A 1,153,433-nucleotide genomic window follows, 5' to 3' on the forward strand; every position below is an offset into this window, starting at 1 on the left:
ACTAAGCCTTTCCACCACAACTACTGAGCCTGCATGCTGCAACTACTGAAGCCCATGAGCCTAGAGCCTGTGTTCCACAAGAGAAGCCACTGCAACGAGAAGCCCATGCACTGCCATAGAGCAGCCCTGGCTCTCTGCAACTAGAGAAAGCCTATGTGCAGCAATGGAGACCTAGCAGGGCCAAAAATAAACAAATTTTAAAAAAGAGTCTTAAAACATACCTACTCTTTAAAAAAATAATAACAATTCGTGATTTTAACTAGCTAAGTTTTGGGCTAATTTTTTAAATTATTTTCAATTGGAAGATAATTGTTTCACAATATTGTGTTGGTTTCTGCCATACATCGACATGAATTAGCCATAGGGATACATTATATGCTCTTCGTCTTAAAATTCCCTCCTACTTCCCACCCATCCCACCCCTCTAGGTGTCACAAAGGACTGGATTTGATCTCCCTGTGTCATATAGCAAATTCCCACTGGCTATCTATTTTACATATGGTAACATATGTTTCACGGTTACTCTCTCAATTCATCCCATCCTCTCCTCCCCACACTGTGTCCATAACTCTGTTCTTTGAATCTGCATCTCCTTTGTTGCCCTGCATTTAGGTTTGTCAGTATCATCTTTCTAGATTCGGGTTAATATAAAGTATCTTTCTCTTTCTGACTTACTTTACTCTGTATAATAGGCTCTAGGTTCATCCACTTCATTAGAATTGACTCATATGTGTTCCTTTTTATAGCTGAGTAATATTCCATTGTGTATATGTACCACAGCTTGTCTGTTCATCTGTCAGTGGGCATCTGTTGCTTCTGTGTCCTAGCTAGTGTGGGATAGTAATAGTTCATTTATTATACAGTAATAATAGCACACCCAGCCCAGAATTCAAGGGATACAACTGGTGAAAGGAAATGAACGAGTTAAGCAAGCTCTCTTGCTCTAGTCACACTCCTCTTCATACTTTCTAAGTAGCGTATTTACAAAGTATCCCATGAGGAACCTGGAAGCCATATTCTACTCCCCCTACCAACTATATCACCAGGTTGTCAGTTTTTTCTCTTATCACTTGAGCCTGATCCTATTTTTATTACTTTAATTCATTTTTCAATTATTATAACATAACTTTGCACTTTTCTACTTCCCTACAGTCTTTCCCAGCTCCATTCCATTTTCTACATTAATGCCAACAAGAACTTTTTCAAAATTATACCTGATCATGCTATTTATTTTTATTAAAAATCACTACTAGTTCCCACACTGCAGAGGACAAAATTCAAATGCCGTAGCACAGTGCGCCTGTTCCTGTCCTATGGCTTTTTCTCTCGTCTCCCACGTTCACAGCCTACACTCTGGCTGGCTTTCACCTCTGCATACGCTGCTTTCTTTCTGTGTGGAAGACTTTTCCTTCTTTCCTTGTAACTCTTACTTATTTTTAGAGGCTTAGCTCAAGGTTTATCCAGAACTTCCTCCTTAATTATCAGGTCCTGGTTAGATGACTTCCTTACTTTACTTTTTTGGGGTACTTACCACAAAGATCAGTACTGTGTCTTCCACTAGAAGGTTAGCTCATGGGAAGACCAAAATCTATCTTCGATACTGAGATATTCATATATTCATATATTCAAGTTCTATCTGCTGAGCGACTATGTATTATGTATGTTATACACAAGTGAACAAAACAAATATGCCCCACCTTGGCATAGCTTGTAGTCTATTTAAGAAGAAAGATAGTAATAAGTAAAATAAACAAATATTCTGATATATGAGTAAGAATTTTATGAGAGTAAACATGGGGACCAATTTTAGGTTGTATGGCACACAGGTACACTCAAACATTTACTGAATGAAATGTTTATACCTTCACCACAGAGATGTAAGTGGGCCAGGCTCATTATATCTTTGCCAACACTGACTATTTTTGTTTTTTTAAAAACATCTTTGCTCATACTGTCAATGTCACTTTCTTGCTTATACATTCTCAGTACTAAAAATCAATAAAAAGAACACAAGACAAGTTCAAATATACATTAGAAAAAAGAAGCTTGATTCAGCACAAGTGGAAAACAAAAACTAGCTTTATATATATTATCAGAGTTACTCTATTAGATGGCTAAGATAATTTTAAATTAATCTCTTGTAAGACCACACATTTTATTAAGTAAAAACTAATACTAAAAAAATGAAAGCCATGTTTTTCTGGTATTCAGAAGTCTGAAGCAATCATTGCTTAGCTTTTCTAAAAGAGCAAATTACTAGGGAATCCCTGCCTTTCCCCTGGTTCACTGCCAAATGACTCAGAAGTGGAGTATTTCAGTAAATATGGGTATGTGACAAAAGTAAAAAAAAAAATCATGACCACTTGAAACAAAGCTCAATATTTTAAAAAGGGAATGGCAGGATGAGGAAACTATATATTAAAATACATAAGTCAATTTCATTAATAACTAGTCATTAAAATATTATATAACCAACCAAAAAACTCAAAACAAAACTTGGTAGTAAAAAGAATATTTAAATGCTACTTACAACAGCTGAGAAGGTTGCTGGGGCTAATTTCTTATATTAATATAAAATGCATAAAAATTTCCAAAAACAAAATTTTCCCTTGGATTATAAAGCTTATATTTTATAAATGATACACATATTTAGTGCAGATTAAAGAATAGGAATACAAAAACTAAATGAGTTCATCCCTTCATAAGTACAAACAGTTGGCTATAATAACATTAAACAACTGGCCCTTTCCTAAATTTACCCTCATGGTCCTGAAAATTTTAAATCAATTAGTATAGATGAGGAAAAAGAGCTTCTGTTTTACCACACGTTAGTCTTTCTAGCTGAAATATGAGATTTCTCTGGAAAATACACTCATCTGTTTGTTTTTAGTAGTGTATTTCAACACCTAGCCAGGATTTGTACCTAAGGACAGAGGCAGTCACCGAACCTGTTCCACCACAAGCTTTTTTTTTAAACAAACTGATGATTGCCCAACAAAAAACTGTTAACTTCCTTGTGAATTTTCATAGGCACAGAGCTTTTTATTTTTCTTTTTGGCTTCTGCAATGGAATTTCACCAGTCTTTAAAGGTATTAACTTCGTAACCTGCAACAATCATCATTTTAAATCAGTAGAGAAAAACTGTCAGATGGGTCAGAAATAGGGTTTACGTAAATCAAAATTATCTCTGACAGTACCAAGATTTAACCTTTTGAGCAAACCCCAATAGACCAGCATTACAACTGAAATGATTAACCTAATGTGCAGTTATTAAGTCATGTCCAACTCTTTGCGACCCCACGGACTGTAGCCTGCCAGGTTCTCCTGTCCATAGGATTCTCCAGGCAAGAATACTGGAATGGGTTGCTATTTCCTCCTCCAGGATTAATCTAATACATTATGATAAATATTGCTCTTGAAAGAGCAGATTATTTTCCTACTTACAATTTTTTGCTAAAGGTCTAGTATAAAAATATTTTCTTCTCTCTATATTTCTCTGCCACGATAATACTAAAACATATCTATAGTCTCCTCAAACCTCAGGTCTTAAGGGCATATTAGCCTGTTTGAGTTGGAACACTACTTCACATAGTCAAAGTGTTTTTTTGTTTTTTTTTAAGGCACTCTAAGAACTCTCAAGGACAGTAAAACAAAAACATTCCTATTGCCTACAGATCTTTCAGGTATATTTTCCCTCAAAATTTTCTAAACTAAATGTTGTGATAACTGGTTTTTCTTTGTTTTCCATGGTACAGTCTTTAAGTTATTTTTCTTTTACTTGAAGCCACTCCTTCATTTTCAACTTGCTGAGCAGGCAGGCTTTTCGTTTCCACGGAAACTGAATTCCTGTGGCTTCGGGTAGGCATTCTTGTTCCACCAGTCTAGGAGAAGAAGCAAAGAACAGGACAGTTTAACATGTTTACAATACAGTCAACTCTATTGTTTATACATGGAATAATTACCCTGCAAATTGTCCTTTACATATTTTTAGCCTCTAGCCACTTAACTGCCTCTAAGCCAGCTTTAATCTGATAGTTTTAAAGTATGACATTTTCAAATAACAATCAGGAAAGCAGACAAATCAGGGTAAACCAAGAGAAGTGAAAAGGAAAATCACTCTTCTGTGTTAAATCTGGAAAAGTTTGAAATGTTAAATGAGGAAATGAAGGAATGACAGACCTTTAGAACAATGTGCTTACAATAACGAAACTGAAGGACAGTAGAAAAGAAGAAATGAAAACTAAGAAGGGAGGGAAAGGAACTATAAGAAGGTCAGCGATGGTAAAGACGGAGAAGAAATTATGAACTGGAGAAACAGACAACGAGTAAGAAAAACACAAGAGTCCAAAGGAGAAGAAAGATAAAAAGAATAAATGTGAAAGGAAGAGAAAATAAGACTCCAGTTTGAAATGAAAACTGAAAAATACCCAACAAAAACTGTAGCTAAAATGGCTTAAAATACTGATAACTCATTCTTTCACTTGTCTATTCTTTCACTTGTCTATTCTTTCACTTGTTCCAACTAATTAACCACATTTATGTATTTTCTTGGCCAAAGTTAACAATGTACAAGAAGTTGTCATTTCTAAAAGGATTCTCTCAATAAGAGTGGAGAATTAAAAAATATAAACAACTTTTGTAAACCATAAAAGCACTGTAAGTTACAAAATAATCCTCAATATCTGCATTCTAGCTATTTCTCCAAAGGAATTTTGGACATTTGCAGATTAATACAGAAAGAAAAAAAAAACAGAAAATATCCACATGATATAAAAGCGATAGATGTTGTCGAGTGAAATATTGAGAAGAATAGAGGAATCAATAATTTTGACTCAAAGATTTTTGGCAGCAGGGAAGGAAAAGTCGGATTCACTCACAGAGAAGAAAAGTTTTCCTTCAACTAAACTCGAACTGGAACTTCTTACATGATATAAAGAATGGGCTACATGGTAAACAGTATCTCTAACCGTGGTTTTACAAAAGTTTCTGAGAAATATCATTCAACTGTTATTTCTAGGAAGGATGCTATAAAGAGTATAACATTAATTATAACTAAAATATTGAGTTATAAAAAATACTTAGCATTAAAACACAATTTACTTAACATTTTATTGTACTTTTAATAAGGCACTGCAGTCACTAATTACTAACACTTGCTTTTATATTTTTCCATATCCTACTTATCAATTTTTAATTGCATCACCATAATTTTATTCTATGTATTCTTCTGCAAATTGCCTCAAATATTTCATGAAATAAAAAAGTATACATAAAAACTGCAAAAATATTATAACTCTGCTTTTCATAGGAACATAGGGCTTTAACTATGTGGTTGCCTTGCTTATGCCCTCATTGGGCAGGCTAATAGAATTTTCTTTAGTTGACTATAAACCTTACAAAAAACAGAAAGTTCTGCTAAAATGACTGGGTTCACAAGAGCATACAACTTTACCTATCCTACCAATAAACATTGTTTTTAGAATGGTGTGATTAACATGGCAAATATGGACATCAGGTTGAAATGCATAGTTAGTGAAGTAGATTAATAATAAACAACCGAGTGGAACATTTTATTTCAGAAAAGATCCTACCTTTTGTTGTGCTGTGGGACCCAGTGACTTAGGTGGAAAAGTACAAGGTATTCTTCCATGATGGATATGATATGGTAATAAGAGACTGGGATCTAAAGGGACCCAGGGAACTGAGAGGCTGGAAGGCACACCAGGAAGGCTGCAATGTGTTTTATGCAAATTGTATGCTGTCCTAGTAACTTTTCCATCAGAGGTTTTGTAGATCAAGAGCGAAGAATCTTCTGCGGCGTGAGACAACAAGTAGGAACCCTCCTGCAAACTAAATTCACAGTAAAACTCAACTGACTGATTCACTGTGTCAATTTCAATAGCACTTTCTTAATCATGATCTATTAACAAAATAAAAAAAAACCAATTAGGGGAATGGGACATCATCTCTAAAAACACTCTGATGATCAAATAAGATTTAAGAATCTTCTAATCTATTTTCATGGCTTTTCAGCAACTAGTTTTAGTTCTTATTCCAAGTTCAGGATATATAATTACTTTCTTTTCATTGTTATGTCAGTCAATTTGGAAGTTTTCAATAATTTAATGCGAAACAAATAGTCTCCCTAATTCTCTAATTCCAGGACAACACATAACGAAAAGTACACAGACATATGAGTATGTAAGAACATATATATACCATTTCTATACACAACATTTAATTAAACAAGCACTGTACCTACTTTCTGTCTACTAATAGGTGAACAGAGATAGAAAGGTGAATGTGACACACTACACTGAAAAGTTTAAAATAAAGCAGCATAAACAGTTAACAGAACAATCACAATATGAGAGGCCCTGACATTCAGAAAACGAAGATCATGGCATCTGGTCCCATCACTTCATGGGAAATAGATGCGGAAACAGTGGAAACAGTGTCAGACTTTATTTTCTTGGGCTCCAAAATCACTGCAGATGGTGACTGCAGCCATGAAATTAAAAGACGCTTACTCCTTGGAAGAAAAGTTATGACCAACCCAGATAGCATATTGAAAAGCAGAGACATTACTTTGCCAACAAAGGTTCGTCTAGTCAAGGCTATGGTTTTTCCAGTGGTCATGTATGGATGTGAGAGTTGCACTGTGAAGAAAGCTGAGCGTCGAAGAATTGATGCTTTTGAACTATGGTGCTGGAGAAGACTCTTGAGAGTCCCTTGGACTGCAAGGAGATCCAACCAGTCCATTCTGAAGGAGATCAGCCCTGGGATTTCTTTGGAAGGAATGATGCTAAAGCTGAAACTCCAGTACTTTGGCCACCTCATGCAAAGAGTTGACTCACTGGAAAAGACTTTGATGCTGGGAGGGATTGGGGGCAGGAGGAGAAGGGGACGACAGAGGAAGAGATGGCTGGATGGCATCACTGACTTGATGGACGTGAATCTGAGTGAATTCCGGGAGTTGGTGATGGACAGGGAGGCCTGGCGTGCTGCGATTCATGGGGTCACAAAGAGTCGGACACGACTAAGCAACTGAACTGAACTGAAGCAGTTAACAGGTACTGAATGTTTACCATGAACTAACTGTTGCACTATGTCCTTTTTGTCATTAAATCCTACACAACAAATCTTGAAGGGATAAAATTATTAACTTCACATTAGAGACAAACAAAAATTAGAGATGTTAATTAATTTGCCCAAGTTCTGAGTGCAGGACCTGCATATAAACCCAGGCAATCAAACACCAAAAAAAAACCAAACCATACCCTTAATTATAATCCTCTACTATCACAATAATAAGTTCTGTCAAATCTCCATTAAACCCTTTCTCTTTAGAAAGCTTTAAGGAATTCAGTGTACCAACATGAAGAGGTAAAAGGATATGATTGACATCCTGTGTGTTCCTTTTTTGTTGCTGTTTTTACACTCTTCTAGTGCAAAGGTACTATGGGGGATATAAGTTCTTCCTCACAATCTATCATTAAAAACAAGGATTAATCTTACTTATAATTTGTGAACCTTACCCATCAATGGCTTGTAAATGTGAATAAGGACACAATGTAACAACAAAAGCAAAAATGTGAACGATGTTACTTTGGAGATGGAGTAAGGGACTACAATCTAATATAGGTATTTTTCCAAAGAAGGCATACAGATGGCCAATACCATTAATTATCAGGGAAATGCAAATCAAAACCACAATGATATACCACCTCACTCCTGTCAGAATGGCTATCACCAATAAGACAATAAAATAAGTAAGTGTCAGCAAGGATGTAGAGAAAAAGGAATCCTTGTTCACTCTGGTGGGATTATAAATTAGTGCAGCCACTATTGGAAATAGTAGGGAGGTACCTCAAAAAATTGAAAATTGAACTGTCATATGATCCAGCAATTCTACTCTTGGGTATTCATCATATATCAAAAAAATATATAAACACCAATGTTCACTGCAGTATTATTTATAAGAACCAAGATACGGAAGCAAGTTAAGTGTCTACTGATGAACAGATAAATAAGATGTGATGTAAGTACAATGGAATACTACTCAGTCATAAAAAATGAAATATTGCATTTGCAGCAACATGGCTGTTATCTAGAAGGTATTGTGCCATGTGAAATAGGTTGGAAAAAGACAAATACCATATGATCTTATGTATATATGGAATCTGAAAAGCAAAAGAAATAAAATTAAGATAGACTTACAGATACATAAACAAAAGGGTGGTTGCTGACTGGGGGTAGTATATGTGTGGAGAAACAGGCACAGGGGGTTTAGGAGGTACAAACCTTCAATTATAAATAAGTCACAAGGATGTAACACACAGCATAAAGAATATAATAAATACTACTGTAACAACTTGTATGGAGATATATGGTTATTAGACTTATTGCAATCACTTCATAATGTATGCAAATATCAAATCACTATCTAGTATACCTGAAACTAACATAATATTGTACACTAACTATAGTTCAATTAAAAAAGAAAAGAAATACAAGCAGCCACTAGAAGCTGAAAATTAGGCAAGGAAACAACTGCCTCCTAAGAGCCTCCAGAAGGAGCCAGCCCTGATGACACAAATTTAGTCCAGTAAAGAGAATTTCAGATCTTTGAGCTCCAGGACTATAAGAGAATAAATTTGTGTTGTCTGAAGCCATTAAGTTTGTGATAATTTGTTACAGTGGCAATAGGAAGCCATTATAATAGCTGTACAGAAAAAAATGTTTAACTGTAAGCCCAGTAAAGCCAGATGCTGTTATATTTCCTTCTTATTTATATTTTCACAATTCCACTTTGACACAACAGAATAAATTTTGTATTTCTAGGTTATTTTCTGTCTATTCCTAACAAGATGTATTCAAAGTTTTTCCACCCAAGAAAATTAGACATATCAATGACAGACGCCTCCAGAGTACTTACCTACTTAATTTTCTTAGAATGTGTTGGAGGATGTTAAATAAACTTGAAATCCTATTAAACAGAAGAAATCAAAATAAAATTAAGGAACAAAAACCTTAATCTTAAGAACTATAATTCCTCGGGAAGAGAAATGTCTCAATGACAAAAGAAAACAACAGATGAAATAATGTAAAACAAATACCAAAATGTATTTCTAACTTGACTGAATTTTAGTATTCACTTCATTTTTGCCATTTTCTGATTTCCCTTAAAAATCATAAAGTATTTTGGCTTGTGTCAGTCAGAACACTGATCAGTAAAGAGATCACTATTTTATCTTCAAGCTATGATTTTTTTAAAGAATGTATTTCCCTTTGTGTTTTTTTTAAAAAAATGTTTTTGTTTTGTTTTTATGGCTGTACCACGCAGCATATGGGATCCTAGTTCCCCCACCAGGGATCAAACCCCCCTGCACTGGTTCACGGAGTCTTAACCACTGGACTGACAGGAAAGTCTCTCAAACTATAAACGTTTTAATAAGTTTATAAGTTTAAAATTTTTGAAATAAGTTTTAAAAGTTTAAAAAGTCTTTAGCAGAATTAATCTGCAGAAGAGTTTGCCTTTTAGAGATGGTGGTGGTGAATTTCAAAGAAATTGAGAGGTACTTTAAATGAATAAAAGGAAATGAAATATAAGATATTGATTTAAATATCTCTTCTAAACCTACATTCATTCTCTTGATTATTTATTTAAAAATGGTTTTCATTGGGAGAGGTAGAGCAGGCAGTGCATTAATGTATGGAAAAGCTTTTCTATTCACATATGTAAATAAAAAGTTACCCATCAAAAGAAGTAATACTTATAACAGATGTTTAAGTATAAGCAAAGAAGTCAAACTTGAATCTGCAGCCTTCAAAAACTATGACAAGCCCCAAAGCTGGAACTACAGAACTAATATAAGTCAGGGCAATTTCCCATCCTTTCAGATGAATCAAACATATTAACTATCAAAGCTGTCATCCTAGCTCAGCAGTGCGCTCTGGGGAAAGTCACTCCAAGTTCCAGTTTCCTCATGTATAAAATGGAGATTAAAGGTACCACCAGTTCTTTCTGGAAAGTTGTGAGATGCAAATTAAATTAATTTCAATCTGATATACAGTAATAGTTGGTAGAAGAACAAATTTTTAGAAGTTAGAATACCTGAATGAGTGTATATATCCCTGAGCTCAAAGTCTGACTGGCCTATTTTTTCCCACCTCTGGAAAGAAGTGAAATATGTATACCCATAGTTCACTAAGATGGAAGACTCCTCTATTGTTTTAGCCTCCTTTGTCTTAAGTAGAAATACTGGTGCCACTAGAACATTTAATTTGGAGATGGAAATGATTAATGTGAAATGGATCACAAACTGCATCAAGGAAAGCCCCAGTTTATAAAAGGATGAAAGTCTTGAAAATAAAAAATTTAAACCAATATTTAGTGATAAAGGATAATTAATGATCATGTTAACAAGCTTTTAAATTCCAACCACAAAATTTCTTACTTGAGTGCTGAAAGTTTTTCTTTCAATTCTTCTGAGGTAATTTCTTCAAGCAGGAAAAGCTTTGATGTAAACGCATCAATATGTCCTAAAATAAAAGATCAAACTTAAAAAGAACAATTACTGTATTTAAAAATCAAAAAAGCTAAGCTATCTAATCTTTTTAAAGATGTTTTTACACAAATATCATAATTATAAAGGAACTTTATATTCTAAAAAGAGAAATAGACATTTTATTAAGTATATTAAGTAAAGCTGTATTTTAAAATAACACAAGTCAGATTATAAAGGAATATATATTAATTCTAAAATATTTGCTGAACATAGAAAAGTTTATACACGTCCACATCAAAAAAATCATCTCTAACCCTACAATTTAAGAACAACAACTGTTGAAATAGTGGTTTCTAATTTCTAGTAAACTTGCATTTTTATGGAAATTAAATTTTTAGAGAGCTTCCCAGGTGGTGCTGGGCTTCCCAGTGGCTCAGCAGTAAGGAATCTGTGTGGAATGCAGGCACCATAGGACATGTGGGTTTGATCCCTGGATCAGGAAGATTCACTGGAGCAGGGCATGGCAACCCACTCCAGTATTCTTGCCTGGAGAATCCCATGGTGGCCTACAGTCCACAGGGTTGCAAAGAGCCATGACTGAAGTGACTTAGCATTCATGTATGCACATACCATAATATTATAAAAGCAAGCAGATAAAATAAAATTTATAGTTTGGGTATGATAAATACATTTCTCAGACCAACTTGGTTAAGGTAAAAACTTGGCTTAATTATTCACAATAGCCAAGATGTGCATAACCTGTGTCCACCAACAGATTAAAGGATAAAGGTGTGATACACACACAAATAATGGAATATTATTCATCCATGAGAAAAAAGGAAATACTGCTATTTGCAACAATATAAAGGACATTGAGGACACTATGCTAAGTGAAATAAGTCAGAAAGAGAAAGATAAATACTGCATGATAACTTATATGAGGAATCTGGGGGAATAAAAGTCAAACTCATAGAAAGAAGTAGAAAGGTGGTTCTCAGGGGTTGGGGGCTAAAAGGGTACAAACCTTCAGCTACAAGATGAATCGGTCTGAGGATCTAATGTATGACACAGTGACTCTAGCTGATAATAGTAGATTATATAACTGATATTTGGTAAGAGAGTAGAACTCAAATGTTCTCATAAAAAAAAAAAAAAACAAACCTGGAGGTGATGGATTTGTTAATTCAACTAGATGAGAGGAATTCTTTTACAATGTATACATATATCAAATCATTATATGATTTAAATATCTTAAAATGTTATTATACTTCAATAAACCTTAAAAAAAAATCTAGCTTATTTTTTAATTAAAGCACATGATAGAGATTTCCTATGGTTAAAAAAAAAAATCAAAATAGTCTGCTCCAAGTCTTACTTTCTTATAAACATGACCTAATTCTAGAATTCAAAGAAACAGCAAACTCTCATGATTACACTTGCACATATTCTCCAAGAAAACAGGTTGAGACACAACACTGAGGCCTTGGAATGTGCCAGGGAAGTGATACAAAAGATGGTGTTTAGTTAAATGTTACATAATCACATGAATACAAAACCCATGTTATTATACCAGTCAAAAACATCAATCGCTAAGAGTATAATACTCACTAATGCTGAAAATAATATCACTTTAATTTTTTTAGCTTCCAAAATTTGGTTATCAAAACACATGACCTGGAGAGTTGACATCAATCATAATGCAAAAAACCTGCAAATAATTTAGTATCTCATTTCTTATCTTGCCCCCTTTCATTTCATTTGCTTTGTGCTCATAAAAAAGAATTAGAAACATTTTTACCAGATACTTTTCTTCTAAGACAACAAATCTTTTCCCATGCCTACTTATTCTTGCCAAGTTTCGGTTCCACCTCTGCATTTCTAACACTCATTACACTGTGACGTTTCTAATAAAAAGGACACAGTTTCATGGTTTAAAGACTGTCAAAGGGCAATAAATATTAAGTACAATAAAACAGTTTAGACATTTACTGAATGTGTCTTTTAGGAAACTCACAGTTCTTACCTTTTTAAAGCAATCTCAATGAAAAGTATGTATTACAGTATATGTCAAATACAGTTAGTCAGAAATACACAGAGAATACTGTACTAAGTTCTATGAGGGCTCCAATTCTCTCAACATTGGAACATTTTAACCAGTGGGCCTCAAATGAGTTCAGATGTTTATCTCCTAGTCTTTGGGGCAACTGCACAAGACTTGGGATGGCAACAGCTTCCTGGCCATTAACCCTCGTAGACTCTTTTGCATATCACAGTATGCTATCCAAATACTTTAAGTGTGTCAAGGTTGGGAAGGTTAGTTAACACAAATCAAGGCTTTACATACATGCATGAATTCATACATATACACACACATACACATATATATATATAGGCAGGCCCTACGCTACATGTAGTAGGGGATAATAAAAATAATCATGCATAAGCCAAAATTATGCAAGTGATTTTAATAATCAATGGGAAAAATTACAATTGTTCCATTACCTTTACGATTTTTTGGTCAAAACATTATAAATTCCACATCAGTTATAAATGCATGGAGAAATGAAGACAGTAAAAACTAATCTTAATTTAGCAGACTATAAATTACAAACAATGAGATTTAAAGTATTATTTCATTATAAAACTCATTATTAAGAGTAGTCTGAATAGTGCTTGTCACCTTCTCCTGTTTCAACTTATAGGGAGTTGTAACAACTCCCTATAAGAGTTAGGGAGCAAGCTCCTATAAGATAGGGAGCAAGCACCTTTTCTATGCTGTGGAGGAGGGTCACACTTGCTGATCATTGTTGGATCAGCTCCCAGCGTTATACCCTTTGCACTTTTAAGGTCATGAAATATCTCAAAGAGTTCCTTCAATGTAAAATACTGTGCCAGGGTCATTTCTTCATCCTTTATGCCACAAACACTTTCCTTATTTATGTGAGTCAGTTCACTTTCACTAAGTTCCTCTGGTGGCTTATCTTGTCTCTTGAACCTCAGCAGTGTCAACATTTCTACTGTCAGTTATTTCTTCTATAACTCCATTTATATTCAATTCAAATTCCATTTTCAGCAGTATGGTCTTTTGTTTCTTTGCTGTGCTTTAATCTTTGTTGGCCAATTCCCTCTTCTGATTATCCACTTTTACAAAACATCATGGAGTTTATCACTGGGAGACAAGGAGGGAACACAACTAGACATTTTGCTTTCTGTGCATGATCTCAGTAACAGGTACACAGAGACCAAAAACACTGACAGACTCTTAAAGGAGTGATATGATTGGTGACAGGTCATGATGCATGTCTGTTACTTATGTAGTGATCTGTGGACTAAAGAGTCAGCAGTAAAGTTGGTAGTTTACACAATTACAGTTAGTATACCTTTGTAACTGACACTTGTGGATATCAGAATAGCACAAAGGAAGGACTGCTTGTATGTCCACTATGCAGAATTGATATACGTTAGATAACTGAAAAGTAGATACAGAAGTTGTGGTAAGATGACTTTGGGAATTTTCTTTAGAGAATACATATTAGTGTTTGGGGCAAGAGGGAAAAAAGAATAGAGCAATCTAAAGGAAGAGAAGAATGTGTTCATAGCAAAGCAGGCAAACCAAAAACAAGTATTTTTATTCTACCTGAAAAGGAGACTAGGAGCTACAGGAAAGGTATTCAAGGTATGGTCCCTGGACTACCAGCATCAGCACCACCTGAGAACATGCTACAAACGCTAAAGTCTTAGGTTCCAATCCAGACCTACTGAATCAGACACTCCTAGGGTCAGGGCCGATAATCTTCAATCTAACAAGCTCTACAAACGACTGCGACACACAGTCAATTTAGATAATTGCTGAACTAGAGTCCTATAAATCAATATACTCTTCAGTTCAGTAAGTGACATTTTGTACCTCTTGTGTTTTGTATGATACGCTATATCTGAATCTCTCAATCACACATGTAAACTCTACTCTCACTTTTCTCTCCAAAAAGATCTAATGCCAAACATAAAAGAAAGAAAGCTCTAATGCACTGGTCCCCAGCTTTGATTTATGAGAAGAAACTGTCTTAAATTTCTTTTAAATTTTGAGATCATAGAGCTGGGCAGGGAAAACTGACAATGAAATGCCACAGTTAAATGGAGGAGCAGCTAGCAAAGGTTGAGTGAGGAAAACACAGGTCACAACTTAGAAAGGACTAGGGTGCATGATTGCATGGGAAAGAAATACGAGCACGTGGAAATCTTCTGGTTAAGATTTCATCCCAGTTTCTAAGACACAATGAATTATTTGTATTCAGGCACACTGATTAACATTGTTATACCCACAGTGCTTCATTTTTGTTACCTCTGACCTCCCTCCAACCCCATTTTTTCCTAGCCCTGTTTAAGGTTTACAGCAAAGTTATAAATACTTAAAAATTGTGACTAGGACTTCCCTGGTGGCACAGTGAATGAGGATCTGCCCGCCAATACAGGGGACACAGGTTTGATCCCCGGTCAGGGAGGATTCAAAATACCGCAAACTAGCTAAAGCCTGTGCACCACAACTATTGAACTGCATGCTGCAACTACTGAAGCCCATGTGCTTAGAGTCTGTGCTCGGCAACAAGAGACGCTACTTAGTGAGAAGCCCGTGCACTGCAACGGAGAGACGCCCCTGCTCACCGCAGCTAGAAAAGTCCATGCGCAGCAACAAAGACCCAGCAAAACCAAAAATAAATAAATAAATAATTGAAAAAAACTGACTAAATTCTGATCCTGCCACTGATGGACTCTGTGGCATATATGAGGGTTTCTTTTTGTTCTTGTTGTTGCTGTTTTAAATAAGCAGCATCTTTCATTTTCAGCAACAAAGTCATCCTTAATAAACCAGAGGATGCTACACTGCACAACTCTGAGGATGACCATTCATATGGAACGGACTGGGCACGCTGTCTCTTGGATGGTGTATGATGTGGAGATAATAAAAAATATTTTCTATTTTATATGTAACAGAACTCTACAACAACATTTAAAGGAGAGGACCACCTGTCAGTCTACTTACTTAACATGAATAATGTTCAGTTTTTAATTTCTTTAAAGAAAAAATAAAAGCTATAATATTTTCTTCTTGTATTCCAATGGCTTGTCTTACCCACATCTAGGAAAAGTAAAATGAATAAAGTATATAAATTCTGTGGTTTGTTATCTACCATTTCCCTTCTCCTTGACTTTTTACTGTTCCTTCAACCAATTATCCAAGCCAACTTCACTCTCTAAAAAATACTTATTGAGCACCTCTGTGTGTCAGATACTGTTCCAGGTGCTTATGATATATCAATAAACAAAATAGACAGAGACAGGCCATAAATACTATGAGTAATTAAATTACATAATTTGTTAGGGGTTGCCACAAAAAGGGAATGGGACTATATTCAGAGCCAAAACCAGGAGAAGAAAGACACCTGGAGATGTGAGTCTGGCACTGAGGGCTGCTTCTCTCTTAGGAGCACCTGCTAATCTGGAGAAAGCAACTGAGACCTAAGAGATGAACCAGAGTTTTCAACAGTCTCTCAGGATCAGAAGAACAAAAACTGGTCTATGAATTAGATAAACAAACAGGCTGAGTTGGGACCCTGGCTCAGTGCTTCTCTACAAGGACTTATAGCTTCAACATGCACTGGCACACATGGATAAGATTTATTATAGCAAAAGGATACAAATAAAAGGAGAATCCAAAAAAGGAAAAGACGTGTGGGATAAAGTTCAGAGAAAATGAGATGCAATCTTCAAAAGTCCTCTGTTGGCTTTCCATTTGGGATGATAAAAAAGCTCTGGAAATGGACACTGATGGTGGTCACATGGCACTAGGAATGTACTTAATCATAGGCAATCATACACTAAAAACTGCGCACCAGGACTTCCCTAGCAATCCAGTGGTTAAGACACTGTGCTTCCAGTGCAGGGGGCAGGAGTGAGATCCCTGATCGGGGAACTAAGAGCCCACATTCCGTGGCCATAAAATAAACAGATAATTTTTTTTTAATGTATAGTAAATTGTACCCTGGAATTGTTAAAATGGTACATTTTATGTTACAAACATTTTTCTACAATTAAAAAAAAGGCCTTTCTCACTGGAGCCACACAAGATCCACTTAATTCCTCCAGCAACACCATCTTTTTGTACCAGATAAACTTAACGAAGACTCAGCACTCAATGCTTTTATTGGGGGATGCATCATGCAGGCAACCCTCTGCCTAACACATAACAAAATTCCAGACACTCAGAAAGCAGATGTTCAGAATAAGCCATATTATTTATACAAACAGTGTAGGTACAATGAGCCCTCCTTATCAGCTAATGGATGTCTGACATCAGCATAGAAAACTGTTTACTAGCTAAGTTCCAAGATGCTAGCAGAGAACCAGCCTTGCAAGCAGGCTTTTCCAAAGACTGGCAATGTCAGACCACGAATGGCAACATCCCAGCAGTAAGTGGGAAACATACTGGCCTTTCTAGGGTGCAGAGCCAAGCTTCAAACTACGTAAGTCCCCGTAATTGGATTACAGTGAATCCAGATTGCTAGTGTAGTCAAGAGTAATATAGGAAGACAACATTGTAGCTTTGACAACATGTCCAGAATTTTTTATATACAATAAAAACTGGCCCCTGATAAAGAATATTCTGACATACAATGAAGAGACATGGAATAAACAAGAAGAGAGAAAAACAACATGGCACAGAACGAAGTGTCCCTGTAAAAAGACATGTTGAAACCCTAAATTCCTACTCCCTTGAAAAGTGACTTTCCTTGGAAATAGAACTGTTGTAGATGTAATCAGCTATGATGGAAGTGAATTTGCTCAGTTGTGTCTGAGTCTTTGAGACCTCATGGACTGTAGCCTACCAGGCTCATCTGTCCATGGGATTTTCCAGGCAATAGTACTGGAGTGGATTGCCATTTCCTTCTCCAGGGGATCTTCCCGACCCAGGGATTGAACCCAGGTCTCCCACATTGTAGACAGACGCTTAACCGTCTGAGCCACCAGAGTGGACCTTTAATTCAATATGAATGGTATCTTTATAGGAAGAGGATAGAGACATACAGGAAAAAAGATCCTGCATGATGACAGAGGCAGAGATGAAAATGATATATCTACAAACCAGGAATGCCAAGGATTGCTGGCAAACACCAAAAGGAAAAAGGGGCAACAAAGGATTCTCTCTTATAGGTCTCAGAAGGAGCATGGCCTTTTAAAACCTTCATTTTAAACTTCCAGCCTTCAGAACTGTGAAACAAGTATCTATTGTGTTAAGCTATCCAGTTTGCGGTACTTTGTTATGGAAGCCTTATAAAATTAACACACACACAAATAATAGAAAAGACTTGCAAAGACTCTAGATAACAGAGGTATTAGATACAGACTTTAAAGCAATTTTGCCTAATACACCTAAGATGTATTCACTGTGCCTAAGACATAATTGAGACTTTTTATAGCAACTATACGAAAGAATTTCTACAGAAATGTATAAAAAGAACCAAATGAAAAATCTAGAACTAAAAAAAAACAGTAAATGAAATTAAGGAATCGGGTGATGGGTGAAATAGTGTATTAGGGATAGTTGAAGAGGAAATTAGTAAACTAGAAGAAAATACTGAGAATCATGCATGAAGAGTCAAAAGGAGGGTAAACCGAGAAGAGCATGTAAGGGATGTTCAGAACACAGTAAGATGTAACATAATACAACCTAGATCCAGAGGAGAAAGCAAATGAGGAGGAAGTGATGTTTGGTGAGATAATGACTGGGAATTCTCCCAAACTGGTAAAGGTCACCAAATCACATACCAAGGAGCAATATGTTATAAAATGAACAACATGCAAAAAGGAATATTTACAACAAAAGACTAACATAGGTACAATATGGGACAACTGCTGAAAGGGGGAGAGATAAAATTTAAAGTCTGACAAAGAAAAATAAACATATTACTTGCAAAGCAGCATAAATGGATAAACAGCTGACTTTTCAACAGAAACAAAGCCAGGAAACATGGAGTGGGGTAAGGGTAGGCTGGGCGTCTGGGGTTAGCAGATGTAAATTACTATATACAGGATGGATAAACAACAAGGTCTTATTATATAGCACAAGGAACTATATTCAATATCCCATGATTAAAATATAATGGAAAATAATATAAAAAGAACATATATATATATATACACACACACACATATATATGTAGTATAACCGAATCATCTTGCTCTACAACAGATATTAACGCAACACTGTAAATCAACTATACTTCAATTTAAAAACAGAGCAAACATTGAACTGATAATCAGAAACTCCTCAAAAAGAAAACTCTAGGCCCACAAGCTTCACACGTCAATTGTACCAAACATTTAAGTAAGAAATAACACTGATTTTTACAGAAATTCTACCAGATAACAGAAAAAGAGGAAACAGATCCCAAATCATTTTAAGACATAAACTTAATACCAATACCTCACGAGGAAACTTACAGGTCAATCTCCCTTATAAACACAAATGGCAAGATAAATATTAATAAACTGAATCTACAAATTTTTGGACAGAGGTACGGGGTCACAAAGAACTGGACATGACTGAGTGACTAACACTTTCACCAATATTTGAAGAGAGTAATATATCATGAGCAAGCTGCAATTATGGCAGGAACACAAGTTTGGATTAACATTTTAAAATTAATTAATATGATTCATCACATTAGTGGAATAAAAAAGTCATACCATCATATAATCTCAATAAATACAGAGAAAATATCTGAAAATTTCTTTTTTTACCCACTCATCATTAAAATTCTTAACTAGGCATAGAAAGAACTTCTTTCTACAAACAAAAGGAATACACAAACACCCATACAAAACACTACATAAAATGGTGAAATGTTGAAAATCTCCTCCTTTAAGATTAGACACAGACAAGGACGCCCATTATTTACCTTCTATTTGAATTCTAGGCAAAGGTAGCAAGAAATAAAAAGGTATAATGATTGTAAAGAAGAAGTAAGATGGTCATTATTTGCCGGGAACATAATTGTTTAACTTGAAAATATAAATTATTAGAACGAGCTTAGTCAAGTTACTAAGATACAAGATCAACATACAAAATTAATATGCAAAGAAATCCTGTATTATCAGTAACAGCCTATAAGAAAATAAAATTTCAGAAATATCATTTATAACATATCAGCCAACAACAAAAATATTTAACAAAAGATGTGTAAGAACCTTACAAAGAAAATCATAAAGATATTAATAGAAATTAAAGATATAAATAGAAGAATATCTAACTAAAGTTTACAGATTGAAGGATTTGTTATTATAAAGCTGTTAATCTGTTCCACATTGACTGAGTCAATGCACTTCCTAACAAAAAGCCCAATCTTCCTGTTGCTGTTGGCTGAAACTGACAAGCTGATCCCCAAATCTGTAAATGCAAACAGCCAAGAACAGCCAAGAAATTCTTGAAGAAAAACAAGTTGACACGGAACTACTCCATACTCTGTAATGACCTATTTGGGAAAAGAATCTAAAAGAGAGTGGATATATGTGTCTGTGTAACCGATTCACTATGCCACACACCGGAAACTAACACAACACTGCAAATCAAATATACTCCAATAAAGGTTAATTAAAAATAAAAAGTTGACAAGATTTGCTTCATCAAACAGTAAAAGATTTTATAAAGCTAATGTAATTAAGACAGTGCTAAGTGTATAGCTAGAGTAATTACTCTAACTAGAGTAATTAAAACAGAATAAAGAAATAGGGAGTCCACCTTAGATTCATGTATATAACTCAAGTAAAATGGGACAGCAGAGAACGGATAGTCTTTTTCAAAAAATGGTGCTGAAAACTGGAAAAAAAACCACTTAATATTTTATGCAAAATAAATATCACATAAACTATATATCTGGAAATTAAAAAATAATTTTAGAAAGGTTTCCAGAAGATATTATATTCATGATGCTGCTGTAAGGAACACTTGTTAAACCAGGCAAAAAAACAACACTAATCATAAAGAAAATGGCTAAATACTGGTATTTATGAAATCCAAAAGATACCATTAAGAGACTGAAAAGGCAAGAGCAGGAGAAAATTACTTGTAACATTTAAAACCAACAAAAAACTAACAAGCAAATAAACTTGACAACAGTGAAAGAGGTCTGAATAGGCAATTCACAAAAGTGAATATCCAAATGATTATTACTCATATGAAAAAGTGTCCAACTTCATAAATAACCAAGGAAAAGCAAGTTAAAACAATAATGGGGGGAAGAGAGAAAAAAAAAAACCAATAATGAGATGTTAATAATACATACCCACCAGCGTGACTAAAATTAAACTGATAATGCCAAGTGTGGGCAAGGATGTGGAGAAGATATAACCCTCACATGCTGCTAATATAAGTGTATATTGGTATAATCATTTTGGAAAGCTTTCTGGAATTATCTAGCTGAAGTTAATGTAGCTTAAGCTATGAACCAGTAATTCCACTCTCAGGTATGTGCCCAATAGCAATACACACACATTGCTCTAACAGACACTTATGTTCATAGCTGCATTAACACAGACACAACCGAAACAGGCTTCCAGAGTTAAATGCAGAAATAAATGGTGGTATATTCTTAAAAAGGAAAATGCCGAAAAGAAAAATATTGTTATATACAACATAAGCTTCAAAAACTATTAAGCAAAAGAAGGTATAAATGAAAGAACTTTATAATTCTATCCATACAGAGCTGGTGAAAACCATATGATTACGTTAGAAGGCGGGACACTGGTTACTAGTGGAGAAGAGGAAGAAGGCTATATAAGTGGCAAAAGATGGGTCTCTGGCAGTTTTCAGCTTCTTGATCTGGGTGTGAGTTATAGAGGTGCAGACTTTGTTATGTAATTCCTTGAGCTGTACATTTTTCACTTTTCTCTTGCATTGGCAGGTGTGTTCTTTACCACCTGGGAGGTCCTTTTCTTTTCACTTTCCTAAATGTATGTTATACTTTAAAAATAACATATACGAAAGAAAAATATTATCAAAGCAAAGGTATATGTTATAACCGACAATATTTTAGGACAGAAGTAATACTATGTAGATCTTTTTGAAAATTATGCATAGAGAAGTTCTCAGGTTTTTTTTTGTTTTAGCCTGCTTTTAATCTTTGGTTAAGAAATCCTTTTTTACTCTCATATTTTAATCTAAATTTTAGGTTAATAGCTATTTTTTTTCTCAGTACAAAAATATACAAAGTATAACTTCATTGGCTTGTGGCATTTATTTTCATTAAGGAGAAGTGTACTTTTAGGGCATTATATTACATAATATAATATAGTGAAGGACAGGGAAGTTTGGCGTGCTGCAGTCCATGGGGTCGCAAACAGACATGACTGAGCAATTGAACAACAAAAATTACATAATCGTTGTAAGAAAAAGGATTTGTGTATAGAGTCCCTGAGGTAGATTCAACAAAAAATTATTATTATTACTATTTTGATTGCTCCATGTGGCTTATGGTATCTTTTCCTCAGTCAGGGACTGGACACAGGGCCATGGCAGTGAAAGAACTGAGCTGTAACCACTGGACTGCCACAGAATTCCCTGAACAAAATGTTATTATGTCCATTACCTACAGATGAAAAAGCTGAGGACTCACAAGCTTAAATGATTTTACCCAAAGCACAAAGAAAGCTGTAAAGTATGAAGTACTCACACACATATCTTCTGGCTCACACATTCAGCATGATTTTTACACTCCATTATAACTGAAAAGCACAGGCTGTGGACTCAGAAACACATGGATACATATCCCGGATTTCCCACAAACTGTAACCTTGAGCAATAAACTCTATAAGCCTCAGTTTCCTCATCTGTAAAACAGACAACACTTATTTTACAGAATAGTGAGGATTAGTAACAATGGATATACAGTCCTTGACCTACATCACATACTTCATTAATGACAGTTAGAAATACTGCTGTATTACTTTATATATAGAAAAATACTCATATACGTGTATATATATACACACACATATACAGTTTCTAAGGAAAATTTTGGAGAATTTCAAGTGTATTATATTATAATTTGGTTTGAGAGTGGTAGATACATAAGGAAGCAAAAGGAGAGAACAAAACAAAATACACAGCAATATCCTAAGAGCTGTTATATTGGGAGCCTAAGAGGAGCAGATGCTAAAAGCACAAGAATAGTACAGGGAGGAAGACCGACAGAATAAAAAAACAGAATACTTGAAAAGAAAAACATTACTAATTTCAAGTGTGTGTTCAGTTGCAAAGAGTCCAACTCTTTGTGACCCCATGAACTGCAGCATGCCAGGCTTCCTTGTCCTTCATTATCTGCTAGAGTGTGCACAACTCATGTCCACTGAATCAGTGATGCCATCCAACCATATATCATCCTCTGTCGCCCTCTTCTCTTGTCCTCAGTCTTTCCCAGAGTCAGTCCTTCCAAGGAATATTCAGGGTTGATCTCCTTTAGGATTGACTGGTTTGATCTCCTTGCAGTCCAAGGGACTCTCAAGAGTCTTTCCTGACATCACAGTTCAAAGCATCAATTCTTCAGCGCTCAGCCTTCTTTATGATTCAACTCTCACATTATGTACATGACTACTAGAAAAACTGTAGTTTTGACTATAAAGACCTTTGTTGACAAAGTGATGTCTCTGCTTTTTAATATGCTGTCTAGGTTTGTCATAGCTTTTCTTCCAAGGAGCAAGTGTCTTTTAATATCATGGCTGCAGTCACCATCTGCAGTGATTTGGGAGCCCAAGAAAATGAAATCTGTCACTGCGTTTATTTTTTCCCCATCTATTTGCCATGAAGTGTATACTATAACTCATATCTAGCAAAGCATCATATAGGTAAAAACAATGTTCAATTAGCCTTTATTTAGGTGTCAAAGGGAAATAATAAACACTTTCGAAGAGAGATGTACCAAATAATATTTTGTATACATCTTTTACCTCTTGACCATCTGTAGATAGGCACTCTTCTTTAAAACCACTAAGTCTACACAATGTAAGGTAGAACTACAAAACAGAGAGACTAAGTAATGAGACACACATGCTACTTTAGAGTCATACCTGATATATAACTTATTTTAATTATATTGTCATTCCAGACACCACGAGGACAAACTATTACTTTCTGTTTTTATCTTATTTCCTGAAAGTAACTGTAGCAAAAATTTATTTAGGAGTCCATTCTCCTAAACTCCCTTCCTGTTGCAACATTTCTCTTAAATTAAAAGAGTAATAAAATAAAATTGTAAAAAACCTCAAAACTCACAGATGTTTTTAAAATAGTATTTTGAAACATTCACCCCCACATTAAAAAAAAAAAAATCCAAACAAAGCAAACACATCAAATAAGAATACAGCATTAAGTTTCTCACCAAACAGTTGTCAAAGACACTAAATACACCACCTCATTACATCAAAATGAATGGCTTATCAGTAGACAGGATTCACTGATGATAAATAGCATGCAAGGGAATGATTACTTATGACTTTACAGAGTACAGTCGTCCCCCCTTATCCACAGGTGACACGATCTAAGAGCCCTCCAGTAGATGCCTGAAACTGACTGTACCAAACATTACATATACTGTTTTTTCCTACACATACATACCTATAATGAAGTTTAATGTATAAATTAGGCACAGTAAGAGTTTAACAACAATAAGTAATTATAAGATAGACCAATTTTAACAATATACTATAATAAAAGATTTCTGAATGTGGTGTGTTTCTCCCTCCCTCTCTCTCAAAATATCTTACAAACTGAATGCCTTTTCCATTTAAATTAATACTTATCTGCTCTGTGACAATAACCTTTGTGGTTTGAGGTTTGTTTTGCAGTTTGACAGCAAAACAAACATGCATTCTTTATCCTTCATAACTTCAAGATAGAAGATTCATTCTGACCATAGATCTTTGCCACACAGCATATAAATTTTCTTTCCTAATTAAGAAAAGAAAGCTGAAAACTTTCAACTTTTCACTTAAAGGAAGCAGTGTGCAGTTTCTCCTAAGCATATGTAAATTGCCAGCATCACCTACTCTTGCACTTTGGGGCTAAGTTAAAAAAGGGTTACTTGAAGATAAGCACTGATAACTGGGATACTACAAACTGACTAATGGGCTGGAGAGATTAGAAAAGGGGTGATTCACATCCCAGGCACTATACAAAATGGTGTGCTTTTTAAAACTTACAATTTCCTTATTTCTGGAATCTTTCATTTACTACTTCAGACCATGGTTGACTAGTTGAAGATAACTGAAACCACAGAGCAAAACTGCAATTAAGGGGTGACTATCACTGGATCATCGAAAAAGCAGGAGAGTTCCAGAAAAACATCTATTTCTGCTTTATTGACTATGCCAAAGCCTTTGACTGTATGGATCACAATAAACTGTGGAAAATTCTGAAAGAGATGGGAATACCAGACCACCTGACCTGCCTCTTGAGAAACCTATATGCAGATCAGGAAGCAACAGTTAGAACTGGACATGGGACAACAGACTGATTCCAAATAGGAAAAGGAGTACGTCAAGGCTGTATATTGTCATCCTGCTTATTTAACTTCTATGCAGAGTACATCATGAGAAATGCTAGGCTGGAAGAAGCACAAGCTGGAATCAAGATTGCCGGGAGAAATATCAATCACCTCAGATATGCAGATGACACCACCCTTATGGCAGAAACTGAAGAGGAACTAAAGGACCTCTTGATGAAAGTGAAAGAGGAGAGTGAAAAAGTTGGCTTAAAGCTCAACATTCAGAAAACGAAGATCATGGCATCCGGTCCCATCACTTCATGGGAAATAGATGCGGAAACAGTGGAAACAGTGTCAGACTTTATTTTCTTGGGCTCCAAAATCACTGCAGATGGTGACTGCAGCCATGAAATTAAAAGACGCTTACTCCTTGGAAGAAAAGTTATGACCAACATAGACAGCATATTCAAAAGCAGAGACATTACTTTGCCAACAAAGGTTCGTCTAGTCAAGGCTATGGTTCTTCCAGTGGTCATGTATGGATGTGAGAGTTGGACTGTGAAGAAAGCTGAGCGTTGAAGAATTGATGCTTTTGAACTGTGGTGTTGGAGAAGACTCTTGAGAGTCCTTTGGACTGTAAGGAGATCCAACCAGTCCATTCTGAAGGAGATCAGCCCTGGGATTTCTTTGGAAGGAATGATGCTAAAGCTGAAACTCCAGTACTTTGGCCACCTCATGAGAAGAGTTGACTCATTGGAAAAGACTCTGATGCTGGGAGGGATGGATTGGGGGCAGGAGGAGAAGGGGACGACCGAGGATGAGATGGCTGGATGGCATCACAGACTCGATGGATGTGAGTCTGAGTGAACTCTGGGAGTTGGTGATGGACAGGGGGGCCTGGCGTGCTGCGATTCATGGGGTCGCAAAGAGTCGGACACAACTGAGAGACTGAATGGAACTGAAGAGAGAGTGAATCAATGATCTTATTAACACTCTCATAAAACATGAAGACAAAATATTGATTAACCAAAATATAGGAAAGGTTTTCAAGTGAGTGACCTATTTTTGGATCAACCAAGAAAAGCACACTTATAAACAATTACATACCAGAAATTATGCTAAGTAGTACAAGAATATAAAGTTTTATCAGACTCTGACTTTAAACTAGCTATTGTCTACTGGGAAGACAGTGAAGTGAAAGTCGCTCAATCGTGTCTGACTCTTTGTGACCCCGTGGACAATACAGTCAATGGAATTCTCCAGGCCAGAATACTGGAGTGGGTAGCCTTTCCCTTCTCCAGGGGATCTTCCCAACCTAGGGATCAAACCCAGGTCTCCTGCATTGCAGGTGGATTCTTTACCAGCTGAGCCACAAGAGAAGCCCAATGGGAAGATAGGACAGGCTTTTAAAAAACAACAATTAAGTAGAAAGCAACAAACCGTAAAAGTGGTTAAAAAAAAAAAAGGCAATGCATTGAGATACCAAAGGAAGGAAATCACATGAAGGAAGGGCAGCCTGAGATGACTCGCATGCAGTGAAATATAAGGGATGAATTGAGAAGTATAGGAGTAAAGATTTCAACAGAATGGAACAATATCAATAATGATTATCAAGTAATCCTTTGCATGAAGTATGTTAACTGTTTATGAACCCAGCCAACACAAATTAAGATCCTGCCTAACTATTCCCCTAACAAAAAACAAAACAAAGTAAATAAACTATTTCATCGAGATAATATGTGAGATTTAAAAAATAATGTCAAAAATTTAAGAAAATTTCAAAAAATATATTTTAAAACCAATTATATAGCACTTTTAAAAGAAGCTTGTTAGAAAACACATCTATATTTTTTCATTATACTCCTAAATATTTTAAAAATAAAATGATTACATTAACATTCATATGCAACTAATAAGGGAATAAGAGAGAAATCAAAACATATGATAATCACTACTCACACTCTGCTATTTAACTCTGCAGTAGAAATGTTTTAATAGAAAGAAATACTAACACAATCAGAAAACTGAAAACTAAAAGTATAGAATTTACAGATAAATTGAATTGTGTATATTTACAAAGGAATTAAAAAGGAGAACAAAGCCTCTTGTTTAACTTACCAACATAAAATGAGGAGTTGGAATGCAACAAACTTTCAGTCCATAAGCGACAGAGTTCACTTTCAGTCAGAGCTTCAACTCCATAACAAGCTTGATACTCCACTTTTGGTAATACATAAACTGGAAATTGCTGCAATTCAAGGTTATACTCTTATAAAGCTTTATTAATTTACTATTAACAGTAAATACATTTGCCTATATAACTTAGCCGCTTTTCGAAATGTTCTCAGGTAATCTTATTTCATCCTTTCAAATACAGTTGGATGTAGGAAGAAATATGGGTAGAACCCTTAGTAGACATGAGCAGTGGTGGATAAAAAAAGAGATCGTGAACCAAGAGCCTCCCCTACCCCCAACCAAAATCAACATACCTCTCCATACATAAACATATTTTATTTCTGTGACTGAACATGACTGACAGGATCCTTGGAATAAACCCTGGGTTACATAACTACCCAAAGGTTCAAAACTAGAAGCTGGGAAGCCATGACTGTAATACATACTAATAATTCTCAAGAGGGTTAAAAAAAAAGTATGATTTTTTTTTGCCTGTTTAAACCATTAGTCACATCATCTCAGGCTTAAATACTCTGAGCAGCTTGTTTTCATTCTACAAATGTATGAGCACTAGTACTTACATTAATACACATGGATGTTGCTCTCTTCATTAATACAAAAGACTTTATTCCAGACACTACGTACTTGATAAATTAGCCATTTAGTGTTTATTGGTCAGGACTGTACAGAATAAGCAAAATGACTATACCTACGATTAGTCTAAATGAGATGTAAGGAAATCCATGCCTGTAAAATAATGTAATGCTAGTCATGTTCACTATGCTCATATTAACTCATTTCTGTCAAAGAAAATTCTAATCTTAATAGCAGTCTCTTCATTTCTAGCTGGCAGAGGGAAAAACACGTGATTTAAGGAACTTAAAGTTATATAGCCAGTTAGTACTTGTCAGATTGGGCTTCCCTGGGGCTTCCCTGGTGGTTCAGTGGTAAGAATCCACCTGCCAACACAGGAGATGCAGATAATGCAGGTTTGATTCCTGAGTCAGAAAGATTCCCTGGAGGAGGAAACAGCAACCCGCTCCAATATTCTTGCTTGGGAAATCCTATGGACAGAAGAACCTGGTGGGCTACAGTCCATGGGGTTGCAAAGAATCGGACACGACTTAGTGACTGACCAACTTCTGAAATTATACTAAGCTGTCTTTCACTTTTATACTTGAAACTACTTCATAAATGTTTCAGAATGACTGATTTTCATAAACTGGTGAATTTAGTGGGCCTAACATAATGGTGGTGTTAAGAATAATTCAAATCCAGTAAAATTTCTGTGAATAATAATTTTGGTTCATTATTACCTTTGAATATTGTAAAACTCAACAGCAGTGCTTCTTAAACTTCAATGTGCATGTGAATAACTATTTTAAAATAAATGTGGAATCTGAGGTGAAAACCAAGTCTGTACATGTTTAACAAGCTGTTGTTCCTGGGGCCAAAGTTTGAGTAGTAAGCTCCATACAGTATCTCCTTAATTTAAAAAAAAATTATGATTAGGATAATATTGCTGTGTGATAAGTCGCTTCAGTTGTGACTTTTTGTGGCCCTATAGATTCTAGCCTGCCAGGCTCCTGTGTCCGTGGGATTCTCCAGGCAAGAATATCGGAGTGGGCTGCCTTGCTAAAGTCACTTAATTGTATAATAATTCTTCAGCAATTGGTAATATGCATTTATGGTTGCTTATAGTTGCAAATAAAACCCAGAGATAAAGAAATGAAGGCTCAAAGGGTTAAGATACGTGCTCAAGGACACACAACCAGTTCACAGCAGAGTTGGAAAACGAATAACTGAGAAAGAAGATCCTCTTTTGGATCATGAATAGGTAATAGAATTAATTCAAGATTTCTTTTCAAATTAAAAAACATTACTCTTTCTGAATAAAGTACTCTGGGGGATTTTCTTTGATAATACTGTCATGTCTATAAAAGTAAGTCTTGAATCTGGTATTAATTTATGTATTCTACTGCCATCTCCAGGAAGCCAAGGGAAGGAAAAGTCTGAATATTTTATCTCAGTACTCCAAAATTAAAGTGAAATTTTAAGTACAAAGTTTTCAAATTATATACATTAAACTTACTGTTTTCTTTATCCCTTAATTGTTCACTTCTAAGTAAAAGCTTCTCTTGGTTTTCTGTCTTCCAATTTATCACATAAACCTTCCAAACTTTTACATACATTCCAAAATATTTCATAGCTAGTATCCTGTCACTAGGATGGTGACATAACCTGTATCCCAATAGGTACATTTCTGTTGTTTCCTAAGATTCAAGCACCTTCAGGATACTTTTCTCTGGACCGAGAATGCCAATGTAAACTTCAAGATAACTAGATCTAAGTTTTTTAATCCCTTCAGAATATAACTCTTAGGAAACCTGGTTAACTGAGACAGACAATAATATAATATTAAATCATTCAGAGGTATTTTGTCTGGATTTCATAACTACATGTAGAACTCAGTAAATTCTAGCTTCATCTTGAGTTCCAAATTAGCCTCTTTTTCATCAGTTGAGAGTGGCTGCTGTTCTAGGTTCCCCTCTGTTGTACAAGATTAAGCAGAATCTTGATGAGAAAAAATAAATGACATTGGAAACTAAAATCTCAATTACAGTAACAGAGAATTGAAGAAACAAAGGGAAAACAAAAAGAAGAAATGAGGTTCTTGGATAGCAGAAGTTGAAGAGACTTCCGAGCGTTTTAAAACTTGATCTAAACCAGCTGGTTTTTAAGAAGGAAATGCTAATGAGGATGCATTCTTACCTAACTGGAGTTTAAACACTACCACTTCAAAATTTTAACTAGTGGCTCAATTTCCCTTCCCTAACACCCTCCTCTCTCCTCAAGCCTCAATTTTTTCTTACTTATTCAATATTTATTTATTGAGTTTCTATGGAACAAAACATTTGAGAAAAACAGATGACTAGGATATGATTCCAAAGGGAACATATTCTACTAAGGAATTTAAAATATGTGTACTAAACTATTACATATAATGATAGATAAAATAAGTATTTGCTGAAAAATTTAAAATTATACTCAGGGTTTGACATAATCAGAAACAGAAGGCTCCTATTTAGCTATTCTTTGGGGCTTGGTGGTTTTGATATATTTTGATGAAGAGTGAATACTCTTCTATAAGGTTTTACAAACTTCACTTTAGTCAAGTGAATGACAATGTCCTTAACAGGTTATCTCAATGAACAATTAAATCAGGGTCCAAAATATTCCTAGGCTATCCTTACTTAAGAGATCCTGCCCATCAATAATTTCTAAGTGTAATAAGCTGGTAGATCAGTACAGAGTGGTATGGGCTCACAGAAATGATGTTAGTGTCCAAATAATCAGATAGCAGGTAAGAATGAATGAAATAAAATCTTGAAAATACAATCCAAAGCACTGATGCTATCTGTATTCAAGATGTGCATGCTATGGCTATTAACTTCATCACAGTTGAGTACAGATGAGACAAGAAAAAATTAGTAAATAAAATCTTTTAATACAGAGAATACTTGTACTTATCGAAAAGGAGACTAAAATCAGACCTATAGCATTTTGTCATTCCCTAATGTACTCGTTTTAAAAACTCTCTACCATTTGTTTAATTCAAAACCAGCTGGTTTCTAAAATTTCAAGTCTGAACCAGTGATGAATACCAATTATGAGAACTTTTCTTTTCTTCTTCTTCTTTTTTTAAATTCAGTTACACCTTAATATGATAAAAGTAGTAGTCAGGGACTTGATCCACAAGGGTCAATGCTGGAACATCACAGTTCCTTAGCCCCAAACACACTGACATTCTACAGTGATCACTCAGGATTCTTAACGGGTGGCAGGTTAAACAGCAAGAAACAGAGAATATCAAAAAAGGAAGGAACTAAGACTTCCAATGTAGGGGGTGTGGGTTCAATCCCTGGTTGGGAAACTAACATTCCACATGCCTCATAGGATGGCCAAAAACATTAAAAAAAAAAAGAAATAAAAAAATAAAAAGAAAGGGAGGAAGGGAGGGAAAAAAAGAAGGAAGAAAGAAAAGCAGGAGGAGGAAAGGAGAGGGGAAGATAAGAAGGATGGTCGGAAGACGAAAGGAAAAGGAAGGAAGAAAAAGTGAACTATGATAAAATGGACACAACAGAAAAAATATTAAGAAAGGAGAGATTTCATTATTTCTCACATAATCATTTATACCATAAAAGCTCCTCTTTACCTAAATTCATTGGTTACACACACAAAAATCGAACTAACCTGAAAGAGAACTTAAAATATCAAATATAACAAAACTGCCAAAAGAACCAATTACTCGAAGTGTAGCAAAAACTTTAACTAAGGAAAATATTTATACCAAATCCCCAAAGAAACAATAGGGGAAAAAGGAAAGAAGACATTTAGTATTCTATCAAGCCTGGGAAGACATTCTCAAATGTTCATGAAAACCCACCTTTCAAAATGCAAACTTCTAAAATAACTCAAAAAGATTCTCAAATAAAGAAAGAAAGGGGTGGTAGGTGGGAGGGGGGTTCAGGATTGGGAACTCATGTACACCCGTGGCTGATCCATGTCAATGTATGGCAAAATCAATACAGTATTATAAAGCAAAATAAAGTAAAAATAAAAATTAAAAAAAAAAAAAAAAGAAAGAAAGAAAGGGGCCAATAAAGGAAAATTCAAATTCACACAGAAAGCTGGAACATATGTGCCAGTCTAGGTCAAGTCTATAATGGTGCCGTTTTTCACAAAGTTTATATATAGTCCACACAAGAATGTTATCAGCACTCATGATTATTACATTCAACTAAACTTTATTAAAAGTGTTTTCAGTATTTTACTAAAAAATCTCAACGTGAAAAAACTACTGTAAGAAAGATCAATAACTTAAAATCAAACTTCATCACAATGGCATGTTCAATATTTGCTGCCCACCTACTTATGCTACGATATCCTAACTCCCCAAGTAACAACTTACTCTTCTGATTTTCTTCCGTTTTTTAGAACGTGGTCTGGTCTCTATCCTCTGGACGCTGCATCGCACAAGTAACAACAGGTCTTGCAGGCTAAACAGCTTATAAACAAAATTTCCTTCCTGAGGAGCTACATATTCTGATGTATCTTCAACATAGTCCTGAAGTTCATATGGCAATCCTTTAAAAATAATTATATTCATCATTTTTATTTTAAACTACTTTATCCATCATAAAGTTTTATTTTAAACTACTTTATCCATCATAATCCAAGATAAAACAATTGAACTACCAGCTTTCTAGTTCCTGTGACCATTACACTATTAGCATTTCTGTTTACTATAACTGTAATTCCAGCAAGAGCTGAAATCAAAGCTTTAAGGTTCTCTTCCTTTTATCCTACTACCCTCACAAATATATCAGTGAGACAACATACGAAGTAAAAAGAAGTTTTAAAAAGTAGTGTTATTCATAATAGAGACAGACCTGAGGTGCAGCCTTATATCTATTTTACAAAATGAAAAAGTACAAAACTGCAGTCTGAGATCAAGAATAAGTAAATTTAGATTAATACATATTTATCATGATTTTTGACACACTTGTCTTTCATCATTTCGGCAAACCACATTATCTATAGCTTACTGGCCATTGTAAATGTTGAATAAACACAGGTTACAAAAATCAATACAATTGTGGGTGCGTTTTTGGAGTGAAGGTTTTTACACAGTCAATGATGGTTCATTTTCCAATCAAAATGAACCATCAGTGACTATGTAAAGATCATAAACGTTATTACAAAGAGAAAGGAGGGGAATGAGGGGGAAAAAAACCTAAGGACAAGGAACAGGCAAACAGTTAATATAAAATTCTTTGTAAATATTTACTTACGTCCTTTTGGTTTCTGAAAGGCAGAAGGCCAGATAGACTTTGGCCAGCTAGAGGCATCTGACGGAGCAGAGGGTTGCTCAGAAATAGGAGGCTGTTTAGAGTTTTCTGAATGCATTAAGGGCAATTCAGGCATTTTTCTGGAAATTGGTTTTAAGAGTTCATCCTGCATTTTTAAAATTTCTCCAACGGGATCAAATTTTTTATATACTCGTTTGATAGGTTTTTTTAAAACACATGACTCTTCAGGACTACAAGTACTATTGGTCTGGTTTCCTGTAGAAGTCTGTCCTGAGGAAGAATTTAGGCTAGCTGGTTTAGAACTTAAATTAGAACCCACTTCAGCTGTCTTTCCATTACTATTATTTTGACATTCCATATCAATGATTAAACAGTCTTCATCTGTATCACTACTGTCAAGAACTACATCTTCAGTGTTAGCTGCTTCTGATGTAACAGTCTTTTCCTTTGAATTACTGTCTGTGTTCTCTAGAACATTTACTCTTTCATCAACACTCTCCATTTCAGTGGCCATATCATTTTTATTAGAGGTTTCAATTTCCATAGAACTTTCTAATTGTAAGGGATCAGATGTTTTCAAGTCACTATCTTGCACCAAAGGCTTGTCAGAATTTGATATGTTTTCACCACATGGTATAAATCTCTGATCATCTTTACTTTTGGACTCTTCAGGGCCACTGTCTATCATACCAGTCACCAGCTGTTTCTCCTTCTGCAACTGTTCCATCAGAATCTGAGATAAACTTCTAGAATGAGCAGAAATGTCTGCTGAAGTTGGTGCCTCAGATGTGTCTGCTATGCTGGGGGCTGTGAGTGTATCTGTCATGGGGGCTACTGTGGAGGTACTTGCTGGACTTGGTGACTTTGATGGTTCGGTGGTGGTTGCTCCAAAAGTTTCAAGTTCTGTGACATCATCATCAAACTCCAGATCCAAATTTTCTCGGGTCTCAATTTTTCGGCACTGGTTAACTTCATAAGATATCTTGAGAAAATATATTGGCAAACTATTAGCAACAATTCTAGGCCACCCCTCACCTATCAGTGACCCATCACAAACATAGTTCATACTCTTTAAAAGGAGAAAGAAAAGTTGAATGGCTCTGAAAGGTTCTTGCTTTGACAGAGTATTAGCAACTATTACCCTTATCTTCCCAATGAAACGTTGACGAAACACAGAAAAATTTTTCAAGTTGCTATACCATAGGAAATGGAAAATACCTGTGAACTACTACATCTCAAGAGGTATTCCCACTAATCAAAAACAGGTAGGACCTCAAAGAAGAAATATGAGGCCAAACAGGAAGGCAGTGGATTTCCCTTCACACCCACTTTATATGCTCTTGCAGGGACTCAGGTGACCAGGAGGAAAGTCCCTTGCCACTCTAAGGAAACTGCAACTGTGGAACTGTGGAATGCAACTGTGGAAGAGTCACCAGCCTCTAACATCAATCAGTATCTTTCCTCACAAATCCACTCAGGGAAAACAACTCTCAGCAGTATGAGGAAAAATGGATAGGAAATGGTTTTACTCTATCTTGGGACATGAAGCCATTGAAGGTTATAGTTTTTATGTACTGTTTTAGTCACGGAAGAACTCCAGTTTTAATTTATTCAGGAATAAACTGTCTTGTCAAGTAGCAAAATCTCTCCTTAGTCTGGCAGAGTATTTTAGATAAACACCATGAAATTGTTTTACAGCTTAGGATTTGAGAGAAAAATATTCTGACAGCCTCAGGCAGTGAGTAAGAAAGCTCCATCTGTGTAAACCACCTCTCTGAAACTCAATTTCCTCATCAGTAAAATAATGATAATAGGGTCATCATCTTAGGTTTGTTCTAAGCATTAAAAGTGCAATTATGTACAGAAAATTTCTTGGTATAGTCAATCACAGTAGTTTCTCACTAAACAATACCACATTTAGTAAAAGAAAAAATAAAGCTATACATTGTTTACGTGAGGCATTCTTACACAAAAAGGTTCAAGGAGAAACAATGGGACATGACATCAAGAAATAAAGAAAGTAGGACTAACAATATTAAGCGTTAGAGAAAAGTCAACGCAAAAAGCATTGGATAGAAAAAGGAATCTTATGTTGAACAAAAGATGAAGTCCAGGAAATTCCCAGACAGTCCAGAGGTTAGGACTCTGTACTACCATTGCCAACGGCATGGGTTCAATCCCTGGTCAGGGAACTAACATTCCACAAGCCACATGGCTTGACTGAATTAAAAAAAAAAAAAAACCCTAAAAGAAAAAAGATGAAATCCATGATGAATAATGATTTGTGACATGCCAAATAACATTAAAATTGTCAAAACTGAAAAATAAAAGAAAAATTTGAAAGAAACAACTGTACTTGGCCAATGATACACTGTTTCTAAGTAAGTAAAGAAAGGGATGAAGAAAGTATGAATATTTAATAACTGTAACAAAGATACATGAATGACTGAAAACATACACATAGACTACAAAGATATACCTTTTCCCGCCCAAGGATCGAAGGGGTATTTCCAAAGACAGACTACAAATTAATACACAAAGAAAATATCAATAAAGTACAAAGCAGAATCTACTAAGGTTGACTGTTTAGAAGGAAATAAAATCAGAAATCATTACGCAAAAAGTCAACGAACAATATGAATGCAAGCACTTGGAAATTTAAAACTGCCCAAACTGTTGGATAAAAGAAGAAATGAGAGTGATAATTACTGATTATTTAAAAAGCAACAAAAATGAGAAGAGTTATTAAAAATCCGAAGTATCATTCATAGCCTTTTCAAGAAATAGGTAAAGGATAATATATTCAAAATAATGAAATTTCATAAATATAAAACCAAAATTAATGAACTAAAAAATTATGCTCTCACTGCTGACAGAATTTGGGTAAAATTAAAAATGGTATTTACCTGTAAATATGTGCTTATGAAAGGATTCTTCTGTTAAACATATTAATTATATCAATAAAATTAACACTTCCTTAATGTCATGAAATACCTAATCGGTGTTAAAGTTTTCTAGTCTGATACATTTCTTTTTACAACTGTTTACTGGAATACGGATCCCACCTAGATCCTGACTCTTACATTTGGTTGATGTCTCTCAATTTTGTCAACAACCCCTCCCTTCAGTCCAGTCCAGTTGCTCAGTCGTGCCCCTCCCTTACTCTCGGCCAGTTCCCATATCCACCAGATATCCGTAGAAGAAACTAGATCAGTTATCCTGTGGAATTTTCCACATTCTGGATTTTGCATCCCCATGATATAATTGAACACATGCTTCTCCTACATTTCCTATTAAATGATCTAATAGCTTGATCAGATTCAGGCACATTTTTAAAAAATCTTCATATGTTGTATGTGGTAATGTATACCTCCCACCTCAGTCAGGAGGCTAATGATGTTTGGTTATCTTTCTTCTTGTGATACTACAATTGTTCTGTTGCTTCATCAAGCGTCAACAACCTATTCTATCAAAATTCCTTACTGATCTTTTAATGATTTTAGCAGTCATTGATGATGATCACTGCCTAGATTTACTATTTCATTAAGCGTTGCAAGGTCTTTTCTGGTGGCTCAGAAGGTAAAGAATATGCCTGCAATTCAGGAAACTGGGGTTCAATCCCTGGGTCAGGAAGATCCCCTGGAGAAGGGAATGACTACCCACTCCAGTATTCTTCCCTAGAGAATTCCACGGACAGAGGAATGCTGGTGGGCTACAGCCCATGGGATTGCAAAGAGTCGAACTCGACTCAGTGACTAATGTTTTCACAATCACTTAGAAGCTGCAAAATGGTGACAGTAAAATTGTAGCATTACTGTGAAATACAGTTTGTACTGGAGAAGACACATATTTGAAATTTTAAAAGTTTTCAGAATAATGACTTGATACACTAGCATCCTCTGAAGGTGACTAACACTCTTTTAAAAAGATATTACTTTAAATTCATGGATTTTAACATATTTCATATGTTTTATCTACTGCAGAGTTGTTTTTTGTGACAGTCAAGCTAACACATCTCGGGCCAACGGGAAAACCTTCAATTCATCTTTTTTACATGATTCTAGTTTTATTATAAGATTTTTGCTTCTTTGATTGGCATTTGTACCTCCTATGCTACGATTCTTGGTATCTAATACAAACATAAGTACTTGTGTGTTTTATCATACTATCTAACATGTTCAAAATAAGAACAGCAATATCATTACTAACAATGTGATTATTAAACGAAATTTAAGATTTTTTGGCAATTCTTTCTGAACATGATATAAATTTTTGGTCACTAAATTATCTGAATGACCATTTTCACTTAATATATATTGGATATCACATTATAGTTGCATACCTAGAGTTTTCTGATTCTTTTTATAGGCATACTTTGGAGATATTGTACATTTCAGTTCTAAACCACCCCAATAAAGCAAATATCACAAAAAAAGTGACTCACACAATTTTTTTTGTTTCCCAGGGCATATAAAGATATATTTACATTATAGTCTATTAAGTGTGCAATGACATTATGTCTTTAAAAGTATATACATCTTAATCAAGAAATACTTCACTGCTAAAAAGTGCTAACAATCATCTGAGCCTTCAGCAAGTTGTAACAGTCACATCAAAAATCACAGATCACCATAACAAATATAATTATTTTGAAATATTCGAGAATTACCAAAATGTGTCACAGTGACATGAAGTGAGAAAATGCTGTTGGAAAATGGCGATGAGTGACCTGCCTGATGCAGGGTTACCAGAAACCTTCTATTTGTAAAAACCCAAAACAGCATCTTTGAAGCACAGTAAAGCAATGTGTGCCTGTAACAGTTTCATAGTAGGCTAAGACTCTGATGCTGGGAGGGATTGGGGGCAGGAGGAGAAGGGGACGACCGAGGATGAGATGGCTGGATGGTATCACGGACTCGATGGACATGAGTCTGAGTGAACTCCGGGAGATGGTGATGGACAGGGAGGCCTGGTGTGCTGCAATTCTTGGGGTCGCAAAAAGTCAGACACGACTGAGACACTGAACTGAACTGAAGATGTACAGCTTATTTAATAAATACCCTATTAAGGGACATGAGGACTGTTTCCAATAAATACCTTAGAGCTGCAATGAATATCCTGCACAAATATTTCATTTTTTTCCTAGAATACCTTTGAGCTACATTTCTAAAAGTGAGAATTCTAGGGTAAACGATGAACGTATTAGCTTTCCTCTGTTCTGTTGGTACATCTTTCTTCTTACAATTTTTGACTGCAGAAATGTTACAGCAATCATGTTTTTTTCCTCTAATAACTTTGTAAGAACTTCCATTAACAATCCTCTATTGCTTCTCATGTTTGAGATGGGTTTATCTGCTCAGACTGTTACCTGTAGGAGAACAATCCTGTGTGGGACTGTCCCAGGACAGCATTCATAGACTCACGGCTCTAAGCCCATGTTTCATTGTTACCACTAGATATGTATGTATGCATGAAGGATGGTTTGCATTCGTGTGTGCATATAAAATCTTTAGTACGTGAACTTCCTGATGTTCAAGCTGGTTTTAGAAAAGGCAGAGGAATCAGAGATCAAATTGCCAACATCCTCTGGATCATGGAAAAAGCAAGAGAGTTCCAGAAAAACATCTATTTCTGCTTTATTGACTATGCCAAAGCCTTTGACTGTGTGGATCACAATAAACTGTGGAAAATTCTGAAAGAGATGGGAATACCAGACCACCTGACCTGCCTCTTGAGAAATCTGTATGCAGGTCAGGAAGATACAGTGAGAACTGGACATGGAACAACAGACTGGTTCCAAATAGAAAAAGGAGTAAGTCAAGGCTGTATATTGTCATCCTGCTTATTTAACTTCTATGCAGAGTACATCATGAGAAATGCTGGGCTGGAAGAAACACAAGTTGGAATCAAGATTGCCGGGAGAAATATCAATAACCTCAGATATGCAGATGACACCACCCTTATGGCAGAAAGTGAAGAGGAGCTAAAAAGCCTCTTGATGAAAGTGAAAGAGGAGACTGAAAAAGTTGGCTTAAAGCTCAACATTCAGAAAACGAAGATCATGGCATCTGGTCCCATCACTTCATGGGAAATAGATGAGGAAACAGTGGAAACAGTGTCAGACTTTATTTTTTGGGATCCGACATCACTGCAGATGGTGACTGCAGCCATGAAATTAAAAGACGCTTACTTCTTGGAAGAAAAGTTATGACCAACCTAGACAGCATATTCAAAAACAGAGACATTACTTTGCCGACTAAGGTCTGTCTAGTCAAGGCTATGGTTTTTCCAGTAGTCATGTATGGATGTGAGAGTTGGACTGTGAAGAAGGCTGCGGGCTGAAGAATTGATGCTTTTGAACTGTGGTGTTGGAGAAGACTCTTGAGAGTCCCTTGGACTGCAAGGAAATCCAACCAGTCCATTCTGAAGGAGATCAGCCCTGGGATTTCTTTGGAAGGACTGATGCTGAAGCTGAAACTCCAGTACTTTGGCCACCTCATGCAAAGAGCTGACTCATTGGAAAAGACTCTGATGCTGGGAGGGATTGGGGGCAGGAGGAGAAGGGGATGACAGAGGATGAGATGGCTGGATGGCATCACTGACTCAATGGACATGAGTCTGAGTGAACTCCGGGAGTTGGTGATGGACAGGGAGGCCTGGTGTGCTGCGATTCATGGGGTCGCAAAGAGTCGGACACGACTGAGCGACTAAACTCAACTGAACTGAATTCCCCTCTACCACAACTGTCTGAAAACTTATGTTTCCTTTACCTTTAATGTCTTGTTCTGCTCAATACAGACTTTACCACTAACGATTTTTCCTGAGTGAAGGCTTCTGTCTTGGAAGGAACTTTGGTTGGTTAGTTTCTCGAGTTCTTAGGGCCCAGGTCATCTCAAAACTATGTTGACGTCCTGAGTGTCCCTGTACTTACCTACAAATTAGAGTCCATCCACATTATCTTCACTTTTTTTATTCTGATATCTTTCACCATCCTCTTTCCATCTGGGATTATTTTCCTTGTGCTTAAAGAATATCCAGGCTTCCCTGGTGGCTCAGTGGTAAAGAATCTGCCTGCCAATGTAGCAGACATGGGTTCGATGCCTGGGTTGGGAAGATCCCCCAGAGAAGGAAATGGCAACCCACTCTAGTATTCTTGCTTGGGAAATCACATGGACAGAGGAGCCTTGAGGGCTACAGTTCAGAGGGTTGCAAAGAGTTGGACATGACTTACCAACTAACCACTACAACAAAGAACATCCATTAGAGGGGGTTTGCGAGTAGCAAAGGCAGTTTTTATTAATACCTTAAAATATCTTTACTTTTTTTTATTATTTAAGGATATTTCACTGGCTATTTTCTCCCACCACAATATACTGTCCCAACAAGTTTCCTGGCTCCTATTGTTGTTGTTTAGAAGTTATTTGCCAGTCTAACTCTCAGTCCTTTACAGGCAATGTGCCTTTTGGTTCTTTGGTGGCTTTTAAGAGTAGTTTTTGTCTCCAAGTATGGTTTTGTCCCATTATCTCTTTTATACCTTCCTTTTGGGTGAAAGTATGCCAATGTTGGACATTCTCACTATATTATCTATACCTTGTACCCTACTCTCCATATTTTCTTTTCGTTTTTTGTGTTTCACTACAAATAGTCATTTCAGACCCAACTTCAGTTTATTAATTCTTGTATCAATTTTTTTCTAATGTGCTAATAACCATCTTTACAGAATTCTTAACTGTACTTGATATATTTTTCACTAAAATTTTTTAAACTTAGTTCTTTATCAAATCATTGTTTGTAATGGTTCTTACTCAAGAGTATCCAGTCTCCTTCAGTGTCTACTTATCTTTAAATGCTTTCCGGATGCTATATTTGAAAGTTATTTGTAGAAATAATATGAAGCTCAAAATGTCATTCTGTTCCTCTAAGAATTATTTTCACTTGTTTTTGCTAGGTATCTGGAGATACCAGCAACCCAAAAGCATCTGAATCCAAGTTCAAGGCCTAGAAACCCTGGATACAATCTATGAGAAAGCCGATTTATTTCTGGTTCATTCTTACTCCTGGGGTTCAGCCCTGCAGGGTCCAAGCTCATGGTGGAAAAGTGACTGGTCCTGTGATGCTGCCAAAAAGCACATTTTCTGTTGCCTCTTCAGAACTGGCAAATATCATTAGGGCAAAATTACCCTACATGACAGGCTTACCAACCTGGATTCCAGTTTTCTTTACTATCTCAGTCCTAGATAAGTTCCCCTTATCTTGTTAGGTCTTTGATGATTCTAAGAAATAAATTTATATAATAAGTACAGTGTTTTTCAGTTGACATCAGTAATGGATGGTCCAAATTGTCTGGCCTGCCATTACTGAAAGAAGTTACTCTGTCATTTTTTATCCCTCTTAACCTACTTTATTTTTTTCATAGTACTTGTTACTGACATTCATCTCACATCAATGTGAGTTTTAGGTAGATTTTAAAATGTAAAACAAAACAGAAAACAACCTATAAAAACTTAAGAAAGGTTGGAAGTGCTTTATGACATACACATCATAAAAACATTGAAAGGCAAATAGTAAACCAAAAAATACATAGGCCAACATGAAAAACAAAAGGTCAATATTCTTTAAAAAGTATGAGTTCTTATGTGTAAATAAGAACAACATTTTCCTATTTTATTTTCTAATCTGGTTTGCTCTCTCATTTTATTCAAGTCCTTTTTCATATTCCTGTCCTTGAAAAGTGTTCCTGATCATGAATCCTATTCTCATCTCTTTTCCCTAATCTGCTCCATTTTTCTGCATAGCATTTATTAATATTTGTTTTTAATACTGTTTTAATTATGTGTCCTGACACTGATGTAAATTCTGAGAAAAAAGAGACTTTATTTTTATTTACTGTTGTATCCTCAGTGCATGCAATAGTATCTGCTCAATAAATATTTGTGGGATAAATAAATAAAAGTTTTGTAAAATAGAATGTCTTACTCTAATAATCATGGGAAAACATTTACAATACACAAAATAATAAAGGTTTTTATTTATGAAATGCCAAGCATTGTTCTAAATGCTTTAGATGCATTAACTCATTTAACCTCAAATAATTCTACGAGTTAGGTTATCATTATGTGTGCCTACATGCTCAATTGTGTCTGATTCTTTGTGACACCACAGACTGTAGCCCAGGCTCCTCTGTTCATGGGATTACCCTGGGAAGTATATTGGAGTGGGATGCCATTTTCCTCCTCCAGAGGATCTTTCCTGCTCAGGGATCGAACCTGTGTCTCCTGCAGCGGCAGATAGATTCTTTATCACTGAGTCACCTGGGCAGCCCAGGTTATCATGATATCCATCTTAGAGGTGAGCAAACTAGACACAGATAGATTATATAGTTTGCCTAAGGTCACATAGATAATAAGTATATACTAATAAGGATTAACAATTAGGGCTAAATACTTTCTGCATCAATCAAACTCATCTGATCCTTTTCATACCTAAAAACTATTGAATACTAATGAAACCAATTAAATAAAACCATTACCACACTGACCACCATTACTGAGTTTTTAGTATATAAATTCTACTAAAGACTGTGCTCAACATTTTATGTATAAATTTCAAATTTAATCCTGACAGTAATTTTATGAAGCAGGTATTATCATCCTTCTTCCATAATAGTAGAAAACTGAGGCCGAAGGTTAAATTAGCTGTCTAAAGTCTAGATCCACCAGGGGTTCAACTTTAACTTTTAATCTAACATTTATATTTTTAACTACCAGATTTAGAGACTTGTAGTAAAACATTACACTTTAAAAGGATAAACAAGCACATTCTCTTAAGGAAAAAAAAATAAAGTGTTACATACATCCATTTCAGATATATATTCTTCTGGTTTGTCCATAAATACTGCAGACACTGGAACAGATGTATTTTTGGACATCATAAATTTTAAGGGAACTTCATGGAAGATTTGATTTCTCTCTCTCACTGTCATTTTCTTTTGGGGAAGTGGTGAATTAATATAAATTACTTTAACTGGTTTTGAACCTCAAAACAGAAAAAGAATGGGAGTGATTAGTTTGTAGTAGTCATAAAAAATAAAACAATATAGGATGTACAACAGAAGAATTACTAAACAAAGAGACACAGGATAGGAAAGTGGAAGCACATGTCCCATACATGTACCTTGAACATGAAGAAATTTAGAGATCTAAGGGCAAGAAATTCTTACTGGCAAAAAAATATGTTCTGTTTCTAACAAGTTTTTAGAGGACTTTCTGTTATTATTAATATTATGCTTTTACTGCCATTATTACTCAGTTACTCTTGAGTTATACTTTCAAAAAGTGATAAAATGGTTACCAGAGAATATATCATATTTAACCCTAATTTGTAGTTTTATTTTTAGACATAGTCCTTCATTTACTAGAATTGTGCTATTACATATAAGAATATTAATTTTAGAAGATACAAAAATCTATTAAATATGAACAAAAACAGACGGGAAAAAATATTTGATACAGAATTCATGTGTAAACACTAATTTTACTGTCAAGAGAGAGACTATCTTATGTTTATAAGTATAGACTTACTTTAAATCTGAATTCCAATAATAGGTAAGTAAACAAGCCCTGAAAACTAATCCATTTGAGGCTGTCTAATAAAATATTACATTCCTTTCATTTCAGTGAAAGACAGAAAAACCTTTCCCATTTCGTATGTTCTGGCCACCCTAAACTATAATTTTTTTCTCTACTTCTCACAAACCTAGCATGCATACAGGTCCTGGAGATCTAATAACTCACTTATGAGAGTCAATTCTAGAGCAGCACTATATAATAAAAAGTTCTCCTGAACATAACTGTCAAATTTACATCCTCCTTAAATCAAAATTTAAGCTTTTTGTATTTGACAAATGACCACCTGTATTTAGAGAGCTTAAAGAGAACTGTTTGAACTCCTCTTTTGAGAACATTACTTGACATGGCAAATCACACACCTGCAACAGGTATTACTTGAATACACACTGGAATTTCCCACTGTTCCTTGTAGCTTGGTCCATGATTATTTAATAAGGTAAATAATGATTGACTAGTTAAAGCTATCTGAGGGTGGTATCTTGCAACAAGCTTCTCTGCATTTGGGTCTTCACTAATGTCCTGAAAAACAACATAAAACTTGTTATTTGATTATACTTTTGGAAACTTTGACTAAGTAATGAGAAGGGAGAAATTAAGAAAGGATACTTTAGAACAATCAGTTTACATGCACTTTATGAGGTAAAGAAGATTACTTCATAAAGTTTTAAGGAAGATCCCAAACCATCTTACTACTTACATAATGCATAGCTGCAGCTATTTGTTCTGGTGTTTCAGTGGATAGTATGGTATCTTTCGACAGCTGCAACTTTGCAGGCATTGAGGGAAATACTGTTTTCACATATTTTACACTTCCCTAAGTAAGAAAAAATGAATGTTTTATAGAAAAATCTTGATGTATTTTTTCCTGAAGTATCTTTCATTAAACTTAAAATTCTTCATTCTACTAAATGCAAACTATCAAATTTAGAGCCTTCTTAAGACAAGACTTTCACGTTTTTTACTTGACAATCACCATATGTATGTTTTTAAAAAAGGATCCAAGATAAGGATGCCATGGAATTTTCTGTCACTTCAAATTCTAACCTCTCATTTTATTCAGTACAACTCATAACCAGGTGTAAAAGAAGGTATCTTCTCCACACACATACTTCCAATATGATTGTGAGTAAAATCCTTTAAAGGGGCTTTTTGCTTGTATTCAGGAACATTAAAAAAGATAGAAACTAAGAAAATCAAGAAATAAAGCTAGTAGAAATAATTTTTAAAACATCAAATACTTGTAGCCATAAAATAAAAGGGGACACATATGTGTTGCATATTTTAAAAATTACATCTTGCTACTGCTCAAAATTTAAGCATAAATACTGAAATATATTTAAATTATGTTTCTATGTGAAATATAAATGATATTTCAGACAAAAATGTTTATTTTTATTTTCATATGACAAAACTTACCAATGCAAGAAGAGTTTTTTCTAACTTGAATCCCATCTCTATTCTGAATGGGAAGAATCCCATTAAGCTGGTGACTTCATGGAGCGTATAGAATTCTGGGTACTTTTTCACTTGTTCAATACAAGCTTTTAAAATTTGCTAAACATTAAAAATTAAGAGAATTCATTTTTACTGTACTTCTCTAACAATGCAACAAAGATAATTTAGTTACATATGACTATATAATTATTTATTTCAAGTATGAGCCTCATTCATTAACTGAACTTCTAATAACTCAGCCATACTGTATATTCTTCATTTGATTCAAACTCTTATTTTTCATAACAATTCTTTTTAGCTTAATTTCTTTAAAAAATGATGTTTAATAATCCTAAAAGTAGCAACTGTATTAGAATTCTCCAGGCCAGAATACTGGAGTGGGTAGCTTCTCCCTTCTCCAGGGGATCTTCCCACCCCAGAGATCGAACCCACATCTCTTGCACTGCAGGCAGATTCTTTACCAGCTGAGCCACAAGGGAAGCCAAAGAATACTGGAGTGGGTAGCCTATCCCTTCTTCAGTGGATCTTCCCAACCCAGGAATTGAACCGGGGTCTCCTGCATTGTAGGCGTATTCTTTAACAACTGAGCTATCAAGTAAGCCCTAGAATTTAAAGTTAGAGAAGACATATTTTCTATGCTATTTAAGAAACTGTCAAAGAAATAGAGACATGTGAAAATTTTAACATACTTTGTGGCAATAAAATCAGCTACATGAATGATTAGAAATAAGTTTAATACCCTAAAAAGATTTCCAAGCACAATGAATTAATGAAGTAGTTATCTTACAGGTTATTCTAATCGTCTGAAAACTAAATGAGAAAGGTTATAACTAATTTTTATTTTCTTCTCTCCAAAATGTTCTCAAAATATTAATGACTTACAAGGAAATGTAATGAGGAAGGAAAAGTCACTGTTTCACCCAAACAGAATATATGCCACTTGTGATGACACGTAAATAACTCAAAGAAGCACAGCAATTTTGGAGGGGGTAGGGGAGTAAATAATGTAAAACCATACACACTACATTATCTTCTAAGATACAATTGTCTCGGTATCTCTGGAATCTCCCATGGACACCAAAATCTGAGGATGCTCAAATGGCTCACATAAAATGGTATATAGTACCATCAGCCATCCATATCGACTGACACAGAATTGGCAGATATGGAGGACCAAATGGATGTTTTTTCTTCATCTCTCAATACTTTAATCTGAACCTTTTAGAATATAGTTTATATCACAAAAGCTTTTAGCAATAAGTACACTTTTGTATTTTATATCCCGTTTCCCTTCAGACATTTATAAAATGTGTCATTACAAATCAGTATCCTTACTCCAATACCTTTTCAAACCTAGTTTCGTATCTTCTCCTCTTCTTTAATCCTCTCTCCCTGCTATCTTTCACAATTTCCCCCTCAATTCTATGCTTTTTAATAATGACGCTGATATTTAACTCAGGATATTATTTGCAACTGGGCTTCACCAGTGGCTCAGATGGTAAAGGATATGCCTACAATGCAGGAGATCTGGGTTTGAGCCCTGGGTTGGGAAGATCTCCTGGAGAAGGGAATGGCTACCCACTCCAGTATTCCCACCTGGAGAATTCCAGGGACAGAGGAGCCGGACAGGCTCCAGTCCATGGGGTAGCAAGAGTTGGACGTGACTGAGCAATTAACACACACACACACACATTACTTGCAGTTAAGGCATATGTAGGATAACATGGAGAATCTGTTTGTTTTTAATAACCCTAGTCAAGGGACTTTCCTGGTGGTCCAGTGGCTGAGAATATGTGCTCCCAAAGCAGGGGGTCTGCGTTTAATCTCTGGTCAGGGAACTAGATCCTACATGCCGCAACTAAGACAGGTGCAGCCAAATAAATATTAACAACAAAAACCTAGTTAACTGCAAACTCAGATCTGCATAATATCTTTGCTCCTCATTTATAATATTAGTCAACTTTCACCTCTAACATTCCTGTCCTAAAGTAGTCATTACAAAAATTTGAACATGCAAAAGATATATAAGAACTATGTGACATACAGACTGTCCTGATTAGATACTTATCTGAACATCTTTCTTGGTAAAACTCTGTTGAGTGTCACAGTGCTCTTTAAGTAAGTTTACTCAGTAATCAGGGCAAGAGAAAAATTCAGTGTAAATCTATGACAGTTTTATACCTATTCTCAGGGGCTGGAATCAAGATTGCCGGGAGAAATATAAATAACCTCAGATATGCAGATGACACCATGATTATGGCAGAAAGTGAAGAAGAAGAACTAAAGAGCCTCTTGATGAAAGTGAAAGAGGAGACTGAAAAAGTTGGCTTAAAGCTCAACATTCAGAAAACGAAGATCATGGCATCCGGTCCCATCACTTCATGGGAAATAGATGGGGAAACAGTGGAAACAGTGGCTGACTTTATTTTTCTGGGCTCCAAAAATCACTGCAGATGGTGACTGCAGCCATGAAATTAAAAGGAAGGAAAGTTACCCTTTGGAAGGAAAGTTATGACCAACCTAGACAGCATATTAAAAAGCAAAGACATTACTTTGTCAACAAAGGAACCTCTAGTCAAGTCTATGGTTTTCCAGTGGTCGTCTATGGATGTGAGAGTTGGACTATAAAGAAAGCTGAGCGCAGAAGAATTGATGCTTTTGAACTGTGGTGTTGGAGAAGACTCTTGAGAATCACTTCAACTACAAGGAGATCCAACCAGTCCATCCTGAAGGAGATCAGTCCTGGGTATTCATTGGAAGGACTGATGCTGAAGCTGAAACTCCAATACTTTGGCCACCTGATGTGAAGAGCTGACTCATTTGAAAAGACCCTGATGCTGGAAAAGATTGACAGCAGGAGGAGAAGGGGATGACAGAGGATGAGATGGTTGGATGGCATCACCAACTCAATGGACATGGGTTTGGGTGGACTCCAGGAGTTGGTGATGGACAGAGGGCCTGGTGTGCTGAGGTTAATGGGGTCGCAAAGAGTCGGACAGGGCTGAGCAACTGAAGTGAACAGGTATATTATACAGTATTATCTACTTCTGCTTTATTAACTATGCCAAAGCCTTTGACTGTGTGGATCACAATAAACTGTGGAAAATTCTGAAAGAGATGGGAATACCAGACCACCTAACCTGCCTCTTGAGAAATCTGTATGCAGGTCAGGAAGCAACAGTTAGAACTAGACATGGAACAACAGACTGGTTCCAAATAGAAAAAGGAGTACGTCAAGGCTGTATACTGTCACCCTGCTTATTTAACTTCTATGCAGAGTACATCATGAGAAATGCTGGGCTGGGAGAAACACAAGCTGGAATCAAGACTGCCGGGATAAAGATCAATAACCTCAGATATGCAGATGACACCACCCTTATGGCAGAAAGTGAAGAGGAGCTAAAAAGCCTCTTGATGAAAGTGAAAGAGGAGAGTGAAAAAGTTGGCTTAAAGCTCAACATTCAGAAAACGAAGATCATGGCATCTGGTCCCATCACTTCATGGGAAATAGATGCGGAAACAGTGGAAACAGTGTCAGACTTTATTTTTTTGGGCTCCAAAATCACTGCAGATGGTGACTGCAGCCATGAAATTAAAGGACGCTTACTCCTTGGAAGAAAAGTTATGACCAACAGAGATAGTATATTCAAAAGCAGAGACATTACTTTGCCGACTAAGGTCCGTCTAGTCAAGGCTATGGTTTTTCCAGTGGTCATGTATGGATGTGAGAGTTGGACTGTGAAGAAGCCTGAGGGCCGAAGAACTGATGCTTTTGAACTGTGGTGTTGGAGAAGACTCTTGAGAGTCCCTTGGACTGCAAGGAGATCCAACCAGTCCATTCTGAAGGAGATCAGCCCGGGATTTCTCTGGAAGGAATGATGCTAAAGCTGAAGCTCCAGTACTTTGGCCACCTCATGCGAAGAGTTGACTCATTGGAAAAGACTCTGATGCTGGGAGGGATTGGGGGCAGGAGGAGAAGGGGACGACCGAGGATGAGATGGCTGGATGGCATCACAGACTCGATGGATGCGAGTCTGAGTGAACTCCAGGAGATGGTGATGGACAGGAAGGCTTGGCGTGCTGCGATTCATGGCGTCGCAGAATCGGACACGACTGAGCAACTGAACTGAACTGAACTGAAAGGTATTTCACAGCTGGTAGGTATAAAGTAACTAAAAGATCTTATTTAAACTATTTAACTTAACATTTTTAATTAATATGGATGCGACTGAGCGACTTCACTTTCACGCACTGGAGAAAGAAATGGCAAGCCACTCCAGTGTTCTTGCCTGGAGAATCCCAGGGACGGGGGAGCCTCATGGGCTGCCGTCTATGGGGTTGCACAGTCGGACACAACTGAAGCGACTTAGCAGCAGCAGCAGCAGTTACTTACATTGGAAAAACAACTAAGAGTGAACAAATGAGGTTAAGAGATTCAGGCTGATCCCCATCACCCACCCATGAATATTATTTAACATTCAAAGTATCTTGAAAATTAAAAACACCAAAAACACATACATGTACACGATTATGAAGAAAGACGAAAATGACTATGCATTTTCATCACATGTATGAAATACATTTTCATACATGTTTCAAGCTTAACATTTAACAGACACTACTTCTGGCAATATACTAAAGTAGTATCTTGAACAGCACTCTTATCCAAATAACTCAGATAGGTTACGTAGCAATGTTATCCAAGTAACATTGCTAGGTTACAACTAGCTACTTTCATGCATTGCTGGGCTTGGTAAAAGTGAGAAGAATCTCCAAGAACCATAACTAAATAAACTCCAAATACCTAGAATGAGGAAAAACAGGAGCAGTGAGCAGTAAGAAACACATGAAGTGGCTTGAGAGCAAATGTCTCAACTAGTTCTAAGATTATGTTGGGAGCTGAACATCAGAGTGCTACATTTACTGCTTGAGAAGCAGAGATCTTAATAGATATTTGTATACCCACATTCACAGCAACATTATTCAAAACAGAAGCAAATCAAGTGTCCATCAATGGGTGAACGGATAAGCAAAATGTCCATATACATACAATGGAATATTCAGCCTTAGAAAGGAAGTTCTGCCACACACTACAGCTGGATGAATATTGAGGACATTATGGTAAGTAAAGTAAGTCAATCACAAAAAGACAAATACTATATGATTCCACTTATATGGGGGTATTTACAGCAGACAAATTTAGAGACAGAAAGTAAATGGTGTGTGATACAATGAGAACTAGTTTGCGTTTGTTCCTTATTCCTGACATAGATCTCCTAAAGCTCTTGGAATCTCCTAAGTGATAAGAATGCCTTCTTTATGCTAATGAGATGACAAAAGGCCCATAGGCAGCTGGTCACAAGTAGCCAATGATATAATCAAGCATATCACTAAGTAATCTCCATAGAAGCCCCCTCAACAATCTCAAGAATGGAATCCAGAGATCTTCTGGGTTGAAGACACAGAGGTCTGGGAGGGTAGTGTGCTTGGAAAGGGCATGGAAGCTCCATGCCTCTTCCCTCACAACTTGCGCTATGCACCTTTCTCTTCCATTTGGCTGTTCCTCAGTTGTATTCTTTATATTAAACTGAAAATAGTGGGTAAAATACTTTCCTGTGTTCTCTAAGCCATTCTACCCAATTATGGAACTCAAGGCAGGGGTGAGTCATGGAAACTCTGGGCTCAGTGTCTCAAGAGTTGGAAAATAGATTGGTATGAGGGAAAAATCCCACATAAATGGTTTCAAAAGTGTTGTGAATAGAAACAGTTCAGAGACAGTGATAGTCTCAGTTTTATAGGATGAAAAGAGTTCTGGAGATTGGCCATACAAAAATATGAATGTAGTTGATACTATAGAACTGCATATTTAAAAAATGATTAAGCCAGTAAATTTAATGTTATATGTATTTTACCATAATTAAAATGAATTTTTTAAAAAGGTAAGGAAATTCTGACACAAGCTACAACATGGTTGAATTCTGAAGACATTATGCTAAGTAAAATAAACCAATCACCAAAGGACAAACACTGTAACGACTCCACTTATATAAGGAATCTAGTGAAGTTAAAATCATAGAAATAAAAAGTAGAATGGTGGTTGTAAGGGACTGGGTGGAGGGCAAATGATGAGTTATTTAATGAATATAGTTTCAGTTTGAGAAGACGGAATAGTCTGGGAATGAATAATGAAAATCTATTCACAACAGTGTTCAAGTATTTAATGCTACTGAACGATCCTTAAAAATGGTTAAAATGGTAAATTTTGTTATATATTTTACCACACCAAAAAAAGAGAAATATAATAAAGACTGAAACCTAGTAAGTTTGGGAATCCCAAAAAAAGACTTGAGAAAATGAAAAAGAAGCAATTAATTGAAAATGGCTGAGGGAGGAGGGAGGGGGGTTCAGGATGGGGAACACGTGTACACCCATGGTGGATTCATGTTGATGTATGGCAAAACCAATACAACATTGTAAAGTAAAAAAGAAGAAAAGAAAATGGCTGAGAATTTTAAAGAATTGATTATGAATTTAAATATACAGATTAAAGAGACACAATGAACCAAGTAGGATTTTCTTTTTATAAAGTACATTGTAATGACACTGTAATATATCAAAAATAAAGAGCAATCAGAAAGAAAAGACAGATTCCCTAAAAGAAACTGACAGTTAAACATTTTTCAATAATAATACATGAGCCAGAAACAGGAGAATTATATCATCAAACACTGAGAAATAAAACAAACTGTCAACTTAGAACCATGTATGGACTAAAGCTATCTTATTAAAATGAGAACAAAGTAAAAATATTTCCAGGTAAACAAAAAAGATCATTCACTACCAGGAGATTTTCACGAAAGCAACATCTAGAACATAAAGCATTTTAGGAATAATGAAGAAGATCTCAGAATGTATATTTGAAAAGTAAGAGATGGAAAGGCAAAAAAAAGGTCCTAATTTGTAGCTAAATGAAGATAAATATTGCCCATATAAAATAATAATGCAGGTTGGTTTAAGAAAGAGACAGGATTATCATATGACCCTACAATCACATTCCTGGGCATATATCCAGAGAAAATACACTGTTTCAAAGGGATAGGGGACAGCTAGGTAGTTTGGTGTGGTCATGTACACACTGATATATTTAAAATGGATAACCAACAGAACATGCACATGGAACTCTGCTCAATGTTAGGTGGCAGCCTGGATGAGAGAGGAGTTTGGGGGAGAATGGATACATGTACATGTATGGCCAAGTCCCTTCGCTGTTCACCTGAGACTATCACAACATTGTTAATCGGCTATAAACCAATACAAAATAAAAAGCTTTAAAAACTTTTATTTATTTGGATGCGCCGGGTCTTAGTTGTGGCATGGGGGATATAGCTGCCTTATTAGGGATTGAACCCAGGCCCCCTGAATTGGGAGCATGGAGTCTTAGCCAGTGGACCACCAGGTAAGTCCATTTTTCTCTTTAAAATATACTTTTTCTAGCTCCATAAACTGAAATGTTCTCAGAAACACTGATCAACCTAGGTGCAGTGAGCATCCCCAGTGCCCAGACTGCAGTCTTGAAATACCACTAGAAACTAAGGCTCTAGGAGATTCTTGATTCCAGGGCTCGGTTAGGTATTGTACAAAACAAGCTTCAAAGACTACTAGAATGACTCGAAGCCAGTATGAAGAACCCATCACTGTTCAAAGCTGGTATTATCTGAATTTCAAAAAGGATAATTGTAGTGGACTAAAACCCATCAAGTATACTTATCTTCATGATTCAATAATATTTTTAAAAAAAACAGTGATCACCATTGTAAAGTAAGAAGGGGCCAATTATGTTTTTGAAAACTGATAAAGAATCTAGCATTTTTTCTGCTACATGAAAAGGGAAGCCAAACAGTAGATGAGGAAAAATATCTTTATAAAATTATTCCAACTAATGAATAAAAATAAATGATGCAAACAGAATCTTATAATTTTGCAGACCAAGTGAATCAATGTATCCAAGCATTAAACATCAATAGCTCCTAACATCTCAAAATCAGACATGTGACACCTGATTAAAGAATACACCACCATCTATATGTTCAATCCCTTTGGCAAGACTATAATTCTGATCAAGTTTTGGATCCAGTTGACAATTTCTAAGAACTATAGAGCAAAGAGGAACATGTTGAGGATTATTATGAATATGTAATTATCAAAATCTAGACTGTAGGAGAGTCTATAGGTCAAATGATCCAGGTTCTTGATAAGATAGTTAAAGGGAAAAAAAAATATGGGTGGTAACTTGTAGATTAAAAGAAACTGTTTTATCAGGTAAAGGAAAAAATTTCCAATGTATACAGTAGTTTCCTTTATCCAGGGGGGATATACTCTAAGATCCGCAGTGGATGTCTGAAATCATGGGTAAAACCAAATATCATTTCCTGTCCGTATATATCTATGATAAATTTAAAAATTAGGCACAGTAAGAGACTAAAAACAATAAAAACAGAATTATAGTGATATTGTAATAAGTTATGGGCATGTGGCCTCTGCCTTCAAAATATATTACAAAATCAAGGTCTCATCAGTCTTAACTGCAGCTGTAACTTTGGCAGTTTGAGGTGGGGCAACAAAACACAAATTTCTTTTTCCTTCGTTATAATTTCATGGATAGAAGATTCGTTTCTGATGTAAATTTTAGCACCTGCAGCATATGATTTTTGTTCTCTCCTTACTAAGTTCAGAACTTTCACCTTTTTACTTAAAGGAAACGCTCTATGGCTTCTTTATGACATACCCAAATTGCCAGCGTCACTACACTGGCACTACTGGGCTATTATCAAGCAAAGTAAGGGTGACTTGAACACAAGCACTGTGTTACCTCAATGGTCATCTGATAATCGAGGTGGTTACTAAGAGACTCATGGGTGGGAGATGCTAGACAAAAGGACGATTCGCATTCCAGGTGGGCTGAAGCAGGATGCTGAGAGTTCATCATGCTACTCAAAATGATATGTGATGAATTATTTCTGCAATTTTCCATTCATGGATAACTGAAACTGAGGAAAGTGAAACTGCATTGAAGGAGGGACTACTATCAGTTCAGTTGCTCAGTCGTGTCCAACTCTTTGCGACTCCATGAATCGCAGCACGCCAGGCCTCCCTGTCCATCATCAACTCCCAGAGTTCACTCAGACTCATGTCCATCGAGTCAGTGATGCCATCCAGCCATCTCATCCTCTGTCATCCCCTTCTCCTCCTGCCCCCAATCCTTCCCAGCATCAGAGTCTTTTCCAAAGAGTCAACTCTTTGCATGAGGTGGCCAAAGTACTGGAGTTTCAGCTTTAGCATCATTCCTTCCAAAGAAATCCCGGGCTGATCTCCTTCAGAATGGACTGGTTGGATCTCCTTGCAGTCCAAGGGACTGTCAAGAGTCTTCTCCAACACCACAGTTCAAAAGCATCAATACTTCGGCGCTCAGCTATCTTCACATTCAAGCCATAAAACTTTTGTATTTAGAATATTCAAAAAACTCCCACAAATTAGTAACAAAAAGGGAAAATACTATAGAATAAAGGGAAAAACCTGAACAATCAATTCACAAGAAATGACCAAAAGACACATGAAAAGATATACAGTCTTTTGTACAGAGCACCCTATCCTCTAGCTTGATTAAAACTAACATGACTAAGTATCAATTTGTTGAAAATATGGAGTAAAAACTTCTCAAAATCTGATGGGTAGAATGTAAAGTGGCATAACCAGTTTGGAAAACAGTCTAACATCATCTACTGAAGTTGAAGATGTGCCTATTCTATACCCACAATTTCATTCCTAATCATATATCCAGTAGAAATGTGTGCACACGTGCACGAAGAGACATGTATGACAATTTTCACAGGGGCACTGCCTTGAATAGCTCAAATCTAGAAAGAGTCCCAATTTTTAAAAATTTATTTATTTTTTAATTGAAGGATAATTGCTTTACAGAATTTTGCTGTTTTCTGGAAAACCTCAACATGAATCAGCCATAGGTATGCATATATCCCCTGCCTTTTGAGCCTCCCTCCTATCTCCCTCCCCATCCCTCTGATACAGAGCCCCTGTTTGAGTTTCCTGAGCCATACAGCAAATTCCTATTGGCTATCTATTTTATATATGGTAATGTAAGTTTCCATGTTACTTACTCTTCCCACACATCTCACCCTCTCCTCCCCTCTCCCCAAGTCTGTAACTCTATTCTCTGTACAAACAGCCCAAATTTTGATCAACAGAATAAACTATTTATGTGCATTCGTAAGTATACAGAAATGAAAATAAATGAAATACAACTACACACATACATATACATAAACTCACTAACATACTATTGAGTAAAGCAAGAATTCTGTTCACATAGTACAAAAGAGGGTACTCTCCAGGTGGTCCACTGGTTAAGAAAACACCTTGCAATGCAGGGTCTGTGAGTTTGATCCCTAGTCAGAGAACTAAGATCCCACAGGCCATGGAGAAACCAAGCTTACACGCCACACCCTGGAGCCTATGTGCCACAACTAGAGAGTCTGTGCCCTGCCATGAAAGATCCCACATGACACAACAGAGATCCCACGTGCCACAACTAAGACTCAACGCAGCCAGATAAATAAATACATAAATATTTAAAAATAATAATAATTCACATAAAATTTAAAAACAGACAAAAGAAAGCCCGAACGACCAAAAAAAATTTTTTAAGGCGTGGAAATTATCACACCAGTCACTTGGCACAGTGATTATTTCTTCAACAAGGGAAAACATTATTTAGGAGGGATACACAGAGGGCTTCCAGGTTAATGGTAATATTTTATTTCTTGACTTGAAAGAGTCACAAAGGTGTTCAATATATAATTATTTGTTGGAAAGCTATATATATTTGTCCTAAACACTTTTCCATAGGTACATTTCATAGCATAAAATTAAAATTTGAAAACAATAAAAAATTAGTTAAGTATCAGTGAGTCTTTGGGGTGAGATACAAAACGTAACAAGACAATGTGCTGCCAAGTCAATCTGGATAAAAAGACTTAAAGCTGATTGCTAGCTCTCAAATAATGTACTTTGTTAATAAACATGTTTATTTTATAAAAGTGGTAAAAAACCCTTAAAATCTACATCTTAACCATTTTTAAGCGTAGAGTTCAATACTATTAAGTGTATCAAATTGATTTGTACAGAGACTAGTTTTAAAGGCTTAAAAATAATTCAGAATGGGGTTGATATTTCTAGATGGATACTACAACTCTAAATTTTTACTATGTCCACAAATGATGGGAGGTTGCAAGGCAGAGTGATTTACATGCTTTTTTTTTTTTGCTAATATATCTGAATAATTTAAATATAATAATAAAATTATCTGATGAAATTTATCATCTGGTGGCTGTTTACCATGAGGATAGTGAACACAAATTTATGACTCAGTTCTAAAGGAATTCAGATTTTTAAGGACTAAGATAACTCCTTAAACCCCATTCTCTCATAAGGCAAATCAGTTCATCACATCAAATCATCTATATGAGTAAAATACAACTCAAATACAGTAGTTATATCATTAAAAGAAAATATATGAATATGCTGTAGTGTCTGATTTTGAGATATTATTATTTCTAGTATTTCCATCACTTAAATACATGATGAATAAAAGACCTATATACAATTTGGTCTCTAATTTGACAACATTAATATATACTTTTGGAAAATCATCACACATTTTAAAATGCTGCTTGCCTATCACTTGGCAGTTTAAATAAATGTGATTTTTCTTTACCTCTGTGAAGAGATGAGCATTGTCAGAAAGCATATTATAATCCTGGGCACATTTCTTTGCAGAATTCTGCAAAAATTTTAGGAATTCTGTAACTTCTTCATTCACATGTTTTTTCATTTCCTGATTTTGAAAAAAAAAAAAAATAGACACATCTTGGAATAAGACGCCTGGTTAAAAACAATCACTTCTCAATCACTGCATTAATAATTTGAACTTAAATTATCATATCCAGAGCAGAAATCACAAAACAGTTAACTGTGCAAAAAGAGAAAAGCTGATGACTAACACTACGATCAGAAATCAATATATTAATTTAATAAAACGTTCTGAATTAACATAAAAAGGAACAAACACTCAAATGATAAAATAAGCACATATATGAATAGGCAAGTTACAAAACAAGAATTAGAAATGGCTTATAAACACAAGCAAAGTGTTTATTTTCATTAGTAACCATTATGCTATAAAGCAAGAGATTGCTATTTTTCCCCCATATGTTCAGTATTAGTGAAGATATTCTGGAAAAACCTTTGTACAATAGTGGTACATACAAATTGGTTTAAAATTATTGCAGAACAATTTGCTTATGTATAACTGCAGCTCAAAGCCTTAAGAACATGTATAGTTTTTCATCTGGTAATTATATTTCTAAGAATTTATCTCAAGGAAATGATCACAGATATGAACAATGAGTTTGCAACAGTGATGTTCAACACAGCAACACATAACTGAGAATTTGGAAACTACTTAAGTAATAATTACACAAAAATTTTAAAGTGATTCAAGGTAAAGTTCTACTACTAGCACTTAACGTGAACTAGGGTGAAATATACTCGGAACTAGAACAAAATGCCTTAACTATAATAGAATAAAGAACAGAATTAAAGAATTAATATTCTGTCAATTAAATTCCTTTTATTTTAAATTTTTATTAATAATATTTATTGTACCTAAAAAGGAAAGCAAATTTAAAATACTTCCTAGCTTTTAAATATTTTTTATGGAAGTTGAAGAACAGAATACATACCAAGTACTGCAAGTAGTCATTTTTATTTATCCCAACAGTTTTGGAATTTGCAGGGACTTTTGCATATTTAACCAATAAATCCACATAATTTCTCTGTTCTCTCTGTGAGAAACGAGAGAAACGAGGATAAGGAACTCTTGGTTTTGGAAGAAGAACCATTCCAACTGTGGTTTTAACTTTTTCCTTTGCTTGAGCTGCTGAATTAACTGTCGGCTCATTTTCTACAGAACCTGCTGAGGCATTCAAACTTTCTCCTATACGTCTGGAAAAAAAAAATACAGATAACAAATATGTGCTTTTCACAAGAAGATTACTATGATGAAACTTCATGATTGTCAATCACCATGGAGAATATAGAGTGATTAACAGACTAAATTCTGAATTATTCTCTAACTCTGCCACCTGCATTTTGATATTTAGTCATTTAGTATGAATTAAGTATTCTGTAGGATAGGATCATATCACAAGTCTACCTTCAATTATCTGATGGAGAGGAAGAGGCATATCCTTAAACAAGTTATTCAGTTTGGAAGTTTCTCCCCTTTATTGAAGAGGGGTTAATCACTCCTGCCAATTATATATGCAGGTATTTTGGATTTACATTTTATTACAATGTAAGTTGCTTTTTAGTACTTAAATTCTTCAATAAGATTTATCAGTTAACGTAGTGAACAAAAGCCACAAGGAACAGGATAGGATGAGGTCACAATCTTGCAATTCACAAATTCATTGAGATTCTAAATTTTCTGGTTTCCTCTGCATTTATTATCTCAAGAATTAAAAAGAAAGTCTGAACACTGTGTGGATATATTCTATGGAAGCAATAGTTGTTTGAAAAAAGTTGTACCATCCTCTATCACTCATGCACATGGCTGAGTCGATTAAAACGTCTTGTATAAATACAGGAAATCTTGGCATATCTATAGTGAAATGCACTAAAGAAAAAATAGTGAGTAGCTAGAGAACCTGTTACCATATTTATTTCCAAAACGCTACCCCCAATTAAAAAAAAAAATCACCTTATTAACCCAGTTAAGGTACATGAACACAAATTTCTTACCTGGTATATATTCTGTCTCTGTTACAGCTATTCAGTGTTATAATCTACATTTTTCATAGGAGTCTTAAATTATACACACAAAACTACATTTTCTTAGCCTCTACAACTTTAATTTCCACCACAGTAATTGTACCCTATGATTTGGTTCCAAATTAAACAACAATAACCAAAAGGAAGGGAAAGTAATGAAGCTGATTCATTCTTCATTCCTCCATTCATTAGTATTTGAGTGACTACCACGTGCCAGCCCTATGCTGGGTAGTAGACATACAACCAACACTAAGCACGATAAGTCTCTACTCTCTAGTATTTTATAATCAAGTGGATCAGGCAAACGAATGGGGAAGAAACAGAAGTAAATATGTATATCAGTACAATATGACTATGGAGACCTCGGGTTTCCAAACTGAACATATTGACTAGGTGACTGGGGAGAATCCTAAGGATATGGAAACCAGGGATTAAGAGGAAGAAAGGGGAGGGGAAAGAAATATCCAGAGCAATGATTCTCAATCTAACAGTATTAACCCTCAGAGGCTTCTGGAATCCTGTGCATATATCTGGGTTGTCCCAAAATAGAAGAATAGGAGGCATTTAGAGGTCAGGAATGCTAGATTTTTATGTGTGGTAGTGTCCTGCACAACATTCAGAGGCCATTTCAAACTTTCCCTTCTCATATACAAATAACTGTGGTCTGTTATTATTACTGTATTATTATTTATCCAGCAATAAATTTTACTCTTTTATTTTTATGATTTTTGGGGGATACAGTTTATCTTAAATCCAATTTTATTCACGTTAGCTGGTACATCTGACTGCATTAAATCTTCTAGTGCAGTAGCATCTACTATAGTACATGATAAAAATGATTTTCCTTTTATTTCACATTTATATAAAGCATTATTTTAAAGTATTATGTCTGTGGCTACTAATATCTATGAATTCCAATTCATAGCAAAGAGGTGTCTTATTTCTTATTAACATTTGTCATGCAAAGTAGGAGAATTCCAGCCTCGTAAGTCTGAGAATTACCAATATCAGTGTCTGGATGAAGGGTGAGACAAACCCCATCTAAAACTACCACTCACGTGTTTTAGATCACCCTTAAAATACTAGAATAAATATGGTAAAAATTTCAAAATTCTTTAAAAAAAAAAAAGACTTAAGAGTCCCCCCAATAAGCAAAATATTCAAGACTACTCTTTTAGAACTAAACTCTGTATAGAAAACTAATCAAGAGAGCAGGTTAGTGAACAGAAAAAGAATATTGCAAATTAAAATAAGGATGCTTAGACTGACTCTGAAAATAATAGAGGTGAAGACATACTGAGCTACTAAAGTTTCTCCAATAACTGTATAAAAAATAAGCATATTTTAGGCTAACAAAATGAATATTAACTGCTGATCTTGGGAAAAATGTATTACAGCAAATTGATTTCTCACTAGAAAATGTCTTGAGAGCTATTCAAACCTAACAGTATTGTGTCCGCAACTCTTAACAATACTGCTTCACAGCTGTCTCTCTGAATATGAGAACATGTCTGTCCTTGTGGCACAAACTGGCAAATTTAATTAAGCTGCTGCAGCAACAAGATGCTGACTCAGATATGCCAGCGTAGGAATGTCAAGAAATTCTAGCAGTTTAAATTGGCTACATTCAGCAAAGAATGAAATGGCAGTGCATCAAGATCATTTCTGTGTGCAATGCTGTCAAAATCTTCATCAGGGTGCAAGCCAAAAGCATCCGACAGGATTTCTCTATCCACATTTACAGCATTATATTTAACTTAAGTTGATAGTTTGAAGTTTTCTTCCTTCATTTTGTCAACTACCCATTCTCCTTTTTTACCTTAAGTTTCTGTGGAAAAAAGGCAGAATTCAAAACTTTTTGCTTCCCATGCTTTAAAGTCTCCTGGATTGGGTAGCTTCTTTAAGTAGCATTTGGAAATGGTACCTGTAGCTCCCATCTCAAGTCTACCTGTACCGACTGAATTTGATTTACTTATGTACACTAAACATGTTAAATTTTTTTCTTTTTTTGTATTTGAAGCTACTTTCCCTTTTGCTGCCTTAAAACTCAGTTACAAATATCTATAACCAGAAACTAATTTTTTAAAAGGCAAATTTTTACCTTTTATTGGAGGGAGAAGGGTTGAATAAAAACCTCATGTTGTTGAAAGTAGCATAAACAGAGGTATCACTATTTTCCCAAGTATGTTATTTACAGAACATAAAAAATTGCAAAATTAGGGCTAATAAATTTATATTCTTTCTAGTTTTTTCCATCAAGAAAACTGGTAATTAAATATAGTCTGAAAATTCATTCTTACTATAAGAAAAAGATTTTAGGAGTTAAGTGTACTCAGCTTCCAGTAATACGTCCTCTCCTTTACATATTTCAGACTATAACCCACACTTGGGATATGCTAAATAGAACCAGACTGACAAAGAATCATAAAATATTTAAGAAGAAGAAGCAGAATGAATAAGACTAATACTGGAAATTTTTAGTCTGGAAAGATGAGCCTGAGATAAAAGTTAATAAAACTGAGTTCTGTTTTTTTTTAAGAGTAAAGATACATGTGCACTAAATCTCAGGACATGAGTATTGGTAGGCATTCTTTGATTCAAATAAACAAAGGCAGTTGTTTACCTGGTAATAAGTTTTAGAAGTTAGTTATCTCCAAGAAATGGTACAAGTTCGATAACAGAAATAGCTTCTGAAAAATATTCATAGGTGCACACCGATAAGGAATTTACGGTCTTAACCTTTTGTAGTTGATACTTGCAAAGACAATAATTATGAACTTTGGCAAGAAATGTTGCTCCTGAAACTGCCTCTTCATTTCTGAAAGTGTCTTATTAATACAATTTCTGCTTGCCTTTATTTGAACTTATTTATTTATCTGATGGAATATAAAAAGGACTTGTTTTATGTTTTTAATGGCAATCTGGCAATATCTATAAAAATTAGAATCACACATGCATCTTCCTCTCATAGGAACTTATCCTTATATCAGCACGTATATAAAAAGGATGCTCACTGTTTTGTGACAGTAAAGGAATGAAAACAGTCTAAATGAGTATCAGGGGTAGCAATGAATTGATTCCACTAAGATATATCACAGTCACCAGAAAACTAGGAGGAAAATTGGAGAGTGAGATATTGCCATAGAAAACAGCTCATTATCTTTAGAGGAGTAGTTTTAACAATGAGGGTAGGAGACAGATCATAGTGAGATGTTCAGTGAAGGTAAGTGCAATGGGATGTGCAGTAAAGGGAAGGTGTTTCCCCTGCCCCACCCCCCCAATTCTGTTTCTCAAATAGATGCTCCAAATCTGTCTTTTGGCTGAAGCATTTAATCCATTTAAAGTAATTTTTGGTAATGCTATCTTGTTAACTGTTTTCTGTAGGTCTTATAGCTTTTTTGTCCCTCATGTCCTCCCAGCAAGCATATACAAGTACAAAGAAGTCTAAGTACAAATGAGAGAAGAGTAACAAACTAACTAGGAGGGATTGTGAAATTTAGGGATTGAGACATGACAAACTTGAGCATGCTTAAATACTGATCAAGAGAGAACAAAGAGGGAACAAAGACCTGATGGTCTAGTGGTTAGGACTAAGCTTCCACTGTAGGGGGCATTGAATTGATCCCTGGTTGAAGAACTAAGATCCTGCAAGTTTGCACCACTTAACCAAAGTGCCTCCCACCCAAAAACAAAAGAGAGAAGTGGGAGTAACAGAGGATGCTAATTGACAGGATACTGAAAAAGTGGAAAAGATGGGGTCCCATTCCATGCAGAGAGTGGAAATATGTTTCCTCCATTCCAAAAGGAGTGGAGAAAGATGAAAGTAAACGTTGAGCTCTCCTAGGGGAGCTCCAATTCTTCATCTGGCATATTATCATTTCTTTCTAGTAAACTTCATGGCTCAGTTTTAAGATTCACCCACAATAGAGTAGAAGCAGCCAATCACAAAGGAAAGAAGAGCTGTTATAGGCAGGTAAGCAGTGAGAAGGGGAAATTATTATTGTCACAATACACATTTTCATACCAGAAATTTGGTGGTATGAAATCTATGGCAATTAGGTGGTATCTATTAAAATATAAAGTGTTTATAGTATCCACCCAAATAATTCAATTTCTATAAATTTATCTTATAGAAATAATTACAAGAAATTTATAAATGTTACTGTTGAAAACTGCACAAACATTGTACAATGTAAAACTAACTAAAAGAATTAAAAGTATCTCTGTAAAGTAATATGCAGCCATAAGAAGACTGAAATAATGTAGGGGCACAAAATACCTAAAGTATTATGTTAAATGAAAAAACCAAATTGCAAAAGTTTTACAGTGTTTATAGTATTTATAGTGTGATTTCCACCCCCATCCGCCCCTCTTTTTTGGGCCACATACCGCATGGCTTGTTCCCTGACAAGGGATTGAACCCAGGCCCTCAGCAGTGAAAGCATGGAGTCCTAATCCCTGGATATCCAGGGAATTACCCACATTTTAATATGCATCTGTTTAATATGCATGTGTAGAGAAAGGTCTTAAAAGATGTTACATATGTACACCAAAGAGTGGTCTTTTGAGGATACTAAGTTCTTCTATTTTCTAATTTTTACATTCCTATAATTCAAATGTTTCATAGTGGATATAGACAGGTAGATATAAAACTTCAAGTATCAGAAAAATATCAAATATGGATATAAATAACCAAATAAATAAGTATATTACCTGCTAGATAAAATACATAGTTCTTTTAAACTTGGAGCCATGGACTGATCTTTATAATTTTCTCGAGAAAAAAACGTCTTAAGACCATTTTTTGGTGAAACATCCCTGAAAAACAAAGTAATTTACTTGGATTTGACAACTGAAATATCAGGCTAGATTCACGAGCAATTACAACTGCAATTTAAAACTACATGTCCCCAACCTCTCCTTTCCCAGAAAATCACCTCTTAATATTTTAACTTGATGCAGCCATGAAATTAAAAGACGCTTACTCCTTGGAAGAAAAGTTATGACCAACCTAGATAGTATATTGAAAAGCAGAGATATTACTTTGCCGACTAAGGTCCGTCTAGTCAAGGCTATGGTTTTTCCTGTGGTCATGTATGGATGTGAGAGTTGGACTGTAAAGAAAGCTAAGCGCCGAAGAATTGATGCTTTAGAACTGTGGTGTTGGAAAAGACTCTTGACAGTCCCTTGGACTGCAAGGAGATCCAACCAGTCCATTCTGAAGGAGATCAGCCCTGGGATTTCTTTGGAAGTAATGTTGAAGCTGAAACTCTAGTACTTTGGCCACCTCATGCAAAGAGTTGACTCACTGGAAAAGACTCTGATGCTGGGAGGGATTGGGGGCAGGAGGAGAAGGGGACGACAGAGGATGAGATGGCTGGAAGGCATCACTGACTTGATGGACGTCAGTCTGAGTGAACTCTGGGAGTTGATGATGGACAGGGAGGCCTGGCGTGCTGCGATTCATGGGGTTGCAAAGAGCTGGACATGACTGAGCAACTGAACTGAACCAGATGTCTGAGTTTAGATGTTTTATTTCTTGTATAGTTTTTAAGCTAGGCCCATTCTGAAATTCTCCAATTTCAATAATCAGCCTTGTTTTTTACTTTAGTACTCATCTTAGGCTCTGTGGCATAACACTAAGCTGTTTGATTGCACAAAGAAAATGTTTCTCAACTTATTTTTGCCTCATTCACTATTGTGCTCGGCCAAAGAACACTACAAAGACTGATTATCCAACTATATCTGTTTACTTGGCAAATGTGATCAATAGTGTGCCTCTACTAAAACCACCTGTAAGGTCATATATGATTTTCCATATTGTAATTAATTTATAGACTAACATACTGTTGTCAAGGCTTTCCATCTAGTAAGCATCAAATAAATGCTGGTTGAAGGAAACAATTTAAAAATTAAATACACTGAGACCCATTAATCTAGGGAGGCCAAAAATTAGTAGGATTCTATAGAAAAGGACAGTTCTAAGGTCTATAATGCAATGCAAAGGCAATGCAAAGGCCCTGAACCACATTTGGTTTCACAATGTCACAGTATAAAAGAGCATCTGTGTTGCATTTGAACATATTCTTTATAGCAAGAAACATAAACGAGCATATCTCTAGGAACTTACAACAGAAAAATCTGATCAAATAGCATCTGCAGCTGGCCATTCCTAAAATGGGAAATCTAGCATATTTGCACCATATTCATTTTTATTTCTAAAGGTGTTTATCTAAAAAACAATGATTAATGTACAAACAATAAAATTTTAAAATCTTATTTGCTATACACCAGGGTAGTCTCTTATTACTTGCTATGGTCCTGTATCTGTGACATCTCAATAAATTCTAAAATTTTTGCATAACATACAAAAACAAAGTCACAGGCCCCAGGGATTGTGAGCTCCTTGGAGGAAGGGAGCACTGTTTGCAATAAGCAAGTACTTATTAAGCACATACTGATTTTATTTGATAAATTTGACGTTACATTTTGTAAATTGAAGGTATATAGCATGTTACTTAGATGACATTTCTATACTGTAATATGATTGCCAGTGAAGCAATATGAATTATATTACATTATTATACACAATATCATCATCTACATTATACTAGCAAACTCCTTCACTAGTATAGATGCTCAGTTAATGTGTGTTAAATTGACCTAAAGTAGCACATACATTAGATTTCTATTGCCAATATATTACTTAATAGAGTCTTTTATTTGGGATGGTCTCATACATTTCTAAAATAGTCTATGCATTTACATTATCACTTGATACAGTACTCTTGCCTGGAAAATCCCACAGACGGAGGAGCCTGGAAGGCTGCAGTCCATGGGGTCACTGAGGGTTGGGCACGACTGAGCGACTTCACTTTCACTTTTCACTTTCCTGCATTGGAGAAGGAGATGGCAACCCACTCCACTGTTCTTGCCTGGAGAATTCCAGGGATGGGGGAGCCTGGTGGGCTGCCCTCTATGGGGTCGCACAGAGTCGGACACAACTGAAGTGACTTAGCAGCAGCAGCAGCAGCAGCATAGATTCCAATATTAAAAAAAAAGCTTATCAATTCTTAAAGAAGGTCTATTACTTGTACAGATATGGACTAGGTTCTTGAATACAAGAATATTCCAGTATCTCTCCTTCACTAAGACCAACAATAAATACACAATGGACTTATACATACAGACACAATCTAAATGCTGAATTGTCATCACTTTAAGAGAGGAAGTACAGTCAAAGATAACTCAAAACTGCTCAGTAGGTGTAGATGAGAATCATAAACTCTTAAGCCACTAAATTTGTCCTCTTGTTTCCTCCAGATCTCTTCAGGCCAGATACCCTCCTTTCCTAATCTAGTCACCAGACCCACTTCAATCTCGTTCCATAGGTGCCTAGTCAGTCCCTCAGTTGTGTCTGACTCTTTAAGACCCCCATGGACTGCAGCCTGCCAATCTCCTCTGTCCCTGGAATTTTCCAGGTAAGAATACTGGAGCAAGTTGCTATTTCCTTCTCCAGGGAATCTTCCTGACCCAGGGACTGCACCTGTGTCTCCTGAATTGGTAGCTGAATTCTTTACAGCGGAGCCACCTGGAAAGCCCCTCAATCCACTTTAGGGGATTACAAACAGATGTAACTCACCAGTTCAACCTTGGTTCACCCATGGCCATCATGGAATTCATATTCCTAGATTTCTCCTTCACTCTAGTTCACAATTCTGCTGCCTGGCAGTGCAGGCTCTTAAAGCAAGAAGATTTCTCCAGAATTTGCACTCAACTGAGGAAAAACCAAAGATCAAGAACAAAATTAGGTGATTGGCGGGCCAGACACTGTTAACTCAGATGAGGCAAGAACCTGTTCCTAACACCTACTCTCATCCGACACAGACACTTAAAAAAAAGAAAAAGAGCAGACAGATGAATATTTCCAAGGTCTTTGAGGAAGAACCGCGAAGCTGACACAGGATCAGTCCTTCTCCATTTAACTTATTCCAGGAACTTCGCGAAAATAAAGACGGAAACAGATTGGCGTTTTCATTGCTCACAGACTAAATCCCATTCGGGCACGGGATGTATGTCTTGACTCAGCCCCCTGCCCCGACTCCCTTACTGCCAAAATAAATCATGCTTCCACCTTTCCAAAGATAATTATGGGGCAAATTCTGGCGAGCGACGAAGGGCAGACGCTCTGGATATCAAGAATCTTTCAAACAGAACCTCACTTTTGCGAAAACTGAGGTCTAGATAACTTAAGTGGCATTTAACGGGATCAAGAGGAATCACTAGCACTACAAATCTGGTCTGAACATCAACACTCCAAGTTCAGCGCATCTCCTGACACCCTGTGCGTACAGATACGAGTTTGTGAGCAACGCAGTCAAATACTAGAGTCTCTCTCTCAGTAACGGACGGGCCTCACCTGTTCCTACTGAACCCACCTTCCACACTTTTGCCCGGAGAGGGGCTGGGGCGAGAGAGCCGAGGAAGACAGAAGGCAAGCTGAGGGAAAGGGAACCAAAGGAGAAACAAGGTTCCAGGGAGGTAAGAAATCGGCCAGCAAAGCCGGAGAACAGGTCTGCGTTAGCATTAGCTGTGCAGGCTCCCGGACGGCCGATGGGCCGCCATGTTCCCGCCTCCCGACTCTCACGAGCGCGCCCTCCCCACCGCGTCTCCGTCACGAAGCTGCCTTGCCGCCCACCTCGTGGTCCGCGGCGGCTCTGGCCCACACCGCGACCCCCACGAAACAAAAACACACGCCCCACCCGTCTCCTTTCTCTCTCGCTCGCGCACCCTAGGAAAGCCGTATTTAAAGGACGCGGCGCCGCCGCCTCGACCCTGCGTGATGACGTCACCAGTGACGCAGTGGGCGGGGCCCTCTCCAGGTCCCCAGACTGCTGGTAGTCTGCCTTGGAAGCTGAGACAGGATTTGCTGGACACTCGCTTAAGGGGCTGCTGCTACTAAGTCGTCTCAGTCGTGTCCGACTCTGTGCGACCCCATAGACGGCAGCCCACCAGGCTCCTCTGTCCCTGGAATTCTCCAGGCAAGAATACTGGAGTGGGTTGCCATTTCCTTCTCCGGGCTGCATATTGTCCCTAGAAAGTCCTCCACCTTGAGGGTATGGTAAATTGGAAGGAGGACAGATGACAAGTACAGTACTGGGAATACCCAGACTTTATTGTGATTTTACTCAAGTGTCTTAACTGACTCATCAATAAAATAGAGCTATTGTGAGCTCGTGTGTGTGAGCGTGGAGCGCCTATTCAGTAGTTTTTTGACAGGATTAAATGCATTTTCCTATACTTCGAAAAGCCCTACAACCGTTAAGCTGTCTGCTTCTCTTGACTAGCAGCAACCTTTTACCAAGAAGGTTTGCTTGCTTACATCTCCCTTCCAGAATATCACATGTGTACTGACCTGTCCCCTTACCTCTTTGGTTCCTTGGAGCTAAGAGGCAGTCTCCTGGATTATACTCTTCAGTAAGTCCCTAAATAAAATTGAAGCTCACAGCTCTCATGTTGTGTTTATTTCAGTGGCGTTTGTGCACGTGCGTGCGCACACACACACACACGCACATTATAGATACTATGGGAACCCAGTGAGGAGGGAACTCATTCTGACTGAGACAATTTAGAGACTACTTCAGAGAAGGTTCATTTAGCTGGGTGTTGAAGGACTACTAGGAGTTCACTGGATAAAGGGGCTGTGGTTTGGTGGGAAGGGCACAGAAGTATGAAACAGTGGTGCATGTTGTGGGGAGAACAGCTACTGGATCACTGTGTTGGGGAAGTGAAGGCAATTAGACCGGGAAAAGGGAGGGGCCTAAGAGGGTCTTTATGCCATGCTAAAGAATTTAGAATTTTGGACTTATTCTTTGAGTTACAGCGAAAACACAGTGTGTGTGTGTGTGTGTGTGTAAAACAGGTTTTAACTGAGGTGTAGTCCATGTTCCATAAAATTTACTTCAGTTATTCACTGATTTTTAGTTAAGTGCACAGCTATGCAACTATCAACACTACGAAGTTTTAGAACATCTCCATTGCCCTGAGAAATCTTATGTGCTCCTTTTCAGTTAATCTCCCTTCCCACCTTTATCTCTGGCCAAACACTAAGCAGCTTCATAATTCTACAGACTTGCCTTTGGATGCTTCAGATAAATACAGCATATAGAATTATACAGCATATAGTCTTTTGCATCTGGATTCTTTTCTCCTAGTAGATCATCCATTTTTGAGGGTCATCTATGTTGTACCAAGTATTAGTAATTGTTTTGTTGCTAAATGGTAGCACATTTATATATATATACCCATCTTGTTTATCCTGTCGACATGATGAATGTTAGATGGTTCCCACTTTCTGGCTATTATGAGTTATCTTGGTATGAACGATTGTATACAAGTATTTGTGTGAAATTTGTGTTTTCATTTCCCTTGGGCAGATACATAGAAATAGAATTGTTGGGTTGTATGGTAAATTTGTGTTTGACTTTTTAAAAACACTGCCAAATGTTTTTCAAAGTGATTATTCCATTTTATTCTGTGGATATTCAAGCAGAAGAAAGATTTTATTTCATTTTGCTAAACTGAGAAATAAACTTGTAAGTTGTACAAGAAGCCAATTTCATTTTGAAAGAATTTTCAAGAGTACTCAATTTGAGTTTATAAAATGATTCAGTGGACCACAATTTCAAAAAGAACTTTAAAATGCAAGTACCTGGCTAAGTGAAGTTATCACACTTGTTATGTGTATTTCTTCTTGTCAACCAAATCAAGATAGAGAAATGTGCAAGATCTTTTTTTTTTTTCAATCAGTACCACGTTATTTTCCTACCCCTCAGCTAACAAGCTTCCTTTGCTTTATCTGGGATGAACTTGGCCATGAAGTGAAGCTGGTAACTACTTCACTCAGGGAATTTCTTCTTGCATTTACAATCATCCATAAGGTATTTTCAAAGTGAGAATCCAGAAATAGTACTGTTGCAAAGCCTTTTCAATCTAGTAATTGATTCAGAAACTAATGGGAGAAATACTGTTGCCAATAGTAGTTTGTTCCAATTAGGCTTTTCAGCAATAAATGATACTTCAAGTGAGGAGGAATTATCATCACTCCTGAAAAGCCAGAGAAATGCTAGCTATGCTGTCAGAACAGAATGACTAAAGTATTCAAATTTTTCTATTCAGAAGATAATAGTTTTGAAGTATATTTTATTGTATTCTATATGAGGTGGTCTCTGGGCTAAAATAAGACCCAGAATTAACTGTTCATTTGAATGCCAATCTTTTTTTTATTAATTTTTAAAATTTGAAGTATAGTTGATTTAAAATGCTGTTACTTTCTAGGTTATCACAGGATTTTGAATATAATTCTCTGTGCTATTCCATAGGACCCTGCTGTTTATTTATTGATACACATAATAGTTGCTAATCCTAAACTCCTAATTTATCCCTCCCTATCCCCTTTCCTTTTTGGTAACCATAAGTTCGTTCTCTATGACTGTGAGTCTGTTTGTATTTTGTAAATAAGTTCATTTGTATATTTTAGATTCCTCATTTAAGTGTTACATATGGTATCTGTTTTTCTCTTTCTGACTTATTTAATACCATAATCTCTAGGTTCATCCATGTTGCTCCAAATGGCATTCTTTCATTCTCTTTTTTTTAATGGCTGAGTCCGCTGTATGTGTGTACCACATCATCTTTATCCATTCCTCTGTCAAAGGAGAGAGATTTAGGTTGCTTCCATGTCTTGGCTATTGTAAATAGTGCTGCTATCTTTTTGAATTAGAATTTCCTCTGGATATTTGCCCAGGAGTGAGACTGCTGAATCACATGGAAACTCTATTTTTAGTTTTTTGGTTTTTTTTTTCAACCTCCATACTGTTTTCCACAGTGGTTGCACCAATTTCTCAGCAGTTTTTTTTTTTTTCCTCCACATTCACTCCATGAATGCTAGTTATTTATAGGTAGCCCTTAACTATCCCTTGGACTGCAAGGAGATACAACCAATCCATTCTAAAGGAGATCAGTCCTGGGTGTTCTTTGGAAGCAATGATGCTAAAGCTGAAACTCCAGTACTTTGGCCACCTCATGTGAAGAGGTGACTCACTGGAAAAGACTCTGCTGCTGGGAGGGATTGGGGGCAGGAGGAGAAGGGGATGACAGAGGATGAGATGGCTGGATGGCATCACGGACTCGATGGACGTGAGTCTGAGTGAACTCTGGGAGTTGGTGATGGACAGGGAGGCCTGGTGTGTTGTGATTTATGGCGTCACAGAGAGTCGGACAGGACTGAGTGACTGAACTGAACTGACTGAACTATCCCACAGAGAGAAAGTAAAGATAGCAGAAATAATTCCAAGTAGGATAACTAAATAAGTATTTGTCTTTAGAATACTATGTATATTTTATGGAAACAGTAAAGAAAGAATGGTAGGAGATAGATGTGAGACTTGTTAGGGGGATGAGACTTGTTATTGTAATTAACTGTGAAGGAGGCTAAAATTAATTTTTGTTCTGTAAGCAAAGAACAAGTCACAGTTGAAGCATCTTCTCCCCTACAATCATTCTGGAATTAAAAATATTGTTTGAGAAATGTATCAGGCAGATAAATAACAAATGGATTACTGAGACATGACTATATCTTACTAGAGTCAGTATTTCCCCTCCAAAGGAGAAAAAAATCCAGAATCATAGTAAACACACAAAGACTTTTCTTAGCTCCTTAATCATAGATAAATTACATTAGGAAAACAAGCTCACTGATGGTACAGGAAAAGGATAAAGTGGCTGTTAATCTAGCAAGAGGCTTCTGCCACTCTTGGATGTTTAGGTTTGCCTCCAGACAAACTCCAGACATACTGATCCATCAGTATCATTCATGATGTTTGTTATATTTTAATGACTTTGGAGATCATTTCAAATATTTATTTTACTAAGTGCAAGAGACGCTGAGGAATGTGGGTGGAGGAAAAGCCCAACTCAGTTTCCTTTAGTCTGACTCCAGTCTGACTTCCAAATATTTTATAATGTCAATGTCCTTAACATTACTTTGAAAATAATTTGTGAGGAGGCTTTGCATCGTTAAAATTATGTGATATTTAGCTGAAGTTAACTCTATTGGTTTACTCCTATCTGATCTACTAAGAGAAGGGGCCAGGCTGGGATGATACAATGATAGCCCAGTAAAGTCAAAGTTTTAAAAAGTCTTTGGCAACTTTAAAGCCTTTGGCATCATTTTCACATTCTCCTTTAATGATTTCTAAAGCAAAGATGACAAAGTGTGGTGTGAGTTCAGGTTTTCTCCCCTCCTACATTCAGAGTAGATATCACCGATCAGTCATGGCACTCCTTTGAGAATCCTCATTTCTGCAATTCTGGCAGCTACTATCAATCAATAGATGTTTCCTCACAAGTTGAAATTTCCTTCTTTGCCTTTTCTGATCAAAGGGTAGCTCGATCCTTGTATATGTTTTGTTCCCTGCAAAATAGAGACAAATTATATTTTTTAAAGTACTGCCTTATAGACCAGTGCTTCTCAAACGTTAATATGCAAACCAATCACCTGGGGATTTTGTGAAAATGCACATCCTGTTTTAGTAGGTCTGGGATGGTGCCTAGGTTTTTGCATTTCTGACAAGGTCAAGGTCATGAGTGATGCCAGTGCCACAGGTCTATGGACCCACTTTGAGTAGCAAGGTTGTCCTACTCCATTCTATGGAAACAAGCTAGAAAACTGTACATGCAACTCAAGAACCAAAGAAAAGAAAGAAAAATGAGGCAAGTGTTCCATTAGAAGCTGAAATTTTATTATAGGATAACCGTACATAAAGCACATCTAAAATTGATGTGTTCAATGCACTTTTAATAAAGGTAATGTAATATTAAAGGTACAGTTTCTAAGTACAATATAACAACATTCATATTAGAATGAAAATCGGAGTATTTAAAAGACAACATTAAATCTCTCTTTTTTACAGCTTGTATTTACAAAATGAATCAAAATATTTTTTTTTAATTGAGGACTCAATAAAATAACAAACGGCTGGAAATAAGCAGACTACTGTAAGAGTGAATTGAAAAGAAAACCCAATGTCAGTGAAAAGTTGGATGATCCTCTAATAAAGATCATTAGCAAAGTTTTAGTACAATACTATTTTTTAGGATTCCCATAAATGGCTTGCATTTTTAGTGTGGCAGAAAAGTTTTTACATACTGTACACAAAACAGACAGCGCATATTTATAGGTACAGTATTACTGTTTCTGAACTTGCATGTATATTTACAGAAGGCTGAGTTTGTTACTCACAGAGTTTTGTGAAATTTGTGTGCTTAATCCTCAAGACCTACACACAATTAGAATCAGCATTTTTTCATGTGGTCTTTGAAAATGTGGCTTTAGAACTTGGTTGTAGAAGAAAGTATTAACCATAAGGCTTGGCATACTTTATAAATTTACCAAAACAACTCAGGGAAAAAGTTGGAATTGGGGCATACCTGTTGTCATTGAACAGTTATCAAATGCTGACATGTGCTGGCCACTGTGCAGACACAAAGAGATACTATCTCTATCCTTAGGAACCTTAGGATACGAAATGGGGCTAAAAAAAAAAAGTTTCAATCCCTTTCTAAGCGAAGCAATAAGGAATGAAATGATTTGTATTCAAAGAGATTTCTCCCTAAACTGTAGCCAATTCACTTTAAAAGGTTAACTATTAGCATTAGCTCTCATTAACCACATGATTGCATTTATAATTAAGGTAACAGCAACTCTTCCATAAAAATGGAAAATGTCTAGAATTGTGGGTAAATATTCAGTGCATGGAAGCCAATAACCATGGCTTGAGAATTTATCACCTTCAATTACAAAAAGTGCAGTAAACAGAAACATTTGCTCTATATTTATAAATTGCTCAAAAATCTTTGCTAAAGATCTTACAAATTCAGTAATATTACAGAACAATTCTAATCAATATTTAATAAGGTTAACTACATCCTTAGTTAGATATTTGATATACATGGATTTTTTTTTTTAAGAAAGCCGATAGGTCTTGGGAGAACAGGTGAAAGAATTAACTAAGCTCATTATTAAATGACTTTTAAATGAAGGTCCTTCACTCAGTTCATGGAACTGGTTGAGGTCAAGTTAACACAGAACATCCCTTGTCAAAGCTGCTTTATGGCCCATGTTCTGCCATGATAGCAGATGTCTCTATACTTCTCATGGCTCAGGTAGGAGGGGAAAGGTTTATTCTGCCATCAAGCCAACAAGGATATTTTATATAAATGTGTATTATCTATTATAGGAGCTAAGTACACAACTCTGTCAGGTGCCAATAATAAGGTGCCTTAGTAAGAAAAAAAATAATACTCCATTAAACTAGAGTGTTTCTTTAGGATCTTGAAGGCCTGGCAAATTATTTTTCAGCTTAGGAGATATGGTATAAAGCCAAGTAGCAAACATAAAGTAAATGCTAATACATTTTCATATATCCATATTTATAAACAAATTCACCCTATAGATGTCAAATATCCATACTAAGGAAGTAATTTTATCCTAATTAAATACACTGTAGAATAATTTATATCATGATATTATGTATTTAAAGAGAAAAGCATGTCCCAAATCCAGCACTCTGATACAGCTGCCAGTTGGGCACAGGTAGATATATATATATGTATATATATACAAATATATAGTTATACTCAGTGAAATTAACAAGACCCAAAGGTGGTATTGTCTAGGAATAAAAGGGTTTTTTTTTTTGTTGTTCACAAAAGTAACTTATCTAGCACCACACATCAGAAAAACACAAAAATAGCACACTCTAGTTCTAAACAGCTATGTCTAAAATAGATTATATAGTAAAACCAGTATTATACAGCATATTGTGGATTTGATAAACAGATAAATATTTGCACTGAGTAGGCTGTTTATAATATAACATTTTCTTATCTATACAGAATGAAAGCCAAAAAGTTAACTGTATAGAGATGTGCAGAACAACATTAAATATTATGACTCAAAAGCAGGGACGAAGGTAATTTGAAAGAAGAGTAAGAGAGAAAATGTTTACAGGCCATTACAAGTTCTTAAGTTAATAGTAAATAAGGAATCAATTGCTCAAGTTGAAGAAAGCAGTAAACAAGAGATTGCATTTACATGCAGATGTCTAAAATTTGTATTTTTTTAAGTCTATGCACAAAAGTCATTTGTTTTATTGCTTGACATTCAGTTATGGCTAGATTATTTAACCTATTTTTTTTTTTTTTGTACTTTGGAAACAAGAATATTGTTAAAGGTGCCATAAAAATGGACAACATTGAAAACGGTTTGCAAATAAACCACCTAACACTGCAGTTCTTTATACATATTAAAAGCCTTGTCTGGGGTTTGTCGTATGTTAAATATATTTAAACTGGGAAAATATGTTGTTGCTTGAAGCCTCCCATTGGCCCAAACATCCAATACAAAAACACATCTCCACAAAAGGAGCAGGCAGACAATACAGGTACATTTAAAGAAGCAGCCAGCTAATGTCCTAATGTTTAAAAATTTACCACTGTTTTATATGAGATTTCAAACCATTGTGGCTAAGAAGAGAGTTTTAGATTCAGGAAGATGTGTACAGTACATACAGATTTGTGTGTGTGTGAAATCATATTCACTATATTGCTCAAGAATTATCTGCATTTACATATGCAATCTGTTCAATGATAACCAAGTTCGTAGGAATACTATTCATCCATGTTAAAGTAATAATGAGGAGAAAGGAATCACACACGAACACTGCAAAGAACTTAATTGCTCTTGGAGAACAACATAATGGCACACACAGGATGTCAAAGCTAATAGGAAGCTATCTTTCATCAGTTCTTAGAAGGGAAAGAGAAAAAGAGGTGTGATGTTTGTTGTGGCAAACACTAAATGTCAACAGCAAATATGGATTTTCTAGGCATCTCCTTAAAATTCTCATATTCACCTTAACACAAGACTCCACGTTATGTTGCATTGCTGAGAAGACATTGTTTCTATTTGGACTGAATATAGGGAAAGTATCATTCATTTATAAAGAAATAAATGACTGAACGTATTTATTGCTCTAAGTTCTGAGGGTCTGGTTAAACATGGAGATCCCCTGCATCTACAGTATCGCCTTAGTATGAAGCCAGGCTTCTGGGTTATTTTAAAACCTGTACTGAGAGCCTGACAAAAATGAGCTCACTTACACAAACGAACAAGCAAGCAGACCCAGAAGTGAAACCAACTGCTTGGTAAAGATAGAGCTTGCCAGCCTTATCTTAAGAATAAACAATAATAGGAAAGTCTCTTTCATCAAATCTGGTGGAACCTCTTTAATAATACTAGTGTTTTGGGAATACAATGAAGACGTGTATCACAGACTGTTAATAGCAGATGATTTACTGTTGCAACTGCATATATCCTGATCTATAGGATAAAGTTGTTTTTACGGGCTTCTGCTGTGTCATATCTTTAGGTAAGAACTGGGAACTAAATGGTATAATAGGTATGTTAATAACTTCTGTGTGTACATGTATGTGTGTGTATAAACATATATATATATGTATATGGAGAGAGAGATTTATGCCAGTTTTCATAGTCTTTATCATCAAAACAAGGTGACGGTTTCTTTTTTTATCTAAACAACATGTAAAGTTATCCTAAATTTTGCTTTTCCATGGGGTAGGAAAATAGGTAATGCTTCTTCTGAAAATGTACTCTAGGTGTGGAAGAATCAAAGCGAACAATTACACTGAGGTTCACTGAGGTTATGGAAAGTAACATATTCAAATAATTACTTTCAAAATGTTTCAAAAACATAAAATGTTACCCTAAAAACTGGCTCATGTTGCTGTTACATTGGTGGGTTTTGTTTCTCTTTATAGCCATTTGCTCTTATATTAACTCAACAGATTACAAATGTGGAAGTAAAAGACAGTTAAAATCCCCCCAAAAGCAATTTTCTGTTTGTTTGTTTCTAGAGGAGAACACAGTGAAAACAGGAGTTACTTGCTGGTATTTGAAAAAAAAAAATTCATCTTTTACCTCTCTCACTGCACTGATAGGCAGGACTCTTATCTCACGACTGCTTCTAAAAATTTTTATACATACTATATAGAATTTGAAATACCTTTTAATATACAATGATATAAATAAAATATATCAAGAATATTTTAATTGTTAGAGAAACAGTGAGTGGAGTTTGTAGGACTATACTTTGAATGATGCTCTTGGTTGATTATGACCTATTAGTTTATCTTTTGAACATACTGGCATCACTTTATACTGCTCTGGAAGTTATTCAATGTTTTTAAGCACATAAGACTGAAGAATATATACATTTTGAACAAAACAAAATGAACAATAGTGAAGTTTACACACACGCAGTTCTACACAGTTCACTTGTGCCTTGGAGGGATAGTATTATCATAATTATTAACAATACAAAACACAATTTTGTCCCAGTAGTACTGGCCACCCTGTTTTAAGAGTTTTAGAAGATCCCTGAGCACACTGTTTGTTTCTTATAACCCGGACTCCAAAATGATAGGGCTTCTATTATTGATATCAAGATGGATTGTCATTCACAGTAAGTCAATCGTAAGGTGCTTATTTACCCCTTTTTTTCCACCAATCAGCACAAAGAACTGTCAGAAAATAATTTTTTATTATTATTATCTTCAAATAATACCATTGGAAGGACAGATGATTTAAACAATCAATGTTTGAAACAGTGGCTTTAGGATTATTATCTGGCTGCCTCTCAACAATAACAAGTGATTCAATCGACATTCCTTAGCCAAAAACAAAAGGCAAAAAAAAAAAAAAAGAAACAAAACCAAAAAAACTGTACAAATATGTAATTTTCCCTGAGGGATCAAAGTACACCTGGAAGTGCTCTATGTACATATTGCACTAGAGAGGAATGAAGAACATGTGCAAAAAAGCAACAATGAAAGAAGCTTACATCCTACTTAAACCTTTTCATTAAAGATTCTACTAGGTTGTTTTGCATTTTGGAATGTCGGAACACAAACAGCTATTCCTTAAGTCTAAAACTAAAAACACGTATTTCTACTATGGCACATTCAATGAAATAAAAAGTTCTCCAAAGACAGATAGACAAATTCCATCAAGAAAATAATACAAAGTTTGTTTGTTTGTATTTCTTTTTTTAGAAAATTACATTACTTTCTTTCTTTGTTTCACATTACAAAATCTTTTTTTTCTTTACACAAATCACATTTTATTGCAGGAATATTTCAAGTGCCATCAAATATTTATAGAAGGGTTAAAAAAATAGAAGTCTCTCTAAAGTGGTCCAGACAAGGCTTTGTATAGAATAAATCTTTTTTTTTCCATCTTCTAGTTTTGATTTAAGTATTTTGAATACATTTTCTTTTCCATTGACACTTAGTAGCCTAGAAGCGGTCCGAAACATACACATCATACATACAAAAACCACACACACACGCGCACACACACACCCACCCACTCCCTCCTCACCTGACCCTCAGCCCATCCCCATACACTCACAGAGATCTGAATATCCACACTATAAAGAACAACCAAACTTAGAAGCAGTGTCTTAAGTAATGTTTTCTTTAAGTTAGAAAGGGTGAATTAGGATGCTGAAGACTTAAAAAAAATCCACACCTTTAAAGCAAATTAGGATGCTGAACACTTAAAAAAAAAAATCCATAGCTTTAACCACAATTTGCACTTTTCATCTGCACTTTTGATTTCATTGTGACCAAGGCCAGTTTCTTCACAACACAATGCAACCATTTGGACACCACTGTAACCGAAGGTGTTCAGGCTTTGTGCAAAAGCCTTATTTACCATACGTTTAAAAATTGTATAAGAGGCATTATAGCAGTCAGGATAACAATGATGTGATTCCAATCTTTAAAAGACTATTGGACGTTTAAGTTTAGGCAATTTTAATTACAAGAACGATTAAGAATAATTGTTCTATATCAGCAAGTATTTTGTGTCATCACACAGGTATTTCTATAATAAGGAAGAAAATAAAAATACAAAATTTTTCACATCCTTCTCTGCACTTCATATTTTTTCAACAAAAATTGTTTAACTTCAGATCCCAACTTCGATCCGTATAATAGTTGTTCCCTCATTTCACCGAGCGCGCCTCTACTGCTCTGTTCCTACACTGTCGATGTACTTCGTCTTAAAGTCCACACCCTGTTTTTCTTTCACAAAGACCTAGTAGCAGCATCATGTCAATGTATCTTGGTTTACTCCAAAAGCAATGTCACCATGGAGTGACTTACTGAGATTAGAGCATCTTTTTTTTTTTTTTTTTGCATTAGGTACATGCAAAATCCTTTCTGGGAAAAGAAATTTATGTTCAACATTGTATTCTCTCTCACCCTCAGAGAAGTCCAATTAGCTCTCATCATTTCACAAATGGACACTGGAATTAGGTTTAGTTGCTCTTTAATGCACTAGCACCTGAGGCTGGTCATATTCAGAAAGCTTTGGTTAAAAAGAAGTTAATAGACTTTAATAAAATCATCCCCAAATTTAGTGAATCAAAATGACAAAAAGGCAAAAACAAACCCCAACCAAAATAAAACACACCATTTCTTCCCAAAAGGAGAAACAACAGGGGGAAAAAAAAAAAGGATAAATAAATAACTGAACTAAAGTTGGTACTCTATTCAGAGTATAAATACTATTGATTTTTCAAGGAACGTTTATTTAAATTAAAGATTTGATTTAACCCTTCTTGCCCAAATATAAATACTATATGCTGATAGTTACCTCTCTATATAAAGTCACATAAAGTTTTATATGCTTGTAAGAAATTTAAGTAAATACTATTCTCATCATCTACTTTTATGCTTAAACCCTTACTGTATTTTTGAAAAAAAAAAAACTTAAAAAAAAGATGTTATTTAGGCTTCATACACACTTCTGTGTGAATAGTTCCTTCCCCTTTTCCAAGTCCCTCAGGAAACAAGTCAGAAAGTCAGTGGAGTTAAGAACCGAGTGGAGGGCTCTGGGTGACCCAGCAGGAGTTGAATTCCTGCAGAAGATTGGAGGATGGGGGAAGAAACCCTGGTGGTAGAGGAGATCCTTTCTTCCCTGTAAAAGGGTGCTAGGAAATGCTCACCTTTACACTATGGGAAGATGGTCTCTCTTCTCTATAGACATGGTCTTTGATGTCAGGCCAGAGGTTTGAATCCCACTCCAAGTGTGACTAAAATCATCTAAACATCTATATTCCCAAAGGTCACTTATTTTAGAATATGCACACTTGTCTTATCAGACTGTTTCTTTCCCCTTCCCCCCTACTGGGAATTATGTAAAAAACAAAAGACACACACATACACAAAATTAAACAAAAACAACTCAATATTTCTCGCCTGAATACAAAAGCCAAACTGTCTTCTCAAGATTTAATAAAATAAATTACAGTCCACAGTTTTCTAGTGAAGATAAATACAGAAGAAAATGTTTGCAGCTTGCATCAACTTCACTTTAAAGACTTAACAATAGTTAACATTTAAATAAGAGAAACTGGTTCAACATCGTATGTTTCCTTTGCCCTCCTGTCCATTGACTGTGAAATATGAAGAGTGTTCTAGAATGATACCATGGAGAGGCAGTTAGTCTAGAAACCATTCACTCTGAAAGTCTCAGGGTTCCTAGATGATACCAAGAACATAAACATTCACGAAGTAAATGCTTCATGTCTTCACACATGGGGAGTGTGCGTTTGCTCCAGACAAAAATCTTTGGGTCCTTCTTCTACTAAAAGCTAGATTCTGATAAATATTCTGGTTATTGATCTGTTCTTAAAGCCTAAGAATTCCAAGTTGAGACTGAGTCTACTCAACTGTGTGAAACGAGCATCCCCCCACTCCCCAATCTCCATGAGGTGGCATGCTCAAAAGCTTTGGAAAAATACTGTGCATGAGGGCGTAAATCCACCCCAATCAATCACTCAACTTTGTATGAAGCATAAACACATCTATCCTTAAACTTATCCAAAAAGCAAAGTACAATTTAGGGAGAATTCTGTGTCTAATTCCAAATTCACATGTAAAAAAAAAAAAAAATTAATCCAACAGCATGATTTCTAGATATGACCAGCCAGTCTTTTAAAAATATTTGTGTAAACAGCAGCATAAATACCTCCCGACGTACCTTCCAAGCCTTCTCAGTTAAACCTGTGTTTCTGGTGCACATGCGACACGACAGTGAACACGCTAGCATTTAATTTAAAGAAAAAAGGTGCAAAATGAAAGTGCCTTATCAATTCAACAGGAAAAGCTACTCCAGTAACTACATTTTATATTAATTAAAACAATATATAAACAATATCTCTTTTTAGCTATATATAGTCTTCATGCCCATTTACCCTGTAATATATTATAATGCTATTGTTGCTAGTGCCATGGACCCTTTTCGTGCCATCCTGCTGACTGGCAATAATCGGTGAAAAAAATAAAAACTTCCTTCATGAGACAAAGAGCAAGTTGTGCAAAGTAATGCTGCAACCTCCGCTATGCACACCAGTCACCGATTAGTGCTGGACCCTCTGTGGTTACCGACAGATGGGTGACTCTGTAGAAAGTCTGTGGGCAGTGAGCTACAAGAAAAGGACATCTTCCAACTTTAGTACCCGCCTTCTGCTGTAAACAGAGGTCAACGATCAAGAAGTCGAGACAGAAAAAGGGTCCATATCTGTAGGCGTAATGGAAATCATATGCATGAGAAAAACAAGTTCAACTTTTATTTGTTTTCATTGTTTCCCCTCCTTTGCCTGACCCCGATCACCAAAGAATGTGCAGTGTGTTGGCGCTCCAGGTCTGTGCAGGGCCATATAAAGTGTCTCGGTTAATTGATTTGTTTGTTTGCTTTTCATTGTTTGGACTTCAGACATTCTAGAAGTGCTTAGGTGATACATTTACCCATCAATCTGCATGGCTGGCTCAAATTCTGAAGTGAACAACTCCTTGTATAATGGAGGAAAATGAAGTCGCACAATGTCTGGGTATATTGCTTTAAACGCCATTAGCTTTTCTGTATGCCGTCCACATAAGGCTCTTAATGTAGACACCTTGCATATTAACTGTAAGTGGAAGAAAGGACATGGGGTCAGGAGAGAAGAAATGCAAGAATCAAAAATCAGGGAATCTGGACGAGCGTCACAACACCGTTTACAATGATGAAACACACTTGATACAGCTTAAACATCTAGTAATAGAGGGATGGTAAAAATAAATGATAGAGAATACCAGGTATATGTTAAATATGATTTTGAAGACAAATATTGTCTTCGATAATCTGTAATCCGGAAAGATGTTCATAAGCAAAAGAACTCAAGTCTCTTACTTCCTCCTCCTGTTCCAACATGCTTTCTGCTCTATCATCCTGAACCCTACATTTTACCACTGGGGAAAAGGAAGAGATGTGGTGGCAGAGAACAGAGAAGTGGGCAAAGGGGCAGCCACGGGTAGATAAAGTCACTGCTACTACAGGCAAAGCCATCTGTTACATATTTTATGCAAAAGGAATACTAGCTAACTCCAACGACAACAAGTTTCTTCTCTAGAAAGAGCTCTGCTTAGAGCAAAGCAATTCTGGGTCTGAGCAAAAGGCCCTCATTTGGGGGGGAAAAAAAAAAAGTTAACATGACTGGTGGAGTCTCAGCATTGACTATTTACCTGCTGAGGACAGCAGCATGACTTGCACAAATGCTTTTTAAACTCTAAATCTCTGTACTGCACAGAATATTCAACTCAGAGCAATCCTAAGAAATGTTTCCCCAGAGCATCAGTCTTGACCATGTGTTATGTGTTAGGTGCTCTCTATAATCAAAGACCCTAATGGTATCCTGGCCTTGGGGCAAGAAGATGGAGAAGAGGTCTTCTTCCATTTCCCATTCCTGCCTCAGTGTCTCATTTAAGAGATGCAAAATCAAAAACAAACTGCAATTAACCCCCAACTTCTTTCTGACCTTGCCTCGCTATCAGGAGAAAAGAATGAAAGTAAATAGGAAGAAAACCCCAAACCTTTCAAATCATCATCTGGAACAATAAAACAAATAAAATAATCCAAGAAAGAACAGGGCTGATTTTTCTAAGACTAAATACATACTACTAGCACTAGCACCGAAGGGTATTAGCCTATTTTAAATTGCCATCCTAATTATATCTTTACTGTGAAAGATAATAAGCACAAAAGAAATCTTATGTTTTGCATATAGGGTAGTAATGAGAAACTGATGAAGAAAATACAAAAGCCATTTATTGTTGATTATTAATGAATTTAATGGAAATAGAACTAAAATTAAAATAGATGGTTATTCTGGATGCTTTAGTCCTTCATCACTTCCTTCTTCTAAATTCCAAGATTTAAATTCTAAGTTCTCTAGTTTATATCAGTATGGGACATTAACTCTGCCTTCTGCCCATCTCTTATGGAATAAGGTAGGGGGGTGGTTTCAGAATGATTAATACTTTAAAAAAAATTCTATCATTGCTCCATTATTCCAGGACACTTTATAACCAATGATAATAGACAGACTTAACCTGAATTTTGGCACAAGAGAATTTTCTGAAATGGAGATACTTCTTTCTTTTCAGTAGCTTGTCACTTACTGAGAATTCTGGGGTCTGGTGGGATGACTTACAAATATGATTGGTGTGAACGTTGGCAAGGGATAAGTCAGCTGTGTCAGCTGGAAACCTTAGCTCTCACCTTTGTTAGTATTCCATCTTCTCGGTGATTCTTCTGTAGGACATGTTGAAGAGCTAGCTGAATTTTCTGTTGCAGCTTTTCAATTTTTACCTTTTCCTGCAGCCATGAGCGATCTAAATGTGAAAAACCAGACTCCTTAGACTTCCAGCATGGTGTCAGAACACCCAATTCCTCCTGACTCTTAGACACAGATTATTACACCACAATGCAGAGTCAGGGACTCTTAGGCCACCTTCACCCCTCATTCAAAATTTGCTCCTAAAGAAGAAGAAAGCTAATCTATGACACAGAACAGAGTGCTAAACCTTTCCATTTTTACTGACATCTGAAGGAAAGGAGGGTCCTCCTCTTCCAAAAAGATAGTCATTTAAATCTAAAACCATGCTCAAACAAGTGCAAATGAAACCACCACAGCCCCTCAACACTTTCTAAAAGTTACATTTCTGAATGAAATACTCATATCAATTCTCCTAGCCATTACAAAAAATATGAAAATTGTCTTACGAGTACAAGGGAACTAAAATTGCCAAGAGAATGCCAAATTAATTAAGGGTTGTTAGTTTAGGATAGAATCTTTATGACTAAGAATTCCAAAAGGAAGATAGCAAATTTTCAAAAGTGATTATCACCAAGAGGCAGTACTGGTTAAAAACAGAGATTAAATTCAGATAAACTTGTGGGCAACATCCAAATGGACTTTAAGAAAAAAGAGAAGGTTTTAAACACCATGTTATCTTGGAGATTGGTGTTAAGGAGGGCAAGCCTATTCTACCACAGCATTTTTCTTGTTATCAGGAGGTTAATTGTAGACAGGGTTTTATTCAATTCTCATCTCTTAAGAGTTTATCAGAGTAGCATGAGGTCTTCTTAAAATAGGACATGTATAAATGTGTGTAGCAGAGGGATTGTTACCTGAAAAACTGAAAATTAGATTTTAACGAGGATGGCAGTCTCTCTTGGTATCCCTCTGAACATTCTATAGCCATTCTAAGTTGTGTACTTGTAAAAATTCTTTACTTGGACAGTTTAAAAACCATTGTATTTGGTTATCTTACCTGCTGACATCAGGACAAATGCAGAAAATAATGCAATTTCATCTTCAGTCAGGTGCATAGAACATAAACTCTTTCCAAATTCAAATACAAAGCTAATAAAGTCTTCACAACCTGCCAAAATTAAAGACAGGTTAGGATTTTAGTTATTATCCTAGAGAAAAAAAGATGGAAAAAAGTGAAGAGAGATCTACAAGTTGAAGATCAGAGAGAATACCAATAACATTTCTTGTAGTTTAATACTTTCAAACCTTAAAAGAAAAAAATCAGTTTAGCCACCATCACCGTTACTACCAATATCATCATTCACAATGAGAGGGAGTTTTTTAAAATACTGTAATTTAAGATATATACATGTATTCTTTTATTGATCACACCACATGGCATGTGGGATCTCAGTTCCCTGACCACGGATTTAATCAGTATCCCCTGCAGAAGAAGCACAGAGCGTTAAGGACTGGATTGCCAGGGAACTACCATTGACAGTGAACTGTTATTAGGTGATTACTATGTCAGGTGCTGCTCCGAGAGGACTCTCTGGGCATTCTATCGATACTACAACAGCCCTATGAAGAAAGTAGTATTGTTACCACCCCCACTGTAAAGGCGAGGAAACAAACTTGGGAAGAAAAGGAATGTACCCAAGATTCCACAGGGAGGAAGTAACAGCCTGAGAGTCAAAGCTAGATGCCTAACTTCAGAGCCCACACTCTTAACCAACAGAGTCTAACAGCTATAGTCTGAAATGCTAATTTCACTCATTTTTTGTTTTCCTTAAAATAAACAAGCGTGTTAAAACAACACGCTTAAAAATGAAAACAAATGACACTTTATGGTAGTAAAACCATTATAATTATCATAGAACTAAAAACGTAGAATGTGAAAGTCCCATAAAAAAATATCCACCCCCCAAAATTGGTTAAGTTTGGTGTCTGTTCTTTCAGATTTCCATATTATGTGCATATAGTTAAATGTCAAAGGGCTATTCTCAAGTATATATATATATATACCTCTCAAATATATATTCTCAAATATATATGCCGTTTAATCGTTTTTGAAATCATTTAACAACATATCTTGGATACTATCCCAATCTTAATAACTTCATCTCACTTTATTTATAGACATCTAAAATAACTTTTTTCTAAGGTATATGCCACAGTTTCACTTAACTATACTTTCTTTCTTTGATATCTCATTAACATTGTTATTTGAGGGGTATGGAAGGGCAGACTTTCAGGTCTTTGCTTGATTTTATGTAGCAAATCATATCTTCCAGTTTACTGAATAAACATATCCCCTGCAAACCTGGTTCTTAAAATCTGGAAGGGAACTGAAGAATATGTCACATAAATTTCTTTGATGACCAAATAGATAAAATGAAGCTCTACACCTTTACGTATCATATGGACACAAAGCATTTGAGCTGTGTGAATTTTCTATGGTAATTAATCAGAAAGTATTATCAACACAGGTATGCATTAGTGTATAACATCCTTTAACTCTTATATCCAAAAAACTCCACGATTTCCATTTTGTTCAAGAGCTATCACCCAACTCCCATCTTTTCCCCTAGCCCTGATTTGAAGACCAAGCACCCAGAGGTTTTCTTACCTAAGGATTTGAAGACATCGGGGCTAGCATATTTCCCATCGAAGTACACGGTATTGTTCTGAGAGTCAAAGGCACGGCACATTCTGATAAATACCACCTCTAGAGAACCTGAGCAAAGGCAGAAATGGAATGGGTTATTCTGTCTTGGTGAGTTGATTCTGACCTTAGAGACCCCCCTTCTGAGGCAACAGGGCTGGGCTTAGCCCATGGGCACTCAGTCATCTTATCTCTTGATTTAGAAGGGCAGAGTTCACTAGGGTAATTAAAGACTTCTGCCTAAGCTAAGGCCTGTAGTACTTAAGAGAGATTGTGTCCTGCAAAAATACAGTCTTGGAGTTGCTAGAAACACATGTGTGCGTGCGTGCTCAGTTGTGTCTGACTCTTTGCAACCCCATGGACTGCAGCCCTCCAGGCTCCTCTGTCCATGGAATGTTTCAGGCAAGAATACTGGAACAGGTTGTCATTTTCATACTCCAGGGGATCTTCCTGATCCAGGAATGGAACCAGCAGTCGCTGGTTCTCCTATACTGACATGCAGATTCTTTATCATTGAGCCACCTGGGAAGCCCAGAAACACATAGAGTCCTGTTATTAAAACAAACAAGCAGAAAGCCAGGGATATCTCTCTGAATGCCATAAACAGCCATCTTCCTAACAAATTATCAAAACATCCTGAGGACCTGGGGCACAGGAACAAAACACAGGTGATGGTTAGGACTGGGGAATGCAGGTGTCTTTCAAATTAATCTTTTCACAGAGAGAAGAAGCAAAATGGAGAGAATGTTTCCTTCAAATAACTCAAACATTAAAAAAAAAAATTCCTTAGTTTCTGCAAGTGAAACCTGAGCTATTATCATTTGGAGAAAAACTGTTCCCGACACCTTCCTTACCAAGCATTTCTTTAATAAGCTGGTGAAAGCAGGTTAGGAAGAAATCTCAAAATTCACTTGCAAAGCACATACCTGCTTTGAGAAGCACAATTTGATCGTTCTGACATAGTTCCATAAATCCATCAATGCGTTTGGCAAACTCCACCACGTACTGTATAGCTTCTGTAATTTTGATGGCACACAATTGCCACATCACCTCCCGCTGCTGTTGAAGAGGGAAATATATTAACATCCACGGTTACCCATATCTTTGACTCAGTTGTTTTAAGTTTTCCTATTGTGTACAATCTTTCTTTGGAAATAGATCCCCAAAAGCTAGAGGATTTAAGAATAAACAGTTGGCCAGTTACTTGGGTTACAATGATTGCTTCCAAGTTCTTTCTTGTCTCCTTCAATTCCTCTCTTGCCATTTTGTTAGCAAAGGGCAGGGGGGAGATGTTATGGGCATATATGCAGCAGAAGATGAAAACCCATATGAGGAAAGTCTCGCATGCCGCTGCTTTAACCCTGGGCCACAGAGAGCGGGAAAGTAGAATCTCTCCTTTTAAGCAATTACTTGGCCTCGGGGAATTTCATACCACTTTACTTGAGGAAGGGAAGAAAGGGGAGTCGGTTACATTTCCTGTGCACCTGCTATGAGCTGGGTGCTTTCTGACATCCTTGTCTCATTTCACTTTCACAAGAACGTTCTTTCATTTGCCATAAATGAACACAAATGCTCAAAGAGGTTTCACAGCTAGGAGGTACTGGAGCTGGGATTTAAACCCCAGTGTTTCTGGCTCGGAATCCTATTTTGCACACCTTGTGGTTGTGTAATGCTTTCCTGCTTCCCATTGTAACTGTGGCTGCTCGCGTTACCTCAAAGGCAAACAAGGTGATGTGCTGCTATTTCCCAACCTGTCATGCTTAATGCCTTTTTATATAGCCACTCTCCAATTTAGTTACAGGCTAACCTGGGTCCATCTTGCTGCTCACTTACTTTCCCAATCGTAGTTTAAGGCTGTTTCCACCAATATAAGAGAGTGGGAGAAATACTGAATTAGGAGCCAGGGCTCATGGTCTAGTCCTGATGTTTTCAATCTCCAGCCATATGCTTAGGGATGTTAGTTTCCTTGTACGTTAGATGAAGAGGAGGATTAACCTCAATAATCTCCACGGTACTTCCTAAGCCAGCATTTCCATGATTTGGAGGGGAAATCGAAGCATTTTCTTTTACTAAGGGCAGAATGGATAATTAAATGTGCCCCTTCTCCAGCCCTGCCCTCCCATTTAAGTAATCTGTTGAGCAGTGTGTCTTATAGTAATAGATGAGGAGCAGCCGCACTGCTTGTCAGTCTCACATTGCTAGATTCAGACTGGAGTTAAGATCACAGCTTCCGCATCTTTTTTTTTTTTTAACACATATTCTCTAAACTCCTTCTTTTTAACCTCTGAAACCATGAGGCTAAGATTATTTTACATCGACTTCCAGACCGTGAAATCTCCCATTGTGATATTGGGAAAAATCCCAACTCATTGAGGCTTCTGGAAGCAGCTTAATCTAGCCCCCTGTAGATAAATGATGGGACAAACATGTACAGTTATCAGAACAACAGAATCTCTGTGCTATTTCTGAAATGTTGCACAGTGACATTTCAGTAAGGTGACAAAGCCCCAGGAACATAATCAGCTCTGGAAGAAAGATTATTAAATAGAAATCTGGTATCTGATGAAAGACATTCATTTTTTGGTCTGTTTGTATTCAAATCTTTTACATCTCCCAGCGTTGCCTCAATCTTAGGTAAAACTGTTCAGAGTTTACCTTGTTTTGATAATTCTCAATCTCCTCCTGCAGAAAAGTCTGCCACGTTATCTGCTGGAGCTCTTCTCTCAAGTATTGGCAAGTTTCCAGATGTGATTTAGATATATTCTGTGCAAGGTGTTCTAAGGAGAAAAACAGGAGATCACATGAAAAGCCATTCTTCTTTGGATAATCAGTGTTTTCCCTACTCAATTATTCAATTTAAAAGGTAACAAGTATGAAGCAACAGGCTGAACCAGGTTTAAGTAAGAAATTAAACCATATTTAAGTAGGTAATCTGGAACTATTCTGTGTTTTAGAGCAGGAAGAAGGACAGGCAAAGCCAACATTTAACAATAAGATTGCATGCCTTCAAAGACCCTGCTAATCTTGACTTTCTGTGCCTTTACACTAGTGTCTGGGAGTAAGCAAATATCGACCTAGACAAGTTGTGAGAAATGACTGACACAATCTCTACTCGGCATTTTTATGAAGACACATCTGCCACATACATTTATGCGGAGGGACTACTCTTGAAAAATTAGGAAATGGTATGTTGTATGACGACAGTTATGTGTGGTGTTTGTTTTTCCTGCAAAATTCAGAACAAGCATTGCTGAAAGCCTGCCCGGTCGTTATAGATAGTGTGGTGGTTAAGAGCTGGACTTTGCAGCCCGATTGACTGGGTTGGAATCTCAGCTCTGCTATTTAGTAGTTCTGTGACCTTAGGTAAGTTACTTAACCTCTCTGTGATTCAGTCTCCTGATCTGTAAAATGAGAAAAATAGTACCTATTTTATAGGGCTTCTGTGAGAATTAAATAAGTTGAGCACTCAGAACAGAGAGGATAACACAGCATCTGTTACATAAAACATTTGTTCTCATACTGAAGTGTAAGGATTTTGGAGATATTAAAGAAAGAGAAGCCAAATAAGTTTCTCAAGGAACTTATAATCTGGTGAACATGTACAGACACGCAGAAAGGACAATTCAAGACATTAGACAGCATAAGGTTGAATCATATCACAAGAGAAAGAAAAACAAAGGTAATAGGTGCTATCAGGGAAGGGAGAGATGAGGAAAATTAGGCGATGCTTCTTGGCCGAAGAGGAATATTTGGACTGGATCTTGAAGAACGGGGAGGGTTTGGTAGGCAGAGGCCAGTGGTGTGGGGCAGTGGGCCTGTTCCCCATTTGAGGGATGGTAATTGAAAGAACAAATGTGGCATTTGTAGAAGATAGGAAGATGTGATAAAGTGATGATTCAAAACAGGAGTATTGGTAGGTAAGAGTCCAAATCCTGAAGGATCTGAATGTGGAGATTGAGAGTATGGACTTGACTGACAAAATGAGTCAGTGGGATTCTCAAGGGGGAGCTGACATAATGAACATTGTACTTGGGGAAACAGAACATGTAGTTCTGCCATCGGTGGACTGAAGGGTGGAGAGGTTGGAGGACCAATGAGAAGGCTGCTGAAATCTCGATGTAAGGGACTAACAGCTTGAAATAAGTTGCTAATAATTGTTACAGAAGGGAAGGACAATTAAAGAAGTATTTTAAGGAAATTGCCTGGTGGCCCAGTGGTTGGGATTCCAGGCTTCCACTGCAGCAGGTGTGGATTCAATCCCCGGTTGGGGAACTAAGATCCTGCAAGCTGTGGATGTGGCTAAAAAAAGTATTCTAAAGAAAAATGGATAAGATTCCAAGAATACAAAATCATACCCCAAAGTGATCCCCTTCTTGCATCTTGAATATAGAATAAGAAAGCTATTTAAAACAATGGTGTCAAGTGCAAACTTAGGAACACTAATAAGACTATTTATTTAGAAGTTTGTTACTGCTTTCTTCAAACAGAATCAAATTTGTTTGTGTGAAAACAGAGCCAGGATCACGTAAATGAAGCTTGAAACTAGAATCTCCTTAGGGAAACTGAAACACAATACACTCAATAGCCCTACTTGGCAACATACAGACGTGAAAACAACATAAGTAAACATCATAAACAATAAAACATAGATGAAAGGAAAAAATACAGGAAAGAGAGACAGAAACTGAGAGAGAGAAAGGGGGAGAAACCAGTAAATTATTTGTCTTAGAATCAGTGATGCTTGTGAAGAGAAGTGGGGACTAAAGACAAAAATAGTGGGGAAGCATAAACAAGAAAATAAATGTGTAAACAGTAAACCAATTTTTATAAATATGGGGGGAAAATGATGTAGATGAAGGGTTCACAGGGAAGCTGGGAGAATCCTGGAAGGGGAAGAATGGGAAAAGGCTCTCGGTATTATCTTCCAGATCCTGTTTTTCTCTAGTTAACATTGTCAATCATCTTCTTGTTTCATTTCATCCTAAAAATTGTCGCCCCTACCTGTTTGAGTCCAGCTTTTAGAAGAAATAATAAATGATGCAATGTTCCATGACCAGTAGAGGGCAGTGGCTGCATTCTCACCAGCTGCCTTTGATCAAAATTCATACCTGATTTGGCAAGGATAAGATTTTAGACACTTTCCTATTTTTAAGTCTCCATTTCAGCAGAGAAGAAAATGCTCAGATGGAGTAAAAGCTAAGGAGTTAGTGCAGTCTCTCAGACAAACAGTCTGGTATAGTGAAATACCTTCAACTAAGAGTTAGGAGACCTGTTTTCTGGTCTGAGCTCAGTTGGGTAACTCATTTTGTGACAAGCGAATCAGCTCACCTCCTCAACCATGACTGCGCATCAGTAGAGCCAAGGTCTAGATTCTTCAGATAGAAATCCTGTCTTCTAAGTCACAGACTTTCATAGTGGGATGGAACTTTAGATATTATCTGGTCTAAATTCTCCTCACTTTGTAGGTAATAACATTAACAATGATGATAAATGTTGACACTGAGGTAGAGTTTACTATGTGCTATGCTCACAAATACATACACACATACATATACACATACACAGTCATACACACACACACACATATATTTTGTCCTTAGTCTTTATGACAGTTCTAGGGGGAAAGATACTAATGACAATTGTACAAATTATCCCCATTTTACAGATGAAAAAACCAAGCCACGGTGAGGTTAAGTGACTTTTCAAGGTGTCATAGCTGGCAAGTGGACAGTGATTCAAACATATACAAAAGCTCCAGAATCTATGCTCTGAATCTTTATATTCCATGGGTGGGGAGATTGCAGCTTACAGAGGTAACGTGACTTATACTAGGTTGTACAACCTGCAGCAAAGCTAGAATCACCCAAATAAGCTGACTTCTTGTCTCATGCTTTGCCCAACATTCAGCTGTCTCTCATAGAAGGCTTTAGTAATTATAGTAACAACTGCAATTAGCTGTTTTATTTCTCTTTTTTTTTTTTGCTTCACCACTTGGCTTGCTGGATCCTGGTTCCCTAGGCAGATTTGTTTGTGTGCAAACAGAGCCAGGATCACCTAAATGAAACTTGAAACTAGATCCCCTAACCAGGGATGGAACCAAGGACCCATGGCAGTGAAAGCACCACGTCCTGACCACTGGCACACCAGTGAATTTCCGAGTTAACTTTCTAAGAAAATGAACGTAGATTGTTTATCTGGAGTATGTAACTCAGGTACTAACTGTATTGGGTGGGCCAAAAAGTTTGTTTGGGCTTTTCCATAAGATGTTACAGAAAAACCCCAACAAACTTTTTGGCCCACCCAATACATAAAGGGCAAAATTTCGCAGCCAAAAATTCAGATATATTTCACTAAAAGTAACGGAGTGTAGATACTATTACGGAAAGAGTTGATCTTAGGATATGTTAATTTATAATTTATTTTCCAATTGCACAAGTGGTTTCATTTGTTTCAAATCTAATGACAAAATTTAGCCTAAAATGAAGTTTTTAGTTAAAGAAAGAGCAGGGACTTAAACCCTAAAGGAAATGTCAGGGAATTTTGGAGAGCTTTACAGAAGCATTAGCAAAGTCTTTGACCACTTTTAAGCCACTCTTAATCCCTCAAACTATTTTACACACATAAATGGGACAGAAAATCAGAGCCCCATTACATCCTTTTTCCAGATAGAGTTTTGGGTTTGCGGAAAATTCTGATGATGACTTAATTTTATTCATTGTGGAAAGTGCTACAATACATGTGAACAATCCCTTGTTTAGGAGAAAGTGGAGAATGGATGAAAGCACAGGGCTCCCAGGCTCCCTGGGAGGTGACAGCTGTGGCAGAGGAAAGAGCCTGGTCAGGAAAGAGGGGCTGGGGAAACTGAGTGCACTTTCAGCCCGAGTGCCATGTTCAGGGGCCACACACAGGCCAAGCTGTGTGGGTTACCTCCGGGCTGAACATCCGACAAGCCAACAGGAGAGAGTCACTCGTATTTATCATAAGGTGGAAGCACACCTAAAGTGAGTCAGGTCATCTTTCGTGATATCAAGTCAGCTTTCAATCAAATACTTATTCATTTCTGAAAATTTTACTTTCATTACAGCTCTGCTTAAGGTTCAGCCAACCAAGATCTCATGACAAAAACGGAAGGTTTTTGTTCTAGTTCAAGAAAAAAAAAAAAAAAAATCAAACCTACCTCTGCTCAGCTTGGCTTCTAGTTCAGAGGTTTCTCTGTTAATCAAAAGAGCTGTGCTACACCTTTAATGCTGTGCAGTGGTTAAAGACCAGGCTTAAAATGTCCCTGCCCTTGAGGATTTAAATTTAGACCCATAAAAAGGTGCTTGTGTAAAAACCGTAAAGAACATTCAATTTGTTATATTTGTAGAAAGATTTTACTGGAAATATAAATTTCACTTAAAACCTGTTTTGTGGGGTACAGAGGTAGAGGAAACCATCTAAAGAACACAACCGGTATTTCTGTGAACCAAGGACATCTGTGCTCAAGTCAGAACCTGCTGGTTCTTTTCCATGTGAAGTCTTCCTTCTCTCCTGGTCTTAACTTAGCCACCCCCACAGCAACTAATTGAAATATCCCAGAGGATTATAACCTTGTATGAGGAACCACGGGGTGAAACAGATCAAATTCACAAACAGCAAAGGCCCTTATCAAAGTTTCTCTAATAATAGTGCTGTACTTAAAAATCGATTAAATATAACAGAGGATGTTATAACATGACTCCCTTGAAATGAAAAGCTTTCCATTGTCTGTGCTAACATTTCTAGGTCACATCTCCCAAGAAGCACCAATGTCACAGGAATGAGGAAATGACAGGGTTTTTGTTTTTTTGTGTTTTTTTTTTGCATGGTGAGTCTTCTATGAAATACATCAGTTTTGTCATTAACATCCATCACCAAAATTTTGGAAAGTAAAGAAGCCAATTTCCCTTTAATGTTTATAAAGGTGAGATGCATACAGGGACGGGGAAGTGATATAAATGCAGAGTGGGATGGACCCATTGAAAGGTGGGAGGCCAGTTGGTTGTTGACATTTACAAATACTGATCCAGTGTAATTAGATCATCCCCCACCCGCCCCCCCAACAAGAAACTGAAAATCTGAACTTTCAGATGGAACCCTCCAGGTTTAAATTTTTAGCAACTAATTCAAAAATTGTAAAGCTCTGCATTGGTTACAAAACCATGTCTATGGGCCAGGTTAAGTTGGTGGGTTGCCATTTTTATAACTTTCAGTATAAATCAATACTTAGCATGTAATGAAAGGAAAGAAGTTGGTGGAGCCATTTCCTGAGCTTAGAGTTTTCTATGGAATTAAAGACTGCTTTAAGTTCATGTTGTCTCAGCTCTAAAGCTGAGAGGTCAGTCAGTTTCTTGGATATGTGATGGGAGACAGTGGATAGTCAAAAGCAAGGGGAAAGGTAGAATTATGAAGTGCTTCCAAGGGAGACTACCCTGCTGGCTCAGATGGTACAGAATCCTCCTGCAATGCAGAAGACCTGGGTTTGATCCCTGGGTTAGGAAGATCCCCTGGGGAAGGGAATGGCTACCCACTCCAGTATTCTTGCCTGGGGACTTCCACGGACAAAGGAGCCTGGAGGGCTACGGTCCAGGTGGTCACAAAGAGTTGGACATGACTGAGCAACTATCACTTTCACTCTCCCAGTGGTGAAGGTGAATCGCCCTGCTGCTGCGGCTGCTAAGTCGCTTCAGTTGTGTCCGACTCTGTGTGACCCCATAGACAGTAGCCCAGCAGGCTCCCCCGGCCCTGGGATTCTCCAGGCAAGAACACTGGAGTGGGTTGCCATTTCCTTCTCCAATGCAGGAAAGTGAAAAGTGAAAGTGAAGTCGCTTCAGTCGTGTCCGACTCTGTGCGACCCCATAGACTCACATGGGATTCTCCAGGCAAGAACACTGGAGAGGGTTGCCATTTCCTTCTCCAATGCAGGAAAGTGAAAAGTGAAAGTGAAGTCACTTAGTCGTGTCCGACTCCTAGCGACCCATGGACTGCAGCCCACCAGGCTCCCCCGTCCATGGGACTTTCCAGGCAAGAGTACTGGAGTGGAGTGCCATCTCCTTCTCCGGAATTGCCCTTCTAGATGCATCTTTTTCTTTTTTTTTTTTTTTTGCTGTGTGGCATGTGGGATCTTAGTTCCCTGACCAAGCAACAAACCTGTACCCCTTGCAATGGAAGCACAGAGTCTTAACCACTGGACAACCAGGGAAGTCACTAGATGCATCATTTTAATACCATAACTTATGAGAGGAAAGTCAGACATATCCCATTTCCTTCAAAAGGCATGAGTAGTACATCCTGATGGAAACACAGAAGCCATTACCTAGTTCTGCCATGGACACAGTTGGGGAAGTCTCTCCATTGGTGAAAGAGCAATAGGGGAAGAAGCCTGATGCTGGTGTGTAGTCACATATGGGTTCTGGTTTGATTCCATTGATATCAAGACCTGACTGGTCCGGGGAAGGCTGGATGTCCAGGTAGAAGCTGCTGACGGCAGAGTCTGCCTTGCTGCCCTCGGGGGTGTGCCCGTCGATGTAGTTGCTGAGGTCATCGTGAAGCTCGGTGAGCCCGTTGGCCGAGATGCTGTAGGTGGGAGTCAGCGGCTCGGCTTCTCCAGGCTGCTGTTGGTGGTCTCGCTGCTGCTGCTGCATTCGGTGCTTCTGTACTTCTGCGTACAAGCTGTCTCTCTGCTTTTTCGACATGCGGCCAAATTTTACAGCTGGAAGAAAAAAGCCGAGCCACACCATATACAATATGCTTTTCTCCATGATCCTCTCTGGTATCCTCTTTAGGACTTCCTTTGAAATTGCAGATAATTTTAATCAAAAACCACATAACCACCAAATAAGGATATGATCCAGAGGTGAAAACAGTCCTACCTCACATAGGCTTGCTCCACATCCCTGACAGCAAAGATATATCCTGGAGGAGCTAAGTTTCAGAAACAGACCCAGGGCTGGTAGAAGAGAGCTGGAGCAATGATCAGCTTCGTTTTCATACTGTCACATAACCCTATGCTCAGTGGGAGCTACTGAACTGCGGTTTGATGGGCTTGTTCCCTCTCGACCCAGGCAGTTGGTCTAGACACTTCTTTTCTTAGTGTTCAGACCGGAGCACAGGGATGCACAAACTCACCGGTCTACATCAGGGCACAAGCAATCAAACCTCCACATGCATTCATTTCACTAATCCGTACACTTAGATGAGTTTCTTTCTGATCAAATCTGGGGCTTCCCGGAGCAAGCTCAACAGACTGCATGAAGCATTTGCAATTCCCTGGATTACATTTCTGAGTCTACCCCTCGCCTGCTCCTAGGTCATGTGGCCCCTTTGAAACCCTTAGACCCATCTTAAAAGGATACGTTCTGCTATTCTCATTGAGCCTCAAGTGAAAAAGAATATTAGGATTTTGGAAATGGTAGGCTCTGGGGAAGATCCCTGCCAGGAGAATTTGTGTTCGCAGCCCTTCTCTGTGCCATGCGTCCCCACATTTAAAGTGGAACAGTGACTGGAGTAACTTTCCAGTTCATTTAGCATTTCAAATGATTTCTCTTGAAACATCCAGATAACTGAGAAAAAAAAAAAAAATCCTGTGATTTCCTGGTCTGAACTCCTCCACTAACCCATTTATTTCTCAGCCTAAGTAGGTATAGATAAAGCCTCTGGTGGAGGGACTAAGGTCTCCTGATTATGGTTAAATTTACACCCAAATGGGTAGATGAATACACCCATTTGACCATCAACAAAATTCTGTGAGTCTTGGGGCAGGAGGCAGGGTAGATGGAAGTGAAGTTGGGAATCAGTGCCCAGCCCAATTTGTGGGATCCTTTTCCTGCCAAGGAGGATGTGGTTTCCTTTTGCATAAAGGAAACAAGTGAGCAGGATTCTGGGCAACTTCCAGTATCCATGGCTCAGGTCACAAATTGGGTGGGACTGGTTAGATAGCAGTCAGGTTGATGTGGGCTATGAATTTCAGGCCTCAAACTGTCCTCGTTTAGTCACTAAGTCATGTCCGATTCTTCTGCGACCCCATGGACTGTAGCCCGCCAGCCTCCTGTCCATGAGATTTCCCAGGCTAGAAACCTACTGGAGTGGGTTGCCATTTCCTCCTCCAGGGGATCTTCTGGAACCAGGGCAGGTGGATGCTTTGCTGCTAAGCCACCAGGGAGGCCCTGTCTAAAATTGTATAAGCCCCCAAATTCACTCCAAGCCCACAATAACATGAGCTGTCACTTATATACAAAATCTTCACAAGGCATACTGAAAGTACTTAATTCTTTTGGAAAAGAATAGTCTAGAACCCCCAAAGGGATTAATACCTTTAATTAATAGGGGGAAACTGGTTCTGCCATGACTCTGAATTGCGTTCTAACTCTTTTCTTAATGTTAAAAACAGCAATCATACTATCCCCTAAGTGAAATAAAGGAATCAGGGTTTTGTTTTTGTTTTTGGCCACAGCACACAGCTTGTGGGATCTGAGTTCCCTGACCAGGGATCAAACCCATGGCCCTTGCATTGGAAGCAACGAGTCCTTACCACTGGACCACCAGGGAATTCCCTGGATTAGGTCTTGAGAAAATGCACACCCATCTGTGATTTTTAACTTACAGATTCATAAGAGATAAACCTAGTTGTGTGAGTTCAGGGCCACTGGAAGTTGAAATCTGTAGAGTTGCATATCACAGGAATTTCTGAGGATATGGTGTAAGTTTTATGACTTGCAGCTTCTGATCCGCAAAATTTCCCTTTGGTTCTACAAATTCTAAGAGGCAATCCTGTGTACAACTTCTGCCTGGGTAGGTCCACAGGCCCGAGAACTTCTGATTCTAGGGAAAGCAGACTGTCAGGACACCTGTCTAGTAGCCAGAAGTTATTTTTCCAGGGGCTGAAACTCCACTGGGCATGATGTTTCCTTCAGAGGGATCACTCAAGGTAGCCAACCAGCCAGTATATTCAGAAAAGTCCTTAGACTGTATCCATTGTACTATCAGCCCAATTTTCTTATATAATAGCCTTGAAATCTGGTGTTAATTATTCAGTGCACTGAAGACAGTTTTCCAGGAAGATCCTAAACTGTTTTGCAACTGTTAAAATAGCTTGTTTTAATGAAAAGAACATTTGTCATTGAGGCCTGCTTTGCACTATTTTCACACATACTGGATGTACAAATATTTGACTTTGGATCCAGTTAGCATAACAGCTAATGCATCCCAACTGCCAATAAGCTGACTAGTATAAAGCACATAACAATTAGCTCTGCCTTGTGTTTTCTATGAGGAAAAAAAAATGCTTCTAGAAGGTATCCTTTTTCAGACCCTCAGGTGACACCTTACCTCCCTCCCATCAATTCATCCACCTGCAATGACTTAAACATCAAAAATCTGAAGGTGTTCTGACCACATAGACATATCTTCTCCATGTCCCCCCATCCTGCCCTGCATCAGCCAGTGAGCTGACCTGGATGGTTTATGGATGAGGAAGTAACTGCTGTGATACCCACAGGGATGCCAGAGGATGTCACTGGAGGGGGTGGTGAGGGACAGAGGGGACATATTCTGGCAGACTTGGGTCCAGGCTTCAGAAGGTACTTTCACAACCCTGTGCTATTATGCAACGTAGGCTGCGAGAGCTCACCATCTCGAGACATCCCCACGGCAAGGCATTTCTGTAATCGACAGTGCTGGCAGCGGTTTCTACTGGTTCGATCAATCAAACAGTTCTTTTGACGAGGACAGGAGTAGGTGGCATTGCTTTGCTGACTTCTCCTGAAAAAGCCCTGTGATTCAGTTATGAAATAGAAAACAGGTTAGTGTCAGCTTGAGCTGAATGATACTAAAGGCAGGAAAGGAAGCATCCGTCGGCATGAATATTTAATGGAGAATTAAACTTGTAGCACAATCATCCTGGAAACCATTAATGAAATTAAAGTCACTTCTTTTTCCTTGAGTAAAATGGGTCCCCAGAGCCCAATCCTCTGTCCCTTACACATGCAAAACTTTCTTTAATTGCAACAGACATTTGCTTATGTAGAAGGAAGAGGACTAGGCCCTGTTCTTGGCTTCTGATGATTGAAAGCTATATGCTTAATAACAATGGTACAAAGGCACTCATCTTTAACCTTCATCTCCAAAACATTTTTAGTAGAATAAACACAGAATGCTTCTCTGTATGCCCAGAGACGAGAAAGTGCAGCCTCACCCTAACCTAAGTAGACACTGTGGCAGTCTCAACCAGACCAAATAAATTCACCACTCTTTAGGTATCTTTCATTCCCCAAGTTAGAATCTACTGCTCCAAGAAGTTAAATGACACTTGGGTGGATTATCTTGGCAGATCAATCAGACTAGGAATACTCTACCCTGGAGAGTTTGGAAAAACCATCTTTTCAGAATTATGGGCTTTCAGATTGAACAAATACGAGCTGATGCTCATCAAGTCCCACGTATTTGTTAAGCATGGTTTTGTAAACGAGAAGGTGTAATAAGATGCGTGAGGAGTACTGACCTCAAGGATTTCATTCATTTACTCGTTTATTCGTTGACTCATTCACTTTTGCTAACTCCTTGAGCTAGATTCTTTCTAGCTCGTTAATGTTCATTGCTCAGTCTTTTCTTAAAGCGGTCAGTGTTCCTTTTAGTTACATTTTGGTGGCAACCCATGAGTTTTGGTATATAGTATTTTCACGATTATTCAGTATGAAACACATTCTAGTTTTCAATAGATCTCTTTTTTTAATCCATATGTTATTTAGAAGCACATTTTTAAAAGCTAAAGTAAGGCTTATTTACAATGTTGCATTAGTTTCTGGTGTACAGCAAAGTAACTCAATTATATATACTCTTTTTCAGATTCTTTTCCATGAAGATAGTTTCCTGGGCTATATAATAGAAACTTGTTATTTATACAAGCACATTCCTTATTTTACAAATATATGTGGGGTTTGTTTCTGGTTATTGCTTGATAGTTGACTTATCTCTTATATTGGTTTTGCAAACTAGGAATGTATTCTGGAAAAAAAAAAGAAGGCAACCAGAAACATTTCTCTGAAGCAGAACTACGAAGGTTACCAAAGTCTGTTATCATCTTTAAATCTTTAATGGCAAAGACAGTTGACCGTGACCCAGGGGACACCAGTACCAAAGGGTAAGGTAAAATCCTGAAGAATGGATGGAGTGACAGTGCTGGGCAAACTGGTAAGAGTACTCTCTCACAGGAGATTCTTCTGGAGGCCAACCTGGCAGTTATACTAAAATCCTTAAAAAACATGCCTATCCACTGAACTAGAAATTACTCTTTAAGGAATATATTTTAAAGGAATGATAAGAAAGGTACAAGGATTTACCTACGTGGGTGTTCATCACAGCACTATCTGTAAGGTAAGACAAATTTATGAACAAGCTAAATGTCCAACAGTAGTGAACTGGAAGAGTCATGTTGGATATCTGCATATTCATCAACCACTAAAAATGGTATTTCGGAAGTACAATTAACGACATAAGGTGGTGGTAGAAATGTACTACTTAAAAAAAAAACAGCTAAAGAACTGAACACAATATAATCCAATTTTGGAGGGAAAATCTACATATTTAACACAGAAGAAACCTTTGGAAAATTATCCCCTCAAATGAAAATAAATGCGGATCTTGTTTTTGTTGTTGTTTGTCCGTGCTTTTTGATTTTTCTATAATATGTGAGTGGAAAGGTATACGAGCTACTCAAGAAGAACTATTCACTACATCTGCTTTCTTCCCTGAAAGCTGGGGACTCTGTGGATTAAGTCATGGTTATGATGGATATATGGAGAGGGCAAGGGCACCCCACTCCAGCACTCTTGCCTGGAAAATCCATGGATGGAGGAGCCTGGTAGGCTGCAGTCCATGGGGTCGCTAAGAGTTGGACACGACTGAGCGACTTCACTTTCACTTTTCTCTTTCATGCATTGGAGAAGGAAATGGCAATCCATTCCAGCGTTCTTGCCTGGAGAATCCCAGGGACCGCGGAACCTGGTGGGCTGCCGTCTGTGGGGTCGCACAGAGTTGGACACAACTGAAGTGACTTAGCAGTAGCATGATGGATATAACCTCAGTTCCCAGTTTTTCCCTTTTGGAGACCAACCTAGGATGGGAGGGGCAGGCACTGACCTCTTACCAACTCTCTGACGTCTACCAAGCTATTCACTAACCAATGTGGGCAAGGTTAGGGGCCCAGGATCTCAATCTGTCTCTCTGCTGCTGCCGCTGCTAAGTCGCTTCAATAGTGTTCAACTCTGTGCGACCCCACAGACAGCAACCCACCAGGCTCTGCCGTGCCTGGGATTCTCCAGGCAAGAATACTGGAGTGGATTGCCATTTCCTTCTCCAATGCATGAAAGTGAAAAGTGAAAATAAAAGTGAAGTCACTCAGTCGTGTCCGACTCTTAGCAACCTCATGGACTGCAGCCTACCAGGCTCCTCCGTCCATGGGATTTTCCAGGCAAGAGTTCTGGAGTGGGGTGCCACTGCCTTCTCCGTCAGGCAATCTCTATTTTGTCAAAATATCTAAAGCTGTTTTTCTTTTTTTTTTCTTAATGTGTTTCTTTTCTCTGTGATAAGAAAGTGTGAAGTAAAACTTTCTTTGGCACTTAATAGACTTCAAGAAAATATAAATGGTAATAGAGGCAGATGATCCTTAGAAAGAGATACCAAGAGGTCACCTGTCTATGTATTCGGTTGAGTCAGAGACATATAATCTCCGCCAAGGCTGAAAGGTATTTCGTTCTTTCTTGAGACTATACCACTCTATGTTTGCTGTCACTGCAGGGGCTTGTTTGTTTGATCAGTTGCTCAGTCACACCTGACCCTTTGTGACCCCACGAACTGCAGCACACCAGGCTTCCCTGCCCTTCACCATCTCCCAGAGCTTGCTCAAGCTCAGGTCAATTGAGTAGGTATTGCCATCTAGCCATCTTGTCCTCTGTCGTCCCCTTCTCCTGCCTTCAATCTTTCTCAGCATTAGAGTCTTTGCAATGAGTTGGCTCTTCGCATCAGATGGCCAAAGTATGGGAGTTTCAGTTTCAGGATCAGTCCTTCCAATGAATATTCAGGATTGATTGGTTTGATCTCTTTGCAGTCCAGGGTACTCTCAAGAGTCTTCTCCAACACCACAGTTCGAAAGCATCAATTCTTCGGCGCTCAGCCTTCTTAATGGAAGTGGAAGTAACAAACAGATTCAAGGGATTAGATCTGATAGACAGAGTGCTTGAAGAACTATGCACAGAGGTTCATAACATTGTACAGGAGGCGGTGATCAAAACCATCCCCAAGAAAAAGAAATGCAAAAAGGCAAAATGGTTGTCTGAGAAGGCCTTACAAATAGCTGAGAAAAGAAGTGAAAGGCAAAGGAGAAAAAGAAAGACATACCCATCTGAATGCAGAGTTCCAAAGAATAGCAAGGAGAGATAAGAAAGCCTTCCTAAATGTACAATGCAAAGATACAGAGGGAAACAATAGAATGGGAAAGGCTAGAGATCTCTTCAAGAAAATAAGAGGTACCAAGGGAACATTTCATGCAAAGATGGGCACAATAAAGGACAGAAACAGTATGGACCTAACAGAAGCAGAAGATATTAAGAAGAGGTGGCAAGAATACACAGAACATCTGTACAAAAAAGATATTAATGACCTGGATAACCATGATGGTGTGATCACTCACCTAGAGACAGACATCTTGGAGTGCAAAGTCAAGTGGGTCTGAGGAAGCATCACTACAAACAAAGCTAGTGGAGGTGATGGAATTCCAGCTGAGCTATTTCAAATCCTAAAAGATGATGCTGTGAAAGTGCTGCACTCAATATGTCAGCAAATTTGGAAAACTCAGCAGTGGCCACAGGACTGGAAAAGGTCAGTTTTCATTCCAATCCCAAAGAATGTTCAAACTACCATTTAACTGTACACATCTCCCATGCTGGCAAAGTAATGCTCAAAATACTTCAAGATAGGCTTCAACAGTATGTGAACTGAGAACTTCCAGAAGTACAGAGGAACATTTACAAATGGTAGAAGAACCAGAGATCAAATTGCCAACATCTGCTGGGTCACAGAAAAATCAAGAGAATTCCAGAAAAACATCTACTTCTGCTTCACTGACTATGCTAAAGCCTTTCACTGTGTAGATCACAACAAACTATGGAAAATCCTTCAAGAGCTGGGAATATCAGACAACCTTACCTGCCTCCTACAAAACCTGTATCCTTGTCAAGAAGCAATAGTTAGAACTAGACATGGAACAACGTACTGGTTCCAAATTGGGAAAGGAGTACATCAAGGCTGTATATCATCACCCTGCTTATTTAACTTATATGCAGAGTACATCATGTGAAATGCCAGGCTGGATAAAGAAAGCACAAGCTGGAATCAAGATTGCTGGGAGAAATATCAACAACCTCAAATATGCAGATGATACCAGCCTAATGGCAAAAAGTGAAGAAGAACTAAAGAACCTCTTGATGAAGGTGAAAGAGGAGAGTGAAAAAGCTGGCTTAAAACTCAATATTCAAAAAACAAAGATCATAGCATCCAGTCTCATCACTCATGGCATATAGATGGGGAAACAATGGAAACAGTGAGAAACTTTACTGTCTTGGGCTCCAAAATCGCTGTGGATGGTTACTGTAGCCATGAAATGAAAAGACACTCCTTGAAAGGAAAGCTATGACAGACCTAGACAGTATATTAAAAAACAAAGACATTACTTGCTGACAAAGGTCCACTAGTCAAAGCTATGGTTTTTTCGGTAGTCATATATAGATGTGAGAGTTGGACCTAAGCAGGGGTTTAGGATCACGAATTATTTGCGTTTCCTTTTGCTGATAAAAGGGGAAAAAAAGGGTCTGCGTCACAAAGAGTCTGCTCCATTTTGTTCCCTAATCAGTGAATATGAAGAATGTCTACACGATCTCTCTCTTTTTCTTTAAATGGAGCCAGTACGTGCAGACTGCACCATTATCTCCCAGGACCTCGTCTACAGACCAGATCACAGTGTCTGCCACCTTTCTTTCCAGGTTCATTTGTACCTTTAGTATTCTTAGGATCCTTTACAATGTCTCCACTTTCTTAAAAACTAAGAAATCCACGTCTAGATGCCACTCTTGAATAAGGCTTCGGTCATTATCAAAGGGAAAAAAGGCTACTCTTTAGGTTTTACACATTAAAGTAAGTGAACATCAAACCACCACTAATCAAGTTCCAAAATGTTAGCACAGAAGCCATATACAACCACCAGTTTGCTCTGCTAAAAGGGAACCCTGAGAGGGAATAATGATAATGGTACTGGTGAAGATATGATGATGATGGAAGGAGAGATCTTAATGAATGCATTATCTTAAATATATTTTTTTAATGTGGACCATTTGTAAAGCCTTTACTGCATTTGTTATAATATTGCTTCTGTTGTTTGTGTTCTGTTTTTTTGGCCATGAGGCATGTGTGGTCTTAGCTCCCTGACCAGGGACTGAACTCACATTTCTTGCATTGGAAGGCAGAGTCTTAACCACTAGTCTGCCATGGAAGTCTTCTAATCATACTATTTATACTGTATTTTTAATGCTTTCACATCTTGAGGTCTTGCTAACTCAGAGATTACACTTCCCAGGGCTACCTAGCTTCTAGAAATAGCAAACAACTTGCCTGGGAGCATACTTTTCACATGCAAACCAACCAATCCAGAGACTAGACCAGTCACCTTCTCCCAGGTTTTCCTCACCCTCTCTCTGCCTCTGACTGACACAGCTTCCCACTGTGGTCCCCTGTGTGGCATGCTGTGCCTTCTATTTCTAGGGACCTATGTTATAACCAATTTCTTTCCCTTCATGGCGGTCATGTTTGTGTCTTAGGTGTCTTACCCTATCTGATTAAAACCAATCCCAGGTAGCATTAAAACGTGCTGATTATTTGCTTGTCACCCTGTGCTTTATATGGATTCCATCACTTAATTTTTAAAAATTATTGGAGGATAATTGCTTTATAACGTTGTGTTAGTTTCTGCCATACAACAACACGAATCAGCCTATATCAGCCTATGGATCAGTATGCATGCATCCCCTCCCTCTGAAGCCTCCCTCGCCTTGCCATCCCACCCCTCTAGGTCATCAGAGTGCCGGGCTGGGCTCCCCGTGTTCTGCAGCAGCTTCCCACCAGCTATCTATTTCACAGATGAGAGTGTGTACAAGTCGGCGCTGCTCTCTCAATCCGTGCCCCTACTCCTTCCCCGGCCATGTCCAAGTCCATTCTCTACATCGGGGTCTCCATTCCCGCCCTGCAAATAGGCTCATCAGTACCATTTTTTAGGTTCCAAATATATGATTAATATATTGATATTTGTTTTTCTCTTCCTGGCTTACTTCACTCTGTGTAAGAGGCTTTAATTTTGACAAGGGCAGCATGAGGCAGGCACTATCATTTTCCTGGTTTTTAGGTCAAAGAACCTGAGGCTTAGGGAGGCACTAGCTCAGAACGCAAACCCCTCCCCACTCTACCCTCTCCCCAGCGTGGGATAAAGTCAGGATCTGAATTCAGGTGGTTTAATTCCAGAACTCACACTTTGATCCCTTTTGTTGTTCTTCTGCTTCTTTTGTGTGTCAAAAAGGATTCCCACTTGGGGGTTCTTATAGAAGGTGACCATTAAAGAAAGCAGTGTCAAGACACAAGGTATGCATGATAAAGGAGCAAGACTGATCTGTTCTGAAATTAGTTTTCCTCCCGGTTAACCCCTTTCACTGGCCATGTTGTCACTGCCCAGGCATTTAATACATTCCTCTTCTATAGCCACCTCCTGATGTGGGTTATTCACACAAGAAAGTCAGTTTCACAATTTCATGATTTTTCCCTCATTTATCACCAGGAGGGTTATGTTCTCTTTAATTCACCCTACTTATTTCTAAATTACTTTGGCTCATTTAGAAAACAAAACAATAACAACAACAAACTGAATCCAAGGGCACAGTCACTATCTTTCAAGATATCTGAGAAATTATACCACCTATTTGCAAGACAAATCCACGAGGCTTTCCACATGCTCTTGGAGCAATGGTGCTGAGGCTGGAACTGATATGAGAAAAAGGACTCCACTTCTTTAGATGTCTCAGCTCCGAAGGGCTTGGGGAAAGCAAACGTGCAGATAGACAGACACACCTTACTCTTTACAACCCCATTTACTCCTCACTGAGTCATTTGAGCAAGTGCCTGTGGAAAGTTCGGGGAGTGGAAGCACTAAGAACCACAGAAAAAAACCTTTCTTTTGGACTAAGTTGACAGCCCACAAGGCTAGCTATCAAATACCAAAGGGAGGGGTCAGGCAGGTTTATAAGGTGAGAGCCATGGAGGGAGGGAAAGGGTAAGCCTAGGTGAATCAGACACACCAAACTGTGCCTTTCAGATAGAACGGGAGCTTGGTGTTCCTTTCGTGCCCCTTGTCTCCCCTTAAAACAACAACAACAACAGAAAAACACAACTCTACAGGGATTTCCCTGGTGGTACAGTGGTTAAGAATCTGAACTTTCAATGCAGGGCACATGGGTTCGATCCTTGACCGGGGAACAAGAATGCCACATGTCACAAGGCATGGCCAATAAACAAACAAACAAAAAAGCTCTTCATTTCAGTATATTCTTGGGGTTTCTCAGAGGATTTGGGCAGTTAAACTGATAAAGTATTTAAAGCGAATGAGCATATATGAGGAGAAGGATTAGAAGGGCAAGAAGGAAGAAAGGGAGAAAGTATGGTAGGTATTTTTCTTCATAAAGAGAGAAGCCTGCTCATAAATGTAGAAGCCAGATCTTGACTGACAGTGGGACCTGGAGAGGGTCCCACTGATGAATGAGTAAGCTGGGATCCCGGTTCTAGGGGTGGGGAAGCTGGAGGCCACGCAGAGAGCAGTGACGGCGCAAGGCAGCGCTTGGAGTTTGGGGGAGGAACTGAAGAGGTTCGTGTAGAGAAGAAAGCGCAGAAGCTGTGAGTCAGCTGGGGACAGATGTTAAATACACAATGGTGGAGTTTCACTTCTAAAAGCTGAGCTAATGAATGACTTCTTTGGCTTTCTTAAAAGTTCACTTTTTATGGCTGTCAAGGTACATGGAGATGTGCCATTACAAACACGGTGGGCTTGAGCAGAGGACCACCATGATGAAATTCAGGATACCAGTATATGGTGTGACCGTGGCACACTACCACCACCTAGTGGCAGCAAACTCACATGCAGTTATTGCAAACAGTAAATTAGAATATGCAAACAGCCTTTAGAGATGAAAGGAAGTTGACATTACTTGACTCAGTAGTTCTCCAACTGAATGTGTATCAGAATCACCGGTGGAACTTTTGAAAAATACACCCGAGATCTTCTGAACTAGAACATCTGAGTGTATAGTCGCTGACACACATGCTAGTTTGAACAATGTGAAAGTGCCATTTTTGTAGATCAAAAAAGAAGACATGTCATTCTGTATGGTAAACTTTTTAACAAAGCTTCCTGAAGACTCTGCTGCTTTCCCTTTGTTAAGAATCAGAGATCTACTCTAGCTCTCTGATTTTGCAGATAACAAAAATGAAGCTGAGAATGCTAAGTGACATGTCCAGACTGCCCCGTGGCTTCATGTCATTGCTGGGACTTGAACTCCAGCGTCCTAATTTTAAGTGTAGTGCCTCCCACATAAGCATCTCTCCTGCAGTGTTGGGCTAACAAAACCCATGTTACTCAGTCTTGATTTCTTCACATTCATCAACCTTCCGCCTCCATTTCCACTGCCTCAAAGAGAATTTGCCAGTGTTTCCTGCCTTATTTCACCAAGCCTTTCAAAGTGCCTTCTGTTGAGTTTTATTTCTAACTTCTGCCTCTGTTCTTCGGAAAATTCTACTGCCTAGTTAAAAAAAAATTATTTGGCCATGCTAGATCTTAGTTGTTACATGCAAGATCTTCTATCTTCACTGTGGGATCTTTAGGTGTTTCATTGTGGGATATAGTTCCCTGACTAGGGATTGAACCTGGGTCCCCTGCATTGGGAGTGCAGAGTCTTAGCCAGGGAAGACCCTATTGCTATATAAAAAGAAATCTGGCTGTATATTCTGAAATTTTTCATTGATCCCATTAGATTGGAGTTTCCCAGAATGGGGACAGAGGCCATGGGTATGGGAGAAGGCTGATACTGGGTTGCAAGAGCTGTCAAACTTTCAGAAATTTTGTGAGCCAACTGTTAAACATAACCATTATTAAACATTAACTTATGACATATACATACTACTATGTATAAAATAAGCTTCCCAGGTGGCTCAGTGATAAGAATCTACCTGTCAAGCAGGAGATATGGGTTCAATCCCTGGGTCGGAAGATCCCCTGAAGAGGGAAATGGCTACTCACTCCAGAATTTGTGCCTGGGAAATCCCATTGACAGAGGAGTCTGGTGGGCTGCAGTCCATGGGGTTGCAAAGAATCAGACACAACTTACTGACTAAACCACTACCACCATATATAAAATAGGTAGCCAACAAGGACCTACTGTACAGCACAGGAAACTATACTCAATATTCTGTAATAATCTATATAAGGTAAAGAATCTGAAAAAGAATGAATATGTGTATATGTATAACTTAATCACTTCGCTGTACATCTGAAACTAACACAACCTTGTAAATGAACTATATTTCAATAAATTTTTTAAAAAAGTGATGAAGAAAATGATAACAACGTAGGTTCAGTTTAAAAGTATGTCATGTCTATAGCCATCACATTGTGAAGAGCACAAAAAATGTGAAGACTGATCCTACCAATTTTTAAAAACTATTATCTGTTTCAGAAAGTAGTTGCTCACATCATCACTGACGAATGAGAGAAGTTCCAAAACATGCTTTTCCTTGTTTCACTTTCCTCTTATTCATTATTGTAAATGAAAAATCACATTGACACTACAGTCTTTCATCAACCACAACCACAAGTGTGGATGTAAGAGTTCAGCAAAAATCAATGAGTATATTCAGTGGGAATCATCTGTCTACACACATACTATACATCACACATATAACATATAGTATATATTATATGGGTGGCTCAGATGGTAAAGAATCTGCCTATAATGTAGAGACCCGGGTTCGATCCCTGGGGTGGGAAGATCCCCTGGAGAAGGGAATGGCTACCCACTACATTATTCTTGCCTGGGAAATCCCATGGAGGGAGGACCTTGGCGGGCCACAGTCCAGGGGTTGCAAAGGGTCGGACACGACTGAGAGTCCAACACTTTCACTTTCATATATTATATATTCTGTTTATAATGATGTACTGTCAACTGCACTACTTGTAAATTGTTTGTAATTAGATCGGTGACATACATACTAAAGTTACGTACATACATATAGACACTGTTTGTTTTCCAGAGAGTTGATTGTTAAAAACTGACCAGCGGGTGACTGGACTGAGCCCAGTCCTTGCTGGATGCTCAGCTTTCCAACAGGCTGTCTAAGTGGCTCCTCCCTATTTTGGATAGGCACATACCCAAAGGGCACATACCCTTCTACAGCCCCATCATCCCCACCACCAACACACACATACACAGACGTTTTTCAGAAACTTTAGCTGAATGGCTTTATCTTTTTAAAAAATTAAACTATAGTTGATTTACAATATGCTAATTTCCTCTGTACCGCAAAGTGATTCAGTTATATGTGCCTTCTTTTTCATATTCTTTTCTATTATGTCTATCATAGGATATATTTTAAAATTTACTTATTTATTTATTTTTGCCTGTCTGGGTCTTCACTGCCTAGTGGGCTTTTCTCTAGTTGTGGCGAGCAGGGGTTACTCTCTAGGTGTGGCGTGGGGGCTTTTCACTGCAGGGGCTTCTCCTGTTGTGGAGCACAGGCTCTAGGGTGTGCGGGCTTCAGTAGCTGTGGCTGCTGGGCTCCAGAGCACGGGCTCGAGAGTTGTGGCGCACAGGCTTAGTTGCTCTGTGGGATATGGGATCTCCCTGGATCAGGGATCGAACCCATGTCCTGCGTTGGCAGATGGATTCTTTACCACTGAGACCCCAGGGAAGCCCCTATCATAGGATACTGAATATAGGTTTCCTTTGTGCTATACAGTAGGACCTTATTGTTTACCCATTCAATACATACTGAATGGCTTGAACTTCATTCCGAATAGAACACTTCCTGACCCACTGATCATTTCCCCAGTCTCTTTTCCTCCAGTGTTTCCTTGCTCAAGCAAGGGTACCACCCTTAACCCAGATAGTCAAAGCACAAAGATGGGCTTCCCTGCTCCCTCTCCATCCACATGCATGCAGTCACTAAATTAGGCTGTTCCTGTCATCTTCATATTCCTCAAATCCATCTACTTTTCTCTGTCTTCTTCACTGCAATTTTCTCAGGTCCCCACACCTGCCATCTTCTGAATGGGTTATTACACAGCCTAGTACTTGGAGCAGTCAACAAACACTTGTGGAATGAAAGACTGGAGGAAAAATGATGCCAGTGATAAAACTGTGGTGACAATCACATGGTGAGCTCCTATTCTATACCAAGCACTGTGGAGGACACTTCACAAACGTGATTCACATGCAATTCCCAACTGTACAAAGCAGGTGTTTTTATGTCTATTTACAAATAAGAGAATTCCAGTTCAGAGAGGTTAAGCCATCTTTTCAAAGTCACACAGCAGCTGAAGGAGAGGAGCCAAGATTTGAATTCTTGAACTCTGGGTACATCTTAACCCAAAGGCCAGAGACGTCTTAATATACTACCCAGAAGACATGCATACAAAGATACGGGGCAGACCAAAAACAGATAAACAACAAACAGGTAAAAAAGCCTCACTTTTCAGTTGTACAAAGTTCCATATAATGGTTCAGACATGAGCTGCGGGAGATGGCATTTTATAGGGTATCAAATACTAGGTTTATACAAGTAGGAAAACAACTTTCCTTTGCTAGGTCTCCTTAATAAAAGACTTTGAAATAGATGTGACATTTCCTATTGGGGTTGTTAATATCTTTGCCCCCAAGCGGGCCTTAGCGACAGAGACCTGTAAGTGTGGCTGGGAAGGTGTTGGGGTGGGGTTCTGGCTCTTAGGGGCTCCCCTCCTGCTCAGGGCTCCTTCCCAGCGAGGCACAGGCTGAAATGCTGATCTGATGTTTGGTCTTTTGACAATTTTCACTTAATGAATTGATTCCTACAGTTCATTAACATACCCACTTCCACTTCTGTATACACATATGTCTTAATTAGCTGCTCATTGGCTGTTTAATTACAAGAAAACAGCTGACAGCTGCCTTGCTGAATTCTAATGGCAGACGCGTTGGAACGGCTACACATTTGCTTTTGACAACCAAGATTTATTCATAACTCTATGATTTATTGTGAATGCTCATATGCCTGAGTGGATTATTGTATTTTCCAAGCCAACTGAAATGTTGGGATCTGGGAGACTATGGAAGTGGGAATCCCTCTCATTTCACTCCTGAGGCTGAGAAGAGCAGAGAATCCTAGCTGGAAAGGTATGAATTCAATTTCAGGTTTATTTCTTTTGGGAACTTCCTGTTGGAATGTTCAGAAGTATGAAGGAGAGCAAAAAGACATATCTTTGGATAAACGTGGGCTTGAAAGTTAAGGATTTAAAGTTAAGAAAGAATATAACTGGCAACTTAATTTTACTGAGGGGGAAAGAGAGGGCATGCATAGATTAAAATCAAAGAAAGGAAGAGGCAAAAGAAATGATAAAATTAAAGTGGGGGGAAGCAGGAATAACATTCCAAAAGGAAGCAAAAGAAAAGGGAAATTTGTTCTTTAGAAAAAAAAAAAACAGGAAACATCATTTGCCAAAGTGAGCTAGTATGGCCCCACACTCAGGCAGCTGGTAGCAATAAATCATGGCAAGATGGATCTTCTCAACTACTTTCCCGTTCAGTAGTGACTGAACTCTCCGTAGAATTGTACGTGCAAATGCTCTCTGATTAAAGCTGACCTCATGTGTTGTATTTGGTAAGAGATGTCTGTTTTGCCATACATCTGGTGATCTGCCATGCTCAGATCCAACCCTGGTGACACATTCAGCAACAGTGATTCCCAAGCAGGCACGAGAGGCCCCACTCTGAGCCAGACACCATGGCATGCGCTATGCAGCACAAGCTCACAAGCCCAGCATTTTCTATGAGCAGAGGCATGATTAAGACCAAACCAAAGAAACTGAAAAAAAAACTAAAAACAAAAAACCCCCTCAAATATCCAAATCATCTGGATGCAAATTGGGGTTTAACACATCCAACCACTTGCGCACGTATTTCATCACAGGCCTGGAATATTTTGCTAAATAAAAAATTTGTTCTTACCACCTGTCTATAACAGAAATGAAATTCTGATGTCACAGGATATAACAGCCAAATCTAATTTTCATTTTAAATGGCTAGCTCTAATACTGGGGCCAAGTGCTATAAAGTACTGAAGTAAAAATGTTGAGCATAAATGTACTAATGCTGTAAAGTGGACAAGATTGACCCAGGGTGAGTGAAATTTTACAACTGAAATGAAAATATTAGAACCCTTAAAAAAGAAAAACAATTTGGGCCTAAAAGGAACATTTGTGGATATTTGTTTTTAACCTAAAACATAAACAACTCCAGAAAATGCTTTAACTCTTTAACAGGAAAAAAAAAAGGACTGATTTATATGTTCTGGGATATCTCTGAAAAGACTTGCTAATTTCAGAGAGAATATTTGTTAATGCAAAAAAAAAAAAAAAATTCCAAGTTCTCCCTTTCCTGCGTGGAAGACAAAGTTTTCATAAGACATCATCTTAAATGTATTAATTGATGAATAAATATTTTACACATGCATGGACTCTATTCTTAGACTTATCACAGGTAAAGGGTCTTAAGTGTAATCAGAAATCAATTTACTAACTTCAGTACTCAACTATACATTATTATTTAAGAAGTTAGGGACTTCCCTGGCAGTGCGGTGGTTAAGACTCCATACCTCCACTGTAGGGACCATGGGTTTTAAACACTGGTTGGGGAACTAAGATTCTGCATGCTGCATGACATGGGCAAAAACGAAATAAAAATTAAAACTGGCGCCAAAAAAAAAAAAAATCCGTGATGGACAAAAGTGATCAAAATTTAAAAAAGAAGTCATAGTTGAATGATAATCATAGTTAACACTACCATATGATATGTAGGAAAGTTGATATGAGAATAAGTCATAAGAGTTTTCATCACAAGGAGAAAAAATTTTCCCTTTCTTTATTTTTCTTTTTTTAAAAAATTGTATCTGCAGTTAACCTTTGAACAATGCAAGGGTTAGGGGTTGTAAACCCTCATTTAGTAAAAAATCCAAGTTTAACTTGACTCCCTGCAAACTGAACTACTAATAACAAATATTTAACAAAAATTTTGCATGTTGTATGAGCTATATAATGTATTCTTACAATAAAATAAGCCAGAGAAAAGAAAATGTTATTAAAAAATCACAGGGAGGAGAAAATATACTGACAGTCCTCGATTGTATTTATCAATACCATAAGTTTATGTCTTTTGTTTTCAAGATGAATTGTCTGTCAGTATCTACATCCACATTGTCATATACAGTATAGGAGATGTTATATGCATTAACAACAGTAGACATCAAATATGAAAAGATAACATTAAAAAGAAATTCATATTTATTTACAATTTCTCCTAAGTATTATTTATTGAAAAATATCTGTGTGAGTATAGGTCAGTGGACCCATGCAGTTCTAACTCAAGTTGTTCAAGCATCATATGTGTATGAGAAAATGAATGTTAGCTGAAATTATTTTGGTAACCATTTCACAAGATATGTAAATCATACTATCAAGGCTGAATGCCTTAAACTTACACAGTAACATATGCCAATTATTTCCCAACAAAACTGGGGGAAAAAGTTATGGTAGAGCCCCAAAGACTAAAAGAAAATGAGTGTGGAGATTCCTTAAAAAACTGGAAATAGAACTGCCTTATGACCCAGCAATCCCACTGCTGAGCATACACACCGAGGAAACCAGAATTGAAAGAGACACGTGTACCCCAATGTTCATCGCAGCACTGTTTATAATAGCCAGGACATGGAAGCAACCTAGATGTCCATCAGCAGATGAATGGATAAGAAAGCTGTGGTACATATACACAATGGAGTATTACTCCGCCACTAAAAAGGATACATTTGAATCAGTTCTAACGAGGTGGATGAAACTGGAGCCGATTATACTGAGTGAAATAAGCCAGAAAGAAAAACACCAATACAGTATACTAACGCATATATATAGAATTTAGAAAGATGGTAACGATAACCCTGTATGCAAGACAGCAAAAGAGACATGGATGTATAGAACAGACTTTTGGACTCTGGGGGAGAAGGAGAGGGAGAGGGTCGGATGATTTGGGAGAATGGCATTGAAACATGTATAATATCATGTAAGAAATGAATCGCCAGTCTGGGTTCAATGCAGGATACAGGATGCTTGCGGCTGGTGCACTGGGATTACCCAGAGAGATGGTATGGGAAGGGAGGTGGGAGGGGGGTTCAGGATTGGGAACTCATGTACACCCGTGGTGGATTCATGTTGATGTATGGCAAAACCAATACAGTACTGTAAAGTAAAATAAAGTAAAAAAAAAAAAGAATATGGATGAAAAACTGTGTGTGTGTTTTTTAATCTTGAGATAAAGGTTTCATCATTATCCTCTAAGCAGCCACTGTATCTAATACTGAAGGTAGGAACTGAAGTCAGATGATAAACAGAACCATGTCTCAAAAGAAAAGTGAAAAAGAAAGTGAAAGTCACTCAGTCATGTCTGACTCTTTGCGACCACATGGACTGTATCCATGGACTTCTCCAGGCCAGAATACTGGAATGGGTAGCCTTTCCCCTCTCCAGGGTATCTTCCCAACCCAGGGATCGACCCCTGGTCTCCTCCATTGCGGGGGGAATCTTTACCAGCTGAGCCACCAGGAAAGCCAAGAAGATGGAGTGGGTAGCCTATCCCTTCTCCAGTGGATCTTCCCAACTCAGGAATTACACCAGGATCTCCTGCATTGCAGGCAGATTCTTTAAAAGCTGAGCTACCAGGGAAGCCATATCTCAAAAGAAAGCCTCAACCATAAACACGTCAGCATTTGTATTCACTTTGAAGAGCCAAGTGAACCCTGAAAAGCAGCCTCTCATTTTATTTCTGGCCTTCTCCTCTGTCTCCATGCTCCACGGCCCGGCCTCTCCTCCCTGGCAAGCATGCCCAGCCTACATGACACCCCCTGCTAGTGCTCACTCAGGGCTGGGACCACTTTCTGTTCCAAAAGCTCAGAAACATCTTTTCTGACAGAGCTAAGCCCTTCTAGGCCTGGATTCAACAGTCTTCTGAAATGCAATATTCAAGGCTTGCCCAATGCTAATACACTGTTTCTTAATTATTTCCAAAGAACAAGGGCAATATTTTTATAATAAAAACCTTGGCATAACAGAGGTCTTAAAAATTTGGGATGGCATACTTGTCTAACCTTATCTTCCACTGTCTAGAGAAAGTAACCCGCTGCTGCTGCTGCTAAGTTGCTTCAGTCATGTCTGACTCTGTGCAACCCTAGAGATGGCAGCCCACCGGGCTCCCCCGTCCCTGGGATTCTCCAGGCAAGAACACTGGGGTGGGTGGGTTGCCATTTCCTTCTCTAATGCATGAAAGTGAAAAGTGAAAGTGAAGTTGCTCGGTTGCATCCGACTCCTAGCGACCCCATGGACTGCAGCCCACCAGGCTCCTCTGTTTATGGGATTTTCCAGGCAAGAGTACTGGAGTGGGTTGCCATTTCCTTCTCTGAAGTAACCTGCTACTCTTGTCAAACAAGGCTACTACATCTTGTCCCTAGAATACAACCAAGGCTTGCCCATTTTTAGGCTCTGGATGCCTAGTGGATGTGTGCTTCGTGGGTCACATCTCAGACTGTGGCCTCACCCTAGTATTGCGTTCTTCATATGCTACAAATGTCTCATCTCCACAAGTAGACTGTGAGCTGCATGAAGGAAGGATTCGGTCATCTTTTTTTTGGTTTGGTTTTGGCTGTGCTGCATCTTTGCTGTGGCAGGTGGGATTTCTATAGTTTTGCCACTCAGGGGCTTTCCCAGTTGCAGAGCATGGCCTCTTGAGTGCAAAGCCTCAGTAGTTGGGCTTGTTTGCCGTGCAGCACATGGGACCTTAGTTCCCCAACCAGGGATCGAACCCAAGTCCTCTGCAATGGAAGCGTGGAATCTTAAATCACTGAACTGCCATGTCTCTAGCCACACCACCCTGAAAGCACCCCATCTCGTCCTCTGTGTCTTTAGATTCCTTATAGCATTTATAAAGCACCCAAGGGGGCGCTCATATTTTCGTTGTTTATATTGGCAGAGCTACATATCAAATTGTGAATGGTCACAAAAGCAAGACTGGACTCACAGATGTCCTGGAAATAGTGTCTGACTATTCAGAGCACATTACTCAGGCTGGCCCAAGAATAACAAGCAGCACCAATACTCAGTGAGTGCTTCTTACACTAGCACTCTTGTGAGCGCTTGACCTAAACGTATGCAACAAGAGAGGCACAGAGAGGTTGGGTAGCTGCTCAAACTGGTAAATAGCAGAACTCTGACTTGAACCCAGGCAGTCTGGCTCAAGAATCAGAACATAAGTCTGACACTGTGCCGTCTCTCTGCACACAGCCAAAAGGACTTAGAGAGAGTGAGCTGGGAATACTCAGGAACCAGAAAAAGAGCTAAAAAGACATCTACTTGTGCTGTTCATGTGTAATGCTTACCTGAGCAAGCATGTGGTGAAGACAGAATCATTTCAGTGACTATATATAGGTCCTATGATTTCTTGTGGCTTCAGGTTGTTGTTTTTAAAATGCAATTCAAGATACATTCACAAAGTGACTTTTTTCAGACAAAGACTGAGTCACTTTTTTTTCTCTTATTAGATATCTATTTACATATCTAATCAGAAAAGTGAAAGTGAAGTTGTTCAGTAGTGTCTGATTCTTTGTGACCCCATGGAATGTAGCCTACCATACTCCTCTGTCTATGGGATTTTCCAGGCAAGAGTATTGGAGTGAGTTGCCATTTCCTTCTCCAGAGGATCTTCCCGACTCAGGGATCGAACCCAGGTCTTCCGCACTGTAGACAGACGCTTTACCATCTGAGCCACCAGGGAAGTCTAATCAGAAATTTTCCTTAAATTTGATGATTCTATCACAGAGATAAATTACTGACAATCTGTCATGATACAACCATCTCCATCTGGTTAGAATATGATAAATCATTAACACCACTGGCAAAAGTAGAAATTTCTTGACTTCACTCCTACTAGAGAAGAAAATGTTAGTTGTTATGTACATACCACCATATATAAAATAGATAACCAACAAAGACCTACTGTATAGACTAGAGGATTATACTCAGATGTTAAAGAATCTGCCTGCAATGCAGGGGATCCAGGTCAATCCCTGGGTTGGGCAGATCCCCTGGAGAAGGAAATGGCAACAAACTCCAGTATTACTGCCTGAAAATCCCATGGACAAAGGAGCTTGGTGGGCTACAGTCCATAGGGCTGCAAAGAGTTGGACACGACTGAGCAACTAACACACACATAAGGGAAAATAATCTGGAAAAGATTCTGAATAACTGTGCTGTACACCTGAAACTACCATGACATTGTAAAGCAACTATACTTCAATTAAAAAAATGTTAATTGAGGCAGAAACTATGGCACAGAACAAATACTACATTCATCAAATATAAACGCATACCACTGTATAGATCCTAGACTGGGCATAGGCCCAATCTGTTAATAAAATTAAGTCTTAGTTGTTTTCGATATTTCCACTGTATAAAGTCAATAGTGATGAAAAACAGAACTGCAGATAACCAAAACCACTTTGGCACTGAGGCTGCACAAGACCTGGAAGGGAACCTAGGAAAATGGCAACAGGGAAATAATAGCTGCCCTTTGCTTTCCTGTCACTTTCATTTTGTCATAAATAAACAAAGAAAACACACAATGTTTCTGCCTCTGTAAACAGTGGTACTCAGGGAATCAGTTCAAATCTTTTTGAATAGCATGTTGTTAATCTTCAGAACTGCTGGGGTGTTTCCTATGAAGTAGCCTGCGCCCTCTCCCTGGCCCTGCCCTGGACGCCATTCCTAGGTTCTGTATTCAATTCAATTTGCCACATTAAACTATGTGTGGCATTACTGAGAGACACAGACGGAGTGAGCAGCTTTGTCTGCTTGGGACCTGTCCACTTAAGAAAACACCTAGTTGATAGGCAATGCACAAAAATCAAGTCTGCTTGGAACTCCTGGTAGAGGACCACTGCTGGCTATATACCTTTCATCAAGAAGGGCCATGCTAAGCAATTATCTTCCAATTAAAAACAGGGGAAAAAAAAAGAGAAAAAAAGAGGCTATGCCATCCCCTACAAGGGACAAGAAGGTGCGAACACAGAGTGGGTGAGGATGACATGTGACAACTGTCCAGTCACATCAGCCAAATTAACCTCAAAAATCAATGAAACGACAGCTGTCATAGACAGATCCCTCTCTTCCTTACAGCTTGGGGTAACATAGGCCAAGCAGCTGATTTCATTTGTTTTAATTCAGTAATTAATTTGGAGGGAGGGCAAATTGAGGAAATAATTTATTTTCCTTGCTAATACAGAAACTTGAGGTCTTTAGGGTTACCAGAGAGATGAATAATTCAGTTTCCTTTGAGTAGAAAGTTCTCTATTTCTGAAGATGAGTGAATTAAAAAAAAAAAAAGTATGTAGTCGGTGTGCGGAAATCTCAAGCGTCCCCCAGATGAAATTGATATGAAGCATTTGTACACTTACAAAGTGGTAAATGTTACAGTGAATGATTAGCAATAAAACAAAGACATAAGGATGCTATGAGGGAAATTTCCTTTAAGTCTCTCAGTAGTTAGTTGTGTGTGAAGATGGTTTTGCATTTTATGACATTGTATTTTCTAATTTCACTAAAGGAAAGCTAACCAAATATGTGGATTTTATTTTTTTGCTTCAGCCTCCAAATGCTTTAGGGCTAATCCAGGCCTGGTTCAGTAGCAAGCAACTGTCTTCAGTAGCTGCAACTGGTTCAGTAGCAGCAAGCAGCGGCCTCCTGCGTGTCTAAATAGCTTCTCTCCTGTTTATTTTGCACTGTTTTATCCTGTAAGCAAGCTGTCTCAAGGCCCTTCCAAGATAAGCAGGAGGATTTAAATCTTAATAAATTGAAATTTGAATAACAGAGGCAACCTAGGTGCAGGGGTCTTGAATGATTAGGAGAAACGTCTCTATTTTCCATTCCCACATTATGCATGTGCTATACATGTTGCCCTGTGATCAGCATCGGTAATGATTAAAACAGTAACAACAGCAAGAAGACTATTAGATTTAAATAGCACTTTTCAGCTTATAAGGACTATTTATAGTTTTTATTTCTATTCTTGGAATAGTTCTAAAAGACAGGAAGAATGTCACTTTATGGATGAAGAAACAGAGTCACTAAAAGAGGAAGACGTGCCTAAAACAATAAGAACAAGTGGCGGCCCTGGGACCAGAACTCAGTTCTTCCCAAAAATCTTGCCACAGTTTGACAAGATGTATCAACATCTGTGTGCCAACAATAAATCAGATTTTCAATCGCATTCCCATTAAACTTCTAGGAAACGCTTTCTTATAAAGCTTATAACAGGGACATTACGGAAGTCTTAGAGTCATCTCTCTTTTGAAAGAAGATAACCAGAGAGATATCAAGGCTGGGACTGGAAGTGACAAATAAGCCACACACTGGCTTCTCTCCAGCCTGTTATTTTGATGAGAGGCATTTTATATGTGTGTGTGTGTGCGTGTGTGTATACACACATGTATCTATACATGAAACTTCCTTCATTGTAATGTGCACCCAATTCTTATTTCGTCCTGTTGTTTCTCATCACTCAAAAGCCAAGGGGTTGAATTTTTAGGCATCGTAGAAGTAAAAAATAAAAGTCACAAAGATACCCCCGCCCTGAACATTAATAGAAACAACAACAACAATTAAAAAGGCTTACCTTGCAGCCTTCACATGTAATGACACCATAATGGATTCCTGATGATTTGTCTCCACAGATCTTGCATGGAATAATTTCAATTTGAGCTGCAACAGAAGCACACAACCAGTTAATTACATTTTCTTTTAAACACCTTATAAAAGCGTTCCCTGATCAGCATTTGTATCGTGAAAACTAATAACCTGCTAAACATTATACTGCATTAACTATTCATTGCTGAACTGTGAGGGTCCCCCTAGAGCCCTGGACTAAATTATGGCTGCTCGTTATATAATAGCTTTCAGGTTATTAAAATGGGTCATTTGAGAAGGTGTTTAAGAACCCACAAGAAGACTGGAATCAGCATTTCAAAGCCTTCAAGAACTGGAGAGTTCACAGTTTAGGCCTCAGAGCAAAGCAGATACTAAAATGTTTCCTCCGATCTCATTTTCCATCATTATTTTTAAAAGGTCATAAATCTGTGTTGGCTAGAGCATTGTAGCTTGGTAGGTGAAGAAAAACAGACTCCAAAAAGTTAAGACTACTTAGGAAAACGATTCAGTTCAAGATATTAATAAGTTACATATGTTGGTAAGAATTCCTTACTCATCTTTTTTAAATTAATGGACTTGTCATGTGTTAAAAATTAGTCCATTTGTGTACGATCAAAACCTTTCAACCATAACGTTAATATGTTATCAGAATTTAATAGTGATGAATCTGGACAAACAGAATATGTCGCTTCTGAGTTGTTTACGCTGAAAATTGATTTTCTGGTACAGCATGCATGTGTTTCTATCTAACTGATTACTTAAAGATGTCTCATACTGGAAGAATAACCAAATAATTAATATATATTACACCAAAGTTCCCAAATATGATAAAGCACATTTCTAAGCAAACATATTTTATCTTGAGCAGAGTTGGAAAGAGCATAATTAAGGATTAAAAAATAACTTAAGGAATAGAATAATTAGGCAAAACAAAGTACTTGGACCACCTCTTACATATAATTTATGTGTGAAATAAAGAATTGACACTAGGCTAAATATACAGGATGGTAACATTCACCAGTTTACCTGAAACACGCCATTACACTAAATTTATTTCCATGGTTTTCACTACTGGATATTTAGATTATCTACTAAGTCACACACAGAAACACAAATTACAAGTGCCCAAGTATATTTCATTTTCATAAAGACCCTACCTAGTGCCATGCCTCACACAAAGCAATGACTGGTCTATGGAATGTATTGATATTGCATGATGTAACTAACACATGTACACAGAGTCCAATGTCATATTGAGCACAATTTCTTCCAATGTCATATCACATCATATCCAGGGATAATTTCCACAGCCACTTACTCTAGATCTGATGTAATGTTATATTCGATACTTTGAAAGAGCACACATTACTGGACTTAACCTCATTATACATGATGTGTTCCCGTTAACTTCCTTTCAAGGGGACTACAAGTACTGCAGGGTCTTTTAGTGAGTCCTTTTCCTATCAATCACTTTTAGTGTTGACTTACTTAGTTTCATTGTCCAGAGTTAGACACTGTTCAAAATCTCACATCCAATAAATGTGCCATAAACCCAAAGCCTTCTAATACCCCAATAATGGTGTCTTTGTACACTAATACGTCTATTTGGAATTATGCAGCTCAATATGTTATAAGATCACACTCAAGAAGGAAATGGCAATCCACTCCAGTATCCTTGCCTGGAAAATCTCATGGACAGAGGAGCCTGGTGGGCTATGGGGTCGCAAAGAGTCAGGCACAACTGAGTGACTAACACGAACATGAACACAAAGTTGGCCTCCTCATCTTAGAGACTGGCTTGATTTCTTCAAGGAGAATTCTTTGTTAAATCTAAACTCTAGTAATGTTATACACTTTTGGCTCCTCCAATATTTTTAATATATGATAGAGGCAAAGTTTTATGCCATAGATTGTTTGCAGCTCTAGAGAGAGATGATTTTGCCCAGTGTTTTTTAGAGACAAAACCCAAGTGGTAGTAGAAAAAGCCTGAAAGGTGGTATCAACTGAAAGTTATTGCCTGGATTCTCCTATGTGAATGAACTAGTCTATAATGAGAACCAGCCTGCCCCATCCCAAACCCTCAGGAAGAGAATAAATAGACCACACAAAGTACTTGAAAGTGTTCATCATTCAGTCATGTTTGACTCTTTGCGACCCCATGGACTGTAGCCCACCAGGCTCCTCTGACAATGGCATTCTCCAGGCAAGAATATTGGAGTGGGTTGCTATTTCCCCCTCCAGGGGATGGGACTGAACCTGGGTCTCCTGCATTGCAGGCAAATTGTTTACCATCTGAGCCATCAGGGAAGCCCCATCTACTAAATTCAACTGATGTAAGAAATAAGGAAGACAGACACTGAGCTGCTTCTGCTTATACCTCACCTCAAACTGTATTAAGAAAAATTAGACAAATCTTGTTAGGCCCTTTATAGTTTAAGTCAGCATCAAAGTGAAAAGCAATCCTAGCACTAAACTTGGGCCTTTCAAGAGTTATTTTCTTTAAAAAAAAAAAAGTTTATTTTTCTATCTTTGCAGAGAAGGTGATGGCATCCCACTCCAGTACTCTTGCCTGGAAAATCCCATGGATGGAAAAGCCTGGTAGCCCTACAGTCCATGGGGTCACGAAGAGTCGGACACGACCGAGCGACCTCATTTTCACTTTTCATTTTCATGCATTGGAGAAGGAAATGGCAACCCACTCCAGTGTTCTTGCCTGGAGAATCCCAGGGACGGCGGAGCCTGGTGGACTGCCGTCTATGGGGTCGCACAGAGTCGGACACGACTGAAGTGACTTAGCAGCAGCGGCATCTATCTTTGATTGCACTGGGTCTTCATGGCTTTGTGCTGGCTTTCTCTAGCAATGGGTCTTCACTGCTGTGAGCTGCATTGTGGTGAGAGGGGGCTGTTTTCATTTTGGTGTGTGGGCTTTCCATTGTGATGGCTTCTTTTGTTGCAGAGCATGGGCTTTAGGAGTTGCAGCACGTGGGCTCAGTAGTTGTAGTGCATGGGCTTAGCTGCCTGGAGTCATGTGGGATCTTCACGGGCCAGGGATTGAACCCATATTCCTTGCATTGGCAAGGGAATTCTTAACCATTGACCACCAAGGAAGCCTAAGGGTTATTTTCATTTCATCTTAGCAATGGGGAGATCAAGCCTACCTATTTAGTCCTTGATAAGATAGGAAAAGCACTAGGCAGGCCTAAAGGGGACCACTGAGTAGAACTATGTGTATCTGGATCAAATGGAAAATGGTGTACAGTTGTTCAGTGCTTGGACTGCTAGTGAATGATCCAAGAGAAGTGCCATGATGATGTGTAAGGCAGTGACCAAAATGCCTACCAATGGCTCCTGGAATCTTGAAAGTGGTCTGGAAGCCTGGCAAGGAAGGGTTTGCTCATGATGGGGCTGCCCCTGGGATTGGCACCCCAACCCGGAACTTCTACCCTTGGGATGGCTCTCAACCAGGCCAGGAAGAGGTTGAGAGTGGGGGTGGGAAAGTCACTGTGGTTTAAATCCAGAGTTTGGAGTTACTACCACAAAGGACCATTGGCCTAAGCCAGGCTCCCAAACTCTTGCTCTTTAGTCTTGCTGTAGCTCTGGAGGGCACTCTAGCTGAGACATATTTTACAAGACTTTATGGAAGCCAAGATGCTTCCTATGAATGGACTCACTGTAGACTGCCCTGCACTGTCAAGTGAGGGGCGAACTGCCTAGACCTTTGGTCCCTGCACTGTGTTTGTGCTTGGCTCCAGTGGGCAGTGTTGGCCAAAGATTCCAGATTAGAACAAGCTTCCCTAGGAACCTTGTGGTGAGGTGATGGGAGGGTTCATCAAAGCCAGGTTCTGATATTTTAATTCATCGGATTGAACTATTCTTCTAACCTACCTCTTTGGGTGGCTCTCCTAGCTCAGAAGAAAATTTCAAACGCAAGTGCTCTTTAGGAAATGACTAAAATCCACTTGCCCGCAAAAGCAAATTCTCTGAAAGTGATCTGATCACATGTGTTGATCTTTCCAGAAAGCAAACATTTGCAGATCAGAGCAGGGCACTTACTCAATCTTCCATTCAATCCAACAATGCACAAAAAAACACCTCCTCCTACCTTTTTTAGTCAAGGTACAGAATTCAGATGTATCAAAGAGGAAAAAAAAAAAGTCAATGCCTCACAAATTTTTCAAAAGGAAAGCAGTTCAGCTCCACAAATTGGTATTTTCAGACCAATAAGAGGGAACAGGACAAAAATCTCCCTGCCCTTCGCTTTCCATCCCTCAGGCTTTTCCATTTTCTAACAGGCAGTGTTGTGTCTTTTCAAAATAATCTTCTTGTAACAAAAATTATGAGTCTTGGCCCATATATATACTGCACATATTAACTCCCCAAGTATTTCAAAGGATGAAATCTGTCCGACACCACTGCTGTCACGAGTATATTGATTAAATTAGTCTACATCCATATTCATTGCAGCAAAGAGAGTTTATTGTGTAGCACGGAATAGCTGAAGCAAGATGCGCACATATAATCATGAACTGGCTTAACAATGAACAATCTTGCTATGAAAAATTCTAATTTGCCCACATTTTCAGCTCTATTGCCTAAATAATTTGCTCTTTCATGCACCCTAAATAATTCAAGCAGCTCTCCACACCTGCACAGGCAAATTTCTGCAGTTTTCAAGGAGCTAACAACAAGTGGCAATGGGGCTTCAGGAAATTCTGGAATGCAGGTGTGCTAATTAGCCAAGTGGTCCTTAAGCTGGGCTGTCATTTAGCACTGCACCTCTGAAAAAAGTCTGCTTTCTACTTTTCGTCATGGAAGATAACAAGCCATTGGTGTTCTCAACACCTGACTTGTTTCTCAGACTTATTTCTGGTGTTATCTTGGTCCAGAGAAAAATGCCTGTTCTCCCTGAGAACTAAAAAATACAAAAAAATTTTTTAAATGTAACTGCACAAGAGTTGTGTCCATCACTTCAATCTGTGGGTGAAGAGTGATCTCTCAACAATAATCTAAATGGATAGATAGTAATCAAAGGAAAGAAAAAGAAAGTTGCTCAGTCGTGTCCGACTCTTTGCGACCCCATGGACTGTAGCCTACCAGGCTCTTCCATCCACTAGATTTTCCAGGCAAGAATACTGGAGTGGGTTGCCATTTCATTCTCCAGGGGATCTTCCTGACCCAGGGATTGAACCCAGGTCTCCTGCATTGTAGGCAGACGCTTTACCATCTGAGCCACCAGGGAAGTCCAGATAGTAATCAATAATATCTACAAATATTCAGGCTTATAACATGTCAGGCATTATCTAATCTGCTATTCTAACAGCCCTACAATGTAGGTGGTATCATGTGATCATCATCTGTATTTTTTTAGATGACAAAACTGAAGCTCAGAGAGGCTAGATAACTTGCCCAATGCCAGAGAAGGAAGAGGTAAGGCTGGAAGGTGGACACATTTTGTCTTTTTCTCTAGTTCAAAGTCTTGCACCCCCTTGGTCCTGCCCCTTCCTCATACTGCACAGTCAAACTGAATGTCTCCAATACCTTCAAACATCAGGACAAACTGCTCCTGGTAAGAAATCATTAACCGAGGATCAAAAGACGTCCCATAGGTAATCTAGTTAAACTTAATACTACTGAGAACTGATGTCAAGATGTCTGTCTAGTTTATAACTGGAAATAATCATCAACCTTCTGAGACCATTCTTTTCAATTTTATAAAATACCAAGTAGAGTTTTGGGACCTTAGGGTGACCAGTACCAACGCTGAACACTTCTTAAGACCAGGAAAGTTACTTCACCTACCTGTCAGTCTCCGTTTCCTATTTGAAGAGTCAGTGATTTGATGTCTACACGACATAGCACATACGACCATTCTATATATGTATTCTATATATATGCACACCACACAATTCTTAGAAAGAGTTGGCACTCAAAACACAGTTATTATTATTGTTATTGTTGATAAGAAATCCTGCCTTATAGCGAAATGAAATTCTTTTCTGCAGACTTTAAGCTCTTTCCAAAGTGAGGATAGAGAAAAGCAGCTTATCCTCCAAATAATATGACAGGCAGTTCATACCAGCTACCACAGCAATCCTTTACAACGTTGGCACTTAACTGTTTGGTACAACACAGCAGCATGTTGCAATCAATGTGGGATGTGTCACAGGCATTCATTGCTAATAATAGCAAAAAAAAAAAATTAGAGATTTTAATGGCTCATATAAAAAATAAACTAATACAGACCTAAGCTTATCCCAATAATATCTTTCACTCTAGCTCACTTGCATAACTATATACTTTCTTGAATTGGTCTGAACAGGGTGGGATTATTGCTAGACTTGCTAGGAAATGGGCAAACCCTGGGTACATCCATGACAGTATGTCACATATATGAATGCTAAGCAATTGTGTGTGTTTTGCAAAAACTGTCAAGAACTGCTGCTTTAAAAAAAAAAAAAAGTAGTTTTACACCAATCTGTTGGCAGTATTTTTCCTGGAAGGCTGAGACTATGGAGGACTTTTCACCTGCTATGTTACATATTCCTCTAAAGTTTGAATTTTTTTACTACCAACATGTATTACTTTTGTAAGCAGAAAAACCAATAAAGATTAAAAAGAAAAACCCTAAGGCATTTGATTTTATTTTCAGCAAAAAATGGCTTGAGTCCTTTATGGATTAGTCACTTTATTTTATCCCCTGTTTAAAACTGCTGGGGTATTAAAGGCTTCAGCAGCTGCCTGGATGGCAGTCTGGCTTGCGTGTCAAGGCCAGCTGTGGGGGGAATAGGGAGTCTTCACCTGGTTCCCTGGAGGGACTTTGGTGACTCCTGACTTCTATAGTTTTATAGCCCCTCTGGTCTGGCATCACTAGTTTCAGGGTCTCCAAGGACTCTGATGGTGCCCAGCTGAGGGGTCAGAAGTAGGGGCTGAAATTCACCTGCTTGTGAGCCCTGCTGCAGAGTGGCTGGAGTAGCCTGGAGTAAGGGAGCCTTCTCCTCTCTCCACTGTCTCATTGTTGTTGCCCAAGGCCCCAGGCCACCATCAGGGTTTGTAGAGAGCTCACAATGCAGCTTCATGGTGGGAGAGAACAGACTGTGGAATTCGAACAGTCTGGCATATTCTGTCACCCTGGACCTAAGGCTCCGAGTATAGAATGCATTTGTTTCCCAGGCCAGGCATGGTCAATAGTCCTCCTGGGTGAGGAGGGCCGAGTTCCAATTACATACTCTGCAAACTAATAATCAACTTGTTCTGCCATTTTGTCTACTAAATATATACTAAATATAATACTGGTATGTGCCCCTGGTATAGCCTTTTCTTCCACTGACTTTTGGATTTTCTTCATTATAGTCCTTGATCCTAGTTGGACATGACCAAAGCAATGACTCCCCTAATAGAAAAGTCCTACCCCTTAGGTCAAGCTGTCTTGTGGTCATTTCTGGCAGCAACAGTAATACTTGATACTTGCAGAGTTCTGTAACAGTTTTTAAAGTTTTTGTCCTCATTGGCTTCTTTTGGTTTTGGTGTTCACAACAACTCTGAAGTAGGCAGATGGGTCTTATTAAGCCCCATTCTGCACATGTGGAAAATGAACCTCAGGAGGGTTAAATGGCTTCTTCTCTCTGTCTTGATTTCTCAGGGTTTAATTGTAGAGGCAGCCACCAAAGGAGGGGGGAACAATAAAGCTTGGTGTCTCTTTCTTCCTTAGAATTATTTGATGCCTTTAGGTTTATGTCATCGTCAGTCTGGGGCTCTCAAGGGGAAATGCCATGAGAGAGTAAGAGGTGGAGGCTGACCCAGCTAAGAAATGGAATTGGCAATCCTGCATTTCCCTGTGACCCTCAACTCCCTGGGTGGCCTCAAGCAAGTCGCTTACATCTCTACTTCCTCCATCTATAAAATGGGAATAACTCCCACCTCCCAGGCAGGTGGTGGTAAATGAATGCTCACAAAACTCTTTGAAGATGAAAAGACCTATATAAATGGGAAGCTTTAGGAAGCTTGGCATATCATCCTTGGCAAGGACCAGGACGCGGTTCCCTCACTACCCACAACAGGCTCTGCCACAAAGAGAGTAAAGAAAAACCCAAGGAACTGTAATTTTCATCTGCTAACTAGACTCCCTTAAAGTTTTTCTTTAATTGTTGGTTTCCAAAATGCCTTCCTGAGGGACTGTGTATGTGTGTGTAAGTTGCTTCAGTCGTGTCAGATTCTTTGTGACCCCATGGACTGTAGTCCACCAGGCTCCTCTGTCCATGGGGATTCTCCAGGCAAGAATATTGGAGTGGGCTGCCCTGCCCTCCTCCAGAATCTTCCCGACCCAGGGATCGAACCCAGGTCCCCTTAAGTCTCCTGCATTGGCAGGCAGGTTCTTTACCACTAGCGCCACCTGGGAAGCCCTGAGGTGACTAATGAATTCAAATGTCACTATCTTTGTCTCAGCTTGACAGACACATAGATGGAGAAGTCACTTCTAACAGTGTCACAAGCAAAGTCACTGAACTAAGCCTTTCACCAGGATCTGGGGTGTCTTGCAGAGGGAGGGATCATGGAAATGGCATGATTTCTGCATTTTAAACACAATAAACACGTTACCCTCTGACATTCTAATCCTCGGTATTAAGTTTATGTCTGACTCAAGTGTTAGTCGCTCAGTCCTGTCCAACTCTTTGCAACCCTGTGGACTGTAGCCTGCCAGGCTCCTCTGTCTATGGAATTCTCCAGGCAAGAATACCGGAGTGGGTAGCCATTCCCTTCTCCAAGGGATCTTCCTAACCAAGGGATCGAACCCAGGTGTCCTGCATTGCAGGCAGATTCTTTACTGTCTAAGCCACCAGGGAAGTCTGACTCAAAGGACCCTGTTAAACTACAGCCATGAAAAAAAAAAAAGTCCTGTGCCTTACTTCGCCTTCCCCCACCCCACCGAAGTTCTAAACCTTTTGTACTATTTAAAGCCACCTCTTAAAAGCTTTAACTTGATTGTGGTTTCTGCTGAAAATGTAACAGCTTTTTAAAAATCATTTTTAAAAATAAAAGTGTTACATATACTTGCCAAATACTTACACACAAACATACTTCAAACTCTCCAACAGATCAAGCATTTGCAAACGAAATCTAAAATACGACAAAATCAGAGTTTTGAAACAGTAACTCTTTCCTTCAGTCTTTAGCAAGTAAAATTTAGGCACTTAAGAGTTAAAACTCTGGGCCAGAAGGCCCCATATGAATTCAGAGAAAGCTGAGCCGTGTATGCAGGAAATCTCTGCAGAATGAAGAAGATAGGCACATGCTGTCATGTGGCTTTCTGTGAATATGCAGGTAGTTCTGACAACGGGAACTGAGTATTAATCCTTTGTGATATGTTTCTATCTCTGCTGGATTAAGCTTTCCAGAGAAACTGACTCGCATTCCCTGATGCACATGTGTCTTTGCTAAAAGCCAAATCCAAACGGGTACTTTTATCCCTAGACAGAGAAATTATGTCAAATTGGAGAAGAAACAGATTTTTCATATAGAAGATCAGTGGATGGTTGTGATTTTTAGATCAAGTTCTCTTTCTTGAATTCTCCTACTACACAGCCGTGCACAGAAGACCTCAATTTAAGGCAGCATACTCTTTTATTTATTTTTTTTTGTAATTATTGGTGACCAACTAAAACTTTGGACAAAATAATTGAACAGTAAGAGAAATTGCTTCCTAATTTTACTTATCCAGGAGGTCAAATGCTGAATAAATTCTCACCCAACAAAAGATGATGCTGTTAAAATCAGCAACACAAATACTTTTCTCTTTTTTGGGGTCTTTCCTAATCTAATCTCCATCACTTTTGTGAACAATGGAATGTACTTGTTTTTGAGGATTTGTGGGGTTATGTGAAATCAACAATGAAGACAAAGGTAACTGGCCATTCAGCTAATTATTCTCAGTTAGGATAAGACCCCTCAGTGGAAACAGTGTCAGACTTTATTTTTGGGGGCTCCAAAATCACTGCAGATGGTGACTGCAGCCATGAAATTAAAAGACGCTCACTCCTTGGAAGGAAAGTTATGACCAACCTAGCATATTCAAAAGCAGAGACATTACTTTGCCAACAAAGGTCTGTCTAGTCAAGGCTATGGTTTTTCCAGTAGTCATGTATGGATGTGAGAGTTGGACTGTGAAGAAAGCTGAGTGCTGAAGAATTGATGCTTTTGAACTGTGGTGTTGGAGAAGACTCTTGAGAGTCCCTTGGACTGCAAGGAGATCCAACCAGTCCACACTAAAGGAGATCAGTCCTGAGTGTTCTTTGGAAGGAATGATGCTAACACTGAAACTTCAGTACTTTGGCCACCTCATGCGAAGAGCTGGCTCATTGGAAAAGACTCTGATGCTGGGAGGGGTTGGGGGCAGGAGGAGAAGGGGATGACAGAGGATGAGATGGCTAGATGGCATCACTGACTCGATGGATATGAGTTTGAGTGAACGCCGGCAGTTGGTGATGGACAGGGAGGCCTGGTGTGCTGCGATTCATGGGGTCGCAAAGAGTCGGACACAACTGAGTGACTGAACTGAACTGAAGATTCTAGAATTAACTACATTTTTTCAAAATAAAGTTCTTAGAGATTTTCTAGGACCTTGAGATCAGATATGTCTAATCAAAATCCTTCTCTTAAGTTTCTCAGTGTGGGTTAAGCCATTTAATAACAGCAAGAAAAAGAATCCATCTTATCTTACTAACAGGTTAGACTATGATCAAGAGAATTTCTTAAAACCTTTTATTCCGACAATAGACATATGTCCTTTATATAATTCTGGATAATACTAGACCAAAAAAAAAAAATGTCATCTGACTCACAGAACTGCAGCTAATCTTTTCTAGCGATCAACCTCACTCTAGATACCAATTCCTTTTTTCCCCTTAACAAGAGCAATTGTGCCACATTTAGGTTACGTCTTCCTTTGCTCACAGTTGAGAGCAATGGGGTCAGCTCTTTGCTTTCATCATTCAAGGTCTGTTTTTGACAACAACAGAAAAGAACATCTTTAAAACCAAAGCAAATCTGTAGATCTTATCGAGTTTCTGCTTTACCAAAAACATCAAAATTACTCTAACTGTGTTTTATGAAATGACCTTACTTTACACCCTTACCTCAAAATTCTCACACCTAAGCCCAAGAGATAAGCACTCTATTTTACAGCCCTCTTAACTGTGTACCTGCCTATCCACACCTCAAATTATAGTCATTCTATGATCTTGGTAATTCAATTTACAAGATTTTATTTTTCAATGGATACTTGAAATGCTACAAAAATGAGCAAACCTGGTGATTCAATTACCAGTCCAAAGACAGAAAAATCCATTGACATGGTATGTGTGTGCTAAGTTGCTTCAGTTGTGTCAGACTCTTTATGACTCTATGGACTATAGCCCACCACGCTCCTCTGTCCATGTGATTCTCTAGGCAAGAATACGAGAGTGGGTTGCCATTTTCTCCTCGAGGGGGAATCTTCCCGACCCAGGGATCGAACATGCGTCTCTTATGCCTCCTGCATTACAGGTAGATTCTTTACCACCAGACTAACCTGGGCAACCCCCTAGAAATCTATTTGTTCTACATGATTTCTTATGAGTCTGGTCCATTGCATGCTTAGCACATAGCATCACAGTTCCCTGAATAAACCAATCGAAACATTCTGTTTGTCTCAGAATCCTCGTTAAAGGGCCAAAGTCTCCTGCCTAAAAAGACAGCAACTGAGTGCAAATTCCAAGTGCACAATTTCTCTGACTTCTTAACAGTGCTATAACCTGCTGAAGATGTGCAGAAGTAGGTCAAAATAACAAGAATCCAGGTTAAGCCATCATACCTCATCAGGCAAAGGAACCTATTGTTTCTTTCCATTAGCTTGGTTTTGGTGAAGATCAATTACTGTTCACTGGATATTAGATCATATTGTTTAAGAAATATTTCCTAACCAAATTGTTTGGATGCATGGCAAAAAAAAAAAAAAAAAGGAAATAACTTGTAACTTTAAACCTTGAAAACACATTTGCTTTCCTCTATATTAAGCCATTGAAGGCTAAGATGCTAACACATGCGTAGCCACAGAAACACACAGACTGGTGACACCGAAAACATTGTGCACTACAGATCGTTTCAGGGGTGACGATGGTTAAGATGACGGCCTCACTGCCCAGACCCCTACTCTACCTTCGCACTGTATCCCACTTTGCAAAGTCACTGCAGAATTAACAGGGAGAATGGAGTTCTGGGCAAGAGATCAGGAAGGCTCTGGTTTTTATTAAAAATCACAAGCAAATTATTCAGACTTGCCAGAAGCGGAAGTATAGATGTTGCTATACTAATCATCTTAAGACTTTAGGATCTTGAAGGATTAGTGACCAATTTCTAGAAGATAATTTCTACTAGGTTTCCACCTCTAATTTCCAGAACCTAGCCAGTAACATCTAAGCAACAGATATGGCAAGTTCTAAGCCTCTGAATACAACAGTGCTGTATTTCTGGAGTACAGGCCAACGGTAATTTTTCTTTACAAAAATTCTCTTTTATAATGTTTCTCTAAGACAATCCACTCAGCCAGACACAGGAATGATCAGCAAAGATCCCAAGGAATTTTTTTCTATCTAAATGCGTGTTCTTTAAACATGCTTATTAAAGAAACATTTCCATTCTTAGTTATAATATATAACATCGATTAGACAATAGATAACAATATGCATTGATAGCTGAAGCACAGTTGTTTCTTATGTCTGTTCCCAAAGGGAGAAAGCAGGAGCAAGTAGCTCTTTCCTCATTGGAAAGGGAAATCCAGAAAAAGGCAGCAGAGCCTTGAGGATATTAAGCGATCGTGAGACAGAAGGAGAATGGAGGTTCCAGACCAAGTTTAGAGATCATCAGATTTATTTTAAGAAGGTCTGACATCTAAGCATCAATTCCCAGACCATAACACCTAATAAATGTCACGTTTCTCTTCAAGAAAAAAAAATGTATATCTTGGGGGTTTACCTTGAAACTATCTATTTTTATGTAAGTCATACACTAGGGGTGGGGTAAGAATGCCACAGCCGTGAAAAGATAGCAAGATAAGGTTCACAGCACTGTCATTCCTATTCCATTTTCAGTTTCGGCTCCTCTAATCCAAGGAGCTTCTTTGCCTGCAGACAAACATTTCAGATGACATTTTATGACTGTCCTGTACAGACTCCTATCAGCTAGCCAGCACTTAGCAATGTGTGTCTCTGTCATTTAAGAGAGCCTGAGTGAGCATGACACTATCGTTGGCATATGTGAATCTTTCTAATTTGCAGTAAAAATGCACCATTCACACACTTTGGTACTTTGGTACGGCGAGGTTTTGAAATCTACTTCACAGGCAATGGCAGCACATTTCACATCAGATAGAAACACACTCTGATTGCTAACAGCTGCTACAGGCACATCTCGCTGTCAGAGCCAGAGCTCAGAATAGCAGGTCCTTTTTAATGCCATTGGCTGCTACCATCTTAAATCATCATAACACACACACATGTTCCACACGCTCACACATGGGGGTCTCTCCAGCTGTAAGTCTCACCATCACTAGCTGGGAACCTGCACCACCAGGCATGCCAAGAGGGTACATAGAAGCCACAAGTACACTTCATCTTGTTACATCAGCTTTCCTGTATGTGAATTAAGGATGACAGTGAAACTCACCCTCCCTTTTTTTTAAGGGAGAAGAAAGAAAAGTCCAACCTTGAAAGTGAAGTGGAGAGGGTCACTTTGCAAACTCTAGAGGATGGGATTGAATTCCTGCCCTGTTACTTACTAGCTCTGTAAACCTGGGTGGCTTTTAAAAATCTCTCTGTGCTTTATTTTCCTCACCTTTAAAATGATCCCTACCTCCTTACTGGGTTTCCCTGATGGCTCAGCAGTAAAGAATACGCCTGCAATCCAGGAGATACAGGTTCGATCCCCGGGTTGGGAAGATTCCCTGGAGAAAGAAATGGCAACCAGCTCCAGTATTCTTGCCTGGGAAATCCCATGCACAGAGGAGCTGGATGGGCTATAGTCCACGGGGTCGCAAAGAGTCAGACACAACCGAGCACAGCATACATACACACACATCCTTATTACAGGGTAACCAAGTGCTTGTAGAATAAGTGCATAGTACATGTGTGCTTAGTCACTCAGTCATGTCTGACTCTTTGTGACCCCATGGACTGTAGCCCACCAGGCTCCTCTGTCCATGGGAATTCTCCAGGCAAGAATACTGGAGTGGGTTGCCATGCCCTCCTCCAGGGGATCTTCCCAACTCAGGGATCAAACCCAGGTCTCCTGTATTGAAGGTGGATTCTTTACCATCTGAGCCACCAGGGAAGCCCATTAATAATGGAGTGGGTAGCCTATCCATTCTCCAGGGGATCTTCCTGACCTAGGAATTGAACCAGGTCTCCTGCCTTGCAGGCCGATTCTTTACCAGCTGAGCTACATAGTAAGTGCTTAGAAAATATTAGCTATCAACATAATCATCATCGCTTATCTTTCAAGGACAGTAGCATTTGGCAAGGGCTGCTACGGGAATTGCAGGAATGAGGAGAAGAGAGATAGGTCATTATCTTCCTTTTCAGATACAGTGAGTTCAGCAGCATTATTTCTACTGCAGAGGCCTCGTATGAGATGTAACACCAAGCAGGTACAAAATGTGATGGAAAGAAACCACTGGGGATCAAGCAGCTCCCCTACCTTCTAGGTAAAGCCCACAGCAAGGCTGGCATCACAAAGAGATGGTAAGCAGAGGAAGCGGGAGCAAGGCTTCTAAGCGTTGTGTAGTGAAGCAGGGAAAGAACACAGCTACTGGGTTAGAAAGCTGCGAAATTTACCAGATACGCATGAAACTTCGTGAACTTCTTTCTCCAGGGCTCACCTTCCCTCTAAGGGAACAGTGTAGATATTCCCTGCCCCAAGGTGCAGTGTTGCACTGGATAATCTTCCAGATTCCGTCCTGCTGTATTTTCATGGCAATATGATGATTTAGAGCGAGTTGAACCCTTGTTTCCCCAACAGTTTGGACATCTTAAATGGCAAAACCCGGTAGGTGTCATCTAAGGTGTCAGGAAAAGTAGATACAGAATGTGGAAGAGAACTCCACCTAGCAACCAGTTTGTCCATGTTAATGGCATTTGGTTCAGGAAAGGGAATGCACTGAAATGTTCTCACCAAGGTCCAGAGTAAAAGGTCTGGCAGAATACCCACTGGAGCTAGAAGACGCTGTTTCTATACACCTGCTCCTTTTTTTAGGCCTTATTATTTATTTTTAATAAGGTTTATTACTATCAATCGAAGAGAATTTCTTTCAATAGCAAACCTGTCATACAGAAGAGACAGGACAACAAAATGAATACGATGTGGATGGAAACTATTTTTTCCCTTCAAGGTAAACAATTTCAATTGAATGTCCTAGGGCAGAATTAGGATGCTTTAATTTTACTCTCTCTTTCATTGTTGTTGTAGAGTTGCTAAGTTAATATCCGACTCTTTGTGGCTCCATGGACTGTAGCACACCAGGCTTCCCTGTCCTTCATTATCTCCTAGAGTTTGTTCAAACTCAAGTCCAATGAATTGGTGATGCCATCCAACCATCTCATCCTCTGTCATCCCCTTCTCCTGCCTTCAATCTTTTCCAGCATCAGGGTCTTTTTCAGTGAGTTGGCTCTGTATCAGGTGGCCAAAGTATTGGAGCTTCAGCTTCAGCATCAGTCCTAGGGAATATTTGGGGTTGATTTCCTTTAGGACTGACTAGTTTGATCTCCTTTTATGGAAGGCCACAGTAGGTGTGTTTTTGCTTTAAATCCTTAGAGGCAAAGACTATATCGCATCAGTAATGCGAATCTACTTCCCATTGTTAACTTATTTTTCAAAACAAAACTATCTCTATCAGTGAAGCATTTTAGGACCTCAAGCTACATAGTTCCCAGCAATAATTTTCTTAGTCAACGACTAAGTCCGAGGCCATGTCAGGGACCATCAGGACATAGAGAAGTAACTTTGGAAGCAAGGTCTGGCAGTAATATCAAAATGTACTCACCAGACAAAAAGAGACTTCTCTGTGAGATGATGCGGAAACCAATGCCCAGAGGGGTGACTGGAGTCAGTCTAGTGCTCCAGGAAAATCAACCTAACTACTTACCATTTCCTGCCCTGATCTTGCCTTTCCTGTTATTTAAAGGGACTGAAAGCAGTCATAGGCTTCCCTGGTGGCTCACTGGTACAGAATCTTGCCAGCACAGGAGACGCGGGTTCGATCCCTGGGTTGAGAAGATCCCCTGAAGAAGAAGATGGTAACCCCCTCAAGTAGTCTTGCCTGGGAAATTCCATGGACAGAGGAGCCTGGTGGGCTATAGTCTATGAGGCTGCAAAAGAGTCGGACATGACTTAGCGACTTAACAACAAAACAGTCACTGAAAGCAATTCCCAAAAAATAGAGCTCAAAAAAATTAAGGCTTAGAAAAAAAATCATTTGCATAAGTGTACAGATGTTCAAATTGAAATTCTGAATGGGACGGGATTTTTTCAGGTGCATATCCCTGGTAACTTTGTTTAAAAAATCAGTCATACCTCAAACACAACCACCAATAATCAGAAAGATGGCTAGCACTTATGAGGAATTATTATTCGTTTAAAATATTTTGAAAATATGTCACAAGTATAAGCTTGACTAGGTCCTTACCCATCCCCACCCTCTAAAATAAACAAACAGCTTTTCTATTAAAGCCAATTTCCTGTTCTTGGAATTAGCTTTTTGAGTTGTCAGTTAGACAAGATGAACTGATAATTTACCAAAGCAGGTAATTCTACCAGAGAAATATCCAAATGTTTCTTTAGAGTGAATTACTTCATCTATGAAAAGAGCAATCCTTTCCCATTTTTGGTCTATTAAGCTCAATGGTGCTCAAGAGGGAACACTTCATTGTCCAATTAGACAGGACAGTTCATTTTAAAGTCAATTTATTATTTTCCTTTCTTTCCTCATTTCTTTCCTTCTTGACTTCTGTACATTACTAACTCATTTCAAATAATATTTTCTCAGGGCATAATTTTACAAATATTCTTTGAGAACCTATATCAAAGTTCAGGGCACTTTGCAAAAACATAATGCTATATATAAGGCAGGAAGTTCTCAGGCATAGTGAGTGAAAACAATGATTTTAAAAGGTGTGAGTGACTTTTAAGTTGCGTCATTCCAGGGGCTTTCCTTAAAGGGGCTTTCAGGAAGAGATTAAAATGGGGAAAATCAAACCCTGAAAGCGGTCTTTCAAACTCTGAAAAGACCGAAGGCTGCCTTTGGTCTAACCTATGTCAAAGGGTTAGGGAACTCTCAGCCCCACCGGATACCATGTTTCGTCACTCGTCTCCTAACCTGATAAACAGCTATGTTGCTTCTCTAGCCCTACTAACTACCAGGCCCATGTTCTATTCAGCTAAAACCGAGAGATGGGGAGGTAAGAAAGGATGATATAGGAAAATGCTGAAAACCCTGAAGGTCAACTAACGAACTCCCTAAACTCATGATGTATTTTATTTTACCTCTTTTTTTTTCTTTTTTAACATTTTTCAGCAGAACGTTTTTTGTTTTTTCTTAAATTTTAACTGTAACCAAAGTCTCTTTGGATATCTTGATATCAGTGATATTAATGAATTCAAAGAAACAAATTCTACCAGTTTTTTTCATGATTCAGATCATTAGTGCCTAATACGTTTAACACACCCAAGATCTGGACATTTCCAATGTGCTTTTTCTGACCCATTCCTATCTGCACTGTAGCTTGGTTCTCTGCCCTCTTAATCTATAGGCCCCCATTTCAACTGCCTTTAAAGGCACAAGTTAAAATAGGCAACATAATGATGTATTTTAACATTCTAGGGATTTAAATTTGTATTCATTGTTATTTGAATTAATGTTTAGCCAGTCTATGGAGAGAATAATTGCTAAATGGGGGTGGAGGTGGGGAGATGAGCCACAAAGACTTTAGCAATGGGCTTAAAGGGCCAAAGGGTCTGAGATCACAAAGGGTAGCTCTAAGAATGAACGCTTCGTCTAGGATTGCTGCCGCTATTTCATGCCCTTGTAGCTATTTTCCTCCGTCTGCAACAAGTCAAAACAATCCCTGGGAGAAAGGCACAGGGACAAGAAAATTAGTAACAGTTCTACATATTATCCAGTAAGTAGCATTTGAGAAACTTTACAGAAAAGAAACTTTAAGAAAGTCCATTTTTATACTCTCAAACACACTTAATTGTGAAACAAGACAAAACATGGGTAGGACTTCTCATGGAGAAAACGTCAGTGCCACACCTCACACTTTCCATCAACGTTTTTTAGGGTGCTCTCGTCTTGAACCCCGTGCTGAGTAAGGAGGTGAGGTTCGCCCAGCCCGCAACCAGGGAGCTCTGCACTGCCTAGCAGTAAAAGCACCAAGCGGCTCCACAGTGCTTTAGAACCTAACTCTGTCCTCTGAGTGATTTCTCAACTGGTGCTGCAGTCAGAATTCTTCTGTGATCACCGTCGGGTTACGACAGTGGAAATCGTCATTCTGCGGTCTTCCCAGGCAGGAGTTTCCCTTCTATTCTCCCTCTGTTTGGCTTCCCACCCTTGCTGCTTGCTGTACAGCTGCGTTAGTCAGTGGAATAGTAATTCTGACACAACTGAGAACGTGCGATCGAGGTGGTTGCCTGGACAATGGACACATACTGGACGTGTGGAGGTGCTCTCCTGCTGTGACAGAGGGTGGCTTTTGACCATCCTTCATTTCTGTTGTGACCATCATGCGTGCGTGCTCAGTGGTGCCTGACTCTTGTGACCCCATGGACTACAGCACACAAAGCTCCCCTGTCCATGGGATTTTTCAGGCAAGAATACTGCAGTGGGTTGCCATTTCCTACTCCAGGGGATCTTCCTGACCCAGGGATTGAACCGCCATCTCCTGTGTCTCCTGCACTGGCAGGCAGATTCTTTACCATTGAACCACATGGGAAGCCCCTTTTGACCATTATCTACATATTAATTTTCTGGAAGAAGACAATTAGCCGCCAGTATTTTCTTCCAGCAAAATCACTGGCACCAGCCTCTACCCTAGAATGAGGACTGATCTTCAAAGTATGATGCTATCATTACCACAGACCACTTTGAACTCCTTTGGCAACTGCTCTTAGTGCCAACGGGATGAGAAAGACAATTTGTCACTTAAGAGTCGCTTTTTTTTTTTTTAAGGTGCACAGCCTGGCTTGGTCTCTTTATTCATCCCAAGAATGACTGGCTGTTTTCAAAAATAAAATGTGCTTTTTCAGAGGAACAATGGTCACTATGGAGAATATTCAAACTTTGTCAGAGGAATGGAAAGTGGTTCCAGAAAAGAAATCACATATTAGTTTTTGGCCGTGACAGTGTTTTTGGCACAGAGGTTTAGCCTCCCCGGTCGACTGCTTTGAAGGGGCAAAGTTCACGTGGAAGCATACCTTCTAGTACATTTGTTAAAATAAAATCAGCCTCATTACCTAATAATCTAAATGACTTTGGGAGGAACTTCTGAGTTGCCTATTTCCTCCTCCTTGTTACTGTTCAATTCGTGCGGACTTTGTGGAAATTCTGATTTCATGACCCATCACTGCTGCATTAAAATATGCTTTCTGATGTCATGTTCTGAAATAAACTAAGTTGTTTGCAACAACTACCTACACACAAATTAGAAAATTATATGACAAGGAGTTCAATACAGCCTGCAGCAGGGACCCAGGTTATTACTGGAAGTCGCCATCGGCATGGTTTCTGGTTTCACAGTAAAAGAAGACGACTTGAAAGTACTCAGTGGTTTTGATGCTCTTCTGAAATGAAAACATTCAGTGAGTGCATAGCACTGGGTTGTCATTAATGTCAGCCATGCGAAAACACTGTCTCCATGAACACAACAGTCACTCCCCATCCAGACCATGACTTTCCACTCTCTGGTATTTTGGACATTGTGCTGGTACTTTTCCAAAAGAGAATCTTTGGGCAATCCAGTCTAGGTACTCGAACAATATAACACTCTTCAGTGAACAGGTGGCCTGAATTTGCTGAAGTTACTCAACAATTTCCAAGAGAGAACATGTTCCTTTCTGAGAAATACTGCAAGTGAGTGACGAAATCCTCAAACTTTGAAAGGCAAGAAGTATAAATACTACATTTAAAGGTGCACAGGATGGGAATTCCTTGTCGGCCCAGTGGTTAGGACTCCATGCTTCCACTGTCAGGGGCACAGATTCGATCCCCAGTTGGGGAAATAAGATCCCACAAGCTGTGCAGTGCACCAAAAAAAAAAAAAAAAAAAGAAGAAGAAGAAGAAGAAGGTATATAGGGTTGGTTCAAAATAATTTAGTGGATAAAAATCAGATTTTATCAAATACCAGGATATCAGAGTAGCTTTACATTGTTCCCATTGAACTTCTTAGTAAATACGGTTGCACAGTCTTATTGATCATAGTAGAAAACTCTGGCATTCTTGATATCATTGATGATGTATAGTATCTTTTATGTACAGTGTCTGTTGCCTGACTATATTGAAAATAAGCAACAAAACATGATACTTCATCTCAAAGTTATGAGGAATGAGGAATTAAGCATGTTGTATGCTGCTGCTGCTGCTAAGTCACGTCAGTCGTGTCCAGTTCTGTGCGAGCCCATAGATGGCAGCCCACCAGGCTCCGCCGTCCCTGGGATTCTCCAGGCAAGAACACTGGAGTGGGTTGCCATTAGTACATTAAAAAACAGTTGCCATCTTTTTTTTTTTTTTTTTTTGCTCTATGCAATCAAGTTGGGCACAAGAGAGAAGAAAATAAACTCATTTTCTGAGATTTGAGAGTGTTAGGAAGTGGTATTTGCTATCATATCATCAGTGTATTTTGCTTTTGTTATTCCCACCCCTCCATGCATTGCCCATGAATTAATTTAAGAAACAAGGAAGGCATAATGGAACAGGCAAAACTTATAATCTATGTATCAATAGTTTCTTCCTTTAGTGCTCACCAAAAAGATATAAAAAATTGTTTTGGGCTATAGAATCATATCTGGAAAATATCAATAGATGTGTTATCAGTTATCAATCCTCTTCATCTAGACATTAAGGAGATTAAAGTTACTGTAGGCGTATAATAAACTTTCACTGGAAAAGAATCTTTCTTGACATCATTTGTTTTCCTTAAGGATGGTCAGAAAAAAGATGTAAATGGCGGTATATATTGTCATGTAAATGGTGACTCTCAAAAGAGATGAAGGAATCTAAATAGCGCTGTCTTCATTTGGAAACAATAACAGTTCAATGGCTGAATTCACACCTTAATATTATACCAAACACAGGCTTATAAAAATAAGTTTTCAGTTGTGTGAAATCATTACCACACTTACAGAAAACAAGAGGAGCACTGTGCAGAACCACAATGGTTTTGCTGCTCTTTCTGCTAATTTAGTTTGTGCAAAAGATGTGCTGTGTGGACACTTATTCTATATCACTCCAAACCAACACCTTTAGAAGCCGATAAGACAGCTATGAATCAAGTCGCATCTTTTCATCTTTCAGATTTCTACAAGATGTCTCAGGGTTCCATAGTGATATCGACTGAGTGACAACGATAGCTACACAAGGCATGTGCAAACATTAACACATCCGTGCAGAATAGATCGGCCCACATTTATCTTCAGCCTTTGGACATTACTGCTAAGAGTGATTCAGTGCCCTTGCCGCTTGCCTTGATAATCTCGTATCTTTTAAGCAAAAGGAAACAAATACTGCATAAGAGCCTTACCACACTGACCTCAGTGTGGAGTAAAATGACAGATACCAAGGAGGTAGAAGCCAGGCATTTACACAAGTGATTCTGATGGTTTGGCTCCTTCTGGTCTCTGCTCAGTTTCTACATCTTGGTCAGCAGATGTGACAGACTTAATTAAAACCTGCTATTTCTAAGGTTTAAGATATTAAAGATGGTTTGGGCGTATGAAAAGTCATCTCTGTTCTCATTTCGTTAGCAGTCTCCATAAGAGGCCATCATACTAACTGTTCCATACTAACATTTCCTTCCTCTGGAAGGAAAGTTAGAAAATCTTGAATAATTTCTCTTACTGCCCCTGTAATGACACCTCACCAGCAACCTTCCTTGTCTGAAACTCTTTCTCTGGGTTAGACAATAAAAGTATGATTCTCCTCTTGTGAATCGTAGTTTTTGTTTTGTTTAGTGTGCTCTAAGGAATTAAATTTAACCTTTCAGACAGAATTCCAGGCTATCCTAGATAGTTCTAGGCATTTCCTTCATGGAAACCACGAAGAGAACCAAAATCAATAAAAAAAAAAATTCCTAATTTATCATAAAAACAAACATAAATCACTAGGGGAAAGCAAGTGATTCTTTTCTGAACTACATTTACTATATTTGCCACCCAAAGTTGTCAAAGGAACTTACAGGATTAAAAAAAAAAAAAAAAAAAAAAGGCCAGGGTTAGGGGTGGGGAGGCAAGGAGGACTCTAAGGATGAGATCTGAAGTAATACTCTTCTAACATCGTGGGCTGGTTCACAGGTGGTCAGCACATGGATGGCCTGTGTGGGCTGTCAGACAGCAATAAGTAGATTTAGAGATAGAAATCTGGACCCAAAAGCTGAGCAGGCTGCTTACTAACTCAGTGAGCACAGACAAGTTATTTACCCTTCCATCCTCCATTGTGTAATTTGTACCTCAGAGGTAGTAGTAATGACTTCACAAGGTTGTTAGAAGGCTCAATCTAAGAAGATATGTAAATGACTGTCTCAATGCCTGGTACAAACTGGTAGCCCTATTACTATTATTACATGAGCTATTGGTCTTTTTATCTGATCTCAGATAATACTCAATAATCAAAGTCAATCTCCATCTGCTTTTCTGAATCAGGCGTTACTGCATTATCCTGAGATTACTATAAGGTTAAGGCGGCAAGTGGGTTTCAGCTCATTTTCCCAAGTCAGATGGATTTCTAGTGGATGCTTAGGATGTTGGTTGTGATGAACTGTGCTGTGGTTGATTGTGATGTCTGCCAAAGGTGTGGGGCCAGGCTCATTGGTGCTAATATTAGAAGTGGTAAACCTCTTCTAGTGTCACAGAGTAACAGCTACATTAATATTATATAACAAAGCATTAAGAAACAGAAAGAAGGGGTTAAGAGTCAGGTGGTCTGGGTTCTAATTTTAGCTCTGTAACTAACTAGGTAAAATGATTTTATTCCAGTCATTGCTTCTCCATGAAATCACTTTCTATTCAAATTCTGTGATTTACCAATCTTGATTTTTAAAATGCAGGCAAAAAAAAAAAATACATAAGGCAGGGAGGGCCTGGCCTCCAGGAAGTCCTTGGTGGTTATCTGTTGAGATCATTTGAACAAAAAATAAAAGCCCAAGTTTGTCACGCAGAAGTGTAACAGTTAAGTATTTTCTGTCCTCATTCAAAAAGTTTGACTCTTCCTACCAATGAAGAATAAATTTGAAAGGAGAAAAAAATTACCATATTTTTGGCACTAAAAAAAAGGAAGATCAGCTGGTGCTTAGGGATGCTCTAAGAAAGACAAGGCTGTTGAGAATATGGCAGCTCTTTAATAACCAAGGCACCATTTAAAAATAGCTGAAATTAATTGCAGAGCTAATGACCCATTGAAAGGCCGATTTAAATACCAAAGGCAGCACTGAACAATCATGGAAAATATGGTTTAAAAGGGTTTTAGAGAGCAGAAACCAGGAACGGCAATTGAAACAAAAACCACATTATCCAAGGACACTAGTTACTTTGGTGAGAAACATTCAGGATGTGACTATCTCAGGGGAGTTTTCAGACTGGGTAAGAGAAGCCACTGGGATCAAGAGAAAGACAAGCAGATGCCACAGTCACCTGGTTGGAAAAGAAAGGCCTCTATTAAGCATTCACCCTTAACAAACAGCTCCCTCCATCACCCAGACTTTTCCCCATCCCCATCCCAGCCCAACCCCTACTTCCCTGATATCCCTACCCATCTTTACAGTGCAATAGGATAAAATGAAAATTTCCACAGAGAGGAAAACAGATATTTTAATAAGTCTCTGTGGCTATCTTAGAGCTGTATTATCTCCGTGAGTTTCCTGTGTCTCGGTCCTCTGTGCCTTGCATCCACACCACCATCAGCCAAAGAAGAGGTGATAATCTTCTTCGGTGTGCCCTACTTGCCAGGCAAAAGTGACACCACTGCACTTTTGTAGCTTCTCTCTGTACCAAAATGGCCTTTCTGCATGTCAGTACCCTGGGAGCACACGGGGTGGCCAGAGCTGGAAGAGTTTCATTGCTTCATTCATGCCCATTTATTAAGTACATTACTCCTACTCCTATTTACTGCAGCCCAGACGTGCCTTGCAGTTGCCTTGCTGAGTTAAAAGTGCAATGGAATCAAAAGGTTCCAAAGCCCTTGAGATCTCAAGGTGGCGAGGTGGGGGTAGTGGTGAGGCACTCTTGACGTATATTGGTTTCAAGGAGCAAATATAAATTTTAGTATAAATTGCTGCTCACAATAACGCTTTTAAACCCACAATTATTTATACTGTACTACTCAAGGAACCCTGTAATTATTCTGAAAGCGCTTGCCAACGTCTGCCCTGTTTCATAATTGCCAGCACAGCCTTGTTGAAAAGAATGAGTGGCTATGTTTAAATTCTGTTTGGTATTAGGTTCTTGTTTGAAACGAGAAATGATTGCACGATGGATGTTATGATCTTCAAGCAGAATGGGGCCAATAAAGGAAAAAAGAATTGTGTTCACAGGTGGTAAGAGAGGGAAGACCAGAGAACACTCATATCACTTGACATTTTCTTCTACTGCTTTTCTAAGAAAGACTGTCATCCGTTGAGCAAAATGACTCTGAAGAAACTTAAAACACAATGTTTCAAGCAGTAGTTACTTGAAAGAAAAATGATAAACCCTCTTTTCCATCTTCCCCTCTCCTACCTGTCCAGAGAACATCTTCCCACTTCCGGCCTTTACTTTCAGTGAATCTGGGTAGTGACTGTGGAACCACAGCTTACACATCTTGAAACACCCATCTGTAGGTCACCTGACTTTGTTGACCTATTTTCTGCTATTTCTTTCTGTTACACAAATCTCCCCCACTTGAAACAGGAGTTTGTCTACGTTCCCAAGAAGCACAGATGACAGGAGGGTTTCCCATTAACCGTAATGGATGCTTTTAGAGCATCTGGCATCTCAGATGAGTATTTAGGGGAAAAAAAAATTGGATACCTCTTGGGTGCTTCTCATCTTTTCTTCATGCTCTCTCTCCTTCAGACCCATCCAATTGTTTGTGGGTGGCGGGGTGGGTGGGTGGTGCTCTGCATTCCGTGTGTGTGTGTGTGTGTGTGTGTGTGTGTGCACGCTAAGTGGATTTAGTTGTGCCCAACTCTTTGCAGCCCTATGGACTGTTGTCCACCAGGTTCCTTGGTCAATGGGATTCTCCAGGCAAGAATACTGTAGTGGGTTACCATGTCCTCCTCCAGGGGATCGTCCCAACCCAGGGGTTGAACCCACATCTCTTACATCTCCTTCACTGGCAGGCAGGTTCTTTACCACTAGTGCCACCTACATTCCCTGCTAAGTCACTTCAGTCGTGTCTGACTCTGTGCCACCCCATAGATGGCAGCCCACCAGGCTCTGCCGTCCCTGGGATTCTCCAGGTAAGAGTACTGGAGTGGGTTGCCATTGCCTTCTCAACTCCAGATGAAATCTGTCCTCAAAGCTGAAGGCGCTCTCTCAGTCTGTTCCATCCTCAACGTGGTGCTATGTAATGACGAAAGGGGTGGGATGGGGGTGGGAGGGAGGCTCAAGAGAGAAGGGATTTATGTATACATGTGACTGACCTACTTTGTTTCACAGCAGAAACTAACACAACATTGTACAGCAAGTATACTAAACAGACAAACAAAACTGAAGGTGCTGTGGATAGTTTTATAAATAGGAACAGGGAGAAAAAAATCTGGCCTAAGTGACAAGTTCTGATTTTAACCCAGTGATCCTTACCTTATCCCATGCCCCTTCTCTTTCACAAGCTCAGCAAAGAAACATAGAGAACTAAGGTAGTTATCTGAAAACAAGGTTTGTAAAACTCACCTAAATATTTTAGGGAAACGTTTTCCTACTCTGAAGATCCAGGCTATCTCCCTAGTTCTGTTTATTCTGTAGGTGAAGACAGTACCATTGACTACTCCACGCTCTGAGAAGGTAGGGCAGGTGAAAGTGCTGCAGGCCGGTCGAAGTCAGCAGCCACGAATCCACTGGCCACTACAGAGGCCCTCTACACCTGGGGCTTCATGCTTTCCCTTTGCTAGCTGTCATTCCAGGTTCTACTGGAGACTCCATGTTTGATCCAAACTGTACTTCCTCCAAAAAGCCTTGCACATAAAACAGATGTTTCCCTCCACCATTCATGGATCCAGTGTGAACTTCCTTATCTTCCTTTTATGAATATGCTACCTTCCCATCTTCCCTCCAGGAACATTTGTATGTCCACACTAATTCAACGATAAATGACAAGGAACGGATTTATTGGAGCATGTATTTCCTTTCTTTTTTTTTTTTAAAGTAAGAAGTGGATTTATTTAGAGAGAGTCACACCCCACAGACAGTGTGTGGGCCATCACAGAAGACAAGAGGCCCTGAAATATGGTGTGGTTAGCTTTTATGGGCTAGGTAATTTCACAGGCTAACAAATGGGAGGATTATTTCAACTATTTTGGAGAAGGAGTAGACATTTTCAGGAATTGGGCCACTGCCCACTTTTCCTTTTATGGTTGGCTTCAGAACTGTCATGGTGCTGGTGAGTGTGTCATTCAGCCTATGCTAAGGTATTACAATGAGTGTATAATGAAGCTCAAGGTCTACTGGAAATTGAATCTTCTGTCATCTTAGACCTAGTTGGTTCTAACCAGTTTTTGTCATGTTGAAACATACATTTCTGCAACATCTCCAAATGTCTGAACATCCCCAAATGCTTGAACAGCAATAAATACCCCACAGGACCCCTTTAAACAGTCAACTCCAACTTTTAGATTTTATTTTCTTGGGCTCCAAAATCACTGCAGATCGTGACTGCAGCCATAAATTAAAAGACGTTTGCTCCTTGGAAGAAAAGCCATGACAAACCTGGACAGCATATTAAAAAGCAGAGATATTAGTTTACCGACAAAGGTCCATATATATTTTCCAATAGTCATGTATGGATGTGAGAGTTGGACTATAAAGAAAGCTGAGTGCCAAAGAATTGATGCTTTTGAACTGTGGTATTGGAGAAGACTCTTGAGAATCCCTTGGACTGCAAGGAGATTCAACCAGTCTATCCTAAAGGAAATCAGTCCTGAATATTCATTGGAAGGACTGATGCTGAAGCTGAAACTCCAATACTTTGGCCACCTGATGTGAAGAACTGACTCATTTAAAAAGACCCTGATGCTGGGAAAGACTGAAGGTGGGAAGAGAAGGGGACAACAGAGGATGAGATGGTTGGATGGCATCATCAACTCGGTGGATACAAGTTTGAGTAAACTCCGGGAGTTGGTGATGGATAGGGAGGCCTGGTGTGCTGCAGTCCATGGGATCACAGAGTCGGACACGACTGACCGACTGAACTGAACTGAATTTTCTGATTTAATTCTGTCACAGGATGTCCTTTCTCCTTTTGTACTAATGAAATTCCTCCTCCTTCTTGCTGGCGGGAAATTTTTTCTGCCACTTGTATTCTTTCTGGCCAGTACTCTGATTCTGTGAAGGCTAAATAAACTTCAAGCTGTTGTGGAAGAATCTGCCTTATTCCTCTACAGTCATACCTAAAATTAACCCACTTCCTTAAGTAAGATCTAAATTGCACACAACAGTTATGGTTACCTGGGAACTAGAGAGTGGGGCTTTTTGGCCCTAGAAAAGGATGTGTAAGATGTGGTTTGGCCTTCATTTGGAAGCAGCAAACATCACAGAGGTCGTGGTTACATGACAGGAAGGGCCAGGATGGTGAACACTGTGTTTTGGCTAAGTTACTTTGTACTATTATGTAATGAAGTACAAGCTCAGCCTTGCTTAAGTTTAAATAACCAGAATCAACTGTTACAAGCTCTGGGATGGGAGGATAAACACAGGAAATTCTGTCCTCCATCCTCCCATGTGTCAAGCCTACCATTCATCGGGAACATATTCCTTTGGGCTATGAGAGAAACATCTTACAAATCGGAAACAAACAGAAGTCATTTTCTATATAGTTCTAAGAATGCAATGAAGTAAATTCTCCTAACTGCCGAAAACTCTGTGAACATTATGCATTTTAGAGCATCACCAGAGCAAACAGCAATGACTCTCAGCTGATTAGGACCTTACTGAGTAATTTGGGATAGTTAAATTTTCTAATAGTTGGAGTTTTATCCAAGCAAGCACATAAAAACAAAGGGGGCAGATATTCTAAGTCTTTGTTATGAAATATTTCTAAAATCATGATATATGTCTCTTCTTTTTAGAATATTTAGAATATAATTTGCTCTTTCCTGATGATGAAGTATCATTACAAAACTTATTTTCAAATTTATTAGAAACTTTTCAAAACAGTACAAAATTATATGCTGTAATATTAAGACCATTTATGTGACATTTTGCCCCAAAGCTAAATGCCTTAGTCTCTTGTCCCTTTTATAGTTTTTCCCTCTTTACCAGTTTTTTTTTCTTCCATCCATAGACATATGCTACGTGTTATGAGGCCCTCCTTCTACTGATAATTAATATTTCCTCTTAGAATTAGCTATGTGCTTGGAACCCTACCAGATAATCAAACTTGTCAGAGGACTCATATAAAAACCAGTTATAAATAGGATGTATTGGGTCTACAGGGATTTCCTCTGAATCAAGCTCATGAGCTGTCATGCTTGAACTTTGGGACTCTGCTTTGGCAACCAAAAGGCCTGTTTGCTTACTGCCTAAGTCCTCAGATGGTTCCTGATAGATGAGGTTGCAAAAGGACAGATTTATCATAGGTGAAGTACTGCTATAGCAGGAAGGCAAACAAAGTTATTGTAAAACTATGTTCTACAAGCTACCCAGAGAAAGTGTGTGCAGAGAATATAACAACCACCTTCTGTTACTGGTATTAGGGCCTGATAATTATAGAAAGATCATTCAGTTTGTGAAAGTTTTTCAGACACTTCTCAATGCCTTCAAGTAGATATGTTTTAAGGAACAGCAAATTGATTTGATATTACCTTAGCAAGACGAATTTTATGCTCTCCCCAAATATTCCAAGCCAAATATATAGACTTTATAAATTCTGGCTACGGTCTTTTTTCCTTTGTTATAGATAGCATCACTGACTCAATGGACATGAATCTGAGCAAACTCCAGGAGATAATGAAGGATAGGGGAGCCTGGCATGTTGCTGTCCATGGGTGGCAAAGACTCAGACACAACTTACTGACTGAACAATAACAACAACATAGTCAAAAGCTACTATTGTTGATATTTTTAAAGGGCTCACTTAAATTATAACAAGAAGTCTATGAATGATTTGAATGTGTGGTTTGATTTCATTTTGAACCATATCAACCAATCATCTGTCATTCATACACAGCAAAGCAAGAAGTTTATCAGAAGCAAGTCTTTATGTTTCCTATGAGACTATATTAAATTTAAATCTCTCTAGAGAATCTGACTCACTTCTGAAGGAGATTTAGGTTGAAAATGATTATGCTGTTCAGTTGCTCAGTCAAGTCCAACTCTTTGTGACCCCAAGAACTACAGCACGATAGGCTTTCCTGTCCTTCACTATCTCCTGGAGTCTGCTCAAAATCATGTCCATTGAGTTGATGATGCCATCCAACCATCTCATTCCCTGTCGCCCCCTTCTCCTCTGTTAAAATCTACATAACTTAAAAACACAGAGTAACAGGAGTACTTAAAAAACTTTTTCTTTTCTTTGGGTTTCTTTTTGTTTTCAAGTGTGCTTTCTGAAACAATCAAAAATCATGTGCTCTAACCAGGGTCAAGTTGCCCCAGTCACACCCTTAATATTTTATGAACACAGAAACTGAGCTGCCATTCCATTTTTTTGAATGTTTATGCTTAATAACTGTATTCAAGTAGTTATCTTCCCTCTAATGTGGCTGCTTGGGCAATTTGTGGATTTGCCCTTAGCAGCAGCTGCTAATATTTAACTGTAATTTTAGACTAAATCTTTTTTCCTATTTAAAATTTACACAGGCTTACTGAACAGAATTTAGAAAATAAAGTATAAAAAAATGTTTTCACAGTCTTCACTCCTAGAGATAATCAAGGTTTTAAACACGTGTATGCTTTTATGCATATATCTTCACATATACATTGTGATGGTAATATTTTAACATATGAGTGCTCCCATACACACAATTTTAATTTGAACTTTTTGAATATTAGAAAACACAAATATTTATAAATAATTGACACAATTGCAATTGTGATAATAAGTGATAAAGAAAATTTTAAACTCTTTAAAATGAATATAATAATTTCACACAGTGTTGTCGAACCAGGAAAACTTAAGGAAGGTGCTTTAACCACAGGATGGTTCCTGAGGATTTGGACTTCCTTCCATAGATTCCAAAGTGTAAAATACCAAAGCATTTTTTTTAAAGGGTCAAGTAAAACAGAAGGAAAGTAAATATAAATCCAAAACTATATCCATAGAAGTTGAAATTCTCCCAAAATGAACACAGAGCTAGTCTACCAAAGCAAATCCAAAATGAGGCGAGTATTCAAATATTCCGACAAAATTCCATTACTGAAAAAAACCACAATACTTGCTAAACACCTACTATGTGCAAGATGCTCACTATGCAGATATCAGGTGTGCCAGACAATTTCCCAGCCCTTTTTGCTTCTCTGCCTAAATGGATACGCCCACCATTTTCCATGTGGGATTACACTCCCTGTATTTTGGCTTAACTGCACATTTATTCTAATGGACAGAAGACATTAAACAGGCTTTGATTTAGAAGGTATCTCATTTCACTTCAAAATAAAGTCTGCTTTCTTTGGTGACCTAAATGGGAAGGGAATCCAAAAAAGATGGGATATTGGAGAAGGCAATGGCACCCCACTCCAGTGTTCTTGCCTGGAAAATCCCATGGATGGAGCAGCCTGGTAGGCTGCAGTCCATGGAGTCACTAGGAGTCAGACACGACTGAGCGACTTCACTTTCACTTTTCACTTTCATGCATTGGAGAAGGAAATGGCAACCCACTCCAGTGTTCTTGCCTGGAGAATCCCAGGGACGGGGGAGCCTGATGGGCTGCCGTCTATGGGGTCGCACAGAGTTGGACACGACTGAAGTGACTTAGCAGTAGCATAGCTGATTTACTTTGCTGTACAGCAGAAACTAACACAACATTGTAAAGCAACTATTTCATTAAAAAAAAATGAAATCTATCTTATGAGTTTGATAGGAAAGTTTCATGAGATTTCATTTTAGCCCCTGTGTATATTTTCCATCTATGGTAGTGCTGAAGATCACAGGCTTTCTGTTTTGCCACTTATATAAATAGATCTTAGGAAAATTTCCTTAAGCTTCTATTTATTCATGTGTAGCATGGGGATCTTTTTTCTTTTTTTTTGATAACACCTTTAATCATGCTTTTCAAAGAATGATGCAGATGAAAAGTATTACCAATATTCAAGGTTTTTCTTAAAAATTCTTTGTAAATACAAATAGCACATCATAAAGAGAGTTTCTTAATTGATATTTTCATACTTTTTTTTTCTCTTTACCATATCCCATAGCCTAGGGGAAAATGTAGAAAAAGTGGAAAAGTAAAAAAGAAAAACGAAGAAATCAAGAGGGATATAGCCTGCAGAGCTTTTTTTTTTTTTAAAGTTTTAAAAATTTGACTTTTAGGGGTCTTACCACTCCCTTCATTTCATGGTGTTCTAAAAATAAAATGAGATAGTACAGTGTTTGTGAGACAAAGGACTCTGAGTAAATGTAGGAAACTGGCTTTCCAGAAGTTCAAATCATGGCTTTTCCTGTATAGCGACATCACAGACATTGCTTATCAGAGAATGTGGGTTTTAATTCACTGTGGTTCACTCTGAGTTGTCACTGGGAAATTGGTTCCAATATGGTGGATACACACATTGGTAAAGTGAAAGTGTTAGTTGTGCAGTTGTGTCCCACTCTTTGAGACCCCCGCCCCCCATGGACTGTAGCCCGCCAAGCTCCTCTGTCCATGGGATTTCTCAGGCAAGAATACTGGAATGGGCAGCCATTCTCTTCTCCAGGGGATCTTCCCAACCCAGGGATTGAACTCAGGTATCCTGCATTGCAGGCAGATTCTTTACCATCTGAGCCACCAGAGAAGCCACATACACATTTATAACAGTGGCCTATATATTTATTCAACAGGGATCATGGCCCTCAGGATTGGGAGAAATGCTCTCATGGTATTTCATGGCCTTGGATCCAGCTTTCACTTGTCTTCTCATGTGCAACCCCCAACCAGCCTTCTAACATAAGCCTGCTTGTCACCACACACTTCATTCCTTTATCCTGTGAATTCTGTGTCCAGACAATGACTCTGACTGTTGAGAGATGTGTATGCTTACAATCAGTTCACAGCATGGCTATGGAGACATGGTTGAGGGGCTTATTAGGGGTCAGACACCCAAATGCAAATCCCAGTTCACAAATCCCTTGCACTGTATGGCCTCATGCGAGTCACTCTGACCTCTCCAATCCTCAGCTCCCTTCATCTGTAAGAGGGAAGTAACCACAGTTGCTACGTAGGGAACTGTTAAAAGTGGAATGTAACAGGCATGTGGACTACTAAGACCAGGGCCTGGAAGAGAGAAAAGATGTAATAAATGACAGCTTGGGTTGTTAGTGTCGCTGACTTTATCCTAAGGTAGTATCACAGCTGGCCCTCCAACTAGGATCTTCTTCCGGAGCTGGTTTTTAACTTGCAGGGGTGATAACTTGCAGAGAAGCCTCCACACTCTCTTATCCAGTTTCTTTCACTTCCACTTAGGAGAGAGCTTGCTAGGGTTAGGAGTACAATGGAGGCCTGCAAACAAATTGCCTTCTTGTGTTTGAAGTCTCCTGGGCTGTCATAAATCTGATCTTTTGGTCTCATTAGGACAATCCTCTAACCATGAAAGATAGGGGCCCACGGGAGCAAGTTATCTTCCACTTGCTGAACTTTCAACAGATGTACTGTTCAAATATATGTGGGAGAATGGGAACCAGAGAGGATTCTAGATTAAATAGTTTTCTCAAAGTAAAATAATGACTACTCTCAGGAACTTATAGCAGAGCCTACAAATACTGATATTTAAATCACTCAATACGCGAATGACACCTGAGTTAAAACCCTACAACCAGGGCGATAATAGCATCATTATACATTTTTGTTTAAGTCTTTGGGGCTTTTAATTTCAGTGCCACAACCAATTGCTTACAGACTGCTATGGGCAAGCAGCGTCCTCACCGTGAGCTCAGTGAATATTATCTATTGTGTTCTACCAATATCTTAGCAAAGAGACCAAGTGTTCCCAGAAACCTTAGTCTCTGCATTCATCCACCAGAGCTCTGAAGAACAGTCTTCTTCCCATGTGGACTGATTTCAAGAGGTAATAGAGGTTGCACAGAGGACACTACAATCAAAGTTAGATAAAACTGGTGGATTCCCAAGAATTCTTCCATAAAGGTAAATTCCACAGAAAAGACACTGATCTTTTTTTTTTTTCTTTTTAAAGGAGCTGTTTCTTATAACCAGAAGCTCAAGAACTGTTGCTATTCAAACAGGATTGGTTTCAGACAGCGGTAGAAGTGGCAAAAATAATTTTCCAAATGTGACTCACAGTGTGCATGCTATATGCAAATCTATTTTTATGTATTCATTAGGCATTCAGAATACCTCACTGCTGAATAATGAAATATACTGCATTTGTCCAATATCTTCCCATTTGTACCATATTTATATTTAGCCTTGAGCCTGAGCCTATGTTATTCAACAAACAACTCTGTCTCCTTCATAATGGATTTTCTCCAAATGAATCTGTTTCATGTTAAAATGAATAATAAAGGTAGTTTTTTAAAGCGATAGGCAGCAGGTGACAGCTACTTCTGAAAGCATAACCGAATAGGGATGACTTAATTATTAGCTATATCATTTACACAGAACCAGGATTGTAATGAAACTCAACTTGGCTCAACGCATATACCTATCATTGCTGTTTTTTTTTTTTTCATTGCTGTTTTTAATCAAAAATTTGCTAATTGTGATGTGACCTGAATTGAGAAAGTCAACACATCCCTTTGAACAACCACTCAAACACTTAAAGAAAATAAATTGTCCTTGAATTCAGGCCAGGTATTTGATCTATTTATAAACACCACTTGCCTTCTGGCTTGAAAACAGAAGTTAAGACTGATATAAGTTTCTTGCCCACCTATCCCCTTGATGTTGGTAAACTGTTAAGTAAGCATTTGGGTAATATAATGCAAAATTAATAACAGAGGTCTATAATTAACATATGCTCCTATACGCACTCTAAAAATAGGGTACCAAGGAAAGTCTTCTTATTAGGCAATATGATCAAGAATTAATTGGTTAATGTCTATATAGCCCAACTATATATAAATAAACTGTATGATTATTATAATTATGAAGAGTACAGTTCAAAATCCACTTCGAGTTCAAAGAATAGTAATTTATATGTCTAAGTATAGACGCAAATACTTAACTATGTAAAAACACTATTTTAATGCTATTTCAAGTGTTTAATAAGTATTAGTCATCTCTGAAGTTTTATATTTTTTTCTCTTAATAAAAGGTCTTAGATGATGCAAAAATTTCACAGTTCCCTTATTGCCATTAATAACATTATCTGAATGTTATTTTAATTCAGGAGGAAAGCTGGTCATAGGAAGGGATGAGAGAAAGTTTGCCAGTTTGACAAAAACTGCTGTATTACTCACAATGCGTACTGGTGGATGGTTAAGGGGAAGGTGATTTAAATTTCCTGAAAGCTAAGTTTACATGCAGGAGAGAACAATAAGTAAAGTTGGGTTCCTAGTCTCCAAGTCTTATATATTTCTTGAAATGGAGAGATGACTAGATGAATACATGGTAAGTTGTAAAGATCATAACATAAAACACCAAACCAGATTTTTTTTGAGAGAATTCAGGAAGATTCTTTGTCACTTGATCTGGGCAATGAGTAATGAATATCACAGTTCAATAGACAACGAAAGTTGAGATGGGAGTGAGGGAAAATGCCAGGTTGAGGTCCCCACATATGCATGTGTGGTGTGTTCTAAGAAAGGGTGGAGAGAAGCTAATGTCTGCAAGTTAGGTAGCCAGGTTGGTGAGACCTAATCTTAAGGGGGCTTGAACACTTTGCAAAAGAATGTGAACTAATTTTCTAAGTCACTGAGAGTTTTCAAATGGAGCGAGTGGGCAGCCTCTTCAGATCCATGTATTAGAAGAGATTTTTGTCTCATCTGCTCTATGTTCAACGGCATAAAGTTGATGAGTTTTAAAATTTGTTTTTAAAAGTTAATAGCCAGGGAATTTCAACAAAAGCCCAGGTCTCCAGTTTTTCTTGAAAAAAGCAAAAGACCTGGTTATTCTAAACGGTGACAGGTGGTCAGAGCCAGGGGAGGTGGCTTTCTCCAGATGGCACATGTGCTGTCCAGTGGCCCAGGCTCCTCTTCTCTCTGCCACCCTCATATCACCTGCCCAGGGGCATTGAGCATTTGAGTCTGTGCCTTCCTTTTAAAGAGATGCCCTCTTTCAACAGTACATGTCTTTCTACCACTGCAAACAGCATGAATTAACTTTAACGAATTAATTTACATTGATGATCTGAGTTCTTTGGGGCTCCTCCTGCCAGTGAGGTTTTCCATTTGTACCTTTATTTAAAAGGGAAGATAAATAAAATAAAATGTACTTGGGTTGAAAAGGCAGATGTCATGTGTGAGGGGCCCACAGTGAACACAGGGTAAAGGACATGCTCTGTGGCAGAATTTCTCAACCTCAGCACTATTGACATTTAGGGCTGGATAATTATTTATTTTGGGAAGCTGCCCTGGACACTGTGGAATGTTTAGCAGCATCCCTGGCCTCCACCCACTGGATGCTATTAGTACTCTCCAGTTGTGGCAATCAAATGAGTCTCCAGACATTGATAAATGTCCCCAAGGAGTTAGAATCACTCCCTGCTGAAAACTGTTGCTCTATAGGGAGAAGGGTTTCCAGGAAAATAGGCTCTGGATAGAGGAGTTGGGAAGATCTGGAGGAGGGTATGGCAACCCACTCCAGTATTCTTGCCTATAGAATCCCATGGACAGAGGAGCCTGGTGAGCTACAGTCCACAGGGTTGCTCAGCATCTGACACGATTGAAGCAACTCAGAACACACGCACAGAGTAGTGCTCTGCTGGAAAAGGGATAGGATGATGCCCTGTACCTCCTGCTGCTGCTTCTGCCTCTGTGCACCCTTCCATTCTGCAGAGATAAAGCTTGCCCCAACCACTGGGAGGCAGAACAGCCAGGCAGCCTCAACGAGTGATGCCAGAATTGGCCCCTAAGGCCCCTCCTACCTGTGAGAACCTTCAAACATCTCCAGGAGGTGGTGCGGCAGCGAGGGCTCCTCTTTCTATGCTCTTTGTTACTGGGATAGTTGAGGGAAAGAAGACAGGAACTGACATGATTTACTCTCAAGACCCAAACCTCTCCATTCACATACCCTGGCCAAGTGTTAGAAAGCCTCTGAGGACAGAGGACGCCTCTTCACCCCAACAGGGTAGTGGCAAGTCCACACTGGGTGTGACCAGGGAGGGCAGAGCTTGCTGCGTTAACTCCTGGGAAAGCCAGGTACAATCTTGGAACACATTTGACCACTTCCAGGGCCTCCGCGTCTTCCAAATCTAAGGCCTCCGACACAGAGCTCACTTATCTGAGAGCATCCTTCATTTTTCTGGGAATATAAGTTTATCTTGCATCTAAGCCTTATCCTCCTATCAGCAACCTGTCAGGGTGATTTTGCATGCTTCCCCAGTATACATAAAAAAGAAGAGCTTCTTTTGCATGAAGAGTGGGCAACTTTGAATGACAAAGCCAAGAAGTAGGAAAAGCTGATGGGAGAGTTTTTATATTTTTCACATGGATTTTCCAGGTGGTGCTACTGGCAGAGAACCTGTTTGCCAATGCAGGAGACATAAGGGATGAGGGTTCGATCCCTGGTTTGGAAAGAACCCTGGAGGAGGGCATGGCAACCCACTCCAGTATTCTTGCCTGGGAAATCCCATAGACAGAGGAACCTGGCAGGCTGCAGTCCATAGAGTCACAAAGAGTCAGACACGACTTAAGTGACTTAGCATGCACGCATGCGTGGATTTCAGGTTGGATTGGTTCTGAACTAAGAAAAAAAATATTAAGATTATGGCATTTCCTGGAGTATAAAATAGAGTGTGAAATAAGCTGATGATATGACTTACAAAATCAAATTTTTGTGGTTAGTGCTTTTCACACTTCCTTCTTTTGGCATATAGAATCTAATCTCTCTCTGGGGAGAGGTATTATACAGAGACAATTGGTTGAATTAAATTAATCAATGAAAGTGGCTTGCTCATTGTGCCCTCCTTCTCAAAAGAAACCAAAGGCTTCATATTTTACATAATTCAAGTCTTCCCTTTAGCAAATAGGGAGTAGATACTCAATATGGTTTAACTCATGACAATAAGGATTCTGGTCCTCATGATAATTTGGGGAGGGGTGATGGGTAAAAGTAAAAACTGGACAACAGCAAAGAAAAATGACAATTGGCCTTCTAATTCAGTAAATAATAAGTAAATGAAATCTCAGGCACCTCCGCAAACAGATATCATGTTGATAGTAACGACAGTCCAAAAGGACGAGCCAGCTTGAACAGGAGGAGGATGAACAATACAGGGGTAACAGAGGGACAAGGACAAGGAGGGTTTTGAGTAAGTTAAACCTGCTGGTGACAAAGAAGGGACAGAGAGCAGGGCTGGCCAGCTGAAGCATCCTTTTATGCACAAATCAACGGAAGCTATTCAATCCAATATGGTTTGATTTAGCAGATATTAACTGCAGCTAAAGTGATGCAAATACGTCAGCGAGTGGAGAGTAAGAGAAACAGGAGAAACCCACATTGGCTAGAAAGGAAGAGAACAGAGACTGACATTTAGAGACTAGATTAAAAGGATAGGAAAATGTAGAGGACAGTGAGACGATGTGAGCATGACATCCTTAGACAGAAGGGAGGTGAAGTGGACAGATCCAGTGATCCCCTTCCAAGAAGAGAGAGAAGATAACTGAGCCGGGACCACAGGTCACACAAATACAGCACAGGCACTCAGTAGGTATTTGTTGCATAACTAGACATGAAAAGTTCCTTCCTTTCTGAATCTGATGACAGCTTACGATTTTAAGCAATATCAAATTAACAAGTTTTTGCCCTTTGGAGATGATTTTAAAACATCTATCTATTTAGAGACATTTCTATGAGCCTCATCTTGTACCCCTGACGCCACTCCTGTCATAGATTCAATTAGGGGGTCATGCTACAGTCGCTGGAACACTGGACTGACAGGCAGGAGACCAGAGTTCCAAAATTGGCTTTGCTGTGAAGTGTATGAGGCTGGGCCAGCCACTTAACCTTTTCGAGTTTCTGTTTCCTCTGGAGTAACAGGAGCGGCCCAGATCAGATAACGCTCAGGACCCTCTTGTGATCCTGAGCATGCGATGATGAGCATTACCATGTTAATCACGTCTTTTGCTCTGTTTCGCTCCTGCCTCCGAAGCCCAGAGTTGAATGGCAGATAAAAGTCATCTTTTCCACTCTCCCCTCATTTTGCCTGCTCGTGGCTTGTCAACAGTATTTTATATAATCAATGCTGGAAATGTTTACCCATCTGTATTATCTGAGGGTTGTTATTTACTGTTCCTGCTATTATTTTTTTTCCCCCTTGGGGAGGAATTTCGATGTGCCCCTTGCCAGGAGACCACAGCAAACAATGAGGATAGATTTTCACAATACTCAGCAGGAAGGGACAGAGTTCTGCTGGCTTCTCTGACACAGTCTGAACTCATTGTGATGGTGTATTTGAAGCGGTTTCCTGTGTTTTTCTGTGTTTTAAAAAAAAAACTAAATGAAAGCCAAGGGCTTTTCTGTGATGCTGCTGTTAGCTGGAATTAATTTTTGTTCTTTTTCTATGAAAATACAAATAATGAGGCAAACGGGCATTTTGATAAAAATGAGTGGCCTTCTTACTAAAGAGTTAAACAGACCCATCACATCACTCATACAGCCCTTTGTGATGTAAGATTATTTCCAGTAAACTCTTTGCAGATCTCTTAATGAAACACAATCAGTGAAAATAATTTTAGAAGAGAAGTAAGGAGATGCTGAGTCTACTTAACCTGCCACTAGCTTATCCTGGGCAGGGCATTTCATCTCCCGAGGACTTGCTGTGTAAAGTAAAGATTGGACCAGATGATTTTTGAAGTTGCTATGTGTCAAATATCCTATAAAATGCCTGACTAGCCAAGGGACTGTTGTTTTTAGCTATGTCACTTTCCACGATCAGAATTCTGCTTCCATCTGGGGAGTTATCAAAACTCATCAGAACACTATGCCAACTCCTAAACTGACCTCACTGCTTTTCTCATTAAAATGTAATAATCCATGCAAAATGGCAGAGTGTGAGTTATATAAATAGAATAATGCCCTAACTTACATATACCAGAGCATGCTGCATGGGTCATAAATTCCAGCACTGAGATGGGGAGAAGGAGGCTTCAGCTCTAAGTTCCATGCATGAGATTCCATAGATTCTGCAGAAAAGATGCTAAGTGTACTCTCCTCTGTTTCTCAGTACCTATAATCTGAATTTGGGGGTTTACTTAAAATGACATAACGAACTTGAGTAGCCTTAAATGTAGAAAGCAACTCAGTATAAAGTCGGTTTAAAGCGAATTCACTGGTTGGAGAAGATGCTAGCCTGCATTTCACGTGGCTCATACTGGGCAAGCGGGGAGAATGACTTTGAAATTTATATGGCGAGTGGAAGAACCCACGAGAAACCAATCACAAAATGGGCATGATACCTCACATTTGCAGATTCTACCAGGACTTTCTCAAACACTTGGATAATGTGAGCATATTATCTAACCACCAGAAATGCAGGAAGACTAACTCAAAGAATTTAATAAGCCCATGGCTATTACAGATAGCTGGACTATTCTGCCCTTATCAATGGTAGCCAGAAAAAAAAAAAAGGGGTGGCATGTAAGTCATACTCCTGCCCGTTGTTTAAGAAAATCTATAAACAACAAAATTAAATTACATTAGGGATAAACAACAAGGTCCTATGGTATAGCGCAGGGAACTGTATTGAACATCCTGAGATAAAACCGTTGCATCTGCATTCAGTTGTGTCTGACTCTTTGTGACCCCACGGACTGTAGCCCGCAAGGCTCCTCTGTCCATGGAATTTTTCAGGCAAGAATACTGGAGTGGGTTGCCATTTCCTACTCCAGGGGCTCTTCATGAGCCAGGGATCAAACCCACATCCCTTGTGCCTCCTGTATCAGCAGGTGGATTCTTTCCTGCTGGCACCAGCTAAACAATAATGGATAAGAACAGTACTTTTAAAAAAGGATATACATATAAGTGAATCACTTTGCTATAGAGCAGACATCAACATAACACTGCAAATCAACTACATGTCAATACATATATACACTAAGTCACCTTAAAGAGACACTATATTATGAAGCACTCAGTGATGGGCCAAGCACCAGAAAGGTATTATCTCATTTAGTCCTCAAAACAATCCACTGACGGGGAGGTTATTATTATCCCCGCTGGCAGATGAGAGCTGAGAGAGGTCAGTAACCCGTTTTCAGGTCAGGGAGTCAAATTCCTCTCTTCTGGATGTGTCTGCCCAGTGCCAAATGTTGATCTTGAATCCATGAAGGAGAACCAACCTGAGAGGCAGCTGGCAATGGTATTTACTGCTTCACAGTTTGGGCCTAAGTCCTGACTAACACAGATCCGATTACCAAGTGTACCTTTAAATAAACGTGAGCTCCAGCCCCTTGAATTCAAACAGCAGGCGTCCGTGTCATAATTACGCTGGCTGTGACACGAGCCTAGCTGAGAGTGGATTTTTATTTTAACGAGCTTGAGTAGGTGCACGCGTGTGGGCTGAGCTTTTGCTTGCTAGTCAATACTTGAAAGCGGGCTCCAACCTTTAATTTAAGCATTCGCTTGTAGCACCAACAGGGCTACAGGGTTTCCAGTATCAAAGACACGCTCCTCCATCCTTTCATGGCCCTGCTTCTGTAAGCAGCGTGATTGAACTGCGGCACCACAGAACCTTGTTTTCCCTCCTCCTGGCAGCGCAAACACTGCTGTCCCATTCATCTTGGCGACATCATAATGAAGTCCCCGAATCAATTTCTAACAAGCAAAGCTCAAAAATCCACCGAAGGAGTCTTTTGGCAGATGCCTTTCATATATCAACAGCTCACAAGAGGTGAAGTACCTGCACAGAAACCCAAATTGTACCACAGAAGTGTCTTTTGCTACATCCGAAAAGTGTTTGTTTGTTTTTTTTCCTTCACTGAAATGATTAAGAGAAAGGAAGATACTGAGAACATCTGATTGTTCCTAGTGATTCCATGTGCCTTAAAAATGCTGGGTGACCTCCCTCCGTGGTTTACCATCACCTGTTTTAAGAGAACAACCCCCTCAGAGTGACAGCTGGGGCCTTTCATGGTCTGAACCCCACCACCTCCTCTAGCTGCTTCGTCTCCTGCAGTCCCTGCAGGCCACTCAAGTACCTGCTGCCCCCAAACTCACCTCTCTCGCTGTATTGCCTTTGAGAATTTTCACAAGCTCTACCCTTTGTTGGAAATACCTTCCTTAGCTTTACAGCTCAGCTAAGCCTTGGCCTCCTATAGAAAGCTGCTCCTGACTCAGTGTGATTCTGGCTGCTTCTGTGTGCTTCCAATAACCCGCTCCCGATTACTCCAATCTGGCAATTACACTGTATCACGATTTTATTACCACCTTGGGTTCTCACTGGCTTGTGAGCTCCTTGAAGGCAGGGACTCCACCATCCCTTCTCTCTGCTTCTAGCGCTTTGTACTGCCACACAGTAGATGCTCAATGAATACCTGTGCAAATTTTGCCTACCTGCCACTCCACCAAAGTGCTCTGATGGAGCTCACAACCCAGTTTGCTAGCAACCCAAGTCCAGAGTCTGGAACCATGTATCTCTGTGAGAGCCCCTTGGTGCTGTGCTTTTGGGTCAGAGTAGCAAGCAGGTTCAATGCATGGGCTCAGGAGTCAGATAGGCTTGACCTCCAAAGGCTGCTATGTGCTAGCTCTGTGGTTGTAGGTAGGCAGCCCTGCCTCCAAGGGGGCATGGAAGGATCACAGGGGCATGAAATGTGGGAATCCATTTCACACAGCTTGGCACTTTAAAAAACGACAGTCCGAGGACATGTATCACTGTTCACAGTGGCAGGGCTTGGTTGGTGTAGAATTAAAAACCTCTTAGGCTATATGATGAGAAACACCATTGGAGTTTAACTTCCATCAGCTCCTATCTGATCAGCTCACATAACTCATGTCTTTGGGCATAGACAAAGGCCCCTGTTAAAATGCCAGCGTGCGTCAGCTGAGATCAGATGGGATGAAGTCATTACCCTGACTTTAAATTTGTGTACACAGTGTGTCCCATTCCCCCATGTGATATGATGTGGGTGGCATTATTTTCCATAATGTTCGTTCACTGCCTACGATGGGCCAGGCACCTCTTATAGTGAAACATTGTAGAAAACACCTTGGATGTGTTACTTTCTACTTTCCAAAACACGTGAGGTTCATGTTATTGTTTTTTAATTTTACAGTTGATATAATTGAGGTATATGTGTAAAATAGAGAGCTAATGGGAAGCTGCTATATAACGCAGTGAGCCCAGTCTGGAACTCTGTAATGATCTAGAGGAGTGGGGTTGGGAGGGAGGCTCAAGAGGGAGCGGGTATATACATATACTTATGCTGATTCATGCTGTTGTATGGCAGAAACCAACACAACACTGTAAAGCAATCATCTGCCAGCTTTAAAAAACAACAACAACAACAACTGAGGTTTAGAGATGTTATATGATTTGCCTAAGATCTGTCAGCTGGAATGGCATGCAGTACTACTGGGACTTAAACTTTCTACTTGGAAAAATTTCCAAATCCATCCATGCTCTTATACTTAGGCCAAATTTCTTACATTCCTTCTTTATTCGTTTCCCTCATATCACCTGGAAGACCTGGGAGAGAATGGGATACAAGATGGAAACACTGAGTTTAAGGAGAGGGAAGAGGAGGTTGTCTGGCAAGAGGCACCACTGGTCTTTAAGTGCTGGAGGGCAGGGGCAACTTTGACCTTGGCTGCTGAGCTAGGTGACCACTGGGAGCACTGAGAAAATAGATGATACACTTTGAAAACACAGCCAGTGGGCTCAGCCCATCCTTACCTAAAACCAGACCCTTTAGTGAAGAACTAACAATACTAACCGTCTCAACTGATTCACTTTCTCCTCCTGTCTTCCTCCTGGACCATTCAAAAGCCAACGTTAGAAAAAAAGAAAAGGAAAGAACAATGTAAAGGCAGCTACTGTGATACAGTTGTGACTCTGCACACACATCTGAAGTCTATAAATGCCATTAGTTCTCCTTGCATCAGGTCACAGATTGAGTCTTCTGTTTATGAAGTGGTGGTACGAAGGAATTGAGAATAAGCAAAATGTGTGTTAAATGAGAATGAAAAATCCCAAAGCTTAGAGTCTCGAGAATATTTTCAGTACTGTGAGCGTTTTATTTACAAAAGGGTACTCGAGTGCCCCCACCTTTTAGTAAGCTTTTTATCGAAGTGCAACATACACAGAAATAGGCCCGACTCACAACTGTAAGCTTGATGAATTTTCACAGTAAACACTCTCAGATCAAGAAAAAAAAAAAAAAAGCCTTTGGGGTTTTTAGTTTTTCTATGCCTGGGTCAAAACTACTGACTAAGGCAAAACTAAACATATAAAATTTATGATTTTAAGTTCAGTTAGCAGGAAAATGTTAGAAATTGAATAAAATACAATGTCTATGAAGGGCCATTTTACTTCAGAGAGAATTAATTATCTCAGAGATTTGGAGGCAATTTTGTTTTCTCTGTGACCACAAGTAGGCCTGCAGCTGAATCTCTAACCCTTCTGACAGAGCTGAGGACTTGGCCTTCCCCACAGCTTTTCTAAGGAAGACAGGACGCTACCTTCGTTTCCTTCCTCTCCACTCCCATCCTTCCCTCACGTTATCACTGTGTGTTGTTCTGAAGCGAGACCATCTTACTCTCCTGCTCTTCTCAGCCCTCCTGATTTTGAGCAGATCCAAGAGGAGATGAGGTGATCTTTCTCCTGGCCAGGCTAGCTCTGGACCATTGCAGAACCTCTATTTACACATGTTTCAGCTTAACTTTAATTGGTTAATAAAACCATGATGGGAGTGAGGGGTCCTGATTACTCTGACACTGAGCTGGCTCTGCTGCTGCTGCTGCGTCGCTTCAGTCGTGTCCGACTCTGTGTGACCCCATTGACGGCAGCCCACCAGCCTCCCCCGTCCCTGGGATTCTCCAGGCAAGAACACTGGAGTGGGTTGCCATTTCCTTCTCCGATGCATGAAAGTGAAAAGTGAAAGGGAAGTCGCTCAGTCGTGTCTGACTCTTCGTGACCCCATGGACTGCAGCCCACCAGGCTCCTCCATCCATGGGATTTTCCAGGCAAGAGTACTGGAGTGGGGCGCCATTGCCTTCTCCAGAGCTGGCTCTAGGGGCACCAATTCCTCTCTTAGCTGCAGGAATGAGAAGAAAGACCCTGGCAATACAGATCTGTCAAAATGCCTTTGCTCCCAGTCAACTGACCATCTGCTGAAAGGAAACCAAATGGAGCCAAGACCTATGTGCCCCTTATTTGATAACAACAAAGAGGCCAATGGCCCAGAAACTAAGGGCCATGATTATAAAATTAAGAACAAGCATTTGGGCATTGCTTTCTAATTATTTTTCACAAGAAGTTTCAGGGAAGGTCGGACTTTCCGATAGTTCATCAGTATAATGGAACTGATTCTGCCAAGTGCATCTGAAGTCAGTTGAAGGCTCAGCCTTCTTGGCACACTCTAGGTGCCAATGGCTATCTGGGCAGAACTCTTCTCTCTTGGAGGGGATCTATGGGACTGGTGAACCTCAAAGGAAGGTATACATCACTTGAGGGGTGGCAGAATCTTGCGAGTTTTCCACCTCTATACACAGCAATAAAATTCTCCAAAGCACTCATATTAATGACAGACATCTCACATCTACCAGGACCTGAGACCCTTCTGAAGTTGTACTCATTGTACAAATTTTTTTTCGCATATTTTTTATTAAAACAAAAAAGAGAGAGAGAGAACAAAACGGCCACCACAAGCAATGGCTATCCACAATCAATAAAGAGAAAAATATTATAAAGAAATGAGGATTAGAAAATTTGTTCTTGAATTTACATTTGAAAGTGCTTTGTTTGATACATAATCTGGGGTTTGTCTGCTAAATTCTGCCTAAATATAAAGTCCATCTCTATTGTTACTTTGTGCTTTGTCACAAAATCTTTTATGCCTCTTAAATTATAGAGAACAGTTTCAAACTCTGGCTGTCTGGGTCATTTCATGCTCTTATGACAGCTTTATATCAATACCATATAAGAAATTAAAACTGAAAACACTGAACAATATGTATCTATAATTAATTTGAAAATAACAGTAATAAACTCATTACATATTGACACAAAGTATTTTTATAAAAAATAGATATTTACCAAACAAAAGGTTAGTAAAAAATGTCATTATTTTTGCATCTTTAATTTCTGGCTTAAATAACTCAGCTATATTCTCATACCTGCTTCTGCATTGGATTTTGTTGTGTTCTTATGGTTGAAGTAGATGAAGAAAATCTGCCCTCACACAGATATGAAGGTGGAAAAGGGAGGAGCATTTTAATAGTCTTTTCAGGTAACTCTGGATTTTCTGCTTGGATACTATACCAAAACTCAACAAGTGGCAGTTTCTTAAAGGTTAGTTGAAATATGAAACCTGAAACTATATCAATAATTTTCTATACCCTCTATTAAATTCAAATACATTGGTATATTTTGTACTTTGAATGAGCTATTATATCCATCCATATTTTTATAATAGCATGCATTGGTCCTTTGGATTCTTTACCATCTGAGCTACCAGGGAAGCCTGTGAAAGTATCGGTATTAGATAAATGAGTTACATAGCTCTTTTAGATGCTGACATGTTGCATTACCTAATTTCATTACCAAATGGAATTATATTCAATAATCACATTTATTGATATCACCACCTACATTAACAGAAAACTCTACATATCGGGATACTGTCAAGTTCATGGTGTTGGGTAAAGGTGTTCCAAAATTTGAATATTTGCCTGAAAGTTTATATCTACTGGTAACAGATACTGTCAACTTTTTCTTGAGGGATTCCCTGGTGGTTCAGTGGTAAAGAATCTGCCTGCCAGTGTTAAGAGATGTGGATTTGATCCCTGGGTCGGGAAGATCCCCTGGAAGAGGAACTGGCAACCCACTTCAGTATTCTTGCCTGGAAAATCCCATGGACACAGGAGCCAAGCGGGTTACAGGCCATGGAATCACAAGAGTCAGACATAACTTTAAGACTAAACAGTAAATATTTTTTTTGAAATGATGGGCTTACTTGATTAATTTTTGAGAAAATGTAGGACGTGTATGTAAGTCAGAGGACTGTAGTCAGTTGTTCTAATAAGAAAATTGCCTGGGGTCGCCTGCATTGCAGGTGGATTTTTTACCAACTGAGCTATCAGGGAAGCCCTTAAGAAAATGGCATTCCACCAAAAAAGCAGTGAGTTCAGCTTTTCTTTTTTTAAAAACCTTTTGGCCATGTGGGATCCTAGTTCCTGGACCAGAGATTGAACCCAATCTCCTGGCATTGGCAAGGTGGAGTCTTAACCACTGGACCACCAGGGAAGTCTGAGCTCAGCTCTTAACTCAAATAGCGGTGCAAGTACTTTTCCCTGGAGAACAACATCCTTCTTTGGTGAGGAGCAAAAGTGCTCTCTGTGCTTTCTGTGCACTTCCCATTTCGTCAAAAAGACTTGTACTCAAGGGTCAAAATTTAATAAACTTAATAATTTTTACTGCTTCATCAGGACAGCCTCAATGAACTTGGTAATGTTTTTTCACCAGAGAGTCCATAGTAATAGTGAAAATGACTACTGCCTTGATTCCTGCAAAGGCACCAAGAGTTTCACCTGCTTTGGCACTATCAATGCAAATGGCCAGGACAGTCAAAAGGGCAAATAATGTTTTAGTGTTATTATGCAAAGAGTTTTAATCTCTTGGAACCTCTGAAAAGACCTTGGGGACCACCAGGAGTACCCGGAACACACCTGGAGGACCACTGCTGTAGAGGATAGCATTGGTATAAATCCACTCTCTAATCCGCTCAATGCTCATGTCCTTGTGGGGTTCACAGAAAGAAGATTTAAAAGGTTTATTTCTGTCTCCACATTCCTGTGCTCCCCACTTAAAAAAAATTCCATTGTGGCAATCCAACATAAATTGTGTGTATAGAACAAAGAAACAGCAGTACTCTTGAGTTCATCAGCATTTTTCTCCCTGACAAAGAAAGCTACTCTAACAAGCTACTGGGAAAACTATGGTGAGTTATAGGAAATATGACATGCTCAGTCCCCCCTCTATCCCATCTAACTCCCAAACCACCCAAACCTTTCACTTCGGGGATATTTTGGATGAGCTCTTCATAGTGTCCTCAGAAATAATTGGGTGTCCTAATTCAGCCACATGCAAATTAATGCTCCCCTAAAGAGGCCTTATTATAATTTCCAACCCTTGATGTCTACATAATCCCCTATAGTTCTTTAACTTCTTGCTTTCTAACTTCTGTTTACCGATGCACTACTTTTGTCAGCTCGGTATAGCATCAATTAGTAACACAGTTGTGTTTATTAGGTCTCCCTAGAGCCTTGAGAAAGCTGCTTTGTATTTATTAATGATTACACAGAGCACTACTATTTTTCAATAGCATTTAGAAATGAGTAAATTACTGAAGATGAACGATAAAAGAACTCCAGATTTCAAAGGCAAGCAAAAAAAAAGCATATTATTTCAAAATACCCATAATGTTTGCATAGTTAATTTTATTTTCAATTTAACAACAAGGGGGGGAGTCAAATCTAGACTCTTCTTCCTGTTCTACTTTTGGTATTCTGGAGGACACACCATTGGCTTTAGAGATTGAACTACAGATCTGGTGATTAATGAAGAGCCGGTTTAACAGGTCTAAATTTCATTATCATACCTGTTAGGTAACACACACCTGATTCAGCAAAAATCCACCCACAAGGCGAATGCTGAAAAAATTTAAGAGAGAGAGAACTCCAGAAACTTAGGTCCAGCTTTTTGTCAAGCATAATTCAAAACAACCAACCTGAAATGTATCCAATTTGTACTCTCTTATCTTGTGAATAATTCCCCGGGCCCTATTAGGTGAAGTCAGAGCTGCCCATGTCGGTATGGAATTTGCTCTTTAAGGAAACCAGAGGGACCAATCTCTCCAGCGGTGAATTTCTCCTAACCAAACTTAAGAGTGATGGGGAGCAATTACAATGCTCATTTGCCCTCCTTTCACATTCTTGGTCATTTATGAGATGAAAACTATGATCAGCAAAAAAAAAAAAAAAATCACTTTACATTCAAGAGAGGAGCTCTGGGAGCTCCCCGTGAGCATCTGGCTACCAGGCAGAAACATACCTCCGTGCACTTCCTTTGTCTTGCGCTCCCTCTTTGATGTGCAAGTCACTGGTGGAGTAAGCTGTGATCGCTTTGATGTTGAACTTCTAGACTTTATTGTTACTAGCATGCCTACAAGGAGAGCTGTCAGTCATGTCTTACATCTGAACAACCATGTTTCTTTACGGCACCTCTTTACAAGCATCAATCCTTAAGTACATGTTTTCCCATTTCTGCTGATTACCACACTATCTTTGCTGGGGGAGGGCTGTGCTCAAATATAACTACAGCACCCACATTTTCTGTAAACACCCTGAGGCGTCATCATATGGCTGGTACCCAACCTTCTTCAACAAGAGAAGCCTGAGTGCAAAACATATTTCTAGCAAATGAAAACATTCTGAAAACACTCAAGCCATCTTAACAGTCAAAATGAGGAGTTTAGCCAATATTTCCCCTAAGCAGCCATTGAAATCACATGGAAACTTCTAAAAGAGATTCTGAATGCAACAGCAGCAGGGGGCTTAGAAAGTCTGCCAAAACTTTGAGACATCTTAACTCATATTAAACGACTTTGTTTCTCTGCAGTGGTGGAAACAAAAACACTTCTGTTCTACATGATTATGCTTGTGATAGAAACATTGCTTTGAAATAGGTTTCTGCCAATTATTTTGTTAAATGGTATCATTTTTCAGAAGGTGCTTGCTATTATGGATACAACTGCAGTTACAGGAAGATGGTGTTCCATAATTTTCTGTTTTAGGAGAATAAATGGATGTATATCATGTGTGTCCAATTTCTGAAATACATACATGCAAAACAAGCAATGTGCTTATTCTAAAAAAAAAACCTCTGTTGAAAAAGACAGAGCTCTAATTTCATGTGCCAGCTCCTATGAGATTTACTTTTCAAACTCCTTTATCACTTGTGCAACTGCCTAGTATTATCAAACTCCACTGGGAGATTCCACACAAAAAGGAGATAAAGTTAAGGTGCTCACATCATATCATGCTGGTTTATAATGAACTGCTATCTTTCTGAATAAATGTTTCAATGAAACCCAAGTTCTTAGAGATAGAGAGTCACAGATGAGGAAGTACAATGATATTTTTCAATGACAGATTTTAGTTCCATAGTTCTCTTTTATAAGCTGGCAACACAGGAGATACACTGTTTCTGCTTGTTTTTTTAAAAAAAGGAAATGCAAACAATATACGGAGAAGACTCAATGTCTTTGGATTCCTGGCCTGGAATATTTGGTAAGGAATAAAATTTCTGTGGTGTGCAATGGTTAAGACTATTCCAGGGTTTCCATTTTTAAGCAGTCTCTCTACCCCAACCTCCTCGGTTTTAACTCAACCATCAAAAATGGAAAAGGTTTTTGGCTAGAATTTGATAATATATGACTGTAATTTACCAGAACTAAATCTGAGCATTAATAATAATGAAAGTTTGTTCATTCTTAAACTTAGTTAAATAACCAGCAAGAAGTAATCACCTCTTTCTACCTTAAATTTTCACTCCCCAAAGGAACTGATCAGCTGATAGAGGCACCCCTAGCAATGAGGAGATAAGACAAGGAATAAGGAAACTAGAAGGGAATTGTTACGGACAATAAAAGTGGCCCTTTTCTTATTTTAGGAAACATTTCCACAGAATGGGTGAGTTAGAAAAGCTGTTGATGGCTATCAAGTTTCCCCAACTTTACAAAAGGGGGAAGCGACCAGTTGAGGTAGTCTGACAAGAACTGAGTAGCTGACTTGGGAAGAGAATCCATGTGTCTGCCCGAACCCTGTGGGGTGGGGTGGGGTGGGGTAGGGTGGGGTGGGGGTGGGAGGGCTGGTTTCCACTAGCCAACGCTGCTGCCCTGCACTGGGACGGATGACTCACACGTTAAGTGAGGGTGTTGGACCTTGGAGGTTTCTCCACCACAATCATCTGGACAGTTTTTTCTTAACACATTATCAATACTTGAGACCCACCTCAGACCAATAATATCAAGAGCTTCCAGGAGTGGAGCCTGGGCTCGTATTTTTCATAAAGCTCTCTAGCCAAGTCTAATGGGCAGACAAGGCTGAGCACTAAGAGAACAGATGACCTCTAAATTCTCTCCTGGGTTATGGCAGAACATTCACCACCTGTTAGAAAAAAAAAAAAAAATCTCGGATTTTGTTCCCTCCTGTTCATCCATGAGGCCATAAGCAAGTCCAAGCCATTCCACTTTCTGTGTTGGCCATGCAGTTGTCACTATCTGTATTTCTCTACTTCATTATGTTTGCTTAGGTATCATCTGGGCTTCCCTCATAGCTCAGTCGGTAAAGGATCTGCCTGCAACGCAGGGGACCAGGGTTGATTCCCGGGTCGAGAAGATCCCCTGGAGAAGGAAATGGCAACCCACTCCAGTATTCTTGCCTGGAGAATCCCATGGACAGAGGAGCCTGGCAGGCTACATACAGTCCATGGGGTCGCAAGAGTTGGACATGACTTAGCAACTAAAGAGAGGGAGAGAGGTATCATCTGCCTCTTTCCATCAGAACATACACTCACAAGACCACAGATGAATGTTGCTGTGCTTGGCATTGCTCCCACAGCATCATGTCTGCAATACGATGGGCTATGGCACCTATATTTTCCAAGGAAGGAGGGGGCTGGAGTCGGTGTGGAAGGGGGTTGGCACAGTTCCACTTGTATCTGTTTCACCAGACTAGAATCTAAGTTGCACGAAGGCGGGGTTGTGTCTGTGACATTCAGATTTTGCCATTTTAGAGCCTAGGCACTGGCAGATACAAGCAGGGTGCTCAGGGTTTCAGAAACACCATCTTGTAAATAGGAAACATTTGCAAGCTTTCAGGGCCCTAAAACTTGTACTTTGTTGCTGGAAAAAAAGCAACATAGAAAAAAGTCATCACTGTTTCCACTGGAGTCGGCCTTGACTTCTGCAGCACAATCCTCAGCCTGCCCCCAATGAGTGGTCACCATGCTGGTGGGGCCCAGCCCGGTGGCTCACTGAGGGCTAGAAAGCCAGAGAAACTGGTTTCATCTTTCTGATAGAAACCCTGAGCAAGATTTCTGCAGAAGAGGAATATGGTCCTTTCCCGTTTGGGCCATTTCAGGTAACAGACTGGGAGTCTGACCACTTGTTCCTACCCACTAGTTGATAGAAAAGCCAGAAATAAACTATCTCAAATGTGTCAATAACATGCACACTATGGCAGAAATTACTCATAGTGGGCACCTCTTCCACTTTGAAAGGAGACTTCAGTGGCCTCAAAAAGAAAGTGTCTGCTTACCTTAATAACCCTGACCTTCTAAGTATCCTTACCTCACAAGGACGAGGAGAGGGTGAGACCAGAGTAGCAGTTTTCAAACATGTGAGCTCCTCAGTCCCCAAGGGGAGCTTTTACAAGTTCAAATTCCTTGGCCTCAGCCCAGACCATCACAATCAGAACCAGGCAGGTAGTGATGGAGACTGGGCATTTATTTTTTAAATATTTCTCAGCTAACTGTGAAGATTGATGATATTTGAGAACCACTGAAGGGCTGGAGGACTCCACTGCCCAACTGTGCTCTGATAGCAAGAGGGAAGTTTTGCAGAGAGAACGAAAACCATCTGAATTGGCAACACCTGAGACACCTTTTAAATACTCACCTTCCCGGCTGAGACCAGGCTGACGGAATCAGGGTCTCCCCAGGAATTTACCTTTGTAACTCTCTGGGTTATGCGTTGCTCTCAAAAGTTTTGGAGCCACTGCTTAGGCAGGATTTTAGAGCTACTCTGTGGCTTATTTGGAAGGAAATCATGTTCACATGTAAACTGAAGGACTAACTTTATCCAATTACATTAATGTTTCATTGCATGTTGCAAAGTCTTTGTTGTAAATGGCGTAGAGCTCAGAAACTACAAACCTATAAGCTCAGTAGTCTTAGAGCAGCTTTCCCTGGTTAAGCACGGCTGCCAGTTTCTCAGTACATGTCTTTAAATGCTGATTCATGGCTTAAGATGGGGAGGGAGGTATCTTTGTTCTATTATGAAATCACATGGGTGGCACCTGAATAACGCAGCACACAGTAGGCACTTCATAAATATTTGTTGAGACAAATTCAGTTTGTTATTTATATCCAGAGTTCTGAAGATATCAGATGAGATAAAGAAAAGATAAAAATAAAAAACCCAATGACTGAAAAATGAAAATAACATTCTGTGAAAAAGAGGATATTTCTCATGTGGTGAAAAAAATCACACTTCTGGGTGGCGCAGTTTGAAAAACGGTCTGCTTTGAGACTGATCTGAGACTTAACCACAAGTCTTCACTTCTGAACCACTACCTTATTTCTATGATGAAAAAGTTTAAACAGTATGTTTTCCTGCCTTTTTTTTTTTTAAATTCCCTTCCTTCTGTTTCATGTAAAGATGAAATTTCATCTTTCCAGTAGGAACAAGCCAGCACTGTCATCCTTTAAAATCCTGGTGATTATCTGTTATTTCGATCACTCTGGTTATCATGGCTCAGCTCAGAAACCTCGACTACTTGAGCAACGCAAAATTCACGTAAACTTGCATTCTCCCCTCTTCCCATAGCACCAGTGACAAATGATATTTAAGGAAATAGAAAAATCAATACTTATTTCTTTGATTCCGATACAGAAACCGGATTGTCTCATAACTGTTTCACACTCAACAGACCACAGAAATCTAAGCACACATTTCATTTGTATTATTTATTTATCCTAAAAATGACACAAATGAATGCTTACCTCTACTTCGTGCAGTGTTTTAAAGCATATGTGATACAATGTTATATACACCTGTGTAATAAATTGCTCAATTTCTTTGGCAAATTGTGTATACTTAGGTGAGCAGGATGCTATAGCACTTAATCTTCAGAAACAAAACAGGCTAATAGATGTGCATCCGCTGATAAACTGCTTTATTGCCAAAAAGAGCTACAGTAGTTTACTTCTAAGTGTCCCCCTTTTTTGAAAACAAACAAAAAACTCCCAAAGCTTTAGATTTAAAAAAGGAAAATGTTGGACTTCTCTGATCAAGATGACTGACAATCTCTATTTTTAAAAAATATTTAATGGTTGGGAAATAGAATTAAGGTTGAAATTCTTTTCTTTTTTTTTTTAAAAAGGATTACCACGAAAGTCATAATAATTGTTTACTCACAAACCAAATATCACTTAAATATTTACAGTTAATATGGAGCCAAATGAAATTTTATAAATCATCTTTAATCTAAAGTTGTTTAAAAATATACCCTTACTTTCTTCAAGAAAACTTTAAAAATTTATTATCTGTACTACAGATACATTTCTATTAACTATGCACAACGATAAATTACACTTTTGAATCTGATGTAGAATGCCCCACAGCAATCGAGAAAATAACTTCAACCTTTGACCTTCTCCACTAGCCTGATGGGAAATTCATTGGCACCATTACCGCTTTCAGCGTTCCAAGGGAAAGTACCCACTAGAGGGCAGCCTTATCTCAGCTCTGACACTGGAGAAAAACACCTCAGAAATGCTCGAAATGTTCCTTTATTTTTTCAATATCCTTGATTTTCTTGGATATTTAATATCAACTTCAGTTCATGTAAAAGTATTTCTAAGTAGGTCAAAAGTCCACTTCCAAAAATTACAGTGGCATCACAAAGGCCATTCATGACATGGTCAAGAGATACAGCCTAGGTCATGTATCTCAAAGAAATTAAAACAAAATTTAAAATCTTTACTCTTTACTACCTAGTGGGTTAAGTGCTGAGTCAGTCGTATCACAACTAGGACTAGGGTTGTGGTACAAAAACTTGGTATAAAAATGTTAAGAAATTCTAGACAAACTGAAATGTATTTGAGGAAGAAGCTAACCAAGGATGCTGGAAGGCTGACTGAATAGAATGGAGAGGGAAAGCAGACTGAGAATGTAGTGTGGGTGTGTTTCATACTCAGACTTCAAATAACTGATAATCTTTCTTTCATATGAAAGATGGATTAAACGTGTTGTGTATTACCCCCAAAGAAAGAATCAGCATAGAATCAAAGGATTAAAAGTACAAAAGAGGCAGCTACACTTGATATAAAAATAATTTTCATATTCAAGATGGAATAAGCTTCCTCTAATGATAGTGAGCTCCCCATCACAGGAGGTGTTCAAGCAAAACCAGACAATTATTGGCAGGAAGGCTGCAGAGAGGAACCGAATGCCGATAGGGTGTGTATCGAATGACATTTTAGGTTTCTGCTCTTCCTAGGACTCTATGAGATGATGCTTGTTTGCTTTCAGGCAGACAGCTCAATCCAGTTGCCAGAGAAATAAACCCCAATCAAGTGAGAAATGAGCTTTTGCAGATCTATCTACTCGGAAACTTTGACTCTGGTTTCCTAAAAGACAACAGATTTCTCAAGATTACATCCATGATCATGCCCCTTAACTGTCACGGAAACAACCAGGACAGCACTCACAAGCCCAAGGAATCAAGAGCTTTCTACTCCATAAAGGGATATTAAAGATGTATCTGTGAATGCTTCCTTTGCCTAAAGATATGAAGATGTATAGCTAAATCTCCAGCTTGATTCTACCATGATGGAGATAGGTTACACAGGTTAGCTGTGTATCATAGTATTTCATATTCTTTAGGAAAATAATGCTTGCATTTCACCCAGATCCTCTTACAACATGCAGACTTAATGAAAATTGTGGATGAAGAGAACTAATGGTAAGCAAATAAGAATAACCCCATTTGTACCAAATTGATTTTATTAAATAGTAATTTAAAGATATTAAGCTCAGCAAAGCATTACATAATTGAATCTTTTTCTTTATAAATGCCAGAGTTATAATTTCTACTAACTAGAGACAAAGTTATATCCAGGACATTTTCACAGCTTCCTCCAGGAGAGGCAGCATGAAGACAGCAGAAATTAGGGCTCTAGTCCTTGTTTCACCATGTACCAGCTGGAAGAGTTTGGCTATAACAAATAACCTTTGTTAGCCTCAGTTTCTTCAACTAAAAACCAGGACAGAGCCAATGACTTTTTAGGGAGGATTAAATGAGACAAGAATGTAAGTCATAAAGCAAAAAAGAAATATAGATTAACATCCTCCCTCTATTTATGAAATGTCTCATAAATTTCAGAGGCAATGAAATCAAAAGCAAAAAATCAAATTGCTGGCAAACCTAGGGAATAGGTTTGACATTACTTTTTTAAAAAAGTATCTATTTTTTAATTGAAGGATAATTTAATTGCTTTTCAGAATTTTGTTGTTTTCTATCAAACCTCAACATGAATGAGCCATAGGTATACATACCTCCCTCCCTTTTGAACCTCCCTCCCATCTCCCTCCCCTCCCCACCCGACATTACTTCTTATACAAAGATTTTAAAGTTATTGGGTTACTTCCTTATAATATGATGAGGGCTAACAAATGTCACTTAAAAGAAGAAAATCTAGAAACAAAAGATTTCAACTGCTTTCTTGTATTGATATTTTGCCTGTTGGCTAATATACGCTATTGTCTGTCAGTTTAGACCTCTTATCTTTGGATACAGCGTTCTGACAATGAAAAAACATGTTCCATCATGTTACAGACGATACGACAGATACAGAATGCTCTGACTGCAAATCTCTAAGTCCATGCCTCAAAGGCTGGTGCGAAAGGGAGGTATCCTTAGTGGAAGAGCTAGAGGAGGGAGAAAGAATGAGTAAATCATTCATCAATGGGTCAATATGTGGTCTCTGATATAATATCAAATATGAATTCACACCTGTGTTGTCACTGGTGGACCTCTCCAAATTATTATTTTTAAAGCAGAGAAATATAAATACAGTGTAGCTGCTAACTCTGAGCATATAATTTATAAAATTAATAAATATAAAATATATAGGTTAAAGTAGGCTTGATTTCTTATTAATAAACACTGAAAATTTAGAATCCATGCAGAAAACATTTCTACAATGAAGTATTTATAGATTTGTTCCACTCATGGTTTTTATTTTATAAATAATGTTACTTTTTTTATTATTTTTTAAAATTGGAATACAGTTGTTTTACAAAGTTGTGGTCGTTTCTGCTGTACAGCAAAGGGAATCAGCTGTAGGTTTACATATATCCCCTCTTTTTTGGATTTCCTTCCCATTTAGGTCACGGCAGAGTATTAAGTAGAGTTCCCTGTGCTATACAGTAGGTTCTTGCTAGTTATCTATATTATACATAGTATCAATAGTATGCATGTGCGTATATATATATGTATATCTCAATCCTAATCTCCCAAATCATCCCACCTTCTTTTTCCCCAAGGGGTTTTATTGATCACTAAAATAACTTCAGAAAAATTTTAAGATAACTGAACTCTGCCTCTGCAGATCTATCTATCCATTCAGTAACTTTTTCTCCCATAAAAGGTCATTTGTAAATGTTATTTTTTTAGGTGCCCCAGAACAAATTACAAATAGTTGGGTGCTATTGCAGATGCTCTGCAATTATCTACTTGCTGATCTCACCCATTTTATTGTGATTCACTTGACTGGGAGGGAAAGGTGGGAGAAAGAGAAGTCTGGTAAGAACTATTCCTATATTTACCTATATATTTACTAGACAGTAAAAAACCCTAACATTTAAGTTACATATATATTTAAACATATATGTACATAGGCATATTTAAAGGACTAAGTCTATTAAAGGCTATATCATTTTATAACTGGGCAGCATTAAATAAATTATATGGTACTCAATTCAAATAGAGGGCAAAGTGGTTTACTTGAGTATGATACTGCTTTGCATTTCAAGTGAAGTGACTGAAATACATAAAATCAAGAGACTGCTCATGCAAACAGTGCTTCTAAAATATTCTCAACTTCATAGATGGTCTGAACTCCCTCTATCACGCATGGGCAAATGAATTCAGAGATCCTCCTTGTCTATAAAAGAAGTGACCTCTCCTTGCCTGCTAAGCACTCTGCTCACTGGAATAACCATTTGGGTTTTCTCTTTCCAAGATCCAGCCATTACCCTCTCCCAATCCTACCCATCAAAGGTCATGAAAGTGGAACAAAAGTCCCAGCTGAGGGATACTACTGACACAGTGCTTAAAATAAGATGAGGGATAAATTCAAACTTCATTTGGGAAAGAGAAAGTCCACACTCTTCAAAACTATAAAATCACATTTATTAGAGTTGGAAATACCCCTAGTCACCCACATATACAGTATTTTCAAAGTAGTATCATGCCTTGTGTTTGCGCACGGATTGTGCACATGGAACAATCTATTATGGGACAGACATTCCCCTTAAGCCTCCCTTCACTCTCCTAACTCCATTTACATGAACACTGGCTGAGGGCTCCTAGGAAGCAAAGGGGGCATAATCTACTGAAACTGATGAGGCACTCGCATTTCCTTTCAGCACTGGCTGCCGCCTGACATTTGGCCAAAGCACTTTTGTGATGAGCAGAACAAGTGCTCCCCTGATTATAAATGTTATCGCTGGCTCTCTCCGTTTGCCCAAGAAGCCATCCAAATGGTATTGGAATTCTGTTGTTAATTAAACAAAAACAAAACTGAAAGATGAGACTAGAGTTGCTCCAATGAAGATTTATTACTTCTAAGCATGAATCCACTTTAAGCCTAAACTTATTTGACAACGAACGCAGAGGAAGGATTTCTTCTTTCGTGAGTTCAAAAGGCCTGATTTACTGATGTTTAAAAAACATCAGTAAATCAGCCAACAAAGCGAATGTTTCTCTTTTATGGTGGCTTGTTCTACCCTCCCCCTGCTACATGCATACATATAATGAAAAGCTATATTGTAAAGAGTGTTTCTGTTTCGTATGAAAAAAAAATCTAATTATACAAACTCCCTTCCATATGGAACCAATTTAACTATTAAAACTGAGAGGCAGCAGGGAAGTATTTAATATGATTCTAGGCCAGTTTCCGCTGCCCTCTTCACCCCCCCCCCCTTAAATCTGATATGGAAATATTCACAGCATTCCTTATTTTCCCAGAAACTATTTCTCTTCAGTTTAAATATGTATCAGAGCAAGATAACCCTATTAAGACGCAGGATATTATGATACTTGGAATGAAATATTCTAATTGTCTAGATGCATCACCCCTTTCCTCCCCCAGCCTCCTCTCCTCCAGCTGAGCTTATAGAAAAACTGCATTGCCAGTGTATCTGAGCCACTTTTCCCAAAGCACAATGCTCTGAATCTATTATCTTCTGGCAGCCAGAGGTCACTCCAAGACAAATGTGTGGGCTAGAGCTCTGGGGGGATACGGTGGTGGTGTGATTCCCGTGGTAATAATCACTAAGTAATAGTATGGACCTTCATTTTGTACTAGAACTACAAAAGCAAAAGCCTAAGTGCTTAGAAACATCAAAGTTAAGTTAAAATCTTAACGCGCACTTTCCTTATTGTTTGGTGGTTACTGTTCATTAGGGGAAACAGTCTCTGCTTCTTACCCTTCCCCAATCGACATACATAAAATAAAATAGATAAGGACTAGGATTAACACCTCCCCAAATCTATTTCACGCCGTAAAGAAAAATAAAAAAAAAAAAGGAAGAAAATGTCAACTACAAAGGCTGTCTGAATCGTTTTACAGGATTAATGAACTGCAGGAAATAGCATAAAAGTTTTTTTGAGAGGGAGGGGAGGAGCATACACTTCTACAAAAAAAAAGTCGGTAAGAAAATCTTAAAATCATTTTGGGAAGGAAAAAAAAAACAACTTCAGGCTTAAGAACATGGATCACCGGAGGGTCTCCTCCCTTTTCCTTTATCCGTTGCATATTCTAAAAATGATTAAATTCCATTTCCCTCAAACCACCGGGGAAAGGACAAAAATTTTACTCTGGGCACGTCGGATAAGCAGATTTAATCTCAAGCAGCTCATCTTAGCGTCCAGTACGTTTCGGCCTGTTAATAATTAATAAAAGAGATGCCACCCAATCTCTAGTGAAGAAAGGCAAAGCTCGGTGATCCGAAAGTAAACCTAGGCCAGATACCGAACCTGTTTCCTTCATCCAGGATTGCAACAAAACCTCCACCTTGGCAAACGTTTAACGAGCGCCCCGCGCCCGCTCTGATGGGCAGACCCCGCAGGACTGTCTAGGTCTGAGAAACTGCGGCGCGTAAAGGGAGCCCGGTCCGCGGGAAACAGATGGGGCTCTAAATCCCCGCTCCCAGCGGCCGGGTCTGCGAAGCCACTCGGGCAGATTAACCACCCCGAAGAACCTGCTGGCGCACAAGCGGGCGGCGGGGTGCGGGCTGAGTTTCTCTCGGGCTGTTGGCTTGTCTCGGCTTCTCCCGACCGCGCAGGCGACTTCCTGCACACCTCCAAACTTTGGCTTTCTCATTAGAAACTTCCCTGACTTGCCACGGTTTCTTTCCTCCTCACCTAGGGGGGCCTGAAGCCAGTCCTGTCTCCAGCCAGTGCCCCCTGCCATCTGGCCACCAGCCCGGCCAAGGACCTTCTGATCAGGGCCGGCGGCCGGGCGAGGAGGCTCGACGGAGTCTTGACCACGACTAATCTGCGCCCGCCGGCTCCTCGCCGCCGTCCAACCTCCACTACTGCCCGCGAATCCTGTGGGGGGGGTGAAGTTGCTTCCCCACATCCATTCACAACCCGAAAGTATCAAGTCGGGGTGCGCTGCGACTGCGGGCAGCCCCCGAGGCAGTCTTGGCACGTTCCAGAAGCCCGTCTCGCTAGGGCCTGGGCGCTTTCGGAAGTGGCCGGGGCGGGCACGCAGCGCAGACCGGCCGCGCGTCCCCCGCGGCGGCCGCCGGGCGCTCGGGGCTGCCGGGCCGCAGAGGAGGGGAGGGCCCAAGGCCCGGGGCGCTGACCAGTCCCCAGGGATGACACCGCACCCGCGCGCACGCTCGGCTGGGCCTGGCCGCGGCGCTTTCCCTACGCAGGCCAGAGCCGTCCGGGGTGCGGGCCCTGGGGACCCGTCGCGGGCGCCCCCGGCTTCCTCCTAGCTCCTCAGACCCTCCCCTCCCTGCCAGAAGCGCGGCGACTCCCAGCAAACTTTCTTCCGGGAGCCCCGCCGGGTGCCAGGAGGACCCGGGCGACTGACAGGAGCCAGAGGGGACAGAAGTTGGGGGCGGGGGGGCGTCCAGCCCCTGCGCCTTTGCCCCGACAGGAGGCAGGCAGATCCCGTGACCCGGCTCAGGGGGCGCCGCTGCAGGGGCCCAAAAAACCCTGGCGGGGTTCCCGCGGCCAGCCCCGGGCAGTACGTGCGCTCGAGCAGGCGCGCCCACCCCTCCCCCTGCACGCCCGCCTCCCCGCCCCCCGGAGCAGCCAGCCCACCCGGCCCCGGTGGGGCGCCCGGGCTCACCTTTCATCGCTGCGATCACAAAATACATCATTTAAGCCGCGGTGAGGAGAGCGCAGGGAGAGCGGATGGTCCGACCCCGGAGCCCCCTCTGCCGCCGCCGCGCCGCCGCCGCCCGAGCCACAGCAGCAGCTGCAGCAGCTGCCCGCCCGCCGAGAGCCATCCCGAGCCATAAGAGGCTCCATGTGACCGGCTGACATCACGGCCGCCGCTCTGTTTACACCGCGCCCCTCCGCTTCCTCCCGGGGCGGGAGGCGGGCGGCGGGAGGCGGCGCGCCCCAGCACCGCGCCCCGCCCCGCCCCCGCGGGCAGGTGAGCGGCCGCGGCTCCTGGGCGCACCCGGGCTGGCGTTGCCCTCTGGCACCCCCGGCCCGCATCCAGACCCCCAGCCTTCTGCCGGCTTCCCGGGGCACCTGTGGCCTCCCGGGCGCTCTCTGCGCCCAGCGCCCTTCGGATCGCGCGTCTACTTTCTCCTTCGACCCCTTGGGCAAGAAGGGCGCAGCCTGACGCTACTTTCCCGCTCCCTTCCCGGCCCTCCCAGGGGTGACAAAAGCGCCAACTCGTTGGCGGAAAAGCAGGGTTTGTTCGGTCTGGCGAGGGGCGAGGGGTGGGCTGTAGTTTTCCTCACTTCCAACTTCCCAGATCATCCCAGTTTTAGTCGGAAGGTAGAGCCCCCTCCGGGGCGGTGGAGAACGGAGTCACCCAGACTGTTCCAGGAGTACTAGTTTCCTCAGTCTCTCCTGGGAGACTCGGCCTGCGAAAAGGGAATTCCGCCCACCTAGACACTGATGTTTCTCATCCTACCAACATTTAAGGTCCTGGTTTACACCTCTCCCTTCCTGCAGGACCACTGATACCTGGAAGGAGAACAGACAACTGTGTGAATTACCTAGATGTACTCCAGTTGCCAGCCGATTTGAGCCACTAATTTCCCAGGCTCTTCCATAGCCACCATTCTCTCCAGAGAACCCATCTACAAGTGGAAAAGGTTCTAGTTTTCACACCCTTAAAGTGAGATGTTTCGGTACTTTAGACAGGAAAAAAACCACCACCACCACCACCACCAAAAAACCAAGCAACCTCTAAAGGTCAACTTTGTGAATTCTGCAACTAAGGCTTAATTCCCTCCAAACTTTGAAGCTTAATCCTTTTAACTGGCCTTATGGAAACTTAAATCATGATATTATTATCAGATGAATTTCTTTACTATGAACTTCAGATGCTACATACCCAGAGACCAAATTATTTAAAATTTCAGCAGCCTTGTCCACAGTATTGAGCATAGCAGAAAAAATTATCAAAAGTCAAGTTCGTTACCTACTACTGTTCCTTCACACAATTTCAGCTCTGCTTTCTTTTCTGATGGTCTATGTTTCCATTTACAACTCAGATATTAGATGGTTATTAGTTGTTGCATTCACGGTAATTAAGCAAGAAGAGTCCTAACATTTTTTCTAGTATAACTGAGCTGTCCTTGCCGCTGAGTTGGGACGTAATTTAAAACACATGCAGACAATCAGCACTGCAAAAACTAAGATTTACACTCTCCCATCCCCCCGAACCCCCTTCAAGGCAAAATTTACAGAGCGCTCTAATTTAGAAGGCTAAAAAAATTCATGGTACCTTAAATCAAGCCATACCTTTATAAAAGTTTGATCTCAGCTAAAGTTATCCTAACAATTTTTTTCCCCTAATAAAACTACAAAAATCAGAAATCATAACAATGTGAAGCCAAGACCTACCCATGTTAACTCAGCTGTCCAGCCATAGCAAAGTGGACAAGAGTTTCAAATGAATCAACCATACCCTCTGTGATGTTTACAGTGATGAAATTAAATCACACCACATTCCCATGATGCAACTCCATCTCCCAGTGAGGCAACGCCCCCTCAGTTACACGGACACTATCCTTCATGTGTGGTTCTTGATTTCCCTTGTCCTACCGACTTTAATAAGGACAGGTAACGCGGAGCTGTCCTATTGGTAGGTTCTGGGTACAGTTTTCTTTCCTTTGTATTGTTAAAGGATGGAAAAACATCAGAGACTGCATGCTCCTAGGGGTGTTTTTCCATACTCACTGCAAATGAATCCAGATAAACGACTCTGAAAATTCAGCATTACTTTAAAACAGCATCCTGCTTTAGAAAATAATGCTTTGAAAATGACCAAATCCATTAGCTCCAGCCTGCCTGTCAGACATCTGACTCCAAGGTAAATAGTCTTACATTACTAGTAATCGGTATTTATTTCCAGACCATTTCAAATGAAATCAGTAATCGGGAATGACATGTAACATGACATATGCTCCTGCAATTACAAGGAGAAGAATCATTCATCCTATACATATGTCCCCAACAGAAATATAATCTCATAATACTTAAACTTGAAATGTTTATACCTTTATTCAACAAAGACATTTCCATGATAATGTAACACTGACCTTGCCCTTTAGAAACGTATTTCATTCTCACCATACAAACTAATGAGCAACAGAATTTCAGATATTAAGTCACAGTAACTTTCCTGTGTGGCTAGATGCTATTTGTAATACATGCCTCTATTAAATGCATTTTTTCATTTTCAACACAGCTTTTAACCCAGAGTATATTAGTGTTTATATTAACACAAAACTCTCATGAAACTTCAAAGGTAAATATGAGAGGTTTCTTTTTCTTTAAAAACCCTCTTGAAATGACAACTTTTCCACAGAGTTATAAGTCCTTAACCAAGTAAATCAGTCAGGAATGAAAGGCTCTGTATTTCCCTTCAGTACTTCCACATTGAAGCCAAAAAGGAAGCACATTTCAGTGCAAACTTTTACCAGCTAAATATTAAAATACAGGAATAATTATTTGGTTTCCATAAAACATACTCCTGGAGTACCAACTATGGGGGTAAAACAGTGTTAAGTAGTTTACTCTTTCCATTTGAAAAATTTTTACCAAGTGTTCTGAAGGAAAAAAAAAAAAAGCATTAAAAAATTGATTACGGGAAGGTAATTAAACAAGATGAGAACTCTTTACCATGAATGGGATTATATCATACATTAATTCTCAAGTCAAATATTTCTGTTAGTTAATCTCAGAAAAAGAAGGCATACTGCATACTTAAAAAAACATGGAATTCAACTCAGAATCCTCTACAGACAGTTCCATGTAGTGTCCCTATGTACTGGGTTTCACACTGGATCTGTCACTTAGCAAGGAAGTGGAAGGACATGACTGATGGCAAGTTATCCCAAAATTCCCATGAGGAAAGCTTGCTGGATTTCTGCAGGAGTCTAGACTAGAGTATAATTAGTAAATTAGTGCCTATCTTCCCATTTTCAGAAGTTAAATAAGGAAATGATACTTGACTTTAGAAAAGTACATTTGACTTTCTGCCAAACAGAATCTGATCTCATGGTATACACCTCACTGATTCACACCTGGAGTGCTACTGGGGAGAATGGCAAAATGACGGGCTGACAAACTTATCCAGAATCGTCAAGTGGCTCCCTATGCAATGTTTTCAGAGTTGGCTGATGCACATGAGAGGGAAGCTACATTTTGACTCTGAGGTTCTGTCTCGCCCGGGTCCTGGTTCTCTCTCTCCAGTGTGTGGCAGCTTGCTAATTCAATTAACTTCTTTCTAGCTGAACAAGAAAGGGATCACTGAAAGGTTAATATGGTCCTGGGCAGCTTGATTCAGCTGAATCCTTAGCCTCCATGGCACTGTGATCTGTAGGAGCTGAGCCGTTTGGGCCAACATAAGCTAGGGGACCAGGTCTCCTACATACAAACAAGGTCTGAGTGTTAGTTTGAGACCCTGGTCTCTAGGTCTGAGACCTAGAGAGTTCTAAGTAAGATTACTTGGGAAGCTAAATAGTAGACACAAACTTACCTACAATAGATTACAGCCTTGCTTAGTTTTGAGTCTGAAAGTGTCTCATAAAGAAACATTTATAAATGGAATAATGCTGATAAGACCTGGACACCAAGGTGGAAGAGGGGTCTCTTTCTTTATGTGTGTTAAGGAAGAGGGGTGATCAGATTAATATAACCTGTTTTATTCATGATTTTAAAGCAAATATAGATGCCAGATTTAAATGTACTTGTATGTATGCACATACATAGTCCATGAAAATAGTGAAATCAATGGTTTCTTGATGGCAAGAAACATCTTCAATTTTATAAATACACTCACACATATCTATTTCTTATATTTCACATCATCAAGCACATTTACTGAATATTTACATGACTGGCCCTCTACTGGAGAATCAAACAAGAATCAAACAAGCTCTATTCTTGAGAAGCCTCCTAATCAGGTGGCCTTGGCTCTTGAAAACTCTATGCAGAAGTTAGTTCCCTGAGTTGGAACTTCCTTAAAGAAAGGCAGTGTCTGGCCATCTGCTGAAAAGATGTTTGCACAGTGTTTTACCTCTCACAGGTGATGAATGGCTGTAAGTCATTAGTGCAGAGGTTAGGGTAATAGGATGTTGGAAGTGAAGGATCTGGCTGAACTGAGACAACGGTGAAGGGATTCTGAGATTCTCGGAACCACGTGTCTCACATATCTGTTAGGAAATTCAAGAACTGACAGATGTTTTGTAACCATCACAAGGAGGGAAAGGATAAAGTTCACAGGCATTCAGACCTAAGCAACCTCCACAGAGTAGGTAGGTGGCAGGTGCCTCACTACACACACACCTGCTAAGGGCAGCGAGGAAGATGACTCATATCACAAGCCAGAGGGACTGCCATTACTGTGTTCCCAAGGGATATCTCCCCCCTGCTCCTACAGCTGGCAGTGGAACAGGCATTCAGGAAATGACAAGACTGTTTAAAAAATTATTTTATTAAAGTATAGTTGATTTAAAGCATGTTAATTTCTCCTATACAGCAAAGTGACACAGTTATATATGTGTGTGTGTGTGTGTGTGTGTGTATATTCTTTTTCATATTTTTTTCTATTTGGTTTATTATAGGATATTGAATATAGTTCCCTGTGCTATACAGTAGGACCCTGTTGTTTATCTTCTATGTATAATAGTTTGTATCTGCTAATCCCAAACTCCCAGTTCATCCCTCCACCCTCCCCTGCCCCTTGGCAACCACACGTCTGTTCTCTACATCTGTGAGTCTTCCAGTTTCATAGATAAGTTCATCTGTTCCATATGTTAGATTCCACATATAAGTGCTATTGTATGGTATTTGTCTTTCTCTGTCTGATTTACTTCACCTAGTATGATAATCTCTAGGGCCATCCATGTTGCTGCAGATGGCATTATTTCATTCTTTTTTATGGCTGAGTAGTATTCCACTATATATATGTGCCATGCCATCTGTATCCATTCATCTGTCGATGGACAGTTAGGTTGTTTCCGTGTCTTAGCTATTGTAAGGAGTGCAGGAACTTAAGATTTTTCTTTTAGTTAAAGGAATATAGGTAGTGGAAGCGAACTCAGAACTTGGAGCCCTGGGTTCAAGTTTCACACTTGTCACTTAGTGTTCTATGTCACCCTGGGCAAGTCATCTCCCTTCTCAGGCTGTCAGGCCCCTAAATGGAGAATGAAGGAATAGGAAAGACTTCAAAGGGCTCCTGCAACTCAGATATCCCATGGCTACTTTCAGGACCGACACTAGCCCCTCCTCAGAAACACCTTCATCCCTTTCTCTCTACTGCGCCATGTTGACTTCCTTCTCCAAGGAGCATTCCTTGTTTCACTGAACTCCGAAGAATGATACCATGAGCTCTGGCATTAGATTAAACTGGGCTCCAAACCAACCTTTATCCTACTCACTAGCTGAGTGAGCTTGAGCAAACCTTTGTTTCCTCATATGTGAAATAGGAATAGTTGAGCCTTATAGGGATACTGGAAGGAGTAAATGAAACAATTTAAAGAAAGGACAAAGTGATTATCTTTTAGTAGGGTTAAAAGAGGAAATACTATCACCACCCCATATTGTTATACACACAGATCATGTGCTTGGTAAAAAATTATTGACCTTAATATGGATATGTTGAAATGATTATCAGCAAGCACTTGTGAATGCACATGTGTGTAATAAGTATTTATTATGCACCTGCTAAGTATTGGGAATATAAAGATGAGTAAAAATTAAATTACCTCTTTGCATAAGGGACCTCTTTTTATGCACTATTTTCTATAAGATGGCAAGCTTTTTTTATGTCTTGTTTCTTATAAGAATGAAAGTTCCCATCCAACGAACAATGATAAATATCTGTGCATTACATTGTGCTGGGACATGGAGAGGAAAGGAAAAAAGATTAAAATGTCAGACCTTCCCTCAAGGAACTTGCAATCTAGTAGGAAAATGAATGCAATGTTTATATTATAAGGCAGAATATGTGACACATACTCTAAGCCAGGTGCTATGTGGGCCAAGAGTAAAAGAGGTTACTTTGTGCAGGGTTAATCTTAAACTTTATGTGCAGAAGGACTTCATGGAGGAGGTACCACTTAAACGACTTCGAAGACTAATCAGATTTTAGTAGAGAAAAAAAGGAATAAAGACCATCTAAGAAGGAGAGCAGAACGCACCTAAGAGCACACAGAAGAACACAGAGACAGAAATCATGCATGTTTTACTTAAGAAAACATGATTGTTTAGAGTAACATGAACTACATATAGATAAGGAGGGGAAGAAAGCTCACAAAGTAGGCTGTAGGTGTTCCTTTTGCTTTCCTTCAAAGTGCCTAGTACAGAGCTTTGCAAACTATACTGTATACATTCAGAGAACAAGTTCTGAAAAAAGAATTGAGGGCAGAAGACAGGACTCGCACTTTCAAAAATAAATCTCTTTACGGCTTGCCTATTTCATAGTCTTATTCTAAGGATTAATAGTTGGTTTGATAGTCATAAAGTTAAATTACACTTAATAAAACACATAGAGCAAAAGAGTTCCACATCACAGCACACCAGGGAAGAATAAAACTGGAAATGGGTGTTATTTCATCAGAGCGAAAAGCTAAGCAGAGCATTTTAAGAGGAACAAGATAAATTGAATGTTATTTGATTTCGTATCTCATCCATTTCAGTTCTGAAAATGATCTGAGATAGTTCTATTAATACAGATGCTTCATGGAGAGGCCATATTTTTAAGGAACTCTCTTAAATATAGATATATATATATATTTATCAAATAATGGAGAGAAGATAAGCAGTTACAGATGGTTTTCCCTATTTTTGTCATGCATGATCAAGGACCACGGTGTAACATGGGCTTCACTGGGAAATCTGAGTCTCGCAGCTAGGAATGTTCCAGGAGCAAAGGCTGGCATTATTTTGCTTTCACAGAGAAAATATGTTCCTGTTCAGTCAAGCAGAGTAATCAATTATTCTGCATTATGAAATACTCATTTTATAACTATTGACATTTCAGACAGTTGTGCCACATGTCAATAGTGCTTTGGAGGCTCACATTTGAGCTTCAGTTCACAGGACGGGATTTACTGGGCTGGCAATGTCGGGTCAGGAGTCTGTTCGCTGCCCTCAGAAGCACACTTATTATTTATCTCTAGTCCTGCACTGTGGAAGTACGCTGTGAGGACTGAAACAAGAACAGACTTGAGGGTGTTTTTGTACTTTCATTAAAAATAGTTAACTCTTCTAAATATGTTAGATTCATATTAAAATTCTATACTTTTCTCTTGAATTAAAAAAAAAAAGATTCCTACATTTTGTAAGGTGGAGGTTGATTAAATTAGGTATTCCATTCAGAGGTTCCAAAATTTACATGAGATTTTGAGTATCCAGTTAAACCTTGTGCCCCTCAAAGATGATTTTCTGAAATAAAAATGGCTTTCCAATAATTATATCACACTGCAGCTCTTGCTTTTACCTTACTTATTGTTTCACAATTCTTTGGAACTCATTCTTTAGCAGGCAGTTTTTCACATTGAGTTCACTCAAAGCCCTCTTTTGAGGAAACTGACAGACAGATAAATTAAGTAACTTGTCCAAGAACACAAGGAACAATAAAAAATGGAATCTGGGGTGTGTACATTTAACCAATACGTTATGACTCTCAAACATTTTCTGAATTTTCCTTTAATTGTGCAGTACTCAGTATTTTGAAAAAGGCAAGCTGACTTCTTCAGAAATTAAAATTGACTAATAAAATGTAGGCATGTGTGCAAGAACTTCTTTTATCACTAGCTCCTGTAATCGAGCAGGGTTAGCATGTGCCATTATGAATTATTGCACAATTTAGTAAATTATTTAATTACTTACTAATGAAGAAACATACTGTACACGGTTACAATTATCCTGTTTGAAAACAATGTTGTCATTTGTCCATTTAAGAAACACTTGCTACATATTAAATTAACTCATGAGGGGGAATCTTCCTCTTTTGGAAAAATTAAACAACTCTAAATATTGGCAATGGAATGGGACACAGGAACAGAAGAAAACTAACAACTTTAAAAAGCCAAAGCTGGCATTTCCAAAAGACTTCAGACAAAATAACAAATCTGCTGAAAACACACACACAAAATAATAATTTTAGACTTCATGATCTTCTACAGGAAAAGCACAAGATAGAGATAGTTACTGATTTTACTTTTCCAAATTGTATCAGGGCTGGTCTTTTTATAAATAATTTTTGCAACATGTCATATAATACAGCATTTCCTGCACCTACTTTAATCACTGAACAAATGGTTTACGTAGCATAATAATCTTAAGCAGAGCTACTTAGTTTTCAATACACTTTGAATAAATCATTGTCTACATTTATTAAGTGACTACAGTCATGCATGGCCTCATTATCTGTATAAAGACACAGCCTCTAGATGTTTTGGTAACACATCTTAAGTAATATAGAGTATTTTCTTTTTTACTTTACCACATCTTTGGTTCTTGAAATATAAGAGATCATGTGGCAGAGCCACTGTAAACAAGGAAAGATTTCAAAAAAGACACATCAGAATTGGGAGACACTCAAAGATGTCATGCGTGCTGCTTCCAAGACCGTAAGCTGCTAAACAGTTTCCATGTGTGACAGTTGCCTGTCGTTGCTGTTGCAGTTCGGTCGCTAAGTCATGACTGACTCTTTTGTGACCCCATGGACTGTCGCCCGCCACATTCCTCTGTCCATGGGATCTCCCAGGCAAAGAAACTGGAGTGGGTTGCCATTTCCTTCTCCAGCTGCCTATCATTAAAGAATCATATATAAGCAAGAACAATGATATTACATTTTTTTCTTTTGTTGTGTTTTCTTTCCTACCCCAGGGTCAATATGCCGTATCACTGGGTAATTTAAATTAAACGAAAGTTTTGTTCTCCTATGAATAACACATATATTAGAGCTATAGTATTGTTGTTTAGTCGCTCAGTCGTATCAGACACTTTGTAACCCCATAGACTGTAGCCCACCAGGCTCCTCTGTCCATGGGATTTTCCAGGCAAGAATACTGGAGTGGGTTGCCATTTCCTTCTCTAGGGAGAGTTATACTATGGTTTACAGAATTCATCACTTGCCAAAATACAGTAAGGAACTATTTCCTATAAACCAGCAAGAGCTTCATTAAATTTGAGCATTATGAAACAACAGAAAGGAAAACATAGTTTATATGCTCACAGTATTCACTGCTCAATGTATAGTGTAACACAAATTTCTACAGAGTATTTATTTTATACTCACGATGTTTTATCAACAAGAACACTAGTAAAACACATGCTTTAACAGTATTTTCTGGTGTTACCTTGGCAAACTAGAACTATATTTTGATCAAAATTCATCCTTTAGATATGCTTTTATTTCATTTCTTATAAAAATATAACTATATACAGCAAAAGTCACTCTTCTTAGTGTATAGTTCTATGAATTTGACAAAGGGTTTTAATTTTGTAATGACCAACACATTCAAGATATGAAAGAATTCCATCTCCCTTAGCTCCCAAATGTTTTTGTGCCCTTCTGTAGCCAACTTATTCCCATTCTCCAAACCCTGGTAACCACAGATCTGTCTTCTGTCCCTATATTTTTGCCTTTAAAAGATATCATTTAAATGGAAAAATATGGTTTCTTTACTCAGCACAATACATTTCAGATACATTCCATCAACAAGTCAATAATTTGCTACTTTCTATAGTTGAGTGGTATTCCATTCTGCAGTTTATTCATTTCCTAATTGAAGAACATTTATATTGAATCCATTTCTTAGCAATCACAAATAAAGCAGCTATGAACACTCATGTACAGGTTTTCGTGTGAAAGTGAGTTTTTATTTTACTTGGATAAATATCTAGTTATGGGACTTTTAGATTATATGTGCTATAAAAGTTTAATTATAAGAAATGCCAGGGACTTCTCTGGTGATCAAGTGATTAAGAGTCCACCTTCCCAATGCAGGAAATGTGAGTTTGATCCCTGACTAGGGATCTAAGATCCCACTTGCCTCAGGGCAACTAGACCCACGCATCACTGCTGCTAAGCCCCAGTGCCAGACTAGAGAGAAGCCTGTGCTGCAACTAAGACCAGACGCAGCAAAAAAGAAATAAAAACCAAATAAATATTAACAAGAAATGTCAAATGGTTTTCCAGAGTGGCAGCACCATTTCTGCATTCCTTATTAGCAATATGAGAGTTCCAGTTGCTTCAGATCCTCATTAGCACTTGGTATTGGCAGATATTTATCTATCTTGTTATCTGAGGTAGTTATGTTATATAAAATTCCTGGGATCACTGAATTAGTGAATACTGAATAATTATTTCTAGGAGAAATATGAGTTTTCTAGGAGGTTCCTATGAGTCTGTGTTCATAAAATTTTTGTCAGTTGATCAAGATACAACCTTATTTTTTTTGTGCTTCTACTTAGAGACATCTTATTTGACATATTCTAAACCCACTCCAGTGTTCTTGCCTGGAGAATCTCAGGGACGGGGAGCCTGGTGGGCTGCCGTCTATGGGGTCGCACAGAGTCGGACACGACTGAAGCGACTTAGCAGCAGCAGCATTCATTCATTAACACTGAACCCACATGCAACAGCAATGGACAAAGCTCATCAAACGTGTATTTTCTCTGTAGGGCACATCACAGTGGGAACACTAGCCAGCACTTCAGCACTATGCTTGAGGTCCACTTTAAACAGCAGTATCACCAACAAAAGGCAGACAAATGAGAAAACTGTGGCACCGAGGCGACTGTGAAAACAGGACACTTGTTTACTGTGTGAGAGCTGAAACAAGAAGGCAGAATGTTGCCTCACCTGATCTCAGCTGGGAACATGTGTGTCAGGATGCTCTGTGCTTGCAAAAGTGTGAGAAAAGGCAGTGTTTTTTTTTAATAGCTGAAGTATAGTTGATTTACAATACTGTGTTAGTTTCGGGTATTCAGCAAAGTAATTCAGTTATACATTATTTCAGATTATTTTTCCATGATAGGTTATTACAAGATATTGAATGTCGTTCCCTGTGCTATAGAGTAAATCCTTATTGCTTATCTATTTTATGTATAGTAGTGTGTATCTGTTAACTCCACACCTCTAATCACCCCTCCCTTTTTCCTTTGGGAGAGTTTGTTTTCTATGTGACTCTGTTTCTGTTTTGTATACAGTTTCATTTGTTTTATTTAGATTTCACATATAAGAGAAATCATTCAATATTAATTTTTCTCTGACTTACTTCACAAAGTATAATATTCTCTAGGTCCATTCATGTTGCTTCAAATGGCATTATTTCATTCTTTTTCATGGCTGAGTAATGTTAAGGGCAGCAAATATTGATTCTGGAGCTATAAATAAATTTTGGTGAGTAGGCAAATATGCAAATATAGAACCTGCGAATAATGTCAATTAACTCTATCTATCTATCTCTATCTAATCTAACCTGTCTTGTCATCCTATAGTCTCAGTTTAAATGTCACAAACTTTCAGGATATCTTGTCCAAACTGTTAGCCTCCATCAGATGAGCTCCAGGCTCCCACTGGCATCCTGTACTTTCCTTTCTAAAAACCTGATTCTTCACATTGTTTTGTGTTTTATAATCATTTGTTCTCCTTTCTGTCTTTTTCACTGGACTTTACACTCTAAGAGGCAAGGATTAACCTTTGTGTCTCCTGGAACATGAAGATTTAGCACAGTGCCTGGTTCCTTTTGGATAAATATTTGTTGAATAAATGAATGCTTCTTTCAAAGCAGCAAATATGGTAAAAAGAGAACTAGAATTAGAGTTGGAAAATCTGTCTTCCCATCCTATTTCTAATACCTCTTGGTTGTGTGACTGGTGACAAGTTACTTATACTCACCTGTAAAACTGGAAAAAAAACAAGATCCATATAAATATATAAAGCTATTAAAGCTTTAAAGTCAGACAATAAACATGAAAACATTACTATCTGGCACACTGTTGGTATCCAATAGTCCCTGGATTGGAGTGTTTTATGAACCACAACTAGACTTTTATAACTATATGAGCAAAATAAAATATACTGATGACTACTATGAACAGTGAGTTTATTTAGCCATCCACATACTACCAACTCTTCATGTATTTAGTTTTATGAATTCAGAGGACTCCAACAGTGAAAATGATTTTTCACTTTAGAAGTAGAAGTTTTGGCACTTCATCAAGCCACACTCTTCAGGATCAAAGATTATATATACTATATACTATGAATATATCTTCATATGAACTGATGATATATCTGCTACGTTTCAAAAATATTTTCTGAATGTTTGAAAGTCACTCGTTCGTATTCTTTGCCAAGATTTTTTCCCTTTCAAACACTACTGAAAAAAACAAAGAATTAAATTTAAATGTAAGCAGATAATGATTCTGCCTGAAATGTTTTTTTACAAAGATCTATTATGTCCCTTAAGATGTCAAGGCAATAAAAATCAATCATTTCTATAAAATTATCACAATCCTTTTTTTGTGTGTAACTAAGGGTAACAAAATAAACTAAATGCTCAAGTCCTATTAAAAAGAAATTGCATAAACAATATGATGGTTACATCACTCAAAATTTATACAGAGGATTGCCTTACAAAATCATGATGATCAGATATGATTAAGTGACACTATTTAAGATTATTGGTCTTTAGTGGATACAAAGCATGATGACTCACTGGCAAAGCAAGCTAATGGTAGGGAGGGAGAGATGTAACTTTGTGTTTTGATTACAAAGCAGAACAGATAGTAAAGCCTCAGAATCAATAATCACCATTTTCTATGAAAGTTTCATTGTTTCCTAAATTAGATTCATAGTAATTTTCTTGGCGATGACATTTTTTTTCAACACATACATTCTTATAAGTAACCTAACCACAGGCCTAAATTAAACCTTGAGTTTAAAACATTATTTGCTGACAGGCATCCTCCAAGTGTTTTCCACAGAGAGACATCACTTCCAGTTGTTTCCAGGCTATTCTAAATGATCTTGGACAGGGCTACTGAGTGACTTGTCAGGGAACAGGAAAACATTATGACACTACTTCTCCAGATTTCTTCCCAGAACATGAAATATTTGGGATCGCTCTAATGGAATCAAGGCTAGTTTCATGTTAAGCGTCAGTTTTAACTGGGGGGAATGCTTCTAACATATGGCCACTGGGCTCTGACTCACAGCAACCTTCAAATTCTGGCCAAAATATCTGTTTCCTGAGATTGTGTCTGAGGGCCTGGGCATCCCTAGTGGGGCCCGGGAGGCTTCAATAAATGCTATTGTTGGAACAAATGAATGAATGAAAGAGTTCCTAATTAGGAGCTACAAATTCCTCCATCAACAAAATAATCCCATAGGAAAGTGGCAATGGATTTCAAATTCATATTTATGAAGAGTTCTATTTTCGGCCCCTTTACAATTTTTTTCTTCATTTCTGCTCAACCTGATCTTTGTTTTTTTTTTTTTAATATGAAAACTAAGGTGTGAAAAGCACTGAACCATTTTCCAGAACATGAAAGACAAGTGCAGTTCTTGGAAAGTTTCATTTGTATGTAGCTTGTGCATGAAAATTATTTTTAAATCTCAGTTAATCACCAGATATTTTCTGAGAACAGACTGTGGGGAGGCACCATGTGAGATATTTGAAAAATAAGGTTAAAAACATCCTATCCTTCCTTATACACCAAGAAGTGCTATTAAGACTAGTAGAAAGTGTGCAGTTTCCGGAATATCCACAGGTGAGGCAAATGTTTATCTAAGTGTCACTAAACTAGAACTGCTATCAAAGTAGTATAAATAATTGTTATCACTCTTTTCATAATTAGTGAGGTCTCAGTTGAAAACCTTATGAAATCCAACACGGAAGGAAACAAAACAGAAAGATCCACAAAGATACCACTAAAATTCGAATAAGTAAAGCTTGTATTTGTGCTTTAAAAAATCCCTCAGGCATTTGCTGAGAGACTATTTACTTTTATGTAAGACACAGTTCTGACAACCTTGATATCTGATTTTCTAAAATACAGAATATATTAAAAAAAAAATCCCAGCAGAAAGGGGTAGAGAGTTCTGCTCATAGGAATAAGGAGAAATGATAAATACTAAAGGAAGAGATAAAAAATGATTAAAAGTTAGACCTAAGAACTCAAAAAATATAGTAGCATGGGACTACTTAGCATGGGGCAAACAATGAGCCACACCTGCAAAGTCTCCAAGGACATCCTGTATCACAGCATACTACACACACCATCATAATTAGTGTTTATAATGACTTTGAAACATTAAGAAGGGATTAACCCATGATCTCTAAGAAGCCAAGGACTTACATAATATATTTTGAAAGGCTTCTCCCACCACCGAACAGAGTGAAATTGCTTAGCCACTTAGATAGACTCCAGAAAATTAATTTACATGTAATATCTCATTTTCTAATAAGGCTGTGAATGTGGTATTGATATACATACTTCAAATAATAACTCTAATTACTTAAGACCTTACAATTAGGGTCTAGGTTATTTCGGTTTCAGTAAGCAATATTCTGAAGCCAGTAGGAAAAATAAAGGCCTTTCCATAGTAGGAATAACTGTTCTACACCAGCATTTCATTCAACTGTATCATAGCCAAATATCAACAAAATAAAAACCGTTTAAACTCTCCCTCTATTTTTAAAGCAACAATGTTTTTGTAAATGTTTACTTGAATTATGAGTATTCAGGGCTGAGGTTTAAATATATATCATTATATTAAGATACTTGCTATTTATATCTTAGTAAAGGCTATTTATATAATAATGTTTAACCTGCCCTTATTCTGGAGAAGGAAAAGTTAGTCAAATAAGTTCAAGGAGGGGTAAAGAAAGGAAAGAAAAACACATCAGCCTAACTTGGCATTGCTTTCATTCAGGGCAGGTGAAGTGATAGGCTTTGAAAAGGACACTTTTTACATGCACACACATGACACCAACACCCTTCTTCATGGCTGCGATAATTCTTTTTCAAAACTGCAAGCCTGTTTCCAGGGCAGCTGCAAAACATCCGTGAACACTCGTTAATTTATTGGAGTCATGGAAACTGCTGCCTCTACACCTGCCAGCTACATCCACATTGTGCAGACTCCATAATGCAGGAGCCGAAGGTGCCGAGATGAATTCTCTTCGCTCCAGGCTGGCTGGAGGAAAGGGGAGCCGCTGCTCAGGCCAGGACCGTACTTTTGGATTTCTGCTGCTTTCACTCCATCTATTGTCCAGGTTCCAGAATAATGGTTTCTGCATTAAAATCACCATGGCCACCTTTAAATTTCTATTAAATGTATTATTACCTTTATCACTATTGTTGTTGTTAATGCGAACGCAGTTTAAAGGCTACCACTGGGCACTCACCAATGGCTGGGGAAAGACAGCAGGCAGGGTCAACATCCTCACTCACAGATGGGGTAGATGAAGCTTGGAGAGGTTTCCCAGCTTAGCCTGGGACACGGAGAAAGGGAGAACTGAGAATTCAGCCTGGGTTTCTGACTCTTGGTCCAGTGCTCAATCAATTTTGCTACAGGCTGGATATTGAGAACTGATTTCTTATTCTTTAGGAATTTATATCCTGAGAAACTCAGATTAGTAAGTGTAAGGAAAATTTCCCCTGTAGTATTTCTGAAAGTGAAACTTGAGGCTATCGTATTTTTTCAGAAAACTTTGGTCACTAATTATACCTTCCTTTCGGTTCATACTTTTTTGTGTTATCTATTTATTCCTGCCACAGGGATAATTTACATGGCTCTTCAACAATATGCCACCAATAAATCACCAATCAAATGTTAATTATTGGACCTCATGACAATCCACAGAAAACTAGCTCATATGATGCAGGTTATAAACCAAGCCTTATCATATGATTGTTGTTTCATAATTTCTAGCCTTTTCTAAGTGATAGAGATACACAGAGCACTTGCAAGGGGCCCCAATACATTACTACAATGGCCTCAGAAGTTAAGACTAGCATACTTTGAAGTTATATCTCATTTTTTATGTATCTTTTTTTACATTAATCAACTTAAACTTTTCTGGTACTTTTTAATATTTTATCTATTCAAGTTGGGAAGGGGGTGGTCCAGACAGGCTGTATTACAAGTGCTTTCCAGTAGCATAAGGGAGTGATTCTTATGATTAATTCCAAAATTCCTTCCACACTGAAAGGGTGCTCATTTGACATCTCTGCTCTGGCCCATAATCTTGCTCTTATCAGCCTTTGTTTGGCGTAAAATACTGAATTAGATTATCAAAGAACCATAATAAGTTACCTTTAAAAGTTGTATTATTTGATAGCAGGGCTTTTGAAATAAAATGTTAAAATTTTAATTGGGCAAAATAACAGGTGATATTTATTTATGGCAAGGATTATAGACAGAACAAAAGTGTGGCAGCTCTAGGGTAAAAGTCTCGGGTAGCGATACAGCCACACTCAGAAATAAAATCCTCAAGGTCTCATTCTTATTCAATGTTCTGATCATTTGGCCACACTCTAGGAAGAGACAATAAATACACATCCATGGAAAGTCCAGAGATGGAAATGAGGTGGTCTGACTTTCATCATTTGCAATGATCAGAGCTGAAGCCATTTATAAAGATACCAGCCATAACAGAAACCTCTGCATGTCGACTAAAAATGGGAAGACAGAGAAGAGGTTGATAAAAACGAAATCATGATATACTCATCCTTATCCTATCACCAAAGTGGTTGCCCAAAGAGGGGTCTCCACAGTGGTGTGATGAAAGGCATAAATCATGGACCACCCACTGGGGCAGCCAGGCCAGAGAGGGGAGGAAATGGCCTTTTCCTCAGAGGGCTGAATGACCGGACTCGCTCGGATGAATAGATAACACCATCGCGGAACAGACAGCAGAGATGAAAGTGGAATCCAACGAAAACAGAAGAACGGAGGAAAACCATCAAAGGCGTGGAAAATAACAAAAGTTCAGGGACTGGGGGGTCAGCACCCAAATGCTAAAACTGCAGCACGAGCGAGCTGTTTGAAGCTGCTAAAGGGACTGAATACAATCTGGAATGAACAGAATTTGCCATCAAACAGAACAGAAGGGCCACTGAGAGACCTCAAGGAAGGACAACCTAATGTAACATGAGCCCTGCTAAGCGCTCACACGGCAATGTCCTTTTGAACATCTCAATCATTCTAAAGTGGTGTTTAACACACACACACACACACACACGCACACATGCACACATGGTCCAGAGTCTGTGGGGAATTTTGATGGGAGCTGCTCATCAAAACTCTTAAATAATGCAAGGCAATGGCAATCTATCCGATCTTCCACTCTGAGGACCCGGAGCAGAGAACAGACGCGGGTTTTATCAAAGCAGCCTCTAATCCTTCCAGCACATCCGCAATGTCCATCTCACCAGGGGCGACCTTCTGAGTGAACTTGGGGAGAGATATGCTCTTTGGTTTTGTCTGGGTTGCAGTTTAATTCAGCAGGAAGCAGGCCATGGCTGGGAACCACAGCACAAAGAAACCCACGGTAAGGAGGTGAAAAATGTAGGACTGATCGACCATAAGTGAGATGAAATAAGTGACTGGTAGTTTTTTATGAGACCAGCGGAATTAAAAAAAAAATACAATGGCTTATCACTTTTATGGCTCATTTCCCATTGCTGTTACTAAGTAGGCAATGACAGAAACAGCACAATTGAGCAATCACACACAGATCAGAAAGAGAGAGAGTAGAAGAGAAAATGAAAGAATCAGAGAGACTCTTGAAGACTGTGTCCTATCCAGGGCAATCATCCGAATAAAAAAGTGTCAATTTCACTCAAATATAGTGCATATAAATTGCACTGTGAAGATATATAGACTTAAAAATTATTCTGTTTTTATGCAGATAATTGTCTCTAACACCTCTGGATCGAAAGAGTTTTGGTTCATGTAAGGTACAAAATCTTCAGATGATCAAAAGGGATGTATGTATTTGTAATAAAGCTAAGAAATAATGTTACCTAAAGTTTATGAGCCAGCGGTTTTCCCTGTGCTAACCATTAACCTAATTTTGGACCAAAGGGAGGGAGGAGATATTCCTTAGAAGGGATAAGTCAAAGGAAATCTGCATACGAAGAGAAATAAACCAAGCCTTCCCACTTGATTATCTTCACTCTGTCGGGCTGGGTATCGTTACATAGCAGTGGGGAACAGAGAATTCTTTACTCTTGAATGGGTTCAATCTTGCAAAAGATCTCCAAGCAAGTCTCTAGAACAGGAGTGGCTGGAGCCAGGTTCTGATTGCTTCCATTACTTTTGGCTGTTGATTCCATACCCCATCAGGCGTCCAGCACTGAATCAGCATGAGAAAAGGGCACAGGGGGGAGGGGGGATTCAGTTCAGTATATCTTTAACCCTCCTCAAAGATTCTGGTGTTTGTACACTACTGGATTCCTATCAATATGAAAACATGTTTCTTGTTATTATTCCATTCAACATTTTACTTTCTTTGTCCCAGTAGAAAATAAAATCACCACCTGTCTCCACCTCAAACAATCTTAAGCTCAGCAACAATAAAGAAGGATGGAGTCTTCTTTGCACGATGGGTTTAGAGTCGTCTGAGCACCTAGTAGGTGCTCAATAAATACTAGCCAATAGACAGGGCTCTTTTCCTCCAACAGCCTCCCAGAGACGCAAACTGCTTTGGGAAACCTGATGAAGAGGCCCGCCTTTCTGGCAGAGCCATCCTCACTCTTTCATCACTGTACTCAAAGATATTACTGATGTTGGTCCTCTGGTTTAGCTGCTTTTTTCCTCTGACTGGACTAACTGAGTCTACTCTGCTCACTAGCTGTCACTTCAGAATCCTGTCATGCAGCGGAAGGCCAAAGGACATTTTCCCCTAAGTCCTTTTAACTTCCTGGCATTCCGTTTTTCAACCCCACATTAAAGGTGCTGATGTTTCATCCTAGTCCTACCAGCCAATGGGTGGCCTCAAGTTAGACTAGTCAGGGCTTCTCTCCGCTCTTTCCCTGTTGGGCACAGGGAGAAGGAACCCAGAAAAATGTTTCCTCAAGCTCATTTTGTAATTTTCCCTTGGATGCTATCACTGAAGTTCTGAGATCATTCACTAAGAAACAGACACACTTGAAGCTAACGCACAACAGACGTCAACCTAGGGCCACTGTTGGCCAGCAAGACCTCTTTCTTGCAAGTTCTCAAAATAATTTTTTTTCCTTTTTCACTTTTTTTTCCCCCTTCTGCTCTCACCCAACGCTCAATCATCTTATAATCCATTAAAGCTGGTATAGCAATTCAGTTTCTTTTCTAAGACCTGCCAACTTGAAAAACAAAAATGAACCTCCCCTAATGTTGGCAAGTTTCTCCAAGTCTCAACTAACCCCGGGCAGAGATTGGTGGACGTGAGCCCAGTTGAAGCCTGAGGTGAGAGCCATCATTTTTTACCTGCTTTAGCGAACAATCTCCCTATATGTTCTTCAGTTCTCATCCTTGGTATATTCCAGGCCCAGGAATTAGCAAGACCAGAAGACTGGCATTCTTCGCAGTTTAGCAGAGCAAGCCATCTGTCCCTAGAAGCCGAGATCTGAGATGCCCCTGCTCCCATAAGAATCTCTCTGTGTTTCTCTGATTTACCCTGTTCCCTGTGGTAAAAAATTAGTTTATATTTTAAGGGCTTTGGAATGACTAATTTCGACTAAGTTAAACAGGGCAGAGTAGTGACTCCCGAGTGACTCGATCTGTGATTCTTAGGAAGAATTTAATGGACAGATTTTATTTTCGTTCAGGGTGACCTCACCGATCATTGTGCAAAATACTGCTTCTTTATTTTTTTTTTCCCTTTAAAACAAAGTCATCACAATTTTCTAGGCATTTTGTAGTGAAGAAAACTCTAATTACATTTATGTTTAAGGCCACTGTTCAGAAATTATTATTTTTTTTAAAGACCTCCATTTTAAAAAGAAAAGTGTAGGTGAAGGTGATTATATCTTTCCAAAGTCAGTAAAACAAATGTGTTGCATAAGACATTTCAATTCAATTAAGAGAAACAGGTCAGATGCTAAAATATTAGTAAAATCAATTATGAGTAATAGGTCTCCTGTTAACATGTATCACTACAGTTGCCTCCCTCGTAATGTTTGAGTACATTTACATTTGTTTCATATTTTCTGTGTGCCTGTAATATATGTATGTGCCACTGACTGTAAAACCTTAACCATTTCCTTTTCTTCCTTGCCTTTCCTCTCATATGACTTGGAAACGACACACGGACTAATACTTTTTTAGCGAAGATTCTTCTAAGAGGAAAGTCAGGTGGCAAGTTGAAAAGAGCTCTGAATCTTGTCCTGTCACCTGTCAGCAGGGCAGGGAGCACCATCCTTCTGAACCTCGGTTTCCTCATCTGTAAATGAGTAACAGTACCTTCCCCCCAGGGTTGCTGTGTGACTGAAACTCAGCTTACTACAATGTGCCCACCAGGGTGTCAGGGACATGGTGTTCAATGACTGTCTCTTTCTGATCGTTGAAAAGATCAGAGTCGTGAGTATGGAAGAGAGTATATTAATCATAACATTTCAAATATGAAATGGCAACCCACTCCTGTATTCTTGCCTGGAGTATCCCATGAACAGAGGAGCCTGGCAGGCTACAATCCATGGGGTCACAAAGAGTTGGACATGACTGAGTGGCTAACACTTTCACTTGCACTTTCAGGGTCATTAAACACACCTGAAAAGAGGGTACCAAAGAGAAGGATATTTTCCCTTTATTTTTACTGTTTATTAAAGGAGCACCTTCAAATTCCCATGTTGATAATTTATGGAAAGGCAGCACTAGGGGGACAAAAAATTTGCCTTTGTGATTTCCATTAGCCTTTCCTTCAGACAAACAGGTGAAGCCTGATATGGAGAAATTATACAGGAAAAAAGTAACACCACTATGAATCTATATTATAATTAAGAAAACATAAAAGTGACCTATATGCATATGATAAAACATGAAAGAGTGAAATTGGAAACATTTTTGGTAGATGAGTGAAAAAAATGGGTACATTTTTTCTCCTGTATGTTTTATCATCCATATAATGAAGCTAGATGTTTAGGTGGGAAATCGGGTGTCTGTTTAGGTTGGTGGGCTATCTGGTCAAAAGCTAAGTATCTCAGAAATAGAACTGAAATCAAGTTTGGCTTCATGGAATGTTTTCCTCCTAACACCACAGACTGAATGTGAGTGTTGATGGAGCTGAGGAAGAGGAAGGAAGGACAATTTTGGAGGATGGCCATCTGCTGAGGGGAGCAGACCTAGAGAAAATGGTATATATTTAGAGGTCGAGTGGGTGGGAAATAGAAGCGAAAAAGTCGTAGAGGGAAGGCAAGTAATACAGTGAGGAACATTAAAGCATTGATTATTTTGGGGGTGTGCATGTATACTTTTGAAGAAAAGAGGCATCCATAATGTGCATTCCCTGAAGAAGGGAATGGCAACCCACTCCACTATTCTTGCCTGGAGAATCCCATGGTCAGAAGAGCATGGCGGGCTACGGTCCATGGGGTCACAAAGAGTCGGACATGACTGAGTGACTAACACTTCCCAACTAAAGTGCATTGATGAGCTCAATGCCTCTTGAGAAGGCCCCAAGCATTCAAGAGTTTAGAATACAGTTCACATTGGCACTTCCCAGGTAGTCTGCACTTCCAACATGGGAGTGCAGGTGCAATTCCAGATCAGGAAACTAAGATCCCACATGCCACAGGGCACAGCCAAAAAAAAGAAAAGAGTATAGCTCACTGACACCCTGGCTTACAAAGGCATTGTGTCTACCTTTGGTCCTACAAACTCTGGAGGTATGGGGCAGCCTGGCACAGCAGGAAGGACAAGGCTTCAGGGCTTGACAGAAGCAGCTTGGTTCAAGCCCACCTCTACCACTCACTAGCTATGTGGGTTGGGCAAGTTGCTTAACATGTGAAACTCAGCTTCCCCAATTAATATTCATAGTTATACTTAATAGTTACCATGAGCTTTAAATGTGATTACACATACAAACACACATACACACCCACATACATATAAAATGAGTGCAACATAGTAAATTACATACCTATTCTCGCTATTTGGATGAGAAAAAAATAAGAACTCCCATCCTGAGATAATAAGGAAATTAGTAAGGTTAAGGTTGTGTCTCCATCCAGGTTTCTATGCCCAAGGAGGGACCAGGACAATTTTCTCCAGAAACCATGCTTTAAGAGCTGCCACTGGAAAGAGGGAGCACCACCCCGCAGGCCCCAACTCTGCTTCCATGAACGTGGCAGTGGATTAGTTGCCATTATCCACAGTCGAAAGTCCTAATGCTCTTTCGTTCATCTTAGAGCTGGAGCACTTGGCAGAGCTGATCGCTCTGATTCCTGTATTTTGAATCCTGTAATACACCACGCTTGGGGTCAGGGGCTACAGATAAACAGGCACGGGGTGGCTGCTGTTCTCTAGCCCCAACACAGACTGCTTCAAAGTCCTGGAGGTCTACCTCCTCGGGGAGGCTGGTAAGAGGAAAGAATAACACCCCAGCCGGTATCTCTCGCCTGCACCTTGCAACATGTATAAAATGAGAAAGGAAGGGAAGGTGCTCCCCTAAGTCTTGTAAGATGAGGACAATGAGCTGGGAGCCAGCAGGTGACTATATCTGAGGCTCCATCAGCAGCCGGGGCACAGAAGGCTAGTGACGCCCTGTGAGTGTACCCAGTAAAACCCACGACAGGCAAGAGCCTGGTGGGCAGAGGAAGAACGTGACCACACAAGAGCCAGGGTCTGCCAGGGGCGGCTGCTCCCTCCCAGTACAGCTCATACGGAAACTGTTTATGTTTTCTGTTTGCCAGAAAACCCTTTGTGGGTTGCTGAACCTGTTTGTCCTGAACTCCTAACAACAAACACATGGCAACCAGTTCTCCAGATGACAAGTCCTTTTGTTAATGAGCAGAGAAGGACTGATGAGGCCCTGCCGCTGTGAAAACCCTTAGCTGCCTGGAGCCTGGTGGACCAAGGGTAACAGGGCTGCTTTGAAAGGGGGGTCTGTTTTCTCACTCTCCGTCTCACTCCTTCACATGTGGGCAACCCAGAAGCATAAGTGTAGGTAAAGTAAGTGTTAGTCACTCAGTTGTGTCCGACTCTGTGATGCTCTGGACTGTACCTCTGTCTACAGAATTCTCCAGGCAAGAATACTGGAATGGGTTGACATTCCCCACTTCAGGGGATCTTTCCAACCCAGGAATTGAACTCAGGTCTCCTGTATCGCAGGCAAATTCTTTACTGTCTGAGCCACCAGGGAAGCCCTAACCCAGAAGCATGCCCATCTGGATATGTCTCATTCAGGTGAGCTGAATTTATTTTATCCCCAAAGTGCCACTGCTCCAGGGGAAGCCAATGCAACTCTGTTCGACTCATAAGATTCAGTAGGAACAGGATTAGAAAATACAGAAAGTTTTGCAAATACAGACACACTTATATACATAAAACACTTTCTGTTTTATGCATGGGTGCATATATACATTCATATATATATGTAGCTGTGGTTTGGGGAATCAACAAGAGTAAGGTCAGTTTGAGAACATGTGACTTGAGAGTAGTAATTAAATACAAGTGGTGATCAAACCCCATAAGGGTGTCCGTCTCTCCAGGGTGGTGTGGTGGTGTGTCTTCAGGGAGTATGAGACAGATGCTAGCGCATGCATCTCCTCTCCCCTTTCTGTCCCCTTCTTGTCTATTAAAATCTGTCTCTCACACCTGCCAGGTACCCACCCCATTGCACCAGGGGTGTCACTGGTTGGTGATGATTGAGAAATTTCGACTTCTGTTCATTGCTTTACCCGTATCTGCTGTTAACCAAACACAGGAAAACATCCCATGTCATCCTCAGAAAGGTTCAGAGAGAAATCAAGAGTCTGGAAGAGCCCCAGAGGAGTGCTGAGGGGAGGTCTCGAGGAATTCCCATGGCCACAGGGTTTAAGAGATTCTGATCGTAGAACCAAAGCAGACCCTAAATATGTCAGAACGACATTCCAGGAAAAGAGCTTGGAAAAATGAAGTCTGTCAGGTAAAAATAAACTTATTTTCCCTGAACAATTTTGTACTTTGTACAAGTAAAAATGACCACACCATTCTATGCCTGGGGCAGATCCAGGGTCAGTCTGGCTCACCCAAAGGTGTCCCGAGTCCACAGCAAGGCTGTTGGAAGCCCCTTGTTCTCAGCCCAGTGTCATCCACACACCTCTGAGCAATTCTTTGAGAATAACTTAAAGAAGATTTGATGGAAAAGCTCTTTGTGAAAGATAAGCTTCATTTAAAAAGACAATGCATTTCATGAAAACTTCTGGAATACAGAAATGCTTTAAAACAACATCATCAAAAACCAGAAAACAAAAACCACCAACAGCCCCATGATCTTTCCTTTTTAATCTTACCATAATTTATCAAAGGCAGGGCTTATATGTAGTGGTGGGTTCTTTGCTGGTGAACCCATTAGAATGGGGACTGTCTCTGTCTGACTCGGGGTAAAGTCTCGGAGTCCACCATGCTGTACTAGGCACACAAGTCATGCCATTTTTGTTGCTCATATGGAAATGGCAACCCACTCCAGTGTTCTTGCCTAGAAAATCCTGTGGACAGAGGAGCCTGGTGGACTACAGTCCATGGGGTTGCAGAGAGTCAGACACGACTGAGCACAACTGTTGATCAATCACGCAGCGTGGGGGATCCAGTGGGTTCCCAGTAAGTGCTTGTTCAGTAATCAAGGCAAAATTTACACCTGGCACCAGTGAAATGTGGGGCCTCTACTTTTACCTGAGAAATACAGAAGCAAAAGGTGAACTCTGTGCAGTCTTGAAGGGCAGCAAAGTCTGAGGTAGCCACTCAGCAAGAAGTAGAACAGTGACAGTGAGAAGCCCTCTCAGAGAATACCCCGTTCACAAGCTTCCTCAGAGGGACTCACAGCAGAGCTGTCATGCGCCAATTCTGATGCCTGTAACGGTTTCATAACACAGTGGGTGACAAGCCCTATTACTCAGGAAGAGAGAATAAAGCAAAATAATAATAATAATATATACACTCACACAGAAAAACCTGCAACTGTGAGCTTCTCCACAGCCCAGTCTTCATTAAGTCTTCAAACCTGCCCCATGGAGGGCAGAAAGCCTGCCTTCCTCTGGTCCTTGACAACAGTTGCTAGGCTTAACTTGGGGCGGAGCTGTTTCAGAGGTAGGGTGCTACTGCATTAGAGATTGGGGTAGCCCTGTGTACGGCTGGGAATGAGAGATTCCTGGAAAGGGTGTTGTGCTCATAAGAGTGATGATGAAGTCAAACTCTGCTTCTCAAACCTATTAAGTCATGGAGAAGTGACTGGGGTTTGTATCTGAAGGCAATTTTTAATGATCCAATTGGGACAGGACAACTATAGATCACAGATAAGTTGTTAAATATCCTTATAATTATTACCACATATGTTTTCTTTTCTTGACCATTTAGCTTGCCTGGATCTTCCCCATGTTCCTGGAGGTGAGGCAGATGTAAACGGAGACTCCAAGAACGTGATGGCAACGCCACGCTCAGAAACAGTGATGGAGCAACGCCTGGGTATCAGGACTCCAGCCTCTCCCAACTTTGACCAAGGCCAAGAGAGCACCTCTGCTATGCTTCCTTCCTTTCCTGCCTTTCATCTACCTATATAGCCTCCCACAAACACTCAAGAGTACTTGCTGACACAGAGCACTTACACACCTACATATACACTTTCTGAAGTGTTTCCTGTTGTGTACACTCCAGGCACCTGGCACACAGCACTGTCCAATAAATACACCCATCCCATAGCATCCATGGGGAATTGGTTCAAGGACTCCCACAGACACCAAAATCCAAGGATTCTCAAGTCCCTTATATAATATGGCATGGTATTTGCATATATTCTATGCATATCCTCCTGTATACTTTAAATCATCTCTAGCTTACTTATAATACCTAATACAATATAAATACCATGTAAATAGTTGCTGGGACCAAGGAAAATTAAAGTTTTCCTTTTTGGAACTTTCTGGAATTTGTTTTTCCAAGTAATTTCCATTGATGGTTACTTGAACCAGTGAAGGCAGAACTGCATGTCAAATGTTGAGTGATCGCATTAAAATATTAGGAGGCAGGGTTCCTACTCATGCTGTATTTGACCCTACCAAGCTTTGACTCATTATCAGATTATGTGGATACAACTTTCTCCATGTATTTATTGTCCATAAAAGAGCTTTATAAAAGGACACATAGGTAATATGTTCTTCATACTGTGGTGACAAAAATAAAAATAATTTACTTTCCCATTTCAAAAGAAAAGTCATCTTTTTTGTGAATTTTATTTTTGAAACACAATCCCTTCCTCACCAGCCCCCCCAACCCCCTACCTAGAATAACCGTCCAAATATCAGTTCTCAAAATTTACTTAAATGAGATGAGAAAGGACAATATCTTTGAAAAAAAATTTCTTTTTTCTGTCTTGCCCATTTCGCCAAATCTTGCTAATCTGCTGGGGTTGAAGCTGGTGTGTGTGTGTGTGTGTGTGTGTGTGTGTATATATTTATCTTTCCCAACACCTCCTGCTGATACATGCCCAAAGGTGCTCAGCTTAAGAAGGGAGTGGTCTTCGAAAACATAAACTAGGTGTTCCCTGTTCAAATGAAAACTTGACAGATATTCTCACAGGGAATACTGGAACCTTTCCCTCAACAGCTGTACAAAGGTTAAAACTTGTTCCTGGCAAAGGACTTCACACGGATGTATCCTACATGGATCGTCCCTTCTTGTGGTTCACTAAACTCTAATTGCAATTATGTCCAACATAAGTTGCTTACTGTAACGTTTCATAATGAAAAGCACACTCTCCAGAATTCAATACACAGTCATGGCTTCTTTGATTTAAAGCATGATTATGGTAATAAAACCATGACAAAAACTGACACATCTTCTTCAGTAGATTATCCTTCTTTGGAGACAAAGGCGAGTTCTGATTACTCTGATGATAGAGGATTGAATTTAGAGTCTTGGACTTCAGCAGTCATTTCAGCTTTTTTTTGACCAATTTTGGTGTAAAATATCTTGGGGCTACCACTATGGCTATCCCATATTACAGATAATGTATCATGATGACTTCTTTGGGGTGCATTTGTAATTAGTGCGTTTGAAAAATATTTTTTTGCTTTAATTGCTAAAAAAATTAAATTCTACTGTGTAAGAATGCTGCTGCTGCTGCTAAGTCGCTTCAGTTGTGTCCGACTCTGTGCGACCCCATAGACGGCAGCCCTCCAGGTTCCCCGGTTCCTGGGATTCTCCAGGCAAGAACAGTGGAGGGGGTTGCCATTTCCTTCTCCAGTGCATGACAGTGAAAAGTGAAAGTGAAGTCGCTCAGTCGTGTCTCAGCGACCCCATGGACTGCAGCCTACCAGGCTCCTCCATCCATGGGATTTTCCAGGCAAGAGTACTGGAGTGGGGTGCCACTGCCTTCTCCAAAACCTACCCTAGTCCTGCTCAATAAAGGTTGAACTCAACCACGGTCTTTGTTTTCAGACATCTAAATCAGCATGGAGCAGCTGCCAGGGTTGGTGGGTGACAGTGCCTTCCAGAAAGAGCAGCCCCAAGGAAGACGGTAAGCTCCATGTTCCAGTTCAAGGGCTCTGGAAGTTCCCAGGTTCCGCCAGAAACTCAGCTGGAGCGCTCCCTGGATAGGGACCTGGGGCTTTTCGGGTTAGTCCGAGGAAGAGCGGTCGCGGAGCACCCTGGCGCCCGCCGGTGGTGGCTGCGCTGCGAGGGGACAGCTTGGAGCCCCGCCCCCGCCGCGCCGCCCGCCTGGAGCCGGCACGGAAAGTTACTGCGTGCTAACGTGGCAGGAAGCATGGAGCGCCCGGGGCTGCCAAGTGCTGAAATCCTGGGCTGTGTTTCTTATGCTCACAGGCAGGGCTCTTCTGAGTCTAGTCTATACACGTCTCCGGCACATAACTGTATTCTTTTTAGCAGTTACTGTATTTTGGAACAGAGGGAGGAGAAAAGAGTTTGAGGGAGTGGCCGGAAGGCAGGAGCCAAGATCCCATGTATTTTTTTTTTTTTTTTTCTGCCTGCCCTAAGATGTTCCTAAGATGGATGTATAATCTCACCTCTTATATTGTGTACCGCTGAATTTTCAGCATATAGATTTAAAGAAACAATCTAACTCTTTATCAAGTTCAACTAACCTGAGGCTTCCATTCTATCTATGTGATCTTTTTTTTTTTAATTGGGATATAGTTGCTTTACAATGTTGTGTTAGTTTCTGCTGTACAATGAAGGTGATCAGATATATGTATACATATATCCCCTCCCTCTTGGACCTCCTCCAACCTCTATCCCACTGGGCATACACCCTGAGAAAACCATAATTCAAAAAGACACAGGAACCCCCAATGTTCACTGCAGCGCTATTTACAACAGCCAGGACATAGAAGTTGCTCATACATTTTTTTTTTAACAAACATTTCCTAAGCACCGGTGATCTGTCAGTTACACAAGGGGCCCTGGGAACCCTGAGAAGCTCACAGTCCGGTGTGGACAGACAGTATAAATGGTAGCTGTGTGTTAGACGGGTTATCACCGTGGATGCACAGAGAGCTGCCCGGCAGAGAAGTTTTTTTCTGCCAGATGGGAGAGAAGACACAAAGGCTTTCAGGGGAGCCTTGTTAGAGCTGGGGCTTTGAAGAATGACTCTGGCGAGAAGGTCACCAGGTGAACAAGTGGCCTAATTAGGCTGTGATATACATTTATCATCTTTGTCCCATACCTGCTTTTTCAAGGGAAGCTTTAAAAATACAAAAACTGGATTGGAGGTTGGAGGAAAGTCTTATATCAACATTATATTCTCTGATTATGATCATTGTACTGTGGTCACAGAAGAGAGAGACCATATTCCTAGGAAAACCACACTGAGAAAGAGTAAAGGGAAATGTCTTCTTCCTCCCCATCTCTCTCTCTCTCTCTCTCTCTCTCTCTATATATATATATATATATACACACACACACATATGTATGCATAATATATATATATACACACATATCCACACATTTGTGTATGGTAGGGGCCAGAGAGAGACCGAGAATGAGACTGATAAAGGAAATAGGACAAAATATTAACAACTGATAAATCTGGATAAAGGGTACTTGTGCTATATTTGTAAATGGTAAATTATACCAACACAAAAAGCTAAAAAAAAAAAAGTACAAAACATACTCAATTTTTTAAAAACTACCAGAATGATAATGTCTTTCATTACCATCATTCTGAAAGGCAGTAATCAGAACACCCAGGCCAGATGGACGCAGCAAGCCACCTAGGCCTTGGAAACTCTGAGGAGTGCAGCATCTTCTGTGGTTACCTCTTCACTCCCCCACCCTGTTCTTTTTTCAAATTGATGTATAGTTGATGCACAATATTCCCACTCTATTCTTTTTTCTTAAAACCTTTGCAACTCGTAGGGTGAGAGGGTCAGGACAGCGGTGAAGCCCATAGCAGGTGTGGTCTGCAGAGGGTCTTGAAGGAAAGGGCCTAAAAGATGCTGCCTGTTCCTCTGCAGTGGAATCCTCCCACCCCCAGGAACCTAGAGGAAGTAGTGCCACCAGGAGTGGGCAGTCAGATTAGTAAGGGTTTGTGATCTATCAAACAATTTTTTTTATACTTGCTTTCAATATATTTTAAAAAGCAGAAAGCAGAATTTTATAATAATATAAATAACAGCAGCATCAGCAACTAACTTATACCAGAAGCAAACTATATTCTAGGCACTTTGCTAACTACTTAATATGGATATTTCATTGGTTCTCCATAATAGCTCCATGAGGTGGGTACTGTTAATATTCCCATTTTACAGATGGGAAAACTAAGGCCCAGCTACTCAAACAGTGGAATTGGATATATATAAGCACAAGTGGCCAGGCTCCAGTGCCTGGGCTCTTGCCCACAATTTTATACTCTCAAGGTTCTAGTTATTAGTTTATGCGCATGTAGACTCAGAATTTCAGAGCACATGGAGAGGGGATGAAAGCGGTATGATTGGTGTGGGCAGTGAGACTGCAGTAATGTTTCATTCCATTCTTCAGTATTATTTGTATATAATTTTTAAAAATCAACCCTATGAATGGATAATTCCTGATCTGGTAGATGTAGTTTGGGATATGTGTGTCTAACACTGAATCTCTGTCACTAAATAAATTACAGCTTCTCTGTGCCTTGGTTTCTGTATCTGAAATATGAGATGCTATTTGCTAACATTTTCCCACTAAGATACTTGCTCTGTGGTTGATATTCTGTGGGTAATGTGTGTAGAATATGGAGATTGTGGAGACTATGGGGTAGGGAAAAGGTAGGGAGGAGTAGGGTGGAGTGAGGCAAATATCTATGAAGATAGTTACTTATTGTGGGATCAGATATGCATGAGGCAGCACTGGGCTTTCTGACAGTCCAACATGGGATGAAAACATCAGATCCAAATTAGACCTCCCCCTCCGCTTGCGTGCCTCCCTTTTTTTCCGCCCCCTGCCCCGTCTCCCTTCTTCCTTTCTTTTCCTGGGCCAATGGAAGTTGTGTTCTGTTGTATTTACATTTTCTCAGATAGAAAAGATAAGCAGAGACTCAGACCTGAGAGAATGTGAGTGGCCTTCAGGCCGTGCCAGCACACATCTCTTTGCATCCAGGGACTCACTCCTGGATATCATTTAACTCCTTTACGATATGCATGGAAGAGACACTTTTCTATTTGCTGCTTATACACAGACAATTCACTGGAAAAGCATCTTAGAAAAGGTAAAAAAAAAAAAAGGAAAGAAAAGAAAAATCAGAGCAACCAAAGTTATTTACTGCTATGGTAGAAACTATGCTGATCCGTTTGCAGTCTCTTTCAGGTCACCTTTCAGATAATCTGGCTAGAAAGCAGAATTTTCACTTCTCTGCATCATCCATCTAGGTTCAAAGATGCTTTTGAGAGAGCCAAGGGAATGATGATTTAATGTTGTCAAGTACTTTGAGATCTCAGACAAAGAAACTCTGTAAATACTGTGAATTACTGGGCATTACTGGCCCCAGTATCCATCCCCTCAGTATTACCAGGGCTTTGGAAAAATTAATGAAGAAATGGGTCCTGACATACTGGCAGCAGCAATCGCTTCTGCAAAGATTAAGAGACCCTCTGCATTGAGGACTGTGGGATTCAGTGAAAATACTCACCCAAGAATTACCTTTCTTTTTTTTTTTTTTTTTTTTCCGCAAATGGAAACCACCAAAGATGAAAACCCACTGCAATATGAAAAAGAAAGAATTAAAGCTTTTAAACTCAAACTGTCGCAGGGAGAGGGCAAGGCTTTGTGTGCATGTACATATCTGTACAGGAGCAGGGAAGAGAGAGACATTCAGAGAGACAGACTGGGCTTCAGGGAAAAGAAGAGCTGGGCAAAAGACTTTTGCTCATATGTTTATATTTGCTACAAAACTAGATCCTTTTAAAAAACAAAAACAAAAAACTATATGCATTCTGGTTGGTGAGGGTGTAGGGCAACAGGCAGTCACATACATTCTTGGTGGGCCTGTACATCTATTTGCATATATTAAAAATGGCATATTCTTGAAGCTATTTGCAGCAGTGCTGTTTGTATCGGTCAAGTTTGAAACAACTTTAAAGTTGATTAGTAAAGGATTATGTAACTTTTGGTATATCCATAAAATAGAATATTACCCAGTCATTAAAAAGAATAATGCAGTTCTGTATGGACTCTATAGAATTAGCTCTAAAGATGTAGTGTTCATTGACCTGGTGATCCAGTGGTTAAGACTCTGTGCTCCCAATGCAGGGTGCACAGGTTTGATCTCTGGTCAGGAAACTAGATCCTGTGTGCTGAAACGAAGAACTTGCATGCTGCAACTAAAACCCAGTACAGACAATTAAAAATATATATAGTGTTAATTGAGAAGAACCAATATGTAGAACAGTGTATGTTTGTGTGTGTATAAATATATTTGAATACATATGTTTGGATTCATCATGCTCATATATTCATAGAATGGATTGTTTCTAATAGACTGCATAAGAAACTGATAGCTGGCCTACAGATAGGGCTTACCTCTGCTTGAAGGGCTTCCCAGGTGGCGCTAGTGGTAAAGAACCCACCTGCCAATGCAAGAGATGTAAGAGACATGGGTTCAATCCCTGGGTCAGGAAGTTCCCCTAGAGTAAGAAATAGCAACCCACTCCCCTATTCTTGCTTAGGAAATCCCATGGACAGAGGAGCCTGGTGGGCTATGTTCCATAGGGTCGCAAAGATTCAGACACAACCGAAGTAACCAAGCGTGAACACACTTCTGCTTTACATGCTTTCAAATATTGTATCATGTACCCTTTCAAAAAAATTAAAGAAACAGTGTTAATGTGTGTGAAACCACTGATTAAATGACAAAGTAAAAAGATGAACCTTTTACCATTTTCTGGGGGTGGGGCTGGGTAAGATATATTTTCAGAGCTCTCTCAACACCTAACTTCCTTGGTTGCCCACAGCTCAATTCAGGTGGGTCAGCCTTGGAACAAAGACACACTAGGCTAGGGGATGCTCATCTCAAGGCTGTAGGTGGAGTAATAAGATTTCTGTTCTCCTGAGAATCTAATAAGAACAATAAAATAATAATTATCTCAAAAATAAATATGGAACACTTAGGTGCCAACCACTGTGCTAGGAGCTTTGTGTAGATAATGTTGCTTCAATCCCACCACAAACCACGATGCTGTCAGTGCAATTGCCTCCATTTTACAGGTCACTGTAGAGGTCCTTGGTACCATGGAGCCATTGGCCCTCGGAAATGGAAAATCTGCTGCTCCCCAGTCTCACTGCCACGGGCAGCACAGCATCTCCCAGGGCCTTGGCTTCTCCCTGTATGTTTGCGTCTCGTCTCGGACACCAGTTGGTTTATTCGCTCTCTACTGGGCTCACTCGCTGATGCTGCTTTCTCAAGTCCTTTGAGCATGGTCCTTCGACACCCTTCTCCACCCCCAGTTCTCCTCTGTGCTTCAGCTGCCTCCTAACTGCCTCCTCTTCTTGGACCACCTGTTCTAGTCTCATGAGAGACGACTTGAGAAGCCATCCGCACTGAAGGTCAGCCACTTCCAGACTCGAGGGTGGGCTGTCCCGGGTCAGGTTCCCATTCTGCTTCATTTCCCTGTGGCTTCCCTTTCGCTCATCAAATCTTTTTCTGAGACCTGACCTCAAACCAGGCCCAGGGACACTGGGGGTGCAGCACCAACAAAGCACCAAGCCCTTGCTCTCCTTGGACTCACCCTCCCTGGGCCTGCAGTCATGGGGGTGGCCTGGCCAGTTAGGAGAGAACAGCCACGCCTCACCACTGAGCTCTTGTCTCCGTCCTTACGTTACAGCTCCTGTGCTTCTCTGCCCTCTTGTCTTTTCCTCATTTTCTATCCACCTCCCGAAACCTGGTCCAGTCAACTTCAAAGTCCAAGATGACCAAGCAGACGGCCAGCACAGCCGGGTGGAGAGTAATGGGAGGGAATTCTGGTGGAAAGTAATGCTCAAGCCTGAAGCCTCCAATAGTGAGGTTACCAACGGTCCTACCAAAACGGGTCAGCAAATGCCCAAGTGGCGTTCTTCTCTTTTCTTCGTTATTTCTCTTCTGTCAGTGCCAAACTGCTTGAAAGGATTCCATGCTGACTTTTTCAGGCTTGTCTTCTACATTCTTCAAACTCCAAAAAATCCTTCAAAACCCAGCTCCAGGCATTTTCCTCCTCAGTGAATCAGTCCTTAAATTCTTAGTGACAATCATGGCTGCATTTGGGCTACTTCTGTATCTGGTACATAATGTTATTATTACTCTTATTGTGCTATATTGCAAGTGTTTATTTAAAAGTGTGTCAGAGGTTAAAGCATCTGCCTCCAATGCGGGAGACCCAGGTTCGATCCCTGGGCCAGGAAGATCCCCTGGAGAAGGAAATGGCAATCCACTCCAGTATTCTTGCCTGGAGAATTCTATGGACGGAGAAGCCTAGTAGGTTACAGGACACAACTGAGCGACTTCACCTTCAACATCACCTTTTCTTGACTCTAGTGTTAACTCACAGAAGACAGGTTCCATGTCTTGATTATTTATTTTGAATTTAAATAAACTGTTTTAGAAGAATCTTAGATTTATAAAAAAGATACAAAGATAATACAGAGAGTTGTTCTATATCCCTTGCCTAATTTCCCCTATCGTTGACATCTGGCTTTATGATAGTATATTTACTATAACTAAAGAATTAGCAATAGGTTGTTACTAATTTTTTTAAATGTTTTTTACTCATTTATATTTATTATTTGGCTGTGCTTGGTCTTAGTTGCAGCGTGCAGGATCTTTGATCTTCACTGAGGCATGCAGGATATTTAGTTGTAGCTTGCAAACTCTTAGTTGTGGCATGTGGGATCTAGTTTCCTGACCAGGGATGGAACCTGAGACCCCAGCTTTGGGAACACAGAGTCTTAGCCACTGGAGCACCAGGGAAGTTCCTGGGTTGTTGCTATTAACTGATTTTCATAGTTTATTCAGATTTCACTAGTTTCTCCCCTAATGACCTTTCCTATTCCAGATGCCATCCAAGCACCATGTTACATTCAGTCGTCTCCTTAGCCTCTTCTGGTCTGTGACAGTTTCTTGAACTTTTCTTGTTTTTGATGACCTTGACAATTAAAAAAAATTATTTATTTGGTTGTGCTGGGTCTTCACTGCCTCGTGGCCTTTTTCCTAGTTGCGGTGAGCGGGAGCTAGTCTCTAGTGGAGGTACACGAGCTTCTCACCGTGGTTGCTTCTTTTCTCGCAGAGCACAGGCTCTGGAGCACTTGGGTTTCAGTTCTTTTGCAGCACATCAGCTCTGCAGCTGTGGCTCCCCGGCTCTAGGGCGCACGCTCAGCACTTGTGGCACAAGGGCTTGGTTACCCTGAGGCTGTGGGATATTCCTGGGCCAGGGACCAAACCTGTCTCCTGCATTGACAGGTGGACTCTTCACCACCGAGCCACCAGGGAAGCCCTGACTTTGACCATTTGGAGGCATATTGGTCATGTGTGTTATAGAATGCTGTTCAATTTGGGGTTCTCTAATGTTTTCCTCATGGTTAGACTGGGGTTTCTTTATTTCTAAGCAAAATATCTAGAATATATCACCAACCACAGATCAGGCTTTTGATTTAATGGTGAATGAACTGACTAGAATTCAGCTGTTTCTTTAGCACGGTGCATATAAATGGAATCTTGATGAATGCTCTTAGAGAGACGAAGTATGGAACCCAAGTCTTGTAAAGATCTTCCACACAGTTCAGTTACAAAAGATAGCATGTATTAAATAAGGAGAGCCACAGAGAATTACCTGTGGCAGCTCAGAAGATGGACTAATTAGCCTGAGTGGGCGAAGCCAGCGACGTCTCTGAAAGAAGGGACTGGAAAAGCAGGGAGGGTTTAGAGAGGCCCTTTTCAGTTCTCAAACACACCCTAGCTCCCTCCTGCCTTATGGTCTGCTTACCTGCTGGGCCCAAGATCTGGAAGACATTGCCAACCCCTCCCCTCTCATGGCTGGCTTCTCGCTGCAGACCACATTATCAAAGATATGCTCCAACTCTGTGTGCTGCAACTACGGAAGCCCGAGCACCTAGAGCCCGTGGTCCTCAGCAAGAGAAGCCACCACAATGAAGAGTAGCCTCTGCTCACCACAGCCAGAGAAAGCCTGCGCAAAGCAATGCAGACCCCGCTGCTGCTGCTAAGTCGCTTCAGTCGTGTCCGACTCTGTGCGACCCCACAGACAGCAGCCCAACAGGCTCTGCCGTCCTTGGGATTCTCCAGGCAAGAACACTGGAGTGGGTTGCCATTTCCAGGGCAGCCAACAATAAATAAAAAAGTAAAAATGTAAAAACAGGCTTCACCAATCTCTCTCAGCAACGCTTGTTTTCTTCACAGCTTTTGCCAACATGTATACTGATTATTTCTTTACTGTCTGTCTCTTTCACCGGAATCTAAGCTCCTTGAGGACAAGGACTGCATTTTTTAATTCTCTCTGGCAGAGCATGTGACTCACAGAGAGAGGCACTCAAGTTATCTTGCTGAATCAAAAAAAGGTTGATGTTGGATGAGTCAGTCGAGACATAAGACAGTGAGAAAATACATGAGCCCTGAGAGGCACTGGGATGGAGCAATGACCTGGGTAGGCAGTGGGATGCTGCCAGCTCATGAGACTGATCACAATGGTGTCAGGTGACCCTGAAGGGGTGGCATAATTTGGGCAAATGCCAGCAGTGTAATAGGTGTGGGCTGCAAAGAGGCAGAGGCCATCCAGTGATTTTCCATCTTGGGAAGGCCAATGAGAGTTCACAGTAAACAAATGGAGGGTCAGGAAAAAGTGGGGTCAAGGGAGGGCTGGGAGCTATATGAATGTTTGTCCAAGTTGAGAGTGCACCCCACCAATGAGAATAACACAGAAGCTCCTGGAAGGCAAACGGGGTGCCTGGTTTAACTGCTCTGGTGTTGGCATAAATCCAAGGAGCTCAAAGAGAAAAATAGGGGACTCACATCAATGCTTCCAGGTGAGAAATATAAAATGGAAGATGAAGACTTGTGAGTTTTGCTCTAGGATTTAGTATTAGTAAAGGACAGCCATCTGTGGAAGCATGAGGAAATCAATGAGCGTCTGGACTCAGGAGGGAAAAGATTTCATTGAAATCTTGGATAATTTCCACCATGTTTTCTACATGGTTACAAAGGACAGAATTGGAGTATATGCTGATTACCTTGAAAAGTAGACACATTCCCATATGAGTTCAATTTTCAAATGCTGACCAAAGGGCAATGTTTCATAGATTCCAACTGGAACGAGCCCAGTGGGAAAGGGCCTAGAAAGCATATGGCAAAGAGACTCTGAGTCCAGAGTATGATTTAGAAACTAAAGCAGTATGTGTCATCTGTGTATAACTATATAAATAATTACAATGGTTGAACTCTGCCTATTTCTCATCCAACCCAAGTAGCAGCCCTGAAAAAGAAAGATAACGATGACCTGTGTGTTTGGAAGTCCAGAGGGCCTGTTGGTGACAGAGCTCATGGCTTCCCTGGGAGGACCAAGAACACAACCAATCTTCCTCTGACAAGGTAGGAGTGGGCAGAGGAAGGCATGAAGAATGGTTGCATTTCTACATCTGAAGGTCAGAACACGAGATCAAGCAATGTGTCTTTGCCATTTTAAATCTTCGAACCCCCAGAAGGTAAGCAGGTGAGTCCTGTTTCCTGACTTGTAATGTAGGAATTTCTCCTCTCCTCTGTACCACCTTAGAGCAGGGGTAGAAAGGAACGCAAGTATTAACTGCTACAATCCCTTTGGAAAGAAACTAATGTCCGGAGGACAACATGACCTGCCCAGACTCACCTGGTAGATGGCTTTGGGGCCAGGATGGGACCATCTAATTCACCTTTCCTCTCCCAATCCTCAGCAATCCACCTGGAGACTGACCACAAAATTGCCTCTGATTCTACATTTTGGGTTTCACTCTCCATTCATTTGGATATATTCAAATATATCAAGCACTGTTCACTATATAGTTGTTTTTGGTTTTGTTTTTTTCTTCCCCCATACGTTACTTCTACAACAGCCTTGAGGTTGCCAGCGGAAAAACAAAACAAAACAAAACAAAGCACTCTTAACATTCACATTCATTTACATGAAATGCACACCAGGTATCTGGCCTGGACTCTTGGTTTCCCCTCAGTCTCCAGCTTGTATCAGTTCATTTCCCTAACAGGAAATAGGCGTCGACTTTGCAGATGGAAAGTAAATTTCCCAGCAGATATTACCAGGCAGGTTACTAGCACTACTGGACAGTTTTATTTTTACTTTTGTTTCAAGGTAAGGTGGGGAACTCCACATTTGCCAGGTAGTCTGGTGAAAAAGGTAGAGTTTAATTCTTTTAATTTTATTTTTTAACTGAAGTATAGTTGATTTACACTGTTGTGTTAATTGCAGGCATACAGCACAGTAATACATATATATATGTGATTCAGATATATATATATATAAATATGTAAGTATATATATTTCTTTTTCAGATATATATATTTGTTTTTCAGATTCTTTTCCCTTACAGGTTGTTACAAAATACTGAGTATAATTCTCTATGCTATACAGTAGGTCCTTGTTGGTTATGTATTTTATATACTGTAATATGTATATGCTAACCCCGAATTCCTAACTTATCCCTCTCTCCCCTTTTCCCTTTGCTAATTATAAGGGTGTTTTCTATGCCTATGGGTCTATTTTGGTTTTGCATATTAGTTTACTGGTATCCTTTTTTTTTTTTAAGATTCCACATATAAGTGATGTCTTAACGTTATTTGTCTTTCTCTATCTTACTACACTTAGTATGATAACCTCTAGGTTATCCATGTTGCTGCAAATGACATTATTTCCAAAGGCAGTGTTTCTAACTTTGTACTAGCTTTAACATCAGAGGGCAAAACAAGAAACAAAGAACAAGTATGTCGGCTGTGTGCTGAATAGAAGGGCACCTCGCAGGATCCTGGCTTTCTGCTCCTCTTCCCACATACAAACTTTCAAATCCCGAAACATTACATGGGTTGCAGGGAATTGCTCTGCAGCACCTGAACTGTCAGCTTGGAAGTGGGTAGCTGAGGTGACTTGGCAGGACCTGCCTATAAACACCGGTTATCAGCTCATTCACAAGGGAAGCCAATCGGCGGCAAGTTAATGTGTTTTACTCTTCTCTGCATTAAATTGAAGGTCGTTGTGTTTTATAAAAAACCCAATCATCTAAATATTTCACATTTTGATGAGAAAACGAGACAACATAAAGACAACCATAAGATTATGTCATTAGTAGCCACTTACGTGTATTTCATTAATAGTCATTTACAGGTATGGGCTACTTAAAGTCAGATTTCACTTCCTATGTATTTTCTAAAGGGTCAGATAGTATTGGGTGTGAGGTTGCCAGACAAAATACAGAATGTTCAGTTAGACTTGAATCAAATTAAATTTGAGTAAATTTTTAATGTAAGTATGTTCCAAACACTGCATAGGACAGACTTTTATTCATCAACACTGGGTCCATTACTCAGCCAGTTTATTGATTATTCAGATAATTTTTGCCTCTGCTTCCTCCTTTTTTGACCTTTCAGTGACTTAATTTTAGGAGCCCCATTAGAGGGTGGAGAGAAATACACAAATCAAGCATGTTGGGTGTCCTACTTAGCATCAGCTGAGGCTCATGTTTTAGTAGGGGAGGAATTTGATACTTCGGATTGAAAATGGTGATTATCTGCATTCTCCCCATTACCATATAGACAGAATTAGCCACAGACTGATGTTTTCCAGAGTTTGGATTTTGCAGAGCAGTAAAATGTAAAAAGAAAAGGAAATTGTGAAACTGTGAGAAGATCAATATATGGTTGCCAAGTTTAACTTCGATCAAATAAGAATGTTAAAAATACCACAACTGCCATCTTCAATGATCATTAATTCATAAAAGAAAATAACATTTGAATATTTCCAAAGTAGGAAAGATGTACTCTTAGAAGAATAAAAGTTCTTAAATAACTTTGGCAGGCTTCCAATGAACCCATCCTTAGTTCTGGGGAAACTTTGTTGCAGTGCGGTAACCAGGTATGCCACAAGAGCATAAAACCTGCAGCAATATTGCACATCATACAGGTTTGTGCTAATGGGGGTGATCACAGAACAACTTTTAGTAAAGAGAGAGAAGGTGAACACAATTTGGATTTTGATGACCTTAAATTAATAGCTAATTTAAGATTTAATTTCTGAGAAGCATCTTATTTGTATGGGAGTCTGTTGTAACTTTTCTCAAACCAGGAAGCATTTTCTCAAAAGGTATAGAAAATCCTTCTCTAAATTTCCTTTGGAGCATAGGACACTGTATGTACTCTTCCTCTCTCTTTCTCTCTAAAATGAATGCTTCAGGAAATGGATAATATGACACTGAACTTCAACAGCTTCCCTTCCTAAGAGAGTTCAGAGGTCTTTGAAACCACAGGTAATGAAGCCTCCTGGCTCCCGTGAGCTAGCAGAATGGTGACCCTGGCTGAGAAGAGTTGGCCCAAAGGCAGGTGTAGTTGGTAGCAGTGCTGGGAGACCGAGTCCCCAAGTTCAGAGTTTCCATCACCCTTCCCATTTTTCACAAAGGAAAAGGATGGTATGAACATGGAGAATTGCCTGAAATTTCTGAGTAATTAATAGAAGCCACGATTAAAATAAATCGCCCAATCCAAGTCTTGTGGGTAATTATTTTTCTGTCCTTCTTCTGCCTGAGAAACACATACGAAGACTTCTTGCCACAGGAACTCTTGTTTAAATAGGACTGAAATTCAGCTCATAAGCCACAGAGAGATTCAAAGTATTATTCACCAATGATCTCCAGATATTCTTTCCTTCTCCCCATGCTTGAAAGTTGGAAACTTTTTAGGGTCTCTCGGAGTCAAAGTAGTAGACACTGAACTCACAACACACATGCTGAAATATACATTAGCATATGTTTAAAAACATGAAGACTACCCCCAACTTTTAAAATATTTTGATACACTTTTATTTTTCTAGTTACAGGGTTATTTGGTGTCTTTTGATTCTATATATTCACTTGATAAAATTGATATTATCTTAAAAATATTTCTCACTTCATAACTATCCATAGCTTTATTTTAAAGCATATACTACAAATCACGTGAAAAATATTTTTACCCCTCGTTTTAACCAATGATAATCTCTGCTTTAGGGCAGTGGGATAGAGGGCCTTTTCTACATTATATTTTCCTGTGATGATGGTACTTTCATAAGTAAAATAATTGTTTATTACTTTCATATTAAGTAAAAACCAAAGATAAAAAACACATGCACTTCCATTGAAACTAAATTCAATCTAAATTTTAAGTATCACCTCATAGTTGAAAGTAAAATTCGCTCAGTCGTGTCCGACTCTTTGCAACCCCATGGACTATACAGTCCACGGAATTCTCTAGGCCAGAATACTGGAGTGGATAGCTTACCCCTTCTCCAGCGGATCTTCCCGATCCAGGGATTGAACTGGGGTCTCCTGCATTGCAGGTGGATTCTTTATCAACTGAGCTATCAGGGAACCTCACATTTAATCTTACCCTGTTAACCACCGTCTTCTTCCTGACCTACCTGAGAAACTCAATACCCCTTCTATATTTGAGACATTTGTCTTTCTGAGAGAAATGCACCCAACTTTTTTTTTTTTTTTAGCCTCTCAATCTCAGCTCTTTTGTAATTACTCTAGCACAGGTATTTTCCTCCCAGCCCTTTTCCACATCAGCTTGTTTTCATTCCCCTCTCTTTGTTATTTGCCTTACTAATTCTGACATGATGACTTCTTTCAGGCTCAGCCAAATAGAAGTGCAAGATTTTGGCTTGGATTCCACACTGATGTTTCACAGAAAGTCAGCTCTTGTTCCAGGTACTTGATAAACATCTAACTTCTTGCTGTTTCTAAGTGATGATCATTTTGGTTAGCAAGTACGCAGCCCTTCAGATACCGTTCCCTCCTACACAACATGTAAGCTAATGAACCCCATGGAGTGTGGCCGGCTCTCTACCTCTTTTGAATGTTTTCTGTCACCCGGGCCAAGCTGCTGTGGCTGGGACTCTGCACATGGGGGCTGCCTCAGGGCAGGTGGAGGGGTTCACATAACCGTGGCCCTCACGTTGCAATGTAAGGAGAGCTGTTAGCTTACACCCTTCCCATGTATTTCTCTTCCTAACCACCAAATGTGAGGAAAATGTGCTATTTTTATTTATTTTCAGGGAGTGAACATGAAATCTTAGGGTGATGGTGGCATATGGCTGAATTATGGTTTTTTAAAATATCATATTTTTTTTAACAAATGAACTATATGTGTGTGTATTTTTTATTTTTTTTGGCTGTGTTGGTTCTTCACTGTATTGCTTCTCTAGTTGTGGCATGTGGGTTTAGTTGCCCTGCACCACATGGGATCTTAGCTCCCAGACCAGGGATTGAACCTGCATTCCCTACAATGGAAGGTGGTGAATCATGTCTTTTAGTCCTGACTCAAATAAATTAGATGTTTTTGGTTGTTGTTGTTGGCAAGAGGGGAAAAAAGAGAGCTTTAAATCCAAAGAAAATTAGATGAAAAAGCTAGATTTTCCTAATTCCTGGGTTCTAGATATAAAGAAAACACAGCCACAATGAATAATATAATCAAACTGGAGGAAGTTGTAATCACTGACATTTTTTTCTGGCCAGACACCCCAAATCTGTGTACTTAGATTTTAATTACGTTTGCCCCTATCCATTTAAAATATGCTTTCTGCAATCAGAATACAACAACAAGATTTAAAGGGAAAAGAACCAGCTAAAAAGCTTTCCAAAAACATCTAAGGCTTCTTGGACAGTGATACTTTGATTCAGGGATGCTGTGTGGTCTCATAGAAATGAATCAGAGACTTGGCCCCCCATTTCCTCAGAAAGAAACATGCTTCAAATTGTTAGAGTAAATGAGATGGACAAAATACAAGCTGCATTTTGCTTTTAATTACAACTAAACAAACAAACAAACTCACTTTGGACTTATCTGGAGAAAAATACTGAGCCTGTTCATCTCCCTTCCTCTGCCCAAGTTAACTCTGGTATGACTGAGTGCATTTTCAGATCCGGCTCTCGCTGTGATTGTAATGCTGTTAATAGCGATAGTGATCACAGGGCTTATCACTTTAAGAGTCACCATTTTAAAACACCAAAATAAAAAATTTTAGGTTAACCGTTCCCTCTGCCTGTTTTGCAAATGAACTCCCCGACGAAGCATGTTTATGCATATTTAGAAATGGTCTACAAGGTGGGCAGAGAAGTTCACCCAGGTCCTTACAGAGTCCTTTCCACTGTAGGAAATCTGTGTTTTCATTCCTTTCAAGTCTCTCTTCTCAGACTGGAAAGAACAGATGGAAACAATCCCATCTTGCCACTCTTGGAAAGGGGGCGGTGTCCTGCTCGTATTCCCTGGCTTTTATTTAGATCAAGTGTGGGTGAAAGAGAAGGGGAAACTAAACCTTGAGCAAGGAGAAGAACCTTGAGGAAGGAGAAGAAGAGAAAGTAGCCACCTTACAGATCACCTAGCAATGTGCCCTTTGGAGTAAACTGACTCACAATAGCTAGAGTACCTTTATGGATCTGAAGTATCCAGTGGTCTCTACTCTCAAGCAGAACACACTCTAAGATTGCTGAAGAAAGATGCCTACCATTGATTCTTTTTAAAATTATTATGATAATTTACAGAGGAAGAAAATAATTATTCTTCCTCTACCCATCTTCATCCATGGCTGGGGTTCTGCAAATTAGAATGATAAAAGACAGTTGAATGAGAGAAAAACAAGTTTCTGAACTCTACACATAGGATACTCAGTGATGAGTAACTCAAAGAAATGGTTACAAGTTGAGCTTCTAGGGCATCTTGTGTGTGTGTGCTCAGTTGCTTCAGCTGTGTACGACTCTGTGTGACCCCGTGGACTATAAACCCACCAGGCTCCTCTGTAGGTTCTCCAGGCAAGAATACTAGAGTAGGTTGCCATTTCCTAATCCAGGGGATCTTCCCAATCCAGGGATCAAACCCTCATCTCTTGCGTCTCCTGCATTGGCAGGTGCGTGGTTTACCATTATTGCCACCTGAGAAGCATTCTAAATATTCTATGGCATCTTAGGAAAGAACAATAAATTTATAGAGAAGTGACAATATAAAGGAGAAGGGTTTTAGATTTCCAAGGATGGTAAACAGTAGGAAGGTAAATACATGGGAACCAATGGAAAATAAAGATTGTTTTAGCAAACTTTGTTATGTAGATTCCCCTGGTGCAGTTTCTGTGCTGGTTAAGAGTCTAGAGTTGTCTCTAGTGGTTAAGAATCACCCTGTTCTTCTGGTAGTAATGGCAAGGTCATAGGGCTTGTCTTGTGTCTGTTTTTTCTCAGTTGTTTTCAGTTCAAAATAAGCCTTTTGCCACAGTGGCAAGTTTTGGGTGGCATACTCTGAACCCCATTCAGGTTCAATTTCTTCTTCCTAAAATTAAGACATATACATAGTAGAAAGTTTGGAGTGTATACAGAAGTTTCAAAAAGCATGCATAAACACGACTAAATCTTATTAGTCACATGCAGGCACATTTAGGAATGGTTCCAGTATTTTTTCCTATGCTCTTTTTTTTCTTCACATAGCTGAGCATTCCTTACACAGAATTTCACATACCATGTTTTTGTTCAATCAATCAAAAATGTTTTTCTCATGCTATTATTCATTCTTTAAATATTATTCTAATGGTAATATAATTTTCTATCATATGAGTATATCATAATTTATTGACAATTTTCCTAATATTAGGCATCTCGGGTATACATAAATAAATATTTTGTGTGTATGCACAAATCTTACCACTTCAAATTATCTCCTTAGGACAATCTACCAGGAGCAGCAATATGCGATCAAGAATATAATTTTTTTGGTCTCTAGTACATATTACCAGGAAGGTTATATCAATTTACATTAATACCGTACATTAATATCTTCCTGAAGCTCTGACTGCATTGATTAATGTCATTTTTAAATCTTTGCTATTTCGTAATGTCCCTGTTACTTAACTTTGTATTCGCTGGTGAGGCTGAGAATTGTTTAGTGTATAATTAGCTATTTGTATTTTCTCATCTGTGAATGATCAGTTCATGATCTTTGTCCATTTTCTCATTGATTTACTATAACACTTTAGAAACCACAGTTATCAGCTTTCTTTGTGTCTGAATTTTTGAAAAAACAAACAAACAAACAAAACCATCTTCTTACCAGTTTGCTTTTGTCTTCTGATTTTGTTATGATTATTTTTGAGGTATAGAAATTTTATATTTCTCTATATTTCAATTTATTGGCCTTTTGCCCTGATATTTCTTCCATTGCTTGAATGTATATAAAAACTTTCTCCATCTAGACTAGATAAATATGCAGAAATAACATTCTTCTAGTTATTGAATACATTTTTCAAAAATAGTATTTCTTAAATCTACCTAGAACTTAATTTGTTATATGGCATGAGGAAAAATTCCTTTTTTCCTAGTAAACTAACATCCTGACACCACTTACTGACTCTCTTTCCCACAGTTTTTATATGTATTCTCTATACACGCATTCAAGACTATTCGTAAAAATGCAAGATTACATTTCAGGGTTTCCTACTGATTTCTTTGCTTATTCTCTTACCAGTAGTTTCTCCACTCCTAATTTTTCTTTTCTGAGGTTCTTTCATCTTTTGCATTAGACTCTTTCCACTTAAGAGGTGGCCAAGATGCGCACAAAGAAGACTGTTTCAAATTACTGGAGAAAGACAATCGCTGCCTTTATAGCTTTGGGTCTTAGGTGAAAAAGATACAGTGTCAGTTCCTGCTATGACACAGAATATCAGAAAGGACTTTCTTAGTTTCTTGACAGTCACAGTAGTAGTAATATGTAGAAGAAGAATTACGTATCTTTTTATTCATCTCAAGAGAAGAAAATTTCCACTGAGGAGATTAAGACGTTTAATGCTGAAAGATCATCTCTGCTTCTAGGGCACCAGTAAAGATTTCAACCCATGTATCTGCAGAAAATTGCCAGAAACTGTCACAAAATGAAAAATGAGAGAAAGCCCGATGGTCCTGCTAGGTTTCTATAAGGTATGTGCCAAATAATTTTTTGTTTTTAAGGCTTAACAGTGAGTATCTTAGGATGACAGAGTTATAGTTGAATTTTTTCTTCTTTAATTTCATTATATTTTCATTTCCCCTCAAATTGCACATTTTTTTTCCCTTTGTAATGGTCTGTTAATTAACTTCTGAAAATACAGTACTAGAAGCCTTAGTCCCAACAAGTGCAATAGTACCAAAAGTGTATTTTCTGTTTCTTCACCTCTGTTCTTAATAGACACAGCAACACTAAAACTCATCTCGTTAGAACAGATTTTGTGAAAATAAGAAAGGACGTTTCTAAACCAAGTGCTTTTCCTCTGAATGAGATTTAACCCAAAATGAGGTTTGGGACTGGAAGAAGGAATGAAAAACTACCTCTTAAAATTTCTATATCTAAAGCTAATAGGATTTCTTTTGCAGTAGCTTTTTTTTTTTCCTCTTGACAACCAAGGATTGATACATCTTGCATGTTAAAAAGTAGAAGACTATCAGTAAGCACTGACCGGCTACAATTTGTTTTCCTTGTAATTTCCCTTTTTGTGATGCAATTGGCGCTCTTTTACTGTCTTAAAATTTTCCATTTTCCTTTAATGGTTTCTACTTTCCTCTTTTCTTAGCTCTTAATTGTTCTGCCTTTTCATTAGTAGGTGTTTCTCTCTGGTTGACCAACAGTGATGGGGGTCAGAGTCATGGACAATATATGATATCTGGTTTTGTCTCACTCGAGAAAACCTAAAACTGTGCTTCAGCCTAAAATTAGTCACTTCAAGCAAAAGTGCTAGTCAGCCTCTGTGGTGGCAATCATTTAGTTGTTGTAAGCACTTCAGAATACCTGGTATAAATTTTTCACACACCCGCCCTACCCACCCACCCAAAGCAAGTTTATCTTTGTTCTCAAACCATAAGCTGCATTTGGTATTTCTTTTCCATGCCACATTGAAAAGAAATAAAAATCAAGTGCCGTACATATCTCTTCAACACATAAACAATTAGGTAATAGTCCATTTCCCCCTTAAACATTTTATGCTTGTTTTCCTATCTTAGAATCACACTTAAAAGCCATCAAAGCACCCACAGAACCAGTAGCTCTTCATTTTGGGGGCCTGGGGAGTGTTGGGCATGTAAGGTGTTTGCTCTACCATAGATGTCCACGTAATTTCTTGGAACGAGGCTTCTGATGGATAACCCAGGGAGATGGAGGAAGCTTCTTTCAACTCAGATGCTGTCAGGGCCAATGTGCCTTTCAGGATGCTGTCTGTGAGATTCTGAGCGTTGAAAGTGTAAAAAAAATTGAGCTGGACAAATCCCTGTCACTACTTTTTCTGCTAAATATAGATGAGTTGTCATCGGGTTGCACAAGCAACTTCCAGCTACAGCTCCTCTGGAGGAGAAGCCGGCACGGGGCTTATGTCTCTAGTTGTTAAAATGCATAGAGAAGGTCTGACCCGACCTGGGTGTTGTGGGGAGAAAGGAATCTAGGTTTTGGTTAAATGTATAAGGACACACTGTGGGGGAGGGTGTAAAGCGGACGATGGTATTGGCTTAAAACCTCATTAAACAGTGAAAACTTGGAGGAAAAGATGTACAGAAGGAGTGCTTCCCCTGGGGTCTGTGTTCAAGTTCCTTCTCTAGCACTGCTTTGGAAGCAATGTGGGAAAAGGGCATGAGGTTATGAAATATGGTGTCAGATGGTCCTGAGTTTAAATCTTGGCTTAATCTAAACTTCTGTTAGATTTGGAGTTACTTAACTTCTCTAAGCTTCAGAGTCCTAATACATAAAATATTAGGTAAAATAATATCTCATGGCCTTACTAGGATTAACATTAGGGTTAAAGTACAAGGCATATGTAAAAGATACCTAGCAGGAAGCTGCTGTATAGCGCAGGGAGCTCAGCTCAGTGCTCTGTGATGACCTAGAGGGCTGCGATGCTGGGGGGGAGAGTGGGAGAGATGCTTAAGAGGGAGCAGATATATGTATAATATATAGCTGATTCACTTTGTTGTGCAGCAGAAACTAGCACAACATTGTAAAGCAATTATACACCAAAAACTTGTTTTAAAAAGTAGATGGTACTACTAATCATTTAACTTCCAGTGGTGCCTGTCTCTTTATCCCAATCGAGGCGAATAATTTAAGCTTCCCTGAAAAGAAAAAAAGCTTGTTTTTCTCTCATCAAATCCTATTGTTTCTACCTTCAAAGTATATCTAGAATTTGTCCCTTTTTTCCCAACCCCAGGGCTACCAAGCTAGTACAAGTCACTCTCTCACCAAGGCCACTGTCAACAGCTTTCTATCAACTTGCTCTCTATTTCTAAACCTTGTACAGTCCATCACTGCAGAACAGGCAGAGAGAACTTTCAAAAACCACATGTTAAATCATGCTCTTCTCCTGCCTGACGCCCTCCAATGGTTTCTTGCTGCTGCTGCTGCTAAGTCGCTTCAGTCGTGTCTGACTCTGCGACCCCATAGATGGCAGCCCTCCAGAATCCCCCGTCCCTGGGATTCTCCAGGCAAGAACACTGGAGTGGGTTGCCAATTCCTTCTCCAATGCATGAAAGTGAAGAGTGAAAGTGAAGAGTGAAAGTGAAGTTGCTCAGTCGTGTCCGACTCTTAGCGACGACATCCAAACCTCATCACAGCCTTCGAGGCTCCATGATATCCGGCCCTTTCTACCTCTTTCCTCTTTGACTTCATCTGCCATCACTTTCTTCTTTTATTAATATTTTCCAGCTATATTGGCCTAATTTAACTCCCCAGAACACATCATGTTTATTTGTACCTCAGGCCCTTTGTATGTGCTGTTTCCATAGCTTGGAAGAAGTTCTTTCTGTATTCTGTTGTGGCTGAAACCTTCTCAACAGTTAGGTCACACATTCCCTTCTAAAATTTTTCGTCCCTGGTCAAGTCTCTATCACAGCCCTATTTCATTTTTCTTTTTCGTAACACTTATCACTAAATGAAATTATTCTAAATTTGGCTTCTCTGATTCCCCCACTAGGGATGGAGACTTCATGAAAGAAGAGGATTATACTTTTTACCTCTGAATAAGCCCAGAACACTCAGTCAGCATGTGGTGAATGAATTCTGAATAAATATGTAAAATGGGATAATAGTATCTTCCTAAAATTTGTGACTGGATTTGACAGTCTTTCTATGTTTTTCCATTTCTAAAGAGTCTACGTTTCCTCGAACAGCAAGACAGAATAACAGAACAATTTTACAGCAATGTAGTTAGGAAACTGTCAAATATCCAACATATAGTTATTCATATTAGGTTTACCCAGTTAAAGCGTTTTTTGTATGAGCTTTAAGGAAAAATTTGGAAGGACTTATAATTTGCATGTCAAGTATTTGTATATGAAGGGATCCTCTTAAACTACTGTTTAAAAGCTGTGTTTCTTTCAGTAGCATTAAGGTTTTCCCAACCATCCTACTTACAGCTGGCTTAGCATATCTGTAGGCCACAGATCTTGGAAAGGAATGTGATTCTACAGCATATCACATCTGCTAAAGGAAATGGCTCAGGGGAACACAGGCTGCACGCAGGGCATAGCTGTTCAGTTCAGGGAGTTATTCACTCCACTTCTGGGGCTGGGTTGTAAGGGGGACACTGTGTAAACTGGATCAGTCCTAGGGAAGGAACTGGAAACTGGCAGAGGAACAAAATAGGAAGGACTAATTGACATGAGGCCTAATTGCACTGAAGTCTGATAGCTGTCAAATATTTGAAGGTTTCTAATGAAAAGATGCTTTTGAACTGTGGTGTTAGAGAAGACTCTTGAGAGTCCCTTGGACTGCAAGGAGATCCAACCAGTCCATTCTAAAGGAGATCGGTCCTGGGTGTTCTTTGGAAGGACTGATGCTAAAGCGGGAAACTCCAGTACTTTGGCCACCTCATGCGAAGAGTTGACTCATTGGAAAAGACTCTGATGCTGGGAGGGATTGGGGGCAGGAGGAGAAGGGGACGACAGAGGATGAGATGGCTGGATGGCATCACCGACTCGATGGATGTGAGTCTGAGTGAACTCCGGGAGTTGGTGATGGACTGGCGTGCTGCCATTCATGGGGTCGCAAAGAATTGGACATGACTGAGCAACTGAACTGAACTGAACTGAATGAAAAGATGTTATGCTGTACATGCCCTAGGACAAGTCTAGAACTGACTAGTAGAAGCTACTGGGAGGCAGACTTTGGTGCCATCAGTGGAGGATTGATGGTCTGCTGCTGCTAAGTCACTTCAGTTGTGTCCGACTCTGTGCGACCCCATAGACGGCAGTCCACCAGGCTCCCCCATCCCTGGGATTCTCCAAGCAAGAACACTGGAGTGGGCTGCCATTTCCTTTTCCAATGTACAAAAGTGAAAAGTGAAAGTGAAGTCGCTCAGCTGTGTCCGACTCTTGGTGACCCCATGGACTGCAGCCTACCAGGCTCCTCCGTCCATGGGATTTTCCAGGCAAGAGTACTGGAGTGGGGTGCCATTGCCTTCTCCAAGGACAAGTCTAGAACTGACTAGTAGAAGCTACTGGGAGGCAGACTGTGGTGCCATCAATGGATCAGTCAATCCTAAAGGAAATCAACCCTGGCTATGCATTGGGAGGACCGATGCTGAAGATCCAATACTTTGGCCACCTGATGTGGGACATCAGGAACAGGGAACAGGGAAAAGACCCTGTTCCGGGAAAGAGTGAGGGGAAGAGGAGAAGAGGGCGACAGAGGATGAGATGGTTGGATGGCATCACTGACTCAATGGATATAAGTCTGAGCAAACTCAAGGAGATAGAGGACAGGGAACCCTGGCATGCTGCAGTTCATGGGGTTGCAAAGAGTTGGACACTACTTAGCCACTGAACAACAATAACCACGGAAGGAATCTCTAACAGTCAGTCTGCCCAAGGGCCTGCTTAGAAATACAGTGAACAGGTGCCACCACTGGATGTTTAACTTTTAAACAGGCAGACCACTATCAGCAGGGCCCTATAAAAATTCTTCTAATTAGAGATGGGCAAGTTCTCCTGGAGCTCATTTCACAAATTCCTGGCTGGCTAGTTGGGCCTGATATGGTGTGATTTTCATCATATAGTGTTCTTTCTAGCATGTAATGTTGAGAATGTGATGAGTGTGTTATGGCTAATGATTTAGGCCCAGGAGATTTTGAATTTCAAAAGTAAAGCTAGAATCTCATAGACCCACGGTTTTACTTTTTGACCTGGAAGCAAGTTACTGGCTATTTTTCCTACTCAAGAGATTCCTTATCTGGAAGGCTGAAGCAGTCGACTCCTCTTCTTGGTGAACAATAGCGTGTGTTCTAAAAATAACCCTGGGTTTAGGGATAGAAGATCAGGCCGAAGAGTTTAAGGGTTGAATTAGATCGCCTTTTAATTTGCAGTTTAAGACCTATCTGGTGGGCTTTTCCTCTCTCTTCTGGCATAGTTGGGGGTGGGGGTGAGGGGTGGGGAGATGGTAACTCGAGGCAGAAGCTGACCCTCTGCTCCCATCAGGGACATCCCCCAGCCCGACCCCTCTTTTCTCCTTTCTTTCCTTCCTTGCCTTTCATTAGCAAGCCCCAAGAGCCTTTGCACACTTAGCATGAAAATGAACCCATTGTATTTTTGGAACCCACAGAGGCAGCCCAGAGGGAAGTTGCTGTCTTGCTTTTAGCAGCTCAACAAAAAGGTGTGAAATCATTTGCTGACTCTTCTAGAATGGGAAAAAACAAACAAAACATTGAGAAGGAAGGTTCAGGACAGTGTGTGGCCGTGGACAGAATCTCGTGACACGGGCTTCTCTGAGACTTATTAGTAACCCAAGTGGCTGTGCGAATATCTGTATGTTTCTCTCACCTTCCTGGGAAGTTACTAGAATAACATGGGAAGCCATCAGGAATTTTTTTTTTTTTTCTTAAATGATTCATTTTGAAAAACTAGTTTCACACTGCTTTGAAAATGACTTGGGGACAGGACTAGTTTGAGAAAATTCCTTAGAGCCCTTTGCAAGTTTCCCTGTAGATGGCGGATGAGGGAGGGAGAAGAGGATGATTTTAGCAAGAGTTTAAAAATATATATATTTATTTCAATTTTTGGCTGCACTGGCTCTTCAGTGCTGCATGGGCTTTCTCTAGTTGCAGTGAGCAGAGCCACTCTCTAGTTGTGGTGGGCAGTGGCTTCTCTTGTTGTGGAGTGTGGGCTGTAGGGCATGTGGGCTCAGTAATTGAAGAACATGGGTTCAGTTTCCCTGTGGCATGTGGGATTTTCCCGGAAAACGGATGGAACCGGTATCCCCTGCATTGAAAGGCCCATTTCTAACCACAGGACCACCAGGGAAGCCCCTCATCAAGGATTTTTAAGAGCTGGGAACACCCAGTGGACAGGTACGGGAGTTTTTATCATGGGCCTGTACTGATTTAATCACATTACAGTGATAAGAGACAAAGACTACCAGCAACAAAGATTCCTTGTGAAACGAGGTTTTTGCCTCTTGCTGATAAAATTCCCTGGGAGCAGTATCCTGTTCTGGGGGGCTACAGGCCCTCTTTTTTAGAAGAGCATCATATTTTGAAATGTCTCTTTGTTAGCAAAGGCAACTTCATTTTCAGTTGCCATCTTTTATATGGGATTTTTTTTTCCTTTTACAGTGATGGACTAAAAAAAAAAAAAAAAAACTACAAAATATCTAAAACTTACAAAAATGCAGCAACTTGGTGAATGCATATCCTTACTCCCAAGATGTCACAGCTGCTAGTTGATCTCTTCTTTAAAGAAAAAAATGCTACTGCTCTGCTTTGCTATTCCCACGCTTCTTTCTTCCTCTTTCCTGCGACACAAATCCTGTGCTTCAACTGGTATGTGTCCTTCCACCCTTGGCCCTTTTTGCAGGCCTTACCAAATAACCATTTCGTTTAACAAGCTTGGCCTTCGGGAAATTTAGGCAGCCAGGCTTCCATGATGGGTGGAAAATACCACGCGGTGGGCAGTCACTGGGCCTGTCTTACTGTAACAGCAAAGCTTCCTTGTATCCAGCATTCAGAGCAGAATGACAGTAGAGTCAAATACTAGGATAAGACAGACCTTTTCAAAGTACTATTTAATTGATTAATCAATTCATAGAACAAATGTATTGACTTATTGCCAGGGACCACGCTCTGTGTAGAGATATGGGGTCATAGATGGTGGAAATTATAAACACTATAATTCAAACTTTCTCTTAGGAAAGGGAATGTCTTTGTTTAGAAAAAATCCACCAAGAAGCCATGACCTTGACAAGGAGAGCAATAAAGAACCAATAGACAGCTTCACTGAACTGAGCAGGACTGTGGAGTAAAGGAGGAGAGAGGAGAAGGAGGGAAGAAATAACTAGGGATCTTAGGGTAAGAGAGAGGCAGAGAAAGACAGAGATACAGAGTGGGAAAAAGGACAAAAGGGCGAGAGAAAAGGACACGTGACAAATGGCTAAAGTGCAAAAAAAAAAACACTAGTGTTTCAGCTACTAGAAGGCTTCAATAACAAGGTCACTAAGGGTCAATTTGAAGTTACCTGTGTTTCTGTGAAAGAAATCTATTTCTTGGTAGTCAATATCTTCTCCATACCCCAGTAAAATAGATTTTTAATCAAGTAAGGGGTGGATTTTATATACATATTCACATACCAGTACAGTTCAGTTCAGTCGCTCAGTCATGTCTGACTCTTTGCGACCCCATGGATTGCAGCACTCCAGGCCTCCCTGTCCTTCACCATCTCCTGGAGCTTGCTCAAACTCATGTTCACTGAGTCAGTGATGCCATCCAACCATCTAATCTTATGTCATCCCCTTCTCCTCCCGCCTTCAATCTTTCCCAGCATTAGGGTCTTTTCAGATGAGTCAGTTCTTCGCATCAAGTGGCCAAAGTATTGGAGTTTCAGCTTCAACATCAGTCCTTCCAATGAATATTCAGGACTGATTTCCCTTAGGATGGACTGGTTGGATCTCCTTGCAGTCCAAGGGACTCTCAAGAGTCTTCTCCAACACCACAGTTCCAAAGCATCAATTCTTCAGTGCTCAGCTTTCTTTATGGTCCAACTCTCACATCCATACATGACTACTGGAAAAACCATAGCTTGACTAGATGGACCTTTGTTGGCAAAGTAATGTCTCTGCTTTTACTATGCTGTCTATGTATATATATGCGCATGTGATATACATGTGTGTATATATACATACACACATATGTCCACATATATGTACCTAAATGACATTGTATAAACTGAAGTGCATCAGAGAAAAGCAGAAATTCAGCACCAGAGGTGCCCATGAAAACAGCCCTGGTGCCTCCCTCTTATGCTCTCAAACCTTAGAATTTTCAGAGATCCGACAAGGTCTTGGCTTTCTGTGTGGCCTAGGGAAAGTGAATCGAGAGACATCTCAAAGGGCAGAGAGAGCTTATTTGACATCACAGTTGGGAGCTGAGCTTACTATTTCAGTTTTAGACTGTAGGTAATAGGGAACATGATTTGAATCCGGGGGTGGATTCTGAAGTCATGATTTATCAAACCTTTATCATAGTTGCCCAAATGCTCTTTTCCCTTGTTTCCAACTAGCACACACCTACTCATCTTTTTAGATTCTATTTAAATATCACTTATCTGTGAAGCCTTCCCTGACGCCCAGGGAGGGACATTTTCTTCCTCTAAATTTCCATCTCTCTCCATACATTATCTTTCTCTAGTACACCGTATATGACATGATATCACATGGGATTGAACCTATATACAACCAAGTAGACCACATGGTACCACTTTTGAATCCCCACAGCTCAGCAAGACATATGGGTCATTTACAGAATAAAACCTGGTGATATACGTAAGAAAGGGAATCTTACAAGTGGACACACAACTTCAGAAAAAGCAGAACTCCAAGCCCCTAAAGAGAGTGGTGGTGGTACCACTCTCTTTTCCATCTCTTTGCTATTAGATGCCATTTGTCTTGCCCCTTGTTCCTATTTTGAATAAGGACCCATTGCTCCCAGAAGTAAAAGCAATGTAATAGTCACTTGTTTGTTTATTCCCTGAGCCAAGACCTACGGTGACGAGGCTGGATTGCACATGGGGTGTGGGCATCAGAAACTGGGAAGTCTCACCCTGCCTGGCCTGTCTAGCTTGTATGCTTGGGCAAGTCACATAGCTCCTGTGGGACTCCCTCTCCTCACCCTGTGGTAATGACCGGCTTCACAAGGTGGCTACAAAGCTTAATTAAGGATTGAGAAGGAGGCAGAAAATACAAAGTACTTCATACACGCAAAGGATTTTTCTCCCCATATGTATTTTTGGCTTCAGTAGGCTGTGGTAGGAAATGTTGATGACCTGGAAGAAGAGTCTAGCAAAAACTGTGCCTGCTATTCTCATCCTAAATGGTTCCCTTGGTACTGGTTGGGGCATGGACCTCACACTTATGTCTTCTATCCAGTACACTCTGTGACCCTTACTGTTAACTTCATGTGGACAGTTTTCTACCTACTGGCCTCAGTCTTCCTGACTCCAAGGACTTTCTTTATGTTTCCTTTATGCTCAGATGTATGTTTGTTGTTTAGTTGCTAAGCCATGTCCTACTCTCTGCGAGCCCAAGGACTGTAGCCTGCCAGGCTCCTCTGTCCATGGGATTTCCCAGGGAAGAATACTGGAGTGGGTTGCCATTTCCTCCTCCAGCAAATCTTCTAGACCCAGGAATCGAACCTGCATCTCCTGCATCGGCAGGTGGGTTCTTCACCACTGAACCACTTGGGAAGCCCCTCAGATGTATTATGATGTCTTAAACTTTAATCTCAATCCCCGCACTCTCAAACCACTATTAGAAACAAGGTTCAGCGATAGTACACCAGAGTTTGTGAATGAATCCGTAGGGGCTGGTCCCTGAGCCAGAAGACACAGGGGCTTGTGAAGCCTTGCACAGGTGACCCCCACCTCTGCCTGGCTTCGTAAATGCCCAGCTCTCTTCTGAGCACTTGGAGGCCTCAGTAGAGTCACAGTTTCCATCGCTGCCAGAGCTTGAAGCCTCATTGCCAGGTTTTTTTTTACTGAAGGATTGAGCAAAAGAACAACTGATCCCGAGGCAACAGTGAGAAGGCAGGAGAGACACAAAGACAAACCAAAACAATGGATTGAGTTACTGCCTTGAAAAACTTACTCCTATTGTATTTTGTGTGTGTGTGTCTTAATCACAGAGGCCATTGCTGTACTAGGGATATTCAAAGACCAACACTGTGGAGCAAGAAGAAAAGATTCCAAAGTTATATACCCCAAACAAACTTCGCATGTGGTGTTTGTTGTTGAGAAAAGAATCAGGCCAGAAGGAGAGGCTGTGTGCTCTCTTGCGACCCCATGGACTGTAGCCCTCCAGACTCCTCAATCCATGGGATTTTCCCAGGCAAGAATACTGGAGTGGGTTGCCTTTCCTCCTCCAGGGGATCAGGCCAGAAGATGGCTATTATGTACATAGTGCCTCCTCTGTACACTGGCTGTCTTCAGAATCCCTGGCCTCACTCCCTAGGAGGCAGTTGGGTCAGTCTTAGGGATCAGGTGAGGAGGTAGAAGAATGGGACAGCTATTGCAGGTGCCCGGCCAGGTGCGCTAGTGGCTGTGGTGCCACCAAGGCTTATACAAGGAGAAGGGAGAACATGGGCCAAAGGGGAAGAGGTAATGTTGACTTTGATCGGCTAACTTGACAGGAGGCCGACTGAGAGAGGACAGGGAGGATGGGAGAGACGACTTCTGAAGGCATGACAGTGTCCCATGTGTATGCAAGTGACTATGAAGGTGTCTTCCAAATACAGTCCGGAGGAAGGTCAGGATAAATAGGAAGTTAGATACACAGTAAACCATATGCTACTTTAAATATATACACACATATTAAAGAAGGTTGCTGTTAGTAGAATATGATATATATCCTAACTACATCGATATTAGATTGTTAATACAATTTCTCAGATGTATTTAAGGATCACTTGAAGAAAATGAAAAAAAAAAAAGAACAAAATAATGCCATTTGCAGCAACATGGATGGGCCTAGAGATTTTCATACTGAGTGAAATAAGTCAGAGAGAGAAAGACCAATGTCATATGTTATAATTTCTATGTGCAGTCTTAAAAAAATGATACAAATTAACTTATTCACAAAACAAACAGAGTCACAGACACAGAAACAAACTTATGGTCACCACGGAGAAGGGGGGTAAATTCGGAGACTGGGATTGATATATACATTCTCAGTCATGTCTGACTCTCTGCGACCCCATGGACTGTAGCCCGCCAGGCTCCTCCATCCATGGGATTTTCTAGGCAAGAATACTGGAGTGGGTTGCCATTTCCTTCTCCAATATACACTCTAGTATATATAAAATAAATAACTAATAAGAACCTACTGTATAGAATAGGGAACTCTACTCAATACTCTATTAATGGCCTATATGGGAAAATAATTTTAAAAAGAGTAGGGATATATATATATATATGTATGTATTCACTTTCAGAACATTGTAACTCAACTATACTTCAATAAAAATTCAAATAAAAAGAAATTGCAAAAATAATTTTTGGAATTTTAACCTTGGGTACCCATAGACCATCTTTTTACGAAAAGGTGGCCATTGAAAATATTAAATTTTTTTCAAGCCAAAGCATTGTAACTGATCTCCCATATGCCTAGGGTAAAAATTTCTACTGAAGCACTATTATAGAAAAATACCACATGCTATAGATAAACTTAGAAACCAGCTAATCACGACACATGAGAGGAAATGTAGCATGTTCTGAAAATGGCAAATATGTTGAAACATGTCTGCCGCAAAATATGGTTTTAACAATCCTCTGAAAAAGGATTTTGCACGGGGCACTTATACTTCACGGAGGGTTCTCAGTTTCAAATAAGGTTTATTTTACATACTTGGATGATGGAAACAAAAGACACTCTGGAAACATACTTTTAGTTCTAAGAACCTCCTTTCTTTTTTTGGGAGGAGAGGAACTCTCAGTGATTCTACATATATATCTTACATTCAAGAAATGGAGGATGGAAAGCAGTGTCAGGCAATTCCAACACTTAAATGGCTACTTTAGCATCTAGCTATTAAAGGAGTTCAGATGAATTGTTAGTTATAAAACAGAGGTTTCTCAATCTATATCACACTCTGAGGTCAACTCTCGTCACAGGTGCACTTGACTGTGAGGCAGTCGTAATCTCAGAAGTAGATACGGCTGCCAAGTTCAAGTTGCCATGACTCTGAACATAGTATAACATTCCGCTCCAAGCCAGAGACCGTAACTCCTGCGGCTGTTCAGATGAGGGCCCCTCCTAGTGCCACTTTGGCTCACACCCACTGGCTGCAGTGATGCAGCAGGTGAAGGACTTAAGTGTCACTCCGTTGGTTTCCAGTTGCTTCCAGGAAAAAAAAAAAGGCATATAAGCTTCTTGCATCTGACACCTGGCGAATTTCCCCTGTGTTCAGGCAAGAGATCTGACCACTGCTGTCACGGCCTTAAGTGACACACTTTGAGGGGCCCTGTGATACCCAGAAACCTGGGGACATTAGCATTTTGAAGACAAGGTATGGAAGAAGACTCTACATGTATCCGAAAGCCCTGCCAAGCACCTTAGCCCTGACATGCCACTTACGAGCTCTTTCAGCTTCAGCACATTCTGCCTTAGGAGTTGTCAGCTTGACAACATATTTTGGTTTTTATGATGTTGATACACAGCTACTAGAAAGGAAGGCAAAAGGAAGGCAAAAAGAAGGGCTTGCCTCCATCGCTTTCTGCAAATGAGTCCCCTGCTTTGCCCCTGGGTGTTTTCTTGAGCTGTTTGTCTAATCTGGCCTGAGCATCCGTGGCCTTGAGGTTCCACAAATACTAAAATAATAAACAATAGTACTAATTACCAGTAGGTTCCTCAAAAAGCAAGAGAATCACAAACTCAACCTCAACCTGGCCTATGTTTCTCTGGCACATGAAAGGTCAGAATGCTATTTTGCCATTTTTGCATAGTCATTGATGTTGTTTTCCCCTTGTGGGATCCAATCTTCAGTGTGAAAATAAATCTAGAAACTTTCTGTTCACACGCTTTTAGGTGTGTGCCCCGAATGACACACTCCAGGAGGTAAGCACGAGTCAGGCTAAACTGGCCACATCCTTTATCTGTTGGGACCTGAGAGTTAGCAGAACTTTATCTTTATGATGAAGTAGCCTTTAGAAGTGGGTATCGCCGAGTTCAGAACACGAGCATCATTACTGAGAAAAGGCACTTTCTTTTTAAACAGAGAAACCAACAGCCATGCACTGCGAGGCATTAAAAAAAAAAAAAAAAGCTGAGCTCTAAGCACACCACAAAACAAACAAATATTCAGCTCGGTTTCAGGAAGTTTAGAGAGGATCAAACAAGCCTTTCTCTACTGAAGTTGTTCAAGAACACTGGTGCTTACTTCAGTCTCAGTTCCTATTTATGCTGCTGGCTTTTATACACTGACCTCAGGAGGGCATTCCAACTTCAGGTTACTCACAACGTATCTTCAGAAAAGACGGTCTGAGCATCCCAACCCCAGCGTGGGGGAGGGGAGGCATGCGGATTTGAATTTGTTTCCAAACCACCACTCTGTCCTTGAGGTGAATATATCTCAAAAACCAGAGAGAGAAATTATTACACACAGAGACACAGACACACAGACACACAGACACACACACACACACACTGAGAGCGAGAGTGAGAAGGCTTTCTCATGGTGTGAACATGCCTGTGAGGAGACTGTCTCTTTTTGTGGGATGAAACCAGGAGATGACAGAGGCTATTTGTGGAACCCTCGTGGAGGTTTCCGCTCAGAAAGAGCTCACAATTTTCTGCTGGTCCCTGGAGAGGCAGATTTCGTAGACAGTTGAATTTTCAAGCAAATATCTTCCAGAATAAAAGAGGAATGATGCCAACCCCTTGCAAACAATATTCTTGTTTTATAAACCTATTACCTTTTAGTTCTTGGCATCATTCATGCTTTGGATAGTGTTTGTAATCCCCATTTGATGGATTAGGAAATTGAGGCTTGGAGATTCCCAAAATCACACAATAAATACATGGAAAAGCTAAGATTCACACCTGGGTCTTTCTGCCTCTAATGCCTGAGGTCTTCCCAACATGCTACATCAGCTCCTAACTGCATCCTTCCTAACAAAGCATATTATCCTTGGGAAGAGAGAGAAACTTTTGGAGAAGAACTAGAAAAGAGTTTTGACTGGGGAGTAGGCAACTCACTCTATTGTTCTTGCCTGGAGAATCCCAGGGATGAGGAAGCCTGGTGGGCTGCCATCTATGGGTCGCACAGTCACACACGACTGAAGTGACTTAGCAGCAGGAGCAGCAAGCACAAGACAGAGGGAAATGTTGAAACTTTGGTCATTGTTACTATGTCCCCACCTTTTCATGGAAATATACAGAGATTTCTTCTTAAAATCTGTTATGTTGGAACTTGGTAAAATTTAAGTCCCATTCTCCAAATGGTGCAACTTCACATCAGAGATGCAAGAGATTAAAAAGCTGCTATCTTCAGAAGAGTCAAGTCTGAAGGGTGAGCAAACCTAAAATCACATAAACACCCATGTTGCTCTGGAGAAGGTCTCAGTAAGGTTTATCCACATGGCAGCAAGAATGAGTCTTTCACAGACATACAGATGGCCAACATACATATGAAAAGATGCTCATTGTCATTAATTATAAGAGAAATGCAAAACAAAACTACAATAAGTTTCCACCTCACACCAGTCAAGAATGTCCATCATTAAGAAAAAACAAAATCTACAAATAATAAATGCTGGAGAAGGTGTGAAGAAAAGGAAACCCTCCTACATTGTTGATAGGAATGTAAATTGGTGCAGCTACTATGGAGAACAGTATGGAGGGTCTTCAAAAAAACTAACAGCAGAGTTGCCATATGATCCAGCAATCCTATTCCTAAGCATATAACCAAACAAAACTACAATTTGAAAAGATCCATGCACCCCGATGTTCATAGCAGCACTATTCACAATAGCCTAGACATAGAAACAGCCCAAATATTCATCAGCAGATGAATGGATAAAGAAGACGTGGTACATATATACAATGGAATACTATTCAACCATAAAAAAGAACAAAGTAATGCCACTTGCAGCCACATGGATGGACCTAGAGATTATCATACTAAGTGAAGTAAATCAGACAGAGAAAGACTAATACAAAGTGATATTACTTATATGTGGAATCTAAAACATGACACGGTTGAGCTTATTTACAAAACAGAAACAGAAACAGACATGGAGAAGAGACCGGTGGTTGCCAAGAGGGAGCTGGGGTGAGGGAGGGTTGTATTGGAAGTCTGGGACTAGCAGGTGCAAACTATTATATGAATGGATAAAGAAAAAGATCCTACTGTTTAGCAGGGGGAACTATATTCAGTATCCTGTGATAAACCATAAGGGAAAGGTATGAAAAAAATGTATATATATACAAGTGAATCACTGTACTAACTATATAGCAGAAATTAACACACCATTGTAAATCATCTACACTTCAATAAATTAAAGTGGAAAAAAAAAAAAGAATCTTCCACAAGCATAGGGTTTCTGTTTACGTATCTCTCACCCCATACATGCCTCATTATGTAATTAGCCACTTGGCTTACTCTGGAATTTAGAAAAAACTTCCTACCTGGGCTGAACAACTCCCTCCTTTCCATTATTGAAGAATATATTTTGGTAACACAACCTCTGAAACTCTTTTACTGTAGGACAGTGATGTGTACCCCTTACCTGGACTCCCTTCTCCTGTGATATCAATACCCTCAAGTACACGAGAAGGCTCCCACTCCAGGAGGCACCCTCCTCGCACCCTAATCTTTTTTAAGGCTACAACGTGTCCATAAAGTTGACCATCCCTTCCAGAATTTCCAACAGCCATTTTAGTCACCTAAATCTGAGAGAGATACATTTACAATCCACTTTAGGTTTCTGCAGGGAACCATAAATATCAGGCTTGAGCCCTGAGGGCTAGAATTTCATGGGCCATTACGTGTGTCACCAGGTGGAGAGCTGTCAATAGCTGGATGTGAGCTGCGCAGAGATAACCACAGTTGACCAGGCTTAAGAAAGTGTAGCCCTGATCAGCGTTCCTGATCACTGTACCACTCACCGGTTCATCCCTCCCTCCTTGGAACTCAGGTCTCCTTCGGTCCTTAGGATTTGTCCTTTCTGTGAGACAGCAGGGTGCCTTTCTCTTACCTAGACTGAAAGGCTAGGTGACATATGGAAAAAAATAGCAGACTGGCAGTGAGACAGAGCTGGATTTAAATCCCTGTTCTGTCATTTGTAGCCAGGAAATAATGCACAAGTTACTTAAGCCATCTTAGGCCCAGTTTGTCCAATCATAAAATTATTAAAGGCAATTGATGGTATAAGAAACGCATGCTGCGGCTGTTTAGTTGCTCGGTCATACCCTACACTCTGCAGCCCCATGGGCTGTTGCCAGCCAGGCTCCTCTGCCCATGGGACTTCCCAGGCAAGACTAATGGGGTGGGTTGTCACTTTCCTCTATAGGAGATCTTCCTGACCCTGGGATCGAACCAGAATCTCCTGCATTGGAAGGTGGATTCTTTATGGCTGAGCCACCAGAGAAGCCAAGGAAGGTATAGTTAGGGCCAATAGGGAGAGGTGGTAGGGAGATAGATTACCTGGTTAGTAAACAAAAGAACCTGCTAAAACCCAGCTTGGCTCAAAAATAGAATGGACTGCTGTGAAAAGAGATCAAGAAGTAAACATCATCACTTGCAGGGTTTGTGCTTAACCTGGATGCTGGGTGGAACATTCTAGGTAGATGTGGGAGCTGAGAGTGGCTACTGAGAATTTCCCTGCTAACCCTGAAATTCAACAATTCTACAATTTGTATATGCATCTTTCCAGAAAAGCCAAGATAAATCCTCTCAAAATCCCCAGTGGAGAATCAAAGTAAAATGACATTTTTTTTTTCTGCCTTTCATTTTCCTTCTAGAAAACTAATCCCTCCCACATTTTTTCCCCTCCACTCAGTTGGTAGAGAAGCACATTTCCATCGAGTGCACAGAACATATTTAACCATTTTGAAACACTTAACATTTAACACAAACCACATGGCCATACATTTTAATTACTTCCCACTATACAAATAGTTCCATTTTTAGAAGAGTCAAAATTCTGCCCGCTGCCTCTTGCTCTCTTTCTCTCTACTGTGTTTCTGTCTTGGACTAGGCCAGCAGAGTTCTCCTATCCTGCTCTCGCACTGTCTGAGCCCATGGCACCTGCCAATAAAAGGATGACAGACTTGGACACTCACACAGGTTTCCAACAACAGAGTTCATTCTGTAATCCCCAGGGTTCAGCCAGCAAGCCCAACCTGAGTGACACTGGATTTTTCACCTGAGATGTTACACTGTGGGCTTTCATTTCTACAGGTGATGAACCACTTTGAAAGTTAATTTTTTAGCTTGCTAGGAGAAATGACCTATGAGCCCACAGACAAATCCCACCAGATTGGGCAAAGACAAAACCCTTGTTTCAGTTCTTGAGTTTGCTTAGAAAACTGCCTGTCAGGTATAAGTCATAGAGACAGGGTCATCCTCTGGGAGAGTGTGGACCTGTGCTTGGGTGTGTGTATGAACATATCCAGGATAGGAAGTGAATCATAAGTGGATCTTACAAATGGTGGCTAAAGGGAATGTCAAGGGCAGCCTTAAACTGGAGGAGGGCCACAAAAAATAAAGGATACCATGCAACAGGGGAAGAGAGGAGGACTAAGCCCGCCTCCCTCTCATCACAAAATAATGGTTACACAATGATCACACATTGATCAGCCAGGCACTGAGAAAGCAGGTGCTTGTACCCACACGATGTTATTTATTTGACTAGGTGCTATCATCCCCATTTGACAGATGAAGCTCAGAAAGGTTACACAGCCTACCCACAGCCATATTCCCCAAGGTGGTGGTAGAGGTGGAAGGTGACCCCACGACAATGCCTCTGAGGTTTCATGGCACTGTCCAGCTTTTCGGTGCAGAGTCTGACTACATCTGCCTCTTGGGCTCTGGCTGAGCACCTTGTTTTGTGTTTGCCGCTGATATGTTATTACTATTCCTTGCTATTTATGGCCAGATTCCTCCCCCTCCAAGTCAGTTCTCTTATTTCCTGATGTCATAATTCATGCTTCAGATGCCCAAGGATATACTTTTCCACATTCAAACTTTGAAAGCTACAAAGTACTTTACTTTAGGGACAATTAAAATCCCAACGGGAGCATCGATTCTGCCTGGAGACCTCTACCTGTGCAGCCAATGCTGAAGATGCAGGTGTAGCTTTTCTTCCTCTGTCATGGATGCTGCCTCTGTGGATAGCTGGGGTTTAGAATGTCTATCATCTTAATCAAAGATGCCATGGAATAAAGACTCATTGACCAATGTTTCTCACTGGCTAAAGACAGAGCAATCTTCTTTCCTTCCTTTGCAAATCAAGAGTCCAATCTTATCTTGTGGAAATATGGATAATGTGACAGTTAAGATTTATACTCTAAAATATTTGATGGTACTGTTAACATTTGGTCTTCAAGGCAGAGTTTTGTAAGAGGAAGATTTATTTTAAAATGACACAATTTGAATTTAACAGACATATTTTCTCTACATTTTATTTTCCAAATGTATTCCGCTGAAACTATAGGACTGGAATAAAGCATCAAAACAAACAGGCAGACAAGTAAGCAAACAAATGAAAAATGTACTCCATTTCCCTTTGCTAGGCAACCAGAACCTAAGATCTCTGAGGTTAGAAATGCTGTGTACTTTGTTGCATAAGGCTGAAAAATGGCCCTCCCTCCCTGAGAGAGGTCCACATCTTAATCCCCCAAACCTGTGACTGTGTTATTTTAGATGCAAACGGGACTTTGCACATGTGATTAAGTTAAGGATCTTGAGACAGGGCGATCATTCTGGATTGCCTTCGTGGGCCCAGTGTAATCACAAGGTTCCTTCTAAGAGGCAGGTGAGAGGGTCAGAGACACAGAAGGCACAATGGCCCTGCAAGCAGAGCAACAGAGAGAAAGGCACTGGGGGATGCTCTTTTGCTGGTCTTGAAGACGGGAAAGGGGTCACATGGCCTGGAATATAGGTGCTCTAAAGCTGGAAGGGTCAGGAAGCAGACTTCCCCTGGAGCCTCAAGAAGAAGCTAACCCTGCCAACAGCCTGATTTTGACCACTGAAACTGATTTCAGACCTTTGAATTCCAGAACTTTAATGAGTGTGTGTTAAGTGCCATGCTTGCGGGTTGTGGTGATGTGCTATAGAAGCAATAGGAAACTAATATACTTGGCTATCATTTATTGCATCTCATGTCTACCATCAGTTCAGTTCAGTCGCTCAGTCGTGTCTGACTCTTTGCGACCCCATGAATCGCAGCACGCCAGGCCTCCCTGTCCATCACCAACTCCCGGAGTTCACTCAGACTCACGTCCATCGAGTCAGTGATGCCATCCGGCCATCTCATCCTCTGCCGTCCCCTTCTCCTCCTGCCCCCAATCCCTCCCAGCATCAGAGTGTTTTCCAATGAGTCAACTCTTCGCATGAGGTGGCCAAAGTACTGGAGTTTCAGCTTTAGCATCATTCCTTCCAAAGAAATCCCAGGGCTGATCTCCTTCATAGTGCTTGGCATATAATCTGGACTCATAAATGAATATTTACTGAATGAATTGGAAATATAAGTGAAGGAAGTCATGAGAATGGGATGCTCAGTTCATGGCAACGTTTTTTTGGTTTAAAAATTTCCCTGTTTCTGGAGAGGACATATGTATACCTATGGCTGCTGATTCACGTTGATATTTGGCTGAAAACAACAACATTCTGTCAAGTAATTATCCTTCAATTAAAAAATAATAAAAGAAAATAAACAAAAAGGGGACTTAAAAAATTCCCCTATTTCTAAGGACGAGAAGAACAGTTCTTTAAGCTCAGTTGGGTGGATGGTTACCCAGTTATCTACGACAAGAGATCAGAGTTTAGGCAGTTTTGCATGGCAACCCACTCCAGTACTCTTGCCTGAACAATCCCATGGATGGAGGAGCCTGGTAGGCTACAGTCCATGGGGTCACAACACGACTGAGCGACTTCACTTCACTTCAGGGTTAGCAAGCTCTTTCCTGGGAGCAGGTCCAGGAGGCCATGGAGCATAATAAGCAGCCTTTAAAGGTCAATTGCTTTAAGAAAACCTACTTAGGACTTCCCTGGCTGTCTAGTGGTTAAGAATCGAAGCTTCCAATGCCAGGCGTGCAGGCTCGATCCTTGGTCAGGGAACTAAGATTCCACATGTTGTGTAGCACGGCCAAAAGAAAGAGAGAAAGAAAACTTATTTAGTGCTTTGAAGGACTCAAAGCCCCAGGAAGACAGGGAGGAAGAAGAGGCAGTTTCTACACTGTATAATACAAATACCAGACCCTTGAAGAAAGTCTAGTACACAGTAGGCTCTCAGGAAGAAAATCATAGACTGAATGACATTTAGAGCCAGTGTATAAACGTGACCCTGAACCCCTGCCCAACCCCTTTCCCAAAGCCTTCTACAGCAGACATCAATTTCCCACCATCTCTGCATGCTGTACTTGTTTGCATGTCATTGCCACCAGATTTTACCCATATAAACTAAAGAAGAGCAAAGGAGGGCACCTTCTAACCTCAGACACACACACACACAGAAACCCCAACATGCTATGTGTACGTTGGCCACAGGGGCTGCAGACCATATTAATATACCCCAGCTTTTCTGGGACCCTCTCACTTGCTCAGTTTTTACAAGTCTTATAATCTAAAGACAAATGAATTAAACCATTCTAGCTGATTGTAGAATAGTTACACTAAGGAATTTAATACTTAATGATCATATTAGTGATTTGCAGTAACTTCTCATTCAGGATACTTTTAGATTTATTATAGAGGTAAAATCAATACTTTCCACTGAACTGGAGAATTCAGATGATTCACTTTTGAAATATAGGGACAGAAAAATAATAAATGATAAAGACTAAAAATAACTCCAGTTCTTCCAGTTGAAGATCTGGCTGACTCTGAAGATGATAATTTAGGAAGGGAGACAGTCCTGCTTCTTCACTTCGCAGATGAGGAAAACTGAGGCCCTGGAGGGTATTTCTCAGATCACCCTGGCCATGGGCCCAGGCCTTTAGAGTCCTGGATCCAATATGCACATCTGTCTGCCTCATGTCATTCGATGATGGGACAATGGGTTTGAAGCACATAAAAATAAATAGAGAGCAATCTCGCTTTCAAGGTGTTTACAGTTGAGCACGGGAGGTAACATATCTATATCTAAAATTATGACAAAATAAACAGAGATAACCTCTATAAAAGTGGTATAGATTCAAAAGGACCCCTGAAAGTTTTTCCCCCCAGTTTCTTGTATAATAGTAATTAGACTTGTGAAATATTGAAATTCTTCCTTTACTCATGATTCCTTGAAATCAAGTCTGTGGACTATAACTTAGTTAAGGATTTCACAACAGACCGTACTCGGGTATCTGATTTGAAAACGCAAACAACTGGGCCAGACCACACAACACACATTGGATGAGGTCTTCTGGGCAGGTATCCCCCATCTACCCAGGAAAGCCAAACCAAAGAAGGCACTGGGTCAAAAAGGAAGGAAGGGTAAAGGATAAATCCACTGACCACCACCCAAGGAGGCCAAAACAGTCTCTCCTCCTGAGTAGTCATGGCTGGTTTCAAAATAAAAATAACACACTCAAGCTGTGATAGAGGAAAGCTCTTGGTTTGGAACCCAACTACAAAGTATTAGCAAAGAGAGATTATTACCCACTAGAGACTCTCTTGTAGGTATAATTAGAAGGAAAAAAAAAGGCCGCTGAACAGTGGGATTTATGAGACATATGGGTCACATGGCCACAGCACTAGTTGCTTGCAAAATTGGCTATGTGGGTTGGCACATGGTACCGTGAATATTAGAAACCACAAATCTCCAGAGTTTCCTGAACAAAGGAAAAGGCCTTGTCTACGGATTGCCAGCTTGGAGGTCAGCTCATGAAAAAAGCCACTGGGTGAGCTCCAGCGCTACCTGGGCATTTTCGACTTTTCATTCTCTCCCCTCCCCCACTTCCTCCTCCTCATCTTCCCCTCCTTCTCCTCTCATTTTGGAAGTGGACATCTCAGTGGGTCCTACTGTAATTAATGATGCTTCTGCCAACCCCTCCAGAGGAAAGAGGCCCTCTCCATGACAATGACCAGCGAGGGATCCACAAGCAGCTCTGCATAATGGGACAGACCACATTTCCATGAGGAAAACAAAGGGAAGCTGATTTTTTTTTTTTGTTGCCCCTGAAAGACTAGAGGAGTTACTCCTCTATCAGATTATGTTGCATTCAAAGGCCTGAAAAAGGAACAAACCTTCCTCTATCTGCAAGCCAGTTCTTGAGACACTGAGCTAGAGGAGGGACCCTTTAGAAACTTCTTGGGAGCCTGTCATGGAAACCAAGCACTCCCATGTTTTCATTTGTCCAAAGACAGACTCTTCTACAGGATCGTTATCTTGAGTTCTAAAAAGTGAAGTAGATTCTTTTAGTGGGCATAATTTGAGGGGGAAAAAGGAAAAGTTGAAATGCATTTTTCAGATCCTCAGGATGAAGTATCCCAAGGACAAGACAAATAGCCATGTTTGTGCACTGAACGCCCATCCACCTCTGCCTGGACTGTTCTGCTTTCCCTTCACCTTCCTTCATGCTCTGAAATGTTACTTCACTACATTTTCATCCCAAGTGATTTCCAGGAGGCCCCAGTTTTGAGGCGGGGGAGAATCCTATGTCATCTGTTTTCTTTGCAGCACTTGTCTCCAAAACACTTAGATTTGTGTACTTTTCTGTCTCTGCACCCTTGCCTCCTCCAAAAAAAAAAAAAAAGGGAGTGGCGGTAGTAATAAAGATTCAGTGTTTTCTTTCTCTGTCTCCAGTACTTTCTACACATTAGGAGGTCAGTAACAGCAGGACAATTCTTGAATGAAAACACAAACCCTGTGGCTGGTCTCTCTATAGGTAATACTAACATCTATCTATATTTCTATTTTCCCATCTATTTATATAATTATGTTTTTAGGAATTAGAAGGTTGCTCTTTTTAAAACTCTTGAAAATATTGGGTAAACATTATTTTATACATGCCAGTCTGATCTTCTACTTTATCCCAATGAGCTGCACTTATATACAATGAAAGAAGAGGAAATTTAGCAGGGAAGTTTGTGCTGAAAAGGATTTGGCCACAAATGCTAAACAGGATCCATTTTTCCAATTAGAGAAAAACATCCCTATTTCAATTATGATATTTGGAATTTCAGCTTAAATTACAAAAGGCCTTGAGAGAGGCCTTGTACCAGAGGCTGAGGATGCTGTGGAACCACTAGGCTAAGTGTATCTTCCTGGCAGCCTAGATTGTTGTTTGAGTATATTGACCTGTTCCTGACGGAAAGTCTATGAAAAGCCAGAGGAGGAAGAACAGAATTAAACATTATCTCTTCTGGGACTTATCATACAACTTGAAAATGGTGTTCAATAAAAGAAAAGATAATTTGGGGCCACACTGCAGAATGAACATCTGACACATAGTCACTGGTCTGGATTTAGAACACTGCTTTGATCCCCAGAGAACAGATTGTTAATGAGTATTTTTAAGGACAAGACTGAGGTAGCATGATGAGTTGAAAAGAGTACTGGTTTCCAAGGGTTCCAGTCTTGCTTCCACTTCTGTAAAAGCAACTGGAACTGACTTTGAACAAGACATTTTCTAACTCCCTGAGAAACTGTCCACACCTCAAATACAGGAGGGGAGATCAACAAATAAACACTCTGATCCATTCAATTCTCAAATCTGGGCCTTTATGATCATTGAAAAGGTTTATAAACAGAGCAACTAACACTCATATCTTTTTCTTTTTAAAACTGTTTATTTTGTTTTGGGGTATAGCTGATCGACAACGTTGTGATAGTCTCAGGTGCACAGCACAGGGACTCAGCCACGCATGTACGTGTGTCCATTCTCCCCCGACTCCCCTCCCGTCCAGGCTGCCACATAACATTGAGCAGGGTTCCTTGTGCTATAAAACAGGACCTTGTTGGTTATCCATTTTAAATAGAGCAGTATAACACGTGTATCTTTTCCCTACCTAAAGTGAAGGTGAGGGAGCCTTAAGATAAAAGGCCATTTTTCTTATAGGCATGATAACAATTTTTACAGCAATGCATGGATTTTTAAGAGATTATTATCAATTTCCTGAATTTGACAAGCTCATCAGTGTCACTTCTTTCTCCTTAATTTTCCAAGGTGATCAAATCTCCAATGTAAAAATCATCTTCTTATAAGTCCCAGACAAGGTGAAAAAAAAAGTAATCTATTAAAACATTTCCAGTTTATTAAAAAATGGAATAGTATAATACATCTTCATGTACTCCTCCTCTCCTCCCTGGTAAACATTTGGTCACTCTGATTTCTTCTATCCCCAGTTTACTTTTTTTCTGGAGCAATTTAAAGTAAATCTTAGATATCTTCTCATTTTACCCATAAAATCTTTAGTATTCATCTCTGATAGAGATTAAAGAAAAACAAAACCAACCAAACAAAAAAACCCTGCCAGGCCATTATTTTACCTGACAATATTATTTAAAAAATCTTTTAACATCATCTAAACTACCAGTTCATATTCAAACTTCATCAACCATCTAAAAAAACTATTTTTCTGTTTTAGCTTGAATCAGCATGTAAACAAAGGCAGAAGTGAAACTGACTGTACCCAACTCACAATCCTTTGTCTTTCAACTATTTCTTTTAGGCGCTTACATGACTAAGGCACAGTGTATCTGGTCACAGATAACATGAAGGCCGCTTTCATTGCTACTAAATATTTCATTATTTGAAATGCCCTGTTCTATGAATCAGATACAAATGTAGTTAAAGACTCACTACTGGAAAGATATCAAGTAATTCTCACAGCTTTCTCTAATGCATAAACAATTTGGGCAACTTTAACTGCATGCTTTAAAGATATTTTGTTAAATTTTATAATATTTGCAGGAGGAATCCGTTTGACAATCCCTGTTGCTGCTGCCGCTAAGTCGCTTCAGTCGTGTCCAATTCTGTGCGACCCCATAGATGGCAGCCCACCAGGCTCCGCCGTCCCTGGGATTCTCCAGGCAAGAACACTGGAGTGGGTTGCCATTTCCTTCTCCAGTGCATGAAAGTGAAAAGTGAAAGTGAAGTTGCTCAGTCGTGTCCGACTCTTCGTGACCCCATGGACTGCAGCCTACCAGGCTCCTCGGTCCATGGGATTTTCCAGGCAAGAGTACTGGAGTGGGGTGCCATTGTCTTCTCTGAACCCTAGTGGGCCTTTATTTTACCCATATAAAAGCTGAATGCCCTAAACTGTACAGCGACCCAATGGCAAATGTAGTGTTTTCATTTGTAGCTTCATCTATACTTAAAAAAAGAGACATTTGAAGGAACATAGCCATAAAGAGGCCAGCTTTTAAATAGGTAGAAGAGCCCTAAACTGTCATGGACTCTGACTTTTCTGGTAACACACAGGCACTGCTGTGACACAGAACTAGAAATACTGGTTTATAACACAAGTCTGTGTTTTAGAACACACACTGAAACAAACAAACAAACATGTCTGTTTAGAAACCCAAACCAAGCCCTGCTGCTGGGCATTGGAATCAAGGATGTCAGAGTGGCTGTTCAATTCAGGTGAAGTAGCAAAGCTCTATCCCTTTTTTTGGCAAGAAACTAGAAGCTTCTTGCCTGATGCTGCACATGCCCACATGAGGAGCAACCAAGAATTTAATTTTCTTAAAACAGAAGCATTTTCAGACTTGTGTTTTCCTGGACAGCTGCCTGGTGGTTGTAATACATAATAAGGGCATGTAATTGACAGTAATGTGAATCACTCACAAATTCTGGCTATATATATATATATGGAGCTACTTTTTTTCCAGGAAAAAGTTAAGGAGCAGATTCATCCTGTCCATTGAAAATAGCAATTACTTTACATTTCAGCTCATTAGCTAATTATATATATATATATATAAAATCACTGTGATTTGCACTATCAACTTATATTGCAAAGAAGTAGCGTGGGTACACAGCTCATGCAATGGGATGATTTGGGTCAGACATAATCTGTGAAATGGCAAATTTAGATGGGTTACTTGATATAGCATATATGAGACTCTTCTCCCAAGAGTCAGTTACAAGAGGCTGTCCTCCCAATGATTTTGCCACTTGAAAAGCTGCCATCTGTCAAGACTTTGTAATTATTATGGTAATACCCAGGGCAGACTGATCAGGCTGTCATTGACATTCATGGGCAGCTTCAGAATTCCTTTCACAAGATCTCAGACACAGGGATTTCCAACATAATGGATGGGGATTTTCCCAGGTAGGACCTCTTGGAACCATGGAAGCTTTCAGACAAAGTAAAGGGTGGCTCCTATCTATTAATTCCTCTTTGGATAAGGGACAGAATAATCTGAATTAACTTCACTATTAACCTGAAAGGGGCCCTCTTTTCCAAGGCAGAGGCACAGAAACTGAACCGTGGAAAGTCATGAAGCTGAATGCCATTGAGATAAACCCTGACTCCATCTGAACTCAACAGGTTAGGGAATTTGTTGGTAGCTTCAGCATCTGTGAAACTGGAAAGCTCCTGTTCAGATCTGCAAGGTGTTTTGAGCTTCTGTGTTCTGGCGGCAACAGGGGTGTTGATTTGTGGAAACCTCAGAAAAACATAAAGACAAAGCTGGGGCTTTGGAATGCTGGGGTTTGTGTTGCAGCGGTGGGGGTGGGGTGGGGTGGTGTATCTTGAATCAAGGTGAGAAGAGTGGAAACACTTACATTTTCCTTCCCATTTATAATACTCCATGAAGACAGTTTGGATTAATTTTTCTCAGATTGGGATCTCTCATTCTTAGGAGTAGAATTGAAGTCAAATTTTGCTACATCAGAGGTTATGTTGAGATTTTAAGGAATGAAACTAAAATTCATTCTGTACTTGACCACTGATCACTAGTGAGAAACTTTTTCCTCTACAACAGCAGTTGGGGCCTGGGATTATTGGCTCATCATGGTTCTCATCACTGACACCTACCACTAATCTCCAACCTAATTCTGGAGTTTATTTGGCAAGTAGTTGCTAAAAGGCAAAATGAGGGTGGAGTCCCATAAACTACAAAAAAAGAGAGACATGATGTACATAAAATGGCCCTGCAAAATATTTCAGATACTGCATCTCAATTATAAAACAGTAGCAGACTCAAAATCTGAAAAGTAACATGTAACACGTGTTAAGTAGGCATCTTCTTGTTCATATGTGAATACGTTTCACATGAGCCCAAAGAGTTGGAAATGTGTTATCTATTTCTTTTAATTGAGAAAAATGTGTTAACTCTCTGGAATGTCCATGTGTGGAAAAATAATGCAGTATGTGGAATTGCACACACATGATTTATAATGCACATATCCAGGACCAGAAATTCTAATGAAGAACCTTATTCAACAGAAAAAAAATATTTTTTTTTTCTTTGGCATTTGCAATTCTGGTATACCATAATGCTGAGGCCAAGCATATATTTTATTAGTTTAAATCCTAGCTAAGCAATAAAATGTATGTCATTTTAAATAAAGAAAACATGTTTTCACAAAATTTAATGTCCATTTTGGCTCCCCTGCAAACGCTATAGTGTGCCACCCAGATGCCTCCCTGTAGGATGGAGGCCCTTATTTCCCCTGGGCCCAGAGTGTTGACTGACAGTGGCTCACAGCTGAGTTGTTTTCTGAGCCTTGTCTTTAGCTAAAGGGAGCTGCCTTGCCCAAGATGATGCTTTCCCCTGGGCGCAGCTGGTATCCAGTGGCTGGTTGATTTAGGGTAAAATATCCAGTCCCTTTGCCTCAGTCTAGGATATCTCTCAAAAACTGTATGGCTGCTTCTGATCTGTCTGTGGTGTCTGCTGAACTCCAGTTGCAGCTCTACGACAGTTCAATTTCTCCTGCCCAATCCAGCTTCCTTCACTCCTTATAGCTGTTGTTCCTAAGAGTATTCCCCAATCAGCTTTCTGTATATAAATCTCAGTGTCTCTGAGTCTATTCTCTAGGGAACCCAATCTAAGATAGCCATTTCTTTAAGGATACCTCAGTGGAGTGACAAGTTGGGAACAGTGATGAATTTCAGATGAGAACAGGGTAGACTTCACTTTATTCAGTGTGAGGTTATCCCAGCCTCATCTTCATGCCGAGGGTTGTTCCAGAAGTTTCCTAAGTCTGGCATTAAGAGGTGAGTTAACTTAATGCTGATCATACAGGAAGTTTCATCATGGGGTTTTACTCTTGTATGAATACAGGCAAATGATGGACAGTATGTAGATGCTTAGGCTATATGCAGAATGTTAGAAGCTGGCTCTTCTCTCTTGGGTTAGAAGTTAACCCAACTGTTCAGAATTCTTCCCTATAAGTGAGGCTCTGGAACAGATCGGCTATTAAAGAGGAGCTTAAGCACTAGGAGAATCCGTGAGAATGGGACCCATATTGGTCATTTTATTCATTAGAAATCTAACTTAAGAGAAGCACATCAATAGAATCTCAGGTAAAGCAATTTAGGGCAATAAAAACATAGTCTTTTAAGTGATACTGTCCCCCAGTGGCTCCCATAATGAAAATGAGAACATTTTCCCATCTCTCAAATCACCCCAATTATACGCAGGATTAGGTAACTTCCACAAATCAGGCCATGGAAAGTTCTTTGATTTAGAGGTATCAGTCAGAACTTTTTTTTTTTTTTGGCAGAGGGATGGTGGTGTGTATGCATGAAGGCATAACACCTTTTCCTTTTCCAGTCTGGAAAACCATGGGTTCAGTTGCCTTTTAGGACAGTTTCTACTTTGCACTTTGCTGTGTGAAACTGCAGCATGAAATGAAGATAGTCCCTCTTCCTGTGTTATTAAAAACCCCAGTCTACCAGTGCAAGTTCAATGCGTGAAGCAGGGTACACAAAGTCAGTGCTCTGGGACAACTCAGAAGGATAGGGTGGGAAGGAAGGTGGGAGGGGGGTTCAGGATCGGGGGACACAGGTATACCTGTGGCTGATTCATGTTGATGTATGACAAAAATCATCACAATATTTTAAAGTAATTATCCTCCAATTAAAACAACAACAACAAACCCTCCCATCTGAGAAAGGAAAGGGATGAAAGAGGCTACCAGAGATGATGCTTCTATGAAAAAAAAAACTTCAAGTCCCTAAAAATCTCCTACGTCCATCCTGTTGTCACTCAGCTTGTTAACAGATGCATAAAAAAGAATTATTGTGAAGCTGAGAAAACTTGGATTTAGATTTCATATGAAGGGATGGACTTTACATTAGAGGCAAAGAACCTTCATTCTCTGAGTACAATCATCCCAAAGTGCTTTTTGACCTTGGAAGAAAGAAAAAAATCAGTGTTAAGTTGGAACTGGTTAGGTCATCGCCTAAGGAGGCATAAAAGGCCATCAGGAAATAAATTAAAATTAAAATAGATTCTTTTATTGGGTCACATCTCATCCTTTCATTTATAAGCAAGGTTTCCACTCAAGGAATTGATACTGCAGGGGATCATCTTGCTCCTGATGTTTTGTCTCAAGTTAAAGTTACAAACAAAACTGGGGAGGAAGCTGCACATAAGCCTTGAAAAACAGAGGGCTCCAAGGAATAGCAGACAGAAATCATGGTTGTGTGCAGCTACTTACAAAGTGGACAACAGTTTTGAAATCAATGGTCCCTGCTAAGTTAAGGAAACATACTTAAACATTCCAGACCAGACAGACATAGCAATGTCACATGTTCTGACCTTGAAAAATAAATGTCATTTCTTTCCAGAATTAACTTTATGATTCAGTAAGTAATCTAGGATTATCAGAACATTTACTTCCTAAATTGTTTAACAAATCAAGATAGCTTTTTCCTCTAGAGACCAGACAGATCCAGGATATTTCCCTTGATAGAACATACTCTCCATTCTTGGGAAGATCAGCCAATTCTCTTTTCTAGTAGGTAGTTTTCTCCTTCACATTTTAATAGATGCCAGTGGTAACTGAAAACATCTCTTTTCTTTTTACTCTATAGATTTGATGATCTGGTTTATAAAATCTTGTGTGGATAATGCAAACAGTGTCAAAACAGTCACTCCAAAAAATAACACACTCTGCATCTTTATTTACTATATGAATATTTTAAAATTTTCTGGATGAGATTCTGGCTTAAATCTTACAAACTCCTAATGGAAACCTCAAAGCAAGCAGTCATATAAATCAACTATACTTCAATTTAAAAAATTAAAAGAAAATAAAACAGAGCAATTTGATCAATTAAAAAAATAAAGCAAGCAGTCTTGAAACTGAGATTCAGAATACATCTAGTGAATTGTCAGACATTAAGAAGCCCTTTGAGTTCTAATATTGGTTTCCAAAATAGTATAGTATAAATCTCACAGTATCATTTCAAATAATAAATATCTGTTCTCCCTTATAGCTGTTAACAAGGAAAAGATTATTTTTTCCTATAATGAAATGTGCAAGAAGAGTGGTCTAAAATTGTATGTACACACACACACACACACACACACACACACACACATTTAAAGTCTACAGAAAGGACTTTGCTTGCAGTCCAGTGGTTAAGACTTCACCTTCCAACGCAAGGAGTGTGGGTTCGATCCCTAGTTGGGGAGCTAAGATCCCATGTGCCTTGGCGTCAAAAAAATCCAAAACATAAAACAGAAACAATATTGTAACAAACTCAATAAAGACTCTAAAAAATGGTCCACACCAAAAAAGAAATCTTAAAAAAAAAAAAAGTCTACAGAAATCAATGGAGCACATGGTAAATACCAATAACTCTACTAAGACCAAGATACACCAGGATAATTAAAGCATATCTAGTGAGAAAAAACTACAGAACTGCAACTAATCTACAATATATTTTCTATCCTGTCACCTTAACAATGTCCCCTGGGGGCAGAGGAGCTGTTAAATTAATTTAGCAAGGTGGGATCAGAGAAGGCTTTGCACAGATGTTGCTGTTTGCACTGGCCTTTGGTGGAGCAGTAAGACTTCCACAGGCATAGAATTCGGTGAAGGCCATTCCTGGATAAACAAGGTGCAACAGAAGCAAAGGCACTGAGGTGTACCCATGCACAGAGTCATCTAGGAACGAGTCATGGATAGTGGCGGAAACTGCCAGCTCAGAAGCCAGGGAGAGAGCAGTGGAAAGATTAACACCAGACTGTGAAGGGCCTTGTTTCCCATACTAAGTATTGATAGTTTCGATTCCTCAGGCAACAGAGCACCCCAAAGGTTAAGGAGGTGGAATAAGATCCTGCTGACAGTGGAATCCCAAAGCAAGACATAGTTTTTCTTTTTCTTTTCTTTTGATTTGGGAGAGGAGGCAGTACACACTGCTGAATGTAAAGGTTGTATTTTCTAATCTATCTGGTCTCAGACAACAGAATTCGGCCAAGGCACGTTCTTTCTTCTTTTTTTAAAAAAATTTATTTATTCATTTGTTTGGCTGCATGGGGTCTTCGTGGCAGCAAGCTGGATCTTTTGTTGTGGGCAAGGACTCTAGTTGCGGGGCACAAGCTCTGTAGTCACGGCACATGGGCTCAGTTACTCTGGGGCATGTGGGATCTCAGTTCCTTGACCAGGGATCAAACCCACCTCCCCTGCATCGCCAGGCAGCTTCTTAACTACTAGACCTCCAGGGAAGTCCCAGCCGCGGCATGCTCTTAGCACACGATCCTAGCACCGCACGACTGACATCTCCACTAAGAGAGTCGCAACAGTCCTTCTGATTATTGGCGCTCTACTCCATTCACATAGCAAAGCGAGAGGGGTGCCAAGCCGCATCTTGAGTACCCTGCTCTGCAGATTTACTGCCTGACAAGCCTTAAAGTTAGAAAAATATTTCAAGTGGAATCTGTCACTACCAGCTTTATACAGTCTGTTGTTTCCTGAGCACCTGGCCACTGGGAGACCAAGTGTGAGGAACACATTTCCTATGGTGAGCCTTCCTGATAACTGCGTTATCATTCTTCTCATGACATATACCAGTTCATCAAAGCTCTTTCAAGCCAGAAAGCCAAGCTGATGATGTGAACCACCAACAAGGGATTTCTCTCCTAATAGCCTACATTTACAAAAAGTCTTTGAATTTATACAGTACATGGGTAGCAAAGAAAGCAACACTAATTTTTTTATTTTGATTCTCCTTCACGACAGTCCCTTGTGGCAGGAAAGTGGTTAGTCTGCAGTTAGACACCTAGGACCAAAGAAATAAAATAATTAGACATCATGGTTCTGATGGCATTGGGGCAGAGTTAACAGTCACATTCCTTCGCTGAGGTTTTCCAAGGGAAACCCGACAGCCTTGCTCCCACAGCAGACTTCAATATCCTCCATCCATGTTGATCAATTCGATGTCTGAGCCCGAATGACAAGCTCAACTGGCGATAATGCCTTGCACAGGATTTTAAGCGACATAATCAGCTGGAGAGGGACTTGTGTCAGTTAGACTCTGTCTCCTTAAAAATCAAGAGTAACCGTGGTGAGAGAGAAGTTTTTAACAAGGAGGAAAACCCTAGACAGTTGTCTCTGAGATTCTTCACCACAGCTTCAAGGACAACCAGGAAAAGAGCTGCTATTTGAGGCAACTTCATTATAAAATCATTTTTAATAAGCAATCTTAACAAAGAGAGGGAATACTCTTGTGGAGAAGGCCTCCAGGGACCCAGAGGCTGCCCAGTTAAGTTATTAGGAAGTTTTACACAAGGGACCAAACAGCTATTTCATTGGCCTCGGGGGACAGAGTTTAGTTTTCACCTGTTCTCTAGAGGCACTGGTGTTATCCTGTCTACGAACAGCAGAGACTGGTAACAATCAATTATCTCGATGCCCCAACTTGGTGAGGGAAAGTGAATTTTCAGTTTTGTCGACGCAAAAAGACACGGTGAAGAGAGACAGATAAATTACCGTGAGATGGTTCATTACATACTGAAGACTTTTCTGAACGTGCAGCCAATAGAATGCTACATCTGAACCTCAGTATTAAGTGTAACAATAGAAACTCATTCTTGTGAAATTAAGAAAGGATAACAAAGAGAAAAGGACATATCATTAGCTAGCTTTGAACTGTACTGTGCAGTCATGTGAGGGAAATAATTCTTTGTGCTTATGAAAAATAATAAGGCTATTTACTTTGTCTGTGTAAGGAGTGAGCAAGATTGGGAATGTAGGGTTCAAATTTTTAGAAAGCTCTGTGTTGAAAAGGGTTGGAAAGATACAGGCTCTTGGTATATTACAGTTGCCTCAGCCAATTAGCAGCACGAATGAAAGAAAGCAAAAAGAAGCATTAGCCACATAATTCAAAGTGTATATGTATTTTTCAGGTTTCACTGTTTGCTTCATTCCTCTGATTTTAATGAAATGGCAAGCATTGGTCTTAAAATTAGACCTTCAAACTGGGAAGATGGAGAGAAAAAAAGAATGAAACACTTTTTCTTTAATAATTAGAACAGCCTTCTCTTTTTGGACTAAATCTTTCCTGCTCAATAAGCACTTTTTTTTACACAGGTGATCAGAGGAAAGACCAGAAAAGAACCTCCATATGAGGCTAAGAATTTTGTTGGAGTTCAGAAAAGGGATTGAAGTATGGAATGTGTGATTCCTATGATGCTCACTAAATGACAGCAATAAAAACATTGTTTACAGGTCACTGTGCTTTTCACACCCATCTCGTGGGTTCCCACTGGTTATGAGATAAAGCCGAAATCTTATCTCTGTTCTTCACATCCTGTCTTTTTCTTGTTAATACTCTACTCTAGTCAGATAGGTTTATACAACCACCCACCCCAAGTCCTCCATCAATCTACCTTCCAGCTGATCTTCCAGCTACTCACTACACTTCCAGCTGATCCAGTTCAGCTCCCCGCCTGGGCTGCCCACTCAGACAGATGACAATCCGATTAAATCACAGCCCTGCATTCTTCTGCAACTTCTTCATTACTAAAAGTTCCTCAAGTGTCCTTTCTGCTCAGATGCAGACTAAACTACTGGAGAGTGAGGATTAAGAGGTAAACCTTCTGTTTTATGCTGTGCCTAACACGCTGCCACACACAGAGTAGGTGTTAGGAATATTAAGCTAATAAAATCTGACTCCCGACCACCTGCATTTGGTACAGGGATTGGCTGTGGTCTGCTTTCTAGCCCTCCCTCCTTAGATTCCAGTATCACAGGTATCTGGATCATCCACCATAGAGTCTCCTCCTTCTCTCCTCCAAAACGGGATGATTAAAGTAAAAGATGTATGGATTAAGTCTCTCTGAATCCAAACCTGAATCTTGCATATTCTTGCCGTTTCTGCTCTTTTCTTCAATATGCCCTCTAATTTACCCACTCCGGTGTTCTTGCTTGGAGAATCCCAGGGACAGGGGGGCCTGGTAGGCTACCATCTATGGGGTCGCACAGAGTCAGACACGACTGAAGTGACTTAGCAGCAGTAGCAGCCCTCTAATTTATGCTTGATGGTTAAGCATTTAAGACACGAGGGGCTAAAATCCATGCCTACAATTTCAACAAAGCAAAACAAGACAAACAGAGCTATTAATCCTACACAGGAATAATGTGTACCCAGAGGTGGAGGTGAAGTGGGTGGAGAACTCTGAGGAAGCTCTAGCAGTCACAGGAAAAAGGGTAATTGAATAGCGTGGAAATGAAAAACTTAGTCATCATTTGTGCAGTTATAGACATCAATTATAATCAAAAGGACCATGTGACTTTGAATTCACTAACTTCCTGCAAGTGTATTTGATAGACTTAGTGGGCAATTTTTTGTGTAATTCATAAAGTTCATGTAGACAGTAACTTTCTTCATATTTCAGACACTTTGATAATACCTCTGCTTCTTTTTAGTCCTTTGGGTGCAGATCTCAATAAAGAGAGAAGCTGGTATGACTGCAAACCCAATCCAAAATTCAGGTACTCTCAAGCATACTTGAAACCCAGATGTTTAATTCTCCTATGCATCCCTTTGATGTACATTTCAGTTCCCTAAGGAACTTTTAGCTTTCATGGTTTTGTTTGTTTTTGGTTAGGTTTAGAAAAACCACAGTATCCTGAATTATTCTACCTCTTAGTGGCAATGATAGTTATACATGAATTATCAAGCTGATCTGACAAAAGAATGCTAACATGCAAGTTTCTTATAAATGCCATAAATAACTGTTAAAGGTTTTGATGCAGTGGAAAACAGGTTCCTGCTGTCAGAAATACATATTACCACTAGTGCAAGGAGCATGATTATCTTAGAAGCAAAAATAACCATTTTAAAACTATCATTTTATCGTGGAATCAGTTGAGGTATATGAATAATGGTGTTAAATGGAGGTTTGTTCTTTGATGAGTGAGATTAGGTTGTTAAAAAATAAGTAATAATGTATTTATATTATTAGTCATCATACAGACTTGGTTCATAAACAGAATACCCAAACATGTGCAATAATAATTAAACTCAGTTTTCTTTGAAAAAAAGTAATGATCATTTTAGTTCAATTGGTTTAAATTAACTTTTTCATATAGTGGGAATAACATATTGTTTTTTTGTAATCAGTTGATTCACCAAGATTAGAAGTCTGTGTTGGTAAAACAGTTGTAAAGTAAAAGAAAATCTGAGTCAGTTGTAGGAATGACTGTTAGTTACACTTGACTTTCTTCCTATATTTTTGAGTGGAACGATCACTCTAAGGAGTGAAGTTCTTTTCTTCATTCTGTGGTTCTGTGGGTTGGCTTAAACCACACACTAGCTGGTTGTAGAACCCTGGGCCTCAGTTTTCACCTGTAGAGGGGGGATAGTAGCGATACCTCCCTTGCAAGACTATGGGAAAGATGGAATGAAACAACATATACAAAATGTTTAGAAAAGCATCTAACACTTAGCAAGTGCTCCGTGGTGACTACCCAGTGCCGATACTGGAGATAACAATGTGGCCCTCATGTGCATGCACAGAGTCAATCTGCTCTGAGTCCCGGCTCTGCCCCTTTCCAGCTAGATGCATGAGTTTGCAAGCTGTCTCACTTCTCTAAGTGACTGATCTCTCAGACTAATTTCCTCATCTCAACTTGGGGGTACAAGTAGGACAAAGCTCATGGGACCAATGAGAAGATTAAATGAGAAAATTCATGTAAATCACCAAACATAATGCCTGGAATATCAGAACTGCTTAGTAAGTGATAGCTCCTGTCGCTACCATAGCACCTACTGGAACCTTCAACATTCCTAAATAACTGTTATTACGATTATTATTGAACTTGAAGTAACACAAAATCCTGAAAAGACATACAGCTCTTCTTTAACGATCAGCCCAATCATGTACAAGAGTTTCATTAAATATACAACAAATCCATCAAGTAGACACCAGTACTTGGTAGGCGAAGCATTTTTATTTTCTAGTACTGGTCATAATTTTTTTTTTTTGGCCATGCCATGTGGCATGTGAAATCTTAGTTCTCCGACCAGGGATCAAACCCACATACCCCGTATTGGAAGCACAGAGTCTTAACCACTGGACCACCAGGGAAGTCTTGTAATTATGGACTTTAAAAGAGCTATTCCTCATCTCAGTTCACCCTTTTGAACCTATGTTCTGAAATGAGAACACAAATACTTTTTGCCCAAATTCAGTTCACAAATCTGAGGTCCATAAACAGCAAATATGAACCAGTTGGATGCTCTGATGGAAATACTTAGTTAAAGATTCAGATTTTTAATGGAATTCACAGATCCCCACCAGGAATGGTGGATTTTTAGACTATGTAAATCTCCTACCTTGGAAGAACTGACTGGCAGGGCCAAATGTGATCCATTTATATCTTAATATGATGAGACAGAGGAATCCTGTATAGTTCAAAGAGCTTGGCTCTAGACAGACAGGCTGAGTCTAAACAAGGCAAACGTCTCCAGACAGTTCGGGGGATTTTTACTTCCTCGGATTAACTGATCTTGAAGGAACAAAGTAGGTATTCCTCTGGGTGAGAACAGGGGGAGAGGAGGAGGAGCAAGGGTCGTTTTTAGCATCCATGGTTAAACATTCACCGCTCCCTCCACTGCTACTGTATGCTTGGGTCACAGTGTCAGAATCCTGGAGGTCTCTCTAATGCTCTTCTCCTCTTTCACTTCTCTGGTTTAATCTGCTTTCCAGTTATGAGCTGAAACTTCTGGAAACTGTACACTTAGCCTTTGTATTTTCAGATTATTTCCTGTGATTATGTGTTCACACTTTCCTGCAGTCCCAATCTTGAACTAAGTGGGTAAGCTCCTTGGGGTCAAAGAATCTGTCAGTACATAGTAAATCCTTAATAAACAATTGTCCATTGAGTAGCCCTCTAAAGAGGCCAGCACTTGTATTTTGGTCATGCTCCATCGGTAGCAAACTTAGTGTCTGGGATGGCTAGTGGTCTCAGCAAGCTAAGAAATTAAACTTCTGGCAACTTTGTGAGCACTAGTTTGTGGCTGTTGGTCAATGGGTGGATGAGAGCTGGATGAAAGCCTACTGAAAGAACTTCAGTGTGGCTTCTTCTCAGGTCTGTCCCAATGAAACATCCAGCCAGCAATTGAAATTATAATTGCCGTGAGTCACACCATGACTCACGCTGGTTGTCACAGCAACCAATTAACTATACAACCAAAGCACCTTCCATTCACTTTGCCAAGAATGGTTCTTGAGTTTTCCTGGACTGTGAAAACACTGTGGGTGAGCCCCAAGTTTGGGGTTGCTAAGAGTCTACAACCAAAAGGAATGGCCTCAAGGAAAGGAAAAGAAAACAAGAAAATAAGGCGAGTCTAGTTCTCGGACCTCCTGAGTAAACAGCAACAACCATGACAAACTGTTGGGTTCACTTTGCGATATCAGCAAATATCCATGGAGAGGAGGTTGAGGCCTCAAAACTATTTTCTCTAAGTCAAATTTAAAGCTAAGTCTCTAGGGGGTAAGAAGTGAATACATTAACCAAGTCTGCTTGGATAATGTAAATAGTTTTTTTCTTTAAAGATACAAAAGGGTTAGTTCTCAAAGAAATATTCTGATTTGTAGTAAAATATTTTTACTTCTAAGAACTAAAACCTATTTATAAATAACACAGTGCTTTAATTTTCTATCTTAGGTGTTAGCCTGATGCAACCAAACATTTGCAAATGTACTAAATTCACTTTTGATGGTTATTTGGGTTAAAATGCAAAGTTCCAGAAGGTTCAGAAGCATATTCTATTTTTATTTACTAGGGAAAACTGACACTCAGTGGGACTACACTGACAAATTTTAGTGATTGCTTACTGAGTAACTTGTAATTTTTGAATGTCTGGAAGTCCCTGAGTGTGGAAGAAAGCAAGGAGAAGAGACTTAAACAAGAAATACAAGGGATATGATTTAGGAATATAAATTAGGGTGTTGGGGTTAATATATATACACTGCTGCTGCTGCTGCTGCTAAGTTGCTTCAGTCGTGTCTGACTCTGTGTGACCCCATAGATGGCAGCCCACCAGGCTCCCCCGTCCCTGGGATTGTCCAGGCAAGAACACTGGAGTGGATTGCCATTTCCTTCTCCAATGCATGAAAGTGAAAAGTGAAAGGGAAGTCGCACAGTCGTGTTCGACTCTTCACAACCCCATGGACTGCAGCCTTCCAGGCTCCTCCGTCCATGGGATTTTCCAGGCAAGAGTCCTGGAGTGGGGTGCCACTGCCTTTTCCAATATATACACTACTATATATAAAACAGATAACCAACAAGAACCTACTATATACCACAGAGTAGGGAACTGTACTCAATGTTTTATAATAATGTATAAGGGATAAGAATCTGAAAAAGATCTATCTATCTACCTCCCTATCTATCTATCTGAATCACTCTGTGCTGTACACCTGAAATAACACATTATTGTGACTCAACTATACTTCAATAAACAAAAATCTCTAAGAAAAGAATAAAGAGTATAAACAAGGATGAGAACAGGAGGAAGTGATCATGGTCTACTGACACTCTGGAGGCAATCCAGGAGCCAACCAGGTATCTCTCTGGTCCACGCTGTGGTGACTAGATGCTATATTCCCTAAGATGATGACAATGATGGTAAACTCCCTAGTAGCTGGAAATAGCTAAGATTATTATCTGTTGTATTTTTCACTTTTTCATCTCCGTATATGTCATCTTCTAACATTTTAGTGAATGCATAACTACCCATGCAGAATTAGATTAAGAAGTCAGGAGCAAATGAACAGTTGTCCTTGGCAAATAATAAAAACAAAGACAGCAGTGGATTCCAAGAAAAAACATACTTATCCACACAGTACTATTTTAGCAGGAAAGGGACCAGAACAAACTTGTGAATCACCAAAGCTAAAGCAATCTTGGAAGTGTCCAACGAAATACAGGTGCTATATAATCAACCACGAAAATTAAATTCTACACCACGGTAAAATTTCTCGAGGACACCCCTATCCCACAAATAAAAACTCCCTTTTATGTTCACACATCAAAACCCATCAGGAAAATTTCCTGTTGACAAGTGAAGAACATCGCAAGCATAAAAATTCCTTGATCTGTCATGCTGACGTCATAGCAGAAGCCCCCAAACTTGGCCTTTCCTCACCTGCCAAGTAAAGCTAATGACACTGACGGGGCTGTCCCAGGAACCGAGGAGAATCAGTGGTCTCCAAAGACCATGCTTATGGATTTCTGTGAGGCTAACAATCAGATCTCTTTTCCTGGGAATTTATGGCTTAACTCACTCCAAACACTTGTTTTTTTTAAAGAAGCAATACCTGTATTTTCCAGATAACAAGGTGGCCTAAGTGTCACAACTATTCAGGTTCATTTTGTAGTTCTTGCACCTCTGACTGGTGTACCTGTGAGCTGACACTCGGGTCCGATAATATATTCTGCAATGTACATGTTAATTTGTAAGTGGAACAATCTCTCTCTGAGGGCAGTTAGGAAATTCAGGTTGAAACTGCTAATGGGAGGTGATTTCAGCTGTGGGTGATTATGTAGTCAAGCCTTGACTGAAGTTTGCCAAACCCTGGCTAAAAGTAGAAGTCTCGAGATAGTCCAAAAAATGAGTTCACACATTTCCCTGAGAGTGAAACTTTTTGAAGAATAGATGTCAAGATGATTTAGGAGGAGCTGGAATTTAACATATTAAGAAAACTGATCAGCAAGTTGGGAAAGTTCAGTTTTCAAGAAAAATCAGACAGATGCTAAAGAAGTCATTTGGGTGATGGTTATTAGAGGAAGAACTGATTTGTTTTCCTCCTCCTCATGACTCTTCAGGGCCTGTAGAGACACTAAGATCAGAAATATGATGGCCTGTCTGCTAAGCTTAGTGACAAAAACAATCTCCATGTTGAAGTGTCATAGAAGACTTTCACTAGCATGCAACTTGGACAGTTCAATTTCTCCTTGGTATGTGCAAAGTTTTGTGTCAACTGTCTATTCAGATGCTATTCTTCCCAGCTTGTCATTGGGACATTTTATTTTGGGCCCTGTCTCCACATCATGAAAGTAAACATCAACCAAAAACACCAAGATGATTTCCAGTCTAAATCGTTCTTATAAATGTAATATCGAAGCTACACAATAAAGGAAGTATTAAATCTTTCTACATTTACATTATGCTTAAGCCCTAAGAATTTTCCTGCTGATTTTCATAGTTAGAAAGGCACTCAAAATCTACCCACTCTGGCTATATCTTGATTTTGTTTTCAAGCAGGTATATCTGATAGAGTTCAGTAAGCCTCCAATGAAAGACCAACCTGTTACACTGCCTGAAGTGCCACCTTTTCTCGCTAGCTACCACTCTCATGCTTTCACCCAAATCCTTCCATGCATTTCAATCCAACCACAGGTTATTATTTCTGCAACAGGCCAATGAAATTATCCTTAGGGATGACAGTTCCTTGAAGGTCCTTATGGGTACATGGTCTGTATGTTAAGTAACATCTCTGGTCTCTGTCCTATTCATTGAATCCAATGGAGTTGAACTAGTGGTTTTGTTCACTTATCCAGGAGCCAAGTCATAATGCAAACAGTCAGCGGCTTTCTGTATATTGCCAGGTGGCCAGGAGTCCATACCCCAAACCGCCATCAATAGTAGGCACAATCATCCGCCCCTGTTCGGGAGAGGCCCAGGACTGAGCTAGCAGAAAGACTGAATTACTTACCACCTCTAGAGTGGGTCCCACCAGGCCAGGGACGAGCTCATGGGCAAGGCTGTGCAAGGAAGCTCTCTGTACCATGCCTGCCCTGCGGATATACAGAGGACTTCAGTCTCCTGCACTGTCAATCTCTCAGTCATCATGAGCTCAATTATGCACCGACAACAGCAAGAACAACAACGACGACGACGACAAAACAACCCCCAGAAAACTAAGGGCCACAGACTATCCTGGTGGAGGGACAGCCAGCTGGAACTGTGCATTGAGAGACGAGGTGCTGTCCTGAGCATGTGTCCATTACGGGCCTGAACTTCCCTCTATCCTCAAACTAACATTCTACTGGAGCCCACGGGAGAGCCACGTGGAGAGACTGCAGGACTGGGACCTAAGAGTCAGGCAACCATCAAACTGGGTGGGGTTGTTGGCTTTTGTGTTTTTTTTTTTTCTTTTTTGCTTTTTATGTTTGTTTTCTACAAATACAGATAGACAGACAGACAAATCCAAGAGCAGATTTTAAGAATCAACCGAGGCACAAGATAAACTACTTTGATGGTACACAGATTTTCTTCCCCCTCCAAATGGTTCACATAAAATCAAAACTTTTCAAAGCATACATAGGAAAAATTGGGGGACACATCTCTGTCGGCCCTAAATTGTGCCATAAGTATCTCCACTGCTTGCCTTAGAAGGATGCCCAAACATATCTCATAGGTAGCACGTATCTGTGGTCTAAAATAGTTATCAAATTCTAATGACACTCTTAATTCAAAGTCTAAATAATATGCTGGTAGACTACAGCGAAAGTTGACTGCCTGCCATCAATGACATATTGATTTCATCCTGAGGTTCAAGGCACAGTCAAATTTGCTCAGAATGCAAATCACAACACTTTACATTGACGTGAGTTTGCAAACTTATGGTGGAGTTCGAATGAAGGCAATTGATGGAAGCAGTTGAAGCTGAGAGGTGGGAATGAATACAGAGGATAAATTCAGCACATGTTTCCACATCAAACTACCCATGCGATTTACCAGGGCCCACAAAGGCCACACTCAGGGTCAACCGGCAGCACCCAGATTCCTGGTCAGTATCTCTGCTCCACAGACACAAGTACAAAACGACCTACATCGTGAATGGTGAGGAAAAGGAAACCCAAGTTTAAAAGAAATCAAGGTGATGTTTCCTGGAAACATATCAACTCCTCTAAGAAGGATCCAGAGTAAGGGTGACCAGTAAGTAATTAATTGATCCTCCTGGCTAGATTGTATGGTTTTTCTAAAGATGAATGCCTCGAATTGCTAGAATGTATCACACTATGCCTAGACCCTCTTTAACACACACTCAGTACAAACAGGTGGAGATGTACCACTTCCAACCACTACAGGTAGAGAAGTATGACCTGTACTGACCATGGATCACAGTTGAAACATTAGTTTATACTTGGAAGGGCCACAGCAGCCAGACATATGCGAATTCCAATTCTGCAGAAAACTTTGGACAAGAAAAAAAGATGCATTACTTACATGTATGGGTCTTCTTTGTTACTGAGATACCTAGAAGAGAAGAAACAAGGACAAAGGTGAGAAAGCAGCCTATGTGTATTTCTTAGAACATACATCATTCCCAGTGTACACTGAAATACATTTTGTTCGGATGGGGATGGAGAGGGAAGATGAGTTCTCATTTCACCTACAACATCATGGGATCTATCCCAGAGTAATGAAATCGTTCACCATGAGGCCAGCAAGCACTGCCTACTGGCTTAAGAGATTCTGTGGTTAAAAAAATAAATAAATAAATAAAATAAAAATAGAGGCATAGATAGTCATTAAACAGAGTGAGGGAAGACTTATTTTTTATTTTAAAAAGGGAAGATGATCACGTTTAGAAGTAGAGTGGGAAAGATTTAAGATTTAAGGGAAAGATTTAAGAGAGTGAGGCCAACTTACTCAGACAAGAGTGAACTGAGCCACGGAGCAATTAATTTGCTCTGGCCATTGATTTCATGTTTACTTTTTAATGAAAATGACTTTTGCTGCTTACATGAAGCATTACACTTAATGGGGAGCGAAAATACATCCACAAAATGTGCCTCTCTGTCCGTACTCATTAAAGTCAGAAGGGGGATGAATGCTCCTTCTGCAAATGGCAGCACGATGCACACAGACCACGTGAAAACACGAGGGATTCATGAGTCAGCAGCCCTGAGGCTTCCAAGCTGCTCTACAGAGAGCAGGAGAGGAATGGAGCTGGGCAAGACTCAGCACGTGAGGACCTCAGAAAGGTAATGTAACGCATCCTTCAATGAAAACAGTGCTACTGCCATTTCACAAGTGTTCCACTTATTAATTCTGTATGCTTCATTCTTCTTGGGGGATATTCTTAAAATGGAATAGGCTCAAAGTCATAAAACTCTTGAAAACATTTAGCCTGTGACTAAGAAATGCGGTAAACCTTAAATGTGTTTTTTCTTTCAAGTTATTAAGAGAACTATTTAACCCTCGTTTAGAAAGGAACCTCATTGAAAAATTTGGCACCCACATCAGACCTATTACTTAGCTATGGGACGTATCATACAGGGAAGAAATCTGTTGTGAAAATCCATGGTAGACATAAAAAAAAAAAAAAAAAGTGCCAAAGTTGTGCACCAAGACCAAAATCACACACTTGTTCCCCCCACAACTTTCCAAAGGACTTATTTAGGGAAGCTGAAATTACATAGCCCAACTCAAATTCTTTTTTCCCTCCTTTTTATTGAGGAAAACGAAACTATTGTTTTTCATCGTGTTTGAGTTGGCTTTGCAGAGTGAAGTTAAAACCCTCTGCAAAGAGTCTTAAAGACTCTCTCACATGGGAACTAACCAAAGGGTTTTAGGAGTTTTTGAAATAAGCTTTTTCATGGGAAGGGACCTTCTCCCAACAGCAACAGGGAGTCAATTTGAAAATCTGAATACCATTTGCAACTCCAGCTCATGACACCAGCACCAATAAATTGATATATTAGTGCTCTTTCAGCATTATGAGAGCTATATGTGTACTTTCCTTAGGAAATAATGCTTTCTGTAAAAATCACTTTGAAGAGAAAGTGCTTATGCTGTCACTCCTGATTATTCAGAACCTTCACACAATTGGATTTAACACAGCCCCAAACGCACCTATCTATATTCGCTGAGTGTGGAACAATTTTTCCTGACATCCAAAGGCCTGATGAAAATACCACTGCTTTGACTTTTCTACTTAAATTTATTATACAGTGTGATGCAGGGTTCTCATCAAATATTTTCATGACGATTATAATGATAATACATTTTGAAAATCTTTCCAGGAAAACTGCTTGGTCTTTGCGATCAGAATAGCATGGAGCTAAAACTTCTCATATCTGTCTCCAGAAGAAAGTATGACTTCTGCAACAGCACAAACTCAGCCTTTTTTTTTTTTTAACTGCCAATTAGTGATCAGTATAAATAACTGGGGGATATATCTATACAAGAGCTGCCAGATTCAGCAGAAACAATACAGGATTCCCAGTTACATCTGAATTTCAGACACTAATAATTTATCTGAAATTCAAATGTAACTGAGCATCCTGTATTTTATCTGGCAACCCTAACTTATACAAATAAAGTGTAAATTATATTCATTACAGCAAGGAAAAATATACCAATAAATTAGTAGATATACTTTTATGGAGAAAGGCTTAAAAAACAGATCCCTCTCACATTTTAAATATCTTTTAAAATGCATTACAACTCCTAATTATAGAGACAGAACTGTGTATAGCACTTAATTTTCTTTTCCTTTTTTTAACTTAAGAGCCATTATGAAGTCAAAATTCTGTTTTCATAGGAAAGGAAAATGAAATGAAACAATTTGAACACATAAAAGACAAATTTAAAGAAATAATCAGAAAATATCATGGAATCCCTTACTTCTTATTTCCTTAAAAATAACTGTGATCACACTAATGTCTTATGGTAGTTGTTTCCTCTATAGAAGCTCCAGTACTTCAAAGTAACTGACTCCACAGAAGTGGGGAAAAAAGGAGAAAATGTCCTTCTCATTGCACAAATGAGTCAACTCTGGAAAGTTTAACAAAGACAATAAAAAGTTTTCTGGTGGGAAGTGAATCCATGGTATGTATTTAAAGCTCTCTAAGGAGGTAAAAGACTGGTACTTGAAAACTATAAGACATTGATGAAAGATATTGAAGATGACACAAAATGATGGGAAGATATATGATGTTCTTGGACTGGAAAAAATAATATTGTTAAAATGATCATACTACCCAAAGCAATCTACAGATTTCAATGCAATCCCTATCAAAATACCAATGGCATTTTTCATAGAACTAGAACAAATAATTTCAGAGAAGGTAATGGCACCCTACTCCAGTACTCTTGCCTGGAAAAATCCCATGGATGGAGGAGCCTGGTAGGCTGCAGTCCATGGGGTCGCTAAGAGTCGGACACGACTGAGCGGCTTCCCTTTCACTTTTCACTTTCATGCACTGGAGAAGGAAATGGCAACCCATTCCAATGTTCTTGCCTGGAGAATCCTGGGGACAGGGGAGCCTTGTGGGCTGCCGTCTATGGGGTCACACAGAATCGGACACGACTGAAGTGACTTAGCAGCAGCAGCAGCAGCAGAACAAATAATTTAAAAACTTATATGGAAACACAAAAGACTCTGAAATAGCCAAACCTTGAGAAAGAAAAATGGAATTGGAGAAATCATGTGCTGTGACTTCAGAAAATACTATAAAGCTACAGTAATCATAACAGTATGGTATAGGCACACACACAAAATATATATAGATCAATGGAATAGGATAAAAAGCTCAGAAATAAACTCATACACTATGGTGAATGAATCTATGACAGAGAAGGCCATAATATATAATGGGGAAAAGATAGTCCCTTCCATAATCATTACTGGGAAAACTGGACAGCTACAGGTAAAAGAATGAAATCAGAACATTTAACACATATACTAAGATTCAAAACGGATTAAAGACCTAAATATAATACTGGAAACCATAAGACTTCTAGAGGAAAACATAGGCATAACACTCTTTTACATAAATTCTAGCCATATTCTTTTTGGCTCTGTCTCCTAAAGCAAAGGAAATAAAAGCAAACTAAACAAATGGGACCTAACTGAACTTAAATGCTTTTGCACAGGAAAGGAAACCATCAACAAAATGAAAAGACAACCTACCTAATGGGAAAAAAAAAAATTGCAAATGATATGACTGATAAGGGGTTAATATCTAACATATGTAAACAGCTCATACAAATCAACATCAAAAAGGCAAACAACTTGATTAAAAAATGGGCAGAAGCCCTGAATAGACATTTTTCTAAAGAGAAAAGGCAGATGGCCAGCAGGCATATGAAAAGATGCTCAAAATTGCTAATCATCAAGGAAATGCACATCAAAATCACAGTGAAATATAACTTCACACTGGTCAGAATGGCTATCATCAAAAACACATCACTCAGCAATCAGCTCTATAAATAATTTAAATGTACAGAGCCCTGTCCCCCAGCCTTAGCTAAGCCAGGAAGCCCCACCAGTGCTTGGGTCAAAGAAATACTTGAGAGGCCTGTGTACCCTGGCTTCTGACCAGCAGCCATTTCTTCATCCCCCTCTCCCTTAAATGGGTTGGCTAGTCTTCCATTTTGCTTTCTTGTCATTTCCCCAGAGGCTGCAAGATCCCTGTCTTTCTTGCTATAGAGCTTATCATCCCTGAGATCAAGGCTGTCTCGGTTGCCCATCTTTGTTCTCAGGTGGAAGGGGTAAGCCTTTTTCAAACCTCATGTTCCCAGCAGTGACTCAATCAAGAATTCCAGGATAGTTGGGTTTTCTAAAGATAAATAATGAGTGTTTAAGAGAAAAACAGCTCTAATTCAACCCAGAAGTGAAAAAGAATAGACTTTTTAAAGGCAACTTAAAAAATATATATTTATTCATTTTGGCTGCATTGGGTCTTAGTTGTGGTTTGTGGGGCCTTTCACTATGGCATGTGAGCTTCTCTCTAGCTGGCCCAGAGGTTTCAGAATGTAGGGGCTCTGTAGCTATTGTGTGTAGTCATCATTGCCCTGTGGCATGTGAGATATTAGTTCCTAGACCAGGGATCGAACCTAAGTCCCCTAGGCAGATTCTTAACCACTGGACCACCAGGAAGTCCCAAGGTAGCTCTTAAGATAACTGGATTTGGAGTCCAACTGACCTGAACTTATGTTCTTAGTCCATCCACTTTTTTCCTCTTGGCAGAGACCCTGGGCAAGTTACTTCACTTCTCTGGTCTCTACAATTGCGTATAATCAGAATAATACTCAAAAGGCTGTTGTGAAAGTCAAAATAAAATAAAAATGTGCAAAGAGCTTTACAAAGTGGGAAGTGTGATATAAATGTTAATTATTAACTTTGATAAAGGATGGGCAACCCACACAGTCTTGCTTTAACAAAGATGAATTAGAATGTTCTACCAAAAGTTATACCTTAGCTTCTTATGGTATCCTGGGTTTCATACTGGTTATCAGATCAAGGGCTCTGACTTCAAAGTTTGTATCTGATGAGCGTTAAGACAGATAACCAAGTTTCTAGAAGTAAGTGGACTCTTATTCTAGACCCCAAACTCCACTGGATTTTACTCTCTAAAATCAAGGGAAGATACTTGCACATGGGCAGTTGGCCTGCGTGGACAAAGGACTTGGATCAGTACCACCAAAGCACGTTAAACCAAGTCCAGATGTTGTGAAGGTTTTGATCCACTTCCCAATGTCTGGGAAGTGATGGCAAGATCCTTCCCCAGAGATCTGCAGAGGCATGCGCTCTACAGAGACTGGGACTTCATGGAGTTGTGGAAGAGTGATGGCTGGAACCTGGAACTAACTTTCTAAACACAGACCACTCATACACCCTGAGCCAAAAGTGACCCTGCTGGATGATTTGGGAAAGTCATTTAACTTCTCTGGGGCTTAGTTTTCTCATCTGTAGAATGAGTAGCTGAACTACACGATTTCTTGATTTCCCTTCTAGTCTCTTGATCAGTGACTCCTTGCCCTGCATTCAAGCTATCAAACCAAACTTCCTCTATGCAACAGGCTGCCAGGTCTATTTCTCACTGAGAAAAAAATCTAATGTAGCTCACAATCAAAGGCAACCCCCTGAAACTTTTCTTCTTTTTACCTTTAAAAACCAAAGAAGAAAGAAGGCAGTATCCACAAAAGGTTATATAAGGAAAAGATACACTTCTTTGGGGTGATATTTTAAAATTATCTGGGCTAGAGAAAAATGGTACCTTTTGATAAAATTGTGAGACTCCTTATAATCTTACCCTGCTCATTTTATATGTGTGTGTGTGTGTGTGTGTGTGTGTGTGTGTGTGTGTGTGTGAGAGAGAGAGAGAGAGAGAGAGAGAGAGAGAGGGAGAGAGAAAAACATCCCCAGGTAATGCTTTAGAGTAATTTCTAACTTAACAGTGTGATAACAATTTTAAACTACCAATTAATACCCTTAAAACTAAGGGCAAAAAAAATCTCCACAACAACTCTCCCCAAACTAGAACTTCGAATATAGCAAGATTCCTTGACTCTATTTAGCCAACCACACTTCAGAATAATGAAAAGGAAATGTCATGAAAATATCACGGATTCATCACTGTCATGATTATCAGTAGTTTCAGAGTTACAGTTATGATGGAGCAGCATGATATATCCCCTTGGTGCCAAGTCTTTGACCAATTAACTTCCTCGATGGACTTCTTATTGTCTCTTGGTTTCCAGGCAATGGTACCAAGTTTAACTTTTTTTTGGTAGAAAATGGCATCTTTCCTCCTCTCCAGACATGCCAATTACCATACTGGCATTTCCAGAGGCCCTGCATGATGGACGAATCCCTAGCTACAAAGAAGCCCCTTTGTCTCTTTGCTAATATTTAGCCCACAGATCTTCTCTTGCCTCCCTCATGATGAGATAATAATTCTTGAGATAGAGACATTTGCAACATGGATAAGGTCTGTGTTAGAATAAAAAACAAAAGGAAAAGCAAACACAACAAAAACTAGCTGAAATAACATATATGCTATCATATATAAAAGAGATAAACAACAAGGACCTACTGTTTAGCACAGGGAACTACATTCAATATCTTGAAATAATCTATAATAGAAAATAATTTGAAAAGAATATACATGGATATCTACATATATCTATACATATATGAATCACTTTGCTGTATAACTGAAACTAACACAACACTGTAAATCAACTATTCAGTTCAGTTCAGTTCAGTCGCTCAGTCGTGTCCGACTCCTTGAGACCCCATGAATCACAGCACGCCAGGCCTTCCTGTCCATCACCAACTCCCAGAGTTCATTCAAATTCATGTCCATTGAGTCAGTGATGCCATCCAGCCATCTCATCCTCTGTCGTCCCCTTCTCCTCCTGCCCCCAATCCCTCCCAGCATCAGGGTCTTTTCTAATCAGTCAACTCTTCGCATGAGGTGGCCAAAATATTGGAGTTTCAGCCTCAGCATCAGTCCTTCCAATGAACACCCAGGACTGATCTCCTTTAGGATGCACTGGTGGGATCTCCTTGGAGTCCAGGGGACTCTCAAGAGTCTTCTCCAACACCACAGTTCAAAAGCATCAATTCTTTGGCGCTCAGCTTTCTTCACAGTCCAACTCTCACATCCATACATGACCACTGGAAAAACCATAGCCTTGACTAGATGGACCTTTGTTGGCAAAGTAATATCTCTGCTTTTCAATATACTATCTAGGTATACTCCAATTAAACAAAAAAACTTAAGATATTGTGGAATTTGTATTTTCTTCTTTTTATTTTTAAATATATCAATGTTTCCCTATTTCCAGTGGCTGTGTATGGTGGAGAGGAAAAGAGGTGCCAAAAGATAATTAACAAAATTTTTACTGGGCCAGCTTGTTTCATGTGTCTACAGCGATCCCAGCACACTGACTCTTGGTTTTATTTCTAGAAAAGGAGGGCTCCAAATACAAAGGCCTTTGCAATACTCATTCTCCCTCCTCATGAGATGCTTGAGTTAAATAAGATGCCTATTGTTCAAGCTGCGGTCTTGGGAAAATGGCTTAACCTCTCTTGAACCTCTGTTTTCTTATCCATAAAATGGGAATAAAATTCTCAGTGCTAGGTTTATAGTAAGACTTAAATAATGTAATTGACACGGGATGCACAGTGTAGTGCCTCTTTCCTACTAAAGATGTTTTTAATTGCAGATACTCTGCACTGGATAAACAGAGAACAATCCCTGGTTGGGGCCGGGGGAACTCAGGCAATGCCCATTAGAGCACTGCTGTTTAATGGGTGGATAATCTGGTAAATAAATATTTGAGAGCTCGGGCAGAACTTTCAAAATACAATCTGGAAAATTAGGGCTCCCTTCTGCCATATTATCAACAAGCATTGTGATAAGGTTGAGATCGTCTGGGTCCACCTGCTCCCTCCTGTACTTCTCTTTCACTTCCTCATCATAAGAAGCTGGTAGTTAAAACAGTGATCTATACGTAGCATAAGAACACAAAATAAACAAGGCCCAGAATGTAAGATTTTTGTTTTTTGAATGGCTAACAATTGTTTCATAAAGAAAACATATCACTTTGTGCTGGCATCTGGTCCCACTGTCACCCATTCTGACTTGTCCTGTGAGCTTGCTCCATTCCACACTGTGTAGGGCAGAATCAACATAGGATTCAGATCAGGAACACAGCCCGAGAAGGTCTTGGCCAAACAAAATGATATTACAAAACAACGTCCTTGCCTAGGACAAAAGAGCTATTAATGATAATCAGTACATATTACTGAAAGTGCTCCAAGTAATCTCTGGACTTTGTTTTAAAATTTCTTAATGGACACTAATGCTTAGGGTTCACTCAAAAGAGAAATAAATTATGCGCCAGGGTTGTGGGGACCAAGGACAACATGAGGAAGGCAACAAAGCATTAGCAATGTTACGACAATCAAACATTTTGTAATTGCATTAAAAAGCCTTTAAAATCATCAGAAATACTAATTATGATAATAAATAATACTTTAATGTGAAGTTTCTTTTCTGTTAGATTTGAGCTTAGGTTGAGTAATTTCGATAATAAAACTTCAGCTCTTTTACCAATCAAGGTACATTTTATAATACACACACACACACACACACACACAAATTTACAGTTCAGTTTGAAAAACGATTATGGGAATGAATAAGATAATTTTTTTTCTGTTTTTTGAATTAAAAAAAATCTTATTATTGCCCTCCATCTCTAGGTCATATTTCCTGACATATGTGGCCAGAAATATCTTTTAATTTTGGGCAGGCAGGCCAGAGTTATACTTGCTTTCAAGTCCTGCCTTTATCTTTGACAAAACAGTTCCAAGGACAAAACCTTATTTCTGGTCCCCCAGCGAAAGTAACATAAAGAGACCATCGTCTATCCTAGAAAGAAATTCTGAGACTAAACGTATTTGGGAAACATCCATCTTCTCTCTTTGAGATGATTATTCAGTGCATTATGAAAAGCCCATACCTAAGGAGGGTAATTTCTCCTCTGGCTTGCTGGTGCCGAATGTATGATTAGTACTAATGGACAGTAAGAATAATAAGAATCTTTATTCTTTCAAATTTATTTTCTTTTATCAAGTCTCTATCCTGAAAATGGAGCTACCCATTAGATATTACTTGGATGACTTAAATTTGATCTTGGAGCTCTAGGCAGAGATATGAATGGACAACTGTTAACACTTAACAGCTGAGCCTTCTGAAATTGAGTAGTTTTAGCTTATAAGTGAATGATCCAAAGCAGGTAAAATTCAGCAGCTTTTACCATGCGTTTCCAGCAAATGCTTCACTTATATGCCTCTGAAATCTGTTGAAATTGCTCATCTTTGCCACTAACAGGGCAGGTACTGACTTGTACGGTCTATAGGAGACTTGTCTGGATGCTGTCAAACTCATGGCTACAGCTTTAAAGCCCACAGTCGAAGCTACCAGAGCTAGTTGGTTGCTTCATCATCAAAGATGATGAAGTTGGGGCACCAAAGCAAGTCAGGCTTCTCATATATTATGCCCTTGTATATGGATACTTGTCATATATTATGTATGTCTTAGTATACTCAACATAATCATATTTCATGGACCATGTTTTGCGGTCAGCATATCAGGTCAAGGCAAGTAATGATGGAAGAAATCTCACCTGGTCTGCAGCCACCCCAAACAGTTTGCTACTAATGTAAGAAGTGTGGATAGAGCAAGGGTATATTGGTTATGTCAAATGAGGAAACAATTCCACATGTTCACTCATGTGGTGACTCACCTAGAAAGGAGAGGGAAGCTAATGAAGTGGAAACAAGGAGAATTTGGTTCTAAATCAGGAGGAAATGAGCTCCACTCTCAGAACTAAAAACTCCAGAATTCAGTGAGGATATCAAATGAATATTCAGAAATGGAGAGATGGCTTCAGTTATTCCTGAATGTATAGGATACCAAGGGTCTGTAAAAGTTTCAAAAGATGTCAACATTATCATCATCTTGAAGAAAGATGAAAAGTCCAGTTAAGTTAACTATATAGCCTTTCTCTTCTCCTCTGAGGACAACTTTTGGCAGTTTGTCTGGATTGACCACTGCTAGGTGACAATTCAAGAAAAGACAGTAGCCAGCAGGGCATATACTTTGCATTCACAGAACTGGTATGTGATCATTATTAGAGCAGATGCAGAAACTCTTTTCCCACATGAGATTTAGAGTTGAGAAAATTGGATCCCAGGTCAAGCTCTGTCACCTGCCAGCTGTGTGAGTTTGGCCAAAATACTTAATCTCTCTTGAGCCTCAGTTTCCTCATCTCTGAAACAAGGGAATTTTTTTTTTCCTTTTTCATCTGGCAATTCAACTACTGGAAACGTAGGCTTAGGAAGTAATTATGGATTTTCATCACAACATTGTTTGTATTAGTAAAACATGAGGGGGGAACCACTCAAATGTCAACAGTAGATGATGAGTTAAATTTTTAAAAATGTGTGTTTACATAATGGAATACCCTACCATCATTAAAATAATGAAAACTTAATCACATAGAAAGATGTCTTAAGAGAAAGACTAAAAAATATACACAAAATTAATGACACTGGTTATTTTTGAGTGGAGAAATAAAGAATGATTATTATTTAATCCTCACTGTTTATACTTTTCTAAAATATCTATAATAAACCTCACAAATAAAATTTTAATAATAAAGAAAAGTCAACATTAAAATGACACTATAAATGGAAACATGACGATACTGGTTTTTAGTACAACAAACATCACCTCTCTGAGACCAGTAGAAAACCAAGTTTCTTATGGCAACTACTAATTGTATTATACATTACAAGAAATTCTATCTGCAGACTTTAGTGTATGTGTGATGGCATAGCTGGCAACTATAGGAGGCCCCGTGGTGATGGGCAATCTCATAGTACAGTTGACCCTTGAACAACTCAGGGCTAAACCACATGTAACTTATAGTTGGCCCTGTTAGCCCTCCATATCTGTGCTGCCTCCACATCTGTGGTTTCACCCAGCGCTGGACTGCATAATACTGCAGTCTTTAGTACTGAAAAATCTCCACCTGTAAGTGGACCTGCAGTTCAAACTCATGCTGTTCAAGGGTCAGTTGAGGGACTTCCCTGGTGGTCCAATGGTTAAGAATCCACCTTGCAATGCAGGGGAGGGTGGGTTGATGCTTGGTTGAGGAACTAAGATCCCACAGGACGAGGAGCAACTAACCCCCAACACAGCCAAATAAAGAAATAAATTTATTTTTAAAGGGTCATTTGGACTTTGTAAAGTAGTAATCAAATCACCGATCAATATGAAGATGGAGTTCTGAAAAATCACTTTTTAAGTTCAATGTATTTTACATAACATTCTAGAATACAGTAAGAAACTTGGACTCTGATATTGAACAAATCTTGACTTCTGGGGAAACAAGGATCCTTTAGCTATTTAATAGAGATTTTGTTTATCCTGATGACCAAGGGTATCTGACTGTGCTATTAGCACATTCCAACACTCAGGTCCCCATAGGTTTGTGGAGATCTCTGCAGAGCAGGTGCGATCTCAGACACTGTTCACAAATTCAAGATAAGAGGTGGCCCTTTCGTCAGTATGCCCTGAGAGTCTCTGGGATTCAAACACTGTGTAATGTGATCGAACTTTGACAACAGAAGGACCCAGGCTGCAAGCCTGGCTTCATCATCATCAGTGAAGTCTTTTCACTTTAGGCAAGTTTCTTAGTCTGAGCTTCAGTTTCAGTATCTGTAGGGTGAAGGTAAGAATATCTTCTCTGTGGGGCTTCTATGATCAACAAAGGTATACACAGCACAAAGCTGAGAGCTGTTGATGGTTCCTGAATTCCATTACTTAAACTAGGTATCTTACACTAATGCATTGAAATGACCCCATAGAAGAGGAAAGGGAAAAGGGCCTATATGACCTTGGATTGAGGCATTAAGGTGGCACTGAGCTTCAGAATAAACTATGGGTTCTTTTTCAGACTGATATACTTTGTTATAATTTGTTTGGTCTCAGTTAACACAGCTCTTCTCTGCTAAATTTTTTACCCAGCCTTCCTCCCTCCATCCTTCCATCTTTCTTCCATCTTTTTTCCCCCCTAGTCTTAAGAAGGTTGTAATGACTTGAGCTATATCTCCCAAGAAGATATGGTCAAGTCCTAATACGTGAATGTGACCTTATTTGGAAATTGGGTCTTTACACAGATGTAACCAAGATGAGGTCATATTGGATTAAGGTGGGCCTGCAATCTAGTGACTGCTGTCTTTGTAAGAGAAAGGAGAGGACTTCCCTGGTGGTTCCATGGCTAAGACTCTACAGTCACAATGCATGGGGGCCTGGGTTATATCCCTGGTCAGGAAACTAGATCCCACACACTGCAAAGCAGATTGAAGATCCACAACTAAGACCCAGTGCAGCCAAATAAATAATAAAAAAAAACAGAGAGAGAGAGAGAGAAAGGGGGATTTTGATCCAGTGACTCAGAAGACACACAGAGAAGGTCATGTTAAGATGGAGGCAGAGATGGGAGTGATGTAGCTACAAGGGAAAGCATGCTAAGGATTGCCAGTAACCACTAGAAGCTGGAACAGAAGCTTCCAGAAATTCTCCCCTAGAGCCTTCAGAGGGAGCATGACCCTGCTGATTTTGGACTTTCAGCAACCCTAACTGTGACAGAATACATTCCTGCTGTTTTAAGCCACCTAGTTTGTGGCAATTGGTTACAGCAGCTCCAGGAATTAATACAAAGGTCCACAAAATTTTAAGAGTTTAAGGAATCATGACAATACGCTGGATTTTTCTAAAACAAGATAGGGCAGTTTTCCTGCTACCCCTTCAAACCCATTCTGCTATCTTCCACAGCAGGTGCATTTCAGATGGGCAAACAGAGGGCCAGTTAGAGATTGCATTTCCCAGAGTCCCTTTGGGCTGGGCACGGCCACCATACTAGGTTCTCCCCAAGCACTGGGTGTGTAACTCGCATGTCACTTAAAAGGAAATGAAGGAAGCTGCTTGCCCAGATCGCCTCTCTCTCTCTTCCCATGGACTGGAACCTGCATGAGACCATGACCCAACTCCAACCATGGGGGAAGGGCCATCTTTGGTGGCAGGACCCTGGAGCTCATGAGCTGGGCTTCCCTAGCAGCCTCCATTGGCTGACACCGCACAGATGAGAGAAGCAAATCTCTTCCTCACAGATGCCACTGTGTTCTTGTGTCTCTTTGCTACAGCAGTTTTTAGGCTTTATCCTGAAAAATATATCTGATTATGTAACTCCTGTTTACAGTTTAGAACCACCAAATGTTAGATCCAGAAGAGTTTCAAGAAACTGTATCTCTCCCTGGATAAGGACTCAGAAACTTTAGGGCCTGAGAGCTATTAGGTGATGGGTTCCAAGTCAACCGACCAATGAGAAGCAGAACAGAGAACAGTGCTCAGCTCTGTAGCCTCTGAGTCTGCCCACAGTCACACAAGACACCTCAGCAGTACCACCAGCATCGCTGAGAAGCGTCACAAAGGCCAGACTGAAAATTTCAGCTATGAATAAGAGCATGTCGGTCTCTTGCTCAAATGCCTTCCACGGCTCATAAGGTCTTCCAGGACCCAGCCCACCTGGTTCTCCACCTCACGTCCTCTGCCCTCTGCCTGGCCTAGGTCACTCCTCTACACTGGCCTTCTTGGGTTTTTCTCTAAAGCACTGAGTTTGCTCTGGTCTTACGTCCTTTATGCTTACGACTCCCCCTGCCTGGTTCAGTTTTCCTCCTGATCCCTCTATCACAATCACTCCTATCTCCGCTCACAGGCCACTTCCTCCCAGGATGTCCCCTGACCAGCTCATCCAGAATTGTGTTCCCTGCCCCATTCTTCACTTTGCTTTTACTTTTCTTCACAGTATTTCTCTTCTGACAGTATACCAAATGATTGTCAGGTGCCTCTCCAACAATGTCAGCTCTTGCAGGCAGGAACTTCATGTTCTTGATTTACCACTGTGCTTTTAAGTGCTTAAGAATGGTCCTTGGCACAAAGGAAGATCTTGAGAAAATTTGTTCAGTGAATGAAGATGGCTCCTAAAAGCCATGTGTCTAGTTTACTGATTGTGACCCCAAAGCTTAGTCCTCCAGAAGTGTACAGAGGGCCCAAGGGGAATACAGATGGTGAGGCAAGTGCTAAATGAGATGGTTTAAAAGCACAGGAAAGGTTTTGCACAGGTGAGGAGAAACCGGAAGGCTCCATACAAAGAGTGAGATGGGGAGAGAACATATACCGAGCCCAGCACCCACAGCAGAGGTCAGGCAATCAATAGCAAAGCTAAAATGGCCCTTTTAAACACCTCTGATAAAATCAATTTGGTCATTACCGGAGCTGAACACGGGGCACGTCGGCCTCATCTGTTAGCAAGATCTTTATGATCTTGTTAACGGATCCTGACATAGAAGCTGTAAAGGTTATAACCCAACTTGTAAAGCTAATCTCACATTGGCTGTGGGATAATAAAGAACCTACAGAAAAATTCCCACTTAGCCATATGCTACAGCAAGAAGTAAGGGTTTGTGTGGCTAACAGTTTAACTCTCCCACTGCCGAGATGGAGGAAGCTATTGTGGAAGCAATGATTTCGGTATTCAGGGTCCTCAGATACAACAGCTTAGAGGCTGGGTTTAACAATCTCCCTTCTATTCAAAGTGACTTAAAAATAAAAGCCAGGATGCTACCACCACTGAATTATGCTGGGATCAAGAAGAAATAGCAACTTGGCAAAAGACTCTTTGCCCAACTTGGTTTTTTTTTTTTTTCAGAGATAGTTTTGTTTTGGGAAGCAGCTATATAACACAGGGAGCCCAGCCTGGTGCTCTGTGATGACCTAGAGAGGTGGGATGGCGAGGAGTGGGAGGTGAGCTCAGGAGGGAGGGGGTAAATGTGTGGTTATGGCTGATTCCCATTGTTGTGCAGCAGAAACCGATGCAACGTTGTAAAGTATTTACTGATAAAAAATTAAAAAAGGAAAGAAAAGAAAATCACGCTATTTAACTGGTAAAAAAAAAACATAGTTCTGTTTTATATTTGTGTATCCCTAAGTTTAAATCCTTGTATTATTATTATTTTATATGTGAGCTTGGGGGCGTTCTTCTTAAATAATGCAGCCTCATTTCTTGATTCATACCTTCCTAGACCATATGGTTCAGGGCATGTCTATGGGAGTAGTACAGAAAGGGAAAAACCAGTTTGCACTATACAGCAGGTCCAGAAAACGCAACAAAATATCACAAAACCTTTCTGAGTGGCCTTGAAAAGGAAACAAGGGGGAATGTGAGTGCACCAGGCATTTAGTTGCTACTAAACATGAAATATGTAGGGAAGATATGATACAATGTCTGAAATTTGATTTAAAATGCTTCAGCAAAGAAAAAAGGGCCAGATAAAGCAAGTGTTGCTGCTAAGTCACTTCAGTCGTATCTGATTCTCTGTGTGACCCCAGAGATGGCAGCCCACCAGGCTCCCCCATCTCTGGGATTCTCCAGGCAAGAACACTGGAGTGGGTTGCCATTTCCTTCTCCAACGCAGGAAAGTGAAAAGTGAAAGTGAAGTCGCTCAGTCGGGTCCGACTCTTAGAGACCCCATAGACTGCAGCCTCCCAGGCTCCTCCATCCATGGGATTTTCCAGGCAAGAGTACTGGAGTGGGGTGCCATTGCCTTCTCCAAAAGCAAGTGTGGCAAACCTAAAGTATTGAATCTGAGTGTTGGGTATACTAGAGCTTATTGCAGTGTTGCCTCTTTTTATGCATGTTTGAAGTTTCCATGCCAAAGCCTTTGACTGTGTGGATCACAATAAACTGTGGAGAATTCTGAAACAAATGGGAATACCAGACCACCTGACCTGCCTCCTGAGAAACCTGTATGCAGGTCAGGCAGCAACAGTTAGAACTGGACATGGAACAACAGACTGGTTCCAAACAGGAAAATGAGTACGTCAAGGCTGTATATTGTCACCCTGCTTATTTAACTTATATGCATCATGAGAAACACTGGGCTAGAGGAAGCACAAGCTGGAATCAAGATTGCCGGGAGAAATATCAATAACCTCAGATATGCAGATGACACCACCCTTAAGGCAGAAAGTGAAGAGGAACTAAAGAGCCTCTTGATGAAAGTGAAAGAGGAGAGTGAAAAAGTCGGCTTAAAGCTCAACATTCAGAAAACTAAGGTCATGACATTCGGTCTCATCACTTCATGGGAAATAGATGGGGAAACAGTGGAAACAGTGTCAGACTTTATTTTTGGGGGCTCCAAAATCACTGCAGATGGTGACTGCAGCCATGAAATTAAAAGACACTTACTCCTTGGAAGGAAAGTTACGACTAACCTAGATAGCATATTCCAAAGCAGAGACATTACTTTGCCAACAAAGGTCCGTCTAGTCAAGGCTATGGTTTTTCCAGTGGTCCTATATGGATGTAAGAGGTGGATTGTGAAGAAAGTTGAGCACCGAAGAACTGATGCCTCTGAACTGTGGTGTTGGAGAAGACTCTTGAGAGTCTCTTGGACTGCAAGGAGATCTAATCAGTCCATCCTAAAGGAGATCAGTCCTGAGTGTTCTTTGGAAGGACTGATGTTGAAGCTGAAACTCCAATATTTTGGCCACCTGATAAGAAGAACTGACTCATTTGAAAAGACCATGATGCTGGGAGGGATTAGGGGCAGGAGGAGAAGGGGACGACAGAGGATGAGATGGCTGGATGGCATTACCGACTCGATGCACATGAGTTTGGGTAAACTCCAGGAGTTGGTGATGGACAGGGAGGCCTGGTGTGCTGCGATTCATGGGGTTGCAAAGAGTCAGACGTGACTGAGCGACTGAACTGAACTGAACTGAACTGAAGTGTCCATAAGAAAATAGTCCTTATTGATGGAAAACTTTAAACAGTGGCTCTGTCTCCCTCACACAGAGTTTGTGAGTGACTGCCTGTGCAGGTGGATATGTAGCAGTCATATTTCCTCAACAGGTAAAGAAAGTGTTACTAGAGCAGTTTTCACACTTTGGAGAACAGATACCTGCAGAATATTTACTTATTTACTGAGTTATTCATTTACATTCTTTTGTCATCACTTTTATTCCTCCTCTTTAATTCTCATTTACAACGAGGTCTTAGTTTTTCCAATCATGACATTCTCAACCATGATACATTGTAGGAACATACCCTCATTGGTTGATGAGGGAATATCAGAATGCATTAAGCCACATGAAGGAAGCACTCAGGAGAACATAAACCAGGAGAACTGACTTTGAACCCCACCATCCCTTTGTTCTCAGCAGGCCACATTTTGTTGGCTGGATAAGGAGTCCCATTGGTGGCATATGATAGCAGCCCATCCTTCAAAGCTGGCCAGCTAAACTACACACAGACCTAAATAGAATCAGAAGTCTGATGATCCCAAACAAAAAACCTGAGAAATCCTGGCAACCCTGTTAAGTGGTTCTTTTCAGGTAAACGGCTGTCTCCAACTTGCAGTTCAGTCTCTCTGTAGGTAATTTCTTTTTCTTTTTCTTTATTTTTGTAATTGAAGGATAAATGCTTTACATAATTTTATTGTTTTCTGTTAAACCTGAACATGAATCAGCCATAGGTATACATATATCCCCTCCCTTTTGAACCTCCCTCCCATCTCCTGCCCCATCCCACTCCTCTAGGTTGATACAGAGACCCTGCTTGAGTCTCCTTAGCCATACAGCAAATTTCCGTTGGCTATCTATTTTATCTGTGCTAATGTAAGTTTCCATGTTACTTTTTCCATACATCTCACCCTCTCCTCCCCTCTCCCCATGTCCATAAGCCTACTCTCTATGTCTGTTTCTCCATTGCTGCTCTGTATATAAGTTCTTCAGTACCATTCTTCTAGATTGTGTATATATGTGTTAGAATACAATATTTATCTTTCTCTTTCTGACTTACTTCACTCTGTATAATAGGTTCTAGGTTCACCCACCTCATCAGAACTGACTCAAACATATTCCTTTTTATGGCTGAGTAATATTCCATTGTGTATATGGGCTACAACTTCTTTATCCATTCATCTGTTGATGGACATCTAGGTTGCTTCCATGTTCTAGCTATTGTAAATAGTGCTGCAATGAACTACGGGATACATGTGTCTTTTTCAATTTTGGTTTCCTCAGGGTATATGCTTAGGAATGGGATTGCCAGGCCATATGGTGGTTTTATTCCTAGCTTTTTAAGGAATCTCCATACCGTCTGCCATAGTGGTTGTATCAATCTACATTCCCACCAATAGTGCAAGAGTGTTCCCTTTTCTCCACACCCTCTCCAGCATTGACTGTCTGTAGACTTTTTGATGATGGCCATTCTGACTGGTGTGAGGTGACATCTCATTGTGGTTTTGATTTGCATTTCTCTAATAATGAGCAATGTTGAGCATCTTTTCATATGCTTGTTAGCCATCCGTATGTCTTCTTTGGGGAAATGTCTGTTTAGGTCTTGTTCCCACCTTTTGATTGGGTTGTTTGCTTTTCTGGCATTGAGTTGTATGAGCTGCTTGTATATTTTGGAAATTAATCCTTTGTCAGTTGTTTCATTTGCTATTATTTTCTCTCATTCTGAGGGTTGTCTTTTCACCTTGCTTATAGTTTCCTTTGCTGTGCAAAAGCTTTTAAGTTTAATCAGGTGCCACTTGCTTACTTTTGTTTTTATTTCTGTTACTCTAGGAGGTGGGCCATAGAGGATCTTGCTTTGATTTATGTCATCGAGTGTTCTGCCTAAGTTTTCCTCTAAGAGTTTTATATTTTAGGGTCTTACATTTAGGTCTTTAAGCCATTTTATCTTTGTGTATGGTGTTAGGAAGTGTTCTAATCTCATTGTTTAACATGTAGCTGTCCAGTTTTCCAAGCACCGTTTATTGAAGAGGCTGTTTTTGCCCATTGCTTATTGTTGCCTTCTTTGTCAAAAACAAGGTACCCATAGGTGCATGGGTTTATTTCTGGGCATTCTATCTTGTTCCATTGGTCTATATTTCTGTTTCTCTGCCAGTACCATAGTGTCTTGATGTCTGTGGCTTTGTAGTATAATCTGAAGTCAGGAAGGTTGATTCCTCCCACTCCATTCTTCTTTCTCAAGACTGCTTTGGCTATTCGGGGTCTTTTGTGTTCCAATATGAATTGTGAAATTTTTTGTTCTAGTTCTGTGAAAAATGCCATTTGATAGGGATCGCACTGAATCTGTAGACTGTGTTTGGTAGTATAGTCATTTTCACAGTATTGATTCTTCCTACCCAGGAACATGGGATATTTCTCCATCTGTTTATGTCATCTTTGATTTCTTTCATTAGTGTCTTATAATTTTCTGTGCACAGTTTTTTGGTCTCCTTGGGTAAGTTTATTCCTAGATAATTAATTATTTTTGTTGCAATGGTGAACAGGATTGATTCCTTAATTTTCCTTTCTGATTCTTCATTGTTAGTGTATAGAAATGCAAGTGATTTCTGTGTATTGATTTTGTATCCTGCAACTTTGCTAAATCCACTGATTAGTTCTAGTAATTTTCTGATACTGTCTTTAGGGTCTTTTATGTACAGTATCATGTCATCTGCAAACAGTGAGAGCTTTTCTTCTTTTCCAATCTGGATTCACTTTATTTCTTTTTCTTCTCTGACTGCTGTAGCTAGGACTTCCAAAACCATGTTGAATAACAGTGGTGAAAGTGGACACACTTGTCTTATTCCTGATCTTAGGGGGAATGCTTTCAGTTTTTCACCATTGAGAATAATGTTTGCTCTAGGCTTATCATATATAGCCTTTACTATTTTGAGGTAGGTTCCTTCTATGCCCATTTTCTGAAGAGTTTTAATCATAAATGGGTGCTGAATTTTGTCAGAGGCTTTTTTCTGCATCTATTGAGATTATCATTTGATTTTTATCTTTCAATTTGTTAATATAGTGTAACATACTGATTGATTTGCATATATTGAAGAATCCTTGCATTCCTGGAATAAACCCAACTTGATCATGGTGTGTGAGTTTTTTGATGTGCTGCTGTATTCTGTTTGCTAAAATTTTGTTGAGGACTTTTGCATCTATGTTCATCAGTGATACTGGCCTGCAGTTTTCTTTTTTGTGTGTGTTGTCTTTGTCTGGTTTGGGTATCAGGGTGATGGTGGCCTTGTAGAATGAGTTTAGAAATGTTTCTTCCTCTGCAATTTTTTGACAGAAGGATAGTCATGAGCTCTTCTCTAAATGTTTGATAAAATTCTCCTGTGAAGCCATCTGGTCCTGGGCTTTTGTGTTTTGGGAGATTTTTGATCACAGCTTCAGTTTCAGCGCTTGTAATGGGGTTGTTCATGATTTCTATTTCTTCTTGGTTCAGTCTTGGAAGATTGAATTTTTCCAAGAATCTGTCCATTTCTCCCAGGTTATCCATTTTATTGCCGTACAGTTGTTCATAACAGTCTCTTAAAATCCTTTCTATTGCTGCATTGTCTGTTGTAACCTCTCCTTTTTTGTTTCTAATTTGGTGATTTGATTCTTCTCTCTTTTTTCTTGATGAGTCTGGCTACAGGTTTGTCAGTTTTGTTTATCTTCTCAAAGAACCAGCTTTTAATTTTATTAATCTTTACTCTTGTTTCTTTCGTTTTCATTTATTTCCGCTTGGATCTTTATGATTTCTTTCCTTCTGCTAATTTTGTTTTTTGTTTTGTTTTTGTTCTTTTTCCAGGTGTTTTAGGTGTACAGGTAGGTTGTCTATGTGATGTTTTTCTTGTATCTTGAGGTAGGATTGTAACGCTATAAACGTCCCTCTTAGAACTGCTTTTGCTGCATCCCATAGGTTTTGAGTTGTCTTGTTTTCATTGTCATTTGTTTCTAGAAATTTTTTGACTTTCCCTTTTGATTTCTTCAGTAACCTGTTGGTTATTTAGAAATATTTTTAATCTCCATGTGTTTGTGTTTCTTACAGTTTTTTTTCTTGTAACTGATATCTAGTCTCATAGCATTGTGGTCAGAAAAGATGCTGGATATGATTTCAATTTTCTTAAATTTACTGAGGTTTGATTTGTGACCCAAGATGTGGTCTATTGTGGAAAATGTTCCATGTGCACTTGAGAAGAAGGTGTATCCTTCTGCATTTGGATGGAATGTCCTGAATGCATCAATGAGATCCATCTCATCTGATGTATCATTTAAGACTTGTGTTTCCTTATTAATTTTCTGTTTTGGTGATCTGTCCATTGGTGTGAGTAGGGCGTTAAAGTCTCCTATTATTATTGTGTTACTGTCAATTTCTCCTTTTACTTCTGTTAGTGTTTGTCTTCTGTATTGAGGTGTTCCTATGTTGGGTGCATGAAAGTGAAGTCGCTCAGTTGTGCCCGACTCTTCGCGACCCCATGGACTGCAGCCTACCAGGCTCCTCTGTCCATGGGATTCTCCAGGCAAGAATACTGGAGTGGGTTGCCATTTCCTTCTCCAGGGGATCTTCCCGACCCAGGGATCGAACCCAGGTCTCCCACATTGCAGGCAGATGCTTTAACCTCTGTACCACCAGGGAAGCCCTAGATATTTATAATTGTTATGTCTTCCTCTTGGATTGATGCCTTGATCATTATGTACTGTCCTTCCTCATCTCTTGTAACCTTCTTTATTTTAAGGTCTATTTTGTCTGATATGAGGATTGCTACTTCAGCTTTCTTTTGCTTCTCATTTGCATGGACTATATTTTTCCATCCTCTCACTTTCAGTTTATATGTTTCTTTAGGTCTGAAGTGGGTTTCTTGTAGACAGAATATATATGGGTCTTGTTTTTGTATCCATTCAGCCAGTCTGTGTCTTTTGGTTGGAGCATTTAATCTATTTGCATTTAAAGTGATTATTGATATGTACATTCCTATTGCCATTTTCTTAATTGTTTGGTGTTGATTTTGTAGATCTTTTTTCTTCTTTTCTATTTCTTGACTCTGTAAGTCCCCTTAATATTTGTTGTAAAGCTGGTTTGGTGGTACTGAATTCTCTTAACTTCTGCTTGTCTGAAAAGCTTTTTATTTCTCCATCAATTTTGAATGAAATCCTTTCCAGGTACAGTAATCTTGGTTGTAGATTTTTCTCTTTCAGTACTTTAAATATATCCTGCCATTCCCTTCTGGCCTGAAGTTTCTGCTGAAAGATCAGCTGTTAAGTGTATTGGGTTTCCCTTGTATGTTACTTGTTGCTTTTCCCTTGCTGCTTTTAATATTCTTTCTTTGTGTTTAGTCTTTGTTAGTTTGATTAGTATGTGTCTTGGCATGTTTCTCCTTGAGTTTATCCTATATGGGACTCTTTGTGCCTCTTAGACTTGATTGTCTATTTCCTTTTCCATGTTGGGGAAATTTTCAACTATAATCTCTTCAAAATTTTTCTCATATCCTTTCCTTTTCTCTTCTTCTTCTGGGACCCCTATAATCCAAATGTTGGTGCATTTGATATTGTCCCAGAGGTCTCTAAGACTATCCTCAGTTCTTTTCATTCTTTTTACTTTATTCTGCTCTTCAGAAGGTATTTCCTCCATTTTATCTTCCAGCTCACTGATTTGTTCTTCTGCTTCAGATATTCTGCTATTGATTCTTTTTGGAATATTTTTAATTTCAGTAGTTTTGTTGTCTCTGTATGTTGATTCTTTAATTCTTCTAGGTCTTTGTTAATTGATTCTTGCATTGTCTCCATTTTGTTTTCAAGGTTTTTGATCATCTTTACTATCATTATTCTGAATTCTTTTTCAGGGAGTTTGCCTATTTCCTCTTCATCTATTTGGACTTCTGTGTTTCTAGTTTGTTCCTTCATTTGTGTAGTATTTCTCTGCCTTTTCATTATTTTTTTTAACTTACTGTATTTGAGGTCTCCTTTTCCCAAGCTTCAAGTTTGAATTCTTTCTTCCTTTTGGTTTCTGTCCTCATAAGGTTGGTCTAGTGGTTTGTGTATAGGGTGAAATTTGTGCTGAGTTTTTGTTTGTTTGTTCGTTTTTCCTCTGATGGGTAAGGCTGAATGAGGTGGTAATCCTGTCTGCTAATGATTTGGTTTGTATTTTTGTTTTCTTTGTTGTTTAGATTAGATGCAGAGCCCTGCACAGGGTGCAGGTGGTTGGGTGATGCTGGGTCTTGTATTGAAGTGTTTTTTTGTGTGTGTGAATTCTCACTATTTGATACTCCCTAGGGTTAGTTCTCTGGTAGTCTAGAGTCTTAGAGTCAGTGCTCCCACTCCAAAGGTTCAGAGCTTGATCTCTACAGATGTCACTGAGTCCCTTTCACTTCCCTTCAGCATGATGACATCAAGTGGAAATGGCATGCATTTGGGAGGCAAGAGGCTAACAAGCAGGAAGCACAACTGAGCCTGAGATTTGTTCAACCTTGGTGGGGACCTCGATGTGGTCCCTTCCTCTGTGTGAGCAGGATATCTTTTTAAAACATTTATTTTATTGAAGTATACTTGATTTACAATGTTACATTAATTTCTGCTATACAGCAAAGCAATTCATATATATATGTGTGTGTGTTCTTTTTCATATTCTTTTCTGTTATGGTTTATTACAGGATATTGACTATAGTTCCCTGTGCTATTCAGTAGGATCTTGTTGTTTCTCTGCTCTGTATGTAATAGTTTGTATCTGCTCAACCCCAAACTCCCAACCCATCCCTCCCTCACCTCCCCCTCCTCTTTTGGACCACAAGTCTGTTCTGTATGCCTCTCTGCAGGTAATTTCAGTTCATCATCTAGAAAAGCAATCTGATCCTCATTTAACAAGATGGGGCAATCTCCATGAGGATTTTTTTCTCTTTTTTTTTCTTTTCCGAGTCCTACATTAAAAAAAAACTCATTTGAAGATTATTCAAGGGCAACTTGCAGTTTGCTATTGTAACAGTGTATTCACTCTTGGACACTGGACAGCAGATTTTCCACCCATCTTCTGATTCCCTCACCTCCCTCTGTGAAGTAAGTAGTGAGGATATTGTTAAACCATTTTTTCTGCGAGAAAACAGTGTCAGAAAAATGGAGGGGCATGTTCAAGGTCAACTGGTCTCTGTACGGTAGAGCTGGGGCCAGAGCTCAGCCATGTGATGTTTTCAGTGGTCCATGCAATTATTCCTTCATCTGGTTGAATCCTTTAAGGGCTCCTCCCGTGCCCACATTAAAAGACAAAAAGCATCCAGCAAACGGCATCAGAGACACCTGAATCCTGGCTCCAGGAGCTCCCTGTGTTCTCTCATCATCCACACCAGTGCTAACTTTTTCACTACTAGGCTTTCTGGCTTTACAGTCTGATTGTCCCTTCTCATCCTGTGCAGTTAGGATTGGATTAACCAGAGTTTAGATGGCTTACTCCTGCACAAGTGGGTGCCCCTTGTTCTACTCCCTGTATCTGTGAACAAGACAGAGGAGTCTTGCCCAAGTCTCTAGGGCCCTTCTTGCTGTGAGGGGGAGAGATGGGACCCCTCGGATATTTTATTGTCCAAATGCATGGGGATCCACTCTGCCATATATAGGCCTCTGCTTTACTCTCTGCCCTTCTAACCCACAATATTAAAACAACACTCTCAAGGCCTTTATGAGTTCAGAAATCAACCCATATCCAGTGACACAACTTTAGTTATCTCTAATTTCGGAACTGTCACTTATTTGGTCCCAGAACCAAATGAAAATGTGAAGCTATTTGAACATCTAATAAATAGACAACATATGGACAAACAGATCTTTCAGCTCAAAGTAAATTTGCTCAAGTATGAAGCTTCAGACTTGTCATCTACACACAACCTGGTTGACTGGATGATTGTTCTCTCCCAGACCGTGTTGTCAGGTACTAAGTTAAGTGATGGGGATCCAGCAAGACAGCAATGATCCCTGTACTCAGTGGTGCTTAGGAGGAGTATCAGCCCAAGCCACAACCAGTGACCCAAATTCCATTCTGGTCATCCAGTTCACATCAGCCCCATTCATGCTCCTGAAGGTCATTTCTTTTCCCCAGGGAGGTCCAGTGACTGCTCTTCACGTCCATGAACTTCAAGAACAGAAAGTGTTTGGGAGGAGGGCATGGAAAAATGCAGGTTATGTTAAATTAGCCCAGCCCTTAGTACATTCCTTTTACATTGTTGGTCACTGGAGGGCCTGTTGACTTTTTTTAGGGCCATCAGAGAATATACACAACAAGGACTTCTTCCTGCTTATATACTTTCCCTACAAACATCTTGGGTTTTATTTTGCATTTTAAAAGATTCTTATACATGAGCTAAATATTCCAAATAATTCCTGCAATTGTTATATGATGAACATAACGGATCTTAGTGTTTTTTATTTATACCAACCAAGCCTGTGCCTCAATTTTCAAAGTTGCAGAACAAATGAAACAAGCCATTTTCCCCTGTTGCCACTGTGGGATGTCAATATGTCACGTGGCTTTAAACTTGGACATCAGGAAACTTTCAGCCAATTTAACATCTTCCTGACTGTTAATATTTTTTTCCCCACTAGTCATGTTTGGTATCACTTACTGAAGGGTGATTTCTATATGGCTACAAAAAACATACTAAAGAAGCAGGCAAACTTTCAGGATTTTAGTTTAAGCAAATGAAAGCAAAGTGGCTAATCAGAGTGAATGTGACTCAGTCAGGGACATCCACAGCAGAATGAATCGGCCTCAGACAGCGTCTGGCACAAAGTGCTACTTCTTCTACGACCACCGTGTCTCAGATAAAGTACCAAGCTGCAGAGAAATCCGACAGCACTTCTAAGCTGACATGAGTCTTATTATTATTATATATTATGCTGAAAATCTGAGCCTTCCGGTAAGTCATCGTTTTATATACTTGGAACAATGACAGTCAAATCCCGCCACAAGTGGTACTGTCAACTTTTCTGTGAGGGCTACCTTCTCCTCACAGTGACATTCAAAGTACAGAGTCTCCTTCATCTAAAGGAACTGTTCTATCTGCTCGCTAATGGGAACAATTCATTTAACCTGCACTGGAAGCACAGCCAAGGAATGGCGTGATATGTACACGATCCAGGGGGAATCGGCCCTCCCAGCCGGCCCTGCCCACCATTTGATTCACTGATGAGAGTTCTACTTTCTTTCCACTTAGGCTGACTTACAAAAAAAAAAGGACATTCCAGAAAAATTCAGTTACCTATTAGCCAAATCCCCTCAAACAGCTGGCTTGCATTAAACATCAACTCCTAATTCCAGAAGCTGAGGAACAGGAGGCCCACATTTCTCTGATTTTGTATCATTTTAATGCCCCTTTCACTTTCCCCTCTGCCTGCCTCAGCCCACCGCAAGGCCACGTGTGTCTCTGACAGGCTGCAAAGCACGGATTCCTCATCTGTTTTAACAATGGGGGATGCTTGTGCTTTCACTGCAGTGCATCGTGGTTTCCGAAAATCCTCACTTTTCAGGACCCTCTCTCACTGCCACTGACCCTCTCACTAGGTTACATTTGCAGAGCCAAGATTCTAGAAAGAGCACCTACCATCATTAATGTATTAAACTGCTGTCCCAAATGACTAAATGCATTATTTCTGCTGCAGGAGAAAATGCTGAGGGGAAGCAAGAGCAAAAGTAAAGGACCTGATTTTCCTAAACTGGAGATGGCCTCGGAGGCATTTATATTTTGAAGGACACGGTAGCAATTCTTCTGATCATTTTTTTGGTAGGTTTTTTTTTAAATAAATTTTTTTTTGGAGTATAGTTACTTTGGAATGTTGTGTTAGTTTCTGCTTTTCAGCAAGGTGAATCAGCTAAATGTATACATATATCCCCTCTCTTTTGTATTTCCTTCCCATTTAGGTCACCACAGAGCACTGAGTAGCATTCCCTGGGATATACAGTAGGTTCTCATTAGTTATCTATTTTATACATAGTATCAATAGTATTTACATGTCAATCCCAATCTCCCAATTCATCTCCCCACCCCATCGCCTGCTTTCCTCTCTGGTGCTCATACATTTGTTCTCTATATTTGTCTCTCTTTCTGCTTTGCAAATAAGTTCATCTGTACCATTTCTCTACATTCCACACATATGCAACATTATAATCATTTTTAAATCAATGAGTGTGAGATAGTCCGGTCCTTAAACTGATACAATAGAGAAACAATACCTGCATTTAGTCTGGGAAACAGGGAAACTGTTTCCTGAGATTCTAAAAGGTTTTACAGGGGACCAAAACATTGGAAAAGACCCTGATGCTGGGAAGGATTGGGGGCAGGAGGAAAAGGGGACGACAGAGGATGAGATGGCTGGATGGCATCACTGACTCGATGGACATGAGTTTGAGTGAACTCTGGGAGATGGCAATGGACAGGGAGGACTGGCGTGCTGTGATTCATGGGGTCACAAAAAGTCGGACACGACTGAGCGACTGAACTGAACTGACTGAACTGATGTCTAAAAGGAGACTTATGCTCAGCCCTCACTCTTGCCTGGCTGAGATGATAAACAGGGGGAGAGATTTCTGAGCTACAATGAATAAAACACAACTCCAGCTGGGATGGATTCCTTTTTGTAGGATTTTGAGCAATTTCTGTATCACAAATTTTACCTCTAGTTAGGACTTCCTTAAAAGATAACTAAGCGCCATGCCAATTGCAACAATAAATATCCACAGAGCTACATAAACCCCAACATACTGCTTTTCCAAAAACCACACGCCTAGGGACTTCCCTGGTGGTACAGTGGATAAGAATCCACCTGCCAATGCAGGGGACATGGGTTTGATACCTGGTCTGGAAAGATTCTACATGCCTCAGAGAAACTAAGCCCATGCACCACAACTACTGAGCCTGCATGCTTCTACCACTGAAGCCAGTGAGCCGAGGGCCTGTTCTTCACAGCAAGAGAAGCCAACACAAGGAAAGAAGTTTGTGTAGCTCAATGAAGAGTAGCCCTAGCTCCCCACAACTCGAGAAGGCCCATCTTCAGCAACGAAGACCCAGCTCAACCAAAAAAAGAAAAAACACCAAAGAACTCCAAGTTAGAATGCTCTGTGTCCTATATGGCTGCCCAAATGAGGCCTCCCCTCTCCCCAATCTCCTAATCACAGCCAAAACCCCACATTGGACTTTTCTACGGATCTGTTACACAGTGGATATTGAAAGCAAACAAGGCATCATCTAACTAGCTGTACTCATGCCTCAACATGCAGAGTTGTCCCTCCTTCTAGAAAAACTGGTGGACTCCTATTTAACTTTCTGCTTCCCAACACTGAAAGTTCCGAGTCACTCACACACTGCAGTTTCCACCTGCCCTGAAACAAATAAGGCTTGGTCTGTGTTAATGCAACCAGACCTTCTGCTCAGTACAATCTGGGGTCTAGGGTGACCCTGAAGAGACATCAATTTCTCATTTTTACACTTTGTTCCAATTTCATTGTTATTTTTGTTATTGCAAAATCCAGTGCTTTATGATAAATTTATAGAGTGCCTAGGGGGATAGCCATTCATATTGTATAACATCTCACTCACGGTTCCTCCGGGATGGAAATGCAGAGTTGTACCTCTCAGTCAGCCAACAACTCTCCCCTGTGAAGTTCCTGTCTGACGGGACAAATGAGGCTCCTGTGGGATTCCGCACGCACGCAGAACATGAAAGGCAACAACGCGAACGTGGAGCCACTCCGCTCCTGAAGTCGGATCACCCAGGCAAGCTGGAAAAGGCTCCTGTGTTTGTACTCATGAAATGACTATGTATTTTATTGTAGAACTGGTAAAAGTACCGATCTCAAGTGATTTTTACACACTTGACATGCTGAAATTGATGTGTTGCCGTTCTTTCTTTCCAGAAGTGTCAGCAGCCACAGTCCTATACCAAGGAGGGGAGGATGCATATGAGCAGCAGACCAGCACAGCGAGCCGGGGAGGATTTGAAAACAAAGAGCCCAGCTAGATGCTGGTTTGCTTCTGATTTTTACCTTGGGCTGACAATTCTAAACAATGTCAGTGATAAAATATTCCTTCCCCAGGGCCAGCCACTCCCATCACCTGCCCCTGTTTAATATGCCACTGGGAAAGCCTTCCAGTATTTTCTTGAGATCCATCATCATTTAAAAGCATAAAAGTAATGTACATTTACTGTAGAATTTTTAAAGATTTTTAAAAATTTAAGGAGAAAATTAAAATCCTATTAACTCTACCACTTATTAATAATCATAGTCTTTATGCCAATTCCTTTTTTTGTTTTAAAAATAATTCTACTCTAACTATCCTGTTACATGTATCTTTATTAATGTATGATTTTTTTTAAGAAGAACCTTCTTGAAAGCTTAACTTTTAAAAAGAAATGAATATATATCATTAAGATATCCAGTGGAAAAGTATTCATCAATTTATAATTCCTATAGTACACAGAACATCATCATCAAAAAGAAATTGATACTCTGTTGGCTAAAAAGGTATCTCCTCTAAATTTACATCTTTGTTTACTTATGAGATTGCTTTGTCTAAGATTGTTGATTTTTATATTCCTCTTTTGCTAGTTACCTGTTCATAATTTCTGCTTATTTTTGTATTGTAGTATCATTAGTCTTTTACTTACCAATTTATAATAATTCTGCAAAGTTAATCATATATTGTTTATTTCTTTTTCTAAATTTTGTTTCAGCTCAGTCGCTCAGTTGTGTCCGACTCCTTGCGACCCCATGGACTGCAGCCTGCCAGGCTTTCCGGTCCATCACCAACTCCCAGAGCTTGCTCAAAGTCATGTCCATTGAGTTGGTGATGACATCCAACCATCTCATCTTCTGTCGTCCCCTTCTCCTCCTGCCTTCAATCTTTCCCAGCATCAGGGTCTTTTCAAATGACTCAGTTCTTCATATCAGGCAGCCAAAGTATTGGAGCTTCAGCTGCAGCATCATCCTTTCCAATGAATATTCAGGACTGATTTCCTTTATGATTAACTGGCTTGATCTCCTTGCCATCCAAGAGAGTCTCAAGTGTCTTTGTTTGAGTTGTTATTTTGTTTGGATTATTATTTTTACATGTGCAAGTTAAAATTTTTATTTAAGGGGGTAGAATCAAATATAGTGGTCTTTTATTTATAGTTTTGCCTTTGTTTATATGCCCATAAAGACTTTGTCTATCCCCAAAATATATTTGCTTATATTTTATTTTTAAAATTTTATTTATTAAAAAAATGGTTTTAATTTATTTTGCACTGGGTCTTAGTTGTGGCACATGGATCTAGTTCCCTGACCAGGGATGAAACCCAGGCCCCCTGCTTTGAAAGCATACAATCTTAGCCACTGGACCACCAGGGTAGTCCTTATTTGCCTTCATTTTTTAAAAAAATTACTATTGTGATTGTATTCTTTATAGCTAATTTTAAAATTTAAATGGAATTTATCTATTTAATCTTATCTGTAAGACACACTGTTTTTCTTTCTTTAGCTTAAGCTTGAGAGTCCCTTGGACTGCAAGGAGATCCAACCAGTCCATTCTGAAGGAGATCAGCCCTGGGTGTTCTTTGGAAGAAATGATGCTAAAGCTGAAACTTCAGTACTTTGGCCGCCTCATGAGAAGAGTTGACTCATTGGAAAAGATTCTGATGCTGGGAGGGATTGGGGGCAGGAGGAAAAGGGGATGACCGAGGATGAGATGGCTGGATGGCATCACCGACTCGATGGACGTGAGTCTGAGTGAACTCCGGGAGTTGGTGATGGACAGGGAGGCCTGGCGTGCTGCGATTCATGGGGTCACAAAGAGTCAGACACGACTGAGTGACTGAACTGAACTGAACTGTAGATAAATTATTCTACTCCACTTCCTGAGATTTGAGTCTAAACAATACACCAACTATATTATGTCTTTCTTTGTTCTCCTCCCAAGTGAGATATGTCACTGTGTCTGTCATGTCAGGCAAAAAGTCAGGAATATCAAAAGGCTTAGATCCAAATTCTAGATCAAAAGTTTTATGTATAGAATTTGAGTTAGTTCACTCCTTCCTTAGAAAATGAGGCTAACATTAAGATTTAAAGCATTCATTTCTTAAACTCATTTTCACCAAAAAAGCCTGGGCACATGATTTGTGCATAAAAAGGTGATCATAGGGAGAAGCAGAGAACTGTGGCACCAATGTCTTAACACTTTCTATAGCAGTATTAGAAACTTTCAAGTTTCCCTCTTATCTGTAGAATGTTTTGTTTTTGCCCCCAGTGAAAATTACTGGTGACATTTTAATAGTTACCAGTAGTTTTCCAAATAGAGCCGATTCTATAAATTAGGCTCATATGCTCCTTACCCAAGTTTGTTTAGATCAGAATTATATTCCAGAAGCTAAGCGGGCTCCATTCACTGATTTCCCACAGTGCACAGAACGTGCTGTGACACTCTCGATGTTGTTCCACTAGCTGATCTGCTTTTTGTCCAGGAGGAAAGCCAGGGAGGTCAGAGAGACAGGAAGGACCTTGCAGAGAGGGCTGTCCTGTCCAGATGTGGGAACTGTGCTCATTAGGAGACATGAGGGGGGTGGGTGGCTGGGGAAAGCACACATTTTATGAAAAACACAAAAAACAAAACCTAGAACATGGTAAAAAGTAATGTGCACTCTGGGCATCAAATGGGATTTGAATAACAATTTCCCATTCTATTCAAAAGTATCTAAAATACAACAGCTCTTCTTTCTTGTTCCCTTTTGCAAGGACACCTGCCAGCAGAGAGGTAATAGAGAACATGATCTTCAGCAGCAGTGCTTTCCTTAAGGGGAAGTAAAGCCTACAGTCATGGGAGGGAAGCAGGCAGCCTGACCTTGATCCAGTCCCACCAAACCTGACATCTTCAGTGTTGCAGAAGCTGGAGGAAGCAGAGCCAACGTGATGATGCATAAGGGACAATTTTTACTCCGTTCACAGGGAATTGAAGTCCAAGGGATGTGGGAACTGAGTATAAACTTGTCATTCTCTACTTTGTGTATCAGTATGACAGGACAGCCTAGTAGATAAAGCAAGGAAAATGTCAGGAATCTTCACTGATATATTTCACCAGCAATAAACATTTTCCTAAAACAATGCATTATCCAAGGCATCAGGGAAGTTACTTCATGAAGAAAGGCACCTGGTTTCCCAGGCTTTACAGCTCCCCAAGTATTCCATGTTCTCAAAGACCTCTGAGCTTTCTGGTCTTCTGTTTTCTCTGCCAGGAATGCTATACCTTTTTTCTTTCCTGGGCTAATTCCCACAAAACCTCCAAAGACTCAGTGCAGACTCCGTTTACCAGCACACTCAGACTCTGCTGCTTGTCTCCTGCACCCAGCTCACCCTTCATCTGGCCTCGGTTTATTGTGCAGCTTCATCACAGCTCACAGGCGCTGGTTAAAGGATGGGCGGGACATATTTCCGCCACAAGTCGATGAGCCCAGGTGTGGGTCTGCATCCACCTCTAGGAAGCGGTGATTTTTTTCTTTTTTAATTATTTTTGGCTGCACTGGGTCTTCAAGCTGCACGTGGGCTTTCTCTAGTTTCAGCGAGTGGGGTCTACTCTCTAGTTGGTGTGTGGGCCTTTTATTATGGTGGCTTCTCTTGTAGAACACAGGCTCTAGAGCTCAGTAGTTGCAACCCACAGGCTTAGTTGCCCTGCCGCACGTGAAATCTTCCCAGACCAGGGATCGAACCCATGTGCCCTACATCGGCAGGTGGACGCTTAACCATTGGACAACCAGCAAAGTCCAGGGACGCTTTTTCTAAATTCCCCCAAAGTTGCCTCTCTTCTCCCTGCTTACCATTTTCAGAGATGTCATGCCACGTTATCCTTTATCTACTTAATTGTCTAAACACACCTCTTATGTACCTGCTATTACCCACCACACTCCCCCTCAAAGACAGAAAATACTACCCTTTCCCACTAAGTACAGAGACTTTCATTTCTGAATCTTAAGCTCCTGCCATAGCACCTGGCACTTGGTGACTCCTTAGAAAATATCTCTGGGATGTTTGCTGAATGAATCAAAGGTCCTTCTGTCAACTACACCACAATTAAAGGAAAAACAGTGAATGCCTTCAAGAAATGCACAGTTCTATATGAGCACCATATCCTCCTATAAGCACCGTTGACACACAAGACAGTGCTTCGTATGTTAAGTGTCTGAAGAATGGCTTGGGCAAGAACCACCATGGATCAGAGGGCTCTGAAGAAGTTAGAAGGATTTTCACAGAGGAAGTGAGATGGTATGACTGAGAAACTTTTAATTGGAGATTCGATTTCTCTAAAGTTAGGGTAATGTGGGAAACGAATTCAAAACTCACCAGTGTACTGCCTCTCCTCTGTCCTTACAACCGTGAGCGCTCATTCAGTCACACACTCCATAACATTCATCTGTTATTTACTGTGTGTGAACCCCTAGTAGTGCCCAGACCCTGCTCCATAGCACATGGTACAGGAAGTGCCTGACCCTTTCTGCAGAGGCTCTGATTTTGCCTGGTCTTGTCTTATGTACCCATTTTTGTACAAGAGAAAGACGGTACCCTCCTCCACTGTGTCACTAGTGTGCTCATCACTGAACTCCAAGGTCTGGGAGGAAGACTGATGAAGTAGTATTTGGAAAGGGCTGTGGGTACCACAGGGACTGATTCATCAGCCTCGGATCCTCACAGACCCCAGGATACATAAGACAGCAGCATCTTCTCCAAAGTACACACTTCTGCAATTTCCTCTGAGTCCCTCCCAAAGAAGACTTAACTTGACCCAACTGACCCACTGGATCCACTCCCTAAAAGACTGTCTTCCCAGGCTGGTGGAGGACAAGGACAAGGACTTTGGGAGGGAGGTAATTTAGGGTCATAGCTGAGAGTGCAGGCAGATAATAAGAGTTTAAGGCTGGGATCAGCACTTACCATCTGTGACATTAGACAAGTCATTTCTCAAAACCTCACTTGTCTCATCTGCAAAACTGGCATGGTGGTGTCCACAACCTATGTGTGCAAACTAATCAGTAACGACCATGTGAAATGAACCCCTTTAGGGGACAGCTGTATAATCTTAAGAAATTATTGTCATTTATAAGATAGTGTTGATAATACCTTGCTGGGGAGATTTTTAAAAGGATTAGCTAAGATAATTCATGTGCTAGTTTTTGCTACAAGGCAAGCCCTAGAAAAATGTGAGCTGTTAAGATGACTGCACTGAGATCTTTCTATCAGACTAAGTTTAAAATTTTTAACTCAGTTTGGGAGGAAGCCTCACTTTCCATGGCAAACTCGTTTGGAATGGGCCTTTTCTCTCCTGCCATTTTCATTCAAAATATCTGTGGCAGAGCTGCGGAATATTCTGATACGTCCTCTTGACCTCTATCCATAAACAGCCTTTCTCACAATGAGATGTTCTGAGTTTAGGAGCCTTGCTATTTTCAACAAAGAATTAATTGCAAAGTAATTAAGTTTAGAGCAGGGGAATAGATGAACCCTGTCTATCACAAAGGAACAGTGTGGATGGTGATATAATGAAGCAAGGAGACTATGCTTTAGATTAACACACACACACAATCTCTTTTTGAAAGCACACAAAGAAGCCTCCCATCACTTATATTGACAAGATAAATCTAAGCTGCTTAAAGAAGCACTTAATTTTGTTCTCATTAAGTCCCAGGGTTAAGGGCTTTACCCTCAATGTCCATGGAAGCAATGTTAGGTTTTCACCTTGGAAAGTTCTCTGAGGCCCTAAGTCCATTGACAAATATAGCACTAAGATGTGTTACAGAAACATGCATCGGAAAGCCAGCTGCATTGCTGGCCACATTCCCACTTGGCTCCACTTTCCTCAATGAACAGAGAACGTGCAGTGAACGCCAGAGGGGCACAAGTGTTTACCCCTCTGTCTTGAAGCACGGATATTTGCAATTAATCAACAGTGGATACTGAGCAGGGTAGATGAGGACAGTAACCAGCAGGTTTTACCACTAGAACTAGGAGACTTAATCTGCTTAAGGGCAATTAGGTTGCTGTCACTCTAACATTTTTTTTCCCAGTTGCTTTAGAGACCAAGAAGATACCAGCTCACATCACACACCTTTTCTAACTGATGTGAGTGGGCAAGGTGCTGGAGAGGTGGTGGAGGAGGGAGAAGTAGGGTGCACCCTTACTCATCCCTGAGTGTTGATTAAAGCAGTATATATCTAAATACCATATATTTGAGCCTGGAAACATTCTACCTGGGACTTAAGGAAAAAAAATGAGCACTCACAGGAAAGAAAACGAGGATGATAGCCATTCTAACAGGTGTGAGGTGACATCTCATTGTGGTTTTGATTTGCATTTTCCTAAACTTCGTGACACTGACCATCTTTTCATAAGCCTGTGGCCATCTGTACATCTCTGGGGAAAATGAGTATTCATGTCCTCTGCTCGTTTTTTTAAAGCGGGTTGTTGTTCTTTTTCTGTTGTCTAAGTTGTATGAGTTCTTTATATATTTTGGATATTAACCCCTTTATTGGGTATTTGATTTGCAAATATCTTCTCTCACTTGGTAAGTCATCTGTTCATTGTATTGATGGTTTGCTTTGCTGTGGAGAAAGACAGAAAAAAGCAAAGAAGGAAGAAAATAAAAGAAGGAGGGATGTCTAGAAGGAAATGTAAAAATTTGAACTGTGTGTCTAATGCTTATCCTTCTTTCTGCTCTTATAGCTTTTCTGTTATTTAAATAATGAATGTTGTTTCACTCTTATAGTGGGGGCACTGGAATGAATTTGATTTTGATATTTTATTAAAGTCTCTTAAAAAATTGATTCTAACAAAACGTGCTTTAAACCCCCTCAAGGAATTTTACCTCTACCTCCAGGCAATACAGTTGTGACAAAGATGGGTGGCTCCAAACTTGAATATGCAAAGCTTAAAGTCAAGGCTCTTTCCAAAGTGTCTACATTTTGGCTTTTTTTGGGGTGCTTTTTCATGGTTTGGGGTTGGACAGGAGTGGTGGGAGGAGCTATATCAGGCTGTGGTTACGAAGAAAGAAGGATGTGGCCACACTCCTTTCATCACACCCATCCTAAGAGCAGACACAACCCACAAAGCCTGTTGTCTGACTGCCTGGGTGGCTCCCTGAAGATGCTGAAGGCACACTCTGAGAGGGTGCGGTTGAGGAGACTGAGGTGCAAAAATAAAAACGATCACCCGAGCTCTCTCAGGCAAAGGTTTCTGTGTCTCCTTTCTCCCTGCCTTTGCTGTCCACAGAAGCTGACTGAGTTTTGCTTAAATCACTCAGAGAAGCATTAACTTTCTCAGAAAATAAAACAAATGGAAAAGATAGACTCCTGAAAAAGATGGCCATAAATGCACTGGAAAGGACGAGGAGCTAGAACTGAAGTTGTGAGCGTTTCAGATGCATAATCTAGGTCGGACAGGCGCCAGTTCACAGCATGCAGTGTTAGAGACACATTACAGCAGGCCTCATTGGCTACTGATTCAGTTCATCCCACGGCTACCTTTTGGATTACAATATACTGGCTTCAGATCTTCCACACTGAACGCCCCTGACTCATATCATTCTGCAGGGTGAATGAGCTTGCACATGATGCCACATTGCTCTCCACACTGACCTACATTACATGTTCCTGTGAATGAGTTTAATGGATTAAGATCTGATTCGCATGAGCTTCTACCTGTGATGCTGGGGGCTGGATGCTCCCCATGGGCTCACAGAGGCACTACAGATACTGGTTGTGGGTTGTCTTCTCTAAAATTCACTCAAAAACTTACTTTAAGGTCTCTCTCTCTCTCTTTTTTTTTTTTTTTGGTCTTATTTCCCACTCTGTGCTTTGTTTTGCTTGCCTCCAGCAAGATCCTTATTCTCCCACCGTGGAATTTTCTTGCCAGACAAAGGGAGGAAAGAGAAGAAAAAGACAAAAGTGCGCAGTCCCCTACGTACATAACAAAGAAATCTACGCAGCTTGCACCTCACTGCAATAAGTTATCCAAAACACAGGGCACGTCAAACTGGTTTCACATGAAGGCTGGGCTTATATAAATGCCGAATAGGGCATTTTGACACGATCTGGAAAATGAGGTGAATAGAAAAATGGAGACTGATTTGAGTCTTTCGTGAAATTTCTGTGGACTGGAGTTTGGATTTAAAAAATTCTATTCCTAACTCACATTATTAATTCGTAAGATATCAATACAAGTATGACTGCAATGATGACCCTATGACTTCTAAGCAGTTGCTCAACTACAATGTGATTTAATCAAAGGATTCAACAATTTTAAGGGTCAAAAGGCCTTAAAATGAATACACAGAGAAATGCAGAGCTATCTTTACCATATAATTGTTACGAATGAGACAAGGACATTTTATAAGATCAGACGGAAGGTGATAGTAGTGTCTATTTTCTTCGGTAACTAAGTCCTTAAAACAAGCTTCTTGAGTTATGGCTAGGAATCCACCTTTTTCTTTCACCAACCAGCTTGCTTCTTTTTTTTCTATGAGTATATATTCCATTCTGGAGACCATAAGAATTAGGAAAACTGGGAGATAATTCCTCTAAAGGGAAGCATAATCTATTTGCTTAATGACCCTACAAGGAGCTAATACGTATCATCCCTCTTAGAAATAACAATACTTTGCTTTTATGTAGAAGCTTACTCCAAGGAGCATATAATATGTTAGAGATACTATCTAATTAATCCTCTAGGGTCCCAGGTAGAAGGGAGGTGGCTAGTATAATGAAGGTTTATCAACATCATCAATGTGTCTCAGTTTAGGAAATGGAACTGTACCAAGAGTGGTAAAAAGAGCACATACCTAGTAACTTAGGCTAAGGGCTTCCCAGGTGGTGCAGTGGTAAAGAATCTGGCTGCCAATGCAGGAGACACAAGACATGCAGGTTTGATCCCTGGGGTGGGAAGATCCCCTGGGGTAGGAAATGACAAACCACTCCAGTATTCTTGCCTGGAAAATTTCGTGAACAGAGGAGCCTAGAGGGCTACAGTCCATGGGGCCTCAAGGAGTTGGACATGACTGAGCAATTAAACACACACACACTCTGCATGACCTCGAAACACCTCATCAACTCATTGAAAAAAAGAATCAAGTTTGATATTGTTGCTAAATGAACAACAGGACAAGACAGTTGGACCGGATGATTTGCCCTTCCCCACAGAGTGCTCATGTGGCCTGAGCTTTAATGGGGCTGCCAATGGAAAGATCCACTTTTCCTGGCTTTTAACCTGGTGGTTTCTTCAGAAGGCAGACTTGGATCCCACTGATGGTGTGGATAGCTCAAGCTTTCTGTGCACTGCTTGACACAGGACTCTCAAATAGTGCACTAGCTGTGTGCCTGTTTTTGCCTCTCATTGTCCTTTAAGGTGTGGTGGACCATGCTGGTGTCCATGGGCTTCTGCGGGTGTATCTGTATGGTATTTTGGGGCACAGTGCCTTTGGGAAGAAGGGGTCAGTTCAGTTCAGTTCAGTTCAGTCGCTCAGTCGTGTCCGACCCTTTGCGACCCCATGAATCGCAGCACGCCAGGCCTCCCTGTCCATCACCATCTCCTGGAGCTCACTCAGACTCACGTCCATCGAGTCCGTGATGCCATCCAGCCATCTCATCCTCAGTCATCCCCTTCTCCTCCTGCCCCCAATCCCTCCCAGCATCAGAGTCTTTTCCAATGAGTCAAGTCTTCGCATGAGGTGGCCAAAGTACTGGAGCTTCAGCTTTAGCATCATTCCTTCCAAAGAAATCCCAGGGTTGATCTCCTTCAGAATGGACTGGTTGGATCTCCTTGCAGTGCAAGGGACTCTCAAGAGTCTTCTCCAACACCACAGTTCAAAAGCATCAAGAAGGAGTCAGGGGGCTTGAATGATGGGTTTGGTGTTCTCTACCAAATCAACAGGAACCATGCCACAAGTCTGCATCTCTTGAATTGAGAGGGATCTGATCCTGGGAGTTCTGAGAGAGAATGTGTTGGCCCTGTTGCCTTAAGGACCATTTCATTTGTAAAAATTCTACTGGCAGAATCCATCTTCTCATCATTACACACCCTCCCTGGAGATAGAAGCCTATACCAGCGTGTTGATCAATAACTGATGCACTGAAGATGGTGCTTCAACAAAGATGGAGCAAACCTGAAAACAACAGCCTGAGTGGCACTTTCTCAGCTTCAAACTCTTCTAGGGCCAAGTTCTCTAGGGAGTTAGGCCTCAGCTAAAATCACTTTCAGAAAAGGAAAACCCCCCAAGAGAAAATTCCAATTAATAAACTACTTGCCTCTGATGTGAACTACATTTTTTGACACATTGCTATAATAAATAGTTTCTGATTCTTACCTAGCTCAGGAGATGTTGTTACTTTTTGTTGTTGTTGTTGTTTGTTTTGAGACACTAACAATGTCATTTGTTTGTCAAATAGAGATATAGGGTGTGTCTGAGGAAAGATACCAATTTGCTTAACTTTGGAACTTAACAGGGTGATTGACAGCCCTCAGTTTTTGTGGGCATCTGTGGGTCTTAGTTTGCTAGTGCTGGATTGGGTACCTGGTGAAGCAACTCAGAATGACAAACTAGTTTATAGCTGGCTACTACGAAGGGAAGACCTTTCCCCTAATCCCCGAATTAACTCACTGACTCTAGTCTGCCCCTCAAAAAGCAAGAATAATTCCCTTTAAGCATCCATGATCTTCTACTTCTTGAATTTACTCTTGTGGTTCCCTAGGACCACCTCCTTTTCTCCCACATCAATGCTCTTTTAAGATTCTCCTTGGCTACTTCTTCTCCAACAACTCTTTCTTCTTTCATTGAATTCCCACTTTGTGCCCAGTTCTTAGCTTATGCACTTGCCATTCTCCAGCCTAGAATATCATTCCATCCCTTTGAATTTATTCTATCTCCTCTTTGACACTGGGACCCCACTCTAATTGCTCCCAGATCTGCTCCTCATCTTGATTATCTCAGGAGCCCTGTGAGACGTACATAAAACTAACTGCATACATACTTGATACCATGTTTATCACCAATTTGCACACATGATTATGGATGTTGGCTCAATGTGCTCCTGGCAAAGAAACTTGGCTCCTTGGACCGAGGCTTCAAGTTTAGGCTCTGGTAGGAAAAGAGAGTATCTATTGGGTCCTCTGAACTTCCCCAGAGCACTTTGGCCACAGAGGGTCCTTCTGTTTTATCTGTGTCTACTGCCCAACTGGAACTTTCCTAGGCATCTATCTTCATTTAAAAAAAAAAGTGGGGGGATGGAGTATAATTGCTTTACAATGTTGTGTTAGTTTCTGCTGTACAATGAAGTGGATCAGCCATACGTATACATATATCCCCTTCCTCTTGAGCCTGTCCTACTCACCTCCATCCCACCCCTCTAGATCATCACAGAGCACTGAGATGAGCTCCCTGTGCCATACAGCAGCTTCTTACTCTCTATTTTACACATGGTAGTGTACATACTACCAATGACAGTGTGTGTATATATATATCTATATCTATATCTATATATATATACATACGTATCCAATACTTTGGCCACCTGATGCGAAGAGCTGACTCATTTGAAAAGACCCTGATGCTGGGAAAGATTGAAGGTGGGAGAAGAAGGGGACAGCAGAGGATGAGATGGCTGGATGGCATCACCAACTCAATGGACATGAGTTTGAGTAAGCTCCGGGAGTTGGTGATGGACAGGGAGGCCTGGCGTGCTGTAGTCCATGGGGTCACAAAGAGTTGGACACGACTGAGTGACTGAACTGAACTGAGTGTATATGTGACAATGCTGCTCTTCCAGTTCATCCCACCTTCCCCTTCCCCACCCGTGTCCACATGTCTGTGGACACCTTCTTTTAAATATCAAAATGTCACCAACTTCTCATTCAAGTATCATCCCACTGTGGCTCAGCATTAGGAGTTGAGCTTCTTTGTCATTTTATGCCTGTGTGTGTCCCAAGGTGGGTGGGAAGAACATTTAGAAATAGCTTCTATTATATAAAGGGCCAGGAAGGAATTTTCCATACTATTTGGATAAAAATACTTTCCCTCAGCTCCCCAGATGCTCCATAGAAATTCTGACATCTTCCCCTCCCTCCCAGGCCTTTTCCTCTCTCTACACTTTGGCCCTCCCTGTTCCCACCAGGGTATAGCAGCAGCACGGTGGCTAAGTCTGTTTGCTATTAGAGTTCGAATTATTTACATCTTACAGCTTAGGCTTGTTTATGCAGGAAAATTCTGAGAGGAAGTGAATCAGGAGATCTGTCCGCTAGCAGGGCATCCAGGGGTCAGGCTGAAAACAAGTACTGACAATAAGGTAACATGCCATGCCGCACAGTCGGCTTCAGTGCAGACCTTGAACAACATAGGCCATGCAGAGCAAGAGCCTTGATGCGGTGTCAGTGCAGCTAGCGAAGGGTGTGTGAGCAGTAGAGGCACACCAGCAACAGTTCCTGAAATCCACGAGGATGGGGAGAATCACAGAGGCGGCCAAGAAACCACTGAGCTGCCATCCCTTGGTCCAGGTCATCCTACTTCCAAACTCACTGCAGAAAGCTCAGTGGTAGGACTCTACAATATAACATACTCTAAACTTTCCTCCCTGTGTTTAACAAACTATACGTATACTCCTCTTTGAACTAACTATATTTAAGTTTCTTAAGCAGCAGTAATTAACAGCCACTTCTTTTACCTGGGTTTCTACTATGCATCAAGTATTTTACATCCGGATCTCATTTAATTTTACATCACTGAGAAATCATTATTGCTACTCTCGTTTTACAGATTTAGAAATCCAAAGAGGCAAGATAACTTCCTAAAATCTCCTAGCTAGGAAGTAACAGACCAGGGCCTCAAACTCAGGCCTGTGGATTCCAAATTTCATCGCCTTTCTTTAGACCGTCCTCCTTTTGGCATGATGCAAATGAGGCCATGACCATGGCTAGAGAGTGGGGCCTGAGGGTTTTGATGTGAAGGGAAGAAGTAATTAAATATCAAGTGTTGGGTTGACAGGAGTTTTTAACCTTGACTGTATGTCTCAGGCACACTTTGGGGTTGGAGACTTGGCAAGGTGGAGACTAGATTCTAAGCCAGGCTCTGCTACTTTGGACAAAGCCCCCATCTTGCCTTGCACTTGGACTTGGAGAGAAGGATTCCTCCTTACCCTAGGAATGATCTATATCAAACAACAGAACAGATAACATAGCGCAGGGAATTATGCTCAATGTCATGTGGCAGTCTGGATGGGAGGGGAGTTTGGGGGAGAAAGGATACATGTATATGTATGGCTGAGTCCCTTTGCTGTCTACCTGAAACTATCACAACATTGTTAATTGGCTACACAATAATATAAAATAAAAAGTAAACAACAAAACAAAATGAAAAACAGAACAGATAATCTTCTACTGTAAATACTCAAGCAGACTATAGTCAGATATCCAAATAGGATGTGGTATAGGAGACATTTAGGTCTCTACCAAGGCAAGAACTGTAAGATGAGGTGTTGGCTGTTAATGGCTGGGTAGCCTTCACTTGGCATATTTACTCATACTCTCATTGTTGTGGCCCAAGTTCCCCCTGAACAGTGGGATAGGCATGATGGCTCCATGGTGTACTGGTTCCAGGCCACAGAAGAGGGAGGGCAGGCCCAGCATGAGGAACCCCAGCCAACCTTTGCCCTACAGGGCACAAATGCAGTCAAGACCGGAAGCCCCTACAGCAGAAAGGGGCCTCAGTGATGGCTACTCCAGTTCTATTACTTAGAGGTGGGAAACCAAGGCCGTGGGAAACCAAGGCCATGGGGAAGGAAGCTTCTTGTGTAATTGGTCCCACGGCTAGGGAGAGGTGCACTCAGTCTAGAAGCCCAGAGCTCCTGCTACCCCATGGTGCCAGGGCTTGCCCAGCCTCTCTTTTCCCCTGCAGTTCAGTTTAGGCAAACTGATCTCAGAACAGAGAGGCATTGCTTCTATAATGCCTCATAACAATGGGTCACTGCTGCCCTCTCTATGGTGCAGCTCCCAACACAGCCTCCATGCCCTCAAATTCCATGCATCTCTTCTCTCAACTGGAATTAGTCATGAATGTACATTTCTCACTCCTGTGTCTAAATGCATGCTTCTGCAGGGCTGGGACTATGTTTCTTTCTCTCCTCACTGCCAACTTCTTTTTGCTTAAACAACTGCCAGCATAAAGCAGGCAATCAATACATATTTATTAAATAAATGAATGTATAATGAATAAATGTCAAAAAGTTACCAACAGTACTCAAGAAGATGGACAGCTTGAGGCAGTGGTTAGTTAGAAGCCAAGAGAAAGAAGGGGTAATATAAGGTGACTCTTCTTCCCCATTACTGTGCCCTGCCTTCCATAAACACACACACCATGAACCAGAGGTTTATTTTTAGGAATCTATTCTATGGTTGTAAAGGGAGCTAGATTGAGGACTGCCCATCTTGTGAGAGGCCTTCCCTAATTGCTCAGATGGTAAAGAATATGTCTGCAGTCTGGGAGACCTGGGTTTGGTCCCTGGGTTGGGAAGATCCCCCGGAGAAAGGAATGGCTACCCACTCGTGTTCTTGCCAGGAGAATCCCATGGACAGAGGAGCCTGGCAGGCTAGGATCCATGGGGTCGCAAAGAGTCAGACACAAATAAGAGACTAACACTTCGTCTTGTGACAAGCACCCCTAGCGGTGGGTTTGGTTTTGCTCCCATTCATTCCCTATTCCCTCTCACTGTTTCTGACCTTGCAGTCTCCCCTGGTCCTGAGACCCACTGATTTAAGGTCTATGGGGAGATGATACCTCCTCTAGGGCAAATGGCTTAATTTCAGATTAAAATGTCAGTTGTGTCTGACTATTTGCAACCCCATGGACATGGGATTCTCCAAGCAGAAATACTGGAATGGGTTGCCATTTTCTTCTCCAATTTCAGACTAGTCATCCACATTTTTTTAAAAGTGTCCAGAAACACACTTTTGCATTCAAGACCTACTAGAAAATCCCAAAGTTTAAAACACCTTTACTGAAACAAATTAGATAATAATAAAGGCCAAATTCTTTAGCCTTCCCACACTTACTCTCAAGATGTTATAAATTATAGTAGCAGCAGTTTCAATTCTCTTTTTTTCCTGCAACAGTACAATAACACTATTTTGTTATAGGTAATCTAATAATACATGGATTTTTTTCTCTTTTAGACATGAAATCTGAAATGTCAACAACGGTATATTTTTCTTCCATGAATATTAGAAGTGATGTTTGTTATCTTAGAAAAAATGGCTGATATTTTCAAACGGAACTCACACTCTAAATAGGCTATGTTGAAAACATCCTTGTGTTAGTTTAGGGAGGAAGATTTACTCCAGAGGTGACATACTAGTGGTTTCCTAGATGTCCTATTTGGATTAAAATGGCTGTTTAGCATGTTTAAAAAATTGAAGCATATCCAATATTTAATCATTCATATATTTCCTTTAAGAAAAATATATAGTGTATAATTCAGATCAACTATATAATGTAACTGTATGAAAATGGAATATAGGCTGTTGCCATCTTGCTATATTCAAGAAAAGGTGGAATGTATATCTATCTATGTATTAAAATTTACATGTACCTGGAAATCCTGTCCCTCAGTCTAGGAAGTGTAAAATCTCTATGCTCCAGAATATTGGACCTCTATTCAACAGTGAGGGGGGATACTTTGAACCTCAGTAAAGCGAAAACACACACACACACACACACACACAACAACAACAACAGTTAAGGTTACATTAATCAGCAAGGCAAACATTTTTTCATTTCTTTTATTTTTTTCAGACTGTGGCCAAGGTTTCACTGGCACTAAATTGTAATTGTAAACGATCACAATATATTGTTCTAAATTAGGTAGGAAGATTATAGTCATTAATACAGTCATCTTCCACAAGAAAATGAAGTGCTAAAGCCAACAATCCATGCCAGAGAAGCCCAGGAGTTCCACCTTTTATTAGGCTGCCTGGCCACCCGGAGACTCATTCCTCCGACCACAGCAAGGAGGCTCAAGAGGTTGTCTGGTTCAAGGAAATGGCTTCTCGCCTCCTCCTACCCCTCTTTACCCACTAAGAAAACCAATGGCACCTTTTATCAGTTTGGCAAAAGGACAAAGGGAATGTTTAACTCTGTACTTAAGATTCCTGGTTCCTACTGTCAGCGTTCCCAGTTCTCAGAGAAGACTGAATGGGTATTTGAAGAGTTTTGTGAAACTGACATTGCACAGCGGCAATGAGGAGGGAAAGATCCAAACTTCAAAAAAAAAAAAAAAAAAAAAACACCTTAAAATATACTTCCCCATATATTCCACTCTCTTCAATTTTCTCTTTTCCCCAACCAAGTAGTAGATGCCCTTAGGAATAATACCATAAGTTCAGTTCAGTTCAGTTGCTCAGTCGTGTCCGACTCTTTGCGACCCCATGAACTGCAGCACGCCAGGCCTCCCTGTCCATCACCAACTCCCGGAGTTCACCCAAACCCATGTCCACCAAGTCGGTGATGCCATCCAACCGTCTCATCCTCTGTGGTCTCCTTCTCCTCCTGCCTCTAATCCCTCCCAGCATCAGGGTCTTTTCTAATGAGTCAGCTCTTTGCATCAGGTGGCCAAAATATTGGAGTTTCAGCTTCAACATCAGACTTTCCAAAGAACACCCAGGACTAATTTCCTTTAGGATGGACTGGTTGGATTTCTTTGCAGTCCAAGGGACTCTCAAGAGTCTTCTCCAACACCACAGTTCAAAAGCATCAATTCTTTGGTGCTCAGCTTTCTTCACTGTCCAACTCTCATATCCATACATGACCACTGGAAAAACCATAGCCTTGACTAGACGGACCTTTGTTGACAAAGTAATAATGTCTCTGCTTTTGAATATGCTGTCTAGGTTGGTCATAACTTTCCTTCCAAGGAGTAAGCATCTTTTAATATCATGGCTGCAATCACCATCTGCAGTGATTTTGGAGCCCAGAAAAATAAAGTCAGCCATCATTTCCACTGTTTCCCCATCTATTTGCCATGAAGTGATGGGACCAGATGCCATGATCTTAGTTTTCTGAATGGTGAGCTTTAAGCCAACATTTTCACTCTCCTCTTTCACTTTCATCATGAGGCTCTTTAGTTCCTCTTTACTTTCTGCCGTAAGGGTGGTGTCATCTGCATATCTGAGATTATTGATATTTCTCCCGGCCAAATAAGATTGATTCCAGCTTGTGCTTCTTCTAGCCCAGTGTTTCTCATGATGTACTCTGCATATAAGTTAAATAAGCAGGGTGACAATATACAGCCTTGATGTACTCCTTTTCCTATTTGGAACCAGTCTGTTGTTCCATGTCCAGTTCTAACTGTTGCTTCCTGACCTGCATATAGGTTTCTCAAGAGGCAGGTCAGGTGGTCTGGTATTCCCATCTCTTTCAGAATTTTCCACAGTTTATTGTGATCCATACAGTCAAAGGCTTTGGCATAGTCAATAAAGCAGAAATAGATGTTTTTCTGGAATTCTCTTGCTTTTTCGATGATCCAGTGGATGTTGGAAATTTGGTCTCTGGTTCCTCTGCCTTTCTAAAACCAGACTGAACATCTGGAATTTCATGGTTCACGTATTGCTGAAGCCTGGCTTGGAGAATTTTAAGCATTACTTTACTAGTGTGTGAGATGAGTGCAATTGTGTGGTAGTTTGAGCATTCTTTGGCATTGCCTTTTTTTGGAATTGGAATGAAAACTGACCTTTTCCAGTCCTGTGGCCACTGCTGAGTTTTTTATATTCTCATCCTGTCTGTATTCAAATCCTAGTCACCACACTCAGGTAAGGGTGGGCTTAGGTAAGTAAAAGGTTTCCCTGGTGGCTCAGATGATAAAGAATCTGCCTGCAATGCGGGAGATCTGGGTCAGAAAGAGCCCCTAGAGATCCCACCCCAGTATTCTTGCCTGGAAAATTCCACAGATAGAGGAGCCTGGCGGGCTATAGTCCATGGGGTTGCAAAGAGTCGGAAATGATCACTATAGGCAAGTAAGTGAACATCTCCATGCCTCAGTCTCTATGTCAGTAGAGTTAACATCAGTCCTTGATTCTGCCAGCTATTACATGGGAAGTGCTCAATAGGAGCTACTGCTATTATTTTAGTTTTCTAAAGAAAGCACCAGATTTCTCAGATGTACACCTTACAACAGGACTTACAATATACGGGGATAGCTGCCAGCTAGTAGACCACTGACCTGGAGCTTCTCAGGCTAGGATTTCATAGAATAATATAGTTCTGCAACCATCTCGAGTGACTGAGGTGCCCTTACTTCTCAAACTGGACCCTGCAGTACCCCAAGGGCAATTCTCTTTCTTGTTTAAAGGATTATTTTTCCTAGATGGAAAATTGTCAAAATGGACTTCTGCCTTCCCAGTTTGACAATATGCCGATGGGAATTGTGACTGGATAGAGAAAGAGATCACCTGATGAGCCTACTGCTGCAGGAAAACAAGTCTTCTTATTTTGTAGACTGAATAATGGAATCCTGAAATTCCAAGGCCAGAAGGGGTTGTACCAGCTCTTTTTCTGTAGAAGTGCCAGAGCCAACCCTTGAGAGTTAAAGAAAGAGGACCCAAATCTCTTAACTGTTTAGAGGCATGGGTGGGGCTAGAATGCACATCATGTGACTTCCCATCAAATGAGTTTTTCACTTTACAGGCTACCTCTGGTAGTTGGCTTGATTGACTACGCTATTGGAAAATATTAGCCTTGCAAGATTCTAACTCTAGCTCTTTTTTGCCAGACAGGATCAGCTTCCACAGCTATGTAACACATCCCAAATCTTCTCTAGTAGGTTCTGTGATGCAAAGCCTTGGCCATGGCTCCAGTGTACAATCATTTCTACAAAAAGACCTACCAGGAGCAGGAATCTGATATACAAGACACAGCTAGGAGGAAAGCAGCAAATATGACGCAAAAAGAATTTCACTTGTGATGGAAGTTTGCAAACACTGAATACTGAGAACAAACAACGTAATGTGGCACATTTAAGAAGATGCAGAACATCTTTTTCTTTTGCTAACTACCTTGAGAAGTTTCCTGGCCACAGGTGGATGGTAAACTCCTGTTTTGTTTTTCCAAAGATCTTAGCCTACTGAGGCGGGCTAACTTTGACCTTGTCTAAGGAGAATAGAAGCAACCTGGGCAAACCAAGCTATGAAAACCACAATTTTATTTATTGCTTAAGGCTTGCATTCACACAAATTGTGCAAATTGGTCTTCATGCTGAAAAACAACAAAACCCAAATTATATTTTTAGAAAGGGAATATAATGAAAACACAATTGAGTTTTCATTAACCCTGCAAACAGTGCCCAACAGCAGTTTCTAACAAGTTCAAAGGCTAGCTTTTTCAAATTCCATGTGTGCAAGGGCACATGCATACTCCTGGTTTAGTAGTCCAAAAGAAACCTAAATGCTGGAGGAGAGACAGACTTGTTTCCTAGTTCAAGCCACCAATCTAGAGATTCACAGTTGGAATAAATTCTGTTACACTTTTTTTTTTAATAAAAAAATTATGATTCTCCCTCTCAGGCTAATGCAGGAGAATCGCCTTTACCCAGAAATGATCTTACGCTACACTAGAACTACTCAGTCAGCATCTTTAATTATCATTTCCCACAAGCCTCTAGGCTAGTGCTTCTCAAAGTTTAATGTGCATAGGAATTGCCTGGAGATCTTGTTAAAAATGCTGATTCTGATTCAGTAGGTCTGGAGCGGGCTCTGAGATTCCGTACTTCTTACAAGTTCTTAGGTGATGCCACAACTTCTAGTCCAAGGACTTAACTTTGGGAAACACAATTCTAGATGACGTCCACTTAACATTGTTCTCACCAGGGCCAGAAACAGGCCACACACAACTACAGAAAAGTAGGCTTCTGTGAACTACTATGTTCCCTGCGAATCTTCCCTCCTTGCCGGACCTGCACAGTACCACCTTCCTTCCCTCTCTTCTGAATGTACTTGCAGTTAGTAACCTAAAGGAGGCAGCCAGTCACACTGGCACAAGGAAAAGAGCATGCAAGACTTGGGTTTGAAGTTTCAGAAACACCCTTTACTAGCCAGACCATTCTCACCTCTGAGCCACATCTGTAATATGAAGCTAAAGACACTCACCCATGCACTTGTTACTGTGAATAAATGAGGAAATGTACAAACTCCAGCACAGTGCCTTGCACAAATTAAGAGTTCAACAAGTATCAGGCCCCTATCCTCCTTCATTGAAAGTGTCATGGCCAGAATCGGTTTTTCATGCATGGGCTCGTCAGTGCAGACCTGAAGAGAAGATGGGGTCTGCATCACATATAGCATGCTACTAACTTCTGCTCACGACACGGAAGTTGGAGGACAAAGTGGGTGGAAATAAAGGTATAGTCTTCTTCTCCTAGTAGTAAGCATAAAACCTTCATCCTGCTTTAAATTCTGTCATTACTCCTAAATTGGCATCTTTGGATCTCATCAGTGATTTAATTAACACATTATTATTAAGCTCCTAGTCTGTGGTAGACACTGAATCAAATGTCCAGAGGAAGCTTCCAAATGCAGCCAACTTTCAGATTAGTTGTATTTCACATAGGAAAACTTTGCATAACTGATCAAAATGTTGCATCTGAATTCGAGTATTTAATGTTCTCTAGCTGGGACCTTCCTATCAGTGAGGGTAGGTCAGCATGGCAAAATCAGCATAATTAAAAACTAGTTTCACATACAGGAAGAAATAAACGGTGGTCTGAACATCACTAGGAAAATATATTTATCTTGCTCATCCATCAGTCACCAATGGAAGAATCTTTCTAGAGGGCTCAAGTTTCTCACATCATCCTTGATGTGACATTCAGATGCAGCCCCTCTGCCTGCCAATTTTCTAAATGTTTTTCTCTTGCTCTGGAATTTAAGGTGAGCATGACAGTAGAGAAGTAAAGACATTCACATAAAAATAGGGGATCCCCACTTATAAAAGGAGCCCGGTAAATGAAAAAAGAGTTGAGTTTACGAACCGAATAGGAAAAACCACTTTAGAAGAGGGTTTTCTGACTGGATGTGAATGAAAGTCTTGGGTTTAAGCACATTCAGATGAATAGTGGTGGTTTTCTAAGTTTGACTTTCCTGTCAAAATTGTCACCATGTTGCAAACAGACTTTAAAAAGATAACTAGGGCCCCAGTGGAAGAGTGAGAACTTAATACACAAAGCTTGGGTTGCAGGAAATTCATCTAAACATCCCTGTCTTGACCTCCTTCTAACCCAAAGCACACAACCTGGCAGACAGCAGGTGGGGAAGTCATTAATATGTGGAAAAGGGGTCTCACCACAACCACGTGCCTGTCACTGATGAACATCCAAAGGAACTGTACAAATATTTATTGCAATAAAATAATAAGTCTGTCACAAAGCTGAGGAATTTCCACAATAGACACAGGGCACTAAGTCATCACCAAGGCAAAGTTTCTGTTTAGTGCAGGCTCTGGATCCCTTCTGAAAGTGAAGTGTGGAAGTCAGAGTTCAAGGACTGACTTTTCTTGAGCTTTAAAAAAATGATCAGCAGTGTGTGTACGTGTCTATGTGTACATGTGCACATGTGTTTGTGTGTATGTGTGCATAGATGCACGTTTGTGTGCGTGTATGTGTACACATGTGTTTGTATGTGTGTACATGTATGTGTGTGCGGCACTTTTGGATGATGGTTAACAAGATTAAAGCTGCTAAACACATCATGCAGACCACTCAGCGCCTTTCCTCCTTGGCTGACTCTTTGTAAATTTGGAAATGGACTCAAAATTATACAGCATTAAGGAATTATTAATTTTCTTTTGTTTGATAATGGCTTTATGGATATATGTATATGTATATAATTTAAAAGAAATGTCTACCTTGAACTATTTATTAGTGAAATGACCTGATGTTTTGGATTTTCATTAAAATATTCCAGCAAAATTAAAAAGAATATGTGTGTTTTTGCAGTGGGGGAGTTGATGAAACAACTCTGGTACCATGTTGATGGCTATTGAAATTGTATGATGGGTCCACTGAAGCGCTGATTGTCTTTCAGCTCTTGAGTATGTGGGGACATTTTTACAATATAAGTTAAAAAAAATCCACCCCCAAATACCAGAGTGGATAGCCGTTCCCTTTTCCATGGGATCTTCCCAACCCATGGAATGAACCAGGTCTCCCTAATTGCAGGCAGATTCTTTACCGTCTGAGCCACCAGGGAAGCCCCCCAAATAAAGAGGGTTTCTTTTAAAAGCGCTAAAAATAGTTTACACAATAATACCATCTTTTGTGGTGAAACACAGGGAGTAAGTGCAAAAACCCAAGAGCAATAATTAATGACCAATCCTACGTGCATTCCATTAAGCCCAAGCAGCTGTCACAAACATCTTAATTTAAAGAGTTGGGGTTTGGGGAATCGTGGCACTGCAAAGAGCTATGTCCTGCTGCTGCTCCACAGAACTGGTACATATCAGACCCTTAAATTTTTAAACACGGCTTTCATGTTTTCAAGAGCTGAAAAACCTTTGAAAAGTCTGCTTGTTAGGAAATTCACCTTGCAGACTCCTGCTTCAAGGGTTGGTTGGGTACTGGCAGCGTTGGTTTGGGGGTGGGGTGGATGTTCACAGGTCAGATAGCTGTGTCATATGGGGGGAAAGAGCAGAGAGATGGCTCTGAATGCATGGGGCATAGCTTTGTAACCTAATGCAGGACAGACCACCTTGCTGGAGTGCTGTTGGTCTACAAACCCTCCTTCCTTTATTTTTTCCTCTCCCAGTTTCTGTCCATAATATTGGATGGCGGCAGCATTTTTGAAGGGAGGTATATGGACTAACCAAGAAGCAGGAACCTAGAATTCATTCCCCTTTGAGTGCACTACTGTGAATCTTCAGGCAATGGCCTTGCTACCATGCCCTCTCTGGGACACGGGAAAAGCATCCCACATCCATGTCCTTCCCACTATAATGGTGGCCAAACCCTGCTACCCCAGAGCTAGATGGTAAACAAGGGTCCTATCTGGGTTGCTAAATTTAAAGTAAACAGAGAGATACAAAAGATAGTCAACTCGATCTAAGTCAGTGATAAAAAAATCCAGACTCCCCAGTTAAAAACATCTGAATGGGACCAATCACATTTCTCAGTAGCAAATTTAACGATCCCCCTTAGTGCCTGCATTTTTTGCCTTAATAAGTAAGTACCTTGGGATTCTATGTATTGATGGTTCCCAGTGCAATAAAAAACACCTGTGTGCTGGCTGAACTTGACAAGAAAGGAAGCTTTCTGCCAGCCCGGAGCAAGGTCTCCTATTAATTTCTTAAATCGATCCTGGCAATATTATTATCCGGCCTAGGGAAGAACAGCTCTTTACTCATAGCATCAGATTTGAATTTTTTTTTTTTAAACAACAGTCTCTATTGCCCGTAAGGATGACTAATAACTGTCGGCTGTAATTTCCCAGAGTTTGCGGGTATGACTTCTAACAGTGCTCCTTGCGTTTCAATTTGCCATAGTTCGTCTGGGGGACTCTAAGGCTTTCAAACACAATTTAACCAAAACCCCCAGCTGTCTCTCAGTTCAGCCGGGAGAACTTTGTGGTACTCTTGAACTCACTACCTCCGCCCCCACACCCGAGAGTCTCCCTGGACGCTGCTTTCCTTCCCTGCATCACACATCATCAATCAAACAACCAGAGAAACGCAGAAACCTCAGTTCTCAACTGCAATCAATACAACCACCTTTCCTGGGGTAGTGCTGTGTTCGTTTTGAAGGTCACAGAATGAGTCAGGGGCAGAAGAGAGAAAAAGAGGCCACGGGTTCTTTGACTCCGTGTCTCAGAGAGATCAGCTTGTACAGAAAAATAACCTCATTAAAATGGACTGATCGCCGGGGAGCGGACAGTCCCAGTGAACACAATTTTGCACTATCAAAATACTATTGTGTTATTTTACATCTGGTCTCAAGAGCTAGACAAATAAATTTGCCTGGTGTAAGTTCTGATTCACCAACAGATAAGAGGATAAGAGGAAACTGAAACCACAATAGCCAAGTACCTCTCGGAGCAGAGCAAGGGTCTGCTTCCATTACAATAACGCTCTTATTTACGCATTCTTATGTACATTATTTCAGTAAGTTATTTACTCATAGAAGCCAGATTTGTTGAGTACTACTGTATGTGAGCCATAGTAAAATGTGTCATGGGGAACGCAGACGTGGGTATCTTCAAAGAACTTGGTAAATCGCGATTTCTTAAGTGCTCTTCCATTCAGAAAATAATTGCTGGAAATTTTATTTCTGCTATTTATATGAGGCTATTTAAAAGAAACCAGATATAGGAAACATTTAAAGTAAAAAAACACTATAATAGACGAAGCAGAATAGGCCTTCTTGATTAAAACAAAAAGACAAAATTCTTCGTAGTTCAAGCAAAGATGATATTAGCAAAGAGACATCTCTGTGAGAAGCACCTGACCCCCGACCCCAACAGAGCTTCATTCTTTAGGGGTCATTCCTTACATGCTGGTGATTCATTTTATGGAAGAAATCACTATAGAAGATATACAACCAGCTCTTTAGAAACACATCAATTGTTTAAATAAGCTATACATCTATATTCGCTTGTTTAGTAAATCATTTTGTTATGGATTTAACCCAGAGTCCACATGATCACACTGGCTACATTATACAAATACCTTTCCTACTGAAAACCTATCAAAGAAATAACAATAGCTCATGATATCACTGTTTACTATTGACTCCATTCTCTTTTAGTTTGCCACATACCGTTTATTTTCTAAAGTCCTAAATTTCAAGAAAATTTCTCTGTTATCAACATAATGAAATCACCTGTCATTGAAGAACCGAGTTACTGCTGCAGTGAGCAAACCGAAGTGGAAATGAAATCACAGAGACAGCCCAACAAGCCGAGGTGCAGCTGAAATGGTAGCTCTCTCCTGTCATCTGCTACATTGTTTCTTAGAACTTAATACAGACATAAATAAATCGAGTGTTTCTGTCCTGCCTTATTCCTATAGAGGACTCACCTGCAGTTCTCTGAACTTCTGATTCTGATTAACCTTGAAGGGACCTGGACCCAGATGCAAGAGGCTGACGACACCAGAAGAAAGCTGCCTTCTGAAGAGTCAGTTTGTGGCTCACTTTTACTACTCCTGTCACTCTCTGACCTCCTGGACTCTGGGCCCTGCCCACCTAGGGTATCACCTCCATTTGCTCCTCTGTGGTTCAGCTGACTTCCCTGGACTCATGTCCTTGTTGGCCTGAACTCTACACCCTGGATCCCTCCAGCAAGGCCGGACTCTCATCATTCCTGGGTGGCCGGGTCCTGCAGTCATCCCAGAAGAATACGGGAAAGGAAGACCACACTTGGCGGATGCAGACCTTCTTGTTCTGCATCAGTGATGCCCAACATCAGACCCCAGGGTCCTCCTTCCCATTTCTTACCCTTCTCTCTTCATGTTTCACGAACAGCGAGAACATTCCCCAGAGAGGTGATCGGGATACAGTGAGACCTGGAGGAATTCTGGGCAGGAACTCCGCCCAGGAACATGTTACCAAGGACTACTGAGTTTGTCTCACCAGATCTTTGCAAAGATGGAGCAAGTCTAGTTGGAGAAAAACTCCGGATGATTGGATTCTCTGCCCTCAAGTTCCTGAGATCTTTAAGGGTGTGGAGATAATGGAACTTCACTTTTCCCATAATAAAACATAGAAGTTTTCTTAGGCTACCGATCTCCTTATCTAAGGAAGGAAGCCAAGTAAGAGAGGGCCAAGGCTAGATTTTATTAAAAATTTAACAGTTAAGCAGCTACATATGGCTGAATATGTGGGCTTTTATTTCAACAATAGCAGCTGCCCTTGGTTTTGATGAGTAAATAGGTCGAAGGATTGACTGAAAAGAGAAAAAATAAAGACCATTTGTAACTTAAAACTGGTAGAGATAGATAAATGTGAGCCTCCCAAACCATTTACATACACACACACAGCCATTTTCTTTGAAAAGTCAGGAGAAGGGAAAAGCAAAGCAAAAGAAGGTAGGCTGGACTAGTTGAGCACTTTCTCAATGACATAATTTGAAAGATGACTTGAAAAGATTTGAATCTCCCTAAACAAAACAGATGGCAGATTCTAAACAAATAATTCTTCCTGGAGATGTTCATACATCAAATAAATGTGGTATAGACTCCTGACAGGGTAATTCCCTAGTGTCCAGTGGGTAAGACTCCAGACTTCCACTGCAGAGGGCATGGGTTTGATCTCTGGTCGGGGAACTAAGATCCTACATGCCTTAAGGCATGGCTGATATTGTAAAATAAAATAATAAATGTATATATCTAGGAAAAAAAAACACTCCTGAGATGTTATCAGGCTCAAAGTGATGGCTCAAGGCAAGCCAGTCTTTAACACCATCCACGCATCTATAATTCAAATAACAAATCAAGAAGTATTTAACGAGTGCTTACTATGCACAAGATCCTGTCCTTACACACAAGATCCTGAGTGAGGACTGGGGACTATAAGACGGAGCATGGCAAGGCCTCAGTCCTCAGGAGGGCGAGATGAAAGTGGAAGCTTGGAGAGTGTGCAGATTGGCAGGGTTCTCCTCCACCGTCCCCGAGGCTAAGAGGTCTATCTGTGTAGCACAGCTAACTCTGGACCCCCCGACCTTGTCTTAGAGAGGCTATATGCTTAGGCAAAGGTGTTCATCCTCTCAAAGCTTAGCAAGATCTGACAGCATGCAATTTGTACACTTCACCTTCATTTTATTATTTTACCCATATTTTCTTTCTACCCTGATTTATTCACTGAATTTTTATCTTGTGTACCGTCTGTACTATTATAAGCCATCTCAATGCCTCTAAGGAAATAAAGAGATTTAAATTCTTAAGAAAAAAATACAACGGCCCTACTCAATCACACAATATCAACAACGATGGTAATTTTTATTATTACGGGTAATGTCTATGGTGTAGTCCAACATGCCAGGCATCATTCTAAGGACTTTATAAGCATTTTCTCCTTTTCCTTCATGATAATCATGTGAGCCTGTCATGACTATTATTACTATTTCACAGATGAGGAAAATGAAGCACAGAGAATTGATGTAATGTGCTAGGAGGTGTGAAGCCAGGACTCACACCTGCACACTTTGCTTGCGGAAGGGCTCCTTATGGCTTACTCAGGTTCATGAGCTCTCCGGGTCTGCTGATAGAACACAAGCCCTGTGCTTCCTGTTCTGACTCACCCTAGATTTAACAGTAGGATTCCTAAATGGGCCCTGGCTAGCCTTGGGGCCTTCTTGAATACTGGCCTCATCCTCTCTGTGACCCTTCCCTGACCCTGTGGCTGGGTTAGCAGCAGGTTCCCACATCTGAGCACTTGTATCTCTGGACAGTGAGCTCCTTAAGAGCAAGAGCTGTTTTGTCCTCACTTTCAAGGTGTCAGTGCCTGATAGCACATACGAGCCATAACAGCTGTTTAATTAAGGCTGGTGTGGGTTGATGAATGCATGAAGGCTCCATCACTTTGCCACAACCACTGTACAGCTTTCCCAGAGAGAGGCATCCAGATCTCGGCCCCCACCCTCTCACACTGGTCCATTTACGATGGCAACTGTCGGGAGCTTCACCTACTTTATTTGGATAGTTCTACCTCTCTAGGTGCTGCTTCTAAAATTAAACAACTATTAATCTGTGAGCTGTAAAGCTCACGCACCCAGGTTTTATCAAACACAGAGAAGCATATTTTGCAAGGAGAAAAGGTCTTCTTGATTAGTGATTATAAAATTGACTTGATTTCAATCTAACTTAGTATATTCAAAAGCACCATATTAAAAATTGGAATGGGCACTTTTAATTATCTTATGAGTTCAGGCATTTCAACGTCTTCTCCTGCACTGCCCCCATCTCAATTCATTTTAAAGCAATGCCACCAGCACCAAAGACTTCCCTCTCCTGCTCTGACTTAGTCTTTCTTCTCTCTTCTATGCTCTTATTTCCTGGGCTACTTTACTTAACAATTAATCATGTTTTACTTAGAGATATAGACTATTGTGTTCAATTATTATTAAACTCTCATGTTGTCACGATCTCCGTGTTTCTGGTCTCCTGTGGAAACTTCTTGACAAGAGACCACTGTGACTTGTGCCCTGCTATATAGTTTAGTCACTCAAGTATTGATTCTATGGGGGTTTGGGAAAGTCCATGGAATGTCATAAAAGGTGACTTGTGCCTCAAATACTGGAGAAGGCAATGGCACCCCACTCCAGTACTCTTGCCTGGCAAATTCCATGGACGGAGGAGCCTGGCAGGCTGCAGTCCATGGGGTCGCGAAGAGTCGGACATGACTGAGCAACTTCACTTTCACTTTTCACTTTCATGCATTGGAGAAGGAAATGGCAACCCACTCCAGTGTTCTTGCCTGGAGAATCCCAGGGATGGGGGAGCCTGGTGGGCTGCTGTCTATGGGATCGCAGAGTCGGACACTACTGAAGCGACTTAGCAGCAGCAACAGCAGCAACAGCAGCAACAGCAGCAGCAGCCTCAAATAAACTGAATAGAAATGTCCTCCACTTCTGGGTATTTGTAAGTGAAGTGGAAGAAGGTTCTATGGAGCAGATACCAGCAGAACTGCAGAAGTTCTGGTCGAATAAGAATGGCAAGAAAGTCAGAAGGTAAGAGTGGTGGTGGTAGTGGGTATTCAATGTTTATTGAATGGCCGCATAAGATTGGCACTGGGCTACATGTTTTTTATACTTGATTTCACTTTGATTTCTATTAATAATCCCAACAACTCCCAGGTACTCACATAATGCCCCTTTCCTTCTACCTATGATTATAATGAGATTCAGAGAATTGAAGGAACTCAGCCGAGGTCACACAGTGGTGGGGCTGGTATATGATTCCAAGTTTATCTGACTCCACAATTATACTTTTTCCTTTATAAAGCTTTGCAGAGTCACCTCCATCTGAAATGCATGCACCAGCTAGAATCCTCCTTCAGCTGGCAAGGCCAATAAACGGATGAGTTCAGGACCAATGGGGAAGAGATGTGGAAAGGTCTAAGTCCCTAGTCACAATACAATTGTAAAAAACAAAGATGGCAAATGGTCCTCAACAGGTCTTCCATAGCCAGTTTTGAGCACTTACTGTAGGCAAGGCAATATGCCCCAGTGCAGCATGGAACAGACTGGGGACAAAGTCCGATCACCCAGTTACAGACTTGCATCCAGGCCAGCCGACCCAGCAGGCCTCCCTTTGCCTTTCACTTCCACCCAAAAGTCAGCATCCAATCGGGTCTGGAAAAACCCAGGAAAATTGGTCCCCAGCCTCCTTGCCTCCCTCCTATGGGGCTGCAGACACGCCAGGTGTCTGGAGACAGTGGTGTGTGGCAGACGCAACCAGACTGCAGGCAAGCAGGGGGTTAATAGCTCATAAAATAAAACCCTCTAACACAAAAATGTTATTTTAATTGTATTACATTGAGGAGCCCTGAGGGTCGTGGGGTAGATAATCAAAAAGGACAAGGAGGAAATTAAAAAAGGGAAGAAGGCAATCAAAAAGGCCATTTAGGAGAGCCCCTTAATCCTCCATAGAAAGAACACTAATTATACTCCAGAATCTCCTTATAATTAACCCTGATATAAAGTGTTTTTTGAGCAGTAATAACTTTCACATTCACAACTGTTTGGATCGCAAACTCTTGTGAACGCCTCACAAACAGCAGCCCTCGCGGGTTGGCCACCTTTCCTCCCCTGCAAGCCTCACAATTACATGTCCACAACCAGAAAGAAATATTTCTGCCCTCAGCTAACTCCCCTGCTCAGTTGAACTCAGCCCGTTGCTTTTTTGGCAGAAATAGCCCCAAGCGCAACTCTCCGTCCAGTCTCTTCCTTGTAATTGCTTCCCTGTGTTCACTGAGCCTTTACTAGGGCTTGGAATCCTGATGGGTGCAAACCCACTGAATTCCCAGCATACCTTCCTGAGCTCACAGACCCCTGCTTGGATGTACCTCCACTCCTAGGCCACTGGGCACACATTGCTGAAATCGTTCTTAACATTTCCAGACAAAAGCAAGGATTCAGACAGACTCTGCCCAAATCCCATCCAAACTCAAGAGCTTCACATTCCTTGCCTTTGACAGCTGATCCCTTATGAACCAAAGCTCCAAGCTGTCAACTAGTTCAGGAGCAAAACAGAACAGGGAAGGACTGCAGACAGATCTATGCTTCAGGTGTGCAGGGATCCTTGGGAAGAAAGATGCCAAGGAAAGACAGCTGAAACCAGTGCTGCAAAGGAAAAAGGCCTGGATAGGTTGTTTGTGTTTTTTTTTTTCTTAAGGCATGAAAAGGAAAAGAGTCTGTCCCTGTCCTCATATGAACTGGCCAGTGCTCTCATCCCACCCAGTAAGAGAAGGAGAAGGATCTCAGATCCCATGAGATCCCCAGGGAGTAGTTTCAATGGGGCACCTGGCTGCCAAGTGAAACCCTAGCAGAGGTTCACAGGGCTCCTGACATTCACTTCCCTGAGAAGGTATCCATTCCTTCTTTGAATGTGCTCTTAGACCAGCCTTCCCCTCCTCCCTCCAAACACAGTAAATGGGTTTGAAAGGTCTGCTTGCTCACAACAGGCTGCCTCCCCCTTTAACCAAAGATTAGGAAACCAAGGTCTGTGGAACACTGAGTCCAGTGTTTTTCCTCTTTATCAAGAGAATGCATGCCAAAGGAATTTTTCCATTTTTTTTCTTGCATGTTATGGCAACTAAAATCTTACTTCTACTTTCCATCTGGGTGATTATTCTTTATGTAGAATTTAACACGATAAGAAGATGCTTCTTTGTTTTTGTTTTTTAAACCCGAATCCATAACTGAGAGACAAATGTTCTCTTACCATTCAATAGTACTGATTAATGATCTCTAATATGCCCAACTGCCCCAGGATCTAGGCAATATGAAACAGAGATTATATTGTCCCTGCTTGTGCAGGGACTATGCTGCTCCCATGTGATTATATATTTGGTTGAGCAGCAAGTTATAGTTTGTTAATACAAACATAGGATGTTGATTCATTTGCACTTTAAAATATCACTACTAAATAAATCATCTGTTTTGTCCAAAACACCTATAGAGACACACAATTCACTTATAAAGTTGAATAAGCAGATTAAAAATGAATAGATTATGGGTCTCCCACTTCTTAATATTTATAAGTACAATGCACATACAAATATAATACACTAAAGAGAGTTAAAAGATCTGTGTTGACACCTTTGCTGTGTTCATTAATTCAACAAGTCCATGCTGAGTACTAGTCATTTCTCAATACCTAAAGGTGAGGCAGGCATAGAGCCTGCTCTCAGAAAGCTTAGAGTGTGACTTAGAGAGAACCGTTCACACTTACATATAATCAAATTGCAAATTCACACTTACATATAATTACAAGAGACGTGAAGATTAAAAAAAATAAATTTGAGGTTTTTGTTGTTGTCTAGTCTCTAAGTTGTATCTCTTTTGTGACCCCATAGACTGTAGCCCACCAGGTTCTTCTGTCCATGGGATTTCCCAGGCAAGAATACTGGAGTGAGTTGCCATTCCATTCTCCAGGGGATCTTCCGGACCCAGGGATCAAACCCGAGTCTCCTGCATCACAGGCAGATTATTTATCACTGAGCCACCTGGGAAGCCTCAGTGAAGTTGCTAGATAAACATAAAATATTATTTATCTCTTTTGGCAGAGGTCTCCTCTTAAAGTATCCCATCTGGATGGCAAGTGACACTATTGTCTCCACAGACGGGATATTTACAACTTTCTTTGGTGGGGTATTTATTCTATATTTAATTAAGATCAGCAATAGGAGCTGGAAGCCCATAGCAAGAGCTGAAGCTGGTGCTGATCTTTTCCTCTCGCTTTTCAGTGTCCCTCTCTTTGGGACGCAGTCTTCCCCTTTGGCATCCTTTCCAGGTCCCCCCACTCCACCCCATACTCTGGATGCCTTCACCACTGTTCTCTTTCATTGCAACTTCATCACTAAGGAGACTCATGAATGCCAGTGAAGAGGCCAACACATGAACTAGGAAGGCTCAATCTCTCGGTCACTTTCCTTATTCCAGCCTCTAACAATGTATATTTTACAAGGTCTTCTGCAGATGGTTCCTAAACCAAAAGAAAACCCCATATGAGAAGAGTTGGAGAGAGTAGGGTCAGGAGTCTTGGGTTCAAATCTTACATTAATTACTCACTATAGTGACCTGGACAAACCCTTTTACTTCTCTGAGCTTCCCTTTTGTTCATTGTTAAAACTAAACAGTAGCAGATTTCCTGTGTTATATGTATTATGTAATACAAAGCTCTCATGAGTTATATAAACACATGTGCAGACAATCATAGGTGGGAGCTTTAGTCACGTGCAGGGAATCTTTTTGATAGGTGTCGTGTCTGTAGTGCCTTGAGCAGGTTTGCCCTACTGTGCCAGCAAATGGCACTGAATCCATCCCATTGGTTTGCAATAATGTAAGATAGTCATTTGTTTACTTCTTCCTCTAACCATGCATTTAATTCAACCTACACTTTATACAGTCAGCGGTAGGGATAATAACATAATGTTTTCCACCGGATAATTCCCCTCTCTGCTTTAAAGCTAGTTGCTGACAAAAAGTTTAGTGTCAACATTAAGAAAATTCCATCTCTTGGGGTAGTAACACTAAAGCCCTAAATCAAAGTGGCCCTTGTCATGACCTGTCACTCCTTACATTTCTCTCTTGTTGTAGAAGGAAAAAAATAAGTAAAGCCACAAACAAGAGTAAATAGCTAGTGTGCGGGAATCAGTTTTTAAAAAGCAGACCTTGATATCATTTAAAAATAGTCAGCAGTTCCAAACGAGGCCCCCAGCATCTTATCTTCCTTCAGCTGACCACAGGAGAGGGCCTACAGCAGAACATGCTAGAAAGCCTTCATCATGATAAAGGAAGATGGCTTTCCTTGCTCATTTCATGTGTGTGTACAGGACCCTGGGAGCGAGCAGCTGGAAAGTTTAGTGTTATCAGGGACAACAGGAAATGCCATTCTCCTCACTTGGAATAACTGCATTTGGTCCAATGACCTTAACATTTCATGGCCTGATTTCTTTTGCTGTTCTCTTCCAATTAATTTCAATCATTCTTTCCTTAAAATATAGAGGTAATATATGCTATCAGTAAAAGCTAAAAAATACAGTCAGATGTAGAAATAAAAAATCAAAAGACTCCATCCATTTCCTCACACATTCCCTAATACCTCTTCTCTCTTCTAAGGTAAAAGTTTTGTTTTGTTTTATTTATTTGGTTGTGCCGTGTCTTAGTTGGGGCATGTGGAATATAGTTCCCCAACCAGGGGTTGAATCCTGACCCCCTGCCTTGGGAGAGTGGAGTCTTAGCCACTGGACCACCAGGGAAGCTCCTAAGCTAAAAGTTTTTAATATAAAGTTTTCCAGGCTACTTTATAGGCTTTAAATATAGGCTTAAATATCCATATATATGTATACATATATGTCTGAGTGTTCACTTATACTTTTCTTTGCACGTTGTTTTGTAATTGTTTTACTTAATAATATATCACAGATTGGTTTCCAAGTTAATATATCTATATTTGCATCATTCTTTCTAACTGCTGTATAGTATTACTTGGAATAAATTGAAAGGCATGTTAAAGTCTAAATTGTTATGTCTCAGCAGTCAGCTACTTTATGTAGGAAAGGAATACTTTTTCAACAGGAAAAGGCAGTATTTACTGTAAAGAACAGTATTTACATTGCTTCTTGACAATAATCTGTCACATATTAAGGTTAAGTAGTAGCAAGTAGTGAAGCAAATAGCAAATCAGTCCATCATTTTTACCTCAAGAGATCTGAGAACTCTGATGGGCCATTTAGGGTGAACAGCTATTAGCCATGGTGAATACGGTCATCTGAACATGTGTCAAGGAAAGGGCCATGCCCCAAATCTCCAAATAATACACCTGAATTTCACCAACAGAAATTCATTCCTTTGGTCTAAACATGGCTAACTCTGAACATTCTCTTTAAACATGCATGTTGTCCGAATGAGAGACCACTTGGTTGGATGCTTTCCTCCCCAGGAAGCATGATTCAATCTGAAAATGCTGAGTGTTTGTGGTGGAAGAGAATTCTAAAACTGGGGAAGGGCAGATACAAGAGAAAGAGGATGTGAATAAAGAAAAAAACAAAAATAAAAACAGTAGGATTTCCAAATTAGCTGAAATGTCAGTCCACTTCCTACAGATGGGTCCCAACTGCTTACAAGCAAAAGTTAATTTCACCAAGCAAATAAAAAGAGTCTCTTATGAAGGTGGTGACTTTCCTCTGTGGTCTAGAACAGAAGAGAGATGGAGAAATACAGCGAGCATGCCGTCACTAATCTACTGCAGCATTCTTTTCCACTGAACCGGGACTTGGCCTCAGATTTCTTCTGGACTCAGTGCTCCAGGTAGCTACTACCCAGTGACTCTCGTTGGAGCCCCAAACGAAAGCCAGTTTGTCATACAGTCATGGGAGTCGTTGGCTCCATTAAGACCAACCACGGGCTTGAATTTCACAAGTAGACAGTAACTGTGTGTGCGTGCCTGTGTGCTCAATCGTGTCTGATTCTTTATGACCCCATGGACTGCAGCCCACCAGTCTCCTCTGTCTATGGAGCAATGGCATAAGATTAAAGTTGCTGTTGGGATTCTTTATCAGCCAAGCATCTGCAGAGGACACATCCCAGGACAAACAGAGCTCTGAGCTAACAGACTGGGATCCTTCCCCACCAGAAATGGAAGCTGTGTGTGGGAAAAGACTGCGTCTCCCTAGAGCCCAAGAGAACATCCAATGTATATAGCAGGTACCGAGGCGAATGATCACCCAAATCAAGCATACAATAGAATAAAACACATCTCCAGCAGACACTTGGTCCAAGAGGTCTTGAGAATTAACAAAAAGTTTGCCTTAAAACATCTCATTTGGACACTGCAGCCTCTACATACACACCCTGCCTCAACTCCCTGTGAATTAGATATTGTCAAAGGATCTCTTATCTAAAATGATGATACTGTGTAAAAAATATATATATAAAATATGGCAATCATCAAGGAAGGCAGAAATGGAATCTGACAGGAAGGGCATGTGAGTGTCCAGTTGTTGGGTAATGTAAGATGGATTGGGAGGTGAGAATAAGCCAGCACCTTCCAGATTGCGCAGAGGTGGTGAAGCTGGCTGCCTACTCAGTAGTCAGGCTGCAGCTTTCCTCCCTGTGCTGAAGCCTTAACAAGTAACTGACTTCCTGCGCACTGAAGAACCTGCCATCACATTTAAGAAAGCCTTCTTGGAGGTTCAGGGCAGAAACTGTCCCAGTCAAAAAAAAAAAAAAATTCCGCAAATAAAAAGACTTCACCTGATTTGACCAGCTTTGTTCATCACAGCAGAGGGAGGTAAGGCAGGGCCAGGTAGCCTGTTTAGGATGGGATAAACAATCTCCTTGTCTCTCTCACACATACACACAGCCACCCACAAATGCACCCACACACATACACATGAGAACACACACATGTACTCAGATCCACATATGCTCACACACTCACATATCCACACACATACACATGCATTCACACAGACATCCACTCACATCTATTCACACACTGACACATACACACAGACACCCACATACACTCACACACACATGTACACAAGAAAACACACACACATGCACAGCCACATTTACTCACACACCTGCTCACTCACACATCCACACACTCTCCTTGTACTATTGCCAGCTCACAGAGAAGCAGACTCAGATGTTGCCCCTCCCCATCATATTTTTTTCATTCTCAACAAAAATGGCTCTCTTTTGATAGAAATCACCTTCTTCTAAAGGGACAGTGTCATCAACACCAAGCCCCGGTGACTGTGCGGAAAATAAGCACACACCTGCTGTGCCATCGGCCCCTTTATTGGCAAGATGGTATTAGCCTGTTCCTCTGGAGGAATTCTGGCTCAGAACTTTTATAAGTAGGAGACTCAATTATGCTTCTTAAGGGCTCCCTAAATTTGGAAATAGAGCTAAATAAGGAAATACATTAGTCAATGTCCTTTTCAACCTCCTCCCCTACTTATTTCTCAATCATTTTTCTTTTTGCTTTCTTGGGGTGATTTAACTTAGGAAAACTGCCAACTGTAGCACCATAAACAGGGCACTGTACTGAGATGAGAAAGAGGAAAAAATAAATGCCAAACTTAAGTCTTCTAAGTATGATCAGCATATGGTTAAGGCTTCACCAAACCAAGTCACATTAATGCTGAATCTACTAAAGGGTAATCAGAATCACAGTGAGTTTCCCAAGAAAGAAAACATTTCAATAGAGGAGATCTTTAAGCTTGAACTAAAGTGCAAAGAGTAATGTTGCTAACACTTGGGGATTACAGAGGTATCTCCCAAGAGAGTCTAGGGAGGTAAAAAGAACATGGCCTGAAAGGGTAAACTTGGTGATCCCACGTAGTCATGGCAGAGATAAGCAGTTACTTTATACAGGTCTTTCTGGAAACAAAATTTGATACCTGCTTGAATTTAGAAATACATCAAAAGAAGGTATGACCATCAAGACTGGCCATGGAAGCAGCGAGAAAGGAGAGTTATGGAGACAAGCTTGGGCAACGCCCTTCTAGGGACTTTTCAGGCTGAAGACCACAATCAGTTGTTGCAAGTGGCAAGGAAATAAGTTTAGCTGCCTAATTTATGTGTATTCAAATACATGCACACATATGAGTATTGGAGTTAGGAGAGAGAGGGAGACGTGGAGGGGTGGATGAACGAAGGGAGGGAGGGATGGACAGAAGGAAGAAGGGAAGAAGAGGAAGAGAGAGGGGAATTGAGAGGAGAAAGTAGAAGAGAAGAGAGGGAAGCAGGGGGGAGGAGGAGAAAGGGAGGGTGAGGTGGATACAGGAGATGTGACTCTGTTGACTCTTCAACCAGCCCCTGTTTTTGAGCCTTATTAGCATCTCTCTGTGCTTCATGATTATCAGCGCTTAAATAAAGCTATTGTTCATTCAATATGACCCCTAACCAGTGTTTCCAAGTTTGATCCTTAGGCCAGAAGCATCAGCATCCCCTGGGAATTTGTTAGACATGAAAACTTGGGTCCCACCCAGCCCTACTAAATCAGAAAGTCTGTGGGTGCGGCCAGCAGTTTCTGTTTTAACAAGCTCTCTCAGTGATTCTGATGCATGATAAAGTCTGAGGAAGAAGAAGAAGAAGAAGTGAAGTCATTCCGTCTAGCCCGACTCTTTGCGACTCCATGGATAGTAGCCTGCACCAAGCTTCTCCGTCCATGGGATTTTCAAGGCAAGAGTACTGGAGTGGGTTGCCATTTCCTTCTCCAAAAGTTTGAGAACAACTGCCCAAAACACAAGTCAGCTACTGCATCTTGGGAGCTCCACTGAAGAAATAGCTGGAGGAATCTCTGATTTACATAAACACAGGAACATTCGGGTTTTATACATCAGTTTGAGAGCTTGAGGGGCTTGGATCTGTCTTCACATCTCTGAATATTGCAAAGACAAGTCTTTGAGCCTAGAGGGCTGAAAGGTGATCATGGCCAAGAGGAGAGAATCACTAAGGTAATGATCTATTGTTAATCTTCTGGACACCTGACCTCTCCATATGCTTGAGAGGAGGGAGGTTCTCCTCCATTTCTAGACACTTAGAGAAAAATAGGTTTCTGTGATTTAAGAGAGACCGACACATTAGTACCACACTTCAGAAAGGTCTGGTGCACGCTCCCAAAAGCCCATTCAGCAGTGTGTATAACATCATGGTGACCCTGTGGCCACTTTCAGGTGGAGCTACAAATTTCTGTGATGCTTTTAACAATGGCTAACTAAATTGTTTTCTTGCAATCCAATATCTCACTCTGGTGTGTGTTTCTATACTACTTGTATTGTTTCATGTTCTTTGCTATGTGCACTCAGAGTTGACTTGTAGATAACTGTGGGCAGCACAGCTGGGTATAAAAGAGTTATTTAATGGTGTTATTTCAGGTGTGCACCTTAGCCATGCAGTTTACAAAAGCAAATCCCTGTGAGGTATAAAGCATCAGAGACCAAAAAAAAAAAAGAAAAAAAAACAGTCACTGATATCTCTGCAGAAGACAGAAAGAAGCTGAGTCACTGAGCCTGCAATTCAAGAGAAGGCAAATATATCACAGAACAAAGACTGAACCTCCACCCTGGGTCACAGGACATCAGCTTCAGAAATGTTCACCAACACAGAAAGATTTGTTGCTTACGATAAAAGACATCTGTGAAATGTCTTTCACTGAACAAAGCATCATCTGACCCCTAACTAAACATAGCTTGCTTTATAAAAGGTTGTTTTTTTTTTTTTTATATAATATTGCCAAACACTATTTCTGTAGCTCTTTGAAGAAGAGTTAGTGTTATTGAATCTGTGGCAGACATCATTCTAATCTGTGTCTGGAAAAGTATATCACTTAACACTTACCTGACTAATTTGTTATTTAGAGATAGAGATTAATGCCATTTAGTCAAAAACAAAGCAAAACAGCTACACTGCTGAGTGCCTACCAACTGTAGCATAGTGCTAAGCACTCTTAGGAAAAATAGAAAAGCAGGTACCATTTTGGCTTCCAGAAGAGATAAGGTACGCAGAAGTTCAGTACTGAAACATTTGTGTTTGGAGAAGGTTCATGTGAACTGGAATGTGGCAGGAGAAAGTTCCATGGAAGAGATGAGCTTTGCTTAGTAAGTAAAATTTAACAAGGAGGTTTGGCAGGAAATAAAAGCAAAGGAAAATAACCAAGACAAGAGTTGGCATTTTTAAAGATTAAAATTCAATTTCTCACTTCCATTTGGGATGAAAAAAATGCAAGCAGCAAAATCACCAATAGGAAGGTTGATTATTCACCATCAGAGAAAGATGTACTGACTTGACTGTCCACACTCAACTGAATGTTCTATTTCGGATTGTAAACACAAAGTAGATGAAATGTTTCCATGCCCTTCACACCAGGGCATCATCTATCACATTTCAGCTTTTAACTTCCTAATTATCTTGCTCCCTCATCACCTCTAAGAAGTCACCCAGGGATCAAACGGATGCTATCACTGAGGAATCAAACAGATGCTATCAGGTGCAAGGACTGAGTCTGGGGGAAGAGTTGTGCTGGTTGTGGGGGTTGGAGGGAATGAACAGGGATGTCAGTTCACTGCTGGCTAAGTATAGGGCCCAGATTCAATCTTCTGCCTTTCCCCCTGGTCCCAAAGTATACTGGAATAGTACTTCCTGGTTGTGCTAAGAGCTTTCATCTTTGCAATGTCAGCTGGTTATAGGGACCTAAGGCGGATGACAGGTGCCAGCAGCATGACAGGAGGTCAGATTTATCAAGGAAAAAAATCTCAAACACAACCCCTTCTGTCTCTCTCTCTCTGAAAGGCATTGAGAAGAGGGGCCCTTTGGCACTTAGTGATATTAGAAAAAAGGACTTCTCCTCCCAGAGGAAGACCTTTGCCTATGCCAGCATTCAGCTGAAGACTTTTGGCTTCCATTTCTCAGTCCATGATCTCTAATTTGATATTCTCTGATTTAGACACACTCTGATCTGATATTCTTTTTTTCCCCCTCCTGAAAGCTAATTACATTTGCGGTATGATGATTTCCGGAGCATCTTTGAGGAATTGTGAGTCTGCTTTTGTGGCACTGTCTATAGTGTATGATTTGTGGGCCTGACTCACTCTCCCCCACTAGAACATCAGCTCCCCTGGATTAATCACCTTGGCATTCTCCAGCTAGCCAGTACAGAAATGTACCCAGCAAAAGCGCTCAGTGAATACACAGCAGGGAGACTTCAGGTTCTTTCCATTTCTGCACTGCAGAAGACAGAGTCTTGTTAAATCTTTATTAATTGATTCTTCCCACTTCCACCCTCTGTACCTTTTCTTAGACCTCCACCCCCCCACCATGCGGCTGTTCGTAAGTGTCTCAGCAACCAAGTATATTTCCACACCTGAACCCCTGCAATGCCTTGATCCTGGACAACCCTGTTATAATCATTTAACAGTTACATATCATTAGAGAGGATGCTAATGGGGTAATGAGCAAGGGAGCAGTTTGCTTAGACTGGGAGCAGGGTACCATTATGTTATTCACATCTTGTAGCTAAACTACATGACATCCCTTTTGGGAAAGTGATGGTGTCCACTCCAGTTTCCAGGAAAGAAGATTCCATGACCTCAGGCAGCCCTTTTCTATGTTAAAAATGCTTTCTGTTCCCTACGAACTGTGGGATGGTGTTCTCTTGCACCTATTAGCCACAAAGACCAAGTGAAGGCTGATGTCTAGACCAGGGCTTCTCAAAGTCTGGCCCCTATACCAGCAGCATCTGTATCACCTGGGTAGGGAGAAATGCAAATTCTCAGGCCCTTTCTCAGACCTACTGAATCAGAAACTCTGGGGGTGGGGCCCAGCCACTGGTGCTTTCAACATGCCCTCCAGGTGACTGTGATGCTCAGTACAGTTTGAGAATGACTGGTGTACAGACTGGGAGTAGGGAGGTTCAAGTGTACATATTGCTCATCAATGTAGAATTACCTTTTGTTTGAACCAAGTTTCCTCTGTTTACTGCTGCTTGTCAGGAAGAAATATTCACTTTCACAGTTTTGTGTGAACTGTCAGTTGGAGAGGATGGGATACATTTTCATAGGCCACTAGGCTTGTGGAAGCTCAGGCTATTTGACTCCCAAGAAGTCAAATATGTCATACCACAAACTAATTAATGAATTTGTCAAGAGCTGTTCCCCTTTGTGAGGATTTTAGCCAAGACTTCAGTGACAGCCCTCCACTTTTATGGATTTTAACTGAGTAATTAATAGGGTAACAGTTACAAGTGCAAGTTAAGTGCATATTATTTCCACTGGATTGGGTCATAAATAAGTCATATAGCTTTAAAAGTGAATGAAAAGAGACGGTTGAAAAGAAGGACCTATTGGGAGCTGAAGGAGGGAGGCCAGACTTAATTTTAAGCCGTACCTTCTCATTTTCGTGAGGCAAGCCATCCATAGAGGACCAGCTGAGACTGTGGTGGATTCTGTTTCACTTTGTGCTTCAGCATGAAAGTATCGCCACGAAGACAGTCTACCAAATGGAGACATTCCAGAGCCTCTCTTTCCACAGAAATCAAAAGTGAAAACAGTTCAATACGCTGGAGATAAGGGGGAGGGACAGGACAGCAAAGCATCGGGAATATTTTGCAACACAGTTACACAGGCTATTGGATGTTTGATCTTTTTTATTTTTCCCTCAGTACCTGGGCCAACTCCCTCCCCAGCCACAAATTCCAGGGCTTCTCTCTAGCAGTGGAGAGACCTCTCAATTCGACTCCTTTTCTGAATCAATGCCAGGCCTCAGGGCTGCATCACATCGCTGGTGGGCCCCGAGTGCTTTTATTTTCACAAGCCCTTTCCTCAGCAACAGCAAATTTATAATTATACTCGAGGACTCGATTGGTATAAAGACAAATATAACCCAGGCTGGGTTTAATTATTATATATTTATTATTATAGTCACTCGAAATTTAAACACTTTATTGGATCCTTAAAAGTATTGCATGCCTGTCAGTAGCTTCCTAGGGCTGCTGTAACAAAGTTCTGTAAACTAGGTGACTTAAGCATCAGAAATTTACTATCCTGATAGTACCGATGGTCCTACATGCAAGGCAGCAAAGGACACACAGACGAAAAGAACAGAATTTTGGACACAATAGGAGAAAGAGAGGGTGGGAGGATTTGAGAGAATAGCATTGACACATACACTACCAAATATAAAACAGAGAGCCAGTGGGAGTCTGATGTATGACCACCTTGGGGAGGGGGTAGGGAGGAGGGAGGGGGGTTCAAGAGGGAGGGGACACATGTATACCTGTGGCCAATTCACATTGATGTATGGAAAAAACTATCACAATATTGTAAAGCAATAATCCTCCAATTAAAAAAAAAATCAAAGGAAAAAAAGTCTACTATCTCAGAGATCTGGAAGCTAGAAGTCCAAGCTCAAGTTGTCAGCAGGGCTGTGCTCCCTTTGGAGGCAGTAGGGAAGGAAGTGGTCCAGGGCTCTCTCCGAGGTTATCATGCTGCCTAGGCTTGTGACAAGAGAATTTCAATCCTCAGCCTGTGTCCTCCCCATGTGCGTATCTGTTTTCAAACTCCCCCTTTTTATAAGGACACTAATCATGTCAGGTTAAGGGACCGCCGTACTCCAATATGACCTCATTTTAACCAATCACTATGAATGTGACCGTATTTTCAAACAACGTCACATTCTCAGGCACTAGAGATCAAGGATTCTGATGGGACATAATTCAACCCATTGCAGGGTCTATGCCCTGTGTCTTCTGGAGAAATTGTCCATGCAAAGATTTCTCTGGGATGCTAAAGGGACGATGCAGTTCTGGGGTTTCCAAAGTATCAGAAATAAGAACCCAGAGGTGAAAGAGGGAGATGTTTTACATTTTGTTTTAACCTCTTTTATTAAAAAATAAGTAAATAGACAGGTTTTTTGTATAACTGACATACAACAAACTGCATAGATTTAAAGGGCTTTACACATACATATGTCAAAGCTGATCAAATAGTTTGGTTCTATTTTTAAAAGAAATACTTCAAGATTAAAAAACACTTCAGGAGGACTGTTCTGGTGGTCCAAGTGGTTAAGAATCTGCATGACAATGCAGGGGACACAGGTTTGATCCCTGGTCTGGGAGGATGCCCCTGTCACGAGGCAACTAAGCTGGTGTGCCACAACTACTGGGCGCTAGAGCCCAGGCTCCACAACAAGAGAAGCTGCTGCCATGAGAAGCCCACACACCACGACTAGAGAAAGCCCTCAGGCCACAGTGAATAACCCGCACGGCCGAAACTAACTAAATAAAAATGTTTTCAAAAATAAAACTTTTAAAACAGAATACTTCAAGGGAGATTTTCTGTGGATCAGCTCAGTCTAGAGGGAAGTTAACTTCTCCCAAGGCCGCATCTCCAGTAAGTCCAGGTGAGCCCTAACCTGCCTCAGTTCCAGGTCAGGAGCCAACCTTCCTTCACTCTGAGGTTTCCATCCTGAACACTTGCTGCTTGCTTCTTGGAGCTGTGCCTTCCAAAGAATTGAGAATCGACACAATTTCTTTCTTTCCTTTTTTAAAATCTGATCTTCACAGAGGCAATGTACTTCTCATGCTTGTTTCCCAATGTTAACCCTTTTCTTTCTCCTGCAAAACACCTTCAATTTGCCCCTGGGTCTTAATGAATGTTCCAGCTGAAGAGAGAGCTGTGTCTTTTGCCCCCAGATACTACCTCTTTTCCCCGCTCCTCTATTAAGAGAGAAAAAGGCTGAGGGAGACTGGGAAGGATACTCGAGACGATCACTCCCTTTGTGCCTTTCATTTTTAAAGTTACTATCAGCCCATGGCAGCAAAGGCCTCCAAATTCTTTCTCAGTCACTGGTTCAACCGTTTCATTCCCAAAGGATTCTAGAAACCCAAACAAAGTGCTGGCTGTCCTTCTTGAACCATCCCCCTCCCAATCAAAAATCATCTCACACAAAAACAGCCAAATAAAGCAGCACAGCCTGTTGCCCACAAAGTGAGAACTGAACAGTCCATGGGTTTGGCCTGTCCCGCTGAAGCTGCAAAAGCTCCAGCTCATTTGTAGACACACAATTGGGTCTGCCAGCACCATTCACAGACCTGGATGTGAACTGGAGCCTAAGCTCTGGTTAAAGGCACCCAGGACAATGCCAGTTGGGCTGTGTCAAAAACCAGGCTGTCCCTGAGAGAAGGGTCTCCTAGAGTAGTAAATAATGGTAACGGCTTTGAGGGCATGTGTGCCAAACATGAGCATTCCATGTTCCCATGGAGGAGCACTGGATACTACCTTAGGAAGGCTTTTTCTCTCTGCACAAATTATAGTAAAATAATGGCAACGGTGACTCTTGAGTCATAAATCTCTCAGGTCTCAGTTAATTAAAAAAAAAAGGGATATAGTTATATACATACACAAGACTCAATGACTTGTGAAAGAAGCTAGTTCTCCTTTCTCCTCAAAAGAGATCCTCAAGTTGGTTGACCTACCAGACTCAGCCCAGAGCTTGAGCAAAGAAGCTGTGGTCCCTTTTGAGGCTGTTCACGCAGATCATCTCTATTTCCTGAGTGGTGTTCAGTACCTATAAAATATAAGCTCCAAATGTCCTGCTTGGGCAGCAGAAATGGTGTGCTTTAGAAGGAACGCACAAGAGACTTCCCTGGGAGTTCAGTGGTGAAGACTATACTTCCATTGCAGAGGGTAGAGGTTTGACCCCTGGTCGGTGAACTAAGGTCTAAGATCCTGCATGCCATGCAGTAGGCCAAAATTTTTAAAAAACAGATGAAATGGATGACCTCAGCTCTGGGTCAGTATAGGATGAACTGCTGGAAATGTCCCAAGGTCCTCTCCAAATGCTTCAGCTAACTAAACCTACACAACACTGACCATGAGCAAATCATGTGCGACAAGAAGAGATGATAGTTCAGTGGACAAACAAACTCAAATTCCACTTCTAGCCAGAAACTTCACTCTACACAGGACAGACTTCCCAGGACAGTGTCCTCAGGAACAGTGGCTTCTGTGTCCTATGACCGTGAGCTGTCCTTTACCTTGGAGGAGCTGCCTGTGCATCTGGGTTTCTCCCTCCCAGAAAAGGAATAAGACAGTTTCCTCTGTCTCATAACAATGGCTTTCATGAGGCCACCAGCTTCAGGCTTTCCTTCTACAGGCTATAATAACCAGGATTAGGGCAAAGTGAAATGGGAAAATACCTCGTTGGGGTGAGAGTTTCCAAGGAATGGAATGAGGCAGAGGATAAGATCAGACTGATGGAAAATTCTCTGCAGAGACCTTGGGGCCAAGCTTCACTGACTTAACGGGTTCCAAGGACCTGGCTGTGGGGCTCCAGCCCTCTCCCTCCATTCTCATCCTTATAGTCTCAGGGCCTGTCTTACCCTTCTCACCTCTTCTTCATTTATGTGGAAGGGCTTGGCAACCTTACTTTCTTTGTCTGCTTTTCCTGACTTCCTAAATGGCTATGGTTGACACTCTCCTCCCAACATGCCTCATGCTAACTGTGCAAATCTCCTTGGGAACCAACATGTCATCCCTTGCCAAGTTTCATCAGAATTTGACCTTTCCTCCCAACTGAACAAAAGCTTCTCTCACAACATTTATGTAACTCCTGCAATCTGACCTCCTCCAGGAAGCCACTCTAGATTGATTAGGGAGAAATGCAAGTGATTCCCATGGTCCCAACTGGGGGAAAAAAAAAATTATATGTATATATATATATATATATATTTCTCCAGCCACCACCAAGTTCCCAGATTTTCCCTTCTCTGTCACAGCCAGTGAATGCTGTTATTCTTTTTTAAAAGTGAAAGTAAATTTAATGTTTTATCCATCATAAAAATGTCAGATGCTCACACTTAAACAGATACATAGATGCAGAAACTTGTCTGAAGAATGTTAAAAAAAAAACAAACCCACACAAACCCACTATACAGAAATAACTTTTTACATGATACATTTCTTTCCATAAGTGCATTTACTCTTGATGGATATTGCCTCTAGGACATAGACAAAAATGAAGCTAATTAACATAGCAAAGGGTAAGTAGCTACTCATTAATTGGTCCTATTTACATGCCAACCATGAAAAGATCATTTTTATGCTTAAGCAGAAACTTTAAGCTTGACTAGGATTGTCATTAAGGAAACAGTGAGTGGAAATTTCCCCGGTGGTCCAGTGGCTAAGACTCTGCACTTTCAGTGCAGGAGGTCTGGGTTCAATCCCTGGTCAGGGAACTAGATCCCACATGCACAACTATAGATTCCACGTACTGCAACTAGAAGGTCTTGCATCTTCCACAACTAAGACCTGGCACAGACAAATAAATAAATAAATGTTAAAAAAAAAAAAAGGAAACAGTGAATGGAAGTAAGATACCTACTGTGAACTGAAACAGGAATGAAGTTCAGTCCTGCTATTCCTTTGCTAGAGACACTGATGAGTCTATTAAGGGGGGGAAACACTGGTTTGAGTAAAGAGTGACTGAGGTTGACAGATGAAATGCAAACAGGCCTGGTGAGCAAATCTTTCAGTTTTTCTTCCCAATATCAGAAAGCATGAGTCTAAGTCCAAATCTAGTGTGAGGATCTGCCAGGCACAACTGATGCTTTGCCTTGAATATGTGAGGCCACCATCTCTATGTCATACGCATATGTGATCAGGATAATAAAAGAATCACAGGGTCTGTCTCTCTCCTGCCCTCTGGGCCTTGTTGTTCCAATCAGAGTAATTGATTGGGGATGAAGGAGCCTAAAAGGTGTTGAGACTAACTGGTCATGCTGGAGAAACCAGACTCATGGAATTGGAAACAGTAGATTTGGAAGAAAAGAGACAAGTGAGAGAAGGTTAAGAATCAGAAGACACTGGACTTGAGAAAAAGCCTGAAGATCTTTTTCTCTTTTGAGGAGGGGAAGTGGCTAGGGCAGCTGTCATATTGTGATGGATAGTATTTTGGGAAGATAAAGAGATATTTCCAACACTTTGGCCAGCTGATGCGAAGGGCCAACTCATTGGAAAAGACCCTCATGCTGGGAAAGACTGAAGACAGAAGGAGAAGGGGGCGACAGAGGATGAGATTGTTGGATGGCATCACCGACTCAATGGACATGAGTTTGAGCAAGATCCAGGAGATAGTGAAGGACAGGGAAGCCTGGCATGCTGCAGTTCATGGGGTTGCAGAGTTGGGCATGACTTAGGGACTGAACAACAAAAACAAAGAGCTACTTCAGAAAATCTGCTATAAACTATAGACGGAATCTTTCCCTTAAGATTTTCTGAAGAAATGTAAAAAAGATACAAATTGCTTTAAAACTCCTTTTCGGAAGTCAATGCGTGCTTCTTTGGAAGCGATGCTATGCTGACACCAGGGACACTAGGCAGCTTAGTTTTATATGGGTCACATATAAACACTTGTGTTGTTTGCTTTGAGCTCTCAGTTTGTAGTGGGCAAGGATCCATATCCGTGGAGCTGATCTGAGCTATACATCCCAGGAGGCATCTTGCCACCACTTGAAAAGCTGTGAAGGAAGAAGCTGAATTTGAGTCCTGGTCTACCTTCCTTCTAGCCATGTGGCTCAGGACACACCACTCCCTGAGTTCAGTATCCTCGCAAGTACTCCATGGGCAATGATGGTGACGTCTGCCTGCACCATGGGCTTCTGTGAAGATCAAACGAGAAAAGTATATACAAGTGTGTTCTGTGGACTGTAAAGAGCTACCCAAGTGATCATGTGGTATGGCCTCCTGGACAACCCAATATTCAGTCACTTACTCTAACTCACAAGAACAATGGTGGCTGGGTCCCTGGTGGTACAGTGGATAAGAATCCACCTATCAATGCAGGGGACAAGGGTTTGATCCCTGGCCCAGGAAGATTCCACATGCTGTGGAGCAACTAAGTCCATCTGCCACAACTACTGAGCCTGCACCTAGAGCCTGTGCTCTCCAGCAAGAGCAGCCACAGCCATGAGGAGCTGGTGCAGCGCAAAGAACAATAGCCCCTGCCTGCCACGTCTAGAGGAAGCCCATGCACGGCAGTGAGGACTCGGGGGACCCATAAATGAAAGAAATAGTAAACAAACAAACAAAATTATAGAAAAGAAAAACCATGGCAACTGGAGTGATTCCAGAACTGACTCTGCCCTCGGCTATTAGCGAGTGCTCTCTGCCCCTTCCTGGTATCTCCTCTGACTTGGGAGCCAGGGAGGAATAAACTCAGTCCTAGGAAATCTACTGGGAACTTCACAACTTCCTTACCTCATCTCACCCAGGGCCTCCACCACTGATTAAATGGAAATGCTGGAGGGCGTCATGGGCCCAGGCCAGCATTCTGTTGAGTCCAGTCTATGCCTGGCCACCGCGCCCTGTGCTGATGGTGACTTCACCGGCTGGCTCCCATCTCAATGGACAGCTCTCTCTGAAAGGCCATTCTGTGACTTGTCCTGGGAGTACTTCATTCATGCTGGCTGAAGTTCTCCCCCTTTCTGCTCAAAGTTAACCCTACTCAGCACAAAGCAGCCACAAGCAATGAATGAGACAGCGATGAGGGAGGACCTTGCACAATCTAAGTATATTTCCAGGGGGAGTTTTCTCTGCTTTCCAGGATTCCAAGAGAATGTCATCCAACCGCAGAGGCAAGGGCTTGGCGGGCGCTGAGGGCCCGCCCCCCGTGGAGGTCTCCCCCATATGTTCCCATCCCTCCCAGGAGCTGCACCTCCCTATGGAAGAGGAGCCAGACACATGGTCTACCTGCCGTCTCAGAATCTGATCCTGGCTTTTTGTTTTTAGTAGCTGAGACCAAAGACCTGGCCCATTCCCTCCTCGGTTTGAGGCAAGAGGCCTTGCAATGGATTTTCCTGAGAGGCAGCCCAGAGGCTGGTGCGACAAGGAGCTGGCCTGCTTTCCCTGGACTCAGCCCTGCCGGTTCTGCCCTCGCCCTGAGCCAGGCCAGCAGGAATCACGGCCCAGAGCGGCACCAAGACCTTGAATTAAGACACAGGCAACTCATTCCACTTTCCTGGCCGCCTCAACGCATCTGTCTTGTCGGCCTGCGTCTAAAACCCTTGAACGATTCCAGCTGCTGAGTCGGGCCTGTGGACACGGTGACATTTGGTTTCTGTTAGAACACAACAGATCAGTGTCTTCACCTGCTTCATTTTTTCCTTCCTGCACAAGGAAGGGGACACAGGCAGCCAAAACCTGATGCTGCTGATCTGGAGATTTCCCATTTTGTTTCGGTGACTTCATGCCTTGGCCCAGCCTCTGCTGGATCTTCCAAAACCACTTGATTTCCTGTGTATTTCCAGCACTTGGCCAAAAAGAATGTACAGTATGAAAAAAATGTCTGTTGCCCTCAATTGCAGAGACCCTCTGGAAAAAAAAAATATCTGGAGGGTTTTTAAATAAAAGAAAATAATTACAACCTGCTGAGTGCCTTACAGAATCTATGAAACTTGACCTTTTCCAAAATATCATAGTATTTCCTGTGGCTTCTGTAGGCTAAGCCTTCATGGATTTATAAGTATGTGTCCAACACAGTCTCTGGGCTCCATTTTTCGAAATTAAAAAGTCAGATGTGAAAAGCACAAACACATCCTTTTGGAGGACAACATCACCAAAGGTGTTAAGCTAAAACCCAGCTGGAAAAATAGAGGCTGCCAGCTCTCAGGGTGGTGGGCCTCATGCATTCATTTTATAATTTTTTTAATGAATGGAGGCTTGATTTTCCGGCTTGCCGCTCAGTTGTAACTTTGCAGATGCTGAACATGGTAGGTATGTCTCACAGATGTGTATGTCACAGCTTACAACTATCAGGTGGGTTGAGAGTGGTTTATGAGCCTTGAGCTTCATAAATTCTAGTCTTTAGAACTCTCTGTATAAACATGGTGGAAAGTTGGAAAGGGAGTAAGAGAAAACATTCTGCCCTTAAACTACCTGTGATCAATGATCCAGACTCCTGCAAGTCTTTCCCAAGAGTAAACTGAAACCTTTTGAACGAGAAACTCAAGGAGACAGAAGCTTCCACTGACTTTCCGGAAGAGGTAAAGATTCCAGGCTTCGGTTCATTGTGTGTGACTATTGCCCACTAAGTTTACGTGTGGACAGACAAGATGAAACACACGCTGGTACAATTAATGGACACTTAAATCTGCACACACCATCTCAAATCCATAGTCATAAAAATCTCTCTCCCTTGGTGGTTTTGTGAAAATAATTCAGATTATTATTTTAACTTCACATTGTTGGCTGCCCACTTTAGTGAAACCTGTGGAATTAGGGTCTTTGTTTCCAGTGAGGAGGAGTTGAATTCCCTATCAAATGACTCTTAATAAACTAGTAAGCACAAATTCACTCATCAACTCTAGTTAGTGTCAGCCTCAGGCTGAACTGTGAACTGGTGACTATTTGTTTTCACAGCCCCCCGTCACCCCCTTGTGTTCCCCTTGTTTCCCTACTAGGGACCCTGTCTAAAAGCTTGGCAGCATCTCAGAGTGGGAGAAGGCCCTCGCTCAGCTTAAAACTTACTTAGGAGTTTTCTTCTCTAAGAAACCAACAAAGAAATTTCCATTGAGGTGAGAACAGCTGAGTAGGGCCCACCTTCCAGAGGGCAACCATGTTTTAACCACCATGGGAGAGTCCAAAAAAAGTCAGATTCCTGGGGACCAATGTAAGCTGTTGAGAGAGAGATTGTAAATTAGGAGATGGGAATGTTCAAAACTCCTCATCCACCAGCTTCAGGGAAGTGGTAGAACATTCTCAAGAGAAAGAAGTGTAAGGAGAAATCTGCTTTCCCTGTGGTATGGAGTTTGAATGAGGAAAGTGGAGGAAACTTAAAGGAACAGGCTGGAAATAACCCACACCTTTTTATTCAACCTTGGCCTGTTAAACAGAGAAATAGTAATACTAACAACTATTTTACAGAGAGAGAAAAAGGCTAACACACACCAATCACCCTCCAGAGACATTTTATAAATTTCCTACAGTTCAGGCTGCCTCTTTCGACTCAGGACTTCAGAGTAGATGAGACTTGTTACCCTTTGCCCCAGCAATCCCTCTCCTGGACATATATCTGAGAAAACTCTAATTTGAAGAGGTACATGCACCCTAATATTCATAGCAGCCCTTTTCACAATAGCCAAGACATGGAAGCACCTAGATCTCCATCAACAGATGAATGGATAAAAAGATGTGCTATATATACACAGTGGAATACTACTCAGTCATAAAAAAGAATGAAGTAATGCCATTTGCCGAAGTATTGATGCTTTTGAACTGTGGTGTTGGAGAAGACTGTTGAGAGTCCTTTGGACTGCAAGTAGATCCAACCAGTCCATCCAAAAGGAAATCAGTCCTGAATATTCATTGGAAGGACTGATGCTGAAGCTGAAACTGCAATACTTTGGCCACCTGATGCGAAGAACTGACTCATTTGAAAAGACCCTGATGCTGGGAAAGACTGAAGGTGGGAGGATGACAGAGGATGAGATGGTTGGATGGCATCACTGACTCAATGGACATGAATTTGAGTAAGCTCTGGGAGTTGGTGATGGACAGGGAGGCCTGATGTGCTGCAGTCCATGGGGTTGCAAAGAGTCAGACATGACTGAGAGACTGAAATGAACTGAATGGAATGCCATTTGTAGCAACATGAATGTATCTGGAGATGATCATACTAAGTAAGGTAAGTCAGACAGAGAAAGAGAAATACCATATGATATCACATATGTGTGGAATCTAAAAATGCTACAAATGAACTTATTCACAAGACAGAAATAGACTCACAGACAAGAAAACAAATTTATGGTTATCAAAGGGGATAGAAGGGTGCAGGGGAGGTAAATGATGAGTTTGGGATTAACAAACTCCTGCTATAGTAATATTAACTACTATATATAAAATAGATAAACAACAAGGACCTAGTGCATAGCACAGGGAACTATATTCAATATCTTGTAATAACCTACAATGGAAAAGAATCTGAAAAAAAATGTGTATAACTGAATCACTTTGCTATATACTTGAGACTAACACAACATCATAAATCAACTATATCTCAACTGAAAAATGGTTGATGAGGTATCACCTCACATGGGTCAGAATGGCCATCATCAAAAAATCTGCAGACGATACATGCTGGAGAGGATGAGGAGAAAAGGGAACCCTCTTGCACAGTTGCTGGGAATGTACACTGATACAGCCGCTATGGACAACAGTATGGAGATTCCTTGAAAAACGAGTAATAGAACTACCATATAACCCAACAGTCCTATTACTGGGCATACACCCTGAGAAAACCATAACTGAAAGAGACACATGCATCTCCAAATGTTCATTACAGCACATTACAGCGCAATAGCTAGGACACGGAAGCAACCCATTAACAGATGAATGGACACAGAAACTGTGGTACATATGTACAATGGAATATTACTCAGCTATAAAAAAGAACGCATTTGAGTCAGTCCTAATGAGGTGGGTGACCCTAGAGCCTATTATACAGAGTGAAGTCAGGAAGAGAAAGATACATACTGTATGTTTACACATGCATATGGAATCGAGAGAGATGGTACTGATGAACCTATTTGCAGGGCAGCAATGGAGACAGAGACATAGAGAACAGACTTGTGGACACAGTAGGGGGAGGAGAGTGCGGAACAAATTGAGAGAATAGCATGGAAACATATCCACTACCATATGTAAAATGGGTGGGGATATACTGTGTGACACAGGGAGCTCAACCCAGTGCTCTGTGACAACCTAGAGGGGCCGGATGGGGAGGGAGGTGGGAAGAGAGTTTGGGAGGGAGGGGACACAAATATACCTATGCCTGTTTCATGCTGATGTATGGCAGAAACATATGATATTGTAAAGTAATTATCCTCCAATACAACAAAATTAATGGTTAAAAAAATATATGTGAGGCTTTACCATAGGGCCATGAGAAGGAGTGCTGTGCACAGAGAAGCATTCTCAGATGCACAATGTGTGATGGCTGGAGGGCACAGGCAAGGCACAGAACAGACTATGTAAACAGACCACGGGAAGTTCTCGGATGAGTTGTCCTGGGTTCCCAGGTAAGACATAAATCAAGTATTGGTAAGTAGACAGAATCTTTCCTGTTTTTGTGCCTTTTCTTTAGGGGTCTAATTCTTAGTAAAGCAACTCAGGAAGAAAAAACTAATGCTTCTTTGTTTCTAGGACTTGGCCCTTTGTTTTATAATTAATATAGATTCCCACCCAATGCATAAATGTTTAAAGCATCATTTATATTGCATCACTCACTTGTTAAAGTTTAAAATGTTGCAAATAGCCAAGAGTCTGTGCTTCAGTTACAAGCAAGCTTGCTCGCCCCATGATCTTAATCGCAAACAAGGGACATAAAATTGACCACTAGGTGAATTTTGCATTTGCTGTACATCCTTCGCCATTATAAAAAAGATGATTCAGTTTTGACTCAAAGCCTAGATTAAATTATTTTAAGTTATATACATATCTGGATTGAAATGTGTGTGTGTATATGTGTGTGTGATTGCACATGGACATGTTTACATGATACATTATATACAGAAATGGGTGAAAAAAATAGTCCCAATTCAAAATAGATCTAAGGAGATATAAACCAAGACCTTCAGACATTAGGGATTTTTTAAAATTAAAATATAGTTCATTTATAATATTGTGCTGGTTTCAGGTATACAGCATAGTCATTTAATTATTTTTTCTGATAATATTTCATTATAGGTTTATATAAGATATTGGATATAAATACTTGTGATATACAGTAAATCCTTGTTGCTTATCTATTTTATGTATAGCAGTTTGTATCTGTTAATCCCATACTCCTCTAACTTGTTCCTTACCCCTCCCTCTTACCTTTGGTAACCACAGATTTGCTTTTTATAGACATAGGGGTTATTTTATTAACAAAGGAATGGGGTCCAAATATTGAAAAAGCAATCTGCTTTCAAAAAGTCATATGCACGCAGGATACAGCATGCTTGGGGTTGGTGCATGGGGATGACCCACTGAGATGTTATGGGGAGGGAGGTGGGAGGGGGGTTCATGTTTGGGAACACATGTAAGAATTAAAGATTTTAAAATTTAAAAAAAATAAAAAATTAAAAAAAAAAGTCATATGCAAATAGAATAAGAATATTCCTCTTCTCATGTCATTCTTAGATAGGCTAAGGTTTCACATCTTTTGGTTGGATGGATTGTGCAGTAGCTGAAATCAAGGCAGGCTCTTTGTCAATCTTCATTCCCATCACTGGGCTCCCGACCTGTCCCATGTGACCAAGTATCTCCTGATTCAGTAATCAAGTCTTTGCCATATTCTATCAAGACCATCCTCATGGAAAAGAAATGCAAAAAAGCAAAATGGCTGTCTGGGAAGGCCTTACAAATAGCTGTGAAAAGAAGGGAAGCAAAAAGCAAAGGAGAAAAGGAAAGATATAAGCATCTGAATGCAGAGCTCCAAAGAATAGCAAGGAGAGATAAAGCCTTCCTCAGAGATCAATGCAAAGAAATAGAGGAAAATAACAGAATGGGAAAGACTAGAGATCTCTTCAAGAAAATTAGAGATACCAAGGAAATATTTCATGCAAAGATGGGCTCGATAAAGGACAGAAATGGTATGGACCTAACAGAAGCAGAAGATATTAAGAAGAGGTGGCAAGAATACACAGAAGAACTGTACACAAAAGATCTTCATGACCCAGATAATGATGATTGTGTGATCACTCACCTAGAGCCAGACATCCTGGAATGTGAAGTCAAGTGGGCCTTAGAAAGCAACACTACAAACAAAGCTAGTGGAGGTGACGGAATTCCAGTCGAGCTATTTCAAATCCTGAAAGATGATGCTGTGAAAGTGCTGCACTCAATATGCCAGCAAATTTGGAAAACTCAGCAGTGGCCACAGGACTGGAAAAGGTCAGTTTTCATTCCAATCTCAAAGAAAGGCAATGCCAAAGAATGCTCAAACTACCGCACAATTGCACTCATCTCACATGCTCGTAAAATAATGCTCAAAATTCTCCAAGCCAGGCTTCAGCAGTACGTGAATCGTGAACTTCCAGATGTTCAAGCTGGTTTCAGAAAAGGCAGAGGAGCCAGATTTGAAATTGCCAACATCTTCTGGATCATGAAAAAAGCAAGAGAGTTCCAGAGAAACATCTATTTCTGCTTTATTGACTATGCCAAAGCCTTTGTGTGGATCACAATAAACTGTGGAAAATTCTGAAGGAGATGGGAATACCAGACCACCTGACCTGCCTCCTGAGAAACCTGTATGCAGGTCAGGAAGCAATAGTTAGGACTGGACATGGAACAACAGACTGGTTCCAAATAGGAAAACGAGTATATCAAGGCTATATATTGTCACCTTGCTTATTTAACTTATATGCAGAGTACATCATGAGAAATGCTGGGTGAGAAGAAGCACAAGCTGGAATCAAGATTGCCAGGAGAAATATCAATAACCTCAGATATGCAGATGACACCACCCTTATGGCAGAAAGTGAAGAGGAACTAAAAAGCCTCTTGATGAAAGTGAAACAGGAGAGTGAAAAAGTTGGCTTAAAGCTCAGCATTCAGAAAACTAAGATCATGGCATCCGGTCCCATCACTTCATGGAAAATAGATGAGGAAACAGTGGAAACAGTGGCTGACTTTATCTTTTGGGGGCTCCAAAATCACTGCAGATGGTGATTGCAGCCATGAAATTGAAAGATGCTTACTCCTTGGAAGGAAAGTTATGACCAACCTAGATGGCATATTCAAAAGCAGAGACACTACTTTGCCAACAAAGGTCTGTCTAGTTAAGGCTATGGTTTTTCCAGTGGTCCTGTATGGATGTGAGAATTGGACTGTGAAGAAAGCTGAGTGCTAAAGAACTGATGCTTTTGAACTGTGGTGTTGGAGAAGACTCTTGAGAGTCTCTTGCACTGCAAGGAGAGCCAACCAGTCCATTCTAAAGGAGATCAGTCCTGGGTGTTCATTGGAAAGACTGATGCTAAAGCTGAAACTCTAGTATTTGGTCATCTCATGCGAAGAGTTGACTCACTGGAAAAGACTCTGATGCTGGGAGGGATTGGGGGCAGGTGAGAAGGATGACGACAGAGGATGAGATGGCTGGATGGCATCATCGACTTGATGGATGTGAGTTTGAGTGAACTCGGAGTTGGTGATGGACAGGGAGGCCTGGCGTGCTGCAGTTCATGGGGTCACAAAGAGTTGGACATGACTGAGTGACTGAACTGAACGGATCCTGATTTTCTTTCCAGGCCTCCCAGCATCACAGCCTAGTTCTTTTCCTTGCCTCATAATCTTCTTGAATCCCAATCTTACCATCAACTTTTTAGATTTTCTGACTGTCAGCGGGTTTTAACACAGGAAACCTGGCATTGATTGTGGGAAATTGGGTCTATTTTCTTAACAATTCTTCATTATGGGGAAAGATAAGTCTGTACAAGAAAAGTGTGAATTCTGAAATCTTTTAAAGAGAAGTTCTGTTGTTTTCCAGCAAGAAAACAGAGGAGCTCTGTTCAACTGCTAAAAAGAATTTCCTGGGATACTTTAGTTAAGGTATAACTGATTTGTCAATATTCTAAATAACAGCTGATCTTATACTTCAGTAAATCTAGGAATCATCACTCAAGGAGTTTGTTAAAATGCACATTCCTAGATCTCCCGTCCCTTTCCCCCAGGATCCTTATTCAAAAGTTTTGGGTGTAATTCAGGACTTTTGGACTTTCCCTCCCCATGATTCTTTCTTGGATGGAATTTTGAGAAACATTGCTTTATGTATTCAGTGAACAACATCTATGTATTAATCACAAGTTTTATTTTAGTACACACTATTATTGTTAGGAAAATATTTGCTGTCTTTAAAAAGTTTAGTGGGCTTCCCTGGTGGCTCAGTGGTAAAGAATTTGCCTGCCAATGCGGGAGATGCAGGTTCAATTCCTGAGTCAGGAAGGTTCCCTGGAGGAGGAAACGGCAACCCACCCCAGTATTCTTGCCTTGGGAAATCCCATGGACAGAGAAGCCTGGTGGGATCACAAGAATTGGACACAACTTAGCGACTACAACAATAACAACGAAAAGTTTAGTATGTTCCTCATGATTTCATTTGCACCATTATTTTTTTGAGTAAATTATTTCTATAAAACATAGACATAAAAATTAATGCAGCTTGATCCAGACTGAATACTGCAAATTGTTCTAAGAATGGATGAAATGGAAATTAATAAGACTTCTGTAAATGATTGTTAGTTTGCTAACTAATATTCTGTGGTGGTGAGTTTTATATATATATCATATATTCAAACAATGAATATATATTCAACTATTTGAATATATATATGTATTCAAATCCTGAACTGTTGGGAGATTAATTTCAAGACTATTTTTATACTATCTAAGAGAGGGAAAATACAGTTTATGGTCACCTAATTAATAACCCTTTTGGGCCAAATGGGTATGAACTAGACCTGTCCAGGTAAATGTTTCAGGGTATTTGTTGGAAAATTTACACAGTGTCTCCTTTACCAGGAGTATGACAGAGCGAAAACCTGCCCCACAATTTCAGGCATGTAAAGATGGAAATCTAAATAACACCAATAACAATAATAGCTAATATTAATCAAACCCTTTCTATGTGTTGAATGCTTTACATTCATTGGTTCATAGAGTCTTCACAGCTACCCTACTTGAGCATCCCATTTCCCAGGTTGGCATCTTTCTATTATACTAGGATAAAGGAATGACTCTATTCTGATGTGAGGGCTTTGTGGGTTGAGGGCATCTCAAAGCACTAGTGATCCAAGCAGAGAAGAAAGTCAGTGGGAGAACTGAACATGGAACAAGGCAGAGGAATGCAGAGACCAGGAGGGCCGGGAGACGTGCCGGCAGAGGCTCCAAGGGGAACGTCTTCTAAGCTCTTCCGGCTGGGTGTGCTTTTCCTCCCCATGGCGGGCATCCCTCTCCACACCCTGTCCACGTGCTCAACTGTTCACCCCCTTCAGCCTGGCTGTCCTGTCTCCATGACTTATGGCAAATAACATCAGCAGCGATTTGCAGTTGCGTGAAGATAAACGGTGGGAATAAGAAGTGGGGAGAGCGGGAAATGGATCATCATTATGATTATTATTTTTATTTAATTAGGTTTTGCTATTCTAACAATAAATAACAATAATGAGAATGATAATAATGCTGATAAACCAACACTTAGGAAGCCAGGCACTCTGCCAAGCATTTAAAATATGCAATCTTATTTAACCCTCTGCTATTCTGCTCAGTGTTATCAGTAATCTGCTTCCCAGATAGGGACACTGGGGCATGAAGAAGTCAGTACCTTGGCCGCAATCACTGGCTGGGAGAGGGTTTTGTTGGGACTCAACTCTAAAAGTCTGACTGTGGATTCTGACTGCAGAGCTGGCATCCATGATCACTAGGTGCTGAGTTTTCATAGATGTCACCTCCTTGCATCCTCACAGTGACAGGCAGAGCTGTGTGTTGCTATCCTCTGTTACAGATGAGGAAACTGAGGCTCAGAAGCAATAATCTACCCCAGGAGAAGGGCAGAGCTGAAGTTCAAAATAGGACCCCAAGCCACTCATCTGGTGTCACCTAGACCATCCTTAGAAACACATTCTGAAATAAGAATGGGACTCTCTCTCTTGAGTCTAGGACTCTATGTCCAGGTAGGAGATGGTGAGAGTCTAGGAAGAAGAAAGGATGGGCAGAGAGTGTTAAAAGATAGGCAAGCTGAAATATGCAGTACATCCCCTGTGGCTTCTCAGCAGAGTGGGTAGGTACCACCAAGGAGCTGGAGAAGGGTCACTGGAATTAAGTGGAGGTTCTCTGACTTGCTAAAAAAAAAAAAAAACTGGGGAGACAGGCAATGGCTCAGGTTGGGAGAAAATAAGAGTGAGGTAGACATAAAGGAAGAATCTCAGGCGAAGAGAGAAACCTCTTAGAACAGCATAAACATAACCCAAATTTCAGGCATCAACAAAAACCCACTGATGGTCAGGGACCTCCATTCCTCTGCCTCTCCGTTCCCCACGGCACAGCTGGAAGCTCTGATTTCATATCTCCTTTTACTTCTGGAAGATGCACATTGACAAATACAGTATGTAAAATGCAAGGACATGTGAAAAGAAAGTGTGGCAAGGGTTGTTTTCCATCTCCCAATAATAGCGTTTCAATTTGGTACCTAAATAAACAATCTATTTTAGTGGCTCCCCTTTGATACCTCGAATGTTCCCTTCTGTTATTTCTGGCAGTTCCCAATCCTGTGATGTGATTAGAGAGGATGATTACACTTACATAACAGCATCAAATTAATTTGCCGCCGAGAACAACAGGGGCAGGAAATCACTGGAGTTCTCAAATCGCTCTCCCAACCCCCACCCGCCTCCAGTTTGTTTAAGTGACATCAAGGGATTAGAGCGAAGTCGGTCAGTAGAGCACTGTTGGGAAAACAACCAAAACATCGACGCTGACCTTGTAAACGAAAGAGGAACAGAGCAAATAATGAAAAGTGCTGGTCCCAGGCCTGGCACCAGGGCCATCGGATGAATCAGCCTTCTAAACACACATTTCCGTCTGCGGGTGAAAGAAACAAACTGTACCTTTCGGTGAAGATCATTTTCTCGGGCTACGTCCTGCCAACCAAGGACTGTCAAAACCGAAGATACTTGATACTGTGTTTATATTTTTTCTTTTCTTTTGGCCCCTTTTCAAGAAAAAAAAATGAGGATGACTTGAATTTTTTACCCCGTGAGCTCTGATCGAAACAAAACACAACAAAAAGAGAGGGGGGAGGGGGAAGCAGAGGCAAACAGTATTGTCTCTGCTTTTCTAGAGAGGCAGTAACAGCTCAGAGCACTGTAGTCCACGATCTCCAACAGGGCCAGAGGCTTACAGCAGAGGGTAAACAGATGCCCGGCTTGTAGATTTCAGTTTTTCACACTAACCCTTTGGCAGTCATTTAAAGTCTCTGAGCCTCATCTTGTCTTACCTAGGAAAGCATCTCTATTACAGAGTTGGTGTTCACCCATCCGTTCATGCCGCTCCTCCGTCCATTCAACAAATACTGATTGAACACCAATTTCGACTCAAGAACTGTACTGACCAGTGGGAATACCATTTGACATTGTCTCAGCCCTAGGAGCTCATGTACTGACAAAGTGCAGCAATAAAGAATTGCTGTGCACTGTGTGGGCAGCCCCCCACCTCATTACTCTTCACCCACGATTGTTTTTAGATCTCATGACCACCCTACCAGGGGAAGGGTCACCATCCTTATTTAATGAAGGAGGAAAGGGAGCCTGGATACTTTAAGTAATCCTACGCCAAGTCATACTGGCAAGTGACTAGATTGGAATTCAAACCTGGATTTTCTGAATTTAAAGCTCCTCTAGGACCCTTTATACTCTTTTGGAATCTGATAAACTCTAAAGCATCTGCACATACAAAGAATTATTTTAACTGTGTTTAGGCAAGATGTTCATGTCCTAGGCAGACACCACAAATGTAAAAATTTTGGTTGCTTTATTCCAGCAAATCTACCTCTTCCTTGTTTTAAGGCAAATCATTTCTATGGTCTCATTTAATCCGTGTCACAGTGTTATTATTCCCATTACATGGATGTGGAGACCAAGTTACACAATCTGCCAAAATTGGACCTAAAGCTGTCCTAGAACAGGAACACTGGTCAAGGGCTACTCCCTTGCCATCCCCTACCTACCATCACCAACCTCCTTTCATTGAGAATGTACAGGTGGAGGTTGACGTTTCCAGTTTGGGCTTCAGTAGATTTCTGGATGCTGTCTGTGTCAGTCTTTTGGGTTTCCATGGCATCCCTGTTTAGGTAGAAATCCACATATGAACTACAACGTGGTGTATTTTTATACTTGTCCACTTTGAATATCATTTGCTGCTTTTTCCACCTTGTAAAAATTTGCAGCATTTCCTTCATCCATTATTAACATCATCACCATTCATTAACATGGAGATTTCATTATGCGTTCTTTCACTTAGCTCTTTTGTAAGACTACTCTTAACATCAGTATACGGGAGTTTGAAAGTTGGTGCTATTCCAATTAGATCATTCTAACCTTGTGGTTCCTGTATATAAGCAATCATATACTACCAACAAAGAGACTTGTGCTAATTTCAACTTTAGCAGAGAATCCATTGTATAACTTGATCCTCCTTGTTCATACCTCTCTTCTAACGAATTCATAATATGGTTGTCGGAAAGATTTTTGTACCATTTTACCCTCTGTGGCTGAGTTCATTGCTAGTCCTTTTGCCGAAATGCTTGCCACTGCATTTCTACAACCCTTCCCTATTCTCCAAGATCAGTTCACTCCCATGTCCTTGAAGACACACTTCTACAATTACCCTGCCAGCACCAGCATCCCCCCTACTCTGATTGTCAGTTTACTGGGCAGGTTCCTTAGTGGAGACCGAGTCCGAATCTCTTCTTATATAGATGAGGAGACTGGAGTCAGAGACATCAAATGATTTTCTGCTTGGTTTGTGGCAGGTGGGATCTTCTAGTTGCGGTAGGTGAACTCTTAGTTGTAGCATGTGGGATCCAGTTCCCTGATCAGGGATTAAACCCAGGCCCGTTGCATTGAGAATGCGGAGTCTTAGCCACTGGACCAGCAGGGAAGTCCACCAACTTCCTGATTCTTCAGGAATCAGTTTCACTGTTTTCATCAGAACCCTCTGCTTCACCCCTGATGTTTGTGGAACTGTATGGTGTGTCCACAGTCTAGAATGGAGATCTGTCTCATTATCCCCATAAACCCAATGAGCTTCTGGAAGGCAAAGGCTGAGTATTTCTTATCACCGAATTCTACAGCATCTTTCATAAGTCCAAATACACAGTAGTCATACAAGACGTAGTCTGGGATAAATTACTATCTATGGATGGTGCATTTGTTATGGAAACTGTCTGCTACCCCATCCCCTGCTGGTTCTATCTCTTGTTTCTCCCTGTTTCTCAAGCTCCCTCACCCATAGCATTCCCCACCTCCGCAATCACACATTCATTCATCTGCCCATTCACTTTGTAGGGAATCTTTGTTAAGTGCCTATTCTGTGCCAGGCACCATCCCAGGTTGGACATGCAGCAGCAAACAAAGCAAATTCTCCACCCTCTCGGAGCTCATCAGCCCTCCATGTCCCCACCTTCTCCTCCTATGTGATGGTCTCCAATGCGAGGGAACCCAGAGCTGAAGAGTTGCTCCAGAAGTGTTCATGTCATTATAGGTAATGATGGCAGGTATTGCAATTTTTATTTAAATATCTGAAACAATGCTCAAACGTGTCTGACTCTTTGTGACCCCATGGACTGTAACCCACCAGGCTCCTCTGTCCATGTAGTTTCTCTGGCAAGAATACTGGAGTGGGCTGCCATTTCCTTGTCTCCTGCATTGCAGGTGGATTCTTTACCCATGAGCCACCAGGGAAGGCCCCCATCCCAAGTCCCCACTACAGAGTGCTAAGCTGAAAACTACTAGCCACTGTGGCAATTTTAAATTGTATTTATTTAAATTTTTGTTGTTGTTGTTGTTGTTGTTAGTTATTTACTTGATTAACTTGTCTAACTTTTACCCACAACTGCTTAGGTAAAGGTAAATAGAAGAATTCTGAAGCAAAAATTTGAAAAGCTAAAAAGAGCATACATAGGGTAGAAATTCTGTAAATATACTTTAGGCTGTTCTTCACCAGATTTCAGAATTACATTTGATTGATCTCTCATATAACCCACTGAAATCTATCATTTTTAAAACATATTTTAATAAAAGAAAATTTGGTATTATATCCAGTTCAGTTTCAATTATCTATATATGAGTGCTTATCAATAGTGACCAAAAATCTTTATTTCACTATTTAGAAATAAGAGAGACAAAGAATAAAAACAAACCAGATTTTCTTTTACCCAAAATGCAAAGTTTCCAAACATTACTTAGAAAAGTAGATCTATTTTTGTCAATATTTGATGTGATGATATGCACTTAAATTTCAAGTCACAATTTAAGATTCATTTGGTTTTCCAAGTAAGCATACTATTAGATGTCATTTTAATGTATGTTTTATAAATTGTCATTTCTTACATAATTAAAGTAAATTAAACCACGTGCATCACTTGTTAGATGGAATTCATTCAGAATTTATTTTTATAACCATGAATATTAGCAAATATTGTGTTCAATTAATTTTGTAATAAAATCTTTAATACATATAGATCTAAAGTGACACATATATTTTAAAACATTAAATTATTTAATTTTGCATTGCATGTGAAATGATCAGATGATTAAAATTTTCTAAACTAATATATATTCTTAATGAATTCACAAGTTTAAAAGTGGTTAGAGAATGCTGTTCTAAGCTTTTTTATACCCATTTCTGCTTTTATCATCCATGCTCCTTCTCAAGATGAATGTCCTCCCCAGCACCATCTATCATTCTTTCTCTGTCCTGTACAGTCAACTTTTCCCTTTCTACTTTCTTCTTTTCCTCAATCTACAGACATTATCAAGTTTCCCTGTTCTAAACAGCCAGCCAACCAACTGTAAGCAACATCAGGAAATCTCCTCCTTAGTCCTGTCTTCCCCTTGAGTTGCTAACTTATAAGACACACTTCAGGGAAGAATACTTTTCTGCTCTCCCCTCTGCCTCAGGGCCTTTGCACTAGCTGTTTCCATCACTTGGAATGCTCTTCACCTAGTCTTTCATGTAGCTGTGTGAGTCCTGTAGTTCAGCTCTCAGCTCTTTCACAAGCTGACCAACCTAGATAAAGTGCCCATTTAATCCTTCTCCACCACGTCACCCTCTTCTGATTCTCAGTATTTACACTGTCTGATGTCTATTTGTTTGGAACAAAGCATTGCCTGCTCCTGGATGTGACTCCAGCACGAAAATGGTGTTTGGTACATAGAAAGTTCAGTAGCTATTTGTTGAATAAAGGAACAGATGAGCAAATAAAGATCTGTTTCAGTCTCCTTTGCTTGCTTATTCCTTCACTCACCCCTTTCCATCCTCTTCTCGTTTTTCACACTTCCCTTGGGTTACCACAGCCACCTTCATAATTCCAACACCTGTCTATATGGAGATGGAAAATACAGAGCACAGTATCTGCCCAGGGCAGACATTACCGGTGGATTTCAGTTCACTTTTTAAAACATGTCTAGTCCTAGGGTGCACGGTCCTCCAGGGAGGCTCTGCTAACTGATAGGAGTTGTTCTCCAGATGAAAACTACTTCTCTGATCTATATGCCAATGACTTCCCATGTCTATGTCTGCAGCACTGGAGTTTTCCAATCCCCTTTCACACTGTCTCCTAGACACCTTCGTTTGTTCACCTCCATCATCTAGCACTGTGCCTGGGGAAAGGTAACCACTCAATAAATGCTTTGTGTCATGATAAGCATGTATTCAGTGACACTGTCCACTCAGACAGTCCCTACGAGCTTGCCAGGTATGAAAGTGAGACTCACCTATTTGTCCTTCTCTGCTTTCAGACTTTCAGTGGCAACTTGCCAGGTCTGGAGCACAGTACCCGTTTGTAACAAGCTACACATTTTGGCCAACAGTTCCACAATTTCACCCTTGAGTTCCTTCAAAACTCTTGGGCGGATGCCATCCGTTCCAGTGATTTATTCACACCTAGAGTGTCATTCCAGGACATCCTGTCCACTCACCACGGCTTGTTCGAACTAGACTTTTCTGTTTGCAAACACAATTACGGAGTGGGAATTCTCCTTTTCATTTCTTTTAGTAACAGCTAGTGCAAGGAATTTACCATGACTCTCTCAGCTATTTTTTTGCTTATCTTTAGAGTGGTGGTGATCAAGTGGGTCCAAGTGATCTAATTGACTCTCATTTCCTTACTGCCACTGGTACATATTAAGAGATTGCTTTCTGATTGGCACAGAAGTTCTCTGCAAAACCATCCTCAAATTCTCTTCAATAGCACTATATATACCAATTAACTCTATGAAATTCAGGCTGATCACTCAAATGGCTTAAAGAGCTTTCACATCTACCAACTCATTTATCTTCATAAAAACCCTGAAAGATTGATAAGATAGGCTAGATTATCATTTTATGGATCAAAAAAATATCCCAAAATAAAAACAAGATTCAGAGAGGTCAAGAGCTTTGAGTCAGTACCTGAGCTGAGCTTGGAAATTGGAAAAATTCTCCAGTTTTACAATGCAGTGCTTTGTGTTTGTTTGCTTGGTTTTTGTTTGTTTGTTTGTTTTCTTCCTACACCTTGATTAAGTTGAACTATAGCAACCTATTCTAATCCAATCTAACGCTCAATGAGATGTCATTAGGACAACTGGAAAAAACTAACTGACGTAAAATGGTTGATTCAGTGGCCACATGTAGCTATGGCCTCATGTAACAAAAATGTGCTCTGCTAAGAAATATTCCCCAAGGAGAGCCCGAGGGAACAGGCTGAGAGCCCCGACCCACAGAGGCCAGTCCAGACTGTGTTTGAGGGTGAACATCACATCACACATAAATATATACACAGCACTGTGCGCTTCCAGGTTTAAACATGCATTCTACTAGGTTTCATCTTGAGACTAATTGAATTCTCATGATAAGACTCTCCACTGGAGTCCAGGCTGAGGTGAACCTCAGGGCCACCTCTAGCAATTAATGCATCACCAAGCAGAGGGGCGGGGGGACAGCTTTAAGTCAGTAGCAACCACAATTCCCATAAGGGGATAATGAGGAAGCTGAGTAGCTGGAAGGATTAAACACTGGCATTTCATTTTGAGGATCACATTCTGCGTGCAACCGCAGCTGCAGACCTGAAAGACTGGCCGTCTCAGATTTGCCCATGAACAGAGAGAAATCTGCCTCTAATGTAATCTGACATCGTCCCTGCTCTCTGATTAACCACTTCTGGGGAGGCCCCGAAGAAGTGCATGCCAAATGCTGCCCTGTGGATCCCAGGGGCTGCTGGCTTCGTTCTTACTTCTCCCTAGAATTTCCCCAAATATTATCCTGCTAGCTAAGCCTATCTGGCTGAAAGTAAGATATGGACTACTGTCTCTGATACAATGATAAGCGAAAAATATTACCATTATTTTCCTCCCATCAAGGAACTACCAAATAATTTGTCATTTTTGTTTTCATTTCTTTGGTACAAAGATCAGTCTGAGAGTATTTGAGACTTACTAGTCAATTACTCAATAGTTGCTCAGTATTTAAAAAATTTTAATGAATGAATTTGGACTATTTTTTTCATAGTTTTAAATTTGTAACACCCAAAATAATGTTTTGTTTTGAAGTTTCAGTTTGCTTCATTATGAGTTCTGAGTTTTCTTAAAATTTTTTTTGTATGTTCCAAACTGCCCTTTGGAAGAATGTTTTTCTAACTAATGTCAATTGATGATTGATGTTAAAATAAAATTCAGACTTTGTTGGGATACGGGGGTGGTGGAGGAGGTGAATGTGGGCTAAACATTCTCTGGACCCCTCGCTGACTTGGCTCTTACACTCCGAGTATTTGCTAATGAAGGAGCTCGGGTATGGGACTGAGAAAGGATTCCCTAGGTCTGTTAATTTATTGGCATAATTCATTAGCTGACACTTTCAGCTGTGAATTTAGCTGGTAACTCCCATGTCACCCCAACATTATGTGTAAAAAGGGTAGTGCTGTTTTTGTGCAAGGACTTGCACAAGGATGGAATAAAGCCCTCTCTGCCATAGTTACCCTGACTTGAGGGAGATTGTTAATAAAGAGCTCTTCAGAGCCTTTCTTTTGTACAGCCACTATATGAATATTTATAAAGTATTCCATTGGTAAACAGCATTAAAATATAAACAGAGCATACCAAGAAATAGGAAGGCCATTTTCACCTAATACACAGCAGTGCTGTGACACGCTGGGGTTCTATTCCTGGAATGGCTACAGAACAGCACAGAGGAACAACCGTTTGCTTAACAGACCAGGGGGCAGCAAACGGCATGGTTTGGTGGAACTTTAGTGCTCCTGTTAACTGCGTCTTCTGAGTAATTGAATGATATATGCATATCTACACACGCAGACATGACTACAAATAGGCACCTGATATTCATAATCACCGAAACCGGCCATTTGAAACCACTCCTTTTGTAGACAGAAAGTAGTCAAACATCAGCGCTTTCATATGGTTAACTTAATTCACACTGCCCCAAGTTTCTGGCCCTTTTCCTTTTGGGCACAGGCAGGGGCGGGAATATGGAATCCCGCTTACATGTGGGCTCCAGCTAGTAAGCTGTGCAGAGGAAAAGGAGTCGGGGGTGGAGAGGGGGGGAGTTGAATGGAAACCTTCACAGAGACCCATTTCAGCAGATTTCCTGGACAGCATCACCTCCTCTGAAGGAGTGGGATGGAGGATGTGAGGGTGGCCCTCAGCCTGCACACCAAAGAAGCGTCCCAGCTTGCCAGCTGTGGCTGCTTGCTCTTCACTGCACACCCCTGGTATCTGTCATAGGTGTGTTAGCAATTTTCAAAGGGATTAATATATAATAAAATACGCTCAACAAGAAAACCACCCAGAACGCAATGAATCATTCTTTAATGATTCAAAAGGCACTTTGGGATCCTGTAGTGCCTGAGGGTCAGCATTACAAACATCAATTATTTTCTGGTGAATGTGTGGAAGAGCCAGTTCACTAGGAGTACTAGTTAAGAAAGTGCTGGGCGATATTCTCTTACAATATTAAAAAAAAAAATTATATTCTATCCTAGGCCTTTTCTACTTTAAAGCTTTTGCCAAGACTATAATGCTTCTATTCTCCACGAAACTGGTTCATTTAACAGCTTGGAGAAATAGCCATTCTACAGAATGTCTGAGAAGGTCAAACTGAAATCCCCCCATTTTTTCCTAGGAACCATTTTTTGCATAGATTTCCACTCTACTCCCATAACCATCTATATAGGCCTCTAATTACAATTCAAATCACTATATAAGAAATTTGGTTTGACAAAGCTGACAAAATTATTTTTTAAATAAACAGAGTCAGGTTAATACACTGGTGCTTTGCTTAGTTTCAGATGTTCCTAAAACCCAGGAAAACGTGATTCTATCACACTCAATCACAAGTTGAGTTTCTCCCTTCTTGAAAACCACAGTGGCTGGTAATGAAGAAGAAAAAAAAAATCTAGTCCTTGGAAATCAAGTTCATGGGCACTTTTGAAAACACATTAATTCAAAACATCTGCGAGGATTTTAACTTTAAAAAACCCAGGTGTCTAAAACTTAAGAAGACAAAAATACATACATAAGATTTTAGGAAGCAAGTTTCTGAAAACAGGCTTCTAGCAGAAACAAGCTTTCACAAATAAAACGTAGTTGGCGTTATGCATCTTTATTTTCCATGGATTCCTCCTGTTGGCCTTCAACAAAGAAGGATGGAATTTTTAGGTGAGTCTCATCAGATTTTCCAAAAGGCTAATAAATGAAATGAGGGGATTCCAGGCAAAATAAAGTCTCTAGGAGGCTTTCTGACATGGATCTATTGAAAAATTCCAGTTTTTCTTAATTTAAAATTTAATCGCAGTAGACCCAAAGCAGTCAGACCTTGAGGTGATGGTATCATAACCTCGTGGTATCATACCAGGCTTGAATAACTCAAGACATAGGTGGTTGGGTTTCTGTGAAACAACAAGCTCAGGTTTTACCTAATTTGGAAAAGACTCTGATGTTGGAAGGGATTGGGGGCAGGAGGAGAAGGGGATGACAGAGGATGAGATGGCTGGATGGCATCACCAACTCGATGGATGTGAGTCTGAGTAAACTCCAAGAGTTGGTGATGGACAGGGAGGCCTGGCATGCTGTGATTCATGGGGTCGCAAAGAGTCGGACATGACTAAGCAACTGAACTGAACTGAGCTGAGAATGATTACCAAGAATTTAGCCAAAGGAGTACACGTTACTGCATCTAAATATATTTAAAGATCGTGGAAAATGTGTGAGCGTGCACACACAAGCAGAATGAATAAGTGTCTCCAGCTGCTGCTAAGTCGCTTTAGTTGTGTCCAACTCTGTGTGACCCCATAGATGGCAGCCCACCAGGCTCCTCTGTCCCTGGGATTCTCCAGGCTAGCATATTGGAGTGGGTTTCATTTCCTTCTCCAATGCATGCATGCATGCTAAGTTGTTTCAGTTGTGTCTGACTCTGCGACCCTATGGACAGCAGCCCACCAGGCCCCTCTGTCCACGGGATTCTCTAGGCAAGAATACTGGAGCGGGTCTCCAGCTTGCTAGCATATGTATTTACTCCTATTACTATGACTAGGTCAGCCTGCACATAAATCTAAAAAAAGTCCTTTTTCTTGAAGTGATTGTGGCTTTGTAGCTATGTTTTTTGCAACATCTACAAATTCAATACCAGCTAACTGCTACACTAAAATTGTGTCTCCAAAAGAGACACTATTGGTGTTTTGTAAAGCACTGCTGCTTCTCCCCCTCTCTCTGTTAGACATGGTCTAATGGGTTTAGAAAATGACATTCAAGATGCTGCTTTGCCAATTAGAACTTCCGCTACCTGATTCTTGAAGGACATAAGCATGCCTAATTGTGTGCTCAGCCATTTTATTAAGTTGTTTTGAGTGCTGAAAGTCTCTTAACCTTCAGAGAGACCCATATTCATAAAAAATAAATGTTTTGAGGAAAAAAAACTGGAGAAAAAAAAAAGACATTTAATTCCAAATTGAAGTTCTATTCATTTCTGAAACACACAGAATTTTACTAATCTACCAAAGCAAAAGTAGCCTACAGACTTGCACAGATATTTTCTGCAACCTGTCTTGACAATGTGGTAAGTGCTGTTCTGGGTAGCTAAGGGGGAAAGAGAGTATTGTCTTGCCGGGGGCAGGACTTACTCCCAAACCATTTTTTGATAGTGAGAGATGAACAAATAGGACTTAGATGCATCCTGTCCCCTGAATTAATCGGTCTTCTTCTGCTGCTGCTGCTGCTAAGTCGCTTCAGTTGCGTCCAACTCTGTGTGACCCCATAGACTGCAGCCCATCAGGCTCCCCCATCCCTGGGATTCTCAAGGCAAGAACACTGGAGTGGGTTGCCTGGCAAATTTAAATCTGGGGTCTTGGACTTTTCTGATGGTGATGCAGTGGTTAGGAATCTGTCTGCCAATGCAGGGGACACAGGTTCGATCCCTGGTCCAGGAAGATTCCACGTGCCACGGAGCAATTAACCTCATGTGCCTCAACTACTGAGCCTGTACTCTAGAGCCTGTACTCTGAAGCCCACACACCCTAGAGCCCATGTTCCACAAGAGAAGCCGCTGCAATGAGAATCCTGCGTACTGCAATGAAGAGCAGCTCCCACTCACCACAATTAGAGAAAGCCTGGGAACAGCAATGAAGACCCAGTACAACAACAACAAAACTAGGGTTCGCTACCAGGGAAATTATTTCATGCAAGGAAGAGAATTCCTCAGTATCAAACGCCTTCTCTTTAGCTTTATTTTTTTTAATTTTAAAGTATTTTTAAAGTTTTTATTGAATTTGTTACAATATTGCTTCTGTTCTATGTTTTGGCTTTTGGGCCTGGAGGCAGGTGGGACTGTAGCCCCCTGTCCAGGGACTGAACCTGCACTCCCTGCATTGGAAGGTGAAGTTTTATTCAGTGGACCACCAGGGAAGAGCCATCCTTAGCTTTCTTTTAGACAGTTTCTTTCTCAAAGTTTAGGAGGTTACAGAGTATATTAAACTCTTGAAAAGTCCTGAGGCAGAGGAGGGACAAGATATGCTGCTGCCAACCTTCCAAGGCAGCCCATTATTAACCAACCCCAACTGGCACCAATACTATGGGTCCTCATGTGGGACACACTTAGTGTGATCACAACCTCGCTTCGGGAAGCCTGTGTGAGGACACAGGTCAGATGGTAGCTCCCTGGTTCTCCCTCTCCATTTCAGAGATGTTTCCTATAAACTTCACTGATGGGCCCATTCGGAACACTGCCAGCTCCCTCCGGACCTGCCCCTCCAATTCTAGACCACCCATGTGTCTTTCTCACTTTGGGAGGCTTTTCTGTTCTGCTCTCTACATTCTGGTTCTAGTGCCAATCACCACTCTCCCCCAGCCACCCCCCTCCCCAAAGGCTCTCCGAGGTTGCTCCCTTTGTGATTGGCATCTCATTAATGAAGAAGGGCTGGTGTCTCTCTCATTACAGTTACAGTGAGTGAGAGGACCTCAGAACTAATTTACTTGCTCTCACTAGGGAAGACACTTCCTTCCATCAAGAAGTTCACTTTCCTGCTGCCTGTGGCAATAAAAGAACCCGTTTTGTTTTAACATTAATAAGGTGAGAGAATAGAGAATTTCCAAAAGAAATTAGAAAGGCAAGAGGGTAGGTGTCGGCCCGTGTAAGTTTCCCAAAAGCAGGCCTGATGCTGGAGTTCTGAGAGGGAGCTTTGATTCGCAACAATAAAGATGACTCTAGAAAGGCTGGCAGGCAGATGAGAAACTAGCCCCTCAGGGAGTTTGGGATGCAGAGCAGGGGATGTAGGTTCTAGTCCTGGGTCCTACATCCCTGAGTGACCTTCACTCAGTCTTTGACTTTCTCCAGTTCTCTGTTTTATTTTCAGTAAAACACAGGGAATGAATAAACTGATCTCTTAGGGTTCTCCCAACTCTGAGATTTTAATATTTTATAAATGAGCCTCTGGACTATTTAAAACTTTTTTCCTGTTTGGAGTGAGTCTTTATCTCTGGCAACAAATTAGAAATTCCTCCAGAATTAAAGAGCATGGAATGGAAATCATTTGACTTCTCCAGCTGAAAAGGTCAACTAGATTCAGTAATGTACTCCAAACCTGCACCGTGTACGTGGAAATCTAATTAGAGATCATACTCCATTGGCTGAAAGGGATCAAACTTATCCAAGCTTTCATCTAGATATGTATTTTTTTTAATTACTCTGAGTTACTAATTCATTTATCTTTTGACTTACAGGAAATCCCACTCATTGATAAAGCTCTGCTTTGACACTCCTGCTCACATAATATACCTTCTTTCCTAAAAACATTACTTTATGATCGTGCCCCTTTATCATGTTGTGTTTAAAATGCCTTGTCATTTAAGAAAGCATAAAAGGGACATCTTAAAAAATGTGTTCATCATGTAGCTGAGATGACTTCTGTGCCTAGAACCAGAAGTGTGCCCTCTTGATGTCTTGCCTCAGTGAATGGAGGGCAGCCTAGAGATCATTACTGCCAAAGACAGCATCCCGTGTAACTTTGATTCTATCTGAATGGGCATGTGGATGTTACATTTCAATATGGTTGGCAAAGCAGTGGAAATCAAATGCTTACATTAGGCAAAGAATGGGAAGACCCTCCAATCTATAGCATATTTCTAATTCCGTTCTCTCTCTCTTGCTGAAACAGGCTTTTGGAAAATAGGAAAATCAAGTTTACAATTTGGTTTTGTACCTTTGATATCTATGGGTCTCTGCTCCCAAGATTCCCCACTGAACCCAGTGAAAATTAATTCCATGGGTACCCACTGATTTTGGCCTGGGACAACTTGAGATCACCTGAGAATCACGGTCTTCCTGTCATTCTCCAAACTCATACCTACTTGTACCAGTTCCTAAGTATTGCCCTAGGGTACTGACAACCTTTCCTCCTACTTACAGTTTTTGAATGAAATTAAAACTAATCCTCTCTGGCTTGGCTAGGTCTTGTGCAAGATTCCCACACCCCACAATCAAGGCCTTACGATGCGGTGGCAGGAGACAGAGCCAAGCCACCACACCTCCATCACGATGTGGACAAGGATCTTTTTTTTTTGGTCTCCTGTGTAGCAGCGTGAAAACCTGAGTCACAGAACCTCGCTTATGCAAATCATCAGGTTCTTCTCAGCCAGGACATCAGCCCCTCCATTTCAAGGGGATGAACAAGACATGAGTGCACCTGAGAATAAAGATTAAAATCTTCAGCTTTTCCCCCAGAATCTCACTAGGTTAGTGTGTCCCAGCTTCACTTTCCCCTATACCATGGGGCTGTAAATCTTCGAATGCTGGTATTTTACTCTGCTAGTAAGAAGAATAAGAAGAAAAAAAAAAAAGAATCAAAGGCAAGAAGGCAAGAGACAGGGGACCAATTTTCAGGTCATCCTTTCCTTCTTAAAAGAAGGGATTTGCCTGCAGTGTCTGTAATTTAGAAGGTTTTAATGAGTGGCTTCTAAATTATTTATTACTCATCGAAAGTCATAAACATCCCTGCCTAAACCATTATGAAATTATCTGGGCAGGAGTCAAATGGTTCAAACATTTGGCACTTTTTTAACTGGACTGTTGTTGAAAACAGCTCTGATCTGTGAATAAAACTTCTTTTCCTTCCTCGTTACCCAGGATCGTGTGTGAGCATGGGAGTTTGTATTTGATTACCGACATGACATAAGGCATCTTAGCTTTGTAATTTGTTCTTTTGCAGACTTCCGACTTCATAAGCAAGTCCAAAATTAGTAAAAAAAAAAAAAAAAAAAAAAAGATAAAAAAATTTAAAAAGCCATCAGCAGAATATACAAACTGGATATTCAAGCAGAAGTGTTTGAAATGCCTGAGCCTCCTTTCAAAGAGCTTCCCGCTGTCAAGCCCAAACACCCAGACAGGTAGACTGCTGTGAAATATGTAGGCGATGCCTGCTGCCTGATTTTCAGATGGCGAGCAGGCATTTGAAAGCATCAAAGTTCCCTGTATAGATGTGTGTACATTAATCCCGGCTCCTCTGATCTCCACACTCGCCTATTGTAACTTGCTGTTTAATAGATGGTCAAACTTTGCCCTTCATAGACTGCATTTTTTTTTTTTTTTCCCAAGGACCTGCTTCTCTCCCAGGAGCTTCTTGCTGGGGCCGAGTTTTAAAAGTTTTTCATTCCCGGGCTTGTGCTATGGCACTGGGTCACCCTTTGAATTCTGCACTTTTGAACACCTCACTTGTTGGCTGGCTTTTCCTCACCCTGGTGCCGGTGTCTGTATGTGGCTCTGCTCAGAGCTCTCCAGCCATGGAGCATCCGCCATGAGCCAGCCCTGATACAAATCATTAACAGCCACAGCCCTCGCCCTGTAGGAGCCTGTAATGTGATGGGAGAGAGGAGACGGACATCAAAGGCCATAAACTGGCAGCCCACAGGTCGTGGATGGCCCACAGAGCTGTTTTGCCTGCACTGTGTTTTAAATTTGGATTAGTAGCCAATATATATAAGAAAGTTGGGAAATTTTAGTTAGATGTCTGTACTTCCAGCTTCTCCTGGAAAATTGGAAGATGTGATTGCATGGGGCTTTCTACCTGCATGTGGCCTGTTTTAGATGTTCTTTCTCAACTCAGGTGAGCGACAGATGACATTAAGCACCTTAGACATGGCTGCCTTGTTATCTTTATGTTACCCGCTGGGCCACTGGCCTTTTGAGTTGGTGACCCGTGGTAAGGACACACACAAAGGCAGATAATGATAACTGGCGTACTTGGGAAACACCAGCAGATGCTAAAGAGATGTCAACTCATTGTCCCAACACATCGACAAGGCTAGGATTCTAATAATGGCTTCCCTGGTGGGTCAGTGGCAAAGAATCTGCCTGCAATGCAGAGACCCGGGCTCAGCCCCTGGGTTGGGAAGAGCCTCTGGAGAAGGAAATGGCAACCTACTCCAGTATTCTTGCCTGGAGAATTCCATGGACAGAGGAGCCTGGCAGGCCTCAGTCCATGGGGTCACAAAGAGGGGGACACGACTAAGTGACTAAAACACACAACACACAGGATTCTAATACTCATTTTGCACAAAGGAAAATTGAGGCTCCCTGCTCTTAAGTAACTTGCAGTATTTCACACGGCTGATGAGTACAGAGAACTAGAGCTATTAGCTTTGAAGCACCTTTCCAATTAGCAATGCACACTTCCTGGGAAGGGTGCACCAAGGGCTCTTTGGACCCACCCTCTCTTCTCTCATTCTCACTCAGTGATGCTAGGCCTCAGCCACACTGAACTTCTCACTGTATCCCAGCTAGTCCATATCATTGTACCTCTTCTTGCCTTTGCATAGCCTTTTCCCTCTGCCTTGAAAGCTCTCTTCTTACCTTTCCTTCTGGACTTGGAAATGCCTCCCCACCTTGCAAAACCCAGTTTAACTGTCAGCTCCTCTGTGAAGGTTTTCATGAAACCCTGAGCCTGTCATTCTGACCTTGGAGCTCTTACAGCCTCCATTCTTATTTTTTCAGTGTCCTATGGTAGAAGGCCAAAGTCTCCTCTTGGGTGACCTCCAGGTCCTTAAAAGCAGGATCGTATCCCATTCATCCTTGCACCCCACATGCGTAGCACAGGTGCTTGATATGCAGTAGGTATTCAACTCAGGGTGGTCTATGGAATGGAGTGAGCTGAACCATACACCTGTCCAAGTCTCCCTGGGGAAGTGAAATTAACTAGGAAGGGTCAACAGTACATTTCATGTATGCTTTAGTTCATACTCTCCTGCCCCGTCACTGAATGCTGACTTATCCTCCACACTCAACACTTAACAAGACTGTCACTCCCTCTCCCGGGGTCAGATAGCTGTATACAAGCACTACTTTCAATACCCAGATAGGTTTATCAAGTGGCTTCAGAATGAAAACACATTAGAAACTTGCTGGGTATCACATGGATAATGAGAAACCAGCATATGTGCACAGCAGGAGCATGACGCAGCTGTACACTCAGTCAGGAAATGACCGATGCTACCAAGAGCCTGTGAAGATACGCGAAAGGATGGCAGGTGTGACCAGGGGTGAGCTGAGGGCTGGCCAAACATCTCTTTCCCATACCCACTCTGAATAGAGAGATTTCCCTCCAAATCATTGGCTTCAACTGACCTTCCCAATTTTACTCTCTGCTCCCATACTACCTCTGAACATGTAAAATAATCGTCTTGACAGCAAACCACTAAAGGCCTCATTAAATAACTTACGGAGTAGCATAAGCATGGAATAAACCAAACCAGAGCCCAAAGCTTAAACTCCATCTCGGGCCCGACTTGTAAGTAAGTGGTAAATTCAAGAGCAGGCACACAGACAAAGCAGGAAGGCTGGCCTTATAAAATGGATTTGCATTCTCTCTAATGAACTCATCCCACGTAGGCAATGAGAAACGAATGACCAGGCAAGAGGGAAGAGTTGACTTTGGCATTGAATTATTAAAGGTGAGAAATATGTCTTCTCACAGAAGGATTATTTCAAGAGAGGATACAGAGGAGAGGCAGTAATGCATTGAAGGGAGTTGTAATCAGCATATTTTTGCTTCTCAACCTGAGCAAAGCTTCATTGAATGTGCACTGCAGGTGTGGTCATTCCTAAAACGTGAACAGAGCCTGAGGAATTAGACCAACATCATCACCAGGCCACTGATGCCCTCAGTATCATGGGATGTATGGTGGATTGGTGTATGGCACAGATCACATTTTTTAAAAATTATTTTTCCTAGTGTTAAGGGAGGGCAAAGAAAGTCCATTCTTTTCCCTTAGAAACAGATTCTTAACTGTTAGTGCTGGAAGTAAAAGTACAAAGCGAAATTAGCTTCCATGATCAATATTTGTTAGGCAAAATACTCTTTAATTGATTTAGAATGAAAGTAAATGTGCAAACTGCTATTTAAGATAACTGTCTTGATAAGTTCTCTGCAAGTACAGTATGAAGCAGAAAACCTGTTAACTATTTTGTTTCTTCTTTATTACCAAGATCAGGTGCTCTTAAGGGATGGAAGTCTGGGAGAGAGGAATCTGGCCCAGTGATATCTTGAGAAGTTTGTAAAAAGAAACAAATAATCTACTCTGTTGAAATGGTGAGCTGACATCTGAATATGTAGACCAATATTTGGTTAGGATTTAGGGGATGATCTTCAGTCAGTTCAGTTCAGTTCAGTCGCTCAGTTGTGTCTGACTCTTTGCAACCCCATGAATCGCAGCACGCCAGGCCTCCCTGTCCATCACCAACTCCTGGATACAAGTTCATGGTTCATGTGTTGCTGAAGCCTGGCTTGGAGAACTTTGAGCATTACTTTACTAGCGTGTGCTGCTGCTGCTAAGTTGCTTCAGTTGTGTCTGACTCTGTGTGACCCCATAGACGGCAGCCCACGAGGCTCCCCCGTCCCTGGGATTCTCCAGGCAAGAACACTGGAGTGGGTTGCCATTTCTTTCTCCAATGCATGAAAGTGAAAAGTGAAAGTGAAGTCACTGAGTCGTATCCGACTCTTAGTGACCCCATGGACTGTGGCCCACCAGGCTCCTCAGTCCATGGGATTTTCCAGGCAAGAGTGCTGGAGTGGGGTGCCATTACCGTCTCTGTACTAGCATGTGAGATGAGTCCAATTGTGCAGTAGTTTGAGCATTCTTTGGCATTGCCTTTCTTTGGGATTGGAATGAAACTGACCTTTTCCAGTCCTGTGGCCACCGCTGAGTTTTCCCAATTTGCTGACATATTGAGTGCAGCACTTTCACAGCATCATCTTTCAGGATTTGAAACAGCTCCACTGGAATTCCATCACCTCCACTAGCTTTGTTCATAGTGGTGCTTTCTAAGGCCCACTTGACTTCACATTCCAGGATGTCTGGCTCTAGGTGAGTGATCACACCATCATGATTAATGGGCTGTGAAGATCTTTTTTGTGCAGTTCTTCTGTGTATCTTGCCACCTCTTCTTAACATCTTCTGCTTCTGTCAGGGGATGATCTTAGACCAGCAGAATTAACATCCCTTGAATGTACCAGTCACCAGGTAAGAGAAGTAAATTCTTTCTTCCTGGTCTTTCCAGGAGTCAGATATTGATGGTCCAAACCCAAACATAACTGGCTTGATTCTCTGAAATCTGAGGTCCATTGAGAACCATCTTCAAAACTTACTATGAGCAGTTTATATAGAACTCAACCCTCGGGCTTCCCTGGTGGCTCCGTGATAAAGAATTCACCTGCTGATGCAGGATACACAGGTTTGATCCCTGGTCTGGGAAGATGCCACATGCTGCGGAGCAACTCAGCCCATGCAGCATTATGACCAAAGCCTGTGCCCTGACATCTGTGCTCTGCAACAACAGAAGTCTGAGAAGCCCGCATACTACAACTCAAGATCAGCAACTAGAGAAAAAAGCCTGCACGCAGCAACGAAGACCCAGAATAGCCAAAAATAAATAAGTAAATAAATAAAATTATTAAAAACAAAAACCTCAAACAGTCCAGCCTCTATCCTCTGGGCCTTCTCTGAAGAGGCTAGTAGGTCTTTCTCCTTCTTCTCCTCTAATAATAAACCACCCAGTGTCCCCCTCAAATCTCTCCCTACTGTTTCGTAGCCCCTGCATTTTTCAAGCTTCTTTCATTTTTCCTGTGTATGCTGACTCCCTAGTTCCCCTCTACTAAATTATGCGCTATTATTTCCACAGCCTGAAGAACTCACAGCTGAAGCATTATTTCTAACCTTATTTTGTATTCCTAGCATGTGCTATAACCTGTTTTGAGTTTTATTTGCAGCCAAGATGCTGACACAGCTCCAAATTTGTTTTCCTACTTTGATTGGGTAGGAGTGTTCATTACTCTGGTACCAGGGTACAGAAGAAAAGTCATTTTAAAAGGCACTGTTTATACCTCCATTAAGGGACATTTTGTTTCTGAATGCTGCTCATTAATATTCTTAAAACTACAAATGTTCAAGAAATAGATGACGTGTTCTCGGAGGAAAAAAAAAAGATTTTAATGAAAACTGAAAATTGTAGTGGTCCGATATTAATTTCCTATCATGCCTTTTTATGTTAAGCTTAAACAATTTGTCTGCAATGCAGGAGACCTGGGTTCGATTCCTGGTTGGGAAGATACCCTGGAGAAGGGAATGGCAACCCACTCCAGTATCCTTGCCTGGAGAATCCCATGGTCAGAGAAGCCTAGCAGGTTATAGTCCATGGGGTCGCAAAGAGTCAGACACAACTGAGCGACTTTCACTTTCACTATTACATCAGATCTCCTTTTTACTTAACTTTCCAGTACAAACAGGCGGGTGGAGAAAGCCTAGAAGTTGGGGGTTTGTCAGAAATGATGTTTTCAAAGCCCAGTCCCAACTCGACATTAATCAGCCTTCCTAGGGTCAAATTCTTCATTTGTGATACTGTTGAATTTGTGGTAAACATTAAGGCACATCTTATAACCAGGTAATTATCTTATAACCAGTTAATTCATGCATTTCACCTATAGGGAGTACTTTAGATGGGGCATGATATTTCCACTGAGCTTTCCCATAAAGAAACATATATGATGAGTAAGGTTTCATAATACCTCAGGTCTTTATATTTGATTTTTAGACTTCATTTTGGAAGAGATTTATACTCATGAGCTTCTTCTATTTCAAAACTGGGTGACCTGGTAAGATACAGGATACCATTTATCCCTGAATTTTAGATACATAATGAAGAATTTCTCTATAAGTATGTCCTATGCAATATTTGAGATGTAACAATCATTCTCTGTTCACCTAAAATCGAAATCTAACTAGATGCTCTGTTTTGCTTTGTGTGTTTTTCTAAATCTGACACCCCTATCTGCAGTGTGTAAGAAGAGACAGGCCTCATCTCTTAAACAAGGACTTCTAAGCCTTTCCTTCCTACGCTGACTCTGATTCTTTTCTCTCTGCCTTCTTTTCTTCTATATCTGAGCTCTCCTCCCTCCTCCTGTGCTCCATTTACCAGCCTCTGAGTTTGGGTTATTTTTCCATCTGGAAAGCCTCCTTTCCTTCTCTCTCCCTGGATTATTCAAAGGTACCTCTTCCGAGAAGCCTTCCCGGAACACCCAGCCAAAAGTAACCTCTGGCTGCATTTAGATTCAACTTTCTCTCTGGACCATACACTGGTACCTCTTACACATGAGGAGCCTGAGTAATCATTTCCCCTGTATGTTGCACTCTTTCTACGAAGGCACAAGCTACTGGGTGAAAGCAGCCTTACCCTACACATTTTTGTATACTTTATAGGGTCTAGCCCTAGGCTTTGTGGTCAGTGATCCCCAGATACCTAGTGGTTTCAAAAGTGACTGTTGATTGTCACAGAGCCCATCCCTTCTGCAGCTTCCAGTTTGCTTGGTTTCTCGTATGGAGGGAAGGCATGGCACCTTCTCCACAGTATGAGCCACTGGCCACAGTGGAAACCCTCACACATGCATTCAGCTACAGGCATGATGAAGAGTTTCACGGCCAGATCCATTTCACGGGTCTCCTCATGGACACACAAGCAAGGAATGCAAAACTCCGTCTTCCAACGTCAGATGCCTCATCTGGGAGAAGGTCTTGGTACCCACCTGCCTCCCAGGTCCTAAGGATACATGTGATCTTGGAAAAAGACAGGTAACCTGATGTCTGGAGTGCATTTAGTGATGAGGATAAGAACACAAGATAAACTTCTCTAAAGTATATACTGTTTAACCTGGATGTTTAGGTTTCTCAAGAGGATTTCCAACTTAATGCCAGCATTATATCTTCACATCATGACTGACAAGATGTGTCCTAAGTGACATAAGTGGAGAGAAAACCAGCTAGGCAGCATGTGCCAGGCTAAGCTGGGGTCCTATGTGACAGTCCCTGGGAATTTACACTCACAAACTATATCGCACAATGGTCTGGATTTAGAAATACTCAGAGAAGGAAATTCTAGGAAGAACACAACAATAATTCAGGCTTTAACTTTCTTGGAAAGCTACTTTGTTTTCATTTTTCGATTCTGCTTTTCTTTGTATGCCTATTGGTCACCACACCTCGTGGGAGCCATTAATTGTCTCAAGAACCAGGGCTCTTGGAACAGGGTGGCCAGGCAACAGGTGATCCACACATCTTGTTAGGAACTTGCTTTCCCTTTTTGCTCTGGTTTCCTTGCTGCAAAGACAGAGGGGCTTTCATTTACCTGGGAGCCATACAGTAGGGTGAACGACCCACTGGGTAGCTAAGCCAAGACGGCCCAGTGCTCTCACAAAACCTCCTGTAGCCACTGGATGGGCAGGCTGTCTGTCCGCTGTGTACCCGCTCCTCATGCCCACATTCCAGGCTCAGTAAGTGGAAATCTAGTCTCACATCCACACCACAGCAGCACATTAAAATGTCTTCGATTAAGCCCTGGATTAGCATGTGCCCCGATTTTATCTTAATTGCCGATTAAGATTAATCCCTCTAGAGAGTTTTCCAAGGCTGCTCTATTACCGTGGGGTGAATCACTGACTATTTGGGGTTGTGAGTGCCATTTAGTTTCCTTGGACCAAAATAGGAGATCCAGACTCCCCCAGCCTCAGAGGAAGGGGCTCTTCATTGTTCTCTGAAAACCACCCCGACAGCTCATTTGCACCTAAAGTGTCAGGGGAATGAAGAAGCCTTGATCCATCATGACAGGTCTATGTGAGCTGCAGCACAGAAAGCCACAGGCTTTCCAGTGGTCTCTTGGCTCTAAATGTCTATGGTGAATTTTGGCCTGAAGAATGATATTCTGATCCACACAGTTTTGACTTTATTATTCACAGTGACTTGCTTAAACATTTTTTTTTCCCTCTTTTTCTAAACGGATACACATACTTTATCCTATGAACTGTCTGAGGATAATGTGTAGACAGCATGGTTCTTGAGCCTAAATACTTCAGTGTCTTTCTTAGGAATAGAAATGTTCTCTTACATAACCACAGGTGTCAACTTCATAAATTACATTACTACAATGAACTGTATCTACTCTATCAACTCATTTTGAGATCTGCTTCAGTAAATAATAACAAGGTATCTGTTAAGATCTGGTTACAAAAGAGAGGTGGAAATCAAGAGGAAGAAATAATATTTTCAAGGAAGAGTAAGAAAACTCTTTACCTTGAAGAAAGAGAAATGAGAAACAATCTGCAGTTTACACGGCAGCAGCAGAGTCAAGACAAGCTCGGGAACTCAGGCAGTCAGCTTTTCCGTCCTGCTAGAGTCTCTCAGACTGTGTTCTGCAGGGCCCCAGGGTCACGGGCGCCCCTCAGGGGTGGGCGGTGGAGGGCAGGGGCGGGCGGAGTGGCTGGAGTTCTCTCCCACCCATTGCCTCTGTCTTTTGAGGGAAAAAAAAAAAATGCCCTTGCTAACAAGCATTTCAAGACTGGTCATGAAGGGGCACACGCAGTTAAATAAAAGGCCAACAAGGCCAACCTCTGGCCATTGAATTGGTAACAGCTTAAGGAGTCCAGGAAGAACAGGTCAGTCTCGACTCTGCGAACATTAAGAGACATCCGCCCCACCGGACTTGACATAGCCCTGTCTAGATATGGAGACTTCCCCACTGCAGCAGCCAGAAATCTTTATTTTTCTTTCCTTCCTTTTTATTGGTGTGCTCAGGCATTTGCGTGGTGTGTAATAAAAACTTGATGATAGGGACTTTTCTGGTGGTCCAGTGGTTAACAATCTGCCTTCCAATGCAGGAGGCACAGGTTCAATTCCTGGTCAGGGAACTAAGATCCCACATGCCACGGGGCAACGAAGTCCACTTACTGCAACCACTGAGCCCACAATTAGAAGCCCGCATCATGATGAAGGGTCAGGGCACCGCAACTAAGACTCAGCACAGCCAAAAACAATAAATAAATTAATTTTTAAAAGGTGATAGCTGCACCTATTTCACATCCTTTCTCTTAGGTTTAAGATGGTAATTGTTTATGAAATGTTGTGTGGCTATCTGGGGAGGCATATATCAGGCACATTCAGCAGCCATGGGAAGGCCACTAAGGTGGGGCATGTACCTCTGGCCTGACTCCAATCTGAGAAGCTGGCTGGTACCTGTGGCCATGGCTTTTGAGATTCCTAACAGGGCAGTCCCCTGCTTTCTACACCAGGGAACCTAATCCTGTTACTGCTCGGATGAATCAGCTTTTTCTCAGAGTACATGGGTCAGATGAGTCTGTGTAGTGCTTAACAATGTCAAGGTCAGCCTTACTTTTCTTGCTCAGATGCACTGCCCCCTTTCATGATGTCTTCATCTGAGAATGTCTTCATTTAGGAGCCATTACTGAAAACTGCTTAATTCTGAAAAGCTAACATCAGAGATCTCAGGAGGATCCTAGGAGGCCAACTTCCTTCTTGGATCCTCCACCAAACACACCTTTCTAAAGACTCCTCCTCACACGGTTGTTGGCATTCCTGCTGCTTCTTAGGAGAGTCTATTCCTGGAAAAGAGAAAGTCACCCTTCATTTCCTTCTTTCGCTTACTGACCTGAGGAGTCACTAGCCTTAGCAGCACTTGTAAGTTCCAATGGATGTACCCCTGTGAACGTCACTCAAATATCTCACAGCTTTCATCTTTCTTTACACTGAAGTCTTGAGAAAGGCCACAACTGTCAATAGTATTTCTGAATGGACAGAAGTCACTTATGGTCTCTAAGTGTTCTAGTCTGCCCCCTCCCACAGTAATCCTGTTTTCATCCTGAAGCAGAGCATAAAAATTGAGGACGAAGCGCTCTCTCTCTTAAACCCACATGATAGCCATGTTCCTTAGATTCTGTTACAAAACAACTATTGGCTTTAACTGGAAACTTGAAAATTTAGGGTAATTGTAGTATCAATTCATGATTACTCAACACATTTCCTCAACTTTCTTTATGACTGATATTTTGAGTCTATTACTGTAACCTCTGAATAAAGTGTGTTGTCCTGAAACAGTGGGGTCTGAGACACCCCACACCTCTAAGGTTTCTCATCTATGAATCACATGGTTGCCAAAATATCTTTCCCCTCTTCTTTCAATCCTTCTCTCTTAAACTCCCTTCACTTCTACTTCCTGGATCTGCCTTCGGCATCTGCAGTAACATGACTCTAAACGAATGGGATTTCCACGTTATTCTGGTCTGAGCTGCAAATGATTAGATTCCCTACTGAGCCCTGATGGCAGTATTACTAGGCTTTAACTTGATGAGACTGACTTCGTTAATAGAATTCTCTCTTCTGCTGTTTGACTATGTTAATGTTGCTAAAAGAAGAAGAAGAAAAAAAAAACACAAAAAAACCTGATTTTCCTATATGTAAGCTATTTTCAAATTTACATGAGGGGTTCTCCTAACAGATCTGCAATCTTTCTTCCTATGGAGACACTAAAATTACGTGTTTGTTTTTCTCTCTATCTAAAAACCAATATCTTGTGAGGCACTCCACGAAGAGTACTTAGATTTAATTCTGATTAAAAATTCCTTTTGGATATTTCTGTCCTAAGCTCGAGGACCTCTTTTCCTACTTTCCCTTTCTGCTCTTCATCCTTCCCTTATTACCCTTACTCAAGGCATTTGTGTACACAAGTACACACGTGTGCGTGCATGTGCACACCCCCCCCCCCACACACACACACACTTCATTTGTGCCTACCTTGGAACAGATCTGAGCCAACATATTCCCTGGGGGTCCAGTGGTCTCTTTTCCTATTAATGAACAGTATGTTGTTGCAGATTCATGGAGGGCTTAATTGAATAAACACAGAAAGATGAATATGCTTTTGGGATATCAAACCTCCCTAGGTTTAAAGTTACCGACATAGAAGAATGATCTTGTGCAGCATCCGTGTCCTTTCACGATTGGGGCATTATGGAATACAATGTCACAGGGAAAATGTTGCCTGCACTGAGCTTCAACTCTGACTCCATCTTCTCCATCCCCAAGTGCTGCGGGGAGGCGTCAGATTTGCAGATGTCAGCAATGCCGGTGTGTGAACTAGTTCAACCTCAAATTCTGTGGCTTAGTCCTTATCGGTGATTCGACGGGAACCTGAAACTTTGTTGAAGGGGAAGGCATTTTGCTAGCTCAGTGAGAAGTTAGTTCAAACGGCACCCAGGATATTGTGATCATCAACAAGCTTGAGGTGGAGGGACTCAAAACCAGCTTGCAGGAGCGAGCATCTCCCCAGCCCCCAAGCTCACACTTTCCCGGTCACTGTTCTGCTCTCCTTCCCTTGACACTTTCCATAGATGCTCTTCATACTGTGTCCTCTGCATTGCCAACCCCACAGTCATGGGCAAAAAAAAAAAAAAAAAAAAAAAAGTCCACAATAAGAGAACAGAATCAAATTCAGCTGATAAATCAGACAGTTGACTTTGTGATGTGATTTAATAGGGACTGGCCCTTAAGCACCTCCCTCACCGGCCATGCCCTGGGCCTGATTCCAGTACTCCTCTGAGTTAAGGAATTAACACCATGAATTCCACCATCCTGAACCCATGGGAGGCATTGCTAATCAATCACAGAACTCTTTCTCAGTCCTCATACTTCAAGCAGTCACCACCAATCCACTGGAGTTGACATGGCATCTGAATTCTATTTACCTTCCTAGATTAAGGCAGTGAGAAAGCCTGGACTTCAGGGGCTTACATTTCAGCTCCACTACTTAAAAGCAATGTGATTTTGGCCAAGTTATTCTGTACCTCAGTTTCATTAAGGGCAAAAATGAGGACAATTATAGTCTCTTTCTCATATGTTTTGAGTATTAAATGAATTAGTATTCTAAAATGCTGAGAACGCTACCTGGCCTACCTCAAAAGGGATGTATGTGTTTGCCAGTGTCATTATTGTTCAAATGCAAATATCACTCAGGAGGGAAGTGTTACAGTGTATTATTGCATCCCCTTCATATTAAATGGGTCTGTCAGACGGCTGGCTAGGTACTCTCCTAATAAGGTCTTTAGGAGGAAGAAAATAGAGTAGAGCAACTCTGTCCTGGCCTTTGGAGATGCCAGTGGATGCCAGGTGGAGAGTGAAGGGCTGAGGAGCTAGGCACACAAGCTGAGAGTGGAGTGAGTGCTGGGTAGAAAGAAAGGAGGCAGTATTACATAATTTGCAACCCAGCTTTCTTGAAACACATGTGTTTTCCCTGGTCCTTTTAAATTAAGCAAACCAAACCGGGACAGTAGAGCTTAGATCCCCAGCCAAAAGGTTTGCAATCAAGCCATGGATGCAAAAGGTCTGGGTTCTCAGAGTTTGGGGTCCAGATCTAGTTGGGAGAGTAGAGGAACTGTAAATCCTCTGATCATTATCTGCACCAACCACTGTCCAAAAGCTACATCAAGAGCAGTGAAATCACTGTCTCTGGATTGATGGTCTATTCTCAGCACCATACTTAAACCAGCAATTTGCCTCCACTTTATCTGTTCTTTTTCCTCCTTCCCTTAGCTCTTAACATTTTCTAACACAACTGTATCATTTACTTATTTCTCATAGATTTTGCTAATTGTCTTCTCTCTGTAGGAACAGAAGCAACTCAAAGGCATGGATATTTGTCTGTGTTGTTGATATATTCCTAGTACCTAGAATTGTGCCTGGTTGATAGTATGTCAAAATCAACTACATCAGTGAATGAATGAATGTTGTTAGTTCTTAAACACAGTTCTCCATGCTAAAACATTGGAGCCCATTTAAGACGGTAGCAAAAACAAGACCACTCAAAACAAAAACAAAGTATAAGCATCGGCATAGTTTCAGTTCAGTTCAGTCGCTCAGTCATTTCCAACTGTTTGTGACCCCATGAATCGCAGCACACCAGGCCTCCCTGTCCATCACCAACTCCCGGAGTTCACTCAGACTCACGTCCATCGAGTCAGTGATACCATCCAGCCATCTCATCCTCGGTCGTCCCCTTCTCCTCCTGCCCCCAATCCCTCCCAGCATCAGAGTCTTTTCCAATGAGTCAACTCTTCGCATCAGGTGGCCAAAGTACTGGAGTTTCAGCTTTAGCATCATTCCTTCCAAAGAAATCCCAGTTTAGTCCTCTCTAAAAAAGTATGCTGCTGCTAAGTTGCTTCAGTCGTGTCAGACTCTGTGCAACCCCATAGACGGCAGCCCACCAGGCTCCCCCATCCCTGGGATTCTCCAGGCAGGAACACTGGAGTGGGTTGTCATTTCCTTCTCCAATGCATGAAAGTGAAAAGTGAAAGTGAAGTCGCTCAGTCATGCCTGACTCTTAGCAACCCCACGGAGTGCAGCCTACCAGGCTCCTCCGTCCATGGGATTTTCCAGGCAAGAGTACTGGAGTGGGGTGCCATTGCCTTCTCCACTAGAATAGTATACTATACTCCAATTACTTAAGTGAAAAGCTGAAAAAGCAAACAAATAAACAAACCCAGAACATTAACTCAGGAGGTAACACATATGCCTGAGCTAAACACAGAAAAATCTCCTTCATTAGGAGAAGCCTCATGATATCATAGAAAATTCACTAGCCTAGATATAGGGAGACCCTCGTTGAAGACCCAGCTTGGCACAAACCAGCTGTGACCACAGACAAGTCACTCTTCCTCTCTGGGCCTCAGTTTCTCCATCCACATTTAGCTTGATTCAATGCAAGTATTTAATGAGTGCCCACTTAATCACCTCTAGTCCTAAAATGACATGACCCTACCCAGTCCCACTGGATACTAAGATGCTAAAATAGCCTACTATCTAAATGTGATCAGTCATGGGTGAGAAATTAAAGCTACATCCCCTCCCTTCATCACAGTGGATGAGGGGACTTCACTTTCACATAGACCTCCTTACTCAGCAGAGCACACATTTACTCAGAGAGCCCAGGTGCTGAGAGCCCTTGGTGCAGCTGAGTCCAGCGTTCACCTCTCAATCGGCACTTTGAGAGCCGAGAATCCAACAGCAATCTCATGAGCGCAGAGGACGAGTCCAGTGCCCATAGTCAAGGTGCCTACAGAACTGCTGAGCCAGGGGTGTGGCCGTGCTCTTTCAAACAGCTTACAAAGCATCACAACAATGTGAGTGGGTTTTCCACTGTCTTACAAAAGCACATCTGGAGGATCTCCGTGTTCGCCTCCACCCATGAATATTGAGCCCAAAAAACTAAATCGATTTGCTGTTTAATCCAACAGTCAATACGAGCTGCTGTATAGACTCGATTGGCTTAAAACTCAAGCCAGAGCCTTCGGCAAGGAAAGTCGAATGCAACCGTGCAGCCTGGTATTGATACATACCACAGGTAGTTGTAAGAAACAAATATCCCAAACTGTATTTGGTGGGAATGGTCAGTGCTCAGTGATCGATATGGCTAATACTTTTTGATCTTGCTTACTGAAGAGCCGAGCATGGGCTTGTGAACTTCACAGTTTAGGAAAATTCTCTAATGGGATATGGTTAAGATTTTGTTCCCAGGCATAAGGATTCCTCTTTCTGCCCCTATTCTGAGAGAAGGGTTAAACATCCCCAGCTCCTAAGAGCCACTGCCCATGAATGTGCTCTCTGTCATGTGTTACTTTGGTATCAAATCTGGCCCCACAGCACAGCCCAATTACCTGGTTGTAGACCAGTGTCTATATTTCACTGTTTGGCTGCTGAGTGACAACAAGGTAAATTAGAAGAGCTAGAAATTAAATTATACTGAGTGTGCTTTAATGCCTTATGTGTAAAGTCTCTGCCTGGCAGACTACCTGGTTTCCTCAGGGACTCAGTAATGGCAGAGGGGCGGAGAACAAAATTTTCTGAGAACCAACTCCCTTTACCAAAGAATAAAATCCTCCCCCTGATTTCCCATTCCTCAGTTCTAAGAACCGCTGCCTGCTTCTTTGCTTGGAAGGGGGCTATTCTTCTTTTACTTCAGGATTCCTAACTTAGAGCCTTATAAAAAACACAGTGTCTAGTGGTCAAAGGGTAGCCATTCTCAGGGAATCTGTCTTAATCTCATTACACTCTGCTTCCCCTTTGGGGACTCAGCGGATTGTGAACTGTGCTTTGAGTTTCAGTTTGGACACACCCCAGAACTCAAAGTAAAAATGATATAGGCTTAATAACAACTTCGAGGGAATCCTTTTCAAGTTCAAAGTAGAGGGTAAACATTAATTAATCGGTTCCCCTGCCAACACCGTGTGAGGTATAAACTACTAGCCCCATTTTATAGATGAGAACGTTTAGAGTGGAGGGTATGAATGACCCGCTCCAAGTCAAGGTAGACTCCCGTCAGTGAAGGCATGAGCAACTTGGATCCTTGTGCACAGTAAGGGCACGCACGACTTTTCTTATTCACAGAAATTGATGAAAACCTCATCCCAGGCTCAGGCATCTGAGTCTAGCTCAACCGATCCATCTCCTGCCTTGATCAGAATAGCAACTCTCAGCTCAGCATGGCTACTACCGATTTCTGCCCTTAGTTTTCTGGCCAGAAGGGACTGCTTTCCTCCAACACAACTCAAAGAAACTCAGATCAAAGTCTCACCAATGGGTCATTTAAACGACAAAGCTTGTCCAACACCTCCCTCTAATAAGACTCCCTGAGTTTTATTAGCCTAGCTCTGCGATGGAAGTCATGTTCAATCCAGGCTGCTCACTGCACCTTGGACCTGCGGCCCAGGGAGGTGTAAGCCAGTGGCTGGATTATAAAGGGAAATGCCATTTGGCACAAGCAGATAGGTGGGTCCGTATGTGCTCAGTTGCTTCAGTTGTGTCCAACTCTGCAAATCTATGGACTGCAGCCCACCAGTCTCTATCCATGGGATTCTCCAGGCAAGAATACTGGAGTGGGTAGCCAGTCCCTTCTCTGGGGTATCTTCTCAATCCAGAGATTGAACTTATGTCTCTCATGTCTCCTGCATTGGAAGGCAGGCTCTTTACCACTAACGCCACCTGGGAAGCCCAGATAGGTAGGTAGGTAGATAGATACATAGTTGGGAAAAATACAGAGAAACAGGTCAATACATTTTGTAACCTTTCACTATATGAACCTTTTGGCTAATCTTGGTCATCTGCATCTGCTTCACAAAGACCAAGCTGGTGGTCACTTTGTGGGAAGCCATATAAGGTTTTCCACAAGACAGTCCCAACTGTCAGAGCTTTTGATGACGCAGACATGGTTCCATATCTCCCCCATGCCTTGCCTTACACTAATGCGCACTGATAGTATTTCTGTTGACAAAACGTTGTGAAATAGTTAACTGAGTCCTGGGAAGAATTATCTCTCTAGTTCATAAGCACCAAGGGGTTTTGCCTCACAGAGGGTGGTGACACTAAGATTTCAGCATTCCCTCATCAAAAACATGTGGATACATATTTTCCAAAGCACTTGGAGGTTTCCGGCAAATCTTTATTACATCTCACAAAAGTACCTTCAGAAGCAACCACAGTCGTCCTTCACAGAACACACGTGAAACATGTCTGTTCCATAGGGGGATAGTAGGAAAAAGAGCTTTAGATGAGCCATAATGAATATAGAAATTTAAGGGAAAACAGAGGGAAAGAAATTTCTTTACTACCATGCTGGGAGTGGAAAACTTTAGCCTAGTGAATCTCAACCCTGGCTGCTTATCAAAACCATCTGGAGGACTTTTGTAAACTCTCATGTCTATTTCAGTCCTACTGAATAAGCTTCTCCAGGAGTAAGACTAGACAGAGGGATTTTTTAATTTTTTTAAGCTGTGTTTGTAATTCTGCTGTGCAGACAAGTTCGGGAACCACTGTTCTGGTCTAGGGAGTACGGTGTAGACTATGAACACCTACATGTGAGTTACATCATCTGTCAGGGAACACACAAGAGAGATATTCCTTTAAAAAGAATTGGGCAGCCACTTCCATGTGGAATCTAAAAAATAATACAAATGAATGCATACACAAACCAGAAGTGGACTCACTGACATAGGAAATGAGCTTACCGTAACCAAAGGAGAAAGAGGAGAGGGAGGGACAAATTAGGAGTTTCGGATTAACAAACAACTACACATAAAGTAGATAAGTAAAAAAGATTTACTGTTTAGCACAGGGAATTACACTCAGTATTCTATAGTAACTTATAATGAATATAATCAGGAAAAAAATAACTGAATCACTATGCTGTACACCTGAAACTAATACAACATTGTAAATCAACTATACTTCAATAAAAAATAACACAGTAGCAATAACAATAAATAATTGTTTTGGGGGGGCTCCTTGGGTAATTGCCTCTAAATTGCATCATTGTTCCATTAGTAATTTAGTTTTATTTGACGCTTCATGTGAGAAACTATTTTAAAATAAGAAATCCTTCAGGCTTATTTTCATTTAAATGGACTCAAAAGAAACTATTTGCTTGATAGATGAGCAGAATTAGGGCTTATATGACTGACTCCAAAATAATTTAAGATGAGAAGTTATTTAAAAAAACAAAATGAAATGAAACCTGCGTGGCTGCATCTGTGCCCCGTGGGGCTTGGTTTCCTCAGGCAGCTTGCATCCACACAGCTATGTAAGCATCACGCTTATGGAGGGTCCACCGTGTGCTTGGAAATGTGCTTGATCCTAGCAGTACTGGGATGGAAAAATACAGTCTCCACATGATAGGTCACCCAGTCCAGGGAGGGAGTGGGTAAAATGAGTGCTGGGCTTCCCTGGTGGCTCAGTGGTACGTAATCCCCCTGCCAGTGCAGGAGATGTGGGTTTGATCCCTGGGTTGGGAAGATCCCCTGGAGAAAAAAATGGCAACCCAATCCAGTATTCTTGCCTGCGAAATCCCATGGACAGAGGAGCCTGGCGGGCTAGTCCATGGGGTCACAAGAGAGTCAGACAGGACTTAGCGACTAAACAACAAAGGAAGTGCTGTGATAAAAACTGGCTTTAATTTGTCTCCTCTCATGGGTCACGTAATCTTTCAAGTTCCATACCTCATTTCATCCTCTCGACAATCTCATTAAGCAGGTTCTATTATTGTACCCATTTTACAGATGAGGAGCCTGAGACTTAGAGGGCTTAAGTAACTTCTTCAAGGTCATAAAACCTGTAAGGGTCTTTCTGATGCAGCAGGCCAAATTTATATCTCCATCTTATTCTGCTTCAAAAGTACACAGAAGGTATGGGGGGCTCTGGGACAGACATGGGGTGCTCATTTGGGCTGGCTGTTTTGGAGTTGGGTGCGGAAATTTGAGCACATCCTTTTCTCTTGTTACATCAGCACTGCTCCACATCAGAGCCAACTCAGCATCTTGGGTGCCTGCAGCTTTCAAGATTGGTGTTAAGGAATCTCCTTCCCCTAGAACTTGCCCATCCAAACAGACCCAGCAGTATGATGGTCAGCAATGCCTTTGTACTACTCTCTCGGTGGAGAAAATACACAACCAGCACTGAGTTCTCAGGCTGGGCTAAGCATAGTACCTGAGAGTCAGTTACTTCAGTTCCCCAGGGTGGGACTCTGTCTGGCTTGCTTACCCACATTTCAGCAGCTCAGAGTGCCGGCCTGGCCACAACGTTAGGTGCAACTGATCTGTAACTCGAAGTCATCTATTTGTCCTCTAACTGCACTGCTCGCTGGCAAGTGCAGGGGAGACCAATGCACGCCTTTGCTATGGTTCAGTGAGCCGAGCTCCTGGGCTCCTGTACCTTGGCTGTGGTGTCAAGTCAGTTATATAACCACTGGGCTGAGTGCCTCCCTGGAGAGGGAGATGGGGCGGGTGAGCAGGAAAGACATTATTAGCGTAATGTTAAGAAAACAGACTGTGAAAGCTTCCCGAGACTTCAGCGTTTGGAACCGCAGGGTCCCCTCCAGTTTGTTTCCCATTTAATTCTGTCATCTTTGAATCTTGCCCATTTGAGCCTGAATGGCTGTGGGTGGAGAGACTGGCACAGTGAAGGGGCTCAGGCTCTCTCAAGTAGTGAGCTTATTTAGCCTTAAAATATGCCCTGTTGGACATATGGACACAGGCTGGGGGGAGTGGAAAGGAGAGGGTGAGACGAATGGAGAGAGTAGCACGGAAGCATAGACACTACCATATGTAAAACAGATAGCCAGCGGAAATTTGCTGCATGACTAGGGAACTCAAACCAGGGCTCTGTAACATTCTAGCAGGGTGGGATGGGGTAGGAGGTGGGAGGGAGGTTCAAGACGGAGCAGACGTATAATACACCTATGGCTGATTCATGTTGATGTATGGCAGAAATGAAACCACTGTTATAAAACAATTATCTTTCAATTAGAAATAAATAAAATTTTAAAAATGCCCTGTTGTATGACTGTTATTTGGTAGACTGAATCCAATGCTGAAGAACGTGTGAAAACTAATGCCCAACTATAGCTAAGGGAAGTGTATTTTGTCATAAGTTTTGCATTTATTCTTTTGCTTCTAAAGTCTTCATGTGGACAAACTGGAAAGATTGAAAGACTGGAGCATGAAAGGCCCTCCAGAAGTGCCCTGAAACTTTTCAATAAGGACAACAGAAGAAACAAACAAGTACCCACTTTGTACACACAAAAGTTAAAACCATTGATTTTTTTTAAATTGGCAAAGTGGTCATATGCTATGTAGTCACTTCATATCATAGAAATCAATGCAAGTTTTATTCATCCATAGCTGTCATCTGCTCTCCAGCTCTGAGAAGTGGTTTCCCATTCATAGCCCCCACACCCACATGTGGCCCTAAAACATTTTTAATGAATGGCATTTGATAAGTGAGCATTTAGGAAAATGTTCATCCCTGCCAGTAATAAAAAATGCAAATTAAAGCAACTTTGAAAAGGTAGCATTTTAGTCTTACTAAATAATGCCCTAACACTGGTTAGGCTGCAGTGGAACTGATAGACTCAAATGCTATAGGCACTGAGTTAAATCAGCATAATTCTTCTTGAAAGAACTAAGGCAATGTGTAATAGGAATCATAGAGATACGCTTCCTCTGACCCAGTAATCCTTCTCCTGGGAGTGTATAGGAAAGAAATAATCTGAAAGAAGCAGAAAGCTATACAAACTGTAGCGCTGTCTCTAATGATCAAATCTAATCACACACATACGCACAAAATTCTGGCAGGAGCCTGATGTTGGGTAATTGGGGATGGCTTAACAAATTATGGGGTACTGATGATGGAATATTACGCAACTATTAAACTCCAAAAGGCACAAGGGAAAAATTTAAGATTTAATATCTTGAGGATGATAGGATTTACTTGAATGTTTTTCTTTATCAGTTTTTAATATATAAAATAAATGAAGAGCATTATAGAAAATGCAGTGGGAGGCCTCTTGGACAATTATTTTCTGGTACAAATGGGCTTTTATAATACTAAGGATCTCCCAGATGAAAATACTGAAATATAAACGGTCACCTCTATGGTGGGGGAAGGCTTAACATATTGTATCTTTTACTCTCTAGTCTAAGTCTGGTATTTGGCCTTGGAGTCTCTTCTTTGTACAGGACCTCTTCCATTTATTCCAAATAGGATGACTTAGAAAGGTGCTGAAATGGAGCCCCCTCTCCCTGTACCAGTCATATTAGTTTGCCTCCATTCAGGTCCTAGAAGCACCCTTGGAGGGAGCCTAAGAAAACTCAATGCCAGGGTTTCAGAACCTCTAGATGGACAAAACTGTCTCTTATCTATCCTGAAATTAAGGGAACTCAGGTCTACATGACTGCTCCTAGACAGGCAAAGAAATAAATCTCTATCCATGATAATAAACCAGTCCCACAATTGGTTTAACACAACGATTTGCAGTCAAAGCAAGTGCAGCCATGCCTTTACTATGGATCAGTAGCTTCCTGTGACTGCCAGGAAACAGTGTAGGCAGGTCTATGCTTTAGTTTCATTGGTCTGTGTCCAATTGGGGAAAATGAGTTTTCACGATGCTAAATACAGTCAAAGTAAAAAATATATATATTCTTACTCTAAGATAATGCCCTTTCCAGTTTTTTTTGGTGTTAAAACTCCATCCTTTTGAGAAAAGACAGTGACTATAGATAGGTAAATTTTTTTTTCCCATTGTTTGTCCTCCTTTGTGGTAGAATATGTGTGTGTGTGTGTGTGTGTGTGTGTGTGTGTGTGCGCTAAGTTGCCTCAGTCTGACTTTCTGCAACCCTATGGACCATAGCCCACCAGGCTCCTCTGTTCATGGGATTTCCCAGGCAAGAATACTGGAGTGGGTTGCTATGCGCTCCTGCAGAGGATCCTCCTGACTCAGAGACCAAACCCACGTCTCTTGTGTCTCCTGCAATGGCAGGCAGGTTCTTTACCACTAGTGTCACCTGGGAAACCTCCTTGGCCCTCAAAACATAAGTGAAATCAAACTACTTCATCCCATACACTGACCTTGCATTCCCATTCAATAAGGAAATGGAGATTCTGGACATTGGTATTAGGCCACACCAAACAGGTTAGTGAGAAGTTCTGGTCCTGTGTTGACTCTTCAGTGTGCTGTACGACTCATAAGCTTTGCTTTCATCAAGCTTGTGTTTGTCCTTCTGGGTTGTAAGCGTCTTTGCTGAGGAACCACTGCACTGTGTTGTTGGTAACTACCACAGCATCAAGTATACCACTGTTAAATGTAGTCTGTAGCTCGACAGACAAAGTGGGTGAAATCTGAAGACCAGCTGTGGAACTGAGAAGAAAGCTTCTGGTGTGGGTTCAGCACACCCGATCTGAACCCTGTTCTGCCACTTAACGGCTGTGGGATTAAGCAGCTAATGACCCTCTCCAGCTCCAGCTCTCACTATCTTATACCTGGATCGGATGCTTTTCACGTTCATTCCCATGTCATCCCAAGCTCAGCGCTGGCCAGAGGGGACCCCAAAGCAATGGGCAGATCCCCCCACCTACCAGGTGAGGTAGAGGGTCAGAGGCAGTTGTCAGTGAGCTCCGGTAAAAGACAAAATCAAATAGAAGCAGCATCCGCTCACATTGACTCATGATTATTGTGTTTGACAAGATAACCTGCACCCACTTGTACATTCATTACAAAGCTTCTGAAATGATTGTTCTTTGTCTGCTTGAACATTGGAATTTTGAATGAACAGTTTCAATGTCTGGTTTCACGCACTTGAGACTTAAACACTAGTGAGCATCTGTCTAACAGGTTTGGTCCTCACCTTCAAACGAGTCTATTGGAGACTCCAGCCGGGGGACTTGTGTGGGCTTGAAACTTGTGTGCTTTCTTCCTGAAGTCACTGATGCAAACAAAGAACCTTAAGCCTCCCCTTTCCAGTGATAAATGTTTTAAATGAACAGAAGAAGGATTTGAATTTTAATGGCTGATAAGTGAGGCTGGGAAAGATTGAAGGCAAGAGGAAAAGGGGACAACAGAGGACAAGATGGTTGGATGGCATCACTGACTCAATGGACATGAGTTTGGGCAAACTCTGGGAGACGGTGGAGGATAGGGAGGTCTGGTGTGCTGCAGTCCATGGAGTCCCAAAGAGTCAGATACAACTGAGCGACTGAACAAGTGAGGCATGAAGGGGCAAAGAGAGTGTTGTAACTGCCATGTGTTATTTTAAAAAAAATCATTGGAAGATTATATCACATGTAGCACAGAGAAACATTAGGCCCATTGTAGCATCGGAAGCTTCAGTAAGACCCTTCACCCATCTCTTCAGCTGCATCTCATGCTGCTCTTTCTTGCATTCCTGGGCTCCAGCCTCAGCAATCTTCAACCTGTTCCTCAAACACATGTTTTTTACCCTGCCACAGGGCCTTTGCACAGGACACGTCCTTTGCCTGTTCAGCCCTATTCGTGTTTCCCATCATGCTCTTCTCACGGAAGCATTCCCCCCTCTCATGCTGGGACAAACCTCCTGTTTTATATTCTCCCATGATGTATCCTTTATAGCACTTGTTGCTGTTGTTATTTTACATTATTTGGTTTCAATCTAATGAATTCCACTTCCCCCACAAGACTGTAAGCTCGGCAGAACAGAGACTGCCTGTCTGCTCCCCATCTTATCCACATGGCGGGTGCCAGTGACTATGTAAGTGCTGATGAATGGAATAAATGCCTCCCTGACAACCTCACCAAAATCCCTTTTTAATGACCTGTCTTTGCAAGGCACCCTGTGGAACAACTTGAAAGTCCTGGTTCCAGGCCTATGGCGGTTTTGGTAGCTGGAGAGAAGCTCTTCAAACGTAAGCAGCATCCCTGCAGTGGCATCAGTGAACTCAGGTGTGTTCCAGATGGTGCCTACTGCTTGGACAAACCCTAATACCTTTTTCTTCCTCCATTCCCTATGTGTCAAATGGCAACTAGATCAGTGTGCCCTTTGCTGAATAGCCAGAGGATAAGAACAGATAAGAGATATGAAAATGCCTTGCAAATGGAAATGTTGATTTAGAGGTTGAAACCTCTATAGTCTTGGACCTTCCTAGAGAAAGATGATGGAAGTGATCCTCTTAGGTGAGATATGGCTTGTGTAGCAGGAGGGGGATTGAGCCAAGTTGGGGGCACAGTTCAGTGACAGACAGAGAGAGGGGGATACAGCAGGGGGAGACCACCCTCCTGCCACCAGGGCTTCCCGAGGAGGATGGTGGTTGGATGTCAGCAGCAATACTGAGGGACTTCGTGATGGCAGAGGATCAGAGGGCATGAATGAGGGGGCAGGTTCTTCTCAAAAGCAAACCACCCATCTGCCCTGAGCTCCTTTGTTTCTCTAATGGTTCTTGGACCCAGTTTCAACTGCGTTGGGCAAACAAGCAGGAAGCCTCCTCTCTACCTGAGTCTCACCAGACCAGATCCAGCCCTCACTTGGGGGCAGTGCCCTCTCGGTGCCTCAAGTGTGATAACCATTTAGCAACCTTAGGGGCAGCAGGGTGGAGAGTCCCGTGTGACCACAGAGCAAGAACCATGGCCTTGCTCAGAGGAAAATGACTCGAGAACCACGGGGTGGGGTGTGAGTGGAACTGAATCAGTGGTTTCTGAAGACAGTCAAGATTTCCAGTCCAAAGCTCACCAAAGGCAATGTCATCCCGTGGTGGCTCAGACGGTAAAGAATCTGCCTGCAATGCCAGAGACCCAGGTTCAATCCCTGGTCAGGAAGATCCTCCGGAGAGGGAATGGCTACCACTCCAGTGTTCTTGCCTGGAGAATTCCACAGACAGAGGAGCCTGATGGGCTACAGTCCATGGGGTCACAAAGAATCGGACATGACTAAGTGACAAAGAAGGAGCAGAGAGGTAAATCAGCAAGCCTACTGCTAGTCACTGAATGCTGGGAAGGTAGGTGTAGGCTCATCCCATGAGACCTAGTGGGACAAGCGGGAGAAGTGTTGGGTCACCACATGGGAGTATCAGAATGGAAGGTCCTGTTATGCATCATCTGGGAGCTCAGGGACCCTGACCCAGCCAAGAGACTGATGTGGCTGTCACAGGATTAAACACTGCTCAAGTCTCTTTCTTATTTGGAAAGATTGCCTCTTCGCACGAAAATGTGGAATCAAGAAGAATTCTCTAAATGTGGCATTTCTGCACAACACTGCACCCCAACTACAGCCAACACTGAGAAGGGATGGTCACAGCCAGTCATCCTTTCTGGATGTCCCTTTGCAAGGGGTGGAGTAGGGAGAGCTCCAATAGTGGTTAAGAATCTGTTCATCTTATTGACTGGTTAGATAAGATACTGCCTATAGGACTTCCCTGGGGGCTCGTGGTTAAGAATTCACCTGCCAATTCAAGGGACACGGGTCCAATCACTGGTCTGGGAAGATCCCACATGCCTTGAGGCAACTAAGCTCATGTGCCACAACTACTCAGCCTGTGCTCTAGAGCCGAAGAGCTGTGCTCTGAGATGAGAGAAGCCATCACAACGAGAATCCCACGTGCTGCAACTAGAGAAAGCCCACTCAGCATCAGTACCCAACACAGCCCAAAAAATCAATCAATAAATTAATAAAAAAGATGCTGCCTATCTAACCAAGTGGTATGTGCAGTTGTTTTCACTAATTCTGCTGTCCTGGATGGAGCACTGACAAAGCACGGTGCAAAGCACTCAGAATGCAAAGCTGAATAGAACGCCACAACTGCTCTCAAGGAGCTATATCCTAACTGGTTACAAGGGCACAGAAGCCGCATTTTACAGCTGCCGCTTGGCACGCCTTTTGCTGTTATATGCAAGGTACTGTGGGGACTCAGAGAAAGAAGAAACTCTGCCAAGAGAACCTGGGAAACTTTCCTGAAACAAGGTGTTGATGAAAGATTAGAAATTTACCAGGCATCAGAAAGACCATCGCTGAGTAATGCAATGAATGCATCTGTTGACTTTCAACCTTTCTGGGATACAGTGGTGACGAAACAGCCCTGTCCCTACCCTCGTTGAGCTCATGGTCCAGTGGGGGTGGGAAAGCACACGAAGAGTTAAACACACATTTGAAGTCCTATGAAGGGAAAATAGTCTTCCCTGGTGGCTCAGTGGTAAAGCATCCACCTACCAATGTAGGAGATACAGGAGACATGGGTCTGATCCCTGGGTTGGGAAGATTGCCTTGAGAAGGAAATGGCAACCCACTGCAGCATTCTTGCCTGGGAAATTCCAAGGACAGAGGAGCCTGGCAGGCTAGAGTCCATGCGGTCGAGACTTGGGCACAACTTAGCATACAAGCGCATATGAAGGGAAAGTACAAAGTGTCTCAGCAGAGTCTACCCGGGGAGTTGGTCTCATCCCGGAGGTGGGAGAAGTTCTGCCAAGGATGTGGCATGCAGCCAAGATGGGATGGCTGCTCAAGAGTGTACGAGGCCGAGGGGCTGGAAGCGCAGGCAGAGAGACAGAGCAGAGGGAACCTCATGTGCATTCCTTTATTCCCTGAACGTTCATGAAATAACTGTGTGGGTCGGTACAGTGCTCAGTACTGTGGTCACCATGACGAGCAAGAAACCTCAGTGAGTGTGCAGTGTAGTGGGGGAGGCAGATCATCATAACAGGATGTGCTACACACATAGTTGGGGAGGGGGAAACACTTCCCCACCAGAGGGCATCGCATGTGCAAAGGTCAGGAGAGCAGAGCTCAAGACATGGGAGACAGAGGTTGGGGGTTCCTCACTCCCCTGGTCGATGGCTGCACAGGGCGCTGCCTGGCCCTTCACCATGCTCTTCCTTGCTTAAGAACGAAACTCCTTTCTCCACCAATGGCAGCGATGTTGCACGGAGAAGATGCCACCTCAGCAGATGCTGATGCACGCATTCTGCAGTGAGCTGGAAGCAGCTGGCCTGGCTTGGCCTGTGCCGCCCTCCCCTCCTCCCCAGGCAGGATCCACACTGTCATCAGCACCGTGGGGCTGATTGCTCAAAGAGGGCAGTCTTCCTGCCTCGCCACGCCGAGCCTGCCTCAGCCCAGGCAGCCCGGCCACACCCGAGGCCCATCCAGACCTGCTGTTTGAGGGTCGAGGCCCCCTTCGAGGAGAAAGGCCCCCAACTCGCTTAATAACATTTTCCCTCTGCCTGTCTAATTAACTCCGTCACTGTATCTGCAGTCAGATAAAATGCTCATTTCACACCACATTAATTTTTATCAGCTGAACATTAAGCAACACAAAGCTATCTATGCTTGGTTTAATTTACATACTGACAGACCTACAAAGCGTTACCCACAGTGGCTGCGAAGCAAATAAGCAGAACTGGCATCAAACAAGGCTCTTCAAAATGAAACATTGATTTGCAAGGCTGACAGTCGAGAAGTGTTGGAGGGAAGAGGGCAAGAAAGTAAGGGGTACAAGGGCTCTTTTTCTTTGAACAGTTACTGATGGGGTCAACCAGGAGGTCTCCTAAAGGTCAAGTAGAGGGGTCAGTTGAGCTCCAGGATCTGGAGGATCAGCTGTGCTTTGGGGACACAGCCCCACAGAGTCCATACAGTTCCCTGGAAATGGGGATCTTTGTACCACTCTATTATCAGAGCACCCCTCCCCCCCCACACACACACTATGATATATCTTACTTCTGTAACTGTGCTCAAGCTATTTCTCTAAAAGTATATTCCTTCCCCAACTTCATAGTCAAGCTCAGGCATCACCTCCTCCAGGAAGTCTTCTGTGATCATCCTTCCTCAAAAGAATACCTAGAAGAGGGTCCACATTGCATTTATCACAATGAACTTTAATAATCCATTTCTTATATCTATTTTCCCACTGGTTGCATTTATGTAATTTTTTTTTATAACTGAAGTTGGGCCTGAGAACCTGCATTTCAAATGTGTATGCCTAACCATGATTTTTCTCCATCCATCCCCTGCCTTAATTGGGATATAACTGACACATAACATTTGTGGAAATGTAAGGTATACAACATAATTTGATACACGTACCTATTGTTACATTTTTACTAAAGTAAAGTTAATTAATTCATCTTTACCTCACATATTTCCATTTTGTTGTTGTTGTCATGGTGAGAACATTAAAACTCGACTCTCATAACAACTTTTATGTATATAACACACTATAGCGACCTACAGTTACATGGTGTACCAAGATCCACAGACCCACCATCGTATTGTGGATTTTCTAAGAGCACACTTTGAGAACCTTGGTGATGTTAGAAGGGAGTGGATTGGGGGAACAGGGTGGGAGCTGGTTGGTAGGATGAGCAGAGAACTCTACTCTCCCGAGGAAGCTGGAATTAGACTTGGACATGATGTGGCATCACAGCTTGAAAAAGATTCAGGACTGACAGAGGGTGTGGAAAACATGCATTTAAAACCTGGAGAGCAGAGGAGACTAGATTCACCCTGAAATATCTATGTAAACCCCAGATTCAGACCAACTCTTGTCTTTCTGTGAGTTTCGGCCTGCAGATATCTGCTTTGCATCAAGCTGCCACAAGGGAGAAGAGCAGAATACCTTCCCAACCAAACAGGCCAATGTAGGTTGAGTTTTCAGCTTTGCAACACTAAGAATTTTAGAAGATAGCATGCATATGCAACACAACATCCGTGCTATGGTTGTACATGGCTCCCCCTAAAGAAACTTCTGGGCTGGCTTCAGTTTCACAATCATGCATGCCAGGGCTTGTAGATATCAGTTGGTTCCAGAATTACACAGGTTTTTCTTTTTTTTGCTTTCAACACCAACACAGCACAATTTTTCAGAGAAGTCTAACTCATAGAAGGCCTAGATCCTTCCTTTGGACCAAAAAGCTTCAAAATGATGGACTAGAATTTGTTTATTCAGTGGTGTTTAGTAGGATAGGAGCTTTTTAAGAAAAGTCTGCCTCATTTAGACTCAAATGTGCAAAAGACTGGCTGTGGACCGAGCTCAAGCCAAGGTCATGGGTTCTGGGTGCCAGGCCTGGTTCAGGCATAATCAGCTGTATGAACTTGGACAAGTCACTTAAACTCCCTTAATCTGTTTCCTCATCTCTCGTATGGACTTAATAATATGACTTCTACATCACAGAACTGTGATACTGAGTCAATGTGCTTTGAAAAATCTAAATCTAAATATAAAGAATACTTGCTTTGGGTAATTATCTACTAACCTTCCCACAGATAACAACAACACTATCTGTACAAAGTAACTTTTAAAGATTATTTGAAGACAATGGAGTACAACCAAAAGCAAACAGAAACTGGAAAAGAGCCTTTACCCAGAAAGACAGGGCCTCCACTTGGTAAAATTTATGAATTTGTAGATTTTTGCCTAAAAACACACCCTAGTTAGTTTTTGACTCTGCAGAGCTCAAGCTGTTAGAGATAAGATCAGGGTTTGGAGAGGAACTGAAAGTTAGGGGACCAGTTCTGGAAGGGTAGGAACTGTAGAAGAACAAGTCACAACACCTGTGTATAAAATCTGCCCAAATTCTTGGCTGACTGCTACACTTTGCAGGCATGGGGAAGATCGCAAGGGATTCGGTACAAAAGCAGCAGCTGAAGGATTAAAGAAAAGAAAAGGGTTAGCTGTTGCTGACCACAGGGAAGACAAAGCTGGAGTTGGCCAACCTAACTGGCTGCTTTAAAAACAGACACTCTTCAGAGGAACATAACAGAATATAGAGTCTCTGTTAACATGTGTGTTATAAATTATCTAATCCAAGTCACTGGACATGCAAAGAAAGAGTAAATTTTAACCCATACTCAAGAAAACATAAGAAAAGGAGTCAATAGAAATCAACCCCAAGAATATTCAGATAGTGCATTCAATAGGTAAGAAACTTAAAGTATATTCAAAGAATTGAAAATATATATATGTATATATACACATAATGTGTGAGCAGATGTGTAACCTTAGTGACAAACAGAAACTGTGACAGCAAACCAGATGGAAATCCTAGAATTAAAAAGAAAAATGACTACAATGAAAAAAAATTACGTATGAGCTTAACAGGAGATTGAAGATGGCAGGAGAGTCAGTGTACTTGAATATGGATCAATAGGAAGTATACATTCTTTAAGAACAGAGAGGAAAAAATTGGAGAAAAGTGAGTAAAGTCTCAGAGACAACATACATGAAATTGAAGCCCTGGAAGGATAGGAGAAAGCAAATGGGTAGAAAATATATTGGAAAGAATGACTGAAAACTTCCTAAATGTGGTGAAAGATATCAACTTATAGCTTCAAAAAGCTCAACACATCCCAAGCAGGATAAACTCAAAGAACCCCATATGTTGTCAATTTTATGTCAAACATAGTCAATTTCTTTTTGAAATCCAAAGATAAAGAGAGAATTTTGAAAGCAACCAGAGAAAAACAGACATTATATTCAAAAGAAACAGCTATATGAATAATAGCCAACTTCTCTCAAAAAACAACAAAGTCCAAATGATGATGGAATCACCTCACTAAAATAAAGAAAAGTTCAGAACTCTATATTCAGGAGTAAAGGCAAAATAAAGTCATTTTAAGATAAGCTAAAACTCAGAGATTCATTGTCAGGAAACCAGCACTAAATGGAATGTTAAAGAAGCTCCTTAGTTCAAAGGGAAATGCCACGTAATGGTAAACAGATCTACAAGAAAGAATGAGGATCACTGAAGAAAAAAATTTTCATGTACCTAGTTATTCATATTTTCAGTGTTAAGCAAATGTATCCCATATAATCATAGTTTACTGTATGATAAATGGCATGTAACCTCTAAACAGAATGTATAAATCTTATAAATTCTTTTTCCTGCCCCTAAAGAACCCCTTTCCTTTCAAAACAAGTAAAGAAAACTTGGTCTTATTACCCAGCTCTGTGATCTTAGGCAAAAAGTGAACTTATCTGTGCGTTAGTTTCTCCATTTATAAAACAAAAAAGATGGACTAAATCTCGAGTGTTTTCCAGCTTGTACAAACAGTGATTCTACAGTAAACTGGAACAGTATATTAATAATATTCTCTATTACATTTTTACTAATTATTATTTATATTTTCATTATTATAAGGAAACTTTTCTTAATGATAAGATGAACTCATAAAATCTACCCAAGGTGGTATGAACCTCAGAAGCTTCTTAGATACACCAAACCCTTCTATGCCTCACAGTTCAAAAATAACCCCAAAGGTACTCCTGTTGCTCAAGTACTCAAATGAGGTTAAGTCCACAGCACATATGTGCTGCACATGGTACAGCCTTAAACAGATAAAGGTAAGGTGGTTTGATGATCCCAGTCGTCAGATCCTTTCACATTTGCAACATAGCGACACTGGAAGCCTGTTTCTTAGTCATCTTCAAACACTGGAGGAACTACATTAAACCACATCAGCATGTGCTTAGCCGAGCGCAAAAGTTCACCGCACAAGTCCAGTCTGAGTGCGAAGCAGCGAGTAGTAAGGCCCCAAGGACTAGGAACAGTTAATTAAACCTTCAGTGTGTCCATGCGTTACTGGGGGGTGAACCTGTGGACATTCAAAGAGCTTCCTGGTGATTTGCCATAGAGATGGACTGAAGCCAGGCTAGACTCCAAGGCTTACTGGCCACCACGTTCTGGCAGGTTGCCTCTGGGGTGACCTTCCACAGTTACGATGCTCTGTGACATTTAAGCAAGGGGAGCATCCCCTCCCGCCTCAGTGCCTCTGACACTCTGCCAGAGTAAGCCAGCCTTGGAAGGTTCTCGATTGAGTGTACTCTAAGATGGCTTCTTTGAGGACCTGGGTCCAGGCTGGCCCTCTGAGTTGGGAGAAGAAAGTTAGAATAATTCCATCCCTTCATCGGCAGCAGCCGTGAAAGTCTGCTGAGCACGGTGTGTTCAGTTGTCTCTTTTCTCCCCCAGAAAACAGTCACTGTGAATCACCTGCTGTTTGGCAACAGCTCTACTTAAAATGTCATGTTAATATAATTATTTACAAATACTGGTATAAATGAAATAAAGGCCTGACTGAAACAGAAAATTTTGAAGCCTAACACCATGGCTTTAATGAACAGAGCAGAGAAATGCTGAATAATTTTCTGCTTATTTTGCAGCGTTCTTGATAAGCCCTTTCTCCCTCCTCTGCATACATCCCAGGTTAAATTTTTCTTTTTTAATTTGTTCCAACTTCCCAACACATGGCCTATCATGTGGTAAACATATCATCTGTGTTTTGAAGGGCTTGTAGACATATTTGAAAGTTGCCGCTTCAGGACCATTACACCTACTTTTATGCTGCCCTTTGGGGAAAGACAACAGGAAAGCCTTAGGGGAAAAAAATTGGGTATATAACCAGTGAGCTAAAGTCTGCTTTCCCATATCTAAATCTCCACTGATGTCAAAGGCAACTGAGTCACAGTAGTTGCTGTAAACTGCCTGTGGGTTTCTGACAGTAAAATCCAATATATTTTCAAAACAAAAACTAGAATCTTCTAAGCCATGAGCCACTGTTTCATTTTTGACAATGCAGAGTCACCAATGAGTTAGAATTTGAGCAGAAAACAACTGGCTTTCTTTCCTGTTTTCTGTTTAGATGAGTGCTTTGATCCATCTGCCCATATCCTTGAATTCACTGATCAAAGCAGGTTAGGCCTGGAGTTTTGTCTTTCAGCTTCCAGATCTTCACCCAAGCACATGTAGGAAACATGAGGTGGTGAGGCTGATCTCAGTCAGATATGTTTGTCTGAAACCAAATTCTGGACCTCAGTTTCTAAAATGCAACACCACCTCCCACCATTTGCCAACCACATAAAAGCCACAAGAAAACACTGCTAGAGCATCATAATTTATTTATCTGGCACCATTTTAGGCTTTCTAGGTGGCACAGTGGTGAAGAATCCACTTGCCAACACAGGAGACTCAAGAGACCCAGGGTTTGATCTCTGGGTTAGGAAGATCCCTTGGAGGAGGGCGTGGCAACTCACTCCAATATTCTTGCGTGGAGAATCCCAGGGACAGAGGAGCCTGGAGGTCCATGAGGTCACACTACTGAAGCCACTTAGCACACAGCACGGCACCATTTTGGCATGGATATTTTTGGGTGATAGCAGCTATTCACAGTCACCACCCACTTGGTGTGTTCTGGCTCAGGAATGAAGACAAAGAATCTTTACATCTACAGAACTAACCTAGGTGAAGAGGCTGCGAGTGAGGACCGGAATAGAGAGAATTCAACACGGAGCCTCCTAGACAATGGTGCTCAGCGTGGGGTATTCACCATGCGCAGGCTGGCAGCAATGATCACTTGACTGCTATACTCACCACGAAACAATGGTAGTGGCAGTGGTGAAACCTCAGCTCCTTTACGAGTAGTTTGTGATACATAAATTGCTTCCACACTCTTCTTATGAACTGTCTCAGAAAAAGCGGCCAAGCCTCAGGAGAGTATTTTGGAGGAGATTCAAAGCTTGACAGTGGTTTAGACTAGAAGCTCCTAGAGGGAAGCAGGCTCAGTTCTTAACTTCATTTCTGCTGGGCACAGCATGGCACCGTGGTGGTATATGGGCATCTAAAGGTACAATCATGAGGGAAGGATGTGGAGCAGCCACTAAACTCTTAAGTTTACAACTTTAAACAGTTTCTTCCCTTCCCTCACTCCACAATGAGCCAGCCAGAAACAACAGGTTTACTTGCCAGCCTCACAAGTCAGAGGAGACTTTCTTTATGATACTCCCTAAGTACGCCAATTCCTCTCATCTACACCCTCATCCTTCCTTTTCCTCCAGTCCCACTCAAGGCAAAGGTACCTCATAGGCTAGATCACCATGGGACATTATTTACAGCAGGTTATTACAGTGGAGATAGCTCTGGACAATTACCAAAATGGCCCTGTGCCTTAGTTTCTTCAGCTTTAAAATGGGACCAGTAATACCAGACGTCTGGCCTATATCCCAGGATTACTGTATCAGAATGTTTAAAGCTTATGTAAATATTATCAGCATCACTGCAATATTTTTCTAACCTCTGCATCCTCCAAACAGGAAGTGTGAAATGAATCTGTGGTTCATGACAGAGTGGAAAGAGGCCTGCATGAAGAGTGAGCCAGGGTCTGGCTGTGATTCTGTCTCCATCTCATTCTGTGTGCTAGAACAAGGCTGCCTGGCTCTCTGGATTGTGGAAAGGGTGACAGGCTAGCTCTGGTGGGACACACAGACTATTTCCTCTTGAAGGGACTCCTAAGATGGCAGAAGGATGCAAAACTAGGCAGCTCTTGGCAGTTCTGGTGCAGGCTGCAATCTTAGAGGTGACTCCCTGCTGCTGCTGCTGCTGCTAAGTCGCTTCAGTCGTGTCCAACTCTGTGCGACCGCATAGACGGCAGCCCACCAGGCTCCCCCATCCCTGGGATTCTCCAGGCAAGAACACTGGAGTGGGTTGCCATTTCCTTCTCCAATGCATGAAAGTGAAAAGTGAAAGTGAAGTCGCTCAGTCGTGTCCGGCTCTAGCGACCCCACAGACTGCAGCCTATCAGGCTCCTCTGTCCATGGGATTTTCCAGGCAAAAGTACTGGAATGGGGTGCCATTGCCTTCTCCAAGGTGACTCCCTAGATTCCCCTAAACACAAAAGCTGGATTCTAAACTTAGAGACATGATGGGGACTCAGCGGGAAAGGCTGGGCTGGGCGATGGCAGTGATTTGGCCTTTAGAAGCCTTTTAGCACTGAAAAAAAAACTTTTTTGAGAAATAAATCCCTTCCAGAGAACCCAAATACCATTTTACACCCACTAGGATGGCAATTAAATAGAAAAAGAAAAAAGAACATAAAGAGTGTTGGCAAAATGGAGGATAACTGGAGCCCTCACACATTGCTGGTGAGGACGTAAAATGGTACAGCCATTTTGGAAGACAGTTTGGCAGTTCCTCAAAAGGTTAACATAGAATTATCATATAACCCAGCAACCCTAGGTTCAATCCCAAATGTGTACCGGGAAGAACTGAAAAGCAGGTGTCAAACAAAAACTTGTATATAAATCTTCATGGCACCCCAACTTGCACTTGGCAAAAGGTGGAAACAACTTTAACCCTCTACCAATGAATGAATGAGTAAACAAAAGGTGGTGTATCCATACAATAGAATGTTATTGAGCCACAAAAAAGGAATAAAAGACAGATACAACTTGCAAGATGGATGGACCTTAAAAACATGATGCTAAGTGAAAGAGGCCAGAGGCGTAGAAGGCCACACAACAGATGATTCCATTTACGTGACGACCTCTAATAGGTAAATATATAGATAGAAAAAGCGGATTGGTAGCTGCCAAGGGCTGGGAACTGGGGATGACTGTTCAGTTCGGGAAGGCGGCTCCTTCTGGGGTGGTGAAAATATGAACTAGATAGTGGTGATGGCTGCACAATCTGTGAACATGCTAAAGGCCCCTGAGCTGTGCAGTTTAAAATGGCTAATGTGGTCGATTTCGTATGTCATGCGCCACAATAAATTAAGAAGAAAGAAAGAAAACCAAAGATGGTGATGAGCTGGGTGGAAGGGGAGGTTCTAGAGCTCCAATCACAGGAGAACCTTCAAACACCATCTCTGCCACACCATGAGTGCTCTTCCAAGGGCCTGTGTTGTTGGTTTAATTGAGAAATTATTCCTAATAAGTCCCAAGGAGATACAGGTCTTTTCCTTACAAACAGGAAACGATCATATCTCCTGGCAGCTCATTACACATTCTTTTGGTACCATGAGTTGTTTTAAAACCGTGAAATTAGTTCTGGCAGAGTTTACAGAAAAACACCCATGAGATGAGACTGAATGGGTTATGTAAGACTCCTTGTACTCTGCGTATGAGATATTAACTCTGTACTGGCAGAGCCAAGGACATAGATGTCCCTTATAAAGCAGCAGCACGCTTTGGCCTCTGCCAAGACTAGCACGAGGTTGAGGGGGAGAATCAGTCATCTGGACATGGATCTGGATGTGCCCATCAAACCATCTCCTGTGTCTAGCCACATCCTCCTTCTCCACTTGAGGCTGTGGAGGCACCCAGACAGGTGAAGGGAAGAAGGGACTAGCCCACAGAAATCGGTTCTACTAAAGTTCCAGACTTTTTCCAGGGGGTCAGTTGACACTTGTGTGTGGATACTGAAGCCTTGAAAATCAACCAGGTATGAAAAACATTAATACAGTCATCACTGTTGGAGAGCTGTGTCATAGACAAGCCCCAGTTCAACTAGGAGGGTGACTACTTTGATCAATGGAGCTTGAATTCTGGCATGAAGGAGACATATTACAAAAGTTTTACCTGGCAACGGTCACTAAACCAATGAGCACTGAAAAAGTTGCTAGGTTCATGAGCTCTGTTTCTTCCTTCTCTTCTTCCTATAGACATACACACACATTTAACCTAGAGTGTACCTCCAAAAGATACATCCAGATATATATGGAATATTCTACCAATAAGATGTAATACTTCATAATTTCATTTATTTAGAAAATAGCAAGGAAACAGAAAACAAGTTAGAAAAAAAAAAAAAAAGCCTGCTCAAGGTATGTCTCAAAGATCAAATACTTAAATCTGGAGAAGCCCTTAGGATGCTATTCAGAAGTCATGGATTCTTATTTCATAGAGAAATCACAAACTTGGTTATCTGGTTCTTAAAACCAAACACTGGCTTCTGAGAAGGGTGAGAGGAAGCCCCACAGGCCAGACACCCTGACTGCAGCAGTATGTGACTTCTGACCACTGAAGGAGGAAGATCCAGAAGGGCTTGGAGCAAGCAGAAGTAATCAGAAATTGAATAGCCTGGAGCTAACAAACCTGACCCACCCGAACAGGCAGCTGGACAGAGTACAAACTTAGGAGTCATGTAGACCCAAGTCTGAAGGCCAGACTTTGCAACTTATTTGCTGTGCAGTCTTGGGTAAGTTACTCTCCCTCTCTGACCGCTAGTTTCCTTCTCTTAATGAATAAGACAGCCCCATTTTAGAGTGGGGATAGGTATATTGAAATACCAGGGTTATTGTGAAAGTGAGATGGTTTATGTAACAAGATAACAAAGGCACCTAGTAAGTTCTCAAAAAAAAAAAAAAGGATGTTTTATTTTAAAGACCTGAGGACATCAGGGTACCACAGTGTGCTGTGATTATTCATGTTTGAAGTGAGAATCCTGAGTTATCAGAGAGCAGGCTAACATGTCCTCTGCTGGTTCTCAGTGAGAGGGCAGAGCCTTTCCCTCCAACAAGGCTCTTCATCCCCTTCCTCCCTCCCCCAGGACCCTGGTACCTCAAGCATTCACTCCTCCATACCCTTCCCTGGAGCCCTGCTTTGACTTATTCCTTCTCTTTTCAAAGTTTATTCTCAGCTAATTATGCTTCTGTATATTATCTGAGTAAACTAGTTTATCCTAAGGTGTCAATATTTTATCCTAGCAAAGTTCTCGTGGGTACTGGTTAACTAGGGGCACTGCCATCAGTCAAAGGAATCCATCCTCAGTGGTGACATTTCAGCAACGATGCATCTTCTCAATCACACCTGTAAGAAGTTTCTTCTGTTTGGCTAAAATATTACCATAAGGAGTCTGGGGCACTGATAAAGTTCAAGACCTGGATCCTGAAGGTACATGTGTTCCTTATCAGAGTGAGAGTGAAATGGGTATCCTTCCAAAACAATCCTTCCTTCAGAAGCTCTCCTTCTGATTGTTTCACAGTGACTTTATTTCTGATTTACCTTGGTCCAAAAACATTGTGGAGAGGAGTTCTGAATCTCTAAAGGAAACAAGGTCTTATGCTAAGAAGATTCCCCCCCCCCCCAAAAAAAATAAGAAGTTTATTGTGACGCTTTCATGCTAAAATGCACCAAGAAGTAGCACCCTTTTCTTTGTTCTTTCTTCACTTCCCTCTGGCATCTGATGTTCTTTTAAATACCCATGTGCTGGGACTGCCATTGCAGAGAGGCAAATAAGGACGGAGGGACACAGGAATAGACAGATGGCCGAAGGATTCTGGAATCTATCAAGATGTGTATAAGGAATATCTCAGTCTTTTTATCTCTGTCTTTCAGTACCTCTGACTCTGGCTTTCCCTTTAAAATGATCGCTAGGATCAAGTAGAAAATATTGTCCATATCTCATCTTCCCAATGATAGAGGTTCTGATTTCTTATGGGGATAGGAATCATGTCTATCTCTAGTACCTGGACTGGGGTCTGCACCAATTCTGCCTAATTCCTCTCAACGTTGCATGCGAGAATATTTATACTAGTTGCCTGAAACTGATTACAATGGAAGTGTTTACACCACAGAAAGTGGCAGGCACTGAAAATCAGGACTTCCCTGCCCCCACCCACCTGGAGAGCCAATTATTAAACATATTATCAGCAATGATAATAGGTCTTCCATAAATATTTGCTAAATAAACACAGGAAGAATGACAAGCTGTCCCACTTAATGCAGTCATTTCCAGCACCTCTCAGCCCCTTCCCACAGCATACCCTCTGATAAGTTCTCAACAACAGGATGACAAACCTTAGGATTTGGTTATGAAGCAGAGAAAGAAATGCCAGGAAGACTAAGTTAAAACAACATTTCTCTTTGGTGATAGTGTCTCTGACTCAGCTCTGGTGGAAAGTAACAACCTTATAAACCCACAAGGAAGTGGAGAAGATTTCACATCATTTCTCGTTTCTTTTGATGCTAAAAAGAGAATCGTTTTAAGTGTAGGGACAGGGCTGTGAGAGGAAGGATGCCTGGCTCAGAGAGAGCAATCACACACAGCAGCCTTCTCTCTGTGACCTCAGGGAGCAAGTGACTTTCTCTGAGTGTAGGTTTCCTTGCTATTAACTAATAAACAATACTTCCTCTGCCTAACTTAGAGGGTAATCCCCTGTTGAACTCCTATTCATCCTCCAGAACCCAGTTCTAATGCCTCTGCTCCTTCTGCAGCTTCAGAAGAAGAGGGCTTTGCCCTTTGGGGTCCTTCACATCACTGCTGTCTTGATTCCAGCATTAACTATGCTGGGCTGCATAGGGTTGCTTATAGATCTGGTCCCTGCAACTTCTGTCATTCCTCAAGGGCAGGGGGCCACTTTGAGGCTGCACTGCCAGTACCTTTCACAGTGCCTGGCACACAGTAATTGATCATTTCATGTTTACTGAAGTCAACCACTGAAAAAACTTGAAGTGAGAGGACTTTAAAATGGCACATGTTATGCATGGGGTTGGCCAAAAAGTTTGTTTGGGTTTTTCTGTTACATCTTATGAAAAAATACAAATGAACTTTTTCAACCAAAGCAATATAAAAAATATAAAGCATTATTATCAAGGACAGCCAGCACAGAAGTGTGGCACTTTCCTGCCAATCCTTAGGGATGGCCCTTGCCTGCACAGACCCTAAGAAAGTGTTTAATCCCATAGCTGCCAGATAAAACTCGTGAACACCTGGAGGACTTGGGTGGAAAGGATCAATGAGGAACTACAGAAGCATTCTTCTCAATAGTGGCCTCCTCCTCCTTCTCCCAATGTGTTCCAACAGCTTTATTCCATGTTCCAAACCCTCCCTGCCCATAGGGCTCAGAGGTAAGAATATTATATAAGGAATAAATTCTGCCTTCATTTGTTTTAATAAAAGAAACAGCCCATTTAAAGTAACACAGACATTAGTGGCTCAGATATTTCAGAATGTGAATACAATCCAGAGGCTCAGGAATACAGAATGACTGTCCTGAGAATGACCATTTTTTCCTACTTAAAACATTCTGGAAAATTGCTCTGTGTCCCCATGCCAAAACGAAAAAATGAAAAACATAAGGGCTATTTGGAATGTCTCTTTATTTTACAGATGACTTTAATGCATAATGTTATAAAGACATGGAGCTCTCTGGCCTCAAATGCCCTGATGTGGCTGCCCAAAGCCCAGAGAAGCAGCTCGCCACCGTGTGGAGTCTGTGAGCAGACCCTTGCAAAGTACACTCACCATCTCAGATGAGTTGCATCATCGTTCATGGGCTTTTCAGGCGTTTCCTCCTAAAATATAAGCCTGCTAGTGTGGGATAATTCCTTAACTGTTTCGCAGAGGAAAATGATGATGGTGGTGGTGTATTGCCATGTAAAAAGCTGTTTTCATGCATATCTGTCCCCTTTTATTAGACATAACAACCATGTTCACTAGGTAGGGAATGAATTACTGATGTTACAGATGTAGAAAGGAAGGCTGAGAGAGGTGCCTTGGCTGGCTCCAGGGGTAATTGCTGGGCAATGGACCCAAAGCTCTTTTATGATGGCTGGTAGGAGTGGTGTGGGGCTGGGGAAGTAGAAGCATTTCTGTAAGTACAGAGAATTTGAAAAAACACAAGGGCTGGAATCAGGCCGACCTGAATCTGCGCCCAGGCCCTCCCAAGGACAGGTCTCCTGGTCACCAGCCACCTCTCACTCTTCTGTCCACAGTTTCCCTACCTGAAAATATGATCAAGAGTTCCCAACTCAAAGGCTGTTGTGAGGACCATTTGGGGGTGGATAAGAGGTAGAAGAAAAAGTAGATGGTAGGGATTAAAAAAATATTATCATTACTTCTAGCTTGACTGAGGGCTCTTGGCCCTGTAAAGGGGTTAATTTCATTCATCCTCTGAGATTCTGCCTGGTGGAAATCCTAAATATTTCATGAGGCCCATCTCTCTTTTACCCCTTTAGGGGCTAAGCAAAAGACAAGTTGTTCAAGTGTCTGGCTTGCATTTTCAGAAGGAAAAACCATGCCTGTCCAAGATAGTGTGTGTGTGTGTGTGTGTGTGTGTGTGTGTGTGTGTGTCTGTGTCTGTGTGTTGGGGTGGAATAAGCCTGGCGGCCTATCCCTTCCACTCTTCTCAAATTTTGAAACAATATTCACTTGTTGTTGACAAACGATTTTTGTCTTTTTCAGATATTTCTGTGTCTACAGAAATGAAATTCTTTGCCCAGATTCAATAAGGCAGGAAATCAATTAAGGTTTTCATTTTCTGCTCAGCCTCAAAAGCAAGACAATGAGAGAAGGCCTAAGTAAAGAAAATGTGTACAGATTCCTGGAGGTTTCATTCTGGGTTCTGTGTTCTGGAAAATATAAAACAAGAACAAAGAGGCTTCTATGTTCTATTTAAAACATAAATGCTTTTTTTTTCTGTTTAAAAAAACGTACAACGTCACTCCACTTGATTTTGATTAATACGGACAAATCTGACAGAGGAAAGACACCTCAATTTTTAAGAGACAGCCCTCCACCTAAGCTTGGTTTTTAAAAGGCTACATTTAAATATTTCTTTCTCTGTTCATTTCCAAACCTGGGCCATAAATCACCCTTATGAACACAATGGTCTGTGCTATAGCAATTTATCATTTGGATAATGTCACCTGTTCAGGTGTGCATTAATTTATGCCTCAAATTAGCGCTCGGGTTGGCTGAAATCTTTCCCCCTCATCTGTACATCTTGAGCAACAGCCCCTGGGGACCCACTGTGCACAGCCCAGGGCAGGGAGGAACATCGGGACCTCTTTACTCTCAGCTGGAGGAAGAAGTCAGTGGAAAAAAACTCGGGGCCCAAGGGTCCTGTCTAGTTGACTTGTGCAGTCTCCTGACGTTCTTCATCCAGGGAAGGTCTCATCTATGATGAGACGGTCAAAATTCCACCCCAAAGAGCAGACACATGTGTCTGCTTTTAAATTTTTGCTCTAAGGAAAGACAGGGAACTGGAAAGGAGTGAGATGGAGGCATGTGGACCCCTTAAGGCAGCGTCACAGACTGGAAAGGACACTAGGGTGGATGTCGGGAGGTGTGGGTCCTAGCGTTCTTGCTATTGCGGGTTCTGTTGCTCAGCTCAATATCATCTTTCTGAGCCTCAGGGTCTCTAGTCATAAAATAAAAGGTCTCCAAGCCCTTCACTGACACTCCATGGCTCTAATTCAAGAGAAAGCAGTTGTTTATTACTACAGCCAATTATTTATTCCTACCTGCAACCCCTACAATGTAACTATTTTCTCTAGCTACCCCCAAAATAGATGAGGTGGAGGTGACTATAAGTTTCTGAGCCATAATCTGAAGAATTGGTTTTTACACATCTGGGTTGGGAAGCCTTTATTTGGTTTTCTCCTTTTCTAACTCCACTTTACTGTTTGTTTTTCTTGCTCTCCTCCCCTCTGCCCTGCCTCATGTTTCACTATCTCTTTTCTCCACATATCTTAGAACAGACAAAACACTAGCAGGAGCTGGTGTTAATACGAGCAAGCATTCAAGATGGGTTTGCTCTGTGTTAGGGAAGGAGATCAGTCCTGGGTGTCCTTTGGAAGGAATGATGCTAAAGCTGAAACTCCAGTACTTTGGCTACCTCATGCGAAGAGTTGACTCTTTGGAAAAGACTCTGATGCGGGGAGGGATTGAGGGCAGGAGGGGAAGAGGGTGACCGAGGATGAGATGGCTGGATGGAATCACCGACTCGATGGACGTGAGTCTGAGTGAGCTCCGGGAGCTGGTGATGGACAGGGAGGCCTGGCGTGCTGCGATTCATGGGGTCGCAAAGAGTCGGACACGACTGAGCGACTGAACTGAACTGAGGGATCACCTCTTCATTTTTGAATACAACTATCTCTTTTAATGCTCCAAATAGCCTAAGGAGGCCTGCATAAATCCTTCCCATTTGACAGGTGAGGAAACTGAGACACTGAGAGGTAACTTGCCCAAGATCTCACAAGGAGTAGCAGAATGTGAATCTGATCCCAGGGCCATCTGACTTCCAAATGAGTGCTATTTCCATAAGTGTTGAAGGGAGCAAGTTCAAGTACCAGGGTCCTTTAAAATGTGGTTTAGTAAGTTTGATTGCTTAAGCTCCCCTGGTGATTATGATCACCTATAGTCAAGTGGGATTACAAATGTTTTAGAATTTCCACAAATGAGAGAGGTGTGACTATAAAATTACATATGCATGAGATTAAACGACTGATTGCAGGAGCCACACACAAAAACTAGTCTCCTCTCATTCTGGCCAAGGTTTATGCATTTGAATTGTAAATTTGGAGATCCTGGCTCAGTTTACTCCTCTTAATAAGCCTGTGATCACAGCTTTTACATTAAAATCATCTCTTCAACAGAAGAAACCTAAAATCCAAATTTATTCATTGTTCTTTTTAAATGGCCTCTATAAATGCATAGTTAAAAAATGATTTCCTTGTGGCCCAAGTAAACCCAGGGGGGAAACGACTTCCCAGCCACAGTTTTTAAAGGCACCAGTTTTGTAGAGGGCGTGCAAACTATGAGAATCCCATGGACCCAGTCCTGAGCACATCCCGGGCAATGAATCAGTGCTTCCACCAGCCACTTCCCCAGTATGCAGCCTGAGTCCTCCCAGGCTCCTCTCTGCTCTCCCCTCCCCCTCACGTGGCCAGTCCCCTCTGACCATGACGCCACTCTCCACTGACAGGCAAGGGAGCACCTGCCAGAGGGTGACTTCACCACACCAATCACTCTGACAACAGCCCAAATAAAACCGTGTCATTGAAACCACAAACAACAATGCAACAGGGCTGTGGAACTCAGAATCACAGAAGAGGGAAGAGAGAGAGCGCGCCTTACTGCCACGGACAGAACACAGTCCCCCGCGCCACTGCTTGGAGACACACTCAGACAGGGCACCCGGAGGGGACAGTGAGGAGGCAGAAAGCTCTGGCTTTGAGCCCAGTATGACTCCTTACTAGGGATGCAACCTTGGGAAACACTGACCCTCTGTCCGCCTGTTTTCCTATCTGTAGCTTGGAATAACAATAGGACCCAACTCAGGGGGCTGTTCTAAGATACCGAGCACTTAAATAGAAAATGAAGTGCTTGCCATTTGATTTGAGTTCATTGACTTTCATTGTATTATTAAATTGAGATTTCATGGCAGGTCTGTCTCCCCTGTATATTACTGAACATTCTGGAGCCCAGAGTGCCCCTCTTTGGCAAACTGCTGGCTGCACCATTAAGGAGGATGGGGAAGAAGCTGGCATTTCAGTCCTGGTTTTGCCTCTGACCAGAGGAAGGACTTGAGACAGTCACTTAACTCGGTGTCAGTTTCCATTTCTGCAAGATAAACGTGAGATTGTCTAACACAGCATCGTTTCCTCTCCTTATTGTTCAGTACCAGATTGTCAACACGAATAGCAAAGGTACACATTCTAGGTGTCCAGGATCTGTCTCCTTTGGAACCTGGAGTTCTCTTCCTCCACGCCTGCTCCGCCCCCAGGAATGTCAGGGCGGGCTGGGCAGGGCTCAGTGCCTGGGAACTGTTTGCAAGGCCTGCCTCCCCCTGCAGTTCTCTAGCCAAGGCCAGTATCTCTAATAAGCATTTTAGGCAGTGATGTGCCACTTAGAAATTTTTCCTTTCAGGAGGAACAGTCAGAGGAGTTTAACTCTTCTGAATCTGACTTCTCGGTAGTAACTCAAGAGGGAAAAAAAACCACAAGGGGTTTTAAAAAAACAAAAACAAAACTATCAGGGCAAGAGGGAAGTCCATATTCTAGTGGCTGGCTGGATCAAAAATCGTCCAGTGCACCCACGCTCTGACTGCAAGCTTATTTGGGCACAGAAGCAGCACCAGACTCATTCTGAGCCAGAGAGGAAGGGAACATTTCAAACTTCTCTTGCCATGCCTTTTGGAATGCCATCCTTTCAGGTCAACAGGAGTTGCTCATCAGTACTACTAATGGGAACTTTTAGATCAGCTTCATAGTCACCTCCCCCAAGGAGATGCAGTGGTCAAGAGGATAACAGCATCTCCCAGTATCTGAAAAGTCTTTACAGTTTCATAAAGTGCTTTTATCGCTATGCTCTCCTTTGATCCCTATAACAATGCTGCCAAATGGCCAACACAGGTATTATTATCCCCATTTCAGAGATGAAAACATATTGAGTGAAGTTAAAGATGAGCAGGTCAGGAGCAGAGCTGGGACAGGAGTCAGGGCTGACTTCCTCCACTATCATCACGGGTCCCTGCCACCAAGTGAGCACCCTCTCATGCACAAAAAGGAGAAAAGTGGTCTTGAGGGTGTCGAGGAAAGACTACTGGGCCAAGTGTGAGGGGCTTGGTTTCAGTTTTGATTCTCCTCTGAGCTGGGGGCCCTAGGACAATTTACTTGCCTTCTTTGGAGAAAGGTTCCTGTCTAGAAAACAATGTTTTTCAGCTCTAAATTTCGAAACTCATTCCATGCCTCCTTGGAATGACCAAGCTGACATTATGTTTGGGTTGGTAAACTGTATGGTAATAGCAGTCTAAACGACAACCATCAGTGGAAACATGCATGGGGAATTTTAATTCGGTTTGAAAAAAATTCATGGTGGAAAGTTATATCTGCATATTATTGAAAAAGATAATTCTAGAAAACCCAATGGTCTTCTTCCTCCATTTCTCCATGCCCCAAGAGCAACCGCTTTCAACTCCTTTAGCTGCTCTTTAGATATTTCCCTCCATATCTCTAAATAACATGTTTACGTAACTTCTTCTCAACTTTTCAGTTTTCGGCTTTATCTATCGACCTTCCACTATGGAAGATGAGGTTTGTGCTCTCTTTCAACAACTCCCACCCCTACCACACACACGCACACTTCCTGTCCCCTATGCTACCAATGGAGTTCTATCAGTTTGAATGGATCAGTATTCTGTGCTTCCGGTATAATGACAGTGAAAATGCTACACACTGCTAGGTTCTATTGCACCCAATGAGTCATCCTTCTTTTCTGTATAATATTATGTTTCTCTGGAGTTAATCATGAACAGGTTTGCTTAATTTTCTATCTACTGATTACTTATTCAACCCCTACCTCTCTTCTAGGTGTGCAAGTCTCAGTACATTCAAACACATCAGGAATTCTGCCGACTTCACCTGCTTGAAATGACTTCTCCAGGAGCCTCTGGGCAGCTCTAACCTGGACGAGTGCGGCTCTGGGCTGTTGCACAGATACTGTCCTGTGATTTCCCTTCCCCTGATCCTGGAACTCTTCATGCTCTATTTTGCTGGCTTCCTTGTTTCTTAGAGTCTGTGGCTGTCTTACCTGATGTTCTCATTTTGATAGCGCTTCCTTTAATAGTCTCCTGAGAGGGGTGTGTGAGAGGTAAAATTCTGGAGATCTCATATGTCTGACAATCTTTTCATCTAACCTCACATGCAATTGATAGTTTGGTGAGATACAGAATTCTACATGGGAAATCATTTCCCCTTAGAATTTTAAAAACTTTTCTCCATCATCTTTTAGTTTCCAAAACTGCTGTTCAGAAGACTAATATGAGTCTAATTCTAGCTCCTTTATAGGAAACCTGTTGTTTTTCTTTGGGAACCAAAGGTCTACTCCTTGTCTTTGGTGTTCCGAAATTTTATCATAATCCTTCCTAAGTATGGATTTAATTTCATCCATTATAATAGGAATTCAAAAAACTTGACAGAAAACTTGTGTCCTTCACTTGAAAATTTCCTGAATCATCTCTTGAATTATTTTACCCTTTCCATCCCCCTATTCCCCTTCTATGTATTATTTTTCATTTCTACTCTTAGATTCTTAATTTGTTAATAGTTTCCTTTTATTTCTGAGCTTTCCTTCTTTTTAAAGAACATTCTATTCTTCTTTCATGGATGTCGTTTCTCCATTTATTTCTCTGTGTTTGTTAAAAACAGGACTATTTTCCTTTTGGTTCCCCCCCACCCCGCCTCTTCATGTTTGTTTCCTCTAATTTGTTACTTTAAAAACAAACAAACAAACCCTCCTCTGTCTTTCATATCAGATGCTTTCCTCAAATGCTTGGTAATTTTTGGTTATCTGCTTGTATTAAAGACTAGGGTATTAAGAAACTAAGTATGATTTGGGGTGCACGAGAGAGGTTTATTCATTGCTATAATAAACGATTGGCTCATTTCCTTGGGAGAACTTCAGTGTGTTCAGTGTTTCAGTGAAGTTTCCAGCTCCTACTAGGAGGTATACATCTGGCTGCCCCTGTTTGGAACCAACTTAGGGGAGGAAAGCACGAGTCTCCAATTAAATAGATAGATGTACCTTAACTCCACTGCTTGTGCATGGTGACATCCAAAGAATGATTTAGCTCAGAGGAGTGGGGCAGTTTCTCAGAGGGAATTTAGGATCTAATTGCTACTTAAACAGATTTTTAAACAATATTCAATTGTTAATCCATGTTCTACATCACTTTCAGACATAACTGGTGCCATCAATTCCTGGACCAGTTTAGTGATATTCCAGATTTTCCCCATTACTGGATTGGAATTCAGCTTTCTTATCTGGTAAGTCAGTGACCTGTATTCCATTGGCTTTCCAGCCTCCAGAATAGTTGCTGATATATTCTCAAATGTGGTCTTGTGGGTTATCCTTTAAAAAGGCTCTTTACAAATCATCCTAGTGGATTTTGAGGATAGAATAGAATTAAATATGTGTGTTTAACCTGTTAGCTCTAACCTTTTTGCTTAAGCTCCTTTATTCTGTCTTTGACATAGTAAAATAGTCAAATATACTTTGAACCAACAATATAATAACGTTATTTGTAAAGGAATATTAATCCACTGGAAAACTTACAGTTCCTTTGCGTCATTTATCATTGTCCATATTTCAGCTCTCATTTCTGCCTAGTACCTATCTGTAGGCCTGGTCCTGCCCAGTGGATTTGTAATTGGAGCCTTTCAAATATCTACTTGACCATTAATCCATGGTGAGCAATGTGCAAAGCTAGCCAAGACCAAACAATATCAATTTTATTTACTGTCTCTTGGGCAATGGACAATTTTCTTTCTCAGGTTATTTATGAAAGCTGAATCATTTGCATGTCTATTATTTTAGTTCTGGAATGGCTATTCCCTACCTGTTTAAAAATCCCAAGCCCCGAAATTTAATCAAGTCACAGAATTCCTTAATTTGAAGAATTGTACAAATTGTGGAAAAGTGTGCTGAGGAACATGGCCCCTGGCATCACAATGCCTACAAGTGAATTTTTGCTTTCCTCTATATATTGTCCAAGCCAGGCTTCAGCAATATGTGAACCGTGAACTCCCTGATGTTCAAGCTGCTTTTAGAAAAGGCAGAGGAACCAGAGATCAAATTGCCAACATCAGCTGGATCATGGAAAAAGCAAGACAGTTCCAGAAAAACATCTATTTCTGCTTTATTGACTATGCAAAAGCCTTTGACTATGTGGATCACAATAAACTGTGGAAAATTCTGAAAGAGATGGGAATACCAGACCACCTGACCTGCCTCTTGAGAAACCTATATGCAGGTCAGGAAGCAACAGTTAGAATGGGACATGGACCAACTGACTGGATCCAAATGGGAAAAGGAGTATGTCAAGGCCATATTTTGTCACCCCGCTTATTTAACTTCTATGCAGAAACGCTGGGCCGGAAGAAGCTCAAGCTGGAATCAAGATTGCTGGGAGAAATATCAATAATCTCAGATATGCAGATGACACCACCCTTATGGCAGAAAGTGAAGAGGAGCTAAAAAGCCTCTTGATGAAAGTGAAAGAGGAGAGTGAAAAAGTTGGCTTAAAGCTCAACATTCAGAAAACGAAGATCATGGCATCTGGTCTCATCACTTCATGGGAAATAGATAGGGAAACAGTGGAAACAGTGTCAGACTTTATGTTTGGGGACTCCAAAATCACTGCAGATGGTGACTGCAGCCATGAAATTAAAAGATGCTTATTCCTTGGAAGGAAAGTTATGACCAACCTAGATAGCATATTCAAAAGCAGAGATATTACTTTGCCAACAATCTGTTTAGTCAAGGCTATGGTTTTTCCAGTGGTCCTGTATGGATGTGAGAGTTGGACTGTGAAGAAAGCTGAGTGCTGAAGAATTGATGCTTTTGAACTGTGGTGTTGGAGAAGACTCTTGAGAGTCCCTTGGACTGCAAGGAGATCCAACCAGTCCTCCTAAAAGAGATCAGTTCTGGGTGTTCGTTGGAAAGACAGATGCTAAAGCTGAAACTCCAATACTTTGGCCACCTCATGTGAAGAGTTGACTCATTGGAAAAGACTCTGATGCTGGGAGGGATTGGGGGCAGGAGGAGAAGGGGACGACAGAAGATTAGATGGCTGGATGGCATTACTGACTCGATGGACATGAGTTTGAGTGAACTCCAGGAGTTGGCGATGGACAGGGAGGCCTGGCATGCTGTGATTCATGGGGTCACAAAGAGTCGGACAAGACGGAGCCACTGAACTGAACTGAACTGGAAATATAGATAAAGTCACTTTTCCTAGTGACTGACACATAGGAAAAAACTCAATAGATGTTAGCTAATTCTAATCATTATTATACAATATTTTTAAGGACTTTGGAATAAAATTAATAGATATGCATTATGTGTAACTATGACTTGACAATGAGACACTCTTTCACCCCTCAGTGATAGAAGAGAAATCATAGTTATTTACGAGTAAATTATAAATTTAGCACCTGTTAAGTTCAAGAAGAAATAGTCAGGTAAAACAAGGTTTCAGATCAGAACCCTAGTGGGATATGACTGATGGAATGTGCACATCGGATGGATGAACAGCATCCAGAGGTATGTCCTGCTATTTTATTTAAAAAGGATACTGCCAGAGTCTGAACTATGGTGACAATAACCAAGGCATTTCTGCAGTACTGACCGAGAAAGTTGGGCTCTGGGGTAACAAAGAAATCCTTACATCTCAGTAGCTTAACAGGGTTAGGGTTTCCAAGTCTGACATATCGGCAGTCCTTCCCTATCTTGCTTCTCTGCCCTCTGGAGCACGTGGTCTCCCAGGTCCCCACAGGAGAGTAGAGAGAGCGAAAAGGCACATCAATTCTGCAGTGCCTTGCTTGAGAGCTTGCACTTTATCCACTAATGTTCCGTTTGCCAGAACTCAGTCTTTTGGCCATAACCTAACTTGGGGAGACTTGGAAAAACGATAGCCTGTGTACCCAGAATGAGAGACAGGGTGGTGAGCAGAGAGCTTCACACAAGCCACTCCCTTTTCAGAGATCTCTCTGGACAGCCAGCTGCTTTCTCCAGGGAACCCTTTTCTGTCTCTTCACTGAGTACCCGAGGTTGTACACTGTGGACTGCCAATCTCTTTGCTCAAGTCCCATGGAACCCCATAGGGGCCAAAGCCCGAAACCTTTGTGATCAGTACTCAAGATGATGAGAACCTAGGCAGACGATATAGTTGGAGCTCCATCTCTAGAGGCGAGCAGGTCCGGACTTTGCTGACTAAAATCTGGTCTTCAAAATGAGCCCCGCACCACTATATCCCTCGCCCTTCATCCCACCAGTTCTGCCTTATGGCTGAACTTCAAGATTCCAGTGGATGACAGTTGAGGGACTAGGAAGAAAAGAAATTAGAAAATTATATCTTTATGACAATTATCAGGTCAGACCTAAAGAAAACAATATTTTGTATAACGAATCATAGTTTACACAAAGTAGTTTTATCTCTGATGCCTTATTTTATCATCAAAATCATCTGCGAACTAAGTAGCAGAAAGATCATAATTTTACATATCAGAAAGTGAAAAAGAATGGAAGCACCACATCCAAGGTCACTCAGTAGTTGCTGCTGGAAGTGACCTGGGAGCCTGGGTCTTCTCACTCATGTCTAACTTTGACTCTTCCTTTCTGTGTCTTGGGCTTCCCTTGTGGCTCAGACAGTAAAGCGTCTGCCTGCAATGCAGGAGACCCAGGTTCAATCCCTGGGTCAGGAAGATCCCCTGGAGAAGGAAATGGCAATCCACTCCAGCACTCTTGCCTGGAAAATCCCACAGACAGAGGAGCCTGATAGGCTACAGTCCATGGGGTCACAAAGAGTCAGACCACCTGAGCGACTTCACTTTCTTTCTTTCACTTTCTGTGTCTTAGTTGCTGGACAAACCTTATTCTGTGCTACAGATGTAAATAAGGTCTTTGAACTTCAGTAATTCAGAATTCATCTGGATAAAGAGGCCTACTGCATTTCATAAAACAACCTATAAAAAATTAGGAAAGACTATATAATTAGGGATTAATTGAGTTCTTCCGGTCCAAAGGGATAATTTTGCACAACAAAGACTGAAGTATTTAAATGGTTCCCAAACCCCACACAGTCTCACGTCTTCGCATCCTTGTCCAGTCTGCTCCTTCCATACTGAGGACCTTCTCTTAGGTCTTAGCCCAATACTGTCATCTGGCTACTGCTGGCTCTCATGCTACTCCCTTCTCCCCAAATCTTCCCCAAGGTCCCCAGGCAGAGTCAGTCAGTCTGCCTTCTTCAAGGCACCTTGCACCTGCCTCTTCTGTCCTGAGCACAAACCACATATGTATTCATATTGTTGGATGGAGGTGGGCAGGACAGAGAGGGTGTATGGCATCTTTTTCTCCTTTAGTTAAGTCTTTGATTTTCTGAAGGTAGGAATCAAGCCTTTTCCTGCTTTGCATCTCTAGGGTCCAGCGTATTTGCTGACATGAATGAAAGATTCATGAGATGAAAAAATAAACAATCTGGAAGAGAGGACGGAGCTTCCTAAGGTGCCCAGTATAGTCCCATTAGGTGTCTTTCCTACGCTTGAATTCTAGAATTTTGGAGGCAGGGGACCAGAGCTGAAGAAAATGGGTGGAAGAGTAGAAAGAAGCTGCATCAGTAGATGCTTACAAATTTCCGGAGTTTGTGACTGCAGCCATGAAATTAAAAGATGCTTGCTCCTTGAAAGGAAAGTTATGACAACCCTAGACAGTGTATTAAAAGCAGAGACGTTAATTTGCCAACAAAGTTGAGTATAATCAAAGCTATGGTTTTTCCAGTAGTCACGACAGATGTGAGAGTTGGACCATAAAGAAGGCTGAATGCTAAAGAATTGATGCTTTTGAGAGCTGGAGAAGACTCTTGAGAGTCCCCTCGACAGCAAGGAGATCAAATCAGTCAATCCTAAAGAAAATCAACCCTGTATATTTATTAGAAGGACTGATGCTGAAGCTCCAATACTTTGGCCATCTGAAGTGAAGAGCCAGTTCACTAAAAAAAGACCCTGATGCCGGGAAAGATTGAGGGCAGGAGGAGAAGGAGGCAATAGAGGATGAGATGGTTAGATGACATCACCAACTCAATGGACATGAGTCTGAGCAAACTCTGGGAGATAGTGAAGGACAGGGAAGCCTGGCATGCTGCCGTCCATGGGGTCATAAAGAGTCAGACACAATTGAGGGACTGAACAACAAATACTCCTGTCACCAGAACACAAAGCCCCCCACGCATGACCTTTCTGTTCTCCCACCCCGTCTCTATGCTATCGGACTTTGTACACCATTTCTTTTTAATTAATTGATCTGGCTGCAATGGGTCTTAGTTTTAGCTCGAGGGCTCAGCAGTTGAGTTTGACATGGGTTTGACTGCCCCTCTGCACATGGGGTCTTAGCTCCCTAAAGAGGGACTGAATCTGCATTCCCTGCATTGCCAGGCAGATTCTTAACCACTGGACCACCAGGGAAGTCCTTTGTTCGCCAGTGCTGACCTGACCCATGCCGTGAGTCTCTTGCGAAGTGCTGCCTTTGGCATGGCAATGAATCTGCTTCTCTGTGTGCAGAGAGCCCATGAACGTGGAGGAGCAGGGGGCAGAGTTAGCAGCATGGTTTCTGAGTGCTTCCCCCCAAAGGTCTCTCCCAGCCCTTAAGGGGTGTTCTTTGCTTAGGCACTGGGAAGATCTGACTCTGCGTGCCGAAGTGGGTCATGTAGAGTGAAAGGGGTTGCTAAAATGTAAAATTCCCCAAATTCTCTTCCCATAGTTTGACTTCAAGGAAGTCAACTAAGCCAACAGCATTTCAGTTGACTCCTCTATAAAGAATCTAATGATACTTTGCCCAACTCATGAAGGAGTGGCGAGGCTTAATTAACCAATGCTCATTTCTTTCAGCACTTTGGATGCCCTCCATGGGTACAAAATTATGTTATGACTTGGAATAATAATAATAGTTCCCCCTAATAATTCTGTGTTATTATTACATTTAAGGAACTGTATTAGAGGCCTTCTGGATCTAGTTTAATACCTATAAATGTCTCTCCCTGGCAAAACAAGGGAGTATTGCCCGGTGATTATGGTTTGTCTCACATTTCAAAACTAGACAGTTCAAACCCTCAGAAGAGTCCTTAAAAGAGCCTGGCCAAGGGGGACCCTTTTTGATTTCAATTCTTTGGACCACTGAAAGCACTTAACTTTCACAAGGCGGCCGGCTTTCAAAGTGAGGGCTTGGCAACTCTGAGGGCCCAACCCAGCACTGAAAAGATAGGCGCAGAGCCCAGATCAGCAGGCCTAGCCTTCCCCTGCAGCCAGAGTGAGGTTCCCGTATCACAAATCCAATTATTGCTACCCCCCAATTTATTTCCATTATGTCCCCCTGCTCTCAGAGTCCAAGCTAAACACCTCCCCGAGGCATGCACTCCTTTCAAGTGGTACGTACCCTGACTGCACCCCGACTTCATCTCTAGACACCCTCCCTTGCGTGCTTCATGCCTCCATCCTGATGTTTTCTTTCCCCAAACACAGCAGGATCTCCCTCCCTCCCCCCCCCCCCCCCCGCCGCCTCTCTCTCTCTCGGGTCCTTTAATAAGGTATTCTGCAGCCTCTGCCAGCTCCTTCTTCCCTGTCCCCAGTGTCCCACCACAGCCTTTGTTTCCTGGGTCAAAGAGCTTGGCAGTGAGGATCGCACTTTCCTGTTGGATTCCAGGTTTGCCCATGAAACTGAGTGGGAGCACAAAGCATGCTGATCTTGTGCTCTGCATCTGTGCACAGTAGGTGCTTCATCAGTATTTGTTGAATGTGTGAAAGAATAGAGTTTCGCTCTCTTTTCTCTTCTGTTCACTATATCTGATGCTCTCTCACCCTTCTCCTTTCCTACTCTTCCCCAATCACGGGTAAGGAAAATGGGTAAAAAGGGGAGAAAAGGAAAGAAGGAGTAAATTCCTTAAAGGAGAGACATACTGCAAGTGGGAAGGATGAGGAACAAGGCAAAGTGAGAAAGGAAGAGGAATATCTGGGAGGGGAAGATCTGACATGAAAGTAGGGGATCAGCACATGGATTCTACTCTGCTAAGATTAGATGATAACCATCCTTGAATTTTCTTTTTCAGGAATAACTCTCCATACAAGAGAACAGGAGGGAAGGGGGAACCTGCTAGCATCCTTAATGTACATTATCTCCTTTATTATTTCACTCATGCTATGAGACAGCAATGATTGCCAAAGGTAACGGAAGAAGGCAGAAAAGTTCAGAGAGGTAGAGTGCCCTGCTCAAGGTCACACAGCTTAATAAGCGGCAAAGCCCAGCATGAAACCCAAACGTGGGTGAATCCCATCCACTTAAAAGAACAACATGCCCACTCCACTGACAGAGCATTTTTCCTCTGGGACCCTCAAGTGTCCCTTCTCTTTGAGATGTAAAAGAGAAAGGGGTAACATAACCAAAAAGGAAAAAAAAAAAACAACACCAAAACTTAGCATCCAGTTACATGTTAAATGCTACACTTTGAAGAGTGATTTCTTACGTTAGCATGAAAACAAAACAGAATGAAAGATTTCTATTTTGTTTCATCAGAAGGAAAATGAGTTGAACTGATTTTCCTTGGCTCTTGGTTTGTGTCTCCTTTTATTAGGTACAAGTCTCTGAGTCCCTTTGCATAAGTAGGCCCAATAAGCACGTTGTTAATTCCTCATCACAGCAATATTTTCTGCCACGGTTTGGGCCTGGCAGACACAACCACGCTTATGCACTTCTGCAAACTAGCACAATGAAGCCCAGCAGAATATACCCTTCACCACTGTTTGCCCTTTGAAAGGCTCTGTGACACCAATTAAGAGATGCTGGAAGTCCATTTGCTTACTGACATCTAAATAACTTGGTTGCAGTCTCTGGTTTTCGAGGTCTAAATTCCCCCTCCCTTTAGGGAACAAGATTAAAAACAAAAGTCCTGCATAGAACGAGCAACTCTCTTGTCTTTGATTTATGCTATTACAGGAACTGTGGTCCTTGAAAGGAACTCCATCACTACCATCTTGAGGACGGAAATGCAGTTAACTAATAAATCCTTCAAGAGATTGCTCTGACGCTGTTGAACTTTTCATGAAACAATAAGGCAAAAGAAAGATTATTTTAAGTAACACGATACAGATATATATTCGCTATGAAGTGAGTTGAGGCTTAGAAATACCTTGTGTAAGAAAACCAAGTTGATCATCAATAATAACACATTTCTCCTGAAAATACTACGTAACTTTGCCTTTCTTCATTCCTGGGCCTGTCTTTGTAAAGGGAAGAACGAGAACCAAAACCTATCTGTGATTCAATCAGAAAATGCAAATGAGGTCAAGTTTCTTACAGGCTTGTGAGATTTCCCTAGAGAAATTTCCACAGCGTCTGGGCTGCTGCCGGTGCCCTTCGGAGGCTGGGGCTTGTCTGTGGAGTGAAAGGCAGGCAGTGGAAGCCGCCTCTGTCTTCCCTGGGACTGCGGGCCAGCTGGACATTGAATTCCAGTAAAGGACTTCTGAGAGCTTTGGGAACACTATCATCCAGGGACTGGGGTCGTGCAAGATGCACCCAGGAAACGGTCATCTTTTTGCAGGTTCAGCTCACATCGTGCCTCTCTATCCTGCCTCAGAGTGAGGACCCTGCACTGCGAATGAGGCAGGGGGGAGGTTCCCTGTGAAGAAGACGTGCTAGAAGCGTCCTGCCTGCCTCTGGGATGGTGATTCCACTCCTGTGAACACTCCAGGGAAACCTGGAAGGAAAACTTTACACAAGCCCTCTACTTCCTGACAACTTAAAAAGTGTGTGTGTGTGTGTGTGTGCGCGTGCACACACACACACCATTTCACACAGCTCCGTCCTCCCCTGGGCCACAGAAGTCTGAAGCTATCCGGCTATCTTGCAATTGGGAAACTCGTCGTTCGGGACAAGCTGACAAGTGATGCTACAAGTCAGGACGCTGCCCTCTGCCTTCCAGGGACTTGAGGGTGGCTCAGGGAGTTTATGGGCTTTCTCTTTGCTCACACAGGTTTCAGCATGTGTTCTTTCAGTGGCCTTTTTTTTTTTTTCCCCCAGAGATAGGTAAACATTGCACATCAAAACCACATGCTAGTTCCCTTAAGTTATAAAAGACCAGACAGTATTTGGAGCTGGCCTTCCAGGGGCTGAGAAAAGCTGAGGAAAGACAGAACCCGCCCCCACCCCCAAACCGCCCCAGCTCTGAGCGAGCCAGAGGTCTCACAGAAAGCAAACCCTTGATTAAATGCTTCATACTCAGGAAAAGAGCTGGTGAGAATGAGGCCTAAGTTGCTTGAAGGGAGTTTAAGATTTGAGGTCAAAAAGTGCAGTCTCTTTCCTGTTAAATTTTTTTTTAATGATTTTTGAGCTAAATGTGATTCTTCTGGCCTGGAGCTTTCACACTGAGAATGAGCATGGGGGTGGAGGGACAGAGAGGGAGGGTGCAGGTGTATAGGTCTTACAGGAAACACAGAGGAAAACAACACAGGTTTCCCCTAAGCTGTGAAAACGGCACATTCGGAGGTCCTAACTCCACTACCAGCCGGCCTTGTCTCAGTTTTTCCTTTCTGAGCTTCCCTCAACCATGTGTGTCTCAAAGCAAAGACGCAGTTTACAGACATGAGAGTGATGGCGAGGGAAGCTTGTGAAAAGGCACATTCCCAGGCCTTGCTCTGAAGGATGCTGGATGTGGTTCAGAGATCTGGAAAGGAGACAGCTGATTTCCAGTCTCCACCCCCCATTCCAGCCCACCCCAGCTCTGCTGCCAGAAGAGTTTAGACTTTCTGGACATGAGCATGACCAGATCAGCAGCTACCCCATTATCAGGGTACATCTCACTTCAGCCAGGTGTCCCAGTTACATAGTCCTCTCTGCAGGGCCTCCAGCCTTGGCCAAGATTGGCTCCTCCCGCCAGCCCCAAAGAAGACTCCAAAAGCTGGCCGGTTGGCTATACAAGGGATCTACCCTCCATTGAAGACTCTCGCAATGCCTCCAAGCTTTCCAATTACTGGAGGTGGTGTGTGCTCCACTTCTAGGCAACTCCCTGCCTTGCTGCAACTTCCTTCTGTCTCCCTGCTCCTAGCAGCCTGCCCATCACCTTCAGGCTGACTCCTAACTTGCTCCTCTGATCAGCATGGTCTGAATCTCCTTGGATCAGGAACTCCTAGACACTGTGCTTCATGTCTTGAGCTACCCAGATCCTAGTGCCAGGGGTTCCCCAAACCTTTGCCCCACCCCCAGAAAAGTGGGGCTCACTAGTCTTTCTCCCATCAACAAAGTGTCCTGAATAGGTCCATGTGACTGGCAACTCACCACATTTACCCTAGAAATAATAGCTCCCTCTACTGCACTCCCCAAAGGCTTGGGACAAACTTCTATCATTTCATATCATGCTTCAACTATCTGTATCTATCTCTACATAGGCTGTGAGCTCTCTGATGCCCAGGACTATAGCTTACTCATCGTTGCATGAGTACGGGGCCTCTTGATATGAGAGAAACAGTTACTGAGCGCTTACTACCAGGCAGGCCCTGTGCTAGGTGCTTTCAGGCGATATGCCACCTTATCCTCACAACAACTCTCCAAGAGCAGCACTTTCATGAATTCCACATGAACAAATGAGCCAGCAAGGCCAAAGAATTTAGGTAACTTGACTCAAGTAACACAGCTAGTAAGTGGTCAGGTTAGGATCAGAATCCCAACAGTCTGACTCCTGAGTTCCACAGTAAGAGTTCATTAAAAGTCTGCAGAGTAAATTAAAAAAAAAAAAAGTGAGCAAGAGGAAGCAGGCACAGAAGCACTGTATTTGGAACTAAAAGGAACTTTGAGGCCAGTTAGTGCAAAATCCGATTTTATGCTGGAAAAACTGAGGGTCAGAGCAGAGTGGTGATGAGGGTCCCCCAGCTGTGGATGAGACGGCTGGGAGCAGAGTACGACTCCATCGCCTCTTCTCTGTGTGAGCCTGGGCAAGCTACCTAGCTTTCCTATTCCTCAGTTTCTTCATCTATGAAGTGGGGATGGTAACACCAGAATTTATCTCCTTCTTTGGTTGTAAGGATTAAATGAGATAATGCAAATTTCTTACAACTGGTATAAAGACAAGCTCTTTCTGATAAACACAGGAAAAATGCTCAACATCACTCATTAGTAGAGAGATGCAAATCAAAACTACAATGAGATCACCTCATACTAGTCAGAATGGCTATTATCAAAAAGTCTACAAACAATAAATGCTGGAGAGAGTGTGGAGAAAATTGAACCCTTTGGCACTGCTGGTGGGAATGTAAATTGATACAACCACTATGGAGAATAGTGTGGAGATTCCTTAAAAAACTAGGAATAAAGCTACCACATGATCCAATAATCCCACTACTACCCTGAGGAAACCATGACTGAAAAAAACACATGCACCTCAGTGTACACTGCAGTACTATTTACAATAACCAAGACGTGGAAGCAATCTCGATGTCCATCGATAGATGAATTGATAAAGAAGCTGTGGTACATATACACAATGGAGTATTATTTAGCCAAAAAAGGGAACACATATGAGTCAGTTTAATGCGGTGATGAACCTAGAGCCTATTTTACAGAGCAAAGTAAGTCAGAAAGAGAAAAACAAATAGTGTATATTAAAGCATATATATGGAATCTAGAAAGATGGTACTGATGAACATATTTGCGGGGCAGCAATGGCGATGCAGACACAGACGTGGACACGGGGGTGGTGGAGAGGGTGAGACGAATGGAGAGAGTAGCATGAAGATATATACACTACTATATGAAGGACAGGGAAGCCCGGAATGCCGCAGTCCATGGGGGTGCAGAGTCGGGCACGGCTGAGCAACTGAACAACGACAACAACTGTATGTAAAACTGATAGCCAGTGGGAATTAGCTGTATGACTCAGGGAGCTCAAACTGGTACTCTGTTACAACCTAGAGGGGTGGGATGGGGTGGGGGGTGGGAGGGAAGATCAAGAGGGAGGGGACATATGTATACCTATGTCTGATTCATGTTGATGTATGGAAGAAACCAACACAATATTGTAAAGCAATTACCCTTCAATAAAAAATAAATAAAAAATAAATTCATAGAAAAAAAGAAGCTCTCTTTCAATGTCAGCTATTGTCATTATTAGCAGAATTGCCACACTCAAACTGACAATAATCTTTGAAGTCACAAGTCCAACTCTGATTTTATCGAGGAGGAAATGATGCTTCAGTTTCATGTTTCTTTGCACAACTAGCACTGCTAGAATTTGATCATTAAAAAACAAAAGCCCAGGGACCTCCTAGTTTAATGCCCTCATTTTGCCAAGAAGCTGTATCCCAAGGAGTCAGATGACTCGCCAAAGTCTCCACCTCATCAAGGCACAGCTGGAAGGGGACTTGGGTCTCCTGACTCTTGCTGCAGAACCGTCGGTGAGTCAGCCCATTCCCCACCTCCCGCTTGCCCTGGGCCTCTCAGTGCAGGGACAGTGAGTCCGACCGTCCATGACTCAAGTTCATTAGAAACACTGCATGCCGGAGCTCAAATTCACGGCAAGCAAGCCCATCAAGCTCCAGTTCTTTCATATGACAGATGGGTAGGATTACCGAATCACATTGCAACTGGGGATTTGTGAGAGCTGCACTGGAAGGCGGCAGAACTCCCTACCAGTAGACTGACCCGTGAGTGGGTGAGTCAGCTTTTGTGCTGCAAGTACCTAAGCCTGTGTACTCTAGTCAGCACTCAGCAAGCAACACTCACTCTCCCTGGGGCCATCTAGCATCGGTGGTTCTTTATTCTCATGTGCATTAGGTGCTTTGGAAAATGCAGATACCCAGATCAATGATAACAAAATCTCTTGGGACGGGGCCAGTCATCATTATTTTTTCCCCCATTGGTTATTTCTTTTACACATGGTGGTATATATGCTTCATATTACTCTCTCTATCCGTTCCAACCTCTCCCTTCTCATCACCCCCAACCCATGTCTGTAAGTTTGTTCTCTATGTCTGTGTCTCCATTGTTGTGAACCTAGAGCTGATTATAAGAGTGAAGTAAGTCAGAAAGAGAAAAACAAATGTTGTATATTAATGCATATATACGGAAACTAGAAAGATGGTACTACTGAACCTGTTTTTCAGGGCAATAATGGAAATGTAGACAGAGATCAGGCATCATTATTTTTTAAAGGCTTCTAGGTGATTCTAATACATTCTGAGCTAATCCATAAGGTAATCCACCCGTAATATATAATACTAGGGTAGTGACTCTTAGAGGGTAGGCCCCAAACCAGCAGCATCACTTGGCAACTTGTTAAAAATCCGGATTCTACCTTAGGTCCCTTCCATCATTTTCTGTCATCATACTCTACTGTTAGCTTTCATGCCATTCAGCATGATGTGAAATCATGCCGTCATTCATTTCATGTCTTTGCCTACCCTCCTCTACTCCAGACAGTAGCCTCAATGAATGGAGATTCTAACCATGCCTGTTGCATTACTCAGAGTGCCTGGCACACAGCAGGAGAACTCAACAAATACAGATTCAGTGAGTGAATGAATGTTGAGTATGTATAGGTAAGACAGAGGCACTACTGAATTTTTTCATTATTTCAGATTTAATTGCTATAGCCTTATTGGGTAGAATGAAAGCATATGTAACATGGTTATCTCTTTCCAGAAATAAGCAAGTGAATTCAACTCAAGGAGCAGGCAACTAGAATTTTTAAACATCTACCATGAAAAGGAAAAGGCAAAAAAAGCAAAAAACTGATGTTGATAAGAAAAAAAAAAAAAAAAGGAACTGATGTAAAAACTTTGGCCAAAAGACACTATCTTGGCAAAAGTGTCTTGGCCAAAAGACACTGGCTTTGCCTTAATCACTACTGCTGCTTCAGGTCAGGTGCCTGGCTATTTATTAACTCTAGCTTTGGGGCATCCAGCATATTAATAAGCCCTTTGTGAAAAAATTACATTTAAGACATGGTTCAAGGCCTTTAAACTGTTATGAAAGCAGAGTTTATTGATGTGGAATTATAAAGAGGATAAAATAAGTTAGTAAGTAGTGAAGTGTGATTTCCAATATTCAGACCTGTCAAATGCTGATAAATATGAGTACTGGTCCGATCAGCTGTCCCAGTTCATGTTCAGGGAAGATCCAAGAAAAGAGATACACAGAGAGAGGACACACGACCTACTGGCATAATCAGGGGGCCTTTGTGGAGGAGGAAGAGGTCTGGGACGTGGAAATATTCTTGACTCCACCAGGCTTTCGGAAGTTAACCTAGTCAGCATTTCTCCCTAGCAGTGCATGGAGAACAGGCTTAATCTATGAGGTCAAGATAAACTTTGCTCTTAGATGGGGTTTAGGGGTTCAAGTGAGGAGAAACAATTGTTGCTATAAGCATTAAATACCATTTTGCTGACAGAGGCTGACTGGCTCTTTTCAGACACATCATCGTTTGTAAAAGGGATCCTAAAGTTCCGGTAACTGGGGTATTACTTTTAATAATAAAATCAGTGTTTCAAATCTCAGTGAACTAGTAGTGATTGAAGCAGACTGGCTGGATTCAAATCTCAGCTCTGCCACTTAATAGCAGTATGCTGCTGCTGCTGCTGCGGCTGCTAAGTCGCTTGTGTCCGACTCTGTGCGACCCCATAGACGGCGGCCCACCAGGCTCCCCCGTCCCTGGGATTCTCCAGGCAAGAACACTGGAGTGGGTAACAGCAGTATGACCTTGGAAAAATTACATAACCTCCCATTGCCTCAGTTTCCCCATCTGTAAAAATGGAGATAATAATAGCACCTTGCTTGTACTGTGATAATAATAATAGTACCTTACTTGTTACTGTGAAGATGAATTGAGGTAATTTATATAAAATTTCAGACTGTGCCTGACATATAAGAATTGCTATTCAATCTCAAACCCAAGTCATCTGTTGTTTAGATCTATATGCTTAACCAAAAGACTATTCAAAATGAACTCTAACTCAGCTAAGGGACATGAGAGCAGCTGGTTAAGGACAAAATAACCTGATACTTATAGAAAAGGTCACAGAGGTGTCTTCAGTGATGGAATATAAAATACCACCATACTGAAGCCCGCTTGCCCTAGAGCCTAGTCTCTGCAAGAAAGAAACTACCACACTGAGAAGCTTGTGCCCTGCAACTAGAGAGCAGCTCCCGCTCACTGCAACTAGAGGAAGTCTGTACAGCAATGAAGACCCCGCACAGCCGAAAATAAATAGATAAATACCATTTTAAGACAGTACCAATAAAGAAGGTCTGAATAGATTAGGGTAGGACAGGATAGCCCAGAACTTCTAGAACTGTCTTTGCTGATGCTTGGGGATGAATTCAGGGGCCTAGGGCATCATTGTAAGGAACAAAACGTTCCAGCCGCTGCTGCTGCTAAGTCGCTTCAGTCATGTCCGTCTCTGAGTGACCCCATAGACGGCAGCCCACCAGGCTCCTCCATCCCTGGGATTCCCCAGACAAGAATACTGGAGGGGGTTGCCATTTCCTTCTCCAAGGTTACAGGGTTAATCCTAATTGGAGTCAGCTGACTTCCTCCCTCCCTCCCTCCCTCTCCTTGTCCCCCACTGCCACCCCGCCCCAACTGGTGCCATGGTAATAGGGATAGCTGGGTAGCTTTCTAAATTTCTGTGCCATGTTACCAAGTAGAACTGGAAGAAAGCATAGCAGGGATGGCTCACCACAACTCATCACCGCTTTTAGCATGTGCGTAGGTACTTCTAAATCTGCACCCTCCATATACACGGAAGGCGTTAATGCAATGACTGCATAGGAAAGTTGGCTTGGATAAGAGTAGTAAAATGAAGCTTTTCTATGGAAGTCACTGTGGCACTAACAACTATGTTCATTATTCATTAGATACCAGAATTTGAACTATGACAAACTATCTCAGAGCCTCATTCAGGAGGTGTGTTCAAATCACTGGAACTCCATAAGGGGTCTGATTCAAGGTGGCCTCGTTTATAAGTCCCAAGGCTGGCGAACTCCTCATCTCTGAGTAGGCCTTCTTTCTCGCCCTATAGCTCCAGTCACCCCCTCCCACCACAAAATGTGAATTTAAAATGATCTTTGATACGCATAATTTAGATCTAATTCATTATTTTAAGATTTTTTTTAAAATGTGGACCAGTTTTAGTCTTTATTGAATTTGTTACCATACTGCTTCTGTTTTATGGTTTCTTTTTTTGGCTGTGATGTGGGACCTTAGGTCCCCAACCAGCTCTCTAACCTGCACCACTTGCATTAGAAGGTGAATATTTTTTAATATAAATTTATTTATTTTAATTGGAGGTTAATTACTTTACAATATTGTATTGGTTTTGCCATACATCAACATGAATCAGCCACAGGCATACACGTGTTCCCCATCCTGAACCCCCCTCCCCGTGCCATCCCTCTGGGTCGTCCCAGAGCACCAGCCCCAAGCACCCTGTATCATGCATCAAACCTGGACTGGTGACTCGTTTCATATATGATATTATACATGTTTCAATGCCATTCTCCCAAATCATCCCACCCTCTCCCTCTCCCACAGAGTCCAAAAGACTGTTCTTTACATCTGTGTCTCTTTTGCTATCTCGCATACAGGGTTATCGTTACCATCTTTCTAAATCCCATATATATGTGTTAGTATACTGTATGGGTGTTCTTCTTTCTGGCTTACTTCACTCTGTATAATGGGCTCCAGTTTCATCCACCTCATTAGAACTGATTCAAATTCTTTTTAATGGCTGAGTAATACTCCATTGTGTGTATGTACCACAGCTTTCTTATCCATTCATCTGCTGATAGACATCTAGGTTGCTTCCATGTCCTGGCTATTATACACAGTGCTGCAATGAACATTGGGGTACATGTGTCTCTTTCAATTCTGGTTTCCTTGGTGTGTATGCCCAGTAGCGGAATTGCTGGGTCATAAGGCAGTTCTATTTCCAGTTTTTTAAGGAATCTCCACACTGTTCTCCAGACTGGCTGTACTAGTTTGCATTCCTACCAACAGTGTAAGAGGGTTCCCTTTTCTCCACACCCTCTCCAGTATTTATTGTTTGTAGACTTTTGGATTGTAGCCATTCTGACTGGCGTGAAATGGTACCTCATTGTGGTTTTGATTTGCATTTCTCTGATAATGAGTGATGTTGAGCATCCTTTCATATGTTTGTTAGCCATCTGTATGTCTTCTTTGGAGAAATGTCTTCTTTGGAGAAATGTCTATTTAGGTGAATTCTTAACCACTGGACCACTGGGGAAGTTCTCTGGATCTAATTTATATGATTCTTGGGCACAACCGCTGCCACAAAAGATGACATGAAGAGTCTCCCCACTGAAAACACACCCCTCCACCCTAATATAATTCCTGATGTTTCACCACGATAAATATATTACTTTGGTCTTCAAAGGCTTTGTACATTGTTAAGAGTCTTTTCTTAAAGGCAAGTAATGCTGAAAGCAATTTAAGGCTTTACTAGTTCTCACCTTATAGGCAGGGCCAGTTGGTTAGATGCCTTCCCACACATGACTAAGAGAAAAGCTATATGGGAACAGAACACTGCTTGGGGATGTGTTCCATTCTCCCTGAGAGTGGGGACTCAGTCTCATTCATTCATTCAAAGTCCTCTCCAATCTCTGTACAACTATTTGCACATGCTTGATATTTGTAAATGTTCTTGTATTTTTAGAAGGAAGAAGCTAAGGAAGAATGGAAGGAAGGAAAGAAGAAAGGGAAGGAAGGGAGAGAGAAAGAAAGGGAGAGAAGGAGGGAGGGTGGGGGGGAAAGGAGGGAGAGAGGGAGAGAGGGAGAGCAGATTGGAGGAAGGACTTACGAATGTCCAAACAACAAAGTATTCTTGAGACCACCCCCTGTACATACCCTTGTCAGTATGTATCCAAAGGCACCTTTCCAACTTGGGTCCCATGTGCTCAAGGACAGCCCCTACATCGAGGGCCAATGTTCAGCCTGGCTACTGCCTCCCCTGAGCTCTGAGAGGGTGCTGGCTGTCACTGAGGACTGTTCAGGGACTCTGGCAGATCAGCTGCTGCTATGCTGAGCCCTGCACCAGTTCTAGGTGCTACACTTTTTTTAAGCACTTGATTTAAATGAAGAAAGAAATTGGCTTATATTTTTAGCAGCTCCTGCTACTAAAACTCATTTGACAAAAGTGCCAAAGGGACAGTTAAGTCTGAGTATGATTTTTTTTTTTTCCCATGGAGGAGGAGGAGGGTATAATTTATCTGAAAATGACTGGTACTTTCCTGGCCTGGGGACATTATTTTACCTGCTCTCTCTTTTTTAAAGACATACTTTCTTTTTTTTCTTCCTATCAAATTTCAAACTGAAGATTATTTATTGTGTTAAGCTTCAGTCCCCAAGCCCTGACCAACCACAGAAAGGAAAAGGTGTGTAACCTCAGTTCAGAATCTTTACAACTTCCAATTATATTTTGGAATTAGATGGATTTTATTGGGTAGACCAATGCCCTCCCCTTCCCCTACCTGTGGTATAGATATAATGTCAAGGATCCTATAAAGCATAACAGTAAACCTAAATGGAAACAGTAGTAATGCTGTGCTTACATATACTGGGCACCAGACTCAAAATATATGATTTCAGAGCACCTTAAATGTTTCTATCACCAACTGGCTTTACTGTCTGTCTGAGCTCCCCTTCATTACAGAGAGAATTACTAGAGTGAAGAAATCTTTTCTAGAGTTAAGGCATTAGTCCACCGGAAGTCTCTGCTAAAAACTTTATTACTTAAGAAAGGAACATTTTAACCCAATAACACCTTGACATAAATGACTTTGAAAGATGAGTTAGGTTACAGAAATGGAGCCTTGAGAGACTGAGAGCTTTGAAGGATCTAGGGCTGGTAAGAAAATGTCTGGTGTACAAAATCCCAAATGAACTCATTTGTTCATTTATTATTTGGAAGCTTTTTCCCAGAAATGCAAAATTGTGAAGGGTGTTTATGTTCCCCAAGGGCGGTCTAAAAAAGTATGTTTCAACCATAAGGCACTTGGAGTGCAATCCTGAAGTTCTCCCCAAACCACCCTTCCTGGCAAGGCTTCCACAGCAAAGGGCGTTCAGGGACCAGTTTGGGGGCCAAGACTCCATCTTCCCACTAAATGATGTGGGAGATACCGAGCTGCGTCCTGGGAGACAGGGATCTTGAAGGAATCCAGGTGGAGGAAGGAAATACCTGTGTGGGTCCCTGAGAATAGGTCAGTTTCATCCGTGATTGTCTGCTCCCCAGGACCCCAGGGGTTATGGACTGTTTCTTATGACTGCTGTTTCTGGTCAGGATTCTTAAAGCCTTCTTTATAGCAGTTGGTAGTATTATAGCAGTCAGAAAACTACATAGTAGCCGACGTGTTATAAGCAGCCAGACACACACAGCCTCTCCTTCAGGTTTGGAGCCCTTGGTACACTGGATGCCAGGTGTTAGGTGCTCAGGGAGAACTGGATGAAGTAAGAAGGAAGTGTGTACATTTCAGAGACAAGCTACTACCAACTATGTGGGCATTTCCTTGTAGGGCATCATGAAGGTGAAGCATAGGGGACATCAAGAGCGGTGGGGAAAGGAACAGACCGCAGAGGCTTCCTAAAGAAGGAAAAGGAGGAGATGGAGAGGGAGCTGAGAACAGAGCAGTCAGAGAGGAGCAGTGCCCAGTGCGAGGAGCAGGAAGCACCGATGGGCAGAGATTCACTTCCCTGCCCTCTAAGCCTTGACTCGAGACCTCAGACTGGAGACAGCAGAGGAAAAGGCAGGTAGGATAGGAAGGTGGTCAAGGATGTGGTGGTCAATTCCAGGAAGGGAAAGCTTGGGTTGGGGTCCCAGAAGGAAACAGTCTAAGAGGTCGACAATGGAAGGGGAGGTGGAGACACTCTCTAGTGACTGTCAAATCTGGAATCAGTCATAGCAGGCGGAGGTCAGGGGTGTCTATTCTGGTACCTACACCCTCCTGCACAGCAAATGGATCCACTCCCTACCCTGGTCCAGAACCACAGGAGACACGGGACCCTTAAAGAGAAAGCTCTTGGGAGGCACTTGGCAGAAATCACCCAGGATATATATTTTTTATAACCTTAGGAATAAAGTAATAAAAGTCAAGTCTTGGTTAATAGCTTCTCCAAGGACTACGACTTTACACTCTCCTTTCCTCTCTTCTTCCTGATTCCCATTGATTTTGATTCTCTCTCATCTTCAGACAACGTCTTGCCACCGGAAGCTCCTCTCTCTCTCAAACCTGTGCAAAGGTACAGAATTCATCTGCATTCATTATGGTCCCTGGGCAACTCATTTACTTTCATCTTGTGATATCCAAAGAGTTACTCATTTACTTAGATCATTTAAGGATTTTCCAGGAGTCAGTATTAGGAATCCCCTCCCCCTAAGACTTTCTGTAGAATTGAAAGCCCTGAGGTGGGGGTGGTGAAGAGGGTGGGATGGTGGTGGTGTCTCCCTGGGGTGCCAGGGGTGGGGGTGGGGGTGTCCCAGTGAACAAGAGAGCCAGTCAGGCAGAGCATTTCGTGAGAATGGAGCAGGGAGGGGATGTCTTTCTTCTGGCCCAACCTGGTTCAGGCCTCACCTTTGCTTACTTGGATTATTGCCAGGCTAGAGACAGGATATGCCCCAGGGAGTTTCACAGCAGGAAGTGTTAGTCTCCCTTGGCATTTCTTTAAACCTTAGGGCTGATGGAATTCAGTGGGTCGCTGCTCCCTGGGGCACTGACCTGTTAAACTCTATCCCTCACTGGAGTGAAAGATGCTGTCCTTGGTTGTTGCATCAGTGATCAGGAGACAGTGGGGTAACAGAAGGGCATTTTCAAGAGCTTCCGCCATCACATCGGAAGGATGCTAACTTCTATCTCCTGCTGGGCCCAGTTTTGCCAAAACATCATGGTCCACTCCTGTCTCTGGCTTGAGTTCTCACCCGAGAGGAGCCGTGCCTCTGGAGGCCTCCAGCTCTGACTGCTTCCAGAGTCATCCATTCTTTAATCAGTACAAGCTCGCCAGGACAGCACATGGAAAGAACTGGTCAGTTCTTCCATGAGTCTTTGTCATTTTATGAAGCAATTAACAGAAAGGGTAGGGCCAGACAGTTGAGATTCCTACAAGGAGATGGGAGAAAGTTCACAAAGGTTCAGAAAATTCCTGAAGGAAAGGTCAGTGCCGGAGACAAACTCTTGCTCTGTTTATTAATTGAACCATCAATTAATTTCCAATTGGCTTCCCAATTAATTCACTCAGCAAACTCGTACCTTATTCACAACACTGTAAGACAAGGAACATGCTATCTCTGTATTAATAGTAGTTAACATGTCTTGACCATATGGTTACTTCTCAAGGGTGGGACCAAGACCTGACTAGCACTTGCCTGGCATATAGTGGGAGCATAATAAACAGTTTACAAACAGATGAATGAATAAGAGAATGAATGAAAAAATTTAAAGTGTTCCACTGAGCACATGAATTTTGTGTTAGAACTCATTCAAAGGCAGAGTCAAATTTTTGCAGGATTTTTGCAGAAAATTATCTACTTTCACTAATCTCTTCACATATTTATTCAATGGCACTTTTGCCTTTATTCTTTAAAAAAATAAATAGCTTTTTATAGTTTCAAATGTGGCATGTATTGCGCTAAAACAAAGAATAGGGGCTTACTTAGACAACGTGGAAAAGATCGATCGTTTCAAGGACAAAATCAGTTGTTCATAATCTCACCAATATGGTAACACTGTGAAGAATTTCCTTCTAGTCTTTTTTTCTATATGTACAAATCAATGAAATTGGGATCATGCTGCAGATGCAGTTTTAGATCTTGATTTTTCCACTGAATGTTCTATCATGAGCATTTTACCACACCATTAAATATTCTTTGAAAATGTTACACTTAATGGCTACATAATATTACATTACAGCTCTTCAATTCTTAACTAATTCAGATTTATTGTCCTTAATAACTCCCTGAATCACTGCACAATCAAAACTGTTCCCAAGCTTCTGTAACCATTTTAGTGGCTGATGTGGACTGAAAATCTTTACAAAATGACAAATACTTCCAGGCAAGTAAAGCTGTTGCAAGTATGGCTGGATCTCATCTTCAGCTTTTCCCCTCCTCAAAGTTACTAATTCATACCAGCACGCTAATGCCTTTGGAATGTTTATTCTCTTCAAGTTGGAGGCTCCAGGGTACACAAGAAAATAGGCATAGAGCATGATGAGAAACACATGGCAATAGTCTAGTTGGTTCACAAAACACTTAAGCACTCAAGATTTACTTGGGCAGGAGGGACCACACCTCATTTTAGGAATAGAAATATTTTTGTTGAACACCACAAAGTGATTTTGCTTTAAAAAGTTATCTTAAGGTATCAAGAAGAGAAAAACATAATTTTAAGTTGACACACAATCCATCATAGGCTTGTATCATCAGTGTGAGACTAGGAGGACAGCCTTGACCAGACTTGGTCAAGGGCCTTGACTTCCCTTATTTAGGGAAGTCCTGAATAAGTTCTGCCCTGAGTTCTCTTTCATTGAAAGACTGGCTTCCTAATGTGGCCACTGGTGTTTTCACTCCTTAGGTCCCATCCCACCCCAATCCAATCTTCTTTGGCGTGTAGTTTGACAGTTTTTGTAAAGCAAATTTGAAATTCTGATTAGGAGGGTTTTGTATGAAAAACCAACCCCAATATAGCCAGGACAAAGCTAGATGACATGTCTGGCAGGGTGGAAGTGAATGATCTCCCCATTGGTCACATCTGTGTACCATGGTCCCCACCCTATCCCCGACACATCAGCTTTAGGACTGATATCCATCTCCAAATAGTGCTGGGCACACAGCAGACCGTTTTCTGAAAGCTATGCTAGGGTGCTAACTAGCTAGTTAAAGGGATAGTCCTCTCCAGAGGGCAGGGTTGAGGCAAGTCCTCAATTTTCTACCATGGGGTCTTCTAGAAACATGCAGTTACACACCTCTGATAACATTTAAATACAAAACTCTAGATCCATGTGCTTGTCCTCACCTCATTTAGTTATTTAGGGATTAAGGAAAGAGACACATCACCCCTTGAGATGAATCCTTCTCCAGGACTTTCTCATCACGTCATTTCATGACTCCTGAACTCAAAACCATCCTGAGGACATGCCAGAGTGCATCTGAATTTCCATGTCCGGCCACATTTGTGTGTTGCAATCAATGTGAGGGTATTACAAGAAACATTTGTGGCCTATTTATACTTAAAAAAAAATAAACGAATAGAGTCCAAAGTTATCCCTATAAAACATCACTCACAGCTATGCCTCCTGGATTGGGAAAAGAAAAAAAGTTCCAGCTAATATGGCAGGATGTACATAAAGCTCACAGCCTGACTCCTAGGACAGTATTTGCCAAACTACCATTATGGATACAGCACCAGAAGTCACACAAATGATTGTTGATCTTTATTAACACTATTCTCTTCTGCCAATAAAATTTTTTCTGTGTTAATGGCACATATAGCTAGTTATGGCTCAAATATCAACTATCCCCTTCCTTTGTAGGTATGAAGACTTTAGCTGGGCACAAGGTCACCCAAAATAAAGATTTCTATTTTTCCAGACTCACTTGCAGCTAGGTGTGACTATGTGACTAAGTTCTAGCCAATGGTATGTAACCAAGGATGAAGCTTGTGACTTTCAGGTATGGCCCTAAAACTAGCAGGACAACTCCTCTCATCTTCCATGGACTTCCTGGTTTTAGCACTGAAAATCTTGAAAAATCTAGTTCCTGGAAAAAGTGGAATATCTGACCATTATCTCCCCACGACCACTTCTTTCAGCCTATTTCCTGGAGCATGGACCAGGTGGTGAGCCATCTTGGACATGGAGAAGAAGGGAAACCCTTGGAATGTCAGAAGGAGCTGGATCTGTGCCAATTTCATGGAGCACAACTGCCATACCAGCTCAGATTTTTATGTGAAAGACAATCTGCTTCTATCTTGTTAAAGGTCTCTACTACTTTCTCTGCAGCTCATCTAACCCACCAAGCCCCATCCATCTCTTCTACCATTTTGGGCTACCATGATGATTTTGTCCTTTTTCTGGATTTTAGCAACAACTGTCATTAACACATCTTTGATAAGTAACCACAGGCTTCTTTGAATAGTCATTTATCTTACTTACAGGTTTAGGTTCTATCTCTTGGGAAGATTCTAATACCCAGAGAGGCAATATGGTTGAGAACATGGCTTAGGGTTTAGAAGATCTAGGTTCAAATTTGAGTTCTAGCACTGCTACGTGGGAGATCTTGAGTGACAGTTTCCTCATTTGTAAGGTGACAGTGATTATAATACTTCCTCTTCCTATTTTACTATGTTGTTTTGAGATTAACTACTGTGAGAATCGTTCATCGACCATCAGGCACCATAACCATGGTAACTGTTCTTGAGAACTGATCTTCTCTCTAAGATTCACCAGATATCCCTAACACACTTATCATAGTGCCAGGGGCAGAGTAAATGACAACTCCACGAATCTGCACGAAATCAACAAACGAGGGGAAAAAATGTACATGTAACAGTTCATTAAATATTACAAAATCAGGCTTTTCCTGGCCATCTACTCCTTTACATGCAAAGAAGTCATGAAACATTGGGCATATATCAAACTGAGACCTCAGACCAAGTCTGCCATTGTGAGAGGTTTTAAAAAGCCACATTACTAATTAGTTTACGACAATACAGTCAAAGCACACAATCCAGTGTAGTCTCTATGAACAATGACACCTCCCTCCTCAGCCTCAATTCTGCGTGTCCCTCACCTCCACATGACACGAGGAAAAACCAAATGGGGCCCAGACACATTTTATGTCAGGAAAGAAATGACTTCTACTCAGCAAGCTGCAAAAAAGAGCTGCTATTCTCAGGTGCCGTATAGCCTAGCAGATTACCAAGGTGATGACATTAAGTTTAAGACTACCTATGAATGGAAAGATAAATGTGAGTAATTCAGGGAGGCCTCTTCAGCAAACAGCAACTGAAGGATAAAAATCACCACAAAGCCTGAGGCAGAAGAAGAGAGATGCTGCTTCTTCCAACAGTTCAGAAGATGGACCTGACCCCATCACAGACACGTAAAGAGCTTCAGCTCATCTGTTGACAGAAAGCCATCTGTTGGCCCCAAAGATGGACAAGTGCATCCTAGACATAACTGTCTCTCAATGAGGCTATGAGCTGATCCGACGGTAAAAGTTCTTCCTGACCCCCTTTTCCTCTTGTACTTTGTCAAGGCATATTTTCCCTGGGGACCCTTATTTTTGCATGACTCCCCCCTCCACAGAGCCCTCTTGGCATTCAAAACAGAAGCCAACAAACTCAGCATCACTAAGCTACAAATGACTGATAGTTCTTTTTCCTAGAAATATTTAGAATTTCAAAGAGATAGGAGGTCTTAAACCCAGGGGGTAGACTTGTAACCATGGAGCTCAAGTATGTCTCTGTGGGTAGGGTGGGAGTAGCCTGTAAGCGAAGGTGGTTTCGGATGGAGAGAAGACTCCAGTATCTTCCGAATAACATCACACAACTGCTGTCTGCACTATCTTTCCACAAAGTGGGACCAAAACACTGCACACAAATTGATCTGATCAAATCAAGGGGCCCTAAAGGGGATCAGGCTTGGCTTAAAAGCTCTTGGGCTATGAGTTAATAAGAATTTTAATAAAAATAGAAAGTATAGCCCTGGGCTGTAGTGCAATATCTCTAAGCGTTGCTGGTGTTCTATCAGTCAATCATATAATGTTTCTGATGTTTGTAAAGTGGAGAGGGTAAGCAACAACCCCGTGGACCAAATAAGGTTGCAAAAACATAACCTGCAGGAAGGTCATCAGCTCTCTGATTGGTCCTCCAGGGGCCTGAAACATACCTGAATGCGAAGTCTTCCCCGAAAGATAAGTTACCCATAAAAGAAATCTGTGTCCAACACACTTCACACAGCAAAACATTTTCACACACATTTAATTATGAAAACCTGTGATTTTAATTGGTTATCATCCCTATTTTACAGATGAGGAGTCTGAGGGTCAGACAGGTGGTGGTGAAGGGGTGGAACCTGATCCCAGGTCTCCTGACTCTTACCTTCTTTCACTAATTCCTCAGTGGTGTATTTGCATTTTAAACTTGGACTGTCTGTTTAATTACTACAATGCTCTGTTTCAGTTATGTCCATCAATGGGTATATTTCTTTTCTTCTTTCTTTTGTACTTTCTTTTTTAACTGTTTTTTAAACTGAAATATATAGTTAATTTACAATGTTGTGTTAGTTTCAGGTATACACCAAAGTGATTCAGTTATAAACCAAAGTGATTCAGGTATACACCAAAATATTCTTGTTCAGTCGTGTACAACCCCATGAACTGCAGCACTCAGGCTTCCTTGTCCTTCACTCCTTCCCGGAGCTTGCCCAAACTCATGCCCTTTGAGTCGGTGATGCCATCCAACCATCTCATCCTCTGTCATCCCCTTCTCCTCCTGCCTTCAATCTTTCCCATCCTCAGGGTCTTTTCTAATGAATCAGCTCTTTGCATCAGGTGGCCAAAGTACTGGAGCTTCAGCTTCAGTATCAGTCGTTCCAATGAATACTCAAGGTTGATTTCCTTTAGGATGGACTGGTTTGATTTCCTTGCTGTCCAAGGGACTCTCAAGAGTCTTCTCCAAAACCACAGTTTAAAACCATCAATTCTTCAAGGCTCAGCCTTCCTTATGGTCCAACTCTCACATCCATTCATGACTATTGGAAAAACCATAGCTTTGACAAGACGGACCTTTGTTGGTAAAGTAATGTCTCCACTTTTTAATATACTGTGTAGGTTGGTCATAGGTTTTCTTCCAAGGAGCAAGTGTCTTTTAATTTCTTGGCTGCAGTCACCATCTGCAGTGATTTTGGAGCCAAAGAAAATAAAGTCTCTCACTGTTCAATTATTTCCTTATTTATTTGCCACAAAGTGATAGGACTGGATGCCATGATCTTAATTTCTTGAATGCTGAGTTTTAAACCAGCTTTTTCACTCTTCTCTTTCACCTTCATCAAGCGGCTCTTTAGTTCCTCTTTGCTTTTGCCATAGGTGTGGTGTCATTTGCATATCTGAAGTTATTGATATTTCTCCCAGCAGTCATGATTCCAGCTTGTGCTTCATCTAGCCCATTATTTTGTATGATGTACTCTGCATATAAGTTAAATAAGTAGAGTGATAGTATGCAGCCTTGATGTACTCGTTTCCCAATTTGGAATCAGTCCATTGTTCCATGTCCAGTTCTAACTGTTGCTTCTTGACCTGCATACAGGTTTCTCAGGAGGCAGGTGAGATGGTCTGGGATTCCCATCTCTTTAAGAATTTTCTAGTTTGCTGTGATCCACATAGTCAAAGGTTTTAGCATAGTCAATGAAGCACATGTTTTCCTGAAATTCTCTTGCTTTTTCTGTGATCCAATGGATGTTGGTAATTTGATCTCTGGTTCCTCTGCCTTTTCTAAATGCAACTTGAACATCTGGAAGTTCTCGGTTTGTGTACTGTTGAAGCCTAGCTTGGAGAATTTTAAGCATTACCTTGTTAGCATGTGAAATGCATGCAATTGTAGTTTGAATATTCTTTGACATTGACTTTCTTTGTGATTGGGATGAAAATCGACCTTTTCCAGTCCTGTGGCCACTGCTGAGTGTTCCAAATTTGCTGGCATATTGAGTGCAGCACTTTAACAGCATCATCCTTTAGGTTTGTAAATAGCTCAGCTGGAACTCCATCACCTCCACTAGTTTTGTTCTGTTCATAGTGATGCTTCCTAAGGCTGTCTTATCTTCGTACTCCAGGATGTCTGGCTCCAGGTGAGTGATCACACCATCATGTTATCTGAGTCATTAAGATATTTTTTGTGTAGTTATTCTGTGTATTCTTGCCATCTCTTCTAAATATCTTCTGCTTATGTTAGGTCCATACTGTTTTGCTCCTTTATTGCACCCATCGTTCCATGAAATATATTCTTTTCTTCAGGTTATTTTCCATTATAGGGCCTTATTGTTTATCTGTTCTCTATATAGTAGTTCAGTCCAGTTCAGCTGCTCAGTCGTGTCCGACTCTTTGCGACCCCATGAACCACAGCACACCAGGCCTCCATGTCCATCACCAACTCCCAGAGTCCACCCAAACCCATGTCCACTGGGTCGGTGATGCCATCCAACCATCTCATCCTCTGTCATCCCCTTCTCCTCCTGCCCTCAATCTTTACCAGCATCAGGGTCTTTTCAAATGAGTCAGCTCTTCGCATCAGGTGGCCAAAATATTGGAGTTTCAGCTTCAACATCAGTCTGTCCAGTGAACACCCAGGACTGATCTCCTTTAGGATGTACTGGCTGGATTTCCTTGCAGTCCAAGGGACTCTCAAGAGTCTTCTCCAACACCACAGTTCCAAAGCATCTTTGGAGCTCAGCTTTCTTTATAGTCCAACTCTCACATCCATACATGACCACTGGAAAAACCATAGCCTTGACTAGACAGACCTTTGCTGACAAAGTAGTGGCTCTGCTGTTTAATATGCTATCTAGGTTGGTCATAACTTTCCTTCCAAGGAGTAAGCATCTTTTAATTTCATGGCTGCAATCAACCATCTGCAGTGATTTTGGAGCCCAGAAAAATAAAGTCAGCCACTGTTTCCACTGTTTCCTCATTTATTTGCCATGAAGTGATGGGACCAGATGCCATGATCTTCGTTTTCTGAATGTTGAGCTTTAAGCCACCTTTTTCACTCTCCTCTTTCACTTTCATCAAGGGGCCCTTTAGTTATTCTTCACTTTCTGCCATAAGGGTGGTGTCATCTGCATATCTGAGGTTATTGATATTTCTCCTGGAAATCTTGGTTCCAGCTTGTTATTCCTCCAGCTCAGCGTTTCTCATTATGTAAGTTAAATAAGCAGGGTGACAATATATGGCCTTGATGTACTCCTTTTCCTATTTGGAACCAGTGTGTTGTTCCAGTTCTAACTACTGCTTCTAACTACTGCTTCCTGACCTGAATACAGGTTTCTCAAGAGGTAGGTCAGGTGGTCTGGTATTCCCATCTCTTTCAGAATTTTCCACAGTTTATTGTGCTCCACACAGTCAAAGGCTTTGGCATAGTCAATAAAGCAGAAATAGATGTTTTTCTGGAACGCTCTTGCTTTTTCAATGATCCAGCTCAACTTTGTCTTTTCCCCTCTCCCCAGCCTCCCTGAATGGGGACCAGGACAGTGAAAGGACGGGTCAGTTAGAGGTAGATCCTGGGCTAGAGCCCAGAAATCTTGTCTTCCCATATTCCATGTCACAAAACCCATTTCTTTCTTGTTCATTTTCTATTCTATATTTTCTATATTTGATCACTGCATTATAATAGGAAAATAAAGTGATTAGAAGGGAAAAAAGTAAAGGCTATTTGATTGAGGAAATTTTAGATACAGGATGGAGCTTGGCTAACGCAAGTTCATCCAAAGGTGGGGCTCTGATAATTATGCAGTGAGGAGGATGCACGTATATCAATCAATGGGCTCTACACACAGGCAACCCCACCCCTCCCTGTTCACGTCAATACAGGCTTGATAGCAGGTACTACAAGTTCAACGTGTGAAGAACAGAAAGCAATGAGCCTCCTCCTTCCTTGGGAAGCAGTCGAGTGCAGAGATGCATCTGCTCCAAGTCAAGCCTCATGTCAGTCTGGAGCCTTGCCTCTGGTTTCCATCTGAACCACAAAGTTCAAGACAGCGCACCATCTATTCCTCTAAAGAGTTAAGTGGGGGCAAAGTCTTCATTATCTCCATTTTCTTTGAAACTGCAAAGGGCCCCACCTGTCAGGTTAGCACCTGATTGTTTCTTCTCATTGTGTCCAGATCCTGGATATCTGGAAGCCTCTGGAGGCAGCTACCTGTTCACTTTGCATGTGGGCACTTGGTATTGTGAAGGTGTATCTTGAAGGATGGGCTGTCTCCCTCATGGATGGGCTATCTTCCTCATCTTTGCATCCCGGTTCCCTGGCATGCAGGTTGGCAGAGGAAGTGCCCACGAATGCTTTGGAAGGGACCTTCCAAACAAAGAAGCTCAGCCATATGTTGTGGGGTGGAGCACGGCTGGTTCTCCAGAATTTTCAAGGTTTGGTGCCCCAGCTCTTCTTTGAATAGAGATTCCATTCTTGCCTATATTTATCTTTGAGGTCCTTTTGAGCCTTCACAGGCTATGGATAACCTGGGCCCTCTACCTCCCTGACTACCCTGATGCCATCCTTTTCCTTGGCATGCAGCTACTCTGAAACTATACTCATAGTTAAGTTTCATCTAACAACAGCCCTAGAGAACAGGTGCATTGTCCGCCCCACAAGCTTAGGCCTGATGCCTGCCTGCTGATTTGAGCCTGGCCTGGCCAGTAAGCAGCCTAGATTCTCACCCTGATTTTACTCCTGAACACAGATTGACCAAGGCAGTCCCTGGGTGTGGGATTTTTACCTTGGCTGTGTCTGCCGCACACCAAATATCTGCAACAAAATGGAAAACAGCTAACCAGCTGTTCCTAAACATGCTGATGTCTGGCACAGGGACGAGGCATATTCTGGCGTCTACCCCACTAACCATGGCATGCTCTCCAAGCAGGAGGGCTGACAGGGGCCCCATGTTGACTGTGGAGTCAGACTCCTGTGGTCCAGGGCTGCTGCCCTGTCTCTAAGCAGGGCGAAATCCAGCCTAAATATCACAGACCGAAAGCCTTGCCTTCTGGAAGATTGCTTTAGTGAAGAAGCATGCCGGCAGTCAAAACCAACCCGCCCAACCAGATACAACTGTCTCATATTTGTAGGTGCCCTAGGTATGACCAGGTCAAGATTTCTCTTTCAGCTTTCAGTTCCCAGGGAGCACAGTTTAACCAAAACCACATTAAAAAGCTTAGTGTCTTCTGTTTCTGATTCAGTTCCCCTGAGTAATTTTCTTTTTCACGCAAGAGAGCATTTGGATTTCCACCTGACCATCCTTGAAAAACATCCATTCAACACATTTTTATTAAGTGCTTATGTATTGGGCACTGTCAGCATAGTATTGCCTACCTTTAATGAACATAATGACCATAAGATCAAGCAGTAATTACATTAATGATTAATGACAGTAATAATTGCTATTAGGCATTGACCCTTTATGTGTGTGCATACATGCTCAGTTGCTAAGTCGTATTTGACTCTTTGTGACCCCATGAACTGTAGCCCACCAGGCTCCTCTGTCCATGGGATTTTCCAGTCAAGAATTCTGGAGTGGGTTGCCATTTTCTTCTCCAAGGGAGCTTCCTGACCCAGGGATTGAGCCTGCATCTCCTGCATTGGCGGGCAGATTCTTTACCACTGAGCCACCAGGGAAACTCTACCCTTTATGTGTCTCACTAAATAATAATCTCTTTATTTATATTTTTCATTGAATTTATCAGATCACACTAAAATATACAATTATATCTTCTTGACACTCAGATTAAGTAACTGGATTCAAAGCCACACAGTTTATAGAGGGTAGAAAGTCTAGATCAGCTTGCCTCTGGGGACCACACCCTCAATCACTGCACCATCATCACACATCCACACAGCACATGCGGCATAGAAGACCCCGAATCAGTACAATGATTTCATAACTCTGGGAAGCACCATGCATGGTATTCCATGAGACTGCCACCTACAAGAGTTGAGTGCTCTACAGCATACAAGGAAAATGACCCCTGCCTCCCGCCACCTTGCTGCAAGCTGTGAGACAAAGCAGGTCCATCCTGGCTCACACAGAGGCTTTGGAAGTGCTGGAGAAAAAAATACTATACGGGGGTGGCTATGTAAGTCTCTGTATCACCAATCGTCTCTAACATGGAGGCTGGCAACTAAGAGGCGCTGTCACATTTTTGCTGTGTGCCGAATTCAATGAATACATTTGAAAAAGTAGATGGAGGAGGAGGATGCCTAGACTGGAAGGAGAACTGAGAGTCACAGTCTACTGTGCTTAGTATGCAGGAGCAGGGTCAGGCCAAAGAGTCCTCCTCACAGGAGGATCACCCAAGAGATGGGAGCTGTGATGATGGGCAGGGGGCTCAGCCTGTGGAGCTGCCCTGAGACAGCTCCCAGTGGGCAGAGGAAGGCCTGGGTCTGCAGCAGCAATGAGAGCTGCTTGCGGTTGAGCCCTACTTTGCTGAGCATTCATGATGCCAACTGCTACCTTAACATGGGGTCCACCTTGGTTTCTTTAGGCCTCCCCATTCTGGGGTGGTCCATTCGAGCCGCAGAGGGTTTATTCACGGGGGGAGAGGGAAGAGGGAGTCCTCTTTCCTGTGGCTCACTGGCTCCAGGTGTCTTGTCCTGTCCTCGGCATCTCGTGGTCTCTTGTTTCGGGGGAGGGGTGCAGAGGGCTCAGTATGGTGCTGGGAAAAGGCAAAATCTCCCAGGTTCTGAGGCTGGATTGGGTCCAGATGCAGCTGACTGCAAAGCCTGGCTCTCTGCACTTAACCGAGAAGTCTCTGAACACTGGATTTGGAGCCACGGTGCCTTATATCCTACTCCAGCTCTAGGTGGCCATGGTTTGATCTTGGCAAAGCTAGTTCCCTACTCTGATCCTCAGCGGTCCCGCTAGGAAGAGGATCATGAGAGCTCGATGATTGCTAAGCTCTTTTCTCTCCAGAAAGGGGCCCTGCCCAAGTCCAGCCATGGTGAGACAGACAGAGCAGAGACAAGGAAGGAGGTCTGTGTTAACCAGCACATCTCCTCTCCCAGCCCTTCTCTCCACATCCCAGGAGTCGGTGGGTCTGGACTCTGGTCTGTAATGGGAGAGGATGCATTCACCATCTCCCAAAGCCTGCATCGGTGCCCCGCATCCTGCCTGACAAAGCCACCTGTCTTTTCACACTGTGGTAACTGCTCTCGAAGCCTGGCCGGCTGGAGCCCAGTGGATGGTTTTTCGAAAGCTGTTACCCCCAAAAAAGCAACACCAACTTGGGTGCGCAGATAACCATCTCTACACTGTCACACCACACGGGGAGGGAGGGGATGATCTTACCACCTCCTTCCTCGACAACAAAAGCTCCCGGAAGCCAGAGAAATTTGGGCACTGAAAGTAAAAACATTCATGGCACTTACCAAGTGTCGAGTGACTCTCTGTTAGCAACTGCAGCAGAGAACTGCAGGAAACACTTGTTTTTGTCTTTTCCCCTGGCCTCCCAGAGGCGGATCCCATCCACAGAAAGGCCGCTTGTCTAGAGACTCCATACATTTTATGTCCGCTCTGAACACTCGTGGAGACTTAGGCACTGCAAGGTGCCCTCCCAGACCTCTTAGGTTGTGAAACCCCGAGGAATCGAGGGCTGAGTGATTCTGTGCTACTAGAGAGAGAGAGAAAGAGGAAGCGAGGTCACAAGCTGGATGGCTCTGTGGCAGTCACCGCCATCCAACCAGCGGGTCAGCTGGCAGTGCCTACTGGTCATGGGTCATGATCTCTCCCTTTTTCCCTTTTTAAGGCTCTTTCTCGTCTCTTCCTTCCCTCCCTCCCTCTCATCCGTTCCTGGGAGCTGTACTGGTGCTGGAGAAGAAGCACCTGCTGTTGCTTCCTCCCTTGCAAAGAAAAGGAAGATTTAAAATGTGGTTAAGAGATATCCCACTGTTATTCTGGAAGTTAGAAAAGAGGTCAAAGGACCTGGTTTTTCTGTCCCTTTTGGGAGGGATTCTTCCCTCAGAAAGGGAGATGAGGAATGGTGAAATCTTAATTCTAAGGCCAAAGAGTCGACATTTTGGGACTCAACACCACCCCTCGCTTGTCAGTCATTTCTATCTCATTCTCCATGCCTCATCACTTCCCTCTATTTCCTATGTCCTTTTTCCCCTGGTGACTCAGTTCCTTTTTACTCATGAGGATAGTGTAAACCACCTACTCCCTCAGGGTATAAAACCATCTCAACCTCTTTCTGGATAAGCAGGACACAAATGTACAAGCCAGTCAAGGTGCCAAAGATGCCCTTGGGGTTTCTAGACCAGGGTTGCCTTCCCCCTGCCCCCATAGCAGCCCTACTCCAGGACAGCAACATGTCATTCTTCCTCCCTTCACACCTCGGTTTGGGTGGATGTAACAAGGCTACATCCTTAAAACAAGCTTGGATCCCTCCTTTATCCTGCTCCACTGTCTGAAGGCTGAATTCCCATCCCTCACTTCTAAGCCACCTTCCTTTGTTTTTTAAGTTTTAATTGGAGGATAACTGAACATACAATGGACTGGTTTAAAATTGGGGAAAGAGGATGTCAAGGCTGTATACTGTCACCCTGCTTATTTAACTTATATGCAGAGTACATCATGGGAAATGCCGGGCTGGATGAATCACAAGCTGGAATCAAGATTGCCAGGAAAAATATCAACAACTTCAGGTATGCAGATGATACCACTTTAATGGCAGAAAGTGAAGAGGAACTAAAGAGCCTCTTGTTGAAGGTGAAAGAGGAGAATGAAAAAGCCGGCTTAAAACTCAACTTTCAGAAACTAAGATCATGGCATCCAGTCCTATTACTTCTTGGCAAATAAATGGGGAAAATGTGAAAACAGTGTCAGATTTCATTTTCTTGGGCTCCAAAATCAATGCAGACAGTGACTGCAGCCATGAAATAAAAAGATGCTTACTCCTTGGAAGAATAGCTATGACACACCCAGTATATTAAAAAACAGAGATATCACATTGCCAACAAAGGTCTGTATAGTCAAAGCTATGTTTTTCCAGAAGTTATGTATAGATGTGAGAGTTGGACCATAAAGAAGGCTGAGCACTGAAGAACTGATTCTTTAGAACTGTAGTGCTGGAAAAGACTCTTGAGAGTCCCTTGGACAGCAGAGAGATCAAACCAGTCAATCTTAAAGGAAATTAATCCTGAATATTCATTGGAAGGACTGATGCTGAAGCTGAAGCTCCAATACTTAGGCCACAAACAGCAACTCATTGGAAAACACCCTGATGCTGGGAAAGATTGAGGACAGGAGGAGAAGGGGGTGACAGAGGCTGAGATGGTTGGATGGCATCACTGACTCAATAGACGTGAGTTTGAGCAAACTCTAGGAGAGAGTGAAGGACAAGGAAGGCTCAGTGCTGCAGTTCGCTGGGGTAGGAAAGAGTCGGACATGACTTAGTGACTGAAAAACAACAAGATTGTTTTACAACGTTGTGTTGGTTTCTGCCTTACAACAGCATGAATCAGCCAGAGTTACACATATGTCCTCTCCTTCTTGAACCTCCTTCCCACATCTCACCTTCCTTTTTAAAGTGCTTGTTTCTGCTTTTTCCATTCCATTCCCCCTACCACCTCCCTGGGCCCTCATCCATGGTGCTTGGACACTGGCAGAGCCTCCTCACCAACACTCCTTCCTTCGTCCAATCCACCCCACACTGATGATAAGTGGAGAGTTCCCCCAGCACCAGCTTCTTTTAATGCCGTTCCCTGCTGGAGGACCTTCACTAGCTAACCACGGGCTGCAGGACAGTGTTCAAATTCCTTCTCTTGGCAGACAGGAGCCTCTACATTCTGGCCTCAACTTAGTTTTCTAGGCACTAAAAATAAGAGGTTTTGTTGTTGTTGTTTTTCAACCTTCCGTTTATGGGACACTTCTATACTCCTGAAACAGCATTAAGCACTTCATGTGAGTTAGTTCTCAGGAGAGTCCTGTGAAGCCCTCTTATGTTCACTTCACAGATGAGAGAATGAGGCCGGCAGAGAAGAAGGAACTAGAGAAGGCTGTACGTTTAGTCAGTGGCGGCTTCAGTATTTCAACCCAGGTCTTATGATACTAAAGGGGCTTCCCAGGTGGTGCTAACGGTAAAGAACCCGCCTGCCAGTTCAGGAGGCATAAGAGATGCAGGTTCAATTCCTGGGTTGGGAAGATCCCTTGGATGAGGGTATGGCAGCCCTCTCCAGGATTCCTGCCTGGAGAATCCCATGGACAGAGGAGCCTTAGGGTCTGCAGTTCCTGGGGTTTCAAAAAGTTGGACACGACTGAAGCAACTTAGCACACACTTAATGATATTAAAGCTCACGCTCATAACCACCTCTCACCACGGCCCTTCTGCTAGGTTCAGCCTCTCCTGTACGCTGTCCTCCACACGGTCCTGGGGCTGCCACCTCCTTTTCACTCCGCCCTCTTTGTTCATTTCCTGCTTCTTTTAGGAAGCTCCATTCCTAGGGTGTGCTCCCCAAATTTTCAAACCCAAGGATCACTCAGGCAGGAGATGCGGTTCTGACTCCCACCACCTGCTGTTCAGCCCCAGGGAGATGGAGGGAGGGGCGTCCTCACAGGGCCACTGGGTGAATCCCCCCACTCCTTCTCATAGAGATCTCTGGTCCTTTCCCCCTAGCTCCCCTCAATTGTCTTCCCTCATGATGCCATTCTTGATACCTCCCTGGCCTCTGCTGGGTTGAGTTCTAGCTGTTTGATAATGCATTCTCTTTCCGTAGTTACACAGATGATCTTGCAAGGACAGTCATATGTATTTTTGTACCTTAAGTAGCCAGTTCAGTTCCTAGCACATAGAAGGAACAGCAGAATTACCAATTTAAATTAAATAGAAATGTGTCTGCCTAAGCAAAATTTTGCTTCAAATTCCTAAGTGGAAAAGCCAATGAAGGTTTCTTCCCCTGCCCCCCACCCCGCCCCCTCCACTACAAGTCTAGTAAAAGCCTTATTATAAAGGAATGGTGAAGTATCATTTTACAAGTTGCTGCCATGAGCATACATACATGCACGCATGAATGCACATGTGCGTACAAACACACACATACACACACACAGAAGCTGAGAGAAGCTGGTGCTTGGTGGCAAAGTGCAGAAAAGAAGATAAGATCACCACGCTGCAGAAGAAGGTGAGTCACATGATGATGTGGGTAACCCCAAGCACACACGATATCCTCGGCAAGGCCTAGCTCAAATCTAACCACATCATCTTTTCATGAAGCAGATATGAAAAAAATACGACTAAAACAATTACACAAAAGGTGGTTTAATACTTCTTGCCTCGATGGTATCAAAGCTACTGACTCTGGGGCTACACTTGGGGAAACAACTCTCTGAGATAAGGAGATGCACTATCTGTTCAAGAGAAGGCACAGGAAGCCGAGGGGACCAGGCAACACATAATGAAACAGCTTGTGGCCAACACGCCATCTAAAACCCAAGTGTCCTCAGGCGGCATGGGTTGTGTAAGCAGAGGAAGCCGAACCCACCCTTGTCTCAAAGTGAAGACTTTGTGGGTGACGATCTCTGTGCGTGTGTGTATCCTCACCACACATGATGGCTGAAGTGAAATTCACAGCTCCCCCACCTGTGGCTGAGATGGATGTAAAAGGAAAAGGTTGCAAAGGTGAGACTGTTGTCATGCAGCAGCCTCGAAGTCCCTTTCTGGTGTGTGACTCGCTTGCTGAATGGCTAGTGGCCCATGAATGCAAACTGAGATATCAGCATGGACAGATCAGGATGCTGATATCCTGGTATCCTGACGTAGTTAAGTCTGAATTCTCCAAGGGACAGATGACGATGGTCTTTCTCCTCTTTGAAGCTTGACTAATACCTGGCCAGTGTTTTATGGCAACATGGTTTCCTTTATCAGACTTTACTCTTCTCCATTTCCCCAAGTAATCTTTGAATGATTGGGAAGTCTCCCACAACTAAAGAATGTGCCAGCTGTGATGGGCTGCAGGGCATTTAGACCCCAAGCTTTACAGGCTAAAAGAGTAGCTACTGAATCCCAGCTCTGCATCAGTCCTTCGGGGCAAGTTACTTAGCCTACATCTCAGCTTTCTCATATATAAAATGGGAATAACAGAAACTTTCTCCCAGTTAAGTCTCCTTTAGGAAATATGAGTTAATTCCTGAAAAGTACGTGGCACTTTAACTTTCCTTTTTTTCAAGAGCACAAAGTTAGACCTTACTAAATGGAGCTATAAATATTACCACCATCATTATAAACCATTCAAACTCTTCTGATGTCGAGAAGAGGATCTGTAGGTCCAGAGTTGGTGATTTATTCCCAGGCAATTACTCTTGAGTGATCCAGTAGTTATTGCCCCTGCTAGATAATGACCAGACTGAAGGTAGTAACACTTGTAAGTGGCTGAGTCAGGGGCAGAACTCGGATCTACTGATTCACAGGCCAGAGCCTGAACCTATGTATCACGCTGGTACCACGTACTGTTGAATTTCTCATTGAGTGGTCACTTTTTTCCAACCAGGTCTCAAGCCTGTCCCTTAAGTAGGGATCTTCTACTTCTGAAGTTTCTCCAGAGTGCACACATCATATGTGCTGGATAAATGCTTGTTAGCCAGCTGACTGTTTGCAAAGATCACAACTGATTTTCAAGGCAACATGTTTCTCCCCTCCAGCACTATGTCCTCATCATTTTGGAAAACTCATCCAAGGAGGAGTTGTGTTAATGTGCATCAGAGGGAAACATTCCACCCTGTTTTGGAAGACAGCTATAGCTTGGTCCAGATTGCAGGCACAATAATTAGAGACACTTGTAATTTGACTGATGCTCTAAAGCCCCAAAGCACTTATTGAAGCCACCTTTGTCCTTGCACATTAGGGTTTTTGTCACTCCATGTCAAAATGGCCAAGCTGCTTTCTGATGGGTCTGCCTTCTCATAGACCAGATGTGAGGGTCCAGATGCTAGTCTGCCAAATCTATCATCAGAAGGGAACTCAGCACCAGCCCTTCTGAAAGCCCAGCGTGTTATATAGATAGCTGGCTCTACATAGGATATTCTAATAAACGCTGCTGTTATTTTTATTGTCTTGTACCATACTAAATGTTTCTTATAAGTTGGCCTTTACATAAACCACCATGACCTACATGTTTAATTCAGATCTTTATTTTCTGTTTCACAAACCTGTTTAATTTAACATCACTGCAAAAATCTTAAATGAATGCACATGATGTTCTGTTGGTACTAAACGTTTCAGGCTAGACTTTTATAGTTAGCATTGAGGGGGGAGGTGGCCACCAGAGGAGCACAAAAGAGCATGGGTCATAGCTTGGAAGTGCCTTAGAGAGTTCTTGTCCTCACAGCTGACATCCTCTCTTTGCTCCACTGATTTTTCTCCTGTTCTTGACCTCTGCCCTGTTCCCAGTAATACTGGTATAGTAAGATGAATAAGTGGCTTTGTCTATAATGAAATGGGAGAGGTCTGACTTTCACTAAAACTCTTCAAGGTATTAAACCTATGAGGGGTGGATAGCAAGGTGAACCTTAACACCAATCATATGGATACAGACAGGTGTTCCTTGGAGGCTCCAAGAGGCAGGAGTTCACTTCAGGTCTGGGACTGAGCCCTGCCAGCCCCACCAAGAGACATACTCCTTTCCAGAACCTGCAAATCCATCCTCTGCTTCCCAAGGTCTACTCAGAGCCTCTGAAGTTGGGGATGGTTAAGAGGCATGACACAGGCCCCATAATTTCTGTGACACTTCACTGCCCACCACCTTTCTAACAGCGCTGGAGTAGACTTTGCACAGGACCCTGAAGACCCTGTCTGGATGTACACTGCCCAAAATGGTCAGACAGATGGCTACCGAGCAGTTACAATGTGGCTAGTCCAATCTGAGCAGTGTTATAAACATAAAACACACACTGGATGTTGATGACATAGTACTTACAAAAAAAACCAATGTAAAATATGTCAGTATTTTTTTTTATATTGCTTACATGTGGGGATGATAATATTTTGGGTGTACTGGGTTAAATGTTTTATTAAGATTAATAAGATTAATTTCCTCTGTTTCTTTTCACTTTTTAAAATGGCTATGAGAATATTCAAAATTACAAATGTGGCTTGCGTGATATTTCTACTGGACAGCACCACTCTAGACAATTACCAGAAAACTTGTTTCCATTCAAGTACATATTCTCCCAGTGAAAAACACAGCTCTCAGCTCCTCGTCACACTGAGCAGGCAGACCACGCTCCTACCTGTGAGGTAGGTGATGCCAAGCTACATGGGCTCTGCCTGCCTCTCCAGCTTCCCTCTGGGGGCTCCCTTCAGCCATGCAGCCATTCTTCTCAGCACTCTCCAGGCTTGCACCAGGCTCAAGGGCTTTGCAGGCTGTTCTCTCTCTCTGAGATCCTTTCCGTCATCTGTTTTTCTCGTCTGGGCCTCAGCTCACATGTCACCTCCTCAGAGAGGCCTTCCCTTCCTTCCTGTGGTAGGCAGGATAATGGCTCCCCAAAGAGGTCCACGTCCTACTGGCTGGAACCTGTTGTTATGCTATCTTACAAGGCAAAAGAGAATTTCCAGATACAATTAAGTTAGTCAGATATCCCAGATTATCTGAGCAGACCCAAAATCATCACAGGGGTCCTTACAAGGAAAAGAAGAAGGTAAAAGAGAGAGTCAAAGAAAGCGACGTGATGACACAAAAGAGGCCAGAGACTTGCAGGTCTGGAGCCAAGAAATGCAGGCAGCCTTCAGAAGATGGAAAAAGCCAGAAAAGGATTCCTCCCTAGAGTCGCCAGAAGGAACACAGACCTGCCAACCCATTTTAGACCTCTGACCTCCAGAATAATGAGACAATGAATTTCCGCTGTTTGAAGCCAAAATAATTATGGTAATTGGTTACAGTAGCAATAGGAAACTAATATGCATCCTCATCTGAGACTATGCACTACCCAGCCCCCAGTTCCTCCATTCCATTCTTCTAGGTTTTTCTTTCCATACCATTTCAGTTCAGTTCAGCCACTCAGCCATATGCAACATTTGTGACCCTATGGACTGTAGCACGCCAGGCTTCCCTGTCCATCACCAACTCCTGGAGCTTGCTCACACTCATGTCCATAGAGTTGGTGATGCCATCCAACCATCTCATCCTCTGTCGTCCCCTTCTCCTCCTGCCTTCAATCTTTCCCAGCATCAGGGTTTTTCCAATGTGTCAGTTCTTCACATCAGGTGGCCAAAGTATTGGCACTTCAGCTTCAGCATCAGTCCTTCCAATAAATATTCGGGACTTATTTCCTTCAGGATTAACTGGTTTGATCTCCTTGCTGTCCAAGAGACTCTCAAGAGTCTTCTCCAACACCACAGTTCAAAAGCATCAATTCTTCGATGCTCAGCTTTCTTTACGGTCCAACTCTCATATCCATACACAACTACTGGAAAAACCATAGCTTTGACTATACAGACCTTTGTTGGTAAATTAATGTTTCTGCTTTTTAATATGCTGTCTAGGTTTGTCATAGGTTTTCTTCCAAGGAGCAAGTGTCTTTTAATTTCATGGTTGCAGTTACCACCTGTAGTGATTTGTAGCAGCCCAAGAAAATATAGTCTCTCACTATTTCCATTGTTTCCTCATCTATTTGCCATGAATTGTTGGGACCAGATGTCATTATCTTAGTTTTCTGAATATTGAACTTTAGGCCAAGCTTTTCACTCTCCTCTTTTACTTTCATCAAGAGGCTCTTTAGTTCCTCTTCGCTTTCTGCCATAAGGGTGGTGTCATCTGCATATCTGAGGTTATTGATATTTCTCCCTGCAAACTTGATTCCAGCTTGTGCTTCATCCAGCCCAGCATTAGCATGATGTACTCTGCATATTGAGTTAAATAAGCAGGGTGACAATACACAGCCTTGATGTACTTACTCCTTTCCCAATTTGGAACCAGTCTGTTGTGCCATGTCCAGTTCTAACTGTTGCTTCTTGACCTGCATACAAATTTTCCAGGAGGCAGATAATGTGGTCTGATATTACCATTTCTTTAAGAATTTTCTACAGTTTGTTGTGATCCACACAGTCAAAGGCTTTAGCGTAGTCAATGAAACAGAAGTACATGTTCTGGAATTCTCTTGCTTTTTCTATGATTCTGCCTTGTGAACTAGTGCCTGGCACACAGTCTCTGCTCCTTGGTGTGAATAAATAGTTGGTGGATGAATCAGTCAATTAATGACAGACACTGGCTACAGGGAAGATTTTCTTTTTCAACCAAATAGATAACATCTGAAAATTTTTACAGAAAAATTACACCCAAGCAGGTGAAATAAAGACTACCAATAGATACTGAAGAGTGCTTACTATTCACATGGTATCATGATGGTACTGCAGAGACACAAAGAACCTAATGATCCTGTCTTTCCTACAGTCTCAGTAAGAGACACACACACGGGCACATGAAAAAGTTATGACCAGCAGGGGGATGCAGAACTGTCGGGGTAAAATGACTGGTGAGGCATTAGGCATGTACAGCGGTGCACTGGCAAACCAGCTATCAAAACAATAATCATGATGACAACAAAATCCTGATCTGCAGTGCGTGCCAATTTCTGTGGTGTAAAGACTCTTACTATGACTGATTTCAAGCCACAACTGTAATGTCCTCTGTTACCCGCTTCTCCTCCTGCCGTCAATCTTTTTCCAGCATCAGGGTAATTTCCACTGAAAGGAAAGGGGGTGACAGAGGATGAGATGGTTGGATGCCGTCATCGATTCAATGGACTCGAGCTTGAGCAAACTGAGAGATAGTGAAGGACAGGGAAGTCTGGCGTGCTGCCGTGCATGGGGTTATAAAGAGTCCGACATGACTCAGCAACTGAACAACATAGCAATGTCCCTGAACATGGCTATATACAAGCAGGGTCTTGTTGAGGAGGTGGGATCCCAACTGGATATGAAAATATTTGTAGACTGATGATGTTCTCAGGAGGGGGCATGAGGCCTGATGCAAGAATCTCTCCAGGGCTGCAAAGTGGGGTCTCAATAGTCCCTGTGGCTCCAGTGGGTTTCCTGTCCTTGAGACAAACAAAAAAAAGCTTCTACCAGAACTCACACAGAAGAGGGCTTCCTGGAGACATGCAGGAGCAGAGAAACTTACTGCCAGGAGTACTGGGATGATATTTCAGGCCAGCACTAATTTAATGAGAATGAGCATGGGGGAGAGCTAAGTTCTCAGAACACCAATGCTGAGGGATGAACAGTGAAAGAAGTCTGTGTTCAGTGGTCTGAATATAGAATACCCAGATCTGAACTAGGCTGACGTCCTCACTCATTCTGCCTCTCGTACTCTTGATGGATTGATGCCACTCTATGCAGTTCCCCACATTCCTAGCCTAAAGATGAGCTGCCAAGTGAATTTGGCACAGTCCACTCAAGGTTGTCAAAGTGACCCTTTCTAAAATCGCCATTGTCATCCAGGCCTCATCCTCCATAATTTGTAAGGCTGGGAGAGATGGTTCTGAGAATCCTAGCGTGGTGTTTAAGAGGCTAGTGTATAGGGCCAGATGGTATGTCTGTGTGCTAAGATGCTTCAGTCGGGTCCAATTCTTTGTGACCCCATGGACTGTAGCCCACCAGGCTCCTCTGTTCATGGAATTCTCCAGGCAAGAATATTGGAGTGGGTTGCTTTTTCAGGGGATCTTCCCAACTCAGGGATTGAACCCATGTCTACTGCAATGGCAAGCAGATTCTTTACCACTAGGAGCATCTGGGAAACACAAGGTCACATGATACCCAGATTCAAATGCTGATTCTGCCACTTACCAGAGAAGTGGAACTAGGACTATAGGCTCCTCATATGGAAAATGCTAGTAATAATATCTTTCTCATACTGTTTTGTGAGGATTATAAGATGCGTAAAATACATGCAGCACCACGGATGAGGCATAGTAAGGGCCTGGCCAATATGCACAAAGATGTAAAAGTCATGTATTTCTCTTTCTCTAGGTCCTTCCAGATAGAAGCTAGTTTCCAAATAAGCTTTGCAGGCCATCCAGAGCCACCTGTCCATCCACTGCCTTCACCCTGAGAAGGAAGGCCGTCTTCACACCCCTCTAGACACCCAGTCTGACACTCTCCCAGGCCCATGCCTTCCTTGTTGATCACTTTAAGAGCACACATTTGTTGTGTGCAGGGGAGATGTTTTCCTGGCTTTGGGTGTGTTTCAATGAAGGACAAGGATGAGGCCATTATGTGAACACAGGGGCAACAATGAAAACAAGACTGCTTTCTGAAAAGCACTGAAAAGCTTTCTTTTGCTTGAATGGCCATTATTTTCATTCTTTCTCCCCCACACAAAGCACCAGGGCCCACTTCATTCAGGCTGTCGCCCAGGGAGTGGGTGTGAAGATGTACACACAAAAGAAGTAACGTATTTCTGTTGTCAGGTCTCTTGTTCAGTGCTCTGCGAGGTGGACCAAGCCTCGCTGCCAGCCCCACTGCTTGAATCATCAGGAAAAACAGTGCACACACATATATAAATAAAAAAACCCTACCTAATCCTTGACACGGTTACATGACGATTTACAAGCAGGAGCTGGATTTCAAAAGTTGGCAGAATATAAAAGCGCAGTGTTCTCCCAAGATGTTGGCAACTTGTCATCCCCTTTGACAATTTGAAGCGTCAATCCAGCCACTTGGGAAATGCTGTTCCTCTTGCCCCCAAGGAAGGGGAGAGGAGTGCTTGATTCAGGGGGGTCTCTGGGCATGAGGGTGAGCAGGTGGGAGGGTTAGCAGCCTTGTCCTTGGAGACGAGGGCAGGTGGGGGGGCATGTTTAAGGTACCTGAGTATTAGGGAATTTTGGTCCCAGTGTCCAATCACACAATTCAAAGTAAGAGAGAACCACTGTTTCCTACTCAGAGTTTTCTGAAAATAAAAAGCAACATCCAATAGTGGGAGGAAGGAAATTTTGGCATTCCGCAAGTTTTCCTTTCCGTGTTGTTGTTGTTCAGTTGCTAGGTCGTGTCCGACTCTTTACGGCTCCATGAACCACAGCACGCCGAACTTCCCTGTCCTTCACCACCTCCCAGAGTGGGCATTCTGCAAGCTTTCCTTTATTAAAGACAATTCAGTGGCTTTGGCTCATAGCTGTGTGTGTGTGTGTGTGTGTGTGTGTGTGTGTGTGTGTGTGTGTGTGATTTTTCTTCCCCACAACAGTTTTCCTCTCTCCTTCGAACTTTTGTCAAAACAGTCACTGTGCCAACCAGAGAGAAAGTTCTGAGAACCTCTCTTCTGGATCACTGGACAGTTCTGAAGAAAGGGAAGTGGTTCTTGATAATGTCTCAGCTCCCTGAGGGCCAGGCTCTGCCACGTTTCCCATTAGGTCTCGCCAGAGCCCAGCCTGTGCCAACACTGTGTTTGCTGAGTGAACTGCTGAAAGATCAACACCATGGCATCATGGTGGCATTTTTCTGGTTTCAGTCTCTGTGAGGCCCTGTCAGAGGAACCCCTGGCCCAGCTACTTGAACCTCAGTGGGCAGCCTGTCCCTGTGTCATTCAGCCATAAAATCACATTTAAGAACCTATTCCCAGGGCAGGAAAAGAGATGGAGTTGTAGAGAACGGACTTGGCACAGTAGGGGAAGGAGAAGGTGGGACAAATTGGAAGAGCGGTATTGGCGTATATACACTGCCACGTGTCAGACATATTGTTAGCGGGGCCTGCTGATGGCACAGGGCGCTCAGCCCGGTGCTCTGTGATGACCTAGAGGGGTGGGATGAGGGGGCGGTGGGAGACTCAAGAGGCAGGGAAGATGTGTTTACAGCTGACTCACTTTGTTGTAGAGCAGAAACCAGCACAGCATTGTAAGGCAATTATCCTCCAGTTAAAAATAACAACAACAATAATAAAAGAATACCATCCTTACAGAACACCCACCACGTGCCTGGCACTGTGGAGTCCATGAGACAAGGGTAATGTAACTCATATTTGGGATCCTCCAGGAGCCAACTGTTGTAAGCTTTGAGCTTCTCCCACCCATCCCTATGCAGGCTCTGGTGTTTGGTACATAGAGCAGTCGGCAGCCTGGCTTCCCTGCTGACAAGCAGTGTGTGACCCCTGACAAGTTTATAACATGCATACTGTGTATAACTTCCAGTCTCTCATTTATAAACTACTCAGCATTCAACTCCCAGGAGTGCTATGAGGATTCAATGAAACCATTATAAAGTACCAAACATGGGATCAGCCCACAGTAGTTGCTTAGGAAATTCTGGTTGCCAGCTTCTCTTTGATAAGTAGTAAAGAAAAAAAAAAATCAGGAAACAAGATGAACATGCAGAAAGTCATTTGGGAACATGATAGAGTCAGAAAGTCATAAAGAACGAAATGGAAGAGATGACAGGATGTTTGGTGTGGACTGAGCCGTCTGGAGCCCAAAAGGGGAATGATGGTGCTGGGATGAGCAGCCAGCTTTATGGAGGACACAAAACGGGGATGGGACTTGAAAAAGAGGCTTAAGTAACCATGGGTCCCCTTGAATAATAAGAGTCTGGGGCAAAAATATGTGCTGATTGAAAAAAATATCCGAGACTTCCTTGGTGATCCAGGGGCTAAGCTGCCACATTCCCAATGCAGGGGGCCTGGGTTTGATCCCTGGTCAGGGAACTAGATCCTGTATGCTGCAACTAAGAGTTCCCATGTGATGCAACTAAAAAATCCCATGTGCTGCAACGAAGATCAATGATCCCACATGCACAACTAAGACACAGTGCAGCCTAGTTAATTAATAATAAAATAAAATAAAATCCCAGTGTCAGATTCATCTCCTGGGACCATAAGGATAAAAAGAATATGAGAAAGAAGTGTGGGCTGGGTCAGGTGGTACAAAGGTCCTGTTTCCCCCGAAAGGTCGTCCATATTATCTTCTGTGTCTCTAATGGTGGCAATCAGTAATGTCCCCAACTTAGCACTGAGAGCACTCCTTTATGACAAGAGCCAGCCACACATATTCTCTCAGCACTCAGGGTGTGTGCGTGGATGGAACCAGGCAGATTCACATTGCACATGCTTCCAATTAAAACCAACATGAAGAGGAAAAAGCAACACGAATGTCACAGAAAAGAAAGTGCTGCCACCCACTCGTGGCCTAAAGGTCACTGTGCCCCCGCCTTGGCCATCATCTCCAGCCACAAAGGTCAGGGGGGCTGTCTGCATTGCTGGGGAGTGTGTCAGCTTTCAGAAGCCCTCAAAATGACTACAGCTCTGACACCAAAATTAGTGATAAACTCTGAGGAGAAGACGATAATAGAGAAATGGAGTGACTGTAACCTTTTCCACCATCTCTCTAGTCAGTTCCATGAAGCAGAGTCACAAGGCATAAAACGAGAAGTTTCCACATTCTACAAAAGACTACAAGACTGCCGACTTAATTGGGTAGTGTAGCAAATGGCTAAACGATTGCCAACAAGAAGATGTCAAAAAAGGAGGCTGAAGTGATGATTAAAACATCTCCTGATAGCACCTTGGTGTGGCAACAAGCTCACAATGTACCTGGATAGGTTTTGAAACAATAGTGCAGGGCGTTTGCTATGAGCTTCCAACCAGAGTCCAATCACTGTGGCCCAGAATGGGCAATGATACCCCTTTCTCATTGGAAAAATTCCAGGAATTTAAATGCAGAAATGAACTGGAGGGACACTGGACTTGGAGTCATACAGATCAGCATTCAAACCTCAATTACTGCCCACATTTGATAGGCAATTTATATAATCTTTTATCATTCCTGTGAATCCACTTTTTGCATCTGGAAAGTTGGAATAATCTGAATATCTACAGCTTAAGGCCCTAGTGGATTCAATGATGGAAATGTCCTTTATCAGGTACAATAATATCAGGAAATGTACATTATCAGGTACAATACAAATATAAATAATAGTTGTCATTATTATTAGCTAGCGATAATGTCCATGCTGAGGTAATTGATATATACTCTGAGGTAAGGCTGCTTTTCTATATTAGATACAAATTAGGAGAGAGGAATTTTCTGTTGTTGATGATTAAATGGAATCTAGGAAATGCTATACACAGAACTAGTGGAATGATACATAAAACACAAGAAGAAATATAAATCAAGGCACATAACAGGTATATGAGATATGACTTAATGTGGCCTTTGATGGATGGGTATCAGAAACAAAATTAGCAACCTGTAGCCCTTCAGCTAAGCTTCTTAGCAACAGAAACATACAGACAACAAACACTGATGCTCATCCATAAAAAAACAGTAACATTAGGATGCGATACTGGTCCCTCCAAGTATGCTCTAGCTAAAAATGTTTGGCATTTTTCAACTCATCCTGTAGTGAAGAATCTGATGTTCAAAGCTGCGAGGTATACAGAATAAAGCAAGAACAAGAGTTTGGTCATTTAAAATATCTTTCCCAATTCTTCCCAGAAGGAAATCAATTGTAGGATCAGAGATACTTGCAAACATAGAGAATTACCCAACACAACAACCAGGATTTTCTTTCTAAAGTTCTGAACATGATGCTGGTAAATATTTCTGAAAAAGTTGCTTGTAGAAGTTTTGAGCCTAGCATAGTAATCCCAAAGTAGCTGACTCAGGCTTGAGATCTGGGGCAGAGCTTCAGAGCACGTTCATCTGTGTGGCTGACCACACGGACAATGCTGCTTTATTGGCCTGCATATAACTCACTGGTAGACACAAGCTATTTGGTAAGATGTGGGAGAAATTTATTCTTTCAAGCTCCCTGAAGCACTGGGTATCAAAGGAATGAGATGTCTACTAGCCTTTCATGTTGCCAACTAGAGAGAGAGAGAGAGAGACAGTCTAACCAGGGTGTGAAAATTTAGGATCAGCTTTATGGTAATATGGAAACCACATGACAGATTGTCTAGGCGCCTCCATACTTCTGATTCATTCCTTGGTGTTTCTTCTGTCTATGGCTACAGGAAGCCACATGGAGGAGATAAACAGTGCTCATCATGGGCAAGACTCTTCACTCGACATGTATGGATCCCTTATCTTTCTCATCGCCCCAAAAGTTAAGAATCAGTGCAGTAGAATTCTACTTGGTGGAAGTGGTCAGACTTAGTGATATAACCATGAAGTGGGGGGCACCAGCAGAAATTGATGCTCAGTTATGTTTGAGTTGATGTTGCCATGGTTCTCTCATCATGCAGGTAGAAAATAACTCTAGTTTTGGAGGACAAGCGTGCTGTCTTACATTTTATTGCTCATTCTTCTGAAATCCTGGCTTATTAAAAAACTGGTTCCTAACCCAATCAAAAAGTGGGAAAAATACCTAAACAGACATTTCTCCAAAGAAGACATACAGACGGCTAACAAGCACATGAAAAGATGCTCAATATTGCTCATTATTAGAGAAATGCAAATCAAAACGACAGTGAGATATCACCTCACACTGGTCAGAGTGGCCATCATCAAAAAGTCAACAAACAGCAAATTCTGGAGAGGGTGTGGAGAAAAGGGAACCCTCTTGTACTGTTGGTGGGACTGTAAATTGATACAGCCACTATGGAAGATTCCTTATGGAGATGCCTTAAAAAACTAGGAATAAAACCACCATATGACCCAGCAATCCCACTCCTAGGCATATACCCTCAGGAAATAATTGAAAAGACACACGTACCTCAGTGTTCACTGCTGCACTACTTACAATAGCTAGGACATGGAAGCAACCTAGATGTCAATAGACAGATGAATGGATAAAGATGTTGTGGTACATATACACAATGGAATATTCAGTTCAGTTCAGTTCAGTTGCTCAGTCATGTCTGACTCTTTGCCACCCCATGAATCGCAGCATGCCAGGCCTCCCTGTCCATCACCAACTCCCGGAGTTCACTCAGATTCGCGTCCATCGAGTCAGTGATGCCATCCAGCCATCTCATCCTTTGTCGTCCCCTTCTCCTCCTACCCCCAGTCCCTCCCAGCATCAGAGTCTTTTCCAATGAGTCAACTCTTTGCATAAGGTGGCCAAAGTATTGGAGTTTCAGCTTTAGCATCATTCCTTCCAACGAACACCCAGAACTGATCTCCTTCAGAATGGACTGGTTGGATCTCCTTGCAGTCCAAGGGACTCTCAAGAGTCTTCTCCAACACCACAGTTCAAAAGCATCAATTCTTCGGCACTCAACTTTCTTTATAGTCCAACTCTCACATCCATACATGACCACTGGACAAACCATAGCCTTGACTAGACGGACCTTTGTTGGCAAAGTAATGTCTCTGCTTTTCAATATGCTATGTAGGTTGGTCATAAATTTTCTTCCAAGGAGTAAGCGTCTTTTAATTTCATGGCTGCAATCACCATCTGCTGTGATTTTGGAGCCCCCAAAAATAAAGCCTGACACTGTTTCCACTGTTTCCCCATCTATTTCCCAAGAAGTGATGGGACTAGATGCCATGATCTTCATTTTCTGAATGCTGAGCTTTAAGCCAACTTTTTCACTCTCCATTTTTACTTTCATCAAAAGGCTTATTAGTTCCTCTTCACTTTCTGCCATAAGGGTGGTGTCATCTGCATATCTGAGGTTATTGGAGAAATATCATATACTAACACATATATAGGGAATCTAGGAGGATAATACCAAAGAACTGATTTGCAGGGCAGCAATGGAGAAACATATAGAGAACAGACTTACGGACACTGGGAGAGGGGAAGAGAGAGAGTAACATGGAAACTTAATGACCATATGTAAAATAAACAGCCAATAGGAATTTGCAGTATGTCTCAGGGAACTCAACAGGGGCTCTGTATCAACCTAGAGGGGTGGGGTGGGGAAGAAGATGGGACGGAGGTTCAAGAGGGAGGGGACATATGCATAACTATGGCTGATTCATGTTGAGGTTTGACAGAAAAAAACAAAATTCAGTAAAGCAATTATCCTTCAATTAAAAAATAAATAAGTTAAAAAAGGTTCCTATATTAAATTTGAAGTGCAAATAACTAAACTGCATATTTCTGGCCTTATTCCAAGTATACTGAATCAGGAATCCTGATGAAGGGCCTGGGAATCTAAATTTTTTAGCAATATCAAGAGATCCTTAAACCCACTGAAGGTAAATATGGCTATTTGATCCCTCCTTGTCAACCACAGCCCTTAACAGGTCTGAAGATCATCACCACCAATCCAAGAAGCCCATCAAGTTGAGGAGGAAATTAGGGGAGATAATGAGAAAAACTCGGTATGATTCTCCTCCTGGCACACTTGAGGCCACAATGAAGTGGCCTGATAGGTTTTTGTATCTTAAGGAGGAAGAACTCCAGGTGCCTCTCACTGCTCAGTATTTTATTTCTCTTTCAACTCTCTCCAGCAACAACACCCTATGTATTCACACTGACCAGGTCTCCCTTTGACCAACAAGTCACCTGTTAAGATAGAAGCTCTGGTAGCAGATCCCCTGAATGGAGAGCCACCCCTGATTTGCAGAGCTACTGACTTTAAAATTTGTGTTCCAGAACTGGAAAGGTCCCTGTTGCTGCTGCTGCTGCTAAATCGCTTCAGTTGTGTCTGACTCTGTGCGAACCCATAGACGGCCTCCTACCAGGCTCCTCTGTCCCTGGGATTCTCCAGGCAAGAACACTGGGGTGGGTTGCCATTTCCTTCTCCAATGCATGAAAGTGAAAAGTGAGAGTGAAGTCGCTCAGTCGTGTCTGACTCTTAGCGACCAAATGGACTGCAGCCTACCAGGCTCCTCCGCCCATGGGATTTTCCAGGCAAGAGTACTGGAGTGGGGTGCCATTGCCTTCTCTGATGGAAAGGTCCCTAGACCAAATTAATACCAAAATACTAACTGAAAAAAGCCAGATTTGAGAAAAGCCACTGATGCAAATAAATTGGTAATTTTAACAGCTTGAAATATACACATGTATAGAATTGTACATTGTAGATGGATCAGTGGGAAAGAACAGAGTATTCTGTAGTGTGTGAAGACAGACTAGTCCTGGAAATTGTATGTTTTACTTCTAACAGGGTAACAGAGAAAGCACTGTTTCTTTTTTGGCCAATCAGAGAACATGCAGTGAAATGACAGAGACTGAGGTATCATTTCAGAGGTGGAGGACAGAGAGCCTGGCCCATCAGAGGAGCGTACAGGGTAAGAAAACAGAGGAACAAGGGATGCTGTTCTGGCCATAGAGAAGCTTGGGAGAAAGCTCAGAGCAGAGATCGAGTGACTGGATAAACATTTTGCAAATCTGCCAGAAGAGAAAGGAGGAGGAATAATGGAAGGGCATCAGAAAGACAAAGAAAAATCATATTCCTCACCTGAACACTGGAGGGGTGAACACTGAGAATGTGATGATTTCATCCACTCATTCACTCTTCACTCAATAAACATTTTGTGGGAAAACACCCAGGGGTAAATGACATATGGCTGGTGCTCCCAGTCAGAAAAATAATGAAATACATTTTCATTACAGTGGGGAAGGGCTCTGGCAAATGGAAATTCAAGGACATATAGAGGAAGTGTGACTGCAGACAGAACATGTTGGGCAAAGCTTTCTAGAGAAGGTGGTACCCATGAGGCTTGAAGGGAAAGAATGAGCAGAGATTTCAACCACAGGGGGAGAGGTGACCATGGAGAAGTCGAAGACTGAAATTCTCTTTGCTCATGCCCCCATCATGGAAGTAATGTGTCATCTATGTCTTTGCTCTCTTCACCTTGAGTATCCCATCGACACAACCTGCCAGGTTTTGCAATGAAACCAGCAGTTTACATTCAGCCAAAGGTTACCCACAATGCTTTCTGGGAATTTGTAGCTGAAGGTATGCCTGTTGCTTTCCAGTGTAAACAGAGAAACTAAGCTGGCATCAGAACAGAACATGGTAGCATGTAGCCAAGGAGAACGCCTGCCTGGCTGCTGAATATGCTCTGCAAAATGGCACACAGGTGCTATCATGCAGCTATAGACTTCATCAGTGCGACAAACTGAAGTGTGTTGACAGCTGCAGTAAAACACACTTGAAGTTAAACATAATTAAGCAAAATGATTAGCACTAAATAGAAGCTTGCAGTGAAGAACTCTGGTTTCTGAAACGCAGTGGCATGATCACAGCCTGTTACAGCTGGGAAGGGGTCTCACAGATCACACACATTGCATCTATTTCACAGGAGAGAAAATAAGGCCTAGGGAAATGAAGTGAAGGCAGGATGGACTGCAGAATGATCGAAGAAGCTCACCTTAGCCTCTTGAGAATCACCACTTAGGAACTGTGGCTTCCTGGGCCTCAGTTTTTTCATCTGTTAAATGGGGATGAGAATGCTAGTTCCTTCACTAATTACTTGCCAGTGCAAGGCTTGAAAATGAGATCTGTGTTTATTTCTAAGCAAACTGTTGCTGTTACTTGTATGGCAAGGTATGTTCTGGGCCAGTCTGCTGGTTAGTGGACAGGAACGCCAGATATATGCCTCGAAAGAGAAAGATCAGGTGAAATTTTTTTCTGAGCAAAAAATTGTCGGATTGCAATGCTTGGTATCTCCCCATCAGATCAGAGAGTTTGATAGGAGTTCATGTATGAAAAGAGACCTGCAAGTACGTGCAATGCAAACAGTTCTCATTTCTGGGAGGAATTCCAGAGTAGGACTGGAGTGAAGCAGAAATGGGCAGCAGAAAGGAGAGGGAAAATCCTGGGGGAAATGGTATACTCTGCCTGAGTTTCCCTCTGAATTTTCAGATGAGGATGGAAGGGAGGCAGGCAAGAGGTTAAGAAGGAAGGAAGGAATAAAATACACCCACCCCTCCAAAAAAAAAGCAAAACCTTAGTTCGGTCAATACACAAGAAATAACAGCAAGGTTGTAAACAGTGCTGAGAATGGAGTGCAGGACTTTTTCAAGGCTTTGGCTGGCTCACAATCCCCTCAGCGTGGTGCTTCTCCGGGTTCCACATCTCAAAGGCTCTAATTATACTGTGCAGCAAAAAGAAGGCCTGGTGCTCCTAGATGTGAGTGATTGCTTACTTGCCACAGGAATGTTCTATGCTTTCATAGGCTTCATTCCCTGGCCCCCTGCCTCCCCTTCCCCCACACCGGGCCTGGGAATGAACTGGGCACTATTTTAGATGTCTTCTTTGCAGGAAGATGACAAGCTTGTACTAGGTCTCGCCTCTTACCCAGGCTCTTATTTCTGCCTGAGATACTCTTCTGGCTTCCCTACCTGTTCGTCTTCTGTTCCCCTCCAAGGCCAAGTTTAGAGCCTAGCTGGACTCCATTCAACTCAGCTTCTGCCCCGAGTCCCTGTGGAATGAATACTGTTCACCCGCCAGTCTCCTGGCCACCATGTGGTTGCCTAAAGGTAATAACTTTGACTTCCTCTTTTATTCACATCTGTATTCTCTACAAGTGGCATAGTGCTTCACAGGTGGGGCTTTGCTTCTCAAAATGTTTATGGTCCAGCAGAATCAGCATTACCTGGAGCTTGTGAGAAGAGTCTCAGGCTCCACCCAGACCTGCTAAATCAGAATCTTCCATTGAACAAGATACCTGGGTAATACTAACACACGGCCATGTTCAAGCTTAAGACGCTGGATAGAATGGGGTGGGGAACACTTAATCGGTGATCCTGGAATTTACTTGAGGCAATCAGTTATTCCTGATGAAGTTCTCTCTCTTCCAAGAGGACACAACCAACAGTTAAGGGAGTGCAAACGCTCCAGCCCTTTCTCCTAGCCCTGCCGTGGCTCCCTGCCGTGAACTCTGCAGAACCTGGTGGCCAGTTTCCACGTACCTACCACCTACACCTTCTACTTTCAAAGAAACCACAACCTGGACCTGGAACAGAACTGGGTGTGCCAAAAGGCCTGAGGACATTTCGTTGAACTGTGGCTGGCCTGATGGGAAGCTGGCATGACCAGAAATGTTAAGTCTTTGCTCTTGGGGTTTCGAGCTTTGAGTTGCAAATTCAATGGTCCGGATCGAGATCAGATGAGTCAGAGAACCATCCAAACCTTTAGCTCGGGACTGAAACCGAATCTGTGTTCTCAAACCATTCTAAATGTGTTCATCACCAGTTAGAGTCTGCTGTACAATCCAATCCAAAAGAGTATAGTTATTTCTCTAACAGTGGATGCATTATTTGCTCATCAATGGAAAGTCTAATTGTAGCATCAAAGGTCAAAAGTTGCAAGAGAAACTTGACACCTTTGAGACTATGCCAAACCTCAAGCTTTCAATAATAATGTGCTTTCAAGTCAAACTATCTAAGGAAAATAGAGGCTATTTGACCCAAAATCCAGCATAAATACGCATGAATTATACTGCCCTTCAAAAATAGTGGAACTGTTCGACAGACTGTTAACAGCCTAAGCAGTTGGCCTACTGCTCCAGGAGATGATAGCCCACCTATGGTTCAAGACATGGCAACCCTAGTTATGGCTCTGTGAAATATGGAGATATTGATGAAATCCGAAAAGTAAAGCCAAGGTCTTTAGCTTTATCTCTTAAATTCCCCTACTGTGACATGCTACTAAGGACTGCTGTTGTTTAGTCATTAAGTTGTGTCTGACTCTTGTGACCCCCATGGATTGTATCCTGCCGAGCTCCTCTAGCCATGGGGTTTCCCAGGCAAGAATACTGGAGTGGGTTGCCATTTCCTTCTCCAGGGGAGCTTCCCTCTCCCAGGGATTGAACCTGCTTGGCATGTAGATTCTTTACCAATGGAACCACCAGGGAAGCCCTTACTAAGGATTATTTAACTACAAAATTCTAAAATATCTGCTACATTTATCAAAGCTATTAATTCAATGTACATTTTTGGGGCACTCCCTGTATTCGAGGGGAAGTTTTGGGAATTTAGGATTCAGTCCGGGACTCCCCGCCCTTTTTTATCCATCACTGCCTTTCTCTTTTCAAACATCCAGTGACCAGGTATCAAAAATTGTGCTAGGTTTGGGGCAGGAAATCCTCCTTGAGCCCCTCATGTCCCACCTGGGAGTGAACAGATTCATCAGCCAATAATGTAGAGGGAAAAATCCTTTAAGAATGATGAGCGCAGTCCTTAGGGATATCCTTAACAATCATGCTCCAGCTTTGAGTCCCTGAAAAAAGACTTTCAGTTGTAACTGAGAATGCCAACAATAAATCTAGATCCCAAAGACACCATCCCACAATGCTGCATCCTTACTGGACTTGAAAATTTGCGAGGAAATCACATGCACATCAGAGCTGATAAAGAGGCCAACTATTCATAACAAAGGTAGCTTAATGCCAATCACAGAGCTCAGAAATATGTGGTGATGGTGATTTAGTCACTAAGTCATGTCTGACTCTTGTGACCCCATGGACCGTAGCCCGCCAGGTTCCTCTGTCCATGGTCTTTCCCAGGCAAAAATACCAAAGTGGGTTGCCATGCCCTCCTCCAGGGGATCTTCCTGACCCATGGAAAGAATGTATGCCTCCTGCATTGCAGACAGGCAGATTCTTTACCGACGAGCAACCAACGAAGCCCCAATTTCCCTCTTAATCTTTGTAAATCAACTCCCAGTAGAGGAGCTGGGTATGTTTGGAGACTCAGTCACCTACATTGGCAAGCCACCTTTCTAGTGAAGAGCACTTTCATAAGTGTTTATTCATCTGGCCCTCAGAGTCACCCTGAGTAGCTGATGCCTTGCTATAATGTGACCTGGCTAGTATGTGCAGGGTTGAGATGAGAACTCTCTTACGCCATGCTCCCAGGCAACAAAAGGCAGCTATTCCTCACTTAAAAAGTGTTAGAAATCTTTTTTCTTTAATTCCTAGGAAAGGATCATTTCTCTAAACTGCCTTCTGTTTTATATAATTTGACAGCATGCATCATGGTGTTTTAGACTCTCCACAGTCTAGTAGCCCTGCAGAAGGAAATGGCACTCAGATTTAAGGGGACAGAAGGATCTAGAGGAATTCTAGGTCTCTGAGCTCTCCTCAACAGGTACCCTAAGCTGCCCTAAAAACAGTTCCATAGTTTTAGGATGGGAAAGATAATAATTCATGGAGATGGTTAATTTTAAATTATTTTCACTCTAGATTTTATCTTGGTTCCAGTTGGTGACTATCCCAGCTGCCATTAGCATGGAAAGTGATCAGCCCAGAGAGACAGGAACTGAGCATTTTATGAATATCTTTTATGTACAAATAGTTAACCTCTTTGGGAATTTTCTAAGCCTGTGGACTCTCCATTATTCAAAGGCAGCATTTGATTTTTACTCTCCCTGAGGTTCCCTGCTATGGGTCCTGGCATTCCTCTTCCCTGTAAAGGTCAGGATAAGAGGGAAGAGGGAAAAGTAGAGAGACATTCAAAACTGTTTATCTGGGACTTCACTGGCAGTCCAGTGGTCAGGACTTCTCACTTCCACTGCAGGGAGCATGGGTTAAATTCCTAGTCAAAGAATTAAGATCCCACTAGCCGCACGGCACAGCCAAAACAGAACAAACAGAAAGGCCTCCAAGCTATTTATCTGTTAACATTAACAATGTGATGTATACATTGGCAAAGAAAAGTGGGCAAGAGAAAGCAAAACTAATAACAGACAAGAAAGCCAATTTTCCAATAGGGAGTGAGATTTGCTTCAGAGGACAAGGATCTCTCAGACCCACAGTCTTAAGGACCAACACACTGTGGGAGGAGGACACTGTAGAAAAATGTTGAAAGCGATATGGCAGGCACCACTGGAGTTGAAACTGCATCCTCTCCCACCAAAGAAACACAAGCCACTGACAGGAACCAAGTGGGGAGTGACAGGCATGTTTTGCAGTAGCAGAAGAAACAAGAAGAGGCACTTGTATGAGTTTGCATGTTATTTTAGTGAAGTCACAACAGGACAGCTTCTCTTCTGCAAGCTTGCCCAGAACAGCTTTTTAAAGGGGGGTGCATGAACTGTATGAGTTTGCTACTAGATTCTGAGGTCAAAACCTTAATTAGAGTCACGACTATATTACACATCTGTTTGTGTAACTGTTCAATTAGGAGTGTAATAGCTGGGACAGAGATCTTAATGAGCTTCTAGTGTCGTGATGCCTCAAGACTGCCTTTTTTTTTTTTTGGTTATTCTTATTATTAAGCATTCATACAGGCTTTTTCCACTCTGTAGTCCAATTACTCTGCTTCTCCCTTCAGACAGCTTTTAGTGCAAGGCTAAGATTTTGTAGGTCGATGACTGTGCATTAATGACAGCTTTCCCCTCGTTGGCTTCATGGTGAGTTTGTCAACAGCTTCTTGGATCTACCCTTTGGTCAATGGAAACCTCTGGGAACGTTGGGTCATAGGGTGAATTTTTTTTGAGACAACTGGTTCAGAAAGACCAAGTGACTCCTTGATATGGTACAGACGGTGACAACCAGGGCTGAGAGCTGACTCGCCATGAGCAAAACAATCAAAACACAGGTACACATCCCAGTGAGGTCATCTTATGGCTACAATATGGGCAAGTAACCCAAAGGGATAATTCATCAAAAAAAAAAAAAAAATAGCAGCAGCATTCCCTTCCAAAGACGTTGTTTTGTCGGTCTTAAACTCAATAGGTGTCAATACTGAATTTTTCTCTCCTTTTCACTACTTAGACTTGAGAACAGTTAAAGAGGATAGTTACATTCTGAGTTAAACAAAAGCAGCAGCACTCAAACATATGCTGACTTAAGCAAATACGGTCTATGAAATCTGTACTCATTAAACTTCACAGATGGGGATGAGGTTGTTTTTGTTTGTTTTAGGAAATGGTTCTCTGCCTCAGTTTCCTTATATGTAAAACTGGCATCATAAGGGCAACTTCATTCCTGGATTACTGGGAAGATTAAATAAAATAATATAGTTAAACTGTTTAAGATACCTGGCACTCAGTCGCAATCAATGTGAGTCCCTTTTGTTTTCTTCTTTTCATTTTCACAAAAGGATAGCCAGAAGATTCTGCATGCCAACCAATCAGAATCAGTTTTGTATTTGTAGGGGGAGGTAGAGAGAAATGGGTGGCAAGCTACGGGTGGTGCATGTGCTACTATTTTTAGGTGATTTAAAAGAAAAGAAAATTTATACCAGAGTTTGTGAAGATGACTGTTGAGAAAAAAACAATGATCCTATTATAAGTTAATAAAGCAATTCATTTATGATGGGTTATTCAGTGCTTGAAGAATGAATTTCTCTCAAATATTCTCTTCAAAATCCATTTATTGCCCAAGATAAATTGAAGGATAGTGTCACATTTTGAAAAATGTTATTTTATTGGCCATAATTTTTCACGGTTCCAATGGGGACCCGGTGACAGCCCAACACAGCAAGTGTCCTTCATGTTGCCAACCTTTCTTTTTCTATAAAGCTGAATTGTCCTGGGACCTCTCAAAATGTGATTTATTTGTCCCTGGGCCAGTAGAAGGTTCCATGTAGGTGAAAATGGATGTTTGGATAGTCGGAGAGAAATGGAATTGAGACCCGCAGGTTGATTTACTCAGTGGAAAGAGGTAAGTAACTTAGGAACATCAGACCACTCCACATTCTGACTACCTGGAGTTCTGAATGATCCATGTGCCTTGGAGATACACATGGACTTATATGTGATCTATCAGGAAGGAAGGAAGGACGCAGGGGCACAATAAGAGCATCCTGGTGCTAGGCCTTGTACTTGTATTTGGTATACATTTACTCACTCAGTAATTGCAACAGTCTAGTGAAGCCTAGGGTTACTGAGGCTAGAACATGTGTTCAAAGTCACAGACCGTCAAGTACCGCCAGCACAGGGTTTGTCCCAAATTTGGGCTCATTCGAAACGATCATTATACTAAGTGAAGATAGAAAAAGAACAACAAGTATCACATGATATCTCTTAAAGGTAGAATCTAAAATAGGACACAAATGAACTTATCTAGGGTACAGAAGCAGACTCAGAGACATAGAGAGGAGATCTGTGGTTGCCAAAGGGGGTAGGAATAGTGGAGGGATGGATTAGGAGTTTGGGATTAGCAGTGCAAACCACTGTATATAGAATGGATAAACAACAAGGCCCTGCTGTATAAGGAATTGGATTCATTATTCTATGATAAGAACCTCCTCGGTGGCTCAGGGGTAAAGAATCCAGCTGCCAAAGGAGGAGGGACGGGTTTGATCCCCGATCCAGGATGATCCCACATGCTGCAGAGCACCTGAGCTGGTTTACCAGAGTTATTTAGCCTGTGCTCTAGAGCCCAGGATCAGCAACTACGGAGCCCACATGCCCTAGAGCCTGCGCTTTGCAACAAAAGAAGCCACTGCAACGAGAAGCCCGCACACCCTAACTAGAGAGCAGCCCCTACTCGCCACAGCTAGAGGAAAGCGCTCACAGCAATGAAGACCCAGCACAGCCAAACATAAATAAATAAACGAAGTATTTTTTAAAAATCCTGCGATAAACTACCATGGAAAAGAATATGAAAAATAGAGTATATATGTATAACTGAGTCGCTTTGCTGTACATCCAAAATTAACACATCATAAATCAACTATACTTCAATAAAATAAATTATTTTAAAAAAGGACCACGATGCTTACATTACTGTGGACACTTTGCCTTATCTCATCCCTTCCTTTGAGAACAATATGAGGCATCCACTTTCACAATGAATTTGCTGTTGTGGGGAGAAAACAAGAGGCTAGAGAAACTCAGGATAAAATGAATGGAGGTATGTGTCAATCTTAGTTTTGCCACTGCCTGGTCCAGTGCTTTTTCTGCCACACTTCGGTCTCAGAAATGAGGAAGGAAGATGTCAGACAGACCTGATGAACCCTGCACAGGGCTAGTTGTCAGAGAAACTGGGTGCCAGTCTGTAAAGGTGCAACCTGGCCCTCCACTTCCTCACACCTCTGTTCCCTCACCTGTCAAGTGAGGAGGTTGAATGAGATGATTTCCAAGGTCTCTTTCAGCTGGAATATCCCATTATTCTATTATCTTTGTGCTCTGATAAATAGAAGCTGGTAGCCCTGGGCTTATGAATATTAACTGGGGCAAACAAGTGAAATTACTTTATGAAAACAGAGCTGTGATTGCTGCTTGGAGCCAAATTCGCCTTAGGAGACTCACTCTAAGCATTGGTAATGGGATTTCTGATGGATCCTTGGCCACAGCCTACAAATGCCCTGCAGTTTCACTTCCCAGTTGGTGCCAAGGGTGAGTATCCTCCATGGACACATGAAAGTGAAGCACAACACAGTTTAAGTAAAGAAATAAATCAGCCACGTTCAGCCTGACTCATCTTGCATCCATCTTCTTCCCAATGCTTGTTCAGTCCAGCTCAGTGCAAAGGCCAATCCACCGCATCCCTTTAAGACTCAGTCCTCAGTGATAAGTTGTCTTTCTGAACCTTAAGAGATTCCGGCTCTCTATACTCTAAACATTTATAGTCTAGGACTCAGACATCTCTATATGTTTGAAAATCTGAGATTTATAATGAAGATCCTTCTTGACATAGATAATATTTCATGTTTTTGGACGGGGTCGGGGGAGGGGTGAGGTGAAATGGACTGAAGGCCACAGGCTACACACATGACCTTTATTGCCCTGTTTGCCACATTTATTTTAATATTCTCTCTTGGGTTTTAACAAAGGATGCTGCAAAAATGACCACATGAAGTATATTAATGCATATCCTATAGAAATTCTGCTGAGAAGTTAAGTCAGTTCTCTCAGTGCTTCCTAGGTGAAATCCTAGGAGCTAGATTTCTTTCACTATTTAATTTCAGGAATACAATTGGGATACAATACTATCTCAATTCAATGATTATTTTGTTAATAAACTGGGATACAATTGGGATACAATACTATCCCAATTCAATGATTATTTTGTTAATAAAAGTTGTGAATTGACAAGAGTGTCTCTCCTTTTGTTTTGGTTGCCAAGAAGTCCAGGTCAAACAGGAAATGAACTGGAATCATCTTTTTTGTTTCATGTGATCCGTATGGTATATTCTTAACTTGGTCATGATAGCTTTCAGTTTTATTTGTACTAGCTCTGATTTCTTTTATGTTTTGCCAAGGCTGTATATCAGGAGTTTCCTTTTCCTAAGTTTTCTTCACTATTCCCTAAAATGAAGTAAAATATAAATAAATAGATAAATAAAACCCACTGCTTCTTTGAGTCTGAAATGCGAGCATCATGCCTGAAATTCAGCAAATACTCAGTAAATACATACTGCTTGATTTATGGGGAGACACAGCTCATAAAAAGTACTTTCTGAGAGACAGAGCTGCTTAGAGAAGAGATGCATGGTTCCTGTCACTGAAAGTGTCTGTGAAAAAACTGGGTAAGTGCTTCAGCCAGCTTACTGAACTCCAGTATCTATCTATAAGGTGGGAATAATAGTATCTCCCTTTGAGGTTGTTGTGAACAGCGTATGAGTTAGTGCATGTCAAGCACTCTAGCTCTTAGCACAGTGTCTGACACATACAGCGAGCCCTTGAAAAGAGCAGCAGTTATTATTGAAGAGGACTCATGCACCGAAAGCCGTTTTATTAGCCTACGTTCACTTCCAAACCCAACCGTTCTGTTGGGTTAGCAAGCTTGCAGTCATCAGAAGAAGCTTAGACATGGAGTCACGGACCAACCCTGCCAGTGTGAGTACTGTGAGGATTTCCACAGCAGATGAGGGGCTGGAGGAGGGGCTGGACGACGTACTTCTAGGCTTCTTTCCAATCCAAAGTTCATGATACTCAGATTTCAAATCTGTTCATTCAGAGGCAGTGTAAGGGCATAGGGAAAAGAAAAAAAAAGGATTCTGGGGTCATTTTATAAGGCATTCTTTCTTCTTTCATGTGTAAATTTCATTTGGGACCTTATCAATTGGATATGAAAGCATTTTACAGGGAAAAATACCCAGGAAGAAAAGAGTGGAGGAAACGTCGGACAGTGCTTCATGCCTTGCTGTCTAACTGTAAGGGAAGAGCTGTTTTCTCCGTGGCCTGCCACACACAGGCTGGCAACCTGATTATTTTTGGGAAGGCACAGACCCCACGCTTCAACCTATGAAGCCGTCTGGATGCATGCCGAGCATGATGGACGTTCCAATTTCATTACTGCCAACCTCACACTGCATCGCCCCATTATGCAACCCCGTTATTGTACAGTCAAAGTTTCCCCCACTATGTGAAAGTAGTGTTCCTATGAAACCTTGAGAAAACTGAAATGATGTAAAGCGAAGAAGCAATCGCCTTAGGACGCATCTTGCTAACGGGTAGGGAAAATAAATCAAGGGAAAGCACAGATGCTCACAGCTAGAGGCTATGGTAGTCTGATGCTATGATGCTGAGTATGCATGTGTGCATACTCAGTTATGTCCTATGGACTGTGTAGCCCATCAGGCTCTCCTGTCCATGTAGTTTTCCAGGCAAGAATACTGGAGCAGGTTGCCATTTCCTTCTCTAGGGGATCTTCCCAACCCTGGGATCGAACCCACATCTCTTGTGTCTCCTGCATTGGCAGGTGGGTTCTTTACCAGCTGAGCCACCAGGGGAAGCCCAAGATGCTGAGTATATTTCCTGGGGGAGGAGCTTAGTGGGGCCACCCTTGGTGCTCAGGGGTACACACTACCTCTGTAAGATCCACTGCAAAACCAACACGGAACATACTTTTTCACTTTTCGCCCTTTTCTCTAATAGTGAAAATCCTCTTTGGATTTCTTCTGGCTAGTGGATACAGGTCTTATGTAAAAATTAAGGCAGAAGCTGAATTTTTGAAAAGCAGGGGATACCTGATTTTGATGGTGGTGTCCTTCAGAAAATGTACCACATCTAAGAAAAATAACTCAAATGCTCAGTTCTGAGCATTTTGGCTGAAATGACCATGAAATGGCAGGGTCCCAATACAACTATGGTAACCATTTCCCACTGACCTTTGTCTAAGAAGTTGTCAGGTAGCTGAATGGGGGAGAATGAATTGATGGGGAATTCTCCAGAGATGCAAAAGCCAGGCACTGATTTCATGATTTTAAAGATAGATTTTTCTTTTCCGTGAAAAGCCCAGAAGGAGTGTCTGTTTTAGAGGTTGGAACTATAGGGGTCATCCCAGTAGCGCACAACGTAGATGGTCCAAGTGTACCTGCATCTAAATGGGCAAGAAATGGCAATCCCAGGCATGAAGGATGGCTTTGAATTTCACACTCCTTGCTCAGTCAGTCCTTTGGTTGGAAACAGGACTGGCAATTTCTTGTTGGTAGAGCTTCTTGAAATATGAATGGGCAGATCTGATGACAAACCTTGTCCAACCACATGATAGGTGCTACACATATTTGTTAAAAGTCTCAAACTACTTCACCTGATCCAGGTTAGGGCTCTCCAAAAGCTCTTATAAAGCAGATTCTCCCATCTTCAGATGGAGGTGAGAGAGGCTGGGAATAAATCTCAAAGGATAAGCAGGAAACTCTTAGTTACCCCTCTCTTTGAAAACCCACAAAATGGATAAGAAATTGCATAGGTGACCCTGACCCATGGAGAGCGCTGGTCCTGACAGCGTATCATCCTCCCCTGGGCCCCTCTGGCTTTTGAGTGTGTTGTCTTTCCACCCCCTCCTTCCGTGCTCCCCTCCCCACACCCTGGAGAGTGGAGACAACTCAGCTAGGCCACAGTGTTGGACTCAGAGCTCTGAGTCATGGCAAGACAAAATGACTTTAGGACACTCTATCATTCTTCCTTGGCCTATTTATTTTTTCTTACCTGCTGCTGAACACTCATCATGGTTGATTAGGCCAAAGAAAAGATCTCTCGGAAGTGATTTTTGCAACTATGGCATTAGAATTCAATCAGACCTCTGGCCAGGATTTCTTATTATTCATGATTTCACTCATAAGGTGATGAGTAAGGCTAGGGTTATTCTGTTATCAGCAGAACTGGCTACAGAAACCAGGTGCTATTTAGTGAGATATTTATTGAATGGCTGTTATGTGCCAAGCAGTATGCTAAGCACTGTGGGGATATACAAAGGTGAGTTAAACATAAATCCTGTGAGCAAATTAATTGTACTAAATGAGGAGGAATTAGCTGCCTGCTTATATAACTGGAGAGGGAAGTGCATCTAAGATCCACAGGCAGAGACCTGGGGGATGTTAGAGGAGGCAATGACGAGTGTTTTCTTTACAGGGATCCCCAGCTTGCAAAAAAGAGGGAGCTCAGATGCTGGTCCATGATGAATCAAAAGAACCTGGACATGGGACGTGGGAAGGTGGTGGTGGTGGTGCAGTGGCAGCAATCATGGGAGCAGAGGGATCTTCTGCCAGGAAATGTCAGTGTCCCAAAGGCGAAAAATATTCTTTCCTGCTGCATGAGGCAGGCAGTTGATGACTGTGTGTGTGGTAATGCTCGAACACTTTTGCTTAGAGACCTGCCAGTTGTCACAAAAGCATAAGACCTGGCAATGACCTGAGTTTGCTCCTCCTCACTGAGTGTTCTGGTTCTCAGTAGTCACCTGCATACGGTGCTCGCTCAGTCCTCATCGTCACTAGTCAGAGATGCATCATTGATACAGCAAATTATCTGTTCCTGGGACGGTAGAACACGCCTGACTCTGACCCTCGTGGGAGACACAGCCTCATGTCACTCTTTTCTAAGACAATCAATGTGCTCTTCTGCCAAGAAGTATTTTTTGAACAACTTCCTAACTCTTTCAGTTACTCCATCAGTCCTGTCATAAGACACACCTGACTTGTTTGTCAGAAAATTTGAGACGCAGAGACTCTACTAGCCTGTGGAAATACAGCCAGCCCCTTTCTACTCCAAAGTGAGAACTTTTGGAAGTGGCACATCAGAAGAAGCCTGGGAAGTGGTAATTAGAAGGGGCTCCAGCGCACAACAGGTCTAGGGAAGAAGATGGTTGGAGAGATTCAGGCAACAGACGTTGGGCATATTTTCCCAAATTACATTCCTGCTGCAGATCAAAGATTTTTTTTTTATCAACCACACCAAAGCATACGTTTGGAGGCCAAACTCTTCAAGGCACTTAAGAAGTATTTGGTAACTTTCCTGTTAAATTTGGAGTTCAGCTTACAAGCCCAAGTTGTACTACGTGACCTAGCAAACAAAGCATTGCTTATGGGACTAGAAGCCTGCATCTACATACATAAGGTTTGAAGTATTTTATGAGCACCACCTGTTTCAAGAGGTCATGGCTAGCCAAACCTATAATACCTGCCATATCACCATGTCAGATTTTGACTCACCCAATTTTTGTCTGCCTTGCTGAAACCATTCTGCCTAGGAAAGTTAACGAAGGGAATGTAGCACCTACATCACAAAGGTATTACTACATAAAAAGGATAACCTCGTCCTTCTATAGAAATGTCTCTCTTCAGTTTCGCCAGGTTTAAAGCCTCTTATGCAGAATAGTCAGTTTCCATAAACCACCATCACATATAATTAAAAATATTAAGGATGCAATGAAGTAAATAAATGTATAAGTGCAATGAGATACCCTATATTGGATCCTGGAATAGAAAAAGGGCATTAAAAACCAAAGACATTCAAATCAAGTCTGGACTTTGGTTAAATAGTAATATGCCAGTGTTAATTTCTGAATTTTAACAAGTGAATCATTATTATGACGTTAACAATAGAGGAAACTAGGTGAAGGGATACAGGAACTCTCTGCAGCTCTGTGTAAATCTAAAATTATTCTAAAATGAACAGTTTATTACAAAACTTGAAGGATGAACTTATACTTTGGAGAATAAGTCAGTGGCTCTAAGGGAATCTCTCAAGCAAGTGTGTGTGACAGAGCAGAGAGAACCCCAGCTTGGGAGACAGGGACTCTGTGTCAAAGGCTCAGGAATACCTATAATTAGTGAGGACCCTAGATCAGCCACGTAATCTCCTGTAGCAGTCACCTCTGAGAGGTTCTGCATCTGCCACAGGAGCATTATGAGGACCAAATGCAATGATGCTTCAGAGAATTCACTGAAAACCTAAAACCACAACAGACTGGAAAGGTAGTCTGAACAAGCCACTGTGCAACATTTAGAGACACGATGGGAAAACGTATAGAGAGGAAATTGTTTGATCTCAACTCTGGAAGCTGTACAAGAGCAAGTTTTCAAATGGTCCCCAAGAGAAGACACCAGAGCGGCTTCAAGGCGCACAGAGGGGATTCAGCGGCCAAGGGCAAAGCAGGGCAGCGACAGCAGCAAAGGTTTTCTTTACCAGCTCCTAGAAGCTCTGAGAATCCAGAGTGAAATCACCCCACTATCTAGTGATGAAAGAGGTGGTTCCTTCACAGGCAGAGGGACTCCTGCTGCCCCAAACTCTAGCAGCACTGCTTGCTGAATTGTCATTCCAACAAGTCAGTTCGTTCCCTCTGGCAGGACATCCAGTCATTCTTTCAGGGTGCCCCCCACCTAGACTGTCAAGTGCAACTGCTTAGCAAGACCCGAAGGTCCTTCTCCCCTGCTCATCTCCTGTTCTCTCCTCACACCCAGCCATTATCTCCCATTTGCTGTTTCTCAAGGGTTCAATGCTGTATGCCCTTCACCTGCTATCCTTTTCCCTGGAATGCCCTTCTCCACTTTCTCATAAGAACACCCTTCATCTTTTCTTTCTTTTCCATCTTTCATAATCCTTTATTTGTGGTCTCCTAGGCTTTTCCATTTTCCTATTTCAGGTTTCACATCAAGTGTCAAGTCCTAAAAGTTTCTTCTCTGATTTTCCCCCTCCTCCAATGTCTGCGGGTGCCTCCTAATCTTTGATTAAACTATTCATCCAATTTTCTCACTGTCTTCCAACCATCTTTCACACCATTGTGCAATCTTCTATGGGTAAAGGATCTGTGTGTTTCTAGTGTCCTAATCATTTAGCCACATATTCAGCACAAACTAGGTTAGAGGGATAAATACATCAGTGAATAAACTGGTCAAGTCACTTAGATCTATTCTCTAGAATAACTGCACACATTTTTAAGGCCAGGAGAACTTGGTATTGAATGTTACATGTTATTTCTACTGGAATAATTTCCAAATATGCTCATGCAACCAGCAATGAGCTGATACAGTTCAGATATACTAACACTGTGTTCAGAGCATTTCGCTGAATGACATGAGAATGACAACATTTTATGACTAAGTACCAGATAATAAAAGGAAATTAATTCACTGCAAAGATAAATGACTGTAAGGACTGGGCGGGGGGGTGGGGAAGAAAGGCACCGTAGCTATTATGTTTCTAAGTTTGCTCTGAAATGTAAAGTACCTTCCACCGAACAACTCCCACCTCCAATTAGCTGTATTAGCTCTATTAAACCTACGACTAGAGATACCAACTGCTGTTCGAAACACCCCTAAATAATACATTCTGGAGCAAAACAAACAAACAAACATTTTGCAGGTAATTGACAAGTGTAAAAAACCAGGGAATTTATCTTTCGCAGAGTAATTCACAAAAGAAGGGGTAAATATAAAATGCAAAGAAGTCTATCTATTCCAGACATATTACTCACCAATTAGCTTTACAGGGATTCAAAACAAACTAGTTTTCAATGTCAGTGGTAAACAATGCTAATTTTAGCAAGCCAAAGGATCAGGTCCTGAAGTAGAGGTGGTAGAAAAACCTAAACCAACTGCTTATTTTACATCTAGAGTTTCCCAGCCTTCAGTAAATACTCAGCAAAATTGAGAAAAAAAAAACACCTCATCTTATGAGTTCACTACTCATAAAATTCAAATATTTGAATATTAAATTTTATAGGTTTTAGTCTTTAGGGGATAGCTCATATGAAAATTCTGTTTATTTGCAGACTGAAACTGTGTCTAGGGCAAAGCAGAAGTTACAAACAAAAGATTTTACCTTATTTTTTTTCAAAACTATTTATCAAGTACCTACTATGTATCAAGCATTGTTCTAGCTGCTGGGAATATAGCAGTAAACATAATAAAGTCCCCAGCTTTACAGACTTCCATTCCAGTATAAGGTTCAGCCAAATTCTCTGTAAAGGGTCAGAAAAGTAAATATTTTGAATTTGTATCCAGACTCTCTTTTGCAATACTCAAATACATGCCTTTGCAGTACCCAAGCGGCCATAGACAATATGTAAATGAGTGAATGTGGATGTGCTCCAATAAAATTTTATTAATACAGACAGGCAGGGGGCCTGATTTGGCCTGTGGGCTGTAGTTTACAACTTTTGTTCCAGTTTGTGAAATTGCTTATAAATCACTGAAACTAAACAGGATTATAGACTCCATGGAATGATTTATAGAATTATAGAAATTTAGACTTCAAAAAGGATGTTCACTTATCCTGAGCTTCATTTCCTCTCATGTGGTAGCATCATGGCTAAGGGTGGGGTCTTTGGGGTCAGCCTGCCAGTGTTCAAATCCTGTCTTTTCCATTTACCAGAGGTGATTTAACTCCTCTGGGCCTCATTTTTTCTCACTGGTAAAAGGAAAAAGAGAATAACACCTACATCTCAGGAGGCTCTTGAGAAGATCCAGGGAAACATTTATATGAGCACATGACTCACAAGAAACTAACAACAAAGTCTAGTTATTCAACAGAACAACAATGGCAATTATGGTAACAACAAAAACACTGAGTTCAGGCTGGTGACTGAGCGACTTCACTTTCACTTTCAGGCTGGTGACATGACTTGCAAAAGGTCCCATAGTGAGTATCACAGTCCCAGTGGAAATCTAGGCACTATTTCTCCAAAGTTAAGACCCTACCTAAAACCACACTATCCGTGAGTAATGAAAACTGGAAATGCTACAGATGGTAGCAGAACTCACTCAGGTCAATTTCCATTTAATTTTAAGGCTTTCCTCTGATATATAGAGAAGGATTTGGGGGAAATAGGCCCAACCCAAACCTTTGTGTTACAAAATCAATACTGCCATCAATACATCCAGTGGTGACACTACCAGTGGAAATTACCCATGGCCATTCAGAGGATGAACTCTGCAGTAGAGGCCTAAGGTGGGCAAGAGAACCCAATTCCTCGAATTGCATGAATGAAGCCAGGCCTTCAGCAGATTTACTGTGGACCAGAATGCCAGATGAGGTTGAATGTTTTGGCTTCTTCCACCTGGTGGCATGCTTCAGGAGACCATCCAAGGAGCCCTTCAAAATATTACATTTCATGATAATTATTTTCAACCTTTTGCTTGTTTCATTTAAGGATCAGATTCTCCAAAAGCTCCTTTGAACACCACAGCTATTTAGTGTATTTAATGTAAGCTATCCTCAGGGAAAGAAAAAAACCTAGAGCTCTGAGAGCCAAGGTTTTTGTACCACTATACCCTTCTGAAGGCCCACGTATTTCTACTATTTCAAATAAATCAGCCACAACAGCATAAATATTCTCTCAAGGAACTTTAATTAATTGTGAATGTGACAGTTAGGGTACAGAAAATTAACTTCCTGAGGTTGGTGCACAAAAAAAAAAAAGAGTGTTTTTTTCTGAGGTTGCTGCTTTCTGGGATCTATCATTTGTGGGTTCTGACAGGAAGTAGAAGGGCTAGAAGACCACCGCACATTTAGAGTTGGTAGCATGATCCTTTTGACAAATGATTTTGCTGACTTGAGACATCTGGGCCATATTGGGTTTTATTAGATTTTAAAGTCTTTCTTCCCAGGCCAAAGACAATGTTCTCTTTGGAAGTCCTCCACATCACTGCCCTGGTGCCCCTACATACCATCCTCTCATCTATTTTTAAAACATTTGTTATCAGATCGAGGCAATGTGAGAGAGTCACATGATTTCAGTCCACTTGTGACACAATATATTGTACTTGTTGAGATTTTTGTTACTTCCTTTTCTGAGATCACTTGGAAGATCCATAAATTACTATTTCTAGGAAGTTTTTAAAGAGGAACTCCATCTAGCATTTGGGATTCAAATATTCATTTGTTTAGTATATACATATGAGACATCTTCTTGAGAATTATCAGGTCAATGATGTTGTAAAAACATGTTTCTTTCCTCAAGGATGAGTGAGATTGATAGATGCCTTGGTACAATTCTACTTGCTAAGTGCTATTAAAGAGGTATTTATAACTCTCGGGATATTGACGAAAACCTTTTAGAAGAAATGGCATCTGAATCAGGGTGAGAAGTAGTTCACTAGGGCAAGAAAACAGGCAAGCACCTCCCAGGCTAAGCATGCATAAACACCAATACAGACTCTAGAACCTCTTGGAACCTAAGGTGGTCCTATGGTGGCTCAGAGGTTAAAGCATCTGCCTCCAATGCGGGAGACCCGGGTTCGATCCCTGGGTCAGAAAGATCCCCTGGAGAAGGAAATGGCAACCCACTCCAGTATTCTTGCCTGGAGAATCCCATGGACGGAGAAGCCTAGTAGGTTACAGTCCACGGGGTCACAGAGTCGGACATGACTGAGCGACTTCACCTCACCTCACCTCATGAACTTAAAACTTGTGTTTTTATTCACCTGCTTCATTGTGGTACACTTATCCATCTTATATATCCAAGTCTCCCCAGGGTCCAGCATAGGGCTGCTATTTTGTAAGAATACAACTATGATGCAGAATGAATGAGTGTTATGACTTTTTTGCAGGCCTTCTCCCCTGGAGATAACAAGTTCTCCAAAGACAAGGAATGGGATTCTTTTGATGTGATCTAAGATACCTAGTTGATGAGTAAAAAACAATCAAGGCTTAGACAAGGATTCTAAGCCAATTCAACAAAGAACTGTCTTGTCAACAACAATTCTAAAGCAACTGGGTATCTACATATAAAAGAGTTAAGCTAGACCTCTGTCTCACGCTGTGTATAAAAATTAACTCAAAATGAGTATAGAACTAACTATAAAAGCTAAAATTATAAAAATCTTAGAAGAAAATATGGGAGAAAATCTTTATGATTTTGTATTAAGAAATGGTCCCTTAAATTTGATACAAAAAGCCCAAATGACAAGTGGATAAAAAAAAAAAAAAAAAAAACCTGACAAAATGGGACTCCTTCCAAACTGAAAGTATATGTGCTTCAAAGGACACAGTCAAGAAAGTGAAAGGATAACTCACTGAATGGGAGAAAATTTTGGAAAGGCATATACCAGAAAGGGATTTGTATCCACAATATATAAAGAACTCTGACAACTCTACAATGAAAAAGCAAACAACTCAATTTAAAAATGGGCAAAAGGGCTTCCCATTTTGGCTCCGTGGTAAAGAGTCTGCATGCCAATGCAGGAGACATGGGTTTGATCCCTGGTCTGGGAAGATCCCATGTGCCATGGGGCAACTAAGCCTGTGCGCCACAACTAAGCTTGTACACCACAACTACTGAGCCTGTTCTCTGGAGCCCAGGAGCCGCAACTACTGAGCCCACATGCTGCAACTATCGAAGCCCGCATGTCGTAGAGCCTGTGCTTTGCAACAAGAGAAGTTACTGCAGTGAGACGCTCATTCACTGCAACTAGAGAAAGCCTACTCGCAGCAATGAAGACCTAGCACAGTCAATAAATTTAAAAAATTTGAAAAACATATAAAAAGATAAAAATGGGCAAAGGATTTAAACATACATTTCTCCAAAGGAGATGCACTGAAGGCCAGTAAGCACATAAAAAGACACTCAGCTTCACTAATGATTATGTAAATTAGAACCAAAATGAGATATATCTTTTGCATTTACTAAGAGAGACTAAAATCAAAATGACAGATAGTAATAACTGTTGGAGGGGATATGGAGAAACCAAAACTCTCAAACGTTTCTGGCAAGATTATAAAACAGTGCATCTACTTTGGAAAACAGTGTGGTGTTTCTCAAAATGTTAGTTACTGTGTGATCCCGCATTTCCACTCCTAGGTGTCAAACCAAGAGAACTGAAAACACATGTCCGTACAAAAAGCTTTACATCCATGTTTATAGCAATTTTATTCATAATAGTAAAAAAAAAGGAAATAAAACCCAAATGCTCATTAACTGATGAATGGATAAACAAAATGTGGCATATCCATCCAATGGAATATTATTAGGCAATAAAAAAGAATGCACATATCACAGATAAAACTTATAAACAGGCTACTGAGAGAAGAGAGTCAAGGTTCCCCCTTGAGCCTCTCCTGCTCCCATTCCCATCCCTCTAGGGTGGAATGTCCTATCAATTCACTCATATGAAATGTTTAGAATAGGTAAATCCATTCAGGCAGAAAGCAGATGAGAGTGGCTGCTAGGAGCTAGAGAGAGAGAGCATGGGGAGTGACTGCTAGTGGATACTGGGCTTCTTTTTGGGGGTGATGTAAGCATTTTGAACTCATTTGATAGGATAATTGCAGTCTGACTATACCACTGAATTGCAGAATTTGTTAGGGTAAACATTTATGATATGTGATTTATATCTCAATAAAGCTGTTAGTTTTAAAAAATCATGGTAGATGTTATCCTTCATCATTACCATCACTGTTACCATTACTGTATCAAATGTCACTGGACAGTGACTTCCTGCTAGCAGATGACTTCACAAAATAACTACTGATTAGATTTCTCTTTTGAAACTTGAGCCCACGGGAACTTTGTTTTAGAGCAGCCCATATGTTCTATCTCTTTGGTATCTTTCCACAGTGCCTTGCCCAGGACTGGGCCCAGAGTAGGATTCAGTAAATATTTTCTGACAATATATTATCAAAAAGCCAGTGTCTCTTCTGAATCCAAGAAATAACCAAGAATTTTTAAAATAAAAATACCAAAGTTCACTTTTAAAATCATTTATTCATTCCAACATATAATAATTCATTAACAATTTGGGGTCCTACTGCCTGGTTCTGGATGCTTACTACTTCAGAAGTGCAAGTAAGATAAATACAATCCAGGAGTCAAACTGCTAAAAGAGAGACTCCACATTTATGCTACAGAATTATGCCTGAGTGTACCCACAATTTCTTCTCTTTGTGGATAATGGTAAACTGCCTAAATCATACACTAGTCATGCTCTAATGAGACCTGATTTAGATTCATTTCTAGTCAATACAAACTAAATGTCTAAAATGCTAGAAATATCTAACAGCTCACCACAGTACACAAACTTTCAAAACAGAATCCGCTGAAGTAAGTTTGGGCTGGTGAAGAATCTAGTGTGGAGCATAAATTAAGCTAAGAAAAATTTCCCATTTTAAGGAGGACAAAGTGACTTTCTAGCACTCACCCTCTCGGGACATGGCTAGAGATACAGATGCAGCATGTCCGTGCTGGTGGCTGGTGTGACTCAGAAGGGAGGAAATTGAGAGCCTGGAAACTTGAGATGTGTTAAAACTGCCTTGCTCCTTCATGGGTCTGCCTGCTTGGCCTCTGGCGTCAGTCCTGGCCACTCACTGAGGCCAGTCCTGATTCCTGAAAGCCCTGGCTTTGGTAGGCAGCTGTGTTCTTAGTTTCCTGTGTATTCTGTTCATTTAGCTTTGTGACTAAACCCAGAGTTTCTGTGCCTGAAATCCTGGCCCCAAGGAAGCATCAGCTATTACAGGCAGCATCACTATAGTGACCTAAGTTACTGCAGTGGGTTGGTTAAAGGAAAATTTCCACTCTACAGTCCTCCCTCTAGGTATCCAGAACTGGGGCCTTGTCCTACCATTATTAGTCTTCCTTTCCTTCATTTGAGCTCCTGGGATTCCAGACTCCCCAGACCCCCACCATGGACCTACTTGCTCTTCAAGCCCCAACTCAGCCACCCATTAGCTGGAGTTCATTTCAGAACAGGACCCAAACACCTCCGATGATCCTTCTGGCATTTGGAGTCATGCTCTGGGGGATCCTTCAGTCCCTCTACTGCTCAAGGTTCTGTGTGACAAGGTTAAGCTATTCCCACGTGTTAGAAATGCATGCTTAACCTCTAGTGGTGGTGGTGGTTCAGTCACTAAGTCGTGTCCGACTCTTTTGCAATCCCATGGACTGTAACCCACCAGGCTCCTCTGTCCATGGGATTTTCTGGGCAAGAATACTGGAGTCAGTAGCCATTCCCTTCTCCAAGGGATCTTCCTGATCCAGGGGTCGAACCCAGTTTCTCGCATTGTAGGTGGATTCTTTACCAACTGAGCCAACAAGCAGCAGCAAAGAACAGTCTTCTACATCTTGGAGTATATGATGAAGAGCAAGAGTTGTGTGGACCACAGTGCTGAGTATGCATTCTGCCTTCGCTAGTTGCTAGGTAGCCTTGGGAAGATCTTTGCCTGTTGGTTTTTTTTTTTTTTTTTAAGGCTTCCTGAACTTCAGTTTGTTTATCAGTAGCATAGGAACAACTTTAGTACCTTCTACTTGGGAATGTCAGGTAGAATTCATGAGATGATGTATGTAAAACCCTTACAACAGAGCCTATCACATAGTGAATGCTCAGAAATATTAGCCATTAGTGTTATTTGAGAAGAAAAAGCAAACAATTATCCAAAGTCAATAGATGACACACCAAGCATCTACTTAGTTACAACCTGATCATCATATAAATACATTATTTATATAACTTGAAACATTTTCCTACAAAATAGCATTTAGTTTCCACAATCAATTATTTGGAATATAGAAACAAATTGTAAGGACTTGCTTTAAGACAACATGAAGTGTCATCAGTGATTGGTTACCAGACGTAAGGGGACATCAAAAAATGTTTCTCTAACAGACTGATACAAGTGGGACTTGGGGTCAGGGTTATTGAAATCCCTCATACACTAAGAGGAAATGCTCTGAAATGTTGTTTAACAGAAGCAAAAAAATTTTCCTTTTTCACCACTTGCTAAAAAAGACACAAAAATAAACCTTCCACCTCTATGTGCCATTCTAAAATCCTATTTCCTTTAAAAACAAATATGAAGCTAGCATCATGAATGTGGTGTCATCTGAGTCATTATAAGAATGAGATTTATGAAAAGTGCATTTGTATTTCCTGTTAGCATGCTTTGAAGAAATAATCTACTCCATTAAGTCATGGGTCCCCTAAGAGGGCCTGTACATAAAATTTCTTTCACATGAAAGTATAAGGAGCAGGTCTGCCACCCTCCGGGACTGAAATACTTTCACCTAACCAATTACATCTCGTTTTACTCCTTGGTTTCCAGGACCATTTAAGGCTCAATGACTAGCAAGCTTGCAGGTCTGTCTCCCTCTCCCTCCTCTCCTGGGCATCGGTTTGGTATCCTTCTCTTCACATTTCCTTGACCCTCATCTCTCAACAATTACTTCTATTGGGTTAAACTACCATCACTTTTGTAGGTCAAGAGTCAATGAATTTAGCAATTTCATTTGATTCAACCCACTTTTACCATTTTTAGTTTATAGATATGTGGTAGACTAGCTCAAAGCCTCTGTAAAAGGGGATAAGGTATAAATGAACGGTTTGGTTTTTAAAGACTTTAAAATTCTGGAATAAAATGATTAACTTAATATGTGTCTACTTTGAGAAAACCAGCAATATAAAAATCTGCCAATGGGTTTAACTTTTTAACCTTAATTATGGGATTTCTTTCTTTAAATGAAAATGGAGGCAAAGTATTAATACACAAAACATACTGCCATTCCCCTGACCATTCAACGCTTCAGCCACCATCTTCCAATCCTGTTTTAACCTTGAGGTTTGTTCTGTGAACCCCCTAAACTTTTTCCAGAGCACAGTCTGAATAGTGATCTAAACAAATAATCACAACAGATAACATTAATTATGAGACCGAGTCGTGAACCTTGTCCTCCCTGTATCCTGCTTTTCTCACAATGAGTCTTACAGACTCTTCGTCATGACCTTCAGACTCCTGGCGCAACTTGATCACTGTCAACCTGGCCTCCGCCTTTTTGGGTGCACCTGCCTCTCGCCCACCTGAGATCCTGAACTTCTGGGGTCTCTACACCGTGTTCCTCCTGGGCATGCCAGCTGGGGCTATCTCTGCTGGAGAGAGGTCCCTCACCCGACCAGAGGGTCCAGACAGACACAGGCTGATCAGTCCCGGCAGGACCCACAGCTGCCCCATCATTGCTCCGGAAGGCTGTTCTCAACACATTGCACTCTCCTCAAGCTCCACTCACTGGATGAAACACTACTCTAACATTCAGTAAAGCTCAATGCCATTACTTCGAAAAGCAGGATGCTATTTCCACTACTAGGTTGGCCATTACAGCTGAGGCTCAAAGCACATTTCAAAGCCACTGCGCTCCCACCTTTTAATAAACCCCTGGGCTTCCTTTTACCATCAAAATAAAAAAGACAGCTAGTGAAAGAGAAAATGTTAGAAAACAGGGTGACTCTTCTTTTGAACAATAGCGGCATTAAAAGTCGTCCTTGAGGCAGAGAGACCACTGGGGAAGGAAATAACACCTCAAACCAGGGAGCCGTTCACAAAGAGAGGGAACATTCGAAGCTCTTTGCAAAATGCTTCCCCATTTCTGCCTCCGCTTGTTCACCACAGGATGGATGAAAAAGAAAGATGATAAATATGTTTATAGAAAAAGGACCCATTCAATAATTCATCACCTTGTTGGTGTATAAGGACTCCAAAAGAAATTTGTTTTCCTACCTGCTGACCATGAATGGGCACCTGAGACTTTAAATGTGGCTCAGAGCATTGTCCTCATGTGTACGTGCTCTGGAACTGTCCCCAGCACGCTGCCAGGGCCAGCACCCAGTAATGCTTCCTCCTCCATCAGCCCTGCTGTTCCCATATCTACCATCCTTTCTGTCTCCCACTACAAAGCAGGCTGGCTCCCACTCAAACTTTTGTTTTGTAGTAGCCATTAAAATGCAGTAGTTATGGAGTCACAGTATTTCTTTAGCTTCTCCATTGGGAGCAGTTTTGTCCCCCAGGGTACACTTGGCATTGTCTGGAGACATTTGATACAGCCGGGGGTAGTAGTGGCCTCTGGTGTCTAGTGAGGAGAGGCAGAATGGTGCTTAACATCCCAAAAGGCACAGGGCGGCCACTACAACAAAGGATTATCCTGCCTAAAATGTCGACATCACTGAAGTTGAGAATCCCTGGCCTAAAAGAAACATAGCAATAAAAATCTGTGAGGCCAATCTCTCATTTCACAGATGAAGATGCTGAAGCTCAAGGAAGGAGAGGTGTGTTAAGATCTTCCCAGAACTCAGCCAGCTAAGAATCACAGCTGAGCGTGGTACCCAGGTCAGGGATTCTCTGTTTTCCCTAGAGTATGTTTATTCTAAAAGGACTTACTCTTAAAACGGCCGGTAATCTCAGGAAAATACAAAAAGAAGATCTGGAAGGACGCATACCAAAATACAATCTGGGATTACCTCTGATTAGGACTGTACTGATTTTTCTTCCTTGTTCTGATATGTCCAGCTCGGATTTATTTTATTTTTTTTTTCCATTTTGGTATTTTTGCTTTTACAACAAGTATTGACTGCTTTTATAAGTCAAGAGAATGAGAAACTGTTTTCATTTTGAAAAAACTATATGAAATGCAGATTTCACTCCATTGCTTAATGTTTATTGCTGGCAAGGATATGGCAAGACCAACATTACAAGGTGGTAGGGTGAGGATTGTTAAGTGGTGACTCTTCTGGAAGACACACTGATAACATGTGTTCAGAGTCTTTTAAAATGTCTGTCTTTCACCTAGTAATCATCTCTTAAGAAATGTATGCCAAGGAAAGAGTTTCAAATATTTTATGTATAAGAATGTGAAATGAAGTTTTATTTATAATATTAATAACAAAACACTGGTGATAATCCAAATATCTAACATGATTAATAATTTCTACTTGGGCTTAACAAAATATATAAATCACTAAGAAAGTGTTAATCTGACCCCAAAGATACGAGTAAACTCTAGGGGTTGGTGTTGGACAGGGAGGCCTGGCATGCTGCAGTCCACGGGGTCACAGAATCGGACACGACTGAGTGACTGAACTAAAGATATTAAAATTATGAAATGTCACACAGTTGCTAAAAATCATGTTATTACTTCAGTGTTCATATTTCCATTAAAGTCTTGGGGCTTCTCTGATAGTAAAGTGGTAAATAATCTGCCTAAAATTGCAGGAGACACGGGTTTGATTACTGGTCCGAGACCCACATGCTGTAGAACAACCAAGCCCATGCGTCACAACCACTGAGCCTGTGCTCTAGAGCCTGGAAACTGCAGCTACCGAAGCCTGCACGTCCTAGAGAAGCCACCACAACAAGAAGCCTGTGCAATGCAACTGCAGGAGCCCCCACTCACCGCACCTGGAGAAAAGTCCGTGCAGCAACAAAGATCCAGCACAGCCAAAAATAAACAAACTTAAAAAAACTAAAGTCTGTGAGGCCAGGGATCCTGCCCTTTTGATTCCTTCTGCATTCTTGGTATCCAAAGCAATTCACACAGTAGGTAAGTAATCATTACTGTGAAATGATTGCAATGCATCAATGAATATGATTACCAGTCAGTGAGAGTATTAAAGATAATCAGCATCTTTTCACTTTTTTCAATTTTTCAAAGATTCTCCAATGAGCCTGTTACTTTTACAAACAGAAAAAAAAAAAAAAAATATATATATATATATGCTGTCTTGTAAAATACAAAAATACTGTCTTATTTTACTTTTTCTCTTTTCCCCCCAGTTTTGTTGGGATATGATTGAATATAGTACTGTACAAGGTAAAGGTGTACAGCATAATGATTTGACTTGTATACGTCATGAAGTGATTACCACAATAGGTTTAGTGAATATCTATCATCTCATTATAGATACATTAAAGAAACAGAGATATTTACTTCATTGTGATGAGAACTCTGAGCATTTACTCTCTTAACAACTTTCACATATAATGCACAGAAGTCTTAATTATCTTTATCGCCTTGGATAGTACATCCCTATAGTATTTAGATTGTTTTGTTTATGCACAAAGTAAAAGAATGTAGTAAAACTTAAGGACAAAAGGGGGAAAAAAGAAGGCAGTAGAAAAGGTCATTGGAAAGACCATTTGGCACTTGGGAAGCCGATTCCATGATGCACCTGTGGACATCATGATACAGCCGCCACGGATTCAAAATATGGGGATTGTGTGTCCCCGACTAGATGGGTTGCACCGCTTGGTCAGCGCTGGCCTACTCTTCCAGCATCCCTCCTTCATTTGAGCTTTTCTCCCACTGGTAACACCAAGAACTAAAACAACAGAGAAGCCACAAGTCAACAGACTCGTGTGGTCAGAGGCTCCAGTGGCCACAAGATCAGAGGCATTGTGGCGGTGGAGGCTGGGAACGCTTTTCAACTGGATGTGCGTCTGTGGCTGACAAATGGAATAAAAGAGCTGTGCTGTGGGGCTCAAAATAGAACAGAAAAAAGTATCCCAAAGAGAGAGAGAGAAGAAGAAGAAAATGACACAGACATGAGAGGCTAGCTTCTGGGACAACCTAAAAAGACCAACATTAACCCAGACCCATGAATATAATTCTCACATCTTTTGTAGAACTTCTTTTTTTTTTTTTTTCTTTTCACAAATGCCTCATTGGGACTGCAACCCTGAAAAATGTCATCTGCCCCTTTATTGGAATGGCTAGATCCTTATGTCACCTAGGTAGAAAAAATAATGGTGATGTTATGTATTTGACTACTTGTGATTCTCCTGGTGGGGTGACTGAAGAAAATAAACAAATCTAAATATATAAACCCACATGTGTGTATGGTGATGGAGTAAAAGAGTAAGAGTGAAGAAAGAGGGATACAGAGATAGAGAGAGAGACAAGGAGAATGTGCAAAGCTGATAAAACTGAACGGACACAGCCACCACTGTCTCAGGGTGGAATCAGCAAATATTGGAGTGGTCTGCAGGTTACTGGCTCTGTCAAAGGCCCTCTGCCCAAACCTGTTCTCTCCTGTCTTCTTTTTTCCCCCCAAACTTTGAGAGGCAATACGTTTCTTTAACAAGAGAAAAATCCTTTCATTCTCCTATTAGAGATACAGCTTAGGATGAAAATGGCCCCCAAAAGGGCATGTGGGTCATGGGTGTCTCATCTTCCTTAAGTGCACATTTTAGGGACATGGGGGAAGGATGAGAGAAACCATGGAGTCACAGAAAGGATAATAGGCTACAAAAATGAGTGTTATTTCCTTTATAGTTTGACCCATAGCAAGCTTTGTCTTAAGAAGGAGGCTTTTCACCTGACTCTATGGAAAGGGGCATGTTTGACTACTCCCTAGATTAAAGATGGCAGTATATTCTTTGGCATTTTCTCCAACAACAAGTGGGCTCAATTTCCTCTCTCCTTGAATCTGGGCTGGCAGGTGATGGTCTTATTGATAGATTACAGCAGAAGTGATGCTATTGATGCCTGCTTGGGGCTCAGCCTATAAGAGGATGGTAGTTTTCACCATGCTGTCTCAGATCCCTGAACTGCCATGTAAGAAGCCCCTGGTACCCTGTGGTAGGACCATGTGGAGATGACTTAAGAACACATGAAAAGGGTTGAGGGGTGTCAGCTAAGCCCATGGCTTCCAGCTGTCCCTTCCAAGTTACTGGACACACAAGTAAATCCACTTTGGACTCTTCGGACAAGCCTGGCGTCAGGTAAAAACCAACCAATGGTTCCAACAGATGTCATGTGGAACAGAAGAGTAACAGCCGAGTCTTGCCTGAATTCCTAACCCCCCAAAAATTGCGAGGTGGGATAAAATGGTTGTGATTTTTTTTTAAGAATGTTTGAAACACAGTTGATTTACAATGTTGTTTTAATTTCTGCTGCACAGCAAAGTGACTCTTTTTCATATTCTTTTCCATTATGGTTTACACAGGATATTGAATATAGTTCTCTATGCTATATGATAGGACCTTGCTGATTATCCATTCTCTACATAACAGTTTGCCTCTGCTAATCCCAAGCTCCCAATCTACCCGCTCCTGCCACCAGCCCCCTTGGCAACCACAAGTCTGTTCTCTACATCTCTTAGTCTGTTTCTGTTTTGTAGATAAGTTCATTCGTATCATATTTTAGATTCCACATATAAGCAATATTACATGGTATTTGTCTTTCTCTTTCTGACTTATTTTGCTTAATATGATAATTTCTAGGTTGATCCACTTGCTGCAAGTGGCATTATTTCATTTTTTAAATGACTGAGTAATATTCCATATGATATATATATATATATATATATATATATCTTATTTATAAAATGGTTATGTTTATAAGCCCAAAGTTTTGAGGTAGCATGTATACAGTGAGAGATAGTCTGGTCCAGGCAAAAGGGTGGTCCTGTTTATCCAATTTCAGTGCTAGCTTTGTTTCAAAAAGAAATCACTGTGTGTATTTATCTATCTACCTACCTATCTGAAATAAAAGATAAAACATATCTGTGCTCTTTACTGAATGTGACGCAGTGCAAATAGTGTCTGCCTTGGCTTAAGTTTTCGCATTCTCACTCGCCTGGTAGTATGACTCAGGCAAATCATTTACCACTTTAATCTTCAACTTCCTCATCTGTAAAACAGCAGTGACAGCACCTACTTGTCATTATGCTGTTATATAAGAAAGCAACTATTACACAGGAAGCATGGCAGCTTGCTCATGGCAGAAGCTTCCAGAGGCTGAGACCTCTGCACCATCTTGCCTACCCTTGCTTCTATTCTCCAAATCTCAGCTAGGTTTTCTGCCACCTCATTTCCTGGACATTCTGATTTTTCCTGATGAACGATTGCCTGACTTTTTGTCTTGTTTATATCTCAGCCTGATTCACCGTTAGAATATTAGCAAACCTAGGGGATCTTTCAAAGAACCCCATCTGGTACATAGAAGGTCCTTAAAGTGAAAGAGACAAGACCTGATTATATAGGCATTTCCCCAACAATCAGACAATATAATTTTCTAATAGAAGGCAGAGCATCTAAAAACCAAATCAGATGCAGAGACAGCAGAAAACCAAAAAAAAAAAAAAATGCAGAAGAGCCCTGAGAATTGAGATGTTAAGAACCAGAAGGTCCTAATAGGGGATTTTAGTTAAGAGATTAGACAAAAATGAGCAATTCAGCACCTCTCTGTATGTATTATTTCATTTCATTCCACAGCACATGAGGGTTAAGGTAAAACTAGGTCTCAAAAGCAATGTGGAATGTCTTTTGACAATGACCAAGTGTAGAAATACCCCACATGAAAGGCCCCAACGCCATGCCTGGGTGGTTCCTGTGGTACTTTCCTTACACTTGCTTATGTTAAACTCATTATAGAGTCTGCTTGCCAAGGGCCACCCAGTTACAACTATGGATTTTTATTTCTCCTACAGAAATGTCAACCCATTGGCTTAATCAATCTACACAGCTTTGATCTCCATCTGAGGTGGGTCAACGGTAATGAAAAAAGCAACCCTTTCTGCATAAACAATTATAAGTATGATGAAAAGATGAAAAACCTTAAAAGAGAACTTAAGATGTTACTGAAATGACTGTGTCTTTATCTGGGTTGAGCAATGAATGCATTTTATAGCTACGACTTCTTCCTAGACAACCAGGTCTATTTCTGAAATGGTTTGGCACACTTGCTAAGCATTTGTGGCACAGACTTGGTGACAAATAAAAACATTAAAATGCTTGCAATTGTAAAGACAAGATTCACAGTCACCATATTTAAACCTAACTGCCCATTAAAATAGCATCATCTGTGACTCTCTTTTTCTCCTGGACCACAAGATTGCCTTCCTTGATAGTTTTTTTTTAATTGCTTGTGGAAGTGATTTGCTCTTCATCAGGCTATCACAAATGAAAACCAAGACAGGTCAGAAGAGAGCTGGCTTCTGTGTTAGCAAGACACTTTCTTTTGCTGGAGCTGAGAGAGAGAGAGAGACTGATTGCTGGAATTAGAAAAAAAAAAAAAAAAAAAAGGTTTCAAGTACCTCTCTGACGTCTGTGATCTTTTAAGAGAGATGTAAAGTATATCAGATTTGCAACCCTTCCTGGCCTGAAGGGATCTAGTTATTTGGTCAGTTGTGAAGACATTCTCTTGTTCCTACTCTGACTGTCATGCTGTCACTAGGGTGCATGGCTGGTTCACGATAAAAGGAAACCAAACTGGGTCTTTACAGGGATTTCAGAAGTCTCAGTATTAGTGGAGACCCGTACCAGGATGAAACCTGAGTCCAGTAAACCAAAGTGTTCTACATAGTAGAGACAAGAGGAGAGGAGCAGGAAGAAAGAGAATGAAAAGGCCAAGAAGCAGGAGTACAAAATGGGTAGGAAAAAAAGTATCTTTTTATTCATAGTCGATGTAACTCTGGGGACATCTATTATTTTTTTTTTTCATGTTATACATTTGTGGTTATTTGGCATTTGGGTAGCATATTTGGTTTTGAAAAATAGCCCACTCTCTCTGACATAAGACAGAACACTAGCATGAAACATTGGCTGTTCCAAACTACTAGTATGGGCTGTCTTCAAACAGGTACCGCACCATGACCTGGGTCTGTCTGTAGTAATGAGTAAGAGCTGACACCAAGGTACCGGTGATGATGTTTCGTTTCACCCAAGAACAACGAGATGCCTCACCTCTCCCTTCACGTGTGCACGTGCTTAGTCGCTCAGTCGCATCTGACTCTTTGCGACCTCATGGACTGTAGCCTGCCAGGTTCCTCCATCCATAGGATTCACCAGGAAAGAATGTTGGAGTGGGTTGCCATTTCCTTCTTCAGGGGATCTTCCAGACCCAGGGATTGAACCCAGGTCTCCTGCATTGGTGGCAGATTCTTTACCATCTGAGCCACCAGTGAAGCCCTTCACATAGTATTTCGTATAGTCTAATCATGGGGATCTAAAAAGAAGGCTCAGTTCAGTTCAGTTCAGTCACTTAGTCGTGTCTGACTCTCTGTGACCCCATGAATCGCAGTACGCCAGGCCTCCCTGTCCATCACCAGCTCCCGGAGTTCACTTAGACTCATGCCCATCGAGTGAGTGATGCCATCCAGCCATCTCATCCTCTGTCGTCCCCTTCTCCTCCTGCCCTCAATCCCTCCCAGCATCAGAGTCTTTTCCAGTGAGTCAACTCTTCTCATGAGGTGGCCAAAGTACTGGAGTTTCAGCTTTAGCATCATTCCTTCCAAAGAAATTCCAGGGCTGATCTCCTTCAGAATGGACTGGTTGGATCTCCTTGCAGTGCAAAGGACTCTCAAGAGTCTTCTCCAACACCACAGTTCAAAAGCATCAATTCTTGGCGCTCAGCTTTCTTCACAGTCCAACTCTCACATCCATACACGACCACTGGAAAAACCACAGCCTTGACTAGACGGACCTTTGTTGGCAAAGTGATGTCTCTGCTTTTGAATATGCTATCTAGGTTGGTCATAACTTTTCTTCCAAGGAGTAAGCGTCTTTGAATTTCATGGCTGCAATCACCAGTGAGAACCAAAACAAAGATAAACTGAAAACTGGCCATACTCAGCCAGCAAAAGGTATCCTGAGATAACCCAGCCTGCGGATGGGAAGGAACCCGGGGTCACTTCTCTCTAGTCCTGCTGTTCCTCTCCCCGCCTCACGCACATCCCTCCCCATGGCTGCTTCACTGCCTGGATTTTCAGTCCTTCATCTGAGCATGCGGGTCTGGTTTTGCTGTTGCTGTTTCATGTGACCCCTGTTCCATTCACTCGAGGTGGGCATTTCAGCTCCAGGGATGCCCCTCAGGGGCACTGGACTGAGCTGACACAAGGCCAGCAGGACAGTGGATCTGGTCCCGGAGGGCACTGACCTCTGGAATAGGTTTACTAGCAAGTTCTTTCAGTGTTGAGGAGAGAACATCATGTAAGTTACATGGGGTGGGAGCCAGGGCGGGCAGGCAGAGGAAGGCATGTGGCCAGGTGTACATGTGTGTACATGGGCACACACAGACACGATAATCTTATTGGAGTCAGCAGCTCATGGTCAATTTTCCTCTACTGAAGAAAATCAGACCAGCCCCCCAGGTAACAGAAGCTGCCAGCCCCACCTACACATGGCATTTCTAGGCACAGGATGGCTGGCGGCATCCTTTGCCTGCAGCTCCGTCCAGCACTGCTGTTTCTGGCTCCCTGCAGACTCTCTTCCCCTTTAAGATTCCAGGCGGGTGCTTGTCAGTTCCAGGAGCAGAGAGACAAAAGCTGTCCCAGCTCTCTGGGATATGAGTATGCCACTTTGCAAGTCCTTCCTGACTTGGCAGCAGGCTTCCTGCCCTGAGGGGACGGGAAGAGAGACCGGATCGGACCATCACATGCCTTCTGCTCCAAGAGGCAGGTAGGTGGGAGCAGAGAATGGGCCTTCACTACAGGAAGAAAGTGTGTCTCCAATGTACTGAGAATCCTTGGAGCCTAGAAGATGCTGACACCGTGAGGGATGTCTAAGATGAAGGAGGCCACCTTTGAGGCACCTTTCTTACTCTTCATTGCCATGCGCCCAGCACCTGGCTTGGAGTTAGGTCTGCTCCCACAGCCCCACAAGCATCCTGTGTTTCCCCGGCTATCATCCTGGCCCTACTTCCCACCAGACTAGCAACTCCTGATGGTAGGACTAGGTCCTCCAGGGCTGTGTTGCCAGCATTCTGCATGGTTCCAACAGAGAAAGATGCTCCCTAAATGTTTGTTGAAAGGCTGACTGTTAGAAAAAGAAAGAAAGATAGTTTTCTAGAGCATCCTTTTGCTGAGAAGAAGCTGGTGCTTAGAGAGAGAGAAAAGGAAGGGAGGAGGAAGGGAAAGAAGCCAACCTTTCTGAAAAACCCACAGGACAGAGAGCATCTTAGGCATCTGACATTCCTTGATTCAGTTTCTCCCAGAATCCCAGTGAACTAGGTCTCCTTGCTCTGCAGACTTGCTTATGGGCGCTGGGACACACATTTACTTGGGAGCAAACAATATACAAGGTTGCATAAAGGGAAAGGCTGAACAGTTGGGGACAGTGACCACAGGAGAGACCTGAGTCACAAGCCTCATGGTGAGCTGGAATGAGAGCAGGGCTATACAGGGGAGGAGGTTTGAGAGATACTAAGCCCTCCCTGGAATTTACATTTGGCCTGCCTTGCAGGCAAAGATGCAGAATCCTTGGATTTAAAATGTTAAAGGGCAACAGACCCAAACTGGGGAACGCCCAGCTTCTACCTTGCCCCCCTTCACCTTTGCCCGTCGGCAGAGTTAAATTTATACCAGGTGGAACTCATATGTCGAAACTGAAATGCTTTACTGCTGGAAATGGGAAACTTGACAACCCTGTGCATGGCAACAGATGTAACAATGCCTTCAAAATGTCAGATTACTTCTGAAAACTGGGGGCAAGTTACAGAGAGATTCTAAAAGAGCATTAAGTATTTCCCAATTTTGAAAAGAGAGGGAAGAGTATTGCACATATGTGCATATGCTCCAGAAGGCTCACTGCTCACAGCAGCCTCTATTATAATTCTCAGGTTCCATATTTCTATAATAAGAAATTCAGAGGTCATTGTCTTATTTTCCAGTTGTCTGTGCCATACGTGTTAAGTGTCAATACTCGTTTCTTTTGAAATATGTATTTATTTATTTGGCCGTGTCGGGTCTTAGTCATGGCACACAAGGTCTTTGTTGTGTCGTATGGGATCTTTGATTAAGGTGCACAAATTCTAGTTGCAGCGCACAGGCTCAATAGTTGCAGCGCATGGGCTTGGCTGCTCCATGGCACGTGGGATCGTAGTTCCCTGACCAGGGAAGGAACCTGCATTCCCTGCAATGCAAGGTGGATTTTTAACCACTGGACCACCAGGGAAGTCCCTCAGCACTTGTTTTAAGTCATCTGATGCTAGAGTGAAGGCCCTTTTGTGATGATTTATCTTAACCCCCTTAGTTTATATTTGGTAAAATTGGGAGCTCAAGGAGTTTTCTCCAAGTTTTAGTAGAGGTCGGCCTAGAACACAGCATGTTTCTAAAATATGTCTAATGTAATGTCACTCCTTAACTGCTGGCCATCCTAACTCTTCTCAGAAGGACACAGGGTACAGATCTTAAACAAGGAAGAAATTACCCTTGGAATATTGCTTGTCCACACCATTTCAGCTTTTTCTTTGCCCCAGAGGCCTCAGCTGCCGAATCCTGAGCGTGTGAGCCATGGAAAGTAACGTTCAAACAACATGTGTTTCCGAGGCCACCCTCGCATGCTCTGGGCCCCCTTCATGGGGACTGCAGAGAGCAGCTGTCATAAGGTGGGGCCAAGGGTTGTTCTGCTTGTGCCAGTTTAGTGGAGCCGTGATGTTATGCACAGAAATCTTGGGTATTGCAATAATCCTGGATTATAAATAATTTAGCATATTTCTTTGTAAACTGCAGTCCAGAATCCTTGCAAATAAGAAAAGGATTAACTTTTTTAGAAGGACTTGCTCTTGAGACTTTAAGTTCAAGGCAGAACAATGCTTGCTGTGGTAATTCCATCTATTTTAAGATCACAAAACCATACCAAGTTGAAACCAGAGCAGAAGATATTAATGCAGTGCTCTCTCTGAAGTGCCCAATAGTGGGACGAGAAAGCTTTCAAAGGGAATTAAGTAGACAGAGAAAGCTCCCTGTTCGTGTCCAAATCATAAGGAGCCAGCTGAATAGGATTCACAGTTCTCCGTGGGAAGAACCCACACCACCGCTAATGTTCAAAACAGGGGGGCGATGTCTTGGGAAGATCAAGGACCCAGAATTCTGCTGTCAGAATCAGCCGCCTGCCCATTAGAGCCTCAAAAGACCCTTTTCCATGGGTGAGCTGATACGATCCTGCAAATGAGCCCATTTTTCCTTTTCTAACCAGCCCAAACTCTATCTGAAGGAAGCGGTCATTATGTAATACTTCCCAAGCACCCTTGATGTAAGCTTCAGATCTGGGGTCTGTGTGTGTGTGTGTGCGCGCGCGCATGTGTGCGCACAGCGGGAGAGTGTGAGGGGGCAGCAGAAAATAAGACGTACATACAAAGCAGAGAAACTGGACCGGGAGCTACCCAGAGTGTGGAAGAACAAACAAGTGTCTGGAGCACGCCTCGGGTCAAGAGGTCAGCACCTGGTTGGGACACATGGGTGGAGGTCATAAGAGGAACAAACTTAGCCACAGAGAGTCACAGTCGGGGATAAACGAAGGGCAACAAGAGACAGATGCCGACAGATACAGGCTCAGAAACTAGCAGCTGCCAAGTGGGGGGCAAGGCAGGAGGGTGAAGGACTAGAGGAACAGGTCAGTGAAAGCACACCACCAAAGCCTGGCCTCCAAGAGCGCCCATGAACCACTATCTGCCTGTGTTTCCAGCCTCATCTCTTGCTGTCCCCTGTGTGACATCTTATACGCCACCACATTAAAAATGCAGCAGTCTCTGTGCTCATCTCCATTCTTGCCTGTGTTCCTTCCGTACTCTGCACCTAGGCTGCTCTTGCTCCCTTCTCCTAATAATATCTCTCATTCTTGAAGATTTAGCTGTAGAGTTACCTCCTCCTGGAAACCTTCCTTGGTCCCCCAAATTTTAGGCTGGGTTAAGTACCACACCCTCAGGCTCCGATGACATCATGCCAATTTCCCAGCTTCTGCCTAAGGAAGACGGCAAAGAGTTTTCATGTGAAAATTGTGAATTCTGAAAGGGTCATGGCTGACTGGAGCACTGTGTTCAGAAGGACTGTGCGGCTTCATCTGAACTCCTTTGGAAAGAATACTGCCCTTCCTTAAGGATCCCTTCCACTTAGGAGCATGGGCCACAGTTCGTCATTCCTGGTCTACAGCAGTATCTCATTTGCCAGATGAAGGCTCCCGAGTCTGAAAGACGTGAAATATCTGCTTAGTTAACACAAAGTCTTGTGATTCCTTACTAAGTGCTTCTTTTAAGTGATAAGATTCCCCCAAATTATAAAGCTGGGATATTGAAACTCTTAACAGATCCTTAGCTATTCCCAGAGGATGAGGGTTACATAGTGATGGAGCCATGAGGCAAAGCTTAGAGGTTTGGCAGTTTTGCTTAGACACCCCTCACCTCTGTGTCTTACGATGTTTTTCTCCTGCCTAATCCTCCACAAGTCCCTGTCTTCATGCTCTTCTCTAATCAGTGCTGTTGGCACTGCCAGTGCCTGTTACCCAAGTTAAAATGAAGACTTCTGAGCTGACTCTCCTGATAACACAAATATGCCATCAAAATGGTTCAGTCCCTGGTGTCAGGCAAGAAAGTGGAGAAAGCTGAAGTCACCTTTTCAGCTTCATCTTTCACTCCTCACTCTGGAACCTGAAACTTTCCTGAGAAAGAAATATACTTGGAACAGTTTCTTCTGATAAACTCCTTCCCTGTCTTACCATGGAAGGAATTTTCCAGCGGGTTCCAGTTTTAGGAGGTTACAAGGCACAAGGGAAGGAAAGCTGGCACAGTCTCAGTCTGACAAGGGGTTTTCACGTTACCACTGTACTTAAATTTAACTGGACCATCTTATGATTCAATAGTTCACTTTCCTGAGATGTTAAATGGCGAGAAATGCTAGTCGCTCACCTGCCCATCCGCTCTCCCACCGTCCCTGCTTCCACGAGGGTCTGTGATTAGAGATGAACTCTTCCAGCATGACTCAACTTGGCGAAAGATCATCTAACCTTTCAACTTCATTTTGACAAACTAGGCTAGAGAGAAATCACCAGGATGTCCTCCTGCGACACGCTTTAACATCAATGACCTGCTTCACCAGGTTACCTGAGGACACGGCTCTGAGCAAAGATGGGTGAATTCCCAGCAGTGAAAGCAAGTGAGAGATGATGGCAAGTGAGAAATGATGGCAGGACATCCTCCTTGACCCCCTATCCTGGGATGCTCACCAGCAATCAGCAACTATGTCCTCTGTCTCACTCTGCTGTGTTTTTAGCAGCTCAGTTTCCTCAGAGGACAGGGCAAGAGGGAATGGGATTAAGCTGGGAGCCCTGATTTTTCAGAGGGAAGAGGGTATTACACATTCTCATTTCAAGGTTCTCTGAAGGGTTTCTGGACAACCAATCCTCTACCCTGATCCAGGCGCTATTGTCTCTGGGTGCCCACCTTACTTCTGCACAAGAAATCAAAGCAGCCAGTTTGCAGTTAAATTTCCAAGTGGCTGAAAAGAGAAGATGCTGTTGAATCTGTCTCTTTTTTTTCAAGTCCTGTAAGAAAGAGGGTCAGAAGCGAAGGGGGGCTTGGAGGAAGGAGAAGAGAGCAAGAGAACTTCTGAATGATCAATACATTCAACTGTAATTGTGCCTCAGTGGAAGGATGGCTCAAGGAGGCAGCTGGGAGATGAGATCCCCAGATCACAAATATTAAGGATGAAAGGACCTCAGAGGTCACCTGCTATCAGTTCAGTTCAGTTCAGTTCAGTTGCTCAGTCATGTCCAACTCTTTGCGACCCCATGAATGGCAGCACGCCAGGCCTCCCTGTCCATCACCAACTCCCGGAGTTCACTCAGACTCATGTCCGTCGAGTCAGTGATGCCATCCAGCCATCTCATCCTCTGTCGTCCCCTTCTCCTCCTGCCCACAATCCCTCCCATCATCAGAGTCTTTTCCAATGAGTCAACTCTTCGCACAAGGTGGCCAAAGTACTGGAGTTTCAGCTTTAGCATCATTCCTGCCCAAGAAATCCCAGGGCTGATCTCCTTCAGAATGGACTGGTTGAATCTCCTTGCAGTCCAAGGGACTCTCAAGAGTCTTCTCCAACACCACAGTTCAAAAGCATCAATTCTTCGGCGCTCAGCCTTCTTCACAGTCCAACTCTCACATCCATACATGACCACTGGAAACAAATGGGGCTTCCCAGGTGGTGCTAGTGGTAAAGAACATACCTGCTAATGCAGGAGACATAAGAGACATGGATTTGACCCCTGAGGGGGGAAGATCCCCTGGAGGAGGGCACAGTAACTCCAGTATTTTTGCCTAGAGAAGCCCATGGACAGAGGAACCTGCTGGGCTACAGTTTATAGGGTCATAAGGAGTTGGACATGGCTAAAGTGACTTAGCACACAAGCATTTTACAAAAGAGAAAACTAAAAGTCAGACATGCCAAGGGATTTGCCCCAGGTTACACAACTTGTGAAGAGAGAAGCAGAATCCGGATCTAGCTCTCCCAGGTCCCCCATCCAGGGCCTTCCCCATAATCCACCCAAATGGCCATGGGGACACCTGGGGCCTATAGGAGGACTCTACGTCCAACTCCAAGAGGTGGCCCACCATGCTCTTCTCCTCAAAACACAATGTCATGGCTGCCCACTTTCTGTAAAAACTCTCTCTCTGTCTGTCGACCACACGGACATAGAGACAGCTATCCCTATAAAGAGCTCTCAGGGCTTTTACTGTAAAGCTGGCAAAGCCATTTTGGCGATCATTTTTTCTAGCACAGAAGCTTCTTGACAAGAGGATTAAAGCAGGCAGCTTTCCAAAAAGTCTCAAGAGTAATTTAAACTCTGTATGTTAATCCTTGTCTGGAGTTTTGTACACTTCTGTGAAAACATAAATCTCACCTGCCACACCCATTCAGCAAACCCATCACTGGTGTGGTTTACAGAAATTAAGAAAAAAAAAATTAGAGTGAAGCCAGTCATAAATTAAGACCAGGAACCTAACTGTGCAAAAGGAAGTTTTGGAAGTTATAAGCCAAAATGGAATGTGTGGTCATACATCTGGGGATGAGGCAGAAGGTGGTAGTTCTTTTGGAGCATGGTTCCTTAGTGCATGTGGCCCCACCCTCCAGTATCTACTATCTGATGAGCTGAGGTAGAGCTGATATAGTAATAATACAAATAAAGTGAAAGTGAAAGTTGCTCAGTCATGTCCGACTCTTTGTGACCCCATGGACTATACAGTCCATGGAATTCTCTAGGCCAGAATACTGGAGTGGGTAGCCTTTCCCTTCTCCAGGAGATCTTCCCAGCCCAGGGATCGAACCCAGGTCTCCCACATTGCAGGCGGATTCTTTACCAGCTGAGCCACAGGGAAGCCCAGTGCACAATAAATGTGCTATACCCGAATCATCCCAAAGCCATCCCTTCTCCCCGGCCCATGGAAAACCCGTCTACTACAAAGTGGTCCCTGGTGCCAAAAACACTGGGGACCTCTGTCTTAGTAGTTTTTTCCCCCCAAATAAGATGGGAATGGGACTGGAAAATATTGCCTCTCAATATCAGTCTACATCAGAATGACCAAGGGAGTGTGTTAAAAGTCAGATTGCCAGGCCTCTCGCCCCATGACTTTCTGATTCAGGTCTAGGGTGGTGCCTGAGAATCTGCATTGCTAACAAGTTCCTAGGATACCCTGCTGCTGCTGGTCTGAGACCACACTCTGAGAACCTCTGGGCTGGAAAGAGCCCCTCAGGCCTCCATTGGGGTGGGACTTCATTACAAAGTGGAAGACAGGGTTCGAGGTGGAATTTAAAAATCCACTCACAGGTGCAGCAGGCAGGTGAGAAACTCCAGCACATGGGTGTGAGGGTCCCACTGTCATAGCATCGGCATCCACCAGTCCCTTTTACAGGAAGTGAGCACTCCAGCTTTTTGAGTAACCTCTAAAAAGATAATGCCCCTCTGAGCAAAAGCAAACACCAGGAGGCTTAAACACCTGAGGCCCCTGTGCCCGCTCCTCAAGCCAGCAGAAAATACATTTATGTCAAGAAAGTGCAGTGTAAATAGAAAGCAGGGCTTGATTTCCACCAGCCCGAGTCAAAGAATCTGCTGAGGAGGCCACATGACACTCGAAATGAAACCCAGGTCCTTGATACCCAGAGGCCAGAAAGGGAATGGAAGATCCAAGAAAATCCAAACATTCCTGAATCTCTACAGTAAACACTTCTGATCGGGTCCTCTTGCTATTTTGGAACATACATGAAGTTCATTAACTGGCACGCATTAAACAGGGAAAGGTAGAGGAAAAAAAAAAAAAAGATGGTGCTGGAGGATAAATCAGTAACTGCTGCTTCAGAGCAAACCAAAGTTACTGAGAAAATCTCCTATAAAGGCTCTGTCAAAACAAGTCACTGAAGGATTAGTGAGAGCTAAATCCTCCGTCAGAGAGATTTTTCTCAACAGTCGTAAATGGGTTTTAGTATCGGGAAATCTTAGAAAATATACTTCCCCTGCCCCTACCCTCCTCTCAGAACAGCTCTTTCAATAGTTTGGTATCTTCTGGTAGCACAGTGTTTCCTTAGGCTGAGACTTCTTTAAAAAATAAAATAAAATAAACTCTGTCATTTGCAGCAGAGTCAGTGGCTGGAAATAAAATTGTTACAGACACTGTATTTCAGAGGCTTGCCCATACAACACACATGCTCAAGTACAGTCCTTTCTTTTCTTGGCAATTTCCCTGAGAAAAATTAATATAGGGCTGTTAGAAGCTAATACTCCTACTTTAGCTTTTTTATCTTTTTTTTGTTTTGTTTTCATTTTGGACTTCTTCCTTAAGGTTTAATTGTTCAATTTGTTTGTTTGGTAACAGCAAGAGCTGGAATTTAAATTTCATTTTTGAACATGGGTAGCTGATTACTTATTTTTTTAATTAGAAAAAGGCAAACCCTGGTAACACTATACGTTTTCCAATGGTAGCCTATGAAGAGCACACATTTTAATTCTATCAGTAAAGGGTCATCTTATTTACTCTCTCTAAACTATCACCAGGACTTGTGTTTTATTTCTGAACAGTCTGCTCTGGAACTCCTACTGCTGGATTATGGAGGTCTGTCTCTTTCATTAAGCTAGTGTGTAGAAAAGACCTACTTACACCAGAAACACTCTTAGAAACACTGGCATTTATCCCCACAAGAGGGGGACCAGGCAAAGCCATTTTCCTATCTGCCTCTTAGATGGTTACACTCCATTTTTTTCTGACCAAATGTTTGTTCTCATATCAGCTCTCAAAGCTAATGTATCTATATGTCACTGGTGCCAATCAATGGAAAGCTAACACACTTGCAAAATGCTCCCTGTGTGAGTCAGGACTGATTTCACTTCTCTGGATACAGACTATGTTTCAAATTTCTCATTTCTACCATAGATCCCTTACAAACATCCGTCTCCATGCAAAAATATTTTTCCGGACATCCAAATGGCAAATCTTAGTTACAAACCTGTTTTGAGGCATTAATATACTCAGCCATCCCTCAGTATAGTGTATGTGAGGAGGTGACCAAAAAAAGTCCCCAAATTGTTCCCGTCCCAACACACCTTATGCCTAAAATTTTGCCACTGAAATCCTTTATGATTTTTAATGTCCTGGACTATCTTTTTCATATTAAATTATTCCAAGAGAACCTATTTAATCTATTGAATCAGTAAGACTATAGAGAATTTAGCAAGTCTTTTAATTTGGTGGTAAAGCCAAGAGAATTTAGGCTTGGGATTATACAGACCTGAGTTGGCATCCAGGAACCATGGTTTTCTAGCTCTGGGAACTTGGGGAAGTCACTTCGTCTGTAAGAGGCTCAGTTTTATCATCTATAAAAGGGGAATAATAATACCTACCACCAGGAATAAAGAAACAGGAAGAGCACTCTGCATGGGGTCTGCCCCCTAGACAGTGCTCACTAATGTGAATTCCAGGGGCCAGTTGGGTGGGGAGAGTGAGGTCAGGGTAGATTATCCTCCTAAGGTTGACCAGAGGTAACAGAAACAGGGTATATTCTGGAAAGGGAGCTCCAGGAGGGGGCCACTCCAGTGTGTGTGTGTGTGTTGTTTAACTAACCAACAGCAGTGGACACAAGTCCAGTTGAGAGAGCAGACTGCAGAGCTGAGGAGACAGCCACAGAGAAGAGAGAATAGCGTTCTGCTTACCCCATTCTCAGCTGATTGCCAGCACTACCCACAGTTTTACAAGTTTCACTCCAGTTCTGCCCTAACTTGATTACATACAAGGGTTTTGCATACATTATCTCAAAAATGACATCGAGCGATCTTTGCCTTTGGGATTAATGAGTAATCAGGATGTACACATCCATCTCCACTTCACTAATGATCAAGGTAAAGAGTTGCCACAGATCTTTCTCTTGTGTGGAGGGGGCATGACTGCTAGCTGGATATGCACAGGAAAGCCTGACCCAGTAATCTTGGTCACATGTCTAGACAACAGGAATGCCTATTTTGGCCGGGGTGGGTGGGAGTGGATGGGAGGATGAGGTGAGTTTCCAACAGCCTGAGATACCATTCTTCAGGGAAGAATCTGTTTTTGTGCTCCTTACCCAGTGGGTAGATCTGCTGTAGTTAAACACAATTTTCTGAGCCCTGAATTGAAGCACTTGTTTTCCAAATGACTTAAGAATTTTATTTACATGGTTGTTTTCATTATGTTGCTATGAAATTGCACATTTATTGAAAAGACAAAGCTTAAATGATAGAGATGAACCTGGAAATATCACCATGCCCGTCTACAGATAATGTGTACACACATAGACAACGCATGTTCAGTCACTCAGTCATGTCTGACTCTCTGCAATCCTATGGACTGTAGCCCACCAGGCTCCTCTGTCCAAGGAATTCTCCAGCCAAGAAGGCTGGAGTGGATTGCCAGTTCCTCTTCCAGGGGATCTCCCCAACCCAGCGGTCGAAACTACATGTCCTGAGGCTCCTGCATTGGCAGGAGGATTCTTTACCACCTCCGCCCCATAAGACCTGACAATTGTTAGTCTCACATCTTCTTTCATTCACCTCCATATTCTTGAGTCTCATCTTAACCACAAAGTCATGCAACTGGGAAAGCAAAACCGCCCGTAAGAGAGAGATGAAGACCTCTCTGTGAAAAGAACAGACAAGGCCCATACTAAGTTCAGTTCAGTCACTCAGTCGTGTCTGACTCTTTGGGACCCCATGGACTGCAGCACGCCAGGCCTCCCTGTCTATCACCAACTCCCAGAGTTTACTCAAACTCATGTCCTTTGTGTCGGTGATGCCATCCAACCATCTCATCCTCTGTCGTCCCCTTCTCCTCTCGCCTTCAATCTTTCCCAGCATCAGGGTCTTTTCAAATGAGTCAGTTCTTCGCATCAGGTGGCTAAAGTATCTCTACTAAGTTAGAGAAAGGATTTGATGTTTCCCCTCCACCCCTATATCCTTCTTATCCTGGATGAACAATGTTGAAGATGGATCTTAAGTAGGAGTCAAGAAACTATAAGATTAGAAAAGGAAGCTCTATTTCTTGTTCATATTAGTAAGTGACAGAACACATTCAAATTGAGTTCCAGTGACTCCAAAACATATGTGGGAGAGGGCCAGGATGGTCTTTAGGCTTTGGAGGAGTTCTGTTTCTTGGAAACATGGGCTTAAGGAATAGGAGTAGACAGAACTGGTGAATCTCTGTGTGGCTCAGGTCCTCTGTGTTTAAAATGGAAGCAGTCAGGGCAGAATTTTTCAGAAAATAAGGCAATACATTTTGAGAAATATCACATGGGGTTGGATGGGGAAGTGCTACCAAAACAACCATTCAAAATTAATGTGAAGAAGTTTTACACAGCATATATTTTCAGGGATCTGATAGGAGGGCACAGGGGATTGGGAGGGGAGGACAAGCCAGGATCATAGGCTTACTGATGGACGAGACTATGGTAGAAATGCCCTAGAAACATTTAGCAAAGAGTCCCCGTGGGCAGTGACTTACCCTCACACCATTGTTAACAAATACAAGGGTCAGGGGTGATCCACATCCTACTTAGGAGAACAATAAGCAGCATTTCATCTCCAGGCTATCATGGGTTGTCCACAGTACAACAGAAACCCTGCCTGAACTTGAGAGGTCAGCCAAAGGCAAACATGTCTCACGAGCACTATTTTCCTAGCTCATCTTCATCTATCCAGCTTTACGATCTCACAGACAAGATCTCGGAGACATGAATATGAACACATCATACTCAGAAGTCCTCAACACAGAAAATAGAGAACTCTGCATTCAGCCACCTGGGCTGAACTCAAAGCATATGTCCCAATATGGACATGGTACCTTCACAGCTCTTATCTGATTGCAGCGCACAAACGTGGATTAGAAATGACATGATCACTAACTTTCTGAGGGGGAAAAAGGGGAAATCCAGTAGAGTAACTGGGTAAAAAGTTAGTAATGAAAGGTAAGTAACCCAGACAGGGAGTTTCCTGAGCAAGCATACCCTGGCAGTTGTAGCCATGCTCCTCTGACGGCGCCCTTTTCTACTTCAGTTGATAGATATCTGACCCAGTGCTTGACCATCTATTCAAACCACCTCTTGCCATTTCACCAGGTAGGGACGTCAGCAAAAAGTCATTTCAGTGTAAGTAGCAACCCACTTTCCAAAACAACCCTCCACACTTCAAACTAAACAAACGACTAAGTAAACCCAGATTACATACAGCTTTATCAGAAGGAGTTTGTGTAATCTCTGAATCAACAAAGTCTGGGAAATGTGTGTACAGAATATCCATGATACAAATGTCAGGCCACAAAGTCAAATTCTTTTTTTGATATGCTATTAAGGGCTCCCAAATCCAGCCAAGATGGAGAAGGGAATGGTACCCCACTCCAGTTTTCTTGCCTGGAGAATCTCATGGATAGAGGAGCCTAGTGGGCTACAGTCCATGGGGTCACAAAGAGTCAGACACCACTGAGTGACTAACACAATAATCCACCCAATAGAGGATAGCAGGGGAGGCCCAGGGTCTGCTAGCCTCTACCTTCTAGCCTGACTCTCTTTATGTAAAGAGCAGGAAAGCAAATTTTCCACAGAGTTATTCTCACTGTTTCCTGGAAAGAGCAAGATGCCCTTTCTCATCAGCCTGAATGGAAATCTTCTCTGAGCTGGTTTAGTTGATGTGGGTTAAGCCTGAACATCACACAACTTCACAACCACAATACAACTGGGATCATTTGGTGCTTTTTAACTTTGTTGGGTATAACTTACAAAGTCCAAGATTAAAAGGGTCATTTATGGTCTGCCAAATAGAAAGTTTCAAAGTGAAATGGTTAATTTTTTTTTTTTTTTAGGATCTCTTTTATTTTTTTTTATTTTTTTATTTTATTTTATTTTTTTATTACCCATTTTATTTTTTTATTTTTATTTATTTTTTTTTAATTTTTTTTTAAATTTTAAAATCTTTAATTCTTACATGTGTTCCCAAACATGAACCCCCCTCCCACCTCCCTCCCCATAACATCTCAGTGGGTCATCCCCATGCACCAACCCCAAGCATGCTGTATCCTGTGTCAGACATAGACTGGCGATTAAGTCTCATCATTAGGGGAAGAAGAAAGAATTAAAATGTATACTCACATACAGAAATAAGTATGCTCATAAAATGATCAACACAGGAAAATATAGACAACAGCAGTTCAAAAGTACAATCAGTTGGATTGTCATGGAAGTCTTAAAAACAGACATGTACATGTATAACTGAATCACGCTGTACACCAGAAACATAACACTGTTAATCAACCAAGCTGCAATATAAAATTAAAATTATTAAAAATGTCATGGTTTTGATCTATGTGGAAACACATGAACTATTTCATTATTGCCATCATATAGTCCAGAACACTTGTACAACAGGCTGGATACTCTTCAAAATCAAATAGAGCTAAGTCAGATACTAGCTGACACATTCACTATCAACATTTGATTTGGGAAAAGAATTTTATTCTTGAAAGTATCTCACAAGCCATAAAATGCAGACCATATGGCCTTCCTCATAGGTTTTTATACAAATACAATAGGATTACATGTATAATACCTGGCCATGGCACACGCTACAACTATAATATTATCCCTGTCCCCCCAAATCCTTGGAGCAGAGAGATCTCATGTGTGTGTGTATACATTTAGCTTTGAAGTCATCCAGTTAGCTTTGAGGTCACATAATGGACACATATTAAATACTTATTATTTATTCAGTAACAAATATTGATTATTTACCTTTTGTACTGCCTGACCCAGAAGTCCCCCAAAACATTCTTGTTCATGATTAATGGATCAGAACTTTTTATAACACCCCAACTTAAAAAGAAATGCCCAACAGTTGAGTTTATTAACTAATTAGATCCAAATAAGTTAATTATGTTCTAACAATTTAGTAGTTTTTCAGAAAAATAATAAATCCAATAAATGTAAAGAAAATAGTATTTCATTTCATTGTGAAATAACCACAAATATTTATTAATACTAAGGAGACACATGTGCCTGGTGGGCACTTCACAAATTCTCAAACCTGGGCACTAGCCTGGAAACCCCCACCCTCATTTCCTGCTCCACACTGTACCATGTGGTGCTGCTTTACATGACAGCAACTGCCCAAACCCTAGCTTTGCAAAGGTATGACATCACTGAGAAGAATGTCATGCATTCCAATAGTGAAACTATGAGCCACCTTGAGCTAGTAGTTCACACGCTGTCTGACAGATGTCAGGAATTGATATATTTTCCTCAACTATTTAAAGTATTTCCCAGCACTCTTTCAAGTTTGCTGCAATGCCTGGGGTGCCTTGGCTCATTGTCTGGGAACCAAAAAAGTAATCAATTACATCAAATGAGATTCTTCTCGTCTGCTGTTGTACCATAAGAAACACAAATTAGACAACATTATAAATAAACTTCAACAGTAACAAGACTTGTAACAATGGAGTTCTGTATTTCTATTGCACATTTTAGCCTCTAATATCTCACCTATTCAAAGATACTTGACTTGTGTCATATGGTCACCAGATTGGCTGTGCAGTGAAGGTTCTGGGCATTTGAACAGGAAAAACATCTACTTATCTTGGGGCTTCCCCAGTGGCTCAGTGGTAAAGAATCCACCTGCCAATACAAGAGATGTCAGTTTGATCCCTGGGTCAGGAAGATTCCCTGGAGAAGGAATGGTAACCTACCCCAGTATTCTTGGCTGGAAAATCCCATGGACAGAGGAGCCTGGCAGGCTGCAGTCCATGGGGTCACAAAGAATTGGACATGACTTAGTGACTAAACGACAACAGCAAAATCTTGATCTCAAATGTTGACTTACTTTAAAAAACATAGAGCCATGCAATGTTTACCAGATATCCTCCTCACTAGTGGGAATTTGTGAGCTCTGTGGATCAGCTTCCTGTAAGGTCATTCGAGGTGAAGGAAGGGAATCTCCTTTCACACGTGAAAATTGCTCAGTACCCAAGAACTCTGCTGGCATCCACCTTCTTCAGCATCTAGAATCCAGGCCTCAGGAAGCAACAGGGCTAGGCCTGCTCCCATTTAGACTCTGCCCAGTGTTGTGTTGTAGGCATGTCTACAGAGCTGAATGATGGCTTAAAAACCTGTTCAGGGAGACAGTGGTAAGGAGAGGTGCAGTGGGGCAGAATGTATGTGCTGCACGTGTTTAGTGAAGGCTAAGAGGAAAAACCCTGCTTCATAATGCTGGCTGATGTCCCTGTTACCGAGACCCCCACAGGGGAGGAGTGAGGTCCCTGAGTTCAGGGCGGGGAGAATTATCAGCCCACTCCCAGGCAGAGGGGTTTCCTTCCCTTCTATACCTGCCAGCAGAAAGCTCTGAACGGAGGGACGTGCTCTTTGCTGAAAGGGAGAGATGCAAATGTCCAAATTTATTAGCTGCTAGTAGAAGATTTCTCTTAGACACATTAAATAAAATTGAAAACAAAACAAAACAAAACAAAAAACCCTCACAAAAAAACAAAAAGAGCTCTGTGGAGAGGAAGTAGGCTAATCCAAAGCATTTCACAGAGGGGATGAGTCCTGGTCTTCCTATGGTGTGTGCAGGGAACCATCCTGACCTTGATGGCTGAACTCTGGAGCCCAGGGGAAAGTCAAGGGGACCATTGTTCATGAGGCACCAAGCAGAGGCCCAGTAGGTCTATTTGTTGTTCTGGAGGGCCCCAGGAGAAGACAGCATAGACTCTTTCCTGAGGAGTGGACCAGGTCACTGGAAGCGGACGCTTATTACACAAGAAACAAGAAAAATCCACCTCCAGACTCTCCTCCTGCAACTTTAAAGTAAATTAAATAACACTGTCTTCCTGGGGGTATCCTTGGCAGAGACGAGCAGGACCCACTGCTCCTAGTGATGAACACATGGGCCCTATTGGCCTATTTTCCCATAAGATATATATATATAAATGCCTTCTGAAATCATCCTGCCCAGTGAGCATCAGGGGCCTCAGAGTCCTAGCTCTGTCCACTAGAGCTAGGACCAAGGCCTCCTCAGGTGCCTGAGGCCCAAGGCATAGGACGTGGTACCCACTGTCAAAGCTCTGTTTCATTTTGAAATTCAACTGGCAAAAACTATTCTATTCCACCAACTCCTTCTCCAATCACTGTGCAGCTCAAGGTGGAAAATTCAGAGACTCGCCGTTCAGAATGCACCATGTTATCCCATATGAGTTCATAGACGAGGACACACAGAAAGAAAGAAACAGAAATGCAACTGTTATTACAGGGGTAATGATCTTCCCAGTGACCTTGAATTTGGAAGTAGGAAAAATAGAAGAGGACCAGCCTCCAAGTTCATCTAGGGTGATTTATATGAGGCAGAAACGAGTACACTACCTTGTAACACGTTAGCATTTCCAGGGCAAACTCCTGCTATAAAATGCTTTCCTGGTCTGTTGATTCAATAAGCCTACAGAGGTGCATTTGGCATTCACATATAGTGTTAATCAAGTATCTTGTTTGTTTTGAAATATAAGAGGCCAATAATGACAACCCTTGGGTTGCCATGATGTTCCTGGCATTCTCAGATCATGTGCCAAGTCTGGACTTGGGGCCTAGTGTCAGGAACAGCATTTGTTTGGCTCTTGAGGAATTTTCAGACCAGTTACTTGGTGTCCATGTCCTTGTTCCCTACGTAACTTGTAGTAATATATTGGAAATGAGTCAATCATCATGCCATCTGCACATTTATCCGTCCCAAGATTCACTCTGGATTTTCCCAACAGCTTCCTCTCTTACTAGGTTTACCTTTATGATCTGGAGGTTCTCGCTGGGATAGGATGGAGCTGCAGATACATGGTATGTGGTGTCAGACAAGTCTTTCCTGTAAGTATTAATTTGCAGGAGGGTTAAGGAGCTTCCTCAAAAAGGGAGGTGTACTTGATCTTTAGGAACACTGGAGATTCAGATGTGTACTTACAAATATGATGGCTTGAAGAAGAGAACGGGGAAGAAGGTCAGGAGATGGGGATGAAAAACAAGGGTCATCATGGGAAAACCTGAGAGGGCCAATTAGACTCAGCCACAGTTCTGAGAGTCAGATGGGAAGATGCTCCCCCGCTCCATGATGGTGAAAAGTGAAAGTGAAAGTCATTCAGTCATGTCCAGCTCTTTGTGATAGCCTTTCCCTTCTCCAGGGGATCTTCCTAAACCAGGGATCAAACCCAGGTCTCCCTCATTGCTGGGGGATTCTTTACTAGCACTAGGCTTCCCCACAAGGGAAACCTAAGAATACTGGAATGGGTAGCCTATTCCTTCTCCAGCAGATCTGCCTGATCCAAGAATCGAATTGGGGTCTCCTGCATCACAGGCAGATTCTTTATCAACTGAGCTATCAGGGAAGCCCTCCACGATGAGGGCTGGTGTTTAAACCCACCCAGACCTACTTCCCAGGAGCTGTAGATACTTTGAAGAGAAAAGGGCTATGTGTACAAACTGAAAGAATTCTCTTATCAATTTCCAGAATACTCCGGGCTCAAACTACTTTACTATGGTGATGTGCTCCTATGAACCCAGAGACAGAAATATTCGTCACTTCAACACAGACTGCTATTCACTTGTCACGGTAATGAAAGATCTGAACCGGTTGGTAGCCTGAGCCAGCAGTTAATCATGAGAAGAAACAGAAGCACATAAGTAACACTCAAGAAAAATAAGAGTGGTGTGGTTTGGGGCGGGTCAAGTCCACGGTGATGACACTAGTGGAAGGTGGAATAGCAACCAATCTGGTCATGGAAGCCTAGGCTAATTCCTCAACAGACAGAAAACACCTCTTTGGGAACTCAAAGAAATGCTGTGGTTGGGATGAGTTTTGTAAGGGATTGTATTACCTGTGCTAACAGGTGAGGGCTTGAGGCTCTGATCTTGATGTTAATAAGATTCATTCACACCCCAGGGCTGGAAAGGCTTGGAAACACTGTAGTTACATAAGTTTACATCAGCCCCTCCTCTTTTTTTAACTGACACAAAATCTTAGCCCTGTTATCATCTTTGATCTTGGACCACTTCCCTGAGCCACAATGCAACATGATCTTTTTCTGAAAGGTGGGGAGAAAAGTAAATTCACAGGTTTCTTTCAGAGTGGCCTGAGATTCCCTTATTAGCATTGCTCTGTGAGTGCAAAGCATGATGATAAAAAATGTAATTCTTCACGCACGTCAAAGACAGCTCATTAGATCAACTCCCCCCCCCCCACCGTATATATGTGTGTGTGTGTGTGTGTTTTTAAAACAGGAACCACTGTGCTTTCTTTCAAGTGACAAGAGTTGTGACAGCTGCTCTAGAAGGTGTTCAATGGTTAATTAAGACACCGGTGTCATCGCTGAGCTCTTTTGTATTTCGTAGAAAGCAACTGCTAAACAGATGAAAGTAGGTCTGAGGCAAGGGGTAGCATAACTATTATTTCAATTAATAAATAGCTCTAAAAGTGAAGGAAGTGATAAAGGCCTCCAGAGCATCTGTATCTGCCCCGGTTCTGTCAGGAAAATTAAACAGAGTGCTCGTGATTGTCATTGCTTCTGTTTAAGAGATCCAAGCGAGTGGGTCACCTGCGCTAAGCCGGTTAGCCTGCTGGTTCCTGGGGCACCCCCTAGTGACACATTGTATACCCTGGTGCGTCCACTGCTACAGAAAGGAGCTGGGCCAAATCACCTCTCCTTCTTCCACCTACATCCTCTCCTCTCTTCTCCCCCTCCCACTGCCTTCCACCAAAAGAAGCCCTAAAATGTATTTTCAGACAAATATCAGGAAAGCATTTATAAATATTTCAGAGGCGTTTCATAAATAAATAAGCAAATCTACAAAAAGACTTCCCTCTTTTAATGAGATCTTGGCTGTGGTATATGCCTTTTATTTGTGCATCATTAACACCAGTTGGGGAAATTTTTATTCTGGACTCTTTTGGAGTTGGGGGAGGGCTCATAATATATGAAAAAGCCTGTGAATGCAAGTCTGAAATGTGTAGCTTCGTCCCTGACAGATTAGGCAGCTCTGGCATGAGGGAATAGCTTTTACTCGTTTAAAAGTAAATACTAATCAATAGCAACTGTGCCGACAAAAACCTTCTGGCCGCCTAATTGCACCACAGCTACTCATAGACCCCAACAGAATTTTCCCTTGGATGTAACAAAATTAACTACCAGGGGCTGAGCTAGTGAGTTATCACCAGCTCGCTATTCAAATGTAATTAACACAACCCCCCGACTGCCACATGTACCATTAAAGTACCATTTGTACCTGTAATTTCCAAACAGGGTCTGAAGGTCATGCCCACATCAATCTTTTCAACATACTCATCTGCACAGGAAATCAAACTGGCAGGGAGGTGGTCCCGACCATTATAGGAAATCTCTTCCTCTCGGAAATCTTGTTTGTAGTTTCTCTTCTGCAGCTTAATGCCCTCTGTGGTCTCTTTGGACATGTCAGAAATAACCAGACTGTGTCAGAGGCAAACAAGTGGTTTAAGCTGTCTTAGCTTTGGGCTGATCTAGCTGCTCGATATGCAGAAATCTTACTTGACAGGAGCTTGGGATGGATGCTATGGTCACTATTATTAGTTAATAATAACTAATATTTTTACCACTTATTAGGGTTTTTTGAGGACTTCTACCTACATCTTCTGAATGTATTATTATTACTGGTGATTATAATAAGAACAGTGGCCATTTATTGAGCACGGGCTAAAAGCTTTACATATGTATTTTATCATTTAATTCTCACAACAACTTTATGAATTAGGAATTATTATCCCTATTTTAAAATCAAGGAAGTTGAGGCTCAGAGAGCATGACCCCAAATGCTCCAAGCATCTGGAATAATGAAGTGCCAGAATTTGAACCCAGGTTTCTGACTCTAAAGGTCCTTCTTTAACCACTATGGAAGGGACTGATGAGCATCACCATCACCAGCAACATCAGCATTTTATACACATGGTAAACGAAGCCTAGAGAGGTAAAGCAATTGACTCAGGGATACTCAGCATGCAGGAGTTTCAAAGCAGAGGGAAGAACCAGTCATGGGGGTTAGTGGAATTTCTGACTCTCTAACGCACAGCACAGCAGCCTTTCTGTCTTCGAACCAGTGGAGGTGTTGCCAGAGTTCCTTCAGGTCTTTGCTCCAAAACCATCAACTCTTCTCCCACCCCTACCTTTAGCAGGAATGTCCTTGCTCAAAACCTGCCACCTCACTCAACTTCAAGTAAGTTAACATCAGTCTTCAAGTTAAAGGGTCCAGAGATAATATATGAAGCTATAAACAACAACAAAAGCCTAGATAGAACCAGCTGGGACCGAGATGGCAAGGAACTTCCACAAACCCTCAGTCTCATTATATGTTGATTTGAGTATATTAGCGTATTAAATATGACACACCTACCAGTGGCCATGATAAGACATTAAGGACCAAAGAAGGATTGAAAGAGGGTAGCACTCCACCCCCTCAGAGAAAGTCCTGCCCCTTCCCGGTAGACTAAGGCAGACACCTCCCCATCCTTGGCCTCACTCCTCTTCCTCTGTCTTTACTCTTTAAAATTAAACCCCTCTTGCTGGATGAGTGAGGAGTTGATCTGTGAACTTATTTTGGCTTCTCACTTCTTTGGCCACCAAAAAAAGCTTGTGCTACGTCAATATCAGCTTTGGTTTCATTATTTCCTACTCCAACCCTAACAGAAAAGGAACCTTCCCACCTCAAGGCAGAGAGCCTTGTTGAGCTAGGGCCTCAACAGGATCCATATGACTTATTACTCAATTCAATAATAGAAGAGTCCAGAAGCATAGCCTATTAACCCGTGCAGGACATCTGTACAAGACTTTCAGCCAGAGGTCCTCTCTCTGGGCTCAGGGACCTCAGCTACATAATATGCACAGTCATACAGTCATGTTTGACGCTTTGCAACCCCATGAACTACAGCCTGCCAAGCTCCTCTGTCCATGGGATTCTCCACGCAAGAATACCGGAGTGGGTTGCCATTTTCTTCCCCAGGGGATCTTCCTGATCCAGGAACCCAACCTTCCTCTCTTGCACTGGCAGGCAGATTACCACTGAGCCACTTGGGAAGAATTAGATAAACGCTCTCTTGGTCCCTTCCAGATCTATCATTTTAGGCTATTGGTGAATTCCTTGAGCTAGGAGACACCATACACAGAAATCTAACAGCATTATTTTCTCAAAACTTGCCCTGTACTCTCCCTGTAAGAACCCAGATAACCATGTGGTCACAAAACCATTGCTTTCTAACAGAAAGCATGTTGAGCTGAGGATGCACATTGTTAGGTAACTTTGAGAAATAATCAGCCACTCCAGGAGCCAATAGGGAGAGAGAATATAGGCTGCTCTCCCTCTAGTTCCCATGTGTAACTGGGCAAAGCCGCCCAGTTCATGAACAGGTCTTCGCAAAGCCACTGAGGTCTGAAACTGCGACTGGAAGTCTTGTAATTTTTCAGCTGCAGACTCTATTGTCAGAATCCTGTTCCCGGAAGCACAATATGTATTGAGGGTCCTGCTATGATAGCGGTTTCTTGACTTCTTCTATTTAGAAATGCCTGGTGCTGGCCTCTAAGCCTGGAGTCTGCCTGATGGCTCAGCACTCCTCGTTTCCACCCAGAAGCACATAGGCCACATGCTCATGTGGTTTCTTTCTGGCCCAAAGCTCTCCCTGTTCCATCTCAGTGAAGCCCCTGCATCAGAGACACCATCAGCCCAGCTCTGAGGGGACACTCATGCCACAGTCAACTGTGTTGTTTGTGTGTCAGGTGTAGAGGGGACTTTGGTGTCCAGAGATCCTTGGCATCAATTTATCTCCATTTAAATATGCTTTCCCTTGATTCAGAATGAACTGTGAGAAGCAAAAATACTCATCAAAATGGAATGCAAATATCCAAGGCTCCTTTTTCTCAGAAATGCCCTATTTTCCCCCCTCCATGGTACTAATGTTTTAGAAATAGAAGGCACCTCTAGAGAGACAGGATAATACCAAATTTTTAAATCTGTAGAAAATGAGTACAGGGGTAGGCGGCACTATTAGTGCTACTAAAAATAAGCCTGGGGAAGCGACAATAAATGGAAAAACCAGAAGTCATTCCTTTTTTAAACTGCATTGAAAACTGTATATTCAGAAGCCATTTTCTCCAGAGATTCCAACAATAATACTTTGGATTAAACATTCATTTCCAGAGTGGTCTCTCTCCCATTCTATCCCCCTCTTGACCCTCCCCTCATCACTGCCCCAGCAACGCAGACTGATTATCAGGCTTATTACCCACACAAGACCGCGCGGTTCTGCCAAACGCCACAGTACTGGGGCCATTATGCTGCGCTTGGTGTTGGAGACGAGCATTATTTTCCTTTATGTTTTACAGAGAGTTCTAAGGTTGCTGTACACAAACAACCCAGTGCAGGGGAGAAAGGCTGTCCCCCTTGGACTGGATGTCCTTTCCAGTCTGTTCTGCCCATGGTGGATGAGATGTCTGACATCCTGACCTCCGGGAGGGATGGGGGAGGGGTCTACTCACACCACTGTTCTCAGGGCAGGTCGAAACATGTCCCGAGAAGTCATGCCAGCCATCGACAGTTCTACTGGGCTGGAAAACTGACTGGAAATATCATCACTGCAAGGACACTGGTTCCCAATATTCCACCTGCTCTGTCTGTTCCAGACACCATACCGGATGCATCTGCTAGCCTCCGCTGTGGATTCTCAGCTGAGCTGTACTCAGGCATCTGGGCATTTCTGGGATTTGAAGAATTAAAAAAAAATACCAGAAAGAGAAGAAGAGTCTCTCACCAAGCACTAAGTCTCAGGTGTCAATGCACTGGAGACCAGCTCCTTCGTACCTACAGAGGGCTAGTAGACAAGGTCCACATGAGCAGTAATCCCAGGGCCAAAATTTATTCCTGCTTTTCCATCTTCTCGAAAATTTTATCACAATATTGAATCCTCTCACACATAAATAAATGGAAGTACTCTTAGAAAATCTATAGAAAACAGAGTCAAGGATATTTATCAAGGGGCATGTATAAAGCAACTGGTCCGCTTCCTACATTTCATAGAGGTAGAAATTGAGGAACAGAACTTGAAGGTTCTGAATTCAGCATGTGTTGAAGCTGGGAGAGTGCTCTGGCCAGGGCTCCGGCTCCTAACTCAGAGTTCTTACCACCATCCCGGGCCCTGGGCAGGGTTTCTAGTTTCATTCATGGAACTTCAGCAAAGAAAACAGCCTCAGGTCTGACAGGAGTGAAAGGCCAAGGTTTAGAATACCTCCCTCTTTTTCACAAGGCGAACTGGAACACATCACTATTTTCCTTTCTTTGTTTCAGTCCGGGCATTTCTGCCTCTTAAAAGCAGCTAACCCTTCACCATGGAGGTGATGCAAAAATCTACCAATAAAGTAAGCCTGAAAGCCCTTTGCTTCCCACAGAAAAATCTATATGTGCCCTTCAGCCTTATAATTGAGTTGCAAAGGGGAAAATAAAATTGTTTCCTAGCTGTGTGGAGCCATTCCACCCAACATGCCAATAAAAAGCAACTGATGTTTTTGTCCATGGGATGTCCAGGTTCAAAGTTAGATCTATGAAGCTAAACAAGGGCTAGGTTATTACCAACAAACGATTACACTCCGGGTTGTATTGAACAGAGCGCTATTTCAACTCTTGAGACTAATTGGAAGGGTTCTGAAATGTCAGTGTTGACGTCCCCCGTCTAGATTTCCTGAATCACAGTGGAAACTAACCCTGAATCTTAAAAATGTTGCCATCCAGAAAGGCTCATGTTTCTAGCAAGAGACGTGAATATTAATCCTGGGTAGACAAATCACTTAGCTATGAATGTCCTGCTTTGCCATCAGATAGATAGGTAATAACTATCTACATTATCTTTTTCTGAAATTGATCGGGAAGACTGAGTAAACAATAATATTCTCTACTTGTAGAGTGTTTTAACTTGTAGAAATGCTTTTATTTGACTTCAATTACTCCTCGTAATATCTGTAAACAGGTGAATACCATCTGCCTCAAAACAGCCCTGTGTATTTGGGGGTACAGCCACATTTTAGAGATGAGCGTACTTAGACTCAGAGGGATTAGGTGGCCCATCTAAGTTACACAGCTGCTGCTGCCTCTGCTAAGTTGCTTCAGTCGTGTCCGACTCTGTGCAACCCTATAGACGGCAGCCCACCAGGCTCCCCCGTCCCTGGGATTCTCCAGGCAAGAATACTAGAGTGGGTTGCCATTTCCTTCTCCAATGCATGAAAGTGAAAAGTCAAAGTGAGGTGTCTGACTCTTAGCGACCCCATGGACTGCAGCCTACCAGGCTCCTCCATCCATGGGATTTTCCAGGCAAGAGTACTGGAGTGGGGTGCCATTGCCTTCTCCGAGTCACACAGCTAGAGAACAACAAAGGCGGGACAAACCTAGATTGGCTAGTTCCACAACCAATTTTCTCTGCAAGGAATCACACTTTTATCTTGGTACACAGGTGATGCTTTTAAAGGTTTAAAAGTGTGACACCATAATAACTAATTAAAGGCATCCCCATCCTGTTAGTCGTGTCACTATTTAGCAGTCCAAGCCCCTCTCCATCAACATAAATCACCCTTGTATGACTACAGCTAGCTCTGGCAGCACCTGGCTGTTTCTGCTTCACTGACGGATGGATGAAATGGCTGGACCAGTCCTGCAGCATACCCTTTGCTCCCAAGGCCACTTACATGGCCAAGTCCAAGAACATTGGACCAACCCAATCTTTCATCACACTTGGTCTGTTGATTTTATTTGTAGACAAACACAAGGCTGCCTTCCTGGTGTAATTTCCAGGTTCTTATGAGAAACAACCTCTTCTTCAACTCTCTTCTAGCCCTTCCCCTAAGGCTTTAAATCCCTCAAATGGGGATCTAAAAATAATCATTCTACAATGAGAGACAGGCATAAAGTACAAATATATTAAAGAATCAATTCAGGGCAATGGACTCATTCACTAATGAATAAGTAAAATACTTAGCAATTTGGCAGGGGCAGGAGAGGGGGCGTGGAAACAAGAGGGGTGGAGACCCAAGAAGAGGGTCTCAGTCAACTGATGTGGGGAGAGGTCACGGGGTGGGAATGGGACAGAACAAGTGTTCTAGGAACACTGAAGACAGTCCACTGACTGCATTGTTTTGCTTAAGGCAATGCCTATTGAATGTTCTAGGCAGTAGGGAACTGGTTGGAGGATCTATTAACAGGTTGGATTTATTAAGATTTGTTAGATTAAAAAAAATTAAGCAGCTTTACTGAGATAAAACTACACACCATAAATTCCACATACTGAGAGTGTCCAATTCAATGATTTTTAGTAAATTTATCAAGTAGTTTAACCATCACCAGAATCTAGTTTTAGAAACAAGTTTGAAGAAATCGTGCTTTGAAAATGTCTACTTCTTCCCCATAACAAAGAGTATTTCCTTTTGTCCTGTGAACTCAAGGATTTATTCTTACGAACAACTGCTTCAGTTAGGTTTCACTGGAGCACTGCATCAAGGCTTTAAAAAATCTGCCCTCTTTTTGTGGTTTCTGTGTATTGGGATTTGAGGTGAGCTCAGAGCCCAGCCACTCAGTACTCAGACTCAAGGAGGTATCCCTGGCCCACCATCACTTCCACAGACTCCACACCCACTCCTTGGAGAGTTACAGGGAGCTTTTGGTCACATCTCCAGTTCCCAGAAGCAGGAGAACAAGCATGTGACCAGCCCCTCCACCCCAGCTTCCTACACCCAGCCCTCCTGGGAAGGCATGGGGGAAACCATGGCATTCCCTCCTGGTTGCCAGGTCCTCTTGTTGTTTCTACACTTCTTAGATACTGTCAGCCCAACTACACACCACCCCCTCCTGCCCACCACGTGACAGGTCACACTGTCCTTTTTCTCAGGAGACCGAATCAATGAGAGACCTCATTCCAGGTCTTTCTGTTTCACTGTGAGTCAGGTGCAAGACAAAGGCAGCCCTGATTGAAGGCAAATGCTAGAAGGAAGATACTGCTCTGTTTTGCTGCCATTGGTTAGCAGCAGACATGGGCAAAGAATGAGTGTGAGCACATGTTTGGTTAAGTATAGAACCTACTTAAACCCTTTAGATTGACTGTTTGGGTTCAAAGTTACAGTTGTGGAGTGGGAGTCTATTTAAGAGAGTCTGAACAAAAGGTATATACACCCTTTATACATGCTATTCTCTCTTTAGAGAGTCTTCTTTCTTCCTCTTGCCTGTCCTTCCATCTCACTGTTCTGCAAGCCCTAACAACTGACCATCCTTTCCCCAGTGTCACCCCTTCCTGTGGAACTTAGGCTGATGGATCAAGTGTTTCTGTTTGGTGTCTGTCATCCTTCCACATGGTGAATCTTCCAGAAAGAGGACCATGTCCTTTTCAACCCTGAAGTCTAATACTATATCTGGTACATAAAAGACACTCCAAAGATGCTCGGCACTCAACTGACGAGGAAAGGATCATGAAAACGAGCAGGGGCTCACGTGCCAAGTAATTATTTCCTTCTTCAGGCAGCTGTGCTAATCTGCCAGACTTTACATGACCAGGGAACATTGTGTGATAATTTTGTGAATTAAGAAATTGTTTTGGACTCAAGTAGCATCAAACATAAAGGGCAGTGTTAGATTCCAAGAAAAAGGGCTGCAGGCTCTGGGAAGGGAGCTTTCCAGAAGTACTTGTCCATTGGGAAAGTCATGGTGTGCAGGCTCCTAGTGAAAGAGAAGACATTTACAGTCTTCCCAGATTTGGAAGGATAAGGCAGACACTCCTCCTTACAAATATCTACAGTCAGAGTTATATCCACAACAAACAATATAAAGGTGTGCTTTCCATCTGTGTCTTATGAAATTGCCTTCACGACTTTAATTTTGTCTCTCATGTCCAGTTACCGCACGCCCCATGCTTAGCACAGTATCCAGAACACAGAAAGCACTTAGTAGATATTGGAGGTATGAATGAATGTTTTATAGTCTGGCTGGCCTCTTTCCCTACAAAATGTGTATATTTTGCTCCTCTGTGCTCTAAAAACATAACAGTGATGAAATGAATTTTCCATTGACCATCTCACTTGTCTAGGAAGCAATCCACAAACATGTTAACAAATGAGAAATTAGCAAATCCATGCAAACCAAGGCCTGGGAGTACCACCATTTAGAAAAATAATGGAGTAAAGACTCAAAATCTCAGACATCCTAAAGTGAGGATCCACCTTTTGAATGGAGAAACGTCAGAGGATTCTGGGGGCTAGTGGGATAGCCAGAAAGAAGCAGGAATGAAGGGGAGGGAAGGGAACTAAGGCTTCTTTGGCACCTACTCTGAGACAGGTATCTGGCCACAGACCCCATTTCTCATGTCAGTTCTAATAATAGAAACTACCACCTGGTTAGGGCCATTGTGACTATATGCTTGAGGAGGGAAAGATCAAAGAGACTGTGTATCCTACCCAAGGTCATCCTCTAGAAAGTGGCCAGGTTAGAATTTGCACACAGATTTGTTAACTCTAAAGCGGAAGCTCTCTCCAGTTCACCATGTATCCAGGCCCTAAAGTTCCTCTAAATCTGGAATCCCACAGGACAGGGACATGTCCTACTCATAACTGGAGCCTGTCCTGCTCAGTTTGGACCATGAGAAGCACTACCACATGTTTCCTGAGCTGGGTCGCAGATCACAAGCATTAATACTCTTTTCTTTTTAGATTCTTATTCATTTTTTAAAAAATATGAGTGATCTATGATGATCTTTTATTTATTTTTTGCCATGCAGCATATAGGATCTTAGTTTCCCATGCAGGGATTGAACCTGTGTCCCTGGCATTGGAAGTTTGGAGTCTTAACCACTGTATCTCCAGGGAAGTCCCAGCATTGACACTTGACAGAGACGTTGTCTGACTATAGCCCAGACATCCGAGGGAAGACACACACCTACCCAGCACTGGCCCTGGAGGAAGTGCTTAGGCAGCACTGGTTTCACTGACAGATCACGGAGTGCAGAGATGTTTCCTGGCTATTATACACACCCTTGTGATTCAACGTTAGCAGCAATAACACTGGGGGCTTCAGGAGCTCCTTCTCCACTTTCGAAAGGCAGCGTGCAAGATCTCCTCCCTGTGGCTACTCTGGCCACCCAGCACAGCCAATGCACAGCCTCCCAGGTTGTGCTGACTTCCTCTAGTCAACGTTCAAGACCGGTTTTGAGTAGCATGTTTAGTCTAGGCAGCTAGGTTCTAGCCCCTGCTTGCCCACTAGTAGGAGCAGGGGTGAGGCAAGGGAGGGCTGAGGCAAGTCACTTCTACTCCCTGGCCCTTAGTTCCTCATCTGTCAATTGAAAAGACTTGACAGGTAATTACTAAGCATTGTAGAGTTTTCTATGATGACACAAATACTCTGCTTTCTGCACTGCTCAATGTAGTAGTCACTGGTTCTCTATATCTATTTATCTATCTGTACATACATATTAAGTACTTGAAGTAGAGTTAGTGTGATTCAGGAAGTGACATTTTATTTTATTTATTTTTAATTGGAGGATAATTGCTTTACAGTAGTGTGTTGGTTTCTCCCACACATCAACATGAATCAGCCACAGATATACATATGTCTCCTCCCTCTTGAACCTCCTTCCCATCTCACACCCCAACCCACTCCTAGGTTATCACAGAGTCCCTGGTTTGAGCTTCCTGTGTTACACAGCAAATCCCCACGGGCTATCTGTTTTACAAAAGTTAAAGTATATGTTTCAATGGTACTGTCTTAATTTGCCACACCTTCTCCTTTCCCAACTGTGTCCACAAGTCTGGGAGCTGACATTTTAATTTTATTTAATTTATATAATTTTAACTAATATACAATTTATATAATCTTAACTAATTTAGACTTACATTTAAATAGCCACACATAGCTAGTGGCTCCCTATTGGACAGCGAAGCAAGAAGAAACCTCCAGCTCTGAGAAGCAGAGAAGGAAGCAGCTTCAGGTAGGATTAAAAGTTCCAGCTCACACAGATGTGGGTTCAAGTCCCATTCTAACACTTGCTAGCTATGGGACCAAGTCCAAGGTATTTAACCTCTTTAAGCCTTGGTTTCTTCTTTTATAAAATGGAGCTAATACTGGCTTCTATACACCTGTGTAAAAATTGAATGAGATAGAGCTCTAAGTGTGCCGTCTATCAAACAACCAGGGCTCTACACATGAAGGGGTGGGGGAGTTTCTTTCTCTGATTAATCCATTATTTCATTCACCAGAAGGTCACATTGAAAATTGAGTGAAAAGAGAGAAGGTTCAAAATCCCCTGGGTGGGGTCTTAGGGGAGGGGAAGCAATAGGGGAGGGAGGCGCCAGAGAAGAAAAGGCAGTTTTGCCTATTTCACATTTTTTCGCAGGGCTGGCCTGTATGTGTTGTGTGACGTACTGGGTCCAGTTACACAAGATCTAGCTAGATATTTAGATTCCCTGAGATGCACCTGTGTTGTGTAATCTTCCCACTCCTGTAAAGGAATAGCTTTGACTGGCCAGGGTTTTACCGGAGGCATCTTCGCTGAGATTTGTGGCAAACAAGGGAAGGGTCCTTGACAGTCTACAATAAACGTGCAAACAATCTGATACATCAGAATGACACTTTCTGTGCTCTTTCACTGGTGTTTTCTAGCAAGAATAATTAAACAGAGGCCGAAAGAAAGTTATGACCAACTTAGCATATTAAAAAGCAGAGACATTACTTTGCCAACTAAGGTCCGTCTAGTCAAGGCTATGGTTTTTCCCGTGGTCATGTATGGATGTGAGAGTTGGACTATAAAGAAAGCTGAGCGCTGAAGAATTGACGCTTTTGAACTGTGGTGTTGGACAAGACTCTTGAGGGTCCCTTGGACTGCAAGGAGATCCCTTTGGACTGATCCTAAAGGAGATCAGTCCTGGGTGTCCATTGGAAGGACTGATGCTAAAGCTGAAACTCCAATACTTTGGCCACCTGATGTGAAGAGCTGACTCATTGGAAAAGACCCTGATGCTGGTAAAGATTGAGGGCAGGAGGAGAAGGGGACGACAGAGGATGAGATAGCTGGATGGCATCACCGACTTGATGGACATGGGTTTGGATGAACTCTGAGAGCTGGTGATGGACAGGGAGGCCTGGCGTGCTGTGGTTCATGGGGTTGCAAAGAGTCTGACATGACTGAGAGACTGAACTGAACTGAACTACTCACTTGGGTAAAGTGAAGGCAGTTCATGAGAAAGTTTCCGACTTCTTTTGCTCCCAAAGTTGCCAACTGTGACTAGTTAGCATCACCTCCATCTTAATAAACAGCTTCCTATCCATGTGACTCTTACAAACCTCATTTAAATCAGTTGGAGGATTTTTAAAAATCCCAATGCCCAGGATATACCACAAACAATGAAATCAGAAAGGGTGAGGGTGGGACCCAGGTACCAGTCCTTTTTAAAGTGTCCTGAATGATTCTAATATACAGCTTCGTTTGAGCACCAGGCATTTAGAGGGAGTGATCTGGGTAGAAACTCAGGAGTTAAGTCCATGGGGAGCCCTGATCTATATCACAGACTCTAGGCCTCATCAGATCACGCTGATATTCTATTTAGCTCACATTGCTTACTGCAACTAGCATATTTCTCAACTAACATGCTCTTTAATAAAGTCTAATTTGGGCCATTTCCACATTGTTAGCGTTGACAGGGAAATTCCCCATGGAATTGGTGATGGGAGGGGTTGGTGCTTTAAAATCAAGCCTTGCAGAAGTATTAAGCTGGCTTCCGGAGCCCACAAACCATCAACAGAAGAGTTGCTTCAACAACTTCTGCATGCTGCCACCTGGTGGGGCCTGCTCCCAACTTGATCATGGCTCCTCATTTTTGGGCTCCTGCCCCCTCCCCCAAAGAGATGTAATTTAGGAAAATGTCATGCATTTTCAATCCAATTTACTGGTGCCTTCCACATTGATCAGACTTCCTTCTCCTTTTTCCTCCCATCTGGTTAATATAATTATTGCTTTCACATGGTGAAGCCATTTTATGTAATAGCTTTGTTTGTTACTATGGTTACAAGTTAGGCAGTACTTTGGAATATAAATCCATCATCTCCCAAAAGCAGCTTTCTATTTGTCAAGGTGCAGCCCTCACATGCATCAAAGAGCAAGCCAAGCAGTGGCATTCATTTTCTGTCTTAAGGAAAAGTGGCCTTTCTTGGCCAAAGTGTATTTGAAAGTCCTCTGAGTCTAGTGTGGACACTCTTTGGAAATTGCTGGGTGCCATCACCCTTTCTCCCCCAGGGGATTTTCCTGCCTGAGTGAGGCACCCGTAAGAAGAATGAGCTGAGAGAGATTCAGAAAAGTTGGTAACAGGGCAGCTCCGGCTGCTAGGCAGGAGCCCTTCTATTGCACAGCCAGCCAGAGTTGTTATTAGACTGTTCACTCTTGGCTGGTTTCTCAGCTAAAGGCAAGGCTGAGAACATAATCTCTCCAGAGTTAAATTTCTTTAGGTGTAATCTGTTCCTCTCACGCATCTCAAGCCACGCCCCTTATTTCCTGATGGGGATGGGGTTATAATCTCCCTTCGGAAAATGGCAAAAGTTCAGAGCTCGGTTCAATCTGCCACCCTCAAGTGACGAAGCGTGACCAAGTCTCTGCTGCGACAGCGCTTCACACCCAGCTGAATCAGACTCGGCCCTAGGAGGACAGAATACACATGGCCTGTGAAGCGAGGCTCTCCTCCTTCTCTTGGTCAGGGGTAGCAGCTAACCCTGGAGAGGTTTGTGGGCTTATAGCACCCTCTGTATGTGTAACCATCTAATCCTCATGACAACCGCACGAGGTCCCCATCATCTGGCCTCCCTCTCATTTTATAGAGGAGGAAATTGAAGCTCAGAGGGATTAAGCACTGTCCCCAGATCACAAAGGCCATGACAAAGCCTGGCCTCATCACCTTTAGGGTCAGAGTTCTGCTTTAGAAAAGTCTAAGGAATCCTTGCTGCCAACTCAGCAGAGGTTCACTTTCCCAATTCAAAGAGCAGGGACCAGGAGAAAAGAAAGAGCAGGGACTATCCATGTCTGCATGAAGGACTTCATTAAACCAAATGGAACAAACTCCAAGTATCTTCCTCCCCGCCTTGAGGAGAAATTTATTGTTTTGGTAGGCCATCAGTGAATTTCCAATGGCTATTAATTAACTAGCCATGTCATTCAAATTTATTATTGCGGAGCAGGAACATACTTATTTACACCACTCACACAGCAGGATAATTGGCAGTTATATAATTTCAATGTAATTATGATCGGAATTGCCAGGTAGAAACTAGGCACTTTGGAGGTGTGTGTTTATCAACAACTCACTACCTTGGAATTACCCACTCATGACATGAGTAGTTGAGGCCTCATAAGAAAGGTTGTTAATTGGGGACTTTATGTTTGCATTCCCAAATGACAGAAAAAGCAGGAGCCTCAGAGCTACCAGAACTATTTTCTTCTTCTTCTTCTTCTGGTAGACTTCTGCAGTTCTGCAGGTTCATCCTGTTTGTGGGCATGTCTGGGGTGCTCTGGTGACAGGGAGGGAGCAGAAAGAGACGTGTGAGCTTTAGTGAAGGGTGCAAGTGCTGAACTGTACCAGGTTCGTCTCTGCATCTATTGAGCCTGGGCATGGGAAGGAAATACCGATTTGTGCCTTGTGAAGGAGTGAGTGAGGAAAGTCAGAGAACCTACGCATGGGCTAAGGGGTACAGAAGTCCTGGTCATCTACTCCATGAGCAGAATGAAAGCTGGAGAAAGGAGGCCAGACGGAGAGGAGATGGTGAATTCCATATACACGAGATGTTACGAGAAAGCGTGCAGCTTACATAACCTCTACTGGGCACGCATCACCCCTCTCCTCTCCCACAGAAAACAAAAATGATCCCAGGGCTGGCTTTCTTGACCAGTGTCCCCCTTTCTCTTCCTCTATATTTCCTGGTAGCTTTGAGGCTATGCTTATTGTTTGTAAGATGGGGGCAAGGGGAGGAGAAACCCACCCAATGTGATGATTCTCAGCTCTTCAGATGGTTCTTGGCTCAGCACGTGTAGAATAAGAAAAACACTGGCTTTTAGAACTGCAAGGGGAGTTCGTTGAACAGGAGAGAAACCTAGGCCCCCGAAGGGGTGAACTTATGGGCCCAACTAGAGCAGCAGATGAATGGAAGAGCCAGCCTTGGAATGCACACGTGTCACCAGCGAAGTGATCTTCTGTAATGCAACTCTGTTGTGAGGGAGGAGCTGTGGATGCTCTAGAATATTATTAGACTAATATAAATAATGGCCGGATGGGGTGTGTCTCTGTAGCCATCCTAAAAGCTGCTCTGGGATCTTTTTTTTTTTTTCCTTGCCTTTTAAAATAACCTTACATAAAGACTCCTGTATCAAATCCTTCCAGGGGCCAAGAGAGGAGACATGTGTTCTTCCTGATGTGAAATGCCTCCCACCCAGAGATAACCAAGATAACAGAACTCCACAGTCCACAGCAATGCCCCCTTTTCTCTCGGCTGCTAGAAGGCTGAAGGCTACACTTCCTTTTCTTTCCTTCTCTTTCACTTGATGCCTGTTTTTACATCAGGCAAATTGTTTTGATCTTTCTGTACCTGTGTTTTCATTATAAAATTTCCAGATGGAGGTGCAGCTATTAAACAGTCATAAATATAAATAAACAAGTAATAATCTTAAACCTTGTAGTTCAATGCTTAAAGAACTAAATTTTACAGAATTCACAGCCATGTTGCGAAGGATCGCACCCACTCTAGTGCCACAGTTATACAACATGCAAGAGGAGGAAAGCTCAGTTTTCATGAAAAGGAACATTAGGCAGAAGAGGCTGGTTCGCTTTCTCAGCCAGAAGTACCATCTTGCCCCACTAACCATTATACTGAGAACCTTGGAGTTGTGCAGTTTCGAGAGAGACCTATAATAACCTGAAACATACTTTACTAACAGCAAAGAAAAGCAGCTGACGTTTCCTGGATGGCTGCAGCATGCCTGATGCTATATGTGGGACCTAGCTATCCAACTATCAATACGTAGCCTTTTATCATCCCCCTCTATCATCTTTCTAGCTCGTTGTTGTTCGGTTGCTAAGTTGTGTTCGACTCTTTGTGACCCCGTGTATGGCAGCACACGCTAGGCTTCGCTGTCCTTTACTATGTCCCAGAGTTTGCTCAAACTTATGTCCATTGAGTTGGTGATACCATCCAACCATCTCATCCTCGGTTGCCCCCTTCTCCTCCTGCCCTCAACCCTTCCCATCAGGGTTTTTCTAGTGAGTTGACTCTTCATATCAGGTGGCCATAGTATTGGAGCTTCATTTTTCTCTAAAATTGACATCATCATCCATACTTTGACAGATAAGGAAGCAGAGATTCAGAACCAATATTTTCAAGGTCAAAGAATAAATAGACATAGGGTCTGAAACCCATCCTCATGTGTATATAACATTCACAATTTCTACCGTATCACTCATCCTCAGACAATCACTGTCACCTAGAATTGTCAATAGTAGGCACCCATTTTAGATCTCTCTCAGGCCTAAGGTCACCAAGCTTTCCCAGTACCCAAACTGGACTCCCGGGAAGAACAGTTTGGGAGCTACAGATGTGAAGGATAAGGATGACCCAGCAAATCAAGGGGAAAAGCCTGTTTCTGGGGGTCATAGTTAACCACGGGCTATTATTAATACAATAGCTATTTTTCATCCTTCCAAATGAAATAGAATATTATTGCTAAAATAATATTCTAACCATTCTAACCATTGTTAGAATATTGGCAAATCTTGTATGCACAATGTCAAGATGGATTTTATTAAACTTTTTATCTTATGAAAAATTTGTTTCTTTTGTTGATGATTTAGACAGGAGTATCTGCACTTCTGTTATTTGATTTTTGGTATCCTATTATAGAATGAGAGGAATTATGTTAAATCACAGATGCAGGACACTTTAGAGCAGTGCTTCTTTTGCATTAAACATTTCAAGAAGATTCATGAAGCCCTGAAGGCCTGAATTGGGACTTGGGATTCAGTGATGCTGGACCAGAATATTTCAGGCTCAAATCTCAATCCTGGTTCTCCTTCAGAGCCTTTCAGGACCTTATGTTAATTCCCAGTGATATGGAATTAATTTTATATATATATAAAATAGCTAATTTCTTTGTCTATTTATACAGAAATGGGTGCTAGAAAAAACTGGAGCCCCTGGTTCACATGTGTGCTCCTGTGCCCCTGTCATTCCCCTCTAAGGAAAAAACCAACACAAATCCATCCTTGTGTCCACCCAGGGACATGCATCACAATGTTCATAAATCCACTACTCATGATAACTCCAAAGTGGAAATACTCCCAATTCCATCAATAATGAACAGATGAATTCTGAACATATTTCTACCATGAAATACATAGCAATGAAAGGGAAAGACCCATTTAAGGCATCACCATGGATAAATTTAACCCACATACTGTTAGGAAAAAGGAGTCACACATAAAAGAGCATGATTCCACTCACATCAAGCTCACAATGCATGCAAAACTCATCAAGGGTGCTAGAAGTCAAGAAGTGGTGACCTCTGAGGAGGGATTGTGATGGGCAAGGTCACCAGGTGGCTTTGGGGATGCTGCTGCTATTTCACTTTTTCATGTTGGTCTAGGTTATTTGATGTGGTCACATTAAAAAGTCATTGAGATGTGCAAATACAATTTGTGCACATTTCTCTCTGTGTGTTATACTTCAAATAAAAGTTAAAGGAAAAGATCAGGGTTCAATTCCCAGCTCTGCCACGTGCTGTGTGACTTGTGGAATTCACTTTTCCTTTATGCTACAGCTTTTTCATCTGAGAAATCAGCGTAATACAACCCACTTACAGAGATGTAAGAATATAAGAGGCTGCATATGAAACAACCAGCCCTGAACTTGACAAATGGTAGCCGCTCAATTACATTCACTATTTAAATGCTTTTTAATAGAAAATTATTGAATACACAGAAATCTAAAGGGAATAATATAACAACCCCCCCATGGACTCATCATCCAACCTTAATACTTATCAACTTATGGCCAATCTTGTTTTACTTAAATGTGTCTCCTCAACCATTAAATGCTCAAAGTATATTTTAAATAAATATACTCCAACAGCAATGGAATTCCTGCAGAGCTATTTAAAATTCTAAAGATGATGTTGTCAAAGTGCTGCACTCAATGTGCCAGCAAATTTGGAAAACCGAGCTGCGGCCACAGGACTAGAAAAGGTCAATTCTCTTCCCTCTTCCCAAGAAGAGCAGTACTAAAGAATATTCAAACCACTGGACAATTGCAGTCATCTCCCATGCTAGTAAGGTTATGCTCAAAATCCTGCCTGTTAGGCTTTACCATTACGTGAACCAAAAACTTAACAGATGTCCAAGCTGAGGTTAGAAAAGGCAGAAAAAACAGAGATCAAATTGCCAACATTTGCTAGATCTAGAAAAAACAAGGGAATTCTAGAAAAACATCTCCTGTTAAATTGACTATGATAAGAAAGCCTTCCTCAGTGATCAGTGCAAAGAAATACAGGAAAACAATAGAATGGGAAAGACTAGAGATCTCTTCAAGAAAATTACAGATACTAAGGGAACATTTCATGAAAAGATGGGCTAGATAAAGGACAGAAATGGTAGGGACCTAACAGAAGCAGAAGATATTAAGAAGAGGTGGCAAGAATACGCAGAAGATCTATACAATAAAGATCTTCACAACCCAGATAATCGTGATGGTGTGATCACTCACCTAGAGCCAGGCATCCTGAAATGTGAAGTCAAGTGGGCCTTAGGAAGCATCACTAAGAACAAAGCTAGTGGAGGTGATGAAATTCCAGTTGAGCTGTTTCAAATCCTGAAAGATGATGCTGTGAAAGTGCTGCATTCAATATGTCAGCAAATTTGGAAAAATCAACAGTGGCCATGGGACTGGAAAAGGTCAGTTTTCATTCCAATCCCAAAGAAAGGCAATGCCAAAGAATGCTCAAACTACAACACAATTGTACTCATCTCACACGCTAGTAAAGTAATGTTCAAAATTCTCCAAGCCAGGCTTCACCAATACGTGAACTGTGAACTTCCAGATGTTCAAGCTGGTTTTAGAAAAGGCAGAGGAACCAGAGATCAAGTTGCCAACATCTGCTGGATCATCAAAAAAGCAAGGGAGTTCCAGAAATCATCTATTTCTGCTTTATTGACTATGCCAAAGCCTTTGACTGTGTGGATCACAATAAACTGTGGAAAATTCTGAAAGAGATTGGAATGCCAGACCACCTGACCTGCCTCTTGAGAAACCTGTATGCAGGTCAAGAAGCAACAGTTAGAACTGGACATGGAACAACAGACTGGTTCCAAATCGGAAAAGGAACATGCCAAGGCTGCATATTGTCACCCTGCTTATTTAACTTATATGCAGAGTACATCATGAGAAACGCTGGGCTGGAAGAAGCACAAGCTAGAATCAAGATTGCTGAGAGAAGTATCAATAACCTTAGATATGCAGATGACACCACCATTATGGCATAAAGTGAAGAAGAACTCAAGAGCCTCTTGATGAAAGTGAAAGAGAAGAGTGAAAAAGTTGGCTTAAAGCTCAACATTCAGAAAACTAAGATCATGGCATCCAGTCCCATCACTTCATGGGAAATAGATGGGGAAACAGTAGAAACAGTGTCAGACTTTATTTTTCTGGGCTCCAAAATCACTGCAGACTGTGATTGCAGCCATGAAATTAAAAGATGCTTGCTCCTTGGAAGGAAAGTTATGACCAACCTAGACAACTTATTAAAAAGCAGACACATTCCTTTTTCAACAAAGGTCCATCTAAACTAGGCTATGGTTTTTCCAGTGCTCATGTATGGATGTGAGAGTTGGACTATAAAGAAAGCTGAGCACCGAAGTATTGGTGCTTTTGAACTATGGTGTTGGAGAAGACTCTTGAGAGTCCCTTGGACTGCAAGGAGATCCAACCAGTCCATCCTAAAGGAGATCAGTCCTGGGTGTTCATTGGAAGGACTGATGTTGAAGCTGAAACTCCAATACTTTGGCCACCTGATGTGAAGAGCTGACTCATTGGAAAAGACCCCGATGCTGGGAAAGATTGAGGGCAGGAGGAGAAGGGGACGACAAAGGATAGGATGGTTGGATGGCATCACTGATTCAATGGACATGGGTTTGGGTGGACTCCGGGAGTTGGTGATAGACAGGGAGGTCTGGCGTGCTGCGATTCATGGGGTTGCAAAGAGTCGGGTATGACTGAGTGACTGAACTGAACTGAACTGAAAGCCTTTGACTGTGTGGATCATAATGAACTGTGGAAAACTCTTAATAGAGATGGGAATAACATACCATCTTACCTGTCTCCTGAGAAATCTGTAAGCTGGTCAAGAAGCAACAGTTAGAACCTTGTATGAAACAACTGACTTGTTCAGGATTGAGAAAGGAGTACAACAAGGCTGTTTACTGTCACCCTGTTTATTTAACTTATATGCAGAGAATATCATTAGAAGCGCTGGGCTGGATGAGTTACAAGGTGGAATTAAGATTGCCAGGAGAAATACCAACAATCTCAGATATGTGGATGACACCACTCTAATGGCAGAAAGTAAAGAGGAATTAAAGAACTTCTTGATAAGGGTGAAGGAGGAGAGTGAAAAAGCCAGCTTAAAACTAAATATTAAAAAAGACTAAGGTGGCATCTGGACCCATCACTTCATGACAGATAGAAGGTGAAAAGGAGGAAACAGCGACAGATTTCCTCTTCTTGGGCTCTTAAAATCACTGCAGAAGGTAACTGCAGCCATGAAATCAGGAGATAACTGCTTCTTGGTAGGAAAACTATGAGAAACCTAGACAGTGTGTTGAAAAGCAAAGGCATCACTTTGCTGACAAATTCCGCATGGTCAAGACTATAGTCTTTCCAGTAGTCACATATGGTTCTGAGAACTGGACCATAAAAAAGGCAGAGCGCCGAAGAATTGCTGCTTTCCAACTGTGGTACTGGAGAAGACTCTTGAGAGTCCCTTGGACAGCAAGGAGATCAAACCAGTTGATCTTAAAGGAAATCAACCCTGGATACTCATTGGAAGGACTGATGCTGAAGCTCCGATACTGTGGCCACCTGATGCCAAAGCTAACTCATTGGGAAATACCCTGATGCTGGGGATGATTGAAGGTAGAAGGAGAAGAGGGCGTCAGGGGATGAGATGGCTGGATGGCATCACCAAAGCATTGGACTTGAACCTGGGCAAACTTCAGGAGATGGTGGGAGACTAGGAAGCCTGGTGTGCTGCAGTCCATGGGGTCGCAAAGAATTGGACATGACTTGGCGACTGAACAACATGTATACATCACTTTGCACCTCTAAAAATAACTCTTTTTAAAAACCTCACCATGATATTACTCACATTATACTGCTACTACCACTGCACCTAACCAGTAGTCTGGTTTATAACTGATTCAATCAACTCAACCCAAATGAGATATAGTAAGGTGTAATTTTTTTCATTGTTTCATTCAATCTCTTAACAAATCACAAAGGCAATGTCTCTGATATGTACCCACCAATCACAGAAGTCTTTTGGTGGGGGGTGCGGAAAATAGGATGAAAGCTCCTAAAAACACCCCTAGTTTCTGTCTATAGCACTCTTCTGGATTTTTTAGAACCTCGAATGGCTGCTGTCACTGTCAGAACTAGATCTGACACCGAGGCAAAGGAAAGACCCTCTAGCATAAGACTGACAACAGATGGGAGAGCAGCTCTTACTATATTACACAATACACAGAGAAATCCTGCATAGGACATTCCCTGGAAGACAGGCAGGTGTGGCATCTGGTCTCAACTAAACATTTCTTGACTTTTTTTTTTTTTTTATGTAGACCATTTTTAAAGTCTTTATTAAACTTGTTACAATATTGCTTCTGCTTAATTAATTTATTTGGCCATGAGGCATGTGGAATCTTACTTAGCTCCCCAACCAGGGATCGAACCTGCACCTCCTGCATTGGAAGGTAAAGTCTCAGGTTGATTCCTAAAAAAAAAATAAACGATTGTCCCCTGAACTGCATTCATCTGAAGGTCCTTCCTTTCAAGGAGGCGTTGTACTGCATTTTATGAAATCACCAGCTCATGTTAATGTCTCCTCCCACTAAATCATGAGTGCCCTGTGGAAAACACCCTCATTTCATCCATCTGTGGATTCCCTACCCCAGTACAGTGTCCAGCACAACAGAGGCCCCCAAACAAATGTGTGTGAGATAAATGAGTGAACGGGAATGAGCAGAGCCCATGGGACAGGCTCTGCACTGGGAGCTGGAGGCCTGCAGTCTAGCCTTATCTCTGCCTCTGACCCTTTCGGTGATCCAAAGCAAGCTACTAACTTTCATGGGCTTCCAGTAATTCCTAAGATCTCTTCCAACTCTAAAAGAGTCTCCAGTTCTAGAATGTACTTATTTAACTTACTATTGTGCTGTGTTGACCCATTTATTAATTTATATCTGAGGCCTAATTGCTGGGCAAAACTCTGATGCGTTTCAGATACCCCCATAGCAACCCAACTCTGTTTGCTGGTTGCCCTAGAGCTTCTTCACTGGTTGTGTTTCCAGCATAGATGATATGCTAACAAGCCCATCCAGGATGGCCAGGAGGAACCATCCCACCTAACTCGCTCATTGCATGCTATGTACTCATCGGGCTTCAACTAAGCTGGTCTAGAGGCTGAGCTGAGCAGGGACTAAAGAGGCTTCTTTTCCCCACTTAGTCCATGTCTGGCTCTGTTGTCCACAGAGCTGTGAGGCCTAGCCATCTGTAGATGTAGGCACAGGCCACTGAGTTTCAGGAGGTGAGCACAGGTGGAAGTGAGCACAGGAAGGGTCAGCCCACTGAAATCTTACCAAGTGAAGAAACCCACTTAGGTACTAATTTCCTCTCCTGCCATCCATCTCAGACCCTCTATCCCATTCCACAAGATAACTCTGGCCCTTAGCTGGCTAACTAGTCATCTCCTGAAAGTGTTAGCTGATAACTTCTCTGAGGCTTAGGGTGTTACCAATATGGGACCTGGGAGAGTGAAAGGGAGAGATTCAGTTATCTTTATTCCAGTCTTTTCTACTTGTTGAAAATCAAACATACAACTGTAAGGAATAATCTCCTAATTTTTAAGAACTCTTATGACACTACTATTAATATAGGCTCATGCTATAAAAATATAAAAAGGCAGATTAGAATAAAGAAGAACACTAAAGCTGCCACACATATGTGCCTCTGTCCACATACAGAGGCCTTTGAAATTAGAGCCTCTATTTTTTATACATTTTTAAGTGTGTATATTTCTTACATGCCCATAATCATAGTTTACCTACTGTGTTTTACTGAATTCTATTTTATTTCTAATGGAATATAAATTCTATTCTATTCTGTTTCATTCTAATTCCAATAGAATAGAAGGCATGCAGTTCTATTATATGGTTGCATTTTTAATTTGCTGAAGTGGAGCATTACATTTTGAAAAGGAATTCTTATTAACAGAAAGCATCTAAGATACAAAGGATTGACTGTTTCATGGTAAGGACAAATTTTGAAGGCAAAAGGTCTTTCCTAGTCCACCTTCAGATCTCCAGGCAGAGAGGCCTCTTTCCCTGCTGACCCTCTCAACTAACTATTCACCTAACTGGTCCATTCACCTAACTGGTCTGTGTAACAACCCAGGAAACACCAAGGGCGGGTCTGGAAAAAGAAAAGAACTGGAAAAAAGAAAACCTAGTCTCCAATCCAACTCTGTCTCTCATTAGCTCTTGGACAAGACACTCACTGATTCATTCAGAGTCCTAAAAGCACAAATACACAATGAAATAAATTAGTGAATCACTAATACACACGGCAGTGTAAAGAAGCAAGCAGCTAATGTGGGGAAAATACTTTGTAAATTAAAGATCACAGGGATATGAGGAGTGATTCTTGGAAAGATGGGTTACTGTTTTCAAGGATTCAGAGGTAATCTAAGCAGTTAGATTAGATCCAACCAGTCCATTCTAAAGGAAATCAGTCCTGAATATTAATTGGAAGGACTGACACTGAAGCTGAAACTACAATACTTTGGCCACCTCATATGAAGAACTGACTCATTTGAAAAGACCCTGATGCTGGGAAAGATTGAAGATGAGAGGAGAAGGAGATGACAGAGGATGAGATAGTTGGATGGCATCACCAACTCTATGGACATGAGTTTGAGTAAGCTCCAGGAGTTGGTGATGGACAGGAAAGCCTGGTGTGCTGCAGTCCATGGGACCACAAAGAGTCGGACACAACTGAGTGACTAAACTGAACTGAAAGGTAATCTAACCATTGAGAAAGCCCCTCTGTATTGCATCTTGGCAGGCTGATCCTAGCTGCAGCCATAATTGTAGAGTGCTCCCTCAGTAGCATTCTTTTGAGAGTTGTCATTTGCTCAGTGATGGAGCATCTCCCAGCGCAAATTGAGTCACCTCCAGGCTATCTAGCCTCTCTAAATAGGATCAACTTCCAAAGGAGTGTTTTAAGTGCTCCCACACTCAAGCCTACAGTAGATGGCTGGTCCAGCAAGGCCAGTGGAGAGAGGTCAAGTTACACACATTGTCAGGAGCTACAAAGCACTGCTCTGCTGCCCCTGTACCTCCCAGATTCCACAGAACACCAGCACCGTGTCTGTAGGGTTTAGTCATAAAGACTGGCCCTGTAGGACTGGTTACCTCACAGGGGAGTTAGGCCATCCCTGCGCCAGAGGGGCCCACGTGGAATTTTGGCCCAGCCCCTCCACACTTTAGGAGCAGCCCTTCACGCCAACTGGGGCAGTAACTAGCAGATAGGCCACTGGTAGTGGAGCACTTCATTTTTCTGGGCCTCAGTTTCCTCAGGAGGAATATGAGGTGGGGGTGGGCCTGATAAGCATCACTCAAAACACCACGGACCTGTAAGTTCTTGTTTGCTTTTGTGTTCTGCTCAGTGCCTGTAATAACCTGAGTTCTTAGTGATATTTGTTGGATGAACAAGCCATGAATAAACAGATAGAAACACCGTGCTTGTCACAAATGGCAACAGTGTTTGGGGAATTCTGCTCTAGCTCATCACATGGCGTCAAGGGATGACCAGACATGCTGAAGCCATATCTGGCCTGCATCCTGTGCCACACATGGGGGCACCCCAAAGGCAGCAAGATGGAATGTATTTAACCAGGACTGCTTTGAGCACCCAGGACAGAAGGCTGTCCAATCAGGGACCAATAAACATTGCACGGGGACCCAGAAGAGGGAGTATTTCAGACAGGTACACATTTTGCTGTTGGAGGCCTCTCTACATATGCATCTCTTACAGCTTCTGTGTGTAGTGACATATGGCTATTCAAAGTCCAAATATCCCAAGATCCAGGGTTAGCTACCTTGGAGAAGAATCTAGAAAGCACCCTACCCAGCCTGGTATCAGTTGTTACCCTGACTATCTAGAACCTTCCATGAGCCCTTGGCAAATCTCAGACTCCCATCGGGCGTATGGATTTGGCAGTGCTCAGAAAACCGTCACTGGGCAAACCACATACTTTTCCCTGACTCCATCCTGCCCCAACCCAACCCTTGGCACCCTGGTTTGCCAGTGACACGAAACACTAAATTACATTTAAAGTGCATTGATAAATCTTTGCAGAGGGAGTGTTTGGCAATACATAGCAAAACTATGTGAAAACTTCAAAATGTGCATACACTTTGCTTTGTGGCTTCATTTGTAGAAGAAATTTTTACAAGTGCACAAAAGTACATGTACATGGCTGCCCCTTAGCCTTATTTAAAAAAGAAAAATTGAAAGCAACCTAAGTGTCCATTAATACTGATGTGTCAGTTGAATACATTATGATTTACTGATGAAATACTATGCATCCTAGAAGGATGATGCAAAAATACATCATAAAAGAAGCATACAAGGTATAATGACTGACTAAAAGAGTTTATGTGATAGAGCTCATACATGTAAAGATGTCTAGATTATTACACATGGCGAGATAACTAAAAAGATTCTCTCAGAAATGTTAACTAATCACCTAGATCTTGAGATTGGGCTAAAGTTTACTCTGTGGGACTTCCCTAGCAGTCTAGTGGTTAAGAATCCATGCTCCCACTGCAGGGGGCATAGGTTAGATTCCTGGTTGGGGAATTAAGATCCCACATGCCCTGTGGCACTGCCAAAAAATAAATAAAAATTGAAGCAAGCATCTTCAAAAAAATCTTACTTCTTTTTCCTTTTCTCCTCCCTTCTTTCCTTCCAATTGCTTGAACTCTTAACTATGAGCATGTTCTTTCTTAACACTAGAAAAATAATTATTTTCATTTTGGAATAAGAAAGAATTTCACTGACAACCTTGGAAAAGAAAAAGAAAGAGTGGAGACCTCTCTCCAAATAATTGACATGGATTTCTAAAGCTGTAGGCACTAGTCACACTCATCTTTCTCACTTAACTAAAGTACTGGGCAGGCATGAACCAGTTCTTCCAAGGCTTTTCCCTTCCAGCTGCCCCCTTAACAATTCCTGAAGCCGAATAAGGGTTTTACAAACCCTTATTTTTGTACAAGTCCTAAGGAAGCCTTCTGTGTGAATTGTGGAATGGAGGCGAAGAACCTACTCTCCTATCCACTGCAGTGTGCATTTATCATGGTCCGTCTACATTCTCAGCAGGATGCAGCTGATCCAACCATTATTATTAAAAGCACTTCTATCAATTGTTAATATGACGCTGCACCTTCTAACATACAGAAAACCCAGTCCTTACTGAATGTCAGAGTCCATTAGAGACCATCCAGTCCAATGTCCTCATTTTACAGAGTAATACACACATTTTGGAGAAAAGAGCTCAAGGTGGATGTTGACAGAGACTGAATTAGAACTCAGGTCTTCTAGCTCCCACTCCTATCTATGCTCTCTCACCTCCCTCACAGTCAGGCCTTTGTTTCAAGCCCATATTTCCTCTTGCTTTCAGTATTGCAATAGTCATCTGGCAGGTTTTTCCTTGCCCAGACTCCTGCGTCCTGGCACCAGAGGATCTCCATAAAATACTGATCTGATCATCCCTCTCCTCTGAATAAATCTCTACAAATGTTTCTCCTGTCCTTCAGGACAAAGTGCAGGCTCCTCAGCATTTCACAGGAGACTCTTCAAGATTTGGCCCTGTATCAACTTCCCTGTTAACACACCTATGTTCCAATTTATATAGAATCATTTATAATTTCTCAAACAGCTAAGGTGCCTATTTACACTTTTATGGACACCCTTTGCCCAATCTAAAATAGTCTTCTACAATTTGTTTTTCCAGTACATGTATGGATGTGAAAGCTGGACCATAAAGAAGGCTGAGTGCCAAAGAATTGATGCTTTTGTATTGTGGTGCTGGAAAAGACTTGTGAGAGTCCTTTGGACAGCAAGGAGATCAAACCAGTCAATCCCAAAGGAAAGCAATCCTGAATATTCACTGAAGGACTGATGCTGAAGCTGAAGCTCCAATACTTCGGCCACCTGATACAAAGAGCTGACTCACTGGAAAACACCCAGATGCTGGGCAAGACGGAAGGCAGGAGGAGAAGGGGATGGCCGAGGATGAGTTGATCGGATAGCATGAGTGAGCCATTGGATATGAGTTTGAATAAACTCCCGGAGATAGTGAAGGACAGGGAAGCCTAGCATGTTGCAGTCCATGGGGTTGCAAAGAGTTGGATACAACTTAGTAACTGAACAGCAACAATTTGTTTGCCCAAAGAACTCCTCTCCTTCCCTTAAAACCCAACTTAAATATACTGGAAGCCTTCCCAAAGCTCCGGGACACAGTCAGACTCCCTTCCTCACGGTCCTGCAGATTCCTGGGAGCGACTACGACAGCATTCAATGAGTGTGGTGTGCATTAACCTTCCGAATGGAGTGTAGTTTCCTTGAATTCTTGAGTTTTAGCTCAGTCATTCATCTTATGAACACAAAGAGGAGAATACCTATTCAGTAGGATTTTGTGGAATAAAGGCATGACTCAGTGGATGAATGGATAGAGAAATGAATGAAACAATGCTATCATTCCTTTCATTGACAAGTACTTTCCACAGGATGGAACCTTCTAGAAAACAACAGGGAATACACCCGGCACTTTAAAAGAGAGGCTTTTACAGCTTACTCATGGACCACAGTGGCCCCCTGGAGAAACAGCTGGAGACTCTGCAGGCTCCCAATTGTCATGTAGAGGAGGGTTTATGACAAGGGACTGTCCAGTAAGGACTTCAGTGTAGTAGTGTAGTGTACTGAAGTCACTCAGTCGTGTCCGACTCTTTTCGACCCCATAGACTATGCAGTCCGTGGAATTCTCCAGCCAGAATACTGGAGTGGGTAGCCTTTCCCTTCTCCAGGGGATCTTCCCAACCCAGGGATTGAACCCAGATCTCTGCACTGCAGGCAGATTCTTTACCAGCTGAGTGACACCCAGTAAGTTCTTTACTTAGGGATTAAATAAGTGTTTATGTACTAACTAGTTATTGAAAACACAAACAAAATTCTAGACTGAAAACCCATGGAGGCCAGGTTAGGGTTAGCAAGACCATACACACCCAGTATGCCCACATCCCCCCTGGAACAAAATACATGGCAGGATCCCAGTAAAAATGATTTGCCAAATGAATAAACTAATTAATAACCAGACGTGGAGGGGTTAAACCAATACCAAAGGAAGTGAAGGGCAAAGTGTTCTTTGTTTTCTTAAAACTGAGAAGAAAAACTCTGAGGTCACGCCATCTGACACCCTCACTTCACAAGGGACCAATCTGAAGCCCAGAGAAACTGCGTGACCTTCCCAAGGTAGCACAGCAAGGTCATGAATGAGCGAGACCAGTGTCCAAATCCTCCAAGCGCCTCCACTGTATGGTCTTCCCAGACGAGCAAGGCGGGCCACTGCGCACAGAGCTGTCAGCACAGACCTCTTCTCTAGAAGTTGCCAGACAACAGCACAGCCTGAGCATGAGGTACCCAGCTAACTATCCCCAGAGAGGTTCACCTGAGCTCCCCAAAACAAATCTTGAATTCTTTGGTGGAGCATCTCCAGCCAAGGAGCAGAAACATTAGTACAGCCCTCCCCTCTTTTCTCCTTTGTTCTCCGCTTTGAGCTGGGTCCACTGGAGGAGTATTGTAAGGTGCCCCTGCTGGGTCTACAAGGCCCCTTTTCGGTTCAATTAATGAGCCATAAATAACCCAATGAAGGTGTCAACAAAGAGGGTAATTTATCATACCTTGTCAGGAGGGCGAGCCTCGCTCGCAAACGCTCATTCACCCGTCTGGTGCAACATGTTAAGATTTATTCCTGGCCAGGTCCCTCGTCCTCCAGCCCTCCACCTCCCCCCAACCAAAATTTATCTTCCACAGGAATCCTCACAGGTGTGCTGCTTTGACAAATAAGCTATGAAGTCTGGTGTTCATCACGGGCTGGTCTTTGTTGGGATGAAGGCAGTAGGAAATAAATTTATTTGAGAGAGAAGGTAATACTTGTGATTCAAACATGCTCAAGGGGAACACCGAGGTTATTTCCATCGTCCTGGTTCTGCAAGAGGAGTGAAGAAGATAATTCTTGGACAATCTCTTTCTTCATTATTTACTGTTTCGAGGAAGCCGAGCCAGGACTTTTCTGAGAGGGCACCCTTAGCTGCCAGCCTGGAAACTCTGGTCACAAACGCTGGGAAGTCTTGGGCAAGGAAATCTGACAAGCGAGTGCAAAGCACTGTGAGACATTTCAGATGCTCAGAATGGCAGCACCAGGAAGCTTCCCACCTTTGCTAGTCAACTTCTGTCTTCCCTCAGAGCACAGAAATGTGAGTTTGGAGAACAGCCTTCTGGGAGTGCTTGTTAAAATACAGGCTTCCAATCTCCCCATCTTCTAGAGATCCTGATTCAGGAAGTCTAGGGAGGAATCCAGGAATTTATATTTTGACAAACTCTCCGCTCCTTTTGCCTTCACATAACTCAGATGCATATGTTTGGTGTACATGTTGGATCAAGAAGTGTGGCTTGGCATCTCCAAGGCCATCCATTTGAAAGTTCTGCAGTGGCAGGAGTGTTCATTGTCTGTGCTAATACTGTAGCCAAGAGTCACCTTGTGGCTACCAAGCACCTGATACACAGCAAGTGTGAGAGGAGAATTGCTTCATTTGGTTTAATTTTAATTATTTGACATTTAAGTGGCCACGTGAGGCCAGTGGCCCCCATATTGGACAGAACAGCTCCAGTTCATCACTCTGCATATTTGAATTCTGAAGAGCAGGTACAAACTGAAAAATTCACCATTCATACAAGACCTACTATACCAGTTTCCTCCCACTCCCCCTGATTTTCCAGCGAATAAAATACTGCAAACTCCTGGGGGGTGCCCCTTGTAGTCACTTAAGCTCCTCCATCCTCTACTCCCGAGGTCTACACGCATGGAGGGTCAGAGCAATCCAATCCCTTAGGTACTTGCTATGTGGGGGTGAGGGGGAAGCCTTTTAGATGAGACATAGTCTTGGTCCCTGAGCACCAGGTCCTTCCCTTCCCAATACAGGAGAAGATAAATACACAAGTGACCCAACACCAGATGGCACAGTGATCAATGCTCTGAACAAGCCCTGGGGTTGTAACAGAAAACACTGACAGAAGCATGGGGCCAGGAGTCTAGCCCCCCGCTGGTTCATGTTGTAAGCACTTGGACAGGAGCCCTGCCTTCTCCACGATGGGACGAACCAGACACCTATCAGGCAATGGTGCCCAATTCATGGATAGAACTCAAACTAAATTCCCTCCTTGAAGTGTCCAAGGCAGACTGCTCACTGTCTCTGCCATGTTGAGATGGGTCCCACCTATACAGTCACACCAGCCTAAGTGACTGTCCTCACCTGTTCCCCACAAGCCTGTCAAAACTGGGTGACCTATGGAGAGAGAGGGTCCTCTCGACGTCCCAGGGCCTCACCCAGCAGCTGATGCTGGTGGTGACACAACCAGGATGGACTAAAATGAAAGAGCCGCATACTGACTGAAGTGAGGTTCCCTGCGTTTTCCGTAAGGCTGCCCATCAGATGGACAAATGGTCCCGGAAAAGCAGAAACTGGTCTGATTCCTGATGGTGAGAGAACACAGGCATTCCCCCTTTATAGGGATGTGAGAGGGACACACACACATACATGTAAATAAAGCAGAGGGGTATAAAAGCCATATAGGCTTCCCTGGTGGCTCAGACAGTAAAGAATCTGCCTGCTAATGCAGGAGACCGGGGTTCGATCCCTCGGTCCGGAAGACTCCTCGAAGAAAGAAATGGCAACCCGTTCCAGTATTCTTGCCTGAAGATTTCCATGGACAGAGGAGCCTGGTGGGCTACAGTCTATGGGGTCATAAAGAGTTGGACGCAACTGAGTGACTAACACTTTAACTTTCAGTAAAAGCCATATGGAGGGGAAAGAGGTCAAGGGTGTGAGGAGGAACCGTGAACCCATGGGAGAGTGAAGGGTGGCTGCTGCTGCAGAAATGAGTCAGGCCTTACAGTAAGTGGGGCCAGCCAGGTCCCATCAGGGAGGAGGCCTCCAGAGGTGGGCTGCCCGCTGGCCAGAGGCACAGGGCTCCCTTTCCACAAGGGGAGGAAAGGGCAACCCATAGACCATGACTAGACATCCCCTCCTGCTCAAGCGCTTTTCCTAACTCACACCTGTCTCCCTGGGAAGGCAGCACCCAGGCTCATAACTGCGGGGCAAGAGCCGGGGAGAGGAGACGCCTGGCTCCAGCTGGCTAAGGTCTCGCTCTGCCAAGCTCCCAGGCCCCTGGAGTCTTTCAAGTCTCTGGCCTTCAGTTCTCCTTTCTTTTTATCAAGTGGCTTCACTTTGCCTCCAGAAAACAGGCACGGGTAGCAAGAGTTGTGTGCCTGATGCCAAGACTTTGGGCTCCCGAGTAGCTTGTACTGGGTCAACACTGCCTTTCCCTGCAGGGGAGAGAGAGGGCTTCCTACAGGAGAGCTCCCTAGAAGCCCTAGGCCACCAATTGAAATGGCAGGAAAAGAAAGGGAAACTCTCAGCCTTCTCTCTTGTGAGAGCCCTGCTGCCTTGTGAGAGTAACAGATTAGAGCCCAAACATCTGGCTGAGATCTCCAGCTAAATACTCACTTGATCAACATCAGCTCAGTGTTAAGCCACTGTATTGGCTTGGCACCCCAGCTTAATATCTGCTGGCAACTAGGATCAAGAATTAACCCCTGGGACCTGTTCTCATCCTGAATCCTAAAAGCAATCTGTAGAACAACACAGAATCAAGAGATATTTTCCAAAAAAACAAAGATCCAACTGCAGAGGGGCGTCTCGTCTTTGGAATAAGACAGTAGTACCAATGTCTTTGAAGTCACCCTGAAAAACAAATCATGGTGGCCCTCTGAATGGCAAGGTTTCACAGTACTGGGTTGGCCAAAATGTTTGTTTGGATTTTTCATAAATTCTGACGGAAAAACCTGAATGAACTTTTTGGTCAACCCAGTCTTTGAAACTTTAGGGTTATAACTAAAGGGAAACTGGAAAAGGCAGAGTCACTTGAGAGGCAGTAAATACAGATGTAAGAAACAGAGGGGCCATGAGCAGACTTGGGCCCAATTCTATCCCTACCAGGAGCCTCAGGCATGCGGCATGCAGAGGAAGGCAGATCTTTGTAAAACGCAGAGCATTCCAGATCTCCCTAAAGAGAAACCATTAGGAACCATCAGTTCTTTCTGCAGTCACACCTGCTCATTGGGAATTGTTTAGTCATGGGTGGGGAAACTGAGACCACCTTAAGAACAAACACCCAACAGGTGAATAAGTATGTAAAGAAGTTCCATCTGTTTATCTGTCACTGCCAAGTTTCTCTATGAAGAGCAAGGAACAATTTCCATGCAACAGCTCAAGAGATGCAACGTGTGTTTGCCCAAAGCCATGGCACAGCGACATGCGGCTCCTTTCTGATCTCGTAGGCTACCAGCCATTTGGCGGGGTGCATACCTGGCTGGGAAGCCTCCCAGGAAACCACAGCTCCTGCAAATGACTCAATAGGTGGTTCGACTCCTCTGAGTCAGGACCAAGCCCATGGTCTCTGTGCCAAGGCTCCCTGTCATGGTTGAGATGCTCTGGGCTTGGCTGACATGAAATACTGAGGACCTCTGGTGTTCACCTACAGAAGGAGGGACTCTCTTTCTGACAAGTGACCAGGATGGCAGCTGACATCATTCAGTGGCCCTTCTCTTGGAGAGTTGGGCTTTCTATATCAAGCCCAACTTGAGTTTTGATGGCTTTCTACATCAGGTGACCTTTTAATTTAAGAGTTCACTCTTGGGACTCCCCTGAAAGTCCAGTGGTTAGGACTCTGCACTTCAAATGCAGGTTGAGGGTTTGATCCTTAGTCTGGGAACTAAGATCCCACATGTCGAGTGGTGCAGCCTAAATAAGTAAATACAGAGATAGATAAAAGTTTAATTTTCCTTCTAACCAAGGGCTTCCAGGTTGCCTCCTAAAGTCATGAACTGGTGGACATAAAATACCTAGTTCTAAGTTCCTAGGGTGAAGACCCTGAGCAAGACACTCTTGGAGGCCTCAAGTTCTCCCCATCTGAATTTAATCATCAGTTCAATTGTTCTCCAGCACCATGATAATCACACCAATATCCAACTTAAACTTTCCAAAGGCTCTCCCACCAATGGAATCATGTCCAAACTTCCTGGCTTGGTATTCAAATTCCCATCTATCCTTCACATCTCCTCTTTCTCTATGAGTCTACCTGTAACTTGTTTTGGGAAAACTGGAACACTCACCCTTCTCTCAAGCAACTGCCCTTCCCATCCGTCATGCTGTGCAGGTCCCTTAACTTGAAATGTCTTCTCTCTGCCTCTTGAAATTCTGCCCACCCTCAAGGCTGAGTTCAAATGCCACTTCCTCCCCCACACAGCTTTCCCCGTCATTTTTTGTGTAGCCCCTTTGATCTCACACCATACCGTGCTGGTACTTTCCTATCCACCCATAGCACCTAGTCCTGAACTGCCAGCCTTTGTATGAATGACTTGCATCTCCTCCTGGATGGCATATGATCCTTAGGAAATGATGGTCGTGAGGAGGGAGGATATTATTGCTGTTGTTGAGTTGCTCAGTCGTGTCCAACTCATTGTGACCCCATAGACTGTAGCCCACCAGGCTCCTGAGTCCATGGGATTTCCCAGGCAAGAATACTGGCATGGGTTGCCATTTCCTTCTCCAGGGGATATCTTCCCAACCGTGTTTCTTATGTCTCCTGCCTGGCAGGTGGATTCTTTACCACTCAGCCACCTGGAAAGCCCAGGAGAGAGGATACCCTATTCCTATTTCCCATTATGCCCATGTTTAAGTAGCAAATGAATGAATTTAGAAGATGCAGATGAGGGTTCTAAAATTATCTACAATGTGGGACTTTGTTCCATAGGTAGCCATACCCCCGTAATAGAAGGCATACCCAGCCACGTGCTTTTCATATGGAAAAAGCAGAAGCCTTAGTGCAATCCATTCTGTTGGCTTTGCAATGCCTTTGGGTGTGTGCACACAGACTCCCGGGAGCCAGAAGCCGCATCTGCTCTGAAATGGCCCAGAGCACCTGGACTCCCTCGTTTCTCAATATGATGAGAAGTACACTGGAATCTTGGAGCTGACAGTCTTCCTGGTAAAGACATACCTACTTCGCAGAGCCCCACTCCACCTATACACCACATGGATCAACAAGGGTCACAATGCCCTCCGGGCAGTGAGCCAGCTGGCGATCGGAGGCTTGGTTTTGCTGTGTTCCTGGGTGGCCTTGATCTGCGTTAACAAGGCTCCTGCTTCTGTGTGACCAGTTAACAAGGAGACTGGCCCGCCTAGTGCATGGAGACCCTCTCCAAAGCTTGTACACTTCGTCCAAGGGCATCCAAATTTGTGTGTGTGGTGGAGGCAGGTGAGGGAAAGAAGAGTTTCTAAAGCCTCCTTTCCACTTGCCCTCAAAACACCAATGTTCCCAAACTTGAGCAAGAGTCAGAGTCACTGGGTGGGTGTTGCTAAAAATAGGCTGCTGGACCAAAACTCTAGAACCTCTGATTTAGTAGCTGTGGACTGGTGCCTGGGACTCTGCATTTCTAACCAGTTCCTAGGTGATGCTGACATTCAAGGTGCAGGAACCACGCTTTGAGAACCATTCCTCTAGGCCCAGAAAGGCAAGTGACAGCTATCAGAGGCTGGGCTAGAGTTATATGACAGTCTGTCTGCCAATGAGGGAGATGTGGGTTTGATCCCTGGGTTGGGAAGATTCCCCTGGAGATGGCAACCCACTCCAGTATTCTTGCCTGGGAAATTCCACGGACAGAGGAGCCTGGTGGACTACAGACTGGGGTCGCAAAAGAGTTGGACACAAGTTAATGACTAAACAACTCTGCTTCCAGGTTCTGGCCCATGAAGATGGGCCCCCTCCTCTGCCACAGAAACCACCTTTTGCAAGCCCACACCTGCTGAGACCATTGGCTTCACTGCCTCTTCCTTATAAATAAAACTCCAACTTCCCAGCCAAGCTTCTACTGACAAAGCTCTAACTGTGTGCCAGGCACTGTTCTATACCCTTTGCCCATATTAACTCATTTAATCCACATAATTCTATGCAGTAGGTACTATTATTATTCCCATTTTAGAAATAATGAATCCCACAGAGAGCCCTCAGGAAATATTTTCTGAATGAATGGATAAAGGGACACGCATAAGCATTGACACCATGTACTACAGGAGGCTGTTTCCATGCCAAGGGAAGCCAGCAGAAAGTGAAGAACTGGCTTGCCAACCAGTTATTTGTTCCTGCACTCCACCAAATAACCCGTTTGCCTGCCATTGGCTGGATATTCTGGCTTTGTGTAGACATCTCCTGGCTGGGAGGAAAGCCAGAGTTAATCCCTCACAAAGCGTTGTTTAATAATAACCAGAAACTGGAGAAGAGCAGAAAGGAACACCATGATCCCACACAATCTGAGGAAAATGGACTGTTCAGGCCCCCAGTGCCCACCCTGTCAGCAAAGGCCCCTGGTGGGTCCTGAGGTTTCTTAATTTTTATTACAAAAATAGAACATGAATATGTCTCTCCTGATTATCACCACCAAGTGCACCAGCAAAAACATCCACAGATGCATATTACTCTAATGCAGCACTAATGTCTGCATCGGAACAGAAAACCAGGTCATCTTTGAAAGTCTATAAATGGACAGCCCTCTCTGTCTATTACTTATTTATGTTTCCCGCCTTTTGCCTAACCAGCCTTCAGGCCCAAACAGATAAAACACCATACATAAAGCTACCAGCATAGATAAATAAAACATCAGACGCACACTGGTAGCTTCAGCCCTCACTGCCTTGGAGGGGGTGGCCTTCAGCAGCTAAATATTATACAAATGACCAGCAAAATGCAATCCTATGAGAGGAGGCAGGTCATTCCTAAGGTGTGTCTTCTTCTCCAAAGATATTCAGCTTTGACTTTCTGGACAACATTCTTGTTGGCTGTGGATGGAAGATGATGATTGCAAAGTGAGTCTGAATCCAAATCTCCTTGAGTTGAATGAACTGAGCTTGATGTTGAATTCATTACCAGCTGAAGTTTCTGGATTCCCTCCAAAGCTTGCCCCACTGGCCTTCCCTGCAGTCACCCAGCCTCAGAGTTCACCAGGGTTAACACAGCCATGAGGAAGTCCATACATGAGAGAAGTCATCAGAGTCTCCATGTGAAGTTCCAGCAGAAAGACACCTATGCGTGTTTCAAGCCTAATGGATGTCCCTGTGGGATTTATGGCACTGGAGGAAGACCTTCTGGGGAAACGGAAAATGCATCTCTGGGAGCAACATCACTTGCCTTGCCTCTGGCTTCTCCCAACAGCCCTCCCTGAGCTGGAACAAACTAGGTTTTACTCTCACCCCATTCTCAGGGTAGCCTGGTGTGATGAGCAGCACAGAGGTACATTTCCAGAGACATCCTGGGTGAAGAAGCAGAGGGCATCCTCATATAGGCATTGAGCCTCTACCACTTCAGAAGTGAGAACGTTTGACTCAGCATCCTCCAGGTCACCCTCGCTACCATCAAGCATCTCAAATACAGGTCACAGTTGCTCTATCCAGCCCCAAGAGCAACTGTGTGGAGGAACTGATATGGACTGCTTTGCCCTCGACCAAGTGGTGGTAGCAGTCAAGAAACAAGCCCTTGTCTTCATTATGTCCTCTTTTTCTAGTGCAGAGAATTAACCACCTCTTAGCTAGGTAGAAAAATTGGGCTGGTGAAATGTATGAGACAGGCATTTTGATGGGGCAGGAGAAGATGGGCGGAATTTCCAGGACTCTATTTCTGAAACCACTCAAGTGACATCACTTTAACAAAAAGAAAGCACTGGGTGGAGCTGAGGCATGATTATCAGATAAAAGGAGTATTAGACCTTACATTCAGTGATGGGAGGGGTGTATGTCTTTTATTTTTCTGATTGTAATTGTAAGCATTTACCTACTACTGTGTTCCAGGCAGTGTATGGAGTGTTTTTTGTTGAATTATGGATATGGAAACTGAGGCACACCCATGGCAAGTGGCCAAGCTGGGATGAAAACCCAAGATCTGACACCAAAACTGACTGCCCCCTTCTGCTACAAAGCCTTTGGCTGAGCTCAGAAGCTCACCAGGCCCAGTGTAGGCATTCTCTGATGGTCAGCACAGAGCTTGAACATGGGAGATGCTCACGAGTATTTTCTCTCCAGGTGATTCTCACTGTTCATTTCATAAAGCTTTTATCTTGGGGAGAATGGACTCACCCTCATCCAGTTGGAGAGCCAAGTTCTTCCAAGCTAGAGGAAATCCTGCCTCATTAAAGCCATGTGTTACCAGGCAGTACAGGAAAAGCTTATCACAGATTTCCTGAAACTGGGTGTGACCAGTTGGTTCAAAGCCTTAATAATAGTTTTCTACACTTAAAAATGGATGACTGGTCCTTAGAGTCTGTTCTTAGGGGTGATTCCTTCAATTACCTGAACTTCAGCCTGGGTCTTCATAACACAGTTGAGTCTGGTAGCACCACAGACAGCAAGGAGCAGCAGAGAGATTCCTGAACCAGAGAAGTGTGAACTAGGACAGCCGGGCTCAAGTCTCAGCCTCCCCCACCACTCCCAACCAGTATCACTATCTTCATGACCTGGAGCTAGTCAGGAAACCACTCTGACCATCCATCTGTGCTATTTATTATCAGCAAAGTAGAGATGATAGCCATAATTGATATGAATCCACAAATCTCAAGAAATTTACAATCAGAATCAATGAAGATACTATATGTGAAAACATAAGAGCAAAAATAATAATAGCAGTGATGATAACTAACATTTCCTGATCTCCTCTTATGTGCCAAAAACTCCAGTTAAGTAGACACTGATATCTCCATTGCTGGTGAGGAAGAAGGTGGGGCTTAGAGGAAAAGAACTGGCAGAAGTGAAATAAGAACCCAGGTTTTTCTAACCCATGCATTTTCAGCAGGGTTGAAAAATTGGTTCTTAAGGGCAAAAAAATCTTATTTTTCAATGTATTCAGCACAGATATACATACAACACGTAAAGAAAAATACTGTGTATCTGTAGTACTAACATTCCATGGGGAAGGCAATTAGGAAAAACAGTCTCTAAAGAGGCTCCTTGGGAGGCAATAATGAAGAAAAATTTGAGAAATACTTGTCTAATTTAACTACATCATGCCATCTCCCATAACTAATAAAGATTATTATTACTATGCTATTAGGCTCCTACAATGGAAGCTCAGATGCTAGGTTCAAACATGGTCCTAGAGAAGGCGGTGGCCATTGTGGATTGTTCAGCTTAGAGGTCACGTGCGAAGAATTAAAACACCTTCATATTTAAATTCCAAAGGGTAAATCTTCTGCCATTCAAGAGAAAGCTAATGTATGCCATCTTTCCTCATCAATGGTACCTATTTAGATCAATTTACACAGACCAAAAGAGGGAAAAATTCACTGTAACACCAAATATTTGGATTGGCCAAAAAACTTCCTTTGGTTTTTAAGTAAAAAAAAAAAAAATCGTTTTCATTTTTACCAAGAACTTTATTGAACAACATATTCACCATTTTGTTCCACAACCTTCTGTCATTTTTGAAGCAATTTCATAATCCACCTTCCCAAATCTTTTTATCTTTCTGAGTAAAGAATTGTTTCAGGTGCCTTTTACAGATTTCCAGGAAACTGAAGTGTTTTTTCCATTAAGAGAATTTTATAAAGACTGAAATAAATGGAAATCCGAAGGGGCAGTGTCTGGTGAATATGGCGGAGGAATCAGAACTTCCCAGCCAAGCTGTAATAGTTTTTGCTTGGGCATCAGAGAAACATGCAGTCTTGCGTTACCCTGATGGAAGATAATGCGTGGTCTGTTGATTAATTTCAGACACTTTTTGTCAAGTGCTGCCTTCAGTTGGTCTAATTGGGAGCAGTACTTGTTGGAATTAGTCATTTGGTTTTCTGGAAGGAGCTCATAACAGAGAACTACTTTCCAATGCCACCATATATACATCATCTTCTTTGGATGAAGACTGGCTTTGGTGTGGTTGGTGGTGGCTCATTTCACTTAACCCACAGTCTCTTCTGTTTCACATTATTGTACAATATCCACTTTTCATTACCTGCATGATTAATTTTAAAATGGGAACTTTTCCTTATGTTTAGCTTAACTTATGCAGAACCCAAACATCAAAGCGATTAACATAACCAAGCTGGTGCAAATGATTCTCAGCGCTTGTTTAGGATATTTTGAGTATGTCAGCTACCTCCTGCATGGTATAACGTTGACTGATTTCAATTAATGTCTAAACTTAATCAGTATCAACTCCAACTGGTCTACTTGACCATGTAACATCATCCAGCAAGAAATTTCCAGCATGAAACTCTGCAAACCACTTTTGTCACATTCAGTCAGTCACAGCACCTTCTCCATACACCACACATATTTTTTTTTTTTCATTCAGTTGCCTTTTTACCTTTCTGGCAATAATAAAGTATAGTATGCCCAAAAGGTTGCTTTTATCTTCCACCTTCAATATTTAAATGGCTACACAAAAATTTACCAATTTTGATGTTTCCTTTAAAATGCATGCTGATATGACAACTATCAGAATACAACTTAACAAAATTGTTTTGAATGACAATAAAGATTTAAATTGAAGAAAGTAGGGAAAACCACTAGACCATTCAGGTATGACCTAAATCAAATCCCTTATGATTATACAGTGGAAGTGAGAAATAGATTTAAGGGACTAGATCTGATAGATAGAGTGCCTGATGAACTATGGAATAAGGTTCGTGACACTGTACAGGAGACAGGGATCAAAACCATCCCCATGGAAAAGAAATGCAAAAAAGCAAAATGGCTGTCTGGGAGGCCTTACAAATAGCTGTGAAAAGAAGAGAAGCAAAAAGCAAAGGAGAAAAGGAAAGATATAACCATCTGAATGCAGAGTTCCAGAGAATAGCAAGAAGAGATAGGAAAGCCTTCCTCAGAGATCAATGCAAAGAAATAGAGGAAAAGAACAGAATGGGAAAGACTAGAGATCTCTCCAAGAAAATTAGAGATGCCAAGGGAACATTTCATGCAAAGATGGGCTCGATAAAGGACAGAAAGGGTATGGACCTAACAGAAGCAGAAGATATTAAGAAGAGGTGGCAAGAATACACAGAAGAACTGTACAAAAAAGATCTTCACGACCCAGATAATCATGACTGTGTGATCACTCATCTAGAGCCAGACATCCTGGAATGTGAAGTCAGGTGGGCCTTAGGAAGCATCACTACAAACAAAGCTAGTGGAGGTGACGGAATTCCAGTTGAGCTATTTCAAATCCTGAAAGATGATGCTGTGAAAGTGCTGTACTCAATATGCCAGCAAATTTGGAAAACTCAGCAGTGGCCACAGGACTGGAAAAGGTCAGTTTTCATTCCAATTCCAAAGAAAGGAAATGCCAAAGAACGCTCAAACTACCACACAATTGCACTCATCTCACATGCTAGCAAAGTAATGCTCAAAATTCTCCAAGCCAGGCTTCAGCAATATGTGAACTGTGAACTTCCAGATGTTCAAGCTGGATTTAGAAAAGGCAGAGGAACCAGAGATCAAATTGCCAACATCTTCTGGATCATGGAAAAAGCAAGAGAGTTCCAGAAAAAACATCTATTTCTGCTTTATTGACTATGCCAAAGCCTTTGACTGTGTGGATCACAATAAGCTGTGGAAAATTCTGAAAGAGACAGGAATACCAGACCACCTGACCTGCCTCTTGAGAAATCAGGAAGCAAAAGTTAGAACTGGACATGGAACAACAGACTGGTTCCAAATAGGAAAAGGAGTACATCAAGGCTGTATATTGTCACCCTGATTATTTAACTTATATGCAGAGTACATCACGAGAAACACTGGACTGGAAGAAGCACAAGCTGGAATCAAGATTGCCGGGAGAAATATCAATAACCTCAGATATGCAGATGACACTACCCTTATGGCAGAAAGTGAAGAGGAACTAAAAAGCCTTTTGATGAAAGTGAAAGTGGAGAGTGGAAAAGTTGGCTTAAAGCTCAACATTCAGAAAACGAAGATCATGGCATCCGGTCCCATCACTTCATGGGAAATAGATGGGGAAACAATGGAAATAGTGTCAGACTTTATTTTTTTTGGACTCCAAAGTCACTGCAGATGGTGACTGCAGCCATGAAATTAAAAGACGCTTACTCCTTGGAAGAAAAGTTATGACCAATCTCGATAACACATTCAAAAGCAGAGACATTACATTGCCGACTAAGGTCCATCTAGTCAAGGCTATGGTTTTTCCTGTGGTCATGTATGGATGTGAGAGTTGGACTGTGAAGAAGGCTGAGCGCCGAAGAATTGATGTTTTTGAACTGTGATGTTGCAGAAGACTCTTGAGAGTCCCTTCCAGTCCATTCTGAAGGAGATCAGCCCTGGGATTTCTTTGGAAGGAATGATGCTAAAGCTGAAACTCCAGTACTTTGGCCACCTCATGCGAAGAGTTGACTCATTGGAAAAGACTCTGATCCTGGGAGGGATTGGGGGCAGGAGGAGAAGGGGACGACAGAGGATGAGATGGCTGGATGGCATCACTGACTCGATGGACGTGAGTCTGAGTGAACTCTGGGAGATGGTGATGGACAGGGAGGCCTGGCATGCTGTGATTCATGGGGTCGCAAAGAGTCGGACATGACTGAGCGACTGAACTGAACTCAACTGAAGAGCTACCTATGCCATCAGATTGTAAAAAAGAACAAAATAACTTATTGGCCAACCAAATTTCTCCCCAGTGAAACATTGGGAAAAAATAATTTAGAACGTCCTTACAGTTCTGACTAGATCTGCCAGTGGGGCCATGGATTTCTCCCTTCCCTTTGCTATTGGAAAAATTGGAGATTTAGCCATGAAATTAAAAGATGCTTACTCCTTGGAAGGAAAGTTATGACCAGCCTAGACAGCATATTAAAAAGCAGAGACATTAATTTGCCAACAAAGGTCCATCGAGTCAAGGCTATGGTTTTTCCAGTAGTCATGTATGGATGTGTGAATTGAACTATAAAGAAAGGTGAGTGCCAAAGAATTGATGCTTTTGAACTGTGATGTTGGAGAAGACTCTTGAGAGTCCCTTGGACTGCAAGGAGATCCAACCAGTCCATTCTAAAGGAAATCAGTCCTGGGTGTTCATTGGAAGGACTGATGTTGAAGCTGAAACGCCAATGTTCTGGCCACCTGATGCGAAGAGCTGACTCATTGGAAAAGACCCTGATGCTGGGAAAGATTGAGGGCAGGAGGAGAAGGGGACGACAGAGGATGAGATGGTTGGATGGCACCACCGACTCGATGGACATGGGTTTGGGTAGACTCCGGGAGTTGGGAATGGACAGGGAGGCCTGGTGTACTGTGGTTCATGGGGTTGCACAGTGTCGGACATGACTGAGCGACTGAACTGAACTGAGTGAGTGAACTGAACTGATGTATAAATTCCTACCAGTATTTGTAGATTAAGAGAAAATGAACTGGTCCATCCCCTGATCATTAAACACACCAAGCTTACTCACGCGACATGCTCTCAGCAACATGTAAAATCCAGTCACTGTCAATGGCGAATCAAGTGTCTCTGAGTTAACCTACTATATTCTGCTCTCCTCCTTTCCTTCTTTCCAACGTCCTACCTAGGCATCCCAGCTGCCGATGATACCCATCACTGGTCTCCCCATACTCACTTCCCACCTTTCCCCTGACCTGGTATTCCACTCACAGATTCACTGATTTCATTCATTTGATTGTATCCAACAAACAGTGACCCCATACTCACAATGAAACAAGCACTCTCTGGACAAGACAGTCCTGCTTCTCTCTAGTCTGAGGGGCCCAACCATCTGGGCCAGCATGACCCCAATTCCCCACTGGACAGGGGTGCAAGAAAGGAGGGATTTGCAACAATCAGAGATTTCAATTTGTACAAACTGCCTTTGAGGTGCTCTTCTGACTGCATCCTGGCAGGAGTGCACGTGCTTACTTGTAACGCCGGGCCAGGCTGGTCCTGGGGTAGCTGTGATAATCAATCCAGTTGCCACAGCGGCTGTAAGTGTTCATTTACCACTCTGCGACCTGGAGCAATAATATATTATGCTTTTCACCAGCGGGAGCTGTGCCAGCTGCAGCACGGGGCGGCCGTGTCGGCCATCAGTCACCTCTCTCCTTCACAACCTTTTGTTCCCTGCTCATTACTGTGAATTATAACAGGGGGACAGCACATTTTTCAGAAGAGTCTCTTCTGTTAGGTCTAAGCACTAACTCATCCCGGGTTGTTCCAAGTCAGCTGCACCAGCCTGGGACAGTATCGCCCACTGGTCTTCCCACTTCCCCCTCCCTGAACACTTAGAATGGGTGGAAAACAAAATGTGTGCATTTTTCTACAAGGCAAGATAAAAACCCACTCAACTCTATCTACTATAAATATTGAATACCACATTTTGTTGCACTCTGTCATGTCCCCAAAGGCCTGTCACAACGGTAAATTGCTTTATAGATCACTAAATAGGCCATCGTGGCAATGTTGGGCCTTAGCACTGGTGCTTTGAGATGAGTAGAAGATCGCTTTCCAAGTGGCAAATTGGAGCATCAGAGGCAACACCTCCACCCCATCAGCATTTTTTGAAAATCTTTGACTGTGATAGTAAAGGCAATTAATCTAAGATCATAAAAATTAGAAACTGGGTCAAGTATTAACTGATAGGAGAAGTCAAGAATAAAACTTGACAAAGATTATCCTGCCTAGCCCCCATCTGGAAGCAACCCAAATGGCCATCAGCTGGTGAAGAAAAGAACCAATTGTATACCTTATATCCTGTATGAGATGGAATACCATTCTAGCAATCAAAAGAAATGAAATATAAATGCACATAATGACATGGATGAGTCTCAGAAACATTATTCTAAGAGAAAGAAATTGAATGCAAAAGACTATATTCTATAGGACTTCATTTCTAAGAAATTCTAGAAAAAAAAAAGAAAAAAAACAGCATAGTGAGAGAAAGCAGATCTGTGGTTGCCAGTGGCCAGGGGTAGGGAGAGGGATTTAAGAGAAGGTGGGCCCAAGGTAGCTTTTTTAGGATAAGAGACCTGTTCTCTATATTGACTCTGGTGGAAGTTACAAGATTATACACAATTATAGAAACTCATCAAACTGCACACTTCAAATTGGTGAATTATATTGTATATAAATAGGACCTTAATAAATGGAAATATGGCAAAACAAAACCCACCAGCAAACACTGCTGAATAAGAGAAAAGGCACTGACTTTTCTCCCTATGTGACAGAAGCCCAACAAGAGAGAAGTGAGAATTGATGAGGGATTAATACCCAAAATAAACAGCTCATTCAACTCAAAAAAAAAAAAAAATCCAATCAAGAAATGGGCAGAAGACCTAAACAGACATTTTTTTTTTCCCCAAAGAAGATATACAGATGGCCAATAGGTACATGAAAAAGTTTTCAACATCACTAAATCATCAGAGAAATGCAAATCAAAACCACAGTGAGATATCACCTCACACCAATCAGAATGTCCATCACTGAAAAGACCACAAATAACAAATGGCAAAAGGGTGTTTAAAAAAGGGAATCCTAGTACACCATTGGTGAAAATGTAAATTGGTGCAGCCGCTGGAGAAAATATTATAAAGTTTCCTCAAAAAAACTAAAAATAGAACTACCATATGATCCAAGAATTTCACCTTTGGCTATATATCTGGAGAAAACAAAATCACTAATTCAAAAAATGCACCCCAATGTTCACAGCAGCATTATTTACAATGGCCAAGACACAGATACAACGAAGTGTCCATCAGCAGAATAATGGCTAGAAAGATGTGGTACATACACATGATGGAATATTAATCAGCCATAAAAAAAGTCTGAAAGTTTTCAGTTTGCAAAAATATGAATAGACCTAGAGTATTATGCTAAGTGAAATGTCAGACAAACGAAGACAGACACTGAATGTTATCACTTACATATGGAATCTAAAAAATAAAATGAATGAATTTAATAGAGACTCACAGAGATAGAGACCAAACCAATGGTTACTAGTGGGGAGAAGGAAGCAGGGAGAGACAAGGTAGGAAAAGGCATTAAGAAGTACTGATAACTATGTATAAAATAAATACACAACAAGGACAGCAAGGGGATATAGCTAATATTTTATAATACCTTTAAATGGAGTATGAGAGTGAAAGTGAAAGTCACTCAGTCATGTCCGACTTTTTGCAACCTCATGGATGATACAGTCCATGGGATTCTCCAGGCCGGAATACTGGAGTGGGTAGCCTTTCCCTTCTCCAGGGGGTCTTCCCAACCCAGAGATCAAATCCACGTTTTCCACATTGCAGGCGGATTTTTTACCAGCTGAACCACAAGGGAAGCTGTAAAAGGAGTATAATCTATAAAAATATTAAATCATTACATGTACATCTGAAACTAATATAACATTGTAAATCAACTATACTTCCAAAAAAAGCAAGAAGCAAGCATTGGTATTGTATAGGAAAGTGAGTTATACTTATTAGGCAGAAATGAATAAGCCAAACATGTGGGCCTGAACACTGTAAAGAACAACCACTTCATAATCTCTATTGTATGATGATAAACTACATAGACCACCACTGTGACAGCAAAGTTTGGTAAGTTTCAGCTCAGCTTCTGGTTAATTCAAGCTGGGTCTGAAAGACACTAAACAGAAACAGATTCACAGACTTAGAGAACAAACTTACGATTGCCAGCAGGGAATGATGGGGGGAAGGGATAGTTAGGGAGTTTGGGATGGACATATACACACTGCCATATTTTAAATGGATAACCAACAAGGAATGGGTGAATTTAACTTGGATGACCATTATACCTACTACTGTGGGCAAGAATCCCTTAGAAGAAATGGAGTAGCCATTATAGTCAATGAAAGAGTCTGAAATGCAGTACTTGGATGCAGTCTCAAAAATGACAGAATGATCTCTGTTCATTTCCAAGGCAAACCATTCAATATCACAGGAATCCAAGTCTATGCCCCAACCAGTAAAGAAGAAGCTGACATTGAAAAGTTCTATGAAGACCTACAAGACCTTCTAGAACTAACACCCCCAAAAGATGCTCCTTTTATTATAGGGGACTGGAATGCAAAAGTAGGAAGTCAAGAAATACCTGGAGTAGTAGGCAAATTTGGCCTTGGAGTACAGAATGAAGCAGGGCAAAGGCTAACAGAGTATTGCTAAAAGAACACACTGGTCATAGCAAACACCCTCTTCCAACAACACAAGACTCTACACATGGACATCACCAGATGGTCAATACCAAAATCTGATTGATTATATTCTTTGCAGCCAGAGATGGAGTTTTATACAGTCAGCAAAAATAAGACTGGGAGCTGACTGTGGCACAGACCATGAACTCCTTATTGCCAAATTCAGACTTAAATTGAAGAAAGTAAGGAAAACCACTAGATCATTCAGGTATGACCCAAATCAAATCCCTTATGATTAACAGTGGAATTGACAAATAGATTCAAGGGATTCAATCTGATAGAGTACCCAAAGAACTAAGGACAGAGGTTCATGACACTGTATAGGAAGCAGAGATCAAGACCATCCCCAAGGAAAAGAAGTGCAAAAAGGCAAAATGGCTGTCTGAGGAGGCCTTACAAATAGCTGTGAATAGAAGAAAAGCAAAAGGCAAAGGAGAAAAGGAAAGATATAACCATCTGAATGCAGAGTTCCAAAGAATAGCAAGGAGAGATAAAGCCGATTATACAGAGTGAAGTAAGCCAGAAAGAAAAACACCAATACAGTATACTAACACATATATATGGAATTTAGAAAGATGGCAATGACGACCCCTGTATGCAAGACAGGAAAAAAGACACAGCTGTGTATAACGGACTTTTGGACTCAGAGAGAGAGGGAGAGGGTGGGATGATTTGGGAGAATGGCATTCTATCATGTATACTATCATGTAAGAATTGAATCGCCAGTCTATGTCTGACGCAGGATACAGCATGCTTGGGGCTGGTGCATGGGGATCACCCACAGAGATGTTATGGGGAGGGAGGTGGGAGGGGGTTTCATGTTTGGGAACACATGTAAGAATTAAAGATTTTAAAATTTAATAAAAAAAAAAAAAGAAAAAAGAAAAAAAAAAAAAAAGAAAGCCACCTTCAGTGATTAATGCAAAGAAATAGAGGAAAAGAACAGAATGGGAAAGACTAGAGATCTCTTCAAGAAAATTAGAGATACCAAGGGAACATTTCATGCAAAGATGGGCTCGATAAAGGACAGAAAGGGTATGGACCTAACAGAAGCAGAAGATATTAAGAAGAGGTGGCAAGAACACAGAAGAACTATAAAAAAGTTCTTCATGAACCAGATAATCATGATGATGTGATCACCAACCCAGAGCCAGACATCCTGGAATGTGAAGTCAAGTGGGCCTTAGGAAGCATCACTACGAACAAAGCTAGTGGAGGTGATGAAATTCCAGTTGAGCTATTTCAAATCCTGAAAGATGATGCTGTGAAAGTGCTACACTCAATATGCCAGCAAATCTGAAAAGTCAGCAGTGGCCACAGGACTGGAAAAGGTCAGTTTTTATTCCAATTCCAAAGAAAGGCAATGCCAAAGAATGCTCAAACTACTGCACAGTTGCACTCATCTCACACACTAGTAAAGTAACGCTCAATATTCTCCAAACCAGGATTCAACAGTATGTGAACTGTGAACTTCCAGATGTTCAAGCTGGATTTAGAAAAGGTCTCCTCTGAACCAGAGACCAAATTGCCTACATCTGTTGGGTTATCAAAAAAGCAAGAGAGTTCCAGAAAAAACATCTACTTCTGCTGTATTGACTATGCCAAAGTCTTTGACTGTGTGGACCACAACAAACTCTGGAAAATTCTTAAAGAGATGGGAATACCAGACGGCCAGACTTGCCTCTTGAGAAATCTGTATGCAGGTTAGAACTGGACATGGAACAACAGACTGTTCCAAATAGGAAAGGAGTATGTCAAGGCTGTATATTGTCACCCTGCTTATTTAACTTCTATGCAGAGTACATCAGAGAAACCCTGGGCTGGATGAAGCACAAGCTGGAATCAAGATTGCCAGGAGAAATATCAATGTAGATGACACCATCCTTATGGCAGAAATCAAAGAAGAACTAAAGAGCCTCTTGATGAAAGTGAAAGAGGAGAGTAAAAAAGTTGGCTTAAAACTCAACATTCAGAAAACTAAGATCATGGCATCTGGTCCCATTACTTCATGGCAAATAGATGGGGAAACAGTGGAAACAGTGTCAGACTTTAATTTTGGGGGCTCCAAAATCACTGCAGATGGTGACTGCAGCCATGAAATTAAAAGACATTTGCTCCTTGGAAGAAAAGTTATGACCAATCTAGATAGCATATTAAACAGCAGATATATTATTTTGCCAAGAAAGGTCCATCTAGTCAAGGCTATGGTTTTTCCAGTAATCATGTATGGATGTGAGAGTTGGACTATAAAGAAAGCTGAGCACTGAAGAATTGATGCTTTTGAACTGTGGTGTTGGAGAAGACTCTTGAGAGTGGATCAAGGAGATCCAACTAGTCCATTCTAAAGGAAATCAGTCCTGAATATTCATTGGAAAGACTGATGCTGAAGCTGAAACTCCAATCCTTTGGCCACCTGATGGGAAGAACTGACTCATTGGAAAAAACCCTGATGCTGGGAAAGATTGAAGGCAGGAGGAGAAGGGGACGACAGAGGATAAGATGGTTGGATGGCATCATCAAGTCAATGGGCTTGAGTTTGAGTAAACTCTGGGAGTTGGTGAGGGACAGGGAGGTCTGGCGTGTTGCAATTCATGGGGTCACGAAGAGTTGGACACAACTGAGCGACTGAACTGAACTAACAAGGACCTACTACTGTACAGCACAGGGAACTCTGTTCAATGTTATTTGGCAGCCTGGATAGAATGGGAATTTGGTGGAGAATGGATACATGTATATGCATGGTTGTGTCCCTTTGATATCCACCTGAAAATATCACAACATTGTTAATCAGCTATAATTCAATATAAAATAAAAAGTTAAAAAACAATAAAAGGCACTAAAATGATGGAGTGATTAATAACCAGTGGTTGTGGTTTAATCTTACTGGACCTCAGGTTCCTTGTCTTCAAAAATAACGATTTGGATATAAAGGCGTTAAAACTTAAAAATGGTAGAGTCGTGTTATCTAGCTCTTGGAAACCGCCCCTCCTTGGCCCTCAACTAAATCCAGCTGGTTTCAATGTGGGCATTTTGTAGAATAGAGTCGAGAGCCTACAGGACTTGAAAGGATGATTACCAGTGCCTCAGTCCATAGTGGGCCCTAAAAATGAGACACTCCCAGTCTCCCTTCCCTCTTGTGGCAAGATTCTATTATGTTCTCACTAAGAGGGGTTCATGGAAGATCTCCAGTGACTTATCTCCCTTATTTTTAGTTCCTGGGTGAGTGCTTACTTTGCAATCTTCTAGGTCTCAAGACAAGGAATTTTTTTAAAATCTTGCTTTTTATGCAATTATGAGTCATTAAGCACATTAGCATCAGAAACCCAAGCTCCCCCTCTTATTACTTTTTCATGTCTTCAAAGATTCTGCAGGTAAGGAAGGGCTTTAAATATTTGCCCTTGAAGGGAAAAGATGAGAATCTGATTGCAGTTATTTGTAGAAAATGGTTTTCAAAAGCAGAGCTTTTACAAAGTTCATTCCTGATCTTCATCCACCAGTTCAGGGAGCGGCAAATCTCCTTTGCCGTAAGACTTGCCAAGTTTTCAAGCAAGCCCTCCTTTCTATGGAGTTGACTGAAACTTAATCCATAGTATCTTACGTTTCTTCTTAATTTTCTGAAAATGTTGTTCCCCTCCCCGTAATAGATCTGGCCACAAACTAACATATTAGCAAAAGCCATAGATAACTGTAAAAGTAATCTGTTTCTATTGCTTTAGTAGCTAAGTTGAGTCCATCTCTTTTCAACCCTTTGGACTGTGACCCACCAGGCTGCTCTGCCCATGGGATTTGTCAGGCAAGAATGCTGGAGAGGGTTGCCATAGCTTTTGCCTTCAGGGGCATTATGCCATTTAATCTTTACAACAAACCTACAATGCAGTTATTATTCTCCACATTTTCTTCTCTGGGGTATCATTCCCGACTCAGGGATCAAACCTGCGTCTCCTGCATTCATGTGGATTCTTCGTCATCTGAACCACCTGATATTTCAAACCATACAACTAATGTAGACACTGAGTCCTAGTGAGTTCATGTCACAAGTCAAAAGCAACTCAGTTTGTAAGCAGCAAAGTTTACGCAGATGTCAGACCAAATCCCAATTCGATGCTCTTGTCTCTGCTTATTTTCAAAACTGAGAACCAAGATTCTGTTTACATGTCTATTCACAAGTCTCATTGTGTGTATTAAGCAAGATCTTCTCCAATTATCTGTCCATGGATACAAAGGTGTGTGTTTAGGTTTCTCCCGTCTTGCACTTTACTTCCCATTAACCATGTAGCCTCAGGCATGCGTTCCTGTGAGCATCCATTCATGAGTGACCTGTAATCAGTTCATAAGATGATCGCTTAAAAGAAATTTCCTATTATCAATGATGCTTGAAGCCCAGCTACTGGAACACTGTGTGACTGTTATGTGCATATATCTACCAACATTCTGTTTTCTCTTTAACCTGGACCTCCGTATCATCCCTTGAAACATTATCTTTCACCTTTAGGTTTATGTGCAAAAATGCGGAGACAGACAGACTCTAGGATGGGGATGGGGATGGGGAGGAAATAGGCAGCTGAGCATCACAAGAGAGAAAAAGAGGCAAAAATCTCATCACATCAAGCCTGGCCCTTGCTGCTCTTCCCCGTTATGGAACAAACAAGGCTAGTGATATCATGGAGCCCACAAAGCTCTCTTGGAGTTGAAACAGCAGCTCACTGAAGGTCAAATTTATTAGATCCTCCTTTTTAACCTTGCAGGATGGTTGAAGAACAACTTCCTATTTTTACCATGCACTCTCTTCTGCAATTCCTTCACCTACACCAAGAAACCTGAGACAGGGTACTGTATCCATCTTTGGGGGCGTCAAGTTCAAGTCTATGTCCAAGTTGCTATGCATCTTCTTAGTTTGAGACTGGTTAGTAGTTCAGAGAGGCGATTTTGCAATGATGTTGTAGGGAAACCCAGGCAGCCAAGTTCTGCAGGATACTTTAAACGTGGACTGCCAGGCTTAGAGTTTCACTTTTCACTTTTTTTTTTTCTATTTTTCACCCATTAAATTAACATAAGAACTTCATTTGTGAGTCTATTCTATCTTATTCTGGCTCTCGCAGTCACTCTTCCGAGATGCTCATGCTCTTTGCTGTAATCAAGGTCACACTTAAAAGAGGATTTGATTTGATTGGAGTTCTGGGATGGTAATGTTTTCAGTGTAAAGGTTCAGCTACTGTTTTAGAGGACTAAACTTATATGAGGGCAAGACTGAGGGTCTCGATTTAGAGAACGAACCTATGATTGTCGGGGGGGAAGGGATAGCTAGGGAGTTTGGGATGGACATATACACACTGCTATATTCAAGATGGATAACCAATAAGGTCCTACTGCATAGCACATAGAACTTTTCTCAGTGCTATGTGGTAGCCTGGATGGGAAGGGAGCTTGGGGGAGAGGGGATACATGTACATGTATGGCTGAGCCCCTTTGCTGTTCACCTGAAACTATCACAACATTGTTAATCAGCTATACCCCAATACAAAATAAAAAAGACTGAGAGTCTCAGGCCAGGGAGGACCTGCATGAGTCCTCTTCTCCAAGTAGGATATCTTTTGACCGCAGCTGGCCATCTAGGGGGGCAGGCAGGAGGGTCTGTAACATAAGGATAAATACATCACCCCTGTTAGCTAAACAAACCATAAACAGTGGCCTTTGCCATGTTCTGTCAGCTGACCATCACTGTGAAGGCAAAACCACACAAATGCACACAAGGTCATCCAACCATGAGAGAAATCCTATAAAATGAAGACCTGCAACATGGGCTGAACATGAGAAGCACCTGGGGAGCTTTAAAAACTCCTGAAGCCCAGCCTATCCCACTCCTGGACCCTGGGAGTCTGACTTAACTGGGCCAAAATGGTGCTGAGGGCTGAGTATTATTTCAAAGTCCCTGGGTGATTCTCATGTGCATCTAGGTCTAGAGTGCCTGCTCAAAACCTAGCCAGTTTGAGTGAACCTGGCACTAGGGACATGGCACAAACTCCTTAATGGACATGGTTGCATGAAGAAAAATCCCCAATGTGTGAATGGTAAGCAGCACCATCCCAAATTCCTCAGTGCTTCTTCCTGTAGTCCCAGAGGGCAGGAAACCCTTTCCAGTGATTGCTTCTAAAGCAGCCTTGATACACGTCAGCAACAACAGTGACAGGTAAAACTGAACACCAGGCCTGTGGCCCAGGATGCCACAGGACCGGCAGAGTCTAAATTCCCACCAACAGTGACCTGAGTTCAGCAGCAGGCAGAGGATACAGTCATATCAGAGTGTCTACAGGGTCCAAAGCGAGAAGATGTAATAGGTGCTAGAGATGAGCAAAACCAAGAGGACTTCACAACAACAAAAGCCAACAGCTCACTTTGTTTTTAGAATGGAACAAGCCAGGAGCTGCTTGCCTTAAAAGCAGAGGGTGGGGGGAGGGGGACTATGCCTGAATATTCCCAGCAAATTCAGAAATTTGGGGTTGGAATAGACAGACAGTCTAAAAAAGATCACTTCCCTCTCCATTCTCTCTGAAGATCCAAACTCATGATTTTATCAACCACTGATGTCATGGCGGGTGGGGGCGGTGGGCAGGAGCTCTCATGTCTCTTTTGTAAGGGAAATATCTGGATTCCAAGGTTCCTGCTGAAAGGAGCTAGGTGCTGCCAGGCTGACATGGGGACAGAGCAGAATGCAGGCTTCTTGCAAGCAGGTGGGCGGTACTAACTGGCCAGCCTAGGCACCTGGCTCACATCTAGGAGGCAGAGCTTGCTTGAGGTCTTGCGGGGGAAACACTACTGTTACACTGTGGCTGCTACGGACAAGACAGTGAGGGGAAGGAGGACGCTCTCCAGGCTACAACTCTACATCTGCCAAAAACAGAGCTTGTTAGAAGGGATAAGGCTTCTAAATGATAGCAGAGAGAAAGGATCCTTTCTCCAAACTCCTTCCATTCACCAACGTCCCAACATGCAAAAAAGACAGTCCATGAAGAAGTGGTATTAGAAATAAAGGATTAGAGTCACAACTATGTTTTGGAGAAGGGAAAATAATTGGTTCAGGCAAGGGGCACCACCTTGGCAAAACCAAGACAGCTCTCATCAGGGTATATGCTTGTCTATTATAGAACAAATGGTAATATCTGAAATAATGAGATCACCCACACTTTTGGGAAAGCCTAGGACCATCTAAAGTCACCCAACTGGCCTGAAAAGCCAGAAGCAAACCAGGCTCTCAACTCAACTCTCAACCCATGAGACGAAGCGGGTCTGCTACCCGCACTTTCCCCAGGTAATGTTGGGAATGAGTTCTCCGGGAAGCTGGGCACTCTGAAGGTCAGGGATGTGGCAGGGCTCTCTCCTCCAGCCCCCAGGTTTACCCTAAGCTTCAAGTAAGTCTGGACTCCCCCACACTATGACATTCAGTGTGAGGTCTGCCCAAGTGGGACCAAGGAGCCTCCAGGAAGAAGATGCCTTCTAAGGAGAGAGTGAATCAGAGTGCATCTATCTGAGTAGAACGGGCCAGGGTCTGAGGGAGGGGTGACTCTGAGTGGACCGCAGCATCTCTGGCTCCAACTCTCCTGTGCTTCAGGAGAGAACGGCCACACTTGCATGAGTGAGGAAAAACAAAATGAAGCAAAAATGAGCAAAGGCCACGCACAGGCAGGGCCTCTCGGGACAAGGGCATTCTGGCTGCTCTGCTGCATTCACCTCAGCAGAGGAAGCTGGTACCTAAGTGAGGGTATTGGGTGAGCTGCAGCGCTGATGGCACCTTGAACAGACAGGACACAGGGTCTCGGGGACTCTGGGGCAGCTTTCTGTGGGCACTGGAAGTGTCACCAATGTGCTCAACAGGGAGCAGCTGCCCATCCCCTGGCCACTCATGGGCATCTCTGGCAGTAGATGATGCTTTCCTTGGACATCAACTAATCTGCTGTTTTTACCATCAGTAGATTCAGAAGGTGTCACCACTGAAAGACCACAAGGAACACGAAGGCAGCCAAGATGACTAGGCCACCTGAGATATATCCTGAGACTCCCAAATTACTTAAAAGGTCATTTAGGAAGGGGAGGGATTAAAGTTCTTTCCAGAATGGGTGGGAACACAGTGATGGGAGCACAATGATTTGGTGACCCTATTTTTCATTTCCAGGCAAACACAACCCAAGAAATACAAGATACAGGAGTTAAAGAAGAAAAGAAAACTGAATGGAAATTTTTCTATTTTTCTGGTGATGCAAATGCAAGGCATCATCTATCACATAAGAGACGTGAATCTGATCCCTGAGAATCTCCAGGGAAGATTCCCTAGAGGAGGACATGGCAACCCACTCCAGCATTCTTTTCTGCAGAATCCCATAGACAGAGGGGCCTGGCGGGCTATAGTCCATAGGATTGCAAAGAGTCAGACACAACTGAAGCAACCTAGCATGCATCTATTCCAAAGAAACAAAATCTTTTTTTTTCCTTCTCTCCCCCTCTCCAAGATGCCAACATTTATAAATGAGTTATAGGGCTTACTTCTGGAAGGAAAAACGTTCTCCATGGTTCATTTCCTCAGTCACTCAACAAAGAGTAAGTAAAAAGAGATGAAGCTCCCAGCTAGTGCCAGCCTCTGACAGAGATAAATAAGAACAACAATAACACAACACTTAATTCATGCCAGACATTTTCACACATGCAACTGCATTTTTTTCTTATGACCCTACTGTGACAAGCATTGTTTATTCCTATTTTAAACCTGGGAAAACTGAGGAATAGAGAAGTTAAGTGGCTTCACCAAGATCATACAAACATCAAGGGGCCAGAACCAGCTCACATACTTGGATTTTCCAATTCTAGCTCCAGATTTTTGCCACCCCCCACCCCCTAAGTAACCCCCATGTGGAGTACAAAAATATGGCCCTACTCCAAGCTTTTGGTGAGACATGAGACAAAGCAGAAATAGGGGCAGAGGTGGAGATCAAACATATGGATACCAGGAGGGAAAACGGAGCGTAGGATGACCTGGAGATTGAGACTGACATATATACAATACTGATACTACGTATAAAATAGATAACTAATGAGAATTTACTGTTTAGCACAGGGAACCTACCCAATAAGTGCTACGGATTCAGGGCTTCCCTGGTAGCTCAGTGGTAATGAATACGCCTGCCAATGCAGGAGATGTGGGTTTGATTTCTGGGTCAAGAAAATCCCCTGAAGGAGGAAAATAGCAATCCACTCCAGTATTCTTGCCTGGAGAATCCCATGAACAGAGTAGCCTGGTGGGCTACAGTCCACGGGGTTGCAAAGAATTGGACATGACTGAGTGAGCACAAGCAGTGAATGAGGAGAAGAAATAGGAATATTCTTTCTAAGATGAGCCGGCGTGATGGCATACAGCATGACGGTGGTGGCCAGCCACTCATCCTCTCCTTCACAGACAGCTCCAAAGCAACTAGCATGCGCCAGGCCCTCTGCCTTGTCCAGGAGCACACATCCACCTAAGCCATGGTTTCTCCCTCCAAAAAGCTTGCAGCCTGAACCCCATGTGATTCCCAGGCCAGCCAAATTGTCTCTCCTATCCACAATGAAAATGTTGTCAGTTCCCAGTCCAAATCTTGCTTGGCTTCTCAAGTCAGGCTGCTTATCAGCACTGCCTCACAGAGATAAAACCTCTCAGCATAGAGCTAAAGGGGAAAAACTCAACCTGCAAAATTAAACTGCCCAAACAGCATTTTCTCACAGCTTCACTTCAGCACCTGGTATCACTACACTATAGGGCTTCCTAGGTGGCTCAGTGGTAAGGAATCTGCCTGCCAATGCAGGACACACAGGTTCAATCCCTGTGTTGGGAAGATCCTCTGGAGGAGGAAATGGCAATCCACTCCAGTATTCTTGTCTGGAGGATTCCATGGACAGAGGAGCCTGGCAGGCTACAGTCCATGGGGTCACAAAGAGTTGGACAAGACTTAGCAGCTAAACAACAACAATCATCCCACTCAGGAGGATGCCACATAGCTCGCAACCTGATCACTAGAGCAGCTGTTCTGAATGAGAACATGGGACATCAATGCAGACAGAGATGGCTCCCCTTCTGTTCTCATTGCTGAGACCTCGTCTGAACCCCGGAGTTGGAGTCTCCCTGCGGGACACTGGGGACAGGTGAAGGGGATGCTTTGTAATTCTCTCCTCGGTACCTGGAGTCTGGCTGCAGACCCCACGTTGGGGTGTTAGAAAAGGCATTGACACACTTCTACAAATCACCAGCATTACATTCTCCACTCTGCAGCCTCCTTACATCTTTATCTGCACTTGGTTTCTAAGTGAAGTCAACTGATAAAGCTTCAATTTCATACCATCTGTGATGTGTCACAAACACTGGTTTTGCAAAAGGGATGAAAAAAATCTTGTAAGGCTACGGAAACTTTCTGAACAGTTTCAAGCTCTGCAGGCTACAGGTTAAATCTTAGAGAGTCTCTGGATTTACTCAAAGGGAAACTTTCCATAAATGTGAGGGCAGGACTCCCATCCTCCTTAGATGTGGATGGTGAAGGCTTTTGTTCAGTTGAAGTATGTTTTGGGAGGAAGGTTTTGATTTGATCCCCAGTGGATCTGGTATCTATCACCTATGGGCTTATACGGGGTTTCTGCTGGATTTAACAAGAGTGAAAAGAGCCTGCAGCCAAAAACTTCAAGGGGAAATCCTATTCAACCCCCACGTGGCAGGAGAAACATCACTTTTTCTTGAGCACATTCTATGAGCCCAGGCAGAACTAATTATTTCTCTGGAGTCCCTCAAACACTGTGCGGGTGTTAATCAGCTCTCATCACACTCTGAGCTGAACAGTGAGCTCCTTGAGGACAGGGCCACCCTTTTTCTCACCACCCATCCAGGAACTGGCAGAATTTAATTCAAGGTAGTTATTAAAGAAAACTGGATATTTTTCTCTAGTTATTTCTTGTGTTGACATTTATGTGGGTTTTCTGTTTCTCTAAAGATGATTTCATTTACATGTATTATTTCAGATTACTGAAATTTCAGATGAAGAACTATGAACATTATATTATTTTACATGTAAAACCTTCAGCATACGATGGCTACAAAGTAGGTGCTTAATACATATTAACTGTTAGTTGTACTGTTACCATATATAACGTATATTGTTGTTGTTGTTCAGCCACTAAGTCATGTCCAACTCTTTGCAACCCCATGGACTGGAGAATGCCATGCTTCCCTGTCCTTCACCATCTTCCGGAATTTGCTCAGACTCATGTCCATGAGATGCCATCCAACTATTTCATCCGCTGTCGTCTCCTTCTCCTCCTGCTTTCAATCTTTCCCAGCATCAGCATCTGTTGCAATGAGTCAGCTCTTCGCATCAGGTGGCCAAAATATTGGAGTTTTGATATATAGAACATATATATCGTGCAAATATTTTCAAAAAGATGCTAAATATTTTCAGGAATTCAACAGTAAACACAAATTCAGACGTGTACAGTATAAAGAAATTAATGAACTGTTTTTTATAAAGTTTCAACTGCTGTGTTTTGCTGGTGAAGAAATGGAGGCTCAGCTAGTGTTAAGTTTGTCGGAACCAAAGGAAGAATGAGAGGCAGCGAAGCAGTCTGACTTCCAATCCTGACGTCCCAAAGCCCCTTTGGTTCTTCTCTGCAGCATTCTAATATGTTTTTAGTTATCCATTTTTGTTTATTCCACTGAGTAAAGGACAGTTTACATATGTACGCTCTCTGGAGGGGCCAGATGATGTCTGAAATTGCAATAATGGTAGGCAAGCTTTTAAGCGGGATGGTGTATTATTGAAAACAGAAAATCATAAACAACGTTGTAATCGCTGGCACAATTTTAAACAAGATTGCTTCACCTAGTTTTGTTTTCTTTCCTGTTAGATAATTTCACCAGCAGGTTTGTAACAAAAAGAAGCAGAGAAAGTAGTGTCTCTCCCTAGAAATTTAATAGCATTATGCGCAGGGATGAATAGAAGTATTTCTCTCATTTTGATCATGCCTTGCCCACAGTATGAACTCGATAAATGCTTATTCAATCGAATTACTATTACAATAGCTTGTTGCTTTTTTCCACTGGGCAATAATAACTTTCATTTGTATGATGCTTTCCCGCTTATAAAGCATATTTTTCATGTATTACCATTTTATTCTCACAGCAATTCCAAAAGGTAGATATTAATTTCTTCCTTTTAAAAATCAAGAAGGTAAGTTAGATCATTTGTTCAAGGTCATAACTGTTCACAAAGTGTTGATTTGTTAGGACACAATGACGATTTAGGGGAAAAAGGGTCGCTAAGAGTCAGACATGGCTGAGCGACTTCACTTTCATGCATTGGAGAAAGAAATGGCAGCCCACTCCAGTACTCTTGCCTGGAGAATCCCAGGGATGGGGGAGCCTGGTTGGCTTCCTTCTATGGGATCACACAGAGTTGGACACGAAGTGACTTAGCAGCAGCAGCAGCAGCAGGGGAAACAGTATGGCAAAGTGATTAAGACTTTGGGCTTTGGGGGCTTTCCTGGTGCCTCAAGTGGTAAAGAATCCACCTGCCAATGCCAGGGGCACGGGTTCAATCCCTGGTCCGGGATGATGCCACATGCTGTGGAACAGGTAAGCCTATGCACCACAACCACTGAGCCTGCACTCTAGAGCCTAGGAACCACAACTGCTGAAGCCCGTACACCCAAGAGTCTGTGCTCTGCAGCAAGAGAAGCCACAGCAACGAGAAGCCCCTGCCCTGAAACTAGGGAGCAGTCCTAGCTCGCTCCAACCACAGGAAAGCGAGGAAGACTGGAGTAGTCCCAGCTCGCTTCAACTACAGGAAAGCAAAGAAGACTGGAGCAGTCCCAGCTCGCTCCAACTAGCCTACTTTCAAAGACATGTGTTCAATATCATCACATCTAGTCTGCTACAAATAGTAGAGGAGGTTGTGAGTTAGGGGGCTTCCCAGGTGGTACGAGTGATAACGAACTCGTTTGCCAGTGCAGGAGATGAAAAGGATATGGGTTCAATCCCTGGGTTGGGAAGATCCCCTGGAGGAGGGCATGGCAACCTGCTCCTGTATTCTTATCTGGAGAATCCCATGGACAGAGCGGCCTGGTGGGCTACAGTCCATTGGAGCACACGCACACACACATACACACACACTGTGGGTTAAGGGTGGAGTCTATGGCTCAAGCCTCTGAAGGCCTGGGTCTGAGTCCTGGTTCTGCCCTCTATCATTGACGAGATATGAGAAGCTCTCTCATCTTTGGGCTGGCCTTTTGCTATGAAACAGGACAGTAACCCTAGTCCTATCACAATCATAGTGTTGCTATATGAAGTCAGGTGACATTTGAAGGGAACGTACTACACAGTCTATTAGGTGTGATGCAAATACATTCATTCATTCATTCACAGCTTGTGGCAGCACGTCTGCTGAGTGCCAAGCTCCGTGCTGAACACTGGTGATCTAAAAACCCTAAGGGTGCAGAGGAGACAGACATGCAAAATGACAAAGATTTACTCTAGGATATGAATTCAAGTAAGGTATTATTACAATGTACCGATGGCTGAAGTAGACACCTTGGGGACTCCAAGATCACTTTAAAAATGTGAAGGCAGCCTCCAATCTTGTTGGAGAGGAAAGATGAACATTCTCATAACATCCTCACCTAGGAACTTTGCAAAGAAAGGCGGGTGAAGACACCACAGTGCCTGTTACCTTTCTTCCAGGAAGAGGGAAGAAGCTTTCGGAGGCAGAGGGCCTCTGTACCTAGAGTCCCATCAGCTCTATAACACCATGGGATTCCTCGGCTCTTTCTCCTATCAGTGCAGTGCTGTCCCAGGGTTTGTCGTAGTTCAAGTAGACATGGAAGACCTTCTATGTGCTAGCCTTTGCGTCTGCTAAATAGAGATGGAAAAGACAATTTGCTCAGACCCCAAGGGGACTGCAGTTCAGTGGGGCAGGCACACTCAGATATTAATTATTCTAGAATAAGGTACTCATGGATGACATACAGGTAAGCAAAGAGCTCAGTGTTAAAATGGTGAAAAGGCCCCTTGGCCCAAACGGAGGAGAGAAAACTTCCTGGAGGAGGTGACATCTTAGTTTGAAAAGTTAGGTAGATGGAAAGAAAATGATGAGGGGGGCACTGGTAGGACAGAAAAAGGAAGCATGCAAACAAAAGGTAAAAACTATTCTGCAAAAGAAAACCACTTAGCCCAGTGAACTGCTGTGTTTTTTCTCTCAAATATAAATACTTGGTCTCAAAATATAATCACATTATGTCACCTACTTTTCATGGTTTGTCTTATAAGGAGCTTTGTAAACATAACTAATAGTCAAAATTACCTGTGAGGTATGTTTGATATCAGAATCGTCTTCTTTTATTTTCCTGAACCAGAAGGGAAGAATTAGTGATCCACTTTGATTCAATGTCTCCTTTGAAAACATTCATCTGCTTCATTTCTCCAATTGCATAAATAAATTATTCAGAAACCTGACTATGGGAGCATACAAATCTAAAATCTGAGCTAGAATATTGGTGGTCAAAGGTTCCTCTCTCATTATAGAAGATGTTTGATATAAATATTAATTTTCCGAAAGTGGTGATGGCAGAGATTTCACACAAAGAATGTTCATACTGGATTAAACATTAGACTCAAATTACCTGAGCCTTCACATGTATGGAGAATCAAATTCCATTTCATTCTGATAAGAAGTGGCCCTGGAGAGTCATTCTGGATTTAGCAGGCTAATGTGGTCCACGGCCTCTTTACCAAAATATATGACTGTCGAAAATATTACTGTGGCCTAATTGCCTTGGCAAGAGGTGGGGAAAGAAGGAAGTGGGATTTTATAATAACCTACATGATATAAATTTTGCCCCAATATACAACTATTTATTAATTGCCTAGTATATGCTTAGCATGACACAGATGCTCATTCAATGACACCTTAGAGTACTTACTCTTCCGAAACCCACCCCATCCCCCCCAGAGAAAACTGAACCACAGAGGAATAAACATCTTATTCAAGGTCACATAACCAGGATTCTGTAATGGTTGCTGTGAGAGTAAATGAGATAAAACATATGTTAAATGCTTAGTATGGTGATGGATAACTAAGCAATAATGTTGGCCACTGTCATCATTAAGAAAATCTAACTTAGCTTATGTCCACAAATATGTATCCCTTGGAAAATGTACCATGTGGGAATAAGCTTCCTGATTGTTGGTCAGGGTATGACACAATGCTTGACGTCTGTTCGACAGGTTTACATAGCAACTTGGCTCAGGCACACTCTTGAGGGGTTGGCAAGACCCAAGACAGGGAACGACTCTAACGTTCTGGGTCATGTGGGCTAGATTCTCTCTCAACAAAACAAATGATCACAAGTCTTCAGACACTGCCAAAGTCTGCATATTGGCACATTTACTAGACCTGTACCTGCTAATAGATCCCATGGACACGTTCCAAAGCTAATTATGTGCCATATTTTGGAAACTGCAAACACAAGGATTACTAGCCTGCATAGTACAGCCATTCCTATTGGGCACTATTGTGCAGAAGGAATAGTAATTCAGTGTTCCTTCTCATTCCCTTTATGTCTGTTGGACAGAGGACTCTATTAGCTATTCTGTGACTGTCTCTGTGTGACACACACAGTGACAAACAGAAATAGAAAAAACCCAAAGGGGTCAAAGAAAATATTTTTTAAAAACATTGTTTCCCTGAAACATTCAGACAATGGCAGTTAAAGTAGGTGGCTTAGGCTGCCTAATTTGAATTTTGGAACTCGGAAGGAGAGGCTTAGGAGATCTGGGCTTGAGTCTTACTCTGAGCAAAAACTTGATAGTGACTTTGCTTCCATTTCTTCATCTGTCAACAAAAAGTATTCAACAAAATCAGTGTCCCAAAGTGCCATAGGACACAAATGCTGGGAGACATTTCTGGGAGACGTGACAAAAGGGTTTCTTTACCAAAACACACACACACACACACACACACACACCACAACAACAACAACACCCCATAAACAGGGCTAATATTTACGGCCCTTTCTACGAGTATCACAATGCTAAGGCCAGTACCAGCGTCCAGTCGCTTCAGTCGCTTCTGACCCTTGGTGACCTCATGGATTGTAGCCTGCGAGTCTCCTCCGTTCTTGAGATTCTCCAGGCAAGAATACTGGAGTGGGTTGCCATGCCCTCCTCCAGGGGATCTTCCCGACCCAGGGATGGAACCCAGGTCTCCTATGTCTCCTGCACTGGCAGGTGGGTTCTTTACCACTAGGGCAACCTGGGAAGCCCATCACAATGCTAATGGTAGTTTATTGAAGATTCTGAAATTCCAGATGACCTGTTATTGTTCTTCAAGTCACCATGTCCAAATTTAGTGGACTGTGATACGTGACACCTTTAAACATCTTGGGAAACTGGTAGCACACATTTTTAGAAATACTGGATTAAATGCTCCTGGAGGTTCCCTGTGACACTGGATCAATCCTGTGATCTTCGAGAGAAGGTTTCATTTTTGCCATGGAGGTTTATGGTAGAGACACATGATCTGTGAACATCTCTCTCAGTTCCTCTCCCATCCTGCACCTAAGACCCCAGCACTGCCCATGGCTCGGACTAGAAATGGGAGTCAGGGAGCTCGGCACAGAAGAAAAACTACAATGCCTCTATACTCTCCAGCAGCCAACAGAGGCTGTAAAATTGTCCTCTGAAGTCCCCAAACTACATGGAAGCAGGACTTTCTCTGGAATGAGGAAAACATTTCCTGAAACTAAGACTTGCGGTTTTAGATACTTCTTCCCAGCTGATGGATCCACCTGGTTTTATATCCCCTGCTCACTGTACAGAGACTAGTTTTGGGACCCTCTCCCACTCCAAGATGATGATTCCATAGAGATGAGTAGATAGACTTTATCATAACATCATCAGCTTATTAATAAACATGTTACTCTTATAAAATTCCCATGGCCAAGGGAGACTCTGGAAGTAAAAATGCTTTTCATTTTCATTCTCCCTGTCCTCCTGACGCCAGCCTCAATGCTGGGTGACTCTTGTTGGAAGCAGGGGCTAGAGATTATGTAGCACTTAAAGTATGTACTGATTTAAGTCACACATTTAAGCACCCGATTAAAAATAAAGCACCATTCCGAAAATGGTCTGGTTGAAGGTTTGAGCCACTGGGACGTCTGACTAGAGGCCTGTCCAGGTGATCTAATGATGAGGGCAGAGACTGGAGATTTAAATGGCCAGGGAAGATAAACTGCTGACACACTAGCTTTCCCTTAAAATCCATTTCCACCCTGCCACACCCTGGCATGCACACACATGCACACACACAGCATTTAAAAACACTTTCTCCTTTCCAACTGCACAAAGTGCTCACTCCTCTGGGTGACTCTGACGGGCCCCTAAAGGCTGGCTTCACTTGATTCCTTCTGCTTGAAATGCATTACCCTCATTCTCCACCGTTCTGCTCTTTGCTCTCAAACAAGCTTTATCTCACCATCATTATCACTGCAGTTAAGCTCCGTGCTTTCCAGGTATTAATTCAGGCAATCCTCAAAGGCATCCTTTGAGACAGATAATATTGGGTTGGCCAAAAAGTTTGATTGAGTCTCTCCACAATATCTTATGTGAAAATCCCAATGAACTTTTTGGCCAACCCAATATTATTATCATTTTTTACAGTTGGGGAAACTGAGGGATGAAGAGAGCAAGTAACTTGCGTGAGGTCACACAGTTAGGCAGATGTATAGCTGGAACTGAAGACCAAGCCATCTCTCTCCAGTCATCACTCTTAAGTATCAGTTTATAGAGACTATGCCTATCTTGTCATTTTCTCCAAATCTGACCAATCCTTTAAAATCAAGCACAGATCCCACCTCCTTCATGAAGCACACTCTCAGAGTTCAGTCTGTCTTCCTCCGATTTGCTACACTCTCACTCACCATCTCTAACTCCTGCTGTTGTCATGCTGAGCTGTGTGTGTGAATGGCTCCTGATCTGACTGTGAGCCTCCTGAAGTCAGGAATCAGGCAAAGTATTAGGTCTACTTCTGCTACAAAGAAAAGCCCTGTACAGAATGCAGTGCAGGGTATATCATGCTCTAAAAGAAACCTGTTCACAGGTGAGTTCTGTGATGGCCTTTTTGAGGCACTATACAACCACGCTCCATCTTCCCATTCCTGCAACATAGACATACCAGCTCCTGTGAGCCAACACCCACAAGCAAAGAAATAGAAGCTAACAAGCAGAAAATGTTTATCACTCAACGATATACATGACGGACACTTCAAAGTCAAGAGCCAATCCTCTAAAGCAAACACTTTTGTGTCACCATGAAGCATCTGAGCTGCTACTTTAGATTTGGCCTAGGATATGAATGGGCAGGAGCCTCTTCCCTTTCTGAGACGCCTCTGGCTCTGAATGGTCCAAAGGCAAGGAGAAGGCAAGAGGGGGAAGAAGCCATTATGGTTTTAATGGTTTAATCCTCAGATATATGTTGTCAGCCTGGCCTACCTCCAGGAGCACTGAGAACCGCCAGCTCAAGCCAACACAAGCTCCAGCTAAGTTGACAGGCAGGGTAACAAGACACAGATTGTATAACCTAAGGAAAGCGCAAAGCCCTCAGCAGGGTTTTGCTCCCTGGGGTCCCAGCCTGAAAGCAGTAAGTGATACAGGCACCACGTGGACCAGCTTAGACACACAAACATGGAAGGTCTGCACATAAGGATGGGAAAAGGTGCTGGAGCTAGAATTTTGTTTGGCACAGAGGACAGGCACAGATGTGTGGATTCTTTTGGGACGTGGAAAGTGGCCCCAGTCAGGACCTGGTGCAGCTTTTTCTTTGATTGCGGCTGGGGCTGTGAAACAGGAGGGTATGAGTGGCTTGCTTTGAATTCTGAGAGCCTTTGCTTTTCTGGAAGTTTTTCAGTTGGGCTTTTCTTCTTTAATGCCTTCAATTATCACAGTTCAAATGATTATATTCCCAGCACCTCCACCCAATAGCCACAAAAGTTTGGCATTTCCTGTACCTGCATAAAGAATGGCTTGGCAGTAGCTTGGCTTTTCAGCTCCCCCCTTTTTTTTTTCCATCTGATGTAGGCTTTAATTTATTTCCCCCACCCCCTCTCTCTAACTGCTAGAGAAACAAGAGATTACTGCAGATGGATGGAAATATTTTTTTCCGCTTCAGCATTTGCTGTCAGAACCAAGTACTGGGAAGGTTCTCAGATGGTGTCTCTGGCAGCATGGAAATTCCCAAACCCATCTTAAATTATAATCACCTGGTCTCCAAAGAAACAGATCAAAGAAGGCGGCCTATTTTGAGAGCAGTCCCTTGACAGGGCCCTTGATTTTTTTTTTTTTTTAATTTGTTTTTGGCTGTGCTAGGTCTTCATGGCTTTTTCTACTTGCAGTGAGTGGGGGGTACTCTCTGGTGGTGCAAGGGCTTCTCATTATGGTAACCTCTCTAGGTGTAGAGCATGGGCTCTAGGGCACACAAGCCCAGTAGCTGCAGCGCACGCACAGGCTTAGCTGCTCCTTGACATGTGGGATCTTCCTGGAGCAGGGATCGAACCTGTGTCCCCTGCATTGGCAGGTGGACTCTTAACCACTGGACCACCAGGGAAATCCAGCCCTTGGAGTTCTCTTTGAGGCTCTCCCACTATTGGACTTTATCTTAGCCATTTGTGAGTGGTCCTCAACACACTAGTACCATTTCTTGTACATCATGGAATGAACACTCAGCAGCCTTAACATGTCCAACTGTCCAAACAGGGCTGTTGCTGTTCACTGATATTCACAGCTACTAGGAAGCCTGTACTCTAACACTTATTAGAAGGGTGTCCTATTAGAAGGGTCTCTGTCTGGAGGTGCTTGCAGTCAAATAGAGAAAATATAAAACTTGCTCAGAAGAACTGGAAGCAAGAGATAAAGGCCAAATAAGTGGTAGAAAGTAACTGTGAATTCAGAAGAAATGAAATAGTTAGAGAAGATGAGGAAGATGGTATGGAGGTAACGCCATCTGTGGTCATGGAAAAGAGACAGGGTTTTGAAAGCTAGGGAGACAGTACTCTTGGTATGAATAAATGCATCTAACAGCTGCCATACGTTCCACCACCACCACACCTAGAAATAGCCATCGTACTATATGCCATATACTCAGATGCCATACATATACCATCTCATTTCACTTCCAAATTTGTAAGGTGGATGTTACTATCTCTATTTAAACTTGGAAGAAATGGAAGCTTTCAGAAGGTAATAGAAGAGCCAATAAAAGTGATCAGCTCTGATTCTAAAGCCTGTGCTCTTTGTGCCCTAATGCACAGCAGTTAGAAGGTCTGCTCTGCTTGTCTGACATGGGGCATGAGAGCTTCAGAGTGGAGGTGAGGGCCGTGGGGTAGGAGGCACTGTCCATTCTGCAAGAGTAGCAGTGATAAGGGCAGTGGGAGCAAATGGTTGAAAGGGGCCAAGTAAGGGGATTTCCCCTGTGGTCTAGTGGTTAAGACTCCATGCTTCCAATGGTCAGGGAACTAAGACCCCATATGCTGCAGGGCACAGCCAAAAATACAATAATTAAAAAAGAAAAAAAGACCAAGTTGGGAGGGAAACTCAAGAAGTTTCCATCAGTTTCCCGTAGATGTAAAGTTATTAATTGTTTCTGGCTGGTGGTGGACAGGAAACTGGCTTCCTCTGCTTTTCAGCCCCTTGGCCTCCTGGCGGTGGTCAACCGGTGAAGAAGAGGTTCCATTTACTTGTAAGCTTCCCCTCCCATCCCTCTTCTCCCTGCTCAGCTCACTGTGCTCTTGGTGCTTCCCTCAGCTTCATCCAAAACCCCTTCTGAGCATCTTAATGAAAGAGTTCTTCTGAACACTACAGAACTCAGCAGGAATGGCCCAGTTAGCTCTGCCAGTACATTCGGGGAGGTTCTGATGGGCGGGTGTGGACCTCAATCCTGGTTACCTCTAAGAAGCTCAGACACATATGTGTCTCAGCTGCTAGGGGATGGGGATCCTTTCCCAACCCTGCTGCTAGGATATTCAAGGGGAGGTTCATCAGCGGGTGGTTTAAAATCAAAGATTTATATCAGAAACTTCCTTGCTGGTCCAGTGGTTAAGCCTCCATGCTCCCAATGCAGGAGGCATGGATTCAATCCCTGATCAAGGAACTAAGATCACTCATGCCACTTGGCATGGCCTATATATATATACATATATATATGTATATATGTGTGTAATATATATATGTATATATATAATTATTCCTCACTCCTGACTTGAGGGAATGGAAAGACAAGAAAAGCAAAGTGATTTTAGCACCTCTTATTTGTTGGCAACATTATACCCTCATATTTTCACACATAGAAACTTCTTAGAGCCCCATGGGGTGGGAATGATCCCATTTAATAGACTGGGAAACGCTGCCCATAAAATCCCAGTAACGAGTCCTGGTTACAAAGCTTGTAAGTGGTATCTCTAGTTTCAGATAGAAGTTTATCAGGTTCCCAGCTGAGATGGCCTTCCTACACTGCTGAAGCCCTTCTCGAGCTCATACGGATTGTTTTTGGCAACTGTGGCATTAATGCGTCCTCCTGGGCAAGAAGAGGTACAGCCTCTAGCTGAGGAAGACTGGCCTGCTTTCTTCTGGGAGCAGGGATCCCAGCTTGAGTCCCACTGGCACTGATCCCAGGATGCAGGTTTAGCAGCTGGAAGGGAGGGTGGGGGCCTGTGTGTGCAAAAGGCCCTGGGAGTTTCCTGAGGGAACGCGCTTTGACAGCCACAGTGCTAAGGGCCAGGGCCAGGGCCCGAGGGGAAAGACAGCATTCAGAGCTTTCATCTAGCTCCATTCCCTGTGGCCTCAAATGTGAGCCCTGAGTCCTGAAACTAGAATAAAAGAGCTAAGAAAAACTGCTGGGGCCTGAAGAGTGAAAGGAAGGCAGGGGTGCCTTTTGGCAAACAGGGTCAGTGCAGCCAGCAGGAGTTGGAGGGTGGGGTCCCGCTGGCACAGAATGAAATGGCCTGAGTAGTCTGCCGGGCCAGTTTCTGAGTGAACCAGGAGCAACGAGGGGGGACACTGGTCTCTGTCTCCACACACTGCAGCCCTAGAGGCAAAAGGTGGCGAAGGTGCTGTTGTGGGTGAACAGGAAAATGGCAGCCCGGGAGGACCAGCTTTGGAAACACACCCGAGTCACCTCTAGGTGAAGCACTTACAAGAGGGTGGGGGAGCAGGGCAAGGTCTTGTTGGAGACTCTTGGGAACCATAAGTTACGCAGGTTTAAACCATGTTAATTATGCTGCAAGCGTGTTCTTCAGACCAAAGAGAGAAAGCTTCTCTTCCTCCTTCTCTTCTTGTAGCAAACATTTGAGCACCAGCTAGGAACTGGGCATAGACCAGACTCTAGAGATACTGAAAGAGCTAAGGGAGGGTCCCTGTAAGGGAGTGTTTGCCATCTGGGGGGACTCAGTGAAGTAATTAGCAAATGTAACACAGGAGGGCAAGTGGTGATGGGATGGTCATGTTGGCATCCACCCCTCTTAGAACAGAACAACTCCTCGCACCTTTGCATGGGACTTCCTGGCAACCAGTGGCAGGGCGGTTCAAGACATGAAGGAAGATGAGCTATGTTATTATTCAGTGAGAGACAATGGACTTCTCAGCTAGTGCTAAAGGTAATCAGAACCTTTCACATGGGTGCCTGAAAGACCTCCATGAAGTCAGCTTTCCAGGCCAGCAGGACCGACACAGGGACCTCTCGTAACTGCACCGATTTCTGTGTCCTTTGAGCATCAGCGCAGTACCATGCCCATCACAAGTATTTGCAGCGTTTGACTTCCCATCTTTGGGCATATGCTCCACCCTTCCTTCCCAGGTTTAATTTTCAACACCCTGTCATACAGCATCCCAATGATAGAAAAAAGAATGGCAGCATACCGCCCTCTTCTCAGTTGTACTGTTTCTCTCACCACCGAGTATGTGTCTTGATGTTGTCCTGAGTGGTCGGGCACAAATCCAAATGCAGAATCAGCAATGGTCTCTGCCCACTGGGCTTAAACTCCTAAGTCTGAGCATTAAGGAAACATCTAAGTGCGTAATCACAAGAGACAAAGCCAGTCTTATCCGGCAAGAACTGAACGTGTCTGAATGAAAGAAGGAGCGAGCCTAACACGAAGCCATTTCCCTTTGTTGTAAAACAAGACAATTCAATAAACATGACATCAGGGGAAGGTGCCCTCTGGAGAAGGCAGAAGCCTCTTTCACGTTGATGATGTTATCAGGATGCAACGAGAGTTGCATCTTGATTTCTCCTTTTTTTCTGTTTGCAAGAGCTTTCTATTTTTTTTCAAGAACTGATTTCTCTTTTTATCCCCCTGAAACATTATCCGCACTTCTTACTAAAAACCTTATTTGTTACCACTTGAGCAGGCTGGTCCATTCCCTGTCCACATTTTAGCAGTTAATATATTTGTACTAGTTTGTTAGAGCTGCTGTAACAAAGTACTGCAGATTGGGCAATTTGAACAATAAATATTTACTATCTGGAGGCTAGAAGAACTATCTGCTATCAAGGTGTTGGCAGCATTGGTTCTGCCTGAGAGCTGTGAAGCATGGAACTGTTCCAGGCCTCTCTCCTTGGCCTGCAGATGGCCTTCTTCTCTGTTTCCACACTGTCTTCCTGCTATGTTATCCATGTCCACCTTTCTTCTTATAAGGATACCCGTCATGCTGGATGAGAGCCCATTCTAATCATCTCTTTTTAACTTCAGTACTTCTTTAAAGACCCTGTCTCCAAGTAATATCTCATTCTGAAAAACGGGATCATTTCAACATATGGATTTTTTGGGGTGGGGAGGTAACACAATTTGACCCATAACAATCTTCTGTAAAGATGGCTTTCTGATGGGTTTCTGGAAGACAGTTTTTAGTTCCTCAGTTAGTTTGCAAATTCTACCAACATCATTTATTTCCACTTTCACAAAACTTAACAGTGAGTTAACAAAAATTGTAAGCTCCAGGAAAACCACAATTTGAAAAGATACATGCCCCCCAGTGTTCAATGCAGCACTGTTTACAACAGCTTAGACAAGGAAGCAACCTAAATGTCCATCAGCAGATGAATGGATGAAGAAGATGTACCTATATACAATGGACTATTACTCAGCCATACAAAGAATGAAATGATGGCTTTTGCATCAGCATGGAAGGACCTAGAGATTATCACACTAAGTGAGGTCAGAGAAAGACAAATATCATATGATATCACTTACCAGTGGAGTCTAAAAAATTACACAAATGAACTTATTTACAAGACAGAAACAGACTCACAGACAAAGAAAACAAATATGGTTACTAAAGGGAAAAGGTGGGAGGGAAGAGAGAAACTGGGAGTCTGGGGTTAACATACACACACAACTATATATAAAATAGATGATCAACAGGGACCTACTGTATAGCACAGGAAACTCTACTCAGTGCTCTGTAATACCCTATATGGTAAAAGAATCGGAAATAAAAACAGATGCATGTATATGTATAACTGAATTGGGACTTCCCTGGTGGCATAGTGGTAAAGAATTCACCTGCAATGCAGGGGATGTAGGTTCGATTCCTGGGTTGGGAAGATCCCCTGCAGAAGGAAATGGTTACCCACACCAGCATTCTTGCTGGGAAATCCCATAGACAGAAGAGACTGGCATGCTATAACCCATGGGGTAGCAAAATAGTTGGATACAACTTAGCAACTAAACAACATAACTGAATCACTTTGCTATACACCTGAAAGACAACACTATAAAATCAACTATACTCCAATACAAAATAAAAATTAAACAAAAAATTTGTAAGTTTCATGAGAGAAGAGATTGTTCTATCTCATTAACCACTATTTACCCCTAGAACAGTATCTGCCACACAATAGGAATGTATTAAATACGAGACAAATGAATAAAAGGACCAGAAAGTTCCACACTGGGAATTACATTCCTCTTACCTCCCTGAGACTCATCTTGCCTTTACGAAACAACTTTAATGTTGGTTTTCGGTATAAGAGGAAATACTTCTGTATGGCTGTTAAGCCTGAAAACTTGGAAATATGTTGCCTCAGCAATGGAAGTAAACACATGCTAGCACTCCATCAGGCAGGCAAAAATACGCTTTGAGTGTGAGTGAATAACATTCTGATTATATAGTTCACCAAGGAAGTCAGCTCAGTTTAGCACCAATTTTCACTGCATCAAGGTCAAACTGGGCACTTAGAACTAAGGTCTGTCCTCTCAGCCACCATGACGTTCTTCAGGCCCATATATCCCAGGTCATATCTTCAGAATATTCCACTCACTCTTCTGCCATCTCAGTAGAATTATCCTGCAAATACTTTAAAGCAATGGATTACACAAAATGACCTCCCTTGAGTCCAATTTTGGCCACCTACAAATGCAGATGGATCCCAATCCGTAGCAGGAATTCAAGTGAAGAATCAGCCCCATCATTACTTAAGGTCCTTGCTACGTGGGTATATTTTGAGTAGATTTTTCAAAATAACATATAATTATTGATATAAATATGCATATGTTTTATGCATGGACAGATGTAGCTATATTTATATGCATGTATTTGTAAATACAGGTTTTAATGTATCATGTGTTCATTGCAGCTTCTACTTCATTACCCCCATTCCAAAATTTCACATCAAGAGAGCCAAGGGAATTGGGAATCAGCATTCACAAGATGTGAAACCACCAAATGGAGCTAGAAGAGGCAGCGGCAGTTACAGCAAAGAAGGACCCGAGTCCCTGGTTATGTCGATCACTGTGACATGCTCCCAGCTCCATCCATGTGATGGATGGGTCTGTAATTTGTTGTTGCTGTTATTCTGGCACACATTTGCAGAAACAAACTCGTTCACGGTTCCCCTGCTGAAAGCTCAACCATCCGAGTGCCACAGGAAACAGACTTTGGCATTTTAGCTGCTCACAGACTGGGTCATCCATAAAAGTTTAATTTTCTAAAAATATTCAGTAAGGTGCTTTTCCTGAATGAGATGGTTTCTGGCTCATGAACATATTTATTCGAGTAAATAGGAGGAAGATCAGTAAGTCAGGAATCTAATCAGCTATCATGCAGTCCATCTGGTTTAATTAGCGAGTCCAGCAGCTCACAGGCACCTTTTTAGTAAAAGCCTTCATTACCAGCTCCCTTAAAGGCAGAGGTGCTTCTGAATGTGGTTTCAAATGCTTGCCTTGTTCCCTGCCTCCATAAAGCCCCTTATCAAATTCCCATCACTGAACAACTTGAGATACATCACAGCATGCTTCTAAAGGGCATGCCAATGGAAGTAAATGTGGCCTACGGGAACCCCATGAACCATCACGGCTGGTCCCTCCGTTTATTTGATCAGCATCAATTAACTAAGCATGCATTGGACCCTACTCTATGCCAGGGACTGTGTGAATGAGGCTTGGACCAGCTCTGGTGGGGGTGACAAGTGTGTCAACAGATGATTTCTAATTGCACACTAGAATAGTGAGGTAGCCCCAGGCATGGGACCTGATAAAGGTCTGACCTGACTCCGGACAGATAACTGGCAGCAAGTATGCACAGGAGAGTGAGGAAGATTCCTACCCAACAGTTCTTAAACTTAACCATGAACCAAATCCACTTGGAGAGCTTGTTCAGGTATAGATTGCTGGGCCCTACCCTTGGGTTTTGAATTTAGGAGGTCTGGAGTGGGGCCAAAGAGTCTGTGTTTCTAACAAGCTTCCCACTGACTCTAATTCTGTCAGTTCAGGAACTGTACTTTGGGAAAGGCCAGCAGTTCTCAGCCTGGGTTCACAGTGGAACCACCAGGAATTTCAACAACTACTGAACGCTTGGGTCTCCTCCCTAGAGAGTGTCCTAATCGGTTTGGTATCCAAATTGGACATCAGGGATTTTGAGCATTTGTATTTTAAGAATTTCAAACTTACAGAAAAGTTACAATTACGGTACAAATAGCCTTTTTTTAACTGAACAATTTGGAAAGAATTATTGATTTGGTGTCCCATCTTCCCTTCTTTAGAGTGTGTATTTTCTTCCAAACAAGAACACTCTCCTACATACTTACAAATCAATATTCAAAAAAAAAAAAAAAAACCCACACGGATATATTATGATCATTAAAATTTTGCCAAATGTTCGAAATAAATGTTTTAATATTTATTTCTTTGGCTGCCCCAGGGCCTGAGTGGCAGCATGAAGGATCTTTTGTTGCAGGGTTCGTACTATGTAGTTGTGGCTTCCAGGCTCGCTAGTTGTGGCATCCCAGCTCCAGATCAGGAATTGAACCAGTGTTCCCTGCACTGCAAGGGGAATTCTTAACCCCTGGAACATCAGGAAAGTTTCCCACCCCAAAATTTTTAATTGCAAAAGAATCTAGTTCAGATTACACGTTGCCTTCAGTTGTTATGTTTCTATTTAGTTGCCTTTATTCTGCCAAAGGTTCCCAGTCTTTCCTGAACATTCATACCTTTGACACTTTTAAAGATGACAAGCCAGTTATTTTGTAGAAATATCACTTAGTTTTGGTTTGTCTGATGTTTTCTCATGATAGGACCCAGGTTATACACCTTTGACAGGGCAATCACAGTTGTGTGTGTGGCTTCTTATTGTAACCTACAAGGCAATACCTGCTTTCTCTTTGCCGCAATATTGATAATGCTCACTTTCGTCTCTTACTTAAGGGGGTGACTAGTAGGCTTCTGCTCTGTAAATTTACTCATTTTCCTTTTGTGATTCATCAATCCTTTGTAGGGAGGTGCTTTGAAATTATGCAAATATCCTATTTATCATTAAACTTTTAATTTACTCATTAAGGTAATTTACATCAGCATGAACTCATGGTTTCTTATTTTGTTCAGTAGGTTATACTGTTCCTATCATTATTTGTTTGAGGCCAGTGGGAACCTTTTAATCTGGCTCTGATTCCTGGTTTTTCTAAATCTTGCCAGTCAGTTCTAACGTGCAGCCAAGGTTGAGAACTACTTCTGTAGATAGAGCAAAGTTTCATATTCAGAGGACTGAAGACAATGAGCACAGTTTCAGGGAACTGCAAGGTTTCAGCATGACTGGTGGGCAGGATGGAGATGAGGGTGGAGTGGCAAGAGATTTAGGGTTCATTTGGGCCCAGACTATCCCATCATCATCCTTTCCAACAGTGAGATCCTAGGACTTCGCTGTCTGTCTAGTGGTTAAGACTCTGTGCTTCCAATGCAGGTTCGATCCTTGGTTGAGGAACTAGGATCCTGCACACTGTGCAGCATGGCCAGAATAAATAAGTAAAATAGAAGTCTTATTAAAACAACAATTAAAAAATCCAACGATGTCCTATCCCTCTGTGTACATGAGGCTGTAAGCCCATACATCATGGAATTGCTGCCTTGTGGCTAAGAGCACAGACTTTAGGCAAAGGGGTTTGAGTTCCTGCTCTGACACTTCTTAATGATGCAACCTTGAGCTTGTTACTTACTATGGATTGAATGGTCCCCACACTGACCCCAAATGCTTATGTTGAAGCCTTCACCTGCAGGGTAGTTGTATTTAGACAGGGCACCTCCAAGGAAGTAAAGTTAAATGCAGTCCCAGGGGTGGGACCCTGCCCCTAGGAGACAGTATCCTTACAGGAAGAGATACCAGACCTTGCTATCTCCTACCTGCCCACTCCCAACCACACTCCTGCACAAAAAGAAGGCCATGTGAGCATTCAGCAAGATGACTGCAAGCTGTGAGCCACAGAAGCCTCAGAATGAAATCTACCCTGATGGCACCTTGATCTTGGATGCTAAGCCTCCCAAAATGTGAGAAATAAATTCCTGTTAAGTCACCCATTCTATGGTGTTTTGTTTTGGTAGCCCCAGCAAACTTATCTGATCTAAGTCTGTTTCCCACCTTAAAAAAAAAAAAAACAACTAATGATCCTACCTACTGGAGGTCTGATGAGGTTTAAATAAGAAGAAAACATCAAGTACTTAGCACAGTACTGCCTTTGAGCTATTTCTATTCCTGACTCATCCTCAGCCACACCTGGCAAATTCCCACTCCCCTGCCTTTGTTTACAATCAGGTCAGCCCCGCAAACACTGTCTGAGCAGGCCGCTACTGTGCACCAGCACTGTACTAGGCCCGCGACACAAAATACAACAAAGCACTGCCTCAGGTCCAAATCCAAGAGTGAAAGGCTGCCCACTGCTGCCCTAGGTCAGGAGTTGTTTCAAATTCCATCTGTAGTAAAGGGTCTGATTCACTATGGTTTGAAACCTGTCTCAAGGCTTTGGCCTAATGAGAAAGAGAGTAAATCATATGATGAGACAATCTTCCATACACTCCCTGGGTTTTCTTATACTCATTTGGTTACAAAGTCCTCCCCCAGCTTACTAGTAACTAGTTCAAGGCCTGCAAACTAATAGACGTCTTTTTTTTTTCCTTGCCTGTTAAAGAGAATTTTATTCCCCCCACGTGTTGGTCTGAGATACAAGAAAATGACACTGTAAAGTGAAAACAACTTTAAACCAACTATCAAAAGTAGAAACGCCTTGCTGTGCTCCGCTGACATTCAGACGGGAGGGCAGAAAAATTCCTGAGCCGCAAGCAAACATGGCTTACAGCAAGTGACTCATGTTAGAAAAACCATGGCTATAACTTTATACCTCCTCTGGGGGTATAAACAAAGAAGTAACTTTCAATTTTTTTTTTTAGTTGAACTAAGTTAAGAGGAAGGAGTCAAAATAAAGTTTGATGAGATAAAACTCTTTAGAGTGCAAAATTTTGCCTGAAGTTCATATTTAAGCATTAAAAGGAAGTAACGCATTAGACTTTCTAGCTTTGGCTCAGGTTATTTTCACGAGAGGCTGCTCTTCCGATCTCTAATACTCCGTGTGTATCTCTCTTACCATTGATTCCCGATTTCCTCCAGGAATGAGAGACTTTTGAGTATAAACCCTATCTAGTTCTGTCCTTACAAAAGGGATCCCTGTTGGTGCCCCCCGGGGCCCAGCATAAAGCAGGTCTGTGCTTCCCCCTCCCGACTTTGTGAGCCCCTAACTTCAGTGGGAGGCTGGACACATTGCCAGGGGCAGCGGACATCCACCATTCAGCCTGGGGTTGGGACATACTGGGCGTTCCGTTTTCTGCTGGAAATCCCCACTCTCTATGCTTTTTCTCAGTATCTTTGTGATTCTTTTCCCTGTTCGTTGCAATTCTTCAATTTTCTCTCCTCTTTTATCATTCTTGACCTCAGAACTAGCTTTTCTATTTATAGCCAGCAAGCTCCCTCTTCTTCCTTCTTTGAAGCATTTCTGCAAACCTCTGAAACTTCTTCCACAAATATGAACAGTGGATTAAAGACCCCAAAGAGTCTTTCACCAAGGAGTCACATTCTCCTTTCTTGCAGCCTTAGGTAAGAATTTTCAGGAGAGACCTGTATGCTATTTCAGTTCATAGACAGGACTTGCTCACACTGGGCCAGCAAGGAGGCTTGGAGCTCTTGGGATTGCCTCTCCCACCACTGGGCAGCCTGTGCCAGGGCAGTGGTTTACAAACTGGGTTCTCTGGAACCTGAAGCCTCCTTGATGGTACCCTCTAGGCCAAGAATGAGAAGTAGAAGGGTAGGACAGAAGAGTGGATGGGGATCATGCCACCTATTCATGCTTCAAACACAGATGCTCTGCTTTTATCTGCCTCAAAAATTAGCTTGGTTTTTTTTTTTTTTTTTTAAAAAAGATTCCATTGGAAATAAAAATAGTTTCGCTGCTAAAATATTTTGCAAGCCACTGGAAGAGTGGGAAAGCATACAGCCAGATAGGTTGGTTGAATGGTGGTACATATTTCCTTTAAAAGTAGATGGAATTTGCCTGTTGGAAATAGCCAAAGATCACTTGGAGTCAAAACTGGTGAAAAGATATGTGAGCACAAGGAATAAAAAAGCAGACTGTGGCCATGATATGAAAATACTGTACATGTGGGCAGTGCACGAAGTATCCCTCTAGGAGAAAGAATCCTAACCAAGCATATGTGACACTGTCGGAACAAGTATGTAAACTGACCCAATAAGGTAATGGTGTTGTTTAGAATGCATTCACTTACATAAATTTTCCTATTGTCCATAAGTATGGCTGTGTGTGTGTATATTTAGTCTCACTACTTCAAAATCACAGTTCAGGATTTCTCTAGACAGTCTTTGAGGAAAGAAGGCCAGAGTGTTTAGTCTGGGTTCAAATGCTGCTCTGAAAGTTATGAGTTGTATGACTCCAGAAAAATCATTTAACCTCTCTCAACCCAGTTTCCTCATCTGTAAAGCAAAAATAGTATCACTTAATTTACGAGGGTTTTTTGTGGAGCTGTAAATGTGGTAAAACACTTTAATGCCTCAGCAGCCTAGGGCCAGGCACAAGGTAAGTTCTCTTAATATTTGTTGTTCTTGCCATTATTGTTATTATGATCATGATCATTATCCTCTGACCTGAGGATTCTCTACCATATCTAACCAGCTTTCTCAAGAATCCTCATCTTTCTTTAGATAATAGATGAGGCCCTGTTTTCATAGATTAAAAAGAATTAAAAATGGAGGCAGCTTTGCTAAAATCATCACATGACTCATAGGAAATCTGGGATTAGAACTCAAAAGTAGAGGCAGTTTGAGCAGCTGGGCAAGGGGAGGACATAAATTAAAGCCCTACCCACCTCATCTCAGTGGGTGGAGATGTGAAAGAGCCATCAGGAAGGTTCTGGAAAGGAATGTGGAAGATGACAAAACATGAGAGAATTCTAGAATCACAGGTTTACTGAATGTCAAAGGGAGATCTGTGAGAGCCCTCCTTCCAGTCCATACAATAGTATGGCCCAGAGAGGTTAAGGTACTTGCCTAAGGTGACACAGCTCACTGGTAGAAGAGCAGGATAAAAGCTGCTGCCTCCAGTTTCAGGGGCCACTGACTTTTCCCGGCCACCTGCCCAGTTTTACTCAGAGTGGTGTCTCTGTGAACTGCTACTGTCTATAAGCGACGAGCGGCAGAGGGTGGGCAGCCTTAGCCTGCTGCTCTGAAAATGGTCTGATTTTTCAAGTGTGCAACCTCAAAGCACAGCCTGCAGTTCTTCTGTCTCACCTTCTACTAAAAAATGTTCACTCTGAAACTTGTAACAGCAGTGACCTCTGACAGACCGGCACATCCCAGCTGTTAACATTCTTCTGCTTACAACAGAAGTTGCCCTTAAGACCCTCGTAGCCAGGCCTGGAGAGGGGGTGACCCTGTCAGGGCCAGGCCTCAGGAAGAACAGAGAGCAAAGTCACCTTGGCTGTGAGGGACTGGGAACCACTGGTCACTCAGTCCAGTTTCTTGCTCCTCTCCATCCTGTACCTGTGCCTTACAGATATGAGATGCTGCCTCTGGCCAATCCAGAGAGAGAGAGCCTTCTGTGTGGAATCGATCTCAGCAATCAGCAACAGGAGCCGTTGTTCAGGGGATTTGCTCCACCCATCCCTACCTGCAGGACCCTGCATTTCACACTTCTTTTCATTGATTTCCTTTACCTAACAGGCTGCTCCTTGAGTCACAGAACTAAGTGACCCAGATGAAGATCCCTTTGGAGAAAGAGTGTGGACAGCCTGGGAGAATGATGCCCATAGCCTGATCCCCCATGGAAAGAGCATCAGGTCCCCATGACTCACTTTGGAAACCTCTAATGAGCTTGGGTTTCATATCCTTTCAGGCTATTAGGGAACTATGGTGGGAAGTGTGCCAATAGGATCCATACCTGAAAACCCCAGAGCAGCTTTCTCACGAGCTCCCCTTTGCCAGCTCATGTGGATCAACCTGCTTCACCTCTCGAGTTCCTTGTCTATAAACTAAGGAAAATGTCTGCCTTATCCATCTCTCACCACCCCCTCCCCATTTTTAGGTTGCACTGGGTTTTTGTTGTGGCGCATAGGATCTTAGTCCCCTGACCAGGGACTGAACCTGTGTCTCCTGGATTCTTAACCACTGGACCACCAGACAAGTCTCAAACCTCTCCTCTTTACACAGCCACCAGGAGACTGGGGACAGAAGGCTATGCCCTACTAAGGGAAGTGTTACTGCCCCCCTGGGGAGCAGGGAAGTTATCCACTCTGTGCTTTACCTTTGTGGTTTCTGAGTTATCAAGACCCTTGAGAGTCAAAATATGTGAGAAACACAGCCTAGTAAAGACCTCATTTGGAGAAGGAAATGGCAACCCACTCCAGTATTCTTGCCTACAGAATCCTGTGGACAGAGGAGCCTGGTGGGCTGCTGTCCATAGGGTCACACAGAGTCAGACACAACTGAAGCAACTTAGCATGCATGCATGCAAAGACTTCATTTACTCCACACACACTGAGCCTGGTCTCTGTCCCAGGTTCTGTGCAAGGACACAAGTGGGAAGAAATCACAAACCAGGCCTCCAAGGATCCTTGGATTAACAGCAGCATTATGTGACTTAAATGGAATGTCTCATCATATGGACAACCTCTCCTCTTAGACCAGGGCTGAGGGGACCAAGGCACCAGAAACATTTTACTGGAGGAAGGGAATCTCAAAGGTAATTTGAGATTTGCCAGGATTCAGCCTGTGGATAAGGGGAGGCGGCTCCCCTCGGCATTAGGAAGAGGACAGGAAAGGCTGACCTGTCTGGGCCAGGCGCAGGTGGTGGTGCGAGGCTGGGCTGAATGGGTATTGGGCCTGCAGACAGCCCTGAATCCGCCTGTGGGGTAGAGTGTGGGGAGAGGGAAACCAGCGGGATTTCAACAAGGGGAGTGTCACTCTGTGGGGAGAGGGGAGGGAGGAAGGGGACAGGGCAGGGTGAGTACATACTGCCTGCGGGTGCCCCTTGGAAGCTGCTACCCTGATCTGGACAAGGAGCAATGAGGCCTTGACAGTGCAATCCATCACGGCACAGAGTAGCGAAGACAGGAGGACATTAAGTCAGGTCAGGAAAGAGGAAATGAGCAAACCAGTGGATTCCTGTTCCTACATCACCTGGCCTGTCAAGTCCCTTCCCAGGCTAAGTTTTGCCATGGTCACAGCATCTTCCTGGGCTTGTCAATAACCTTTTTTCTTTTTTTCTATATAGTTTGTTTATTTATTTAGCTGTACCAGATTTTAGCTGTGGCATGTGGGATCTAGTTCCCTGACCAGGGATCAAACTTGGGTCCCCTGCATTGGGAACATAGAGTCTTAGCCACCGGACTACCAGGAAGTCCCTTTCAATAAATTCTTACAGAACTTCCCAAAGGAACCCATTTCCAGTTTGCCATACTCAAATGACAACTAAGAAAAGCTGGTCCCACAACTCACTATGAAAACCACTGAAACAAACATGTGAGACCACATTCTGGATATGAGGAGTATATGGAACATGGGTCACCGGTGATGAAACATCTCTGCAGCCAGGCTAAGCTGGTTTCTGGGGCAAACTTACTCTCATCTAGGAAGCAGGGAGGAGAATGCCTATGTCTAAAAACTCAGAGGATTAAAAAAGGGAATGGTTGTAAGTAACAAAGACAGTGCCAGGCAGGGTGCCAAATATGTGGCCTCCAACATAGTTCCCTGATGGTTACATGGCTGGCATGTGTCCCCTCTTAATTCCCAGTTTCTGCCACCACTGATAAACACACACACAAACTTATTTCACCTACTTTGTCAACAGTTGGGGCCTACAGTCTGAGAGGTTTTCTGGGGTGGGGTCTTTTCAAAAGCCTTTGACTCCCACAATACCGGCCTGCCCCTTCTCCACCCCTGAGCAGGGGTTAGCTGGGGTGATGGGATCAGTTGGAAGGATTCATGTAATCCCTTCCTTCTTTAAGGTACCTTCTGATCACTGAGCAATTAATCCACCACCCAGCCCAGGGAGGCCAGAGCGGATTGCCATTCCACTAATGAGGTTGCTGAGCTGTGGCTCTAATCTGGGATGGGCCAGGTGGGAGCTTGGCGGTGGCATGGAGAGGGAAGGGGGGGATGGGCAGGGAGATTAGCATCCTCAGCTACCTGATTCCCAGGACAGCAAAATCCCCTTAAGGACTCAGTGCCTTGGACCCTCTGGATCGTCACCCAACACTTCTGCAAATTCTTCTTTTAAGAATCCAACTCTCCACCCGAGTAAAATGGAAGCTGAAGAGATAGAGATCAATTCCTACTCCAATAGGAGGGCTATCAAATGGAAGAACCTTGAGCACTTCTGAGCCTTAGTTTCCTCATTTATAAAAGGAGGGAGTCAGATGAAATCATCCCAGAGTCTCCAGACAAATGCAGATCAGCATCGAGTTAAATGAAGACAGATTTTTCACACCCAACCATCCTGCTTGTGTCCAAGCAGCCCAGGTCCACATCTACAGGCACAGTTCAAATTTGCCAATTTGATCTGCCCACTTGGATGCGTTGCACAGCTGATGATGGAGAGAGAAACGTTAGCAAAGCAGCCCAGACGAAGGCCAAAGACCTATTTAGATGCAGAACAGGAAAAGAGGTGAGACTCTCGACAGGCACACTGCAGCCCTTAGAAGACCCCCACTCTTCCCGGCATCCATGAAATCCTGGCCCCAGTAAGGTGGGATTACAAGGGGCTCCACGGAAGCCAGTAATTCTTGCTGTTGGGGAGAGGAAGCCACACAGGTCAGCACCACCACCTGTTGCAGAAGCAGCAACAGCAGCACAGTTATTACCTTGGAAGCAATCTTCCCTTCCACTCCAAGTATTTTTTGAGTATCCAGCCTATGCCTGGAAGTAAATGTCACCTCTGCTTAGAAGGCCATGTATCCAGCTTGCTCAGGATCCCTTATGGACAATAACTAGGGTGATTACAGGCTCCACTGAGTTGTTTTCAAAGTTTGTTAGAGGAAAGGAAAAGAGGGTATAGAACCATTGATGATTAAACTCGAAGACTATTTTCCAAAATCAGAAAGACTGCAAGTTTTTGCCCATAGACGTTATATATTTAGTTCAAGGAATAGATGGGGAAGGGATATCAAATACAATTTAGCATTATAACGTTATAAGCAAGAATGGTATTCCATAACATTTTCTAAAAACAAATGTCAGTTGCCAGCAAAACAAAGCACCCTGTATTTAACAGTATTGTGTTAAAACCAAATGTTTACTCATATTCATTTAAAATATTTTCCAATGAAAAGAAAGGTTTTCCTGTTTTTTAATGAGAAAGTCTAGCTTTAAACAACTGAACATCTGGAGTATAATACTAAAAATAGAGGTTAAAAACATTTCTAAACAGATTTTTATTTTAAAAAGAACAAGTAATGATAATAATAGCAATTCATTGATATTACTGATAGTATTACTAATTATTTTAATTATTTTTAAGAATTTGAGTTATCACCATCCTCATTTTTATAATTACTACTAACAATTATCTACTCACAAGTCTTACTGGAGAAATATATACTGTGTAAGATTTGTCCACAAGGTAATTTACACAATGCAGAATGTAACACATGCAAAAATAATAAGATATTGCATGTAATAACCAGTGCTACTCATACAAAGTATAGCTCATGGTTCAGAGTGGATCTATAAACTTGTTGCTACCAGTTTGAGACGAGATAAATATAGAACTTGGGAGAATTGTTTAGAAACTTACAACATTTTGAGAATGTGATAGATCCCTTCAAAAATGAAAAGTGTTGATTAAGGAATTTGGTAATAATAAATCTGGTTTTTATATTTTACATGTCTTTTTATTTCATTTTTCTGGCAATTCATTTTTATAGTGTAATTTTTTGTCATAAATGCAGGAGATAACTTTAATAAGGGCCCAAAATATAAACCAAAATTTTGTTAGGTAAAATTCCTATGTCTACACTTCTAGACAGAGATGGTTGAGCTCAAAGAGTCCGAGAAGGATTTTAAAACCTCAAACACAAGAGGTTGTCACTGGGGAGAAAACTGAGGCCAAATTGTACATGAGTGTATAAAGCCACATTTATAAATAGTTCAGGGCCCAACAGAAGTGTTTTAGGTAGCAATTGGGGAGTTAAAAAAAAAAAAAGTAATGCTCTGCAATAAATTAAAGGAAGGGAGAAACAAATCCTTCACTATAGAAAGCTTAAGAAATACTAATTTAGACAATCTATATTACTTGGTTTGGGTGACATCTGCTATATAGTACATAACACTGTATAGCAAATATATATCGCAAATGTACCGTACAGTACATAGTATACGTAAATAGTACCCTGGAATAACAGAGTGGAGGAATTCTGTTCGTGTTGGAGGAACAGAGTGATCACTGTGGACTATAGTGGTTTGAGCAGGATTTATGGAGCAAGCAGGACTTTAAATTGTAACAAATAGGTGAAGAATAGGAGAAAATCCCAGGATTGAGTTGCCTAAAATTGGGAAATAAAAGGCCTATAAATTCTCCTAAGGTTTTGCATCTCTCTTTTCTTACTATAGGCACCCCTTTCCATTATGATGACTAAGATCAGGAAGTGGATTAAAATCTTTTCATTTCCTCCTTGGCTTTGAAGTTCCTTAAAGAAGGGATTTAGAATATAAATAGTATGATGGGTAGAATCTTTGAGTGAAGGAGAAAACATAAATTAAATGTCTTCTCATTTTCAAAATTAAATAGAAGAGCTTGCTCCTGCCTAAAAGAAAGAAAAACTAAATTAAAATGTTTGGCACTGAAAGTTATCAGAATATTTAATCAAATTAAGAAAAACTAAACCCATCTTAAACTTCAGTACCTTTATTTTCAAAAGTCATACTTCTATTTGAAAACATATAAAGACAGTGTTTGGGCTCATGTATGAAAAATTAATCTTGTGCTAAAAGCTAGACAAGGGGCTCAGCCTGATATGTTTTCTTAAATCAAGGAGTTATTCAAAATCAAGAATTTACATAAAACTAAATTAAAACCTCTATAGCACATGAAGCCTATGGGAACAGGACTGTACCATGGCTAAGCCAAATCAAGTCACTTTAACTTAGAGATGAAGAGTTGCAGTCCATGAGAAGCTAAGACTTCCTGGGGGGCCCAGTGTGAAACGGATGTAGGCAGGACTGGGACACAGGACCCTGGATTGGGACTTAAAGGCCCTGAGATCACCAAATTTCTAACCCGTGACACTTCTTGTGTAGGCTTCTCTCACTAAAACTAGACATTGCAAATTATCTGTTTTCAGCTACTTGCCTTTTCACATTCCTGAACAATTTAAGGTCTTCTCATCAACTAGTCAGGGCTGATGACAAGAAGCTGGCAATTGTCAATGGATAATGGAACTTCAGACCTGGGATCACCAGGTGGCAATACAAGGCTCTTAGTGGGAGGGTGAAGTCTTCTGTTCAGGTTCACTTTGCCCAGCAATACGTAAACCTTGAGCCTTCAAAAGGCTCTGAAAGTGCTTAGATCATAAAGTCCATCATACCTTGTGATTATTATTGATGTATATTTGTCTCTAAACAAAGGACAGCTTTTTCCAAGCTATTGGCACAAGGGTCTGGTTAAGGTATATATAAGTCCACACCAGTTTCCATTTTTCCCCTGAAATATTGGCTCTGTCTCCATTTAGGGGACATAGAGAAGTACCTAAAGTCGTTGGGACTTTCATTTAGCACAATCCTCAGGTTGGGGATTGCAGCACTTCGGATCAGGTTACTTCTGATGTTTAGAAAGGTCAAATGTTTCTTTAGCAGAAGTTAAACAAGGCTCTTTATGTAAAGACTATAATCACATGAAATGGATGGGATGATGCTGGCAACATGCTGTAGTCAGCTGGGGAAATTGGTGCTCAGAACACATTATAAGACTGAAGACTTGAGGTTGCAAGGCCTCATTCTTTCCTCCCACTCCACATGGATTTTATCTTTACTGTTGAGTGATGTCATTCTCCTCTCCAGGCCTTTATCCTGGCTGTTCCTCCTTGCCTGAGGATGATCTTTCCCATCATTGTTACCCAAGATATACTCGCAATCTATACAAGTGTGTTCATTCTTCCAGGTTCAACTCAAGCTCCACCTCTTCTACAAAGGTTTCTTTATAAAACACTACTGGGTGGTAAGAAAACCATGGGCTTTGAGGTTGGCCAGGTCAGAAGTGAGCAAATTACTTAATCTGAGTGATAGACTCATAACTATAAAATTCTGGATCATTGTGAGGTGCAAGGATTTGAGGTACAAAATATGGTGTGTATTATAACTTCTTATTCCAGCCATCTATTTGGCTGATGGTCTTTTCTCATGACTACCCAAACACAATAATCAGAGCCACATCCTTCACACTTATACAATGGTGCAATAGTTAAGCAGTTTTGGCCTTAGTTCCCTAAGAATCCTTGAGGGCCATGAGCATCAAAGCAGAGAGTCCGTTATGCTGAGTATCCACTTAACGGGATGCTTGCTTTTGATAGGTACCGAACTGTTTTCACCTTGCTTACTTAACTCATACATAGAATACATCATGTGAAATGCTGGACTGGATGAAGCACAAGCTGGAATCAAGATTTCTGGGAGAAATATCGATAACCTCAGATATACAGATGACACCACCCTTATGGCAGAAAGCAAACAAGAACTAAACAGCCTCTTGATGAAAGTGAAAGAGGAAAGTGAAAAAGTTGGCTTTAAACTCAACATTCAGAAAACTAAGATCATGGCATCCAATCCCATCACTTCATGGCAAATAGATGGGGAAAAAAAGGAAACCGTGAGAGACTTTATTTTGGGGGGCTCCAAAATCACTGCAGATGGTGACTGAAGCCATGAAATTAAAAGATGCTTGCTCCTTGGAAGAAAAGCTATGACCATTCTAGACAGCATATTAAAAAACAGAGACATTACTTTGGCAACAAGGTCCATCTAGTCAAAGCTATGGTTTTTCCAGTAGTCATGTATGGATGTGAGAGTTGGACTATAAAGAAAGCTGAGCGCTGAAGAATTGATGCTTTTGAACTGTGGTGTTGGAGAAGACTCTTGAGAGACCCTTGGACTGCAAGGAGATCCAACCAGTCCATCCTAAAGGAAATCAGTCCTGAATATTCATTGGAAGGACTGATGCTGAAGCTCCAATACTTTAGCTACCTGATGAGAAGAACTGACTCATTGGAAAAGACCTGATGCTGGGAAAGACTGAAGGCAGGAGGAGAAGGGCACAACAGAGAATGAGATGGTTGGATGACATCACCGACTCAATGGACATGAGTTTGAGCAATCTCTGGGAGTTGGTGATGGACAGGGAAGCCTGGAGTGCTGCAGTCCATGGGCTTTCAAAGAGTCAGACATGACTGAGTAACTGAACTGAACTGAACTGGACTGCTTTCATTTAATTCTCCAAATAGTCCTGAAGAGAAGAGATTTTTACCCCTTGTTTACAGATGAGGAAACTGAGGCCCAGAGTCACTGATTACCTCTTGGAGGTCATGCAGCTAGTAGTGAGCCCCTCTGGCCTTGAGCTCAAGTCCTCTTTAATCATAGCAGGTGTTTTCCATACAGTAGATGCTCAAGTATGAATTCTGAATGACTGATTAGCTGGACTGCATTCATTCCCCTAGCCTAGTTACATTCTTCTCCTCATGGCATCTTTACTTGCTGTCCTCCTTGTTGTTGAGAAGTGCATACCCACTCCAGCTATATTTTCACTCCTTCCACTGCATGGAACATCAGCATAATGCTATACAATGCTAAAGACTCAGGCAGTTAGCAAACCACACTTCATGAGGCAACTAACTGAGAGAAGCAAGATCAAGGCTGCAGGCAGAACCCCTAAGCAGGTCTGGTGGAGTCAAAACAGTGCTTAGGAGAGAGCAGATACTGATGGCAAATGATAGATCACCTATTTCTAAAATCAGACTGAAATATTAATTTCCCTTGGGGTGGAAAAATCAGGAGCGAATATACCTGCCATCAGTCACAGCATGTTAATAGCAGGGGAGTTACATTTGATGCTTCTGGAAACAGACCCATAACCTCATGGGTCAAAAGGCAATTACCTTCGTTCGGCTCAGGAAATGCCTATTTTTCGATAAGTAAGTGTACTGTTTGGGGATTTTTGTTGTTCTGTTGTTCTGCCTCTGTTGGAAAGAATATATAAAAGTCATAGCCAAAGGCAGAACACTTGCCTCGCTGACAAACAGCCTATCGACCATGGCAAATCCTGTTGCTAAACTATTAGAACTATGACTCTGCTGCTTTGGCAAATGCCTGCCTGAGATGAAGTGTTCAACGCTGCAGTTGTCTGCATCCTTCCCCGTCTCTCTACGGGGTGGTGCTTAAAGGCCACCTGAAACACTCTAGACAAGGAGCACAATGTGTTTAAATAGACACAACATGGCAAAGGGCTGGCCTCTACTGACCTACTCCAGGCGCACAGACCGGGATTCACACCCCTCCCTCATCATTTCTACTCTCTCTCTCTGCTGAAAATACTATCATCTCACCCTTCTTTTCCACCAAAGAATGAATCATCACCCAGAAAGAGTGAGGGATGGACAAAAATAAAGGCAGAATAAAGAACAGGGTATGTTTTGAGTGCTTATGTACACGTCACCCTACTTAAAGTCTAATAACCTTCAGAGTGAGAGGTAGGCTTATGGTGTTATTTTTAGAGGTGCAATCCACACAGCATACAATTGAGCACTTTACAGTGTATAATTCAGTGGCATTTAGTCTACTCACAATGTTGGGCAACCATCCCTCTCTCTAGTTTTAAAATATTTTCATCACTCCTGAAAAATACCCCAAGCATCTTAGGCAATCATTGCCACTCTTCTTTCTCCTCATCACTAATCTGCTTTCTATTTTTATGGACTGGTCTATCCTGGAAATTTATAAGAAACAAACCATTTCATTTGTGAACTTATGGGTATGGCTTCTTTCTTTGGTGGAGTGTTTGAGGTTAATTCAAGTTGCAGCATGTAATTCATTCTTCTATGCTGCATAATTTTCCATTGTGTATGTATTTATATGTGTGTGTGTGTATAAAACATATGTGTGTGTGTGTGTGTGTACATGTATATTATTGGGAGCTTCTCAGGTGGCACAGTGGTAAAGAATCCAGCTGCCAATGCAAGCGCCGAGGGGGTGTGGGTTCGATCCCTGGGTCAGGAAGATCCTCTGGAGGAGGAAACGGCAACCCACTCCAGTATTCTTGCCTGAAAAATTCCACAGACAGAGGATCCCACTGGGCTACAGTCTATGAGGTTGCAAAGGGTCAGACACGACTGAGCGAATGATCATATATTATGTCACATTAATTATATTTATACATATTAAGTTACACATTTGTTATCCATTTATCAGATGATAGGTTGACATCTAGACTGTTTCAACTTTTTGACTACTATAAATGATGCTGCCATAAACATCCACATATGATACTGCAGGAGGACACGTGCTTTTGTTTATCTTGAGTGTGGCTCTAGGAGTAGAACTGCTGCTGAGGCCACTATAAGATGGGGAGACTGAGTCTGAGAGAGAAGAGGTACTCTGCCCAAGGGTACCCTACCTCGTTCAACTTGTTATTGGTGAAACCAGGACCGGGACCCAGGTCTAACTGGTTGCCAGCTCTATAGTCCATCCACTAAAGCTAGGGTTTCTTGGGCTAAAAATTTACTGGAGTTATTTTGTAGACTATGACTGACTTTTAACCTCAACTCAAAACACCCTAAGGTCATATGATAAATAACACTAATTTGAACTCATGGAACTAGTAGTTTCATTCAGTTCCTGCTGAAGCTCTGAGTTTTTTGTTTCCTAGGCAAATCAATAGCAACATACTTTATCTTATTAGATCGAATATAACTTTTATTTTAAAAAGCTACCATTATACCCTAATGTAGCCTTTGTGTACTCAGAGGCCTTAATGAGATAATAAATAAAATCTTAATTTGACAATTAATAGTATTAAAAGTATTAGGATAGTTTGGAATTAGAAAGCCTTGCATGTGATTTTTATTTTTATTAGCCATTGTTTTAAGGTATAATTACACTTGTCTCACATTATGACTGGGCAGTAACTTAGTCATTGAGAGGTAGAAACTGAGTAAAATTTCTACTCTGGTGCTGTTTGCAGTAAATTGAGGAAAGAATAAAAACCAAAATACAATGTAGAGTTGTATACAGTGTCAAGAAATAGAGTAACTCCTTCAAAGCCTGTTACTCCTGGATAAGAAAAGGCTGATCAAACAGTAAACGCATTTATCCTGACCATTTATGAGAAAAACTTGTCATAGATTTTGGGTTCTCTGAATGAAGCAACAAACAGTTTAAAATATGTCTAATAATAACTGTTGTTGAGTCACTAAATCATGTCTGACTCTTTCGCAACCCCATGAACTGTAGCCTGTCAGACTCCTCTGTCCATGAGATTTCCCAGGCAAGAATACTGAAGAATACCGAAGTTGCCATTTCCTTCTCCAGGGGACCTTCCCAACCTAGGGATTGAAACCGGGTCTCCTGCATTGCAGGTGAATTCTTTACCCCTGAGTCACCAGGGAAGCTATGCGCAATATACCCATGCATGCAATTACAAGGGTATACCCTACGACGTGTGAACATACAGCACCTGCACCTGAAAACCCACCAAGAGCACAAGCAAGTCTCCTAGGCTTCCCGCAAAGCAAAAACTTCTAACTTGGACCATTATTTTAACAGGCATCAACACTTGAGACTACCAAGCACTAGATGTTGTACAGGAGTTAAAGTAAATGGAATCTCAAAATACAACACAGGCAGAAATCAGTTATAAACCTTAGATCTACTTAGCTAAGGTGAGGTTATCCAGGAGATGGTGAAGGACAGGGAAGCCTGGCATGCTGAAGTCCATAGGGTCACCAAAAGTCAGACAGGACTGAGCAATTGAGCAACAACAAAAAAGGGAGTCCATTTCAGTTCAGTCGCTCAGTCCTGTCTGACTCTTTGCGGCTCCATGGACTGCAGCACGCTAGGCCTCCCTGTCAGTCACCAACTCCCGGAGTTCACTCAAACTCAAGTCCATTGAGTCGGTGATGCCATCCAACCATCTCATCCTCTGTTGTGCCCTTCTCCTCCTGCCTTCAGTCTTTCCCAGCATCAGGGTCTTTTCCAATGAATCAGTTCTTCTCATCAGGTGGCCAGAATATTGGAGTTTCAGCTTCAGCATCAGTCCTTCCAATGAATATTCAGGACTGATTTCCTTTAGGATGGACTGGTTGGATCTCCTTGCAGTCCAAGGGTCTCTCAAGAGTCTTCTCCAACACCACAGTTCAAAAGCATCAATTCTTCAGCACTCAGCTTTCTTTATAGTCCAACTCTCACATCCATACATGACTACTGGAAAAACCATAGCTTTGACTAGATGGACCTTGTTGCCAAAGTAATGTCTCTGTTTTTTAATATGCTGTCTAGAATGGTCATAGCTTTTCTTCCAAGGAGCAAGCATCTTTTAATTTCATGGCTGCAGTCACCATCTGCAGTGATTTTGGAGCCCCCCAAAATAAAGTCTCTCACGGTTTCCTTTTTTTCCCCATCTATTTGCCATGAAATGATGGGATTGGATGCCATGATCTTAGTTTTCTGAATGTTGAGCTTTAAGCCAACTTTTTCATTTTCCTCTTTCACTTTCATCAAGAGGCTCTTTAGTTCTTCACTTTCTGCCATAGGCGTGGTGTCATCTGCCTATCTGAGGTTATAGATATTTCTCCCAGCAATCGTGATTCCAGCTTGTGCTTCATCCAGCCTGGGGTTTCTCATGATGTACTCTGCATATAAGTTAAATAAGCATGGTGACAATATACAGCCTTGACGTACACCTTTCCCAATTTGGAACCAATCTGTTATTCCATGTCCAGTTCTGTGTCTTCAAATCCTATGTCATCCTTATCTACATATTAACTAAAACAACAAATGACTGTTTATTTCAGATTAGGAAGAACAAATTTTATTCACTTTCATTTTTTTAGTAACTATTGGATGCTTACTGCAAAAATAAAACATTTAAAAACAAATGTAGACCCTGTTGAGAAGACATCAATAATACCTAGGAGAAAATAAATAACCATCTCATCCTTATTCCTAGAAGCAAGTGGGAAGAGAGGGAACTTCCTATATCAAGTTGACTTCTAGACAGACAAAAACCAAAGAGCAAAATATAACAACATTAAAGCAAGTAGGACTATTTGTTGAATGAATGAATGAATAAACGAAGGAAAGAAACACTAGAGACAGAACCAATAAGTAGGTAGAACTTATTTGGAAACTAGAGACTGGGTGAGGGGAGTCTCAATGTGGGTCGTCAGGGAAGTGATGGGCGTGGATTAGTGACGATAACAGAGGACATTTCAGGTCATTTTAGTCATGCAAAGATTAAACTGACAGGCAATATACACTAAAAACATTCTAAAAGTTTTAAGAATTTTGTGTGCAATAATATTAAACCTAAGAGTTTTTCCTAATAAAAATGACTCAAAAGATGAAAAAAAGATTAGAAGTATTAATAGCACTGTTTTAAAAATAGAAGTCCCAGTGTTATTTAAAATGATAAAAAGGTAGAAACAAACAAGAACTGAAATACATTACTAATAAATATTAAACATTTAATATCAGTAAATTATTGATAAATTGTCTAACATTATAAAATTAGAGAATTATGATAAGTGAATAAATGAAATTAAGTCCTTGGAGAGGCAGATGTGAATCAGTGTTAAGCTAAAAAGGTCATATACCAATCTGCTACTGCTGCTGCTAAGTCACTTCAGTCGTGTCCGACTCTGTGCAGCTCCATAGACCCCATTCTAGGCAAGAGTCCCAGGGACAGGGGAGCCTGGTGGGCTGCCATCTATGCTTCTAATATTTTACTAAGAAGCACAAGAGTTTCAAACAGGGAAGAAAAATGGATTCCTGCTAGAAGAAATGGCACTGAGAAAGCCCATGCGTTTGGAATGATGGTAAAGAGAGTTTGAAAATGAGACTTGTCTTGGGACAGCATTCTAATCAACGGCAAGACTTAGGCCATACTCATTTCTGCTTAAGAACTGAGCTAGGGATGAAGTTAACCTAAACTTCCACAGAGATGCTAACTGCAGTCCTTAGGCCTTTTGTTGTGGGTAGGGCTATGAGCATCTCAGCTTCTAGGAAGAAGATACCACAGTCCTTGTGGCTTGGGGACTTACCATTTCATGTACCTCCTCATGCAAGGAAATACAGTAACTGCTCAGCAGAGAGGTAGGGGTGGATGAGGTGGAGAATAAACTAAATTCACAGACTGATTTCAAATGCCTGCAAGCAGAGGCACTACCACCAGAAGGTTTTTATTTGAAACCACTAATTCCAGAACAAACTGGTTAAGAATTTGCAAGATGGTGCTGACCTCTTGCAAGATTTCTCCTTAGCTGAAAAATTTACTGTCTCATCCACAAGCTCAGGGGCTTACACAGACCAAACTTTGCAGATATAATTCTAAACTGGGGAAATAAACAGAATTTTCCAAAACAATCAAGATACCCGAGTAGCCATCCTTTTGCAATATCCTCTTATAAAATCACCCCCACTGTCCCTCTCCTCCTGCCCAACAATCCATCTGTTGCTCAGGGTGAATAAACCATAAGAGTAGATATGGATTCCCACGAATGTCCAGGAAAAAACAGATTAGACATTCATGGAAAAGACTACGTTTGCTCTGGCAGATTTAAAACCACTGTAACATTTTTGGCCCCAAGGGTATTGGATGAGCCACGTCCCATGTGTTAGTAGTTCATCTAAATGTTCCCACATAGTTCAGCATTTAAGTAAAATATTTGTTTCCATAAGAAAAATAAGAAGGGAAGGTGGTATTCACATGGCTGTTTAATGTATACCCAATCCAATTAAAACACACACACACACAAAAAAAAACTTTCAGTTTGAAATAATTTTAGATCTACAGAAGAATTGCAAAAATAGCTTAATTGTCTCTTGGTATCCATAGAGGATTCATTGTAGAAGGCCCTATGGATACGAAACTCCCCAGACCCTCAAGTCCTTTAAATAAAATGGAAGAGCACAGGTGGCCATCTATATCCATAGGTCCCACATCCACAGATTCAGACTTGAGTCTATGGAGGTGGAAGCCTTGGATAAGGAGGACCCACTGTACAGAGAAATTCCATAAACCCTTCACCCAGCTCACCCTAGTGTTAACCTCAGGTATAACCACACTACGTTTCTCAAAATTAAGAAATCAATATTAGTATATTACTATTAGCTAAGCTTCAGACTTCATTCACATTTTGCTAGTTTTTCCATTAACGTCTTTTTTTTTCTTTCCAGAATCCCACATTGAATTTAGTCATCCATGCCTTTTTTCTTTTTTTTCCCTCAATCATTGACAGTTGCTCAATTGTTGTTTTTCATGACTTTGATACTTTTGATGAGTCTCTCAATTTGGGTGTGTCTGATGTTTTCTAATGATTAAATTGAGGTTATAAAGCTTGAAGAAAAACAGCTCAAGGGGCTAAGTGCCTTTCTAATCATGACTTATCAGGGAACACATAATATTAACATGATTTACCAGTGGTAAAGCTAACCTTGGTCACTTGTTTGAGATGGGGTCTGTCAAATTTCTACACAGCCTAACTTTACGTTCAGATAGAGTTGTCAGATTTAGCAAATAAAAACACAGGACATCAAATGGGACATATGTATACTAAAAATTTCAGAGAAGGCAATGGCACCCCACTCCAGTACTCTTGCCTGGAAAATCCTATGGATGGAGGAGCCTGGTGGGCTGCAGTCCATGGGGTCACTAAGAGTCGGACACGACTGAGCGACTTCACTTTCACTTTTCACTTTCATGCATTGGAGAAAGAAATGGCAACCCACTCCAGTGTTCTTTCCTGGAGAATCCCAGGGACGGGGGAGCCTGGTGGGCTGCCATCTATGGGGTCGCACAGAGTCGGACAAGACTGAAGCAACTTAGCATACTAAAAATTTATTTATTTTTAGTTCAAATTTAACTGGGCATCTTAGATTTTATCTGGCATCCCCACATTTAGAAATAAATTCCCAATAAAAATCATAAATGTTTACTAAGCCCCTCACCTTACCATAGAACTCTCCTTACCCTACTTTCTAGACATCCCTTGCCCCAAAGACTGCAGTATAGGTAAGAATTCAATTGAATTCTTAAACCAGTAACCCTCAAAATCTAATATCCACCAGACTCCCTTAGCAGGTTGGGTCCTGTCACCAGAGTTTCTGATTTAGGGGGTCTGGCAGGAAGCTCTAGAATTTGCACTTCTAACAAGTTCCAAGAGATGCTGACCATCCAGGGATCATAGTTTGAGAAGCACTGACACTGGCATGGAGGGGAATCTAGGTACCTGCATTTCCTTCATTTTCCAGAGGATTAAAGATCTCCATAACCTGTGCATTAAAAGTCTGCCACTACAATTCACATAGGGTGGGTCCTAACTGACACAACACACTTTCAACTTATGAATAACTCATATAAAAGAATAGAAACAGGAACGTCCCTGGTGGTCTGGTGCTTAAGACTCTGTGCTCCCGGCGCAGGGGGCCTGGGTTTGATCCCTGGGCGGGGAACTAAGATGTTGCGTGTTGTAATAGCACAGCATTAATTTTAAAAATTTTTTAGAAAACATACTTAAAAATAAATTAAAAATTTAAGTTCTATTTTTTTTCAAGAATAGGAACAAAGATAGTTAGAAATCTTTTGTCCTCCAGTTAGAGAGTAGGATTCAGTCTAGATCTTGTTGGGGAACTATAGTGGGATGACTCCTTTCTCCTGCAGCCTCTATTGTTGAGAAGGTTCAAGTTTATTCCCATGAGCACCTACCCATCTGTTGTCAAACTTCATCTCACAATGAGAGCCCATGGCACCATGGAACTTGTCAGAGAACCACCACCACACGTTGTGGAGATGCAGGTAAACAATTTCTGTTTAGAAATCAGAATGCCCTGTTTCACAGAAAGAAATACTAGAGATGGTAAGCAAGTCAAAAATCAGTCTGGACTATAAGAAAGTTTACTTTGGGCTGGTTTGGGTACTTATCTGATACTTAAAATACTGTTTCACTGTGCTTATAGAAGGCTCTCTTGGACTCAAAACCTCCAAGTGCTTCAGCAGAAAACAAGTGGTCCATAGACTGAAGGTATCTCACCCACCAACACCCTCTTCATTCAGTTCAGTTCAGTTCAGTCGCTCAGTCATGTCTGACTCTTTGTGACCCCATGAATCGCAGCACGCCAGGCCTCCCTCTTCATCACCATCTCCTGGAGTTCACTCAGACTCACGCCCATTGAGTCAGTGATGCCATCCAGCCATCTCATCCTCTGTTGTCCCCTTCTCCTCCTGCCTCCAATCCCTCTCAGCATCAGAGTCTTTTCCAATGAGTCAACTCTTCGCATGAGGTGGCCAAAGTACTGGAGCTTCAGCTTTACCATCATTCCTTCCAAAGAAATCCCAGGGTTGATCTCCTTCAGAATGGACTGGTTGGATCTCCTTGCAGTTCAAGGGACTCTCAAGAGTCTTCTCCAACACCACAGTTCAAATGCATCAGTTCTTCAGTGCTCAGCCTTCTTCACAGTCCAACTCTCACATCCATACAGGACCACAGGAAAAACCACAGCCTTGACTAGACAGACCTTTGTTGGCAAAGGAATGTCTCTGCTTTTGAATACGCTATCTAGGTTGGTCATAACTTTTCTTCCAAGGAGTAAGCGTCATTTAATTTCATGGCTGCAATCACCATCTGCAGTGATTTTGGAGCCCAAGAAAATAAAGTCTGACACTGTTTCCACTGTTTCCCCATCTATTTCCCATAAAGTGATGGGACCAGATGCCACGATCTTCGTTTTCTGTGTTGAGCTTTAAGCCAACTTTTTCACTCTCCTCTTTCCCTTTCAAGAGGCTTTTTAGTTCCTCTTCACTTTCTACCATAAGGGTGGGGTCATCTGCATATCTGAGGTTATTGATATTTCTCCCGGCAATCTTGAGTCCAGCTTGTGCTTCTTCCAGCCCAGCGTTTCTCATGATGTACTCTGCATAGAAGTTAAATAAACAGGGTGACAATATACAGCCTTGATGTACTCCTTTTCCTATTTGGAACCAGTCTGTTGTTCCATGTCCAGTTCTAACTGTTGCTTCCTGACCTGCATACAGGTTTCTCAAGGGGCAGGTCAGGTGGTCTGGTATTCCCATCTCTTTCAGAATTTTCCAGTTTATTGTGATCCACACAGTCAAAGGCTTTGGCATAGTCAATAAAGCAGAAGTAGATGTTTTTCTGGAACTCTCTTCCTTTTTCCATGATCCAGCAGATGTTGGCAGTTTGATCTCTGGTTCCTCTGCCTTTTCTAAAACCAGCTTGAACATCTGGAAGTTCACAGTTCACGTATTGCTGAAGCCTGGCTTGGAGAATTTTGAGGATTACTTTACTAGCGTGTGAGATGAGTGCAACTGTGTGGTAGTTTGAGCATTCTTTGCATGATCCCTCAAATGTGGTAGCTATTATTACATATACTCTGGTACTAATTTTCCCTAAAAGGACTTAATGGAATGCAACCAAGCATTGGTGTAAATAATCAGATCTACATCCCTCTTTAATCAAAGTGTGTCCCTTCTCCTCCAACCATCGCTGAATGGGCCACAGGACAATGGGGTCTAGCTGCGTTCACCTTGTCCTCCATCACTGGCTTTCTCTACCTCTTTGGGGTTTAGTCCTTTCTATCTGGGTTGGGAAGATCCCCTGGAGGAGGGCAATTGCAACCCACTCCTGTATTCTTGCCTAGAGAATCCTATAGATGGAGGAGCCTGGCAGGCTACAGTCCATAGGGTCTCACAGAGTCAGACACACCCGCCCGTGTCTTTTCAGGAGTATTTGACAACAAGAAATCCCATCCTCCTTCCCAGAAAGCTGTATGATTTAAACCCAGGATTGATGAAATAGAGAAACTGCGATCCAGAAATGAATAGGCCCAAGAATAGGGGCTGGGATGCGGGGTGAGCTCTGCAGGTGAGGTGGTGACGGGAATGAAGACATCTCAACACACGTCTTACTTTGGGTCCTTCCATGCTCTTGTCTATTGTAACCACAGGCCTGAATGAACTCACAGGCCTCCTGGAGGAAGCCAACTTTATCACCCTTTTGAAGACCCTTCGTTTTAACAAGTGTGGTTATTCCACTGGGGCATTGGGGTGTCAAGGGCCAGAAGCTTTAAAAAGGAAAGAAAGAGAAGGAAATCAGGAAGTGGTGTAACAAAGGCCTAATTATAAGGGAGGAGTATCTCTCTACAGACAGGTCACTGGACGGATGCCAAGGGCTCTCGCCACATAAAGAGAAAGATTGTTATAAAAAGATTTTTAAAAAAAGAAGAAGAAGAAGAAAGAGGCATGGCAGTAGAGACTGTGAGGGGGTGGGGCAGAGAATAGGGAAATGAATAAGAATAATGACTTAAAAGCTTTTTTTTCCCCCTGGTTCTCTGCTTCCTTTCTGCAGATGCTCAGCTGAGCCAGTGCAGCTGGCTCCCTGACAAATGTGGAAAAATCAGCCAATCTGAGCTGGTTCTTAGCCATCCAGGCAGAGGCTCAGATACATGAGGGGCTGTCTCAGGTGTGGCAGGCCTTCTGGAGACACTGCTGGGAGATTCTTGGCCAGAGTGTGTCCTCCCAGACTCCAGGAACTCAGCAGAACCCCCTTCCACCTCGGGATTCCAGGTTCTGACCAAGGTGACATTGAGGGGAGGGCTCCTCCTCTGTTTGTTACCCCGCCCCCCCAACATCCTCCCCTAACTGACAAGCTCTCATTTCAACCTGCTGGGGTTTCTTCCAGCTTATTCAGTGAAAAGCCTACAACACCAGGACCCTCGTCTCAAGGCATCCTAGCGCACATCTGGTGACACAACTCAAGGCCTCCAGAAAAATGCCTGATGCTCCTCTGTCCGTGCGATCCTCCAGGCAAGAGTACTGGAGCAGGCACTATTCCAGTCTCCAGGGGACCTTCCCCACCGAGAGATCGACCCCAGGTCTCCTGTAGTGCAGGCGGATTCTTTACTCTCTGAGCCACCAAGGAAGCCCCTATTCCTTTTCAGATCACCACGTCAAACTGCAGTCTGTGGACAACCAGGCAGAATACCCTGGGGTTTCCCTGCAGGATAGTGAAGGCCGCTCTGGGAATGGTCACTGAGACCAAAGAGTATGCCACACACATTTATGTACACATTATGTCCCCACACAGAATATGAACAAGGTAATACATCTGATCGTTCAGCTCAAGAAAAGCAATTAATACGTTGCATCAAGTTCAAGACGGAAAGAGTATTACTGTAAGGAGCAGTCCAAGTTCCTTATTAAGCTGTCCACTTTTCCTGTGATTCTTGTTCATGGACTATTTGATAATTAAATTTAAAAAGGTCAAAAATTAGGAACTAAGATACTAACAGAAGTGCTCACGTAAGTTTCTAGAGGGATGGAAATGTTCTAGATCTTATTTTGAGTGGTGGTTACATGAGCGTAAATAACTGTCAAAATTCACTGAACTGAGTAATTAAGATCTGTGCATTTCGTTTTAATTATACGCACATAAAAATTTAAAATGTAAGGGCTCATGTTCCAGTTCTGTGTCTATAGCTATACCAGCCTGCTGAAGCAGCCGCCACTGCACAAAAAGGCACAAGTAAAACTTACACTGTGTCACTTCATCAGTTATCCTTTACATAATGGAGTACTGCCAAAAGAAATGAAAGTAATTCCTATACGACCCTTAAACACTTGTTAGGAGCTCGTAATAATCCAGAGTAGCTCCAAAAGATTTATTTTTGGAGGGAGAAATGATTATGTTGCATGCTACATATGAACTGACTAGTTACTGCTATTCTTATCATGTGAAAGTGAAGGTTGACTTGGTTGGTCTCAAAAGCCTTGATGTGGGGAACACTGGCTAGCAGTGTGGAGGACAGAAAAACAAAATGTGTCTGTGTGAACTATTATTGATTTTTAGATGAAATGAGAACACTTGTTTAATCCAGTAAGAGAATAAAAAAATTTAAGAGGTGAAGAAGTACATTACTATATATAAAATAGATAGCTAATGGGAGGTTGCCCTATAGACTAGGGAGCTCAGCCTGGGGCTCTATGACAACCTAGAGGGGTGGGATAGGGTGGGAGGTGGGAGGAAGGTTCAAGAGGGAGGGGACATGTGTATACCTATAGCTAATTCATGTTGATGTATGGAAGAAACCAACACATCATTGTAGAGCAATTATCCTCCAATTAAAAATAAACTTTTTAAAAAAGAGGTGAAGAGGCACTGTGTTATATGGTCTGATTTCCTCATTAATGAACACAGAAATTGAGGCCCAGAGAAGGAAAGCAATTTTCCCAAGAACACATCGTCATTTTCTGCCAAACACAGATCTTCTGACTCTCAAGTCTGTTTCTCTGTCCAGTTTTTCATTATTCCTGTTTTAAATGCTGTCCTCTAATAACATTTTAAAGTAAGTACAATATTTATATCAACTCTCCAAAATATAATATTTGTACTAATATTTTAAAACATCTTCAGAAAAATATTTTTCCCCTGAGAGAGGTTGTTTCTCAAATAAACTATGTTCTTAAAATTAAAAGAGTCTAGTGTTATACTCAACTAGTCACATTTATCTTCTTAGGAAGCATCCATGTATATCTTCTCTATAATAGTTAGAGCTTTTGAAAACTCTAGTTTGTGTTTGCTGATATCCCATCCCTACAACAAAGATTCTCAAAAGCAATTTTATTACCGTAACCCGACATTTTTCTCCTGTTTGGAGCCCAGTGTTATCCTTTAACTTTACTTCACTGATTGCCAAGTCATTCTTTTCTCTGTAGCTCTAAGAAATGCCCATGATAAGGTAAAAGAATCATATTCTCATGGAAACCAATTCTTATGTTTAATATGAAAAAACATACTCTTGCTCATGTCTTCAAGATAATGTTCCTAAAGAGAGTGAGTCACAATGAACAGATGCCGATAAGATGGTCACAATGAAGATGGGTAACTTCCTACCCATACACAAAAGTGAACCCACAGTAGAGACAGTACTTGTGCTAAAAAGCCTCTTGATGAAGGTGAAAGAGGAGAGTGAAAAAGTTGGCTTAAAGCTCAACATTCAGAAAACGAAGATCATGGCATCTAGTCCCATCACTTCATGGGAAATAGATGGGGAAACAGTGGAAACAGTGTCAGACTTTATTTTTGGGGGCTCCAAAATCACTGCAGATGGTGACTGCAGCCATGAAATTAAAAGACGCTCACTCCTTGGCAAAGAAGTTATGACCAACCTAGATAATATATTCAAAAGCAAAGACATTACTTTGGCAACAAAGGTCCATCTAGTCAAGGCTATGGTTTTTCCTATGGTCATGTATGGATGTGAGAGTTGGACTGTGAAGAAGGCTGAGTGCCAAAGAATTGATGCTTTTGAACTGTGGCGTTGGAGAAGACTCTTGAGGGTCCCTTGGACTGCAAGGAGATCCAACCAGTCCATTCTGAAGGAGATCAACCCTGGGATTTCTTTGGAAGGAATGATGCTAAAGCTGAAGCTCCAGTACTTTGGCCACCTCATGCGAAGAGTTGACTCATTGGAAAAGACTCTGATGCTGGGAGGGATTGGGGGTAGGAAGAGAAGGGGACAACAGAGGATAAGATGGCTGGATGGCATCACTGACTTGATGGATGTGAGTCTGAGTGAACTCTGGGAGATGGTGATGAACAGGGAGGCCTGGCGTGCTGCGATTCTTGGGGTCGCAAAGAGTCAGACACGACTGAGCAACTGAACTGAACTGAGAATCCAACGTCCAGCCATCCTGGGTAATACTGTAGTGACAGCACCCCAGAACAAGAAGGGAGCTGAGTAATCTAAAGGTGCAGTGGATTCTGAACAGCTTCTTTTTTTTCTAGCAGAATTTCTTTTGAAATTAAATCTTACTTGGACATCTGACGTAGAAAACAAATTTGAGTAATAGCTGTTTGTGGGGTAGTTACAAATCCTCACTGTTGGATGGAAAGATTCATCTTCCTGTCACTGGGACCTTAAAACACTGCTGTGGGAGGTTTCCTGGAGTTCTTCTAAAAGTAATGGGGGGGCTTCAACCGCTAAGGTCCTTCCTACCACTGGCAACGCAGACTCTTAGAGGATTCCTTCCACAATACAGAGCTGAAATCTTTCTCCTGGTAGCTCTTAATTCATGGATATTAGTTTATCTTTGAGGTCAAATGTTTTGAATCCCCATTTCACAGGGGGAAATCTTCACATATTCAAAAGGAGCAGGTGTGTTGTATCTTAGACATGCTCTTCCTAATACAGCACACACCTGTGTACACACCTGTCCTCACACAAGGTGTTCATGCTCAAACCACCTCGCTCCCCACCTCTCCCTGGCCCCAGCCCTACAGTGGCTTCATGTATTTGTGTAGGCTGGGGGCTCAGCTTCAAAAAGAGCCATGGAGCCTTTGACTGGGGATGTGACAAGAGGAGGAGGAAGGGATTTTGCTGCTGTATTCTTGTTTTTTTCTGCTAGCATCAAAGTGGAGTCCACCCTTTCTCAACAGAGGACCATGAAAACCAGCTTGTGGCCATTTAGAATTACATCAGACTCTGGGGACAAATTCTAAACAGACTTAATATGTTAAAAGAAAATGAAAACAGCTGAACTGCAAGCAAAAAAAAAAAAAAAAAAAATCTGCTCCTCCTCAAAGGCATCCTAACAGTGAGAACTACTTTGAGGCCACAAGGAAGACTTCCTGTTTAGTTATGTTCAGTGTTTAGAGCAGAGCAACAGCTGGAAAGGCAAACTTTTTTAGCATGAATGTTTCACAGTTCGAATCACTTAACAGATGTAAAATTATAGGATATACTTAGCATTGAGGGTTTTTTTTTATTATTAGCTAAAGAAGATCTTTTTGGAAAATACATTTGATGTTTAATCCTTCTTGATGACGATGGCAAGAATTTTTTTAAATGTTCATTACACTAAATAAAAATGTTCATTATACTAAATCATACTTTAATCAGTTTTACAAGTGTTTTATACAGGTTTACTCAAGAGTAACATTTTAAGGCAATAAATACACAAATTTTAAGGTTGAGAAGAGACTATCTTACTGACCAGACAACTAGTAAAAGATGAGAGGGAGCAAGGCTAGAAACGCCATCAGATGCAAAGTAAATATTCAATGACAATCACACTGGTGAGAGAAGTCTGAAGACAAGAGATGTCCAGGATCAGAGGCTTAAAGGAGAACACTCAGATCAGGGGGAGGTGATGGCTGGCCACTGCCCTCTATGGAGTGTGACTGAGCAGGACCCTGTGATGCCTTCCCAAACAGGCCCCCACACCCATGTTCTCTGCTTGACTTTTGTCTATACAAACACTCTAGTCAGAGAATAGATTTAACTCAGAGAAGCGAGAAACTGCAGAAAGGAAAACAATCAAGCAAGACAAAATAATAATACTTTGGCCATTAAACAAAGTCAAGAACATTTAGTTTTTCCTCAAGGACTATAGATAATATTTTGAGCCAAGTCCTTTGAACGGTTTTGCAGAGACAAACTCCCACTAGGTTGAAGAAGTTAACTGTTTGCTGCCCACAAGCACACAGACCTCAGACCCGTTGGAACCAGAAGGTTGGTAAGGCTGACTTACGATTACCTCACCACCAACCAATCAGAAGAATGTCCACAAGTTGATCACACCCTGCTCCTTGAATACTGTAAGACTCTTTACTACACCCTCCAGGTGGGACATAAGAGTTTTGAGGGCATTAGCCTGCTGTTGCCCTTTTTGCCTGGCAAAGCAACAGAGCAATTTTTCTCTACTTCACCTAAAACTCTGTCTCTGTGTTTCTGTTCAGCACTGGTGTAGACGCTGAATTTCGGGAACAGGAGGGGCAGAGAGAGAAGAGAGGGTATACTGAAAGGCAGAGCTAGATGGCTAACTAGATGGAAAACATCCAGTGAGAACAGATTAGTGGAATTAGGGTGGTTTTCAGGAGAAAAGAATGGAGAGAGTAGCGTGGAAACATATACTTTACTATATGTAAAACAGCCAGTGGGAATTTGCTATATGACTCGGGGAGCTCAAACCGGAGCTCTGTGACAGTGTAGAGAAGTGGGATGGTATGGGAAGGGGTGGGAGGGAGGTTCAAGAAGAAGGGGACATACGTATACTTATGGCTGATTAATGCTGATGTATGGCAGAAACTAGCACATTATTCTAAAGCAATTATCCTTCAATTAAAAATAATTTTTTAAAAAACAGGCTACTTGACCATCAACATTTACATGACTGATTTTTAAAGAGACTTTCGGAAAATTAAGCGAAATCAAGAGAAATTTAGATGGGCATTTGGGGAGGAAAGCCAGCCAACAGGAAAGTGGTGAGTCATGGAATTAGGAGGTCTCGCTGGCCCCATTGGTCGAGGACACTGCAGATAAACATCTTGTTCTCTACAGGCCTCAGTTTCCTTATCTGTAAGGCATGAAGCTTACAGCAAATGGTTTATAAGATCCCTACCAGTTTAAGAGAATATTTTATTTATTTAACTTGTAATCAGTTCAGTTCAGTTACTCAGTCGTAACTGAGTAACTTTACTCAGTCGTAACTGAGTAACTTCTCCTCCACCTTCAATCTTTCCCAGCAGCAGGGTCTTTTCCAAGGAGTCGGTTCTTCACATCAGGTGGCCAAAGTATTGGAGTTTAGGCTTCAACATCAGTCCTTCCAATGAATATTCAGGACTGATTTCCTTTAGGATTGACAGGTTGGATCTCCTTGAAGTCCAAGGGACTCTCAAGAGTCTTCTCCAACACCACAGTTCAAAAGCATCAATTCTTCAGTGCTCAGCTTTCTTTATAGTCCAACTCTCACATCCATACATGACTACTGGAAAAACCATAGCTCTGACTAGACGGACCTTTGTTGGTAAAGTAATGTCTCTGCTTTATAATATGCTGTCTAGGCTGGTCATAACTTTTCTTCCAAGGAGCATCTTTTAATTTCATGGCTGCAGTGATTTTGGAGCCCCCCAAAATAAATTCTCTCACTGTTTCTGCATCTATTTGCCATGAAGTGATGGGACCAGATGCCATGATCTTAGTTTTCTGAATGTTGAGTTTTAAGCCAACTTTTTCGCCCTCCTCTTTCACTTTCATCAAGAGGCTCTTTAGTTCTTCTTTACTTTCTGTCATAAGGGTGATGTCATCTACATATCTGAGGTTATCGATATTTCTTCCAGCAATCTTGATTCCAGCTTGTGCTTCATCTGCCTGGCATTTTGCATGTTATACCCTGCATATAAGTTAAATAAGCAGAGTAACAATATACAGCCTTGACATACTCCTTTCCCAATTTGGAACCAGTCTGTTGTTCCAAATCCAGTTCTAACTGTTGCTTCTTGACCTGCATACAGACTTCTCAGGAGGCAGGTCTGGTGGTCTGGTATTCCCATCTCTTTTAAGACTGTTCCACAGTTTGTTGTGATCCACACAGTCAAAGGCTTTGGCATAGTCTATAAAGCAGAATTAGATATTTTTCTGGAACTCTCCTGCTTTTTTGATGATCCAGCGGATGTTGGCAATTTGATCTCTGGTTCCTCTGCCTTTTCTAAATCCAGCTTGAACATCTAGAAGTTCATGGTTCATGTACTGTTGAAGCCTGGCTTGGAGAATTTTGAGCATTACTTTGCTAGAGTGTGAGATGAGTGCAATTGTGTGGTAGTTTGAACATTCTTTGGCATTGCCTTTCCTTGGGATTGGAATGAAAACTGACCTTTTCCAGTCCTGTAGCCACTGCTGAGTTTTCCAGATTTGTTGTTATATTGAGTGCAGCACTTTCACAGCATCATCTTTCAGGATTTGAAATAACTCAACTGCAATTCCATCACCTCCACTAGCTTTGTTCATAGTGATGCTTCCTAAGGCCCATTAGACTTCACATTCCATGATATCTGGAGTGATCACACCATTGTGTTTATCAGGGTCATGAAGATCTTTTTTTGTACAGTTCTTCTGTGTATTCTTTCCACCTCTTAATATCTTCTGCTTCTGTTAGGTCCATACCATTTCTGTCCTTTATTGTGCTCATCTTCGCATGAAATGTTCCCTTGGTATCTCTGATTTTCTTGAGATCTCTAGTGATTCCCATTTTATTGTTTTCCTCTATTTCTTTGCATTGATCACTGCAATAACTTGCAATAGTTATTTTAAAAAATGGTTCCCTACAGTTTTGAGGGTTAATTGGTATAACAGCATATATATTCACAGTGTACAATTTGATCATTATTTTTAAGAAAATTTAAGTGTAATTGCAATGTTGTGTTAGTTTCAAGCATACAGGTGATTCAATTATCCATATATATTCTTTTTCAGGTTCAGATTCAAGAGAATTGTTTAATTAAAAATAACCTAAAAATGAAAATAAAAAAAACTTGTCTCAAATAAGAAGGTTAATAAAGACTATCAAGTAGGTTGCTGACGGTTCTTCATTTTGAATTTCCTTACTAAGTAACAGGTGTCTGAGCCAATAGTTTCTTGAATATCCTCCCATCATTCTGGTTCTAGGCTGCCTTTTCACTGCCCACCCATCACTGCATCAGTCATTGCTGTGATTCAGATGATACTTTCTAATCCATGATCTGTTTGAGGAAATGATGCTTTTGAAAAATGAATTACAAATCCTTGTGGGAAAAGAATAGTGTGCAATAGAAAAGTCATTAATAACTCAACTTGGAGCTCAACTTCCCGTTTGGGAACAGCAACCAGTTAATAATATGATTGCTGGCTGAATAAGGATTGGTCTTCAAGAGGCAAGAGAAAGGGGGGTTTCTGTTTCTCTTTCTCCAAGAAAAAGCACTTGGAGCTGAAATTTTAGAACCCAAAGAATGACACTAGAATGTATCAGTTGTTGTCCCGGGCCAGTTTGCTTGCAATGGATTTAATCTTATGGTACCATGGGAAGATGTGTAGTTATTATCTCCACATCCTAAGTGAGGGATCTAAACTTCAGAGGTCAAGACGTCTGTTCTAGGTCACATAAACAGACTGAGAAGTCACCCTCTCCTTAAGTATCTACCAAGTCCTTACTGTGTTCTAGACTTTGGGTACAGTGGGTGGTGCCACCATGGCCTGTACCTGATAAGAGTTTTCATTCTACTAGGGGAGGGGGGAGGAGTGAGCGGCTGTGAACACACTAGCTAACCATAAAGATATATTCTGTAGCATAAGATATGACATAAATAAGCCCAGGGAATATGACAGAGTGTGACTGAGGGGCTACTTCTACATAGTAAAGGGAAAAACAGCTCTTTGAAGAGGTGGCATCTAATCAAGAACAGAATGACAAGAAGGACCAGCCATGAACAGATCTGGGCAAGAGTCAGATCAAATGAACAAGAGAAAAGGGCATGGGTTATATGATGGAGACAGCAACATCAAACAGAAGGTAGCCAGAAGAGGCAGTCAATAGGCAGGAGAGGCAGCTGGGAAGATGGCTGCTGATTAAGAAGGTCCTCTCTCTACTGGGCTGCTGAGGTGGGTCATCTGGTTCACCCTTGTTTTTTAATAGAAGCAAGGGAGGGACACAGAAGCCATGTCCAAATTACAGGGGCACCTGCACCTATGAAGGAGGAGTTTGTTGTGGGAAGGCTGGGTACCACATTTTAGCATCCTGAAAGCTTAAAGCCACATTCTGCTTCATGTGCCAACTTTATCTCTCAGCTTTCATCTCCCAGGGAAAGGTGCATCAGTGTGTTGGAGTTGCAGCCTCTGATCCTATAAACCATCCCTAAGTAGCAAGGTAGGAAGGAAAAACATCCCACTGTGATCTCAGCTGTATTTCTTCCACATGGCAAGTTTCATTTTGTTTAATTTAACAATAAACTCATTATATTAACTCAATTCAATAGAAGCAGCAGGGGGATTTCTCCTAATTTAATCTTGGGCTTTGAGGAGCCTTGCTCAGTGCTAAAACAATGCCATGCAGAGAGATTAAAGGACTTGTATCAAGTTGAAAAAATACCTTAGAGTTTCTGAGCACAGCCCACCTGTAATTTAGGAACTAGTCAGCCCACTTCTTACTTTATCCAAAGCATCATCTAGTCAGAAAGCTAATCTCTGCAAGCAAATCATTCTCATGAACAATGTCACTGTAGGGTTTAAACTCTGAGAAGAGATCCTTTCATCCTTGGAGCTGATGCTCCAATTTGAAAAGTTGTTATTGGATGCACCCAGCCAGGGAATATAAATATCTTGTGCTTACCAATGTCACAAAATGGGTTTTCTGTAAGTTGCGTAAAAATACAAGGACGTAACTATCTAACATCTATCATTGCATGTCCATTGTGAAAAGCTATAGAGTAGGCAGCCTTTAAAAAAAGGTTGTTTCTGATGATTAACCATTATAAGAAAGAATATCTAGCCTTAAAATAACATCTTAAGGGATAGAAAAGACTATATAATCTGCTGATACTGTGATTTGAAATCTGGAGATTCCATATTCACACACACATACACAATGGCTAGAGACCAGACAATAGTTTTTGTCCCCAGATGGCAAGGAGAATTAACAAACTCATTAATTAGGATCCCGTTGGCCCTGGTATTGAATATATATGAAGGCAGGCCCACTTGAGGGTTCCATCTGGGAGATGCAACTTTTGAAATTCAAAGACAAACTAGATTTATCTTTGGTGCCTTCATATGCTAAGCGTGGTCCTACTGACCATGTGGGCTGGTGTGTATCTATGAGGCCCATGATTATTCATGGAATCAGGCAAGTTTTAAAGTTTATTTCACGTCCTTTCAATTACAAAATGCAAAACAAGGTCACCATGGGAGGTGGAGGAGAAAAGAGCCAGTTCTGAGGAAGACTTTATCCTTACCCCAGATTGCTTTTAGAAGAAGAAAGATATGGCTGAAATGTGAGAAAAGGTATGGATAATAGTTTCAGTTCACTTCAGCAGTGGCTAACAAGGTCCAGCCTCTGTCCCTGCTACCAACAGAGGAGTTGGTAGGAGAAAGGCCCAGGCCTTGCTCTGGCTGAGGTTTCTCTGTCTTCCCATCTCTCTGTCTCTGGCTCTCTCTCATACAGACTCAGGCTGAAAGTCTCTCTCTCAACCTCTCAAAAGATGAGATGTCTTTTCTTGAGGTCAAAAATAAAAGTTTTTGAGGGGAGGGGGGAAAGAAACCAATATCCCAACATGGAGGAGCTGAACCAAGAGAGAATTCTTTCACAGGTTTCACCTCCCAGAGTGAAGGGAGCTCAGAGGAGATGAGGTTTCAACTCTGCAAAGCAAGAAAAACCCTTCTCACCCTGTCAATTTGCAAACAAAAAGATCTTTGGAGGTTTAGGAAATTTTTTTCTATTATTTAAATTCCTTGTTATGTGTTTGCTTTCTTTACTGACAGCACTTCTTGTCATGGGAAAGTGTAATTTGCTGGAAAGAAAGGCAGAGAAAGGGAGAGGGGGAGGGGGGGCAGGCAGGGTGGGAAGGGACAGAGGCAAAGACAGAGACTAATACCAGAATTCAAACAACACAGTAAGAGGGCACGTCCTATTAAAGGATTCTTTATGCTTAAAATGGAGTCTATTCTTCCTGTCTAAAAATAAGCCTGTGACCTTTTGCATTCTCCAGACCATATGTATTTTTGCAACATCCAGAGTCCCAAGGCACACCAGGCAGTGTGAGAGCTGAAGGCTGTCTGGTCCAGGTCCCCGGAGCTAAGAAGTACACCTGTCAGAGAAGCAGCAGCCAGAATCAAGAGAAAGAATCCACAGAGACCTGGGGGTGGGGGGTGGGGGGTGGGCACTCTGAACCCAACTTTCTCTGACAGTTATTGATTAAACCTCTTATGCATACACACCAGCTCCAGGAAAGCTGAACTTTAATTTTATGCCTCCTACAGAAAAGAGATGATACAAACTTGGGAGGAAATAACAGTAAGCATCATAAGAACAAACACCTGCATGCATTCTCAGTGTCAGATTTGTTTTTTAAGTCCAAAGAAATAAAAAAGAATGTCAAGCCTCACTTATAATCAAAGATATGCAAAATAAAATATGTTACACTTTTTAACACTTATCCAATCAGCAAAGACGAATAAGAAATACAATACCAATGTTGGTGAGAGTTTATATAAATAGACACTCTCATGTCTATTTAGAGTGGGAATATAAATTAGTGGAATTTTCTGAAGTTAAATTAGGCAACATGTTGGAAATGCCTAAAATGTGTGGATTTCAGTGTAGCAATCACACTTTTAGCAGGTAATTGCATCAGTCATATTCAGTAAGTTGTTTATCCCAGCATTGTTTAGAATAGAAAATGGTTGGAAACAATCCAAGATACCAACAGCTGATAACCAGTTAAGTCAATTATGTTATATGTGTACAATGGACATGATTAAGAGTCATACTTAGAGCAATAAGAACAAATGAAATGAAAAAACTGTTCAGGAAATGTTGCTAACCAAAGTGGGAAAAAGTCTAAAAGAAAGCTATCTACCTACCTATCTATCTATGCACCCATCCTAGCAACCATCCTGCTTACTGTGTGCTAAGCATTTAGCTAAGAACAGCTGCATTACCTCCTGTGACACTTCCAACAATCCCATGGAGTATGTACGTACTATTATCTCCTTTTCATAGATAAAGAAACTGATAAACAGGAAAGGGAAGCTTAAACTCAAGTGGGGGCTGGTCTCAACCACACAAGCGTACTCTCTGCCATGACAACGACCGTGTGTAAGTTTAGGAACACGTGTCCTTCCTTGGGAATACATCCACTCTAAACTATCCACAGTCATCTCTGAGAGGTAGGCTTCCAGATGATTTTTGATTACTGCTTTGTGAGAAACCCAAGTAAGATGGTAGATGTTGCAAGAGGGCATCAGAGGGCAGACACACTGAAACCATACTCGCAGAAAACTAGTCAATCTAATCACACTAGGACCACAGCCTTGTCTTACTCAATGAAACTAAGCTATGCCTGCGGGGCAACCCAAGACGGGCGGGTCATGGTGGAGAGGTCTGACAGAATGTGGTCCACTGGAGAAGGGAATGGCAAACCACTTCAGTATTCTTGCCTTGAGAACCCCATGAACAGTATGAAAAGGCAAAATGATAGGAACTGAAAGAGGAACTCCCCAGGTCAGTAGGTGCCCAATATGCTACTGGAGATCAGTGGAGAAATAACTCCAGAAAGAATGAAGGGATGGAGCCAAAGCAAAAACAATACCCAGCTGTGGAAGAGTTGACTCATTGGAAAAGACCCTGATGCTGGGAGGGATTGGGGGCAGGAGGAGAAGGGGACGACAGAGGATGAGATGGCTGGATGGCATCACTGACTCGATGGACGTGAGTCTGAGTGAACTCCAGGAGTTGGTGATGGACAGGGAGGCCTGGCGTGCTGTGATTCATGGGGTCGCAAAGAGTCAGACACGACTGAGCAACTGAACTGAACTGAACTTGCGCTTTTCTGCGGTTTTCATGATTTCTACAATGAGCATGTATTTCTTTCGCAACTAGGAAAAAAATGAAATGAGCTCTCCTTCTGAGATGATATTCTGACTATAACTGTCTCACTCCTTGAGACTCAGGAAGACTCAAGAAGAGCCAGGAAATAGCAAACAGACTCTTTCCCAGATAGACTCTGGAGCCAGGCAGCCACTTACTGACCATGTGCTCTGGGCAAGGTCACTTAGCCCTCTAATGTAAAGTAAGAAATAAATGTGTTCAGGCATCCCACATAATATCGGTTCAGTAAACACTATTTCCCCTTTCTCTAGCCTGAGTGCAACATACCAATTCTAGAAGTGGTATTCTCCAAGCTATGCCTAAAACAGTTGTCATCATCTTAGGGAAGACCACTGACTCAAAATCAAAGGGAAATATACCCTTCCTGAAAAATACCTGATTATCAATGTCTGTTAGATTCAACTGACCTATCTTTCTCCTCCAAAATTCCAGCCTTCTGTGAATTATAGTCCTTGGTGTTTTAAAGGTTATTTCTTTCTGTTTTACAGTGGTCTTCAAACTAGGAAATGTATACAAAAGAAGTGTTACAAATATCCTTCCAGGAAGAATGTGGACACATGGGTTTAAGAGAATTAACTTCCAGAATCTTTATTTCTCTAAGATTCCTTCCTCAATTTGTCTGAGCTCACCTGTGTTGAGGAGTTTATTCCAGCAGACTAACCAGACCCCTTACTTCTACTTTGCGGCACTGTCCTTCACCTCCTTCTACTTTGCGGCAGAAAGACATCACTCTCATCCATCACAAATCTACTGTGCCACTCTGCCAGGAGCCATGAACAGCACTGGAGGGCCCTGGAAAGGACCAACTTGATACATGGGTTAAAAGTAAGCCTCCTATCATCAAGATGACTAATAAAACCAAGGTGGGTAGGGCTCTGGGTTTTTGTAAAGAAGTAGACAGCCTATGGCACCCCACTCCAGTACTCTTGCCTGGAAAATCCCATGGGCGGAGGAGCCTGGTAGGCTGCAGTTCATGGGGTCACTAATAGTCGAATATGACTGAGTGACTTCACTTAAACTTTTCACTTTCATGCATTGGAGAAGGAAATGGCAACCCACTCCAGTGTTCTTGCCTGGAGAATCCCAGGGACGGGGGAGCCTGATGGGCTGCTGTCTATGGGGTCGCACAGAGTCGGACACAACTGAAGCGACTTAGCAGCAGCAGCAGCAGCAGCAGCAGACAGCCCACTGGGCTTCCCTGATAGCTCAGTCGGTAAAGAATCCACCTACAAATCAGGAGACCCCAGTTCCATTCCTGGGTCGGGAAGTTCCCCTGGAGAAAGGATAGGTTACCCACTCCCATATTCTTGGGCTTCCCTGTTGGCTCAGACAGTAAAGAATCTGCCTGTAATGCAGGAGACTGGGGTCCAATCCCTGGGTTGGGAAGATTCCCTGGAGGAGGGCATGGCAACCCAATCCAGTATTCTGGCCTGGAGAATCCCCATGGACAGAAGAGCCTGGCAGGCTACTCTCCATGGGGTTGCAAAGAGTCAGACACAACGAGAAACTAGCGCAGCACAGCACAGACAGCCCATTAGAGCCTAGGAGGTGAGGACTACCGACGGCTGTAATCTTCTCATAGCCAGGCCACAGGCTCAGGGTTCCCCAGCTCCATTCCTCAACCTCAGTGTCTCTCAAATCTCTCTCTCTCTCCTTCTCTGACAGATATTTATTGAATAATTATTCCCTCAAAAAAATAAGAATAAGGACCTACTTTATAGTACAGGGAACTCTATTCAATACTCCGCAATGACTTTTATGGGATAAGAATCTAAAAAAAAGTGTGTGTGTGTTATATGTATACACATATATATACATATAACTGAGTCACTTTGCCATAGCACAGAGAGGGACACACATCGTTAAGTCAACCATACTCCAATAAAAAATATTAAAAAAAAAGAAAAACCCTATCCTCACAGAGCTACATTTTAGTCAAATTCCCAGTTGAAATCTGAGTTCAGAAGAGGTGTGGTTATCACAGAGATGCCTATTAATATATCGAGAAACATGTTCATTGAAAAATGAAGTCAGATTTTTTCTGACACAAAATAAATCTGACTTGGCTGGCTGATTAAATAATGAGGACAGATAATTAGGGTATATTATCTATGCATTGAATGAGTAAATCTGCAGATCCAAGGTTTGATGAATATGTATTTATAGAATGTGATAAAAAGCATTTTTTACCATAATTATATAAAAATATTGTTTGTCAGGCCAAGGTTTATTGAAATTAGCAACATTTTAAAATTACCAACAGTTTCAAAGTAGATCAAGTTAAGCAGCATATTACTAAGTGAAAGAGTAATTAAAGAATATAATTTTTAGTCATTTAATGTCACAGTAACACCATTCTAATAACATTTTGGGGTATACACTGAGAAAGTTTAATGTTTAACAAATGCTTTTTGAAGCCAGGTGCCCACTAATTCTTTGTTTTTTACAAAAATCAAACAAGACCTAACCAACTGAGAGATGACTAAATATCACTGCTGGGGATGGTTTGTTTTCGGTTTGGTTTGGGCTAATTTAGGAGTTAAAGATAGAAATGATATTGGTCTCACAGAACTCCATCTGTGCCATCACATAATATGTAGACAATGTTTCTCACAACTTACATCATAAAAACCAAAACTAGGAATAGAACTGATGTTGAACCTTTTAAGCAATAAATACTATTCATCCATCTGAGCTACCAAGGAAGCCCAATATTCATCCATAGGATAAACTAATTGGAAGTAAAGCCTCATCCATCTCATTAAGAAAGATATTTTCAATAAATTTTTACTCTGTGTATTTAATAATTATCAAAATATTGAATACACTTATGTTGTTTTCATCAACTTGGCACTAAATGTCATTGCAATAATCAGTCTGGAATACCTTTAATTACTTGGAGCTTTTGATCACAGAACTTCTAAATTTAAATTTATTTTTACACATGCTTATTGCAGAGGATTATGACAGCCATATTAATAAAAGACTTTTAAGCATAAAAATATATAACAGGATAAAGTATCACAGGGGAAATATAATAGAAATACAAGTTTTCAAAAAGACATGAAATTTTTGCCTGTTAAAGAATAGCTTATTTGCATATTTTAAAAAATGAATGATGGTGAATATTCCCTGTAAACATTATTTAGATTTCACTGAATGACTTTCATAGATGATCACACCACCTCACTGAAACAAAAGTCAATATTTATAATTATATCCTTTTCAGCTATTTAAATCTAAGATAAAGAAACGTTAATGGTAAATTTCAGATCAGTTCAGTTCAGTCACTCAGTCGTGTCCGACTCTTTGTGACCCCATAGACTGCAGCACGCCAGGCTTTCCTGTCTATCACCAACTCCCAGAGCTTACTCAAACTCATGTCCATCAAGTCCGTGATGCCATCCAACCATCTCATCCTCTGTCGTCCCCTTCTCCTCCTGCCCCCAATCCCTCCCAGCATCAGAGTCTTTTCCAATGAGTCAACTCTTCGCATGAGGTGGCCAAAGTACTGGAGTTTCAGCTTTATCATCATTCCTTCCAAAGAAATCCCAGGGCTGATGTCCTTCAGAATGGACTGGTTGGATCTCCTTGCAGTCCAAGGGACTCTCAAGAGTCTTCCCCAACACCACAGTTCAAAAGCATCAATTCTTCAGTGCTCAGCTTTCTTTATAGTCCAACTCTCACATCCATACATGACTACTGGAAAAACCATAGCCTTGACTAGATGGACCTTTGTTGGTAAAGTAATGTCTCTGCTTTTTAATATGCTGTCTAGGCTGGTCATAGCTTTTCTTCCAAGGAGCAAACGTCTTTTAATTCCATGGCTGCAGTTACCATCTGCAGGGCTTTTTGAAGTCCCCCAAAATAAAGTCTGTCACTGTTTCCCCATCTATTTGCCATGAAGTGATGGGACCTGATGCCAGACATTTTCTGAATGTTGAGTTTTAAGCCAACTTTTTCACTCCTCTCTTTCACTTTCATCAAGAGGCTCTTTCGTTCTTCTTCACTTTATGCCATAAGGATGGTCTTCTCTATATCTGAGGTTATTGATATTTCTCCTGCAATCTTGATTCCAGTTTGTGCTTCATCCAGTCCAGCATTTCACATGTTGTATTATGCATATAAGTTAAATAAGCAGGGTGACAATATATAGCCTTGACGTACTCCTTTCCCAATTTGGAACCAGTCTGTTGTTCCAAGTCCAGTTCTAACTGTTGCTTCTTGACCTGCGTACAGATTTCTCAGGAGACAGGTCAGGTGGCCTGGTATTCCATCTCTTTAAGACTGTTCCACAGTTTGTTGTGATCCACACAGTCAAAGGCTTTGGCATAGTCAATAAAGCAGAAATAGATGTTTTTCTGGAACTCTCTAGCTTTTTCGATGATCCAGTGGATGTTGGCAATATGATCTCTGGTTCCTCTACCTTTTCTAAATCCATGTTGAACATCTGGAAGTTCACGGTTCATGTACTGTTGAAGCCTGGCTTGGAATTTTGAGCATTACTTTGTTAGCGTGTGAGATGAGTGCAATTGTACAGTAGTTTGAGCATTCTTTGGCATTGCTTTTCTTTGGGACTGGAATGAAAACTGACCTTTTCCAGTCCTGTGGCTGCTGCTGAGTTTTCCAAATTTGCTGGAATATATAGTGCAGCACTTTCACAGCATCATCTTCTAGGATTTGAAATAGCTCAACTGGAATTCCATCACCTCCACTAGCTTTGTTCATAGTGATGTGCTTCCTAAGGCCCACTTGACTTCACATTCCAGCATGTTTGGCTCTAGGTGAGTGATCACACCATTGTGTTTATCAGAGTCATGAAGATCTTTTTTGTATTGTTCTTCTGTGTATTCTTGCCACCTCTTCTTAATATCTTCTGCTTCTGTTAGGTCCATACCATTTCTGTCCTTTATTGTGCCCATATTTGCATGAAATGTTCGCTTGGTATCTCTAATTTTCTTGAAGCCATCTCTAGTCTTTCCCATTCTATGATTTTCCTCTATTTCTTGGCATTGATCACTGAGGAAGGCTTTCTTATCTCTCTTTGCTGTTCTCTGGAACTCTGCATTCAAATCAGTATATCTTTCTTTTTCTCCTTTGCCTTTAGCTTCTCTTCTTTTCTCAGCTATTTGTAAGTTTCAAAATTCTTTATTAGGGGGTAAATGACTGAAAAAGAAGTGAAATTCAATCTACTTCATTTTATGGCTACCCTTTTTCCTCTATGAGACCCAAGAGAATGACATTCATTTTATTGGGTTTTAGGGGCTAAAGAAAACATTCGATTTAGTCCTCTCAAGAGATCTGGCCTTACCCCCTCTGCTGCCACAGGCCAGATGTTGATTGGCTCGCCCATAAAGCAGGTGTTTAGAGTACATAAACAAGCATGGGGCAGCTCCGAGGCCAAGGGTGACATCTAATACTGGGGAGCTCCCTGATGGTGGAATAAATCTGATTCATAGAATGAAAGTTTCCCACCTGTGACTTAAAGTAATAGTCAAGTAATTAGTATTTATCATTTTGGGGAATGGAAAAAATCCTATGGAAAAAATCAGCATGCAGATAGAATTCTCTTTTCTTCATATGCTTTATCCTTGACTTCGTTAGGCAAAAATTCCACAAAAGCATACTACGTTATTTAGGGAGTTGCATGCATGCACCTACCCTCAAGAAGACGTGGAGATAAATGACATAGAACATTTAGCAAGATGCACACATGGCCTTTCCTACTCTCTGCCCACTCTGACTAGGGGAAACTTCTGCAACAGGGAATTCCTCACTCAACACAATTAAATAGATGGGGGTGTGAGAGAGTCAGGTCCTATTTCTCTCCATCTTAGCCTCTCAGAGTCTTGGTTTTCCTATCTTTAAATTGGAGTTCAAAAGGACACCTGTCTACTGCTGTGCATAACTGCTCTGAATGGCAAATGAGAGTTCAATCCAAAAGAATAGCATACACCATGACTGATTCATCACTTTGAGTCTTAAATGCTTTTCTATGCCAACATTTTTGGAAGAACAACCTTAACTCTGTATTCTCCATTCTCTTCTCTGTCCTGCTATCACCTCATTCTCTATAAAGCAGTCCATCAGGATGGAAGGATGGATACAGAGAGGTGCTGCTGATGTCATAAGCACAGACCAAAAATTTACTATAGGGAAAAATCAGACCACAATGAAAGGCTAAAGCTTGAAGCCCTCATTTCACTACAATGAAAGACACAGCCACAACATGAGCACAGTCCTCTCCTTAAACAGGCATGGTTTGTGTAAATGGATACATCGTGATAAAAGACATTCTACCTTGATTCATCCTTATGACACGGAAAAGAAAACCTGGCAAATGAATTTTCACTTTTCAGGTCAAGACTAAACACTGATTTCAAGTCAGATGGATTGTCTTAATAAAACTGCTAACAACGATGAGAAACAGAAACATCTGATTTCAATCCTACCAATCTTCAACTGCAATCCAGGAGCCAAGATCACTTAACACTTTCTTTACTTGATTTCTATACATAATGCCAAAGCTCTCTCTTGAGGTAAACACTGTAAGTCCTGACATTATTAACTCAGACAATTGGCACATAAAGGTATCCTAATCCATTAATTTGGTATTTGACATTCAAAGTTTTGGACATGGACTTCAACACTGACAGTCTAGTATTTATTAGTAGGAAATAAAGACAAAAACATAACTGAAGATCTGGCCACAGCTTGAAAAAAATCAGGGTTTAAACTTCTCTGAACATGAAAATGAAAAACACAACTAATAAACAGTTGTGTCGCCTTTTAGTCTTTGCCCCCAACTGAACTGCTTCATTTTTAACATATGTTTAACTGCTATTTTTTATTAAACTCATATTTAGCCAGAGAGGAACAAGCTTACCACATATGCTTTGGGTTATATACTAACTATTCCGTGTCAGATGGTGAGTTAAAATGAAAAGACACTGGGAGAGAAGAATTAAATTTATATCTAGCTTATGAAAATCCCTAGCTTTGGGGAGAAAAAGCCTATGGTTGAAAGAATTTCGGATCACTTCTATAGAGAATTTTTTAAGGCATACCACAGCCTGTAAGCATCAATGCGGGAGACCTGCGTTCAGTCCCTCAGTCGGAAAGATCTCCTGGAGAAGGAAGTGGCAACCCACTCCAATATTCTTGCCTGGAGAATCCCATGGACAGAGAAGCCTGGTAGGCTACAGTCCATGGGGTCGCAAAGAGTCAGACACGACTGAGCGAATCTAATCCTATCATGGACGGGTTCTGTTTTGAGTACAGTCATCTTGAGCCCCATTGAAAAGGTTCTTGAAGCACTGAAATTATCCTCTAAGTGTCCATCTATAAGCTGTTTCACGCTCTAGACCATATTCCTGGCTGGTAAGGTCCTGGTGAAAACTAGTGACCTGGTAATACTAGGACCCAGTTGCACATGGCTGCTGTGTAACGCGTAGCAAACAAAAAGAACGATCCATGACTTTTCACAGCTGGGAAATTAGGACTGCTGACTGGGAGCAATGAAATGAATTGACTCCTTGAGATGTTTACATTATGAGCCTGGATCTTCAGTTCTGATTTGCTATTATTTCAAGACTCTGACTTAGATTTCATTCATCTTCTTGATTAAGCCAAGCACCTCCACCCCATCATGTCACTTCAACACTCTAAGGCTTGTATGATGATTCCCATGTGAAGGAAAAGGAGTCTGATAAAGGTCAAGAGACAAGTCAAAGGTCATGCAGACAAGGAAGGGGCAGATCTGGGAATCGGAAACAGACCTTCTGATGTCCAAATATGGCATTCTTCCTCTTGCCTCATTCCACTGCATACACACCTAGCTTCTTAGCCTTTCTTTTCTCTCTCCATTTCCTATTTCCTTCCTTGTCTTCTCACCATTCAGAGCTTTATCTCTTCCTTTATTAGCATCTATTATCTCATTATTCAATCTGTTTCTCTCACTTTGTACAGGTATTAAAGTTCCAGGATCCTAAGAGAAGGATGGAAATTTGAAAAGAAATTCTAATAATAATGACATTCCAAAACTAAGGATGTCAAGACTAAGAAAATAAGACATTTTGCATTTGTTGTTTATTTTTAAATGTATAAATCCTTTCTATGTTGTGTGCTAGACAAGTGGTGTTAAATAGAAACTCCAATCTAAAGAGGAAACTGAAGTGACATTCCCTTCTATTTTCTCAAGGGAGATATTGGGAAAATACTCTTACTGAAAGTGTATTGGTGAAAGCTTTCCCATACACACCCCCCAAAAAGGTTTTAAAGAAGTATTAGCAACCTGACACTTATAAAGTAGATTGAATTACTCCAGCCAGTGCTGGGTACCTTGCATTTACCCAGGTCACTTGAGCTATTCTGATTTATAAGGGTTTAACCCCGAGTAGAGGAGGTTTAACCAAGCCTGCTACAAGTGCCCACTTAAGGATTCTTTTAGCAAACAAGAGGAAACATTCTTAAATTAGAGTTCATGCCTTGCCAGGAATGATGCATTAACTCCCAGAGAATGTGCCCTCCATTTTCTCCACAGTTTACCTCAATTTATATCTCTATCAAAGCTACAGAAAGGCTGAAAGATGACCTCATCCAGCCAACTGCATGGAAAGAACAGGTAGGCAGTCCAAGCTTCTCAGTGGTGTAAAGCCACTGATTCCCCACTAGGTTATTACAGAAAACTTGGCTGTAATGTGATACCTCCACCATACTTATTGTGAGCTCTGGGCCTCAGCTTCCCTACCTCTAAAATGGACATAAGATAGTATCTATGTCATAGAACCGTTTGGAGGATTAAATGAATTCATTCAAGCACAGCCCTAAGAACATGCACTGGAAGATGGCATTAAGTATCCTATGCTTTAGCAGATATTAATGCCTTCTCCATTCATTCCTACAGGATACCCACATTGGTATAAGCATTTCTCTTTTTTAAAAAATTATTTATTTATTTGGGTATTTATTTATTTAATTGGGTCTAGTTGTGCCATGCAGGATCTTCATTGAGTCATGTGGATCTTTTATTACAGCACACAGACTCTCTCTAGTTATGAAGCTGGGGCTCAATAGTTGCAGGGCACTCGCTTAGCAGCTCAGCAGCATGTGGGACCTCAGCTCCCTAACCAGGGCTCAAATCCATGTCCCCTGCATTGCAAGGCAGATTCTTAACCTCAGAACCATCAGGGAAGTTCCAGGATAAGAATTTCTGTTGACAATCTTCCTCCCCACCCTGAATCCCAGTACTAAAATACCAACTTGTCCTGCTGCCTTTTTCTCTCTCAATCCTCCCCTTAACTAGCTAAGACTCAGTGCCAACATGATAACCAGACAAAGGAATTTGTAAGCCACCTAATGCATTTTCTCTCACAGATACAGGAATGCTATAATTCAAATGAAATTTACATGTCTCAGGAAGATCCTTAAGGAAATACTTTAGTGGAAATTTCAGGTAAAGCCAGAAAATGTTTTTTGACGAGATACTGCTTCTCAAGAACTCAGCAAAAACTCTTTCACTATACCAGGTAGTCACCTAACATCCTAATGCTGCTGCTGCTGCTGCTAAGTAGCTTCAGTCGTGTCCGACTCTGTGCAACTCCAGAGATGGCAGCCGACCAGGCTCCCCCATCCCTGGGATTCTCCAAGCAAGAACACTGGAGTGGGTTGCCATTTCCTTCTCCAATGCATGAAAGTAAAAAGTGAAAGTGAAGTTGCTCAGTCATGTCTAGCTACTAGCGACCAGCCTACCAGGCTCCTCTGTCCATAGGATTTGCCAGGCAAGAGTACTGGAGTGGGTTGCCATTGCCCTCTCCGAACATCCTGATGAGTTGACTCCAAATGTTAATCGCCATCATAAGCAAACAGTATCTCAGGATGACAAACCTCTCTGAAATCTTGCTGGGGTCACGTCTTCAGTTTAGTGCATTGGGTACCAACCTATGAGCCAAGGAAACAAAATTCTCTTTCCAGGGCCATTGTTTACTCACTGAATTGTGTTAGACAAGCCATTTGCAGGCCTCAATGTCCTCATTTGTATCATGGGAACAATACATCCCCGTGATACAGGGAACTATATAGCCTGAGAGCCAAATCTGCTCTGCCACCTCTTTTTATAAATAAAGTTTTATTGGCTCACAGTCATGACCATTTGTTTAGGAACTGCCTATGGCTACTTCCCTGGGCTATTACAGCAGAGGTGACAAGCTGTGACAGAGATCACACGGTCTGCAAAGCCAAACATATTTAACCATCTGACCTTTTTTACAGAAAAAGTGTGCCGACTCTTGCTCTGGAAGACTGCTGTGAGAAACCAATAAAATGACTGCTCTGGAAGTGCTTTGTAAACTGTGATATTTATGTAAAATGTAAATCTTTATTACTGCCTTTTCAGTGTTTATAGGCAATTACTGTGCCACTCATCCCGTGGCTGCATTCTTCCAAGCTAAGCAGTCCCAACCACCTCCAGTCTTTTCCTATTAGGTCAAGTTTAAATTTCTTTCACTGCCTTTGTTCCTGGGTGGGGTATTTTTGGACTTGCTCCAGTTTCCCCTGCTCATTTTTCTTATAAATTTTAATTAATGTATAGTATACTGGAAAGGTTATTATCTGGTTCTCAAGTGAAATTCAAGCTAATACAGCCAAGAACTGGGTTGGCTTTTTAAATAACAGCTCTGTAATGAAGCGCTCTTGGTCAAGTAGAAAGAGCACAGTTCAAAACCAGTTAAGTCATTCACAAATGGTGAACACTTCAGCAAATGATTTAACCTCTCTCAACCTTAGCTTCCACAGCTAGAAAATGAGAGAAGAAAATTATATGGGGCTTGGAGACTTATTGTAGAGATAGTGTATTTGTAAATAAAACTGACTTATGAGAATGCCTGGCACATAGTAGGTTCCAGGACAAGACTATGAACGTCTTCGACACATCCCTGACCTCTCTGCAACAGCAGCACTCACACAATTTTAAATTTGTGAGTCCATTTATTGGACATAAGAATCCTGCCTTACATTTGTTCCTATTGAACTTCAACTTGCTTTTGATTTATTGAGGTCACTCTGACTTCTCTTTCTGTCTTCTGAGGAGTTAGAATGTATGCCTTGGAATTTGTGTTCTGTGAACCTTATTTCCAAAGGATGAAAGAACAAGAGAAAACACAGGTTAACTAGGGTTATAAAGCTAGCTGTCTAAGGCAAAAGTTAAGTGCAGATTTGGTACAATTATTCAAAACCCAATACGACAAAACAGTTTGGCGGTAACTAGCAGAGCCTTAAGAAATAAAATATGTTTTCCTCTCAATTTTTCACTTCACACTGCTAACACAGACCAGACCAAAGGGGCAGAAGGACATGTGGGCGGCCAAAATGAGCAGTAGGACTGGGGGGAGAAATGAATGGGAAACATGTGACTTCTCTCCAGAAAGCTCCCACCAGTTTTTAAATGCTTCTGCCTTTCTAAGGTTTGTTTTGGGATTGTTTTAATCTGAGACATTTTATCTACTAAAACCTTAATTTTTCTGCTCCATTTTCTGCATTTTCCTCCAGCATCTTTGATTCCTAGCGTTTACAACCAGCACCAGATTTCTCCCATTAGCCTGGAGCTTGTTAAACTACCGCAAAATAAGATATAAGCACCTCATTAATTACCATCATCAAGAGAATTAGTGAGCCTATCGATAAATATTAAAGCTGCAAATTCTATCTCTAAAGAATGTACTTGTCATGCCCAGGTACTGGATGCCTCACCGCCTGAGACAGATCTCAATCACAGAAGACAAGGAAAGCCCTGGCAGCAGATTCTATTTTAATCCGAGGATTTGAGGAGGGGGACTTGCCTGCCAACTGAGGATTAGTTGTGGTGTTTTTTTTTTTTCCCCTCTCAGAGTTTTGCGACTTTGAAAACCAGCTAAAAACGCCTATGAAAATGCCTAAATCAGCATTGTGGGAATCATTTTAAAGGTGTTGACAAAGCCGCTCCTATAAAGTGATATTAATGCAAAAAATTTTAAGAAACATTAATTTTGTTGGCATGCACAGAAAAACGTTTGGAAGTCTTTTTGCTCAAGTGCAACTTCTAATTTTCTAATAACAACAATAATGATTATGCTGGTTAACACTGATTGAACAGTTATTAAGTACAAGGCACATGTGTGAGAACTTCACCTGCTCATCTGTTGCCCCCACAGCTCCAAGAGGCCCGTTCTATCACTTTTCACATTTTACTCATCAGAAAACTGAAGCTTAAAGAGGTTGACAGACTTGCTGCAGATCACAAACAGCAGTTTTTTTAAATCAGTCACATACATGGGAAGATACTATCCAATTCTGAGAATATGTTCCAAATGACACAAAATAATTATACACTTGTAACAGAGCCATTGGAAAAGGAAATGGCAACCCACTCTAGTATTCTTGCCTAGGAAATCCCACGGACAGAGGATCTTGGTGGACTACAGTCCATGGGGTCACAGAGTTGGACCCTCATGAACAACTGTACAATAGCAACAGAGTCATTGCAGTCTTAGGCTGCATTATTTGAATTAAAGGGCCCAGGACAAAGGAGGCGATGTTCTGCCTAACTCCTAAGACCTCAGCATCCATCTGGGTATCTGTGTTCAGGAGTGTGAACACAGTTATTAACTGCATGGGATATGGATAAACTATGGGCAGAGGGGCTGAGATAATGAGACTTGAATCACGACACCTGAGAAATGACTGCAGGAACTAGCAGTGAGTCGCTTGGACAAAGAACAGGACTGGGCTTAGTGAGAGATCACAGACAAGGTAGTAAGTAAGAGCAATGACCTGGTTTTAAGTCTCACCTCTCTCTCTCATTATCAGCATAATGTGAAGTACATTATTTAAGCTCTCTAGGTCTCAGCGTTCTCATCTCTTAAGATGACACTACCATGGCACTTTAACTCAGAGGGTTCTGGAGAAAATCAGATGTGATATTGTGTTGACCAAAAGTTCATTTGGATATTTCTATAACAATTTTATGAAAGTGGAAAGGGTTAGTCGCTCAGTCATGTCTGACTCTTTGCGACCCCCTGGACTATAGCTAGCCAGACTTCTCTGTCCATGGAATTCTCCAGGCAAGAATACTAGAGTGGCTTGCTATTCCCTTCTCCAGGGAATCTTCCCCACCCAGGGATCAAACCCACGTCTCCCTCATTGCAGGCAGATCCTTTACCATCTGAACCACCAAGAAGGCCCTATGTTATGGAAAAACCCAAACAAACTTTTTTGCCAACCCAATAATATAAGAAATATATACACAATCTCCAAAATCACTGCAGGAAACTGGGTTCCCAGGGTGAATACATCACATGTCAACAAAGGCTTCCATGGTCCCAAAGATTTGGGAAACATCAACTTAAGGAATATTCAGCAAGATTTTTACTCTAGGCATTGTAGCTCTCCAAGAAGTGGTAAAAGCAGGTAACAATTCTCAGACATGTTTGGCTAGAACCATTTTTTAAGAACCTTCCCTGGAAAGTGTGTGTTCTGCAGGGCAAGCTCTGGGTCCCCTCTCTATAGAAGAGCCTACACAACGGAAGCTATGCACATCATCATTTGATGTTGATAAACCACACTCCAGAAAGTCTGCCCAGAGGCTTTGGGACCTATAAGAGGGAAAGAAGGGCTCAGTATGACATATTTGGGAGGTGCACCACTGGGCTGGTTGAAACATAGGAAATGTGCCTGGTACCCCAGGACATAAGTCAAGAAGCAGCTCATTCTGAAGAAACTGGCAGAGCAGTCCCCTGGTAAAAGATATTTTTTTAAAGTAAAATGGCCCAGATAAACCTGAGATTCATTAAGTGAGGCCTGAAAATAAGGTTGCCCCATATAGACTCCTCCAAACATATATGAATGAAAAAGGAAATGAATGAACACTTTTATTTCAAGGTTATCCCCTCTCTTTTAAAGCATATAAAAAAATCATGCCATTATTATTACCATTGATAAAATTATATATAGCAACAAAAAGAGCAACAGTGGAGCTTTTCTTTTCCTACTTGAGTAGATCACATACATTGGATCCTTTTGATTCCCATGTCCTTATTTGCTGGCTTAACCTCAAGGGCTCTGTTGGAATGTGTTACACACAAACAAGTTCCAGATAAGAGAGATGTGACAGAATCCAGGACAGGCTTTGGGTAGACATGCATTTTCACATGCTTATTTTCACATGCTTATTCAAAATATTTGCTGTCAACGGTACTTGGTTAAAGTGATTGTTACATACAGCATGGCTAACTTTTTAATGTAAATGAAATGCAAATATATGCAATGTTATCTTTAATGCAGATGTAGCAGAAAGTATTAAGATATGCTGAGAGCCTAATTAGGTCCTACATCAAAAACTATATATAAACTTGACTCCAATGTCTCAAGAACACAAATTGAATCTAGAAATCCCAGTTTGCAAGCTTAAAAAAAAGATGTACATATATATTTTAAACCACAATTCTTTTTCTTCTCCCTTTTCTAAGACTGAGCACTTAAAAGGATGATCTTGGACAGACATTTCAGCTTGGGAGAGGGGGTGTGGAGTGGGTGGGAAAGGAATGACTTTCTAGCAAAAACCAGGAAGCAGAAAATCAATAGCAACACCCTCCCCCCCAAAAAAGCAAAACAAAGCTGTCTGTGCTTTCCGTCTTCGTATTAAAAATGACTTGCCAGAAAAGCATATTTTTGCATTTATTTCCATTTCTAACCTTCCTAGAGACAAACACGTGTGCATTCCTTCCTAATTGCTGGTACAGTAAAACCTTATGAATTCCAGCTCTGCTTCTTCTCTGTGTTGCACATTCTGATTGGGGTGGGGCAGGAGCTGACCTTTTACCTATGGGGTAAGCGGGTTGGTAAAAGAAATAAACATTGTACTGAAGGGCACATATTCCATTCTGGAGGGAATAAGCCTTTCTCCAGCCTCTACAAAAGGAAAAGTGGTTAAACTATTCAACTTCCTTTTCTATTTATTACAGTGGATCCCTCCCCCTAAAACTCTCCTCTGTAATACTTTGTGAACCCCTTATAATTCTCAGTGCATAGTAGGAAAGTGATAAGATTGAACTTGTTTATATTTGTCTCTAAATCCAAGCTGCTCGCAAACTCAGAGGGGTCCCATCTTCTGATTCCTCAGCCATGTCGAGTGGGGTTACAGTCACAGCTTCCTGGGGCCTCTGATGCATTCTGACTGCAACTTGTTCTATGTATTCCGATGGCTCAGGGGCCACATAGCATCTGAGAGCTTAGTCTCTCTTTTAAGGGACTTTTCTCTTCCCACTGACTTCCAGGATTGCTTTAGGAATTGAAAGAGGGGAAAAGAGATGCTAAAAGAGTTTGAAAATGAATTGAAAGTACCTCATAAATGTAACATGTCACAGGGCTCCAAACTGTGAACAGACTTGTGTGTAGTGAAGAAAACATATACCATATATTATTTGCATACACGTATATGTATTTTCATCCATGAGTATTTATTGATCCCCACGCATGTATATACTAAGCTCTATCACGCCTAGGTGTGTGTTCAGCTACACATGTATATGCATATACATGCCCATGAGCAAATACAGATGCATAGGTAAATACACTAACCTTACAGATGTTTATAAGACATATGAATATATATGCATGTGACACACTAACGCAGATCTACTCACACACTTACTGCTCATTGGTACATATATGTGCCTGTATGTGCCAATTCACACATCACATGTGCATGTGTCTGAGCTGATTAACCTGTGCCCTTGGCATCAGAGGGACCTGAAAAGGCTCAGGACTCAATCTAGACCTCTGTGCCCAGACTGAAGGGCTTAAAGCAAGCAGAGCTTATCCTGCTCTATTCCCCTCTGAGTTTTCTTCCATCTTATCTAATACACCCTCTGAAAGGAAAGATCTTTTTTAGTTCTGCTAAGATCCCCAAATGCTCTTAACATCTCCAAAGCTCTCTAATACAAAAGGACCCAGTTGCTGCGAGGCACAAGAATTGCACTGGCTTCATAGCTCCACGGAACATGCCCAGTGGAATACATTACACACCGCTCGCTCCAGCACGGCTCTTCTGAAATTGATATTGCCGGCATCACTCGCCCCAAATTTCTAACATTGTCATGATAACCCCATTTGTTCTCAGGCTGTGCTTCTCACATTTTAAAGGAACAGAAACTTCCCCATGTCTGTCCTTCATCATGCCCTTTCTTTAAAGAGGAAAAACATCTTCCCCTGGGTTCCTCCTCCATTTGGTGGACTAATTCCCGGTTGCTTTTGTCACTCAGTTATCAAGTAAGTAGTAAACATTACTGTCCTAACAATCTGCGAGATTTTAAGAGAAAAGATCAGAGACTAGTGGAAGATTCAGTCTTTGGCTGAATGGTTTGGTTCAAATGACAACCGCTATGGATGCTCAGAAGACACAGAGGCCATTCTGGAATGAGCCATGGGGAGGAGCGGAAAACTGAGTGATCCCAGTGTCCCACCCCTCCCCCATGAAGCAAGATGCATTCATGCTCTTCACTCTGATGATGAGCTACCTTCTTCAGGAGGTTCCCAAAGGCGTCCTCTCCGGCAGCTTGTCAATCACCTTGTGCCTTCAGCTCCTCCTCCCACTTCCATAGCACAGCACCCTCCAGGGTCCTCTCTCACTTCTCAAACATCTTCTGATTCCTGCTTGGTTCCAAATACACACCCATGGCCAACTTCCTGACCTCTGACCTCTCCTCCTTCCCCTACATCCTTCACCATCTCTCTGATGGCTTTAACCATCAAGTTGCTACTGCTGCTGCTAAGTCGCTTCAGTCGTGTCCGACTCTGTGCAACCCCATAGACAGCAGCCCACCAGGCTCCCCCATCCCTGGGATTCTCCAGGCAAGAATACTAGAGTGGGTTGCCACTTTGAGGAATGGCTAAATTCTCTCAGGAGTTCCCTATGCACATTTCCAGGCATCAGCTGATCACCACCACAGAATGTCCTTCTGTGAAGAGTCTGTGAAATCAGCTCTGAATGTTGCCTCTTCCTTCCAGATCTCTTCGGGGCTACCACTCCCTGAGATGTGTGAGTGCGAAATGCCTCACAAAGCCTTTATGGTTTTCTAATCTTTCGGCTCCCGCATTAGGTCAGCTTGCAAGTATCACCTCCATGGATCTCCTCTCATGTGTCACTTACAATCCATCCTCTCTCCCACCATTCACATTCAGACCTTCCCACCTGAGGCCACGATGAAAGAGCCCTCTGACTCAGAAGTGAGCCCCATACCAGTGGGTAACGCACAAGCCCTGGACAAAGATGAACCAGGACCCTCATTCCAAGTTGCTGCCTCTTCATGATCCGGCTTCAGATACTGTCTCCATGCCATTCGGTCTCTATTCTTCCATCTCTAAAACAGGAACCAGGCGCTTTTCTTTTGACTTACAGAAAATAATGATGTCTGCCTGCTGTACCACCACCAAGGTCTCCCTCCTCCAAGTAAGGTGTTTCCAAACTTTCACCCTTAGGGATTCTGATTCACAATGTCAACAAAAGCCCCCTCAATTTGCATTTTGAAAAGTTTCTCAGGGCATCTTGGTGCACAATTTGATTTTGGAGGCTCTGTTCTAATCCATCACAGACCATGGAGTCAGAATTACCTTCCTAAAGCATAACTCAAGTCACATTATTCTCAAGCTAAAGAAACCTTCAAGTGCTCTGTAATTTTCTGAGGACATTTTTGTACCCCTCCCCATCTTCTCTACCTACCCAGTGGTAACTGATTCTTGTTACACATTAGGTTTTTTCTTGGTCACTATCCATCACGATGAACTTAGTTGTAAGTATAAAAATCCAATTGACAGTGACCTAAACAAATTAGCATTTATTTTTGTTTTTCACTTGATGAAGTCTTGATGCAGAAAGCTTTATACTTTGTCAGAGGTTCCACAATGTCAGGGCTCCAGGCCGTAGACAGTAATTCCCTTGGTCTTTCTCTCACGGAGAAGAAATGACAGCTGCAGCTTCAAGCATCAAGTCCACACTCATGGTCCAAAGCAGGAAAGATGTGCACAGACAAACTCCTCAAGGGTCCCCTCTCTTCCCTCACTGGCCATAACTGAGCCACACAGTTACAAAAGAGGCTGCGAGGGTGAATTCTATTGTGAATTCTATTGTGAATTCGATAGCAGGGGGCTGGAAAGGGAGAAGGAGCTTTCTGAATGGCTTTGAGCAGCCAATCAGTAGTGTTCCCTAAATGCACTCTAGATGTCACTGCCTAACTCAAAAAATCTTCCTTCCTGAATCTGTCTACTTAAACAGTTTCAGTGAATATTTAGTAAGCCCTGGCTCTAGTAAGAATATTTAGTAAGCTAGGCTTTAACCCTGGTTCAAATGCTTCATAGTATTAGCTATAAGTTTGCACAGTCACCATAAGATAAAAGTATCACTACACCCATCTCACAGGTGAGGATACTGAGGCAGAGAGGTATTTAAAGCAGGCAGGCTGACTCCAGATTCCACACTCCTGGCTGCCCTGCAAGGATACAGCTTAAGGACAACCTTCTCCATCAAGAGTATCTTGCAAGCAGTCCTCCTCACTAGCTACACACTTTGCCTCCTTCAGCTCTCAAAGGTACTTCTAGCGGCTGAGGCAATGATGTCGTTCAAAGCAGGGCATGCGTGAAAGCGAAAGGAAGCACAAGGAACAATGACACCAGGAAGTCATGCTGTTCTTGGCAAACCAGGGTATGCGAACATCTCCCCCCGCCCCGGGGTTTTAACCTCCAGAAGGGTGCCTGTGGACATACTACCTGGTATCTTACATGTGCAGTGAGGTCTGTGGGCAGGGACTAGATGTGCATGGTGTGTGCATCCCCTGCTGGTAGGCTTTGCATGGTGTTCTGCTCAGAGAAAGTGCTCTTGGTTCATCAGCCATGTGCTGCTCTGAGGGAACCTTGGAATGCTGGCAGGATTTGCTTATGCAAAGGGCCACAGGGTGGCAGCTAAGAGGAGTGGGTGAGGTATAGGCTCTATAGTCAGATTGCCTGTATTCAAATACCATGTTGACCACCTGTGGGATCTAAGACTTGGAATAACTTACTACACTGGTTTGTTGCCTCAATGTCCCTTTCTATAAAATCATGACAACATGAAGACACTTATCCTACAGGGTGTTGGCAACCACTGCATGAACTAATGCACATAAAATGCCTGATGCAGATATACTAAAAAATTTGGCAACCGTTAATTAACATACACATTAATTAATCTGTATGAACAAATGTATTTCAGTAGAAATGTGAGTGGCAAGTGTGTCACATGCTAAGATACTGTAACAAGATAAATTAAGATTGGCTCTGTGGCCACTGGGCTTGAGCTGAAGGGCAATACTATTTCCTATGCTTTGATGAGCTCAAGTTTCAGAGGACCATCTTTGTTTTCATGCCAGTATCGTCAATGGTACTCACACAGACACATTGTGCTGATATCTGCTGTAGCCTCAGCAAGACGTAAAACACACAATGCACTTAGAGAATTCCATTTCACAAGGCCTTAAAAGTGAACTGAACAAAAGCCACATTTAAATTGATGTCCAGCACTAAGAACTGGTGAAAAGTGAAAGTAGTGTTAGTTGCTCAGTTGTGTCCAACTCTTTGCGACCCCATGGACTGTAGCCTGCCAGGCTCCTCTGTCCATGGAATTCTCCAGGCAAGAATACTGGAGTGGGTTGCCATTCCCTTCTGCAGGGGATCTTCCCAATCCAGGGATTGAACCCGGGTTTCCTGTACCACAGGAAGATTCTTTACAACTGAGCCACTGGGGAAGTATTATTATTATTATTTTGGTTGCACTGAGTGGCATGTGGGACCTTAGTTCCCTGACTAGGGATTGAACCCATGCCCCCTACATTGGAAGTGTGGAGTCTTAACCACTAGACTGCCAGGGAAGTTTCAAGACTGTACACAGGGTGAGAGCGCTTGCCACACTTATCTTCATCAGTAGGTAACTCCCAGGCGCTGGAGAAGAAAATGAAGAAAATGAAAGTAGCCAATGTGAATACACTGATGTGTACAATCGTGGCACTCTCCTACCCACGTTCAGTTCAAGGCCCAGTTACACTGCACTGGGGGCCCATTAAACTGGTCTCTAACGAGTTTATGGGGTAAAAAGGTAGAGGCACGAGAAGGAAAATTGCGTGCGTGCCTGGCACTGTACGAAGCTCACAACATACTCCTGATTTTTTAATACACACAACTCCTAGAGAGGAAGGCATTAAGCCCACGTGTTGGGATCCCAGTTGAGGACACCAGCCTAGCAGAGGCACAGGCAAAATTTGGGGGGAAATAGCCTCATATTCTGAGAAAAATCATTCGAGTGGCAATCATCTTGGGCAAAAGCAGAAATATGCTTCATTTCCTGATGGATTCTGGTTGAACTTTTTGGTTTTGCTTTTTCACATTCCATGTTTTTGCATTATAGCACCTTTCTGATGTTTAAGATCTCCAAAGTCTTGGTCCAGGCCCAGATTCCAGCAGCCAGGACTCAGACCCAGGTTTCTGTGATGCTAAAGCCCCATCGTGTACATGATGACGAGCCCATGCTGGACTGTGGTTACTCTGGAACGTCCTAATCACTTCCTCAGCATAGCAGCACACAGAAGCACAAGACCTGGTTTCTCCTCAGACTTCTCATAAGACTCATCTCTGTCCATATGTCAGACAGGGTGTCACTGAGCCCTGTGGAAATGTGTTGCCTGAGAGACCTTTCAGCTCTCAGAAAGCCACTCATCCTCTTGAAGGGCAGCCAGGCCAGATTCCCAGGTTGCACAGTTCTATGATAACACGATGCAGGCTCATCATCTCTGAGGTGGTGGGGCAAACCCTGCTCATTTCTGAGAGCGACAGCCCTTGAGTCTTAGCATTCTTCACAACTTCTAGAGAGGAAAATGTGGTTCACATCATCTCTGTCAGTAAAGCATATAACGGAGACCACAGGCCAGCCCAGAGCTATGGAGCAGAAGACACACATTTATGAGAAGTCCCTGGGCTGAACGTTTTAAACTCAAAAGAGCCCCGGAGAACGGTTCTGAGTTTAAAAGCAGAGAAATCTGGTCCAGCGTAAATGAAGCTTATTAAGATAAAGAATTAGTGCAGAAAAATTGAATGAATAGATGAAGAAGAAAGTTTGAGGGAAACAAACTCTCCCTACTACCTTCTACCAAAGGAGCGTGGGCAGCACGGGAGGGGGATCGCCTTTTACCAGGCGAGCGGCAGCAACACTGGATGGGGTTGTCTTTGTGCACACAATTCACCATGCCCACGTTCTTTCAGGCCCCACAGTAATGCTCCTTGCCGTGTATTTGAATTAACCAGACCCAGAGGATAAAACTTTCAAATTAAACACATTCCTAAAGGATTTCAGGCTCATTGTGTATGCACCAAGGAAACATAACATCCTAAAAATAATACATACACAGAGAGAAGCACATTTTCCACGAACATTAAAGTGGAATATGAATTATGACCCAGCTCATGGGAATAGACATCTGATTACATGCAAAATGTAGCTTTTGTAAATAACATCAGTCTTTGTGAGCTACCACAATTATTATCAACCATTTAATTTTACTCCCTAGCAACTCATCCGTCATTGTTCAAAGTGTCCACTTTTGTTTTTTTCCCGTCTGATTCATGAGGCTCCAAATTTTATAAAGTTCACCATGAAAGCTGTGTCATTTACCAACCCAGCAGCGAAGGAGTTCATGAGATTACGAGATTCACTAAAGCATATGCTGCATTGTGTATCTGCTATTTCGGGACGTATTCTGCTGGCGAATTGCTAGAAGCAGCACAATTACAACAGTAGCCATTCTGTTAGATTTTTATACAAAGGAACTGTGAAAATGTGTTTACGCTTTGGGTATTTGGGTATTTAAGAGCAAACTGACTCCCCAAAAAATAGAGTATACTTCATCTCCCTGTCTCTCTCGCCCTCAATATTTGACACTATTCCATGAATTACCATCCATGAAGCCAGTTGGTTTATGTCATATTTAATATGCTTGCCTTATGAAGGGTGAAATAAGTCATGAAATAAGTCAGTTGCCAGCATCGCAAATTCTATTTCACAACAAAGTAGTGAGAAATGTCTATCAATAGAATTAAACATTTCTAGCTGGCCTCCAAATTTGTCCGTAGTCTATTTCTGTTTTCAACTCTTAAAAACCAGACACAGGAAGTACCTATGGCTGATGACCTTGTGTTCCTATAGGAATTGCTAGGGGATACATCTGAGCAATGCTGTCCTTTACACCCAATAAAGACTTGACCTCACAAAACATGTTGCACTTCCTCTCCCTTGAAATTACATTTAAGTAAGTGGTGAGGATTTTTCACTGGCTTCCAGAGGCCTTTGAGTTTTAACTCCATCAGAAGTAAGTTTAGAAAGCCTTCTGGCCTACAAAGTGTTAGTTGCTCAGTTGAGTCCAACTCTTTGTGACCCCATGGATGGTAGCCACCCAGGATCCTCTGTCCATGGGATTCTCCAGGCAAGAATACTGGAGTGGCTTGCCATTCCCTTCTCTAGGGAATTTTCCTGACCCAGGAATCGAACCCAGGTCTCCTGCATTGCAGGCAGACTCTTTACTATCTAAGCCACCAGGGAACAAAAAACTGTTGTCAAATATCCCCATGCAGCTTCAATAGCATTTGTCATAGTAAGTGAGCTATTTGGTTAAACTATAAACGCATTTGTGTGTGTGTGTGTGTGCGTATCCTTTGTTGGATATAAGTCCAGTGTGGGCAAAGCACCATTACTACCACACACACACTTCTGTGCTCAAATAGCATTAATTGAATTGATATTCAGGGTGAAATGAATGAGAAGAAATATTTAAGATGAGAATGCAAGTTTCTAATAAACATATTAACTGTTCAGCAGATAATTTCTTTCCTGTCTTGGCATGAAAAAGTATTAACTGGAAGGCCTGGGAAAATCTTATGAATTCATTTGAATGTAAATGTAGAAGTAGCAAAAGAAGTAAGAAGTGACTTTTTTTCTTCTTTTTCTTTTTAAGCACCTACTTTGTGTCAGGCATTGGCTTGGAGTTTTGTTTGTTTTGTTTCAGTTCAGTTCAGTTCAGCTGCTCAGTCGTGTCCGACTCTTTGCTACCCCATTAATCACAACACGCCAGGCCTCCCTGTCCATCACCATCTCCTGGAGTTCCCTCAGACTCACGTCTATTGAGTCCATGACGCCATCCAGCCATCTCATCCTCTGTCATCCCCTTCTCCTCCTGCCCCCAATCCCTCCCAGCATCAGAGTCTTTTCCAATGAGTCAACTCTTTGCATGAGGTGGCCAAAGTACTGGAGCTTCAGCTTTAGCATCATTCCTTCCAAAGAAATCCCAGGGCTGATCTCCTTCAGAGTGGACTGGTTGGATCTCCTTGCAGTACAAGGGACCATCAAGAGTCTTCTCCAACACCACAGTTCAAAAGCATCAATTCTTTGGTGCTCAGCTTTCTTCACAGTCCAACTCTCACATCCATACATGACCACAGGAAAAACCATAGCCTTGACTAGACGGACCTTAGTCAGCAAAGTAATGTCTCTGCTTTTGAATATACTATCTATGCTGGTCATAACTTTTCTTCCAAGGAGTAAGCGTCTTTTAATTTCATGGCTGCAGTCACCATCTGCAGTGATTTTGGAGCCCAAAAAAATAAAGTCTGACACTGTTTCCACTGTTTCCCCATCTACTTCCCATAAAATGATGGGACCAGATGCCATGATCTTCATTTTCTGAATGTTGAGCTTTAAGCCAACTTTTCCACTCTCCACTTTCACTTTCATCAAGAGGCTTTTTAGCTCCTCTTCACTTTCTGCCATAAGGGTGGTGTCATCTGCATATCTGAGGTTATTGATATTTCTCCCAGAAATCTTGATTCCAGCTTGTGTTTCTTCCAGTCCAGCGTTTCTCATGATGTACTCTGCATGTAAGTTAAATAAGCAGGGTGACAATATACAGCCTTGACGTACTCCTTTTCCTTTTTGGAGCCAGTCTGTTGTTCCATGTCCAGTTCTAACTGTTGCTTCCTGACCTGCATACAGATTTCTCAAGAGGCAGGTCAGGTGGTCTGGTATTCCCATCTCTTTCAGAATTTTCCACAGCTTATTGTGATCCACATAGTCAAAGGCTTTGGCATAGTCAATAAAGCAGAAATAGATGTTTTCTGGAACTCTCTTGCTTTTTCCATGATCCAGAGGATGTTGGCAATTTGATCTCTGGTTCCTCTGCTTTTTCTGAAACCAGCTTAAACATCAGGGAGTTCACGGTTCACATATTGCTGAAGTCTGGCTTGGAGAATTTTGAGCATTACTTTACTAGCATGTGAGATGAGTGCAATTGTGCGGTAGTTTGAGCATTCTTTTGCATTGCCTTTCTTTGAGATTGGAATGAAAACTGACCTTTTCCAGTCCTGTGGCCACTGCTGAGTTTCCCAAACTTGTTTTGTTTAATCCCTAAGTATCCTATCACACGGAGAAGGCAATGGCACCCCACTCCAGTACTCTTGCCTGGAAAACCCTATGGACAGAGGAGCCTGGTGGGCTGCAGTCCATGGGGTCGCTAAGAGTCGGACACGACTGAGTGACTTCACATTCACTTTTCACTTTCATGCATTGGAGAAGGAAATGGCCACCCACTCCAGTGTTCTTGCCTGGAGAATCCCGGGGATGGGGGAGCCTGGTGGGCTGCCATCTATGGGGTTGCACAGAATTGGACATGACTGAAGCGACTTAGCAGCAGTAGCAGCAGCATCCTATTGCAATTGATAATAATTATTCTCACTTTTAAAATTAGGAAACTGAGGTTCAGGAAAGCAAATATCATGTTCAACTAAAAAAGGGTAGCAGTGGAAGTTAAATCCAGATCCATGTAACTCCAGAGTGCAAGCTATTTCCTCCAGTCTGTTGCAACAAAGGTTTTAAAATTCAGTATAATCCTTAATGGGACTTACCTGGTAACTCAGACAGCAAAGAATTTGCCTGTAATGCAGGAGACCCAGGTTTGATCCCTGGGACTGGAAGATCCGATGGAGAAGGAAATGGCAACCCACTCCATTATTCTTGCCCAGAGAATCCCATGGACAGAAGAACCTAGTGGACCTCAGATGGATCACAAAGAGTCAAACATAACTGAGCGACTAACACATAATCCTTAATAATTTTCAATATTCAACTTTAATTCTCTACTTGAAAAGCTGTAGTTAAAAGGAGACCCCAGATCTGTCAAAATGAATAGGCAGTGTCTAAACTTGTGTAAATTTACATGAGATTTGATATCAGAAGAACTGTAGGATAAAGCCCAAGTTATTTTTTCTCTCAAAGCCTCAGTTTACTCATCTGTAAAATGGTTAACTGTAGTGCCTGTCTCACAAGGTGGTTGAGACAATGAAATTAACATTCACACCTGAAGGTCACAGCACAGCACCTAACCCAGTAATTCAGGAAGCAGTTTGGGAAAGGAGGTAGCTACTGTCATTCCAGCAAAATGTCACTCAAGCAAAACGTTGACCATAAACTATTTCCCACACTCTAGTGACAAAGAGGACACTCACTAAAAAAAACAAAAATCCCACAGACAACTGACAGAAGCCTGCCCCAGTAATAATTTCTTTTCTCTTCCCATCTGCTAGTTACCTAGGCCACTCCAGCTCTCTGAGTGCCTAGCAATGCATTAACTTCTGCACGCTTCTCTGCTTCTGCCTGTCATGGTTACTTCCATATTTTAGCAACTTAATTCAAATAAATACATACAATAAATGCTGAATTCTATTAAGAAATACAATTGAGTAAAGGCCTGCTGGAGGCAAGAAGAAGAACAGAATGGTTTATGGCGGGCCCTTCTCATCTAAAGCACAACAGAGGCCATGCCAGGGAAATTCAAACAAATGGCTCAAATATCTCCACTGCCAGATGCAATCTTGTTTCAATGAGCAGAATTAGGATTTATTCATTGAACAAGTATCTAATGAGCTCCTACTGTGTGCACAGCCCTGTGTTAGCGGTTGGGAAACCTTGGTGAGCCTGAACAGATATGATCCCTAGCTCCTCTAGTTGAGAGTGAAAAGATCAGCATCCCATTCGGCCAAGAAGTGTGCAAACAAATGTAAAGCTGGGGCTGTGAGAGACACCAGCAAGAAGAGAGAAACAGTGCAGTGAAATCCAGTCCAGTATGATCAGACTGCTTCCACAGATCAGGGAAATTCTCTGAAAAAGGGTTGAATTCAAGATTTGAGGAATGGCCCCAGTGTCCATCAATTGATGTATAAAACATGTCAAACTCTTTGCGACCCTATGGACTGTAGGCAGCCAGGCTTCTCTGTCCATAGGATTTTTCAGGCAAGAATACTGGAGTGGGTTGCTATTTTCTTCTCCAGGGGATCTTCCTGACCCATGGAGCGAACCCAAGTTCCCTGAATTGACGGGTGGATTCTTTAACGCTGAGCCCCCAGAAAAGCACCACATAACCACCTAGTAGAATATTATTCAACTGTATGAAGGAATAAAGAAGTGCTTCATACTACAACATGGATGAACCTTATACTAAGTGAAAGAGGCCAGTCATAAAACATAATGTGCTGTAGAATTCCACTTAATTCAAATGTCCAGAATGGAACAGCTAAAGTGACAAAAAACAGATCAGTGGGCAGAGTAAAGAGTAAGTGTGAGTGGGTATGAAGGAAGGGTACTTACTAACAGGTGTAAGATTTATTTCGGACAGTGATGAAAATATTCTGAAATTAGATAGTGGTGATGGTTTCAGAACTCTGCTGCTGCTGCTGCTGCTGCTAAGTCTCATCACTCGTGTCCAACTCTGTGTGACCCCATGGACTGTAGCCTACCAGGCTCCTCCGTCCATGGGATTCTCCAGGCAAGAGTACTGGAGTGGGCGACCATTGCCTTCTCCTGCAGAACTCTGAGAATATACTAAAAAAACACCAAATTTTACACTTAAAGTGCGTGAGTTGTATAGCATGTGAGTTTTATCTCAATAAAGCTATTTTAAAATATTGGAAGGCTGAGATGATAAGTGGGGAAGCAAAGGGGCTGCATTTGGTGGAAGCATGGAAAGCATGGTCAGAAAAACAGGAAGAAGGCCAGTGTGGCCAGAGCAGAGAGGGTCAGACATGACCAGTCCACACGGGATCCATCAGCCAAGTTCATCTTAGTCTGTCCTAAGCACACTGGGATGCCATTAGAACATTTTAAACAGGGCAAGGGGTATGACACAATCAAATTCACATTCTTAAAAGATCACTCGAGCTAAAATAAGAATACACTGCAGGGGGCCAGAGAGGAGTAAGTATGATACATACACACAAAAGAGTTAAGAGGCTGTTAAGCATCCATGGCAAGTGAAGGGGGTACAGAAGGACGCAATGAACGGCTTAGCAAGATGTTTAAGATAGTCAATCAAAAGAACAAGGTGGTAGATTGGTATTTAGTAACCAAGAGAAGAAACTCGGGAGAGAGTGGTTCTAAGATTCCACAACTTACTGGAGAATGTTCAGCTTGAGATGTGAATTTGTGAGCAACATAAGGGAGGGATAAGTAGAACAATGCATGTGTATGAACATGGCTTAGGGAAAAGATAAGAAGGCCTGGAACTAAGCTTTGAGGAATTTCAACACTTAATAGGCTGATACTTCCCACATAACTGGAATCTAACTGTAAGACAAACCCAACATAAGTGTCATCCTACGAACTAGTGAATTAGTGAAGTGAAAGTCGCTTAGTTCAGTTCAGTTGCTCAGACCAGTTCAGTTCAGTCACGTCTGACTCTTTGTGACCCCATGGACTGCAGCACACCAGGCTTCCACTTCATCACCAACTCCTGGAGCTTACTCCAACTCATGTCCGTTGAGTCAGCTGAGTCCATTCAACCATCTCATCCTCTGTCATCCCCTTCTCCTCCCGCCTTCAATCTTTCCCAGCATCAGGGTCATTTCCAGTGAGTTAGTTCTTCGTATCAGGTGGCCAAATTATTGGAGTTTCAGCTTTAGCATCACTTCTTCCAATGAATATTCAGGACTGATTTCCTTTAGGATGGACTGGTTGGATCTCCTTGCAGTCCAAGGGTCTCTCAAGAGTCTTCTCCAACACCACAGTTCAAAAGCATCAATTCTTTGGCACTCAGCTTTCTTTATAGTCCAACTCTCACATCCATACATGACTACTGGAAAAACCATAGCTTTGACTAGACAGACCTTAGTTGGCAATGTCTCTGCTTTTGAATATACTATCTATGTTGGTCATAACTTTTCTTCCAAAGAGCAAGTGTTGTGGCTTCAGTCACCATCTGCAGTGATTTTGGAGTCCAAAAAAATAGTCTGTCACTGTTTCCATTGTTTTCCCATCTATTGGCCATGAAGTGATGGGACCAGATGCCATGATCTTAGTTTTCTGCATGTTGAGTTTTAAGCCAACTTTTTCACTCTCCTCTTTCACTTTCATCAAAAGGCTCTATAGTTCTTCTTTGCTTTCTGCCATGAGGGTGGTATCATCTGCTTATTTGAGGTTATTGATATTTCTCCCAGAAATCTTGATTCCAGCTTGTGCTTCATCCAGTCCAGCATTTCTCATGATATATTCTGCCTGTAAGTTAAATAAGCAGGGTTACAATATACAGCCTTGATGTACTCCTTTCCCAATTTGGAACCAGTCTGTTGTTCCAAGTCCAGTTCTAACTGTTGCTTCTTGACCTGCATACAGATTTCTCAAGAGGCAGGTCAGGTGGTCTGGTATTCCCATCTCTTTAAGACTGTTCCACAGTTTGTTGTGACTCACACAGTCAAAGGCTTTGGCATAGTCAGTAAAGCAGAAGTAGATGTTTTTCTAGGACTCCTGCTTTTTTGATGATCCAATGGATGTTGGCAATTTGATCTCTGGTTCCTCTGCCTTTTCTAAATCCAGCTTGAACATCTACAAGTTCATGGTTCACATACTGTTGAAGGCTGGCTTTGAGAATTTTGAGCATTACTTTGCTAGCATGTGAGATGAGTGCAATTGTGCGGTAGTTTGAGCATTCTGTGGCATTGCCTTTCTTTGGGATTGGAATGAAAACTGACCTTTTCCAGTCCTGTGGCCACTGCTGAGTTTTCCACATTTGCTGGCATATTGAGTGCAGCACTTTCACAGCATCATCTTTTAGGATTTGAAATAGCTCAATTGGAATTCCATCACCTCCACTAGCTTTGTTCGTAGTGATGTTTCCTAAGGCCCACTTGACTTCACATTCCAGGATGTCTGGTTCTAGGTGAGTGATCACACCACCGTGGTTATCTGGGTCATGAAGATCTTTTTTTAAAATCTTTTTTGTAAAGTTGTTCAGTTGTGTCCAATCCTTTGCAGTCCATGGAATTCTCCAGGCCAGAATACTGGAGTGAGTAGCCTTTCCCTTCTCCAAGGGATCTTCCCAATCCAGGGATTGAACCCAGGTCTCCTGCATTGCAAGCAGATTCTTTACCAACTGAGCTACCAGGGAAGCCCCAACCAACCTATAATCTCCAACTGCATTAAGGTCATGAAAGTCAAGAAAGATTGAGAAACTGTTCCACATGAAAGGAAACCAGAGACATGTAACAACTAAATGTAATAAATGATTCAGTAGTGGAAACTTTTGCTCTAGAGAGACAATTTATTATACTATTTATATTTTATTTACATACACATACATATGTACATATATTGAAAGGATTGGGATAACTGGTGAAACTTAATGGGGTTGATGGACTTGAAGATTATAATGTATCAGCGCTAATTTCCTGGTTTTGATGGTTATTATCATAAATATGCAGTCCCTTGTATTACAGGGATTGTATATACTAAAGTATTTCAGGGTAGTAGGGCAAGAGGTTGGAAAGTTCTCAAATGATTCAAAGGAAAATTAAGTTCTTTGTACTAGTCTTGCTACTTTCTTGTATGTCAGTGGGCGCATGCATTTGAGACAAGATTACAGAAGAGAAAGGACAATCAGTGGTGTATGGATCCTGAGAAGGAAGTTTGAGAAGACTTGGTAAGCAGGAGAATGAGATTGCTAGGCAGGTTTGGGGCTCATTATCCAAATGGTGATTATGGACAAAGCAACATCCCTTTGAACCACATTCAAGGACTCTGAAAATAAACCATTTAAAACTGCTTGCTTAAGCTAATGGTCCCCAACCTTTTTGGCACCAGGGACCCGTTTCATGGAAGACAATTTTTCCATGATCAAGAGCAGTGGGTTGTGGTGGGGTGTTGGGGGGAGAGGTTTCGGGATGATTCAAGCATATTACATTTATTGTGCACTTTATTTCTATTATTATTACATCAGCTCCACCTCAGATCATCAGGCATTAGATCCCAGAGTTTGGGGATCCCTGCCTTAAGTGATATGTATATACAACTTAGCAAACACATTTATTTCTAACAACAAACTATATTTTAAGCTGTCTTTTCTTCAGTTTTAAGGGAAACTCAAACTAACAATTGTAAAAGATGTTAGGAAAGCTAGTTTAAAACTCACAAAGCAGTAAAATTCAATGAGAGTATATACATATGTATGTATTCATGTATACACACATGTATTTCATTTTAACAAATTATTCCACAGGTTGTGTAAAACATTATCCAAACACTTACTTCAAAACCAAAACTGTTTGATTTAGTAACTGTTCAATAAGTAGTTTCTAAACCAAACCAGGTCTATTTACCAATTATTAATCTCTTCACAGTTTTGGGGCAATGGGAAAGAATGGGCCAGAGAAACATTTGCATAAAAACATGAAATCCCGTTGTTTAGCCAGCAGAAACTATGATATAAATAAATTTTCTCTAAATTCAAATCCATAGAAATGAGATGGTTACAAAGTGTAACTTATATTCTTCCTTCTCCAGATCTCACTGTCCTTCAGGTAAAGTGTAACTTTACTTTGACACATCTTCACCTACAATCTATAGTGTTTGCAAAACAATGCATCCCATTAGTTTATTTCAGTTATTTCCTTTCTGGTCTACACAATGGACATACTCTTTTTGTTTTAGCTTCGATGCATTTTTTGAACTAATACTTGACTTGGAGTTAGCAACCCCCTGAACTACTATCAAGACTGGGAATATAATGTAGTTGTAGATTTTAAATTTCCATATAGGAGGCTGTTAAAGATCTTAACAAATCAGAGGTGAAGGATAGAATTAGAACTGGATCTACTGAATTTTAGGTGTGTACATGATGTACTATGAAATTGAAAAAATAAAAAATATGTGTAGTATGATTTTATTTCTGTATAAAAAAAACTCCCAGAGATACCCCGTAAGTTATATCCCTGCATATGTCCATGTATGTCAGCAAGAAGAAAAAGGTTTAGACAAGTCTCCTATTACCGTTTCATCATGACCCAGGGTGGAACCACAGAAATGGTTATAGAACCTTCTTATGTAAAATATTACATACAGATGTTTCTGTATAACAGATAAAGATGTTCACAATTTTGTTCTCAATATTAGTGCCCTCCCTTCTGAAGAGTTCAAGGATATTTGTCCCTCCCACTCATCCTGCCAAGAACAGTCATTTTATCATCAATTATCAGAAAAGGTTTGCCTTTGAAACAGTGTCTTTTTGTGTCACAAGAGAAGTACACCATGAAAGGGATTACATTTTACGTAAGTGATGTACGTCAAATTCAGCATGTGCTCTGCCCACGAAGAACACTTCAGTAAATTGACTGGTCTGCAAAATTACATGCAGGGCCCTTGAAGCTAGTGGAATTACAAAGAGAAGCTTCCCAAGTGGCTCACATCACATTTACCCAATTGCGGTCACCACTTTTATGGATCATGAAAGAAGCTATAAAATGTAGCCCCAATGTCATCTAAAGAAAAGAGTTTTGATCAGAATGATAAAGACCCTCATCTCCCTCTCCCAGCAAATGAAAGAGAATCCTGCAAATCAAGTCTCTCTGGCCCAGAGGAGGAGTCTGTGGAAGATTTTGCTAACTTGCAACCTTTAGAGAACACACAAAATAAAAAGTTGGTTTCCAAGTAAACCCCAAGCCCCTAAAAAGTAAAAACCCAGAGTTTCATCTATATTTGGTAAACAAGAGTAGACCAAAGCATGCCTGTCCTAACTTTTCAGATGACGACCACAAGGAGTTTAATCACAAAGTAATACACTCAGGCTGGACCAAGTATACATGTTTAAGACATTTTACATTCACAGTTTGAAATCATTCTGAAAAAATGAAGAGAGATAGGAGTTTAACACTTAGTTTTATAACATAGTCCAGATATCTACAGATTCCTGCCCTAGCTTCAGCAAGAAGTACCTTTATACAGATCACAAACTAGAGAACTTAGTTTTCACTCATGGACTATAGAGCCATACAAGGAATCTTCCTGCACAGGGTCACAGTGGCAGCTTGGGACAGTAACTCAATATGGGACCGTTTATTATGTCCACACAAACACTTCATAGTTATACAATATAGTGCAATGATAGCTATCGTTTATTGACTGCCTAATATGTGTCAGACAGTAGGCCAGGTGCTTTATACACTTTGTAGTATTTGCTCCTCCAGCAACTCTGCAAGGTAGGCACTATCTTTGCTGTTTTATAGAGTTGGAAACAGATTCAGATCTGCGATTGGCTTCAAGTCACCCAGCTGTTCAAACAGAGGACTCTTCAATTTTCCAAGTCTGCACTCTCTTGGCTCCACCCCAAGGACTCTGTGTGTGTTTATCACTGAGCTGGGAATAGGTTTAGGCTCTAGGATAGGGGTACAAGACAAGGCACCCAGAGTCTCTGATATAGCAGGAGTAGCCTCAGGAAAATAAAGAGAGAGGAGTGCTGAACTTTCCTGTAATTCTCACATTCCTTCTGTTCTGAGATTGTTTGAAGGTGAAGGTGAATTCGCTCAGTCGTGTCCGACTCTTTGCGACCCCGTGGACTGTAGCCTACCAGGCTTCTCCGTCCGTGGGATTCTCCAGGCATGAATGCTGGAGTGGGTTACCATTTCCTTCTCCAGGGGATCTTCATGACCCAGGGATTGAACCCGGGTCTACCGCATTGGAGGCAGACGCTTTAACCTCTGAGTCACCAGATTGTTTGGTGAGAAGTAATTCTTCCCAACATGATCCTTCTAGTTAATTAAGACCTAGCTCATTCCTAATCAGAACATAAGCCCAATAAGAGAGGACTCTCATACAAGTAGAACTCTAGAGCCCCAAATGGATAGCTTTATGTTCCAACAAAAACAAATTATGCTACCAGTTGGACCCTCCAAATCTACAAGACCTCCTGCCATATACTTTTCTCCAACTCCATTGTCAGCCAAGGGAGAAGCAGGGGTTGATTCTTCCATTATCTCCAAACTGACCTAAGAAGTAGCTCCATCTAAACAAGACACTCAAAGTTCCAGAGTCTGTGAATTTAACACCAGGTATCATTTACAGCTGTGCTATTCAATGTGCTCACCATCAATCCATAGAGCTAATAAGCATGTGAGCATGAGGCAAGTGCAAACTGAGATGTGCTCCAAGTGTGAAGTACACACTGGACTTCAAAGACTAAGTACGAAAAAAAAAAAAAGTAAAATATATTGTTAAAACATATTATCAAAATTAATTTCCTCTGCTTCTTTTTGCTTTCTTAAAATATGACTACTAGAAAGTTAAATTATCTATGCCACTTGTACAATAATTCTGTTGGAGAGTGTTGGTCGAGAATGAAGGCTGGCCGCTGCTCTTTAAAGACTGCTACAGTTCTGAAACACAGACAAGTCCTTCTTATTTTGTTTAGTCTTAAAAGGAAGAAATGCAACTATATTAAATCTTGGGTGGACTGCAACTTAGGGGGAAAATACATAAAGTAGGTGAATTTGTAAGGAGTCAAAGAAGGGGAAAGAGAAAAGGGAGAAGAAATTGTTTTCTTTGAAAAACATGATTGGTGATCTGTTGGTTGGTATCAAGTGATTTTCAAAAGAATATCAACATCCAGTTGGAATTAAGTTTCTTCCTAATTCCCAAGGTTGAGTCAAGTACAGTATATACAGAGGCTATTCCTGGACCTTTGCTGAAAGCTACTGCCTTTCCAATTGTTTAGCTGATCACTTTTGAATGATAATTATAGCTCATTGTTGTTCCCTCTTAAAAAGCATTGACATCCATCCAAAAAATTACAGCTTACAGTTCAGGGAATATTTATGTGATATTTATAGCCTGTGAAGAAAACCCTGGGGAACTGCCAGAAGGGAGGATTATTTATCAATTTCTCATTCTTCAAGTTTGAGTCTTCTTGAGATTCATATTCAAAGGATATTTTGTAATCCTATGGAACACTAACGTGTGAATATAATTTGGCATATGGGTCAAGGTCAAAAAAAATTTCATTTTCTTTGAAAAATGGTGCAAACTAGTACAGCCACTACGGAGAACAGTGTGGAGATTCCTTAAAAAACTGGAAATAGAACTGCCTTATGACCCAGCAATCTCACTGCTGGGCATACACACCAAGAAAACCAGAATTGAAAGAGACATGTGTACCCCAATGTTCATCGCAGCACTGTTTATAATAGCCAGGACATGGAAGCAACCTAGATGTCCATCAGCAGATGAATGGATAAGAAAGCTGTGGTACATATACACAATGGAGAATTGCTCAGCCATTAGAAAGAATACATTTGAATCAGTTCTAATGAGGTGGATGAAACTGGAGCCTATTATACAGAGTGAAGTAAGCCAGAAAGAAAAACACCAATACAGTATACTAACGCATATATATGGGATTTAGAAAGACGGTAATGATAACCCTGTATGCAAGACAGCAAAAGAGACACAGATGTATAGAACAGTCGTTTGAACTCTGTGGGAGAGGGAGTGGGAGAGGGTGGGATGATTTGGGAGAATGGCATTGAAACATGTATAATATCACATATGAAACGAATCGCCAGTCCAGGTTCGATGCATGATACTGGATGCTTGGGGCTGGTCCACTGGGATGACCCAGAGGGACGGTAAGGGGAGAGAGGAGCGAGGGGGGTTCAGGATGGGGAACATGTGTATACCTGTGGCGGATTCATGTTGATGTATGGCAAAACCAATACAATATTGTAAAGTAATTAACCTTCAATTAAAATAAATAAATTTATATTTTAAAAAAATAGAAAAATGGTGGTGATAGTGGTGGGGAAACCTAGCTGATCCCACCTAAAACACAGCAGACCCAATAAAACACACTCAAGGAAGTAGTGTTATATATTTGAAGAATTTTCTTAAGTTAGCCAAGAAAAATAAAGTAAAATCAAGGAGGGAAAGCTGGAGTTTCAATTTCTGGAGACTACTTCCTGGTGATATGAAAACAAAAGTTAAATTCAGAGAGATTCAACTCTGAAGTTAGTATCGCATGAAAAACAATCGAAAATATTTAACTATGTGCATATGTTTGTACACAAACAGAAATAGATATAAACAGACCTTAATTAGCGTTGTAGACTTTAATTATCTTTGTACAGTAATTGGGAATGGTTTTGTTCTGATTTATTCCATAACGCTTACTGTGTTCTGTTAACAACTCTTTTTTTTTCCCCTTACAGCCCATAATAGAAGGCTTTTACTGTGCACTTTATTGCATCTGCTTTTCATTTAATGACCATTGTTCTGGTCTGTCAGAGCAAGCAGCTACACAACTTCCCAAATCTGCAAGATTAAGCAAATATTTTGACAATGCGTAGACTTTTTTCTCTCCTTTCTTTTTTTTTTTTTCAAACTGAATAAAATTAAAAAGAATTTTTTACTTCCCCACACAATGGTAGGCGAGTTCTTAAGCCACAGAGTACAAAGAATCAAGTGGCAGTTAAATGTGCTTCATGTGGCAAAATACATTAAGTCATTTTCTGACTGTTTCACTTAAGAGTCCTAAGGATCCGGCCTGAACCACACAGCTGAAGTCTCCAGAAGCCTCCCTGGACAACGAGGAGGTCGCTGGACCCCTGTGGCCAACCACCTGGAGGCTTTGCAACTATGACTAGCTTCTGGAACAAAACAGAGGTCTCCTGGTCACCTTGAAAGGCCACGGAAGGTAAGCCTTATGACAGCTGTCCGAATCTCTAGAAGACATCATTAAAAAATAGTTTAGGTAACATACAGAATTCCAATACCGATTACATCAAGATAGGATTATGGCTCTACCCACAGAAGGTGGCTACACATACAAGAACAGAAGCATTTCTAAGAGACCGGGGAAACAAAGTTGGGGAAGGAGATGGGAAAATCCATTAACCTATTAGCATTCATTTGTCTTATAGATATTCCAAGAGTAGAAGGCAGAAAATACCTCCAACCTGCAAAAAATAAAAAAAAGTAAATGCTACTAAGTATGTGAGGTAATGGATGTCAACTAAACCTACTGTGGTGATCATTCAGCAATATATTTGTGTTTAGTCACTGAGTCATGTCCAACTCTTTGCACCCATGGACTATAGCCCTCCAGGCTCCTCTGCCCATAGCATTTCCCAGGCAAGACTACTGGAATCGGTTGCCATTTCCTTCAGCTATATATATATATATTATATATATACATATATATCTCAAATCATTATATTGTATACCTTAAACTTATACAGTGTTGTATGTCACTTATATCTCAATAAAACAGGGGCATGGGAGAAAGGAATAAACAAGAGGTAATGGCAGCCTTGGCATGTGGTGACGGCAGTGCCCATTCCTGGAGTGAGGGACAGGGTAAAGAATAGAAGGACTTAAAAGAAACAGTCTTTGCCCTTCAGAGTGGTTTATGAAACCAGGCACAGAAAGGTAACTAGCAACAGAAAACAAGCACTGAATTAATCCCAGAGATATAAGCCTCTTAAAACTTTCACGTGGGGAATTTCTCCTTGGATGCAGCACCTGGCAGGGAGAATTCTTGCTAAGAGGGCAAAACTCTGCTAGAAAGATAGGAAAGATGGCTGGACATGGATGAGACATAGAAGAGCATCAGCAAAAGTAAAGCAAAGATCAAGAGCCCTCTAGAGGAGGCAGAGCTTTGTCTTGCTGCTACTGGATGTGACATACTGCCATTGGTTTGCATTTCCTGCTGCTGCTGCTAAGTCGCTCAGTCGTGTCCGGCTCTGTGCGACCTCATATATGGCAGCCCACCAGGCTCCTCTGTCCCTGGGATTCTCCAGGTGAGAACACTGGAGTGGGTTTCCATTTCCTTCTCCATTTGCATTTACTACAGTGAGGGAAAGAGTACTAAGCTGGATGTGTAGTTCAGGAATATATCTAGGGGAAGGCCATCAAGTTCAAGGGTAAGCCATGGGCATGTTGCCTAAGGGTTCTTGTGGAATGTGCCCCTCGGTACTCCCTGCAGTGCTAACACCATTGGCTGAGCCCTTAACTAGGACAAGTCTTTAACTAGTCCTTAACTAGTCAAGTCTTAACTAGGACATAACTTTTAATGAATGCCTTGAATGAGTTCTCAGACTGTTCCATTAAACACTCATTTTATCAGAAAAGTCTGGTAATTCTCTTTACAATTGTTTTCATGTTATCACTGATGGTTATTTCTAGAGTTAAGCAGTACAAAGAAACAAAAATCCCTAGAGTCTTGTCTTTCACTTCCAAGTCTCAAGGAGTGTATCTACCTTAGAGCAGAGATTATAAAGTTGTGGTATTGAAATCTCTTGTCCTTCCTCCTCTCAAAACAAGAACACAAACTAGTATCAAAACTCCTGAAGCTCAGAACAGAATAAAACATCTTAGAGCAGATTCACTGGCCTTAGTCAAAAGAGTGTGACTCAGCAGATCTGGAGTTATCTGTATTTTTAACAAACATGGGAGGTGATTTTGACTTTGGTAGGAATGGCACCCCACTCCAGTACTTTTGCCTAGAGGGTCCCATGGACGGAGGAGCCTGGAAGGCTGCAGTCCATGGTGTCGCTAAGAGTCTGACATGACTGAGTGACTTCACTTTCACTTTTCACTTTCATGCACTGGAGAAGGAAACGGCAACCCACTCCAGTATTCTTGCCTGGAGAATCCCAGGGACAGGGGAGCCTGGTGGGCTGCCATCTATGGGGTCGCACAGAGTCGGACACGACTGAAACGACTTAGCAGCAGCAGGATTACTCTATGTGATTCTGCATATTTTGATGCAGGTGGTTGAGTAACTAAATGCTGAAACTCTTTTACCAAGACACAACATCATAAATTTCAAGAGCAGGGTTTGGAGCCAGACCCTAGGCTTTACCACTTCCAGGCTGTGTAACCTTAGAAAAATTAATCATTCTGTGTTTTAGTTCTTTTCTCTTCAAAATGGGACAATGATCGCTGTGAGAAAGAAATGGAAAAGATTTCAAGGACTAAGCGTAACACCAGGTATAAGGTAATGTTCCAATACCTTAGTTGCTCTTAATAGTGGATTCCTCCAAAGGTGCATTCAACTAATGAGCCAAATGTGGGGGGAAAGGGTAAGTCGAAGCAGAGTCCAGTAGAAACAAAAAACAAATGTGGCTAAGCATAAAATTTGATCCTTATTAGGTATCCTCCCATTATCATCTCAGTATGGTCAGTGCTGTTCTACAAGCTGTAGTAAATCATTAAATTATTCATGGGAACTTTCCTTGTGGTCCATTGGTTAAGAACCTGCCTTCCCATGCAGGGGACACAGGTTCTAGCCCTAGTTGTGGAATAGATCCCATACGCCTCAAGGCAACGAAGTCTGTAGGCCCCACCTACAGAGACTGCATTCTGGAGGCCATGTGCCACAACTAGATAGAAGCCTGCACACTGCAACTAAGATCTAACACAAACCAAAAAAAAAAAAAAAAAAATCTACTCATGTATATGGAAAGCTTTAGATAGAACATGAACCTCTTATAACACAAGATTTCCTAGCAACACTCTCTGGCACAGACACAGCTACGAGACAGGAAACAAAGTCACCGAATCACCAGGCACAGGTTCCACCACCTCACTGTATTGGAATCCTATTAAACACTGGTCTCAAAAGAGATGTACTTGCAATGCAAACCCAGTTCATTCAGTTCAGCTAGCATTTATTGAGCCCCTGTGATGTATCAGGAACTCCAAGAGATGCTAAGGATGATATAAAGAGAAAAAAGAAAATGAACCTGTCCTCAAGGAAGTCATAATCTAGAGTGTGAGGGGATGTAGTCGTAAGGTCCAAGATGAACACTGTAACACAAGGTGGAAGAATGCCACGTGAGCAGAGAGGAAGCAGTAATTAACTCTGATGGGGGCAGTTAGGAAAGGCTTTCCTTAAGAACAGACGGAGCATGCCATTCTAAGAGATCAATAAGGCAAGTCTGTGAAACAGTTTAATGACTTTTTCATTCACAGAAACAACCCAGGAAAAGCCTGAGGGAGCAGTCCTGTCTCTGTAGTCACAAGAGTGTGATTTGATTAAATGTTTGTTGTTACTACATCACATTTTTAAAAATGAATATGAACATTTGTCTACTATTCTTCAAAGAGAAAAAAAAATCCTATAATTCTTTTTCAAAAGCAAATCCTCTAATAACAATTCAAGAGCAGTGAATTAGTGAAGGTATCACCTACTAGTTGGCCAAAGCATAACCCTGAACAAAGCCCGCATTTTATATAGCAATAAAACCTGAGGGGTTTTTTTCCCCCTTATAGATGGCTGCTTCTTTCTACCTGACTACAATCACTAATAATTTCTTCAGACCAGCATAGGAAACAGGTATTGATCACAATAAGCCACCACATCCACAAACAACTGCTAAGGCAGGTTATGGTCTCCATGGAAACCCTCCAATAGAACCAATCTGAATTCAATTTCAGAAGTAATGAGAGCAGATAATTTTACACTCGATCAATCACTGTCAGCCGCCGTTATCAGCCAATCAGTCATCATGTCAGTCAGTCACACTTTCGACAAACTTCTTCTGTGGCGTGGTCAGACGAGAATGTTTTGACATCCAGGAGCAACACGATCAAATTGGCTTGTCTTCCCTGGCAGGAAGCCAAAGACACAGCGATGCATTGTGTTTGCAAAGGCAATAAACAGATGATAGGGCAACCAAAACGTGGAAGCTTCTAGGCAGCAGTTGCAGTAATGGTTACAATACTTTAGACAGAAAAGTACTTTAGCCCCAAAGGTCATAGAGTTTAATCCTCTCATTTAAACCTGAAAAAAACAGAGGATCAGAGAGGTTATAATATTTGCCCCAAGCCACACAGCTAATTGGTGGAAAACCCAAGAGAGAAAACATGCGCTTTCTCCCAGCCCAATGCTCTTTCATGATGTCAGGCTGCTGTTATTAAATGCCTTCTTTTTTTGTAAGGCAAGTGGGATATTTGAAGGTGAGGTTCCAGCTCTAAATAGAGTGCCCAGAGTCTGCAGGAGACTCACAGATACTTGTGGGGCTGTGTTTTAGAATCACCTCAAACCTCTCTGTTTGGGGTTAGTTAGTCCTTGACCAAAGGCAACTTTCAGTTTCTAAGTTGGGAAGAGAAGACGTTGAAACACTACAGGGCTACCAAGTCATTGTTACAAAAATTACATATTGATGAATGTCAGGCAGGTCTATCATGAACACATGGGTTGCATTTCCTTAAAAATGCTAGGTTAAATTTGAGGGGGCAATCTGCTTCTGGCAAATATATTTGGGCTCTTGTCAACCTCAAACATTAGCAAAGTTATCTTGGACTTCTCAAAAACCTACAAAGCATTTGGTTCAGCGATTCTTTGTAAATATAGATTTCATCGTGAAAATCTCACATATTCCAAGATTCCTCTGTATTTTCTCAAAGAGATGCTTTATCAGTTTTCTTTTTTTCTTTCCTACTGTATTATTGCTGTGCCCCTTCCTCAGGGAGACAATTTTCTGAGGTTCATGCTTACATTCTTCCTTGGTAAAATGGATGAACTTAATGGTTCTCAAGCTTCAATATGCATGGGAATCCACCAAAGTTGTTAAAACTGAAGATTCCCAGACCCTTCCTCTAGAAATCCTCATTTAGTTGCAGGGGGAGGGGGCTGGGCCCAGGAACCACCTTTTCATCAAGGGGCCAGGCAATACTGATGAACTTCCTCTTTAACCATCCTGGAAAATGTCAGTAACTAATGATATCTGGCAGCAGATTTGGGTGATTATTTTGATGATGACTTTTCATGCACATTTCTCCCCAGACATTTTCAACTTCATCACTGTATCTCTTGTATCAGAAGAACACAATTTTAATGGCCTCTGATCACAAGCTTTTATAATCTATAACCATTTTCTATCTGTTGTAAGTAGGCATTATCTTGGGCTTCCCTGGTGGCTCATATGATAAAGAATCTGTCTGCAATGCAGGAGATGTGGGTACAATTCCTGGATTGGGAAGAGCCGCTGGAGGAGGAAATGGCAACCAACTCCAGTATTCTTGCTGGGAAAATCCCACGGACAGAGCAGCCTGGCAGGCTATTGCCTGGGTGTCACAAAGAGTCTCACATGACTGTGACTGAGCACACACACAAGCATTCTCTTTAACAGGTAGATGGTATACGAGGCACTAATTCATCCCATCAAAATCTGTCTAAGTCAAATGAGGTGGAAACGCAACACAGATTTGGGCTCAGGCTAGATATGAGACCATTAATTAGAACAAGAGTCATCTGGCAACTTTAACATGAGATGGCTGTTGCATTTCTCTAGTTTGTTTGCCTGATCTGGTCTCAAAATTCCTGCTTTATCTTCTTGCAAAACTGATATAAGGTTTTTGTTTATTTCTAGATCAGTAATACTGATTCCTTCCCTGAATTTCCTTCTCAGTTCAGTCTTTGTCTTTTACTTGTGTGTTTCAAGACATTCCATGTTTCAGGAATGTGTGCCAATGACAAGTATGTTGTGTGTACACTAGGTAGATGGTACACTCTGTGAGGACAGACACAGCCTTTTTTCACAATTGCACCCTCTGAACATGGCAGACTGCCTGGCACAGAGTAAACACTAAGTAAATCTTTGTTGAATAAATAAATCAAACGAAAGATGATTGGATGATATGCAGTAAGTAAAAACTCACTTGTTTGGATATTGAGTAAATAAAGCTAGTTTTAAAAATCAAGTTTATCATATTAATCAATGACTACTCATTTTCTCAAAAGTTGCTCTTACTGATGAAACTCTTAGTTAGGTGCTGTTTATCCCACAGAAACCAAAAGGAAATGCAATATTTTAAACATGCCCTCCTTTGCAATGCAAGCTATCATATAGATTTTTTCTTTGCAGTCTTGAGCATGTTTCATTTCTGTTGTGACTTAACTGTGTTTGAGTGTCTCCTGTGGAGGTACGGGTCAGCACTGGACTGCTGCAGGGGCAGAGGCTCTGGGTGCAGAAGACCAAGTCCTCTTGGAGGAGGTCACCATTAACACCACCACAGAGCTGCCAGAACTTACACAAGACTGGGAAACAGACTCTTGGAGGGCATGAAGAAAACCTTATGTGCACCAGGATTCGGAAGAGAGGAGCAGTGACCCCACAAGAGACTGACCCAGACTTGCCCGTGAGTGTCCAGGAGTCTCCGGCAGACGTGCGGGTGGGTGGTGGCCTGCTGCAGGTTGGGGGCACTGAGTGTAGCAGTGCCTGCATGGTACCTTTTGAAGGAGGTCACCATTATCTTCATTACCTCCACCATTTTTGGCCTCAGGTCAAATAACAGGGAGAGAACACAGCCCCGCCCATCTACAGAAAATTGGATTAAAGACTTACTAAGCATGGCCCTGCCCATCAGAACAAGACCCAGTTTCCCCCTCAGTCAGTCTCTCCCATCAGAAAGCTTCCATAAGCCTCATATCCTTCTCCATCAGAAGGCAGATAGAATGGAAACCACAATCACAGAAAACTAAGCAATCTGATCATATGGACCACAGCCTTGGCTAACGCAATGAAACTATGAGCCATGCCCTGTAGGGCCACCCAAGACAGGTCATGGTGGAGAGTCCTGACAAAACTTGGTCCACTAGAGAAGGGAATGGTAAACACTTCAGTATTCTTGCCTTGAGAACCCCATGAACAATGTGAAGAGGCAAAAAGATAGGACACTGAAAAGATGAACTCCCCAGGTCGGTAGGTGCCCAATATGCTACTGGAGATCAGTGGAGAAATAACTCCAGAGAGAATGAAGAGAGAGAGCCAAAGCAAAAACAACATCCAGCTGTGGATGTAACCAGTGAAGGAAGTAAATTCTGATGATGTAAAGAGCAATATTGCATAGAACCTGGAATTTTAGGTCCATGAATCAAGGCAAATTGGAAGTGGTCAAACAGGAGATGGCAAGAGTGAACATCAACCTTTTAGGAAACAGCCGACTGAAATGGATGAATTAAACTCAGAAGACCATTATATCTACTACTGTGGTCAAGAATCCCTTCGAAGAAATGGAATAGCCATCATAGTCAACAAGAGAGTCCAAAATGCAGAGCTTGGATCCAATCTCAGAAACAACAGAATGATCTTTGTTTGTTTCCAAGGCAAACTATTCAGCATCACAATAATCCAAGTCTATGCCCCAACCAGTAATGCTGAAGAAGCTGAAGTTGAATGGTTCTATGAAGACCTATAAGACCTTCTAGCTAATATCAAAAAAAGATGTCCTTTTCATTATAGGGACTGGAATGCAAGGAACTCAAGAAATACATGGAGTAACAGGCAAATTTGGCCTTGGAGTCCAGAATGAAGCATGGCAAAGGCTAATAGAGTTTTGCCAAGAGAATGCACTGATCATAGCAAACACCCTCTTCCAACAACACAAGAGAAGACTCTACACATGGACATCACCAGATGGTCAACGCTGAAATCAGATTGATTATATTCTTTGCAGTCAAACATGGAGAAGCTTGAGACAGTCAGCAAAAACAAGACTGGGAGCTGAGGGTGGCTCAGATCATGAACTCCTTATTGCCAAATTCAGACTTAAATTGAAGAAAGTAGGGAAAACCACTAGACCATTCAGGTATGACCTAAATCAAATCCCTTATGATTATACAGTGGAAGTGAGAAATAGATTCAAGGGATAAGATCTGATAGAGTGCTTGAAGAACTAAGATGGAGGTTCCATGACACTGACATTGGACGGGAGGCAGTGATCAAGATTATCCCTAAGAAAAAGAAATGCAAAAAGGCAAAATGGTTGTCTGAAGAGGCCTTACAAATAGCTGTGAAAAGAAGTGAAAGGCAAAGGAGAAAAGGAAAGATATACCCATTTGAATGCAGAGTTTCAAAGAATAGCAAGGAGAGATAAGAAAGCCTTTCTCAGTGATCAATGCAAAGAAATAGAGGAAAACAACAGAATGGGAAAGAACAGAGCTCTCTTCAAGAAAATTAGAGATACCAAGGAAACATTTCATGCAAATATGGGCACAGTAAATGACTGAAAGGGTATGAACATAACAGAAGCAGAAGATATTAAGAAGAAGGGGCAGAATACACAGAAGAACTGTACAAAAAAGAGCTTCATGACCCAGATAACCACAATGGTGTGATCACTCACCTAGAGCCAGACATCCTGGAATGCAAAGTCAAGTGGGCCTTAGGAAGCATCACTACAAACAAAGCTAGTGGAGGTGATGGAATTCCAATTGAGCTATTTCAAATCCTGAAAGATGATGATGTGAAAGTGCTGCACTCAATAGGCCAGCAAATTTGGAAAACTCGGCAGTGGCCACAGGACTGGAAAAGGTCAGTTTTCATTCCAATCCCGAAGAAAGGCAATGCCAAAGAATGTTCAAACTACCGCACAATTGCACTCATCTCATACATTAGTAAAGTAATGCTCAAAATTCTCCAAGCCAGGTTTCAACAGTATGTGAACCATGAACTTCCAGATGTTCAAGCTGGTTTTAGAAAAGGCAGAGGAACCCAGAGATCAAATTGCCAGAGATCAAACTGGATCATCGAAAAAGCAAGAGAGTTCCAGAAAAACATCTACTTTTGCTTTATTGACTACTCCAAAACCTTTGTGTGGATCACAACAAACTCTGGAAAAGTCTTAAAGAGATGGGAACACCAGACCACCTTGCCTGCCTCCTGAGAAATCTGTATGCAGGTCAAGAAGCAACAGTTAGAACTGGACATGGAACAACAGACTGTTACAAATAGGAAAAGGAGTACGTCAAGGCTGTATATTCTCACCCTGCTTATTTAACTTATATGCGGAGTACATCATGAGAAATGCTGGGCTGGATGAAGCACACGCTGGAATCAAGATTGCTGGGAGAAATATCAATAACCTCAGATATGCAGATGACACCACCCTTGTGGCAGAAAGAGAAGAACTAAAGAGCCTCTTGATGAAAGTGAAAGAGGAGAGTGAAAAAGTTGGCTTAAAACTCAACATTCAAAGAACTAAAATCATGGCATCTGGTCCCATCACTTCATGGCAAATAGATGGGGAAACAATGGAAACAGTGACAGACTTTATTTTCTTGGGTTCCAAAATCACTGCAGATGGTGATTGCAGCCAGGAAATTAAAAGGTGCCTGCTCCTTGGAAGAAAGGTTATGACCAACCTAGACAGCATATTGAAAAGCAGAGACATTACTTTGCCAACAAATATCTATCTAGTCAAAGCTATGGTCTTTCCAGTAGTCATTAATGGATGTGATAGTTGGACTATAAAGAAACCTGAGTGCTGAAGAATGGATGCTTTTGAATTGTAGTGTTGGAGAAGACTCTTGAGAGTCACTTGACTTGCAAGGAGATCTGACCAGTCCATCCTAAAGGAAATCAGTCCTGAATATTCATTGTAAGGACTGATGATGTAGCTGAAACTCCAATACTTCAGCCACCTGATGGGAAGAACTGACTCACTGGAAAAGACCCTGATGCTGGGAAAGATTGAAGGCGAGAGGAAAAGGGAATGACAGGATGAGGATGAGATGGCTGAATGGCATCGCCGACTCAATGGACTTGAGTTTGAGCAAGCTCCTGGAGTTGGTGATGGACGGGAAAACCTGGTGTTCTGTAGTCCATGGAGTCGCAGAGAGGCAGACACGATTGAGTGATTGAACTGAACTGACTGAAATAGAAACATTATTGGAAGCTGAAATTACTTGTAGATACTGGAGGACTAAAGGGCAATTAGGAAGGGGGATGGAAAGATGAAAACAAACAAAAACAAAACCTTTACAACGTCATTTAACTTCCCTGGTGGCTCATATAGTAAAGAATCTGCCTGCAATGCAGGAGAACCCAGGTTCGATCCTTGGGTGGGGAAGATTCCCTGGAGAAGGGAATGGCAACCCACTCCAGTATTCTTGCCTAGAGAACTCCATGGACAGAGAAACCTGGGGGGCTACAGTCCAGGGGGTCACAAAGAGTTGGACATGACTAAACAATTAATGCTTTCAGGGTATTTAGCATTTGGTGATCTAAAAAGCCTGTAAAAATTCAGGTCACTTTCAAAACTCTTTACTACCTCCATTGCAATCACTCCCAGGCTTATGCTCTCTCTACATCATTCAGACGACAGAGACAACCCTTGGGAAATTTACTTATGGGCTTCACAGCCTGACTGAAAACAACTTTAAATTTTGTAAGAAACAAGCAAACTAGAGGAGAGATGCGCTCCATGAGCTATCAGAGATTCTTCTCATCCCATTGGTTGAGACATCATTGACAACTGGGTACCACATTAAACTCTTCACACACCCGATCCCAGTGGATGCTCACTGTGTTTCCAAGAGGCAGAAATCAGTAAGCTCACTTTACAGGGAACCATGGTTCAGAGCGCTCCACCCCAATGGCCAAGCTGCTGAACACTAAAGCTGAGACTAAAATAATAGCAAATATTTACTAAGGGCTTAGTTAACATTAGTCATTGTTGCATGTGCATTAATTATTAACTCCTCTGATGCTCATTTCAACCGTATAAGGTAGGTACCTCGATATCCTTTTTACGGGTCAGAGAATAAACACAGAGAGATTAAGTAACTCACCCAAGTAGTCACAGCTGGTAAGTGGCAGAGCTGGGATTGGAACCCAGATGGTCAGGTTTGGACCATGTGTCTTAACTACCAGACCCCATCACTCTCTATAATAGGGTCTAGGTTGGCTTTTCCCAAAGGCCAGATTTTTCCAGGATACTACAGTTAATACTTCCAGTTAATTTATATTACTGGAGAAAACAAACAAACAAAAGACATACCTTAACCAGAGCCCTATTAAGACTCTGCCAATATTATAAATCATGTGTTCTTTATCATACACAGAGACATGCTATGTGCTTGTAATTAAAGGAACCATATAATTCATTGTCCAATCCGAGACCCATCTGAGAGTGAAAGGGCATGCTATTAATAATTATCCAAGGACTACAGTTGTAACCTGGCACCATCCCAGGTGCACAAGGTGTGTGTTTACCCAAGTAATGAATATGTGTCCACACACGCGATGTGATATAGTCAATTTCAGACCTTCTGATAAGCTTAGCTGGATGACAGCTGTGAAATCAAATGCCTTCTGACACTGCAGGCCCACCCATTCTCTCACTCCAAGAGCTGCTAGCCCTTGCTTTACCTAATGCATTTCTTTTAACTTGTTTGCTCACAAAAGGCTGTGCATAATTGGTCAGCCACAAGAGATTAATTTGTACTTAGCTGGCTGAGCAGACGCCGTGATAACTCAATAGCGGATGGTGCCGGCGCACGGACCTGAGGCTGCTCTTAAGAAGCCTTCCCACCAGCTCTTCATCCTTCACACCATCCCTCCCAAGCGTGCCTCTGTGGAAGTTATCAGCCAAGCCCTTTACTACCTCATTTTTGCCTGCCTGAATGAATTCTGATGTGTAGTTTTCAATATTCTCGTGGGCCAATTTAAAAATGAAAACACCAGCGAAGACACCCAGATTCTCCCTTTCTAAAACAATGCAAGACAGCAAAAGAGACACAGACGTAAAGAATAGACTTTGGGACTCTGTGGGAGAGGGAGAGGGTGGGATGATTTAGGAGAATGGCATTGAAACATGTATACTATCATGTAAGAAACGAATCACTAGTCTAGGTTCAATACAGGATACAGGATGCTTGGGACTGGCGCACTGGGATGACCCAGAGAGATGATATGAGGAGGGTGGTGGGAGGGAGGTTCAGGGTTGGGAACTTATGTACACCTGTGGTGGATTCATGTCAATGTATGGCAAAACCAATACAGTATTGTAAAGTAAAAAATAAAATTAAAAAAAAAAAAATAAAACAATGCAAGAAAGAACCAAGCAATTGGTGTGCATAACGAGCAGGAAAACATAGAACTAAGCAAGAGCAACGTTACATAGACCTTTCTTCTCTTTCATGCTATTTACAACTATAATCAAGGTATTAGAGAAGGAAATGGCAACCCACTAGAGTATTCTTGCCTAGAGAATCCCATGGACAGAGGAGCTGGTGGCTTACAGTCCATAGGGTCACAAAGAGTCGGACACAACTGAAGTGACTTAACACATGTAATCAAGGTATACACTTACCTGTCATGAACTTTGTAAAAATGAGAGGTTAAAAAGTTACATAAATCAAAAAGTGCTATATAAGCGCTAATTGCTATCATTGCACCAGCCCTGAAACCTGATTTCAGAATTTATTTTAATCAAATAGAAGCATTTAAAGTCAAGCACCAGGCACAGGGCCTGAGAAAACTCGACCTAACCATGGAAATGCATCATCTTCTAGGTTCATGCCTGTAACACAGGTGTCTCCCAGAGCAGCCATACTGGCCACATCCCAGGGCACTGTCACCAAGGATAAAGTCCCTTCAAAACACTATAGAAGCAGAGCACTGGGGATGGGGAATAGAGAAGAGAGCAGGTGAGCAAGGTAAAGATTCTGTTTAAACGTCCTCCAACCTGGTCCTTTTGCTCTGACTGGCGGAACCAGGAGGTGCAGTGGGGACTCATGAGCACTGTGCTTTGTGCTCTCATCTCACGTTTTCACCACGCTGGCCAGGATGTCAAGACAACCTACAGTGGTGCACAAGGTAGAATTTGGTACCCAGAGTAAAGCTGTGTTCAAAAAGTTGGACAGCAGGGACTTTCCTGGTGGTCCAGTGGTTAAGAATCTGTCTTGCAACGCAGGGAACACAGGTTCAATCCCTAGTCAGGGAACTAAGACTTCACATGGCAGGGAGCAACTAAGCCCTCAAGCCACAACTACTGAGCCTATTTATCACGACTAGAGAGTCCACGCACCACAGCGAAAGTTCCTGTCCAATGCAACGAAGATCCCATGTGCTGCAACTAAGACCCAACATACCCAAATAAATAAAATTAAAAAATAAGAATAAATTTAAAAAACTGGACATCAGACACAAACCTGGACAGAGTCAGGATGCGGCCCCAGCTTCTCCTGTCCTCTTAACTCAGCAGCAGTTTGAGGAGGGTCCATTTCAATGGAGCAGGATGGGCTTACCAGGTAAGAGGGAAGGAAACCCCATCCACCCACAAACAGTGAGCATTCTCTGATAGGAGGACAACTGGGATTTCTATTTCACTTATTCACATGGGATGGGAAATGAGCTGGTCTGATTCGTATCACTGAGGCTGCTCCTCACGAAAGATCACATAGGCCTGCAACTGGAGTTCTGGCCCCGTGGTGGCACCATCTGCCTTTCTCAGAGTCACTGTGCTGTGCTCCCCAGTGATGAGGCCAGTGCCTGGACCTGCCCTAGGTCACATAAGAGCCAAATGCTGTGCGTGAACTCGAGTACTTGGAATGTGGCTACTCCCACCTGAAATGTGCTCAAGAAGTGCAAAACCCACACCTGCTTCTGAAGACTTCATGTGTGTCTCTCAACAACATTTATGTTGATTACTTGCTGAAATGATAGTATTTTGAACACACTGGGTTAAGCAACACAGTCCTTCAAAATCCATTTCACCTTTTCTTTTCTTAACATGCCCATGAAAACATTTAAAGTTGCCTATGTGGCTAATCAGGCCTCCCTGGGGTCTTAGCAGTAAAGAATTCACTTGCAAGGTAGGACATGAGTTTGATCCCTGAGTCAGGAAGATCCCCTAGAAAAGGGAATGGCAACCCCCTCCAGTATTCTTGCCTGGGAAATCCCATGGACACAGGAGCCTGGCAGGCTACAGTTCACAGGGTGAAAAGAGTTGGACACAACTTAGCTACTAAACAACAACATGTGGCTAATATTTGTAGCTCAGGCTATGTTTCCTATGAAAAGCACTGGTCTAGACCCTTATCAGCTGTGATGTGCTCCATGGGACAGCAACACCATCATCAACTGGGAGCTTGTTAGAAACAAAGAATCTTCAGTCCCACCTCTTGACCTACTGCCTTTTCATACTGTCCATGGGGTTCTCCAGGCAGAGAAAGCCTGAAGTGGTTTGCCATTCCCTTCTCCAGTGGACCATGTTTTGTCAGAACTCTCCACCATGACCCATCCATCTTGGCTGGCCCTACACAGCATGGCTCATGAGTTAGACAAGGCTGTGATCCATGTGATGACAGAGGACTAGATGGTTGGATGGCATCACCAACTCAATGGACATGAGTTTGAGCAAGCTCTGGGTGAAAGACAGGGAAGCCTGGTGTGCTGCAGTCCATGGGGTCGCAAAGAATCAGACACGATTGAGCAACAGAACAACTGACCTACTGAATCAGAATCTGCATTTTAACAAGATTCTCCAGGTAATTTACATGAACTTTAGAGTTTGAGAAGCAGTGCCCTAGGGCCTAGAACATTGCTTGGAACTCAGCAGGCACTTGAGAAATATTTGTTACACGAGGAAATGAGCTATCTCTAGGAAGTAGCTGCACAGAGAACACTTGGGGGAGAAGGGAAGGTGCTCTCCTGGCTTTCTCTTTAGCTCATTAAGATTGATACCCTTGTCAGATTAATCACCTTTCTTTTTAGCAGGCGCATAGTATCAAGTCTTGAGAAAAACTGTGGTCTCTACATTCCTAGGTCCTAGGAGCTGGTCAGAAATTCAGGATCCTGGATCTCTCACCAAACTCTATGGTTTGGCATCAAGACTGTAAATAGACCTCCTAGGTAAATGGTAATCACAGTACTGAGAAGCTAAGGGCCAGCTCTCAATAACTTCACAGAAGCAAGAAAGCAGAGATCAGAAGAGGAGGACTTAGAGGAACCAAACTGTGCAGGTTGCTTCTCCAGGCCTCTCAAGGTACCCAGAGCATCCAAGGGGACGCACAGGGGAGAGACCTTCGACAGGGGAGATGAGGCAGAGTAAGAGGACAGGGCAAGGAAGGCCCCACGGCACAGGGCACACGACAGTGTTCGGCCAAGCAGAGAACTGACAAAGGATTGCTCTGCATCCCAACTCTGCACTTCATTCCTTTTCTAGACCTAAAATCCTCGACACAACTGGAATGTCTGATCATGTTAGCTATAAAAACATACACTCGTAAAGCTGATTTTTCTAAATCAGAAGCAAATGCTCAGGGAAAGGGACGTCATGGCCTGCGGAGAACAAAGTCACAACTATTGTCTCTGCCTCCTGGCATTCACTCCCAGACATCCGCAACTCCCCACCCAGCCACCCTCAGGCCAGAAAAACAGAGGTCTGGGGCAGGTGGTGGGTAGACAGGAAAAATAGCAGAGGCTAAGAAATCGGGGAACAAGGCAAAAGATGAAGAGAAAGAGACCTTGAGAGAGAGAAAAAAAAATGAGGTCCTGAAAATGCCATCAGAAGCCGCAAATAGATGGTGGGGAGAGACAGAGAAAATGGAGGTAGGGCAATATAAAGCAGTGTCTTTAAAAAAAAAATTCCCCCTGTTAGTGAGCAAGAGGAGGAAGAGCAGTCCATATGTGGCCAGAGGGCACACGAATAGGGCTGGCGCACCTACAGTCTCACCTTTCCTCCCCCCCTTTCCTGTAAAGCGTCATCTGCTCTTTCTTAGCTCTGACAATTGTCCCAGGGGATGGGCTCCCCAGGACAAGTGGTGGGTTACAGTCTGTAGGTTTCTATTAGAGATAAGCCTCGTGTGAGGGGGAAGGTGGACTTGGGCACACAAAACGTACATCATAGCCAACTTGCGGGCCACCACACTAGGGCAGCTTGGAGTTCAGCCTGCCAGAGCCAGAGGAAGCCAGAGAGATGCTGCCAAGGTGTTCCTGGTGAATGGAAGGTGCTCCCCACCTCCCAACACCAAGCAGCAGGGCTCCTTTGCCAGTTGTGTTTCACGTTTCAATCTTTTTAAGAAAACCAACCAGTCCCACTTGGCCTGGGTGCAGCGTTATACACCAGGCTCCAGTACTGGCACTGGAGAAAAGGAGCCAGAAGTGCTCCTAGCAAGGACTCCAACAGCATCTGTACACTCTGAGCAGGGAAGGAAGGAACGGCCTCACCAGTGTGAACGCTTCTGGGTTCCTCTGACTTCAAGGCTGCTCTGATGAAAAACAAAGACCCTCTGGGCCATTCAGAGCCAGCTTCTCGCCAGACAGCACATCTTATCGTATTATCGTATGGAGTCGGTATTTTCAAGATCAAGGACCTCTCTTCTTTGAGAGTATCTTTTACTTCAAATGGTATCTGGATCTCATGAGAGTGCTAGGGCAGTCAGATGGGCTCAGTTTAGGTGACTCACTCCAGCATTCTTGCCTGGAAAATTCCATGGACAGAGGAGCCTGGTGGGCTACAGTCCATGGGATTGCAAAGACTGAGCAGATATACATATACACAACCCCCAGAATGCCACCGTCTCCAAAGGGCAACTGGAACTTCTCCGTGGAGTGTTCCTCACTGTGTCCTTGAGAAAGAAATCACAATGAGGGTCTTCAAATTGGTCAAGGAAAAATCCAGTGAAAAATTCACAGGCATCACTTTCCTTTCCACTGCATTGCTCCTTGCCAATGACAGTGTTATATTTTTCCTTTTTTGTATGTCTGATAGTACACAAAATATCCCACTCCATTGTTGCCCCATAACTGTTCATATCCTGAATAGACTTGGAAAGAAAAGTAAAGTTGGCCACAACTTTTTGCTGTGGTTTCCCCAACTATAAAGAGAGAACAGAGTCATTAATTCGGCATTTCTTGCAGACCCATTTGCCAGGATGGACCATCTTAACCACAACGCTTATTCTCATGGTAACAAAATGAGGGACTTTAAAATTCTCCAAGCAGTAGAAGTGATGCGTGTGTTTATGTAATCAGAGATTTAGACATGGCTTTGGAAATGAGCACTGGCCTAAAGGGGGATACCAGCATCCATATAGAATGTGTGATCCATGTGTTCAAAATGGAGCTGAGCTTCACCTGACATACTGCATTTTAAATCAGCATCCTTCATGAAGTCTTCCTTGTGAACTGTATTAAAAAATAAATAGCACCAAGAGTACTTTAAAGTCGGATTATGATGGTATCATTGGTTAAATGAAATGCAGGTCTGTTTAGCTTGTTCTCATCCATAATACTGTGAGAACTTGCTCCAAAATCACCCAGTTCCATGGATCTGAGTGTACATGTTCCCCTAGCAAATGAGAGCTGAAGACTTAATCCTGGTTTCTTCCTTCCCATCAGCCAGGCCTCCAGGGAGGTCACTGGCTCAGCCAGACCTGGGAACAGAGGAAGGCAGAGACCTCTTCTGATACAGGGTCTCCGCCTTCTGTGAAGGGTCACACGGAGAGGAGGATGAGATCCCTTTCTCTGAGGGAGCTGCTCCCCTCTTGCCCACACCCCAGACCTCGTAGTGGCCTTTGCCCCCAAAGCGCAGTGAGCATCAGGGCTGAGCAGCCTGCCTGTTTCTGGTTATTCTCCTCAACAGAGACAATCTGCTGGCATGCACAGTTTTAGAAATTTCATCAGCTCAGGACACAAGGAGATTTTGACGTCAATTTCAGCAAAACCCATACAGTCCCCTCAAACAATTCTCATCTGTGTAGGAGGCCTAACAGAGGTTTTAAATAGTGGCTGGTGGTGACAGTGGGTTTTGGCCTTACTATTTACAGTTTCTTCTACTTAAGACTCAGAGCACACACCGTATCCTGAAGCTTAATGGGAGACAAGACCCACTTCTGGCCGCAGGTGCAGCCAAGGGTCATCTGCTGCAAAACACAGAATCACCTTTGAACCCCTTTCTTCATATCAACTTCCCCTTCTGGTCTCCATTATGCTTCTGTATGGTGGATCAATCTCCATTTACAAATCCTTACTTGGAAAAAATAGGCCCATGGCGGCAGCCACTCAGAGGTGGCCCCTTGCATACTCCTTTGGGTCTGAAACACCACATCCTAATATCACATCTGCTGAAGTTGACTGGGCCTGAAACACTGGCAATGCGGTGTTTTTGGAGACTGTGAGAGTTCTCTTGCCACAGTTCTCTTGTTGTCTTCAAAAGCAATTACATGTTTCAGATGATGAAGAGCACTGTCATGGAAAGCTGGCATAGCAGCCAAGGAGACAGATGTATCAAACCACACAGCTTCTAAGAACTCCCACTTAATGCTGGAGCTCAACACAGGGAGTGCACAGCCATATCCCTACTCCAGCTTCCTCCCATTCGGATTTGGTGCAGCTGGCCCATCCTGGATGAGACGCTAACTCCTTTTGGTGGACAAATACAGAATTGTAGAAATCAGTCATCATACAGGTCCATGGCCTCCAATGAAAGTAACACTTCTGTAAAGGCAAATACTCTACCAATAAAAGACACAGTGGGTTTGACTGTAGTGAGTCAACACCAAGAAATCCAGCATTTCCAACTGGTCAGCAGGACATACTGGTAGGTAAGAGGTTAATTAAGTGACATCCTATGAAAAAGGCATTCTGTGCTCACAGAAGAAGGGAAGCTGAAGGTTAACAAGGTGAACAGTGTTTAACTGTAGGACTTCTCAGAGCTCTTAACATGATACTAGGTGTTGTGAAGTTTAAGAGACTCGAACCAGTGTATATATATGTATATACTGTGTGTATGTAGCTTAATACTACTAATATGTATTATTTTTTCCCCCAAACCTTCCTAATGCCTTCAAAGTTGATCACATGGCACCATCACTTTCTACCACCCTAAATACCTCATTCCTCCCTTCCTTCTTTTCTCCTTTAATACCCAACTCAGAGGCAGTCCATGTGCATTAACTGCTTAGTAACCTTCCTACCACTTGAGGCGCCATGGTGTCTCCCTCGTGGTTGTTCAGAACAGAGTGTCAGAGCCTTAAGCCCATGAAATGCTGCAGCAAGTCTGTGAGCAAGGTGTGCTGCGACAACTTGCCACCTCAGGGAAGCACTGAGGTTAAGTAATACCTGTATGGAGGAGCCACTCTAACAGAGTGGTCACTTGTCACACATTCCTGATTTGGTCCTTGTTCATCACTTCCTAGGTATACGCTTTGTTTTCATAAGCTAGTTAACCTGAAACCTTGTTTCCTCAATGATAACCTGGGATCACTATACCACTGTGATAAATATTGAAGGAAATTTAAACAATGTCAAAGAGTTGGGAGAGTTCCTGGCATATAGCAAGTGCTTGATAAAAAGTAGGTTTTATTGTTATCACAGGCTAACGTGTTACAGCTCAAACCAAACTCCAACCTTTTGGCTTAAATTCCGTGATCATTTCCCTGATTCACCCACCTGCATTCTCTCCACTATGCCAGGTTGCCTCCTCGTACTGTTGAGAATACCCACTGGCACCCACCAGTCTGTGCCTTGGGCTCTTTCTCACATAAACGCCCTCCAACCTGGTGTGTGAGTTCGTTAAAGACACAGACCATATACTATGGCCTAGTGTCTTCCCATGTTATTGTCAAAATGCTTTCATTGTCAACAAGGAGGTTATCTACTATAGTTATTAAACAAATTTTACTAGCCGCGGGAAGTGTCTCAACGTTGACTTGAGGAATTTGTTAGAAATATTGATCCTAGGAATGAAGTGGGTTTCCCAAACTGTTATCTAGAGGGCAGGAGTTAGCCATGCTTTCAGTCAAGGACCAGAGAGAAAATACTTTAGGCTTTATGAATCATGTGTTTCTGTGTCAGTGCTCAGCTCTGCTGTTCTGCCAAAGTAGCCACTGACAATGAACAAAACGAGGCTGGCTCTGCTGCAGTACAACTTAACAGGCAGTGGCCAGGTTTGCCCCATGGGTGGTGGTGGTTTTCTGACCCCAACTATAAGGATGGTAAAAAGTGTGGTTTAGGGAAATGGGTTAGTGGTCAAATCAAATGCTGTATACTGATTTGAGTCTTTTAATGTCATAATGCTCATTACCATACATAAACACACCTGCATGCACACATATGAAATGAAAGTGTTAGTCACTCAGTTGTGTCCGACTCTTTGCAACCCCATGGACTGTAGCCCACCAGGCTCCTCTGTCCATGGGATTTCCCAGGCAAGAATACTGGAGTGGGTTGCCATTCCTTCTCCAGGGGATCTTCCCAACTCTGGGATTGAACCCCGGTCTCTTGCACTGCAGATGAACACTTTACTGTCTGAGTCACCAGGGAAGCCCACATGTGTATACGTATGCATGTATATATGGAGTTTTTTCTAAAATCTCCCTGATCACTTCAAAGAGGAGGATATATGTATGAATGTATACATATTGTATGTGTGGGGGTCAGGTATGAGCTGGTAAGGATGAAGCAGAGACATAGTCTTATGGGGCATACTGATCATGAACTTGAAAGCCTGAGCTCTCACAGCAACTTTGTTTCAGCAGCAGCCTGAGCAGGATGAATGGTGGTGTGCAGAGGTTTACACTTAGGATTCCTAAACCATAGCTTCTCTTTGACTTGGAGTCAATCCAGTGATCCACTGCTAATGGAATCTTCTGCTTGACCTGAATGAATTGTATTGATGCCTCTGGATAGGTATCCTATCAGGTATAGCATCAAAGCATCCCACCGCAGTTACAAGCTAGGCTCCACGAGAATAATACACCAGGGCAGCTATGCCACCTAGTGATGCTTGCATGTACTGTTCTTATCCCGAAGAGAGCTGGAAAGGCTTCTGGGAGGGCTGGCATTTGCTATTTCTGGCCAACACTTCCACATGCAAAGGAGTCCGAAACCTCATCCTGACTTTGAAACATTCCTTGTGGCTGCATTAGCCATTCCCCGCAAAGCTCAGAGGATATGACTGACTTCTTGCTAACAGGGAGCAGCCCAGTTTTGCAGCACAAATTACCAAGGAATTTACAGCACACACACACACACTCCCATCCTGCCCTTCAACAGAGAAGGAAGAGACATCTTCTCCTGAATATGAATTTGGCTGCAATAGTTTTCCTGATTGTACAGCCTCAAAGTCTTCTGTATACAGCATTTGCTTTCTAAACTACACAAAAATGCTATCGTCTATGCTAATACAGTCAGAAAGAGAAAAGACACAGGATCGGTGGTGAGGATTTGTCCACCGTTCCAGACTGGCAAGCGTCAGAGGTCCTGGCTATTAGTTCCATGTGGATGTAGCTTACACAAGCAGAGAAGTATCAGTGTTTTCATAAAATGAGACCACTCCTCCACCGAACCTAGTGGCAGAGGGGAAGATCTTTTGAGCCTCACTAAGGTTTAGGAGAAACTCTGGCCAAATCATACTTTCTCTCTCCCTTTCATTTCAGATTCCGGGTAAGAAGTCTACCACACAGCTAGAATTCTCAAAATCTGGATGGCCAAGCTTCATGCATGTTTTTCATCCTGCAAAATACAGTGAACTGCAGCAGTAGCACTAACACAGCTTTCAAATAGTGGTTCTAGTATCATACGATGCTGAGATAATAAGCTATGACTGTGTGTTTTCCATCAGGAAGGAAAACATCAGTCCAGGAGAGAAATGGAGGATGAATGACATTTATCAGATTGCAGTTCCTAAAAACAGATTTGCTTCACTAGATCAAAGACAGCCCATTTCTACACATCATCATCAATTCTGTGGGAACCATCCCAGACACTCTAAGCGTGTGTCTAAGCCTGTGTTTTGAGACAAAGTAGCTGATTCTCCTGATTGTTTCTACTCTGGGACATTCTTGATGGTCTCTGTACAGTTCATCAACACAAAAGCACAAAAGATGCGCATCCAGCTCAACAGGGAAGAGAGATGAAAGCTCCAGGCAGCGTGCCTTGTGTGCTTGGTCATGCTGTGCCCGGCGCGAAAATGTCCAGTTTGTATCCCACTTACCCAGTTGTGAACCTGGTACAGGATTCCAGAAGGGACGTCTTTTTGTCTAATTCTCCTTCTTAAGTGTCTTTTGGGGAATAAATGGTAGCATGGTATAAATAAAGCATCCTAAAGAAAAATAAATCGCATATTCATGCTCACTCATTTCCTTTATATGATCAAAGGTTTAACCAGGTCTATCACTCCCGCTTTTGTCCTTGGAATCATCATACCTGTGTGGTCAGGAAGAGACATACAATTGGAACTACTCAATCACTTGGTCCCAGATCACTTGGTTTTCATCCAAAGCCAATAATCTCAAATCCTCATATTTTAAAATGCTCATCGAAGTGGACTGTTACTCTCTGCATACAGCTGTCAGCTGTGAAAACATTCTTTTTTGGACACAAAAATCTGGCTTTTGCCCCCTTTCCCCCCAAGACTCGACGGTGGCCTACCAACTCATGCTGACAAAAAGGACACAGATTCCCTGTGCACAGGTGACCCCTCTGCTTCAGAGAAAGCTCAGGGGGAGGTGTCATTGCTGGGGACACAGCTTCATGACAGCCACCAAGCAGACTCTGAGCAGTTACACACGGACCGACCCATGGACGCTGTCCTGGATCTCCCATCACAGCTGGCTCTGAAGTTTGTGTCTGGGGAGGAGCCCCTTCAACAAAGCTGGATGTACCACCTTTGAGAATGGCTCTCGGACACAAAATTCTTGCTTCTCCCTTTTGGAAGGGCTATGGGGAGACAACACAGCTGATGGTTATTTTTGTAGCCAGAAAACAAGTAGAATAAGAGTCAGGCATGTGTTCAGACAAATGTGCTCCTTCAAGGCACTCCTCAATCTGCACGACAGTGGAGCATGCTTAAATCCCATTTGTGCCCTCAACACTCCCAAAGCATAATATACCTATTGCATCCGTGGGGAAGATTTCCTTCTTCAAAAAATTTCAAAACTTATAGAAAAGGGAGAGTAGGGAACAGCCTGCTTGAGTTGTTCTGTTTCCTGCAAAATTATTTCTTTAAAAGGAATCCTTTCAAAGTAAAATAGACTACAAGACATTTTTATCCCAAAGCTGCTGGGTGGTAGGTGTGACTTGGAAATCTGCAGTTTGTTGCAAGCAAACCCACTTGGGTTGAGCATGAAGGCAAAAAAAAGCAAAAGGGATGGTGATGAACAAATGGCAAGGTTTAGGATGGACTTAGCATCTTCATACTTAATTGTTGCTTTTACATGTATATAGTTTCCCCTGAAGACAAGAAGTCATGTATTATTATCAGGTGAGGAATAGAAACAGTAATGCAGGAAGCAAAAAATAACTACCACTATGTTGTCTCCTTGTGTGTGCACACACATGTGGTCAGTTGTGCACGACTCTAGTGACCCCATGGACTGCAGCCTACTAGGCTCCTCTGTCCATGGGATTTTCCAAACAAGAATACTGGAGTGGGCTGTCTCTTGGAGTCCCTGAAAACAACTGAAAAGAACTTCTGCTTTCCAAACAACTATCCTCCTTAGACGCAGAAGAGTCTACCTTCACCACCTGGCACAGCCATATTCTAGTTCTGAAATGCCTCAAACGACATCTAGCATCTCCTCACAGAGAGGGAAACGAAGGGTAATGAGGACAAGGCTAGGGGCCCAGGATCACGATGAGAGGCCCCGGACCTTTTCTTTCTCATCCCACCAAGACTTAAGAAACAGCTGCCCTGGGACTCCCCTGGAGGTCCAGTGGTAAGGACTTTGCCTTCCAATGCAGAGGGTATGGGTTCCACACTCCAGAAGCTAAGACCCCACGCGATTCATGGCCCCCAAACTGAAACGAAACAAAAGCGACGCTGTAACAAGTTCAATCCAGTCTTGAAAACAAAGGAACAAACAGCTGCCCTTCTGAATTAGGCTCCCATCAATACTCAGTGTTCCAGTAAAGTCCCTCCACGGAGTGCTTATATATTTATCAGTAGTTATTTTAAATACTCTATTTTTGAGAAACTTGAAGCACAAGTATGGGAAAACGATACCATCAAACAACGCACTGTTTACGAAAAAGGCCAAAGTCTCTGGGCTGTACTGTTAAAGTAATGACTGACTCTCCCATGAACTTTCTTCCATATAAGTTGTGGTCCTTAGCACAGGGAATTATATAGTCCATATCTTGTAATAACCTAAAATGGAAAAAAGTCTGAAAAATAATACATAATTTTTTTTTTCAGATTCTTATATATAACTGAAAAACTTTGCTGTATATGTGAAGCACTGTAAATCAACTATGGGCATTGTGCTAAGTTACTTCAGTGTGTCCAGCTCTTTGAGAAACCAACTATACTTCAATTTTGAAAAAACAAACACACACAAAGACACAGTCTTCATGGCCTTGCACTTTGTCTGAGTTCATTCAGTTATCTATTCCACCCTGATCATCCTAAGCTTTCTCTGCTCCTTCCCAGTTCTCTTTTTAAAAAATCAGAAGTCAAAAACGAGTGGATAAATTTATACAGATAAATTTATACTGATTCTTTTTGCTGTATAGCAGAAACTAATACAACGTTGTAAAAGCAACTGTAATCCAATAAAAATTAATTAAAAACAAAGCAAAAAAAATTAAAGATTGGAAATCTGAATTTACCCTTTCTGTAGTAAAGTTTCATATGCTGGGTTTTAATATGTTTTCTGGGTTGGTTTTCATTCAGATTTTCCTTCATCATTCCTCAGAGCAGTTCCTGAGGCAAGCATGTCTTCCCTGAGTGACCAGGGCCACTGTGAGGATTAATATTTATTTTGCAGCTTCTGTTTATAGAGCACCTAACGCTATTCAGCAGAAAATCACTTCATTTCCCGAAGAACATATTTTTGCCTATTTACTCCCCTACCTTGTCCCTGGCAATATGTGCAGGTGTTTCAGCTTCTTAAGGTGTTTTCAGATATTCAGGTCATCTGCTAGGCCATTATTAGGTCCACCATAAAAAATAAATTCAGAAAGAAAAAGGCTGCTTCACAGATTCTAGCTGGTGTTTAAAAGCAAAATTTAAACAAAGTACACAGGCAGAAAAGTTTGATCATCCTGAAATATTACCGCCCATCAAAATGTCCCCTCCTGTATTTTTAGAACCATGTCTATGACAGTGTAGAAGAGCACTGCTAATGTCTATAGGCAACAAACAGAATCATTTGGGTTTGGGAAATGTTTTTTAGAAAAAGTGGCTTTAAATAATTAACATCAGAGCATTCTTCCTCCTTTCTGTATCTAGTAAAGTAAATACCTCTTGACAGGAAGTATTCCTTTATGGAAGCCCTAACTCCAAACTTCAAGTTCAAGGTAACTGCACTGTTATTAAAAAGTGTACTTCAAATACAATGTCTCAGAAAATCATACTGTTTATAACAACAAATATTCAATTAATGTTACCAACTTAATTGCATTAAAAGATTCATGTACTACTACTATCTTTGGGGAAAAAAGTAAAGGAAAAGAAAAATACTAAGAAGGAAAACAGAAAAATAAAAGAACTAATCAAGAAAATGGAGGCCAGTTTTGGACAGTAAACTACTAACTTGCTGGCTCCTACATTAGATAGTTTTATATGAGTTTTCTGATTTAGCCTAAATCCTATCGTAGGTATCAACAACCTTGTATCAAATGAAGAAAACAAGGTTCAGAGAGACTAAGTGTCTTGCCCAAGGGCAAAAGCTCTCACATAGAAAAGCCAGAACTTCTGTCTGGGTCTCTCTGAATCCCATGTTGCTTTCGTCATTCACAATGACTCTCAAACTGAAGACAAGAAGGGGAGAAATTAAAGCCTGATCCATCCAAGACAACAAAATCTAGGATTACTCAGAGACATTGAATTAACCATATTTTGAGTAAATATGTGTTTTCCAGCCATTGGATCAACTATGATGTGATTCAAACTGGCTTTTCTGAAAGCCAAAGATACCAGATGGACCGTCTTTCAATCTGGTGTTTTTGTCATTTAAACACAGGCCTAGAAATCAAAACAAATAGAAACATAAAAATCTTTTTTTAAAAAATATGGGCAATCTGTACCCCAGAGTAAAGACAAAGAACGACAAATAGTTACCAAAACCAGTCCTATAAGAGATTAGGCCTAAATCTATGATGAACCTAGACAGTGTATTAAAAAGCAGAGACATCACTTTCCAACAAAGGTCTGTCTAGTCAAGCTATGGTTTTTCCGGTAGTCATTAACGGATGTGAGAGTTGGACCATAAAGAAGGCGGAATGCTGAAGAATCGATGCTTTTGAATTGTGGTGCTGAGGAGACTTTTGAGAGTCCCCTGGACAGCAAGGTGATCAAACCAGTCAATCCAAAAGGAAATCAATCCTGAATACTCATTGAAAGGACTGATGCTGAAGCTCCAATATTTTGGCCACCTGATGCAAAGAGCTGACTCATTGGAAAAGACCCTGAAGCTGGGAAAGATTAAGGGCAGGAGGAGAAGGGGGCGACAGAGGATGAGATGGTCAGATGACATCACCGCTTCAATGGACATGAGTTTGAACAAACTCCAGGAGATAGTGAAGGACTGGGAAGACCAGTGTGCTGCAGTCCATGGGATTGCAAAGAGTTGGATGGGACTTAGTGACTGGACAACAAACAACCACCATGAAGAAAGGCAGTCACCCCTCCAGTTTCCTCCTGCAAGAGAGTCATCAATCACTACTTCTGCTGTGTGGAGATAAAGGTCCCCTGACGTGGGCATCCAGAGGGCTTCTGACAGCACTTGGCCTGCTCCACCTTTCCATCTGCCTTCCCTCGTGCCCCCTGACTTTTCCAGGTATGTCACGGAAAAGCAACAATGCCTTTAATAATGTATATTTGACAAGACTGGAAATTAACCTTTTAGTGAATCTTTCACATTGAATGGGAAACAACAGAAGCATTGGTGCTGTGACATTTTTGGTAGGCGAGCACATCAAAGGCGCCTGCCTCCAACCATCTCCCTGAACCCCCAAGGGTATCTCCGGCTGCCAGGTCTCCTTAGTCTCGACAGGCGCGAAGCAGAGAGGAAGGGAGCCTAAGCGAGTTCGCCGGATCCTCCACACAAAGGGAAGGTATTTCAACCCACTTCTACTTCAATCTTATGCACTTCATTATGCCTGGCTTTTTAACATTTAGGTAAAAAAGGGAAAGACAGGATGAAAGACAAAGCACATTATTTCTGACTGCCAAGCTCCCAAATGCAGAAATATATGGACACGTGACTTCAAACCCTTACACACTCCACCTTAATCTTTCTGCTGGCAGTTTTCAGAATGATCATGTTTAGTATTTTCTGTTGGGAAGGCAAGTGCCTTCAGCATTTCTTCAGATGTCAAGAAGCATTTTAAAACTGAAAGCACGTGAAATCTGGAGTCAGCTCATAACACTGTCATATAATAATGAAGGAACAAATAATTATGCTCATCTCTAAGATGCCTATGTTCTTGCATCCCCAGAGCTAGTGTCTAAGGGCCACAGTGAGTCACACACGCATAGAAACCTCCAGTTTCTCTCCCCTGTCACTTTCCTTAATTCCAGAAACACAGGAGAAGAAACCACACAGAAGACATTGATCTTTGTACAAGGTCACCTTCAGGATCCATCACTGACAGAGCAGTCATTAGGCTAATAATAGACATTTGGGACTCTACAATTCTGAAAATTTCTCTCTTCATTCATGGATCAAACCAAAACACTAGTTAAAATAGACCACCATGGATGGGGAAATTTGAAGGATGCTTGATTAGTTCTGAACAAAGTTTAAGGAGAGATGCAGTCACAGATTTAGGTACTAAGGGTTTCATGGGCACTTCTTACATGAGTGTGGATTGCTCCTGACTGGATAGTGGGTTTTCCGTTTTTCAATTCTGCCCCCTTATGGCTAGAGCAGTCAGGGAGGCCTCACGGAGGAGAACTGTGACTGGACCATGGCTGGGGTGGGGGGTGGGTAAGCTGTGGGACGGCGGGGAGTGGGGGCGTGGATCCGGCACCCTGGTAGGAAACGGCAAGAACAGAGGAGGAGAGGACAAGATATGAGGAAGGAGAAAGCATTGCCTGGAGGGTCCGTTTTTAGAGAGGGGAGATGAAGGTCAGACAGGCACGGTGTGGCCAGACAGGAGGTTGGGCTATGGTTCAGAGTTCATCCCCAAAGCCACAGGGAGCTTCCAGGGCGTCTCAGCGCCTCTTAGCTGTTTGCTGAATGGCTAAATGTGCAGGAGACGAAAGTTCAGGAGGAAGGACATGTCTGAAGGCGCATTACTCTTGCTGCCAGGTCTGGGATGGATGTGAAGGGAGTTGGTCCACGGGCAGGAAACAAGGAACATGACATAGGTAAGTGGGAGAAAGGCCCTGTTTCAGGCAGTGGCAGAAGAGAGCCAGGTGGGTGATTTTAGGGAAGTCGGGAAGGTTGCAGACGAATAGAATATGAAAGGGTGAGACTGGGAAGAGAGGACAAACTTGTGGATAATGGGGTGATTATGCTGAGGAGACCAGAAGAATAATGACAGCATTGGAACACAGAGTGCACGGTCACTGGGCCCTGACTTCCAGGGTCTATCACTTTGTATTTTAACCAGATAAAATACCTTGCATCATCATTAGTCAGTGTTGTCCATTAGACGATAGTCTAGACAAGGACAAAGCCTGCATCTTACTTGCCTTCATCTGTTCCAAGTTTTGGAAGCACAACATCTGACACAAAAGAGTTCAGGTGTTCAAAAAATACTAGCAAGTACAGGAGACTCTTTGGAGAATGATGAAGCTGTCAAAAATCAGGTGAGTTTGTAGTGACGAAGCATGTCCATAGTCATGACTAATGGCGACACTGGGGATACAGAGGCTGTCTCTGACTTCTTTCATAGCTATGGGCCTTCTCGTGACTAGGAATATCTCGTTACTCCTACGTCTTCCTTCCTAATGTCTGTCAGCGGCATCCTTTGCTTTCTAAGGTGCAGATGAATGCTCTATCAGGACACACTCCTCGCCTGGAGAAACATAGGGGAGTTAAAAAAGCCAGGAACTGAACCTCAAGGGTGCCTCCATCTTGGCAGCAGGAAGGAAAAGATTATCTAGTTGTTCTAAGGAAGTCAAAACAACCAAGATTCATGCCTATGGAAGGAAACACTTAAAATGCAGGCCACCCGAACCACCAGACCTCAGAAGATGTTCACTGCATACCTCAGAGTGATGCTTACTCAGCTATAAATCCTATTTCTCGTGCTTTGAACGACAGTTCGCTTTCTGATTCCCTGCCTACCAAAGAGTTATTCTTTTTTTAAAATTTATTTATTTTTGGCTGCGGTGGGTCTTCATTGCTGTGCAGGCTTTTCTCTAGTTGCAGCAGGCAGGGGGCTATTTTCTGGTCGTGTGTGGGCTTCTCATTGTGGTGGCTTCTCTTGCTGCAGAGCGCAGGCTCCAGGGCAGCGTGTGGGCTCAGTACTTGTGGCTCCCGGGCTCTAGAGCACAGGCCCAGTAGTTGTGGTTCACAGGCTTACTTTTTCCTCAGCATGTGGAATCTTCCCAGATCAGAAATTGAACCTGTGACTCCTGCATTGGCAGGCGGATTCTTTACCACTGAGCTACCACAGAAACCCACCAAAGAGTTATTCAAATGTGCCTATTTACTACAAGCCCATTGTACGAGCGATTGCATGTTTGTGTCTGGAGGAACGGAAGTTTGCAGTTACCTTCCTTACTCCATTCAATATCTGCTTTGAGATATGTCATTCTGATTTCTATCAACAGAAACCTTTCCTTCATAGGAAAATCAGAGCTCAGGATTTCCTGCTACCTATGGCATATAATAAAAGATTCTTCATCGCAGTTTTCTTTACCTGTCCCCTAATAGGGCTTCCCTTGTGGCTCAGCTGATAAAGAATCTGCCTGCAATGCAGGAGACCTGGGTTTGACCCCCGAGTTGGGAAGATCCCCTAGAGAAGGGAAAGGCTACCCACTCCAGTAATCTGGCCTGGAAAATTCCATGGACTGTATAGTCCACAGGGTCACAAACAGTCAGACATGACTGAGCGATCTTAACTTAATAGGGATCAGTTGAAAAGCTGAGCCAAGGACAGATGGTATCAAAGAGAAAACTTAAAGTAGACACAAAGCTCTCATTTGAGCAGCCAATAACTCTAATCAAGAGAAGGGGATTTGGTTACATTCAATAAACCAGTCCATAAAATATAAAAGATGGATCAAAACCCTTCTGCATTTGAAAAAAAACAATGCCCTTCTGATAAGTGCCACCCAATGATTAGTTCCATGGAGGCAGGAGGAGGCAGATGTGTGTATTACCATCCGATTAATCCGAATCACGTATTGCAGAGTATAGCTCCAAAGAGGTACCCTATTACATTTGGTGAGTGAAGAGACTGTAAACTAATTCCTTGCAGGGAGAGGCAGATTTCACCTTTCCCAGGCTCTCCCCCCACCACAGCTGGCATCACGCTGTGTCAAGTGAGCACGTGATAATCATGTTCGCTGGTCCTCTGGCATCCAGACCCCTGTCTCACTGTTCTCCTGGCCCACTTCCCCTCCCCACGGTGCTCTGTCTACGTCAATGCACTGTAGGAGCCCCTTCTCCCTGGCCCAGCCCCAAGTGGTTGCCATGACAACCCACCCTAACAGCAGGCACTTGACAGGGGCCTTCCCCTACGCCTCAGGACAGGAGGCAGTGTGGAGACCCTGAGACCCATGGCAGGGGAGGAAATGAGGAAATCGCATCCCCAGTTGCCATCACCTCCCTTGGTCACAGACTGCTCAGCTGCTCAGGGAAAGCGGGGCCTCTGTCTCTGGAGTTTCCACCTTTCCATCTCAACAGCCTGTGGGAGAAACAGGATGTATCAGTGGTCATATCACCTAACTCTTTTTATTAAAACAAGCAAATGGCTAAAATCCAGCATCCTAGATAATTTAAATATCCAGCCTGAATCTAAAGGCAGGTATCCCCAAAGTCTTTATGTGGAAAGAGGTGCTATTTTCCGGCCCCAACCCGAATTTGGCATTGAAGGACAAGGCAAGAAGTGAAGTCAAGGTGCGGGTATACGTGTCTCTCTCGTGTGTGAGGACAGGCAGCATGGTTGATGTTGTTGGGTGTGGGTGGCACCTGGTACACAGCCTTCTTGTCTCATTCTTCACTCTAAGGTGTCATTCTCTGACTAAGGTTCCTTCCTATGCATAAGCCCTTTATGATTTATTCATCACACTTATATTGAAAATAATTCAAATTTACATAGCCTTTCTCTAAATTTCAAGAGTTTAAAGGAAATTTAAGCTACTGCTTTAGCTGCTGGGCAGAAGGGGACTGCAAAGAGTTAGGCATTATGCATCAGTGCATCAGCACCTTGCATACAGTAGGTACTCAATAAATGGTGGTGGTGGTGGTTTAGTCCCTAAGTCGTGTCCGACTCTTGTGACTCCATGGACTGGAGTCCACCAGGCTCCTCTGTCCATGGGATTATCTAGGCAAGAATACTGGAGTGAGTTGCCATTTCCTTCTCCAGGGGATCTTCCCAACCCAGGAGTCAAACCCAGGTCTTCTGCACTACAGGCAGATTCTTTAACAACTGAGCTATAAAGGAAGCCCAACACTAAATAAATAAATGTTAATGAGTTAAATAGAAATACTAGAAGTGAAGCCAGCACCCTGCACCAAGGGCACTGTCCTCCTTTTACTAGGTCTTAGTTCCTAAATCCTGACGTGGCACCAGGGTAACGCCACAGCAACAGCAGGGACAAAGTCACTTGCCCACACAACACTGCTGCTGTTGTGTTCGGCCAAACCTTGGGCCATGCTTCCCACTTCTTGTGTCTTTCTCAATCCTCTCCTCAAGATCCAGTTCTACTTCCCTAAGGCCTCCTGTTCTTAGGGACTTCCCGCTTCTCGACAGCACTGCACAGTTGATTCATGTCATGTGGAACTTACAAATCAGAATAAGCACCCCTTTTACTTTCTGAGAAAAGGTGTGAGGTTTGGGTGATAAAGCCTCAGGAGAGCCATGCAGTGGCTTCCAGCCAGTCATGCTGATGATCCCCATCTCTATAACCCAACCAAGTGGCCCAGATACCAATGAAGGAAAGAAAAGTCATTACTTCTGCCCCCTTGGCTGGAAAGGGGCATTTCTCTGGACTGGTGTTCCCCTGGAGAGGCCTCTGGGAGTCCTGAAAATCAGGTCTGCTTAAGAATATGAACCACTCTAAACCAGCATTCTGCAGAAGCTTACCAAGGTCAGCAGAGAGCAGTGGGGAGGGGCTGTGCTGGCCGGGATGGAGGCAGGGAAGAGGTCTCAGAGGAGGAGACCTGGAGCAGAGTGTTGAAAAAAGGAGGAGTAAACTCAGTGGAGAAGATCCAGGAGGGCACTTCGGGCAGAGGGAACGGCCTGGATAAAGGCTCTGCGTGTTTGTGACCCCTGCTTCTTCGATGAGCAGCCTTCAGGCACTTGCAGGCAGTAGGTGCATTTCACGCGTGTGTTTGTGCATGTGGTGTCCCTGTGGCATTGCTACCTAGAGTGATGACAGTGGCATCCCCTTTCATCCCCCTCATACGTAGGGCAGGGATAGGAGTTCTGTGTCTACAGGGAATAGTCTCCATCCTTGAGGGTGAGTGTTTCTACACTTACTACCAAGGTCCGAGGACATGCTCCCTTCAAAACGCCTGTGATAAAGTAAAACAAGGCATCCCACTTCAAGTGAGCTCTCCTTCCATACTGGACTCTTCTAATTTATCACAATTATCTGAAACCAACAGAATTTACAAAGCTTGGGTAAATTCTGAGACAAAGATCCACAAACAGACCGTAATGGAAAAAGGTCAGGAGTGGGCACTCAGATCAGACACGTTCACTGGTGTGCTTGCTGACCAGCGGGACACACCTGTGAGCACCCGGGTGGCCACGCAAAGCCCACCAATCAGGACACGTTATTCAGTGGCACTGCTGACAACAAAGCTCCCCTTAGAGACTGACGAGTGTCGTATCCAATGTCTTCATGTGCGGAGCTGCTATAGTCCCTAAATAGAAATTCAAGCTCCACAGAAAAAGAGATTCCCTTCATCATGGGTTGTCTTATTTCACCAAAAGGAAGCTTGTTAAGAAAGATGGCCATGGAAGGAGGCAGGGAGAAGACAGCCACAGCCCCATGAGACAACACTGGAGTATTTACACTCTATCAGTGCAACCTGATAACGCAAAAGTTGTGCCATTCAGAACCTGGTGTAAATGTTGAGCACACTTTCTATTGTATTATCTAAATGTAAAGAGTAATTCAGGTAATGTTCCCTGGCCTTGTATTTGTACAAAAGAGAATTTTTGTACATCAACATAGTCAACTAATAGTTTGGTAAAATAAATTAATAACCTGGAATCAGATTGGCCTGATTGAAATCTTTGGTCTCCGATTTACTAGTTGTATGTCCTTGGAAAATCTTCAATATTTCAAAAGCCTTATTTTTAAAATGGGGATCTTCACCCTCATAGGCCTGCTGAGAGGCTGAGGTGGTTAATGTATATCAAGTATTTAATGCACTGTCTGGCACATGGCATGTGATCAATAAATATTAACTATTATGAGTACAAAAGAGTAGGAACATTAAATGATGCCTTTTCAACTTAAGAATCTTAAGTGATTGCAAACTGAGTTTCCTATGCGAACAGTAAAAAATAAGCCAGTATTGCTTCTTCGGTTGCTCAGTGGTAAAGAATACACCTGCCAATTCAGGAGGCGTAGGTTTGATCCCTGGTCTGTGAAGAGCCCCTGGAGAAGGAAATGGCAACCCACTGCAGTATTCTTGCCTGGGGAATCCCATGGACAGAGGAGCCTGGTGGGCCACAGTCCACGGGATGGCAAAAGAGTCGGACATAATTTAGTGCCTAAACAACAACAAAACAACAACGAAATTGCAAAATAAAGGAAGAACATGTTGGCCTAGATGTTAAACTATGGCAAACACTGGGAAAGTCAACTTCTAGTCCCGGTCCTGAACTGCCTTTCGGTATTGGGCCTTCCACTAGCTTCAGAATAAGCTTTGGTAGAGTTATTGCTGGATAATGTCTCAAACCCCTTCCAGACATAACATCCTGGAGTCAACCTTCAGGGCAGCTGTGATGGCAAAGGTCAACTCAGTACATTTCATAAACCATAATTAGAGGACAGTGTGATGGGGCCTATCAGCTGTGTTATGTAATTAGCCCTCTGCCTCAAGGGAGGGAGTGCCTGTGTACAATTATGCAATCACATTCCGAAAGGAAAGGCACTAAGGCACATCAAATCACAAAGAAAAACAACTCTCATTCCTTGGAGCCACAGTTTCCACCTAGGAATGCTGTCCAGGTAATTTGAGTCTGCACCTTCTTAGCACCAAATATTTGAACAGCTCTTTATTTTTGTAATACCTGGCAATACAAAGGGCACATTTACATGGCCCATTCTTATTGGCTTTATATTAAACTGGGGAGCTATATCCCATTATACCTGTGCTGTAACCTGGCACTTCCCGCTTAGCCTAAAATCCTAGTGCAAACTTTATGGTTTTTAAACTTTGGAGTGTGTAAGATTCACCTAGGGAGCTTGTTTAAAAATGCAGACCCTCTCCCTCCATACTGATTCTGCAGTTCTACTGTGGAGTCCAGTGATGTGCCGTTTTCACAGCCTCCCCAGATTCTTGGCATCAGTGATGCCTTCTGTGAAAAGCACTCTAAGACTCATTTTCAGTAGCTTTGGGGAGATCATGTGGGTGGCTGAGGAACCATCACCACCAAAACTGAGACTTCTGCACTTCACCTCACCGTCAGGTAGCAAGAAAAGCTAAAACGCCATCTGTCCATCCCCTTTCCTGGCAGAGAAGTGGAACTGTAGAAATTTCTAAGATTTAAAACAACTTGGGAGCAGTGCCTGAACTTCTTTATCATTTTCAAAACCTTCATCTCACCCATTCTCAACTTCTTAGATGAAGGGTATCAGATACATCCGTTTGCTCTTGCAGTATATCTAAAATTCCTTAGCTCCTTTATCCCTTCCCAAACCTTCCTTGGCTTCGTTTGGTTGTTCTTAAGGTATATTGGTCCAGCTGCAGATCACAGTATAAATGGCCAGAGACATGCTTTTGATTTGGATTCCAACACCCTCCACAATTACACCCAGCCTGCCTTTTGGACCATAACCACAATTTGGTCAGTCTTCGGAGAACTGTCCGCAGTAACATGTAAACCCATTTACTGGGTTATCACCTATAATTCTGGCTGCTCACCTCCAAGTGCAGTTTGAGTTAGCTTTTCCATGTGCTTTGGTTATACAGATACTCTTTTGCTTCTTTTCTGCACACGTGGCTCATGTTAGATCAGTATTTCACTATTACATCCAGAAGTTTCACTACACACAAGCTTACATAAAAGTGAACAAATGGACCAGCATCTAGAGGCCTGTACTGCTTATAATCTTCATTCAAAGAAATGACATTGTCTATCTACCCATTGTTTCCTGTCTCTGAGATAATCTCCACCCTTGAGACTGTTTCCTCTGATACCATGTTCATTAACAATTGGAGGAGGAGGACATATCTGGAAAAATGTGCTATGTCAATTGCATTTATTCACCAAATTCTCATGACAATTGCTCAATTGTTCCAGGTTCTTTGACATCTTAGCCTTGACTCCGACGACTATGTCATTGTGCTGTGCATTTAAATCTGCAAGCAAGGCAGAGTAAGTGCTGCCCATTGTGCTGTAAGCCTGAGTCATTCATTCAGTCAATACAGACCTTTCTGGGAAAAATGAGATTACCCCACCCACATCAAGAGTCTTAGCTTTTGGGAATGACCACACTCAAGCATGTACCTATCTGTGCAGTCCTATTCCTCAGTTTAGCTCACTTAGCCCTGGATTTACAGCCCATCACCCTACAAAGCAACAAAATTATATCGGGCACCCAAACAGTTAAAGCCTTTCCCCTACTGAGTAAGATGCAGAAACAAGTACTCTTGAAAAAACAAAGAGAAATTAGTCTGATAATGAAAAACCACTGAAAGCAATTTACAAACCATTTCCCCTGACAGTATATAAACTGTTAATATAATGTACATAATTCAGGATCGGTCCTTTTTGGATTCCTCCCTTCTAATCATGCATCTTTCTAGCAGCAATACTGACACTTGAATCTCTTCTCATGGTTTCAGAAGGATACACGGTAGCAAACATAACTATACATTGAATGAAACTAAGGGTTTGTATTGTTTATTCAATGGAAATGTCTCTTGTAATTAAAAATAAAGGTTGATCAAGCAACTGTGAAACCAAATATTCACAGAATCCAAGCACTTGTGCAAAGCCTAAATTGGTGCTCTGCACCTTTAAATAAACAAACTAGGGGATCACCACAAATAAAAGGGAACTTGAATGGTGAAACTATTATTTCCTTAAAAAACTATGCAAGCCAAGAAAGAAGTTTTGCAAAATAAAATTGGGTGGCGGCTATAATAAAGGGGGAGCCCTGATATCCCAAAGAACAGAAAAGCAAAAGAAATTTCAGAAAGGATAACAAATTAGTTTAGCAAAGTCACAATGAGAGAGGGCAGAGGATGCAGCGTCCAAGGAAAGAGGAAGGGGCGAGTGGAAACAGCTGGAATTGTTCAGCTGTGTCAACATTCGGCTGTTTCACAGATTGACTAGCAAAGTGTCATCTGAAACCAATTACATTCCCAAAACCCCACGGACCCAGTTCATAACATTGATTAATCCACATTGTGAAAAAATCCCCAAGCAAGACTAGAACAGCTGTCAGCCCTTGGAGCTCAAAACACACACACACAGACACACACACACACACAGACACACACACACACAGACACACACAGACACACACACACAAAACAGCAATTGCTTAAGAAAAAGAAAGGAAGAAAAAGCTCCTCTTGAAATTTTAGGGGTTTTTCAGAAGGTATGCCTACTGAAATAGAAAATAGATTTAAAACTGCTTCTACCAGTGCCTGTTTGAGAAGAAACGACTATAATTAGAAAAGCAGGGGTTACATTAAAATAAACCAAAAGTCCATTCCCAAAATCAGAATGAGCTGCCTCCAAGTCTAGAATACCTTGTGTCTTTTTGCTCCTTTTTGGGTATAACACTACACATTTCATTTTTAAGTGCTATTCTTCCTTCTCATTATTTTAAATGCATTGCTCCCATCAAAATATATATTTAACATATTTTCTAATCAAGACATTTTTAACACTTTTGTCACATTTCACAAAGGGAGAAGTAAACACAAAGTCCTTGATTTGCAAACACGCAACTTGTTCTTGAGTCAAATATACAAACGGCCACCACACCCCTGCCGTGCCTCCTCTCCTTGTATGGGAGCCTGTTAAGGTTTTCATGAAGCTTTGGCCTTGCCTCTGGAGCTAACATGGTTAGATATCCAGCCACCAGGCACACACCTGAACACTACATAAAATGGTTATGAAAGGTCTTAAGAAGTTTCCAATTTTGTACTTGGTCTGCAGTCTCCGCAGTGATACCAGAGAAGCTGTAAAAGTCTGACAGCCTTTGGATGGATTTTTTTTCCCCATAGAAATAAAATATAGGCTTACTCACTTGTTCACTCATTCAGCAAACATTTGTTGAATGCTTACTCTATACCCAACACTGGGTTTCAGCATTTGCGTTTTATATATGTGCAAAAGCACTGAAAGGTTTAGTGACCTGCCTAGGGCCATAGAGAGAGATTGTGCTCCAGTCTGGACCCAAACCCAAGACCACCTGATATCTAATTCGGTTCTCTTTCTAAAAAGCCATGTTACTACATTATGTTTAACACAGATTTTCATAAGCTAGCTAGGGAGCCCCAAAAGCAAGCAAAATATAGTTCCTACAGGGGAATGCATTCCAAGTTACAAAAAATGGTACAAATAGGACTTTAAGAACATAAGCAGTTCATATATTCAGATTACACTCTAAGTTTGCTCTTTTCCTTTCTAAGTATCCCATTAGTAATCTAATGGTCTCCTCTGTTGAAACGCCACTCTGTAAATTTTATGAAACTGAAGTATGCCTTTGATACATGGATCCTTTTGCTTGTGTTTCATAGACTAATCTCTATTACTAGAATTAACTGTTTCTCTGTAACTCAGACCTTTCAGAGAAATACAAACCTTCATTGCATTGGTATATCCTTGGATTTAAAAAACAAAGGAAAGCAAACAAACCACAATTTACTGTGTCAGGCAAAGGAACCTCGGCTTATTCTCTGAATTTCAGAATTGGAAGGCCAACATTAACAACAGCAACTTATTTCAGATATAAAGAAGTCATGTTACTAAATACCGTTCTCCAAACCATAACATTCTCCGAGCTTTGCAGTAGGTAACACCTACACTGAGTTTTATAGGATTTAAGCAAGTCCAAACTCAAAGTAACGGGGGTGGAGGCAGGACAAAAACAGAGCAATAAGAAAGTCTCTAGACAGGCTCTCCAATTCTTTCCACTATTTTTTTTTTTTCACTCTAGAGGATATTTATAATTATTGTTTTTTAAATGCTCATGATGTCACAGATAACGAACACCAACTGCTCCCCACAGAACTCTTACTACAGTACATGTTTATAAGAGCAAATTACTGTTTATATACAAATAGGATTATAAATGAGGGGAAGAACATTACAAATTACATGTTATTGAAAAAAAGCCAGAACATTTCCATTTCTTGCTTTTCATGAAAAAACATCATAACCTGGATCATGCCGCCTTCTCTCAGTTCCCTCACTGGACACTGGCATGGATAACCCTACAAGATTAGAGTAGTAAGTTTATGTTTTTATGATATGATTTTAGAACACAGGGTAATACCCACAGTGATAGGAGCAAAATCACTCACATTTCCATATTTCAAACTACTCTACGAATCATTAGAGTACAAAGATTTTAACTTTAAGTGCTGGATGAAGAGATCATCCATCCCAAGAACTACATACGTCTGCTGCTGCTGCTGCTAAGTTGCTTCAGTCGTGTCTGACTCTGTGCGAGCCCATAGCCAGCAGCTCATCAGGCTCCCCTGTCCCTGGGATTCTCCAGGAAAGAACACTGGAGTGGGTTGCCATTTCCTTCTCATCTAGGACCTTCAAATAAATCCTTCCTAAAAGGCTGATCATTTAACATTTAGAACTGAATCTTAAAAGAACCTGAATGAAGTTTTGTACAAAATGGGGTCTTTTCTCTGCACATTTGGATTAATAAAAAGTAAGTGATATTGTTTTTACTTTCTTATCAATACTATCTACTTTATAAAGTGTGCTCTGCTCCTGGAAATAGTATTTTTGTGAACTAACATAGGGTCAAGTTATAGATCTACCTCAGGCCACCATATGACCTTAAAGAAGACTGAAAGATCACAGAAGCAGCATCTTCCTTTTTGGTTCTAATACTATTTTGAAATGAGTTAATACACCTAAAGTCCTCAAAACAGGGTATGGACCATAGTAAAAGTCTTGGAATAATGTCACATGTTCAGTGTTTCCATTCCATTGGAGTTCCAGGAATCCACGTCTGGGCAGGCCCAAAGCGGTTCTGCAGCAAATGAATGGAAGGCTTTTTTAAAGGTATGGCTTCCAATCCACTTCTCTCCACCATCAAAGGCATCTTTTCCTAACTCATTGCAGAAAAGGAGTTGAAACCGAGCAGGCAGTTCACCTGTGCTCTGAACTACAACTGGCAGAGACCTGGAAACGCTTTGCTTCTATGCTCTACTCTGAACAGCTTTCTGAGATTCATATGCTAAAAGACCCTTGTTTGATTGTGAAGCAAGGGTGAGGCAGTATGCAGGTGCACCATTTATCACAACAAGCTTCCTTACTGCTCCTGTTATTTAAAACCAAGACACTCACTGACCCCGTAGGACTATGAACAGCTCACACCTCAGATGCCTAGACGATCTCAGGGTTGGAATGGGTATTAAATGTTGTCTAGGCCCACCACCCTGCAGCACTGTTGGGCACAGCTCAGTGCTTCAGATTTCTCAAATGGCATGAACTGCCTACCAACGGCACCACTGTTTATGTTGCAGGGCTATTAACTTCCCTTAACCCAAGAGAGTTTCAAGGATACTGGGCCTAGGGGATAAAGGGAAATAGATGTGTGGAGAGCCCCAAGAAAAGCTCTCATCTCTATTTGTCAGGTATCCAACCTAAAGCAAATATTAAGGGACTTGGAGAAGGGAATGGCAACCCACTGAAGCATTATTGCCTGGAGAAGTCCATGGATAGAAGAGCCTGGTGGGCTACAGTCCATGGGGTCACAAAGAGTCAGACACGACTGGGTGACTTCACACCAGACCTGGTGGTCCAGTGGCTAAGACTCTGCATTCCCTTTGTTTGCTATTATCATGGGAAGCAAAGCAAGCTCCACCAGGACCTCCACAGTCATGCCAACACACTTTGATCTAAAAGCCATTCGTAAAAAGAGTAATGTAATTTGAAAATATACATTGAGCACCTACTCTTTCCAGACTCTGCCCGGAAGTAGTCAAAGGTCCACTGAATGATACAGACATGGAAATAGACATGAGATATAGGCAATTATTCTGTTACTCCAGAAAGAAACCACTGCTTCTAAACTAAAGGCAGCACATTTACAAATGGGTCCAAAGGAATTCTTGACCCGGAATTGATTCTGATATTGAAATATCTTTAAAGAAACAGATCGTGTCTACCAGTTGCTTACAATTTATCAAAATCACCTTCCCACCAAAATCACCTTCCCATTTTTGAGTAAAAATTCTCATTACCTACTGGACTATTTCAGATAAATGTCATGAAGGTGGTAGAGTCCTTCTCAGTGTTGAAGACCCTTCTCCTTTGCTTCAGGTGAGGTAGAGGCTATGGTTCCCAAGCTGTGAGACTGCAACTAACTCACAAGAAAGCCATGGGATATTTTAAAAAGTCAAGGGTAGCACAGTCTCTGTCAGTAGCAGACACTGCTACTAGTAATTTGAAACTATTAATATATGGAACTGTTGCTATTCCTCTTGGTCTAGGGAGTGAAAAAATTCCTGAGACACAAAGATACCATGAGCTGAGAATGTTTGAGAACCTTAGGAATTGGGCAGCGGGTCGGGTGTGGGGGGTGGTGGTTCTCTTCCTCATACCTCAATAACCTCAGATAGCAGGCTTAAGAGTGTCTCCACTCTTCAAAGTCACCTTGAAGGGAGGTTCTAAGAGAGATTTAATAGATTATTACTGTGTAACATGTCACTTCTGATTTACTAAAAAGAGATGGTCCTGTGGAATCATAGTTAGAGGGTGTCTTAAGATGTTCTTCAAACATGTATGTGCCTGGCATGTAATATATACACATATACATATATATACACACACACATACATATATATAAACACACACGTTCTTTTCCATTAAAAACCCTTCCATCAGGGAGTTTGGGTCTTTTGAGCATGAGCTGCCCATTCTCCTTGCTTGGTGCCCTGTAATAAACAGTATATTCTCCTTCACCACAACACGGCAACAGTAGCTTGGTTTTGCTGCATGTTGGAAAAGCAGATTCAAATTTGGTTCTGTAATGGGGGCATGCCCAATGTGATGGGTGAGAGCCTGGCTGTCACTGGACATGATCACAATGGCAAAATTGTTGTCCTCTCACACAGCCTCCTAGGGTCACCTGTCTCTTTTACTGGCATCTATGGATAAGACATTACTTTGCCAACAAAGGTCCATCTAGTCAAGGCTATGGTTTTTCCAGTGGTCATGTATGGATGTGAGAGTTGGACTGTGAAGAAAGCTGAGTGCCGAAGAATTGATGCTTTTGAACTGTGGTGTTGGAGAAGACTCCTGAGAGTCCCTTGGACTGCAAGGAGATCCAACCAGTCCATTCTGAAGGAGATCAACCCTGGGATTTCTTTGGAAGGAATGATGCTAAAGCTGAAACTCCAGTACTTTGGCCACCTCATGCGAAAACTTGACTCATTGGAAAAGACTCTGATGCTGGGAGGGATTGGAGGCAGGAGGAGAAGGGGACGACAGAGGATGAGATGGCTGGATGGCATCACTGACTCGATGGATGTGAGTTTGAGTGAACTCCGGGAGTTGGTGATGGACAGGGAGGCCTGGCATGCTGTGATTCATGGGGTCGCAAAGAGTCGGACACGACTGAGCAACTGAATTGAACTGAACTGATGGAGAAGACTCAACTCAGGTTCCTGCCTTTATCTGGTCTTCACACCCTGACATTGGTCAGAGGTTTGGGGTTCCAGCTGCTCATGCCTGGGCTGGGTGGGTAGGTACTGGGATGGGGAGTCTGACCACAAAATGGAGATGGGAGGACTCACTTAGATTAACATGATTCAGCCTTGTCTTTATCACCCCTTACCAGAAAAGCCCTACAGCGTGTATATGTGTATATGTAAATATATCCGTATAATAAACTAACAAAGTGCTCTGTCCCCACTGAGCTCTGATTTTTGCTGGTAGGGCACCTTCATCTTGGAGTCTATTTGAGTGAAGTGAGTGAGTTTGGGCAAAATCCCATCTTGACCTGTCTCTCAATTGAGCAGAACGTCCTATGAAACAGATAGGGCAGATATAATTAGCTCTGGCTTTGAGATGAGCAAACTCAGGTCCACTTGAATTTAGTGAGGTTAATGGATTTTCCCAGAGTCCCCAAGCTCCCAGAGCAGGGCAGTCCCTTGACCCAAGTCTTTCACGTCTAAACCTCCCTCTCTCTTCACGCCACTGCTGCCTTGGTTTTGAACAAGAAATCAGTGCCCTTCTCTACCTCAACATGCATACCCAGTGGAGAAGCAAGAAGACATTCCCTTCAAGGCAAGAAACATCCAGTTTCACCCATATGGTTCTGTGGAACTATATTGGGCTTCCAGGCAGCCCTAACACATTCAAAGACAGAAGTCATCATGTTGACACCCTGGAAGGCTATGTCCTCGTCTCTAGGAAGCTCAGTCCTCACCCTTCTAGTCTTGCTGGTATTCCAAGTCTGCTTTCCACAGAAGAAAGTCTGCAGAGGCATTTAAGAGCCAGGAGTGTATAGACCTGTGCTTCTCATACATGAGCAGGCATCAGAATTACAGGAAAGCTTGTTAGTGTACAGGTTGCTGGGCCCAAGCCCCAGAGTTTCCCAGGGTAGGGTGGAAGAATGTGCATCTAACCTGTTCCCAAGTGATGCAGAGGCTGTTGGTCGAAGGACCACTCTGAGAACCACTGATATGTAGTGAGTTGTCTCTCCCAAGGGCCTGGGTTATTGGTCCACACACACCAAATGCTTCTTGAGACACGTCCAGGAGGGCATTCACTGATCATCTTAACAAAATCATTTAAGTGGCTTCTCTCCTCAGCTTTGTTTTAGACCCAGTGCAATAAAAGTTAGATAAAAGTCTCTGCCTTTAGAAACATAGAAGCTAGACATGGACAAGATTCATGTGGACAGGCCTAGAAAGATAATACTATCATATTCTGATTATGATAACTCTCCCAGAATAAAACAAAAGGCTTACAGTGGCGACCGAAAATTTCCTTGGGGGTCTCCAAAGACTGTGCTTCCCAATTTTCAGTGATACCATCATGATCCTGAGGATCATTAAGCAGCTGTTACAGCTGTGTTTAATCACAATCCTACCGTCATATTGAGTGGCTCTGACCTACTGACTTGTGAGTCCTTGGCCTCCATGGAGTCGCTCTGACAGGCAGAAGTGGCTGCAGAAGGCAGTGATAGAAATGGGTTTAAATGCTGAGACTCATGGCATCAAAGATCTGTGAACTGTTGAGCTACACAGAGGAAATCATCAGAATAATGATCATTTTTTCTACCCCCTCCCTCACTTGTTCAAAGAAAAGAGCCCTTAATTGCTTCTTGAACTACACACAAGTGGGCCATTGACTGTGACTGTAATTCAGCCGAGAGGCAAGGAAAAATCTAAAACGGATTTTGTTGAGGCGATGTCTTAAACACAGAAAATGCTGCAGAGAGCTTGCCACGCACAGGACACTGCTAGGTAGAATTGAGAACAGCTTGGTATATATATGGTCAGCAGTCAAAGCCATCTTTCATTGTAGATGATACCAGAGTGGTCAAGGGAGATGTATTTTTTTAAGTGGAGAGGGGGTGAGAGAGAGAAAGAGAGGGGAAAAAATGGAATAGAAGTCATATTAGAAGGATATCCCATTACAGATGACCTAGCAAATTCAGATTCCTAAAGAAGATGACACTGTTTAAGGAAATCGAATTCTGAATTCAGTTGTTTACTATTTACCTATCTCTCTACACCCACATCCCAGGTATATATGACATCTGAAGGAGTCTGAATCATTTCCTTCCTTCTGGAATGCATCAACCTAGAAAGGGTTATGGACTTAGGCAGCGACTCTCTGCCCATACTGTCCAGTTTGCCAGCCATTCCACTCAGGGTCATGGCAACAGGGACTAAGAAAGGGGTGCCAGCAACTGAGAAACCTACTGCCAACTACATGCCTACACGCTTATCTAGGAAGAAAGTGGACCTTCCAAGGAAATCTCCTTTTCCAAACTTTTCTGTGCCGTTAGGCCCCTTAATAAAAAGTAATGCCTAATACTTCTCTGAAGTCTCTCATCCCACTCCATCCAGAGATCTTTTTTTCCATAAAGGCCTTTTGCACGCCCTGCTGGGTAGCTCCTCCATTCCTCTACCCTTCCATGGAAACCAGCCCACTCACGGCACCTACATCCCCTGCACTGAGGGAGGTTAGAGGGAGGGCCTCCACTTCTGCTCTGCACAGAGTAGCTAGGTCACATCCTCATAACACTCAAGTACAACCCTGTTTGCAAATAAGCCTCAGTGGCGAGAGCAAACGAGTGGTACTGACTTCCTAGTAAAGCAACCCCTGGATAATCAGAAGCGTAGGTGATAAAAATTAGCATTGACTACTTACTATGCATGGAGTCCATATTAAGGGCTTTAAACACTTTCTCTCAATCAGTCCCAACAATAACTCTCCAACCATGATCCCCATTTTAAAGAGAAGAAAACTGATGCACAGAGAGAGTAAATAAGTTACAGAAGTCATAGTGATAGCTGTAAGCTCATGATGTGAATCCACATCTCTGAGTCCAAGCTTTTATAATCTATTCATTATCATAAATGGGGCACATGCTGCACTGGGGCAATCGGACAATCTGGAGGGTATGTGTTCTCACGTATCTCATAGAGTCAAACACTTACATATCTACTACATGTTGGGCAAAGAACTTGATGCCCTTGACATATTATTTGTACACTTCACAATTCTAAAAGGTGAGCTGTTTTATCCACCTTTATCAAACAAGAAAACCCTGAGTCCACGTGACAATAACTCACCTAAGTTTCTCTGGTGGTAGGGCCAGGATATGAATTTAAAATCCCATGTGCTTTATTAACTCATGGCATATGTATTACCATCATCCTCCTGGCTAGTACCAAAAAAAAAAAAAAAAAAAAAAAAACCTAACTCTAATCCAGGACTATTTTAAGACAATAACCTTGAAGGATCTTCTGAATTCTACACATCAAAAATGATGCCACCAGTTCATTTAGATGGTGTCTTCAAATTTTCATATAAAAGGTACTCACCTTTTAAAAAAGCAATAAAATGGAAATTTATTAATAGATCAATTAAAGAGACATAAGTCACTTATTTCATTACCAGATCTCAGATGTAGTTCTACATTGTTCATCTAGTTTGTCTAACTTTTTTCCTGACATAAGCCTGACTTTAATCCCCTGGTGGCAGGATACACTCTCCCCCTCTCAAGCAATTATAATGCGACTTGCATAACTAAGTAGTGTACGAAGATTTCAAGGGTCTCTTAACAGTGGCTAAATTTCTCATACAGTCACTCGTTCATCTACTACTGAGTCATGTACCCAGTTTCAGAAGAGCTACATAAAAAAGGCCCAAGTATAAATATCATTATTGAATTCCTTCCAAACTCATACAAGAAGGACAGAAAAGGGGGTAAGAGAGAGTAGCTCCTCAGTTAGCAAGCACTGATTGAGAAGGTATAATGTGCCTGCTCCATCCTAGGCATGGGAGGGCTACCTGAAGAATCACCCTGCTTCTGATCCTCAAAGAGCTGGCTCGGAGCTGGAGTGGGGAGATGCTCAGACAACACAATGTGGGTTATTGGGTTTCATGGGCTTCCCTCTTTCTGGCTGGGGCACTTCTGGATGGAGGTGCTAAAGAGCTCATGTTGTGAGTTAGGCTTGGTCTAAAACCTGGCTCTGGTGCTTTCTTTCCTGTGCATCTGTGAGCAAGTTGCTTAACTCTTGCAGACTCCGTGTCCATATTTGTAAATGGAGATGACAGTACTTATACCAGGGCAGGAAGGAGGAAGCCAGTCTTGTAGAAACGGGTCAGCACATGACCAGCACATGGCCAGGACTATTAAAGTTAAGGGCAGCACAAAGTTGGCAAGAAGGGAGCTGGCTGGTCCTGTCCCATTGCAGGTAGCTCAGGAAGCCACTTAGTTCCTGAAAGCTTCCCTCTCTTACTTCTCCAGGGTTTGGAACTCTTTGGCTTGGTCTCAACTCCCACTTCCCTATGCCTGAACCTCGTGCAAACTTCACTTGGTTAACCTGTATTTATCTTTCAGCCCAACCTGAACCTCCCTTTCCATTTCTCACTGAAACTCCCACTCCATCTCAAGAGGCATGAGTCATCCCTGATGCTCTCTAAGCACCTAAGCTTACCCGTAACTCAGCAGCTGTCACTGAGTCCCTGTGTGCATGCCTACATCCCCTACCAGAGTGTATGAAACTGGAAGGCAGGGGCTCTCTCCCAGCTCCTCGTTTGATAATGGACAGTAGCAGGTGCTCGGGAACCATTTGTTTAGAAGACGCATGAATGAACGCAAATAGATACCATGTCTAAACCTGCACAAATCTGCCCGTAATAAAAAGCACATGGCTCAAGTGCGGCATCGAATTCTGCTGTCCTGTCTCGCACCTGGTGTCATTACATCTCTGGATAAGTAGAGACACTTACGGTGTCACTCTGAGGCCTTTCTAATACGACATCAGCTGCCTCTCCTGCACATGGTGGGCAGAGTTATGAGGTTTGGCCAGCTTTCTCTTGGTCAGTTCACCATTGGTCAACAGAGGTGTTCATGTAGATGCAGTTAGGATGTTTATGCCAACGTCGGGCACAAATAAACGTGGAAAGAATTCAGGTCAGTCCAACCATTAGTAACAGTATCTTCTTGCTCTCCTGGGAGCTGTTTCAGATTTCGGCTGCATCCCTACCCCTACGTAGAGAGACTGGGAGAGGACTGCAGCTTCTAGAATTACAACCATTTTGTCAACTTGTCATTTGCCTCACTGTCTGGCCGGTGCCTCTCCCTCTGGATCCAGAGACATTTTGCACAGGAAGAAAGCAATAAAGTGAACACAGGGCCGATGAATTCTCCAATCTTCAAAGTACCTTGTTCTGTCCCACAGAACATACATATTTCTGGCAAGCACCATGGAGAGCCTCACATTTGTTACCTCCTGCTCTGCTGGGAATCAAAGCATTTACCCCCCATGAGATGTTTTTTAAAGGCCCAAGGGCACTGGGCCATCTTATCCCCACTCCCTTGGTGAGCTTCCCTGACTACATGAAAATACCTGAAAAGGCTAACTTTGTCTGTTCCATATTGCCTTAAAAATAAGAATACTCTTAACCTTTAGGGATTTATATCTGGAAAAAGGAAATGAACTAGATACAGCTTATTAAAAAAAAAAAGGCAGGAAGGTGAGTCATTTTTCAAATTATTTACAAATTTGGGATGAAAAAATACATATATATTTGCAGCTATGGAATATGATGAACTGATTTGTTTCATCATTTCTCAGTGTACCATACCTTTGTTGGTTATATTTTACTTTCCAAAGAAAACTGACTGGGGCCCATAGCAGGTGCTGAAAACCGATTTGATTAACAGAGTAGCCGGAATTTATAATCCATAATTAGTTAGAATTAGCCTGGGGAATAATAACTAAAATTCTAGAGAATTGAGAGCCAGAAGATCCATATTTAGACTTCAGCTTTACCACCTACTAATCATTCCTGAAACATGGGCATAACAAACAGTCCCTTCACAGAGCTCTGTGATAATCAGACATACAGGATTTTGTAAAGCGGTGTATGTCTCAGTAGTAATGGAGATGTTTCTAGTTCCTCATCATGATTGAAGGGCAAATGTCAATGGGGTTGCTCTTTCAGAGAAAGTTACAGTAAGGTATTTTTTAACATGTTAAATCGTATTTATAAATAAATCTCCATCAATGGTTTCTTTAGGTTTCTTTTGGCTAGGACATTCTAGAATCCTAAGGGAAATGATACAACACAAATCATTGACTTGGTTGGTTTAATACTGGCTCAAAGAGTTAGAAAGTATTATCATTAGAAGAAGTTCAGAAAACAACTCATTCTAATCCAACCTCTTCATTTGACCATTATGGAAAGGGAGGTGAAGGGGAGGCTGAATAAATTCCCCGAGATGACACAGACAATCATGGAGCCAGGTTTAGATGGGAGGGCTCCTGACTCCCGCAGCGGGCCCCATCGTCAGTGCTCCACGCTAAACAAAACCTTCCTTTTCAGCTTTTCACACGAAGCCGGCATCTGAGGCCACAAAAGCAGCCCTCTCAAAAACGTGTGGAATCGCTGTGAAAGCCGAGTCTGAAGGTTGCAGATGGTACCCAAGGGCTCACTGTGGGATCCTTTCTCTGTATGTCCACAACGGGCAGACAGGGCTCACACCCCCTCCCTGAGGCCTGACCTGGCTTCTCTCCCCATCCCCTCCATATCTCAATGGGTCAAATCAGCTTCAGCCACAGTGACCATGTTATCAAAATCCCAGGCAGAGTAATATTCCATTGTATATATGTAGCACATCTTTACCCGTTCACCTGTAGATGGACATCTAGGTGGCTTTCATAAAAAATGAACTTGTGTCAGTTCTAGTGAGCTGTATGAACCTAGAGCCTGTTATACAGAGTGAAGTCAGTCAAAGAAAAACAAATGTTGTATATTAGTGCATATATATGGAATCTAGAAGAACGGTATTGATGAACCTATTTTCTGGGAAGGAATGGAGACACAGATGCAGAGATGGGCTTGTGGACACAGCAAGGGGAGGAGAGAGTGGGACAAATGGAGAAAGTAGCATTGACATATACACACTATCGTGTGTAAAACAGACAGCTGCTGACAAGTTGGTATATAACACAGGGAGTCCAGCTAGGCGCTCTGTCATGACCTAGAGGGGTGGAATGGGGGAGGGAAGGGAGGCTCAAAAGGGAGGGGCTACATGTACAATTATGGCTGATTTGCCTTGTACAGCAGAAACCAACACAACATGGTAAAGAATTTTCCTCCAATTAAAAAATAAATAAAAAATAAATCCCAGGCAGAATCCAAAGTGAAAGATCCAGATTATGAAATGTCTAGTTCCAGAAGGTACCAGATAAAAGAGGAGCTCTGTTCCTCATCTTCACTTGGGCCTGAAGCTGTTCCCCAAAACACAGCTGTGCACACTCACAGACATTCTGGAATGGGGTAGTTCATTTCTTAGCCTCTCTAAGTCTGAGGCTGGAAATCTCCCTGTGTTCAAAAACCCCATGCATTTCACAAAATCCTCTGGTGCAGGAAAAGCCCGATTTGAACAGACCCAAATAACCCCCAAATACGCTGTGGACGGCACATCTGTTGCAGTGTTTGTTCATCTGGAAAAGGAATCTGTAGCACTCGAATGCTGAAGGGGAAATCGGGAGGAAAAAGGAAAGACACCTTGGCCAAGTCCCCCCACCCTCACCAAGCATATTCTCCCTTATGGAGATTGCTCTCTCCCAGGAAATAAAATGCATCAGCCTCAACAAATAGGACACAGAGAAGAGGGAGGACACAGACCTCTAGATCAAATCCAAAAGCTGAATAATAAAGAACACAAAACTAAAGGATAATTCAGGAGTCATTTCTGTTTGGCTCAGAGTGATATTAACAGCACAAGCCTCCCAAGTCACCCCTGTACAGAAAGCCCCTTCCTGGTTTTACCAGTGTTCAAGGCCAGGAACTCAGCTGATGGAAGTGGGCAAGAGGCTTTCCACCACGGAGATGATTCCCTGTGGCCACCTAAAATGAGGGGCACCCAAGGGTTCAGGGAGCTCTCGCACCCAGATGGGGCCCAAGAGGGACTGTCTAGGCCACTTCTCCACTTGAATTTTCTGCTAAGACTCTCAGTAAAGGCAAACAAATTATTTCCTTCCTCTAGTTTAGAATGCTGTGGTCTATTTAGCTCTTTTCAGGTTCATTGGGAAAGCACAAGATTCTTCTAGACTTCATTAACCATGCTTGCAAGAAGCCCATCAGGGTGGTTTCACCCATATGGCAAGACAAGGCCTTCTAGGTACCAACCGTACAGACCCAAAGTCAAAAAGTGAGGGAAAAATCACAAAGCCTCTGAGAAAAGCACCGCACAGACTTGCTGAGGTCCCTTCTTCAAGGGCAAGGGTCATCACAGGAAAGGATAATGTGTTTGACCTTTCTTAAAGAGGTCTGGATATTGGGAAACATCCCACACTTTTCTCTGGGACTTGCTGTATCATTTTAGAAGTGTGTGTGTGTGTGTGTGTGTGTGTGTGTGTGTGTGTGTGTGAGAGAGAGAGAGATTTTCTAAATTTCAAGTAGTCTCTTGCCAGTTTGAGTTCTCTTGGCAGAACCTTCAAGTGTTCTCAGTAACAGATGCCTGGAGGAGAAGGAAGCTAGGAGTTCTGCAACAGAGCAATGCACCGAGTTGGGGAAGCAGCTGCTCCGCTCTAGTCACTGTGTATACAACTTCACCCAAAGTGTTTAGGAAACAGATCATTCGGGAGCCTCTACCACCTATTCAAAATTCAGGCCCTTTTAGTTTCACTCATTTTTTTCCCTCTATGCTGTTTGTTTTCTGCCATGAGTTTTAGCAATCTGTTTACGTTGTGTGTGTGTGTATGTGTGTGTGTGTGCGTGTGTGTGTGTGCATGTGTGCCTGTGTGTGTTTCTCTCTCCAGCCTGGCTGAATTATCCCCAAGTGACTCTTAATCCTCAACAGTAATTCCCAGTGATTGCACTGACATGATGGTAACGGGAGAGCCCAGGCTCCTCCCGCCCCACCTCACTCCCTCCTCCCTTGTTGCTAAGCTCAGCGAGGATGTTCCAGGGAGCTGTTTATTTACAAGATGAAGTTTGAGAGCAGGGCCACCAGGCTTTTAAGTGGACTGAGGCTGCCCAGGGTAGGAGGAGAGCTAGAGCTTACAGTCACGAATCCTCCCATTTCTTCCTGCCTCCAGCACCCCTCCACCATGGCATAAACGTTGGTCCCATATCACCACTCTTTTTAAGGCCCTTGGTCTCCTCATAGCTCATCTAGACTGGCACTGTTACTGAACAGAGTGCTGGACTAGAAACCAGATCACCAGATCCCCATGCCCAGCTAGCTGGTTTATGGTGGCACGTATCCTGCCCTCAGTTTCCATAAACATAAGAATGGACTAGATGGGACCTCCTTGGCGGCCCAGTGGTTAAGACTCCATGCTTCCACTTCAGGGGGCACAGATTCAATTTCTGACCAGGGAACTAAGATCCTGCATGCCAGGTGGCACGGTTAAAAAGAAAAAAAGAAAAAAAAAGACTAGACAGAGCTGATTGATGGATCAAGTACTTCTCAAACTTGACCGTGCCAAATAATCAGCTGGAGGCCTTATTTAAGACAGATTCCCTGGCCAACATGTAAAGGTTCTAAGTTAGTAGTTTGGCCATAGGGCCTGAGATTTTGCATTTCTAACATGCTTTCTAGTGATACTGATATAGAAGGTCTGAGGACCACACTTAGGGAATCACCGGCCCAAGCTATCTTCCAAATGTTTTACTGGTCTGTTACCAAATGCACTGGCACGTGAAAAGTCAGAATACTTGGTCCCGTGATGAAAGTCACAAGCCTCTTCCATATTTAGTGTTTTTCTCTTAGTCCCAACTTTTGATCACTTCTTTGCAAAGATAAATAGCAAAGATATGGATGAGCGTTTAGCTGGCAGCAGCTACTACACCTGGGAGGGCAACTTGAAAACCATGTGAAATTACAAGATGGAGACAAAACAGCAGAGGAGGAGGCATACGAATGCATTACAGAGGCTCCACTTGCCAGGTTGTTATCCTGGGTCATGTTTTTTGCCAGCTGCGTAAGTCACCTGGAAGGGTACAATGCAAATGCAGAGATCTCACTCACTGGAGACACATAAAAAATAACTCTAAAGCAATATAAAAAGTAGGATTACAAGGTACACTCTCAGATATCTACCTTGCTCTTAGCTCTAGAATCCTTTTCATATGGTGAAACCAGAAACCTTTCTGCCATACAGCAACCTAACCATCACCCATGAGGTCTCTGTAATATCCTGCTAGAGCATGCCCATTTTTACAATTATGTAGCCTGGTGTGAAATGGAGAAAGCACTGCACAGAGATGCTGGGATTAAGTCTAAGAGGAATTCTGATCCTAAGCTCCTGCATTCAGACGCCTAAACATTTCTGCTCATCTGAAACTCTACTTATTCAAATACAAGAGCTCATGCTAAGACAAAACTTTAAAAGAGAACTTGAAGAAAAGAACTCGGGGTAATGCCACCAGATCAGTGTTTGTCCTCTCCTCTCTTCAATTTTTCGCTGTAGTGAGCAGCTGTTATGAGGAATGCATCCTGTGCAACTGATGAACTAAAATCAAATAAATCTTAAGAATCATGGCGGGAAAGAAAAGAACCAGGGCACTAGGATCCAGAATAAAATTTTGATTTACCTTTTAACACTGTAACTTGATTCAGCCACTTTAGAAATTGCCACGTAGAATGGGAGTCAGGTAAGACGTCCATTCCCAAAAGGTCTGAAAAGGTTTCCACAATTACCCAAAAGCATTTTGAAAATCTGTATTTGTTTGAATCAGGGGTTAGCTATAGCCTGCTGCTGACTTTTGAAAATCAAGTTCTATTGGAACACAAATTCTCTTATTTACAGATTGTCTACTGTCAGTCTACAAGGGCACACTTGAGAGAGCATAAAGAACAGAAGAGCCTAAAATATTTACTATTTAGCCCTTTACAGAAAAAATTCTGCCAACTCCAAATAATAGAAAAAATAATAATGACAGCAATTTATACTCCAACTATCTTATAAATTAATTACAAACCTGTTCAATCAAAAAACTATCAGCCATTATTAGAGTCTACAGCCTCTTCCTGACTCCCAGTAGTGTCTTCAAATGTAAAGTAACCATGCTTTGAAATTCACTCAGCTGTTGAACAAACTTTTGAAAGCCTAAATCAATCTAAGGACTGAAAATTTATTCTTATGCCAGATCCACCAAAAAATAAAGCACAGCCACACTCAACACGAATTTCTTCATGTGATTCGAGTCATATAAAAACAACATACGAGAAGGAAGGCAAATTGGGTTTTTAAAGCCATAAGTCTGCACTTGGCAGATAAAATGCCATCTCAGATAATCACATTTGATTGTCACTAATGTTAATATATGTCGATAAGAGTCGAGCGCCGCACACCAGAGGTTAGGTTTACTGCTCACATGCAGATGTTTGCTATACTGAATCTCTGCCATAACCCTGTGGGAATGGCATTTTTTATGTGTTCTGCAGTGAATTTATGGCCAGGCAGCCATAAACGTTATCGTTCTTCAAACCTTTTGCTTGTGGAGATTGTCACAGTGATTGAAAAGGAGAAAGACACAGATGTCTTGTGTTAGTGGGCCATTTCCAGACCCACTCAAGGAGGCAGCCTATGTCAGCTCTGCAAGCTCAGGCTATCTGAATTATCAATGCCACACAGGTTTGCAATCTCCCATTATCAACTTGCTTCAGTTCAGATCTGCAGTGAGTTAGCAAGGCCCGTATGTGCCAGGTTCTGGCCTAGGCCCTGAGACAAAGTTCTTGACCTCAAGGCGCTCACATGCTAGGTATAGGCAATATACACAACATGGTATGGGAAGTGCTGTAACCACCAGAGAGTGAGGCAGAGTGTCATGGGGGCTCTGCATGGACAAGAGCAGGGGCCGAGACAAGAGCTGCGCAACATTGCTCACAGGAGGTCATGTCTGTGCCAAGACTTGAGAGATCAGCTTCAGGAGCATAAACAAAGAAAGCTCTGTGTGTGTGCGTGCATGTGCAAGTGTTACTCATGAAAGAAAAGGCAGGAACAAAGCCACAGGTGCAAGAACCATGCTGATGTGCTCCAGAGTGTCCACGGAGTTCAGCACTGGTGTAGCATGAAGTGGCAGGGGTTTGGGGGGAAAACAGTTGTGTCATGTGGGGAAAATATGGCCTTGGGAGTGAAAAAGATCTTAGTTCAAGCTCTAGTTTTATCACTCACTAACAGTGTGACCTTGAGTAACTTCTAGAATGTCCACAACCTTCAAAGTCTGGTTAGTAACATATACCTCTGAGGGTTGGTATAAGGGTCAAGGGAGGTGATGGGTGGGTCGTGAGAGCAAAATGGGCTAGTAAACTGGGAAAAGGACAACACAGCCACCAGGGAGGACATACACTCACTCTGTAAAGCAAGAAAGAAGTCTTTGGTTTTTTTTTTTTTTTTTTTTTAAGAATTCCATCCATAGCTTCTGCCATCAACAGTGAATAATGACAGAAGGAGTCATTTAAGAAAGAAAACCCAAAGGCATGGCAACATTGCTTGCATCTCCTATTTTCCTGTGTCATTGTCAGGCAGGTGAAACAAAGGCCGTCAGAGAGACGATGAATCACGAACACAAGGGGCACCTTTAAAATGGCAGCCCCTTAGGGGGACCTCCCCAGTGCCTAACCCAACACAAGCTCCACGTGCACCCACTGTGTGCCCAGTACTCGTCCCTGCACGAACACCGATGGGATGTGAAAGAAGCCTCCCCTCAACGTAACATAAAGCCCACTTCTGACTCGCCAGGAACTATATGACAGATGCGGAGGTTCTTTCAAGCAAATGAATCAGCACCTCAAGCATTTAAAAAAAAAAAGGCGGGGGGAGTTAATTTAGAACTTTCTGTTAAGATGAGCTTTGCCAGTTTCTCTTAGGGAGAATAAAAAGCCCCTAATGATGATGAGTAAATGCCTGTGCTCCGGGGAAACATTAAAGATGAGCGGCTACTCTTCACCAAGGCCTTCCTTAATTCTGTGTGAGAGGGAAGTCTGCAGAAGAATACAGCCCTTGCTAACTTGGGAAATCATCCTGTCTCCTGCAGCTATGGCTTTGTTCATGCTCTTTCTTGCATGAACAACACGCACGCACGCACACATACACACACACATGGAGAAAAGGGGATGAATCATCATGTCTGCAGGGTTGAGACCTCTATCTTTTATAAACATCATGCACGATGGAAGGGATGTCTAAATACGCAGACCATCCTTGGGGACGCCTTCTAAGCAGTCTCCAGGCAGATGCTCGTGGAGCCCAGGAAGAAAACCGTGGCAGAGCCGCAAATGGAGAAGATCCCCCTGATCAAGAAATTATCCTTCATAGGTTTAGAGTGACCCTCTTTTTTTTTTTTTTTTTAAGGAAGGAAGGCCCATCCAACTGCAGTAAAAACCTTCACTGCAGACACTGGGTCCCTAGAATCAGGATTGTTTTGCGGGGGTTCTCTGAAGCCCACCAGCAATAGCAAGCAGCAAGTTCCTAGTGTGCCACTGGGGGAGCCACACCTCGTCACTCTGGTGGTAAACACAGCTTCCCAAAGATGAATGCTTAAAAAAAAAAAAATCCCCAATTATCATGCCTATGACCATTCTGAGGGCAGATCGAAATAAACAAATGAACCATGCAAAGGCCACCTCTAATTAGACTGCCCAGAGGCTAGAATTCACACTAGCCCTGGTCCCTCCTTCCCAGTTCAGAGCATCAGATAAGGGCAAGTCCAGGGTCTTCTCCCAAAAGACTTACTTTTCTCTCAAGAGAAATTTCCCCATTCTTGACTTTCAATAGTAAGAAAAGGATGAAGTTTTGCCCTAGAATGGGGTGAAGTGAGGAGAGCTTCAGACCTGAGCCTGGGTTCTGGGGACTAACTATTTCACCAGGATACTCCTGAGTGAATTACCTTCAGGACCTTTGTTATTTTTTATTCTATTCAAGTGTTTGGACCAAGAGATGATCCTAAAATTCCCTGCCAGCTCTAAGTTTGTTCCATGATATTAAGTGAAAGTAACGCAAATCAAGTTGACTCTTGGTGGATATGAATGAGTCAGTTGCTAACTTAAAGGTGGAACAAGTGGGAAACAAAACCAAACCAAACAGGCCTTGACTGGGGATCCTTGAAAATCTTGCCATATAGTGACTTGGATGAAAGACTGGAAGTTGCTGAAGTGTACTCACTGCTTCCTCTGAGAAAGTGTGACCATTATCAGTCATTTAGTCATTTACAGAAGCAAGCTATCCAGCAAGTCAGCCAAAAGTTAGGTCATTGTGGTGGTGGCAGTGGGGGGAAGGTGGGCAGAACAGATCTTAACTCTGTAGCCCAGGAAAATGACAGTAGCCACAAGCCCAAGTATGTGTATATCACAAGGACTGCGGTACGCTACACCAGATGGAACAGGAGACAGGCTACTGAATTAACATGAATTCTCAACCTCTCAGTGTGAAGCAGGCATCAGTGGCCTCCAACTGGCTGTTACCTGCCTCTATACGTAACATGCCTCTGTGTGATACCTTCTGTCACTCCCAAAGCGACTCCCAAAATTCACTGCCTCAACACGCACCGGCATTTGTGAGTTTCAGAACAGCCAAAAACAGCGTCTGAAAGCCTTCCAACATAGCTCTGTCCCTCCTCGTACCTAAAATGAGCCACTGTTCCATTTCCACAGGCTTTTCTTCAGCAGATTGACAAGGTAACATCTGCTTCAGAAACAGATGTTTATGCCAGAATGCTCTTCTGCTCATTAATGCTTTTCCGGTTAACATCTAACTATCTCACTCATTAGTTCTTAATAATACTTTTTGTATCCAAGCCATGCCAAATACGCGCTCTTTAGAGTTCTGTATTATTGTTGCTTCTGTTGCTGTTGAATTACGCTGCTGAATAAAGGGAAAGTAAAAATAAGCCCCTCTAAGAAGGCTGCTATGTGTCAGAGCTCTATCTTTGTGAACTGAACAAGCTGAAATCAATTAAAAGTGTGTGTTTAGAGAATGCATCTCAGCTGTCTAATTGCACCACCTCTGCTTTAGGGCCAAAGTTTGACTTCCTGCCAAATTGCCATCAAAATGGGCGTCCGTCAGCGCTGCTACGACTGCCACTTGCCTGGGTGTGATTCAAGAGCTTGTTTAATGAAGGAAGCCCAGGCTGCTCTGCGGCTTGGTGCACAGGCTCCTACTTCCCAGAGGCAGGCCTCAGCGATGGTGCCCAGACAAAGGACACCACAGAGCCCTCTGGGATGGGAGTTCTGGGATTGAGTTATCGGTCCCACCCAGCCCCCATGGTCTGACAGGCCTAACAGATTAACTCTAGGGAGCATTCACATGATGGTCTCTACCGACCCACATGCAACTTCACATAAAGAGAACTGCTTCAAGGAAAGCAGAGTCAACACACCTTTGCTGAGTGCCTAGCTAGGTACTGTTGATCAATCCATTATCAAAACCACAGCACTGTTTCTATGGTTCCATACCCAACAGAAGCAAAGGGAAAACGAAAGGTTCAGTTTTTCACTATTTGTAATACAAGGGCGCAGGTTAAAATTATATTTGAAACACTTTTTAGAAACACTTTTAAATACTTCCTGGTGATCCCAAGGATGGGCTTTTACGTTTCAAGAAGTCAACACCATAGTCAAACAACCAAACAAACCGAGAGAGAAATAAGGCTACTGTTGGTCTGTAAGATAAGGCAAAATCCAATCCTCCAGGGAAGCTGTGCCAACACAATGTATTGTTTGGGGTTAGGAGAAAGAATGTTTAATAAATCATCAACTATTGTTTCCATGGTTACAGCACATGTAGAGTCACCTATATTGTTTAGCTTGGTGTGATCAGTTCTATAGGGAAGAAATGATGAAGGGTCTTGGTAATAAGCAAATATGGAACTCAGTTTACTTAAAGGCTGGCATACTATTCAAAAAATCTGAAATAAAATAGAAATTTAAGTCTAATCAAACAACTTATCAGTCTCCAGACTTCTTGGTAGCCAACGTCTTTTTATTCCAATGAACTTGACTGCAGCTCCATAACATGCTCTGTTCTTTTTATAGCATGCTCTTTCCTTTTCACTGAAGTGGCTGCTTTTCAGCAAAATTACTTGGCAAATACTGCTTTATCAAGTATAAATCAGATATGCTACTCTGGAATCTAAACCCACAAAGGATATGCCCCCAGAACACTACATAATAATGAAAACTAGAAATACCGCATCATTGCTGCCAAAAGAAATGGAAAAATATGAATGAGAATGATCCCTGGGTGTGTCTTCTACGAGATTCCACTTAAATAACATTCTCCACTTATTTAAATCTCTACAATCTGATGGGCTTACACAGTGCAAAACAAAAATCACATTTTAGGAGGAAATTAAAATGTTCTGAACTGCTCTGGGTGGTGCTGGCATTGTGTAAGGAATGGTGAGTACTAACCACAGTCAGAATCTCTCTGCCTCCAGTTGGCAGATACCATCTGAGGTTTCAAAGCAATGTGCGAAGGGAGTTCAAACTAGAGACTCAGGGGCTTCTCCCCAGCTCCTCTCTCCAGATACATTCCAGAGGGAGCCAGGCAATTGTGTAGGGCAATGAAGATGTAGGTGCAGACCTATGCCTTCCAACCCCCAGTCCTCTTGCCCTTTAAAGCACTCCCCACCTGCAGACCCAGTCTCCCGCTGCCATCTTTACTCACTGTGAACAGTGCTGCCACGGTCTGCTGGACTTCTTTTCTGAAGCCGTACTACTTTCATCTTCTTGGACTGTCTGGTCAGACCGATGGCTCACAGCTCTCTCCTGTGACTGAGGCTACAATATTTTCTCAATTATCCCACAAAGAGGTAAGTGAACAACAACAATAAAAAGACAATATTCTTCCATCTCTAGTAGTTTTCTAAATCTGAACTAGAACGAAAAACTTCCTTTCCTATGACTGGACTGGCTTTTGTTGTTGTTGTTTATAATTTTAGCAATTTATTTGTTTATGGCTGTGCTGGGCCTCCGCGGCTGCCTGCGGGCGCTCTCTAGTTGCAGCAAGCGGTGGCTACGCTCTTGTCGCAGTGTTCAATTTCTCACTGCAGCGGCTTCTCTTGTTGTGAAGCAAGGGTTCCAGGGCACGGGCTTTAGCAGTTGCAGCACATGGGCTCCATAGTTACGGCTCATGGGCTTAGTTGCTCCTCGGCCTTGGGATCTTCTTGGACAAGGGATTAAACCAGTGTCCTCTGCGTTACAAGGCCAACTCTCAACCACTGGACCACCAGGGAAGCCCTACTGGGTTCCTTTTAATTTGAATACATTAGGTGCTATTAGAGACCATCCTGGACTCAGTTTCCCCAAGACACAGAGCAAGGTCTAGCACTAGGTCATCAGGTATGGGTCTATCAAGGGCATGAGACAAGCAAATGATGTGAGGCCAAAGGCATACAGCAGGTTATCTGGGCATTATCCCCTAAGCCTGGAGATGTGGCCAAGCAACACAGTTCTATCTCCACCACCAATGGCAGAGCTGTCGGTTCACAGGCAGCTGAGAATGGCCCACCCACGATACATTTCTTGGTAGAGTGGTGACTGCAGGTAGGGCAAGAATGATCATCTGGACATGCAGGGTTGTAGCTCTTCTTGAGGAAAGCAGATTTTGCATCAGTCCCGGAGTGAGGGGGGGGGGGGGTGGGGTGGCTGTCGCAAAGCTGTCCTCATCATGACTGACAACTTGACAGCCATCTCCAAAGCTAACAAATTGAGAGGGGGAAGAAGGTGCAAGGCATGACTGCTCTCTTGCTCCATGACATCTCTAAGTAGCCTGCATGCCGTCAACAATCACTCACCATTAACAGAGGTCTAGCGCTCCATGAGACAGGGTTTGAGCAGGGTAAGAGCTGAACGAAAGTAAAACAATGTCCATCACACTCACAGACCAGAAGAGAACAGAGATGACTTTGAGGGGGGTGGTGGGTAAACTACAGACTTACCTGTTTCCATTGCCGAGGCCCATGATGGCCTGAGATCGTCACCAAAGCGCAACATGGCCCAGGGCTTTGACTTCACCAAAGCCCCAGTTGTAGTACTTGAGCCCAGGAGAGACCCTAACACTGATGAACTTGGCAGGTTCAAGGTGCAATACTCATTGGAAAGACCCAGCCTTTTCTCCTAAGGACAGAGAATAAAGAGGCTTTCATTTCTCTAAGAAGGGGTGACTCTTCCTTTAGGTGAGTAAGCCAAAATGCTGAGATTTCTGTATCTTCCAAGGAGACCTCCAAGTAATTCGAACTCTTGCCCCTAGAAACAAACCTATAAATTCAGGTGGCAGAGATTCACCTTCAAGTCACAGGAAGATCTAGACCATCAAATTGAGCTTAGAGTGGTATTTTAATCTCACACTCTATTTAATCAAGTGACTACAAGGTATAAGCAGAATCCATGTAACGTCCACTCCCTTGTCTGGTCTATTTGAATAGATAACAGTACAGAGACCAGGCTTTTCTAGGCCTCATCCCTAGGTGATGACCCTCTGGCTAGATGGCAAACCAAGGAAGGCAGCTCACGTTCTCAGAAAGGGAGTTCCTCAGTGACGGCCTCAGCTCTCTCCAACAAGCTGTGATAAGACCAACAAATGCACCAAGCACATCTTATTTGTGGCAACCCACTCCAGTGTTCTTGCCTGGAGAATCCCAGGGACAGGGGAGCCTGGTGGGCTGCCGTCTATGGGGTCGCACAGAGTCGGACACGACTGAAGCAACTTAGCAGCATTAGGAATGCAATGATGCATCAGACAAGTGACCAGCCCTCTGGGTGCTTATGTTTTAGTAGGGAATAGAGAACAGTCACACAAATAACTTGTAAACATAGAGAAAGATACATGTCATAAAGGGGAGGAATACGTTATTTTCAGCTTAGATAGAAAAGATCAGGAAGAAATGGGAAATATTTTTTGAGCAACCAGTAGGTGTCCAGTTGAACCAGCTGCTGGGGATACAGTGGCACATATAAGTCACCTGCTGCACTTTGAGGGGTGTAATACATCCAATAGACAACTATCTACAAAGCTGTGACGTAGAAGACTGAGAATAGACATATGTGCAAAGTGCGTCAGGAATGAGAAAGAGGAGCTCTTTTGCAGAAGTGAAGAGATGAATTCACCAAAGATGCTATCTGAGCTGGTTAACGAAAAGGTAAGCCCGCATTTCATCAAGCAGAAAAGAGATGAGAATTCCAGGGAGTAGGCACTACATCTCCATGAGGGCTCTTTTTTTTTTTTTTTTTTACCCCATCCCTACCACTCTTGATTCTTGAGAGTCTAGCAGTGCCTGAAACATCACGGATGTTCAATCAAGGTTACTGAATGAGTCAGAGAATTCAGGACACAGATGGACAGAATACCCTTTGGGGGCAAAACTGTAGTCAGGGGAGTCACTGGGAAGATTCTTGTTTTTGAAAAATGCTTCCAGCAGTCTAGAGCGTGGGAGCTGGCTCCATTAGCAAGAAACTAGAAGGTTCGGGTAGCAGAATGCTATACATGGTCTGAAGGGCCAGGAAGACCGGGATGTGCAGAGATGATCATAGAAGGCAGTTTCCAGAAATTTTTCAGATACTAAATACAGGGATTTATTACCCAAAAGATACTATTCAGAAAATTTGTCTCTCTCTCTTTTTTTAAAGGCATTACCTTTTAAAAGACTTATTTTCTGGAAATAAAGAACTTTTCATAACACATACTAATGATTTAAAAATAAGCTATATACAAAACTAAAAGACTTTGATACAACTAAACAAGGTCAGTGGCTACCCATCTGAGGAATCCTGGCAACTTTGTAAATATCAACTCAGTCTGGGGGCTGGGCCCTGGTGACAAATGCATTTTCCAATTTCATGGAGAATGAGATAAGACAGCGCCAAGGTTGTGCAAGGATACAAAATCGCAGAGTACATAAACTGGAGGTTTTAAACACTATTTTTTAAAGCAGCAGAACCCTTACCTTAAAATCATAGGCCATAACCAGCAGGCAAATCAGATATGCAATAAGAATGTTTGTTTGAGATGGCAGAGTAGGGGCTGGGGGACCCCAGGGGGCATCATTTTCTGTCCCCTCTCAGCCCTGGAGGCAGCCTACAGAGACCCTGAATGAACCCACCCTGGAGTCCTCCAGGGACACCAAGTACTCTCCTCAATTCAGGAAGACTTCCCAACTGGCCCAGCTTCCACACCAGAGACCCAGGTCCTCAGAATGACAAGATGTACTCCAAAGCCATCTGGATCGGACTTCCGGCTGTTTCTTGTATAATCACCAGTAGGTCTGGAAATATGAATCATGGACAACAAAGGAAAACTCCCCAAATCTGCCCACACGTGGGAGAAGTGAGAGTAGCACCGGGTGGGCTCCTCTTGATGAGTCCTGGAGCTGGGGTTCTGCAGAGGAGATCCTGAGAGCCCTGGGGCAGCACCTTGCCCAGGCACTCACACACATGGGGGAAGGCTGCAGCCGAGCCAGAGCCCAGGGCCCCAGGACTTCTACAGGATTCTGAGGCATAGTGGCTGTGGTCTGCCAAGGTCCCTTATGGAGCTGCTGCTTTCAAGAGAAAAACTGAAACTGGACATATCCTGTATCTAGCACTCTGGTATATGCACGCAATGCAATGCATTGTGGGTGAATCCAAGGACATTTGGACCTTTAGCAGAGACTGACAAGCTCATTTAGTAGCATCCATTCACAGTCCACCAGAAAATGCTGAATCTCACTTATAGACACAGTGAAATTCAGGGAAAGACAGCCAAACAGCGCTGAAAGCTATTTTGGACGTGCATATTTTAACACCATAAATCTTTATTTTTCTTAATAAAAGAAAAATTATCTGTTACAGCAGAGAAGGACCTATGAGAGAGGTTATAATCCCCATTTCAGAGATGGAGAAACTGACAAGGGCAGGCTTCCAGACAGGGAACGAATGCCGAACCTTCCTCATGCACAGCAGCCGTGAAGCACACACAAAGGGCTTCCACAGTCAGCAAAATGCAGCCTCTGGGTGCCTAGGGAAGGCAGTTTGGAGTCATTAAAAATCAGTCCTGTCACATCCCTAAAGGACATCTGGATAAACATGCACTGGGGAGACATGACTAGCAGGCTTACCTGAGGAATTTAATCCAAGGGTGCTTTAAATTCACAGTACTTCTGCCCTGGTCTGCGCTTTCCCTACTGATAGAGTGGCAATTCTCTAAGCACTTCACAAGAGAATTTACCTTTCATGTCTTTCTCACAAACCCTTTCCAGGAAATAAAAATTGAGGCCACTAATTGTATATAAACCATCCCGTCTAAGCAGTCTTTCCCCATTCTTGCTGATTTTCTTTTCCTGATCCCTTTTTAAATGGATTTCACACTCTAAAGGTTGCAGGCTGACATCCTCAGGGACCAGTCTTATCCATTTATGTGTAGGATCCAGAGAAGATGTTTGCCCTCTCTGCACACAGACTCTAAGCAGATGGAGCGAAAGGAGGGAGTGGGAGATAGGAAGAGAGACAACAAGGTTACCAGAATCCAGGGCTGTCCTACTGAAAAACAGTGCCCAAGGTAACAGCAAGTCTACTCCTGAACTGGCCTATTAGCAAGGCTTCTTTGAAATAGAGGGGAACTATTTTCTAAAAGGGATCTTCCTTGGGATCTCAGTGGTAAAGAATCTGCCTGCCAAGCAGGAGACACGGGTTTGATTCCTGGATGGGGAATACTCCCCTCGAGAAGGAAATGGTGACCCACTCCAGTATTCTTGCCTGGGAAATCCCATGGACAGAGGAGCCTGGTGGGCTCCCGTCTATGGGGTCGCAAAGATCCAGACACGACTTAGCGGCTGAGCATACTTTCTAAAACATACGGATTTGAATATGCAGCAACGTCTTTCATACTTGCATTGAATACAGTAGAATGAGAAAGAAGCTCAAAAAAACTCCAAACTATTTCTGATTCAGAGGTTTCCTCCAAACCCCTTAACGCAAGCATATTTGCTCTGTAATTTGGTCCCGGGTCATCTCTTCAGCCCCCACGTTCTCCTCTTCCCCATCCCCTCATGATTCCCCCCAAAATCCTACAACCCAACTGCACCACTGTTTTATCCTTTGTCCTAAAATGTCCTTCTCCAGACCTCCACCCCCCTCACCTGATTTAAAAGCCCAGCCCTTTCTTGGCAAAGCCTTTCCTGAAACCCACTAGCAGGTCCAAGTGTTCTCCATGCAGGAAACCGCACACCTCACAAGTCCCTCTAGTCTCCGCTCCCATTCACCGTGTACAATTACTTGCGGAGAGTCAGCTCTCCCCACCAGGTGATGAGTTTCTTGACAGCACAGTCAATGTCTAATTTGTCTTTGTGTGGTCTGGAAAACTCTTGAAGCAAAGTGCCAGAGTCAATGTCTAATTTATCTTTGTGTGGTCTGGAAAACTCTTGAAGCAAAGTGCCAGACACACAGCAGGTAGTTGGAAAATGTATGCTGAAAAAAAAAAATGGAGACTGTACTCCTAGCTTGACTCAGCAAAACAGGCCATTTGAATGACACAGTCAGATGTGTGAAGAGTTCATTGCAATAGCAAGAAACTGGCAACCATCTCAACAGCCCTCAATAGGATGAAGTGTAAACAATCTGCCCACATTAGGGAAGACTCTGGAATCACTGATAAGTCTATTGATAGAGGCAGGTCTATGTTACTGACACGGACAAAGGAAACGGAATAGCGTGTGGAAAATAATGGAAAAATAAATAAGGAAGTCTTAGCTATAATTATCCTGGAATAACAAATGATGCTGCAGATTTGAGAGGTTAATTCTAATTTTTCCATCCTATGCATTTTCTTAAAAGTTTGAAATTTTGCCAGTATGTAATATGCTTAGAACTTTATAAATGGATACTTTTTTAATTTTTGAAAAATTTTAAAAAGGATTTCAAAATTTCTATTAAGTTGAATTTTTTAAAAAATGAAGTACAGTTGATTTACAATGTTGTATTCATTTCCAGGGCACAGTAAAAGTGGTTCAGTTATACATCTACACCCAGTTTTCCATCATGGTTCACTCCAGGATATTGGATATAGGTTCCTGTCCTATAGAGTAAGACCTTTTTATTTTACTCATTCTATAAGTGGAATTTAATAGAGGTGTCCAGGTTAACGATCCTCACAATTAAATCCATCTAGTAGATGAAACACTCTGTTATGGACCCAACAAGTTTCTTAAAGTATAAAGACAAAATAGTGGAAGCATGCTGTGAGGGCTCAGGACATTTTCCATCATGTTTTAGATCAGCTTCTCTCTGGCACAAACAATGCTTTGGAAAACTAGCCCCTGCTGGCCTGATATGCAGATTTATTTCAATTCAATAGATATCTACTGGGCACTTCCCATGAAGAAGGCACACATGCACGGCAATGGATGCAAGAGAAAAAGTGAATGACACAGAGTCTAGCATCTCCAGGCTCCTCCTCTCCCAGGGGAGACCAACACCAGGCCTTTCAAACAAAGCAGAACAGGAGAAGCACCATGCCAAGGAACAAGCAAATGGGAGGGAGAATAGTTTTAACAGGATGACTGGAAGATCTTGGGAAAGAAAAAGATGGAAACAGGGTCCAGAAAGTTTAGACTGACCAGCCAGAGACAGGGGAGAATTAGAGAAGTGTCTGCCTTGTCCCGTTATCTTGCTGTCCTGGCACTATGGACTTCTGGCCAGTCCATTTGCGATATTTAGAAAATCCCAACTTTCAAGGACTCTCTGCATGCAAAGTCAATGCAAGACTCACACATACATATATGCATTAAAAGCTCTATCTGGGCTATAAATCACTTCACCTGCCATAAACCACAAGGCATTATACCAAGTATTAAGCCTGGCACACTACTGCCTTCCATTCCCAGGGTACTGATGTAGCTCTCGAATACAGGGTCATCTCAGTGTGTACAAAATGCCTTGGCAATTTGATTCTTACTTCACAGTTTAGAAAACTGATACCCAAGGCAAACAATCTCCTGAGCAGCCAGGAACTAAGCTTCAAAGTCCTGTGCCTGGTTTAAACCTCTTTGCTTATACTAAACCCTAGCTGATACGTTGGTCTTGGAAGAGAATTACTCTTCCAATGCTTAACAACCCACCTGCCAATGAGGGAGATGTCAGAGATGTGGGTTTGACCCCTGGGTCAGGAAGAGCCCCCGGAGAAGGGCATGGCGAGCCACTCCAGTATTCTTGCCTGGAGAATTCCATGGGCAGAGGAGCCTGGGGGGCTACAGTCCATTGGTTCGCAAAGAGTCAGACATGACTAAAGTGACTTAGCACACATGTGCGTAACACCAAACCATGAGGGCTTCTAAGTCTCTGATTATCTAGAAAGACCATCAGTGAAAGGTATCAACAAGGGAATGCAGTGAAGACTGGAGGAAAACCTCCCTCCTTGTACAGTCAGGAAAGAACCAAGCAAGTGTTAAACAATTACTCCTCAGTCGTGTTGCTTTAAAGCAAACATAAGTGCTCTTGATTACTGTTATTGGAAGGTCTAAACTTTTTAAAATAATAAGTACCACTTAGGAGCAATTGTTATTTCAACTGTGAATTAAGATTGCAAGTCTTCTGTTTAAAATACAACCATGGGTTCTACCAAACCCTTCCAAAGGTGCACGGCTGTGATTTGTTTGCAGGCTATGTATGCTTCAGTGAAATTTTTCACTTCAAATTAGGTTGGTTTATGGCAGAAAGGGCTAAATGAAAAGTCATCATCAGACAGATCAAGAAATGGGGCCATTCTTTACCTAGAAGGAGCAATTAGCTGAAACATCTGGGAAAATTTATCTTTCATATACTCTCAAAGGTATGAAAGAATCATTCTAAAAACCTCAAGAACACACCTAAATACTGTGTACCCCAGTGATCATTCCTATCTGCCTATTTATTCAAATTGAAGTAGGAGTTGCAGATTTTCCTTGAATGAGATACCATACCTTCCAATATGGAATTCTACAATGTGCTTCTGGTTCTCAAACTCCCAGCATGGGCAGGTTTGGGCAGATTCATTTTGCATTCATCTATTTAAATGGCAACCCACTCTAGTACTCTTGCCTGGAGAATCTCATGGAAGGAGGAGCCTGGTAGGCTACAGTCCATGAGGTTGCAAAGAGTCAGACACGACTGAGCGACTTCACACCATTTATATATAGGCTCCCCTGCTGGCTCAATGGTAAAGAATCCTCCTGCCCATGCAGGAGAAATGGGTTCAACCTCTGGGTCGGACAGATCCCCTGGAGAAGGAAGTGGCAACTCACTCCAGTACTGTTGCCTGGAAAATTCCACGGAGCCTGGTGGGCTACAGCCCATGGGATCACAAAAGAGTTGGACACAACTTAGTGACTAAACAACAGTAATCTATATATAGATATACAGGAAAAGTGCCTTGTTCTTGGCTTGTTCATACCACTCATTAATTGTCTGTAGAATGAGCAAATTTAATAGGTAACAACTGCTTACATTTATCTATATGGAAGCACCAGCAGGGACACAACCTGCTATGGCGAATTCATTCGATTATCTCCAAAAATACAGTCTATTTTGTCCTCCACTGGATCCCCCACAAGAGAGAGAGAACAGCTTCCTTGAAACATTACCTCCCTTGTTTAATTTTCTCGATAAATTAGGGAAGATCCAAGGAGAATGAGAGATGTAGGCTCATATTTCACAGGCAGTCTTAATAGTTATCTGACACGAGGTTGTTGTTAATCAGACATATGTTGATTGCTATTTATTAAAATGTTACTTATGACTTCCAAAGTAAAACATACATATATCCCCTATCAAAAGAAAAAAAAATCTCGAAAACTATTTTCATCAAATTTGTGTACCCTGTTCAGATCTATTTTTATTTCCAGCAAGTTGAATTCATTCCATTTTTAGTGGCAACTCCTTTAGGAAACACTCAAAACCTGCGTTTTGAGAAATGAAGTTAATGGGCCAGAACTGGTTTATCACGAAATACTCATCAAGTCAGGAAATAAAGTTCAAAGCCTTCTGCCCTTAGGTGAAGGGAACCGTTTGCAGGACAATCTCAGAGTAACTATCTAAAGGTCATTTTCCAGAGTTAGTAAAGAGAGCTCTAGTAGTGATGGACTTGGATTCCGTACTATTATTTCCTGTCATACATAATTTATAAAGGAGAGAAGAACACATTTAATATACTCAATAAAGTGGTCAATCACCCTAAATTACAAACATAATTCAAAAGAGCTGGTGCATATATATATATATGGCTAAGTCCCTTCATTGTCCACCTGAAACTCTCACAATACTATTAATCGACTATATCCCAATACAAAAAGTTAAAAAAAGTTTTAAAAGAGCCAGAAGTCAGCCCTTTCCTCTGTTTGCCACATCCAGTTATGAGAGGTCAGTTTTTAAATGTCTCCCAACTGGAAAGAACATTTTTGAAAAGCTGGCAGAACGGGGGCGGGGGGGTAGTGGGGGGTGTTCCACACGAAAGCAGCAGAATGGCTTGCCCTTGCTCCACGGCAGGGCTCCCAGGGCCCGGAGAGCAGGCATTCGTTTGGAATGAGGGTCTCCACTTCCCCAGAAGGTGAAGGGTGATGGCACACTCCTGCACTTCCAGACTCTCATTCTCAATGTTACTTATCAGCCACCACATTATCTGTCACCAACACGTGCCCTCATGTTACAATTAACTAGATCACAGCTTATCTTATGCTCCTTACAGTTTAGGTTAATGTCTGTCTGATGAGATTTGGAATGGTTAATCACTTGCCTGGTACATGGATTCTTAGCAGCTTTAATTTAAGAAAAATATACTTACTACTTTACCCGGAAGTCCGGCACAGGAGACCACTCTCAGCCCATCTTGTCTGTTACTCTACTGAAACAGTTCTCCTACTGTGTGGAATATTAGCTTATTATAAGATAGTTGCTTCCATCCAAATCCTCTTGAAAGAGCAGGCAGGCCTTATTCTTGCTTGCACATACTCACCACTCATTAAATATTTGCAGAATGAACAAATTTAAAAGGTAAGAACTGTTTAAATTTATCTACATGGAATTACCAACAGGAACAGATCAACCCACTACAGTATATCCATTCAATCCTTCATTCTTTGATGTCATCAATACTGAAAGTGCACTGGAAACACTAAGATGAATTAAACAGATATGGCCCCTGCTCTTAGGATGTTGACAGTTAATGAAGAAAGACACTGAACAATCATACAAATGATAGTCCAACTGCAAACTTTGACAAAGGATATGAAGGAAAAAGCAGGGGTATGTAGCTGCTGCTGCCGCTGCCGCTGCTATATCACTTCAGTCGTGTCTGACTCTGTGCGACCCCATAGACGGCAGCCCACCAGGCTCCACTGTCCCTGGGATTCTCCAGGCAAGAACACTGGAGTGGGTTGCCATTGCCTTCTCCAATGCATGAAAGTGAAAAGTGAAAGTGACGTCACTCAGTCGTGTCCAACTCTTAGCGACCCCATGGACTGCAGCCTACCAGGCTCCTCCATCCATGGAATTTTCCAGGCAAGAGTGCTGGAGTGGTTGCCATTGCCTTCTCCAGGGGTATGTAGAGGTAGTAAGAAACCTTGAGACACTGAAGAAAAGACTATTTATTCAGAGATTGGAAGAAAGAGCAGGAATTCAGCAGGAGGAGAGAAAATGCAGAGAGGATAACAAAAAAGTTTTCTAGGCATTGGCAACAATATGTCCAAAGGGCCTGAGGTGGAAAAAGCTTGACACATTCAACAAACTGATAAGGATGACTATAATTTAGCAGTAGGACAGTGAAGCAGGAATGACTGTGGAAATCTATTCTTTCCTCCTTTGACCCAAGTAAATAACCTTCCTTCCTTTAAAACTGGGCTTCCCTGGTGGCTCAGATGGTAAAGAATCTGCCTGCCATGCAAGAGACTTGGGTTTGATCGCTGGGTCAGGAAGATCCCCTGGAGAAAGAAATGGCTACCTACTCCAGGATTCTTGCCTGGAGAATATCATGGACAGAGGAGCCTGGTGGGCTACAGTCTATGGGGTCACAAAGAGTTGGACATGACTGAGTGACTAACACAAGGTTCCTTTAACATTATAAAACAAAATCTATGCAAGGCTTCTGTAAACCTGTCGAAGGGTTTCTAATTTTGTCCTCAGGTTAAAGAAAGTCTTCCAAACAGAAGAGGGACAGAACCCGACCTGCATTTCAGAAACAACATTCTCCCTTCTCTGCCTTGGTGGAGGGAAAGGTGGGGAGTAAGAGCAAAAGTGGGAGTTCAGCCAGGGGGCCCTGGGAGCCAGTGGGGACCAGGCCTGAACCAGAGTGGGGAGGGGGGTGTGGGTTTGGTGTGAATGTTGGAAGAAGTAACTTCCAAGGCCCTGGAGGATGGATTCAATGCGGAGGTGAAGTAGACAGTGTGTGTCTGTGGGTTTATTCATTCTCAAAGCTACCTTAGACCACCAGGGGCAATGGCAGTAGGCCCAACTCCCAAACCACCCTCCAAGCACACACCTGGGATGGGAGGTTTGTTGGAATGCATGGTAACAAGCCCGAGGTCTGGATCCTAGTTCTGCACAAGCAGTACGTACATTTCTCCCAGCCCTTGTCACAAGTTCTCATACCTTGGTCCAGGTCCTGGCTGCCCTAAAGGAAGTAGTTGGGCTCATCCTTGTCAACAGTGGTCTTGGGGTTTCCATGTAAGGAGCCCCTTCCTCAGCTCTACCAACTTGACATGTTCAGGGCTGCCGATGACTGACTACACAAAGTCACAGGGACAGTGAAACCTAATCTCTCCTCTTCCTGGAGTGGCCTGTAAACATCCTTCCTTTAAAATAACAAAATAAAAGCCCTGCTTCCCACTGTGAGTTCTGGCCTTGGCTGCCCCCACGGTCAGGGCTACAGCTGAGGACCTCTGGCCTCCCAAGCTTTTAGTGGTTGCTCTTTATTCCCTCTGCTCCATTCCCCTGACATCCAAAGCTCTTCTTAAAACATCCTTTGATATCCAGTTTCCCTTTCATACGGCCCCTACTGTCAAAAGCATGGTTTTGTTTTCTCGCTGGAGGACTGATCCAAATTTTTCTGCTGCGCACCCACCACTTCCTAGCTGTGCTCTTCCATCCCCACGCCAGACTGGTCGTCCTCACAAGCCCCCAGCCTGCTCTTCTCCAGTGACACCTCCTACTCTGAAAGATGCCCCCCACTTTTCCTTCTGTTAATATCAAACAGTCCTTTACCTTTTCCCTTGCTTGACTACTTTTTCCTCTGTGACAGTATTTTTTCTTTTTTTTACAAAACCAGATTCCTTCCAATAGAGAACTGGGTGCTTTCCTAAAGGGACCATCAGATAAAAGCCCTAGAAAGAGACAAACCACATTCCAATTCCTCTATCCCAGAATCAGCTTGATCTCTGACTTATGTCTCTTCACTATGAATGTTCAGTTGGGTTAAAGCTTGACAAAAATTATGGCATGTCTACTGTGTATTTAGCATAGGGTATCAATGATATTTCTATTCAAACATCCTCACATCTTTCTCACTTCTTAGTCCCTGCACTAATTTTAGGTGGATAACTGCAGACAGGGTGCTCCAGAGTGGGAGGATGAGGAGGAGCAAACAGCTGGCTAAACACAGGAAGGCAGAATGGGCCACGAGTTTCAGTCCCCAAGGGGGCGGGGTCGTGTCATCGGGCGGGGAGGACTAGCGATGAGCATGGGGGAAGGGACGGGGGATCCAGAGTCCTGATTGCATGGGTTATCAGCTGCCGGATAATTGAGAGTTAACTGGATGAGAACTTGAAGCCGGGGAGCTTTTTGCCCACTCTAACCCCCACCCTAGTACACTGAGGGCTGAGAGTAATGGCTTCCCTTCACGTGATGTCAACCAGGGGTTGAGGGCTTTCTCCAAGCCCTCGCAGGGTGGGTGGGACACTCAGAAGCAGAGTCCTCCCTTATATCCAGCTGACTTTGCAACACAATGGCAAGACACCAGAAGCACAAAAAGGTCCACTAAGGCACTAACCCATACGTTCCGTGGTGTCCAGCTCTGTCTCCTCCAGGGAGCCTCTGTGGGCCACTGCAGGAGAGCTCTCAGACCCGAAGGCAGTGGGTGCAGAGAGCTCAGGGATCCATTCTAATTCCCATGGCGCTTACACTTTCCTGGCAACTCACCCCCAGAACAGATCCCAAATACTGGCCAGCAGAGAACTGGATGAAGGCAACACCAAGATCATTTGCATGCTGGGGACAGGCCATACCCCATCCCGTCCATTTACACAGGCAGAATGTGCCCGGGGACTTGGACCTAAAAAGCCCTCTGCAAGCACCGCAAGTTTTACAGAATGAAAGGGGAACAATAACCAACTCAGCGAATCCAGAGGGAATAAAAGAGGATTTCTTCCCCTCCCATGTTGTTCACCCTATGCCAATTACAAAATAATTCACGAGCTTATTTAATTTTCTTAAAACTCTGAACACCCTGAGTTCATAAAAGTGAATTCTGTGCAGGAAGGAAGATGTATCTCATATGAACAAGGCTGCATTTGGGAAGGTGGGAAAAGCCACACCTGTTCTTATCCTCCCCTCCCCCTTTCTCCCCACTCACCTGTCACCTTTCTGTGCTTCTCCATTGCAAAACCAGCATTCCTCTCACGGTTGGCTATGCACAAAATATCCTTCTGTTCTCCTAGTCACATCAAAGCACCTTCACGCTATGCAGACAGGTCATCGAGGGAATGCAGAAAATTAACAAACCCACCTAGGTTATTTCTATTAAAATTAGCCCCTCAGCCTGTAGGCTCTGTCAGTTTCCATAGAACACAAACTCTGACAAGTCTGTTGAAAACTCTTAACCTTTCCAGGTTGTGTCAACAGCTTGCAAACACAACAGGAGGATGGCACCTCCGCATTCACTCTTCTCTTTTGAAACAGAGGAAGTATCAGGGTCCACTCACTAGCAGATTTCACCTTTATCTTCATCCTCCATCTCCTTGCTCGTCACCCACTGCCACCTACGGGGCATACAACCACCTAACTGGATAAAGACTGATGCCTTACAATTGTCTGTAAGGTCCTCACAGAGGTCTTATTCATCTCTCCCTCCATATCTTATTGCACTCTCCTTTTCACCATACTCAGCCCCACTGGAGGTTGCTTCCTTACTTCTTCAAATAGGTCAAGTTCCATCTGTCCCAGGGCCTTTGCACAGACCAGTCCTTGCATGGGGCCCTCTTCTCACCTACTTAACCCTTTCTCATCCCTCTAGTTATCAACTCAAAAGTCACTTCCTCAGACCAGGGGACAATTCACATTTACCCTGTCATAGGTTTTATATATTTATTTTAAGGTGTTTTCCATAGCTGGTAACTATACATGGCATTTATAAGATTATTTAAATAAAACTCTATCTTCCCTACCAGAATATAAATTTCATGAGAGCAGGAACAAAATTACAATTTGCTCTAACACAGAACTTGACATATAGTATGTGCTCAGTAAGTATTTAATTATTTTATCATGTTATTCTTACAGCTAAAAATTTTCCAGTAGCTCCCATGACATTTCACAAAGTCTGGAGAAATCTCACCAAATCATAGGAATTCAAGGGGATTTTTTATCAATCACTTGAATATCCTTCTCCTGCCAAGGTCATTGTACCTCATCTGAATTGATCTCTTTCTCCCCCCTCTGCCTGTTCAAAACTAATCAATCCATAAAAATGTAATTACATAGGAGGCAGTTAACCCAGCGGGAAGAGCATCACCCTGGATTAGAGTCCTAGGTTGAAATCAGCCTTCACTATCTTTTGAGCGACCATGGACCTGGCACTTCCATGCCCTGAACTTCTCTCTCATAAAATCGAAAATGTCATACTAACATACCACTGTCAGAGATAAATGACATTTTTTCAAGCATTCAACACAGTTCCAGGCACATAGTAGATACTATATAACTATCAGCCCCCTTATACAATGTGAAAAAAATGCCTTCATTTTTCAGGTTAGACTATCATAAACCAGAGTCCATATGCCTAAAAGTTGACATACTGTAGAAGCAACATGAGTCAAGTTCACACACAAAACTCATTGCCAGGAAAATCAAGAGTTATTGTCACTAGCTGGCATGGAGACCCTCATCACAGGTATACGGGCTCATTTCCACTGAGGTCATACGGAGCCTAGAGGTAGGTGTGCTGTTTGTGGTAGCAAAGCAATTCATGTTACAAAGATTTCTTTCCCAAAGTGCCCAACAAAATCCTAGTTTCTATCAAGGCTCAGCAAGGAAATCAAACCAGCCAATCCTAAAGGAAATCGACACTGGATAGTCATTGGAAGTACTAATGCCGAAGCTGAAGCTCCAATACTTTGGCCACCTGATATAAAGAACTGAGTCACTGGAAAAGATCCTGATGCTGGGAAAGATTGAGGGCAGGAGGAGAAGGGAGCAACAGAGGATGAGATGGCTGGATAGCATCACCGACTCAATGGACATGAGTTTGAGCAAGCTTCAGGAGATGGTGGAGGACAGAGGAGCCTGGAGTGCCGCAGTCCATGGGGTTGCAAAGAGTCGGACCCAACTTAGCTACTGACCCACAAGACTTCCTACGAGCAACTGAAAGCAGAAAGACAGGATAAGGATGGAAAACAACTTTTATAGAAAAGCAGCTATGTGCTAGGTACTTCCTCAGACTCACTGAAGTCTTAATAATTCCAGAAGAAGGTACTGAGTCTTCCCAGAAGACTTGTCTCCTCCTACACACATCTTCTGAGCATGGTCACTGACCAGCCAGCATTTGTCTGCCTTGGCCCTGGCTACATTTATTTCTAAAGTGGGCGTGTATTTCCCTGTTTGCAAAATCTCTAAAGCAATTACTTGCTGTATCCAATGGGCTGGAATCACCTCTGCTCTGCTTGTTCCTAATACACCCATCAACCAAATCTAAACACACAGGAGACCAGTGATAGAGCATGAGCTATTTTTGCATGACTGCGTATTTGAACAAATTCACAAAGGCCTCCAAGTGCCAGTAAGACCATAAGAATACAGAGGTTTAAAAATGATAAGTGGCAGTTTTACCAATTTGTACAGAACTACAGTATTTTTTTAAGGAAGTCCACTATTCTCCATCTCCCCAAAAGTTCTTTGTTCTTTTGCTCTAACAAAATAAATTATTCCTCACCTTGGGCAAGTTGGTAGGAACGTGAGAAAATTATATTAAATCAGACATCCTTGAGATCAAAATAGATTGGAACAGGGGTTCTCTTTGTTTAAAATAGTTCTTCAAAGAGAAAGCAAAAAAGCTTAAGGGAAGAAAAAAGTTGTCAAACACCCTCCAGCACTTTGGAAGTACCTAAGATCTAGGAACTATTGATATGTTAATTAAATTTACTTTTATCTAGGATAGGTGTTTGCTGGTCATGGTCCCATTACCCTGTGGCACTTTTTGGCCTCTTGAATAAAATTTCATTTCTTGAAAGTCATTAGAAAATGCTTCCTTACTCTATTTCAGAGTGGCTTCCTCTCCCTTAATATACTTTAGTGAGACCTCATTCGACTAGGATGTTAACATTATAAAGTTCATCACTCAAGTTCAGGGAGAACCTGCAACCCCATTAAGTTCCTCCACCATAGGCCTTCTGCCCAGATAAGGAACCAATCATCTCAGATAAGAAAAAGTCAGGCTTTTTCACCATTGAGTGATTAACAATTGTGTTGACTAGCTGCCAGAGTGGGCCCTATCTAGAATCGTAAATATCTAGAGAAGGAAAATGCTTTTCAGCAATAACCCACTTCAGTAATCTATTTCAATCTATTGCAAAGCCTTCACTGCTGAAAATTCTTCCTCATAACCAACATAAATCCCCTGGGACAGTTTAACTCTGATTCTATTCCAGGAAAGATGCCCTTTCCGGGTTCTTGAAACATCTTCCTTGTACTGGTCTTGGTCTCAAACTAATCAGGAAAGGTCAGGCAGAGTACAAAACTGAGACCATCAAGAGCTGAATGAATCCAAACCTAAAAGTATCCAAGGAGTATCCTGTGGATTTGAAGTCAGTTGATGTTACTTGATCATAAGCTCACATTTTCTTTTCCCTTAAAAAGCTAATGGAATCCATGATGCCATCACTATCAGAGTTTTTACTTTCTTCTGGAATAGGGGTTGTTAAAATATGAACTGTGGGCTGAATGCCCGCTTTTATAAATCAAGTTTTCTTGGGACACAGCTGTGCTCATTTGTTCATGTATTATCTATGACTGCTTTCTTGCTACAGTGAAGGACAGAATTGTAACAAAGACCCCACTGCCCACAAATCCCCCAATGTTCACTATCTGGCTATTTACAGAAAAAGTGTGCAGTCCTTTGTTATCATCAAAACGCACAGTTTCAAAATACTAGTCTAAGACCCAAAGAGAACCCTTTGGCTATCTTAAAAACCAAGGCCAACTACTGCATGTTGAATGCAACAGTGATAATGATGAAGACCAGGAAAAGAACCAACATCATCACCTTGTCATATGATCCAATTTATCATCAGCATCTACAAACCCAGTTTTGCCCCTTTCATTTGACTGTATCTTATCAAACAATTGGGAATGTACCACTACTGCCTGTAAAAAGCACTGAATAGCAGCACCATAATAACAGAAATAGATAACCAATCAGAGGCACCACACACATGATACATTATCAGGTGATGAGGATATAAGCTCCACAAGGGCAGGTTTGCTGGCTCCATTCACTGTAGACTTCTCAGTACTTTAGAACAGTGAGTAGCACATTGTAGTTATCCAACGAATGTGTGTATGCTCAGTCGCTCAGTCATGTCTGACTCTGTGTAACCCCACGGACTATACAGAGCCTGATAGACTCCTCTGTCCATGGAATTTCCCAGACAAGGATACTGGAGCAGGTTGCCATTTCCTACTCCAGGGATCTTACTGATCCAGAGATCAAACCTGCATCTCTTCCGACTCCTGCAATGTCAGGCAGATTCTTTGCCACTGAGCCACCTGGGAAGCCTGGTATCCAACGAATGCTTGAGGAATAAGTGAGAGTTCTCACCAAAATGCCTCAGAGCTCATTCTGGCATTAGGCAAAGTGACCAAGCAGAGATGTGAAACCCCATGGTTTCAATCTCTCAATAGCTCACTGCCTGTGCCGGTATGTGGTTCAATCGGCAAGCCCTCTTCTAGCCCATCTTGTTTTCAATTAAATAAAGACCCCTCGGTAATGGGATAACTAAATCTAACCTGATTAAATGGTAAGCATTTATTGGGGGTTGATTCACTTAGTACTGCATTAGAAACTACAAACCTAAAAAGAAACATGAGATGTTTTTTGCCTACAGCACACGCACAACAGTAAAGCTATTAAAAACCTGAACTCTGGAAAAAAACAAACTGCCCAACCTTCCCATCCTGGCTCCATCATTCATTTGTTATGGGACTTTGGGCACATTATCCAACTGCCCAAACCTCTGTTTCTCTATTTATAAATGGGAACAATTATCATATCTAACCAAGGGTTGTTGCACAGTTACAGTGCCACATTTATATACTAATATTAATTATATAATTATATATTATATATAACATATTAATTATATTAATACTTATATTAATATAAGTGCAATACACTTATATTAATGAGTGGCTTACTATACTTTTTATAGAATTACTTCCTTTTATTCTTCTATTGTCTCCTGGGCTTACTATATTTCTTTGATATTTATTTTCTATGGGAAAATAAGAAACCTGCAGCTGAGGCAATTAGTGAGCAATAATTTATCATTCATAATTTTGAAATTCCATGTGTGGGTAGGGTTTATAGTTAGAGAACAGAATCTTTTCTAAGTCCTGGAATGCTCTTCCTCTAACACATCCCTTGGTTAATTTCCACCCATTGTTTAAGTCTGACATTCAATGTCATTTCTCTGGAGCAAACTTCCCTGACCAATCCATCCTCCAATTGGACCAGTGTCCACCATATGGTACCCTCTTTACACCCTGCACCTCCTTTCTGTAGAGACGCCACTACTGAAAATACTTGTGCAACAGACTGTCAACGGTATGTATGAAGCTATTGGTTTCTGTGTGTCTCGTCTTCACACACAGGAGGCCTCCATAAACGTTAGTGGATTGAATGACTGTGTAGTATGGAACCCGAACGAAGCAGAGAGCATCGTGGGCTTGAAGAGTTTGTGGGGAGGGGAAACTCGGGGTAGTTAAGAGAGTAAAATGAAGAAATGAAGAAAGCTGACTGGTTTGCAGGTCTTAAGGTTTTCTTTTTTTTTTTTTTTTAAGGTAAGAAACAACAGCAGTATGTAATTTCTTGAGAAGAATGTATACAAGCTCATCCTCAATCTCAGATGTTCCTTTAGGTAGTTAATGGAAGAGACTGAGCTGGGTCTCTTCTTTTGAGACAGAAGTGAGATTTTCAGAGAACATCCATGCCAGCTGGTGCACAGGTTCCTTTGCACATCTCTGAAAATTATATCAGAGTGCATTCCTCAAGGAGGGAGAAAACCTCGGGAGGGAGATTTTTCCATTCAACATTGACTTGATCATCGAAGGCAATACTATAGTACAAAGTAACTTTTTACTCTGTTAATTCAATATGGTTCTTGAGTTGTGACTATTCATGTGAAGTCTGTTACATATATTAAATATATATACACACAGAGAGACATATATACATATATATACACATATATATAATCTCTTCCTTCTGTTCTCTAATTAGCACTCATTAAAAACTGTGAAATTCTGTCACTAAAGCACAAGGTAAGTGTTCTACTAAGATTCTCATCTATGCCTTGCTTCTCAGGATATTATCAAGTATGTCCATATTCTAGGGAAAGTACAAACCTTATCTCCACTTAGCTATCAGAGATGGAAGATTTTAAAAACTAAGCAAAAAGAATGAGTCTTAATATGCAGTGCAAATGAGTGAATTTTATAAAAGGCAAAGATAAAAAAATTAAAATCCCTTTGGCATGCCATTAAGCAAATTCTTCCTGAGGATTATGAGTTTTAAAAATGCTCTGAACAATCCATTCATTCATTCAACTAATATATGTTGTGCATCATTTATTTGTTCATTCAACTAATTTACCAAGCACCCTTTATGGATAGCTACTGCTGGGTGTGGGAGGTTGGGGTCATTGGATTCAATGTGTAGCTGAGGAACGAGCGCCAGTAGAGACAGAGATGACGTCATCCTTCACTTTTCAGAGCACTTGTGTACCAGGAACCACACAGGTCCTCAACCTGGGCATTACCAGTCTGGAGCAGGAAAAGTACAAAAACTGAGAGTAAGCCTTTATAACCTTTCACATAGATCTGACAGTGTAATTTTACCTCTGGTAACTCTAATAATTAACGGGGGCTTGTGTTTTTTTAATTGTCTTTGTTTTTAATTTTATCCTATTAGAGTTAGCAATCCACTATAGGCTGAGGGCAAAGAGAGACCAAGAACCCTGCCTGAGGGAACTGGCATAGAACCCAGGAGAAAGAGACAACAGGACAGAGAGTGAGCAAGAAAGGGAGCACACATTTAGCTGGAACTAGGAAGCAATGAGCAGTCCCTAAAGGCTTCCTGGAGGTAGTGGCATTTGAGGAAAGTCTGACAACAGGGCCAAACCTGGGAGAAAAGACCTTTTGAGGCAAAGTGAAAGACTGAGGTTCAGAAGTACAGGGTTTTTATAGGGTACAGCAGGTATCAAAGCCTCTGTAAAGCAAAGAGGAGAATAATAGCTATAATCATGGCAAATATGTATAGAACATGTACTGTGACATGGGCTCTGTGTTGAGAATATGGTAGGAGTTATCTTCTTTGTTCCTTCCAATAACCCCCAGGGACACTGACTTGGGAAAATGGTTCTCAGATAGGTGGAGGGGACAAGGGTGCACCCTGGGCAGGCAGGAGACAGATGCCACTCAGGGACGGGTGGGCCCCAAGTCTGTGTCTCCCACTGGATGAGGGTGGGGCCTCACTGGGACTGAGTTGGGTTAGTCAATAATCTCTTCAGATGAAGGACAGAAAGTTATCCTGGGGGTTCTTTGGAAAGGGTAAGGTGAGCCCAAGAATGAATGAACAGATGAGCGACAAACATGGGTTTCTCCAGGTCTAGGAAGATTCCCCGGAGAAGGCAATGGCACCCCACTCCAGCACTCTTGCCTGGAAAATCCCATGGACAAAGGAGCCTGGAAGGCTGTAGTCCATGGGGTCGCTAAGACACGGACACGACTGAGCGACTTCATGTTCACTTTTCACTTTCATGCATTGGAGAAGGAAATGGCAACCCTCTCCAGTGTTCTTGCCTGGAGAATCCCAGGGATGGGGGAGCCTGGTGGGCTGCCGTCCATGGGGTTGCACAGAGTCGGACACGACTGAGCGACTTAGCAGCAGCAGCAGGAAGATTCCCGCTGCAGTCTACCTCTTCTTAGTGACCTGCTGAAACCTCCAGTAAGCTGGCTGCATCTGGCTCCTGCTCGAGTAGCCACCTCATGCTGGTGAGATGTTGCGCCAACAGCTATTTAAACATAGATATTCATCTAATCTTAAAATATACATACTCTGCTATCTACCAGTTGGGTTTCCCTGGTAGCACAGTGGTAAAGAATCTGCCTGCCAATGCAGGAGACCTGGGTTCGAACCCTGGGTCAGAAGATCCCCTGGAGAAGGAAATGGCAACCCACTCCAATATTCTTGCCTGGGAAATCCCATGGATAGAGGAGCCTGGAGGGCTACAGTCCATGGGGTCACAAAGAGTCGGACACAACTTAGCAATTGAACAAAAACAGCAGCCTACCAGTTAGTACAGAAATGCTGCACTTGCTTTTATTTAAGTGTGATATGATGTGTATAGATGATTTGATCTTAAGCCTGATGGCGTCCTGAGAGGCAAGAAGAGATCCCGGCACAGCAGATAGGGACCAGGAGATGGAGGGAGGCCCTGATTTCTGGATTCAGGATGTGGACTTCGAGCCTGAAGATAAGAAGGAGTTGATGCAGAGTGTAAAAATCCTATGGGTAGCTCTTTGCCTCCACAAAGAACACTCTTTGGCACAACAGAACAGTACTGTGAAAATGACCAAGCTACTCATGTGGCCCTGGGTCACAGACCTCTTGGGGAAAAAAGCTGGGCTGAAACAACACAGTCAGCTCTTCCTAAAGTAGGTTCCTATGATGCCCAGACATTCCCAAGTCTGCACTTTGCAGACAGCATTAAAATGTCTAGCTAGGGAATTCTTGAGTCTGCTTTAAAATTTTATATATATTAAAATACTAAACATAATATCAAAATATGCACACATATATATATTCATATATATGCACATATATACACCCCCACCTTTTCTTGAGACCCTGCACGTAAGAAGGTCTCGTCCACGTACCAATTTGGGAGACACTTCAGCAACTTTTAAGATGTCAAGCACCGTAAAATCAAAGTCCCTGTTATTGTGGTAAACTGGCCTTCACTGCCAAAGCAAAACTAGAGACAGAGTTAACCGTTGTAGCCACGAATAGCTGTTCCTGAACAGCCAAGAATCATGATTTTCAATGTTTTTCCATCCAAAAGAGGGGAACATTACTCACCAGGGCCTGAAACCGTTTCCTGCCCCATGAACCTAAATTCCTACACCAGCAAGACGGTATCCACAGAAGCCCTTAAAACAGAAATGTCACTCCACAGAGTTCTCGTTGTGGCCAACACAGCTCTAGGTTTAAACTTGACTACAGAGACTGAAAATCTGTCTCGCCGCAGAAGCAAGGAGAGACCTTTATTTTTTGAAACGCCTGGAGACTGATGTCATTGTTCTGCCTCTCCAATGTCACCACTTCCCAAAACCCAAATGAACTCTGGAGAACGTGACAAAGACCTGAGATTTCAGTTTTATCCCATGGCTGGCATGTATTTCCAAATTCATTTAGTGCTCAGGTAAGTCTCAGCTTTAAAAAACATGGTGAGGATAAAGACTGGATAGTTGACTCCACTGGCGTCTGTGTCATAGGAGGGGGACAGGACCATTAATATGATTTTCAGCAGAAAAATGCACTACTGTTAGGCAGGGTTCTCCAATTTCTTTGTTACAGCCATATTTACTATAGTGGTTGTTGCCATGATTTAAAAAAAAAAAAAAATGCCATTAACATATACTTCTAACACCTGTAAGAACTTACTGGTGATTCTTCCAGGAAAAATTCTATAGAATGCTATACCTAAAAAAGGGTTGAATAGGTGCTGGTCCATGACCCACCCCTCCCCCACTCCCCAGAAGGAAGTTGGTTATATAAATAGATGGATTTTCTGTGAGGACAACTATCCCTACACCCTGCTCTAGTTACAGCAATTAGCCTAAGTAAGCTTTGTTGTTACTTCGTCGCTAAGTCATGTCCAACTCTTTTGCGACCCCATGCACCATAAACTGCTAGACTCCTCTGTCCATAGGCTTGTCCAGGCGAGAACACTGGAGTGGGTTGCCATTTCCTCCTCCAAGGAATCTTCCTGACCCAGGGACTGAACCTGTGTTTCCTGCATTGGCAGGCTGATTCTTTATCACTGAGCCACTGGAGAAGCCCTCTTAGCAGGTTCACCCCTTCTGATTTACAGTCCTGGCCAATGTATGTCCACCGGGACATGGCCACAGACAACTCCCCAGGGTCTCTGGACATTGGCTTTTTTCCCAAAGGGTGTGAGGACTCCTTCATGACATCAAAATATGATGTTAACTTCCAAATCATTAAAGTTATTATTTTAGCCCATTAATTGAGAATGCTCATAAATTATTTAGCCATGTTTCAAATATTTATATATCGCAAGGCCGTCTACATTTATTTCCCAAAGAAGACTATAGAAGATGTGTGTGCAGTGAGTGGGGAGGTGCTGTTCGGTGGTGGGAGGTATCCAGATTCCCACATCCCTGGTGAAGACTCTGAGGTCCATGGGAACCCAGCACCCACAGGTTTGGCATCTTGGGTTTGGCTGCATGAAGACACTGCTCCCTTTCATATCTCCAGAGTGCAGGAAGGAGCTGGCTTTCAGGTCTTTTAATTTTGCCCCTTTAACTGGGATGTGCTCCACTATGAAGGCTTTGTAACAGATAGTCCAACGAAATGCAAATATGAGCCACATTCAAGGGCACCATTTAAAATGAAAACCCACACAAGATCTCTTGGCAAACCACTGGCTTTAAAGGGAGCCTGGCTGACTTGAAAGACAGGACACTTGATCCTGGATGCACTGCGCCACCCGGCTTCCTGCCACGGCTCTGCTGGTTCTGACCATGGAATTTCCAAAACAGACACCCTCCAACAAAGCCAAGAGCACATTTTTGTGGCTATGGAGTGAAGTGAGGTTTCTCTTTATTAGAGAGAGATGGCATTGCTACATGCATGGACTAGTTTTCCCTCAGAGGGTACTAATCTCAGCAAGCGAGCCTCTCAAGAGAAGGGCAACAGGAAGAGAAATACCACATGATTCAGGCGCCACATGGTTTGGGAGGCAAGTGGGCTCCCAAGAACCCTGGGAAGAAAGAAGCAATTTCAGCACCACAACTTTTCTGAAGCCCAAAGGAACATGGACTCCAGAACTGAACGATGCAGTGATTATTCCACAAGGACCACCCACAAACCAAAAAGACATGAAGTTATCAGTGAGGGGGCTTCCTTGATGGGGGAATCATGAGCTCACTTCTGTGATGGCAGAGAAGCTACTTGGGGAGGGTGAAGAAGAGTGAGCCATGTGTAGGTAAACTGGTTCAGTGGCTCAGGGTCAAATACAGACCTACCACTAGTGAAATGCCTCTGTAGGCAACCCACTGCTGGTCCTGCAACACGGTCTCAAAAACACTGTCTTGATGGAGAATGAACCATTTTAGCAGTAATGGGCCAGATAAATTGGAAAGGCAAGACGACTAGGGGAAGTCTGTAGTCATCACTCAAGTGTGATATAAGATGGCTTTGAAATGAAGATGGTGGATATAGAAATGTGAATTAATATGGAACCCCAGAGAGATGCCTTCCCCCTCCAAGCAAGATATCAGACTTACTGCCCAACTGTGGGTCTGACTGTAGCATTTTAGGTGTAGACACTACAGGAGAGGGGTTGGCCATATGCACCACTGGCCTAAAGAAAAGAAAATTCTAGGATAACCACAGAATAAAAGGATCCCCATTTGTCTCTTCTCTTGAAACCCTCCCAGCACCATCCCTGAACACCCCATTCTTAGATACCCCACGCCAAGCGGGTGATCACCGTTCCTTTGAGGTGAACTGATAACGATGATGCAGGAAAAGAGAGAAGTCGCCCAGCTGATGACAAGCATCACTGCAGTGTGACCTTTCCAGCTGGAGGGAAGTGAAGCTCAAACAAAGCACGCAGTCTACGAAGGAGGCCATGGAGGCCCGTGAGGACACAGTTTCCCTGGGGAACTGAGAACTGGGCTCTGTGGCGCTAGGTGAGGCCCGTTTTGGCCTCTGCCACTGTCACACCGGATAAAGCTGAAAGAATGATTTTTCTGAGCCTCGAGATTCTGTATTTGTAAACAGAAGAGATATAACTAAATGGCTCCTAGGTCCCTGTGAGCACTAAATTCTCGTGTGATCAGTGCTTCTGAAATTGGGCTGTGTCCAGGTGGGGAAGTTCATTTACCCCCTATCTGGCTTACGCTCACCAAAGGGAGTGATTTCTTCCCTCTGAGGCTCTCATCTTGCCCATTATTCAGAGTGAGCTGCCTCCTGGAGTGCTGTCAAAATACATCAGCTTCAAAGACAAACACACACCTTTCAATCCAAGGCCAAGATAGTTTACTGTATAATTTATGATAATGTTAAGTCTGCTTCTCATAAATGTTAATGGTTCCACTTTTTCCCTTCATAGATGGGTAATTCTTAGAAAAGCAGCTGGATGCTAAAAGTTACATTTTTTTTTTTTTTAAACAACAAAACTGCCTCAGCCAACAAATCGGATTAAAACAGAATCAAACCCCACCAGGTTGCAGGCACAAAGACTCTGTTAATGGCAGTAAGTAAATCCAAAATAAAACCATTCAAAGTTCTGTTCTCCTGCGCATCTACCATGATTTTGTTAAGTTCATAGTCACAAAGCTTTGTCCATGTTAGTGTGTAAATACTAACAGAGAAAGAGTTCATTATCTTACTCCACATTCTTTCTGTTCCTATCAGTTGCTGAATTTGTTGTACATTAGTCTAACATGTCTAATACATCTGAGTGCCACCAGAGTAAATTCTTTCCTGCTAAAAACATTTTGCCATCCAGTCTTCAGCCTTTTCTCATTTACAGAATTAGCAAACTTTAATTTGAAGTAGAAATGCCATCCCTTCATCGTTTATACCCTATAGAATTGCTTTGACTGTTAAGTGTGTTTGAGGAAGGTTCTCTCAGACATTAGGAAGTTGGATTTTGAAATCGCTTGAATCTTTCAAACTCATTTTCTGACAAAAGAGTCAATTTCAGTTTAGCTAGTGAAGGTGAGGCTTTTGAAATTCCAAATTTTGAACCATCAAAATAAGACTGTAGGTCTTCTAAATTACTGAGTCTACAAAATACAATAATAAACAAATTATAACCAAAAAAAAAGTTTTCAAAATTCCGCACAAAAACACCCACAAAATCATATGAAAGAAATAAGTTACATGTCTTCAAATTGCTTGGTCTCAGGATACCAAGGTTCTAGTTTCTCTTCCACTTGATAACTCTGTAACATTATTCACTCATTCTTTCATTATTTCATTCAACTAAGACACACTAAATTTGACAGCAAGACCCTGCTCTGGACATTGGTTATAAAGAGATGACAGAAGATAGTCTCTGCTTTCAAAGAGCCCACAGTCTGGGGGAGAAAGAGACATACAAAGAGATAATGCTACAGTGTGGTGGGTATGTTGATCAAGACCTGCAGAGAGTGTAAGGAAGAAAAGCGCATGGTGATGAGGGCAGAATGTCAGGGTTGCAGGGTGTTTTAAAGAAGGGGATGCCTCCATGGAGCCATAAGATCTGCCCTGTCTTGGCTTCCCAGGCCAGTTGTGAGGCTCCTGTAAGATAAAGCCTGGGAAAGGGCCTTGTGAACTGAAGCACAAAAGAGCGGGACTGGGATTATTTTCCATGGTGAGAAATAGCAAGCAGCCGCATAATGAATGAGTTCTTTGGCATCTCTGGCTGTTAAGGAAAACATCCAAACATGATTTGCAAGAGGGTTTCTAAAAATCCAGTTTCAGCCGATTTTCTCAATTTTACCTGTATTTAGAGAGGACTTAAAATGAAAGGACTATACATCTCCATTTCACAGATGAAGAAATTTCGGCAAAGAGCCCCAGGAACTGGGGAAGACTACAGAGGAAGAAAGGTCCAAGAGCCACTCAGGCCCAGCGGGTGGTGATGGTGGGAGATGCTATTTTCCTTAAATCATATTCTTTTTTTAGAAGAATTTTTTTTTAATGTAGACCAGACCATTTTTAAAGTCTTAATTAAATTTGATACAATATTGCCTCTGTTTTACCTTTCTGTTTTTTGGCCCTGACACATGTGGAATCTTAGCTACCCAACCTTGGTTCAAACACACACTCCCTGCATTAGAAGGCAAAGCCTTAACCACTTCACCATCAGGGAAGTCCCTTACATAACATATTCTTCTCAAGGATGACACTCCTGCCAAAAATGGGAAGAGTGATTTTCTTTTTTTTTCTTTTGGTTCATAAAAACACATCAGAAAGTAAACAAAATCCACATTATAAACATCCCAAATACCTGTGAAACACTTTTCTCCACCTCTTTCCAAGGCAGACAGAACACAGCAGGTGTTAAGACTCAGTTCATCTTCCACTTGAGATGAAGGTGGCCCTGACAAGCTTGTCATAAGCGTCCCTGATATGGATTTGAAATTCAAGAGGAAATAAAATGAAGGAAAGAAGGAATCTGGGAGGGCTGGGATTCGTGGAAGACACTGTAAAGACAAGACATCCACAGGAACTGGGGAGATTCAGTGAACACAGAAGGAAGGGCAGCCGCTGGGCAGAATGAACCAAGCACAGGGACCGGCAATGGCCTTGCCCAGAGACACGACAGCTCCCAGAGACGCCATCAGGAGTCGCCCGTGACCAGGGCTCGCCCCATTGCTGCTTCCACAAAGAATCAAACTGAACTGCCCCTGCTCCCTGTACCCCCTCCATCACAGCTAATTCTCCTGTTGAGAAGCGAATGGCCAGCATGATGAGAGCGTACCAGAGTTGACACATGTATTCCACCCATGCTCTGTTGTGCTTGCCCTGGGGCGATGAAGAGCCAGAGCAATCCAATCTTTGTGCTAAAGAAGCTCCTAGCTCCCAGCGCCACCCACACGCTCTGTAGCACACAGTGCTGGGGGCAACAAAGGAGGAGGGTGTGGTTGCTGGGGGCACCCAGACAGGGAAGAATAAGAGCTTTGTGAAACAGACGATGAGAGGAAAGAGCCTGGGCCCAGGGGTGTGAAAACACACAGGGCATTTTGAGGAGGGAGGAAAAGCTAGTGTCAGATCCAGTGTGGGTGGCCATCTGCTTGGGCTGTGGTTCTCAGCCCTGACTGCCCATTAGACTTAACAGGAGAAAAAAAATGCAGATGTCAAATGTCCAATGTGGTGTTATGGGTGGTAGCACATGGCTGTGTTCCTATGTAAAAATTCAAACCATACCCTAAAGATTTGTATACTATACTGTCTTAAATCACACCTCCCTAAACAATTAAAATCCCCAGGTCCCATTTCAGACCAATGAAGTCACAGTGGAATATGCAAAAGCAGGACTGAAGATCCTTGTCCTGGGGGAGAATTTTTTTTCCTTTTTTTTTAAGTCCCCTCATTTTAAGGTCACAAATCTTTTTTAACAGGAATTAAAAAGTTATATTCCACTATCTGCTAGGGAGAAATTAACAAAAATAAAATGTATTGAGGGTCCTTTCAGTGATCTTTTTTAAACAAGCAGTAGCTTCAATCCTTTCACACTACCTTGTAAACTAAATAGGTTGAGTCCCCTTTTACAGATGAGGAAACTGAGGCTCAGAGAAGTTATTCTCTTGTCAAAGGGCACACAGCCATTAAGAAGCAGAACCGGGGGCTCTGTGTGGTGCAGGGATGAGTAATTTTTCTGAAGGATCCATGCATCTTTTCTGAAGGGAATTTAGTAAATACCATCAAATGACATACACATCAAATGACAGGGAGCCCACCACCTTCTCTGACTTAAGCTCTAAAAACTTCTTAAAACAGGAGCTTTTTGCTGCTTATAGGAATTATTTCTGCAAACCAGTAAATCTGAAGTCAGCAACGCTTAAATTGCTCCTTGAAGCCCGTAGCCACTTGCATGCCTCTTTGTCTTGGTCGGGGGGTGGGGGTGGTCTCATCTCTGCAATTCATTTCAGCTTCAGTCGATACCAGAATCTCCAATCTGTCATGCCAAGAGCAAGAAGAAATACCCTCCTAACAAGACTCTGGGCAACACTAGGGCTGCCTGCAATCTAGACTTTCAAAGAGTCATATTCTGCAAGAGCAGCTAACGAAGCTCACAGGAACAGGAAAAACTGCACAAAAGCAGAAAATGACAATTTAGAACGTACACCCATGGAGTGATGGCATTAAGGAAATCCTCAAAGCCCCTAGCAATGTAGCTGCCAAAAGAAAAGAAAAAAAAAAAGACTTCTTATACACACACACACAAAGGCCCAAATTATAATACGGATCCATATACATACCACAGGTTATGAACATCACTGCAGCATTTAAAGTGATAACAGTGTAATATTAAATCCTGGACAATATAAGACAGGTTGCTTAAGCATAAAGGCTCACAGAGTCTGGAAACACCAGGGAAATAAGAAGCACATGCAAGAGAAAAAACATTCACTTGTTATTTCTGGATCACTTTTCCTGGTGCTTGTAGGAGAGTAAACAGTGTTTCCAGATGACATCTCAGTAGTTCCCTGCATTCACACAACTTCCTTCTTTCCCAAGCCCAGCTCTGCTATTTGAGCTGAAATCTTCTGGCTGCCTTCATTCCATCTTATTACTTCACTTCCCATTCTATTTCTACAGTTTTGCAATGGATAGCAGACAGTGAGGAGGGGCATCAAGAACTAAGATGCACTTGAAAAAGGATACGTGTGGAAACCTATACACCCACCATCTCCGTAGAATCCAGACATAAGGACTATATAGGGAAAGTTAGAACATACTGAAAAGCGTCCATTCCAAACTCCTGACTTTAAAACTGAGGAAACCAGGCTCAGGGCAGTGGGATGAGTTGCCTGAGATTACAAAACTGGCTTCCCGGCCAGAACTGGATCTAATCAAGTCATAATTTGCACTTTCTATGTGGTTCTATCCTTCCCAGATATCTTACAAATAACGTACTGAGGGTATCCCTCACACAGACAGTGTGACTCTTTTTTCTGAGCTAGTCAGGGGTGGATCTTAAAGCCAGGTGTCTGGAATCCTCCTCTGGTATCCAGAAAAGGACTTAATGTTAGGTGTGTGGCTGGTAGGCAGACGTCCCTACCTGCACCAGGCTTCATTAGTCCGATTCATCCCAGTGGAACTAAGGCGTCCCTCTCTGTCCACATCTCGACTAAGGGAGACCACATTACTGTGTAAAGTATATTCGGGTTGCTTAAGGCACATGCTGTACTGAGAAAACTGAGACAAAAGGCTAAGGGTGTTTGGGCAGAGGCAAGAAGCTCTATTACAAAGGTACATCACTTTCATATTCATTTGCACATTTTTCCTCATAAGAAAATTAGGCTTTAATGTAACCTCAATTTCAACCTTGTTGCTTTATTGCCTAAAGCCCATTAGAGAGCTATTTCCCAGGGCCAGGAACTTAGATTGAAGGTCAGGAGGCTGGAGTTTTAATCGACTCATGATGAAACTTCTTTCCCGGGGCTCCGCTCCACTGTCTGGCTCTGCTTTACTATGGGGGGAGGCAGGGTGCATCCTATATAGGTGTGGGAATTTTTCTTAATACACCAAAGGCTCAGTTAACTGCCTGTGTGGGTGTGAGCATGCATGCACTGGGCAGTGGGGACAGAGCTTCTACTGACTCACTGACAAGTATACGTCCAAACAGAACAGCTAAAGCACCACCCTAAATAGTGGAGGCAGGCGCCACCTTATCTGTGTCTTCTTCCTCCTCTCCCTTCTCCTGAGGACCAGTGTGTCTAATCCACTTTAGGATGCAGGTGAAGAGCCTCTGAAGAGTTTCCTATGGCTCAAAACAGCGGATTCCCATTCTGCCCCCCAAATCCCTCAGACAAATAAAACTATCTACACGTTAGGAATGTTCTTGTCCCCTGGCTCTTAAAAACTTAGATCGGTATGGAAAAGACCTAGGTGGTCTTTAAAAACTGCTGATCCTTCAGCTCCCCTAGTCCCTCCTGATTGGTCAGGGGTGCAGCATAAAGCAATGGGATTTTTTAACCACTCCTTCCCCTCTTCCCAGGGTAACTGTAATAAGCAGGCAAGTTTGAGGAGCACTACTCTGGCCTAGGGGCTTCCCAGGGGGCACTAGTGGTAAAGAACCCACCTGCCAATGCAGGAGACCTAAGAGACGCTGGTTCGATCCCTGGGTCGGGAAGATCCTCTGGAGAAGAGAATGGCAACCCACTCCAGTATTCTTGACTAGAGAATTCCATGGACAGAGGAGCCTGGCAGGCTGCAGTCCATGGGGTTGCACAGAGTCAGAAATAACTGAAGCGACTTAGCATGCACCCATGCTCTGGCCTAGGTGAGACTTAGAAGCATGCCTCTGACATCAAATGTTCCCTAACCCCTGCCCACCTCTACCCAGAGAGAGGGAAAGCTGTCTACACCCTCCATGCTCAGGCCAACCTTTCCAGCCACTTGCCATCTCCAGGTAGGATGCTGGGGAGAAGACAGGGACAATTTACTGACTGCTTCTGAGTCCTTTAAGTTTCTTTTTCTACTAAATAAAATGCTTATCAGGCCTCGACTTCCTTAAGTACACATGAACAGCCCTTGGCAGCCCATGCAAGGTTCCTTACCCCTCAGCAGCCAGGACCACGTGGGCTCTGCTGATTCCCTTCAAAGCACATTTCTCTCCCTGCTCCCCAGGGCCAGGCTCCCACCTCTTGGCCAATTATGCAGCCTGGCAACCCCCACCATTAAGGTATCAGCTCCTTTTCCTTAAAGCCATTCCCTTATCAGGGCTCAGAGATAATGCCAACACTAGGAAAATACTATTTTTATATTCCAGTGGGTACAGCTTATAATAATTCATGCTGGTAGGTTTTGTTTCCCATATATGTGGATCCTGACTGCAGTCTACCTCCAGGCAGGAACAAAATGCATGCACGTTGGAGGCAGTGGGGGAGGCTCTTGCCTGCCTCAAATGCCGATTCAGCACTCTCTCTGCCCCCTGAAGAGTGAAGGGTGGAGGGGCTGCACACGTCCAGCTTTTCATAAAGCAACTCAGCAAGACTAACAGCAGAAGGCTTTCTAGCCAGAGAATCACAAAAGGAAAAAGTCCTGGAGTTCCCGACACAGGTCACTATAAGTGACCTATTCTCTGTATTTATTCAACCAGTTTTTAACTTTCTTAAAAAAAAAAAAAATCAGCATCACTCTTCCCTAATTATTTTTCAAATCTGGCCTAGAAGTAATAAAAAACTCAATCATAACCCAAGTGCTTCAGCGAATGAGCCTCAGAACTCTAAAAAACAAGGTATGCCTCCCTAGGACTCAGTTTCCCCATCTGATAAGGAGATCACACTTCACTAGGTGACTGCTAATCTTCCACCCTGACCTCACAGGACTCTGAGACTGTAATCCCTCTCTATTCCATTATCATCTTTACGTCTTCTTTCCAGCATCGAATCTACAGCAGGAGCTGACACTGTTATCTTTCCTTGTACAGTCCACCCCAGTCCACCTCTAAAAGGGTGTGTTTGGGTTGGCAGAGGAGTTGTGTGCATGCTCAGTCGCTCAATGGTGTCCGACTCTGCAACTCCATGGACTACAGCTCACCAGGCTCCTCTGTCTATGGGATTTCCCAGGCAAGAAACTGGAGTGAGTTGCCATTTCCTCCTCCAGAGGGTGGAGGAGAATCAAAATGACTTAAAATTTTTTAAAGTCTTTATCAACTCTTCCTATTATTATAGCATGGTGGTATGAAAATTAATTGACTATAAAATATAAAACTTCTTTTTCTCCACTAATGTCATATTTTACATTTATTAACATTAGTATTCTTATCTAAAGCCAATTATTACATAGTTGCAAAAAGCACATCTTTTGCGAGTAAAAAGGATGAGGAAATGCCAGAAAGTTATTAAATACTCTATATGTATATATAAAGTAATGGAGTTTTGTAATATTCTTGGTATTACAGGTAGATAGAGAGGTATTGTCAAATTACAAAATTCAAGACTGCTGATATTTTCTGCAGAGCAGTTTAGGTTACAAGATATGTACATTCCACTATTCTGAATGGTGTTCAAACAAGTGGGTATAGTCTATTAGTTTTGTTAGAATTCATGCTTATTTCAATTATATATCAAACAATTCTATTTATTATATTACAATGGATATGTTGTTATTTGATCCCAAGTATTCCCTTTCATAAAAATTAGATTAGAATAATATAGTTTTATTATACTAGTTCAAATTATTCCATGAGCAGTTTTTTTAATTGACAATGCTTCTCACTCCTTTAGCAAATACTGCTAAATTTTTGCTTCTTTTTTTGTTCTTCCCCATTTCTCCTACTAGCTGAATCACAACTACTAACAAAGATGAACCTAAAATTTCTGTTTTCCATCAAGCTCTGCTATCAAATGCTTTTGATTTGAATAAAATCAGTGTCATTAGCACATTTAAAAAATTCAATTAGCTAAAAGGTAGTGAAAAACTGTCACATTTACTGTGAGCAATATTGTAAAAGCCACAGAACTGTAGCACAGAAATCAAAAAAGCAAAATTTTTTGGTTGAGAAGCCATACTGTAATACTAGTTGACACCAGTATTAATGTCATTTTTAGAGGGCTCATATTACATTAAATTATAGCTCTGCAGCTGTGAAATGAGTGCTGGGAAGATTTCTGGTCACTTTTCTCTAGAAACTCCCTCTTCAGAAGCTATGAGGAATTAATCTTCATTGTCATTTACCACACCTCCAGTCAACAGTCAGACCTTGATTTTCCCTATCTTTGAATCAACAAAGGCCCTCTTTTTTTGTTTTTTGTTTTTTTTTTAAGTAATTACTATATGGGGACAGTGAAGAATGCTTAAATGGGAAAATTACCATTTTCCAGTGCGCTTCATGACTTTCTTCATTTAATAATCATACCTGCCCTCCCCCACACACAGACATGTATACACACCTAATAAAAAACTACTTATCTTCATTTTACAGGTTAAAAAAAAGAAAACTGGAATTTTAAGAAGCTAAGTATTGAGTCCAGGGACTCAAGACTGGGAAGAAGCAGAATCACTGTTGGAACTCGGCAGACCATGATGGAGCCCATGCTCTCTTCACCAGGCTGTAGGGCTGGAAAGTGAATGGTTAGTCACTCAGTCATGTCTGATTCTTCACGAACCCCATGGACTATAGCCCACCAGGCTCCTGTGTCCAGGGAATTCTCCAGGCAAGAACACTGGAGCAGGTTGCCATTCCCTTCTCCAGGGGATCTTCCTGACCCAGGGATCAAACCCAGGTCTCCTGCACTGGAGGCAGATTCTTTACTGTCTGAGCCACCGGGGAAGCCCTATACAGCTGGGGTGAACCATACAACAAGATGAAACACCCAACAATAAAGTGACTTAGGTTGTTAAGTCAATAAACTAAGGCAAACAACACAGCATGCATTTTATTCTCCCAGTATATGTTTGGTGGAGAACAAACTGCCCTGGGAGAGGTATTGCATAATTTCATTTGGAGGATCATCCTTCTGCAGCAGCAAACAGAAACACACACACTAAAACCAGATTGCAATTAAAATCCAATTATATTATATTACAATATTAGACACCTACCCAGGAAAGATTCAGCAGGGACCTTCTCTGGAAGGCAGTGTGTCACAGTCTTCAAACTGCTTCCAAGAGTGCTTCTGACTCTGCCCTCTGACCCTGAGCATGTGGTAAACAATGCCTGGCAGCCTTTCTCCAATAGCAAAAGGACTTGGTTTATTTCTCATGACAGAGCAACTTTAATAACACCATTACTAATTTACTTCAGAGGATGACATAGGAATATTAAGTATTCCTCATGTATATTATTAAACAAATTAAACACAGCATTTCAACTGGTGGGAATCAAGAGATGGAGTTTGTGTGCAGTCAGGAAAATCAGGGTCACAAGAAAATGTCCCCTGTGTGACTTCACATCCTCTATGCCCTTTGTTTCAACAACTTGTCATTTCACTAAGTTAAAATGTTCAGCAAATACTTCTCCCAAGAAATAGTCATTTCTCCACCACCCATGATTTTCTCTCATCCCATGATTTACAAACCCAATTAATGGCAATAACAAATATGCAGTCTATCTGAAGATGTAAGAATTTCCTTCTGGTGGCCTTCTAGAAGATATGCATTGCTGGCATTTAGGCTGATTTTTTTTAATTTAACAGAACATTACAACTACAGAACTCAGGCTTCCAGTATTTTTCAACAGTTGTCTTCAAGTTCGTTTGTCATCGTTAACATGGGCCATCCAGAAAATCACCCAGCAAAACTCCATTCAGCCGTCCGGCTCTCTAGTGAGGACAGAACACTAGGGCTGGCTCTCGATATTTTTAATTTATGGAAATGTCTAAAGGCCAGAAGTTGAACCCCCACAGTTCCTTTTTAAGTGGTCTGGCATAGACTCTAGGTCTACACAATATGCACCTTCTTACAGCTACAGGACAGGTGCTAATTAATCTACCTAATTATGTAGTCAGTGGAAGAGGCTTACCCATAGGATTCTAAATCAGATGGAAAAAAAAAAAAAAGGAAGGGGAAAGGGAGGGAAAATGCTTTTGGTTTCATACTGAAACAATTTCAGGAGTCAGCTTCCTTGTCATTTCTACTTTAGTTGGATTGATTCTTTATCTCTCCTATATTGTGATTGATGTGTGGCTTTTTTTCTCTTCCAGGTGTACACCTAAAAAGCACTAACGAAAAAAAAAAAATGGTAAACTGACCTGGGGATGACTGGTTAGTGTTTATTTTTATCCAAATAAAGAAAAAAATCCAAACAGCACACAAACTCCAGATCAGTTCAATGAAACATGCAAGACCCCAAATGGTGCTGTTATTCCAACAGGCTTCTGTTTGTAGTTAACCACTCACAGGGCTCATCACTAGAATTCCCTGGGTACCCATACAAATGAATTTAATTACAGATATCACGAGCACGGGCCTCTGAGGCTGTGGATTACATTAGGTAACTCAGGGATGCTGGGAGAGAGAAAACCTGGGATGTGCAATGAATTCTGTCGCAAATACTCCCTTGGTCTTTCCAGCTTTATGGAAGGGCCGAGGTGTTGTTTCTGTGGTTCTCAACTGCCAGGAACACATATGAATGCTATGGTAACTGTCTGAAAAGGGGAGAGGAGAATGCTTTCTGAATTTCCTCCAGGGGAATAAAAGCAGATCACAAGGGATATATTCTCTCAGGGCACAAGCTAACATTGGCAAAGCATCCCGAGAGAAAGAACGTCAAATGATAAGTGACGTCCAAGGGCATGAGCAGACTGTGGCCGGGAAAAGAGACTCACCCATTCAGTCCTACACACTAACTTCCATGCCACCCACAAAGAAACACAGGCCATCACAGGCATGTGTCGATGTCCCATTCCCTTCTTTGAATGCCCCCCAATCCTTTGGACAATAACAATTTAGTGTGCTGAATTAAAATAGCTGAAAATATTTTATTTAAAATAATTTAAGAATTCACATGTCTCGTTAACACTAAATGACTTTCCAGCTGGGCAGAAAATCAAAATCTGCATTTGGCAGTTTTACAAGTCATTATGGAAATATGTCTACTCTTTATCTGATCTCCTATTTCTAGATATGGTCTAGATACGGTCTCCCAGATATTTTTCTCTTCTGAGGATTACTGCAAGTATCTGAAGAGGCTTAAAAAAATCAAGCACCATGTGTGATCTGAGGGCAAATTAAGAAAAAAGTAAACTACCTGGCAATTTAAGATAACATGTTTTTAAGAAAATAATGACAAGTGAAAGAAGCCAGACACAAAAGGCCACTTATTATATAATTCCATTTATATGAAATGTTCAGAATAAGCAAACACACAGAGAAAGATTAGTGGTTGCCAGGGGCTCGAGGGAGGGAATTCTGTGAGTGTTGGGAGTGACCGCTAAGGGGACAGGGTTTCCATTCGGGTGTGTGCAAAGGTTCTGGAACTAGAGTGGTGATGTTTGCACAACACCGTGAATGTACTTAATGCCACTGAACTGCAAATTTTTTAGCAGCTAAAATGGTCAGTTTTACGTGTATCTATTTTATCACAACTAAAATGTGACAAGGTTTTTTTTTTTTTTTTCATTTCTTTTCTAATTGGAGCATAATTGTTTTACAGTGTTGTGTTAGTTTCTGCCGTACAACGATGTGAATCAGCTATGCATGCGTGCGAGGTCGCTTCAGTCGTATCCGACTCTTCGTGACCCCATGGACTGTAGTCTGTCAGGCTCCTTGGTCCATGGAATTCTCCAGGCAAGAATACTGGAGTGGGTGGCCATTTCCTTCTCCAGGAGATCTTCCTGACCCAAGAACTGAACCTGGGTCTCCTGAATTGGAGACAGATTCTTTACCAACTGAGCTACAGGAAATCCCTTTATACATGGTAGTGTATATAGTTGGGGGCTCCCTGGTGTATACATAGTCAATAGTGTGTATAACATATATAGTCAATGCTGCTGTCTCAATAGTGTTTATAGGGTATATAGTCAATGCTACCTTCTCAATTCTCTCCTCCCTTTACTTCCCTCCATGTAGGGAAAAAGAATCATGACAGTTTTAAATGGTAAAGTGCAAAGTGTGGGTTAAAATGAATGGCAGATGGATCAAAGGATCAAAAACTCTGGGTACTTGATTACCCCACCAGGGCTTCCTGAAGGATTAGAGAAAGAAATGCCTCCATCTACCTTCTTTCCTAATTCAACCTTCTTATCCTATCTGTCTGAAGCTCAGAAATTCAAGACAGAGAGGACAGTAAAGACAAAAGACCACCATCTCTCCCTCCCTTCTTCGTTGAAAAGTCCTCAGAGTCCAGCTAAGCAGGTAACCAAACCACAGCCAGCTAACAAAGTTTCAGATGTTTTCAATTTCTTAAGACTGTTTGCAAACAACAGGAAGTTGAAGATGACTCCTCATCTATTCCAAAATGCTCTGACAGTTACAACCTGATCATGTCTCCCTTATCAAGAAGGAAGGAGAAAACCAGGAAGGAAGGAAAGGAAGCAGAAAGACGATGAAGAGTAGGAGAGATGACAGTATCTGTAGAAAAGTTCTCTTGAACCCCGAGTGCCTAATTACTGTTTTTCTATTGGTCTGAAGAAGAGGCATAATCATCTTAGTTACAATAATGCTGGCATGATATTTTACAGTTTCTTCATCCATACGATAGCAGCAAGTCAGACATGTCTGGGAAGTGATGCTGCTGCTGCTGCTGCTATGTCACTTCAGTCGTGTCCGACTCTGTGTGACCCCATAGACAGCAGTCCACCAGGCTCCCCCATCCCTGGGATTCTCCAGGCAAGAACACCAGAGTGGGTTGCCCTTTCCTTCTCCAATGCATGAAAGTGAAAAGTGAAAGTGAAGTCACTCAGTCATGTCCAACTCTTGGCGATATACACATAAATATCTGATGATTGGGAATGGTAATTGTCTCTACACGATCTCCGAAGAGGCTGGAAGAGGCTTCGAAATCCTCTACAATCCCCTCATCTTACAGATGGGAAAAGAGGTCCAAGGAGATCCAAGAAGGTACCTGAAGACCTACCAGGACAATGTTGTATGGTGGCCTTTGAAGATCGAGACTATGAAAATCAAAGAATAAAGTGAAAGCTTTGTCATTAGCAGTGTGAGATGTTTTGGCAGTAGGGTGGTGGTTAAATGCAGAATTTAGAATTAACAGACAGGTTCAAACTGTGTATTTTGCCACTTAATAGCTAAAAGTACTCTGAATAAATAATTTTATCTCTTTCAGTCTGATTTCCTCATCTATAAAGTGGATTTTAATTTATTTTTAATGTTACCAATAGGATTAAGTGAGGAAAATGCAGATCAAGGGTTAGCACAGGACTTGGAACATACATCTTCGATACATTAGTTGTTGGTGACGTGGCAACTGTTGAAATCCACTGTGCAATGGCTTTTCCCTATCTATTTCTTGCAACCTTATGTATCGTTCAACATATTCATGATAAAGTATTAGGAAATGAATTGAAAGAAACAAACAAAAAAAAAGTAAGTGAGGGCTTTAAGAAGCAACAAAGAAGAACAGGCTGACATCCGTAGTTCTGGTATTAATAAGACCCAGCTCATCAATAGTGAAACCCAGGTCTCTGTCTCCAGTATAAAAGATTTCCCAATACTCCATGCATATAAATAATTTTAGCTCATATACGTATTTCCCAGGATGCACCCACTACCTAAACCCTCTACAGCATTCAGTGACACACAACAGAAATCATCTCAGAGCTACCTCACCAGTGTGTTTTAGGGGAAGAATTAGCATGCTCTGCTTGAGTGGCAAGGTCAGACCACTTTTAACATTAGGTGTGAACATGACTGTCTCCAACATTCCCACTTTGCTTTACCTTGGGCCTATGTCAATAACTTTCCAGTAGACCACATCCTGTTCATGTCTCAGCAAAATGTTTCCGCTATTTGTGTATTTATCTGTTAATGCAGTTGTCTTTGAAGTTCTTGATCCACATGTGGGAGAAGTCAATCGAGATTCTTTGTCAAGGAAACTTCTGGCAGATTGAAGCAGCACTAGCAGGGGCAGTGCCTCCAGCTTCTCTGGAGGGAATGCAGCTGCCATCTCTTCAGAAGCCAGTTTAGTGCTGGGGACCATGGGGGTGGCTTTGATCACTCACTGGAAAATCCAGAAACCAGGGTCAAATTACTAATGCTACAAAAATAATAGCATTAATAGCCAATGTTGCTATACTGTTTACTACCTGTTAGATGGTGTCCAAAGACTTTTGATATATTAATACGTTAAATACACAATGAAAGTCAACATTTGAAAATCCAAGTCCCGCTTTTATACAGTGTACAAACCAACAGCCTGAGCAGAAGTTCCAGTGCTCACAGCGGAGTCAGAGGGAAGGAGCCTCGGATTACTGAGTGAAAGCAGACCTGACTCCTGATTCCTGCCACCGAACGGTTCTAAGTGTCATTCCTGTCTGGTAAAATGTCATCATTGGCAAAAGGAAAAGTTTTCATTTGGAAAAACGGCACTGAACTGGAACTGGGGAGTGGGTGCTGAGAGCCTGATTACTAGAGGGTCTGGAACATATAGGCAGACTTTATGTCCCTCTGGGCATTCCCCATCGCCTCTCTCTCTTCCCTTCCTGCCCTCCCTCTTTTACAAAAGAGAAATCAGATTTGCATTCAAGCCTTTAAAAAAGAAGTACTTTGCTCACTAATCTGTCTATTCTCTGTATAAAATGGAAGTAGAAATTCAGTGAAATGCATAATTCAGAGTGGTTTACAGAAACCATGCCATTCCAGAAAAATAAATTCATCTTAATTTCCCCAAAGTATAACCACATTAAATGCTAGCATACATACATGTCAACAAGAAAACTATTAATTTTTTAATATCTTAACGGATGTTTGAATGATCAATAAACCATGACCTCCATCATGGCAAAACAAAAACGATTCAGCAAAGCGTCTCCTATGTTAGACTTGTTACTGCTGTTTAAAAAATATTGTCTCCCATAGTAAAGTATAATCATCTTTGTTCCTGTTTTATAGGCATCAAACATTCCACTTCAGACTTTTCCTTCTTCTCAATATTATCTTTAGTAATCTCATGGTACTGCAATAAGTAACGGTGAAAGATGAATGATAAAAAGTAAGTTTCAATGTGCTATAGTTACAATTCTTTGAAAATGAAGTGTAATACTTAAGGACTTGTTCTTTAGTGATTACAAACATAAAAAGAATTTCCTCTGGCTTTTGGATACATTCGCCTGTAACAGTACTGCTGTCAGAAATGCAAACAACTGAAAGAGCAAACATCGACTTTACCGACTGTTCCATAAATAAAGTCAAATTGCACTGCTGGCTGGGGAAACACAGTCCATACGTTTGGTACCGTCATTTGCCGGGTATACGGTTATATGACTGACCTGTATAAATGTGTGCTGTTTTCACTGGTGACACTTTTATAAATATCAAGAACTTGCTGCATAAATCCTGCTATATATCTCTTGGATCAAAATGGAACACTCCACTATTGTGAAATCTGGCAGTTAATAAATATAGCCTACTTTTCATTAGATTTTTTTCTAACTATGGGAACACACTAGTTTGATAGTAACTAAGCATGCTTCAAAAGACAAACTCGTCAAAACTGAAAATATTAGGAAATGTATAAAAGAAATAGTTTTGTTTCCTGTCCCCAAACACACATTTTCTATTTTTGAACTACTTTCCAAATTATTAGTATGTATGCAAAATACTGTCATTCAAATTATATATCAGGTTCTGCACAGTAACTGCTAATGCCCTCTGGGAATATAAAGAGAAAGCAATTTCGAACACTTTCCTGAACCTTTTTACTATGGGATAGCAACACAAATTGGCACTGCCTAACTCTCACTTCAGTAGTAATTATAGTAACAGTAGAACGAGTTAAAATTACCCTATCAGCAGGTTTACATAACGATCTTACTGTGAAAACAAAACTAAAACAAAAATGGTCCAAGGCAAGAAGAATATGGACAAGCATATGTAACGAGCAAGAAACCCAGGAAGTGGCCACCGACTGATGGGACAGGAAGTTCAGCAGGCACTGTGATGTCATGCAAGCCAGGAAAAGGGCGGAGTCAGAAGGCAGAGTGGCCAGGGGAGCCCAGACAGACGCAAGGTCCATTGGCTCCCAGGGAGGGACTCTCAGACAACGACTAAGCTATGCTCACATTTATGGACTACAGCTATGACCACATTTATGGACTACAGCTACGGCCACATTTATGGACTACATATATGGTCACAGAGAAGGTAAACCTACCTTCTCTGCTCTCCTGCAACTTGAAATCAATCAGCCATTTGTTGAAATGGACTGGTTTTCTACAGCATCCTACTTATGGTTCCTTGCAAGTTCCAAGAATCTGGGAACACTTGCCTTCATGCCACAAACCCTTGGCCCTACCTTTTCGAACACCTAACCTTCTTTCTACTCTATCACTAGGTTCAGTGAAAATGATTCTAAGGGCAGCACAATACACTGAAATTTTCCCCAAGGAAGGCAAATTCTTGTGAACATCTTACCAAAACCCAGCTGAAAGAGGAAGCCCAGTTTGTTTGTCGAAAGCACTGGCTGGTTTCTTTTATGATATGCCTGACTCCTTGCAGGCTCAGGCAGGGAGATCATGGATTTCTGGAATCACAGTCGACTAAGTGAGCAGCCCAGAGATTTTTTTCTTCAGCATTTGAACTCTCAGTTCACACCCACATTTAGCACCCTCATTTAGACATTTACGGCTCATTGAAACTTTACTTCCCTCCCTTGGAAATCTTCAAGTCTGAGAACAGGCTTGGCCAGGCCAGTCTCAAAGTGTTGAATGCTCTGCTGGACTTTCAGGGCTTATTGACGGTTAACAGTGTTAATATAAAAGTTTCTTAGGCTGGCCTAAAAAAGACTTCTCCCATCTTAGAACAGCTAGTCTAGGGTTAGCACAGAGTACAGGCCCTGCAGCTACCAATAGTGCTTGAAAACCAGGTCCCTGGTAACACTGCACCCTGGTTCTTCATTGATGAGGCTAGAGGACAGAAACAGGCCCTCGTCAGCTTTGTACAGCAGCATCAAAAGAACACACATAAGTCACTTAGGAGAGTACCAGGAACAGAGCAGGCACTAAGTAATTATTAGCCTTTATAATTAACCCATAAGGAATTGAGCAAGAATTCCTGTTCTCAGTCCCTTGAGTAGGAAAAATACACAAGTATGCAATGATTCAAGTTTGATTTCTAAAAAAAGGTAAATGTGCATCTCATTTTTTAGATAACCAAATATACAATTTTCAAACCTCCTTCAGACCTGTTCCGGTTGTTCTTGCCCAAGAAAGATAACACAAATATGTGGCTGACAGGTGTGATCATACTGGACTGTTTCCATCTATGTTTTGATGGTCCTTCGGAGAAGGCAATGGCAACCCATTAGAGTACTCTTGCCTGGAAAATCCCATGGACGGAGGAGCCTGGTAGGCTGCAGTCCATGGGGTAGCTAAGAGTCAGAAACAACTGAGCGACTTCACTTTCACTTTTCACTTTCATGCACTGGAGAAGGAAATGGCAACCCACTCCAGTGTTCTTGCCTGGAGAATCCCAGGGATGGCGGAGCCTGGTGTTAGTTCAGTCGCTCAGTTGTGTCCGACTCTTTCGACCCCCTAAATCATAGCACGCCAGGCCTCCCTGTCCATCACTAACTCCCAGAGTTCACTCAAACTCATGTCCATCAAGTCGGTGATGCCATCCAGCCATCTCATCCCCCATTGTCCCCTTCTTCTTCTGCCCCCAATCCCTCCCAGAATCAGGTCTTTTTCCAATGAGTCAACTCTTCGCATGAGGTGGCCAAACTACTGGAGTTTCAGCTTCAGCATCACTCCTTCCAATGAACACCCACAACTGATCTCCTTGCAGTCCAAGGGACTCTCAAGAGTCTTCTCCAACACCACAGTTCAAAAGCATCAATTCTTCGGCACTCAGCCTTCATCACAGTCCAATTCTCACGTCCACACACAACCACTGGAAAAACATAGCCTTGACTAGACGGACCTTAGTCGGCAAAGTAATGTCTCTGCTTTTGAATATGCTATCTAGGTTGCACATAACTCCTTCCAAGGAGTAAGCGTCTTTTAATTTCATGGCTGCAATCACCATCTGCAGTGATTTTGGAACCCAAATATAAAGTCTGACACTGTTTCCCCATCTATTTCCCATGAAGTGATGGGACCAGATGCCATGAACTTAGTTTTCTGAATGTTTAGCTTTTTTAAAATAAATGTATTTATTTTAATTGGAGGTTAATTACATTATTGTATTGGTTTTAGCCAAAGCAATCTTGAGAAAGAAGAATGGAACTGGAGGAATGAATGTTGAGCTTTAAGCCAACTTTTCCACTCTCCTCTTTCACTTTCATCAAGAGGCTTTTTAGTTCCTCTTCACTTCCTGCCATAAGGGTGGTGTCATCTGCATATCTGAGGTTATTGATATTTCTCCTGGCAATCTTGATTCCAGCTTGTGCTTCTTCCAGCCCAGCATTTCTCATGATGTACTCTGCATAGAAGTTAAATAAGCAGGGTGACAATATACAGCCTTGACATACTCCTTTTCCTATTTGGAACCAGTCTGTTGTTCCCTGTTCAGTTCTAACTGTTGCTTCCTGACCTGCATACAGGTTTCTCAAGAGGCAGGTCAGGTGGTCTGGTATTCCCATCTCTTGAAGAATTTTCCACAGTTGATTGTGATCCACACAGTCAAAGGCTTTGGCATAGTCAATAAAGCAGAAGTAGATGTTTTCTGGAACTCTCTTGCTTTTTACCATGATCCAGCGGATGTTGGCAATTTGATCTCTGGTTCCTCTGCCTTTTCTAAAACTAACTTGAACATTTGGAAGTTCATGGTTCACGAACTGCTGAAGCCTGGCTTGGAGAATTTTGAGCATTATTTACTAGCATGTGAGATGAGTGCAATTGTGTGGTAGTTTGAGCATTCTTTGGTATTGCCTTTGGGACTGGAATGAAAACTGATATTTTCCAGTCCTGTGGCCACTGCTGAGTTTTCCAAATTTGCTGGCATATTGAGTGCAGCACTTTCACAGCATCATCTTCTAGGATCTGAAATAGCTCAACTGGAATTCCATCACCTCCACTAGCTTTGTTCATAGTGATGCTTTCTAAGGCCCACTTGACTTCACATTCCAGGATGTCTGGCTCTAGGTGAGTGATCACACCATCATGATTATCTGGGTTGTGAAGCTCTTTTTTGTGCAGTTCTTCTGTGTATTCTTGCCACCTCTTCTTAATATCTTCTGCTTCTGTTAGGTCCAGACCATTTCTGTCCTTTATCAAGCCCATCTTTGCATGCAATGTTCCCTTGGTATCTCTAATTTTCTTGAGGAGATCTCTAGTCTTTCCCAATCTGTTGTTTTCCTCTATTTCTTTGAATTGATTGCTGAGGAAGGCTTTCTTATCTCTCCTTGCTAATCTTTGGAACTCTGCATTCAGATGGTTCTATCTTTCCTTTTCTCCTTTGCTTTTTGCCTCTCTTCTTTTCACAGCTATTTCTAAGGCCTCCCCAGACAGCCATTTTGCTATTTTTGCATTTCTTTTCCATGGGGATGGTCTTGATCCCTGTCTCCTGTACAATGTCACGAACCTCCATCCATCGTTCATCAGGCACTCTGTCTATCAGATCTAGTCCCTTAAATCTATTTCTCATTTCCACTATATAATCATAAGGGATTTCATTTTATGTCATACGTGAATGGTCTAGTGGTATTCCCTACTTTCTTCAATTTGAGTCTGAATTTGGCAGCAAGGAGTTCATGATCTGAGCTACAGTCAGCTCCCAGTCTTGTTTTTGCTGACTGTATAGAGCTTCTCCGTCTTTGGCTGCAAAGAATATAATCAGTCTGATTTTGACGTTGACCATCTGGTGATGTCCATGTGTCGAGTCTTCTCTTGTGTTGTTGGAAGAGGGTGTTTGCTATGACCAGTGCATTCTCTTGGCAAAACTCTATTAGCCTTTGCCCTGCTTCATTCCGTACTCCAAGGCCAAATTTGCCTGTTACTCCAGGTGTTTCTTGACTTCCTACATTTGCATTCCAGTCCCCTATAATGAAAAGGACATCTTTTTTGGATGTTAGTTCTAAAAGGTCTTGTAGGTCTTCATAGAACCGTTCAACTTCAGCTTCTTCAGCATTACTGGTTGGGGCATAGACTTGGATTACCGTGATATTGAATGGTTTGCCTTGGAAACGAACAGAGATCATTCTGTCATTTTTGAGACTGCATCCAAGCACTGCATTTTGAACTCTCTTGTTGACCATAATGGCTACTCCATTTCTTCTAAGGGATTCTTGCCCACAGTAGTAGATATAATAGTCATCTGAGTTAAATTCATCCATTCCAGTCCATTTTAGTTCACTGATTCCTAGAATGTCGACATTCACTCTTGCCATCTCCTGTTTGACCACTTCCAATTTGCCTTGATTCATGGACCTGACATTCCAGGTTCCTATGCAATATTGCTCTTTACAGCATCGGACCTTGCTTCTATCACCAGTCACATCCACAACTGGGTGTTGTGTTTGCTTTGGCTCCATCCCTTCATTCTTTCTGGAGTTATTTCTCCACTGATCTCCAGTAGCATATTGGGCACCTACCGACCCGGGAGTTCCCCTTTCAGTATCCTACCATTTTGCCTTTTCATACTGTTCATGGGGTTCTCAAGGCAAGAATACTGAACTGGTTTGCTATTCCCTTCTCCTTTGGGCCACATTCTGTCAGACCTCTCCACCATGACCCTCCTGTCTTGGGTGGCCCCACATGGCATGGCTTAGTTTCATTGAGTTAGACAAGGCTGTGGTCCGTGTGATCAAATTGACTAGTTTTCTGTGATTATGGTGCTCCCGTCTATGGGGTCACACAGAGTTGGACACGACTAAGCGACTTAGCAGCAGCAGCAGGAGAGCAGGCAATTTCCTTCATCAATAACACTTTGACCGCTCCCATCCTTCACTGATTATCACCTCCAGAAACATGGCCCCTTCCAACATCCCACGTCCTGAGAGATTAAGAGAATTTACCATATAAGGTTATTTTTTCCTAGAGTGAGAGAGTTGAAAATTTAAACAATTATTTGGTCTGTTAGGAAAAGCACATAAGAATTCTTCTTTTGACCTTAACTACCTGTTTAATCAAGGGGAAAATGTTTTTATTCTTCAGTATCTAGATAATCATTCCATTCTTTCCTTGGTTTTTGAAAGTGTGTATGAAAGTCAACAATCCTGGTTAATAATTGTTGTTTTTGTTGGTAAGTCATAACAATATTGTTATTGTCAGTCACTAAGTCGTGTCCAACTCTTTGTGACCCTATGAATTGCAGCATGCCAGGCTCCTCTGTCCTTCCCAATTTCCCAGAGTTTGCTCAAACTCACGACCATTGAGTCAGTGATGCTATCTAATCATCTCATCCTCTGCCAGTCCCTGCTCCTCCTGTGCTCAATCTTTCCCAACATCACAGTCAATAATTAGCTTCCTATTGAAGATGGGGACAGAAATAAAGTCAAAGGATATCAGAGCTGGGACTCAGACCAGATATTATAATAAATGAGAAGATAGGTGATTTACATTAATTCCCAGAGGTAAAATGCATGTATTTATGAAACCAGTTTAAAGTTTTTTTGTTCAAACTCAAATCAGTTCAGTTCAGTCACTCAGTCATGTGCAACTGTTTTCTATCCCAAGCACTGAAGCATTCCAGGCTACCCTGTCCATCAGCAATTTCCAAAGGTTGCTTAAACTCATGTTCATCGAGTCAGTGATGCCATCGAAACTTCTCACTCTGTTGTCCCTTTCTCCTCCTACGTTCAATCTTTCTCAGCATCAGGGTCTTTTCAAATGAGTCAGTTCTTTGCATCAGGTAGCCAAAGTATTGAAGCTTCAGCTTCAGCATCAGTCCTTCCAATGAATATTCAGGACTGATTTCCTTTAGGATGGACTGGTTGGATCTCCTTGCAGTCCAAGGGACTCTCAAGAGTCTTCTCCAACACCACTGTTCAAAAGCATCAATTCTTTAGTGCTCAGCTTTCTTTATGGTCCAGTTCTCACTTCCATACATGACTACTGGCAAAACCATAGCTTTGACTATACAGACCTTTGTTGGCAAAGTAATGCCTCTGCTTTTTAATATGCTGTCTAGATTGGTCATAGCTTTTCTTCTAAGGAGCAAGCCTCTTTACCCAGGGGTTTAAAAAATAATTTTAAAAATTAGTATCTTCCTTCCTTTTTAATTGGGAATGAACTCAGTCAGGGGCACCATGATTTTAATAGTTCAGTCAGAATCTGATACAGACTTTCAATGCTTAAGCAGTAGAAGAACTCACCTTAGCTGTACATTTCTTGAGGGTAGGACCATTCTTGAAGATCAAGAATCCTTATAAACCACAAAAAGTAGGCTTCCTTCCCATTTTTTCTAACAGTACCCAGTTCTTGTTCTTCTTTATATTGTTTTGTTTCTGGCATGTGTACTAGTCAAATGTTTGCTTTAACAAAAGTTTTGTGTTGTTATCTGTTTATATCATAACTTTGGAGGAATAATATGATACATTCCACTTACAGCAAGTGCAGACACAACCTACCAATAAAGCCTTATTTTTTCCCCAAAGTGTGAGAATAATATCTAAGTGTGAGAGCTTTTCTCACACTTTGATGCTATTCTCACATTTGTAACATCAGACTTTTATTTCTACATTTCAAAAAGTCAAATAAAACTTACCACCAAATACTAAAACCATGTAGCTACAAAATACCAACACATCCTTATGGACAAGTACTTTACGCAGCCCCAGGTACGTGTAAAGCAGGACTATTAGAACCATAGGTGGTGAACTCAGAGACACCTGAAAGTGACCACTAGATAATCTAAGGGACACCAAGCAGAGACATTACTTTGCCAACAAAGGTCCCTCTAGTCAAGGCTATGGTTTTTCCAATGGTCATGTATGGGTGTCAGAGTTGGACTATAAGACAGCTGAGCGCTGAAGAATTGATGCTATTGAACTGTGGTGTTGGAGAAGACTCTTGAGAGTCCCTTGGACTGCAAGGAGATCCAACCAGTCCATCCTGAAGGAGATCAGTCCTGAGTGTTCATTGGAAGGACTGATGTTGAAGCTGAAACTCCAATACTTTGGCCACCTGATGCGAAGAGCTGACTCATTGGAAAAGACCCTGATGCTGGGAAAGATTGAGGGCAGGAGGAGAAGGGGACAACAGAGGATGAGATGGTTGGATGGCATCACCAACTCAATGGACATGGGTTTGAGTGGACCCTGGGAGTTGGTAATGGACAGGGAGGCCCGGCGTGCTGCAGTTCATGGGGTTGCAAAGAGTCGGACATGACTGAGTGACTGAACTGAACTGAAAACAGTTCAGAGACACCAGTACTGATCAGCCAGCATGAGACTGGCATTAAGTATGATGGTCACAACAACAATGGCTATTATAACACAAAGCCCCTGTGAAGCACTTGAAACTTCATTCACAGTGCTTTCATGCACTGGATATTATCTCTTCCCCAAGTTTATGCTCTTAAAATCAGGTTCATAACTGTCATATTTACTTTAGCCAAAGACAAGGTGGCCACACACTCACATATAGATATTTCTTGGGATCTGCCATGTAGGCATCCACCCATGCCATGGTCTAACTGCCAATGAGCAGAGACCAAAGCTAGTGAAAAGGAGCAGCATGTATCTCTTCAGACCGAGATAAACATAGTCCATATTTCTCAGTATAAATGAAAAATAAGATTTTAACAAAACCTGTTGTTGTTTAGTCGCTAAGTTGTGTCTAACTCTTTTGTGACCCCTTTCATGGACTGTAGCTTGCCAGGTTCCTCTGTCCATAGGATTTCCAGTCAAGAACACTTGAGTGGGTAGCTGTTTCCTTCTCCAGGGAATCTTCCTGACCCAGGAATCAAACCTGTGTCTTCTGCATTGGCAGGCAGATTCTTTACCACTGACCTAACAGGGAAGCCCTGAACAAAACCTAGATTTACACTAAAACTGTCATCTGAATTCTACCAACTTGTTCAGTTGTATTTCTCTGCAGGTTCTTGATCACTCATTTGGTCCACAGCATGTACAATGCAGAAGCAATAGTAGCTGCTGGGCTAACATTCACAGGTGTTCTCTCTCAATGAAGGAAAGAGGCCCAAATCTGGACAATGAGGCCCAACTGCCTTTTGTGTTTGTGAATAGCAACTGTCTTAAAGGAACACGCTTTAAGATCTTTCCTGAAAAATTCATATCTCTCACACACACTTGTTCTCATTTATTAAATATCTCCTTTCTTGGGCTTGCCTGGTGGCTCAGATAGTAAAGAATCTGCCTGCAAAGCAGGAGGCCCGGGCTCAATCTGGGCCTGATCCCCTGGGAAAGATCCCCTAGAGAAGGAAAAGGCAACCCACTCCAGTATCCTTGCTTGGAGAATCCCATAGACAGAGGAGTCTTAACATGCTATGGTTCATAGCACAGAGTCAGACACATATGCCTATACCCTGGCTGAGCTCATACTTGAAAGGCATCAGACTGCAGTGCTGAACCACCCTGCTCTTGTCAGTACACTAGGCCTTCTAAATGCAGACATTCTCTAGCACCACAAAGCACACCTCCTCTCCATGCTCAGAACAAAGCTCAAATATATTTACCATTTTTTAAATTTAAAATGTGTCTGAAATGAATGCCACTCTTGCTGAACAATCAATTTGCATTAAGTTAAATTAACACAATAATAGACAGCTATAAAATTACACTTTTCATGCACTGAATTTAATGATGAAATAATAGGTAGTAACAGGTTACAATTCTGACATAAATATCACACAATGAGTAAATCCACTCAACAGTAATGAATAACTTTCAATATCCCATTTCCTGGGAAACAATATTGAAAGAGCAACAAATAAATTGCAAAGTTATTGTCCATTAGGACAACATAATTTTCTTCTGGAAAGAGAACTACAATGAGCTGTTAACCTGAGCATATGGTTATAATGGAGTTTTCGGGGCTTGGTTTATATTGGATAATTTAATACAGTATCATCTCTATTTTGACATGTTGTTGCAGTATCATTCATCTTTACGGTTAAAAAATGATAACTTGCATGCTTGGATTAGGACAAGAACGAAGGTGATAATTACTGGCAATCCAAGAAAGTGAGAAACCTATGTATTTGGTGCTTAAGGTTCATTTGGGTTTTTTAATTAAACATGATTTATTTTTACTTTTTTTTTTCCTAATGATCTATGTGCATGAGACACTTTTTTCAAAAGTACTTTAAAAAAAAATGACACATAGAAGTGGGATGAAGCTAGATGGTTCTGTGTAAGCTGAATGATGTCTGAATAAAAATATTCAGAGCAAGCAGACTTTCCACAGTATGAAAACTTACTGCTTTGGGTTGGCTGTCACTACTTCCCTGGGGCAAAGAAGACCACTCTGAAAATGTTCAAATTTCAATGGCTGCCTGTTTTAAGCACAGATCTTTGGAAATCTTTTGCAAAATGTGTGAGCTTTTATATTGCAAAGAATCCAAGTCCCTTCATGCCTTAAAATCAAACTACTACACCAGCAAAAAACTTGTGAACCACACATAGAAAAGCTCCCACAAGATGTGGGGAAGGTCTTACTCTGCACAGTCTAGACTATTGTGTGGAACACTTGTGTGCCCTGGATATTAAGATGTACTATCAGTGAAAAAACATGCTGAGGAGGCAAAAAAAGAAAAAAAAAGTTCTGCAAATACTGGACTCCACAAATTTTACAAATTGTTTCTTTTAACTGCAAACATGTCAGGCTTTAAGATGGTAATGTGCAATGAGAAGCTACCAGGGGAGATAAGGCAGGTAGTGTTTCCCCAAACTAAACTGAACTCGGATATATTATCCACGGCATAATACTAATGCTGTCACGGATTACCAGTGTTCCATGGAACGCAGTTAGGATAACACTTGTTTAACCTAATAGATGAGAAGAACTGGTCAATTTGCCTGGAGGAAAAAAAAAAAAAGACCAAGTCTTCTTTACTTCCTTACAAACACACCAACACAAACACACCAACAAATGAAGGAACACAAAGTATTCCTATTCAAGCAATCAGACTGGGGAAAAAGGAAGAAGAAGATTTTAACATCTCAACTTATAAATAAATTAATGGAAAGATTTTTGGTTTGCAGGTAAGAAAAAGTCATCAAGGCAACCAAGGCAGGGACCACCTGAGTCAGCAGCCCAGTGGTAGCCCTGTAGCTTTAAGGGAATATAGTCTCACCCAGGGAAGCAGATTCCCTTGAAAAAACCTAGGAGTTTGATTCTGCAGGATCCTCAGGTAAACCCCTGGCTCACTTTTCTCTTGATGAAATCCAGCTGTTCTGCCACAGTGGCTGGTACCAGGGATGGGTGACACAGAGGGTGCCTAAGACCTGAGGGGAGAAAACAACCTAAAAAAAAAAATCACAAGGAAAACAATGCTCCCCAAAAGCTTCCCCCCCCCCCAAATTCTAGCTTTTTTCCAGGTTCTCTTTAAAAATACTGTTTTCAAAAAACTGGACTAACAGGCATTGTTATCTGAATGGAAGTTCCTCTCATCCCAGGCAAGTTCCACTCTACGCTGGAGGACACCATTTGGCACCTCCCAAGACTTCATTTGCACATTCTCAGCTGTTCTGCTATAAATGTAACCGCCAGTGCGCATATACATTCACAGTACACTGAATGTACAATGCTGAACTTATTTTTTGAGAGAAAATTGCTCCTCTACGTGTCAATTGTCTCATTTTACCAGAATCTGCTCACTTTCAAAAATGCAAAGACAGAGTAAGAAAACTTGGTTCTGAGTTCACTTGCCTCATGTTTAGGCAGAAGGTCTAGCATAGACCCTAAAATTTTCAGCAATACCATGATTCCTTCAAGGCCTCTGTGTTCTGGGTGCTTTTCAACTAAGCTACGAATTATGCTGCCTGGTAGGGGTACTTAACAGACCAGCTCGAACAGATGTGCCTCACTGACAATCTCTGTCCACATCCTACTCATGGTAAAGATTCAGTTTAAATGTCATCTTCAACAAACATTCTACGATGTTCCCACCTGGATGTGAGCTCTCCCTCAGTCATTAATGTTGCTCTGCCAGAACTCTCAGACAATGCCTTCAGAGTATTGGTTTTTAATTTTTTTTTAATTGAAACTGAGTTGATTTACCATGTTGTGTTAGTTTCTGTTGTTCAGGAAGGTAATTCAGTTCATACACATATATGCACATATACATTTCTTTTCTAGATTCTTTTCCATTTGGTTATTGAGTAGCATTCTCTGTGCTATACCATAGGGCCTTATTGGTTATCTATTTTATACACAGTAATATATATTTTTTAATCTAAACTCCTAATTTATCCTTCCCTATCCCTTTCTCCTTTGATAGCCATAAATTTGTTTTCTATGTCTATGAGTCTATTTCTGTTTTGTAAATAAATTCATTCATATCCTTTTTTTTTTTTTAGATTTCATATATAAGGAGTATCATATGATACTTGTCTTTCTGTCTGACTTCAGTTTAGTTCAGTTCAGTTGCTCAGTCGTGTCTGATTCTTTGCGACCCCATGAATTGTAGTACACCAGGCCTCCCTGTCCATCACCAACTCCCAGAGTCTACTCAAACTCATGTCCATTGAGTCAGTGATGCCATCCAGCCATCTCAACCTCTGTCATCCCCTTCTCCTCCTGCCTCTAATCCCTCCCAGCTCAGGATATTTTCCAATGAGTCAACTCTTCACATGAAGTGGCCAAAGTATTGGAGTCACATAGTGGTAATTAAACAAGAAGGCCTTCAGACTGAAGTGGCTCTAATTCCCTGAGAGCCTACATAAGCAAATCAAACCTGAGCCTGTAAATGTCTCAAAGTTACAAAATCAAAATGCTAAGGCTGACCAATTACAAACAACCAACTAGGCTTGAGGCTCTAGCCAGTCATGTGACTCAAGCCTTTTTTGGCTTCTATATTTCTCATACCCCTGGGTCCTGCAGGTAGGCCTTCCTTCTAACCACTTCTGGTTTGGCACTACCAATTTCGAATCTATTTTTCAATCAAATCAATCAACTCAAATTTAATAAATTTAACCAAATCAACTTGAATTTAATAGGCCTCAGTTTACCTTTTAATAGAAAGCAATAGAACCAGGGAACCTAAGTTGCAGTGGTAGATGGAAAGATGAGCAATTGTTCAAACCGTGGGGGAAGGGGTGGAGCTGGCCAGATAGAGAACCCTGAAACCTTTTTTAAAAAAAAAAAATAGCCAATGTGGGGCCAGGGGTAGGAGGCCCAGGAAATTCAGAGCAGAGGCACAGGGGTTCACCTCAGGGGCATTTCCACAGGGGTCAGGGTTTTAACATAGATTCTCTGGGGGAAGAGAGAAAAGGAAGAAGAAGAAACTACTGTACAAAAAAAAAACTCTACTATATATTCATATTTGGGGAATATTTTTAGTCTTGTGTTTTTGACGTGTGAGCTGCCAGCACAAAATACACCAAACACCTTCCTAACTCCCTCAAACTAAATAAATAAATGAAAAGAGAGGCTGCTGAAAACCTTGACAAGCAGCTTGTCAAGAAAAGCTGTTTTTCACACAAGAAACCTCCTTTCAGAACCCTAAATCCTAAACTCTCATTCTATTTGCAGTACCCTTATCTGTTAGTATCAGAATGGAAAAGTGTAAATTGGACCCTAAAAAAAAAAAAATCCTCTTCATTTTTAAAGCCAAAAACTGATCAAGGAGTTCTGTCCACATCTCAAAAGGCTGTATTCACATTTCAGTTATATGGATAGAGATGTATAATTTAGAAAGGAGTACTTATTGATTTCTGGTGTTGAAGCCACATGCACAGATTTGTCTATGTATTATGTCCTTCAATTTATAAGTAAATTTTTATGATCAGTTAAATTTGGAATTAATGTAGAATTTAGAATGAATTTTTCAGAACTACGTGTGACTGGAACAGGTTTAAACCAATACACATGTCATGAAGCAATCTTCTGCCCTGTTATAAAGTCTAATGTAATTTCTCACAATTAGCAAAGAGCAAAAGAAAAATCTGAAAAACCAGCAAAATGATCTAGTGTAATCCCACTGTCTGGCATGAGAAAGAGAGGAAATATAACACTAGAAAAAAAGTGCCATTCTTTTAAAAATTTTAATTTTAGAAATCTATTGGAGGAGAGCAAAGATTGCTGAGGCTGAATCAGATGGTACCATGACTTGACTTTCTAAGTATAAGATTGACCCTATCCCTGTTGTCAGTCAGATATTAGGAACATGGTCCCATCAGACATACAAAAAGACCCAGCAAGCCCCTCTGGTAGGCCACTGCCTGCTCTTTGGGTTTAAATGTTATCAGATCACCCTGTCAAATACAAACGGGTCATGTTTGGCAGACACAGAACCAAACCATGACCAATTTGCACTTGAGTTTGGATTAGCCTAATAGTTCCTTAGTAAGGAGCTGTCACACAAAGGGCACATTTTCGTGGGAAGGAGAAACAACAGTTCTGGCATCTGGCTGGTGAGTACTGCCCGGTGGGTCCTGGGCTACATGGGGAAGGGGCAGGAGGCTCGGGTACGGGGAGGGTCTGTCAAGTAGGATGCACAAAGGCACTCTGACACCATTTACCCTTCTCACATTTTCCTACAGGGTAACTATGTGAATAAAGAGTTATGGTTTCAGACTGCACACAATGCAGACCAATTTACAAAGGCCTTTTTTGAGTGTTGTTACCCTAAATATCTCCAAGATTTTTCAGTGGGTTTCCAGAGTGTTCTGGCTGATTTCCACAGCTCCCCATCTTCTCATAGAACTCACACACACACTTCTCATCTCCTCTGGCATCTCTTGCTAACTGAGGGACATATCTGTTAGCCTTCCATCTTGCTTCTTCAGCTTGAATAGTACGGGTCTTCTTGAAAATTACTAACTATAACTCGTCAAATACTCTCCTCCCAAAACATATTTAAGGATGCACTGAAAAAGACACTAACAATGAGCTGTTTCCTGCTGATTCAAATTAAAATACTCAAATATATATTCAAGAAAGAAAACTCTCAATTTATCTTTTCAAAACACTGATTTCAAACCTGACAAAATACTCCAAAAAATGAAAATTCAGATCTAACTTATAAATAATTATGTAAAAATATTAACTCAAATATTAGCAAACAGAATCCACAAGCACAATGAAAGAGTAACATACCATGACCTAAGAGGACTAAGTGTAAGGATACCAGGCTCTTTCAAGAACAGGAAAACTACTTTGATAATTCATAGTATTTAATTCAAGAAGTTAAGGGAGAAAAACCATATAATCATCTCCACAGATGCTGAAAAAGCATCTGAAAGACTCATAGTCACCAATGTGTTAACAGACTAGGAATCTATAAATACTTTATAATTTTTTTTAAACTGAAGTATAGTTGATTCATAATGTTGTATTAGTTTTAGGTGTATAATAAAGTGATTTAGTTATGTGTATTTCATATATTTATTCTTTTTCAGATTCTTTTCCATTATAGATTACAAGATATTGAATCTCTATACTATACAATAGGTCCTGTGCTATTCAGTTGGTCTTGTTTATTTCATATATAGTAGTGTGTATCTATTCATCCCAAACTCCTTATTTATCCCTTGCTCCCCTATAAACACTTCTTAATATGAAAGAAACAAAGATATTTTCAAAGCCAGAACAAAGCTTAACAGTGACACATACAGCATTCTCACTGAGACAAGAAGCAGCACTATCAATACTCCATATTAATAATTTTATACTTTCCAATTAGCACCAGCCAGTGCAATTAGGAGAAAGTCATTGTTATGAACAGAATGTTTGCGCCACTATCTGAAATCATGTAAAGCCCTAAGCCCCTAGGTGCGGCTTTAGTTGAAATAAAATGAGGTCCTATTGGTGGAGCTCTCATGCAATTAGACTAGTCCTTAGACAAAGAGATATTCAGGAGCTCTGCTTTTCCTCTTCTCTCATTCTCACCTTGGATTTCCTAGCTGCAAGTATAGAGAAATATAAATTTGTCTTCTAAGCACCTTTGTCTACAGTACTTTGTATGGCAGTCCAAGCGAGGTAACACAGTCACGAACACTTAACGTTGAAAAGCTAGAGGCAAAAATATTATTTTTTGCAGATGATACATTTACAAATGTCTAGAAAATCAAAGAAAATCAACCAAAAATGAATAAAACCATTGAAAGACAATTAAGCTAGATGATTATTAAATTAGATAACAAGTAACAGCTTTTCTTATAAAAACAGAAGTCAATTAAATGTAAAGAAAGATAGTATGTACAAGAGAACACAGAATTTCAAGAAATTTCGAAGTGTGCAGGATTCCTAAGGAAAGATGTAAGATGACAAATAAACTATTCACAAATGTAAAACTCACTGTAAAGATGTTATTTCCTCCTAAGTTACTTTATAAATTTAAAGCAATCCCAGTAAATATGCCAGTAAGAATATGTTTGAAATTTGGCAAGTAAATACTAAAATGCACATAAAAAACTCACCTGTAAGAACTGTCATGAAATATATGGTTATTAACCTCACTGGATATTAAAACACACTATGAAGCTAAGGTAATTAAAACAGTTTGTTACTAGAAAATCAAATCAGAAAAATGGGATAAGAATAGTTCAGAACAGACAATACATATAGAATTATATAATAAAGTTGGCATTGAAGATGTGGGAGAATGATGGATTACCCAATAAATATCCTGGGTACAAGCAGCCAGTTCTTAGGGGGAAAAACTTTGCTGGTTCCATTCTCATGTCTTACATCAAAATAAATCCCAGATGGCTCAAAAATGTAAATGTAAAATATAAAGTTGTTAGAACAAAAAAAGAACATTAAAAAAATATTTTTAGCCTAAGAAGGCCTTCCTAGGCAAGGGACAAAAAAACAAATGCCATAAATTTAAAAATAAAGGGAAAGAAAATTGATAAATTTGCATCAGCATCTGAAATGTTCAAAAAGCAAAGAGTAGCCACAAGAAACAAAAAAGCAAGTGACGAAGCAAAAATACTTGTAACTCTTAAGTGAGACAAATGTCTCAGTTCTCCTAAATAGAATATCTTCAAATCTTTTAGAAAAGGACCAAGATCATGGAATAAAGTTAGTATTGTATTGCATTTTGGGCTCTCTAGGAAGCAGATAGAGATGGAGAACAGGGTGCAGGAGGCTCACTGGAAAGTGTTCGGACAATCAACACGCACTGGGGAAAGGAAGGAACCACAACCACGCAAAAGAAGTTGGGCAGTGATGAAATCCCAACAAGACCTCCACTAGTTCCACGCACAGCTCAGGGGCTGGGAATACCAAACTGGCAGCAGAGGACACAGGCCTCTCCAGTCTTATTGATTAAGAGCTGAATATGGATATTCCAGGGCAGGGGAGAGAGACCTCTGGCTTAGGGGGATCTTGTCAGCTGATGCAGTTCCCCAAAAGCAAAGGACATGGCTAATAAACATACTAGAAGATACTCAACTTCATTCACAACTAAGGAAAGGTTACAATTAGTACCATTTTTCCTATCAGAGAGGCAAAGAGTAGATGGCAGCCGAAGCAGAGTGGTCAGTATTGATACTTACAATGCTGGTGAGGGGAACAGAAACCCCAAGACCTCTTCTGCAAAGATGGGCACAGAAAGGAGAGAAATGGTATGGACCTAACAGAAGCAGAAGATATTAAGAAGAGGTGGCAAGAATACACAGAAGAACTACACAAAGATCTTCATGACCCAGATAACCACGATGGTGTGATCACTCACCTGGAGCCAGACATCCTGGAATGTGAAGTCAAGTGGGCCTTAGGAAGCATCACTACGAACAAAGCTAGTGGAGGTGATGGAATTGAAGCTGAGCTATTTCAAATCCTTAAAGATGATGCTGTGAAAGTGCTGCATTCAATATGCCAGCAAATTTGGAAAACTCAGGAGTGGCCGCAGGACTGCAAAAGGTCAGTTTTCATTCCAGTCCCAAAGAAAGGCAATGCCAAACAATGCTCAAACTACTGCACAATTGTACTCATCTCACGTGCTAACAAAGCAATGCTCAAAATTCTCCAAGCCAGGCTTCAACAGTCCGTGAACTGTGAACTTCCAGATGTTGAAGCTGGATTTAGAAAAGGCAAAGGAATCAGAGATCAAATTGCCAATCATCATAAAAGCAAAAGAATTCCAGAAAAACATCTACTTCTGTTTTATTGACTATGCCAAAGACTCTGACTGTGTGGATCACAATAAACTGTGGAAAATTCTGAAAGAGATGGGAATATCAGACCACCTAACATGCCTCCTGAGAAACCTGTATGCAGGTCAGGAAGCAACAGTTAGAGCTGGACATGGAACAACAGACTGGTTCCAAATTAGGAAAGGAGTACATTGAGGCTGCATATTGTCACCCAGCTTATTTAACTTCTATGTAGAGTACATCATGAGAAACGCTGGGCTGGAAGAAGCACAAGCTGGAATCAAGATTGCCAGGTGAAATATCAATAACCTCAGATATGCAGATAACACCACCCTTATGGCAGAAAGTGAAGAAGAAATAAAGAGCCTCTTGATAAAAGAGGAGAATGAAAAAGTTGGCTTAAAACTCAACATTCAAAGAACTAAAATCATGGCATCTGGTCCCATCATTTCATGGCAAATAGATGGGGAAACAATGGAAACAGTGACAGACTTTATTTTCTTGGGCTCCAAAATCACTGCAGATGGTGACTGCAGCCATGAAATTAAAAGATGCTTGCTCCTTGGAAGAAAAGCTATGGCCAACCTAGATAGCATATTCAAAAGCAGAGGTACTACTTTGCCGACAAAAGTCCGTCTAGGCAAAGTTATAGTTTTTCCAGTAGTCATGTATGGATGTGAGCATTGGACCATAGAGAAAGCTGAGCACTGAAGAATTGATGTTTTTGAGCTGTGGTGTTGGAGAAGATTCTTGAGAGTTCCTTGGACAGCAATGATATCAAACCAGTCAATCCTCAAGGAAATCAGTCCTGAATATTCATTGGACAGACTGGTGCTGAAGGTGAAACTAAAATACTTTGGCCACCTGATGCAAAGAACTGACTCACTGGAAAAGATCCTGATGCTGGGAAAGACTGAAGGTGGGAGGAGAAGGGGACGACAGAGGATGTGATAGTTGGATGGCATCACCGACCCAATGGACATGAGTTTGAGCAAGCTCCGGGAGTTGGTGACGGACAGAGAAACCTGGCATGTGACAGTCCATGGGGTCGTTAAGAGTCAGACACGACTGAGCAACTGAACTGAATTGACTGAAGACTTCTTTGGAGGAAAATCTGGCCTAACTTGCTAAATTCAAAATGTACACATCCTTTGCCCCAGCATCTCCACTTCTAGCAACTGCTCTTACCAACTGATTCATATGTATACACCAAATATGAACAAAGCCTATTAACCCTAGTTACTTCTGGGGATTCAATCCAGAAATAAAAGGAGAGGAGATGTGTTTCATTGTACACCTTTTGATACTATGCTGATTTTTTCCCCTATATATGTATTACTTTTAAAGTAATGATCTAAAAGAAAATCTGAACATGAAGCTTAAATGCCTATCTAAAGAGATATTGGTGCTGCTGCTGCTAAGTTGCTTCAGTCGTGTCTGACTCTGTGCGACCCCACAGACGGCAGCCCACCAGGCTCCCCCATCCCTGGGATTTTCCAGGCAAGAACACTGCAGTGGGTTGCCATTTCCTTCTCCAGTGCATGAAAGTCAACACTGAAAGTGAAGTCGCTCAGTCGTGTCCGACTGTTAGCGACCTCATGGACTGCAGCCTACCAGGCTCCGATTTTCCAGGCAAGACTACTGGAGTGGGGTGCAATTGTCTTCTCCGAAGAAACTACACTACCTGAACGCAAATCCTGATGGTTCATAACACTTTCGGAAAGCAAACTTGAGCTACTGAAATATTATGCACTAATTATGCTAATGGGGACTCTAATATACATTCTAATTTAATTCTTACAACACTATGAGTTACATATCATCATGCCCACGTTACCAATACTCAGAGCACAAAAAGATGAATTGACTCAAAATGGCCAGGTCCAGTTGACATCTAGCTATTCACCTCTTTCCACAACATCCTTCTATCTCCCACAGTATTTTTCTTTTGCCTCTTAAAATATTTTGGAAGCAATCACTGGTATCCTAAGTGGTTGGTATGGTTTTAAGCGGCATGCTTTTCATCTTGAACAAAACTGAGAAACAGTAATAGGTAAGTATCTCTTTCTAGCTGAGGAAGCTAAAATTTCACATCCTAGAATGCAAGTCTTCATCCTCCTACCGCTTCCTTTGAGTAGACTTTCATCTGCTCCTAAACCTCTCCCTAAAAGAGAATTCACAGTAGGTGGATCTCTGCCCATCTTCCTGTCCGGACTGCCATTAGATGAAGGGTTAGAGGAAGTATGTTCTGCCAAGAGAAAGGGCAGGAGTCCAACACCATTGTTTTCCTGTTAGTCACTAAACTCAAGGTTGAACAAGGGAAACCCATGTATGTTTGGGTGAACTATTTCAATCTGAGGAGAGACGGGAGATGAACCAAATTCTGAGACAAAACAAGAAGGGCACAAAATGAAGGATGATTCTTACATGTCAAGATCATTGAATGAGTTTGGGGATGGTGGGTACACTGAGTTCCTGAATGCTGGAAGCAACTGCTTCCCAAATGAAAATAGCCAATGCTACCGAAAATTAGACTTGAACCAATGACACATCCTTTTAAGATTCTAATCATAAGCAATCAGAGTGAATAATGGGTTGGTTTCAATGCATATATTGAGGATTTTGAACCTACATAGTGTCGTTATCCAGAGGAGGAATACTATCGCTTCTGCTGCAGTGACACTTTTTTATCATTTCGCCCAGACCCTTCAATAGAAATTGCTGTTTCTCACTGCCGACCATCTGTTGTCATTGACACGAAGGATCTACATAAATCCCTACTAGTTTCTGTACCTCAGAAATGCCCCCTCCCAAAGAAAAACGTAAATTAATTGCTGCTGCTTTCAGGGTGGGGGAGGGGGTGGATTTAAACACTCCCGCTCTTCCCAGTATATGTACACGTACAGCCAGCAACTTTCAGCTATAATTTAGAAAATGGATGCAGTTCAGCAACAGTTAAAGACTGATTCCTTATGCTTTTTGTGCATTTACATAATTGATTCGCTAGATAATGCACTCTGCTTCCTTATTTAATAAACATGTTAATGATTTCAGACAATTACTCAAAACTGCCTACAAGTGTCTGCCTAAGAAAAGCAACAAAAAATAATTAAAATGAAAATACACACCAAAAGGCACATCCTTCATCTCACATTACACAAGATATTAAGTCAATATGTCACCCTGTCACCAGTCACTTGCTACCTGCTGTTATACACTTATTCAAGTTCTAATGTATTAGCTGAAGCTGATACATTGGTTAGACACCCAAGCGGGCAGACACACAGAGCAAGAGAATAAACCTGGTGCTTTGTCAGGGTAGAGGCAGTAAAAAAGCAGCCGAGTAGGGGGAGACAATAAAACACAGGCCAGAAACAGAAGGCTGAAACAGACGTTTTCACAAGAAAGCTCTCTCCAGGCTATTCGTGGTAGGGGGCAGTCACTGGGGAACGAAATGGATCCCATTTCCTCTGCCACCCCTGAGTGCTTGGAGAGCAGTGAGCAGGCCAAGCATCAAAAGAGGTCCAATTTTGGCAGATGCCTCAGGCATTCTGGCCCTTTTCAGGCTGTCATATTTTATTTCCCAGAACTTTCACATGAGTCACCCACAAAGCCATGGCCTGAGCCGAAGACACTTTCACCATCCAAGGGGACTGTGAGGATGCCGGTGGCAGGGAGGCAGAGAAGTACTGAAGGAACCTGCTGGCTGGGCAGCCATGATATGGCCTTCTCTGGGGCTTGGCCAGTCCACTTCGGCTTGGCTCCTCCAGCTCCTGACGGAAGCCAAGTCCCCAGGGCACAGCAAGTCCCAGCTGCCCTCCCCAGCCCTTGGTGAAGTAAAAGGAAGGTCACCTAATGGGTACAACAGGACACTGAAGAAAGAGTCTGGGCATTTCCACCTCTTGCTAGACGCTGGCTGATTTTGTTTCAGGAAGTCCTGACTCCAGCCCTCCCAGACGACAGAAGACTTGGAGACCAAAGACAAAAAGATGAAACTGAAAAGAAACATGGGCCCTCCATCAGTAACTCAATCTGCTACAAAGGAGGGTAAGAAGAGTACACAGGTATGTTCTCCTAACCAGGTGGCACTGCTTTCGGGTTTCAAAGTCCAGGCAACCTGAGTGAAGGCACACTGATCTCATGTCAAAAACAGGCGCCATCAGGCAGTGGGCAAGGATGTGTGTGCAGGCATGTGTGTGTGTGGTGTGTGTGCGTGTATGTGTGTGTCCCCGATTTCCAGAGTTTTGCCGTCCCTGCTTCATTGTATCAGCTCAAGCGGCTTAAAGCCTGGATATCATATGGAGGAAATGGTGAGAAATAGAACAGAAGCAGAAACAAGAACAGCTCATTCAGAAACATCTGAAGAAATATGCACTATGTGGAAGGTTGTAGAGAGCCACAAGGGGATTTTTATTTTTATTTTTTAAAATTTGTTTTCCTCCGGAGCATTTTAAACCAAGAGAGACAGGGTCTCTGATTTGTTTCCTGGAGCCATCACTGTGGCAATAAGGTGACAAGTGATGTGAAGGGGATACAGAGATCAGCGAGGAGGCTGTCGTAGCAATCCAGGGAGAAGGGGACTAAAGACGCGGACCAAGGGTACAGCTGTCGGGGACAGGTGGGCAGCAGTGCAGGCTTAAAGAGGCGGCATCACATTTCTGAGTATCAGGCCAGGATAGGGAGGTAGAAGGTGATGCTAGTCTCTCAGGGATAAAGGTAAACAGAAGGAGGAAGAGGAGGGGAATGGCAAGCACTGCTTTGCGCATGTTCGCTTATTGATGCCTAAGGTACACCCAATTGAAGGTTTCAGAGGCCAACACTGGACTTCTGGCCTGCAGTCTCATTTCCCCAGATATTAAAAACAGTCCGCTAGACTACAAAGGCATGGAAAGGGTGACCTGATCACGGTCACTGCATCACCTCGCTCACTATCAAAAAGCTCCCCTTCGTCTCCAGAAACAGAACCTAGGCATAAAATACAATTGATCTACTGCTCCGAAGTATAAATAAAAGAGCGAACTAATTCAAACCACCCCTCCCACCCCCAGAAAGAAAGGAGAGCAACAAAAGAAGAGTGGGAGGAACTGCCTAATAATGTTTATAGCATTCTTGCAATTTCATGGCCAATTCATTCAGGTCAAAAAGTAGAGCAGTTAACACCCTAATCAAATGTTCCATATTATTACACAAGGTCCTTGTAAGCCTCCTCAGTAGTTATGTACTTTAAAGTTACATACTCATAATGAAATCATGAAGTCTGACTAGTCCAAGAGGAACGGAGAACTGGGTAATCTTCCGCATGCATCAAAAATCTACCCACATGATCCCTTTAGAAAGCTGATTAAACAAAGGAAGCTCACGATCCCTGCGTACAATGCACTCGATCTAGACGCACCCATTTCAGACCCCTTCCCTTGTGCCTGTCAGATGGGATTCCCTTGCCAGCACTGTTGCGGCTTCCAATCAGGCAACTTGCTCTGTTCCTCTTGATGATACTTCTGACAAATGGACAGAAGCTACATTTGGGGATTCCAAATGCTGAAGTTTACAGAAGCTAATGTAACTCCGGTGTTAAGGACTTCATCTAGTTGGGTGACTGTGTGCTATCACTCACAGCAATGATAACCCCTTCAGCAGCTTCCATGAGAAACTCAACCATTCCCAGCCTATGGTGACTGTGCATGTTATTCAAGACCTGTGGGGCTGTAAGGTAGAGTGTCGACTGGACAGCCTTCTTCCACGTCTCTCTGTGCGCAGCTTGCCCATCCATGGTCCCTCTTGTCCCTCTTCATCTACAGAGCGACCCGGTTTGAAAGCCGGGTGCCCCAAAGGCTTCCTTCTTTCCTACAGAGAGCTCACAGAGACAAGTGTCTCATCGAAAAAATCCCACCAACAATGACTAAAAGTTATTCAAGCTGCTAAAAAGATACCCTTCTCTCTAAATTATTTCCTTTTTTAAATTTTTTTATTTCTCATTTCCTCCCAGAGAGGGTTTGAAGCAGCGTAGAACAAAGGGAAGATATGCCATAAAGAAAATCAGTTCCCCCCAAGGAAGAAGTCAACATACTGTTCTTAAAATGATCAGTAACTGTTGAGATTCAACACAAACATTAGCCAGGGGCTTCCAAGGAGCCACAACAAAAGGGAAACAACTGTTAGTGAAAAGTTGCCTATTTCTTAGTATCAGAAACGATCAAACATACTAATACCCCAGAGGAGAGAGCTTCAGGGCAGCTTTCAAAGCATCAACTTGGGAAGGCTGAGTCATTGGCTAAGAACTCCCATTTCTTCTCTATAATATTCATGTGACTGTCTCTATTTTATACCCTCTTGATTTTCTTAATTATTTGAGTTAAGAACAGATACTGGACCAGAAGTCAAGAGTTCCTTGTGTGATGCCTAGATCTGCCATAACTAGCCAGGGAGCCTTAGGCAAACAGCCTCACCTTTGCAGGAAACCGAGAGACAAGAATCAAGATAATCCTTCTAATACCAATATTACATGGCTGTTAAGATGACCATCACAGGTTTTGAAGAGTTTTGAAGCATCACACATGGTAAAACTTTTTGTGTGAAGAAACAGGACTAAACCTTCCTTCTAAATTAACTCTAAAGTTTACATTTTTGGAGAGATCATATGGCAGTCTACAATTTATATAGCACTAAGTCACACCTGATGGTGGGCATTCTACCATATTTCTTAGAAGTAAAAGAAATGATGCTTTTGAACTGTGGTGTTGGAGAAGACTCTTGAGAGTCCCTTGGACTGCAAGGAGATCCAACCAGTCCATTCTGAAGGAGATCAGCCCTGGGATTTCTTTGGAAGGAATGATGCTAACGCTGAAACTCCAGTACTTTGGCCACCTCATGTGAAGAGTTGACTCATTGGAAAAGACTCTGATGCTGGGAGGGATTGGGGGCAGGAGGAGAAGGGGACGATAGAGGATGAGATGGCTGGATGGCATCACTGACTCGACGGACCTGAGTCTGAGTGAACTCTGGGAGTTGGTGATGGACAGGGAGGCCTGGAGTGCTGCAATTCATGGGGTCGCAATGAGTCGGACATGACTGAGTGACTGAACTGAACTGAAGAGAAATACACTATTAGAAAATCACTTATGAAGTATTTACCAGTCTCATGACTGATCCTACTTGGGCTTTTAAAGCTTATCTGTATCAACTGCCCATCTTCTAAATGGGATGTACAATTTAAAATAATTCTTTTGGAGAGTGGAAGAAGATGGCAGAAGAGTAAGATGGGGAGATTGCCTGCCTCCCCACAAATACATCAAAAACTCATCAAAATATGGAACAACTCCTACAAAGAAACTTCTAAATGATAGCAGAAGACCCCAGGCTTCCAAAAAGATATCAAGCCTATACTGTAAAGCAATTATCCTTCAATTAAAAATAAATAAATTTTTAAAATTAAAAAAATAATCCTTTTGGAGCTACTTGCACAGAGATGAACATACACAGAGAGCATGTACATAAAAACAGATCATCTCAAATTTGGTCCATATTTAATGACCTTCTTCAGCCCTCCCCATGCTAACATTATTTAAACCTACAGTCAAAAGAAAACAGCCCTAATGAAACACACTTTCAAATTAGAGTTAGAATCTGTCTCCTAGACCAAAATATACAAAAGGTTCTTGCTTATATTTTTAAACTTCATGTGACTTATTTAAAGATTCAAGGTTTTCACTGAAATGACGCAGAGATGACTAAACTTTCATTTAGGGTAAACAGTAACTCAGGAAGAATTTTACTGATGCATTTGGATTAGTTTCAATACTCTTCAGCAAAACACATGGAAACAGGATTGGCCAGGGCAAACTACACTTTCTTTTGTTCTATTTAAGGCCAATGGTCTGAAGAAAAAAAAAATGTGCTTGTTAAAAAAAAAAACAAAAAACTGTCGTTTTTCTACTTTTAAGTAGGAATTTGTAATCATTACATTGCTTCAGGTACCCTTTGGTGGTTTTCATTTCAATTAAACTAAACAACTATACTTATCTGCAGAGGTTTTTAGTTCTTGGAAGGCAATGACAACCTTAAGGAGACACAATATAGAGGCATTAGAACTTGACAGATTACGTGACCCAGGATGATAATTTATTTGCACACATGCTGTAACTTCCTATCCACTGTCCACAGCAGACATCACCAGCCAATCATGGATAGCATTCATTTACTCCACACCCAAATGTGGACTCAGATTTCTTTTCAACCCAGCACTGTAGGCAGTTAATCGACAACACATGAGGTGAAACTTTCAGCATTCTGTGATGTCGACAAGAAAACACCAAACTCCAAGTTGGTTAAGATGCAGAGTGGTTAAGCCTGAGTCAGGACGACATTCTGAACGCTACACTCCTGATTCGGTGCTTTTTCACTAGACACCAAAGACAGTGTTGTAGACCCAGTAAGTCATCGTCAAATGGGATAAATGAATATATAAACATTTCCCTTGTGTTCATTAATGCCTCCTGCTTTCTTTGGGGAAGACTGATATGGAACAGTGCTCCTAATCATTATCAAGTCATAATATTTGGGTAGCAAAAGAAGCTTAGTAGGTAAATGAAAAGTAGCAAACCACTCCTGGATTAAAACATACAGAGCATCCCATTACTACACATCTCACGACTGTCAATCCAAGTACACCATCAGTTAAACCCCACTGGATAAGTACTGCGTGTGTGTGTATGTGTGTTAAGTTGCTTCATTCGTGTCTGACTCTTTGCAACCCTATGGACTGTAGCCAGCCAGGCTCCTCCTCTGTCCATGGGATTCTCCAAGGCAAGAATAATGGAGTAGGTTGCCATGCCCTCCTCCAGGGGATCTTCCCTACCCAGGGATCAAATCTGCATCTCCTGGATTGCCGGTGGATTCTTTACTGCTGAGCCATTAGGAAAGCCCCAAGTATTGCATACCTGTTCTGATTTTGCCACTAGAGATCTGTGACACCTTGAATTGAATATTCCCTTTCCTAGGCAAAATCGTTTTCATTTTTAAATGGAACGTTTTAAAGATCTGACGTCTAACACCCTTTTTGATGATGAAACAAACATTTCCTTTAAATACAACACCTATTTATTCATAGCTTAGTGTAAGCAGAGTGCTATGATCAGTGCAAGGAAAAAAATCAACCAACAAAACAGGATACTGCCCTCCAATCTGTATGTCTGCTATTAGCAGACGGTTGGGCTTCCCTGGTGGCTCAGACAATAAAGAATCTGTCTGTGATGTAGGAGACCTGGGTTTCATCCCTGGATGGGGAAGTTTTTCTGGAGAAGGAAACAGCAACCCACTCCAGTATTCTTGCCTGGAGAATCCCATGGCCAGAGGAACCTGGCAGTCTACAGTCCAGGGGTTGCAAAGAGTCGGACACGAATGAGCAACTAACACTTTCACTTGTCTTGCAACTTGCCATATTCATGTTGTAAAGAAGGCCCAGTTTGCTTTAGAGGTGGTGAAAATAGCTGTTCATCTTTCTCCATCAAGCTGTCAGCCATAATAGCTTGGGGAAAATCCTAGTGTTATTTCAAACACTATCTGCAACTCAGTAGCTTCTCTCCTCTATACCTAAACTAAACACAACTGCACATACTTGCTGTCCCCTCCCTCAAATGCCCCAGTAGGAAATGAAACCAGGAAAGGCTGTGGTAGAGAAGTCAGTGTTATAAACACATTTTAAGTTAACCTTTTGGGGAGCCTGGGATTGACAGGTACACACTGCTATATTTAAAACAGATAATCAACAAAGACCTACGAGTAGCACAGAGAACTCTGCTCAATACTCTGCAATAACCTAAACGGAAGAGAATTTGAAAAAGAATACATGTATATGTATAACTGAATCACTTTGCTGCACACCTGAAACTAATACAACATTGTTAATCAACTATACTTCAATATAAAGTTTTTAAAAACATCTTTTAAATGGGCATTTTTCTAAAGTCTGTGACCCTAACTCCCCTTCCCTCAAAGATTCCCCAGTTCCTACCACGGAGAAACAGATAAGCTCCTGCCCAACTATGAATGACAAGAAGCTACCAGAAGCAAGTGGCAGTCCTTGAGAAAGATGACAAAGATGTGAACCCACTGTGAAAAAAAGAATCACTATAGGTGTAACATATTTTCTTCTAAATTGATCATACTTTTGAACAGAAATCTACTATCTTTTCAGTTAAAATTTTGAAAAAAAAATTCCATTGTGTTTCATTCATTCAACAAATATGTATTCAAATCTACTATGTGCTAACTACTATTGGAGAAGCTGGGCCATTCAGCAGTGAACAAACCAGACAGACTTCACTGCTCTTACAGAGTTTATATTTATATAAAAGATAAACCAGGAAAGCAGTTCCTGTGTCTATCCATCTGTCCTCCTGCACACTAATAGGTATTTCTTAGGGAACTACATGCCTTTCTAGGTTAAGCTAGGAGAAGAAAAAGATTCTAACATTCAAGCACTAACAAATGAACAATCAATTCAGAACAATCAACTACAGGATAATGGGCGACGGTCACAGGAGGTAACAGGGCTTCCCAAGTGGCTCAGTGGTAAAGAATCTGCCTGCCAGTGCAGGAGATGTGGGTTCACTCCCTGGGTCAGAAAGATCCCCTGGAAAAGAAAACGGTTACCCACTCCAGTATTCTTGCCCAGGAAATCCTATGGAGAGAGGAGCCTGGTGGGCTACCGTCCATGGGGTTTCAAAAGAATTGGACGTGACTTAAGCCAGTAAACAACAAGGCGGGTATGGACAAAGCACTTGAGAGAGAGGAGTCGTCAATGTTCTTGACAGTTTAGGGGAAGACAAACCACAGCTGGACTGGCCTTTCGAGGAGAAACAGAAGCAAACCAAGTCAACTATGGGAGGAAAGGCTTCCTAACAGAGTTCCATCAGAAAGATCATCATGAGCAGGCAGAGAAGGCTGGAAGATCCACAAGAAGTCCTGCAGCCTGAAGAAGGCATGTCAGGTGGGAAAGGATTCTGAAAGGGCAAGCTGGAGCCCCAAGGGGCTGGGTCTCAACACCAAATCCAAGAGTTTGTCCTTGAACCAGGGTAAATCACATGATAAACCCATTTCTGGTTAATATCCTGTTCCAATAAGCTTACCCTGTATACTCCTTAAGTGTGTTGGGATGGTTCATCTCTCAAGATTTTGATCCTTCTCCAACCTCTAGACAAATGAGGGAAATTCTGCTGATTCTTACCAGGAAAGGACATGTGGGTGTGACCAGCCCAGGCTGGATGGGGCCCAACACACCTAGAGAGATAGTATTTTCTTCAACTATTTCATCCAGCGAGCAGCTGCTAACCCACTAGTTGTGCCAAAGAGACTCCATGGGTCTGATGGCTAATGGGCTTTATTACCTTGTTGAGTACCTCAAACTCCAGTTACTAATTACAGGGCATAGATGTGAATATTTGGCTATATAATTTTTGTTAATTGATTTGCATGAGGGGATTTGGGCATGACATGCTCTAAATTTTCTTCTGGCTCTAAAACTCCATGACTTTTCTCTATGGCTATATGCATCGGTAATGACCTTGTGCATTCTGGATCATGAGTTTCACGCATGGGCTCCCTCTTCAATTGCTCAGAACCCTTCGGAGCAGTGTTATGCAAGGACACACAATGACATGGAGGCCCAGGCTGGAGAGCCATTCTCAGCCATTATACTCAGGGCATCTTCCTGACCCAGGGATGGAATCCGAGTCTCTTGTGTCTCCTGCATTGGCAGGCAGATTCTTTACTACTGTGTCACCCGGTAATTGCTTCCCCTGGAGGAAGAAATGGTAACCCACTCCAGTATTATTGCCTGAAAAATTCCATGGACAGAGGAGCCTGGCAGACTATTGTCCATGGGGTCGCAAAGAGGTGGACATGACTGAGTACACATTCATGTGTACCTAGGGCCACACAGGAAGGATCCACAGATAAACTGACTTGATGCTTACACCAAACTTCCTTGAGGCCATCTGCCAGGTACCAATATATCACTAAAATAATATATACCAGGCAGGCTGCTCTGACTCTCAGGCCCATAAGCTTTTTACGCCCTGGTTTTCAAAGTGAAAAATACCATTACTAGGAAACCAAGCTACAATGCTCCATTACCAACCAAACTGCTGGGGAAGAGGTCAGTGGAAAATCTCTGGAATGGAAAGAAATATTTCTCAGTGACTCTAGATGGCCTGTCATTCCGGATGTGTCATCCACTATTTGTAGCTAAGAACAGGACACCTTCTCAAGTTCTCATTCAATTAAGGTTTCCTACAAAAATTAAAGGGACTAAAGGCTATACCTTAATCAAGCTCCTCTTGCAGCCCTATATTCTGATATGGATTCTCAAATGAGAAAGAATACAGTGATGTGGGAGCTAAAATTCCCACTTTATCTATGTCTCCACGTGGGTGTGTCTCCTGCAGGGAAATGTCATTGGTTATGTCATCCATTATGTCTGCCATGTATTCCAGCAGGAGATACACACTGGTCCAACAGTGAAGAGTGAACTGAGAGACATGAAGAATGATGGTTCTGCTTCCTCCGTTATGGAGGGGATGTCAACTGGGGCAAGGTCTTTGGGCTAATCAATGATACAGACATTATCATGTTCCTGGTTCACAATATTGGAACCAACACTTCTTTAGGCATGTAAACTGTAAACACAGCCAAATTCAATTTAAGGCACCAAAAGTGCTTCCATTCTAATAAAAGAAAGAAGGGAGAAAAGTTAAAGAGCAAAGCTAGAACAGTTGTTTGGTTTTTCCTCTTTAAATGGATTCTGGCTGTTTGGAGAGTTACAACCTCAGGCTCTTGGGCAATAGACATCATTCAAATGGGAAAGATAAAGCAAAATACACTTGTGTGTGATGCTTGACAAACACCGTAGTCAGCTGTGACAGACTACAGGGGAAAAAAATTCATTGTTTCCTCCAATAACATTAACTGTCCAACCACAGCAGAAACTTGACAAAGGCTGATGATAACGTCTAGATACAGCAAATGTGGTCAATCACTTGGCGCAGTTCCAGAGATTCTGACACCTCAAAAGAGTGACTTTCTCCTCCTCACACTCAAGGTAAAGGGTGACCCTAGCATTTTCAAGGCAGGAATGGGCCAAGTGTGTCTTCCAGGCTTTCTTTTCTGGAAAATGGGATCAATTAGAGAGAGACAGATGCCACGGATGCCTCGGAATCCAATAGGCAGGGTGTTAATCCAGCTGCAACCATTTACCCGCCACATAACTTTTCTGGAAGAAATTCCCTAAAACTTCTGCAGACGAAAAATCTCATGAGCTGCTCAAAGTCAAGGGCTGTTCCTACTCTTTATTGGGTGACAAGCCAGTTGCTTGTCACTTAAGCAAAGCAAAGAGGATTTAAAAAAGAAAGAGGGGGGTAGTCACAACAGACGTATTAACAAATTTAAATAGCTGTTTTTGTTACCATGTTTAGGATAATTCTAGAGTTTTTTGTTGTTGCTGTTTTGTAATTTTTGCAAAGGGTCCAATATTATGTAGAAGAGAAGTCTGCCAGAGACAGTAGGTTCCTTGAGTTGTTTCTTATAAGCAAAAGGAAGAAACAAAGGGAAGTCTCCCTTCTCCCCTCAGAGGCCTGAATCCCCTACAGCACATGAGTCATAAATTAGCTCATGGAAGAGGCTGCTCCATGGAGTCTTGTCTATTATGTTCCCCAGAGACGGGGAGAGATGGCGCCAGAGAACAGGCCAGCAGGAATCTGTGGGAGTAAAAAGCAAACAGGAAGCCTGAGATCTTAGGAGGTACAGGCAGTTTGGGAAGGAGGAAAATTTTGGGAACGATGGCATTCTATGCACCATCCTCTAGGTTAGGGCCATGAAATACAGCCAAGGCTTGGAATTATAGAGGCCCTTGGAGCTGGAGACTCCTCCAGACCCCTCCACTTTACAGATTATGAGAAAGCTGAGTGGAGAGAGCTTAATAAGCTTGTTCTAGATCACCACGTCTATGACTGAGTAGTCACACCTAACAAGGTTTTGCTTTCGAAAATGATCTTCCAGAATGTAAACCACGACCTGCACAGATTTGGTTCAACACCCTCTATCTTCTGGAATGAATGGGAAGAAGGGTGTTCTTATTGAAGAACCCGGGGACTGTCAGAGCCCCAAGTCCCTTCTCAATCACCCCAGCAACAGTACGATTAACACATTTTCAAAGCAATGCTTAACTCAATCATTGCCATACAGTAGAAATGAACACAACATTATAATATGGTAAATCAACTATATGTCAATAAGATCAATTAATAAAATTTTCAAGGCAGAATATAATTGATTCTTTTCCCACCTTCAGGAAACCCACCCCCCCTCCCCCTCCAAAAAACAAAACCCCACACACAAAAACCCCATGTTGGTACATGGAGTAAATCTTAAAACACAAGACTTATGTTAGCTCCTGGCACATGGAAGGTACTCAGTATGTTTATGGGATTAACAAATGACCAAACCCAAGTACTTTGGCCAAATGGGAACAGATGATATCACTGGAAACATTCGGTCTTACCACCTCTTGGGGGAGAAAATAGCTCTTTAGTCTGATATAAGCAATGCCATGAATGCAAAAAGAGACTTCAAACAAGAGACAGGTCATTCTGGTCATAGTAACCAACACTGTCTGATACTGGAGAGCTCAGTTAGCTCCTGGTATTTCATCTATCAAGGAAAAAGCACACCTTTTAATCTAAGAGTTATTGAGTAGAGCAAATAAAATAGTGAATATGAAACCAAAGTATAAAGTTAAATACTGGGCAGAATCAAGTATTTGTGCTATACAAATACCATATATTTGGTTCTCAGAGCACCTTGCAGGCAGCTTGATTATGACACTTATCCAATTGTTCTCAAATAGCCCAGATTTAAGAGACACACCCACCCTCAGGAGCCAGGCACTATGAAAAGTAACTGGCATACACAGCTGAAATAAAATCTTTGTGATTCATCTTACATAGATCTGTCCCACTAGTCTTTATAGTGACTAGCTCGAGACTAGCGACTGCCACAAAGTAGGCTATCACTATAGGACTACTGAATAAATGGATGGGTAAATGCACGCATGCAAGGATGAATGGATAAAAATGAAAGCAGCACCAGCTAACCAGCACATGCTGTAGACCCATGTCAGTAAAATCCCATAATCCACTGAGTTGCAGAGAGCCACAACATCAGGCCTCAGAGGTGTGTGTATGTTCCTTGGTTGAAGCCAAATCCCAACCTCTGGAGAGCATGAGAGCCACTGACTATCCATGAGCGAATGTGCCAAGGACAACTCCAGCTGCAAGCGGATGCGTACGAGAGCTTCCCCAATTCCCTTTCAAGAGAGGGTGCAGGACCACAGTCCCCAACAGAGTGCTGATCACATGGCAGACTAGGAGGCCAAGCCCTCCTCCAGAGGGGGGATGAGCAATTCTATCTTGACAGACGTGATCTCCAGAGTGCCTGCAGTGACAGTGCAGAGTTTTCCGCTCCTCCAGACAGCAGGGGAATATGTGCTCATCTGACGTGGCTTAAAGGAAAGTCTGACAGTCTCCTCCCTGGTGGGGTCATCTCTCCTGGAAATCAGCCAGAATGTTTTTCTAAGTCCTGCATTCTCAACTATGGAGAATCGGAGGGGGATGGGCAAGCTGGAGCATTCATTGGATATTAACCTTCCATTTCCCCTCCAGGGTAGATGATATTGCTCACAGGCACATTATTTTAACCTACTCTATGTCTACATAGGTAGGAAGCTCATTACTTTCTGGGCAGCAATCTTTGCCTTTTTTGAATCAACATTCTTTGGGCCCTTGCTATGTATTAATACCAACCACCTTTCTGCTGCTGCTGCTGCTGCTAAGTCACTTCAGTCGTGTCCCACTCTGTGTGATCCCATAGGTGGCAGCCCACCAGGCTCCCCCATCCCTGGGATTCCCCACCCAGGCAAGAACACTGGAGTGGGTGGCAATTTCCTTGTCTTATGCATGAAAGTGAAAAGTGAAAGGGAAGTCGCTCAGTCATGTCCGACTCCTAGCAACCCCATGGACTGCAGCCTACCAGGCTCCTCTGTTCATAGGATTTGCCAGGCAAGAGTACTGGAGTGGGGTGCCATCGCCTTCTCCGAACCACCTTTCTAGTGCTTTGCAAATATTACTGATTCACTTCTCAACTAATCCTTTGAGGTTGGTGCCATTATTCCCCTTCCCCCCACTACCCAGTTTACAGATGTAGTAACTGAGGCTCCAAGAAGCTAAGAACCAGCTCACCATCTGGGTAGTTGCAAGAACTGTCATGTCAGGTAAAACAATATTTGATAAAAGACTTGAGAATAAAAGAGCTCCATTCCTTTTTAGGAGTGAGTCATTCTGAAGCAAAAAGTCTCTTGTATTTAAAGGATGGGACCAGTGATGGAGCAGTGAGGACCACAAGAAAAAAGTACACCGTTAATATTGCACTCATTTTTATTAGCACCTGTAGCCAAGGACAGAGGCTACAAAGGGAAGCACATGACCCAAATGCCATAGGCTTTTCCCTTGGATTCAGCCTCAGTCATTTGAGGACTAGACTTCAGTAAACAGAGTAACTCACATATAAATATACAGACAGGATATATATATATATACAAATCGATATAGACAAAGCAGGGCCTCTGAGTCAATATATTAAGAACAGCCTCCTATCCTTTGTTAATTAGAAAACAACCAGCTCTGGCAAATTCCCCTACATGAAATGCAAGGGGGTAACTCATCCCATATTAAGAGTTTCAGTTACCAGTCTTTTTGAAGGAAAAGTCCCAGCCTTTGAGACCCTTCTCATAAAGAAATGGGTTTGCCTTTCCTATGTATCCATCTACTCTGGCAAACCGTGATTAAAACATTAAGCCATCATCTAACCTAGACAACAAAATTTAATCCTGAAAATCTACTCCCCATTTTTTTCTTACCATGTTATCACCTACAGCTCTCTCTTTCTTCCATCAGAAGTCCTTGTCAAAAACTGATGGTTTTTGCATACTAATTTCATCACAAATACCTGATCTGAATTCTAAGTAATTAGCAAATCGGGTAACCTGAGAGATGCTGATCTTTTTTTGTAACCACAAAAAAAGCTTTTCACTGAGGATATTTTAGTTCAAGAACATTTCCAATCAGGAAACCTCACATTGTGTTTCAAAATACCCCTCAGTGTTGCATTCATATATTCCGGCAACATACTGACTGAGGATAATAATGTACCTTCACATCAATCACACTGCATTTTGAGCGGACAGTGGCAACAACGTATTATGTATATTTCACTAGTTTGGGCAGTTGTCCACAAAGAATACTAGCTATCACCAAATTCATTTTTTGAGGTTCAGTTCTCTACTGTAAATGAAAAACATTTGTGCATTCAAGCGGGAATACTTGTTTACTGAGATTTTCATTTGTGAGGCTCTGGGGACACGTATACCCCGACAACAACAAACACCATTTCTATCCAATTCTGAAAAATCAAACCAGGATGTAGCAGACCCTGAGAAAATGATTCATTCCCTTCTCTGCGATCGCCGGCGAGGGGACCTCAGTTTCCTTGTCTGTAAAGTGGGAACACTAGTATGTACATACCTCAAAAGCTGTTGTGATGGATTTTTTAAATGGGAGAGTTTTATACAAACTTAAAGCAACACACCACATAAGCTTTCATGGTACTGACAGGGAACACGAAGACAAGAATTGACAAGACCAAGTTAAAACAAACAAAAAACAGCAAAGCTGCATAAACCTGCCTCTAATTATCGAGACTAGTAAAAGCTGCTCCCTGTTTACAGCTATTAGCTTGCTAGGTCTTTAGCCTAAGGTAACATATGTAAAGTAACTGAGGTGAGAAAGATGCTTTTTTTTTTTTCATAATTTACAAGTTCATGTTATGTTAAAATTTATTTTCACAGCACTGTTGTTTTAATGTTGAAACATTTCACACTATGGCGTCTTACTATTGAACTTTAATACACAGTAAATAAGTTTATTCTTATTAGTACTTTCAATAAAGGTAAAAAAAAAAAAATCCCTCGTAAAACCACATTCTACAAATGGTAAGAAGAGAGACAGTGGTGAGGAGGCAGTCAGGCTCCAGGCCTGGTCCTGAGGTGGTCTTCAGTACCTGCTTGATGAATAAATAGAGGAAGAAGTACACTGCAGAGGTGATAAGAAACAGTGGCAAGAGAAGCATTTCAGATCTGCATGCTACTTTAGAGCCATCATGATTGATCATAGCCAAGACAGACAAATCTCTGAGTGGGAACTCTTAGGGGGTTAGGAAGACAACTGTCTTCATAAGTGAAGTTGTAAAAGTCACAAATACAGAGTTAATACAAAGAGAAAATTTTTTCACTGAGTCCCAACCAATAATCTGTTCAATGAAGGGAGTTTCCATTAGAAATCTGGGGAAGATGTTCCAGGGGATGTACAACTCTAACATGCCCACTTTGAACTGTGGGAGCACAGATCTGCTTCAAGCCAAGTTCGCTTGAAAAGCCAATCATATCCTTGTCCAACACCAGGGCAGGAATTCTGCTACTTTGAGGAGGGGCCAGGGCACAAGTGTGGAGGAGGGCAGGGGGTGGGACATTTGACTCAGAAGCCAGGTCTGCCATACTAGGAAAAGCTGGGTTGCTCCGATTGAAGCTAAAGGAGGGGAGATGCAGGAACCTGAGCATCTACTTGGATCCCATGTGAAACCCACCCTCTCAGGTCCGAGTGGGTCTCAGGAGCCAAGAATCCTCAAGAGCAGGGGTTGTCTTTCTGAGTTTCTCCAACAGATTTGCAGTGATGTGGGGCCCCAAAGCAGGTAGCAATTACCTCAAGCCAGGCTTTCACAATGATACATTTTAGGATAATTTGGCATTTTGTTTTTTAAAAGGGGGTTTTGGCTTGTTTTCTGGGGCAGGGGCAGTTTGGTCATGCTGCCTGGCATGTGGAATCTTAAGTTCCCAAACTAGGGATCAAACCCACATCCCCTGCCCTGGAAGCACAGAGTCTTAACCACTAGACTGCCAAGGATGTCCCAAGAATTTGTTATTTTGGATTTGATAGACCTAGGTTCAAACACTGGTTTTGCCATTTTCCAGCTGGATAAACCTGGGCCAGTGCAAAACCTTTCTGAGCGCAGTTTTGTCTCCTTTGCAGTAAGGTACCGTTTATCTCACTGGCTGTGGCAACCTTATGAGACGATGTATGCGCCTCTGCCTAGTCTGTGCTCCATTAATGCCATTTTTCATTCCTTCCCATCTTTCCTTCATGTTTTATTGTTTTGACTCTTATTGTGTTTAGTCACACATAAGGTCAAAAATAGAATCTTCAAAAGAAGTTCTTATGAATCCCTTGAATTTTTAAACATCTTAGATTGTGGCTAGAATAGAAAATTTTAAGATGTTAATTACCTGCAATTTCTTCTCACAATCAACATGAACTTGAATCTGTTATTCTGAAGACCCGTTGGTCTTCCTACCTACAGAGGCCACTTTAGAACAAAAACCTCGCCTGGTCTAAATTACAAAGTTGTTTTGATACATTGTGGCAACAGTTAATGAATTATGAAACTATTACAGATGATATAAGCAGCCACTGAAAATTATGGTTTTGAACTACTTTTAATCATATGGGAAATGGATAAGCTCTAATATTTAACATAAAAGTTTGAACATAGATACAAAATAGAAATTTATACATATACTAATATGTCATTTCTAGGATATTTTATTGCTTTCTATTGCAAAATATGGAAATATTTTGCCTATAATAAGAAATTAAGAATGGTTTTCAGAATATTCTATAGTGTAATAATGAGTTTCTAAAACTATAATGAACTTGTTCTGAAATGGACATGTATTTTTCCCATCATATGTGCACATGCCGATATTCTACAGTGTAACAACGAGTTCTATAGCTTGAATGAACTTGCTGTGAAAGGGACATGTACTTTTCCCCATGTCAGTGTGCCCCGGGTCATAAGAAGACCCAGAGAAAGATGTGTTCGGTGACCACCTTGTGGACTCTCTGGTTCTAGGTCACATTACAATGGTGATAATTTCTAATAGCCAACTTTGGTGTTTATACCAAATGAAGTGAGAAAAATGGTAACGCCAAAAAAAAAAAGAAACACATTCACCTGTATTTTTATAGAAACCAGTCTTGACACCACCTGGGTGTCAGGCTACACCCAGAAGAGCAGTTACAGATGTAGGAGTGTTCATGACGGAGATCCTTCCGGCAGCGGCATTTCTGCCGCTCAAGTCATAAGGGCACTTCCACACCAGGCTCACAAGCAAGGGTCTTGGTAAGGGACTCCACCAAATCTGAGCAATGTAAGGGCAAGGCGAGAGCAATCCAGGGTTCTTTTAGCCCTGACATTTCAAATTAACTTTCTATAAATTATTAGAGTTCAAGGGCTGGCTCATCAAGACCAGCAGCCTCATCTTAGAGCTGCTGCTGCTAAGTCACCTCAGTCGTGTCCGACTCTGTGTGACCCCATAGACAGCAGCCCACCAGGCTCCCCCGTCCCTGGGATTCTCCAATTTCCTTCTCCAATGCATTAAAGTGAAAAGTGAAAGGGAAGTCGCTCAGTCGTGTCCGACTCCTAGTGACCCCATGGACTGCAGCCTGCCAGGCTCCTCTGTCCATGGGATTTTCCAGGCAAGAGCTAAAGAAGCCAAAGTCCAAGATGAAGGTCAAGTGTTTTATCCACAGTCTCAGTCAGTCACAAGCTGAGACCACTAACAAGGTCTCCAGACGTACAATCCAGTGCTCCTTCAGCTGCATACAAGCTACTCTGTGGCCAGTTTCTAGCTACTCAATCCTCATTATACTTCTTCAATATAAAACTAGACAAAAGCCCATGATCACTGAGGAATCTGGCAGAATGTAGAACTGTCTTATGCTCCATTTAATAGGGTTGGAACAGGTCTTCTAATCTGTGTGTCACACTCACTGCACGCAGCAGAACAGCTCACAAGGTGCTGAGACCTGATGCAGCCCAGGTAAGTCAACGCATCAATGAATCAATGTCAATGGCTGCAGGCAGCCAAAGAATCACATCCAATATAGTTACACATGACGACTTCTTTCTATCTATTCCCAGGGAGTGGCGGGTGGGGGGGGGGGGGAAGGGGCCGGGGGCTGGGAGGGGGCGGGGTTACCAAATTCTGCTTCCTCTTCTGCAGGTATCTGGATCTCCATTTATTCGTGTGTCTTTACACATGACGACTTCTTTCTATCTATTCCCGGGGAGTGGCGGGGGTGGGAGGGGCGGGGGGATGGGAGGGGGCGGGGTTACCAAATTCTGCTTCCTCTTCTGCAGGTATCTGGATCTCCATTTATTTGTGTGTCTATGCTTGTACACATCAGTTGTTTCAGTATCAGTTTACCAAAGCACAGAAGGTTACATGGGAATTAAGCAGGCAAGGGTCCTAGGTCCTAGAGGAGAAACCAAGAGCATTCGTGTCCACTTCACACCAAATTAAGTCAGATCTACTACAATCTTTTCAAGGGCAAGTCATCATTCCAAAAATCATCAAGGCCTCAGGGCAGAGCATGTAGAAGGTTCTAGAAACTGACAATTAGACAAGGCAAGAAAGCACCAGCAATTAACACTCAGACATGAGCCTAACCTTCAAAGTAACAACAATTTGTGCTCAATACTTCCTCCCAGAGCAGCGGGGATGTGGAGGGAAGAGAGAAAATTGAGTCCAGATGTGTGGAGATGTTGGTCCACGCTGAGCTAAATAATCAATGGTAGCTGGTTAGGGAGGAGAGAAATTAGAGCTGCAGGTTTGCTCTGGAGCAAAGATGACTTATACAGAATTCTTGCAGGAAATCTGGTGTCACCTTCTCATCTCGAACCAATGCATAGCCTGCCGACCATCATACCCAACATCCTTCAGAGAGCATTTCATAGGCAAAGGATTGCCCTAAGCTCTTTACGTATTGTTCCCTTACAAAAAGAGGCTGTTATCTCCCTTATTCACATGGAGAAGCTAAGGCTTGGCTGAAATCACGTGACTTGCCCAAGGTAACAAAGACTAATTTGATCTAAATTAGTCAATTACTGAGGCCAGGCTCAATAAACTTCAGGATAATTTAATCACGTGTCTGCCCAAAATAAACAAGGAAAAACCCCGACAAGCTTTCACAATTGAAGACTTCATCTCTTACTGCAGTGTGTCTGTCCTTGGAACAGCCAATGTTTAGCCAGGTGGTTCAGTGACTTCTCAGATCAAAAACATGTGAGGAGTCCATTCTTAACTAATGTATTCATGTGTGCTTTTTTTTTTCTAACTTTGAGGAAAAGGTTTCATCAGCACATTTAAAGGTGTTTCCCATATTTGTCGTCTTTTGGCAGTCTTCAAACCCCAAAATTGCTAGGCTACTAATTTTCCTATGTGGTAAAGCTGCTCTCTTTCAAACTAATTAGGGAGAAGGGGGGGGGAGAGAGGACCATTAGAATAAAAGGAAAAATGTTTGCTTTTTCCTGAACAATTAGGTATCATTCTTTTTTATCAAGAACAACAACAGAAGCCTAGATAACACAGCCTTGCTTTGAAAGCTCCTGCTTTAATGAAAAGGCAAGAAGGATTTGTAATGACGACATTACTTGGCTCTCTCTCAAATACCTACAAGCCCCTTGCTCCTGTGAACTTGCGCTGGACAGCTCTCTCCTCCTAAGCAGAGCTGGAATCCCTTTTGCTCCACCTCTGACACAGCAATCCCAAATTCTGAATCCATCAGGCCTAAATGAACACTTATTCCTCTGCCCCAGATCTGCAGATTCTAAAGAAGGTCCCCATTTTAAGAGCTCAAAAGGTCTGAAAGCTGCACATTTTGATTTTTGAATTATTAAAAGAGAAAAATTAGACTGTTGCAAATAACAGGAGCGCTCCCCAAAGAAGTCCTGCTCAATTCAAAATGCCCATGTGTACTAATGAATACAGTGCTGTTTTAAAACAGAGAATCTTTCCCAAGCCAGACTAGGTGTCCTGCCCCCAGTCACCCTGCACCCGATACTACCTACCCCACTCCCGAAGCTCCTGCTTTGAGGTAGGCCTCCTGTTTCTCTTCCCAGGCTCTACTCTCAAACCCCAAAGCATCAACTGCTGTCATTGTGAACACAGCATTTGTGTCTTGTAGGAAGAACGCAGTTTCATTCTTTTCACCTTCCTGCTGCTCTAACCTGGAGAGAAGCATCCCCAGGTTAACATCACCCCAAGGACCCAGTGACAGAAATCAGCTTTTCACCAACTTTAGAAAAAGACCATCAACTGAAAAACTGATCGTACACACAACTCCAGCCTTCATCCTTCGGAATTATTTCTTGCTGGAATGACAGCCCCACCTTCAACTGTTCTAAAGTAGCTACATCTACCCAGGTCCACTCTTTATTCCCAAAGCATTTGTGGCATTTTATAGCTGTTCCACCTCTTCAGAGTCTAGTCCTTTATCTCTTTCTTATGATCCAAGGTCTTTATCCCAGACCAAGGCCAATGCTGATTTTTTCAGACTCCTTTTGCCAAAGAATCTTTACCCCAAAGAAATCCCATTCCAAACTCTAGTATGTCAGACAGACCAAAGGCAGGCTGCCTGGTTAGAGCTAAGTAAGGGCTGGGGCCCTACCAACCTTTTTAAAGAACAGTTTCCTTTAAGAAGTTACTGAGGAAGCTGATGAAGAGAGACAAGGTGGATACTGACAATATTCAGGACCTGATAAACTGGCCAGTTTCTACTAGAACACACATGACCAGGCACTGGTAGACAAGAGGTGAAATAAGACAACCTGGAATGCCAGAATAATGTTCCCCTGTCCACCTTCTGAATCTGACTAGAGAAAAGGGCTGGGGCCAGAGGCAGAAATAAGAACTGACACAGATTGGGAGCAGGAGCAGCAAAAAGGAAGAGGAATGGGGAGGGAATCAGAGGTAAACTTTACACGGCATTTAGACTTTTCAAAGAAGCTGCACATCCCGGATAACTATTATATCACCTTATAAGAGTTGTTTGACTGAACTTCACAGCACCACTATATGAGATTTAACAAAAGAGAGAGAGATGGATTAAAAAACCTAGTTCTACAGCTAAGGAACATGTGGCCTTAAGTCATCTTGCCTGGTTACAGAGCTAATTAGGGGTGGAACCAGAGCTAGCACCCAGACTTCAGGACTCTGCAAAGCACTCATCCCAACACAGAGGGCTCCATGGAAAGCAGACAGATTCTTGATGCATTTATCCACAGCTACTCTGCCGACTAAAAGCTAACACAGTTGTCTTTTTTTTTTTTTAAGACTCTTTCCTTACTACGTCTTCTTGGTCATATGTATTCCTCCCCAGCCACCTTCCCTAACATCCTTACTGAAACAACTATCTGAGCTGAGCTATGCTCACTCCTTCAGCTCATCTCTCCTTAGAGAATGAAAAAGTCCTCGTTGCCAGAAGATGTCTCACATTGGTTATACTGATTAAAAAAAAAAATCACTACATTGGCTACATCTCCAACTCTTCTGTTCAAAATCCAGTCCTTGTTGCAATGACATCTAATCAGGCAATGGAATCAGCTGAAATGAGGGCTTCCATAAAAATCACTGCTCATTTGGGACTCAGCAGTTAAGTCTCTTAAATGTCAACCTGGTAGGAATTAAAGTTTTTTATTCTTCATAACAAGTCTCAAAACTATCAAGTGCTCTCAACTTCCAGCCAAACCCAGATACTCGTATATTCCAGAGGATATAAATGTTCTTTATCTGCTGGGTTTGAACAACTTTGAATTACTTTAAGAAGCAGTGTCCACATCATTAAAGATACCCAGGTTAAGACTAAAATATTCCATGCCTTATACAGATATTTATAAACCTTTGGAATTCTTTGGAGATATAGGTGCCTCGACTAGGATATTTGGCTTTTGATGCAGTTTTTCTACAATCGAGACCACTAGCCCTACAATTTGGCTGTGCAACCACTAGGTGGTGATGGTGTGCCACAACCCAGAGTGAGCAGTGCTGGGATCAGGGGACTCGCCCCAGGTTTCCTCTACCAAAAAAGCAACCTGCAAAACAAAGTCCCCACTTAATTCCTTGCCACAGTTTAACTGTACCTCTCAGCAAAGCATTTCAAATCTTAACCTGGCATTCAAGGCCCTCCAAGGTGGCACTAATTCCATAATCCATACTCAACCCCAGTATTGTTCTACACATACATATTACATATTATTACAGCCGCATGCGATTCCTTGTTTCCTGCACATTCACACAGACACAAAAATACTCCTAATATGTCCTGCTTCTAGACATTTGCTCTTGCTCTTCTGATATGCTTGGAAATTCCCCAAAGGCCACCCCCTTTCAGGCACCTCTAAAATACTTGGAAATCTTTGCTCAGACCAGATTCTTTCAACTGAAGCTCAGAGCTGTTAGTATTTATCAATACATTAAATGTTTCCCATAGACAATTTGTAAAATATAGACTCAGCAAGAATTTTAACAAATCACCCCCCAGCTTCAACACTCTGAGGTATCCACTTGACGACATTAAGGTGTGTTATATATTCATTCGCGATCTTTTTAGGATAACTGTGTGTTAATAAGAGCTGGATCACATAACCTGCTTTATCCACTTAGCTGTATCTCTTGAATGGCTTTCCACGTCATTAAATAACTCATGAGGCATTTTATGATTCCCCCCAGGAGTCAATGCAGTGTGGTGGAAAATATATTGGGCTCAAAACCAAAAGCAAGTTTCACTCCTGGTTCTGGCATGGACTCGCTGGGATTGGGCAAATGAATGAACCTCTGTGAGCCTCAGTGTAACACCCACCTACCTCAGCCTCTCTGACTGCCTAAACGAGAGAATTTATGTGATGATATCTAGGATGGAACCTGCCTCGGAGCTAGCCTCTGTAACTAGCCATTTCTTTCTCCTCCTGAGCCCCATTCTTCTCTGTGCCTCCCTACGGCTCTATTCTGCTGGTTCTTCCCTGAGGGAAAGGTGTGAAAATGCTGTATTCTTCCTCGGAGGGCCTAAGAAGGCCCTTAAAGAAGGAGCTGGCCTGCCTCCAGGAACTAGGTCCTGCAGCTGTCAGCACAGTGCTGGCCCACCAGTGTTCACGGCTTTCTACCTTAACCACTGCCATTCTGGCCTTTTCCCTCCGGCATCCTGTTCACAACTTCAAACATAGTCTGGGCTTCTTTCAGCCTCTCGCTTACCTCCGATATTAAGAACATTATGTGTGGCAGGGGCCGCCACAGTGTTGTGAAGTGACTGTCCTCCAATTAAAATAAATAAATTGAAATATATCTATTAGAAAAAGAATTCAGTCTGGAGCTGGGGTCTTGGGGGTCCTGACAATGCCTCTCTTCTTGGCATCCTCCCCCAAAGGATCCTCCAACCAGAGCTGCTCTCCTGCTCAGCAGTTTTGCTGCCTCTTCTCCAGGCTCCTGAGTCTTTGATCCCAGAGGATAAACTTACTAAGTGAGAGGACAGCGTCTTCCCTCCGCCCCTCCTCCATCTGGGAGATGAACAACACGCTGCAGCTGTGAACTGTATCGCAGAGGCTTGCTCCAGTCTCACAAGGCTTTCTTCACTTCAGTGTTTCTTAAATGTTATATTCCCCTGCCCCCATTTTCATGAAAAAGCACTTTGAGGGAGCTCTTTTTCTGAATCATCTGAGAGATCTGCACTGGATGCTAAAGCCTCTTCCTGTTTTCCTCTCCACACCACCGCCAGAAACTGCCTTCCTTTAAAACCACCTTAGAAAAGAGAGATGGCTCACATTCACGGTACAACATACTTGGGAAGAAAAATTCCTCTCATTTCACCCCAGCGTTGAGTCTGCTGTGAACCTTCCTGCTGACTCTACTAAGCAAGTGAATAGAAAAGAGGGCCCAGAAGGCAGTCAGACGGTACCAGAGGCCCCCTGCTGCAGACGCAGTATGTATCCTGAGGGCGGCAGGCATGGGCTCTGGAGCCTGATTTCGGCGTGATTCCCCAGCGTACCACTTCCCTGGCTGAGTGACCCAGGGAGAGCTGCTTTGTCTTTCTGGTCCCCAGTTTCCTCATCTGTCAAATGCACACAGTAGTGAGACTTCCTACATTATTATTTCCTACATTATTTTTCGTATGGCTGCTGGAACAAACAACCACAAACTTAGTGGCTTAAATAACATAATAAATGTATCACTTACAGTTCTGGAGCTCAGAAGTCCTCAAAGCAAGGCATTGACAGGTTGTGTTCCTTCTGGAAGCACTGGGGACAGTTCATTTTCTTCCCTTTGCCAGCTTCTAAGAGGCCACCTGCAGTGTGTGCTTCACGGCCGCTCCTGCCATCTTCAAAGCCAACAGTGTAGCATCTTCAAATTTTTGCCTCCCTCCCTCTCATGTGTTTGGGCATGCTCTGTCTCCTCACCCCTCCCCTCTAACTCCAGCATCAGTCTCCTTCTCTGGCTCTGATCTCTTGCCTCCTTCTTACAAGATTCATGTGACTACGCTGGGCCCACCCATATCATCCAGGAGAATTCCCCCCTTCAAGGTCCTTAACTTACTACAGCTGTGAAGTAATGTCCTCACGTGTTCGGGGGATTGGGAGGTAAACATTGGCAGGGGGTCACTGTTGTGCCTCCCACCCTTCTCTATGTAAGAGAAGGGTGTTATGAAAATGTAAGAAGAGAATACACGTCTAGTTCCCCGCACACTGCCAGGCTCCCTGAAAGGCTTCCCACGATGTCAGCCACAGTTATCGCTATAAAGCAACAGCAGCTTCGACAGGAGTAAGGGAAACACTTGTTCACACTTACACAGGTAAACTGGAACCATGTGGTCAAATTTTAATGCAAGCCACAGGAAGTACCACTGGGGCCCCAGAGACCTCCCTTCGGTTTCACACACTCATCCTTCATTTTGGGAAAAAAAAAAAAAAAGTTTACTAGGCACCCACTAGATATCACTATGTTTCACTCCTCGTAGTAGACCTAAGCTGCAGAGTTTGCTTAGGTTATTCAGCTGGTGACTGGCAAGGAGAGGCTTTGAACCCCTTTTGGTCCAACTCAAGAGGCTGTCCTTTTCGCAGACACCAGGGCCTGGTAACTCACTGGCTCACAGGTACTCTGGTCATCAGGATGCTGCAAGGCCAACCCAGCCGGCAACCAGCACACTCTTTCAGGGCAGAGAGCAGGTCTGTGCTTCTCTCGTGTACTCTTGGTCATCCACCCAGTGATGAGCACACGGGGATCTGGGCTGTGGTGCCTTGGTTATTTTTTGAGGTGCAGGTGGTTCTGATGAGATGGACAATCGCCTCTTTACCAGGAGCAGGCATCAAAATCACCTGGAGAGGCTGAGAAGCCAGACTGTAGGCCCCACCCCCCAGACTTCGATAGGTCTGAATTTGCATTTCAAATAAACATTCAGGTGCTGCTGCTGCTGCTGCTGGTCCAGGCTGACACTTTGAGAAACACAGTTCTGGATGGTATGGAGGTAAATTTAGGAGAGGAGAACAGATGGCTCAGGTCTGTGGGATCCAGGCTCCCTGGCCCCCACTCACTCTTCCCACTTTTTTATTTTCACAGACCTGCTAGGGCCACCTGACTAAGACATCCAGCAGAGGGGATGGGACCCGCAGCACATTGCTCACTCCATCGGCAGCCTCCCCACCCCCACTTCTCCAGGTGGCCCTGATTGAAAGCCTTAGGTTTGTATCATCTTCAGAAGAGAGGCCTGGGCAGGTCCTCACAGTCTCTGCAGCTCAGCCAAACAATGAAACCTAAGATACCAAGGATCAGCTTTGAGAATTGAGGCAGCAGGGGAGTTTGGGAAGATACCCTTAAAAGGGCAAAAGTTCTCGTGGTCACAGATCCTCAACACCTTACCCACAGCTCAAAGTCATGAGTTTGCCCGCATTCAAAGAATTTGGGAGCCAAGTTCTCCAGTGTGCTCCCTGGGGGTGTTTTTCTTTTAATTTATTTTTAATTGGAGGATGATGACTTTACAATATTGTGTTGGTTTCTGCCATATATCAACATGAATCAGCCATGGGTATACATATGTCCCTCCTTCTTGAACCTCCTCCCCACTCCCACCCCATCCCAGCCCTCTAGTTTATTTTCTTATTAATTTCCATTGCAGTATAGTTGCGTTATAACACTGTGTTAATTTCTGCTGTACAGCAAAGTGAATCAGCTATATGAATACATCTGTCCCCTCTTTTTAGGATTTCTTTTTCATTCTTATTAGTTATATATTTTATACATAGCATCAATGGTGTATAGGTGTCCATCCCAATCTCCAATCTATCCTTCTCCCCCCACAAACATTCTCTATGTCTGTGTCTCTATTTCTGCTTTGCAAGTACATGGTGGTATTTAGATATGACCCTCCAGGCTGAAGGTCATGCACATCAGCCTATTTTGGAATAGCTGTTGATGAAGATTTTTTTATGCTTTGCTCGGGGGACCAGTTGCAAGGAGGAGCTTTTTATGAGAACAATACATATCACAGACATCTGAATATATTTCCATGAGAAAATAAGGATGAAGGAAACGAAAAGATGGTGTCGTTTTCTTACATGGCAGATGAATATTTAACATGCTCGCGTTTATCTTTAAGGGGAAAAAAAAAAGACCCTTTGCAATTTGACATGCTTCCTACAACAGCAATCCATACACAAAACACCAAACACTACAGCCACCCATATAAATACCATGTTTTTCATTATTCCCTTATTACAGTGGCACAAAGACCAGCTGCTACATGAAATATCATGAAAACATAAATTACTGGTTATAAATAGCATATTTAAAGCATGAGGCCATCCAGAATGGGCTGGTTTAACATAGGCTGCCGAGAACGAGTCCAAGGAATTGATAAGACAGGCAGGGGAAGTCAGGCAGGGTCTGCACATGGCAGGAGATCAGCCAACAGAAGCTGCAAGAGGGGCTCTTGAAACAGACTTGGAGGAGGGTACAGTGGAGCTCTCAGGAGCCCGGAGGAACAAGTCCACTTTCTGTTGACCCTTGCCACCCCAAGAGGGACCAATTCGCAGACTGCTTATCACCACTATTTTTAACTTCCTGGCAGGCTAACCCCGTGCAATGGGAAAATCGCCCAAAGTAAATACACACTCTCCCTTGATTCTTCTCCTGGCGAGTAATTTTCTATTATTTTCCGTTAGAACCATTTCCAGGATAAATCATGCTCCAGTGCGAGCCTGAGTGTGAGAGTCCTCTAAGGAGCCTCCATCCTAAACCGGGAGCTCAAAAAACCTACATTTTTGCTCTCTGCTCTAGAGGCTGTGTCCAAACAAGCCCTTTGAGAAGCTTTCCAGGCTTTTCACCTTCCAGGTTCCTTTGCTATATTTTTATTTCCCTTGAGTTTTGCTACTAGACAAATTATGGATCATCATATGTAATTATCTTTCCATGAGACAGATTAATATGAATAACAGTTTTTGAGCTTAGAAAAGAGAAAAAATTTTAAAAAATTCTTTATGTCAGGCCCTGCACATGCTTTCTCTCACGGAATCCTCTCCATGACTCTCTGAGCTGGGCACTACTGTTTTTCCCTTTTTACATGCGGGGAATAAAGTCACATCGAAGTAATTTACTTGAGATCATACAGTTGGAAGGTGGTGGAACATGTCTGAAACTCAGCTCTGTCTCCGAACTCCACAAGCTGCCACACCATGTTAAGACAGTTCCAAAGTTAACACAGACCAAAGTAAGGGCTACATAAACTAGTTGCAAACTTAGGAAGGATAAATGCAGAATTTGATTTAGATTGTTTGAAACGTCTAACACAGTTTGAAGACCCCCAGTGAAGTCTTTGTGGACCCCTATCCCTCCCAGACCTCCCATGAGGAATCCCTAACCTAGAACCATTCACATATCATTTGCCATGTGCGTCTTCTATGTCTGCACAACTAGTTAAAAATACTGCCTGCTTCCCTGGGATCTAAGACGAATCAAGTCCAAACTCTGAATGACGTTCAAGGCTCTTCTTAACCTGGCCCTCGCTATCTCTTCAAATCCATCTTCTACAACCGTGTTATGCAGAGCCCGGTACAAGAAGTGAGAGGAGTGAGAATGTGAAGCAGAACCAGGAGATATTTACAGGCAGGTAAGGTTGGGCAGCATCTTGACCATGACTCTACACAGACATGGTAACTCTCATCTTCCAGGGCAACTCACCATGTATTAATAAAAGGTACACTGCCTACTCTCTCAGCTTTGTTCTTTGCTCTGGACCATTCCCCAGCCTGTCCCACCCTTTCTTCTTAGGCTCAGTTCCCAAGCCTCCTCTGGGAACCTTGCCTGCTGTCTCCTATTAGAAGCTGTCAGGTCCCATCTGCCCCCACAGCACCCTGCTCACATTCTGCCTTCTGTTGTGGAGAGCTGCCCCCTAGTCTGACCCAGTGGACAGTAAGCTCTTTAAGCACAGAGCTGTTTCTCACTAACCTTCTTTGCTGCCCCCTGTTCTCAGCACAGGCAGCAGCCAAAGAAGGTTCTTAATAAAGATTAGCAGGTCTGATTTTTCACCAGAGACCAGGAGCAGTTACTATACTAGGAACAGGAGGAAGGAGGAAAGAGAAGGGAGAGGGGTTCACACAGGAATTAAACAAAGAGAAAAAAATGATGGTTCATTTTTTCCTTTAAGAATGTGAGCCAGGATTAATAATGTACAAAGGGTTCTCAGGAACTAGTATTTCACTGTGATCAAAACTTCCTGTAATAAACTCTGACATAAAGTTTTAATGTTTGCATTTGTCATCATTATCAACCACTTCATTCACACCCAAAATAGAGCAAACGTCTCCTGAGCCCAGGTGCACCTTCCCAGACCCCAGGAAGCCTCAGACATCCAACTCCACATTTTCACTTGGCATCTGTCCCCTAGGGGACCAGAATTTACTGATTTCTAGCTAACATTTATTGAGCACCTACTGTGTTCCAGGAACCAAAGCCTCTATTTATATGCATAATATCTAATCCTCATCAGAGCCCTCTGAGATATAGTGATCACCATTTTCTAGATAAGAAATCTGAATTCTGGAGGTTAAATAACTTGCCCACAGCTGCATAATTAACAATGCTGCAGATTGAGCTCAAATATGCCTTACTGCAAAGCCCATGTTCTTAGCTATTCTACTAACTTTTAAATAAAAATATCCTCTATGATTTTTCAGAGTATTAAGTTGTGACATCAAAATACTAATGGAAGAAAAGGCTCTGGATCTAGGCTAGAAAACACTCTTTCAAAGGACACAGCTTCCTCATGGGAACTCACCAGCCAGGGGCACAGGACTCTTCAGGCAAAGGTTTGAGTCTGCTCAGGCACACTTCTAACTAAAGATGCGTCAAGAGCTGTGTCTTCAGTGCTGAGAACCCTGGATTCAAGGGGACCTGGAACCTCGTCAGCACTGAGTCTCACAAGGTTTCACATAATGGAAGGGTCCGGGAGATTCTAGACATCCCTAGTCTCACCTTCTCATTTTGTAGATGGGGAAACTGAGGTCCATGGAAGTTAGGCATTTGCGCAGGTCATAGAGCTAACAAGGGGGCTTCCCTAGTGGCTCAGATGGTATGGAGTCCAGCTGCAATGCAGGAGGCCCAGGTTTGATCCCTGGGTTGGGACAATCCCCCAGAAGTAGAAATGGCAACCCACTCCAGTCTTCTTGCTTGGAGAATCCCATGGACTGAGGAGTGTGGCGGACTACAGTCTATAGGGTCATGAAGAGTCAGGCATGACTGAGCAACTGAGCACAAGCACATGTGTTGACCATATTCCCAGGTCAACAAGATTTAGTTCCTTCTTCCTCGGTGACGCACATCACTCCACTGCGAGGAGGGGGGACAGTGCATTCAGACAGCCTGTTACTGGTGGACAGTCCGATCATGGGGTGTGCCTTCTGCAAGTCACCCCACTGCCACTGAAATAATGAACCCTGCCAGTATGGGGTCAGGGATAATTCGAAATCATTTAGTTTCACATGGATCAAAATGAAAACCTGGTCTAAATGGAGTCTAATGACTACATCACCCTGAACTCACCTGATCTCATTTAGTTTTCAGAGAGGTTCCATTTCCTGGCACATCTGATGGCTAGCAGTGTCAGTAAAGCAGTCTATGAAAATAAAATATTTTTACTGATGTTTAAAAGTCTACTTACTGAATGGCATGAAATTGGATGAACTGATATTTCTGCATCTGTAAAATCGGAAAAAGATAGTACTTACCCTACAGAAGCTATGCATTTCAAAATCAAATGAAATAATACATATGAAGTGCCCAACATGATGCCTGGCACACAATAAGCACTTAACAAAAATAGTTAACATGGGACTTCCGGCAGCCCAGTGGTTAAGATTCCTTGGGCCATGGGTTCAATTCCTGGTCAGAAAACTAAGATCCCACATGCTGCATGGTGTGGCCAAAAAAAAAAAAAAAAAAATGGTTACACTATTATGGCTGCTATTGAACTTCTGGCGGACATTCACATATGATCAAAAGAGGGACACAAGTTATGATATGAATGTTTTTGCTTTCTTTGTCTTGACCTCTTTGTTACACATGTTTGTGAAAGACCTTTTCCCATAGATGTGAGAAAGAGGATGGTGAACAAGAAAGGACCAGGGTGAGTGCTGGTGGTTGAAGGTTAAGACACTAAAGAGATTTAATCCCCACACAGCCATTCAGTGTGTATAACAGGCCTGCAGTGAAATGACAGAAGGAGTTTTCACATTTGAGTCTAGTACACTTCTGCACCCATGAATAATGCTACCTGTAGCAGAGTGGAAGAGGAATTGCTGCCCTGGGTTAGAGCATCCAGGTGAGCACAAAGAGGCCTTCGTGGAAAATGTAATTAGGAAAGCAGGTAAGTGGGGACTTGTGTCTCCAGAAATCTGTTTTTAAAATACTAATAGCCTTGGGTTTTTTACCCTAGAGAACATTTTACATCTTTGAATATGTTTGCAATTTGTGTGATCTGCACACTCCAGATTTTGTTTTGCAAGGGGAACTTTTAAATCACTGCATTATTACTACAAATAATTAAACCAAAGACTAATTTGTGGTTGCACACATGTTCACAACCATGTGAAAAATACTGCTGCCAGCACCAGGGCCCAATTTCCATCACATCACTGTTTACAATTTAATGGGCCTCTGAATGTTGCAAATCTGAGGAGAAAAGAATAAAGAAGTTTTTTAAAAGCAGAAAGTAGGAAGAAAGAAGAATGTGAAAAAAAAAAAAAAAGAGGAAGGAAAGAGCAAGAGAGAGAAAAAAAATTTCTTTCCATTTCTTTATTCTCAAGAAAAACTGCCAAGAGCTCCACTGGAAAGTGTGTTAGAATATTCTGATTCTCTGTTAATGGTATTTTTAAAAGAGAGAGAGAGCAATGGACCTAATGTGTGTTTTTCAAAATCCTTTGATTCTAAATCCATTCAACTATAAATCTGGGTTCTTACTTCAAAAGCTAGATACATCCTGACTTTCCTAAAGTGACGCAAAATATTCAATCCTAGGCCAAGAAAAATCCCAAACCAACCAACAGAAGTCAAGGAAAATTGAATACAGAAGCTTTTAACTTGAATTATTCAGGTCCAAGGAAATTAAGTCTTTCATCTTTTCTCTCTAGTTAACTTTTAAAACATTTTAAATACTCTGCCCTAAATATTTCAGAATATAATCCAAAAGTGATCAAATTCCATTATATGAGTTGAACAGTACAGATAAATAGATCAATTTTTATCTGGAATATTCATACCCATTTCTTCCAAAAGTGTTGAAAAATACTGATAGTATTGTGTTTATTCAAATGCTTTTAGAGTACCTTGGAAAGCTTTTTGATATTTTGATTAATTTAACTCTAAACCATCCATCTAAAATAAACCATCACTCCAAAATACTTCTAAAGATAAAAGATACTCTCTAGGAAGAAACTACAAATTATGAAACCCCTTTTACCAATAAACATACCACCACCAGACAGGGAAAAAAAATGATTTATGAATTAGTTCAAATGGAAAACAACCCCACATATAACTGACAAACAGAAAACTGCCAAGAGACATCGGATAAGCAGAAACATCACACAAATGGCACTGTCCTTGAGTAGCTAACTGCCTAGAATATATGCAACTTTTGAAACAGCTTTTGATGGGATGAAACATTTTCGTATACCTGGCACATTATTTAATGTTTTTCCATGACTATCCCTCATTCATGTACTTTGGCATGAAGAAAACATAAATACAGGAGGTCTCTTCTTATGTGGACTTAAACCCAGAGAAAGTCTTGTGAATCATCTGCGGACTTCTCTTTTGGAGTATAGGGTAGATGGGAGACCACTAGTCTGTAGTTAGCTTCCTCTCATTCTTTTCAAACACCTCCAGTGTTTCAGCATCTCCCCTCTAGGGAGAATAAGGGCATCATTTAGCAAAGCAGTTCCCACAGGTGTGGTCCTTGGATCCCTGTAGGTCCCCAAGACTCTTTCAAGGAAACCTATGAGGTCAAAACTATTTTTATCATAATACTTGTCACCAGAAGTAGAGTTTTCCACAGGCTACATGATGCGTATGGCCACAGGCTGAATGCAGAAGCAGAGCTGACAATCCAGCTGTCTTCTATTAAGCCAGACTTAAAAGAGATTATTTACAAAAACACACAAGAACGCCATTCTTCTGTTTTTGTTTTGGAAAACAGTTATTCTCTATTACAATGTTTTTTATGGTAGGATGCAATGGGTTTATTTTTTAAAATAAATATTCTGTTAAAATTTTCTCCATTTTCAGTTCTAATATGGCAAATATCAAGCAGCATTTACATAAACAAAAGTTCTTGAAGGTCCTCGATAATTTTTAAGAGTGTAAAGGGATTCTGAAACCAACGAGTTTGACAGTGATTCAGTAGCACAATTCTTGACTTATAGTAAATGCTCAGTACACAAATGTGTGGCAAATTTACTCATTAGAGGGCACTGAATATTTTTCAATGTGCAAGAGACTCCAGAGTTCAGAATAAGAATATGGCCAGTAAAGACCCTGGGATGACCATGTTCAGGCCTCTGCACCTGCTCACAACATGATTGTTTTTTTTTTTTAAGATGCTAAGAACACAAAAGTGTAGAGCCAAAACAAAGACAGAATAGAGAGTCCCTTGGACTGCAAGGAGATCCAACCAGTCCATTCTGAAGGAGATCAACCCTGGGATTTTTTTGGAAGGAATGATGCTAAAGCTGAAGCTCCAGTACTTTGGCCACCTCATACGAAGAGCTGACTCATTGGAAAAGACTCTGATGCTGGGAGGGATTGGGGGCAGGAGGAGAAGGGGATGACAGAGGATGAGATGGCTGGATGGCATCACTGACTCAATGGACGTGAGTCTGAGTGAACTCTGGGAGTTAGTGATGGACAGGGAGGCCTGGCATGCTGCGATTCATGGGGTCGCAAAGAGTCAGACACGACTGAGTGACTGAACTGAACTGAAGTGATGGCTCAAAGACAGGTAAAGGCAAACAAAGGAAAGGAGGGCAGGTATTGGTGGGGATGGGTTCTGATAATCAGTGGATTTCCTTTATCTATCCTATCACCACCTATTCTTCATTTCAGGGGAAAAAATATCATCTATTACTTCAGAGACAATGTCTTTCCAAAGGGGTTTATGGGGACTTCATACACACACTAATTAAACTACATAACACCCTGAATGGTTCAAGTCCTAAGATCCCACAAGGTCACAGGGTCATCTGTGTGGACCAATTAGTTAACTTCTTTGGGTTCCATAGTGTTCATGTGCCTCTCCCAATTTTTATTCCTGGAAATTTCTTAATCTTGCAAAATCCACTTCGGACAATACCTCCTCCAAAAGTTCTCCTTGCCTTCTTTCCCAGAACAAATTAAAAATTCCTTCCTCTGCCTAACCTCTGTACCTTGTATATATGTCTGTGGCAGCATGGAGCACATATTATTGAAATTCCTCATTTTCACTGTCTCCTTAGCTCATGCACTGTCGACCAGTACTTATTGGTGCCAAAACATTGTAGACGCTTTAAAAACCCACACAAACCCTAGTCACCTTACAGATTCATAAGACAACTACCAGAATTAAGTACAAGGCAAAAGAATAATAAGGAAGTTATTACTCGAAATTCTACTTGTTTCTAGCCAACTAGAAATCCAGCATGGGTGTCTTAGTGATGGTGACTTAGTCTTGCCATGTTTGAGAATGAAGAGGAGCCCACTGAAAGAAAGCCATCTCCTAAAAATGTGTTTCCTGGAAGAAAGTATAACTTTTCATCCCTTCTGAAAGGAGACAAATTGCAAATGACAAAGGCAAGTATTGCAAAAGATAAATCAAACCAAGGTAAAAACTCACAAGGCAAAAAGATGTGCTAAAGTGACTAACAGTCAATTAACAGGAAAGGACTGGAGAAGGGGAGAAATCTAACTATTTGAATGTTTATATGACATCAAAGAAGGCTGGAAAGTCATGCTCTAAAATCAACCAGACTTCATCACCACCTTTTAAGTGACATACTCATCAGCAAAGAACACAAGAACACACATTTTCATTAGTACAGCAAAGAAAGAATTTGTATGCCTACGGTTAGCACTGGCAAAGAAATGGGTAAAGTAGGTTGTTTCCATGTTTACCTTTAAGAATGTGGCCATATGGTAAGAATGAAGATGCTGCCCAGAATCTAATATGGAAGAGATGTCTTCATGCCTCCAAAAGGTGAGGGCAAAACCAGTAGCACTCAAGTGGAAACTTGAGATTGGGTAACTAATGGCCACCTAATCTTATGAAAAGCTACAGAGAGTAAAGGTCTTGAAACACAAAGAGCCTGTTCATCCTCATAACCACCCTTATATAATTGTATATGTATCCTTGTGCTGGACTTTGAAATTAGCACTTTCCCATTCATCAGTCTGATTTCAAACCACCCTTATTGGATATCTCAATTATCTGTGACTCCAAGGTTAACTAACAATTGGACCCTCTCCATATCCGTTTTCTTTATTCCTCATTAGAGTTAAGAGTTTTAGCCCAGGGGAACTCTCACTATGGAAGCCCAGAGTGCTATAGCAGAAAGTCATCACAGAAAGTGACTAATCTAACCCATCCACTTTGGGGAAACTGAGGCCCAGAGAACCCTTACCCTGGGATCACACAGCTAAGGACTGTCAGAAATAGGGCCTCAACACAGCCCTTCCTGCAACACAGTACTATTTCATCATACCAAAGCAAAGAAGTATAGATGCTCATTTGGAAATGTATGTTTGGACAAATCGCTAGCCCCAAGCACCATTTCCTCCCTACATAAATAAAAGCAATGCTTTCCACCTGCCACCACTACCCTGGGAACATCCATAGCATGTGTGTTTATTCCCTCGAGCTGACTGCAGGATGATGGAAGACAGACCATGACTGCGAAGCAGCAGAACTGATCCTACAAGGAGGCAGCGAGAGGGAGCCCGAGCCAAGGCTGAAAGAGCTGCCACACGTCTGGATGTTTAGAAAGACGGGCTGTTTGTCTAGCCCCAAAGTGTCTCCCCGAAGTGTCCACTGTTCAACGGGGAAAAGAGTGACTTTACAGTGGTGAATATGATAGACCTCATCTTCTCTAAAGGACAAAGATCTACATTCCCTGAAATGGAGCAAAGTGGTATCCTGTTCCCATGATGTGTCAGGAAGGGCACTGCCCCACTGTAGGCTTCCCCAGAGCCCTAGTCTCCACTTAGCCATGAGGAAACATCAGATCACCCAACCTGGGGTTCGTCATCCTAGAAAGTACCTGACTAGTGCTCTTCATGAGGGTCAACATTATGAAAAACAAGGAAAAACCAAGGAACTGTCCTTGCTGGAGGAGACTAAGGAGACAAGACAATAACATGCAATGTAGGATCCTGGATTAGATTTTGGAACTGAAAAAGGACTGGTGGAAAGCCGGGTGAAATCTAAATAAAGTCTGTCGTTTAGATGGTGGCATCGTGCCAAAGCTCATTTCTGAGTTTTGGTAACTGTAGCATGGGGATGCTGTGGAGGTTGCTAACTTTGGTTGAGGAGCGGGCAGGAGCTCTTTGTACTATCTTTGTAACAGTTCTGCAAATCTAACATTATTTCAAATATTAAAAGTTAAAGAAAAAAAATGTGGCTCATGGCTGGGTGGGAGACATAGCTGATGAGTTTCCGGTCCCTCCTCTCAATCGCTTCTTAGAATTAATCACTCTTCCCTCTCTGTTTGGAAAGAACGTGGCACAAGTTTTTCCTTCTCCTTTATTCTGGGTTATTTGTATATCTTCAAAAAATGATGATGTTTTAAGAGCAGAGAGAATCTTTATCACTGCTAAGAGCATTCCCATGTCCTGTGTTTTTCACAAAGTAAATGCTTAGGAAGTCGGCTAGAGGAATGAATGAGTGAATGCACCTGCTTCCCCTGGATGAGATGAGACACATTCTGCTCCATTTTATGATTGTGCCTAGTCTTCCCCATCCCATGAGTTAAAACGCACAAGCTGCATTTAAAACCACACTTCTTGCTTCACAGCATCTAATACAGCACACTGCCCTCACCCACTAAATGTTTAAAGAGCAAATGCTATTCAAAATCCCCTTTGCTCTTTGACAAGACTGCCTTTCACCTCCTTCTCAGTTTGGAAACGTGTTGAGTCATCCTCCCAAACTTTGTGCCTTGCATCACCGTCTCCAGTAAGCCTCCTCTGGCCACCCCTCAGCCCCTTCCTCCTCAGAATTAATCACTTTCACCTCTGTGGCACTTATGTACCTGGTACATAATTTTGTTTTAGTACTCATAACAATCTGTTAATAACCTATTTACAGATCCATCTCCCCAACCATAACAGGAGCTTCTTGAGAGCAGTAACTTGGCTTTATTTCTCGTGTACCCTCAACTCTGGGGACCGTACTTGGTATGTAGTCAGTGATACAATAAATGCGTGCTGAATCAAAGAGTGACTGCTATTCCCATTTCCTGACTCTTGCCCAGGAATTTACTGCAATGGCAGACACACAGGCCATGCAGGCGTTACCCAGAACAAGGGAATGAGGGCTGCAAAGACATTCCAAGGGTCTTTTTCATGACTGCAGCAAGCTGGCAGGTTGGAGGCATCAGCATGGGTGTGAGACATGAACGATGATCTGCTGACTCTGATCTGGCTGAGCCTCTACAGCCAGCTCACTGATACTTAGCCTCCAGACCTGTTGATCCAATCTTTTCTTATTGCCCCGTGAGTCTTCATGCTCAGTAAGAGGGATAGGAAATGGATTTGGGCAACCAGACCCAAAGGGTGTCCAGTGATGCCAGGGTCACCATAGTATAAAGAAAAAGTATATAAATCTGCCCAGAATTTCCTCATCAATAACTTCATCTCAGCCAATCCAGTATACAGAGTGAATGGGCTTCCTCTGTTTGTCGCCTCTCTCGTGCCTTCTGAGGGCTCCTAGATTTAGGCCAGCTGCTCGGCCATCTCACTGGTCCCCTAAGCTAGAAATCTTCCATTCTTCACTGTGTCTCTCTCCCTTGACCCCCACCACCAAGTGAAACCCTCACCTTATTGATCAGACACTGCAATTACCTAAACAAACACACCCCTCCATCCTGGGACAGGGCTCAAATCCTAGCCTTTGTTATCTCCTGCTCAGCCTGGGACAGGGGCCTCACTGGTTTCCCTACAGACCACTCAATGTGAGACTGAGGCACAGCAAAAATCTCAGCTCCTCCCCCAGCTCTGGTGGCCCCACCAGAGGATGGTCTGCGCTTGCCTCCTCCCTCTGGTATCTTACATTACAAGCTCCTTGAAAGGCTCAGACTGAGACCTGCTCTGCTACCACTCGCCTTTCCTGGGATGTCCCACTCTCTTTCTCTCAGCGATAAGCTCCTAAACACCCTGCACGGCCCAGCTCGAAAGTGCCTGGTTAACCTTCAGCCTGGAGAAAACACAAACACAGGGAATCACTCAGGACTCCACATTAAAGCTCTGTCTGTGGCTGGCCCCCACCACACGGTGAAGAACGCACATCTATGAAGTGTCTCCAGGGCACAATTTTTCTGTTTCATGTAATTGCTTAGCTCCTGTCACTGAAGTTTTCACATGCATATGTGTTGTGTCTCTGACTAGATGGTAATCTCCTCCCTCCCTCATATCTCCCAGCACAGCGCTCTGCCTACCTGGGTCATTTAAAAAGATGTGCTGGGGTGGAAAATGACTGAAAAACCATCTTGTACCAGCAGATGAAAGCATCCGGGATTATACCTGTGGTCCTCAGCTCCTGTGTGAATCAGAAACAGCCAGGAAGCTTGTTAAAAATGGAAGTGCTTTTGCAAGGCCTCTGCAGATTTGGACTCAGAGGATTAGGGAGGGTTCTAGAAATCACTATTTTCCACAAGGTCCTCCATGCCTGTGAGTTAACTGTGAAAGTAAAAGTGAAAGTCGTTCAGTTGTGTCTGACTCTCTGTGACCCCAGGGACTATACAGTCCATGGAATTCTCCAGGCCAGAATACTGGAGTGGGTAGCCTTTCCTTTCTCCAGGGGATCAAACCCAAGTCTCCCGCATTGCAGGCGGATTCTTTACCAGCCGAGCCACAAGGGAAGCCCGAGTAAACGGTGCTGCTCCCCAAACATAAGATCTTCCCCCTCCTTCACCCATCAGGTTTGAGGAGCTTGAGTCACCTGCTTGCCCTTCAAGCTTCCTCCCTCTGGGGTGAGTGGTCAGAGGTGATGTCAGAAGGAGTCACTAAAGAAAAGTCCAGGCCCCTCCATGTCAGCTCCCCTCAGGAACTGGCTCCTCACCTCAGAAGCAGCAGCTGAGAGAGGCGATCGTATCTAGAGAGCACACAGGCTACTTCTATGCTCTCTCCAAAATGCCAGTGAGTTTGAAAGGCACTTTGTCCAATTAGAAGTGTGGAGAAATATTCATCCTGTCCATGACAGAGATAAAGTGCTTCTTTCAAAAGCAGCGGTGGCAGCCTGCCAGGTTTAAGAAGTCCAACTATTCCACACCGAGCCAGCAGTTATTAATTAGTTTTATTAGTGGCAGGTCTTTAATGCAAAATGACAGAGGGAGAGCGCGAAGATCCCCGTCGCTACTAAAATACAAATTGTCCGGATTTAGGTTGTGTTGTTCCCCAACATGTACAGGCGGCCAGCCAGGCCCAAGTGGGGAACAGAGGACGCAGCCAAATGCCTTTCTGCAGAGTTCCGGACTATTAATGGCGTGACAAAGAGGCTCGGGTTCTTACCTCAGGTAGCTCTCTAGGGGAAAATCCACCAATTTCAACAATCGAGGAGGAAGAGGGAGAGGACGGGGGCATCTGAGGGGAACCCCAGGAGCATGAGGAGGGGCTGTGGTGGGGGCAAGACGGGGGCAGGCCTGCGTCATCCACTCTGCTCAATGTGCCCCTGCGAGAAATGAGCGTTTCCAGAGAGCCGAGCGGGGCTGCTTTGTGGAGAATTAGTCTTACACTGTCAACCTGCTTTTTATGACCATTAATCACATTTGTATTTATAAGCACTAAGACAGGATAATCAAATCTCATGCTTCAAAGCATATGTTTATCACCGCAGGCATAAAAAGGAAGGAGAAAAAGTTTACAAGCCTGCACTGTTGGCAAGAGCTGCTGTTTATCTGGTCGCTTCCCCAGAAGCCCCCTGGGGGGCTCTGGAGAACATTCTGTGAGGGAGAAGGCAGAACTGCCCAGTGTCTCACTCTGTCAGTGTTTCTGCTTTGCTCTGCGCTGGTCTGAAGGCAGGAATTTAAAGACAGTCCCCAAACAGCCTCTCCCAGAGATGCTCACCTAATACAGCCGGGAGCTCTTGGCCTCAGGCCTTCCAGACCTTTCTCCTTTGCCTCATGAAGGGGTTCCTCACAGACTCTGGGCAGTGCATTCTCCCCCATGCCTTTTCTTTAAGCATCCTACACAATTCCAGCGGTCCCCCAGTTGCCCTGTTACCCAACCCTAAGCTCCCTATGCTTCAAAGAGGCTTCCCATACCACCCTCCTCTGTAGCCTGCCTCTAGACCAGGCCAGAGATGGCAGAACTTTTCTGTCAAGCGCCAGACAATAAATATTTTAGGGTTGTTGCTGTTTCTAATTTAGCAAAGGTTTAGTTTTTTTACTTTTATTGGAATGTAGTTGACTTACAATGTTGTGTTAGTTTCAGGTGTACAGCAAAGTGATTCAGTTATACATCTATCCATTCTTTTTCAGATTCTTTTCCTATCTAGGTTAGTACAGAATACTGAGTAGAGTCCTCTATTATACAGTAGATCCTTGTTGGCTACCTATTTTATATACAATAGTGCTGCTGCTGCTGCTAAGTCGCTTCAGTCGTGTCCGGCTCTGTGCGACCCCATAGACAGCAGCCCACCAGGCTCCCCCGTCCCTGGGATTCTCCAGGCAAGAAGAGTGCAGTGGGTTGCCATTTCCTTCTCCAGTGCATGAAAGTGAAAAGTGAAAGTGAAGTCGCTCAGTCGTGTCCGACTCTTCGTGACCCCATGGACTGCAGCCTACCAGGCTCCTCCGTCCATAGGATTTTCCAGGCAAGAGTACTGGAGTGGGGTGCCATCGCCTTCTCTGATATAGAATAGTATGTGCATGTTAATCCCAAGATCCTAATTTATCCCTCTACTCACCCCAATATTTCAGTCTTTGCAGGCCCTGGAGTGTCTGTGGCAACTATTCAACTCTGCCCTGGTAGCTTATGTAGACAATATATAAATAAATGGGCATGGCTGTGTGCCAATAAAACTTTATTCCTTACAGGGCAGAGGGTGGGCTGGGTATGATCTGTGGGTTGCAGTTAACTGGCTCTTCCTCTAGAACAGCAGGGCCTGATCCAGGAACCCAGGTTCTAATGAGTTCTACAAAACTGGATGGAATATTTCCAAAATCCTGATAGAAAAGTTGCATTTGCATTGGCCATAATAGCTCAGATTCACCCAGATCTCCTGCCTGGAACCATATCAACTACTTAGTTTGCTAATATATGCCTCCCATTGTCTGATTAACAAATATTGGGAAGTGATCATTAAATGCAGCTAGGTAATCAAAATCTTTCAAAGCACAGGGTCCATGATGGGAAGAGAACAGATAGTAAAAGTGGTCCTACTGCTTATATGTAAACAGGGCATATCAGCACATGCTTCTCTAGAAGATTCCCTCGAGCAGATCCAAACAGTTTTAATGAAGGAGGACATCGTCTCCTAACATATAAGTAACACAGGTCAGTATGAAAACACCTTATCATCATTATCAATATTAAGAAGAAAAATCTAGAGGACTTACTGAGAAAGGAAATATTTTACAAGCCTTTTCAGAACCAAAGGCACTACCAACCCAGGCACAGATTTTCTAGAACTGAATAGAAAATGAAAAAAATAGACAGCTCTGGGGAAAGAAAACAAGTAAGGAGACCCTGCTTCTCTTGGTGACTTACTGAGTGATAACTGAAGATGAAAAACATATCTTCTTCCTCTTTGACTCTTCATTGTTAACACAGTACTTAAATGTTTCTTTTTTAAATTTATTTTTAATTGGAGGTTAATTGATTTACCATATTGTATTGGTTTCTGCCATACTCAAATGTTTCTTGAATGAATACATTTTTACATCCATGCTTGATGTTATCAAAGATTCAAAAGTGAATGTGAGATGAACTTTGTCTTCCCAGGGTTAATGGTCTAATAGGAGAAAATTTAAAAGGATGTAGACATAAATAATACACAGCATCTATATGTAGGTGCTGTGTTTGTAGGTTCTCACTCAGCATCTTTGGGTCCTGTCTTAGAAAGGATATACTCTAGCCTTCTTATCTAGCTTCCCAGCTCCTAGTAGATCCATAGTATATGATTCAAAGGATAGTAGAAGAAGGAGCCATATGAGGCTAGCACAATGTCTAGGTCCCACCAAGATAGACAGATACAGCCTAAAAGGGGCTGCAAATGCTAAACATAGATCTATTATCTGTAATTATTCCAGCATTGTTTGCAATGAAAGGAAAAAAGAGAAAAAAAAAAAGCACTGCAAACAATATACATATTCATCAACAGGGATGAATAAATTAACATGTATCTATACTACGGGAAATTTTGCAATTCTTAATAAAAAGAATAAATTAGATTTATACATGTTGTCTTGCAGGCCATGATACATTTTGAAGTTTATCTGCTCCTCACTACAAAAGCCTGTTGAAGCACATTCTCATGTATATAAATAAAAATTTTTTTTCTCCATCAGTTAGTACTTTGGCTAAGGAAAAAAATCAGTGTGTCATGCTTTAAGAACATCAGTGTGCTCAGACCTAAGCTGAAGAAACACACACAAAAAAGCTGTAACTCCTCCCCTTGCAAAGGGGGCCACTAACAAAAAGAACTTCACTAGGTTTTCTAAAATGGAGCATTTCCCAGGGCACATGGAAAGCACAGTGTCTCATGAAAACTAAATATATTAAACTTTACAGAGATTTTCTGCATAAGGTAAAGCCCACCTTTAAATATCAGAAGATGCTTTTGCTAAAAAAAAAATAAAACCATGAAAGATAGGTTACATAAAGAATTCAAGGAAGAACCTATATATGACCCAATGGGTATATTAAAGAATGCTTGGATATATGTGTGTGTATGTATGCATAATTTCATATACATTTTACATAAAGCACAAATGCTTTCATATTATATATAAGAATACTATTTTCCTATTGACTTCCTTTAGAAAAACGAACACTCAGTTGATCTTCAGTAGCTCATAACAGTGTAATTTTTAGAGTTCCTGGCCTTTCAGCTGAGAAATTAATGGCCTATAAACAAAGACTAAATGCGTCAGAGATATTTTGTATATTTGGGTTTTCACTGGGGAAGCAGTGTTGTGTAGTGGAAGGAACATAATCTTAAGAGTCGAAGAGACCTTTGTTGAAATGCTGGCCCCGCTGCTGTGGCTTTGAGCAAAGCCTGAACCTCTGTTTCCTCATCTAAAAATAGAAACAGAAGCCCTTCCCTCGCACAATCAACTTGTAGGATGGAAACACTACATACGAAGCCTCTAGTACCACTCCTGGCCTAGAGCGCACACTCCTTAATTGTTACCTACATGACTGTTTCACAAATTCGTGATATGATCATCAGAAAGAAAAAAAGAGAGATCCACTTTGATCGAGGGCACACCTAGCAGGTGAGAGTGAAAAGTGAAATGGGAAGTTGACACCACCACCCAGCCTCTTTCAGGCTCATACTGATGTGTACCAGGACACTAAAAGGCTGGCTACTGGATTTCTCAGGCTGTGTCCAAACCACTTCAGTCAAAACCAGAGCTGTGCAGATGAACACACTGTCAAGCTTTAAAATATTCATCTCCCCTTTCTACCCTCCCTTCCAGTGGAATGGTGAGAGTAACTGCTGATCTAGACTCTCTCTCTCTAGACAATAAACACAATAAAGTGACACTCAGGCAGCCATGACTCAAGCACCAACCCAAGGACACACCCTTGTAACCCGGATACAGCTCTGTCCATCAGGCAGCTTCAGCAAGACCCAAGCTGCCAATGGGCTCGTCCAGGAAGTCTGCTTCCTCGTGTTCTGTTGGGCTGGCTTCTGTTCCGAAAACCTGGTGGTGACAGGAATATTTAAAAATCAGGTCTGCAAAGTGCTATCAGGTCTGAATGCCAACGACTACTGCCGTTCAAGCTTCACTTCTCATAGAAGAGGCTGCCCGGAATGAAGATCACAACTGCAGGCCAGGCTCAATTTCAGCCTTGCTTAATGGCGCATAAGGTACTGAGGTGATGGTCGAGGGAGATGCGCAGCTTTTAGGGGGTAGCTCTCCAGAGAGCAAATTGTGCAGACAGAGGTCAGATCAGCTTGGGTCGTCCTTAACCAACACATGGCTATTTAAGTGAGTGCTAACCTGTGGTTTCAGCCATTGTGATTTATTGAGAAGGGTAGTGTCAATAATGCAGAGGACCTGACCACTGGCCCTTAATTCCTCTCATTTAGACAGGCTGCTCTTCATCATAAAATAGTCATCCTGTAAATTAATGTGTTTTATTTCAAAAGTGACATGTTTTACTGGCTTGTGCTTCCAGGCAAATTGCTTTGGATTGCCGGTTTCCCAGCCAGGCTACAAGGGTTCCAGCCCACTTGACCCCCTGGTCCAAGAGAAAATCTAAATGGAAGGCAAAGGATGACAGATCTAATATCCCTACCTGGGGCCCCCAGGCACTCCATGCATCTGCAAAGGCAGACCTGCTACAAAATAGAGGGAGCTGTGCTCAGTAACTGGGCCTCATCTGCAGCTCAGTGCTGAGCCTGGTCTTATCTACCTGGAAGCATCCCAGCAAGGTGCCTACAGGACCCAAGGTGGCTCTTAACTTCGCTGAGACCCAAAGTCAGTTGGGCAGTGACTTAGTCTGTGCCTTTCCTGGTGGCTCACATGGTAAAGAATCTGCCTGCAATGCAGGAGACTCAGGTTCCATCACTGGGGAAGATCCTCTGGAGAAGGGAATGTCTACCCACTCCAGTATTCTTGCCTGAAGAATTCCATGAACAGAGGCAACTGCGGGGCTACAGTCCGAGTAGCAACTAATACTTTTCCCTGCTTAGCACTCAACAGTGAGTCAGGGAATGACTGGCACATGTGGCTTCCAGTTCATATTCAACCCCTGCCGCCGTGTCCCTCACCCATAGTATGTGACTGAGTTGGTGAACAGAGCACCACCCAGCTCCAAGTCTCTGGCTCTCAGGGAGCTCTAACAAGCCCCTTAAAATCTCAGAATACATATTTTCTCATTTGTAAAAGAGAGCTGACACCTGCTTCCCAGGGCTGCTGTGAGGTCCAACAGACAAGGTATCGATGGCAGCGACTGGCCAATACAGAAGCGCCTGCAAATATGGTGGAGAGGTCTGACAGAGTGTGGTCCACTGGAGAAGGGAATGGCAAACCACTTCAGTATTCTTGCCTTGAGAACCCCATGAACAGTATGAAAAGGCAAAATGATAGGATACTGAAAGGGGAACTCCCCAGGTCGGTAGGTGCCGAACATGCTACTGGAGATCACTGGGGAAATACCTCCAGAAAGACTGAAGGGATGGAGCCAAAGCAAAAACAATATCCAGTTGCTGATGTGACTGGTGATAGAAGCAAGGTCTGATGCTGTAAAGAGCAATATAGCATAGGAACCTGGAATGTCAGGTCCATGAATCAAGGCAAATTGGAAGTGGTCAAACAGGAGATGGCAAGAGTGAATGTCGACATTCTAGGAATCAGCGAACTAAAATGGACTGGAATGGGTGAATTTAATTCAGATGACCATTATATTTACTACTGCAGGCAGGAATCCCTTAGAAGAAATGGAATAGCCATCATGGTCAACAAAAGAGTCTGAAATGCAGTACCTGGATGCAGTCTCAAAGATGACAGAATGATCTCTGTTCGTTTCCAAGGCAAACCGTTCAATATCACCATAATCCAAGCCTATGCCCCAACCAGTAATGCTGAAGAAGCTGAAGTTGAACGGTTCTATGAAGACCTACAAGACCTTTTAGAACTAACACCCAAAAAAGATGTCCTTTTCATTATAGGGGACTGGAATGCAAATGTAGGAAGTCAAGAAACAGCTGGAGCAACAGGCAAATTTGGCCTTGGAGTACGGAATGAAGCAGGGCAAAGGCTAATAGAGTTTTGCCAAGAGAATGCACTGGTCATAGCAAACACCCTCTTCCAACAACACAAAAGAAGACTCAACACATGGACACCACCAGAAGGTCAAATTCATTGATTATATTCTTTGCAGCCAAAGATGGAGAAGGTCTATACAGTCAGCAAAAACAAGAGCGGGAGCTGACTGTAGCTCAGATCATGAACTCCTTATTGCCAAATTCAGACTTAAATTGAAGAAAGTAGGGAAAACCACTAGACCATTCAGGTATGACCTAAGTTAAATCCCTTATGATTATACAGTGGAAGTGAGAAATAGACTTAAGGGACTAGATCTGATAGATAGAGTGCCTGATGAACTATGGACAGAAGTTCGTGACATTGTACAAGAGATAGAGATGAAGACCATCCCCATGGAAAAAATGCAAAAAAGCAAAATGGCTGTCTGAGAAGGCCATACAAATAGCTGTGAAAAGAAGAGAAGCGAAAAGCAAAGGAGAAAAGGAAAGATATAAGCATCTGAATGCAGAGTTCCAAAAAACAGCAAGAAGAGATAAGAAAGTCTTCCTCAGCAATCAATGCAAAGAAATAGAGGGAAAACAACAGAATGGGAAAGACTAGAGATCTCTTCAAGAAAATTAGAGACACCAAGGGAACATTTCATGCAAAGATGGGCTTGATAAAGGACAGAAATGGTATGGACCTAAAAGAAGCAGAAGATATTAAGAAGAGGTGGCAAGAATACACAGAAGAAATGTACAAAATAGATCTTCACGACCAAGATAATCACGATGGTGTGATCACTCACCTAGAGCCAGACATCCTGGAATGTGAAGTCAAGTGAGTCCTAGAAAGCATCACTACGAACAAAGCTAGTGAACCATAAACTTCCAGATGTTCAGGCTGGTTTTAGAAAAAGCAGAGAAACCAGAGATCAAATTGCCAACATCTGCTGGATCATGGAAAAAGCAAGGGAGTTCCAGAAAAACATCTATTTCTGCTTTATTGACGATGCCAAAGCCTTTGACCATGTGGATCACAATTAACTGTGGAAAATTCTGAAAGAGATGGGAATACCAGACCACCTGACCTGCCTCTTGAAAAACCTATATGCAGATCAGGAAGCAACAGTTAGAACTGGACATGGAACAACAGACTGGTTCCAAACAGGAAAAGGAGTATGTCAAGGCTGTATATTGTCACCCTGCTTATTTAACTTATATGCAGAGTACATCATGAGAAACACTGGGCTGGAAGAAGCACAAGCTGGAATCAAGATTGTTGGGAGAAATATCAATAACCTCAGATATGCAGATGACACCACCCTTATGGCAGAAAGCGAATAGGAACTAAAAAGCCTCTTGATGAAAGTGAAAGAGGAGAGGGAAAAAGTTGGCTTAAAGCTCAACATTCAGAAAACGAAGATCATGGCATCTGGTCTCATCACTTCATGGGAAATAGATGGGGAAATAGTGGAAACACTGTCGGACTTTATTTTTTAGGGCTCCAAAATCACTGCAGATGGTGACTGCAGCCATGAAATTAAAAGACACTTACTCCTTGGAAGGAAAGTTATGACTAACCTAGACAGCATATTCAAAAGCAGAGATATTACTTTGCCAACAAAGGTCCATCTAGTCAAGGCTATGGTTTTTCCAGTGGTCATATATGGATGTGAGAGTTGGACTGTGAAGAAAGCTGAGCACCGAAGAATTGATGCTTTTGAATTGTGGAGTTGGAGAAGACTCTTGAGAGTCCCTTGGACTGCAAGGAGATCCAACCAGTCCATTCTAAAGCAGATCAGTGCTGGGTGTTCTTTGGAAGGAATGATGTTAAAGCTGAAACTCCAGTACTTTGGCCACCTCATGTGAAGAGTTGACTCATTGGAAAAGTATCTGATGCTGGGAGGGATTGGCGGCAGGAGGAGAAGGGGACAACAGAGGATGAGATGGCTGGATGGCATCACCGACTCGATGGACTTGATTTTGAGTGAACTCCAGGAGTTGGTGATGGACATGGAGGCCTGGCGTGCTGCAATTCATGGGGTTGCAAAGAGTCAGACACAACTGAGCCGCTGAACTGAACTCAACTAATTACGATTACAACTCCTTAGTGTTGAAACTTTCAGCAACTCTCTATCACCAAGAGAATTAACAAAAACCCCAGCTGTCGAGACCCGCCACAGCAGATTCCCTCTTCCTCCTTATATCTCCCTCCTTCTCAGGATGAACCAAGTATTCCAAACGTAAGTCTTTTGATTAATCTTAAAACACATGATGCCAATTCCCACCCCTTTTATTTTTGTTCGTATCATCCTGAAATAGACCTGTCTTTCTCCCAGCTCAGCCTATCTAAATTCTATCCTTTTATCACACAACAATATATTTGTAGAATCTACTGTGTGCTCACAAGGTGAGACACAGGACTCAGGATGGCTGCTGAATGTCATCCAGCCCCCATTAGAGGCTGTTAAGGGTGCAGGTTGGAGGTCACATGACCCAGCCTAAGCCAATGAGCAGGGTTTTAAGGATTTCACTAAGTCCCAGGGGAGACGAAGTTGTACTTTTCTCCTTGGATCTCCTGCTGGAGAGGAAATGCCTGAGAAGAGAGAAAGGCCAACTCAGAAATTCTTTGTCTGTCCTGATCTTCCCTTTAAACTTTCTAGTTACATGAGCCCATTAATTTCCTTTTTTGGCTAGCCTGAGTTTGTTTTTTCTCGTTTGAACTCAGAAGAATTGTGATCAATACCAATATGAACAGTAGCTCCATGTGAATGTGAAAAACATTTTTTTAGCTGCTTTGCATGTATATCTTTTAATTCGCCACTTTTACAGTCGTGCATCTGCTAAGAACCAGAGAGGCTTGATAATTTTCTCAAGGTTGCACAGTAGTGCCAGTGTCAAAGGCCAAGACTCCCAGCTTAATGCTCCATTACTACCATCAGTTATTGGAGCCACTGACCGAAGTGGATGGCTTTGAGGCATAGGAAGGGTTGCCTGTCTTCTAATGCCCTGTTTTCAAGAACTGCCTTAGTTGAAAGGGGCCTCATAGCAATTCTCCACAGCCCCGAGGAGTGCACTGTTACAAAGCTCACCTCCCGCTGCCCTTCACTCACCCTGGCAGCCAGGCCAGACTCATAATGAATGGCCAGTGAGAAGTACACTGAAGTCCAACATGAATCAATGAGAGCACTAATGAAATTGCTTCAAGTTCTAGAGCAGAAGGTAAGTTGAATACAGTTCAGAGATGTACAACCCTGTGCCCTTCCAAGTTCCCAGAGAAGAAAGGAAAATACACATGGATAGGGGGTGGGGAGAACAGGTGCAAAGCAACACATACTTCTTACAATGACTTTAAACGTGTAATAGTCTCTCAGACCGTATTGCTGGAGAAAGCAACAAAAGTGATTTTATAGATAACGGAAACTCAGTCTAGTTTTTCACCATTAGTATTTTTGGATGAAACGCTGGACATTTCAGTGTGCTATTAAAAGAGCTTCCTGAATATTATTTTATCATGACTTCAGGTTTGGAGGTTATTAGGAAGTAGAGAGTATCTGTTAAAAGGCATAGGTAAAGCAACACTGCCTAGGTTTGCATCCTGGTTATACAATTTTCCAACTGCTGTGACCTTGGGCAAGTTAATTAACCTCTCTAAGCTCCATTCTCCACATCTGTAACATAAGGATAATAACAGGACCATTCTCATTTAAGTGTCAAGAGAATTAAATAAGTAAAATGCTCAGCCCTGTGCCAGTCAAAAAAAAAATTAGCCTTTTTTTGTCATTATAACTAATATAATTGTATAATTGTTAATGTTGTTATTTTATGTCATCAAGTATTATTTTTTTGGTAAAACAGTGATTTCGTTAGGATCTCCAGTGGCATATAGGTGGGTTTATGCCATCCCTAGATGATCCCCAGGCTGCTTTATAATTTTTTTCTCTGCTTTCTATAGTTCTTTTGACTCTACACGTTTTCAGACTGAGCCATCACTGTAGTCAGCCTGGACATTATTTACATTCTGCTTCTGATTCACAATATAGCCAAGCTTGTGAAAATTAGGTGTGAAACAAGACTCCATCATTAGGCTTTGCAGTAACTTTCTCGGCCACTAGAGGTCTACCTGCTATTTAGAGGCTCGCTGCCCTGTTGGGCTTCCCAGAAGTGTGCTGGTGTCTCCTGACTTTCATGTTTAAACAGACCAAACCACATTAGATGGTGCAGTGATTTCCTTAACTTGGTATTCAGAGCTCTGCGCAGTGGGGTTCAGATCTATATTTCTAATCTCCTAGTCCACTACTTGCCATATTCAAATCATCAGCCCCAGACAAAGCATATTCTACTGTTGCCCATATCAGCCTTGGGCCTCTTCATCTTTGCGCATTTACACACACTCTGCCCCCACTGACAGTCAAATGACACCCACCACACCCACACCCACACCCACACCCACACCCACACCCACACATTCTCCAGTGGTCTTTCCATCTACCCAAATTTTTTTCATCCTTCAAAGACTCATCAAGGTACACCTGCACTTCAACTTACTAGTGATCTAGCCCCTCCTTTGAACTCAGTGAACTTCAGGTCTATATCAATCCTTAGCCAATGAGTCCTGAACTATTTGTGACAGGTTTCAAACAATTACTTGGTACCTTGATTTAAATCAGTACACATTCATGCTTTGCCTCTCCAATGAGACTGTAATCTCCTAAGGCCCCAGAGGTATTTTATATTCCATATGAGTGTCCAAGGAGAAGGCAATGGCACCCCACTCCAGCACTCTTGCCTGGAAAATCCCATGGACGGAGGAGCCTGGTGCTCTGCAGTCCATGGGGTCGTGAAGAGTTGGACATGACTGAGTGACTTCACTTTCACTTTTCACTTTCATGCACTGGAGAAGGAAGAGGCAACCCGCTCCAGTGTTCTTGCCTGGAGAATCCCAGGGATGGCGGAGCCTGATGGGCTGCCGTCTATGGGGTCGCACAGAGTCGGACACGACTGAAACGACTTAGCAGCAGCAGCATGAGTGTCCAAGAGCAATTAAAAGAAAGTCTGACCATTTAGTGAGCATCTCATATGCACCGAGCACATTGCTGGCCATTTTATAATCTTGATCACAATGCCTGTGCTGTGCTGTGCTTAGTCGCTCAGTTGTGTCCAACTCTTTGGGACCCCATGGCCTAGCCTGCCAGGCTCCTCTGTCCATGAAATTCTTCAGGCAAGAATACTGAAGTGCTGCCATGCCCTCCTCCAGGGGATCTTCCCGACGCAGAGATCAAACCTAGGTCTCCTGCATTGCAGGCAGATTCTTTACTGTCTGAGCCACCAGGGAAGCCCAAGAATACTGAAATGAGTAGCCCATCCCTTCTCCTGGGGATCTTCCTGACCCAGGAATTGAACTGGGGTCTCCTGAATTGCAGGTGGATTATATACCAGCTGAGCCACCAGGGAAGCCCAATCAGCATGCCTATCAGATGGATATTTCTATTGCCTTTGTAGAAATTGAGCCTTAAGGACATGAAATTACTTGTTCAAGACCACACTGTAGGTAAGCCAAAAGTCAGAATTCAAAGGTAAATCTGACCCCCAAAAGACATGCATTTTTGCCCCATTAAATCACATCTATTTAGCATCACAAGCAGTACTTCCTCAATGAATATTTAGGGCTTGCTTGAATAGTTAAGGAGCAGCTTGTGCTGAATATCTGGCAAGATCAGACTATCAACCAAGCAGTAACATGTGTCACCAGTCCTCAGTACCCCTGAGTCTCTGTGTGACAACTCAAGCAGCCCAGCAGTCCCCCAATGAGCCAAGGCTGCTTAAAGATGGAAAAGCCTCCTTCTCTGGCTGGAGCGGCCCCGAAGACCCTACGGCTGGTCCACCAGCCCACTCCAGGTTGCAAGGGCTCTAATGATCTCACATGAAAGCTGGGGAGGTGAGAGCCACAGAAAAGTGACACAAGAGCACACGAGGCGATGATCAAAGAGTACACGGAGCCTCACACGCACATTTTCCCTGCAAGGAGCTTTACAATTCCAGCAGCACTCTGGTTCGGTTAGCCATAATATTATGAAAGACGCTGCAAACAACTGGATTTCATTTCAAACAGTATAAATTAACAAATTGCACATGTGCACACAGCATCTGCTAACCTAATAATTAAGATATTACAAAAAGTCACCTAATGGCACCCAAGTCAGCATAATGGGATAATTGTTACAGTGCTTAAAAAAATTTAAAGACATATAAGCCGGTCACCCATGGAGCACACCAAACGGAAGGTTGCTTTTTCATGGTCTCTTTGAGCGCCGTGTTTGGATTAGCACAATGTGAAAGGCAGCAACTGCTGTTATGTAACTAAACCCTGCATATACAGTTGTCAGTCTGGGTAAATTTAACTCTGCAGGTTTAAGGCAGAGCTGGCTTGCCAGAGCAGAACTTAGGAAACAACAAAAATTTAAAGCCACACTGCCCTGTGGGCCACAGACGGCTGATTAGAGAGCGGTGGAGAAGGCCACCCTGGCCAGCCTGTGCCATGCCAGGGTGCTAGCTCCCTGTAATAGCTGCTTGGAAAGCAATGAGGGCTGACAAGAGCATCGTTGTTCAATTAGCAAGCTGTCTGCATTTTCTCTCCCCCTACATGGCAATAAAGGCACTTAGGGGGCCTGATGTAGTTCAGAAGGAAAGACACTGAAACCTAGCATCAGGGGGAGGCTTTAATAACAGGTTGCTTTGCAGCAAAAACAAAGTGGATCCCATCCCCAGGCAAGAGTTCCACATGGCCATGGCATGGCCCAGGTTGAAGAGGGTGGCACTATGGCCTGGGTTCTAGGCCTGGCCCTGCGAGGCCGGCCATGGGGCTCAGAAGGAGCTGGGTCATCTCCCTGAACCGCATGTTTGTCAAATGCAAAATAAGAATGAGGGTTAACTCTCCAGGAGGCCCTTCCAAATCTATCATTTCCCCCTCTGGTTATATCGGCAGATCTTTATTCATTACAGACAAGGAATAATTCTGCAGGGAACCTCTCATTCTAAACTGGGCTGTGTCAGGTGAGGCCAAGAGAAGGACATTCACTGGGAACTGTCAAGATGTCAAAAAAGATAAATCCACTGGACCATGCTGGCAATCCTCTTCACTCCCCAGCAGAACTCATTATGAAGTGGGTTTGCCCTGGACCCCATCCAAAGAGCCTTGGTGAACTCCAGTTAGACAAAGAGGTGCCCACTGATAAGAAGTTCTCCCCCTGCACAGCTCAAAACCTGATGCTGAGGGCTATGGCCAGGAAAGACCCCGTGACCACAAGACACCCCCAGGGAGTTCAAGGGAGGCTGGAGAACTGTGTCAGTTTATTTACTGTTTGTTTCACGTGGTGTGAGGGGCATATTTTACAAGGGCAGAGTAGACTGGAAGAGATGCCGAAAAAAACTCACAGCATGGAGATTTTCTACTCTGTTTTGTAAATTCAACAGGGCCAGGGCAAGCAAGAGACTCACCTCAGGCACAAAATTTAAAGGAGGCCAAAAAACGTAGTGATCAAGATAAATAGTATTTTAATATAATACTTTAAAATTTAATGTCATGAAAAAAAAATCATGATAAGCAACATATCAGAATCTTAAATAAAGAGACAAGCAGTCCGGGAATAAGTGCACAGCCAGAGTCTTCTAAAAGCGTTTAAGTCTAGTTCGCGTGAAATAAACCATCATAACATCTTCCCATTCCGTTTTAAATTTAGATCTAAGAAAATAACTGGGCAAATGACCACTAACGAATGATCCACGTTCCCACCCCTGTCCCATGCACATCTGCACTGGCTACACATTCTGATCGTGGATATCCGGAATGAGTATGATTCTGCAGAATCTATGCCAGTGGGAGATGCCAGTGAAGGGGATCTGGCTTCTATTGCTAAGACTGGACCGTGCAAAAACCCTCAAAGATGACTCCCGGGAAAGTTTGTGTCCTGGAAGGAAATAGTCTCAAAAAAAAGGTATATTCTAAAATGACAACTCTTTAAAATAATTACTATTTAAGCATTGATAAAGCTTTAGCCTGCATTATATCTTCCTCTAAAAGGAAAAGATGACTCTCTCCGCAGCTGTATATTTTACTTCGCTGGAAGCATAATTCTGAGGATGCCACTCCTTACTCAAGAAACTTCCATGGCTCCCAAGTGCCTACAGACTTAAATACAAACCCCAGAGCCCAAAGTAATCAGAAGTCTTACTCTCTACACATATTCCTACGATTCAGCTTTATTCTTTTTTCCTCTACCCACATTCCAGCAGGCCTGCCTTTTTCCCCACTCTGTTTTTCCAGCCCTCCTGCCTCTGCCGTGCCCCCTAGAATCAGAAAAACCCTTCTTCCATCGGCCTGGTCATCTCTCCTTCTCCAAATCTTACTCATTCTTCCCATCGCAATTCTACAACTGCCTTCTCCATGAAGCCATAGAGCTCTGCTGGGTGCTAAACTACAGGATGAATTAACTTTAGTAAGAAAGAGCTGCAAGTAGCTTTTGCATTTCAGTTTAACCACAAATTAATAAAGGTACTTAATTAACCCCAAATGCCCCACTATCAAAGCATACTGATTCTTCCTTCTTTGCCCTCAGGAGCAACACCATGGAAGGGGAGAAAAGAAAAAAAAATAAAAAAAGAAAAAAATAAAGCTCCTTTTCCTCATTGATTCCTCCTAGAACAAAGGAAGTATTCAATCAATGAAAAAACAAACACAACCAACTTCTAGGAAAGATGAAATATGGAAAAAAAGATCTGTCCAGTAGTTCCAGATACAGATACAACAGGAATATTCTCTGGGGATGCTGAAGAACACACACACACACACACACACACACACACACACAGAAACACATACCACTCTTGGCCCGCAGGGGAGGAAAGAAAAATTCCATTTCGCGTTCTGAAGCTCAACCGAAGCCCTCGGCTCTCCCAGGCCTGCACCGCCTGTCCCGGGTGATTTTGCTTCTGCAGCTAAGGGCCTGGTGCTCAAAGCCTGATTTTCCCTGAGCAGAGCAATTCCAAACCATCTTAGTCACACAGATAGAAGGTGAAAGTATATTCCAACCAAACTACTGGACTGAGGTTGGGTTTATCAAACCAATTACGCCAAGATGTTATGGGAAGTGGGGGGCAATGTAATCACATATGACAGGATGATCAAAACTGCTTACACAGTAAATCAGGAAACTGCTAACAGGCTGACAACGGCATCTACCTGACTGAGGAATTTCAGGCTCAGATTCCCCAGGCTTGTAAAACAGAAATAACAACACAGAACAAGCTGTGCAGCACTGCCGGGCGCCTGGGCACCTCTAGGGCGAGACTGGGAGGTAAGGAAGTACCTGGTGCTGCCAGTGGGAATAGGCAAAGGAGCCCTTCTGAAAGGCCCACCTCCCAGACCGTGGTTTGCAGGAAGCAATCTCTCACTGCACTACTCAAAAACATCTTAATGGGTCCTGACCTTGGACACCACAGAAATACAGCACTGAGTCCGGGGACTCTATGGGGAGCCAGAAAGAGACAGACAGAAGGCAAAGTTATCCACTGCGGTTGAAGACTGGCGACTGCTGAGCGCCACCCGGCAGAAGGCAGGGAGAAGAGTCACTAAGCAAGGTTTCCCACCTAAGCTGACTTACTGAGGAACGGCCTAGAAAGCTATGTAGGCCTTCTCAATGGATGGAAGCGTCCTACACACTGAGAAGGTCTGTGTCCTTTGGGGACCCCGCCTCTCAGGTGTCCAGAGAGCCACCCAGGGTAGGCAGGCTGTGGAGAGTGGGGTCACTGTGCATGCCAAATAGTAATAAATTAACTTTGGGGAACACAGAGTCACTGCAGGATCTGCGGGGCCCAGAGCAAAAGCCAACTGCAGGAGATACCTACTCAATCACTGACAGGACACCAAAACAGAGGCCCTAAATAAAGCAGCTGACCTGAAAAGGAAATAAATACCTGCATTTTAAAGGAGGGGGGTCGTACTCTGTGCCTCACTCAGCTTTGTTTTCCATTCACAGTGTGGTGTCTTGAAATACCCTAACAAGTTTGGCTGACTCAGGGCACCAGCTTAAACTTTACCAAGGCCTTCTTTGACAGTCGTGATCTGCATCAAGTTCAATGCTGTCCTTTTGGCAGTTGTTGCACTTAATTGAGTGAAAAAAGCTGTCAGTCTAAAGCCCCAATCCCAAGGTAAATTCACTCTGAACTAACCATCTGCCAGGGCTTCTCCCAGGGTAGTCAACACTTATCATCCAGAGGACTAGATTCACTTCCTCATAATTAGATCATTCCTGAATTAAATTGACGGTCCCAGGGAAAAAAAAAAAAAACAATGCAAAGTGTGTTTTGAGACCAGAAAGGAGAAACTGGCTGGTTTTAACAAATGCAAGAAGCTACATATTTTTTCACAGCGATAGAGTGGCACAATAAACAATTTTTCTAAATAAGGCTTCATAACAATTATTATCTTCCATGCCACCCTTGTCATTTACATTCAGGTTTTTGTTTTGGAAGCTGAGGCATTTTCTTGCAAGCACCAAGCGCAAACTCAAAGGATGGGTAGCTATTGTCTTCAGACCCAGGTGCCCAAGCAAGGTCAGACCAGGTTGACCAATCTTATTAAATGTTGTGAATGTCAAAGTCTCAGTGAATTTGTTGGCACATCCACGAACCTGCTACTTCTCCAAAATAAAGGGAAAAAATTATCGACTTTTTTTTTTTTTTTTAAATATATACCCCACAGTAGCCACAGTGGCTGGAAAAGCTCAGGGAAAGAGGCAGATAAAATAACTCACTAAGTGATAAATCTGGAACCAGGCCCCCAAAATAATGCAATCATGCTGCAAGCCAAAAAAGAAAAAAGGAGGTAAAGAGACGAATCGAGCGGGTAGGATTCTGAAGGTTTCTCTGTAAACATGATTTCATTCTCTGCCAGTAATTGGGTGATTTGCCTCTAGTCAGATTCAGTCCTCTGAGTACTTCACTGCACAAGGTTTTTCAAACCTTGCATATTAACTCAAAATTTTCCAGGAAATATTTCTTAATTAAAGAAAGTATTTAGTAATTCTTTTGTTCTTCAGAAGTTTGCACAGCACTTGGTTATCCTTACATCTTTGATGAGACAGAGAGAAATTCGTGAACCACTGTCTCACAAGGGCTTCTCCAGCCACGGAACAGGAAAGATTAATGTAACTCAAAATAGAATGAGACCAACTCATTTTTGCCTGAATATCCAGATTAGACATTTTAGGGCCCACTTTTGTAGAGAAGTGATATGAGAGGGAAGACAAAGGAAGATGGACAGAAGCAGAGAAAGGACCACTAGGTCCTCATAACATCACAGACTAAATAGAACCTGAGAGATTACCATACATAATATTTCTACTACTTGCCTGATTTTAATAGCCACCTGAAGCATTTGATAAACACACAGGGTTTTTAGATCCTCCTCCTAAAGATTTAGATTCAGGAGGTCTGGGCTAGGTCTCAATAATCTCTTGTTTGGCAAGTTTGCCAGAGATTAAAACTTCCAGTAAGACACAGAGGCCAGACACAAAGCAAAAAAGTTAGAGCCAGAAAAGCAAGGGCAACATGGTCCAGTGATCCTGGGTTGTGGGGGGACACATGCTCTGTACACACACCCTGGGGAAGGCGCAGAGAGGCCGGGCTCCTAACACCCTCACAGGGACAGGAGATGTCACCCTGTGTCCATAGAGAACAAAAGCTAGAGCTGAGATCTCTACCAAAACAGAGATCCACAAAAAGCTTCCCACTCACGAAATAAGCACTGTAAGAACTCTACCCCTGACACAGGGAAGTGAGAAAGAAACTTGCCACCTACTGAGAATTCCAGGTGGGTAACAAAAAAAAAGTCTCCTACAAGAAGCTGTAAATCTTACGCCAATGCAATATGCAGATGTATCCAGGTTCGGAATTTATACTACTCTTGTGCTGTTAAGAGCACTTCTATAGCTCCATATATTCAGGACTCACTGATGAAAAATTCTGATTGAAGATGAATTTGCAATCAACAAGCACATAAAGAAAAAAATCTATTATACATAAGACACAAATTTTAAAAATTAGCACCATATGAACTTAATAGAATGTTATAGCAGGTTCCGTAAAATAAGTAACTCTGAATTTACTAGAGGTTAAAAAAAATAAGAAAGAGGATAAATAATGAAGCGACAGGCCATTATGGCAAAAAATAGACAAATTTTAAAAACATTTCCACAAGGGACAGATATTAGTCATTTAAAATTAAAAACTCAAAGACTGTGAGACAAAAAGATGTGTTTGGTATGTCTGGTATGTTTCCATTCATACGAAACTCAGTACAAGCAAAACTGATCTATGATGATGGAAGTTGAAAGAACACTGAGCCTTGGGAGAATATTGCCTGAGAAGCTGTTTAAGGGAGCAGACAATGCTCTCTATCCTGACCTGGATGATGGTTACAGAAGAATATTCACAGGTAATACCATAATTACTTCCTTGCATGCCTATTAAACAACCACATTCAATGGGCAGTTTAGACACAAACTGAGCATAGATTAGTGAACTCAAAGAAAAAAAAAACAAAACAAGGAGACAGCCCAGAACGTTGAACAGAGAGAAACAGAGATAAAAGACGAGAGAGACAAGAAACAGAAGATAAAACGAGATCTCACATACATCTGAAATGAGTTTCAGAAAGAGAGGAAAGAGACAAAGTCTGAGAATTTTCCTGAAGGGAAGGAAAGAATTATCAGAATGAATAAGCACACCAAATCCTGAGCAGAATGAATTCATGGATCCATGCCTAAACATGTCACAGTGACCCTGCTGAACAGCAAGGACAGAGAAAATCTTAATAGCAACCAGCAAGACAAATTACCTATAAAGGGGCAACAATCTGACTGACAGCCAATATCTCCTCCACACAGTAGGTGCCTCCTATGGTTGGTCAAGGGCCACTACTAAGTTGTTGACAACATGGAAAATGCATTTTGTTTGAAATGACTGCAGCGAGAACATTTTTCTCACCAAGAACATTCCACGTTAAATGCATCCTTCATTCACTTCTTCAACAGGTTTTTACTGAGTACCTACTATGTGCCATCCTGGTCAAGGAACTTCCCCGTTCTCTAAAAGCTCAAAACTCTGGATTCAGGTGAGTGATAAATGCTTTGACCGGAGAAATACAGGTGCTCTAAAAGGACAAGGAAGTATATCTAACCCAGAGGAGAGAGGTCAGGGAAAGTTTCCAGGAAGAAGCACATCCAAGCCGAGATCTATCAGATGAATGGGATTAGCAAGGGAGGACATTAAACTCTGTGAGAACAAGGGAAGACTGCCTGCAATGTTGTATCCCTAGGATTCAGAACAGTACCTGGCATCCAGAAGGATCTCTATAATTACTTATTGAATGAATGAATGAGTGGACAAATCAATAGAGTGGCCAGAATACAGGTATAAGGGAAAGAAGGCGGAGGCAAGGAAACACTGCATGTTTGAGCCCTCAGGTCAGTACGGCTAGAGAACAGAGTATGGAGGTGAGTGTGGGGAGAATGGGATGATGGGGAGACAGGGGCAAGATGAGCTCGAAAGCTAGACAGGAACCCTTTCAGGAGATGTAAAGGGTTTGGATTTTATTTTAAGAGCAATAGGAATTCAAGGAAAGGTTTTAAGCAAGGGAGTGGTATATTAGACTTGGATTTGCAAAAATCACTCAAGTCCTAGTGGCAATGTCAGGGAAGTTAGCACTGTTTCATAAGGAGAAAGAATATTTCCTCACCAGCAATATGAGGAACAGCTTTCAGATTTCCACCCAAAAGAGCTTGAGAGAGAAGAAGGGAGGGAAGGAGAGAAAGGGAAGAAGGAAGGCAGGGGAGAGGGGCAGTGAGGTGGAGCAGGAAGAGAAGGAAGGAGAGGCCCAAAGACTGCACGTGAACAGGTCTACGAAATAAACAGAAAATCCTGGCTATCCACATCCTGCAGTGGGTGTGTTTCCCGATCAGCCCTGAGACTTATGGCAGAGATAAAATAGGAAAAGAATACGTCCCCAGCTCCAGCTGAACATTCTGTTCAGGCTTTTCAATCTAAAAACTTCAATGCGCCGGTCGGCACCGTTGCTGTTCTCGTGTTGTTTGCCCTGCACTGGGCCAAACCCTGCCCCAAAATACCAACGTGTCACCTGTGAGCCCAGGCAAGTCTTGCTAACTTTATGAAGTCTGGGTTTTCCCCCTTGTTGCAAAAGCAGTGAACCAGGGAAGGGTCGATGGTAATAATTATGAGTTTTCCTTGTACGAACAGCTTCCATAATAGGGGCGGCAAGCCCACAAGAGCCTGGCTGAATAAAACCATGCCCAGCCAATGCCAAGTTCAGCAGCTTCTCTGCTGGCAGCTCCTGTTGGGACTGCAAAGCGTTGAAGGAGCAAGGGAGATTCTGAGGATGCGTTCACGGGCCCTGGCACGTGGTACACTCAGCATCTTTAATATTCACAGCTCACGGCACATGTGGCTGCCAAGCCACAATCAGGTTGCTAGCAACAATCCGTTAAAGTTACTTGTCAGAATTGCAAGCAGGAATTCCTCCATCAAGATTGGGGCTTCATTTCATCCAGTCAGCCGGAAGTTAGCCAGGACAGTGAGGAAGAGATAAATTGCGAAGAGTTCTCTGGGAGGACCACCTTGGGCCTGGGAAGGGCAACAGGATACTAAAGAATGAAAGGAAAACCTGCAACCACAAGGATGAAGAAGCTGTCACAGGAACAAACAGCCAGAGGGCAAGAGAGAGTAAACAGCCATTTCTAGGGGCAGCTGTGATCAGCTGACTTGGCTGAACACTGCACACCTCCAAGGAGCTCTGCCTGCCCAGACTGCAACCTCCTGCTTTTGCAGATGGAGAGGAACATAAACAGAGATGGAGAGGGCCCCAGGGTCCCAGGGTTGCTGTCTAGACACACTTATCACAGTCAGGGGAAAAGGAGGCAAGCTGTGGTAGGCAGAGTCCACGTTCTGGGCTCTGACTAAGCCATTGGCAGAGGCCTCAGTCTTCTCATCTGCAAGATGGGGGATCATAATACTTTTCTCCGAGGAAGTCAGAGAGAAGTTTAAGGGCTGAGCTCAGTATACCCAGGGCCTGCTCATCCTCAGGAAAGTCTGGAAGCACCCAGCCCTGGGCAGGCTTCTCTGCCCACACAGCTACCACAGCTCAGACTCGGCACAAGGGAGGTTCTAAGGTCTACTAAAGAATGTCCTGGTTTATCTTTCTCAGCACCAACCTACCATATCAATTCAACCAAAGCTAAGCTTCCCAGGACCCAAGAGGCAGGGTGTGATGCTCTAAACATACTTCCACCACTGGGAATAGTAAACAGTCTAACATCTAAATTCCAAAAGATATTACTGATACTGTTTATAATTAGCATGCTAAATAAAACAGAATCAGGCTGCTGGCTTTCAGAGGCTGAGCAGTATTATGCAGTTGGAAGAATATATGTGTGTGTGAATCTATGTGTGTGTATATGTACACATATGTATATATATACACACACATGCACATGTGTGCACACGAATGCACACATACTACTCATGGGTCCAGCTTCTGAAATTTAGACTAGAGTATGGCTACAAAACACAATGACCCCATGGAAGTGAGAAGAGCAAAGGGAGGGCAAAGGGCAAAGCTTTCCCCTTCATCCTCCATGACACACTGGCCAAAGATGGATTCCATAAAACTGAATGGACCTGGGAACAGCTAAAGATGGAAATATAGATTAACCACTTTTCAAGAACTAAACTCCAAACTGGAGAATCATTTAAGAAGCAGTCAGAATACTAAGTTGCTTACCCTTCATTAGCTGCTGCTGCTGCTGCTGCTAAGTCACTTCAGTCGTGTCCAACTCTGTGCGACCCCATAGATGGCAGCCCACCAGGCTCCGCTGCCCCTGGGATTCTCCAGGCAAGAACACTGCAGTGGGTTGCCATTTCCTTCTCCAATGCATGAAAGTGAAACGTGAAAGTGAAGTCACTCAGTCGTGTCCGACTCTTCGCAACCCCATGGACAGCAGCCCACCAGGCTCCTCCGTCCATGGGATTTTCCAGGCAAGAGTACTGGAGTACTTCTTTCATTAGCTTCTCCCTTCATTAGCTGCTGCTGCTGCTGCTGCTAAGTCACATCAGTCATGTCTGACTCTGTGTGACCCCATAGACGGCAGCCCACCGGGCTCTCTCATCCCTCGGATTCTCCAGGCAAGAATACTGGAGTGGGTTGCCAGAGGCTACCAAACGGCCTACACATCCCATCTTCACTCACAACACAAAAAGAACACCAAATATCAAAATCTCTAGAGCTGTCTAGCCTATGGTGTTTTTCTCTAGAAATTAAGAGCCTGAATACTGAACTCAAGCATCTTCTCGTTCTATCTACCTTTCCTTTGCAATTATATTTAGTTGTCTTTGTGATTCATAGCTAAAGAATAAAGCATGAATTTCTCTGCAAGTATTTCCCTCTCTGAATTTGTTGCTCATAATAATTCTGATGATTTTCAGAGAAAAATGTTGAAAGTGACATAGTGGCCAGTGTTCTTATCTCTTGTTTCCAAGTATTTCATCACCCTGCATGTAAAACAACAAGCAAACTGCCATTGGGAAAGCTTTTGAGTCAAGTTCCCTAATGGGACACCGTACATTTATATTAGTTGTATACCACAAAGAAGGGTCGAGTGCTTTCCATTTATTGATAGTTACTATGTGGTTGTTTAATCACAGTGGACTCAGCAGAATCAGTCCACTGACTTGGAAGATTTTAAGGGTTTTAAAACACAAAATTCTGGCCTCTTCCACTAAAGAAGACATGAGATACAGAATTAGGATTTTGCTAAGAGAGATCTGTTAGTTCCCCATACAGAGCAGGCTACAGTGAGAATGCACAGTGAGAATATGTGTTCCACAGGACAAAAACGGAAGAAAAAGTAAACTGCCAACTGATGAACGGATAGGCAAAATGTGGTATATCCATACAATGAAATAGGATTCAGCAATAAAAAGGACCCAGATACCAACGTCTCCTACAACACAGATGAACTCCAAAACCACGATCCTAAGTAAAGTAAGTCAGACACAGAAGACCACACAGTATATGATTGCATTTAGATAAACATCCAGAAAAAACAAACTCTAGAAACAGAAAGTAGGTAAATGACTCAGCCCGGGCCATAGGAGGGGGTAGTAACAACACATGGGCATGAGGGATGTTTTAGGGGTGACAGAAGTGTTCCACAACTGAATTGTGAAGGTGGTTATACAACTGTGTAAATGTACTAAGAATCATTCAACTGTACCCTTAAGGAGGATAAATTTTATGATATGTAGATTAGGCTTCAACATTGTTTAAAAGAGAGGAGAAAGGAGGGAAAATATATTTGTGGTTGGATTTCTTTAAAACATGGGTCCGGTCACAAGGTCATACTGTAGGATGCCAGAGCTGGCAGGAACACGTAGTTTGGTGCCTCCCTGAGACACACTCAGAGCTCCCCTGAAGAAGGCGGGGGTGGGGCTCCGGGGAGGGTGAGAAGTAGTGGTGGGGGCGAGGACGGGTTGTTCAAAGCCATTCACGTAATTAATTACCAGCGAAGCTAGGATGAGAAGCCAGGCCTCTTCATGACGGGTCTAGTACACTGTTCCTGACTTATCTTCATTATTGTGCTTCATACAAACTCCCAATGCATTAACCATACAGGTAACCAGTCAGACAAATGTGCTTTGAGTCAAAGGTCAACATTTTGGGAAATATCGGGAATATTGGACAACCTATGAATCAGTTATCCTCTGCTTGCTTAGGGCTTGCATATTTCATTTTCTCGTCTTCTCAATATTTGTTTGTATGTGAAACCTATGCCTGTGTATGACCTTCAGATGGAAGATTCTTTCCTAACCCGTAAGAGTCACAGATGTGTGTTTTAGAAGCTGAATCCACTCTAAAGTTCTCACTGCTTCCGTACCACTAACAGCAAACATCCTAATTCGGACCTAGCCACAGGGACTTGTCTTTCTAATAGAAATGTAAAATAGATCTCTATTTGCCACAAAATTAAAATGTGATCCAATTATGCAGAATAGGAATGTTGTTGAATTACATTAAAAAAAATCACCCACACTAATTTAAAACAATGATGCCACAGCCTTAATTACCTTGAGCTTTACTACTGCAGCTTTCAAACAGCACAGGAATAGGGTGAGACACAGTCTATGATAAAACATACAGAGAAAAATAGGGTTCTGCTTAAACAAACAAATGAGCAAGTTAAGACTTTTAAACAACGTTTGGAGACAAATTGACCACCCTGGAAATTATTAGAAAGCTTTAAGTGTCAACCAATATTACAGACTATAGGTATGTGCCCCCTTCCCCCAAATTCATGTGTTGAAGTCATAACCGCTGCCCCCTGTGATGATGTTAGGAGTGAGATCTCTGGGAGGTAATCAGGTTTAGATGAGGTTATGCAGGTGGCGTCCTCAACGGGATTAGCACCCTTATAAGAAGAGGAAGAGACACCAGAACTTTCTCTCTCCATCATGTGAGGAATACTGTAAAAAGATGCCCCTCTATAATCTAGGAAGAGGGCCCTCATTAAGAACCAACTCTGCCAGCACCTGGGTCTGAACTTCCTAGCCCAAGAACCACGAGAAAATCGACACGGTTTAAGCCACCCAGTCTATGGTATTTTGTCACTGTAGCCTGGGCTAAGACAACCAAGTACTTCCTTTACAGTTTGCAGACCTCTGTACAATTCACTACAGGGATCAAGGTGAAGTGATTATACAACACCCCTTTCTCAGGAACTCGATCAGAGGTTAGTTATCCATGTGCATTAAAGTACGTGAGAAAATATTTAGCCTTCCTAAATTTGCATTTTGCAAGGGGCTATTCTTGCAGTGACTTACTTATACATTTATAGCCTATCTCCCAATGCTTTCGCCTTGGCATAAAGTAAAAATTAAAATAGAACTGCATATTTAGCTCAACTTCCCTGTCACAGAACCAGTCCTTAACTTTCTAAAATGTATGACTTTAGCCTTAAAACAATGCCCATCTCCAAACTACTTCACTTTTCAGTTGTCTATATTCACCGGGGCCAGCTGGGTGGATGTGCCCAGGATGCTGGGGGTTCCGCCGAGAGGCAGGTATCTCCTCTGAAAATACAAGTGAAAATATGCAGTTAATGAAGAGGGACAGAACTGTGCTGACCAGTATGAGTGGAAGCTCAGAATTTAAATATACCAATGACCTCAGGCTCAAGAAGGCTCCAAATTGGCCCAAGGGAATCAAACTTGTCTAGCCAGTCTTTGTCTAACAAAGCCCCAAAGTCTTCCCCTATTCCACCTGACTGACCCAGGCGATACCTAGAGTAGAAAGAAAAATTCCAAAACTGAAGGCAGTACTTGTACAAGGAGGTCTGTGAGCCCTAAAGCAGAGAATCTTTGGGGAAGGAACAATATTCTCTAATTACAGAGCCTAATCCCATCCCTGTTACAACAGAAGCAAATAAAATAACCTCAAACCACACAATATCTAAACTGTCAAATCCTATATACATCCTAATTTTCTCAGGTGACACAGTTTACCTAATTTGTGAAAGAAAGAGACAGAACTGGGGACAATAGAAATATGTAAGGTGGGTGTAAAGTTACGGATATCTTGTTCTTTGAGAAAAAAATAAAAGTAAATGGAATATAAAAGTAAATGGAATAAAATGAACTCGCTGAAATCTTGCATAATAAAGAGGAAAGATTACACCACTCTAAGACAACTAGGTTTATGGTCATAAAGATCTCCTCTGAGCCATTTCTCCTCAGGATGCTTATAGAGCCTCAACTGTTTACAAGCTGACATTGGACCCTTTCAGCAACCTTTTTGGCACCAGGGACAGTTTTTGTAGAAGACAGCTCTTCTAAGGACCAGGGTGGGGTGGGGGTGGGGGGGTGTGGTTTGGGGATGATTCAAGCACATTACATTTACTGTGCACTTTATTTCTATTACTATTACATCAGCTCCATCTTAGATCATCAGGCATTAGATCCCAGAGGTTGGGGCCCCCTGCTTTAAAACATAATCCAACCTTATGCTTCTTCTGCTGCTGCTGCTAAGTCACTTCAGTCGTGTCTGACTCTGTGTGATCCTATAGATGGCAGCCCACCAGGCTCCTCTGTCCCTGGTATTCTCCAGGCAAGAACACTGGAGTGGGTTGCCATTTCCTTCTCCAATGCATGTAAGTGAAACATGAAAGGGAAGTCGCTCAGTCGTGTCCGACTCTTCACGACCCCATGGACTGCGGCCCACCAGGCTCCTCCGTCCATGGGATGCTTCTTCAGCAGGAGCCATAACTCTCTTCCTGCATCTCTGCACAGAAAGGCCATGACCCTCAGCTTTCCCTGGCTCTTGGGATGGTGGCCAAGTGAAAAGTCAACCTGGAGAACTCCCCAAGGTGGGTCTCAGGTAACCGGCTGGTTAGATTTTATCTTGCGTGGGTGAGCTTAGCCTCACTAAGCCAAGGAGGCACTTGGCTTGGGCTGAGACTGATTTCTGTTTAGGCTTCTCCAGGCCTTGATTCTAAACAGCCGGAAGAAAGGCTCCGCTGTCTCGAAGGGCACCTTTCAAGAGAAACCAAAATAGGACGCTCGCTGAACAAAAGGGGACTGTTTGGCCACCAACGTGCTGAACGGGGTCTGCCCGTAGAACTGGAAGGGCTTTCTTGCAAAGTTAAAAAGACTGAGAAGAAAACAGCAGCAAGAAAAGATTCATCCAAGAAATCACCCACTCCAAACTTTCCTTCCCCCACAGAAGTGCCAACGGATAAAATTTAAACTTCTTTGAAGAAAAGTCCAGCCAGAGCTCAGCTTTCAGGTCTTAGAAGACACCAGCGTCCCAAGGCCTCCCCACTGTCAGATCAAACACACACAAAACAGTTCCTGATATGGGCTTGGTTTCCCCCTTACCATACAAAACAGGCTTTCGTGTTAATCTACTTACTGCACGGTGGGGAAAGGACTCTAATTTCACAGCTCGGAGATAACACAAATAATTCATATGACATATTAGCGGAGTATCTGTGGGGAAAGTGTTTAGTTAGAGCTCATTGAAAACAATAGGAGCTCGGCCACCACGTCAGAAGGTGAAGAAGAGACGGCCCTTCCAAAAGGCTAAGCCCCCTCCTGTCGCACTCCTTGTTGTTCCAAGTCAACAGGTCTCCCTAATTACACAACACTTCTTTATTCTTTAGTCCGTCCATGGTCTGGGACATTATCAACTTCTTTCCAGGGCCTTCAGATGCTACTGAATACATGAAAGGCCCCTGCAAACTAAGTGCCATCAGTGTGCAGACCAGCAATTCCACTAGAATCATCAACATTGTCACCACCTCCTTACCAACAAACTACTTGTGTTGTGGATTTCTCTGTCTCTTAATGGTAAACTTAAAAATAAAAAATCTTCCCTTATCTTCCCTTGTTTCCCATGGCTAGACCCATCCTTTGAAGATCTCATGCTCTTTCTCAAGACCTTCTTTCAAGTTTTTCTCCCATGAAGTCTTTCTCCCAGGGCAGTGTGGAGGCCTCTTCACAGCGATTATTCATTCTATTTCTCCCAACCTTGAGATTCTGCCAAGCGTGAGGCAGATTCCCTTTAGAAACACGATAAATCAATCCTGGGCTGTGCAGAAAGTTTTTTAAAGGTGGGGGTAAAGGGCAACAACTCTACAATCATCAGTTAGACATGTTGGGAAGGAGACCACCACCCAAGCAGATAAAACTCAAATGCAATCTGGAGCATCAATATGCGTTAAAACCTTACTATGAATTAAAGACATTCTTGGTTTGGGATGTGTGTGTGTGTGTGTGTGTGTGTTTGTGTGTGTGTCCGTGCATGCCTTGTATAGGATTTCTGAGTCTAAAGCCAGTTTTTTATGATACTTGTCTCTGTCACTGCACCAATTGCTCCTCTTTACTTTCTCAGCCATACCCACCTGAACCTGAACCTGAGGCTTATTTTCTCAGTATTGCATTTCAAAATCCAGCAACAAATCCTGATGTAAAAATCTCACCTTCAAAAATGCTGCTTCGTAACATCTCCACCCCAGCCGTCCCTCTGGTTAAATGACTGTCTGTTTGTTTAATTCCACAGCTGACATGCTGTCTCATACTCCCTGCCAGACCCACATTTCCAGCTGCCCAGGAGACACATCCCCAGCACCTCCAACTCAGCCCATCCCAAGCGGAACTCCTGTCGTCAAGCCATCCCAGCCAGTAATCACACCCAACTCTGGGGCTGACCCATTGCTGTCATTACTTCTACCACGCACCTCCAATTTCACCTCTGAGCCTACCTCCGAGCCCCGTTCCAGCCCCAGCCCGCAGTCTGTCTCTCCAGAATCACCACGGAGATTGCCTAACTTGGCTCCTCCTCACCATCAATCCTCCACCACAACTTCAGCATACTCAGGTTGAAGTACTCTGTGTGTGTGTGTGTGTGTGTGTGTGTGTGTGTGTGCGTGCGCGCGCACACACGCGCAGTCTCTCAGTCATGTCCAACCCTTTGTGACCCCGTGGACTGTGGCCCACCAGGCTCTGTCCATGGGATTTTCCAGGCAAGAATACTGGAGTGGGTAGACATTCCCTTCTCCTGGGGATCTTCTTGATCCAGGGATCGAACCTGAGTCTCCTGCACTGGCAGGCGGATTCTTTACAGAATGAGCCACCAGGGAAGCCCTTAACTACTCTATCAAAGAGCAACGAGGTATTTTTCACTTGCTCAAAATTTTGCCCTAGAAGAAGGTCCAAAAAGCTTAGCTGGGTCCCTGCCTTCTTTCTCCATCTTCATCTCCTGGTCCTTACTTCGGCAAGGCTCAACTGCACTCATCGACCTAAACGTCCCATGAACCTGCACTTCATGAAACTTGGCCCCAAATGCCTGCTCACTTTTTGCCCTCTAGGCAAATCACTTGCCATTTTTCAAAAAATTAGGCAGATGAACCCACTCAGTGAGCTTTCCCTGATTCCTTTTCAAGTCTTTTTGCCCTCTTATGTGCATTATATATTTTTTAATATTATAGCATTCTCTGTATTTTTTTTGAAATTACTAGTTAATGTGTCTTTCTTGCTCATCAATTCCTTTCGTTCAACTCTGTACCTACACTGACCAAGAGGGCATCTGGCACATAGTAAGTGCTCAATTAATACCTGATGCATCAATGAAAGAAGGCAATTTATTGTATCACCTTTAAACATCTGAAGCTTTCTAAGAATATCAGGTTTTCTTGTCTCATCCCAGTTTTGCCTTGGCTGGCTCATTTTTCACATATTGATTCTAAACTGTACCATCACTAGCATCCTGAAGGCATTCATTGAATGCCCAAATAAGAGACAGAGATGTACAGAAGACTCAAGACAGTCTACAACACTGCCCTCCAGGAACTGAGACCAATGAGAAGATAAACTGACCTGACGCAGCACAATGTGACTTCAGTAAAGACTGTAACTAATTAACGCTAAAACCAGAGTGCATTTGCTACTGAGAAATAGTAACGGACAAGACCAATTAATACCAACATGTTGTCAAACACCGTGGTAATTTTCATTGTAATATTTTATTGGGAACAATATGATACCGATCTTTTTTTTTTTTTTACCAAAGTCTGCAATAAACTTTCTTTACTATTTTCTTAATCCGGATGCCAGCCATGGATGCTGTGTACTTTCTCCTCAAATGCTCATGGAGTTTAAAAATCAACAAGCTTGATCTGAAATATAGAAAATGCTCAGTTGTTTATGAAGAAAATTTGCTTTCGATATTTTGATCATCAGAGTAAGCGTTATATAATGAAAGGTAAATATATCTTAAACTATATAAAATCTCAGATTCTCTGGTGGCTCAGACAGTAAAGAATCTGCCTGCAAATGCAGGAGACCTGGGTTCAGTCCCTGAGTCAGGTAGATTCTCTTGAGAAGGGAATGGCTACCCACTCCAGTATTCTTGCCTGGAGAATTCCATGGACAGAGGAGCCTGGTGGGCTACAGTCCATGGGGTCGCAGAGTTGGACACAGCTGAAGCAACTGAGCACACACATAAAATCTCGACTCTTCGGATGAGGGGTTTCTGGGGTTTCAGATCACCAGGTGGGGGTGCTGATTGACAATGCTGCCAACGCACAACAATGGAGTGAGGGCAGGTGAGAAACGCAGAGCTCCATCAAAATCCCTTCCAGGTGGCCTCTGCACGAAAACCTGGAGAGGAGACCATGGAGTCAGAAACCGAGTCTGGAGATGAACCAAGTACGTCTTCAGGACCTCCCTGGACACGGTTGAAAATCCATGCTCATTTACTGGCAGACTTCCCCAGTGATGCCAATCCTCCTGCAGGTTCAGGGCTAACATCCCTGGAACCAAAGTGAAGAGTAATTCACCCTGGGACTTTTAAATTCACATCCCCCACTGGGAGCAGCCACGTCTAAGGCTGCCTTCACAGATCCCATTTCTGCTCAAGGGTTCGCTTATGACTTAAGGCATAAAAATATGTCTTTATCTTTCTGCTGTGGCAGAAGCTGTTTAGCCAATGTTCTTTCTTGGGAGATGAATGACAGAATAAAATGACCGCAGTTCTTGGGTCCTTAACGCTTTTTCCCCAACCTGAGACATGTCCATTAATAGAGGCTCTCAGACATGATAATAAGGGTGAAAAGGCTGAAACGAATACACGAAGCCTTGTTTTCAAACACTATCCTTGATACTATAATTGACTTGGTCAGCCATAACTGATACCTGTCCCCAGGCAAGCCAACCAAGTTGTTAAAAAGGCAACACAAGCAAGCACATTAATGCTAATCATGCATTTTCTTTTTGATCTGCCTGACTGGTATAATATGTATATGCCTGTGTGTGTATGTGTGTATGAAAATATGTGTATATTTGAAGATATAAAAATTTACTTTTTCACTGAACAACAGTTTATTTTCATTCCCTGACTGTTCAGTATTATAGGACTGGGGCTTCTCTGCTAGCGTCTGCTTCTTAAAGACCAGCTACTCTAAGTCTGTATGTGTGTGTATCACCCCACCATCACAATACAGATTAGACAAAATAGATGCTTAATGGTGTAATTCACTTTACAATGGCACTATTATTACAGCATTACTCTATTTTCATTACTACTGCATATTAGAATCAGCTTCCAACATGTTTGAGTGAAGAAATAAAACAATCTAATCACAGTGCCAATTAATTCTGTAAAAGTCATGTAGTATATCAAAATGAAAACATTTTCACAGCATCCCAGGAAGACAGGATTCCACGCCTGACTCACTTCCTCTAGCTTCCTACGCTTCTATCCCACCATACTTTGACCTAGCCTAGTCCAATTACAAGCCAAAAATCGATCAAAGACCCGTAGCAAGCTTAACTGATTCTCTAAGAAAGGATATTATAATCCATCAGCACACCCTCATCTTGTGCTAACATTATTTTCCCAGATTTACCCAACATCATTGTAGTACCAATAACTACTCTTTCTCACGCTGCTCTCTCATCAGCTCAAATACTGTAACAGCAGAGTGATTTCAAGCAGGTTGTGAGTCTCAGAGAGTATTGCTTGCAAAGTGCATGTAAATTATTAGATTACATTACAAGTGAAAGACTCAGCAGTGGGTCACCATAGTGGAGCATTAATGTAGAGCACGTTGAATGGAACCCTTGCAGACAGGCCTCTCCTATGTGATTTTTTGGCAGGGAGGAGAAAGTGACTACGGGGGAAGGGAGGGCAGGCAAGGATGGGGTACTGAGAAATGAGACACGAGAGAACACCAAGCACAGTGGGGTGGAGGGTACAGTCTCGATGGCTGGAGGGGGCAGCCAGCAGTACTACAGGAATAGGGAGGACAAAGGGGAGAGGAGCAGGCAGAAGTGGGACTCTCCTCTTGTTCAGCTGCAGTCAGTTCAGTCGCTCAGTTGTGTCCGACCCTTTGTGACCCCAAGAATCGCAGCACGCCAGGCCTCCCTGTCCATCACCAACTCCCGGAGTTCACTCAGACTCGCGTCCATCGAGTCAGTGATGCATGGCGTATAACCTCTGGGAAACCCAACAAGTGGCTGATGGGCTTGAACTTAAGTGATTCGTCTGAACTTGGCAGGATCTAGCCTATGGCAGCTGAACTGAGGGACTGGCATAGGATCCAGTCCAGGAGAGAGAACTGGTAGTTAAATGAAAGGCCCTTGACGTCCTGGGATTCATTAATTTCACAGAGCAACCAATCAGAAACAGGAAGCAAAAGGGGCTGCAGACCTGAGGAGGAGATGGGGAGAGGTAGCCGGAGGGGCCCTGCGTCTGGACGTGCTCCACCATCACCAGAGTGACACCGGATGTGTGCCAGGCATCCTCACACGTGGGCTTCTCAAGCACCTTGGGAAGCCGGCATCGTTAACATCCCGTTTTCAGGTGACATAAGGAAAAGACTGAGTGGTGAAGGAACTTACCAAAGGTCACACAGTTAGCACACCTGGGCCCCACTCCCAGCAGGACTGTAACAACCACGTAAGCTGTTCATCATGGTCTGAGTTGCTCAAGACTGGAGCAGGCCTGGGCCTGCCACAAGAGAGGGCGGGATTGGTGGATCCAAGAGAAACAGAAGTGGGACAAACTAGGGTGGCTGGGTCCAAACCCAAGACCCAGTTGGAGGTAAGAGCAAGTAGAAGCTGTGATTATAGGGCTGGGAAGTGCAGACCTGAATCTTCTGAGATGCCAAACAGCTTTCCAGGGCAACGTGTGAGACAATCTGCACTATTAATGAGCACCTACCTTTTGCAAGGCGTTGAGCATGCGTGAAAGAATACACCATGGAGCTCATCTTCTCGGGAGGACCTGACTCTTGCCCAGGAAATACTACTAGAAAACAATGTAAAGAAACCTGGCAAAGGAAGAGGTGACATGTTGATTGAATGAGCAAAGCCATCTATGTGTCTGAACACTGTAAAAGAGAACTTCAAGAGGGAGAGGGTGAATCTTATCAGGAGCTAGAATGACTGCAGGATCTCAGGAAGCAAGGAGATTGGACCAGAAGTGGGAACTCAGAAGGGGGAAGAAGAGGAAGAGGAGGAGGAGGGCCTATGCTCGCGGAAAAAGAAAGTGAAAGTGTTAGTTCCTCAGTTGTGTCTGACTCTTTGCAACCCCATGGATTGTAGTCCACTGGGCTCCTCTGTCCATGAGATTCTCCAGGCAAGAAAACTGGAATGGGTTGCCATTCCCTTCTCCAGGGGATCTTCCCAACCCAGGGATCGAACCTGGCTCTCCTGCAATGCTGGCAGATTCTTTAGCCCCAGCCCATACTATGAATGCTAAGTCGCCTCAGTCGTGTCCGACGGTGTGCGACCCCATAGACGGCAGCCCACCAGGCTCCCCCGTCCCTGGGATCCTCCAGGCAAGAACACTGGAGTGGGTTGCCATTTCCTTCTCCAATGCATGAAAGTGAAAAATGAAAGTGAAGTCACTCAGTCGTGTCTGTCTCTTAGCGACCCCATGGATGGCAACCTACCAGGCTCCTCAGTCCATGGGATTTTCCAGGCAAGAGTACTGGCGTGGGGTGCCATACTAGGAATAGAGAGAGGTAAAAGAGGTTGAGGTCAAGACAGCTGTGGAAGAGAAACCTTACAAGTCTTTGGTCAAAGGCGACCCAGACAAAGGGCTACACCAAGATGTCACCAGGAGAACTTCAGATCGAGCAAGGCAGGGATTCTGACTTCTGAGCACAGAGGAGGTGCTCAGTAAAGTTTTGTTGATTGAAAGAATACCACCCTCGTGCCTGTACACAGTGATGACAAACTGCAAGCAAAGGGATTCCCAGAATCTACATGCTGAACCAGACTAGACAGATGCGTGTCTAAATGAAAGAGGATGTTAATGAGCATGTTCTAAAAGGGCATAAAGATCCTGAATGATTAAAAATAACAAGTATTTACCTTATTTTCCCTCCCTCAACTCTTCCTTGAAATTATAATAAAGTAACACTCGGAGTCCCACATCAGTGACTGTGGAAAACCTCCCTCCCTCCCTCCGTCCCTCCCTCCTTCCCGCCCACAGTCAGGCCATGGCCCGCAGAAAGGCTGCTTCAGCCTCATGCCAAGGATACGGGTTTTCAGCTTCACGAAGCCACCCATATAGGCTGTGAAACCAATCTGGCGGCTCAGGACTTGTATTTTGTCTTTAAATAATAGAGGAAAAATAATAGAACATTGCAGGTAATGGATAATTTATATGAAAAGTTTATTGATGTGTGTGATATATCTGTGTAATGGCTTTCAATATATTGTGTTTTTCTCATAATAAACACATGAAAGACACTGTACTAAAGGGACAAGAAATTCCAATATGAGGACACTTGTTTTCATATCCAAGCTGAATGACCTTTGTTTTCCTGGCTAAATACAACCATCAAAGGTGCTGCTCTTTGGGCCAAAAAACTTGCTTCATCCTGAAACATCATGAAATTCTCTGCAACATACTAAGTTCAGAATCAGTTCCCTCAAAGCAGCATCAGTTTCAGAACACACAATCTTTTTGAAAAAAAATTAGATTTATTTTTTTTTTCCAGTTACAAAAATAATACACACATTAATGCAAGAAACTCGGAAAATAGAAAAGGGCACAGAGAAAGAGGAGCTCATAGATAACCCCACTTTCCAGAGATGACCACTTTATCATTTCATCATTTAGGTACATTTGGGCCCATGCTAACATACACACACACACACACACACACACACACACACACACACACGTTTTTATAAAAATGATCTCATTCCATGCACACTACTATGAAAGCTGTGATTTTTCACTAAGTACAAGATCCCAAGCATCTTCCACTACAATGTGAGTTTTACTGACTACATAGTATTCCATTTGCAGACTTGCTCAGGAGCATCCCCATAAAAGGCCCAGACAAACCCTCTGCCTTGAGGAAAGATGACAGCTGCTGAGAAATGCCCTCTCCCACTGCACAGCTAGGGCTGGCTGCCTCCAGCTCCAGAGAGCTTAAAAGCTCCAAGAACAGAATGCCCCACTCTATGTCCCTTATTTTACTTTCTATTAAATCAGAGAAGGACACGCAGACACAATTTTCACTATGCCCCCAAATGGCTTTACTGGAAGAGCCACAAGCTCTCTAGCTAATTTTTAAAGAATAATAACAATGCCCAATGGGATTTGAAAATAATAATACTGAGAATGTTCTGCTATTGATGCACAGCCAAGACAAAGTGTGCTGACTTTCAAACTTATTTCCACCTAAGGCTTGGTTAACGCATATCTATTATAATAGCCTCAGAGGGGGGGCATCTCCTGGTGGAAAGGAACTTACTGGAACTTCTGAGCATCTTGACACAGCATACAAGTGGAAGGAACATTGTTAGGGAGGAAGAAGATCTGTGTTCTAGTCATAGCCTTGTTACCTACTAGGAATGGGGCCTCAGGCATATTTTGATCTCTCTGAAAGCCAGTTTAAATGGGGAGAGAGGGTAGATGAGATGGTTCATAAGACCCCTGCTGGCTCTAACAGGTTTTAGTCTAATAAAACATAACCAATGGCAGTCTCGTGAGTGAGCCCTACATATATAGGAACATGCACCCTCACGCTCAAGATTAGAAATCAAGCTTTAGAATTTTCTAGAGTCCTCTCAGGGGAACCCCATTTGTTCTACTGATTCTCCTGGGGGTCTTGAGAAAGTTTAGCAGCTCACCAATCTTGAGGCACTTTCTGTAGAAACGTGCTTATCCAAAGTGGGTCATGAGTGCCAGAAACGGTAAAATACAACTCCGGCAATTTCACCCTTGTCAGCATCAGTCAACCAATATGATCACTGAAAGAAGCATCATCTTTGATGATCAAAGTATTTCATTTGCCTTGCTTTCCCCCTGCTTCATTACCTGCACAATTGAGAGTTACGGGCAGTTCACCCTTCCCTGTCCTTTCAGACATATTATCCTCGTCATGCCCATGTTCCTGGGAGTACATACTGTATCGTCACTGTGGCCTTCTTACCATCATCCTGGCTTTATGATTGTAAAGCGAAAATGAAAAGCAATGCAGTTTATTGAAAAGTTTTTAAACTTGTGAAATATACCCTTGTTTCTTCTCTGATTTGACTCTCAGAAATCCATTAACTTTTAAGCAGTCACTCCTCCCCATGATTGGCATCGATCATTAAGGGATGATACAGGTCTCTTTGCTCCTGGAAGGGCGGCATCCCATCAGGGCGTCTCTTCTCCGTCTCTGTCCACTTCTTCGGGTTTCTTTAAAACTAATTAGAAGAGTCAATAAACACGCCCGCCAATTCCCTTAACACACTCGAAGCACATCGGCCTGCCCTTCAGACCTGTTCTTGTTCTGTTGCTCCAAGTATTCCCTTACCTGCCTTTGTCAATTGGCATTCTCGACAAGTTCGTCATAACTTCTCAAAGTGCCAACTTTTCCTCTGTTCACCGTCCTTGTTAAAGATAATTTAAAATTAGAAAGGCACGTTCCCAGCCATTACAGTCAATGCTAATTTCATTCTCTTTTGCACGTAAGTCTCCTTCCCTCTAGAGATTCCCTTCCTTGGTTTGCAGCCCCCACTCCCCAGCCCCCAAAAGGCAGCATCCTTAATCTCTGTACGCACGACTCCCTTCCCCTGTTTCACCGCTCTTATCTTCCCTCCTCCCAAATACTTCACCCAGTGAAACACACTTTAGCATGTGGTTCTCCTTCCTTCACTCCACTTCTGAGAGAAATGCCTGTGTCTGGAGATTGTAAAGTCACCTTCAGGAAAGAGGCATACAGTCGGCTGTCAATTAATCAGGATAAGACAGAAAAAATTACAATGTGTGCAGTTCTGCTTCTCGGTACATGCATGTATGCTTTGGGGATCAAGAGGATTTCTCGTGCACAACCTAAAATTCGCACCAATACCTTTTTGTTGGGCTATGACGAATTCTCTACCTAGCAGCAATTCTCTACCTAGTCGTTAACAGTCTGGATTATTTAAAACAGTGATTACCATACTTTACTATAAACTCAAGTGTTGGTCCCTCCTGTTTCTCCCCCATTCTGTTTCACCTCTGTTCTTTGCAACCTGCCTGTTTCTCCTCAGTAGCACTCTTCGCTTATAAGTCAAATGACTCTATACGTATTAATTTTTAGTCCCACATCGAGTTTGACATATAGATTTTAAGCCAGTTTATTCTCCCCATTAGGCACAGAACCAAACATCACCATTCTTGTCACGTACACAAGTCCATCAAGTTTCAGAGTGTCATTTATACACTCTTTTATTGCTTCTTACTTCTTTCACACACGCCTACCACTTACGTGGTAGGCAACTTCACAACATTCATATTTCATAAACTTCATCAGTATTCAGCCAAATCCTCCCCCGAAGTAAGCTAGGTATTTTTAACAGTGCGCTGCCTCTTTCACAGGCGTGAGCATCCTGCACTGGGTGGTACCCTTCCTGGTGCCCAGGAAGAACCTCATCTATCATGGTCTGTTCACGGATGCAGGCACTTCCTAACTGTTTTCAAAAACTTCACGCTCATTGATGATCAAAACTCCAGTGCCCAATCACGCTGTTAGAGATGACTGGAGGCTGGCGATTGTAAATCCTCTACACCTTGATTATTCCTCTGAGCTCCAGGGAAAGCAGCATGCGGGTAGCTACTACCTGGGAGGGCCTGGAGGCCTCTAGCACTTCTCAGACTGGGTGAAGCCTGTCCTCTCCATTGTTGTGGGCCCTACAGACAGCGCCTCGGAGGCCGCATTCTGTGGACAAGACAATCACCAGGAGACTGCAGGGCCACACCACTGCCAATGCGCCACAGCATGTAATGTGAAGAGACGGTTTGTAATAATGATGTGTCAGTGGAGGCCATAAATGTATGTTAGGAAAAAAAATATGTTCTTCCACCAACACAGGGGAATTGCTACCTATAATTCCTTTTCACATTAGCACACACGTAAGAGCCAGACCTGGAACAGAGCCTGCCTAACCCACGGGCTATGGTACATTTATACTTCATTATGCCTCACTCCACTTTTCTAACCATTTCTTGAGACAATCTCCTTGATGTTTTTACTCCAAAGCAAAGTAATAACAACAACAAGGCTGTCACAAAAGAACACCAAGACTCCCAAGCTGAATTTTCAACAGTAGGATATCAAAGATATCACAAGATAACTACAGACAACCATTAAGTCAGGTGGGAGGGCCCTGAGAAAGTCAGCTCTTGATGATGCGGTACCACACTGGTCCAGCGAACAAAGGCCTAAGCTTGGATAGAGAGCTTCCTCTGGGGAAATCTATATGCTCTTTATTGACATCCTTGAAAGTCTTCCTTCTAACTCTAGAACTTCCTAACTTTCAGGGCTGATGAAACCCTTTCAACACATATAAGAAAGAAGCAAAATTAGTTGATATTTCTGTGTACACAGGGGAAAACTGCATAATGTTATGGTAATACAGCATATAACTTATTTGTAAATACAATAGCTTTGCTAAATTTTTAAGAATGACTTTACAGTTGCTAGAGAAAGAATCAGCATCTAGATTTGGATTGAAATTTTAAAGTAAAAACCTCAACTAACCAGAATCAACTAACTGACATGAATTTCTATTCTGCCACTTGCAACTCAGAGAACAAGGGAGGCAAATAACAAAACAGACAGATATTGAGGATTTAACCAAAAAAAAAAAAAAAAAACCCGATTTCCAAGCTAGGATCAGGACAGATTTAGCCCAATTTCTAACACTGTCTTCATTTACAGTTCTATAATGTACAATCAGAACTCATCCTCAGAACAGTGACCCTGCGGTACCCTAAGGATCCCCAAATCTCTAAGAAAGATTCAATTACATCCCCAGAGTTCTTCCCAGGGCAGGAAAGGGGACCAACACACTTTCAAACACATTTGATAAGGAAAAGACAAAAAATGTTTCTGCTCACTGTGCCAGAAAAACAAGTTCATCAGTGATGCCTTGGTACTCTTATAGAAAAATCATGGTTTATTGTATCTTAATCAATGCCTGAACACTCCTTATCTGGAGAGTTCTGGGCAAGCATTAATTCACAAGGATTCAATTGTATTTTTCTTAACATACAGCTTAATAAGATGGGTGAACATTTTAACAACTCATTTCAAACCAACACTTGCCCTTCTGAATGAGATACCAAGGGAAAAATAAAACAAATCCTCATTTAAAAAAACATTTTATGTTTTAAATGATGGAAGGGAGAACATCATGGGGAGACAGAAGCAGAGAGGAGGTTGTTCTTAAATTCTCAGCAAGGAAGACAGTCTTCATTTTCAGAAAGGTACTGCACATCCTAGGTTGGTGTTCTCCCTGGCACCTGAAGGCCTTTCAAAGCAGACTCTTCTTGCTCTACAGGAACCTACCTCTAATCTGGGATGAATGGGTCAGGGGTCCCCTCCAGGAGGAAGGATGCTGTCTACCTCAGAGTCTCTGCACACTGGCTTGTACAAGACAAAGAGGATACGACATTTGAGAACAGTGACATTTTCTATAAAAAATTTTGCACGTGGGGCAATCACATTACAACTCTCTCCCCAGATACCTGAAATGTAGTTAAGTATTTTGCTTCCACAGACATAAATACATAGATGAGCTTAGAAGGAGACTGAAAAAATGGTGGGGGTTGGGGAGAGCACCTTCAGAAAAAGTGGTACGTGCTATAATGGACCACACTCCATCAACAGAGTGCTAAGCAACACCCAACTTAGTCAGTCCTTCCGACATCACACCACAACTTCCTCAAGGCAAGAATGGGAGAATCAGGAGAAAACTGTGCATCTTAACTCAGAAATGACAAAGAGTATGGCTCATGGAGAAGAACACCTGGGTTTGCCTGATTCACAGTCCAAAGGCTAGCTCTGGACAGGAGTCAGTTTGCTTTCAAAAATGATTCAGCTGTCATCAAAGACCTTCAGAATATCTGCATCTGGAGGCACTATATATTCCAATTAACATTGCCGTACCTCTCTACATCCCTCTTAGGAGTCTGGTGTAGAAACAGCAGTATGCACTGTACCCCCCAGCTCTACCGTCTTGAGAACACAAGCTTAATGTCTCTTGGTGAGGGGGGTCCATCCCTGCAGCCTCCATAATTCAGTTTCAGAAACAGAGATGTTTTCTAAAGCCAAGGGCTCCTCTTAACACCAGAAGATTTTGGAAAATTCCAGCAGGTGACTAACATTTAAAAAAAAAAATGTCTGTTGTAAATGTTTTTAGCCATTCAGGATTTGACTTCTGGATTAATAATTCAATTCTTTTTAAGAAAGAAGGGGGAAGCAACAGAAAAGGTTTTCATAATCATCCTCAAATGCATTTTCTAAAATTATTCTATTACATTTTTAAAGGGTATAATTATAAATGTTTTTATGAGCAATTTACTGGAAAATGAAAGTCCCTTAGTTTAAAAAATAATTATTCCATCCCCCTGGCACAGAATTTTATCCCAGCCAGTAGCTCTTTCAAACTACAGGGCATCATTTGTTCACTGGGGAGAGCCAGGTCCACGTAAGAAAAGCTCATCTGAGAATCAATCTCTAGAAAACGCTCGAAATTGCCAGGCAAGAGCACCGACCAGAAAGTGAATCAGCCAAGACTGAAGTGGTGAATTGTGGAGAAGTACTTTGAGAGGCAAAGATTCCTGTGGGTCTAGAAGTCCTCAGGGCTACAACTGAACTTGTTAACTGATTTTAAGTCAATCTAAGCTCAGCTTCCAGGGGGTTCGATCTCAACCCAACTGAGCTTTTCAGTGTTAATCCCATCTTCTGGCTTCGATTTTTCCCTTAGGTCAGCCGGCCCTATCAACCATCCACTTGCAGCACCGGTGTTCCAGACCAACGGTGTGGCACACAGCCCCCTGAGGATAACTTTAGGGAGGTAGAATGTGTAAATTTCTGGCATGCATATACTAACGAGACTCTGGAAGAGGGTTTTTAACAACAGTTATGTCACAATGCTCAGGGCTCCCTGAAGTCCCTGAAAGCCTTGTTAAATTAAAGATTCGCTGTGGCTCTTCGGCTTCATTCTTACTTCCCATGTTGTCTTCTGCCTTTCTTCCCTTTCATTGGGCTGAAAAGATGGGGCTGAACAACAGCCATCATTAAAAACACCCAGAAAACAGAACAGTTCTGCTGAAAACGCTAACATACCCTGCCCCGTTGTAAAAAGAAAGGGAGGCCGTCTTTCAGATTATAAAGTCACATATTTGATTTTGGAAGTGCAGGCACTATCAGTGCATGGTCCATTCACCCGTGGATTCCCAGGAGTTTGGAATCCAGCAATAGCTTCAAGTCTACCTAGGTAATGTCTCATGAGGTCACCTCAATGTCATGAGAATCCTGACCACAGTCTCTGCAGACGGCAAACACTGGCTGCCTGGAAGCTAACCCCGCTACCTCCCAGGAAAGCAACCCCCAGATCAGAAAGCGGCTCTCTTCGGCAAACACTGGCTGCCTGGAAGCTAACCCCGCTACCTCCCAGGAAAGCAACCCCCAGATCAGAAAGCGGCTCTCTTCACCCAAGGCCAAGGACTCCACTCAATGCTCCTTGAGGTTGAAAATGCTGATTTTAAGGTGATGGTGTTTGCTTTTCCTTTTGCGTTGTATGCATGTATGCTTTAAGTATTAAAAAGGCGTAATCACCTAGTGTGTAGGTTAATTTCTTTCCGATATTGTAATTTATGCAACATTAATACTGGATGCCAGCTCCAATTTTCTTGCTGCTTACACTCTGGGAGCCGACTTGCATATTCTGCCAATTCCATTACATCATCTGAAAACCCAAACATTTCCCATTTTCAAATCACTCTCATCTACTGAGCATACTTACACATTCCCTCTTCTTCTTCCTAGCTCACATGCACAAAGATTGGTATCCCCAAGTAGCAGACGGTACATCTGAGGTTAAAGTCTGCAAATGCACATAATTTCTGGAAGCTATTACTACTGCTGTGTTAGCTAAAGGATGCCTCCATCTCTGACCTTCCTTTTCCATTCAGACTGTTATATAACCAAGTGCCTGCGTGCAGGATGTGAGTTGAGTGTTTGGGCCTTACCTCCTCTCCCTCCCCCCATTAACTCTCCGGAGGGATGGACAAGAGGTGGATTCAAAGAAGAGGGAGTGGGGGGTGGCCCACTAGGGGGCAAGGGGATGTGGGTCAGCAGGTCAGTTGCACAAGATGCATCCTATCTGCACTGTGTCCCTCTTCCCTTGTTGCTGAGCCTCCGGGGCTGGTGGTACCGAGAAAGCCCCATCGGTTATATAATTTGCAAGAACAGCAAGTTACGGATTTGCTAGTCGGTTCTGCAGCCTGCCACCCTGATCTCTTGCAAGAACACCTTCTGGCAAGAATGACACCTGAAGATGCTAATAACACACGGGAAGGGGGATGGCTAAGACAGAGGGGGTGGCAGCACAAACCAGAAATTAGTGCGGCTTCCTAGGTACTATGTCCCCCTCTTCCAAAAAAAAAAAAAGCTTCAGAAACACATGAAGGGGATTTTCTCCAGTGTTTCTGATTAACCCTGTTACATAACCCGCTCGCATTCCAAATCCACCGTCTCAGGTCTAAATATACTCTTTGCAGCCAAAAGCTCTCTACACACAAACTCACCCAGCTAGCCGCAGGTCCCGGCCCCCGGCCCCATCCCCCTTCCTGTACTCGCGACCCTCGCTGCCCCCTCCCTCTCCCTTAAACCCCGATTTGATGTGCTCGCTCTTCCGAAATCGCCTTTAATTAAATGTTTTTCGCATGTGTCTTCCTGATGGCTTTTACTGTACTCGAATTCCGTGAATGGGAAAGCGCCTGGACAGGGGGTGTGGCTAAGGTGGGGCGGGGGGGGGGGGGGAATACTGTAAAACAGCCAGCACATGATCAGCCATATTCCTACCTCCAACTCTAACACTGAGAAGAAAGGAGGGGCTCTGGGGCCCCCACTTGCCTCTTCCAGCTCTCCCTATCTCTGCCTGAAGCTGAGTGACAAGAGGAGGGGGCCCGCTGGGCCAGTGCCCAAGCCGGAGCTGGAGATCTCTGTCCCCCAGCCCTGGGCGGCTCGCGCGAGCTGGCTTCCTCCAGAGTGACAGGCGTGATTTATACATTATTTACAACAGTAATTAAAGCCATAGCTTCCTCCTGTTCTTCATAAACTCTGGGCGTTTTCAAATAACCCCCCACCTCAAGAAAAAACCCACATCAGGTTCCCATACCTTTAAGAAAGAGGAAAGAGGGTGAGCTTTTCCCAACACTCCACTTTAATTAGAAAAAAAGCAAGGAGGGGTCATGGAGCCGCCACCCGCCCCCCCAAACAGACACACGCACACAGATCCTACAAATGAAGTGTGTAAAAAATTGCCCCCCCGGGGGGGGGGGGCGCGGGCATCGATCGCACTATCCAACAAGCATTCAACTCGCACTGACCATTCCCAGGTTCTTGCCGAAACGCTTGGTGAGGGAAGGATTTCCCAGGGCTGAAATAAGTTTGGGTGCCTTGCGATCTTTCTTTTTCTGCTTGTTTGCTTTTGCAGACGCTCACTCCGAATGCGCGTGGAGCGCCCCACAGGACCGCCGCCGCCGCCCCGGGCGCGCTGACGCGCACACGCCCCCCGCCAGCCTGGGCGCCGGGCTGCGAACCCCGGGTCTGCAAACTTGCGCACCTCCCCTCGCGGCGCCCGCCAGACAACTTGGCGAGCACCTCACGCGCCCGCACCCCGCTCCCCCAGCCGTATCTCCAAATCCCAAATCCACGGCTGTGCTCCAGGAAAGGTACCCACGTCGCTCCCCCGCCCCAAGTCCAGAAGCGCTCCCTTCCTACCCCGGGAGGCGGGGGGGCTGCCCTGATCTCTCACTTCTAACGCCCCTTTCACCTCTGCGGGGGGCCGAAAGCCCACCACGTCCCAGGCTTCCCGGGCCGAAACTGTCAAGAGCAGAAAAGGTAAAAGGGGAGGAGGATGGCCATCAAAAGGATTTTTTTCCCCCGTCTTAAAAGGACACTGCCGCTTTAAAAGTTTCTTTCCCGGGCCCCCACTCTCCGGTCCTCCGAATTTTGGGGGAGAGTATTTAATTTGAGCAACGCGGCTTTCTTCCTCTCTTTGCAGAAAAAAATCAAAGCCAGGGGGGTGAGCCCGCCGGCTGTCAACCCTCCTGCCGCCTCCCCCGCCCCCCTCTCCTCCCGCAACCCGAGAACGGGCTGCAAAAGTTTGCAACATTTCTGGGGGGCGGAGGGGGGAGGGGAAGGGGGTGCTCCGAGCTCCGGACGCCGCGGCCAGCTTGCGCGCGGCCCCCGACCCCGCGCCCCGGGCGCCCGCTCCCGGCCGCCCCCCGCTCCGCGCCGGGGCTCCCGCCGCCCCCTCCTCAGCCCCTCTCACAGCCTCCTACCTCTGCTGGTGCTGGAATAGCTCTGTCTGCGCACCGGGGCGGGCGGCTCGCTCTTGCGGGCGGATTCCTGGTTCAGCGGGGTCTCCCTGGAGCCGGCGGCCGCGTCCGAGCCGCTGCTGCCCGGCTCGCTGGCGGCGGGGTCGGGGGCTGCCGGAGCTGACTCCATGTTTTTTCCCAATGTAGAGATCGCTGGAGATGGCGAGCTCCGAGACTCCCTCTATCTTCTGTTTTCAGAGCAACTCTATGGTACCAAAAAAAAAAAAAAAAAAAGGGAGAAGGAGACCGGGGAGAGCAAAAGGGAGAGAGCAGGCGGCGGCGGGCGGGCGAGCGAGAGCGCAAGGGAGCGCGCGGAGTGTGTCTGGGTGGACGTGAGTGTGCGCCCGAGAGGGGATGGGAGGCGGGTCTGGCCACAGGCAGCGCTAGCGAGAGCTTCTCCAGCCGGCCCCCACACCCACATTCCCCACCCTCCAGACCCCAGACCGAGAGCCGCGGACTGGCTGCCAATTTTGGGAGGTGGGGAAAAGAGTGGAGGAGGAAGGGAGAGCCTCCCGTGCCCCAATCCTCCCCTTTCCGCGGCCCAGGGACAGCAATTAAGATTCGTGAGATTGATTCTGTACCTACTTCTGGGACTCTCTCGGGAGCAGAACTCGTCCCCATCAGTAGCCAGCCTGGGAAGAGACAAATCCGGTTATCCACGTTGGGGACTCGCAGGTAGCTCCCCGCCAGCCCAGCCCAGGACTGAGGAAATACTGAAAAGGAATTCGACCTGCGCTGGGGGAACTGAGGGTGTGGCACTTTTTACTTTGGGATGGGACGTCCAGTGGGTTTCCCGTATCGCTTTGATGTAACTGTGTGAGTTTAGAATTGCCACGAAGAGCCAATTTCTGATATGGTTGGAAGAGGTCGCTTTCAGCTACTTAGCTGTTTTCTCCGAGAAGGGTCCAGAAACCACTTAGCAGGGCAATTTCTACTGGAGAAAACTTTGGCCTGTTTGGTCGATGACTATCTAAGCTGGATGAAATATGCCACACTGCATCTAGTTCATGCGTAGCTGCTAATTGTCAATTCCCATGGTACTACTGCTATTAAATGTACAGTCTCATCCATGAAATATATACTAGAGAGGCGTTAATAACATCTGGATGATAAAATTCAGATAATTAACAGCTTTTAATAAGTCACATCATTGTAGGCATCATTCTTGCACGCCCAGCTTTCACTGAAACTCCCCAGCACATAGTAGGTGCTGAATGAAACCCAAGGGTGGCAAGGAACTGCAGCAGTGTTACTTTGATCCCAAACTCCAGTATGAAGGAACAGTACAAATTGGATGGGTGGAAAATATTCAGGTGGTAGTAGCTTGATTTTCTTGTCTCAATACTCAATCCACCATTTCCTATTGCCTGCGGAGACAATGATGAAATCAGTACATTTTTAACACATACCCCCACCTTTCTTTCAGAAGATTTACAAATTTTGACAACAAAAAATATTGTTATGTACCAGAAGGTGACATAAATATGTGTATTTAGGGGGTGGGATGGGGAGGGCATCGAGGAACATTTTGCTTTTTGCTAACTTCCTGGTTTGGAAGAAAAGACTTTTCAAAAATAAAAGGAAAAAAAAACCTAGTTAGATAATAGCCTAAGAGGAACCGCCATATGCCCAACTTCACACATGGTTTGTGTTACCGTTACTGATCTTGGTCTGATTTCAGAACACAATGCTATTTGCCATGGTCTGTGTGTTAATCAGCAAAACCTGTGGTCCACTCTCTGGAGTGATGTAACTGAAATGTGAACAGTTTTGATACCTTAATCCAGTCTCTGCAAGGAACCCTGGCTTTTGGCTGTCTGTTGGCGCCTACAAACAATGCCATGATTGTCTCCTCCCTGCCCCTCAAATCAGATTTGTGGGTTTCCCCATACATCAAAGCACAGATTTCCAGAGCAGTGTTCACACCTTTTATAACAGGTTAGTGTTAGCCTGTTAATAAAGTTCTTGATGCACTTGACCTAGCTTGTCACATTTGACTTTTCTAAGTAAATATATCAAAGTGCATAGCTTAATGAACAGGTTCCTCTGGGACAGTAAGTATGTCAAAACACATCCATGGCCCCATATTTATTTTCAAATATTTGGGAGAAAAAAAAAACTTTACCTATTAAATTTCACCAATGATTCTATTTGGGATGCAAGCAGCTTAAAAAATATCTATGGCTCATTTTAGCTACCAGTAGTAGCTTATTAACATTTTGGGTGAAATCTATTCCCTTGGGCCTTTAATTGGTTCCTTTGCTATTCTCCTTTGAGTAAACTCGTATTTGTCTACCCAGGAAAAACTGTCCTGAATATGGCCCTAGTGACCTTAGTTAAAGATAGAGTCCATATTCCCCTCAGCGGCAAACTGCAGCTCCCAAAAGCTGCTTCTCCTGCCTTCCTAAAACAATTACTGCTTCTGCAATTTAAAACAATTGGGAACACAAGTGCTTTCCTCAAGGGAAAAATAAAAGTGAGTTAGATACATTATTTGACTGTCAATCATTATTACTAAAGTGTAAATTACTTGGATTGGAGAAGCAGTGATTAGGATTATATTTCTTTCCTTCCCTCATGTCCCTTCCCTGATTGCTAATTAAGGCTTTACAATTTTCCAAATATTTAGAAAGATGGCAGCTTCCCTTAGACTCTGTTCATTGAGAAAGGGCAGTACTGTTTGCTTAAAAATGGTTATTTTACTTTGCACTACTGAGTTGAGACAATGGCTTAGAAAAACCTATGCTTTGTAGAAGAGAGAAGCCTAAAAACCATTCTTTGCAGACTCCTCTTGCCCTCACCAAACTCACCAGAACTCCCCTACCTCCTTTTTAATCACAGGCTCCCCCCACCATGATGACTCTATGTTTTTCTTATTCCAAGGTCATTACGGGGAACCTGGAGAGTTGGCTGTGACTCCCCTCTCTCACTTCGGCCCTTCACTTTCCACAGCCTAGCAGACTTGCCAGGTGCTTTCAATTCTAACTCTGTGATATCTGCCCTTCCTATCTTTGGCTACCATATCACTCCAGTTCCAGACATTATCGCTCGCCTAAACCATAACCTTCCAAATAACTGGCCTTCGTTCTTTTAACTATTCTAATCCATCCCAGGAAACATTGCCAAGTTCATTATCCTGAACTACAGCTCTCATTTCCCACCATGTCACTCCCCTGCTTACAAGACTTTAATGGCTCCCTATTGCCGATCCAATTAACCACTAACTAGTCAACAAGGTATTCAAGGCTCTACCTCACTTATCCCTGCACCAGGGATGGCAAATTGATCTCATCTCATGAGGCACTCCTGAGGTCAGTTGAAAAGGTGTGGGCTGTGATTGATGAATGCTGTCTCACTTGGGTGGAGGACTAGGAGCAGGATACTGGTGCCAGGAGTCTGCCAAACTGCCTGGCATCCTTACATACTTCCTGCAATCCACGTGCAATTCTCAGACCAGGCCATGCGCCACTTCCCTCTCCTCCTACTTGTGGTGCAGGATAAACGCAGAGACATTTGCTTCTGCCTCTTCCCTCGTGGCTCAGTGGTAAAGAAACTGCCTGCCAATGCAGGAGACACAGGTTCAATCCCTTGGTCTGGAAGATCCCTTGGAAGAGGGAATGGCAACCCACTCCAGTATTCTCACCTGGAAAATTCCATGGAGAGAGGAGCCTGGTGGGTCACAAAGAGTCAGGCATGACTTAGAGACTAAACAACAGCAATAAAACAACTTCTCCTGAAATGTCCTTTCTGCCTTCTCTGTTAACTGAATCCCTACATTTCTTTAAAGGCCTGTTCTACTGGGTTAGCCAAAATGTCCATTCCAGAGTGGATTGCCATGCCTTTGTCCATGAGGGGACTCTTCTATACAACTTTTATTTATTCCAAACTATATATTTGAACTGTCTTAGTATTTTGCACTCCTCTTAAGGCACCTGGCTCTCACCTGGTGCTGTGGTTGGCTGAACATCTGCCTTACCCTCCCTGGTGGAAGATCCATTCCTAGAAAACAGAGGTTTACCCTTGCACACAGTGGGCACACATTAGACTTAGTGGATTTGAGAAATGGCCTTAATCATAAGGTAGCATGTCCACACAGTGATTCCATTACACAACATGAACGAAAACCTAAGTGTTTCAACTTTCAATCACTTGAAATAAGCCTTTCTTTCTTGGGTAAAAAATTAATTGACATGTATGGGCTGTTAAAATTTATATATGCAAAAAATTTGTTGACAGTTATTTGCGTTTCTTAGAAAGAGAAGGAAAATTATGGAAATATATAGAATTTTCTTGGGCGAGGGGAGCTTTCTACAACATGCCTAAGAACAAAGAAGACAGAAAATTAAAACCAAGTGCCCGGGGAACAAGTTTCCTTTCTTTCAACAAAGTATCAAGAAACTGAAGCTGGACATGACGCTCAAAATAGAAGAAAGTCAAAAGAAAATGTAGCAGCTCTTGGGCATGGGAGGGGCTCCCTCATTCTGCTGCAAGGTTTGTAGGTTAATAGTCAGAGCCACCCCAACTAGAGAAGTCCAGATTAAGAAGACCCCTTTGTTCAACCTTTTTTTTTTTTTTTTTGTACAGTTCTTCTGTGTATTCTTGCCACCTCTTCTTAATACCTTCTGCTTCTGTTAGGTCCATACCATTTCTGTCCTTTATCAAGCCCATCTTTGCATGAAATGTTCCCTTGGTATCTCTAATTTTCTTGAAGAGCTCTCTAGTCTTTCCCATTCTGTTGTTTTCCTCTATTTCTTTGCATTGATTGCTAAGGAAGGCTTTCTTATCTCTTCTTGCTATTCTCTGGAACTCTGCATTCAGCTGCTTATATCTTTCCTTTTCTCCTTTGCTTTTCACTTCTCTTCTTTTCACAGCTATTTGTAAGGCCGCCCCAGACAGCCATTTTGCTTTTTTGCATTTCTTTTCCATGGGGATGGTCTTGATCCCTGTCTCCTGTACAATGTCACGAACCTCCATCCATAGTTCATCAGGCACTCTATCAATCAGATCTAGTCCCTTAAATCTATTTCTCACTTCCACTGGATAATCATAAGGGATTTGATTTAGGTCATACCTGTATGGATGTGAGAGTTGGACTGTGAAGAAAGCTGAGTGCCGAAGAGTTGATGCTTTGGAACTGTGGTGCTGGAGAAGACTCTTGAGAGTCCCTTGGACTGCAAGGAGATCCAACCAGTCCATTCTAAAGGAGATCAGTCCTGGGTGTTCTTTGGAAGGACTGATGCTAAAGCTGAAACTCCAATACTTTGGCCACCTCACGCGAAGAGTTGACTCATTGGAAAAGGCTCTGATGCTGGGAGGGATTGGGAACAGGAGGAGAAGGGGACAACAAAGGATGAGATGGCTGGATGGTATCACCGACTCGATGGACTTGAGTTTGAGTGAACTCCAGGAGTTGGTGATGGACAGGGAGGCCTGGCGTGCTGCAATTCATGGGGTCGCAAAGAGTCGGACATGACTGAGTGACTGAACTGAAATGAACTGAACTGAACTGGTACCTGAATGGTCTAGTGGTTTTCCCTACTTTCTTCAATTTAAGTCTGAATTTGGCAATAAGGAGTTCATGATCTGAGCCACAGTCAGTTCCCAGTCTTGTTTTTGCTGACTGTATAGAGCTTCTCCATCTCTGGCTGCAAAGAATGTAATAAGTCTGATTTTGGTGTTGACCATCTGGTGATGTCCATGTGTAGAGTTTTCTCTTGTGTTGTTGGAACAAGATAATCATGATGGTGTGACCACTCATCTAGAGCCAAACATCCTGGAATGTGAAGTCAAGTGGGCCTTAGAAAGCATCACTACGAACAAACCTAGTGGAGTTGATGGCATTCCAGTGGAGCTATTTCAAATCCTGAAAGATGATGCTGTGAAAGTGCTGCATTCAACATGCCCGCAAATTTGGAAAACTAAACAGTGGCCACAGGACTGGAAAAGGTCAGTTTTCATTCCAATCCCAAAGAAAGGCAATGCCAAAGAATGCTCAAACTACTGCACAGTTGCACTCATCTCACATGCTAGTAAAGTAATGCTCAAAATTCTCCAAGCTGGGCTTCAGCAATACGTGAACCGTGAACTTTCAGATGTTCAAGCTGGTTTTAGAAAAGGCAGAGGAACCAGAGATCAAATTGCCAACATCTACTGGATTATCAAAAAAGCAAGAGAGTTCCAGAAAAATATCTATTTCTGCTTTATTGACTACGCCAAAGCCTTTGACTGTGTGGATCACAATCAACTGTGGAAAATTCTGAAAGAGATGGGAATACCAGACCACCTGACCTGCCTCTTGAGAAATCTATATGCAGGTCAGGAGGCAACAGTTAGAACTGGACATGGAACAACAGACTGGTTCCAAACAGGAAAAGGAGTACATCAAGGCTGTACATTGTCACCCTGCTTATTTAACTTCTATGCAGAGTACATCATGAGAAATGCTGGGCTGGAAGAAGCACAAGCTGGAATCAAGATTGCTGGCAGAAATATCAATAACCTCAGATATGCAGATGACACCACCCTTATGGCAGAAAGTGAAGAGGAACTAAAAGGTCTCTTGATGAAAGTGAAAGAGGAGAGTGAAAAAGTTGGCTTAAAGCTCAACATTCAGAAAACGAAGATCATGGCATCTGGTCTCATCACTTCATGGGAGATAGATGGGGAAACAGTGGAAACACTGTCAGACTTTATTTTTTTTGGGCTCCAAAATCACTGCAGATGGTGACTGCAGCTATGAAATTAAAAGACGCTTACTCCTTGGAAGGAATGTTATGACCAACCTAGACAGCATATTAAAAAGCAGAGACATTACTTTGCCAACTAAGGTCCATCTAGTCAAGGCTATGGTTTTTCCAGTGGTCATGTATGGATGTGAGAGTTGGACTGTGAAGAAAGCTGAATGCCAAAGAATTGATGCTTTTGAACTGTGGTATTGGAGAAAACTCTTGAGAGTCCCATGGACTGCAAGGAGATCCAACCAATCCATTCTAAAGCAGATCAGTCCTGGGTATTTTTGGAAGGAATGATGCTAAGGCTGAAACTTCAGTACTTTGGCCACCTCATGCAAAGAGTTGACTCATTGGAAAAGACTCTGGTGCTGGGAGGGATTGGCGGCAGGAGGAGAAGGGGACGACAGAGGATGAGATGGCTGGATGGCATCACCGACTCGATGGACGTGAGTTTGAGTGAACTCTGGGAGTTGGTGATGGACAGGGAGGCCTGGCGTGCTGCAGTTCATGGGGTTGCAAAGAGTCGGACATGACTGAGCGGCTGAACTGAACTGAACTTTGTTCAACCTGGAGAAAAGTGAAAATGAAGCTGTGTCTGACTCTCTGCGACCCCATGGACTCTATCCTACAAGGCTCCTCCCTCCATGGGATTCTCCAGGTAGAGTACTAGAGTGGGTTGCCATTTCCTTCTCCAGGGGATCTTCCCAGCTCAGGAATCGAACCCGGGTCAGGGATCGAACTTGGGTCAGAGATCGAACCTGGGTCTCCCACATTCCAGGCAGACACTTTAACCTCTGAGCCACCAGGGAAGCCCTGGAGATTTACATTGTTCCAACCTGGAGAAGGAACAATGTAAATCTCAAGTTCCCGTAGAGGGGAAGGGAAGAGCCAGCCTTGCCAGATGCTTGCAAGTATAAAGGAAGATGAAGGCCTGCAATACCCACTCTGGATAATCCTCTCCACCTCTCTTCCTGTTTTGTACAAGAGGAAACCAAAATGCAGGGAAGTGACTTGCTCAAGACCACCCAGTTAATCCATCCTGCCATGGATGTGGAATCCTCTGATTACCTGAACTCAAGACCCAACTCTGCCACGTACCACCACTGTGGGCAAGGATGTCACTCACCATTTTTATGATTTTATTTCCTCAGGTATAGATGAGAGTTATTAGGAGGGTTAGATAAGACAATCCTTCTAAATCCTTCAAAAATGCTTGCCACTCAAAATGTTGCTATCATTCTTGTTAGTGTTAGTCACTCAGTCGTGTCCAACTCTTTGTGACCCCATGGACTGTAGCTCACCAGGCTCCTCTGTCCATGGAATTCTCCAGGCAAGCATACTGGAGTAGGTAGCCATTCCCCCTTATCCAGGGGATCTTCCCAACCCAGGGATAGTACCCAGGTCTAGTACATCACAAGCAGAGTACCATCTGAGCCACCAGAGAAGCCCTAATTACACGTCTTTAATAAAATAATTATATAAAACTTCACTATCCAGTGCAGTAACCACTGGCTGCATGTGGGTACTGAGAACTTGAAATGCAGCTAATTCAAATTGTAATATATGATAAATGTTACAAGTCCACATTAGATTTTGAAGACAGTACAAACATTCAAAAAAACTAAGATCATGGGATCTGGTCCCATCACTTCATGGCAAATAAATGGGGAAACAATGGAAATAGTGACAGACTATTTTCTGTCCAAAAATAGGGCTTCAAAATCACTGCAGATGGTGACTGCCGCCATGAAATTAAAAGACGCTTGCTCTTTGGAAGAAAAGCTATGACCAACCTAGACAGGATATTAAAAACCAGAGACATTACTTTGCCAACAAAGGTTCATCTAGTCAAAACTACGGTTTTTCCAGTAGTCGTGTATGGATGTGAGAGTTGGGCCATAAAGAAAGCTGAGTGCCAAAGAATTGATGCTTTTGAACTGTGGTGTTGGAGAAGACTCTTGAGTGTCCCTTGGGCTGCAAGGAGATCAAACTGGTCAGTCCTAAAAGAAATCAGTTCTGAATATTCACTGGAAGGACTGATGTCGAAGCTGAAGCTCCAATACTTTGGCCACCTGATGCCAAGAGCTAACTCTTTGGAAAAGACCCTGATGCTCAAAATACTGAAGGCAGGAGGAGAAGGGGATGACAGAGGATGAGCTGGTTGGATGGCATCACTGACTCGATAGACGTGAATTTGAGCAAGCTCCAGGAGTTGGTGACGGACAGGGAAGCCTGGCATGCTTCAGTCCATGAGGTCGCAAAGAGTTGGACAGGACTGGGTGACTGAACTGAATACAAAAAATGTAATGTCTCATTAATAATTCTATATTGATTGCATGTTGAAATGGCAATAGTTTGGATATACTGGGTTAAATAAAATACATTATTTAAATAATTTCACCTATTTTAACTTTTTAAAATCTGGCTACTAAAAACATAAAATTACTATGTGGCTCACATTATATATCTACTGGGCAGGGGCGGTATGGAATATATTAACATATGGTACATAGTAGGCATTCTAATGATTTCACTAGACTAACTGCTAGGTTTCATCTGAGGGCACCATTGGGTCAAGAGTTGGCATCCGTCTTGTTATTTTACACAATGTCAGTTGTGCTCCTGCTTTTCACAGGGCATTAAGCAAAGTGCTAAGCAAAACAGAAGCAAAACTAGTGTGTTTTACAGGGAAAGTAAGATATGCTCACCAAAACTAACTGGCATTCTATGAGAAGGCTCTAGCTGCCCTGGAGACCACCGCAAAGAGAGCTAATAATCTCCCTCAGGGAATGAAACAGTAAGGGCTCTGCCCTGAGCAGCTAATGTTCCCTTTGTTCGCTTCTGAACCTGAGGCTGTGGACTTTGATAAGAAAAAAAGGTACTTGAGCACAGGCAATTGGCAGGGAACCTAAGAACAGGTGTCCTGCAGTCTCGTGTTTCCAACCTGGAACATCTAAGCTTCCCCTGGGTGGGGTGAGGTGAGGTGATGTATTGGGTCAGTGTTTGACAAAGAACCGCCATGAGCCCACTGGTTCTGAGCTCACTGCCCTCCGTGACTCGATTTGGAAAACACAAGGGGAAAGAAGCCTAGATTGTAAGCTCCATGAAGGCAGGCATTGTGTCTCACTTGTTCCCCAGTGCCCTCTCGGTGCTGAGCTCTGTGTCTAGCACGTTGGTAATTGCAGTATTTGTTGACTGAGTGGGTGGATGAGGTTTGGTTTTGTTTTTGTTTTTTATATATAAAGAAGCTGTGAATATATCAACAAATATAGGAGTACAATTTATTGAATACCTATTTAATATTAGATTCTAAATACCCTTTCATGTTTCACATATACTTTATGGATTAGGCTCCTCTTACTTTGCCATGAAGCAATTTATTTAACTTCTCTAAAGATCCATTTTTCTTTCTATAAAATGAATTTAATCACCTTTTTTTTTTTTTTTTTGACCACTTAGAGCAGAGTTGGTGAGGGTCACATAAAATAGATGAAAGTAACTTGGGAATTCTTAGTGGAGTCCCTCCAATGGAACTGTATTTGTGTTGCCCAATATGATTGGCAGTAGCCACATGTGGCTACTGAGCACTTGAGACATGGTTAATGTGAACTAATTTTTTTTTCCTTTTAAATAGATAATTTTTTTTCAGAGAAGTTTTAGGATCAGCAAAATTAAGCAAGAAGTGCAGAGATTTTCCATATACTTCCTATTCCCACACACTCACTGTCTCTCCCACAATAACATCCCCCACCACAGTGATACATTTGTTATAATCAATGAACTTTTATATTGACAAATTATTATCACCCAGAGGCCTTAGTTTACAGTAATGTTGTACACTCTATGGGTTTTGACAAATGTATAATGATATGTATCCACCATTATAGTATCATACAGAGTAATTTCACTGCCCTAAAAATCCTGTGCTCCACCTGTTATTTATCCTTCTCTTCTCCCAACCTCTAGCAACTACTGATCTTTTTATTGTCTCCATAGTTTCACCTTTTCCAAAATGTCACACAGTATGTAGCCTTTTCAGATGGGCTTCTTTCACTTGGTAATATGCATTTAAGTTTCTTCCATGTGATTTCATGGCTTAACAGCTGATTTCTTTTTAGCACCGGATAGCATTCCATGTCTGGATATACCACGGGCTTTCCTCATAGCTCAGTTGGTAAAGAATCTGCCTGCAATGCAGGAGACCCCAGTTTGATTGCTAGGTTGGGAAGATCCCCTGGAGGGGGAATGGCTACCCACTCCAGTATGCTGGCCTGGAAGGTTCCGTGGACTATATAGTCCTTGGGGTCACAAAGAGTGGGACACGACTGAGCGACTGTCACTTGCATTTATCCATTCACCAACTGAAGGACATTTTAGTTGCTTGGAAGTCACGGTAATTATGAATAAAGCTGCTTTAAACATCCCCGTACATATTTTTACTTGGACTTGAGTTTTCAGTTCCTTTGTGTAAATACCAAGGGGCCCAATTGCTGGGCCATATGGTAAGAGTGGGACTTCCCGGGTGGCTCAGAGGTAAAGAATTAACCTGCCATGCAGAAGATATGGGAGACTCCCTGGGTATGGAAGTTCAATCCCTGGGTAAGGAAGATTCCCTGGAGGAGGGAATGGCAACCCACTCCAATATTCTTGCCTGGAGAATCCCATGAACAGAGGAGCCTGGCAGGCTACAGTCCACAGGGCTGCTTAGAGTTGGACACACCTGAAGCAACTGAGTATGCATGCATGGTATGAGTATGTTGAATTTTGTAAGGAATTTACCGGAGTGTCTCCCAAGGTGTTACACCATCTTACATTCCCACCAGCAATGAATTAGAGTTCTTGTTTCTCTATACCCTCTCCAGTATTTGGTATTCTGGAGTTTGACCATTCTAAGAGGCTTGTAGTGGTATCTTGTTTTATTTTGTGTGTCCCTAATGACATATGATGTAGAGCATCTTTTCATATGCTTATCTACCATCTGTATACTTTCTTTAATGAGGTGTCTCTTCAGATATTTTGCCCATTTTTAAGTGGGCTGCTTGTTTTCTTGCTGTTGATTTTTAAGTTATTTGTATATTTTAGATACCATTCTTATCAGGTATGTCTTTTATAAATACTGTATTTTCTCCCAGTCTATGGCCAGTTTTCTCATTCTCTTGACACATCTTTCAATATTAATTTTAATGAAGCTCAGTTTATCAATTCTTCCTTTCACGGATCATACTTAGGATGTTATATCTAAAAAATTATCACTGTGTCCAAGGTCATCTAGCTTTTTTCCTTTGTTACGGTCTAAGAATTTTACAGTTTTGTGTGATGCATTTAGGAATATGATGCATTTTGAGTTAATATTTATGAAAGGTTGTAAGGTTGTGTCTAGGTTCTATTTTTGCATGTCAATGTCCAAATGTTCAAGCACCATTTATTAAAAAGACTCTGTTTTCTCTAGTGTATTGTCTTTCAATTCAGTTCAGTTCAGTCGCTCAGTCATGTCCGATTCTTTGCAACCCCATGAATCGCAGCACGCCAGGCCTCCCTGTCCATCACCAACTCCCGGAGTCACTCAGACTCATGTCCATCGAGTCAGTGATGCCATCTAGCCATTTCATCCTCTGTTGTCCCCTTCTCCTCCTGCCCCCAATCCCTCCCAGCATCAGAATCTTTTCTAATGAGTCAACTGTTTGCATGAGTTGGCCAAAGTACTGGAGTTTCAGCTTCAGCATCATTCCTTCCAAAGAAATCCCGGGGCTGATCTCCTTCAGAATGGACTGGTTGGATCTCCTTGCAGTTGTTGGTCTTCTCCAACACCACAATTCAAAAGCATCAATTCTTCGGCACTCAGCCTTCTTCACAGTCCAACTCTAACATCCATACATGATTTACTCCTCTTTTAAAAATCAGTTGACTTAATTTATGTGGGTCTATTTCTGGGCTCTCTGTTATGTTCCATTGGTCTGTTCATTCTTTCACCAGTACCACACTGTCTTGATTACTGTAGCTTGGAAGTGGATTTTTAAATTTTATTTTATGCCAATTAAATTGAAATGGCCATATGTAGCTAGTGGTCATTGTAGTGGGTGGTGCAGGCCTTTCATTTCAAGTTTTAATCTTTTGAACTGCTGAACCACCTTCACATGGATAGCCACTAATAGGTTTTAGGTTCCATAAATATTTAATTTACACCCACTGCAGAAAGATGCTGTAAGGGATTCCAAGATGAATCAGGTAGATTTTATATCCTGTATGAGAAGCCAAGACAAGTCAGTCAGCACCTGAATTCCAAGCTATGTAGCATAAAAGGCCATGGGACAGGTTCAGATCAAGTGCTAGGATTTTAAAGAAAGAGACAATGTCTCCTGTTGGAGAAATCGAGGAATGCTTCTTTGAAAAAGGAGCTGTCCATGAGCTATTTTTCTTGGAGTCAGGACTAAAAATACTCATTTAGGAAGTGGTTGTGGGAATAGATGAACTTTTTGGAAGGAGAATTGAAACTGCTCACTACATTTTTGTTCTCCAGGTGGACCTACTCACTGTTATATACAGGTATTTTTCCATTGAGGAACTATGTAAGAATCTTTTTCTGTACAAAGCAATGTCCCAAACAGAATATATCTCAAACATGTATACTTTGCATTACAGTCAGTGGTTTTTAAAGGGTGGTTCCCAGGCCAGCAGCATCAGCATCACCTGGAAATTTGTTAGAGGTAGAAATTTTCTAAACTCAAAAGCTTTTGAATTGCAAAGGAAACCCACAGAATGGGAGAAAACATTTGCAAATGATGTGACTGACAAAGAATTAATCTCCAAAATATATAAACAAAGACCACCTAACTGGTAAATGCACGTGCATAAATAACTATGAATTCTACAGGAGGGCTCTTCTTGTGAGAGAATACATCCATGCCTCTGTGGGCTTAACTTGGCCTATGTCTCCAACACAACCACCGAACCCCCTACCCGCTCCCCACAGGGAATCTTACCATAACTAAATCTATACCAGGCTCATTATTTTGGTCATAGTTATACAGAGAGGGTTTTTTTCCCCATTTTTCAAAAACTTGGATAGAGCTTAAATTTTAAAATTAAAAAGAAAAAGTGGGGGAAACCCCTGTTAAACTAGCCTGGGGCACTGATGATTCAGAATGCCAGTTCTGTCCTGGTGAAGATAGATGTTTAGATGGAGAGCCTGTGTGAAACTAAGTAAGAAATCAGCAGGAAATATTTTCTGCTTAACAGATCAGAAAGGTGACAAACAGTAGCACTGTTCCAAAGAGCTGCATCATAGTAGATATTATGGGTCAAACGTTTCTTTAAAAATAGTTCTAAGTTGATCCTCTCTTTCATTTCATAAGAAATGTAATTGCCCCCCAAATTTAGTTAGCCATCTCACTAAATAATTTTTTTTCAATTTTACATGTATCTGTTACTTCACAACAATGCTGGATAACAAAGCACCCCGCAACTTAGTGGCTTACAGACACAAATATTTCTTCCTCCTTCTTATGTCTGCAGGCATGTTGGGCTCACCTGGGCTGGGCCACCAGAGGTGGCTGACTGGGTTTAGGTCTGTTCTACACATCTCTTATTGATCTTGGGACAATGGTTGACTGAGATCTGCTCTGTTCAAAGGCAAGTGCACAGGTCTAACATGCATGTATCACACGGGCTAACAGCCCATTGGCTAAAACAAGTCATATGACCAAATCCAAAGTCAAGGGGTGAGGAAGTACCCTCGGCTCACCAAGAGGCGAGGGCAAGGATCTGAAGTGTATACCACTAGGAGACTGAACAACTGGGGCCAACAATTCAATCATCAGAGATGGCTTATCTGAAGACCAGAAGTTCTCAAGCTTGGCGGGACAATGTAATGTGTCCTGGGAGCTTTAAAACCTGGGAGTTTTAAAAATTACTTCTGCCTGGGTCCCATCCTCAGAAATTCTGATTTAATAGGATTGGGGTGCAGCTCAGGCTGGGAGTGGTAAAAGCTCCCCAGGTGACTCTAAAGAACAGCCCACTCTGCTCAGCCAAGTCTGAGAACACTAGTGTTAAACCAAATGCTATCAACAAAACAAATGAAAAAAATTTGACCACTGTTTTGGAGAGGTCACTTTCCTATTCATTTTGGGGACTCCCTGTCTTTTAAGACTGTTTACAGTTAAAGCACATTATTGTATCAGATGCAATTTCTGTTGCCTCCAGTGAGCAGCCTCAGGTCAAATTCATAAAAAGGTACCATAGAGATTTTCTTTGCATTGAATTCTAATGAACTGCTGGTAAGTCTGTTTGTTACTTAGTTATCATTAAAGTGAAAACACTGATGTGGGTGCTAGCTGTTAAATGTCTGTATTTCTGGAGTTGTGTACAGGTGTATAGAATCCTCCTCTTACTAGAAGGTAGGATGTACAGTCTAGATAACACACACATTTTGCTTTTCATGTGTGTGTGTGTGTGTGTGTGTGTGTGTGTGTGTTAGTCGCTCAGTTGTGTCTGACTCTTTGCGACCCCATCGACTATAGCCCACCAGGCTCCTCTGTCCATGGAATTCTCCAGGCAAGAATACTGGAGTGGGTTGCCATTCTCTTCTTTAGCGGATCTTGCAGACCCAGGGACTGAACCTGCATCTCCTGCAGTGCAGGCGGGTTCTTTACCATCTGAGCCACGAGGGAAGCCCACTTTTCATATATGTTCGTATTTTCAGGACGTATGTACATTGAGAGTTTTAACTTTTCTTTCTTTCTTCCTCTCGTCCTTCCTCCCTACCTCCCTCACCCGCTCGTCTCTGTCTTTGTTCTTCTTTCTTCTCCTGCCTTCTGGCTTTCAAAGTTCCATAAATGCATGCAAGTTATAAAGGACCCCATAACTGATCTTATACAGATCTGTTCTAAGGGAGTTGTTTTCTGCCATATATTTTGGAAAGAGGATACCTGGGGCTAATTAAAACAGCAGGTTTACTCTTCTATAAACTATGCTTTTTCCCAGCAGAGCTTTAGCCACTTAAGGCTCTCGGTGTATATTTACTCTTAAAGCACTCGTGTCATTCATTTCATCACTAATTTTATTGCACAGTTTTCATTTTGGGATCTTTCTAAACCTCTTTATGACACTCTGAAAATAAAAATATGGCAATGTACTCCCTTTCCTGAATTTTTTTTCTTTTACTGTGTGTAAGAAAGCTAATATTTTAAGGACCAACCTGAGTTTTAGAAAACTCTTCATATCTTTCAGAGATCATCTAGAAACAGTGATCAAGCAAAGCATCCTCCCATAATTTCTCAATATGTTGTCTGGCTCATAGATGGGCTCATTTGTTGGAAAAAGAAGATAAATCATCGGTTTGCATATTATTTTCCCCCGCAATTGAATGCTGGCTGTCAAGATACTTGAGATTTTGAATAACCAATCAAATTATTAATTTTTGGATGAAATTCCATAATTCTGTGTCTAATTGTGGATGCCTGTGCAGACTTGGGGAGTGGGGAGTGCTGTGTAAAACTCTAAAAATGTCAGTGTCAAGGAAGAAAAAAAAGATACATCCGCCCTGGAGATGAGTCACTGGAAACATATTGGATACATTTATCAGAGTAGGAAGCACTATAGAGTCAATAACATTTCAATCTGACACTTACTTCACATCCAAAAGTTAGATCCACAAATATTTTCTTCCCAGGGATATGTTGTCATAATAAAGAAAATAAAGCCTTTGGTCTACCAGCTGTTACCTTTTGCACTTATTCCATGAGCATAATGACCCAAAAGTACACATCGTCATGCACAAACCACTCCGTAACTGCAGGAGGATGAAGGTAGGAGTCGTCAAACGGCTGCCAAAAGGCTATGTGGCTTTGGAGACGTTGCTCAACATCTTTGGGTTTCAGTTTTCTCATCGGATGAACTAGATGATATCCAAGAGCCCTCTGCAATTTCATTTAATTGCTTAAAGAATTCTTGGCACTACAAAAGACACAGTGTTGGAGGGAGCTATGTTACAAGAGATAGAAACAAGCAGATGTTCAATATGGACGATGTTACTGGTGGAATGTTCTGGTGCTAAGGAAGTTCATCAAATGGAGCAATAAGACTGTGGACCCAGAGAACAGGAAGAGTTCTTAATTGTCAGCAAGGAAACTAGAGAGGTCAGTGTGGACTTGGCCAAAGTCACTCACAGAGTTGGTGGTCAAATGCAAGAAGGACCCAGGACTTCTATCTCCCCATTGAGCACCGCTTCCCTTTGCCCCAGGCTGCCTCATGGGCCCACATTCAACAAACCAGACTTTGCTAGCTGACAAATCCTCATCTGGCTGACAGGTCACTTGAGAAGACCATGGGTTTCACTGTGAGCAAGAAGGATCTTTGAGGGCAGACAGAGCCTTTAAGATGGGTCACAATGTGATCCCAATGAGTGTGGCCCCAAATGGGGTTGATATTTTACATTCATTATCAGCCACACCTTAACCATAGGATTCTATAAGGTCAGCAAACAGCCTCGGCTCTAACCAAACGATTACGCTGGATTTGAGTTAATTTGAACGTGGCCCATTTGGGCAAATAGAGCCACTCTTCAATCTCAGGGGTGTCCCAGAGAAGACACAGTTGCAACTTGGAATCCTTACCTGCATGCTTACTAGGCTGTGGCTTCAGGGAAAAGTTAACATGTTTTGAACCATACAAGGAGTATCATTTATGTTATCACAGTACCAACAGCTGGGTGATAGAATCCCTGTTTTCCAGAGAAATTAGCCCAGATTCTTCGAGGGGTTGACCAGAAGCTCCATAGTTAATATTCAGCAAGCACAGACTCTCAGTCTGCTGCTGCTGCTAAGTCATTTCCGTCGTGTCCAACTGTGTGTGACCCTATAGACAGCAGCCCACCAGGCTCCCCCGTCCCTGGGTCTAGGTCTGTTTAATTGCAATGCCCATGTTCTTTACATGCTATTTTCTTTCTAATGCAAACAGTAATAATATGAAAAATAAAAACAAACCTTAAATACTGAGCTAGGGAAAATGAAGAAGAAAAGGGGGAAGATGGGTGGATTCATGGAAATAAAGAAGAACTTAAAAATCTGGGTCCAGATTCCAGTCTTTCTTCTTGATCATCCCATCTACTTCATCAGCACATATTGGATATTATTATACAACTAAGAGCTACTGAACACTAAGCCTTCAAGTTCTTCAAACAGATTTGCTGTACTTTATACATATTTCTCAGATAATGATGCAATGAACAGCTACTGCTATCATTCCCTGTAACACTTGAGGAAACTGAAGCGCAGAGAGAAGATAAGTAACATGATCAAGACCATACAACTCATGGGTGGCAGAGCTGATGTGTGACAACCCTGACCACCTTTCCAACTTTAGATGACAGCAGACTTCCCTTCACTGCCCACTAGCATGGTTCAGACTTCCTGGACACATCGCTTGAGGGGAAGGGGAAGGAGGAGGTGTGGAGGAGGGAGAGGTAGGGAGCAGATGAGGGGGTGGTGGCACCTCCCTCCCTACAATTCCCAACATCCCACTACTTCCTCCTCTGGTCCTTCATGTTGTGTTCCACTTCAAAACCTGGAAAACACACTCGAACTATCTTAAGAATAAAAATGTATCGTAATACAAGAGGTCCTATGATAGGACGGTCCTGGGGTTGGCTAACTCCACCCTCAGTGATATCAACAAGGGCTTTTCCATCTCCTTACTCTGCGTTTCCTGAATGTCAACTTGAGCCTCATGCAACCTACCTCTTGACGACAATATGACTACTCCAGGTATCATGTCCAGTTGGGAGAAGAGATTCATCTTGTCCGCTGATTTTTGTTGTTGTTGTTTGTTTGTTTAAAGAGAGAACCCCCACGAACTTCTGAATAGATTTTCGCTCATGACTATTGGCTAGACTGAGTCACAAGCCCACTCCTAAACCAACCCCTGGAAAAGGGAATGGGAGTACCAGAGTTGGCTAAGGCTAACTGAGATTCATTCTAAATTGTTGGAAGGTCACGACTCCTGAGGGAGGGATACTCAAGCACAAATTCTTAGTGAGCCAGCTATTTCTGCCATAGAACCTTCCACTCATCAATTGGAAATGGGGGAAATGACCATTGCTCCTTTGCAGGACTGTTACAAACTGATTTTGAGGGATAAATAACATCTTTTGTCACAGGATTAAAGAGCTTTCTTTCTTTTCTCCATTGTCTTATTTGTAATCAAATCATTGAAGTAGCACCACTCTCCTCCAAGAGGAAGGAAAAGCCCTGGGCACAAGTAACATGTAACAACATTTTCTATAGTTTAAGTACTCTGGAGATATAAGATATTCATATTCCTCTGATATAAACCAGAGACCCTCACACTGAGTGAGGGTCAGAGTCCCCTGAAGGGCTTGTTAAAACAGAATGCTGGGCTCCAGAGTTTCTGATTCAGTACGTCTGGGTGGGGGTCGGAGAATTCATCCATCTAACAAGTTCCCAGGTGATGCTGCTGATGCAGGTCCCAGACCACACTTCAAGAAGCACAGCTCTAGACTGCGAGTGTCTTGAGTGTAAGAACCAGGTTCTTATTATATTTATATCCCTAGTACTTCAGTGCCTGGCACATACAGTTGTTGTTTAATCATTCAGTCATATCGAACTCTCGGCAGCCCCATGGATTGTAGACTGCTAGGCTCCTCTGTCCATGGGATTTCCCAGCAAGAATACTGGAGTGAGTTGCCATTTCCTTCTCTAGGGCATCTTCTTGACTCAGGGATTGAACCCATGTTTCCTGCATTGGCAGGCAGATTCTTTACCACTGAGCCACCAGGGGAGCCTGGCACATACTGGTAATAACTGGTAAGATGGTAAGTAAGAAGAATTAATATTTATTCTGTGCTCAACACTATTAAACCTTTTTCATACATTTGTTCATTTAATCCTTACTGTCATGCCATGAAGGTGGCAATTTTATTACCCCTATTTTACAGATGGGTAAAGTTCCATGATAGCTCAGTTGGTAAAGAATCCACCTGCAATGCAGGAGACCCCGGATTCCTGGCTCAGGAAGATCTGCTGGAGAAAGGCCAGGCTACCCACTCCAGTATTCTTGGACCTCCCTTGTGACTCAGCTGCTAAAGAATCTGCCTGCAATGCAGGAGACCTGGGTTTGATCCTTGGATTGGGAAGATCCCCTGGAGAAGGGAAAGGCTACCCACTCTGGTATTGTGGCTTGGAGAATTCCATGGGCTGTATAGTCCATGGGGTCGCAGAGAGTTGGACACAACTGAGCAACTTTCACTTCAAAGGGAGGCATAGTGGCAGGAGGCTAATACGTAGTAGAGCCAAGATTTAAACCCAGATCCATCACAATCAAGAAGCTGTGCAATTAACTAAGACTTTATACTAAATATAATAAGTAGTGGGTAATTGTTGAATGAATGAATAAATGAATTTCGTATCCTCAAAGAAGGAAAAGTAACAGAGTTATATGTTGATGGGCGCTGGAGAGAAGGCAGGACAAAAGCATCAGCATCTCTCTGGGACCATGGTCCAGGAAAAACCCTTGATATCTGGGGTCCTGGGCAGCAAAGCAGGCCCCTCAGGGAGAGATGATCCCCAGGGAGGTGTCTCTAACCAGCACATACTCAGCTGAGTTCCCTCCTTCACTCATTCAGCTTGGCTTATTTCCCACTGACATAGCAGCCCAGCATGAGAGTGTGATGTAAACAGAAGAGCAACCAGGGGGCTTTGCTCTTCTCATTTTCCACCCTAGGCTGTCCATGCATTTCAGGCAGAATTCTGAGAGAGCATCCCTGGATGTGAAGGAAGCCCTGTTACGGATGCACTCTCACTCCTCAAGTCACCAGGGTACCATCTGGTAAATTGCTGCTGCAAAGCACTGAATGGTACCCTAGTGGCCTCACAGACTGATTGTATCCCTAAAAGTGTTTAATTTATCTCTGGGGGGAATTTACACCCTGGGAAAAATCTGGTTAAATGTATAAATGAATCTTCTAACCAGCCAAGATTGAAGATATGAAATCATAAAGCCAGAAGGCTCTCCTCAAGGGCAGCAGCTTCTCCCCCGCCTCCCAGCACACCCTCACCACCCAGTCTCAGGCAATGGTGCTATGTTTGTTGATTTCAAAAGAGCACAAGGAAGGAGGTTCCAGAAGATTATTCCACCCATTGACCTTCAGAATATTTCTGCTTCTCTAACTTGGACCCTATCAGATTGTGCTCATTTCAACCTTCTCTGCCTCCAGTGTGATGAGAACAGATGATTGGCATACTCTTTGAATCAGAACTTTCTGCAGCTTTATGACTGTCATTAAACTTCCTGTAGGTCTAAAGCTTTGGGGGTTAGGCCTCAACTTAATGACTCTTTTTAATTCCTCAATGTAAGATAAAAATGCCAAGAGCCACTTACAGGAGACTTTCAAGAGTGTCGCCATCAGGATAGACTGTTATACAGTGAATGCAATCAACTGTCCAGTCTTAACAGCTTATAATAACCAAGAACTGTGTCTTGCTTATCCTAATGTTCATTGTCTATCAGAGGTGGGAAGCTACCCCTCATAATACCATTTCAAATACTGCTGGTCACTGGACCAGTGAGAAATCAGGTCAGGGCCCTTCAAACTTTCACCTGAAGTAACACTTGGCACTCCATCTATACTACATGGGCATGTCACATGTGCTTGCCTTACTCAGGGGTCAATGAAGGGAGAGCCTGACACATTTTCAGAAGGAAGCACTGGAAATATTTGGTAAACCAGCTAATGACGGCCAGACCATAGGGGGCAATCCTGTGCGAGAGCTTCCTTGAAAGATATTTTTGGTCATATATCGAGGAGTGCCTGGAGAAGGGTTCAGCCAAGTTGTGAGTATGTATATGCTATAGGAAGATGAATCTCTAGGTCTCTCTCTTTTATGGTATGTGCACTTTTGGGGGAACTATGTCTATTCCCATAAATTAATTCCCACCTCCTACAACAGTAACCCAGTCAAGGGCCAGCAGAGAGGGAGGCAGATTTAAATCAGGTGAGCCAATGCTTGTTCTGTGTCATCCCGTGCTACCTGCTGAGAGCACAGCGTGAATACAAACGGTCTCTGGTCTTAAGGAATGTACATTTGTGAGGGACATCTGAATAAATAATTCATTGTAGTGCATTACACCATGATGCACAGGCTCCAGAATCAAAAAGACCTGGATTTGCACCCTTAGTTCTCTTTATGCAAGTTTCCTCTTCGGAAATTGTCCACAGTGCTGCAATGAACATTGGGGTACACGTGTCTCTTTCAATTCTGGTTTCCTCGACGTGTATGCCCAGCACCAGTGTTCATCGCAGCACTGTTTATAATAGCCAGGACATGGAAGCAACCTAGATGTCCATCAGCAGATGAATGGATAAGAAAGCTGTGGTATATACACAATGGAGTATTACTCAGCCACTAAAAAGGATACATTTGAATCAGTTATAATAAGGTGGATGAAACTGGAGCCTATTATACAGGGTGAAGTAAGCCAGAAAGAAAAGCACCAATACAGTATACTAATGCATATATATGGAATTTAGAAAGATGGTAACGATAACCCTTTATGCGAGACAGCAAAAGAGACACAGATGTATAGAACAGTCTTTTGGACTCTGTGGGAGAGGGAGAGGGTGGTACGGTTTGGGAGAATGGCATTGAAACATGTATAATATCATATATGAAATGAATCACCAGTCCAGGTTCGATGCATGATACTGGATGCTTGGGACTGGTGCACTGGGACGACCCAGAGGGATGGTAGGGAGAGGGAGGAGGGAGGGGGGTTTAGGATGGGGAACACGTGTATACCTGTGGCGGATCCATGTTGATGTATGGCAAAACCAATACAATATTGTAAAGTAATTAACCTCCAATTAAATAAATTAAATTAAATTAATTTATATTAAAAAAATATTAAAAATGCCCTTATGCCATAAAAAAAAAGAAATTGTCCACAGACATAGTAACCTCCTTGAGAAGGCTTGTGAGAACTAAAGTAGGTAATTCATGTAAACATTTATGACACACAGTAAATGCAGTGTTTAAAATAAGCATTTTATTTGAATAAAGATGCTGATAGTTGCAGGAGCACAGAGAGCCTCCGTGCTAGCATTAGGGATCATGTTCCCTGGTGGATCAGATAGTAGAGAATTTGCCTACAATATAGGAGATATGGGTTCAATCACTGGGTTGGGAAGATCCCCTGGAGAGGCGATGGCAACCCACTCCATTATTCTTGCCTGGGGAATCCCACGGACAGAGGAGCCTGGTGGGCTACAGTCCATGGGGTTGCAAAGAGTTACACATGACTGAGCAATTAACAATTCCCCTTTCACTTTTTTTCTGAGAAAGCAGCACCTGTGCTGTGTGTTGAAAGGTGAATAGGAGTTTGTTAAGAAAAGAAGGAAGGTAAAGACCTTCTTAACAGTAAAGGCAACATAACCATGGTCTGGGACCAACATCAGGACCTGGGCAAACTGTCTGCAAACCCTAACTTTGCCACTTGTTAGCTGTGTGGCATTGGGTAAATAACTTCAGCTCCCTAAGCCCCACTTTCCTGACATCTTCCTTGCTGAATTATTGTAGGAGGCATATGTGGGTGCTTGATAAACTGGAGATGGAATAAAGGAAGCAGTGAGTACATGCAAGAATGGAGGTGTGAGATGCCAGTACGTTTGTCTACCCTCCATTTTTACGGATGCCTCAAATCTGCAACAGAAAGCTGGAGGTGCTCACTCTCATTATTCCATGAACAGCAGGTAAAAGAAAAAAAGCAGCTTCACCGCCTGAGGTGGAGGACAAGGGCAAGAATAGAGCTGTGTGTTTGTTTGAGTACTAAGTGGTAGGCTCCTTGGTAGCAAAAGAAGGTAATTGACTTACAGTTCTCACTAAACTTAAGAGGCTTTAGTTTGTGCCAGACGAAAATTAAATAATTAGCAAAGAATGTTCACTTCCAACATTCTCGGCCAACTGCCTATTTCTCCATAAAGATGGGCCCCCAGGGAATGGAGAAGGATGTAACTGCAATTAAATAGGTGCATAAACCTAGCAAAGAGCTGTCACCACACTGCCAGAGCTTGGCTGGGCTCTATTCTAGATAACTCACCATCCCCCATTTATAGTATGAGCCAAGGGAAAAATGTATCAAAATGGTGGCAAGCACTCCCAGATTCACCCATTCTTAGAAAATAAAAGTCAAACAAAAGAGGACCTTCTAAAGAGCTGCCAATGAAAGATGCTTATTGCACAAAACATGGCTGGGAGGATATAATATTTTCTTTAAAGTCTCAAAGTCACTTGCCCAAATGTGAAAGATAGGAAATGTATGTATGTCAACCTCCTGAAATTAGCAGATTCGCTATTATCTTGCCCATAGATGGACATATATGCCGCCTACAAACATTTATTGACTGTTTACTATGTTTACCAGCTCCAGTGTCAAGTCCTGTGAATAAAACATAAGCTCTCTTCTATGTTTCTATATCATTTAGGATTAAGTTCGGCTATATATAAAAGAAATCTAATCCAGAACAATGATGTTTTACTCTAGTTAGAAGTTAATTCTGTTTCTTGGAGAGAAGGAGCAGACAGTCCAGGACTAAAATGCCAGCTCAACAAATTCAGGGACTCAAGCTAATTTTGTCTGATTGCTCTGGACTCTTTAACATGATGCCGCAGAGTTCAACATTGCTGCTTTAGCTCCTGCCATCATGTCCACATCCTAGCCAGCAATAAAGAAGTAGAGGGAAGACAGGTCGTGCTTTCTACCTTTAAAGACATTTCAGAAAAACCAGATAGTTCCCAGCTTCCAGGAAGTTCATAATTAAATAGTCTTTATTCTGATTGGTCATGTACTCAGCTAAGAATTGGGAGTTCTGCTTCTAAGGAGGAAGGCAAGAACTGATTTTGAGGGATAAATAACATCTTTTGTCACAGGATTAAAGAGCTTTCTTTCTTTTCTCCATTGTCTTATTTGTAATCAAATCATTGAAGTAGTACCACTCTCCTCCAAGAGGAAGGAAAAGCCCTGGGCACAGGTGTGTTACAGAAAAAAATATGTCTTGATTTTTTCCTATCTTTTAGATTACTAACAGCTGAAAGTCTTGTATGAAAACCCAAACAGGAAAATGTAAAAATATCAGAGAACTTTTAAGGATGTCCCTCCGGGAGATAACAGTTTAAGTTCTTGAGGAAAAATAAACTTTGATGCTTACCTCATGCTATACATATAAAAAGGAATTTCATAAAGATTAAAAATTCAAATATGAAAAATAGAAGTATTCTATGATTACACTTAGGATGTTACATACTTAATCTAGAAGTGGAAAGGATCATGAACAGAACACACTTACACACACATACATGTGTATAACACACATGCCACACCATACATAGAGATGGCATATTAGGAAACATATCCAAACTGCAGACATAATGCAAAGGTAATCACATCCCTAATATTAGGAAAATATGACAGTTTCAAATTAAAACATGACAATGGGCAATGCACAAAACAATAATAATATAGTCAAAAACAAATAGATATAAAGAGAGGAAAAAGTCACAATGAAAACTATTTTATTTTAACCCATATTCTAGTCAATAAGCCTGAGCTCTCTATTGCACTGGAGACAGGAGATATGGCCCTATCTCTCCAAATTTTGTGAACAATGCGAAAGGTCTTCAAGAGTCATTTGGGCTGCATCTGATTTTTTGTGTTAAGTGCTATCTTTAGAATATAAGCATCATATGAAATGCAACTTATCTTTACCCAGAGTTGGTGAAAAGTTGGGGAGACAGACTCTCTTCACACGTATCTGGTAGGAAATATAAGTTTATAGAAGCTTTCTGGACAGGAGTTTAGCCATGCATGAGGTTCAGCAGCCTGGGAGGTATTTAAGAACTATAGCTTGTTCAACAAGCAAGGGGGCAGATTGTTAGGAAAGTTGGGTAACAAATCAGTGAAGCACTTACAAAAGACAGGCTTGTGAGTTCACCACATTTAAACACTTTGATTATGTGTCCCAGTAGAGAAGTCAGCCTATAAACCAGTATTCTCAGTCTTGGACATCTTGGGTCTCTGGTAATCTATCAAATGTTCTCCAGATCTTTTGCAGTTTCAGAGGAAAAGGTTTTAGAAATTCTGTTTATATACATTTGAAATATGAGCTTAATTATGATTTCCTAGAAATTGAGTTATAATCTGAATCACTATATTCTCAAATGTTGGTTATGTACTAATAGAATTATATTATTCTATTGTAGCTAATTTCAGGTAACTGGTACAGGTATGTGTGTGTGTGTGTGTGTGTGCACGCACATGTGTGTGCTCAGTGGTGTCCAACTCTGCAACCCCATTGACTGAAGCCTGCCAGGCTCCTCTGTCCATAGGATTTCCCAGGCAAGAATAATGGAGTGAGTTGCCATTTCTTCTTCCAGGGGATCTTCTCTACCCACAGTTACTACTGGCGAAAACATTTTTGTGTGTCTTATATGTTATCATATCTGTTTATGAAATATGAATTTATTATTGTTAGTCTATTATTATATTTCCAATAAATTAAAATTATCACTAATTCAGACATCACTGACTGGAGCACATGAGTGGTGACAAAACAACAAACAGAATTCAAAACAATGTCTAAAACATGAATAGTGAACAGTCCCAGTGCAGACACTGTGAGTCTGTGTTAAATACACAAAAAATTTTAGTCTCATATATATAGCTAAAAGTGTGATGATTTTTCACATACATTCATAAAAGGAAAAAGATAATAGAGAGAAGTGTGATGAATCTGCAAATTAGATTTTATTGACCCAGCCAGCCGTTTACTCTCAATTCTGAATGTCTCGTCTGATGTGAAATTTTCAAATAGTGATAGAAAATACATTAAAAAATCTCTAAACATACTGACTTCTCTAGTAAACACATTTAGATTTTCCATAACATATACCAAATAATGTTTTCCAGCACAAAATAGATGTTTGTTGTTGCTAAAGGCAAAGAAGAAGCCAAAACTACAGAAGTGTCCTTCGAAGTCACATTCTTTACAGCATAACAGGAAGCAAGTGTCACTCCTGAAAAGCTTATAACGCGATCCCCAATATAACAAATATTATACTTAGAACAAGCTATTGGAAAAATTCCTTTATCAAGGGATAAAGATGGACATGGCAAGATGACAGTGGCATACGATGTAAAAGAAAATTATTTTCTCACATAGCAAAGGCTCACAATTGGGAGAGAAACAGCCATCTATCGTGTACAAATCAGGTCGTGACATATTACGACATAAACTTTTGTTTGTGAATCACTAACAAATTCACATACAAGAGTTTAGGTAATAGCATTTTCTGAACTAAGATAAAACTGGAAAAGGTACATTGTAATAAATATTGATGGAACCCCAGGCATGTACTCAAAAAAGAAATTGTGCTACCTTGGACTTCCCTGGTGGGCCAGTGATGTGAGCCCACCTACCAGTGTAGGGACACAGGTTTGATCCCTGGTCCAGGAAGAACTTATATGGGAGGGATAACTAAGCCCTCCCACCACAACTACTGACCCCGCATGCTCTAGAGCCCATAAGTCACAACTACTGAAGCCCCCGTGCCTACAGCCCATGCTCCGTAACAAGCGAAGCCACCACAATGAGAAGCCTGAACACCATAACTAGAAAGTAATCTCTGTTCTCGCCTAGAGAAAGCCTGCATGCAGCAATGGAGACCCAGCACAGCCAAAATAAATAAATAAATAAATTGTAATAAATGAATAAAAATTTTAAAAAGAAAACGTACTACCACAGACACTCAAAGGTTTTTATCTGAACACCAATCCACAGACTGATTATTCAAAAAAGGCAATTGGGAGTGAATGATGTTCCTTTTGATCTTGATATTGAAGGAACTATTAACTTCTGTGAATATAAACAAATCAGAGCCACGAAAGCACATTTTTTTTTCAGTTTGCTATGCTAAGAAATGGACAGCAGGTACAAGAATGTTCTCTTGCGCTGATGCATTCTTGCTGTGAAATGGAAAGGCATGCACCTAGGTTACTAAAAGCAAGGGTTACATAAACGATCCAACGTCATCTTGAAAAAGAAGAATAACTTACTCTAACTTCAAAGGTTACAATAAAGCTACAATAATCAAGATGAGGTAGTGTTGGTATAAGAAACAAACAGATCAATGGAACGGACTAGAAAGCCCAGAAATAGACCCACACTTACGTCTTCAACTGATATTCTTTTTTTTCCAAAACCTTTTTTTTGTGTATCAAGACAAAATTCATGACATATAATTTTATTGGAAGGACTGATGCTGAAGCTGAAGCTCCAATACTTTGGCCACCTGATGGGAAGAACGACTCATTGGAAGAGACCCTGATGCTGGGAAAGATTGAAGGCAGGAGAAGGGGATGACAAATGATGGTTGGATGGCATCACTGACTCCATGGACATAAGTTTGAGGAAGCTCCGGGAGTTGGTGATGGACAGGGAACCCTGGTGTGCTGCAGTCCATGGGGTCACAAAGAGTCAGTCGGACACGACTGAGCAACTGAACTGAACTGAAAATTCATGACATATAATTTCTTATTTTAAAATATATAATTTTAAATTGTGTGGGTTTTTAAGGTATCTTTGCAACACTGGGCAATTATCAAAAATACCTAATTGCAGAACATTTTCAGTCTTCCAAAACAAACCTGTGCTTGTTAGCACTCACTGCTGGTCTCCATCTCCCTTATCCCCTGGGTTTCACTAATCTAGTTTCTGTCTCTATGGAGTGGCCGATTCTGCATATTTCATATAAATGTAATCATATGAAATGTGGACTTTAGTGACCTGGCTTCTCTTAGTGTAATATCTTCCAGGTTCATCCATGTGGTAGAATATATTAGTAGTTTATTCCTTTCTTTATGGCTAATAATATTCTGCTGTACATCTATACCACATTTCATTAATCCTTTCATCCAGTGATGGACATTTGGTTTTTTCCTATTTTTTGTCCATTATGAATAATGGTGCTATAAACATTTACTGTTATATGAACATATATTTTCAATCTCTTGCATTATAGCTAAAGAGAAGAATTCTTGCATCATATGGAAGCTCACTTTCTGAGAAACTACCAAATTGTTTTCCATTTGGAAATGGCTATACCATTTTGAGAAATCTATATGCAGGTCAGGAAGCAACAGTTAGAACTGGACATGGAACAACAGACTGGTTCCAAATAGGAAAAGGAGTATGTCAAGGCTGTATATTGTCACCCTACTTATTTAACTTATATGCAGGGTACATCATGAGAAATGCTGGACTGGAAGAAGCACAAGCTGGAATCCAGATTGCCGGGAGAAATATCAATAACCTCAGATATGCAGATGACACCACCCTTATGGCAGGAAGTGAAGAGGAACTAAAAAGCCTCTTGATGAAAGTGAAAGAGAAGAGTGAAAATGTTGGCTTTAAAGCTCAATATTCAGAAAACGCAGATCATGGCATCCAGTTCCATTACTTCATGGGAAATAGATGGGCAAACAGTGGAAACAGTGTCAGACTTTATTTTTCTGGGCTCCAAAATCACTGCAGATGGTGACTGCAGCCTTGAAATTAAAAGACACTTACTCCTTGGAAGAAAAGTTATGACCAACATAGATAGTATATTCAAAAGCAGAGACATTACTTTGCCAACAAAGGTCCATCTAGTCAAGGCTATGGTTTTTCCAGTGGTTATGTATGGATGTGAGAATTGGACTGTGAAGAAGGCTGAGCACCGAAGAATTGATGTTTTTGAACTGTGGTGTTGGAGAAGACTCTTGAGAGTCCCTTGGACTGCAAGGAGATCCAACCAGTCTATTTTGAAGGAGATCAACCCTGGGATTTCTTTGGAAGGAATGATGCTAAAGCTGAAACTCCAGTACTTTGGCCACCTCATGAGAAGAGTTGACTCATTGGAAAAGACTCTGATGCTGGGAGGGATTGGGGGCAGGAGGAGAAGGGGACGACCCAGGATGAGATGGCTGGATGGCATCACTGACTCGATGGACGTGAATCTGAGTGAACTCTGGGAGCTGGTGATGGACAGGGAGGCCTGGCGTGCTGTGATTCATAGGGTCGCAGAGTCGGACACGACTGAGCGACTGAACTGAACTGAACTGAACTGATACCATTTTATATTTTCAGCAACAGTGTATGCAAGTTCTAGTTTCAACAAATTCTTGCTGTTACTTATTTTTCCATTAAAAAATTACTATGATGACAGCCATTCTAGTGGACAGGAAATGGTATCTCATTATAGCTTTGCTATGCATTTCCATAACAGCCAATGATGTTGAGAATATTTTCAAGTGCCTATTGTCCATTTGTATACCTCCTCTGAAGAAATGTCTATTCAAATTCTTTGAGCAATTTTTAACTAGTTTGTTTATCTTTTTGTTGTTAAGTTGTAAGAGTTCTTTTTATACTCTGGATATTAGATTGACCCTTAACACACATGATTTGCAAGTATTTTCTCCTGTTCTATGGGTTGTCTTTTATTTTCTTGATAGTGACCTTTGATGCACAAAGTTTTAAATTTTGATGAAGTCCAACTTACTCATTTGTATTTTGATTGTTAGTGCTGTTAGTATCCCACTTAAGAAATCATTGCCTAATTTAACATTATGAAGAATCACATCCATATTTTCTTTTGAAAGTTTTGTAGTTTTTTATTCAATATTTTGAGATAATTTTTGCATATGGTGTGAGATTGGGCTCCAAATTCATCCTTTGTGTGTGGATATTCAGTTGTCTGAACACTGGTCAAAAGACTATTTTTTCTTCCACTGTAAGATTTTGGCACTGTCAAAAATAAACTGGCCATAGGTGTCTGGGTTTATTTTTAGACTCTTCTATTTCATTGGTATAGAAATCTATCCTTCTGCCAATAGTACACTGTCTTTGTTAATATTGTGTCTTAATAATAAATTTTGAAATCAGGGAGTGTGAACCCTTCCATGAGTCTACTAATCTTTTTCAAGACAATTTTGGCTACTTGGGGTTCCTTATGCTGCTGCTGCTGCTGCTGCTGCTGCTAAGTCGCTTCAGTCGTGTTTGACTCTGTGAGACCCCATAGACGGCAGCCCACTAGGCTCCTCTGTCCCTGGGATTCTCCAGGCAAGCACACTGGAGTGGGTTGCCATTTCCTTCTCCAATGCATGAAAGTGAAAAGTGAAAGTGAAGTTGCTCAGTCGTGCCCGACCCTTAGCGATTCGATGGACTGCAGCCTACCAGGCTCCTCTGTCAATCAGATTTTCCAGGCAAGAATACTGGAGTGAGTTGCTATTGCCTTCTCTGGGGGTTCCTTATATTTCCATATAAATTTTAAAACTGGCCTGTCCATTTATGCAGAAAATGCAGTTGGAATTTTGAAAGGGAATGTACTGAATTTGAGGAGTATTTCCATCTTAACAATCTTATACCTTCCAATTCATGAACATAGGATATTATTTCATTTATTTAGTTCTTCTATAACTTCTTTCAGCAATATTTTATAGTCTCCACTGTAAAGGTTAAACTTATACCTAAGAAGGTTATTCTTTCTGATAGCATTATAAATTGAATTGTTTCTTTGACTTCATTTTTTAATGGTTTACTGCTAATATACAGAAATACAACTGATTTTCTACATGGATCTTGTGTATTGCAACTTTGCTTAAGTTATTTATTAGTGTTAACACATTTTTCCCCTAGATTTCTTGTAATTTTCTAAATATAAGACTATGCCATCTGCAAACAGGGATTGTTTTTACTTCTTCCTTTCCAGTAGGTATGTCTTTTATATATTTTTATTGCCTAATTTCCTTGGCTAGAACTTCAGTACAATTTTGAATAGAAGTGTTAAGAGCTGACTTTTTTATTTTACTTGTTTATAGTATTAGAAGGAATTCTTGAAGTCTTTCATTATTAAATATGATGTTAGCTGTGGGTGTTTCATAGATACCTTTCATTAAGTTGAGGAATTGCCCTTCTATTCCAAGTTTGTTAGTGTTTTTATCATGAAGAGGTGTTAGATTTTCTCAAATACTTTTTCTGAATCTATTGAGAGGATCACTTTTTTTTTTCTTTAATTTCTGTTTTAAAATTTGTTTCTTTTCAATTGAAGGATAATTGCTTTACAATATTGTGTTGGTTTCTACCAATATGATACATACTGTATTGATTCACTTTTGTATGTTGAACCAGTCTTGATTTCCTGAAATAAATCTCACATGGTCATGGTGTAGATCCTTTTAACATGCCGCTGAATTCAGTTTGCTAGTATTTTGTGGGAATTTTTCCATCTATATTCACAAGGGATAATGGCCTTTAGTTTTCTTTTTCTTTGTTGTGTTTGTCTGCCTTTGGTACTAGGACAGCACTGGCCTCAAAAAATAAGTTAGGATGTATTCTCTTCTATTTGTTTAGAAAAGTTTGGTGAGGATTGCTGCTAGTTCTTTCTTGAAGGTTTGGTTGAATTTACCAGTGACATCACCTGGTCATAGCTTTGTTGGATGTTTTTTTTTTTTTTACTATGTCAATACTTTTACTTGCTATTGGTCTGTTCAGGTTTTCTATTTCTGTTTGAGTAAGTCTGGGCAGCTTGTGTATTCCAAGAAATTTGTCCATTTTATTTATCTACTTTATTGGCATATTAATTTACTGACATAATAATTTTCTGATTCCTTTTATTTCTGTAAATCAGTAGTAAGAGCCCCTCTTTCATTTCTGATTTTAGTAATTTGTTTCTTGTTCAGCCTGTATAAAGGTTTGCCAATTTTATTGATTTTTTCAAAGAATCAACTTTTGGCTTTACTGATTTCCTGAATAGTTTTTCTATTCTCTATAGTGTTTACCCCCACTCTAATCTCTATTATTTCATTTCATTTTTTTTTTTTTTTTGCTGTGAGTTTCATTTGCTCTTCTTTTTCTAGTTTGTTAAAGTGGAAAGCCAGAAATGTCAGAAAAGTCAGAAAAGTCAGAAATGAGATTACTCTTAATGTATGCATTCATAGCTATAAATTTCTGACTGAGCACTGATTTCACTGTATCTCATAAGTTTTAGAATGCTATGTTTCTGTTTTGATTTATCTCAAATATTTTCTAATTTTTCTTGCTGTTTCTTCTCCCTAACCCATTGATTATTCAGAACTCTTGTTTAATTTCCACAGATTTCTGAAAACTCCAAACTCCATCTTAAATTGATTTATAATATCCTTCCATTGTGGTTTGAGGATATAGCTTTACATGATTTCAACATTTTAAAATTTGTTGAAATTAGTTTTGTGGCCTAGCATATGGTCTACTCTGGAAAATGTTCCTTGTGCACTGGAGAAAGATGCACGTTTTGCTGTTGTTGGGTAGAGTGTTCTATAGAGGCTCAACTGATTCCTTCACAAAATGAAAAGGCAATCCAGTAGAGAAAGCAAAGTATTTTCAATACACGGTGAAGGAAAAACTGGACATTCATTCAGAAAAAAGTGAATCTCTACTCTTCCCTTAAAAAGTACATTAAAATTAATTCAAGATAATAAGTTTAATGTAAAAGTTTAGAACTTACAACAGAAAACAGAAAACAATATTTTTTGGTGATTTTGGGGGTAAGCAAAATTTTCTTAAGTCACAGAACTTAGTAACTATAAAATCAAAGAGAAAGATGTATTAGATATGATTGCAATAAAAAACTTCTGTTTCATCAGTAGACACAATTAGGAAAATGAACAGGACATAGAATAGGATAAAGCATTCACAGAAATATGTGTCCAACAGAAAACTGGTATTGGGATACATACAGAACTTCTATAAGCCAATAATAAAGAAACAAATTCACCCAATATGAGTAAAATATTTGAACAAATATTCTACATAAGATGAGACACAAATGGCTATGAGCACATGGGAATGTATTAACATCATCAAGAAAATATAAGCTAAAACCATAATAAGATACTACCACTACATGCTGGCTAACATGGCAAAACTAAAGAGATAGACGCCACAAAATGTTAGCAAGGCTTTGAAGCAACAGAGACTCTCACATGGTGTCAGTGGCCTATAAAAAGTACTTCAATCATTTTGAGAAAATAGTCTGGTAGTTACTTATCTAAATAAATATACACTGACCTAATATTCCAGAAATTCTACTCCTAGGTATTTACCTAAGAAAAATTAAAACATATATCTACAAGAAGATTGATATAAGAATGTTCATAGGAGCTTTAGTCATAAGATTGCCTAACTAGAAATGGCTCAGATGTTCATTAACAAGAAAATGGTTAAATAAACCATGGTATATTCATACAATACAACAGAGCACAGCAATATAAAATAATAGACTATTGATGTACCCAGTGGCTTGGATGAATCTTTAAAAGATTATACTGAGTGGAAAAGTTCATAGGAAAAAACAGTTCATAATGCATACTTTATTTTTCACTTATATGAAGCTCTAAAACTGGCAAAATTAATCTGTAGTGAAAAAAATCAGAACGTGACAGTCTCTAAATGAAAGAGGTAGAAATTGTCTGTCTGGGAAGAGGCATGAAGAATATCCAGGAGTGAATGTACTTTTCTACATATCAATTGAGATTTGGATAACATAGGTGCTTAGATTTGTCAAAACTCATAAAACAGTATACTAAAGATTTGTATATTCATTATATATAATAAAACTTATTTTTACAAGGAACTATACAAAAATTTGAACTCCATTTAATAACATGCTGCTGCAATTTACTTTGAAATGTATCAAAAATGAGTTGAATTAAGGAATGGATAGAAGTGTGAATATAGAGAGAGACATACATAATAAAGCAAATAAGGTAAAATGTTAACTGTAGAATCTGGGTAATATATGAGTTCTCATAGTACAATTGTTTCAACTTTTCTCTATGTTTGAAAAATTTTCATAAAAACATATTAAATGTATCTAAGAAAAGTAAATAAAATAACGATTCTCATAGTTTTCATAAAGACCATTTTTATGAATTTATGTTTTTAATCATATGGTGATTCTTGCAATGATTTAAGCCTTTTGAATAAGGTAAACCTATTATTTCAGGTTTTAAAAAAATGCTTTTTCATATCAAGGATAAAAGTTAGGATGTCTTACAAAGAACAGAATGTGGTGCAAATAACATTACCACCAAGCATTTGACATTTCCCATCACTTGGTTTTCTACACTCATCAAAGAATGTGAACCATAAGGATATGCAGACATTCTTTCCAAAATCAAATGCAATGAGAGCAAAATTGGGAATCCATTTGCTGCCATCTCTCAAGTTGAAATATTCAACCTTCTGGCTTTTGAATGTGATATGCTCATTGATTTAGCATCTGACTGAATGATGAAAGTAGTCTTCAGTGGGAAATCTCTTCATAATTTCTATGTCCATATTCAATCCAGAACCATTTGTCAGAGCCACCAAAAACCTGCTGCCATTCCTGACAACCTGCGACTGTAAATTTGGATTTTCTAATATAGTGAATAGAAAAAGCAAAAAGAGAAATTGACTGGATACAGAACATGGCCCATGGCTCAAGTTATCTGTCAAGATATTAATACATTCTTAGACCAGGTTCTCTAGAAAGCAGAGCCTAAGGCAAAAAGATAATCTGTTCACACTTCACTGGGAAATATAATGCCAGGGAATTTAGAGTGAGGGGAAAAGGGAATTAAGGGAAGGGGAGAGAGCAGATACAAGGGAGTGCATTACTGGAGTGGCTAAATTCCATAACACAACTCAGTTTTTCATTCTTAGGGAAGTATCTCAGGTGTTCAGCAAGGCCATATGAAACATGCATGTTTCAGAACAACCCCGGGTAGGGGAGGTAAAGGGGGATGGAAGTGGGAGAAGCATTGACAGATTTATCTACTGGTTCCCCTTTGCCTTTCTTCTTCCAGTCTTTGAGGTCCACGTAAAAAGTGGCAACTCTCCTTTGGCCAAAGCCTCCACGGGCCACCTCCAACCGGTACACAGGTGTGGAGTCCTCTCATCCATTGACAGCATACACAGGGGCTCTCTAACTATGCACTTGGTGTCAGCAGCTAGGCTTTATAATCTTGGGGATGGAGTAAACTGTGGCTAGAGCAACTCTGGCCAGGAGGTAAGGCAAGTAGCCACTTTAAGTGGGAATGGGTAGATCTGGGGAAGTTCATAGTGGGCTTGGTACAGATAAGCTGGTGATAGACTGCAATCAATATACGCCTGACATACAAGAAAGAAAGTGAAGTCACTCAGTCGTGTCCGACTTTGCAACCTCATGGACTGTAGCTAACCAGGCTCCTCCGTCCATGGGATTCACCAGGTAAGAGTACTGGAGTGGGTTGCCATTTCCTTCTCCAGGCGGTCTTCTGGACCCAGGGATAGAACACAGGTCACCGGCATTGCAGGCAGAGGCTTTAACCTCTGAGCCACCAGGACAGACCCCTGACATACAGGGGACTGACATAAAAATACCATTAATGCTTTAGTTTGAAAATGTCAACATTTTATTATAAAATCTATGATGAATCTTTTGAAAATTAACCTAAAGTTAGTTGTCTCTATGGAGATGTAAAGACTAGGCTTTACATAGATTTAAAGAATAGCCTTTAAGTGATACTGGGTGGCCAAATATTGGAGAAATTCAGTTATATACTGAAGTCTTTCATGTTCAGTATGGAAAAATTCATGTCATTTAGTTCACTGTATTGTGAATATCACAAGGTCTTTTTTGATTACTTAGTAATGTGTACTTTATAACTGTTTCAAGAGGAACAAAACCAATAACAGTGACCAAGATAACAAAATAAAGCATGTAAACTTATAATAATAGAAACACTCCATAATAGAAAACTTGTTCATTAGTTTCATTCACATTTTTTTTTCCTGTGTGCAATTCAATGTTCTTTTTCTCTGATAATTGAAATCTTTGTTTAATTCTGTAAATTTTGAGCTAATATCTCTTCAACACTACCTTTCTCCAGTTCTGCCCTTTGTTTCTTGAACTTATATATATTACGATTTCTTATTCTATTACCTATAATTCCTAAGTTCTCTTTCAAATTTTTTTATTTTCTTTATCTCTACATTCTGCAATCTGGATAAATTCTTCAGTATTATCTTTTCAATCATCAAATCTATTTTCAGCTCTGTTGGTCAAAAGATGTTTCTTCTAAGTCTTATGAGTTCTTCCTATCCATGGCTATATTTTTCAACTCTAGGATTTTTGTTTAGTTGTTTTGTTTTCTATGACTTCTTTGCTGTATGTATGATTGTCATTGATTCATTAATATCTTCACAGATCTCAAACATAAACATTTTGAAATTACTTTCCGAATCCTTTTTTATATCCATTTTCTCAAAGTCAAATTATTTTGGTTGATGCGGTATATTTCACAACTCAAATTCCCACATTAACTCTGACAGTTTTGCATGCAAGTTCATTTGTGTGAAAGTTTCATTATGCTTTTCTCTCTGATTTCAGTCTTATCCATTGGGTGGGTTTTTTTTTTTTTTCAGTTGCCTTCATAGTGGCCCTCAATGTACAGTTCCTCATTCAGAAATAGGTTTCATATTTGGAACCCCTAAATTCTTGTCCCATGGGACTAGATCTTTAATTACACAGTCATTCAGCAGACCCAGGTAAGAGTATAAACATTTTCAACTTCAGTTCACTAGGAGAGCTCTACCCTAGAACCTTTCTCACAAAGTGACTCTAAATATGATCTGTAACCATGAATAGCTGTGTTTGATTCCTTTCTCCTGGAATGAACTCTGACTGCCTTTTTTCTGCTTCTATTCAGGAAGCAGAATAGAAGATCAAGGTTTTAGATGCCATTTGCCTTTGGGTATTTCTGATCTACATAAATGTTTGCCTACTTTTTTCAGTGATAGGTCTTTTAAAATCATTTCAATGGAAATATATTATTAGGGATGGTTACACATTTCTAGTATGAATGCATAAGTATGTATAGAGTTCTGTGATCACACAACTCAATGTATTGAGTGAAGTTCAAAACTGTGACATAAAATGGCAACATGTTAGATTATTAGAAATGTGATTTAAGTATTAAATCTTTTAAAGATGCAATACTTTCAAATGTGAAATGAACACTTAGGATCAAAATCAAAGGAAGTAATTAGGCATGTGCAAAAATTTTGCCCTTTATGATATTCATCAAAGCAATATTTACAAACAAACAAAAGAAAACATAAATGATCAACAATAGAAAACTGTAGGAATTATGCATGCACATGAGGAATTTTCATGCAGTTATTAAAACAGATTACAAACAACTCATTTAGTAGGATCCCATGTATACACCTGTATATCTGCTGAAAGGGAATACAGCAAAACATTGAGAGTACTAACCACAAAAGTGTGAAAATATGAGTCATTTAATTTTTCTTTCCTTTTTAACTTGTCTCTGTGTTATTTTCATTAATTAACTCTAAACTTTCTCAAGTTGGACACTTTGTTATCTGACTTTATTTACTTATCTGTAAAATAGCAACAGGCTCAGTTACTCAGTTGTGTCTCACTCTTCAGAACCCTATGCTCTGTAGCCCGTCAGGGTCTTCTATCTATGGGATTTCCCAGGCAAGAATATTGGAATGGATCACCATTTCCCAGGGATCAAACCCATGTTTTCCATTTCTCCTGTATTGCAGGCAGATTCTTTATCAGTGAGCCACTGAGGAACCTGTTAAATAGTAAAAAAAAAAAAAAACCACACTAAATCCTTCATAACATTATTTGAGGATTAAGTAAGATAATTGACACCCGTCACGTCTGTATTTCTTTTGTATCTTGGAAAAGTGACTCTTCTTTACAGTTCTATTTTCTTATGTATAAAACAGGAATAATTATACTATACTAAAAATCATAGGATTGTCAAAAGGATGGAATTCTGTGATTAGCACAGTAACATGGTAGACAATATTGCTGCTGTTGTTTTTGCTATTGCTTTTAGCTGCTTCAGCGCCTCCCCCTTGAGAGCCTTAGTGGTCCTAACTGTCCTGTTCTCAGGGATATCTTTGAGAGTTGAAATGTTCATTGATAATAATAATTGAGTGTCCCTCTTTTCCTGGTAATAAATTTATAACAGGAATACTTACTATCATTAATATAAAAATTAATAAAAATCAATCATTAATGTCATTAATTCTTAGTGAAGGAGGAGAGAAAATTGCAGCCTATGAGCCTTGGGGCATCCCCATCAGATTGTTTGCCCTTCCAGGGCTGAGGAAGGGCAGAAATGCCTGGGATAACATCTGGAGATTTTATGACTTGTATGAATGTATTCAAGTACTGAAAGCTGACAAGTCTTACAAGGCTAGTAAATTAGAAATAATAATGAATTATAACTGAATAACAAAAGAAAACAATAACTCTGCTATATAATACCATATTATATTTTGAAACAATCTATGTTCAATCATGCCAGGAGCTTTTGTATAAAGGAAAACAGTGTTTGACTAGTAGGTGTTTCCTATACTCGGGAGTGAATATTTAAACAATTTCCATGGTGTAACTATGAACTCCTCGGGAGATGTGAAATTGTATCTTACCAGGCTTCTTTGTTGGATCAATAAAAACTAAAAAGATATACTTTCAAAAGTGTGAAATAAAGAATAGGGTGCGACATTCAGGTTTGCAGAACAATGGTAATCATCTGATTATAAATCTTCTTTTCCTCCTTTTCCCCAAAACATAAAATCAACAAAGAGAACTAATAAAACTACCCAAAAAGAAAACACACCTTCTGCATTGCTAGGAGAAAGAAAACTCTACGGCCTGCAAATTAACTATGAGTAGGAAAATAATGTTCAAGAGACCTTGCTGTCCACCCACTGCTGAAGCCTGTGCATGCAAATAGTGGATGAGGAAAGGCTTAAAAGATTCAGTGATAAAAAAGCAGATAAGAGTGGATGACTCAGAGGAAGCTCTGACAAAATCACCTACAAGAAAGAATGTACAGGACTTCCCTGGTGGTCCAGTGAAAAAGAATCCTCCTGCCAGTGCAGGGGACACAGGTTTGATCCCTGGTCCAGGAAGATTTCACATGCCATGGAGCGACTAAGCTGGTGCACCACAACTGATGAAGACTCCTCACTCTGGGGCCCATGATCCACAGCTCCTGAGCCTGCGTGCTGCAACTACAGAAGCCTGTGCGCCTAGAACCTGTGTTCTGCAAAAGAGAAGCCACTGCAATGAGAAGCTCCTGCACTGAAATGAAGAGTAAGTCCCACTCACCACAACAAGAGAAAGCGTGCTTGCAGCAGCAAAGACCCAGCACAACCAAAAATAAATAATAAACAACTTTTAAAAAGTAGAAAAAGAAATAAAAACATATTTTAAAAAAGGAAAGCATAGCAATAAATGCCAACATATGAACATAGATAAGGACCTGGTCATTCAAAGCTCAGGCTGTGAAGAAGGGGTTTAAGAGTGTTATAGAATCAGAAGTGTCAGCCTTGGCGAAATAATGCTTCTGGAGGGGGAGTAGGTAAACATAGAGAAGGTGTTATCCCTTAGTGATGATACAGTGATGAAAAAAGAAGGAAATACAAGAAATATTAAGGATTCTTAAGAAATGAAAGGGAACCTAAATGTGAACTTCTCTGTCCACCAAAATCATAATTGAAAAAACCTTCCCAAAGAAGACAAAGCTGATAGAGAAATCTGTTCTCTAACCTGAAAATCTATCCATGAAATAAATAGGGCTGGTAAAACAAAACAAAACAAAACAAAACAAAACATATTCTGTCTATACAAAGTTACTACAAAAAGTTGAAGAATGTGAATAATATTCTTCTGCTGATGAAAAATCCCCCTTTCACCAGTGAAACATATATCTGAAAAAAACTTTAACACAGCATTCTAAATAGAATTAAATACCCTCAATCAAGATTAGGGGTGGGGGGAAACCTTGAATCAAAACTACAAAAGCTAAGAACACAAATGGACAGAAAAAGGAAATATTAAACATCAATTCATGGGAAATAGATGGGCAAACAGTGGAAACAGTGTCAGACTTTATTTTTCTGGGCTCCAAAATCACTGCAGATGGTGACTGCAGCCATGAAATTAAAAGACGCTTACTCCTTGGAAGGAAAGTTATGACCAACCTAGACAGCATATTCAAAAGCAGAGACATTACTTTGCCAACTAAGGTCCGTCTAGTCGAGGCTATGGTTTTTCCTGTGGTCATGGATGGATGTGAGAGTTGGACTGTGAAGAAGGCTGAGCGCCAAAGAATTGATGCTTTTGAACTGTGGTGTTGGAGAAGACTCTTGAGAGTCCCTTGGACTGCAAGGAGATCCAACCAGTCCATTCTGAAGGAGATCAGCCCTGGGATTTCTTTGGAAGGAATGATGCTAAAGCTGAAACTCCAGTACTTTGGCCACCTCATGCGAAGAGCTGACTCATTGGAAAAGACTCTGATGCTGGGAGAGATTGAGGGCAGGAGAAGAAGGGGAGGACTGAGGATGAAATGGCTGGATGGCATCACTGACTCGATGGAGGTGAATCTGAGTGAACTCCGGGAGCTGGTGATGGATAGGGAGGCTTGGCGTGCTGTGATTCATGGGGTCACAAAGAGTCGGACACGACTGAGCAACTGAACTGAACTGAACTGAACTGAATGGAACTCAGGAATGAAACAGAAGAAAAAGACAAAATAATATCAAAATATAAATGTAATTTAAGAGTACTAAGGTAGGCAGGCAAACAACCAAGGGAATGAAAGAAAGGTTAAGTAAGAAGTAAAATAGGTTAGAGAGAAACTGGCTGGAATGGAAGTCAGGCAAAGGAGATTCTCCATAACTATAACTGTGGTCTGAAGAAGAAACCTGAAACAATAGATCAGGTGTAATATTTAATACTAAAATCTAAAAAAATAGAAAGCATTTCTAAAAAAAAAGTGAATACTCATACATCTCAATACTGAATTACCAATGAGACTGACTATGAGGTATTGCTTTCAGACACTGCTGGAAGCTTTATATGATACACAGCATATTCATCACAGGATTTTTCTAAAGTCTGAATGATGATGAACTCCAAAACATAATTTCCCCAAGGGCTCTCCATAATGGATTATAGAATGCTTCTTCTACTGCCATCATTACTACAAGTTTTGCTAAGAAGTCCCCCAAATAAAACCAGTCAGAGAAAGGGAGGATAATATATTGCCAATATTTTTTTTAATAGTGAAGAATTGAAAACAACTAAAACTTGCAGTAGAAAAACAATTACATAAAATACGGTCTACTAAATTGATAAAATTTCTGTAGTTATTTATGATGATTCTGTAACAATAAAGGAAAAATACTTATACTACAATGTTAAGCAGAAAAGAAATAGGATATAAAATTCTAAACAGGTCAGAATTTAAAATATACTACTCTTTTTGGTAGTGCAAATGTCCCCTTAAATGGATTAAGAACAAGAGAATAAAAACAAGTGACTTGGGGAAATAGTAAGATTTTAGGTAATTATTTTCCTAATTTAAACAAGAAAATCTGCATGCTATTAAACTATTTAGGAAGTATCCAGGATGACATTGAATTTAAGGTTGCCTGGAAATCAAGATGGACAGGTCATGGTGGAGAGTTTTGACAAAATGTGGTCCATGGCAGAATGGAATGGCAAACCACTTCAGTATTCTTGCCTTGAGAGCCCCATGAAGAGTATGAAAAGCCAAAAAGATAGGACACTGAAACATGAACTCCCCAGGTCAGTAGGTGCCCAATATGCTACTGGAGATCAGTGGAGAAATAACTCCAGAAAGAATGAAGAGATGGAGCCAAAGCAAACACAACACCCAGTTGTGGATGTGACTGGTGATGGAAGTAAAGTCCAACGCTGTAAACAGAAATATTGCATAGGAACCTGGAATGTCAGGTCCATGAATCAAGGCAAATTGGAAGTGGTCAAACAGGAGATGGCAAGAGTGAATGTCGACATTCTAGGAATCAGCGGACTAAAATGGACTGGAATGAGTGAATTTAACTCAGATGACCATTATATCTATACTGTGGGCAGGAATCCCTTAGAAGAAATGGAGGAGCCATTATACTCAACAAAAAAGTCTGAAATGCAGTACTTGGATGCAATCTCAAAAACGACAGAATGATCTCTGTTCATTTCCAAGGCAAACCATTCAATATCATGGTAATCCAAGTCTATGCCCCGACTAGTAATGCTGAAGAAGCTGATGTTGAATCGTTCTATGAAGATCTACAAGACCTTTTGGAACTAACACCCCAAAAAGATGTCCTTTTCATTATAGGGGACTGGAATGCAAAAGTAGGAAGTCAAGAAACACGTGGAGTAACAGGCAAATTTGGCCTTGGAGTATGGAATGAAGCAGGGCAAAGGCTAATTGAGCTCTGCCAAGAGAACGCACTGGTCATAGCAAACACCCTCTTCCAACAACACAAGAGAGGACTCTACACATGGACATCACCAGAAGGTCAACACCGAAATCAGATTGATTATATTCTTTGCAGCCAAAGATGGAGAAGCTCTATACAGTCAACAAAAACAAGAATGTGAGCTGACTGTGGCTCAGATCATGAACTCCTTATTGTCAAATTCAGACTCAAATTGAAGAAAGTAGGGAAAACCACTAGACCATTCAGGTATGACCTAAATCAAATCCATTACGCTTATACAGTCGAAGTGAGAAATAGATTTATGGGATTAGATCTGATAGAGTGTCTGATGAACTATGGACTGAAGTTCGTGACATTGTACAGGAGACAGGGATCAAGATCATCCCCAAGAAAAAGAAATGCAAAAAAGCAAAATGGCTGTCTGAGGAGGCCTAACAAATAGCTGTGAAAAGAAGAGAAGCCAAAAGCAAAGGAGAAAAGGAAAGACATACCAATTTGAATGCAGAGTTCCAAAGAATAGCAAGGAGAGATAGAAAGCCTTTCTCAGTGATCATTGCAAAGAAATAGAGGGAAACAATAGAATGGTAAAGACTAGAGATCTCTTCAAGAAAATTCGAGAAACCAAGGGAACATTTCATGCAATGATGGGCTCAATAAAGGACAGAAATGGTATGGACCTAATATAGAAGCAGAAGATATTAAGAAGAGGTGGCAAGAATACACAGAAGAACTATACAAAAAAGATCTTCATGACCCAGCTAATCACAATGGTATGAGAACTCACCTAGAGCCAGATATCCTGGAATGTGAAGTCAAGTGGGCCTTAGGAAGCATCACTACGAACAAAGCTAGTGGAGGTGATGGAATACCAGTTGAGCTATTTCAAATCCTGAAAGATGATGCTGTGAAAGTGCTACATTCAATATGCCAGCAAATTTGGAAAACTCAGCAGTGGCCACAGGACTGGAAAAGGTCCATTTTCATTTTAATCCCTAAGAAAGGCAATGCCAAAAAATGCTCAAACTACTACACAATCGCACTCTTGTCACACACTAGTAAAGTAATGCTCAAAATTTTCCAAGCCAGGCTTCAACAATACATGGACCGTGAACTTCCAGATGTTCAAGCTGGTTTTAGAAAAGGCAGAGGAACCAGAGATCAAATTGCCAACATCTGCTGGATCATGGAAAAAGCAAGAGAGTTTCAGAAAAACATCTATTTCTGCTTTCTTGACTATGCCAAAGCCTTTGACTGTGTGGATCACAATAAACTGTGGAAAATTCTGAAAGAGATGGAAATACCAGACCACCTGACCTGCCTCTTGAGAAACCTGTCTGCAGGTAGCAAGCAACAGAACTGGATATGGAACAACAGACTGGTTCCAAATAGGAAAAGGAGTACGTCAAGGCTGTATATTGTCACCCTGCTCTTTTAACTTATATGCAGAGTACATCATGAGAACCTTGGACTGAATGAAGCACAATTTGGAATCAAGATACCTGGAAGAATATCAATAACCTCAGATATGCAGATGACACCACCCTTATGGCAGAATGTGAAGAAGAACTAAAGAGCCTCTTGATGAAAGTGAAAGAGGGGAGTGAAAAATTTGGTTTAAAGCTCTACATTCAGAAAACTAAGATCATAGCATCTGGTCCCTCATTTCATAGCAAATAGATGGGGAAACAGTAGAAACAGTGTCAGACTTTATTTTGGGGGGCTCCAAAATCACTGCAGATGGTGACTGCAGCCATGAAATTAAAAGATGATTTCTCCTTGGAAGAAAACCTATGACCAACCTAGATAGCAGATTATAAAGCAGAGACTTTACTTTGCCAACAAAGGTCTGTCCAATCAAAGCTATGGTTTTTCCAGCAGTCATATATTGGACTATAAAGAAAGCTGAATACTGAAGAATTGATGCTTTTGAACTGTGGTGTTGGAGAGGATTCTTGAGAGTCCTTTGGACTACAAGGAGATTAAGTGAGTCAATCCTCAAGGAAATCAGTCCTGAATATTCATTAAAAGGAGTGATGCTGAAGCTGAAACTCTAATACTTTGGCTTCCTGATGCGAAGAACTGAGTCATTGGAAAAGACCCTGATGCTGGGAAAGACTGAAGGCAGGAGGAGAAGGGGATGACAGAGGATGAGATGGTTGGATGGCATCACCGACTCAATGGACATGAGTTAGAGCAAGCTCCGGGTGTTGGTGATGGACAGGGAGGCCTGGTGTGCTGGGTCGCAGAGTCAGAGACAACTGAGTCACTGAGTTGAACTGAACTCCTCGAAATGTTTGGTAGGATTTACCTGTGAAGCTGTCTGAGCCTGTATTTTTGCTTTGGGGGAGGTTTCTGTTTTTCATTACTGATTCTATTTCATTACTAGTAATTTGTCTGTACATATTTTTTATTTCTTCCTCATTTAGTCTTTGGAGATTGTATATTCTAGAAATTTGCTCATTTCTTCTATGTTGTCTATTTTATTAATATAGTTGTTTATAGTAAAATCTTATGATTTTTGTATTTCTTTGGTGTCAACTGTAACTTCTTTTCATTTATGATTTTATTGATTTGGGCCATCTCTATCTTTTTTTTGATGAGTCTGGCTAAAGGTTTATCAATTTTGGTTATCTTTTCAAAGAAACAGCTCTTGGTTTCATGGATCTTTTCCATGATTTTATTAAATTATATTGTTTAGATTAAATTTTAAAAGTTTTTGCACAGCAAAGGTAACCATCAGCAAAATGGAAAGACAGCATGCTAAATGAGAGAAAATATTTGCAAATGATTTGACCACAGAATATATAAATAGCTCATACAACTTAGTATCACAAAAACAAACAACCTGATTATAAAATGAGCAGACAGCCTGAATGGACATTTTCCCAAAGAAGACATACAGATGGCCAACAGGCATAATAAAAACATGCTCAATACTGCTAATCATGAGAGAAACGCAAGTCAAAACCAATGAGAAATCACCTTACACCCATCAGAATGGCTATCGTGAAAAAGACCACAAATAAACAGTGTGGAGGTTCCTCAAAAAATAAGAAAGAACTACCACATGATCTAGCAATTCCACTCTTGCATATATATCCATAGAAAATGAAATCATTAACTAAAAAGGACAGGCGTCCCAAAGGTTATAGTAGCATTATTTACAATGGCCAATATATGAAAATGACTGTGTCCATCGACAGGTAAATGGATAAAGACGATACAGTGTATAAATATATATACAGTGAAATACTATTCATTAAAAAGAATAAAATTATGCCATTTGCAACAACATGGATGGACTGGGAGGGTATTATTCTTAATGAAATAAGTCAGGCAGAGAAAGACAAATACTGTGTGTTATCATTTATATGTAGAAATGATATAAATTCAGCAAAGTAGTGGATATAATAAAACAGAAACAGACTCACACACACAGAGAACAAGCTAGTGGTTTTCAGTGGGGAGAGGAAGAGGGAAGGGCAGTATAAGTTCCTACACCTGAAATTAATAGAATATTGTTAATTAATTATTCTTCAAGTTTTAAAAAAGATTAGAAAGGTCAAGTATATGTAGAAATCATAAAAGAAGCAATTATTCCGTCAAAGTCTCTTGGTCTTCCTGGTTAGTCTAACACTTGTACCATCACACATGTGGACTCACATAATCACTGTGGTCACCATGCTTCAGGAATAGGCCTGTCCCTAACATTTGCTGGGTCTGCGGCATGAATGTAAGTGGAGGCCCACATAGAACACGTCCAAATATTTAAAGGCATCAGATGTCTAATGAACATTTAATCAATTATGTTTTGACAAATAATGACAGAACTGAAAAATATGTGAAAATTTATGGGTTTTGTCTGACTAAAAATGAGAAAGTTATTGAAGATAATTTAATAATTGCCTATGCCTGAGTGGTCTTTTTGGAGAAGGCAATGGCACCCCATTCCAATACTCTTGCCTGGAAAATCCCATGGATGGAGGAGCCTGGAAGGCTGCAGTCCATGGGGTCGCACAGAGTCGGACACGACTGAGCAACCACACTTTCACTTTTCACTTTCATGCATTGGAGAAGGAAATGGCAACCCACTCCAGTCTTCTTGCCTGGAGAATCCCAGGGATGGGGGAGCCTGGTGGGCTGCCGTCTATGGGGTCGCACAGAGTCAGACACGACTGAAGTGACTTAGTAGTAGCAGCAGCAGAGTGGTCTTTTGATGGGTTTTCAGTGCTTAGAAGATTAATAAGATACCAACACATACATTTAATAAATTAGGTATCAATTCCATATAATTTATTTTTCTGGTCTTTATACACAAAATCATATAGTTATGATATGTTATCATCAAGATTTTGATTGAAATGGTGTCCTATGTCAGTCATGATCTAGAGGATTACAAAGATAAAATAAAATTATATTTGATCATACAAAATGCAATCGATGTAAAAAATGGCATCCCAACAAATCCTTCACTGCAGTGGACCTCTGAGTGACAATGCCTATGGACTGTGGACATCACAACATATAGGCTGGATATTGTACTACTGCCTTTCTGTCCAGGCTGTCTGAGGCCCTCCAGAGAGACTGGTAATGTGGGCCAGGGACTTCCTTACTGACTTTACATCAGCTGTCTTTGAAGTGTTTCTCACCAGGCCAAGAAAAGCAGGAAATCAGTTTAGCAGAGGGAAATAAGCAGATGGACAGAGTCATTTATTTTGAGGGGAACTCTGTGCTGTTTGAATTAAAGTAATGAGCACTTTACGAAGCAGTGAAGCTGTTTTTACATTTCATTCGAGTAATTCAAGATGTAAACAGAGCCCCATGGCAGATGAGCAGTTCCAAACTTCTTCAGCTTTTGAATATTCTAATAAAGGACTGGAGAAGGGAATATCCTCCCTCTTACAGAAGCCATACTAATAATAATATTAACAGTAATGATGATGATGCTGTCAACAATAGCGTCTTCTTATTGAGCATTATGGGGCTTCCCAGGTGGTGCTAGTGGTAAAGAACCTGCCTGCCAATGCAAGAGACATAAGAGACACAGGTTCAGTCCCTGGGTGGGGAAGATCCCCTGGAGTCGAAAATGGCAACCCACTCCTGTATTCTTGCCTGGAGAGTCCCATGGACAGAGGAGGCTGGTGGGCTGCAGTCCATAGGGTCACAAAGAGTAGGACATGCCTGAAGCGACTTAGCATGCACACACACATTGAGCATTATGACATACAGGTCCCATGTAAGACACTTCTGTACACATGATCTTTAATCTGCCTCATATCTCTGCAAGTTCCTACTTAAAGATGACAAAACTGAGTTGCAGAAACTGAGAAATTTGTTATGGTGTCAGAGCGGGTAAGTGCTGGCCCTGGGATCTGAACCCACTTCTCTGTGATTCTGAAAGTCTCACTCTTTCTGCTGTCCTAGACCGAGGAGGTTCTGCTGCCTCCCATCCTCCCGCACAGCATGTTTGCTTTGCTTTTGCTTGAACTTCATTGCTTTGTTACTGATGCTCTGCAGCTAAACTAATAAGCAAGGCAATAGCCTGGATTCTGGCTCGGGTTCCAATAGCTCCTAGTTTAGGATATTCAGTGACTTACCTAATGTTTCCAGGCTTCACTTTCCCATATTTTAAAGGAGCTAATGTTATCCTTCCCACCTACTGTAGTGAGTGAAAAAGCATTCTTGGTGTTTTTTTTTTGTACACTCATTGCTAGGTCAAAAGTATAATAATGTGACAAGTTATTCACATGGTACTAATTATAGCACAGCATAGTATAGAATAGATGAGTATATTATGTATTAAATACTAGTATAGTATAGCACAGAACAGACGAGAATAGTACATATTAAATGCTAGTTTATTATAGTAGAGAGTAGACGAGTATAGCATGTATTAAGTACTAGTACAGTACAGTACGGAACAGATGAGTATAATACATATAAAATACTAATACAGTACAGTATAAAGAATGGACAGGTATACTACATATTAAATACTAGCAGAGTGTGGTTCAGAACAGGTGAGTATAGTATATATTAAATACTAGCATAGTACAGTACAGAACAGACAAGTATAGTATATATTAAATATTAGCATCGTATACATGCAGAACAGGTGAGTGTAGTTCACATTAAATGCTAGCAGAGTGAAGTACAGAACAGGCGAGTATAGTATGTATTAAATACTAATGTAGTGCAGTATGAAGAACAGCAAGGTACCTTCTGTGCAGTGCTCTCTGCTTGCTAACATTACATTGTGGGGGAGTAAATTATCTTAAAATGTACATTTTAAAAGCAGAGAACACATTCATATATCACATAACAATAATTTGTATTCACTAAGATCTACAAGAATTTATGTATTGGGTACAAACTGGGGATAAATAAATAAGAATTTATTATTTATTTATTACATGCATCAGACTCTATAGTAAGAACAGGGTCAGAAGGTGAGAAGAGGAGAGACATGAAAAAGTCGTATTCTCCAAAACCAGTTCTAAAGATCTCCTGGCCTTTGGTACCTATGTCCTCAGGCTACTATCTCAACATCTTGGGTGACAGCTATTGCTTCTGCTACACAGGCCTAGAAGTTCAACCTTCAGAACCCCAGGTGGTTCTGGGAAGCAAACTGAGTATACTGCATTGTGGTGTGACTCCATGAAGTTTGGGATGCTGACTGTCTTATTCAACTCTGTATCCTTGGTACCAAGCATTACTATGTGGGGCAAAACAGGTGCTCAATATATGTTTGCTAATGAATATTTAATAATACAGTGCTCTGCATTCACCAAAACAGGTTAAAAATGCATTTAAAGACATAAGGAGAAATTTGATATTAATTGAAAAATGATTAAGCAGTAAGTATGATACTATCTTGGGCTTCCTTGGTGGCTCAGTAGTAAAGAATCTGCTTGCCAATGCAGGAGACGTGGGTTGGATCCCTGGGTTAGGAAGATACCCTGGAGAAGGAAAATGGCAACCAGCTCTAGTATTCTTGCCTGGGAAATCCCATGGACAGAGAAGCCTGGCAGGCTACAGTCCATGGAGTTGCAAACAGTTGGACATGATTTAGTGACAAAACAACATCAATAACATATTCTATCTTCCTTTTGCAAGAGAAATATATTTAAGTACAGAGAAGCACATATACATACACACATCCTAGAAGAATACCTAGACAAAATGTTGGCAGTGTTTATATCTGGGCAATGAGACTTTTAGATGTCCTTAAGTTTGATTTCATTATCTTTATCTTCTTAATTGATAATAACCATTGTTGTTGTTTAGTTGCTAAGTTGTGTTCGACTCTTTGAGACCCCATTGACTGTAGCCTGCCAGGCACCTCTGTCCATGGGATTTCCCAGGCAAGAATATTGGAGTGGGTTGCCATTTCCCTCTCCAGGGGATCTTCCCGACTCAGGGATCCAACCCACATCTCCTGCATTGGCAGGCAGATTCTTTACCACCGAGCCAACCATGCATGTCTTCTAATATATAAATGTTTATGCTGCTAGAAGGCATTTCCCTTATCAGCCATACATTTTAACAGCCCCACATGCCTGGAAATAGGGGCATCTACATCTTTCTAGACTGGAGAAGCATTGTTGCTGGTATCATGGAAACTTGATATTAAGGGGAAAGAGGGAGCCTCTGTTCAGTAATGAGCAAACAGTACTCAAGCTGTGAGTTTACCAGTTGAATTTTCATATCTGTATGAAAGTGAGTGCTGGGTGTTCATAGTTTTAGGTTCTTGGTCAGGGCAGTTTTGAGACTCAGATTAGCTTGGCACTTCAATTACCACTGAGTTCATGAGAGAGGGCTTCCCTGGTGGCTTGGTCAGTAAAAAATCCAACTGCAGTGAGGGAGACTCGGGTGAAGACGATCCTGATAAGCCAGGTGGCAGACTGGTGGAGCACTGGCGCAGATTAGATTGAAGGTTAACTGGGTATGTGGGCTTGAGTATATGCCTTGTGTATCCCCGAGACTATTTCTTCACTGGAAAAATAAGGAGACTGAAGCACATGATCACTAAATTTTTCCTTGGAATAATAAATGTTGTGGGATTCTCTTTCCACAGTGATATCCCCTTGGGGTTTGACCTCTTAAAAAGGCCGAATTGAGTGGTTTTGAAGACCTCTGACAGTTCTCGTCTGTGATCTGAGGGGCACTCCAGCCCTGGGGACAAGGGATCCTGTACTTCCACCCTGAGCTCAGCCAGAGATCCAGAGTTTTCACAGAAACATTCCTGAAATGAAAGTATGTTCAGCATATATTGTTATGAGGGGAAAAAATACAAAGTGAATTTTTAGCAGAGATTCACTTTGGGAGGTCAGGTGATGGAGATACCCAGAGCAAGAGGATGTTGAAGGTTGACTTCCTGGGATTGGAAGACCTCTGCTCTGTAGGTATGCATGGTCTGCTTAGGTAGACCTCAGGGACAATGGGGTGAATGGGTATCCTGCAACTTTCCAGAGGCCTTTTTGTGAGCACTATGTATGTATAAAGCACTTCAGTCAGGTCAGTTCAGTCACTCAGTCATGTCCAACTCTTTGAGACCCCATGAACTGCAGCACCCCAGGTTTCCCTGTCCATTACCAACTCCTGGAGCTTGCTCAAACTCATGTCCATCAAGCATAGGGGCTGATAAGCATAGAGGACTACAGTAGCTATGGCTACTGTAACGTGTAAATGTGATCCGCAACTTTTATTCTTTGCCTCTTGCTGCGCTGACCATTCCACTCCTGCCTCCTGGGCTGCTGCTCTGACTTTAAACCTCCCCCTATCACTTTCCTATACCTAACACCTTCCTTCTTTGTATGCAGAGACAGCATGACCTAGGGAGGCCAGTGGGATCCACATGGTTAACCCAGGGCAGAAAGTATACAGTGTCAATATTTAGAGTGGCACTATTTGACCGATGGTGGTTTTTCCCTCCGCAGAGTAATTACTCTGTGTTTGGACTCTCAGTTTTCATAAAAGAAACTTGGCTTGCTAGTGATTACATATACCAAATGAACCTAAGCTTGAGTAAATGTTGAATAATGAATTAAAATGAAATTGCTGCTTGTGACGGGCCTTCCATGACTTTGTGTGGTTTTGGAGGCAATCATGCTTATGTCAGCCTCCTTGAACATCAGAGATGTCACATGCAACAACCTGGTCAGTGCTCCATTTGGCTGAAAGATGGGGAAAGTTCTAGAGATAAGTAGAGGCTCTTTCTTTATTCCCCTGACTGCAAATATAAGCTGTCTAAATCTTCATACTTAGGTGCCAGAAACTCTCATAGGACAGGGTCTTCAGAGTTGCTCTCAGACCTATGACTCACAGCTGCTGAATGTTGACATCACAGATTGGAAAGGGTTACACATCTCAGGACACACTCGAGGGTATTTAATGTTTAGCTTTCAAACATGCAAATGGAATGGAACTGGTAAAAGCCACTTTATCCAAAACCCCTCAAAAGTATTTAAAGTCCCTGTGTCCTTAAATTTGATTTAACTCTATAAGATCTGGACAATCTCGCCTACAGATCACTAAAGAGTCAAAAAATAGGGGTCACATAATATCTGGAGTAAACGTGAGTTTAGTCCTCGGGCAAGTAAGGAGGGAGATAGAGATAATGAACACAGGATCCTCTGGGAGAGATGCTGAGGGGTGAGGTGGGGACAGCTTATCTTGGGGGTGGTAGAGTATACACTGAGCTTAGTTGGAATTAAGAGAGAGCTTGGTACTGATCTGTAGACAGACAATCCATGATTGGGTTAATCAAAAGATATGTGCTTTTTTTTTTTAACAAAGATCTTTGCTGAAAGGAGGATTATTGTGTTTTTCTTAGACCCCAGCCCTGTCTCTGAACCCAAATTTCAGGACCTTCCAATCTCTGCTCAAAGTCATTTTCTGCCATCACCCAAGGGAGCTGAGTTGGTAAATGAGTTCTTTTAACTCATTTCAATTTGGAAAGTATTTCTTGTGCATCTTTCGAGCTACTAGTAACTGGGGAGACACAGGTGAAGATGCTGTCCTTATACTCAAGGAGCTCACAGGGAGACAGATGCCCAGCAAACAATGAGCTCCTCTTGTGGGCTAAATGAAAAATCAGAGGAATGTCCCCAAGTTAGCATGTTGCAGTGCACAAAAGACTGTACCTGCTCTGGGATGTCTGTTTAAAACTCTGAGGAGCAGCAATGTAATTGCAGGCGCTGGTAGTAGGTGGGAGCAGTAGGAGGTAGGTAGGGTTGCCAGATTTAGCAAATAAAAATAAAGAACACCAAGGTATATTTGAATTTCAAATAAACAACAAATATGTTTTTAGCATAAGTATGTCCCATGCAATATACTAAATTTGGGGGGTTATTTATCTGAAATTCAAATTTAACCGAGAACCTTGGATTTTAGCTGGCAACCCTAACGGCACAGGACTTGTCTTGAACCTTTAATTGCTTAGCATTTCATCAAAGACTGAGACAATGTCAAGGTAGAAAGGCTTCCTCAAGGGAAGTCTCGTCCAAGGGCAGGGTTTTGAAGACTGAAAATTAGTACCTAGGTCTTAGTTATTTTAAGTGTGGTCTATAGACCAGCAACAAAACATTACTTGGAAACTTTTGGAAATGCCAAATCCCAGGCATAACTCCAGATCTTGGGAATCAGAATCTGCATTTTAACTAGATTCCTGGCGACACATTAACATCTGAGACTCTCTGGTCTAGGCAAGAAGGAGTAGAAAGTAAGAAAGTATGTAAAACAAAAATAAATGGCATGAACAATTGCACAGACACCTAAAATAGCATGGTGGTTTCTGCATGGAAAATCAGTCATTTGTTTGATCCCCTACACACAGCCTTAAGGCTATCTATCTATCTGGCTGTGATGGATATTAGGTATATACTTGGAGTCTTTGTTGCATCATGCAGGATCTTTCACTACAGCTTGTAGGCTCTGGAGTGCAGGGGCTCAGTAGTCATGGCATCCAGGCTTAGTTGTTCAATGGCATGTGGGCTCCTAGTGCCCTGACCAGGGATTGAACCCGAATTCCTCTGCACTGGAAGGCAGATTCTTAACCACTGGATCACCAGAGAAGTCCTAGCCTTAATGCCATTTTGCATTTTATTTTTTGCAAAGATATTTTTCTTCCCCTCTCCATTATAGGAAGCATGAGAGCCCATATAATTCTTACTTAGCAGGTGATGAATAATGAAAAATTTATGGACATAAAACTTCATTACAACATTAAAATTAAGCTAAATTATTTTCACTCATGTTCAAAAAGTACATGAAAGTTAGCATGTAGTGTGCACTGTGTTGTAGCCTCTGCAGAGTGAATAATTTTACCGCCTATTAGGTGGTGTTTCTACATTTTACAAATGAGGAAGCTAAGATCTTAAGATGTTGAGTACTTATAAGTTTCAAAGGCAAGCTTTTAACCCAGGAACATCTGATCCCGCCAAACTATGCTTTTTCCCATCGCTTTCAGATAATTGTAAACAAGGTGAATTAAAAAAAAATTTTTTTTAATGGAAAATTAAGGTTAAACACATTCAGCTTTAGATATTCAGATATATCAGGAGGCAGGTTTTTCCGGTTTGGGTTTGGTATTTGGGAAGAGGGCAGCATTAACTTGTTCATTGCAACTATACATCCTTGTGTGTATGTATGTTGATGGCCACATTACTAGCCTAACATTTTCCCTTCTGTTCATTTATCTTAATTTCACCCTTCCTTCAAGGCCCTCCTAAGACCCTTCCTCCCTCAAAAGGCCTTCCTCCACAATCGGAGTTCACAGGGAGTCCTAGCTCCAGCCCCTCCTCCCAGTTCTTTGTTCTTAATCGATTATGTCTGTGGATCTTAACTTTGCCCTCAGCAGTGGAATCTTTTTAAAAAATACAATAAATATTATGCACAAGCCCTTTGTGAAAAAAGAAGTGGAGTTCTGAAAGATCCTAGACCCTCTATACTCAGCTCCCCCCTCATCTCCCAGAGAATCCTTGGGACACAGGGGGAACATACTTTTGAAGGAAATGGATCTGTGTTACTTGCACTGTCTCCATTTGTTTTCCTTCCCACAACTGTCTACCTTCCTAAGTAAATAAAAGCCCCTTGAAGATGGAGGATACTGATTATTATGGGTACCACCTAACTCAAATCCCAAAATGCAGCTCATGTCTTCCTGGGAAAAAGAGAGTAGACTATCTGAAGTCCAATCATGATAAACCTAAATTATGATCATTTTATGCTTTTGTGTATCCTCCCATAATTCATGGTATAGTTTCTTCCAAGTAAAATACGTTTAATCAATTCCATACATGCTAATTAATTGACTGCTATATGGAGTCACGTGGATCATTTTAATCTTGTTGGCTGAAATATATTTATTTAAATTGTACAAATTGACTGTGCTCTTTATAATAGCATGTTGTCAGTGAAAAATGTTTTTTAAAACTTTGAAATAGTAGGAATAAGAGCAACCTACATGCAGACAGCAGAAGAGCTGCCGTCCAATTTATAGGTTGTGGTGCTTCTGTAAAAATAAATATGTAGCTAGACATAGTGAATTACACACATCTAAGTTCTGAGAGGGCCTTTTCATCTGAATACACTCCTTGCTTAAGGACTTAAGTTCCTTCTGATACCTTAATGATAAGTAATTAAATCCAATAAGATAGGTAATCATTGTAATGAAAACATTGCCGAAAATTCTGATCGACACATGAATTGGCATCTTAGTTTTAAATGGAAGGCTCTGTCACAAGGAAAATTGTAGTTTCTCCAAAGTTAGGTGGGACAACTAGAATGCTCATGCAGCCATTTGTCTATTTATTTATTCACCAAACATTTATTGATCAACTTATGAATGTCAGGCACCTTGCTAAACACAGGTGGTTATGCTGTAACATAATACATGTATTCCTAAAAACCCCTCATATTCTGTTAAAAAAAAATAACAGAACTTGGAGGTAAAATAAAGTAGAACAGACCACTTGAGACCTAGGTAATTTGGGGACTTTCCTGGTGGTCCAGTGGTTAAGAATCTGCTTGCCAGTACAGGGGACACAGATTTGATCCCTGCTTCAGGAAGATCCCACATGTCACAGGGCAACTAATTTTTGGGGCAACTATGCCTGAGTGCCGCAACTAGTGAAGCCCACATGCCCTAGACCCATGTCCACAGCAAGAGATGCCACTGCAGTGAGAAGGCCGCACACTCCCCACTCACTACAGCTGGAGAAAGCCCGCAGGCAGCAATGAGGACCCAGTGCAGCCAAAGATGAACAAATACACAACCTAGGCAGTTTTGGAACCAGAGCATTAAGAAACACAAGTAACAATAAATAAAGGTGTTCTCAAAAATACAGCATAGTTAAAAAGCCATGCTAGATTTCTAAAAAACTAGAATAAATGCTTATTAAATAAGTAGTTTTCAAAAGATGGTGTTATTAATACTTGGTAGAAGTGCATGTGAGGTGTAAGGGAGGTGGGGCTGCTCAGTTATGGAGGTAGGGCCAAGGCGATGGAGGATCCTGCTATAGATACTCTCAATACAGTATGAAGACAGAGCCAAGAGGAAGAGTCAGGTGGGGTAGCTTAGCTTTGCCGCAAACAGACCTCGAGATGAGGATGTGTATGCAGGGAGTTTACTGAGAGGTGACCTCAGGAAGCACAACACGGGAGGAGAGCAGTGAAACAGGGAAGAGAGCAAAGTCACTTCCCTTTATTAAGTGGCCTCACTGAGGGGCCACTACAGCGGGTAACTGGGACTCAACCCCAAGTGAGACCCTGGTGGGTGGCAGATCACTCCTTGGGCACTAATTCCTTGGCACTTCTTGCCAAATACTCAAGCCACGTACTACCTTTCAGAGGGCAAAGAATACCCTCAGTGAGGGAGAGTCAGACCATGACTGACTGGTCCTGAAATCTTTTGCAAGCGACCCTAGTAGAAGTATGTAGGCTGGAAGGATCCTGGCAGGAAACCTACAGCGCCTCTGAGGGGACAAGTGGGGATTACCACCCTGAGGTGAACTGGCTTCGGGTTCAGCACGGTGTTCTTTCGTGGCTTGCTAGAGTCACTGCTTCAGTCTGCACTGCTGCTGTTTGGTGGAACAAGACTAAAGAGTTAGACGAATTGCCTACAAACCAGTGAGACTTGCGCATGACACAGACACCATAACTGTATGAGCTCATGGGCATCACAGAGACCGTGTGCTAAGAAAGAACAGATGGTACTGGATTACTGCCTTTGAGTAAAATTCTGAACAGTCCCTGATGGCAAGAGACTTCCAGTCTAGTGAGAGAGACAGGAATTCACAGCTCAGTGAGGTGTGTGCTGTGGCAGAAGATGTTTCAAAATGTGCTGCATCTCCCGAGGGAGTCCCCCATCCACTCCCAGGGGACCGAGGCAGAGACACTTCAGTTCAGTCCTGATGGATAACCAGCAGGGAGATGGGAAGGACAGAGGAAGAGAAGCTTAGGTGAATTCAAGAGTGAGGAGTTAGGGTGAACTTCCAATGTCTGTTGGGAAGCCTTGCCTCCCACTTCCATGAAGGTCACTAGAGACGCCTGGATGTCAGAATTCAGCTTAAGTAAATGGGAAACACTGGACTCAAGAAATTGAGATCCTCAGAGAAAAATATTAAGCCCTAAGGTCAGTGCTCAGACCTATCCCTGCATCACACAGAACCTGCCTGGCTGCCTGGTGTTGGATAAATAATAAATACCTTCTGTCCCTGGGATCAGTGTCCTGCCTTGACCTTGCTTATCAGATCAGGTAAGAAAGCGAGGTACTCCTTACCACATGTGGTCATTACATTTCCCATGGCATTTTTGCAAGAGGCCGGGCTGCTCCCCTGGCTGCTGTCCAGGTAGGTAATTATCTTGCCTCCTGTTCTAACTCCCTGGTGGTTTCAGTTGTAGGAGAGAGCCTCCTTCACTCCCACGTGATTGGCTGCCGGTGCTGAAAGGTTTCATTCTGGAAATCTGTTACCTTCTGCCCCGGAGCTCGGCTGGCATTCAGGGGTGGGAGAGGGTGTTTGAGGACAACTTGGCCAGGTCTATACTTACTAAGAGAAGTAGAGAATTGAGACTGATTTCCTGGTAAAATGAGCACTAAATGTAATTTTTTCCTTTTTTTTACCGTATGACTTCATTGTTTAAAAATATGAAAAACTGGATTGTGCTTGGAAAAGAACAAGTTCCCCATTCAAAACTACTGACATAAAACCTGTATTCTTTAACCTCACCACATGAGCATGCTATTTTGGCAAACTGGCCAATAATTATGGTGGTCAATTCCTTTGAATGTGACACACCTGAGGAATGGGTATTTGAGTAGAGATGTACAGGAAAATCTGTTTATCAGCTTACCTTTCTCTTTCTCCCTCTCTCTCTCATTATTTTTCTTTATCTATCATCTACCTATATTTATTTTTCTTCCTTCCTTTCTTTCTTGCTTTCTATCCATCCATCATCTGTCATCTGCCATCATTGCACACATAGCCCTTTATCTCCTTCTATATAGATCCTTCATAGATACCCATCAACCCACAGTTGATGGTGTTCGCAGTAGTTCAGTCAACAAACAGTTTCTGAGTACTCACAGTTGCACGGCCATATGACTCCAGAGATATGAAGAACTGTAATGATAATACCTTCCCCTCTGTCCTCTGTATACTTCCAAGCAATACAATACAATAAGACCAGCTCCAAAAAACATTATTCCTGAGTTTAAATTCTGGCACCATTACCTCTGAGACTCTGAATAAGTCACACAATCTTTCCAATCCATAATTTCTTCACCACTAAATGAGGGATAATAATATTAGGACCTAGTTTACAGGGCAATAACAGATTAAAATGAGATACTGAAATTAAAATGCTCAGCATTGCATCTGTTATCTGTACATAACAGGGCTCAATAAATGTTTGTAATCATTACTATAATAAAACCCACTAGGCATATTGGGACGATCCCCTGGAGGAGGGCATGGCAACCCACTTCAGTATTCTTGTCTGGAGAATCCCACGGAAGAAGTGACTGGCAGGCTACAGTCTCTGGGGTTGCACAGAGTTGGACACAACTGAATGGACTTAGCATGCACACATGCACATATATACAAAAGCAAGACTGAATTGCCTGGTCCTGCCCTTTTGTCTTCGCCCAGCAGCTCTGAGATGAACTGATGCTCTGCAGCCACGAGATGCTGGTTAAGAACATTGGCTTTGTGGTCAGATGATCCTGAATCCCAGGTTGGAATCTCAGCTTTGTTACATATTAGCTCAATGACCCTGGATATGTTAAATAACCTCTCTGAGCCCTGGTTTCCTCATGGTAAAACAGGATAGTTATAGGATAAAATTCAGGAACTATTTATAGTCACAATTCATAGGTTCTATACCTACCACATGAAAACAAAAAAAGTGAATGTGTTAAGTCACTCAGTCATGTCTAACTCTTTGCAACCTCATGGACTGTAATCTACCAGACTCCTCTGCCCATGGAATTCTCCAGGCAAGAATATTGGAATGGGTGGCCATTCCCTTCTTCCGGGGTTCTTCCTCACCCAGGGATTGAATCCAGGTCTCTTGCATTCCAGGCAGATTTTTTACCGTCTGAATCACCAGAATATACCTACCAGATATAGAGCATCAAATAAATGGTAGTCCTTAGTATCAGAGATAAGCAATAGAGAGAATTTGATAATTAGACCATAGGAGTCAAAACGCAGCTGCTTTTATTATCTTTATCAACCAACAAATAGTCTACTATTGGATATTTGCCTGAAGCTCAGTTGAAAGAATACTGTCCCTGGAGGTCTCATGAAGGGTGGCCCTCCCTCCACATCCAGAAACCAGGCTGGATCATCTTATAGAAACAGGTTCCTACTGACTGTAAACTTCACGTTATGCTACTCACTTACATTGGGGAACAAGGCAGCTATCATTTGCATGAAACTCACAATTGAGTTTAAGCAAGAACATGGAAATCAAGGTCACTCTTTCAAACAGTATTCCTATTTGATGACTCACAGGAGGAAAATCCCTTATGTTTCAGTTCTTTGAAAAGTTGGAAATTTTTGCATTACCTTTAGTGACTTCATTGAAATGTAGAGTATGCCTAACTGATATTAACCTTGACTTTCTTACTAGAGTCTCTGTTTTCTCTGTATCTTGTTTTTCCCTTCAGTTTATTATGTTTTTGCATTACACATATGCAAGCTGTCGCAAATGCTTTGCAGAACACGGTGGAGAATAAACAAATAACAAAATGAAATATTCTTGCAATGCGAACATTATGTTCTGCAGTGTTTGGATTATTGTCCAAATGGAGTCGACCCGTGACCATAAAGAACCCTAAATTTGCAATGCTTCTTCTCTGTACTGTAGGCTTTTACCAGAGCATTTTGACTTAAAGAATCTTCCATTTAGTTCAGTTCAGTTCAGTTGCTCAGTTGTGTCCGACTCTTTGGGACCCCATGAACCCTGCAGCATGCCAGGCCTCCCTGTCCATCACCAACTCCCAGAGTCCACCCAAACCCATGTCCATTGAGTCAGTGATGCTATCCAACTATCTCATCCTCTGTCGTCCCCTTCTCCTCCTGCCCTCAATCTTTCCCAGTATCAGGGTCTTTTCAAATGAGTCAGCTCTTTGCATCAGGTGGCCAAGGTATTGGAGTTTCAGCTTTAACATCAGTCCTTCCAATGAACACCCAGGACTGATCTCCTTTAGGATGGACTGACTGTATCTCCTTGCAGTCCAAGAGACTCTCAAGAGTATTTTCCAACACCTCATTACCTAAGGAAAGTTACTTAACTAAGACTCAGGTTCTTAAAATTATAAAATACAAACAGTTGTGTAAATCTAATGATGATAATAAAAGTCACTAACTTCTGAACACCCATGACACGTCAGACACTTGGCAGAAAACTTCACAAATGTCCTATAGTTAAATATTTTCTAGACGTATTTGATCTCATAATAACTTTATGATACAGTCACTGACCCAGTTTACACATGAGGACACTGACATGCAAAGAAATTATCTGCCCATGAGGACACAGCTAAGTGACAGATTATTAGTTGAACCCAGAAGAACTCGTACTATGGCACTCAGAACCACATTCATATTGTTGTTCCTGATTTGGTTTCAGCAATATGACATTTTCTGTTATAATTAATTCAGCAAAAAGACATACATGCTGTGAACCTGATTTTGGTTATGCAGTTTTGCTTTACTTATAATTTATTTATATAATATAAAATTAGAAAGGACTTGTACCTCATTTTATGGTTGTATATTTTACATATTATCATAAAACTAACTTAACAGTAAGGATATGAAAGACTTTTTTTTCCCCCTGGAAGGGTTGATATATTTTTTGGGTTGGGGATATATTGATTCCCAATATGGAAGTTTTTTTAATCTTGTATCTGTTTTACCTTAAATTTCTAAGATTTAAAAATCAGTGAGAGGAAAAAGAGAACCCGCTGAGATGACCAAGAAAGGTGAGATTCGGATTAGCTTTCAAAGAGATGTAGAAGGCAAATGTGAGTGACAGCTGACAGTATACCATCACCATCATGCAGGTGATTCTAGATTGACTTGGCTCACCTGGAATAGCTAAAGGATGTCTTTCATCCCACACTGTTCCAAGTGGGAGTAGATATGGGAGAGAGAAACCAGAATCAGAGCCAAGCCAGAGCAACACAGTGGACAGCTCTGAATGCAGAGTTTAGACTTTAAGCAATGGGGAGGCATTGCTTATCACTGAGTAGGAGACTGGTATGAAATAGATGGTATTTTAAAACCAAGTCAAAGCATAACTAGAAGAAGGGAAAACTTGCTGGACTGAAAAGAGTATTGGCTGAGTTTACCAGGATGGAGATTAAATAGGGGGAGTTAAGGATGGAGCTGAGTAGCCCTCCTTCACTCCCCAGGTGATGAGGATTCTGACATTTCCATCTAGAAGTAACTTATCAGCACTGGTAAATACAGATGAATTATGGCCAGAGCCTCAGCTTCCCTGATGGTTCCCCACATTTTGGTCAGACCCATAAATATAATGGAGAGATTGTAAGATTGCCCCCTTGTCCTGCTGGCAAAACTTGTGCCTACAATATCCCACTGGGACCAAAAACCACATTGAGATTCCACAAGTATGTTTCTAACAATGCTGGGCAGTGGCTCGTTCAGAAAGACTCTGCCCAGGGTAGCTGCTGCAATCAACTTTTTCACTTTGGGTTTCTGTCATAAAGAGCTTGTCTGAAGGTCTCATGCAGAGAATTCAATTTATATCATCTAAATAGGTGAAACGTAAAGAGTGCCTCACTGACTCCTGGAGTTGGTAGCAGTCACCATGTTTACCTTTCCTTTTTTTCTGGTTTCTGGGGGCAAATGAACTAAAATTCATATGTTACAATTAAAAGCCATTAACAGCAAACACCAGAAAGAACAAGCAATTAGTTAATGTATTATTTAAGGCCTTATTACACTATCAAGGACAATCATTCATTCTGAGAAGGATTTTTTTTAATCCATTATTAAAAGCTTAAGTGTCTACCAATAACTGAAAATATATTTGGATTTGCCTGAATTCTACTCTCGGGAGCAACACCCTGACAATATATCCTGACCTAATACCTCAAATGTATTAACTTTCAAACACAATTAAAAAACTAATCTATAAATTTCACTCTGGATTCTTTGCTATATATGGATCCATCCATAATTTCTAAGGATCTGTTCTTTTCAGGGCATAATACTTGAAGCTGAAGTATGAAGTTGAAATGGGCTTATTAACCATCAGGAATCTCAACTCTTCTCCTCTGTGGTATATAACTAGAATTGATAATGGCAAAAATAGTAGTAATTACCTGTTGATAGGTATTTCTAAAAACATTTAAGAATTTTTACTTATGTAATCAGTCTTTTAATTTTCCATTTACTATTTGATGAAATTCTTGAAATAGGATGCTTCCTTGAAAACACATTCTTTTCAAATATCTCTAGATTTTCTGTGAAAACTGACCAAGAATACTATCTAACAAAGCAAGGACATAAAGCAAGCCCCAATAAATACCAAAGAAATGATACCACGGAGATCACAGTTCTGAACAAAGTGCAAATAACCTGGAAATCAATAAGAAAAAGAAAAATAAACAATCCCAAATATTTGGAAAATTAAAACTCTACTTCTAAAGAATTCATAGCTTAAAGAATAAGTCATAGTGGTTAATTGAACACATTTAGACCCAAATACTAATGGAGTGATACACACACACACACACACACACACACATATATATATACACAAACTTGTGGGGTATATATATGAGAACATCACACCTCAAATTCTCCTATTAGAAAAAAGTAAAAAAAAAAAAAAACTGAAAACCAATGAGCCAAGCTCTTACTGAAAAAATTAGAAAATAGAGTGAAATAAAATTTTGTATAAAGTGACTACTATTTGTGTCTATGATGGAAAAATTATACAATACTAACTCTACTATCAATAATAACTATTCAAGAATAATTATACTGGTAAAAACTAAAAACAACTATTTGAATTCATCAGAGATCAGCCCAGATAGACACGATGAAAGAGTCCAAGATCTTAAAGAGAAGATAAGCTCACTGAGGGCATAATCGCATTATTCTCCATTTGTTTCCCTAAGGGAATTTGCTGATTTGTGGAACAAGGAAGAGAAGTAAAAGGAAGCAGTATAAGATTTGTGATGGTTTCACTGAGCTGGACAGTTTGGATGACCTAAGTGGCCAGGACTTAAGAAGTCCAGATCTCAAAGTGGGAACCACACAGAAGTGAGGTTAAAATTCTACTGGTACTTTTATTTAGGGTTGTTTTCAACTCCTAAGTCATATGTGCTTTGGGCAAGGTACCAAGGATCCAAGGAGAGAGCAGCAGCTTCTGTGAGACCAAAGAACTTGAGTTGAGGCTTTGTTAGGAAAGAAATGGTTGGAGCTATGACTTACAGAAGTGGAGAAGTCCTGGTTAACATGCCTGACTTTCCACTGAGACACCTGAAGGGTATGTTCTAGGAGTCAGAGCTGGGCCTTATGTGCAAAAGCAAATTGAAAACAGAGACACTTCTCTCCAACAAAGCCTGAAGCCCAGCCTTGATTCATTAAAGGGATCTGCCTGTACTCTGTCCACTTGCCAGAAAAAAAATTAAATCCTCTATATAGAAAGAGAACACAGTCCAGAGTCTCTACATTTTTGTTGTTATAGACAATGTTCAACATTCAATAAAAATTATCACAGGAGTCTAGAAAGAGGGTCAAATGACCAAAAACAAAGTCAAAAATATAACAGTAGAAATTGCCCTGCAAGTGACCACAGTATGATTATATGTGCGGGGTTGCAGAGTCAGACATGACTGACGACTTTCTCCAGGGGATCTTTCCAACCCAGGGATCGAACCCAGGTCTCCCACATTGCAGGCTGGATTCTTTACCAACTGAGCCACAAGGGCAGCACAAGAATACTGGAGTGGGTAGCCTATCCCTTCTCCAGGGGATCTTCCAGACCCAGGAACTGAACTGGGGTCTCATGCATTGCAGGCAGATTCTTTACCAACTGAGCTATCAGGCAAGCCCTGAATGGGGTTTACTCTATCAAAATAGCAAATATTTTTATAAGGCTATAATAAATAAAATGGTGTAGAATTGCCACAGAGAAGACAGATACACCAATGGAAGACAATAAAAGGCAAGAAGCAGACCTGTATATGAAGCAAATTTGATCTATGGTAGAAGTAGAACTGGACAGTGGTTAGAAAAAATGAAAATTTAATTAAAGTTACTGGCACGATTACTTATTTGTATGCACAAATGAAATTGAGTCTTATCTAACATCATATTGAAATAAACTCCAGGTGGGTTTAAATGCTGAATTTCATAGCAAAACTTTAAAACTAAACAAAAAGTAGGAAAATATTTTATGATTCAAGTGTGGAAAGATTTTTAATTAGGCAAAATAAGTACAACTATATTAAACTGGGCACTAGGGGTGAAGGTGGAGAAGGCAATGGCACCTGACTCCAGCACTCTTGCCTGGAAAATCCCATGGGTGGAGGAGCCTGGTAGGCTGCAGTCCATGGGGTTGCTAAGAGTTGGACATGACTGAGTGACTTCACTTTCAGTTTTCACTTTCATGCACTGGAGAAGGGAATGGCAACCCACTCCAGTGTTCTTGCCTGGAGAATCCCAGGGCCAGGGGAGCCTGGTGGGCTGCCATCTACAGGGTCGCACAGAGTTGGACACGGCTGAAGAGACTTAGCAGCAGCAGCAAGGGTGAAGGACCTGCCCACCAACAACGGAGATTTAAGAGACATGGGTTTGATCCCTGGGTTGGGAAGACAAGGTCCTCTGGAGTAGGTAATGGCAACCCACTCCTGTATTCTTGCCTGGACTGGTGGGTTACAATCCATGGAGTTGCAAAGAGTTGAATGTGACTTAACACACACAACATACATGTTTAACCAATAGATTGAGAGCTCTGACTATATTAAAATGAAAACATCTGTGAATTTTGATTTAAAATTTAAAAAGTGAAAGATAAGTGAGACTGGGAGGAGATATTTCCAGTGTATGCCACTGGAAATCTGCATCCTGCTAATTTGAAAGCATCCCAAATCTAGAAGAAAAAGAATTTGAAAGAACTGGAATAAGAGGGAGAAACTAAATGGCGAATGTACAAGTGTGAAAAGATGGGCTCTTTTACTGGGGACTAAAGAAATAAAACACAAGTTAAAATTACCAGGGGATATGATTTTAAACACACAAGAGTAGGAAATAGTAATATACTGATAATTCTAGGAATTGGTAAAGATGAAGAACCAGGTGAAATGACATTTATAAGTGTAGGAGGGTAAATTATGTGTAACTTCAGGGAGCAGTTTGACAAAATCTCTTAAGTGGACCACACAGATTCTCTACTATCCAGCAATTCCTTTCCTGAGGATGTTCTCTGGAAAAATTCTTGCATATGTGTACAAGATGGTTTTCATAGGAAAGTTGATAGCAGCATTATTGGTAACTGCACAATATAGGAAAAACCTAAATATGCAAGTAGAATGAATTTAATTAAATAATAGTATACCCATGCCATGGAATATAAGACTGAACTGAATATAAATAAACTAGAGGTGGGCTGCCATCTCTGGGGTCGCACAGAGTCAGACATGACTGAAGCGACTTAGCAGCAGCAGCAGCAGCAGCAGAGATTTATTTATCATTAAAACAATGAGATAAACATTTTAATTGAAGGTGAAAGTAGCAAAAGGATACTGTGTGATACTATTTTATAAAGTTAAAAATATGTAAATCAACCCTATATATTATTTGGAGGAATATATAGTAAAGTAAGGGACTGACAATCACCAAGTTCAGTACAGTGTTTATTTCTGGAGGTAGGCAGCGAGAGGAAATTGCCACTGAAAGAAGAAACATGGAGGCCACAAAAGTGTTTGTAATATTTTATTTCTTAAGCTGAATAAAGGCTATATAGCTACCAATTATAGTATTCTTTATACCTTTTTGTATGCCTGAAATATTTTACTATAAAACAATTTTTAAGTGTTCCAGACTTGATAAATCAGGAAGGTATCGTTAAAGGCAAATGCTTAAGTGCTGGATGAGATCACTTTGACAATCCAGGGCGCTATTGAGAAGCTAGTGTGGGAAACAACTATTGAAAAGAAGCTAACCGTAAAAAGATATGAAGCACATCAGGAAACCCTCTCTCATAAGAGACAGGCAACAGACACAGTAAATGAGAGAATGTTCAGTTGAGATACTAAAGAAAACAGAGCGGTCTCCAAAGAACTTCAAAATAATTAAGTTAAAAAATGATCAAAGAGATAGATGAGCCAGCTGAACTCATGTTAGAAGAAGACATGAAAACAGGATAAGTAGAGTTGAAAATAAGCATACATTCTAGAGATAAAAAACCGCCATCATAGATGTAAAATCCAATAGAACATGTCAGAGTAGACCAAAGCAAAAATTAGAAAGTTGGAAGATGAATTTAAGAATGTGACTCGGAGACCTCAAAAGATGTATTATTTAAAAAAAAAGGCAATGAGAGATTTGAAGAATAGAATAGGAAACTCTAATATGTGCTGCTAGCGGTAAAAAACCTACCTGCCAACGCAGCAGACATGAGACGTGGGTTTGATCCCTGGAGGAGGGCATGCAATCCACCCCAGTAGTCTTTCCTGGGGGATACTATGGACAGAGGAGTCTGGTGGGCTACAGTTCATAGGATTGCAAAGAGTCAGACATGACTGAAGCAACTTAGCATAGCACACACAGCAGCATGCATTATGTGTCTAAGAGACCCAGGTGGGGGGAAAAGGAAAGGAGGAAATGTAAATATGCTTGTGGAGAATTTTTTAGTGAGACATGAGTTTTCAGATTGAAAAATCACACACGAAATTCCAAATGGAAGAAAACTGGGGTGGGGGGCATGGGGCAGGAAAAAGAGAGGTAGAGACAGACTGCAGTGCATCAAATATAAAGAAAATGAATTTAAAAACCACCAGAGGAGATAAGACGGTAATCTATTAGGAAAACCAATCAAATTGACATTGGACTTCTTATCAGTCAGAAAGTAATCTGGAAAAAAAAAGAAAATGCCTCCAAAGTGTCAAGGGAAAAATATAACAGCCAATCCAGAATCTTACACTTAATTATCACTCAAGAGTGAAGATGAAATAAAGATATTTTAAGAAATACAAAGAGAGTTCATCTCTTATTGAAAGAACTTTCTGATGAGGGAGATAGAATCTAGAAGGGAGAAATGAAACCTAACTTATGATGATGATAAAAATATTAGTAAGCAACTTCATAAAAAAAAATGACACTGGGCAGTGAAAAGAAATAACAACTAATATGAGTTTAAAAGTAAGGCCCTTATAAAACATGAATTTTCTTCAGGATAAAGTAGTTGAGAAATAATTAGAATATTCTATTTTCCTCACTTTTGTTTGGGGAAATAAAGATGATTAAGACTTGGTTAGAAAAGCACAAAGTCAGAGTGCCTTTAAAAATTTAAAGGCAATCACATCAAGAATAAAACTTATAGCTTGTAAACTAGAAAATGGTGAAAAGTAATTGAGAAACTCATGGTTCAATAGAAGACAGGGAATTAGGAAAGAAGGAGGGGGGAAGAAGGGTAAGGGAAGCAGGAGCAGCAACCAGAAAAAACCTAGTGAAGAGAAAATCCAGATAAGGCCATAGGAATTAATCTAAATATGTTAATGATGACAATATACTATTTGTGAAGACCTGTTTTGTTTATCAACTTGGCTAGGCTACAGTCCCCAGTTACTCAAACACTAATCAGATAATGCTATGATGGTATTTTGTAGATGTGATTAAAGTCCATAAGCAGTTGATTTTAAGTAAAGGGATTATCCTAGATCATCGGAATCAATCAGTTGAAAGGTCTTGAGAGCAGAGCTAAGGCTTTTCTAAAGAAAAGGAAATTCAGTCTGTGGACAATAGCTTCAGTTCATGCCAGAAAGTTCCAGCCTCTCCTTTCTGACAGCTTACCCTACAATTTCAGACTTGCCTAAACAGCTCTAATAATCTAATTTGATCTAATTTCTTGTAATAATTTTCCTAATATAGATCTCTTACTGGTTCTGTTTTTCCACTTAAGGCTGGCTGATATGTTATGTAAGTGAATTAAACACATCTCCACACGCACAGATTCTCAAACTGTATTGATAACAAATACAAACGCTCTTTATGAGAAACATCCCTAAAAACATACAGAAAGTTGAAAGTGAAGGGATCGAGAGAATGTATACAGCTGAAAAATGAGCACCAAAAGAAAGTAGTGACAGGGATAAAGAAGAGTATTGTGATAACAAGAGTACCTCTGATGGTCAGTGGGACCAACAGGAGAGTCTCCCATGAAGCTTCTGGTGCTTCCAACAAGGTCCCAGCCCTATGGGTCCCTAGTAAACTTGGTGATTCCTTTTAACTTCCCAGAAGAGCCAGACAACTTCCTAATTTAAACCAAGACAGATTGTTAACTTTTAATTTTGAAATAATTACAGATCCAGAGCAAGTTGCAAAGACTGTATAAAGAGGAATAGCATATCCGTTACCCAGTTTCCCCCAGGGGTCACACCTTAATGCAACTATAGCACCACCCTGAAAGCAGGAAATTGATAGTGGAATGCGTATGTACAGCGCTGTCATTTCATCACAGGTGTAGATTCTTGTACTCATCACCCCAGCCAAGATATAGAACATCACCACAAAGATCTCCCTTGTGCTTCCTTTTACAGTCAAAACCACCCCCTCCCTCTCACTGTCTCTAATCCCTGAAAACCACTCATCTGTGCTCCATCTTAATAATTCTGACATGTTTCCAAAGAAGATATACAAATGGCCAACAGTCACATGAAAAGATGTTCAACATTACTAATATTCAGAGAAATGCAAATCAAAACCGCAATGAGACAGCACTTCACACTTGTCAGAATGGCTATCATCAAAAAGTCTACAATAACAAATGCTGGTGAGGATGCAGAGAAAAGGGAACTTTCGTACACTGTTGGTGGGAATGGAAATCAGTATAGCCATCATAGAAAGTAGTATGGAGTTTCTTCATAAAACTAAAAATAGAACTACCGTATAACAGCAATTCCACTGCTGAGTATGTATTCAAATAAAATGGAAACACTAATTTGAAAAGATACCAGTACCCCAATGTTCATAGAAGAATTATTTACAATAGCCAAGATATGGAAATAGATGAAGCAGAAGTAGGTACTACTCTGGAATTCCCTTGCTTCTTCTATGATCCAGAGGATGTTGGCAATTTGATCTTTGGTTCCTCTGCTTTTTACAAATCCAGCTTGTACATCTGGAACTTCTTTGTTTACATATTTGCTGAAGCCTAGCTTGAAGGATTTTGAGCATTACCTTGCTAGCATGGGAAATGAGTGCAATTGTAAGATAGTTTTAAGATTCTTTGCATACAACTACTTCTGTTGCATTGACTACACTAAAGCCTTTGTGTGGATCACAACAAACTGTGGGAAATTCTTAAGAGATGGGGTTACCAGACCAACTTACCTGCCTCCTGAGAAACCTGTATGCAGGTCAAGAGGCAATAGTTAGAACCGGACATGGAACAACAGACTGCTTCAAAATTGGAAAGGAGTATGTCAAGGCTATATATTGTCAGTCTGCTCATTTAACTTCTATGCAGATTGAAGTGAAGTAGAAGTGAAGTTGCTCAGTCATGCCCGACTCTTTGCGACCCCATGGACAGTAGCCTGCACCAAGCTCCTCCATCCATGGGATTTTCTAGGCAAGAGTACTAGAGTGGGTTGTCATTTCCTCCTCCAGGGAATCTTCCCGACCCAGGGATCAAACCCAGGTCTCCCACATTGTAGACAGATGCTTTACTGTCTAAGCCACTAGGGAAGATTACATCATGTGAAATGCTGGGCTGGATGAATCACAAGTTGAATCAAGATTGCTGAAGAAATATCAACAACCTCAGCTATACAGATGATACCACTCAAATGGTAGAAAGTGAAGAGGAACTAAAGAGCCTTTCAATGAGGGTGAAAGAGGAGAGTGAAAAGGCTGGCTTAAAACTCAACGTTCAAAAAACAAAGATCATGGCATGTGGTCCAATCACTTCATGGTAAATAGATGGTGATAAAGTGGAAACAGTGACAGATTTTATTTTCTTGGGCTCCAAAATCACTGTGGACAGTGATTGCAGCCATGAAATTTAAAAACACTTGCTTCTTGGAAGGAAAGCTTTGACAAACCTAGACAGTGTATTAAAAAGTAGAGATACTACTTTGCTGACAAAGGTCCATACAGTCAGAGTATGGTTTTTCCAGTAGTCATGTATGGACATAAGAAATGGACCATAAAGAAGACTGAGTGTCAAAGAAATGATGCTTTTAAATTGTGGTGCTGGAAAAGACTCTTGAGAGTCCCTTGGACAGCAAGGAGATACAATCAGTCAATCCTAAAGGAAATCAATCCTGGATATTCATTGGAAGGACTGATGCTAAAGCTGAAATTGCAATACTTTGGCCATCTGATATGAAGAGCTGAAAAGACCCTGATGCTGGGAAAGATTGAGGGCAGGAGCAGAAGGGCAGACAGAGAATGAGATGGTTAGCTGGCACCATTGACACAATATAGGTGAATTTGAGCAAGCTCTGGGAGATGGTGAAGGACAGGGAAGCCTATTGTTCTGTAGTACTCGAGGTCACAAAGAGTCGGAGATGACTGAGAGACCAAATAACCACAACCAACAAGATGGAATCAGTCTAAATGTCCATCAAAGATGAATGAGTAAAGAATATGTGTGTGTGTGTGTATGTGTGCATACACAACAGAATATAAGCCATACAAAAGGTCCAGCGTAGATGGACCTAGAGAGTATTATGCTTAGTGAAACAAGTCAGACAGAGAAAGACAAATATTGTATGCTGTTACTTATTCATGGAATCTAGAAAATAAAACAAATAAATGAATATAACAAAAAGAAACAACTCACAAATATAGAGAATAAACTAGTTTTTATCAATGGGAAGACAGAAAGGGGAGGAGCAAGATAGGGTTAGAAGATTAAGAGGTATAAACTACTGTGTATAAAATAATAAATAAGCTACAAGGATATATTGTACAGTACAGGGAATATAGCCAATATTTTAAAATAACTTTAAATGAATACAATCTATACAAATATTATATCATTAACAAGATAATAATTTTGTCATTTTGAAAATGTTACATAACTGGAATAATACAAAATATTACCTTTTGAGATCTGGCTTTTTTACTTAGCATAATGCCCTCAAGATCCATCCAACAAGTGGCATGTAATATTAATTTGTTTCTTTTTACTGCTGAATAATACTCCATAAGCCTGCATATACTTTAAAGTTCTAAAAAAAAAAAAAACTGGGAATTTTGTTAAATAAAATGATCAATTTAAAAAATATTTTTAAAAACGTAGCAGCTCTTAAGATTACAGGATTTTAAAGTTTTATCTTAAAATAGGTTGCCAGTTTCACTTCTGAGGCTTACACTGCTGCTGCTGCTGCTAAGTCACTTCAGTCATGTCTGACTCTGTGCGACCCCAGAGATGGCAGCCCACTAGGCTCCTCTGTCTCTGGGATTCTCCAGGCAAGAACACTGGAGTGGGTTCCCATTTCCTTACACATTCTCACATAATTTGGGGGGAAGAGCTCATTTATGTTCTTACCAAATCATTAATTGAATGGGCATAATCATCCATTTATGATAAAAATATTTATTAAGTGCCAGTTATGTCTTACTGTGCTCGCTGCTGGCAAGCATAAAAAGAGGAATGAGATATTGATCTTATCCTTAACACAGAGCTCAGCACATAGCAGGCCCTCAAGTGCTATTAACCGAATGAATAAATCCTGCTTTTAAAAGGAATTTACAATTTGGTGGCAGAGATAATGTGTGGATACAAATAAATGTGAGTTAGAGAATGGCATATTCATCATCGAGAAGGTAGTGCACGGGGACAGTTGATAGGAGAAACATTATCCTCTAAGGACAAGAGAAGGCTCCAAGAGATTGGTGACATAAGTTTGGCATTGAAAAATGATAGGAATTGGGGTAAAAATAAATGGGGGGGTAATAACAGTAGTTGACAATTATTTCCATCTTCCTGTGTGCTAGGTACTCTGCTTAGCATTCTGCATACTTAAGTTATTCTCACAGTGTCTGTGATATTATATTATCCTCTTGTTACAAACAAGAGGCATAGAGAGGTGTCTTGCCTAGTGTAACAGCTTGTAATGGGCTGAACTTGGAAAACTGGGCAGTGAAACTCCTGAACTCTTGTACTAATAGAGTAAAGAGTGGAGCAGAAAGAAGCATGGGTGCAGAAAACGGAAATGTGACTGGAGTCTCGAGGGAGCAGAAAACAGGGAAAATGTGGCTGGACTCTAGAGTGTGTAACTGGGAGCAGGAAGCTGCTGCTGCTAAGTCGCTTCAGTCGTGTCCGACTCTGTGCGACCCCACAGACGGCAGCCCACCAGGCTCCCCCATCCCTGGGATTCTCCAGGCAAGAACACTGGAGTGGGTTGCCATTTCCTTCTCCAATTCATGAAGGGAGCAGGAAGAGAAGCCCACAAATGTAGGTGGAAACCAGGCCCTGCAGAGCTTTGAATTCCATGTTTAATAATTTGGACATAGCTTAGAATGTTTTTGAAGATTTTGAACAGAGGAATGACTTGATTTAGAGGTGTTTTGTTCATTTATTCAGTTTGGGTCTTTGTTCAAAAACATAGCATTAAGAAAGAGCACATAGATATCAGATGTGGGAAAATTAGTAACATCAGTCCAGGTTGGAGCTTAGAGAGCACCTGTGAGAATGGAGATGATGGGCAGTTGAGAGATGCTGTGCGCATGGACAGCTTAGGACCTGGGAACTGGCTGGAATGAACAGAACTGGGTGAGGAACAGGGAGCATTCAAGGTATCCTAGGGGCTTGTCATCTGTATATCTGGGCAGATACGTTGATTTCAGTAGGAACTTGAAGATGAAGAATAAGTTTCAAGGGAAAAATTATGTCAGCTTCAGATAATTTGAGTAAAGGTTTTCAAGGATGCCTCCAGGTGTCACGGAAAGGACTGAAACCCTAGGGAGAGTCTGGAGAGGCTGCACATTAGCCATTAAAGTGGATGATCTAACTTTGTGCAAGATTTTTAAAATCAGTTCAGTTCAGTCCAGTTGCTCAGTCGTGTCCGACTCTTTGTGACCCCATGAATCGCAGCATGCCAGGGCTCCCTGTCCATCACCAACTTTCGGAGTTCACTCAGACTCACGTCCATAGAGTCAGTGATGCAATCCAGCCATCTCATCCTCTGTCGTCCCCTTCTCCTCCTGCCCCCAATCCCTCCCAGTACCAGAGTCTTTTCCAATGAGTCAACTCTTCTCATGAGGTGGCCAAAGTGCTGGAGTTTTAGCTTTAGCATCATTCCTTCCAAAGAAATCCCAGGGCTGATCTCCTTCAGAATGGACTGGTTGGATCTCCTTGCAGTCCAAGGGACTCTCAAGAGTCTTCTCCAATACCACAGTTCAAACGCATCAATTCTTCGGTGCTCAGCCTTCTTCACAGTCCAACTCTCACATCCATACATACCTAGTTTTTAAAAAATATCTACTCTGTAAAAAGATCTCACATTAAATAAACCAGCACATCTTTGATTATGAAGCTCAGAAGCACTGAACTAGGATTTTCTTCAGCGCTTTTCTAAAAATGAATTTACATTTAGATTATACATGAAATGGTATATAAATGTTTGGACTCAAGGCTTAAAGGAATGGCTGTGAGAATTTACACTGGGTTGTAGGAAAAAGAACACAACCGAAATTCATTCTAAGCTTGTCAAGATTTCAATTTACAAACAGGAGACTGAACTATTCTTATTAGCAGCCCTTGACCATTTAAACCACCAGCTGATGCTTTCTTGAGCAAAGTTTTGAAATTTTCAGTATTTTACATTTAATTTCCCTATCTAGCATTACTTTGCTAAAATTTTAAACTTGGAAAGAAAGAGTGACTAAAATTGCAGAAGAAGTTATAATTTTAAAAAGCAGAATAGTAATAACAGAAGCAATTTCTAAAAGTAATAACCTTTTGGGTCTACTTTGAAGCCTTTTAAAAATTGGGTGTGTATCTCTAAAGTTTTGGCAGTTCTTGGGTAGGCTGCTTGGATTGAAGTCTACTTTTTATTTTCCTGTTTTCCAAACCAGTTCCTTTTAGAAATATATGTGTTAGTTGAGGTATTATAAGTAGAGAAAACCAAAATGACTCCCTTCCTTATCCCTAAGCAGTCAGTAAATGTTTCACCTCTTTGCTCAGAACCTGCCTCTAAGTACTCTCTAGAAGAGGGACTGAAATCCATATTCAAGCAAGCCTTTGAATTTGTATGTTAGAATTGGAGTGAAGGGCATGTATTTTCCTGGAAGTTGATTTTACAGAGCTTCATCATGATCTCAAAGTGGGTCATGAAGATTCCAGAAGCTAAAGCTGTCTCCCAGGATTCTTCTCAGTTCAGGGACTATAGAACCAAGGCGTGCCCTCTTTTGCCCAATACTGTAGCATGGTGGGCTATATTGGAAACTCAAGGGTGGAATTTAGGAGACTTTTTTTTTTTTCATATTCCCACTCCACTCTAGACTTCTACAAACTTCACACAGGTCACTTATCCACTTTAGGCCTCAGTGTGTTCATCACTCAAAGGAGCAGAATGTCCATTAGGCCTGGAAAGAGTCAATCAACTCTCATGAGAATAAAACAGTGTGGGGAATACGCTTTGAATAATGCAAAACACTCAAGGTCAGATATTCCTCAGTGACCTTGTGCTGAACTACTGATTCCTTCCTTTTTCTAGCTTCTCTGCCTCTTTCCTTTCCTAGAGGCCACTGGTTCCCTCACATCTGCATTCTCTGCTGTTTTCCCCGTTATTCAGGTGCTGCTTCCTACAGTGGAGACGGAGAAGAGAAAGGATGTCATGGAAGCCAGGGGTCACTTTAAGAACTTGTTTCTAAGAGGGAGACATTAATGCTTTGCTTTTGTAGACTGCTTTACAGTGTTTTGAAGCATTCCAAGTTAACTGACATCCTGCTTCATGACCACAGGCCCAGGGGAAGTTTTTTACCACATCCACTTTATTTGATCTGGAAACTGAGGCACAGAGAAGTCAGGAGTCCCAGGTCACTGGCATTGTCTAGAGTGGTGGCAAGGCTGGAAGGGGGTCTTCCAACACCGGGTTCCAGACTTTTGCCAGAATTCTCTTGGGTCTCATTTCAGATGGGAGAAGGTATTCACCAGCAAAGGAAGGAAATATTCCTTTTCCTTGTACAAAGATCCAAGAAAAACTGCTTGTCTTCTATCGTGCTTGTTTTTAAATGAGGTCTGACCTTGTAGCGAAGACTTTCTTCTCCTGCTGACTCTGCTCACCCTCCTTTCTACTTGATTCATTTGGGCCCCAGTGGCCCTGTTTGGGGAAAGGCCCATCTGGGAGCGCTCAATACATTCCCCTGTCAGGGAGAGGAAAAGAGCTACACTTGCAGAATAAGGAAACTTCCAGGAGGGCTCTGGCCAGAAGTCAACTCGCAGTCTTTGAGAGCAGCATTGATCCAACACCAGCATACATGCTTATTGCTCATTACTTCACAAACGCTACTGCATATCTTTTTACTCTTGCCCATTGCCATGAATCCTCCGAATCAGCACGCTGCTCAAATTTTCAACCATTCAACATGCAGGCACCTCACATACAATTATTGAGCACCTACCCTGTGCCAAGCACTCTGGGAAATAAGAAAATGAAAGTGGACGGGCCTGCTCCAAAGCCTGTCAGCCTGCAGGAGACAACAATGATAAAGTCAAGCACAGAACTTCTGGAGAATGCTGTGCTCTGTAGAGAGGAGAGACTGAGTTGCTTGCTCTAAAATATTAGCTGCTATGGAAAGATGATACATCACTGGAGAAGTAGTGCCAATTAAAACAATAATGAAATACTAGTCTATTAGAATGAACAAAATCCAGAGCATTGATAACACCAAATGCCGACAAGGATGTGGAGCAACAGGAACTCTCATTCATTGTCGGTGGGAAGAGGGAATGGTACAGCCCTGTGAAAGACAGTTTAACCATTTCTTATAATGCTAAACATACTTTTACCATACTTTCTAGCAATTGTGAGTGCTAAGTCATTTCATTTATATCTGACTCTTTGTGATCCTATGGACTGTACCTGCCAGGCTCCTCTGTCCATGGGATTCTCCAGGAAAGAATACTAGACTGGGTTGCCATGCCCTTCTCCAGGGGATCTTCCCAACCCACAGATGGAACCCATGTCTCCTGCTTTGGGACACAGATTCTTTACCCCTAGCGCCACGTGGGAAGCTCTTTAGCAATTGTGGTCTTTGGTATTTATCCAAAGGAGTTGAAAACTTCAGTTCAGTTCAGTTCAGCTCAGTCGCTCAGTCCTGTCTGACTCTTTGCAACCGCATGAATCGCAGCACGCCAGGCCTCCCTGTCCATCGCCAACTCCCAGAGTTCACTTAAACTCATGTCCATTGAGTCGGTGATGTCATCCAGGCATCTCATCCTCTGTTGTCCCTTTCTCCTCCTGCCCCCAGTCCCTCCCAGCATCAGAGTCTTTTCCAATGAGTCAACTTTTCTCATGAGGTGGCCAAAGTATAGGAGTTTCAGCCTCAGCATCAGTCTTTCAAATGAACACTCAGGACTGATCTCCTTTAGGATGGACTGGTTGGATCTCCTTGCAGTCCAAGGGACTCTCAAGAGTCTTCTCCAACACCCTAGTTCAAAAGCATCAATTCTTTGGCACTCAGCTTTCTCCACAGTCCAACTCTCACATCCATACATGACCACTGGAAAAACCATAGCCTTGACTAGATGGACCTTAGTCGGCAAAGTAATGTCTCTGCTTTTGAATATGCTATCTAGGGTGGTCATAACTTTCCTTCCAAGGAGTAAGCGTCTTTAATTTCATGGCTGCAATCACCACCTGCAGTGATTTTGGAGCCCCCCGAAATAAAGTCTGTCACTGTTTCCACTGTTTCCCCATCTATTTCCCATGAAGTGATGGGACCGGATGCCATGATCTTCGTATTCTGAATGTTGAGCTTTAAGCCAACTTTTTCACTCTCCACTTTCACTTTCATCAAGAGGCTCTTTAGTTCCTCTTCACTTTCTGCCATAAGGGTGGTGTCATCTGCATATCTGAGGTTATTGATATATCTCCCGGCAATCTTGATTCCAGCTTGTGCTTCTTCCAGCCCAGCATTTCTCATGAGGTACTCTGCGTATAAGTTAAATAAGCAGGGTGACAATATACAGCCTTGATGTACTCCTTTTCCTATTTGGAACCAGTCTGTTGTTCCATGTCCAGTTCTAACTGTTGCTTCCTGACCTGCATATAGGTTTCTCAAGAGGCAGGTCAGGTGGTCTGGTATTCCCATCTCTTTGAGAATTTTCCACAGTTGATTGTGATCCACACAGTCAAAGGCTTTGGCATAGTCAATAAGGCAGAAATAGATGTTTCTCTGGAACTCTCTTGTTTTTTCCATGATCTGGCGGATGTTGGCAATTTGATCTCTGTTTCCTCTGCCTTTTCTAAAACCAGCTTGAACATCAGGAAGTTCACGGTTCACATATTGCTGAAGCCTGGCTTGGAGAATTTTGAGCATTACTTTCCTAGCATGTGAGATGAGTGCAATTGTGTGGTAGTTTGAGCATTCTTTGGCATTGCCTTTCTTTGGGATTGGAATGAAAACTGACCTTTTCTAGTCCTGTGGCCACTGCTGAGTCTTCCAAATTTGCTGGCATATTGAGTGCAGCACTTTCACAGCATCATCTTTCAGGATTTGAAATAGCTCAACTGGAATTCCATCACCTCCACTAGCTTTGTTCGTAGTGATGCTTTCTAAGGCCCACTTGACTTCACATTCCAGGATGTCTGGCTCTAGGTGAATGATCACATCATTGTGATTATCTGGGTCATGAAGCTCTTTTTGGTACAGTTCTTCTGTGTATTCTTGCCACCTCTTCTTTATATCTTCTGCTTCCGTTAGGTCTATACCATGTCTGTCCTTTATCGAGCCCGTCTTTCCACGAAATATTCTCTTGGTATCTCTAATTTTCTTGGAGAGATCTCTAGTCTTTCCCATTCTGTTCGTTTCCTCTATTTCTTTGCACTGATTGCTGAAAAAGGCTTTCTTATCTCTTCTTGCTATTCTTTGGAACTCTGCATTCAGATGCTTATATCTTTCCTTTTCTCCTTTGCTTTTCACTTTTTTTCACAGCTCTTTGTAAGACCTCCCCAGACAGCCATTTTGCTTTTCTGCATTTCTTTTTTTTGGGGATGGTCTTGGTCCCTGTCTCCTGTACAGTGTCAGGAACCTTCGCCCATAGTTCATCAGGCACTCTATCTATCAGATCTAATCCCTTAAACCTATTTCTGACTTCCACTGTATAATCATAAGGGATTTGACTTAGGTCATACTGGAATGGTCTAGTGGTTTTTCCTACTGTCTTCAATTTAAGTCTGAATTTGGCAATAAGAAGTTCATGATCTGAGCCACAGTCAGCTCCCAGTATTGTTTTTGCTGACTGTATAGAGCTTCTCCATCTTTGGCTGCAAAGAATATAATCAATCTGATTTCAGTGTTGACCATCTGTTGATGTCCATGTGTAGAACCTTCTCTTGTGTTGTTGGAAGAGGGTGTTTGCTATGACTAGTGCATTCTCTTGGCAAAACTCTTATTAGTCTTTCTTTGCCTTGCTTCATTCCAGACTCCAAGGCCAAATTTGCCTGTTACTTCAGGTGATTCTTGACTTCCTACTTTTGCATTCCAGTCCCCTATAATGAAAAGGACATCTTCTTTGGCTGTTAGTTCTAAAAGGTCTTGTAGGTCTTCACAGAACCATTCAACTCCAGCTTCTTCAGCGTTACTGCTTGAGGCATAGGCTTGGATTACTGTGATACTAAATGGTTTGCCTTGGAAATGAACAGAGATCATTCTGTCATTTTTGAGATTGCATTCAAGTATTGTGTTTTGGACTCTTTCATTGACCATGATGACTACTCCATTTCTTCTAAGGGATTCCTGCCCACAGTAGTAGATATAATGACCATGTGAGTTAAATTCACCCATTCCAGTCCATTTTAGTTTGCTGATTCCTAGAATGTCGATGTTCACTCTTGCCATCTCATGTTTGACCACTTCCAATTTGCCTTGATTCATGGACCTGGCATTCCAAGTTCCTATGCAATTTTGCTCTTTATAGCATTGGACCTTGCTTCTATCACCAGTCACATCCACAACTGGGTATTGTGTTTGCTTTTGATCCATCCCTTCATTCTTTCTGGAGTTGCTTCTCCTCTGATTTCCGGTAGCATATTGGGCACCTACTGACCTGGGGAGTTCATCTTTCAGTGTCCTATCTTTTTGCCTTTTCATACTCTTCATGGGGTTCTCAAGGCAAGAATACTGAAGTGGTTTGCCATTCCTTTCTCCAGTGGACCACATTTTGTCAGACCTCTCCACCATGGCCCACCCGTCCTGGGTGGCCCCACATGGCATGGCTTAGTTTCATTGAGATAGACAAGGCTGTGGTCCGTGTGATGAGATTGGCTAATTTTCTGTGATTATGGTTTCAGTGTGTCTACCCTCTGATGCCCTCTCGCAACACCTACTGTCTTACTTGGGTTTCTCTTACCTTGGACTTGGGGTATCTCTTCACGGCTGCTCCAGCAAAGCTCAGCCACTGCTCCTTACCTTGGACGAGGGATATCTCCTCAGGGCCGCCCCTTCTGACCTTGAATGTGGAGTAGCTCCTCTCGGCCCTCCTGTGCCCATGCAGCCACCACTCCTTGGACATGGGGTTGCTCCTCTGGGCCACCTCTCCTGACCTTGGGTGTCGGGTAGCTCCTCTCAGCCGCTGCCCCTGACCTTGGGTGAGGGGCAGCTCCTCTCAGCCAGGCTTCTGCACGGTCCGTCACAGGCTTCACACTTCATAAGTTGAAAACTTATGTCTGCACAAAAACCTGCACATGGAAGGATGTTTATAGCAGTTTTATTTATAACCATCAAGACTTAGAAGCAAGCAAGATGTCCTTCAATTGGTGATAAATAACTGTGGTATATCTAGACGATGGAATATTATTCCAAGCTAAAAAGAAATGAGCTATCAATTCACAAAAAGTCATAGAGGAGACAAATGCATATTACTAAGTTAAAGAAGCTGATCTAAAAAGGCTACATATATCAACTATAGAACATTCTGGAAACAGCAAAACTATGGAGATGGTAAAAAGATTCATGCTTTCCAAGGGTTAGTGAGAAGGAGGGATGAACAGGCTAACCACAGAGGATTTTTAAGACAGTGAAACCACTCTGTTTGATGCCATAATCAGTTCAGTTCAGTTGCTCAGTCATGTCCAGCTCTTTGCGACCCCATGGACTGCAGCACGCCAGGCCTCCCTATCCATCACCAAATCCTGAAGTTTACTCAGACTCATGTCCATCAAGTTGGTGATGCCATCCAACCATCTCATCCTCTGTCATATCCTTCTCCTCCTGCCTTCAGTCTTTCCCAGCATCAGGGTCTTTTCCAGTGAGTCAGCTCTTTGCATCAGGTGGCCAAAGTATTGGAGTTTTAGCTTCAGCATCAATCCTTCCAATGAATATTCAAGACTGACTTCCTTTAGGATTGACTGGTTTGATCTCCTTGCAGTCTAAGGGACTCTCAAGAATCTTCTCCAACACCACCATTCAAAAGCATCAATTCTTTGGTGCTCAGATTTCTTTATAGGCCAACTCTCACGTCCATACATGACTACCAGAAAAACCATAGCTTTGACTAGACAGACCTTTGTTGGCAAAGTAATGTCTCTGCTTTTAATAGATACATATCATTATGCATTTGTCAAAACCTATAGAATGTGCAACAAGAATGAACCCAAATGCAAAATACAGACTTTGGGTGATATTGATGTACTAATATAGGTTCACTGATTGCAGCAAATGTACCAGCCTAGTGGGGGATGTTGAAAATAGGAGAGGCTACATATGTGTGGGGGTAGGGGGTATATGGGAAATCTCTGTGTCGTCCTCTCAATTTTGCTGTGAACCTAAAACTGCTCTAAAAAAATAAACCCTAACTTAAAAAAATATATCTCCATGAGAAGTGGGGTCTTGTCTACCCTGTTCACTGCTGAATTCTCAGCTCCTATCCTCGCGTGATGCTCAGTGACTAATTCTTGAGGAGTTTCTGGAGGAAGGAGAAGGTTTACCAGAGAGTACGAGAACTGAATAAGCCTGGCAATGAGCTGGGATCTCCACCTTGGGTCTCTGAGGTGATGGCTCTTTCCTACTATGCCAGACCACCGTCTACACCCAAGTCATGTGTATAGTGCATTTGGGTCGGCATTTCACCACTGGCACAAGCTCCAGCGGGCTATATGAAAAGCCATACAACTTTTGTTAGGCTGTTGACCCACCAGACACGTAACATATGTTTAGCACAGATTCAATGAGTGTCTCCTGTGAGTCCAGAGCCTTGCCAAGTCTGGGGGAGCAGGGACTGTTCTGGAGGAATAGCAGAAGGTTGGTATTAGGAGTGGGGGTCAAAATTGACAGAAGTAGGTCCAAATCATTGGTCTGAACAGCTGACAGAGTTATTAACAGCTAACAGAGCTAACAGCTATTTTAACACCCTAAAATAGTTAGTTTTAGCCTGATGAGGGCTGAGGCCTTCAGCAAGGTAGAGTTGATGGGTAAGGAGACAGGCCAATGCCAGAGCATTGACCCAGAGCCTGTGGGCAGGAATGGAAGAGGCAGACAGGTGAATAGAGGGGCACTTGTGTGACTTAGGGAGGCATCTGCATGGGTGGGAAGTAGCAAGAGAGCCTATTCTTACCTGGTTGTGAAAATGAGTTGGGTGGTAGATTCATTTCCCTTGGTTGCAGTAACAAATGACCACAGATTGGAGCTTAAAACAACAAATCCCTTAGCCCTTGTACAGCATCTTTCCGTGCTGCTCCTGTTTCTGGTGGCTCCTAGCAATCCTTGGAATTCCTTGGTTTGTAGCTGGATTACTCCACTCTGTCATCTCCTGATCTTCCCTGTGTGTCTTCACGTGAACTTCTTTGTATAAGGACACCAGCCACTGACTAGATTTAGCACCTACTCTGGGTAGCTCAGAGGTTAAAGCTTCTGCCTGCAATGTGGGAGACCTGGGTTTGATCCCTGGGTCAGGAAGATCCTCTGGAGAAGGAAATGGCAACCCACTCCAGTATTCTTGCCTGGAGAATCCCACGGATGGAGGAGCCTGGCGGGCTACCGTCCACGGGGTGGCAAATAGTTGGACACGACTGAGCGACTTCACTTTTCACTTTTCTAATCCAGTAAGACCTCATTGTAACTGATTACATATGCAAAGACCCATTTCCAAATAAGATCACATCCTGAGGCTCCAGGTCTACATGAAATTTTAGGAGACACTATCAACCCAGTACACTCTTTCTATTGTTGTTGCTGCGTCACTCAGTTGTGCCTGACTCTGAGACTCCATGGATTGCAGCACACCAGGCTTCTCTGTCCTTCACCATCTCCTGGAGTTTGCTCAAACTCATGTCCATTGAGAAGGGTGAAACCATCCACCCATCTCACTATAGATGGTGTAATTTACTAAGTACCATCTTCTGCACACAGGGACAGATTTTCCTGCCTCAAGGACAAGCTGACCCCCTCAAAGTGATGGGAGCTCTTTCTTGACCACTGAAAGTTTCCCAAATGATGTCTAGCTAGCCTCCTCCCTCTGATATCACTCTAAGATGCCCAACAGGGACCTTTATCATCTCCTGCTTATTTGTTACCTTCATATCGTGGGCAGTGGGAACGTTGCTAACCTCCCTCAAACAGTTTGCTTCTGCAGACAATGCACCGCTTTCCCGTTTCTATTTTAAAGCTGCGCACGCATCTGTAAGAAGACGGGGGTGTTATGTAATACCTACCATTTTTGTCAGAACCTCATCTCACCCCATTGCCTGATACAGGAAGAAGTTACTGGTGTGAAATTTGCTGTTTTTTTCTTTTTTAGGTGAAGAGTATATTCAGATGGATTTCATACCTCACATTCATAAGCTGGTCCATTTTTAAAAGAGTATAGGTATGTGCTAATGAAAGATGAAACCCACATCTGTCTCCTGTAGAGCACATCGGCAATGACTGTACAATCAGAGCTGAGTGCTCTGCCTTTGCTTCTATGTAAGTGTTTTACAGAGGGGCCCCATAGGGAAGCATGCAGATTGACTGACAGAAAACATCTGAAAGAGAGGAAGATGACCAAGAACATCTTCCCCTTTCACTGGTTATGATGTTAAAGTGTTAGTACTTTTGGAACTTGTCATCTGGACTATTTCAGTTTATAAATGAGATCTGTAACAGTCATGGGCAATATTGGGAAGGAAAAAATTACTTCCGGGAAAATATATTTGTTTGTTAGAAATCAGGGCTTTTGTGAGAGGTGAGGTGAGCCAGCCTAGAGAATGCCAGCACTGGGGAATCCATCAGAGCTGCAACCTAGGCAAGGTCAAGTGTCAGGGTGTGCAAGCCAGGGAAGGGCTTGGAAGTGCAGCCACGGAGATACGTCTGTGTGGCTCTGAATATGGGGGCCCGTCTGCGAGGGAGCAGTGAGAGGATGAAAAGTAACATTAGACAAACGTTTAGGGTGAGGCCACTATAGTGCAGAGTCTCACCTAAGTAAAATGAATAGGAAGTTGACGAGTCCAGAAAAAGGAGGGGTTGATATTCAGAAAGTCTGGCGTAATTTACTGGGATCCCTGTTACAGGAAAACTGGGGATCAAAGGAAAGACATCCAGTCCAGCTAAGCTCTGCAGACATTCCAACCTGGGCTTGGGAAGGGGCTAGAGAAGGGTCTTGGTGACCACTTTGTAAACAGAACCATCTGTAGAAAGGGCTGAGAGATACCTCTACTGGGTTGAATGATGCCCCCACAAAATTCACGCCCACCAGAACCTCAAAACATGAAATAGTACATGATTCTACTTAGAAATGAGGTCTTTGCAGATGTAATTAGTTAAGATGAGTCATTCTGGATCAAGATAGACCCCAAATGCAATGACCAGTGTCCTTCCAAGGAGGTCATGTGAGGAGCATCAGAAAGACCATGTGATCATGGAAGCAGAGGTTGGCATGACACAGCCCAAACCAGGAAATGCCAGGGATGGCTGGACACCTCCAGAAGCTAGGGAGTGGCAAAGAGGGAATCTTCCCTGGAGCTCCTGAGGAAATGGTGTACAAGGAATCCCTTGGCCCTTGAACCTCAGCCTTTACTGCCATTTCTTTCCAGTCCTGGGTCTGTACATCCCATGCCTGTTGGGTCTGTGAGCATCTTCAGTATGAGGCGTGGGCACAGGTGGGGTGCTTGCTGTCTTTTGTTACTTAAATTTTGTCACATTAAAAAGAGGATTGGACTTGCATTTAAAAGCCTGGACTATGTTTTATTACTCATTCACATATGCATTTATCCATCCTACAAATATTTACTGAGAACAGAATGTGCATCAGGCCCTGAATGAGGCCTGGGGCAGCAAAGATGATCCCAGAGTCTCTGATGTTGAGGGACATGTTCAGGCAATCACACACCCGTGGAATAGTGCTTTGAGGGCCATAACAAAGGATTACGAAAGCCCTGGGGAGGCACAACAAAATCCACCCAGGGAGATGGGGGAGGGCAGAGAAGGGTCTTGGAGGTGACAGCCAGGGAAAGCAGGAGGGAGCTAGACCAAGAAGGGAGGAGAGGAGGAAAGAGACACAGGAACAATCCGTGAGCTGACATATGTCGCATTCGCAGAGACCTACAGTCAGCCTGTGTGGCTGGGAATGAAGCATGCAAAGCAGGGAGGAGTGGAAATAAGGGCAGAGGCGGATGCGCATGCGGAGCAGATGGTAGAGAGTCTTGAATACAAGTGACGGAGTTTGGACCTTACCTGTGGGTGACGAGAAGCCGCTTAGGGTTTTGAGCAGAGAGCTGAGAGGTCAGAGTTGTGATGTATGGACTGGAATGAAGCTAGAGGCAGAGACTGGCAAAGGAGGTGCTGTGATAGTTGCGGTGACAGATGATGCTGCTGGGAATCAGGGCAGTGGGAGGAGGGGGCCGTAGTGTGCTTCAGGAAATAGGTAGGAAGCCAACTCAGAATTCCAACCTCGTGAGCTTGGATACATGCCTTCATTTTTCAGAGCCTTAATTTCCTCATCAGTAGAATGGGATAATGATATTCCAGTCCACAGAGCTGCCCAAGGATTAATTTAGGCCGCCAGTTTGCAAAGGCTTGGCAGCTTTTCTTACAGTCCTCAGGGTGCGGCCATTAGTAGGTTTCCCGTAACTTTTGTGGGATGACGCACCAGGTGTCTCAGTGGCGACGGAGTCAGGGAAATAGGTAAATGCCAAATAGTTTCATACACTGACTTAGAAATTTAAAATATGGTTTTTAAAACCCAGGTTTATAAGTACTTCTGTGTTCTTTCTAAAATATATAATTATGTTCTCTGCTCACATAATTTCATCCATTATAAAAACTGAACATATCACTGTCACTTTCATTGCAGGATACTGGCAGAACTTGCTTTACCTAGCAGATGTGTTCCTGAAAATTTTACTTGTAAATTGATTTTAAAACAAGTCAAATCATACTTTACTCACACTAGGGAGACGAGGCATTTCAAAGAACCCTCTGGTGGTGACTTCTTCGGTAATTTAGCAATTATATATTTCTTATTTTTTGAAGAAGGATTGCAGGTGAACTTCCAAAAATCTAAAGTGGGTGGCAGAGGCCAATCTATAAGGATATTTATGTATATAAACATATATTCTAATAAACAAGAAATGCAGAGTATTGTCTATTCAAATACGCCTAGCTATCTCTCAGCCTGTTGCTGTGTGGTTGTACTTTTTAACACCCACCCATTGCCATTTAAGACATTCTCCCACCAAACATATCAAGCTAACATCTACATTCATCTTCTCCATGCTTGACATAGATCTAGTCTCAACACGTCCGTGACTGACACGAGATCAATCCACTTGCACAATGTAATCTTTGATGAGACAATAAATTACAAACTTTCTATTTAGCATCCCGTCAGCATCTAATTGCATTTTGATTTGTTTCTTGATGTGCGGGTGGAGTGCTGAGAGTTGGACATGGAAAGTTGAATGAGTCATATTTGCCTAACTATAACTTGTAATTGTAAAACATAACAGCATTAATATGATAAGTGATGCAAATCGATACTGAAAATATTCAAGCAGGGAAGATTTACGGCAATTCGGGTTTATAATAATAATCCATTTTGAAGGATTATTAATAATAAATCATTATGAAGCATCTCCTATGTTCTTGGACTTGAATTTGTTTATATATACACATACATGTGTTATGTGTGTGTGCTAAGTCACTTTAGTCATATCCAACTCTCTGAGACCCTATGGTCTGGGACCTACCCAGTTCCTCTGTCCATGGGATTCTCCAGGCAAGAATACTGGAGTGGGTTACCATGACCTTCTCTAATAAGTTTTAATTTCTCCCCTGACTCTGGCAGATTGACTTATTTATAATTTTGAAGATGACAATATGGAGTGCCACCAATACTAAGGAACTTGTTCTGAGCTACCCAGTTAGGGCCTAGTAGATGGAGAGAAATGTGAACCCCAAACAAACATTATGCCTCAGGTCCTCTCAGTTTAGGAAACCTGGTTTCAAGCCCTGTGTGGACCACTAACTCATCTTTGTACCCAGGTCTCCCATCTATCACAATGGGGTTCAGCTTCTTTACCACTGAGGCCCCTTCTGCTTCCTGTTATTTTTAGTGAAGTTTTAAGAAGGCCTTGGGCTACTTTTAAACAGCCTGGCATTCCACCTCACCTCCCCATAGTCAATGAAATCCAACTTGAAATCCAAGAATAGCTAAACCTCTACTTCAGTCCCAAGAGCCATTTCATTTACTGAAATCCTTACCACACTACCATCCAATTACTATGTAAAACACCTTGGGATACCATTAATACAAAAGGTTATATATTCTAAAACCCAAATGTCATTTTGTATTAGACATTTTCTTAAGGGCTACTTATCTCAGGATGAATTCCAAGAATGAGTGCTTAATAATTATTTTGCATTTAAACAACCTACTTATGAATTCCAGGGATACATTGTGTCACAGTACGGCTTCTGCAGGATACAGCAATTATTATAAACGCTGGTGGATTAACTGCCACAGTATTGCAGCCTGACAAAATGACACATCTGTATTAGATCACTGGTAGGTCATCAGGCGAAATCCTTCCTCTCCCTGCTTATCCCCAGCCCTCAGGAAAGAGGGTGGTATGTCAAGTTTCTCAATCTAGTGAGAAATAATATAAAAACCACAAGGACCTATATATATATATGTATATATATAGAAGCCACAACATTGGTGCTGGTAAGAGACATTTTATCATTTGGTAAATTGCAATGCAAACACATCCTTCTTCAAAGGTGCTGGGAAGATAATTTTTAGAAATCAAGGTATTTTTACAAAGACTCCTGAATTTGACTTAAAAGCCACTCAGTCACAGGCATTTTAAGTTTAGGTCTATTTAGTTTATAAAGTTTGTCCTTAAAAGAATGGGTCATAATTTGGGAAAAAAGAGATCAAAATGTGTGGATTTGTTCCTGCATGCACATGTGTGAGTGTGCCTGTGTATGTGTGTGTGTGAGTGTGAGAGAATATGTGTGTGTGTATAGGGCTGGGGTGGTTCAGTTAACCTCTTCTGAACTCAAATAGCCAAGCTGCATGCAGCTTTAGTAAGTAACCACTTGGTGATGAACATTTAACAGGCTCATTAAATCATAATTTAAAAGATTGTTTTTTGTCCCAAACAAATAAAACTCTGTTAAACTCTAATAAGAATCGTTGGAACAGCTGTTTTGCGCTACAGAATGTGTAATGACCTTATAATTGCATTAGATGTGGCATGGAAATGTTTATGTTTCTTTCCTAGTCTGAAATGTGCTAAATAACAGAAGCCAAAGAAAAGGGATTCATTATGAATTCCAAGGGCTCAAGGGCCGTGTTTCCAGAGATGGGAGGGTCCTTAATCAAACTGCAGTGTGGATGCCATGCTGCGTCGGACCAGATTGAGGCAGCCAAATTGGTTTCCATTCAGCTGGAGTTCCTTCTTGGCCTTCCATGGTACCCTGCCCTTCATCTCAAACATTTCAGCACCTGCCTGAACCCTTGGACCTTGGAAAAACCTGCCCTGTTATGATAGATTCTTGGTTTGCAAGTGGCTGAAAATTCCAGGTCCAAGCCCCTATCTCCACTCTCAACACAGTGCTTGAATTTCCTCTATCAGGGGACTTGTATGATTTCTGTTTTTGCTCCAGATCTGCTCACCAATGCTCACCCTCCAAATGCAGTCTCCTCTGCAGGCACCTTGTCTGTAAGAATTCAAGACACTGGCTTCCTGGCCTTCTGATTCTCACTGGGTTTGGCTAATGGGAACCGTGCAGTAAGGAGGGCCTAATTTGGTAAGTATATCCCTGGTTCCTTCCCTTTGGGGTAACCATGGGTTACGTCGTCTGTCTCTCTACCAAAGAGCTAAGCTCCTGTCCAGAGGCCTTGCCTTCAGAGCTCTCTGCCTGCAGACTCTGATATTTGCTACCTTTCCTATTTGCTGTCTATGGGGTCGCACAGAGGTGGACATGACTGATGTGACTTAGCAAAAGTAGCAGCAGTAGTTGGAGAAGGCAATGGCACCCCACTCCAGTACTCTTGCCTGGAGAATCTCATGGACAGAGGAGCCTGGTGGGCTGCAGTCCATGGGGTCACTTAGAGTCGGACACGACTGAGTGACTTCATTTTCACTTTTCACTTTCATGCACTGGAGAAGGAAATGGCAACCCGCTCCAGTGTTCTTGCCTGGAGAATCCCAGGGACGGGGGAGCCTGCTGGGCTGCCGTCTATGGGGTCGCCCAGAGTCGGACACGACTGAAGCGACTTAGCAGCAGCTCATTCTTTTGGGGCTTTCCAGGTGGCTCTAGTGGTAAAGAACCTGCCGGCCAATGTTGGAGACAAAAGAGATGCAGGTTCGATAACTGGCTTGAGAAAATCTCCTGGAGCAGGACATGGCAACCCACTCCAGTATCCTTGCCTGCAGAATCCCATGAACAGAGGAACCTGGCAGGCTACAGTCCACAGGGTAACAAATAGTTGGACCTAACTGAAGTAATTAGCCCATGTGCTCACTCACTCACACACACACACACACACACACACACACACACACTCATTCTCTCAAGCCTAGAACTGGTAACACATTTTAGCTGTTAATAGCCCTGGGATGCTTCTTACACTGATATGCTGCTCAACCAGCTCTCCAAAAATGAAAATGAATATATGGTGATGGGACTGTTACATCATCACAGATGTCAAACTACCAACAGGAAGCTGGTCAATGTAGACGGATCTGGGAAGTAACATGCACTGTCGGCAGCTGCTCTGAGCTGCCGGCTACTACCACCTGCCTGCACCTTGTAAATAACTTCTGTGTTCAGCTCTGCACTGATTACCCACTTTGTGTCGTCTGCTTGCTCCCAGGAGTCTGACTGACACCAAAATAGTGGGTCTTCTAGTGGTGGGGAACCATTTCCACAAATGCAGAATTTCTCTTGGGCCAACTCCAACAGTTAGAGATTCTTCCACAAGTGTCAGGAGCATCCTGTTTCCTGGGTCCCCAACTCACACCCAGCCTGTTTCCAAAACACAGATATTGGAGCTCATCTATCTCCCATTGCTGCTGCTGCTGGTAAGTCGCTTCAGTCGTGTCCGACTCTGTGCAACCCCATAGACGGCAGCCCACCAGGCTCCCCCATCCCTGGGATTCTCCAGGCAAGAACACTGGAGTGGGTTGCCATTTCCTTCTCCAATGCATGAAAGTGAAAGTGAAAGTGAAGTTGCTCAGTCGTGTCTGACTCTTCACGACCCCATGGACTGCAGCCTACCAGGCTCCTCTGTCCATGGGATTTTCCAGGCAAGAGTACTGGAGTGGGGTGCCACTGCCTTCTATTGGGGTCCTTAAAGCAACCCAGGGTGTTGTGGGGAGGAGTCACACTGTCATTGAACCAGCGGTGGGAGAAGCCCATCCTAGAACACAAGGGCAGCTGCCCAGGGTGCCCTCCCCCTACCTGGGTCTCTGATGGTCCCTCTCAGCCAGCCACTGCTCCAGGGGGCTCCTTCCCAACAGCTTTCCCCGATCTTCTGGCTCCAGAACTTGCTCCCTTTAGGATAAACTCTCTCCCTCAGTTTTTCAGCTAATCTGCTTCAACCAATGAACCCAATGGTTCACCAGGCAGAGCTTCATGTCCTGGGATGGCTCGGACAATAAGGATAAGAAAAAACTGTATTTCCCTTGGGCCTGGACTGTTGTTGCTCACAATAACTGCCAACATTTATTGAGCACCTTCTGTGTGTTAGGCACTAACTTTCCTACAGCCTTGTATCAAGCAAGTTCCTGCCAGAAAAGTGGCCTATTCAAAGTGTGAAGAGAGTTAACTAAAAGCTACTTGCTCTTGCAGATATGTCATCTGGATTAAGGGAACCACCTAAGAATGGCACAGAACCCACAGGCTGCAGAAAATGGGCGTCCTTGCTGCTCATCACAACAATCAGAAAGGGCTAGGGAGGGAAAGGTGTATTTAGAATCCAGGCGTGAGGGCTGTGGCTGTCAGCTTCTGTAACCACTATTCCAATTAGGATCTCACTAAGTGCAGGCAGAGTGGAAGCATCAGGAGGCAATACACACCCCTGACCCTTCTCTTCCCACTTTCTTTTGGCTGAACTCCAGTGGAAATCAGAGGGCCCTGAGCTGGGTGATAGAGTCCATAAACTTCAGCCTCCTGGGTACCGAGCGCAGCAGAGAAGGGTGGACATGGATCTGAGGTGGGAGCTAAGCAACTGGTTCAACCCCAAGTATCACTATTGCTCCCAGTAAACAGGAGAAGCATCTAGGACTTTAGCGGCAGAATCCATACCTTCAGTACCATGTTACGCTGACTTCCAAAAGGTCACAGTAGAGGGAGAAAGCGAAGATAATGCTTTTATTTCCTCCAGTTTAGCTTTTTTTTTTTTTTCATCCAACCCCCCAGAGATGCCATAGCCATGAAAATCAGAATAACTTCTCAGAAGGAAAGCCACCCAAGAGTTCTAAGGCAAGATAACTCATCCTGAGGTTGTGATACAATCAATGGGTCTATAGGCAGTTTCCATTGTTCATTTTATCTTGCTCTTTGTGGCTACAGAAACCAAGCCGAGGCCCTCTCCCACCTGGCAGCTTCCTGGGTGCACGAGGGCAGCCGCCTTGCCTCTTCCTGGTCTCATCTGTCACTGATCTCACTTCCCTGTGCTGAAACTTGGACTGCCTTCGCTGGATGGACCTTTCTCCTCTGCATGAGGTCCCACAAGCACCTCTCTTTTACTGGAACATAGTTGACTTACACTGTTGTGTTAATTTCTGCTGTGCAGCAAAGTGATTCAGCTATACACATATTTTCTTTTTTCATATTCTTTTCCATTATGGTTTATGACAGGATATTGAATAGAGTTCTCTGCCCTATGCACCTCTCTTAATAAGGCTAACAGCAACTGTCTAGAAGAAGTCCTCCATTTGTATATCCAGAGGTAGAAGGTGGAATAGTTTTAGAGAAATCTTGGAGCCATGTCCCAAGAAGAAAAGGCTCTATATTGAAAATCCTTCTAATGTTACTGAGGTCAAATCATAAACTCTTCTTTAGATAGATTCTGTTTCTCTATGAAGGGAGCAAAAAACTACACATGCATTAGTTATATTATTTTAACTTATTGAAACACCTTCCTAGACTGATAATTAAGCCCTCTGCTTTTATAAGGTCATTCAAAATTTTTTCCTGAAATTTCTGTAGAGTCATCACAAGCAGTCTCTACCGGGTTGTTTAGTATCCTTTATAGAGTCATAAGGGGAGAAATCAGAATGTAGTGTAAGAAGTTGGTCTTTCCTGACGCATTCCTTCTTTGACAAGCTAGTGAACACTATGAAAGGTCTTGTTTTCCCTTTTCTCCAAGCTATTCAGCTCATGGCTCTTTGTGGTCACCCAGCTTATCCCAGGCTTCTGGTGCTACTCTTGTTCCTTTACTCCCATCTTTGCTACCCTGCAGTAAATGTGTCCTTTATTCTTTTTGTAAGTAAGCTAGCAATAATAGTAATTAATTTTGTGTGTGGCAGGTCAACAAAGTGATTTTTCTTTTCTTATTTTGATTCTTACAACAACCCTGTGGGGTTGCTGGATTACTACTATTGGAATGTTTTCAGACGACAATCAAGAGGTGGGCTAATCTGGCCCAAGCCACCACCTTGGAAGCAGCGGCCCTTTCAGAAAGCATAGCAGCATGATTCAAAGCTCTGGAGTCTGACTGTTTGGTTAACAGCAAGCTCACTTGATCCCAGGCAAATCACTTACCTAAGCATTCCCTACCTACCTAAGCTCCAGTTCTCATCTTCAAAGTGGAGGTACTCCTCTGACTCAATGGACATGAGTTTGAGAGAACTCCAGAAGACAGTGAAGGACAGGAAAGCCTGGCGTGCTGCCGTTCATGGGGTCACAAAGAGTTGGACATGCCTGAGTGACTGAATAACAACTCATACCTAATCCACTGGACTCACTAAAGGATGAAATGAGATCATCCATACAAAGTATATGGCATCATACTTGACACTAGGTAAGAACCCAATAAATGTTAATGATGACAATGACGATGATGAAGAATATTTAAATTTATACTGTCTTTGTTTTCCCAAGGCTAGCATGCTTTCTATCCCCATGCTGCCTTTCACAGATTATAAGTATCATTCTACCCACACTGCATTCAAAAATTTCTTTTCTTTACCCAGCCCCCACATTGATTTATGATCTAGCAGACACTTTAGTTACACAATGTAACTAGAAAAAGCCCTGGCCAGGAGTGGGTTTTTGTCACCTACAAATGCGCCAGAGAAATGGCCTGTGTTGGCACCTGGGGGAGGGGTTTGCCCCATGTCATTGCCTGAGACAGGTGCTTTCACCCTCCAGGGGACCATCCTCTCAAATGGAGGCTATAAAGAAACAGATTATTTGGGCAGGTCACATCCCTTTCTGGGCTGTTTCTTCATCTATAAAGAAAGGGGGTGGGTGATGGTGAGAATGGATTCCTTGATTTCCAATTGCCCCTCTGTGGCCTAAAAACCAATGGGTCTCCTCCGCAGGAAACTCCCAGGATTGACATGCTTCTACCTCTGGCTTGCCCTGGCACTCCCTGGGGTGTTCTACATGGGGCATTGTGTTATCCTGGAGGGATCAGAGAACATAAGGATTCACTTAGCAAATGAATACCAATTGTCTGTCACTGACTCCAGAGATGGGAGTTTTGAAGGAATGAGGCACAGATCTGTGAAGGGTGGGGTAGGAGAGTGGATGACACACTCTCTCTCTAAACAATGATAACAACATACAATGTTACATTTTACAAAACATTGCCTTGTGCAATGTCTCTCATTCTCACGACAAACTATTAGAAGTAGATGTTACTATAATCCTCACTTTTCAGTGGCCTCTACAATGAATTGCCAGAGAATACAGAGAGAATGGTCTGCCAAGGTAGGTCTTGAATTTAGAGCTCAGAAGCCAGGAGATACTGCTGTTTCGCCACACTTTCTGCTTCTCTGTGGCTCAGCCTGGAGTTGTGTTTTCCCGAGTCATATGTACATATTATATACACAATTCTGAAAGACGCACAGACCCTATTTTTCCAGACAGTCCACAGACACAGCAAAACAAAACACAGACAGTCCTGCCCAAAGACAGATAACTGCTGCCGTGGCCTGGAGGCAAGGTGGCTACATTTATTTTTAACATTGTTGCCTTGACTTTCAAACTGTAATTACACCTGCGCATTTCCCACCCATGGGATCCCATCAGTTCCTCTGAGATTTGGGGTTGGTTGTATCTCATTTTACAACTGAGGGACCGGATTTTGTGTTTCTGCAGGTTTTGCTCACTTAGGCACCTGGAGCTGTCAAGGGGTCTGTCTCATCCCCAGCCGTGAGTCAAAGACCCATCAGACCTGAAGTGCTGTGTGGGCTCTCTGAGAGGCACTGCAGTGCAGATCAATGGTCCTCAACCCTGAGTGAGCAACAGAATCATCTGGAAGGCCTATTAAAGCACAGATGCTGAGCCCCATCCCCAGAGTGTCTGCTTCAGCAGGTCTGGAGTGGGACCTGCGGGTTTTCATTTCTAACAAGTTCCAGAGTGAGGCTGAGGCTGCTGGTGCAGAGGACCACACGTGACAAAATTCACACAGAAATGAAGCAAGTGAGCTTCAGCATCACTAAGATTTAGGTGCAACTTTGCTTCAGCTTCTTGGGCAAATGTTCAGACCTCCTGCAGGTTCAACTTTCTCACTTCCAAATGGTGATCATAATACCTATTCCACAGAGTTGTGAAAATACTAAAGGAGATGGTGTGTGTAGAAGCCCAGAGGGCTGCTACCCTAAGCATTGGCTTCCGTATCCCTTCAGCTGGCAGAGCTCAGCTCAGTTTCTACATGATCTTGACGCCCAATAATAAATCACTGTGGAAAAGCAACAATTAAGCATCTCGTGTCATTACAGAGGCCACTGAAAAGGAAGTTACGTCACAGCACTCCACCAGCACCTCACACTCCCTCTTTGAACACAGCTGTTCTCCCAACACCTTTCTTTGGCCTCTTGGCCATGTCTTTACATCCCTGACATGGGAATCATGGAGCTCCCAAGTGTCACTGGATGTCTTCTCTCAATTGTTCTCAACTTGAACTTCTCTTGAGGGTAACAGTTAGACCAATTTAACTCTCTCTAGCCTTTGCCCTCCCACGTGGATGCCCAGAACCATCATGGCATTTGTAAACCAAGGGCTTCCAGTTTGGAGTACATTCCTTACTGAAGGCAGGCCCTGGCCATCTTTTGTCACTTGGTCCTGCTTTTTCCTCTTGGCCCCCATCACACGCAGATTATTAGGGCGCCCCCCCCCTTCACATCTCATTCACTGGCTGCCTTCCAACAAAGAGAATGTCTTTCCTGTCTCTGTAAGCCATTATATGACTATCCTCTCAAGGCAGCAGTGGTTGATGGAAGAGGCAAAAAAAAATCAGGTGGTACTCACACCTCCTCAGACTCAGGCACAGCCTCCTTCATCTTCTCTAAGGAGTCTGATAGCACTTGCTTCTGAAAGAATTCTTCTCGATCTGATAGCTCACAGGTGAGGAGTGGTCCTCACCCTCCTTGATGACACCTCCTCTCAGCAGGAGGTCTGAGAGTGAATGTGAACAGAGTGGCTTTAGGGGGCATCATTGGCCCATAGCTTCCCCATACTTCCTCACCTACAGAGCCATGGCCCACCCTGGGCTGCTTATTCCTGAGTCAGGGTGACACCTGGCTTCTTTATCTAGAGCCTCTCCTCTATCAGGAACACGAGATTTCCTGTCTGCCAAGATTTTTCTCTCCCCTTAGAATACCTTGCATTTCCATCTCCCCAACTTCTGACATGAAGGCCTGGTTCCAATACGCTTGATCTTATCCTCAAGGGCTGTAATTATCACCTCCATTTTTCCTCTGTAACCTAGAATTAGCTTCATTAGAAACAAGACTTTAGGAATTCCCAGTCCCCATCCCATTGGCAAGTGAGATAAGAAGACTCTCCCCATTATGTTCGTCATAAACAGCTCTCCTTCTAACTTTCCCACCAAGCCTCACTTTCCATATCACATTTAAAATCTTCCTGTCTTTTGGGTTGCTGCCACTGTCCCTTGAATCTCAAGATGCAGGCAAAAGCCATTTTTCCCTCTGTGGGTTCATTAGCAGCCAAGGTTAGGAGAGTCTCCACACACATGAATACCCATTTGATTGACAGCCATAGCAACTGAGGTAGTGTTGAGTTTTGAGGCCATGGTTAATGCCTAAGGTTGGGTCTAATAAGCTTTCCATTAATCTCTTCTGATTGTACACTCATGCATCGCTTTGCCTCCCCTGCAGCCCCAGTTAATTATATTAGTCTTGTTGTTAGAGGAACTTAGGATCTAAGTTTGGAAAACCCATGAGTTTGCATCTAATGTGCTGCTACCCAGTTTGTTCAAAAAGGCTGTTTAACCACTCAGAGTCTGTGTTCTTGTCGAAAAAGGGATAAAACAGGGCTCACGTTATCATCTGCTTCATAATGGATTGAGTGCATTAATGGATATGTAAGGTCTTTTGCAAATATTTGGTACTTCTGACACATGTTTTTCTTGTTTAAAAAAATTTTTATTGGAGTATAGTTTACAAGGTCCAAAATATACAAATACCTCATGCAGCTCAATATAAAAAAACAACCTAATGAAAAAATGGGCAGAATGAAAAGATGCTCAGCATATGCTTTTCATATTTCAAAGTGTACCCAGCTACTCCTTCCATCCTAGATTTCCTCTCCAGCTGATACTAACTGAGAGTTTGGGTGTGATGGATAGAGGAGGATACTCTTTTATCCATTTTTATTCCAAGTGACTGGGCATTCGTGCTTCCATGGAGGGAATCGCATCCAAGTTGTTGTCACGTTAATCACAGGCCAACTGGGAGCAGGCTATTTTCACTTGTGTCACTTCCTCCAAGATTCGATTACTGTAATTGCCTATTGACTATGTGTTCTGCCGGCTTCCATACTAGCACCAGCTGTCAGGATATGGAGTGTACACCAACCAACTTCTGTGCCGGTCCATTCATCCTCCCTAAGCTTTTGTTCAGTGTGTGTGCGTGCATGCATGCTTAGTTGCTCAGTCATGTTTGACTCTTTGCAACTCCACTAGAGCCCACCAGGCCCCTCTGTCCATGGAATTTCCCAGGTAAGAATACTGGAGTGGGTTGCCATTTCCTACTCCAAGGGATCTTTCTGACCCAGGGATAGAATCTGCATCTCCCTTGTCTCCTGCATTGCCAGGTGGATTCTTTACCTCTACGCCACCTGGGAAGCCCTTTGTTCACTGTATTGATGTTCAGATCTTCCTTTTACCTCTTCTGGGTCTGTTATAATGTGTCTCCAACCAAGGAGAACTCTCTGGATTTTAACCATGGATTTTGTGGTCAAAATCAGCCCAATGCAATTACCCAAGGCTACACAGAGTCTTGTTTAAGGATATTTATATTTCATTTGGAATTGTTTGCTGCATTTTTTAAAATTTAAGCTTTCTGCTTATCTCATGTTGCTTAAATTGATTTTTATAAATCATTTGGCTCCTCTACCGATTTTTCCATTTTCTTTCATTAGTATTTTGGGGAGAGGGTGATAGTGGCGTGTGATTGTTTGCTTTTTCAGTCAACCAAGTCATGAGCCATCTGACTTCACCCTCAGATGAGAGGTCAGGCACAAACTTCCATTTTATTCCATATAGAAACTGGTTTGAAAGAGGATCGGGGAATGCACTGAATTCCTGCTATTTCGGGTTTGAGTGCACTGTTCAACATTCCTGCTGACACCTCAGCCTAAACTTTACACAGGTTGTCCCATAGCTCAGCTGTCTCCCAGAACTGAATTTAGCTTAAATCACTGCCATCTACTGCGATTGCCCCAGACAAATCTTTTCAGTCTTCTAACTCTTAAATGAAAAGTGCTTCCTCACTACTCATTTGATGGAGGGTAATGAGGTGCTGTTTCTACAAGATTACTTACCTGATGAGACAGGAGGACTCGATTGAAAAGACACAGGCAGGACCCCAGAAGGCTCTAGCTGAGTGCTCCTGGAGGATTGGGCTAGCATTTTTGTAGAGCAGCCAACATTTTCTTCCTTCCTTTTTGCCCCAATAAATGAGAATCCTTCTTTGTCTTCGTAAAATCATCTTCCAACTTTTTTCTCTCTCCTCAGTGTCTAGATTAGCGGTCCTCTAACTTTGGCATCCATCGGAGTCACCTGAAGTTCTTATTAAGAAACAGATTCCTGGGTCCTGCCCTTTGAAGTCCTGACTCAAAGGTCTGGGTTGGAGCCTGATGATCTGCATTTCTAACAATTTCCCAGGTAATGGTTATGCAGCTGGTCCAGACATCCCACTTGAAGAACCACTGACCTGGAGTGTATAAAGCCGATGAACCATGTGGCCTATAGTATCCTCAGCCATTTGGCACTTTTCTGCAATTCCAACCTTGCCCACCACTGCTGCTGCTCACTGCCATCCACTCAGCCTTCCATTTCAATAGATGCCTGATTCTGAAATCCCATATAACTGTTGAAAGCAGCAAAGCCTTCCCTACCTCCCTGCCTTTGCTGTTGTTGTTGACTTTCCTAACACGATGTCCTTTAACCCCTGCCTTTCCTACCTTGCTCATCTCCAACTCATCCAAGTTCTACATCAAGCGCCATCTTCTCTGTAAATCAAGTCCTTTCCTGGTAAGGGTCTGCACTCCTATTTGTCCATTACTGTCCTTGAGTAGGAGAAGGCAGTAGCACCCCACTCCAGGACTCTTGCCTGGAGAATCCCAGGGATCGGGGAGCCTGGTGGGCTGCTGTCTATGGGGTCGCAGAGAGTCGGACATTACTAAAGCGACTTTGCAGCAGCAGCGGCAGTCATTGAATAATTCTCCATCAGAGCACTTATTTCACTGTATTTGGATCGTTTCTGTACAGGTTTTGGCCTCAGCTAGACTGTGACCTCCTGAGGGCCTGGGTAGTACTTCATTTCGCAGCTGCAGAGCCGCATACAACATGTGGCCCGTGTTTGTTGATCAGTACATGTTTGTGCTTATTTCATGGCAGACACAATCACTTGACTTAATTAACTAGGAGCTTTGGTTTAAACATGATTTCCCTTCAAGAGAAGCAAATGATGTTCATTTGGTTGCTTGGAGTCCAGTGTACATGAAAAGGATGGAAGAGTGTTGTGTCTTGCAGAAGTCTGGTGGCTTCACTTAATTTCATGATCCTACTCACCATCTATAATCATCACATAGGAACAAAGCCAGAAAGTAGAAACCTTTTGCATTATTGCTGCCTTTGAATAGCACTCTTCTACATTTTCACATCCTTCCTCTTAGTAAATCCTTAACAATAGTTCCATAACATACTAAGATGCTCCAGTTGCTACAACATTGTTTCATTTGAAAAATGACTCCATGCAGAGAGCCTCCCACCCCTGGCCAGGATATGAATGGCAGGACAGGACTGGGATGGAGAACACAGGAGCCAGGTAGGCCCTGTTTTGAGTGAGGAAAGAGCCTAGCGCTGGCCTTAGGAGGCATGCGTTCTCTGGTCATGATCCAGCCTGACCATGCAACTGCTTCTTCATCTGCCAAATGAACCAAAAGATCTCGCAGCACCTCTCAGCCTTGATATCTTGTGATAAGGTCTTCAGAATAAAATAAGAGATTCATGAATAATTCCCCAGTGAACCCTCCATAGACAATGTTGCTTCTCGATCGACGTCCTCAGGACTATGATGGCTCATGCCCCATGGTCCCCAAATGCTTCCCAGACCCATTTCTGAGAAAAGGAATAGAGGTCACCTCCTGGGCAGGGTGCTCACTGAGTGTTGTTTCCAACAGACAGAAGTCAGCTTAGATCCATCCCAGACTTAGTCACACCCACTGCTGGGGTTGGACTTATTTCCCAAAGGTCAAGAGCTTTGCCATGTTTTCCTCCTTGGGACTTCATAGATGGACACGAAGCCCAGATTCCCTCTGAAATTTTCTCCTAGTTCATGGCTTCAGTGTGTTGCTTGGTGCTGGTGATGGCCCAAATGGGATTTCCATCCCTGACCCTTTCACCTGCTCAGCATTCATACTTAATTCTCTCTCTAGTACTGCACGAGCACCTCCCCAAACTAAACCAGTTTTCTCTTCCAGATATGCCCTTCTTACCAGGGTTCTCCATATCTTTTAACAAATCCTGTTAGGTCGGGTTGGATTATAGGCTCTTATTTGACTTCTATTTCTCCTACCCAGGTACCTAAGAGTCTAGTCTGTTTGTTTCTGGAATATTTCTCCTTTCCTTTTCCTTCTTTCATCACATGGCCACTGTCTTAACACAGGTCTCTGTGATCTCTTGCCTAGAGTTTCACAGTAGCTTCCTACCTGGCCTGACCTTATCACTTCTCCTATTTCAACCTGTTTGTCCATTAGAAGCGGACCATGAGATGAGAGGAGGACTCATAAGCAAATAATTCATCGAGGAAGTGCTTCTTGGAGAAACTGGTAAAGGGAGCACAGGAATCAAGACAGGGAGGGGAAGACTCTAAGCAAAGACGAGCTTTCACATACAGTCCAGCTTCCACCTGATCCCGCAGGGAACTGGCAATGTACATTACGCCTCAGATTTCCTGCCAAGTGGAAGCAAGGGAGTCAAACTTTCATATCTCTCCACTGTCAATCATCGGCTCAGGGCTGCCCCAAGGGATGTCAATTCACCAGCACTTTTAGCACTCAGCTCGTTTTGTCAAAGTTCCTCCTGTAGCCCAAAGACAGGTCTCTGACTAAAGTTACAGGTGTGAACTATTAGAAGCAAAGCCTATAGAAGCTAGGAAAGGGGGCCCAGAGATGTATACTAAAAGGGTTTTAAGGTACACAGGCACTTGACAGAAACTTGATAGTATCTACTACCCAAATTTTTGCAATACTGCCAGCAAAACACTGCCACACTACTGCTTAACCATCGCTTTGCTCTACTTAGCAACCATTAGTGACTCCCTAAATGCTCTAAGCACTTTGCATCAAAGTCCCAATAATTTTGCATTAGTCGTAAACATTTACCTCTGCTTGCCTTTTCTTTCCCCTTCATGAATCTTACACTTATGACAGGATGATTTAGTATTTCACACACAGTTCAGAGCTTTCCAATGCTGCGCCTTAGTCCACTCAATCCCCTCTGCCTTGAACAGTCTTGAAACTACATCAGCAAATCCTACACATCTTTCAAAAACCAGGCAGACTTTCTGATGGCCTCCTAGGAGATGGGATCTTTCCCTCTCTGGAGCTTCCCAGCGCTTTATCTGGCCCTCAGTGCCTGTTCTGTGCATGGAAGCAGCTGTCTTCTCTCTCCTCTGGATTCATCAGCTTTGGTACCCCTTTCCTCTTTACATCCTTCCAGCACCATCCACAGTGCCCGGTGCTTGGGGTATGAACAATGCCATCCATGCTTGTTGAATACATGATTGAAGCTCCTCCATGTGTCTGTGTCAAGCATGAGGGTGAATTGGGAAGTGAGCCCCTCCCCCAAGTGAGTTCCCAAAGTTTCAGCTCTTTCAACGGGGGCTTTAGCCTTTTGGAGGCAGTGAATCAACTGTGTGCCTTTCTCACAGCCTTGCATGTCAGTCTCTGTGTGGAGAAGAAGGTGGTATAACGGTGAAGCAGGAGGTGAAAGGCAAAGTTCCAGTCCACCATGTCCTGAAACAACCCTTTCTTTCAAGAAGTTCCAGAAATAGCTTGAGAAACCACTTAAATATGTGAGTCTATCTAACCCTCAAGAGCATTATTATGGATATAAATGTGAAGTGCTTCTCTATCAGGAATAGCACTGAAATGGCATTTAAAGAACTGGGCTCTGTCTAGTACTGTCGTAGTGTGAGATATTGAGGGTGTCAGTTAGCCTTTTGGGGGTTTGCTTTCCTCATGAGTTAGTGGTGTGTTTGGATGACAGAATTAACATTTCTAGTATCTTAAGATTTCACTCAGAGCTTTCATGTAGCAGCCGCTGTGCTGAGTACTAGAGGCATGAAGACAGACATCATGGGTTCCCTTGACCACAAAACCCTTGAAAAATTGACTTTCTCAACCCCCCTTGAAATCATTAATCTGGTCTGGAAGGAAACTTGTTCCAGTGTTGAAATTGCCTTCCTATGTCTTTTGCCCTTCAGTTCTAATCAGATCCCTTATTAGATCTGATGCCTCCTTCCTCTGCTAATAAAATGAGACTTTAATCACAAGGACCGTCAGGAACTTTAAACTTGAAATTTGTCCACAGAATTTTTTCCCATAAAACACATACATAGATATGTGACACATATAGAGAGAATAAATATCTGTGTCAAATGTAGATTCCAGCACTCTGCTAGGCTCACTCAGGAGCCATTTGATGGAATCACACACATTAACCCATCAGCACGTGCGATTCAAACCAAGGCCAGAGTAAAATGAAGATTCCCCACGTCATGGGCCACTGAATTCCCTCCTGCATGGATGAGATTGACCTGTGAAAACAACTGCTGCGCATCTTGTCCCAGATGAACAAAAGAGACATGATCATAGCCACACAAACCCCCGTGATTCCCCAGTCTCTCACTCTTCTCATTGACTTCAGATACTCTGAGTCATTAATGTATAAGCTCTGGTAACTTATCAAATTCTCAACTGCGCAAGGCACTGCACAAGTCCCTGTAGATAGTAAGATACTGACAAGCAGTCTGCAGACTAGAGGAGACTCCACCTAGTCCTTCTGAGGTCTGCGGACCAGTTCAGAATCATGTGCATTTGACCTGCATTTTTGCCTTAAGGCCAGGTTTGTGGTTTGCTCCACCTTGACTATAAAATCCTTTGGCTTATAACATATAAAGGCAAGAGTGCCTCCCCTTTTGTTGCTGCCTGGACTTGTTTCTTCTCTAGGCTGGTTACTGGTACATCATAGGCCACTGGATTTCCAAGGCGTGAACCAGTGGTTGCCACACATTTGTACAGAATTATTCTGTTCTGATTCAAAGGCCTCTGGCCAAATACTGACAACCCAGTGGGGAAAGGAGCACTGTTTAAAAGATTCCCTTGTCAGCAGGAATAGAGACACAGACATGGGGAAGAGTCGTGTGGACGTGGGGAGGCGGGGGTGGGATGAACTGGGAGATTAGGACTGATGTTTGTGCACCGCCATGTGTAAAACAGGTAGCTAGTAAGAGCCTACCACTCTATAGTGCAGGGACCACAGCTCAGTGCTCTTGATGACCCAGAGGGGTGGGATGGCGAGGGAGGTCCAAGAGGGAGGGGACAGATGTATACAGATGGCTGACTCACTTCATTGTACAGCAGAAACTAACACATTGTAAAGCAACTATAATCTGAAAAAAAAAAAAAAAAAAACTTTCCTTTGTCAAGAGGTAAGAAGAGCCTAGACTTCAGATGGGAAATCTTCCCATTGGGAGTGCTTCCTCTCTCCCCGTTACCCCTTCCTATAAAGCACAGCCCTGGAGCTTGGAAACTGGATCGGCCTGCAAGGAACAGGCTGCAGGATGAACACGTTCTTGGATACCATCTACCTTGCCCAGTGGAGACCAGGAGCAATGTCCTTATTACTCAGAGGCCTTACCACTGGTGGGGGTGACAGAGGCTCTAGATTTGGAAATCATGACAGATGATGACAGGAGGCAGATTCCGAGGAGCCCCACTCGGAGATGAAGAATCACTGCTGAGTTTAACAGGTTTCCGAATCGCCAGCTCATTTTTCAGGACATCTCTGAGAGAAATCATCCTCTCCTCTGTGACACCATCTCTTCTCTTTGCCTGAATCTAGTTGTTTTTGTTGTTGTTTGTTTTCACTCAAGATACATCTTAAACATGAAAATGTCAATTAAAGGGAATTGGGGGAAAGAAAACTTTGAAGAAAGCTCAGGCTAGTTGAGATATTCATTTCTGGGGAAAAAAGTTCTCTTCTAGATAATTTCTCCTTTACTTGGGGATTTGGTGAGGAGATTATTAAACAGTATCTATTAAAAGCAATCCTGTGGGATTTCTCTGGTGGTCCAGTGGTTAAGAATCCTCCTGCTGATGTAGAGGACATGGGTTCCATCCCTGGTCCAGGAAGATCTCACATGCTGCAGAACACAAAAGTCTGTGTGCCACAACTACTGAGTCTGTGCTCTAGAGCCCAGGAGCCACAGCCACTGAACCCACATTCTACAGCTCCTGAGGGCCCACACGACTGGAGCCCATGCTCCACAACAAGAGAAGCCGCCACAGTGAGAAACCCAAGCACCCCAACTAGAGAGCCGCCCCTGCTCGCCACAGCTAGAGAAAGCGGGCATGCAGCAATGGAGACCTAATACGGCCAAAAATAAAGCAATCCCGTAAAAGAATTTGAGACTGATGTTAAGCAATAACTTGGCCATACTACTAACAAAAACTTTAGGTAGGTTTCCGACTAAAATGTGCCTTCATGAAGCACCTGACCATGAATATCACTGACTAGTGTGTCTGTTTCCTGTAAGTTCTGTTCTGACAAGAGCACCATTTTGGGGAATGGATATCAGGGACAACGTTGAGGCAAGAGAGATTTTGACAAGAAGGTCTAGAGGCTGTTCAGCTAGTGAAAGATGCCAACTGTAGTCACGAGCTGGAGGCATCTCATCTACAGGGTAAAGGAGAGGAGGAAAGGGGGGGAAAGAGACAGCGTGAAAAGAAACAGGGACATCTGGTTGGAAAAACAATGAACAAAGTCATTGCAGGTGTACAGTTCAGCACTGGGGCTGCAAAGAGCGATGGGGGCCTGAATCTCATTTTGGAGGTTGCCTCATCGTCTCCTCCCATGCCAGATCCACTCCATCTGTCTCTTCTCTCACATAGTTCTTCTTTCTAAAGTGGCTTTGCCAGATCCCTTTTCCGTCCATGTGTATTTTGCTAAAACTTCAAGTCCCAGGTCAAATTTTGTATCCTCTGTGAGGCTTGCTTGTGAGGTGTTCATCACTCCCAGATCTCATTTCTGTTAACTCTTTAAGAACCGCATGGAGGAAATGGCAGAGCAGATGCAGTCTTCTTTCCTAACAGCCTGCATCACTCTGCTGTGGAGTTACCTTAGCATATGCTGCTGACAAAGAAAATGCTTTGTGCACTAATTATCTCATATGAATAGTACTTGTCTGTTTCAATTAAATACCTTTGAGGGAAGCAGCAGTGCTCTATAATTTCTTTTAGCCCCAAATGTATAACATAACGCTAGGCTTTCGCAGTAGCCAGCATTTATTGAACAGCTGCCATGTGCTTGACACGGTCTGCAGCTCTTTGCATGTGCTAACTCGTTTAATCCTCACAACCCTGTAAGGTAGCTATTAGTACTATTTTCATTTTGCAGATGAGAAAACTGAGGCTTATAGAAATTCAGTTAATCGTCCAAGACCACACCAAATAGAAAATAAGAGAGGCAGGGTTCAGAAGTAGGCTGTCCATACTCTTTCCCATTTATTGTAAATGGCCTGTGCTAGATAATCTATAAAAGCCTTAGTACTTGTTAATGGATCTATTGACTTTATCTGAAAGAGAATAAAAATTTATTCTAAAGGAAAGCATCCTCTGTACAAAGAAGCAGCTCATGCTTAACGGCATTACCGATTTCCTGTTACTTGGATTTGATCTGAAAATTGAACAGAAACATTTCATCCTTCTCAGGCTGCCCTTGGGCTTTTAGAAAAACTGCAGGAAGCACAGAGTCTGATCAGGGCTTTCAACTGGGTTCCTCCTCATCTGAAGGTGAAGTGGAAACTGGGCAAGAGTCCAAATGCTTTACCAAACCAGCTAATGCCACTGGCAGCTCCCTAGAAACCATTTAGGGGCTCACAAAGCCCACAGCACACAGGGAAAACCTGGGCTGCTCATTAAAAGAGGAAACAGGAAATAAGCATCAAAGAACAAGTGCTCTGGACGATGTGTTCATGTTACATGTATGAATCATCTCTGAATAGGAGGGACAAAGACTTTTTTTCCTTCCAGGCTTGTTATATCTATGCTGCATCCAAAGTGGTAATGTGGTGTTTGTTAAGGCTGCCTGTTGAAAAACTCTCCAGGTCTCCCCAGAAATGCAAGCCAATAGCAGAGCTGATGGGGTGCATAATGTATAGTCTCTTGTGATGCTCAAGGATGATTTTCCCCCATCATCTGTTTGTATGTTTATAAATCAGTAATGAGGTCAATTTGGGACAGGCAGGTTTTGTGCCATGATTTGGACAGATGTTCAGTACTCTGCAAAGCACAGCTGCCTGGTCTAAGTGGTGCCTTTTGCCAAAAGTATTGATCATTCAAAGGAGAATGTGTCACCAGGGACTGTTCAGAGGAGCCCACTGATCATCAGGGAATCGGCTTGTATCGATCGTTTGCAATCACATTTACACTTCTAGAACCTGTGGTGCTCACTAAGAGCAAATGCACAAAATTAAAAGAGTTTTTTTTTGCAGTCGGCAAATAAATATTTGATCGACATAGTTGTCAGTCTTCACTTGTTAATGTACAAAAATATTCATTTGTCTTGTTAAATTAGCAAAACTAAGCTTTGAACCTGTCATGACTGAGGTGTCTGAGCTCTGTTCTAAATGATGATATGGCTTTGTCCCTTTGATATTAGGCTTCCCTGGTGACTGAGATGGTAAAGAATCTGCCTGCAATGTGGAAGCCCTGGGTTCAATCCCTGGGCCAGGAAGATCCACTGGAGAAGAAACTGCCAACCCACTCCGGTATTCTTGCCTGGAGAATCCCATGGACACAGGAGCATGGTGGGCTATAGTCCATGGGGTCGTAAAGAGTCAGACATGACTGAGCAAGTAACACACACGTTAAATTGGCAACACAGTGGTAAAGAATCCTCCTGCCAATGCAGGAGATATAGGTGCAATCCCTGGGTTGAGACGATTCCCTGGAGGAGGAAATCGCAACCTACTTTGGTATTCTTGCCTGGAGAACCCCATGGACAGAGGAGTCTGGAGGGTTACAGTCCACAGAATTGCAAAGAATCAGACACAACTGAATACACACCCATATCACCAAACTGCAACATGGAATAGCAATGCTTTGCTTTTAGAGTATGTGTAGCTCACATGACATAGGACAGACCTGAAATAGCCAACCATAAAACTCCTGAGCTACTATACTGGAGTTATTTAAAGCAGCCACATAAGATACGGCATGGCATTAAAGTTTCTGTCCAAAGGGTAACAGCCATTGTTAGCTTAGATCATATCTCAGTTTTCGGCTATCACAAACCATGCTTGGATGTACATTGTTTTCTGCATGGCTCATTGTGTACATTTGTTGTTGTTTTTCAAGGGTATGTAGTAGAAGTGAGAAAGCTAGAATGTATGTAAGGCACACATATTCAGATTTTCTAGATATTTTCAAGGCACCCATGGAAGAGGCATCAATTTGCAGTTCTTCACAGCGTCCTTTTTCCCACATTTTGCTAACACTTGATGTCGAAAGGCTATAATATTTGCAGGTCTGGTAGGCATAAGTTCAGTTCAGTTCAGTCGCTCAGTCATGTCCGACTCTTTGTGACCCCATGAATTGCAGCACGCCAGGCCTCCCTATCCATCACCAACTCCCGGAGTTCACTCAGACTCACTTCCATCAAGTCAGTGATGCCATCCAGCCATCTCATCCTCTGTTGTCCCCTTCTCCTCCTGCCCCCAATCCCTCACATAATCAGAGTCTTTTTCCAATGAGTCAACTCTTCGCATGAGGTGGCCAAAGTATTGGAGTTTCAGCTTTAGCATCAGTCCTTCCAAAGAAATCCCAGGGCTGATCTCCTTCAGAATGGACTGGTTGGATCTCCTTGCAGTCCAAGGGACTCTCAAGAGTCTTCTCCAACACCACAGTTCAAAAGCATCAATTCTTCAGCACTCAGCCTTCTTCACAGTACAACTCTCACATCCATACATGACCACAGGAAAAACCATAGCCTTGACTAGACGGACCTTAGTCAGCAAAGTAATGTCTCTGCTTTTGAATATACTTTCTAGGTTGGTCATAGCCTTCCTTCCAAGGAGTAAGTGTCTTTTAATTTCATGGCTGCAATCACCATCTGCAGTGATTTTGGAGCCCCCCAAAATAAAGTCTGACACTGTTTCCACTGTTTCCCCATCTATTTGCCATGAAGTGGTGGGACCAGATGCCTTGATCTTTCTTTTCTGAATGTTGAGCTTTAGGCCAACTTTTTCACTCTCCACTTTCACTTTCATCAAGAGGCTTTTTAGTTCCTCTTCACTTTCTGCCATAAGGGTGGTGTCATCTGCATATCTGAGGTTATTGATATTTCTCCCGGCAATCTTGATTCCAGCTTGTGTTTCTTCCAGTCCAGCGTTTCTCATGATGTACTCTGCATAGAAGTTAAATAAGCAGGGTGACAATATACAGCCTTGATGTACTCCTTTTCCTATTTGGAACCAGTCTGTTGTTCCATGTCCAGTTCTAACTGCTGCTTCCTGACCTGCATACAGATTTCTCAAGAGGCAGGTCAGGTGGTCTGGTATTCCCATCTCTCTCAGAATTTTCCACAGTTTATTGTGATCTACACAGTCAAAGGCTTTGGCATAGTCAATAAGGCAGAAATAGATGTTTTTCTGGAACTCTCTTGCTTTCTCCATGATCCAGCAGATGTTGGCAATTTGATCTCTGGTTCCTCTGCCTTTTCTAAAACCAGCTTGAACATCAGGAAGTTCATGGTTCACATATTGTTGAAGCCTGGCTTGGAGAATTTTGAGCATTACTTTACTAGTGTGTGAGATGAGTGCAATTGTGTGGTAGTTTGAGCATTCTTTGGCATTGCATTTCTTTGGGATTGGAATGAAATCTGACCTTTTCCAGTCCTGTGGCCGCTGCTGAGTTTTCCAAATTTGTTGGCATATTGAGTGCATCACTTTCACAGCATCATCTTTCAGGATTTGAAAAAGCTCCACTGGAATTCCATCACCTCCACTAGGTTTGTTCGTAGCGATGCTTTCCAAGGCTCACTTGACTTCACATTCCAGGGTGTCTGGCTCTAAGTGAGTGATCACACCATCATGATTATCTGGGTCATGAAGATCTTTTTTGTACAGTTCTTCTGTGTATTCTTGCGATTCTTCTTAATATCTTCTGCTTCTGTTAGGTCCAGACCATTTCTGTCCTATATCGAGCCCATCTTTGCATGAAATGTTCCCTTGGTATCTCTAATTTTCTTGAAGAGATCTCTAGTCTTTCCCATTCTGTTCGTTTCCTCTATTTCTTTGCACTGATCGCTGAAGAAGGCTTTCTTATCCCTTCTTGCTATTCTCTGGAATTCTGCATTCAGATGCTTATATCTTTCCTTTTCTCCTTTGCTTTTTGCTTCTCTTCTTTCTGCAGCTGTTTGTAAGGCCTCCCAGACAGCCATTTGCTTTTTTGCATTTCTTTTCCATGGGGATGGTCTTGATCCCTGTCTCCTGTACAATGTCACGAACCTCAGTCCATAGTTCATCAGGCACTCTATCTATCAGATCTAGGCCCTTATATCTATTTCTCACTTCCACTGTATAATCATAAGGGATTTGATTTAGGTCATACCTGAATGGTCTAGCGGTTTTCCCTGCTTTCTTCAATTTGAGTCTGAATTTGGGAATAAGGAGTTCATGATCAGAGCCACAGTCAGCTCCTGGTCTTGTTTTTGTTGACTGTATAGAGCTTCTCCATCTTTGGCTGCAAAGAATATAATCAGTCTGATTTTGGTGTTGACCATCTGGTGATGTCCATGTGTAGAGTCTTCTCTTGCGTTGTTGGAAGAGGGTGTTTGCTATGACCAGTGCATTTTCTCGGCAAAATTCTATTAGTCTTTGCCCTGCTTTATTCTGCATTCCAAGGCCAAATTTGCCTGTTACTTCAGGTGTTTCTTGACTTCCTACTTTTGCATTCCAGTCCCCTATAATGAAAAGGACATGTTTTTGGGGTGTTAGTTCTAACAGGTCTTGTAGGTCTTCATAGAACCATTCAACTTCAGCTTCTTCAGCGTTACTGGTTGGGGCATAGACTTGGATAACTGTGATATTGAATGGTTTGCCTTGGAGATGAACAGAGATCATTCTGTCGTTTTTGAGATTGCATCCAAGTACCGCATTTTGGAGTCTTATGCGCCCACCGGTAGGCATAAACTGGCCTTTAATATCTTATTTGGCATTTCCTCGCATTGTTGTTAGGTATAAATGTTACTGCATTTGTTTGTTTTTCATTTGAGGTGCTTCTTTTCTGAACTTTTACTTTTTTTTTTTTTTGCCATCTTCCTCATTCTTTTGGTTGACATTATTTCTAGAGTTCTTTATTGGTTTTGGATATCAATCCTTTGTAAGTTATGTGCATTGCAAATATTGTTATCTAGCTTGGGCTTTTTTTCTTCTTCATTTTCCTGTGTCTGCCATCAAACAGAATTTAAAATTTCTTATATAATTGCATTTTATATCTTGTTTACATAATCCTTCCTTATCCCAAGTCATAATATGTTCTACATTTTCACAAAAAGTATTTTATGAACCTCTCCCCCAATAATTAAGTCTTTAATCCACCTAGAACATATTTATTTATGGTGTGAGATCGGGTTCCAGTCTTCCAATTTAATCTTTTTCCATATAGATGGCCAATTGTCCCCACATCCTATTGGTGTTTTTTCCTTTTTATAACTTTTCTGGGGCTGAGTCTTAGCTGTCAGTAGTGAAAGCTGGGAATCCTAACCACTGGACCACCAGGGAATTCCTTCCCGCTTTAAGAGTCCATTTCTGCCCCTTGATTTTAATGCCATCTCTGCTATATATCAATTTTTCACTTTTGATGGCTTTATTTCTATTTGCTTTACTTGTCTGTCCTTATGTCTGTAATGTATTATATTATTTGGTATACTGTCATAAGGCATCTTGGTATCTGACAGGGCACATACCTCCACCAGCCCCAACCTTGTTATTTTTTCCAAAATTGTGTTGGCTACGTTAGGCATTTTTCTTTTTTTTATGAACTCAAGGATCAAATTGCCAAGTTCAAAAAACTTTCTTGGGATCTTAATTGACATTCTTGTATTTATAAATTGTATGAGAACTGACATTTATATGATACTGAGTTTCCCAAGTGATAGAGATGATACAATTTCAATTATATTAGAAAATCTTTTATTGAAATTTTCTTCAGAACTATAATAGCTGTATTTGTTGATTTAGTGCTAATTGCCTCAGAGATTTGTCACTGTTTTGAATAAAAATTTAGTTTCCATTTCAAGAGTTTATTTTTGGTATATACATAAAAATAATGATTTGAATAGTAAAAACATATCCAGATATCATGCTGAGTTTTATATTCATTATGAAAGTTTTTGGTAAATTTTGGTGGACTTCCTATTAAAACAGTCACTATAAAAAAAAAAAACAGTCACTATATATAAAGACATTTTTCCTTTTTCCCCAATACTTATGATTTTTTCTTTTCTTAAAGCAATGGTTAGAATCGATTGTGAATATTCTTGCTGTATTTCTCAATTTAATGGAATTGCTTCTAATTTTTTCATTAAATATAATGTATGATGTAGATTTTAGATTCCTATTATCATATGAAGGAAATTGCATCCACAATTTAATTTGCTAAGGATCCATGTCTTGAATAAAGATTAAATTTTATCAAGTGATTTTTCTAAATCTATTTAAATGGTCACATGTTTTCCCCTTTCATTTGTTAACTCAGTGTGTTATATTGATCAATTTTTAATGTGTTTTTGCTTTTTGATTTCTGGGATTAAATATATTTAGATTTGGCATATTATTTTTTAAATGCTGCTAAATTAAATGTGTTAATATTTTATATGAGCTTTCTGTATCTATGCTTGTAATGAGATTGGTCTATAAATTCATTTTCATATGTATCAAGGCAATAATAACCTTATAAAATGAACTGTAAAACCCTTCCACATTTTTTTCTTACAGTGTGTTATAAATGTACATGCGTTTAAGAGTAAAATGCTTTCTCTAAGATTTACTACCAAAAAAAACTTCCCTGGCCCCTAGCACCTCTCCCCACAACTACCATTTTTCTCTCTCCAGTGGCAAAAAGTTTCAGCTGATTATTTTGACATTTATCTCAAGATTTCTGGAAAATATGCTTGCATTGCTACCTCATGACTTTTCAGGGTTAGTAGGAAGTATTTATTTCTCAATATAAGGGAAGAAGATTTATGTTTCTTTCCTTCCTCTGCTCCTGCATACACACAGATGTACATTTCCCATCTCTCCACCTCTCAATAGAGCCACAGGGTAATTTTGGTTACATATGACTACACTAGTGTTTTATTATAAAGACTATGTAAGGGCTGTTCAAAACTGAGACAGTTTTTCCTTGCCTGCATCATGTGGGTTTTGCTTAAACAATGATGATACTTTTATTTATTTATTTGCCTAGTTTCTATGTTTTATCACTAATTCAAATCCCAAAATAAACTACTCAGCAGTTGTCTAAATCTCTTTTCAGGGCATTCAGGTGCAATAGGTATTCTAACAAGTTTATCTTCTGAAAAGTCCCTTTGGGAGACTTCTGACTGCTCCCAAGTAGACTGACTGCTCTATACACCTAGTGGACTGCGGTCTTCTGGGGATCTTCCTTCACCTTGGGATTCCCTTTAATCCTTTCCTCTTGGAGAACGTACTGCTTCTAGTATCCCATGTTTTCTGTTTTCGTGAGGTAAATATTCTGATATGTTGTATCACTGAAAATGTTTATTATACTCTTCCTTGAATGACAGTTTGGCTTCTCATGGAATCCTAGACTGGAAACAATAGTTCTTTAGAATTTCGAAGGGAGGTATTGCTCAACTGCCTGAAAAAAATGTTAATTCTGAGAAGTCTTAAGCTGCTCTGATTCCTCACAGCCATTCCTACGTGACCTGTCTTTTCCTCCCAGAACTTTATATGCTTTTCTCTCGGAGCTGAGTGTTCTGGAATTTCAGAATGATTTTCCTTGTATAGGTCTACTGCTGTACATTTTGGGGCACTTGACTTTCCTGAATGCGAAACTTGGGTTCTTCATCTCTGGAATAGTTTCTTGTTTTAGTCTATTGATTGTTTTTTTTCCATGCATTTTTATTATTCTTCCTTTCTAGAACTTTTAGATGTTGGACTTCTTGAACTGGCTATCTAATTTTCTTACTTTATCTTCCTCTTCATTTTTTTTCTGTCTTTTGAGGAATTTTCCTTTACTAATCTTTGAAAACTCCTATCAACTCTTATCTTCTAAGTAAATTTAATTTCAAGGGGTAATGGCAGTTGTTCTCTGAACGATCCTTTTTATAGTATACTTCATGATTGAAGTAACTTCTAATCTTTTAGGACATGGATGATAGTGTTTTGAAAGTTTCTTCCTGTTTCATCTCTGATTTTTTCAAGTTGCTTATTTCTATTCATTTTGGCCTTTGATTTCTACTTTAGAGGCTTTCCCTAGATGTCTTGCATCTTTGTTGTCAACTTGCTTTTTTTGTTTCAGTGTCCCTTCTTGGGCTATTTCAGTCCCTAAGAACTGGCCCTTTCTAAGTTCTGTCTGGATCATACCTGTCTGGCTTCCCTGCTATTGATTTGCCAAAACATCAGGGTAGGAGTCGGGGAACTGGCTCTCTTTCCATTCAATACATCTATGTTTTGTAAATTGTCCAATTTCATTGCAGTATTCCCATCCTCAACTGTGCCAACTTCTCCCAAACCAGAGATTCTGTTTTGTCCTTTTTTAGTGTTTTGTTGGAGAAGGCAATGATACCCCACTCCAGTACTCTTGCCTGGAAAATCCCATGGATGGAGGAGCCTGGTGAGCTGAAGTCCATGAGGTCGCTAAGAGTCGGGCACGACTGAGCGACTTCACTTTCGCTTTTCACTTTCATGCATTGGAGAAGGAAATGGCAACCCACTCCAGTGTTCTTGCCTGGAGAATCCCAGAGACAGTGGGACCCCGTCTATGGGGTCGCACAGAGTCGGACACAACTGAAGTGACTTAGCAGCAGTGTTTTGTTGGGGGCAAATGCAGGGTATCTTCTGGGCTCTTGGGAGTAGGCACGGGGATCTGGAGATCTAAATGCTTCATAGACTTCCAACCCAGCATCTTCAATTTTAACCTTTCCATGACCCCCACTCTCTCTCCACTCTGTACCTCCTGAGGTACTGTGGGATCAACTCCTGAGTATTTTGCAGATTCTGTGAAATAAAACAGACTCTTGCCAATTACTTGTGCAAGTTTAGAATTTGTTTTCTCAGTTCTGCTAAGTTATTTATGACTTGCCCAAATGTTTTCCGGCTTCCAGAATTCTATTGCTCAGTGATTATCCAATTCCAGTTATTTTTTATATCAATTCCACTTTCCTCTGACCACTGTTTCTTGGCTCTGTAGACATTATTTTACTATTTTTCAGGTATTAACAGGTTTTGTCAAAGTTATTCTCAAGCTATTTTGAATGTAACATGATAATAAATTTTTGCAATTTGATTATAAGCCTCTTAAAGTCTCTTTTTCTTTCTTTGATCATTTCCCCAGTGTCTCATACACTTCACGTATCTAGGACTTGATGCCTCCAGGTAACTATTAAGTTATTTCTAAGCAACACATTCAATGTATCACCACAATCTATTCTCAATATTTGTGTAGCACCACATCAGCCTTTTTTTCTGATCACTAAATATTATAATCTTCAGACAACTGGATGTTTATTAAATGATAAATATGATGATGATAAGAGAGGAGAGGAAGTAGTGATAGACAGATGATAGATACATAGATAGATAGATATGGACCATTAAAGATGTCTCAGTTTTCTAAATGGGTGTTTCCCTAAATGTTCCATTTAGCTCCACTGCCATGATATATATGAATAGATGTTCATGAACAAAGGATTCTTGGTCAAATTAATGTGGCAAATACTGGATTAGGCAAATTTAAATAGGTTTCTTTACTGTAGTATTTCTCAGAGCCATGAATGTGCTTTCATGCATAAGATGACATTTTTCAAACATTCTGTCTCTAAGATTCTTCTTTTGTTTACAGGATAGTTTTTCATGTCTTGTGGGACTTTACATGAAATGAACTTTACAATAGTGTTTACTCATTCTTTCAGCATTCTTGTTTGCTTGTTTGGAGTTGTTGCTTTCACTCATATTTTAAAAATATGTCCCCAATTCAGGACAATGATGTGAAATATTAAATGGAATAGTTCTTAAACAGCAAAAGCCCCTGTTTTACACCAACATGCTTTCTGGTTAAGAGCAGGACTCTGAATAAAATCACAGGGCATTAAGTAATGATTGCGTAGTTCTCATTGTTGGATCTTGGGTGAAATTAAGTGAAAATGGTGCCAGGGAGGGTCCAGTGGGTGAGGCTGTTATGGGGAGAGTCTCAAAGAATGCTAAGATCAAGAGGAGGATGTATGGCAGAGGGGCACACGGGAATTGGAGGCTTTTCCCTTAAGAGGCTCATCTCAACACTGATGAGAAGTGAGGTGCAGAAGCCAAGAAAACCTGAGGTGTGAGCAGTTAGAGAGCAAGGCTGGACAGAATGAGAGAGTTCAGGATATGGACTGTGATTCTACAAGAAACTCTCAGGGTCTCACTGTTATTGGGTTCTCACTAGGAAACCTGGGATGGGTTGACAGGTTTAAAGGTGTAGGACTGAATCAAGTAATTATTAACAAAACATAAATTTGAAATAGTTTTATTCCCATAGGATAGAAGAAGAATTCAGATCCTGAAATGCTAAATTATTTGCCAAAGGAAAATAACACGTGAAATGCAGACCTGCTGAGAGAATATAGTTCCTGGACTCTTGGTTCAACATCCAGGTGACTCTATCACCTTGCTTTCCATCCATGGTTCTTTGGCATCTATTGGGTTATAGAACTCAAATTTGTTGAGATCCTCATCCTAAGAACCACTGTCTATCTCCTGTTAAGCTGCAGAGGGGTTACAGTCAAGGCCCAAAATCTTCTACCTGAAGTCCATGGTAATACAGACACATGACACTGGTCAACAGAAAAGCAGCCCATCTGGGAAGTCCGACATCACTTATACACGACAGAGACCCGTTCAGTACGCAGCATAAAAGCAAACACATTCTCCCTGTGTTACCTGCTGTTCAGAGCAGGGCGGCCAGAGCACGCAACGACATGGTGCCCTGCTGAAAAGCGGCAGAGATCCTGATGTTATGAGGCCTGGGGCAATCATTCTGGTGGCGCACATGGCTGGGCAATTCTGCTTTCATAACTCTGGTAGCTAGACAACATTCGCTCCAGAGGGCTGACCTCCCCATTCTGAGTGCTCCCTATCACTTAGTTGCCCAGACCTTGGAATCTTGGTTAACAGGCAGGCCTTTGGGACATGGGTCCCATGCACTCCCAAAGACCAGCCACGACTTTATCTTCTCTGGGTATCTGAGTCACCTCCAAACACCTCATCCCAGAAGGTCATTTTGCTTCATCCTGTTGGTGCGTCTTACCCACAGTACTTCTGTTCTTTCGATCGGATCCTCAAACTCTATCCCCTTCATTCCATTACCCACCCACAACCTCACTTTCATACTTCCGGTCAGCACTCTCCACCTTTTAATCGTTACTTTGACAAAGCAGACTTGAAAGGAAGTTTATTGATCACTTTTGGAAAAGCACCTTGAAACATTTCTGCTGTTTTCAAGAGATGGAGAGGGAGCAGCAGGCTGACTTAACATGTCCAACTGTGGCAGTTAATTAGAAAGGACTTCTTTCTCCCTCTGATCACTTGTTCTGGAGGTTCACACCATTCTCATCCCACCCCTGCCCCTCTTTTAAACAAAATGTTAAAAGCAGTAGAGCAACCCAAACTCTGAAGAATTTTTAAACAAAAGTACAAAGTGAACACCCTAGGTTTTTTCTTTCAAAAATTTCCACCTCACTTAATCCTCATATCTCATATTTTATATAAGAATATCCATAGTGTAAGAATAATTTCACATTCTTTTTAATATTCTATTTTAGAATCTTTCATCATACATGGTTTTTCTCAAGGTTGATGCCTACTTGATATTCTATGAAGTGAATGGCCCAATCACATTGTTTCTAGGGGAAAGAGTCAATTTATTTTATGGGCCCCATTCCATTAACTACCCCTGTTCTGGATGCCCGTAATTGAGGTAGACACTATAGCATATTATCCTCAAGTTGGATTTTCAAAATGAAGATATAAAAAGGAAAACAAGTTTGATAAGAGGACAAGCATCAGAGGTCAAGAATCACAAGTCAAAACCTGGGAACTAAGACTTTGAGGCTGGGTTTATGGAGTCAGAAGTTGGGACTAATTAGAAGGAGAAGGGGAAGCCTGAGAGCCAGGAAGTCAGTAAGACACAAGGCCTGGAGGGTCTAAACAGAGGGGCCTGGAGTGCCCCAGGGATTGAGCTGAGCAATATCCTTTCTTATAGGTGCTTGCTGTCTCTTCTCCTATTCATCCTTGTTGCTGTGTTTGGTGCTACTTGTGCCTCAGACACACTTTGCTGACAAAGGTGCATATAGTCAAAACTATGGTTTTTCCAGTAGTCATGTATGGATGTGAGAGTTGGACATAAAGAAGGCTGAGCACCAAAAAATCGATGCTTTCAAACTGTGGTGTTGGAGAAGCCTCTTGAGAGTCCCTTGGACAGCAAGGAGAGCCAGTCAATCCTAAAGGAGATCAACCCTGAATATTCATTGGAAGGACTGATGCTGAAGCTCCAATACTTTGGCCACCTGATGCGAAGAGCTGACTCACTGGAAAAGACCCTGGTTCTGGGAAAGATTGAGGGCAGGAGGAGAAAAGGCGACAGAAGATGAAATGGTTGGATGGCATCATCGACTCAATGGACATGAGTTTGAGCAAACTCCAGGAGATAGTGAACAACAGGGAAGCCTGGTATGCTGCAGTTCATGGGGTTGCAAAGAGTCAGTTGCAACTTAGTGACTGAAAAACTTGTGGCTGAGGTAACTTTGTGCATACTCACTCTGCCACAACTAAATCATGGACCCAAGAACTGGAATGACAAGGATGTGCCTGGAATGACAGGTTCATGTCCAGTCCATGATGGATCCTAGAGGCTCTACCCTACTCATGGTGACGCCTGGAAGAGGGAGACGAGGGAGCCATCATCAGGCTGGGCTGGGCAGGCACTCAATTCAATGCCTGACCTGTGAAAACCACCTGGGCCAATCTGATTTCTCTTTAAGGAGTTTTGCCATGTGAAGATGGGAGAGGCTGTTGCCAGCTAGGCTTGAGTGTAAAAAAAATAGCCACGGAGTAGACGACCTGTCAGCCATGATGTAGGATGTGGTAGGAAGTTAAGAGGAAATCACAAATAAACACAGTGGAAGTAAAAAGTAGAGCAAGAGTGCTCAGGAAAGTGCAGCTGACAGATAGAAAAAGCTGTTTCCCAAAGACAGCCAAGTTTGTGACTTTGGTTTACCCACTTCAACTTTTCCTGGGTTAGCATACACATATATCTTTTCATTTCATCTCTTCTTTTTCCCTCCCAGGGGACCAAGCAAATCTGTTCCTTCCAACTAAAAGATTATTTTATCAAAGATCCTAACAATAAAGTCTCAATAAAGAAGAAATTCCTCAGAGAGCCCCCTAGGAGGCTGCCTTGAAGTCACATCTCCAACATGTAGGAAATTTGGCAAGAAAAACCAAAAGGGCTTGCTGCCTACCTTTATAGGCAGACAATTAAACCAATTAAAGACAGAGGGACAGTATGCTTTTTGCCTTCAAGGTCAGGCCTTGACTCACTAGAACCTTGGCAGAGTCTTGCAGTCTGGAGGGAGTAAGAAATCATCTCTGTCGATGACAGACTTCTGAGCAGATGGTTAGTAAATCAAGGTTCTGATGTGAAATGTTGGTGCTTTTTAGCCCAGGAAGATGCAGGTGAAATATTACCAAAGTAATCACATAGAGTAGACTCCAGGAAGCCCCTGGTCACTGTCCTTGCAGGCAAGGACCATTCAATGTGAGATGAGATACTAATTGCAATTAGCAGAAGCATAAAAACGATTTAGAGCCCCAAGGCCAGTGGGATTTATAGGGTGTTATAATTAAGGAGACACCATTTATATTTACAAAAGTGTTTAAACAAGAGAGCCCTTATTTTGTGTGAACAGACTATGTAACTGGGGTGTGCATTACAGAGATACCCTACCTTAGAATGAGTATTATTAGATTAGTATTAATTAAATCCCAGTTACAATGGTGGGATCAATGTATCCACAATAATTATCATGCAGATAGAAAGAACACAGGGTTGAAAAAGCTGTGTCCAAACCCCAAGTCTCTGAATGTTGGCAGTGGGGTATGAGTCAATCAATTTCCATTTTTTCATTTATCAAATGGGACTAATAATTCCTCTTCTTTAGGGTGGCCTATTCCTTCCTAGTTGGTCTTCCCCTAATGGAGAATCAAGCAAGAAGGTCCTGGCTAAGTTTTGCTTAGAGAGAAGCCCCAGGGGAAAGGACCCACAGTCTAGAGGACCCTAGACCCTTAGAGACAGTGCCTGCGGTGACTCTGGCCCTTGGTCCATAGACAGCCACCTTCGAGGTCCTGTGGTCTAGAGATGGTTCACAAAACCTAGTGCCCTTTAGGCAAAGACTGCAACTGGTCATTGTATGGCATTGCTTAGAAACTGTCATACTTTGAGATTTCTATGTGGGTCATCCTAACATACATGATTTCATCCCATCCACACAGCAAACTGCCAAGGGGTGCCTGTGTGATTATTTCTACTTAACAGATGAAGAAACTGTAGTTCTGAAAGGTGAAATCAGTTGTCCGAGATCACACAGCACACCAGCGGTAGGGTGAGGATCTGAACCGTTCTTCAGATAACTGTGTGCACATGCTTCCCATAATCCCATCGAAATCCTGCCAAGTGGGCTGGCGGCATGGCACCTCTCCATTCACTAATGCAGGCTGCCCGGACTGCCGTCCTCACAATTTGTCCTAGTTCAGTGCTTCTCAAACATTAAAATGCATCACCTGGGATGGTTGTTAAATTGCAGACGCGGATTCAGTAGGTCTGGAGGAGGCCTGAATACAAGTGCGCAGGTGGGGCTGATGTTGCTGACTTGCTGAGCACACTTTGGGTAGCAAAGTCCTAGCTGACCTCCAGTGCTTCCAAATTATTCCCTGGATTCTGAACAGGACCTGTTTTCAAAGCTCAGTACCTTCTCTTCCCTCACTAAGTGGTCAGTGGCCAGATCTGTGAAGCAGTCTCAAGTAGTTCTTAATGAAATTAAAATCAGACTGACATCCCTAATACTCTCCAGCTGTTATCCAGTATGTGCCATTAGGGTAATTGTGCGGGAGAATGGGAGGGTAGGCACTAATACAATAATCTAACCAGGGCCCATTTAAAGCTACAGGTGACGGCTTGATAGTAAGGTAAGGAAATTTAAGATGAGACCCTGGAGTGTGGGCAGCACCAACAGCAGCAGCAATAATGGTAACGGCATCAGAATCACTAACGGAAGATCCTTTACATTTTTAATTGTGTATATAGTAAATTGTGAATGGGTAATTTTTATAATAGTTCATTCAGCAAGATGAACTGCAGCCCACCAGGCTCCTCTGTCTATGGGATTCTCTAGGCAAGAATACTGGAGTGGGTTGCCATTTCCTACTCCAGGGGAATCTTCCCAATCCAGGGATCAAACCCAGGTCTCCCACACTGTAGGCAGATTCTTTACCATCTGAGCCACCAGGGAAGCCCTCAGCAAGATAGAAATTATTATTAATTTTCATTCATTCATATTTTATTTTCATCAGTAATCTGAAAAAAATGGTCAAGAACATTTAATATAGGACAGGAAAGCACAAGTTTAAATGAGGGGACAAGAAGAAAATTCTGGATACAGACAAGGGAGACCAGGAAGGAGGCTCTCAACCAGCACATGAGGAATGTGTACCTGCTCAGAGTGAGCCACTTTCCAGGAGCCAACAAGAACAGGGGAAGCTGGTCAGTTGCACAATTCACAGTGATCATGCAATTTTTAAAAAGAGTTTCTTTTTTTTTTTTATGTGGACCATTTTCAAAGTCTTTACTGAATTTGTTACAATGTTGTTTCTGTTTTATCTTTTGGTTTTTTGGCCACCAGGCATGTGGTATCTTAGTTCCCTGACCAGGGATTGAACTTGCACACTCTGCATTGAAAGGTGAAGTCTTAACCACTGGATAGCCAGGGAAGTCCCAGTAATCATGTAATTTAAAAAAAAATCCAAAGAAAGCAAATTTATCTTCACACCCAGATCATGTGAAGGTATCTCCTGTGGCCCTTCCTAGAGGAGATATGGTGTACCATAATGAATGACTTTCTCTCAACAGTTACTCACAATAGACCTTAGGATAGCTTCCATGGTGTTATGTCAACAGTGATCCCCAGTGGAGGCTAATGCATCAAAACCAAGCATAATTCAGAAATGTAGCCCTTCAGGGACAAATGAAACATTGTCTGGTACCTAGCAGTTGGTTGCTGCTGCTGCTGTGTATGCTCAGCTGTGTCTGACTCTTTGCAGTCTCATAGACTACAGCCCACCTGGCTCCTCTGTCCATGGGATTTTCCAGGCAAGAATACTGGAGTGGGTTGATGCTCTGGTTTAATTCAAAACTATATCTAAGATAACTTGGAGAAAGGGAAGATTATGTGTGCTTCAAGAAACCTCTCTCTCCATTGTCATCCCTTAGTGCCATTTTCCTAAGCTCAACTTAGAAGATGCTAAGAGGCAGCGAGTCAGAGATTGTTCAAATAGCAGGCAGCTCTGGTTGAAAGATAACTTGGAGCAATGGAAAATTATATGTCCTTCAAGAAACCTCTCTCTCCACTGTCATCCCTCAATGCCATTTTCCTAAGCTCAACTTGGAAGATGCTAAGTGGTAGCGAATCAGAGATATTCAAATAGCAGGCAGCTCTGTTGGAGTGGAGAGCCAAATGAGTTAATGGAAAACTAGGCACAGTTGTTTAACAAGAACACAATCCAAATAAAAGTCATCTCAGCCCCGCTCTGAGGTGAATAAACTTCAGGCAATATTCTGAGAAAGAACAGGATCCTTTTCCAGAAGTGCTCCCTTGAATGATTGTGGTCTTAAGTAATACTTCATACAACGAGGATGAAATAGTTGTAGCCTGAAAAATATTTGAGACCATTAGAACTGATCTTCACTTGGCTAAAGGAAAACTCAACAAAACATCTATAGAATACTTATATTTGGGCAATGTTATTTCTTCTAGAAAAATTATTTGTGAAACCTGTTTGTCTATTCATCCATCAATTTATTTACTTAGCCAATGCATTTTGGGGGGTACCTGTCAAATACTAGGCATACTCTTGGGAACAAAACTCAGGATCACTCATAGCAGCATTAGTTAACAACTGTCAAGATTTGAAAGCAACCTGAGTGTCCCAAGGATGAATGGATAAAGACGATGTGGTACATACATACAATGGAATACTAATCAGCTATCCAAAAATAGTTTGTCATTTGCAGCAACATGGATGGACTTGAAGGACATAATGTTAAGTAAAATAAATCAGAAAAAGACAAATGCAGTGTGATATCACTTATATGTGAAATCTAAAAAATACAACAACCAAGTGAATAGAACAAAAAAGAAGCAGACTCACAGATACAGAGAACAAACTGGTTGGGTACCACTGGGAGGGAAAGGCAATATAGATGTGGGAAAGGAGGAGATATAAACTACTGAGGCTTAGGCTCAAGGATGTATTGTACAACATGAGGAAAAAGCCGATATTTTGCAATAACTGAAAATAGAAAGTAACCTTAAAAATTGTACAGATTTTTTTTTAATTATAGGAAAAAAACACAAAATCACTGCCCAAATAGAGGTGAAAGACTAGTGTGGGAAACCCAACAATCTCATAACCACTTTATCATACAAGAAGTCATCATGCCCAAGATATCAATATTCTCCATTTTTCAACCATTGAATATAAATTTAATGGCTTCCATCTATTGGGCAGCAGAGAGGGGATGTGATGATAAACGACACGAATAAATACACAAGTATAAAAGGTGCTAGCTAAGTGCCAAGAGAAAACTAATGGACTGTGTCTATGACAGAGAATAACAGTGGTGGGCTGGGGATGGTCTGCAAAGAGTTTGTCAGGGAGGGTGTCTCCAAGGAAGTGGTTGTTCAAACGAAACCTATAGAATGTGAAACTCTAAATATGAATGCATCTGGGGAAGAGCTTCCTGAGTACAAAACCCCTGAACCTGGAGGAAGCATGCTAGTGAGAGGAATAGGCAAAAAGCAACTAAATGGTCACATCTTATGGGATTAGTATTTACCATGCAGTTATCACTGGAAGTGTCAACCAAAATAACTGATTTCAGAGTAATTGATCCATAGCTTTTTCTCTTTGCAATAAGCATTTAGCAAGGCTGGTTGGACATTCCACATTTGATGTAATAAAACCCTCTCACTTATATATGGGATGATGTATGATGTTCTCTTCTCTGTGGTGGGATACATGCATTCTACTCACTCAAAATCAGGTCTCTAAGAAACACATTAGAAACCAGGAATATTTCTCAAGGTCAGGAAGATTACACTGCTTCCCTGAAGCCTTATAGCCCTGTAAGTGGTGGCCCCAGGATCTGAGACACTAGCTTTCTGATAGCTTAGGTCTTGTCTTCTACAGTTCATTAGGCATTCTAATTGGAGGAGACCTGGGAATCAACTTTAGGTCAGCCCTCATTTAAATAAATTCTTTCTCTCAGAGTTCTGAAGATGGATACGGGAACTCGGAAGTTGGCACTCTCAGCTCTGCCCTGGACACCAGCCTGAAGGAAAGTCCGATAGATTCTCTTGACAAGCATGCAACCCTATTCTTCCAATTACCATTCCAGCAAGATTATTACATTGTGTCCTGATATTCAAATGTCTACTTTCTCTTGAGACTCCAAGGCCCCAGGGGCAAAGCCATCCCATCTACCAATCCCCATTTTTCCATGAGGTCAGCCTTTTCCCTCTGCCCATCAGTCTAGATTCTAGTATTCTCTCACCATGACCTTTTCCTTGCAAAAACTTGTGCTTTTCACTTCCTCCACCTTATTCATCAGACCAGACCCCAGCAATGAGTAAACTCTACCTTCTCCTGTCTTAACTTGTACCTGAGCTCCTGAATGTCTATAGAAAAAAATGCAAGGGAGCTATAGAACCACTTTAAATTCATGAGCTCCAGCTTCAAATGGGCACTCAAAACTGCCCAGCAGGTCTTGTATTTTTCTCTTGTTGACTTACTTCCGTATTCCCTAAGAATACAACTTTATACCTTCTTTTCCTCTCCTGAAACTTCCTACCTTCCTTGCTCTATCTCAGATGATGACTTCTCATTTCATGGATAAAATTGAAAAATCATCTTCACTTTACCAAACCTACAATCTTCAGTGGGGCCCATTTTCTCCTTCTTTGCTCTGGTTAAAATGGAAAAAAATGCCCATCAGCCTGCTGCTGCTGCTGCTGCTGCTGCTAAGTCGCTTCAGTCGTGTCTGACTCGGTGCGACCCCATAGACGGTAGCCCACCAGGCTCCCCCGTCCCTGGGATTCCCCAGGCAAGAACACTGGAGTGGGTTGCCATTTCCTTCTCCAATGCATGAAAGTGAGAAGTGAAAGTGAAGTCGCTCAGTCGTGTCCGACTCTTAGCGACCCCATGGACTGCAGCCCACCAGGCTCCTCCGTCCATGGGATTTTCCAGGCAAGAGTCCTGGAGTGGGGTGCCATCGCCTTCTCCACCCATCAGCCTATCAAAGTCCAGTTCCTTCTACATGCACCTGGGCTCTCATCCCCTCAAATACTGTCCTACTTCGGTTGTTCCCACTTTCTACATTATCAGTTCCTCTCTCACTGGGTCAGGCCCACCGCTAAACAAACATGCTCTATTATTGCCTGAATTTATTGAAAACAAAACAAAAAGCACCTACTGACTCTCTTTCTCTATACTATTTCTTGAGTTCACAGCCTAAGACAAATAGAGTTGTCTGTACGTACATTGACCTCAGCTTTCCTGGCGGCTCAGTGATAAAGAATCCAACTGCCAATGCAGGAAATGTTGGGAAGATTCCCTGCAGAAGGAAATGGCAACCCACTCCAGTATTTTTGCCTGGGAAATCCCATGGACAGAGGAGCCTAGTGGGCTATAGTCTATAGGGTCGCAGAGTCAAACACAACTAAGGGATTAAACAAAAACAACAACAACATACATTGGCTTCACACTAAGTTTTCCCACTTTATTCTGGCTTTGCCCCCTTTCACCTGGCCAATAATTTCAGCTGGAAATGAGCATATCCAATTTTCCAAATCAAACGGATGGCTTTCAAGTCTCATCTTGTTCAACTTCTTCTTGAAGGTGGTTGCCAACCACCTTCCCCTCACACTTTCTCTTCCAGCTCCCATGACATCCACTCCTCCCTTTATCTGACCTCTGACTCAGAATGTTCTCAGGTCTCAGTCTTAGCTGCTTTTCCTTTTTCCTAAGCAAACTTCTCCAGCCCATTTGCTTTTGTTTACTTCCTTTTAAAATGGTTTTCATTTTTTATCTAAGAAGTAAATGCACAGAGTCAATAGTCTTTTAGGAGTTATTTGGCTTTTTAATAACCTTCTCCAAAAAGCAAACACATCAGATTTCCATATTCTTTCTCTGGAGTTTTCACACCCATAACCATCTGTGCTGCATTAATCAATCCTTGTTTTCCTGAACAGGTGACATCTCATGACTCCTCTTCCTCACTTTCCTGTGTTAAGTGAAATCCTTCCTGTATCACTTTCTCTTTCCTGGTTTACAACTGTATTTTCCTAAAGGACATTCTTTAATAGCTTTTAAAGAAAAAATATATCTACTTGAATTCTTACAATTATGAAAATATATGTATTTTCATATATTTCAATATATGTATCCTTTTGGTTAAAAGTTTAGCTAGGAGTATAATTCTATGTTAAAAATTATGATCAATCAGAATTTTGAAGCAGTGCTCTTTTTATTCTAATTTTCAGTGTTGCTATTGAAAAGTCCAATTAATTATCCTGGTTCCTTTTACTTTGTGTGTGTTTATTTTATTTTTTGTCTACCTTTGGGTTTTCTACCCCTGCGTTCTAAAATTCACAATGGAAAATTCCACGCTATTGGCCTTTTCCTGTTCATTGTGCTGGGCGCTAACTCAACAGTCTATTTTAAATGGGAGAAATGTGTCTTGTAATTTGGTGAATTTTTATTGAATCAAATTAGTTGAATGGTGGGCTTCTTGTAGCAATTTTCTAATTATATTCTCTTTTCTGGGGCTGATTATCAACCTTTCTCATTGTTTTTTCTTTATGATCTATGGGATTGCCCCTAAATATGCATCTTTCAATATTTCTATTGATTTAAAAAATTTGATTGCCAGGTTACAATCCTTAAGAATTTACACTTAATCTTCTGTTCCTTTTTTCATAGCATCCTGTACTTGTTTTATGGATATCATAACACATTCTAAGAATATTAATTGTCATTTGATTTTGAGAGTTCTCCTCTGCCTTATCCCTTTTTTGGATTCTTCTAGCCTATCCTTTCATTTCGGAAATGTTCCTAAGATGTCTGCTCTTCTTATTTGTTTATTTGTATTCAAGAGAGAGTTAATAAAAGCTGTTTGCAAGCAGGGAGCTTGGTAGGGTTTGTCAAATGGCATAACTTATTGCAGTTTGCACCAGGCAGACTCGTGTTTATTCTATTCCTGAAACTTGTGCAAAGCTTTTCCATGTCCGGGATCTGAACATCAGGATCTATCTGGAATGCATCTTTTACTAAACATACACACACACATACTACCACACTCCTGCCTGAAGCCTTCTTACCTTTTAGATCTTTGCTTATACATCATCTCTTTAGAGGGGCTTTCTCTGACCATTTCTGTCTAAATAAAATAGCTCCCTATTATTCTTTCCATGTTTCTTTCCTCTGTAATATGTACCACAGTTTATGTCATTGATTATGTAACTGAATGCTTTCTTGTCTGTTTCATATTGTCTAATAACAAGCTTTATGTGGGAAAGTACCATTTCTATCTCTATTCGTGTTCAATGTTCTAGTCTCAGGACTTAGCACTGAAATATAGCATGGTCAATACATATTATTCATTTAATCAATGAATGGATGGATGGATGAATATAATTCTAGGGTTTTGGTCAATCTCTGGTTTAAGTAGCTCTGTAACCTTAGGCAAGTCATTTAACCTCCAAAAACTTTGATTTATTTAGCTTCTTAAGACTTAGAATAATAGTGTTGGCATAATGAAATAATTGATGTCAAAGTGCTTAGTTAAAAGGTCTATATTATTATGAGCAATTATAAAGACTGAATGTGGCTTACTCTGTTTTTTCTTATTTTTTCCTTCACTTCATATTGAAACTTCAATTTAACACTTCAGGGATCATACCTTGATAGCACCTTCTAAGTGATGTTGATATTAAGAGTTTTTTTAGAACCAAATTAACTAAACTCATAGATGTGATTCAAATCAGATGTGCCTTATTCAGACTCCTGAGCAAATAATGTCATAAGAAAATCCAGTTTCTGGTTCTAGTTTAATGATGGAAATGAATGAGCAATATCTCAACTCATGATCTACTTTCAAGTACAAGGAAGGACAAGATAAAAGAAATTCCAGTTCAGGAATGAGAACTAAATCATTCCTCTATTTTTGAACTATAATATTTGCCCCAAACTAACCAAAATAATCAAACTATTCAAGTAAATGTGTGGGAAAACTAGAATGCTTGTTAGTTGCTGATAGAAATGCAAATTGATATAATCCTTCTAGAAAGCAGTTTAAAAATACATGTAACATGCCTTACAGGTGTTTATGTATTTTGGTACCATAACTGTTCTTCTGAGAAATTATTCTAAGGGAAAAGTCCCAAATTTAGGGACTTTTTTCATTTCTAACAACAGCACAGGTTGTGCTGATGCTTCTGGTCCAAATGTCCATACTTGGAGAACCTCTGTTCTAGACCTTAACCATCCAGTATTTTAGCTCTTTATTGGAGTTAAGTTTCCCCAGATCTCTTATCCTCCTACTCCTGTTCACTGATAAACTAATCTGAGATGTTAATCTGACTTAATAAATCATGAGATGATAGTAATAAATAAGGCGAGATATCTGCCAAGCATATCTGCCAGGCATTTACACACATACAAACTGCTTGCTTTTTCATATGAAACACATTGTCAGGGTAGATCTCACCCCATTCAGGGCTGTGATTCTTATGTCAGGAGTCTGGTTATGCTTTTCACTTTGGGGAGGATGGTGTCAACTTTCCCCATATCTGGAGTCTCCTTCCAGTGTTTTGGATCCTTCCTCTTCCTGCCCCAGCTCTGGAAGTCCTCAGGACAGTGTTTCAGGAAGGGGGTGAATAAAAATAAATCCATGTCTTCCCACTCGATGACTTAAGGGCGCACAAAGTGACTAAGAGGAGTCCTCCAGTGGGAACCACTGAGCTAATGCATCATCAGAGGAGGCTCCGATCTGTGTGCCTCTCTCCCATGAGACTTTTGGGAGTGGCTTTCTGCCATACTTGTCTCGCCTAGATTCTTTCTCCCTTGGAACTCCTTCTTGGATTTTCACAAGCAGTAGTTCTTTGAGCTGGTGCCATTTTCTTGGACCCCCCCCTTGTCTCTCTGGATGTACCAAAATTTCTGACCACATCCTTGGCTTCACTCTTGCTATTCTTTCTTGTTGTTGTTTTGATATTCTAAGCTTTTACTCTCCTGAAGTTCTGATGTCTCTGTTCAACAAATATTGCTAAAGCATGATTTTTTTTTTCCCCTCCAGTTTCTCTTTTTTCTCAGGTATGTTTGTACCTGACACCTCCAAGCTACTTTCTGTGTCCTCATGGTAAAAGTTTTCAATCATTGAACATATGTGTGTTGAATGGCTCTTCAATGTCAGATACTGTGGTAAGTACTGGGAATGCAGACATCTTCAGCATGCAACATTTTCCCTGAAAAAAAGTCTTGTATTTCACTGAAATCCTGAGTATGCCAATACTAAAAATCTTACCGTTGAAAAGACTGTTGTTGTTGTTGCCTTTTTTTTTTTGAAGTGATCAAATCAGATGCTGAATAATTGCATTAATCACTTCTGACTCAGGGTCAGTCCTGCTGCTGCTGCTGCTAAGTCGCTTCAGTCGTGTCCGACTCTGTGCGACCCCATAGACGGCAGCCCACCAGGCTTCCCTGTCCCTGGGATTCTCCAGGCAAGAACACTGGAGTGGGTTGCCATTTCCTTCTGCAATGCATGAAAGTGAAAAGTGAAAGTGCAGTCGCTCAGTCGTATCTGACTCTTAGTGAGCCCGTGGATTGCAGCCTACCAGGCTCCTCTGTCCATAGGTTTTTCCAGGCAAGAGTACTGGAGTGGGGTGCCGTTGCCTTCTCCTAGGGTCAGCCCTTCCTGTAAACAAAGTGGGAATGCCTGAGGTAGCTTGATTTTAGGGGTCTCCTCTCCAAAGTCGCACAAATTCTCCCATTCTTTGCCACCTTGGATGTGGGATAATAATGTAGATGTGAGTGCTTATATTCTGATTCTGTTTTTCATTGCAGTTATCTAAACAAACAGGATATAGGTCAAGAGAAGGTGAATTTGGGTTCATGAAACATGGCTCAAAGGCCAGGAATAATGAGAGTTCTTAAAGATTTCTACTCATCCAGGAATTATCTTGGGAGTGCTGAATGTCTGGCAGGAGATGGGAATGAGGATACCAAGTTGCAAAACTCTGAAGTTGAACTTTACTTATGTAAATTGTGACAAGACTTTTTTCTTTAATGGTATAAGATTAATCTTATTTACCAGGCCCAACAGCATATATTGTTTCCCTCTTTAGCTGGGAACTTTCCCCTCAGTATTTCAAGTGACCATTTCAAAATCTTAGTGTAGTTCTAGATGAAAAATCTTCAAACCCAGAACTAAGACTTGCTGGGTAGAACAGAATATCAATGGAGAGGTTGGCAATTGAATTTACAATTACCAACAATCAAGAATATCTTTCTATCAGTACCATTTTTCCAGATTCCTTAGAGATGCAGACATAAAGAACAGACTATGGACGTAGCAAGGGAAGGAGAGGGTGGGACGAAATGAGAGAGTGGCGTTGACACATATACACTACCATGCGTAAAATGGATATCTAATGGGAAGCTGCTATATAGCGCAGGGAGCTCAGCTCAGTGCTCTGTGACAGCCTAGAGAGGCGGAGTGAGGGGTTGGGAGGAGGTTTTGGGAAATGGCAACCCACTCCAGTGTTCTTGCCTGGAGAATCCCAGGGACGGGGGAGCCTGGTGGGCTGCAGTCCACGGGGTCGCTAAGAGTCGGACACAACTGAGTGACTTCACTTTCACTTTGGAGAGAATGGACATATGTGTACTTCTGGCTGATTCATATTGTTGTATGGCAGAAACCAACACAACATTCTAAAGTAATTATCCTCAATAAAAAATTAAAAAACAAAAACAACAACAAAAAAAGAGTATCTTTCTAAAAGCAATGGCAAAGATTACACCGTAAAAAATAGTCATTGCCAGATTCCAGTGTGTAAAACTTAATATTTTAGGTGCTCAATATAAAGACAATTTTAAATGCAAACAGCAAGCTGGATTTTTTTTTTTTTTTTTTGCAAAATGTTTGGCAAAAGTGCATAACACATATTTAATAATAAATACAGGGATCACGCAAATCAGGAAGAAACATTCAACACTCTAACATTAAAAAGGTTTATTAGTTAGGACAAAGCTCAGAGTTGCAACTGGGAATCTCAGTGGCTTATTACAATAGAAATTCCTTCACCCCCTCACAAAATCTAACATAAGTATGTGTTCCTCAGTGGAAAGAAGAATTTTTCCCTGTAAAAACTGAGGGCCCAAACTTTTTCCATTCGTGAAACCATCATTTTTAATATGTGGCTTCCAATATGGTTGTATCTACTGCAAAAACCAGTGGAAAAGGAAAAGTCTAGAGGATGCATGAATAAGGTGTTTTTACAGGCCTGACCTAGAAGAGGTACACGTCATGCTCACTCATATTCTTTTGGCTAGAACTGAGCCCCACTCCCATGAGAATACTTAAGCGCAAGGGGAGAGGGAAATATTGTCTAAACTGTGTATCTAGGAAGAAAAGGAAATGGTGGTTGAACAGCTATCTCATCTCTGCCACAGCCAAACCCCTCCCTTATGGGAGCCAGATGTTGTTTATATACATATCCACTTATACATACACATAAAAAGTAGATTAGTCTCAGTTTAAGCTGTGAACCTAAGATGATAGATGTGGGAGTGCCATGGAGGATCTGCAAAGAAGGTGTTCACAGAACAGTCTTGCAATACAACCTACCATCCACCTCAAGAGAATAAAAAGAATCTGAAGTTATAGATGCAAAGAGGAGTTAGTTAGACAGGAAGAGAGTTACTGGTGTTTTATGAGGCTCATCTCTCTCTCTGTCTCTCTCCCCCCTTTTCAGCCCAAGGAAGAGATTTCAATGAGATGGTTTAGAGAACTTAATATATGTCCTCTGGAGTGTGTCACTTATGCCTAAGAAGTCTGGAGAGACAGAAGCTGGAGTAAGTAGCTGGCAGAATTGGACTAGGGGCTGTGGTTTCACTCCCGGCCTAGGTAGAAGCTCTATTACTTGTGGGCCAGATTGGAGGGCCGCATGGCAGAGAGAGTTGGTGAGTTACTGCTGGAGATCCTATCCAAGAGGGGCCACCTGGAGGGACAGAGGAACCTCAGCAAAGCAAGCTGGAATGTACTGCTAGATCTTAGAGGCTCAGAAAGGCATTTCATCTATTTATTTATTTATATACATATATCTCCTCCCTCTTGGGCCTCCCTCCCACACCGCATCCCACCCCTCTAGATCATCAGAAAGCGCCGAGCTGAGCTTCCTGTGTTACACAGCAGCTTCCTGCTAGGTATTTATTTTACACATGGTTGTGGATACATGCCAGTGCTGCTCTCCCAGTGGGTCCCACCTCTCCTTCCCCCTCTGTGCCCACATGCCCATTCTCTACATCCGTGTCTCTATTCCTGCCCTGCAAACAGGTTCATCTGTACCATTTTTCTAGATTCCACATATACGCATTAATATATGATATTTGCTTTTCTCTTTCTGACTTCAGAAATGCCTTTTAAATGCTCAGCCAGGAGAAAGGCATCAACTACTGTCCATGGAACTACAAGTGAGCACTTCCCAGCATTAGGGTGGGGGAGGGGATCTCCAAGCAAAACACCCCTCCCCACCAAAAAAAAAAAGAACCCATAGGAGTGCTCTGAGAGAAAGAAGGTGTCTAAATGCTTAAGACAACCAGGTAGTACTAAGCATACAGACAAGTAAGAATTCTACATCCTTTCCTCTTCTCCCTGGTCGTGCTTCAGCTCTGTAGAATCAGAAACCCAGCGAGCAAGTCACAGAAGTCGAAGCGCTGGGAGAGGAAAGATGAACCAGTTCTTTCCCACAGCAGACGCAGACCCACGCGGGGCAAACTAGAGGGCGGTGTGGGGTGGCGCTTGCCATTAGGACTGAAGTTTCCTGCTCTGGGCTGGATGTTAATTACTGAACTAAACCACTTTATGACCAAAAGTGACTGGAGGGGGACACTCCCTGGTGGTCCAGTGGTTAAGAATCTACCTTCTAATGTAGGCGAAGTGGGTTCAATCCCAGGTTGGGGAATGAGGATCCCATGTGTCAAGGAGCAACTAAATCCGAGACCTGACACAGCCAAAAATAAAATAAATAAACTTTTTTTTTTCATTGGCTGGAGGACTTTTCATTATCTGAATCGAACATAGTTTTCATTTGAGTGGGAGGATGAATGAGTTTAAATGTACAGTGTGAGACTGCGTCATTTCAATGTGATCATTTCAACCACATGTGTAGATATTTCTGAAAAGCTAAAGAAAACATACCAAGAAGTGGAATCACTAGATGGGGTAATTAGGGCCAAATAAGTTTCCTTGCTGTGTTTGTGTATGTTTCTGAGTCTTTCAAGATTCCCACAGGACACATTGTGCTTAGGAAACAGGATGACGGACCTACTGTACGGGGTACAGTAAATAGTACATAACTGTAGCAGATTTTGCCACCTTCTCTCTTGGACGATGAATATTTCCTGGATAACTAACCTCAAAATCACTGAGTGTAACAGCCATCATTATTTAATTTATGAACATTAAACTGAAGATTAACTTTGTTTTAATGGCTATATTGGTATCAGCCCTTGTCTTAAAATGTCATGCTCACAGAAATTGAGTTATTTCACAGTGCATCCATTTTCTACTCTTTTCCCCTCCAAATATCTGTCTATTTCTATATTTCTTCTCTCTCTGAGTCCTTATTAAAGCTATCTTTCTTTAAAAAAGGAAATATTTTGTGTCCACTTCAAGCCTACACTGTTCACCAAAGTTTCCCGCATATATAGACGAATCTCTTTCCCCTCCAGACTCCCACGGTGAGTGAATCAGGACCACATCTCTGAGCAGCTGACTGCGTACTATCTTGTGCAGTCAGATGCCTGGCTCTTCCTGAGTGTGAGGGTTTTTTTTTTTTTTTTTCCTAACTAGCTGGTATATTTCTTAAAGCTACGTGATACATGTAGTCCTTCCCAGGTGCCTTGAGCCCTTAACAACATATTCAACACATCAGGTACGGAGACAAACTTACACTGAGTGGATTAGGTAAGGAGACATGCTTTTTTTCATTCCTATTTCCCCTGTGTGATAAGCTCTGAGATCTTGAGCTGCTCAGGAAGGCTTTATTAACCACAGTTACAAGACTACTGCTGTTTTTCTGGTTTGTTCTCTCTTGCCTTCTGGTTTCTCTCCTGTCAACAACTTTATCTAGTGACCTTCGTTTGGAGAAAGTTCACTGACCCAGATGCCAAGTGAAGCTCAGGAAAAGAAGGGAAAATGACCATAAATACCTGTACACCTGTTGTTTGATCTGACTGTAAGTTTGGGGATGATTAAGGAACTGTTTGCTTGTGCTAACTCTATTTTCCAAGTAACAAAGTATTTGAGGCATTAACTACTACTACTATGACAGTGTATACAAAAAATTGTAGAGACTGACCTAAACAGCTTTTATTCTCAAAAAAGAGCATGTCTCTAAAAGCCACTGGTTGAGGGAACTTATTCAGTCTCTCAAATAGTTTATATGGGCCTGTAATTTGATGCAGCATTAGATTCAGTTTACCATTGGCTTTAAATATTTTGAAAGCAAGACCAGGAATTTGCCTTCAGCAAGGCCAAGGGTTACTGGAGTGATCTTTATGTTTTATATCCCACATTACAATTTTTCTGAATGCTTCCCAAGAAGTATTTCTTTTCCTGACAGCTCATTGCACGCAGTATTATAGGTAACTGCAGGGAGGGGTGGGGGGAGCGGTGGGTGCGGTGTGGTGGGAGGGCCAGTATTTTGCTTTTCAGTTCTACTGGAGCCAGGAATAGGGTGAAGTCAGCAAGGGACCTAGGATGCAAAACTCTCAGGGCCGTGGTTTCAGATTCACTGTATCAGGTTGAGGAGGCAGGAATGGCTTTAACAGTTTGCTTGCTTGGTTAACTGAAACCTGCACCTAAAGGTAGTCAAAACTAAATGAAATTAAAATCCCAGAACTTCCCTAATATGCTGCAGAGTAAGTTATCTAGGACTGATGCTAAAGCTGAAACTCCAGGATTTTGGCCATCTGATGCAAACAGCTGACTCACTGGAAAAGTCCCTGATGCTGGGAAAGATTGAGGGCAGAAGGAGAAGAGGGTGTCAGAAGATGAAATGGCTGGATGGCATCACCGATGCAGTGGACATGAACTTGGGCAAACTCTGGGAGACGGTGAGGGACAGGGAGGCCTGGCATGCTGCAGTCCATGGGGTCACAAGGAGTTGGACATGACTGAGAGACTGAGCAACAATAAGTTATCTAAAGTCTTAGGGAGCCTAGAGTGCTCGAGTGGGTTTATCAGGTAAGACCTGCTCATTCACTTCCTCATCACATCCCCTGAAGAGTTATAAACACATTCTTTTTACCAAGGTTGTGAATAATACATTTGCAAGGGAGACCCAGCCTCCTTAAAGAGATTTGCGGTGGTTGTTCTCATAAAGGTTATTAATAATAGTGGAAACTGCAGTCATTACACTAGGCTTAGAATACATAATACGAATAGAGGTACCACGATCTAGAAGAATCTTCATATTGACCCCTTTATCCAATGAGTGAGAACTACTCTGGCAAAAATGGCCAAATGGAAGCCACTGAAATTGTCTCTGTCTACCAAAGTAGTAAGCCAAAACCAATACCACATTTCTGGAAGGATTATGAAGGTTAGTAACACCATCAAGGACTTGGAGGAGGTAGGGATGGTGATTCCTATCACCGCCTCACTCAACAATGCAGAAGACGCAAATATCCTGAAGAACGACTATGGATTATCATTAACTTAACCAGGTAGGTAAGATAACCTGTCCTGTGGACATCAGTGAGTTTATTTCCTCAGCCACCTTGATCCTTGCCCAGTGGGATCACAGACAAAGTAGTTCTGGTGACAAGGCAGGTGTTATGTATGTGTTCAATAATATGGACTTCCAATATGGAAGTGCAATTATGGACTTCCAATATGGAAGTGCAATCTGGCTTCTGACTTTACAGAATGCCCAATCTGCCAACAGCCTGCTGAGCCCTTGGTATGGCATCTCTCCCCAGGAGAATCACTCATTTACCTGGTTGTATATATTGAAACACTTCCAGCATGGAAGGAGCAGAACTGTGTTCTTACTGGAATAGACACTTACTTTAATCTACATTTTCCTCCCCCATAGTTGCTCAGTCGTGTTCAACTCTTTGTGACCCCATGGACTGCTGTCCTCCAGCCTCCTCTGTCCATGAGATTTTCCAGGCCAGAATACTGGAGTGGGTTGCCATTTCCTTCTCCAGGGGATCTTTCTGACCCAGGAGTTGAACCAAGGTTTCCTGCATTGCAGGCAGATTCTCTACCATCTGAGTCACCAGAGAAGCCCCGCTTGCAATATTTCTACCAAAACCACCATCCATTGACTTGAGATGCCCTCTTCATCACTGTAACATTCTACACAGCCAATCTTCTGATCAAGGAACTCATTCTACAGCAAATGAAACAGAAATGGGCCCATGCTCATGGTCTTATATTTCCTCCAATCCCTCCTAAAGTAGCTGGCCTAGTAGAAAAGTGGAATGGCTTTCAAAACTCAGAGTGACAACTGAGCAGCAAGACCTTGCAGGGCTGGGACAGTGTTCTACAGGAGACAGTATGTGCTCTAAATCAGCCACCAACAGGTGGTAGTACCTCTCCCATTGACAAGATTTGTGGGGAAATCAGCAGTGGAAACGGCTGAGCCATCTCTTCTTAGTGATGTGCTAGAAACATTTTTGTGTCTTGTTCCCACAAGTGAGGGATCTGCTACAAGACAAGCTTTCTGAAGGAAGAATATTTCTCCCATGGGACAGAGCAATGGTTCTTTGAAACTGAAACTTGAAATTTCCACCTGGCCATTTTGTGATTGTCAAGCCAGTGAATCAACAGACAAAAAAGGGAGCTATTCTACTGAAAGGGTGACAGAGCTTGACTACAGGAGGAAACCGGTTTGCTCCTACATAGTTAAGGGAAGGAGGAATATGTTTGAAATGCAAGAAATTCCCTGGAGTCCCTTCACACTCCCCTGATCTATGATTAAATCATGTTAAAAGAAGCAGACAAGATTAACTGTAGTAATTTTGAGTATTTCCTTCTTATTTTGAATATAAAATATTTGTGCATATATAAAGGATAAATAAAGGGTTTCCCAAGTGGCTCGGTGGTAAAGAATCCACCTGCCAAGCAGGAGACACAGGTTCAATCCCTGGGAGCCCCGGAGAAGGAAATGGTAACCCACTCCAGTATTTTTAGAGAAATTCCACCCACAGAGGAGCCTGGCAGGCTACATTCCATGGGGTCACAAAGAGACACGGCTTAGCAACTATTTAGTAAAACAAAACAATGATGACAAATCAACAAAGAATAAAGAAAGAGGCTCTGTCTAGATTTTAAATCTCAACTTTGCCATTTACTAGTTCTGTGACTAGATTGAGTTAAAAAAAAAAAAAAAACCCTCTCCAGGTCTGCCTTTACAAAATGAGAATAATTATACTATCTTCCTCAAAGGAGTTCTACAAATTTTAAATGGGTTAATACCTTTTCTGCACTCAGAATCGTGCCAGGCCCGGAGGAAGCATTCAGGGATAGCTGTCATTATTAGGACAGGCTGTAGTATCAGAGAAAGCAGATTCCTACAGACATGGTTGTCTCCCCTTCAGTGGAAACTTTCCCTAAGATGTTCCCCCAGTCCCCAAAATCCTACACAGAAAGGGACAAATCCCCAGGCTTAAATTTCTTTTTGCTTGCTTGGCATTTTGTAAGGGACCCTTCCCAGTAAATGCCAATAAGCTTTGCCTGCATATCCCCACAATATCCTCTTGCACTTTTGTGAAGATACTCTGAAAATAGCTTTTGCATGAGAAAGGGACTTAGGGGAGGGTTAAAAATGCTAAAATTTGACCAAGTCTCCAAATGAAAAATACAGCTTTAGGGGAAACCAGAGACATCTTCCTCTTTTTCTTTCACTCTCGAAATGCATTATGATGAAGAACGCCTCAGGGCTGGTGTATGCAAACTTCCACTGTGCTTATGGAGAAAGATTATAATTGAATTCTCTATAATGATGGGCCAAAAAAAAGACCCAGACAGACAAGGCTCAGAGGCTGCGGATCAGCCCAGTTTGGCTTCTAGCCCACAGCACCTACAATTATTCTGCAGTGATTTTTATTTATCTATTTAGTGCTCCCACTAGGCAAGGAGAGAGAGAAAGAGCAAGTGGGAGAATCTAGTCATAATTCAGCCCTCATGGTTAGGCAGCAAGCTCGAAATTGAAAAAGTTATTCAAATGGATAATGAAATGGGGCTGAGTTTCTAATGTCCTCCTCCATGGGAAAATGGCATAAATTGTGAGACTTTGCAAATGGCTTACACACTGCTTGTGATGAGATTATTTAAGAATCAGCTCACTGATGCTATACCAGGGCATCATCCCAGGGTGAGTGGTGGGCCTCTGTATTCTGAATCAAAAGGTAGAACAGAGTCTTTGCATTTGGTCTTGAAAGGTCAGTGACAGCCACCAAATGAAAGGAGGGCCCCCTTTTGTGCTACTCAGACACTGATGGGTAAGAATGTGGGTAAGAATTGCTCTTTAAGGATGTGGCTCTGGGTAAAATATATTCAAATACGATCAAACAACCAGTGTGTTTCTGGATGCAGCTGAGTCGAGAGAGGAAAGGTTGACAATATGATACATCTGACAAACACAGCATGTGACCGATTCCAGTTTCTAGTGGAGCTGTGGTCAATACTGCACTTCTACCCCCACCTGTTTTAAAGGTCAGCCTTGAAATTGTCCCCCCATTTTAAGAGCTGGCAAAAGACACACGGTGACCACTTGCACACCCTCACGCAATGCCCCCAAAGTTCAATGTGAATTTTTTATTTACAAAGCACTTTCATTTACAACAGCTCAGGAAAGTGGGCATTTTATCACCGTTTTGTAGTTCTGGAATAACTAAAGTTCAAGAAAGTAATTTGTATAGGTCACATGGTTAGTATGTTGAGCAGAGATGTGACCCTGAAGGTCAATAAGTTATCACCATATTTAAACTCATATCCCTTTCATAATTGGAAAATTAACACTCAGTTTTTAAAATTTGACATAGAATAGTACTATATAATACAACTTTCTGTGATGATGGAAAGGTTCTATAATCTGTGCTGTCCAGTATGGTAGCTACTAGCTTACTGTAAACACTGAACACTTAAAAAAGTGGTTCAGTTCAGTTCAGTCGCTCAGTCGTGTCCAACTCTTTGAGACTCCATGGACTGCAGCCCTCCAGGCTTCCCTGTCCATCACCAACTCCCAGAGCTTACTCAAACTCATGTCCATTGAGTCGGTGATGCCATCCAACCATCTCATCCTTTGTCGTCCCCTTCTCCTCCGGCCCTCAATCTTTCCTAGCAACAGGGTCTTTTTTAATTACTCAGCTCTTCACATCAAGTGGCCAAAGTATTGGAGTTTCAGCTTCAGCATCAGTCCTTCCAATGTGGTTAAGTGTGATTAAAAAAGTAGTTGTGTGATTAAAAGTGGATTTTTAAATTTTATTGATTTATACTGAATTTAAATTTAAAAATCATATGTGGCTAGTAGTTACCATACTTCAAGAGAAATCTATTCATTTACTCAACAATCAGGAAACGTGTGTGTATGGGCTCAGTCATGTTTGACTCTTTTGCAACCCCATGGACTATAGCCCACCAGGCTCCTCTGTCCATGGAATATTCCAGGCAAGAATACTAAAGTGGGTAGCCATTTCCTTCTCCAGGGGATCTTCCCAACCCAGGGACTGAACCTGGGTCTCCTGCATTGGCAAACACATTCTTTACCATAGCACCGCTTGGGAGGCTGAAGTTCTACTCTGAACAATTATAGAAACTTACAGCACATGCTCTAAGTCACACAGAATATTTCACATAATATCCAGCTAAGTTTGGTATCGATCAGGAAAGAATGGGGAGCTTTGAAGAAGTTTAACAAAATAACTTAGAAATCTGAGGTCTCAGTGTTTCATATACATATATATCGATATTATTGCATTATTTTGTAAGTAGAAAAAGAAACTGGAAAAGAAACATAATCACTTAATTTTTCCCTGGTAGTGTCTTCTTCATGTAGAAGAATCATGGAGAAATTGTGCAGCTTGGAACAAGAGGCTTAGTGCTGCTGACAGAGAAATCAAGTATGGCCAGCCGGGGCTCTTCACCAGGAAACTCACAGCAGTAGCTATGGAGCAAACACTAGGACAGAAGTTTGAGGCCAAATGGCAGATCTGAAACAAACATAGGGTAAGCGCTCAGGATTCGGGCTCCAAGTAGAATAGTTGAAATAGTCAAGAGTTTGTCTCTTTGAAGCAATTAAATACAGGGCGAGAATTCAGGAAACTAAAAATTAAAAAGAAAAGTTTCAGATGCTACCAGATGTTTACTGTCAGAAGGTAGAGGAAGAAGGAAAATAACCCCTAGGATGGTCACTCTTTTGGGGGTGACTCCTGAGGGCCCAGGTTACAATTGTTTAAGGGTAACCCTTGGGACTGGAAGCAGAAAAATCAGATGTGACCTGTGGAAGTCCAGAGGTAGGGTGGATTCAGGTTGCTTATTTTATCTCATTTATTTCTCATAACGATTTCATGAAGGAAGTGTATTTTATAGCCACAAAGAAATCAGTGCTTTCAGAGTTTTAATTATCTGTCCAAAGACACACAGCTGGTAAGAGGCATTGTCAGCTTTAGTGCTGCCTAAAGCTTTGGGTATAGAAAGTAACTAAATATTTCATTTTGGGGGGGTCTCACTGATATAAAGTATTTTCAGTGTTTTATGACAGCGTCAGAACAAGGCTAGTGGTTATAACTTCCAGTTGGCAAAGGTTGGAATTCATAGTGTACAGAGACCATGAAGACAGAGTCCAAATCACACAGCAGTTCAAACTGGAAATAAACCCTATGGCTCAAAACGCAGAGCTTTCTATCAGAATTACTCGGTGTCATCTCATGTTTCCGTCTCATGACAAAAGAATAATAAACAAGCAAACAAACAAATTAAAGCAAACAACACACCCCACGAGGTCTACCTTGTCTCCTGGCAGCCCTAGGCCCAACTCAGTGCCTGGTGGCTGTGATGTCAGCCTCGCTGCTTCTCCTGCGTGCTCCTAGTGGCTGTGTCTGGTAGAAATGAAGAGACTCTGAGGGGCAAAGTGAGGCCGCAGACTCAGCATCTGCAACCAAGGGGGTCAAAATCCCAGGAGAAACTGTACCCTGCCCCCACCAAGCTCGTTCAAGGACAAAAGGGAGTCCTGGCCAAATCTAACGAAGTCGAATTTCAAATGATGAGACACTTGACCTTCCCTTTCTACTCAACATCTCAAACTGGATCAGGCATCAAAAGCTAGCAAAAAACAACAAACCCGTAAGCCTGTATGAAAAGGACTTCAAAATAGATGCAGCCTACACAGAACCTGGTCAGAGAGTATTATTTTCGACTGGAGAGAACTTCCATAACTGGAAGGCCTAAAACATACTCAGTAGATAGAGCTCAGGTTAGCTTAGCCTATGTGAAGAGCTAACATTATTTTTCAGAAGATAATTATCCATTTATTATCTTATCTGTTGCCAATGTCATGTAACACTGAGAAGTTGATCAGCATACGGCCTAGAATGTCTAAGACTTGGAAATGGAAATAACTGCCAAATATGGATTAAATTGATAAAAATAATTCCAAACATGATTAGAGTCACTCTGTTGTATATCCTGCACAGCAGGTGGGAAATCCTTGAGAAGAATTAGGGAAAGGTTTAGGGAAAGCAGATTAATGGAGAAAAGATTAAATGTGTTTCAAAAGCAGTACAAAACATATTTTAAATGACAATCCTTCCATGGGCAATGTTAAAAGGTACTTGAGCACATGCAAAATTCAAGCCCTGGGTTTAAATGCTATGCAGTAATAAAGGGAAATGTATCCCGTGGCCCAGACTGTGCATGTGGGACAAACTTGGACTTCACAAGTACAAGGGGTGGTGGAGTTATTTTTCTTTTTGTCTTCACATTTCATTACCTAACATTTCACTGTTTTCTAGAAAAGCAACCTTATTGTAAAAGATTCAAACGCCACAAAATTATATAAAATGAAATGCAAAGAGGGTCAAAACCCCCTACGTGGCCCTCCCTCCCCCATACACACATTCCCAGGTGAGTTAACTAGTATTTCTGATCATCTCCTATCCATATACCTATAGCCACAGATACACATGTATTTTGTTTTTATTTCTCACACAAATATAACTAACAATTGTTACTTGCTTTTTTCGCATGTTAATGTATCCAGGTACTATTTTTCATGTCAGTACATATAAATATCTACTTTATTTTTTAATGGCTAACATAGTACCCCAGAACATGGATATTCGATAATTTATTTAGCTAGTGTCACACTGATGATATTTGGTGTGTTTGCAATGCTTTCTTATAATAAGTTTTCAAAGAAAAGCTTGTTTGCCCACTTATTAAGAGATACGAGGAAAGGCATCATTTTCATGTCGACTCACTTCTGATTATCATAACGCTACCTCTATTGACCAAGGCCAGATAGCCACTACCATGACCTCCTTCTCTTTGCTTACTCTCTGCATACACTGCGCCGTTTGATCCTCAGTCCCAATGGTAGCCATAAAGCGTCATGATTCTTCTCCAGTGTTTGGCACCACAGGGGGTCAGTTCCCTAGCGGTACTCCTATGCTTCTGCACATCTCGAGAGCAGAGGCAGTCATGGCCTTTTTGTGGAAGGCCAACCTCTGCAACAAAGAACAGATTTGCTTGTTGTTCATTATCTTTATTTTGTCTGGACAAAATGTCTCCTTCCAGAGCAAATGGCAACTTTGTGTGAGTTCATTATGAAAGACTTGCATTACCTAAGTCTGAGTGCTTGTTTAGTCACTTCAGTCAAGTCCGATTCTTTGTGACCCCATGGACTGTAGCCCTCCAGGCTCCTCTGTCCATGGGATGATCCGAGCAGGAACACTGGAGTGGGTTGCCATGCCCTCCTTTAGGGAGTCTCTCCAACCCAGGGACCCAATCCGTGTCTCCCGCAGCTCCTGCACTGGCAGGCAGATTCTTTGCCACTGAGCCACCTGGGAAGCCCAGCCTAAGCTTGGACACCCCCAGCTGTGAGAACCCACTGTGTGCACAGCATCCACCTGGGCCACTTCAGGCACCCCCCCACAGGAACTGGGAAGAGAAAAACCGATGAGAACATTAAACCCACACTGTCGGCTCTGATAGAGTAAGAAAGGCCTTTGTTTCTGGCCCAGGAGTCTCATGTCTTCTGCCAGCACTTTGATAAAACTGAAGGAGGCTAACTTGTTAGCTAGCAAGTAGAGTAAAGTCTTAGACGCTTTAGTTTTCGACAACTATACAGTGCATGGAACTGCCATTCATCCACTAGAAAGAAAAAACGCTCTCAAACCTTTAACTCTTCCACCTTTTTATACAGTTCAACACAAGTTTTGCTGATATCCCATATAAATATAGGACTGCTTAAAACTTTGCCCTATTTGCCCAGAATGCTTTACTCCTACTTCTTGTCCTATTACTTATGCCAGTTCTTCAAATCCTAGTTCAAGTTTTACTTCCTCAGGGAAAGTTAATGCTTCTCAGTTCCATAGCTCTGTAAAATCCTTCTACTTATGCCCAACATCCCTTCTTCATAGCACTTGTCACAGTTGATATTTTATCTTTAATTTTTATTGGACAATAATTGCTTTACAATGTTGTATTAGTTTCTGCTGTACAACTATGTGAATCAGCTATATGTATACATATATCCCCTCCATCTTGAGACCCCCTCCAACCCCACCTGCATCCCACCCCTCTAGGTCATCACAGAGCACCAAGCTGAGCTCCCTGGGCTACACAGCAGCTTCCCACTCAACATCTATTTTACACATGGGAGTGTATATATGTCAACGCTACTCTCTCAATTCATCCCACCTACATCTACCCTCCTCTGAATTCTATTAATTTATATTATTTGATCATATCTGAGCTGCTTTCTCCCACTCTGGACTATAAGCTCTATAGAGAGAAGGATCATGCCTATTTTCTACTCACTGTAGGGTACTTATTATCAAGATCATTGTTCAATAAATATGGATTGAATGCTGAACGAACAGAAAAGGTAGGAAATGTTATCTCAGTTATATAGATGAGAAAACTGAAGCTAAGAGATAAATTTCTTATGGTCACACACAGCTACCTAAGGGGGCAGCATGAAGTCTGACACTTAGTTTTTCTAAAAGTATGAGTTGCTTTTCATTAAGGTTGTTCATGTAAATCCTTGCAGACTAAAAAGGTCTGTGTGAGGGTAACAGTATATAGAAGAGACTGAAGGGAGGTTTATTCTAGAAAATGTGTGTGTGTGTATGCATGCTAAGTCCCTTCAGTAGTGTCCGACTCTTTGCGACCCCATGGACTGTAACCCGCCAGGCTCCTGTGTCCGTGAGATTCTGCAGGCAAGAATACTGGAGTGGGTTGTCATGCCCTTCTCAAAGGAAGCGTGGTAGGTCCATGTAAACACTGAACAAAGGAAGTGGAAAGAAAACAGATGAGAAAGAAGGACCAGAGAACCTGATGGTACATCCAAATGGAAAGGAAGAGAAAGAGCTTAAACGGGAGGTAGGCAGCAGGCTTGGCAGCAGAAGGACTGGGTGGAGTAAGAATTGAAAAGTGGCCTTGGATGAGGTAAGAGGCTTAGGATCTGACTTGTCTCTGGGCACTTGTTTTCAGAACACAAGCATCTCCTTGGGAAAATAAAACATAATAAAAGTAACAGTAGCTGTTATTTACTGGATGTCTAGTGTGTCAAGCATTGTGCTAGATGCTTTATGTACATTATTTTAGTTGGTCCCCCAGATGATCTAGTGAGAAAGATGTCAGCGTTACAACCCTGGCTTGTCCTTTCTCCTTCTAGTTGTTTCCAACATTCAGACTACTAAGTATGCGAAAATTTTCTCTCTGTGTTTTCTTTCACTTTGTTTACTTCCCTCTACTTCCTAAGCATAGCCAGGTGCTTAGGGCCTTATGATACCCACATGAAATTCCACTAGGTCTGCCTGCCTATCCCAACCTCATTCTATTAAGCTAATTGCCACTAAAGTTTAGATGACTAGTGGATTCTTATCTCTCCCAAGGACCACTTTATTATAATAGAGTACTCTTGGAGAAATATTTAAGGTATTCTTTTAACCCTGTAAGTGAATCTCTAATGACACAATGTCAAGCAGAGATGCAAGGTATTTTTAAAGGCTATATGATTTACTAGACATCTGAAATTAATCCACACCTAGATCTCTATGAATTCAACCTATTGGAAGATTCCTTGCTGGTCATCTAGTTTTCTTTCTCCCACACCACACACACTTCTGTATTAAAATTCTATGCTCACACATAGAATGTGCGTAGACAAACAATTTACTTCGTATATAGATAGCAGGTCTCTCCACTGTCAATGACATTACCCTGTTTCCATGGAATCCTTGGGAACAGAGAAAGCTGAGATGTTCCCAGGATGTGGTAAGTAAGGGCAACTGTTCTCTTCCTCTGTTCTGCTGTGGAATGATTGAGAGTAACTGGGAGAAAGGTGGTTGGGTGAAACCAGCTTTTTGAATGTGTCTTTTATACAAAGCCCAAGAACCATGAGAAGTCTTCTGACGATAATGATTAGTTGACTTGCACTTCATTGAAGGTACAATCAGAGTCATGTGACACATGGGGAGTTTTCTCCTAGCCATAAATGAGTTCTCAGGAGCTCCACGAGCTTCCCAGGTGGCTCAGTGGTAAAGAATCCGCTTGACCATATAGAAAACAAGGGTTTGATCCCTGAGTTGGGAAGATCCCCTGGAGGAAAAAATGGCAGTCCACTCCAGTATTCTTGTCTGGAAAATACCATGGACAGAGGAGCCTGGTGGGCTATAGTCCACGGGGGTCACAGAGTCAGACATGACTGTACAACTGAGCACAGACGGGAGCTCCATGTAGAATTTAGCTGTCTTCTCCAGGGCCATTTCCTTCTCTAGTGGAAATCTTCTCACTCCAACATGGATGGGGATTCCTAGTTATCACCTCACTCCTGGATTGCACTTCTTGGTCTAAGTCATTTGTATTGATATTTTGGCTGAACTGTCTACTTGGCTTTTGATTTGAGTTTTATCCATCACTATTGTTTCTTGGGTCTTCTGTATTTCTATTCTCTATAAATGTGAAGACTGGTCTCACTTTACTTCTGTCCAGTATAAGCTTCTGGAATTCCAGTGTCCTGGGATCTCACTTGTCCAAGAGGAGGATTTTGACAGGATTCTGCAAAATTTTTTCACACTACAATAAGAATCCATTAGTCAAGTTGACTAAGTGCTGCTTAGTCAACAAAAGACACAGAGTGCTGCTTAAGCCAGTATCATAGTGGGTAATTTTTGCTCAGTCTTTCCTCCTAGACAAAAGAGAAGTCAGAACGCAGAGCTTGAGCTGGATATGGGGATACAGTGGGACAAGACCCCCAAACTGTTAGCATAAAACTGAATATTGTGTGTCAGAGTGTCCAGCCTCAGTTGAAATTAGAAATGAAGCTGTTAAAAGGACCAAGATGAAAGTCAGCATAGCTGGGCCAAGAGAAAGAATCCAGGTACAAAGTAATAAATCTGAGGATATCTAACAGAGAAGGAGGAGACTGGAGACCAACTCTTTGCTGCTAAAGGGAATCTGCAGGGGGCCTGTAGCCTCAGATATGCAAGTACAGAGTTTGTTAAAGAGGCCAAATTGGTACAAACAGGCATGTCACTGAGAGATCCATGTACTGTGGTTTTTAAACTCTGGATTTGATTAGAAAAGATCTTATTAGGTACCTATTGAAAGTGTATGAATGAGTTAGCGACTGCTCTGTAACAACCCACCCAAATACTCAGTGATTTAAAACAATTTATTTTATAAATGTATGAATGACATCAGTTAGTTCAGTCACTCAGTAGTGCCCGACTCTTTGCGACCCCATGAATTGCAGCACGCCAGGCCACCCTGTCCATCACCATCTCCCGGAGTTCACTCAAACTCACGTCCATCGAGTCCGTGATGCCATCCAGCCATCTCATCCTCTGTCGTCCCCTTCTCCTCCTGTCCCCAATCCCTCCTAGCATCAGAGTCTTTTCCAGTGAGTCAACTCTTTGCATGAGGTGGCCAAAGTATTGGAGTTTCAGCCTCAGGATCAGTCCTTCCAATGAGCATCCAAGACTGATCTCCTTTAGAATGGACTGGTTGGATCTCCTTGCAGTCCAACGGACTCTCAAGAGTCTTCTCCAACACCACAGTTCAAAAGCATCAATTCTTCGGTACTCAGCTTTCTTCACAGTCCAACTCTCACATCCATACATGACCACAGGAAAAACCATAGCCTTAACTAGATGGACCTTTGTTGGCAAAGTAATATCTCTGCTTTTGAATATGCTATCTAGGTTGGTCATAACTTTTCTTCCAAGGAGTAAGCGTCTTTTAATTTCATGGCTGCAATCACCACCTGCAGTGATTTTGGAGCCCCCAAAATGACATATATCACTAAAATTAATGCTTATGGGGGTTGGTTAAGGTAGGCTGAGCTTAGCTAACTGGCTCTGTCCATCCTGGTTGGACTTACTCATGTGTCGATGGGACAGGGGAGTGGTGGGACTTCTGCTTTAAGCTTGGGGACCTTTGTTAGGACAATTCCACTCCAGACATCTCTTATCCTACTCCTGAGACTAGCAGCTTAATCCAGCATGTTCTCATGGTGATGTGAGAGGAGCAAGAGCAGAGCAGAAAGATATAAGGTCTCTTGAGGCCACAGGTGGGAACTGGTACATGTCTCAATCTGCCCTCATTTTATTGACCAAAGCATATCACAGGACCATCTTCAAGACCAGAGATAAGCAAGTATATCCTGTTCACAGCAGGAGAGCATTGTAAAGATTCATAGCAAGGAATGTGAATTCAGGAAAGGGTGAGGGATTGGAGGCAATAACACAATCTACACAATGTGAGAGGCACTCATCTAAGAACTCCAAAACTCTTAGATGCTTAATCATGGGAAGGCATTATTGCCCTGATTCCAGAAATAGCCCAAAATGCTTACATCTGTCAATAAGGATGGCACAACCACTAAGTGGCAAATCATGAATTTCAACCTATGCCTTTCTAGTTTAAAATCTGAGATCTTTCCACCATGAGATAAGAATTCACCAAACTATCTTGCATTCCAGTTAATTTTTACACGGAATATATATATATACAAACATATATGTTACATTTGAAACTTTAACAATTCAATAAATAAGGTTGAAATTAAAGTGAAAATTAAAACAAGCCCAATTTCATTGTATGTTCTTCCTATTTGATAGGAATCTCCACGGATCTGTTCAATAGTTTCTGTAATTTATTCTTTGCTCTTAGAACATTCTAGAAAGTTAATAAGAACTTTCCTGATGATAATTTTTCTTGTCATTTATATATAAATATATAGAATTGATATTCAATATGTTTTAACATGGAACTCATTAGGAAGGCAATTCTTTCACAGCATGAAAAACATTTCATTACTTAAAAGAAAATTCTCCCACACCTTAGCATTAAGTAAAGAAATTAGCTATCAAGATATCCCTTTAAAATACTTTCAGAGGGTTCATATAAAGTCCTCCTGCCATAGCCAAGCCTGTGGAAACTGTAACAACTAGAGTGGATTTAGAGAATGATGGCCTGAATCATCATGCTCAAAAGGATTATTCCTTTAGACAAATGAGTTTTCTCTATGTCAAGTCAAACAAACAATGGAGCCTCTCAATTACTTCTCAGACATCTTCTGAGAAATAACAAGATGATGGATCTCAGCAGCCACTAATTGACCAAGCCAAGAAATGACAAAGAATCTCTGCTGACTAAGCTCCTGGTCATCTGTGAATTCTTACCAGGGTAGAACTTGGTATCATCCATCAGTTAGAGCAAGCCTCATTTCTACTCTCTACTAACCCTGTGTTAGAGCCTGAGACCAAGACAAATCCATTTTCACATATGAACTTGGCAAAATTATCTATAAAATGACAGTCTAAGGGGTGACTTGTGCAAAAGACAATTCAGAGTATAGCATGGTGAACTGAGCTAAGCGTCAAGAAACCTGAGGTCTGGTTTAACTATTAAATAGCAGTGAAACCTGAAGCATATCACTTCCCTTTAATTATATGTCAGGCCCTGAGGCTCAAATGGTAAAGAATCCACCTGCAATGCATAAGACCTGGGTTTGATCCCTGGGTTGGGAAGATCCCTTGGAGAAGGGCATGAAACCCATTCCAGTATTCTTGCCTGGAGAATCTCCATGAATGGAGGAGGGCTACAGTCCACGAGGTTGCAAAGAGTTAAACACGACTGAGCAACTAAGCACAACAGAGAATAAAAAGCTACCACCTTAGAACTGAATAGTCCTGACTTCCACTTCCACTTCCACTTCAACACAAAGAGCTGGGAGTTCTTGGGCTATTACTCAATCTCCTTGACCCTCTGCTTACTCATTTATTTAACAGATAAAACACCCACTTTTCCTTTCCCAGGTGGCTGAGAAGAGTTGCTGTTCAATAACTGTTAGTTTGCTCCTTCACGCCGATTATTCTATAATGGTGGACGTGTGCGCTCAGTCACTTAGTCTATAACAATAGTGTTCTGTAATTCTAAAACCTAACTGCTGGATGGTTTGAATTATTCTCTTAATCTATAAGATATTTCCTTCTAACAAGTCACTAGCAATAATACTTCATAGCACATCTCTTTTTAAGACCTTTTCCTATTGAATTCTGCTCTATCCATTTGCTAAAAGATACTCTTATTGCAGACTTTCTCATAGAAATAATCTCAATCAGTGGGAAAACAATCTGGGAATTTGTCCATCCTTTGATCCATCTACAGGTTCTTCATATACTTACATCTCACAAAATTGTACAAGATCACAGTAGGTTTCACTCAGTAGTAAAACTAAGAGCCACACTGACCAATAATGCTTTGGTCAGTCTTATCTGAAAAATATGCAGGAAAACTCACATTTGGAAAAGAAAGTCTGACATTTATCTTTCTCTTAATTGTTACATCCCTTAAAAGTTTTAGGGGAAAGGATTATCCTTTGACATCAATGTCAGTTTTGAAAAATAAAATACATTTGGATTTAGAAGAGTTTTGGTTTGCACCTAACTTGTCAGTTCTGCTGGTCTAGATCCCAGGGATTTGGGGAGGTACTGCAGAAAGGAACAAAAGACACAGAAAGTACATCTATCTGATTGGCAGGTGCAGTAAGCACTTACTTTCAACATTATGCAGCTTCCTTTGGGTTAACTATCCAAAGGAAAATATTTATTAGTGGTTTGCAATACATGGCAAACTATAGATAGGATTTACATGGAAATTTTACATATGTTGTCTCATTTGACTCTCACATTTATAGAGCAGTGATGGTGAGAGAGGAAATGAACATGCAATTGATCATTATAACTTAATAATCTGTCATGTATTAATACTGCTAACAACTAACAATGATACTCTTAACATTAAGACCTTTATTGCATGCCAGGTACTAATGCTAAGATCTTTACTTCCAGGGTCACACTTAGTCCTCCCATGTTGCTATCACTCCTATTTAGAAAGGAAGACTCTCCAAAGTCACTCAGCTAATAAATTTGTAAAACTAGTGCTGTCTAACACCAAATACAGAAAAATTTATTAAGGAAAACACTGGGGGTTGGGGAACTCCTAATTTTATATAGAGAGTAAATACTGAAGGTAAGAATTGTGCCTTTCATGTCAATACCATTGTTAATTTCAATACACCAAACCCTGGCTTACTTTACCCTGGCAAAGAACATAGAAATCCTTTTGCTGGGAAAAGAAGCAATTAAAGTGGGAAGTAAATATGTGGGCAGGTATCATGTAGTCAAAAATACTGAGGTCAGTTTTTCAGGGTGATCTCATGCTTTCAACTTAGGAATATATTAATATATACCATAATTTCTCCCACTACTTGAAAAGAGATCTTTAAGTCACATATAAAAAGAGGCATACATAAGGTAAGGTTGAATCATATGGAACTGCCAAGTTCCAACCATTTTCAACCTATAAAAATGGCAGATTTATAATGTTCAAATTGAAAACAACATACTCCTGAATGTGTACAGTAATTCAACTTGATCTTAAAATCCACTAAAACAAAGCAAATAGATTGTTCTAAAATATATAAACCTAAGAAGAAGGGAAAACATGAGAAGCAACAATAATTCAAAAGTTTGAAGGTGGAAAAGCAAGCAGATGAGTGATAATGCATCTAGTACCTGTGACGAAACTGTAAGATGAAGTAAGGAAACCTGACAACCAACCAAAGGTGTACTGTAGAATCTTTAAAAGGCTCAGGAACTAATAACACCAGGACTTCTGGAACTAGGAGTGAAGAGGTAGAAAGGTAAAATCAAATGACTGTCAAAAGCATTTTTTTTAAAGGAGTTGCCTTCCCTATTCCAAATTCCTGGGTGACAAGTCCTTCCCCATTTCATGAAATGTTTGAAGGTTTACTCTCTGGAAAAGATTTTTTAAAAGGTCTGCAAACATGGCATAGACAAGCACAGTGGATGGTGTTGAGTGGTTAATCACATACCCAATGTCGAGAACTTTCAACACTCTTCTGTGGTTCAATTTAGAATGCTGGTGGCCAGGTTTTGCCCTCTAGGCAGGGTATTGGAACAGTATTCCCTGGAGTATGTGACAAGCCCAAGGGAAAACACGGAAAAATAATCATATCAGAGGTTCCCCTAAAGAGCTCACCCACAAAATGCTACCGCGGATCTCACATTTAATCAACTACCTTATTTCCCATGATTGTGAAAAAATAAGATAGTGAGGACAGCCTAATAACGTGTGAGACACATAATAACATGTGAGGACAGCCTCTAACACAGAAGACTGAGGCCAAAGCAGACAAACAGAACAATGCAAATCAGAAGAGGCAGATTACACAGGGAGAAGAGAACAACAAACATATCATCAGTCATCATCATTCACTGCAGAAATAAGGAAAGATAGTACATCCACAAAACTAGAACAGAATGCTGTGTAAAAGGAACAGTTAGAATACTGCCCCCCCCCACACACACATACAACACACATGAAAATCAAAAACATAATAGCAGAAATGGAAAAAATCTCAATAAACATAATAGCAGAAATGGAAAAAATCTCAATAAAGGCAAATTCTGAAAAGATTTTTAAAATTAGAGAGTCAACTTGTTTCAAGATGCAAAAAACAGTTGGCCTATACAGAAGAGAATAAATTAGGAAAGTAAATAATAATACCATTCGAATATTTCTTATAATCGAAGGACAAGAATCTCCAAATTAAAAGGGTCCCTGGAGGATGCAGTATGAGAAACTGGGTTCTCACCAATGGATACTCTTGTGACATTTTAGGGTGTTTGGCTCAAAGAAAAGTTCCTCCAAGCTGATGGTAACAATAAACAAATACCCCAAAAGAAGAATCAGAATAACTTTAGATTTCTAACCAGAATCATGAAAAGCTCAAAGGTAGGAAATCCAACTCAGGAGAAAAACCAAAACAAATTTCTAGTATGGCACTGTTCCACTTGTCTGGACAGCACTTAGCTGCAATAGGAGGAAGATAAAGGTATTCTAGATGGATATACCCAAGCAAAAAAATTAAAATATTTAAATTTCTTGATATGGTTGACTGTGTAGAAGGTTGTATTGAAAAACTTTGAGAAAATGTGGGGGAAATTAGCAGTTCATGCAAAGGTGACTAGTAACATGAAAATACACACACTTGCACTCACACACACTCACCCATACACATCAATCCACTTCAGGAAAGACAAAGGGCAAGGAAGACAGCAAATGCAGAGTAGTATTCTACAATATGGAGCTTTCCAAGTGGTACTAGCGGGGAAGACACAGGCTCAGTCCCTGGGTTGGGAAGATCCCCTGGAGAGGGCAAGGCAACCTACTCCAGTATTCTCGCCTAGAGAATCCCACAGACAGAGGAGCCTGAAAGGCTGCAGCCCATAGGGTCACACAGAGTTGGACCTGACTGAAGCGACTTAGCATGTATGCATTCTACAATACAAAGCCAGAAACATGAGCACAGGAATACTGAATTCTGATTTAGCCAAATGCAATGGGGCAGGAAAAGCAGAAAAGAACTTTAGTCCTCATCTATAATAGAATGATAGAAAATAATACTTAAAAAGCATTAATCCAAAGAGAGTAATATGTGCATATTATTTAGAAATGTGTATGCTTAAATACCAAAAGATAACCCCCCCAAATCAAAATAGTTGTCTCTACACAAGGAGACTGGAAAAACTGTGGAGTGGTGGGGCAAAGAATTACTTAGAAATTGTTATAAGCCTTTTAGAACTATTTGACTTTCAAGCTATGTACATTCATTACTTTGATAAAATGAATATTAAATAAAAAAAATCCAAGTTCAGTGAGCCTGGTGATACAAGCTCTTTGAAAACATTTTTCCTCTAATTTTGACACAAGCCTTTTAATCATTATCAACACTTACAAAATGCCCAAAATTTGCAGAGCAGTGTGTTAAGCGCTGTTGCTGAAATGCAAGAATGCATCATTTTAAATAAACTCACCTTATGAAGTTCAAAGTTTGACCTTACAAGATATGTTGAAAAAGAAGGGTCAACATTTCACTGTGTATTAACAAGAGCAGTAAAGGCAGAAGCACTTAGGCTAAAGAACATCACACATGGGACAGCAAAGTTCGATAAAATTAATATTAATTACTAGGAGATATCTTTAAGAAAAAAAAAAGTTATACTCTGTTGAGCTTTAAATCTTCATTGCTTCCTAAAGTGATCGTTGGGTCTGTGGAACTTTGTTGACAAATCATTTCACATCCTGTGGGTGGGTCTGGAACATCCTCTCTGTGCTTACAAGAACAATAATTTTGGCAGGGAGCTGTTTGTGCACGAACTTCATTTCTCTTCGCTCTGGGTGGATGTCCCTCCAAGGGCCTTTGCTCCGGGCCAAATATGGATGGGTGAAGTCTGACATAATTCTTATTTCTGCATGTGATCACTTAGGAGAGCCTTTGTCCTTCACTTTCGATTCTGAATGGTCATTTTCTGATGGTGTGTCTTTAAGGACTGCGGTTGAGAAATACTTTCCTCACATAAAAACCATTAATTTTGCTTGAACTTACCCTCTACCCTTCTGTTTCACATTCTTCACCACTGACCCTGTAGGGCTTGCTTTTCTTTTGTCCATTGGCTGTAAGTCCATATTCTGTTGCCCAGGTGGCTTGTTCTCTTGCATTTTATCAAATGTTTGTACATTTTGTGGGATTTCGATCAGGTATGCAAAGACTTCTATAGCTAATTCTTGACCCTGATGAAAGGGTCATGGATGCCTTAGGTACTATTATCATGTTGACAAGTTTAGTGCTGTCTTCTGCTATTCCTGCAAGCTCCCTTATTATTTTTCTTATTACCTGTCAAAGGAGTACTATCTGATGATTTTGCTGCCTTTAGGGCAATTCCTAAAGTTCTGAGGTCAGGGGCTTGGGCCTGGAGAGGCTACCCCATGGCTGAGTCATGGGCGGCAGCCCAGAGGAGCAACCCCACATCCAAGGAGCGGTCGCTGCCAGGGCAAAGGAGGGCCGAGAGGAGCCATCCCACGTTGAAGGTCGGGAAGGGCGGCGGTGAGGAGATACCCCTCATCCAAGGTAAGGAGAAGTGGCTGTGCTTTGCTGGAGCAGCCGTGAAGAGATACCCCATGCCCAAGGTAAGAGAAACCCAAGTAAGATGGTAGGTGTTGCAAGAAGGCGTCAGAGGGCAGACACACTGAAACCATACTCACAGAAAACTAGTCAATCTAATCACACTAGGACCACAGCCTTGTCTAACTCAATGAAACTAAGCCATGCCCTCAGGGCAACCCAAGACAGGCGGGTCATGGTGGAGAGGTCTGACAGAGTGTGGTCCTCTGGAGAAGGGAATGGCAAACCACTTCAGTATTCTTGCCTTGAGAACCCCATGAACAGTATGAAAAGGCAAAATAATAGGTACTGAAAGAGCAACTCCCCAGGTCGGTAGGTGCCCAATATGCTACTGCAGATCAGCAGAGAAATAACTCTAGAAAGAATGAAGGGATGGAGCCAAAGCAAAAGCAATACCCAGTTGTGGATATGACTGGTGATAGAAGCAAGATCCGATGCTGTAAAGAGCAATATTGCATAGGAACCTGGAATGTCAGGTCCATGAATCAAGGCAAATTGGAAGTGGTCAAACAGGAGATGGCCTTCTTCACAGTCCAACTCTCACATCCATACATGACCACAGGAAAAACCATAGCCTTGACTAGACGGACCTTTGTTGGCAAAGTAATATCTCTGCTTTTGAATATGCTGTCTACATTAGTCATAGCTTTCCTTCCAAGGAGTAAGCGTCTTTTAATTTCATGGCTGCAATCACCATCTGCAGTGATTTTGGAGCCCAAGAAAATAAAGTCTGACACGGTTTCTGTTTCCCCATCTATTTCCCATGAAGTGATGGGACCGGATGCCGTGATCTTTGTTTTCTGAATGTTGACCTTTAAGCCAACTTTTTCACTCTCCTCTTTCACTTTCATCAAGAGGCTTTTTGGTTCCTCTTCACTTTCTGCCATAAGGATGGTGTCATCTGCATAGCTGAGGTTATTGATATTTCTGCCAGCAATCTTGATTCCAGCTTGTGCTTCTTCCAGCCCAGCATTTCTCATGATGTACTCTGCATAGAAGTTAAATAAGCAGGGTGACAATATACAGCCTTGACGTACTCCTTTTCCTATTTGGAACCAGTCTGTTGTTCCATGTCCAGTTCTAATTGTTGCTTCCTGACCTGCATACAGATTTCTCAAGAGGCAGATCAGGTGCTCTGGTATTCCCATCTCTTGAAGAATTTTCCACAGTTGATTGTGATCCACACAGTCAAAGACTTTGGAATAGTCAATAAAGCAGAAATAGATGCTTTTCTGGAACTCTCTTGCTTTCTCCATGATCCGGCGGATGTTGGCAATTTGATCTCTGGTTCCTCTGCCTTTTCTAAAACCAGCTTGAACATCAGGGAGTTCACTGTTCACATGTTGCTAAAGCCTGGCTTGGAGAATTTTGAGCATTTCTTTACTAGCGTGTGAGATGAGTGCAGTTGTGTGGTAGTTTGAGCATTCTTTGGCATTGCCTTTCTTTGGGATTGGAATGATAACAGACCTTTTCCAGTCCTGTGGCCACTGCTGAGTTTTCCCAATTTGCTAGCATATTGAGTGCAGCACTTTCACAGCATCATCTTTCAGGATTTGAAATAGCTCCACTGGAATTCCATCACCTCCACTAGCTTTGTTCGTAGTGATGCTTTCTAAGGCCCACCTGAATTCACATTCCAGGATGTCTGGCTCTAGATGAGTGATCATACCATCGTGATTATCCAGGTCATGAAGATCTTTTTGGTACAGTTCTTCTGTGTATTCTTGCCACCTCTTCTTAATATCTTCTGCTTCTGTTAGGTCCATCCCACTTTTGTCCTTTATCGAGCCCATCTTTGCATGAAATGTTCCCTTGATATCTCTAATTTTCCTGAAGAGATCTCTAGTCTTTCCCATTCTGTTCTTTTCCTCTATTTCTTTGCATTGATCGCTGAAGAAGGCTTTCTTATCTCTCCTTGCTGTTCTTTGGAATTCTGCATTCAGATGCTTATATCTTTCCTTTTCTCCTTTGCTTTTCACTTCTCTTCTTTTCACAGCTATTTGTAAGGCCTCCCTAGACAGCCATTTTGCTTTTTTGCATTTCTTTTCCATGGGGATGGTCTTGATCCCTATCCCCTGTACAATGTCATGAACCTCATTCCATAGTTTATTAGGGACTCTATCTATCAGATCTAGGCCCTGAAATCTATTTCTCACTTCCACTGTATAATCATAAGGGATTTGATTTAGGTCATACCTGAATAGTCTAGCAGTTTTCCCTACTTTCTTCAATTTAAGTCTGAATTTGGCAATAAGGAGCTCGTGATCTGAGCCACAGTCAGCTCCTGGTCTTGTTTTTGTTGGCTGTATAGAGCTTCTCCATCTTTGGCTCCTAAGAATGTAATCCATGTGATTTCAGTGTTGACCATTTGTGATGTCCATGTGAAGAGTCTTCTCTTGCGTTGTTGGAAGAGGCTGTTTGCTATGACCAGTGCATTTTCTTGGCAAAACTCTATCAGTCTTTGCCCTGCTTCATTCCATACTCCAAGGCCAAATTGCCTGTTACTCCACGTGTTTCTTGACTTCCTACTTTTGTATTCCAGTCCCCTATAATGAAAAGGACATCTTTTTTAGGTGTTAGTTCTAAAAGGTCTTGTAGGTCTTCATAGAACCATTCAACTTCAGCTTCTTCAGCATTACTGGTTGGGGCATAGACTTGGATTACTGTGATATTGAATGGTTTGCCTTGGAGACGAACAGAGATCATTCTCTCATTTTTGAGATTGCATCCAAGTACTGCATTTCAGACTCTTTTGTTGACCATGATGGCTACTCCATTTCTTCTGAGGGATTCCTGCCTGTAGTAGTAGATATAATGGTCATCTGAGTTACATTCACCCATTCCAGTCCATTTTAGTTCGCTGATTCCTAGAATGTCGACATTCACTCTTGCCATCTCCTGTTTGACCACTTCCAATTTGCCTTGATTCATGGACCTGACATTCCAGGTTCCTATGCAATATTGCTCTTTACAGCATCGGATCTTGCTTCTATCACCAGTCATATCCACAACTGGGTATTGCTTTTGCTTTGGCTTCAATCCCTTCATTCTTTCTAGAGTTATTTCTCTGCTGATCTGCAGTAGCATATTGGGCACCTACCGACCTGGGGAGTTGCTCTTTCAGTACCTATTATTTTGCCTTTTCATACTGTTCATGGGGTTCTCAAGGCAAGAATACTGAAGTGGTTTGCCATTCCCTTCTCCAGAGGACCACATTCTGTAAGACCTCTCCACCATGACCCGCCTGTCTTGGGTTGCCCTGAGGGCATGGCTTAGTTTCATTGAGTTAGACAAGGCTGTGGTCCTAGTATGATTAGATTGACTAGTTTTCTGTGAGTATGGTTTCAGTGTGTCTGCCCTCTGACGCCTTCTTGCAACACCTACCATCTTACTTGGGTTTCTCTTACCTTGGGCATGGGGTATCTCTTCACGGCTGCTCCAGCAAAGCACAGCCACTTCTCCTTACCTTGGATGAGGGGTATCTCCTCACCGCCACCCTTCCTGACCTTCAACGTGGGATGGCTCCTCTCGGCCCTCCTTTGCCCTGGCAGCGACCGCTCCTTGGATGTGGGGTTGCTCCTCCTGGCCGCTGCCCCTGGTCTTGGGCTCAGGGTGGCTCCTCTCGGCCACCGCCCCTGACCTCAGACGCCGGGTAGCTCCTCTCGGCCGTTCCTGGGCTGTCACAGCCTGGCACTTAGGCCGCTGTCCCTGACCTCGGACGTGGGGATAGCCCCTCTCGGCCACGCAGCCACCTGGGCTTAGTGCTGTGGAACTCTTCAGTTCAGTTCAGTTCAGTTGCTCAGTCGTGTCTGACTCTTTGTGACCCCATGAATCGCAGCACGCCAGGCCTCCCTGTCCATCACCAACTCCTGGAGTTCACTCTTAGGGTCCCTAATTAATAGTTTGCTTACACATATAAAGAGTTTGAACTAAGATGTCAGGGAAAAGTTATTCTCAGCTCAGTAGTGATAACTAATATCATGCAAACTCAGGGAATTTACTTCCGCACAATGAGCTAGCTTCTTTCCCAGCCCAAATTTGACTGGCTTCTTTAATTTTTCACTAATTTGAGGAGCTTTCCTCCACCTTTGCTTCTTTCAGAAGTTTGAATTCCTGGCGATCACTTGGGGTAATGCAGAATTCAGACCAAACTGAGTTAAAGTTTATTTTATGACTGAGTTTCTTTGGGATAATGAATGAATCACTTACCAAGTCTCAGTTTCTACAAGTGTAGAAGGGAGATGATAATAGCCCCTCTCTCTTGGGGCTGGAATGATAAGGTATGTGAAGCTTCCAGCATAAGTGCTCCCTTGTAGGGAGTACTCAATAAGTACAGTACAAATTTCCCGTCCGAAGGCTGAAAAGACAAGTGGTGTTACAGGGGACTGGCATGAAATTTCATAAGTAGCTCCATCTCCCTTAGCTGGCACCAAGCCCTGATCATTACAAGGTGTAACCCCAAATTGTAGAGTGGTCATGCCCTGATAGCAGGTTCCTGACATGACTATCATTGTTGTTGCCGTTCAGTAATTAGCTGTTGTTCAGTTCAAACTCTTTGTGACTCACAGACTGCAGCAGGCCAGGCTTCTCTGTCCTTCACTGTCTCCCAGAGTTTGCTTAGATTCATGTCCATTGAGCTGGTGATACTATCTTGCTCATCCTGCTGTCCCCTTTTCCTCCTGCCCTCAATCTTTCCCAGATTTTGAGGGTCTTTTCCAAAGAGTTGTCTCCTTGCCAAAGTATTGGAAGTTCAGCATCAGTCCTTTCAGTGAATATTCAGGGTTGATTTCCTTTAGGATTAACTGGTTTGCTCTCTCTGTATTGCTTAATTTATCACTATAAAGGCAAAGTGTGCTTACTAAATAAAAATTAGGAGTAAAAAATGGAGAATAGCCACTTAAAGTCACCCTACTTTAAGAATATAGTTGTCAACTTTTTGGTTTATTTCCCTCCCAGTTTTCCTTGTGCATAGATTTTGGTTGCATTTTAAACACAATTGTAATCATGCCACACATATGATTTTGCCTCCTGAATTTTTCATTTCAACGTGGCAGATAAGCTCTTTCCATGACATTTCATAGTTTTCAAGGCCATTATTTCTAATGGCTATATAACATTCTAGTTTGAAAAGCTTACAAGCAATATACATGCTTTCCTTTCCTTGCCAGAAAACCTCTAGTACAATCTTTTCATTTCCAGGGAGACTTCTCTGTTACCAGGTGGCCCCAGATCACATAGCCAAAAGCACTTAGGAGCAAAAAAAAAAAAACACAAACAAACCTAGCTGGAAAGGGTAGAGGGAGCAGAAGTGGAAATAGGAATGAACAGTGAGAGGGAAAGCTAGAAAGAGGCGGAAAGAGACAAAGGGAAAGAGAGAAGAAATAAGAGGAACAAGGAGAAAGAATACAACATGCAAAAATGTAAAGGAAAAGGAAAGAAGAAGAGAAGAAATGAAAAGGAGAAAAGGAACAGAAAGAGGAGGAAGGAAGGAGAGTGAGAAGAGGAAGAGGCAAGTAACTGGCATTTTCGTATTTAATGTAGTCTACTCAAATGATAGATGCTTTCTAAGGGAGATAAAACTTTCTTTGGGTTCTCATCCCATTGGCAGCTTCCAACACATTGCCAGCCTCTGACATTGTTGTTCTCAATCATTCACAGCTAATGCTATAGCCACTGGACCTTTTGGCACAAGTTAATTCTTTATTCTGAGCCACAAACACATTTACCTGACATCCTTCTTTCTAAAGACTCATCATTACTCTACTAAGTGGATGAAGGTCTTCAGTGATTGATTTCCTGAATTTCAAAGGGCTGAGTTCTGTATGAGGCACCCCTTGAATTCTTCCTCAAGGGTTTCATTTGGCTCTCCTTTGAGTCTGTATCTTTCACTGGGATCAGATTTCTCTTCCCATGTTCATGTCACCATATTTGAATTTCAAGATGTGTGGTCCATTTACCATGTGCTAGCATTTTTACAGTCCCTGGAGGGGACTGGGGTCCATCTCCAGTAAAGTGTGGTACAAGGGAGACTCAGTAAGCCCCTCGTGCTACCAACTGATCAATCCAGGTGAAATGAGGGCACTGAACCTGGTTCCCCCAGGCTGTCATGGGAGCCATCTGCATATTGTGACCCTGAGAACTGTTGTCACCCACAGGAGGATTGTGAACATCACAGGGATTGTAGTAAAGACTGGAGCTGGACGTGAAGAGCTTGCCAGCATATTCCATCATTCCAAGAAGTCAAATGCTGCCCTGTGATGCCTTGGCAGGAAAACTCTCCCACTTACTGGATTTCTAAGGCCTTCTGTCATCACAGCAGTCCAGGCCCAACAAGCAGGCAGGACCCCCTCATTCTTCACAATGGGATGGAATGGGGACCTGGGTGTTTCTCTGCTAGGGAAGAGGTATGCTCACAGAACCAGGGGTTGAAACCTGACTTTCCCACCAGGGGGCTCTATGGTTTGTGCCAAGGCGATGCCTTTTTTGGACTCAGTGTCGTCATCTGTAAAATGGGGATAGAAATCCCTGTCCTGCTTACTTCACAGTGTTGTTGTCAGAATCATGAAGGAGATAACAGGGGTTAAAGGACTCAATAAGTAAAATGTCCTTCTTCAGTCAAGGGAGAGGGAGGGAGAGTACTGGAGTGGTGGACAGAACACTGCTTTGGAATCAGGAGCCCAGAGTTCAAAGAATTCCCTACTATACCACTTGCTTTCAGCAAGTTCCCTCATTCTATATACAAACTGATAATGCCTGTTCTTCCTTCCTCACAGACTTTTCATGATGATTAGATGAGACAACAGAAGTGAAACTGGAACATGCTCTAAGACATTATTAATATTATTAATATCCCTCTTGTTATTTTGGGTATTGATGTCAAAAGCAATGTTCACCCTTGGTGTTATGAACTGAATGAGTTCCTCCAAAATTTACATGTTGAAGGCCTCACCCTCGATGGGATGATATTTGCAGGTGGGGCCTTTGGAACATAACTGGGGTTAGATGAGTTCTAACTACAGCAGATTGGATCCAACGGCTCTTGGGTGGCTGATTAGCTCCATGGTGGACAGTGACTCATGGGCAGCAGATCAGCTCCAGGAGAGCCAACTGCAGCTGTGAAGTCAAGGCAACCTCTGCTCATGGTCTTCATCCAACATTGACTCCAGGCTTCCCCAGATTCCCTTCCCCATATTCCCTTCCCAGACACTCCAGCAGGGCCTTTGCCTCAACCCATGGCTGGATGTTGACTGACAACCGACAGCCAGTGAAGGTTTAAATGCTCAATAAGGACCAGCAGTGGGACAGCCAGGGCACCAGGAATGTCATCCAGCTACACTGACTGGCTGAATGGCAAGTCCCTGCTTGTTAGGGCCTGACAAAATGTGGTCCACTGGAGAACCACTTCTATATTCTTGCCTTGAGAACCCCATGAACAGTATGAAAAGGCAAAAAGATATGGCACTGAAAGATGAATCCCCCAGGTCAGTAGGTGCCCAATATTAAGAGTGAAAAAATAGCTACAGAAAGAATGAAGAGATTGAGCCAAAGCAGAAATGACTCCCAGTTGTGGTTGTATCTGGTGGTGAAAGTAAAGTCTGATGCTGTAAAAAACAGTATTGCATATGAACCTGGAATGTTAGGTCCATGAATCAAGGTAAATTGGAAGTGGTCAAACAGGAGATGACAAGAGTGAATATTGATATTTTCAGAATCAGTGAACTAAAATGGACTGGAATGGGGGAATTTAATTCAGAGGACCATTATATCTACTACTGTGGGCAAAAATCCCTTAGAAGAAATGGAGTAGCCCTCATAATCAACAAAAGAGTCCAAAATGCAGTACTTGGGTGCAATTTCAAAAATGACAAAATGATCTTGGTTTGTTTCCAAGGCAAACCATTCGACATCACAGTAATCCAAGTCTAGACCCAACCTCTAATGCTGAAGATGCTGAAGTTGAACAAGCCTAGGAAGACCTACAAAATCTCCTAGAACTAACACCAAAAAGAGATGTTCTTTTCATCATAGGGGACTGGAATGCAAAAGTAGGAAGTCAAGTACCTGGAGTAACGGGCAGGTACCTGGAGTAACAGGCAAGTTTGGCCTTGGAGTACAAAATAAAGCAGTTCAAAGGCTAATAAAATTTTGCCAAGAGAATGCACTGGTCATAGGGAACATTCTCTCCCAACAACACCAAAGTCGACTCCAGACATGGACATCACCAGATGGTACCAAAATCAGATTGATTATATTTTTTTGCAGTCAAAATGGAGAAGCTCTATACAGACAGCAAAAACAAGACTTGGAGCTGACTGTGGTTTAGATCATCAGGTCCTTACTGAAAAATTCAGGCTCAAATTTATGAAAGTAGGAAAAACCACTAGGCCATTCAAGTGTGATCTAAATCAAATTCCTTATGAGTATACAGTGCAGGTGATGAATAGATTCAAGGGACTAGATCTGGTAGACATGGTGCCTGAAGAACTATGGATGGAGGTTCATAACATTGTACAGGAGGTGGTGACCAAAACCATCCCCAAGAAAAAGAAATGCAAGAAGACAAAGTGGTTGTCTGAAGAGGGCTTACACGTCACTGAGAAAAGAAGAGAAGCAAAAGGCAAAGGAGAAAGGGAAAGATACACCCAACTGAATGCAGAGTTCCAAAGAACAGCAAGGCAAGATTAAAAAAAAAAAGCCTTCCTAAGTGACCAATGCAAAGAAATAGAGGAAAACAATAGAATGGGTAAGACTAGAGATCTCTTTAAGAAAATTAGAGATACCAAGGGAATATTTCACACAAATATAGGCACAATAAAGGACAAAAACAGCAAGGACTTAACAGAAGCAGAAGAGATTAAGAAAAGGTGGTAAGAAGAACTGCACAAAAAAGCTCTTAGTGATCCAGTTAACCATGATGATGTGGTCACTCACCTAGAGCCAGACATCCTGGAGAGTGAAGTCAAGTGGGCATTAGGAAGCATTACTACCAACAACGATAGTGGAGGGGATAGAATTGCAGCTGAGCTATTTCAAGTCTTAAAAGTTGACACTGTTAGAGTGCTACCCTCATTATTCCAGCAAATTTGGAAAACTCAGCAGTGGCCACAGATCTGGAAAAGGTCAGTTTTCATTCCAATCCCAAAGAAAGGCAATGCCAAAGGAAGCTCAAGTTACTATACAATTGCACTCATTTCACACGCCAGCAAGATTATGTTCAAAATCTTTCAAGCTAGGCTTCAGCAGTACATGAACTAAGAACTTCCAGATGTATAAGCTAGATTGAGAAAAGGCAGAGCAACCAGAGATCAAATTGGCAACATACGTTGGATCATCGAAAAAGCAAGGGAATTCCAAAAAAACATCTACTTCCACTTCATTGACTAGGCTAAAGCCTTTGATTGTGTGGATCACTACAAACTGTGGAATATTCTTAATGAGATGCAAATACCAGACCACTTTATCTGCCTCCTAAGAAACGTGTATTCAGGACAAGAAACACCAGTTAGAACTGGACATAGAACAATGGAGTGGTTCAAAATTAGAAAAGGAGTACATCAAGCCCGTATATTGTTACCCTACTTGTTTAACTTCTATGCAGAGTACATCTTGTGAAATGCCAGGTTGGATGAGTCACAAGCTGGAATCAAGATTGCCAGGAGAAATATTAACAACCTCAGATATACAGATGATATAACTTTAATGGCAGAAATTGACGAGGAACTAAAAAGCCTCTAGATGAAGGTGAAAGAGGAGAGTGAAAAAGCTGGCTTAAAACTCAACATTAAAAAAAACTGGCATTAACACCAAATGTCTTACTCTACTGTTTCGCCAGATCATGGCATCTGGTCCTATCACTTCATGGCAAATAGGTGGGGAAACAGTGGAAACAGTGTCAGATTTCATTTTCTTGGGCTCCAAAATCAATATGGACAGTGACTACAGCCACAAAATTAAAAGACACTTGCTTCTTTGAAGAATAGCTATGACAAACCTAGACAGTGTATTAAAAAGCAGAGACATCACCTTGCTGACAAAGGTCCATATGGTCAAAGCTATAGTTTTTCCAGTAGTCATGTGTGGATGTGAGAGTTGGACCATGAAGAAGGCTGAGCGCCGAAGAATTGATGCTTTTGAATTGTGGTGTTGAAGAAGCCTCTTGAGAGTCCCTTGGACTGCAAGAAGATCCAAGCAGTCCATCCTGAAGGAAATCAGTCCTGATATTCATTGGAAGAACTGATGCTGAAGCTAAAGCTCCAATGTACTGGCCACCTGATTCAAAGAGCTGATTCATTAGAAAAGACCCTGATGCTGGGAAAAACTGAGGGCAAGAGGAGAAGAGGGCAACAGAGGATGAGATGGTTGGATGGCATCACTGACTCAATGGACTTGAGTTTGAGCAAACGCAAGGAGATAATGATGGACAGAAAAGTCTGGTGTGCTGCACTTCATGGGTTTGCAAAGAATCAGACACAATTTAGTGACTAAACAACAACAAGATGAGGTCATGAGGGTAGAACCCACAAATGGGATTAGTATTAAGATACTAATTCTTAACAGAAGAAGAAACAGTGGGACCTCCCCATGGCTCAGCGGTAAAGAATCCACCTGCCAAGGCAGCAGATGCAGGAGATGAGTATTCAATCTCTGGTTGACAAGGTCCCCTAGGGGAGGAAATAGTTACCCATTCTAGTATTCTTGCATGCACAAGAAGATACATCAGAGTGCTTTCTCCCTCTCTCTACGCTATGAGGGACATAGGAAGAAGGTGATTGTCTGCAAGCCAGGAAGAGGGTCCTCTCCAAGAACTTGATCATGCCAGTGCCCAGATCTCAGACTTCTAGCCTCCAGAACTTCAGGACATAAATTTTCATTGCTTAAGCCCCCATGGCTGTGGTAATACCTTCTGGCAGCTCCAGTAGAGTGAGACACTTGGTGTTATGCCAGGAAGATCCTTTCTCCTGTTCCAGAATGTGGACTTTTTCATATACACCCGCCCTCCAGCCCCATAGGTGACAATCACCCAGGGTCAGTACTAGGGGAAGGGGAGTGAGGTACTCACCTCAGGGCAAAACTTACGGTGATAGCAAAAACTTCAACATCAAGATAAATATTTTCATATATTATTTTAAAAATTAAACTTAAGATTAGAAAAAAAATGCCAGGATGAACAAAACACCAAACTTTTCAGTCAAGACAAAATCAGTAGCAGTGCTCTACTGAGCCATACTATAGCCCAGGGCAAAAAGAAAAATGAGTGATACTGATCCTGAGTGACTGAACTGAACTGAACTGATCCTATTTTTATTGAACAATTTTGATTTTATGCTTATCATGGATTTTTTTTACATAAATTTCGATTTTTAAAATATGGTATTGAAATATATCTCTTGATCACTGAGATTTCTGAGCCCGCTGAAATTCTGTGCCCAAGGCGAGTGCCTCCCTCACCTCCCCAGCCTGGGTCCTGCCTGTCTCCACATTACATCATTCATGGGGTGAACTGGCCCCTGACCCTGTCTCTGCTTCCTCCTTGACAAGCCCAGTTTACAGTCTACTGCCTTGTTTTTCTAAGCCCTGTTCAGTTAATCCGTACTGAATGTTAATTGCTGAAAAAGGGTTTATTCTCCTATTAGAAATCAAAGGTTGAACAAAAGTACCCTAATAATGAAATATCCACAGCCAAAAGGAAAAGCCTCTCAAGGTGGATTCTTAATCTTTTAGTTAAGAAATACGTATTAAATATCCAATGGCTGCATGTCTTGAGCTGGCACTGAGAATATATAGATGAAGAGACGCCGCCCCCACTCTGAAGAGCTCACAGCCTTGTGAGGAAGCCAGATAATTATCGGCGGACACGGAAGGAGCTCTTAGGTGTTGCCTTTGGAATCAGGAAAATCTTCACAGATGAAGAGTGCTTGAACTCCCAAAAAAATGTTAACTGTGCTATTCTGATTCTGAGTCACACATGCTCATTGCAAAAAAATAAGAAAAGAGAAAAAAAATCAAAAAATTAAAATATTTGTTCTCACATCCCAGGAATGACTATTGTTAACATTTAGGTTGACTTATTTCCAGTTTATATCTACATATATAGTTCTATTTATATCTGCAATGGGTCAGATTATTTTGAACACAAATAAGATGTGTTCAAAACACAGAACTTTTTAAAACTTACTGTAATTGTCTTCATCTTGTTCTGGAATCCCATTCCAAGTGATGGAGTTCAAAAGAAAAAAAACGTTTCCACTTAAGTGGCTAAAACTTACAATAGTTTTTTCTTTTCTAAATGTTCAGTCCATTCAAAGTTTAAACTTCCCATCTGTATGTTTCTCAAATTGCAAGCATATTCCTCCACCTCCTTCTTCCATGGTACCAGGGCATAGGAGGCAGAGTGCCCGTCTTCTGGGTCTGCCCTGGCCTCCTGGGAATGGACACATGTCCTTCTTGATGATTGGGAATCCTGCTCTGGGGTCCAATGAGTCTTTCCAGTCAGGTGTTCTGATGGTACCACTACTGGGAGTCAGGAATCTGATTGTTGCTCAGGTAGTCATGTTCCCACCCCTCATCCTGACCTCAAGCTTCTTCTGGCTCACTGGGTCCTGTCAGCACTCCTGCGTCCCCAGACCTGGGTATGAAGCAACTTCTCTGATAGTACCTAATTTTATGGTGAGAGATGAGTCTGGGGATGTGGACATAGGCCAGATCACACCGGGTCTTCCATGGAAGGGCAGGAATCTGGATTTTACCTGAAATGCAACAGGAAGTCAAAAGAAGGTTTAAGCAGATGACTGATGTCCTACAGGTCTCATTATTCACAGATCATGTTTATTGCTCTGCATGAATGGACTGGAAGGGGCAGAAGTGGAGGCAGGGTAACAGTAATCAAGGCCAGACATGACAGGCTAAACTTAGAGCTAAAGATTAGAGTCTGAACACCCACAAGCTAATGGGTTGGATGTGGGAGGAAAGAAAGGCGGTATTTAGGAGAATAAAGGACAGGGTATATGGTTGTATTACTGAGATGGAAGAACCTGGACTGGGGGCCTATTGGGATCGAAAGTTCTGTTTTAGATATAAGTTCCAGACATACTTGAGATCTCTAAGGGGAGATGCTAAGTGGGTAGTTGGACGTATGAGTTCAGAAGAGGTATTCAGTGTATTAGCACACAGTGGGCATTTAAACCCTTGGGAGTGAATTCAATCACACGGTGACAAACTTTAGGAAAAGAAGAAGTTGCATTTAGCAGAGGCCCTGGATAGGCTTAACATTTAGAGCTGCATCAGAAGAGGAAGAGATGGCAAAGGAGACTGCTGAGGAAGGAGTGGAAGGAAGGAGCAAAGTGGGGAGCAGTGGTCCCAAAACGAAGCAGGGAGGGTCCAAGGAGGATGAAGCAGTGGATGGTGGGATACTGCTGGGAGAGTGATGAAGGTAAGGCCCTTCTGGAAAGCATTGCCAACTTCCCCTGGCAGAGTCAGGGCTCATCTCCTTTGCTGCTGCTAAGTCGCTTCAGTCGAGTCTGACTCTGTGCGATCCCATAGATGAAAGCCAACCAGGCTCCCCATCCTTGGGATTCTCCAGGCAAGAGTACTGGAGTGGGTTGCCATTTCCTTCTCTGATGCATGAAAGTGAAAAGTGAAAGTGAAGTTGCTCAGCTGTGTCTGACTCTTAGCGACCCCATGGACTGCAGCCTACTAGGCTCCCTTGCCCATGGGATTTTCCAGGCAAAAGTACTGGAGTGGAGTGCCATCCCCTCTGCACCACCCCAATCTTGATTCTGTTTATACACTCATTATATTCAATTACTGTCTTTGTTCATGTGCCTGCCACTCTCTCTAGTCTAAGAGTGATCCTAGTTCATTTCCTCCAGAGACAGCCTACGGTTTGGCCTTGTGTAAGTTCCCAGGAAATGTTAAGAGAATTAAGAAGATTGATCACCAGAAGTCAGGAGACCATGTTTGAAGAGATACTCAGGAAGATTATGATGGGCCATGACTCATTTTGGCAAGAGACAAGCAGGCAGATATCTTTATAATAGACACAGGGATGCTGCTGGCAACCAGAGCCCTAGGACTGGCTGCTCGGGGCTCCACTGGTGTAGCTCTTCTGAACAGCTGAGAAAAAGGATGGAGATGATGGGGGCAAAAGATGACAAAGCAGTGTCCATAGGAAGCCACCCTTTCCTCCTGAACATTGGAAAAGGCCATCATTCACCTGTGATTTTGGCTTCACAATGCACGTGAATTATAACTTTGTTTTTAAACTAAGATGACTTCCTTGTGGACTTTTTTAAACACAAGGTTAAAACTTCTCTCAATTGTTATATGATATTGTCCCAAATGTTCTTTCCACAGTCAATAGCCAGAAACTTAAAACCAAACTTCACTCTTGTTATTTAGTTGCTCAGTTGTAGCCAACTCTTTTGTGACCCCATGGAGCCCCACCAGGCTCCTCCATCCATGGTATTTTCCTGGCAAGAATACTGGAGTGGGTTGCCACTTCCTTCTCCAGGGGATCTTCCTGACCCAGGGATGGAACCTATGTCTCCTCCAATGGCAAGTGAATTCTTTACCACTGAGCCAGCAAGAAAGCCCTTCACTCTCCTACTGAATGTCCCCCTCATTGCCCTGGCCGAGGCACTTAGAAGAAGGAAGAGGAAGAGACTGAAATTCATTAAGAGTTCAAGCCCATGGGGGTAGATTCCTCCACTAACATATCTTTTTTTGTATTTACCACCACCATCGGGGGTGGATTTTCATATCCATCTTAAAGAAGAGGAAATGAGGCTCAGAGAATTATATATGTGGCCCAGCATCACACACTGGTGAGGGGTGGAGCTGGCAGTCGGTTATAGAACTGGACGGTAGCTATAGCCGTGACTATCTATCCAGGGCTCTTGGTGACCCGGCAGTGGTCCTCAGCTCCAGGGACAGCCACCTAATTGGGGAAATAGGAGGTGGCTCCCTTGGTGGGTCAGTTCTGCAGTGATCTGGGAGTCATCAGGAGTACAGTCAGCCTAGAGCCCACTTTTCCAGCCCTCCCCATGATCTGGTAAGTCCTTCTATATTAAATGTCATTCTGTCTGAAATACACAGGGGATTTCAGTTTGCTGAACCAACAGCACAGTTTCCTATCCCGCCTCCTAACCTACCTCCAGCAAGGAGAAAAGAAACAAGCACTTCACGCTGAAACAATTCCCCTTTCATGTATCTGCTCACCTAACTTCTTTTGGGCTCATGACCCAGGAACAGCTTCATTCGGAGTCATTCCCCTCAAAAAAACCATGAAGGGTATGGGGCTGGGTAATATATGCTGATGTAAGGGTCAAATAGGAACTTGGAGATGAAGGTGAATAAGACAGCAAGCAATTCTGAGTGGGACATTCTGTACAGGCCTCCAAATTAAATGGAAACCATGGGGATTAATGGAAGGTTCAGAGCAGGAATTGTGAAATGGCTTCTGGCAGCAGCCTCAGTGTGCTCTGCTCTGTCACGATGCCATAGTCTGGGATTTATGAATTTTTCTTGTACTAGATTTATTTATTTTTTAAGCTATAGAATTCCAAAAGGCAGACAAAGCAGAGTTCAAGGTTCTTTGAAAAAGTAGTAGGAGCGAGAAAGGGAAGGGCTCATGATGCATGGCACCTTGTAGGTGCTGCGACTACAAAAGATGGGTTAATAATGAACTTCCCATAATCTGGCTACAAGCTTCCCTCCCCATCTTGTCTTCCATTATTGTCCTTTGTATATCTCCCCTGCCACTGACAACATCACCTTGCTGTCTGACTCCTAATGTGAGCCTCCCTGTCCTGTCCCACCTGGAATGGCTCCCTCCCTGCTTGCTCCCTATCTGCATGGTTCATACCTGGCAAAGCTTTAGTCAAATCCTACAATCTTTATGAAGTCACTGATTTTTGGGGGCTTCCCCCTAACAAGGGTCTCACTTTCTCTGAGTTGTCCAACCTCAGCATGGACATCCTCTAGACAGTTTCCTGCTGCTGAGTCATGAATCTAGGCTGAGTGATGCTTATCTTGCTGCTAAGATACCTGAGAGGGAAATCAGCTCACCTGGAGCATTTTTTTTTTACCTGTTCAGAGCTTTACAGGGCTTAACTCCTTTAATCACCCTATCAACTCTCTGAAGGACACAAGAGTCCTTGGAGCTTAAGCAACTTTTCCAAGAGCACCTGGCCGATCTGGGAATCAGATTGGGTTTTTACTTACGTCTGTCTGACTCAGATTTGGGGTGCCCACTATTTCATACGGCTTCTATTGACATTAAGATGCTTTTCACAACTAGACAGGAAACCCCCTGTGGCCAGGAATCAAGCCCTTTCATACTGGTGTCCTACCTGTGCTTGGAAGCATCCTGTACAATAGTTGTTCAATAAATCTTATTTGGCTGATTCAATTGCCTTATAGGTACACAGTATTTTAACCTGTTAAAAGTATGTTTATATTTGGTAATGTCTTCCCCGTGATAGGGATGCTGATTAAAAACTCATTAAACATTAAAATACAAACCCAGAAACAAAAACTAAAGGTAAATGATTTGCCCGAAGCCACATAATAACAAATCCTGGCCTCTAATATCTAAATTAGTTCTTCTGTTGAAGTACCAGCACAAATAATGTAATGAAATATTTCTGAGACAATTGGGAAATTTAACTATTGATTGTCTGCTTGATGATATTAAGGAATTGCATTTGTTTCCTCTTTCTGCAGCAGGAAATTTTCAGAACTTAGTGGCTTACCACAAACTTATGATCTTTCATGTCTTGTAAATCAGAAATCTGAAATGGCTTTCCTTGGGCAAAATCAAGGGGTCAGTGGGGCTGTGTTCCTTTTGGAGATTCTAGGAAAGAATCTCTTCCTTGATTTCTGTAGTTTCAAGAGGCCACCTGCATGTCTTGGCTCATGTCCCCTTCCTCCACCTCCAAAGCCAGCAGTGTAGCATCTTCAAAACTCACTCTGCTTTCCACTCCTATAACCCACCCTGACACTTCTGCCTCCCTCTTATATTTATCCCGTTGACTCTACTCAACTAACCTGGATAATTAAGGACACTCTCCCCATTGCTAGCATTAACTCCATCACACCTGCAAAGTTCCTTTCACCATGCAAGGTAACATAGTCACAGATTCTGCAAATTAAGCCATGGATATCTTTAGGGGAACCATTATTCATCTCACTACAGAAATTACTGATAATTTTGATAAATATAATAATGATATAGTAATTATGCTTTTTATATGTTCTCATTTGTTACAGGTGCTTACTAAAATATTAATGGGTAAAGCAGCATGGTGTCTGATATATATATTTTTTAATTCAAGAAAAATAAGTGGATGCATATGGAGGGAAAATGAATAAGATTGGCCAAGTGTTTGATGATTATTTAATAATCACTGAAGCTGGGTATGAGGTACATGGGGGTATGTTTTACTATTTTTTTCTACTTTTGTGTATGTTTGAAATTGTTCCCAATATCTTTTTAAACTATAGATATTGAAGTGTTCTGTATAACATTCTCTAACGCCATTCTCCTCCCTTCCTCTCCAAAGGTAAGCCATTGTGAATTTGGTGTTTTCATTCTCTTTCATAGTTTTACTACACATACATGTCTTGAACAATATATAGAACTGGTTTGCACATTTTTTCCCAAATTTGTATATTGCACATTTCAACAGAGTTTTTGAGATTTATTCATGTTGATACATGGATAATTCATTCTTTTTCAGTATTTTAAAGCATTCAACAGTATGGCTATGTCTAAATTTATCTCTTATGTTGATGTGTATTAAAGTTGTTTTCAATTTTTAGTTACCACAAACAATGCTGCAATAGGCCTTCTTATAAATATCTCCCTGTGCACATGTGTGAAATTCCCTCTAGGATGCTAAGTAGTGAAATTGCCAGTTTTCTGGATCTATGCATCTTTATCTTCACTTGATCTTGCTAAATATTTAATCATGGGGTGGTGCCAATTTGTACTCTTCAGCAATAGATGAGATTCCCCATTGCTATTCACATCTTTACCCACACTTAGCACTTTAAGATTTTGAAAATTTTGCCAACCAAAGAGATGTGAAATAGAATCCACTGTTTCAGTCTGCAAGTCCCGGATAACTAGTGAAGCTGAGCATCGTTTTCATCTGTTTAGTACTTGTCACTTTGCTCTTTCATTAGTTTTTCCTTAAACTGTGTCCAGTCTAAAGTTTATCTCATCTATTAAGTTTTTAGTTTCAATATTATTTTTATTTCCAAGAATATATTTTCTCTTTATTTCTGCTTTATCTTTGGGCATCCAAAACATTCTTTCTTTGGATGGATGCTTAGCCCTTCTTGGTTGATTTTCTGCATCTCATATTTTTCTCTTTCTCTTTTTCTACATTTTGTATTTCTTGCTCCATGTTTAGAAAAATTCCTCCATGTTTTTTCAGTCAGTTCAATTCAGTCACTCAGTCATGTCCAGCTCTTTGCAACCCCATGGACTGCAGTATATCAGGCTTTTCTGTCCATCACCATCTCCCAGAGTTCATTCAAACTCATGTCCATCGAGTCGGTGATGCCATCCAGCCATCTCATCCTCTGTCGTCCCCTTTTCCTCCTGCCCTCAATCCCTTCCACCATCAGAGTCTTTTCCAATGAGTCAACTCTTTGCATGAGGTGGCCAAAGTACTGGAGTTTCAGCTTTAGCATCAGTCCTTCCAAAGAACACCCAGGGCTGATCTCCTTTAGAATGGACTGGTTGGATCTCCTTGCAGTCCAAGGGACTCTCAAGAGTCTTCTCCAACACCACAGTTCAAAAGCATCAATTCTCCAGCGCTCAGCTTTCTTCACAGTCCAATTCTCACATCCATACATGACCACTGGAAAAACCATAGCCTTGACTAGACAGACCTTTGTTGGCACAGTAAAGTCTCTGCTTTTCAGTATGCTATCTAGGTTGGTCATAACTTTTCTTCCAAGGAGTAAGCGTCTTTTAATTTCATGGCTACAGTCACCATCTGGAGTGATTTTGGAGCCCAAAAAAATAAAGTCTGACACTGTTTCCACTGTTTTTCCATCTATTTATCATGAAGTGATGGGACTGAATGCCATGATCTTAGTTTTCTGAATGTTGAGCTTTAAGCCAACTTTTTCACTCTCCTCTTTGACTTTCATCAAGAGGCTTTTTAGTTCCTCTTCACTTTCTGCCATAAGAGTGGTGTCATCTGCATATCTGAGGTGATTGATATTTCTGCCAGCAATCTTGATTCCAGCTTGTGCTTCTTCCAGCGCAGTGTTTCTCATGATGTACTCTGCATATCAGCTTTCTTTATAGTCCAACTCTCACATCCATATATGACTACTGGAAAAACCAAAGCTTTGACTAGACGGGTTCATGTGTTTTAGTGACTTCCAAATGAATTTACTGGCAAGCAAATACATATATTTTTTCTTTCCATGGATTCTTTCTTGTTCTTTGACTGCTTCTTTTCATGGTGGCCTATTATTGCTACATAGGGAAAATACGCTCTTAAATCTCTCCAAGGACACTAGTAAGAATTTTTTAAAAGCTTGCTTCACTTCCTGAATTCTTTTACCCCCTAGGTATTGGATGTGTATGTCCATCTTCTTGCTATTGGGCTGTCTCAGCTGTCTGGTGGTCCTTGGTCATCCTACCATATTTATGAATGAAAAACCATGTTGAGCATTAGACCCAAGGGAGCAGTCAACACAGAATTGTTGGGACTGGCTTCCTCTCTAGTTCTCTGTCCTCAGTGGGAATTCTGTGTATTGCCTCCTATCCCAGAGCCCCTCTGGAGCTCTGCACAAAGAACAGCCCTCTCCCCTTCGCTTATTACATTCTTTCTGACTTGAGTCTCCCTTCTCCCTGGTTTATTAGTTAACATGATTCCACCTCCATTACTGTCCTCTAGAAAATCATCAAAATCTCTATGGATAAATCAACCCTCTTCCCATTCTCGACACTTGAAAAGTGCGCTGCATTCTATGATTCCTAAGCCTGATGGGATTTAGGAAGAGAAGTGGGTGAGGGGCTGCACTCAGTTCATCATCTTGAAGCAGATGAGAAAAATCAATCTGAGAAAATCACTTTGGCTACTGTGTGGAAAGGGCTTGGATGAGGGCAGAAAGAAGCTGGAACGAAGAGTTCAGTTAGGTCTACTTGTTTTAAGAGCAAGACAAGGGGACCAGGTCAGAACTGAGTGAGAGGGAAAAAGAAAGAAAGAAGCAGAAAGATGAGGATGTATTTTGAAGATAGGGCTGACTAAAGTCTTTTTTCCCTTTTTATGAATATTTCTGGACTTGTGTGAGATCTTGGGTTAAGGGGGTCTCTGATGATGAATCTGGGGAAGCAGCATGGGAATAGAGCACTGGGCTGGGACAAAGATAGGCCTGAATTTGAATTATATGAGTGATGTTTATAGCCTACCTCACAGCCTCAGTGTTGTCATCTATAGAATGGGCCTTCTAATACCTACTGCTGTCAGTGAGGCAACAGAATTCCCTTGAACCACCCTGGAAAATACAAGCAGATTAGCCTGGAAGTGGAAAATCTATCAGAATCAGATCCGTGAATTGCTCCACTCCTTTCTAATGGCCCAAATGACTTCTCTTGCCAAGCATTTCCATTGCTGTGTGTCTCTTGCCGCTCAGTTTTATGAATGCCAGTTTGAGGAAGGGGACAGTCAACTCACTATCATCATGCCAGTTGGAGAAAGCCCTTCACACCAGGTCACTGGGTGGTGCCACTGACTGAGCGGCCGGGCTCAGGTCACATGACCGCCTTCTTCAGTCAGGGGCCACCTCTGCAAAGGGCAGCATCGCCCTGCTTGTCTGGCCAGGGAGGGCTCCATGTGTGAAGATACAGAGGGGCCTGGGGAGGCACAAGAACCAGGACTAATACGTCAACACTTTATCTATTACAGTTGATGTGACTAGCAAACAAAGCAAGACATGTAAAATACATAGGGAGCGACATTTTCAGATGAACTCCACCTCATTAAAACAAAAACAAAAACACCCACTTGCATTATACAAAAACTTGTTCAAAAACTGGTAGACTCCCTAGCCTCCCATATTAGCGGACGTCCTAATTAACAAAAATAAGCCTAATTGTGGAAGTGAAGTTGGCCTTGAAACACATCTGGAAATAAAAACTAGAGAAACAAAGGAGCCTAGGAATTTGGGGGAATCACTGCGTTTCCTTGGGTTTGTTTCTTTGTGAGAATTTCTATTGTAGATAGAGTGAAGTGAATTAATTAGGCTTCATATGAGCTTTCTTCTCTTTATTTTTCTTGAAACCCCAAGCCAAAATATGATTTATATTTTCAGGTCCATGACTGTTCAGTATCTATTTCTAAATCTGCCAGGTTAAAAATGTATATGAAAACGGAAACTGTAATACTGTCATTTAATTAATGAAGGCACGATTCTCAGCTTTTGCACCATATGCATTCTTTTGTTCATGTAAGTGCTATTTTCTGTGCTCCTTTTAACTTTTAATAAGCTTCCTTTCTGTAGAGTGTGGATAATGTTGTGAAAACGTAGCTAAAACATATTTTCAAATGGAAAACAACCCTTAACTGAAAAAATGGTCCAAAGGAAGAGGGAACAAAGGGAGCTTCCATGATACATGCACAAAAATTTGACAATCCTTCTGCCTTGCTGCATATCTGACAGGAAGAGGGGGAAGAGAAGCAGGTCTCCCTGTTTTTGACTTCACATCTGGTTACTCAGTTATTTCAACACTGTCTTATTAATGCTTGTACTTTGGTGGGATGTTAGATGTGTGCAGGAGAGAAAGCACAGACTAGGGGTCTGGAGGCCAGGAACTAGGCATCACCACTGCTGTTACCCAGCTGGGGAGGCTGGGGAGGGTATTTCCCCCTCATCCTTTAACTCATCATCTGAGAAATAAAGAGAATTTTGGACTAGGCTAGGGCTACCCATGGAGAAGGCAATGGCCTTCTTGCCTGGAAAATCCCATGGATGGAGGAGCCTGGTGGGCTACAGTCCATGGGGTCACTAAGAGTTGGACATGACTAAGCGACTTCACTTTCACTTTTCACTTTGAGGCATTGGAGAAGGAAATGGCAGCCTACTCCAGTGTTCTTCCCTGGAGAATCCCAGGGACAGGGAGCCTGGTGGGCTGCCGTCTATGGGGTCGCACAGAGTCAGACATGGCTGAAGTGATTTAGCAGCAGCGGCAGGGCTACCAAAGAGCAGAGGCCTAATGCCACTCATCTGGGACCTGGGAACATTTGAGCATGTTGAAACACAAGTAAATACATTAATTTTCTTTTCAACTTTCATTCAGTATTTTCTTGCATTGTATCATAGAGAAAGCTTTGGTTTGGTGCTGGTATGTCTTTAACACCCCTCTAATTCTTTACTGATTTTCCTTTTAAAAAGAGTGGACCTCAGGCTCAGAGCCTTTGGCAGGCAGCAGCATCTGGCTAGACCTGAAATACTGTCCATCCCCCACACCACTCCCACCAGTAGTATTTGATTCTAAGGTAGGTCTCCTCCTAATTATGGCAAGTGATCACTGATCATAGTGATACAATATTTTCTTTGTAATTACAAAGAAAATAATTCTCCTTGTAAAATAATTTTCTTTGAATTATAAGTTTGAAAAGTATTAAGTACTCTTCTGAGTACCTTTATTTGTACAAGAGATAATGGACTTGACTGGAATGGTCAAGTGATAAGATTGAAGGTGCAGAAAACAGTGGTCTAGATGACCACCAAGAACCCTTACACAACTTGAGCCTAAGCTTCCTCATGTTTCATGTCTCCTCACTGCTGTTTTTATTGATAATACAAACACATTTACAGACCGAGAATACCCTGTGTCCATCCTCCTTATATGACAGTTCACCCGGTTCTGTGGCTCCCAGCATCTTTGTATAATAAACAGAAGAACAACTTACAGATCATGACATAGGGGTGTAAAAATAAGCAGGAACATATTTCTTGAAGAGTTTTAGGGAAGCTACAAACTCCAAGTTAAACATGACAGATTGAACACATATATTTCTTTCAGCTCCCTCTCAAAACTCAACTAAAAAGAGATTCAAGGAATAAAACAGGTTTATACCTATGAGGACAAGGGAAATGGGATAGGAGTCAAAAGAGGACCAGAAATGCTAAAAAATATTTTGGAAAACTTGTAGATGAGGGATCGTTGGAACATAAGTGCCTGTACAGGGAGGTACAAATGAAAAGTTAGCTGATTGATTCCTTGTCGTTGGTTAGTCGCTAAGTCATGTTCAACTCTTTTTTGACCCCATAGACTGTAGCCCATCAGGCTCCTCTGTCCATGAAATTTCCCAGGCAAGAATGCTGAAGTTGGTTGCCATTTCCTTCTCCAGGGGATCTTCCCAACCCAGGGATCAAACCCACATCTCCTGCATTGGCAGGCAGATTCTTTACCACTGAATCACCTGGGAAACCACATTGATTCTTAAGGGCCTTGAAAAAGTTCAGTAATTCAGTTCAGTTCAGTTCAGTCGCTCAGTCATGTCCAACTCTTTGCAACCCCTTGGACTGCAGCATACCAGGCCTGCCAGTCCATCACTAACTCCCAGAGTTTACTCAAACTCATGTCCATTGAGTTGGTGATGCCGTCCAACCATCTCATCCTCTGTCGTCCCCTTCTCCTCCTGCCTTCAATCTTCCCAAGCATCCAGGTCTTTTCAAATGAGTTAGTTCTTCGCATCAGGTGGCCAAAGTATTGGAGTTTCAGCTTCAGCATCCTTCCAGTGAACATTCAGGACTGATTTCCTTTAGGATGGGCTGGTTGGATCTCCTTGCTGTCCAAACGACTCTCAAGAGTCTTCTCAAACACCACAGTTCAAAAGCATCAATTCTTCAACACTCAGATTTCTTTATAGTCTCACACCCATACATGACTACTGGAAAAACCATAGCCATAACTAGATGGACCTTTGCTGGCAAAGTAATGTCTCTGATTTTTAATATGCTGTCTGCTGCTGCTACTGCTGCTAAGTCGCTTCAATCGTGTCTGACTCTGTGCAACCCCACAGACAGCAGCCCACTAGGCTCTTCTGTTTCTGGGATTCTCCAGGAAAGAATATGCTGTCTAGGTTGGTCATAAATTTCCTTCCAAGGAGTTCAGTTCAGTTCAGTTGCTCAGTTGTGTCTGACTCTTTGCGACCCCATGAATTGCAGCATGCCAGGGTCCCTGTCCATCACCAACTCCTGGGGTTCACTCAAACTCACATCCATCGAGTTGGTGATGCCATCCAGCCATCTCATCCTCTGTTGTCCCCTTCTCCTCCTGCCGCCAATCCCTTCCAGCATCAGAGTCTTTTCCAATGAGTCACCTCTTAGCATGAGGTGGCCAAAATATTGGAGTTTCAGCTTTAGCATCATTCCCTCCAAAGAAATCCCAGGGCTGATCTCCTTTAGAATGGATTGGTTGGATCTCCTTGCAGTCCATGGGACTCTCAAGAATCTTCTCCAACACCACAGTTCAAAAGCATCAATTCTTCGGTGCTCAGCTTTCTTCACAGTCCAACTCTCACATCCATACATGATCAGTGGAAAAACCATAGCCTTGACTAGATGGACCTTTGTTGGCAAAGTAATGTCTCTGCTTTTGAATATGCTATCTAGGTTGGTCATAACTTTCCTTCCAAGGAGTCAGCATCTTTTGATTTCATGGCTGCAATCACCATCTGAAGTGATTCTGGAGACCAAGAAAATAAAGTCTGACACTGTTTCCACTGTTTCCCCATCTATTTCCCATGAAGTGATGGGACTGAATGCCATGATCTTAGTTTTCTGAATGTTGAGCTTTAAGCCAACGTTTTCACTCTCCTCTTTCAATTTCATCAAGAGGTTCTTTAGTTCTTCATCGCTTTCTGCCATAAGGGTGGTGTCATCTGCATATCTCAGAATTAGCTCAGGAATTAGAGATGCCAAGTTCCTCTGGAGGTAGCAGAGAGGCTGCAAACAGGATGACTGCTGGAAATGCTGTCAAAAGCATTGTTTCTTAATCTTGGCTCTATGACATTTGGAGCAAGAGAAATTCTTTGTTTGGGGGCTGTCTTGCTTGGCTTCTACTTGCTAGATGCCAACAGCAATCCCTTTTCCAGTTGTGACATCCAAACCAGTCTCCAGACATTGGCAAATATCCCTTCAGGTGCAAAATCCACCCCCTCAGTTGAGAACCCCAGTTAAGAACCACTAATTTAAAGGAACCCTCACCCCTCTCTGAACCCATACAGACAAATCTCTATCACCTTTCCACCCCAAAGGAATCAGAGGTCTATTCTGTGAATCCATGGAACCAGGGGAGGTCCAAACCTGGGAACAAAAAGCACAGAAAAGGCAGGGTGAGGCACCAGACTGGCAGCTAGGGGTTAGGTAGCGTACATGTTCCCTTCTGTTAAAGTTTTGGGTCTCCCTGTATGAGATGACTCAATAATGAGACCAGGAGAGCTACAGGGAGTTGTTAATTCCAGGAAAAAGAAGAATATGCATGAAAATCTAAACGTAATCATAGTCTATTACTTGGTTAAGCTCTGATACTTAGATACATACATATATATACACACACACACACACACACATGCACATATATATACATACATTATATATGTATACATACATGATATATAAGGTACACATATACACATTATTTGTCTAATTCAGTGTTCATAATGATATAGAGATCAGACAATACTTCTTTCAAAACTGCAATGTAATTAAAATACAAGGATGTGTGGGACAGCCGTATATGTGGATGGGAGTGGTGGTGGTGGTGGTGGTGGTGGTTAAACCCTCCTCTTCCGTGATAAGATGTCAATAGAAACATCATCTTTCAATAAAATTAAAAATCAACATATAGAGCATGGTGGTGGTGGTTTAGTTGCTGAGTCATGTCTTGACTCACACGATCCCATGGAATATAGCTCGTGAGACTCCTCTGTCCATGGCATTTCCCAGGCAAGAATACTGGAGTGGGTTGCCATTTCCTTCTCCAGGGGATCTTCCCGACCCAGGGATAGAACCCCAGTCTCCTGAGTTACAGGCGGTCTCTTGCGTTATAGGCAGATTCTTTAGAGACCGAGCCACATGACAGGCAGAGTATATAGAACATATATATATATATATATTATTTTAAAATACAGAAGGAAGCTCAAGGAAAAAGACTAAGGAAAAGTTGAAAGTAGCTGCCTCTTAGGAGCAGAATTAAAATGTGGAGCAGAGAGTACAGGGTACTGATACTTTTAGGATAAATCTTTTAGTACCATTTGCCTTCTAGAGCTACAAACACTACACGCTTACACTGATGCAAATCACTTGTTAAATGAAGGCTATGGAGTTGGCAGCTAGAAGACCCGATGACTGAATAGAGAAGATAGAATATAAAGGAAAAAGCATGATACGTTTTGTATATGTAGGTTACACGAAGAATAGGTAGAACACAGTGGGTCTATCGTAACAAAATGAAGACAAATGTAAAATCATAGAATGTATTATTTTTAAATAAAGGAACATATTCTTTTTTAAAATAAATCCCTGGAGAAGGAAATGGCAAGCCACTCCAGTATTCTTGCCTGGGAAATCCCATGGACAGAGGAGCCTGGCGGGCTATAGCCCATGGGGTTGTAACTGACATTTGCTTGGTGGTAGTGCGACCTCATGGACTGTAGCCTGCCAGGCTCCTCTGTCCATGGGATTTCCCAGGCAAGAATACTGGAGTGGGTTGCCATGTCCTTCTCCAGGGGATTTTCTCGACCCAGGAATTGAACCCCGGTCTCCTACATTGCAGGTGGTCTCCTGCATTACAGATGGAGTCTTTATCAGTTGAGCCACACAGCAGGCAGAGCATAGGTATTTTCTAGGCACTGTTGTTGTTGTTTAGTCACTAAGTCAAGTCCAAATCTTTTGCAACGCCTAGACTGTAGCTTGCCAGGCTCCTCTGTCCATGGGATGGCCCAGGCAAGAATGCTGGAGTGGATTGCCATTTCTTTCTCCAGGGGATCTTCCCAACCGAGGGATCCAACTTGTGTCTCCTGCGTTGGCAGACAGATTCTTTACCACTGAGCCAACCAGGGAAGCCCTTTCTATACATTACTTTATTTAGTTCTCATTAAAATGAAGTGTATATTATTAGTCTTATTTTACAGGTGAGAAAACTGAGAAATACAACTGGGAACAAAGGAATGCCAGGGTGCATGGTGTGGAGTGAAATGCCCATGTTTAAATCAGGCTTCTGACTCTCACAAGCTGTTGCAACCGTCGGCACATACCACATCTTCCTGTGCATCTGTGTTCTCTTATGCAAGGTGGAAGAGCGATGAGAATAAGGGTTATGACTTCATCTCATAGGAATACTGTAAGGAATTTGGGTGAATACATGTAAGGCATTTATGAAAGTACCTAACGTATCCTCAGTGCTATTATCATAAAAGAAATAGAGTCAATCAAGACAGAATGAAAACAGTTAAGAGACATTTTTCTGAAACTCAATTTCCTCATTTTATTTGACTTCTCTGGGCATTTGGAATTACTGACACTTACCCAAGGTCACATAACTGTTAGTGAAGCTAGACTTTAGATTCAAGTCTGTCTGTCTTCACAGCTCAGGCTTTTTCTCTAGAATCCAGTGCCTTTCATTAGCTAACGGGGCCAGTGGTGGAAAGGCCAGCTACACGAGCAGAAAATCTCAACACTAGAAAACGGAGAGAGAGAAATGAGGGAGGGTGGCTAGCGAAGGAGTTAAACAATATGATGATGAGTCAGATAAAGAAGGAAGTGTGATCTAGGAGGATAAAAATAAGATGGCAGAACATGGAGGAGAGGGTAGAAGAATCTGTTACCGAGACAAGTGAATACCTGAGCAAGTTTGTACAAGTAGGACAGTATGATTGGCAGAAATGAATGTAAGTAGGGATGGTCTCAGGAGAAGCACTTGAGGAGTCTATGACACAGCTTACTTTAACCCTTGGAATGAAGACACGTAGATCTTGGCTGGACTTTCAACGTTTTCCGTCTTAGGAAGCTTGCATTTTCCCTCTGCCTCGTGCACTCTGCTTCCCTGCTATCTATAGTTGCAATCAGTGCTCTATGTTGTGATTATCTGCCACCTTAACCAGACTGTAAGGCCTTTGAAGGCAGGGACTATGTGTGTCTTATTCAGTCACATGTATCCAGTGCTGCTATAGACTGAAGCAAGGGATAAAGGGAAAGAGAAAGGACATGTGTCAATATTTAATAAATTACACTTTAATGCTGTCCATATGCTAGGAGACTCAGCCAGAAGTAATGCAAAAAGTAAATGAGACAATATTTTGCTATTGGACTTAGAATGTGCAGGCCGGAAGTATCTTAGTGATCATCCATCATTCATTCAACTCAGTTTATTAAGTGTTTATAATGTGCACAGTTAGATACTAGTCACTAGGAACATGGACAGGATAAGTTATGACCTTTGCCCCAAAGGAAGGTGCTTTTAGTTAGATGGGAGAAAGAGGAGACAGATCAATGCAGTAGCAGGTGACGAAGGATACGGTACCAAGAGGAAAGAGAAAGGAAAACGGAAAGCAACAATCTACTTTTGTAGCTGTTCATTAAACATTTGTATTTGTTCACTTTGTTCCCAGGAAATAAAAATTCCGCAATGCACTTGAGAATATAAACCTTCCTAATGAAAGACAGCAAGGTGGAACCCCCAAACATCCTTCCTTCTGGTGGGCTTATGGAGCGGGTGGGGGGAGCTCAGTTATCAGTCATCCCTGAGGGACTTCTGCCAGCCCGCATCTCTTGTCTAATGCAGTGGTTTTCAGATTAGGGTATAAGAAGCACAAATGTGTAGCAAGAGAGAACTGCCACCTTGAATTCTGCCTCAAAATGGGCATCAAAACAAATGATCCCTAAATAACCTATCAACTACACCCACTGTCTTTTTTCTGTTTTGTTTTAGAAATTAAAAATAACATTTTAAACATAAAGAATGCAGAAAGGAAGTATTTTGGTAATTGGAACATTTCTTTGAACAGAGAATCTCTTCTTTAGTGCACACAAGAGGACCATAGGCACTAGGGAGCTGGAAAGACTCCCCCAAGGCCACAGTGGAGTTAGTGGAAGAGCTGAGGTCAGAACCTGGCAGCTCCCAGGCCAGTGTCCCATCATCCACAAGAGTGGTTCCTAAAACATGATAAGCAAACTATAAGCAAGCCTTTCTAGTTTAGGATGTGTCCTAGGACAGTAGGCTTCCAAGAAAAAGCCAATCTTGCCTTTGGATGTTGTAGCCAATTATGGTACAGGTAGAGATATGGGGAAGACCAAGCTCATCCAAAAGGAAAATCAGCATAAATAAACCTGAGGACAGAAAAATAGCTTCTAAGGTGGGCAGCAGGCGGTGGGGCTGCTATCTATTAACAGGGGATATTTAGGGGTTTCCTTCATCATGTCTTCACTCTGATCATGAAAGAAAGGGCTCTTTTGAAATACTGGGCACCCAAAATACATAAGAATAATAAGAATTGACCTTTACACACCAAGTCTTTCATTCATTATCTTAATCATCTTCCCTTCATCATATTCCTGTGAAGTTGAGGCAGTTGTCATTTCCATTTGAGAAAAGAGAAACCATGGCACCGAGAGGTTGACTTGCTCTAGGTCACTGAGCCGGTAAGAGGAGTTGAACTCCAGAGCTGTGACTGTAATTCACAGTCTTTCCCATTATGTTCTAATGTGTTACAATATGGAACATTGTCAGACACACACCACTGCCCAGAGATGTGATTGATTCACGTCAGTCTAAAAAAGATCGCTCACTTAATGACAGTAACTATAGTTTATCTGAGGCACTGAACACTTGATAAGGAATTTTTCACATGCATTATTTTATTTAATATTCATTCTAACCTATGAAGGAGGTGTCATTATTCCCATGAGGAGCTGAGGCCTAGGTCAACCAGCTGTGACCGAGATAAGCCAGGACCCAAACTGCATGGGCCTGCCTTCCCTCTCCCACCTCCCCTGGGGCCTGTTCTTAGCACAAGATATTCCTTCTTAGTATTTTTCTTGTTCTGATTTCAAAGGTGGGAGGGACATAAATGTATCATCTCTTGCTAAAATTTTGGTGGGAGTTTTGAAGTATATGACAAACTAACTATACACATTAAAAATTCATATATCTAGAAAAACTCAGATAAACGATAGCTTCTTTACTCCAATAATGTATGATAACCATAATAAGCTGTCTAAAAAAATGGCATGATTAATTTTTAAATCTGAAAATGTCAACAAAGAATCATTCCATTATATTCAGAATTATTTACGGTTATCATGGGAATGAATACCTTGCTCAAAGTTGTATAATATTTTGCAGTTTACAGAGCCTTCACATTCATTATCTCATCAGACTTTCACAAGAAGGCATGATCAATTTTTATTATACCCATTTAACAGAAAGGGATATTGACATTGGGAGAGGTTAAAGCTAAACCACAGGCTTCCCATATGGCATATTGATAAAGAACCCACCTGCCAATGGAGGAGCTGCAAGGGACACAGGTTCAATCCCTGGTTGGGGAAGATCTCGTGAGGTGGGAAATGGCAACCCACTCCAGTATTCTTGCCTGGGAAATCTCATGGACAGAGGAGCCTGGTGGACTACTGTCCATGAGGTCACAAAGAGTTGGACACAGCTGAGGACCTGAGGATACACACACACAAAGCTAACAAGAGACAGAACTGGAGCTCAATCCAAATCATCTGACTCCAGGGTTATAGCTCTTTCTAAAACCCCAGTGGTAGCATCCCTACTGTGTACCCTCAAAAAATAGACTCAGAAGAAGATTCCAGGTGCAGCATAAATGCCCCCTTTCTGGCACATCCCACTGCCTGACTCTTCCAAGAAACAAAGTTTATGGAACCTCTGGCAACCATCCCTGGGGGTTTGATGGTGCCCTCTAGGCAGGAATGTCTATACTCATTCTGGATAGGCTGCTGATTTATTTGGTGGCACACATGGGAGCCTGAGTTTCAGGGCAGGACATGCTCTCTGCAAAAACACCCACAACAGAGAAGCATTTGAGATGCAGGGAGGTGTTTGGAAATGACTGAAAGAGAGATGACGAGTATGAACAGATACAGCTTGGGGAGTGACTCATAAGCAGATAATAATCAAAAGAAACTTAACACTTAAACAAAGAATAGAATCACCCAGAATGACTGCAAACTTGATGAACATAAATACCACTGTCTGGCCTAAATTTGGCTCTGAGGACAGTCGGCATACAACATCAAGAGTACTCCTTCTTAGAGCCCCAGCTGGCCCGTGCCTCCTAGCCTACAAAATCCAGTAGGACAGAAATACAATGACAAATTTCTGGCCTGGGAACATACTACTGACCATTTAGGGGTTTTGCCCCATGCTGTGATACATTCTCTACCCTTTCACATAAGAATAGAGAAGGATACCCTGATCTTCTTCACAGAAAGAAGTCTATTCCTTTAGACCCAGCTGAGTATCACCTCCTTGGTTAGGCTTTCTCTGACCTCTCTCAAAGCAGAATTTAATGCCCCTGCCTTTGGGCTTTAACTCATCATGCTGTATTGTAATATTTATGTACCCTTATGTTAACCATTGGCCAGAGAGTTCACTGAGGCTGAAGTCCAACAAAGTACCCGATCCAAACTAGGGCCCTGAGAGATTTCAGTTGAATGCATATTACAAGTGAAAAGCACTGATAAGGAATTAAAGTTAATTTTCAGTTAATTAGGACATGATGAATGGGAAGTGGAGCTTTCCATTGAAATGAAGTTTTCTGGAAAAGTCTATGTTTCTTAAATAGTTATAAATAATCTATCTTAATTTTACCTTCCCTCACTCCGGCTTATCCAGAGAAAATCAGTGAATATCAAGAATCTGTCTTTACTGTCTGAAAGCAGAGAAAGGAGTAACTGATTCTAGCCAATGAGATTACAACAAGTTTCAAAACTCACATAACCCCTCTCCTAGCACCACTCTTCCTTTGGATGACTTGTTTGGACCGCCCGTATTTGCCTTTGGAAGCTGTGCCTATTGGCACTGCTGTATCTCTAAGGTCTGGCACAGTGCCTGGCACAGGGTAGATTTCAGCAGAGTTTTGTTTAATGAATACATGAATAAATTAATCAGTTAAGGACTTTGCAGGAGAGGAAACACATGTGAACCTTCCACTGATAACACCAACTGCAGGGCTTCACATTATAGAGTGTCTATGGAGATCAGTCACTGAGCTCAACACCTTAAAATACGGGTAGGATGAGGATTTGTGCCAATGTTCTCCTGATGAGGAAACTAACATTCAGAGAGTTAAATAACTCACTTAGACTTGTATAACTAATTTATGAAAGGACCATCTGTCATTCACACCAAGCTCTGGCTGATCCCAAAGGCAGTACATAAATGAAGGGGAAAAGCAGTTCTCAGTTGAGGAAAGCATGGATAAAGTACAGATGAGAAAGTGTCTGAAGGGTTCAGAAACCAGTTCAGAAACTGGAGAGTAAGCTACCCAGCGAGGAAGAGGCTAGACAGGGAGCTGAGATGGGACTTACCCAAGAATCCAGGACCATAGACTATATTGAAGCTACACTAACTTCAGGATTTCCTTTGACATTTCTGAATAAATCGTAGGTAACTTATTTGCCAGGCTTTATTTATTTGTTTATTTTGCTAAATACAGAAGTGAGAGAAGATGATTTTGGATGCTTTAAGGATTCAGTTAGTTGAGCTGCAATTAATCAAATGTCACTGTGATAGAAAATGTCCTAGCTGGATGCATACTTATCATTTACATTTTTTATTTTGAAATAATTATATATTTTCAGAACAGTTGCAAAAATAGCACAGGGAGCTCCCATATACACTTCACCCAGTTTCATAACATTAACATCTTAAATAATTACTGTACAATGATTGAAACTAGGAAATTAGCATTGGCACAGTACAATTAACTAACTCCAGATTTCATGTGGATTTCACCAGTATTTCCTCTGACAGTTTTTTTTTTTCTGTTTCAGAATCCAACCCAGGAACCCAGGTTGCATTTAGTTATCATGGCTCCTTAGCCTCCCTTAACCTTATGAATTCCTCAAAACCTTCCTTGTCTTTCATGACCTTGATACTTTTATAAAGTACTGGTCAGTGAGTTTTTAGACTGTCCTGCAATTTGTTGTTTATTTGATGAGCTTTCACGATTAGATTGAAGTCATACATTATGGCAAGAGGTGCCAAATCTTGCTATTTTGCCAAGTGCATCAAAGTGCTCCATACCAGGGGATACACAATGTCAAAGCTGACCTTGACCACTCTGTTGGTCAAGGTCAGCAGAATAATACCTGTTGCCGGAAGAATAATACCACTGTAAAGTTACTATTTTCCCTTTTATAATAAATTAAAATCTTGCGTGAGATACTTTTAGACTATACAAATATCGTGTTTCTTCTCAAACTTTTGTCCACTAATTCTAGCATTCATTGGTGGATCTTGCCTCAAACAATTATTACTATGGAGTTCTAATGTAGATTTCATATTTGGCACACTTCTTAATAATGATGAATGGGAATTCTTCTGTAAGGAAAAATGTCCCTTCTTCCCCATGTATTTACTTATTTGATTTTTTTAACTTATACTAACATAGACTCGCAAATAGTTATCTATTGGGCTCTAATCCAATGCTAGCATTATTTTTTATTGTTCAAATTGGTCACTGAGAGATTCCTGCCTTTTCAGCAAGCCTCCATCCTTCTTACTTGTGGCACCACAGATATTCCCGGTTCATCTTGTGTTCTCCCTGCCCCAGCTCTGGAATCAATCACTTCTCCAAGAAGCCCAGGTTCCTATTTTTTGGAGAATGGTATTTAGAAACCAAAATCTGGGCACGAGATGTGATCATGGTTGTGAGAGTGTCATTTCTTCTAGGTCCTCTCATTGGACAGAAGTAGGAAATATATACACGTCTATTAACTCGAGTACTAATAACTCAAGTAACTATTATAACTCAAGCAATAATTATTTTTGTATCTATCATTTTGTATATGTATTACAAAACCATGAGTTCATACTGATATCTCCGATTCCAACCCTATACCACTGGGCTCATGCTAGTCTGTCACTTTTTCTAAATGGATGCTTTGGAGACAAATTTCTACCACTTCCTGTTAAAAAGCTGCACCGCATAGCACATCATCAGAATTCAGAAATGCTTGTATGCTTACTGAGCTGAGAAGAAATATTACTTGGGATAGACAAGAATGAAAGCATCCTTTAAATTTTCATTGGCCAGACAGTTTTATGTCATCCATAACTAACACAAAGAGACACCAGCCAGCACCTGTGGCAACTTTAAAGGTTTGCAAAAGTAAAATATTTAACAGCCACTTGAAACTTAAAAGATCCTTTCCTCAGCTTTCTTATGTACCACTTTCCTACAGCATCTTGTGTTCAGGGTCATGCTGTTCAAGGGGAAAGAGAGATTAGGTATCCCTATTTGTTATCAGAGAAGGCCTCTTGTCTGAGGCCAGAAAAAGCAGGACCACTGCAGATCCTTAGGTTATTGTGACCTAATTTAGCTTCCCTGGCTTATAAAGGGGCTTCCACAGAAGAACTGAAACAGCTTCCCAAGAGCATTTATGGCGTTGCTTTTAGAAGAAGCCAGCCATGTTGGAAAATCATGAGGCACAGAAAAGAGGGAATATGAATGAATACTAAAGTTTTTCAGTGTAATACATGAGAAAAAGAAGATACCAATAGATTAAATGCCTCGTCGTGGCACAATTTCAGCAGGATTATGCAGTTAATAAGAACCTATTATATCCCAGTCATACCATGGATATAGAGAAACAGATTATCACTTTTATTACAAAGTTGAATATATAAAATTCATATGTAAAATATGACCAAATGACACAACAATTTAAATCAATTTTCACTGAACCCCTAATGTGTCATACATTGTGACACATTAATGAGTTTATGATTAGAAGTCTACAGCAAACATCATAAAACTGGTTCAGCTAAATGATCTTCATCCTTTAGCCCCAAGAGTTCCTGATTCTTCTGAGACAATGCAGTTCCACCCCTGCTAACTCTCACAGTTTGAGCAAATCATCTGGATTTTATTTTGTATTAAATTCTGTTAATTTTGAAAGAGAAATAATAACAACACATTCTCCAAGTGTGTTATGAGAATTGTACTAGGTGAAATAGGTATATTCCTAGAAGAAAGAATGTTGAGCTCTTCAACTAGCTCTGTCGTGGTGGAGGGGACATTCAGTCCGTCTGCATGTCAGTTTAGTTGCCTACAAGATGAGGAAACTAAATTAGATTTGTGCTTTCAAACTTTTACTTAGCTGGAGAACTCCTTCAAATCCAAACGATGTCTATATAGCTCTCCCCAATTAAAAATATGGATCAAAGAAGGATAATGCATTGAACAAGAGTGGCTGGCTTAGCAGCTCTTCCCCTAACATCCCCTCTCACCACACACATCCTCATGGCACCTCTCAACATAGTTTAAAGCATCAGAAAATGGTGCATAAGCTTTATCTAGCCCCCAAGAATTCCAGCATTCCAAGTGTTCATCCCAGGCCTTAGTCCTCTGGGGGACAGAGAATAAATGGTCAGATCTGGTACCAATGGTGATGAGCAGTACATAGTTAAGTGCAAAGTTATGGTATGCAGGCTGCAGGTCCTATGGGGGCTGGAGAATAAGAATAATGAAGGCTATGTTGTTGTCCAGAAGCTTCCAAGAAAATCTGGACTGTGCAAATAATTTTCTGGAGTGGATAGGACTTTGAAGGGTAAGCAGAGTGGATGTTATCTGGTAGTGGGAAGAAACAGAATAAATCAAGCCCCCAAAGTGGGAATGAATATGGTTGGTCTTGGACAAAGGAGAGTCTCTAGTCCTTTCCAGCAATTTTGTGGTCCCCTTGAACAGAGTTCCTTCCAGGTGTTATGCCTTATGAGGCCTTGAATAAGCTTTCTTCTCAGGCAGATGCTCTCCTCAGGACTCAGCCTTTTCTCCTCCATGGTGGTGCTATCACCAGACTTGTCTGTATTGCACACTTGGAACCAGACTGAGGTTACATATTGGGAGACTTGGGATTTAAAACTAGCTATATTGGATCTGGTCACTTAAGAATACGTTACAGGTTGAAAAGTGCACTCCCAGGTGCCACAAAAAAAAAAAAAAAAAAAAGATACACTGAAGGTCTAACTTCCGATACCCAAGAATGTGACATTATTTGGAAACAGCTCATTGACCTTATTTGGAAGCAGAGTCACTGCAGACGCAATTAGTTAAGATGAGGTCCTACTGGAGAAGAGTGGGCCCTAATTCAACCTGACTCATGTCCTTATAAGAAGATGGCCATGTGAAAATAGAGACACACAGAGGGAGCACCATGGGAAGACAGAGATTGGAACGAGGCAGTTGCAAGTCAAAGAATGCCAAAAGGAAGAGTTAAGGAAAGATTCAGAGGGAGCCTGGCCCCATTGACACCTTGATTTTGGACTTCTAACCTCCAGAACTGTGAGGCAATACATTTCTATTGTCTTAAACTGCTGAGTTGGCAGCACTTTGCTATCACTGCCATAAGAAATGAATACATTTTGATGTATGGATTTTGATTGGCACCGAGAAAGAGGCAGCCCAGGGAGAGCAGGCATGCCTGGGTAGAACACAGTTAGAGCCAGGTTTCTGAAGGTCAGAGTTCAGGACACATAGGACCGGAGGAGGCTAGAATGAAAAATCTTAGAGGTAAAGTGAGAACCTTGGTAAGCGTTGGGGCAGTAGGGATGAAAGGAAAACACTGAAGCAGAAAAACTGCCAGGACACTGTAACAGGCTAGACAAGGATAGAGAAGAGTAGGAATTACTCAAAAAGACTTAGTTTCTGGGATGAATTGAGAGAAGAGCAGTAACATAAATATACTCCCATGTGTAAAATAAACAGCTAGTGGGGAGCTTCTGTATGGCACAGGGAGCTCAGCTTGAAGCTCTGTGATGACCTGGAGGGGTGGGATGATGGCCTGAGTGGAAGGAGGCTCAAGAGAGAGGGTGTACACGTATACAGACAGTTGATTCACGTGGTTGTACAGCAGAAACACAACATTGTAAAGCAATTACACACCAGTTAAAAAAACAACAAAACACTAAGACTTTCCTGGCGGTCCAGTGGTAAAGAATCCACCTGCCAATGCAGGGGAAACAGGTTTGATCCCTAGTCTGGCAAGAGTCCACAAGCCAAAAGGGCAGCTAAACCCACATGTCACAACAACTGAAGCCGGGATGCTTAGAGCCCATGTGCCGCGCCAGCTGAGCCTGTGTGCTGCAGCTACTGAAGTCCGTGCTCTGCAACAAGAGAAGCCACCACAATGAGAAGCACGCACGCTTCTCGTTGTGGGGAGAAGTATTAGAGAAGAGTGTAGTCCCTACTCGCCGCAACTAGAGGAAGCCCTCATGCCGAGCGACAAAGACCCAGTGCAGCCAAAACTAAATGAGAGACTTAGCTTCTTGCTTGGACAGTCTCCGTCTCTATAACCCTGGGTAAATCATTCGGTCTCTGCTCTTCTTGACTTATCCATCAATGGAGCCCAAGCTGATGACTTTGGATGGCTAAGAAACTGAGAGTGTGAGAGCACTGTAGACGTACGCTTGGTGCAAAATTCTGATCCAGCTTTGACTTCACTCTCTCTTTGACTTGGTTGGACAATATATGATTTAACAAAACAATAATAATAATAGGAGACCTAGACTAAATTGATCATTTCATGTTCTGTTTCTGACAGCAATTTTTGTTTTCTTATTTTATAGGATAATGCATCCCTTTCATCTTCATCAAAAAGTGGGCACATCCTGTATCCTGTATTCTGCCCAAAGAGATATTCGTCCTTTTCCTCCCTGTATCCTCTAGATAGTTTAATTTTGCAAAACTTTCTCAGTCCCTAGCACACTTCCTGCCGTGATCCCAATTACACACTCTTCACTCTGTCTACATTGCCAACGGGAATGCAAAACGGGGCCCTTTTCTGCATTAAACACTGAAAAAAATAAACTGACCTAAAAATCCTGGTTTAAAAAAATATGCATTTAGTATTTCCACGTCTTTAGAGGCTTGATAAGGATTTTTTTTTTTATAAGCTATTGGAGGTGGAACAGAATGGGGGATGGAAGAAGAGAATGAGCCCATGGAAATTCAGAATTCTGGTGTACATTTCTTCACGTAAAAGCAATTGCCCTGACACCCTGAATAGCGTACTGTCAAATAAGATGCAAGATATCCAGACACTTAAACAATTTACTTTTTAAAAAAATAAGTCTATATCCATAAAAGTCCCACAATAAAGGAGACATTTATCAGTGACAGTGTTGTTTCTCAAGCACCTTTATGAAGACTTAAGAAAAGACAGCAAACTTTAATGTATCAATGAAAACTGTTTACAAGGCAGAAGACTGCACCTGGCATGAGCTTTCTGACATATTTATCACTTCATTCCAAAGCTGAGTGGGAAGGGGCAACCTTCCCCTGACAGCTGATGCCTGGCAAAAAGGATGAAGAAAGTGTCAGACATTTTACACATCTTCTGCGGGCAATTGTAATAGTGAAAATGATCATGATTCTTCTCTCCATCCCCATTCATAAATCTCCGTCAGCACTTGAAGATAACACTGACAATCTATTGTAGTCTTTCAGCATAAGGTACCATTGTGGCAGCTTAACTTGGATCCCAGAAGTGGTACCTGAAATTGGAAGCCTTCCAGGTATAGTGTGTACTGATAAGATGCTGAAAAGAGAGAGCAATGGGAAAGAAGCAGAAAGGGATTTGAGGGGGTGCATAGGGGAAGGCTTGTAGCCCTTGCTGTGTGATGGTGAAAAAATCACTTAAAACTTCTATGATCTACTTGTCTCTGGCAAATAACGCTAATCATATTTGCTCTACCTAACTCACAGGGAAAATGTACAATGAAAAGAAAAACAAGATCATGGATGTAAAACCACTTTGAAAAGTTGAAAGCACCACGCAAATATAAGGTATTACTATTCATATTATTATGGTAGGAAAATGTTCAAATGAGAAGGATCCAACTAATTAGCAGTGAAGGTGTACCTTGGAAAAGATAGTATGTGGGTGACATGAGGTTAGGAAAAGCAGCTCACACTTGCATTTGCAAAGCTGAAATTTGACATGAGCTCAGTAACCCACACTGCCAAGTTTAATATGTATATGCTCAATAAATATTTATTGACTAAGTGATTGCTTTTATGATATTGTATAAAAATTGTTTCTTTTAGTGTCTCCCTCACTATGGTAGTTCTTTAAGATAGGAATTACATTTACTTAATTTATTGCTGTTTTCCAGTACCAACCACAGTGTCTGTTAAAGGGTTGGCATTCCATAAATCTATATTGAATAAATGAAAAAAACAAATGAATGAAAGAGCAAAACAATGGCAAACGTCTCCATAGTTATGGTGAGTCAATTGAATTAACTGGTTACTTAACAACTGAATAATTGAAGCCAAGACGATATGTTAATTAAGAGAACAGAGTATTGACAAATGGATAAGCAGGCAGATTAATGAACTAGGATACAGAGGGTAGGAACAAACCAGTGCTTATGCAGTCAAATACATTTTGACAAGGGACCAAAGCAATTCAATGAGGAAAGAAAGTAGTTTCAAAAGTGAATGCTAGACCCATTGCATTTTCATAGGAAAAAAAAAAAGCCTCAATTCCTACTTCACACTACATACAAAAATTAATTGACAATGGGTCATAAATATAAACAGAGTTAGAACTATAAAACTGCTAGAAGTAAACAGGGGAGATTATCATCATGACCTTGGGGCTAAAGATTTTATTGAGAAAACATAGAGAACACGAAACATAAAGGAATAAAAAGATATACTGGACTCCATCTAAATGAAAAGCATCAGTTCATCAAAAGACATGATTCAGAAAATAAACCAATAAGCCTCAGACTAGGAGCAAATATTCACAACAGATACATCTGATCTTCCTTCTGACACTCTCCTATGTCAGTTCTTCCCTCCAGACAAGCTTCTTGAAAGAATGCTCACTGCCTACTCTTCACATTGTCCTACAAGCCTCTGCATGGGGGTTTACGCCTCCATCCTGATGTCATCCTTTCCAGAGTCACCTTGTGAAGTCCATACAACATCTCTGTGTCCTTGTTCCAGGTGTTTTCTCTCTGACATTTGAGAGGAGTAACCACCCCTCTTGGGTCTGGTTTCCAAACAGCCTTTCTCTCCCTCCTTCTTAGTTTTCCTCCTCCTCTGTATTATTCCTCTCAGGTTCCTTTTGGGCTCTTCTTGTCTCTTATAGTCAGCGTTCCTTGGGGCTGTACCCTTGGATCTCCATTCCTGTCTCCTGGTGATCTCATCCTAATTCATGATTAAAATTCCATGTATTCATTACTAAGTGTAACAATCCACTCCCCTCTCCCAAATCACATGATCTCTAAATTCATTAAAAGGGAAGACCACCACCAGGTCATCTTCAAATCCAATCATTCCCCCAAACCTTACATAGATTCTCTGTCTCTGAGTTTTTAACTTAGCCCCATCCCATCCATTTTCACTTACTGCTTCAGTCTAGCCTTTTACAACATCTTCCTGTGCCATTATTACAGGAGTTTCCTGAATTTTTCCCTGCTTAGAGTTTGAGCCTTCTTCAATTATGGCCTGTACATAGCTTGCTCTAAGAGTGATGTTTCCCAAACTTAAATCTCGTATCACTTCCCTTGAATCCTCTTGTCTCAAAAATTTTTCCTATGGTTTTGTATTACTTTCAGGATCAAATTAAAACTCTTAAGCTTGATGCACAAAGTTTTCCTCACTTCTTTACCTTCACTAGACCGCACACCCTCTTAATTTCTGGCTCTCTTGACAGTTGTCTAAGTAGAACAACCATCTATCTATTCACTTGTTTATTATTTATGATACTACCACGGCATAGACATCATGTCAAAGAACCTGTGATGTTTCTATTTCCTTTCATATATATATATATAAATATGAATATATATATATATATATAAATGTCAGATAAATTATGTATATTATATTCCCTGTCTTTAGAGTGCTTTGTTCTACCTTCTTTATGACTAACTTCAAATCCTTAGAGTTAGTTAAAGATAATCTTTTTTTCAAAGGCTTCCTGACCCTCAAGTCTTCTTTGGATAGTCCTCAAAACTCCTTCCTACAGCACATCAGTCTTGGTTCTCAAATAGCCCTTGCCACAAAGTACTGCAATCCTCTCTCTTTGCTTGTCTGCCTCGTCAGTAGACTGAAAAAGGAAAACTCCTTGGAGGCAGTACTTGGCATCTTAACCTACTAGAAGAGCGTGGGTTTGCCTTCGATGTTTGTTGAATGAGGTCAACCTCAGTTTGCATCCCTACTCTCTCACTTATCAGGACAATCATCTTGGGGAAATTACTTAATCTGAGCAATGTCTCTGAGTCTTGCTGATTATAATTCTTTCTCAAATGATCATATTTTGAAGGGATTAAATGATATGAAACCTCTAAAACTCCAAGCACTGTCCTAGCCTCTGGTGGATGGTTTACAAATGTTCGTTCTAGCAGTTTAATCATCACTCCCAATGGTTTAAGCCAACTGCAGTGCCCAGAGAAGAGATCATAAAGTGTAAGTTATTACAGAAAGAGGCTATATTCTTAAAAAGGACCCCTCCCATGTGGGAGAAAGTTCTAGAAATATTTTAAAAATCATGGCTATACAAATAACCATATATAAGATATTAGATGAAGTACAACCAGATCAAATTAGACATGATCAACATCACATGACTGCTTGAAAAGATTCCTCCAACTCATCTCAATAGGAAGCTTGTTTCCTTCCAGAAACACTTATTCCTTCACTAAATAAGCATCTTTTCCATGTGAAGTCCTACGCAAGATGTGATAAATGATAGAAGTGAACTGGACATGGGCATAGGTTTAGGAGGACAAATACAGGAAACTTGGTCAAAGAACTTTGGTCTGACTCCTGGCTTTATAATTTGCTAGCTGTGTGATCCTGGGCATATCTCTTAATGTTTTTTGAAACTCAATTTCACCAGTTATAAAATGGAGGTGGTCTTAATAAATGCCTCCCTTAATTTGAATAATAAGTGAGATAATGTAAGAGAGAATCTAATTATAAACAAAGTGTTACAGAAATATAATGATTATCTATGCTCCACTCTTAGGAAATTCAGTTGTGTAAGGAAGACAGGACATACCACAAAATGCAGAGAACACAGGCCGCTGGGTGAGGGGGTTCAGCGGAGCAGACACATCCCGGTGCCCTTTCTCAAATTTGACTGCTCATTTGAGTACAGGCGCTTTGTTTTTTGCCTCTTCCCCTTGCGCTTTTCTTTGCTCTGTTTCCCTTCCCTCTTTCCTGCCTCACTGTCATGTTTTTCCCTTTGCTTTTATTGTCCTGCTGGGGAAGCAAACAAACCTCCAAGCCACATGGTCTTTCCACCCAAGTCCGCTTCTCCAAGCTTCCGGATCACAAATCTTTCTGGATCTGACTTCTGAAGTCAGCCACCACAAGGTATTGCTTGCAGTTGTGGCCAGAAGATAAAGTGTGGGGCTTCACACTGACAGAGATTCTTGATTACAGAAATCTAAGCCTGTCTGTGTTTGTGACTAGCTTTTTACTCCATTACATTTAACTCTCCTAACACACCTGGGAAAAGTATGAACCAGAAACAGTCAGGGAAGACATCCTTAGCTCAGCCTTCTGTGAATGTCTTGGGTTTGTGGATATAATAAATATAATTTTTAAAGCCTGGAGTGCTTGATTAATGAAACGGAGCTTCTTTCTTCCATATCTCATTTACAATCTAATTTACGATGTTCCATTTTTTGCTTAATATTTTATTAAGAGATAATATTTTATTATAAAGGATTGTTTTTTTCCAATTAATAAGTACTTATAATAGATTCTCTGCATTCTTTAAGGTAGTTTTGGATCCCGGGGCCATACTAATTTTCCCATGGTAATGTAGTTCTGATACTACAATGAAAGTAAGTGGGAATGGAGGGTTTGATTTACATTAAATTTTTCATTAGCATAGTTATTTCAGAAATCAAGGTAACCCTGCATTTAAATTTAATAGAACCACATAAATACATTAGCTGTAAGTTTAGGTGTAAGTTCCATTTGTATTTACATAGGAAGCCGAATGCCTCCATAGAGAGACACTACCTCACTTTATCATCTTAACCCATTTCAGCTTATGGCATGGATGCAGTCTAAAAGAGAAGTCCTACATGGCCTGTGTAGTTCTATCGGCCCAAGCAGGTATTACGGATGGCTGTCATGAAGAGTTAGAAAAGTTCAGAAAGGCTTGCCCAGCTATAGCCAGAGAAGTTCTGCTTTCATTTTATTTATTTGAACATACTAATTTAACAAGCCATTTGAAATTAGAGTTGTGTTGTGATAAAGAACAGACTAACCTAAGTTAACCCAGCAACTCCTATCAGGGAATTATTAAGAACTGAATATCCTGTTTCAAAACACTTAGAAGCACAGAATAAAATATAACAAAGACATTTAACGGTTTGGCCACATTTACAACAAAGTAAGAGAAATCCTTAGGGACCAAAAACTAGTAAGGAATGGGAATCAAGTGTAATAGACTGATACTGAAGCTAGGGCTGTTCTCTGGGCCTTTGCTGGTCCCTGTGACTCAGTGTGATTTAAAGGCTGCATATGAGGACATGGGGCAGACCCTGGGGCTATGCAAAATACGAGTTGAAATTAGGACTCCTATATAGAATCAAGGATCTGCCTGGTGGCAAGAGCTTTAAAGGGAGTTTAACTTCAGTGAAAGGGTGGGTAGAAAACATTACTCTGCTGGGAAGAGGAGAAGCCTGTTAATCTGGATGTAAGCTCTTGTGAGGAAAGAAGTCTTTCTGGAGAATTCTGTGTCTACATGAATTTCTATACTATGAAGGTGATTTAGGAAGCCTCAGTCCCAAATTCACGTACAGTGATCATGGAAAAATTCCTGTTAAGACTCATCTTTGAAGTGAACTTTGCAGAATTCATACAGGTATTACTCAAATGAATCAGAGTTGAGAAACCATAATGATAAAACTTTGAGAAACAAATTCAAATGATTAAGATTCAACAAAACTACAAACAAAAGATGCAGGTTTCCATGGACTTCAGGAAGGCATTGCCAGAAAAAGAATATACAACTGACCTGTAAAGAAGTAAAAGAGGACATTGAAAGTATGATCAAGGAACAATATATTAAGAAAAAAATAAGCACATTTTGAGATAAATCAACCAAAAATATGTCTATGAATAAAAAATTCACATAACTTTTAAAATTAAAAATCAGCAGATGGACTGAATAACAGAATGGGCAGAGTTAAAAGCAGACTTAGTGAACTGAAGAATAACTCTAAGGAAACTGCTTCTTACATACTGCATACTGAAGCAATTACTATTTAAGGAGAAAGATGAAAGTGTAATAGGATATGGACAGTTGAAAGAGAAAATATCTAATCAAAATTCCAGAAGAAAAGACCAGAGAAAGTGGGAAGAATAATATCTGAAATATAACAAAAATTTTTCAGAAATGATAATAATCACAAATTCTCAGAGATAAGAACCAAAACAAATATGAAACAGAAAAGAAATCTCTATCTGTAAATAAACTTATAGGATAAAGAAGATAAATAAAATCATAAAAAAACAGTGTTTTAGAAAAGATTATCTCCAAAGAAAAAACAATTGGACTTACATCAGATTCCTTACAGCCGTACAAAATTCAAATACAGTGAAATTATATTTTCAGAATTCTGAGGAAAAATAACCATCTACACATATATACCCAGGAAAATGATCTTTCCAAAATGAAAATGAAACAAAAACATTTTTAGACAAACAAAGTTGGAGTTTACCAACAACAGATGTATACTCAAGGAATAACTAAAGGATGTATTTTAAGGAAAAGAAACATTGTTCTAGGAGGGAAATCTGTATCAGAAAAAGAATGATGAGCAAAGAGACTGCTTTCAGACCACAAATGCTGTGATTCTGTGAAATTTGTACTGATGCAGAAGAGACTATTCTGGGGTGAGAGAGAAGTGAGAAAGGAAAAACAAAATTTCTGCTCTCATAAGTTTAGCAGCAATATTTCACTATAGGAGGCTTGCCACATATCTTATCTATAGAATCTAATATACCAAAAATGAAGAGAAAGTGGGATTAACAACCCTTCCCAGGTAACATCTACCTTCCTGTAGATGCCACCATCTCATAATATTAATTGTGTATGATATTCTTAATATTGCCCCACACATTTCTGTGTATTCTCATACTTTTAAGTTACGGTGCACACAAGGATATATCATCTCTCTGTGTAACTCCTGCATGGGGGGCTGCCTGCAGTATCATCAGGAATGGTGTGAAAGCAGCCTGCAGCAGTGCTGAAGGCTGGGGAGGAGTTGCTGAAAGCACTGAGGACCTTGCACTGAGAGATAGCACTGTTCACACCTCTTAAACAGCTTTAACTGAGTCAGCCAGTAATAAAATAAAATAGCTTCTTTAAAAGATGGAAATAAAAGGTTATCAACATAAACTCATTATTAAACTCATTATTATGTGACATATCAATTCATGTTTGTACACTTTGTTTATCAAAAATTATAAGAGTACGGTTAAGAGTAAAGTGTAAGTCACTCAGTTGCGTCCAACTCTTTGTGACCCCATAGACCACACAGTCCATGGAATTCTCCAGGCAGGAATACTGGAGTGGGTAGCCTTTCCCTTCTCCAGGGAATCTTCCCAACCCAGGGATCGAACCCAGGTCTCCCACATTGCAGGCGGATTCTTTACCAGCTGAGCCATGAGGGAAGAAAGTTTCAGTCAATTACCATGCCCAGTTAGCCATGCATGGGATGTGTTGCTTCTCATTCTGGCCAGTTCTGAACAAATCCTAAAAGTGGGAGACAGGATTTTTTTCAAATAAGCTCAGACTCACCAGCCTGAGGGTTCTAAAAGTAGCTTTATTATGAGTGGCTGGATATTGATATTATGAGTAGATATCCATATTATAAGTGGCTGGATAGGTGTGGAAGCACCTGCCTCAGTTCTTTTGACAGAGACTCAGCTCTACTCCCTGTGACCAGCCCACTCCCATTTTCCTGTCTAGGTAGAGAAATATGCTATTAATATGACTGGGGAGGAGCCTGCGGCATTCATTAGGCTGCATTTACTAGGAGCATCATCATTCCCTGTCGTGTTGTCTTCTCGTCACTGTAGCTGGTGAATAAGTAGATTCTTCTTTATTCACACATTCCCAAGCACAACGGTCATTCCTTTAGTTTCTAATAATAAGCCAGGCCTGACACTGTTAAGATCCAAGATTTGGATTTAAGCTTTAGAGAGTAGCAAAGATCCCCTCAGATTTTAAACTCCAATCATATGCTTTGCATTGGGCTTATTAGATACTCATGCAAGTTAAAAGCAAAGAGGTCCTTGGTTTCCCATTTGCTAACTGTTCCTATGCATTTCTCCCTTGAGAGATAGTAATAATTGCTAACATTAAGTGAGTGCTTAATACTTGTTAGGGACAGTTTTTAAATGTTTAATGTATATTAATGAGACAATTATAATAATTCTATGCAGTAGTATCAAGACATTTGCCTTTTTACAGATAAGGAAATGAAGGAATAGGGATTAAATAACTTGTTTAAAGTCATAGAGGTAGTTAACAAGGGACTGAGCATGTGAGTACAGGCAGTCTGCTCAGACCCATTATACCTCTCTTCTATTGGAATGAATATGGCCGATGGAAGAATAGGATCCTGCCATTCTTGGGACATGACTATAAGTCCAGTAAATAGTGCCACTACACCACCCCAACAGTACCCAGGATAGGGCCCAAGCAACCTGTGTACCAACTGAACGCTGCCTTTCCCAGAGCCCACTGCTTGCTCATTGTGTGTCAATGGTTCTGCCTTCGATGTACACCATCTCCCACAACCCACTTATTGTTGTTCAGTCTCCAAGTCATGCCCCCCTTGTTATTCCATCAGTAAAAACAATTTGGGAGCAATGCAGCCTCCTTTGTGAAATCTTCTTAGAAGCATACACTTTGTTCTCATCACCTCTCCTGTCTCCTACTTTGTTCTTGGGTTCTTTAGCCTTGAATCACTTTGTTGGTCTTTCATTTCCAGTTCTGGGTTTCCCCTAGAAGTGAATGTTGAACTTTGGTTTCTGGCTTGTCCTGTACCCTTTCTAGGACTATGGCTTACACTTGTCATCTGACTCATCCTCTCCAGGCTGTTTTGGGTGAAGAATCAGAGCTCACTGTGAATTCTGAACTCTGGGTTCTCACATGGACCTTGAATGATAGGTTGATAGGTAACTTGTCCACACAGAAAAGGCAAACCAGATCTCCAAAGAACTGCAAACTATTAGGCTGGAACTCCACTGGACTCTGGCCAATATAACTTGGTACGTCCTCCCACACTTCAGGCCACAGGTTGACAATATCCCTCCCATGGATCAATCACCTAGAACTGTAATTCCCCTACCTCTTACAACTCACAGATTTATTCACTCTGTCCCTTGGTCTCGAGCTCATATTGGATCTCCTTCAATTCTGTGACTGGCCTAAATCTAGCACTCTTAGCTGGTCTCCTGATTGCTCAGCTCAGAGTCATCCCTGTAGTTACAGAAATTCCCCAGAACTTGGTCTCATCACAATTTCCTTCTCTTACTTAACTATGCTGCTAAGAATCAACAGGTCTTATTCCTGAGCCTACCTGAGTTCAACGAATGGCTAGGCATGGTTCAATGGAAAACCACCCCGAGGTGCAGTAAACCACATTGGGGGAATTCTTAGAATCTCAACAGCTATTGTTGTTGTTCAGTCACTCAGTTATATCCGACTTTTTGTGATCCCATGAACTGCAGAATGCCAGCTTCCCTGTCCTTCACTCTCTCCCAGAGCTTGCTCAAACTCATGTCCAATGTGTCAGTGATGCCATCCAACCATCTCATCCTCTGTCAGCCCCTTCTCCTGCCTTCAATATTTCCCAGCATCAGGGTCTTTTCTAATGAGTCATCTCTTCACATCAGGTGGCCAAAGTATTGGAGCTTCAGTTTCAGCATCAGTCCTTCCAATGAATATTCAGGGTTTATTTCCTTTAGCATTGACTTGTTTGCTGTCCAAGGGACTCTCAAGAGTCTTCTCCAACATCACAGTTCAAAAGCATCAGTTCCTAGACTCTCACTTCTTTATGGTCCAACTCTCAGATCCATACACAGCTAGTGGAAAAACCATAGCTTTGACTCTACTTTGTTGGCAAAGTGTAGTCAAACTTTGTTGGATCTTTTTTGGAAGAGTAATGTCTCTGTTTTTTAATATGTTGTCTAGGTTTACCATAGCTTTTCTTCCAAGGAGCAAGTGTCTTTTAGTTTCATGCCTGCATTCACCATCTACCGTGATTCTGGAGCCCCCAAAAGTAACGCCTGTCATTGTTTTCATTGTTTCCCCATCTATTCGTCATGAAGTGATGGGGCTGGATGCCATGATCTTAGTTTTTTGAATGTTGAGTCTTAAGCCAGATTTTTCACTCTCTTCTTTTACTATCAAGAAGCTCTTTAGTTTCTCTTTGCTTTCCACCATAAGGCTGGTGTCATCTGCATATCTGAAGTTATTGATGTTTCTCCTGGCAATCTTGATTCCAGCGTGTGCTTCATCCAGCCCAGTATTTCTCATGATGTACTCTGCATATAAGTTAAATAAGCTGGGTGACAATATACAGACTTGACATACTCCTTTCCCAATTTGGAACCAGTCTGTTGTTCCATGTCTGGCTCTAACTGTTGCTTCTTGACTTGCATGCAGGTTTTGCAGGAGGCAGGTAAGGTGGTCTGGTATTCCCAACAGCATGTTTTATGTTTTCATCTCTTAAAGACTGGGTTCATGGCAGTTTCTTCCTTTTTACAACGCTTAGTATAGCATCAAGAATCATTTGAAAACAGATAAATGGCATTTTTGAAGGGTGGGTCTGTTGGTCTAGACTCTCTTTGCAGCAAGTAGCTAGAAACAATCCACATGATCAGGAAGTCCTGGGGCAGAAAGAATTTTGAAGGCTCCCAAGAATTCAGGTAGTGAACCTGGCTTCTCTATTTCTTCCTGTTTATGTTCATACTGACTTTTGGCTTCATTTGTTTTTGCTGCCCATAGGCTTTTTCCATTGACAAGAAGAGGGGACCATAGCCACTAATAAAGGCAGCTTTATGCCATCCCAGCTTGGGAAGCACAGGAGAAAATGAAGATTTATCTCACTTAGTTGCTACATGAAATCTATAAAAAAATCCTGCCCTTTAGGGCATGAGGTCATTCCTAATCTCCTCACCATGATCAAAGGTTTCTGGTATTAAGATCAGCCAGGTGAGGGTCACATGTCTATCAATGACCAAGGAATAAACTGAATAATTAGCAGCCCCTTCAGAACCTAGTAGACTGAGGAATCTAAAGGAACTGGGTCTCTAGGTACATATTTGCGTTTGGACAGACTTGAGTGATACCTGAACTGTCATATTCTCTTTTTCCTCTTTAAACTTTCAATTACTTCAAGCCAAAATGTCCAGACAGAGCTTTTCCTGTTGTGTTGCTTTAGCTGCTTGCTGTTTGTTGTCTATAGCTTTGTGCTTCTGCTACAGAAATCCAGCTGTCTCTAGTTACCCTTTTAGGAACTAATATTAGAGAAAGTATATATATATATTTTTTTCTCTTAAAAAACAATCATCAGTTGCCAAACATGCAGCTGTTTCTTTTGATGCTAATTTTTGTTTCTTCTTGATTTCTTTTTTCCTTTCGTTCCCTTTTCTCCCTTACATGGGCAAATTTCTTAGGCTTTCACATGAACACTCTCTTGCCAGGTTATTGGTGACTGTGTGCAAATAAAGAAAGAACATACACAGGACCTGAATGAAGCCTCAGCAATTCCTGGGGCAGAGAAAATCTGGACCCCAGTGTAAGGACATTAGGTAGGTGCCACCATACCTCAAAGGCCTGATCTCTCTTCTTTGATGTAAATGAACATTCAGAACAAAAAGGTTTTGAGTATAGCCCTCGAGTTTAGTCTAACTAGCCTAACCTTATCCTGGGCTGAACTAGGAAGCCAGCAAAATTAACCTTAGGTACCACAAAGGACTGAGCGCTTACAAGGTAGAATTGTAAGCCCCATTTGGTTTCACATCACAGATCTTTCATATGATAAAGGCATTTTGTGTAATGAACCCTGCAGTTAATATAAGACAAGTCACATCCCACCTCTGTTACTGATTGGCCATGAATTTAAACCTTGTTTCTGGCAACGTGGTCAGACATTCATTTATTCAACAAATACTTACTGAGTACCTAGTATGTGCCAGACTCCAATCTAGGTGCTAGAGTATTAGCAATAAACCAAAATCCCTGCCCTCCAGGAGTTCACTTTCTAGTAGGAAGCAAGAAAATAAAATTGATTAATCAATCAGCATGTTAGAGAATGATACAAAAGCACTGTGGACAAAAATCAAGGATGGTGGATAAGAAGAGTAGACTGGATGAAATGCTGCAATTTTACATAGCATAGATTAGCTTAAGCTTCACTGAGAAGACATATAAGAAAATACTTGAAGGATGGAGGGGAATAAGCCATATGGGTATATGAGAGAAAGGTAATGGGGCAGAAACTAAGATCTGGACACCTGGTATATTCATTCTTACTGATGGTGTGCAATTGGTCCTGGACCCTCTAAGCAAATAGAGCTGGGCAGTATGTGTCAACACCTATGATATAGAGATGTATATATCATGTATATGTGTGTGTGTGTATGTATACATATATATATATAAAGTCTGTCTTATAGATAAATATTTCTTATTTTCTTTCTTTCATCTATCCATCTATTTATCTGCCTTAAGAGCCATGACTTTATACTAATATTTCAATCCAGAAACATGGTACATTCTTGCCTTCTCCTTCCCCTGATAAGCCCACAGTGGACTTATTTGTATTTTCTTATTGAATAATGACATTATCACTTTTTCATGTGCTTGTTGAAAATTCTTGGATTTTCTTTAGGTAAGTGTCTATTCAAGTATTTATATTTTATCAGTTGGCTTGCCTTTTGATTGTAGGGTACGTTTTGCCTGATGTATTTTTAAAAACATTTCCCTTTAATCTGTGGGTTATTTGCTAGTTTCCTTAATGTTCTTTTATGATGAACAAATGTTTTCAGTTTTGATGTGGTCTAATTTACCTTTTCTGCTGTTGATGTTTTGTGGTAATTGTTTTCCTTGTCTTTTCTAAGAAATCTTTGACCAACCCTAGATAAAGTTGATACTAGATAACAAAGATACACTCTTATAATTTCTTCTAGATTTTATGTTTCTTTGCAAATGGATCTTTTAGTTGGCATGAAGTAATGGTTAAGGTCTTCTTTTTGTCCTTATCTATCTGTCTTTCTATACCTAATGTTATATTGCCTTGCCTACTACAGTTTTATAAAAAAAAAAATGTCTTGAGATCAGAGAGTACAAATTCTTAAACTTTATTATTCCTTTTCTTCAGCTTATCAAGGTTGCCTGCATTTCCATATAAAATTTAAGATTAGCTTCTAAATTCTTATAAGAAATCCTGATGATTCTGATTGGGATTGTGTTGTATCTGCAGCTCAATTTGAGGAGAAAGGTTATTTTTGTAATATTAAGTCTTCTAATTCATGAATATGGTATATTTCTTCATTTGTTTAGGTCTTCAATAATTTCTCTGAGTAATGGTCTGCAGTCTTCAGAATAACAGTTTTTCACATAAAAATTATTCCTAACTCTGTATTTTTGAAAGATATTATAAATGAATAATATTAATTTGTTGCTAGTATGTAGAAACAAAATTGACATTAAATTCTTCCTCTATTTACAAATTCATTCATTTCGGTATTCATTCTTTCTTTCTTTCTACTACATTGGGTTTAATTTGCTCTTATTTTTCTAGCTCAATAAAGTGGAAACTCTGATAATTAATTTTAAAACTTTCTAAAAATAGCATTTATAGCCACAGATGGCTCTCTAATCACTGTTCTAACTGTACCTCACACATGTCACAGGTTGTGTTTTATTATCATTTAATTCAAAATATTCTCTAATTTCCATTGTAACTAAGCCTACTGGATCTAAAATTTTAGTGTGTTTTTTTTTTTTCACCAAATTTTGGAAAATTTCTGCCATTATTTCTTCAAAATTTTTTTCTGTACCATTGGGGTTTCCAATTATACATATGTTACACTGCTTGATATATTCTTATACATTAATTAAGTAAATTGCTTACATGCTTCTCTTTCTTTTTTAAATTGGTTAACTTCTACTGATCTATCATCAAATTCACTTTTTTTTTCTGCCATCTGCAATATGCTTTAAAGCTCATCTTTGCAGAATTTTAATTTCAATTATTGCATTCTCTTAAAGTTTTAATTACTCTGCCAGATTTCTCATGTTTATTCATTACAAATATAGCTTTCTTTATTTCCTTGAGATATATGTATAATATCAGCTTTAAAGTTCTTATCTACTCATTTCAACATCTGATGAATCTCTGGGTTGTTTCCATAGATTGCTTTTTTTCCTGAACTGGGTTTGAATTCTCTGTCTCTTCATCTGTCTAGTATTTTAAAACAAAAACAAAAAAAAACAACAACTGAATGCTGGACAGTGTGTAGCAAGTTGTAGAAACTTGGATTCCATTATCTCCCTATGAAGGGCATTGATTCAAACCCCAAACTGTCCTTCTTGTCATGGGAAGCACTGAAATTTCCTCTCAGTTCTTTTAGCCTTCATATGTTCTTTCCGCAAGGCCCCTGGAATATTCAAATAACACAGTTCAGTGATTACTCAAGAATTCTAAGAGTTATGTTCATATTTTAGGGGTTGGACACCTCTGGAGACCCTGTTTTCTGGTATTTCTCCCACGTTTAATTCTCAAGGTATTCTGCTAGCCCAAAACTCCGTCCTCTGACACCTCAATTCAGCAAGCCTATTACTTCCTCTAGTTCTGCACATGTGGATCAGGGAGTGCCCTCAGGCAAACAGTCACAAAAATGTACACATTACCATAAATAATTTCTATTTTTTCAAGGAATTCCTTCCCTACAGCTTCTTTCTACATTGCTTGCTCTACAGTACTTTTAAATGTGTTTTAAAATTATTTTGTCCACAGTGCTACATTTCTATTTATTGGAGGAATAGTCCAACCAAGTTGTTCTACTATTATCAGAAGCTACAATCTACAAATTCAATTTTGAACTTGTTAGTTTTGACGTATTTAATAATAAGTATTTGTGTAAAAATATTGAGGAGCAGTTAAATATACAAGTGTGGAGTTCAGGATAGACATCTGGGGTGGAGTTATAAATATGGCAGTCATTAGCATACAGATGCTACATAAGCCATAAGACTTGAAGAAATCACAAAAAGAGTGAGGATAGACAAGAAGTAAGGTTAAGTACTTGGGCCTCTCCAGAATAAAAAAAGAAAAGAAAAACCATAGATTGTGGCACCTTGGAGTCTTAGTGTAAAAAGTTTTACTAGAAGACTATCAGTTATGTCAAATTCTGCTCATAGGGCAAGAAGAGAAATGAAATTGATGATAGTATCTAGCAATATGAAGGTCACTGACGGCCTTGGTAAGAACAGATATAGTTGAGTACTGAGGGTAAAAGTCAGACTGGAATGAATTAAACAAACAGCTACCTACTTCAGAGGGTTATGAAGAGGATTTAAATGATGAATCATGAATTATCTTAATATATAAAGGACTCATAAAATTAATAAGGAAATGAGGAGTTACTGTTTAATGGGTACAGAGTTTTAGCTGGGGATGATGAAAAAGTTCTGGAGCTAGATAGTACTGATGGTTGCATAACAATATGAAAGCACTTAAAGCCACTGAATTATATACTTAAGAATATACTTAAGAATAGTTAAAATGGTAAATGTTATGTATATTTTATCACAATAAAAACTAATAAAGAAATGACAACTCTATAAAAATGAGCAAAACAAGAGTATACAAAAAATACAAATGACTATTAAACATATGAAAAAAGTTCTAACTACTACTAAATTTAGCTAGTTGAGTAAAGGCAAATAGACTGGATACAGAACAGTCTAACATACAATAGAATGCATGATTTCTGTGTAGCCCTTGAAAACTAGCGGTAATCAACTCAATTGGCAAGATGGAGAACACCATGTAGAATGTACTGATTATGTGAAAGAGGGGGAAATACACATGAACATATATTTATATAAATATATGTGTGTATATATATATATATCTCATAAGTACAAGCAAACACACAACAGGAATACACACAATTCTAAAGCATCTCAGGAAGGATTTAGAAGAAATTATTACAGCATTGCCTCTAGGCAGGGGACATGGAACCCTGGGTCTCAGGTATAGGGAGACTTACTATTTACTCTATGTCCTTACTTTCAAACAGAGTGTGTTTTTAACATGAACCCATATTGTTCTTTCATAAAACATATTTAAAAACCTTTATTGAAGCAAAATATATCACAAGCATACAGCTTGATATATTTTTACAAAGTGATGTAATTAGCATACAACGTGAGCAGCACCTCTGAAGCTGTTTTTGGGGCCCATTCTAATTATTACCCCCAAGAAATTATTGTTACAATTTTTTAAGATTCTATTTACAGTTTGGCGCAAAGTTGATTAAAAGGTATAAAGATTTCCCTTATACTCCCTGCCCCCACACAAGCACAGCCTCCTACATTATCAGCATCCCCCACCAGTGGTATATTTGGTATAACCGATGAAACTACCCTATCACATTATAGTCATCCAAAGTCCATAGTTTTTACATCATGGTTCACTCTTCACACTATACTTCATGAGTTTGGACATCCAATGATGTCTTCAAAATTTTGGCATTATACAAAGCACTGCCCTAAAAATCATCAGTGCTCCATCTATTCACTTCTCTCCCTCCTTCTTTATATTTTTAAATGTTATATTTGGACAGAAATATATATATATATTTATAAAAAATATACAATTTTCTGTTAATTTTAGCATCAATCATTATGTCTATCATTTTCCAAAACTGGACAAAAGATTTATGATATGTTTAATTCACCATCTCTTCCTTATCTCCCATAAGATACTATCTAGGAGTGAAATTCTAGTGTGTTACTAACACTTTCAAAACATCAGCTATAGCTTACTTAGACTTAATAGTGACTTCACTGGTTTCCTGAGTCACTCCTGCTTCTCATGTCTCATTTCTTTCTCTTGGAGTTTATAGTAACGGTTGGTATTTTTTTCAATTTCCTAGCCTCCAATCTTCCTTTCTCTATTGTGGGAATTTCCTACCTCAAAATCTAGACCTTCTTCCACCTACCACTGGAGAATTTGAAAGTGACAGAGATTTGCTTTACCAGGCTGCCTTGAAGGAGGGGCCAGGCTTGTCCATCAGACACCTTCCCTCAAGGACAGCAGACATTTGTCTTAAAGATGGGAGGTGGCAGCAATGATGGTTACATCTTGTCTCCAGAGGCAAAAGGAATAGTTTCAGTGGGAGCATCCACTCCATGTGTTTCTAAGATGCTGCCATGTTTATGTGTTTGTAACTTGTGTCTAGAGTCCATTATACTGCTGCAGAGAATTTCCATTGTATGTCACAGCACAAAATAGTACAGTTTATTTTTCCATTTTGCTGCTTAGGAATATTTGGGCTGTTAAGTTTTTTAATTTCAAAAAGAACGCTACTCCCAAAATCATGAAAGTTATTTTCTGGTGCATATCTTCTATCCTGGACACTAAATATCCATACCTTATTCCAGAAAATGAAATCAGAATGTCTAGGGATGAGGTCATAAAACTGATCAAAATCAGATTATTCATAGTAAGTAAATTATCTGACATTATTATCATCTTTATTATTTGAGTCCTAGGTTAATCAGCTGATATCTAGCCCCAATATCATAAATGCTCTACTAGTATGGAAGAAATATGCATCCGGTACTCATTTTAGCAATTTTACTAGCTTCTCCTTTTTTGGGGGGTCTGAGAGGTTTCCGGTGTGATCCTCTGGACCTGATTTTTCTAGTGACCTTCCCTGGAGACAACTTAATGACCTCGTTCACACCCAGAGGTTCACACAACATTGTGATTGTCTTTGCTCAGAATAAGAGGCAACCCACTCCAGTGTTCTTGCCTTGAAAATCCCAGGGACAGTGGAGCCTGATGGGCTGCCGTCTATGGGGTCGCAGAGTCGAACACGACTGAAGCGACTTAGCAGCAGTAGCAGCAGAAAGAACACAATTGTTTAGCACACAGGAGAAGATTCTATTGAATGTGATAACTCATCTGAATAGCTGAAGAGAGGATTTATTTTTCTCTCTTTCTCTTTCTTCTCCCCTTTTCTTCTCATAATGATGCCATCTATGGAGCCGCCTCCTACAGATCAGCCAGGCATTCCCTGAGAGCATTCTGAAAAATTTGATGCTTGGGGATCATTTGCATTTCTAATGGAAGAGGGGCAAGACATTCCTTGAGCTGAATCCTAGTACAAGTTGGGCTTGGGAAACTGCTTCAGGCAATTGTATTTTTTCAATTTTGTATTGGGAAAAACCTAAAATGTACTTAGCCAAACACTCTGAGCCCTGAGGCACTTGAAGCGAAATGTAATCCATATGTTTCTGATTTATTTCACTCACCTCAAAGGCTCTTCAGAGTTGAGTTTCACTGCTAAGAAGTCTTCAAACTATTCAACTTTTCTCTTTCTCCACAATAAGGAGGACTCATCATCTGAACCCATTTCCCCAAAGACAGTAACATTCAGGCTTAGCATTCAGAACTCCTATTTCTAGAGTCCTGCATGCTACTGAAATATATCCTGCATCTTTAAAAATCTGTCCTTTTCTTTAAAAAGAAGTAACACAGCATCTTAATAAAATGTTACAAAAGAAAGAGGAAGGAGAATGCTAAGAAGTGATTTTGCTTTTGAGACCCCAGAGGTTCTTAGGGTTAGAAGGAAGCTGTTTCTATAGTTTAACTTGGTTCAATTTACTACTCATTTTATATGATGCAGATTCCACTTGATATTTTTTCTCTAATATGCCATGTCTTTCTTTTCTTTTTCCTTCCTTCCCTCCCTCCCTCTATCCTTTCTTCCCATGACACAAAAACTTGGCAATGATACATCCCAGGCAGAACATATTCTGGTCCATTGTTAGAGCATGTCATAGATGATCTGATTTTACATTTTTTCCCTTTAAGTAGAAATGTAATCTTCATATGAGTAAAGGCATGCACAGAACAGAGTAGATCCTCAAAACATTCTGGCTCTACAGAGAATGACCAGAAATATCCTAGCAGATACAGTCAGGAAGACAAAGTATGGATTGTGAGTTTAAGCAGTAATATGGCAAATATATTTAGAGGATCCAAACTCTGTGAGTGAGATTTCTGAGTGCTAATCCTAGGGCAGAAACTGCTTGCTTTCTGTCCCATTTTATATCATCTGCTATTCATATTACCTTTTATAAAACTCTTTACATTTGTTATTTCATTTAATAAAGAATAGCCAGGAGAGCACATTCAAGTGTCTGTGTTTACCTTTGTATGCACAGTCAGTCGGAACATTTTGATTAAATTGACTAGTTACTTCACACTGGGAGTCAATTTAGTCAAGTAACTAGTTAATTCCATCAGCCTGGCTGAATGTTTTTTAAAACTGTAATGAATTTCAACGCAATTCAAGCCTGCCAACTTAACCAAACTAGTCATAGCTTAAGTAAAATAATTATTCTAGTGAGTACCGTCCTTGAGTGTTTTGGAATTGACAACATTTATGTTACTGGCCTGGATTTTCACGTTCCTCAGGTCCAATAGTTTTCCATTCTATCTAGAGCCATTATGACATATGGTAAATGAAATGCAATTTTCCCCAGTAGCTTATAAAAAAAGGCTAAAAATAACTTTTACTTCACCTGCAAAACTTTGCTTCCCACATTTTCCCTTATGAGGAGGAAACTCGTCAATAAAGAACAGGACAAAAAAGCCACAGATTGGAAAGAGCTAAAGTGAAAGCTTGTGGATTGTCTCTTAAATCAGAGCCCAAACCCCGTTCTGGAATAATCCATTTTCAGTGTCTGGAGTTAATGGGAAAGCAGCCTTGAAAGAAAAATGTCTTCTAACTCTCAGGTTCCATATTCAATTTTGAAAGAGTGTGTTGTGCTCATGTAATGTCTCCAATGAAGTGGAAGAAATGTTGTTTAGAGATATACTGTTTTCTACATAACATTCTCTTATTATATAAAATATGCATATTTAGTTTAAAACTAGTTGACTACTCCAGATAAACAGGGTTATATAAAAATGTTTTGCCATATTCCTGGAAAATTACTACATTTACCAAAACATATTTGTAAGTTGCAAGATGTTAGTTGAATGGAATGACGCTCTTGGCTAAAAGATACCTTAACAGAAATGACAAAAATGGGTTCTGATTAAGTTTAACATTCCTTCCCTCATATACTACCAATCCCCATCTATCCTCCTCCATTCCCAAAACACTTAGCTTACAGGAAAATGTTTTGATTCCTCAGTGAGAATTCAAGGCCTTAGTGGACCGGTCTGGCCCTGTTTCCCACTATAAAACCATATTCCAGTTGCACGACATTCTGGGATAAGCATATCAGCTTCCACATTGCTCACACCAACCCTTGGCTGTAGTCCTCCTCCATCTGGCCTCTCCTTCCTCTCTCTGCTTTACTCACATGACTTTTACTCATCTTTATGACCTGGTCATGTTCCCCTTCACCAAGATGAAGCATTTTCTTACCCTTTGAATCCACAAACTTCTCCTTTCCTTGAAATATTTTAGCACTTTCTGTTTATGCCCCTCATCTGGTAATGACATGCTACCCATTATTACTAGACATGATGTCAACTTTTCAAGATCATTAGGGGAACAATCCATGTCTGGATTATCCATGTTTGGGTAAGTACATGATAACGAACTCCAGTATTTATCACCATTATTATCATCATCATCAAAGTCTTAATAGTGCCTTATATTTTGATTAAGATGTATTATTGGTACCACCATTTGAAAAAGAGGTATCTACTCATTCTCACAATCACTTTTTGAAAATATTATGACAAAATTATCTCCATGTCATGGAGATGGAAGCAAAGACTTGAGGTTCAGTGATTTACCTGACTGCAAATAATGAAGTGTCAGAACCAGGATATGAAGCCTGATGTTTTGGAGGGAGGTGGGGAACACTTAAGAGAAATAAAAATTCATTTTGACTCCAAGATTAATTTGACAAAAAGAAACTATTTAAAAATAACTAAATGAACACAAACACATTTTCCTAGTTGAAAACTACTACCACTAACTAAGGGTATGCTCTACTACTAGTAAAGCATTTACATATATGATGACATTTAATCCCCATAAATTTCCTGAAGGATGGTATTATTCCCCCTTTTTGCAAAGAGGTTCACACATTTTAAGTAATTTGTCTAAAGTCACACAATAGAAAGTAGTGGAGCCCAGAGTATTTAACCTTAGATGGCCTGATTCCAAAGCACATTCTCTTTCTATTATATTGTGCTGTTTCTCTAGAACTCTAGAACAAAAGGATGAAAAATATAATAAAATCTACTCAGATACTCCTACAATGAAAAGCAGACCTATACCCTATCTCACATAAAGATTCATTGTTTGTATGTTTGTCATATCTCATCCTTTAATTCTAATCAATTTACTTATTACCTGTGCTCTAGAAAGGATATGAGACTTATGATTCCTTCCACAATTAAGTATAAATTAGATTGTGATGTGCATATATAAATAAAAATACATATTATAAACCCTAGAGCAACCAATCAAAGAAAAAAGAGAAAAAGACATATACAGCTGATTAGCCAATAGTGGAGACAAAATGGAATTGTTAAGCAACTCAATCAATTGTTTCTTAGCAAAAGAAGGCAGGAAAAAGGAAAGGAACAATAACAAATGGGACAAATAGGAAAGAAATAGCAAGATGATAAATTTAAACCTCAGTTCAGTTCAGTTCAGTTGCTCAGTCATGTCTGACTCTTTGTGACCTCATGAATCATAGCACGCCAGGCCTCCCTGTCCATCACCAACTCCTGGAGTTTACCCAAACTCATGTCCATCGAGTCAGTGATGCCATCCAGCCATCTCATCCTCTGTTGTCCCCTTCTCCTATATGCTAATACTTTTATTAAATGTAAATGCTCTAAACATGCCAACTAAAAGACCGAGATTACCACACTGTATATGTGGTCTAAAATCTACTTCAAATATCTTCATATTTATTCTTAACATAGTTAAGAATTAAAAAATAGACAAAGGACCTGAGTTTTTCCTAGCTACATATTCCATTCTCTGGGCTTGCTCTGTTTTTTAGCCATGCAGGTTCATGGGGCAGTACATGACTCAAACTATTATCCAAATGCTCCATCTAGATATTAACCAATCTACTATTCAACAATACTAACAAGGAAAAGACTTGCCAGATTGTCCAGTGTTGAACAAAACAAATATTGATTTTTCTTCCAAAGAAACGAGGAAAGAAATACTTATACAAGCATGCTTTGTTTCTTAATTTAAATAAAGCATTTTTAATAACAATAAGAAAAATTCATTTAGAACATTGTGCATATCTTCACAAACACAACAAAGAGATTAAAATAATGCAATATCATGCCATCCATAAAGAATCACTTATGAAATTTCAGACATTTTTCTATTATAAAAAACACTGTATTTATATATATTCTCCAGGAATAAGATAAAACCTTTTTCATGTTAAACTGTGACTATCTTTTCATGTCAATACTCATCTATAAAAGTCTAATGATTATTATTCTATCATATGGGACACTGTAATTTATCACAATAATAATTAGAGCCAATGTATATTGAACACTTACTATGTGCTAGGCACTGTGCTAAGAGCTTTGCAATATTTAAGTAGTCCCACTTTACTACTGTGTAACACCTAACATTATTAATTGCCATATAACATCTTTGTATTGCCAATAGGACAAATTGACTTACTTTACAATAAATACGAAATCTTTCCTTGGCATTGGCTTAGCATTATGCTTCTATCTTTAAAATGCTGTTTCTTTCTATTCCTAGGGTACATGCCCACCCAAAACAGGATTCCACTGGTTGAATGTATCTGTGACAGAATGACCCTTAATTGCAGTAAAAATATAATATTCATTGATCCAGATTCACTCTGGTGAATGTTCTGAGTACTTTAGCATTGCACTGTAATATCTCCTAATCCCCTACTTTTTGTCTCTGAGTTGTGTCCAAGTTTTCTTTCCTTTTTTTCTATAGTAAGGCTATGATGAACCTCCTTGCAGGCATTTAAGTAAAAACTGCATCATTACCATACTGTTAGTTGCCTGATGTCCAGATCTTCTCACTCACTCTCAAGATCCAAACTATTATGCACCAAATGCTTACCTGGTGTTACATACGAGAATGAGTCTCCTTCAGTGGTGTGCTGGAGCTAGCTTATGTCAGCTTGGAGGACGTGATTGTATGTATCTCCTTCCAGTTCAGCATTTAGTAATCTTATCCTGAAATCAGTAATAGGGGAGTATTTACACCACAGAAATAGGCAAAAACCACCCAATCGATTAGGAAACTCTTTTCCCCGGAGAGCTTGTGGCTCCACATTTACCAGTGTATCCCTGTAATGTATTAACCTATTGACGAGTTAATATAGGTATCTTGTATGCCACACCAGACAGTGACTCAGTTGGCATGATTCCTAATCAATATAGTGTTGTCTGCCAGCCAAGCAGTCTGCAACATAGCAGTGCTGAATGTATAGTGTGATCCAAGGTCACAAAGCCTGTAAGTGGTGGAGTCAGAATTCTAACCTGAGATGTTTTCTGTCTCCAAGGCCCATGTTCCTTTGCCCCATTCTGATGCTTCTGGAGAGGGCAGGCTCTGGACACAAATTGACCAGCTTATCATTTATCTGGCCTTATCACTTGACCAGCTACATGACTGTGGGTAAGCTACCTATCTTCTCTATCCCTAACTTTCATCATCCACTAAAAATGAATAATGGTAGCATCTATCTCATTGTGATATTATGAGGATTACATGAAGTGATTAATCCAAGGAATTCAGCACCAGTGCCTGGTACATAACAAGTGCTCTATTAATAGTAACTATTCTTAATACATATATTTAAAGCATATAATGTGATAAACCAGAATAGTTTATTTAGCAATTATTTATCTTTTATCCCACAGTATTCTTTTAAGGTAAAGAATGTTTGACAGTTTCATTTTCAAAAAATCTTTAAAATCTAGTCAAGCACAGAAATTATTTTTTTAAATAGCTGTTACATATTTCAGTATACAAGTTAGAGTTCCATTACAGAAGAACTATTTACCAGTTCATCTGAAGATCAAATTCCCTTAAAAGCAGAGTCTTAGATATCTGAATCAGTGATATCCTTTTGAAAAGTTACAGTATTAATATCATGACCTGAATACCTTAATTTGAGCTAATCAGTAGAAATCTGGTTGTTTCTACCTTGGACAAACAAGTCCTCTTTGATTTCTTCTTATGAGGAGGCATTTGCTTTGGACACATAATGTTCTTATCATTTTAAGGAACATATCTAGATAAATGGAAACATGAGCTTTCAGGGGAGACTATTTCTATCAAGTTCCCTTAAAATGAGTTTAATGTTCTCTCTCAGTTCTTGTCAGTTGATAGTGCAGAAGATGTTTTAGGGACATGATTATCTAGAAAACAAAAAAACTGCAGATTAGAACTATTCAACATAGTTTTGGAAGTTTTAGCCACAGCAATCAGAGCAGAAAAAGAAACAAAAGGAATCCAGATTGGAAAAGAAGAAGTAAAACTTTCACTGTTTGCAGATGACATGATCCACTACATAGAAAACCCTAAAGACTCCACCAGAAAATTGCTAGAGCTAATCAATGAATATAGTAAAGTTGCAGGATATAAAATTAATACACAGAAATCCCTTCAGTTCCTATACACTAACAATGAGAGAACAGAAAGAGAAATTAAGAAAACAATTCCATTTACCATTGCAACAAAAAGAATAAAATACTTAGGAATAATCTACCTAAAGAAACAAAAGACCTATATATAGAAAACTATAAAATATTGATGAAAGAAATCAAAGATGACATAAATAGATGCAGAAACATACCATGTTCATGGATCAGAAGAATCAATATAGTGAAAATGAGTATACTACCCAAAGCAATCTATAGATTCAATGCAATCCCTGTCAAGCTACCAACGGTATTTTTCAGAGAACTAGAACAAATAATTTCACAATTTGTGTGGAAATACAAAACAAAAACAAAAACAAAAACCTCAAATAGTAACACAATCTTGAGAAAGAAGAATGGAACTGGAGGAAAACCTGGCTGACTTCAGACTATACAACAAAGCTACAGTCATCAAGACAATATGGTGCAGGCACAAAGACAGAAAAATAGGTCAATGGAACAAAATAGAAAGCCCAGAGATAAATCCATGCACCTATGGACACCTTATCTTTGACAAAGGAGGCAAGAATATACACTGGAGAAAAGATAAACTATTTAACAAGTGGTGCTAGGAAAACTGGTCAACCACTTGTAAAAGAATGAAATTAGAACACTTTCTACCCCATACACAAAAATAAACTCAAAATGGATTAAAGATCTAAACATAAGACCAGAAACTATAAAACTCCTAGAGGAAAATATAGGCAAAACACTCTCTGACATAAATTGCAGCAGGATCCTTTATGACCCACCTCCCAGAGCAATGGAAATAAAAGCAAAAATAAACAAATGGGACCTAATTAAACTTAAAAGCTTTTGCACAACGAAGGAACTATAAGCAAGGTGAAAAGACAGCCTTCAGAATGGGAGAAAATAATAGCAAACAAAGCAACTGACAAAAAATTAATCTCAAAAATATACAAGCAGCTCCTGCAGCTCAATTCCAGAAAAATAAATGACCCAATCAAAAAACGAGCCAAAGAACAAAACAGACATTTCTCCAAAGAAGACATCCAGATGGCTAACAAATACATGAAAAGATGCTAAACATCACTTGTTATCAGAGAAATGCAAATCAAAACCACAATGAGGTACCATCTCATGCTGGTCAGAATGGTTGCTATCAAAAAATCTACAAACAATAAATGCTGGAGAAGGTATGGAAAAAAGGAAACCTTCTTACACTGTTGGTAGGAATGCAAACTAGTACAGCCAATATGTAGAACAGTGTGGAGATTCCTTAAAACACTGGAAACAGAACTGCCAGATAACCCAGCAATCCCACTGCTGGGTATACACACTGAGGAAACCAGAATTAAAAGAGACACGTGTACTCTAATGTTCATCGCAGCACTGTTTACAATAGCCAGAACATGGAAGCAACCTAGATGTCCATTGGCAGACAAATGGGTAAGAAAGCTGTGGTTCATATACATAACAGAATATTACTCAGCTATTAAAAAGAATGTATTTGAATCAGTTCTAATGAGGTGGATGAAACTGGAGCCTATTATACACAGTGAAGAAAGTCAGAAAGAAAAACACCAATATAGTATACTAGCGTATATATATGGAATTTAGAAAGATGGTAACAATGACCCTATGCAAGACAGCAAAAGAGACACAGATGTAAAGAACAGACTTTTGAACTCTGTGGGAAAAGGCGAGGGGGGGATGATTTGAGAGAATAGCGTTGAACCATGTATATTATCATATATGAAATAGATTGCCAGTCCAGGTTTGATGCATGAGACAGGGTGCTCAGTGCTAGTGCACTGAGATGACCCTGAGGGATGGGATGGGGAGGGAGGAGGAAGGGGGGTTCAGGATGGGGAACACATGTACACCCGTGGCTGATTCATGTCAATGTATGGCAAAAACTGCTACAATATTGTAAAGTAATTAACCTCCAATTAAAATACATAAATTAAAAAAAGAAATAGAAGAGATTTCTTAATACCTACATTTCATGTGTCAAGAAACGCAGGTTCCCCTCTTCCTCTGCATCACTTGTGAAGTGAAGGACCTGTTTATTTCACTTGCCTGGGCCTCAGTTCCCTCAGTTGAAAAGATTAAGAGAATCGAGGCTTTGAAAACATATTTTAACATTAAAAAACATTCTATAATATACAGAGTGTTTACTGAATTCTAGGAATTGTGCTAATTTCTTCCTATATATTATTTCATTTTGTTTTCACCATACTTATCCTACTGATCTCATCCTACTTAATAGATGAGGAAACTGAAACCTAACCTAATAGGGTAGGTTTCATGAGTAGATGGTCAAGTTCATGAGTAGATGGCAGAATGAGAATTCCATCCCAGGCAGCCTGGGCCAAATCTCACATCCTTACCTACTCCCCTGAGCTGTGCCTTACACACCCTTGATTCTTTGGTAGGACTTGACAGTATCACAAAACAAAGTCAGACCAAAGTCTCAGGTGATCCACTGGACACTGCTCTAAGTGTCCCTTTTATAATTTTCTGTTCTCTCATCCATTCGCATGAACAGCCCAGTTCTGTCATGTTTGATGGCAAACATCCATGCAACACAAAGAAGCCGCGGGATCTTATCTGGTCATTTTATTTGCGCAACCAAGGCTCTACGGAGGCAGGGCATCTGTGACTCATCCATCAGCTCTGGAATCTCTTTCAAAATTTACTGATCTCCTGACAGGAATGGGCAATGGCTTCACAGAAAATGGAAAGCTTTGAACTTTTTCCAGAATCTCAAACCCAAATGAAACCCACTGCTTACGTCGAGTATGGGTAATAACTTTGTTCTTCTGGCTCTTGCAGAGTCAAAGATGTCTCTCCTCCCATTCCTCTAGACTTAATGAATGACAAATTAAAGTGAGCCAAACACGTACCTTGCAAAGAAGAGCTGCCAGCGACTGATTTCTGATCTAATAGCCTTAGGATTTTCTCTGACATGGTTAGGCTTGAGACAGTCCATTTAGAGGAAAAGCAGTTAAAAGAAATCTGATAAAAATCTTCTATTACTGCTAAGGCAGAGGTTTTTAGGAGGCTGACTGGTAAAGGAGGGAGAATGTGTGCTCTGGTTTCTATGGGACACAGGCACAAATCCCAGTTCTTCCATTTAGTAACTGTGCGACCTTATACAAGTTATTCAGCTTCTCTGAACTCCAGATTTCTTCATCTATAAAGCTGGGATAAAAGCTACTTACCAACATGTTTGTTGCAAGGATAAAGTGAATTAGTTATGTAAGAACCCAATATTTTTTTTCTCCAAATTCCACAAAATTATGGAATTTTAGAGGTAACAGAGACTTATGATACTGACTTCAGACACCTGATTTGACAGATGAGAAAGTAAAGCCCAAGAAATTAAAGTCCAAAACCACATAAGTAACTCAATATTAGTTAGTCCATTCTATTTCCGGCCGCCTTGCCATTTTGCAAATCCTGCATATAAAGATACACTTATCTATCAATCAACATAATTTATGGGGTATGCTTTAATCGCTTAGCTATGTTAAGAACTGTGAAGATTAAAAAAACAAAGAGCCTCAGACATTATCAACAATAGGCATTAAGACCTTTCTGTGTTCAGTATTCTGAGCTTTCATTTTGGGGATCATAAATCAAGTGTAAGCCATGTTACGTGCCATCAAGAAGTTTCCATTTTGTTGGAGAAACAGCATCAATTCACATGGAACAAATAGAGATACATGCAAGATGGCTCAAATAAGTGCAAATAGTACAGTTTAGATGTGAAAATAGTAACAGAAGATAAGTAGGACATAAGTAGCTACAGGCTACTTTCCAGATGAGAGAGTCACTTCATCTGAAACTTTAGTTGCTTCATCTGATGATGGAATGAATTAGATCCCATGTTACGATTTCCTGTGAGGGTTATACTCAATGATAAAAACTATGCACTTAGTAGAGTACCTGACACATGGTGAACATTTAATAGATACTAAGCAAATAGCTGTCAAAAGAAGAGAAGTGAAAAGCAAAAGAGAAAAGGAAAGATATAAGCATCTGAATGCAGAGTTCCAAAGAAGAGCAAGGAGAGATAAGAAAGCCTTCCTCGGTGATCAATGCAAAGAAATAGAGGAAAACAACAGAATGGGAAAGACTAGAGATCTCTTCAAGAAAATTAGAGATACCAAGGGAACATATCATGTGCAAAGATGGGCTCAATAAAGGACAGAAGTGGGATGGACCTAACAGAAGCAGAAGATATTAAGAGGTGGCAAGAATACATGGAAGAACTGTACAAAACAGAGCTTCACGACCCAGATAATCACGATGGTGTGATCACTCACCTAGAGCCAGACATCCTGGAATGTGAAGTCAAGTGGGCCTTAGAAAGCATCACTACGAACAAAGCTAGTGGAGGTGATGGAATTCCAGTTGAGCTATTTCAAATTCTGAAAGATGATGCTGTGAAACTGCTGCACTCAATATGCCAGCAAGTTGGGAAAACTCAGCAGTGCCACAGGAATGGAAAAGGTCAGTTTTCATTCCAATCCCAAAGAAAGGCAATGCCAGACAATGCTCAAAGTACCACACAATTGTATTCATCTCACATGCTAGTAAAGTAATGCTCAAAATTCTCCAAGCCAGGCTTCGGCAATACGTGAACCATGAACTTCCAGATGTTCAAGCTGGTTTTAGAAAAGGCAGAGGAAGCAGAGATCAAATTGCCAACATCTGCTGGATCATGGAGAAAGCAAGAGAGTTCCAGAAAACATCTATTTCTGCTTTATTGACTATGCCAAAGCCTTTTTCTGTGTGGATCACAAGAAACTGTGGACAATTCTTCAAGAGATGGGAATACCAGAGCACCTGACCTGCCTCTTGAGAAACCTATATGCAGGTCAGGAAGCAACAGTTAGAACTGGACATGGAACAACAGACTGGTGCCAAATCAGGAAAGGAATACGTCAAGGCTGTATATTGTCACCCTGCTTATTTAACTTCTATGCAGAGTACATCATGAGAAATGCTGGGCTGGAAGAAGCACAAGCTGGAATAAAGACTGCCGGGAGAAATATCAATAACCTCAGATATGCAGATGACACCATCCTTATGGAAGAAAGTGAAGAGGAACTAAAAAGCCTCTTGATGAAAGTGAAAGAGGAGAGTGAAACAGTTGGCTTAAAGCTCAACATTCAGAAAACTAAGATCATGGTATCTGGTCCCCTCACTTCATGGGAAATAGATGGGGAAACAGTAGAAATAGTGTCAGACTTTATTTTCTTGGGCTCCAAAATCACTGCAGATGGTGACTGCAGCCATGAAATCAAAAGATGCTTACTCCTTGGAAGAAAAGTTATGACCAACCTAGATAGCATATTGAAAAGCAGAGATATTACTTTGCCAACAAAGGTCCACCTAGTCAAGGCTATGGTTTTTTCAGTGGTCATGTATGGATGTGAGAGTTGGACTGTGAAGAAAGCTGAGCACCAAAGAATTGATGCTTTTAAACTGTGGTATTGGAGAAGACTCTTGAGAGTCCCTTGGACTGTAAGGAGATTCAACCAGTCCATCCTAAAGGAGACCAGTCCTGGGTGTTCATTGGAAGGACTGATGCTGAGGCTGAAACTCCAATACTTTGGCCACCTCATGAGAAGTGTTGACTCATTGGAAAAGACTCTGATGCTAGGAGGGATTGGGGGCAGGAGGAGAAGGGGACGACAGAGGATGAGATGGCTGGATGGCATCACCGACTCAATGCACATGGGTTTGAGTGAACTCCAGGAGTTGGTGATGGACAGGGAGGCCTGGCGTGCTGCAGTTCATGGGGTCGCAAAGAGTTGGACATGACTGAGCGACTGAACTGAACTGAAGCCATATACTGAGATTTATGTTCACAAAATGCTGTGAGGTAATTACCACTATTCTTTTTATTCTCTCTTGAGGAACCTGAATTAAGCACAATTACATATGGGCACATGACTGCATTTTGGTTAACAGCATTTGAGCAAAAGTGATACAGGCTACTTCTGGTATAAGGTGATAAAGAATTGGGTATATCTTCTTCCATTTGCTGACTTAGTGGAGAGTGATCAAAAGATGAAAAAGAGGGTGGAGCCATAGGATAGAAGGAGGCTGAATCCTTGAATGATGACATCGAAGGTAGCCAACCAGAAATATTTCCCAATGGCCTGGAACATGAGTATGAAATATGCTTTCATAGTATAGCTACTCAGATTTCAGGATTTACTTGTTATAATCTGTGTGTGTGTGTTAGTCACTCAGTCATGTCTGACTCTTTGTGACCCCATGGACTCTAGCCTACCAGGCTCCTCTGTCCATGGGATTCTCCAGGCAAAAATACTGGAGTCACTTCCTTCTCCAGGAGATCTTCCTGACCCACGGATTGAACCCAGCTCTCCTGCATTACAGGCAGATTCTTGGACCATCTGAACCATCAGGGAAGCCCAAGCATTACCTAATTAATACATTTACTAAGAGTTTTTTTCTTTTTTTCTTTAAGACTGAATTAGAACACATTATAGCAAGTACATGGGTTTGCCAGGTGGCTCAGTGGTAAAGAATCCACCTGCCAATGCAGGAGATTTAGGTTCAATGTATGGGTCAGGAAGATCACCCAGAGGAGGAAATGGCAATTCACTCAGCATTTTTGCCAGGGTAAGAGTTGGACACAACTAAGCACAATAACAACAACAGGAAACACATATAAGTTAGGTAGTGGGTAGATATGGAGTTTAACTCTTCTAAATTTCTTATCTTGGGGCTTCCCCCAAGATAAAGTTTCCCCCAGGCTAAAATATTAACTTTAGCTTCTGATACATTATACAGACCTACTGTAATCTCCCAGGTAGCCCCCTAAAGGCGGCTACAGAACATAAATTTCAAAGTAGTCGTGGAAAAACCTTGAATAAGATAAAAAGACTTAACAGAAAAAGAATGCTTAAGGGAGGGTAAAAAAGAAATCACAAACTATGATAGTAAATATAAATATATTGGCAATTTCATTACATATGAATGGGCAAATGTATCAAATAAAAGACAAAATATCAGAAGGAATTTTTAAAAGTTAACCATATACTATTTACAAGATATACACCTACAACATATAACTACAGAATGGTTAAAAGGATGGAAAATGACATATCAGACAAATTCTAATCAAAAGACTGCAAGTGTAACTACATTAACATCAGAACAAATGGACCAAAAGTCAAAAGAAAAAAAATGCTAAAGATAAGGAGGACAACTTCATAAAGACAAAATGTTATAATAACAGAGAGATATACTGATTTGAAACTCATAGTGCCTGTATAAAGAAAAAATTTACAGAACTACCAGGAGAAAGAGAAAAATCCACAATCATTATAGGTATGCTTGTACTTGTCACTCAGCTGTGTCTGACTCTTTGTGACCCCATGGACTGCAGCCCTCCAGGGTCCTCTGTCCATGAGAATTCTCTTGGCAAGAATATTGAAGTTGATTGCCATGCCCTCCTTCAGGGGATCTTCCCAACCCAGGGATCAAACTCAGGTCTCCATTGCAGGCGGATTCTTTACCCACTGAGCCACCAAGAAAGCCCAAAAATACTGGAGTGGGTAGCCTATCCCTTCTTCAGAGGATCTTCCCAAACCAGGAATTGAACCAAGTTGGGTTTCAAGTGGATTCTTTACCAGCTGAGCTACCAGGGACACCCCATTGTAGGTGTAACTTATAGCAACTACAACAACAATCTGATAAAGACATAGAAGATTTGTACAACAGACTTGGGTTAAGTGACAAATATAGAACACTGCTGCCTGCTGCTAAGTCGCTTCAGTCGTGTCCGACTCTGTGCGACCCCATAGACGGCAGCCCACCAGGCTCCCCCGTCCCTGGGATTCTCCAGGCAAGAACACTGGAGTGGGTTGCCATTTCCTTCTCCAATGCATGAAAGTGAAAAGTGAAAGTCAAGTCGCTCAGTTGTGTCCAACTCTTCGCGACCCCATGGACTGCAGCCCACCAGGCTCTTCTGTCCATGGAATTTTCCAGGCAAGAGTACTGGAGTGGGGTGCCACTGCCTTCTCCGATATAGAACACAATACCCAGCAACTGCATACTGCACATTCTTTAAAGGTAGATGGAATATGAACAATTTATTCTATATTGAGCCATAAAGCCATTCGCAACAAATTTAAAAGTACTGATTTATGTAGATGCGATAGAAGGAAAGAATAGTAAAGACAAGAATAGAAATGAATAAAACTGAGAGAGAACACACAACAGAGAGAACCAACAAAGTCAAAGATTTCTTATTTAAAAAGCTGATATTATAGCTTAGAAAACTTTAAGATGAGATTTATCAAAGTTATAATAAAAAGCTATACATAAACATTATCTGAAGTGAAATGAAGAACACAATAATTTCTGTAGATGTCAAATAGATAAACAAATATTAGGAATAATTTAGATAAAATCAACAAATTCTTAGAAAAAATATATCACTAAAATTGATTCAAGAATAAGCAAAAGACCTGAATATTTGTATAGCCATAAATAAAAGTAAAGTAAAAGCCAAAATTTTTCCCATAAAGAAAATTTTAGGCCCAGTTTCTTCACCTGCAAGTTCTGAAATATTTAAAGAAAGATTATTTCAATTTTATGTGATCCCTTCCAAAGAACAGAAAAAGAGGGAGTGATATCCATCCTTTATTCTATAAGGCTACTGCAACCTTGCTACCCAGATTGACAAGGACAATTAAAGAAAGTTGCAGGGAATCTCATTCATAAACATTGATGCAAAAGTCCTAAACAAAATTAACCAACCAAGTTAAGAAATTCATAAAAACTAGAATATATTATGACCAAATAGGATTTATTCCAGAAATGCAAGACTGATTTACATTAGGAAAACAAATTAATGTAATCATCATATTAATAGATTAAAGGGAAAAAATACTCATTTCAATAGAGAAAGTAACAACCTTTGATACAATTCAAAATTCATTTGTGACTTTAAAAAGTTATCGGCAAATTAGATAGCTATATTGGTGAACTGCTGCTGCTGCTGCTAAGTCACTTCAGTCGTGTCCGACTCTGTGCGACCCCATAGACGGCAGCCCACCAGGCTCCCCCCCCGTCCCTGGGATTCTCCAGGCAAGAACACTGGAGTGGGTTGCCATTTCCTTCTCCAATGCATGAGTGAAAAGTGAAAGTGAAGTCTCTCAGTTGTGTCCAACTCTTAGCGACCCAATGGACTGCAGCCTACCAGGCTCCTCCACCCATGGGATTTTCCAGGCAAGAATACTGGAGTCATACTTATCTAATTATCATTAATCCAGTGGTTCTGTATCTTGGTAAACTACTGACACAATAATGCAATGTAACAAAATGCCAGGTTACCTGATCATTGGCTAATCTATATGGATTAATCTAGGCTTGGTTTTGAGTTTTAGGTAGGTTCAAGTCTGTCCATATTTGGACTAATAGGCTATCATGGGTATGTTTTCTTGTGATAGCAGAAGCAACAAAAGAGTAAATAGAAACATAAGTTAATTCCCAATGTCTAGACTATGCCTAAGCCTTTGACTGTGTGGATCACAATAAACTGTGGAAAATTCTGAAAGAGATGGGAATACCAGACCACCTGACCTGCCTCTTGAGAAACCTGTATGCAGGTCAGGAAGCAACAGTTAGAACTGGACATGGAACAATAGACTGGTTCCAAATAGGAAAAGGAGTATGTCAAGGCTGTATATTGTCACCCTGGTAATTTAACTTATATGCAGAGCACATCATGAGAAACGCTGGGCTGGAGGAAGCACAAGCTGGAATTAAGGCTGCCAGGAGAAATATCAATAACCTCAGATATGCAGATGACACCACCCTTATGGCAGAAATTGAAGAGGAACTAAAGAGCCTCTTGATGAAAGTGAAAGAGGAGAGTGAAAAAGTTGGCTTAAAGCTCAACATTCACAAAACGAAGATCATGGCATCTGGTCCCATCACTTCATGGCAAATAGATGGGGAAACGGTGGAAACAATGGCTGACTTTATTATTTGGGGCTCCAAAATCGCTGCAGATGGTGATTGCAGCCATGAAATTAAAAGACGCTTGCTCCTTGGAAGGAAAATTATGACCAACCTAGATAGCATGTTAAAAAGCAGAAACATTACTTTGTCAACAAAGATCCATCTAGTCAAGGCTATGGTTTTTCCAGTGGTCATGTATGGATGTGAGAATTGGACTATAAAGAGGGCTGAGTGCAAAAGAATTGATACTTTTGAACTGTGGTGTTGGAGAAGACTTGAGAGTCCCTTGGACTGCAAGGAGATCCAACCAGTCCATCCTAAGGGAGATTTGTCCTGGGTGTTCATTCGAAGGACTGATGTTAAAGCTGAAACTTCAGTATTTTGGCCACCTGATGCCAAGAGCTGACTCATTTGAAAAGACCCTGATGTTGGGAAAGATTGAGGGCAGAAGGAGAAGGGGACGACAGAGGATGAGATGGTTGGATGCAATCACTGTCTCAATGGACATGAGTTTGGGTAGACTCCAGGAGTTAGTGATGGACAAGGAGGCCTGTTGTGCTGCGGTTCATGGGCTCACAAAGAGTTGGATACAACTGAGGGACTGAACTGAACTGAACTGAGGCTTGGAACTGGCACATAGACATTTCTACTGACATTCTACTGGTCAAAGTAATCACATAGTCAAGCCCAATATCCCTGGGAAATGCCACCTCAAGTGGGAGAAACTGCAATGTCATGTGATAGATGTCAAACACAGGGAAAGGTGAAAAATCATGCAATTTATCATATTAGATAAAAAAGGGAACTTTCTTTAACTAATAAAGGATGTCTACAAAATATAGTTAAAAAATCTGCAGCAATAACAGATTATCTATCTATCTATCTATCTATTATCTATAGATATTATCTATCTAAATAACATAGATGACAGTTGAATAATTTCCCTTTGAGACAGGGAGAAAGAAACATGCCTCCATTACCACTTCCACTGGATATTTTTACTGGAGATCTTAACCATCACAGGAAGAAAAGAAAAAGAAATAGCATCATTTTCAATGAAGAAACAAAACTGTCTTTTTTTTGTGGTTGTTCTGGATTATGTTTCCATATTTGGAAAATTCAAAAGAATCTCCAAATAAATTATTTGAATTATTAAAAGTATAGGAAGTTTGCCAGGTTTAAAAAATCAGTATATGGAAATCATATATTAGAAACAAATAAATTTTTAAAAGATATAATGAATGCCTTAACAATTTAGGAATATACCTAATGAAACATGTTCAAGATCTTTCAGAGAAGATTATAAAACTTTATTGAATGGCATTAAAAAATATCTAAATTAAAGAAGTACATGGTCTTCATAGATGGGAACACTTAATATAGCAAAGATATTAATTCTCTTCCAAAGTAATTCTCTTCCAAAATGATCTATATAGTGATTGCATCTTAAGTGAAATCCAGACAGGATTTGAAGTTGAACTTAAAAGCTGAAACCAGAATGTATATATATGGCTGGGAACCATCTGCCCTAGCTGGATGGAGAGAGGGGATTCTGGAAGGTGAGAGGAAGAGCTAATCGTCCTAACATACTCAGAAAGGCAGAGTAAAAGGAACCTTTGAAGAGCTCTATAAATCCATATGGAAAAAAAGCAGGCAGAGGCTCTTTATGGGTGAAGCGAGAAAAAGGGGGCAGAAGGTTGAGGATATATTTCCAGAGACTTTTGACAACAAACTGGCCAAAAAAAATCATGAGTCATCTCAGCAAGAGTATGAACCAAGATTCAAGTTAAGAAAGAAGCAATTTATTCAGGTCTAAGATTATATTCAGGGCTAGGATTTACACAAAAGAACGAGCTATCTGATTAGAAAATTCTTAATAAAAAGTACGACAATGAATAGTAAACTAATAAACAGTACAGGAATAACCCTATGCATCTTATTTAAATTGTAAGAAAGGATGCTTCTTTCTCTTAAGCCACTGGTTCTCAACCTTGGCTCCATGAGAGATAAGCAGGGAGCTTTAAGAAAAGTCCTGATACTCAGGCCACAATCAGAACCCCTGAGAGTGGGACCCAGACAACAGTACTTATCCAAGTTTCCCAGGTGATTCTAATTCATAGTCAATGTTCCAACTCTACTGAAAGTAAAACCAAGTCTTTGGTATCAGTGGATTACTTAAGATATAAATTTTTAGAGTCCTCTCCAGATCAATTAAATCAGAATCTCTAGGAAGAAGCCAAGGCACTGTGATTGTCCCCAAAGCTCCCCAGGTGAGTTTACTGTGCTAACAGGGGTGAGAGCCACTGGTTCGAGGCCTGTTGAGATTAGCTACCACACTCAGCATCACCAATACCTACTGCCTGATGATTTACTGCAACAGTGGGGTCAGTTCTTCAGTGTTTGGGTAGCTCTTCGAGTAGTGAACTGATTAAATCTAAGAAAACATTATTCAACATGTATGGAATATCTATTGAAGACCAAAGGTAAGGAGAAAAAGTCCCAAACACATATTCCAATTTCTGGTAAATTGTCGGTGGTCCGGTACCACCAAACTCTAAGTAAGGGACTCTCACAACACGAAGGGCAATTTATTAAGGTACAATGCATGTAGCTATCTTTTCTCCAAACCCGCAAATACAGCCCAGTCATATGAACCATATAGCACCTCTCCCGTTCTCACAGCTTGGGGAAAGAGGAGAAGGTAAGATGGTGATAATAGAAGGCAACATCACACCAAATATTATAATAGTCCTGCCAGCCCTATCGTACCTGAGAAGTGTAGTTCACACTCACAAGAGCAGCACAGCAAGCTACACTCCTCCGGCACCTCCTTGGCAGGCATGTAACTCCTAAATGACTTAGCAAAATCCAGTTTACAAGGCCAGAGTGCTCATCTCAGCTGAAAACACTGATAGAAATCCTCTGAGGACCCTGCAGACCACATGCTTCTACGTGGTCTCTCCCCACATGTGTCTTCATCAGACGTCAGTTCACAGGGCCAGTCCAACCCCCAAGCACAGCCGTACAAAGGACCTGTAATAACAATCCCTGAGCTCTACAATGCTTCACTGTGTTTCTAGTTTATAAAGTTCTTTTGCAGATATTATCACAGGCATGATAGATGCCATCATCCCCTATTTAGTTTTCACCTGCAAGGATGGAGATATCCAGAAAGATGAGGAAGCAGCTCAGGGTCACATCACTAGTGGGTACAGAGCTGGGAAGTAAAGCTGAGTCTTTTCCACTAGAATCCCTGCTTTCCCCTCTACTGTAATAGGTGTACTTGATGTCAGTATACGGTGCCATGTGAAGTGCAAAGCACATACCCATTAACTCTTAACAAAGGAAATGATGCAAGTATTATAACAGCACTGTGCCTGGCGCATAATGGGCAGGCAACACATGGACTTGCTTCTGTCTCTCTTTATTCATATACTGTTTACTGCTCTCCTTCCTCGAAGGATTTGTGTAGGTCACCTTTATTAAGTTCAGGGTCTAATAAAATCGCTAAGATTGGTCATCACTTTTAGTCCCCCAACATGATTTCCTTGAGTAAAATGGTTTTAAAATCAGACCATGGACTCAAGCAGCATATGGCCTGGGATTTATAGGCCAAAGGGAGAATGACAGATAATTGTAAACATCAGAAAGGGCCACGACCTCTGATCTCAAAGGAAAGTTGCATCTCCAGACTTCAGAGAGTGTTAGTTGCTCAGTCACATCTGACTCTTTTGTGACCCCATGGACTACAGCTCGCCAGGCTCCTCTGTTCATGGAATTCTCCAGGCAAGAATACTGGAGTGGGTTGCCAGTTTCTTCTCCAGAGGATCTTCCCAATCTAGTGACCAAACTTGGGTCTCCTGCATTCCAGGTGGATTCTTTACCTTCTGAGCCCGTAGGGAGACCTCAAGTCCACAGCGGTGTTCATTCTTGCTGGGACAGGTTTCCTTTTTATAATCATTAGAAACTGATATTCAGGTTTGCCCATAACATTGTGATTTTGACCATGGAGAAACCCAGGAATAGTTATATCCTGGCCTGAAAACCACTCTTTCCCTTCTCTCCACTCTCACTCCCTCTTCCCTGAGAGTGTTATGTACACAAGGTACAATAACAGAATGGGAACAAAGGTGCCACTTTATTAATAGCTGTGCAAGAGTTCAGCCCCCAAACTAAACTGCTGATAAAAACCCTTGTTGCAGCATGTGGCTTAGACTTGAAACTAAAGTGCACAAGCAACTACCACTCTCCCCATCTCTATGCCCCACCCCAAATCTCAACTAGGAGGCCATTGTGCTTCAGTGGGCTTTTTCTTATACAAGAGATTTATTTGGAGAAATATTGCAACATATAAAAACTACAAAAAGTCTTAATTTCCATTCATACAGTGGTAAATTTGATATAATGCATAATAATAAAAAAAAAAAAAAACCTTTTAAAGTCCAAAATGGACAAAGTGAGGCTGGGAAGAGGGAGGGAGACAGCCACTCATCAGTGGATGCCACATGGAAAAAAAAATAGGGAGACAACATCTCTGAGAAGTGGTCTCACCTTAACAACTCAAGTGCAGGGTGGGAGGAGAGCAGAGAGCTTTGCCCTTTTGTGCACAGTGGACCATGTTTGCTGGTAAAATGTGGCCCAGTGACTGTTCTGCACTATGACCAATCAGCTTGCCAACTTTCCACCCCAGTGGGGAAAGCTGGTTCTAGAAAAGGGGTGGCCATGACTAGGAAAATAAGTAGTAGTATCCTCATTATATGAGATTTGGACCATAAGGAACCCTGAACACGGAAGAATTGATGCTTTCAAACTGTGGTGCTTGAGAAGACTCTTGAGAGTCCCTTAGACTGCAAGGAGATCAAACCAGTCAATCCTAAAGGAAATCAACCCTGAATATTCATTGGAAGAACTGATGCTAAAGCTGAAACTCTAATACTTTGACCACCTGATGCAAAAAGCAGACTCATTGGAAAAGACCCTGATGCTGGGAAAGATTTGAGGGCAGGAGGAGAAGAGGGAGACAGAGGATAAGATGAGTGGATAGCGTCACCAACTCAGTGGACATGAGTTTGAGCAAACTCTGAAAGATAGTGAAAGACAGGGAAGCCTGGAGTGCTGCAGTCCATGGGGTCACAAAGAGTTGGACATGACTTGCCAATTGAACAACAATAACAACATTCTAAGCAGACTCAGGCTCAGTTTTCTCCCCTTCTTTCTCCCCTTGTTCTTTCACTCATGTTTTGGCTATAAAATAATATCATTCCTACAAATGCTTGTGCAGTTTATGTCAAAAAAAAATTAAGATGAAAATTACCTTTGGGACTTCCCTGGTGGTCCAGCGGTTAAAAAAATGCCTGCCAGGGCAGGGGACATGGGTTCAATCCCTGGTCCAGGAAGATCCTACATGCCTCAGGGCAGTTAAACCTGTGCACCACAACTACTGAGCCTGTGTGCCCTAAAGCCCGTGTTCCAGAATAGGAGAAGCCAGCACAATGAGAAGCCTGCACACCGCAACGAAGACCCAGCATGCAGCCAAAAATATATAAATAATAAAAATGAAAATTAAAGTAAATGGAAGGCATGGGAGACTCTGTGAACATACAGCCCATAATCTTACTGGTTGTAGACCACAGAGGTGTATCTATTTTAAAAAGGTGCCACTTCTTATTTTCCTTTGTCTTATGTAGGGAGAAGAGGAGAGGAGAGGAGAACTGTCCTCTTTAGTTCAGGTGTTCCAAGCACAAGGGCCACCTTTAACAAATTTGAGAAGTTTAGTTCCTGTGCCTCAGTTTCTCCTTATAGTGAACTTGTACTGACTCCAGGCAGGTAGGACCTCCAAGGCCTTCCTGGTCTTCTCTGTTTTCCAGCCTTGCTCCTGTGACTTTCTGTCAGTCAGGCAGTCCTTGTTTTAGCTCCTAAAGAGTTGTCAGACCCCTGCTCTTTACCCCTATCCCCACAACAGCAGCTTCATCCTAACTTGTTTCCCAGTTGTGTGTCTTCCAGGCCACATGTTGCTATTCAGATTCAATACTTCATTCTGGTCATGCTCTTTCCTTGCTAAACATGCTTTGGTGGTTACCACTGGCTATGGATGAGAGTATTAGTTCCTTGACATAGAATTTAAGATTTTCTATGACCTGGCTCCTTTTAACACCCAACCCTCCCTTCCCCTCACCTCATCCTTTGAATTTTATTCTCCAGAAAGATTATTCGTCTGCATATACTCAGTTCTTCCATCTCTGTTTCCCTGCTCAGTACCTCTCCCTACCTACATAATGCCCTACCCCTTCTTCATTTGCTCAGCTCTTTTTTCCCTTCAAGACTCTGCCCAGGTGCTATCTTTTCCAGGAAGCATTCTGGCTATCATGCTCTCCTCTTTGCTGCTGCTGCTACTTCCAGAAAACATTATCCATGCTTCTGCCATATCTTCCCTAAGACGTTATCCGTACTTCTGCCATAGCAAACATCGCATAAAGTTGAAATGCTGTCTTGGTCACTAGGCTCCAGAGTTCAGAGGGTATTCTCAGTATCCTCAGCCTCTAGACCTTTGAAATAGGAGATCTTCTGTACCAAATTGCCTGCTTCTCTAGGGAGGCTTAGAAATAGGTGCCACAATTAGCATGAGAGCTAAGCACTTGCTTAAATGGTATGATTTGCAGGTACAATGGCAGAGAAGATGTCTCTCACACAGATTCTGGGTATTAGCAAAAGCTACCTGGACTCCTTCTACTGAGGCTTGTGAAATTTGTACAAACACTGTGAAAACTAATATGACTGGATATGCTTGTCACTGTCCTTCCGCTGCCATTTTGGATATAAGGGAAAAGAAACTAGTCATCATGATCATTAGATCATCTAACAATACATATAAGGCACTGCAGTTATTTTGCTGATTTTTGCTTTTATTTCTGTTAATACTAACGAGACTTCTTACTTATTATACTAATTGCTATGTTACTGAGAATGCACTAGTTCTCAGAGATACTTTGTAACTTGTGGAAACCATTATTAAGGTAGTAGAATATTAAGTTAAGGGATCTGGAATCTGCCTAACTTAAAGACTCCGAATCTATCCCAGGTATTAGGCTCTGTCTTCCTTCAAATTGGAGTCATTGTTATCCAAGGTCAAGTCTACATTGGCCACAAATGATGGAGGTGGAGTCCCTGATGATGCTGCATTGGAAGTCAGCCTCCTCAGAGACCCGCAATTGTGTCAGAGTTTGTCTAGACCTCTCATTGCTCAGGATATGAACACTTAAATTCTTTATCTGGACTCCCTGTCTCGTTACCCAGTAACTGGCTTCCATGGCTCTGCTAAGACCAGGCCCTGCTGAGCACGATGAAGCTGCTTCCACCCCCAGCCCTGTTTCAGAGAAAGGACCTTGTCCTCCCCTATTCCATACCCCAGATGTGGACACTGAGCTCCCCCTAGCTTTCCACACACCACAGAGACTAATGGTAATGTCAACTGAGAGGTGAACAAAAGAAAAATGGGTGTACTGAACACAGAGCAATATCACAGACATTGATGGCACTGTAACAGCAACATCGTGACCTCTTATGGGATTGGCCAGGAGCAGCTCCCTTGCCATTGAAGAAACTGCTTTAGGCCTTAGAATCTGGGCCAACACAAGCTCTGCATTGGGAAAGGGAACATTTGTCATCTTTGGGTCAGCCTAAGTTCTGCCTTTCAAGTTCTCATTTTGTACCCTGGGACTGTCTTTCCTGGATGAAATACAGTGAAAAAATCCTCACTCTTTGGGAAAAACACCACCCTTGTCCCTCTCTGTTTGTGACCTAGACCTCATACTGTGGCTACTTGGCCCCAGGTCTGACATCAGTCCATTTCCCAAAGCCTGAGTTTTACTTTAGAACAGTCATCTTTTTATTGTATCACCATATTAGCCCCATAAAAAGAGCTGCATCTTAGTGGGCAATGGGCTATAGATCTCCTCATTTAAGCATAACTTCCACACCCTTTAATAAATGGTGCCATAGCTCTTATTACATAACTACTGTTCCAGGTTTGGCAATGATAAGATGATTCTTCACAGAGGGAAGAAAAGATGGGCAGAGGAAGGGAGGGAAAAAATGAGAAGAAGGAAGGAAGGAAAAGAAGGAAGGAAGGGCGGATGGAAGGAAATGAACAGAAAAGGTGATAACATAGGAGGCTAGACGTGTGCAACACACCTGTGGACCAGGCTGACTGGGAAGGTCTTAAAGGAGGAACTGAGTTCCTCTGTGGAAACCAGTGAGATGGATAATGCAGGCAAGAGGCCCCAAAGGACAGAGAACCCTCCCTCCTATTTAAGTGAGGCTGCCCAGTCCTGCTTCTGTCTAAGGCTACCTTATAGCACCAGTCACGATCATCACCTAGCTGCCTGCCTTGGGGGCTTGCCACGACCCAGAAAGCCACAACACCAGGGCAAAGCCATCCAGACTGACCCAACTCTCCAGGTTCATCAAAGCCTGGTCACCTCAAGGGATAATAAACAGATATTTAAAAGATGGGTAAAAAGGCAGAACAACCTTGTGACTCATGGTCCTGAAGACAAAAGGCAGACGTTAATTCAAAAGCATTCTACTCCAACAACAGGGGGATGTCTCTCCTTGTACATTCAGGTATGTTTTAAGACTGGTCTTTAGTTAACCTAGTGCAAAGTGATCGATTGCATCTAACGCTTACTGTATATTTCTCTCCACACTGTTGTGTGTCACGTTCGTCTATTTGTCTCTTGTTCTATTTTCAGACAAAGGGGGCTTAACCAAAAAAAAAAAAAAAAAATCTTCTGAATATATTCATGAATATTTTAGCATCTATTTTGTGTAAACATTTAATAGTCTCTCCAGGGCACAGAGAGCAAGGAAGCGACAAGAGGAAGTGAGACCGCTGTTTGGTGCCGGCCACCCAACAGCTGATGCTTTCAGGAGAAAGGGGTAGACTTCCTAAGCTGACAGTCTGAAGAGCTTTGGCAAGGTCAAAACGAGGACACAGAGCTTTCCTATTCAAAGGCAGAGGGTGGTGGGGGTGCGAGGCAGTGGAGTAAGATAGGGAGAAAAAGAACAAGAGGAGTTTCTGCTGTGCCTCTGAAGAGGTATAGTGGTTCTGCGTGCATGCGTTTACTCACTCACTCATTCATTCCAAATAAATTGTGAATACTTTTTAAGAGTCTAAATTTGTACCAGTTTTAAAGTACAAAGTTGAGGAGGTCACAATCAAGAGGAATGCTAACACAGAAGCCAGGAACCAGGGTAGAGTGTCTCAAATGTGATGGGAGAAGCATGAAGAGGGAATGATTAGCCACCAGGAGTGGTGTGGTACTGGCAGGAGATGCTCAGGAAAGACTTGCTAGGGGAGGCAATACTTGAGCTACAGCTTGAAGCATGAGTTAGCCTCAGACAGAGGACGTCCATCCAGGAAACCAAATACACAAAAGACCTGATGTGTGAGTGGCTGAGGCAAAGTCCATGACCAGTGTGGTTGATTCTGCGTGGCTGGAGTAAGAGGAGGGGAAGGGACAAGAAAGAAGCTGGGCAGGCAGCGCCCTATTGCACAGTGGCTGCTGTGCAGAACTTAGGAAGATAAGCGTAACTGACTTAGATCCATTAAAGAATTTAGAATCTGCTCAGCTTTGCGTTTGAAAAAGGTAACATGATGAAGGTTCAGAGGATACTTTCGAAGAGGAGAGATGAGATTATAGTAATGGTGCAGGAGAGAGGTGTTGAGAGCCTGGATGGAGGCAATGAGTGGGAAGAGGATGAAGAAAGGGAGATGGAGGGATGGGACTCAGAGACATTTAGGGGTCCAGGGGACAGGACAGATGACCGATGAGGTATGGTATATGTGAGAGACTAGACCTTTCTCCTACAAGCACCTGTGGGTGAGGCAGCACAGTGGTTAAGAGCTGGACAACCTGCCTCTGCTACCTACCAGCTCTGTGACTTTGGGCAAGGTCAGTTTACTTTCCAGTGCCTGTTTCTGCTCCCACAAAAGGGAAGAGGGTAATGAGAATTAAGTGTAATACTATTAGTAGAAACATATAAAACACGTACAACAGTATGGAGTACAAAATAAGTGCCATATAGCTGTGTGTTCAATAAAATAATGTGCTCTATCCTCTGACCTAGAAGAAAGGATCAGAGGGGATGGAATGGGTGGGTGGGGCTGGCTGCCTAACTGGGGTGAAGTGTGGCCTGGTCTGCAGTGTATCTCAGCCCAAGTATGACCCAGAGACCACTGTTGGCCCAAGAACTCTCTGTCACAGGTTTGTGACAAGTGAAGGAACAAATTGAGAGTAAGAATTTATTCATCTTTATACCAATGGATTTTCCTGCTATATTCAAGGTATGGGACACATTTTAATTTTATAACCAGATGGATCAGATATTTACAAGCAAAATGGTCATTCGTCAGAGATGGTTTGAGAAGCACTGGTTGAGAGCCTTGATTCTCAAAATGTGTTTCAAAATCATCGTGGGGAGCTTTTAGAAAACTTGATGCCCAAGTAGACCTCCATACTAATTCCATGAGGATTTCTGGGAAAGGAACTTTGACCCCCAGTATTTTAAACATTCCCTAAGTGATTTATGGCAGAAAGTGAAGAGGAACTAAAAAGCCTCTTGATGAAAGTGAAAGTGGAGAGTAAAAAAGTTGGCTTAAAGCTCAACATTCAGAAAATGAAGATCATGGCATCCGGTCCCATCACTTCATGGGGAATAGATGGGGAAACAGTGGAAACAGTGTCAGACTTTATTTTGGGGGGCTCTAAAATCACTGCAGATGGTGATTGCAGCCATGAAATTAAAAGACGTTTACTCCTTGGAAGAAAAGTTATGACCAACCTAGATAGCATATTCAAAAGCAGAGACATTACTTCGCTGACTAAGGTCCATCTAGTCAAGGCTATGGTTTTTCCAGTGGTCATGTATGGATGTGAGAGTTGGACTGTGAAGAAGGCAGAGCGCTGAAGAATTGATGCTTTTGAACTGTGGTGTTGGAGAAGACTCTTGAGAGTCCCTTGGACTGCAAGGAGATCCAACCAGTCCATTCTGAAGGAGATCAGCCCTGGGATTTCTTTGGAAGGAATGATGCTAAAGCTGAAACTCCAGTACTTTGGCCACCTCATGCGAAGAGTTGACTCATTGGAAAAGACTCTGAAGCTGGGAGGAACTGGGGGCTGGAGGAGAAGGGGATGACCGAGGATGAGATGGCTGGATGGCATCAATGACTCGATGGACGTGAGTCTGAGTGAACTCTGGGAGTTGGTGATGGACAGGGAGGCCTGGCGTGCTGCGATTCATGCGGTCTCAAAGAGTCGGACATGACTGAGCGACTGAACTGAACTGAACTGAAGTGATTTTTAATGTACCACCACATTTGAGATTTAGTGGTCTCAATGAGGACTTTCCAATCTGCAACATTTGAAAATAAATCACTAAGGATCTTGTTAAAATACAGTCTGATTTCTTACTAGGTCTGGGGTGGGGCCCAAGTGTTTGCCTTTTTCACAAGCACCCAGGTAAAGTTAATGCTGTTGGTCCATGGATCACCCTTCGAATAGGATCTGTGTCAAATAAGCTGGCTTCTCTAACCAAACTATGGACATTATAAAACAATATAGAGTGAGATCTGTAAAACAAAGCTGAAAGGTACACAGTGCAGGGGAGGGAACTAAAGCTCAGAGAAAACCATGAACCAGTGAGTAGTTACACAAGGACCAGGGCCCAGGACTCCTAAAACTCAAAATCATTTCCCTTCTATATTATACTGTCTTTGTCAATGCTACCATTTCTTTTCTTTTTAGCACATTCATATTTATTTCCAAACTAAAATGCTCTCTTAAACCCATGAATTTCAATCCTTTCCATTTGTTTTTTTAATTGAAGTATAGTTGATTTTATCTTAATTTTTGGTGTAGAACAAAGTGATTCAGTTATGTGTGTGTGTTATATGATAGTGGTGGTTGAGTCACTAACTTGTGTCTGACTTTCTGCAACCACATTGAGGAGCCCACCAGGCTCCTCTGTCCATGGGATTCTCCCAGGCAAGAATAATATATGCACATGTTCAATCACTCAGTTGTGTCCAAATCTTTGTGACCCCATGGACTGTATCTCACCAGGCTCCTCTGTCCATGGAATTTTCCAGGGTCATTTCTTACTCCAGGAATATACACACACACATATATATATATATACTTTTAAATATTATTTCCATTATAGCTTATTATAAGATATTGAATAGTTCTCTGTGCTATACAGTAGTACTTTGCTTTTTATCTATTTTGTTTATAGTAGTTTACATCTACTAATCCCAAACTCCTAATGTGTCCTCCCCCCTAACTTTCCCCTTTCATAACCATAAATTTGTTTTCCATGTCTGTGAGTCTATTTCTGTTTCATAAATAAGCTCATTTGTATTGTATTTTAGACTCTACGTTTAAGTGTCATTACATTGTATTTGTCTTTGACTTCACGTAGGATGACGATCTCCAGGTCCATCCCTGTTGCTGCAAATGGCATTCGTAAATGCTACTATTTCTGGCTTTGGCTTTGTGCTTCCATCTGCTGTGTTTTCTCCCTTACCCACCATTCCCACCTCCACCCCAGTCGTTGGTTTTCTAACCAAGCAACTTTTGGAAAATTAAGCAATTTTCTTGGCTAAAATGAAAGTGAAAGTTGCTTAGTCATGTCCAACTCTTTGTGACCCCATGGACTATACAGTCCATGGAATTCTCTAGGCCAGAATCCTAGAGTGTGTAGTCTTTCTCTTTTCCAGGGGATCTTCCCAACCCAGGGATGGAAGCCAGGTATCCTGCATTGCAGGTGGATTCTTTACCAGCTGAGCCGCAAGGGAAGCCCTTTTCTTGGCCTTTTAAGGAGAAAAGGCAATTTGCCCACATGCAGGTCTAATCCTAAGTACCTCTATGCACACCTCTACCTTCCAATCAGCGTTTGTCAGACACTCCTAGAAGGAGTAAAGAATGACCAAAGAGGAACCAAAGGAGAAAAGTAGGATAAATTAATCCTAAATGACATATTCTAGGCTTAATGTGCTGGCGCCCTAAATAATGACAATTAAAACAAATCTCAAATGCTGACATCTCAGATCTAGGCCAGGCCACAGAGGGTGATTCTATGAAAGCCCTTCTCAGTACCCCTGATCATTCAACTCCATGCATCTGTGAGCCCTGAGACCCACACCTGGAACAAGGAAGAAGGCAGGGTGGGGCCACGAGAGAACCTTGGCTAAAAGTGCTGCTTTCACTATCCTTTGCTATCCTCTGATTCCACATGCCACTCTTGCCTAGCAGGGTGGTTAACTCGTTGTCTCTGCTTCCAGAGTTCTTTGTGGCATTAAAGTGAGGTGTATGTATGAGGCGTCTCATCAGACTACATCCTTTCAGTGAGAAGGACCACACCTTATTCAGCCTTTTGGTTTTTAGTTGCTGGACAAACAGCAAGTGCTCAATTACATTTTGTCTAGTAATAGAACACATTCTTTTTTCCATGTAATATGAGTTAAAATGGAGATGATCCAGTTAATTGGAGGAAAAGGTGTGGCATGCAAATTAGGTGTGACATGAAGGCCTCCAAAGGGGGTATCAAGCTCTGGTCACATTAAGGGGGAAAACTAGAGAGCGAGGACTTAGAGTGAACTTTGAAGAAGACACACTGACCTAAGCCAGGACAGGTGATGAGACTCCAAAGGTTGTGAGAGTCCTGAACTGGACCTGCAGTTTTGAGAAGTCATCCAGTCTAGAGCTGGGTGACCCAGCGGCTGCAAAAGTGCTGGTGAGTCCCAAAAGATAGGTGGGAAAAGGGGGTGCAGCAGTGCTTCCAAGTTCTACCCCAGAAATCCACACTAGACAAGGCTGGTGGAGGAACTTCAGAGGCAACTGCTCAGGATGAGAGATCTGCATCTCCAACCACTGTGAGCAAGTTGAAGGACAGACTTGAGTCTGAGAACTTGACTGCACAGGGTTGGGGAGTTGCCAGCTTCCCAATCTAGCTACTGTCTTGATGGTGTTATACAGTGTTTTATGTTAATTAAATGTCTGCTGGAGTTCTGTGCCAAGAGGCCTTACAAAACCAGTGTATGGGGAAAAGAGGACAGGCATGCTCACTACAGTGGCCATTCCCAAATGTCTCTTAACAAAGTGGGAGAGTCATAAAGACCTTCTTCTGGGCCCTTGAGGAGATAACTGGAAACAGAAATCCTGCCGGTGCAAACAATCATTGCAGAGGGTTAAGTATTGTGCCTAAGCCTCATGGGATTATAGAGGTAATTACCAATTAGGGTAAACATGGGATTAGTCTCTCACCTTTCATGCCACTCCCTTCTCATGGCACTCCATCTCACTTCAGTAGAAATAGACCCTACTGGTAACTGAAAATAAGAGCATGTCGTGGAGAGAAGACTGGCCTCACAAAGAAGTAAAGCCATCAGATGTGTTAATAAGGAAGCCATGATTTAGTTTACTTCCTTTTAAACCCAGGTGGTGCTAGTGGTAAAGAAACTGCCTGCCAATGCAGGAGACATAAAAGATGCGGTTTCGACCCCTGGGTCGGGAAGATCCCCTGGAGAAGGAAATGGCAACCCACTTCAGTATTCTTGCCTGAGAGAATTCCATGGACAGAGGAGCCTGGCAGGCTATAGTCCATGGGGCGCAAAGAGTCGAACGTGACTGAAGTGACTTAGCACCCTACATAAGTCAGAGCCCACTTGCTAAGAGTTCTTACCGGAGGCCAGGCCTCACCCTGAGTATGGTACCAATGTGTGGCCCCAACAAGTCAATGCTTTGAGTTAGATTCAAGCATTATGAGCACACAGGAATGAGATGTTGGTACCCTTGGAAGGTTACCCAGAACTGGGACTTAGGCAGCTGTGCACAAGGACAGCTGTGCACTTGACCTCTCCTGTCCTGCCTCCAAAGCTTCTCTCTCCTCCACGCCTGTAGTAGGAAGGAGAAGGGGAGCAGAAGAGCTGCCTTCACAGAGCAAGCAAGCCACAGTCTCTCAATTGTCCTAATTTTCTTTCTCTTCCCCCTCCCCACCTCCTGTGAGTCTTCAGGCTCAATGTCTGCTCAGGGCAAGAGAGAGGGTTGTCATAGGCAGCTTCTTCAAGCATCTTTTCAGAGCTCCGCCTTAGCAGCCCAAAGTGGTGGCCTTGTCCAAACTGTCAAAGCCATCTGCCTGCCATCCGTGTGGCAGAAAGACCATCTGTCAGCCTCTGACCCGTGCCTTCCCTCTTATAGACCACTCGGGCCGGCTCCAGGCTTGCTGAGAACCCCCTGAGGTCCCTGCCTCCCCAGTCCATCTCCCCAAAACTGACAGACAACTCCAATGTAGTTAGTAGACGGGGTGTAGAGGGCAAACTAAACTGAGAAACCACACTCTGAGAAAGTGCACATGCATGCACGCACACACACACACACACAGACACACACAGAACAAACACTATTTTCTCATTTTTTTCTAACAAAGTAAACCTTTACCTTAAGTATCAATCTAATACAAATACTCACCAGATGCTATAGGGAATATATACCATGAATGAGTATTATTCTAATTCCGCCTCATCAAATTAAGGCATATTAAGAAAAAAAAATTTAGTATTATAGGATTACCCAAGATTATGTTCACATTTTCTTACCTTTAACCATGTGGCCCAGTAGTTCTCAATCACAGCTGCACAAGAGAATCACGTGGGGTGTTTTAAAAATAATACCAGTGCTTGGGGGCCATCCCAGACCAATTAAACTTGAATTATGAAATAGGGACTGAATGTAGTATTTTTTAAGGCTTCCCAAGTGATTCAGACCTGCAACCAGGAGTAAGAATCATGGAGTAGCCATGGTGTAATTGAAAAAGGGAATAACTGGGGGAGTGTGAGAGGGCAGAGGGAACAGCTAATTTATTTTGGGCAGTCAGGGAGGGTTTCACTGAGCATTTGGTCTTTGAGCAGAGTTATGGGAAACAAGAAGCAACAAAACATTCCATGCAAAGTAAACAGGAAGTGCAAAGTGCCTAGAGTGATGATAAGCAGCGTATTCCCGAGGAGCAGCAAGAAAGCAGGGCAACTGAGTTCAAGGAGAGAGAAGGGATGAAGGACAGAAGATGAGGAGCAAAGGGGGCAGTGATCCGAGCCCCTAGAATAGAGGGGTATCTAATGCCTGATGATCTATATGGAGCTGACGCATTAAAAATAGAAATAAAGCACCCAATAAATGTAATGCACTTGAATCATCTCGAAACCATCTCTCCTGGTCTGTGGAAAAGTTGTCTTCCGTGAAATCGGTCTCTGGTGCCAAAATCTTTGGGGACCGCTGCCGTAGAACCTTGCAGCTTGTTTGGGTTTTCCTTTAATTCTACTGGGAAAAATGGAATCTGATTTTATTTTTAGAGAGACCATCTTGGCTTTGACATGGAGAATGGAGCAGGGGTGGCAGCAGAGTGGAAGCAGAGATGGGTTGGTGATCATTGTGGTATACTGGAAGGCAGGCAGTTTGGATGGGTTTGGATGAGCATGCTGCCTTGGAATGAATGGACCTTAGGGTGGTCATTTGTGAACAGGATCGAGAAGTATGAGACCAAAAATCCAATACACTATGGGGCATGGAGGAGGAAAAGCCCAGATCCCCAGTGGCATGATGGAGCAGCTGAACCAGCACCAGCAGAAGTCTACCCTGGGCTACTTACTTGAGAAAAACAAACCGCTATTTGTGAAAGCAACAGCAGTCAGATTTTTTGTTACTAGCAGCCAATGATTTGTCAACTAATATAACCACTATTTTTTTTATCAGACCTGGGTAATAGAGGGATCTAGGAATAAAACATATTGCATCCCTACTTTGCCCACATTTTTGAGCTATTTTTTTTAGGTTAAGAAATTTGCATTCCAAGTTAAAGAAGGAAAACATACTCCAGTGTTTGACCAATGCCTGCACTAGCTGCTCTGCTTGGGACAGATCCTGGAATCAAGGGCATCAGGCTGAACTGGATAAAGTCTGATTCTCACAAATCTGGCAATCAAGGACTCACAAAAACAAGCTGGTAGAAGTAAACTCATAGGAGAGAATTAAATCTCAAAGAGCTAGTGGAGGGCTCAAAATCATCTGGTCCAAGTACAGTGTAGGAGTCTATTCGAGGGGAGGCTCTTTTGATTGGGAGAGGGCACTGAAAACCAAGACTGGACCATGGGCAAGGGGCAGAGGAAAGATTCCGGCCACAAGGCAGTGCTGCCCTTCTCCTGATTTCCATTGCCATTTTCAGTCTAGTGCTTTCCTTTTAATTCTTAGTGAGTACACGCAATGGGGTAAGAAGAGGGAAGGGTATTGGAGTTAGGGCTAGGAAAGGTATTTCACCTGCAACGACTCAGGCTCCCAAGCAAACTCTGTTCCTGTAACTGTGCTCAGCAGTCTCCTACTGCCAGCTTGAGGCTGAGGCTCTGTATCTTGACTGAATGGGGAGACAGGCATCTGACATTCCAAGCTGTGCCTCTACACGTCCTTTTAGAAACATTATTTTATCAGTGATTACACAGTACTATCCTGCATTCCTAGTGCCTTTGGTTTTAACAGATCATCAGGGATTGGGCTATCCTAGGACCTCACTCCATCTCTATAGCATTATTTGAGGACCACTGTGGGTCAAGCTCCAAAAACTGGTTTACTTGAAGAAACACTCCTATAATGCATCATTTTTTGTGAGTTGAAGGTTGGCTGTACTATCTTGGATCTCATAACACATGACATAAATATGCAATGCGTTTTGGGTTTCCAGGTGCTGCTGACATTTTTGAGGTTTAATTTTTTGGACAGTTCGTTGTAACTCTCAGATTGACAAAAATATTTTTTAAATTGAAGGAAATGTTCTTTTAGGTTAAAAATTCTCATTTCAGAATGAAAATCTCTTTCTCCCTGAAAAGAATGTTTCAAAAAAAGGTTTTTGCTTAAAATAAACTTTTTAAAAGTTAGAGCATTATATACATTTGAAAAAGCCATTTTTTTCCCACTTTAACTCATTAGTTTTATCAAGTAGAGGAAATGTTTATAAGAGTTTTCTTCAATTGACACAGTAAGGGAAAACATTTTGGATGTTTCACAATATTTTATAAAAAATACTAAGATACTTTTTTCCTAAAATATAAGTTTCACATTTTGATGTAGTATTTAATACCATTGTTATGAACAGCCTGATGAGTAATATCCCACTATAATTTTTGTGTATATTGCAAAAATACATATTTTTATGAAAGTCAGTGGATTTTGATAAATTACAACACAAAGACGATGTTGCTAGGAAGACAAATCCATGTGAGAAGAGTAGCTCATGCATCTTAATACCAAAAAAACAAACAACCCAATCAAAAAAGTGGGCCAAAGAACTAAACAGACATTTCTCCAAAGAAGACATGCAGATGACTAATAAGCAGAGGAAAAGATGCTCAATATCACTCATTTTTAGAGAAATGCAAATCAAAACAACTATGAGGTATCATCTCACACTGGTTATAATGGCTATCATTGAAAAGTTGATAAACAATAAATGCTGAAAGGGGTGTGGAGAAAAGAGAACCTCTTACACTGTTGATGGGAATGCAAACTGGTATAGCCACTATGGAGAACAGTGTGGAGATTCCTTTAAAAACTGGGAATGGAACTGCCATACAACTCAGCAATCCCACTGCTGATCATATACCCGAAGAACCCAGAACTGAAAGAGACACATGTACTCTGATGTTCATTGCAGCACTATTTACAATGGCTAGGACATGGAAGAAACCTAGATGTCCATTAGCAGATGAATGGATAAGGAAGTTGTGGTATATATACACAATGGAATATTACTCAGCTATAAAAAGGAATGCATCTGAGTCAGTTCTAACAAGGTGGATGAACCTGGAGCCGATTATACAGAGTGAAGTAAGTCAGAAAGAGAAAGACAAATACTGTATATTGACGCATATGTATGGAATCTAGAAGGATAGTACTGATGATCCTACGTGCAGGGTAGCAAAGGAGACGCAGATGGTAAAGAAAAGACTTTTGGACTCAGTGGGAGAAAGCGAGGGTAGGATGATTTGAGAGAATAGTGTTGAAACATGTACATTACCATGTGTAAAACAGATGGCCAGTACAAATTCAATGCATGAAACAGGGCACCCAAAGCCAGTGCTCTGGGACAACCCAGAAGGACAGGGTGGGGAGGCAGGTGGGAGGAGGGGTTCAGGATTGGGGTGACACATGTATACCTGTGGCTGATCCATGTTGATGTATGGCAGAACAATCAGAATATTGTAAAGTAATTATCCTCCAGTTAAAATTAATTTATTAATTAAAAAAATAAAACATTAAATAAAACACATTCCATTATTCTAGAGATAAGATCATGGCATTTATAGTTAATGACTATTGTCTTTAAAATAAACACATAACACCCTAAAAAAAAATAAAGGCAATGTTCATAAGGTTTGAAAACCAAATGTTGTTATTAAAGAGAATCATATGCCCCAGTTCAGGGAGAACAAAACATGGCTGATGCTCCATTTTCATGGGTTCCATGTCTGCAGATATAACCAACCGAATTTCCATCCACAATTGATTGCATCCACAGATACAGAACCTATGGATAGTGAGGGCAGACAATAACAGAAGAATCCACCTTATCTGTGATACCAGAAACGCCATACCACAAAAGTGGCATATTTGTAAAGTCTACATGATATTAGGTCTCAACCAATTTCAGCAAGTTAATATTATGAGGAACATATTTCCACCAAAGTACAATAAAATTGTAAATCAACAGCAAAATAATGGCTGTTTCACTTTAAAAACCCTAAAAATAATCCACACATTATTAAATTATTCATGATGAAAGAGGAAATCATAAAGAAACTATAAAACATCTAGAACTGAATGGCAATGAAAATTCCCCAAAGAGGAAAAATGCTTATCTTTAACGCTTATATTAGAAATGAAGAAAGATAAAAAATTAATGACTTAAGTATTCAACATAAAAAGTTAAAACAAGTAAAAAAAAGTACTGAAATTCAGGGAAAATAAAGAAGAATTAATAAAGAGCAGAAATTAATAGAAAAGAAAACAATGGGAGAGACAAAATTTTAGTCAAATTTTGGTTTATTCATTAAGCAAATATTTCATGACTGTTACAGGTACTAGGGACTCACAGTGATCCAAATTATATTCTGTTTGGGAGATAGAAAATAAATGAGATGAACAAATAAAAGGTATGGTGTTACCTTTACCTTTTAAGATTAAAAAATTAAGCATCAAACAGACACAAGAAGAAGTAGTGAATTAACCTAAAACTATTAAAGAAGTTGAATCAGTATTCAAAGCTTTAACTTCAAATCACCTTCCAGAAAATGCCAACCCACCCCAGTATTCTTGCTTGAGAAATCCCATGGACAGAGGAGCCTGGTGGGCTATAGTCCATGGGATCACAAACAGTCGGGCATGACTGAAGCAGCTGAGCACAGCACACACACACATACACACACACCAGAAGTGAATTATTTTAGAGATGAAACCTACTAAACTTTCAGGAAACAGACTGTAGTGGGTTGAACGGCGACCTCCTCAAAAGTTATGGCCACATCAAATTACTGGCACTTGTGAATATTAACTTTATTTGAGCAAACAACCTTTGCAGATGTAATTAAGTTAAGGCTTCTGAGATGCAGAGATTGTCCTAGAGTATCCAGGGGGACCCTATATCCAATAGTGTGTTCTAAATGAGCTATACAGAACAGAGAGGCACAGACAGAACAGGAGGAGGACAGTGACCCTGGAGGCAGACTAGAGTGATGTGCCAAAAGCCATCAGAAGCTGGAGGAGACAAAGACTCTTCCCTGGGGCCCCTGTAGGGAGCACGGCCCTGCTCACACCTTGATGTTGGACTTCCAGTTTCTAGAACTATAAACGAACAAATTTTTGTTGTTTTAACCCACTGAGTCTGTGATAATACGTTAAGGCAGCCTCAAGAAACTAATACACAGATAATCCCAATATTATAAAAACTGTTTTATTGTAAATTTGATGAACCAAGTACAATCTCAATACCAAATAAGCTAAACTCAGTTATGGCAACAGATACATAAATTACAAACAATGTGAGCATCCTGACAAATAATATACTCTACCTAGGAAGGGATTATCTTTGAAATGCAAGGGTAGTTTAGCAGAAGAAAAACTACTAATCTTCATTAACAACTTAAAGAAGAAAAGATACAGAATTATCTTAACAGATACAGAAAATACATTTTATAAAATTCAGAATATTTACATAATTGAAATAAAATTCTAAGAAAACCTGGAACAAAGGAAAAATACTATCATGTTTAAAAAAGTCATTAAAAACCCAGAGCAAACCCATTTGGTGATAAGATATTTTAAGATCAAGAATCCAACAAGGAGGGATGATGTCCTCCAGTCAGTGACTAATAGGATTAAAAAAAGGCATTTTCCATTGTTTCCAGGCAGGATGACTGGTACACTCCCAAGGTACTAGTGTTCTCCAGAGTTCTGGGGTGGGGGTGGGGGTCAAGCTGTGGCTAGGTGTCAGCTCAACCCACATGCTTGCTAGCTGTTTCCCCTGTCCCCTCTTGTTCCTCTCACTCTCTTTCAAGTTTCACCTGAGAGCAATTCCCCTCAGTAAATTCCTTTGACAAGAGGCCACATCTCTGGTTCTGCTTCTAGGAAACCCAACCTAAGACAATGAACAAATCTCAGTGTCAAGTTCCCAGACCAGATTATTCCTAAGAGAAAATATTCCCTGTCAGCGCTATGTAATAGCAAAACACAGCTATGGCTAGTTAGATTCTGTCACAAAAACACTGTAGGCCAGCTGAATATCTGGACTGAAATGAGGGCTGTTGATCTAAGAAACTTGACAATTTTCAATATTCCCAAATGAGTATGATTTTCTCTCTGCTTTGCCAGTTTTCACAAAAACAATATGTCACTTAAAGACACAGAATCCAACCACTAAATTCTCTCCCAGTTCTTAAACATTGTGATTCAAAAATGCTAGATTATATGCTATCTTTGAACTCCAGAACTTGAAGAGGCCCAAGAGACCATTCCATTTATCCGTTTTGTTTTCTGACAAAGGAGAAGAAAGCCAGAAAAAGAGAACAGCATCCCAACCTGGAATTTCCTCTGCTCTGAGCTAATCCTCTAGATCCAGTAAAGAAAAGGAAATGGAGGTTCCCTTGTGATAACAGCTCATCTTCACAGGGACAGGAGACAGCAGCCAGCCTGCCTCTGCATCTGATACTGGGGACTTCCCCGTAGCTCAGATGGTAAAGAACATGCTTGCAATGCAGGAGACCCAAGTTCAATCCCTGCATCAGGAAGATCCTGGAGAAGGAAATAGCAACCCATCCAGTACCCTTGCCTGGAGAATTTCATGGACAGAGAAGCCTGGTGGGGTACAGTCCAAGGTGTCACAGAGTCAGACACTACTGAAGTGACTTAGCATGCAGCATGCACTGCATTTGATACACTGTGACAGAGCCCGGCTCAGAAGCCACTTCCCTAATCCCATACAGACCCCATTCCTGAGGCAAGATGACAGTCATAAGAGGTATGAAAAACTGCCAATGTCCCACCTTGAATGACAAAGATTTCTCCCACAAAACGTAGTTATTTCTCCATTTGTAAAATGGAGAATTGAGTCAAATAGTTATGGGAAATCAACCCTGAATATTCATTGGAGGGGCTTATGCTGAAGCTCCAATACTTTGGCCACCTGATGTGAAGAGCCAACTCATTGGAAAAGACCCTGATGCTGGGAAAGATTGAAGGCAGGAGAAGGGGACGACAGAGGATGAGATGGTTGGATGGCATCACCGACTCAACGGACATGAGTTTGAGCAAACTTCAGGAGATTGGAAGGACAGGGAAGACTGGCAAGCTGCAGTCCATGGGGTTGCAGAGTCGACATGATTTAGTGACTGAACAACAATCAAACAAAAACGAAGGCATTAATAACTATCACATACTGAATGCTAGGTCCCAGGCACTTGGTGCCCCAAAACCCTGTCATGAGGATTTTATCATCATCAATTTTACAATGAGTTTATCGGAAACCAAAGCCTCTCAACCTCTTAACTCCAAACCTTCTCAACATGGCTGTTGATTTTCCACCTTGAATTCACACAGAATTCACCCAATTTCTTTTCCAAAATGCAAAATCCTGAGCTCCACCCTTAGGCATTTAGAGTCTTTCGCTATAAGATGGATCCAGTAATCTTCATTGAAAAAAATAAATGGGTGATTTGAATTAAGATGGTCTTTTAGTCAAACTTTGAGGATCACTGAATCTCAACCCTCTCAGTTATCTGAATGTCTGGACTGCTCCTCCATCCTCAAAGTAGGAAAAGAAGCAGTAAAGAAATCTACCATAAAACCATAGGAAGACTTGCTGGTATCTCTCATCTTCTTTGCACAGCGCTATTGTTTAGGAACTCCTTTATCCATCAGGGACTTCCTAGGTGCACTAGGGGTAAATATCTGGCCTGCCAATGCAGGAAACATAAGAGATATGGTTCCATCCCTGGGTCAGGAATATTCCCTGGAGGAGGGGCATGTAAACCCATCCCCAATATTCTTGCCTGGAGAATCCCATGAACAGAGGAGCCTCATGGGCTATAGTCCATGGGGTGGCAGAGAGTCAGACATGACTGAGTGACTGAGCACACACATGTATCCAGCAGACAAAAATTTAAGAGTAATTTTGCAACCAAATGTTGAATTCCTTAATGTTGAGATTCATTAATCAGGTTTAATAATGATTTTAGCCATACATTTTTTACAGTTACTTCGGTATACTTTTCACAGTTACTTCGGTATGCTAAGTTGCTTCAGTCGTGTCCAACTCTGTGACACCATGGACTATAGCCCGTCAGGCTCCTCTGTCCATAGGCTCCTCCAGGCAAGAATATTGGGGATAGGTTTACAAGGTTCTCCAGGGGACCTTGCAGACCCAGGGATCAAACCCATGTTTTATGTCTTCTGCATTGGCAGGCGGGTTCTTTACCACTAGCACCACCTGGGAAGCCTAATAAGGATTTTAGCCACACATCTAGTACAGTTACTTCAGTACACTACCAAAAGTCAAAAGTAGTTGTAATTATATATACAAAAACTACAATGCTTTAAAAGTTGGTCAGGATATCAAGCATTAATTCAAATTTATTATTTTACAAATAATAAATTAGTTACTCAGCACACACATTTTGGCAATAATCAAAACAAGAACCTGCTTCTCTTCAATCCTAACTGTGCTTTAATTACATTTGACTCTTTCTCCATAAAAATATTTTTAGTATGTGGTATTCTGAAAGTCTTCCTAACCCATAATGTTTTGGTCAAATTAAAGCACTTTTTAAAAGCCTACAATGTTTAATTTTTTCCTTCATTTTGAAAGCAAGGTCCCTAGGAAAAAGTACTTGGCTTGCCTATACATTCAATCAGGAAAACGGAACACATATAAGAACATGAACTGCAATTTCCTCACTGACATGCAGACAACTTTCAGAGGGAAGGTTTCTGGAGTACAAATTCTACCCATATTCATTTATCACTTTGTGTTTGTAGTTTATATTGGAGCTGCAAGATGACCTGCACTTTCCAAGAGATGGAAGGCAAGCCAATGAAGCACACTCCTGCAGCAAAATGAATCCAGGGTCACCAGATGACACCATGAGGAGGCAGAGAAGTCTTGGGTTTTCAGCAATCCCGCAAAGCAAGATGGCCCCACAACTGAACCTGAAGCAAGGGAAGACTGAAGTCTAAAAGCCAGCAATTAGTCATAACAAAGGTACAAGAAAAGTGTTCAAATGAGCTTCACTGGTAAGTCATGCTTTATAAACAATGACCATGGAAAGTTAAACGTTTTAGTTTTTAAAAGCCACTCCAGGAATCCTCTGAGTTGATCTATGTCGATTAGACCAAGTCAAAATGCTAATGGTGAGCAAAAATGTTCTGTCTAGAAGAGTTGACTCTTGTCTGCTGCAGCAGAAATGAAGGTGAGAGAGCAGAGGAGGGGTGAGAAGTAAATCCCAGGATTTAAACTCATGGTGACAAGGCCAGGTGCCTAGGGACAGACAGATTACTAAGAAATTTATGATATGGTAATTTCAATTCTGAGTCATGGCAGTGATTTTTTTTCAAGTTTCAATGTACTCTGGACATTTTGTAGTCAAGATACAACCATTTGGAACATTTAACATCCATGAAAAGAATGTAAAACAAGAGCATAAATGGAAAAAGAAAGTTGGAATGTTTTCATCCTTAATGTTTTTTCCTTATATCATATCTTTAGAGTCCAAATCTCTAAAGATTTTCCAGAAAATAACAGCATTCAACATCAGGGATTTCTCGGGAGAGTTGATTTGCTCGTCTTAGGTGTGGCCAGTTTCAGGAATTTTATAAACTTAGGGCTTGACAATGAGAATAAGAACTGAGACCTAAAACCAAACAATTCCTATTCTAGATACAAACTTTTGGGGCTTATCTTCTGGTTTCAATCTTCCAAAAAAGGATAATGAGATACAGAAGTGAAAAACCCCATCCTTCCTATATTGATTATCAAGACACACAGGGGAGACTTCAGAGTGAAAGTCAACTTCATCCTCTTGCTCTCCACTCTACTTTCAGTTCCTGTTCATTTCATTTTGGAACTATTTCAAACATCTGGCCCTTTTTCTCTTTCCACTATCTTTCTTTCTCAGGACCCAGATCAGTGTTCTGATGTTTATCTCTGCCTGCATGATGGTATGACAATTAACTTTCAAGAAAATATGTTTGATAACACCATACTTATAGACATCAAGAAGATCGAATTCCAATCTATGTTTGTCAGTTGCTCAGTCATGCCTGACTCTGCAATCCCATGGGCTGTAGCCTGCTGGGCTCCTCACTCCATGGGATTCTCCAGGCAAGATACTGGAGTGGGTAGCCATTCCCTTCTCCAGTGGATCTTCCTGACCCAGGGACCAAACCTGGGCCTCTTGAATTGCAGGCAGATCTTTACCATCTGAGCCACTAGAATCTAAAATATGATGTTAAACTACACTTCATATTCTAGCTCATCAGTTAGAACTATGACCTGTGGGTCAAAGCTAGCCCACCAATTCTTTTTGTACATAAAGTTTTATTGAAACACAACCATGCTCATTTGTTTACATATTGTCTATGACTACTCTCACACTCCAAGTATAGAGTAGAATAAGTCTCTCCCAAGCCATAACTATTTACTACCTTTACAGAAAAAAATTTACCAGCTCAATCCACTTTTTCAATCCCCTTTTATGTCTATACACAATATATTTCCCATATTAAAAAATTAGACTGATTTTCTTACTATTCCCCAAACATATCATTGTCATTTAAGATTACTTACTTCTGAACACATTGTTCATGCTGCTAAAATTGCTAAACTTCCTTTCTTTCTTCAAGACTCAGTGCAGATATTGGAATCTCAATGAAGCCTTCCATAACTCCCACAAGCATAGTGGCCCCTAGGTCCTCCATTCTGTCTTAATACTCCATATGTGCTTCTGTTATAGCATTATTACCATCATATAGCATTTAACTCACCCATCAGAGTCCCATATTAGCCTGTGAGGGCAGTTGTCTGCATTTTTGTACTCCAAATGTCTTGCAGAGTACCTGACTTATCTAAGTATTCAATAAGTGCTTGATGAATGAATGATTAGTAGACAATGGATATAAATTTGTAATGCTGACCATAGGGTGTTAAGTTACATTCACTCATTTAATTATCTCTGTCATCTCACAGACAAGCATGCTTTGTTCACAGGGAAAGTTTAAGAGATACCATCCAAAATGATTAGCAAATTATCCTTACCACAAAATAGTAAAGACTCAGAAAGCCAAGGTGAGTAGTTTATACCTTAAGAACAAGATATTCCTATCAATGAGCTATCAAGAAAAAAAATGCAGGTGTTTATAAAACAGAATCTTTTTATGTAATCACTTCTGTTTTTTGGTTGTCAAGGAAGAAAGAACAAATGGCAGAGTAGAGTTTTAATTAAGGCCGTACACTGCGATCACTTTCCTTTTCCTTAACAATCCACTATACCAAGTAGGGATTAATCCATTAAAAAAAAAATACATAAAACTCTTCTCAGTCCTTATGTAAATCTCTGTAGTGACAAATTGACATATTTAATATTGGGTCAGTCTTAGCCCAAAAGGTACATGTGAGCACCCACGCTTCAGAGGCAGAGTTACTAAAGAGATGTTAGAAAAGGTAGAAGTAAATTTGTGACACTATCCAACCCAATTTTCTCTCATGTTAAAATATTTCTTCATAACTCCCAAAACAGAACCAAGCACATTTCTGAAATCTCAAAGTAATTGTTTTTCATTTAATAGGCTGAAACAAACACTAGAATAAATATTCAACTCACACTACTCAGACTGATTAATTTTTTGGTATCTACTGTATATGCAAACAACGGGTTTTTTTTTTTTTTAATCTTATCCTATAGTTTCTTTGAAAGCTAAGAGACATAGAAAAATAATTGGAAGTAAAAGTGGCTCAGCAGTAAAAATCTGCCTGATAGACTGGTTTCGAGAGATCTGGTTTCAACCCCTGAGTCAGGAAGATCCCCAGGAGAAGGAAATGGCAACCCACTTCAGTATTTTCATCTGGAATATCCCATGGATAGAAGAGCCCAACAATCTACAGCCCATGGGGTCCAAAGAGTCGGACATGACTTAGCGACTAAACAACAATAGAAAAATAACTGGAAGTAATAATATATTAGAAGTTTCCACAGATCCCCCTGGAAAAGGTTCTTGTGCTGAAGTTTAAACATACACACTGGTAGCTCCCATTTGGTCACTAGAGTAGCTCACAGCCCCATTGCTTTGTGTAGTGTCAGAGTAGCCCTCCAACCACTGTTGTTGCACTGGCTAGAGTCAAGGGCTAGGAAATCAGACATCATTCCGTTCACATCTTTGACTCATGCTAGGTCATGTCCTTTAACCCAGGTCCTATGATAGCAAGAATTATAGGCTATCATGGTTGAAAATCATGTTCCTATCCTAGGGTTGTTGGGAATGAACTGATTTAGAATTCGAAGATCTGATGGTGAGCCAAGTTTTAAAATCAGTTTTGAGCTTTCATATTGTCATTTGAAAAATGGGAAATAGTACATCAATTGCAAGGATAAATCAGTGAATTAAAGGTGACTCCATAAGGCCAGAAGAAATAGAGATCAATTTAAAACACAAACAAAAACAAAAACCTTTGGGTGAGAAAGGTTTTGTCAGCATAAAAACAAAGGAAAAAAACCAAAGAGAAAAAGATCAGTGGGTCCTCCACTGAGGATTTAGAAAGTTCTCTATCAGAATTGGGTGAGCTCTGTGGGATTTATGGTCTTAAACATGGTTATCTTATCTCCTTTCTGTGCTTGAACAGGGATTTAAAATAGTCCTCAACATGGAATGATCTGAGAAGACCCAATGATATTTCTGTTGTCCCAATTACTTCTCAAAATTTTTACCACATGATATATGAATACTTTCCCTATGCATAGTGCTATGACTGTCCTAGCTGCTGCTGCTGCTGCTGCTAAGTTGCTTCAGTCGTGTCTGACTCTGTGCGACCCCATAGATGGCAGCCCACCAGGCTCCCCTGTCCCTGGGATTCTCCAGGCAAGAACACTGGAGTGGGTTGCCATTTCCTTCTCCAATGCATGAAAGTGAAAAGTGAAAGTGAAGTCGCTCAGTTGTGTCTGACTGATGTGCCTATTTTTCTTATTTGTTTGTTTGTTTGTTTTGATTCAAGAATGCTAGACAACAGGAAAGACATTCAAGAATTTAAAAGTTATGGGAACCCAGAGAGTCCAGAAGAGTTAAAATCCATGTCTATGAATGTGAATGACAAGGTAGACCTTTTAACAAAGTCCAAAGCAATGATAACTGTGAAAACATTTGTATCATTTATGATAAATGCTTAGTGTTTGCAACATAAAAACATTTTCAAAACTGGAAGACAAATATTGATATACTAAGAGAAATATAACCAAGACCCAGATAATTCACAAAAGAAATAAAATAGCTAAAAAAAACCCAGAAATTTAACTTTACTATTTATTAAGAAGGCAAATTCAAGCAAAGATTCTGTCTGTTTATTAAAAGGATTCTCAAACTGGGCTGTATATCACAATCCTTTGTGGAGTTCTTAAAAAACACAATTGCCCAGGCTTCATCTCTCAAAGGTTCTGATTCAGGAGATCAGAAGCGAGAGTAAGAACCTATTAAAATTATTTCCAAAAAATAGACTCATACTGAGAGCACTTGTTCTCTTTAAAGTATTTAAGTGGTTTCAATGCCCAGCACTATTATTTCTTATTCTATAAATTCCCAATCCTGAGTTTCTAATTTTGATATAAGTAGTATGTTTTATCTACAGAGAAGGCAATGGCAACCCATTCCAGTACTCTTGCCTGGAAAATCCCATGAATGGAGGAGCCTGGTAGGCTGCAGTCCATGGGGTCGCTAAGAGTTGGACACGACTCAGCGACTTCACTTTCACTTTTCACTTTCATGCATTGGAGAAGGAAATGGCAACCCACTCCAGTGTTCTTGCCTGGAGAATCCCAGGGATGGGGGAGCCTGGTGGGCTGCCGTCTCTGGGGTCGCACAGAGTTGGACATGACTGAAGCGACTTAGCAGTAGTAGCAGTATGTTTTATCTGTTGAGGTATCTCTAGAATTTTATTTCTATTGCTGTCACATGTAAATATTAGAGTTCTGAGTTTAGAAATGCATCCCAAACTTTCCTTTTTAAAAAATCTGTAGGCATTTGTCCGTTGTTTTCTGCTTTTTTGTTTGTTTGCAGGTGGAGTCTGAGGTCAACTTGATTTGTTTTTTTTTTGTAATAATTTTTTTCCTTTATTTTAATTTACAATACTGTATTGGTTTTGCCATACATTGACATGAATCAACCACGGGTGTACATGCATTCCCAAACATGAACCCCCCACCCACCTCCCTCCCCATAACGTCTCTCTGGGTCATCACCGTGCACCAACCCCAAGCATGCTGTATCCTGCGTCAGACATAGACTGGCGATTCTATTCTTACATGATAGTATACATGATAGAATGCCATTCTCCCAAATCATCCCACCCTCTCCTTCTCCCTCTGAGTCCAAAAGTCTGTTATATACATCTGTGTCTTTTTTGCTGTCTTGCATACAGGGTTGTCATTGCCATCTTTCTAAATTCCATATATATGTGTTAGTATACTGTATTGGTGTTTTTCTTTCTGGCTTACTTCACTCTGTATAATCGGCTCCAGTTTCATCCATCTCATTAGAACTGATTCAAATGTATTCTTTTTAACAACTGAGTAATACTCCATTGTGTATATGTACCACTGCTTTCTTATCCATTCATCTGCTGATGGACATCTAGGTTGCTTCCATGTCCTGGCTATTATAAACAGTGCTGCGATGAACATTGGGGTATATGTGTCTCTTTCAATTCTGGTTTCCTCAGTGTGTATGCCCAGCAGTGGGATTGCTGGGTCATAAGGTAGTTCTATTTGCAATTTTTTAAGGAATCTCCACACTGTTCTCCAAAGTGGCTGTACTAGTTTGCATTCCCACCAACAGTGTAGGAGGGTTCCCTTTTCTCCACACCCTCTCCAGTATTTATTGCTTGCAGATTTTTGGATCGCAGACATTCTGACTGGTGTGAAGTGGTACCTCATTGTGGTTTTGATTTGCATTTTTCTGATAATGAGTGATGTTGAGCATCTTTTCATGTGTTTGTTAGCCATCTGTATGTCTTCTTTGGAGAAATGTCTATTTAGTTCTTTAGCCCATTTTTTGATTGGGTTGTTTATTTTTCTGGAATTGAGCTGCATAAGTTGCTTGTATATTTTTGAGATTAGTTGTTTGTCAGTTGCTTCATTTGCTATTATTTTCTCCCATTCAGAAGGCTGTCTTTTCACTTTGCTTATATTTTCCTTTGTTGTGCAGAAGCTTTTAATTTTAATTAGATCCCATTTGTTTATTTTTGCTTTTATTTCCAGTATTCTGGGAGGTGGATCATAGAGGATCCTGCTGTGATTTATGTCAGAGAGTGTTTTGCCTATATTCTCCTCTAGGAGTTTTATAGTTTCTGGTCTTACATTTAGATCTTAAATCCATTTTGAGTTTATTTTTGTGTATGGTATTAGAAAGTGATCTAGTTTCATTCTCAACTTGATTTGTAGGTAATTTTTTAACTTCCTTGATGTGTGTAAGCTTTTTTTTAATTTTCAAAACTCAGAAACATTACTAGAATGTTAAGCCATCACTGAACCAAAAGTGTGAACTTATTTTCTGTTTGTTTGTTTAAGTTCTTCTAATTCTTATTTAGCACAGGAAAATCACCTTCTATTATATCTTTGATTACTATTTCTATTTATAACTGCTTTGGTTTAATCCTCAAAATTACTTGCAATTCTGTTATTATAAAGCCAGTTTCTGATGTCCTATTGAATATCTTCTTACCCACTGACTTTCACTCTAGGTTTCCTATACATATACTGTATAATTGATTTTTTATATTTGTCTCTATATCACTGGGTCAATTTATTTTTGCAGTCTCAATGATATGCTTTGTGGCTCCCAATAAGACTTTTTAAAGCCAATTTTAAAATTTGGATTGCTCTAAAGTCATTTCTTGTTTTGACCAGAAAATTTTTGCATATTTGTAGTCATCTTAGTCATTTTCTGTCATGACAATTGTATCTTATTTCAAAGAAGTCATGTCACCCTGTATTTTTTTTTTTTTAGGAAATTAGAGAAATGTGAGATTTTAATTTAAATTTCAGAAAATCACTTTTTAAGTTTTTCATTTTTATTAATACAGAATGTACTAACAATGAGTTATCCTTCAATATAATCAAGGTTATAAATGAGCTGTTACCAACCAATAAACAAACAATAGTCATTTGATTCTTCTCTTGGTTGAATAATTCTCTATTTAAGTAGTACAGTTATTTTTACCAATTTATGTTTACTGTTTTATGATTTCAAAGAAATTTCTTAGTCTTTACTTATTAAATACTTCCATCAATTGGGAACTTCATATATCATAATTATTTCCAGCAAGTTAATGCATTCTTCAATGCCTTCTACTCAACCTAGTTGTCTTAAAATGCATTCTGATTCTTTGAAAGCTAAGTATGACATCAGTGTTTCCAAAAAGTGAGCATAAATCTCATAAGAAAGAAATGTTTTCCTTCCTTCCCTGAGTCACAGAGGCCACGTGAATCTAGCCTCTGTTATACAAGCATGTATGTATCTGTTTTACATGTACACTGATGGCCTAAGTTCTCCCTTGTCTGCTGCCATTTGAGTTGTAAGGGATTCCTGTTGCTAAATACGAAGAACATTCCGAAAATCATTTTTAAAGTTAATCTCTTCCTCCACGTCTTATGAAAGTCTCTGTTTTCTGCTTTACTATTGGCTCATAAGCATGGACATTTATTTATAGCTATGTTTGCTTCTGCATCTACAGCCTATATCTATACTTATATCTATATTCCCATCCTATGTTTTTTTCTGCCCCATTTTCCTTCCTTCCGCCCTCCCTTCCTCTTATCCAGCCACCTATCCATCTATCCATCCACCCACCCAGTCAGCCAGCCTGCCAGCCATTCTTTACCAGCCTTAAAGAGGAAAGAAATGCTCTCTTGAGTTACTATTTGATTAACACAAAAGATGGCATCCTTAGATCTCCTTAGATGCCCCTGCTGCTCACTTGGGTATGGCAGCTCCTGCTTCTTGGTTCAGTTTGACAAGCAGTACCCTTGCTCAATTTGCCACAGACAGGCTTCCTCCGGTGTGAGCATGTTCAGTTGAACCTTGATATGATATTTGCTTTTGTGACATGACAAGGAGAAGCAGACACAGTTTGAAAGAACACTCACCATTCAAAAATCTCTTTCTGCCTTTACTCCTGTCTGTGATATTTTCTCTTCAACAATGAAGAGTTATTCATGGTGTATTGGGAATGTTGAGTTACCAGTGACTGAATGTATGCAGAAAAACAGCTGATGTGGGCAACGAAGAGTAGGGCTCTGGGCTTGGAGGTCAGTGTTTCACTGGGCTGCAATTCCTTACTTCCCTCAGTAGAACAGTGTTGATTAAAGCCCAGACAGTGGGCATAGTCCAGCCTTCTTAGCAACTATCTGGTCTGTTCTGCTTCACAGGATGGTGTGTGTGGTTTGTAAGATGTAGTCCTACAATGGGCTTTTTAACCCATAATCATCACTGACTCAGTTAATGTAAATCCCTGACCATGGCAAGTTTAGGTGATAACTATGTCACCAGTTTCTATCTTTGTATGTATTCTTGGAGCATTGTGATAGGAGGTTGAGAGAGGGTGTACTGGGCACATCCAATTTACCACTATGACAACTCAGAAGTTGATAGGTGTGCATACATTTTCCAAATCCCCCACTCATGATATACATGTATGAGAGTTAACAGTCTGCTAAAGAATGAAGACAGAAAATGGGATAACTGAGGTGGGTTCAAGGGAATTAAAAACCCTAATTTTACAAAAATATAAGCACTTTATTTTATTGTGTACCCTGAAGGTAAGTAAGCAGAGCTGGGGAACATTTCCGTTAACAAATGATAATAGCTACGACACTTTGAATTGGATTAGAAATTTGGAAAAACACTGTAAAATGGATTATGTAAATATGTGATCCTCAGTATACCTATAGAACTATAGGGCCCAAGTTGGTATTGTTTGTCTCTATCTTACTTGCAGATATGTATCATCTGTACACAAATTATTGTAGACTGGAGCTGTGAGATGAATAGACTAGGGCTCAGAAGTTCTGTATCCTGAATATTATCAACAAGGGAATTCATGTCTGACAGGGGAAATCAAGTATCACACTGACCCCACCCACCCACCCAAAGCAGTTCTGGTCATTGGCCCTCCATGAAATGCAAGCACCCTGGAAAGGGCTGGAGGACATCTGAAGTGACTAAGGGAGTAAACAGCAGGTTTCCTGCTCATAGGATTGAGGAAGACCTGCTGCTGCTGCTGCTAAGTCGCTTCAGTCGTGTCTGACTCTGTGCGACCCCAGAGACGGCAGCCCACCAGGCTCCCCCATCCCTGGGATTCTCCAGGCAAGAACACTGGAGTGGGTTGCCATTTCCTTCTCCAATGCATGAAAGTGAAAAGGGAAAGTGAAGTCGCTCAGTCATGTCCGACCCTCAGCGACCCGATGGACTGCAGCCTTCCAGGCTCCTCCATCCATGGGATTTTCCAGGCAAGAGTACTGGAGTGGGGTGCCATTGCCTTCTCCGGAGGAAGACCTAGAGGAAGTAGAATCTAAGTTTAAACAACACACAAGGATTTCAAGAGGTCCAATAGCTTTCCTTATTTATTTTCTTCCCTTCCTCCCTCCTTCCCTTCTCTCCTTCCCTCCATACCCCTCTTCCTTGCTCCCACTCTCTGTACACGCGCACACACACACACACACACAGAGGTAGGAATTTTTACAAACTATATATTATGCTCTGTTAATGGGCTTAATAACGTTCAGGGGAAGCTGAGCTGTTTGCAGCAGAACCAAACTTTTCAAGGTGACACAGGGAAGGACAACCTTGAGTGCCAGGGACAGACTCTTGAGCTGGCTGGTTGGCTGGGCCAGTTCTGTTGTAGCATTTCTGATGCTTTTATGACTGCACACTGCATGATAAGTGTTCTCTTCACCTCTTGCTTCTCTTGTGCTTTCAAATATTTATATGAAATTGGCTGTGGAATTCCTACACGCCTTTGCTGTAATGCTCTTGTAAGGTGCTGATTCTCAGCACTGACTTCAATAGAAGAGAAGGGGAGAAATTAGATAAGGAAATATAACAGAAAATAGGAAACAAATAGAAATAAGGAATGCATTCCTTTTCTGAATTACCTTAAATGAACCTTTAAGGGATCATGGGGCAAATTTCAATAGCAGATGATTTTGTCCTAAAATATAAGCACCAATGTAATTACTGAGGATTTTGTAAGACTCTGAATGAGTTTTAACACATGGGGTGTGTTATCAGTGTGATTGTCATCTTATGATGGATCTTTTTTATTTTTCCTTTGGTTTTAAGAGAGGAAAAAAATATATAACTACCACTTTTTAAAAAATTTCCTTTGGTTTTAAGAAAGAAAAATATATAACTATCGTTTACTGGAGCGCAGATATAGAAGAAAGCACTTTGTATTATTTCATTGAATCTTCAAACAATAGCCCTTCAAAGTGGGATATTGTAAAATATCCTTATTTTGTAGATAAATGAGGTTTCTAGGGGTTAGAAAATTGCTGAAGGTCACACAGCTATCAGTTGATGGTGTTGTGATTTGAACCAAGATCTAGCTCAATTCTGAAACACAAATTCAGAACCACTTCCCTACACTTGTAGCTGAATTACAGAGCATCGATGTTAGTCTGTTCAGGCAACAAAATGATATTGTCTCCAATGTATGGAGGCTGTCATGTGGCTGGAGGAGAGAACTTTACATCATGGGTCCATGGATGAAACCAGTAGGTAGACGACTGAAGGTGGCAATGTCCGTTCAGAGTTTGGGTCCCTCATACTACCAGAGCTTGCCCAGTGAGCAGAGTGTTCATTAGACAGCTTAACATCACATCACATCACATTGCCATCCTGACAACTTCCAGCAGGCCAACCATGGATGGATTTCCTACTTTCCCTGGCTTTTCCTCTTCATCTGCCTGATGGCTTGGTGTTCACCTGTTTCTTGGGCTCAGCCTGTCATGCTCTCCCCTTGGCTCACTCTCAAGTCTACTGACTCTGTGCAGGGACCCACAGTGACCTCTTCTGCTCTTGCTGGTGTCTGAGCTCAGACCTAGGTTCAGCTTGTTACTCCCTCACCCATGCAGACAGTTGGAAGGAAGCCTGTTCTGGGGCTCAGTGAGAAGTTTGTCCCAGAAAGCAAATATCGATGCCATATGAAGAAGATCTTTATAGCAGCCAAGGCTAGCCAAAGATTAGATATTCTTCCTGGGGTGGTAGTTATAATTATTGTCACTGAAGTGTTTCAAATATACTTGTGTGAGGATGTGGTGAGGATGACATCTGTATCCAGGTTTTTGAATAACAAAGACTCCCTAAGCCCCCGTGGTTTGCAATAACTCAGGCCTATTTTTCACTCAGATTAAAATGTCCACCATGGTTGTCATGAATATTCCCTTAATCATTCTCCCTTAAAGACCCAGGATGACACAGCAGCCTTTACCTGGGACACTGCAGGCCTCAAGTCAGAAGAAAAAGAGTCATGGAAACATGAGTTGTTTATTAAAGCCACAGCTCAGAAAGGACATTTGTGCTTATATTTCATTGACCAAAGCAAGCTATGGCCACTCCTGAGTTTAAAAGGGTAGGGATGGGGACTTCCCTGGCAGTCTAGTGGCTAAGATTCAGCACTCCCAATGCAGGGGGCCTGGGTTTGATCACTGGTCAGGGAATTAGATCCTGCCTGGCACAACTAAGAGTCTGAGTGCCACAACTAAAGACTCCCTGTGCCACAACAGAGACTGAAGATCCCATGTGCTGCAACTAAGACTTGGCACAGCCAAAAAAATTAGTATTTATGAAAAGAGATGAGGATGTGTAGTCCTCCCTAAGGGAGCATTACTAGTACCCTGGCCAAGTTTCGCATCAATGGGCAGGGAAGCATAAGGTCAAGTGAATCTTTGGAACAGTGATGCAGTCTCCACAATGGCTGTGCCAAAACAGAGATTAGAAAAATACTATTGGGGTGGTTTGAACTGGATGATCTGTAAGTTTCCTCCTAACCTTGAGAGTCTATGATATACTAGGGCTCCCCAACCTTTTAGTGGGAAGCAATTATTTTTGAAATATTGAGGCAGGGAGATGAGGGCTTGAGGCAATAGAGACAGTGAAGTTGCTGGAGCAGGCAGCCCTTCTCACGACATCCTTCTGTGTAGATGCTCTCCGGTCTCATGCAGTGATGACCAGTGGAAAACTACTACAAACCTCATGTGTAATTTTAGATAATCTAGGAGTCACACCATGAAAGGTAAAAAGAAGTATGGATGTGAGAGTTGGACTGTGAAGAAAGCTGAGCACCAAAGAACTGATGCTTTTGAACTGTGGTGTTGGAGAAGACTCTTGAGAGTCCCGTGGTCTGCAAGGAGATCCAGCCAATCCATTCTAAAGGAGATCAGTCCTGGGTGTTCATTGGAGGGACTGATGCTGAAGCTGAAACTCCAATACTTTGGCCACCTCATGCAAAGAGTTGACTCATTGGAAAAGACTCTGATGCTGGGAGGGATTGGGGGCAGGAGGAGAAGGGGATGACGGAGGATGAGACGGCTGGATGGCATCACCGACTCGATGGACATGAGTTTGGTAAACTCCAGGAGTTGGTGATGGACAGGGAGGCCTGGTGCGCTGCAATTCATGGGGTTGCAGAGTCGGACACAACTGAGCGACTGAACTGAACTGAATTGAATATCATTTTAATAATATATTTTAGTTAATCCAATATATTAAAAATAGTTTCACTTCAACATCAGATCAATAAGAAACTATTAATGTAATATTTTACCTTCTTTGCTTCATTCTAAGACTTTGAAATCTGTGTGTATTGACACTTTGAGCACATCTTAATTTGGAGGAGCCACATTCTAAGTACTCAATAGCCACAAGTGGCCAGTGACCACTTTAGTGGACAGTGTAAATATGGTGGAAAATGGTGAGGCTCTGGCATCAAACAGACCTGGATTTGGGACCTCAGGTTCAGAGGGGATCTTGAGCTGCTACTATTGAGTAGTGATGGAGAGAGGAAGTAAGAATAAAGAAAGTTCTGTCTGTACCCCTACAGAGGCAGGGGTACATATAGTGATTAAGATAGCAGACTAGGTTCCGACACCTTGATTGGAAACTGACTTGATTAGAAACCAGCCATGCCACCTACTAGCCCTGTGATCTTGGGTAAGCTATTTATTTACCTTGTCTTACTCCCAATTTTCTTATCAGTAAAAAGAGGGAAGTTTAACTGTTCTTGAACAGTTTATGCAAAGATTTTTAATAGCACCCCTAAGTGGGCTTCCCTGCTGGCTCTGATGGTACTGGATCTGCCTCCAATGCAGGAGACTTGGGTTCCATCCCTGGGTTGGGAAGGTCCCCTGCAGAAGGGAACAGCTACCCACTCCAGTATTCTGGCCTGGAGAAGTCCATGGATACAGTCCATGGGGTCGCAAAGAGTTGTACATGACTGAGTAACTTTCACTTTCATGTGGCCTGGCACATAATAGACAATAAACAGGTATTTATGATAATAGCTGTATGATTATTTTTCTGAAGAAAGAAGAAGGGTAGAGAGGACAAACATCATTGCCACAAGGAGGGGAGGATGTTAATGGCAGTCAGGGAGCACATTAAAGTTTATAATCAGTGAGGTATATCAATGAGTAAACCAATTGCTCAAGTAGAGAATACTGGTCTACACTGCTTTCCTTCACCATTCACTCTGCAGGTCTTTGTAAGTCACGGGCTTCCTTTAGGACCATTCTCCCTTTAACTCCACGTCTTTCTTCTAGCATACTCCTTGTTTCAGTAATCCTAGATAGAAAAGCTTTGCATATCAGACTCAGAAGCATTTGAAGAAAGAATATAGTTCATAAAAGAGAATTAGGTTTTGTGTGGTGGAGAAAATTTGATTTGAGACTGTATTCACAGATCTGACTATGACCTCCAGAAGCCTATTTGTCGCTTATCATGGAGTCTTGTCTTGAGACAGTGAGCCATTTTGTTTCTGGCCAAATCTGGCAGCCTGCGCAGGCACAACAATGAAGGTATCCTGTCCTAAAAATGCGTTTTCAGCATCACTGTCGGGGTCCAGCACAGAACCCAAGAGAGCGTAAAGAGATAGAGCTTACGAGAACATAGCCCTAAATTAACGTAGCTTATCCCTAGAGTTGAAGAGAAAGAACGCTGGTGAGGGGGAGGGAGATTAAAATATGACTGAAACCTGTAGCCAGCCCCTCTTCTTTGGCTCTGTCATAGGGAATTCTTCCCCTAAGTCTTCCTACGAGCCAGCCAGACCTCAAGATTTTTACAATATGAGCATCTTGGGAGCCAACACAGACTGACTTCAAAACTGTTATCAGCACCTTCCCTAGGATCAAAAAACAAGCAATACAGATTATACTCTTGGATGCCAAGTTTGAGAAAACTCACAATAAACTAATTTTCCAGGACAACGAGTGTCTCAAAGTTGATCCCTGATCCTTCAGTGACACAGAAAAAGAGCTACGTCCTCTGGCCAGCCAAGAAGTCCTGTTTTCTTAGCAACTGGCACCATTAGCCTAAGAAGGGGATAAGTAACCATTGGAATTTCAAATGGCGAATTTCCCAGAAATGAATTCTTCTTTTCTGAGAACAGCACAGATTGGCTGGCTTCAAAGAGGTACCTGGGGTGATATCCTGGCACCCAAAATACAGTAAAAATATTGTCTTGGTGTTTCATAATAAGAATCATCTATAATTTCAGTTTGCCACGTACCTTTAGCTTACATCATTGATAGAATATATATTCTTCTAGCAGTAAATCACTATACATCATCTGGAATTTTCCTATGATCAAATAACAATGTACACTATTGAGATAAATCACAAAAATAGAGTTTTTCACTCTGTTTGATCTCATTATTTTAACTGAGCAAAAAAACACAAATGAATCTTTTATGAACTTCCCTTTCATCATGAATAATATTGTATATGACATTTAAACATACTCTTAATTATTTACCACATTTTTTCTGTTAATTTCTGGGCACTTAAAAAATGAAATGAGATTTCTTTGGCATGGGGAGGGGTACAATTTTGCATGAACACACCTTTCAGCTTTTCTGTGCAATCTATTCATTTCAAGGACATCCTCGTATAGAATCCAGAGTCTCCATTTCCTTTGCACTGCAGTTTAATGAAACCCCAGCATTTTTCTTGCTCCAAAAATGCCAAATGTAGTTACGAATGCCTTGATAATATGCTATTGCTAAAAACTATTTATATTCATAGATTCCTGACAGTTTACTGCTTTTTGACATGGCATCTCTCATTGTAGAGCTTTGGCCAATATGTATATGTATATATATCACATGTATATTTATATTACATAATTAACCCACACGTTTTTTTTTTACTACATTTTAGTCTCCAATTGCTACCAAACATATCTATACCCTGAGAAATAAAAATATGTAAAGCTCTTATTGTCAGGATACAATTCTAGATATACCTCTATAAATCATCTTTAAGTGGTTATGAATATTTAAGAAGTGAGGAATAATGTATAGGAAAGCAGGGTGCCCTAAATTTCAACCCATGTCAAGTTGCACATTTTACTGCTTCTGGTTGAAATAACTCATTACCACCGAGTGGGAAATTAACAGACAGACAGAACTACTTGCTTCTCTAAAGTCAATGTCTGCAGATGTGTGTGTACAGGTGTGTGTCTTCATGTGTTTTAAGCAAAGAAAAGATAATCATGGGAGTTAAAAACATTCTGAGACAGGAGGTTGTCACATTCCACTTTAGGGAATAACATGCCATGTCTTTCACAAGCAGATACACAGGAAGCTTTTCTCTTTGTTAAAATTTGGGCTGGAGAGGGTGAGGGTGGCTGCCCCTGCAGGTAAGGAGAGGTGCTGGTCCAGGGATCAGAGGGTGGAGAGAGAGAGGGCAAGCCCACAGGTGCACCATCACAGTCTCGCGTCTGCCTGTGTAACTTGTCAGCGGGCACTTTATTTGTAGAATCTTTTCCCGCTGGCCACACAATGAGCAGGTGCTTCTTCAGAAAAGCATAGCTAAATTCTGTCTGTATCTCACTTGGGGAAGACAGGACCGGGGTCAGCCTATACATTCTCATCGCACCACGGAATGCTTTCCCCAGCCCTCGTTTAAACGAGACCATGGTGCCTTATGGGGATCACCGGGGTTCAACACTGTTGGCCTCATTTTTAAAAAGTTAACACGCCATAATGCTGTGCTCATTCTTGCAACAGCAAGTATGTGAACAGCCTAAAAAGAGAGAATGAATTAAAATGCTGTTAATTATGCTTGAGGCTATGACATTCCTTCCTAAGTAATTACGAGAGGGAGAAGCATCCCCAGCCTTTCTAGTTGCTGAGAGCTTACAGAGAAAGGGGAAAAGGTGCATCGCATACAGCTATCAAGACCTTTGTCTCCCTGTTTCCCCGATAAACTGGGGGAGCCTCTGTCCAGTATTTGGAAAACTGCATGCCTTTAGGGCCATAAACTTGCTGTGAAGAGGAAGCTGAGCCAGAAGGGTACCTGTGGCAATAGAAATAAACTCATTTTCCCTTTGTGTCCTTATTAGAATAGAATCCTTACTAAAGAAATTCTGAGTGTTCTAAGGAATTATCTGTTTCACAGAGACAGCCACTGAGTCCCAAGGTCACACAGCTGGCTCCTATAAGAACTTTCAACAGTGCTTTCTGCCATCCACAAAGTCTGCACTTATCCACTGAGTGAAAATAAAAAGAAAGGAAAACAGATAAGGAGGGGTTAGTGCTGAGCCCTGGGGGCTAAAGTGACTGCATGTTTTTTCTTGAACAAATCTGTCACCTTGAGAGCCCCCCTTGACCCCTTGCCCCAGTTACCGGAGGGAAAGCAATGACGGGCAAGGCTGGCATAGGAAAAAGGACACGTCTGGTGCACTGTCTTTGGCAAATGGATTACAGGAAACACTGATGCTTTCTGATGTTGTTTCAGCTGGGTGTGGGGACAGTCTGGAGTTGTGGGGTGGACCTTGGCAGATTACACATGTATCAGAGTTCAGAGGTTTATTTGTTCTTGTGGAGATTCCAAATACTGTTGAATGTGGCACAGAAAGTGAATTAAGAGGGAACAGGGCAGCTACAGGTACTTACAGACGTGAGGAGACTTAATAAAGCCTCTGTTGAGATGAAAGGACCTTAAACTCCATTAGCAGTATCCTTGGGGAAAAAAAAAAAAACCACCAAAACACCATGTGAGCAGGACATCCTGAAATGACTGTCACTGGAGCAACCCACTCCACAGACTCTCCACCTAATTGAAATTAATGATGCCTCTGGCCTTGATTGAGTCCCACACCACCATCTAGGCACATGCAACAGGAAGTACTCAACACTTAGCCAGGGGATTGGGTTTCCACCTGGCCTCTGGTGTTTAGTCTTTGCCTTGTCTGTGGTAAGACACTTTCCCTGGAGAAACCAAATATTCATCTAAGAGTGTTGCAGGAGAGGAGACAAGGCCAGCCCACAGGATAGTTGATGCATTCTCAGAACTGGTATTTGGCCAGTCTTAAAGTTTCAGTCTAGGGACTGTGTTTTCTAAACAAGATTTTTTTTGTTTGTTTGTTCATATTTTTGCAACTGTCAGGTGCAAGTAATAGTCTGGCAGATGTATTTTTCTTTCTGTACAGCAACAAAGATTTATTTAGTCATAGAAACTAGAGCCAAAAAAAAAAAAATCTTAGAGATAAGCCTTCCTTGGAGCTGAAATCTTTTTGTTTTTTTGTTTTTTTTTCCCTGAGAGATCTTTTCCTTCTAGTACTCCAGTTCTCCCAACTGGCAGCATATTGGAACCAACTGGGAAACTAAAAATACCAGTGGCTGAGGGATTCTCAATTAATCGATTTGATGTGCAGTCTGATTCTAATATATGGCAATGTTTGAGAACCACTGTTCTAGCAAATCCATCCATACACACACACACACACACACGTGTGTACACACACACACACACAGTACCAGTTACAGGATATTTTAAAGCAACATCCACATACCATTAAGGTGAAGTCGCTCAGTTGTGTCCAACTCTTTGCGACCCCGTGGACTGTAGCCTACCAGGCTCCTCCGTCCATGGAATTCTCCAGGCAAGAATACTGGAGTGGGCTGCCATTTCCTTCTCCAGGGGATCTTCCTGACCCATGGGTCGAACCCAGGTCTCCCACATTGGAGGCAGACGCTTTAACCTCTGAGCCACCAGGGAAGCCCACCCACGTACCATTACCCAGATCAAATTGGAAGACTTTGGTCTGATGCCAAAATATTAAACATCTTAAATGATTTTATGGAGACAGAATTAAATACTTAGAATTTTATCTGACCAATTATCATTTTTCCTGACTCAAGCTGAATGGGAACCATAGCATGAGGTATATCTCCTTCTGGAGAAATTTGCCTTTTAGGGTCATCCAGTGAAGATTGGGAACTGGGGACATCAAGGACATCCTAGGCTGGGATACCAATACAAGGTGTAGGTAGTCACTATGCCCTGATTGGCCTAAGGGATAAAAACAGAAGGCCCATCCTGCCTTTCCCAGCCAACTTTGCCCTTCAGGCCAACTAGAACCCTCAGCTACAAGACGCTTTCCCCTACACAATTAACATTTTGTCTTAAGTAAGTAAAGAGGTGAATTTCCAAATTATTCCTACTTCGAAACAAAGATGTGGCGCTTTTCCCAGAACCAGCTCTAAACACACTATGAGAGGATGGTCTTAGAGAGCTAGTCTAACATTGTATTTGAAAGCCAGAGGAAAATCAGCCTAAGAAACCAATTACTTGATTTTTTTTTTAAGAGATGGATGAAGAGGACTGATTACATTTGTGATTAGAAATACGATCGAATATGCCTTCTCTGAAGTCCCCACCTAGCAACCCTGATAGGCTTTAAATATGACTCTGCTGCAGAACCTTAAGTTTTCATTATCAGATATTATTTGGGTTAGGTCATTGAAAGTATCTGCCAAAAGACAAATCTAAAAGGCCGCACTTGCTGTGATTCTCAAAAGTCATGAGGGACTGGAGGCGAGACCCTGATAAGGGTGGGGGGGCTTTTCTAGAGTAACTCCCCCCTTTCTCCAGAGCTGAAAGCATGTGAGGTGGTGAAGGATGCTGTGACAAAATGGTCTATTATGTATTTCATGAGGAAGGTGTGGAGATATATTTTAAAAAGTGAAAACGATTGATTTAAACCAAGAGTGATTAACATTTTGGCACAAATTAGTTGATCAGATGCTAGCAAAAGCCCTAGGGATAAGGACAGGGGAGAGGAGAGATGTGATGAAGAAGCAAGTGGGACAGTAAAATCTGAGGCTTGGAGGAGGTGGCCCCAGATGGGGTATTGCCTGAGGGGCTTTGGCCAAGAAGGGGACAGAGGAAGGGAACTGGCAAATGATAGCAGTAAAGGAGGGTCTGAATAGAAAACGCAAAATGTGGAGGACAAATACCTATCTTTCTAATTTCTCTTAGTTGTGTCCTGATCAAACCCTGTGCAATCAGAAATGAAAACTGTCGGCTTTTGTTTGTTTGTTCCTGTTGGTTCATCATAGTAATAGCTAACATTTACTGAGTGCTTATTCTGTGCCAGGCACCATTCTAAGTACTTTATATCATGTCTATGAGGTAGGTACTATTATTGGCCCCATTTAAAAAAGCAGAGAACTGAGAGGTTGAATAATTTGTCACAGGCCACACAGTTATAAGTGGCTGAGCAAGGACTAGGGCTTCCCTGATGGCTCTGACAATAAAGAATCTGCCTGCAATGCAGAAGACTGGGGTTCGATCCCTGGGTGGAGAGGATCCCCTGGAGATGGGAAGGGCAGCCCACTCCAATATTCTTGCTTGGGAAATCCCATGGACAGAGCCTGGCGGGCTACAGTCCATGAGGTCAAAAAGAGTAACACAGGACTGAATGACTAAGCATGCATGTATGCATGAGCAAGGACTCTGGACCCAGTGAACGAGTCCTACTCTTAAAGACAACATTCTGCCTATTCTTCATAAGGGTTAGGAGGGCATGCGGATGTGTATCTCAAAAGAAAGGAAGACCTGCATCTTTCTTCCAGGTAGGACCAACAGGCCATTTAGCTTTGAGCCCTTTACTTAGCCTCGAAAGAAGATAAACACGTTTTTTCTTTAAGGGCTATGAGTCCTTTCAAAGGATGATTTCACAGAGATCACAGAGTACTAACAAAGAAGACAAGAGCTGGAGTTAAAAATTTTTAGGTAAGAGCAAAAGTAGTATCTACAGAAAGTATGGTGGAGGGAATGCCACTTAGGCAGGGAAGGCTGGGAGAAAATACATAAAGGAAGCAAGGAGCAGGAGGCAGGGCTCGGGGGTCCAGGGTTAGGACACTGGGCTCTCCTTTCTGACAATGAGCTCACAGTCCATGTGGGGCTAGTTGAAAGAAAAAAGCCTTCTTACAAAGATGCCTATTTACAGTCCAAAATTTACCCCAGCAGTAAAATAATGTCCTGGTACTCCTTTCATCAAACAATACTTGCAAAGACACATTTCTCTCTTGAGAAAGCAAAAACGGCTCCCAGTTTGAGCTGGAGGTAAATAGAATGTAAGTTGCCTATAGAATGCCTTTCATGTCATATACTCATTACTTAAAAGAAGTACCATGTTTGCCTTTATTTTAAAATCATAGAAAAAAAAAAAAAAGCTTGATTTCATCTGCTTATGTTGAAAGCCTCCATCTGTTTGACATTATTTTCTTTCTTCTTTTAAACAATGCATTTATTTAAAAGAATATTTATTTATTTGGCTGTGCCAGGTCTGCACTGTAGCATGTGGGACCTAGTTCCCTGACCAGGGATCTAATCCACATTGGGAGCCTGGAGCCTTAGCCACTGAATCACCAGGAAAGCCCCCGATTTTCTTTCTGAAGAGGTTCTGGAATGACTCAGGCTTTACTCTCTTTATTTACTAAGTGGGTTGGTTCTCCTAATGAAAAGGCCTAGAGCTGCTTAAGTTCTGTGTGCAGCCAGTAGGGTGAAAGCAACAGCCCATGGGAACTGAAGATGGACTAGCAGCTGCCTGGGAGCAGGGTCCTGCCTGTCTCCTCTGCTGCTGGAGACCTGATATACACTCTAGTGCTCAACACAAAGAAGGTCTTTAATCAGGAGGCTACCGTTCAGAGAGGTGAGGTTATATTTCCAATGTTACTCTAAAAATTTATGTGTTTTCTAACAAATCATAACAAACTACCACAAACATATTACAGATTATCACTAAGGTCTCAGAATGCATATTACAGATGATCACTAAGGTCTCAGAATGACACACACGTTCATAGTTTCTGTGAACCAGAAAAAGGTGCAGCTTATGTGGGTTCTCTGCTTCAGAGTCTCTCACAGTTGCAGTCAAGGTATTAGCCAGGCTGCACTGCATCTGAAGGCTCAACTGAGGATGGCTCCTCTTCCAAGGTCTCTTGTTTATTAGCAGGATTTAGTACTCTGTTCACCTCTACAAGAGGCCACACTCCATTCCTTGCCTCCAGACCTCCTCAAAATGTGGTCACTTGCTTCTTTAAATAAAGAGTCTGGGAGAGAAGTACAAGGTGGTGGCAGAGGAAGACCCTGAGTTCACCTTCTCCTATGGATACACTGAAACTATACTCACATATAGAGCAATTCATCTTGAGGAAAACTTGGGGCTGAATGAATAGTTACTGCACACAGAAAACCACATAGAAAGGGGTTGTAAAGATGGAGACACAGTATTCATGAAAATCCATGCCTCACACAGCAACCTATAGTAAAGAGGGATACTGCTGAGGGCCCCAGGGTAGACTCCCCAGCCCTGGGAGATAGTAAAAACAAACAAACAAACAAACAAACAAACAAAAAAACCCTGCAACTGTTTAAAGGGCCCATAGACCATATGAGAAGGAAATCTGTTTGCTAACCATAGCGCTTCTGAATCCTCTCTTGTGTTAGAGGCTCAGGCAGGTACTATTCTCTTGTGTCCCTCTAGGCCCTCCATTGGCCCATGCTTGCTCCAACTTGAGCCACCCTGCCAAGGTGGTCTTGGCCGAGGGACTTCCCCCAACTAGGGTCAACTCCAGGCACAGTTGACTTGCCAAGTCAGCCTTAGACTAAGCATTCCCCAGGGAAGAATTTTGGTCTAGGCCATTCCAGCCCCAGCTTCCGAGCCAGGATGGCCTCAGGCACAGAACTCCCCAGGAACTATCCCCTGCTGCTAACTGCTCCAGCTGGCCTGCTAAAGCTGCCAGGTGCAAACAGTCTCCACAGGGGATGCCGCCACACACAGCCACTCCTTCAAGATCAAGAGAAGTAGTTACTTTGCCTAATTCATAGAAACAAAAATCGAAACCTAAACAGAGTTAGGAAGTAGAGGAATACGTTTCAATTGAAAGAACAAAGTAACTCCTCTGCCATCCCAAAAGACTCCTGATGAGAGAGATAATTAATGTACCTGATAAAGAATTCAAAGAAATGGTCATAAGAATGCTCACCAAACTCAGTAAGAGAAGAATGAACACAGTGAGAACATCAACAAAGACTTAGAAAATGTAAGAAAGAACAAATCAGAGTAATATAATAACTGAAATTAAGAAATATATTATAAAAAATCTATAGCAGATTAGATGAAACAAAGGAATGGATAAGTTATGTAGAAGATAGAATAGTGAGAATCACCCAGTAGGAACAGAATAAAAAAGAAATAAATTTTTAAAAATGTGTAGAATTTAAGGGATCTCTGGGACAACATCAAATATGTACTAACATTCACATTATAGGGAATCCAGAAGGAGACAAGGGAAAGACAGGGGCAGAAAATTCATTTGAAGAAACAATGGCTAAAAACTTTCCTCACCTGTGGAAGAAAACAGAATCCAGGAAGCCCAGAGAGTTCCAAATAAGATGAACCCAAAGAAATCCATACTAAAACATATCACAATTAAAATAGCAAAAGTCAGAGATAAAGAGAAAATTTTAAAGGCAGCAAAAAACAAAAGCAACTAATCATATACAAAGGAATCCCCATAAAAATATCTGTTCACTTTTCAGCATACACTTCACAGACCAGCGGGGAGTGGCAGGATATACTTAAAGCACTGAAAGGAAAAAAACTTAAAACCTAAAAAAAAACCAAAAACAAAACAAACTATAACTGGCAAGGTTATCATTCAAAATTAGAGAGAGATCCCAGACAGGCAAAAACTAAAGAAATTCATCACCAGTAAGCCAGTTTTACAAATGTTAAAGACTCTTCTTTAAGCAGAGAAGTAAAACTCATAACTAGAAATATGTATATATGTAAAAGGAAAAATCTTTCTGGAAGAGGCAAATATATAATAAAGGCAGTGGATCAGCCACTTAAAAAAGCTAGTGTGAAGTTAAAAGTCAAACATA

The 1,153,433-nt window shown here is 41.6% G+C and overlaps 2 protein-coding genes across 4 annotated transcripts; both read right to left on the reverse strand.

The window, feature by feature from the left end:
• Positions 1-2,399: 2,399 nt before the first annotated feature.
• On the reverse strand, positions 2,400-67,846 carry ICE2 (interactor of little elongation complex ELL subunit 2). Its single transcript, XM_068965397.1, has 16 exons — positions 67,784-67,846; positions 66,728-66,862; positions 63,799-63,903; positions 57,996-58,257; positions 56,969-57,088; positions 45,139-45,276; positions 44,420-44,536; positions 44,082-44,241; positions 42,948-43,129; positions 33,077-34,076; positions 32,194-32,369; positions 27,165-27,294; positions 10,462-10,546; positions 8,940-8,990; positions 5,593-5,851; positions 2,400-3,882 (listed from the first exon to the last, which is right to left on the reverse strand). Exons 2-16 carry the CDS (start codon positions 66,766-66,768, stop codon positions 3,760-3,762), a joined length of 2,949 nt encoding a protein of 982 aa, XP_068821498.1. The 5' UTR covers positions 66,769-66,862; positions 67,784-67,846; the 3' UTR covers positions 2,400-3,759.
• A 4,649-nt stretch (positions 67,847-72,495) lies between these two features.
• On the reverse strand, positions 72,496-876,936 carry RORA (RAR related orphan receptor A). Of its 3 annotated transcripts, none has more exons than XM_068964370.1 (11): positions 182,001-182,106; positions 120,651-120,736; positions 99,185-99,326; positions 95,873-96,268; positions 89,194-89,315; positions 87,465-87,597; positions 86,503-86,610; positions 84,892-85,002; positions 83,837-83,949; positions 82,045-82,205; positions 72,496-72,559 (listed from the first exon to the last, which is right to left on the reverse strand). In XM_068964370.1, exons 1-11 carry the CDS (start codon positions 182,029-182,031, stop codon positions 72,523-72,525), a joined length of 1,440 nt encoding a protein of 479 aa, XP_068820471.1. In that variant the 5' UTR covers positions 182,032-182,106; the 3' UTR covers positions 72,496-72,522. The 3 variants fall into 3 exon arrangements, with proteins under 3 accessions (XP_068820471.1, XP_068820469.1, XP_068820470.1); XM_068964368.1 differs by lacking the exons at positions 72,496-72,559; positions 182,001-182,106 and adding exons at positions 271,070-271,099; positions 876,771-876,936 and having other exon boundaries at positions 81,692-82,205; XM_068964369.1 differs by lacking the exons at positions 72,496-72,559; positions 182,001-182,106 and adding exons at positions 271,070-271,099; positions 452,938-453,070 and having other exon boundaries at positions 81,692-82,205.
• Between the last annotated feature and the right edge of the window lie 276,497 nt (positions 876,937-1,153,433).

The sequence above is a fragment of the Capricornis sumatraensis genome, chromosome 2, assembly GCF_032405125.1.
Source record: "Capricornis sumatraensis isolate serow.1 chromosome 2, serow.2, whole genome shotgun sequence".
Lineage (NCBI taxonomy): Eukaryota > Metazoa > Chordata > Mammalia > Artiodactyla > Bovidae > Capricornis > Capricornis sumatraensis.

What these genes read in the sequence shown, in the direction of transcription:
- ICE2 (XM_068965397.1), bottom strand. Translation starts at nt 66,768, where the DNA reads ATGAATTCCATGATGGCCATGGGTGAACCAAGGTTGAACTG. An exon ending in TCAAGTAATACCTGTTGCAG is followed by an intron (nt 43,130 to 44,081) that starts GTGTGTGATTTG and finishes TTCTGTTTTGAG; the next exon opens with GTTCAAAACCAGTTAAAGTA. An exon ending in CAACTCCTCATTTTATGTTG is followed by an intron (nt 10,547 to 27,164) that starts GTAAGTTAAACA and finishes CTTTTATTTTAG; the next exon opens with GACATATTGATGCGTTTACA.
- RORA (XM_068964368.1), bottom strand. Translation starts at nt 876,936, where the DNA reads ATGGAGTCAGCTCCGGCAGCCCCCGACCCCGCCGCCAGCGAGCCGGGC. An exon ending in AATTGTGCTTCTCAAAGCAG is followed by an intron (nt 86,611 to 87,464) that starts GTATGTGCTTTG and finishes GCCTTTGCTCAG; the next exon opens with GTTCTCTAGAGGTGGTATTT. An exon ending in AAGATGGAATACTAACAAAG is followed by an intron (nt 82,206 to 83,836) that starts GTGAGAGCTAAG and finishes TTCCACTTACAG; the next exon opens with TTAATATGCAAGGTGTCTAC.